General features: G+C 40.9%; 2 protein-coding genes and 5 pseudogenes across 9 annotated transcripts in view; 5 read left to right on the top strand and 2 right to left on the bottom strand.

The window, feature by feature from the left end:
• Positions 1-104,915: 104,915 nt before the first annotated feature.
• On the top strand, positions 104,916-107,099 carry DIO3 (iodothyronine deiodinase 3). Its single transcript, XM_079125594.1, has one exon. It carries the CDS (start codon positions 105,647-105,649, stop codon positions 106,550-106,552), a length of 906 nt encoding a protein of 301 aa, XP_078981720.1. The 5' UTR covers positions 104,916-105,646; the 3' UTR covers positions 106,553-107,099.
• A 596,927-nt stretch (positions 107,100-704,026) lies between these two features.
• On the top strand, positions 704,027-705,531 carry LOC306653599 (cytochrome b-c1 complex subunit 2, mitochondrial-like; annotated as a pseudogene). Its single transcript has one exon. The product of its transcript is annotated as a cytochrome b-c1 complex subunit 2, mitochondrial-like (transcript).
• A 59,411-nt stretch (positions 705,532-764,942) lies between these two features.
• On the bottom strand, positions 764,943-766,323 carry LOC306653749 (cytochrome b-c1 complex subunit 2, mitochondrial-like; annotated as a pseudogene). Its single transcript has one exon. The product of its transcript is annotated as a cytochrome b-c1 complex subunit 2, mitochondrial-like (transcript).
• A 31,264-nt stretch (positions 766,324-797,587) lies between these two features.
• LOC306654745 (small ribosomal subunit protein eS4-like) lies at positions 797,588-798,371 on the top strand (annotated as a pseudogene). Its single transcript has one exon. The product of its transcript is annotated as a small ribosomal subunit protein eS4-like (transcript).
• Positions 798,372-801,632: 3,261 nt separating this feature from the next.
• On the top strand, positions 801,633-802,526 carry LOC306653598 (dehydrodolichyl diphosphate synthase complex subunit NUS1-like; annotated as a pseudogene). The gene is made up of 3 exons: positions 801,633-801,641; positions 801,821-802,245; positions 802,322-802,526. The product of its transcript is annotated as a dehydrodolichyl diphosphate synthase complex subunit NUS1-like (transcript).
• Positions 802,527-1,044,386: 241,860 nt separating this feature from the next.
• Positions 1,044,387-1,045,971, bottom strand: LOC306653597 (serine/threonine-protein kinase 17A-like; annotated as a pseudogene). Its single transcript has one exon. The product of its transcript is annotated as a serine/threonine-protein kinase 17A-like (transcript).
• Positions 1,045,972-1,116,616: 70,645 nt separating this feature from the next.
• The window catches only part of PPP2R5C (protein phosphatase 2 regulatory subunit B'gamma), a 139,056-nt gene continuing 102,239 nt past the window's right edge, over positions 1,116,617-1,153,433 (top strand). Inside the window, exons 1-3 of one of the 3 annotated variants that reach the window (XM_079130102.1) lie at positions 1,116,617-1,116,815; positions 1,117,421-1,117,483; positions 1,134,441-1,134,603. In XM_079130102.1, coding sequence (XP_078986228.1) covers positions 1,116,789-1,116,815; positions 1,117,421-1,117,483; positions 1,134,441-1,134,603 — 253 coding nt within the window. In that variant the 5' untranslated portion in view covers positions 1,116,617-1,116,788. The remainder of the gene's footprint in view (positions 1,116,816-1,117,420; positions 1,117,484-1,134,440; positions 1,134,604-1,153,433) is intronic. The other 2 variants (XM_079130103.1, XM_079130107.1) reach the window with 2 other exon arrangements.

The raw sequence follows: 1,153,433 nt of genomic DNA, 5'->3' as shown, positions 1-1,153,433 counted from the left end.
CCCCAAAAGACTCCCTGTGAACATGGACCAGAAGGAAATGCTTTTCAAAATTATTGGCTCGAGTCAATCTTGCTTACATTTTATTTACTAAAGAAAGTTCAATTAAAATTTTATTATTTTTATTCCACACCTATGTTGCATGCAAAGAAAAGGTAACATCAACGATGCCAAAACCCGAGCCTTCCCCTGGCAACTCCCCTCCCCCATGCCACCACATCCACGGACCGTTCAGCGCCACCGCCCGGGTTTCTCAACCATGGCACTATTGACACTGGGTTGAATAATGCTGTGCTATCAGGGCTGTCCTGTATGCCACAGGAAGTTTATCAGCACTACTGGCCTCTAGTCACTAGATGCAAGTAGCATCCCCTCCCCAAGTTGTGACACTGAAAAACCATCTCCAGGCACTGCCACATGTCCCCTGAGGGAGATAGCATCACCCCTAGTTGAGATCAGTGATCTGAAAACTACCACCCTGGGAATCTGGCCCACTGTCTGCTTGTGCAAATAAAGTTTTATTAGAACAAAGTCACATCCATCCACTTACAATTCATGTGTGGTCAATTCCACTACACAGGGGCACTGCACAGCCCACAAAGCCCAAAGTCCTTCCAACTAGCTGTCTACAGAAAAAGGTTGCAACCTCTGCTCCAGATTCCACTCCCAGCCTGTCCTCCACCACCACCTCTGGGAAGGAGCGTGAGGGGCCAGCCCTGGCCTCCAGCAGCCGCAGTCCCAGGGAGCTGCCGGTCTGGGCTGACCTTTCTTCACTGGGCACACACCTCCCCTGGGGCAGGGGCTCTGCAGGTGTCACAGTCACGCCCTCTTGTTGGTGTGCTAGCTTTTCCTGCACAGCAGTCCCTCTGTATCCAGGGGTATGGCCTGTGCCCCCCACAAACACCAGAAAGTGGGGTGCCCAGGTTCCTCATGTAAAATGCAGGCCTGTGCGTGTAGCCATGGCTCCTCCTGCGGACCTCAAACAGCCTCTAGCTACATGTAAACTCGACGACATAGACGCTGTGCCAATAGCTGGGGCACTGTGATGTTGGGCGGAATGACTCCCAGAGAGGTGGGCACGTCTCCTGTCCAGCTGACATATTTTAAAGATATTTTCATTTACTAAGTCTGGATGTGGGACGGTCACACGGAAGGACCAGCTCTGTGGACCACTAGCGTGTTACCTACTCCACACGACCTGACTTTAACAGAAGTAGAGCTCTAAAAGTTAGTGTGTGCTGAATACGAGGAAATCAGCAATGGCGATATTGCGTATATCGTGAACCGTACACACGTGCACTGTGTGTGTGAAGGGTGGAGGCGCACATGTTAAGACGGTATGCTCACCTTCACAGTTAACGCAGTCTGTTGTTTTCTATTTCTCTTTTTAAATGTCCATCGCAGCTCACTGCTCTGGTTGTACTAACCCTCTAAGGGGACGTAATAAACACTACCCTTAAACTCCTTAGCAAGGTGCCTCAGGCAGAAGAGGTACTCCATAAATATTTGATGAATGACTAACTAATTGACTGGTTATGAGAATGCCCAAGAAACAGTTGGAAAGGTCTTGATTTTGGGCTCTGGGCCTTTGGAGTTTACAGCTCATTAGGCTTAGTGGTAAATTACACCATTTACCTTCACAAATGGTGAGGTCCCTCAAAGGGACCCTGGAAGAGAGGGAAATTGATCCAGAGGTGCTGCTATTAAAGTGTTTACCCAAGTCCTTGGGCTCCCAAGCAAATCCTGTAATTTTAGAAATATTTAAATGATTGACAACTTCAAGAGAGCCAGCAATGACCGGAGATTAGCTCAGAGTATTACTTCCAGGAAATAATTTCCAAGAAAAGCTATGAATGAACAAAATGGGAATGTGTGAATGAAAGCAGAATTTTTTTTTTTTAGTTAAAAATTAAAAATAACAAAGAAGGGCAGCACGGAGAGCCGTGCTAAAGAAGTGTGAGGCTGGGCTGCCAACTCCTCACTAGCACCCAGGTGGCACCAGCGTCCTGGGACCTACCTCACAGACAAAGCTAACTCCTGGGCATCTCCAGTGCCCCCTTCTTGTTCCCACTGCCCAGTGAAGGCTTGATTTCACATGTCATCACTGAACCTTCCCCGAATGAAGCAAACCTAGCTTGTACACAGTCATAGCTTCCCTTTCTTGCAAAGAGGTCTGTGAACTTGAATGGGGAAAAAAAAGCTTCTGTCTATATTCTCAATATTGTCCAATGGACATTTGGAACAGTCACTTTGATCATGAACTCAGCAAGAAGGCTCGTATCTGCAGTTCTCGTGACTTTGCCATCAATAGAAATCACAAATATTTTGTCATATTGAAGTTGCTGCAAATGTCTCAGAATATCACCCACTGCTACTTTGAAAGCATGGCGGTTGTTAGACCTACCATTAGATCTTACTTAAAATACGAAAAAAGAAACATCTATTGCCATATCACAAGTTTGCCTTTGAGATATCTTGGGATTTTCTTGGGATTTTATTTCAGTAGAACAGGTTTGTATTGTAAACCCCCCCTCCTTTTTTTTTTTTTTTTTTTTTTGGTACCAGGGATTGAACTCAGGGGCATTGGGCCACTGAGCCACATCCCCAGCCCTATTTCGTATTTTACTTAGATACAGGGTCTCACTGAGTTGCTTAGTACCTTGCTTTTTTGCTGAGGCTGACTTTGAACTTGCAATCCTCAGGCCTCAGCCTCCCGAGCCGCTGGGATTACAGGCGTGCACCACCGTGCCTGGCTGTAGTCCTTTGCTTTTTAAACAGTTCATTTAAAGACATTAGTTTGAAAGGAATTGGAGACTTCGCCAGAACACCAAATGGGGACCACCAAGCAGGTCCACCCAATGTGAGCCACCGAACAGGGACCATCAAATGGGGACAACCAAACAGTCCCAGGGCTCACACCAAAAAGCTCTTTGATGGAAGCCTCCATATGCCAAGCAAATTGCAAGAGATATTTCTTCACATTTCAACCACTTTATGTTTTGAAACTTTATTTACTTTGTCGTCTCAAATTATGAAAATAATTGAAGCTTAGTATAACAAATGAAACAAGGCAAGAAAAAGATACACCAGGCAGATACAGCCACTTCCTCCTCCACAAACCCGACCACACCCTTCCTCTCCTTCCTCTCCCTTCCACGAATGCGGGCAGGTGATTTGCAGCCACAGACTTGATTGGTTGCTGGCATATACCAGAATAGTACCCTCTACACACATCATTCCAAAATTGGCATTTGTCACTCAACAATCGACACTGTCACATGGACGTTCCTACAAGTCAGCAGCTACAGATCTAACAACAGGCTTTTCCATATTCTTTATATAAAGTTTTGTCTGAATGAAATCATTTCGTGCATGTTATACATTTTTAGTGCAGTTTTTTTTCTTTTCACCTGCCTTTTCTCCTCCCTAATTTGTATTAGTTATTCATCTCTCTGAAACAAAGTAATTCAAAGTTTAGTGACTTACAAGAACAGCCAGCACTTACTATGTCAGAGCCTCTGGAAGTCAAGGATTTGGGGGCACTAAACTGTGTGGTTAGGGGTGGTGAGTCTCTCATAAAGTGACAATTGAGAGATGAGGTGGAACTGCAGGTTCATCTGAAGGTGTGACTGGGGTACTGGAATATCCGTGTCCAAAATGGCACACTACATGGCTGGCCCACTGGTGCCGAGTCTTGGCATAAGGCCTTTGTCCCTGTAGGGCTCCTTGAGTGGCCTCACAACATGGTGGCTGGCCACTCGGAAGCAGTGAATAAAAGAGGACTGATAGAAGCTGCAAGGGCTCTTGTGGCCCAGCCCCAGAAGTCCCCATCTTCATTTCTACAGTATTCCTTCGGTTACTGGGTTCAGCTTGATTCACTAAGGGAAGGGACTGCCAAAGCACACCTGGTGCTTGACCTTTGTGTGGCACAAACACTCAGAGGCTGGTCATCACCTTCCCCCAGTCAACCCATGTCAACGACCTGGGTGTGCCCTTGTGTATTTGCTCCATGTTTTTACCAGCCTACGCAGATATGCAAATGGATACATACGGGTATCTCAGAAGATTGCAATTACCTCATGAGGTAGATATTATCAAAATCAAATGTTTGGATATTTAAAAGTATCTAATATAGACTTTAACTTACGAAAACAATATTTTAAAATATTTAAAAATAAGCCAAAACTCTGGTCCAAAAAATGGTATTAAAAAGTGAGAGGGTCCCTGCCTCCCAGAGTCAGAACTGCCAGCTTCCAACGTTTCCCAGCTACCTGACGCTGGGCCAGGGCTCTGCCCTGCTGCCTCTCTCTGGGGGACTTGACCTCCTGGCAGAGGATGGCCAGGTCCCGGGGCTCGGGAAGACCCTGTGGTTGGCCCTGCCCTGCCCGCCGAGCGCAGGCTGCCAGAGCCCTTGGCGCTGCCCGGGCCCGTTTGCTCGCTTCCTCCACTCGGGGTCCTCATCCAACCGATTCTTTCTTTCCCCCCCCGTTGTAAAGGGAAAAGCTTCCTCGATGCTTTAATTCTTGCAGGCGTGAAGGCAGATACAGGGTCCACGGAAGCACCCTGCTTCCCCTGAGGAAGGGCGCGGGGAGAGAGCAGTGGACCTGGACCGGCTCCGCGCGCTGTCTTCCCGTCGTCTCTCCTGCTTCTCCCACGTCTGTTCCTCGCCTTCGCAGCTACTAGCCCATCCACAGTGTGCCCAGGTCCCCTCAATGATCCACGAGAAGCAAGATTCAACAAAGAGCGACTAAACTTTCCTCTCACCACCCAGGCACTTTGGAAACACAAAGGCGAGGAAGTGTCTGTCCCCAAAAGTGTGCCATCTGTCCTGCAAGCCGGACACTCACCTCACAGCAGGCTGGACAACAAGATGAGAGCGATCGGCAGCGGGGTAGGTACAAAGGCGAACCTAGGACGGAGGCCGCGTGGGCGGGGCCTCGGTGGGGGCGGGGCCTCGGTGTGGGCGGGGTTTCGCAGGGCGAATTCCTCGAATTCCTCGGAGATGTGAGCAGATGCCCTGGGACAGAGGCTCCTGCAGTCAAAGGAGGTAAAAAAGTGCTGGACTAACAATGGCCGATGGAAGTCTTTTAAAACAGTGACGTGCATTGTGACTCCAGCGGAGGGATCGTAATATGCAAGGTTTTCGAAACTGAGTTGGCCATGAAGTCTTTCCCTCCCCCTCTCTGCCTAAGAAATGTCTTCTATTCCCTGGAACATGGTTTGGGAATTGCTGAAACAGGGTAATCTAAGTTTTGCTCTGACCTCAGCAATTTAAAACATGCAACCAGCAATGGCTGCATCTCCCGCTTGTTCTCCTTAGGGTAGTAACAAGACACAGGAGTCTTGCCAGAACTCTTTATTTACTTATATTTAAAAAGACAAAAAAAAAAAAAAATATATATATATATATATATATATATATATATATATAAAACTATCAACAAAGGCCTCCCTCTTTTTTGTACTAATGTACTTGAGACTCCGCTTTTACCTTGCTGGAGGGAGGACTTAATTACTTACATGCTTCTCTAGGACCGTCCTCAGTTCAACCCTAGCACAGTTTACACTGCAGCCCACATTACAGAATTCCACTGGCATTTGGCTCCCCCGTGTCCTTCTTTAGAGTGGTAACGCTTGCTTTCAATGATATACACAGAGAAGTTTAGGAAATACCAGCCGGCTGAGACCGTGCCGGTTCAGTGATGGGCCCCTCAGCACTGAAAACTGCAGAATGCATTTCACTCGCTGCCACCCCCACAAAGACACCGGGAAAGAAGATTCCAGGTCAGCCACGCACACAAATCATGCCTGTGCTCCCTGGGAGTCAGCGACCCAGCAGTGACCAAAAGAGGCCTTAGAAAGTACAGGAACTGAGAAGATGGCAGGTCTCGACCTGTAGGAAGACTTCAGGAAACGCCTGATTCCTGTTCAAAACTGCGCTTACAACCGTGAGCCATCAGACTCTACTCTGCCTGGTGGTCTGGTGGTCTGCTGTGGTCTCACAGAGTGGAGGAGGTGAGCTTCTCCCTGCAACCTCTCTGCACATGTGAACTCTGGGTCCCTGAAGCCTTCACCCACTTCCAGGAGATTCTCTGCCAGGGCGATGCCTTCAGAGTCACAGTGGCTGCAAGCTGAGAGGGTGCCTTTAGAGGGAACAGTGACGGAGCCCAGCAGCCCTCTCTCCCACGTGTCCACCTCCTTGGGGCAATGGCTGTCCTTCCCTTGCCCAGGCCCCCACAACAGCATTTCTATGTAATGCCAGAGATGGAGACTCCTGCTATGATTTGTGACCAATCAGCAACCACAGTGCAGCTGACCTTGGGCAGAGTCTTCGGTGCTTCAAGTTCTAAACTGCTCAAACCTTTCTCCCCCCAAATTAGGCACCATATTAAAATCTCAAGAAATGCAAGAGTAAATTCTCCCACCATTGGATACCAAGCTCAAGATGTTATAGGATAAAGAAATAGCGTTTACTGCTGATATGAGAATTTTAAGAGAGAGACAAGTGTGAGCAAACAAAAGCTGTCGCATCAAATACTGTGGTAAGGGAAAAAAGTCTAGAAAAAATGCCAGAAATGCTGGAGTCTAAATAAAGTCATTTATTTGTCATTTTAACCCCCTCCCTGCCAGAGTCACTGTGGCACCGTCGACGGGTTCTGTTGCAGACAGGCTCCCTTCTGGGTTCCTGTTTTCCTCGTGTCTCCGTAGCTCTCCTGTGTCTTAAGGAGGAGGCTTGTGCAGATGCTCTGCGGGTCCTCACTCCCCCAGGGCATTGGTTCTGCTGCAGGGAACTCCATCTTACCCGCTCCCACAATGTCGAGCCAATGAACTGGATCTCCCAATGCATTCACCTCTGGTGCACAGAAGGCATCCAACAATGTGGTGGGGACTGTTTCTTGAGTTTGCGACTCAGTTAGCTGATGTGCAGCTCAAAGGGAAGACCTCGTAGGGGACTCTGAAGGCCAAAGGGAAAGTGGATCAAACACCACGTGGACAGAGCGGGTGTGAGCTCCTGCTCTCCCTTGTCAAGTTTGTAATAAGCCTGTTTCCTATTTCAAGGTTATGTGGTTTCATAAAAATTAAATGGCATAATATTGGAGAAAGAACCATGCTAATGAGTGTCATAGGAAAAGAGAAATAGCTCCAATGACAGCCTACCGCATGGGCGCTCAGCCGGCACCAAGTGCAGGGTGGACCAAGACCCGCCGGCCACAGCCTCTGGCCGCCACACTCTCCCTCTTCCACTCCCTACTTGCGCCTCAGCCCAATGCAGCCAGGCTTCTGTCCCCAGTAACTGCTCAGTCCTGGCCACCAGCACCTCCTCTTGAGAGCGTTCCATGGACCTTCCGTCCCCTTATTCTCTGAGGTCTCTGCAACGACCCATGATGCCAGCCACTCGCTTCCTGCCCCGCCTTGCAGTGGTCTTGCTCTCCTGTGGTTTTTCCCTACTCCCACACGCGCTCCTACCCCACCTCCTGGTTTCCCAGGGTTCCCCTGGGGGCCTCCTTTCACCCCAGGATGGCCTCAGTCCCACCTGTACACCAGTGACCTCCATCCAAGTCCCAGTGCTGGAGGCGGCTAGCTGACCTCCTCATCCTCCCCTCCCCTCAGCTTTGCCTGGTGTTGCTCCCACTCCACATGGAGAAGCCCAGGAGGCATCTGGGGCCCTTGAACCTTCCCTCCAGGAGCTGCTGGGCCACGTCCTCAGTGCTTCTCTGCCTCAAACCGTCAGGCCTTGCGCCTTGGCTCAAGACTCCAAGGGCGTGCTAGCTGGCTCAGGTCTCCCTTTGGTCTTACTAGATTGTCACTCCAGTTGACGCCTGAGCACAGCCCCCCGTGGCCAGTCCAATGCTGCAACAACGCACCAAAGGACCCCCAGAGCTCTGCTGCCTCCACCCTTGCACACCTTCCAGGGTCCTGGACCCACCCTGACTCCTGCCCACCTGCTCTCCTCCAGGCTGGCCCTGCTGCCCCTTAGGTTCATGCCACCCACCCTCCAGGACCCAGCCTCCTCTCCTGCCTCGGGGTCCCTATCTGCCTCTGTCAGCACCACACACGGTGCACTCGTGGGTCAGCCCAGATCCACCCATCCCACGGCCCTCCTGGGCAGCAAGCCACCCGCAGGCAGGACGCCCACCTGCTTCTCTCTAACAGGACTTGGGCAGGGTGGGTCCAGACTGGGGCTGAGTGCAGCCAGCACCGGGTGGCTCACAGGAGGCATCAACTTTTTAAAGTGCATCTGCGTAAACCAGGCCTGGAATGTCCCCACTGTGCCCTGTGAGGATGGGGGAGCAGCTCCCACAGCCCAGGCTCCTCTGACCAAGGCTCTGCGCCTCCCACCTCCCCTTCCTCCTAGGACTCTTCTGGTTGATCCTCACCTCGGGGACCCAAGCTGCAAGTGGGCCAGGAGGTGCTTCCTGGTGGCCCAAAGGCCCAGCCTCGACCTGCTCCCGGGCGCCCTGAGGGAGCCGCCGGGGGCGCCCCACCTCCTCCTCCTGGCGCGGCCCTGTGTTCCAGGCAGCACGGCCCCAGACGCTGATGTGGGCTTCTGCGTGGGAGAGCCAAAGACGCACGCGCCCTCCGCACGTCCAGAACTCGCCGCGTGTGTTATCTCACAACTTCATATTTGGAAGAGGTATTTTTTTTTTCACTTTATGAGTTGTGAATAATTATGTAATTCTGCCACCTTCTTCAAAGGAAGATTCTTCAAACTGACTCCGCAGTCTGGGGCCCACGTCCTCAAGGGAATTCTGCTCTTTCTTTTCTTTTATTCTCTTTCTTTGGGGTTTGGAGCATGTGTGTGCCAAATACATTCTTTTATCTGGTTATAAGAGTTCATGCCGGAGAACCATCCCAGAAAGAAAGAAAAAGACAGAGGGAGGGAGGGAAAATCCACCCCCTTCAAATTAGTACTTAAAAATTACTTCTGAAAGACAGGCGTTGCCTGAGCTCACCAGGGAGTCCACGCGCCCGTTGGTCTGGAGTCTATTGAGCTCTCTGTGCCACTAAACTCCTCGACCACCTGGTTGTACTTTTATCTGTGAATTAGTCACACAGACTTTGAATTCCTGCCTGCTCTTCCTGTTGCTCTTCAGTTATTCAAGAACCTAGGGAAGGTTCAAGATGATGTCACTCGGCGCCACCATGAACTTCTCAAATGGTGCACACAAGTGTTTTAAGTCCTTGTCCAACATTCTTGCTTCTCCATCAAATGTCTGTATTGGAGATTCAGCTGTGTCTGTGATTAGTTCATTTGCCCCTCACGGTCTCGAGCACCTACCAGGCTCCATGTCTGTGGGAGGGAGAGCGAGGTGCATGGGCGGGGTGTGGTCCCGTGGCCTTCATCCGCTAGCGTCTCCCTGGCTGACCTTGTGACACATGCCCGGAGGCCATCCTGCCATTGCATCAGATGAGAGACTCAGCAATTAGGAGGTGCTTATTTTTTTCCAGGGCCTACGATTTTTTTTCTTATATGTATTTCATATCCCTAGCTGGAGAAATATCAAAAGAATCTGAATATCACCATCTGGAAGTTGTGCCACGGACTCCGGTGGGCAGGATGAGAGCTGAGCTGCTCTTCTTCCTCGAAGAGTGTGTTTCTTCTGCTTTGAAATAAGCACAAATGCGTCTGGTTCCCTGAGGAGACTGACTCAGATCTGAAAGTCTCTTCTTCTTGGCCCTCCCGCCCACGACCGCAAGGGTTCCTGGGATCTTCTGTGTGCAGATGGATGGGGGGATTCCCGTTAGGGATACTTTTCATCTGTGATTTGACTTAACCCGTAAACCAAACGTGTCGAAATATACTCATGTCCGAAACGGGGCCGGCTGCTGCTCACCGAAAAGTCCTGGTGGAGATTGGGTAAGGAAACCCTAGGGACCCGATCCAGCTTCAGGAGCACACGATCCCAATCAATATTTCATTAAGTATTACTGTACTTCACTGGTATTCCCCAAGTTAATGTTTACCTTGCTCCCTTTGAAACTGCCAGTATTCTCAGGAAACAGGTTATTGTTTGAACACGTTCCCTTTCTAGACCTCCGTGACATCCCTCACCTCCCATGCTCTTCGCACCCACCCGAGTGTATCGCCAGCTCAGGCCGTGGCTCTCCCCACGGCAGCCTGCGGGCTCCTGGAGCAGACTCTCCCTGGGTCCGAGCGCAGGCACAGCAGAGCCGCCGAGCAGACGCAGGATGGTTCTGAAGGTTAAAGTTGTGCTTTGGACTCTCCATCTGAGCTGTTAGTCAGCAGAAGGCCATGTGCATGGAGCCCGCGCTCACGTCACGAGTTCTCCCCTAAAATTCAACCCGGAAGCACCCTCTGGCCATCAGGCGTGTCCCTGAGCTGCTGGGCTCCGGCAGCCCTCCTGCCTCAGCCTGCCAGCACCAGGGCCTTGGCACGTGCCAGCACGCCCAGCTTATCCACAGTGTTTGCTCTCACTGGGCAAATGGTTTTCAGTTCCACCGCCATATGGGCCGCGTGTTGCAGAAGTATATTGCAAGCAGAAGTTCAGCACGCTCGCTGCTGTGAAATCTGCCCACCAGCCCTAACTTACGTCCATTCGTATTTATTGTTATCTAGTTTGTCACATAATAAGCTGTCATTGAAACTAAAAGTCCCACAAGTCTCCGTGCGGAGAAGCCCTGTCACGTGTCATGAAGCACCCAGCCTCGTGAAGTCCAGGTCTGGCCCGAAGGCCCCCGGACTGACCCTGGGTGAGCTAGTCAGCCCCACGGGGCAGCAGTCCCTGGTCCAGCACCCCCGGGTCCAACACCCATGTTGCCAGCCTGGCATGGGGAACGTGAGCCGTGAGCGACTCACAGTAGCTCTTATTAAATCCTTCAGCTTCAGGACACAGTGACTGAGGACTGCAGAAGAGTTTGTCGAGGAGTTCTCTTTGGGGAAAAGGCATAGCAGATTTAATATATTTTATAATAATGTGTAACATAATCCGCACTTGGAACTTGACGGAACTTGAATTAGAAACATTGTCTTTTGATAAACAAGATTTATATTTGGACTAAACACACACATACCAACCAGTTTTAAACATTACCCAGATTAAATCGAACAACAGGTAATTATTGTCTTACTGTTTTTATGCTCATAGGCCCAATCCTAAATATTTATGTCAAGCTACCTTAAGTATGAGCCAGATTCAAACTTCATGTTCCAGGCTGTAAAGAGTTGACAGTGTATTTTACTCACATTTTAAAATACTAGATAGCTAGGATACGTGTACACAGGGCCTACTCAGGGGTTGACACACACAGTCAATATTCACAATATAATCTAGCTCAGTACCCTGAATAAGCAGGGTAGAGAAGCTTCTGGATTCCTAAAAACTGTCCCAGGGCCTGATTGAGCGCAGGAAGTCAAGAGACCCATGCATGGGAGACAGCTTTGGGTGTGGACGGCCTCCTGCTCTCTCCAGCACAACTGTTCTCTTTTCACAACCGCGAAGTGAAAAGAAATCGTGGAAGTGAGCTGCTCGGGAGACAGCCCTCTAAGGCCAAGCGGAGCAAAATGGGTTGCCTGGCGCGCCATTAGCTTACATGGGACATTCTATCGCCTTATGTGCCTGGAGGATGTGTCAAAGTAAACTACTTCACAAAGCCGTCACCTCCTCTTCAGACACTGAGCGTATCCCTTCTTCGGGCTGCTTCAAAAGGAAGCCAGACAGTCCTTGCAGCAAATCTCGTTGACATCAGCAAAGCTTCACACAATAAGAGCCTGAGGTTCTGGAAGGGTCTGAGATTGTCTGTAGCCAGGAGCTGAGCCAGATCTGCTGGAGGCTATGGATGGCCCAGTCTCTTCCTCTTTGCCTTACTCCTGGCTCTCTCTGTGGGGCTCCAGCCTGGCAGCAGAACACCACCTGCTAGGGAGCCTGGGGCCCTTGCAGCTGGCTGCCTCCAGGAGGCAGAGGAAGAAAGCCTTGCTCCCAGGGGCCTCGGGGACAGAAGGGGAATAGCCACTGGGGTTCCCATTCCCAAGCCTCTCCCCCACACACTGTGCCCTCCTGCAGCACCAGAGATGTGCAGGCTGACCCACAAGGAGGCCCCTTCGGTGGTGGAGTTGTGGTCCGATTGCCTAAGCAAGGGGTACAAGTGACTCTGGCTCTGGGGGGTCTTCCTCAGCTCCAGAGCAGGCTGGGGCGAGGACCAGTGAGGCTGCTGTGTCTGCCAGCTTGCATGACCAGACCCAAGTGCCAGTGCACACACTTATGAACTCGCGTCTGTGTGTGTGTGTCATAGGATCACCTCGTGACTTAGGAGTCACTAGGACAACTTCTTTCAGAGCCAGATATTGAGAATGTATGTAATCAGAGTATTGAGTGGTGGGCTGGGGGTGTAGCTCAGTGGTAGAGCGCTTGCCTAGCATGTGTGAGGCACTGGGTGCGATCCTCAGCAGCACATATAAATAAATAAAATAAAGGTATTGAGTTCATCTACAACTAAAAGTATTTTTAAAAAATTATCAAGTGGTTAATTTGAAAAAAATATTCATTACTAAAAAGACACATACTCAACCACCACAATTTTCTAATTTTGTTTTTGTAAAATCCTGTCTTCTAAACGATTGATTCCATGGTTGAGCTAGGCCCTGTGCTAAGGGCTCTGCCTGGGTTATCTGCTCAGCCCTCCACTTACCGCCTGATGAAGATACCAAAGTGCACCCCTTTTACAGAAGAGAAAGCTGAGGTACAGAAAGATCAAGTAACTTTCACAACACGGCACAAAGCAGAAGAGCCAGAAACAGACCTGAGCCTGTGTGACTCTGGAGCCAAGTCCCAGTTACCAAGTCATACCTGCCTTCTGAGCATTGTCTCCTCAAAACTTCCACCAACTTAGCAGTCTGTTACGTCACTCACCTGCTTCACGATGCAAAAAAGCAGAATTGAGTGGATACTCATCGATGAGGAAAATGCTTTCCCTCTGCATCCGGGCTGCAGAGGATATGTCAAATGGATAAAAAAATTATCTATCAGCAGTTGAGAGGCTTAATATAATATTCTCTAACTTAAAAGTAACTGCAAACAGAAGAGTAACTACTTTCCATCCTTCATAAATCAATCATCACTTAGTTGAGGTTTATTATTGGCCAAAAGGGGGGTTGGAATTTGGGAGGAAAATTAAAAGACCCCCTCCCCCCAGGATTCAGTTCAGTTGGACAGATAAGATGCACATGCAGCAACGTTCCGCTTTTCACGAAGACACATCAATTCATTGCTAGAAGCTCACTTATCAAAAATGGATGAACAAAGGATGAAAGTGTTTCTTAGGGTGAATAAATAAAAGGATTTGGCTTTCACCCCCTAAAGGTGGTCCCGTTACTGGTGTCCAGAGAAAAGCCTCCTGCACCCTGAGGCAGACAGCGATCCACATTCGCTCCCAGGAAGAAACAAGAATTTTCCTGAGACAAACGGCAGAAGCAATTTTGCACAAAGCTCATAATATTGTTTATGCTCTGCCATTTTTAATATGTCATGAAAACTATTTTGCCTTTTCAAAAAAATTTTTTTTTTTTTTTTTTTTTCAGATTTCATGTCACTGTCTTAAAACCAGTGGGGTAGATATTTTTCCTCTTCTCTGTGGGGGCAAGTTTTGGAATCATTTTAAAATCCAAGTCTGATTCCTGCAACATCATGGCTGCTAACCTGGGTGTTTGTCTTTCAGCCTGACGAGCTGGTGCTGAATACTGATTTGAAGTCTGGTTCACCGTGTAGACTTAAATCGTCCTTCCCACAACTTTATCAGAGAAGCCTGACAATGGTGACAATCAAGGACTAGTTTTATTGGGTAAGACTATTCTATCTGCAATTTACTCTGACAGGCTCCACAATTTTTAAGTGCAATTAAATGCTAAGAATTTGCCCAGAAAAAAAAAAAAAAAAATTCTACCACATTTTTAAAAGTTTTTTTTTTTTTTTTAAAAAGGTCTTAAAAAACAGTTGAATTGAACAACTAATTGCTAAATGGTTGCTCTTTTTAAAAAAAGGTATTTGAGCTTAGAAATCAATTTTGGTGTATTAGACAGGCAACTTTCAGAGTCTGAGAGAAAGAAGCCTAGCTGCCCTGACCAGCTGCTTCAGTCCCTGCTGGTCTTCACCCTGGTGCCTAACCAGGAACAGGTGACACTTGCAGAAAACAGACCTCAGAAATCCGTGTCACCTGATTCCCCTGAGCACAAGAGCACAGCTGCTCCTGCACCGGTGGGAACCCTGCTTCCAGAGCCACGCATCCTCACCCCTCCCACCTGCACTGCAAAACCAAGAGCCAGACAGCCCTCCGGACCTGGCCCAGGCCCTGGGGAGGTGGAGGTGTGGTCCTCCCTGGGATGGTGCAGAATGAGCAGCACCCACCTGATGCCGGTCTTGTGTGGAATCGAGGCTGATTTCCCACCTGTGCCGAGGGCACTATCATCTGGGAGAAGGGCCTGTTTCTAACCTGTTCCTGGTATCCCACACTTGGGGTTTTTATCCGGCCATTGGGTCATGTTGGGAAATGAGACGTCTCTCTAAGCAGGGCCAAGTCACACCTCGTGTGGCAGCACATGGCCTGTGAAACGTGCACTCACAGAGCGTTTCTGATGGGACACCACAGTTGGTGCAGGTCCTCCCAGCTAGCAGGATGAAGTAGTCTCAGACCAGCCCGAGGGAAGCAGCAGCCCTAGTGCCGGTTGCACTCTCCGCTTCCCCTCGCCATCCCCCACCCACCCCCAGTCCCTGGGAGGTCTGTCTGCATCCCGGAGATGCTCGGCTGCTTGTGGTCCCCCATCCTGGGATACCCCACGAACTGAGCGTTGACCACCCCCCATTCCATGTGCCCTCAGGATGTCTACCACAGAGTCCTCTGAAGTGACCTTGGCCCTCTGAACTCCCCGGGGCCTGGGCCGGTGCTCTGGGCCCATTAGATTCCCACAGACACATACTGAACAAACAAAGGAAGGCAATGCTGAGGCAGAGGTCTGTGCGTCAGACTGCAAACCGATGCACACAGGCCTCGGGAAGGTTCTGCTTCCCTGCCTCTTGTGTGCACTCGTGCACAGAAAGGCTGCAGAACTTGAACTCGCCCACTGCAATGCAGCACAGCACTCAGCACATACGAAGAGGTGCCCTCACCCGCTCCGCGTGGAGAAGCCGCTGAGCACTGGGACCCCAGCGCTCCGAGCGCCTGGCCTTCCCTTTTTTGACTACTTGGTTCCTTTTTCCTGGAGATCATCTCCTACACATCATCGTGCCCTCCCCTCCTCTTGGCCAATGCCAACCCCGCTGTGGCCTCCGCTAAGATGTAGTCCTGGCTTGGCAGAGGTATGTCTGGTGATCTGCCACTCTGGCTGGGCAGAGGTGGTTTCTGCTTCATCCTTACACCCCAGTGCTGAGTGAGGGGCTCACCTGCCTCATCCATGCTCCATCTGTTGCGGCGCCTGCCTCTCACCGTCCAGTGTAGCTGGCTTCCTCTTCCTGCCCGCGCCTTCACCAGCTTCTCTGATCTAACTCATGCAACGCCAGGTGGCTACCTCGCACGTGAAAGGCTCTGCACAACACTGAGGGAGCGTGGAAAACACGAAGAGGAACTTCAAGAGAAACTGCACTTTACGGTGGGCATGGCCGCCCCACCAGGAGGACGTTCACTCTGCCAGGTGTTGAGCTTGCTGGGCCTGGCGGTTCCCTTCCACACACACACACACACCGGTCTGCATACCAAGAATTCAGGGTCTGTAGGAGGGACGGACGCAATGGAAAGCCAGAGCGTCCACCTCCCCAGGGCCAGCCTGCTCCCGGGGCAGCTCCACGGTGCACCGGAGTGGCATCTTTGTTTTCCTCCTGAGCACTTGCCCCGGAGTTGCCTGCAGCTTCCCCTCCTACCCTCTTCAGACCCTTCCAAACACAGGAGATGCTGGCACCACAACCTCTTCCCCTGAGCCAGAGTGCTGGTGCCCGGGGGTGCACACTTACAGACCCTCACTGTTCTGCCTGGAGCACCAGAAGGATCTGGGACAGTCAAGTGCGAGACTGGTTATTACCGTACTGCATCCCCTCTCCCCATGAGTTCAGTTTTGTGTATGGGGGCGGGTACCAGGGATTGAACTCAGGGGCACTCGACCCCTGAGCCACATCCCCAGCCCTGTTTTGTATTTTATTTAGGGACAGGTCTCACTGAGTTGCTGAGTGACTCACTGTTGTTGAGGTTGCCGTTGAACTTACGGTCCTCCTGCCTCAGCCTCCCTAGTCTCTGGGATCACAGGCATGCGCCACTGCATCCCACTTTGAGTTCCTTTAAAAACAAAAAAATGTGCTCGTATTTGCAGAGTAGCGCCTGAGAATGCCGTCCACATACACAAGTCAGGGGGATCCTGGTCTCCACCTCCTACACACAGCCCATCTCTCTGCTGTGGGACACGCTCCCGTCTTCTAGTTTTTCGTAAGATACGCGTTTGCTCTGAGCAGCTGTGGACCGTGTGCTGCAGTTGGCAGGACCCGTCCCTCCCCTCGCACTCCATGGGGCACTGCCAGCCCTACGGCCCCTCCCCACCCCTTCCCACCCTCCAGTGGCCGCTTTTCTATTCTCTGCCTCTGTGGGATCAACCCGTGAGTCCACGTGGACATGAGATCAGCAGCGTTTGCAGTTCTGTGTCCAGCTCATTTCAGTTGACATGATGTCCTCAAGGTGCGTCCCTGTTGCTGCCGGTGACAGGTTTCATCCTCTTTGTTTCTGAATGACGACCATTGTGTGTATGTGTGCCATGCCTCTCACTTTAATTCCAGAGGTGCATTTGCTGAGGCCAGACATCGAACACAATACAAATCTCACGAAGGAGTCCGACATTTCCTGTGAGCACAGCCTGGGGCACTTCATTTGACCCCATGGGTCCTATAAAAATTTCAATCACACTCAAACAATGCGTGGTCCTTCATAATAAGATAGGAATTCAATGATCAAAATGTACTTCATCTTCCTCAATTAGATTGAAATATCTACTCTTTCTGCTCAAAAGGTTCCAATCTCTTGAAAGAGCTGATGTTTATTAGAACTTCACACAGGTCGTGCAGATCACTGGCCGGGATCACAGGAGTTATGTAACCCCATCTTCCCCTCCCACAGGAACGGGTCCACGCGCTATGGGCACCCTTTCATCGAGGTGAGGACCCGAGGTCCTATTTGTCCTGTGCAGGTTCGTGGTTCTGAAGGTCAGAGACAAGTGAAGGCACTTGTGGCTTTTGTGAGCTGGGGAGATATTCCTGGCAGGGGGAGGGGCAAAATGTGGCCATCGGGGTCACCACGGTCACTGATGCTGTGTCCAGTCTGTGAGATGCATCCTGCCTCCACTTCCCCCCCTGGGGCCAGACAGGCAGAGAGGACTCACGGAAATGTTTGTGTGCTGTGTTTACTATGCCGAAGCGTGGTCATTTCGTGCATTATCTGAACATATACAGACATTATTTAAACAGATCACACTTAGACACCAGAGCTACTGACCAGTAGAAAGATCTGGAACTACTGCCTTTAAAAAAAAAAGACAAAAAGAGGTCCCAAAATCCAGGTCCACCACCCTTTACACACAAGTTTGAAACTCCAAAAGTCTCTGAAAAGCAGAAGTTGTTTTGTAAATGTAGCCTACCACCCAGAATGAAAGTATTCACAGACTCCCTGTCATGAGTCTCGGGAGGAAGAGTCCTCCCTCTGCTCAGCACCCCAACGTCCACACTTCCTGCACAAGGAGTGCCCCACACCATCATCTCTACACCGTGTTCCCACTCTAAATCAGAAAGGAAAAGAAATCTACATTCTGAAAAGCATCCAGCCCCCAAGGGTTTGGGGACAGATATTGTGAAGTCTGATAAAAGCAGGGGACTGGCATCTAATTAAGATACAGGAGCACCTAAGCTCAAGCAAATAAAGAGGGCAATGCTTAGGATTAAAACCGAAAACCTGGCCTGGGTTCAAAGCTGTCTTGAACAAACATCCAAACTCTGTGCCAGTTCACTGACCTCTGACACCGACTCCAACGTCAGCTCTGAGTTGCACCCTAAATCTGCAGCAGGCATTTCTGTCTTGTCTTGTTTCTCTCCGCCTCCGCCCCCAGATGGACACCTAGCGAACCAATTTAAAATAAACCTGGACCCACATATTTAACTATCAAATTGGAACAAAACCAAATCATCAAAATAATCTTCAAAAAGGACGGGAAGAGAATCAGTGTTTCATTTAGTCCCCAGGCTGAGCTGGGGACTAAATTCGAAATAAGGTTGAATGCTTCCTCGGACAGGAAAGACTTTCAGTTTAACCACCCATCCTTTTTTTAATTTTTTTTTTTATTTTTTAATCTTTCCCTTGGGGAGAAAGGGAGGCAGCTTTGCAAGTTTGTAAAACAGCCTGAAACTCATGACAGGTGGACCACGTTTTTATCTGGCCACTCTCCAGATCCAGCTGTTTTCTGTGTCTGGGTTTTTTGACCTTTGGAAAATCTTCCTGTTACTCGCATGTAGGACTTGAGAATTGGGTGCTCCAGAGCGAAGTTCAGCTTCTCAGCTGAGGATGAAGACTCTCAGGGTGGTTCCTCTCAGCGATTGCAAAGTTCACGGGAGAAACATGCTCCATCTTAAAATGCGAATACCCCTGATTTAGTTAATTTGATTGAGTGGTGTAAAGTGAGACCTTGCTCAGATGTGGGTCGTTAACACATTTTCAGAAAAACCTGAACACTGAGTTTTCCTCCCTCGAACTCCAGAGAGGGCTCTTTTCATCAATTCCATTCTTCCTGTACTGCGGCAATTGCTCATCTCCTGGGTCCCTCAAGAGTTTTAAGAATAGCCCTTTTTGCATCATTTTCTCTCGTTGCTTCAATCAGGAGCTTATTGACGAGTTTGCCATCCTGTCCAGAGCCAGTTGCCCAGCAGGATCCAGGGTGAGCGGCTCCTGGGGAAGGTGCCTTGACTGGGCCCTGGCAGGTGCCCGGGACATCCCTGTGCTGGGGACCGGCCTTGGCCCAGGGCGACTTCGAAGAAGAGGGTCCTACTGGAATGAGCTAGCAGATGACTGCCCAGAGGCTCTCCAGGAGCCTGGCCAAGACATTGCAGACTGTGGAGTTTCCTGCTTGCTTCTCAGGAATCTCTTCCTTTTTTTAGGCAAATCAAGAATATCCAAAGCACACAGCACTGTTTAGATTCTAGATCTGCCTTTGTTTGTTTTCCCTTTACTTTCTATCACAGTCCAACTGAGTCATATTCATTTTTTAAACAGTTTAAGATTCCACTTAATTTAAGTAGTTTTATGTTGTTTGAAGAAGTCCAGTGACAGTTCTATGAGTCCAGCAAAGAAGCACGTCCTCCTGCTGGCACGTGCCTCGCTGGGACGGGTGTGGCCCCAACTCCTTTCCTCCCTCCTGCTTGCTGAAATGTGCCTCTGCTTGTAATCGGCATCCTATTGATGGACACAAGACTTCCTCTCTGCGCTGGGTGCTGAGCCAGCCCTGAGAAGCATGTGAAGCGACACTCCCGGCAAGGTGTTCCCATGACCTTGTCTCATCCACCGAAATGTGCCCAAAGCCCCACTGCAGAGCAGAAGCAAGCAGAGTGCAATCAGACACAGACAGGGCCACCAGGCCTTTGTGACAACCGAGCAGAGCAGAGGAGACAGTCCCACGGCAGGTCACAGCGGGCCAGGATCAGGTCCCGCGGGTCTGAGAGGCGAGGAGGTGGAAGTCGCTCTGAGAGGTGCCATCTGGACAGGTGGGAAAGGATAGAGGGGCTTTGTGTAGGGAGAAGGGCGCAGGCGGCCCAAAGCCCCGCTAACCACCAGTGAGTAACCAGGGTGGCCGAGGCCCAGGCTGAGGATTCGGAAGGCAGGACTGGAAAGGGCTGGGCTTGCATTTGGATGCGGGGTACTTGAGGACTGCTGTCAGTCACCACCCAGGCTACAAGAGGCCCTGATGGATCCTAGCAAAGAGATGCAGAAGGACAATGAAAGTGGGTGCGGGGGAGGGGGAACACAAAAAAGGAGACCAGAGAAAGGGGGAGAAGCTGACCCTGGGAGCAGCAGGACTAGGAGGGGCCATGAGAGAGGGGACGAGTGCGAGGAAAATTTCAGACTAATTGATGGCTAACACAAAGCCGTCTAAAATTAAATATGCATTTTTTTGCACACCTATTTTTAATTATCCTGATAGATTTAGAAAACAATCCATTTTCCTTGCAACCGATGCTCATTACATTAGCATCTAAATTATAAGTCCTTCCATGTAAGCCTATCTCCTACTCTCCTTTCAAAAATTAATCCAGAAACTGTCAAACACAAACTTCTATTTAACAAAGTGAACATCTGTGATCACCCACCGGGAGCAGAATCCTGATTGTTCTAAACCTGGCACTTCGCTTTGACAACCAAGTACCTATTTTTTTAATACTTTATTTCCTTAAAACACCTGCTTTCTTTACATACTGACTTCTTAAGGAAGAGATTAATTTTTATTGGCAAGAACAGAAGTTATTCTCCAAAACAGCAAAGGGAAGGATCAAGCTCAGAAAAGGAGCTGCCTACTGCATTAAATAATGTACGAAGATATTAATCCAGTTCCACAAACCAAACAGGGCAATCCCCAGTTTTCCCACATAAAAGCCAGTCTGATAACCTCACCTCTTTGGAATTAGGCTGCAGGGGAGGTCGCGGGGTCCTTGCTGTAGAGGGAGGGTAGCCACGCACCACCCCAGTTCGGGATGGCTGTATTTCCATTAGAATTGGCTGTCCTTCCTCCATGGCCCCCACCCCCTCCGCCCAAATCTAGTTATTCAGCGAGTTATAATTTGGCACTAAAATTCAATTAAGCTGAAACTTTGGTCATACGTGGTCTTTTTCCCAGCAAAGCATAATTTCTTTGACCCATTTTCCAAACGTTAGCCGATCAATTTTTAAAGCCGACAGAGAGAGAGAGAGGTAAGAGTTTATTTAAAAACTGAGCTCACATTTCTAGAAACTGGGCTGGAATTTTTTTTTTTTAAAATTCAAATAAACAGTCAGGATGCCGTGTGGCTGTATGAAAGCGCTTGAAGTTTTCATAAGCACTTGTCAGCGACCTCGCAAGGCTTTGCCGACATTAATTAATGTTCTCTCCAGCCCTGTAAGCCATTTTACCAATGGAAATTCTGATGAGAAAGGAAGGAATGAGGGGTTCAAGGCCGCGCTGTTGTGAGTCGGCTTCGGAACTAGGAATTGAAACCCCGCGGTTCCCAATGAGCCAGCGAAAGTCTGTCGAAGTATTGAGCACCCCTATTGAAGACTGTGGGAGCTTTGGCGGCTTAATGGGATTGTGTTCGGTCCTCAGACTCTCCTTTAAAAGATTCCATGGCACCAACGAGACTCCAATAAAAGGGCCTCTCTAATTGCTTTCTGACTTTCTATGAAACTTTCTAAGCTATACTGACATCCTCGAATACAACTATGGAATTAAATAGTAGAGAAAGGCGAGACAAAGTGGGTGCGGAGAGAAAAGCGGTTCTCAGCGAAGCGTGTGCGGCGGGGGTGGCTGGGGGAGGGGAGGTGGGGCGGGTGTGAAGTCTGTGCCGGGAAAAGAAAAATATGAGTGTTCTCTTTTGTGTGCGGACAAACAGCCCAGCGCGGGGAGGTCGGGGCCGGGGTCACGCGGCTCCGGGCTGCAGCTGCCGCCGTGGGGCGGGGGTCCCGGGCGGCCACCGCGAGTCGCGGCCGCTGGCGGCATCAGCATTCTGGCTGCGCGAGCGGCTGCTGTCCTCGCACGACCCCGGCCCGTCCGGAGCGCGCCCGGCACCCACCCGGGCGGCCGAGCAAGGTAAGCAGCGCGGGGAGCGCCGCGGCCCGAGCCCGGCATCGGGCGGCCCCGACAGCGCGCACGGCCGGCTCTCGCGCCGGGCTGGCGAGACGGCCGGGTGGACCCGGCCCCCGACGCGCTACGGCCGGAGACCCGAGCTCCGAGCCCGGGAAACCGGCCGCAGCAGCGCGCGGCCAGGGCCTGAGCCTGGGCCTGACTCGGAGGCGACTGGGCCTCGCTCAGGGCCCCAGAGGACCAAGACCGACCCTGGGCAGTCTCGCCCTTCCCGCAAGTTCAGGAGCCACAGGTGACCTGCGCAGGCCGCCCAGGGCGGCGGGTCACCCGCTGTGAACCACTCCGCAGGCAGAGGCCTTACCAGAGTCTTGGGCAGGCGCTCGGCCTCGGCCAGCAAGCAGGTTGTCCCCAGGTGCTCTGTGAGCCCCGGCCGCCCCCAGCCCAGGTGGCTTCCCGAGAGTGCACAGACCCGCGGGCTGGACCAACCAGGACCCCTACCCGCGTGGGGGCTCGAGTGCTGTCCCGGATACCCTGTCCGCACCCCGAGAGCGACGGCACATTGTGGGGTGCAGAGGGCAAAGACGTGGCGGCGTCGGCGAGGCGCCGGCAATCAAAGGCCAGGGGGTGGCTGCCCGCCGCGTTGCCCACGGCCAGGCCAAGGGCATGAAAGGATCTTTATCCTCGAGTGACACGGCCGGCGGTTTCCTCCTGCCTCCCCCTCCCGCGGCCCTAATTGGGGCCGGCTGCTAATGTGATTAAAGGCCAGTTAAACGTTTCTCGGAGCAGACGGTGGGAAGAGGCCGAGACCCCTGCCCCCCTTCCCGGGTCACACCAGGCCCTTGGTCAGGGGGTCGGTGGCAGTGCCAGCCCCAGGACGGCCTGGCCAGGCGCCCTCCGATTGTTCACCCACAGGCCGGGAGGCCGCAGGCGGGCAGGCGGGCTCCCGGGGCTTTATGTAAGCCGGTGGGCTTCGGGCCCGGCCGGATTTGGGGATTCTTTCCGCACAGTTTCCATTTTCTGGCCTTTGGAACGGCGCCCCGGGCCCTCGGAGCCCTCCCCCTCCGGTGCCCGGCGCCAGCGGGGCCCAGGCGCGGAGGCAGGCCTGGGGGTGCCGGGCCTAGGGGGTCCGGACGGGGCTGGAAGCAGGTCGGGCTGGGGTCTCCCCACCTCGGACAGTGACTCAGAATAGTGGCGCCCGGTGGTTTGGTGCGGCCAAGCAAAGCCATGACCCCACGGCGCCCCCGGAGGCCTCAGTGACCGCCCGGTTCCCACGTCGGCGGCGGCGTGGGTGGTCCCGCCCGCCCGGGAGGGCTCCGCGACTCTCCCGCCCGGGGCGCAGGGCCTGGGAGCGAGTGTCGGCGCCGCGCTGCGCTCCGAGCCCGCTTGCGATGTTGCCCATGGGCTGGTGCCCTGCGCTCAAAGACCCTGAGGACCCCTCCCCAAGCCCGCCTGGCCTGCCAGAGGCCGTGCTCTGCGCTCGGGGAAAGCCAAGTTCCCGGGTCAGCGGGGTTCGAGATGGCGTCTTAGCCCTGCCACCCCGCGGGAGAGTTCGAAAACCCGGAAGAAGTCCTGGGGGCGTCCCGCCGTCGTGGGCAGCCCGCGAAGCCACCTGTCCCGCGCGCTGCGTTCGTTATAATTGCTTGGGGGTCTCTGGGGGACTAAGAGCCCGCCCGGCCCAGTCCCCGCGCCTCTGTAGCGGCAAATCTGGAACCAGTTAGGATGGGGAAGGCAAATAACAGCCAAATGGGAGCTAGACCGAGGAGTGAACTCCGTCGATGGCGGGGCTGCGCGATCGGGCGGTGGCGGAGGCGGCGCTGGGGCCTCTGGGCCGAGCGGAACCAGTTGGGACACGCGGCCCGACCTAAGTCGCAGGCCGAGCACTTTCCTCCCGCCCGGGAGGGGTGTTTCACATCCTCCGCAAGCTGCAGAGAAGGAAAATGGCAGCAAACCCCAGGGCGCGCGGTGCCAAGGTCGTGGCACAGCCGAAGGTGCGCAGGGGCTGCCTGGAGGGGGAAGGAGAGGCGGCGGCGTCCCAGCTGTGCTGCGTCCCCAAGACAGCCGCCCCGCGGTGCCTGGGCCACGCTTACCCCTTCAGACCCTACCGTCTTAAACATGAATGTGCACCAAGCAGGAATGCCTCGGTGGCCTCCTGCATATAGGTTGTTTACGTTTTTCAAATATTTTCTGAAATCCTCTGCAGAGCTGCTGCACATCTAACAAATGTCAGTTTGAACAGATCAGGAGATATGAAATGAAAATGACATTTTAATTTAAACAGGATGAAAACAGACAGTATTTTAATAATATTTTTGTAAAAATGCATTGTGAATCTAAGGTTTCCTTATGCTCAAAATCTATAATTTTATTGATATTTAAAAATACACATTTTGTGTATTTTCTTAACCAAAAAAATAAGAAAAAAATTAAAAGCAAATGCCAGAAATCAAGAGAAGGCTGGAGAGAAAATGGAGGAGGGACTACAGTCTGTACTTCTCTCACACTTTTATCCCCTTATTTTTCTTCCTAAAGCTCAAAGAAAAATACAGTGAAAATAAAATCATTTCATATTAAACTAGCACATAGAAATAACTGATTTCTTTCCAGGTGGGTGGAAGGGACCTTGTTGTTTTAGTGTGTATATAAAATGCTACACTGAAGTTGATTTTCTTTTCTTCTGTTGCTTAGAAAATTTTGGGAAAAGGGAAGGAAATAGGCAGCTCCAGGTTTATGTTGCTGTTGGTGATGCGACACACTGTTTAGTGAACACGGATGAAATCAGAACCCTCCTCTATTTGAAATAAAATTTGCACAGGAAAAATGACCTTTTTTTTTTTTTTAAACCAAAAAAATATCTGTTTTGGTTTGATAGTTAAAGTAATATTTAACTAGTTTGAAACGAGCTTGGAATGACCTTAGAATTATTTAAGCCACAACTGCACTCATATCAGTCACCCTGCTGGGTTTTATATTTATCTTGTATTTTTTTCTGAGATGGTTTTTTTCCCCCAGTGATCTTATCTCAGTAAATGAGTAGATTAAAAGAAAACAAATAATTTGTGTGTTCTTGGTAAATAATTTTCCACATTTCAAAACATAAAAAATTATGTTGACTGTTGCTTTTTAGGAATAACCTTTAAACTGAACGGGAAAGGGAAAGATACATTTTTATTGACCCTTGAACTGGGAGGAGAATTCAGGCGGAGGTAGTTTCTCTATATGGAGAAGAAAGCTCTGCTCAGCGGGAGGGTTTATTGGCATTCAGGCTCTAGGTGACTATTTCTGCTATGCAGACACTCAGCAGTGACCCCCTCGGTTATGGCTTGTACGATTGTGCAATAACGGGAGGGCTGATGGGCCTGTTGTGCCACCGGAGTGCAGGAGAGGCCCAGAGCACACAGACAGGACGCACACCCACCCTGCATCCTGGGCCACTTCCACCTGACACCCTCCGTCTGTGTCTTGGTCCCACCTCAAGGTTCCTCCTTCATCCTGCAAGTGTCCCTCTCCTTTAAAAACTCCCCAGAGGCCCAGTCACTTGGCAGCACCGTTGGGGGCCCCCAGGACACTTTCACTAAAACAAATCAAAACAAAACCTGACCAAGTTGTAGATCAAAGCTTTGGATTTGGGTTGTCCTGAGCTTGCTGGTCACGACAGGAGTCTGAAGATCTGGAGAGAAAGCCAACAATGGGACATTTTTATTCACATCCTACAAAAAGTTGGCAATAGGGGGTCTGGCCTAGGCCCTGACTGTGGACGGGCAGCTGGGTAGATGTGTACGAGTATCAGGGATTCTGTTTCTGGTTTCATTCTGTTTCTGAGAACACGCAGGCCCCTTTGGGGGTGGCGGGATTGGCAGCATGCAAACAAGGTCAACAAGGTCAGCAGAGGATGCTGAGTTTTGAGGGGATGCCAGTTCACTCTGCACTTACGACACCTGGAGGGTTAGTGTTGTCCGGAATCGCCCACACCGAAGGCCGGCTGCGGGAAGGATGAACGGGCAGTAAGAAATGAAGAAGTAAGTGTCCATCAGTGCCCAGAGGAGAAGGGCAGAACGGCCGTCTGGGAGGTAGCGGCTGCACCTGAACTTGCAGGCTGGGGCTCTGCCTGGGCTCTGCGGCAGGGGTAGCTCCCTCTGTAGAAAGCTAGACCAACAGAAACCTGGGCCAGCCCCAAACTCCAGCCCAGACTCACCTGATGGAAAAACAAACTGAGTCAGCCCACAGCCTTCCTCCCGCTGCCTGCGGCCTGCAGGGGCTGTTCAGAGGACTCCTTCCCGTGTGGGCCTCCCAGCCCAGTCTCCAGGAGCTCATGGCTCTTGCCTGCAGCCACCCCCGAATCCCTTACGCTGAAGATCACCAGCATTGGCCCAGGGCTGGGAGAGGCCCTTGCTTCCTCATTTCTCCTCCTTGAGCACATGGGCTTCAGAGCTCAGAGCTGGCCAGCCCCGTGGAGCTGCCCTGGGAGCCCCGGGGGCACCACTCACCTGCACATGTGGAACGACACCGTGTGACCCATGAGAAGAAGAAGGCAGGGCTCTCAGGCCCCCCGGGGCCTTGGGGACATCTGGCTCCAGCAGTGTCACAGCCAAACACCAACGCCCCTAGTTCTCAGCCCCCACCGATGGTGCCGTCACCTTGCAGAGCCAGCTGCACTGGCGCACGGGAGGAAGCCAGCTGCGGAAATCCTCCCGCATGTCCTGGCCCCTGGCCTGTGCCCAGCGCCAGCGTCCTTGTTCAGAGAACAAAGGCCCGGAGGCCCTTGCAGAACCAAGAAATACTGAAAGCAGTGGCCGTGAAAGCATGCTGACTGTGGCCAGGAAGGAACACCTCGCGCGGCCCAGGCCGGCACGCTTACGACCTGCGCACCCCGGATGAACCATTCCAACATGAAGAGCCAATTCGCAGAGCGTGGCTCTGCTACCACACGGTCATGGGTGCCAGTCTTCTGATCCTTTTTTAAAAATCCGAACGTGTGTGCCATCCACTTGAACCATCCCAGGACCTGCGTGAGTGGAGGCGCAGAGTTCACAGTGCACCCTGCGGAGCGGAGGGTACCGGATGGGGCGACTCAGGACTCGGCACAGAGGAGGCCCCAGTCCCACCGGCTGCAGTTCTTGCCCCCACGCCGTGCCTGGGGTGGCGCCATCCTGCGGGAGTGACTCTGGCCCCCACATCTCTTCACGAGGATGTTGGAGAGGTCACCTCCCTTTGCTCAGAGGCTGAGCTTTGACTTCTTCCTTTTAGAAGAAGGAAGGTGACTCTCAACTCAGGGTCACAGTGAGAGCCTACACAGTGGCAAGCACCCGTCACATCTGTCCCCATGCCTCTGGTCCTACCCAGGACACTGCTTCTCTCACTCACCTCCCTGTAAAGTCCTTCTCCTCCCTGCTCCACCTCCACTCCCGGCTTCCTGTAGGCCACTTCCAGTCCCCACTCAAGTCATGGGTCTCGCAGGTCAGTGCAACCCCGTCGATTCCTGCCGTGTGGTGGAACCTGAAGACCCTAGGGTCGTCCAGCCTGGGGCTCACGGGCTGTCGACTAGCTGCCCACGCCAGCTTGACCGCATGGTGGATGCAGGAGTGCCCTTCTCCCCATTTTACATGTCAATATTTGGGGCCCAGAAAGGTGTCCTGTGACTGTGGGGCACCCAGTGAAGACCCTCATGCTCATCTGCTGCGCCCCAGCCTCCTTCCTGGCCAGGGTCAGAAGACCCTTCCCCTAATCCTCATGGGCAGCCTGAGGGGTTTAATTCCTGGCCACCTGCCTGCACCGCTCTGCCCCGGGAGAGCTGAGTTCATTGTCCTTTGGCTGTTCCTAACTGTCCCCCTTGGGAGCAGACCACAGGCTTCCAGCACCACTGCTGGTCCCCCTGGCTTCAGCCAGGAAATGGTAGCATCAGCCCCAGTAAAATGTGCATCAGTAAGGGTCGCCCCAGCATCCCCTGAACACACACGGAGCCACGGCACATGTGACATTCACGAGCCCGTCCCATGACCACGTGCATTTAAGCGCCACGCGTGAGCCCTGTCTGGGCACTCTCGTGAGCAGGATACCTCCAACCCTCCAACCACCTGGCCTTCCAGATCTCAAACACAGAGCTGGCGAATCCATCCCCAGCTCTCTCTTGGGTCAGGTAACAGAGTTTCTTGAAAGGTACAATCTGGCGGAAGTCCTGTATGAGTTTATTTTAGCCTTTGCAAGTCTTCCATGGCCCTGAGGTGTGGGAGGCTGTGCAGAGAATCATGATGCCTTTTGGACACAGAGCCGTGCTGTGGGCCAGCCCTGCCCCACAGAACGGACACTCTCCTGGGAGACAGAGACGGTCACCCCGTGGACAGTCCCTTGGGCTCTGGAGGTGACAGTGCAGGGATGCAGCAGGGATGGTCCTCCATGCATCAGGTGGCAGGGGCAGTGATGCTGCACAGGAAGCTGCTCGTGATGCTCTGTGGGAACGTTCCGCTGCCTGTATGTGCAGAGGACCTGCTGGTAGTGGTGAGTGGCAGGAAGGAGGCTTGTGTGGCTGCAGTAAGAGATAAGAGCCAGAGAAGTAATGCACAGGGATGGTGGGGCCTCCTGTCTCTCCAGCCCTGAGCACCCTCCTTCTACCCCAGGACCCAGGAGTGCTATGGGGCCCCTCCCGGGACCCGCTTCACCTGATCCTGCCCTCAGAGCTGCAGCAGGTTGCTGCCACTCAGGGTGTCAATTCTGGAGGGAACCGTAAATACTAGGTCTCTTCCCAGGGAGTTCCAAAGGAGCTGCTGAGCCGCAGGCCTGTCTGTGGAGCTGGCCCCTTGTCTGGCTTTCAGAGCAGCTTCTCTGCCCTCTCTGCCCCTCTTCTACTTCACCTCTTGTTTGTGTTTGTTGTTTTTTAATCTGACAGCTCTTCACTGTGCTCAAGTTGCACACAGGTGACCTGGCTCTTCCAGCGTGCTATCTCCCAGTCCCTTGACCCCTGAAGGGGGGGCTGGGAACCTGAGATGCCCCTTACACCCTCAGTGCTCGCCCACTGGCCAAGTGGAGCCGCAGGTCACTGAGAGAGCCCAGGGACATTCACCAAGCCTGTCATCATGGGGCACAACAGCTGCGCACCCATTGACCGAGTGCCTCCATTCCAAGCTGTCTGTGGAGCTGGTGTGGGGCATAGAGCCCTTTGAGGGTCGCCTAGTCCCTGGGGTCTGAACTCTGGTGATTCCCTGGGATGGGTCCATCTGTGTATGGGCTCCACAAAGTCATGCATCTGCTCCCCAAGATGGATGTCTTGGGTCTGCAGCTCACCTGCAGCATCTGTGACCACCTCTGCCTGTCCACCTGCTGCTGCTGGGCAGGTCTTCACTTGTATTTGTGTGCACGCACAGTGGAGAGTGCCTGAGTTCCCCTCCGCACCAGGTGTACCCTGGGCAATCAGCTGGGGAAGCCCAGGGCCTCCCTCCTGGTCAGGAGTGCCAGACCCAGCAGGGAAGACAGGCGGGGCCATCAAGGCTGGGCAGATGTGAATGGAGCGTCTTTAATTCAACACAGCCCCCACCATGCTCTGTAAAGAGGAAAGCCTTGGCATGTTGAGTGGACCTGGTGACATGAAGACACCGTGCTTCCTGCCTCAGGCGTGCTCCACAAAGCCAGCTGCAGTATTCTGAGGAGTCGGGCCAGCGGGGGACATGTGGCCCCTGCAGTGCTGAGCGGGGGGGGGGGGGGGGGGGGGGGGGGGAGGATGCTGGTGTAGGGGCAAGCCAGTGCCCCAGAGAAACTGCAGGCTGTGGCAGGAGGAGGGGGAAGGGCCCCCGGAGTGGCTACCCGACGACTTGCTGCCTCCGAAAATCGGCGCTCTGAGCCCAGCTCTGCAAACCCGCCTTCCTGGGCAGCCTGCTTTCTGCTCCTGCTCTTCATGGAGCCGTGGACCCCCAGGCTGGGTGGGCTGCCTGCCACCCCAGCAGTGTCCTTCTCCAGGTGGTCCATCCACAGCATGCGGATGGAGCTAGGGACAGAGGCTGGTGCACCCTTCCCTCTGGAGGTTGAGATGGGCTCAGGGGCGGACACCAGGGCAAGAGAGGGCGGAACCAGAGGCAGAGCGGGAGCTGAGTCGGACCCAGGGTGTCACCCTGGTGCCACAGACCTGAGCTCACAGCCACTAGGCCGCTCTGTGGAGCTCTGCTGGAAAGCGAGGACCTTGGGGGAGGCTGAGCTCCGGTAGACGGACAGACAGACAGTGGACAGACCTCCTGACACAGCAGAGATCAGGGAGAGGGAGAGAGCGCTCAGGCTCTGCGGGAGCCCCTCCCGGCCCCACTGCCCACTGAGACCTTCCCTGGGGGAGCTGGGGTTTCAACATGTGGATTTGGGAGGACACAGACATTAGTCCCTGACAGGCCCTCTCTGAGTCCAGGCCTGCTGACATTTGCAGTGAACCACACGGCAGCTCTCCGGGCCTCTGGCTCACCAGCAGCAGGACCTGGGACCCGCCCTCTCCATGCTGCATGAGCCCCCTCCTGGCCATATGCACGTGCACCCTGTTGGACTAACATAGCCTCTAAGGTGACCAGGGAACTCACAGGGAGAGACTGAAGTTCATCACATTGGACAGAGTTGGTGATGTCCTTTGAGCTGAGTCCAGCTGAATGTGAACTCTTTGGTCGCAAGAAAAAGTAAATTCACCGAGAATCCCACCTGAGATGAGTTTCTGTCACCTACCCTTGGAAAAGTTGGGAAGGGAAGGTGTCAGTCCGGTGAAGGCCATAGCTGGCTGACCACACCCTGCCCCTCTCCCTGTCCCCACTCAGGCGAGGCATTCCCAGGAGGGCCATGACGGTGCCCCAGGCCCCAGGTGGAAACCAGGTCCCCATGAGAAGACATGGAGATGACAGGGGAGCCTGAGTCTAAGCCGGCCGAGCAGGCCTGCGTCACTTTGCACTGCGTCAAACTGTATTGTGCACGCTTGGGAGGGACCGGCATGCTTGGTGGCAGGCACTGAGGCCCCGTCCCTGCATCCACAGCCTCGTCTGTGAGGTAGAAGATAGGAGTCTGGGCTCATGGACATCAGGACAGGAGCGGGGGACCAAGGGAGAAGCCAAAGATCCCCGCTTGTGAATGGACAGACCCAGGAATGTAAGCAGCCCTCGTGAGGACAGGCAAGCCTCTGTCCTGGGACAGAAGTGCCAGGCTCATGTCGGGACATGACGCTGCTGGTCAGCTGTACTGGCTCCACAGCCTCCCAGCAGCCCAAGTCCCTTCTCTGAAGTGAAGTGTTCACCATGGTGGGCAGCCACATTACTGCCATTTCAGGGACCTAGAATCAAGGTTGCCCGCCAGAAGGAGGCCTGGGGCTGGAGCCCACTATTTCCATGGTGGCCATCAGGAAACCTGCCAGAGGGAGGCAGTGGACTGGTCTCCATGGAGATGGAACCGAGATCCCTAGAAGCCACATCCTTTCTTCCTCTGGCCTGAATCAGGAGCAACACCAGGTGATTGCAGTCGACTGCCACGGTCCCATCCTGAAGGCCTCCACCTGTCTGAGGCCATCTGGCCACGCCCCTTGTTCTACAGATAGAGACACCAAGCTCAGGAGGAGGGGCTCTCAGCACCTCACGGAGCTAATTGGGGGCAGAGCAGGATGCCCGCCACACCAGGGCTCCACTGTCCCCCGTGGACACCCAGGCCCTCGTTGAAGCCTGAAGTGGCCTTTCCGCACCAGGCTGCCAGGATACCTGCCGTCACCAATGGCAACGTCACTCTCGATGGTCGAGCGAGTGGCAGAGCAGCCACTGTGTGCTGGAGCAAGAGCCGGACACAAAGGTGGGAGAGGCAGGCGAGGGGTGTTGGGGGCCAGGCCTCGGGCACCGTTCTGCTGCCAGGTGGCCTTTCAGTTCTGCTCTGGTGAAATATATTTCCTGAAGCGTTTTTGATCTTGGTAATCATGCAGCCATGGTGCAGAAATAATTGGTCGCTCTCATCTTTTCCAGCTGACACTCGGGGGCAGCTGAGTGGACCCCGGCTGGGGGCCCAGCGTCCTGGTGCCAGCTGGACCCCATGAACTCCCAGGGCAAGGGAGAGCTTCCTCAGACTCCCTTCCCCACCTGCGAAACGAGGCGTGGGAAGAGTCGAGCTGGGCCTGCCTGGTTCCTCTGTGGCTACCCTTCCGCCCTCAGCATCACAGGAACAGAGCTGGTAGCCACGCAGGACCGAGGTGACCCCCAAAGCAGGGCCACTTTCCTAGTGTCCTGATCACTTCTTCCACCAACTTCCTGGCGGCCCAGTCTGTCCTCTTTCGAGAGGTGAGTTTTTAAATCCACATGGCTGTTTTTCTTTTAAATACAGGAAAACGTAATAAAAGAACAACTCCCTGCCCAGGGATCCCTGTTGACATTTCCTGAAGTCAACTCCAAGGAGCACCTGGGAAGAAAATGCAGAGGATACAAAAACCAAAAAAACGGAAACCAAAGGCTCGCCAGGTGCAGCCCCTCTCCCAGCAGATCCTACTCTATTGTCCTGCAAATGAGGGTCCGGAGCCCAGGTCCTCACCAAAGAGTCCCACATGCCCTGGGTTGCCTGGGCCTGGTCCTCACCTCCTGGCCTCTCCTGCTCACCTGCAGAGTGGCTGGATTGAGGATCCCACCTGCTGGTACTTCTCATGGGCCGGCTGCCTGTCCACCACATGCTCAGTAGGGACGTCGGTGGTGACCACGTTTCCCCCCAGCATGTGCCACCAGCTAGCTCTTTTACTTTTTCTGATCCCAGATTGGGTCACACTTTGTTCAGTCCATTGTTTCTTGGCCTTGTTGATTTCGAGACCCTGTCAGCCCAAACGTGCAGAGAGATGCAACTTGCTCTCCTAGGGGCCACTGAGTGTGGCTGGGAACCTCGGATCCACGTGTCCCCAGCCTTTGCCGTTACCAAGATGCCGGTGCTGTACCAGCCGATCCTGGCTCACCTGGTGGCAGTATTCTTACTTGGCCTAGATTTGCACTTCCTTTGATGTGGGTGGGCGTCCCCTTTCCCCCAGCCCTGCCAGCCCTGGGTGTCACCACGGGTGGCTTTGTTACCCTACCTGGATTTGTAGGTTGGAGTTCTGGGTCTGTGTGTTCCCAGGAGCCTGGTGGGGAGCATCCTTGGGAAGACGGGCAGAAACCACAGAGGCCGTGGTGAGGCCACAGAGGAGCAGAGGCAAGGTGTGGCTCCAGGGTCCAGGGGCAGCTGGGATGCCCTGGATAAACAAACCTGGAAGCTCAGCCAGTTCCTTGGTATCACAGAGGCCCTGCCTGCTTCTCCCATCCAGAACACTCTGCAGAGTGAAGCGCCTGCACTTCACTTTCTCCAGCGCTTTCCTAAGTTGACCCTCTGAATCCAGGACTCACTTGGATCTGAGCCTTGGGCCCTTGAGGGACGGTCTGCAGGGACAGGGCCTTCTGTAAGCGACCCACCCCCCAAGCAGATTCAATTCCAACCTCAGAGAGCCAGACGCCTGTGGAAATAGCAAATGCCATTCTGAGCCAAGCCCAGCAGGAATGCTGATGGGAACAACCCAGGTCAACATCCAAGTGGCCACAGCACAGTGATGCCATCTGCCACTACACCATTACTCACTCAGAGAAAGTTCCAGAAGGGAGCTCTGCACATTTCCAGCAATCAGGAGGCAGCCTCTCTGGTAGTAAAGTCTGTGTGTCTGAGTGGTGGGCCACAGGCCCAGATATTTGATCAAAGGTTATTCTGGCTGTTTCTGTGATGGTGTTTTTGGAAGAGTTTAGCATCGGAATGAGTGGACTGGAAAGGCATTCTGCCCTCTCTGATATGGGTGAGCCTTGTCCCATCAGTTGATGACCTGAGTGAGGGAGGAGTCCTCCTACCTGAGGTCTTTGAGCTGGGATCCCTTCTCTTCCCTGGTCTTTGTTGCTTCAGGCTGCTATAGTGAAACCACGGACTGGGCAGCTTAAACGGCACTCAGACGTCGGGAGGCTGGAAGTCCAAGATCAAGGTGCTGACAGTCGGTTCTGGTGAGGCCCTGACCCCCACCTTCCAGCAGCTGCCTTCTCTGCATCCCACCTTGGTAGAAAGCAGGGAGAGAATGCCTGAGGCTCTTGTGTCTCTTATCGTGGTGCCAGTCCACTCAGGAGGTCCCGCCCTCACGACCACATCACCTCCCGAAGCCCCGCCTCCCTGTGCTGGGAGTCTGGAGACTGCCCATGTTCACACTGGAACCACCCCACGACTGTCCTGGGTCTCTAGCTCGTCCACTGCAGACCGGGGGACTGGTCGGCTCCAAAGCCGCATGAGCCCATTCCTTTTCATAAATCTCCTTCTGTGTACAGACGCATCCTGGAGAACCTTGACTAACACAGCCTCCAAGGTGACAAGGGGACCCACGGGGAGAGTAGTTGGTTAGAACTCTGGGTATCTGTGCAGGTGGGATGGGCAGCAGCAGCCTGCTCCACCCGCCCTCCTCAGTGCGGCCTCCCTGACTGCCGTACCTCGCCCCACCTGGCCTCCCACGGTCGGTCCCTGGGGCCCTGCCTGCTATCTCCACACTGGATGATAAGCTCTTGAGGTCAGACAGAGATTGCGTCTTCCACATCCAGTCTCCCTCACTCCAGGCAGAGAGCCGTGCTGCGCATGATGGAGTTGGCGAGGCCGGGGTGGAGGGAGAAAGGAGCGTGGGCCACCCTGGAGGAGGCGTCTGAGGCCTGGTGTTGGGTCCTCAGCTCTGGCCCAGGAACCAGTTCTTACACGCTAGGGCCCCAACCTGTGAAAAGGGATATAACCTGTAAAACTTGGGAGGACAGGTATCAAGCATCCTTCCAATTTTTTATTTGTGGGGTTTGTCACGGCTGGAGCTGGAAGATAAGAGACAGAGGGAAGCAACTGAGCCCCAGCGTGCCCCATGAGGCCACCCCATCCGAACAGGGCGCCCACAGGCACACTGGCCTCCCACCCCTGGGACAGTTCCCGGACTCCATGGTGTCCTGGGGAAGCAGCAGAGATGATGGGGGCACGAGAGGACACGCTTTCACTGACCATCCAGCCTAGCAAAGCTAGAATCTGTCAAAAAGTAAAAATTCCATTTGTAAACAAGATCGAATTATTTGATTGTGAAACCAGGGTCCATGGAATTTAAAATAATTTAATATGAAACAATATCATTTGAAATGCTGAGCAGCCAAGGAGCTGGAGGCAGGGGATGGCTCTATCCCCCTGTGCCCAAACACGTGGAAACCCAATCGCAGGGAGTAACCCCGGCCGGCGGGGCTCGGCGGAGGGTCAACTACGTGGCTGCCCCAGGTCAGGCTCGGGGACAGCCAGCCTGTGGTCCTTGTCCCCCTGGAGTCGGCAGCCCAGACAGGCAGGCAAGGCAGGACAAGTTGGACGGAAAGCAGCAGAGGAGTGAGGAGGGGCGTATCATCCAAGCCAGGAGGGAAACATGCTGCGAGCCCTGGACATGGTCAGGGAGGCTCCAGGGACTGGGTGTCACGGTGACAAGTAAAGACAGCCAGGCAGCCCGAGGAGGAGTGTGCACAGTGAAAATAATGGTGGCTCTCAACTCAGCTCTGCCTATGCTGCCCACGTAGCCTTGGGCCGGCAACTCACCACCAAGCCTCACTTTCCTCATATGCAGCCTGGGACTCCCGGGAGCCCTGGCTGCTGTGAGGGTCAGAGGTCATTCCTGCGCAGACCCCAGAGCTGAGGTCCCGTCGGGCAGAGGCGCTCCAGGTGGAGCAGAGATGTCGTTGGCGCCACCCACGGGGCCCTGCAGGGGAGGGGCAGGTGTCCTGGGAGCCAAGCTGGGGCTGATGTCTCTGCAGTCAGCTGTGCAGGGGTGACTTGGATCCTGGCCACGCAACCAGGGAAGCAGGCGCCACAGGCCTGGGGTTGGGAGGCGTTTGCAGGGACCTTGCAGCTGGTGCCTCTTGGAAGGACGGTGACAGTGGCCTGGTGGACCCTGGTGCCCTGGCACTCTGCTTCCACGCATTCTGCCTCAACATAAACATGGCTGGGACTACTCAGGACTGTTAGAGCAAGAAAAACAAACCCAGGGGAGGCAGACCAAGAGCATGCAAATGCTGACTTTCATGTCACATCCAGAAACTGCATGTTCATCAAGCCACCTGCGGGCTTGTAACTCAGTGGGGAGATGCGGGCTGTTGTGTTTAGAAAAATCAAGCTCGCTGTACAGCTGCAAGGGGAAAGGTCCAGTGGCCGCCTCCCCTCTGTCGTCCTGGACACAGCTCCTGCCACAGAACAACTCTTTGAGGCTGCCTGGGGGCTTCTGGTCCCTGTGGCCACCTGGGGCCCAGTCCCTAACCTCTCTGTGCACAGTGGGGTCTGGGAATTGCTCCGGATTGCCTGTGCAGACCCAGACTCCAACCCAGAAGCCTGACTCCCCGGGCGGGCTTTCTCTCACTGCCACCCCTGGTGAGCTCAACCTCCTGAGGGGACGCAGGACCTGGGCTGGCCCTGGGAGGGGTCAGAGAGGAGGGCCCGGCTCAGTCCTTCAGCCCTTCACGCACAAACCAACCACCTGTGGACTTGGGAGGGCCGGGTCTCTCCTACCCTGGAGATGGAGATGCAGAGAAGCGTTATTTTTACTCCTCCCTAAGCCTTGCCAGATTACATTGTCAAGGCCAGCGCTTTGGAGATATTTCCTTGGTTTCGCAATGCGTGCGGTGACTAACACATGTTACATTTTGAAAACTTCTCTGGGTAAAAATTTAAGCCGAGTCTCCCAGTGTCTGTTTTGTAATCCGAGACTCCAGCAGGATGTGGAATTCTATAAAATCAGGTAACACAGCACCAGACCAGGGGCTGCCCTTTGAAACCATCACCACGGGCAGCAGCTCTGACATCTCTCCATCCTTATGTAAGTCGCAAACCCTTTTGTACTCCCTGCCTGACTGGGTGTCAGGAGCTGTCCCATCAGGCAATCAGAACTGGGATTGCTGATGGCCCCTCTAAGGACACAGGCAGAGTGCCCCCCAGCACCAATAGGCTCCAGGGTTCAGGGGACAAAACCTGTACACAGATGTTAAAGGCCTTGCCGAGGGACATAGCCCTGTAAGGGATGGAGCAGGACTGAAGCCCAGGCTGGATCACCCATTCTGCATAGCAGATGGCCCCCAGTGTCCCCACTCAGGGCAACAGGCACAAAAGCTGGACAGTTGTCAGTTCTGAGTATCCACGAAAGAAGATGGGGCAGTCAGTGGTGGGCACTCAAGCATCCCTTGGCACCCCACAATCACAGGGCAGGCACCCCACAATCACAGGGCAGGTAGGAATCGGCTTGTTACCAGACGGGGAGAGGAGGAAGGAGGAAGAAAAGCCAGGAGAGTAGGGGAGCGACCGGGGCTGTGAGGGAAGCTACTCCCAGCAGCAGCCAGGGCCATCCTGGCCATCATGGGCTGTGGACTGCTGACCAGGCCCTGTGCCCCTTGCCCCTGTTTTAGTGGAGGGCACTCGTCAGCCTGTTCTCAGCTGGTCTCGTCCACCCTTGATGGCCGATGGCCTGTACACTCCCTGCATACAGCTGCTGGGCTACCAGGCTCTGCCAAGTCCCCAGAGCCTGTCCAGCTCCTGGGCAGCATGGGCACTTGGTGACTACTTGCTGGATTCATTCACCTCCATAAGAGCAAGGGAGCCGCCCCTGCACCCCAGGCTGGGTCCCTGGGCTGGTTTTACACCAGAAGGAGCCCAACCAGGCACAGGGTTGCTCCCTGCTCTCTGTGACCTCTGACAGGCCTGAGGAGCGGGCTGGGGCAGCTGTGTAATCAGCAGAGCTCACCAGGCCCTGTGGGGCCTGGAAGTAGTGCAGCCAGAGACATTCATGATACAATTAACTCCTGGTGAATACTGATTTTTCTTCAAAGTGCAGGGCCTATCTGGATTCCTCTCATCACCCAGTTCACCCCAGAGCTGCCCGACAAGCCTCAGGCCATTGAGGCTGGGTGCCCCCTGATGCTGCAGGTCCTTCCTGCCCCCATCCTGACCAGGACTCTCCCCATCAATGTTCCAGAAACAAACCCATCATGATCCCTGACGGGGCAGTATGCGGAAGGTGTGCCTGGCCTGTTCAAAGATGCAACCTTCCGGGCCTTGGCGAGGCATGTTGGAGCAGCGGCAGAGGAAACCATTCCGTTTGGGAAGCTGTGCATGCTCCTCCCTTGTGCCGGGGTAGGGAAGTGGGTGAGATGCTGCTGCAGCTCCCAAGAGGATGGGCCAAGGGGCCAGGGGCAAACGATAGACTTATAAAGAATCACAAGAAAGTGGATCAGCACAGCAACAAGAGTACATCTCGGACACCAAGAGGGAAGGATTCTCTCCAAATTGGAGTCAGCACATACTTCCCAAAGGAAGGACATTTCCATCGTTGTCTCTGGCAATTTTAATTCAATGTCTTCAGGATGCATGTTCTCTTTGAGCCAACCGAGCCCTTAATGGAATTACTCTGATTTTGGTAATAACGAGTTTGTCTAGGTCATGTAGGGAAGTACTTTAAAGTTACTCTTTCTTCTTTTTTATTATAGCAACGACACACAATGCTTGAAAAGACATTTTCCTTAATTCAATTACCAAGTGAGCTAAATGCATTTGCTGGAGATAATTAAGAATTTTTATAAATATAAAACAATTATCCCATCAAAATACAGTGCTGTATGTTATGTGAGCTGGGTTTTCAATCAGAACCCCCCCCCCCCCCCCGACACAAACACACTTTTTCAAAGCAATTCCAAAGCCATCCATGCCTGCCTCTGACCAACATGCCTAGTTCTGGTCAGCAGTGGAAGGATGTGCCCACATCCAATGGACCCCTGGCCCACCAGCTGCCTGCTGCCAAAACTTCACTTACCTTTCTAGGCTAACTTTGGACCAGAACAGTTATTGAACAACTACGTGAGAGAAATCAGAGAATCCTGGGGAGACAGGACAAAGTGCACACAGTGGGTACCCTGTCTTGGATCCTGGGGCAGGGAGAGATGGGAAATGTAAAATTCAAATCAAGTCTGTAGTCACCTCGTAAGCATGACCCAAAGTCAGTGTCTTAGCATTGGCAAAGATGCCCCAATAATATAGGATGGCTAACAGAGGGGAAGATGGGCAGGGGGCATACGGGAAGCTGTGTTTTATCTTTGCAACTTTTCTGTAAGTCTGATTATTCCCAAATATCATGCTTTGACTGAATGAGCAAGCAGAGTGGAATCTTCTGTTGCTTGCATATTCCCCGAGGAGTCCTGTCTTTAGAAACCCTCTGCAGCCAGTCTGCCTCCAAGATGCACTGGACTGGGACCTGCAGCTGCCTCCTCTGCTATAACCCTGCTGTCCCTGGTCCACTGGAGGGCTGGGTGAGGATGGTGTGCCAGCGGCTTGGCTCATGGTTCCTGTGAGCACCCTGCTGAGTGTTTTGCCAGGTAGGCAGAGTTGTCCCACACTGCACACAGGCCGAGCCAGTGGTTACCATCAGCAAAGGCCAAGGTGATGAACCAGGACTCCACAGCAGACCCGAGTTCCTCTCCCACCCAACATGTCCTCTCCCTGCCGGGCCACGTGCCTCAGTGTCCCACAAACAGGGTCAGCCTGGCAGGGACAGCCATGGGGCAGGCACAGCAATGACTCAGGGTGGGCTGTGTGCGGCACAGGACGCGCGCCACGTATGCGGAGACAGAGCTGCTCTCCAGGGTGGCTCTGGGATAGCACTTCCGTGATTATGTTTGACATCTGAGGTCCCTCATCATTTGCTCACCTGGGAGTCATCTTGCTGCCACCTTCCCAAAGCCTGGGCCTGGAAGGCAATGGGCTCTTAGGATCCCTCAGAGTCACATTGTGACTTTCAGGGCCCCTCCTACCCTACTAATAAAAACCATTTTTGACAAACCTTCAAATACTCCAACATTTTTTCTTCTGCTGTAGGCAAAGTTGCACAGATGTTCTCAGGCCTCTAAAGTATCATGTTGAGGCAGACATTCTTGGACTGCGCTGCGTGCCTTGCGGACAAGCCGGGTTCCCAGGCCGCACTTACCAGCTCGGTGACCTAGGGCAAGTTACTCAACATCTTCGATCCCTCATCTGAGAGCTGGGATAATGATACCTGCTCCGCAGCACTTTGACAAGGATTGCTCAAGCTAATGGGTGTCAGGGAACTAATTCCAACCTGGCCCGGGGAGGGGATCAATAGAGAAGAGCTAGTCTTGCGAAACGTCCTGGCCACTGGAGCAGGCAACAGTATTTCTGTCTTTCAAATGTTCCCAAGAGAGCCTTGGCTTGAGTCTGCGAATCAGACTTCCTGGTTTGATCCTCCTCCCAGCTCGGAGCCGTGGGCTGTCTCGTTACCTGAGGTTCTGAAGTCCCTGGGCAGGGCAGGCCCCTGCCCACACCATCTGTGCTCTGTGGCTCCACTGCTTAGTGCCCCCCACGCTCTGCCAGGCTCCTCCCTGCTTGCCTCAGTGGGCCCCCCCGGTCATCTGATCCTTCCTCCAGTCCCCTGGCTCAGGTTCCTCTTGTAATAAATGCGAGGCCGGGTGTTTATGAAGGAAGGGGAATTGACTGAAGTCTGGGCCCAGCTAGGAACTTCCCTCTGACTGCTCTCTGCTCCCCAGGCATGCTGGGGGACCAGGTCCAGAGGAGCCAACTCAACAGGCCTCTCACTGCCAGAGGGTCTCTGCGGGGGCTGGAGCCCGGACATGGCCCTCCGGTCTCCTTGTCAGGACGGCTCTTCCACCTTGGGTCCTCTCTGAAGCTTGTTCTGCTAATGGAATCAGACAGGCTTGTAATCTTAGGTGACTGCAATTGCCGCTAAAAGAGAGACTCATTCCCTGGCAGACCCACAAATTCCTCCCAGTTTGTTCAGCTCAGGAAATTAGGCAAGAGCAGGTAGGGAAGCGGCGGCTCGGACGCCAGCCGTAGGAGACTGGCTCGCTTGCCCGGCAGCCTTACTCATCCTCGATCCCCCTCGTGGGCTCCTGACTGATCCATTTACTCAGCAAATATTTACTGGGTGGCTAGCATACATCTCCACTTCATCCCACCCCCGGGCCCTGCGCAGGCCAGGCCCTGCACCACGCCCTCCCATTGGCCCACCGCGCAGCCTTCCAAGCCAGGTCAAAGGTCAGCTTCTCTGGGAAGCCTGCTCCATGGCTGCAGTCAGACAGGATCCTCTTCTCTCCTGAGGGAGGCAGCGGGGCCGACGGGCTTGGCTGGGAGGCAGGACTCGGAGGCATCCCAGTGCCCGGCTCGGACGAGTCACTGAAGCCTTCTTCCTTCTCTCCACGGTGTGGATAGTAATAAGAATCCTCTGCCTGGAACGGAATGTCCAGGGACCCACCTGAAATACAGTGAGCATCAGTTCTACATGCAGGAAAGTCCAGGAGCCACAGGGGCCCAAAGGAGCGGAGAACCGAAGGCCGGAGCAGCAACGCTGGGCCTGACCCGAAGCCACCCAGAGGCCACGGGAGGTCCTCAGGGACGTCAGCAGCTGCCCAGGGTCGGAGAGGCAGCCTGAGCATCTGCAAAGCGGGATGTTGGAACCAGCACCCTCGCCCAAGTCGGGGGATGGGCCAGAGCAAAGCCACTGCACCCCGTGCAGTGGGCTCAGCGGATGCACACTGCTGTCCTCGCCAGGCCGCAGCTGAGCCCTCTGGCCTCACTGAAGTGAGCCTGGCTCGAGATGGGCTCTGGCAAAGGATCTGAGAGGGAGAGACGTGAATCACTTCTGGACAAAAGCAGTTCACAGCCAGTGCCAGACCGCTGGCCATCTCCTCGCCCGTGGCGCCAGAGGAGGCCCAGCACCAAGACGCAGAGCTGGGTTGCGACCTGGCTCATGCTCCGAGGAAGACCGGTGCCTGGAGAGTTGCTCTGGGTCCCGGCACACTTTGCAAGAGCTGTGGGAAGCAGACATCAGCCTCTGCTGGGCTTCTCCCCGGAGAGGGCCTGCTTGTTACTGTAGCTTTGCTGACTGATACAAACAGAACAAGCAGACCTGTCAGTCTCTACCTGGGATCTTGGTGGAGAAGAGCCAGTGCCCCTGACAGTTATACCCGAGAGTCTCATTCCACAAGTGGTTGGAGCTTGCTTTTATACCACTTTTGTATAAGGGTGTGAGGACAGGAAGGGGCTGTGGAAAATGAAGAGAATGGGGTAAGGGGTACAGAGGCACAGGTGTGGCTGGGAGAGGCTGGGCAGCCTCTGGTGCCGAAGGTCATGGGAAGCCTCACCAAGGAGGTGGGGTCTAGCATTGTCTATGGGCCACTTGTAAGCCTCATCTGAGAGTGTCTGTCGTATTCCCCTGTCCAGCTTTTTAGTCATCGAGTTCATTGCCCTTGTTCATTTGTTTGTTTTGACATGGGGTCTGCTGTGTGGCCCAGGATGCTCATGTTCCTGGGCTCAAGCATCCTCCTGCCTCAGCCTCCTGAGGCTGGGACCCCTGGCACATGCTGCCACACCCCAAGTTGAAAGTCATATCATTATGGAGTCGTAAGACTTTTAATTTAATCCGAGGTAGTTCTTTATCAGATGCATGAATGGAAAATTCCTCTCCTAGTCTGGGATGTGTCTCTTCATTTTCTTAACCTGTCTTTCAGAAGGTAGGCATTGTTTATTTTGATGATACCGGTTTTTGTCAGTTTTTATTAGATGTGTTGTGGGGTATTGTATTGAGTTCTATTAAGAAATCCGTGTCTACCCCAAGGTCACAAATATGTCCTCTAGAAGTTTTACAGTTTGGAATTCTGCATGTAGGCCCATAGGCTATTGTAACTTAATTTTCCTGTATTTTATGAGGAAGAGATTGCAGTTTATATTTTTATATGACTTTTAGATTAATATTACTATTGTTTATAAATAAATACTATTTATTTAAATAATAATTTAATATGTTGTTAATTTATGGTCTCATTTATAATATAGATATAATTCATATCATTTTGATGACAATAATGTAAAATATTTTATGTAGTTTATATTTTATATTAATTTTATATGCAACTCAGCTGCATACATAAATGCATTTTTATAACTTGGTGTACGGATATCCAAGTATTCCAGCACCATTTGTGCTGAAGACTTTCCTTTCCCCAGTAAGTTTTGTTGGCCCTTTTCAAAAATCCATCAAGTATACACGGAGAGCTTCAGGTGTGTGTGTCTTTTTTGGGCTCTGCGTTCAGCTCTGTTGATTTACCCTTACACGGATGCCCCCTGCTCAGCCACTAGGGTGTTACACTAGCTCCTAAGTTGGATAGTGTAAATCCTCGCGTTTTGTTCTTTTCCAATTGTTTGTGCTGTTCTTTGACTACTGCGTTTCCACACACATTTAAACATTGGTTTATCAATTTCTACAAAAAGACAGACACAGTTTTAATTGGGCTTCAGTGGAGTCTGCAGCCCCTGAGGGCGGAACCGACCCCTGGCAACCCCGTCCCAGGTCTCGGGCGGGTCTCTCCGCTTCTGTGAGCGTACTCTGCAGGTTTTACGGTGCAGTCTCGCGCAGGTTTGTGGGATTTATCCTTCAGCATTTATATATTTTATGCTAGTGTAAGTGGTATTGCTTTTAAACTCTTTTGACTTTGAGATGATTTTTAAACTCTCAGAAGTATCTCGAATCTTGCAGAGTGTCATATGCCCTCTGCCCAGCTGCCCCCATGTTAGCATCTCCCCGGCCTCAGCACACTTAGGGACAGGAGCCGCGGGCCTCGGCTATTGATTGCGCACCTGGCTGGGGTTTGGCCAGCTCTTCCCTCGATGGCATTTCTCACATCCAGGATCCAGTCCAGGATCCCACGCTAACTGAACGGCCATGTCGGCCTAAACTGCGATCTGCGGTCCCCTGCATTTCCCTGTCTCAGGACCTGGTGATTTTGAAGATTGGCGGCAGGTGTCCTGGGGATGCCTCTCAGCTAGTCTCTGTGCCACCATCGCCGCCGGGGGCTCAGGTCCACCATCTTCCCTCTGCTGAGCGGGCCTCGAGGACTGGGTGAGGGTGGCGGCTGCTGTGTCTCCCGGGTGAGCAGCTGCTGTTGTGCTCGTTTTAATCAGTGACTGTTGTGAGGGGCACACTTTGTGCCGGTGTTCTCTTCGGTCTGGAGCGTATGTCCCCTGACTTCAGCACCCCTTGGGGCAGCTGGCCTCCAGCAATTATTGCCCTGAACTTCTCGTGGCCATTTTCTCTTCCCCTCCTTCTTTATCCATTTACTAACAGAATTCCTGTGTAGGACGTATCACTCCTTTTCTCCCAATTCCTTATTCATTCATTCTAGCGTCCATTTACGTCACTGTGGACCAATATTTATCTTATTCTCTTATTCAATATTATCTTATTGGATTATTGGTTATAATCCAATATTATCATTTTTCATTTTGTTTGTCAAATCTTCCATTTGGGGTCATTGGGAGTTCTTTCGAATTGGTTTCAATGCCTCTAGTATCGCATGATCCCTGCGCTTTTTAACTGTATGGTTTGTTGGTGATATGGTGTCACTTTTTATTTCAATTGCCAAAGTCACAGAACTCAGCTAGCAATGCGCCTCTGACTGATTTTTGTACATCTAAAGTGGGCTTCTTATAGACAACACACAGGGGCAGCTTCCTGGTTATCCAGGGTCACAGTCTCTTCCTTATGCTGGAGTATTTAGACCTCCGTGTTTATGAGAGTTCATCGGGATTGCTGGGCTCATGTCCACCATCCTGCTGTGTTTCATGCTGGCCCCGTTGGTTCTTCGTTCCCTCTTCCTTTATTCCTCCTGTCTTCAGATTTCATTACTGTTAAATATTCTTTTTTTCTCACTAACATATGATAAACTGTATCCCCTTTGTTCTAATTTTAGGGGTCATGTCATGATCTAACCCTGCACACAACCCCCTCAGTCTGCCTTCAGAAGGCATCGTCCACCCGCTGTGACCCATGAGTCCTCTGACCACACACCTGTTTCCCCCATGCTCTGCACCATTGTTACCAAAGACAGTACTTTTCATGTGCAGTAAACTCCCAGGTACCTTGTGGATATTTTGTTCTCCACAGTTGTCTTCTAAGGAAATCGAAAGATGAGGAAAGGGTGGTTTTTTTTTTTTTTTTGGTGGGGGCACCGGGGATTGAACTCAGGGGCCCACCACCACTAAGCTGCATCCCCTGCCCTATTTTGTATTTTATTTAGAGACAGGGTCTCACTGAGCTGCTTAGCGCCTTGCTTTTGCTGAGCCTGGCTTTGAACTCTGGATCCTGCCTCAGCCTCTGGAGCTGTTGGGGTGAAAAGGTCTTTTAATAAATGTTTTTAAATGCATGTAGCAGAATGGTGTGAAGCATTTTGGGTAAAAGCCAATTTGTATTTCACATATGTTTGTGTATTTTTATATTTAATATACAAAATCACGGAAGAGTATCTAGCAGATATTGTTTCCTTCAGGGAATAAATTCAAGGGTTTATTATTATTAACTGGTAAATGACTGAAATGAGCATGTGTTGTAGCCCATCTATAATTTGAATATATCTAATCAAGTTTTTCTTTGTTAATGACGTTCATGAACCACCCGAATGCCACAGTTGACATTATAAATAGCGCTTCTTAAAGTGCTTTATTTGCTGTTTAGAAGGCTTCCTTTTACATCTGTCTGCAGAGCTGCTATTCCTACTTCTTTTGGTAGATCCAGCTTTCTGTCTGGCATTATTTCCTTTCTGCTTATGTAATGCCCCTTAATATTTTCTGTTTTGCAAGTCTGATGGTGTCTTTAAACCTTCATTTTGTCTTCTTTTTCAGGTTCTTTCTGTAGGGGACAGAGTTCTAGGTCCACAGAGTCTCTCCATCCTCTAGATAATTGACTGCCCTGCCTTGCCGCTTGCATCGTTTCCAAATGCCATGCTGTCGTCACTTCGATGCAGTTCCTCTGGCTACTTTTAGGATTTTCTTTTTAATGCTGGTTTCTGAAAATTGATGATGATTATTTATGTCTTTGTGTGATTTTTCTTTTGTTTCTCCTGGTCGGTCCTCCTTGAACTTCTTGGGTTTACAGATTTATAGTTGTCATGGAACTTGGAAACATTTCAGCCATTGTATCTTAAAACGCTCTGCCCTGCCCTGCATGGGGACCTTCGACCTCTTGATATTGCTCCTGGGTCACTGAGAATCTCTGAACCTTTGTCCGGGGTTCTTCTCTGTGTTTCATTCTGGGTCATCTGCACAGCCCTCTCTTCAAGTTCATGGATGTCCTAATCCGCTGCGAGCTTCCTGTGGAATATTCGCTTTAGAAGCAGCTCTGCGGTGGCGCCCCTGCTTGTTCTCACACCTCCCGTTCCTTTCCTCTCTGATGCATATTCTCATTTAAACACCGGAATGCAGCCAAAGGAGTCACTTCAGCCTTGCTTCTGGCAGCTCCAAAACTCCGCCACCTTTTGGTCTGTTCTGTTGACCCACTGTTCTCCCAGCTACAGGTCTGAATTTCTGGCCTCTTGGCAGCCGCCTTTTGACTGGCTGCTGAAAGTAACAGGTATTTCACTGCTGAGTGTCTGGGTTCCGCTGTCCTCTTCTGAGGAGTGCTGGGTTTTGTCCTGGTTGGCGGCTTAGCTGCTTCCAATTCACTGGGACGCTTTCCAGGGTTGAGCTCAGCTTGGTGAGGGCAGGTCTGGAGAGGCCATCACCTTGAGTAGCTCAGTCCACCACTACATCATGGCTCCTTGGTGCCAGCAGATGGCTTCAGGGATGCCATCTCTGTGTGCTCTGTGAATGGTGGAGCCCTCCTACTGCTACCAGGGCAGTTCAACCCATGCATGCATGTCCTCTGCTCAGCAAAGATCCCAGGGGACCCCTCTGCTTCCTCCGCTGAGGCGGATCCTTCCTTTCTGTCACCCTGACCCACAGCTGCCAGTAACCTTGGACAGACCTCAGGGCTCCGCTCAGCTCCCACCCTGCCTCCCACACAGCAGCCTGGAAACACTCCAGGTGGAAGGCCAGGGCAAGACGGGGACTGCTGGGCCTCCCCGCACCTCCCGTCTGAGTGCCGAGCTGCCTTTGATAATGTCTGAGGGCAGCGGCTTCACCGCTCTGGCCCGGGGAAGAACCAGGCTTGGCCCAGTTTCTGTGCCCCATCAGGGTTGGAACAGATGTCTGTCATCACAGGGGTCTGAGCAGGGCAGTGACATAATCGGACCAAACATGAAAGAGCCCAAGGACAGATGCCAGGAGACCTGTTAGGGGACTGTTGTAGCCATCCAGGAGATTAGTGGTGGGATTCTGGATGGACAGTTGACCCTCTATATCCCTGAATATTGCATTTGTGGATTCAATCAAAAGATTTGGGAAAAAAAAAAAAAAAAAAACTGCTGGACAGGTACAGATTTTTCTACCTGTCCTTATTCCCTAAACAATAGAGTTTTTGCACTGTTAGGTGCTATAAGCCCTCTAAACCCAATTTAAAGTACACAGGAGGTTTGACTAGGTTATATGCAAATACTATGCCATTTTGCATAAGGGACCTGAGCATTCTGGACTTGGATACCTGCACGGGGTCCTGGAACCAACTCCCCATGGCCAGGAGGAACAACAGCATTTTGAATGTAGCTGCTACAGGAATTCCTGGCAGATTGGATGGAAGGGAAGAAAATCAAGATGGAAGGTTTGGGGTTTTAGCAATTAGAAGGATCTAATTGCCATTCATTGAGATGGGACTGTCCACAGGTGCAGCAGGCCTGAGGCTATTGGGAAATCCATCTGGACAAGAGAGTTTGAATGTCCATGAGGCACCCAGGTAGAAATGTCAAGTTGGGACTTAAACATAGAAGTCCTGAGTTTGTGGAGAGCTAAAGGTCAGAGATAGAAATTCAGGGGTGAGAGCAGGATAGGAAAGAAAGAATCCAGCAGAAGGCCGTGTCAGCATGGAGAGACTGGGAGAGGAGGCGGCCCCGCAAGAGAAGGAAGGGCAGGAGGGTCAAGTGAAGGAGCCATGGCCAGGGGCTGTGGGAGGTCAGGAGGCAGGAGTCAGGACCAACGGCCCAGGAGTCTGCCACACAGAAGTCCTTGGCAGAGCCCAGGGAAGGAAACCTGACTCTGAGGATGGAAGAAAGGAAGGAGAGGAAAGGGAGGCAGAGGCCACAGCCCTGCTTTGCAAAGAGAAGCAAACCTGGTGGAGGCCGCCAGCATGCAAAGTGAGCCTAGAAAGCTGGGAGGCAGGTGCTCGGGTGCTGGCCCTTGTCCCTTAGCCTGTCCACAAGTCCCTGTGGGCTTTGAATCCCTGGAAGCTGCACCTCCTGGCTGAGGCTTTGTCCAGACCTGGGAGGACCTCTCTGCAGGAGGTGCTAGAAAGTCAGCACCCTGGCAGCCTCCAAACCAGGACCCCTGGATGGGGCTCAGCAGTGCCCTGGCCTCCCTGCCCCTCAGGTGGGATGGTGCTGATACTTAGGTTTTGCATGGATCCCAAGCACCCCACAAAGTCATCTCTGGGTGTACCCTCTCTTGGGCCCTTCCTGTAGAGGATCCCATGGTTCTTGACCCAGATGCCTGCCTCAGGCCCTCCCCGCATCCTGAGGTGGTGCCCCTCCAGCCGCTGGCCCATGTGGAATACAAATGTGAGCTCCCCTCCTCACTTCGGGACGACTCAGCAGGGCCACCCCTACCCCGGGGCTTCCAGTGGCGGTGACCAAGGTCTTGGTGGCAGCTGCATGGCTGCTCAGTCCTGCTTCTCCCTCTGAAAGCACTTCCCCAACTCAGAGCTGACCCCACCGGAGATATTCCCCTTCCTTCACTCCCCAAAAAGAATGGTCCCAGGGGAACCCTGTTTCCAGTCTGCTTCTAGGGAGCGTGAACGTGGACCAACTGAGGTTCAGGGTGAGTGGGCATGACCCCACGGCAAGCAGTACCGTGGAGCTGGAGGGAGACTCACAGGAAGGAGGTACCTACACTGGGCAGGGGAGGGACCTGGAGCAGCAGGTGAGTTTCTGTCTTAAGAAGGTCACCTACAATAGCAGGAGGCCAGCTGCAGGTGGACAGCCACTGCAGCAGATCCCTCCCGATTGGCTCCGCTTCCTCAGTGATGCGGGAAGGAGTGGAGGAGAAGAAAGGAGGTGGGGCAGTTTGGAGGGAGAGCTGAAGGGACCAGAAATTAGTGAGTCGAAGATGGCAGGAGAAGGTCCTCCATACACCTAGAGAAAATGACAGGTGACCTTGTCATAAAACTAGTGGAACTATTTCAAGAAGGTGGAGTGAAGCTATTTTTCAATAAACATGAATGGACAGTCCCACCAATGGCCCTCACCAAAGGACTTTGCAGATGAACGCAAAGGAAGAGAGGAAGCAAGTGGAAGGAAGACCTGAGGTCCAGGAAGGAGCGAGGATTTTATGGGGGGCATTTGTTGGTCCATCAGACGCAATGTGACATGAAGTCAGCCACTGTGGTGTTGTCCTGTTGCCGCCCCAAACCAACAGTCCTCTGTCACGTGCAGCTGAGCTTTCCGACTGATCTGCACGTGCTTCCAGGGACCCAGGGAGAGGGCACCAAAGGTTTACTCGAATCAGTGAAATCACAAGGGTCTTCCAGATGGAGGCGGCTGCACAGTTCGCCAGGACCTGGGTCCTTCCGAGAAAGGCAAAGGCCCAGGGTAAGCAGACCCCCATAATACACATGATCTCGTGCCTCTGTGGCTTGCCCCCCAGGACCTCCTGCTGGAAGCAGAAGTAGGGCTCTGGCCTGAGCAAGCACAGCGTGTGGCCCTGGCGGCTCTTTCCCTGGAGAGGCAGCAGCATCACATGTGGAATGGAGTGCCCACTCCCCGGCCCCCATGCATGGTTCTCAAAGCCCCTCAGGCCCTCGTGCATGCATGTCAGGAAACGGTGAGGTGGTGTGGCTGGACCTGGGGGAGAGCGCCCGTCTCTGAGGATAAGGCCCAGCTGATGATTATTCATGACCTGCAACCATGGCTCCTAACAAGCTGTCCAGGAGCCTGAGCAGACGGGACCACACCAGAGGCTGGTCAGAGCTCAGCACTCTGCCCTGGGCCGCGGCAGAGTCTGCCGAGGTCTCTCAGCTTCTTGGAAAGGGAAGACAGCACTCCCACCTCCTTTGGGCACTGCTGTGGTAGGATGAGCCACCCTCTGTCATGGATGCAGGAAGGGACCCCAGACCATGGGAAAAGAGGAGGAGGAAATCTTAGGACAGGCCTTTCCAACTGTCTGGCCACCCTAGGTGGTGTGGACACACCAAGCCTGCAGGCCAGGTGCACATGACCTTGTTTCTGGGTTCCGCTCCCGGGAGATCTCCGGGGCTTTGCACACATCCCCCAGCCCCCTGAGAAGACTGCGTCATTGGCACTGAGCCTCTCTGGGGCATCCTTGACCTCAGCCCGTTGGCAGTTTATCCCCAGGGTGCCACCCCCAACAACAGGAAGAAAAGTAATTCAGAAACAGTGAGTATGTGTCGTTACATGTTTGTCCAAATCTACAGAAAGAACACCAAGGATGAACCCTAATGTGAACCACGGACCCTGGATGTCAATAAAGGCATTGATTATAACAAGCTGTCCTGCGTGGGTGAGAGTAGCCAGCAGGTTGCCTGTGGGAGCTCTTTCTAGTGTCCTCTTAATTTTGTTGTGAACCTAAGACTACTCTAAAAAATAAATGAAAAATTCCTTAGGACATTCAAATACCACTCCACAAAAACATAAATAAATCAACAATCCAGTTCAAAAACTGACAAGGACTTAAATAGACATTTCTCCAAAGAAGTTACACATGGACCAATAAGCTCACAGAAAGGTGATCAATAAGCACAGTCTTTGGGGAAATGCCAATCAAAACCACCATGCAACACGACTCTCTGCCCCTTGGGGCGCTATAATAGAACGTGGGAGGGAGTGTCCGCAAGCAGGTGGGGACCCCAGTGGGGGGCACTTCCGGTGGGAGCGGAAAGCGTGCAGTCACCATTTGTAGCTTCCTCAAAAAGTCAAACCTTCCATTTCCACATCATCGGGCAATTCCACGTCTACGTGTCAACCCAGATGTGTCAAAACCGAAGACTTCGAGGAACTTTGCAAAGCCATGTTTGTGGAATTGTTATTCACAACATCTAAAAGTGACAAAGATATCCAAAGTTCACCAACAGATAAGTGGATCAACAAAGTGTGGTCTAGCCACACACGGAGTCGGCATTCATCCACGGAAGAGAAAGGAGATCCTGTCACAGGCGCCACCAGGCACACTGAGATATGCCAGGCACAAAAGGACAGGTGCCACCGGATTTTTCCTTCGTGACGCACTCCCACAGCCAAATTCTAGAGACAAAAAGCAGAAGAGAGATCTCCAAAGCCCTGGTGGAGGGTAGTGGGGAGCCGCTGAGTGGGAACGGTCCCCGTTTGGGATGGGGGAAGTTCTGGGAATGAACAGTGGTGACGGCTGTTCAACACAGTAAATGTAAGCAGTGTACCCCCAAAATGATTAAAACGGAAATTTTATGTAAGGCGTATTTTACCACAATTTAATATAAAAGTAAGGCAAAAAAATTCATGATGAAAAATAATCAACGCTTCCAATAAAGGCCAGACTAGTGCCGTGCCACATTGGAGCCGGAGGAAGAGGAGACCACTCAACTGATGCCGTCTTTATTCAAAATACCGATTCCTGGTCACCCTAGGTTGTCTGCATTATTTTAGAAAAATATCGAAGTAAAATGTGATGTGTCTAGATTCCCAGTTTGGGGTGTACCCTGTTAAATTCTGTACCCAAGGGAAGTACCTCATTCTCCTCACCCTAGACCCACCCTGGGGACTTCCATTTCCAGCTGCTGTGATTTCAAGGGCTCCCTCAACTCTCCTCCACAGTCGGCCCCCTCACTGAGTCACCAAGCAGGCAGGCTGCAGGGACGTGCCCAGGGGCCTTTGCAACAGCTGGGCCAGGATAGACTCCTTTCTCTCTCTGAATTCCCCGGGGTCCACACTCCACGGGAAAGCCAGGGCACCTCCAGATACCATTCCTCCTGTACGTGGAAGGAATTCCTGGCACGTGCTGAACAGAGCCCGAGCTCGAGGATGCTCATGCTGAAAGTGCAGAAGGCAGACGCCAAGGGACAAAGGGTGCACTCCTGTGAGGACCTGGTGGCCCAAAGCAGAGACAGAAAGGAGAGCAGAGCTGAGCAGGGCCGGGAAGACGGGTCTCCAACATGTGTGGCGCTTCTCTGGGGAGATGGGATAACTCTGGAGATGATATGGTTGCAGTGGAGACTTTTATGAGGCATATTTTCCCACAAGTTTTTCAAATGGTGAAAAATAAATCAACGATGATAAACAAAGACGGGCCTTGGTGGCTGGTTCTCCAAGGCGGCCGGGCTCCATGGGCCGAGGTCACGGTGGAACACCCTCCTTTGCCTTCGGAGCCCATGGACCAAGCTGCTGTGTGCCTGGCATGGCTTCATCTGGCCAGAGGCCACTGTTTGTAAAACAGCAAAGATAAATATTTTCCACCTTGACTTGGGTGGGAGAGTAGAAACAGAAGAGGTTCCACTTGGTTTTGAGAGCATCGCCTCACTTGTCCCAGCCCCCGCACGCTCGACCCCCCTGACTCTAGAGATGCACCAGGGGCCACTCCTCTAGTCTTTCCTGTGATTCACTCAGCTCCTCTGGGACAGCGACCTGACCCTCACCCGGGACGCCCTGAGCTGTGGTGACGAGGTGCTTCCACGGGCACCATCGCGACTGCCACGGGGGTGGCACTGCAGCCTGAGAGCAGGATCTACACCCCTGATGGATGGGTGTCCACTGGGAGGGTCCGAGTGAGTGGCCGAGGTCACGCAGCTGGCCGAGCCTTCCCTGGAGATCTCTGGCTCAGCTGCCTTCCCTCCGCCTGCTGGATATGAGCTGCTGTGCCTTATTGGTAGCCACAGGGCTTAGCCCGTGACAGTGAGTGTGCGTAGTGACTCCTATTTGGGAGGCCACAGAGCCCCAGCCCGGTCAGGTCGGGACGTGTCTCCTTGTGGGCCCCGATTGGTTCCCTGCAGATGAGGTCTGGAGCACTCAGGGCGGGAACAGAGCGCCCTACAGAGGAGCCTGACTGGCCTGGGATGCTTCTGCAGAGGCCTGGGCGGCGCTGTGGGGGACACAGGTTCCTGGCTGGGCTTCGCAGCACGGGGCTGTCCTCTCCAGGGCAGGGGTCTGGGGCGGGGTCCAGTGCTTCCCCAGGAAGTTTCTTGCTGCTGTTACCACGCCGGCCATCACAGGGCAGTTTCTGTCTTCCCCAATGGAAGAGCTGCTTCTGCTTCTCTTTCCACGTTGACTCTCTGGCCTAATGCAAGGACCCATTAGACTGATCAATTCGCAGGCACTTGGCCGGCGGGGAGGAAAGGCCCTGGCACTCCGAATCGCTCCAGTGGAAGTAATCCATTCGCGCATTCTCTAAGGACCCTTCCTGTGGCTCCGACCTTGCACAGGTCAGGGACCTGGCGACCCAGAATCTGGGGTGCATGTCCTGGGTCTCCCCTTGAGCCACCCCCAGCAGCCACATGGGGCACCGGGCCCTCCCACCTCTCAAGCCCTCACCGAGGATTCAAGCTGGTCCCAAGGGGACCACTGGCCATGCTCGTGAGCAATTTGCACTGTCTCTTGTAAGGGGGATACAACCTCCAGGTTTAGGGGGGACTTGGGAGCTTCCAGGCCCCAGGGGCCCAGAGGGAGAGTAGCAGGGGGTAAACCCTCAGGTGGGGTCCCTGGGGGAGCTCAGCAGAGGTGGCAGCCAGGGCAGCTCAGCTCCCAGTTAATGGGTCCCTCATCAAATGCAGATTCCTCTTGGACACAGCAGAGTGTCTTTGGCTCTGGTGGGGAGGAGCAGCTGTCCACACTGTTTATTCAAATACCAGGCTGCCGACATTCAGAATGTTTTCCTCTCCCTTCCCTGCAGGATCTGCAACTCTCCGTGGGGCAGTTGGATTCACGTGTCTACACATGGCTTTCCAGGGCGGCGACTCTGCAGAGCACAGAAACCCTTCCCCAGAGCCCTGCTGCCTTCCTCGGGCCTCTCCACCCCCACGCCGCCCACCCCTGCCAATGGGCATGTTTCTGCGAACGCCGGAGACGGAAAACATGCAATTCCGAATGTGTCTCTTCCATGGCCACACATTGCTTTCTGTTGTGCATCTTGGCCAGGCGGTGCTTTCAGATTCCCAGCAACTGTTCCCAAGTCGGTTTTCAAAGAGTCTTGCACCTTTGACCTAATAAAAACCAGAGAGAACTGGATGAGGACGCGGGGCACGTCTCTGAGAGTATTTTTTTTTTTTTTTTCAATAAAAGTTCTGTTCTTTTGCCTTTGATTTCCTCTTGCAGCTTGGAGCTCTGTGCTTGCAGACCCAAGATTTGTTCCACAGCCTTGCACACACTGGTACGTCCTGACACACCCGGGATTCCGGGAGAACCTTGCACAACTCTGTGACCACAAGACTCAGGGTCCATAAAGCCAGGTTTCCCTGTTGCCTCTGGACACCCTGCCATTTCCTGGCTGGAGGCACCCTGAGGGCCTGGACTCTGCCCTCCTGTTGGTCTCTCTGGCTTAGAAACTCTTAAGGACTCCCCGCCCCTTGAGTCAGGAACATACCCTTCAGGGGGAGTTCAGAACCTCCCAAGATGCCCCAGTCTTCCTGGCCAGCCCCACCAGGCAGCCTCTGCCCTCATGCCCCATGCCCGTGGCAGGCTTTCACTACCCAGTGAGGAATCAACTGTGCGCCTGGACTTTTCTTTCTCTTTCCCCATTTTTTGGGGTGCATCACAGTTGTACCCACCGGTGGGCTTTGTTTTGTCATGGACTCACACATGCACACAGCAGACAGGACAACTTGGCAACCTTCACTCCCCAGCACCCCAACCCTGCCCTTCTCCTGCCACCTGGTCCCTTTCCTCTACTGATCTCCCTTGGATTTTCATGAGATCCCCACCCACTCGCCTTCTTTCCCTTTTTCCTCGCCAGCTTCCACACATAAGGAAGACCCGTCGCCCTTGGCCCTCTGAGCTGGTGCCTGGGCTTTTCTTCTGGGCCTCCCAACTGCCCCACCAGCCTCCGCCTTCACCATCTGGGCCCAGGGTCCACTTGAGCTGCAGCTCATGGCCCTCACGCGAGGACTCCCTGCAGCTGCACGCAGGTCACCGCCACCCACTGCCTCAACACGGCAGGGCCAGGGGCCCACTCTTCTGGGAGTCGGGTGTCCATGGGGGTCTCTCTGGGCCAGGGCCTGGTTCTTCTGGGGCCTTCCTGTGCTCCTTGGCTCTCTGCCCCTTCCTCCATCTCCAGAGTCAGACTCTGCTTCCACCAGCACATTTCCTGCTCTTGACTCCCTTCCTGCCTCGTGAGGACCTTGTGATAACGCTGGGCCCATTAGAGGATCCGAGATCCTCTTCCCATCTCAATCCCCCGCTGAGGCCTCATCTGCTAAGTCCTTTGGGGGCCTTATTTGACCACGAACAATGTGTGAATGCCGGGCTCTGTCCAGCCCACAGAGTCCACTCACTCCCACAATCCCATCTGGTCTCCCCCAAGCATCTGTGTGAAGTAGCTGGACAAAACGATCAATCCAGGCTGCACGCCAAAACAAGCCAAGAGGCTCACGTGGCAGGGAACATTAGAGCGAGGCCAGGCACAAGGGCGAGGCTGGGTCCTCACCAGGGCTGCCTGGCTCCGTCGGCCCCCCTGCCCTGCCTGCAGGACCCCTGGCCTCAAGGCAAACGAAAGCAAGGCACAGGAGTGGGTCACCCACCCGTGGACAGGCTGCAGGCTCCTATTCCTGTCACAGTTAGAACCAAGTCCTCGGCTCTCTCCGTGGATCTGGTAGTGGCCGGTGGAGCCGCCAGAGCCAAAGCCCTGATGGAGGGGCAGACGGACCTGGCCAGGGCCGGCTCAGTCCCTCTCACCTCCGCAGCCTCAGGTCAAAGCCAGACCTGCAGTGTCGCCGCAGAAGCGCCCGCTCACGCGCACACCTGGACACACACACTCACACTCAGGCTGAGCCTTGGGTCCCTCATCACCATCGGATGGGAGGAGACCTTGGCCTAAAGCGAGGGAGCAGGGACCTGCCTCCACTTCCTCTTCTCTGGCCCTAGACAGAATGCAGATGGGCTGGGAGGAGCTGCAGCAGCCATCCTAGACCAGGAGCTCAAGGCTCCTCCTTAAGGGCAGCGGAAGAGGCTGAACAACATCTGGCTCCTGGCTTCTTGGTGTTGCTGGGTCATCCTGAACCTCTTGTGTTCAGACTGTCACACGAGAAAGAGAGATAATTCTGTCACGTTTCAGCCACAGTTGAGGGGGACCCAGCCCTGTCCTGACTGACTGAGCGTGCCACAGCAAAAGCAAGACCCTGTGGTCAGTGCTCCGTCACCCAGGGCCTCAGGAGCCAGGGCACAGACGCGTGAGGGAAGGAGGCTGGGTCTTGTACGGTGGAAAGTCTTGTCAAAATCCTCCCCGTGGTGTTTGGAAGGCGGACGCACCTCGCAGCCTGGGTCGTAGAGCTGGCCCGGCAAGCCCAGGAGGAAGGGTGTATGGGCTGCCCCTGCCCCCTTGGGAAGTGACACAGGGGAGCCGCAGAGCTGGCACTGAGGACAGAGTCTTCACAGACTGCTAAGATTCACATACCTGCCGTGCGTGTCCTCCACCAGGAGAGGGGCCATGGTCTCCATGAGATGGACTCCTGCCCCAGCCCATGGGTCCAGCCTCAAGGTCGTAGCCACCACAGGACTGAGAAGGCGGGCTGGGAATGGAGGCCTGGAAATAGAAGACCAGAGTTTTTAAGCCTAAGCCGCCAGGTCTAGACAAGATCTTGAGGAGAGGCCACGGGCAACGTGGAGCTGACCAGAAGCAAGGAGAGCTGAAGCCTGCTGCGTTCTCGAGAGCGCCCGGCTGCCGAGCTCCCGAGCTGCGCCTCTGTGCGGGGACCCTGCGTCACCCACAGAGCCTGGACTCGCTGCCGGGCCTTCCCATGCAAAGGAGCCGAGTGTGCTCAGAGTCCAGAACAGGAGCCCGTGGATGTGGGCGGCCGGCCAGGGGTGCGTGGCCCCCAGGACCTGCCACGCCCACCTCCGCCTCCAGTCCCCCTTCCTCTCCTCGGTGTCTGGATGCCCTCAGTTTTCAGCAGGCAGAGCCACGCATCCGGGACTTGTCCCCAGCCTTCCTGGCAGCCTCACGAGCAGGGGATGGGACAGGACGGGCGTAAGCAGGCTCCTAAGGCCAGCACTTGTACTCCCACTCACTGGTCCTCCTTCTACCAACTGCGCTGGGGGCCTGAGGGCAGACGTGGCTTCCCAGGCCACGAGGTGGAAGGGCTGGAAGACCGGAAGACGCCAGAGAGGGTGAAGGAGCCTGTGCCCGGGGCGAAGGAGAGGAAGGAGGCCTCCTTGCTTCGCTCACTGCTCCCCAGGTCCCTTGTCCCACTGCAGCCTGGGGGTCCCGCTGAGCACGGCAGGTGTCTGCTATGTGTAGGTCCCGGGGGGAGGTTGGAGGGGGCGGGAGGGAACTCTGCCATATTATTTAGATTTTTGTTTTTTTTTGTTATTTGCTTTTCAACCAGGAATAAGCTGTAGCGTGGCTCTCAGTGACTCCTTCTGTCTACCTCGCAGAGGAAAAGGCTGTATCATCACTGTCTCCATAGCAAAGCCAAAGCGCCGTGTAAACACTGCTCAGCTCCACCGCACGCGAGCTGTCGTCAGCGCTTTGTCCTCCTGAAGCACCTGGGGGTGGGCTGGGATTCAGCTTCTCCAGGAAATGCTGCGTGGTCCCTGCACCCTCAGGTGGGTCTCCACTCGGCCCCCGTGGAAGCAAAGCGCACGGTCCTCGCTGCCTCCCGGGAGTAGGGGGACCAGGACAGGGTCATGCGGGGGGAGCGCTCAGCACCAGCCTGGCCTCTGCCACTTCCCCCTGGAGCCTGTGCTCAAAGTCCAGGACCCCCAGTCAGAAGGCCTCGGAGATGCTGCCGTCCACCTGAGGTGGGGAAGCCCCAGCAGCTGTGGAGGGACGAGGAGAAGCCCATGAGGGGCGCACAGAGTCTGGAGAGGCCTGGAGGTCCCCACAGGCCCCAGGACTGCACCAGAGGGGCCTGGAGACAGCGGCATGGGGCCAGGGCAGTTCAGGCAGCTGCGGAGAGGTGACGTGGCCTAGGGACAAGAGCAGGAGGGCAGAGCTCCCTGTGGGAGGAGAGGTCCCTGGTGAGCCTGCAGAGCAGTGGACAGGATGGCGGCTCAGCAGGGTGGGGCAGCCGCAAGGCAGACACCGTGGTCCCCAGGAGCCGGCTCATGGAGGCCTCTCAGACCCGGCCGCTGCTGCGTGCCAGCACCTCCCGCCCTCAGCTGGGCACGCTGAAGGGCTGGCGCTGCAGGGCTGTCTTCTCTCTTCCAGGGTTCGAGCCCTCAGCCAACTCCTCACCTGTCTCTCTGCCACTAAGCATGGCAAAGCAACCCGGACCCCTGATGAGAGACCTCCAATGGCTCTGCACCACGTAGTAGGTGCTCAGGAACGTTGGGTGGAGGAGATACTGGCACACAGTAGGTGTTCATTCACTGGCCAAGCCAGCCTTGGGTCTCGTGCCCCGAGGGCATGCAGGGTCTCCAGGACCTGGCTCACTGTGCCCTCCCCTTGGGAGCCTCGGTCTGCAGGCTTCCCTTGGCCACCTCTGCCAGGATCTGGGTGTCCTCAGGAGACCCGGAGAAGCGGGTGCCGCAGAAGCAGAACTGGGAGGCAGTGTTCCTTTCCCTCTTCACATCGGGCTAAGACTCAAAACAAAACTGTCAGATTTCAGAACATTTCACAGCGGCAAAAATAACCACACTTGGGGAAAAAACATGCAGACACTTCTCAAAGTCATCTAGTCGCTGCAACAATGTGCCAAAAGCTTCTGGAATTGACAGGTTCGGTTTGCCACGCACCAACTGCGCCTGCCCCTGCCAGCCCCGTCCCCCGAGGCCCCCAAGGTCCCCATGTGCCAGAGCCTCAGCACAGGAAAGGAAAGGAGGGAGAAACCATGGAGTAACCTTGACTCAGCCCTACTAAGTGCTGATTCAAAAGCCACGCCCCAAATGCAGAAGCCACACATGCCAAACCTGAGCTGGTGGAGGCAGGGGTGGAAGGAGACCGTCGCGCGTGATTGGCACCTGATCTGGGCACTCCCTACCTGCCATCTCATTTGGTCCTCACGGCCAACCCGCAGGAAGGTGTGGGCACTGAGATTCAGGAAGGTTCCTCAGGTTTGAGGCAGCTCTCCTTTCCTGGGAAGGGACTCCAGTGGGTCTCCAGATCTCTTCTCTCCAACCTCTACAGCAGTGGAAGAGTTGGCTGGGCACACAGCCTCCCTGGCCAGATGATGTGCCCCGGCCTCGCCGGCAGCCAGCTTGGCCACAGGAAGTGTGGCTGACGGATGTGAGCAGCACGAGGCCCAGCTCCCGGCCCCCTTTCTCACCCACCCGGGGGTATGGCAGGAGCTGGACACAAACCCCAGATGCAGTTGTAGAGGTCACACCAAGAACAGCATCAGAAGGGAAGGAGCCCAGGCTACAGACACTGTGGAGCTGCTAGGGAGCCCTGGAGTCCATACGTGAAGCATGACGCACAGGAGAAACGAGCTCTCGACCAGCATTCAGCCAGACACTCGAGGCAGCTGCTTCTTGGTCCTGCATGAGGAGTGGAGCCTCGAGACGCTACCAAAGAGTCCGGCCGTATCAACGGAGGATGGGAGGCTGACGGCAGGCGCTCTGGCAGGGTGGGGTTTGGTGCTGTGTGTCTCAAAGCAACTGCTGGCTGCCGTATCCACGTGGATGGAAGGGGACAGTGTGTCCTCTGAAGGATGACAGCTGATGGTACTTAGACCAGAGTGGTAGTGGAAAGACAGAGAGAAGTAGATGCAGTGGAGACACATCCACAGGAGGATGCGTCAGATTTGGAACAGGGCTGAGGAAGACCCGGGGCCTGAGCCCTGGCACTTGTCCTGAGCAGTCGAATATACAGGTCTGGATTTCGGAAGACGGCACAGAGCAAGAGTGAGGGGCTCATCCATGATAACTGGCAGCAAATGCCAAGGGAGGCAAGGGGGTTGGAGAGGAAGTTAGGAGTATGGCATAATGAGGATCCAGGCTGGCCCCCGAGGAACAGCCATACTTTTAGGTTAGTAGCAGAGGAGGGGACCTCTGGGGAGGAGAGGGGAGAAGTAGCCAAAGAGGAGAAACCACTTGAGTGTTGATCCAGAAGTGCTGAGAGACAGCAGCCACTTACATCAGCACAGCCAGGTGGTTCCAAGGGAGACCACCAGATCTCCTCAAAGGGCAGCCATTGGATCAGCCAAGATGGCGGCCCCTGGGGTGAGAGCACCAGGTCAGACTGCAGAGGTCTCGACAGAGAGGGCAAGCAGCTTCGTGTTTACTCAACTGCAGATGATTCTGTTAGGAATCCCCCCGAGACAGGACAGGGCTGTGGAGAGAATGCAGGAGGCTGGGGTCCTGAGGAGGGGCTCTGGCGGGAGGCATAGGAGCTCGCGGGGCTGCTGACAGAGCCCGAGGGTCTGGCGGGGGGCAGGCTCTGTGTGGAGCTCCGTTTTATTCCATGTCCCTGATCATTTGCCATCCTCTGATTTAGAACACTTTTCATTTAATATTTTTCTTAGATTCAATCCAAAATAGTCTCAATTTTTTAAACCTTAGTCTTCTTCACATTATTCTCAGTGAAATCATAGGTTTGATGGGCTAATTCTTTTTCTAATACACATGAAAATAAATACATGGTTACGTAAAAGGCACGCCCAGTCACCCCAGCCGCCTTGGGATCCAGCAGCCCACCTCACTTTTGGAATTCAGGAGGGAGGAAGGGCCACGATTGCTGTCTCTGGAGTCAGGTGGTGCAGGGCGGCCTCCTGCCCCCCAGCACTGGCCTGGCAACCTCATGCGGGTTATATAACCTCCCTGAACTCCAGGCTCCACTTCCACGGAGCCGAGATGGTGCTGGTCTGCCTCAGGTATGGGTGTGAGGGTGGAGAAAAAGATCCGTGTGGGGTCCACACAGAGGAGGCTCTTGGCAGCCTTTAAGCTCTGGACACAAGAGTCAGCCTTATTACTGCTGATCAAGAAGCAGGTGGGCGGGAGGCCACAGGACCCCCATGGACAGTGCACCCAAGGCCTGTGCCTGGCCACTCTGGCCAGGGCTGTGACATATTCCATCTAGGCTCTGGAAGGCATTACAAACCACGAACTTCAGAACCTCTGGTGCCAAACCTGAGCATGGGCAGAACCTAAGTGTGTGCCCAGTCCACCCACCCTGGCGAGATCCAACTTCTTGAAGAATCCACCAGGGAAAGATGCTCAGAAGTGCGGACAGGCCCCGAGTTTCTGGGGGCGGGCGCAGGCGGTGGGCAAACAGCTTGGTACAGAGGCTGCCATCAGCACCGCAGAGAGGACTTCAGCTCCCCCAGGGCTGAGGACACGCGTTGCTCCTGGTTCTGCCTCCAAGTGAGAAGTTACGTAACTGGGCCATTGCAGCAGCCCAAGGGGGTGGGCCGTGCTCCCTGTGCTGGGGCTGAGACCACGCCTTGCTGCCGGCTCTGCGCCACCTTTGCTTTTTGGTTGTCCCCAAACCATTTCTAAATGGGACTCTCTCCAAGCTACCAGGGTCTCCAAACAAAACCCCACACCTCTGTTCTGAAGCCGCTTTCTGAGCCGCACCCTTCTACAGGTGGGAAACCGAGGCGGAGAGTACGGGGAATGTTGGCACAGGACAGAACTTCAGAATAAATTAGCCCTCTCCCCATGTGACAGGTGTGGAAACTAAGGCTCGGCCAGGCAAGGGACTCAACCCCATCACCCAGCAGGAAGTTGGTGACCAAGCTTGCTGTCACACACTCAGAAATGCTTTCTTGGGACTCTTCTACCCAGGTAGCATTGTACCCCAGGCAAAGAGGACACTGGAGACCACCCAACTCCATCTCCCAGGCAAAGTCACTGACGCATCCCCTGGAAAATAAGCAGTTTGACTGGCAGTCTGTCCAGGTTGGGAGGACCGAGTTGAGATCAGGGTCAGAGGGCAGAGCCCAGACTGAGGTTGGCAGCATGCACCCATCTACACTGGCTGTGCACTTGGCAAAGGTGCTGAAACCTGACTTCCCACGGAGGAGGCAGGCGAGGCCCCTCCTACTCACTCTTAGCTCCAGCCTGCCGAGCCCAGTGGACCAGCCTTGTGCCCAGATAAGAAGTGCCTGGGATTAGCATGTGGGTCATTTGCCCAGGATCCCTGGCTCCCTCTGCCCTCCAGGGTCCCTCTAGATCCACAGGGCAAAGGTGAACCTCTACCTAGCTGTTCAAATTGCATTGAATTCCAAACTCACAGGGTTCAAAGAGCAGACCCAAACATGTTTCTGTGAAAATGTGTTTTCAAACGACATTGTCCATTCACGCTGGCCCTCTGCCCACTTCCACTTTGGGGTTCTGGGCAGACTTTTGGAAGCAAACTTCTCACCAATTACCAAGAGCAAAACTCCCAGAAGACATGAGCCGGGGCCTAGCCAAGGAAGGGACAAACCTCTTCTGCAGAGAGTTCCGGCTCTGCCTCTGGAAATCCTAGGAGCTGGCCTCCGGCTGGCCCCTCCAAGCAGGGCCCCTGCCCCTGGTGGCCTCACCTTCCCCTCTAGCCCCACAGCCCCAGCAGCTGACACTGAGCTCCCACCCACGGGCCCAGAAACTCACCACAGAGCAGGACAGGGCCACCAGCCCCAGGCCCCTGGGACCCACTCACCCCTGAATGTGTCACGGTTGCCACGGATCCTGGGGTTCTAGGTGACCAGAGCCAGAACTCCTTCCTACACCATGCAGGACACTGCGTCCTGGGGCACAGTCCCGGGGTGACCAAGGCTGAGTAGGACAGGAAGGCTCTGCAGGCCCCTCATCCCTCACACTCTGCTGGGGACCAATGCACAGGAGGAGGGCAGCGAATGCTCCGCTCCCGGCTGGGCCATGTCCCCGAATGACCCCATGTACAGAACTGGCCCTCTCTGGAGCAGATTGAAAAGTCCCCCAGAGCAGGTGGGGCCTCGCCAGCTGCTTGGGGAAATGTCTTTTCTGAATTTAAGGGTGACATCTCACTTCCCTCTGGCTGCAGGCTGCACAGCCCTGGGCTGAGGGCTGGAGACAGGGGCCCAAGGCAGGAGTCCAGCGAGGACCTGAGTCCTACTCAAGGAGCCTCCACAGAAGGCGATCCTGGCAAGAGACGGTGACAACCCTGCAGGGCTCAGCATCGTGATGCCGGGACCCAGGTGGTGGGGTAGGGGAAGGCTTCCCGGAGGAGGTGGCTCCTGAGGACTGAGTAGGAGTTAATTAGGAGAAGAGGGGGATTAAAAAGGGATCTCACAAAAATAGAAGGGCGACCAGCACAGCAGAGGAAGGGGAAGGAGCGGGGAAGGTGGGGAGGGAGGGGGAAGCACTGGGGAATGGAATCTACCAAATCATGCCATGTCCACACACAAATGAACCACAATGAATACAGTTTTATCTATGATTACTAACCAATAATCAATAGTAATTATTATCATAGGTGCAGTGGTGCATGCCTGTAATCCCATGACTCAGGGCTCAGGAGGCTGAGGCAGGAGGATCACCAAGTTGGAGGCCAACCTGGGTAACTTGGAGAAGTTCTGTCTCAAAAGATCCAAAGGACTGGGGTGCAGTCAGTGGTGGAGCACCCTGGGTCAATCTCCAGCATCACAAAAGAATAAAAATAAAAGAGGGGTCAGTATATCAGAGCAAGCAAATCAGGGTCAGTGGGGAGAGAGAAGGAAGAGAAGGAGTGGGGTTGGGGGCAAAGGGAGAGGAGGAGGTGGAGGAAGAAGGGGAGGGGAGGAGGTAGGCGGGAGCAGGGGGGAGGGGGGAGGGGAGAATCATAGTAAATGGGGGCAGGGCAACTGGGGGAGAGAGGAACATGCGTGCAGTCGGCACAGCAGAGGCCTGTGAGCAGAGCCCCAGCAGAGCCTTGAAATGGCGAGGCCAGGGCAGGAGGCCAGGGCAGGGTCAGTCTAGGAAAGAGGGTGGCAGGCCCAGGCAGTCTGGATGGGGCAGCGGGGCCGCAGGCACTGTGGTTTATTTGGAGAGTGGATGGGAGCCCTGTTCTCCAAGCAGGTGGGACCCAGCCAGGGTCATTTCTTAGAAGGCTCCCTCTGGGGCCACAGACACAGGGCAGCACGAGGCAGGCCAGCCACAGGGAGAAGGGAGGTCCCCTCCGGAGCTGCAGGTCGATGTTCCCAGCCTCACCCGCACCTCCCCCAGGTCCCTCGACCTTCCATGGGTTTCCCGCCTCCGAGACTTTGCCCACAGGTCTTCCTCTGACGGACGTGCCCTCCTTTACTTTAGACCTGCGGGGCGTGTGCTTGGTGACAGCCAGAGTGGTCCTCTGGTGCCCTCCCAGGCCATTCCTTCCCTCAGAAGACTCACCCACTGAGGGCAGACGCACGCCTCTTGGGGAAGCTGGCTCACTAGATGGAGGGTCCCCAAGACCTGTCGCTGAGACCCCTGAGTCCCAGGGCCTCGGCTCTAGGCCGCCCTAAGCAGTTTGACCCCATGTGGGTGAGCTAGGGGGTCCATCTCTTCATCCCCAGCATGGAGGGCAGAGAGTGGCCAGGTGTCTGACTCACGGTCTGCTCTGCTCTGGAGTCCTGAGTAGCCAGTGGCTGAGCTGCACTCAGGCATGGCAAGCTCACCCACGTGGCCTGGGACATGGCGATTGCTCCCCTCACAAGCTGGTCCCATGGAGAAGTCCAGGGGCAGCCAGGGCCCTGCAGGTGGCAGAGCCGCGTCAGAGGGGCTGGGACACTGTGTTCCTTGATGGGCCACGGAGCTCACTCACTGGGCGGGGACCTTCCTCCCTGGCCTCTGGGGGCTGCAAGTGACAGCTCTGTCAACCCTTTAGGAAAGAGCGTCCGCTGAATAGGGCTCCCTCTTCCATGTCAGGGCTCTTGCCAATGGCACGTGTCAGTCAGCTCGGGGCTCCAGGGCCCAGCTCCTCACCTCCACCTGGTTCATTCAGCTGCTGGTGAGGTCCTGATGGTCCCATGGAGCCTCACAGGCACCTGCTTCCTCTGCACCACAGTGGCTTCTGAACACTTGAACATGCCAGCTCCGCCTTGGGGCTGATTCCTGGGAAAAAACCTTGGACAGAGGTGGATTTGCTCAGCAAGGTCAAGGCCCTGGTTGGGAATACTAAGACCGCTGATGTGGCGCGTCCCCAGATCTCAACTCCACGGACCCTCAGCACCTGACAGAATGTTCCTTTTGATTCTTGAAGGGCAGACACCCCTGCTTGTTGAAGGGGGGTGGAAACTTCCTTAGTGTGAACAACAACCCCTGCAGACTCCCCCACCTCCCCTTGACCCCTAGGTCATGGCCCGGGGTCAAGTCACAGCAGAAGTTGCTCAGAGTGGGGATAGATAGGAGCAGGGCTGGGCTACCCCATCCACACGGGGCTGGACCCTGAAGGTGCAGGTGAGCGTATCACTTGGGGAGCACTCTCTGGGGTACAGGACGCAGCACCTAGCAAGGACCTGGGAAGCGGCACAAACACTCAGCCAGCCTGGCACCTGATGCTCGGGAGCACGCGGGCCTGCCCAGACGGCAGAACTGCTGGGCACGTGCTTGGGGCAGCCAGGGGGCCGTCCCTGCCCATCCCTCTCCCCAGAAGACCTAGTGGGAGACCAAGGGAGGATCAAGGAGAGAGTTCAGAGGTGTGGGTGTGGGGCAGTGGGTCTAAGGTGGAAGGTGGGACGACGAACCGATGACTGTTCCTGGGAGGACTTCCGTCCATTCTCTCTGCTCGCTCCTAGGGCAGAGGAGGAAGTCTGAGCGTGGCCCATGGATGGAAATGTCAGCAAGTGGGTGCAAGTTGAAAATGGCTGGTGGCCACTGCAAACCACGTGGGAGTGACCAGAACACCAATGGAGGGGAGAGTCTTCCAAATGAGCAAGGAACTAGATAGGATGGGTGGAGCCGTCCACCATTTGAGGCCTAGAGTTGGAGTCTACAGGGACTCGTGGGCAGAGGCACAAGCCTGGTCAGCTAGTCATGGCCTTGGATTAGATGAGATGGGTGCCAAGCAGGTGTGGGCAGGTGTGGGCAGGTGTGGGGCAGGGGCGTGCAGGTGAGCACACCTGTGTGGGACGGCTCTGCACTGCAGGCTCACACCCACCAGAAAGCATCACTTAGGGGCAGCTCCAAAAATGGAGGCTGACCAAGGGACACAGCCACTGAACCTCAGCCAGCCTTGGTCACTGGCCACCGCAGTGTTGGCATGATGGGCATGTGGCCACATCATGATGACAAAGAGGCAGGTGGTCCAGAAGCACGGGCTCCCTTTTCCACTGTGGACCCAGCTTCCGCCATCGGGCAATGTCCAGCCTGTCCGTGCTGGGCCCTACCGTCCTCAGTCTGGACAGCCCCGAGCTGAAGCTGGTCTGCTCTCAAAGAATTGACTGAGCACTGGCTCTACTGACAGTGTTAGTCAGTCCCCATCACCGTGACAGAATACCTGGGAAAAGCAAATTAGAGGACTAAAGATTTACTCTGGCTCCTGGTTTGAGATTTCAGTCTGGTTGGCTGGTTCCATTGTTTCTGAGCCTAGGAACGATGGTGGAAGTGCTTGGTGGAGGAAAGCTCTCAGCTCACCGCAGCAGGGAAGAGAGGGGAAGGGACTGGGACAAGAGAGAGTCCCCAAGAGCATGAGGCCCCCCAGGACTCACTCCCTTCAATTTTGTCCCACTCCTACTGTCTCTACCACCTCCCAATAGTCCATTCAGCTGTCCGGATCCTGAACTCACCATCCAGTCGCTTCCCCAAAGCCCCGCCTCTGGGCACAGCTGCGCTGAGGCCAGGCCCTCAGCACATGAGCCTCAGGGGACCTGCAGATCGAAACGGCAGCGCATAAGCTCCCACAAAGCATCACGGCTGACCAGGGACCCACTTTACAGAAAGGGGGCTCTTGAGGTGGGCCCCTAGGACCCAGACCCACTGTCCATACAATGGCCACTCTTCCAGGAGCTGCTGGCCCAGGCGAGGAAAGGCCTGTGGGCAGCATTGCCGACCTACTGGCTCCAGGGAGCACCTTCCTGGAGGGGGTACTGCCGGGACACAGTACCCTTGACCAACAGCCTCTCTGCCATGGTGTGGCCCACCTGGCAGAACACACAGGGATGGATGCAGGAGGACCCACTGGGGACACTGCTGGCTTCCCTGCAATTCAGGGCTCTGTGAAGAGCTCCCACAGGGACACCAGTTCATTGACCTACGAGTTCTGGCTGATCCCTGGGCCCTTGAGGCTCTTGTGCCAAAAGACCAGCAGATAAGAAGAGACGTCATCATCCCAGCTGGGTGATGGCTGCTGGTCAGCAGGAGGAAGGACATTGCTGTGCCCCAGTCCAGGCAGGGGAACACGCGTGTGGTCACGCGGGTGATGCAACCAGGCTTCTCTTGCTATCCCTTGCCCAATTTTGATGGTGAGTGCACAGTCACGGCTTAAGATGGACACAGTGACCTGGGGCTCAGATCCCTCAGGGACAAGGTCTGGATAAGCCCACAGGTAAGCCACCAATGTGAGCAGAAGCAGGAGCTGAGGTCAGAGGACCTTGGGAGAAAAAGGAGTAGGGAGATGGTGATCACTTGGGGTCCCAAGACCGGCTGCAGTGTCAGGAGCTAGAGTGTCCACTGACCTTTGTCCTCTGGGGTCCATCAGGAAGAGAGGCCACTCAAATCCTGAAGGATGGTTCCTGGAACTTCTGTGACGAGGTGGCTCTCAGCACACAAGGGCTGGTCAGTTGAGGGTGCTGTGAGGCACTGCCGTATCTCCCGGGGACATTCTTTTCCCGTGACTTCAAGAGCTGCCATGAGAAGCCATGACTTTCAACCCTCTGTGGACAGCAGGCTGGAGAAAGCTGCCCAAGGTCACACTTGGCAGCCCCCACCCAACAACTGATCAGTATGAGAAAGGCCACCCACCTTGGCCACACTCAGGACGCCCCCCCAGGGCCATCCCCCGGGCTGCCAGACCCCAGCTGAGACTGCACTGCAGCCTGGCCCTGTCCCTGCCCTGCTTTCCGGTGTTGCCCTGGAGCCCAGGACCTGACACTTCCACCCACAGGTGCACCTGTGGGTGAGGAGCCCGGCCTACCCCACTGGGTCTCTGGATGGCCACACGGAGCACTGGGCCCTTCATGGTCCCACGGGGTCTGCGAGGGTGGGAATAGCCCTGTGGTGTGAGCCGCTGAGCAGAGCTGGGCCGCGGAGCAGGCCGTGGCCACCGCAGGAGCTCGTGCCTCACTCTCTTCTGGAAGAACGGCAGGTGGTGAGCAGAGGCTGCCTGGTGGGTGCTCCTGTCTGGAAGGCACACGCCTGGGTTGCCCACGAGGAGGAGTCCGCCCGGCCCTGCAGCAGCCCTGACTGCTGATACTGATGCCCTCCACTGTGAATTCTGGGGACCCAGAGTCCAGGGGGGCAGTCGGGATGGGCCACCATCCTAGCTGGTGGGGAGCAAATAAAGGGAGGGAGTCCAGCCTTCCCGGCCTGGGGCAGCCGCCTCCTTCCCAGCACCAAGTCCTCTCCCCGTGCCTCGCCCTGGCACACACAAGCCTGGCACAGGGACCTGGTCCAGGTCTCAGCCCGGGCACCAGGTACGTCCACTGAACAACTGCCCCATGGCTCAGTGCATCTCTCCCGGGAGGGTGGGGGGCCACCTTTGAAGTCCCAACCTTGGTTGTATCCAAATATCCTTTTTTCTGTGAACTGACACTAGCTATGATTGGTAGCCTGTGTGTGTGTGTGTGTGTGTGTGTTTCCAATATTCTCACTTGGCAAAATATTAAGTTGGCATCCTAAGACAGGAACTAACGTTGATTTTTTGAAATTTTAAATTGTGAAATCCACAGGCCTGAGGCTTCAGATTTGTGTGTGTGTGTGTGTGTGTGTGTGTGTGTGTGTGTGTGTGAGTGTGTGTGTGCGTTTGCTGGGGGTGGAACCCAGGGCCTGGGGTACTCCGCCACCGAGCTGCATGCCAGTCCTAAATCATCTCATTTATTATTTTATTCCCACAACCCTCCCATGGGCTGGGCCCATTATGCCCATTTCACAGACAGGTGAGGGAGAGGAGCTGACCTTGATCTTTCCTCCAGACAGGGGTGGGGCTGGAACTGAGTATGTCTGAGCACCATGCTTCCCTCTCCCTTCCTCCCCGGCCCTCCTCCCTCCTCCTGGGACCAGTCACCTTCCTGAGAGGCAGGGAGGCCTCCCTCGGGTCCCGCCCAGCCAGTAGCTAATGGGAGCAGCAGTGGTCATCCTGACACTGGCCACAGATTTGGGTCAGCCCGCCCCAACCCAGGGCTCCAACCCTGTCCTTCCCTTCGCCTGTGGCCGTCGCCCCCTATCTTCCTGCCTCTGTGGGTTGACCAGCCAGGGTTCCCTGGAAGAGGCACTGCCAGCCCCGGGTCTCTATCCAGGCCTGGGCTCCAGCTGCAGCTATGGGGCTTGGCCTGGGCTGGTGGACTGGGGGTCCTAGCCTTCCCTGCAGGGCTGCCGATAGCCCTGCTGTCCTGAAATGGCCTGGACCAAAGGGCCCACTGCAGTTACTCAACGAGAATAAGGACAAGTTGTTTGCGGTGGCCACAGGCCAAGGGCTCCGACTGTCTTGCCTTGCCCGAGAGGCATCTGGGGGCGTGGCCGCCGAGCCCCTCCTAGGCGCCCATTCCCAGGCTCCCTCTCTGCTGGGTGAGACCTCACCAGCCACACTGCTCCTGGGGGCTGACTTCAGTGAGCATGGAGCTCCCCTGAGAGCAGCGTGGGCTGACTTCTGCCCACCCTGGGAGCACAGGCCGCACTGCCCACTCCCCCTCCTCCCGCACATCCCCCGCGCCACCTCCCCATGTGGCCTGTGACTCTTCCCCCAGACACTGCCAGGCGGCAGGCCTCCTTCCATCCATGCCCATCTGGGCCCCGGGAGGTGGGGCTCTCTGAGTCGCCGTGGTGCTTCCTCTGACCTGGGCTTTGTCTGCATTAGGCACAGCAGGAGTGCCCAGCTCATGGCATCATGCAGGCTGAATGCGCCACACGGTTCTGTAAATCCCAGGGACTCCCACTCGGCAGTTGCTCAGTAAGCCCCTGGATTTGCTGCTCTTCCCCACGACTGAGAGCTGCCTCCCTCTGCTGTCTGTGGGGCCCCACGGGGCTGTGCCTGCACCAGGGGGCCTTCTCCTCGGCCTCCCAGAGCAGCCTTAGCCTCCTTCCACACCTGTGTGCAGCTGCTGTGTGGGCGCGTCCACCAGGGCGACCCTCGGGCCCCAGAGGCAGTGTCTCCAACGCTGGCAATCACCTACCTACTTAGGCCCTGGCGAACCCTGCAGGTGACTGCTGAGAGATTATTTCCAGCCCCACTCTGGTCACCAAGCCTGCATTTTTGGGAATGCCGTTGGCAGCATCGGGAGGCCCAGTGAGTAGCTAATGACTGGGATGAAGAGTGGCTGATTCCTCTGGCATAGGGAAGTGTTTTTGGGTCACTGGCTGCTGCCTTTGGTCCTGTAGCTCTAGGGCAGCCCACATGACTTTTCTTGGCCTCATTGCTGCAAGATGGCAGCCCCAGCTCCAGCCCTCAAACCCCAAACAATGTTCAAAGGCAGGAAACTGAAAGAAGGGTGGGAAAGGCTGTCCTCACAGAACTTCTCTGGAGGTAGGGTGTCAAAGTCTTCTCCAGAAGCCACCCAAGTAGATGTTTCCACACAGCACTGGCCAGAACTGGCTCATGTGGCCTCTCCTAGCTGCAAGGGAGTCTGTGAAAGAGTCTCCTATCAGGGTGAATGGCCACACATCTGCCCTGCTGCCCTTACCAGAGATGCAGCTCCTCCCCACTTCCTCCTGCCCTGTCTCCTCTGCCCCCTTCACGACACTCCATGCAGCGTCCCCACCCCTGTCTTTGGGCCCTAGCCCACCCACTCCAGGCCACTGAGCAAGCAGGGTGATGTTCTCATGTCAAAGTCTTTCCACAGCTCCTGAACTCTCCAGGAAGCACGCAGGCTCTGGCCTCTGTCCCTAGGTCCTCCTTTCAGGGCCTTGTTTACCTTTCCAGCCTCTCCCACCCCCACTGACCAGCCCCCAAATTGAGCTGGGCTCCCCGCAAAGCCCACCCGAGCAGGGAGCCAAGGGCATGAGGTTCTGGTGGGAGGGGCTCCCTGGGCACACCGGACAGTGGGGGCGTCCACAGGCACAGCGGAGTCCAGAGGGAGCTTTCAGAAGGGCCTGGCAGGACGCCAGAGCCCACTCCTAGGGCCGAGCATGCTGCTCAGTGACCCTGAGGGGCAGAGGAGCTGATCCTAGTGATCCTAGTGCCTGATCCTAGTGCCCCCTCCCCTCAACCCACTCACCGCACACCTGCCCAGCCCAGCCTCGCTCCTCCCCTGGGACTGAGAACAGACCCTTCCCCACAGGGAGCCCGTTGGTGCCAGCCCTGGTCCAGTCCCACCTTGAACCCTGGGTGGGTCCTGAAGCCCCAGCCTCTGTGACTCTGGACCTTGGGCCTCCCCCTTCCTAGCAAGCGAAACCACTGGGCTTGCTCTGGCTGTAGCAGGACAGCTGAGGCCTGAGAGCCACCCACCCTCCTGCTGGGGGCTGGATGGGGACCAGAGGCCATGGTACTGGAGGAGAGGAGAGCCAGCAGCTTGTTCCCATCACCGCAGGGTGGGAGGGTGGCAGCCCTGCTAAGGAAGGGCCTCGGTGTACCAGTCAGGAGAACAGGGACAATCACCCTAGCCCACAGGCTGTCTGGGAGGTGGCATGTGACATGTGACTTGTGACGTGTGGGGAGGCAGATGGCCCAGATCTTGGGGTTAGGGGCTGATGGAGACCCCCAGCCTCCCCTGCAGACTCCCCGGCAGGCCCATTCTTTCTCGGCAGGAGCTCCTAAGCCATCCGCAAGCCCTCGTCCAAAGGCTGTCTGCACAAGACTCCAGATGGAAGGGACCCTTCCTGCCCGGGCCTCTCCACTCTGAGCAGCTGAGTCCTGGGGGCCGCAGGCGTCTGTTTCCTCTCTCAGCCCCAAACCAGCAGCTCCCCCAGGCAGGCCCGGGCCCCATGCCCACCCAGGGCGGGCTCCCTCCTGCTCAGTGTTCCATCAAGGACCACCCACCCGGGGCTCAGCACCTCATGCCCAGGAGGCAGATAGTCGAACAGGGACTAGTCCCCAGGGAGTTAACAGGAGGACCTGGAGATCAACTGCATGACGTGTCCTTGGGTCCTCTCTGTGCCTTTGCCTGCCTTGGGTTCCCTTGGATTCCAGGATGGGGAGACCAGTGGAGGGAGAACCAAGGTGGATGGAGAAGCATCACCTGTGACTTGGTGGCCTCCCAGCCTGGGAGAACCTCTCCTCCCACCTTCCCAGCTGGCCACCTCACTGGAGCAGAGCCAGCCTTGAACGCTTGGGCTGCAGTAGAGATCCGGAGGGGATGCCGAGCCTCACCCCCACATCCCTCCCTCAGCCTGGTTCCCTCGGGAGACCGCCGAGCTGTCCCAGTGCACTAGGAGGGAGGGTCAGTCAGAACGGGCCACAGATGTGACCCAAGCTGCCCTATGATGGGAGACGGGACCAAGCCTCATCCTGGTCAGGGAGAGGAGACCTCCCTCCCCGTGCGCCCAGGCCTGTCTGTGTGGCCTCCGGTCTCGGTGGTGAGGACGCAGGTGGGACTGGCCTCTGCACAGGACCTCCCTAAAAGGGGAGAAGGGGGCAGCAGGAGGGAGCTCCAGGCTCCCTGTACCCCTGGCTTCCCCTCCCCACGTCCCGGAAATCCTTATGCCCTGGGGTCTGAGGGCCCATGGGGAAGGAGGCTGCGCGCTCCGCGGACCCAGAGCCTGACCCCAGGGTGACCTTCCCTGCTGGTGGCAAGTCTGGGCGTGGGGTGGTTCCCAGCTCACTAATTGTACCCTGGGCGTGGGCCACTGTGGGCACCCAGGCCCACAGTGTGGGCAGTAGGAGCAGCGGCTCGGATGGAGGTGGGGCTGGGAAAGCCCCGGGCGGCAGAACTGGGCTGGTGACAGGCGGCCCAGCGCCCAGGCCGAGGACAGGACGCTATGTTTTGATTATTTCCAGTTTCCTGACCCCCGAGTAGTGATTTAATGTTCCTGTTTACTCCGAGGGTTAGAACAGAAGGCGGGACTGCTAAGCTGGCCTCCCCTGGCGTCACCCCCAAACTCCCAGCAGGGAAGCAGCCAGGGCGAGCAGAGCCTCCCGGGGGCCAGGGGCGGGCACGAGGGCTCTGGGTATCTCAGGTGCCCTCGGGACTGGCCCCAGGCCGAGCCTTGCACCACGTAGGTCCTGGGGAAATGCCCAGGGTGCAGGGCTGGGCGGCCCTCCGGAGCTCACCTTACCTGGCTGGGGCGGGTCCCTCCTGAGCCTCCCTGACTTGGATGGGACGGAAGCGGGACCCTGGCTCCCCTCAGAGTCTGGGTGCAGAGGGACACCAGCCAGCAGAAGAGAAGCCTGTGGCTGACCGGGAGGGACTCCAGAAGTCACAAGCCCAGCTCCTGGCTTCTGCAGCCCTGGCACCCGGCGGTTTATAAAACCACTAGAAATGGGGTTTTCCACGGGCTCTGGAGGCCGTGTCCACACGGGCAGGGGGAGGCTGCTCATTTTGTAAATTATGATGAACAGGATTTTTTTTTTTTTTACATAAACAATGTGAGTTGGTGTCACTGCTAACAAAAAATTAAAATGCATGGATGTCCTCCCCCGCAGGTCTGTTGGTGATCCAGGCAGCATCCCAGGTGCTAGGCTGGCACTGGGAAGGTGCCAGGAGGACACTGCACCCACACGTGGACACGCCAGAAGCAGTGGAAAGGGAGGGAGGGGCCTGAGGACCCCCGGGCAGAACAGGACCTGCGGGGCAGCAGATGAAGATTGCTGGACTCTCCCTCCCCTCTGTGGGTCACAGGGCAAGAGCAAAGTCACAGATGGCAGATGTGGGGACCGAGGGACCCCAACCATGCAGGACCCCCTGGGCACCAGCTCGCCTTTGCCGACTGTCCCAGTCTGAGGCTGGTCTTCAGGGCCCACCACCTCATGAGGAAGGGGACGGACCTTCCCCACTGTGCCTGTGCTGCAGAGCCCAAGAGACCAACGCCCCAGCCCTGTCTCGCCTGACCCCTGCTTGACCTCCAGCTCAGTTTTCGTGTCACTGAAACCAGAGTTGAGCCAGAGGATTCCTCAAGTCCTCCACCACCTCACACGGGGGTGGGGTAGACACAGGGGTGCTAGTTTTGGGGGGCACCTTGACGCAGCTGGGCCTTTCCCCTACAGGGAGGTCGTTCCCAAACCCACCGCACAGGATAGAGTCTGGTGTCATTATCCCAGGCGACGATCTTCACCAGGGGTCCTGCCTGTTGCTTACAGCTCTGTGGCTTTAAGCAAGTTTCTTAGCCTCTCTGAGCCCAAGTGCAGGGATGCTTGGAAGGAAAGTGAGTCGGTACTGAGCCAACTTCAGGTTGGAATGCAAGGCGACCCCAGATCTCAGAAGGTGGTGGGACTGTGGAGAACGTGTCCCTGGGAGGACTCTGAGGTTCACCTCAAGCCTCAGTGGGGCTGACGAGAGGTGAGACTGAGCCAGAGAGGCACCTGCAGGTCACCCCTGGTAGGCACCCAGGAAACTCATCCCTTGCCCAAGATGGGGCACAAGGAGAGGGAGCCCTGGAGGCCCCGAGACTGCGTCCAGAGACTTGAGGCCAGGGGCCAGCAGACACGGTGAGACCCAGGGACCAGCCTTAGCCACCCCCATGCCCCCAGGCTGCGGACGTGTGGCTGGCGGCCGGCCGGGCAGAGGCCCTGCTGTGCACCTGAGAGGAGCCACTGAAGCCAGCCCACTCTGAGCGCTGTCCCCTTCGTCCACAGAAGTTGTTTAGAAGGAAGAAAAAACACGCCAAATCACAGCCCGGAGAACCTGCAACTGCCAGAGACACAGGGTCAGCGGCCAGGGAGACGTTGGCTGCGCCAAACCCGCAGAGGTTCAGCTCCGGCACTTTCCTGGGTGTCCAGCGTGGCCCTGGGCCTCAGAGCCCAGACACCTCACCCCAAGCCTCAGACCCCCTCTCCCAGGGAAGGAGAAGACACGACCAGGACTTCAGAGCAGGGCCTGGGGCCTGGGAGAGGGCAGGTGTAGGAGCGGGATGCAGGCAAGGCTCTGGGGCAGGTGTAGGAGCGGGATGCAGGGAAGGTGGTGGGGCAGGTTTGGAGCAGGTTGGGGGCAGCTCTCGGCACAGGCCCGGGGTCCAGGGCTGTGGCAGGAAGTGCGGGCCCACATGGGAGCCGCCGGTAGGGCCAGGCACTGCAGGGCCAAAGGCGCCCTAGTCCATGCCTGCCACCTTGCCCACAGCTCTCAGTACCCAGCTTTCCCCTCTGGCCTCAGGGCTTCCTGGACTTCCCCTGAGCCCTGCATGACCACAGGGCCAGACTGGCCAGCCGGGCCAGGCCAGGTGAGGGATCATTTCCAGGACCCATTAATCCTAGCGCTCAGGGTCCCTGTCAGCTAGAGAGCTCAGCCCTGCGTGTGGTGGGCTCCCAGTCCTTCCAACACCCCCAGCTGGTCTAGACCCTGGTTAAAAGTGCCCATTGCAATTGTGTGCCATTCACGTCCTGTGGGCAGGGTCTGAAGTGTCCAGTGAGGACTGGGGAGGAAGCAAGGGGAGAAGTTCCCACACCGCAGCCAGAGCCGGAGGAAGGCTGGTGCCCATGAGCTGCCCACAAGCCCTGTGTCTGATGCCCACCACCCTCCACAATCAGTCCCTGGAGGGCAATGGTGGAAGAGGCCATGGGCTCCCTGTGTGCCCACGGCTCACATCCAGATCCCTGCTGAGTGGGACCAGAGTCCCGCGGCAGGTGAGCTCAGGGCTAGAGCGGGCGATCTGAGGGAACAGCTGTGCCTGCTCCTGCCACCCAGCCTCCGGGACACAGCGTGGGCATCTGAGCTTCCTCCCAGGCCCCCGCATTCCCGTCTGCCCTGAGCAGGGCCTAAGGAAACACTCCCCTGTGTGGGCAGCAGCCTCCACGGCAGGGCCTCCAAGAGCCCAGGCTCCTCCGGTCTGTCCAGAAGCCCCCCAGCCTCAGGGATGCTCAGACTTCATGGAGAACATGACATTTCAGTGGGACTTTGACAGACACAGAGTGGAGTGATAGGGATTCTGGGGGGACAGCACAGCATAGACCAAAACTAGAGGGAGCCATGGCCCCACATGAGGACCAGGACCACCCCAAGTGAGCCTGTGAGCAGAGACCTTCAGCAGGTGACGGCCTGGGCGGTGCGGCTGGGGCAGGCTCGTGGGCCCTGGGCTCCTTGCACCATCCAGACGGAGCCAGCCGCAAGGCAGAGCGGGTGCTGGAGGCTGCCCTGGGCCTGTGCGTGCAGGGCCTCATGCAGTTCTGCAGAGCGGCCACTGAGGCCCAGGAGACAGTTTCCCCAGAGCTGGGCTCAGCAGGGTCCTCCCAGGAAGGCTCTGCAGCACTCTGACCCCAACTCCCTCTCAGTCTGTTCACACCACAAGTCAGCGGCCACGCTGCCAGCCTACCTGTGTGGGATTTAGAGAAAGACGCCCCCTCCAGGAGGTTGGAGACCCCTGGGGCCTCTCTCTAACATGAGAGATTTAGACCCAATCATGTCCAAGATCTTTTCCTGTCTAATAATCTGTGCACCACACTCTAGAACAGATCAGAGATCCACAGCACATGTGACCCATCTTCTGTCTTCAGTACTCATGGCAGACATCACTAGTCAGTCACCAATCTCTCCCACTAAGCTCATAGTGAACATCAATGTGCAAGGTGACCATTTGATCAAAGTTAAAAATAAGATGAAGTTTCTTTATCATCTCTGATCAGGGGAGAGTCTGGACTGGGAGCAGGAACAAGCCTCACCATAGCACCTGCCTTTCCAAGAGGTCACAATAAACAGAGACCTCTGATTCCTGCTGGTATGGAAGCATCGTGCCAATGACCATCTCCCACACCAGGCTAAGAGCCCCTTAACCTAGCCCCGGGGGAAAAGCCCTAAAATTTCCTGTGTGTGTGAGTGAGGAGCTAGGGCGGTGCCTCTCCTGCCCTTACCCTCCTTCAGTCATTCAACAAACGCACAGGCTTTTATCTGTCCCTGAGTCTACAGAGCGGCTGCAACCCGGATCCAGGCAGTCCCAGGACGGAGGACCGGTAAGTGGCCCCCAGGGCTCCGGCACCCTAGCCCACCCGACAGGCACACATCTCTGTTTCTTGAATGCACTCACCAGGTCTGGCACTGGGACACAGGGATCCAGGCAGGTGCCACTCTTGCTCAACGGCACTGACATTTTGATGAGGGAGAAACATTGGAAAGACATAATTCAGGGCAATAAGAGGGGCTCCTTTGGGCAAGGCAGGTCTCTGGGAGTCTGGTGTGGAGAGGTAGGCCAGGGGCAGGCAGGACAGAGGACAGAGAATGCCAACCTCCCTTCTCTTGTTCTCTTTCTGGCCAGAACTGGGGTCCCAAGATGGCCTGACCCAAGATTTCCTGGCTGGGAGGCCACTGACCCCCATGCCATCTCCCTCACTCCCTCCAGGGGGAGGTGCCGGCCTCACCCAGGCCCTGCAGGTCCACCTCCTGCCCAGGTGGGCCGGCAGGCCACCCCATGAGAGTCTGGGCCCCAGGCCTGAGTGGGTGTGGGATTGGTGTCCTGGTGCAAGGTGGCCTCGGCTCTGTGCAGGGGAGGCTGGGGCAGGGGACAGCACCCGCCCAGAACACGCCCCCAGCCCTGGAGCTTGGCTGGGCAGCGGTCTGGTCCTTCTGGCCGTGCTGCTGGGCTGGCTCTGCCATTCTGGGCAGGCGCAGGGGTGGATCTGACAGCTCCGCACCCCTGCCAAGTTGTGCTTAATGATAATAAGTGGTGGCAGGCGTCCACGCCACATCGCAGAACATGGTGAGCACCCACACTCAGCTGCAAGCCCACGCCCCACCACGCATCCTGCACAGGAGGCCGAGGGGGTATTTGAGGCCACCAAGGCCCCTGGCTGGACCCTGGGGCTGCCTCCACGGCTGGGTGGAGCCAGGTCCCCGTCATCACCAGAGGCCTGGGTGGGAAGCCTTGCCCATCCCCCAGTGTCCCCTGCCACATTCCACTCACGCTACGGAAGCTCTCCTCCAAGTGACAGAACCGCGTCCCTCTGGGAGGAGCTGGTGATGGCAATGGTCAGTCCAAATGGTGAAAGAGGCCTCACCACCCACGAAGTAGGGTCCTGGCAGGGGTCAGCCGGACCAGCTGGAGAGGCCCCAGTGTGGGGCCCAGGCTGGGCGGGGCCGGAGCTCCCCACCCAAGAGCTCCCGAGGTGGGTGCAGGTGGTGCTCCTGGCGGTGAGGACGCAGAGGCACTGCCTCCTGAGAGGCCCGGTGCCCGTAGCACTGCGGGGCCAGAGGGACGGCCCTGTGCCTGCTGTGTCTTCTCCTCGCTGGCTGAGGCAGGACAGGCCCAGGTGCTCCACCCCCACCACGCTTCCGGGCAGGCGAGCCCCGCCAGGTCTGGGGTGCGCTGTGGTGACGGCAGCTGCCATGGAGTCACAGGAGTAGGGACACCGTGCAGTGAGCCAGGTCAGCAAACCAGGAGAGGAAGGCGGTCTCACAGGGGGAGTCTGGCGCTGGAAGTCTGAGGGCCAGTGAGGACCCTGGCCTCCCTGGGATCCAGGAGCTGGGGCGGAAGGGAAAGGAGCCACGCGGCCCCAGGGGCAGATTCCCTGCTGCCTCTGTGCTAGGGAAGGACAAGGGTCTGGCTGGGGAGCCGCTGAGAGAACATCCGGGAAGGCCATCAGGAGATGCAGGACAGGCAGAAGCAGTGGGAGAAAGTGCTGTGCACAGGGCCAGCGGGCAGCGGTTCGGCCTGAGGAGGCACCAAGGATAGCAGGACAGCAAGTGAGGCTGTTCTCCCTGAGACCTCTCAGCACAGCTGTCCCAGGACAGCTGGGTGCAAGGGTGAGCCGGGCTCAGCACAGAGGCCTTGGCATGGACACTCAGGTGTGGAGAGAGGGCCAGGCAGTGAGAGGTGGGCAAGACCTGGAGCCCAGGGACCCACCCTGGGGGCTTGATAAGGAGCGAACACCCTGGGCAGAACCGGAGGCAGCCCGGAGCCCTGAACCTGCCATAGAGGGAGAAGCCAGTCTGGGGACCCTTCCCAGGGCAAGGGTTTCAGGAGGATCAGTGTAGAGAACAGACAGAGCTTCTGAGAAGAAGACTCTTCTGGAAGAGTGTGCTGGGCAGCAGGACACGGGCCAGGCCTGCTCACTGCCCATGCAAGTAGGACTGAGTCAGGAGAGCTCGGGGAAGGGGGTCCTGGAAGGTGTGGGCAGGGTGCAGAGCTGCGGGGGCCCGTCCTCCACCTCCAGACCTGGACTAAGGGAGAGGGTTCAGCTATGGAGCCTGAGCCAGAGGACACAAGGAGGCCGTCCTCCATCCAGGCTGCGCCAGCCCGCAGCCCCACAGGGCAGAAGCTGGTGAAGCAACGCCCCCTACACTCTCCTGTGCTCCAGGGTCCTGCTGGTGCCCTCCACGGGGCAACCCAGGGCCCACCACCACCTGCGCCCACTGGATGCTCCTGCAGGACACGGCCCAGGGGAGGCTGCACCCTTAGCAGCGGAGCTTGGTCAGGAGGATGGCTGCAGAGAAGGGAGGGCAGAAGCCCCTGGGGCAGGTGGGAGCCCTGAGTGGGAGGAGCAGAGGCAGCCGGGAGGACACCCATCCTTCCACGGGGGGCGGGGGGTGGGAGCAGGGCTTTTGTGCTTCTGGCAGAAAAGTGTAGGAGGGGGATCAAGGGCAGTCTGGACAGGGGACGCAGGCATGGCTGACAGCAGGACAGAGAGGGCCAGAGCAGGGCTGAACCCAGGGGCTGTGGCACCACCTCCCCTAAGCACGTGGGAGAGAAGCTGGAAGGGGCCTCTGCTGCTGGTGGGGCGCAGGCACAGGCTGTACCAGCTGACTGTGAGGAGGTGGGCTGGGGGCTCCCCCTGGGGCTGGCAGGGAGAGAGGGGCGAAGACCAGGTGGGCCATGGGACACAGCCAGGGCATGTGTTAGGGACACCGGTTTTCAGAAGCAGAGCAAATGTACTGATGGAGTTCAGGTGTGTGGTGGGAGGGGTGTGGGGATCAGAGATGTGCTGAGCAGTAGGTGGACCAGGTTCACGGGCTGTGGAGTCAGGAAGGGTGGGGGACGGGTGTGGCTGAAACGAGGGCATCAGGGGCCAGGTGAAGAGGAGGGCCGGGGCTGTGGGCTGCCGCGTCTGGAGGGGGAAGGACATGCACCTTGGGGGGGGGGGGGCCTTGGAGGAGTGGCCAGCTCGGCCAGAGGAACCAGGAAGAGGATGCTGAGCTGGGTGGCTTGCACCTCCATGCTCCCTGGGCATCATCAGCCCTTGCCCAGATGGGGAGACTGAGGCTCAGAGAGGCTGGAAACTGGTGCCACCCCAAGACCTAGACCTGCAGGACCTAGAAATGCCATGTAGATTGATTCGGCTCATGTTAAGGGGGAACGGGGCGGCCAGGGGTAGGCGGTCCACAGATGCGGCTCTCCCAGCCTCAGGGACGCAGGAAGGTGAGGCCGGCTGTGAAGGGCCTGGAGACTCCGGGTGATGGTGACCACAGGGGCAAGGTCAGGGTCTTGGGGAGGCAGCTGCCCTTGTGACCCCACAGCGTGGGTGGCAGGGAGGGGTTGCCGGGCTGGGTGGGCTGCTGTGGGGCTGCCTGCCGAGGGTGTGGGGTTGTTGGGCTGATCTGGGGTGCGGGTGATTCAGGGTGCATCAGCAGCTCGCACGTGAGCCTGTGCGTGGGAGGAGGGGCGGATGTGGGTGGGTGGGAGCTAATTAGCTGGAGCCTGGTCTCCGCGGAGCCTGGACGCCAGCCCATGTCTGGCAGCCTTGTCTCCGCCTGCACTGCCCCCCAGTCTTCCTGTGGCTCCCCCATCTGCCCCAGAACCCTCAGCCACCCACCAGGGACGGCCGAGCAGTCCTACCCAGGGTCCTCCCTGCACTCTCCACTGGGCTGGGCAGCTGCTGGGGAGGGGCGAGTAGAGGATAAGGAGGTTTCTGACTCTCTGAGGACCCACCCCCATGCTGGTTCCTACAGGTCCAAAGAGGACCTCCCGTCCAGCCCACGAAGGACCACATACATAGGGCAAGGTCCTGGCGAGGAGACACACCAGCCTGTCACAGAGCAGGTGGGAATAGGACCAGCTGTCCAGTCTTCCCCCACCCACCCGGCGGGCTCTGCTCGTGCTCCTCGGGGTAGCCCAGGCAGCAGCTGGGCCACCTGCTTCACCTCTGCTCCTCAGATTCAGTCACTCCTCGCCCAGCCCTGCATCTGAGCTCCACCTGACTCAGGAAGAGCCACAAGAACCAGCCCAACCTGGCCAGGGACTTTCACTGGTCTGGGAAACTGACTTGGGGCCCCAGTTCCAGAGGCTACAGGGCATGTCCTCGCCCTGACCCTGGCTCCCAGCTGTTCTGCAGGAAACCCTGTGGACTCTGAATGGACCCAGGGTTACTCCTGGGACCTGGGAAGAGGCTGATGTCACCTATGCACCTCTAGTTCTTTGGTTCCATTCTACTTGGTTGATATCAGTTCTCTAACTGTTCAGTACAAGAAGTTAAAGTGCAGCCTCGGATGTCACTCCACCCTCTATCCTCATATTGCCATCTGTCCCCACATACCTCAGTCCATCAATCAGTTGTTCTAGTCAGCCAGCCAGAGTGTGCCCATCCATCCATCCATCCATCCATCCATCCATCCATCCATCCATCCATCCACCTATCCATTCATCCACCCATCCACCTTTCCTTCCTTCCTCCCTCCCTCCCTCCCTCCCTCCCTTCCTTCCTTCCTTCCTTCCTCCCTCCCTCCCTTCCTCCCTTCCTTCCCTCCTTCCTCACTTCCCTCCTTCCCTCCTTCCTCCCTCCCTTCCTTCCTTCTGTCTACCCATTTATCGTTCTGTCCATTCATCCGGTTGTCCATGGCTGCATCACACACCACGTACCCACCGGTCACTCCCCCACTGTAGATCCATCCAGTCCCCCCGGGCCCACACTCCTCCCTGGGTGGCTTTCCATCCACCCTCCATCCATCCCTCAGCCACTGTTTAAAGCAAGCACTTTGGGTCTTCCGAATCCGGGGGAGGCCAAACTCAGGCTCCTCCCAGACTCCCCACCTGTGCTGACCCCCACCGTGAGCCTCTTCCTCTGCCTGGGTGCCTGTTTTCTGGGTACAGAGGTTGCTCCATGGGGTCAGCCCTGTTCCTCTTCCTGGGTCAGGAGGAGGGAAAGGACCAGAAGCCAAGAAAGGAGCAGTCACACTGCCACGCCCAGTGAGGGTGTTGGCCCTGTCCCCGCCCCTGGCCACACTTGAGTGCAGGAGCTTCCCAGTCTCAGAGCACACCATTTCCCTTGCCCGACACCCTCGGGCAGGTGGCCCTACGTGAGGCCAGCCCCTTCCTAAACACCCTGCGGTCACTCTCCAGATTTCTGCCCTCACCCTGTAACCCTCCAAGGCGGGGAGCTTCAGTGACGAAGTGCAAAGAGGTTAAGGGTGACAAATGAAGCCACGGCAAGGGGCCCTGCCTGGCACCCAGCCACTCTGCTCTACACGCTTGGCCAGGGTTGACCTGGCAGAAGGGAACCCTCCTTACTGTCTCCATTTGACCGCCGGGTGAACGGAGGCCCCACGATCGTGTGAGGTCAGACCTGGAAGGTGGACCTGCTGGAATTTCAGCCCAACTTTCTGATGCCAAGGCCCGTGCTGTGACCCTCAGGTCTGCTGTTGCTGCAGGACTGAGATGTGCCCTCGATACGGGGAGGGAGCTTCGCCCACTGCAACCCAGGGGACAGAGGCTCAGGAGGCCAGACGGAGAGGCTGGGGCACAAGGAGGTTGAAATGGGGAGAGGTGTGCAGAGGAAGGGAGGTGGGAGGTCCCTGGGGCAGAAGAGAGCACGGGGAGACCCGGAGGCAGAGACCTGGGCAGAGGCTGGAGGATCTGCGCCCTAAGAGCTCCTGGGGGGCCAGACCTTCAGGGTGACTCGGAGAGCCCAGGAAGCACCAAGCAGGCACTGCCATTGGGAAAGCTGCTGGAGGCCCAGGCACAATTCCGAGACCTCCGCCACCAGGAGCCAAGGAGAACACCAACCGGAGGCCTCCGAGAGGAGGCCCCAGCCATCTGTCCACCGCCGAGCCCAGGCTCCCCAGAGGACAGGCTGCTAAAAGCCAGGCAGTGACCTTCCTCCGGAACGCGAGAAGCCACGTCCATTACCAGCCCCACAGAAAACCCAGGACAGGAGGGGACTCCAGAGGAAAGTCACCATGGCGATTCACGCCTGGGATGCTGGGGCCACAGGACACAGTGAGGGTTTGTGCAGCCCTCTTGCCTGAGAGGGAGGAGGAGGGGCCTGTTCAAGCCAGCTCTGGTGTCCACTCGTCCCTGCGCGCCGGCTCTATGTGCGGGGAGAGCTCCCAGTCTCGAGGCGTCCACCGTGGTTGGGACAGGGAAGGGTCTGGAGTGGCGTCTGGTGGCCTCATGCAGGCTGAGGGCTGACCCTTGCCCCTGACCCTGCATGGCAGGGCTAAGTCAAGAGCCTTGAGACAGGAGGTTGTCCCCGGCTGTGCAGGGACCCTGAGTGCCACCACAGGCATCCTCATAAGACAGGGCAGGTGGGAATCAGACACAGGGAGGAGGAAGAAATGGGGAGGCTGAGAAGAGAGCAGAGGACCGGGCTGCAAGCCAGTGCACAGGGTGCCCCTGAGTCCAGGAGGCCAGGAAGCTTCCTCCCCTGCAGCCTCTGGAGGAAGTGTGGCCACACGCCTGCTCTTGGCCCAGTGGGGCTGACTGTAGACCTCTGCCTTAGGGACTGCGAGGGGACGCCTCTTCTGTGGCGTGGAGGCCCCAGCTGGGAGAGATTGGGCAGCACTGTGTGTGTTGGATGCAGTGGGCTGTCCAGAGGTTTGGGGAACGGGCTTTCCCAAGGGCGAGACAAGCAATCTCAAGACCTGCGGTCAGTCGGCCCCTGGACGCCCAGCAGAAAGGGGGAGACCAGGTTCCAGTCCAAAGGCAGGCGAATCCCACATCCCAGCCCAAACACTACCGCACAGAAAGAACTCCCTCTCACTGGGGACGCGTCTACCTTCCATTACCTCCACACCTTCGGCAGGTTGGATGAGGCCCGCTTACCCCGGGGAGGGTCATGTACCGAGGCCACCATGTTAATCTCACGCAAAACCTCCTGCACAGACAGACCCAGGATAAATGTTTGACCAGATATCTGGGCAGCCCGTGGCCCAGTCAAGGTGACACCTAAAAATAACCATTACAACAGCCACTGGAAACCAATAGGACCTCGGGTGCCCAGATAGTGACCCTGGCCTTGCCCGAGGGCAGTGGGGAGTGTTGGGTTGCACTGCTCACAAGCAGATGTGCCGTGACTTCAGCTGGAGGTCGAGGAGGAGCAGGACCCAGGGCTGGGGTGGGACCGTGGGGGCTTCTTAGGAAGTGGGACGGGCAGGTCCGAGTGGTAGGGCAGAGCAGAGGGCATCACCAGATTCCTGGGGTGGCAGTAGGGGCAGGCTGGGCTTCCCCTGGCCGGCGTGCCCAGGAGTGTCATGGCATCCACCAGCCTCACTGCAGACACTGACCCAGGTGCTGAGGGGGCAGGACGGTCATGATTGCAGAGGACGTGGCCCCCAGTAGTGCCCCGCCTAAGGAGGGTGGCCCCAGGACCTGGCCTCCGAGGAGCCAACACCAGCCCAGCTCCGCTCTCTGGAAGGGCCCGGCCACGGGGAGAGGTGGGCGAAGAGCATCTTTTTTTACCGAAGAAAACAGAAAACCTTGCCTCACCTCAGCTGTAATAAGCTAATTTTCTCTTCTAAATGGGGCATAATCAAATTCAGCCCTGTCGCCTCATTTCCAGGCAACTTTATTCATTGTTATTTTTATTCCAAGAATTCCTTGGCATTTTCTGGGAGCCACTGAAGTGTTTAATAGCTGCCTGAGTAACGACATGCCCTCTTTGGAGAAAACAGAGGAGCAAACATTCGTGGCTGGGGGTCACCCTGGGAGGGCTTGTGAGGTCACGGACTCAGGCGTGGGAATGGGGTCAGGCGGTGGGACTGAGGGACACCTGGACAGGGCCTGGGCTGGGTGGGGACCTCAGCCCACAAGCGGGACGAGTGCTCAGGCCTGGGAGGCTGGACACAGGGCCTCTGGATTGGGGGCAGGAAGTCAGGCAGAGGAGCACCACCCGCAGAGGGACCCGGCCTGCCCTCGTGACAGCCACACTCCAGGGGACTGGGGGACTGGCGTCTGCAGCTCTGCCCCCCATTAAGCCCGTGATGAACTGACCCCCAGCTCAAGTCACTTGCCTTTACCACACCTTGTCTGGCCCAAACCACAAGACTGCTCCAGTCCCCAGCTACCCCTGGGAGCAGGGCAGGGTCTCCATGGCTTCCGTGTTCTCTGCATCCAGAATGCAGACCCCACAGTGGCCAGGGACAAATGGACAGAAGAGATGGCAGGTCTCGAGGCCAGAGGGGAGGCTGCCTTAGCTGAGGGAGGCCTGGACTATGTCGGGTGGGGAGGGACAAGGGGACCTCTGAACGCACTGATCGGCCAGGTGAGGGGCCACTTGGGTGTGGACAGGGTAGCATGAAGATGTTGGGAGTCAGCCTGAGCCTGGGCACGTGTGGCTGGGGTGAAGGGAGCTCCCTGGGAGCTGGAGTCCCAGGGGAGTCGGGTGGACTTGGACCTAAGGGGTTTGAGGTGCTGGAGGTGAGAGGTCAGGACCCACTGGATGGGGCTGCCTGGCCACGCCAGAGCCCAGGGTCCTGAGAGCCCCGCTGCCACCCGTGGCGGGAAGCCTGCCCCGTCCTCCTCAGGACTATTTTTAGCTCCCTGGGTCCCCTCAGTCCACCCGGCACGTGGCCCCGTGTCCTCCTGGCCGGGTGGGAACCAGGGCTCTAGGGGTGGCCAGTATGGTTCTTGTTCCCCTTGCTTAAGCCGTCAGACGGCGCTTTGGTAGGAGTCATCTGGCGTCCAGGAAGTCTTTTGATGCCTTTCAAAAGGCGCTTTAATAAGTGCTTCTGATCCTTTTCTCTCAAAACAGGAAGTCTCACTGTGCCAACCGTAAACACCAGAAGGGCCCGAATCTGACGGGAGCAGAAGCCCAGGGGTCCCAGTGGCCCTTAACCCCCCAGCCTGGCCAAGGCAGCCCAAGGAGGTCTGAGTACCCAGGCAGAGGTGCTGGGCCACAGAGGGGCCGGGGGCCCTCCTCAAGGAAGCACATACCACCCCCAACCCAGGGCTGTCCTCCGGGTCCCCCTCAAGGGGCGGCCCCTCCGGGCTGCACACTGGCAGTCTCTCAGGGACCCCTCTTCCTCAGCCCCGCTGCGTCCTCAGTCCCTCAAGCTCCCCACGCTGCCCAAAGCCTTACATGCTGCCGGCCGGAGCCCTTAGGATGGGGCTGGGGTCCGCCTGTCCCCCATCTCTTGCTGACTCACTCTCCGCCCCAACAACCTCGACCAGCCTACGTTCCCTGAGGTCCCCAGAGCTTCCACCTGCTTCCTCTGCCTGGAAACCCGCCTTCCCCGTACGGTGAGCTCCTGCTCACCCCTCGGTGCCCCTCATCTGGATGTGGCTCTGGTCCTGGGCTCCTCCACCTTCGGGCACTGGAGCCTGTGAGCCTGCTCCAGTCCCCCCAGGAGCTGGGAGGGACCTGAAGCCAGCGGGCCAGCAGTCATGGCCCAGCCTTGGCCTGGCCTCCCACCTCTTCTCTCCCCCATGCTGTCGGCCACGCGGCAACCAACTCAACCTAGGAATTCCTCACCAGGAAACCTCCGTTCTGTCTGTGCCCATGCCATCCCACCCACAGAGACAGGGGGCCTTGGCCACGTCCACTGCACCTGTGTGACAGCCTGGTCCAACCGGCCTTCCGGGCAGGGGAGCCAGGCAGCGCCCCAGGACCAGCGCTTCATTCATCTGTTCATCTGGCCAGCGTGGGGTGGACCTGGGTCACGTGCCCTCCAGAGCCCCTGCCACAGACAGTCAAGCCCAGAACAAACGGGCACAGCCCAGAGCCCAGAGCCTTGCTTACCACCACTCAGTCCTGCCACCCAGGGCTGCTGGCAGGAGCCCTGCAAAGCTCTGTCGAGTGAGCAAGTGCTGCCCTGGAGGCCCGGCGGAGGCAGAGGACCCAGGGACACATGGAAGACAGCCCGGGGCCACGTCCTGGGCACTCCACACGCAGGAAGCCAGGGCACAGGCAGCTCTGACCTCGAAGGCCCCCACGACATTGGCGGGCTCCCTGGAGGACCAGGGACACCGGGGAGCTGGGTCCCGGAGCCGCAGGTCGGGCCATCTTGTGGAGCAGAGAGGAGCTCCGCCTCGGGTCCAGAGGGTCAGGCTGTGGTCACAGACCCCGAGCAGCAGGGACCGGCCCAAGGAGAACTCTGCCCCTCACCTAGCCCCTCGGGCCAAACTGGAAGTTGTGCCCTGACAGGGATTGGGGTCTGGCTCTTTGTCACTGGTGTGATCCCATAGGACACGCCTCGTCCCCAGGGTGGGGCGGCGCTCTGCCTTCCCCAGGGGCAGCTGGAGGACCCAGGTGAGCGTGCTCCCCTCCCGTGGCAGACAGGCCCATGGCCACAGCTGCCAGGGTAGCCTGGACAGGGAGGGTCCTGCGGCGGCGGAGGGACAGCACCCCGCCCTGCCAGGGATGCTGTTAGCAAGCAGGTTGAGCTTTATTCCTGGAGGGGCCCTGAGGCCTGGGCCGGGGTGGCGAGGGATGGCGCACCCATGTGGGGAGCTGGAAGGGCAGGCATGGGGCTGGGGCACTCGGGAGGGACAGGCAGCAGAGAAGGTCAGCGGCCATGGACTCCGGCAGAGAGTGGCTGGTGGCCACGGGGGAAGGGCAGTGCTGGGGCTTGTGCCGGGCAGAGCGGAACTTGGAACAGGGCAGAGGGGAGCCCCAGGGTTCACCCCTGGGGTTCAGAAGAAGAAGGGCAGCCAGCGGGAGGTGAAGTGCCCCAGGTAGCAGCCCAGAGCCCAAAGGCCAGCAGCTGGTCAGCGGTCTAGGCAGGTTGCTGCAGCCAGGGGACAGGCCCCCTCCAGATCAGGACAGGACAGGTTCCTGAGGAGGGGAGAGGAAGTGGGAAGCTGACGCAAAGGGCCAGGGCTGCTGGGACCTGGCGGTAACCACGGGGGGCATGCCTGGCCAGGCCCCCAGAAGATGTGGAGTATGCAGGCCAGGCCAGCAGACCAAAGGGAGCCAGGTCAGAAAGCCAGGGGGAGGGCGGGGGCTCCGCCCATCCCATGCCAGAGAACCCAGGCCCTGCTCCCAGGGGAGGCTGGGCAGGGGAGGCCCAGATCTGCCTTTGCTCTTAGTCCCCACACACAGGGCGCTAACTCTGAGTGGGATTCTGCACAGAAAGCATTGTACCCATGAGCCTTCTGTCCCCACACTACTCCTCGGAAGAGGAAACCAAGGCCCAGAGAGGTGAAGAGGTGGCCCGTAGTGGCCCGTCTACTGGGTGAGAGCATAGGACGAACCTTCCTATTCCCCCTTTAAAGATAGGAAAGCAGAGGCTCAGAGACATGCAGGTCCTTCCCGATGTCACACAGCAGGTCACATCTGTGCCAGTGCCAAGACCATCATCCAGGTCACCCACCTCCCCAGTGGGATTTGATCCCTGTCTTGTGTGACTGCTCCTTAAGGTCCAGAACAGAAGCCTGGGTGGGAAGGTGGACCCAGGGCCTCAGAAGCCCCCAAGGACTAGGCTGGTCTAGAAACTCCAGGGGGTGGGTCTGGGGCCAGGGAGCTAGAGGGGCCTGACCACCCCTGTCCCCTGCCCTCTTCCCCTCCCACCCCGCCTCCCACCAACAGTTCCACAAGCCAGACTCCTCTACCACTGCCCATGTACCTGCAGGGGCCTGGCCTGGCTGCTGACCACCAGTTCCTGGAAAGGCTGCTGGGAGATACTGCCCCCCAGCAGAGGTGGCCAGAGCAGCCTGCAAGGTCAGACTGGCAGCTTGGAACCCTTCTGGGACCATCCACATTTCCAGGAAAATTGCAAAATGCTTGAAGAACAAATGGTCATTTCCTCAGGGCCCTTTCTCATTGGCCTGGAAAGAGGTGTTGGGAAGGAGAGCGTGCTGGACAATAGGCCACGGCCTCCTGGTGCCTTCAGCCTGCAGCCAGGAATGCCTTGGAGGGAGCAGGCAGGCCAGGGGCTCGGGCTGGGGGAGGGCAGAGGCTGCGGGGACACCTCCCGGGTGCGGGTGGCCATGGGACTCTGGGACTCTGGGGCTCTGGATCCCTTCAGCTGTGCTCCTTTGGACCTCTCCTCCTCTCCACTGGCCTTCCCAGCCTCCACCCTGGTGTGTCCTCCCCTTCATGAGGGCCAGACCCTGTGATACCCTTCCCCAAAGCTCTGGGACATCGCCATGCTCCCTCCCAGAGCCTCGGTTTCCCCAGCCAGCTGGTTCAGCTTCCCTGAGGGAAGTGACAAGATGACTTGCGAGGGTCTCCAGATGAGAGGACTTTTCCTACCAGCAGCTGTTTATCTGTGTTCATACAAGTTGAGCGACAGGTATGTGACTAGCACACCAAACCCACGGTTCCAGAGTCTGCCACTTCAGAGATGAGTCCACAAAGCAAGCTGAGGTCAAAACAGCACAAAGTACAGAAGGAGACGGTGATACAGGACTCAGGTACCATCACCTTGCCAGACTGCTGACCGTATTGTTGGCAGGGAATGAAATCTACCCTTGTCTAAGTTGCCGTGGTTCTGGAGCTGGTCAGCAGCTGCACATCTTCCTCCTTCACAGGAACAGGAGTGCTGCTGTTGAGCCGCCATGTAAGGCAGAGAGAGCAGCCGGGGCAACGGTCACTGCCTCAGGGCCTTTGCACTCACTGCAAAGGCTGTGTGAAGTTTAGTGAGTGGCCCACCTGCAAGCAGAGCAGCAGGGCGCCCGCCACTGGCTGGACGGCCTGGCACCCGGCAGCCTGCCTGCCCTCCCTGGGTGGCCCCTGGAAGCCTCCTCCCGTCTGTGTTGGCAGAGGTAGGAGCTCCCAGAGGGCAAGGGCTTGTGAGTTGTGGCCAGCCCAGGCCCTTCCTGGCAGGACAGTCTCCTGGAGGCTACTGGATAGCTGGAGAGGGGCTCCGGGGTACGGTGACCTCTGCCACTGAATCCCACAGGCAGAGGGCGAGCCACGTTCAGAGGGTGCTGGCGCCTGGGCTGGGGGCAGGGGCCGTGGGCCCCCCTCCCTCCTCCCTGGGAGGAGACAGCAGGGGCACTCGGGGCGCGACACTGAGAGCGACCGGGAGGGAGCACAGGTGGGGGAGGGGCCCTGGATGGGTTGGGGCAAAGGTGCTGCCATTATCTCCCCAGGGGAGGAGCCCCCATCCCCCAGCTGGGGCCCCTGTGGGATCCCCTCTGTCCCTCCTCAGCAGCCGGGGCCTCTGGGGCCACAGGCTGGTGTGACGCAGGGCAAACTCCACGTCTGATAAGGTGCAGTGACTTCCTCTCCGCCATGACCTGGCCTGCAGCCCCAGGCCCCCACGAGGCCAGGCCTCACCACCACCCCAGGCCCTTGCCCCAGCAGATCCAGGTGCAGGCGGGCTGGGCCCCGTTTGGCACCTGGCCCCACACTCTGCTCTCACACCGTGGACAGCACAGGGCTGCAGCCAGGCCTGCTCCCTGGAGCTACCTGGGGACAGAGCCTCGTGCCTCCCAGCGCCCCAGGCAGCAGGAGCCAGGCCTGGGCCGCGTCCTGCCACCTGGAGGAGGAGTGGGGGGAACAGGGAGGTGTCTGGAGAGACCAGGGGGCATGGCAGGCACTGGGCAGAGTTCAGGAAGCCGCGGGCGCCTTTCAAGTTCTCTGCTCAGGGCGGCGCCCCAGGTCCTAGCCAGCCCAGCTGCTGGCTGGCCCCCTCCTGCCCTGCCCAGCCCAACCCCACAGCCCCACTCCTGTCCCTTCTTGCCTCTCGCCCTGCTCACCTGCTGGACGGGCTTTGGCCCAGCTGGTCAGGCTGGTCCCACTCTGAGGGAGGGGTGGCCCCTCTCCGAGTCCAGTCCACACCACAGGGCCCCAGGCCCTCCGCGTGGCAGACTGGCCCCCTTGCCGGCCTCCCCACACACCCCGGAGCCCACCTGCCCTGTGGCCTGGCTTGGCCGGCTCTGCCCGAGGCGACTCCCCAGGGCCCCGGCCAGCAACCCTCTGCCTCAGGAGGGCCTCAGCCAGCCCCAGGCCCACCTCCATTGTGGTCATCTGCCCACCAGGGTCCACACAGGCCTCTTAACAGGCACGTCCCCCTGCTCTGGGGCCCCAGAAAGGACGAAGACCCCAGGCGTGCAGTCAGCAGCACCCCTGCCCAGCCCTGGCCCACCTCACACGGCCCCCGCCCAGCTCTGGGCTCCAGAGACAGGGCCTCGGGAACCAAGGCAGGTGCCTTGAACAAGTGGGGCTCACGGCACCTGGGGCCCCAGAAAGGCCAGGAGGGCAGCAGGGCCGAATGCTTACCCTCCCCACGGCCACTCACTGGCTGACACCAGAGGCAGGCCACAGAGCGGGAAGGCCAGCGCACCAGGAACCGTCACCCGCAGCTGCAGGCGAGCTCCAAGGCAAGGCCCCGGGCTTGGGCGAGGGCACTCAGGAGGCGGAGGCCTGGGATCCCAGCAGCCCCCAGCAGGTCCCTCCCGCTGTGGGTCTCAGGCCTCAGAGCATCGTGCACCCACATGGGAGGAGCACTGTCCACTGGAGTCAGGAGCGGGCAGCAGCTCATGCGTCCACTAGGGAAGTCCGTCCACACCGTGGAAAGTGGGTTGGCCTCCACAGGAAGGAGCCCCTGAGGCCTGCTGCCACACAAGGACCCCAGGAGCCCCTGCCAAGCCGATGAGTCCGTCAAAGGACCACCTCACTGGAGGTCCCCAGGTCGAGTGTGTCCCCGGGGAGTCAGCCCATCGTGGCACATTCAGTGTGACCGTTGGGAGGTGACGGACCAGGTAAGGTCCTCAGAGCAAAGCCCTGAGACCAAAGTGCGAGAACCCAGAGACCAGACACATGGGCATCTGTGGCCCTGTCCCTCCACACAAGGTGCCCCGTGCCAGCAGGAGGGCCTCCACCAGATGCAGCCTCCAGGCCTCACGCCTCCAGATCCAGAGTAAGCCTCTCCCCTTAAAGTCCCTCGCTGGTGTCCATTGTGGAAGATGGACGAGCAGGCTCAGCGGCAGATTCTAGAAGCGGAAAGTCACGGGAGCCCGCGGAGCCAGGCAGAGGGAGGCAGCCCCGGTCTGCGGTGGTGTATGAAGGAAGGAGTGGGAGACGGTGGCACGTCCTTAGCACTGGGGCCACTTACGGGCCGACGATCCCCCGCCTCCACATCTTGCCCCCAGGATCAGCTCTTGGAGGGGCGGCTCTGAGCCACGCCGTCCACTCCCAGGCTTCCCAGAGTACTGCCACCTGGGCAGCTTCCAGGGCCATCCTGGTCCCTCCGAGGTCAGGGTACTGAGCCAGGGCGCGAGGCTGCCGAGGCTGCTCTTCTGGCTCCGCAGTCTCAGCTCTGGGGCCCTTCCCCCTGGTGGCGGGAGGCTGCAGCAGAGGAGAGGGAGGGTGAGGCTGCTGGCTCCCGGCCAGGCCCCCATGACCACGCCCCCCACAGCGCGGCCAGGGTGGCTGGGGCTCGGCGCAGGGCCTGTCCGAGGGCTGCGGTTCTGCAGTGAAGTAGAGCCCCCTCCTTGACCCCCGGCCAGGGACTTCGAGATGGTCAAGAAGCCATCATGGCTACCAGTTGAGTGTCTTCACTGGGCTCATTAAGGACACCAACCCCCCAGGAAAGCTGGGTGCAGGAAGAGGAAGGAGAGGAGAAAAGGGGAAGCGGGGCTGCCTCTCCTGAGCCCTTCATCAGGACTCTCCTGAGAAGAACCCCCTGGTGGGCCTCCACTGCCATCCCTCCTGTGCCCTGTCCTCTGAGCCTTGTCCTGCATGCTGCAAAACAGGCCTGAGAACCCGAGCCACTGCAGACTCGCCCAGGGCCAGCACCTGCAGCACAGCACACGAGTGCTCACACCCACGATCACACCCGCTGTGGCTCCAGAGTGGCACCGTGCACTCGGAAAAGCAGTTTCCAAGCAGTGGTTTGCTGATCTCTAGTGAGTGATCACTTGGTCATTCTGCAAACAGATGAGCAACCTCTCTATCTGAATCTGTTCTGATTGGAATATATTTTGGCTGATGTCACAAATGCCAAAATAACAGGATTAAGCAAGATAGAAATATACCCTCCCATGAAACAGTTTGACTTTCAACAGGGCAGGCTGACATGGTCCTGATCCAGGTTCTTAGTTCTTTGTTGTCCTGTGATCCTGAACTACCAATTTCCATCCCATAGTCAACATGGCTGCTCCAACACCTGCCATCACATCTATCATCCAATAATGGGAACAGGGAGAAAAAGGGAAAGACAGCTCTCTTCCCTCAAAGAGCAGGACCCGGAAGTTTCACAGATCACTTCTTATACATCATTGAGAGGGATTCAGTCCAATAGCTTCATGTAGCTGCAAGGGAGGCCTGGAATTTGAATCTTTAAATGTGCTCAGGTTGAGCTCAGAGTTTCTTTTACTTTAGGAAGAAAAGGGGAGTGGGTGGGAGTTGGACAGCTAGTCATCTCTGCCACAGGGACCCGATCTCTACGCCTCTCCCAGAACCATGGGAGCTGCAGTCGTGGAGGTCTTGCAGGCCCAGCAGAAGGAGAGGTAACCTGATGAGGAGTCTGATGAGGCCTCTTGGGATGCAACCGCTGTCCTGAGCCTGCAGGACTGGCGGCTTCAGGGACAAAGTGGAAGGAGTTCCAGGAGACGGCAGAGTGTGTACGCGCCATGGCTCAGGGTGAGGGCCTGGACGTGGAGCCAGAGGACCTGGTCAGTGCAGGCTGCACACCGTCCCCCGAGCCTCTGCCGGAGCTTGTTAGCTGGCTCAGGTCCCCCTACCTCTTGGCCTGCTGGGCTGGGATGGGGCAGGGGAGGCCCTGCTGGGAGGCCCTGAAGGCCAGACCAAGCAGCCTGGATACTTCCAGCTGCTGTGGGCAGCTCATGGCTAGGCAGCGGCCTGAGCAGAGAGCAGCTTCAGAACCCCAGTCTGGAAGACAGGAGGAGGTGAGCTTGGGGTGCGGAAGCTCAAGAGGAGGCCTGGGCGGAGACGTGGCGAAGCCAGGCCAGATCCAGGGCTGGACCTGCAGCCCAGAGCAGAAGCCTGACTGTGCGGGCCGGGGGTGGGTGGCAACACTCTCCCTGTGGGGGACCAGCAAAAGCCAGGCCCTGCCCGGGACAGGCCCCACCCCAGCCGTCAGGGCAGGGTTGGCCAACTGATCTTCCCAGTGATCTCCCGGAGTGGAAACCCTCGTCCCCCGTTTGTGGTGGAAGAAACTGGAATCTGGAGAGCCTTGTTCACCTCGCTGAAGCCAAGCATCCAAACCAGAACCCCAGGCAGCATCTGACCCTTCCTGGGGTTCTGGGCATCCTTCAGAAACGTTCCGACTCTTCATTCCTGAGGAAGGGGGAAGGTTGAACCTCTTCACCCACAGCCCACTCTCCAGGGTTCCTTAGAAGACAAGGGTAGAAGTACCCTGTTGAACAGAAAAGGAAACCAAGGTTCAGAGAGGTGAAGTCACAGGCCCAGGTGGCACAGCCAGTCCGTGGTGGGCAGGATTTGAACCCAGGTCTGTCTGACTGCACGTCCCAGGCCCCACTGGTTCTCTCTGAGGCCGCTTCCCCTCCCCCTCCCCCACCCCACCCCCCTGTTTTCCTGGCTCCCTCTCAGGGAAGAGAACACGCTCTGAGTCTCTGTTTCCCTGGGAGAAATCCATTTTCAGAATCTGGAGGTGTTGAAATGTGTTCTTTTTTCCTTTCCAAAGAGCCCTTCTTGAGGACAGAGGTGCCCCCAAAATCCCCCCAAGGCCACCAGCTGGCCTTGAGGTGGCCAGAGGTGGCCATGCCCACACAGGGTCTTGAGGAGGTAGTGACATCCTGGACATTGGGCAGCTGGCTGCTCCAAGAGCCCAGGACATGCATGACCCTTGACCTCAAATGACCCCCATGACCCTCAGCGTGACTGCCAGCCACAGGGTCCGCAGCTCCGGGCGGGTGGCCACCAGCTGTGGGCGAGGTGCCTGGGTGGACTGCAGTCTCACTGGGCCGCCCCCGTCCAGGGGCGGCTGGCCCACAGTGGTCCTGGTGCAGAAGTCTCTTGCCACGGAGAAGCGGGGCCTCGGCCTGGGCTTCCTCGGAGCCCATGCTGCAGCACGGGGGTGGGCGCGCCTGGCCGGTGTGGGAGAAGGAGGGAGAGCCGCTGCAGGGGCCGGGGCGGGCACAGCCTCCCTCACAGGCCTCCCTCCTGCCCACTGCGTCCACCCGCCAACCCCTGCCCAGCCCTGCCCCTTTCAGAACTCGCTCTCCCTGCCCTGGTCTCTCTGCCACGTGGGCAGCTCCTGACCACGGCTCCCTGCAGCAGGGCAGTCCTCCAGGTTCCAGGCCCTTCTCTGGGGCAGTGCTAAGGCCTCCTGGGCCCCACCCCTGGACAGGGCCCTGGCGACCTGGGGTCTGGGCAACAGGGTTTCCAGAGGTTGTGTCCAGAATCAGGACCTCATCAGCTTCTAGAGGCCCAGAGGCACCCCGGGGCCCAACTACCCACACCCCTCTCCTGGACTCCCAGAGCCCAGTGAGGGGCCCTGCCCTTGGTTCTGAGCCCTGGGAGGGGACAGGCCACTCTCATGCAGAATGGATCCATTCACTGAGGGGCACCTGGCGGACAGGATGGTCAGGATGTGCGTGGTCCATGCCCGGCCTCCTGCTGGCCGTGCTGCAATTCCTCCTGACCCCTGACTCGCAGCCGGGGGGAGCCCACCAGAACCCTTCCTCTCCCGCAGGGCAGGGCGTCTGAGCGCCAGCGCTAGTCACTACAGTGTTACACAGAGCCGCCTCTGCCCAGGCCCTGCAGGCTTGGCCTTCTTGCTTGTCCACCAGCATCATCAGACTGCTACTGGCCACAGGCGATGGGATCCCCGCCGGACTGCATTGTGCGTGAGGACAGTCGTGCAGGCCTGTCTGGGGGCAGGTCCCATCTCCTCCCAAGCCTGGGGGTGTCCTGGGGCCTCACCCTGTCCAACACCCAGGCCAACCTGGCTTTCCGGCCCTCACTGCCCCAGTTCTGGTCTTCCTGGACAGGGGCTGGTCCAGACCCACTGCAGGTCCTGGGTGGGTGGATGGATGGACGGATGGATGGGCAGGTGGATGGATAGGATGGACAAATAGGCGGATGGGTGGGGGATTGACCAATGAATGTGGATGGATGAAGGTTGAATGGATGGATGGATGGATTGGTAGATGGACAGATGCATGAACTAATGGATGGACAAATGGGTGGATGAATGGACAGGAGGATGAAGGGCTGACGGACGGACGGATGGACGGGTGGTGGGTGGAAGGGCAGGCAGACAGGTGGGTGGATGGTGGATGAAGGTGCCGCTGGCACTTAATCCCCTCCCAGAGTGTCTACTCTGTGGCTGTGCAAGAGGTCAGAGACCCCTGCGAGGATTCACATGTGAAAACGCACTTAGCTTGGTACTTGGCACATGGCAGGAACTTGATGGAAGTTCTGAAGTCCCTGCTCCTTCTGCCCGCTGGGCAGGATGGCCACCAAGCCTCCCCGGCTCCTGAAGGATGACTTGGAACGGATTTTCCACAGGTGTCTGGGAAAACCCTCTCTGCAGCACACTGACCCTCTTAACTGTAATGGACTCTGGTTCCACCAAAAGCAAACACCAAAACTCACCTTCGGGAGCAGCCCAGGCAGGGAGGCCCGGCCAGGGGAGCCCCGGCCAGGGGACCCGGCCATCCCCACCCTTCTGCCCAGAGGGCCGGCTCCCAGGTTCACAGGGTGAGGTCCCTGGAAGCGCAGAGAGGGCTTCACACACTGACGCCCAGCTCCTGCAGCTTTCCACCTCTTCCTAAAGCGGGAAGTTTCCGCAGAAACTTCCAGAAGGGGAAGCCACCCGTGGGAGACAGGCACCAGCCCTGCCCACACTCTTCTCTCATGCTCTTCCCTTCCGCTCTGTTCCCCTGACTCACCTCTGAGACCGGCTGAACCACAGCCCTGGGCAGGCCGTCACTGCACCAGCTGTCCACGCCCCTCTGTGGAGGTGAGGACCGAGCCCCAGAGGCAGGAATGTGACCCAGCCACGTGGCAGGGCCGTGGGCAAGCAGGAAGCCTGGCCACTCCCTGAGGGCTTGTCCAGTGCCTCTGTGCCCTGCAGACCACAGGACACGGGACCCTGAGAAGGGTGGAGGACCTCCCTCCCTGCGCCCTGCCTCGCCTTCCCTAGCGCTGCAGAAACCTGCATGGCAGGAGGTGGCAGAGGACCCAAGGAGCCCCAGCCCCAGCGACGCAGGCCTGAGTCTGGCCCAGCACTGGCCCTGTGGACGGCCCGCGGTGCAGTTGCGAAGCCCTGGTTCGAGCCCTGCTTTGTCCCGGGGGCAGCCAAGCTCTGCGCCCCTCCAGCCTCCGCCTTGCCGCGGAGCCTGCCGGGGCCTCTGCTCTGATGGGGTCGCTGCCTGGGGCTTCCTGTGGCAGGTGGGCAAGAGCCTGCGGGGCCAGCAGCTGCCAGGGAGCCGAGTGGCTGCTCCTGTGTCTCGCCGTCACTGAGACGTCCATTGCGGGAGCAGGGACACATGGAACGGAGCCCAGCCATGACATCCCAGCCAGACCCCCCAGGTCAGGCGGCAGCCAGCCAGCACTGGGCATGCCGGGGAGCTTCCAGGATCAGCAGGCCCCAGGCCCAGGCCAGCGAGAGCCCCCAGCACTTGAGAAACAAGCCCTTATTGTTTGAGGTCTTCCCTTACCCAGGATTGCGTGGCAATGATTGACAGGGCCCTGAGCCCCGGTAACGCCACCTGCTCTGAGATGCTCCGGGCAGAGAGGCCAGGGGCTTGTTCAAGGTCACACAGGAGTAGATCCAAATCCAAAAGCCTCTCGGGACCTGCCCCCGCTGCACGTGGGTGCTGCAGGCACCCATCACTCAGTCCCAGACCTGCCCTCGGGAGGCTTGTGATCTTGTGAGTCACGGATGGCTGGAGCGCTATGACTGACTAGCGGGGGGCACTCTGGGTAAGTTAGAACGGACAGTCATCAGGGCTTGAAGGACAAGATCAGCTCCTGTAGTCAGACAGTGAGGAGGCGGGAAGGGCTAGTCTTCAGGGCGAAGGGACCAGTAAGAACAGAGGAAGGAAGTCCACTGTGACTGCATGGTCACCACCTGGCTCTGCCCAAAGCCCCTGACCTGTAGGGCCGCAGCCGCCCTCTGCCGTCGGATCCATCAGACTCCAACACAGCTGCCGCCGCCTGAGCTCCTGGTGCCTCGTCACCTCTGCTACCCCCAAGCTCCCAGGAGCCCATGAGGAAAGAGGATCATTACTCCCTCCATATGTGAGCATACTGCAGCCCAGAGGGGTTCAGGAACATACCCAAGGCCACACAGCACCTGGCAGATAGAACTGTGAGATTCCTAAGGTGGCAAAACTGCTCAGGTGGGAGGGCCTGGTCTTTATAGGATGGCTCCAGGCATCGGTGTTGGCACCTGACAGCCCAAGGCCTGGAGACGCCATTCACCAAGCATTTGCCCTGAGACCACTTTCAGGGGACCTCGGGCCTGGGCCCCGCGGGGGCCACCACGGGCTCAGCAACTCCGCCCTCTGCACTTCCCTTGGGGAGCGTCAGTGGCCTTGCCCTGCCCTCAGGACACACCCACTGACCGTGGAACTCCAACAGCAGGGAAAACGGGCCACGGCCCCACTCTCCGGAAGCGGAGGCTCACACCCGGCACCTCCGCCTCAGCGTGCGCCCAGGGAGCCTGCAGGCTGCCCGGCCAGGTCCGCTCCGCAGCCTGCCCCACACAGGGGCTGCTTCTGCCCCCCAGGACCCTGAGGACACCCCTCCAGCTAACCAGCAAGTCTGTTTCTAAGTCTCGGTTTTATCATCTGCAAAATGGGGCTAGTAGGGATCTCTGGGGAATTGTTAGGATTGTTACCATCCCCACAGAAAGTCTTGGGGACCAAGTGGTGGGTGGGTGTGGCCAGCACCTCTCTCTTCTCCACTCCTGGCCAGAAGATCTGCTCACTTCACATGAGTTGAGACTCATCTCTGAGGCCCAGATCCAACCAAAAGAGTTTCCCACCTAATTTTTGCCATGGAAATTATGCTGTCTTCTCTGGGATTGCCAGCGCATGTGCTGCATGAGCCAGTGCTTCTGGGGAGAGGCCCACCTAGAATAAGGCTGAGGTGACAGGAGACACAGCCAAACGCCAGGAGAGGCAGGGCCTTGGTGTTATGTCAAGCACCTGGATGCAGCCATGCCTGAAGGCATGCTCCTCCTGGACCTTTCACTGAGCAGAGTCAGGAAAATCCTTCTTTGCTTAATTTAGTTTGGATTGTTTTAGCCAAGGACAAACCTAAAGGGTCCTAACAAAACACAGTTCGTGGGGACTGGAAAGTACCTGATTCCAAGAGGTCTTGCAGAAATAGGATTCTGTGAAAGGAACCCAACTGCCATTTGTTGACCAGGAAAGGAGGGGACCAAGCTAGTGGGATGCTGAACATTAGCCCCACAGTACGGGAGAGCGGATTCCCAGGCAGACCCGAGTGCAGTCTGACAGGCGTCTGAGCAGCAGCCCCTCGTGGGGCTCTCCCAGGCCGGGGCTCGGAGCTTCACATCTACCACACCCTCCTGGAGGTGGAAGCTAGAGTCCCACCCACTTCCCATGGGACAGCCAGGTGCAGGTGCAGACAGCTCCGGAGATCACCAGCTGGGCGCGCACACGCGGACCTGGGAGCTGTGCCCTCCCCCCGTGCTGTCCTCCGGCCCCTGTGGGTCCTGTGCAGGGCAGCCTTTTGCACACCCACCAGGAAGGGGCCAGAGTGTGTAGGTCCCTGTCAAGTAGGACAAGGACAGCAGGTCCTTCCCAGGACACAGACTTCAAAGCCAAGGACCACGCAGAAGGAAAGCCTGTCCCTCTGCCTCAGTCGCTTCCTGAAGGGCCATCCTACCTGGCCCAATTGACAGGTGACCCTGAGCCCCCCACGGGCACAGCCAGTCCCTCTCTAGGCCCTGCCGGGCTGGGGGCTCCCCGTGAGCAGACGGCCCAGAGGCCCTCTTGGCGCCTGGAGAGAGCTGGACCTGGGGGAGGGGCCCACCCAGGGGACGCGCAGTTCCATTTGGCCCACCTGAAGGCAGCCTGGCCTTCCCTGCCGCCCCAGCCAGCTGCGTCTGAGCCGTGGGCGATGGCAAGGGGCCTGCCCTGTTCCCTTGCTTTCCTTCCAGCCGGTGAGCAGGCGCCTCCTCTCATATGGCCTCCACACAGCCCTGGACATCTGGGCATGGGTCACCCCGGGGTATACTTCAGACAGCCTGGTGCCTCGGGAGCAGAGGGCCAGCCCCAGGTGCAGCCCAGCCTGGCACAGGCGCTGTGGCCCAGCTGGACTCTGGAACACTGGGAATCACACCCAGATTTTACCCACCAAGGTATTCAGGGCAAGATCTGCAGCTATTCCCTGGCCAACTGGAGGATGCTGTGCTTTGTCCCCAGGGGAGGGTGTCTTTCCTGCTGGTTTTCTTTCTGTCTCATAGCGGTGTCTCTGGTGTTCTACAGCTCCGGGAAGGAGCCTGAGCATAGCCCCGGAGCAAGCTGGGGGGACAGACAGGCTTGCGCACTCCTGCAGACTGCCCGGGCCCCACGTGTCTCCGCGACAGCACATTCTGGAAGCAACCGGACTCTGGATGTGCATCTGCCTGCTGCTGGACCCCATCTCTTTCCAGAAAGGGACAGAGATGGAACCAAGGGATTGACCCAGAGGCGGCCCTCTGGCCAGCCTTGGGCACAGGCCATGGTTAGATTTGGTGTGAGGAGCCCATATCCATGGGCAGGACCTGCAGGATCAGGCACCCAAGGCAGCCACTGGCCAGGTACTGCCCCCCAGCCCTCCCAGGCTGGCCAGCATGAAGGAACAGGGTGAGGCCACACTAGGACGAGGACAAGCCAGAGCTTGGGCTGGGCCTGGTGGGGGGGGCCCAGATCTGTGACAGGCACAGGACAGACAAAGAAGAGCTGAGGGCAGGTGACAAGAACACATGGGCTGGTGGGCGGTGCACAGGGGCACCTTCTCTCCCTGGTACAGTACAGAGCAGCAGGCAGCATAAGGGCAGGGTCTCCCTATGCCCCCAGGTCCTGGTGTTGTGGACAAGAACCCAGGGTCAGCACTGAAAGACACTCAGGCTAGGCCAGGCCAGGGCCACACACCAACCCCAGGCCTTGCCCCCAGGCCTTCTCCTCTCTGGGCTGGGTGGGGCCTCAGATCTCCAATCTCCAAACACTGCTGAAACACCCGCTCCCTGCAGCCTGGCTCCCAGACAAGCTCTCCTGGCCAGACTCCCAAGGCTGCCCACCCTGGGCCCCACCGAGCACTCCATTCTGCCTCCAGCTCCCAATGGGAAGACACCTGCTGTGCTAGGGACACTTCTCATACCATCCTCTGAGTCCTTGGCCACCCAACGCACCAGCAGAGTGTCCACATGCTCCGGCCCGAGTCTGAGGCGGGAGGAAGTGTGGAAGAAGTCGCTCTCCAAGTGAAGGAGAAGGGACACGCCCCTGGGAGGACCTGGCACCTGGCAGGGCCTGGTCAGCCCAGGAAGGGAATCAGATTGGCCCAGGGGGCAGTGGACAGGGATGTTCATTGAACACCACGCCCCCAACGGGACTTCGTTGCAACTGTCTGTGCACGGTGCCCACGTCTGACCTTGCTCACCACTGTGCGTGTGCAAAGGGCAGAACCAAATACCTCCCATCTCCCCAAACAGCGGTTCTCAGTAAGTCCACACCCCACTCCTGGCTCGTTCCACAGAACTTTATTGGGCACCCCCCACACACAGGGTGCTGGTCCGGGGGGTCCTGGTTGCAGCCTGGGAGCAGCACGTCTGGAGCAGGAGGCAGACACTGACACCTGCGTTGAGCCACACCCACCAAGGCCATGGTCACCGAGAACAAGCAGCAGAAGGGTGTCGTGCCAGGGCGTGGCCGGGGGCTCGGCTCCCCATGGGGCAAGTGGGCCCAGGTGGAGGCCCCGCGGTGGGAGAGGAGGGAGAACGGGAGTCTCCAAGGGAAGGGAGGAGGACAGAGGGAACAGCATGAGCAGAGGCTCAGAGGCAGAGAATCCCTGGGGCATCCAGAGTCCCCTGCAGGGGAGAGCAGAGGGGGTGGTTAAGGAGCCTGCCCTGGCCTCACCAGAGCTGGGCACGGGGCACACACATGTAGGTCTCCAACTCTTCTGAGGTGTGTGGGCCAGGCCATGTCCCTGAAGTCTCAGAAGTGGGGTGCAGAGGGCCACTGGATGTCCCCAGATGGGGAGTCTCCTGACAGCCCTCTGTGCAGTGGGGAGATGGGCTGCACCCTGCACAAAAGCAGTGGGAGGGAGAGGCCGGCGTCAGGGTCCACCTAGTCGTCCCCTTCGTGGACACCACCATGCCGGTGCTCTGGGGAGCAGGAGGCCATCTGAAGGCCAGTCCGACTCACAGTGCCAGGGCCCTGCCACCTACCCCCTGCCCCTTCCCTCTCTCCAAGTTGCTCCCAGACACCAAATGGACCCAGTTCAACAAGTCCCTGCTTTTCCTTCCCGTGTCCGCCCCCTGCTGGAGCTGGGAGAGGGTAGGCAGGAGGGGGCAGGGGGAGCCCGGGCCAGGTCCTGTGGCAGGAGAAGCCTCAGCTTGGCTCCACTCTCCCCACAGGGAGCCTGCAGGACCACTGAGGTCCTGGCCTCCCGTGGGTCCTGACTGGACCTGGGCCAGTACTCTCACTCTGGACAGCTGGGAGAAGGCAGGACAGTCAGGGGAGTGACAGGAAGCACTGGAGCTGCAGCAAGCTGGGGTGCTGCCCTGGAGAGAAGGGGAAGGAGGGACGGGTGGCTGGGAGAAGCGGTGAGGAGAGTAAGATGGCTGGCGGAGAAGTGCGGGGTGGAGGCACCAGCAAAGTTCCCGCTTACCTGGACTCTGTCTCAACTTCACCTGACCAGGAGGCTGTGGAGCCAGAGGGTCTGGGCGCCCCGTCCAGTGCTCCAGAACCCCCAGGGATGGGGTTGCAGTCTGTCAGACCAGGAGACACCAGCAGCCCCAGGGCAGTGACACAGAAGGACACGCAGGGTCCCGGGGCACCCCAGGTCTGAAACAGTGTGATCCACTGCTACAGGTGGGCTGGACCCGCCCTGGCCCTGCCTCCCACACACATCACGGTGCCCATGCGCGCGCGCACACACACACACACACACACACACACACACACACACAGCCACCACATCCCAGACAGCCTAGCAAGGCTCTCTGGGCCCAAAGTGGCCCTTTCATTTTCTGAGACTAATTGTGGAAGAGGGACCTGACCCATGTTCCTGCCCCAACTCCCTGTGGGTGGGGGCAGGCCACTGTCCTCAGACTGGCATCTCCCAGAGTCAAGAATCAGGGCTGGAAATTGTCCAACGAAAGTTGGGACCCCAATATCCTCTTGCCCCCACCCTGGAGGTGGTGGCCTCCGAAGCCCCCAGAGCCCTCAGAAACTTGCCCAGTTGGAGGCATCTCCTCTCACTTGCTCCTTCTCCCCTCCTGCAAAGAAAGGGGCAGGAAAGGAGCTGATCCACCAACACAGAGGCGCCCTGCTGAAGGGAGACATGCAAGTGGGACCCCCTGCAGTCAGTGTGGCTGAGGAGAATTCCCTAATCCACCCTAAGCACCCCTGCCCCAGGCTGAAGGGCAGCATGGACGTGCTGGGGAGCGTGGGAGGCAGACTAGGCCAGTGGTAAGGTTCCGGGGTGTGCGCCCCTGCCTGCCCAGAACAGCAGAGATCCGCTGAGCAGTTGAAAGGCTAGGGGTCACATTCACACGCGCCCCTCCGACCTCCACGCACACTCGAGGGTCTTGACTTGCTGGAAATGCATGTGTAGTGGGACAGAGGGTCCTGCCAGGGCCGGGAAACCAAAGAGGTGGATCCCCGCCCAAGGCCAGTGTCCACCTGCACTCCTGCTGGACTCCTTACCCGGTGGTCGACTTCTTCGGACACGTTCCTCAGCCGCGGAAGACAAGCCTCCCCCGCCCTATAGGGCCCAGCCAGCTCCCACCTGGGTCCTGGACACAGCTCTGTCCCTGTCCCAAGAAGTTGGGCGACTTGTCCGAGGGCAAAACGGCTCATGGGACGGGAGACCAGAGTCCCAGAGGCCCAGACAAGTCCCTGTGCTCAGGCGTTCTGAACCCCTGACTCCCCAGACGGGAGACAGACCGCTGCTGACCCGGGCCGAGGCCTTGCCCTGGGGGATTTTGCAGCGGGCTAAAGCGAAGCAGGACTTGCCCACGGCCTCGGAGGACCCCAGGTCAAAGCACCTCCCACCCCGCCGCCTCTGATCCCTAGTCGCCGGCCCAGCGCCGTGCGCAGCGAGGGATCAGAAGGTCTCGGGCGTGGCTGCAGAGCCGACCAGGGCTCCGCAGAGTTGGGGCGTTCCCCGCACCCCTAAAAGCCTAACACACATTCGCGGTTGAAAGTACGCACTTTACGCGTCCTGGCGCCTCCGCGGTGAGTCGGGCCGCCGCACTCGGGGTCCGCGAAGGTGGCTCAGTTCGGGCGCTCCAGTCTCGACGTTCCCGGGGCAGAGAGCAACGTCCGGGGACGAACGGGACGGGTGCGCCCGGCGGCCGGGGCTGCGCCGGGCGAGGCGAGCGGCGAGAGGGGAGCGCTCCGGCGTTCAGGCAACAGCTACCCCTAGTGGGAGAGCCGCCCGGGGCCGGCGCCGCCCCGCGCCCGCTGCCCCGCGCCCCACGCCCGCAGCGCCCTACGCCCTGGGCCCTCCGGAGTGGACCAGGGGCGCAGGGCGGGCGCTGCTTTCCTCAGCCCTCCCCGTCTCCGGCGCGGGCGCCAAGCTGCCCGCGGACCCTGCCCTCCGCGCCTCCCAGCTGGACCCCGGCGGCCGCTGACCCGGGATCCGCGGCGCTCAGCGGCAAAGAGATGGGACGGGGCGGGCGCGTCCGGGGCTGCTCGGGCTGGGGCTGCGCGCGGCGGCCTCGGGCCGCGGCGGGGGGCGCGGAGCGCGGTGTGCGTGGCGGGGCGGTGCGGGGGGCGGCCGTGTGCGAGGCGCGAGTGTGAGCGCGCGCGGGAGGCGGGCGGACGGGCTCTGGCAGTCGAGCGGCGCCCGCGGGCGAGCTGGGAAGGCGGCGGGAACCCAAAGTTGCCTCCTCGCGGGACCGCGTCCTCGGTGGGGCGGGAGCCAGGGCCACCGAAGCGGCGGCCGTGGACACCGACTCCTTCGATACCTGGGCAGCGGCCCCGCACGAGCGGCAGCAGCGTGGGCGGCGTTGGCGGCGGCGCGCGGGAAGCGAACCGGAGCTCCGGCGCGGCGCGGCGGCCGCTGGGGAACTCGGCTCAGGTGCGCGGCGAGAGGGGGCGCGGGCCGGGGCCGGGGCCAGGGCCAGGCTGCGGGGACCAGGGCCGCGCGCAGAGCTCGCGCTAGCTGGAGGACCTCCACCGCGGGCGCCCAGGTCCCCAGTACGGCTGCTAGTCCGGGCGGCAGCTGCGCCGGGGTCCCCCGCCCCTGAGAGCTGGCTGCGGGGCTCAGACCCGCCCCACGCCGCCCCTGGCCGGACCGCTCCGCCCTCGGCCTGCCAGCGCCCGCCCTCGACCCATGATTTCTAGGGCATTGGCCGCGCCGCTGGGTGATCCCTCCGGGCTCAAGTTGCAAGGGGGCGGGCCTGGGCCGGAGGTGGAGTCTCCCGCCAATTGAAGCCTCGGCTATAAATTGAGCTCCCTGCACGGCGAAGCCCAGATGCCTCGCCAGGCCGCCTCGCGGTTGGTGGTCGAAGGTGAGGGGTCCCAGGGGGCCTCGGGGCCCACAGCCACCATGCTCCGCTCCCTGCTGCTTCACTCCCTGAGGCTCTGTGCCCAGACCGCCTCGTGCCTCGTGCTCTTCCCGCGCTTCCTAGGCACGGCCTTCATGCTCTGGCTCCTCGACTTCCTGTGCATCCGCAAGCATTTCCTGGGCCGCCGCCGCCAACCGGAGCCAGAAGTGGAGCTCAATAGTGAGGGCGAGGAGGTGCCCCCCGACGACCCACCCATCTGCGTGTCAGACGACAACCGTCTGTGCACCCTGGCGTCGCTCAAAGCCGTGTGGCATGGCCAGAAGTTGGATTTCTTCAAGCAGGCACACGAGGGCGGCCCGGCGCCCAACTCTGAGGTTGTCTTGCCCGAGGGCTTCCGGAGCCAGCGCATCCTAGACTACGCCCAAGGGAACCGCCCACTGGTGCTCAATTTCGGCAGCTGCACCTGACCTCCGTTCATGGCGCGCATGAGCGCCTTCCAGCGTCTGGTCACCAAGTACCAGCGCGACGTCGACTTCCTCATCATCTACATTGAGGAAGCACACCCCTCCGACGGCTGGGTCACCACGGACTCCCCCTACATCATTCCCCAACACCGGAGCCTGGAGGATCGAGTCAGCGCAGCAAGGGTGCTGCAGCAAGGTGCGCCAGGCTGTGCACTTGTCCTGGACACCATGGCCAATTCCAGCAGCTCAGCCTACGGTGCCTATTTCGAGCGCCTCTACGTCATCCAGAGTGGCACCATTATGTACCAGGGCGGCCGTGGCCCAGACGGCTACCAGGTCTCAGAGTTGCGCTCTTGGCTGGAGCGCTATGATGAGCAGCTGCATGGCGTTAGGGCCCGTCGGTTGTAAGCAGTCAACCGTCAACTGACAACTTGGCGAGCTGGGCCTTCGGGCCTTTGAAGCCCGCGTGCAAGCACCCCAAAGGAAGTCGAGCTTGGCGAGGCCCCGATGGCACAGATGCGCTGAGCCACGGATCTTAGGCTGAGCCTGCCTCCCAGAGACTCCGCTTCAGTGACTGACTCTCATTTATACCTACCTGGCTCGCTTGAAATCCTCTTGGCAGCACTGATGTGGTGCTCACGGCACCGTGTGTGCCCCAGGACTTGCCCCTACAGCACTTTTTCACACCTGCTTCCCAGCGCGCCTTTAACCAAGCACCGCAGCGCTTCAGAGCGCAGAGACCTTGGCCACGCCCCGCGCTGAGCGCAGCTGGGTTCCACCAGCGCTCTAGGCTCGCGCTAGTTGCCTGGCACCCACCTGTCGCGCGCAGGAAGCCCTGCTGCTTTCGTGTTTACTTCTTGTCCCTAAGTCTGGGGGAGGGTTTCGGGGATGGGGAAGGGTGGGCAGGGTAGTCTCCTCCCTTCTTTTAGGCGCGCTCGACCCCCACTGCTGATGACGAACCATCTCTAACTGGTCTTGACCACGAGCTGGCTCCGAACTGCAGGAGGCTCGAAACAGTGCCTAAAGCGAGATGGGGAGAATGCTCTGGGTTTCCACGAGGAAACCGCCGCTAATGGGGTGGGGGTGGGGGGAGGTGGGGCTCTGTTTTGAGGCCAGAGGAAGCTGGCAGGAGAGGCACTGCAAGGTTCGCAGCACCCCAAAGAGAGGTGAACGGCGTTTGGGTGGCAGAGTCTGGAGAAAGGGAGGTGGGGGGACTCCTAGGCAGGGCTGCTGGTCGCGGGGTCAGGAAATGGAGGGCCCTGATTCAAAGGCCATTCGGTGAGTGTTTTGCTGGAAATTTTCCCTGTATATAAACTTCTTTTAAGCTACAATAATAAAGGCTTGAAGTAAACTGCTTTCTGCTTGCCTTTAGTGCCTTTATTTTCTCTTGTCTCTGGAATAGCGACAGAAATTAAACACACATCTCTCCCTCTCGTCCCCATTGTGACCCAGGGGGGTTAGGGGAGGATCATAAACTGGAAGGGGCTTGGGAGGTGGACGGAGTGGGAAGGGGTCTCTGGGGCGGGCCGGGGCGCCTCCATATACTCATGCACACACCCAGGTCAGGATTTGGGAGGCTGAAGAAGAGCCAGGAAACCGAGGCCCGCAAGGTCCTGGAACCTGGCGGGAGAGGCAAGCGGATCCTCACTTGCTGCCGCGAGCGCGTCCGTGCACGCACGTTGACAGAGACGCTGTCCCTGCAGCCGCCCGTCTAACTTCTCTGAGCATCCAGAGATGTGGGGGAGGGGTGGTGTGGAAGGGCGAGGGGGCTTTGAACCTCGCAAAGCTCCGCTGCGCCCACGGTGGGTGCCACCGCGCACCTGGCTCCCTCCTCGCCCGCTTCCCGCACCTGCAAAACCATCTCCCTCCAACCCCCGCCTGGCTGCTGGACTCCACCGCAGGCGCGACTAGCGAAGCACGCAGTGGTGGAGCAGATCCATCACTCCAACAGCAGCTCCCACTGCGGGGCCGGGGGTGCTGCGGGATGCGCCCCGCCCAGGACACCCCCTCCTCCGCCTCCCCAAGCTGGAGCCCAACCTCGCCACCCCCGCACCCCCAGCCCGCTCGCCGCTGGGAAGCGTTGAAGCGGAGCGAGGTGGATGAAGGAGGGAGATCAGAGGGGGGAGGGGCGATTCGGGGGCGGGATGAGGGTCTGGCGTTTGGCTCAGATCGCGCCTGTGATTGTGACCAAGCGCAGCAATACAATGCCTGCCCTTGCTGTCTTCCCTGCAGCTCTCCAGTGAGGGCGACCCCACAAACGCGGTCCGCACCCTTCGGTTAATGACACCTTTATCTGAAGAGAGGTGGGGACAGAGGAAAGGGGCTGAAGCGAGAGTTTGAGGATGGGAACGGAATGGGGCCAGCGGACAGTGGAACTCAGGACCGCCTGTGTGGCGCGGCTAGAGAGTAGTGTCGGTGCGCGCCTCGGTGTGAGTGCGCGTGCACGGGGGACGTGTGTGTGAGTGGGGACGTTGCTGGAGGGATGGAAGAGAGGCCTCTGTCCAGCCAACTCCGCGCCCAGCCCCCACGCTGCTCCTCCGTGAAAACTTTTTGGAACTGACGCCCTAAATTTGGGCGATTTTTTTTTCTTTTGCTTTAAAAGATTTCAATTGAAAAATAACTTTAAAGAAAAAAAAGTCGGCACAGATGGCATTTCAGCGTCTCCTTCCCCCACCCCACCTCAAGCACTTCTCAACCCTAAACCCCCAAGAATATAGAGAACGCAGCAGGGGCGCCGCCCGAATCGGGCAGGGCTCGCCATGAGCTCGCGGCTCGCGCGACTGTCCCAGGTGGAGACTTGGAGACTCGCGAAGGGCAGTCAGGGACAGCTGCGGCTGCCGTGAGTCGCTCAGAGCATAATCCTGCTGCTCCGCGTCTCCGCTGATCGCTCAGGGTACCCTAGGCGCGCGGAGCGACCTTTCCTCCTAGCAGAGCCTGCGCACTCTGGGCCTCCTCGGGCTTCCCAGACCTTGGTGCGCGCTCAGCGCGGTGCAGGGACCTTCAGCTCCTAAACACTCCGCACGCCGGCTGGTCGCTCCCCCATGCTGCTCCGGAGGGAGAGGGCATCTACGCCCCACCATTTTTTCCCTTCCTTCTTCCCTCCCCTCCTTCCCTCCTTCTCCTTCATCTTTTTCTTTTCCCTCTTTCTTCTCTTTCCCTCTTTAGTTTCTTTCTCTCATTTCCTTGAAAATCTTCTCTTATGAAAATAGTGTCTGTTCACGGCTGAAAACAGAAGACTCTAGAGAAGGAGATAAAACCCAGGCAAGGTAACCTCTCAATGTGTGCATTTTCAAACTTGTTCCTCTCTCTTTTCCCTCACTGGTAAACAAGAGCAGGATCGCCCTTCTGTCGCTTACCATTAACTTTTTACTACCTGGGCACCCCTCTTCCTCTGCCCCCTCTTTCCATGTCAACAAATCAGTCGTGAATGGGGCAACACCCGGTGGCCAAAAAAAGGGCCAGGGACAGCTTCAGAGGTGGACACTCCACATGTTAAGGATGTTCCCTTATTTTGCACAAAATCAGGGTGAGCAGCTGTTCTCAGCTCTGTCCCTATTTGTCCCTAAGTGAAATGGCAGTTTGAGACACAAACATGAGTTTAAAATGTCTGTTTTGTTACATGTTGCTAAACTGGCTTCTAGAAAGTTTGTTATTGTTCCCATTTTCCCAGTGCTGGCTCTCTCTTCTTAAAGTGAAAAAATACAATGATAACACATAAATCCATTCTCAAAATTAAATATTAAATAGAGAAGAACAGAATCCTTGCTCAGAGCAGGAGTTTTCAAACTATAAGTCAGGAGGCAGCAGTGGGTTATGAAATCCATTTATTGGATAAAGTCAAGCATATTGAAGAACTGAAATAGATTAATAAAATAAAAATATCAGCATGTACTCACCTAAGGAACTAGTTTCCTGCAACTTTGGTTTCAGTTATGTACAGCTATGAGTGAGTATACGTGTGAATGTGTGTGGGTGTGTTCACGTGAGTGTCCGTGAACCTGTGTGGGTGTGTTCATGTGAGTGTCCATGTAACCGGGTCTCCGATAGGAAATGTTTTTCCCGAGGGGTCAAAAATGTTTGGAAATGTTTGCAAATGTCTGTTAGCATTCCCTCTTCCAGGACAGCCCCTGTGGATGGGCGGGTGTGTCTGCTTCCAGATTCTGTTTCAAATACTCACAGTCGTTCATGTGATGCATTTTCCATAACTGGGATCACACATGCAGGGTTTGATGACCGCCCCAGCCCCCACCCTCTTGCGCCCTTGCCTGTGCTTTCAGGGGCAGTCCATCTAGTCTGAGCAGGTCTGCGCCTGCATGCTGGCTCCTGCCTGGCACCGTCCGGAAGCCTGAGCCCCACTCCCCCTTGAGGAGGATCTCAACTCTGTTCTCCAGCAGGGCTGGGATGCAGGGCAGCCGTTATTACCTCTGTTACCCTCACCAACATCCTCCTCGTTTGCGTTTTTCCAGGGACTGGAGTGGCTCCTCATGCAGTTACGCCTTCAGCAGGAAGGGGGCTAAGGGGTGTTAAGAGGGTTCATAGGAAAGTTCTCATTTGTCCCTTGAAGTCATGGGCACCTCTCCCAGGAAGACATGGGAAGAAGGGCATCCTTGGTAGGGAGCACAGCGGAGGCCCGGAAGTCTGAGCATGCACATCTGGAGCAAGGAGTCCTCTGCGTGGTGGCAAAGCAGGAAGGGCCCCAGTGAGGAGAAGGAGAGGCAGAGAGGAGCCAGGGCCAGTGTGGGGAGAGCTCTGGGCACCATCTGGGGTCTCTGCTGAGCCTTTTGGGACCGGCAGGCCTGCAGACAGGAAAGGGGAGCAGGTGATAGGGGTGGGAGGAGCACCAGAGCCCTGAAGATGGGAGTGGGGCACATCCGGCCCCCGCCACTGACAGAGAGGCACAGATGCATCTGCAGGGGGCATACCACCCACCTCTGACCCAGCAGCTCTCCTCTAGGAATTTACTCAAAGAAAATAGTCAAACTGGGGGGACAAAGGAGTAGGGAGGTCCCAAGAGGCCATGGCCCCCTGGTTACCCCCCTGTAGGGAAGGAAGGACAAAGGGAAGGGACCTCTGAGTAATTACTTACTCCAGGACCAGGTGGGGGCAACACCTCGGGATGATCTGACTGGGCGTCCTGAAGTTCCAGCTGGAGGTTATGATCATCAGCCCCCTTTCATGGAAGAAGAAACAAGCTCAAGATGTTTGCAGTGAGCTGGGCCAAGGTGTTCGGGGCTGGATTTTGTCCCTCCAAGTTCATATGTTGAAGTCCTAACCTTCCTTCTAATGAAACCTTATTTGGATGTAAGACCTGTAAAGAACTGATTACATTAAAATGAGGTCATTAGGGTGGGCCCTAATTCAATCTGACTAGTGTCCTTAAAAGAAGAGATTAGGATACAGACACACACCGGAAAAACCCTATAAGGACACCATAGGAAGGCAGCCATCAGGAGCCAGGGAGCAGCCAACCCCAGCCCACACCTTTGCCTCAGACTGCCAGTCTCCAGAAGTGGAAGAGCAACTATTTCTGTTGTTCACACCACCGGTCTGCGGCACTTCACTGAGGCAGCCCCACGGTTAGAAAGTGCCTTTGGCCATGGACCCATCCGACTCAGTGCTGGGGGCTCCCCGTGGGGTCCACAGCACCTTTTCTGGTGGCTAAAACACGTCAGTGTGCTCCAGAGTCCTTACCCAGGTTCCAGGAGACCCCAGCAGGGCCACGGGGTGAACTGGGCTGTTGTGTGCGTGCTCCTTTTAATATCTGCAAAGATGCACCCAGGCACACACACAGAGCTCTGGAAAAATCTACCCCGAGGTAGTCACAGTCGCCGTTCCTGTGTGGGTGGGATTAGGAGTGTTTTCTTGCTTCCTTCTTATTGCTTATCTGTAGCCTGTGATTTTTCTGTAGTGAGCATGCATTGCTCTTATGATATGACAGAAAAATACAATTGGAAACAGCAGATCCCGCTGGCTGCAGCAAGCAGTTGCCTGGGGGCGGAGAGGCCAGGGCATGGGGTGCAGGTCTACAGGGCGGCCCAGGTGGGGGTGCCTGGGGACAAGCATGGGAAAGAAGAGTGGGGGCGGGGCTGAGGAACAGAACACAGACACGCAGTGAATTTGCGTTGCAGCTGAACAAAAAAATGACTTTTTAGCACAAGTGTATCCCAAATATAGGTGATTTTAGAGATAGACTAAAAACAGTTTTTAAATTGTTTACCTGAAATTCAAATTTCACTGAATCTCCGGGGTTGTCTGTCTTTCTAATTCCCAGGGCCCTGAGTGGGGCAACGGTGGACTACACTACAGCCCCTCTGGGGTCCTTGGAGGGGTCCTTGGAGGGGTGGCTGCAAAGTCCTTGGAGGGGTCCTTGGAGGGGTGGCTGCAAAGCTCAAGAGACTAGGTCCTTCTAAAATGAAACCATAGCCTCTTAGATCTCCGGATGCATCTTCTGGAGTTGGTAGGACCCTTGCTGCCAGGCAGAGGACTCCAGACCCTGCAGAGAGTGCACCTGAAGACCTGGGGCCAAGGAAGAAATGACCATTGGCACAGTGGCCCTGATTTGCAGGTCCTGGTGCAGAATGAAAATGCAGGACCCTGTTCAAAAGGCGGGGGAAGAACCACCAGCAGCGTGGAATAGAAGGCTTTTTCTTCTCTTCCATGGTATCTCAACTTGGTGTGGTGTCTGCTATTTAATGTCATTGTATGGAAAGGAAAAGTGACATTTTAAATTACGTCTTCATCTGGGTTCTCCAGAGAAAAGCAACCAATAAGAGATGGGTGGATGGATGGTAGATTCGAGGATGGTGGGATGGATGGGTAGATAGATAAAGGAATCGGCTCATCTAACCAATTCAAGCAAAAGCAAACATAGGCAAATGGGGTTTCATTAAACTGAAAAGCTTCTGCACAACAAAGGAAGCAATCAACGAAGGAGAGAAAGAGAATGTGTGAAGTGGGATCAGACATTCCATTCGCAAGCCATACATCGGGTCAGATACCTAAAATATGAAAGGAACTCAAACAACTCCATAGCAGGAAAACAAATAATTTTAAAGTGGTCCAACCAACTCAACAGACGTTTTTCAAAAGAAGGCATACAGATGGCAACACCAGGTGAACTCTAGTGCTCAACATCACTAGCACAGGGGAGGTGCACATCCAAACCACAGAGAGACGTGGCCTCCCGGCGCTGCAGGGGCTGTCATCGAAGGACCAACAGAGCCAGTGCCGTGGAGGCTGTGGAGGAAAGGGCACCGCGCACACGATGAGTCGGAGCGTGACGGAGTAGAATCACCATGGAAAACAGAAAGCTAAGAATTAGAATTACCAGTGACCCAGCAATCCCACTCCTGGGTAGACCACCAGAGCACAGACCGCTCTCCACAGCAAAGGCATGGGTCAGCCCGAGTGTCCACGGGTGGACACCCCGGAGAAGGAAGGCCGTGTGTACATGGGAAACTGCTTTCACATGGAAACAACATGACAATGTGACACTAATATCACATGACATATTTATCTTATATTAATAGTAGAATAACGTGGAAATAAAATAGAAAATTATTTTTTACATAAATGGGACATTATTTGGCCTTTGTAAAGAAAGAAATTCTGCATTTGTGACTACAGGAATGAGCCAGGAGGACGTTATACCAAGTGAAACCAGTGCGCGTGGAAGGACAGACACGGCATGGTCCCAGGCGGAGGATGACGTTGTGGACTCAGAAGCAGAGGGAGAGAGGCTACAAGGGAAGGGCTGTGCCAGTTCAGGGGCACAGAGCTTGAGCCGGTGCGCAGGCTCACGCGATCTCATGCACAGGACGGTGACCACAGTTGATGATGTTCTGTGGCACAGTTGAAATTGCTAAGAAAAGAGATCTTCAATGTTCTTACCATACAAAAGATAGAAACTTCGTGAGATCTTGGGAAGGCTGATTTGCTTGATTGTGGCACTCACTTATCACTGTGCATGTGTACCAGATGTCCTTCTGAAAATGAAACCATAGCCTCTAAGAGCGTCAGATCCATCTTCTGGAGTTGGTAGGACTTTGTATCCCACAAACATTATACACACACGTGTGTGTGTGTGTGTGTGACCTCAGTAAAGCTGGAGGGAAACCGATGTTCACAGACTGACTGTACTATAGTAGATGGCCTAACCACTGGGCATGCAGCTTTTCTTGTTCAAATTTTCTTCATGAGTACCATGTGCATTTTCTGGGTTTCTTTTAGTAGCATGGTGACTCCACTATTATGTACAAAATTTTTTTCTTTGATTCAAATATAGAATTAAGTTTCAAATGGATCCCTTGTTATTTTCCATTGTAATAACTATGCGGGGGGCTGATGGGGACCCAACCCAGAGCCCTGCATGTGCTGGGCAAGCCTCTACCACCAGTAAGTGGGTCTTAAAACACAGGAATCGTCCATTCATCTGTTGAAGGACACCTATGGAGGGTCTATAGCTCAGCCATTGTAAGTTCAGCTGCTATAAACACTGATGTGGCTGCATCATCGTAGTGTGCTGATTTTAGGGCCTTTGGGTATAACCTGAGGAGTGGGAGAGCTGGGTCAAATGGTGGGGCCATTCCAAGTTTTCTGAGGAATCTCCCTACTGCTTTCCAAAGTGGTTTCACCAATTTATAGTCCCAGCAATGTATGAGTGTGCCTTTTCCACCACATCCTCACCAACATTTATTTTTGCTTGTATTCTTGGTAATAGCCATTCTGATTGGAGTGAGATGAAATCTTAGTTTTGATTGCATTTCTCTAATTGCTAGCAATGTCGAACATTTTTTCATATGTTTGTTGATCAATCATATCTTATTCTGTGAAGAGTCTGTATGGATGGAGCTGGAAAATATCCAGCTAAGTGAAAGAGGCCAAACCCAAAAACCAAAGGCCGAATGTTTTCTCTGATATGCAGATGCTAATTCACAAAAGTGAGGTGGTGCTAGGGAAGAATAGAGGTGCTTTAGATTAGATAGAGGAGAGTGAAGGGAAGGGAAGGAGTCTGGGAATAGGAAGGGTAGTAGAGTGAACAGACATTATTACTTCATGTGCACGTATGACTGCATGACCAGCGCGATCCTACAATACGTGCAATCAGAAAAATGAGAAATCCTACTCCATTTATGCATGATTTATCAAAATGCATAAATGCTTTCTACTGTCCTATATAATTAGAATAAATAAAACAATTAAAATTAAAAATAAAAAAAAAAACCAGGAATTAATTCATGCAATCATGGAGGCTGAGCAGTCCTGAGCAAGCTGGAGACCCAGGAGAGCCCATGGTGCAGGGTCCCATCCACGTCAAGCTCAAGCCCAAAGTCAGAAGATGTGCCCCACTCAACGCAGGCAAGGAAAACGGGTCTTTTTCACTCAGCCTTTCCTTTAGTGAGATCTTCAGGGAGCTGGACGAGGCCCACCCACATTGGGGAGGGTTGTCTATTTCGCTCAGTTCACAGAGTAGAATGTTAGTCCCATGCAGAAACACACTTCCAGATATACCCAGAAGCAATATTTAACCAAATACCCAGGAACCCCATCGGTCAGTGAAATTAATAAATAAAATTAACCATCACAAATTATGAGTATGAATTTTGCCATTCACCTTTCTGATCTCACATACCAATGCAAGCACATTTAGCCCTTCCATGGAAGGATCGTGTGTGTACATGACATGTATTCCTGTCTCATGGCACAGCGGAAATATGTCCCAAACACACTTAACTTTCTGTTCAACTTCTTGGGCACGTCCTAGCAACATGCTCTGCCTTCCAACTGCAGATGGGTCGTGAGGAACCTGAAAGGGGCTATGGCTTGGCATCCTTCCTCTTTCCCCCTGCTGTTGGTCAGAGAGGTTAGTACCTGCGCATGTCCTTGTGCTCACAGCCCACCTGTCTCATAGCCCACCTGTCTCACAGCCCACCTGTCTCACTGCCCACCTGTCTCATAGCTCACCTGATTCACAGCCCACCTGTCTCACTGCCCACCTGTCTCATAGCCCACCTGTTTCACAGCCCACCTGTCTCATAGCCCACCTGTGGTCACAGCCCACCTGTCACATCCCACCTGTCTCACAGCCCATCTGTGCTCACATCCCACCTGTCTCACGGTCCACCTGTCTCACAGCTCACCTGTGCTCACAGCCCACCTGTCTCATAGCCCATCTGTGCTCACATCTCACCTGTCTCACAGCCCACCTGTCTCACAGCTCACCTGTACTCATAGCCCACCTGTGTTCTGTTCACCTATACTCACAGCTCAACTGTGCTCACAGCCCACCTGTGCTCAGCTCACCTGTGCTCAGCTCACCTGTACTCACAACTCACCTGCACTCACAGCTCACCTGTACTCATAGCCCACCTGTGTTCAGCTCACCTATACTCACAGCTCACCTGTGCTAACAGCCCACCTGTGCTCAGCTCACCTGTGCTCAGTTCACCTGTACTTACAACTCACCTGTGCTCAGCTCACCTGCACTCACAGCCCACCTGTGCTCAGCACACCTGCACTCACAGCTCACCTGTGCTCACAGCTCACCTGTGCTCACAACCTACCTATACTCAGTTCACCTGTACTCACAACCCATCTGTGCTCAGCTCACCTGCACTCACAGCCCACCTGTGCTCAGTTCACCTGTAGTCACAGCCCACCTGCACTCACAGCTCACCTGTGCTCACAGCCTACCTGTGCTGAGCTCACCTATGCTCAGCTTGCTTGTACTCACAGCTCACCTATGCTCACAGCCTACCTGTGCTCAGCTCACCTGTGCTCAGATTGCTTGTACTCAGAGCTTACCTGTGCTCAGTCCACCTGCACTCACAGCCCACCTTGTGCTCGGCTCACCTGTACTCACAGCTCACCTGTGCTCACAGCCCACCTGTGCTCAGCTAACCTGTACTTATAGCCCACCTATGTTCAGCTCACCTGCACTCATAACTCACCAGTGCTCACAGCCCCCTTGTGCTCACAGCCCATCTGCCTCATTGTGAGGATCAGGGAACCCTCACGTCTGGACCGAGGGACATGCCCTGACTTTGTGATGGAGCAAGGAGAGCGCTCCATGTGGCTTGGGAGGCAGGAGCAGGGAGTGCCCACTGTGCCACCCCCTCTGCTCAAGTACTGATGCCAGTGTCCCTTGGGGCTTCACCTGCAAGACTCCAGTTAGGAGGAAACAGCAGTAAACGTGTCAAGACAACATCCCCTAGGCCCCGGGCCCCTCTCAGCAAAGGTCCTGTGGACCCCTGGGGCTCATGCCTGCAGCCAGCCCCGATGGCCAGGCACGCGCCCCGCTGCAGGCTGCACACCCCCACCGCACACCTCAAAGCACACGTGGCACACACACACTCAGACACAGTCACACAACACGCTCTGACGCTGACACACACAGCACACTGAGACAGTCAGGTGTGCACTCAGACATGCCAGCTGAGTCCTGAGAGCGGCTTGGCACCTGTAGGGTCACAACAGCCCATGTCATGGTTGTGCCCTCTTCCTGGTTGGGCCCAGAGCTATCAGGTCACATTGCCCAGACACACACTGTCAGACGCCAAGGCCTCCTTCTATCCCCCAGCATCCTCTCAAGGACAGCCTCTTCCTGAATGTTTGCTGTCCCCAAGCTGGGCACTGTGAAACGGCAGGTCCATGTGTGCCACCATTGTCCCCTGGGCTCTGCTGGGTAGGGAGGCTGGAGACACGGTGCAGGTGTATGCTGTGCATCTGTGTGAGTGTGTGTAACACACATGTGTGTGTGCTCATGTGTGCGCAGTGAGCATGTGTGTGTGCTCATGTGTGCAGGGTGAGCAGGTGCAATGTGCACCGGTCTGTGTGTGCATGTGTGTGCATGAGTGTGCTGAGGGAGTTGTGAGTCATCTCACATGACTTCCTTCTCCAGCCCCCGACACCCACCCGGCTGTATGGAGCCCCAGGGAGACCTGGTGCCCTCCTCACAGCGCAGCTGGGCTAACTGGAGAGGTTGACACCGACCATCGGAAGGCCTGGGAGGAGGGGAGCCCAAGGCAGGTGGTCAAGGAGGGCTTCCTGTAGTGGGTGTGCAGGAAGAATCGAGAGCTCTGGTGGGAAGGTCTTCAGGGATGGAAGGAGCAACCTGTGGGATCTTGAAGGCATGGAGCATTCTGGAAGGTCTGGGCAATGGCAGAAAAGTCAGGGTCCAGAAAGGGAGAAGGCGGGATAAAAAGTGAGGCTTGGGCTGGGGCAGTAGCTCAGGGGCAGAGCCCTTGCCTAGCATGTGTGAGGCACTGGGTTCCGTCCTCAGTACCACACGAATATAAATAAATGAAATAAAGGTATTGTGTCCATCTACAACTAAAAATACTTTTTAAAATTGAGGCTTAACTGTCCTTGATGGAGCTGACACGCTGCCTGCAGGCTCTGGCGAGAGACGTGGCCATGTCTGTGGATGAGCAGGCAAGCCTTGGTCCAGGGTGGCTGTCCTCAGTGGGTGCCATTGCATCCTGATGGCCTGGTCGCCTGAGGAAGGTGCTGGGTCCCTGCTCCAACTTGGCCATAGCCTGCCCTCTCTGATCTGAATTCCCTCCTCTGCCCTGAGACAGATGGACCCCTCACACATCTCTAGGCAGAGCCCAGGGCTGCGGAGCAGAGCAGGGGAGAGCAGCAGCTGGCCTCACCTCTGTAAGCCACCACCGCACCAGGCTCCCCAGGGAGAGCCTCCAGCCCTCTCCAGCACCCCTGCCCAGGAGCACCACGGCCTTCCCAGCCATCTCTTGAAGGGCCCATCCTCCTGCTCGGGCAGTGCAGAACCAGAGACCACAAGGCACAAGTCCTGTGTGGAATGCGAAGGAAGATTCCACTTACGGAGAAGTCCCGCTCGTTCGCGTGAGTGCTGCGGTCCCCCGGGTTCACCTACAGACCCAGCGAGATCCCAGGCGCGTGCTCATAGCTCATCCTCACGTCCTCCAGGTCCCAGAGAATCTTGGAGAAGAAAGAACTGGGGAGCCACCACCTATCCATTTATTCCTTTGACAAATACCTACTTAAGGCCTAAAACGAGCCCCCTGCGGTTCCCGAGAAACCCAGCCAGGGGCTGCCCATAGGGCTTCCACACTCAACTGGAACCAGCAAAAACAGAGCTGCAGAGGGCACAGCAACGGGCCAGCAGTGAGCGGAGGGCACAGCAACGGGCCAGCAGTGAGCAATAACAATGCTACGAAGAGCAGTAAGGCTTGCTTCCGCCACTGAATGCCGTGAAGTGGGCCACCCCAAAGCTGCGGTGTGCCGTCACTTCTGGAAGCTCTGCAGGCCCACCGGGCTCTGCGGCACAGTTCTCCCTGGGCATCTCAACTGGGAGACAAGCTGCATTTAAGTTGGCTGATGTCATCCCAGGGTGCCCGTTTCCACCTGCCAGCTTAGGACTCCCGTGGCCCACAGCCCAAAGGCCTCCATGGTGCCTCTCCATGAAACCTGCCCCCAAGAGTGAGCATCCCCAGTGAACCAGCACGTGGCGTCTATGTGACTCGGCCCAAGAAGTCACCCAGCATCCCTGCTGCGAACTCTGTCTGCTCAGGCAGTCACAGAGGCCAGCCCGGCTCCAAGGAGTGGACACAGGTCCCGCCACAGGAAGGAAGGAGTGCAGGTCACCTTGTGGGAAGAGCCTCCCTCTCCAGCTGCGATCTGACTGCATGAGATGCTCGGAGTGAGAACAGCAGAAGAGCAGCCCGGCTGAACCCGATCAAGCCACAGAAGCAAAAGAGATAGCAAAATGAGTATTCCAGCCACTGAGTTCTGGGCAGCACTAGGTACTCAGCATGCCTGGATGGGACCCTCCCAGGAACTTGAGATGCCTTTGCCTGAGGACACATGGGAGAGATGCTGGGAAAGGCGGTGCCGCTGCCCAGGCCACCTGCCCTGGGGAAGGGAGAGCTCTGGGGAATCGGGCATCCCGCCCAGCCTAACGCTGACCTCCTGTTTCAAAATGTAACACCACCGGGGCTCCGCATGGACTCTGCGGAGAGGGCGTGGTTGGGTTCTGTCTTCCCGTCTCTCTGTATGTTCACACCTGGATCCACCCACCTGGCCCACCCTGCCATCACCCCCAGGAGGAGAGAACCCGCAGCCCCAGCCACAGCCGCCTGCAGGCTTCCCCAGGGCCTCTCACCTGGTCCCCAGACTTCAGGCCCCTCTGGTCCAAGGCAGCACAGAGGGCCAGATCCAGTGCTGGCAAGCTCCTGGGGCTCGCCCTGGGAAGGGCTGGCGCCCAGTGCTTTCGGTGACTGGCATCACCAAGTGGCACCTCCACAGGCTCCTAAACTGGTCCTGACAGCAGCTCTCCAAGACCTGATCACATGTCCCATTTTGCAGATGGTGAAACAGAGGCACAGGAAGAACCATGAACCAGCTAGCAAGAGGCAGAGCCCGAAGTCCAGCCTGGCCATTGGGCTCCCAAGGACACATTTATCCCCTGGGCGGGCACTGGACGCATCCCACCAGGGTCTGGGTGGCCCGTGGAGCCTGGGCGGGCACCTCCTCTTTAGAACGTGTGCCACCCCACCCGCCCACTGCTCCTGGGGCTGGTTTCCACGAATCTCCTGCACACGCCCTTGGCTAGCCAAGGAAGAGACCCTCAGAGGCGAGGAACCCCAGATCTGGTCTAGGGCTTGATACTGGCCCAGGACTGCCCTGGACACTCAGCCCAGGCAGCCCCCAGGGCGCCTGCCCTTGTGTTGGCACCACACACGCACACGGGCAGAGCGTCACAACCATCTGTGAACCTGGGGGCTGCACTCTACCCAGCCGTGGCCCCCGCCTCTGCCGTGTGCAGCTGAAGGGAGCCAGCTCTGCCCAGAGGAGCTTCTCAGCGGCTGGGCGGGAACAGGGCCAACGAGGGCAGGGACAAAACGAGACAGGCCCTGCTGGGGAGACACCGCCTCAGCCTCAGGAGCTCTGAGCGGAAAACAGGGCGCGTTGCTGCCCTTGCAGCTCTCGCTTCCCCCTCTGTGAAAGTGGAGGCCCGCAACCCTCTGGGGCAGAGGCTTGGAAGAACAGGTGCCCACGAAGTGCCCAGGGAACCGGTGGCACCAATACGTCTTTGCCCACTGTCCCTGGGTGGGGCAGACGTGTGGTCCTCGGACTCTCAGTGCCCACACCTGTGCCAGGGGAGGTGGGCAGCCTGGAGCTGGAGGAGCCGCCAGGCCTGCCCAGAGGCCAAAGCCCCTTTCCTCTTAAGTGGGCTCCCCAAAGAATGCTGAGGCAGCGCCCTGTCCCCTGGCGCTCAGGCTCAAGGACACCCGGGCACCCCTCAGCACCTGCCACCGAGCCCTGAATGCTGCTGCAGAGGCAGCCAGGGGCACAGGAGCTCTGCCCAGCTCCACCCTTTCATCAGGAAAGAGCACGTTCCCGCCGCACAGGCCCAGGGGCCAAATCGCACAGGCCAAGCCCTGGCCCTGCCACCCACGAGCTGAGTGATGGAGGAAAATTGACCTGGACTCAGTTTCCGTATTTGTCGAAGAATGTGGATAGCAGCTCATGTATCCTTAGGCTCTTGAGAGAACAGGCCTGGAGCACACTGGACACAGGGCTGCTGGACAGGTAGCAGCTCCACTTGCTGCTGTGACTGCCACCTGCAGGTGCCCCTCCACCCTCGGTGTGTCTCCGAGCTCCTCCAGGAGCATGGCCGGATCTGAGAGCAGCCAGTGTCAAAGCAGTGAGGTACCAGGGCACCTCTAGAGAGTGAAGCGGGTGGAGAAGGAACCTAGCTTTCCTCACCTCTTACCCTTTCAAATTTCACACAGGCTGCTTAAGAAAGAGCGGAGCTGGTGGGCTCAGCAGGCATCCCAGACCTACTTCCTACAGTTAGAAAGGATCCTGGGATCCCTGAGCAGGGAGGAGCGGAGGGAGCAACGGGTCCTAGGCTTCGCCTTCCCGGGACGCCCTTCCACGTAAGAGCCGGGAACAGGGAACCCAGTGGCCGCCCACCCCAGGCCTCTGTGCACACAGCCCTGCAGCCCCACTGGCAAGAGAAAAGTCATTCACAGCTGGGTTATCTAAAGCAGGCGGAGGAGGCGAAGGGGTGGAGCAGCCACTCAGGCCAGGGCGGTGTGCCCCTGCAGGCCTGCTGGGCGTGACGCTCAGATGCTCAGTGGGGACAGGCATCTGAGACTCAGGGCTGTGCTCCTCTCTGCTCACTCTAGGAGAGCAAAAGGCCCAAAGGCTGTAACCGAGTTCCCGGGGAGATGTGCGGCCAGTGGCCAGCGGCCAGTGGCCAGCGGCAAGCCGTTCTGCAGATCTTCCTGTGCACTTCCACGAGGCGGGGATCTGGTGACCTCATGACACACTCCCCTCTCACCGGGGGAGCCTGCAGCCTCTCGGGGTCCTCGCCATGTGTCCCGGGCCCTGCTCCACCACAGCCAGACCCACAGGTGTGTCACCTGCTCCTAATCAGGTGATCCCAGACAGGTGACCCGAAGTCTTGGAGCCTTGGCTTCTCTGCAAGCCAGGGTTGAAAGAGGCGCCCACCTGCTCAGGTGACCCAGCGTACCAGTAAGAGGACACAGGTGACGGCGGCACAGGAAGCTCGCGAAGGTCGGCCGCTGCAGTGGAGCTGAGGCCTTCGCCCCAGACGCCCCAGAGGTGCTTCCAGCCAGACTCGCAGGGACCCATGCCGACTGCAGTGGGGAGACGGGCGGAGGGGCGGCCGAGTCCGGCATGGAGGCCCACAGTCCCAGACCCGGCCCGAAACCTAAGGGAAGCGAGTCGGGGTGTGCTGGGCTCCAAGAGTGGGGTCCGCAGGGTCCAGAAAGTCGGGGGTCTCCAAGCTGAGGGGAGCAGCCAGGGCCTGATGGCTCCCCAGCCCAACAGGGCAGTTTTGGGCCTTCGGACCCCTGGGCCCGGAACCAGCTGCCGCTTCCACCCCCACTCTGGGCCATTCTGCAGACCACCCCGTCTCCCACCCTAAACAGCCTCCTCCGCAGCCTGGTGCCTTTGGGCTTCTCACCACGTGCCTTCCTGGTGGCAGGAAGTCCAGAAACTGCTTCTGCCAAGGGTGCAAAGAATTCTGATTATTTCAAAGTAAGTGGATCTGAGACGCATGGAGTTCAGAGCCTCGAAGACAATTTATGTTTAACCCAGAAGAGAGGGCACCACGTCCCCAGGCCAGGGGCTCCTGCAGGCCCTAGCTCAGGGGACCCTTCTCACTACAGAGGGACACACACCTGAGGCACACAGACACACTCAAGCACACCTGCCCTCACGCACACCCTCTGGCACTCCCAAACACCAGCCCCTTACCAAAGGCCCCCTGTGCTCAGGGACGACTCTCCTCCCATCTCTTCTTCCCCAGCCTTTTGGAACAGAACCTGGGAGTACCTGGGAGAGGTTATGGGCCCTGAGTAAGCAAGCTGCCTCCTCACCTGCCCCTCTTTGAGAGTGACCTGAGCGCAGGATGAGAAGCAGGGAAACTCCTTTCTTGACTAAAGGTGAAAACGTCAGGACCCACTCGGGAGAACCAGCTTCCCAAATCAAACACCCGGCTCAAGACGCTCCGCCCGTCACCTCATCCTTCCAATGCGCCCCCTACCCATCCATCATCCATCCATCCATCCACCCACTCAAAACCCAGTTGGTGGCAGTGGGGTAGACAATCCACAGATGTTTCAGGACCCCTCACTCTGGACTGGTCCCTGTGACTCATATGATGGACCAATGTTGTGAGTCCCCTTACCCAAGCCCTCAAATGTCACCTAGCCTCTTGGTCTCTCCGCAGCTCCGAGTCGGGAGTGCAGGAGCAGGGAGCTGGCAGGGATCAGGTCTGCTGATCTGGGCATCTGTGAAATTCCACGAGAGCTGATAAGGACATGGGATTTGGTTTATGTAACAAGGAGACCCCATCTGTGCAGCAAGGCCTTTACCCTCCAGGATGTAGGGTGGGGAAGGCCAGAGCCCATGGGGTGGGGGCAGGAGCACCCCACGCACCAGAAGGAACCTTCAGGTACCTTCTGGAAATATGACGAAGCTGTCAAAAGCTCGTGAACTCACTGGTAAGTTGTGAAATGTACGCCTCAGTTCTGTCCCGTGCCACGGAAGACACGAGAGCCCTTCCCAACTGGTGTGGTTTCTGCCTCAAGGGGCAGCTGGCTTCCACTCCAACGGGTTCCTGACAAATGCTGGAGCCTCCGGGTGGAAGTCCTGGAGACCTGGATCTGTCCTGCCCCTTCCCCGAGCTGCCTCTCAGAGCTGGTGCTGCCGGCCACCTGTGCACCAGCAAGCAGGCAGCTGGACACCCGAGGGTGGAGGCACCGTGTCCCGCTGCCCAGAAGCCCCGTCCCAAGGCCATCATGGTCTCCTGGTTTCTCAGAGCCAGGCCCCAGCTCGCTGCTGAGGAAGAAGGTGCTGCCTGGACGTGGGGTGGGGAGGGGTGGAAATCCGCCATGTCCTCAGGGCATGTTGTACTGAGCTCAGGAAGTGGTTTCCATTTTGCCCACGGCCCCACCCTCCTCCCAAGAGTGAATCCCTTCCCATTGGAAGCCTCCACCTTCAGTTTGGTTGCAAGGGTCTTGGTCCCAACAGGCCACAAGACGAGGCACATAAACCAGATCCAGGTTTTCACGCCTCCTTGGAGATTTGCTATATGGGCCCATCCATGGCGGTCTCTCCTCTTTTGCTATAATCATAAACTATATTTAAAAATTCAGCTTCAGCACCTTCCTGTCCCCTTCATGCAGAGCCAAGACAGAGAGAAACTGAGTCCCCGTGACACTGTCTGAGCCCCTGGATTCAGCTGTGCCTGAAGGAAGAGCTACTTAGACTTCCCAGTCTGGGGACTGGGATTCCAGACTTTGCTGTAGTCTGTCTGATACATTATGGTTCTGCTTACTCATCAATAGACTTTGATTGAGTCCCTGTTGCATGCCAAGGTCCATGCTGGGCGCTGAGCGAGACCCATTTTGCCCCATGCAAAGAATCACACATTTCCCCTCTTTCACGGGGGCCGGAGGCGGGGGGAACAGCCTCGGCACCACCGTGTGCTGGAATTATTCCTGACACCTTTCATACATTTTCTCTATTATCCTGTGACCAGACAGCTGTGAGCTGATGTGAACTGGCTGTTCAGTGGGGTGAGAAGGCAGACTGGTGAGCCAGCTGCAGGAGAGCCCAGCTCACAGCGAGCAATGGTCAGGACTTCCCTGCAGGGCGTCCAGCCGGGAGGAGCCCAGAGAGACTGGAGCTGACCGATGGCCAGGAGGTATTCCCGGCATTCGCCGGGCAGATCTCCACAGAGCAGGGGAAAGCAGGACCAGAAACGGGGAAATGAAGTTGCAGAACATCCGTGACAATTCTGTGACATGTGCCTGGTCCTGGGGACAGATGCTTGCACACATGTGCCTGTGTGCGCCACGCACGTGCAGGAAAGAAGCACTGGAAGGATGTACGGCCTTGCTGGGTTCTCGTGCTGGGGACCTGCAGATCATTTTGGTTTTCTTTTTTCTACTCTGATGTATTTCCAAGTTTTCCATGATAGAGCAAATTATCTCAAAAATAAATTTAAATTCTGGGGCCTCCAGAATGGGACGGTAGTGCCTTGGGCAACACCTGAGGCCCCCCCAGGTCACCTCTCACCACAGCCACAGTGCAGGCTGCTCCAGTCCGGGCCACTCGGCTCCTTGGGAGCACCTGGTCTCTCCTCCTGCCCCACCTGGGCTTTCTCCATGCGAAGTCACTTTCCATCACATGTCAAACCCCCAAGTTTGGGGATTAACTGCCCTATGGGCAGACTCTGACCAGAGGACGGGTCTGGAAACTCATGCTGCCCTGCGCCTGCGTCCCATGTCCTCACCAATGCCAGCTGTTCCTATGCAAAAGCTGCATCTGCAGTTGTGGCCGAGGCGATGGCCACGCTAGCTGACACCCAGGGTCATGGCAGGCCAGGCTCACGTCCCCTCTCCTGGAGCCAGGTAAAACCCAGCGGTGGCTCGTGCGCAGGGCGAGAGCTGGGCTGCTTTCCTTCTTCCACACGCACATTCCGGTTTTCCAGCAGCATTTGTTTAAAAGATTCTGTACCCGGGATGGAACCCCGGGGCTTCACCGCGGAGCGGCATTCCCCGCTCCTTCTGTGGGTTTGCTTCCAACTTCTTTATTCACTGATATTTAGTAGTAGACTTCTGTTGCCGTGGAACTTTTCTGCATTTAGGATTTTTGGTTTTTTTTCTAATTTTTATTAGTTCTTCTTAGTTATACATGACAGTAGAATCAATTTTGATAAAGTTGGACAAGCATGGGATTATCTTATTCTAACTCGGACCCGTTCTTGTGGGTGGGCACAATGGGGAGGTTCACTTGGGTATTTTCGTGTGTAGACAGGAAAGTCGTGTTAGATGCATCCCGCCTTTCCTATTGCTATCCCCTCCCTGCCCTCCGTTCCTCTTTGTCTAATCTACTGAGCTTCTCTCCCGCCCCTCATTGTGGTTCAGCTTCCAAGTATCAGCAAAAATATTCAGACTCTGCGTTTTGGGGATTGGCTTATTGCACTTAGTACGGCACCCCAGCCCTTTTTTATCTTTTTTATTTCGAGACAGGGTCTCCCTAAGTCAGTGAGGCTGGCCTTGAACCTCTAATCATCCTGCCTCAGCCTCTGGAGCCTCCATCATATGTTCCTGGCAACGTTGTCAAGTATCAGACGACGGTATCTGCGGGTTTGTCTCTCTGTGTCTTCTGCTCTGTTCCACGGGTCCTCATGCTTCTCTGGGGCCAGTAGCAAGCTGTTTTTGTTTCTATAGCTCTGAAGTATAATTTGAGGTCTGGTACAGTGACACCCCCAGCTTTGCTCTTTTTACTAAGGATCATTTTAGCTATTCTGGGTCTCTTATTTTTCCAAATGAATTTTAGAACTTCTTTTTCTAGTTCTGTGAAGAATGTCATTGGTATTTTACTGGGGAATGCAACCCAAAGTGGATCAAAGACCTCAGAATCAAGCCAGAAATTCTGCAAGTGCTAGAAGACAGAGAAAGGGGACACCCCAGCACGCTGGCTCAGGAACTGACTTCCTTAACGAGACTCCTGAAGCTCGAGGAGTAGACCCCAAACTAATAAGTGGAATGGCGTGAAGTTAAAAGGCTTCTGCACAGCAAAGGAAACAACCAAGAGTGTGAAGAGAAAGCCTACAGAATGGGAGAAGATCTTTGCAACCGGCTCCTCAGAGAGGGCATTAATATCCAGAATATACAAAGAATTCAGAAAACTACACACCAAAAAAGGACTTACGATCAGCATGCTATAATGACGCAGCCACATCAATGTTCATAGCAGCTCAGTTCACCTTAGCTAAACTATGGAACCAACCTACATTCCCTTCAACAGATGAATGGATAAAGAAAATGTGATATACATACATACACACACACACAATGGAATATTATTCAGCTTTAAAGAAGAATGAAATTCTGGCATTTGCTGGTAAATGGACAGAGTTAAAAAATATTATGCTAAGCAAAATAAGCCAAACCCAAAAAACCAAGGGCCAAATGTTTTCTCTGATATGCAGATGCTAATTCACAATAAGCAGGGTGGATAGGATGGAATAGAGTTACTTTATATTAGTTAGAGGGGAGTGAAGAGAGGGGAAGGTGTAGGGGGTTAGGAAGGATAGTAGAGTGAGAAAGACATGTTTACCTCTTGTACATGTATGACTGCATGATCAGTGTGATACTGCAGTATGTATAACCCGAAAAATGATTTATCAAAATGTATAAATACATTCTACTGTCATGTACAACAAATTACAACAGATCTTAAAAATGAAAAATAAATAAATAAATAAATGGTCAAAAGTGGCAGACGCTTCTCAAAAGAAATACAAATGCTCCACAAAGATATGAAAAAATGTACAACATCTATAGAAATCAGGGGAATTCAAATAAAAAATGCACTGAACTTTCATTGCACTCCAGTCAGAATGGAAATTATCAAGAATACAAATAATAATAAGTGTTGGCCAGGATGTGGGGGAAAGGTCCACTTGTACCTTGCTGGTAGGACTGCAAATTGGTGCAACCACTATGGAAAGTAGTATGGAGATTCCTCAGAAAACTAGGAATGGAACCACCCTATGACCCAGCTATCCCACTCCTTGGTGTATATCCAAAACATTTAAAATCAGCATACTCTACTGCGGTAGCCCACATCAATATTTATAGCAGCACGATTCACAATAGCCAAGCTGTGGAACCAACTTAGGTGCCCTTTAACAGATGAATAGATAAAGAAAATGTGATACATATACACAATGGAATATTACTCAGCCCTAAAGAAGAATGAAATTCTGGCATTTGTCTGCAAATGGATGGAGCTGGAGAACATCAGGCTAAGTGAAATAAGCCAGACCCAGAAAGTCAAAGTCTGAATGTTTTCTCTGATATGCAGAAGCTAGTCCAAAATGATGGGGCAGGGGGAGAAAAGGAGGGGATTCCATAAAAATAGATGATCAGTGGAGTAGAGGAAGGGGATTGAGGGGAACAACGAGGGACAGGATAAGGAAAGAAGAGTGGAATGCCTGGCGGACCTTTCCTACGTTCGTACGTGAATCCACCACAGTCGATCTCTCCATTTGTACACCCAAAGGCACTAATTTAAAAATATGTCAACAAATAGCAGAAAGATGAGCAGAGTAGAGAGAAGGGAATGGGGGAGGGGGAGGAGGGAAAGAGGGCGTGCTGGGGACTGAATCGGAGCAAATCACATTCCATGCCTTTATAATCATGTCAAAACCAGTGTCATGTGTAACTAAAACGGATCAATAAAAATACAGAAAAATAGGAAGAAAGTGGAGTAAAAACTGTTCAACCCACACCCAGGGGCACCTTCACTGCACCCATTTCACAGAAGGGGAGACCGAGGTTTGCAAGGTTAAGGGCTTGTCCAGGGCCTTGTCCGTCTCCCAAGTCAGAGCAGTCCTGGGAGGGGGGAGGCGGGGAAGCAGCCTACGGAGGGACGTGCAGTGGCCTCTGCGCGCTACCTCTCCAAGCACTGGCTCGCCTGCGGGGCGCCTCTTAAAGCCAAGGCCCTGCTTAGCTCAGTGCGGCCAGGTGCTGACTGGGACTTCGGCCTCCATGGCAGACGCCCCTTCCCCATCCCCACCCAAAAGCAGACCCGCCTGGCCCAGCGCCTCTGCTCCCAGGTGAAAGAGAAGCACCCCTTCCCTGTCCTCCTGGGCACGCGGGGCCCAGGGTGCGCCGGGCCATTCTCGGCTCTTTCTGGGCACGTCTCACCGGCGGGACAGCCCAGCACTGAGGTGGGCCTCTCCAGCCCCGTCCTGCAGCCTGACCCCCTCACACAGCGGGCCGCTGGCTACCTCCAGCAGGGTGGGGAAGGGGCGATGGAGCCCCCAGAACCGGCAGGCTCTTCTTCTCAAACAGGACCTGGAGGAGGCGACGAGGCCCGAGGAGGAAGCAGGAGTCCGATGCCAGACCCGCAGCCCACCTGCAAACCCGCCCTCGGAAGACCCGGAGCAGGTCACAGGCCCCGGCTTCCAGCCCCCAGACGCCATCCACACTCCCAGAAAGGACCCAACACCCCCACGTGACTCGCCTGATTTGGGAGAAGGAAAAGCAGGCCCAACTCCCCGTCCTGCCGGCGCAGGAACCGACTTCCTCAGCAAGACTCCGGAAGTGCAAGTAAAATCAAGAATCAGTCAATGGGATGGCATCAGACTAAACAGCTGCTTCACAGCAAAGGGAAGAACGTGAAGAGAGCTGCACAATGGGAGAGATCTTCACCACACGCACCTCAGAGCGAGCATTGACCTCCAGGTTACCCAAAGAACTCAGAAAGCTTAACACACACACACAAAACCCAAATAACTCAATCAATGAATGGGCAAAGGAACTGAACAGACACTTCAATGAAGAAGAAATAGAAATGGTCGACATAAATATAAAAAACACTCAACGTCCCTAGCAATCAGAGAAACGCAAATTAAAACTACACTGATATTTCATCTCACTCCAGTCAGAATGGCAATTATCAAGAATACAAGAACAATAAATGTTGGTGAGGATGTTGGGAAAAGGGTTCACCTATACCTTGCTGGTGGAAATGTAAGTTGGAGCAACCACTTGGGAAAGCAGTATGGAGATTCCTCAGAAAACTTGGAATGGGACCACTTTTTGACCCAGCTATCTCACTCCTAGGTTTATATACAAAGGACTTAAAATCAGCAGACTATAGTGACACAGCTACATCGATGTTTATAGTAGCTCAATTCACAATAGCTAAGCTATAGAACTAACCTAGGTGCCCTTCAACAGATGAATGGATAAAGAAAATGTGGTACATGAACACAGTGGAATATTACTCAGCCTTAAAGAATGAAATTATGGCATTTGCTAGTAAATGGATGGAACTGTAGACTCTCATGCTAAGTGAAGTAAGCCAATCCCAAAGAGCCAAAGGCAAAATATTTTCTCTGATATATGGATGCTACTCACAATAAGGGTGGGGGGAGGAGTGGAGGTTCACCAGATTGGATGGGGGAATTGGGGTAAAGGGGGGATGGGGATGGGAAAGACAGTAGCGTGCATGGCTGTCCTGTGTTCACATATGCACACACGACCAGTGAAACTCCACACCACATACAACCACAAGGATGGGAGATCATCCTCCACACATGTATCCCATGTGGAAATGCACTCCACTGTCCTGCAGAGCTAAAAAGAAAAGATGAAAAATTTGTAAAAAAAGATGGCCTGAAGTTGTGGCTTGAGCCTCCTCCTGAGGCTGGGCCTCTGGACACGGGAGTGAGCTGGGGTCAAGGCGGTGCTGTCCACACGGGGCGCCTTGGACGATCATCCGGCCCACGCAGCCTTGAGCCCCACTGGCCTCTTGGCAGGCTCTGGAGCTGGGTCTCCCCTCCTCCGCGGTGGAGTGGGGTGCCCTCTGCTCCAGGCAGAGTGGAGCCGCCTGGGCAAAGTGGTGCCCAGGCTGCGCAGGGCTCAGGACCCTTGAGCCAGTCCTGTGCAGAGGTGGCAAGACCGCCAGGCCCCTGACCTGGTGGGGCTCAGGAAGAAAGGTGGAGGCCGTGCACCTGGCCGCTTCTTGGGCCGAGGGCGGAAGCTCGCAGAGAGGGGCCGGGCTGCGAGGCGGGCTGACGGCTTCCTCTCTTCTATTTGCTCCTTCCCCTTCTTCTCCTGGGGCTGGTGCTGGCGGGCACACCTACTGCCAGACTAAGCACGAGGGGCAGGAGGGCAGGCGAGGGGCCACCGGAGACCCTGGCGGAGGTGGACATGAGTGGGCAGAGCGTGACGGTGAGTCTCACCAGTGAAGAACTGGCAGGGTCCCAGCAGGGGGACCTCGGATATGTGTCACAGACCCGACACCCAAGACCCGTGGCGCCTGCAGTGGAGGCGGCCCCAAGGGGGGCACTCAGCCGGTCCATGCAGCACCTGCGCCAGCCCTGCCCCTGGACCCTTGTCCTCCAGTCCTGGGCTGGGGGGTGGGGTTCTCCCTCTCCCTGAACCTCTGGGACCCCAGAAAAGCAGGCTGGGGTTCAAAGAAGGAACAGAGACCCTGGCCTGGGGGCCGGAGGCAGGTAAGGGCTCACAGTCCCCTGTTCCCCCAGGCAGGGCAGAGGCTGCCAGGGAGGGAAGCTGGCACCCCTGCCCAGTCCCCAGGCTAGTGTCAGGCAAGGCATCCACCAGCTGCAGACATGCCAGGCCTGCTAAGGCAGGGAGGGGTGGACCCCCAGGAGTTCCAGGACCGGCCAGCACCAGCAGGAGCTGAGGAGCAGAGGCTGGGCACGACACCCGGGAGGGCTTGTTAGCTCGGCACTCTCCTGAGAGGCGGCCTTGGTGCCCAGCGAGGACCCTGGAGCTGCAGCAGATTCCTCCTGGGGCTCCCGGGAGCCTGGGACAGGAGATATGCCAGGCCCCTGTGAGGCAGGGACCGAGGACTCAGACGCCAGAGTGGACGTGCAGGCCGCCCATGGGAGTGGAGGAGCAATGGCATCCTGTGATGCTGGTGGTGGCTCTAGCTTGTCCAGGGCCAGGCTAGTGGTGGGCATGGCTAATAGAGAACATGCTGCTGATGGTGAGGGCAGCAGGACCTCACACCAGGCCAGGGGGCACCACTGTCCCCAGAAGCAGGCTTCCCACCATCACCACAACCAACCACCTGAACCACAGGGAGCTCTGACTCAAGAAGGGACAAAGACATCTTCCTTGTTGGACCAACAGAAGTCAAGTATGGGTGAACCAAAGTCCAAGGGCAGCCCGAGCCATGACTCTGTGCCCAGTTTCCACCCACGCGTCAATGTTCAGACCCAGAACTCATTGACTGGAAAGGAGTTAGAGTCCCAAGAAGACCCCAGCAAGTGTACATGGAATATTTTTCCCAAAAGGACTAGGGCCATTTCGTCAGCTGATAATAGCACAGACACTTTGAGGTTGGTAGGACAGAAGTCCTGTACTAACTCCAGGCCATGAAGCATCACCATGACCCTGAGGGGCTCGTGGAAGCCGAGTGATAAATAGAGTTCTGTACAATGTTCACCTTGACGTTAAGCCACCAGTCCACAGACCCACCCCGAAGTCATGGTAAGATTCCCAGATGAATCGCGGGAGCTACCTACTCAGCAATTGGTGCAGGACTCACATTGGGTCTGTGGGGCAGGAACTAAGGCCTAACGAAGCCTTTGCAAGAAGCCCCGCCTTGGGCAGCAAAATGAATCAGAAGTAATAGCACACCCCAGGAGAGGCGCTTGGCAGGAAAAGAGCCGCTTCTAAAGAGCCAAGCACGCAGGCGTCGGCCTCCTCACGTCTCTACTGAACTCACCCATCTGACCCGCTCGGAAACCTTCAAGACCCCAAAGCAAGATGTCAGCCACACGAGCTCCACTCAGGAGCAGCCGGCACCTCCCCGCTGCTGGAGGTGGCCCTCGCCAGGGCAGGCTTCAGGGCCACGGGGTGTGGAGGGCAGCCCCAGACTCAAGCGGCCTCCTCTATCCTGATCGAGGAGGAGGATCCCTCCCTCTCGCGGTCCTAAGCCGTGGAGAACAACAGAGTAGCTTCCCCAGGGCGGCGCTGACGCTCCTGCCCTCCACGGTGACATCAACAGAGGGACCTGGACCCACTCAGCATCCCACAGAGCCACAGTGGTCACCCGCCCATGGCAGCGTGCTGACCTGGCCAGATGAGCAAGGAGCCAGACCACTGCAGGCCCTGGTGTGGCGCGGGCTTTCCAGGGCACGAGGGCTGGTCCCACACGGGCTCAGGCCTGCCAGACCTTATCCTTCATGGGGTGCAGAGATCAGGGACCCTCGGTCAGCCCTGCAATGAAGCCAAGCCGTGTGGCTGGCACCTCCCACCCAAAGGAGGCACCCTGTGGGTGTCCAGGCTCTGGGACGGCACTCCCGATGCTGCTGCCAGCCACATTCCGGAGTGGGTGACTATGTCCAGCTTCGAGTGGGGCCCAGATGGGCAAAGGGTTCTGCAGCTCGTCCAGGCTGCAGCTCAACAGCTCAGCCCAGAGGAGACTGCAGCCTCCTGGGGAGGGCCACCCACGGTGGAGAAGGTGTCCCTGGAGCCCACGGCCAGCTGACTTAAGGATCAGGACAGGGCCTGGGCCTCTCCCACGCGACATGCCCTTTGCAACTGAGATCACACTTGCAGAGTGTCACCCAACCCTAAGGAGAGGATGCCTGGGATGACATCAGGTGGCCATGCAGCCCCACCTGCCCAGTGTGAGTCCTGTCAGATCCAGCAAGTGGCAGACTGAGTTTGTGTGTGGCCATCTTCCTGTAAAGGGGTGTCTGGCAGGAGGGAGACTGGGGGCCAGCACTGTCCCAGCAGGCGATGGCCGGTGGGGAGGGAGCGCTGAACAGGGTTTCCACGTGGTGAGTCCCGGCTGTGCTCCAGAGCTGAGACAGGCTGTGGTGACCCTGGAGCAGTCCCGAGGGACGGGGAGGGACAGCCTCTCAGCGGACAGACCTGCAGGGGGTCACCTGCAGCAGGTGGCGAGGGCAGCAGCCTCAGATGAGCCAGGGCATGCGCCCCGGGCCGTGGTGAAGCCTGGCCTGCTGGAGAGGACCAGGGGAGGGGTGGCTTGGGGACGCCGACTACAGATGGCAGTGGCCATGGATGTGGGGATCCGGCAGCACCCTCAAGGCCACCTGAAGACCGCCCCTCAGCACAGTCCCTGAACAACCAAGACCTCGCAGCGGGATGGCTGGGCCACCTGCCATCTGCCAGCCTCCGTCTCGGCCACCCAGCCCGGGTACAGTGGGCATCCGCTCGCCATCAGTCCCCACCGCCAGCCCCAGTGACCCGCCTCTCACACCTCTGGGCTCCGCAGCATAAAAGACCCTGGTTCCCCAAAGGGCACCTTTTCACCAGGGGACGGGGAAAGAGTCCTCTGGATGGTAGGCCATGGCTGCCTCCTGGGTGGCTGGGCATCTCGTGTCCACCCACCATCAGGAGGAAGACTGGCTGTCTTGGCAGGGATCACTGGTCAACAGAAGAAGGCTGCCGCCGCCCAGGAGGTGGGACTCCCAGAGCGCCGGCACCTCCTGGCACCTTCCCTGCCGACTGTGGCTCTCAGTGAAGAAGTTTAGCCCTGGGCTGCCCAAGGCCAGTCCACCAGGGCCTGGGCCCCTGGAGAAAGGTCGGGGTCAAGGCCTTCCTCCAGCCGAGCTGCGGGAGCCAGTGGAGATGCTAGGGCAGGGGATGGGCCCCGGGGGTGACAGCAGGGGGAGGTGACAAGATCCCGTGGCCAACAGCAGTGTCAGGGATTTAACATTCCTACTACCCGCCCCCCCCCCCCCAAAGTTCCCGGATGTGACTGCTCCGGGGCAGGCGGACACAGGGAGAGTGACTCTGAGCGGAGGGGCTTAGCCCGCGTGGGGGTGTGGCCACGTCTCCCTCCAGGAAGGCCCCGCCGCCCAGCCTTGGGCCACGGTCACCCACTGGCCCTGCTGCTGCCCATCGGCCCTCCACAGCGCCGCTTCTGAAGCAGCAGATGAGCCGAGCAGGCCGCGAGGTCCACTCCAGGGGCTGTCCCTGGAGGGCAATGCCCACTCCAAGCCTGTGTGGGGACACTCCCTTTGCCCAATCCCGTTCCCGCCCCCTCGCTCCTCCGGGAGACCTGTGCGTACCCCAGCCAGGCTCTGATTCAGCTTGGGGACAACCCGACACCAAGGCCTCCTGGGACGGAGGCCTTAGCTCATGATTGGAAGCCGGGGAGGTAGGGTGACTGGGTCTGCAGTTCAGGAGACCCACTCTGGCTCCGCAGGACGCCGGGAGGCACGTGGAAAGGGGCAGCAGGGCCCACGCCAGGGCGGGCAGGAGGATGTAGGGCACGCGTGTGAGGCAGCTTGCGGTAGGGGTGGGGTGGATATGGCCAGAGGGCCGAAGGTGACCTCAGGTCTGTGACGTGCAGGTGGAGGTTCAGGGGCCACAGTGGGAGAAAAGAGGGCGGAGCCTGGGCAGGGGATGAGCCAGGCTGGACCAGCAGCACTGAGGCACCCACCCCCGTGGGCAGCTGTGCTGCAGCCCAGCACCACATGCTTTGGCTGGAGGGGGACTGGAGAGAGGCAGGAGAGGAGAGCCCAGCTACCAACTGAGTGACAGAGGAGAAAGGAGGGGAGCCCAGGGCCCAGCCGAGGGACCTCAGCACTGGAGGCCTGAGTCTCAGAAGCATCCCTTTTTCCTGCCAGGCCATACTCAGAAGCACCTGCCCTGGATCACCTACAATTACAGAGCACCCACTGTGTGCCTGATGCCCTCGGCCTTGCTCTCATGCAGAAGGCCCTCAAGAGAAAGGCTGCTGGCATCCCGGGGCTGCCAGGTTATCTGAGAGAGGCCACTGGACTCTAGGTCTGAGGCACGTCCCAGAGTCACTCTCCGCCTCCACCCAGGGCTCCCCACCAGCCTCCGCTGGCCCTCCAGGTGGCTCCACCCCTTCCTGCCTCCTGCAGGCCCACTCTCAGCAGGGGCCACACCATGAGTTTGAAATCAGAGTCAAGAGCTCTGACCTGTGGGCCTGCACATTCCCACACCCTCTCCAAGGACGGGGCGGAACTCAGCTCACCCTCTCCTCGGCCAAACACTCGTGGACATCTTCAGAGTTTTGAGAGGCAGAAGAGGGCAGTGCCCACTCTGCCCGGCTCCTGCACCTAAAACAAGATGCCAATGATGGGAAATGTTAAGAATATCCAGACATACCACGTCTCTTCAGAAAGTTGGGGCGCCTGCTTTTCTGGGGTCCCAGAGGTTCAGGGAGAGGGAGAACCCCATCCACCAGTCCAGAAAGAGCAATTCTGAGGTCCTCCAGGTGAGACCAGGGAGAGACACTGCCCTCGGGGTGTATCCTGGGGAGCTGGAGGCCTGGGTGGGGCACCCCACAGCCTCACCCCCAATGTGAGGTGCAGCCTGGGTAGGGAGTCGCCCTGACCAGCACGTGCAGTGGGGCGGGGTCGAGATTCGGCATTTCTGGTGAAGACCTGGTTCCTTCCTCAGAGTTCTGGCCCAGTGGAGACGGCCCCCAAGGGGAGCACACAACCCGGGCCGGTGCAGCACCCGCCCTCCAGCCCTTCCGCTGGGCCCTTATCCTCCAGTCCTGAGAAACTCAAGGAAGGGATGAAAGTTTCCATCTCGTAAGCGAGTGCCCGTCATTGTGCACAGCACCTGTGAAGTCAGAATACCAATGAAGAGGGATGTAAATAAAGGACAGCAGAAACGCACCCACACAATTCCTAAAATTGGACTCCCACTTTGGCGCTGAGCTCCCTAGCAGCCCAAGCAAAATGGGACCCACCATGCGATTCACACTGTCCAGAAGGCAGAGCCTTGTCAGGGTCTCAGGAGAGAAAAGGGGTCATAACCTGCCTATGACCCCCAGCCAGGGAGTCGAGAGGGTCGAATGCAGACCCAAGTCTCCAGAGCCTTGGGCACCTGTCCAGTGCTTCATTAAGCTCCAGACTCCAAGCTCTGCACCAGGACAGGTGAGTCAGGGAAGCTCTTTCTCCTGCGTGTCCCTGGCTGTCCTTCTGTCACCTGGCATGGACCTACCCAGCCTTTGCTGCAGACTAGATATATGGGCGCTTCCCCGTTGGGACATAAAGTGGAGAGAAGCCACGTGTGAGTCCTCGCTGAGCAATGAAGGTGCCCTGTCTGCGGGGGACTGAGGACCTGCACTCCCAGGCCCCTGGAGGTGGGAAGAGCTAAAACTTGGCAGTCATTTGACTGAGACCAGAAGGCCTAGCCCAAGCCCGTCACTGTCGGCCACAATTGCAGACGCCCCGTGCTGATCTGGAGCCCATGGTCGGACGGGGTGGACCTGCATTTCCACACCCATGTCCAACCCAAGATGGGCTTGTCAGGATGCAGGGCCTCCTGGGAGCTCAAGAGCATCTGCAGGTGGGAAGTCACCACGGTGACAGCCACAGGACATCCCAGCAAGCCCTGCATTCCCACCCAGGGGCGTGTGGCTCTGAGCTGTGACCCCTGTGACACAAGAGGGTGTGAGCGGGGAGGCTCCAGGGTGAGGAACTGGGGGAGGCCTGGAGACCTGGGGGCAGACCGTCCCTCCCCAGTGGATCCTGGCCCAGCCAGGCACACTGCCCTGCCTTCCCGCCAGCTCCATCCTCCTCCAGTGCCCCTCTCTGGCGGAGACTTCCAGTTCTTCTCTCCTGCAGTAACAGAGCCCCTGGGTTTGCTGGCCACCAGGAACACTGCCTCCATTTCCCAGCCTTCCTCACAGCTGGGGTGGCCTGTGACCATGTCCTGGATGACAGACATGAGCAGAGAAGCAGGTTCACTGTTGGGTGTGCTCTGAGAAGGGCAGGTGGACATCCTCTCCTTTCCCTCCCTCCCCTCCTGCCCCCTGGGAGGCAGACCCAGCGGGAGCCTCCTGGGGGAGCCTCCTTGGACCAGGCAGAGTGGGCAGGACACAGGGGAAGGGACGTGGGCTCTCGGCCACTTCGCAGAGCAAATGGCCTTGGGACTTGTGCCTCCCCAGGAGAGAAATACATCTCTACCTGTGTATGTAAGCTGAGGATGTCCTGGGTCTCTCGAACCAGGTCCTAAGGAATATCTCAGCTAATGACCGCTCAGCCTCCCATCTGTCGGGACCAAATCCGGGAGGTCTCAGCTGCTAAAAGTCATCATGGCTGCTGGTTCCTGCGAGTCTGCTCCACGTGGGTACATACTGAGCTCCCCACCTGTGTCAATCCACAGGCATCTCACGATGGCCTCAGAAGGGGGCATCCTGACCCCAGGTTTGCAGTTGAACAGACAGACTCAGGGAGGCTGAGCAATCTGCCAAGCCCACACAGCCCACGACCCACAGAGGTGCTGCTCAAGACCATTCTGTTGTGAGCTTTTGGCTCTCCCCGGAGCCACTGCTGCTCTGCTTGGCCCAGCCCTGCCCTCCCCACCCGACCCCAGAACCTCCTCTCCACTCCAGCAAGGCAGCTTCCACACCTCAGCAGGGCCTGAGCTTCAAGTTCAAACGAGGGCATTGCTCCCACCTGCTCAACCCTGCCTCAGCTCTCCTTGCCTCTGGGCAGAGGCGGCCTCCTCACCATGAAGCTTGAGGCCCCTGGGGCTGAGCCCAGACGTACCCCCAGCGGCCCTCCCACACCTCCACCCAGGGATGGCCTTGCTGAGGCCTGTGGCTCTCTCCTGGGCCCCAGGCAGGAAACCAAGAGAAAGCTAGGCTTTGGAGAGCCCCCCGTGGTCCCAGCTCTGGAGGTCACAGCAGCCCTGTGGGGAAGGGCCGTCATGTCCATTTTACAGGCCAGGAGACTGAGGTTCCAGTGGTTGGGGCCCACTCAGGAATTGCTGGAGCTGGACTTGAACTCAGATCTCTTTGTCCACTCTTTCCATGCCACCTAACTCTGGAGTGTGCGAGGCTTGAGCCCACCTAGGACCCCAGGCCTATGAGCACTCGCTGCTCCCCTCCCTCCCACAGAGGGGGCACGGGCCTGCACCCTTCAATGCCCAGATGGTCAAAGTGATCTGGGCCTGGACAAAGAGGCAGAGCTGGGAGCATCCAGCAGGGCTGCAGCCAAGCCGGACAGGGTGGGCTGTACCCCGAATCCACTTTCCCTGGCATTTATCCCACAGCTGTCCAATAGCAGGACCAGAGCACGGAGGTACGAGGACGCACAGGGGCTCCTCTGCTGCTGGCTCCCGCAGACATGGCCGTGTCCTCCCTTCTCAGCCTCAGCTCTGCCTCCTGCCACGCCACGGCCGTGAGGACCAGGCTAGGCCGGAGGGCCTGAGCCGGTGCCTGCCTGGCACACCTGACCTCTTCTGCTCAATTGGCAGCAGGAAGGCCCTGCAGGGGGCACGGGGGAGGCAGTGCCCATCAGAGCCAGGCCTGGCAGCTCCCCCTTCCCCCACAGCAGCTGTGACCCCAGAGGGGCCCATTGCTGGTCTTGGGCTCCTGCTCAGACTTGCAGCCGCCCAAGGGTGTCGTGCATAGACTCAGGCTGCATATGTTCCCTGCACCCTTCTGCCAGGTGCTGGGGGCACCCCAGCCTCGGGAGACGTGGGAGTGAGGGGCGTGCAGGTGGCAGAGGTGGGGGAGGGGCGCCTGCACTCAGGGCCTCTGGGAGCCAGGCCAGCACCCACCCCGACCCTGCCTGGGGGTCAGAGGAGGACATGGCCCCCACCCCTGGGCTGCTCCCCTCAGCCTGGAGTCCCGAGGCACCCCTGCACCCCTGCCTCCTGTGGGGTACAGTGCCTCCTGCCGCATTGCCCCTGGGCAGTGCCGGGCCCAGGCAATCCCAGCACAGCAGCCTGTGGAGGGCAGAGGGTGGTTTCCAGCTGAGGGTCTCAGGGAGAGGCTCCCTGGCCCTGGGTGCCAGGGATCAAAGGGAGGAAGCTGGGCAGAGGGACATGGGCAGTGGGCAGCAGCTGGAACAGATGTTGGGGAGTGTGCAGGAAAAGGGGGCCCTTCAGGGGTCCTGGGAAGGCCCCCTCAAAACTGCACTGCTTCCTTGAGAGGAAGACAGAGTAGGGGACACTCACCCCAGCTCCCGTTCCAGCTGGGCCTTGCTGGGGCCTTGCTGGTGTGCTCTGGTGAGGCCCTTGGCACTCCTGTGCCAAATCAACCCTGGACCTGGGCCTCGGGCAGGTCTGTCTCCGCAAGTCATGAAGGACAGAGCCCATGTGAGGCCTCCAGTGGATGGCCCTGTAGGACAAGGTCACACCAGCACATCACAGTCCCTGAGACAGAGCGAGAAGCACACGCAAGGCCCTCAGCCTGGCCAGGCTGAGGAGGGCCAAGGAGGCTCCACCCTCCCCCATGCCGTAGGGGTGGGTACCCAGCATGAGGTTATGAGGGGCAGGTCAGTGTAGGTGGCCAGGACTGGGCCCCAGGAGGAGCGAGTGTGGGGCCAGTGGACAAGTCGGTCAGGCTGGCTCCCTGGAGGAGGTGGCTTTGGGCCAGGCTCTGCAGGCTGAGTAGGGTTTTCCCAACAGACTAGAGGAGAGGGCATTCCAGGCCAGAGGCTCAGCGTGGCCCAGAGCACAGAGGTGTGGGCCGACACATCAGGGCAATGGGAGGCTCCGGGTGACTGGTGGGGCCGATGTGAGGAAAGGGTAGTGCAGGGGGCACCTGGGCCGCCACCCTGGGCCAGCAGGAGGCAGTGGGCTGGGAGCGCTGGGCAGGAGAGGGCTATGGGCCTGGGGCTGGGGCGAGCTGGGCAGGAGAGGGCTATGGGCCTGGGGCTGGGGCGAGCTGGAGGAAAACAAGCTGAGGTTTTGCTCAGGAAGCTCCCAGAGCCCAGCTGGGGACAGCTTTGAGTCCCTCCACCACCCCAGGCTGCTGGCTCTACTCTGTGCCCAGAAACCCTGACTCCCCCGCCACCTTAGCTGCTGGAAGCCTCTCTGCTGACCCGGGGCCCTCGGCCCTCGAAGAGCCAGACAGGCCCGTGGTTCAGGTTCTGGCCTCTTGTCCGCCTCTTAATAGAAGCAGAGAGTCAATCCTGGGGGAGGGCAGGAAGAAGGAAGATAGCCAGGGGTCATTGTCCTCATTTTATAAGTGGGGACACCAGGGACCTGGGGCAGTGACCTAGCAGGGTCTCCCTAAGTTGTCCAGGCTGGCCTTGAATTTGCGACCCTCCTGCCTGGGCCGCCACAGTGTCTGGGATCATAGGCATGAGCCACTGAGCCTGGCTCTGCTAAATTGCTTTTAACTCCTTTCTAGAAAGACCTGTCATTTTCCTCCTTCTCTTTCCCCTAAGGGACAGAAATGATCCCTGTTAACTAGGACAGCTGTGCCTGGGGCCTGGTGAGATCCGTATTGCCCAGGAGCCAGAGAAGACTTCCCAGAGAGAGGGGAATTGGGTTGGGCTTTGAGGCATGCATAGGAGTTCATTCAGCAGGCTGAACATCTGAAGTAGCAGGCGGGCGTGAGGGACTCTGGAAAGGGTATGTCTGGTGAGGTTAGATGACAGAAGGACAGGCTGGGTGCAGAGGGCCCGGGGTGGTGCTGGGTTAACTCAGGAGGTCTTTAGTCAGCAGGCCCAAACAGGGAGGGGCTGGGCTTTATTCTGGGCTGCCCATCAGGGGACCTGGAAGGGGCAGGGTAGAGCCCCTGCTATCAGCCCCTGGAGAACCCATGCCCATCCTGTACTGTTGGGTTCCAGCCCTACTCCTGGAGCCCTGCGGGAGAGACTGCAGGGAGGAGAAATGGAACCCGTGGGTCAGTAAGACTGCTGGAGAACCAGGACAGGCGTGGAGCGCATTCCCAAGTCTGGCTGAAGCTGCGCTAGGGAGGCTGGGTGAGTCCCTTTGCCCCTAGGGGCCCAGGCCACACCTCCAGCTCTGAGGTCCAAGTCCCCAGGATGACCTGGGGAAGCCACACTCTCCAGTTCTGCTGATGTGAGACCCACTGGTCACCCCGCCTGGCCTGAGGTTATACACAAGCCTCCCCTCGGCTGGTCCTCCTGAGGGCCCCCTGCATCTTCTCCTCCAGGGGCAAAGCTCTCCCACTCCAGAGGACCCACATGGCCCTTGGACTCCTTCTCCCCACCTCACCCTTGCCTGGCACTGTCCACAGGAGCTCAGAGAGCAAGTGGGACGGCTTGTCCCTGAAGGTTGATCACCTCTAGCTCTTCCCACCTCCCTCCTGTCTTCCACCAGGAACTGCCCAGTGCAAGGCCTCTGACCTCATGTTCAAGTTCATGGACAGTAAAGGGCCCTCTGAGGCCCTTATTTTAACCAGAAACCCCAAACCAATTTCTTGGTCACATGCATTCAGGGATGCAGCACGAGGCCCTGTGCTGAGCTGCAGGAATTCATCCTGGGAGTCGCATCCTCCATAGAGTTCAAATCTTATTTGCCTTATCCCACAGATTTGATGGCAGCCGCAGCCCAGCAAGGCTCATCCAACAGGTGACAAGCAACATGCAAATGAAGACAAGGCCAAGAGGGAGAGCACAGGGCCAGTGACCTCAGCATGCCTCTGTCCCAGGCTAGGCCCGAAGGACTCCTGGAAGGCAGGATGGTACACCTGGCAGTGCGAAGAGTGGGGACAGTGGGGACAGTTCCAGAGTCAGCAAGGAGCTCAGTGAGTGAGCTCCAGGAAGCAGGAAGTAGGAGGATGGGCGGAGGCGGAACCACTCTGAAAATCATCATCCTGTGCTAATTAGCCCAGTTCAGCCTTTCCACGATACTGCATATTTCAGAATTGTATGCTGTGCCTGATAAACACAATTTTATTTGTTAATTAAAAAAAATAATTTAAAAAAATTTTTTATTTGCTCTAATTAGTCATACATGATAATGCCAGGTATTTATGCATTTTGATAACTCATACATAAATGGAGTATAATTTCTCATTTTTCTGTTGTTCATGTTACAGGATCACAGCGGTCACGCAGTCATTCATGCACCTGAGGTAATAACGTCTGTTCCACTCTACCCTCCAGCCTACCCTCTGCCCCTTCCCCTCCCTTCACTCCCCTCTACCTGATCTGTAGTAACTCTGTTCTTCCCTAATGCCCCCACCCTTATTGTGAATGAGCATTTGCATCAGAGAAAACATCCGGCCTTTGTTTTTTTGGGAGTTGGAGAATATCATGCTCAGTGAAAAATAATTTTAAAAAAATACAGAAATCTGGACTCAATCATCTAAGCATCTACCTTAGGAAACTGAGAAAGAAGATCAATTTCAGTTTAAGTTAAGCAGAAGAAAAGAAAGCGAGCAGAAATTAATGGAATCAAAACCAGGATAACAATAGAGAAAAATCAACAAAATTAAAAGCTGGTTCTTTGCAAGTATCGATAAAATCGATAAACCTGTAGTACAGCCAACCAAGAGAAGGACCAGAGAAGACATGAATCGCTAAGACCAGAAATGCTCCGCAGGCGCTGCGTGGATCCGATGGAGGCACAAATGAAGGGCTCCAGGCTGTGACGGTGACAATTCAGGAAATGATCCGCCTGGAGAGACCAGTCTGCGCCGTGCACAGGGCAAAGAAGAGTTCCGGCGGACCCTCCGCCTGACCTGCCCGGAGAACCGAACCAGAAAGACCTGCCAGGAGAGGCAGTGCCGGCCTGACGTCCCACCTGGGAACTGCCTCCCGGCGTCCCAGGAAGGAACTGCGTCGACTCCATGATCTGCTCTAGTCAAGGAAGACCTCCTGACTCGCTCTGAGGCCAGTGGGACCGTAACTCAGAACCGCAGGAACATGGTACAGAAAGGGGCTCCGTAGGCCACCATCTCCCATGGACATACGTGGCAAGTCTCCAATAAAATATAATCAACACGAATGCAGCTATAAATAAAAAGAAGCATATACCATGCCCAAGTAGGACTTATCTCAAGTACGCAAAACTGGTTCAATATTTGAAAACCAATTAATTTGCCACATCAACAGGATACAGGATAAAAATTCTGATATATCAACCAAAGGAGAACAAGCATTTGACAAATCCAACATTCGTGGCAGTTTGTTTTTGTTTTTTTTTTAATAAATTTTTGCTGGGCATTGTGGTGTATTCCTGTAATCTCAGAAAGTTGGGAGGTAGAGGCAGGAGGATCACCAGTTAGAGACCAGCCTGGGTAACTTATCCACACCCTGTCTCAAATAAAAAAGTAAAAAGGTCTGGGGATGTAGCTCAGGCAGCATGTGTCCTTGGGTCTAATTCCTAATACCAAAAAAATTTGAAAAAACTGTACAGCTCCTGTCATCCTGAACAGAGAGGCTGACAGTCTCTAAGACCAGGAAGAAGCAAGGAGGTCCCCATGCTGTTCCATTCACAGTGTGCCCGCAGTCCCACCTAGTGCAGCAAGAAAAGAAAACAAAACCGAGCAGAGTGGGAAAGGGGAAATCAGACTGCCTTTGTTCCTAATCGACGTGATGATCTATAAAGAAAACCCCAAAGAACTTGCATGATGTCCAGACAAAACCTCCCAGAACCATAAGCAATCCATTAGGTCGGGGACGCAATGCACAAAAGTCGGCAGCTTTCCCAGGATCGACAACTTCATTTGAAATTAAAAATTCAATATCCTGTGCCTAAAAAGTGGCAGAGTATATGCATGAAGCCCTGGGTTCTGTCCCCAGCATCACAAAAAAAAAAAAAAAAAAAAAAAAAGCCATTTATAGTAGCACCAAAAGTGAAGTTCTAAGACAAATCTGGTAAAACGTATTCAGGCTCTATGCACAGAAAGTCTCAAATCTCTAGTGAAAGATGTTGAGAGACCAATTCTTTCTAATTTTGCCTATGGATCCAACACACTTCCAAGCAGAAAAGTTCAGCAAGGTATTTTGTAGATATTGACAAATTGATTCTAAAATTTATGTGAAAAGACAGAAGGCCCACAAAAGCCAAAGTGATTCTGAGAGAGTCAAACAGGGGAGCTGACACTGGCTGACATTAAGACTCTATAAAGCCACAGTGATCAGGACAGCCTGGAGCTGGTGGAAGAAAGGACAAGCAGATCGATGGGCCAGAGCAGAGAGGCCAGCAGCAGACCCACAAAGATGGAGTCCACTGAGCGCTGGTGAAGAGCAAAAGCAAGTCCACAGCAAAAGTGGTCTTCTGTCAAACGCTGCTGGGCGACTCGGGCATCTGTCTTCAGGATGGGAAGGAGAGACAGACCTTAACTCTTTCACAAAAACTCATTCTGAACGGATCATGAGCTTAAATGTAAAATGCAAGGATACAAAACATCCAGAGGCGAGCATGGTGGACGTCAACGTGACCCTGAGTCTGATGATGAGTTTTCAGATAGAGCACCAAAAGCAGGATCCATGGAAAAAAAAAAAAAGATGCACTGGACATAAATTAAAACTTCTGCTTTCAAATGAGACTGAGGAACTGAAAGCAGCTAACAGAGACTGGGAGGCAGAATATTCACCAAACACCTGTCTGATCTGGACTGGCTTGTAAAATGGACAAAGAACACTTTAAAATGCAGTTGAATTTGAAGAGGGCAAAAACAAAGTCTGAGGAGGCTTCTCATTGACGACGATATATGCATGGCAGATTAAAATATGAAAAAGAGCCCCAAATCTGCCATGAGGTGATGGCAAATTAAGACAATAAGACACCGACTAGATGGGCTAAAACCTAAAACCCTGACAATAGCAAATGCTGGCGAGGACGCAGAGCTGTGGCCACTCACTAGCTGCCGGTGGAAATGCAGAAAGGGCCAGTCCCTTTGTCTGAGAGCGTGCAGATTCTTGCAACTCAAACGTGTCACCATGTGACCCAGCAGTTGTACTCAGAGCGCTCACCCAGCTGGGTTGAAAATGAATGCTCACACACAAAACCTACATGCAAATGCTTACTGTGGCATTAGTCATCATGTCCCAACGCTGGAAGCAAAGGTCCTTCAGCAGGTGCTGTGGTTTGGATCTTCAGCATCCCCAGAAGCCCATGTGGTGAAGCATGGTCCCCCAGCAGCAGAGGGTCTTTTGGAAGGTGGTTGGACCTCAAGGGCTCTGACTGCATTGGTGGGTTAACCCATAGATGGGCTAACAGTGTAATCAGTTATTGGGAGGGGTGGAAACTTTAAGCAGGGGGAGGAGAGAGCAGGTCCTTGGGTGGTGCCCTCAGAGGCTGTATCTTGTCCCTGGCCTCTTCCTCCCTCTTGGTGTTTTTGCTTCCTGGTGGCCATGAGGGAACATCTCTGTCCCACCACACATTCCCTGCTGTCATGCTCTGCCTCCCCTGGGGCTTTAAGCAACAGGGCCAAGTGATCATGAACTGAAACCTCTGAAACTGTGAGGCAAAATAGATCTTTTTTCCTTTCATTTGATTTTGTCAGGTATTTTATCACAGCAAAGGAAAGCTGACTAACCCAAGAGGTGGATAGATAAACTATTTGTTACTCATGCAATGGAATATTATTCAGTGATAAAAAGAAATTAGTTATTAAGCCATGGAAAATATGGAGGAACTTTAGATGCATATCCCTAAGTAAAATCAGCCACTCTAAAAATGCTATGTACTACAGGATTCGATTAGACCACAGGGCAGGAAAGGTAACTCTCCATGGAGACAGTAAAATGGTCAGCAGCCTGCAGGGATTCAGGAGGAGAAGGGAGATTGGGCAGGATCAGCAGGGGGTTGAAGCTGTTCGGATGACACGGTAATGGTGGACGCCCGCCATTCTGCACTTGTCAAGACCCACAGCGCTTCACAGTGCAAGCACACTCAAGCACGCGGACAAGTTTTTAAACCACTTTGAGCTCAGGCAGTTCTGGGAGGGAATGCAGACCCTGACCAGAAGCTGCACTGGAGTTTCAAAGATGGGACGTCTCCAAGGTGCAGGGGCTGGGAAAAGCCACAGAGCCACCCAGTGGCCTCGGGAATACACAAAAGTGAAGGAACATCAGCTCAGCTGGTGGCTGCTCCTGGTTGGCGGGAGGCAGAACAGTCAATGATTCCGATACTGCCATTCCTATATAATGAAATCAAACAATTAAGCAAATGGATGGTGGATGGCAGAATCCAGGTTTCTCCCTGTGGGAGGGAGCAGGGCTGTACAAACAGGCCAGGGAGGTGGCTGGGGTATTGGGTGGCGACAGACTGAGGTTGGAGGCCTCAGCAGCCGCCCATGTTCAGCTCAGTGGGGAGGCAGATGGCTCCGTGCAGAGCAGCTGAAGGTGTGTGTGTGCACACAGGCTCCCATACAATCCGTTCCTCCTCCTGTCACCTGAGAGGACTGAGAAGCTCTGACACCTGGCAGCCGTGATCATGCCCAGCATCTAGATCTTCGGGGTCGGCACCCACGGCCGTTCATCAGCGAAAGGAACCAGGGTGGTTTGCAGAAATGGCTGACTCTAGAGCATATATGACAGGAACCTACGGAACTGAGAACAAGCCCAAAGAACAAACAAAACCCACCTCCGCTGACAAGGATCTGCCCAAGGACACAGGAGGACTCCCATGTCCAAAAATGAGATAATTTGAGCAACAAAGGAAACTACGGTTGGATCATAACCTGGGATATAAAATAAAGATCCTGAATCCAAACCGATATAAATAAATGATTGAACAGATAAGTAAGCGGGAGAGAGGAGACAGCTGTCCCTCTAAGTCACCTACACTGGCATTCCAAGCGAAACACGCAGCTCCTTCAGCCGGCCTGTGCCGGCTGACTGCCTTCCGAGTGTTCCCCGAGGAAAGGGACACAGGAGTGTCACAGGACACAGGGCTTACCAAGGGAAGCCCACTGAACTCCCAGGCCCAGCAATCAAGGTCAGTGCCCACCGTGCTCAGCAGGGCCAGAGCAGCATGCTTGACGGGACGGGCAGACACCTAGGCTGCACCCCTGCCTGATCCCAGCCCTGTCATCAGAGAATCACCAGACTAGTCCTCATTTGGGGGAATTCCACAAAATGCCTGGCCAGGACCTCTCAGAAGTGCCAAGGTCACAAAGCCAGGAAAGACCAAGACATCACTGTAGCCAAGAGGCACTTCCAGAGTTAGAGAAGCAGGTGGTCAGGATTCCAGAAGAAGATGGCGAAGAAGTCCCAGTGAAGTCCAAATGAGCCCCAGAGCCCTGTCAGCAAAACACATCAACACTGGTTCATCCATGAGGGTAGACAAGAAAAGGAGATAGTGAGATTCAAAGCAGAGCAATGCAAATTATCCAAACTGAAGGACAAAGAGAAATGGGCAGAGAAAGAAAGCCAGAGGGCTTCGAAGACCTGCAGAAATACCCAAAGGCCACACAAAAATGCAATTTCCATCACAAAACAAGCAGCAAGAGAAAAATGAGGGAGAATATTTGCAGAAATGAGGCTCCACATTTTCTAAATGTGGTAAAAGGCAAAATCACAAGGACTCGAGAAGCTCAGCAGACTCCCAAGGAGAATGAAAACAAAACTGAACACACAGACCCTCACCTCAGCGCACAACAGTCAAACTGCGGAAAAGTCCAGGAAACAGAGACTCCCGGGGCAGCCCAGGGATAGGACAGCCACACACAGCACAGCTCCAACGCCAGGACCTGGGAAAATACCCGCCAGGAGAGAAGGTGCAAAGAGGACACTGAGGATCCCCCCCAAAATGGCTTAAACTCACAGGCATTACACACCTCACAGCAAGAAATACTGCAAGGAGCTTGTCAGGCTGAAGGACAGATCCCATGTGCAAACTTGGACCCTCAGAAAGCAAGGAGTTTTGGAAATGGCACATACCCAACAAACAGGACTTTTTTATTCTTACTTCTCAAAAAGCAAACCACATTTCCCCATGGAGCTAAATGACATGCCCTGATATGTTATCCAAAACAACGGGGACACGAAGGACTGATTCATGTGGTTGCAAGACTCCCACATTTTACATGAGGCGGTAAAATATTCATTCAAAGTCTATGGTGGAAAGTTAGGAATGTATGCTGAATCCTTAGAACAACTACTAAACCTTTTCTTTTTTAAATACAAGAAAGAATAGCTAAAAATGCATAGACAAACTAAAGCAATACCCTGAAAGATATTCAAATTATGAAAGGAAGCCAGAAAAGAACATCAGAGAAACCAAATCCAGAGGGGATGACCCAAGAAAATAACTGAGATCAATGGACTAAACCCCATGACAGAAAGGCAGACTGTCAGCATGGAGACAAAGGCAAAAGCCAACTGGAAGCTTCTGCAGGTGATGTCCTTAAAACACGAAGGCGCAGGTTGGTTGAGAGGCCAGGGAAGTGAATAGAGGGAGAGAGGGAAAAACCAGAAATTCGAAAAGCTGGATCATAATCTCCACATCAGGTAAAAGAGACTTCCAGGCCGAGGGTTTTACTAGCAATCTTTAAGACCAATTCATGAAGAGGACTGATTCATCAGAAAGACATAACAAACACGAGTGTGCATTCGCGTAGTAACAAAATTCCAGAACACAGGGCGATGGGGAAGGAGATGATGGTTTAATCACCATCAGAGACCTGTTATCAAAGCCCTTCCAAACAGAACTCCAGACGCAAACCTTCTCACCGAGGGAGGACACCAAGTCTTAAAGGAAGAAAGAATACCGAGTTCACACAGACTCAGAAGTGAGGGTAAAGGGAACACTTCTCAATGTTCTTTTTGAGACTGAGATAATCTTAATACAAAGCCTGATAAGTACATTGGGGGAAGAAGATAATTACATACCAACATCCCTTCTGAAAACACAGACGAACAAACCCTTAACAAAATATTAGCAAGTAGAACTCAATAACACATTGAGAAGTTGAAGGGATTTATCCCGAGGGAAAAAGGCCGTTCTAACATTTGGAAACCAATGTGATTTACTCCTGGTCAGCTTTCCATCATTGTGACAAAATACCTGAGAAAATCAGCTTAGAGGAGGACTAGTCATTCAGGCCCATGGTCTCGGGGGGTTCATTCCGTGGCTGCCTGGCCACATGACTCTGGGCCCTGGTGAGGCAGAGCATTGTGGTGCCGGCGGCCTGGGCACCTCGTAGCAGCCAGAAAGCACAGAGAGAGGAAGGGACCAGTCCTAGTGTCCTTTCAGGAGCACACCCCCGTGGCCTCACTCCTCCTCCACCTATGAAAGGCTCCCCTCAAACCAGGCTGGGCCCCAAGCCTTCACTCATGGCCTTCAAGAGACATTTAAAGTCCACACCATAACATTTACCGTGTTAAAAGAAGAATGGAGGAAATAAAAAATGCCATCAACTCAACACTGTCAGAACCAGGAACGAAGGGTGCCCAGGAAACACCTCTCAAAAGCCCACGCTAGCAGATCTGCACGCAGACACTGGCCTCAGCCACTGCGACGGTGTTTTAGGCAGCTACTTCGTCACTGTGACCAAAAGACCTGACAAGAACCACCAGAGGAGGAAAAGTTTATTGGGGTCACGGTGTCAGAGGACCACAGAAGGCCATTCCTCGGGGCTCCAGGTGAGGCAGAACGTCATGGCGGCAGAGCGTGGTGGGGGGAAACAGCTGGGGACGTGCACCAGGAGGCAGAGAGGGAGACAGAGCTCCTCTACCACGGACAAAGCAGCCCCTCCAGCCACCCCACCCCCTTCAGCTCCCACCCGTGGGCTTAGCTCACTGACTGGGGATGGCTCCAGGACCCAGTCGCGCCTCCTCTGAACTCCCTTCCCTCGTCTCACACGTGAGCTTTGCAGGGACACCGCACTCCTGAACCATAACCACAGGGAGCAGGACGGAATGTCCACTCTCCACTTCTATCAGCGTTATACTGGCTGCCCCCGCGCGGCATTTAGGAAAGAAAAATGAAATTCTGTGGCTTGGTTTTGTTTAGGTTTTCGCTTGTCTCTTGTTTGCTTTGCAGGGGTTTTGGGGAGCACCTGGGGGCCTCCGCCCAGTGGGGAGGACCGCAGTGCCCGCCCTCCGGCCAGTAAGAACACCCTCCTGCCTCCGCAGAGCGGCTCCTGCAGGGCCTCTTCCTGCAGTGTCCATCCCCCTCACTGCAGGGCACCTTCCCTTGCCTCCTCCAGGAAGGCACGTCACTACCAGCTGCCGTGAAGAGCTGGACCTCCTGCGCTCCAGGGTCCAGCCTAGCCCCTGACCGAGGTCACGGAGGGGCTGCCTTGCATATCACCCAGACTTCGAGGCCCCGGGTCTGAAGGCGGAGGCCCTGTGCTGTGTGACATGGAGTCCACTCCCCGTGCACCCCGGCCTCCTTGTGGGCTAAAGAGGAGTCAGACCCCTGCCCTGCTGGGCTGAGAGTCACCAGAAGGTGACATTAGTGAGAAGATGCCGGAGGTGCAGGACGTTTCCAGGAAGAGGCGGCCCCTGAGCTCCGTCCCGGGTCACTCATGCTGGCCAGATGCTGTCCTGTCTGCAGCAGCCCCCCCCCCCCCCCCGTGCCTCGTGCTGCCTGTGAGGCGGGATCAGTGTCCCACCTGGGGAAACAGGCTTGGCAAGGGCGAGTCCCTTGCCCAGGTGCACAGATGGTGCAGAGGGACGGGCAGAAGAGCGCGGGGGAGGATCCAGGCGGAGGGCGCGAGGGGCCGAGAGGGCCGCTGTGTGGCAGGCAGAAGCAGCTGGGTATCTGGGGGACTCTGCAGTTCCAGTGGCCAGAGCACATGTGGAAGGACAGGCGTGATGAGAGCAGGAGGTCTTTCCTGTCTGGGCACAGGAGCAGCGGGGAGCCATGGACGGTGGTAGGAAGAGAGGAGTCTGGTCAGATGGTGATCTAGAAAGACAGTCTGGCACTAAGTGGGAAATAGCTCAGAATAGGGGAAGAAGACCTGCAGGACAAGCCAGGAGGGGACATTACAACCCTGAGGAGTTCATGGTCTGGAGAGCACGAGCCACTCCTGGATCTCACAGCGAGGACAAGGGGGTGAGGAGCTTCTTCGCTCTGGGAAAGCTTCTGTTCTCTAGGTCAGTACGTCTCCAAGCTCTGGAGTCACATGGCCACCTGCCCAGTGGACACCCCCAGACACTGACTGGACAGTTCCCTCTTGGCCCAGCCTCATCTGGCTCCTCAGCCCAGCTCTACAAATAAACAAGTGACTGCCTGCCTCAGGACCCTTGCACACACTGATCCTTGCCTGGAACCCTCTCTTGGCCCCAGATAGTTGTATAACTGGCCCCCACTATGGATTCTGCTTAAACATGGCCTCTTTGGCTCCTGCAGGACCCCCTTCCCGTTAGCCTCAGTCCCTGCCTTGGAGTTCTTGAGGGCGTCTCACCCTCACATCATCTGCTGACGTATTCTGTCTGCACCCTCCTAGATTGCCCGGGCGCTGAGCCCCAGTGCCTGACGTCGCCAGGACACACACCGTCATCAAACGCGTGAGGGAATGGAGGCAGGCTCGGTTGCTCCTGGCATTTCCCACTCCTGCCAGCCTTGGTTTCCCGGAAGTAAGGCACAAGAGGCGCAGAGGAGGAGGGGACTTGCTCGGGGCCACAGAGCTCAGACACTAGTCCCAGTCTGTCCAGGCCTCCTCCCAACCTTCCTGGGGCTCAGTAGCTTCCAGGCACTGTGGAGCAGGGGAGGCATCATCCCCTGCAGGGACTTGGGGGGAGGGACAGGGACATCCCTGCACGTGCTCTTCCAGGGACACAATAGAGCCAGCCTGGGGGGTCCAGGCCCAACTTATTTGCTGGGTCCCTGGTGGGTCAGACTCCCTGAGTGCCCCATCTCCTCATCTGTGAAAAGTGGGCCCCTGCAGTGACATCAGCAGGGCACAAGTCCCTGTCCCAGGACACCAGTTCTGTGTCAGGCTGCCGGCTTCAAATTCCAGACCCCACATACTGGCTGTGTGACCCAGAGGAAGCAAGAGAACTACTCTGTGCCCCAGTGTTCCCACCTGGAAAGTGGCAACAACAGCTTCTGCCGCCTGCCTGGGCTGGTGGAGGATCAAACGAATCCGCATGAGGAAGTGGTCAGCCTGGTGCTGGCCGTCCTAACCCCCAGCAACCGTTGCTAACGATGATTACGGAGTCTCGGCTCTGAGCAGGTTGAGCAGGATGGAACCCCCTGTGCCTGTTTGCACGGATTCCCTTGGATCCCGGGAATAGCCTGCCCAGATGTCAGCTCGCTGCCCAACCCGGCTCCCAGCCAGCAGGGGAGTCGTGGCTGGTCCTCCAGGTCCACACAGGAAGGGGACAGGAGACACTGGGGACACACACAGAGGCCAGGATCCACCCCAGCCCATCCTCGGGAAGGTCCCCGACCGCGGTCCCTTCCCGGTTTCCCCATCATAAGCCTGGAGACACCCACCTGGCCTCGGGGACGGTCAGTGTCCCAGCGGCATTCTCTAAGCACGCTTTCCCGCAAGAGCCGCAGCGTGGACAACTGCCCCGTACCCGGGCCCCAGGTGTCGCTGGTCCTCGGTGAATAATTTCTAATACTTTTGGAAAGTGTGATTCTAGTTCTAACTGAAGCATAAGAACTGCACACATCATGTTTGGTGTGCTGCTTTGATTCCCGTGCACGTCGTGGGGCGGTCAGATCTGGGCGGCCAGCATGGCCATGGCCTCGAGCACTGATCATTTCCTGTGGTGAGAAAATTCAAACCCTCTCTTTCGGCTATTTTGAAACATACACTAGCAAATCGTTCCCGTTAGCTAGGGTCCGCGGCCGTGCTCGGGACCCCAGAACTTGACTCTGCAGACACGGGGTTTCTGAGTTCCTCCGTGGAGTCACGAACCCTTTCCTGCAGGAACTGTGTGCTCCTGGGCGTGTGGACGAGCCTGCAGGCCCCGTGCCTGTGCTGCTGACCAGACCACAGGCGACTGCACTTCTGGAGCTGAGACCTGTGGCGGGCACGGAGCCCCCTTCTGAGGGGCCTGCACATGCTGCCTCTCCCCGTGGGGGTCTCCCTGCTCCACCGTGCAGGTCTCCTCCCGCCTCACCCACCAAACTCTTGGTCACTTGGCAGCAGCCTTTCCAAAGGAGCGAGGCGACCTCGAGGCTCTGACCCGCCTTTCTCTGGTGGTTAGTCAGGTTGAGTGCTTTTCCATACACCTGTTGGCCATTTGTGTCTCCTCTTGTTTTAGATCCAGGGTCCTGTTTTTTAAGAGTTTTTTTTTTTTTTCTCTTTAGCTCTGCATGACAGTGCAGTGCATTTTGACATGATACATACATGGAGGGTAACTTCCCATCCTTGTGGTTGTACGTTATGTGGAGTTTCAGTGGTCTCGTACTCACACACAAACACGGGAAAGCCACGTCCATTCACTCTACTGTCTCTCAGCCACCCCCCTTCATTCCCCTTTGTCTCACCCAATGAACTTCCATTCTTCCCCCAACATGCCAGTTATTGTGAGTTAGCATCTGCATATCAGACAGAACATTCAGCCTTTGGTTTTTCAGGACTGGCTTATTTCACTTAGCAAGACAGTCTCCAGATCTACCCATTTACCAGCCAATACCATAATTTCATTCTTCTTTAGGGCTGAGTAATATTCCATTATTGAGGAGGTCAGTTCCTGAGCTGACATGGTGGGGAGTCGGGCCTACATTTTCTTCTAGTAGGCACAGAGCCTCTGGTCTAATGCCCAGGCCCTTGATCCACTTTGAGTTGGGTCCTGTGCAGGGTGAGAGATAGGGGTTTCATTTCATTTTGCTGCATATGGATTCCCAGTTTTCCCAGCACCACTTGTTGAAGAGGCTCTCTTTTCTCCCATGCATATTTCTGGTGCCTTTGTCTAGTAAGAGAGATCTCTATTCATGTGGGTTGGTCTCTGTGCCTTTCATTCTGTTCCACTGGTGTTCATTTCTGTTTTGGTGCCAATGCCATGCTGTTTTTGTGACTGTAGCTCTGTAGTATAAGTGACGTTTCAGTATTGCGATGCCTCCTACTTCATTCTTCTCACTAAGAATTGCTGTAGCTACTCTGGGCCTCTTATTTTTCCATGAATTCATGACTGCTTTTTCTATTTCTAGGAAGGATGTCATTGGAATTTCAATAGGAAGTACATTAAATTTGTATAGTACTTTTGGAAGTGTGGCCATTTTGACAATATTGATTCTGTACGATCTGGTTTTCATCAGGTTTGGTTGTTTACTGGTTTGTCTGGTTTGTCTGGGCTCCTTACGTATCCTGGTTATCAGCCCCCTTCCGAATGTGTGCTTTGCAAACGTCTCTCCCCTGTGCTGGGTTGTCCCTTTACTCTGCTGTGTCCTTAGCTGGATAGACTCTTTAGGCACTTTTTCTTTTTAATCTATTTGTCTATTTTTGTGCTGCCTGTGCTTTGGGGGCCACATGCAAAAAGAGATCCTTGCCAAGTCCATGTAGTAGATCACTTCCCCTTTGTTTTTTCTAGTATTTTTATAGTTTGTACATTTAATTCTTCGATCCCATTTGGGGTTCTTTATTAGTGACTGTACATGTTTGTGGCTCTCAGGGTGAGAACTCAGCTCATGTATAGGGTCTGTGCTGGCAGGGTCGGGGTCATGTGAGCTCCCCCTCTTTGTCATCACTTTGTGATCAAAGCCTTCGAGCTCTTCTTTTAGTTCTTCCCAAATATGTTGTGGTCACTGCACTGTGTGGTACAACGCCAGAGCCCACGCGGCCGCCTGTTTTCTGGTGCCTGGAAGGCCACCCCCTCTCGCCCCATTCCCGGCCTCCTGTGATCTGGGTGGGAGAGAACTCCCGCGTCTGCCTGTCTGTCTGGCTTACTTCATCTGACATGACATCCCCCAGGTTCCTTCCACTTTGCTGCAAATGACAGGATTTTGTTCCCTTTTATGACCGAGTAATATTCCATTGCCCATACACTCTACCTAGTCTCTGTCCGTTTGCCTGTTGGTGGGGTCTGGACTGACCCTAACCCCTAGCCACAGGAGTAGAGCCACGGCAGACATGGGAGCACAGGCATCTCTTCATTTGCTGATGTCATGTCCGGGCGTACACACACGAGTGACCCTCCACAATGACTCTGCCAGTCTACACTCTCATTCTGACTCGGGTGAGCTGATACCTCACTGTGGTTTCCATTTGCAATTCCCCGATTATTCATCCTTTTTTTAAAAAAAAAAAATTTATAATAGTTACAGTACTTTTAGATCTCTATTTATTTATTTATATGCAGTGCTGAGGATGGAACCAGGGCCTCACACATGCCAGGCAAGCGCTCCACCACGGAGCCACCACCCCAGACCCAGGACTGATTCTTTAGGAAATTTTTTCATGAATTTGTGAGTGATTTGAATTTCTTGTTTTGAAAAATGTCCGTTCAGATCATTTGCCTATTTTTAACTGGAGTACTTGTGTCTTGTCTTCAATGTTGGGGTTCTGAGTTCCTGAAATCGTCTAGGCATTAGCCCTTTGTCAGACATCCTCCCTTTCTGTGGGCTTTCATTTCACTCGGTGGATCATTTCCTCTGCTGTGCCAAAGCTTCTCAGGCTGACAGATAATCCCATTTGTGTGTCTCCTGTTGTCTGTCTTATCCAAAATATTATTGCCTGTACCTTGTCTTCAAGTGTTTCTCCTGCTGCCTCCTGATAGTTCAGTAGTTCCGTAGTTTCAAATCTCACATTTAGCTCTTTGATCCATTTTGAATTGATTTTTCCAAAGGTGAGACGCAGAGGTCCATCTTCAATCTCCTGCGTGTGGGTATTCAATTTTCCAAGGACAGTTTGTTGAAGGGGCTGTCTTCCTCGGATGTGTGCTCTGGTACCCTCCTGAGCACCCCTTAGCTGAAGACGTGTGTGCCTACCTTTGGGATCTCTGTCTGGCTTCCATGGGGGACCCTGCATGTCAGTGTCTGTGCCAGCACCCCGCTCTCGGTTACCGTCACCCCGTAATATGTTTTGAGATCGGGGATTGTGATCCTCCAGCCTTTTGCTTTTTGTTCAAGATTGCTGTGCCTATTTGGGGCCTTTGGTGGTGCCACACGAATTTTAGGAGTAAATATTTATTGAATGGCTGAGAGGGGTGAGAGGGGGAGTGGACGGATAGATGGACAGAGGGTGCACCCATGCATGGACTCCTGGTGAGTGGATGAGTGTGTGGGCAGCTGGGTGGGTGAGTTCCTGGATGAGCTCACGGACGGTGGGGGCGGGGGAGTGCAGAGACAGCAACAGCCGGAGATGTCTTTCTGGAGCTTTCTGGATGCCTTGAGAGGCCCTGAGATCTAAGAGGCTTTAAAAGGGCTGGGGGTGCAGCCCAGTGGTGGAGCACCTGCCTGGAACGTGCAAGGCCCTGGGCTCCATCCTCAGCACCAAAAAGGAGAAACAGAAAGACTCCAAAATCTTCTGAGCCAGATGCAGGTGACCTCCATGAGCCTCTGCACCTCCACGTGTGAAATGGCGAGAGCAGGCCCAGCGGCCCCTGTCTCAGGGACCCCAGGAACCCACACAAGGAGGAGCACAGGAGCACCTCAAACAGGGCGAATGTGCAGAGGTGAGCGGCAGCCCTGGCGAGGTGCCGGTGCAGCGGGAGGCAGGTCCTGCCGCCGGCTCTGGGAGTCTGCGTGGTGTGCTTGTGCTGGCAGGCACCCGGCGGAGGAAGCCAGCAGCCTTCCAGGCACCCGTGCCCTCTGACCCAGTGATTCCACTTCTAGGAATGGACCCTAAGGATGTAATCAAGGATTCCCACAAAGACGCACCCACGGGATGGCCAGCACTGTTGTCAGCGAAGGGAAAATGTCCAAATAATAACAGGGCGTTTCTCTACAGAGGACTACTATGCAGCTGCTCCACATCAGGCTTTTGAAGAATAACTCGGTGACATGGAAAATGCTTGAAGGAAAAAATGAGTGAAAGAATCAGCACAGGATCTGCACATGGCGTGAGGCCTGTGTCTGCAGGGGGATTTGTTTTAGTACTTGCACGTAAAAAGTCCTCCATGGACACATGCAGATGCCTCTAGCAGCACAACTACGGGATTCTTTTCTTCCTGGTAACTTTCCATATTATCTAAATTGCATTTCTGGGACGCAGACCTGAGGCAGGGCCCCGAGGGGTCTCTGTCTCTGACCCTCCTTTCCTGTGGTCCAAGCGGAGAACTCCCAAAAGCTGGGGTTCCTGAGGCCAGCGCTGCATGGAGAAAAGAGGCTGCGCCCCTGCCCCCAGCTCCGTCAAACCCAGGGCACATCAAGCTCCTGGCCTGCCTTCCCGTCCCTGGGAAGAGGGAAGATGATGGAGAGTCTTTATCCCTTGCTTGCTGTCTACCATGGTTTTTGTTTGTTTGCTTGTTTTTGACTTTCAATGAACAAGAACAGCGTCTCAAACCAGGGTAGAAGCAAAACCCTAGAAGCCAGCCAGGGCGTAGGCTGGCTCGGATTTGCTCAGACCCAGGCTGCCTCCCGCCTGCTCGGGACTTGCTTCGACCTGCTCTGGAACCCATGCAAGAAACAAGGCTCGGAGCCAACAGACGGAGCGGGCTGGGCTCTGGCGGAGGGAACTGGAGAGCCTTCCCCAAGACTCAGTTTCCCCACTGGGGAGCGAGCCCAATCACCCGGTCCCCAGCCTGAGGTTACGCTGGGAGGAAGGTGAAGGCTTGGGGCGCAGTGGGCAGTCCTTCCTGAGCCTCCCAGGCCGGGCGCCCGCGGAGCCCACGGGTCCCGCGAAGCCATAGCAGGCTCCACCTGCCGAGCTGTGCAGTCCAGCCCCGAGGGCAGGCAGACGCAGGCAGGATCAGGACCCGGGTCAGAACTCGGCCCGTGCGTGAGTCTGTAATTACTGCTCTGCTGTCTCAATTTATGAGAAAATATATACGACATGTAATTGCTTTTGTATTTTGGACACTCATTAGGAGAATAATAAATGTTATTATTTATTAATATGGTAATGAATCATTCAGTTTTTAAAATTAAACATTAAACCGCGAACAAATTAAATGTAAATTATTAGGCCCGCAGTTGGTGGAGAGGGCTCCCCGGGGAGGGGCCCCCGGCTCCCGGCAGAATCTCGGCGCGTGGCCCTTTAACGCGGCGCGGGGCGCGGGCGCGGGCGGCAGGGTGACGCGAGGACACGGCGGCTCGCGGGCCCAGCCTGCCCCCTGCCGGCCGCGGGCGGGGGCGCCGCGCACTGCGCCGCGATGCTGTTTTCCTCGGGATCTTTCCAGAAGCCGGGACCAAGCCTGGCAGGCGGCCGCCGCGTCACGCATGAACTCTGCTGCGCGAATCTGCTCGGCCTTGGAAATGCGAGCTCGCTCCGGGGAAAGCGCCGCTCCTTCCTGGCAGGCTGGGCCCGGGCTCCCCACGCCCTGGAGGGAAAGGAGCTTTGCTTGGTTCTCACGGGAGGAAAGTGGAGCCCAGAGAAGCAAGTGACTGGCCCAGGTTGCACAGCCAGTAGCAGACCCGCTAGGCTAGGACTTCAGTCCGACTGTGCCCTGTCCCAAAGACCGCACTCCTCTGGTCCTGTGGCGTGGCCTCAGTGGAGCTGGCCCCACGCTGGCCTCCCGCGAGCCCCTTGAAGAACACGTGTCAGGCACAAATGGGTGGCTCGCCCTGGGCTGACTGCCAGGGGCCAACTACATCTACACATGGTAGTGTGCCCATCCTATAGATGAGCAAATGGAGGCACAGAGAGGCTTCCGAGACTTGGCCCAGATTTCAGCCAGGCAGTGGAGCCGGAGTGAGAACCAGGAGTCGCCAAGTTCAGAGAGAGCGCTTGACCCCTCTGGGGCCACAAGGAGGCAGGGACCACCCAGCTCTGCCACCCCTGCAGTGGGCAAAACAGCGAGCTTTGGGGTCCATGGCTGGGTCTTTGCTTAACCACAGAGTTAAAGCAAGAAAGTGAGTCATCGTTTACTCTGTAGGGCACGATGTCGGCCACTAGCATGGATAACCGCAGCAGATAACTTTGGGTGCAGGGTCCTTTCTTTAGGAAAGACTCCCAGGGAGAACCAGCCGGAGGCAGGGGGCCGCTGAGTCCTGGACGTGTGCTGCCAGTGCCTCTCCCAGCTCACTCATCTGGGGGTGGGGGGGCTCGGAGCAAGGGAGCTCCTGCCCCCACCCCAGCTCTGGTGCGCCGCAGTGGAGAGCTGGCCCGGGCTGGTGGGGCAGGAGGATCCAGCCCCTCTGTGACCACTCCCTGGCTCTCCTCCCGGCCTTCTGGACCGGTCCTGACCTTTGAGCCAACCCCACCCCTCCCGCTCCTGTGGGAAGTTGGCAGATGCAGCCCCAGCGCAGGACCCTGGCTTTGCGCCCGCCCCGCATCTGGGTGTAGTCCCAGCCCGGGGCTGCCCCTTGGCCTCCGGAGGGGCACCCCGCGCCTTCAGTCAAGTCTTGGCGGGTCCCTCCACCCAGCGAAGCCTTTTCCTCCCCTGTCAGACTCTGCCGCCTTGCGATTTAGTCACGGCAAGTCTTAGTCACGGCTCCTGAGCGCTCACTAACCCCGGGCCCCGCGCTGAGGGCGACAGCTCTTCCCAACGCAGGGGCCTCACATCTGGCTCCCGAGCCCAGCTCCCTTGGCCCCTCAGACCTGCTGGGGAGGTGCTGGGTGGGCGACTGAGTGGTTCCTGAAGGGCAGCAGCTGTGGATGCGGGCGCCTTTCTCCCTGACCACGCTGACCCCCCTGACCAGTGGGGTTGGCCCAGGGGAAGTCAGGCTCCTCTCTGGACCCCGGCTCCCCACCCAAGCAGTGGGGCCCTTGGAGGTGTCCGGGCTGGCCATGGGACCCCAGTGCAGCGGGTGGAGAAGCCAGGAGTCACCGCGGCCACGCCCCAAGCGGCCTCTGGCCCCGCAAAGGCCCGCACTCCTGTCTCTTGCTGCCCCACCTCCGTCGGCCGGAGGGGCTTTCTCAGCCCCCTGCCGCGCATGGATGGATGAGCCTCAGACCTGCCTCCCGCTGCTCAGGGAGGGGCGGACAGGGCGCTCTTTATTGCTGTTATCTCTCAGGGCTACTCAGACACCAACTAATTTGTTTCAATCTTGCCCCCTCCCTTATTGATCAATGCTTTAGCGGAGTGTCATGTTAAATGACTTGTTCCCATAGCAACCATCAGATACGCCTCGTTTCTGACGCGTCTCCTTCCTGAGTCTGATCGCAGCTAAGAGCTCAGGGGGAACAAATCTCCTTTCATACCCGCCGCTGTGTTCTGAAAGGCACAGGATATTGTTCAGAACAAGTCATTTTTTAAAACAATATTAAAAAAAGAACATGACCAGGTTTTTCAACAGATATAAAGTTGTTTCATAAGGTGCCTCACTCTTAAGAAATATAAAATCAGATTTAAAAACCTTTCACAGAGTTCATCTTTCTTCTGAGTACTTTTTCTCTCCTTAGGAAATAAGCTGAAAGATGGAACCCATTCCCTACATAAAGATATCAGCAGCATCATTTATAAAGAGAAAAATTGAAGACAGCCTAAAACTACAATAACAGAAGATTCAAATAAACTATGGTTCCCACACCTGCAAGCATATTATAGAAACGTTTAAAATGCTACTTACGAGAGAGAGATTCCTGTCACTGATGTGGAGTGAAACAAGATGAAAACTGTCTGCGTGGATGATCGTAATGAATGTAAAACAAACCTAAGGCAGGCAGGGTGCTCAGAGGACGCTCCCATCCTGCCTGCTCCTTGGTGGTGGAGCACCGGATTCTTTTTTCTTGTTCACTTACCGAACACGTATTTATGGAGCACCTACTGTGTGCCCAGCCCTGTTCAGAGACTCAGAGTCCAGCGCTTATCTCCACCTCCCGTGTTGCCCCGAATGCATTCAATAAGGACGTGTTACTTCTTTCTTTACTTACATTTTTAAATTGGTGCATTATAATTATACATAATAGTGGGCTGCATTGTGACATATTTGTACATGCGCATAACTAGATGACACCCCCAGCCTGAGATGTGTTATATTTTAATGGTACAAAATTACACACACACACACACACACACACACACACACACACACACACTTGTGGGGGCTGTGGCTTTTTGTTTGTTTGTTTGTTTGTTAACCAGGGTAGCTGTTTCACCTACCAGGTTGGCAACAAAATAAATCTACCAAATTCCATGGGCGAGAAGAGGACGCGGGGACTGGGCGCCCTGCTGGTGGAAGTGTGAACTGCAACAGTCTCCAGAGATGAGTCCCCAGCAGCATCAAGAGGCTCCCAGGTGCCCCACAATCTCACCTGGAGTCCTGTCGCACCAGAATGTCCACACCCATTTGTCGTGGGTTCTTCATTAAGCCATCTGCTGAGGCATGAGACCACGGCAGCTCTGTGCCCTTGCCAGGGGACGGCTCCGTGAGCCGTGGCTCACTCAATGAGGTGCGCGCCATCACGAGGCCGGGCTGCAGGGACAGAGCGGCAGGTAGGCAGCCCCATTGTGGGGAAGACTGCGCTCTGGACTACACATACTGTGGACAGGAGACGCGGGGGAGGAGGGTTCAGTCCGCGCCCTCGGGCTTGGGCGCTGGCAGCTCCCCTCCCTGTGAGCCCTGTGCTCTGCTCTCCGGCTGCATTTGACATATTACAAGACAAACAAATGCAGTTCACAGATTTCCACATGCTGACCCAGTGGTCAGAAAGTGGCCAGGAAGCCAGCGTCCAACTTTATAATGAATGAGGCCCCTCACACAGGCAGGAAAAGGCCCTTAGCTTATTTGTCCCCAGCACTGTTGGGTTCCGGCCTCAGAGGCCCAGCCCTAAACCTCAGGGCTGCCACTGTTCTGCCAGGTCAGACCCAGCCAGAGCCCAAGGACCCGCAAGACCCTGAGTGTCCCTGGGATGTGTCAGGCCCTTTCACACAGGTGCACGCTTGTTCCCCAGAGTGCTGGGAACGCAGGCACCAACCTCTGCCACTTTTACACGTGAGGAACTGGAGAAGCGGGTGCAGAGGAGAGAGGGCCGGGGCTGCTGGAGCAACTCCCCGGGCCCAGTGCTCCTGCTTCCCATCTCCAGCCCTCTCCCCAGCCAGAGAAGCCCAGGCCCAATGTCAGCAGCCTTGTGTTCCAGGGCTGCCACCTCAGGTGGAGGCTGGCCTCTCCTCTAGCCCACCCTGAGGCTGTAAGCTCCGGACTCAGCTGCTCCGGACTCAGCTGCTCTGAGTCTCAGTTGCTCTGAGCCTCAGTGTTCTTGACCAAAGATGAAGGAGCAGAGGGACATCTTTTGCCAAATTTTGGGGGAGATAAGAGGCGAAGTACGTGAAGAACATGGCACTCAGTAAGTATGTTCTCAATAAAACACGGCTGCTCCTGTGGGAAGCTCCTGCTCCCTCCGCCGAGACAAGCCCCTGCAAGGACCATCTCCAAGTGAATGGCCTGTTCTCCAGGACAGGTCATTTGAACTGGAAGCTCCCCATACCCAGCACATCCATGTCTCCTTTTCCTGTGGAAGCAGGATCCTTCCACGGAGAGGGGGTGCTGGAGCAGGTGCCACCCAGCAGGGCACATCGGTCTCCGGCGGGGAGCAGCACGCGGAGAGGGTCTTGGCAGAAAGCCATGCTTGCCCATCTTTCCTTGGTGTCCCTTCGCCTCCCTGGCCTCAGCTTCCTCCTGTGTGCAGTGCCTATGGTGGGGCTGCCAGGCAGGCTTCCTGTGGGGATTGTGTGGTTCTGGGTTGGCACGCCTGCCATGGAAGCTCTCAGGCGCGGTGGGAAACAGCCAGGAGAGGGGACACGAGTCTGCAGTGGGCTCCAGCCTCAGCTCCATTCTCTGCACACTGCCGTCAGCCTCTGCAAGGTGCCTGCAGAGGTCTCTGGGCCCAAGAGGGCTTTCCCAGGAGCCTGGGGCTTTGACTTACAGCAAGCCTGAGTTCGGTTAAAGCCGGCAAATGGCCCAGCCTGGCAGTTTCTAAAGGCCAGGCAACTTGGGACAGAAGTCTTCTGTGCTCAGCTTAGCACTGTGGACAGAGGCTGCCCCGTCTCCTCCGGCCTGTGCCACAGTGGCTGCCAGCCCCAGGCCCTGTCCCCTCACACCCACCCCTGCTCAGGGCCACACAAGAGGAGAGCCTACTTTCCATGCTGGGTTTGTTCAGTTGTTTCCGGTTATTTGAAAACTTACAAAACCTTATATTCCAAAAGAAATCAGTGTTCCCTCCTTAATGGGATGGGGTTTTCTTTCTCCTCAGTGGCTGCAGGAATCGGCAAACTTGAGTAACCAGAGGAGAGAAAGGGCCAGGTTGGTTCTGGGGGCACACAGCGCATCCTGCTGGACTCAAGAACCAGGGGCACCCGTGCTCCAGCCTCCAGTCCCCAGGATAGCCTCCAGGCCTGGCCTCCAGGTCTGCGTTCAGCAAGAGTGAGCCCCAGAGGTGGACGTGTGGGGAAGGGGGAGGTCAGCAGGCCAGTGTCCTTGGGGGAAGGGGGAGAGAAGGGATCTTTTCAAATTTTCCAGGTTGGTTCCACATAACTGCACGCCAAGGGCCAACCTGGGCAGGTGGGGCTGCCAGGTGCAGGCCTGGCTCTGCAGGCAGGTGAGGTGTGTCACAGTGGGCAAGTATGCACAAGGGTCCCTCCGCCCTTCCTGGGGTCGATCTGGCCCCACCCTCTTAAAACCCTGCATGACCTCTGACCCAGGAACTCCACTTTAGGAACTGAGCACCACAAATAAGTAAAACAGGAGCAGCTGATTCAGCTTGTAGCATGCTTTTTGCTATGATTTTTTTAAATGGGCAAAGCAGAAAGTGCCTTATGTTTGTCAGAAGGGTGATCTTGAGCAAACTGTGGTTGAGCCATACCCTGGAGTACAGGAAAGTTTGTCACGGGCGATAGTGCAGAGACGGCCTCGCCACGTCACAGAGAGAAACGCAGATCACAGAGCGCCAGGGCTGTGTCACCCTCTGTGTCCTAAAACCATGGCGAGAGCTCTTCATTTACATATTTGTTTATTTAGTTTTTTGGCACTAGGGATTGAACCGGGGCTGCTTAACCACTGAGCCTCATCCCTGGCCCTTTTACATATTTGACTTAGAGACAGGGTCTTGCTGAGTTGCTTAGGGCCTCATTAAATTGCTGAGGCTGGCTTTGAATTTACAATCCTCCTGCCTCAGCCTCCCCAGCCACTAGATTACAGGCGGGCCACCACACCAGGCAGCTCATTCCAATTTATACGCAAGCACAGTGAAAAGTCTAGGAAAATATGCATCAAATGTCAATAGTGCTTATTTCTGAGTGACTTCTCTTTTTTAATTTCTCAGCATTTCCAGATATTTCCCACAGTGAACTAATGTGTCTGTCATACATTTCTCAGCATGGTCTTGGAGACAGACCTCCTGGGTCCAGTCCTTCCTGTGTGCCTTTGGGCAAGTTTCTTAACCTCACTGTGCTTCAGTATTCTTGTCTGTTCAATGGGGACAGCATCTGCCTCGTGGTGTTGCTGAGATTAAAGTTAATATATGCAAAATGCTTAGCTTATTGGCCAGAAGATAATAGGTACCCCAGTGTTAGCTGTTTTTATTATTCGCTCCATTTTCTACATATAAACATGTCACTGCGCTCTTGCTGGGGATACAGCGTTAACAGCCAAACTCCAGTAGAGAAGAGATTAAGCCAACACTCACACCCGATTAATCTGCGGCGGCGGGAGCAAAGATTAATTCATCGCAGTCCGTGGTGCTGCTGTGCGCACGTTGTGAGTACGTATCAGGGGAGCCTTGTTGAGGGTTTTGATCATTTTCTTAAGAGCAATGGGAAGCCTGGCACCGCAAGGTTCCCAGCAGAGCAGCGGGATCAGAAGTGCCCAGTTTAAGATACTCACGAGTCTACACTGCAGGCCAAGAGGGGCCCAGGAGCTGCCTTCCTAGGAGACGGTGGGGGTGTGCAGCAGGCAGCGGGCGCCACGCAGACTCCACAGGGGCCGCGGCCTGTGGAGCAGGGTGGGCGTCCCCGCCCCACAAGAGTGGAGTCCACGGGACCCCAACACCGAGATGCTCCGGAGGGGCTGGGGTGGGATCTTGGGGAGACGCCAGGTTTCCGGTCTGATGAACTGGATGTTCCTCGGGCTTAGGAGACACTGGGGTGGACGGCGGATCCTCCAGAGGGCCGGGGTCACCGCGCTGAGCTCCAGGCCCCTGGCGCGCCGGGCTGGCCAAGGCCTGGCGGCCGCGGAGCACCACGAACTTGGCCCTGCGACGTGGCGGGTCCCCAGGCCTGGCGTGGGGCGGCTGCCCTCCTGCGCTCCCCCGCGCCGCCGCCAGGGCGCGCCCGCCTCGGCCCCGCGGTCCGCGGACCCCGCCACCTGCGCCCCCGCGCCCGGGACTCTTCTCTCATCGCCGGGGGAGCCTCCTCCCGCCCCACCAAAATGTCACCTCCTCCGTCCCTTTTCGGACTGTCCAGTGCAGAGCGGCCTCGGCTGCCCGGCCCGGCGCCCCTGCGCCCCGGGAACCATGTCCGCTGGTCCCCGTGCGGTTTCCGCGCCCTCGGGAGCTCAGGCCCGGGCCGGCGCGGGTTGCCCGGTCCCCGGCGGTGCGGTGGAGGGGCCTGTCTGGGACGTAGTGGGTGCTCCGTAAATATTTAGGGAAAAATGAGTGTGTGAGGGAAACAGCGCGGAGAGCGGCAAGCCTGGAGACGGCGGCCCACGTGTTTTCAGCACTCCTCCCCGTGGGATTGAGTAATTTGTGTTCTAACTTATACACTTCGGCACTTTCCAAATTTTCCACAGTGAACTGGCATTTTCTGCGGGAGTCAGAAAACATGATTTTGCAGTCGCTGCTTCCGAACATGTGCTGGCGCCAGCTGCGCGCAGGGCGCTCCAGGAGGGAGCCGGCTGGGCGCCGACCGGCGCGCGGGCAGGGGTGCCCCGGCGGCGGGGTCCGCTCCTGCCCTGGAGGGGCCGCTCTGCTTTGCTGCCCGGAGGCTCCTACGGGCTTCATCCAACACGCCGCCCCCAGGCGCCCGGGAGGATGCGCCCAGGCCACCTGCGCTGAGCTCCTCTGGCAGGTGGGGCGCCGCCGCTTGCTTGGACCACCCAGTACTGACCCACCCGGGAGCCGGCCGCACCCGAGGAGGTGAACCTCTGCCTTTGCGGGGACTCGTCTGCGTGTGTGTGTGTGTCCCAGGGCCCAGCCTGACGTCCCCTGGTGGATGACTATTGTTGAGTAGTCAGTTAAGAACGAGGCCTGCGGTGTCCTGGCCTCTGGGACTTCAGAAGAGACCCCTACGCTCCCGAGCCCCCACCCCGTCTTCACGCCGTGTGCACACGTGGATGTGAAAACCAAGCATGGAGCGCCGGGTGGACCCAGCTGCTGCTGCACTCGTCGCAGTTTTAAAGAATGGAGCGAAAGGAACTGGATCAGGCACCGCCGCCACTCCCCCAGTTCCCCTTCTCTGGGCTTGCTGGTTTCATGTTTTGGCCTGACCAGGTTGCGAGTTGTTGCAAATAACGTATGTCCCACTGAAGGCCATTTGACAGGCTCCAGCACGCAGTGACAGGTTAATGAGTTCTGCGGCGGTTACCCAAGGCACGCGCCTGGGCCACGAGGCCAGCTGTCTGCAGTGCCGACCTTTAAAGGTGAGCTTTTAATACCTAGCGATCACTCACCAGCTGATCGAACGCTGGGAAGATGACACCTGTCTGCCAGAAGAGCCACTGCTCAGTCCCTTCCACCCCCACAATGCACAGTGTCACTTCCTTCAGAATCAATAAAACTTTGCAAAATTGGTGCCCTCACCAGCTCTTGTAAAAATGGAGGTACCTTCTCACCTGCGTGGTGCTGAGGACCAGCCAACAAGGACCCCTGACAGCCTCCACCCACACCAGGCACCAGGCTCCAGCCTCCTCCTCTTGTAGCTTTATCCTCTAATAACCTTATTCTCATTCAATTTCCCTTCACGTCTTAAGCAAACATTAACCAAGGATCACCCCACTTTACAGTCTTTGGCTACAGGGATCAGAAAGCACCTAAACAAGTTAAAACCACAGGATCCTGTATTGTGTCACATAACAGGAAGGGTAGAGGTTCAAAGTGGGTTGGGTTCTACAAAGACTCAGGTTCTTTCCCTCTCTGTGCTGTGTTCCCACGTGCCATGGTCTGACATGTCCCCCCTCACCCCGCCAGAATTTTCAGTGTTGGTCTGTTAGTGAGAATGAAATTCATAAGCCATTATGGAAAACAATCTAAAGATACTTCAAAAATCCAAAAATAAAAGTAACACATGATCCAGCAATTCCACTACTGGGTATACAATAAAGGGGGTGAAATCATTCTACCAAAAAGATACTTACAGTCCTGTGCTTACTGTCACCAAAGCTAACAGACCCAATCAACCCAGACACCCTTCAGTGAATGAATAAAGAAAACCATATATTTACATGATGGAATACTACTCAGCTATAAAAAAGAATGAAATCCTGCCATTTACAGCAGCACAGATGGAACTGGAGGTCATTATGTCAAGTAAAGTAAGCCAAACATCAAAAGACAAATACCACATGTTCTCAGGGTTTGTGGAAACTAAGGAGCCAATTTGTGTAGAAGAGCAGAACAGAGTTGTGGTCACTAGAGACTGGGAAGTGTGGGAGGGAGACAGAAGTTCAATAAAGGCCACCAAAACCCAGTTTGAGGGGCAGAATTCTGGTTTCTTTAACACAGCAGAGTATTGATTTAAACAATCTACGCTATATTTCAAAAAGACTAAGGAAGAAAAAGAAGAGTAGGTAATTCCCCAACACATAAAACTAATGATTGAAGAGTGGAGAGGCTCATTACCTGGCTTGATTAGTACACATTGTATGCACGTATAGAATTATTATAAAGATATACAAATAGTATGTCTCGATAAAATAAATAAATAAACAAGTTTGAAAGTTCATGTATTGGAAACTTAATTCCCAAAGTCACATGTCAATGGTACTTGGTGGTGGGGCCTCTGGGCAGTTAGGATTCCATGAATATGGGGCCCCTTGACGGCATTAGTGGCTTTTGAAGAAGAGAAAGACCTGACACCTGTCCCTGTTGTGGAGTCTCAGAGGGCCCTCGCAGATGCCCAGTGGAGGCCAGCAGCTTCATACTGGACTCCCCAGACTCAGAGCCGCAAGCTGCATAAACCTCTGTTCTTGACCAGTTACCCAGGGTTTTGCTAGAGTGATGGAAAACAGAGGAGACCAACATCTCCTCACCTCAGCATTGATTTTGCCTGCAGACCAACCCTGGAAGCTGACCCTGTCGCTGAGTGACTCCTTCCCCTGGGGGAGAGACCTGTCCCAACTTCAGTCCTCATTTTCTGTAGGCGGAGCCCCCTCCCCTGCCCCCTGCAGGACCCCGGCCTTCCCTCTGCGGCCAGCCCGCTGATGGAGCGTTCTTTGTTCTGCAGGATGTAAGCCTGCCTGCCTCTTCTGATCAGCTCTCACGCTTCCACAACTGCTCATTCTCTCCTCGGAGGGCCACATTTCCCTTTGTCTTAGTGGTGAAGACCATCAGCATTGGGTGTTTGCATGGAACATATACTAGATGTTGTTAAATTTCCCAACTGCTCCTTCTTGATTCCTTTTCAAAAAAAAATTTTTTAAATTGATACTTAGTTTGATTCTTAACAAAATTCCATAATGAATTATTATATATTAGAAACTAAAGGTTTTATAAATTCAAAAATGATGCCTATGTTTTAAAAAATAATAATTAAACACGCTAACCAATCCATTAAAGGGAACCACAGGCATTAATACATCGGAAATCCAACTCTTCAAATGTATTTCGTTTTCACGTATATAGTGATAGTCACGTCTCATGAAGCTTCCAGAAGTCCAGTTCCAGAATAAAATGTGGGTCAATACCTTAATACAACCTATCCTGTTTACACCATGATTAAGATTGTTAATGTTTTATTTATATTTTTAAACATTTAATAATGCAATCTTTTTAAAAAACCCTTTACCATTGATTTTTTTCAGAAGAAGGAAAAGACTCAGGTCTCCTTAAGTATATCATGTCTAAATGGATGTACTTTTATAGATATTTTTATTCCCTCCATAATTGACAACGTTTTAATTAAAGCTGGAAAGTTATCGCAGTCACAAGACAAGCAGTAATTCCCCCCAAAAGTCTCAGTCGTTAATTAGGCAACATAATGAGAATTGTCGCACATTGGGATTCTCGTGCCCCGACAATTATCCCTCCTCAGCCTAAAAGTCTTATTTGGATGGAAGAATTATCCAAGCAGACAAGGGAGCCAAGCAGACCGCGCCAGCATCTCACCACGCACCGTGCGTCTGCCGAGAAAAAGAGCTGTGACCTTTTATCAGCACCCGCAAGCGCGAATTAAGAAACAGAGTTCTCTGCCGAGATCGATCGCCCTGGTACCCGGCGGAGCCCAAGGAGCTGGCTACAAGGTCGAGCAATTAAGAGCTGAAGCAGAAATGACTCACGTAATTGCAGAATCGCTCATTTTAACAGCCTGATTGGAAATTGTCAACACTGTGTCTGAGACTAATGAAGCAAAGGAAATGGAAAAGGTGACATTTTCAAATAATATTATTAGTAAACGGATTGACGACACGTCAGATGACAAAGACCACGCTGCCCCAAAGGTCTATTAAGTTAAAAAAAGAGTTTTCATTGCAGATCAATGAATCTGTGTATTAATACAGCACTAATTGGGTTCCATTAATAGTACTAATTAGAATCCCAAAAGGAAAAGGTTACAGAGGACCCTGCTTGCTCTTTAAGGTAGTCCCCAAACAGATTACTGGGAATGAAACATTCAAACTGGTAAATTAATACTCTGAGATGCACAGCTCATTACAGAGGCCCTGCCGTGTCCTGCACAGAGGTGGCTATAATGATGGAAGGTGCAACAGCCCTTCGTTAAGAATATTCTAGAAAGCCCTGAGATTCATGTAATGCATGGCATTATCCACAGCCTCTTATGTAGAAAGTTTGCGTGCAGATCTGACATCCACATTAAATTACATGATCACACGGGTGGCTCTAATAAAATCCAAGCTGTGACAGTACCGTCTGTTTCAACGTGATATGAAAAAATGGCATCAGCATACCGGCTCGGCTGTACCATGCCAAAGTGGCTGTCCAAAGAATGAGATTTGTCAAGAGTTTAAGAGCTAAGAGATGAAATGGGGGCGGGAAGTGTAAATGATTCTCACTTAGCTATCTCACTTGGCTTCAAAAAATGGTGTACTTAACTTGACGTTTTTGAGTACCTGAATGAACTTAATTGGAAATTGCTGGGCCCATCAGGCCAAGCTGTCCTTCAACAGCCCAGGCTATGAAAAGCAGTTTCCAATGTGCAAGAACCCAGGAAATATCACATTCACAAACCCTGCCCAAGGAATTGACTGGAAGGCTGCAGTGAGCATGAGCTATGCTCCATTGTGGATCTAAGACTAACACAAAGACAGAGACCAGAGGGAAGAGTGCGAGCGGGTGGAACTGGCCCTCATTCTGACCAAACATGGAGAGTGCAACCTGAGAGGAGGAGGGAGAGAGGGGTGGAAACTAAACTCCCCATCAGCAGACAATAGGCGAGACAAAGGGTGTCACCACACCTGACAGACCAAAGAGTGTCATCTGAAATTGCCAGGATCTGACCATCTTTCACCTACAGAAATGCTAGTTCTGTGTTGCTCGAGCTAATTAAACACTGTAAAAATATTACAATAAAGGCAGTCACTCGAACACAAATACAGGCTTCCCTGAATTGCAAAAGAAATGTAAAAGCAAAACCTGTGTGGGAAGGCTTGGTGACAGCGTGCTTAGTGAAACAAGCCAGACACAAAACACAGAGACCAGGCAGATTGGCAGAAGCAGAGAATTAGAGGGCGGAGGTCCCTGGGGTGAGGGGAGTGGGCAGGAGGGGTCCTTGCCTCCTGGCTGCAGAGTTTCTTCTCGGGGTAATGAAGAGCTTTGAAAATAGTGGCGATGGTTGTGAATGACCATAATGCCACCACGCGGTTCTCCTAAGACTGGCTAAGACCACAAATTTGATATTATGTGTTTTACCACAAGCTTAAAAAATTAATAATGCAAGAGACCAAACACCAGTGAATTGTGTAACTTCAGGCAGGTAAACTGTATATGTGGAATAGATCTCAATAAAGCTTTTTTTTTTTTTTTTTAAATAAGGATAAAGGAAGTTGTGCTTTAAAAGGGGTGGAAAAAAGGAAAGAAAGAAAACAGTTCATATGGAGAGGCGGAATAAACGTAATGTGACGCACAGCGCGTGTTCCACGTGGTGACACCGCAGACCCGAGGCAGCGCCTCCATCACCATGGCAGTGTGAAGGGGCCTAACTCACAGGCTGGGAAGAGCCTCATGCTGAGGTACAGAGCAAGCCACCTCTCCACACAGCGGTTAGGAAGGATGGAAAAATCAGGGAAATGGAATCCACTATCAGACAAGGTAGCATTCAGGCCAAGAGGCATCCTGTGTGAAGATGTAACAGTGTCAGGCCAACAGAGACTTATGGTCCTGAATGCCCTGCAGCAGACTGCACAGCTCCTACCTGTCTGAAGCAAAGGCCACAGGAAATGCAAGAGGAAAGGGAACAGCACCCACGACTAGGAGACCAACGTGTGGATCCTGGTCAGATGAGCAACAGGAGGAAAGCTGACTGCAGACTAGCTGGACACCATCAGTGAGGGAGAAGAGGGAGAACTTATCATGGTCAGGGGTAAAATCGACATCACTGCTGGGGATGCAGCTAACTGCTTAGCAGGCACAAGGACTTGGCTCAATTCCAGCATCTGGGATTTAAAAAAAAAAAAAAATAGGTACATCACAGTACAAATAGAATAAACATTCTTTTCAAACATACATGGAACAGTCACCAAACCACCCACACACAAGCATTCGCGCACACACACTAAACACTTTGCATAAAGGAGAAATTATACCAGTAGCCCCTGTTGATTGTAATGCTCAGAAACAGAAATCTAAAGCTAATGTAAAATCACATCATCTGCCCAGGAATTTTAAATCTCTCTCAAACCACTCCCAGGTAAAAGGGAAAATAACAAACTGAAATTGCAGTGGTTTCTTTAATAACATTACACACCAGCACGTCTGGGACAATTCTCAGAGAAAAAATCATAACCTTAAATATTTATATGCTGACAATAACAAATTAATGAAAGTAAGTGAACTGAACTGCCATCTTAAAAGCAGAAAATTAGAAGAGGAACAAGAAAGTGAAGCAGAAGAAGCTTCAATAGGAACTGATGACAACGGAGGAGGAAGTCACCAGGCGCTGGGAACGAAAGGAGTGCGGCCCTGGCAGAAAGGCCGGGTTTCCTCAAAAGGCTGAAGTAGATCGGCCGCAGGGCCCGCAGCTCCACCCCTAGGTCTCTACCCAAGGCGAAGAAAGACTCGGGTCCACCCAGAAACTGGCACCTGAACAATTCCTACCAGCCAAAAGGTGGGGACAGCAGTGCCCAACCAAAGAGGAGGTCGGTGGAGGAAGTAGATCGTGGTGCAGGCTGCATGGCGACGACCCTCACATTTGCTCAGGGAGGTGACCAACGCGAAGGGCCCCACTCTGCAGTTGCTTTTATCTGAGACACCCAGAACGGGCCAGCCCACTGAGGGGGAAGGCAGCCTGGTGGGCACCGGGGCTGGGAGCAGTGCGGGGAAGGCCCCCTTGGTGGGCACCGGGCGTGCCGCGGAGTGAGGGGCGTCTCCAACCGGAGAAGATGGGCGATGTGCGCCACAGTGAATGCCACCGAGTGTCACTTTGAAAAGGTTAATTGTGTGATGGGAATGGTACCTCTGCTTGAAGAAAGAAAAATTAATGACGTAGAAAATAGAGAAGGCATGGAACTAAATAACTCAAACATTCTGGTCTGAAAAACCTGACAAAACAGACAAGCCTTTAGTTATCACCCAAAAGAGGACAAAGCACAGAACACAAAATCAAAGGTGACAGGAAGGCAGCACACCCTGGAAAGAGAGGCTTTAAAAATCACCGTCCACCGTTCTGCACAACTATATGCAAATATGTGTGGGAACCAAAGACAAAGGGTGACTTCCTAGGAGGGGAGGAGGGACCGAGACTGATTGCAAACGACAGAACGGTGGAAATCAGGTATGAGAGTAGAGATCTCAAACTCCGTTTCAGCTTCACGCAGAGAGGGGAAAGGTGCAGAGAAGAGACCTAAGTGCACCTTTTTAAACTGTTTTGACTTGGAACCATGTGAATATATTATGCTTTCATAAAATAAGAATAAAAATAAAATAAAATAAGATAGAAATCAGCAAGATTTGGGGAGAAACCCTAAAATGGAAATTTCCAACAGAAACAAAGGGACAACTGTATAGTAGTTTGCTAACATAACCACATAGAAGAAACAATGATTGATCCAAGCACCTTTTGAACACACTTGTTACATAAGGATAAGGAAAACTAAGAGAAATTCAGAACTTCATCAAAAAGTCTGCTGTTACTAGTGGATACAGGGCTCTGTTTCTTGAGTCCTTTTCTGTGTTTTGAGAGATTGAGCAACGAGTATTATTGAAAACCAGGATTCTTTGCGGGAGGGAGAAGGGGAATGCAGAAAATGGAAGAGGGGAAGCAGAAAGAGCTTCTAGATGTTAATGTGTAATTAGAAGTATTAAAATGAAGTAATTTCCAAACACTTAATTTTTACCTCTCTCTAGTAATCGGGCCTGGAAGTTGGCAATAGGTAAGAATTATTAGTCCCACAAAATAAGAATGCACTCAAAACTGGCGAAGACAAGTCAAAAGTTCCCAAGAACCAATGTGCAGAGGTCCCCATCTGTCCAGCGTGGGGGAATGTGTCATTAGTGTATCCTAGTTCATTGAATTGTAAAATAAATCCTCATGAGGAAGAGGTACTGACTGCAGTCACCATGGAACACCTTGCAGGGATAACCCTCTCACTGACCATCGCAAACAGCAGGTGAGACACAGGAAACAACACAGGAAGGCACTAGGGACCAGCCACGCAGACACACCCTGAGGGATCTGGACACTGAGGGGAGACAGCAGATGGCCGGTTCCCACAAACACCCCTGCATTTTCCCTAGGGGCAGGTTCTCCTTCCCAGAAACAAAAAGTCGACGCAGAAAGCAGAAGTCATTGTAGTTTGAGGTTAAATACCAACAACAGGAGGAAAACTTGAAATTTCACAATTTTTTTGGAAATTAAACAATACAAAAAATGAATCAAAGAATAATCACAAGATAAATTATACAATGCTAAGAAATGGATGAAAACAAAAACACAACAGATCAAAGCGTATGGAACACAGCAAATGCAGTTCTCAGCAGAAAACGTATACCTGTAAAGGCTTACACTAAAAAATAAGAACAATCTCATGTCAACAATCCAACTTAAACTCTTAATGAATTAGGAAAAGAACAAACTAAGCCCAAAGCGAGCAGAAGTAAGGAAATAATAAACATATGAACAGAGGAAAACAAAATAAAGAAAAGAAAAATAATAGATAAAATCAATGAAACCAAAAGTTGGTTCTTCAGAAATTGACAGTAAAATTGACAAGCCGTTAGCTGGGTGGGGTAAGGAGAGAGAGAGAGACGAGACTCACGTTACTAAAACCAGAAATGAAAGTGAGGCTCTTACTGCCAATTGCACAGAAATACAAAGGGTTATAAGTGAGTATTAGAAAACAAGTTGGATAACTTAGATGAAATGGAAATTTCTACAAGTCTAAAGCCTGCCCAAACTAAAATGTGAAGAAATAGAAAATCTGAACAGATCTGTAAGTGAAGAGGAGGTTGATGGAATGAGCAAAGCTCTCCTGACAAAGAAGGACCCTAAACCTGGTGGCCTCATGGGTGAATTCTATCAAACGCCAATCCTTCTAAAGCTTCCCAAAACAACTAAAGAGCAAACATCCCCTCACTCATTCTAAGAGGCTAGCATACCCTAAACCAAAGCCAGGCAATAACTCTACAAAAAAGGAAACTATAGACCAAAAATACCCTTTAAGAATGCAAAAACCCTCAACAAAATACTAGCAAATCAGATTCAACAGAATATTGAAGGATTCTCAAGTCTTGGATTTTACTCCTGGAATGCAAGGATGGTTTGGCATATGAAAATTAATCAATGTATGCATTATGTTAACATAATGAAAGTAAAAACACATCTTCTTAATAAGATGCAGAAAAATAATTGGACAAAATTTGTCAGTATTTCATGATTTAAAAAAAAAAAACACTCAACAAACAAAAACATTAGGAAAATACTTCAATATAATAGTGATGTTGAGCACCTGTTCATTTGCCCATTTTAAAATCAGGTTTTGGGGGTGTTTTGTTTTGTTGCCGTTGACCTGTGCAAGTCCTTATGTGTTTTGGATAGTGATCCCTTACCTGATATACGATACCCAAATGTCCTCTCCCACTTCATTTGCCTTTTCATCTTCTTGTTTGTTTCTTTTTCTGTGCATTTTTAGTTTGACGCACTCCAATTTATTTTTGCCTTTGTTCCCTGTGATTTTGGGGTCATACACACACACACACACACACACACACACACACACACACACACATATATGGATAAGAAAAATATATATATAAATATATATATATTTATATATATTTTTGCTAGGTCAATATGAAGATTTTCTCCTATGCCTTCTGGGATTTTACCATTTTGGCTCTTACATTTATGTCTTTGATTCATCTTAATTTGATTTCTGTGTGTACAGTAAGAGTCCATTCTTTTGCGTGAATATCCAGTTTTCCCTCCATCTTTTATTGAAGAGACTATTCTTTCCCCATTGTGTCTTCTTGGTGGCCAGAGTTAGCTGACCACATAAGTTTGGGTTCATTTCTATACTCTATGCTGTGACATTTGTCTATCCATTCTTGTGCCCAGTGCCCATACTGTTTTGATTACGAATTTGCTGTCATATAATTTGAAATCAGGAGAGTGATGCCTCCAATTTTGTTTTTATTTCTCAAGATTGTTTTGGATACTCAGGGTCTTCGGTGTTTCCATACAAATTTAGCTGGGGTACAGTGGCACATGCCTGTAATCCAAGTGACTCAGGAGACTGAGGCAGGAGGATTGCAAGTTGGGGACCAGCCTTAGCAATTTAGCAATGCCCCCAAAGATTAGCAAAACCCTTTCTCCAAATTAAAAAAAAAAAAAAAAAAAAAAAAAAAAAAAAAAACATTAACAGGGGCTGAGGATATGGCTCAGTGTTTAATCCCTGGTACCAAAAAAATTTTTTTAAAAATAATTGTTCTTTCTTTTCTGTGAAAAATGTCATTGCAATTTGGATAGGGATTACATTGAATCTGTATATCACTTTGGTTAGTATGAGTATTTTACTAATATTAATTCTTCCAATCTATGACCATGGGATAGCTTTCCATTTATTTGTGTCTTAAAATTTTTTCATCAATGTTTTATACACACTTCCTTGTTTAAATTTATTTCTAGGTATTTTGTTCTTTATATATTATTTTAAATGGGACTGTTTTCTTGATCTTTATTTTAGATAGTTATTGTTGTTATAAAGAAATGTTAGTGATATTGGCCAGGTAATATTGTTATGTGTGTGCATGTATGAATATGTAACAAAAATCCTATCACAATATACAACTATAATGCACCAATAAAAATGTGGAAAAATTTCAAAAAGGAAATGTTAACTGATTTTTGTAGTTAACTTTGTTTCCTACAACTTTACCAAATTTATTTGTTTGTTCTAAGTGTTTTCTATAGTGATTTTTAGGACTTTGTATAGGATCATGTCTTCCACAAATGGATGATTTCACTCCTCTTTTTCTGATCTAGATGCTTTTTATTTCTTTTTTTAAATCTTATTGCTCTTACAAGTACTTCCAGCATTCTGTTAAATGGAAGTGGCAAAATGGGCATTCTTGCTGAGATACCAGATCTTACAGGGAAAACAGAAAGCTTTGATGGTGATCTTAGTCTGAACTTTTAATAAATGGCTTTTTGTCACATTGAGAAAATTTCCTTCTGTACCAATTTTGAGTTTTTAATCACAAAATGATGTTGAACTTTGCCAAATGCTTGTTCTTGATCTGTTGAGATGATCATGTGGTTTTTATCTTTCATTTTATAAATGGGGTGTATCACACTTATTGTTTTGCATATATTTGAACAATTTTGCATCCCAGGGATAAATCCCACTTGATCATGGTCTATAACCATCTCAATGTGTTAATTCAGTTTGCTGGTATTTTGTTGAAGAATTTTGCATGTAGGGTTTTGCATCAGATATATTGGAATGAGAAAGGACAATCAACAGGCTAATACAGAGATGTCACAGATGTGGGAACTATGTAACAAAGATTTAAATCCATCTGTTATAATGACCAGTTACAAACACATTTGAAACAAATGAAAATGCAGAAAATCTCAGAAAAATTCAAACACAAAGAACCAAATGGAAAAATTTAAGATCAAAAGGGATAACAACCAAAATTTAAGAACTCATTAAGGGCTGGGGATGTGTCTTATGATAGGCACACGCCTGACCCGTGCCAAGTCCTGGCTCAATCCTAAGTCCTAAAAATAAAAAAAATGAAAAAATAAAAATAGCTCATTGAATGTGATCAACAGCAGAATGGAGAGGACAAGGGAAAGAATCAGTGAATGTGAAAACAGAACAAGAGACATCGATGAATCAGGGCAGACAGAAAATAGAATGAAAAAATTAACAAAAGTTTGGAGATCTATCAGATGACAACGAGAGATCTAACACTCCTGTCACTTGGGCTCCAGAAGAACAACAGAGAAAGAGTGAGACAGAAAAAGCATTCACAGAAATAAGGGCACAGATTTTCTCAAATTCAGCAAGACACAAGTCTACATCTAGGAGCTAAGCAAACTGAGAACAGAATGAATGTTAGCAAGATCCACAGCGAGATGCATCGTTCTCAGGGGGCTACAGACAAAGACAAACTCTGGAGGAGGTGAGGAGTGACACACAACCCCCGAGGAGTCTCTGGAATGACAGCAGGTTCTTCATCAGAAACCATGGCGGTTTCAGGGAAGTTAAATGGCATTTTCAGGTACTGAGGGAAAAGAACTATAACCCTGAATATCAAGCAAAATTGTCCCCTGGGCATAAAGGAGGAATAAAACATTCTTATATGAAGGAGAACTAAGAGAATGTGCTGCCATAAGATTTATCCTAGAAGATTGGCCAGAGGACATTCTTGAAACAGAAAGAAAATGATCAAAGAGAGAACTCAATCCTGGAACATCAGAAGAAAGAACAATACAAAGAGCAAAGACACCCCAAATTCCAAAGGCCAAATGTTTTCTATGATATGCGGATGTTAATTCACCAGAAGCAGGGGCTGGGCAGGGCGGGGCTAGGGAAGAATAGAGTTACTTTATATTAGGTAGAGGGGAGTGAAGGGAGGAAAGGGGGATTAGGGCAGAAAGGATAGAAGAGTGAAACAGACATGATGACCTCCTGTGCTTATGACTGCGTGACCAGTGTGAGCCTACAACATGTACAATCAGAAAAACGAGATCACACTCCTTTTATGTATGATTTACCAAAACTTACAAATGCATCCTACTGTCATGTGCAACTAATTAGAACAAATATAAATTAATGAAAATATAGGTAGATACAATAATTCCTTAAGTGTTCTGAATTATGTTTGATAATCAAACCAAAAAGTACGACATTACCTGGTGCAGATCTCAAGAGAATGCAGAGGACACATTCAAGACAAGCCTGTGTAAATGGGAGGTGAAGGGACTCTTGAGCAGGGGTGAGGGATGCATGCACTCGAGCTGGTGAGACGGTGACACCAACCGATCTTCGTGGCCATGGAATCCGTCTGGATCTTGACTGCTGTCTGTTATTACTTTTCTAGTTCCTTAAATTATAAAGTTAGGCTGTTGACTCTACAGTTCTCTTTTTTTAAGGTATGCATGTATAGATAAACTCTCCCTATGCTCTGATTTTGTTGTGTTCCACAAGTTCTTACAAAAATTTTTGTTCTATTTTGTTTTGCTTTTGTACTGGTGATTGAGCCCAGGGCTTCATGCATGCAAGGCAGGCACTCTACCACTGAGCTGCATCCCAGGTCCATATGTTCTTTTGTATTTTTTTTAACTTGTGGATGGATTTTAATTAATTCTATCTATCTATCTATCTATCTATCTATCTATCTATCTATCTATCTATCTATGTATATGCAGTGCTGAGAATCAAACCCAGTGCCTCACACATGCAAGGCAAGCACTCTGCCACTGAGCTACAACCCCAGCCCTCCATACGTTCCTATATGTTGTCTTTTCATTCTATTCATCTCAATTTTCTAATTAACCTTCTAATTTTTTCTTTAATCTGTCATATGTTTAAAGAGAGTATTGTTCATTTCCACAGATTTGTGAATTTTCTATTTTCTTTATGTTACTTATGCATACCTTCATTCCATTGGGGTCAGAGAAGATGCTGGTATAATATCCATGTGTTACATTTTGATTTGTGGCTTAACATGCGCTTATCCTGGAAAAATTTACACCTCTCATCCCTGTAGTAGGTGCCCTTTTCCACCCACCCTGCCTCATTTTTATTTTTTTCCCGTTTTGAGAGACAATATTGAAGACAAGAATTCTAAAAAGAAACTGTATACATGGAGAAAGTTACAAAGTGACCATTTATGCCCCAGGAAAGGCACAGACCCAAGAAAGACCTAAGCAAACCTAAGTGTATGCCTCAGACTGATCCTAGGCACAGAAACAGCCTATCGTAATAATCTCGTCACTATTATATCATAATATATTAACTATAATATATTAACTATAAAAATAATCAATAAAACATATGAGCAAACAAAACCAAAACATGTAACAAAAATCAGCAATCTCTGGAAGAGGGGGAGAACCCTGACTCTCAGAAATACCACACATTAGGTTCAAATGTCCAATTTTCAGTGAAAAAAATCATTCAAGGCATACAAACAAGCAGGAAAACATGGCCAATTCCAAGGGAAAAATATCAATCAATCAACAGACACTTCCTGAACAGGACCTGGTGATGCCCCTCTAGACAAGGACTTGAACCTGGTCATCTTCACCATTGTCAAAGAACTAAAGGAACTGGTGGAGGAAGTCAAGTGAGTCGAGACAACGATGTGCGACCATAGTGGAAATGTCTGCAAAGAGGGAAGCACCGTCACTGAACTCACACTCACTACAGAGTCTGAAGGGCATATTTCAGCAGGCAGAAGGAAGAGTTAATGAACGGAAGTTAGGACTGGCATGGTAGAGTCTGAGGGACACAAAGGGAAATGGCTGAAGAGCAGTGAGCAGAGCCCCAGGACCTCTGTGTTGCCCTCAAGTTGACTGACACACATGTGGGGAGTCTCGGAAGGAGAAGAGAGGGATAAAGAGGCAAAGAAAATAACTGAAGAAATAATGACTGAAAACTCCCCAAATGTGTGAATGACATGAATGTGAACGTCCAAGAAGCTCAATGAACTCCAAGTGACAACACGAAAGCACATCAGAATCAAATGTTTGGAAGCCAGAGACAGAATGTTGGGCGCAGCAAGAGAGAACGGAATTGCTTGGGGGCAGCAAGCCGGTGGGGAGCGATTTCAGTGTTGGGTCCCTGCAACAACCAAGGCCACCCCTCTGTGTCTCTGTGGTCAGACACCTGCAGTCAGAGCACACATCCTTGATTGTCTGGAGAGCAGGGTGGCTCCCGAGAGCTGCTCCTGGAGCACATGGATGGCTGCCTGCCATGAGCGAGGGCTGGGTGGCTGCTAAGAGCCGAAATTGGCCGGAATTAACTGCAACTTACCAGGAAAGCCTCCCTGCAGTTATATCAGACAGATTCTGCCAGGCAGCCTTTGCCTAGGTGGAGAGGCATCCTGGGCTTCCTCACGGCCTTCTCTGCAGAACCCTCCCTCTCGGGTGTGCTTTTCTCTCTCCCTGCATTCCATCTTAGACGGTCTCTGTTGTTGTTTTCAATTCCCCTGATCTTTTCTCCTGCAGTGTCCAAACTTCTGTCGATGACATTCAGTGTTCCTTTCATCTCACCCATTATTGCTTCATCTACACAAGTTTGATTTGCATCATTTACATCCTCCATGTCTCTGCGTAACTCCTGGGACATATAGAAACCAGTTACGATGATGCCTTTAATGTCCTTGTCTACTAATTCTGCATCTGTGTCAGTCCTGGGTTGGTTTCAGTTGACTGGTGTTTTACATCATGGATCATATTTTTCTTCTTGTCTGCATGTCTAGTAATTTTATCCTCAGAAGACAAACTCTGTGAATTTTATCTGTTGGGTAATGATATTTTTCTTCCTACAAAGAGTCTTCACTGTTTTCTAGAATGCTGTTAAGGCCCTCAGAAGTACTGTGATCCTTTTGGGTCTTCCTTTTAAGATTCAGTAGACTAATAGCCAGGTGCAGTGGTGCACACCTACAATCCCAACTATTTGGGGAGCTGAGGCTGGAGGATTGCAACTCTGAGGCCAACTTTAGCAACTTAGGGTAATGCTGTCTCAAAATAATTTTTTTTTAAAAGGACCAGGGGTGTAATTCAGTAGTAGAGCACTTGCCAAGCATGTGCAAGGTCCTGGCTTCCTTCCCCAGTACTAAAAAAAAAAAAAAAAAAAAAAAATTAGTGGAGTAGAACAGGGTTCATCTAGGATCAATCCCTTCCTGCTGGTGAGGTAAAGCCCTTTTGCAGACTCTTGTGATCCTCCATGAGCCTCTGAGTGTGACCAGGATGGCTGTGGGGGCAGTCACCGTTCCCAGCCCCAGGTGAGCACCAAGCCCTCTGACTTGTGGCTCTTCCCCCAACCTCAGAGAGCTGCCCCAGGTGCACTGGTGAGTATTGTGCTCCCACAAGGGAACCTCCACGCAGATCCCTGGGGCTCCTCTGTGCAGCTGTCTCCTCTCAGGTCCTCTGCCCTGATAACACCAGGTGGCTCCTGGTCCTCCCTCCTCGGATGCTCAGGTCCAGCTCCTAAGCAGAGAGCCCACCAAGCTCCACCCGAGGACCTCTGGGGGCAGGAAGCTGGGGCAGGCAGGTGGAGGAAGAGTATGCCTGGACCCTGTTTCCCAAGTGGAGTACAAGCGGAAGCCTCTAACCATTCACATTTAATGGTTAATGAAATACATTTCATGTATTTGGTTTGAAATATACTAACTTGACATATTTAAATTTATTAAGTGGTTTATGCTCCTCCACTTAATCTACATTCCTTTTTCTTTTACTAAAAAATGAATGAGCTTTTTTTTTTTTTATTCCATTTTTTGTTCTGTGGGCTTGAAAGTTAATCAGTCTTTCGTTGTTCTTTTGGTCGTTACTCTAAAGATTAAAACGTGCTTTGGGGACTTAGCATAATCTGATATTAAATGATACTTTTACGAGCCATGCAAAAATAGAGCATTTTAACTCTATCCTCTCACAAATCCCAGGCCACTGTGGAGGCACATTTCTCTTCTATCTGTATTTTTAACACAATGGATCCCGTGGTCCGTTCACTAGACTTTCCTCTATGTTGACCCTTTGAGTTGCTCTTTCTGCCTTCCTGCATCTAATCTTCACCTGGATTCACTCTGTTGCCTGAAAAATACCAGAAATTTCTTCTTAGTGCCAAACCCTGCTTTTGTCTTTTCCTCATACAGAAAACCCTAGTTCAGAGGCTATTTTTCTTGCAGCACTTTAAAGATGCTCTTCTAAAGCCTTTAACGGCCTTTATTTGTGCTGTCAGCAGCGGTACGTGTAAGGGAAAGCGGAGGGAGCCGAGTCCCCCGGAGGTAGGCTCTGGCTTGCCTTGCCTGGGTGGGGGCAGTGGGAAGGCCTCTCCTTCCAGAATCTCCTTCCACTATCAGCTTCTCCATCAGCAGCCGGCCCGGCCAGGCCCGGCGACGGTGGAGTCCTGGCGCCACCTGGTGGCCGCGGCGCACCTGCCGCAGTCCCTCCTGAGCGCGCTCGGCCATCCAGGGACACAAGACACGACAGCACCCGCCCACACCCGGTGCCTAAATCGTCACACACGGTTCTCAAGACGCTTGTGCATTCTTTCTTTATGGGGATAACAGACAAAGTTGAAGATTTGGGCCGAGAACTGAAAACGAAAAGAGGTAGGACCGCAGCGCAGGCCTGCCAAGACCAGGCCGGCTGGGTCTCCTGGTTCCAGCCCTCTTGTCGCGGCTGGGGTAACAGAATGTCGCAGACTGCGGGTGTGAGGCACAGACATTCATTTCTCCCAGTTCTGAAGGCTGGGAAGTAGAAAATCAAGGTGCCAGTCGGGTAATTTCCAGGTGGTGGTCTTCGTCGCTCCCTGCACAGAGGGGCTCCTGTCTCCACCTTTTCCGGGCAGGGCTCGGCTCACCGCCTGGACCTCACTGCCTCCCCTTGGGGGCGAACGCTGGGGGAAGCAGTTGGCCACAGCCAGTGTCATGGGGGCCTTCAGCTCTCTGGGGTGACACAGTGCCACTCAGTGGCATGTCACCTCTGCCCCCCTCCCAGGACACCCCTGGCTCCCTGTCACCAAGGAGCCAGGAGAAGCTGCAGGGCTTGCTCAGGACTCTTATAGGGCAGACCTCTGGCAATGGGATCTGGGTATGAACTATTCCCCTGCCCCTCCGAGTGGAAAGTGCTGATGGCTATGCAGTCCACAGCCTCTCCTGAGAGGTGCTCATGAGCTCGGCAGTCAGCATACATCTCCAGCTCTGAGTGGCACGTCCTTGTCAACCGGCTTCTCCCTCACTTGATTCCCTGGGTTTCACTCCATAATTAAGCAGGTGCTCTAAGCCTGCACCTTGCACTCCACCCTCCCAACAGACTGATTTCCTGCAGATGCTGCAGCAAAGCACCACACATCAGGGGCTTAGAACAGCAGAAGGAGGCCAGAGGTGTGAAGTAAGGTGACTGACAGGCTGTGCAACCCTGAAGGTTTAGGGGTGAATCATCCCTTGCCTCTTCCAGCTTCTGGTGGTCCTGGGCATTGAGCTTGTGGCCGCTCTCTTCGTCTCTGCTCCATCTTCTCACAGGCTTCTCATTGCGTGTCTTCCTATCATCTTCCTTTTCTCTTTCTCTGCATCCACATTTCCCCTTTTAATAAGGAAGAATTCCAGTCAGGTGGGATTAGGACCCACCGCAATGACGTCCTGTAGATTACCTCTGTAGAGACCCCAGCTCCAAATAAGGTCACATGCCACCATACTGGGGTTATGATATCAACATATCTTTTTGGAGGAATATAATTCTACGCATATTACTAGGAACCCCAGGATAAGTCAGGACCCAAGTAAAATTCCAAAAAGAAATAATAAAATAACTGGTAGTCTTAACTGATGGGCTTGAAAAGCTAATTAGACTGAGATTAAGATGGGTTGGAGCTGGGTGCAGTGGTGCACACCTGCAATCCCAGTGACTCAGGAGGCTGAGGCAGGAGGAGGTCAGGTTCAAAGCCAGCCTCAGCAAAAGCAAGGTGCTGAGCAACTCAGCGAGACCCTTTCTCTAAATAAAATACAAAATAGGGCTGGTCATGTGGCTCAGTGGTCGAGTGCCCCTGAGTTCAATCCCTGGTACCAAAATAATATACAAGAAGACGGGTTGGGAAAGAATATTCAGAATAAAGCACAGGATATTAAAAGAATTTGGGGGAGTCAGAGAGATGATCAAAGACATAGAAGATAGAACAAGAAGGTGCCAGGTATGTAGACCTCCTTTATGTAGGTGGGTGAAATGCATATGTAAATGACAACCGGGCAGCAGATGTTAATGGATCAGAGGAAAAGGGGAAGAGATCATGCCCAAAATATTGAAAGGGATCAAGTAGAGACCAAGAAACTTTAAAAGCCCAAAGAAAAAGTAAAACAAATGCATAACTATCTCATGACAAAACTGCAAAAAATATAAAAAGAACTCAAGAAGGCAAAATATCAGTAACAGATTACTTTCAAAGAGAGTGTCACTCAGCCTCCCAGGACCCAGGCACTGACTCAGCAATTTCCCTGGGAGGAGAAGCAACCCAGAATGGTCCATGGTTCATGTGGAATTCAGGGGGCCAGTATGTCTGCACCTTCTTTTTATATCCCCAATACGTTACGCTGATTTTTTTTTTTTTTTTTTTAATCCAGATTCTCTTGTAGTCCTCAAAGGAAGACTTGTAAATTACCTGGGTTTGGGGATTACCAAAAGCAAAAAAGTTCAAATTAATTTTAATGTTTAAAATATCTAAATGATGGCAGCCCCTGTAGCAGTGTTCTGGGCCCAGATGGTTTTACAAATTAGTTCCAGCTTACATCCAAATAAGGATGAGTTTTTGTAAGTCAAAGTATTCCAACCACAGAAAAAGTTAGAAATTCCCTCAACAGGAGATGTTAGCATATCCTTAATGTCAAAACTCTAAGTTATTCCAAAAAGGAGAAATGAACAATTTTCATTTAAGATAGATGAAAAAAAAGTAAAATGTTACAACATTAAATTGAATATGCATTAAAATCATACCATGTGATCAAATCATTTTTAATTCCAGGGAAACAAAGAAGCATCCATATGAAGTCAATAATGAATAGAATTAGTTGAAATGACAAATTAGGGAATCAAGGGCTAAATTGGACAAGAAGGAAGCTTTCTGCCATTAAGAGACTATTTACCAAGGCTAACAACAGACTTCAGCTCCAGCGGTAGACCGCCAGAGCCCCTGCTGCCAACCTCCAGGAGAGGCAGAAGCTCAGCCACGCTGTTTCTCAGCACTGTCCTGCAGGTGGTGGCCAAGCCGTGAGACCCAAAGCAAACTCCTCCTGGCCTGCGCTGCAGAGCCACCCGCTCCTTCGAGCAAGTTCTCCGAGGCACAGCTGATCTCACAAAAGACAGAGAGGAAGGACCTGTGAGCTCAAAGTCCGGCTTCAGGCAACCAGGAGGGACCAGCTGGCCCTGAGCTCAGGTGGTGGCAGTGCCCCAGGGCTAAGGAAGAAGGGCTGAGCCCCAAGTCCATCCTACAGTGGTGGCGGACCTTCAGGGATCATGGTGATCCCAGCCCAGGGTCATCCCTTAACTACCAGCAAAGGATGGTGCCGATCATCGCCAAGGGAATTGTCCCCAGCTGAGGCCAGAGACCCGCCCCTTAGTAAGATCAAGCTCATCACTGGAAACCGCCAACACATGAGGAAACAAAGAAGCGTGGGTGGGAGAAGAAGTAAGACTCCACCAGTGCACTTCTGCGGGCGGCGTTGCTGACCCATCAGCCTTAGGATGCCGGCCACCAGAGGCAGATGGGCGGTACGCACGAGCACAGATGAAACCCACACACCAAAACAGCTCGGAGAGGGGCAGCAAGAGCCCATTAGAGAAACTGCGGCAACCCGCAGAGCAAAACTGAGGGCAAATCCATGTGCACCGGTCCACGCACAAGAGGGGCGCACATGGGGCTCCAGGGACGTGGGAGAAAAGAGGTAGGGGAGGCTCTGCCCTCAGCGCATGGTGGGAGCTCCCGGCGCCCTCGGACACACCGGTGTCTCTCTCCGCGGAGGCAGTGTTAAAGTTTGAGTCTGGAATGTCTCCTGAAGGCTCCATTCCCGGTCAGGGCACAACTGGTAGGTGATGGAACTCTGTCGACACCTGCAGCAACAAGACTGCAGGAAAGAATCGGAGGCGGACTGGGAATGAACAACTTCTTTATTTTTCTTTAGTGGTGCTTCCTTGCTTGCTTCCTTGCTTGCCTCTCTCCCCAAGTAGACGCCTTGGTGCCAACACCAGATCCGCCCTGCACACCAGTGAAGGAGACCGGGAAGATGCCAGCCGGGCACCACAGCTTGAGCGCCAGCTCCAAGGCACTGCTCTGGCAGTTCTTAGGTGCCGTCCTTCCTGCTGCTCATCCTGGATGCCTCACCCGCGAGGTTGCTGGGGCCACAGCAGCGCATAAGGGCGGGGGAGGAGGCGCCCTTATGCATGGGACAGCATCAAAAGAGCAAAATTGCAAGTCACAGGAGTAGAAGAAGAAAAACACACAAGGACAAATGCTCATTTAAACAAATAATAGAGTTTGGGAGTTTGCCATTCTTGGGATACATCTCTAGATATCTCATTGCTCTGTCATGCTGGTACTGGGGAATGGAGGGAAGGGAGAGGGATAGGAAAAAAAGTGAATGAATCAGACATAATTTCCCCATGTATATACATGAAAATAACACAGTGAAACTCAACATCATAAGAATAGCACATCCATAAGAATGGCATATAGCATAAGATATATTCCATGCTTGTATAATTATATCAACATGGATTCTGCTGTCATGCATAACTAAAAAGAACCAATAAATGAAACAAAACAAAACATAAAAGATTCTTAAGGAAAACATTGGGCTTCCTGAAAACCAGAAAATGAACTTCACACACATTTATACTTGAATTAGAGGAACTATGGAGAATAGGATCAACAAGTTTTTCTCTTTTCATAAGATTGAATATTACATTGTTTTGTTCTGAAGTGATTGAAGTAAATAGAATTTGGTGACTTCTCTCGAGGTGCTCATATTGGAAATACAGAGGATATACCATTAAGTTAAAGCACCAATACCTGGATATTTGCCCAGCCCAGGGATCTTAAGAAAAATAAGCTCATGAAATAGTCCCTTGCATAAAAGAAATGATAATCATCCCAACAGATAGGTACATACATAAGCAGTATGAAAAGCAAGAGAACAAACCACTCCAAATAGCCTACAACTCTTCAACAACTGACTCCATTGATACCAAGTGGAAAAAATGTTAGAGGAAGAATCTAGAAAGTTCATAGTTCAGATGTTAAATGAACTGAAAGATATAAGGAGTGAATTAGAGAGAAAACACAGGAAATTAAAGAACATTTCAATAAAGAGATAGGGATTCTGAAACATTTCATTTTGGAAATGAAAGACTCAACAAATCTAATTTATAATTCAATGAAAAGCATCACCAAGAGATTAGACCACTTTGAAGACAGATGTTCAATCTTAAAGACAAAGTATGTAATTTTGAAAATAGAGTTGACAATAAAGAAAGGATGCTAAGAGTCTATGACCAGGAAATTCAAGAAATCTGGTATAGCATCCAGAGGACAATGTAAGAACCACTGGGATAGATGAAGTCTCTGAAATATGAACTAAAGAAATTCACAATCTTTTAAAAAATTTTCCAAACCATAGAAACAAGATGAAATTCCAAATATAAGAGGCATATAGACCTCCAAATAATTAAGATCAAAAAGGATCCTCTCCAAGACACATTATAATGAAAATGGCTAAAATACAGAATAGGGAAAGAAGTTTAAAAGCTGCAAGAGAAAAATAGCAGGTCACATTTAGAGACAAACCAATGACTCATTTCTGATTTCCCAGCCCAGACCCTAAAAGCCAGGAGGGCTTGAAATAATATATACCAAACTTTGAAAGAAAATGAGTGCCAACAAAATTATATCCAGCAAAATTATCCTTCAAAATTGAAAGATGAAATAAAAACCTTTCATGATAGAACTGTGTTTTGCTTTGTTCTGAAGTGATTGAAGAATGGATAGCAGAACTACATGATAGGTAGAAACTAAAAGCATTAATAACCACTAAGCCTGAACTACAAAACTTACTCAATGAAATATTTTATGCAGAAGAAATGAAAAATAAAAATAAAAACCAGCATAGGGATGAACTGCACTGGAAGAATAGTCAATGAAAAGAGAATCAAATCTGAATTAAGCATTAAAAATCAATTTAAATGTCAGAAAATAAAAACTGTATTTCTATTAAAACAGTGGATATATGGTCTAAACTCTTCAATCAACCAAAATATATATTGGTAGTTTGAATTAAAAAACAAAACCCAACAACATGTTTGCAAGAGATTCACCTTACAGGCAAAGACATTCACAGACTGAAAGCAAAGGTGTGGGAAGATATTCCATGCAAATGTTAGACAAAAACAAGCAGTATAACTACTCATATCAAAAAAGTGGAATTCAAGACAAATTTAATTAGATGAGACAAAGCAACTCATTTTCTACTGGTTAAGGGAGTCATCCAAGAAGAAGATACAATGATGTATCTCATAAACAAGCAGGGGTTACTATTCTCATATCAGATAAAGTGAACCTCAAGCCAAAATTAATCAGAACAGACAAGAAAGGTCACTTCATACTGCTTAAGGGAATCATACATCAGCAAGATATAACAATCATAAATACTTATGCCCCAAACAATGGAGCACCTACATATATCAAATAAACCATTCACAATATTAAGAACAAAATAGACCACCATACAATAATACTGGATAATTAATATGCCTCTGTTGTGACTGGATAGATCTTCCAAACAAATCTAAGTAAAGATTCTGTAGAACTAAAATACAATTAATAATATGGACCTACAGACTTTGAAAAATATCTTATCAATCAATGGCTGAATTCACTTTCTTCTCAGTGGCCCATGGAACATTCTCTAAAATAGAACTTATTTTAGGGCACAAAGCAAATTTTAGGAAATACCAAAACCAAGATAGTTCATTGCATCATATCAAATAATAATGGAATGAAATTAAAAATCAGTGATAAAATAAAAAACAGAAACCACTAGAATACCTGGAGATTAAATAATACACTTTCGAATGAAGAATGGATAGCAGAAGATCTCAGGGGAGAAATTTAAAAAAAACTTAGAAACAAATGAGAATAACATACAATATATCAAAATCTTTGTAAGAGTACAAAGGTAGTTCTAAGAGGAAAGCTTATAGTATTGAGCTCATACATTAAAAAAAAAAAAACTAGAAATATTCCAAGTAATTCATTGAATTGTACACTCCAAGTCCCTGCTAAAAGGGAACAAACTAAAACCAAAATAAGCAGAAGACAAGAAACAATTAAAATCAGAGCCAATATCAGTAAAATTGAAAATCAAAAATCAGTATAAAGGATCAGTGAAACAAAGAGTTTGTTCTTTGAAGAATAAATGAGATTTATAAACCCTTAGCCAAACTAGCCAAAAGAAAGAGAAGACGCAAAATAACATTAGAGATGAGAAAAGGAAATATCACCATAGACATTATTAAAATCGAGAAGATCATTAGAAACTATTTTGAAAATTTATACTCCAATAAACTAGAAAATCTTGAAGATATAGACAAATTCCTAGAGACATGTGGACTACCCAAATTGAACCAGGAGGATATAGAAAACTTAAGCAGATCAATGTCCGTTAATAAAATTGAAGCAGCTATTAAAAGTCTTCCAACAGAAAGCCCAGGTTCAGATGGAGTCTCAGCCAAGTTCTACCAGACATTTAATGGAGAAATGATGACCATCCTCCTCAAATTATTCCATGAATTGGAAAAGGAGGGAACACTGCCAATTGCATTCCATGAAGCTAGTGTTACCCTGATACCAAAACCAGAGAGAGACATCAAGGAAAGAGAACTTCAGACCAATATCCTTGATGAACATAGATGCAAACATTCTTAATAAGATATTGGCAAAGCACATACAAAAACACATTGAAAAGCTACTGCACCATGATCAAGTGTGTTTCATCCCAGGGATGCAAGGTTGTTTCAACATACAGAAATCAGTAAATATAATTCACCACATAAATACACTTAAAGGCAAGACTTACATGATTACCTCAATATATGTGGAAAAAGCATTTAGCAAAGTTCAGCCCCATTGATGTTTAAAAAACTAGAGAAACTAAGGCTAGAAGAACTTACCTCAATATTTTCAAGGCTATATATGACAAACCTAAGTCTAACATCATACTGAATGGAGAAAAACTGAAACATTTTCTCTGAAAACTGAAAGAAGACGTGGATACTCAACTTTACCACTCCTTTCAATATAGTCTTTGAAACCCTAGCCAGAACGATTAGGCAAAAGGAGGTAATTTTTAAAGGGATATAAATAGAAAAAGTGAAAGTCCAATTATCTGTTTGCCGATGATATGATACTATATTTAGAACACCCAAAAAACTCTACCAGAAGACTTGAGAGCTGATAAGCAATTTTCATAAATTAGTAGGATCCAAAATTAACACCCATAAATTACATTCCTATACTCCAATAATAAGAAATAAATTAGGAAAACTATCCCATTCACAATAGCCTCAAAAAGAATACTTACAAATCAATCTAATAAAAAAAATGAAGGTCCTCTACAATGAAAATTATAGAAAACTAATGGAATAAATTGAAGAAAACCTTAGAAGATGGAAATATCTCCCATGTTCTTGGATAGGCAGAATGAATATTGTCAAAATGGCCATCCTACCAAAAGTGTAATACAGAGTCAATGCAACCCATTAAAATTCTGATGATGTTTTTCACAGAAATAGAAAGAGCACACAGAAAATTCATTTGGAAAAGTAAGAAACCCAGAGTAGCCAAAGCAATCTTTAGAAAGAAAAGCAAAACAGTAGGCATGATAATACTGTACCTCAAATTATACTGCAGAGCTATAAAATGGTACTGGCACCAAAACAGGCATGAAGACCAACGGAATAAAAGAGAAGACAGACAAACCCACATAAATACAGTTATCTTATACTAGACAAAGATGCCAGAAACAATGCTAGAGAAAATATAGCCTTTTTAACACATGATGCTGGGAAAACTGGAAATGTATATGCAGTAGAATAAAATTTAACCCTTATCTTTCCCCCTGCAAAAAACTCAATCAAAAGTGAACAAAGAACTGGGAATGAGACCAGAAACTCTGCACATACTAGAAGAAAATGTAGGTCCAACACTCCAATATGTCAGCTCAGGAGATGACTTCCTTCACCAGACTCCTAAAGCACAAGAAGTAAAATCAAGAATCAATAAACGGAATTGTATCAAACTAAAAATCTTCACAGTAAATGAAATAATAATGTGAACAGAGAGCCTACAAAATGGGAGACAACCTTTGCCAGTTTCACCTAAGATAGAGCATTAATCTCCAGGATGTATAAAGAACTCAAAACACACACACACACACACACACACACACACACACACACACACACAGAAACAACAAATAACCCAATAAATAAAAGAGCACAGGAACTAAACAGACACTTTTCAAAAGAATAAACACAAAGTCAACAAATATATAAAAAATATGTTTAATTTCTCTGGCAATTAGAGAAATGCAAATCAAAACTACACTGAGATTCCATCTCATTCCAGTCAGAATGACTAGTATCAAGAATACAAGTAACAATAAATTTTGGTGAGGATGTGGGGGAAAATGTTCACTCATACATTGCTGATGGGACCACAAATTAGTGTAACCACTCTGGAAAGTCATATGGAGATTCCTCAAAAACGTAAAATGGAACCACCATATGACCCAGCTATTTCAGTACTTGGTATATATCCAAAGGATGTGAAATCAGCATACTACAGTGACACAGTCACATCAATGTTTACAGCTATGCCCAATTTACAACAGCTGAGCTGCAGAACTAACACAGGTGCCCTTCAACAGATGAATGGGTAAAGAAAACATGGTATGTATACACAATGGTGTATTAGCCATGAAGAATACTGGCTTTATGAAATTTGCTGTTAAATGGATGGAACAAAGACTTATTATGCAAAGTAAAATAGGCAAGATCCCAAAAGTCAATGGTCAGATGTTTTCTCTGATATGTGGAAGCTAATACAAAATGAGGCAGTCAGGAATAAAAAAAAAAAAAAAATAGAAGAAAAATCATCAAAGAACAAAGGAGAATGAAGGAAAGGGAGGACAAGAGGGTAGGGGAAGACAGTGGGATGATCTGACCTAACTTCTGTGTACATATATGAGTATACCTGTGAGTCTCTTCATCATGCTAATAGAAAAGACACTGATTAAAAAAAAAAAAAAAACTTAAATAAGTAGCCAAACAATCAGCAGAGTAGAGAAAATGGAAGGGAGTGAGGAGATGAGGGAAAGGAGAAGCTCCGGGAACTGAATGAGAACAAATTATACCCCATGCTTTTATAATTATGCCAACATGAATCCTATTGTTATGTATAACTAAAAAGAATCAACAAATTGTGGTGTACCATAATAAAAATAACAAAATAACATAATTATCTCAAAAAGCACAGAGAAATCATTTTTACCAAGTTCAATATCCCTTCATGATAAAAACTCATTACAAATTATGCACACAGGGCTTTACATCAATGCCATAAAGGCATGAATAAAAAGCTCACAGCAAATGTCATGCACAATTGTGGAAATTTTAAAGCTCTTTCTCTGAGAATTCAAAGGAGGTAAGCTCAACTCACAATAGCCAAATTACAGAAGAAGCTCAGTTGCCCAATGAGATGATCTATTAAAGACAATGTGCTATACACACAGTGGAGCTTCAGTCTGCCAAAAAGAAAAGTCAAATTATGCTATTTCCTGGTAAATGGGTGTAATTAGAGAGCATCAAATAAAGTAAAATAAATCAGACACTGAAAGTCAAAGGGTGAAAATTTTCTCTCATAGCTAGAGAGAAATAAGGAAGCTTTTCAAAAATGGGGAATCCCATGAACTTAGAAAGGAGAAGAGTGGAACAGAGGAAGGAGATTGATAGAGGGAGGAAGTCTGAGAAAGGGGAGAAGGTCAGAATGAAGTTACCATATGTGCATGTATGAATGCATCACATTGTGTTCTACATTTATGTATATCTATATAACTCCTGTTAAAAGAAATAAATAGAAGAAAGACCAGTAGAGCAGAGAAAAGGGAGAAGGGCAAGGGACAAGGGGAGGGAAATCAAAGTTCCTGGGATTGAAATGGAGCAAACCATATTACAGACATGTCTGAATACGTCAAAATTAACCCCAACGTCATATGTAACTGCAATATACTAATAAAACATTTAAAAAGAAAATAATAGCAAAACAGGTTTGGTGGAACATGCTCATAGTCCCAGCTACTCAGGAGACTAAGACGAGGACGACACGTCTGATGCCAGCCTAGACAATTTAGTGATAACCCATCTGGAAATTTTTTTAAAAATAGATTTTTTAAGAGATGGGGGTATAGCTCAGTGTCAAAGCATGTGCCCAATGCACACAAAGCTCTGAGTTCAAGTTCCATTACCACAAAAAGAAGGAAGAAAGGGAAGGGAGGGGAAGGGAGGGGAAGGCAGGGGAAGGAAAAGGAAAAGAAAAGGAATAAACAAAAAAATTAAAAACCTTCCAAACCTTAGGAAAGAGTTAAATATCCAGGTACAGAAAAATTTAAGATCTCCAGTAAGATTCACCCCAAAGGAGATCACCACAAGAAATATAGTTAAACTGTCATCACTCAAGTACACATGGAACGTGCTCCAGGATAGACTATATGTTGGACTCCAAAACAAGTCGGCAAATTCACAAAGTCCTATCCAATATCTTCTCTGACCCCCTAAGGTCTGAAACTAGGAACTGATAACAGGATGAACTGAAGGAAATTCACAAATATGTGCAACTTAAACATCATTCTCCTACACACAGTAAGTCAAAGAAGAATTTTAAAGACAACATCTTGAACCAAATGAGTTTTGAACAGCACAACAAAACTAACACCGCAAAAGCAGTGATAAAAGGGAAGTTTATAGTAATAAATGCCTATATTGAGAGAGAGAGAGAGAGAGAGAGAGAGAGAGAGAGAGAGAAATCTCCCAAATAAGATACCTAACATTACGCCTCACTGGATAGAGGGAGAACAAACTGTTATCAGGGTGTCCCGCCGGGGTCCAGGTCCTTGGTGTCCCAAACAAAAAATTGATCAAGACACTCACAAGTAACAGGCAGAGTACAGACTTATTGAAGGTGAAGGAGGGAGTAGTACTTGGTTAGGTAGAGCAGAGTGGACCAAGCGAGAGAGAGAAGCTCGAGACCTGATCTCAAAATCAGTGTCTTACATGCTTCCATATGTGTGGTGGGAGTTATCATGGTGAGAAGTTGTCCACGGTGGGAATTATCATGGGATTTATCATAAACAGGACAGGACTCCTCTCCTTGTCTTGCCCTCCAGTGACTCCTCTCTAATACCCCATCTCTGCCATCTTGGTGTCCCTGAACTCCTCCCTAACAATTCCCCCTGAGACACTTGATCCCCAAGTTCTTTTTGGGTGGCTGAGGAACTAAAGCTCTCATCTTCTTATAAATGCTTTAGGCTGACAATAGATTGTTGTCCCTGTCTATTTAGAATTCACAGAACTCTCACCCTGTGGTCAAGATGAGACAGTGGACATCAGGGTCCATTTGTGGGATTGGTTTGTAGTTTTATGACATTTTGTATGATTTTCTATCAGGTGAGGCATGGACACTCAAGGGCATTCATCATTAGGGGAGCCCAGAGGTCCATGGAAACAGCTTGCAGGCTACTGGGTGAGGTATACACAGGACTGGTATCATGGTAAGACAACAAAGCATCATTTTCTTGCAATTGGTCAACACAAAAGCAATTAGTATTAATGTTCAGTCTTTGAAACCTTGAATACAGCAACTCACTGGAGTTAAAGATGGGAGTCCAGCATGGCACTGGTTTTTGCACAGAAGCCATTTAAGGCTTTAGAAACATTAACAGAGTTGTTAGAAACATTCACACAACATTTAGTTTCTATAATATCATAGATGTCCCCATGAGCGATCTAAAGCCATCCGAGTTTTGTAAAACACATTCCTATTGTCATTACCTCAGTGTTTAGTAGAGATTCCTTTATCTCTGTGACCTGAGGCATTTTTGGTAGAGTTAGTCAGGTCTTTGAGGTGGGACATTGCATCTTGTAAACCAATATGAGGGATAAATAGCAGAGTTAGATAATCATAGTAGCAAGAACAGACACACACATTAGGCCTGCCTAACTAAAAAGGTTAGGAAGATTTTCAGGTCTCAGACTAACTCAAGAAAAGCTTGTGACTGTGACAGTCTCTTTTGTTGGTTATCAGGCACACCTGACTAAGAATCCTTCCTTTCTAACATTGAGCTTTGCTTACTTCTGGTGGGACTGACACAAGTGTGTATCTTAAATCACATTAAAATACCTTTTGTCTTTCCTTCTAGTCTTTTAATTTTTTACTTGTTCTTTTTAGTTATACATGACAGTAGAATATATTTAGACATACCATATATACAGAGCAGAACTTCCCATTTTTGTGGTTGTATAAGATGTGGAGTTATACTGTTTGTGTGTTTATATATGAATATATGAAAGTTATGTTGATATCATTCTACACTCTTTCTTATTCTCATCCCTCCTCCCCTCCATTCCCCTTTATCTAATCCAATGAATTTCTATTCTTCCCTGCTGCCCTCCTCTTATTGTGAGCTAGCATCCACATATCAGAGAGAACTTTGGGGCTTTGGTTTTTTTGGAAATGGCTCATTTCATATAACACGATGTCTCCAGGTCTATCCATTTAGTGGCAAATGCTATAATATGCTTCTTCTTTTTTTTATTTTAAACAAATGGGATACAACTTGCTTCTCTGTACAAGATGTAGAGGCATACCATTTGTGTAATCATAAATTTACGTAGGGTAATGGTGTTTGATTCATTCTGTTATTTTTTCCCTTTCCCTCCACCCCTTCCCCCTCTTTTCCCTCTATACAGTCCCTCCTTCCTCCATTCTTTCCCCCCTCCCACACCCCCATTATGTATCATCATCCACTCATCAGCAAGATCATTTGTCCTTTGGTTTTTTGAGATTGGCATATCTCACTTAGCATGATATTCTCCAATTTCATCCATTTGCCTGCAAATGCCATAATTTTATTATTCTTTATGACTGAGTAATATTCCATTGTATATATGCACCACAGTTTCTTTATCCATTCATCAATTGAAGGGCATCTAGGTTGGTTCCACAGTCTGGCTATTGTGAATTGAGCAGCTGTGAACATTGATGTGGCTGTATTTCTGTAGTGTGCTGATTTTAAGTCCTTTGGGTATAGGCCAAGGAGTGGGATAGCTGGGTCAAATGGTGGTTCCATTCCAAGTTTTCTAAGGAATCTCCACACTGCTTTTCAGAGTGGCCGCACTAATTTGCAGCCCCACCAGCAATGTATGAGTGTACCTTTTTCCCCACATCCTCACCAACACCTATTGTTGCTTATGTTCTTGATAATCGCCATTCTACTTGGGGTGAGATGAAATCTTAAGGTACTTTTGATTTGCATTTCTCTTATTACTAAAGATGGCGAACACTTTTTCATATGTTTGTTGATTGCTTGTAGATCTTCTGTGAAGTGTCTGTTCGTATCCTTAGCACATTTGTTGATTGGGTTATTTGTATTCTTCATGTAGAGTTTTTTGTGTTCTTTATAGATTCTGGGTATTAGTGCTGTATCTGAAGTATGAGAGGCAAAGATATTCTCCCACTCTGTAGGCCCTCTCTTCACATTACTGATAGTTTCCTTTGCTGAGAGAAAGCTTTTTAGTTTGAATCTATCCCAGTTGTTGATTCGTGCTTTTGTCCTGTTAAGGAAGTCTGCTCCTGAACCAACAAGGTGAAGATTTGGACCTACTTTTTCTTCTATAAGATGCAGGGTCTCTGGTCCACCACGATCAAGTGGGTTTTATCCCAGGGATGCAAGGTTGGTTCAACATCCGGAAATCAATAAATGTCATTCACCATATCAACAGACTAAAAGTTAAGAATCACATGATTATTTCAATAGATGCAGAAAAAGCATTCGATAAAATACAGCATCCCTTCATGCTCAAAGCATTAGAAAAAATTGGGGTAGTGGGATCATTCCTTAACATTGTGAAGGCCATCTACGCTAAGCCCATGGCCAATATCATTCTAAATGGTGAAAAACTGAAAGCATTCCTCCTAAAAACTGGAACAAGGCAGGGATGCCCTCTTTCACCACTTCTATTTAACATTGTTCTTGAGACTCTAGCCAGACCAATTAGACAAACCAAAGAAATTAAAGGGATACGAATTGGAAAAGAGGAACTCAAACTATCCCTGTTTGCTGATGACATGATTATATATTTAGAGGAACCTGGAAATTCCACCAGAAAACTCTTAGAACTCATAAGTGAATTCAGTAAAGTAGCAGGTTACAAGATCAATGCTCATAAATCCAATGCATTTTTATACATAAGTGATGAATCTTCAGAAAGAGAAATTAGGAAAACTACCTCATTCACAATAGCATAAAAAAATTAAATACTTGGGAATCAGTCTCACAAAAGAGGTGAAAGACCTCTACAATGAGAACTACAGAACACTAAAGAAAGAAATTAAAGAAAACCTTAGAAGATGGAAAGATCTCCCATGTTCATGGATAGGAAGAATTAATATTGTCAAAATGGCCATACTACCAAAAGTGCTATATAGATTCAATGCAATTCCAATTAAAATCTCAATGATGTACCTTACAGAAATAGAGCAAGCAATTATGAAATTCATCTGGAAGAATAAGAAACCCAGAATAGCTAAAGCAATCCTCAATAGAAAGAGCGAAGCAGGGGGTATTGCAATACCAGATCTTCAACTCTATTACAAAACAATAGTAACAAAAACGGCATGGTATTGGTATCAAAATAGACAGGTAGATCAATGGTACAGAATAGAGGACACGGAAACAAACCCAAATAAATACAATTTTCTCATACTAGACAAAGGTGCCAAAAATATGCAATGGAGAAAAGATAGCCTCTTCAACAAATGGTGCTGGGAAAACTGGAAAACCATATGCAACAGAATGAAATTAAACCCCTATCTCTCACCCTGCAGAAAACTTTTAGAACTCATAAGTGAATTCAGTAAAGTAGCAGGATATAAGATCAATGCTCATAAATTGAATGCATTTTTATTCATAAGTGATGAATACTTTGAAAGAGAAGGTAGGAAAATTCAAATTACCCCATTCACAATAGCCTTGAAAAAAATAAAATACTTGGGAATCAATCTCACAAAAGAGGTGAAAGACCTCTACAATGAGAATTACAGAACACTAAAGAAATAAATTAAAGAAAGTTCTCCCATGTTCTTGGATAGGCAAAATTAATGTTGTCAAAATGGCCATACTACCAAAAGTGCTATATAGATTCATTGTAATTCCAATTAAAATCCCAATGACGTACCTCACAGAAATCGAGCAAGTGATCATGAAATTCATCTGAAAGAATAAGAAACCCAGAATAGCTAAAGCAATCCTTAGCAGGAAGAGTGAAGTAGGGGGTATCGCAATACTAGAACTTCAACTATACTACAAAGCAATAGTAACAAAAACAGCATGGTATTGGTAACAAAATAGATTAATGGTACAGAATAGAGGACATGGACACAAACCCAAATAAATACCATTTTCTCATACTCGACAAAGGTGCCAAAAATATGCAATGGAGAAAAGATAGCCTCTTCAACAAATGGTGTTGGGAAAACTGGAAATTCATATGCCGCAGAATGAAATTAAACCCCTATCTCTCACCCTGCACAAAACTCAACTCACAATGGATCAAGGACCTTGGAATCTGACCAGAGACCCTGCATCTTATAGAAGAAAAAGTAGGTCCAAATCTTCAACATGTCAGCTTAGGATCAGACTTCCTTGAATGACTCCCATAGCACAAGAAATAAAAGCAAGAATTAATAACTGGGATAGACCTGCTTCTTCTTTATGGCTAAGTAGTATGCCAGTGTGTGTACATTCTACATTTTCTTTATCCATTTATGTGTTTAAGGGCAACTATGTTGGTGCCATAGCTTAGCTATTGTGATTTGAGTTGCTATGATGTGGATGTGTCACTATGGTATGCTGATTTTTAGTCCTTTGCATATATGCCAAGGAGTGGGATAACTGGGTAGTTCCATTCCAAGTTTTTAAGGAATCTGCATGCTACCTTCCAGGGTGGTTGCAGTAATTTTGGGTTCCACCAGAAATATACGAGTGTACCTTTTCCCCACATCCTCACCAACATTTATTGTTACTTTTATTTTTGATAATTGCCATTCTGACTGGGGTGAGATGGAATCTCAGTGTAGTTTGGTTTACATTTTTCTAATTGTTATAGATGATGGACATATTTGTTGACTAATTGTATTTCTTCTTCTGCAAAGTGTCTGTTCAGTTTCTTTGCCCATGTATCATTTGGGTTATTTGGGATTTTGTTTTGTTTTGAGGAGTTAAGTTTTTTGAGTTCTTTATTTATCCTGGAATGTAAGGCTCTATCTGACCTGCAGGTGGTAAAGATAATATCCCATTCTTGGAGGCTCTCTCTTTACATTATTGATTGTTTCCTTTGCTGTGAAGAAATTTTTTAGTTTGATACCATCCCATTTATTGATTCTTGATTTTACTTCTTGTGCTTTAGAAACTTTGCTGAGGAAGTTTTATTCTAAGCTACCATGATGAAGAATTGGGCTCACTTTTTCTTCTGGTTGGTATAGGGTATCTTGTCTTATGCCTAGGTACTAGATCCACTTTAATTGTTTTGTGCAGGGTGAGAGAAAGTGTTTCAATTTCATTTTGCTATATGGATTTCCAGTTTACTCAAAACAATTTGTTAAAGAGACTATATTTTATCCACTGTATGTTTATGGGAACTTTGTGTAGGATGAGATAATTGTATTTATGTGGACTTATCTCTGTGTCTTCTATTCTGTACTATTGGTCTTCATGTCTGTTTTGGTGCCAATACCATGTCGTTTTTGTTATCATAGCTCTGTAGTAAAATTTAAGGTCTAGTATTGGGATGCCTGCTGCTTCATTTTTCTTGCTGGAAATTTCTTTGGTTATTTATGGGTCTCTTATTTTTCTAAATTAATTTCATGATTGCTTTTTTCATTTCTATGAAGAATGTCCTTGGTATTTTACTAGGAGTAGCACTAAATCTGTTTTAGTCAGCTATTTTGGTGCTGTAACAAAATAATCTGACCAGCACAACTACAAAGGAGGTAAGATTTTTTTGAGGCTCACTATTTCAGAGGTCTTATCTGTAGAGGTTTGGCTCCATTTCTCAGGTTCAAGGTGAGGCTGAACATCATGGTGGAAGAGTGTGGCAGAGGGAAGCAGCTCACATCATCAGGAAGCAGAGAGAGAGAGAGAGTCTCCACTCTCCAGATTGAGTGTGTGTGTTTGTGTGTGCGCACGTGTGTGTGTGTGTATTGGGTTCCCAAATTTTCTACTTAATGGAATAATTTGAGGAGGATTGGTTTTAGTGCTCTTCAGTAATTCTGGCAGAACTCAGCTGAGAATACACCTGGGGAGGACACATCTGGTTCTGGGCTTTTCTTTGTTGCTAAGCTTCTGATGGCATCTTTAATTTCATTGCTTGAAATTGATCTGTTTAAATTTACTATGTCCTCTTGATTCAATTTTGTTAGATCACATGTCTCTAGAAACTTGTCAATGTCTTCAAGATTTTCTATTTTAGCAGGGTATAAATTTTCAAAATACTTTCTGATTGTCATCTATGTTTCAGTAGTGTCCTTTGTGATGTTTCCGGTTTCATCACAAATTTTAGTAATTTGTGTTTTTACTCTCTCTTCATTAACTTGTCCAAGGGTTTATCAATTTTATTTATTTTTTCAAAGAACCAACTTTTTGTTTCATTGATTTTGTGGATTTTGTTTCACATTCACTCATTTCACTTCTGATTTTAATTATTTCCTGTCTTCTCCTGCTTTTGACATCAATTTGGTCTTTTTCTAGGACTTATATATAGAGGTAATGTTAGGTTGACGCGATCCAGCGAAGTCAGTTTGGCACGGGAGACAAACCAATAGCAAGCCTCTTGAATTCGGATTGGTTTATTGTAGATTCAGGAAACCCAGGAACTGGAACCTTGAACCTGGAACCCCGCGCTCCAGGAGAGCCGGCTTATATCCCCTCCAGGAGGTGAAGGGTAGGGCTGATGCCAATTATGCAAGGATCAGGTGAGGGGCCAGCTGCCCAATCATGGTAAAGGTCAAAACAAGCAGGCACGATGAGGAGCACTGGGGAACACCTGTGCACATGTTGTGTGCATGAACTTAATTGGATACCGCCAATGACAAATCACCTGGGTGTGCTTATGTTAATCAACCTCCTCACCGCTGATGTGATCAAAACAACCTCTGGCTGGCTGCCAGGCGCCATCCCGGCGCAGTCCGCACGGCATTGCCCCCAACACCTCCCCCTTCCTTATATGAAATGAAAAGGAAGCTGGCAGGGATCGTGTCTGTCTTAGGTCCCAGGAATCCTGTCCTTACCCATCATCAAAGGATACCAAGGCAGGGTTGGTCCTTCTGTCTTAGGTTGGTACGGTGTTTTCCCATGGTTACCCGTCTTTGACTACCGAATCAGCATACTAAGCCATATACTGGGAGATTGTCCTGCTCCAAGGGCGGCCATGGCCTGTTTTATGATCACATTATAAGCCTGTTGACTGGCTTTGAGGCATTTGTAGATGTAGAATAGAATTAACACAAGCATACCCAAGCTTATTAGTGTGGGACTTAAGAGTCCCCCAAATTTGGTGCCAAATTGTGTTAGTTTATCTAATGCTCCCGTGATAAGTCCTCCCCGTTTGACTTCCACCTTAGTGGTGTTCATGGCGAGTGGTGATCTGCTGTCGAAGCCTTATTACCAGCTCATCGAATCCATCCATCCATTGTTGTGCAATCTGTGAAAATAACTGTCTAGAGTAGTTCTCATTAAAAGTCACAAAAAGGAAAGGGAGAGCTAGGCACACAGGAGAATATGAACAAACAATCATTTCACTCTCTCTACATATTTCAGTATCAACTCCATTAACCTTTTGATCAGTGCACTTTCCTTTACTTATAGACCCTCCTTTTACAAAAGCCAGGGGGCTTATATCCATACATGCCTTAGGTCCACATAAGGACCAGATGGATAAGGGGTTGAAATTGCCTTTATACTCCAAATTTTCTATAAAATCTTTTGTACTTTAAAATGTGATATATATCTGTTTAGGTAAATACCAAGGTCCAAAAGCCAGATTACTGGAGACCCTTTTATCAGGTCCTAGGTGCTGACAAGCCCGCCATAACGGAGGCCAAGTAATAGGCTTTTTGAAGGACTGGCAATGGCCATACCAATGGATATGAAAATCAGTCTTATTATTAATAGCTTTGGGCATGTAACAGTAGGTAACCCTAATGTGAAATTAGTGGTAAGAATAGGAGGATATAAATTGAAAGAGTTAATAAGGGACAAAGGGCAAGGCCACGCCTTTACTATCCCCCATAGGTAACACACAGCTCCTCCATTAACATGGTGAGGGATCATCAACAACAGCAGTTGGAGGAACTTCCACATCTTCTTGTTGTTCTTGGTTTTCTATTGAGGAAGCCTTGACTAATCTTTCAGGCACCCAAATTGGCGATTGTGCATCCTGTGGGAAATCACAAACAGACCCTCAGGTCCAGATTAATACCAGATCTGGACCTTTCCATTGTCCTGATAGAATGTCCTTCCAGAGCACTTGAGGTAGATGCTTTTTATTAGGCTCTGAATGATGGTCAGCAGCCAATCGGCCCTCAGAATCGAGATTTTAAAAATTTAAAATGAACAAGACAACAGATAATTTGTCTTTTGGGGATCTGTATGATGCCCCTATTCCCCCTTTTTGTTTATAAAGCATGTTTTTAAGTGTTAAATGGGCACACTCAACAATGCTCTGTCCAGTAGGACTATAGGGAATTCCTGTGACATGTTGAATATCAAAGGTGGAACAAAATTGTTTAAAGGCCTGGGACATATATCCAGGACCATTATCTGTTTTAATTTGTTTGGGGACCCCCAGGATGGAGAAAGAGTGTAAACGGTGTGTTATCACATCTTTGTTTTTTTCTCCAGAGTGAGCAGAGGCCATAATGAATCCTGAAAAGGTATCTATTGACACATGGATGAATTGTAGTTTTCCAAATTCTGAATGATGAGTTACATCCATTTGCCAAATATGATTGGGCTGAAGCCCTTTTGAATTTACTCCTAATGAGGGGTTAGGAATAAGTGTAACACATTTAGCACAAGACTTGACTATGTCCCGAGCTATTGCCTTAGTAATTTTATAGCATGCACATACAGTAGAAGCATTTACGTGAAATTTGGAATAAAAAGTTTTTGCATTTTCAAGTGCATCAAAGATGTGTGGGTCTCTCGTGGCCATGTCTGTTAAATCATTGTGTAAGCTTAGAGGAACTGGAAGGCCAGTATGAGCCCAAACATGCCCAATGAAAACAGGATTTTTTCTGACCCAAATAAGTTTTTGTAAAGATTGTAAATACTTAGCGATGGTGGAAGTGAGGGTGAGCAGACCAGTTAATTCTAAATTTCGAATAGCATTAACAACGTATTTGCTATCAGAGAATAAGTTAAAAGGCTCATTGTGGGTTTTGAATACTTCTATAGCTACTAATGGTTCTGTTTGTTGTGCAGATACAGTATGAAACAGCAATGTTTCTGTAACATTATCTATAGTAATAGTGCCTGTACCATTTTTTGATCTTCAGTAAATATAAGGGTAGCTACTATAATAGGTTCTTTTTTTTTAATTTATTTTTATTGTAAACAAATGGGATACATGTTGTTTCAGTTTGTACATGGAGTAACAGCATACCATTTGAATATTCATAAATTTACATAGAGTAATAATGTTTGATTCATTCCATTATTTTTTTCCTTCCCCCCCCCTCCACTCCCACCCCTCTTTTCCCTCTATACAGTCCCTCCTTCCTCCATTCTTGTTCCACTCCCACCCCCCATTAAGTGTCATAATCCGCTTATCAGTGAGATCATTCCTCTTTTGGATTTTTGAGATTGGCTTATCTCACTTAACATGATATTCTCCAATTTCATCCATTTGCCTGCAAATTCCATAATTTTATTATTCTTTATAGCTGAGTAATATTCCATTGTATATATATATATACCACAGTTTCTTTATCCATTCATCAATTGAAAGGCATCTAGGTTGGTTCCATAATCTGGCTATTGTGAATTGAGCCGCTATGAACATTGATGAGGCTGTATCTCTGTAGTGTGCTGATTTTAAGTCCTTTGGGTATAGGCCGAGGAGTGGGATAGCTGGGTCAAATGGTAGGTCCATTCCAAGTTTTCTAAGGAATCTCCACACTGCTTTCCAGAGTGGCTGCACTAATTTGCAGTCCCACCAGCAATGTATGAGTGTACCTTTTTCCCCACATCCTCGCCAACACCTATTGTTGCTTGTGTTCTTGATAATCGCCATTCTAATTGGGGTGAGATGGAATCTTAGTGTAGTTTGATTTGCATTTCTCTTATTACTAAAGATGGTGAACATTTTTTCATATATCTGTTGATTGCTTGTACATCTTCTTCTGTGAAGAGTCTGTTCTTTTCCTTAGCCCATTTGTTGAATGGGTTATTTGTATTCTTGGTGTAGAGTTTTTTGAGTTCTTTATATATTCTGGAAATAAGTGCTCTATCTGAAGTATGAGTGGCAAAGATATTCTCCCACTCTGTAGGCTCTCTCTTCGCATTGCTGATAGTTTCCTTTGCTGAGAGAAAGCTATTTAGTTTGAATCTATCCCAGTTATTGATTCTTGCTTTTATTTCTTGTGCTATGGGAGTCCTGTTAAGGAAGTCTGATCCTAAGCCAACAAGGTGAAGGTTTGGACCTACTTTTTCTTCTATAAGATGCAGGGTCTCTGGTCTGATTTCAAGGTCCTTGATCCATTGTGAGTTGAGTTTTGTGCAGGGTGAGAGATAGGGGTTTAGTTTCATTCTGTTGCATATGGATTTCCAGGTTTCCCAACACCATTTGTTGAAGAGGCTATCTTTTCTCCATTGCATATTTTTGGCACCTTTGTCTAGTATTAGAAAATTGTATTTATTTGGGCTTGTGTCCGTGTCCTCTATTCTGTACCATTGATCTACCTGTCTATTTTGGTGCCAATACTATGCCGTTTTTGTTACTATTGCTTTGTAGTATGGTTGAAGTTGTGGTATTGCGATACCCCCTACTTCACTCTTCCTGCTAAGGATTGCTTTAGCTATTCTGGGTTTCTTATTCTTCCAGATTAATTTCATGATTGCTTGCTCTATTTCTGTGAGGTACGTCATTGGGATTTTAATTGGAATTGCATTGAATCTGTATAGCACTTTTGGTTATATGGCCATTTTGACAATATTAATTCTGCCTATCCAAGAACATGGGAGATCTTTCCATCTTCTAAGGTCTTCCTTAATTTCTTTCTTCAGTGTTTTGTAGTTTTCATTGTAGAGATCTTTTACCTCTTTGGTTAGATTGATACCCAGTATTTGATTTTTTTTTGAGGCTATTGCAAATGGAATTGTTTTCCTCATTTCCCTTTCAGCTGTTTCATCGCTTGCATATAAAAATGCTGTAGATTTATGTGTGTTGATTTTATAGCCTGCTATTTTGTTGAATTCATTGATGAGGTCTAGAAGTTTTCTGGAGGAGGTTTTTGGATCCTCTAAATATAGAATCATGTATAATAGGTTCTTTTCGGGTGACTTTAGGGAAAATTATAGGATGTTGACTCCAAAATTGGAGAAGAGGATCAGATGGCAAATGATTGTCAAACACAGCAGAAGTACTAGTAAAGACTACATATAGCCCATGAATTTGAATTATTAATAAGATATTGTATCTGATCAGTAGTATAAGGAGTAATTATTGTTGAGGGATGTGGCCCAAAGGTGGAAAGGGATACTTTTAATGCCCTAAGGATTAATTCTGCCACAGATTCAGTAAACAAGGATAAGACCTTGTTAGGGGCATAATTCATGTGAACCCATAGGATAGGACCCTTTTGCCAAAACATTCCTATAGGGAACTTATTCGTGGCCAAGACAATGAATGATAAAGTCTTAGCTAGGTCAATACGATCAACATGAACCTTTTCCATAGCTGTTTCAACAAGTTTGAGAGCTGTTCGAGCCTTAGGGGTAAGCACCCGCCTAGAAAGGAGATCAGAATCACCTTTAAGGATGTCAAACAGGGGGCCCAAACTGGAGGTGGATAAGTGAAGATAAGGTCTAATCCAGTTAATGTCACCTAATAGCTTTTGAAAGTCATTCAAAGTCTTCAGTTGGTCTACTCCAATACTAATTTTTGTGGGTTTAACAATAGTTGCATTTATGATAGATCCCAGGAAGTTTTTGGTGTCTGTCATTTGTACCTTATCAATGGCAATATGTAAGCCCCACCTTTTTAGTGACTTTATTAAGGAACTATAACAATTTTCCAAGACAGTTATTTCTTTATGAGCTAACAAAACATCATCCATATAATGATAGATTAAAAGTTGAGGGTTAGCTAGGCATATGGGTTCTATCACCTTGTTTACATATATTTGACACATAGTGGGGCTATTGGCCATGCCTTGTGGGAGAACTATCCATTCATATCTTTTATTAGGAGAACTGTTATTAAGTGAGGGCACAGTAAACGTAAACCTTTTGGTGTCTGAGGGATGTAACAGAATGGAAAAGAAACAATCTTTTATGTCAATTACAATGGAGGGTCAATTAACTGGGATAGTCAATAAAGTAGGTAATCCTAATTGAATAGGTCCCATGGGCTCCATTATAGAATTTACTGCTCTTAGGTCATGCAATAGCCTCCATTTTCCTGATTTCTTTTTTATTATGAATATTGGTGTGTTGATAGGAGAGGTGGATGGTTTCACGTGTCCGGCCTCCATTTGTTCATTAACCAATTGTTGGGCCTCTTCTAATTTGTCTTTTGAGAGGGGCCACTGAGGGACCCAGACAGGTTTATCAGATTTCCATGTTATTTTAATTGCTTCAGTGGCCCCTATTGAAAATCCAATCCCTTTTTATCTTGTTTTGGAGTAACTAAAACAGGTGAAATAGGTCCTTGACTATTTTTCCCAAGACCTTTTCCCCATATGTGTCCTTGGGCTAACATCACTTGATTAGCTTTTGGATTACTGTATGGGATCTTGGATGTGAGATGTAAATCCATCTGTTCCATGATAATCTCCCCCACAAGTTTACTGGGAGATGTTCGAGGATGTAAGGTTGGATGGTACCACTATGACCTTCTTCATCCTTCCATTTTAATATGGCTGCACTTTTGTTAGGATTGGAAGCTATACCCAATCCCCTTAAAGTCTGATCTGCCTGTTGAAGTGGCCAGGCTTTGGGCCATTCTGTAATTTTGATAATACTTTTGTCAGCCCCAGTATCTAATAAGCCCTCAAAACTTTTGCCTTCTATCACTAACTTTGTCATAGGTCTATGTTTTAAATCCAGTGCTAACATGACCATATTTTGGCCAGTAGAACCTAATCCTTTATTTCCCCTAATAATATTCTTTGATGAATTTTGACCATGGCAGCTGGATAAGACCAACAATTGTGCTATGTGATCACCCTGAGCTATTATTGCTACACCTCTTGGTGAAGAAGCAAGGATTTTAATTTCTCCTGTAAATCCAGGGACAATATTTAATCCTTTTAAAGCAGAAGAACTCCTCCCCAGAATTAGTCCCACTGTTCTTTTAGGTAATGGGCCAACAGCCGAAGTTGGTATTAGTTGTACTCCCATCTCTGGAGTTAATACTGCTTTGGCGGAGGCACAGAGGTCCAATCCTGTGCTTCTTCTTGTTTGTCTAATTGGGGAGTCAAGGGGTAATGGGTCCGAGGCATGGACTGAATAGCCCCGTATATTTGTGGGCCCTGAGGCTGGGGTCCTGATTCCTGTTTTTGGAGTTAAAGTGTTACCATCTTTGTCTCTAATTGATTTACAGTCACTTGCCCAGTGTTTCCCTTTTGTACATCGAGGACATAATTTTGGCACAGGACCCTGGGGGCAGTTTTTATGTGTCCATATTGTTTACACCAATAACACTGTTGGCCTGGGTGAGAGTTGGTATTGCCTCTAAGACCCTGTGCAAGTGCTGCAGCCATCACCTGACCTTGAATAAAAGCCTCATTAATATCCCTACAAGCCTTGAAGTAGGCTCCAAGGTCTTTGTTTTTCCAGGGTTTTATTGCTTCTTTACACCACTTATTTGCTTGCTCATATGCAAGGTGTTTGATTAAAGGCATAGCCTGGTCTACATCTCCAAATATGCATCCTGCTGTTTGAATCAATCTGTCTACAAATTGGCATAGGGTTCATTGTTGCCTTGAATAACCTTAGATAACTGTCCTTGAAGATCGCCAGCACCTTACAGCATTTTCCAAGCTCTGGTGGCAGCAGCACTAATTTGTTGATATACACCAGGGTGGAAATTAATCTGATTACCTTGCCCTTCCTATGGTCCTTGGCCTGTCAGCATGTCTAGATCCCATTGAGGATTGCCCGCAATTGCATTACATTGGGCAATATCAGAACATAACTCCTGGTTAGCCACCTTTCACATAAGACATTGCCCCCCAGATAAACATGCTTTTACTAAATTACCCCAATCAGTCAGAGTAAGATTTTGACTTGCAAGATTCTCTAATAAAGAAATGGTAAATGCAGTTTGTACTCCATAGGACAAAACCGCCTCTTTTAATTGTTTTACTTATTTTATATCTAATATTTGATGATATCTTTGATTGTTTTGATCTTCAAATACTGGAAATATTGGGAACACTGATCAAGATTCTACATCAGCTCACTGTCTGGGGGCCGCCCCTGTGCAGCAAGTACATGCGCCCCTACAACTTGGAAAAGAGTGGTGATCTGGATTATACGCTGGAGGGAGTGGCGTGGTAGGGGTTAAATGCCACTGAGAAAACTTCTAGCTCTGTCCCAGATAGTTCCTGTTCTTCAGAGTCACTTCCCTGTTCTGAGTCTGAACATCTACTTCCTCTTTTAGAAGCTCAACTCGATCATTCCCCTTTTACCGATTCTAGTATCTTTTCCCCTTCTCTTAGCTGTTCTTGAATTTTAGGTTTTTGAGATGTCAGACAGGATCGTACTAATGCCCAAAGAGGCAAAATCCCAAGAGGGAGAGGTGTTTTTTCATTTTTTCTATGTAGGTCCTCTCCTAAATGCTCCCACTGGGGAACATTAAGGAGTCCCTCATCTAGGAACCAGGGACAGTGTTTTTCTATAGTTTTAAGGAATGCCCGTGAAGGTTTAGTCTTTAACGGAGTTCCATTTTCTTTTAATAATGCCTTAAGTGGACCCTCTATGCACAGCTGAGAAACTTCCAATCCCATGATTAAAAATCTGAATAGCTTCTCTAACTGATACTAAAATAACGAACGGTAACCAAGCAAATAAAAGCAATAGAACTAACACTTTAAACACATTCATTTACTATAGGATGTCCTTTGTTGTCTCTTGGGATGACCTTCTGTTACATTCCCTCACTAGGGGAGCCTTCCATTAAACCTTAAGGCCACCGTTTCCTCAAATAGGGAAAACTTCTTGTTAATTACCCTAGTAAAACTGTCTTTTACTTACCTTATCCTTGTGGTGCTGATAGCTATATAAAATGTTACAGGTCCCCATACAAATGCAGAGTTCTCCGTAGTTCCCTGTATGAATGCAGAGTTCCCTGTATGAGCCACCATTTGACGCCATCCAGCAGAGTCAATTTGGTGTGGGAGACCCTTTGAATTCAGAATGGTTTATTGTAGATTCAGGAAACCTGGGAACCGGAACCTCCAACCTGGAACCCCGGTGCTTGAGGAGAGCCAGCTTATATCCCCTCCAGGAGGTGAAGGGTAGGGCTAATGCCAATTATGTGAAGATCAGGTGAGGAGCCAGCTGCCCAATCATGGTAAAGGTCAAAATGAGCAGGCACAATGAGGAGCACTTGAGAACACATGTGCATGCATTGTATGTGTGGACTTAATTGAATACGGCCAATGACAAATAACCTGAGTGTGCTTATGTTAATTAACCTCCTCACTGCAGATGTGACCAAAACAACTTCTGCTGGCTTCCAGGCGCCATCTTGGCATAGTCCGCATGGCATAGCCCCCAACATTAGGTTATTTATTTGTTAACTTTAAATTCTTTTAATTAATGAGTTCCATGCAATGAACTTTCCCCTTCACACTGCCTTAATAGTGTCCTAGAGATTTTGATACATTTTATTGCTATACTCATTTACCTCTAAGTATTTTTTATTTCATCCTTGATTTCTTCTGCTATCCATTGGTCATTCAATAGCATATTGTTCAGTCTCCAGGTGTTAGAGTAGCTTCTATTTTTTAATATTATCATTGATTTCTAATTTTGGTCCATTATGATATGATAAAATGCAAGGTATTATCTCTATTATTTTATGTTTGCTAAGAGTTTCTTTGTGGCCTAAAATATAGTCCATTTTAGAGAAGGATCCATGTGCTGCTGAGCAGAAATTGTATTCACTTGTTGATGAATGAAATATTCTATATATGTCTGTTAAGCCTAAATTATTCATTGTATTTTTTTAGTTCTATAGTGTCTTTATTTAGTTCTTTTTGGAAGATCGATCCAGTGATGAGACGAGACAGGTGTATTAAAGTCAACCAGTATTATTGTGTCATGGACTATATGATTCTTGAAATTGAGAAGGATTTGTTTGATGTGCATAGATGCTCCATTGTTTGTGGCATAAATATTTAAGATTGTCATGTCTTCTTAATGTATAATTCCCTTAAGCAATATGAAATGACCTTCTTTGTCCCTTCTGATTAATTTTGACCTGAATTCCACCTTATAGGATATGAGGTAGAAACCTCATTTGTTGACAAGATCCATGTTAATGATATGGTTTTTTTTCCATCCTTTTACTTTCAGTCTGTGGATGTCTTTGCCTATGAGGTGAGTCTCTTGGAGACAGTCTTGTTTTTAATCCAATATACCAATCTGTGTCTTTCAGTTGAAGAGTTTAGGCCATTTACAATCAATGTTTGTTTTAGTCAGCTTTTTTGCTGTGGTGACTAAAGGATTTGCCCAGAACAATTTCAGAAGAGGAACAGTGAATTTGAGGGCTCACAGTTTCAGAGGTCTTAGTCCATAGAAGGACAATTCTATTCCTCAGGGCTTGAGGCTGAACTTCATGTGTGGCAGAAGGAAGTCTCTTGTGTTGTGATCAGAAAGCAGATAGAGACTCTACTTGCCAGATACAAATACATAACCCAAAGCCATGCCCTCAATTCCCATGTCCTCCAGCCACACCCTACCACTTCAATTACCACTCTTTTAATCCCTATCAAGGGTAATTGTACGAGTTAAGACTCTAACATCCCAATCATTTCTCCTCTGAACCTTCTTGCATTGTCTTACATGTGGGTTTTGGGGAACATCTCACACCCAAACAATAACATTCTGATCCTGGCTTCTAAAAGCTCACAATGTAAAATACATAATAGTTCATTCCTGAGAGTTACCACAGTCTCAACAATTCCAAGATTGCCCAAAATTTCAATTACAAAGTCTCCTCTGAGATTCAGGGCAAACTCATATTGTGAGCTCCTGTAAAAATCAAAAGCTTTTTACAATATTCATATATAAAGATACAGAATAAATATTTTCATTCACAAAATTAGGTACATATGAAGCAGAAATAGAACCAAATCAAGACTGAAATCAGCTGGGCCAACAGGTCCTGTAGTTCTGCTTCTGGAATCTGAAGCACATGGCATGATTCTCTCTAAAGGGCTTGTGTAGCTCTGCCCCTGTGGCTTTGTTGGTTGCAGTCAAGTGGCCTTTCTGTTGGCTTGTCTTTACTCAATTCCTGAAGCTTTTCTAGGACAATGTCCCACTTTACTGGCATATCTTAATCTCAGGGGTCTCTACCACAGCTTTGGTTTCCTTCTCACATCTTCACAGCTTGCTTTCTCAGGGAGTGCCTGCAGGAAATCCAACCCTACTGCACTTTTCCTGGGTTACAAGGTGTCCCTCTGAAATTTTGGTGGAAGCCTTTTGACTCCCTAACTGCAGCATCCTGAATTCCTGCAGAACCAGCACCATGTGGTTGATGCCAATGTCTTCCACCATCTTAAGCAGTAGCTAAGCCTACAGGGTCCCTTGCTGCAGCAGCCTTTGAGTGTCTGGGTGGCTGGTCACATTGAAAAACTCACTATGCCCCCTGAATGGGAAGGATTCCCCACTGGTCTCTTCTCAAGATAATTTTCACCTTTACTCCCTTGAATTTGATATGGGTGTAGCCTTGCCCACTCCTCAGATACCCTATTTCCATCATTATTATTGACTCTGGGCAATGTTTTTAGCATTTCTTTAGTGGAGGTAATGACTTTAACAACTGCAACATCCTTAGCCCTAGTTTTCCTCCCACCTTTCAAGTCCAAGTTTTTCAAGTCTTTCTGCTTTGCTTTCTGCTCCTGAATATCACAATAAATTTGGCTAAAAGCCACAAGCAATATCCATACCACTGCCTGAATGCTGTGCTGTCTAGAAATTTCTTCCACCAGATTAAGAAGTTCATTTTTCCTCACAGAAAGTCTCAGGACATAAGCAAAATGCAGACAATTTCTCAGACAGAACATAACAAGAATGGCTTCTACCTCAAATTCAAAAGTGTCCTTTTCTAAAACATTTTGAGCCCTGTTTTCACTGTTCAGAGTCCTACTGGCATTCTGTTCTTCTAAGCTCCCTCCAGAATTGGCATTAAGCTCCACTTACAACAACCTAAAGCATTTCCAGCTTGCTCTACTAAGCATATAAAAGTTTCTCACACCAAATCCAAAAACTCAAAAAGCTTCTGAACCACATGGTCAGGTTAGTCACAGCAGCAACCCCACTCCTGGTACCAATTTCTGTTTTCGTCAGATTTTTTGCTGCTGTGACTAAAGGATCTGACAAGAACAATTTTAGAAGAGGAGAAGGGTTTTTGAGGGTTCATGGTTTCAGAGGTCTTAGTCTACAGAATACTGGTCCTATGGTTCACCTCTGGCCTGAAGTTGAGGCTGATCATCATAGTGGAAAGTATGACAGAGCTCATATGGTGATCAGGAAGCAGAGGGAGACTCTGCTTACCAGGTGCAAATATATACTACAAACCACACCCCAATTCCCACCTCCCCCATGCACACCCTACCACTTTAATTACCACTAAGTCAGTCCCTATCAGGGGATTAATTCATCAATTGGGTTAAGACTCTTATAACCCAATAATTTCTCCTCTGAACCTTTTTTCATTGTCTCACACAGAACTTTTGAGAGACATCTCACATCCAAACCATAACAATATTATTCAAATGATTTTTATTTTGCCGCCATTTTGATTTTTTCTAGTTTTTAATGTGAATTAGTTTCTCCTTTGATTGACTATTCTTCTATTGTACTTGGTCCCTTTGCTGGTTTTCACTTTTATTTTTCATTTCTTCTTCATAAAATATCTTAATGCGTATGTTTTGTAGTGTAGGCTTTCTAGTTGTAAATTCTTCTAACTTTTGTTTATCATGGAAAAATTTTATTAGTTTGCCAATTCTGAAACTTAACTTTGCTAGATATAGTATTCTTGGCTGACATTCATTTTATTTCAGAGCATGTTATTTATTATTCCAAGACTTCTTAGCTGTGGTGGTCTGGGTTGAGAAATCAATTAGATCTGGATTGGTTTCCCTCTAAATGTGACTAGTCATTTTTCTCTGGAAGCATCTAAATTTTTATCCTTATTCTGTATGTTAGACATTTTCATAATAATGTCCCTTGACATTATTTAATTCTAGCCTACTTTAGAACCATTCTGACATGGAGTAGTCTTAATTCAGGTGAGACGGGGCTCTTGACAAATCTTAGGTAAAGGTGTTTTATTTTGGAAACTGAACTTTGCCTCTTTCTTAAATATCATTTTACAAAGTTCTCATATATTGCTTCCTGTTACTATATGAATATCAGTCAACACCATACAACATTATATCTGAAACATGAATCAAAGAACTAAAAGAGCTCCTAGTCCCTTTTTGGGGGAAAGTGGCAAAAAGATTTTATGTTCCACATTTTCAACCTGTAAATAGACTAGACTTTTCTTATTACCTTCCAAAAATACATTCAAATTTCCATCATAGTGTAAGGAATAAAACAAAATTCTATACATATCACTTATTGATGACAGGTTATGTTTTCTAATTACCAAATATTAAATGACATAAATAAATTCATGACTAAATTTTTTGTTTCTGCATAAGTCTGAAAATGACTACTGCTATAGACAACTTTAGTTTGGAGAACACCAGCTTGGTAAATTGTTCTCCTAAGCTTTGCAATTTAAAAACTTGTATACTTGGAGGACAGGATTATATCTTGCATTTAAAAAAATCCAGCAACTGCATCACAATACATGGATGTCTTTACATTAATCAAGCTTAACTTTTAAGAAAAATTTTAGAACCTGTAGCATAGTGTAATAATCTATCAGTTATTTGGGATTTGGGGAAGTTGCCTTAGGGGCTTCATGTGGGATCTTGCCATTGACTAGGAGTGAATTTAGGTATAGGGACAAGAAAGGTTGGGTATAGGGAATTTCTGACCCCTTGATTTGTCTCCTGCAAAAGGGATCTAGTTGCAGGATGGTAGTAAAATTTCATTTTTCATTCTGAGGTCATTGACCTGAATCCCCTAGTTTTTTTTTTTTTTTTGTTTGTTTGTTTTGTTTTTTTTTGGTTTTTTTTTTTTTTTGGTGCACATGTTAATTTTTAAAATTTAGTTATTGATTTTTAAATGTTTTAGACTGCATTTTGATTCATTGTACACAAATGTGGTACATCATTTCATTTCTATGGTTGTACAGGATGTAGATTCACACCATTCATGTAACCATACGTGTACATAGGGTAATGATGTCTGTCTCATTCCACCATTTTTCTTACCCCTCCCTCTCATTTCCTTCTACATAATCTAAAAGTTCCTCCATTCTTCTCTCACTTCCCACCCCCCACCCCCATTATATATTATTCTACATTTATCAGGGAACACATTTGGCCTTTGGTTTTCTGAGATTGGCTTTTTTTTTTTTTTTTTTTTAATGATCAGGGTCAATCATTTCCAGCCACAGAGGACACATCCAAGCAGGGATTCCTGTTAAATGGAGGTGATTCTCCCCATACTGGCTTTTCTGGAAGAGAAGAGTGTTTCTGTTTGTTTGCTTGTTGGTTTTGGGTGGTGCTGAGGATTGAATCCAGGGTTTTGCCTGACCCATGTTCACTGAGACCATGGCAAGAAACCAAGAGCTCACATGTTCAGCATGTGCTGTGCCACAGACCTAGTCTCCCATCCCTTGAAGGGAGTTCTTAATCCTATACTTAAGGCCCTGAAGTCTATCCAAAGCATTCCTCTGGGGAATTAGGGACCTCACATTTGTTATTTCCAATGTATCCCCATTAACCTCTGGTCCTTATGCTGGTAACACACCATTTCCTTTAAGTTTCCATGACCCTTTCTTCCAATTTGAGGGCATGCAATATTTCTCTTTACCATTTGAATATACTCTTTTGTTTTGATATGCCTCATTTCCATATACCTTGTGACTCCCCTATGTTTTCCTCTGCTCCAAGCACCTTGCCTTTTTTTACAGTGGTGTTAATCTCCCTACACATGACAAAAATAACCCATGTAACCTTATTTGTAAGGGGCCATTAAATGGCATCCTAACTCTCCCTATCCTAACATTTGTAGTTTTATTAAACCCAGAAAAAAAAAAAAGAGATGAGTAACAACCATAGCTAAAAGCCCTCATGCCCCATAGGGAATTTCTGGAAAACATTTAAAGAACAGACAATAGGTGATTTTGAGGAGTTAACACCCACAAGTAGGGAGAAGTGATTGACAGAGGAGAAGCAAAAGTCCCCAGGAGGCAGGGGAAAGTAGGGAAGGAGCAGAGGTGGAGACAGTCAGAACCACATTGAATGATTCAGCTAATCTCCTTTTGAAGAAAGAATGGGGTTGGAGAAATTGTATGATTATACAATGTACCTGCATTAGTGAGCTTTGCATTGTGTCCAGCACAGATTAAGTCTAACTGTGGTTTACTACTGATTACCATGTCATGGGGATCTTCAAGTGGCAGGCCTCCTACTGACTTTAAACTTGCCTGATCCATGCCCACTGAGAGTGTGGCAAGGAGCCAAAGGATCTGACATGACCTTATGAGCAAGTAAAGTGGTCGAGAGGTGGAGGTAAGGCACACAGTCTCACCATGAGATGAAAAACCATAAACAATGAAATCCCAAATCCCAAAAACTCAGATTAATTACATGGTGGGGAGACTGAATAGCACCATAAAGTTTGGTAAGTTCTGAGGGTCTCCAAACTTTTGGGCTATAGATATTCCAATGTTCTGAACAGGGGTCCCTTCTGATCAGGAGCATCCCCAGGGGACCATCAGTTGCTCCTCAATCTGCGTGTGGTACTATCAGAAAGTCTGACAGAAAAGAGAGATAAACTTATGTCATTGTGATTGGGGGTTCCCATAAAGGGGTGTTCCTCCTGACCAGATAGCCAAAATGTTATTATCAGTGGATCCAGATGGAGTCCATGTCCTTTGCGTCCCAAACAAACAACTGAGCAATCTATATGCAAGTAACAGGCAAAGTACAGATTTGTAGAAGGTGGAAGATTGAAGTAACACTATGTTAGGTAGAGTGGAGTGAACCAAGCAAGAGAGAGGTGCTCAAGACTCCGATTTATGGGAATTAGGGTATTATTAGCTGGACTATGAGGCATTATCTTCCATATATGGATCTGATTGAAGAGCTTACCCCATCTGTTCCCATTGGTTACTTTATGATACCAGATTAGAATATTTTCCAATTTTTCCCTTACTGGTTACTTTAGAAAACCTAATTATAATACTGCTCACTTTATCCCCATTGATCATGTTAAAATGCTGAACCTGTAGAGGGAGTTGTCATGAAGATATGTCCTCTGTGGCCAGAGTTTTCATGGTAATGAGATTTATTGCAAACTGGAACAGGACTCATCTCCTTGTCTTTTTCACAGCTGAGTTCTTTCTAATAACCTGTCTCTGCCATCATGGTGTCCCTGAACTCCTACCTAACAAAACCACAACTTAAGTGAGGAGAAGGAAGGAAACAATGAAGACCTAAGCAGAAATAAGTTTGATGGAGCCTGTAAAAACAAAAGGAAAATTAAAAAAACTGAGAGTTACCTTTTTGAAAAGATAAACACAATTTACAGATGCTTAGCTCAATTAGGAGTAAAGAGATAACACATACATACATACACACACACACACACACTCAAATAAAAAACGAAAGAAGAGACATTACAATGGATATCACAGAAAGACAAAGAGACTACTATGAGCAGTAACATGCCAATCAAGGGGGTAAGTTATAGGAAAAGGATATGTTTCTATGCACATGCTATGTACCAACGCTAACTCAAAAGAAATAGATAATCTGAATAAACCAATAACAAGTGAGAGTACTGATCAGTAATTTCAACCTTCCATATAAAAAGCAAGACCCTGATAGAATCACTGCTAAGTTATACCAAGCATTTAAAGAACAACTAATACCAATCCTCTCAAAGTCTCTCAAAACTTGGAGAGGAGGGAATACTACAAAAGTCAACTTAGTAGGCCAGCATTACCTGATATCAATGCCAGGAAAGAACACAAGGAAAAAAAAAAAAAAAAAAAAAAAAAAGGCCATGTCAATAACTCTGACAAACATAGATGCAAAAATCCTCAACAAAATGCTAGCAAAACACATTCAACAGAACATTATAAGTACCATTCACCATGATCAGGTAGGATTTATCCCTGTGATGCAAGAATAGAGCCTCACACACAAATTAATTAAAGTGATACATCATGTTAACAGAAGAACAAAAGATTTTTTATCATCTTAACAGGTGCAAAAGGGACATCCTACAAAATTTAACATCTCTTTTCATCATTAACTACTCTCAACAAATTTGGTATAGAAGGAATGGACCCCAACACAATAATGGTCATTTATGACAAGTCCACAACTAACAACATTTTCAATAGTGGAACATTGCATTTTGTTTTCTAAGTTTGGGAAGGAGACAAAGATACCCACTTTTGCTGTTACTGAAAGTTTAATCCTTTTCCCCAATGCCAATCCAACAAAAAGGACATGGTATTGAGAAAAAGGAAAACAAAGTTTTATTGCTTTGCTAGCAAAGGAGAAACACAGGGGACTCCTGTCCCAGAGGCTGTGATTCAACCCATCAGTAGGAACAGGGGGCTTTTAAAGAGGTGATTCAGAGACTACATTCCACATGTTCTCTGTTGCAGTTGTAATTCACTTGTTAATTGGGGAGACAGTCATTTCAGAGATCTTCTGGTACCATCCCCAAAGTTTGAATTACTTTGTTACTATGTTGGGTGTGTACTCAGGGATGGATAAACATGCCAAAAATGGGGAAGAAATGTAATTCTGTTTCCCTGGAGATTAGGGGGAGGGAGGGATAATGGAGGAAGAGGGAAAGGAAGAGAAATAAACATGTCCATTTAAAAATAAGTTGAAAAAATATGTTGCATTAGCAGATTACTAGGGCTATATTCAAAGCATAAACTGAACCACTGATGCACTTCACCACTGTCAATTTCTACATTCCATTTCTAGAGAAATATGGGTGAGGACATCTCCAAGCTGCTTCCTGTTGGAAGAGGATGAAGTTGGTGAAAATAACCCAAAGTTAGTTGCCAATATTGGTTATTGACTTTTGAGTCATCTTCAATCCAGGAAGTGAGGGGCCTTCTATGAAGGCTTCAAAACAGATCACATGGTCTTCTGACCAGGGGAATTCATGAGTCCCTGCAGAACATAAAGTGAATCAGTGCACATGCTGCAAAGAGGAGGTTCATTGTAGAGGAAAATGTCCCTGATGCTTCCAAGATAAGGAAGTGGTAAACAAGACCCTGACCCATCCTGGAATATGGCACTAAAGGAGCTAAGAGGCTGCTCTCAAGTTTTCAAGAGTGACCCTTGAGGGAACTCCACTGACTATTAACTGTAGATAGGAACAAAGGCATTTTGAACAACTTGGTCTTAAACACTTAGTAGAACAAACATGTACCAAAATAGAGCCATGCCTGGGTATTTAAAGGAAAAGGCAATAGTTTTTTTTGTGTAACTTAAGATGTGCACTTGTGTCAGCCCCACAAAGAGTAAATAAAGCAGGAGACTATGAAAGAAGGATTCTTAGGAGTGCCAAATAACTATCAAAAAATCTATCAGACTCAAAAGTTTTTTTTTTCTTTTAGTCAATTTAAGACATACAAATCTTCTTAACTTCCTGCATAGGCAGATTTAATCTGTGTTTTCTACTATGATTATCTATTCCTAAGTGACAGAAATAAAGGGATCTCTACTAAATACAGAAGACATGCCCCTAAAAAGGAATGATATTGAATATCTTAACTATTCTTATGGTAGTATCTGTGACATTATAAAACCTTAGTCTTGTGTTAACATTCCTAAAAACTCTGACAATGTAAATAGTATCCTTAGAGATTTACATTCCCAAATAGAGGCCATGTCCTCACTGGCTTGTCATGGGAACAACTTCTTAGCTCTTTCATCTTCTGGTGAAGAATTACTAGTTTCTATAATCATCATGATATTCATTGAATGTTCCACATCCTGTGAAATTTATTTTTTATTTATCTCATTCCAATATTCATGCCTTCTTGTTTCTCTCATAGAAGCACCCACCTCTCAGATGACTTTATAGCCTGTTCTTTCTGAATAGGACTTTTACCACAGACCCCTCAACTGATCCAAAACTCTCCTAAAATGGAAACCCAAACTGCTTGTCCCACATCACCACCCTCAGCTGAAGCAGCCAGAACAATCACCATCTATTTCCCCTTACAGTTATAAGGGTTCCTTTAATTAGAGGGCATGAATGAGACAAGGATGAAGAACAGGTAGCTGATTAACAAAGAAAAGAAAATGGGTAGATAGCACTCCCTATCACCAATGCTTTGGCACAAAATACTTCAAGAGCCCTTTGAGATCAGAAGGCTATTGATAACAAACTTGAAGCTAAGTTGAATGTCTTAGAGGCCACTCTACTGGGCTTGGGTGATCAGATAAAGTCTAAGATCAGACAATGATTACAATGCAATGTCACATGTTAGTTTATTTGTGTAACATCTGTCCCACACAATAACTCATGAAAATAAAGCTGACTGTGGAGAAAAGATAATAAGTGACCATGAACAGAAATCCCAAGAAATATAGGATAACCTGAAAAGACCAAATTTACGATTTATCAGGATAGATGAAGGCCTGGAGACACAAACCAAAGGAATGCACAAACTTTTCAATGACATAATGACTGAAAAAATTTTCAAACCTAATGTATGAAATGGAGTATCATATACATGAGGCATACAGGATCCTAAATGTTCAAAATTATAACAGACCCATGCCTAAGGCTCGTTATTATTAAAATGCCTAACATACAGAATAATGATAGAATTTAAAGGCTGTGAGAGAAAAATGACAGGTCATATTTAGAGATAAACAAATCCCGATCTCAGCTGATATCTCAACTCAGACCCTCAAAACTAGAAGGTCTTGGGATAACATATAAAATGCTCTGAAAGAAAATGGATGCAGGCAAGAATCATATACCCAGTAAAATTAAATTTCAGAGTTGATGGAGTAAAGAAAACTTTCCATGATAAACATGTCAAAAGAATTCACAGCTAGAAAGCCTGTACTACAAAACATGCTCAAAAAGATATTTTGTGAAGAAGAAATTAACAACAAATGTGAAAAACAGCAAAGGGAGGAACTACACTAGAATAATAATAGTCAATTAAATGAGAAATTAATTCAAATTAAAAAGCAGAAATAAATCAAAATGTCAGAGAATGAAAATAATTTCTCAGTACTAGCATTGAATACAAATGTCCTAAACTCATCAAAAAAAGACATAGACTAGAAGATTGGGTTGAAAAACAAGACCGAACAATATGCTGTCTCCAAGAGACTCACCTCATAGGCAAAGACATCCACAGACTAAACGTAAAAGGATGGAAAAAACATATCATCAACATGGATCTTGTAAACAAATGAGGTTTCTACCTCATATCTGATAAGGTGGGAATTAAGGTCAAAATTAATCAGAAGAGATAATGAAGGTTATTTCATACTGCTTAAAGGAATTATCAGCCAAGAAGATATGACAATCATAAATATTTGTGCCTCAACAATGGAGAATCTATGCACATCAAACAAACCCTTCTCAATTTAAAGAATCAAGTAGGCCACATGCAATAATACTAGTTGACTTTAACATACCTCTCTCACCTCTGGATATATACTCCAAAATAAACTATATATATTTTATACAAGTACATGTATATTATATATAACATTTCATCCATCAATGACTAAATACACATTCTCCTGAGCAGCACATGAATCTTTCTCTAAAATGGTCTATATCTTAGTCCACAAAGCAAATCTTAACAAACACAAAAATTGGAGAAATTATACTAGCATTATATTAGATCATAATAAAATGAAATTAGAAATCAATGATAAACTTAAAAGTAGAAACAACTCTAAGACCTGGAGAATAAACAAAGTGCTGTTGAGTGCCCAATGGATAGCAGAAGAAATCAAGGCTGAAATAAATACTTATAAGTAAGTGAGAATAATTACAGAACATATTAAATTCTCTGGGACACTATGAAGGCAGTGCTAAGACAAAAGTTCATTGCATTGACCTCATTCATTGAAAGAATAGAAAGTCAAGATATAACCTAACATTACATCTTAAAGACCTAGAAAAAGAAGAACAAACTAACTCTAAAAGCAGGAGAAGACAGGATATAACTAAAATCAGAACTAAAATCAATAAAATTGAAACAAAAAATTCAAAAACTCCATGACACAAAAGTGGTTCTTTGAATAAAAAAAAATTAAAAAATTGATAAATCATTAGCCAATTAATGAACCAGAAGTGAGAGAAAACTCAAATTACTAAAATTCTTGGTGATAAAATTATGATGGACACTACTGAAATACAGACAATAACCTGAATCCATTTTAAAATTTTGTACTCTAATGAAATAGAAAATCTTGAAGACATCAACAAATCTCTAGAGACAAATGACTTGCCACAATTGATCTGGAGCACAATAAAATTTAAACAAGTCAATTTCAAGCAATGGAATTGAAGATGCCATCAGAAGCCTACAAAAAAATAAAAAGCCCAGGACTAGAAAATTCTCACTGAGTTCTAGCACACTTCAAAGAAGAACTTACACCAACACCCCTCAAATTATTCCATAAAATAGAAAAGGAGGGAACCCTCCCGAACTCATCCTATGATGCTAGTATCACCCTGATACCAAAATCAACCAAAGACACATCAAGGAAAGACAACTTCAGACCAATAATCCTGATGAACATAGATACAAAAACTCTTATCACATACAAAAACACAAAACACATTTTATATATATTATGGATTATTACTAAGCCTTAGAAAAGAATGAAATTATGAAATTATGGCATTTGTTGGAGAATATCATGCTAAGCAAACTAAGCCAATCATAAAAAAGCAAGAACCCAATATTTTCTCTGATATGGAGATGTTAATTCACAATTTATGGGGCACGATCTAGGGAAGAATAGAATTACATTAGATTAGGTAAAGGGGAGTGAAGGTAGAGGAGGGGTATGGGGGAAGAAAGGACAGTAGAATGAATCAGACATTTTCACCCCATGTACACATATAACTATGTGATTGGTGGGATTCTACATCATATATAACCAAAAGAATGAGAAATTATACTTCATTATACATGATGCATCTAAGTGCATTCTATTGTCATGTATAACTTCTTAAAACAAAAAAATATAGTACATCATGATCAAGAGGAATTCATGCTAGGGATGCAAGGTTGTTTCAACATATGGAAATCAAAAAGTGCAATTCACCACATCAATAGACTTAAAGATAAGAATCTATCTCAATAGATGCAGAAAAGGCAATTGACAAAATGCAGTATCCACTATGTTTAAAACACTAGACAAAAGAAATAGTAGGAACACACCTCAACATTATAAAACCTACACATGATAAATTCAAGGTCAACATTATTCTAAATGGAGAAAAGTTGAAATCAATCCCTCTAAAAACTGGAACAAGACAGGGACGCACTCATTCACTACTCCTGCTTAACATAGTCCTTGAAACTCTAGCCAAAGCAATTAGACAAAAGAAGGAAATGAAAGGGATATGAACAGGAAAACAACTTGAACTTCCCCTATTTGTTGCTGACATGATGCTATGTTTAGAAGACCCAAAAAACTCTACTAGAAAGTTTCTAGAACTCACAAATAAATTCAGAAAAGTAGCAGCATATAAAATCAATGAGAATAAATCAATTGCATTCCTGTATACCAATTACATATCAGCTGAAAGAGAAAACAGGAAAAAATTCCCTCCACAATTGCCACGAATAAAAAAATGAAACACTTTGGAATCAATCTAACAAAAGAGGTAAAAGACCTCTACAATGAAAACTACAGAACAGTGAAGAAAGGTATTAAATGTATCAGAAAATGGAAAGACATTACATGTTCTTGAATAGGTGGAATATATATTGTCAAAATAGCCATAGAATCAAAAGTGCTATGCAGATTTAATGCAATTCCAAGTAAAATCCTAATGATACTCTTCATAGAAATAGATAAAGCAATCATGAAATCCATTTGGAAAATAAGAGGTCCAGAATAGTCAAAGCAATCCACAGTGAGTAAAGTGATTCAGGAGGCATCACAATACCAGACATTAAATTATACTACAGAGCTACAGGAACAAAAACAGCATGATATTTGCACCAAAACAGAAATGAAGACCAATGGTACAAAATAGAAGACATGGAGACACATTCACATAAATACAGTTATCTCATACCAGAGAAAGGTACCATAAACATACATTGGTGGAAAGGTAGTCAATTCAACTATAATACTGGGAAAATTGGAATCCATATATAGCAAAATGAAATTGAACCCCTCTCTTTCACCCTGCATAGAAGTCAACTGAAGAGGATCAAGGACTTAGGAATAAGACAAAATACTCTTTACCTATTAGAAGGAAAAGTATGCCCACTCTCCATTATGTTAGCTAAAGAATCAAGGACCTCAATGAGATTTCTAAAGCACAATAAGTAATATAAAAAATCAATAAATGTTATAGTATGAAAAATGTTATAGTATAAAAACACTTCATCACATCAGTGGAAACAATCAACAATGTAAAAAGAAAGCCTACACAATTGGAGAAAATCAATACCATGCACACCTCAGATAGGGCATTAATCTCCAGGATATATAAAGAACACAAAAAAATTAATGCCAAAAATCCAACAACCCAATCAATGAATGGGTAAATAAATTAAACAGACTCTTCACAGAAGAAGAAATATGAATAGTCAACAAATATATAAAAAAGTTCAACATCTCTAGCAATTAAAGAATTGCAAATTAAAACCACATTGAGATTCCAACTCATTCCTGTCAGAATGACAATTATCGAGGATACAAGTAACAATAACAATAAATTTTGTCAAGGATTGCGGAGAAAGATACAATCACACATAGTTGGTAGGACTGCAAATTGATGCAACCACTCTGGAAAGCAGTGTGGAGATTCTATAGAAAACTTGAAATGAAACCACCATTGGACCCAGCTATCCCACTTTTTGTTCTATATGCATAGGGCTTAAAATCATCCTTCTATACTGATACAGCCACATTAATGTTTATATAAGCTCAATTAACAATAGACATGGTGTAGAATTACCTAGGTGTCCATAAACAGATGAATGGTAAAGAAAATCTGATATAAATGCAAAATGGAATATTACTCAGTTATAAAGAAGAATGAAATTATAGCATTTGCTGATAAATGGAAAAAATGAGAGAAAATCATGGGAAGTGAAGTAAGTCAATCCCCAAAAAACAAGGGCCAAATATTCTGTCTGATATGTGGAAAGTAATTCAAAATAAAAGAATAAAAAAGAACAGAAGAAAGATCAGTGAAGTAGGCAAAGAAGAATGAAGGAAAGGTAGTAATGGAGGGATAGGGAATGTCAGTGGAATGAATCTGACCAAAATTTACTATGTACACTTGTGAATGTAGCTCAGTAAATCTCACCATAATGTTCACCCACAAGACACTCATAATAATAAAAAAAACTTTACTAAAAGGCCAAAAATAGGTAAAGAAGAAAGGAAACAGAGAGGGAGGAGACAAAGAGAAGGAGAAGTACTTGGGACTAAATGAGAGCAAATTATAACCCATGCTTTTATGTTATGTTGACATGAATCCTACTGTCATGTATAACTAAAAAGGACCATAAAATCTAAATAAATAAATACATAAATAAATAAATAAACATGGTGTATCATAACAAATATAAGAAAATAATTACCTCAAAAAGCACAGAAAAATCATTTTATAAAGTTCAATATTTCTTCTTGATAAAACTCACTGCAAATTACACACACAGGGATATACATCATTGTATGTATATCAATGCCATAAAGGCAAGAATAATAGCTCACAAGAAATGACATGCCATGTGACATGTCATGAAATTGTGGAAAGTTTAAAGCTTTCTCTAAGAATTGGAGGGAGGTAAGCTCAACTCAAAATAGACAAATTACAGAACCAGCTCAGTTGCCCAAGGAGATGATCTATTAAAAACCATGTACAGGATCCAAGATGGTGGTCTAGAGGGTGACTGCATCTCCAGTCGCTCCAGAACCCAGGATTCAAGAAGGGGAGGCATTGAGATACTCGGACTAAAATAGAGCCACGGGGTGAGTCTCCCCCACCCGGTGAAGCTCGGGCGGCAGGCCCAGATTCGGGCGGCTTATTAAAGTAGGGCAGGGCAGCTAGAGTCTCCTCCAGGCAGCTCTGGGCACTCCAGCGGTGGGCTCCTCCCACACGGCCAGCTTCTCGGAGCAGGCTCCCCAGTGAGAGCCTTTCCACACAGAGCCAGCTCCAAGCCATGGAACCAGTAGCAGGCTAGGGACAGCTTTCCTCAGAAGCACTGCATTATCAAGTTACTCCAAGACTTCAGGCTACTGAAGGCTGGGAGGTGATACACTGGAAGTCTACAGGGACACTATAAGCCAATAGAGGAAATCTGCAATATCACAGAGTCCCACTGACATCTGACCAATATGAGAAAACAAGGGAAGAAAAAGTCCAAAACAAACCTAGATACTATATCAATAAAACCCAATGACAGCACAGTAGAAGAAATGTCAGAAAGGGAGTTCAGAATGTACATAATTAAAACAATCAGGGAAGCAAACAAGGAGATGAAAGAGCAAATGCAGGCATTGAAGGAGGAGATGAAAGAGCAAATGCAGGCATTAAATGATTGCATCAATCAACAGTTAAAAGAGCAAATACAGGAAGCAAGAGATCATTTCAATAAAGAGTTAGAGATACTGAAAAAAAACAAACAGAAATCCTTGAAATGAAGGAAACAATAAACCAAGTTAAAAACTCCATAGAAAGCATAACCAATACAACAGACCCACACCAAGGCACATTATTATGAGAACACCTAAAATAAAAAATAAAGACAGAATTTTAAAGGCCGCAAGAGAAAAGAATCAAATTACATTCAGGGGGAAACCAATAAGAATATCAGCAGATTTTTCAATCCAGACCCTAAAAGCTAGAAGGGCCTGGAACAACATTTACCAAGCCCTGAAAGAAAACAGATGCCAACCAAGAATCTTATACCCAGCAAAACTTACTTTCAGATTTGATGATGAAATAAGATCCTTTCATGATAAACAAAAGCTAAAGGAATTTACAAAAAGAAAGCCGGCATTACAGAATATTCTCAGCAAAATATTCCATGAGGAAGAGATGAAAAACAACAATGCAAATCAGCAACAGGAGGAACTAGCCTAAAGGAATAGCCAATAAAGGAGAAACCAAATCATGTCAAAAAACCAAAAATGAGTCAAATGACTGGGAATACAAATCATATCACAGTAATAACCCTGAATGTTAATGGCCTGAACTCATCAATCCAAAGAAATAGACTGGCAGATTGGATTAAAAAGAAACAATATGCTGCCTGCAAGAGACTCATCTCATAGAAAGAGATACCCATAGACTAAAGGTGAAAGGATGGGAAAAAACATACCATGCACATGGACACAGCAAAAAAGCTGGAATATCCAGCCACATTTCAGATAATGTGGACTTCAAGCCAAAACTAGTCAGAAGGGATAAAGAAGGACATTACATACTGCTTAAGGGAAGCATAAATCAGCAAGACATAACAATCATAAATATCTATGCCCCGAACATTGGCTCACCCATGTACGTCAAACAAATCCTTCTCAATTCCAGAAATCAAATAGACCACAACACAATAATACTAGGCGATTTTAACACACATATCTCACTGTTGGATAGATCATCCAAACAAAAATTTAATAAAGAAACCATAGATCTCAATAACACAATCAACAATTTAGCCTTAACCGACTTATATAGAATATACCATCCAACAAAGAACGAATACACTTTCTTCTCAGCAGCACATGGATCCTTCTCTAAAATAGACCATGTTTTATGCCACAAAGCTACTGTTAGCAAATACAAGAAGATAGAGGTACTACCTTGTACTCTATCAGATCATAATGGATTGAAATTAGAAATAAATGACAGAATACAAAACAGAAACTTCTCCAATACTTGGAGATTAAATAATACACTATTATATGATGAATGGATAACAGAAGACATCAGGAGGGAAATTTAAAAATTCTTAGAAGTAAATAAGAACAAAGACACATCATATCAAAATCTCTGGGACACTATGAAAGCAGTACTTAGAGGAAGATTTATTTCATGGGGCACATTCAACAAAAGAAGTAGAAATCAACAAATAAACGACTTAACACTACAGCTCAAAGCCCTAGAAAAAGAGCAGACCAACACCAGAAGTAGTAGAAAACAGGAAATGGTTAAAATCAGAGCCGAAATCAATGAAATTGAAACAAAAGTAACAATCAAAATTAACAAAATAAATAGTTGGTTCTTTGAAAAAATAAACAAAATTGATAAACCCTTAGCCACACTAACAAAGAGAAAGAGGGAGAAAACTCAAATTACTAGAATTTGGAATGAACAAGGAAATATCACAACAGACACGAGTGAAATACAAAACATAATTAGAAGCTATTTTGAAAATCTGTACTCCAATAAAACAGAAAACCTGGAACACATCAACAAGTTTCTAGAGACATACGAACTACCTAAACTAAATGAGGAGGACATACACAACTTAAATAAATCAATTACAAGCAATGAAATAGAAGAGGTCATCAAAAGCCTACCAACAAAGAAAAGTCCAGGACCAGATAGGCTCTCAGCCGAGTTCTACAAAACCTTTAAAGAAGAGCTCATTCCAATACTTCTCAAAGTATTCCATAAAATAGAAGAGGAAGGAACCCTCCCAAACTCATTCTATGAAGCCAATATCACCCTGATATCTAAACCAGACAGAGACACATTGAGGAAAGAAAATTTCAGACCAATATCCTTAATGAACATTGACGTAAAAATTCTCAACAAAATTTTAGCAAATCGCATACAAAAATATATTAAAAAGATAGTGTGCCATGATCAAGTGGGTTTTATTCCAGGGATGCAAGGTTGGTTCAACATCCGGAAATCAATAGGCTCCCTTTTGACTGACCATCGGTCAACAAGTGGAGGTGCCTCTTCCCACTAGCAGGAAATACAACCCACCTGAAGGCCACCAGGGGCACTTCCTTGTATCACTGAATTATCAGGTTCCTCCAAGACTTCAGGCTACTGAAGGCTAGGAGGTGAGTTATTGGAAATCTACAGGGACACTATAAGTCAATAGAGGAAATCTGCAATATCTCAGAGTTTCACTACTAGAGGGGTAGATACCCGACCAATATGAGAAAACAAGGGAAGAAAATGTCCCACCACAAACCTAGATGCTACATCAATAAAATCCAATGACAGCTTGGTGAAAGAAATGTCAGAAAGGGAGTTGATGTCAGAAAGGGAGTTCAGAATGGACATAATTAAAGTGATCAGAGAAGAAAATGATGAGATGAAAGAGCAAATGCAGGCTTTGAAAGATCGCACCACACAACATTTAAAAGCACAAATGTGGGAAGCAGGAGATCATTTCAATAAAGAGTTAGAGATGCTGAAAAAAAAAAAAACCAGAAATGCTTGAAATGAAGGAAACAATAAACCAAATTAAAAACTCCATAGAAAGCATAACCAATAGGATAGAACACCTGGAAGACAGAACCTCAGACATTGAAGACAAAATATTCAATCTTGGAAACAAAGTGGACCAAACAGAAAAGATGGTAAGAAATCATGAACAGAATCTACAGGAATTATGGGATATCATGAAAAGGCCAAATTTAAGAATTATTGGGTTTGAGGAAGGCTTAGAGAAACAAACCGAAGGAATGAACAATCTATTCAATGAAATAATATCAGAAAATCTCCCAAATCTGAAGAATGAAATGGAAAATCAAGTACAAGAGGCTTATAGGAGTCCAAATATACAAAATTAAAATAGACCCAAACCAAGGCCCATTATAATGAAAATACCTAACATACAAAATAAAGACAGAATTTTAAAGAGTGCGAGAGAAAAGAGTCAAATTATATTCATGGGGAAACCAACACGGATATCAGCAGATCTTTCAACCCAGACCCTAAAAGTTAGAAGGACCAGGAACAACATTTTTCAAGCTCTGAAGACAATGGATGCCAACCAAGAATCTTATACCCAGCAAAACTTACCTTTAGATTTATCAACGAAATAAAATCCTTCCATGATAAACAAAAGCTAAAAGAATTTACAAAAAGAAAACCGGTATTATAGAACATTCTCAGCAAAATACTCCATGAGGAAGAAATGAAAAACCATGATGTAAATAAGCAAAGGGAGGAACTATCCTAAAGGAACAGCCAAATAAAGGAGAAAACAAGTTGTGTCAAAAGAAAATATGAGTCAAATGACTGGAAATACAAATCATATCATATATCAATAATAACCCTGAATGTTAATGGCCTGAACTCATCAATCAAAAGACATAGACTGACAGATTGGATTAAAAAGAAAGATACAACCATGCTCTTGCTCTGCCTGCAAGAGCATCATCTCATAGAAAGAGATACCCATAGACTAAAGGTGAAAGGATGGGAAAAAACAAACCATGCACATGGACTCAGCAAAAAAGCTGGAGTATCCATCCTCATATCAGATAATGTGGACTTCAAGCCAAAGCTAATCAGAAGGGATAAAGAAGGACATTTCATACTGCTTAAGGGAAGCATAAATCAGCAACAATCATAAATATCTATGCCCCAAACAGTGGCTCATCCATGTATGTCAAACAAATCCTTCTCAATTCCAGAAACCAAATAGACCATAACACAATAATACTAGGTGATTTTAACACACCTCTCTCACCACTGGACAGATCCTCCAAACAAATTTGAACAAAGAAACCATAGATCTCAATAACACAATTAATAATTTAGACTTAACAGACATATATGGAATATGCTATCCAACAAAGAGTGAATACACTTTGCTCTCAGCAGCGCATGGATCCTTCTCTAAAATAGACCATATTCTATGCCATAAAGCCAATGTTAGCAAATACAAGAAGATAGAGACACTACCTTGTATTCTATCAGATCATAATGGATTGAAATTAGAAATAAATGACAGAATTAAAGACAGAATCTACTCCAAAACCTGGAGATTAAATAATATGCTATTGTATGATGAATGGATAACAGAAGACATCAGGAGGGAAATTAAAAAATTCTTAGAGATAAACAAGAACAAAGATACATCAAAATCTCTGGGACACTATGAAAGCAGTACTTAGAAGAAAATTTATTTCATGGAGTGCATTCAATAAAAGAAGAAAAAAATCAACAAATAAATGACCTAACACTACAGCTCAAAGCCCTAGAAAAAGAAGAACAGAGCAACACCAAAAGTAGTAGAAGACAGGAAATAGTTAAAATCAGAGCTGAAATCAATGAAATTGAAACAAAAGAAACAGTCAAAAAAATTGACCAAAAAATAGTTGGTTCTTTGAAAAAATCAACAAAATTGATAAACCCTTAGCCACACTAACAAAAAGAAGAAAACTCAAATTACTAGAATTCAGAATGTACAAGGAAATATCACAACAGACACAAGTGAAGTAAACATAATTAGAAGATATTTTAAAAATCTCTACTCAAACAACATAGAAAATCTTGAAGACATCAACAGGTTTCTAGAGACATATGAATTACCTAAACTGAACCAGGAGAACATACACAATTTAAATAAATCAATTTCAAGGAATGAAATAGAAGAAGTCATCAAAAATCTACCAAAAAAAGAAAAATCTGGAACCAGATGGGTTCTCAGCTGAGTTCAACAAAACCTTTAAAGAAAAGCTCATTCCAATACTTCTCAAAGTATTCCATGAAATAGAAGCCATTCTATGAAGCCAGTATCACCCTGATACCTAAACCAGACAGAGACACATCAAGGAAAGAAAATTTCAGACCAATATCCTTAATGAACATTGATGAAAAACTTCTCAACAAAATCTTAGCAAATTACATGCAAAAATATATTAAAAAGATAGTGCACCATGATGCAAGGTTGGTTCAGCATCCAAAATCAATAAATGTAATTCGCTTTTCCCTTCCTTCTGTCTGTCCTCCTCGCTTTTCTCTATCCTCCTCGCTTTCCAATCTCTGTAGTGCGTGCCCTTTCTCTTTCCTTTCTCTTTTCCCTCATTTTCTCTCTTACCCTGCAGGGAGACACTCTGTTTGCTTAATAAACTCCCTTATGTGATTTCCTGTGTTCGGCATGGTTCTGTGGAATTTCCCTTATATTGGTGCCGTGACTTGGGATGGGTCCTTCCACTGTCGCGAGTGGAACTCCATCTAAGCTCCAGTGCCCCACAACACGGCCCTATCTTCCATTCTGCCCAGGCGTTCTGCTCTGCATCCGTCACCGGACTTCAAGTTGGTATACAAGCCTTTAAAGCAAAAAATTTACCAAGCTGCTACTCTCCAAATTAAATTTGTCTGTAATGAAGTAGTGCTTCAAGAGTGAACACTGGAACAATAAAGAAAGAAATTAAAGAAAACCTTAGAAGATGGAAAGATCTCCCATGTTCTTGGATAGGAAGAATTAATACTGTCAAAATGGCCATACTACCTAAAGTGCTCTACAGATTCAATGCAATTCCAATTAAAATCCCAATGACGTACTTTACAGAAATAGAGCAAGCAATTATGAAATTCATCTGGAAGAATAAGAAACCCAGAATAGCTAAAGTAATCCTTAACAGGAAGAGTGAAGCAGGGGTATCGCAATACCAGACCTTCAACTATACTACAAAGCAATAGTAACAAAAACAGCATGGTATTGGTACCGAAATAGACAGGTAGATCAATGGTACAGAATAGAGGACACGGACACAAACCCAAATAAATACAATTTTCTCATACTAGACACAGGTGCCAAAAATATGCAATGGAGAAAATATAGCCTCTTCAACAAATGGTGCTGGGAAAACTGGAAATCCATATGCAACAGAATGAAACTAAACCCCTATCTCTCACCCTGCACAAAACTCAAAATGGATCAAGGACCTAGGAATCTGACTAGAGACCCTGCATCTTATAGAAGAAAATGAAAAAGTAGGTCCAAATCTTCAACATGTCGGCTTAAGATCAGACTTCCTTAAGAGGATTCCCATAGTACAAGAAATAAAAGCAAGAATCAATAACTGGGATGGATTCAAACTAAATAGCTTTCTCTCAGCAAAGGAAACTATCAGCAATGTGAAGAGAGAGCCTAGAGTGGGAGAAAATCTTTGCCAATCATACTTCAGATAGAGCACTAATTTCCAGAATATATAAAGAACTCACAAAACACTACACCAAGAATACAAATTACCCAATCAACAAATGGGCTAAGGAAATGAACAGACAATTTACAGAAGAAGATCTACAAGTAATCAACAGATATATGAAAAAATGTTCACCATCTCTAGTAATAAGATAAATGCAAATCAAAACTACCCTAAGATTCCATCTCACCCCAATTAGAATGGCGATTATCAAGAATACAAGCAACAATAGGTGTTGGCGAGGATGTGGGAAAAAAGGTACACTCATACATTGCTGGTGGGGTTGCAAATTAGTGCAGCCACTCTGGAAAGCAGTGTGGAGAGTCCTTAGAAAACTTGGAACTGACCCACCATTTGACCCAGCTCTGCCACTCCTTGACCTACACCCAAAGGACTTAGAATCGCATACTACAGTGATGCAGCCACATCAATGTTCATCGCTGTTGAATTCACAATAGGCAGACTATGGAACCAACCTAGATTTTCTTCAGTTGATGAATGGATAAAGAAACTGTGGTGTATATATGTACAGTGGAATATTACTCAGCCATAAAAATAATAAAATTATAGCATTTGCAGGCAAATGGATGAAACTGGAGAGTATCATGCTAAGTGAGATAAGCCAATCTCAAAAATCCAAAGGACGAATGATCTCACTGATAAGCGGATGATGACACATAATGGGGGTTGGTAGGGGGGCAAGAATGGAGGAAGGAGGGACTGCATAGAGGGTAAAGAGGGTTGGGAGAGGTGGGAGGAAAGAAAAATATAACAGAATGAATCAAAAACTATTATCCTATGTAAATGTATGATTACACAAATGGTATATATCTACTTCATGTCCAGAGAAAAAAGATGTATCCCATTTGTTTAAAATAAAAATAAATAAAAAGACTTAGATAATGAATCCCATTTTCTTTAAATTTAACTTACTTATCTTTAATTGTAAAAGTCAAGACATCAAATAAAATAAATATCAGTATTAATCGTATCTTTCCTCTTGAAGAAAATTGTTAGAAGCAGATGGATATAAATTTTGAATATTATAAGAATTAGCAATTTTATTAATTATCTGACCAGCTGGAAAAATGTGAATTAACAATGATAAGAAAGCCTTTATTTTTATTTGTTTGCCCAATATTAATTAAACCTTATCAATTCACACGAATTAACGTTATTTGGATCCATTTCTTATTTTATTCTTTGTTCTTTGTGAACATACTCATGAATTTTGATATCATGTAAATATTACAATTGTGTGCACACATTTCAAAATCAAACAAAAGGAAATTTTCATAACTTTTTGCAAGTGAAGCTCCACAGTAATGAACAAATACTTATCAAAGCTTTGATTTAATTTGCTTAGGAATTTAAGATATAACAAATTAAACTTGTGTACGATCTAATCATAAGGCAAGTTTGAAGTCCAACAATGATAAGAAAACTCAAGAAGCATTTGGGGTCGCTGGCTTTTGTCCTAATGATTGTTATTCACCCTTAAAATCATCCCTAAAAAGCAAAAAGTCAATCCGTTAAAAAGCAGAATTAGAACATCTTTTATTAACTTCAGAAATTTTCTCCTTCTACTTTGGCTAAATACAATCTATCTGAGTTAATCAAAGCAAGCGCGGCCTCAAACTGAGATGCCCCCCGGCGCAATGATCAGCAGAGATCGGCCTGTAAAGATGATTCTGATTTTCCTTTCTCCTTGAGTTGTAGAATTAAGAAGAATTAGCGGGCTGGGGTTGTGGCTCAGTGGTAGAGTGCCTGCCTAGCATGTGTGAGATACTGGGTTCAATCCTCAGCACCACGTAAAAAAAAAAAAAGAAAAAGAAAAAGAAAAAAGAAGAATTAGCTTTCAAGCGCAGTGGAGCAGTGGAGCAGGGCGCGCGGGCTAGAAATGAGGCCGCGGAAATCACACAGTTCCGCGGGTTTGAAAATTCTCACGGTCTACACCGCGGTGCCTCCGATCCCCGCTCCATTTCTCCTCTCATCTTGGTGACCTGGGCCTGAGGGGCCTCTGCCTGGGCAGGAATCAGCCATGGTCTCTTTCCTGGCCGTGCCTGGGAGCGTCTTGTCTGCTGCCTCCCATCCTCCCTGCCGGGGATCGGAAACCATGCCATTTCTGCTTCGCAGGAAGCTGTGGTGGGAACACACATATTTAAATTACAAAATTTGCCAGTTTATTTCCCCTTCTTAAGTTAAAAATTTTCCCTGAATGCCTGATGAGGATCTGGTCTCCCAGTATTTTAAATATCCACGTATATCTCAGCTAAATTAGGTTTTACTCTCAAGAGAAGTCACACAACTTCTGCAACTTCTGTAGTGCTCCGGCAGGTAGGACCTGTGATGCAGGCAGACTCGCCAGTGGAGCCTGTATGATTTAAAGTAACCAAATCTATTACATCTTTTAAGAATTATAAAATTGCACTCTCTTTACTTAATTTCCATTCTATGTTGATGAGTACAGATGCATAGATCTCTCTTTTTGCTCTCTCTCACTGTAGAGAGCGAATTCCCCACGCTAAATATCAAGTTATAAAAGACTCCTCTGTCTGCCTCTTAATAAGCTATTCACCACACGCATGTTTTCCACAAGAGTGGACCAACACCCACCTGTAATCTACTTGTTCTGGATTTCTCTTGAACAGTCCCTGTTTAGACACCAGTGTTTGCAGCACTTCCCACGTGAGTGAGGGAAAGGGTTCCTGTCTGAGGGATGAGCTGGCTGTAAATTAATCACTAAGAAGTTTATTTAATAGAAGAAAAAAAAAAAAACACAGGAAACAGAATTGTCATTTGAGTCAAGGGAGGTGACAGGTTGAGCCATGCTAAAGGGGCTGGCTCTAACAAGATGGAGGAGCCCACACTTTATTTATTTATAGTGATACACATCAAAGGGGAGCTGCTTCCATGAGAAACAGGATGGGGTGGAGTTAAGCAAGCCGTTTTGCTTTAGCGGGTTATTGGCACATCTAGGGCCTGTAAATTCTGGTGGTGAATCGATCTGCACAGAAACCACGTACTCCAGGCAATCTGGAACAATATTTCACGATTGCCAGTTCCTGAGACCCAGATTCCCATATCTGATGGCTCAACCAAGCCTGGTTTTATTTGCAGACCATGAACGGTGCTCCAAGGTGCCTCTGACTGTGGCAGTAGCTGTGGCCTGAGGATTTCTTCATTTTATTATATCCAACCTCCTGAGTGCCAAACCTTCTTTGAATGCCCAGTATTAAATCCCAGCAAAGTCCCCCCGCCCATTTTTTTGTGCTCATCAACTCCCATGAGCCACACAGGTAAACTCGTATTTCCAAGCATGCTTGAATCCCTGGGATGAACCCCACCTGTTTGTGGTGCACTATTAAGTATGTTTTTGTGTGCAATTTCCTAGAATTTTACTGAGAATTTTGGCATCAACATAAATCAGAGATATTGGTCTGAAGTTTTCTTCCCTTGATGTGTCTTTGTCTGGCTTTGCATTCAGTGTGGATAGGTCATGAGTCTAGAAATTTGTTGATGTCTTCAAGATTTTCTAATTTATACAAGTATAAATTTTCAAAATGGTTTCTATCTTCTGTATATCAGTACTGTCCTGTGTGATATTTCCTTTTTCATCATGAATTTTAGCAATTAGAATTTTCTCTTTCTCTTCATTAGTGTGTCTATGGGTTTATCAATTTTATTTATTTTTTCAAAGAACCAACTGTTTGTTTGGTCAATTTTTAAAATTATTTCTTTTGTTTCAGTTTCATTCATTTCATCTCTGATTTTAATTTTTTCCTCTCTGCTACTGCTTTGGGTGTTGAGATATATATATATATATATATATATAAATGATAGGGCTTTGAAATGTAATGTTAGGTCATTTATTTGTTGACTTTCTATTTTTTCAATGAATGAGCTGAAGGCAATGAGCTTCCTTTTAGCACTGCCTTCATAGTGTCCCAGAGGTTTTTATATGTTATTTCACTATTCTTATTTACATATAAGTGGTTTTTAATTTCATCCCTGTTTTCTTCTGCTATCCATTTATTTAACACTGTGTTATTTAGTTTGCAGGAGTTAGAGTAACTTTTATTTTTACTCTATCATTGATTTCTAATTTCATTCCATTATGATTGAATAGAATGCAGAGTATTATATCTGTTTTCTTTTTGCTAAGAGTTGTTTTGTGGCATATGATATGGTTTATTTTTGAAAAAGGTAATTTTGAGATCAAAGTGTATTCTCTCATGAATGGATGAAATATTGTGTGTGTATCTGTTAAGTTTAAGTTATTGATAGGACCATTCTAGCTGGTGCCTCTGGCTGTGGCAGTGGCTGTGATCTGAGTATTTCTTCATTATTTTATTGTATTTAATCTCCAGTGTCCCCAATCCACTTTGAATGTCCAGTATTGTTACAGTAAAGAAAGTCTCTCCACCCCATTTTTTTTCCTCACCCATTGCCATGAACCACACAACCAAACCCTAAAGACTGGTGAGGCACAATAGGGATTAAGAAAGACCCACAAACATTTACAAAAAGAAAACTGGGACAAGGTGGGACATTGACCTCTGCTGGAGGAAAAGGGACCCAGACATAGCACAGCGTGTTTATTGTATAGGTTTTATCATCAAAGGATTATTTGCAGGAAAGTTTCTGCAAAGCAGGCAGGTTTAAAATTTGAAACACTTGGAAGGTATTGTGGTCATTTTGTTATGCTCAGAATTCCCTATCCCCAGCAACTGGCATCTAAGTTCAAGGTAAAGAAAGACAAGGTCCTGGGACCTTGCACAGAACTTCCTCAGGCAGGGTACTACCCTAGCTCCTGGGTAATCTTTTTCTGGATCATGGCACAGAAAGTTCCCAAGGCAAATCACAGACACAACTCTGAGGCAGTCAATGACCATGGTCCAAGTAACTACTCTCCACATCTATCTCTTTTTTATTTGTTAATGATAACCAATGTATGTGTATTCTGAAATGCTAGAACTTGGATCAGATGAGCTTTCAGCTAACTGCAAGAAAATAGCACAGAATTAACAGCAAGGAAATAAGTCCTAAAGGCTACCTACCATCCAGTATGTCTTACCATATTTCAAGGCTTGAAACCTTGTTGAGGGCCGTCTTGGACAAGATGGCACCTGGCAGTGAGCCAAAGGGCACTGGATACCAAAATAAGGAAGTACCCAAAATGGTTGCTTGCCTACTAGTTCCTTGGAGACTTATGACGTGTTAACGCCAGGCTCTAGGATTGGCTATCTAATATCATGCTGCCCGTGGACAGCTTGTGATCCATATAGTGCTATGCTGACATTCCTCTGCATGCTCTCCTGTGTGAAAGAAAGTTTTGCTATAATTGGCTGATAAGCTAGGAGCCTGGGGGAGGAGAGAGGGAGAGGGTAGAAGAAGGGAGATAGTGGCAGAACAAAGGAGGCAGGAAAACAGGAAGGATGCAATAAATCTCGTCAACTAAAGATTGGAGGTGTCTCCTTTCTCCGCGCCGGTTCTGCTGGATGGAACAAGTGGTGGCCCGTATGGGGAACTTCTTTCTCCTTCTGTGTCCTCCCAGGTGAGTAACTTAAGGTAAGCTATAGGAAAACTAAGTAACTTAAAGTAAGCTATAGGAAAACTGTAGGATAACCTCCCGGAAATCTCTGGCCAGAGTGTATAAGGTGGAGGTCACACAGTCCCAGTGAAGGGACACCACAGTCCTGGTGAAAAGGACCCCACATTCCCAGTGAAGGGGACCACATATCTCGGTAAAGGGAGTCTACATTACCCCGGTAAAGGAGGCCACATAACCCTGGTAAAGGGAGGTCTCATAAATTGTGGGGTCACAAGTGTCTAGAAATCAAGTGATAAGAATCATACAAGATGTATTTAAGGCTAATGAGACTGCCATAAAACAATCTACTGTGACAGCATATGTGCCCACGTTGGCCAAGGTTAGTCCTTGGTTTTTGGAAGAGGAGTCCTAAATATTACACAATGGGAACATGATAAAGAGGATCTTATTAAAGCAGAAAAGCAATCCCTGTTATCTAGAGGTACTTTTCCCATGTGGCAGCTCATTAAGGAATGTCTAACATCTAAAAAAGGTAAAATAATAACTTTAGTAAAAAAAGGAAATATGTGTCTGGAAGAGATACAGAAACAACTAAGTGTAACTTCTCATAAAGAGGAAGAAGAGGAGGAGGGGCTTACTGGGGAGGAATTAGAAAGAGCATCAAGGATACGGTCTCCCCCATCAGTTATATCAGGAAGGAATACCAATCCCTTCCTGGAGGCAGCAGCTCCCCCAGAAGCAGCCTGCCCCCCATATCCCCCAAGGTACCCTTGGGAGGAGTTAGCTCATGCTATAAATCAGATGGGTTTTTTACTGCAGGGAGAAGAGACCCCCCTTAAGGAAACCTCAGCAGTCCCACAATTATTCCCTGTGCTAGAGGACCAAAATAGACAGAGACTCCACCAACCTCTGGATTTCAAAACAGTAAAATATTTTAAGGAGGTAGTGGCTACATATGGTCCACAGGCCCCATTTACAATTAGTATGTTGGAATCAGTAGCAGGGCTAAATCTAGTGCCAGAAGATTAGAGAAGGCTATGCAAAGCTGTGCTATCAGGGGGACAGTACCTAGTGTGGAAAACTGCATGGCAGGAAGCCTCATTAGAAACAGGATGCTGTAACGCTGCCACAGGCTTTCCCCAAAGAAATGTAGAAATGCTGACAAGAGAAGGAAACTGTGAAGGTATTCAACAGCAGATTATTTATGATCCTGGGGTGTACACACAAATTGCTGCTGCTGCCACTAAAGCCTGGAAGTTAATTCAAGGGTCTGGAGATTTACAGGGACAGTTGTCCAAGGTGATTCAGGGAAGTAACGAACCATTTGCAGATTTTGTTGATAGACTAATCCAAACTGCTGCTAGAGTATTTGGGGATTCAGAGCAAGCAATGTCCTTAAGAAAACAATTAGCTTATGAGCAAGCAAATAGATGGTGTAAAAAAGCTATAAAACCATGAAAAAATAAAGATTTAAGTACCTATATAAAGGTCTGCAGGGATATCAATGATGCAGTCATTATAGGACAAGTAATAGCTGCTGATCTTCATGGGCCAAATAAGGGACAATCAAGAACTAAAGGAATAATATGCTTTAAGTGTGGGCAAGGAGGGCACCTCAGAAAAGACTGCCCTGAAGGACCCATAGGATTAAAGCCTAGGGGAACCCCTAAGACTGGAGAACAGCAAGGGACAAATCAATCTGTCCCAGGTCTATGTCCCCGGTGCCGAAAAGGAAGGCACTGGGCAAGATTTTGTACATCAAGATTTGACATAGAGAGATAGCCTATTCCTACCCAGTCAAAAAATGGCCAGGGGGGCCCAACCCGGGGGCCTCAAATATACGGGGTCTTTCAGAATTCCATAGTCCAGATCCCCACTCACAATCCTTTCCGACTATCTCCTTGTTGTCCCAAGGCACATCAGGGAGCGGGAGATTGGACCTCTGTGCCTCTGCACGACTCGTTCTAACCCCAGAGATGAGGGAACAAGTGGTCCCTGTGGGCATACATGGACCACTCCCTGAGGGCACAGTAGGATTATTGTTGGGGTGGAGTTCCACAACTCTGTCAGGATTACAAGTATTTCCAGGAGTCATTGATTCTGATTATACTGGGGAAATAAAGATTATGTTATCCTCCCCTCGAGGGGTATCTGTTGTTTCTCCAGGAGATAAAATAGCACAAATATTGATATTGCCTAGCCATCATGGGACTTTTCCTAGTTCACAAAGGACTAGAAAAAACAATGGGTTTGGATCCACAGGATCAGGTGTCTTTTGGGCACAATCAACAAAAAATAGACCCATGCTTAAATTAAAGGTTAATGGTACTCCCATAGAGGGTCTAATAGACACAGGTGCTGACATCTCTATTATAAGACAGAAGGACTGGAACAAATCATGGCCTGTTACAGCATCCAGTACTACCTTACAGGGACTTGGATTTGCCCAAACCCCATTACAAAGTTCAGCTGTATTATCTTGGGAGGACTCTGATGGGAAAAGGGGAACATTCCAACCTTATGTATTAGCTCACCTGCCTGTCACTCTTTGGGGGAGACATTTTAACACAGATGGATGTTGTCGTTTCTTCCTCATTTGAGCAAAATATGTCCTGTCTAAACCCAACTGTTTTGCCAGTTATGGTGAGACAAGGTTATATCCCTGGAAAAGGACTAGGAAAAAATTTACAAGGTGTTACCTGCCCCAATCAAGCCAAAGGACAAACAGGGACTGAGGGGCTGGGTTTTCTGGAGGAGCCACTGAACCATTAAAGATAATACGGAAATCCAATAATCCTATCTGGGTCCCCCAGTGGCCCCTTTCTAAAGAAAAAATAGAGGCGGCCCAGGAAATAGTTAATCAGCAGTTGAAGGAAAACCATATCATTCCTTCCACTTCCCCTTGGAATACACCCATTTTTGTCATAATAAAGAACTCTGGGAAATGGCGACTTTTGTAAGATCTGAGAGCCATAAATTCCAGTATGCAGATTATGGGCCCAGTGTAACTAGGTCTCCCTCGTTAACTGCTGTTCCAAAACATTATCATATCATCTCTATAGATATAAAAGATTGTTTCTTTTCCATTCCTGTGCATCCCGAGGATAGCCCTCGATTTGCCTTTTCCATTCCTTCTTTAAATAATGAAGGGCCTAATACTAGATACCAATGGGTGGCCCTTCCCCAGGGAATGGCAAATAGTCCCACTATGTGTCAAATATATGTTGGCCAGGCTATATCACAGATTAGACAAAATTATAAAGAACTTTATTGTCTCCATTATAGGGATGATATTCTCTTGGCTCACAGAAAATAGGAGACTTTTTTTTAGGGCATTTAACAATATTATTGATACCCTAGAAAAATGGGGATTACATGTGGCCCCAAAAGTGGTGCAAACCCACAGCCCTATTACCTTTCTAGGACATCAAATATTAGATACCTGTGTTAGGCCACAAAAAACTCAATTAGCCATGGAAAAGTTTAAGACTCTAAATGATTTCCAAAAATTATTAGGTTATAAATTGGATAAGGCCAAATTTGGGACTCACCACTGGTCAACTTAAGCCTCTGTTTGATATTCTCCAAGGAGATTCAGACCCTACATCCCCCAGAAATTTAACTCCTGAAGGTAGAAAAGCCTTGAGGGTAGTAGAACAAGCTTTAGAAAATGCTCATAGTGATAGAGTTGATCTATCTTTGCCTTTTAATCTTGTAGTATTAGATTCTGAGTTTCTCTCAGGTTGTTAAGGCTCAACCTATCCCAGCAGCAAATACAATCTGTACAGATGGCTCCTCCTCCGGTACAGCTACAGTAGTTTCTGATAAAGTACAGACTATTGTTACTTCTCATAAGTCTGCTCAAAAACCTGAACTAGAAGCAATAATAACTGCCTTACAAACATTTCCTGAGGAACCTTGAAATATTTTATACTGATAATCTCTATATTGCCCAGCTTGTGCCATGGCTTGAGACAGCTGGACCCATTAGTTCTCAATCTACCTTACAACAATGGTTTTATCAAGTACAAACTCTTCCGTGGACTCACAAAGAACCTTTATATATAGGCCATATCAGAGCACATTCAGGCTTACCTGGGCCTTTAGCTCAAGGAAATTCTACTGCAGACTCAGCTACTTGAGATCCTCATGTGTTTAATATTGTACAAGAAGCAATTAATTTCCATAAAGATTTTCATGTCAATGCTACTACTTTCAAAATAAAATATAACATTACAAAAAAAAAAAAAAAAAAGCCATAAATATAGTAAAATAGTGTCCTGCCTGTGTGCCTCATTTATCTGTTCCTCATTTTGGAGTCAATCCTAGAGGACTCCTTCCAAATCATCTATGGCAGATGGATGTCACCCATATCCCTGAATTTGGTACTTTAAGATTTGTACATGTAACTGTAGATACCTACTCAGGATATATATTTGCTACCGCCCATACAGGGGAAAAGACAAAAGATGTAATCAGTCATTGCCTTCAAGCCTTTGCTACTATGGGAAGGCCAAAATCATTTAAAACAGATAATGGGCTGCATATACTTCTTCTTCATTTCAACAGTTTTGCTCAAAGTTTAATATCTATCATTCTACAGGATTGCCCTACAATCCACAAGGACAAGCTATTGTGGAAAGGGCTAATCAAACATTGAAAGTCTGCTTAACTAAACAAAAAGGGGGAATAGGGGCATTAGCTCCTCCCAAGAACAGACTTAACCTTGCTTTATAAACCCTCAATTTTTTAATGTTGGATGCTATGGGCTGTACTGCGACTGATAGACATTTTAGTGGAAAGTCTGGTGGCCATCCACAAGCAATGTGGAAAGACATCTTGACTGGGTCCTGGAAAGGACCTGACCCAGTATTAATTTGGGAGAGAGGATCTGTTTGTGTTTTTCCTCAGGACCAACAACAACCTATCTGGGTCCTGGAGTGCTTGGTAAGAACTATCCATAAGAAAGAAAATGGCACCGAAACACAAAATGATGGTGATGGTGGTAAGCCTGCTGTTGTTAGCTCTTCCTAAAACTTTTGGGGATATATCACTCATGGCACACAAGTTTTCCCTCAATTATTTCCTAGTACAGAACTTCCAGTTATCCCTTACCTACCAGCTGGTTCCACTGTAAAGCCACTTATTACTAGTCTAAACTTCAAGTTAAGAGGTAGTCTGCTTCCTCTGGTTAGCCACCTCAGAAACTGCCATAATACAGGGAGGCAATCTCTCATTCAAGAAAGGTACAGTAAAAAGCAGCCTATATAAAGGAAAGTAATACACCTGTTTATAGTTATATAGGGTGCGAGGCCAATTACTCTTACTTTTATCAGGCTTTACCCCCTACTCCCGTATGTGTCACATCTCCATTTGTGTTCATTCTGTCTAACAGTTCTAAGTTTAATATTTACATTACTAATAACAATGATAATGATACTGAGGTCCTTAACTGTGGTATGTGTTAAGAGTGTTATGTGTTAAGAGTGTTATGTGTCTAGTTGTTGGGATGCTTCACTATTTCCTCTGGCTGTGATTGCCAGGATTCCAAAATTCATTCCAGTCCCAGTGACCTTAATTCATAGTGAGTGGAATTTCCTACCCGTGAAAGCAAAAAGAGATTTTGGTATCTCAGCCATTATAGCCATCACTGTTGCTGTGATGGCTGCTGCGGCTGCTGCCACTGCTGCTGGGCTTGCCCTAGGAGCTGCTATTCCTACTGCTCATGTGCTCAATAATCTGTCACAAGCCATTGCCAAAGCATTGACAGCCCAGGAAAACATCAATGTGCATCTCACCACAGGAATCCTGATTCTAAACCAAAGAGTGGACTTACTACAAGAATAAGTGGATATGTTGACTGTTACCACACAGATGGGCTGTCTAGTGCATGTCCAAGCACTATGTGTTACCCCTATACCCTATTCTAATATTACTGCCACTACAAATCTGTCCAAACAGCTTGGAAGCATGCTTAATGGAACATGGGACTAAAGAGTTTACTAATTTGACTACTCTATTAAGAGATTCTATATTTGTGGTAAATAGTACTCAGGTCAAAGTCCCGGGTATGCCAGAAGCCATTAGTTTCTTACAGTCAGCATTACAATTTGGTAAACAATGGATGGAAAGTTTTGCTATGATGGGATTGTTCTTCTTGCTGTTATTATTGCTGCTCAGATATCTGTTGTCTCTAAGGAGTCATCAAAGACGGCAAGCCTTAGTGGTACGGCAAGCCCTTATGGCCATGGACCAAGGCTCTGATCCTCAGATTTGGCTCTCTCAATTACAGGACTGGTAGTCAATGATGGGTAAGCACAGGGTGGACTTTATACCAACCTAAGACAGGGATCAAAGCATGCCAACAGCTCTTTGACTCCCAATGACGGGTAAGTATAAAGTCTGACTCTGGCACCCAAGACAGGCAGAGTTGCTGTCCTTTTCTTTTTATAACAAAAAGGGGGAGCCTATTGAGGGCTGTCTTGGACAAGATGGTGCCTGGCAGTGAGCCAAAGGGCACTGGATACCAAAATAAGGAAGTACCCAAAATGGTTGCTTGCCTACTAGTTCCTTGAAGACTTATGACGTGTTAACGCCAGGCTCTAGGATTGGCTATCTAATATCATGCTGCGCGTGGACAGCTCGTGATCCATATAGTGCTATGCTGACATTCCTCTGCATGCTCTCCTGCATGAGAGAAAGCTTTGCTATAATTGGCTGATAAGCTAGGAGCCTGGGGGAGGAGAAGGGGAGAGAGTAGAAGAAGGGAGATAGTGGCAGAACAAAGGAGGCAGGAAAACAGGGAGGACGCAATAAATCTCGTCAACTAAAGATTGGAGGTGTCTCCTTTCTCCGCGCCAGTTCTGCTGGATGGAACAAAACCTTTCAGGTCATTCAATGCATTTTCTTCAAAACTTGCAGAAGATAACATGTGAATCCAGCTTTCTGAACAATTTGGATGTAATGGTGCAATTGGTAGAGATATAAACTAACATTGTTATGATTCCAAATAGATTCCTAATGAAAGCATCTTTATATTTCCCCAGTCTCTTTGGGAGCTAAAGTATAGAACAGGTGCTACACAAATATACTCAGAAGTGACCATTGCAATTGTTGTCAGAATTTTAGACTTTCTATCTGATCACCCAAACCCACTAGAGTACCTTCTAAGGCATTTAACTTAGCTTCAAGTTTATTATCAATACCCTCCTAATCTCAAAGGGCTCTTAAAGTATTTTGTGCCAAAGCATTGGTGATGGGGAGTGCTATCTATTCATTTCCTTTTCTTTGTTAATCAGCTACCTGTTCTTTGTCCTGGTCTCATTCCCCCCCTCCGCCCGCCTCCAATTTTGGGAACCCTTACTGCTGTAAAGGGAGATGAATCATGACTGCTCTGGTTGCTTCAGTTTGAGGGGTGGTGATGTGGGACAAGCAGTTTGGATACCTTTTAGAAACATTTTGGATCACTTGAGGGGTACATGGTAAAAGTCTGGTTCAGAAAGGACAGACTATAAAGTCATCTAAGAGGTTGTTGCTTCTATGAAAAAAAAAAAGAAGACTAGAATGAGATAAATACAAAATAAATGTTGCAACATCTGGAACATGTCAGTGAATATCATGAGGATGATAGAAACTGGTAATATTTCACCAGGAGATGTAACAGATATGAAGTTTTTGTCACAACAAAGCTGGGGAGGCCATGGCCTCTATTTGGGAAGGTAAATCTTTAAGAATATTAGTTACATTATCAGAGATATAAGGAATGTAAACAGAACACAGGTTTTATAATGTTAGAAATAACTCCCCCATAAAATGTAGTTAAGATACTTAATGTCTTCTGATTTTTGTAAAATACATTTCTGTGGGCATATCTCCTGAATTTAGTAAAGATCCCTTTATTTCTGTTACATAGGGAAAGATAACCATAATATCAAACACAGAGTAAGCCTGTCTATGTAGGAGGTTAGGAAGATTTGTGGGCCTAAAATTGACTAAAAAAAAAAAAAAAAAAAGCTTTTCTCATAGACTTCTTTGACAGTTATTTGGCACTCCTGTCTAAGAATCCTTCTTTCATAGCCTCCTGCTTTATTTGCTCTTGGTTGGGCTGACACAAGTGTGCATCTTATTTCACATGAAAAGAAATGTTTTCTATTTCTTTAAATGCCCAGGTATGGCACTATTTTGGTTATTACTTGTTTAGCTAGGTGTTTAAGACCAAGCTGATCAAAATGCATTTGTGGTCTTCAAGAGATAAAGGGATAAAGAAAATGTGGTATATATACACAACGGAGTACTATTCAGTCATTAAGAAGAATGACTTTATGACATTTACTTATAAATGGATGGACCTGGAGACCATCATGCTAAGTAGGATAAGTCAGTCCCCAAATGTTAATTGTTGAATGTTTTCTTTCATATGTGGGAGCTAATCCAAAATAAGGGGGGGCAAGAATTAAAAATAATAGAAGACCTATGAAATAGACAAAGGAGAATGAAGGGAAGGGAGCAATGGAGCAATAGGAAAATTCAGTGGAATAAATCTGAACTAACTTTCCTATCTATTTAAATGAATATACCTCAGTGAATCTCACCATGATATTCATCCACAAGACTCTAATTTTTTTTAAAGACTTAACTAAATGGCAAAAAAATCAGTAGGGTAAAGGAATGGGAAGAGAGGGAGGGAGGAGGTGAGGGAAAGAGAAATATTGGGTACTGAATTAGAACAAATTATATCCCATGCTTTTATAATTATGTAAAAATGAGTCCTAATTTTACATATAACTAAAAATAAGCAATAAAAATAAAAAGCATGTGGTGTATCATAACAAAAATAACAAAATAACATAATTTTCTCAAAAATACAGAAAAATGATGTTACAAAGTTTAGGATCTCTTCATGATAAAAATCACTACAAATTACATAAACAGGGATTTACATCAATGCCATAAAGGCATGAACAAAAAGCTCAGAGCAAATGTCATGCGTACTTCTGGAAATTTTAAAGCTCTTTCTCTAAAAATTGAGAACAGGTATGCTCAACTCACAAAAGCCAAATTACACAACCAGCCCAATTTCCAAAGAGATGATCCACTAAACATGATGTGCTATACACACAGTGGAACTACACTGTGCCAAAATGAAGAATAAAATTATGTTATTGATTGATAAAGGAATGGAATTAGAGAGAATCATACTAAGTAAAATAAGTCAGACACAGAAAGTCAAAGGGTAAAATGTTCTCTCATAGCTAGTGAGAAATAAGGGATTTTTAAAAAATAAATTGTTACAGTTATACATGACAGTAGAATGCTCTTTGATACACCACTTATGGATGGAGGATAATTTCTCATTCTTCTGGATGTACATGATGTAGAATTCCACCAGTCACATAGTTATATATGTACACAGAATAATAATATCTGATTCATTTTACCATCCTTCCTACACCCATAACCCTCCTCTCCTTTTACCTCACTCTACTTAATATAAAGTAACTGTATTCTTCCCTAGTCCCTCCCACTTATTGTGAATTAGCATCCACACATCAGAGAAAACACTTGGGCTTTGGTTTTTAAGGAATTGGTTTATTTCACTTAGTATGATATTCTCCAGCTCCATCCATTTACTGGCAAATGCCGTAATTTCCTTCTTCTTTATGGCTGAGTGATATTTTATCATATACACATACCACATTTTCTTTATTTATTCATGTGTTTAAAGACACATATCTTGGTTACATACTTTATTATTATATGGGTTGGTATACATTGATGTGACTCTGTCACTGTAATCTTCTAGTTTTATGTCCATTGGAGTGAGGTAGCTTGGTCAAATGGTGGTTCCATTCCAAGTTTTCTAAGGAATATTTATATCCATTTTCTATAATGGTTATGCCAATTTGTATTCCCACCAGCAATCCATGAGTGTACCTTTCCCCCCACATTCTCATCAACCTTTATTGTTGCTTGTATTCTTGATAATTGCCATTCTGACTGGGTTAGATGAAATCTTAGAGTAGTTTTGATTTGCCTAACTCTAATTGCTAGAGAAATTGAACTTATATATATATATATGTATGTAATATATATATTATATATATATTTGTTAATCAAATGTATTTCTTCTGTTTAGTGTCTGTTCAATTCCTTAGCCCTTATCCATGTTGATTGGGTTATTTGTTTTTTTATGGTGTTAAGTTCTTTGAGTTCTTCATATATCCTGGATATTAAAGTTCTATTTGAGGGGCATGTGATGAAGATTTTTGCCCATTATGTAGGCCTATAATGTTTTCTCTGCCAAGAAGAAGCTTTTCAATTTGAATCCAATTCTTTTGTTGACACTTGATTTTACTTCTTGTGCTTTAAAAGTCTTGTTAAAGAAGTCAGATCATAGGCTGCAATGGTGAAGATTTGAGCCTATATTTTCTTCTAGTAGTCCCAGGGCCTTTGTTTTAGTGCCTAAGTCTTTGATCAACTTTGAGTTGAGCTTCATGCAGGGTGAGAAGTAGGGGATTAATTTTATTTTGTTACATATGGCTTTCTAATTTTCCTAGCACCATTTTTGAAGAGGGTACATTTTCTCCAATGAATATTTCTGGCACCTCTTTCTATTAAGGGTTAACTATATTAATGTGGGTTTGTCTCTGAGTCTTCTTCTCTGTAACATTGGTCTTCATATCTGTTTTGTTGTCAGTACCATGCCATTTTCTTTTTTTAATATTAAAATCTTTTTTATTTTTACACACTATGTTTTGATACATTGTACACAAAGGGGGAACCACTTTTCATTTCTATGGTTGTACACAATGTAGATTCACACCATTCATGTAATCATGCATATACATAGGGTAATACTGTCTGTTTCATTCTACTATTTTTCTGTCCTCCTCCCCCTTCCACCCCAGTTTCCTCTACACCTTCCAAAGTTCCTTCATTCTTCTTTTCCCCCATCACAACCCCTCATTATATATTGTCATGCACTTATCACAGAAAACATTCGGTCTTTGCTTTTTGGGCTTGGCCTATTTCACTTAGCATAATATTTTCCAACTTCATCCCTTTACCAGCAAATACCATAATTTTATTCTTCTTTATGGCCGAGTAATAGTCCACTGTGCATATATACCACAGTTTCTTTATTCATTCATCTATTGAAGGGCATCTAGGTTGGTTCCACAATCTAGCTATTGTGAACTGAGCTGCTATGAACATTGATGTGGCTGTGCCACTGTAGTATGCTGATTTTAAGTCCCTTGGGTATAAACCGAAGAATAGCTGGGTCATATGGTGGGTTCATTCCAAGTTTTCTGAGGAATTGCCATACTGCTTTCCAGAGTGACTGCACCAATTTGCAACTCCACCAGCAATGTATGAGTGTGCCTCTTTCCCCACATCCATGCCAACACTTATTTTTGCTTGTGTTCTTGGTAATAGCCATTCTAATTGGAGTTAGATGAAATCTTAGGGTGTTTTTAATTTGCATTTCTCTAATTACTAGGGATGATGAGCACTTGTTCATATATTTGTTGATCATCTGTGTATCTTCTTCTGTGAAGTGTCTGCCCATTTCCTTGGCCCATTTATTGATTGGGTTCTTTGTATTTTGGGTGTAAAGTTTTTTAAGTTCTTTATAAACTTTGGAGATGAGTGCTCTGTCTGAAGTGTGTGTGGAAAAGATTTTCTCCCACTCTGTAGGCTCTCTTTTCACATTATTGATTGTTTCCTGTGCTGAAAAAAACTTTTTAGTTTGAATCTATCCCATTTATTGATTCTTGCTTTAACTTGTGCTATGTGGGTCTTGTTAAGGAAGTCTAGTCCTAAGCCAATGTGATGGAGATTCAGGCCTACTTTTTCTCCTATTTTGTGAAGGGTCTCAGGTCTAATTCCTAGATCCTTGATCCATTTTGAGTTGAGTTTTGTACAAGATGAGAGATAGGGGCTTAATTTTATTTTACTGCATATGGATTTCCAGTTTTGTCAGCACCATTTTTTGAAGAGGCTATCTTTTCCCCATTGTAAGTTTTTGACACATTTATCTAGTATGAGATAACTGTACTTATGTGGGTATGTCTCAGTGTCTTCTATCCTGTACCATTGGTCTACCTATTTTGGTGCTGATACCATGCCATTTTTGTTATTATTGCCATATAATAGAGTTTAAGTAGGTGGTATTGTGATACCACATGCATCACTCTTCCTGCCCAGGATTGCTTTGGCTATTCTGGGTCTTTTGTGATTCCAGATGAATTTCATGATTGCTCTTCCTGTTTCTATAAGAAATGTCATAGGAATTTTAATTGGAATTACATTAAATCCATATAGCACCTTTGGAAGTATGACCATTTTGATAATATTAATTCTGCCTATCCAAGAACATGGGAGATCTTTCCATCTTCTAAGGTCTTCTTCAATTTCTTTCTTTAATGTTTTGTAGTTTTCATTGTCAAGATCTTTCATCTCTTTGGTTAGATTGATTTTATTTTATTGAGGCTATTGTGAACAGAGTTGTTTTCCTCATTTCCCTTTCGGAGGTTTCATCACTTATGTATAAAAATGTTTTAGATTTATGCATGTTGATTTTATATCCTGTTATTTTTCTGAATTTATTTATGAGATCTAGAAGTTTTCTGGTGGAGTTTTTTGGATCCTCTAAATAGAGAATCATGTCATCAGCAAATAGTGACAGCTTGACTTCCTCTTTTCCTATTTGTATCCCTTCAATTTCTTTAGTCTGTCTAATTGCTCTGGCTAGTATTTCAAGAGCAATGTTGAATAGAAGTGGTGAAAGAGGGCATCCCTGTCTTGTTCCTGTTTTTGAAGGGAATGTTTTCAGTTTTTCTCCATTCAGAATGATGTTGGCCATGGGCTTAGCATAAATAGCCTCTACAATGTTGAGGTATGTTCCTACTATCCCTATTTTTTCTAGTGTTTTGAGCATGATGGGGTGTTGTATTTTGTCAAATGATTTTTCTGCATCAATTGAAATAGCCATATGATTCTTATCCTCAAGCCTATTGATATGATGGGTTACACTTATTGATTTGCAGATGTTGAACCAATCTTGCATTCCTGGGATGAACCCCACTTGATCATGGTGCACTATCTTCTTAATAAGTTTTTGGATACAGTTTGCCAGAATTTTATTAAGTATTTTTGCATCTAAATTTATCAAGGATATTGGTCTAAACTTTTCTTTCCTTGATGTGTCTTTGCCTGGTTTGGGTATGAGGGTGATATTAGCTTCATAGAATGAGTTTAGTAGGGTTCCCTCCTTTTCTATTTTCTGGAATACTTTGTGAAGTGTTAGAATGAGTTCTTCTTGAAGGTCTTGTAGAACTCAGCTGAGAATCCATCTGGTCCTGGGCTTTTCTTGGTTGGGAGGCTTTTGATGGCTTCTTCTATTTCATTGCTTGATATTGATCTGTTTAAATTGTGTATGTCCTCCTGGTTCATGTTGGGAGGATCATATGTCTCTAGAAATTTGTTGATGTCTTTGGTACTTTCTATTTTGTTGGAATATAGATTTTCTAAGTAGCTTCTCATTATGTTATGTATTTCAGTGGTGCCTGTCATGATATTTTCTTTTTCATCACAAAATTTAGTAATTGGAGTTTTCTCTCTCCTTCTCTTTGTTAGTGTGGTAAGGATTTGTCTAGTTTGTTTCCTTTTTCAAAGAACCACCGTTTTGTTTTGTCAATTTTTTGAATTGTTTCTTTTGTTTCAATTTCATTGATTTCAGCTCTGATTTTAATTATTTCCTATCTTCTACTACTTTTGCTGTTGTTATCTTCTTTTTCTAGGGATTTGAGCTATAATGTTAGGTCATTTAGTTGTTGACTTTTTAGTCTTTTCCTGAATGTGCTCCAGGCAATGAATTTTTGTCTTAGTACTGCTTCCATAGTGTCCCAGAGATTTTTATATGCTGTATTATTGTTATCATTTACCTTTAATAATTTTTTAAAATCTCCTCCCTGATGTTTTCTGTTTATCCATGTTCCTTTAAATAGCATATTATTTAGTCTCCAGGTGTTGGAATAATTTCCCATTTTTATTTTGTCATTGATTTCTAATTTCATTTTGTTATGATCTGATAGAACGCCGGGCAATATGTCTATTTTTTTGCATTTCCTAAGGGCTGCTTTGTGGCATCCTTTCAAGAAGGTTCCATGTGCTGCTGAGAAGAAAGTGAATTTGCTCATTGATGAATGGAATATTCTATATATGTCTGTTAAATCTAGGTTATTGATTGTATTATTGAGTTCTATGGTTTCTTTGTTTAGTTTTTGTTTGGAAGATCTATCCAGTGGTGACAATGATGTGTTAAATTCACCCAGAATTATTGTCTTGTGGTCCATTTGATTCCTGAAATCGATCAGGATTTGTTTGATGTACTTTATGCACCATTATTTGGGGCATAAATATTTACAATCATTGTCTTCCTGATTTATGGTTCCCTTAAGCAGTATGAAATGTCCTTCTTTATCCCTTCTGACTAACTTTGGCTTGAAGTCTACTTTATCTGAAATAAGAATGGAAACCCCTACTTTTATGCTTAGTCCATGTGTGTGGTAGGTTTTTTCCCATCCTTTCACCTTCAGTCTGTGGATGTCTTTTTCTATGAGATGAGTCTCTTGAAGGCAGCATATTGTTGGGTCTTTCTTTTTAATCCAATCTGCTAGTCTATGTCTTTTGATTGATGTGTTTAGGCCATTAACGTTCAGGGTTATTATTGAGATATGATTTGTATTCCCAGTCATTTGGGCTTATTTTTGGCTTTTAAGTTGATTTGGTTTCTCCTTTGAGTGGTTTTTCCTTGATGGTAGTTCCTCCCTCTGCTGACCTACATTGTTGTTTTTCATTTCCTCCTCATTGAATATTTTGTTGAGAATACTCTGTAGCACAGACTTTCTATTTGTAAATTCTTTTAAACATTTTTTATCATGAAATGATTTTATTTTGTCTTCAAATCTGAAAGTTAGTTTTGCTGGGTGTAGGATTCCTGGTTGGCAACCACACTCTTTGAGAGCTTGAAATATGTTGTTCCAGACCCTTCTAGCTTTTAGAGTCTAGGCTGAAAAACCTGCTGATATCTGTATTGGTTTTCCCCTATATGTAATCTGATGCTTTTCTCTTGCAGCCTTCAAAATCCTATCTTTATTTCGAATGTTAGGCATTTCCATTATAATGTCCCTGGTGTGGATGTGTTGTGATTTTGTGCATTCTGTGTTCTGTAAGTCTCTTGTATTTGATTTTCCATTTCATTCTTCAGGTTTGGGAAATTTTCTAATATTATTTCATTGAATAGGTTGTTCATTCCTTTGGTTTGTATCTCTGTGCCTTCCTCAATCCCAATAATCCTTAAATTTGGTCTTTTCATAATGTCTCATATTTCTTGGAGTTTGTTTTTTTTTTTTTTTTTTTTTCTTTTCTTTTTTTGCAGTGCTGGGATCTAACCCAGGGCCTTGTGCAAGCAAGGCAAGAACTCTACCAACTGAGCTATCTCCCCAGACCAATTCGTGGAGGTTCTGTTCATGATTTATTACCATCTTCTCTGTTTGGGAAACTTTTTATTTTCAAGATTAAATATTTTGTCTTTATTTTCTGAGGTTCTGTCTTCCAAGTGGTCTAGTCTGTTGGTGATGCTTTCCATTGAGTTTTTTATTTGGTTTATAGTTTCCTTCATTTCAAGGATTTCTGTTTGGTATTTTTTGAAAATCCCTATCTCTTTGTTGAAATGATCTTATGCTTCCTGCAGTTCCTCTTTCAACTGCTTATTGGTGTGATAATTAATTGCCTACATTTGCTCTCTTATCTCATCCTTTGCTTCATGAATTATTTTAATTATGTATAATCTGAACTCCTTTTCTGACATTTCTTCTACAAAACTGTCACTGGATTCTGTTAATATAGAATCTAAGTTTGTTTGAATCATTTTCTTCCCTTGCTTTTTTCATGTTGTTCATGTATTTTCCCCTCTAGCAGTGCAAATCTGGGGTATTGTAGTTCCCCCCTATAGACTTATAGTGACCCTAAAGGTTTCCAATACCTTTTCATTAAAGGGGAAATCAATATTAGCAGTGCCCAGTACAGACAATATGCAACCTTAATCCAAATAGCCCCTATGAGGATGTTACCAATATTGTCATAATAAACAGAATGAGTTCAATTATTATCTTCAGTATAACAAATAAATTTTCAAGTTTCTAATGGAGGACAAAGAGGATGGGGAGGAGTGTAAGATATAGCTGTTAATGGGATTAGAAAAGAAAATATAGAAGTTCTAGATCATAGAAAGAGTGAGAGTGTAATCTAAAGAAGTTGGTTGTTAGCACGTGAAAATGTACCAAGAGACTCTGAGGGAACAGGTAAACAAAAGGAAAGGAGAGTGAGAATAGTAAAGAAATAAAAACAAAATTTTTCAATAAGGAAAAAAAATCTACACTATAATATCATATAGAATTCAAACCTCCCACTCTTCAGTAGCCTGATATATGTGAGGTACCTGACCATGAGCTTCCAGTCTCCAGCAGGAATCCCAGGATGAGATTTGCCCCACATAAAGATGGGAGATTTGGCTTCCAGTATTATCCAAGATGGCCATTCATTTTTTAAAATTTTTTTAAAATTTTTTATTGTAAACAAATGGGATACATGTTGTTTCTTTGTTTGTACATGGCGTAAAGGCATACCATTTGTGTAATCATAAATTTACAAAGGGTAATGTTGTTTGATTCGTTCTGTTATTTTTTCCCTTCCCCCCACCCCTCCCACACCTCTTTCCCTCTATACAGTCCTTCCTTCCTCCATTCTTGCACCCCTCCCTAACCATAACTCTAATCCTAACACTAATCCCTCCGTTCCCCCATTATGTGTCCTCATCCACTTATTAGCAATATCATTGGACCTTTGGTTTTTTGAAATTGGCTTATCTCACTTAGCATGATATCCTCCAATTTTATCCATTTGCCTGCAAATGCCATAATTTTATCATTCTTTATGGCTGAGTAATATTCCATTGTATATATATATATATATATATATATATATATATATATATATATATATATACCACAGTTTCTTTATCCATTCATCAATTGAAGGACATCTAGGTTGGTTCCACAATCTGGATATTGTGAATTGAGTAGCTATGAACATTGATGTGGCTGTATCTCTGTAGTATGCTGATTATAAGTCCTTTGGGTATAGGCCAAGGAGTGGCAGAGCTGGGTCAAATGGTGGTTCCTTTCCAAGTTTTCTAAGGAATATCCACACTGCTTTCCAGAGTGGCTGCACTAACTTGCAGCCCCACCAGCAATGTATGAGTGTACCTTTCTCCCCACATCCTCGCCAACACGTGTTGTTGCTTGTATTCTTGACAATCGCCATTCTAATTGGGGTGAGATAGAATCTTAGGGTGGTTTTGATTTGCATTTCTCTTATTAGTAGAGATGTTGAACATTTTTCCATATGATTGTTGATTCCTTGTAGATCTTCTTCTGTGAAGTGTCTATTCATTTCCTTAGCCCATTTGTCCACTGGATTATTTGCCTTCTTGGTGTAGAGTTTTTTGAGTTCTTTATAGATTCTGGAGATTAGTGCTCTATCTGAAGTATGATTGGCAAAGATTTTCTCCCACTCTGTAGGCTCTTTCTTCACATTGCTGATAGTTTCCTTCGCTGAGAGAAAGCTTTTTAGTTTGAATCTATCCCAGTTATTGATTCTTGCTTTTATTTCTTGTGCTATGGGAGTCCTGTTGAGGAATTCTGGTCCTAAGCCAACATGTTGAAGATCTGGACCTACTTTTTCTTCTATAATCTGCAGGGTCTCTAGTCTGACTCCAAGGTCCTTAATCCATTTTGAGTTTAGTTTCATGCATGGTGAGAGATATGGGTTTAGTTTCATTCTGTTGCATATGGATTTCCAATTCTCCCAGCACCATTTGTTGAAGAGGCTATCTTTTCTCCATTGCATATTTTTGGCGCCTGTGTCTAGTATGGGAAAATTGTATTAATTTGGGTTTGTGTCCGTGTCCTCTATTCTGTACCATTGATCTACCTTTCTATTTTGGTACCAATATCATGCCGTTTTTGTTACTATTGCTTTGTAGTAGATTTGAAGATTTGGTATTGCAAAACCCCCTGTTTCACTCTTCCTGCTCAGGATTGCTTTAGCTCTTCTGGGTTTCTTATTCTTCCAGATGAATTTCATGATTGCTTGCTCTATTTCTGTAAGGTATGTCATTGAGATTTTAATTGGAATTGCATTGAATCTGTATAGCACTTTAGGTAGTATGGCCATTTTGACAATGTTAATTCTTCCTATCCAAGAACATGGGAGATCTTTCCATCTTCTAAGGTTTTCTTTAATTTCTTTGTTTAGTGTACTGTAGTTCTCATTGTAGAGGTCTTTCACCTCTTTTGTGAGATCGATTTCCAAGTATTTTATTTTTTTCGAGGCTATTGTGAATGGGGTAGTTTTCCTGATTATTCTTTCCAAAGATTCATCAGTTATGTATAAAAATGCATTAGATTTATGTGCATTGATCTTATATCCTGCTACTTTACTGAATTCACCTATGAGTTCTAAAAGTTTTCTGGTGGAATTTCCTGATTCCTCTAAGTATATAATCATATCATCAGCTAATAGGGATAGTTTGAGTTCTTCTTTTCCTATTCGTATCCCTTTAATTTCTTTGGTCTATCTAATTGCTCTGGCTAGGTTTTCCAGGACAATATTGAATAGAAGTGGTGAAAGAGGGCATCCCTGCCTTGTTCCAATTTTTAGGGGGAATGCTTTCAGGTTTTCACCATTTAGAATGATATTAGCCATGGGCTTAGCATAGATGGCCTTTACAATGTTAAGGAATGTTCCCACTATCCCTATTTTTTCTAGTGTTTTGAGCATGAAGGGGTGCTGTATTTTATCAAATGCTTTTTCTGCATCAATTGAAATAATCATGTGATTCTTGATTTAAGTCTATTGATATGGTGAATTACATTTATTGATTTCCTGATGTTGAACCAACCTTGCATCCCTGGGATGAAACCTGTTGATGTCTTCAAAATTTTCTATTGTTTTGGAGTATAGATTTTCAAAATAGTTTCTAATTATGTTTTGTATTTCAATCGTGTCTGTTGTGATATTTCCTTGTTCATTCTGAATTTTAGTGATTTGGGTTTTCTCTTGTCTTCTCTTTGTTAGTGTGGCTAAAGGTTTATCAATTTTGTTTATTTTTTCGAGGAACCAACTATTTATTTTGTCAATTTTTTATATTGTTTCGTTTCAATTTTGTTGATTTCAGCTCTGAATTTAACTATTTCCTGTATTCTACTACTTTTGGTGCTGGTCTGTTCTTTTTCTAGGGCTTTGAGCTGTAGTGTTAGGTCATTCATTTGTTGAGTTTTGTTTCTTTTATTAAATGGCTCCATGAAATAAATTTCCCTCTAAGTACTGCTTTCATAGTGTCCCAGAGATTTTGATATGATGTTTTTTGTTCTCATTTACCTCTATGAATTTTTAATTTCCTCCCTAATATCTTCTGTTATCCATTCATCATATAATAGCATATTGTTTAATCTCCAGGTGTTGGAATAGTTTCTGTTTTTAACTCTTTCATTTATTTCTAACTTCAATCCATTATGATCTGATAGAATACAAGGTAGTGTATCTATCTTCTTGTATTGCTAACATTAGCTTTGTGGCATAATATATGGTCTATTTTAGAGAAGGATCCATGTGCTGCTGAGAAGAAAGTGTATTCGTTCTTGGTTGGATGGTATATTCTATAAATGTCCGTTAAGTCTAAATTATTGATTGTGTTATTGAGATCTATGGTTTCTTTGTTCAATTTTTGTTTGGAAGATCTGTCCAGTGGTGAGAGAGGTGTGTTAAAATCACCTAGTATTATTGTGTTATGGTCTATTTGGTTTCTGAAATTGAGAAGGATTTGTTTGACATACATGGATGAGCCACTGTTTGGGACATAAATGTTTATGATTGTTATGTCTTGCTGATTTATGCTTCCCTTAAGCAGTATGAAATGTCCTTCTTTATCCCTTCTGACTAACTTTGGATTGAAGTCCACATTATCTGAAATGAGGATGGATACTCCAGCTTTTTTGCTGAGTCCATGTGAATGGTATGTTTTTCCCCATCCTTTCTCCTTTAGTCTATGAGTATCTTTTTCTATGAGGTGAGTCTCTTGCAGGCAACATATTGTTGGATCTTTCTTTTTAATCCAATCTGCCGGTCTGTGTCTTTTGATTGATAAATTCAGGCCATTAACATTCAGGGTTATTATTGAGATATAATTTGGTTTCCCAATCATTTGGTTCATTTTTTAAGTTTTATTTATTTATTTATTTATCTATTTATCTATTTATTTATTTATTTGACATGACTTGGTTCCTCCTTTATTTGACAATTCCTTTAGGATAATTCCTACCTTTGCTGATTTGCTTCTTTGTTTTTCATCTCTTCCTCATGGAATATTTTGCTGAGAATGTTCTGTAATGCTGGCTTTCTTTTTATAAATTCTTTTAGCTTTTGTTTATCATGGAAGGATTTTATTTCATCATCAAATTTGAAGGTAAGTTTTGCTGGGTATAAGATTCTTGGTTGGCATCCATTTTCTTTCAGGGCTTGAAAAATGTTGTTCCAGGCCCTTCTAGCTTTTAGGGTCTGGATTGAAAAATCTGCTGATATCCATATTGGTTTCCCCCTGAACGTAATTTGGTTCTTTTCTCTCACAGCCTTTAAAATTCTGTCTTTATTTTGTATGTTAGTTGTTTTCATTATAATGTGCCTTGGTGTGGGTCTGTTGTAATTTTGTGTATTTGGAGTCCTTTAAGCCTCTTGAACTTGATTTTCCATTTCATTCTTCAGATTTGGGAAATTTTCTGATATTATTTCATTGACTAGATTGTTCATTCCTTTGGTTTGTTTCTCTAAGCCTTCCTCAATCCCAATAATTCTTAAATTTGGCCTTTTCATGATATCCCATAGTTCTTGTAGATTCTGTTCATGATTTCTTACCATCTTCTCTGTTTGTTCCACTTTGTTTTCAAGGTTAAATATTTTGTCTTCAATGTCTGAGGTTCTGTCTTCCAGGTGTTCTATCCTATTGGATATCCTTTCTATGGAGTTCTTAATTTGGTTTATTGTTTCCTTCATTTCAAGGATTTCTGTTTGTTCTTTTTTCAATATCTCTAACTCTTTATTGAAATAATCTTTTGCTTCCGGTATTTGCTCTGTTAACTGTCGATTGGTGCGATCATTCAGTGCCTGTATTTTCTCTTTCATCTCATCATTTGCTTCCCTGATCATTTTAATTATGTACATTCTGAACTCCTTTTCTGTCATTTCTTCTGCCATGCTGTCATTGGGTTTTATTGATGTAACATCTAGATTTGTTTGGGGCATTTTTCTTCCCTTTTCTCATATTGTTCAGGTATCAGGACTGCTGAGATATTACAGATTTCCTCTATTGACTTATAATGTCCCTGAAGATTTCTAGTATATCCCCTCTTAGCCTTCAGTAAGCTGAAGTCTTGGAGGAAGTTGATAGCGTGGTGCTCCACAAGGAAGCTGCCTCTCTAGGGATGGTGGCCTTCAGGTGGTGTATATTCCCTGCTAGTGGGTAGAGGTACCTCCACTTGTTCACCAATGGTCATCCAAAGGGGTACTAGGCTGCAGGCTGAGGCAAGGCCTGTTTGGGCCTGTGTCTCTGGTTTTACCATCCTTGTGGGAAAACCTCACCCGGCAGGGAAGACTCACCTGGCGGGGAGGTCTCGCTGGCCAGTTCCCCTCCTAGAGGTTCCCCTCAATCTACAGCTACCACCTGGGCTGGGCTGCCTTCCTCTGCAACGTTCCCAGGGGCCCAGACCTACCTCCTGGGCCTGGGAGCTTCACCCTTCGCAGACGAGTCTCCTTAGTCTGCCTCTCTTCAGAGAATTTGCCCACAGTCCTGGAACCTTCGCTCCACCCCTAAGTGTGTCTCTGAGCAGCTCTTCCACCAAGAAGACTCCTAGGTCCTGGGACCCTGCTCTGCACCTAATCGCCTGGCTATGCAGTCTCTCCTCTGAGCAGCCACCTGGAGCCCCGTACAATTGCTCTGAGTCCCAGTGACCCACCGCACGCCTCTTCCTCCAGACAGCCACCTGGGGTTCCGGTGCGGTCACCAGGAGTCCAAGCAACTCACTGCAGGCCTCCTCCTCCCACCAACTGCCCATAGCCCTGGGCAGTCACCTCGAGTCCAAGTGACCCACCCCGTTCCTCCTCCTCCTCCAGGTAGCCCCCTGGGTATTCAGGAGTGGTCACTCTGAGTCGCTCTGAGTCCACATGACCCACTGCATGCCTCCTCCAGGCAGCCGTCTGGAGCTGTGGTGTGGCCACTCGAGACCAAGCGACCCACGCGCTCTTCCTCCAGGCAGCACCCCCGGTGTTCAGGAACGGTTGCTTTGAGTCCAAACAGCTTGCCACACACAGCTCCTCCTCTGGCAACCGCCCGTAGCTCTGGTATAGTCACTCTGAATCCAAGTGGCCATGCTCCTCCTCCTCCTCTGGGCAGGCCCCGGCATTCAGGAGTGGTTGCTCTGAGACCAAACAGCTCACTGCGCAGCTCCTCCTCTGGCGACTGCCTGTAGCTCTGGTGCAGCTGCTCCGAGTCCAAGCGCCTTGCCACGCTGCTCCTCCTCCTCCTCCTCCTCCTCCGGGCAGGCCCCGGCATAAGGAGTGGTCACTCTGAGTCCAAACAACTCCTCACAGCCCCTCCTCTGGGCCGCTGCCTGGAGCCCCAGTGGTTACTCCAAGTCCAAGCGCTGTGCTGAGCGGCCTCCTCTATGATACTCCCAGTTGTCCGAGTTCACTGCTCCAGTGGGGGGAGGGGTGTCTCGTTGGGCAGCTCTACTTCACAAAGTTCCCTGCGTTACGGGACTACCGCCCCATCTGGGATGCCTCCCCTATGGGAGAGACTCACCCGGCTGCTTTGAGTTGGCCCCAAGTCTCTCAGTACCTCCTCTTTTGAATCCTGAGTCCTGGAGCAACATGAAATGCAGCCACCCTCTAGTCTGCCATCTTGAACCCCCCAAGATGGCCATTCTGACTTCCAAATATGTTGGCAAATGTGAATCTGCAGTAAAGTGTATGGGTGTGGTTGGGCAGGAGTCCTGGATGCGGGGTATGGTTGGTCTGGTTTTGGGATCCTGGAGGTAGTGATTAGTCAGTCTTTCTGGGGATTCTGGTGGTAGGGCACAGTAAGTTGGTCTGAGGGCCCTGGAAACAGGGAGTGGTCAGTTGGGCTAAGGGGTCCTGGAGACAGGACTCAGTCAGTCTGGCCAGGGTTCCTACAGGTCCTGGCTGTTGTCTCAAAATGGTGGCAGCCACATATAACCAAACCTGCAGGTACTGTGACAGTGAATTTCCAGGCAACAGCAGGCAGCTGGCACTGCACTGGTGGTCTGTGTTCAGTCTGCTGGCTGCTGTTGGACAATCAGCAGGTGACCCTCAGGTGGTGTGTGATGGATAGGTGAAAGGCAGGTGATGGCAGGCAAGAGGCAGGCAAATGGTGGATGGTAGGTGCCAGTGAGCAACCTGCACTCAAAAAGTAGTCAATATGCTGGCAGACTGCAGGTGATCGCAGTAGACAAATGGGGTGAACAGGAGGGGATCAATAAGCAGCAAGAAATGCCTCACCAAAAAACAGATATCCTCTACTTGAAACCTGAGTTACAGAGCAACAAGGAATGTAGCTTCCCTCTAGTCCACCATCTTGGATCTCTCATCATGCCATTTTCATTACTATGGCTCTGTAGTGTAGTTTAAGGTTTGATATTGTGATGCTTCATGCTTCACTTTTCATGCTGAAGATTGTGTGAGTATTCTGGCCCTCTTATTTTTCCAAATGAATTTCACGATTGCTTTTTTTTTTTTTTTTTTTAAGGGAGTACCAGGCATTGAACTCAGGGGCACTGTACCACTGCTCCACATCCCTAACCCTCTTTTGTATTTTATTTAGAGATAAGGTCTTACTGAGTTGCTTAGCAACTTGATTTTTGCCGAGGCTGTCTTTGACTCATGATCCTCCTGATTCAGCCTTCTGACCTGCTGGGATTATAGGCATGTGCCACCGTGCCTGGCCATGATTGCTTTTCTATTTCTATGAAGAATATCATTGGGATTTTAATAGGAATCACATTAAATTTGTATAATGCTTTTAGTAGTATGGCCATTTTGACAATGTTAATTCTGTTTATCTGAGAGCAAGGGAGTCTTTTCATCTTTTAGGTCTCCTTCAATTTCTTTCTGACTGTTCTGCTGGGGTCCAGCCCTAGTAGGGGTCAGGGGTCCTAGGTGGATGGGAGGTGTCAGCACAGTGGAGAAACAGCACACAGAGACACCAGTTGTTCTGAGGCTGAATCTGTCTTTATTTTTCTGCCAGCCTTTTTATAAATATTTTTCTTTAGTAATGATTATATCATTTTTTGTTAGTTTAAAACAAGAAAAACCTTCAAAAGTACAATCTATGCTTTTTCTCAAAGTATACATTCTTTCTGTATGACAGTCCAGACCAAAACAATCTTATTTCCCAGCTAGATTAAAACAACCTTGTCTCCCAGCTAAACTGAGGGCACCATGATCTGACAGTCTTCAACCTGCAGAACAAACATGTCACTAGATTTTCTGAGAAACCACCCCCACCATGAACTCCAGTGTTTAACAGTGAGAAACTTTTACTATTATTAAAGGACAAAGAAATCAAATTATAGTTAACATTTAATCTATTCTAATTTCATATAATGGTGGACTAAAATCTTATTCTGATTATCAAAGAATTAGACTAAACACAGGAAAAGCACAAATTATATTTATGATTAACCTAAATGTTTTTATTATGTAAAGTATCTCTAGAATCAACTATTAAAACTAGGAAAGCAAAAAAGGCTAAATATGGCATCTGAGCTCAGAGGAATGCCTCTTTATCCATCTATTATTATACTAAAGCAATCACAGGTGCCTTTAAACTTAAGCACAGCCACAATTGTTTATTTTCATATATTTTATCTATGTATTACTGCTAAATTTTTATTGTGCACTATTTTGTGTCCCAACACAGTAAAACCTTCCCAATGTTTTTTTTCCAATGAGTTTCTAATGATATATTGATTATTAATATTAAAAAAGCAACTACACATGGAGACATGCCACACCTATGCCCCCCAAGAGGGAGGATGATCAACAGAACCATGTCAAGTGTTGAGTCCTGTATTCCAACAGATGGTGTCAAGTAGTTTTCATTGTAGAGATCTTTCACCTCCTTTGTTAGATTGATTCCCAGATATTTATTCTTTTTGAGGCAATTGTGACTGGGGAATTTTCTAATTTCTCTTTCAGTAGATTCACCACTAATGTATGGTAATATGATTGTTTTTTGTGTGTTGATTTTATATCCTGGTACTTTGATAAATTTATTAGTTCTGGAAGTTTTCTGGTGGAATTTTTTGGATATTTTAAATATAGAATCATATCATAGGCAAATAGTTGTAGTTTGAGTTCTTGTTTCCCTATTTGTATCCCTTTAACTTCTTTCTTCTAATTTCTCTGGCTAGAGTTTCAAGGATGATGTTGAATTAAAGTGGTGAAAGAGGGCATAACTGTTTTGTTCCATTTCCTAGAGGGAATGATTTCAGATTTCCTCCTTTTAAAATGATGTCTGCCTTGGGTTTAGTATATATAGTTTTTACAATATTGATGTATGTTCCTATTATCCTGCCATGACCTGCAAGATCAAACTCAAAGTATCAGCAAAGGGCAATGGGAGAATTAAGAAACACACACACACACACACACACACACACACACACACACACACAGATAATATAGATGGCTTGGATCATATGGAGCACTGTTCTCTGAAGCAGTGTCTAAAAAGTTATTCCAGCAATTCTATTTATATATGTCTCATAATTAAGTTAAAGTTTATGCAAGCATTATTCTTTGTGCTCAAGAAAGTTATAGGACAAGAAACATTTATGTGGATTTTCCACAGTTGCAATGTGCAATGTTAGGAGCTTTGTGCTGCATTCAAACAAAACTTTGTCTAAAGTTGCTGCTAAGTGAACAGGTTCAGGAGTAGCAGCACTGGTTAACCATTGTGGTTCTATTGAATGAGAATTACTCTATCCCTGGGAGATATGTGCCTGAGATCAAGGTTGAAGCTGATAAGACTCTTGCACAGCACAACTTTGGGTGGGGCATCACCAAAGCAACTGGGCATCCTGTCCATTTCACAGAAACTTTCCCAGGCATAAGGTGCACCATAACCATGACTTCATCATAGACCCCCAATCTCAGTTACTGCTTTCCCATTCTCTGTCACTTCTCTCCACACTATCCCTAGTTTTTCTAGTGTTTTTAATATAAATGAGTGCTGTGTTTTGTCAAATGCATTTTCTGCATATATTGAAATGTTCATATGATTCTTGTTTTAAGTCTATTGATGTGATGAATTATGTTTATTGGTTTTTGTATATTGAACTAACCTTGCATCCCTGGGATGAGCCATACTTGATTGTGCTGAATATCTTTTTAATATGTTTTTGTATGCAGTTAGTCAGAATTTTACAGAGAATTTTTGCATCTATGTTCATCAAGGTTATTGGTTTGAAGTTTTCTTTCCTTGATGTATCTTTGTCTGGTTTTAGTATCAGGGTGACATTGGCCTCATAGAATGAGTTTGGAAGGTTTCCCTCTTTTTCTATTTCATGGAATAATTGAGTAGTACTGGTGTTAATTCTTCTTTGAAGGTCTTGTTAGAACTTGGCTGACAATCTGTCTGGTCTTAGGATTTTCATAGTTGGTAGACTTTTGATGGCATTTTCAATTTTATTACCTGAAATTAGTCTGTTTATATCATGCATGTCCTCCTGATTCAGTTTAGGTAGATCAGATGTTTCTAGAAATTTTTCCATGTCTTCAAGTTTTTTCCTTTATTGGAGTACAAATTTTCAAAAGAGTTTTAGATTATCTTCTGTATTTCAGTCATTATGTTGTGATACTTCTTTTTCATCAAATATTGTAGTAATTTGAGTTTTTTCTCTTTATTTCTTATTAGTGTTTATAAATTTTATTTTTTCAAAGAACCAAATTTTTTGTCAATTTTTGAATTGTTTCTTTTGTTTCAATTTTATTGATTTCAGCTCTGATTTTAATTATTTCCTGCCTTCTACTGTTTTTGTGTGTTGATTTATTCTTATTTTTCTAGGGCTTTGAGATAATGTTAGATAATTTATTTGGTGAAATTTTATTCTTTTATTGAATTATCTCAAAGCAATAAACTTTCCTCTTAGTACTGCCTTCATAGTGACCCAAAGATTTTGACATATTTGGTTGTTATTCTTATTTTCCTCTAAGAATATTTTTAATTTTTTTAATTTTTAATTTTTAATATTTTTATCTTTACAAAATTTATTTTGATTCATTGTACACAAATGGGGTACATATTTTCATTTCTGTGATTATGCATGATGTAGATTTATACCATTCATGTAATTATACATGTACATAGGGTAATGATTGTCTGTTTCATTCCACCACTTTATTACATCCTTGATTTCTTCTTCTATCCATTAATCATTCAATGGTGTACTATTTACTCTCCAGTTCTTAGAGTAGGTTCTATTTTTGATGTTATTGTTCATTTCTAAATTCATTCCATTACAATCTTAGAGAATGCAGGATATTACCTTCACTTTTTTGTACTTGCTGAGTTGTTTTGTGGCATAAGATATGGTCTATTTTAGAGAAAGGTTCTTGTACTGCAGAGAAGAAAGTGTATTCAATTGTTGATGGATGAAATATTTTTATATGTCTGTTAAGCCTAAATTATACATTGTATTTTGTAGTCCTATAATTTTTTTTTCATGTAATTTTATTTTGGAAGATCTGTTTAGTAGTGAGAAAGGTATGTTAAAGTCACCCCGTAATATTGTATTGTGGTCTATTTGATCCTTGAAATTGGGAAGAGTTGTGTTTGATGTGTATAGATACTGCATGTTTAGGGGATAAATATTTGTAATTGATATGTATTGTTTATATGTAATTCCCTGAAGCAGCATGAAATGTGTTTCCTGTCCCTTTTGATTAACTTTGGATTGAAGTCCATTTTATCTGATATAAGGATAGAAACCCCTGGTTGTTTATGTAATCCATATATGTGACATGTTCTTTCCCCTCCCTTTTCTTTCAGTTTGTAGATGTTTTTGCCTATGAGGTGAGTCTCTTGGAGACAGTATATTGTTCGGTCTTATTTTTAATCCAATCTGCCAGCCTATCTCTTTTGATTGATGAGTTTGAGTTGTTACCTTTCAAGGTAATTATTGAAATATGATTTGTATTCCCAATCATTGTAATTTAGTTTTTGTTTTTAATGTGACTTAGTGTCTCCTTTGATTGACTATTCCTTTAGTGTAGTTTCTCCCTATGCTGGTTTTTTCTTTTTTTTTTTTTTTTCACTTCATTCTCATGGAATATTATGTTGAGAATGTTCTGTAGTGTAGGCTTTCTAGTTGTGAATTCTTTAACTTTTGTTTATCGTAGTTATTTCATCTTCAGAACTGAGACTTAGTTAAAAAAAACAGTGGAAAAGAGGTAGGAGATTAAGGGGAGGGAGGGAGAAGACATGGAAAGGAGAGAGCTTCAGAATGAAATTGACCAAATTATACTATGTGCATGTATAAATATATCACATTATACTCCAAATTTATGTATATTTATTAAGTTCCAATTAAAAAATAAATAAAAAGAAGAGGGACTAGTAGAGTAAAGGAAGCAGGGCCAGAGATCCTGGAGAATTAAATGGAGGAAATTATATTACAAACATGTATGAATGTCAAAATTAACTCCACCATTATGTGTAACTATAATCTACTAATAAAACATTCAAAAAGAGAAAAATAAATAATAGGAAGTTAGGTTTGGTGGCACATGCTTGTAATCCCAGCTAATGAGGAGGCTGAGAAAGGAGGATTGCAAGTTCAATGGCTATCTGAGAGGTTTAGTGAGACCCTGTCTTGAAAGTTAAAAACAATCTTTTTTTTTTTTTTTTTTCAAAAAGATGAGTGTACAGTTCAGTGTTAGGGCACTGGCCTGATACACAGAAAGCCCTGAGTTCAATATTCATTACCCAGAAAGGAGGAAAGATAACAGAAGGAAAGATATATAGATAGGTAGATAGATAGATAGAAAGAAAGAAAGAAAGAAAGAAAGAAAGAAAGAAAGAAAGAAAGAAAGAAAGAAAGAAAGAAAGAAGAAAAGAGCAAAAAATTCCAAACCTGGGGAAAGATATAAATATCCTTGTACAGAAAGATTTAAGGTCTCCAGTAAGATTCCACCCCAGAGAATATTACCACAACAAATGCAGTCAAACTCTCAACAATCAAATACACACAGAACATACTTCAGGATAGAACATATTGGACCCTAGAACATGTAGAAAATTTTCAAAGACAGTCCTATCCAATATCTTTTCTGACCCCTAAGACATGAAAATTACCACAACAAATGCAGTCAAACTCTCAACAATCAAATACACACAGAACATACTTCAGGATAGAACATATTGGACCCTAGAACATGTAGAAAATTTTCAAAGACAGTCCTATCCAATATCTTTTCTGACCCCTAAGACATGAAACTAGGAATTGATAACAGGAAGAACTTAAAGAAAATCACAAATCACATGGAACTTAAACATCATTCTCCTACACAAACAGTAGGTAGGTCAAAGGAAAAATTAAAAGAGAAATTTTTAAATATCTTGAAGCATATTAAAATGGAAACAGCACAAGAAGACTAATGGAACACAGTTAAAGCAGTCCTAAGAAGGAAGTTTATAGTAATAAATACCTATATCACAAAAAAATAGAGAGATAGAGCTCCCAAATAAGTGCCCTAACATTACACCTCACAGGATAAAAAACAAACTGTTGTCATCAGGTGTCCCGATGGGGTCCAGGTCCTTGATGCCCCAAGAATTTATCAGAACACACACAAAAGTAACAGCAGACTACAGATTTATTGAGGTGAATGTGGAATTAGCACTGGTAAGAGCAGAGTGCACCAGGCAAGAGAGAAAAGCTCAAGAACCCGATCTTTGGAAGTTAGTGCCTTATATGCTGAACTCTGAGGCATTGTTTTCCCTATATGGACTTGTTTCAAGACCTTCCCCACATTTGTTTGCATTAGATACTTTGTGATACCTGGTTAGAATATTGTCCAATTTTCCCCCACTGGTTACCTTAGAAAACCTAATTAAAATACTGCTCACTTTACCCCCAATGGTCATTTTAGGGCTGGGGTTGTGGTTCAATGGTAGAGCACTCGCCTAGCATGCGTGAGGTCCTGGGTTTGATCCTCAGCACCACATAAAAATAAAATAAAGGTATTGTGTCCACCTGCAACTAAAACAAAATATTAAAATAAATAAATAAATGGTCATTTTAAAATACCAGACCTGTGGTGGGACTTGTCATGGTGATAAGTCCTCAGGGGTGGCAGGTGTCATCATAATGGGATTTATCCTAAACAGGGATAGGACTCCTCTACTTGTCATCCTCCAGCGACATTTTATTTTTGTTTTTGGTACTGGGGATTGAACCCAGGGGTTCTTAACCATGGAGTCACATCCCTAGCACTTTTTATATTTTATTTAGAAGTAGGGTCTCCCTGAGTTTCTCAGGTCCTCACTATGTTGCTGACACTAACTTTAAACTCATCATCCTCCTGTCTCAGCCTCCTGAGCTTCTGGGATCTAGCCACTTCTTTCTAATACCCTGTCTCAGCCATCTTGGTGTCCCTAAACTCCTACCTAACATGTCCCCTGAGACAATTGATTCCCAAATATTTGGTGGTGAATGAGGGGTGGAAGGCCTCATAACTGCTTATGGCTGACAATGGATTGTCCCTGACTATTCGGAATTCACAGAAATGTCACCCTCTAGTCAAGATGAGACAGTGGAGTGGCAGATTCATTTGTGGGATTGGTTTGTAGTTTGATGGCCTACACTTTGTATAATTTTCTATCAGATGAGGCATGGAAACTCAAAGGCATTCAGCATCTGGGGAGTCAAGACGTCCATGGCAGTAGCTGGCAGGCTTCTGGGTGATGTATACATGGGGACACAATCATGCTAGCACAACATATAGGACAACAAACATCATTTTCTTGCAATCAGTTAGCACAAAAGCAATTAGTATTAATGGTCAGTCTTTGAAACTCATGAATATAGCAATTCATTAGCGCATAAGGTGGAGTCCAGCATGGCATTGGTTTGTGAACAGAAGACATTTAAAGCTTTAGAAATATTAGCAGAGTTGATAGAAACATTTACACAACATTTAGTTTTTATAATGTTATAGATGTCCCTATGAGCTCTGGTTAAGATATTTAATGCCATTGTCATTATATCTGTGTTTAGTAGAAATTCCCTTTATGTCTGTCACCTAGGAGTTTTTGGTAAAGTTAGTTAGGTCTTTTATGTGCCACATTGCATCTTATAGACCAATATGAGGGATAAATATCAGGACTAGATAATCATAGTAGCAAGCACAGACACACAGTCCAGGCCTGCCTATGTCAAAGGTTAGGAAGATTTTTCAGGTCTTGAATTAACTTAAAAAAATGCTTGTGACTCTGACATGCCCTTTTGTTAGTTTTCTGGCTCTTCTGACTAAGAATCCTTTCTTTCTAGCCTCCAGTTTTGCTTAGTTTTGGTGGCGCTGACACAAGTGTACATCTTAAATTACATTAAAATCTGTTGTCTTTCTTTTATTTTGTAAGAAAGATAAATTTTTATCTGTTCTTTTTAGTTGTACATGACAGCAGAATATATTGAGACATCATATATGGATGGAGTATAACTTCCCATTTTTTGTGGTTGTACAAGATGTGGAGTTACACTGGTTGTGTATTCATATATGAACATAGGAATTTTATGTCCCGTTCATTCTGGTATCTTTCCTATTTCTATCCCTCCATCCTTTACCTTCATTTTCCTTTGTTAAATCCAGTGAAATTTGACTTCTCCTTCTACTCTCCTTCTTATTGTGATTTAACATTCACATATCAGAGAGAACATTTGGACTTTGTTTTCTTGGGATCAGCTTATTTCACCAAACATGATAGCCTCCAGTTCCATCCATTTCTTGGCAAACCCCATAATTTTATTCTTCTTTGTGGCTGAGTAATTTTTCATTGTGTATATTTACCACATTTTCTTTATCAATTCATGTATTGAAGGGCATCTAGGTTGGTTCTATAGCTAGCTATTGTGAATTTAGCTGCTATAAACATTGATGTGGGAAAAGTCTGTGTAGTGTGTTTATTTTATGTCCTTTGAGTTTAGGCCAAGGAGCAGGATAACTGTGTCAAATAGTGGTTCAATTCCAAATTTATCTTTTAAACTTTTTTCTTTTTTTAACCTTTTTCTAGTTATATATGATAGTGGAATGCATTTTGACACATCATACATAAATGGATTATAATTTCTCATTCATCTGGTTGTACAAGATGTAGAGTTACAAAGGTCATGGAAACATATGCACCTAGGGAAATAATTTCTGATCCATTCTACTATTACTCCTACCCTTGTACCCCCTTCCCTCCCTTCACTCTCCTCTGTCTTGTCAAAAAATACCTCTATTCTCCTCTATCCCCCAGTTATTGTGAATTAGCATCAGCATATGAGAGAAAACATTTGACCTTTTGTGTTTTGAGATTGACTTATTTCACTTAACATGATATTTTCTAGTTCATTCATTTACCTGCAAATGCCATAATTTCATTCTTCTTTAAGACTGGATAATATTTCATTGTGTGTATATACCACAGTCTCTTTATCCATTCATCTGTTGAAGAGCACCTAGTTTGGTTCCATAGTTTAACTATTATGAATTGAGCTGCATAAACATTAATGTGTCTGCATCAGTGTAGTATGCTGATTTTAAGTCCTTTGGGAATAAACCTAGGATTTGAATGAATGGGTCAAATGGTGGTTCCATTCCAAGTTTTCTAAGAAATCTCCACACCACTTTCTAGAGTGGTTGCACGAATTTTGAAGTTCCACCACCACCAGCAATGTATGGGAGTACATTTCTCTCCATATCTTCACCAATATTTATTTTTGCTTTTTTTTCTTCATGATTTCCATTCTGACTGGGGTGAGATAAAATCTCAGTGTAGTTTAATTTGCATTTCTGTACTCGCTAGAGATGTTGAATATTTTTTCATACATTTGTTTGTTGATTGTATTTCTTATCTGAAATGTCTGTTCAGTTCCTTTGCCCACTTATTGATTGGGTTATTTATTTATTTATTTATTTATTTTAGTGTTCATTTTTTTGGTTGTTGTTCTTTATTTATCCTGGAGATTAATGCTCTATCTGAGGTGCAGGTGAAGATTTTGCCCATTCTGTAGACTTTCTTCACATTATTATTGTTCCCTTTGCTATAAAGAAGGTTTTTAATTTGGATCCATCCCGTTTCTTAATTTTTGATTTTATTTCTTGCAGTACAGGAGTCTTATTAAGGAGATCAGTTCCTAAGATGACATGGTGGAGATTTGGGTCTACTTTTTCTTCTATTAAGTGCAGGGTCTCTATGCTTGTGTCAAAGTCCTTGATCCACTTTGAGTTGATTTTTGTCCAGGGTGAGACACAGGAGTTTAATTTCATTTTGCTACATATGGATTTCCATTTTTCCTAGCACTGTTTGTTGAATAGGCTATCTTTCCTCCAATGTATGTTTTTGGCACCTTGTTCTAGTATGAGATAACTGTATTTATGTGGGTTTGTTTCTGTATCTTCTGTTCTGCCATTGGTCTAATCTGTTTTGGTGTAAATACCATGATGCTTTTGTTACTATGGCTCTGAAGTATAATTTTAAGGTCTGGTATTTTGATGCCTTCTGTTTCATTTTCTTGCTAAGGATTGTCTTGGCTATTCTGGGTTTCTTATTTTTCCAAATGAATCTCATGATTGTTTTTTCTAGTTCTATGAAGTGTTGGGAACATGAAATGGAAAGAGGCTTATGTTGCCTATGTGAGAGGCTCTCAGGTCTTAGCACACTGAGCCCATATACTGTGGTTGGCACACTAACCACACTTAGCTGCATCACTATGGTAACCTAACCCCCTTTTCACCTTCAACATGTTCCTTTCCTCTTGTATTTCTGCCAGTGACCTTTTAGTCCATTGGTTATAATCCCCAGGCAAGTTGCGAGCCCTTGGGGTCATACAACTCTCAGACATATTCTTCCCAGGGACTACTTGACAATATATAAGTCTTCCTATATAACAATAAAGTAGATCAAGTTCTCTGAAACTGTTCTCCAGAGGTCTTTCTTTAACTCCATCACTACACTCTCCTCAGCTGTTTGGTAAGCCCTGGCTGGACCCAGTAACCTACATTGAAGATTGTCATTGGAATTTTAATAGGAATTGCATTCAATCTGTATAATGATTTTGATAATATGGCCATTTTGACTATGCTTATTCTGCCTATCCAAGAGCATGGTAGATCTTTTCATCTCTAAGGTCTTCTTCAATTTTCTTTAGTGTTCTGTAGTTTTCATTGTAGAGTTCTTTCATTTCTTTTCTTTTAGGTAGAAAAAATTTATTAAGCTCTTCAATTATGTGTACACAGCTTTTAGAAATGTAACCTTTTGCAATGATTCCTTTAGGTTTTTTTTTTAATAAGTTCTTTCACTTCTTTTCTTTGATTGATTCCAAATATATTATTTTCTTCGAGGCTATTTTGGATGTGGAGCTTTACTAATTTCTCTTTCAGTAGATTCATCATTGATGTATAGGAACCTATTTGATTTATGGTTGTTAGTTTTATATCCTGCTACATTACCAAATTCATTTATGAGTACTAGAAGTTTTCTGGTGTAGTCTGGGAGGTCTTTCATATATAGAATCATGTTGTTGGCAAATAGGGATAATTTGAGTTCTTCTTTTCCTATCCATATCCATTTAATTTCTTTCTTCTGTTTATTTGGTCTGGCTAGAGTTTCAAGGATGATGTCAAATAGAAACGGTGAAAAAGGTCATCTTTGTCTTGTTCCAGTTCTTGGAGAAAATGCTTTCAATTTTTTTCCACTTAGAATGATGTTTGCCTTTGGTTTAGCATGCATAGCTTTTATAATGTTGAGGTATGCTCCTACTATCCCTAGTTTTTCTAGTGTTTTGAACATGAAAGATACTTCATTTTATTAAATGCTTTTTATGCATCTACTGAGATAATCATATGATTCTTGTCTTTATTGATGGGAAGAATTAGGTCTATTGATTTCTGTATGTTGAATCAAACTTGCAACCTGGGATGAATCCCACTTGATTGTGGTGCACTATCTTTTAAGTACTTTTTTATATGTGAATTGCCAGAATTTTATTGAGAATTTTTGCATCTATGTTTATCAGGGATATTGGTCTAAAGTTTTATTTTGTTGATATATTTTTGACTTTGCTGTCAAGATGACACTAGCTTCATAGAATGAGTTTGGAAGAGTTTCCTCCTCTTCTATTTTCTGGAATAATTTGAGGGGTAAATTCTTTGAAAGTCTTGTAGAATTCAGTGAGAATCTATCTGGTCCTGAGCTTTTCTTAGTTGGTTGGTTTCTGATGGTGTCTTCAACTTCATTGCTTAAAATTGATCTATTTAAATATTCGATGTTCTCCTGATTCACCATTGATAGGTCATATTCTCTAGAAATCTGGAGATGTCTTTAAGATTTTCTATTTTATTGGAGTATAAATTTTCAAAGTGTTTTCTAGTTATCATTTGTATTTCAGTAGTGTCTGTTGTGATATTTCCTTTTACATAACGAGTTTTAGTAATTTGAGTTTTTTCTGTCTTTGTCTTAGCTATTTGTATAGCTAAGGATTTATCAATTCTATTTATCTTTTCAAAGTACCAACTTGTTTTTCATTGATTCTTTGAATTTTTTGTTTTCAGTATCATTGATTTTAGCTCTGAATATTAATTATGTCCTGTCTTCTACTGCTTTGGGTATTGATTTGTTATTCTCTTTCAGGAGCTTTGAGATGTGATGTTATGCCATTTATTCAATGAAATTCAGTTCTTTTAATGAATAAGCTCAGTGAAGTGGACTTTCCTCTTAATCCTGCCTTCACGGTGTACCAGAGATGTTGTACACCCTGTTCTCATTCACTTCTAAGTATTTTATTTCATCCCTGATTTCTTCTGCTATTCCTTGGACATTCAAAAGCATATTATTTAGTTGCCAAGTTTAAGAGTAGATTTTGTTTTTATTTTATCATTCATTTCTAATTTCATTCCATTATGGTCTGCTAGAATTCAATGTAGTATCAGTGGAGTTTTGTTGGTATTTGCTAAGAGTTGCTTTGTGGACTAAGATGTGTCCATTTTAGAGCAGGATCCTTGTGTTCCTGGAAAGAAAGTGTATTCAGTCATTGATGGATGAAATATTCTATATATTTCAGTTAAGTCTAAATTATTCATTGTGATTTTTAGTTCTATAGCTTATTTAGTTTCTGTTTTTTTATGAGGATCTATCCATTGGTAAAAGAGGTATGTTAAGGTCATCCATTATTATTGTATTGTGCTCTTTTTGATGCTTGAAATTGAGAAGGGATTGTTTTTTGGGCATAGATACTCCATTGTTATGTCTTGTTAATGTATAATTCCCTTAAGCAGTATGAAATGTCCTTCTTTATCCTTTCTGATTAATTTTGACTTGAAGTCCACTTTATCAGATGTGAAGACAGAAACCCTGTTTGTTTACAAGATCCATGAATGAATTTTTTCCCATCATTTTGCATTCAGAACATGGATGTCTTCACCTATGACATGAGTCTCTTGGAGACAGCACATTATTGGTCCTGTTTTTAATACAATCTGCCATTCTATGTCTTTTATTGATGAGTTTAAGTCATTTACAATCAATGATATAATTGAGAAATGATTTTCATCCCTTTCATTTTGATTTATTTCTGAATTTTAATTGGAGTTAATTTCTCCTTTGTCTGACTATTCTTTTACTGTACTTCACCCCTTTCCCTTCATGATATATCTTATTGAACATGTTTTGTAATGCAGGATTTCTAGTTGTGAATTCTTTTAACATTTATTTATCATGAAAACTTCTCTTTGTCATTTCTGAATTACTTTTCCTGGAAATAGCATTGCTGACTCTCATCCATTTTCATTTAGAGATTGGTATGTATTACTTCAAGACCTCCTAGATTTGAGGGTCTGGGTTGTGGTATCAGCTGCAATCCGCATTGGTCTTATTTTAAATGTGACCCGTCATTTTTCTCTGACAGCCTTTAAATTTCTATCCTTATTCTGTATGTGAAACATTTTCATAATAATGAGCCTTGGTGTGAGTTTTTTAAAATTTTGTATGTTTGGGGTCCTGTATGCATCATGTATTGATTTTATATTTCATTCTTTAGGTTTGGAAATTTTTCTGAATATTAGTTCATTATAAAGATTGCATATTCTTTGGTTTGCATCTCTAACCCTTCATCTATCCCAATAAATTATAATTTGATCTTTTCAAATTATCCCAAATTTCTTGGAAGTTCTTTTAATGGTCTCTTAAAATCTTTTCCACATAGTCAACTCTATAGACAAGATTACATATTTTGTCTTCATTGCCTGAATCTCATTTTTCCAAGTGATCTCATCTGTTTGTACTTCTTTCCATTGAATTTTTAATGTGGCTTCTTTATTCCTTCATATCAAGAATTTATGCATGTTTTTCTCAGAATCTCTATCACTTTATTGAAGTAGTGCTTCATTTCCTGTATTTTCTCTCTGATTTCACTCCATCCATTGTCCTTTAACTCACAGATTAGTTTAACTATGTACATTTTCAACCCTTTCTCTGATGTTTCTTCCACTGTGTGTCAATGGATTACTTTATTGGAGTATTGTGGTTTCTTTGGGTGATTTGTTTCCTTGCTTTTTGATGTTGCTTATGTGCTTATTTATCTGTCTGTATGGGTCTGAAGCGGTAGAGTTTTAACTCTTTGGACTTAAGTGTCCCTGAAATTTCCAGTACCTCAGCATTTATGGACAGACAAATAATAACAAGCAATGCAAACAATATACAGCATTAAACCAAATAGTTCCTGCTATTATATCTACAGTGTTAATTGACACAATAAACAGAAATGATATGTTCAGATATTTCCTATAATAAAAGCAGTAAATGTACAAAGATATTACAATTTCAATGGTGGACAGAGAGAACAGAAGTGATATAAAGTGTAAGGATTTTGATAGAGGAGGAGAAAAGATAAAAGTAAATAATGAAAGGAAGAATGAAAGAGAACAATAGAGATGGACTGTTAGTAGAAGAAAAGAGAAAGTGAATCAAGGTAAACAAAATAGTGAGAGAAAATGTATATGTAAAGTAAAAATACAAAAAAATTAAAAATAAAAGAATATAAAATAACCATGAAATACACTAATCAAACTTCTTACTCCTCAAAAAAACTGATCCTGGAAAAATAACAGGGTTCAAAAAATTCTATAAATGAGTAAAAATGCAAATGTGAATATATGTAAATATCTGTGAACAATTAAGGTACAGTATATTTAATGTCTATGTTTTAGTATCAAATGGCTAATTGCAGGAAAGTTTCTACAAAGTAGGAAGTACTGCTTGAATGTAGCAGTGTTTGCAAGATATTGTGGTGATATTATTATGCTTAGAATTATCTATCCCTGGAATCTGGTATCTGAGCTCAATCAAGGTCAAGATTGATATTGTTCCAGGTCTTTGCACAGAATTTCCTCAGGAAGAGCATTACCATAGCTCCTGGGAAACCATTTCCTGCATCTTTCCATGGAAAGTTCCCAGAGCAAAGCATAGCCACAGCTCTAAGGCAGTCAAAGATGATAGTCCGTGTCATTACTCTCCACATTTCTTCCTGCTTTATTTTTTAAAGGTAACCAATGTATGTCTACTGTGAAGTGCTGGAACTGGGATAGACATGTTTCAGTTGACTGCAAGAAAATAAGTCCTAAGAGACATGATTCAATATTTTTCACCACATTCCAATGATTAAAACCATTCAGGTCATGCAACAGCTTTTCTGAAAAAGTGGCAGGAGATAACATGGGAATCCAGCTTTCCTGAATAATTTGGATGTAATTGTGTAGTTGGTAGAGATATAAAATAACATTGTTATGATTCCAAATAGATTCCTAATAGAAGCATCTTTATATTTTCCCAGTTCCATTTGGAGCTATTGTATGGAACAGGTGCTACACAAATATAAGTGACATGGCCACCATAATGTTGTCAGAACTTTAGACCTTGTATCCAATCACCCGCATCCACTAGAGTAGCCTCTAAGGCATTGAACATAGCTTCAAGTTTATTATCAATACAGTCTTGATCTCAAAGTGCTCTTGAAGTATTTTGTGTCAAATCATTGGTGATGGGGATTGCTATATACCCATTTCCTTTTCTTTGTTAATTGGCTACTGTTCTTTGTCCTGGTCTGTACTCCCTTCCTCTAAGTAAGGGAACACTTACTGCTGTAATGGGAAGTCGATTATGGCTGCTTTGGGGACAATATGGGACAAGAAGTTTGGATTTACCTTTTAGAAATATTTTGGGTTAGTTAAGGGGTCCATGGTAAAAGTCTGGTTCAGAAAGAACAGACTGTAAAGTCATCTGAGAGGTTGTTTCTTATACAAGAGAAAAAGAAGATATAAATACTAGAATGAGTTACATACAAAATAAATGTCATAGTATATGGGACATGTCAATGAATATCATGATGATGATAGAAACCAGTAATATTTCACCAGAAGAAGCAAGAGATAAGTTGTTCCCCATGATTAGGCTGGTGAGGACGTGGCCTCTATTTGGGAAGGTGAATCTTTAAGAATATTAGTTACGTTGTTGGAGTTATGAGGAATATAAACACAACACTTAGTTTTTATAATGTCAGAGATACCCCCATAAGATATAATTAACATATTTAATGTCATTTGATTTTTGTAAAATGCCTTTTTATGGGCATATCTTCTGTATTTAGTAGACATACCTTTATTTCTGTCACTAAGGAATAGATAATCATACTAGAAAACACAGATTAAATCTATGTAGGAAGTTAGGAAGATTTGTATGCCTTAAATTTACTAAAAGAAAAAAAAAACTTTTGAGTCTGATAGACTTATTTCACAGTTATTTTGCACTCCTGTCTAAGAATCCTTCTTTCATAGTCTCCTGCTTTATTTACTCTTGGTTGGGCTGACACAAGTAAACATCTTAAATTACAGGGAAATAACTATTGCCTTTATCTTTAATTGCCCAGGTAAGTCTGGTTTTAGTACATGTTTGTTCATTTGGTACATGTTTAAGAACAAGCTGTTCAAAATGCTCTTGTTACTATCTGCAGTTTAAAGTGGAGTTCCCTCAGGGGTCACTCTTGGAAACTTGAAAGCAGCTTCTTAGCTCCTTTACTGCCATCTTCCAGGATGGGTCAGGGTCTTCCCACATGGCTTCCCTTGGAAGCATCAGGGACATTTTCCTCTACAAGGATCCTCCTCTTTGCAGCTTATGCTCTAGCTCCCTGTCTCTTCTCCCTAATCTGGAGGCCATGTGATTCAGAGATTTAAAGCCTTTATAGAAGTTCTTCATTCCCTGAGTTCAAGCTGACTCAAAAGTCAATAGCCAATATTGGCAATTAACTTGTTGACCCTTTTATTTCCTTAACTTTAGTCTCCAAGTTTTGATCTGAACCTCTAGAAAGCCAGTTTTTACCAGTCTTAAAGTAGGAGTCCTGGGGTTTATCTTTAAAGTCTATAACTTTACAGTTATTTACCACTTCCGTTTAACTGGGATCAGTATTAGTACTGGAAGTTAGCCTTACTTCCTCTCTATCCTATAGGTCATGGCCTGTTATTTAAAATTAACTCAGGTTGTTATATTACAAGTTGTGATTCTGTATAGCACTAAAGACAATAAGTACAAAACTTACAAGGAAAATGCAAAATAAAATTAACAAGAGTAAAAACATATTGAACTGTATAATAGTTATGAAGAAACATAATTTTTATAATCCCAAACTACTAATTAGTTATGTATTATATCCACTATTTTGAGAAAACATAATATTTACAAGAACAGAAAATCTATTTATTTAAATTCAACTCTAAATGACTTTAATTCTAGCTTACTCTGGAACCATTCTAACATGGAGCAACATGAGAAGTAATGTCTTAGTTCAGGTGAGATGACAAATTTTAGGTAAAGTATTTTATTTCTGAAACCAACTTTTGACTCTTTCTTAAATATCAGTTTACAAAATTCTAATATATTTCTTCTTGATACTACATGAATATCGGTTAACACCATACATTATATCTGAAACATGAATCGAAAAACTAAGAGAGCTCCTAATACCTTTTTGCTAAAAACTGGCAAATTTTTTCCATTTTCCATATTTTCAACTCTTAAATGGACCAGGATTTTCTTATTACCTTCCAAAAACACATTTAAATTTCCATCACGCTGTACTTATCACTTATTAATGACAGTTTTTTTTTCAAATTACAAAAATTTTTTTTAATTTTTAAAATTTCTTCTAATTAGTTGTACATGACAGTAGAATTCATTTATATACTTCAATAAATCATACATAAATGGAAAGTAATTTCTCATTTTTCTGATTATACATATTGTAGATCACATTAGTCATGCAGTCATATATGTATATAAGTAATAATGTCTGTTTCACTCTACTATCCTTCCTACCTTCATGCTCCTTCCCTGCTCTTCACTCCCTTTTACCAAATACAAAGTAACCATTATTCCCTACCCCCACCCTTATTGTGAATAGCATCTGCCTATAGGGAAAACAGTCTTTGGATTTTTGTGCTTTTGGCTTCTTTTGCTTAGCATGATATTCTCCAACTCCATCCATTTACCAGTAAATGCCAAAATTTCATTCTTCTTTAAGACTGAGTAATTTTCCATTGTGTATATGTACCACATTTTCTTCATCCATTCATCTGTTGAAGGGCACCTAGGTTGGTCCATAGTTTAGCTATTGAGACTTGAGCTGCTATAAACATTGATGTGCCACATCATTGTGGTATGCTGATTTTAAGTACTTTGGGTATAAACCAAGGAGTAGGATAACTGGTTCAAATCATTGTTACATTAAAAGTTTTCTGAGGAATGTCCCATACTGCTTTCCATAATAGTTGCACCATTTTGCATTCCCACCAGCAATGTATGAGTATATCTTTTTCCACACATCCTCATCAACATTTATTATTGCTTGTACTCTTCCTAATTGCCATTCTGATTGGAGTGAGATAAAATATTAGAGTAGTTTTGATTTGCATTTCTCTAATTGCTGGAGATGTGAACATTTTTTCATATATTTGTTGATCAAAAATCATACATCTTCTGTAAAGTGCCTGTTCAGTTCCTTAGCCCATTTATTGATTGGGTTACTTGTTTTTCATTGTTAAACTTTTCAAGTTCTTTACATATTCTAGAGATTATTGCTGCATCTGACGTACATGTGGGAAAGAATTTCTCCCATGGTGTAGTCTCTCTCTTCACATTGATTGTTTTATTTGCTGAGAATATTCTCAGCTTGAATCTATTCCATTTATTCATTCTTGTTTTAAATTCTTATGCTTTAGGGGTCTTGTTCAGAAAGCCAGATTCAAGATTGACATGGTGAATATTTGGGTCTACTTTTTCTTCTAGTAGTCAGTGTCTCTCTTCTAGTGCCTAAGTCTTTGATCCACTTTGAGTTGAGAGATATGGGTTTAATTTCATTTTGTTACATGTGGCTTTATTTTTCCCAGAACCACTCGTTGAATAGTCTATCTTTCTCCAGTAAATGCTTTTGGAAGATTTGTGTAGTATGAGATAACTATATTTATGTGGATTTGACTCTGTGGTCTTCTATTCTGTTACCAGTGGTCTATGTGTCTGTTTTGGTGCCAATACCATGTTGTTTTTATTATTATAGCTCTGTAGTATAGTTTGATGTCTTGTAATTTGATGCCTCCTGCTTCACTTTTTTTTTGCTAAGAATTGCTTTGGCTATTCTGGGTCTCTTATTTTTCAATGAATTTCATGATTACTTTTTCTATTTCTATGAAGAATGTCATTGGAATTTTAACATGAATTACATTAAATTTGTATAATTCTTTTGGTAGTATGCCCATTTTGACAATATTAATTCTGACTATCCAGGAGCATGGAAGATCTTTCCACCTTCTAAGATCTTCTTAAATTTCTTTCTTTAGTGTTCTGTAGTTTTCATTGCACAGATCTTTCACCTCTTTTGTTAGATTGATTCCCAAGTATTTTATTTTTTATTTTGAGGCTACTGTGAATGAGATAGTTTTCCTTATTTCTCTTTCAGTAGAATCATTACAGATGTATAAGTGGATTCATTACTGATAAGTGGATTCATTACTGATGATGAGTTTGATTTGTGGGTATTGATTTTATATTCTGCTACTTTGCTGAATTCATTTATTAGTTGTAGAAATTTTCCAGTGGAATTTGTTGGATCTTCTAAATATACAATTGTTATTGGCAAAGAGTGATAGTTTTAGTTCTTCTTTACCTATTTGTATATATCTAATTTCTTCAGGCTAGTGTTTTCATGACAACATTGAGTAAAAGTGGTGAAAGTGGGCAAACTTGCTTCAGTTTTTAGAGGAAATGCTTTCAATTTTTCTTCATTTAGAATGATGTTGGCCTTGGGCTTAGCATATATGGCTTTTTATGATATTGAGATATATTTCTACTATCCCTAGTTTTTACAATGTTTTGAACATAAAGGAGTACTTTATTTTGTCAAACGCTTTGTATTCATCTATTGAGATGATCACATGACTCTTGTTTTTAAGTGATGAATGATTTTTATTGATTTCTGTATGACAAATTGACCTTGCATCCCTGGGATGAATCCCACTTGATTGTGTTGCATTAACCTTTTAATTATTTTTATTAAATTTGCCAACATTTTACTGAGAATTTTTGCATCTATGTTCATCAGGGATATTGGCCTGAAGTTTTCTTTCCTTGATGTGTCTTTGAGTGGTTTTGGTATCAGTGTGATATTAACCTCATAGAATAAGTTTGGACGTATTCCCTCCTTCTCTATTTTATGGAATAATTTGAGGAGTAATGGTGTTAATTATTCTTTGAAGATCTTGTAGAACTCAGCTGAAAATTTGTCTGGTCCTGGGCTTTTTTTAGTTGGTAGGCTTTTCATCATGTTTTCAATTTTGTTACTTGAAATTTTTCTATTTAAATCATGACTTAAACTTACTCATTCAATTTAGGCAGGTCATATGTTTCTACAAACTTGTCTGTTTTCAAGATTTTCCATATTGTTGAAGTATAAATTTTCAAAATTTTTAAAAATTATCTTCTGTATTTTAGTTGTGTCCATTGTGAAATTTCCTTTTTTGTTAAAAATTTTAGTAATTTTGGTTTACTTTCTTTTTCTCTTTGTTACTGTGGTTAGAGGTTTATCAATTTTATTGATTTTATCACAGAACCAACTTTTCATTTTTTTGGTCATTTTTTACAATTTTATTTTGTTTCAATTTCATTGATCTCAGTTCTGATTTTAATTATTTCCTGTCTTCTATTGTTCTTGGTGTTGATTTGTTCTTCTTTCTCTAGGGCTTAAAGATGTAATGTCAGGTCATTTATTTGTTGACTTTTTATTCTTTTAATAAATGAGTTCAATGCAATGAACTTTCCTCTTAGTACTGCCTTCATAGTGTTGCAGAGATATTGGTATATTGTGTTGGAATTCTTATTTACCTCTAAGTGTTTGTTCATTTCTTTCTTGATTTATTTTACAATCCATTCATCATTCAATAGCATATTATTTAGTCTTCATGTGTTAGTGTAGCTTCTTTTTTTATTTTATCATTGATTTTTAATTTCAGTCCATTATGATCTGATAGAATGCAGTGTATTATCTCCATTTTTTGTATTTATTAAGAGTTGCTTTGTGGCATAAGATATGGTCTATTTTAAAGAAAGATTCATGTTCTGCAAAGAAAAAAATGTATTAGCTCGTTGATGGATGAGATGTTCTATATGTGTCTGATAAGTTCAAATTATTGATTGTACTATTTAGTTCTATAGTTTCTTTATTTAGTCTTTGGAAGATCTGTTCAGTAATGAAAGAGGTGTGTTAAATTTTTGCAGTATTATTGTGTTGTTGTTTATTTGATTCTTGAAATTGAGAAGGGTTTGGAGTGTGTAGATGTTCTACTCTTTGGGGCATAATTATTTATGATTTTTATGTCTTTCTGATGTATAATTCCCTTTAGCAGTATGAAATGTCCTTCTTTTTCCCTTTTCATTTACTTTGCCTTAATGTCCACTTTATCTGATGTAAGCATAGAAACCCCTGCTTGTTTACATGATCCATTTGAGTGGTATGTTTTTTTCCATCCTTTCACCTTCAGTCTGTGATTGTCTTTGCCTATGAGTGAGTCTCTTGGAGACAGCATAATTATGGGTCTTGTTTTTTATAATCCAATCTTCCAGGCTATGTATTTTGATTGTTGAGTTTAGGCCATTAACATTCAAGGTTATTATTGAGATATGAGTTGTACTACTGGTTACTTTGGTTTATTTCTGACTTTTAATTTGATTTAGTTTCTCCTTTGATTACTCCTTCAGTGTAGTCCCTCCCTTTACTTGTTTTCACCTTTTTTCACTTCCTTCTTATGGAACATTTTGTTGAGAATATTCTGTAATGCAGGCTGTGGCGGGTGAGACCCAGGGCCCAGGGTTACACCACCTGAATCCAAAGATGGCGACTGGCAGAGAGCCACAGGGCATGCTGAATGCACCTTGAGAAAAACAGGAAGCATTTACCATTGGCTGTATGATAATTAGTTCAGCCGTCTAGTGTGTGGACAGATATATCTTACATGTATGCTTGAGCTCGTGATTGCTTGACCTTTAATAGGATTGGATGGACATAACTGGTTACAATTGCATATGCATGAGGCTGCTTATATATTGAGGGTGTATTCCGAAAAAAGCGAAGCTGCTTCATGAACTTCTGAGGAGTACGTGTCGTTTGTCTCGCTGGTCGGTGGCAAGCGGCAAACAGCGGCAAGAGGCACAGGCTTTCCAATTGTGAATTATTTTAATTTTTGTTTACCATGCAAAGTTTTTATTTCACTTTAAAACTGAAACAATTTTGATGGATATAAAATTCTTGGTTGGCACCCATTTTGTTTCAGAGCTTGAAATATGTTGTTCTATGATCTCCTAGCTTTGAGGGTCTGTGTTGAGAAATGAGTTGCGATCAGAACTGGTTTTCTCCCATATGTAATTTGCTTTTATTTCCTCATGGCCTTTCAGATTTTATTTTTATTCTGTATTTTAGTCATTCTCATAATAATGTGTCTTGGGGTTGGTCTACTATAATTTTACACATTTTTGGTCCTATAAGCTTCTTGTATTTGATTTTTCCATGTCATTCTTTAGGTTTGGGAAATTTTCTGATATTTTGTAATTGAAAAATTGTGATTCCTTTTGTTTTTATCTGTGCTTCTTCATCTATCCCATTAACTGTTAAATTTGGACTTTTCCCATAATTCCCATAATCTTGGAAGTTATCCAATAATTATCCCATAATTCTTTGAAGTTCTGTTCATGTATTCTTAACATCTTCTCGGCATGATCAACTTTATTTTTTTTTAATTATTTTTTATTTTTTATTGTAAAAAAATGGGATACGTGTTGTTTCTGTTTGTACATGGAGTAACAGCATACCATTTGCATATTAATACATTTACATAGAGTAATGATGTTTGATTCATTCTGTTATTTTTTCCTCCCCCCCACCTCTCTTTTCTCTCTATACAGTCCCTGTTTCCTCCATTCTTGCCCCCCTCCTACAACCCATTACATGTCATCATCTGCTTATCGGTGAGATCATTCTTCTTTTGGATTTTTGAGATTGGCTTATCTCACTTAACATGATATTCTCCAATTTCATCCATTGGTCTGCAAATTCCATAATTTTATTATTCTTTATAGCTGAGTAATATTCCATTGTGTATATATATATATATATATATATATATATATATATATATACCACAGTTTCTTTATCCATTCATCAACTGAAGGGCATCTAGGTTGGTTCCATAGTCTGCCTATTGTGAATTGAGCAGCTATGAACATTGATGTGGCTGTATCTCTGTAGTATGCTGATTTTAAGTCCTTTGGGTATAGGCTGAGGAGTGGGATAGCTGGGTCAAATGGTAGGTCCATTCCAAGTTTTCTAAGGAATCTCCACACTGCTTTCCAGAGTGGCTGCACTAATTTGCAGCCCCACCAGCAATGTATGAGTGTACCTTTTTCCCCACATCCTCGCCAACACCTATTGTTGCTTGTATTCTTGGTAATCGCCATTCTAATTGGGGTGAGATGGAATCTTTATGTAGTTTGCATTTCTTTTATTACTAAAGATGGTAAACATTTTTTTCATAAGTTTGTTGATTGCTTGCAGATCTTCTGTGAAGTGTCTGTTCATATCCTTAGCCCATTTGTTAATTGAGTTATTTGTATCCTTGGTGTAGAGATTTTTGAGTTCTTTATATATTCTGGAAATTAGTGCTCAATCTGAAGTATGAGTGACAAAGATATTCTCCCACTCTGTAGGCTCTCTCTTCGCATTGCTGATAGTTTCCTTTGCGAGAGAAAGCTATTTAGTTTGAATCTATCCCACTTATTGATTCTTGCTTTTATTTCTTGTGCTATAGGAGTCCTGTTAAGGAAGTCTGATCCTAAGCCAACAAATTGAAGATTTGGACCTACTATTTCTTCTATAAGATGCAAGGTCTCTGGTCTGATTTCAGGGTCCTTGATCCACTGTGAGTTGATTTTTGTGCAGGGTGAGAGATAGGGGTTTAGTTTCATTCTGTTGCATATGGATTTCCAGTTTTCCCAACACCATTTGTTGAAGAGGCTATCTTTTCTCCATTGCATATTTTTGGCACCTTTGTCTAGTAGGAGAAAATTGTATTTATTTGGGTTTGTGTCCATGTCCTCTATTCTGTACCATTGATCTCCCTGTCTATTTTGGCACCAATAGCATGCTGTTTTTGTTACTATTGCTTTGTAGTATAGTTGAAGTTCTGATATTGCGATACCCCCTGTTTCACTCTTGTTGCTAAGGATTGCTTTAGCTATTCTGGGTTTATAATTCTTCCAGAGGAATTCCATGATTGCTTGCTCTATTTCTGTAAGGTACATCATTGGGATTTTAATTGGAATTGCATTGGATCTGTGTAGCACTTTTGGTAGTATGGCCATTTTGACAATATTAGTTCTTCCTATCCAAGAACATGGGAGATCTTTCCAACTTCTAAGGTCTTCCTTAATTTCTTTCTTCAATGTTTTATAGTTTTCATTGTAGAGATCTTTTACCTTCTTGGTTAGATTGATTCCCAAATATTTAATTTAATTTAATTTTTTTGAGGCTATTGCAAATGGTGATGTTTTCCTCATTTCCCTTTCAGATATTTCATTGCTTGTGTATAAAAATGCTTTAGATTCATGTGTGCTGATTTTATAGCCTGCTATTTTGCTGAATTCATCCATGAGGTCTAGAAGTTTTCTGGAGGAGAGTTTTTGATCCTCTAAATATAGAATCTTGTCATCAGCAAATGGTGACAGCTTAAGTTCCTCTTTTCATATTTGTATCTCCTTAATTTCTTTAGTCTGCCTAATTCCTCTGGGTAGAGTTTTGAGGACAATGTTGAATAGAAGTGGTGAAAGAAGACATCCCTGTCTTGTACCCATTTTTAAAGGGAATGCTTTCAGGTTTTCTCCATTAAGAATGATGTTGGTCATGGGCTTAGCATAAATAGCCTTTACAATGTTCAGGTATGTTCCTACTATCCCTACTTTTTCTAGTGTTTTGAGCATGAAGGGGTGTTGTATTTTGTCAAACACTTTTTCTGCATCAAGTGAAATAACCATATGATTCTTATACTTAAGTCTATTGACATGATGGATTATGTTTATTGATTTACAAATGTTGAACCATCCTTGCATTCTAGGGAGGAACCCCACTTGATCATGGTGCACAATTTTCTTAATATGTTTTTGGATACTGTTTGCCAATATTTTGTGAAGGATCTTTGCATCTATATTCACCAAGGATATTGGTCTAAATTTTTCTTTCCTTGATGTGTCTTTGCCTGGTTTGTGTATGAGGGTAATATTAGCTTCATAGAATGAGTTTGGTAGAGTACCCTCCTTTTCTATTTCCTGGAATACTTTGAGAAGTATGGGAATGAGTTCTTCTTTGAAGGTCTTGTAGAACTCGGCTGAGAATCCGTCTGGTCCTGGGCTTTTCTTGTATGGTAGATTTTTGATGGCTTCTTCTATTTCATTGGTTCATATTGATCTGTTTAAATCACATATGTCCTCCTGGTTCAGTTTGGGAGGAGCATATGTCTCTAGAAATTTGTCAATGCCTTCGGTAGTTTCAATTTTGTTGGAATACAGATTTTCAAAGTAGCTTCTCATTATGTTCTGTATCTCAGTGTTGTCTTTTGTGATATTTTCTTTTGCATCATGTATTTTAGTAATTTGAGTCTTCTCTCTCCTTCTCTTTGTTGGTGTAGCTAAGGGTTTGTCTATTTTGTTTACTTTCTCAAAGAACCAACTCTTTTTTGTCAATTTTTTGAATAGTTTCTTTTGTTTCAATTTCATTGATTTTAGCTCTGATATTAATTATTACCTGTCTTCTACTACTTTTGCTGTTATTTTGTTCTTCTTTTTCTAGGGATTTGAGCTGTAATGTTAGGTAATTTAGTTATTGACTTTTCATTCTTTTCTGGAATGTGCTCCATGCAATGAATTTTCCTCTTAATACTGCTTTCATAGTGTCCCAGAGATTTTGATATGTTGTATCATCATTCTTATTGACCTCTAAGAAATTTTTAATCTCCTCCCTGATGCTTTTTGTTATCCATGTTTCATTCAATAGCATATTATTTAGTCTCCAAGTGTTGGAGTAATTTCCCTTTTTTATTTTTTCATTGATTTCTACTCTCAGTCCATTATGATCTAATAGAACACAAGGCAGTATCTCTATTTTTTTGCATTTCCTAAGGGCTGCTTTATGGCATAACACATGGTCTATTTTCAAGAAGGTTCCATGTGCTGCTGAGAAAAAACTGTATCTGCTCATTGATGGATGGAATATTCTATATATGTCTATTAAGTCTAGGTTATTGATTGTGTTTTTGAGTTCTATGGTTTCTTTGGTTGGATTTTGTTTGGATGATCTATCTAGTGGTGACAGTGGTGCATTAAAGTTGCCCAGAATTATTGTGTTGTGGTCTATGTGATTCTTGAAATTGAGAAGGATTTGTTTGATGTACAGGGATGCACCATTGTTTGGGACATAAATATTTACTATTGTTATGTCTTCCTGATTTATGGTTCACTTAAGCAGTATAAAATGTCCTTCTTTATCCCTTCTTACTAACTTTGGTTTGAAGCCCACTTTATCTGAAATAAGGATGGAAACCCCTGCTTTTTTACTGAGTCCATGTATGTGTTAGGTTTTTTTTCCCATCCTTTCACCTTTAGTCTGTGGATGTCTTTTTCTATGAGATGAGTCTCTTGCAGGCAGCATATTATTGGGTCTTTCTTTTTAATCCATTCTTCCAGTCTATGTCTTTTGATTGATGAGTTTAGGCCATTAATGTTCCGGGTTATTATTGAGAAATGATTTGTATTCCAAGTCATTTGGCTTATTTTTGGTTTTTAAGTTGCCTTGGTTTCTCCTTTGACTGGTTTTTCTCTAAGGTAGTTCCTCCCTTTGCTGACCTCCATTGTTGTTTTTCATTTCTTCCTCATGGAATATTTTGTTGAGAACATTGTGTAGTGCAGGCTTTCTATTTGTAAATTCTTTGCACTTTTGTTTATCATGGAAAGATTTATGTCATCTTCAAATCTGAAGGTTAGTTTTGCTGGGTATAGGATTCTTGGTTGGAAACCATGTTCTTTCAGAGCTTGAAATATGTTGTTCCAGGCCCTTCTTGCTTTTAGAGTCTGGGTTGAGAAGTCGGCTGCTATCTTATTGGTCTCCCCCTACATGTAATCTCATGGTTTTCTCTTGAGGCCTTCAAAATCCTATCATTATTTTGAATGTTAGGCATTTTCATTATAATGTGCCTTGGTGTGGATCTGTTGTGATTCTGTGCATTTGGTGTTCTGTAAGCCTCTTGTATTTGATTTTCCATTTCATTCTTCAGGTTTGGGAAATTTTCTGCTATTATTTCATTGAATGGGTTGTTCATTCCTTTGGTTTGTATCTTTGTGCCTTCCTCAATCCCAATAATTTTTAAATTTGGTCTTTTCATGATGTCCCATAGTTCTTGGAGATTCTGTTCCTGAATTCTTACCATCTTCTCTGTTTGGGCAACTTTATTTTCAAGATAAAATATTTTGTCTTCATTGTCTGAGGTTCTGTCTTCCAAGTGGTCTAGTCTGTTGGTGATGCTTTCCATTGAGTTTTTTATTTGGTTTATTGTTTCCTTCATTTCAAGGATTTCCGTTTGTATTTTTTTTTTTTTTTTTTGAGAATCTGTATCTCTTTGTTGAAATGATCTTTTGCTTCCTGTAGGTGCTCTTTCAGCTTATTGGTATTATCATTCATTGCCTGCATTTGCTCTCTTATCTCATACTTTGCTTCATGAATCATCTTAATCATGTATATTGTGAAGTCCTTTTCTGACATTTCTTCTAACATACTGTCATTGGATTCTGTTACTATAGATGTAGATTTGTTTTGATCATTTTCTTCCCTTGTTTTTTCATTTTGTTCATGTATCTTCCCCTCTAGCAGTGCAGATCTGGGGTATTGCAGATTTCCCCCTATAGGCTTATAGTGGCCCTATAGGTTTCCAAATCACTTTCTTTAAGGGGAGATCAATATTAGTGGTGCCCAAATCAGACACTATGCAATTCTAGACCAAATAGTCCCTATGGGGACAAAATTGTCATAATAAGCAAAATGAGTTCAAATATTATCTTCAGTAAAACAAACAGGTTTGCAATAAGGTCTGTCATGGTCAACTTTATTTTCATTAATAAATAGTTTGTCTTCATTGCCTGATGTTCTGTACTCCAAATGTTTTAATCTGTTCGTGATGCTTTTCCATTGAATTTATATTTTGGTTTATTGATTCCTTCCCAATTATGAAATGTTAAATGCCATAAATAAATTTCCAACTAAATTTCTTATGTCTATGTAAGTCTGAAAATGACTGCTGCTATGGACAACATTAGTTTGGAGATTACTAGCTTGGTAAATGGCTCTCCTAACCTTTATAATTTAAAGACTTGTATACTTGGAGGACAGAAATATATCTCATACAAAAAAGCAAGCAATAGAATCACAATACTCTTATGTCTTTATGTTACTTAAGTTTAACATGTATGGAAAAATTTAGAATCTGTAGTTTAGTGTAACAATCTAAAATAGTTTCCTTAACCAGAGTTGTACAAACCAAAATTCCTTTAAGACTTAAGTTTAACATGTATGGAAAAATTTAGAATCTGTAGTTTAGTGTAACAATCTAAAATAGTTTCCTTAACCAGAGTTGTACAAACCAAAATTCCTTTAAGACTACTTCCTCTAAATAGTGTAACCTAACAGACACAAGAAATTCTCTTGATATATAGGAGCAGATTGGTGCTTTAAGATAATCTTGTTACTTCAAAACATAGAAAACTAAATTTTGGTTTATAACAGGGAAATAATATTTGACCTTAGAAAAACATTAAATAACTTCAAGTGATTGTGCTAATTATACTCCATATAATCACACACAAGTCTTTTTGAGATTTACCTTCCACAAATCCTGTGCAGCTTACTTAGACAACTTATTACCTGTTCACTTTACCATGCAAAATACTTGCTTGTTGAGGAACATTTTTTTTCTTCTAATTTCCATACTAAAATATAAAGGTTGGGTTTTTGGCTCAGTGGTAGAGTGCTTGTTTAGCATGTGTGAGGCACTGGCTTTGATTGACAGCACAACATAAAGACAAATAAAATAAATGTATTGTGTCTATCTATAACTAAAAAAATATTTTTTTTATAAAAGATTGCAATATATTTTGATACCTAGAACTTTCTAACATCTATTTCCTCGTTTGGGACCCTTTCTTAAATTTATATTCTGAAACTGTGCTTATGAAATTCATGTATTTTTAAGTTACTCCTCTTAAAAAAATGAAACACTTTATGCCATTTACAATACTTTAATTAAAACACTACTGAAATCTTTTACTACTCTTTGCATATAGAATTACTCCTCTTAGAATTTTAACTAACCTTACTTTTAGTGAAGATTCAGAAATAATGGAATCCTAAAAGTTTTTTCATTTACCAATTTATAAATACACACTTTAAAAACCAATATATTACCTGTGGAATTTAAGATCTCAAGAGTACTTGATTTTATATTTCAGAGTTAAATTTTTAGCACTTTAACTTTGCAAATTAATCAGATATCTGGCCTAAAAAACACATTTATGAAGATTAATGTTACTTATGTTAAATCAAATTTACACATTTTTAATTATAAAAACCAAGATATAGGACAAGGGTAGTTAAGAGTAGTAGCCATCTTTTCCCTGCTGAAGAAAAATCCTAGAAGCACTGGATATTACACTTCAAACATTTTACAGAAACCAACATTCTACCAACTGTCTGACCACCTAGGGAAACTTGTGAATAATTCTGAAGATGTATTTACTCTTATCTGTTTAACTAATTAAATTGAATGCTTTATCTTAGAGATTTAAGTCACATGAACCTAAACATATATGAATCCATTTCCTTTTTTTAAAATTTTAATTAATGAGTGCTGATTTATCTACATGCCATGTTTGGTAACTGTAAGAAATATATAGACAAAGACACATAGAGAGACACATGTAAAATACACACACACAAACACACACACACAAACGCACACACACACACACATATATATATATATATAAACCAACAAGAAACAAGTGTTTTTGAGCCTTTCCTTGAGTAATTGACCTTTAAATAAAGGCAAACAGAGAGGAGAGCAAACAGAGAGCGAAAAACTGTGGTTTGGTAAAATAAGACTGAAACAAATGTATTCATTTAGGTGAGCGGGATTCAAACATAAATTCGCAAAAAGATATGAGCACAAAAAATACACAAGTTCTGGGAAAAAATTGAAATGGTCATGATTACTCTAGTAAAGGAGTATGTGGGATATCTTTATCAGACCAGAGTGGAATTTTGGATCATATTAGAGAGAGTCCAGATATTGAAAGTATGTGAGAGCCCATGAAATCCTCAAGTAAAGGCTCTCAAGGTAAAGAGAACTAATACATATGAGATCTTTCCACTTCCCCTCCCTATGATCTAATGTTCAGGTGGAAACTTGAGAGAGCATAACCAGAGAGTATAAGATTCAATAGGCATTTAGACCTTCAGTCACTTAAATTTAAAAGTGACACTTTTTTCCCTCTGGACCCAAACAAGTTTTGGACAATTGCCAATGCAGCTTACATTCCAGATGCAAGCCTTGAAGAGACAGACATTTGGCAGAAAGCTAAGCAGTAAGGAAAGCTGCTATTTTGAGACAGAGAGGCAAAGACCATTGAATGAGGAATCCTGATCCAAAGAAATGAATGAGGTGGTCATAGCTGTTCCCCCCTGAGAAAGAGGAGAATATTTTAATAATGGTCATCCAAGACATTGGGATTTAGGGAAGTTGATTTAGGGCCTCCATGTGGGATCTTGCAATTGACTAGGAGTGGATTTTGGTATAGGACCATGACATCTTGAGTGTGGGGGACTTCTGGCCCCTTGATTTGCCTCCTGCAGAAGAGGCCTAGTTGAAGGATGATATTATAATTTTTGCTTCCATTCAGAGGCCATTGACCTGGATCCCCTAACTATTGTTGGGGCATGCAGTAATTTTTAAAAAGGGTTTTCCCCCAAAATTGTCAGGTTTGATTATTTACAGTGACAGAAGATACATCCAAGCAGAGATTCCTGTCAGATGGAGGCAGTTCTCCCCACATTGGTTATTCTGGAAGAATAGAGGACTTGTTTGTTGGTTGGTTTGATTTTGGTGGTGCTGGAGATTGAAGCCAGGGATTTGTACATGTTATGCATTTGCTGTACTACAGAGGTTGTTTCCTAGATCTAGAAGAGAGTTCTTAGGCCCTGATATGCAAAGTGTCCCTCTGGGGTATTAGGAAAAATTAATTTGTTATTTCCCAGTTGTATGCATAGATATCCCACATTAACCTTGATAGCCAGACAACTCTGACCCTTATGCTGTGGTGCACAACTTACTTTGTGTTTCTATGACCAGGATTCTGGGAACAATCTCTAACATTTTAGGGGGGTGCAATATGTCTTTTTACCTTTAAATATACTCTTTTGATTTGATGTGGTCCATTTCCATGGGCCATGTATCTCCTGTGTGTTTTCTTCTGCCCTGAGCACCTTGACAATTGTACTTCTTTTTCAGTGGGTTAGTCTCCCTACATATGCCAAAAAGAACCCATGTAACCTTATTTGTGAGGGGCCACCACTGGCTTCCCAACTGTTCTTATCCTATCTTTGTAATTTTATTAAACCCAGAAAAAGAAAAATACTGGTCTCATCTTGGTCTGTTTTCTTTTAGCTGATAGTAAGAGATGAGTAACAACCACAGCTAAAAGCCTTCTTCCCCCATAGGGAACTTCTAAGAAGCATTTGAAGAAAAGGCAATAGGTGTTTTGGAGGAGGCCATGCCTACAAGCAGGGAGAAGTGATTGACAGAGAAAGAGTGAAAGTCCCCAGGAGACAGGAGAAAGTTGGAAAGAAGCAGAGGTGGAGAGAGTCAGCATCATGTTGAGCTCTGATTCAGCCAGTCTCCTTTTGAAGAAAGCATGGTGTTGAGGTAATTGGATGATTGCACAATGTGCTTGAGTTGGTGACATTTTTCTCATGTCCAGCACAGATTAAGTCTAAATGTTGCTCACTACTGTTTACCCTGTCACGGGCATCTTCAAGTGGCAGGCACCCCACTGGCTCTTAACTTGCTTGACCCATGCCCACTGAGAGTGTGACAAAGAACCAAGAGCTCTGACATAACATTATGAGCAAGTAAAGTGGTTGAGAATTGGTGGGAGAGCACACAGACTCAACATGAGATTAAAACCCATGAACAATGAAACCCCAGACCCCAAAAAACAAGTTAGGCACATGGTGGAGAGAATGAGCAACAACATAGAGTTCAGTAAGTTCTGAGGGTCTCCACACTTTTGGGCAATAGATTTCCCAATATTCTGAGCAGGGATGCCTTCTGATCAGGAGCATCCCCAGGGGACCATCAGATGCTCCTCTCACTGCATGTGGTATTTTCAGAAAGCCTGATAGAAAAGAGAGTTAGACTTATATGGGCACAATGGGGATCACTTGAAAAGGAGTTCTCTCCTTACAAGAAGGCCAAAATGTTATCATCAGTGTGTTCTGAACAAAGAACTGAACAGGGCATACACAAGTAACAAGTAAAGTATGATTTGTGAAGGTGAAAGTGGAAGTAGCACTCCATTAGATAGTGTGTAGTGTAGGGAAGAGAGAGAAACTCAAGGCCCTGACCTATAAAAATTAGTGCCTCATAAGCTGAGCTGTGAGACATTCTTTTCTCTTTAGTTTATGATACTTGATTAGAATATTATCCAATTTTCCTCTTATTTCTTACTTTAGAAAACCTAATTAGAACACTCCCCATTTTACACTCTTTGGTCATGTTAAAACATTGAACCTATGATGGAAGTTGTGGTGATGAATTCTCAGTGATGGGAGCTGTCAGGCTAATATCAATTACTGTAAACCAGGACAGTAATCACCTTGTCATTTCCTCAGGTGGATGTTTTCTAATAACCTGTCTCTGCCATTCTGGTATTCCTGAACTCCTAACAAAACTGCACCCTAATGGACAAGAAGAAAGGAAACAATGAAGACTGAAGCAGAAATATGTGCAATACAGGCTGTAAAAACAATAGAAAAATTGACACAACTAAAAGTAGCCTATTTGGAAAGACAACTGACAAACCTTTAGCTCAATTAGGAATAAAGGAAGAACACACACACACACACACACACACACACACACACAACAAAATAAGAAATGAAAGAAGAGACATAATGGATATCACAGAAAGGCAAAGAAGTTACTATGAGCAATTACAAGCCAACCAAGGGGGTAAACTAGAAGAAATTGGTAAGTTTCTATACACATGCTATGTACTAACACTACTCCCAAAGAAATAGAAAATCTGAATAAACCAATAACAAGTAAGGGACTGATCAGTAATTTCAACCTCCCATATAAAAAGCAAGACCCTGATGCTATCACTGCTGAGTTCTACAAAGCATTTAAAGAGCAACTAATGCCAATCCTCTCAAACACTCTCAAAACTTGGAGAGGAGGGCATACTACAAAACTCTTCTTACTAGGCCAGCATTACCTGATACCAATGCCAGGAGAGAACACAACAGTAAATGAAAAGTCCATGTCAATGCTTCTGATAAACATAGGTGGAAAAAATCATCAAGAAAATACTAGCAAATTACTTTCAACAGCACATTATAACTACCATTCACCATGATCAGGTAGGATTTATCCCTGGAATGCAAGAATAGAGCAACACATACAAATTCATTAATGTGATACACATGTTAGCAGAAGAACACAAGACTTTTTATCATCTTCACAGGTACAAAAGGGATGTTCTACAAAATTTAACATCTTTTCTCATCATTAACTACTCTCAACAAATTGGCTATAGAAGGAATGGACCCCAAGGAAATAGTGGTCATTTATGACAAGTCCACAGCTAAGATCATTTTCTATAGCAGAAGGTTGAATTTTTTATTCTAAGCTCAGGAAAAAACAAAGACATCCAATCCTGTTGTTACCAAAAGTTTAATCCTTTTCCCCTATTGCTTTTCTAGCAAAGGAGAAACACAGGGGACTCCTGTCCCAAAGGCTGTGATTCTGCCCATCAGCAGGAACAGGGGAGATTGAAAGAGATGTTCTGGTACCATTCCCAAAGTTTGGATTACTTTGTTACTATGGTAGGTGTGTACTTAGGGACAGATGAATATGCCAAAAATGAGGAAGAAATGTAATCCTCTTTCCCAGGAGATTAGAGAGGGGATGAGATTAAAGAGGACAAGGGGGAAAGGAAGAGAAAGAAATATCATTTACAAAATAAATTGCATGATCCAAGATAGTGGACTAGAGGGAGGCTGTGTTCCTGTCACTCTGTAACTCTGGTTTCAAGCAGAGGTGAGGCAGTTTTTGCTGCTTATTGATCCCCTGCTGTTTACTCCTTTTGTCTACTGTGATCACCTACAGTCTGCCAGCATATCGATGCCTTTTTTGAGTGCAGATTGCTCACTGTCAGGTGCCTATCATCCATTTGCCTGCTTCTCGCCTGTTCATTGCCTGCCTTACACCTATGCATCACTCACCGCATGAGGTTCACCTTCCGATCGTCTGACAACAGTCAGCAAACTGATCACCAACCACCAGTGGAGCGCCAGTTGCCTGCTGTTGCGTGGAAGTTCACTGTGACAGTACCTGCAGGTTTGATTACATGTGGCTGCTGCCATTTTTGACAGCAGCCAGGCCCTGTAGGATGCCTGGCCTGACTGACTGAGCCCCATCTCCAGGATCCCTCAGCCTGACTGATCACTCCCTGCCTCCAGGGCCCTCACATCAACTGACTGCCCCCTGCCACCAAGACCCCCAGACCGAACGACTGTGCCCTATCACCTGGACCCCAGACTGACTGATTGCACCCCGCCTCCAGGATCCTGCAACCACACCAAACACACCCAACCTCCAGGACCCCTGCCTGACCAACCACAACCCACCTCTGGGACCTCCAGCTGACCATGTCCAAGCCCCGAGCTGCAGCTCCCCATTTGCCAACACATTTTGAAGCCACAGTGGCCATCTTGGATAATCCTGGAAGCCATAGCTCTGATCTTTAGGTGGGGCAAATCCCATCCTGAGACGCCTGCTGGAGGCTTGAAGCTCATTGTCAGGTACCTCTCATTTATCAGGTTACTGAAGACTTGGAGATTTGAATACTATATGACTGTTATAGTGCAGATTTTCTTTCTTCTCCTTATTGAACAATTTAAAATTCTTATTTCTTTACTTTTCTTGCTCTCTTAACCTTTTGTATACCTGTTCCCTCAGAGTCTCTTTCTCCCTTTTTGCATGCTGACATCCAATTTCTTTTGATTATACTCTCACACTTTCTATTATCTAGAACTTCTGCATATTCTTTTCTTATCCCATTAACAGCTACATCCTACAGCCCTCTGATCCTCTTTGTCCTCCATTAGAAACTGTAGACTTTATTGCAAATCTGTTTGTCATACTGAAGGTAATATTTGAACGCATTCTGTTTATTATGACAATATTGTTAATGTTTCATAGGGGCTATTTGGCCTAGGATTGCACAGTGTCTGAACTGGGCACTGCTAATATTGATCTCCCCTTAAAGAAAAGGTTTTGAAAACCAGTAGGGCCACTATAAGCCTTTAGGGGGAATCTGCAATACCTCAGATCTGCACTGCTAGAGGGGAAGACACATAAACAACATGAAAAAACAAGGGAAGAAAATGATCCAAACAAAGCTGGATTCTATATTAATAGAATCCAATGACAGTATGGTAGAAGGATTGTCAGGAAAGGACTTCAGATTATACATGATTAAGATGATTTGTGAAGCAAAGGATGAGATAAGAAAGCAAATGCAGGCAATGAATGATAATATCAATAAGCAGTTGAAAGAGCAACTTCAGGAAGCAAAAGATCCTTTCAACAAAGAAATACAGATTCTAAAAAACAAACAAACAAACAAAGAAAAAAATGAATGGAAATCCTTGAAATGAGGGAAACAATAAACCAAATAAAAAAACTCAATGGAAAGCATCACCAACAGATTAGACCACTTGGAAGACAAACTCAGACAATAAAGACGAAATATTTAATCTTGAAAATAAAGTTGCCCAAACAGAGAAGATGGTAAGAATTCAGGAACAGAATATCTCCAAGAACTATGGGACATCATGAAAAGACCAAATTTAAGAATTATTGGGATTGAGGAAGGCACAAAGATACAAACCAAAGGAATGAACACCCATTCAATGAAATAATAGCAGAAAATTTCCCAAACCTGAAGAATGAAATGGAAAATCAAATACAAGAGGCTTACAGAACACCAAATGAACAAAATCACAACAGATCCACACCAAGGCTCATTATAATGAAAATGCCTAACATTCAAAATAAAGATAGGATTTTGAAGGCTGCAAGAGAAAAGCATCAGATTGCATATAGCGTGAAACCAACATGGATAGCAGCAGAATTCTCAACCCAGACTCTAAAAGCTACAAGGGCCTGGAACGACATATTTCAAGCTCTGAAAGAATATGGTTGTCAACAAAGAATCCTATACCCAGCAAAACTAACCTTCAGGTTTGAAGATGAAATAAAATCCTTCTTGATAAACAAAACTGCAAGAATATACAAATAGAAAGCCTGCACTACACAATGTTCTCAACAAAATATTCCATGAGGAAGAAATGAAAAATAACAATGTAGGTCAGCAAAGGGAGGAAATACCTTGGAGAAAAACCAGTCAAAGGAGAAGTCAAGACAAGATAAAAACCAAAAACAAGCCCAAATGACTGGGAATACAAATCATATCTCAATAATAACCCTGAATGTTAATGGCCTAAACTCATCAATCAAAAGACATAGACTGGCAGAATGGATTAAAAAGAAAGACCTGACAATATGCTGCCTTCAAGAGATTCATTTCATACAAAAAGACATCCACAGACTAAAGGTGAAGGATGGGAAAAAACCTACCATGCACATGGACTGAGTAAAAAAGCAGGGGATTGCATCCTTATTTCAGATAAAGTGGACTTCAAGCCAAAGTTAGTCAGAAGGGATAAAGAAGGACATTTCACACTGCTTAAGGGAACCATAAATCAGGAAGACATGATAGTACATATTTGTGCCCCAAACAACAGTGCATCCCTGACATCAAACAACTCCTTCTCAATTTCAGGAATCAAATAGACCACAACACAATAATTTTGGGTCACTTTAATACATTGCTGTCACCACTAGATAGATCTTTCAAACAAAATCCAACCAAAGAAATCATAGAACTCAATAATACAATCAATAGCCTAGAATTAATAGACATATATAGAATATTCCATCCATCAAAGAGTGAATACACTTTCTTCTCAGCAGTACATGGAACCTTCTCAAAAATAGACCATATGTTATGCCACAAAGCAGCCCTTAGGAAAAGCAAAAAATAGAGATACTGCCTTGTGTTCTATCAGATCATAATGGACTGAGAGTAGAAATCAATGACAAAATAAAAAAGAGAAATTACTCCAACACTTGGACACTAAATAATATGCTATTGAATGAAACATGGATAACAGAAAACATAAGGGAGGAGATAAAAAAAATTCTTAGAGGTCAATGAGAACAATGATACAACATATCAAAATTTCTGGGACACTATGAAAGCACTATTAAGAGGAAATTTTATTGCATGGAGTGCATTCAACAAAAGAACGAAAAGCCAACAACTAAATGACCTAAAATTACAGCTCAAAACCCTAGAAAAAGAAGAACAAAATAAAAGCAAAAGTAGTAGAAGACGGGAAATAATTAAAATCAGAGCTAAAATCAATGAAATTGAAACAAAAGAAACAATTCAAAAAATTGACAAAACAAAAAGTTGGTTCTTTGAAAAGTAAACAAAATAGACAAAACCTTAGCCACACTAACAAAGAGAAGAAGAGAGAAAACTCAGATTACTGAAATTCATGATGAAAAAAGAAATATCATGACAGACACCACTGAGATACAGAACATAATGAGAAGCTACTTTGAAAATCTGTATTCCAACAAAATAGAAACTACTGAAGACATTGACAAATTTCTAGAGCCATATAGTCCTCCCAAGCTGAACCAGGAGGACATACACAATTTAAACAGATCATTATCAAGCAATGAAGTAGAAGAAGCAGCAGTGTGGAGATTCCTTAGAAAGCTTGGAATGGAACCACCATTTGACCCAGCTATTCCACTCCTTGGCCTATACCCAAAGGACTTAACATCAGCATACTACAGAGATACAGCCACATCAATGTTCATAGCTGCTCAATTCACAATAGCCAGACTGAGGAACCAACCGAGATGCCCTTCAATTGATGAGTGGATAAAGAAACTGTGGTATATATATACAATGGAATATTACTCAGCCATAAAGAATGATAAAATTATGGCATTTGCAGGCAAATGGATGAAATTGGAGAATATCATGCCAAGTAAGATAAGCCAATCTCAAAAAGCCAAAGGACAAATGATATCACTAATAAGTGGATGATGACACATAATGGGGGGAGGGAAGGGTTAGTGTTAGGGTTAGAGTTAGGGTTAGGGAGGGGGGCAAGTATGGAGGAAGGAAGCACTGTATAGAGGGAAAAGAGGGGTGGGAGGGGTGGGGGAAGGGAAAAAATAACAGAATGAATCAAACAACATTACTCTATGTAAATTTATGATTACACAAATGGTATGCCTTTACGCCATGTACAAACAGAGAAACAACATGTATCCCATTTGTTTACAATAAAATAAAAAAAAATATCTACCATCCGAGGAAAGCCCAGGACCAGACGGATTCTCAGCCAAGTTCTACAAGACCTTCAAAGAAGAACTCATTCCAATACTTCTCAAAGTATACCAGGAAATAGAAAAGGAGGGTACCCTACCAAACTCATTCTATGAAGCTAATATCACCCTCATACCCAAACCAGGCAAAGACACATGAAGGAAAGAAAATTTTAGACCAATATCCTTGATGAATATAGATGCAAAGATCCTTAACAAAATATTGGCAAACTGTATCCAAAACATATTAAGAAAATTGTGCACCACAATCAAGTGGGGTTCATCCCTGGAATTCAAGGATGGTTTAACATATGTAAATTAATAAATGTAATCCATCATGTCAATAGACTTAAGGATAAGAATCATATGATTATTTCACTTGACGCAGAAAATGCATTCGACAAAATAAAACACCCCTTCATGCTCAAAACACTAGAAAAAATAGGCATAGTAGGAACATACCTGAACATTGTAAAGGCTATTTATGCTAAGCCCATGGCCATCATCATTCTTAATGGAGAAAACCTGAAAGCATTCCCTTTAAAAATGGAAACAAGACAGGGATGTCATCTTTCACCACTTTTATTCAACATTGTCCTCGAAACTCTAGCCAGAGCAATTAGGCAGACTAATGAAATTAAAGGGATACGAATAGGAAAAGAGGAACTTAAGCTGTCACTATTTGCTGATGACATGATTCTATATTTAGAGGATCCAAAAAAACTCCAGAAAACTTCTAAACCTCATCAATGAATTCAGCAAAATAGCAGGCTATAAAATCAACACACATAAATCAAACGCATTTTTATACACAAGCGATAAAACATCTGAAAGGGAAATGAGGAAAACAACACCATTTGCAATATCCTCAAAAAAATAAAATTAAATAAAATATTTGGGAATCAATCTAACCAAGAAGGTAAAAGATCTCTACAATGAAAACTATAAAACATTGAAGAAAGAAATTAAGGAAGACCTTAGAAGATGGAAAGATCTCCCATGTTCTTGGATAGGAAGAACTAATATTGTCAAAATGGCCATACTACCAAAAGTGCTATATAGATCCAATGCAATTCCAATTAAAATCCCAATGATGTACCTTACAGAAATAGAGCAAGCAATCATGAAATTCATCTGGAAGAATAAGAAACCCAGAATAGCTAAAGCAATCCTTAGCAACAAGAGTGAAACAGGGGGTATCACAATATCAGAACTTCAACTATACTACAAAGCAATAGTAACAAAAACAGCATGCTATTGGTACCAAAATAGACAGGTAGATCAATGGTACAGAATAGAGGACGTGGAAAAACCCAAATAAATACAATTTTCTCATACTAGACAAAGGTGCCAAAAATATGCAATGGAGAAAATATAGCCTCTTCAACAAATGGTGCTGGGAAAACTGGAAATATATATGCAGCAGAATGAAACTAAACTCCTATCTGTCACCCTGCACAAAACTCAATTCAAAATAAATCAAGGATCTTGGAATCAGACCAGAGATCCTGCATCTTATAGAAGAAAAAGTAGGTCCAAATCTTCCACATGTCGGCTTAGGATCAGACTTCTTTAACACAAGAAATAAAAGCAAGAATCAATAAGTGCGATAGATTCAAACTAAATAGCTTTCTCTCAGCAAAGGAAACTATCAGTAATGTGAAGAGAGAACCTACAGAGTGGCAGAAAATCTTTGCCACTCATACTTTAGATAAAGTACTAATTTCCAGATTATGTAAAGAACTCATAAAACTCTACACCAAGAATACAAATAACCCAATCAACAAATGGGCTAAGAAAATGAACAGACACTTCACAGAAGACGGTCTACAAGCAATCAACAGATATATGAAAAAATATTCAACTTCTTTAGTAATAAGAGAAATGCAAATCAAAACTACACTAAGATTCCATCTTCCCCCAATTAGGGTGGTGATTATCAAGAACACAGGCAACAATGGGTGTTGGCAAGGATGTGGGGAAAAAGGTACACTCATACATTGCTGGTGTGGTTGCAAATTAGTGCAGCCACTCTGGAAAGCAGTGTGGAGATTCCTCAGAAACCTTGGAATGGAACCACCATTTGACCCAGCTATCCCACTCCTCGGCCTATACCCAAAGGACTTAAAATCAGCATACTACAGAGATACAGCCACATCAATGTTCATGGCTGCTCAATTCACAATAGCCAGACGTTGGAACCAACCTAGATGCCCTTCAGTTGATGAATGGATAAAGAAACTGTGGTATATATATACACAATGGAATATTACTCTGCCATAAAGAATAATACAATTGTGGCATTGGCAGGCAAATGGATGAAATTGGAGAATATCATGCTAAGTGAGATAAGCCAATCTCAAAAAAACAAAGGATGAAGGATCTTACTGATAATTGGATGATGACACATAATGGGAGGTGGGAGGGGTTAGTGTTAGGGTTAGAGCTAGGGTTAGGGAGGGGGGCAAGAATGGAGGAAGGAAGGACTGTATAGAGGGAAAAGAGGGATGGGAGGGTTGGGTAGAAGGGAAAAAATAACAGAATGAATCAAACAACATTACCCTATGTAAATTTATGATTACACAAATGGTACTCCTTTACTCCATGTACAAACAGAGAAACAACATGTATCCCATTTGTTTAGAACAAAAAAAAGTTCAAAAAAGTTTGACAGTGCTATTATAGCCAATTTAATCACAAACACAAACTTTTTGAGGCTTGCCTTCTACAAACCTTCTCAATTTAGATACTTACAATTTGTTTACATCCTTAGTTTTCTCCTCTGGTTCATCTTGGATTTTCTCCCAAGGATATTACTTTACCAGACCAATATTTCTCACCCAGAAACATTACTTCTCATTTTCCTTCTCCTTTTCCATTCTAAAGAGAATTTCCATACTATAACTTTATTTTATCTTTTGTAGTTTCAAACCCTTTCTTAAATTCATATTCTGAAACAATTCTTATGAATGTTACCTGTGTATGTGCTCTACACAAAAAATTTCATTCCCGGAGAGGCATCAGACAATCTGATATATACACAAACTGTGCCTTAATCTTTTTTCCCCCAGGTTGCATTCAAGTTGTTGGAGTACAAGATAGTTAAGCCCAATCTGTCTTCCTTATTATTATCACAATGTCATTAATTTTACGTGAGTTCTCCACTGTCAGTTGTACCAAGTGGTCCCTTGTGGGTCTTTTTCTTATAGTAGCCATTGTGATATGCAGTGAAGGAGCCACTTTTCATCCTTTTCTTTAGGCTTCCTTGAAGATCCCTTTGATCTTCCTTGAAGGCCAAACACAGGTTAGCCTTATTCTTTCCTGAATCAAATTGTTTATTCAGTAACCCTTCCCATACATTTAGTTTGGTGGGATTCTCTAATAGCAAAAATTGCTTTTCCCCAGAGATATATTTCCCTAAGCCAAATGTCATGGCCTGTCACATCTTTAAAAGGGAGACTACTGATGTACCCAGGTCATGAATTAACAGTGCTGGAACCACTGCCACATCCTTTGTGGACAGTAGGCTTTATGACTCATGGCAAAAGGGACTCAAAAGCAGGAGGAAGACAAGGTTCTCTTTGGCCATTTTTCTACAGCCAAGACAGCTTCACTGGGATATTTTTTTCCCAGTATGTGCTAGTGTCTTTGATCCATGGTAAGATGATCTTGGTCTGCCTGGTGCCAGGCTGAGAAACAGTGCTGGGAGTTTCAGCACTGGGATTTAAAGATTTAAATCTTTTTTTACCCTTTCTTTTCGTGTCCTACTATTCTTGCACACCAGAGACAGTGCCTTGTGGCCCTTTCAAATTAGTCCCTGATGATTAAGACCCCTTATCATGCAACTATCTAAATGCCTGTGCATACTTAATCTCTACCATATACTTTACAACTGTTTTCTTGTGACCTGCATGACAAATGAACAGTTCTCTAATTCAGGTGTTGGATCAGATTTGGAAAATTATAAATCTTAAGAAATCTTAAGAAAAAAACACAAATACTCAAGTGTATGTAAAACAGCGGGGCTTAAGTGGAGGAATCAGCCCTGGTGCAGATCTGATTTCTAACCCAGAGCTAGAGTCATGTGTTTTATTTTATAGGCAAAAACCTTAAAAGGATTTGTTGTGAGAAAATTTCAAGTAAAACAAAAGTGAGGCTGATCAGGAGCAGGATAATTGGGTCTTCTCTCCTTGTACCATATCTTATCTAGCTCTGGACAGTTGGTGCCTCAAGGCTACTGAGTGCACCCATATTTCTTCCATGGGCAACAGACATTTGAATTCAAACTGTTGAAATTAAAATTCCATGCCATGTATGGAATCTGCCTCATTAACAGTAGTCACCTGCAAATAGACGTTAATTTCAGCACCATCACACCAAAAGATTTCCAGAAATGGCATCTGACTTGCATGAATACAGAGTTCAAAGCAATGATTTATTTGCCACTATGAACATCTTCCCTATTTTTATTGTTTAAGCACAAGTGATGTGTTGACACTTGGAATTCCTGATTTTTTTCTCTGAATATCTGGCAAACTATAGTTAAAATACAAAAGAGAATTAGTAGTACAAATATTATTCCAAAAATATAGCATGTGGAATGTCTTAACATACTTCTAGAATTAAAGTCATTTCAATTATGAAGTGTAAATTCACCAGGTAATGCAGGAACCATGGGATCAATCCTGCTTTTCTAAATATTCTAGATGTCCTTATGTAACTCCATAAGGTTCAAACTGTTATTATTACTGTGTTGAATGCCCATTAGATAATTTTTGACCATTTCCCAGTTCCATTGGAAAGCATTACATTTGGATGCAGTAACACAGATATGTTTATAGCTGACATGGCATCTCAACCTTTGCTTATATTTGAGAGTGGCAAGTTCATTCCCAATATTTATGACAGTAGCTTCCAAAGCATTTAATTTAATCTCTGTATTTTCATCAATATTTACCTGATGGTGTAGTGTTTTGAAAGTATTTTCAGCTAAATGATAAGCAAAATGAGCACTTTGAATATTTTTAGATAAGGTCACAGAAGCTGTCATTGTGGAAGCCAAAAAAGATATTAAATCAACTCCTCTGAATACAATAAGACCAACAGTGCTCCTCTGTCTGCTTAGATGGGCATGTATCTGTTGTAAGACTCAAACTACAGCATCAGCATACCATGGGCCTGAAACATTAGCTGGTAGTAAAACAAAGGAGGATTGATAAAGAATGAGTACCGCATTCCCCCTATTATATCTGGTGATACATTTGGTCAGATTGCATCTCTTACAAGTTACATGATATTTTTCTTGTAGTCTTTTTCTTTTACATTTCCAAAATTAAAGCACAAAGGAAATTGAATGCAGGCCCACAGGCCATAGCAGGAAACCTCTTTGCAGTTTCTGTCTATAAAGTGATGTGTGGGGCCATATGTATAAAGGAGAAAATTTGAGGTAGCTGTAAAATGCCACAGAACTTTTTGCATACCACAACCATTGAAAGTCAATACATTACCAACAAATCCTCCAGGAGTCATGGAATTCTGACATAGCTGTCTCTTTTCAATTCTTGGAGACCAATCCAAAATATATCCACCATGACTTCTAGAGAATTTATGCTGCACTGGAATGCAGGAAGTCATCCTTATTTAGCAGAATCAGACTAGGTTGAGCCATGGGACCCAGAGGTCTGGCTTCTAGGAACTGCTGGGAAGCATGTGGTGCCTCATAGAAGTGGTTCCCTGTCTCCTTCTGGAATTTTCCCCCCAAGAGAATGACTTTCTAACTCCACCCTATCCTGTTCATCACATAAGAAGCTCATCTTTGTCCTTGCCCCCTTTACCTGTATAGTATAAATAAAAGAGTGTTGGGTGAGTTTTTGTTGTAGGAGTCCAGAGCTTGTATGGCCAGATCCATCATGCTCCCTCTCATTTAAAAAGAGTATTGGTTCTTGTGTGTTTATTGAGTAGATAAGTTTTGGGGTAATAAATAGAAAAGCTGCCAACATACTCCTCTGGCAAATAACCATTTTCTCCTCCTCATGATATGTTGCAGAGAGGACCTGCACATTTGATGCCCAGTGACTGAGGGGGTTTTAGAAGAAAGAATAAAGGTAAGGGTTTTGGTCCTTTCCAGTGGGAAGGGCATGCATGTGAATAAGTGTAATAGTAAGAAAGGAAAGGGAATTTAATTGAGTGACATTAAGCCTGGGGAATTCACTCTCTACAAAGAGAAAAATAAAAATAAATTTATTCACCTACATTCAGTACTTAGCCAGAATGAAAATTCAGTGGAAAGAGCACAATTCCCCAGTCCTTGACATGTAATGGAGACTAGCACACTTTAAATACTTCACACTCCATCTGGCAGGTCTGCCTGCATCTCTTTGACTGTATGAGACTGAGAACTAACTTGATTTAAATAGGTGCAAAAGTTTAGAATCCTGAGAAAATCTCTAACTTAAGAAGGAGAAATTAACTCAGTGAGTTTCCTAGTTTAAATATGTGTGTTCCTGCCATGGCTTCCAGCCCTCCAGAAACAGCATGATTTCTGCTCCCTGGGGGGAAGAAAGGAAGCCTACATAACATGGCTGCTCCCTGCTCAGGCAGAATCCCAGAAGGCTAACCCTCTTGTTGAGAGGAGAAATAACACAGGAATTAGAAGAACAATGGCAGGCTATGGGAAATTAGTTTGGACTATAACAGCAACTTACTTTTATTTGGACCAAGATATTGATTTATGGACTTTGGGAGATTTAGTCACTGGACTTATAAAGGCTATTAAGAACTTTAGATCTAAGAGTCAGAAATGTTCATCCCCCAGGGTGTCTTTGTTTTCTGGGGAGTTTTTGGTTGATAAAAAAGGGAAGGATTCAAAAACTAACCCCAAGCATGTTTATGTGGACAGAGGGACACCTAATAGTGGGAGCAAAGTTTCTCTTCAGAGGACTGGAAGGTATTCAGATGTAGAGAAGGATGAGCTAGCATGGAATCTCTGTAATTTACATTTGAAAGGTACTGCTCCAGTGCCTCTTCTTGCTCTTAGGGAAGATCAATTGAATGGAGTTCAAATTACCTTGGATATGCTTACCAGCTCAGGACAATTTGCTGATTTGGGACAACAATTGACTTATGATTTGCAAATTTATGCTCAAATAAGTGCATATGCACAAAGCGCTAGAAGAGAATTACCTGCCCAGAGAGAAAATCCTAAACCCTAGCCAAGTTTGACGAGGACCAGAGAAAAATTTTTTCAAACTTTAACAACTAACTTCGACAGTGTTGCCTCAAGAATTTGGAGATAGCCCTTACCTATTCCAAAAAAACCTAGCTAAGGACTTAACAAAATTGAGAGATAAAACATTTTTAATTGTTCTCCAATATGTATATGGTACCACACAGGAGAAATATCAAGGCCATTGCAGAGGCTTCCTAGGAGTAACTGGATACTGCAGGTGATACCGCCATTTACCGGTGACAACGCCATTTACTGGTGACGAGTTCTGCTCCCTTTAATGTTGAAATTTGAACCCTAGAGAAGCATGCCAAGGCAAGCATATTAAGCAGGCTTTATTTAAAAGTAGTAATAATACAGACTTCTCCCAAGAGAGAAAAGGGGCCATGGCTAATGTTTTGGAATCCCAAGAAATGAGCACACCTGACATCTCTTATAGGTTAAGGTTTCTTTTGTTCTCCAGTTCTCTCCTCCCTTATCTCTCCTTTCTGCCTACATGACTAGGCCTGGATCTGCAGGTGAGATGTAAAAAGTGAGAAGCAAATGGGGCAGAGGGAGGGCCAAAGTGATTTAGCCAGGCAAGGGCCAGGAGGCATTAATTAGCATCTCCTTGCTTGCAGTCCTTGATAAGGGCAGGCAAATTTGATAATCATGGGCTCCAGAGATCCTTGACATTCCATTCTCCTATGGGTAGTCTCCAACTTCCAGAGGCAGATGGCTTTCATGGACTCCTTTTTCTCCATTTGACCAGATCTCCTATTTCTACACTAACTGCCTGTCCCCAATCCTGGCTTCATTCCCCCCATTTTGCTTTAGGAACTCCTTACTGCTGTAAGGAAAGGGGGTGATGACTGCTCTGGTTGCTTTGAGCTGGAAGGGGGCAGCATGGGGCAAGCAGTTTGAAGTTCCCTTTTAAACATTGGGTCAATTGAGGGGTCCAAGGTAGAAGCTGATTGGGGAAGAGCAGGTTGTAAAGTCATCTGGGGGTGGGTGCTTCTATGAGAGAAAAACAAAAGGACATGAATACTGAAATAAGATTAGTACAAAATAAATGTTGCAACATCTGGAACATACCAATGAATATCGTGAAGATGACAGAAGTCAATAATCCCTCCCCAGGAGGTGGAAGAACTGAGAAATTGTTCCCATAACAGGGCCTAAAAAAGGCTGGAGAGGACAAGGCCTTTATTTGGGAACTTTAACATTGTCCAAGTTATCAGGAATGTAAACACAACATTTAACTCTTCATGTCATTGGTGTCCCCAGAAAATATAGTTAAGCTACTTAATGTCATCTGATTTTTGTAAAATATCCTTTTATTGGTATAACCTGTTTTTAGTAGAGATTTTTATATTTTGTTATTTAGATCTAGATAATTATACTAGCAAACATAGATTAAGCCTACATGTGTATTTTAGGAAAATCTGTAGGTCTTAAAGTGACTAAAAATTTCAGACTCTGCAGTTTCTCTTGATAGTTATCAGGCACATTTTCATAAGAATATCTCTTTTGTACCCTCCAGTCTTTATTCTAGTGGGCTAACACAAGTGTATTATTTAAGTTACATTTAACTATTGCTTCTTTTAAACATCCAAGAATGGCTATGTTTTGGTTTTAACTGTTTTGAGAGATGTTTAAGATCAAGCTGGCCAAATTGACTTGTTCCTGTCTTGTTAAGAGTCAACTGAGTTCCCACAGGAGTCACTCATGGGGAACTTGAGAGCAGCTTCTTAGCTCCTTTTGTGCCATTTGCCAGGTAGGATCTCCTTGATGAGATGGCTTCCCTTGGAAGCATCATGGATGTCTCCCTTTTCCAATGACCCTCCTGTGCAGCAGATGCACTAATTGGCTTTTCATCCTCCAAAGGTCTCATCAATCTCCCTGATCAGGAGGTCATGTGACCTAGAGTTGGTTGCAAAGTTCCTTAGAGAAGTCCTCCTGTTCCCTGGATTCAGGCTGACTCTGAGGGCAAGAGCCAAATACTGGTTTTCTTGGCCTCTGTATTTTAATCTCATCTCCAAGTTTGATCTTAAAAATACAGCAAGACAGTTTCACAGTCATAAAGTAGGAGTACTGGGCTTTAACTTTGATGTCTATAACTTTACAGTTATTTACTCTTTTATTTAACTGGAGTCTGTATTAGTACTGGAAGTTACCATTATATACTATCTGATCTGTAGGTGATGGCTAATTATCACAAGTTACCTAGGTTGTATGTTCTTGAAACAGCTACTGCTGCAAAACATTAACAGGTAACAGTTTTACAAACTAAAATTAGCAAGAGTAAAAATATATTCAGCTTGTATAAAAGCTATCTTGAATTTTAGCTGAGCTATACATTACATCCTTTCTGAGATCACAGTAACAAAAACCAGTCTTTTGACTCTTAACTTTAAATAAGGTGAAATATGACTTATTTTGGAGCTACTCTAATATGCAGTAAGATGCGAGGCAGAGCCTTATCTCAGGTAAGGCATGGTTCTTCACAAATCTTAAGTGTTCTAATTCTGATGCTGATCTTTGACTTCCTTAAATATCATTTTAAGTTTGCATATATTGTTTCCTGATTCTATATGAACAATAATTAACACAATTTAACATTATATTTAAAACATGAATCAAAGAAATGCTGAGAGAGCTTTTAACTTTCCTTTTGTGCTGCAAAGCGACAAAATGCTTTCATATTTCATGATATTAACATTTAAACAAATCAGACTCTAACTTTTAGAAATACATTTACATTTAATTTTTTTTATCTCAGTGTAAAAAGTAACACATTTTACATATACCCTATTGATAACAGGTCCTATAACAGAACATTAAATGTTAGAAATAAAACCCCAATAAAATTTATTCTTCTTTAAGTTTAAAATTACCATTACAGACAAGTTTAGTTTGGAGAGTAGAAGCTTGATACATTTCCTGCTTTAAAGACTTGTATACATGGAAAATGTGAACACATTTAAGATACAAAGAATGACCATTCCACAATTACCTTGTTACTTTTATATTGCCAAATTTAGTTTTTAAAGAAAAATTTAGACTCTGTAATGTAAAACAATACTCTAACAGTTGTTAAACCATAATTGTATAAACCTCAATTTTTAAGACTAATTGTTCTAAAGAATAGAACTTAACAGAGATAATGTTAAGAGTAAATTAGTGTTTCTAAGAAATCCTTGGCATTTTAGCATACAGATAAACTTTGGTTTATATCAGTACATTAGTATTTGACCTTAGGAAAAATCTTAAATAGCTTTAACTGATTGTCTCACATACACATAACCAACTTAGTTACTCACAAACTTGTTGTGATTTGTTCTTTACTTACACAGGCTTTCTTAGCACTTACTTAGTTCCTCATGTATTTTATCACATAAACACTTTCTTACCCAGAACCATTTTGTTCTTCACTAAATATATTTCCATACCTAGAACATTTTGTTTTCTCTTTCCATCTGTTAACCCCCTTTTTGTTCACATTCTGAAACAACTCTTATGAAATTTCTGAATTTAGATAAATTATTCCACTTTAATAAGATTAAATATTTTATTTACAAAACTCTAATTGAAACATTTGAAATTTTTGGAACCCTTTTTATATAGAATTGTACCTGTTAGGACTCAACTATTAATAACCTTGTTTTTAGTCTAGTGATGATACAAAGCAATTTTAAACCTTTTTCATTTACCAACCTATGAAAACACCAATAATGTTTAAGTATGTTACCCCATGAAATTTAAGGAGTTAAAGGTACTCAATGTTATTTAACAATTAGCATTTTAACTTTGTAAATTAATCAGATGTCTATAACAAACATATTTTTGAGTAATCCCATACATGTCAACTGTAATTCAGTAATTTTATTGTAAAAAAAACCAAGGTATCAGACAAGTGTACTGAATAGTATTTGCCATCTCTTTCCTTTGAAGAGAAGTTCTAGAAACAATTAATATTAGACATTTTATAAATATCAACATTTTATTAGTTTTATCACCTAGAGACTTTTGAGTTATTTTCAAACATATTTTATTTTTATTAGTTTACCCAAATTAAATTGAACCTTTTTAAATCACGTGAATTAAAAGTACCTGAATCCATTTTTCAAATTTTAATTTTCAATTTTTGATATCATGTACATGCTATTTAGATGCACATACAGACAAACAACATGATGTCAGACAACACAATATACACATAACACTAAATCAAAGATCTTGTAACTTTATAGGTGAATCTCCATTGCAGTGTAATAGATGTTCAAAAACTCTAGTTGAATAAAAAAATATAACTGATCAAAAAATGTCATGAGCTCAAAAAATATAGAATTTAAGGGAAAAAAAAGAGTCCTGGAAAAATGATATGGTCATTAATTACTTTAGTAAAGCACCATAAAATTTACTTTTGCAGGAGTTCAGGTAAAACTTTTTGCTTTTATTTTTCTTGGATTTGAGACTGCTCTCCCATTGCACCTTCTGGCTTCCTCTACTTGTATTTCAATGTAAGCCTTGACTAAGATCTGAAAGGAGTTGAGATAACAGGTTTTAGCAGACATTTTATGCCTAGGGCATTTTAGCCATTTCTATCAGGACAGGTATGGATGTCAAAGAAAATTATGAGGCCTTATTTTTCATTACTTTTAAGAATGAAGCTACTATGCTAAGCTCCTCACTGAGATATTCCATTGGCTATTGATCTGATTTGTCCATGGCTGCCTATCCAGTATTTTGGGTGAATATTTTTAGGATTATTTTTCTCTCAGTGACAAACAGGTTAAATTGTGCTCCATAGGTAAACTGAGGACAGGAGCTTGAAGTAAGGCCTCTTTTTGATATTTCTGGGGCAGAGGATATTGTCCTATGTTGGCTATTTTCCTGTCCTAGTTTTAGGGTTCCTTGAGACAGTTGCAGTCCTAAGTATTGAACCTGTTAGCATAATTGAGCTTTATTCTTTGAGATCTTATAATTCCTGTTAGCTAAGGAGTTTAGGGGCTCTGTAATGGCTTTTTGATATTCCCCCTAAGTGGAGACACATGAAGGATGTCATTTACATATTGCAGAACAATTACAGATGTTTTATCTTTGAATTTTGTTAAGTCATTAGGTAGGGATTTTCCAGAACAGGTGAGAGCCATCTAAAACCTGAGGCAACACTGTCCAGGTTAGTTGAGATACACTATCTGGTGCCTCAAAGGCAAGCAGAAATTGCTATTCAGAATCTAGCATATACAGGAAAAGCCATCCTTTAAATCTAACACAGTAAACCTAGCAGCAGTTGGAATCCAAGATAAGAGTGTATGGATTAAGAACTACAGTATAGGGAAATTACTGCTTAATTATTCTAAGGTGTTGGACTAGGCAGTTTGCTTTCTAACTCCTAAAATGGGTGAATTGCATGGGCTGTTGCAAGGCATTAAAAGTTTGCCATTTTGAATGATCTTTAAGGTTTTGAATGATCTTTAATAAGCCCTTTTTTGTCTTTATGCTCCCTTTCTTTCTTTTTGATCTCTATTATAAAAAATGGAAGATGCAAGCTGGAAGAGATCATTTAAGGATTGATCAGGGTCATATGCCAATTTTTGTAATTTCCTCTAAATGTTTAGGGCTGAATGAATGATAAATTTATACTTCAAAAGTTGGTGGCCCTCTATGGATTCAGGATTCAGAGTGGTGAGTTTTCTTATTGCCTTCCTGAGTCTCTCCATGAAAATAGCAGAACTTTCCTGAAAGCCTTATAATAGTTTTCTAGGCATCCTACTCATTGTTTGAATCCCATTTAGGATGGTTTCTGGGAACTTCCTGTGCTCTAGATGGTTAAGTAATAGCATAATTTTTCTAGGTGAAGTCAAACACCTGGCATAAGTTTTGAAACATCTCAATATATATTAGGACCCTCCAAAAACATCCCTAAATGTATTTTTATCTGTCTTAATTTGAGGGGGTCCCCTTGACTTTTCTCCCTCAGTAGATGATTTCTCAAGGCTTTCTCCTCTCATGGTAACATATGAGAGGCACTTTTCTTGATCATTTGTAATTAGTAGTATGCAGGCTAGTGGTGAACCTGGCAATACTTTTGAGAGAGAAGCTCCCTCTGAGTTAGAAGTATAAGGAACATCACCCTAACTTTGAGCTTCCTTACAGTCCAGAAAAACCCACCTCTCACTACCTGGCTTTGTCAAAGTTATTTCTGGCCTTCTTTGGCAAAGTGCTAGGGTCCTGGTTTGCCCTGTGCTAGAGACCTTTGGAGGATTCAGACTTAAGGGCATTACTGCTTTCCTCCCTTCCACTATAAACTCCTAATTATGAAAAAACAATGACAAAAGTAAAAAGTGTGCATTTTTGCCTTTCTTTTTGCCCTGTAGACTAAAGGAATCTCCAGAGGGTGAGGGGACATCTACTGGTTCTTAGGCATATAACACCATTTTCTTGGAGGGTTTCATGGGAGGGGCTGATTTTAAATGCCTCCCTCTTGCAAATTAAAGAGAACACAGTGAACCCATTTAAGAACAGGAACAGTAATGGGGAGACTCTAGATAGACTAGTGAATGCTAACAATGTGAACAAAGGGAACCTGGGCATTCTCTTACTTATCATCCCAGGTTTTTCTTTTAATCCTACAATCTGAATTCCTAATGTTTGACAGGCAAGGGAAGGGGAGAATTCAGGTGGGAGTAGATGTGCAGGGGAGTGTTGTGAGGCACATATGGGGTCAAAGGTAATTGACACTTTCCCTCAGTGCCATTCATCAACTGATCACCCTAGATACCTCTTAGGGTGGTTGGGAGGGAGAGTCCAGAGAAGGAGCCTTTGGGATTGGTCCAAAAGTAACCTGGGCCAGAGACCCCCACAGTTGTTCCAACATTTCATCCGCCTCCACACATCCAGGTAGATCAGGACTAGGGATACTGTGTACTAACAACAATTGTGCTCCAGGACTGGACAGAAAAGTAGGAAATAGCTTTGGCAGAGTCCAACATACCTGGTCTGCACAGAGCAGGTGATTGGGAACTGCCTGGGCCGGAAACCTCTCACCAAAGTCTTGAAGGATGGTGGCTGCACTAACTGCATTTAAGTAGCTGATGGGTGCCCATTTTGCCCTCCAAAAAGATGCACCTCAAACAGGTGTGGGGTGCATGAAGAGAGAAGCTTACCTCAGCATAGATTTTGGTGGGACTTCCAAATCTGATAATGCCATTTACTGGTGAGAAGTTCTGCTCCCTCTAATGTTGAAGTTTGAACAATAGAGAAGCACGCCAAGGTAAGCATATTAAGCAGGCTTTATTTAAAAGTAGTAATAATACAGATTTCTCCCGAGGGAGAGAAGGGGGCCATGACTGATGTATTAGAATCCCAAGAAGTGAGCACACCCTACATCTTTTATAGGTTAAGGTCTCTTTTGTTCTCCAGTTCTCTCCCCCCTTATCTCTCCTTCCTGCCTATATGACTAGGCCTGGTTCTATAGGTGAGATGTAAAAAGTGAGAAGCAGATGGGGCAGGGGGAGGGCCAAAGTGATTCAGCCAGGCAAGGGCCCAGGAGGCATTAATTAGCAACTCCATGCTTGCAGTCCTGATAAGGGCAAGCAAATTTGGTAATCAATGGGCTCCAGAGATCCTTAACATTCCATTCTCCCAGGGACAGTCTCCAACTTCCAGAGGCAGATGACTTTCATGGCCTCTATTTCCTCCATTTTACCCGATCCACTAACTGCCTGTCTCCAATTCTGGCTTCACAGTCCTTGGGTTCCTAGGTATAGGGAATTAGTTAAAGCCTCTTTATAGCCTCCCTTTAAAACTCTACACCAAGGAACAACTGCCCTGATGTGAGAACCAGAGCATGCTAAAGGTTTTTAAAATATCAAAAAGGGGCCTTACTTCAAGTTTCTGTTCTCAGCTTCCCTAAGGAACAAGATTTAACCTGTTTGTCACTGAGAGAAATAATCCTAAGATATTCACCCAAAAATACTGGATAGGCATCCGTGGACAAACCAGCTCAATAGCCAATGGCATATCTCAGTAAAGAACTTAGCATGATAGCTTTGTTCTCAAAAGTAACAGAAAATAAGGTCTCACAATTTTCTTTGATATCTAAACCTGTCCTAAAAATAGGAAATGGTTAAAATGCCCTTGACCTTAAGTTTTTGATAGAGCCAATAATCTTTCTTTTAGTTCCTTACAGGTCTCAGTGAGGGCTTATATTGATATGTAAATGGAGAAACCTGTAGGTTCACTGAGACCCAAAAGAAAAAAAATAATAAAAAAAAGGGAAAGAAATATATTCTGAAGTTGATGAAAGTGTTCTGGTTGTGCTTTTTGATGGATTAATCTTTTGTTTTTTAGGAATGATTTTAAAGGTGAATAACAGTCATCAGGACAAAAGTTGGCAACCTGAATTATTTAAAGTTTTTCTTTTTATATCTTAAATTTTTAGACAAATTAAATAACTGTTTAATGTATTTTTGTTCATTGCTATGTAGCTTCACTTAGAATGAATTATAAATATTTCCTTTTTTTGACTGACCTATACATGTGAGCACAGAATCACTATATTTACATTATTTCAAAATTTATTTACAGTTCAATGAGCATGCTCACATTTTAAAATAAAAATAAAAATGGATCTGTAAGATATAATGCCATCTTTCTCTTCCGTGATAGGAATTTCCCACCTCCCAACGACCTGTCAATCTGCGTTTCCCTGCCTCTCTGGTTACAGGAATTTCCCGTCCTCCCTACCACCTGTCAATCTGTGTTAGCCCGCCTCTCACGTTACAGGAATTTCTGGCTTATGTTGCTTCCTGCCTCCAGCATTACGCCCCACTATGTCATTGGCCCATCAGTCAGTCTGTAAGAATTCTCCTCCATGATTGGTTCCTCTCAGCCCGCAAAATTCCTATGTCTGAGATGAACCAAACGCCATCTTCCCTCTTTGCTTTTTCCCCTTTCCCCATGCAGACGTGAATTCATCTGCGCAAATAAATGGTTCCTTGTATGAGACCTATATCTGTGGAGCGTTTCTGGGAGCTAGCGACGAACCATAACTGCACGCCTCTTTTTCCCAGCCTAACATCTGGTGCCAAAACCCGGGAATGGGTTTTTTTTTTTTTTCGCTGCCTAAGCAGGCGGTACCCCATCCGCAAGCTCCTGCATATACAGGCTCATCTTCCATTTCCGGGATGCCCAGTTCTCTGCACACAGCACCAGACTCTAGAATCAGTGAGTTCCCTTAGGCCCCTGACCAGAAACACATCTCCGCAGCCCACGGCACTGTGGTCCCATTCCCTCTTGCTCGCCGCCCACGGCTTCCCTCTCCCTCTCGTGGCTTCTGCCACCTGGGCCACGGCTGGGCCGCTGGACTGCCGAGGTGTGGAAATAGCTGGTCCTAGTTGCTGGGTGGACTCCTGGGTTTTATGGTGTTGAGATTCTTTCTCAGGTTCTGGACCTCTCTCTTATTTTCCGCTGCGTCTCGCTTGAAATCCTGGCCAGGTGTCCAAAACCTCTTGGCATATGCCCGGTTAACATTGGTCTTGGTGATGATCAAGCCTTTGTTCTAACCTCTTGTTGCCTGGCATCGTGGTCTCAGGACGCCGAAATCACTAGCCAGGTGGGTCTCAGTTTACCATGGGATTCAGAACATCCACCCCAGCAAATGCGCCCCTGAGATGTTTATTGAATCATCTCAAACCCCTTCACCTATTTGCTGAATCAGAGCTAAATTGTCCTTTTGATAGTAAGTCAGAATGGTCTATTTATGGCACCCTAAATTCTAGCCTTAAAATTATATGCCTAGTTGTACTAGTTATAATTAAATACATATGCGGGCAACCTGGTGAATGGCAAGGAAACTTTCCCTTTTGTCTTTTTTCTTTATTCCTTGCTACTTCTCCTCCCCCTTTTAATCCTTTCTCTTCTAAGTTTAATCCAGCTGATGAGTCATGTCCTTACAGGCACCTACTGCAGAAGTTTCTGTTCATTTCTCTCCTTTTCCTCATTCTGTTTCTCCTTCCGCTCTGCCATTCAGCTCACCAAGTCCCCCCACCACGTGGTCTCGTACACACATTCTAGCTTCTTTACGGGAGGTGGCTGGTGCGAAGGAGTAAAGCCTGAACAAGTTCTCTTGGCTAATTCCTTATTTTCAAATCTTTTCTTTCTCTCTCAGCTCTCCTTGCAGGCTCAAGAAATTAAAAGGACCTAAGCATCAAGTTTCTGCTATAACATATTGGCCCCTTTAGATTCAGATCTCAGACAAGGGTTATATTAACATGTGAATGAAGAAAGGCACAGTAGGAAACCAGTTTCAAACCTAAGGAAAAAAAAGTGTAAAAATGCCCATTTTAAATTTCTCCTCAGCTACAACTCAGAATACTTTTCTCCCTTTCAACTTTTCTCTCCTTCTCATTTTCTCATGCTTTAATTAATAACCATTATCATTTTTCTTCCAGGACTTTAACAGAAGTATAGAGATCTCTACTAAATGTTGTGTTCACATTCCTGATAACCTAGACAATGTTAAAGCTCCCAAATAAAGGCCTGTCCTCTCCAGCCTTTGCTAGACCTTGTTATGGGAACAACTTCTCAGTTCTTCCACCCCCTGACTTTTACTTCCATGTCAACTAATCAACTTGTATTGCAGAAATATCAGGATCTCACAAAAAATCAGAGCCTGGCTGCAGATGTGCATCCAGAGAAACTATCAAGTCCCCAGTTCTTCCTACCACAATGATACCAGCTCTACGTCCACACCTAGCAGGAAGTACAGAAGATTGACCTTCATCCATGTACCCAAACAAGATTTTTTTATTTTTTATATAAAATGAAATGAGGGAATGTAAGATATAAAGCCATCTTTCTCTCCCATGATAGGAATTTCCCACCTCCCAACAACCTGTCAATCTGCGTTTCCCTGCCTCTCTGGTTACAGGAATTTCCCGTCCTCCCCACCACCTGTCAATCTGCGTTAGCCCACCTCTCATGTTACAGGAATTTCTGGCTTATGTTGCTTCCTGCCTCCAGCATTACGTCCCACTATGTCATTGACCCATCAGTCAGTCTGTAAGAATTCTCCTCCACATTGGTTCCTCTCAGCCCGCAAAATTCCTATGTCTGAGACGAACCTTACGCCATCTTCCCTCTTTGCTTTTCCCCCTTTCCCTGTGCAGACGTGAATTCATCTGCGCAAATAAATGGTTCCTTGTATGAGACCTGTATCTGTGGAGCGTTTCTGGGAGCTAGCGATGAACCATAACTGCACGCCTCTTTTTCCCAGCCTAACAGGATCCATATAATTTTAATTCTTGTGAATTAATGAGATTTAACTTATATTGGGTAAACAACTAAAAATACTGATACTTATACTGATTAAGTCACATTTTTCCAGGTAAAAAGGCTTCTTAAATAATTCGCATTTTTTCAGGTGATCAAGTAAATAATAAAATTGCTAAATTCTATATTTAAGATCTATATCCCTTGTTTCTAATAGTTATTTTAAACAGAAAATAAATTATTATTATTATTTATATTTGTTATCTTGACTTTTGCAATTAGGAATAAACAAATTTAATTTGAGGCAAATAAAATTAATAATCTAAGCTTTTATTATAGGAGATAATTGATTTACAAGAATGGGATACTAAAAGATCATCAATTGGAATGTCATCTACTAAATATGAAAACATCAGATACTTTTAACAAAAATACATTTAAACATCAGACATATTTGTAATTTGGTTAATATAAAGAAGGTCCAAAATTCCTTTTTCTCTATGTTGTCTTTGAGAACCAAAATACTAGCACTTAAACTCTCAGATGTGATATGTAAATGTCTAAACGTTTTTTCACCTGATGAAATATTAAAACAAAATTTGTACAAAATAACTTTCAAAAGCTTTATATGTAATTAAATTGACTATATATAATCAAATTGGATATATATAATTAACACAATCAGCTAAGGTTATAAAAGTTTTTTATTCTTTAAATTCTACTGTTTCTATCATAAAGGTTAGTTACAAATATAGATAAGATCTTTTCACAAACCCCTATTAATTGGACCTTATAACTAAAGGACAGAAAGAAATAGAAAATACTTAAAACAATAATTTCTCTTCCCAATAAAATAATTTTTATGCTTATTGAATTTCTATTATTTTTTAAAACGGCTAATTTCAAATACATTATGGTTTATACAATTTGGTTAAACAATAACTTATTATAAAATATGACCTTACATTCCAAATTTTCAATTTCTGTAAAATCCAAATTTGATTATTACAAAAACATCAATGACTATATTTTAATTTACCATGGTAATTCATACTGACTTATTATGTTAAATATATTCTTGTTTTTCAGATAAAGAAGTTTTTGAAATATAAGGTTTAAAGAAATATTTTATTAGGTTGATGCTCCCCAAACTAAAGCTTTTTCAATAATGGTCTCTTACAAACTTATATAATAATAACAAATTAATTAATAAATTAATTATGTCATTTAATATTTAAAAATATGTTATACATTTTTTATATTACTCTCTACACTAAGAAGTAAACAGCTACATTTTTAGAGGACATTCAGGAGATACTGACTTATTTAAAGTCTAACAATATGGGATATAGGAGTATATCCTTCCCCTAAGAGGGGATGGAAGTTCTTGGCTTGTCTGTTTCATGTTTCAGATGTGATATTAGATTATGATACTTAATTTATATTAATCCAAAGAATTATATATATGGAAGTTTTATAAAATAATATTCAGATGAAGAGGCTGAAGATGATTTCAAGATGAAGATACTTTCCCTAGATTTTGTCAAGAGGCCCACTTATGAAAAATTAAGTATACATTAAAAATTTTTTGAGGTTCTGAAAACTACTATTAACATTTACTAAATCTTCTAAACTACTTTCCATACATAAGCTCAGAGATATACATATTTTGTACATACAGAATTATACTGTTAATTTTAAACCTTATAACATTGTTTTAGGTACCAAAAAATGAGTATTCTTTTTCAACATTTCTTTTAATGCCAGATTTTTGTCATATAGTTTATTTATCCAAAACCCTAAGTTGGACATTTGGATTATTTTTACTACTTTAAAAACAAGGTTATTAGACATATTCATACAACATACATAAATATTATCTTTCCATATATCTCTTAAAGTACAATTGCTAGATCAATGACATGAATTCTAAGATATTTAAATAATTTATTGACTCACTATCCTAACAGATACTACCATTTCTAATATAATATCTTAAGTTAATTTAGAATAATAAGGACTTTACCTATAAAACAAACATGTCATAAGACTAATTTTTAATGTTCATACTTACTCCATTTTATAACTTTGTAACTCAGACCACTATTAGAGACAAAATCAAATCATATATTTCATGGAAACTAGGCCTTCTTTTATTGTAATGCCATTTTCAACTTAACAACATTGACTTTGGCAATAGGTAACTTTTATTAATCTTCCTGGACAAATAGAAATATTTATTAAGTCACTTCTTAAGGTTTAAATATTTGTACAATGCTAGATCATTGTCTACAATTTAAGGTTAATAATGCTCCAGTTTATAGCAATCTTTTTCTACAATTTAAAAAAAGAAAAAGAAAAAGAAAAAGAAGGGAAATAGGTCCCTATGTAAACCTACTTAATTTCAAAAAATATTGTCTAAAAATTATGATATTAGGAGTTTCACCACTGCTGAGTGATACACGGAGCCATAGAATGCACCAAATTTTACAATAAGGAGAACTTAAATCTCCAACCACAATATTTATATGCTAACATATTGAGCTCTCAGGTAAGTGAAATATATGGGAAATCTGTTGGGAACATTTCCCAGATCCACCTTTAATGCATTCAATGATGTGAACTGGAGAATCAATCCCAATATTTACTAGTGATAGTCATATGATGGGAGGTATTTCAGATACTCACTCACATTACACCCATTCATGTGACTGGATTTGACTATGCTGGCTGCAATGGAAACTTATCTCTATGCTGGTCCCACATTAGACTTTCTGGCTGTCTAGAAGTAACTTTAAAAAAGAAGAAAGTGTATGAATACCTAGTTAGCCAATTATACTTGCCCTTGGAACTTAAGATTGTATGTTCAGTCATTAGAATGGGACATTCTCATAAAAATTCAGCCATTTCTGTGAAATATTCACTAATATCTTACTGCCTTAATTATTCTGCAATACAATCTGGCACCTTTTCTAAATGGATGAAATATACAATTGTCTTGCCAATGCTACATATTATCTCTAAAGATGGTGGATGTTTTTGGATTGACCTTTAAAAAACTGATAAAAAGACAGTTATATCAAAATATCTTCTCCAGAAGATTCAAAACCAGAGAGGCCTAACATGGCAATATTGCCACTAAATATGTTTCACTTTTAATTCTTCTCCAAAAGAATTTACAAGCAACCATGTTTAATCTAAATATTTAATGCTAGAAAGATATAAGGAACTTGGCAAGTAATTGAGTTGTTTAAAACTATTTTCAGACTATAAAAAAATTAGATATACAATCATTCTGATCTTTGAAACTCCATGTAATTTGGACTATTGCCTATTAATTGGATATTACTTTGCACTTCAGGTAACCATATAATAAAGACCAAATTAGAATCTAACAAACTGATATTACACTAGAAAGATGAATAATTTACATTTATAATCTAGCAGCTATTTCTTTGATGATAATTTGGTTTATATATATTTTAATGTATTTTTCTAAGTTTCTATCTGTTCCCACATTCATTTTATCTCTGGGCATAATTCCTTCTGTTAAAATGCTATGGCCCCTGAATGTTAAGTATTAATAGAAAGATTGAGATCAAATTAAATGCTTTAATAGGTGTCATCAATTTCATTGCTTGAAATTTCTCTGTTTAAATTGTGTATGTTCTCCTGATTCAGGTTGGGTACATCATAGGTCTCTAGAAATTATCTTCTGTATTTCAATAGTGTCCATTGTGACTCTTCCTTTATCTTCACAATTTTAGTAATTTGAATTTTCTTGTTCCTTCCCTTCACTAGTGTGGCTAAAGTTTTACATTTTTATTTATTTTTTCAAAGAACCAACTTTTTGTTTTGTCAATTTTTTGAAAGCTGTTTTTTATTTTTTAAATGCATTCATTTCAGCTCTGATTTTAATTATTTACTGACTTTTACTACTTTTGGTGGGGTTATTTGTTTTTATTCTCAGGCATTGAGGTGTAATGTTATGTAATTTATTTGTTTGCTTTTTATTCTTGAAATGAATGAGCTCAGTGAAATGAATTTTACTCTTATTATTGACATAATAATGTCCCATAGACTTTAATATGTTGAATCAGTGTTCTTATTTACATCTAGGATTTTTAAAAATTCCTCCCTGATATCTTCTGCTATCCATTCATCATAAAATAGCATATTATTTATTCTCCAGATGTTGGAGTAGTTTCTTTTTTTAAATTTTATCATTGACTTCTCATTTAATTTCCTAACGACATAATAGAAGGTAGGGTAGTATCTCTATGTTTTGTATTTGCTAAGAGTTCTTTTGTGGCATAAGTTATGGTCTGTTTTAGAGAGGATCCAGGTGCTCCTAAAAAGAAAGTATATTTACTCATTGATGGATGAAATATTATGTATAGGTCTCACAAGCCTAAAGTATTGATTGTATTATTGAGTTCTAGAGTTTCATTTTTTAAAACTTTTTTTACTCATTGTACACAAATGGGATACAACTTTTCATTTCTCTGGTTATACATGAAGTAGATACCATGCTAAATAAGATAAACCAATCCCAAAACAACAAAGACCAAAAGTTTTCTCTGATAAGTAGTTTCATTATTTAGTTTTTGTTTGGAAGATTCAATCTGTGGTGAGAGAATTGTTTTACAGCCTCCCAATATTATTGTGTTGTGGTCTATTTGATTCTTGAAATTGAGATGGGTTTCTTTAATGTACATAGATGCTCCATTGTTTAGGGCATAAATATTTATATTCTGTCCTAATGTAGCTTTAAGAGCTAAACTTGTTCAATATAAAACATCAGTGTAATTGTGGTGCTGTAACTGGCTTCAGTGTACACTAGCTGTATTCATATCTTCCAAGTATACAAGTCTTTTAAATGTCATGTTTAGAAGAACATTTTACCAAGCTGGTGTTCTTCAAACTAATGATTGAAGTAAAGATTTGGGATGATAAAAATCATTTCTCTTGATTCCTAGATAATATACAAATTCAACTTGTTTTAACTCTTGTTAATCTCACTTTGTGTTTTCCTTGTAAATTTTATAATAATTGTCTGTCAGTTCCTTACAGAAGTACAACTTCTAATATAGCAAACTGAGTTAATTTGAAATAATAGGCCATCACCTATAGGACTGGCAAGGCATAAGGTTAATTTCCTGTACTAATACTGATCCCAATTAAATGGAAGGGTAAACAACTGTAAAATTATCAACATTAAAGATAAACTCCAGTACTCATCATTTTAGTTTGTTGAAACTGACTTGCAAAATAATTAAAGTCAAAACTCAGAGACTAAAGTTAAGGATGTAGAAGGGTCAATAAGTTAATTACCAATATTTTGCTATTGTCTCTGAGTCAGCTCAAACACAGTGAATGAGGGAACTTCTCTAAGGGATTTGCAATTATGAGCTTCACGATCTTCTGATCTGGGAATCAATGAGACCCTGGAGAACAGAAAGACAACCAGTGTGCATGATTCATGGGGACAGTCATTGTAGAGGGATATGTCCCTGATGCTTCCAAGGGAAGTCATAGTCAATAAGACTCTGATACATCCTGGCAGATGGCACTAAAGGAGCTAAGAGACTGCTCTCAGGTTTTCAAGAGTGACCCCCTGAGGGAACTCCACTGATCCTCAATGGTAGATAAGAACAAGGTCATTTTGAACAGCTTTGTTGTAAACACTTAGCAATATAATTTATAATGAAAACAGGGGATACCTGGACATTTAAAGACAAGATAACAGTTATTTTCATGTTTTTGAATATGTGCACTTATGTTAACTCAATAAAGGGTAAAGTAAATAAAGCTGTAGGCTATAAATAAAGGATTCTTAGGATTTCCTAATAGCTATCAAAAAAGTCTATCAGAGTCAAAAACTGTTTTTTTGTTCAGTTTACTGCTTACAAATTTGTGCTAACTTCCTACATAGACAGACTTAATCTGTGTTGGCTAGTATGATTTTCTATTCCTAAGCGACAGAAATAAAGGGATCTCTACTAAACACAGAATAAATGTCCATAAAAAGATATTTTATAAAAATCAGATGACATTAAATATCTAAAGTACATCTTATAGGAGTATCTGTGACATTTTAAAAATGAAGTGTTGTGTTTACATTCATGATAACTCAGACAACATAACTAATAAACTTGAAGATTTACTTTCTAAATAAAGGCCAAATCCTCACTGGTCTTGTCATGCAAGCAACTTCTTAGCAGTTGCACTTCCTGGTGAAAAATTACTGGTTTTTGCCATCATCATGATATTCACTGACATGATCCAGAGACTGCAATATTTATTTTGTATTGATCTCATTCGAGTATTCATGTCTTCTTGTTTCTCTCAGAGAAGCATTAATCTCTCAGATAACTTTACATCCTGTTCTTTCTAACCAGATTTTCCCACAGACCCCTCAACTGACCCCCGGAATTCATAAATGGGAGACCCAAACTGCTTGTCCTACACCACCACGCTCAGCTGAAGCAGCCAGAGCAATCACCATTCATTTCCCCTTACAGCTGTAAGGGATCCTTTTATTAAAGGGGGCAAATGAGTCTGGGATAAAGAATAGGTAGCTGTTTAACAAAGAAAAGGAAATGGGTAGATGGGACTCCCCATCATCAATGCTTGGGCACAAAATAATTACAGAGGATTTTGAGATTAGGAGGTTATTGAGACTAAAGTTGAAGCTAAGTTGAATGCCTTAGAGGCTTCTCTCAACTGGACTTGGGTAATCAGATAGGAAGTCTAAAGTTTGGACAACAATTACAATGGTCTTGTTGCTTATCGGTTTATGTGTGTAACACCTGTTCCATACAATAGCTCCCCAAGGGAATGGGAAAATATAAAGATGCATCTATTAGGAATCTATTTGGAATCATAATAATGTTAATTTAGATCTCTTCCAACTGCATAATTACATTCAAATTGTTCAGCAAAGCTGGATTTCCATGTTATCTACTGCTAGGATTGCAGAAAAGCTGTTGCATGATCTGAATGATTTTAATCCTTGGAATATGATAATACATACTGGATGGTATCTCCTAGGACTTATTTCCTTGCTGTTAATTCTGTGATGTTTTCTCACACTCAGCAGAAAGCTGACCTGATCCTAATTCCAGCACTTCAGAGTAGACATACATTGACTACCTTTAAAAACTAAAAAAGGGAGAGATGCAGAAAGTGGTTACTTGGACCATGGTCTTTGACTGCATCAGAACTGTGGATATGCTTTGCCCTGGGTACTTTCTGTACCAAGGTGCAGGACAAGATTGCCCAGGAGCTATGGTAATGCCTTTACTGAGGAAGTTCTGTGAAAAGGCCCAGACTATGTCTGTCTTGAACTTGAGCTCAAATGCCAGGTGCCAGGAATAGAGAATTCTGAGCATAACAAGATAACCACAATACATTGGAAACACTCTGACTTTCAAGCCTGCCAGCTTTGTAGACACTTTCCCACAAATTACCTTTTGATGAAAAAACCTGTATAATATGTATGCAGTGTTAAATCTGGGTCCTTGTTCTTCCACCTGAGGTCAGTGTACCACCTGGTATTAGCTTTTTTTTTTTTTTTTTTGAAATGTTTGGCTTTCTTTCTTAATCCCCCATCATCCATTGCCAATTTTTAGGATTTGGTTGTGCTATTTATGGCAGAGGATGGGGGAAAAAAAGTATGTGTGGGAGGGACTATACTGGAATTTACTAGTGGACATTCAAAGTGGATTGGGGACTCAGGAGTTTGGAAATAATAAAATAATGAAGAAATTCTCTGGCCACAGCCACTGCCAATTCCAGAGGTACCAGCCAGAGTGGTCCTTCTATTAGCAAGTTGGAGATGTAAGAAAATTAAAGGAACTAGCATATTCAGGAAGCCTGAGGTATGTCCATATACCACCCAAGTAAACTGAAATTTTCACTTCATAATATTCTTGTGCAGGAAAGAAGCCACCATTTCTCCCAGCTGCATGTGGAAGACAGAGGAAGGAAACATTTTGCAGTTGCAGGACAGGGGCCAGTAAATGGGGGAACCAATTCATGGCAAACCAAGTTTGGCCTGAAGTACAAGCCTGGAAATCCACACTGCACAGAATGAAGTGTGCCTAACTGACCAGGAGAAAATCAAACATAGAGAGATTTATACAGGGACAACTGGTCATAGATGCCCATCCATTTCTCCCCCTTTCCCTTTCCTTCAAATCTGGCTGCTTGCAGGTCTGGCCGGGAGTTCAGAAGAGATTCTGTAAGAGAGATTGAGTTTGAAAACTGAATCAAAGACCAGGAATTTTGGGGTATGCAGGTGACATAGAAACTAAGAATTGGCTCCTACACCTCATGAGTGGAACACAGGGGAGGTCACTGTGGTGCATTCTAGTGTGGGCTGGCAATTGCTACCCCCTTGAGGTTCACTGATTAAAATCTCTTGACCAATCAGCACTCAATGAAGAATGTAGAGCCCAGATAAACTTAAAGCCCACCTATAAGGGTTTCACATTCTGAATTATGATCCACACTCCAGAAATCCACGTGGAGGGTGGGGTAACACACTCAAGATGACCCCCATTAATACTTCTGAGAAGAGAATTAAGAATCTTTTAAATTCCTATGAAAACATTTTTTAAATTTGTTCTACTTAGTTAAACATCATGCATTTTGACTAATTTTACACAAATGGAACAACTTTTCATTTCTCTAGTTGTACGTGATGCAGAGTCACACCATTCATGTAATCATACATATACATAATGTTCATCTCATTCCACCACCTTTCACACCCCCATATGCCTCCCCTCACACCCCTCTACCCAATTCAAACTTCCTCCATTCCTTCATGCAACCCCCCAATATGGATCAGCACCCACCTATAAGAAAACAGTCCACTTTTGGTTTTCTGAATTGGCTTATTTAGCTTAGCATGATATTCTCCAACTCCATCCATTTACCTGAAAATGCCATAATTTCATTCTTTCTTAAAACTGAGTAGACTGAGTAATATTTAATTGTGTATATATGCCACAGTTTCTTTATCCCTTCATCAACTGAAAGGCATGTAGGTCAGCTGCAGAGGTTAGCTATTATAATTTGAGCTGCTATAAACATTGATGTGGCTGCATCAATGTAGTATGCTGATTTTAAGTCCTTTGAATGTAGACTGAGGAGTGGGATAATTGGGTCAAATGGTGATTCCATTCCAAGTTTTCTAAGGAATCTCCATACTTCTTTACCAGTTTGCAATCCCACCAACAATGTGTGAGAGTACCTTGTCCCCCACATCCTTGTCATAACTTGCTGTTGGTTGTATTCTTGATAAATGCCATTCTGACTGAAGTGAGATGAAATCTTAGAGTAGCTTTGACCTTCATTTCTCTAATTGCTGTAGATGTTGAACATTTTTTCATATATTTGTTGATCAATTGTATTCTGTGATATGTCTGCTCAGATCCTTAGTCCATATATTGATTGGTTTTTTTGTTTATTGGTGCTAAGTTTTTGAGTTCTCTATATTTCCTGGAAATTAGTGCTGTATCTGAGGTGTGTGTGGAAAAGATTTTCTCCCATTCTATGGGCTCTCTCTTCACATTATATATTGTTTCCTTTGCTGAGAAGAAGCTTTTTAGTTTGACTCCATCACATTTATTGATTCTTGATTTTACTTCTTGCACTTTACGAGTCTTGTTAAGGAAATCAGTTCCTGAGCCAACATGATGTAGATTTGCACCTATTTTTTCTTATATATGGTGCAGGGACTCTGGTCTAATTCCTAGATCCTTGATCCACTTTGAGTTGAGTTTTGTTCAGGGTGAGAGATAGGGGTTTTATTTCACTTTTCTACATATGAATTTCCAGTTTTCCCAGCACCATTTTTTTGAAGAGGCTACCTTTTCTCCGGTATATGTTTTTGGCACCTTTGTCTAGTACAAAATAACTGTATTTTTGTGAATTTGTCTCTGTGTCTTCTATTCAGTACCATTGATCTATGTATCTGTTTTGGTACCAATAGGATGCCCTTTTTTGTGGCGGGCGAGACCCGGGGCCCAGGGTTACACCAAGTGCATCTAAAGATGGCAACTGGCAGAGAGCAAATGGCATCCTGATTATGCCTGGAGAAAGGCAGAAAGCATTTACAATTGGCTGTATGATAATCAGTTCAGCCGCCTAGTGTGTGGACAAATATACTTTACATGTATGCTTGAGTGAGTGATCACTTGACCTTTAACAGGATTGGATGGACATATCTGGTTACAATTGTTTATGCATGAGACTGCTTTTATATTGAGGGTATTATCTGAATAAAGGGGAAGCTGCTTCATGAACTTCTGAAGAGTATGTGTCTTTTGTCCCGCTGGTCGGGCCAAAAGAGCAAGAAGTGGCTCCGAGCCACATGAAGCAACCCGGGCTGGGAGAAGCAGCAGTTTTCCGTAAGTGGTGGCCCGGACTGGGATCAGATGAGGATCGGACTGGGAATTGGTGAGCACTCAGGTAAATAAAAGACAGTTTCACTAGTGTAATTAACGAGAAGGTTTCCCTATTTGAGGAAATGGTTGCCTTAAGGTTTTAATGGAAGGGTCCCCTGGAGAGGGAGCGTAATGGAAGATTTTCCTAGAGAGAGAATATATTGAAAGACTGTCCCAAGAGACAGCGAAGGACGTCCCATAACAAATATGTGTAAGTTGCTATTTGTGTTACCTTTCCTTGTTTGGTTTCTGTTTGTTGTTGTTGTAGCGATGTGTGCATTACTTCATTTCTGTCTGACTTCCAAAAAACCAAAATTTCAAAAACAGTTAAGAGAAGGGGAAAAGATATTAGAAACTGTAGAAAAAGAACAATCAAGTCAAGCTTCTGAAAGAGAAAGTAGATGTTCAGACTCTGAGGAACAGGAGCAATCTGAGACAGAGCTGGAAAAGAAGTTACCTCAGTGGCATTTAACCCCTACTGCACCACGCCCTCTGGTGTATAATCCAGATCATCACTCTTTTTCAAGTTGTAAGGGCGCATGTACTTGCTGCACAGGGGAGGCCCCCAGACAGTGGGCTGATGTAGAATCTCAATCAGTGTTCCCAATATTCCCAGTATTTGAAGATCAAAACAATCAGAGATATCATCAAATATTAGATATAAAATTAGTAAAACAATTAAAAGAGGCAGTTATGTCCTATGGAGTACAAGCTGCATTTACCATTTCTTTATTAGAGAATGCTGCAAGTCAAAAATCTTACTCCGACTGATTGGGGTAATTTAGCAAAGGCATGTTTATCTGGGGGACAATATCTCATGTGGAAGGTGTCTAACCAGGAGTTATGTTCTGATACTGCCCAACTTAATGCAGTTGCAGGCAATCCTCAATGGAATCTAAACATGCTAATAGGCCAAGGACCATATGAAGGGCAAGGTAACCAGATTAATTTCTACCCTGGTGTGTATCAACAAATTAGTGCTGCTGCCACTAAAGCTTGGAGAACACTTTCAGGTGCTGGCAATCTTCAAGGACAGTTATCTAAAGTTATTCAAGTTCATAATGAGCCCTATGCTGATTTTGTAGACAGAATGATTCAAACAGCAGGATGTATATTTGGAGATGTGGACCAGGTGATGCCCTTAGTCAAACAGCTTACCTATGAACAGGCAAATAGATGGTGTAAAGTGGCAATAAGACCTTGGAAAAGCAAAGACCTTGGAGCCTACTTAAAGTCTTGTAGGGATATTAATGAGACTTTTATTCAAGGTCAGGTGATGGCTGCAGCGCTTGCATAGGGTCTTAGAGGTAATACCAGTTTCCGCCCAGGCCAACAGTGAATATAAACAATTTGGACACATGAAAAAGGACTGCCTCCAAGGCTCTGTGCCAAAACTATGTTCCTGATGTAAAAAGGGGAAACACTGGGTAAGTGACTGTAAATCAGCTAGAGACAAAGATGGTAACCCTTTATCTTCAAAAAACAGGAATCAGGGCCCCCAGCCTCGGGGCCCACAAATATATGGAGCTATCCAGTCTGCCTCAGACCCATTATCCATTGACTCTCCAATTAGACAAACAAAAGGAAGCAAAGGATTGGACCTCTGTGCCTCCACCAGAGCAGTATTAACTCCAGAGATGGGAGTATAGCCAATACCAACTTTGGTTGTTGGCCCATTACCTAAAGGAACAGTGGGACTAGTTCTGGGGAAGAGTTCTTCTGCTTTAAAAGGATTAAATATTGTCCCTGGAGTTATAGACCCTAATTTTACAGGAGAAATAAAAATCCTTGCTTCTTCACCAAGAGGTGTAGCAATAATAGCTCAGGGTGATCACATAGCAAAATTGTTGGTCTTACACAGTTGCTATAATCAATATCCATCAAAAATTATTATTAGGGGAAATAAAGGATTAGGTTCTACTGGCCAAAATATGGTTATGTTAACATGGGGGTTAAAAGATAGACCTATGACAAAGTTAGTGATAGAAGGCAAAAGTTTTGAGGGCTTATTAGATACTGGGGCTGACAAAAGTATTATCAAAATTACAGAATGGCCCAAAGCCTGACCACTTCATCCAACCTTATGCCCTTGAACATCTCCCAGTAAACTTACGGGGGAGAGATATCATGGAACAGACAGATTTACATCTCACATCCAAGATCCCATACGGTAATCCAAAAGCTAATCATATGATGTTAGCCCAAGGACACATATGGGGAAAAGGTCTTGGGAAAAATAGTCAAGGACCTACTTCACCCATTTTAGTTACTCCAAAACTAGATAGAAAGGGATAGGATTTCCATTAGGGGCCACTGAAGCAATTAAAATAACATGGAAATCTGATAAACCTGTCTGGGTCCCTCAGTGGCCACTCTCAAAAGACAAATTAGAAGCGGCCTAGCAATTGGTTAATGAACAAATAGAGGCCGGACACGTGAAACCATCCACCTCTCCTTTCAACACACCAATATTTATAATAAAAAAGAAATCAGGAAAATGGAGGCTCTTACATGACCTAAGAGCAGTAAATTCTATAATGGAGCCCATGGGACCTATTCAATTAGGATTACCTACTTTATCGACTATCCCAGGTAATTGACCCTCCATTGTAATTGACATAAAAGATTGTTTCTTTTCCATTCCGTTACATCCTTCAGACATCAAAAGGTTCACATTTACTGTGCCCTCACTTAATAATAGCTCTCCTAATAAAAGATATGAATGGATAGCCCTCCCACAAGGCATGGCCAATAGCCCTACCATGTGTCAAATATATGTAGGCAAGGCTATTGAACCCATATGCCTAGCAAACCCTCAACTTTTAATCTATCCTTATATGGATGATATTTTGCTAGCTCATAAGGAAAAACCTGTCTTAGAGCAATGTTATAATTCCTTACTAAAGTCACTTGAAAGATGGGGCTTACATATTGCCATTAATAAAGTACAAATCACAGACACCAAAAACTTCCTGGGATTTATCATAAATCAAACTATGGTTAAACCCATAAAAATTAACATTCAGGTGGACGAGCTTAGAACTTTAAATGATTTTCAAAAACTTTTGGGTGATATTAATTGGATTAGACCTTACCTTCATTTGCCCACCTCAAGTTTGGGCCCCCTGTTTGATATTCTTAAAGGTCATTCTGACCCTCTTTCTAAGTGAGTGCTTACCCCTAAGTCTCCAACAGCTCTCCAGCTTATTGAAACAGCTATGGAAAAGGCTCATCTTGATCGTATTGACCTAACTAAGCCTTCATCATTCATTGTCTTGGCCACAAATAAGTTAGCCACAGGAGTGTTTTGGCAAAAGTGTCCTATTCTATGGGTTCACATGAATTATGCCCCTAACAAGGTCTTAGCCTTGTTTACTGAATCTGTGGCAGAATTAATCCTTAAGGCATTAAAAGTATCCCTTTCCACCTTTGGATCACATCCCTCAACTATCACTACTCCATATACTACTGATCAGATACAATATCTTATTAATAATTCAAATTCATGGGCTGTAGTCTTTCCTAGTACTTCTGCTGTGTTTGACAATCATTTGCCATCTGATCCTCTTCTCCAATTTTGGAGTCAACATCCTATAATTTTTCCTAAAGTCACCCGAAAAGAACCTATTACAAGAGCTACCCTTATATTTACTGATGGATCAAAAAATGGTATGAGTGCTATTACTATAGATAATGTTACAGAAATATTGTTGTTTAATACTCTATCTGCACAACAAACGGAACTATTAGTAGCTATAGAAGTATTCAAAACCCCCCATGAGCCTGTTAACCTATTCTCTGATAGCAAATACGTTGTTAATGCTGTTCAAAATTTAGAATTAACTGGTCTGATTTCCCTCACCTCTACTATTACTAAATATTTGCAAAGTTTACAAAATCTTCTCTGGGACAGAAAAATCCTTTTTTTATTGGGCATGTTCAGGCTCATACTGGCCTTCCAGGTCCTTTAAGTTTACACAATGCTTTAACAGATATGGCCACCAGAGACCCACACATCTTTAACATGCTTGAAAATGCAAAAACTTTTCATTCCAGATTTCACGTAAATGCTTCCACTCTATGCACACACTATAAAATTACTAAGGCAACAGCTCAGGACATAGTCAAGTCTTGTGCTAAATGTGTTACATTTATTCCTAACCCCTCGTTAGGAGTAAATCCAAAATGGCTTCAGCCCAATCATATTTGGCAAATTGATGTAACTCATTATTCAGAATTTGGAAAACTACAATTCATTCATGTGTCTATTGATACCTTTTCAGGATTTATTATGGTCTGGAGAAAAAAAAACAAAGATGTAATAACACACTGTTTACACTCTTTCTCCATCCTAGGACTTCCCAAACAAATTAAAACAGATAATGGTCCTGGATATACTTCCCAGACCTTTAAACAATTTTGTTCCACCTTTGGTATTCAACATATCATAGGAATTCCCTATAATCCTACTGCACAAAGCATTGTTGAGTGTGCCCATTTAATGCTTAAAAACATGCTTTATAAACAAAAAGGGGGAATAGGGGCATCATTCAGATCCCCAATAGACAAATTTTCTGTTGTCTTGTTCATTTTAAATTTTTTAAATCTTGATTCTGAGGGCCAATCGGCTGCTGATCGTCATTCAGAGCCTAATAAAAAGCATCTACCTCAAGTGCTCTGGAAGGACATTCTATCAGGACAATGGAAAGGCCCAGATCTGGTATTAATCTGGACCCAAGGGTCTGTTTGTGTTTTCTCACAGGATGCACAATCACCAATTTGGGTGCCAGAGAGATTGGTCAAGACCTCAACAGAGACCCAAAAACAGGAAGAAGATGAGGAGGCTTCTCCTGCTGATGGTGCTGGTGAATTCTCACCAAGTTAATGGAGGAGACTCATGTGAACTATGGGGGGTAGTGAAGATGTGTCCCTATCCTGTACCACTTACCAACTCCTCTATTCTATATCCTCCTATATTTACAACATTTGGCCACATTTCTGAAGTCCGCTGTTCAATGGGGAAAGAATGGTTTGGGTTTTTGTCCAGGGGAGTTCTTTTGTGTGTTGTATCTGTCCTGTGCATATACAAAATGCATATACATCCATGCAGAGAAATAGCCATTATTCTCCAAGCTCTCATCGCAATTGATGTGGCCTATCCCCCCAGTTCTGGTTTATTGTGCTGGATCAGTAGCCAATGAGAGGTAAAATTTATGGGGAGCTCATACCAACCTAAGACAGGAAATGAGGGCTAGAGCCTCATTGTACAATGACAGGTAAGAATGTTGCTCTGCCGTGGACAACCTAAGACAGGCATGGTCCCTTTTATAAACAGAAAGGGAGGTTATGGTGGGTGAGACCCGGGGCCTAGAGTTACGCCACACGCATCTAAAGATGGCAACTGGCAGAGAGCAAATGGCATCCTGATTATGCCTGAAGAAAGGCAGAAAGTGTTTACAATTGGCTGTATGATAATCAGTTCATCTGCCTAGCGTGTGGACAAATATACTTTACATGTATGCTTGAGCAAGTGATCACTTGACCTTTAACAGGATTGGATGGACATATCTGGTTACAATTGTTTATGCATGAGACTGCTTTTATATTGAGGGTATTATCTGAATAAAGGGGAAGCTGCTTCATGAACTTCTGAAGAGTATGTGTCTTTTGTCCCGCTGGTCGGGCCAAAAGAGCAAGAAGCGGCTCTGAGCCTCATGAAGCAACCCAGGCTGGGAGAAGTGGTGGTTTTCAGCACTTTTTGTTACTCTAACTCTGTAGTATAATTTAAGGTCTGGTATTGTGATGTTTGCTTCACTTTTTCACTGAGGAGATCTTTGGCTGTTCTGGGCCTCTCATTTTTTCCAAATGAAATTCATGATTCTTTTTCTATTTCTATGAATAATTTCATTGGAATTTCAAGAGGAATTGCATTAAATATGTATAATGCTTTTGCTAGTATTGCCATTTTGACAATATTAATTCTGCTTATCCAAGCACATGGAAGATCTTTCCATCTTCTAAGGTCTTCTTTAAATTCTTTCTTTAGTGTTTGGTAGTTTTCCTTGTAGAGTTCTTTCACCTCTTTTCTTAAATTGTTTACAAAATAGTTTGTATTTTAGAGGTTATTGTGAATGGAATAGTTTTCATAATTTATCAGAGAATTCATCACTCCTGTATAGACATGAATTTGATTTGTGGGCATTGATTTTATACCCTGCTACTTTTCTGAATTCATTTACTCATTATAGAAGTCTCTGGTGGAATTTATGGGACCTTGTAATTATAGAATAATGTCATCTACAAATAGTGATAGTTGGAGTTCTTCTTTTCCTACTCATATCCCTCTTTCCTCTGTCTAATTGATCTGGAGAGAGTTTCAAGGACTATGCTGAATAGAAGTGATGAAAGAGGGCATCCCTATCTGGTTCCAGTTTTTAGAGGGAATGCTTTCACTTTTCCTCCATTTAGAATTAAGTTGGCCTTAGGTTTAGCATAAGTGGGTTTTATGATGTAGAGGTATGTTTCTACTATCCCGAGTTTCTCAGGTGTTTTGAACATGAAGTGTTGGGGGCTATGCCATGTGGACTGCACCGGGATGGCGCCTGGCAGCCAGCCAGAGGTTGCTTTGATCACATCGGCGGTGAGGAGGTTGATTAACATAAGCACACCCAGGTGATTTGTCATTGGCTGTATCCAATTAAGTCCATGCACACAATGTGTGCACAGGTGTTCCCGAGTGCTCCTGATCATGCCTCCTCATTTTGACCTTTACCATGATTGGGCAGCTAGCTCCTCACCTAATCTTTGCATAATTGGTGTCAGCCCTACCCTTCACCTCCTGGAGGGGATATAAGCTGGCTCTCCTCAAGCACCAGGATTTGAGTTTCGAGGCCCCAGGTTCAAGGTTGGAGGTTCCATGTTCGAGTTCCAGTTCCCGGATTTCCTGATTCATCAATAAACTGTTCCAAAATCAAGAGCCTCACTACTCTTTTGTCCCCTGTGCCAAATTGACTCTGCTGGATGGCGTCAAATCATGGCCCATACAGGGCATTCCGAGTTTGTCTCCCCTCCCGAGAACTCAAACGGTGAGTAGCGAGGTAAGCTGCAGCCCCTGTCTCTAAAGCAGTTACATGCTCAAGATAGCTTGCCAGGTAGTAAAGTGCAAAAGTGCGTTTATTTTGTGTTGTTTGTGTGTTTGTCAAATTCAAGAGTCTTGCTCTAAGTAGTGAGGTAAGCTGAGGCCCTGTCTCTCTGAGGCAGTTAGGTGCTCAGGTAAGCTGAGGCCCTGTCTCTCTCTGAGGCAGTTAGGTGCTCAGGATAGCTGGCCAGGAAAGCTGAGCCCCTGTCTCTCTCTGGGGCAGTTAGGTGCTCAGGGAAGCTGAGACCATGTCCCTAGGGCAGTTAACCTCTGTCCCTAGGGCAGTTAGGTGCTCAGGTAAGCTGAGACCCTGTCTCTAGAGCAGTTAACACCTGTCTCTAGGGCAGTTAGGCACTCAGGATAGCTGGCCTGATGATGAAATATAAAGGAGCTACAGAGTGTGTGTATTTAGTGTTGTTTGTGTGTTTGTACTACTGTTAGTGTGGTCTTTGTTTGTCCTGTATCAAACTTATTTATTAGTAAAAGATGGGTTTGGAAATATCACAAAATCAGTCTGAAGAGTTAATTCAAAAAGGAGGCATAAAAAATGTATGACAAGAAGGAGAAGAAGTGCTAGAAGAGATTGAGGAGGAAGATAGCTGGAGTAGCCAAGAACAGGGAGGAGGTTCTGAGGAAGAAGGACATACTGGGGAGGAACTAGAAAATAGGTGAGTTAACACTGCAGAGTTGCTAAAAGGCAGGAAAGATCATGAGATAATTACCCCCTCAGCTCCCCCTTATGATAGAAGGTGGGAGGACCCGACATTTTGTGGGCACTCTTGTCAGCCTTATTGTAGTGGAGTCTCAAGTGATAACTGGGATCACTGGGACCCTGTGGAAGGCCCATTAAAAACTGTCCTGCCCAGTCTTGGCAGATGGTCAGGGGCAGCAATTTCATCAGGCCCTAGAATTTAAAATTGTAAAAAATCTTAAAGAGGCAGTCGCTACTTATGGGCCCCAAGCTCCGTTTACTGTGAGTATGGTGGAATCCATCGCAACACTTAATCTGACTCCTAGTGATTGGGCAAGTATGTGTCAAGCAGTTTTGCATGGTGGACAATATTTAATGTGGAAAGTAAGCAATCAAGAGCTCTGTGCAGAGACAGCTCATAGACAAGGTCGTGGGGACTTGCAAGGGCAATTAACCAAAGTTATACAGGGCTCAAATGAACCATATGCAGAGTTTGTGGACCATCTGTTACAAACAGCAGGCAGAGTGTTTGGGGATTCAGAACAAGCAATGCCTTTAATAAAACAGTTAGCATAAGAACAAGCTAATAAATGGTGCAGGGAAGCAATTAGGCCATGGAAAAATAAGGATCTCAATACCTATTTAAAAATATGCAGAGATATTAATGAGTCAGCTATACAGGGTCAAGTACTAGCAGCTGCTGTCACTCAAGGAGTAGCTCAAGCTATGGGGGCCAAATCCAAAAGCTGTTTTTCATGTGGACAGCCAGAACATTTTAAAAGGGACTGTCCAAACCCAAGTCATAGTACATACAAAAAAAATACCCGGAATATGTCCAAAATGTAAAAAAGGAAAACATTGTGAGTGTAAATTTATAATTGATATTAAAGGAAAATCACTCCCAAAAATTGAGATGAGGGGCCCTTGGGCTCGGGCCCCACAAATATTTGGAGCCCTGAAGGAAGGACAGCCAGCGGCAGATCCCATCAGAATGATCCCTCGAACCCATTATCCATTAATTCCCTCATCAGACATACAACAGGAAACGCAGGATTGCACCTCTGTGCTGCTGCCAGAATAGTATTAATAGAAATGGGGTTCAATTAATACCTACAGGTATCTATGGACCTCTTAAATTGGGAACAATAGGTTTCCTATTAGGGTGCAGTTCTGCTGCCCTAAAAGGACTCCATATAACACTGGGAGTAATTGATCCAGATTATGAGGGAGAGATAAAAATAATGGTCAGTTCCCCAAAAGGTATTTCTGTTATAAATCAGGGGGATAAAATAGCACAAATACTGGTGATACCCAGTGAACATGACAAATATTTAGCAAAAAAGAATAAAAGAAATAAATCGGGGTTTGGATCCACAGGGGAACCTATGACCATGCTTGCCTTAGATCTAAACACTCGCCCCATGTATACTATAAGAATAAATGACAAGCAATTTAATGGGTTATTAGACACTGGAGCTGATCTTAGTATCATAACATTGACACAATGGCCAAAAGATTGGCCTCTTCAAAAGGCTGACCAGACCTTACGAGGTTTGGGGGTTGCCTCAAACCCACCCCGGAGTGCACAGCTATTGAAATGGACAGATACAGAAGGAAATTACAGTACTTTCCAACCCTATGTCTTAAGAGATTTACCTGTTAATTTATGGGGGAGAGACATATGAAGACAATTACAGATCAAGTTGACTAATGAATATACGCATATTAACCCGATAGCTTGTAATATCTTGGTGAACCAGGAATCTATACCTGGAAATGGACTGGGAGCACATTCACAAGGATTAATTGGACCTGTCCAAGCTATGAGGAGGAGTAATAAAGAGGGACTGGGTTTTCAGAGGGGGCCACTGAGCCAATAAAAATTACATGGAAATCACAAAAGGCTGTTTGGATACCTCAGTGGCCCCTCAATGTTCAAAAGTTACAAGCAGACAGGGAGTTAGTAAGACAACTGGCCTTAGGCCATCTACAATCTTCTACATCTTCTTTCAATACACCTATCTTTATAATTAAAAAGAAATCAGGAAAGTGGTGACTCCTCCAAGATCTTAGAGCAATTAATAATCAAATGGTAATAATGGGAGCAGCTCAATCTGGCCTCCCTCAATTGTCTTCTATTCCGAAGGATTGGAGAATTATAGTTTTAGACATAAAAGATTGCTTCTTTTCTATACCACTTCTTAAGGAAGATATCTGCAGATTTGCTTTTACTGTATCAGCTACTAACCACGAAGGACCTGATCAAAGATATGAATGGACAGTATTGCTTCAAGGCACTGCCAATAGCCCAACTATGTGTCAGGTCTATGTAGACAAAGCTTTACAAACTATTAGAAAATCTGATAAAGACCTAAAGATCCAGCATTATATGGATGATGTCTTATTAGCTCATCCTGATTAAGACAAACATTTTATAGTATATGATGGGCTGATCAAAAATCTTCTTTGATTCAGACTAGAGATAGCAGAGAATAAATTACAGAGTTCTTGCCCCATTACCTACCTTGGTGCCATTATTGACAAAACCTTAATACGACCCCAAAAGGTTACCTTTAGGATGGATAGATTAAAAACATTAAATGATTTCCAGAAACTTTTGGGAGATATAAACTGGGTAAGACCATATTTAAAATTAACAACTGAAGACCATTATTTGATATTCTTAAGGGAAGTGGTGATCCCGCTTCGCCCCGGGAAATTACCACAGAAGCTAGAAAAGCATTGTGTAAGGTAGAAGATGCCATTACTAAGGCACATTTAGATCTGGTAGATATAACTAAGCCTATATTACTGATAATCATAGCCACCATAGGAAGTCCTACAGGGGTGTTCTGGCAACAAGGACCTACTTATTGGGTCCATCTTCACTATAGCCAAAAGATAACTCTAGCGAGTTATCCAGAATTGGTGGGAAAGTTAATAAAAAAGGCAATAACTAATGCTATAGGAATTTTTGGCATTTTTCCAAAAAACATTATAGCTTCTAATAAACCAGAAACTATAATTGAGCTTGCACAAGAATCAGAAGTATGGGCTACCATTATATGTAATTATAATCCAAATTTTAATAACCACTACCCTGGGGACCCGATGATCCAAATGTTCATCAGACACCCATTCATATTTCCTAAGGTCACTAGAAAAGATCCCATAGAAAATGTTATAACTTGCTTTTCTGATGGGTCCAGTAATGGAACAGCTGCCATAGTCACGCCAACACAGACATTTACTTTTCATTATCCTTCACAGTCTACCTAGAAGACAGAACTTCTAGCCATTTGTCAAAGTTTCCAAATGTTCCCAAATCAGCCATTTAATCTGTTTTCTGACAGCAAATATATAGTCAATGCTCTAAATATCATAGAAATTGTACCAAAAATATCCTCAGCATCTACCATTCATTCCTCATTATCTACAATTCAAAAGTTAATTTGGGACCATAAGGAGCCATTTTTTGTTGGACATATTAGGGCTCATGCCAGGTTACCAGGACCTCTCAGTATGGGTAATGCTTTAGAGACTTAGCTACTAGAGATGTACATATTTTTTCCACGTTCTTAGAAGCAGAAAATTTTCATAAAAACTTCCATGTTAACACTAACATTCTTCAAAAATGTTTTAGATTAACTAAGGAACAAGCTAGAACTTTTGTCAAAAATTGTCAACATTGCGTCACTTATCTCCCAGTACCTCAAAATGGTGTTAACCCTAGAGGATTACAAGCCAACCATATATAGCAAATGGATGTTACTCATATCCCAGAATTTGGAAGGATTAGATACATGCATGTGTCCATAGATACTTATTCAGGATTTATTATGGCCTCCTTATAGTCAGGTGAAAAAACAAAAGATATTATAAATCACTGCCTATATACCTTTTCTATTCTGGGCATTCCAAAAACAATAAAAACAGACAATGGTCCAGGCTATACATCCTTAACCTTTAAACAGTTTTGTTCTACATTTGGTATATATATCATGTCACAGGTATTCCTTATAACCCCCAGGGACAAGGAATTACAGAAAGAGCTCATCTAACTATTAAGACCTTATTAATAATAAAACAAAAAGGGGGAATAGGGGATTCATATCCACCTAAGAACAGGTTATCCATAGCCCTTTTTACCTTAAATTTTTTGAATTTGGATAAATCAGGAAAATCAGCAGTGGATCGACATGCTGCAGTTGACACTGACATAAAGCCACAAGCTTTATGGAAAGATGTTGTAACAGGAGAATGGAAAGGACCTTCCCCGGTCTTGATTTGGGGAAGAAGGCATGTGTGTGCATTTCCACAGGAAGAAAAGACACCAATTTGGATTCCAGAAAGGCTAGTCCGAGCAGTTAAGACGGTTCATGAAGATGCAGCTGAGCCCTCTGGGTATCCTGCTGCTACTGATGATGGTGGTGAGTTTTGTCCAGGGTGAATAGTTCTGGACAATAGTCAGGGTATTGCCTTGACTGGTTCCAGTCTCTCAAAGTGGTGCAGTCTTTCCTCAGTTCTTTTCCACTAATGAATCTACTGGGCAAGTTACCCTTAGGTACACACCACCATTGCACTCCAAGTTTACCCTGAATTTATCACTAGAGAATGCATTATGCCTTGGTTTTGGCAGTGGCACACCTTGTGTGCAGTTGATCGATCATACTTTGGCAGATATTTTCTTAAATAAAGAAAACAACTCCAATACAAATGTCACCAGTTACATGCCCAAAGCTATTAATAATATCCATTTGGTCCTTATGCGGGCCTAAGGCATGTATGGATATAAGCCCCTGGCTTTTGTAAAAGGAGGGTCTATAAGTAAAGGAAAGTGCACTGATCAAAAGGTTAATGGATTTAATACTGAAATATGTAGAGAGAATGAAACAATTACTTTTTTCATATACTCCTGTGTGCCTAGCTCTCCCTTTCCTTTTTGTGACTTGTAATGAGAACTTCTCTAGACAGTTATTTTCCCAGATTGCACAACAATGGACAGATGGATTCGACAAGCTGGTGACAAGGCTTCAATGGCAGATATTCGCCATGAATGCCACTAAGGTGGAGGTGAAACCAGGAGGGCTTATCATGGGAACATTAGATAAACTAACACAATTTGGCACCAAAGTTGGGGGACTCTTAAGTCCACACTAATAAGCTTGGGTATGCTTGTGTTGATTCTATTCTACATCTACAAACACCTCAAAACCAGTCAACAGGCTCATAATGTGATCATAAAATAGGCCATGTCTGCCCTTGAAGCAGGACAATCTCCCAGTATATGGTTTAGTATGCTGGGTCGGTAGTCAAAGACGGGTAACCATGGGAAAACACTGTACCAACCTAAGACAGAAGGGCCAACCCTGCTTTGGTATCCTTTGACAACGGGTAGGACAGGATGTTGATTCCCAGGACCTAAGACAGACACAATCCCTGCCAGCTTCCTTTTCATTTCATGTAAGGAAGGGGGAGATGTTGGGGGCAATGCCGTGGGGACTGCGCTGGGATGGCGCCTGGCAGCCAGCCAGAGGTTGTTTTGATCACATCAGCATTGAGGAGGTTGATTAACATAAGCACACCTAGGTGATTTGTCAATTAAGTTCATGCACACAATGTGTGCACAGGTGTTCCCAAGTGCTCCTGATCGTGCCTGCTCATTTTGACCTTTACCATGATTGGGCAGCTAGCTCCTCACCTAATCTTTGCATAATTTGCATCAGCCCTACCCTTCACCTCCTGGAGGGGATATAAGCCGGCTCTCCTCGAGAGCCGGGGTTTGAGTTTCTGGGCCCCAGGTTTGAGGTTGGAGGTCCCATGTTCGAGGTTCCAGTTCCCGGGTTTCCTGATTCATCAATAAACCATTCAGTATTCAAAAGCCTTGCTACTCTTTTGTCCCCCGCGCCAAATTGACTCCACTGAATGGTGTCAATGAAGAGTTGCTTTATTTTGTCGAATGCTTTTTCTTCATCTACTGAGATGATTATATACCTCATCTATTTCCTGCCACTCCGACATTTGATAGGGCTCTATTGGAGTAGTGAATCTGACAAGGTTCTGTTGGAATAGAGGACTCAACACTTGACACAGTTCTGTTGATCATCCTCTCTCTTGGGGGCCATAAGCATGCCATGTCTCCATGTGTAGCTGCTTTTTAATATTAATAATCAATATATCATTTAAAACTTATTGGAAAAACATTGGGAAGGTTTTATTGTATTGGGACACAAAATAGTACACAATAAAAATTTAGCAGTAATACATAGATAAATATATAAAAATAAACAATTGTAGCTATGCTCGAGTTAAAAGGAGACTGTGATGGCTTTAGTATAATAAATAGATGGATTAAAGAGGCATTCCTCTGAGCTTGAATGCGGTGTTTAGTCTTTGTTGCTTTCCTAGTTTCAATAGTTGATTCTAGAGATACTTTACATAATAAAAATATTTAGGTTAATCATAAATATAATTTGTGCTTTTCCCATGTTTAGTCTAATTCTTTGAGAATCAGAATAAGATTGTAGTCCACCATTATATGAAATTAGAATAGACTAAATATTAACTATAAGTTGATTTCTTTGCCCTTTAATAATAGTAAAAACTTTTCATTGTTAAACACGAGTTCATGGTGGGGGTGGTTTCTAGAAAATCTAGTGACGTGTTTGTTCTGAAGGTCAAAGGCAGGCAGATCATGGTGCCCTCAGTTTAGCTGGGAGACAAGGTTGTTTTAGTTTATCTGGGACACAAGCTTGTTTTAATCTAACTGGGAAATAAGGTTGTTTTGGTCTGGGCTGTCATACAGACAGAATGTGTACTTTGAGAAGAGGCATAGATTTACTTTTAAAGGTTTTTCTTGTTTTAAACTAACCATAAAATGATATAATTATTATTAAAGAAAAATATCTATAAAAAGGATTGCAGAAAAAATGAAGACAGATTCAGTCTCAGAACAATTGGTGTCTCTGTGTGCTGTTTCTCCACTGTGCCAATGCCTCCCATCCACCTAGGACACCAACCCCTGCTAGGTCAGGACCCTGACAATTACATTATTCTCTTTCTTAGTCCACTGATATGATGAATGATGTTTATTGATTTCCATATGTTGAACCAACCCTGTATGCCTGGGATGAATCACACTTGATTGTGGTGCATTATCTTATTAATATGATTTTTATGCAATTTGCCAGAATTTTACCAAGACTATTTGCATCTAAGACAATATTTGCATGAAAGCTACTTCAAAAATCTGTATTCCAACAAAATAGAAACTACTGAAGACATTGACAAATTTCTAGAGATGTATGCTCCTCCCAAGCTGAACAAGGAGGCCATACACAATTTAAACAGATCAATATCAAGCAATGAAGTAGAAGAAGCCATAGAAAACTACCATCCAAGAAACCCCAGGACCAGATGGATTCTCAGCCAAGTTCTACAAGACCTTCGAAGAAGAACTCATTCCAATACTTTTCAAAGTATTCCAGGAAATAGAAAAGGAGGGTACCCTACCGAACTCATTCTATGAAGCCAATATCACCCTCATACCCAAACCAGGCAAAGACACATCAAGGAAAGACAATTTTAGACCAATATCCTTGATGAATATAGATGCAAAGATCCTTAACAAAATAGTGGCAAACTGTATCCAAAAACAAATTAAGAAAATCATGCACGATGATCAAGTGGGGTTCATCCCTGGAATGCAAGGATGGTTTAACATTCATAAATCAGTAAATGTAATTCATCATGTCAATAGACTTAAGGATAAGAATCATATGGCTATTTCACTTGATGCAGAAAAAGCATTTGACACAATACAACACCCTTCATGCTCAAAACACTAGAAAAAATAGGGATAGTAGGAACATACCTGAACATTGTAAAGGCTATTTATACTAAGCCCATGGCCAACATCATTTTTAATGGAGAAAAACTGAAAACATTCCCTTTAAAAATGGGAATAAGACAGGGATGTCCTCTTTCATCACTTCTATTCAACATTGTCCTCAAAACTCTAGCCAGAGCCATTAGACAGACTAAAGAAATTAAAGGGATACAAATAGAAAAAGTGGAACTTAAGCTGTCACTATTTGCAGATGACATGATTCTATATTTAGAGAATCCAAAAAACTCCTCCAGGAAAATTCTAAACCTCATCAATGAATTCAGCAAAATAGCAGGCTATAAAATCAACACGCATAAATCAAAAGCATTTTTATACACAAGCAATGAAACATCTGAAAGGGAAATGAGGAAAATAACTCCATTTGCAATAGCCTCAAAAAAAAAAAATTGGGAATCAATCTAACCAAAGAGGTATAAGATCTCTACAATGAAAACTACAAAACATTGAAGAAAGAAATTAAGGAAGACCTTAGAAGATGGAAAGATCTCCCATGTTCTTGGATAGGAAGAACTAATATTGTCAAAATGGTCATACTACCAAAAGTGCTATACAGATTCAATGCAATTCCAATTAAAATCCCAATGATGTACATTACAGAAATAGAGCAAGCAATCATGAAATTCATCTGGAAGAATAAGAAACCCAGAATAGCTAAAGCAATCCTTAGCAACAAGAGTGAAACAGGGGGTATCACAATATCAGAGATTCAACTATACTACAAAGAAATAGTAACAAAACAGGATGGTATTGGTACCAAAATAGACAGGTAGATCAATGGTACAGAATAGAGGACATGGACAAAAACCCAAATAAATATAATTTTTTCATACTAGACAAAGGTGCCAAAAATATGCAATGGAGAAAAGATAGCCTCTTCAACAAATGGTGCTGGGAAAACTGGAAATCTCTATGAAGCAGAATGAAACTAAACCCCTATCTCTCACCCTTCACAAAACTCAACTCAAAATTGACCATGGACCTTGGAATCAGACCAGAGACCTTTCATCTTATAGAAGAAATAGTAGGTCCAAATCTTCAATATGTCAGCTTAGGATCAGACTTCCTTAACAGGACTCCCATAGCACAAGAAATAAAAGCAGGAATCAATAAGTGGGACAGATTCAAACTAAATAGCTTTCTCTCAGTAAAGGAAACTATCAGCAATGCAAAAAGAGAACTTACAGAGTGGGAGAAAATCTTTGCGTCTCATAGTTCAGATAGAGCACTAATTTCTAGAATATGTGAAGAACTCAAAAAATTCTATAGCAAGAATACAAATAACCCAATCAACAAATGGGCTAAGGAAATGAACAGACACTTCACTGAAGAAGATCTATAAGCAATCAACTGATATATGAAAAAATATTCAACTTCTTTAGTAATAAGAGAAATGCAAATCAAAACTATACTAAGATTCCATCTCCCCCCAATTAGGGTGGTGATTATCAAGAACACAGGCAATAATGGGTTTTGGGGAGGATGTGGGGGAAAAGGTACACTCATACATTGTTGGTGGGGTTTCAAATGAGTGCAGCCTTTCTGGATAGCAATGTGGAGATTCCTTAGAAAACTTCGAATGGAACCACCATTTGACCCAGCTATCCCACTCCTCGGCCTATACCCATTGTGTGTATATATATACACACAATACCCATTGTGTGTATATATATACACACAATGGCATATTACTCAGCTATAAAGAATATTAAAATTATTGCATTTGCAGGCAAATGGATGAAATTGAAGAATATCATGCTAAGTTGCTAAGTGAGATAAGCCAATTTCAAAAAAGGAAAGGATGATCTCGCTGATAAGTGGATGATGACACATCATGGGGGGTGGGAGGGGGGCAAGAATGGAGGAAGGAGGGACTCTATAGAGGGAAAGCGGGGTGGGAGTGGTGGGGGGTAAGGAAAAAATAACAGAATGAATCAAACACCATTACCCTACGTAAATGTATGATTACACAAATGGCATGCCGTTACTCCATGTACAAATAGAAACAACATGTATCCCATTGTTTACAATAAAAATTAAGTAAAAAAGTATATTTGCATGTATGTTCATCAGTATTGGTTTGAAGTTTTGTTTCCTACATGTGTCTTTGTCTGGTTTTGGTATCAGGGTGATACTAGTCTCATAGAATGAATTTGAAAGGGTACCATCCTTTCCTATTCCATGGAATGATTTGAGCAGTATTGGTATTAGTTCTTCTTTGAATGTCTTATAAAACTTGGTTGAGAATTTCTTGGGAGAAATCCTAAGTCTTGGCTAGCAGCTGTGCATGTCTCAAATGTGTAAAAGGAAATCCTTCACACATTCACACCCATTAGGAATACCTATGGAGAGGAGCATTCCACTCTGGCCATGTAGGAAAGTGAACAACTGCCCCCAAATTGACCTAGTGTTACCAAGGAAACCTGTATAGGGGCCTGGTGGTCTGGTCCCCCATGGCACATTGTGATTGGGCTAAAAGTCTATAAAATATATGTTTTTTCCTGCAATAAATGAGTTTGCAAGCTGCTTGCCACAAGCCTGCTTTTACCCAACTCCCGGGGGGTTGGGTCCTTACTCTGTGTCTCTTACTTGCACCTGAGCTAGCCTAGCATGCCCTATAAGAATTCATCTCATCCTGGGTTTTTCTTGGTTGGTAAGATTTTTATGATGTCTTTAATTTCATTGCTTGATATTTATCTGTTTAAATTGTGTTTTTTCCTCTCGCTTCAGTTTGCATACATCATATGTCTCTAGAAATTTGTTGATGTCTTCAAGATTTCTATTGCATTGGAGTAAAAATTTTCAACATAGTTTATAATCATTTCCTGTATTCCTGTCTGTCATTATATATCCTTTTTCATCATGAATTTTAGTAATTTGAATTTTCATCTTCCTTCTCTTCACTAGTGCAGCTATTGTTTTACATGTTTATTTATTTTTTCAAAGAACAAACTTTTGTTCTGTCAATTTTTTCAATTGTTTCCTGTGATTTAATTTCATTCATTCCAGCTCTGATTTTAATTATTTCCTGTCCTCTCCTACTTTTGGTGTTGTATGTTCTTCTAGGGCTTTGAGATGTAATGTTGCTTTTTTATTTGTTTGATTTTTATTCTTTAAATGAATGACCTCAGTGCAATGAACTTTCCTTTTAGCATTGTCTTCATGGTGTCCCAGAGATTTTGATCTGTTCAATCAGTGTTATTGATTACCTTTAAGAATTTTTTTTATATTCTTTCTGATGTCTTCTGTTACTCATTCATCATTAAATAGCATACTAATTAGTCTTTAGTGTAAGAGTATCTTCTATTTTTTATCTTGTCATTGATTTCTAATTTAATTTCATTATGATTTAATAGAAGGCAAGGTAAGTACCTCTATTCTTTTTCATTTGCTAAGAGTTCTTTTGTGGCATAAGATATGGTCTATGTTAGAGAAGGATCCAGGTGCTGCTAAGAAGAACGTATATTTGCTCACTGATGGATGAAATATTTATATATATATATATATATATATATATCGGTTAAGTCTAAATTATTGATTGTATTATTTCTCTTATTACTAAAGATGTTGAACATTTTTTTATATATCTTTTGATTGTAGATCTTCTTCTGAGAAGTGTCTGCTCTTTTCCTTAGCCCATTTATTGATTGGGTTATTTGTATTCTTGGTGTAAAGTTTTTGAGTTTTTTATAGATTCTGGAGATTAGTGTTCTTTCTGAAGTATATGGGGCAAAGATATTCTCCCACTCTGTAGGCTCTCTCTTCACATTGCTGATAGTTTCCTTTGCTGAGAAAAAGCTTTTTAGTTTGAATCTATCCCAGTTGTTGATTCCTGCTTTTATTTCTTGTGCTTTGGGAGTCCTGTTAAGAAAGTCTTGTTCTAAGCTGACATGATGAAGATTTGGACCTACTTTTTCTTCTGTAAGGTGCAGAGTCTCAGGTCTAATGCCTAGATCCTTGATTTATTTTGAGTTGAGTTTTCTTCAGGTTGAGAGATAGGAATTAATTTTATTTTGCTGCATATGGATTTCCAGTTCTCCCAGCACGATTTGTTGAAGAGGCTATCTTTTCTCCATTGCATGTTTTTGGTACCTTTGTCTAGTATGGGAAAACTGTATTTATTTGAGTTTGTCTCTATGTCCTCTATTCTATATCATTGATCTACCTGTCTATTTTGGTGCCAATACCATGTGGTTTTTGCTACTATTGCTTTGTAGTAGAGTTGAAGGTCTGGTATTGTGATACCCCCTGCTTCACTCTTTCTGATAAGGATTGCTTTAGCTATTCTGGGTTTCTTGTTCTACCAAAAGAATTTCATGATTGTTTGCTCTATTTCTGTGAGGTATGTTATTGGGATTTTAATTGGAATTACTTTGAATTTGTGTAGCACTTTTGGTCATACGGCCATTTTGACAATATTAATTCTGTCTATCCAAGAACATGGGAGATTTTTCCATCTTCTAAGGCTTTCTTTAATTTTTTTCTTTAGTGTTCTGTAGTTCTCACTGTAGGGGTCTTTAACTTCTTCTGTTAGACTGATTCCCAAGTATATTATTTTATTTGAGGCTATTGTGAATGGGGTAGTTTTTCTAATTTCTCTTTCAGAGTATTAATCACTTATGAATAAAAGTGCTATAGATTTATGAACACTGTCCTGCTACATTTCAGAATTCATTTATGAGTTCTAGAAACTTCTGGTGAAATTTTCAGCTTCCCTAAGTATAAAATCATGTAATTTGCAAATAGGGATAGTTTGAGTTCTTCTTTCCCTATTCATATCCCTTTAATTTCTTTGGTCTGTTTAATCGCTCTGGCTAGAGTTTTAAGGACAATATTGAATAGAAGTTGTGAAAGAAAGCATCCCTGCCTTGTTCCAGTATTTAGGGGGAATTCTTTCAGTTTTTCTCCATTTAGGATGATTTTGGTCATGGGCTTAGCATAGACAGTCTTTACATGTTGAGCAATGTTCTTACTATCCCTAATTTTTTTGTGTGTGTTTTGAGCACGAAGTGGTGCTGTATTTTATCAAATGCTTTTTCTGCATCTACTGAAATAATCATGTGATTCTTAACTTTAAGTCTGTTGACATGGTGAATTACATTTATTGATTTCCAGGTGTAAAACCAACCTTGCATCCCTGGGATAAAACCCACTTGATCATGGTGCACTATCATTTTAATATACTTTTGTATGTGATTTGATAAAACTTTGTTAAGAATTTTTGCATCTATGTTCATTAAGGATATTGGTCTGAAATTTTCTTTCCTTGATGTGTCTTTGTCTGATTTTATTATCAGGGTGATATTAGTTACATAGAATGAGTTCACCTGGGTCCCCTCCTCTTCTATTTCATGCAATACTTTGAGGAGTATTGGAATGAGCTCTTCTTTGAAGGTCTTGTAGAACTCAACTGCGAATTCATTTTGTCCCAGACTTCTCTTTGTTAGTAGGCTTTTGAAGACTTCTTCTATTTCATTGCTTGAAATGATCTATTTAAATTGTGTATGTCCTCCTGAGTTAGTTTGGGTGGATCATATGTCTCTAGAAACCTGATGATATTTTCAAGATTTTCTATTTTGTTGGACTACAGATTTTCAAAATAGCATCTAACTATGTTTTGTATTTCAATAGTGGTTTTTTTGTGACATTTCCTTTTTCATTCTGAATTTCAGTAATTTGAATTTTCTGTCTCCTCTTTATTAGTTTGGCTAAGGATTTATTAATTTTGTTTATTTTTTCAAAGATCCAATTTTTTATTTTGTCAATTTTTTCAATTGTTTCTTTCATTTCAATTTTATTGATTTTAGCTCTGATTTTAACTATTTCCTGTCTTCTACTACTTTTGGTGTTGATCTGTTCTTTTCTAGGACTTTGAGCTGTGATATTAGGTCATTTATTTGTTGACTTTTTCTTCTTCTTCTCCTTTTTTTTTTTTTTTTTTTTTTTTTTTTTTTTTTTTTTTCTTTTGCAGCTATGGTTTCATTAAGGGCTGATGGGCTGATGGGCCGTGTCATGACATCATCAGTTCAGGGAGCCTAATAAAAGGGAGAGCTTAACACAGCACAGAGGGCAGCCCAGCACCATCCTGAAACTGCATGGTGCAGGACACTGGAGGACACAGGCTGCTGAGAGCTGTCCTTTGTGCCCGGGAGGCTCCACTCAGGATCCGCTGCCTGCCTCCATGGCGTGCTCAGCTGGCCACTGCCCCAGTGTGGAATCTGGTCTGTTCCCTGGCCAGGCGGCTCCAGCAGGCTACTTCCCACCCTGGGCCAGAGCCAAGGGCTTCTCTGGAACTCAGTCACAGTCTCCCATCTATCAAAGGAGGTCTAAGATACTTTCTTCAAAGAGCCGTCGTGAGGGTGACTGAGCGACACCCGTGTGCGTGTGGGGCATAGACCTCCTAAGCACCGGGCTGCCGCGGCACTGCGAGCGTTGGTCGCGCTCATGCCGGATCCGGTAGGTGCTGCCTGGCCTCCTCCAGGGCCGGGTGGTGTAGGTGCCTCCTGGGTCGGGAACACCAGGAATCCCCGCATCGCCCTGCACAGCCTGATGGAGAGACTGGAGACCAGGGGTGGACAGAGCATGAGCTGAGGCTGTGGGACAGATGGACACAGAAACCAGATGCAGGGAGTGTGGGGTCGCCTGCTGGGGAGGCGACTTTCAGATGTGAGGCCAGGGAAGGAGGCAGCCCTGAGCCAGATCCAAATGGTGGGGAGACGGGAGCCACTGGGGTTCTGGAGGGAGAACGTTCTAGACCACCATGACTCAGCCCCCACCTCCCTCAGACAGGGGTCCCTGCGGTCACCCAGGCACGCCGCGGCCCAGGCTCACAACATCCCCTCTCCAGGGTGGACTTCAGCAGTGATGGGCAGGCAGGTGAGTGAGTCACCTGGTACCTTGTGCCCTCTGAAGCCACCATCCCAAGACCTGCCCCCTGGGGGACAAGGCTGTGATTGGCAGTTGTCCAGGCGAGGCTGCACCTGGATTTCATTCCTACTGGTGTTAATTGGCAGCAGGGTGGGAGAGGGGAAAACAAAATAAAGTTCCAAAGCCCGGCTCTTCCTCGCATTAACGCCCTGTCTCCTGGAGCAGGCTGGGGGCCCAGCTGGGAGAGGACACCTCCTCTTCTCATTAAATCACATTACGGGCACCGAGAGCGGCTTCCTGCTGCTCGTCATCAGGCTGCTGCCCTTTTTAATGTCTTGACCAAACACCAGTCTCTTCTGGGAATTTCCAAAGTTAGAAGAAATTGAGCTCATTGAGCTCGGAGCAGCAAGAAGAGAAGTTCCTGGTCCCCACTTTCTGGCTTCCATCCTCCTGCCATGAATGCACTCCATGCAATGAATTTACCTCTTAGTACTGCTTTCATAGTGTCCCAGAGATTTTGATATCTTTGTTCTCATTTACCTCTAAGGATTTTTAAATCTTCCCCCGTATGTCTTCTGCTATTCATGCATCATTCAATGGCATATTATTTGATATCCAGTAGTTGGAGTAGTTTCTGTTTCTTATTTTGTCATTGATTTCTAATTTCATTCCATTGTGATCTGATAGAATACAAGGTAGTATCTCTATCTTTTTGTATTTGCTAAGAGTAGCTTTGTGGCATAACATATGGTCTATTTTACAAAAGAATCCATGTACTGCTGAGAAGAAAGTGTATTTGCTGATTGATGGATGGAATATTCGTTATATGTCTGTTGAGTCTAAATTATCATTTGTGTTATTAAGATCTACAGTTTCTTTGTTCAGTTTTTCTTTGGAAGATCTGTCCAGTGTTGAGAGAGGTGTGTTAAAGTCACCTAGTATTATTGTGTTGTGGTCTATTCAGTTCCTGGAATTGAGAAGGATTTGTTTTGTGTACACGGATGAATCATTGTTTGGGGCATAAATATTTATGATTGTTATGTCTTGCTGATTTATGCTTCCCTTAAGCAGTATGAAATGTCCTTTTTATCCCTTCTAATTTTTGTTTGAAGTCTGCTTTATTGGATATGTGAATGGATACCCCCACTGTTTTACTGAGTCCATGAATGTGGTATGCTTTATTTCCCATCCTTTCACCTTTAATCTATGGGTATCTTTTTCTATGAGGTGAGTCTCTTGCAGGCAACATATTGTTGGATCTTTATTTTTAATCCAATCTGCCAGTCTATGTCTTTTGATTGATGAGTTCAGGCCATTAACATTAAGGGTTATTATTGAGATATGATTTGTATACCCAGTCATTTGGGCTTATTTTTGGTTTTTAACTTGACTTGGTTTCTCCTTTCATTGGTTTTCCTTTAGGGTATTTTCTCCCTTTGCTGACTCGTATTGCTGTTTTTCACTTCCTCCTCATGAAATATTTTGCTCAGAATGTTCTGAGGTGCAAGCTTTCTACTTGTAAATTCTTTTAACTATTTTTTTATCATGGAATGATTTTATTTCATCATCAAATCTGAAGGTTAGTTTTGCTGGGTATAGGATTCTTGATTGGCATTTATTTTCATTCAGAGCTTGAAAAATGCTGTTATAGGCCCTTCTAGCTTTTAGTGTTTGGTTTCAGAAATCTGCTGATATTTATATTGGTTTCACCCTGAATGTAATTTAATTTTTTTCTTTTGCAGCCTTTAAAATTCTATCTTTATTTTGTATGTTAGGTATTTTCATTATAATGTGCCTTGGTGTGGATCTTTTTTAATTTTAAACATTTGGTGTCCTGTAAGTCTCTTGTATGTAATTTTCCATTTATTCTTCAGATCTGGGAAATGTTCTCATATTATTTCCTTGAATAGATTGTTCATTCCTTTGGTTTGTATCTCTGTGTCTTCCTCAATCCCAATAATTTTAAATTTTGATCTTTTCATGATATCCCATAATTCTTGGAGGTTCTGTTCAATACCTGCATTTGCTCTCTTATCTCATCATTTGCCTCTCTGATCATTTTAATTCTGTACATTCTGAACTCCCTTTCAGACATTTCTTCTGCCATGCTGTCATTGAATTTCATTGATGTAGCATGTAGGTTTGTTTGGGACAGTTTCTTCCCTTGTTTTCTCATATTGTTCATGTATCTTCCCCTCTAGGTGTGCAAATCTGAGGTATTGCAGTTTCCCCCTATAGACTTATCATGTCCCTGCAGATTTCCAATACCTCACCTTGAAGTGAGAGATCAATATTATCAACACACCAAAAAACAATATGCATCCTTAACACAAAGAGTTCCTTTTAAGATACTAACGATATTGTCTCAATAAACAGAGATTATGAGTTTGATTATTATCTACAACTTAGCCAATAGGTTTGGAATAAGGACCATAATTTCTAATGGTGGAATGGTGGACAAAGAGGGTGGGCAGCAGTGTAGGATATAACATTAATGAGATAAGAAGTGTGTCTATAGAGGTACTATGTCATAGGAGTATTGAAAGTGGCATTAAAAGGAATTGATTGTTAGCATGTGAAAAGGGAGAGTGTCCAGGGAGACAGAGAGATAAGAGGAAAATAGATATGATGAGAAAAATATTAATAAAAGAATAAAAAATTAGGAATAATAGTAGGTATAATAGGAATAATCAAAATATTACCACTAATAAGAAAAACTACACTAAAACTATACAGTACTGTTCAAACCTCCTAGTCTTCAGTAGCCCGATGTCTGGGAGGAAGTTGATAATGCAGTGACCCAAGAAGGGTGCTGCCTCTTTAGGGATGGTGGCCTCCAGGTGGGGTATAATCCCTGCTAGTGGGCAGAGGTGCCTCCACGTGTTGACAGATGGTCAACCACAGTGCGGTGCTAGACCGTATGAGGGGCCAGGCTGGTCTGGGTCTGGTTCTCTGGGCCAGGACTCCCAGGCACAAAAGGCTCACCCGGTGGCTCTGGGCAGAACTACATTGAAGGAATAGCCAATAAAAGGAGAAACTAATTCAAAATAAACAGTGGAAATAAACCATAATGTCTGGGAATAAGAATCATATGTCAGTAATAACCTTGAGTTTTAATGACCTAAACTCTTCAAAGATAGATATATACTGAAGACTAGATTAAAAAACAAGACCTAACAATATGCTTTCTCCAAGAGACTCATCTCACAAGCAAATATATCCTCAGGGTGAAAGTGAAAGAATGGAAAAATATCACTCACATGGATCATGTAAAAGAGCAGGTGTTAAACTTCTGGTGAATGGAAAAATAAGGAATTGTAGTAAAATGATAGTTATTAAATTCACTCTAAAGACTATCAACAGATGGGGCATTGATATTTGTGGGAAAAAGGAAATGCAGTAATAAATAAAAGTGGTTGCCACTATTCCAACTATCAGTCTATTGGATTTATATGGATTCTTGAATCCCATATATCTATTTACCAATTATTGTTACTGAGATAAACAATTCAAAACGTTAATTGATTCTTTTTAATTTTTTTGTTTTATTTTTATTATAATTATTAACATATTAGTTGTACAAATTAATGGGTTTCACTGTGGCATTTTCATACATGCACCTATTGTCAGCTAATGGCTACATCTATGTAATAGCAGCCAATTCAACCACAGAAATCAGTAAATTCAATAAAAAAGACTTCCAAACCAATGATTTGACATTATCTATTTTGGCAGTCAAAGCATCCATTCAAAAGCTATTTGATTAGCCAACTTTTACAATGTTAGTAAGTAACTTTATTGTTAAGATCAACAGAGACTATATAGTGGCAATTGTCCTGGCAGGGTGAAGAAATCTGGACAGTCCAGTTCCCTTAGACTCTTCCATAAGATCCCATAAGCCTTGTGAACTCAAGTGGGTTCTGTTCATCCAAGTGGTAGAAAACTTCAGGGGATATTACTACTCTCACTTCACCAGTTACCCAAGTATATTTTGATCTACTCCTGCTTTGGTAATTAGGAACAATGTACTTCTCTATCTCTATTAATAAAAATCATACAACACTCAAAAAAGAGAGCAGGTGTTTCTGTGCTTATATCACAAAAGGGGACTTGAAGTCAGTGTTCATGAGAGTGGAGAAAGGACATTTCATATTGCTTAAGGGACTTAAACATTAAAAATAGATAACAGCCATAAATATTTATGCCCCAAACAATGCTGCATCTACATATGCCAAAAAATACTTCTCAAATTCAAGGATCAAATAGACAACAAAACAATAATACTGAGTGACATTATCCTACCTCTCTTTGTCTCACATTTGGATAGATACTACAAACAAAAACTAAACAAAGAAACTATAGAACCAAATAATACAATCAATAATTTAAAATAAATGCAGACATATATTGAATATTTCATACATTGATGAAGAAATACACTTTCGTCTCAGCAGCACAAGTATTCTTCCCTAAAATAGATGATATTGTACACCACAAAGGAACTCTTAGTAAATACAAATAATAGAGATGTTATCCTGCACTCTATCATATCTTAATGAAGTGAAATGAGAAGAATGAAATGAATGAAATGGAAACAAAAGAAACATTTCAACAAATTGACAAAACAAAGTTAGTTCTTGACAAAAGAAATAAAATTGATAGACCTTTAGCCATGCTAACGAAGAAAAATGGACAGAAAATTCTAATCGTTAACATTCATGATGAAAAAGGAAATATCAAAAAGACACAACAGAAATACAGAAGATAATCAGAAAATATTTTGAAATTTTGTACTCCTATAAAATAGAAAATCTTGAAGACATCAACAAATCCCTAGAGACATATGACCTACTCCAATTGAATCAAATCACATACATCATTTAAACAGATACAATGCAAGCAATAAAATAAAGATGCCATCAAATGCCTACCAACTAAAAATGCTCAGGATTAGACAGATTCTCATCTATGTTTTACAAGTCCTTCAAAGAAGAATTAACACCAATACTTTGCAAATTGTCCCATGAAGTTGAATAGTGGGGAACACGCCCAATCTTATTCAATAAAGTTAGTATCACCCTGAGACCAAAACCAGACAGACACATCCAGGAAAGAAAACTTCAGACCAATATTCACAATGAAATTAGATGCAAAAATTCTCAATAAAATTCTAGCAAGATGCATACAAAAACATGTTTAAATGATAGTGCACTATACTCAACTGGGGTTCATCTCAGGGATGCATACTTGGTTCAGAATTTGGAAATCAATAAATGTAATGCCTCTCATCAATAGACTTAATGACATGAATCACATGATTATCCCAATAGATGCAGAAAAAGCATTTGGCAAAACACAGCACATTTTGTGTTTGAAACACTAGAAGAATTGGGAGAGTAGGAGCATACCTCCACAATGTAAAACCTATATATGGTAAACACAAGGACAGCATAATTCTGAATGAAGAATACTTGAAAGCAATCCCTCTAACAAGTGGAGTAGGACAGTAATGCCCTCTTTGACCACTTCTATTCAAAATTGTCCCAAAGAATAAAGCACATAATTTCATTATTTATGTCTAATATTTACTTGTGTAAATATTCCAAATTTTCTTTGCCACTCATCCATTGAAGGACACCTAGGTTGGTTCATAGTTTAACTATTGTGAATAGAGTTGGCATAAACATTGATGTGGCTGTATCACTGTAGGATGCTGATTTTAAGTCCTTTGGGTATAGAAAAAAAAGTAGGATAACTGGGTCCAATGGTGGTTCCATTCCAAGTTTTCTGAGGAATCTCCATATCACTTTCTATAATGGTTGCACCAATTCACATTCCCACCAGCAGTGTATGAGGGTACATTTTTTTCCCACATTTATTGTTGCCTGTATTCTTGAAATTGCCGTTCTGACTGGAGTGAGATGGAATCTTAGTGTAGTTTTGACTTGCATTTCTCTATTGCTAGAGAAACTGAATATTTTTTCATATAGTTTTTGGTGAGTTGTGCATCTTATTCTGTGAAGTGTTTGCTCAGTTCCTAGTCCACTTATTAATTGGTTTTTTTTTTTTTACTGTTAAGCTTTTTGAGTTCTTTACATATCCTGGGAATTAATGCTGTGTCTGTGGTGTGGGTGGTAAAGATTTTCTTCCATTCTGTAAGCTTGCTCTTTATGTTACCTATTGTTTCCTTTGCTGAGAAGAAGTTTTTAGTTTGAATTCATCCCATTTATTGATTCTTGATTTTACTTCTTGCATTAGGAATGTTGTCATGGAAGTCAGGGCCTAGGCTTACATGGTGAGACCTAGACCTTCTTTTTCTTCTATTAAGTGTATGGTCTCTGTCTAGGGCCTAAGTCATGGATCCACTTTGAGTTTATTTTTGTGTAGGGTAAGAGATTGGGGTTTAATTTAATTTTGTTACATATGGATTTCCAGTTTTGCCTGCACAATTTGTTGAAGAGGCTATCTATACTCCAATGTATGTTTTTGGTGTACTTATATACTAAGAGATAATTGTATTTGTGTGGGTTCATCTCTGTGTCTTCTATTCTGTACCATTGGTCTACCTGTCTATTTTGGTGCCAATACCATGCTGTTTTTCTTACTATGGTTCTATAGTATAGTTTGAGGTTTGGTATTGTGATGCCTCCTGCTTTTTTTTTCTCTTTCTTTTTCTTTTTACACACTGCATTTTGATTCATGGTACACTTTTCATTTCTATGGTTGTACACAATGTAGATTCACACCATTCATGTAATCATACATATGCATAAGGTAATATGTATCTCAGTGTATCTTTCCTTCCCCCACCCTCTCCTGTCCCATTTTCCTCTACAACATTCAAAGTTTCTCCATTTTTCTCTTGCCCCACCCACCCACTATTATGTATCATCATCCACTTATCAGAGAAAACATTCAGTCTCTGGTTTTTTGGGCTTGGCTTATTTCATTTAGCATGATATTCTCCAAGTCCATCAATTTACCAGCAAATGCCATGATTTCATTCTTTAAGTCTGAGTAATATCCCATTGTGTATATATACCACTGATTCTTTATCCATTCATCAATTGAAGGGCATCTAGGTTGGTTCCACAATCTGGCTATTGTGAATTGAGCAGCTATGAACATTGATGTGGCTGCATCATTGTGGTATACTGATTTTAAGTCATTTGGAGTGGGATAACTGGGTCAAATGGTAGGTACATTCAAAGTTTTCTGAGGAATCTCCATACTGCTTTCCAGAGTGGCTGCACCAGTTTGCAACTTCACCAGCAATGTAAAAGTGTGCCCATTTCCCCACATTCGTGCCAATATCTATTATTGCTTGTTTCTTGATAATAGCCATTCTAATTGGAGTTAGGTAAAATTTTAGGGGGTTTTAATTTGCATTGCTCTAATTACTAGAGATGATGAGCACTTTTTCATATATGTGTTGATAATCTGTATTTCTTCATCTGAGAAGTGTATGCCCAGTTCCTGAGCCCATTTATTGATTGGGTTCTTTGTATTTTTGGTGTAAAGTTTTTTTTAAGTTCTTTATAGATTTTGGAGATGAGTGCTCTGTCTGAAGTTTGCGTGGAAAAGATTTTCTCCCACTCTGTAGGCTCTCTTTTCACATTGTTGTTAGTTTCCTTTGCTGATAATGGGATTTTTAGTTTGAATCCATCCAACTTATTGATTCTTGCTTTGATTTCTTGTGCTCTTGGAGCCTTGTTAAGGAAGTCTGGTCCTAAGCCAACATAATGAAGGTTTGGACCTACTTTTTCTTCTATTTGGTGGAAGGTCTCAGGTCTAATTCCTAGATCCTTGATACATTTTGAGTTGAGTTTTGTACAGGGTGAGAGATAGAGATTTAATTTCATTTTACTGCATATGGATTTCTAGTTTTCCTAGCACAATTTGCTGAGATTTGATAGAGATTTAATTTCATTTTACTGCATATGGATTTCTAGTTTTCCTAGCACAATTTTCTCCATTTTATGTTTTTGGCACCTTTGTCTAGTATGAGATAACTGTACTTATGTGGGTTTGTCTCTGTGTCTTCTATTCTGTACCACTGATCTACCTGTCTATTTTGGTGCTAATAACATGCCATTTTTGTTACTATTGCTCTATAGTAGAGTTTAAGGTCTGGTATTGTCACACCTCCTGCATCAGAATTGCTGCCCAGAATTGCTTTGGCTATTCTGGGTCTTTTGTTCTTCCAGATAAAGTTCATGATTGCTTTCTCTATTTCTATCAAATGTCATTGAGATTTTAATTGGAATGGTGTTAAATCTGTTTAGTGCCTTTGGAAATATGACAATTTTTGATAATATTAATTCTGTCTATCCAAGAACACAGAATCTCTTTCCATCTTCTAAGGTCTTCCTCAATTTCTTTCTCCAATGTTCTGTTCTTTTCATTGTAGAGGTCGTTCACCTCTTTTGTTAGATTGATTCCCAAGCACTTTTTTTTTTGAAGTTATTGTGAATGGAGTTGTTTTCCTCAGTTCTCTTTCAGATGATTCATCACTTATGAATATAAACACATTAGATTTATATATGTTGATTTTATATCCTGCTATTTTGCTGAATTCATTTAATTAGGCCTAGAAGTTTTTTGGTGGAGTTTTTTGGATCTTCTAAAGATAGAATCATGTCATTGGCAAACAGTGACAGCTTGAATTCTTCTTTTCCTACTTATATTTCTTTAATTTCTTTGGTCTGTCTAATTGCTCTGACTAGTGTTTCAAGGATGATGTGGAATAGAAGTGGTGAAAGAGGACATCCCTGTCTTGTTCCAGTTTTTAAAGGGAATGCTTTCAGTTTTTATCCATTAGGAATGATGTTGACCATGGGCTTAGCATAGATAGACTTTACAATGTTAAGGTATGTTCCTACTATTCCATGTTCTGCTGAGAAGGAAGTGTGTTCTCTCGATGAATGGAATATTCTATATATGTCTGTTAAATCTAAGTTATTGATTGTGTTGTTGAGTTCAATGGTTTCTTTGTCTAGTTTTTGTTTGGAAGATTTATCATGCTTCACTTTTCTTGCTAAGGATTGCTTTGACTATTCTGGGTTCCTTATTTTTCTAGTGTTTTGAGCATGAAGGGGTGTCGTATTTTGTCAAAAGTTTTCTCAGCATCTATTGAAATAATCATATGTTTCTTAGCCTTAAGTCTGTTTATGTGATGAATTATATTCATTGATTTCCAGATGTTGAGCCAACCTTGCATCCCTAGGATGAACTCCACTTGATCATGGTGCACTATCTTCTTAATATGTTTTTGTATGCAATTTATCAGAATTTTGTTAAGGATTTTTGTGTCTATATTCATCAGAGGTATTGGTCTAGTTTATTTTCCTTCATGTGTCTTTGTCTGGTTTTGGTATCAGAGTGATGCTAGCTTCATAGAATGAGTTTGGAAGGGTTCCTGCATTTTCTATGTCATGAAATACTTTGATGAGTATTGGTATAAGTTCTTTGAAGGTCTTGTAGAAATTAGGTGACAATTCATCTGTCCTGGGCTTTTCTTGGTTAGTAGTCTTTTGATGGCTTCTTCTATTTCATTGCTTGAAATTTATCTGTTTAAATTGTGTATGTTAATTATTTCCTGTCTTCTACTACTTTTGGTGTTGTCCTATTCTTTTTCTAGGGCTTTAAGATGTAATGCTAGAGCTTTTAGTTGTTGACCTTTTATTCTTTCTTAAATGCACTCCATGCAATGAATTTTCCTCATAGAACTACTTTCATAGTGTCCCAGAGATTTTGATATGTTGTATTATCATTCTCATTTGCCTTATCTCCTCCCTGATGTTTTCTGTTATCCATGCTTCATTCAATAGCATATTATTTAGTCTCCACGTGTTGGAGTAGTTTTTGTTCTTTATTTTGTCATTGATTTCTAATTTCATTGCATTATCATCTGATAGAATACAAGGTAGTATCTCTATTTTTTTGCATTTACTACAGACTGCTTTGTGGCATAACATTAGAGAGGAATCCATGTTCTGCTGAGAAGGAAGTGTGTTCTCTCGATGAATGGAATATTCTATATATGTCTGTTAAATCTAAGTTATTGATTGTGTTGTTGAGTTCAATGGTTTCTTTGTCTAGTTTTTGTTTGGAAGATTTATCATGCTTCACTTTTCTTGCTAAGGATTGCTTTGACTATTCTGGGTTCCTTATTTTTCCAAATGAATTTCAGGATTGCTTTTTCTAGCTCTATAAAGAATGTAGTTGGGCTTTTAATAGGAATTGCATTAAATTGGTATAATGCTTCTGATAGTACAGCCATTTTGACTATGTTAATTCTGCCTATCCAAAAGCACAAGAGCATGGGAAATCTTTCCACCTTCTAAGCTCCTCTTCAATTTCTTTCCTTAGTGTTCTTTAGTTTCATTGTAGAGGACTTTTACCTCTCTTGTTAGATTGATTTCCAAGTATTTTATTTTTTGAAGCTATCGTGAATGGAGTAATTTTCCTAATTTCTCTTTCAGTGGAATCATTTCCAATGTGTAGGAATGCATTTAATTTATGGTTGTTGATTTTATATCCTGCTACTTCGCAGAATTTATTTATTCATTCCAGAAGTTTTTTGTTTTTGTTATAATTTTTGGATCTTCTAAATATAGAATCATGTCATAACAAAGAGAAATAGCTTGCCTTTTTTTCCTATTCATTTCCCTTTAATTTATTTCTTCTGTCTAAATGTTCTGACTAGAGTTTCAAGGACAATGTTCAATAAAACTGGTGAAAGAGGGCATCCTTGTCTTGTTTGAGTTTTTAGAGAGAATGTTTTTCAATTTTTCTCTATTTAGAATCATGTTGTCCATGGGTTTAGGCTATGTTGTTTTTATGATTTTGAGGACTGTGTCTACTAGCCCTAGCTTTTCTATTATTTTAAACATGAACAGGTGCTTTGTTTTGTCAAATGCCTTGTCTTCATCTATTGAGCTGATCATATGATTCTTGTTCTTAGTCTATCGATATGCTCAATTATGTTTATTGATTTCCATATGTTGAACCAGCCCTGCACTCCTGCGATGAATCACACTTGATCATGGTGCACTATATTTTTAGTATGTTTTTGTAGTGATTTGCCAGAGTATTATTGAGAATTTTTGCATCTATGTTCATCAGAGATATTTATCTGAAGATTTCTTTCCTTGGTGTGTCTTTGTCTGGTTTTGGTATCAGGGTGATACTAGCTTCATAGAATGAATTTAGAGGGTTCCCTTCTTTTCTGTTTCATGGAATACTTTGAGGAGTAATGGTGGTGGGAAGTTATCCTCATATAGCAGAATCAGACTTGGTTGAGTCATGGGACACTGAGGCCTTTCTCCCAGGAACTGGCAACCATGGAGGACCATTCCAGATCACCATGGGTTAGGTGACCCTGTGTGGGAATGTTCCACCATAAGATTATGTGATAGTTTCCCTGAGCAGATTGGAAAACTCCACCCTAACTCCACCCTATAAATAAATAAATAAAGGAATTTGGGCTACTCCCATAATATAATATAAAATTGCTCCCCTGCCCTTTACACTGCAGTCATTTCCCTGCCTCCCACCTTCTTGTCAGTCTGTGAACATTCTAGCTAGCTCTTGGTTCATCAGTCAGCTTGCAGTATCCTTCTCCATTACTGGTCCCCTGTTACCCACAGAATTTGACTGCTTAAAGATAGCTCCCTCATCGTTTTTTTCATGCTTTCTCTCTCCTACTCACTTTCATTCTCTCTCCTCCATTTCACTCTCTCTTGCATTCTCTCTCTCTCTCTCTCTCTCTCTCTCTCCCCCTCTCATTTTCTCTCTTACTCTGCAGGGAGACACTCTGATTGCTTAATAAACTCTCTTATGTGAGTTCCCATGTCCAGAGTGGTTTCTGGTTTCTTACACTGGTGCCGTGACTTGGATGGGCTCTTCCACTGTCTCTTAAGCAAGTGGAACCCCATGTGATGCCCTAGTGACCCCCGGACAAAGCCTTACCTTCCATTCACCTGGATGCTCTGCTCTGCATTCATCACTGGACTTCAGATTGGTGAGTTCCCTAGGTAGGTTTCCCTAGGCCAATTTAAATACTCCTCTGCTGACCTGAGTAGCAACCGTTGAGTGTCCAGGGCCCTCAAGGTGGTTGAGGGGTACCCCCAGCCACAACTTTTATAGTTAGGCTGGCCCCCTTAGTTGGTCTCATCTGCTGGATGAATTCCTGATTTTATGGTGGAAATTCTCTGTCAGGGTTGAGGTCCCTCTTCACACTTGCTTTCTCTCAAAAATCCTGATGTCAGGTCCACAACCCTCTCGGCTTTTGCCCGGCACACAGACTGATGCTTGTGTGATGACACCATTGATGTGCTGCCTTCTCACCTCCAGCTGACTAATATCTGACCCAGGATGCCAGGGCACACACTCAGCTGTGTCAGTCTCCACCATGGGATCTGGGTCCTCCATTCTGGCAGATTCACCCCTGGGATTAGACAACTTTAGAACCCTTTGCCTGACCTCTGGCTTAAAGCCATCAAAACTTATTGATATTTGGCCACAGTATCCTTTAGACAATCAATCCAAAATGGCCATGTAATGGCACACAGCTTCTGTGAGCGAGTGGACAGATGGAAAGGGATTCCTTATCTTCAAGTCTTTTCTTTCTTGCACTTCTTTGTTCTTCCCGCAAACTCAAATGCCTCCTTTTGATTCTTCTCCACCTCTTAATCCCTCCTCCTCCTCCAACTTTGACTCAGCTAACAAACCACCCTGATACTGGTGTGCTGTGACAGAGGCCCCTCCGGCCCCTGCTTCTTCATCTCCTTTACCCTGTTCTGTTTCTGCTTCCATTCCCCTGCCCAGCCCACCTAGTCCTTTTGCCATGAGGTTCTGCATACATACTCTAATCCCCCCTACAGGAGGTAACTGGTGTGGAGGAAGTAACCAGCCCAACACTCAGTGGCATGTCGCGGTAAGGAGTATGATATAGCAGCCCCATTCCTCACAAGTAGTGGGGGATAATGTTTCACAATTTTCTGCATCCAAGCCTGAATTGATTACTAACCAGGGAAAAAGGGTTAAAATGCCCTAGGCATCAAGTTTCTGCTAGAACCTATTATCTCAGTCCCTTTCAGATCTCAGTCAAGGCTTACATTGAAATGTAAATGGAGGAAGCCAGAAGGTGCAGTAGGAGACCAGTCTCAAACCCAAGAAAAAAAAGTGTCCATTAAAAATTTCTCCTGGGCTGCAACATGGAATACTCTATCTCTCCCTCTCACCCCTTCTCTCTGCCCTTCTCTTCCTCACTCTCTCATGCTCTAATTAATGGCCATTATAATTTTTCTTCTAGGACTCTTTTTTTCTTAAATGCTATATTTTTGAGCTCACGATTTTGATCCTACATACCTAGGTTAATGATTTTTGATCAGTTCTTTTTATCCAACTCTAGAGTTATTTTTGAACATCTGTTACATTTCAATAACGATAAACATTACAAGGCCTTTGCTTTTGTTTTATGTGTTGTCTGTCTGTGTGCAACTAACTCAAAAGTCTCTAGGTGGTCAAACTAATAATGGTAATTTAAACTTATAGGAAGAGTAAATGGTATAGGGGATTTATTTCTATCATTTAATGTTCTATTTAGGGCCTGTCATCAATAGCATATATGTAAAGTTTGTTGCTTTTTACACTGAGATAAAAAAATGAGACCCTGATTTGTTTAAAGGTTAATATCATGAAACATGAAAGCATTTTGCCACTTTGGCACACAAAAGGAAAGTTAAAAGCTCTCTCAGTCTTTCTTTAATTCATGTTTTAGATATAATGTTAAATTGTGTTAACCAATGTTCATATAGACTCAGGAATCAATATATGTAAACTTCTTAACATGACATTTAAGAAAGAGTGTAATGTACAATAGCAAAAATGGGACAATAGTAACTGAGATTGGGGTCTCTGACCTCATGGTTGTTGCATGCCTGGTGCCTGGGAGTGTTCCTGTGGATGAGCACATGATGCCTAACTGTCGTGGCAGTACCCTTCCTCGGGAGGCTCTGTACAGGAGTCCTATGAGCTCTGACATTGATCTCAGGCACACAGTTCTTAGGCAGGAAGAAATTCTTTTGCTAGATAACCAGTGTTTCATCAGCTCCCTTCTCTGGTTCCTGCCCACCTTATAGTAACTTTGGACAGTGGACTTCCTTGAGAGCTACCCAGAGCTCCTAACATTGCACTTTGCAGCTGTGAAAAAGTTATGTAGATGTCCTAGTCTCTGTAAATTTCCTGAAAACAAAGAATAATGCGTACCTAATGCTTATTAGGTTAAAGAACCTAATAACAAGACATATGTAAAGATTGCTGACATAACTCTTTAGATCTGCATTTCCATCAGAGAACAGAGTTCCATCTGACTCAGCTTAATCTTCAAAATCTCTGTTTATAAACCTTTAATTTCTAATACTCCTTTGTCCCTCACTGAACTTGAGAATTTGCTCATGCTGGTCACTGCAAAAAAGGCAAAAATTAGCTTTAGGATTTGAACATTTTGCCTAGGATATGTGAAGAGCCCCACCTTACCTGAGATAAGGCTCTGCCTCACCCTACTGCATGTTAGAATGGCTCCAAAGTAAGCCAGACTTTAACTCATTTAAAGTTGTGTTCAAAAGTTTGATGTAGATTCAAGATGCTGGACTAGAGGGAGGCTGCATTCCTTGTTGCTCCATAACTCCGGTTTCAAGCAGAGGATATCTTTTTCTTGGTGAGGCAGTTTTTGCTACTTATCGATCCCCTGATGTTTACCCCATTTGTCTGCTGTGATGACCTGCAGTCTGCCAGCATATCGATGCCTTTTCTGAGTGCAGATTGCTCACTGTCAGGTGCCTACCATTGACCATTTGCCTGCCTCTCGTCTGTCCATCACTAGTCTTACACCTATCCATCATCGAACGCACAAGGTTCACCTCCTGATCATCCGACAACAGTCAGCAAACTGATTGCAGACCACCAGTGGAGCACCAGCTCCCTGCTGTTGCCTGGAAGTTCTCTGTCACAGTACCTGCATGTTTGATTACACATGGCTGCCATCATTTTGAGGCAACAGCCAGGCCCCATAGGATCCCTGGTCTGACTGACTGAGGCCAGTCTCCAGTATCCCTTAGCCCGACTGATCACTCCCTGCCTCTGGGGCCCTCACATCGACTGACTGATTACACCCGGCCTCCAGGATCCCACAACCACACCAAACACACCGGACCTCCTGGACCGCTGCCTGACCAACCACATCCCACCTCCAGGACCTCCAGCTGACCACGTCCACACCCTGAGCTGCAGCTCCCCATTTCCAATACATTTCAAAGCCAGAGCGGCCATCTTGGATAATCCTGGAAGCCGAGCGCCGATCCTTAGGTGGGGCAAAACCAATCCTGACACACCTTCTGGAGGCATGAAGCTCATTGTCAGGTACCTCACATGCAACAGGTTACTGAACTCTGGGAGGTTTCATTACTATATGACTGTTATACTATAGATTTTCTTTTATCTCCTATAGAAAAAATTTGTTTTTATTTCTTTACTTTTCTTGCTCTCTTTTCCTTTTGTTTATCTGTTCCCTCAGAGTTTCTTTCTCCCTTTTTTGCATACTAATATCCAATTTCTTTTTTTTAATGTATTTTTATTGTAAACAAATGGAATACATGTTGTTTCTGTTTGTACATGGAGTAACAGCATACCATTTGCATATTCATAAATTTACATAGAATAATGTTGTTTGATTCATACTATTATTTTTTCCTTCCCCCACCCCTCCCACCTCTCTTTTCCCTCTATACAGTCCCTCCTTCCTCCATTCTTGTCCCACTCCCACCCCCCATTAAGTGTCATCATCCGCTTATCAGTGAAATCATTTGTCTTTTGGATTTTTGAGGTTGGCTTATCTCACTTAACATGATATTCTCCAATTTCATCCATTGGTCTGCAAATGCCATAATTTTATTATTCTTTATAGCTGAGTAATATTCCATTGTATATATATATATATATATATATATATATATATATATATATATCACAGTTTCTTCATCCATTCATCAATTGAAGGGCATCTAGGTTGGTTCCATAGTCTGGCTATTGTGAATTGAGCAGCTATGAACATTGATGTGGCTGTATCTCTGTAGTGTGCTGATTTTAAGTCCTTTGGGTATAGGCCAAAGAGTGGGATAGCTGGGTCAAATGGTAGGTCCATTCCAAGTTTTCTAAGGAATCTTCACACTGCTTTCCAGAGTGGCTGCACTAATTTGCAGTCTCACCAGCAATGTATGAGTGTACCTTTTTCCCCACATCCTCTCCAACACCTATTGTTGCTTGTGTTCTTGATAATCGTCATTCTAATTGGGGTGAGATGGAATCTTAGTGTAGTTTTGATTTGCATTTCTCTTATTACTACAGATGTTGAACATTTTTTCATATGTTTGTTGATTGCTTGTACATCTTCTTCTGTGAAGTGTCTGTTCATTTCCTTAGCCCATTTGTTGATTGGATTATTTGTATTCTTGGTGTAGAGTTTTTTGAGTTCTTTATATATTCTGGAAATTAGTGCTCTATCTGAAGTATGAGTGGCAAAGATATTCTCCCACTATGTAGGCTCTCTCTTCGCATTGCTGATAGTTTCCTTTGCTGAGAGAAAGCTATTTAGTTTGAATCTATCCCACTTATTGATTCTTGCTTTTATTTCTTGTGCTATGGGAGTCCTGTTAAGGAAGTCTGATCCTAAGCCAACAAGGTGAAGATTTGGACCTACTTTTTCTTCTACAAGATGCAGTGTCTCTGGTCTGATTTCAAGGTCCTTGATCCATTGTGAGTTGATTTTTGTGCAGGGTGAGAGATATGGGTTTAGTTTCATTCTGTTGCATATGGATTTCCAATTCTCCCAGCACCATTTGTTGAAGAGGCTATCTTTTCTCCATTGCATATTTTTGGCACCTTTGTCTAGTATTAGAAAATTGTATTTATTTGGGTTTGTGTCTGGGTCCTCTATTCTGTACCATTGATCTACCTGTCAATTTTGGTGCCAATACCATGCCGTTTTTGTTACTATTGCTTTGTAGTATAGTTGAAGTTCTGGTATTGTGATATCCCCTGATTCTTTCTTCCTGCTAAGGATTGCTTTAGCTATTCTGGGTTTCTTATTCTTCCAGATGAATTTCATAATTGCTTGCTCTATTTCTGTGAGGTACGTCATTGGGATTTTAATTGGAATTGCATTTAATCTGTATAGCACTTTTGGTAGTATGGCCATTTTGACAATATTAACTCTGCCTATCCAAGAACATGGGAGATCTTTCCATCTTCTAAGGTCTTACTTAATTTCTTTCTTCAGTGTTTTGTAGTTTTCATTGTAGAGATCTTTTACCTCTTTGGATAGTTTGATACCCAAGTTTTTATTTTTTTTGAGGCTATTGCAAATGGAGTTGTTTTCCTCATTGCCCTTTCAGCTGTTTCATCGCTTGCATATAAAAATGCTTTAGATTTATGTGTGTTGATTTTATAGCCTGCTATTTTGTTGAATTCATTGATGAGGTTTAGAAGTTTTCTGGAGGAGGTTTTTGGATCTTCTAAATATAGAATCATGTCATCTGCAAATAGTGACAGCTTAAGTTCCTCTTTCCCTATTCATATCCCTTTGATTTCTTTAGTCTGCCTAATTGCTCTGGCTAGAGTTTCGAGGACAATGTTGAATAGAAGTGGTGAAAGAGGACATCCCTGTCTTGTTCCTGTTTTTTAAAGGGAATGGTTTCAGTTTTTCTCCATTAAGTATGATGTTGGCCATGGACTTAGCATAAATAGCCTTTGCAATGTTCAGGTATGTTCCTACTATCCCTATTTTTTCTAGTGTTTTCAGCATGAAGGGGTGTTGTATAACGTCAAATGCTTTTTCTGCATCAATTGAAATAACCATATGATTCTTATCCTTAAGTCTATTGACATGATGGTTTACGTTTATTGATTTATGGATGTTAAACCATCCTTGCATTCTAGGGAGGAACCCCACTTGATTGGCGTGCACAACTTTCTTAATACGTTTTCGAATATGTTTTGCCAATATTTTGTTAAGGATCTAGCACCAATATTCATCAAGGATATTGCTCTAAAATTTTCTTTCCTTGATGTGTCTTTTCCTGGTTTGGCTATGAGGGTGATATTAGCTTCATAGAATGAGATTGGTAGGGTACCCTCCTTTTCTATTTCCTGGCATACTGTGAGATGTATTGGAATGGGTTCTTCTTTGAAGGTTTTGTAGAACTCGGCTGAGAATACGTCTGGTCGTGGGCTTTTCTTGGATGATAGATTTTTAATGGCTTCTTCTATTTCATTGGTTGATATTGATCTGTTTAAATCGTGTATGTCCTCCTGGTTCAGATTGGGAGGAGCATATGTCTCCAGAAATTTGTCAATATCTTCAGAACTTTCTATTTTGTTGGAATACAGATTTTCAAAGTAGCTTCTCATTATGTTCTGTATCTCAGTGGTGTCTGTTGTGATATTTCCTTTTGCATCTCGTATTTTAGTAAATTGAGTCTTCTCTCTCCTTCTCTTTGTTAGTGTGGCCAAGGGTTTATCTATTTTGTTTACTTTCTCAAAGAACCAACTTTTTGTTATGTCAATTTTTTGAATAGTTTCTTTTCTTTCAATTTCATTGATTTCAGCTCTGATTTTAATTATTTCCTGTCTTCTACTACTTTTCCTGTTATTCTGTTCTTCTTTTTCTAGGGCTTTGAGCTGTAATGTTAGGTCATTTAATTGTTGACTTTTCATTCTTTTCTGGAATGCGCTCCATGCAATGAATTTTCCTCTTAGTACCGCTTTCATAGTGTCCCAGAGATTTTAATATGTTGTATCATCATTCTCATTGACCTCTAAGAATTTGTTAATCTCCTCCCTGATGTTTTTTGTTATCCATGTTTCATTCAATAGCATATTATTTAGTCTCCTAGTGTTGGAGTAATTTCCTTTTTTTACTTTGTCATTGATTTCTACTCTCAGTCTATTATGATCTGAGAGAACACAAGGCAGTATCTCTTTTTTTTTTTTTTTTTTGCATTTCCTAAGGGCTGCTTTCTGGCATAACATATGGTCTATTTTTGAGAAGGTTCCATGTGCTGCTGAGAAGAAAGTGTATCTGCTCTTTGATGGATGGAATATTCTATATATGTCTATTAAGTCTAGGTTATTGATTGTGTTATTGAGTTCTATGGTTTCTTTGGTTGGATTTTGTTTGGAAGATCTATCTAGTGGTGACAGTGGTGCATTAAAGTCGCCCAGAATTATTGTGTTGTGGTCTATGTGATTCTTGAAATTGAGAAGGATTTGTTTGATGTACAGGGATGCACCATTGTTTGGGGCATAAATATTCACTATCATTATGTCTTCCTGATTTATGGTTCCCTTAAGCAGTATGAAATGTCCTTCTTTATCCCTTCTGACTAACTTTGGCTTGAAGTACGCTTTATCTGATAGAAGGATGGAAACCCCCGCTGTTTTACTGGGTCCATGTGCGTGGTAGGTTTTTCCTCCATCCTAGCACCTTTAGTCTGTGGATGTCTTTTTCTATGAGATGAGTCTCTTGCAGGCAGCATATTGTTGGGTATTTCTTTTTAATCCATTCTGCCAGTCTATGTCTTTTGATTGATGAGTTTAGGCCATTAACTTTCAGGGTTATTATTAAGAAATGATTTGTTTTCCCAGTCATTTGGCTTATTTTTGGTTTTTAAGTTGGCTTGGTTTCTCCTTTGAGTGGTTTTTCTCTAAGGTAGTTCCTACCTTTGCTGACCTACATTATTGTTTTTCATTTCCTCCTCATGGAATATTTTGTTGAGAACATTCTGTAGTGCAGGCTTTCTATTTGTAAATTCTTTTAACTTTTGTTTATCATGGAAGGCTTTTATGTCATCTTCAAATCTGAAGGTTAGTTTTGCTGGGTATAGGATTCTTGGTTGGAAACCATGTTCTTTCAGAGCTTGAAATATGTTGTTCCAGGCCCTTCTAGCTTTTAGAGTCTGGGTTGAGAAGTCAGCTGCTATCCATATTGGGCTCTCCCTATATGTAATCTGATGGTTTTCTCTCGCAGACTTCAAAATTCTATCATTATTTTGAATGTTAGGCATTTTCATTATAATGTGCCTTGGTGTGGATCTGTTGTGATTCTGTGCATTTGGTGTTCTGTAAGCCTCTTATGTTTGATTTTCCATTTCATTCTTCAGGCTTGGGAAATTTTCTGACATTATTTCATTGAATAGGTTGTTCATTCCTTTGGTTTCTTTCTCTGTGCCTTCTTCAATCTCAATAATTCTTAAATTTGGTCTTTTCATGATGTCCATCATTCTTGGAGGTTCTGTTTATGATTTCCTACCATCTTCTCTTTTGGGGTGACTTTATTTTCAAGATTAAATATTTTGTCTTCATTGTCTGAGGTTCTGTCTTCCAATTGGTCTAGTTTTTTGCTTTCCATTGAGTTTTTTATTTGGTTTATTGTTTCCTTCACTTCAAGGATTTCCATTTGGGGTTTTTTTTTTTTGAGAATCTCTATCTCTTTGTTGAAATGATCTTTTGCTTCCTGCCCTTGCTCTTTCAAATGCCTATTGGTATTATCATTCATTGCCTGCATTTGCTCTCTTATTTAATCCTTTGCTTCCTGAATCATCTTAATCATGAATAATCTGAAGTCCTTTTCTGACATTTCTTCTACCATACTGTCATTGGATTCTATTACCATAGAATCTAGATTTATTTGATCTTTTTCTTCCCTTGTTTTTTCATGTTGTTCATGTATCTTCCCCTCTAGCAGTGCAGATCTGGGGTATTGCAGATTCCCCCCTATAGGCTTATAGAGTCCCTATAGGTTTCCTTAACCCTTTCTTTAAGGGGAGATCAATATTAGCAGTGCCCAATTCAGACACTATACAATCCTAGACCAAATAGCCCCTATGAGGACAATAACAATATTGTCATAATAAACAGAATGATTTAAATATTATCTTCAGTAAAAGGAACAGGTTTCCAATAAGGTCTGCACTTTCTAATGGATGACAAAGAGGATGCAGAGGGATTTATAATGTGGCTGTTAATGGGATAAGAAAAGAATATACAGAAATTCTAGAAAATAGAAAGTGTGAGTGTGTAATAAAAAGATATTGGGATTCTGAGACAACAGCCAGGCCCTGTAGGACCCCTGGCCAGACTGACCGAGTCCGACTCCAGGATCCCTCAGCCCAACTGATCACTCCCTGCCTCTGGGGCCCTCACATCAACTGACTGCTCCCTGCCACAAGGACCCCCAGACCACTTACTGTGCCCTATCACCGGGAACACAGACCAACTCATTGCACCTGGCCTCCTGGATCCCACAACCACACCAAACACACCCGACCTCCAGGACCACTGCCCGATCAACTGCATCCTGTCTCCAGGACCTCCACTGACCACTTCCACCCCAGAGCTGCAGCTCCCCATTTGCCAACATATTTGGAAGCCGGAGCACCATCTTGGATAATCCTGGAAGCCATAGCTCTGATCTTTGGATGGGGCAAATCACAACCCGAGTTGCCTGCTGGAGGCTTGGAAGTTCATTGTCAGATATACCTCTCATATATCAGGCTACTGAACACTGAGAGGTTTCATTAGCATATGACGATTATACAGATTTTCTTTTTTCTCCTTTTTAAAAAAAAATTTAAGTTTTTATTTCTTTACGTTTCTTGCTTTCTTTTCCTTCTGTTTACTTGTTCCCTAAGAGTCGCTTTCTCCCTTATTTACATGATGTTATTGTCCCCGTAGGGGTTATTGGTTCTAGGATTGCATAGGATTGTTTGGGCACTGCTAATATTAATCTCACCTTAATGAAAGGGTTTTGGAAATCTATAGAGTCACTATAAGCCTATAGGGGGAAATCTGCAATACCCCAGATCTGCAGTGCTAGAGAGGAAGATACATGAACAACATGAAAAAACAAGGGAAGAAAATGATCCAAACAAGTCTAGATTCTATAGTAATAGAATCCAATGACAGTATGTTAGAAGAAATGTCAGAAAAGGACTTCAGATTATACATGATTCAGATGATTCGTGAAGTAAAGGATGAGATAAGAGAGCAAATGCAGGCAATGAATGATAATACCAATAAGCTGAAAGAGCACCTGCAGGAAGCAAAAGATCATTTCAACAAAGAAATAGAGATGCTCAAAAAAAAAAAAAAAAAAAGAAAAAGAAAAAAAAAACCTAACGGATAGCCTTGAAATGAAGGAGACAATAAACCACATAAACTACTCAATGGAAAGCATCACCAACAGACTAGACCACTTGGAAGACAGAACCTCAGACAATGAAGACAAAATATTTAATCTTGAAAATAAAGTCGCCCAAACAGAGAAGATGGTAAGAAATCATGAACAGAATCTCCGAGAACTATGGGACATCATGAAAAGACCAAATTTAAGAATTATTGGGATTGAGGAAGGCACAGAGATACAAACCAAAGGAATGAACAACCTATTCAATGAAATAATATCAGAAAATTTCCCAAACCTGAAGAATGAAATGGAAAATCAAACATAAGAGGCTTACAGAACACCAAATGCACAGAATCACAACAGATCCACACCAAGGCACATTATAATGAAAATGCCTAACATTCAAAATAATGATAGAATTTTGAAGTCTGCGAGAGAAAACCATCAGATTACATATAGGGAGAGCCCAATATGGATAGCAGCTGACTTCTCAACCCAGACTCTAAAAGCTAGAATGGCCTGGAACAACATATTTCAAGCTCTGAAAGAACATGGTTTCCAACCAAGAATCCTATACCCAGCAAAACTAACCTTCAGATTTGAAGATGACATAAAAGCCTTCCATGATAAACAAAAGTTAAAAGAATTTACAAATAGAAAGCCTGCACTACAGAATGTTCTCAACAAAATATTCCATGAGGAGGAAATGAAAAACAATAATGTAGGTCAGCAAAGGTAGGAACTACCTTAGAGAAAAACCACTCAAAGGAGAAACCAAGCCAACTTAAAAACCAAAAATAAGCCAAATGACTGGGAAAACAAATCATTTCTTAATAATAACCCTGAAAGTTAATGGCCTAAACTCATCAATCAAAAGACATAGACTGGCAGAATGGATTAAAAAGAAATACCCAACAATATGCTGCCTGCAAGAGACTCATCTCATAGAAAAAGACATCCACAGACTAAAGGTGCTAGGATGGGTGAAAACCTACCACGCACATGGACTCAGTAAAAAAGTGGGGGTTTCCATCTATGAGATAAAGCGTACTTCAAGCCAAAGTTAGTCAGAAGGGATAAAGAAGGACATTTCATACTGCTTAAGGAAACCATAAATCAGGAAGAAATAACGATAGTAAATATTTATGCCCCAAACAATGGTGCATCCCTGTACATCAAACAAATCCTCCTCAATTTCAGGAATCACATAGACCACACCACAATAATTCTGGGTGACTTCAACTCACCATTGTCACCACTAGATAGATCTTCTAAACAAAATCCAACCTAAGAAACCATAGAACACAATAACACTATCAATAACCTAGATTTAATAGAAATGTATAGAATATTCCCTCCGTCAATGAACAGATTCATTTTCTTCTCAGCAGCACATGGAACCTTCTCGAAAATGACCATATGTTATGCCAGAAAGCAGCCCTTAGGAAATGCAAAAAAATAGAGATGCTGCCTTGTGTTCTATCAGATCATAATGGACTGAGAGTAGAAATCAATGACAAAATAAAAAAGGGAAATTACTCCAACATCTGGAGAGTAAACGATAAGCCATTAAATGAAACATGGATAAAAGAAAACATCAGGGAGGAGATAAAAAGATTCTTAGAGGCCAATGAGAATTATGATACAACATATCAAAAACTCTCGGACACCATGGAAGCAGTACTAAGAGGAAAATTCATTGCATGCAGTGCATTCCAGAAAAGAATGAAAAGTCAACAATTAAATTACCTAACATTACAGCTCAAAGCCCTAGAAAAAGAAGAACAGAATAACAGGAAAAGTAGTAGAAGACAGGAAATAATTAAAATCAGAGTTGAAATCAATGAAATTGAAAGAAAAGAAACTATTCAAAAAATTGAAATAACAAAAAGTTGGTTCTTTGAGAAAATAAACAAAATAGACAAACCCTTTGCCACACTAATAAAGAGAAGGAGAGAGAAAACTCAAAGTAATAAAATTCTTGATGAAAAAGGAAATATCAAAAAAGACACCACTGAGATACAGAACATAATGAGAAGCTTCTTTAAAAATCAATATTCCAACAAAATAGAAACTACCACAGATATTCACAAATTTCTAGACACATATGCTCCTCCCAAACTGAACCAGGAGGACATACACAATTTAAACAGATCAATATCAAGCAATGAAATAGAAGAAGCCATCAAAAATCTACCATCCAGGAAAAGCCCAGGACCAGACAGATTCTCAGCCAAGTTCTACAAGACCTTCAAAGAAGAACTCATTCCAATACTTCTCAAGTGTTCCAGGAAATAGAAAAGGAGGGTACCCTACCAAACTCATTCTATGAAGCTAATATCATCTCATACCCAAACCAGGAAAAGACACATCAAGGAAAGAAAATTTTAGACCAATATCGTTGATGAATATAGATGAAAAGATCCTTAACAAAATATTGGCAATCCATATCAAAAACATATTAAGAAAATTGTGCACGCCAATCAAGTGGGGTTCCTCCCTAGAATGCAAGGATGGTTCAACATTCGTAAATCAATAAACGTAATCCATCATGTCAATAGACATAAGGATAAGAATCATATGGTTATTTCAATTGATGCAGAAAAAGCATTTGACAATATACAACACCCCTTCATGCTCAAAACACTAGAAAAAATAGGGATAGTAGGAATATAACTCAACATTGTAAAGGCTATTTATGCTAAGCCCATGGCCAAAATCATTCTTAATGGAGAAAAACTGAAAGCATCCCTTTAAAAACAGGAGCAAGATAGGGATGTCCTCTTTCACCACTTCTATTCAATATTGTCCCCAAAACTCTAGCCAGAGTAATTAGGCAGACCAAAGAAATTAAAGGGATACAAATAGGAAAAGAGGAACTTAAGCTGTCACTGTTTGCGGATGACATGATTCTATATTTAGAGGATCCAAAAACCTCCTCCCGAAAGCTTCTAAACCTCATCAATGAATTCAGCAAAATAGCAGGCTATGAAATCAACACACATAAATCTAAAGCATTTTTATATGCAAGCGATGAATCGGCTAAAAGGGAAATGAGGAAAACAACCGCATTTGCAATAGCCTCAAAAAAAAAAAAAAATACTTGGGAATCAATCTAACCAAAGTGGTAAAAGATCTCTGCAATGAAAACTACAAAACATTGAAGAAATTGAGGAAGACCTTAGAAGATGGAAAGATCTTCCATGTTCTTGGATAGGCAGAGTTAATATTGTCAAAATGGTCATACTACCAAAAGTGCTATACAGATTCAATGCAATTCCAATTAAAATCCCAATGATGTACCACACAGAAATAGAGCAAGCAATTATGAAATTCATCTGGAAGAATAAGAAACCCAGAATAGCTAAAGCAATCCTTAGCAGGAAGAATGAAACAGGGGATATCGCAATACCAGAACTTCAACTATACTACAAAGCTATAGTAAGAAATACAGCATAGTATTAGCACCAAAATAGACAGGTTTATCAATGGTACAGAATAGAGGAAATGGACACAAACCCAAATCAATACAATTTTCTCATACTAGACAAAGGTGTCAAAAATATGCCACTGAGAAAAGATGGCCTCTTCAACAAATGGTGTTGGGAAAACTGGAAATCCATATGCAACAGAATGAAACTAAACCCCTATCTTTCACCCTGCCCAAAAATCAACTCACAGTGGATCAAGGACCTTGAAATCAGACCAGAGACCCTGCATCTTATAGAAGAAAAAGTAGGTCCAAATCTTCACCTTGTTGGCTTAGGATCAGACTTCCTTAACAGGACTCCCATAGCAGAAGAAATAAAAGCAAGAATCAATTACTGGGATAGATTCAAACTAAAAAAGCTTCCTCTCAGCAAAGGAAACTATCAGCAGTGTGAAGAGAGAGCGTACAGAGTGGGAGAAAATCTTTGCCACTCATACTTCAGGTAGAGCACTAATCTCCAGAATATATAAAGAACTCAAAAAACTCTACACCAAGAATACAAATAATCCAATCAACAAATGGGCTAAGGAAATGAACAGACACTTCACAGAAGAAGATGTACAAGCAATCAACAAACATATGAAAAAATGTTCAACATCTTTAGTAATAAGAGAAATGCAAATCAAAACTACACTAAGATTCCATCTCACCCCAATTAGAATGGTGATTATCAAGAACACAAGCAACAATAGGTGTTGGAGAGGATGTGGGGGGAAAGGTACACTCATACATTGCTGGTGAGACTGCAAATTAGTGCAGCCACTCTGGAAAGCAGTGTGGAGATTCCTTAGAAAACTTGGAACTGACCCACCATTTGACCCAGCTACCCCATTCCTTGGCTTGTATCCAAAGGACTTCAAATTAGCATATTACAGAGACACAGTGACATCAATGTTCATAGCTGCCCAATTTACAATAGCTAGACTGTGGAACCAACCTCGATGTCCTTCAATTGATGAATGGGTAAGGAAACGGTGGTATATATATACAATGGAATATTACTCAGTTATAAAGAATAATAAAATTATGGCTTTTGCATGCAAATGGATGAAATTGGAGAATATCATGCTACATGAGATAAGCCAATCTCAAAAATCCAAAAGACGAATGATCTCATTGATAAGTGGATGATGACACATAATTGGGGGTGGGAGGGGGGCAAGAATGGAGGAAGGAGAAACTGTATAGATGGAAAAGAGGGGTGGGAGGGATGGGGGAAGGAAAAAATAATGGAATGAATCAAACATCATTACTCTATGTAAATGTGTGATTATGCAAATAGTATGCTGTTACTCCATGTAGAAAGAGAAACAACATGTATCCCATTTGTTTACAATAAATAAATAAATAATAAATAAATAAATAAAGTTTGATGTTTGTTGTAAAGATTATTGTGATCTCAAACAGGGGATATATGAATAACTCAGCCAAAATTTAAGATAGCTATTGCACAAACTGAATATTTTACTGTTGGAGACTGTCATCTTCATGATATTCATTGTCATGTTCCAGATTCAGCAACATTAATCTTGTACTAATCTCATTTCAGTATTTATGCCTTTTTGTTCTTCTCTCATAGATGCACCCGCCCCCCAGATGCCTTTACAACCTGCTCTTCCCCTACCAGACTTCTACCATGGACTCCTCCATTGACCCAATTTATAAAAAGGAAACTCCAATCTGCTTGTCCATGCTGCCCCTTCCTGCTCAAAGAAGCCAGAGTGGTCATCAACCCCCTTTCTGTACAGCAGTAAGGAGCTCCTAAAACTAGAGGGGAATGAAGCCAGAATTGGGGACAGGCAGTTAGTGTTGAAATAGTGGATCAGTCAAATCGAGGAAATGAAGTCCATGAAAGCCATCTGCCTCTGGACGTCTGAAAGTTGGAGACTGCCCCTGGGAGAATGGACTTTTTACATCTCACCTGCAAAACCAGCCCTAGTCACATAGACAGGAAGGAGAGATAAGGGAGGAAAGAACTGGAGAACAAAAGATCATATAAAAACAAAAATGGGGGAATATAATATAATATAATATAAAGCTTCTCCCCCACACTTTATGCTGCTGTCATTTCCCCACCTCCCACCTTCTTGTCAGTCTGTGAACATCCTAGCTAGCTCTTGGTTCATCAGTCAGCTTGCAAGTATCCTTCTTTGTTACTGGTCCCCTGTTAATCCATGGAATTGGACTGATTAAGGAGATCTCCCATGCCATTTTTTTCATGCTTTTTCTCTCCTACTAACGTTCATGCTCTCTCCTCCATTTCACTCTCTCTTGTGAGCTTTCTCTCTTTTCCTCTCATTTTCTCCCTTGTTCTGCAGGGAGACACTCTACTTGCTTAATAAACTCTCTTATGTGAGTTCCTGTGTCTGGAGTGGTTTCTGGGTTCTTACAACTGCATGATGTTAGAGACCAGATCTGGTATGGTCCAATCCATCACACCCCCTCTCATTTAAAGTGAATACTGGTTATTGTGTTTATTGATTAGATAAGTTTATGGGTAACTGATTGGTTTATTGCCAGGGTCCAGCCCCAGCAGGGGTCCATGGGTTCCACACTGGTAAGGGGGCGTGGGGAGACAGCATTGGCGATGGATGGAGAATGAAAGACACAGACTCTAGCTCTAGTGCAATCATTCCCACTTTATTCTGGGGAAGGCTGGGTTTATATACATTTTTCTTCAGGCTTTAATGACAGGCTTGTGACTAATAAAATCAAAGAAGTTTCCAAAGCATAGGCAGAAATTGTTTTGACCACAAGATTATGAGAAAACAGTAACCTTACAGATTATCCTTACTTAATCACCAGGGCTTGCCTTTGATAAAATAAGCTGGTCCATATCTAGTAGCTACTGTGGGAGGTGCTTTGTGCTTAGAACTTGGGGAAACATTGTTACCTATAAGTTTCTGTGCCCCAACAGGTTCTGGTTGTGCCAGTAAATGCAGTGTTTGGTTTTTAACATAATAAAAACATTCTGCTGTTGTGAGGTTAATCATCACAGGGTTTCAATGTGTGTTTTGTCTCCATGATGTTTTTCTGGAAATTTGTAGAATTATTCCCATCACCTCTAGCAAGATCCCCAGACTGAAGTGAGTAATATATTATTAGGAAAACTCCACAGAATAACATCCAAGCTAGGAAGGCATACATCTGGCATGCAATCCTTTTAGGATGAGTCTCTGCAATCATCCTTCAGTGGATCTCTGTCAAGCACTGTAAGGAGAGCCAGGTGCCCCTGCAGTTTATAGCCAGCATCATCCTCTGGCAGTTAACACTTTCCTCATCCATGCAGGATGTGGCATAAACCTTTACAGTTGATGCCTGAACAGGCACTGTTCAAGAGGATTTTAGAAGAAAAAGTTAAGGTAGATATTGGCACTTTCCCCTTGGAAGCAAGTTAATAAGTTTATTTGTAAGAAGGGAAAGGAATTTTATTGCATGACATTAAGCCTGGAGAATTCACTCTCTACAGAGAGACCAATAAAAGTAAATTGATTCAGTTATATTCAATATATAGCCAGAGTGAAAATAACACTACTCATACAGTTCTTGAAATGTTAATGGAGACCTAGTCATTTTAAATATTACAGACTTGATCAGGCAGGCCTGCCTGCATCTCTGTGACTGTATGAGACTAATACCTAACTTGGTTGAGATAGGTGCTAAAGTTTAGAATCATGGGAAGAAAATATCCTAATCAGGAATTCAGGGAATATCTCTAACCTAAGAAGGGGAAATTACTTGAAAATTTTCCTAGTTCAAATATATGTGTTCCTGCCACAGCTTCCAGCCATCCAGAAATAACATGGTTTCTGTTCCCAGGGGAACAGAAGCAGAGGGGAAGTGGCAGACTGGAGAGCCTACTGATAAGAGAGCATGACTTGTTTCTACCCAGGCAGAGCCCCTCAGGGACAGGCCACCAAGGTGACAGGAAAATAGCACAGGGATTGGAAGCACCATGGCACAGGCTATGGGAATTTTAAAAAATTTGCCTAGGAACAATTGAAAATGTAACGAGAGTTTGGACTGTAATAGAAACTTGCTTTTATTCAGACCAAGATGTTGATTTATGGACTTTGGTAAATTTAATCATGGGTCCTAGAAATGCTATTAAGAGCTTTAAATCTAAGAGTCAGGAATATTCACCCTCTAGGACTTCTTTGTCTTCTGGGGATGTGTTAAAAAATTTTTAGTAGTTAGCACTTAGTAGTTTCCTGTGAACAAAGAGATACTGAAGAGTGGGGATAGAATCTCTATACATAAGACTGAAGGGCATTGAAAGTCAAAGGAAGATGAGTTAGCACAGGACCTCTGTAATTTGCATTTGAACAGTCCTTCTCCAGTGACTCACCTTGCCCCAACTGTAAAGAATTTCAAAGAAAATATGGCAAAGTCACATGGTCCTTGAGGACTCATTTCTAGCCCCTCCCCCTGCTCCCCCAAACTTGAAAGCTAATTCTTCTTAATTCTACTACATGAGAAGAAAAGGAAAATTAAAATCTTGGCTACAGTCTTCTACTACCCTGAATAACAACACCCTGGAATTTCTGCTCCAACCAGTAACCTCCCTCATTTCCTTCCAGATCCCAGTCAAGGCTTACATTGAAATGTAAATGGAAGAAGCTTGCAAGCTCACTAGGAGACCACTCTCAGACCCAAAGTATGGGGGAAGGAAAAGAGTCTTTTACCTAAACACCAGCTAATCTAAACTAAAAGTAAATTGTGTAAATTAAATTGTATAGTGCTTTAGTAAATAATTAACTACTGTATCATTTTTCCAGGACTCTTGTTTTTTCCTTAAATTCCACATTTTTTGAGCTCATGACATTAAATTTTTTTCTGTTTTGATCAGTCCTATTTTTATTAGTTTTTGAACATCTGCTACACTACATTGGAGATTCACCTATAGAAAACTACAAGGCCTTTGCTTTTGTGTTATGTGTGTATACTGTGTTGTCTGTCTATATATGTGTGTTCATATATCATGTATGTGATATAAAAATTTACTTACAGTTCAGTGAGCATGTTTACATTTCAAAATTAAAATAAAAATGGGTTCCTATAACTTTAATTCACATGAAATAATAAGGTTTAATTTATATTGGGTAAACAACTAAAGACAAAAAGGCTTCTTTATAATTATTAATTTGCCTTTTCCAGGTGATCAAATAAATAAAAAAGCTGCTAAATTATATAATGTTAAGGATCAATATCCCTTGTTTCTAATGGTTTTTCTTCACCAGGAAAAAGATGATTAATGTTATTATCTACATTTGTTGATATCTTAACCTTTACAGATAAAAATAAATGAATTTAACTTGAAGTAAATGAAATTAATTATCAAGTTTATATTACAGGAGATACTTATTGATTTAGAAGAATGGGATGCTACAAGATCATCAATTAGAACATCACCTACTAAATATAAAAATATCAGATACTCTTAACCTAAATATATTTTAACATTAGATGTAGTTGTAATTTGGTTAATATAAATAAGGTCTAAAATTCTGCTATTCTCTGTGTTCTCATTGAGAACCAAGATGCTAGAACTTAAACTATCAGGTATTGATACCACTGTTTAATGGTGACGAGTTCTGCTCCTTCTAATGTTGAAGATTGAACACTAGAGAAGCATGCCAAGGCAAGCATATTAAGCAGGTTTTATTTATAGGTAATAATACAGACTTCTCCCAGCAGGAAGAAGGGGGCCATGGCTGATGTTCTAAAGTCCCAAGAAGTGAGTGCACCCTCCATTTTGATAGGTTAAAGTCTCTTTTGTTCTCCAGTTCTCTCCCCTCTTATCTCTCCTTCCTGCCTAAGTGACTAGGCCTGGTTTTGCATTAAGGGAGAAACCATGGGCAGTGGGAGGGCCAGGGTGATTCAGGCAGATAAGGGCCCAGGGGGCATTAATTAGCAGCTCCATGCTTGCAGTCCTTGATAAAGGCAGGTAAATTTGGTAATCAATGGGCTCCGGAGATCCTTGACATTCTTCCAGGGGCAGTCTCCAAGTTCCAGAGGCAGATGGCTTCATGGCTTCATTTCCTCGAATTGACCCGATCCCCTAGATCCCCTATTTCTACACTAACTACCTGTCCTTAATTCTGATTTCTTTATGATATATAAGGGTCTAAAAAATGTTTTTTAAACCTGGTAAAATAGCCTATAACATGTTCAAGTAAATTAAATCAAAATTTGTACAAAATAATTTTCAAAAGGTTTACATGTAATTAAATTGTCTATATAAAATTAACACAATCAGCTAGGATTTAAGCTTTCTATTTTTTGAATTCTACTGCTTTTCTATTATAAAGGCTATTTACAAATATAGGTAAGATCTTTTCACAAACCCCTATTTATTGGGCCTTCTAACTGAAGGATAGAAGAAAAAGGAAATACTTAAAACATTAATTTCTCATTCCAGTAAAATAATTTCTTATGCCTGTTGAACTTATATTATTTTAAAAAGCTAATTTCAAAATATTTATAATTTATACTGTTTAGTTAAACAATAAATGTTATTTTGAAATACCATCTTACATACCAAACTTCAAATTTCTCTTTAAAAGTCAAATTTTATTGATATAAAAACATCAATGACTATGTTTAATTAACCAGGGTAATTAGTACTGACTTATTATGTTAATTAAATTCTTGTTTTATTATATAGAAGTCTTTCAAACATAAGGTTTGAAGGGTCAATTTACTAGGCCAAACTAAAGTCTTTTCAATAATGGTCTCTTACAAACATATAATAATAACAAATTAATTAAAATTTAATTATATCATTTAACATTTTAAAATTAAATAATTATGAATTATACTCTTTTTATGTTGCTCTCTACACAAAGAAGTAAACAACTGTATTTCTAGAGGACATTCAGGAGATACTGGCTTATTTAAAGGCTAAAAATATGGGATATGGATGTATTTTGACACCTTCCCCCAAGAGGGCATGGAAGCTCTTGACTCATCTGTTTCATGTTTTAGATGTGATATTGAATTATGTTACTTAATTTATATTAATCCAAAGATTATGTAGGGAGTGTTTGTGAAATGATATTCAGATAAAAAGGCTAAAGATGGTTTCAAGATTAAGGTACCATCCCTGGATTTTGTCAAGAGACCCTCTTGGGAAAAGTTAAGTACACATAAAAAAAAATGTTTGAGGTTATGCCATCCATAAATTACTATTATTAACATTTACTAAATAATCTTCTAAACTGCTTTCCATACAAAAGCTCAGAGATATACATGTTTTATACATATCAAATTATATTGTTAATTTCAAAGCTTTTAACACTGTTTTATATTGCACATAATTTATATTCATTTACAACATTAATTTTAATGCCAGATTTTTGTCATATAGTTCATTTGTCCAAAACCCTATGTTGGACATTAAAATTATTTTTACTACTTTAAAAACAAGGTTATTAAAGATAGTCATACAACTATATCTTTATACATAAAAATTATCTTTGCTTAGATTCCTTAAAATATAATTACTAGATCAATGACATAAATTCTAAGACTTTAAATAATGAATTAAATCACTATTCTGAGTGAAATTACTGATTCTAATATTATAGCTTAAGTTAACTTAAATAATATAGGCAATATCTATAGAACAAACAGGTCATGTGTAGGGAACATTCCTCAAACTTATCTGACAACAGTCATTGACACCATAGTTTAAGGAAGCCAAACAGTCTGAACAGAGAAACTGAAGTAATGGTAAAGACTTACCATGGAATGAAGGTCTTTGTAGCTGTTGAGGCTGAGCTTGAGCTGAGGGGAGGCCTCACTCTGTCATGCATCCCAGAAAGCTGCGATGTGAGCTCACCAGCACTGCCTTGCCTCATGCTGTGTGCTGGAGCTTGCTGTTCCCCCAGGCCCTTGTCTCAGACCTTAGGCATACTTGGTTTGTTTGCACTACCTTGACCCTCTACGTAGAGTTCACCTATAGGTTAGCTCTGTTATACTTGAACAAGCGTGTTAACCTAATTGGATAATGTGCCTATATATGTCCTGTACAACCCTAAATAAAATTAGATCTGTGCCTCCAGAGCCCAATCTCCAACACCTGAGTAACCACATGCTAGGTAAGGTAGGTGTCATTCTTCCTCACCCTCAGTGAACCCCATCTCTGAAAATCTACAGTCATGAGAGTCATTTTCAATGTCTGTACTGACTCCATTTTATAGCTTTGTAACTCATCCCACTACTAGAGACAAAATCAAATCATATATTTGGTAAAAGCTAGGCTTTCTTTTATTGTAATGTCCTTCTCAACACAACATTGACTTTAGCAATAGATTAATTTATTAATCTTCCTGGCCAAATAGATATGTTTATCAAGGCAGATGGATGCCAGACACCACACCTGCTGGACACAGTCCCCCACAATACTGACTTGGCACACCTGTGCTGCAGTTCCCCAGCTTCTTTGGAGGCTGGTGCAGACATTTTGAATTATTCCTGAGGGCATGGCTACCATCATTGGAAGGGTAGCTCCCATCTTGAGACACCTACAGTAGACTGGAGGCCCTCTGACAGGTACCTCTATTTACTCACTTACATCCTACACCATTTTTCATGCTCTTGGTTCACCATTAGAAACACTGTAAATAATAATCCAACTCATTCTGTTTATTACAATAATGTTAAAGTCTTTATAGGGGCTGTCTGGTTCAGGGCTGCATTTTCTTTTTATTGGGTGCTGCTAATATTGATCTCTCCCTCAAAGGAGAGGTACTGGAAAACTGCAGGGTCAGAATAAGGGGGGAAACCTCAGATCTTTACTGCTAGAGGGAAATATACAGAAACAAAATGGAAAAAAAAAAAAAAAAAAAAAAAAAAAAGGAAGAAAGTGTACCTAACAAACCAAGATGCTATTTTGATAGAATCCAAAGACAGAATGGCAGTAGAAATGACAGAAAAAGAGCTTAGAATCTGCATAATTAAAATGATCTGTGAAGCAAAAGGTGAGATAAGAGAGGAAATACAGGCAATGCAGAATCACTCCAATAAACAATTAAAAGAACAAATGCAGGAAGAAAAAGAACACTAATAAAAAGATAGAGATTCTGAAAAAAAAAAAAACAGAAATACTTGAAATTAAAGAAACAATAAACCAAATAAAAAATTCAATAGAAAGCATCACTAACAGAATAGATCTCATGGAAGACAGAATCTCAGACAATGAAGACAGAATGTTTAATCTTGAAAATAAAGTTGAACAAACTGAGATGTTAATAAATCATGACCAGAACCTCCAAGAATCATGGAATATCATGAAAAGACTGAATTTAAGAATTATTGGGATTGAGGAAGGCACAGAGATACAAACCAAAGGAATGAAAACCCTATTCAATGACATAATATCAGATAATTTCCCAAATCTGAAGAATGAAATGGAAAATTAAACACAAGAGACTTAGAGGACACCAAATGTACAAAACTACAACAGATCCACACCAAGGTACATTATAATGAAAATACCTCATGTACAAAATAAATATATAATTTTAAAGGCTGTGAGAGAAAAATTTTAAATTACATTCAGGGTGAAACTAATACAGATGTCAGCAGATTTCTCAACCCTGACCCTAAAAGCAAGAAGGACCTGGAACAACATTTTTCAAGATCTGAAAGAAAATGGATGCTAACCAAGAATCTTATAACCAGCAAAACTTACCATCAGATTTGATGATAAAATAAAATCCTGACATGATAAACAAAAGCTAAAAGAATTTACAAATAGAAAAACTGCACTATAGTACACTCTCATCAAAATATTCCATGAAGATGAAATGAGAAGCAATGATGTAAGTCAGCATAGGGGGAAACACCCTAAAGGAATAGCCAAATAATGGAGAAATCAAGTCAAGTTAAAAGCCAAAAATAAGCCAAAATGACCGGGAATACAAATCATATTTCAATAATAACACTGAATGTTAATGGCCTGAACTCATCAATCAAAAGACATATACTTACAGATCGGATTATAAAGAAACACCCAACAATATGCTGCCATAAAAAGACTCACCTTATAGAAAAATATACCCACAGACTGAAGGTGAAAGGATGGGAGAAAACATATCACACATATGGACTTAGTGAAAAACCAGGAGTATCCATCCTCATATCAGATTAAGCAAACTTCAAGCAAAAATTAGTTAGAAGGTATAAGAAGGACATTTTATACTGCTTAAGGGAAGCATAAATCAGCAAGGCATAACAATCATAAATATTTATGCCCCAATGTCTCATCCATGTACATCAAACAAATTCTTCTCAATTTCAGGAACCGAATAGACCACAACACAATAATACTAGGTGACTTTAATGTACCTCTCTCAACACTGGACAGATCTTCCAAACAAAAATTGAATAAAGAAATCATAGATCTCAATAACACTCAATAATTTAGACTTAACAGACATATATAGAACATTCCATCCAACAATGAGCAAAAACACTTTCATCTCAGCAGCACATGGATTCTTCTGTAAAATAGACCATGTTTTATGCTACAAAGCTACTCTTAGCAAATACAAAAAGATAGAGATACTACCTTGCATTCTATCAGATTACAATGGAATGAAATTATAAATCAATGGCAAAATGAAAAATAGAAACTACTCCAACATCTCGAGATTAAATAATATGCCATTGAATGATGAATGGATAGCAGAAGACATCCCGGGGTGGGGGGAATAAAAATATTCTTAGAGGTAAATGAGAACAAAGATACAACATATCAAAATCTCTGGGACACTATGAAAGTAGCACTATGAGAAATATTCACTACATGGAGAGTATTCAATAAAAGAAGAAAAAGTCAACAAATAAATGACCTAACATTACAGGCCAAAGTCCTAGGAAAAGAAGAACAGATCAACACCAAAAGTAGTAGAAGACAGGAAATAGTTAAAATCAGAGCTGAAATCAATGAAATTGGAATGAAAGAAACAATTGAAAAATTGAAAAAATAAGAAGTTGGTTCATTGAAAAAAAATAAAACTGATAAACCGTTAGCCACACTAACAAAGAAAAGGACAGAGAAAACTCAAATTTCTAAAATTTGGGAAGAAAAAGGAAAATCATGATAGATACTATTGAAATACAAAGCATAATTAGATGCTATTTTGAAAATCTATACTCCAACATAAAAGTAAATCTTAAAGATATCATGTTTTTAGAGACAAATGATCCACTCAAACTGAATCAGGAGAACATACACATATTTAAGTAGATAAATTTTAAGCAATGAAATAGAAGAAGTCATCAAAAACCTATCAACAAAGAAAGGTCCAGGACCAGAAGGATTCTCAGTTGAGTTCTACAAGACCTTCAAGGAAGAGCTCATCCTAATATTCCATTCATAAGAATTATTTCAGGGACTCAGAGCAACCCACGGGGGCTTTGGGAGGCTGCCCAAAGGAGGGAGTGTGTGGTGAGCTGTTTGGACTGAAAGCGACCACTCCTGAACACCAGGGGCTGCCCAGAGGAGAAGGAGAAGCACGGGCTTGGCACGTCGCTTAGACTTGGAGCAGCTGCACCAGGGCTCCGGGTTGCTATCTGGAGGAGCAGCGTGGACTCAGGACTCAAAAAGAGGAAATATAGAGAGACTTGGGACCAACTCAAAGCAGCCAGATGAGTCTCTCCCATTGGGGAGGCATCCCGGATGAGGCGGGAGTCCTTGAACACAGGGAACTTTGTGAAGTAGATTTGCCCGACGAAGACACCCCTCCCCCCGCTGGAGCAGTGAACACGGACAACTGGGAGCATCAGAGAGGAGGCCGCTCAGCACAGTGCTTGGACTTGGAGCAACCCACCCGGGCTCTGGGAGGCTGCCCAAAGGAGGGGGTGCGCGGTGAGCTGCTTGGACTGAAAGTGACCACTCCGAACACAGGGGGCTGCCCAGAGGAGAAGGAGAAGCACGGGCTCGACACATCACTTGGACTTGGAGCAGCTGCACTGGGGCTCCGGGGAGCTATCCAGAGGAGCAGCATGGTGAGTGGTTTGGACTCAGAGCAAACGCTCCTGAACATGGGGTTGCCTGGAGGAGGAAGAGGAGCATGGCTGGATGCTTGGGCTCGGAGTGACTGCACCAGGGCTATGGGTGGCAGTCAGGACGAGGAGGTGCACAGTGAGTTCCTGGGACTCGTGATGAACGCATCCGGTTCTCTGGGTGACTGCCTGGAGGAGAAGGAGTTGCGCAGTGGGTCACTTGGACTTAGAGCGACTGCACGGAACAAGAGGCGGCTGCTGGAGGAAGAGGCATGTGGCGGGTCACTGGGACTCAGAGCGACTGTAAGGGGCTCCAGGTGGCTGCTCAGAGGAGGGGCCACATAGCCAGGCAATTAGGTGCAGAGCAGGGTCCCAGGACCTAGGTGGCTTCTTGGTGGAAGAGCCGCACAGACAAACTGAGGGGCGGAGCAAAGGCTTCAGGACTGCAGGCAGCTTCTCTGAGGAGAGGCAGCCTAAGGGGATTCATCTGTGAAGAGTGAGGCTTCCAGGCCCAGGAGGTAGGGGTCCAGGTCCCTGGAAACATTGGAGAAGAAGGCTGCCCAGCCCAGGCGGTAGTTGTGAATTGAAACGGAACCTCTAGGAGGGAAATTGACCAGCGAGACCTCCCCACCGGGTGTCTTCCCTGCCGGGTGAGGTTCTCCCACAAGGACTGTAAAACCAGAGACACAGGCCCAAACTGGCCTTGCATCAGCCCACATCCTAATTCCCCTTTGGATGACCATTTGTCAGCAAGTGAAGGTACCTCTGCCCACTAGCAGGGAATATACCCCACCAGAAGGCCACCACCCATAGAGAGGCAGCTTCCTTGTGGAGCACCGCATTATCAACTTCCTCCAAGACTTCAGGCTACTGAAGGCTAAGAGGGGATATACTAGAAATCTTCAGGGACATTATAAGTCAATAGAGGAAATATGCAATATCTCAGCGGTCCACTGATACCTGAACAATATGAGAAAACAAGGAAAGAAAATGATGCAAACAAATCTAGATGTTACATCAATAAAACCCAAAGACAGCATGGCAGAAGAAATGACAGAAAGGGAGTTCAGAATGTACATAATTAAAAAGATCAGGGAAGCAAATGACAAGATGCAAGAGCAAATGCAGGCACTGAATGATCGCACCAATCGACATTTAAAAGAGCAAATACAGGAAGCAAAAGATCATTTCAATAAAGAGAGATATTGAAAAAAAAAACCAAACAGAAATCCTTGAAATGAAGGAAACAATAAACCAAATTAAAAACTCCATAGAAAGCATAACCAATAGGATAGAACACCTGGAAGACAGAACCTCAGATATTGAAGACAAAATATTTAACCTTGAAAACAAAGTGGAACAAACAGAGAAGACGGTAAGAAATCATGAACAGAATCTACAAGAACTATGGGATATCATGAAACGGCCAAATTTAAGAATTATTGGGATTGAGGAAGGCTTAGAGAAACAGACCAAAGGAATGAACAATCTATTCAATGAAATAATATCAGAAAATTTCCCAAATCTGAAGAATGAAATGGATATCCAAGTACAAGAGGCTTATAGGACTCCAAATATACAAAATTACAACAGACCGACACCAAGGCACATTATAATGAAAATACCTAACAAACAAAATAAAGACAGAATTTTAAAGGCTGTGAGAGAAAAGAACCAAATTACGTTCAGGAGGAAAACAATACGGATATCAGCAGATGTTTCAATCCAGAACCTAAAAGCTAGAAGGGCCTGGAACAACATTTTTCAAGCTCTGAAAGAAAATGGATGCCAACCAAGAATCTTATACCCAGCAAAACTTACCTTCAAATTTGATGATGAAATAAAATCCTTCCATGATAAACAAAAGCTAAAAGAATTTAAAAACAGAAAGCCAGGATTACAGAACATTCTCAGCAAAATATTCCATGAGGAAGAGATGAAAAACAAAGAAGCAAATCAGCAATGGGAGGAACTATCTTAAAGGAATTGTCAAATAAAGGAAGAACCAAGTCGTATCAAAATAAATAAATAAATAAATAAAATGAGCCAAATGACCGGGAATACAAATCATATCTCAATAATATACCTGAATATTAATGGCCTGAACTCATCAATCAAAAGACATAGACTGGCAGATTGGATCAAAAAGAAAGATCCAACAATATGTTGCCTGCAAGAGACTCACCTCGTAGAAAGAGATACCCATAGACTAAAGGTGAAAGGATGGGGAAAAACATACCATGCACATGGACTCAACAAAAAAGCTGGGGTATCCATCCTCATTTCAGATAATGTGGACTTCAAGTCAAAGTTAGTCAGAAGGGACAAAGAAAGACATTACATATTGCTTAAGGGAACCATAAATCAGCAAGACATAACAATCATAAACATCTATGCCCCAAACAGTGGCTCATCCATGTATGTCAAACAAATCCTTCTCAATTTCAGAAACCAAATAGACCATAACACAGCAATACTAGGTGATTTTAACACACCTCTCTCACCACTGGACAGATCTTCCAAACAAAAATTGAACAAAGAAACCATAGACCTCAATAACACAATCAATAATTTAGACTTAACGGACATTTATAGAATATACCATCCAACCAAGAGCGAATACACTTTCTTCTCAGCAGCACATGGATCCTTCTCTAAAATAGACCATATATTATGCCACAAAGCTAATGTATGCAAATACAAGAAGATAGAGACACTACCTTGTATTCCCTCAGATCATAATGGATTGAAATTAGAAATAAATGAAAGAGTAAAAAACAGAAGCTACTCCAACACCTGGAGATTAAACAATATGCTATTACATGATGAATGGATAACAGAAGATATTAGGAAGGAAATTAAAAAATTCTTAGAGGTAAATGAGAAAAAAGAAACATCATATAAAAATCTTTGGGACACTATGAAAGCAGTACTTAGAGGAAAATTTATTTCATGCAGTGCATTCAATAAAAGAAGTAAAAATCAACAAATAAACGAACTAACACTACAGCTCAAAGCCCTAGAAAAAGAAGAACAGACCAACACCAAAAGTAGTAGAAGACAGGAAATAGTTAAACTCAGAGCTGAAATCAAAAAAATTGAAACAAAAGAAACAATACAAAAAATTGACAAAATAAATAGTTGGTTCTTTGAAAAAATAAACAAAATTGATAAACGCTTAACCACTTTAACAAAGAGAAGACGAGAGAAAACCCAAATCACTAAAATTCAGAATGAACAAGGAAATATCACAACAGACATGATTAAAATACAAAACATAATTAGAAGCTATTTTGAAAATCTATATTCCAACAAAATAGAAAATTTCGAATTCATCAACATGTTTCTAGAGACATATGAATTGCCTAAACTGAACGAGGCGGACATATACAATTTATATAGACCAATTTCAAGTAACGAAATAGAAGAGGTCATCAAAAGCCTACCAACAAAGAAAAGTCCAGGACCAGATGGGTTCTCAGCCGAGTTCTACAAAACCTTTAAAGAAGAGCTCATTCCAATACTTCTCAAAGTATTCCATGATATAGAAGAGGAGGGAACCCTCCCAAACTCATTCTATGAAGCCTATATTACCCTGATACACAAACCAGACAGGGACACATTGAGGAAAGAAAATTTCAGACCAATATCATTAATGAACATTGACACAAAAATTCTCAACAAAATTTTAGCAAATCGCATACAAAAATATATTAAAAAGATAGTGCACCACGATCAAGTGGGTTTCATCCCAGGGATGCAAGGTTGGTTCAACATCCGGAAATCAATAAATGTAATTCACTATATCAATAGACTTAAAGTCAAGAATCACATGATTATTTCAATAGATGCAGAAAAAGCATTTGATAAAATACAGCACCCCTTCATGCTCAAAACACTAGAAAAAATAGGGATAGTGGGAACATTCCTTAACATTGTAAAGGCCATCTATGCTAAGCCCATGGCTAATATCATTCTAAATGGTGAAAAACTGAAAGCATTCCCCCTAAAAACTGGAACAAGGCAGGGATGCCCTCTTTCACAACTTCTATTCAACATCATACTTGAAACGCTAGCCAGAGCAATTAGACAGACCAAAGAAATTAAAGGAATACGAATAGGAAAAGAAGAACTCAAACTATCCCTATTTGCTGATGATATGATTATATACTTAGAGGAACCAGGAAATTCCACCAGAAAACTTTTAGAACTCATAAATGAATTCAGTAAAGTAGCAGGTTACAAGATCAATGCTCATAAATCCAATGCATTTTTGTACATAAGTGATGAATCCTCAGAAAGAGAAATTATGAAAACTACCCCATTCACGATAACATAGAAAAAAATAAAATAATTGGGAATCAATCTCACAAAAGAGGTGAAAGACGTTTACAATGAGAACTACAGAACACTAAAGAAAGAAAATAAAGAAAACCTTAGAAGATGGAAAGATCTTCCATGTTCTTGGATAGGAAGAATTCATATTGTCAAAATGGCCATACTACCTAAAGTGCTATACAGATTCAATGCAATTCCAATTAAAATCCCAATGATGTACCTTACAGAAATAGAGCAAGCAATCATGAAATTCATCTGGAAGAATAAGAAACCCAGAATAGCTAAAGCAATCCTCAGTAGAAAGAGCAAAGCAGGGGTATCGCAATACCCGAACTTCAACTTTATTACAAAGCAATAGTAACAAAGACGGCATGGTATTGGTACCAAAACAGACAGGGAGATCAATGGTACAGAATAGAGGTCATGGAAACAAACCCAAATAAATACAACTTTCTAATACTAGACAAAGGTGCCACAAATATGCAATGGAGAAAAGATAGCCTCTTCAACAAATGGTGCTGGGAGAATTGGAAATCCATATGCAACAGAATGAAACTAAACCCATATCTTTCACCCTGCACAAAACTCAACTCAAAATGGATTAAGGACCTTGGAATCAGACCAGAGACCCTGCAGATTATAGAAGAAAAAGTAGGTCCAGATCTTCAACATGTTGGCCTATTACCAGACTTCCTCAACAGGACTCTCATAGCCCAAGAAATAAAAGCAAGAATCAATAAGTGGGATAGATTCAAACTAAAAAGCTTTCTCTCAGCAATGGAAACTATCAGCAATGTGAAGAAAGAGTCTACAGAGTGGGAGAATATCTTTGCCACTCATACTTCAGGTAGAGCACTAATCTCCAGAATATATAAAGAACTCAAAAAACTCTACACCAAGAATACAAATAATCCAATCAACAAATGAACAGGAAAATGAAGGAAATGAACAGACACTTCACAGAAGAAGATGTACAAGCAATCAACAAACATATGAAAAAATGTTCAACATCTCTAGTAACAATAGAAATGCAAATCAAAACCACCCTAAGATTCCATCTCACCCCAATTAGAAAGGCGATTATCAAAAATACAAGCAACAGGTGTTGGCGAGGATGTGGGGAGAGAGGTATACTCATACATTGCTGGTGGGGCTGCAAATTAGTACAGCGACTCTGGAAAGCAGTGTGGAGATTCCTTAGAAAACTTGGAATGGAACCACCATTTGACCCAGCTATCCCATTCCTTGGTCTATACCCAAAGGACTTAAAATCAGCATACTACAGAGATACAGCCACATCAATGTTCATAGCTGCTCAATTCACAATAGCCAGACTGTGGAACCAACCTAGATGCCCTTCAATTGATGAGTGGATAAAGAAACTGTGGTATATATATACAATGGAATATTACTCTGCCATAAAGAATGATAAAATTATGGCATTTGCGGGCAAATGGATGAAATTGAGACCATCATGCTATGTGAGATAAGCCAATGTCAAAAAACTAAAGGATGAATTATTTTGCTGATAAGTGGATGATGACACATAAGGGGGAGGGTGGGAGGAGTTAGTGTTAGGGTTAGGGTTAGGGTTAGGGAGGGGTGCACGAATGGAGGAAGAAAGGACTGTTAGGGGGAAAAGAAGGGTGGGAGGCGTGGGGGGGAAGGGAAAAATAATAGAATGAATCAAACAACATTACCATATGTAAATTTATGATTATACAAATGGTATGCCTTTAACCCATGTACAAACAGACAAACAACATGTATCCCATTTGTTTGCAATAAAAAAAAGAATTATTTCAGGATATGAATTTAAGAAAGGGTTTGAAACTAAAAAAAATAAAGTTATAAGTATGGAAATACATTTTAGAATGGAAAAAAAAAGAAGGAAAATGAGAAGCAATATTTCTGGGTGAGAAAGTACTTGATCTGGTAAAGTAATATTCTTATAAGAAAGTCCATAATGCAAGAAGTGACAAAACTAAGGATGTAAATTTATTGTGAATATCTAATTCAAAGAAGGTTTGTGGAAGGTAAATCTCAAAAATATTGTATTTCTGATTAAATGCCTATAATTAGCACTAAATGTTTGACTCTACTTATATGCAACAAAGTCTGAAACACTGACCTACTCTTATCTATCAAAATAATTTCCTTGTATCTCTTAGGTTCTATTATTTTTGTATTCTAAGTCTTAAAGCAATTAGCATCTTACCTGTTTTAATGTCTTTTTAATGATTACTGTGTAACTGGTTAGATAAATGATTATTATTTCAGATTATAATAATAAATATATGTAACTAGATATAAGTATACATCTGAGAACTATCCAGTTGATCCTTGTCAAAATTTTGTGTAAAATTTAATAAAATTATTGTTACCTATGTTTACTGTCAAGGTAATCAAACATGCTCTCTGACATAGAAGGGCCACACTGTTCCATTTGAAGACCTGTCTCATATCTGAGCCATTTTCTTTCTGATCATTAACACTCTTTCCTAAATGTATAAGAGAGTTGAGGCTATCCTTTGGATTTTGCTGGTACTGATAACCCACGAAGGCCTGTGATTATTGCTACCATACACTGTGGTTTCTAAAATGTACTTTCAAAGTTAAACTTAGTTAAATGTAAAGCTTAGGGGAGAGCACTTTACCAAGTTGGTATTCTCCAATTTAAAAATATCTGTAGCAATTTTCTTATTTGTATAGAAGTACCATATTTGGTTGATATTTATTCATGTCATTTGATGTTTTATAGATGGATAAAGGTAACCTGTTTTAAAAAAAAGTTGTATACATATACAACTTAGTGTTACTTCTCAAGCTGGAATGGAAATTTTGATGTATTTTTGGGAGGTAATAAGGAGAACCTGATCCATTTAGTTACATGGTAAAACATGGAAGCATTTGTCCACTTCATCCACAAAATGAAAGTTAAAAGTTCTGTTAGCTTTTGTTTGATTCATGTTTCAGATGTAATGGTGTATTGTGTTATTTGTCAAGCGCCCAATGTTTCTGAGATAAGGCTCTGCTTCTCACCTTACTCCATGTTAGAATGACTCCCAAATAGGCTATACTTCAACTCACTTAATGTTGTGTTCAAAAGATTGATTTTTGTTGTAAAGAAAAATAGCATGGGATGTAGTATGGAACTAAGTAAAGGTTCAAGATTATAGAAATCATTTTTCTTGGTTCATAGCTATTATACAAATTGAATTTTTTCTCTGTTAATTTTATTTTCTAATTTCCTTGTAAAATTTGTAACTGTTGCCATTTAGTGTTTTGCAGTATTGTGTGTGTATTTCTAACAAAACAACTTGAGTTAATTTGATATAATAAGTTATCATCTATAGGACAGATAGTATATAATGCTGACTTTCAGTACTATTACAAACCACAATTAAATGAAAGGGGTAACTGTAAAATTGTAGAATTTGAGGTTAGAGCCTCTTACTCCCACTTTAAGACTGTGAAGCTGGCCTGAGATGTTTAAAACCAAAAACTTGGAGACCAAAGTCATGGAAGTAAATGGGCCAAGGTTAAACAGTCAACATTTTGACTTTTGCATCTGAGTTCAGCTACCCAGAGAAAGATGGGACTCTCTCTGTGCCCAGCAACACTGATGAATCACCCAATCTGCTGATCAGGGATATGGAGAGAACCATAGCAATTAGGAAACTGAGTGAGCATTCTGCAAAGAAAAGGGTCATTGTAGAGGGAAATATTGCTGATGTACCCAGAAAAGCCATGAATTATAACACAACCCTAACCCAACCTGAGAGATGGCAACACTGATAGAGAAAAAGCTAAAGGAACCAAGAGACTCTACACATGTCCCCAAGCATTATCTGTGAGTAATCCCAATTGACTCTTACTAAGCAGTAGATAGGAATACATTTTGGTTTGACAAATTTGGCCTGAAACACCCGGAAGGAGAGTATATCCTAAGCATAGTCCTACATGATCATTTAGAAGGATTAACAATGTTTATTTTAATGTAACATAAGATGTACACTTGTGTCAGCCTTACAAAAAGCAGGTAAATCTGGAAGCTATGAAGTAAAGTTCTTGTGCAAAAGTGCCTATATAATAATGATCACAAAGGACTCTAGGATCAAAAGTTTGTCCTGAGTTAATTTGAGCCTGATCTCATAGACCTATTAATTGCTTAACATTCTACATTGATAAACATGAACTCTATTTCACTGACATAATTATGTTACTGTCTTCATGATTTTAAGACACTGGCTGAAAATCCTTTTTGCTTTTGTACTAAATGTTTGCAAAAACTTTACCTTTCTGTCTTGTTATTGTCTAGCATTATCCCTAACCTATGTATGCATTGTCCAGTCATTTGCAATCTTTCATGGTGGACCACTGAACTACTCTGATACCAAATACCCTTAATTGTCCATGCCCCACCTGATAGAGAACAAGGAGTTTGGGTTTCTTCCCCCAACTTTAACCATGGAAACAGCTTGGAGGTGTCTTCACCCAATTTTCCCTATAAATGGAATGCAGAAATTGACAGCAGTGAAATACAGCATTGCTTTGAATATTTATTATGCTTTGAATATAGCCCTTGTTACTCTTCTACTGAATTTTTTTTTAAAAAAATTCCTTTCTCCCTGCTCCTCTTTAATCTCTTCCCCTCTCTAATCTCCTGGGAAACAGGATTACATTACTTCCCATTTTGGGGATATTTATCTGTCCTGAAGTACACACCTACCATAGTAACAAAGTAATCCAGACTTCAGTGATGGTACCAGAAGATCTATGAAATGACTGTTTCCCAAATTAACAAGTGAATTACAGCTGCAACAGAGAACATGAGGAATGTAGTCTTTGAATCATCTCTTTAAAAGCCCCCTGTTCCTCCTGATGGGCAGAATCACAGCCTCTGGGACAGGAGTTCCCAGTGTTCCTCCTTTACTGGCAATGCAATAAAACTTCCCTTTACTTCTTCCAAATACCATGTCATTATTGATTGGCCTTGGGGACAAGAATTGAGCTTTTCATAACAGCAAGAGCGAGTGTCTTCATCTTCTTCCTGAGCTTAGAAATTCAATGTTCTGCTATTGAAAATGATATTAGCTGTGAACTTGTCATAAATGGCCTTTATTGTGTTGCAGTTCATTCCTTCCATATCCAATACATTGAGAATAATTAATGATGAAAAAAGATGTTATATTTTGTAGGATGTCCCTTTGTACCTGTTGAGATGATAAAGTGGCTATTGTTCTTCCTTCCTTTAACATGTTGCATCACATTAATTAATTTTTCTATGTTGCACCATTCTTTCATCCAGGAATAAATCCTACCTGATCATGGTGAATGGTACTTTTAATGTGCTGTGGAACATGGTTTGCTAGTATTTTGTCAGAAATTTTTGCATCTATATTTATCAGAAGCATTGACATAAACTTTTCTTGTTGTGTTCTTTCCTGGCAATTGTAATCAGGATAATATTGGCCAGGTAAGAGAAGTTTTGTAGTATTCCCTCCTCTCCACGTTTTGAGAGAGTTTGAGAGGATTGATATTAGTTGTTCATTAAATTCTTGGTAGAATTTAGCAGTGATGATATCTGGGTCTTCTTTTTTGCTGAGCCTGCCCCCTATACACTGAGGTCAGATGCCAGTGCCGAGCCCCCAGCCCGCCCCCACACTGAGGACAGAGGCTGATTAAATAACAAACAAAAACTACTCATACACCTGAAGATTAAATAATATGCTATTGAATGATACAATGATAACATAAGACATCAGGGAAGAAAGTTTAAAAATTCTTAGAGGTAAATGAGAACAATAACACAACATATCAAAACTTGTGGGACACTCTGAAAGTACTACTAAGAGGAAAGTTCATTGCCTTGAGCTCATACATTAAAAATAAAAAGACAACAAATAAATGACCTAACACTACATCTCAAAGCCCCAGAAAAAGAACAGATCAACACCAAAAATAGTAGAAGACAGGAAATAATTAAAATCAGAGCTGAAATCAATGAAATTGAAACAAGAGAAACAATTTTAAAAATTGGCAAAACAAAAAGTTGGTTCTTTGAAAAAGTAAACAAAGTTGATAAACCGTAGCCACAATAATGAAGAGAAGAATTACTAGAATTTGTGATGAAAAAGGAAAGATCACAATAGACATCAATGAAATACATAACATAATTAGAAGCTACTTTGAAAATCTATATTCCAACAAAATAGAAAATATCAAACATTGACAATTTTTTTTAGAGACACATGATCCTCTTAAACTGAATCAGGAAAATGTACTCAATCTAAACAGATAAATTTCAAGCACCAAAATAGAAGAAGCCATCAAAAGCCTACCAACCAAGAAAAGCCCAGGACCAGATGGATTCTCAGCCAAATTCTACAAGACTTTTAAAGAAGAACTTATACCAATACTCCTCAAAGTATTCCAGGAAATAGAAAAGAAGAAAACCCTTCCAAATTCATTCTATGAAATGAGTATCACTCTGATACCAAAACCAGACAAAGACACATCAAGGAAAGAAAACTTTAGATCAATATCCCTGATGAACATACAGGCAAAAATCTTTAACAAAATACTGGCAAATTGCATACAAAAATATATTAAAAAGATAGTGCACCATGATCAAGTGGGGTTTATCCCAGGGATGCAAGGTTGGTTCAAGATCCAGAAATCAATAAGCATAATTCATCACATCAATAGACATAAAGTTAAGAATCACAAGATTATTTCAATAGATGCTGATAAAGTGTTTGATAAACTACAGCACCCCTTCATACTTAAAACACTATAAAAAATAGGAATAGTAGGAACATACCTCAACATTGTTAAGGTTAGCTATGCTAAGCCCACAGTCAACATCATTCTTAATGGAGAAAAACTGAAAGAATTCTGTGTAAAAACTGGAACAAGACAGGGATGCCCTCTATCACCACTTCTATTCAACATTGTCCTTGAAATACTTGCCAGAGAAATTAGGCAGACCAAGAAATTAAAGGGATATAAATAGGAAAAGAAGAACTAAAGCTGACACTATTTGCTGATGACATGATCCTACCTTTAGAAGATCCAAAAAAGTCCACTAGAAAACTTCTAGAACTAATAAATGAATTCAGCAAAGTAGCAGGATGTGTAAATTTAATGTATTTCTATTCATAAGTGATGAATCCTCTGAAAGAGAAATTATGAAAACCACTTCATTCACAGTAGCCTCAAAAAAAAAATAAAATAAAATTCTTGGTAATTAATCTAACGAAAGAGGTGAAAGATCTTTACAATGAAAACTGCAGAACTTTAAAGAAAGAAATTGAAGAAAATCTTCGAAGATGGAAAGATCTCCCATGTTCTTGGATAGGCAGAATTAACATTGTCAAAATGGCCATTCTACCAAAGGCACTACACAGATTCAATGCAATTCCAATTAAAATCCCAATGACATTCCTCATAGAAATAGAGAAAGCAATCATGAACTTTAACTGGGAGCACCTCAAATAGCCAAAACAATCCTGAGTAGAAAAAGTGAAACAGGAGGTATCACAATACCAGACATTAAACTATACTACAGAGCAATAGTAACAAAAACAGCATGGTATTGGCACCAAAATAGATAGGCAGACCAATGGTACAGAATAGAAGACACAGAGATAAAACCACATAAATACAGTCACCTTACACTAGACAAAGGAGCCAAAAACACACAACAGAAAAACATAGCCTGTTCAACAAATGATGCTGGCAAAATTGGAAATCCATTTGTAGTAAAATGAAATTAAGCCTCTATCTCTCACTGTGCACAAAACTCAACTCAAAATGGATCAAGGACATAAGAATGAGAGCAGAGCCCCTGCATCTAAGTAGAAGACAAAGTAGGCCCAAATCTTCATCATGTTGGCTTAGGAACAGACTTCCTCAACAAATTCCCAAAGTACAAGAAATCAAAGCAAGAATCAATAAATGGAATGGACTCAAACTAAAAAGTTTTTTCTCAGCAAAGGATACAATCAAGAATGTAGAGAGAAGGCCTACAGAGTGGGAGAAAATCGTTTCTACATGCACTTCAGATAGAGCCCTTGTCTCTAAAATTTATAAAGAACTTATAAAACTTTACACCAAAAATACAAAGAACTCAATCAAAAAATGGGCCAAGGAATTGGACAGGCTCTTTATAGAAGACGACATACAGGTGATTAATAGCTATAATAAAAAGTGTTCAACATCTGTAGAAATTAAAGAAATGCAAATTAAAACAATTCTAAGATTTTATCTTACCCCAATTAGAATGACTATTATCAAGAACACAAACAATAATAGATGTTGGCGTGGATGTGGGGATGAGTGACACTCATACATTGCTAGTAGAGTTGCAAATTGGTGCAGCTACTCTGGAAGCAGTGTGGAGAATCGTCAGAAAACTTGGAATGGACCCACCTTTTGACCCAGTTATCCCACTCCTCGGTTTATACCCAAAGGACTTAAAATCAGCATACTACAGTAACACAGCCACATCAATGTTTATAGCTGCTCAGTTCACAATAGCTAGATGGTGGAAACTAGATACCCTTCAACAGATGAATGGACAAAGAAACTGTGGTATATATACACAATGGAATATTATTCAGCCATAAAGAATAATATTATGGCATTTGCAAATAATTGGATGGAATTGGAGAATACCATGCTAAGTGAAATAAGCCAATTCCAAAAAACCAAAGACTGAATGTTTTTCCTGATAAGTGGAGAATGATATATAATGGGGGTCAAGGGGTGGGGAGGGAGAGAAGAGTGGGAAAACTTTAGATTATGTAGAAGGAAATGAGAGGGAGATCCATATAAAAAATGGTGGAATGAGACAGACATCATTACCCTATGTACATGTATGATTAAATGAATGATATGACTCTACATTATGTACAACCATAGAAACAAAATGATGTACCCCATTTGTGTACAATGAATCAAAATGCAGTCTGTAAAAAATTAAGAGATAAATTTTAAAAAAGGGAAAGGATCCAAATTCCTTTAGGATTATGTGACAAATCTTTTTTTAAAAAAAAGGTTCAATTAAATTGTTTAAACAGGTAAGAGTAAAGAAGGCTTTAAAATTACACCCAAGTTTTCCAAGGTGGTCAGACAAGTAATAGAGTGATGGTTTCTATAAAATATTTGTAATATAATGTCTGTTGCTTCTAGGAGTTTTCTTCAACAGGGAAAGGATGACTAATACTGATAACTACACCTGTCTGATACTTTGGTTTTTGCAGTTAAAAATGAGTAATTAGATTTAACACAAGTGAGATTAATCTTCATAAAAGTGTTTATTAGAGGAGATAGCTGATCAATTTGCAAAGTCAAAGTGCTAAAACATTAACTACTAAATATAAAATCACTTACTCTTGAGATCTTAATTTTCATAAGGCAATATATATTTTGGTTTATTAAATGTAGTTTTATAAATTGGTAAATGAAAGAAAGTTTAAGATTGCTTTATTTCTGGATCCCCACTGAAAGCAAGGTTAGTTAACATTCTAATGGTGTAATACTATATGCAAAGAGTAAAAATAGAATTCAGTTGTGTCTCAATTAACAAAATGTAAATGGTATGAAGTATTTTATCTTGTTAAGAGTAGTAATTTAAAAAATCAAAATTTCATAAATATTGTTTTAGAATGAAAATTTAAGAAAAGTTCAGCAACTAGGAAAGAGATAAATTCTAGGTATGAAAATATATTTTATTCTTCTTTAAAATAATATTTTTAGTTGTAGATGGACACAATACCTTTATTTTATTTATTGATCTTTATGTGGTGCTGTGGATTGAAACAAGTACCCCACACATCATAGGCAAGTGCTCTACATTGAGCTACAACCTCAGCCCTGGAAATATATTTTACTATGACAATTAGAAGAAAAAATGTTTCTGGATGAGAAAGTATTTTGTATGATAAACTAACAGGTTATAAGCTGTCCAAGTAAATTGCACAAAAGATTTTTTTATTAGAGGGGACAAATTATACTGAGACAAAATACAGGTAGTTGATTAACAAAGAAAATTGCTATGGGTACACAGCCCTCTCCATCACCAATGCTTTGGCACAAAATACATCCTGAGCCCTTTGAGATCAGGAAACTATTGATAATCAATTTGAAGCCAAGTTGTATGCCTTACAGGCTACTCTACTGGGTGTGGGCTGGCAGGGAGCCAAAGGGCATGCTTGGTATGCCCAGAGAAAAACAGGAAGCTGTTACAATTGGCTACATCTATGCTCGAGCTCATGATTGCTTGACCTTTAACAGGATTGGGTGGACATATCTGATCGAAATTGCTTATGCATGAGACTGCTTATATATTGAGGGTGAGACTGCTTTTGGGGTTGTTGTTGTTGTTGTTGGGATCCAAATAAAGAAGAAGCGCTTCATGACAATCTGAGGTGTACGTGTCTTTATGTCCCGCTGGACGGTGACACTGGGCTTGAGAAATCAGAAAGTCTAAAGTTCAGACAATTATTATAATGGTCAGGTTGCTTATCAGGTTCTTTGTGTAACACCTGTTTCATACAACAACTCCCACTGGAATTGGGAAAATATAAACATATATCTCTTAGGAATCTATTTGGAATCTTAACATTGTTAATTTAGACCTCTTCCAAATGTACATTACATCCAAATTGCTCAGGAAAACAGGATTCCCATGTTATCAACTGCTAGTTTTGCAGAAAATCTGTTGGATAGCCTGAATGGTTTCAATCCTTGGAATATGGTAAGACATATTGGAGAGTACCTCTTAGTACTTATTTCCTTGTTCATATTTCTGTGTTATTTTCTTGTAGTTAGATGAAAGCTTGTCTGATCATAGTTCTAGTACTTCAGAGTAAACATACATTGGTTAAATTTTTAAAATAAAACAGGGAGAAATGTGGAGATAGTGACTTTACCCATGGTCTTGACTGCCTTGGAGCTGTGGCTATACTTTACCCTGGGAACTTTCGGTGCAATGATGCAGGACAAGTTTGTTCGAAAGTTATTGTAATGTTCTGCCTGAGAAAATTCTGTGCAAAGGCCTGGAACTATATACATCTTGACCTTGAATTCAGATGCCAGATGCCACATATAGAGAATTCTGAGAATAACAACATAACCACAATATCTTGCAAGCACTCCTACCATCAAGCCTACATGTTTTGTAGAAATTTTCCCACAATTAACTATTTGATAATAAAACCTATATATTAAACCTACTGTAGTTTAATGGTTCACATTTACACAAATTCATATTTGCATTTTTCTCATTTCTAGAATCTTTGAAGCCACTTATTTCTCAAGGATCAGTTTTTATAGGAGCAGGAAGTTTGATTAGTATATTTCATTGTTATTCTTGTATTCTTTTATTTTTAATTTTATATTTTTACATTATATATATTTTTCTCTCACTTTGATGTTTTCCTTCATTCACTCTCTCTTCTCTTCTGCTAACAACCCATCTCTATTCTCTTTCACTCTTCCTTTAATTATTTACATCCATTTTCTCCCTTTCTCCATCAAAATCCTCACATTCTATATCACTTCTGTTCTCTCCCTTTCCACCATTTGAAGTTGTAATCCCTTTGCATACTTACTCTTTTTATTATAGGTAATAATTGATCATAGTATTTCCACTCATTGATTCATTGTGTCAATAAACATTGTAGATATCCTAGCAGGAACTATTTGGTTTAATACTGTATATTGTTGGAATTGGTTGTTGTTATGTTCCCCATAAATGGTGAGGTACAGAAAACTTTCAGGAACACTATATGTTCATAGAGTAAAAACTGTACTGCCTTATATCCATACAGATAGATGGCTAGACACACAAACAACATGAAAAAGCAAGAAAGTCAATAACCCAAACAAACCAATTTACTCCAATAATGAAATTTATTGACAGTGCAGTGGAAGAAATGTCAGAGAAAGAGTTTTAAATGTACATAGTTAAACTGTTTCATGAGTAAAAGGATTATGGAAGGATTGAAATCAGAGAGAAAATACAGTAAGTAAAAAATTGCTTCAAAAAAGAGATAGAAATTCTGGGAAAAAAGCATGCAGAAATCCTCTAAATAAAGGAATCAACACACCACATTAAAAATTCAAAGAAAAGCAGCAAAATAGACTAGATCATTTGGAAAATTGGGTTCCAGGCAATGAAGACAAAATACATAATCTCAAATATAGAGTTGACTATGGAAAGATGATGTTAAGATACCATGAAAAGAAATTTTTAAAAATATGGGATAACTTGAAAAGATCAAATTTAAGATTATTTGTGATAGATAAGGGCTTGGAGATGCAAACCAAAGAATGCACAATCTTCTCAATGAACTAATATCAGAATATTTCCCACACCTAAAGAATGAAATGGAAAAATCAAATACAGGAGGCATACAGTACCCCAAGTATGCAATATTACAATAGAACCACACCAAGGCACATTATTTTGAAAATATTTAACATACAGAATATAGAAATTTAAAGGCTGCCAGAGAAAAATAATTAATCACATTTAGAGGGAAACTAATGAGGATCACAGCTGACATCAAATACCAGACCCTCAAGGCTAGCAGATCTTCAAATATTATACAACAAGCTCTGAATGAAAATGGATTACAGCCAAGAATACTATACCAAGAAAAACTAAACTCCAGAATTGACAAAGAAATAACAGCATTTCATGGTCAAAAACGTTAAAAGAATTCACAACCACAAAGCCTGCATTACAAAACATGTTCAATAAGATATTTCATGAAGATGAAATGGAAAACAAATGTGAAAAAGAGCAGATGAAGTACACTAGAAGAATGGGGAAAGGAGAAACTAATTTAGATTAAAAATTAGAAATAAATCAGAATGATAAGGAATGAAAATTATTTCTTAATATCATTGATTGTAAATGGCTTAAACTCATCAATGAAAAGACAAAGGCTATATTTAAAAACAAGACCCAACAATATGCTATCTCCAACAGATGCACTTCATGAGCAAGGACAGCCAAAGACTGAATGCAAAAGGGAAAAAAAAACACATCATTCATGAATTTTGTAATCGAACATGATTTCTCTCTTCACATCTTATAAAGTGACTTTGCAGTCAAAATTAATCAGAAGGACATTTCATACTGCTTAAGTGAATTATACATCAACAAAACATAATAAATATTTATACCCCAAACAATGGAGTATCTATGCATGCACATCAACAAATACTTCTTCAGTAAAAGAATCCAAAAGATCACAACACAATATTACTGGGTGACCTAACACAGCTCTCTCACCCCAGGATAGATACTCCAAACAAAAACTAAACAAGCTATTCAGCAAAAAAATCATACAAAGAATAGTTTGACTTAACGGACATATAGAATACTTCATCTATCAATTACTGAATGCACTTTCTTCACAGCAGCACATGAATGGTGCTTTAAAATACACAATACCTTAGTCCACAAATCAACTCTTAGCAAATACAAACAAAACAAAACAGAGTTAATACCTTGCATTCTAACAGATCATAATTGGATGGAACTAGAAACGAATAATAAAATAAAAAATAGAAACTACTCTAAAACTTGGAGACTAAATAATATGCTATTGAATAACAAAGAAATAACAGAAGAAATCAGGGTTAAAATAAAATATGAAGAGGTAAAGAGAACAGAGATAATATATATCAAAATCCCTAGTACATTCTGAAGGCAGTGGTAAGCAGAAAGTTCATTGCAATGAGCTCATTTATTAAAAAATAGAGTGTAAACAAATAAATGACATAATATTACATCTCAAGCTCTTGAAAAAGAAGAACAAATGAACACCAAAAGTAGGAGAAGACAGGAAATAATTAGTATTCAGCACTAAAATCAATGTCATTGAAATAAAAATTCAAAGAATTGATGAAACAAAAGTTGGTTCTTTGAAAAAATAAATAAAATTGATATATCTTAGCTGCACTACTGAAGACCGAGAGAAAACTCAAATAACTAAAATTGGTGTTGAAAAAGGAAATTCCACAACAAGCAGTATTGGAATACAGATGTTAATCAGAAACTATTTTGAAAATTTACACTCTAAAAAATAGAAAATCTTGAAGACACGAACACTTTTTTAGACACATATGACCTACTCAAACTGAATTAGAAGGACACACAAAATTTAAAGAGATCAATTTCAAGCCATGAAATTGAAGACACTATCAGAAGCCTACCAACAAATGAAAGTCTGGGACCAAATGGATTTTCACCAAATTCTACAAGACCCTCAAAGAATAACATCTCTCAAATTATTCTATGAAATAGAAAAGGCGGGAACCATTCCAAACTCATTCAATGAAGCTAGTATCACCTTGATAAAAAAATGAGACAAAGACACATCAAGGAAAGAAAACTTCAGACCAATATCCCTGATGAACATAGATGCAAAGATTCTCAACAAAATTCTGTCAAATCACATAAAAAACTTATTTAAAAGATAGTGCACCACAATCAAGTGGAATTCATCCCAGGGATACAAAGTTGTTGCAACATAGAAAAATCAATAACTATAATTCATCACATCAATAGACTTAAAGATAAGAATCATATGATTATCTGAATGGATACAGAAAAAGTATTTGCCAACATAAAGCACACCATCATGTTCAAAACACTAGAAAAACTAGGGATAGTAGGAATACGCATCAATATTTTAAAAGCTATATATGCTAAACCAATAGCAAACATCATTATCAACAAAGAAAAATTGAAAGCATTCCCTCTAAGAACTGGGACAAAACAAAGATCACCTCTTTCACCAGTTTTGTTTAACATCATCCTTGAAATTCTAGACAGAGTGAATAAACAGGAGAAAAAAATTAAAGGGAAATGGATAAGAAAAGAAGAACTCAAATTATCCCTATTTTCATTCAACATGATTCTACATATAAAAGGTCCCCAAACTCCACCAGAAAACTTCTAGAACTCATAAATAAATTCAACAAAGACACAGAATATAAAATTAACACCCATGAATCAAATAGGTCCCCATACATCAGTTATGAATCTACTGAAAGAGAAATTAGAAAAACTACTGTGCTCACAATAACCTCAAAATATACATTGGGAATCAATCAAAGAAAAGAAGTGAAAGTACTTATTTTTTTAAAATGTTAAATGCATGTAAATAAATATGCTCATTGCAAAGCCTATCTTTTCAGAAAGCTGTATACACATAATTTAAGAGCTTAATAAATATTTTTCTACCTTAAAAAATGTGAAAGAATTCTACAATGAAAACTACAAAACACTGAAAAAAAATTGAAGAAGACCTTAGAAGATGGAAAGATCTTCCATACTCTTGAATAGGTAGAATTAACATTGTCAAGATGAACATATTCCCAAAAGTATTATAAAGATTTAATGCAATTTCAATTAAAATTTCAAAGACATTCTTCATAGAAATAGAAGAAGCAATAAAAAAATTCATTTGGGAAAATAAGAGACCCAGAATAGACAAAGCAATTCTTAACAAGAAAATGAAGAAGCAGGCATCAAAATAGGAGACCTCAAATTATAATAAAGAGTCATAGTAAGAAAACTGGTATGGAATTGGCATTAATCTGATAAGAAGATCAATAGTACAGAATAGAAGAGAAAAAGACAAACCCACATAAATACAGTTATCTCATCCTAGACAAAGGTGTCAAAAACATACAGTGGAGAAAAGATACCCTCTTCAATAAATGGTGCTGGGGAAACTGATAATCCATAAGTAGCAAAATGAAATTAAACTCCTATATCTCACCTCATATGAAAACCAACAGAGGATCAAGGATGTAGGGACTAGAAAAAAGAGGCTGTGCCTAATAGAATAGAAACTAGGCCCAAATATCCAACATGTCAGCTTAGGAATGGACTTCCTTACCAAGACTCCTAAAGTGCAAGAAGTAAAATGAAGAACCAATAAATAAATGAGATGGACTGAAACTAAAATGCTTCTTCATAGCAAACAATCAATAATGTGAAGAGAGAGCCTACAAAGTGGGAGGAAAATTTTGCCACTTGCACCTCTGAGAGACATTAATCTCCAGGATGTATAAAGAACTCAAAAAATTAACACAAAACCCCCAAATAGCTCAATCAATAAGTTGGCAATGGAAATGAACAGACTTTTCACAAAAGAAGAAATACAATTGACAGTATGTGAAAAATGTTCAGCATCTCTAGCAAATGGAGAAATGCAAATTAAAATACACTGAGATTTTATCTCACTCCAGTCAGAATGGCAATCATCAAGAATAAAAGCAAAAATAAATATTCTCATACATTGCTGGAGAGACTTGAATTGCTACAGTTACATTGGAAAGTGTTTTGGAGATTCCTCCAAATACTTGGAATGGAACCACCATTTGACCCCTTCATCAAAATCCTAGGTTTATACCCAAAGTACTTAAAATCTGCATACTACAAAACCACACCACATTAATGTTTATGCAGCTCAATTCACAATAGCTAAACTATAGATCCAACCTAGGTGGCCTTCAATAGATGAATGGATGAAGAGACTATGGTACTGGTACACAATGGAATATTACTCACCCTTAAAGAAGGATGAAATTATGGCCTTCCCTTTTCAGGTAAATGGATGAACTGGAAAATATCATGCTAAGTGAAATAAGCGAATCCCCAAAAAACAAAGGAAAAATGTTTTTTTCTCATATGCCAATGCTAATTCACAATAAGGTCAGGGGAGAATATAAATATTTTTGACTAGAAGGGATGGTAGGGGTCATAAGAGTAGGAATGAGAGTAGAATGAATCAGACATTATTTCCCTAGTTGCATATATGATTCCATGACCTGTGTAATTCTACATCATGTACAACAAGACGAATGAGAAGTTACACTCCATTTATGTATGATATTTCAAAACGCATTCCACTCTCATGTATAACTAATTAGAAAAAAGTTTTCTTTTAAATTATTTTTATTGTAAACAAATGGGATACATGTTGTTTCTGTTTGTACATGGAGTAACAGCATACCATTTGCATATTCATATATTTACATAGGGTAATGGTGTTTGATTCATTCCGTTATTATTTTTTCTCCCCCCCACTCCTACCTCTCTTTTCTATCTCTACAGTCCCTCCTTCCTCCATTCTTGCCCCCCTCCCACGCCCATTATGTGTCATTATCTGCTTATCAGTGAGATCACTCGTCTTTTGGATTTTTGAGATTGGCTTATCTCACTTAACATGATATTCTCCAATTTCATCCATTTGGTGCAAATGCCATAATTTTATTATTCTTTATAGCTGAGTAATGTTCCATTGTATATATATCACAGTTTCTTTATCCATTCATCAATTGAAGGGCATCTAGGTTGGTTCCATAGTCCCCCTATTATGAATTGAGCAGCTATGAACATTGATGTGGCTGTATCTCTGTAGTATGCTGATTTTAAGTCCTTTGGGTATAGGCCAAGGAGTGGGATAGCTAGGTCAAATGGTAGGTCCATTCCAAGTTTTCTAAGGAATCTCCACACTGCTTTCCAGAGTGGCTGAACTATTTTGCAGCCCCACCAGCAATGTATGAGTGTACCTTTTCCCCCACATCCTTTCCAACACATATTATTGCTTGTATTCTTGATAATCGCCACTCTAATTGGGGTGAGATAGAATCTTAGTGTAGTTTTGATTTGCATTTCTCTTATTACTAAAGATGGCGAACACTTTTTCATATGTTTGTTGATTGCTTGTAGATCTTCTTCTGTGAAATGTCTGTATCCTTAGCACATTTGTTGATTGGGTTATTTGTATTCTTCATGTAGAGTTTTTTGAGTTCTTTATATATTCTGGAAATTAGTGCTGTATCTGAAGTATGAGTGGCAAAGATTTTCTCCCACTCTGTAGGCTCTCTCTTCACATTGCTGAGAGTTACCTTTGCTGAGAGAAAGCTATTTAGTTTGAATCTATCCCAGTTATTGATTCTTGCTTTTATTTCTTGGGCTATGGGAGTCCTGTTAAGAAGTCTGATCCTAAGCCAACAAGTTGAAGATTTGGACCTACTTTTTTTCTATTAGATGCAGGGTCTCTGGTCTGATTTCAAGGTCCTTGATCCATTGTGAGTTGAGTTTTGTGCAGGGTGAGAGATAGGGGTTTAGTTTCATTCTGTTGCATATGGATTTCCAGTTTTCCCAGCACCATTTGTTGAAGAATCTATCTTTTCTCCATTGCATATTTTTGGCCCCTTTGTCTAGTATGAGAAAATTGTATTTATTTGGGTTTGTGTCCATGTCCTCTATTCTGTACCATTGATCTACCTGTCTATTTTGCTGCCAATACCATGCCGTTTTTGTTACAATTGCTTTGCAGTATAGTTGAAGATCGGGTATTGCGATACCCCCTGTTTCACTCTTGTTGATAAGGATTGCTTTAGCTATTCTGGGTTTCTTATTCTTCCAGATTAATTTCATAATTGCTTGCTCTATTTCCGTGAGGTATGTCATTGGGATTTTAATTGGAATTGCATTGAATCTGTATAGCACTTTTGGTAGTATGGCCATTTTGACAATATTAATTCTGCCTATCCAAGAACATGGAAGATCTTTCCATCTTCTAAGGTCTTCCTTAATTTCTTTCTTCAATGTTTTGTAGTTTTCATTGTAGAGATCTTTTACCTCTTTGGTCAGATTGATTCCCAAGTATTTTGGGTTTTTTTGAGGCTATTGCAAATGGGGTTATTTTCCTCATTTCCCTTTCAGCTGTTTCATCGCTTGCATATAAAAATGCTTTAAATTTACTCGTATTGATTTTATAGCCTGCTATTTTGCTGAATTCATTGATGTGGTCTACAAGGTTTCTGGAGGAGATTTTTGGATTCTCTAAATATAGAATCATGTTATCTGCAAATAGTGACAGCTTAAGTTCCTCTTTTCCTATTTGTATCCCTTTAATTTCTTTGGTCTGCCTAATTGCTCTGGCTAGAGTTTCAAGGACAATGTTAAATAGAAGTGGTGAAAGAGGACATCCCTCTCTTGTACCCATTTTTAAAAGGAATGCTTTCAGTTTTTCTCCATTAAGAATGATGTTGGCCATGGGCTTAGCATAAATAATCTTTACAATGTTCAGGTATGTTCTTAATATCCCCATTTTTTCTAGTGTTTTGAGCATGAAGGGGTGTTGTGTTTTGTCGAATGCTTTTTCTGCATCTAGTGAAATAACCATATGATTCTTATCCTTAAGTCTATTGCCAAGATGGATTACATTTATTGATTTACAAATATTGAACCATCCTTGCATTTCAGGGAGGAACCCCACTTGATTGTGGTGCACAATTTTCTTAATATGTTTTTGGATACGGTTTGCCAATATTTTGTAAAGGATATTGCCTCTATATTCATCAAGCATATTGGTCTAAAATTTTCTTTCCTTGATGTGTCTTTTCCTGGTTTGGATAATAGGGTGATATTAGCTTCATAGAATGATTTCAGTAGGGTACACTCTTTTTCTATTTTCTGGGAATACTTTGAGAAATATTGGAATGAGTTCTTCTCTGAAGGTCTTGTAGAACCTGGCTGAGAATCTCTCTGGTCCTGGGCTTTTCTTGGATGGTAGAGTTTTAATGGCTTCTTCTATTTTATTGCTTGATATTGATGTTTTTAAATTGTGCATGTCCTCCCTGTTCAGTTTGGGAGGAGCATATGTCTCTAGAAATTTGTCAATGTCTTCGGTAGTTTCTATTTTGTTGGAATACAGATTTTCAAAGTAGCTTCTCATTATGTTCTGTATCTCAGTGGTGTCTATTGTGATATTTCCTTTTCCATCATGTATTTAATCACTTGAGTCTTCTCTCTCCTCTTTTTTAGTGTGGGTAAGAATTTGTGTATTTTGTTTACTTTCTCAAAGAACCAACTTTTTGTTTTGTCAATTTTTTGAACAGTTTCTTTTGTTTCAATTTCATTGATTTCAGCTCTGATTTTAATTATTTCCTGTCTTTTACTATTTTTGCTGTTATTCTGTTCTTTTCTAGGGTTTTAAGCTGAAATGTTAGGTCATTTAGTTGTTGACTTTTCATTCTTTTCTGGAATGTGCTCCATGCAATGAATTTTCCTCTTAATACTGTTTTCATAGTGTCCCAGAGATTTTGATATGTTGTATCGTCGTTCTCATTGACCTCTAAGAATTTTTTAATCTCCTCCCTTATGTTTTCTGTTATCCATGTTTCATTCAATAGCATATTATTTAGTCTCCAGGTGTTGGAGTAATTTCTGTTTTTTATTTTGTCATTGATTTCTACTCTCAGTCCATTATGATCTGATAGAACACAAGGCAGTATCTCTATTTTTCTGCATTTCCTAAGGGCTGCTTTGTGGCAGAAGTGCCTGATAACTAACAAAAGGGACTGTTGCGGGGGTGCCTGGGTCTCCCTGCAGTGCTTGACAGAGTTCCACTGAAGGATGATTGCAGAGACTCATCCTAAAAGGATTGCATGCCTGATGTATGCCTCCCTAGCTTGGATGTTATTATGTGGAGTTTTCCTAATAATATATTACTCAATTCAGTCTGGGGATCTTGCTAGAGGTGATGGGAATAATTCTACAAATTTCCAGAAAAACGTCATGGAGGCAAAACACATGTTGAAACCCTGTGATGTTAACCTCACTACAGAAGAATGTTTTTATTATGTTAAAAATCAAACACTGCATTTATTGGCACAGTCAGAACCTGTTGGGGCACAGAAATTTATATATAACAATGTTTCCCCAAGTTCTAAGCACAAAGCACCTCCCACAGTAGCTACTAGATATGGACTAGCTTATTTTATCAATGGCAAGCCCTGGTACCCCCCTAAAGGCAAGCCCTTAGAGTAGGTAGATATAGATCTCCCCCTGTCTCCTACAGGGTGGTTTAATCCAGATGATGGTTTTGTTTATGTGTGGTGGTAAGGTAAAAGAATAAGGTTTCACGACATTCCTTCCTTCCTACAAAGAATAGGTCACCCCTATAATAATCGTTCGTACACAATGCCCTGTTCTGGGAAAAAGACAATGTAATTTATTCAGTTAAAAATCTTGGCCACGAGAACCACTGTGACCGCTGCCCTCCTGTAGCCCTTAACTCAGCAATTTAGATATTAACCAGATGGACCTAGTAGAAATGGTCACGTGAGATTACTTGTCTATCGCTTTAACCGTGAGAATAAGAAGAATAGTCTTAGGTCATATAGAGTTTAGATGTTAAGGAAATAGACATTGTATTAGCTCATTGACATAGTTAGATATTCTTAAAACAATTGTGATTAGGTAGGGATAATCTGTAAGGTTACTGTTTTCTCATAATCTTTCGGTAAAAATAATTTCTGCCTATGCTTTGGAAACTTTTTTGATTTTATTAATCACAAGCCTGTCATCAAAGCCTGAAGAAAATGTATATAAACCCAGCCTTCCCCAGAATAAAGTGGGATTGATTGCACCAGAACTAGAGTCTGTGTCCTTCATTCTCCTTCCATCGCCAACGCTGTCTCCCCACGCCCCGTTTACCAGTGTGGAACCCATGGACTCCTGCTAGGGCTGGACCCCAGAAGACTGTCAGGGTCACAAGCATTTTTTTGAGTTGAGACCTGAAAATCATCCTAACCTTTTACATAGACAGAACTAAACTGTGTTTCTTTGCTTGTTACTATGATTATCTAGCCTTGCTATTTGTCTGTCATATTGGTCTTCAAGATGTAACGTGGCACATAAAGACCTAACTAACTTTCCCAAAAGAGCCCTAGATGACAGAGATAAAGGGATGCCTACTAACACAGAGGTAATTCCAATAGAAAGGCATTTTCCAAAACTCAGATGACATTAGATATCTTAACTACAGCTCATGGGAACATCTATGACATTAAAACATTAAATGTTGTGTAAATATTTCTAACAATTCCACTAATGTTTCTAAAGTTAAAATGGCTTGCATTCACAAACTTATGCCTTTTGGACTCTGCCTTATTATTAATGAGTTTCTGTGCTCATGCATTTAAAGACTGACCATTAATACTAATTGCTTTGTGCTAACTGATTGCAAAAATATTTTGCTTTGTTGTCCTAGCATGATTCCAATGTATACCTCACCCAGTAGCCTGCCAGTGGCCACCATGGACCTCTGGACACCCCTGAGGCTGAATGTTCTTGAGATTACATGCCTCATCTTGTAGAAAAGCATAAAAAAATCTAGGCCATCAAATTACAAACCAATGTCACAATTGAACCCCAACACTCTACTGTCTCATCTTGATGAGAGGATGAGAGTTCAGTGAATTCCAAATAGGCAGGGACAAAAATCCATTATCAGCCTGAAGCAGTTATCAGCTGAGACTTTCAGATGCTCAGCCACCCAAAAAGGATTTTGGGACCAAGTCTCTCATAGGGAAATATTAAGTAGGAGCTCAGGGACAGCAGGATGGCAGAGGCAGGGTATGAGAAAGAAGTCACTGAATCCAGCCTCTCAGGAGGCTGAGACAGGAGGATGGCGAGTTTAAAGCTAACCTCAGCAACTTAGTGTGGCCCTAAGTAACTCATTGAGAAACTGTTTCTAAATAAAATACAAACAGTGCTTGGGATGTGGCTCTGTGGTTAAGTGACACTGGGCTCAATCCCCAGTACCAAAATAAAAAAAGAAAAAGTCACTGGAGGATGACAAGTACAGGAGTCCTGTCCCTGTTTACAATAAGTCCCAGTATGATTACACCTCAGTATTAGCAGTATCATAATTAGGTTTTCTAAAGTAACCAATGAAGGAAGATTGGACAATATTCCAACCAGGTATCATAAAGTAACTCATGGGAGCAAATGGAGGTAAGGCTTCCAATCAAGTCCATATAGGGAAAAGAATGCCTTGCAGCTCAGCATATAAGACACTACTTTCCAGAGATCAGGACCTTGAGCTTCTCTATCTTGCTCAGTCTACTCACTCTACCTAACACAGTGCTACTTCCACATTCACCTTAATAAATTTGTACTCTGCTGTTACTTATGTCTTGATCAATTCTTTGTTCAGGACACCACATACCTAGACCCTATCTAGACAACCTGATGATAACAGTTTGTTGCCCTGTGAGGTGTAATGATAGGTTGTTTATTTGGGAGTTTCTCTCTCTCTCCTTCTGATACAAGCATTTGTTACTAAACTTCCTGTTAGTACTGTTTTTGCTGTGTTCTCTTAGGGTTGCTGTGCAGTGTTTCTATTTTAAGTTGTTTCAAAATATTTTAAAATTTCTCTTTTAGCTTCTTTTTGACCTACTGTTTATGTAGAACAATAATGTTTAAGTTCCATATACTCGTAAATTTCCTGAAGTTCTTCCTGTTACTAATTTCTAGTTTCATACCTGTATGATCAGAGAAGATATCAGAGAGTACTTTGTTTTCATAAATTTGTTGACTTCTTTTGGGGGCTAATATATGATCTACCCTGGAGATTGTTGACAGTTTGACTGTATTTCCTGTGGTGATCTTGTCTGTAATTAATCTTCCTGGAGATCATAACTGTTTCTATACCTGGATATTTGAATCTTTTTCAGGGTTTGGAAGTTTTTTCTTTTTTTCTTTTTTCTTTCATATTTCTTCCTTCCTTCCATTCTTCTTCCTTCCTTCCTTCCCAAGGCAGACATCATTTTAAGTGGAGAAAAATTTAAAGTTTTCCCTCTAAGAACAGGAACAAGACAAGTATGATCTCTTTCACCACTTTTATTCAACATCATCCTTGAAACTCTAGTCAGAGCAATTAGAAGAAAGAAATTAAAGGGAAACAAATAGGTAAACAAGAACTCAAAATACAACTATTTGCTAATGGCATGATTCTATATTTAGAAAATCCAAAAAATTTCAACAGAAAACTTCTGGTACTAATAAACAAATTTAGCACAGTAGCAGTACATAAAATCAACATCCATAGATCAAACTTGTTCCAATACATCAGTGATGAATCTACCAAAAGAGAAATTAAGAAAAGTTTCCTATTTACAATAGCCTCAAACCAAAATAAAATACATGTGAATTAACCTAAAAAATAGGTGAAGACCTCTAAAGTAAAAACTACACAACACTAAAGAAAGAAATTGAAGGAGACTTTAAAAGAAGAAAAGATCTCCCATGCTCTTGGATAGGCAGATTTAACATTGTCAAAAAGGCCATATTACCAAAAGTGTTATGCAAATTTAATGCGATTCTTATTAAAATCTCAATGATATTGTTCATAGAAATAGAAAAAAACATCATGGCCAGGCATAGTAGCACATACATGTAAACCCAGCAGGTCAGGAGACTGAGTCAGGAGGCTGAGTCAGGAGGATCATGAGTCAAAGCTGGCAAAAAGCAAGGTGCTAAGCAATGCAGTGAGACCCTATATCTAAATAAAAGACAAAAGAGAGCTGGGGAGCAGTGGTCTAGTGCCCCTGAATTCAGTCCCCAGTACCTGCCTCCAAATAGAGCAATCATAAAATTCATTTGGAAAAATAAGAGACCCAGAATAGACAAATCAATCCTTAGCAAGAATAATGAAGATCGTCTGACAACAGTCAGCAAACTGATCGACAACCACCAGTGGAGCACCAGCTGCCTGCTGCTGCCTGGAAGTTCACTGTTACAGTACCTGCAGGTTTGATTACACGTGGATGCTGCCATTTTGAGACAACAGCCAGGCCCCGTAGGACCCCTGGCCAGACTGACTGAGCCCCATCTCCAGGATGCCTCAGCCTGACTGATCACTCCCTGCCTTTGGGGCCCTCACATCGACTGACTGCTCCCTGCCACCAGGACCCCCAGACCAACTGACTGTGCCCTATCACCGGGACCCCAGACTGACTGATTGCACCTGACCTCCAGGATCCCACAACCACACCAAACACATAGGACCTCCAGGAACCCTGTCGGATCAACTGCATTCTGTCTCCAGGACCTCCACTGACCACATCTACCCCTGAGCTGCAGTTCCCCATTTGCCAACACATTTCAAAGCCAGAGCGACCATCTTGGATAATCCTGGACCATAGCTTCAATCTTTGGGTGGGGCAAATCCCATCCTGTGAAGCCTGCTGGAGGCTTGAAGCTCACTGTCAGGTACCTCTCATGCATCAGGCTACTGAACACTGGGAAGTTTCATTAGTATATGACTGTTATACAGTAGATTTTCCTTTTTCTCCTTTTTAAAAAATTTAAGTTTTTATTTCTTTACTTTTCTTCCTCTCTTTTCCTTTTATTTACCTGTTCCCTCAGAGTCTCTTTCTCCCTTTTTTGCATGCTAACATCCTATTTCTTTTGATTACACTCTCACACTTTCTATTTTCTAGAACTTCTGTATAATTCTTTTCTTATCCCATTAATAGCCCCATTCTACATCCATCTGCATCCTCTTTGTCCTCCCACCAGAAACTGCAGACCTTATTGCAAACCTGCTTGTTATACTGAAGATAATATTTGAATTCATTTTGTTTATTATGACAATTATGTTATTGTCCCCATAGGAGCTATTTGGTCTAGGATTGCATAGTGTCTGATTTGGGCACTGCTAATATTGATCTCCCTTTGAAGAAAGGGTTTTGGAAACCTATAGGGCCACTATAAGCCTATAGGGGGAAATCTGCAATACCCCAGATCTACACTGCTAGAGGGGAAGATACATGAACAACATGAAAAAACAAGGGAAGAAAATGATCCAAACAAATCTAGATTCTATATTCACAGAATCCAATGACACTATGTTAGAAGAAATGTCAAAAAGGACTTCAGATTATACATGATTAATATGATTCACGAAGCAAAGGATGAGATAAGAGAGCAAATGCAGGCAATGAATGATAATACCAATAAGCTGAAAGAGCACCTGCAGGAATCAAAAGATCATTTCAACAAAGAGATACAGATTCTAAAAAAAAAAAAAAAAACCAAATGGAAATCCTTGAAATGAAGGAGACAATAAACCAAATAAAAAACTCAATGGAAAGCATCACCAACAGACTAGGCCACTTGGAAGACAGAACCTCAGACAATGAAGACAAAATATTTAATCTTGAAAATAAAGTCGCCCAAACAGAGAAGATGGTAAGAAATCATGAACAGAATCTCCAAGAACTATGGGACATCATGAAAAGACCAAATTTAAGAATTATTGGGATTGAGGAAGGCACAGAGATACAAACCAAAGGAATGAACAAACTATTCAATGAAATAATATCAGAAAATTTCCCAAAACTGAAGAATGAAATGGAAAATCAAATACAAGAGGCTTATAGAACACCAAATGCACAGAATCACAACAGATCCACACCAAGGCACATTATAATGAAAATGCATAACATTCAAAATAAAGATAGGATTTTGAAGGCCTCAAGAGAAAAGCATCAGATTACATATAGGGGAGACCAATATGGATAGCAGCCGACTTCTCAACCCAGACTCTTAAAAGCTAGAAGGGCCTGGTGCAACATATTTCAATCTCTGAAAGAACATAGTTGCCAACCAAGAATCCTATACCCAGCAAAACTAACCTTCAGATTTGAAGATGACATAAAATCCTTCCATGATAAACAAAAGTTAAAAGAATTTACAAATAGAAAGCCTGCACTACAGAATGTTCTCAACAAAATATTCCATGAGGAGGAAATGAAAAACAACAATGTAGGTCAGCAAAGGGAGGAACTACCTTAGAGAAAGAATAATGAAGCAGGAGACATGATAATACCAAACCTTAAACTATACTACAAATCCATAGTAACAAAAATGTCATGGTATTGGCACCAAAACAGACATGAATACCAATGTTACAGAGTAGAAGACAGAGACAAACCTGCATCAATACAGTCATCTCATACTAGACGAAGGTACAAAAAAATCATTGGGAAAAAATATCCCCTTCAACAAAAGTTTCTTGGAAAATGAGAAAACCTCATGTAATGAAATTAATCCCCTATCTCCCACCCTGCATGAAAATCAACTCAAAGTGGATCAAAGACTTAGGCAGTAGAACAGAGACCCTGGGCCTCATAGAAGAAAAGAGGCAGAAATCTTCACCATGTCAACCTAGGATCTGACTTCCTTAACAAGACCCCTAAAATGCAAGAAGTAAAATCAAGAGTCAAATAAATGGGATGAATTCAAATCAAAAAGTTTCTTCTCAGCAAAGGAAACAATCTATAACATGAACAGGGAGCCTGCAAAATGGATAAAAATCTTTACCATATGAACCTCAGATACAGCATCAATCTCAAGGATATATAAAGAACTCAAAAAAGTTAACACACACACAAAAATAACCCAATAAATAAATGGGCTAAGGAACTGACCAGACACTGAACAGAAGAAGAAATGCAATTGGTCAATAAATATGTGAAAAAATGTTCAACATACTTAGCAATTAGAGACGTGCCAGTCAAAACTATTCTAAAATTTTATCTCACCCCAATAAGAATGGTATTTATGAAGAACACAAATAACAACAAAGTTGACAAGGAGGTTGTGAAAAAGGTACACTCAATCCTTGTGGGAATGCAAATTGGTGCAGCCATCATGGAAAACACTATGGAGATTTCTCAGAAAACTTGGAATGGAACCACCGTTTGACCAAGCTACCCCACTCCTCAGTTTATACCCAAAGGACTTAAAATCAGCATATTACAGTGACCCAGTCACATCAATGTTTATACCAGCTCAACTCACCATAGCTAAACTATATTACCAACATAGGTGCCTTTCAACAGATGGCTAGATAAAGAAAGAATAAGGAAATTGTGGCATCTGCTGGTAAATGGATGGAGCTGGAAAATAAAATTTAGTACTAAATAAAATAAGCCAACTCCAAAAAAAAAAAAAAAAGACCAAATGTTTTCTCTGAATTGGAAATGCTAATTCACAATAAGTGGGAGGGGCTAGGGAAGAATAGAATTCCTTTAAATTAAGTAGAGTGGAGTGAAGGGAGGGAGGGGTATGGGAACAGGAAGGAGAGTAGAATTAATCAGACATTATCCTACATAGTAGAATGAGTCAGACATTATTATACTACATACTTATATAATTATATGACAGGTAGGATTCTACATCATATACAACCAGAAGAATGAGATATTATGCTCCATCTATATATTGTGTATCAAAGTGCATTCTACAGTCATGTATATATAATTAGAACAAATTTTAAAATTAAAAAATTTTAACAGCATTTTTCTCCCTAGCTATGAAAGAAAATATTCACCCTTTGCTTTTCTGTGTCTGACTTATTTAACTAAGTATAATTCTCTCTAATTCCATTCCTTTACCAGTAAATATCATGATGTTATTCTTTGTTTGGAAAAATGATGCTCCACTGCGTGTACAGCACATTGTTTATAATAGATAATTTTATTGGGCTACTGAGCTGGTTCTGTACTTTGGCTATTGCGAGTTGAGCCTACCTTCTTCCAATTCTTAGAGAAAGAGTTTTGAAATTTCCACAGTGAGCCCAACATTTGCTGTGAGTTTTATTCATGTCTATTTGGCATTGACATACATTCCTGTGTGTGTAATTTATAGTGAGTTTTATCATAAAAAATTTTATCATGTAAAATTATTTTTGTGTTTTTTTGAGATAATTATATTATTTTGTTATTTATATTATGATACACCACATTATTTTTATTTTATATTGTTTCTTTTTAGTTATACATGATAATACAATTCATTTTGACAATTATAAAAGCATGGGATATAACTTGTTCTAATTCAGTACCCAGTGTTTCTCCTTCCATCATCTCCTTCCTCCCTCTGTTCCCTTTCATCTACTCCACTGATTTTTCTGCCATTTAGTTAAGTTTTTTTTTTTAGAAAAGAAATAGTTTCTTGTGGATGAATATCACAATGAGAATCACTGAGGTATATTCATATATATACATAGAAAAGTTAGGTCAGATTTATTCCACTGACTTTCCCTACCACTCCCTTTTCCCCTTCACTTCATTCTCCTTTATCTATTTCTCTGATCTTTCTACTCTTCTTTATTCTTGCTCCCCCTTATTTTGGTTTACCTTCCACCTATCAGAGAAAACATTCTACCTTTGACTTTTGTGGGGAGGACTGGCTTATTCCACTTAGCTTGATAGTCTCCCAATCCATCCATTAATTAGCAAATGTCATAAAGTCATTCTTCTTTATGGCTGATTAGTACTCCATCATATATATACAAAACAGAGCCATACTTGGTCACTTAAAGAACAATATTTCTTTTCATGTAACTTAAGATGTGCACCTGTGTCAGCCCAACCAAGAGAAAATAAAACAGGAAGCTATGAAAGAAGGACAGGAGTGCCTAATGATGATCAAGAAGTTGTATAAAAGCCAAAAGGTTTTTTTTTTTAGTCAATTTAAGATCTACAAATCATCCTAATCTCCTACATGGGCAGACTTAATCTGTGTTTGATATTTTGACTATCTACCCCTAAGTGACAGAAATAAAGGGATCTCTACTAAACATAGAAGATATGCCCATAAAAAGATGTTTCACAAAAATCAGAAGATGATAAGTATTTTAACTACTACTTATGGGGATATCTCTGACATTATACAAACTAAGTGTGGTATTTACATTTCTGAGAACTCTGACAATGTAACTAATACTTAAAGATTTACCTTTCAAAAAGGAGGAGATATCCTCACTGACCCTGTGATGGGAAAAACTTCTTAGTTCTTGCACCACCTGGTGAAAACTTACTAGTTTCTCTCATTATCATGAAATTCACTGACATGGTCCAGATGTTGTGACATTTAATTTATATTTATCTCTTTTGAGTATTCATGACTTCTTGTTTCTTTCATACAAGCACCCAACTCTCAGATGACTATACATCCTGGTTTTTATGAACCAGACTATTAGAATGGACCCCTCACTGACCCAAAATATTTCTAAAAGAAAGACCTAATCTACTTGGCCCTCATCAACCAGAATGAGCAAAGTAGTCACCACCCACTTACCATTGTAGCATTCCCCCATTAATTTTGCAGAAAAAGATTGCCCACAAGCTAAGGTAATGCTCTCCCTGAGGAAGCTCTTTGCAAAGACCTGGAACTATATCAGTCTTGACCTTGAGCTCCAATGCCAGCTTATGTGGATAGGGATTCTGAGCATAACAAGATAACCACAATGTCTTTCAATTACTATAAACTTCAAGCCTACCTGCTTTGCAGAAAATTTTCTACAAATAACCCTTTGAAGATAAAACCTACACAATAAACATGCTGTGATTTGTCTGGGTCCCTGATTCTCCATCAAAGGTCTGTGTCCCACCTTGTCCCAGCTTTTGTAAATGTTTATGTGTATTTCTTAATCCCCATTGTGCCACACCAGTCTTTAGGGTTCAGTTTTGTGGTTCATGGAAGTTTGTGAGGAAAAACAAATGAGCATGGAGAGACTCTACTGGAATTTAAAAATGGAAATTCAAAGTGAATCGGGAACTCAGGAGATTGGATATAATGAAATAATGAAGAAATACTCAGGCAGCAGCCACGGCCATAGCCAGTGGCACCAGCCAGAGTGGTCCTTCCAATAATTCAAATTCTAATTCATATTTAGAATATTTCATCCATCAATGAGCACATCTTTAATCTCAAAAGGATACTGATCTTTTTCTAAAATAGACCATACCATAGGCCACAAAGAAACTCTTAACAAAATGTAAACAGAGATAATACCCTGCATTCTATCAGATCATAATGAAATAAAATTAGACATCAGATATAATAAAAAATAGAAGTTACTTTAATTCCTTTAAACTAAATAACACAGTGTTGAATGATGAGTGCATAGAAGAAGAAATTAGGGATGAAGCAAAAAACACTTAGAGGTAAATGAGAATAGCGAAACACCATATCAAAATATCTATGACACTATGAAGGCATTGCTCAAATGAAAGTTCATTGCATTGAGCTCATTCATTGGTAGAATATAAAGTCAAGAATAAATTACTTAACATTACATTTCAAAGCCCTAGAAAAAGAATGTATCGACACCAAAAATGGTAGTAGACAGAAAATAAACTAAAATCAGAGATGAAATGAATGAAATTGAAACAAAAGAAAGAATTTAAAAATTCCCAAAACAAAAAACTGGTACTTTAAAAAAATGAATAAAAGTGAGAAACTCTTAGCCAAACTTATAGAAAAAGAAAATTTTAATTACTAAAATTTGTGATAAAGAAGTAAAAATAAGAATCAATAAATGAGATACTATCAACCAAAAACTTCTTCACATAAAAGGAAGCACTCAAGAATGTAAAGAGAGAGCTGAAAGAATGAGAGAAAACCTTAACCATTGCACCTGTGATACAGCACAGGTCTCTAGGATTTATAAAGAGCTCAAAAAATTGAATACCACAAAATCAAATAGCCCAATCAATAAATGGACAAAGGAAGTGAACAGACACTTCCCAGAAGAAGAAATATAGTTAGTCAACAAATGTATGAAAAAATGTTCAACATCTCTAGCAATTAGAGAAAAGCATATTAAGATTACAAAAAGATTTTGCCTCATTCCTGTCAGAATAGCAATTATCAATAATACAAGTAACAATAAATGTTGGTGAAGATGTGGGGGTAAAAATTACACTCATTCATTGCTGATGGGACTGCAAATTGTGGTAACTACTCTGGAAAGCAGTATGAATATTCCTTAGAAATCTTGGAATGGGAATTTTTTTCAAGATAGCAGCTGCTCCATGGCTTGAAACCAAGAAAGCAGACAGGCAATTTTTCAGCAAGGTGGGTGAACTAAGACATAAAAAGGAGGGAAACTTACTGGAATTTAAAACTGGACATTCAAAGCAGGCCAGGGACACAGGAGGTTGGATATAATAAAATAAAGAATAAATGCCCAAGATCACAGCCACTGCCATGGCCAGGAATGAAGCACTAGCCAGAGTGGTCCCACCATGGGCATAGTAGAGGAATAAGAGAATTAAAGGAATTCACATTTTGTGGAGGTCAGAGGTATATGTGGTATGGAGGATTTAGAGGTCAAGCATATTGACCAATGAACCTGAAGGATGTGCTGTGCATCATTCCTGTGCAGGGAAAGAAGTCACCAACTCTCCAGTGTTAAAGGACAAAATGAGAGACCATGCTAAAGCCATGGTGCAGGGTCTGACAGCTGAAGAAGCCATTTCTTGGCAAACCTGAGTTTTGTCCCAAATACAGGCCTGCGAAAAACACACTGCACAAGAAAATGTGTATGCTTAAGTGACCAGGAGAAAACCAAACATGGAGAGGTTTACACAAGGGACAACTGGTCATGGAAATCCATATGGCTCTACTCTTTCCCCTCCAATGTGACTGCTTGCAAGACTAGCTGGGAGAGATGCATCTGACTGGGAAATCAGAAAGGTGAGGTTGGAAGAGATTGTTTGGAGACTGAACCTGTGAGCAGGAAACATGGGGGTTGCAGGTGATGGAGGAGACCAAGAATTGACTTCCCCATCACATAGGTGGAACCCAGGGGAGATCACTGGGGTAAAGTCCTCCAGCATGGACCAGCAAGTATAGGGCACTGGAAGTGCCCTGATTTAAAATCTCCATACCAATTGACATTCAGCAAAGTGTCTTGAGCCCACCAACCTAAACACCGTCTCCAGGAATTCCACCTACAGGATTATCTCTCTCATGCCAGCATTTGAGAGGGTGGAACATCTTGGTCCAGACCACCTCACCTAAAACTGCTGAGAAAATAAGTTGAAATATCTTGAATTCCAATGGAAAGAATACTTTAAATTTTCATCGCTATTCTCCAACTCCATTCATTTACCAGTAAATGCCAAATGCCATAATTCCATTCTTCTTTAAAGCTGAGTAATATTCCATCACACACACACACACACACACACACACACACACACACACACATCACATTTTCTTTATCCATTTATCTGTTGAAGGGGCACCTAGGTTGATTCCATAGTTTAGCTATTGTGAATTGAGCTGCTATAAACATTGATGTGACTCTGTGTCATGATAGTATATTTATTTTAAGTTGATTCTTGTTCTTGCTTTAATTGTGTCCTTGATAGTACATGGTCAATTATACATTTTCATGCTTTTTTTCATTTCTAGTATTTTTGAAGCTGGTTGTTTTAAATGAATTAGTTTTTTGTGAACTAGGATATTTGATTAGTATATTTTGGTGTTGTTTCATATTCTTTCATTTTAATTTTGTATTTTCTTAATTTTACTTTATATATGTTTTTTCTCCTACCTGTTTCCCTTGATTCTCTCTATTCTTTTGCTAACATCCAATCTCTATTGTTCTCTCTTTCACTCTTTCTTTGTATTTTATTTCTGTCTTCTCTCCTCCTTCCTCATAATCATTGGGTCCTATTTCACTTTTGTTCTTTCCCTGTTCACCATTTACATTGTAAACCATTTTGCAAACATGCCGCTTTTATTGTAGGTAATAACTGATCATATCATATCTGTTTTTGTGATAACATTGTAGTCATCATAAAAGGAACTATTTGGTTTAGTGTTACATTTTTTTTTGCATTTGTCATTAACAATGCAAACAATGAGGTACTGGAAGCCTTAGGGGACACTATAAGTCCTCAGGGTAGGAACTCTACTGCCTCTGATCCATACTGTTATATGGGTAGAGACACAAACAACATAAGAGTGAGAAAACTTACCCCTCAAAAAACCAAGATACTCCAGCAACAGAATTCATCTATACCACAGTGGAAGAAATATCAGAGAAGGAGTTTAGAATGTGCATAGTTAAACTGATCTATAAAGTAAAGAAAGGTAGAAGAAGCAGTTATATCAAAGAAAGAGAAAATAAAGAAAGTGAAAGATAAATTCCATAAATGCAGAGATTCTGGGGGGAAAAAATCAAGCAGAAATCCTTGAAATGAAGAAAACAATAAGACAAATTAAAAATTCAATAGAAAGTATCACCAACAGACTAGACCACAGAACATCAGACAATGAAGACTAAATTTATATTCTTGAAAATAGGGTTTGTAAGGAATCCCACGGAAACCACGCTGGACATGGGAAATCACATAAGGGAGTTTATTAAGCGAACAGAGTGTCCCCCTGCAGAGTAAGAGAGAAAATGAGAGGTAAAGAAAGAGAATGAGAAAGGGCGTGTGCTAGAGAGAGTGTGAAAGCCAGGAGGATAGAGAAAGTGAGGAGGAGAGACAGAAGGATGAGAGAAGATGGCGGGATAGCTACAGTAAACAGTTGAATTCCGCCGGGCTAACAGGGGACCAAAATCAGAGAAGGATACTTGCAAGTTGACTGATGAACCAATAGCTAGCTAGGATGTTCACAGATTGATAAGTGGTTGGGAGGCAGGAAAAATGGCTGCAACAGAAAGGGCAGGGGAGCAGCTTTGTACATTACAGGGTTGGCCATGGAGAGAAGATGTTAAGAAACCAATGTTAGGTTGGGACTTGAACAGGCTATATGAGGGAGAGCAGAGTGACTGAGGTAGAAGGCAGCGTGCCAAACAGTGACCAATTAAACAGGGGCAGAAAAACACCACTGACCCTTATATCCACTATCACTCAGCAGGACCCCTGCCTATTCTAGCCTATAAAGGCCCTGGACAGCCAGGGCCATGTGTGATTTTCTTCACCTCCCTACCCTGACCTGTACCCTGGGGGGCTGGGAATTTCGCTTGAGAGTCAAATTCCACTAAAGCTTGCTTCAACCACTTTCTGCTTGTTTTTGTTTGTCCACTAGCCCTGCCCCTGAGCTTACATTTGATGCTGAAACCCAGGAAGGTTTTTGGGCTTCTCCCATTGGGGTTGAGGTCCACACCCTCCCTCAGAGGAGCCAGGAGATTTTCTTCTGTACTGCTCCATCCCATTTCCCTTTATCCAGCAACAGATGGGGTGAGTTCCCTGGGGCTTTTCCCTTTTGTCTTTTCAATTTTTACGCCTCAATAATCATGAGGTCTGTCCATTGAGAGCATCATAGACCCCCTGTCCATTTCCTTTGGTCTCTGGTGACTGTGAAGATGTCCTAGCTTTCAGTTATCCCCCCATTTATTCCTTTCTGGGCCCCCAAATGTCAAAAGACATTTTGGCTTTTGGCCCATCTGCCATTTTTTGGGTGTACACAGGCTAAAATTGGGACACCTTTTTCTGCTTCTGTAAATCCATTTTGGTAAAGTTGGATGGCTAATGAGAAATACTGGGACCTCATTAGACCCCAAAACTCCTCTGGGCTGTCTCTACCATAATTTTCCTAAACTAGGACTCGCCCAAGACTTATGTTGTAAATGACTGATTTTTTTATTCAACCATGGCCTGGCCTCAGTATATTCTAGATAATGGCTCAAGATGACCACCAAAGGGCACTCATGATCTTTTGCAAGCTGTTTTTGGAATGTGAAGCTTGCCCCACCCTTCTACCTGTTCCACCACCCAAATTCTCCTTGCCAGGGCCTGTCCCAAACCCCTCCCTCTCCATAATCTGGCCAGACTCCCTTCTCCTGTTTCTTTCCTCCTTCTGTGGTCAAAAACCCATTCCCTCCTCCTGTGGATGCAGCTCCTCCAACTCTTCCTCCTCAGAGCCTTCCCAACTTCCCTCCTTCTCCTCCTCCAGCATGTCACTCCACCCAATCAGTTCCTTCCTCCCCTGTTAGCGCATGCACACACAAACTCATCAGACCATCCACTGCTTAATCCAGAGCTTCTTTCTCCTACAGAGGTCACTGGTATAGAGGGTGTTGTGCAAATCCATGTTCCATTCTCACTCCAGGATCTTTCCCAGATTGAGAAAAGTTTAGGATCTTTCTCTGCTGGCTCTCCTATCCACTTTCCATTTTCACTCCAGAATATTTCCCAGATTAAGAAACATTTAGGGCTTTTCTCTGCTAACTCCTCTACTTACATTAAGGAATTTAGATATCTTTCCCTGACTTATGATCTCACTTAGCATGTCTTTCTTCCACTCTCACTCCAGACTAATAACCCTGCATCCAACAGGCACCAAAAAAAAAAAAAAAAAAAAAAAAAAAAAAAAAAAAAAAAAAAAAACCTTTTACCAGAACTCCAACAAAGTAATAATTAATGGATGTGTCATTTTTCCAGGACTTTTTTTCCCTTAAATTCTATATTTTTTGAGCTCATAGCATTGATGGTTTTATCAGTCCTATTTTTATTAAACTCATTTTTGAACATCGGTTACATTGCAATGGAAATCTCACCTACAAAGCCTTTGTTTTTGTCTTATGTCTATATCATGTCATCTGTCTATTTTATGTCCAAAAATCATGTACATGATATCATGACTTACCTCACAAGTCTCCAGGTGGTCAAGTTTAAAAATGTTAATTGATATTAATCAAATGTTTCTAGAACCTTTCTCCAACAGAAAAGACACCACAAATACTATTCAATATACCTATGTGATATCTTGATTTTTAAGTAAAATAAGGATTTGACATGTGCGGGATTACGCAAATGTGTTCCTTGGAAACATCTAAATAACTTACAGTGTGTCGCCACTGGTCTCCTCGCACAACCACTGAACCTTCTTACAGACTGGTGGCATATCTCTCCAAGCAACTGGATTCTACCATTCATGGTTGGCTACATGTCTCCAGGCACTGGTGGCAGCAGCTTAATTAACTAAGAAAGCTCTAAAACTCACCCTACTTCAACAAATAACTTTGTTCTCCACCCATTGACTATAGAACCTCTTAAACCATAAATCCCTTCCACTCCTGAGCCCATCATGGATTCAAGAATTTCATCTCCTTTTTATAGAAAACCCCACCATTACTCTCTGTTCTTCTCTCAACCCTGCTAAACTTCTCCCACTGTCCCCTCCTCCCTCAACCATCAGCCATTCCTGTCCACAGGTGCTGGAGGCCCTACATTCACCTTATGAAGTCCTCTTTGATTACCCACTCCCCTCGCCTGACCTAACCATTTTTGTAGATGGCAGTTCTGTGCTGGGTCCTGATGGATGCTGTAAAACCACTTACACAGTAGTCACCACTGCCTCAGTTCTGGAAGCCAATTGCCTTCCAGAAGGGACCACTTCCCCAAAAGCCAAACTCTTTGCTGTGATTAGGGCTCTAATGCTATCCAAGTTAAACAGGCTAACATCTATACAGATTCCAAATATGCCTTCTAGATTGCTCACTCACATTCAGCTATTTGGAAAGAGCACAGATTTCTCACCACAAAGGGGTCACCAGATAGGAAAGAAAAATAGAGGGTTCTAAATATGGAAATATATTCAATAGAAGGGAAAAGAAAGTGATTCTGGGTAAGAAAGACTTTGTGTGGTAAAATACATGACGGTTTAAGTAAATGCTAAGAAAGTCTGTGTGTAAGTAAAGGGCAAATTTCTACAAGTTTTCATGTAACTAAGTTGATTATATGTACATGAGACAATCAGTTAAAGTTATTTAACATTTTTCCTAAGGTCAAATACTAATGAACTGATATAAACCAAAGTTTAATCTATATGTTAAAATTACAAGGATTCATTTAAATACATTTATTTAGATATCCTATATCCAAGATGGTGGACTAGAGGGAGGCTACATTCCTTGTCGCTCTGTAACTCTGGTTTCAAGCAGAGGATATCTGTTTCTCGGAGAGGCACTTTTTGCTGCTTATTGATCCCCTGGTGTTTACCCCATTTGTCTGCTGTGATGACCTGCAGTCTGCCAGCATATCGACGCCTTTTTTGAGTGCAGATTGCTCACTGTCAGGCATCTATCATCTGCCATTTGCCTGCCTCTCACCTGTCCATCGCCTGCCTAACACCTATCCATGACCCAACGCAAGAGGTTCACCTCCTGATCGCCGACAGCACTCTGCAAACTGATCGCCGACCACCAGTGGAGCACCAGCTGCCTGATGTTGCCTGGAAGTTCATTGTGACGTACCTGCAGGTTTGATTACACGTGGCTGCCACCATTTTGAGAAAACAGCCAGGCCCTGTAGGACCCCTGGCCTGACTGACTGAGTCCCGTCTCCAGGATAGCTCAGCCCAAATGATCACTCCCTGCCTCTGGGGCCCTCACATCCACTGACTGCTCCCTGCTGCCAGGACTCCCAGACCAACTGACTGCGCCCTATCACCGGGACCCCAGACCAAATGATTGCACCTGGCCTCCAGGATCCCACAGCCACACCAAACACACCGGACATCCAGGACCCCTGCCAGACCAACCGCAACTGATCTCCAGGAACTCCAGCTGACCAGATCCACCCCTGAGCTGCAGCTCCCCATTTGCCAACACATTTCAAAGCCAGTGCAGCCATGTTGGAAAATCCTGGAAGCTGGAGCTCCGATCTTTAGGTGGGGCAAATTCCATCCTGAGACGCCTGCTGGAGCCTTGAACCTCACTGCCAGGTACCTCTCATGCATCAGGCTACTGAACACTGGGAGGTTTCATTAGTATATGACTGTTATACAGTATATTTCCTTTTTTCTCCTTTTTAAAAAAATGAAGTTTTTATTTCTTTACTTTTCTTCCTCTCTTTTCCTTTTATTTACCTGTTCCCTCAGAGTCTCTTTCTCCCTTTTTTGCATGCTAACATCCAATTTCTTTTGATTACAATCTCACACTTTCTATTTTCTAGAACTTCTGTATATTCTTTTCTTATCCCATTAACAGCCCCATTCTACATCCATCTGCATCCATTTTTTCTCCATTAGAATCTGCAGACCTTATTGCAAACCTGTTTGTTTTACCAAAGATAATGTTCGAATTCATTTTGTTTATTATGACAATTATGTTATTGTCCCCATAGGGGCTATTTGGTCTAGGATTGCATAGTGTCTGATTTGGGCACTGCTAATATTGATCTCCCTTTGAAGAAAGGGTTTTGGAAACCTATAGGGCCACTATAAGCCTATAGGGGGAAATCTGCAATACCCCACATCTGCACTGCTAGAGGGGAAGATACATGAACAACATGAAAAAACAAGGGAAGAAAATGATCCAAACAAATCTAGATTCTATATTCACAGAATCCAATGACACTATGTTAGAAGAAAAGTCAGAAAAGGACTTCAGATTATAAATGATTAATATGATTCACGAAGCAAAGGATGAGATAAGAGAGCAAATGCAGGCAATGAATGATAATACCAATAAGCTGAAAGAGCACCTCCAGGAAGCAAAAGATCATTTCAACAAGGAGATACAGATTCTAAAAAAAAAAAACAAATGGAAATCCTTGAAATAAAGGAGACAATAAACCAAATAAAAAACTCAATGGAAAGCATCACCAACAGACTAGGCCACTTGGAAGACAGAACCTCAGACAATGAAGACAAAATATTTAATCTTGAAAATAAAGTTGTCCAAATAGAGAAGAAGGTAAGAAATCATGGACAAAATCTCCAAGAACTATGGGACATCATGAAAAGACCAAATGAGGAAGGCACAGAGATACAAACCAAAGGAATGAACAAACTATTCAATGAAATAATATCAGAAAATTTCCCAAACCTGAAGAATGAAATGGAAAATCAAATACAAGAGGCTTACAGAACACCAAATGCACAGAATCACAACAGATCCAAACCAAGGCACATTATAATGAAAATGCTTAACATTCAAAATAAAGCTAGGATTTTGAAGGCCCCGAGAGAAAAGCATCAGATTACATATTGGGGGAGACCAATATGGATAGCAGCCGACTTCTCAACCCAGACACTAAAAACTAGAAGGGCCTGGAATAACATATTTCAAGCTCTGAAAGAACATAGTTGCCAACCAAGAATCCTATACCCAGCAAAACTAACCTTCAGATTTGAAGATGACATAAAATCCTTCCATGATAAACAAAAGTTAAAAGAATTTACAAATAGAAAGCCTGCCCTACAGAATGTTCTCAACAAAATATTGCATAAGGGGGAAATGAAAAACAACCATGTAGGTCAGCAAACAGGGGAACTACCTTAGAGAAAAACCAGTCAAAGGAGAAACCAAGCCAACTTAAAAAACAAAATTAAGCCAAATGACTTGAAATACAAATCATTTCTCAATAATAACCCTGAACGTTAATGGCCTAAATTCATCAATCAAAAGACATAGACTGGAAGAATAGATTAAAAAGAAAGACCAACAATATGCTCCCTGCAAGAGACTCATCTCATAGAAAAAGACATCCACAGACTAAAGGTGAAAGGATGGGAAAAAACCTACCACGCACATGGACTCAGTAAAAAAGCGGGGGTTTCCATCCTTATTTCAGATAAAGTGGGCTTCAAGCCAAAATTAGTCAGAAGGGATAAAGAAGGACATTTCATACTGCTTAAGGGAATCATAAATCAGGAAGACATAACGATAGTAAATATTTATGCCCCAAACAATGGTGCATCCCTGTACATCAAACAAATCCTTCTCAATTTCAGGAATCACATAGACCACACCACAGTAATTCTGGGTGACTTTAACACACCATTGTCACCACTAGATACATCTTCCAAACAAAATCCAAACAAAGAAACCATAGAACTCAATAACACAATCAACAACCTAGACTTAATAGACATATATGGAATATCCCATCCATCAATGACAGAATTAACTATCTTCTCAGCAGCACATGGAACCTTCTAGAAAGTAGAGCATATGTTACGCCACAAAGGAGCCCTTAGGAAATGCAGAAAAATAGAGATACTGCCTTGTGTTCTACCAGATCATAATGGACTGAGGGTAGAAATCAATGACAAAATAAAGAAGAGAAATTACTCCAACACCTGGAGCCTAAATAATATGCTATTGAATGAAACATGGATAACAAAATCATCAGGGAGGAGATAAAAAAAATTCTTAGAGGTCATTGAGAACGATGATACAACATATCAAAATCTCTGGGACACTATGAAAGTGGTACTAAGAGGCAAATTCTTTGCAAATTCTAGAAAGGAATGAAAGGTCAACAACTAAATGACCTAAAATTACAGCTCAAAGCCCTAGAAAAAAAGAACAGAATAACAGCAAATGTAGTAGAATACAGGAAATAATTAAAATCAGAGCTGAAATCAATGAAATTGAAAGAAAAGAAACTATTCAAAAAATTGACAAAACCAAGAGGTGGTTCTTTGAGAAAGTAAACAAAATAGACAAACCATTAGCCACACTAACAAAGAGAAGAGAGAAAACTCAAAGTACTAAAATTCGTGATGAAAAAGGAAATATAATGACAGACACCACTGAGATACAGAACATAATGAGAAGCTACTTTGAAAATCTGTATTCCAACAAAATAGAAACTACTGAAGGCAATGACAAATTTCTAGAGACATATGCTCCTCTCAAACTGAACCAGGAGGACATATACAATTTAAAAAGATCAATCTCAAGCAATGAAATAGAAGAAGCCATTAAAAATCTACCATCCAGGAAAAGCCCAGGACCAGACGGATTCTTAGCCAAGTTTTACAAGACCTTCAATACTTCTCAAAGTGTTCCAGGAAATAGAAAAGGAGGGTACCCTACTGAACTCGTTCTATGAAGCTGATTCACCCTACTACCCAAACCAGGAAAAGACACATGAAGGAAAGAAAATTTTAGAGCAATATCCTTGATGAATATAGATGCAAAGATCCTTAATAAAATATTGGCAAACCGTATCCAAAAACATATTAAGAAAATTGTGCACCACCATCAAGTGGGGTTCCTCCCTGGAATGCAAGGATGGTTCAACATTCATGAATCAATAAATGTAATCTATCATGTAATAGACTTAAGGATAAGAATCATATGGTTATTTCACTTGACCCAGAAAAAGCGTTCGATAAAATACAACACCCCTTTATGCTCAAAACACTAGAAAAAATAGGGATAGTAGGAACATACCTGAACATTGTAAAGGCTATTTATGCTAAGCCCATGGCAAATATCATTCTTAATGGAGAAAAACTGAAACCATTCCCTTTAAAAACGGGAACAAGACAGGGATGTCCTATTTCACCACTTCTATTCAACATAGTCCTTGAAAGTCCAGCCAGAGCAATTAGGCAGACCAAGGAAATTAAAGGATACCAATAGGAAAAGCTGTCACTATTTGCGGATGACATGATTCTATATTTAGAGGATCCAAAAACCTCCTCCAGAAAACTTCTAGACCTCATCAATGAATTCAGCAAAATAGCAGGCTATAAATTCAACACGCATAAATCTAAAGCATTTTTATATGCAAGCAACAAAACAGCTGAAAGAGAAATGAGGAAAACAACTCCATTTGCAATAGCCTCAAAAAAAAAAATACTTGGGAATCAATCTAACCAAATAAGTAAAAGATCTCTACAATGAGAACTACAAAACATTGAAGAAAGTAATTAAGGAAGACCTTAGAAGATGGAAAGATCTTCCATGTTCTTGGATAGGCAGAATTAATATTGTCAATATGGCCATACTATCAAAAGTGCTATACAGATTCAATGCGATTCCAATTAAAATCCCAATGATGTTCCTCACATAAATAGAGCAAGCAATTATGAAATTCATCTGGAAGAATAAGAAACCCAGAATAGCTAAAGCAATCCTTAGCAGGAAGAATGAAACAGAGGGTATCGCAATACCTGAACTTCAACTGTACTACAAAGCAGTAGTAACAAAAACAGCATTATATTGACACCAAAATAGACAGGCAGATCAATGGTACAGAATAGAGGACACGGACACAAACCCAAATAAGTTCAATTTTCTCATACTAGACAAAGGTGCCAAAAATATGCAATGGAGAAAAGATAGCCTCTTCAACAAATGGTGCTGGGGAAACTGAAAATCCATATGCAACAGAATGAAACTAAACCCCTATCTCTCACCCTGCACAAAATCAACTCACAATGGATCAAGGACCTTGAAATCAGACCAGATACCCTGCATCTTATAGAAGAAAAAGTAGGTCCAAATCATCAATTTGTTGGCTTAGGATCAGACTTCCTTAACAGGACTCCCATAGCACAAGAAATAAAAGCAAGAATCAATAGCTGGGATAGATTCAAACTAAGTAGCTCTCTCTCAGCAAAGGAAACTATCAGCAATGAGAAGAGAGATCCTACAGAGTGGGAGAATATTGTTGCCACTCATACTTCAGATAGAGCACTAATTTCCAGAATATATAAAGAACTCAATAAACTCTACACGAAGAATATAAACAACCTGATCAACAAACGGGCTAAGGATATGAACAGACACTTCACAGAAGACGAAGATGTACAAGCAATCAACAAAGATATGAAAAAATGTTCACCATCTTTAGTAATAAGAGAAATGCAAATCAAAACCACACTCAGATTCCATCTCACCCCAATTAGAATGGCGATTATCAAGAATACAAGCAACAATAGGTGTTGGCGAGGATGTGGGGAAAATGGTACACTCACACTTTGCTGGTGGGGCTCCAAATTAGTGCAGCCACTCTGGAAAGCAGTGGTGAGATTCCTTAGAAAACTTCAAATGGACCTACCATTTGACCCAGGTATCCCACTCCTCAGCCTATACCCAAAGGACTTAACGTCAGCATACTACAGAGATACAGCCACATAATGTTCATAGCTGCTCAATTCACAATAGCCAGACTGTGGAACCAAACTAGATGCCCTTCAATTGATGAATGGATAAAGAAATGTGGAATATATATAGAATGGAGTATTACTCAGCTATAAAGAATAATAAAATTATGGCATTTGCAGGCAAATGAATGAAATTGGAGAATATCATGTTAAGTAAGATAAGCTAATCTAAAAAATCCAAAAGATGAATGATCTCATTGATAAGTGAATGATGACACATAATGGGGGGAGGGAGTGGGGCAAGAATGGAGGAAGGATGGACTCTATAGAGGAAAAGAGTCATGGGAGGGTTGAGGGGGAAGGAAAAAAATAACGGAATGAATCAAACATCATTACTCTATGTAAATGGATGAATATGTAAATGGTATGCTGTTTCTCCATGTACAAACAGAAGCAACATGTATCGTATTTGTTTAAAATAAAAATAAATTTTAAAAAAATTTATTTACTCTTGTCATTTTTTATGTTAAGTTTTATTCTTTAGAAACTTCTTAAAATGATATTTAACAAAGAGTTTGATGGATGATAGTGGAATATGGGACAACAGTGACTGATTTTGGGGTCTCTGATGACCTCATGGCTGTGGCATGCCTGATACCTGGGAATGTTCCTGTGCATGGGTACAAGATGTCTGACTGCTGTGGGAGTGCCCTCTCTGGAGTGGCTTTGTGCAGGAGTCCTATCAGCTCTGACATTGATCTCAGGCACACAGCTATTGGGCAAGAAAGAATTCTTTTGCTAGATAACCAGTGTTTCATCAGCTCCCTTCTGTGGTTCCTGTCCACCTTACAGTACCTATGGACATTGGACTTTCTTAAGAGCTACCCAGAGCTCCTAACATTGCATTTTGCAGCTGTGAAAAGTTATATAGATATCCTAGTCTCTGTAATGTTCCTGAAAACAAAGAATAATGCTTACATAGTCTTTAACCTGAAAACATTTATCAATAAAGATTGCTGATGTAATTGTTTAGATCTGTATTTCCATCAGAGAACAGATCTCCATCTGATCCCAGGTTAATCTTCAAAATCTGTGCCTATAAATCTTTATTTTCTAATCATCCTTTGCCCTTCACTGAACTTCAGAATTTGGTCATGCTGGTCATGGAAAAAGAGGCAAAAATCAGTTTCAAAATTAGAACACTGTACCTAAGATTTGTGAGGACCCCCACCTTACCTGACTTAAGGCTCTGCCTCCCACCCTGTTGCATTGTAGAATGGCTCCAAAATAAGCTAGAATTTAACTCACTTAAAGTTGTGTTCAAAAGTTTGATGTTTGTTGTAAAGATAACTGTGATCTCAACCTGGGGATATAATGAATAACTCAGCCAAAATTCAAGATAGCTATTGCACAAGCTGAATGTTTTACTGTTGGTGACTCCATTTTGTATTTTTCTTGTAAAATCTTTAACTGTTGCCTGATTGATTTTTTTCAGAAGTTCTGCTTCAAGAGCAGTCACCGTAAATTAACTTGAAATAGTAAGCCATCACCTGTAGGACAGATAATGTAGATTCCAATTAGATAAAAGAGTGTGAATAACTGTAAAATTATAGATATTGAAATTAAGGCCAAGTGCTCTTACTTTATGACCTGTGAGACTAACTTGCTGGATGTTTAAGATCAAACTTAGAGTTTGAGTTTAAATACAGAGGGCAAGAAAAGCATGTATTTGGCTCTTGTCCTCAGAGTCAGCCTGAATCCAGAGAGCAAGAGAATTTCTCTAAGGAGCTTTGCAATTCTGGGCCACACAAACTCCTGGTCAGGGAGAGTTATGATACCACTGGAGGATGAAAGCCAATCAGTGCACCTGCTGCAGAAGTGGGTTATTGGAAAAGGGAGACATCCCTGATGCTTCCAAGGGAAGCCACCTCATCAAAGGAGACCTTGCCTAACAAACAACACTAATGGAATTAAGAAGCTGCTCTTAAGTTCCCTACAAGTGACCCCTCTGGAAACTCTGCCAATTCTTAACAGACAGGAACAGGTCAACTTGACCAGCTTGGTCTTAAACACTTAGCAAAATAGTTAAAACAGAAATTTAGCCATCCATGGGCATTTAAAAGACACAATAGTTAAATGCAACCTAAGATGTACACTTGTGTTAACCCCTTAGAATAAATACAGTCTGATAATTATCAAGAGAAATTGCTGACGAGTTTTTAGTCAGTTTAAGTCCTACAGATCCTCCTAAGCTACACAGGTAGGCTTAATCTATGCTTGCTAGTATGATTATCTAGCCTTAAGTCACAGAAATATAGGGATCCCTACTAAACACAGGTTATACCAACAAGAGGACTTGGTTATGCAGTCACTGCCACTCAAAGGCTAGAACAGAAACTCCAGAAGGCAGTAGAAGCATCTGTTGCCCCCCTGCCATTCACACAAAGATGAATAACATCTATCATTCAAGTTTTCTTACAAAATCACTGAACACTAGATAAGATGGCAGACAAAGGGGGAACATGCCTCCTCCTAAGGGAAAAATGTTATTGCTGCATCAATGAAACTGGTCTGATGGAAAAAACATTGAAATTCTCAGAAGTATAAATGAAAGACTGAAGCAACGAGAATCAAATGACTCCTGACCAGAGTGGCTGAACTCCATTCTTGTCACCTGACTGACTACTATCCTTACTACCCTATTTGTGATAGGATTTCTACTAATGATTGCTCCCTCTCTTCTTAGGTTTGCCCGGAACTGCATGAGGGATATTGCCAAGGTGACATACAACCAGATGCTGCTATACTCTTATAGCCACCTCCCCACCGAACTAAACCAAAGCTTTTGTCCCATGATGCCCCCTAACATGCAGAAAGTTGCCAGATGGACTCTAGTGCCTATATCATCAAAAAGTTTGGGATGTTAGGTCAGGACTTGAATCAGCTATATGAGGGAGAGTGGAGCAACTGAGGCAGAGGGCAGCATGCTAAACAGTGACCAATCAAACAGGAGCAGAAAATCTTCACTTACCCTTATGTCCACCTATCACTCAGCAGGACCCCTGCCTATTCTGGCCTATAAAGACCCTGAGCAACCGAAGCCATGTGCAATTTTCTCTGGCTCCCTATCCTGACCTGTACTCTGGGTGGCTGGGAATTTTGCCTGAGAGCCAAATTCCAATAAAGCTTGCTTCAGCCAATTTCTGCTTGCTTTTGTTTGGCCACTAGCCCTTCCCCCAAGCTTAAAACCAAGAACAGAACTTTTAAGAATTATGGAATAGCATGAAAAGACCAAATTTAAGGTTTATTGGTGTAGATGAAGGAGTGGAGATACAAACCAAAGGAATGCATAATCTTTTCAATGACATAACATGAGAAAATTTCCCAAATCTAAAGATTTAGAAATGGAAAATCATAGACAAGAGGGTTTCAGGATCCCAAATGTACAAAATCACAACAGACCCACATCAAGGCATACTATCCCACTGCTCAGCATATACTCAAAGGACTTAAAATAAGCATATTATACTGATGATACCCACATCAATGTTTACAGCAGTTCAATTCAAAATAGCTAAGCTATAGAACAAACTTGGTGCCCTTCAAAAAACGAATGAATAAAGAAAATGTGGTATATATACACAATGAAATATTACTAGCCATACAATAGAATGAAAGTCTGGCATTTTCCGATAATGGTTGGAACTGGAGACTATCATGTTAAGTGAAATAAGTAACTCCCCAAAAAATCAAATGCCAAACGTTCTCTCTGATATGTGAATGATATAGCACAATAAGTTGGGGAGTGGAGGGAAGAGCCAAAATTCACTGAATTAGACACAAAAGAATGAAGGAAAGGGAGAGGATGGAAATAAGAAAGATAGAATGAACTTGATCTAAATTTCCTATGTTCATATATAATATATAACCAGTGTAACTCCACATCTTGTACAACCACAAAGAGGGGAAGTTATAGTCTAGGAATATATGATATTTCTAAATATATTATACTGTCATGTATAACTAAAAAGAAAAAATAAAAATTAAATAAACGAAAATAAAGATAATAGTTCTTATAATGTAATTTAGATGTACATTTGTGTCAGTCCCACCAAAAGTAACCAAAGCTGGAAAATAGAAAAAAAGAATTCATAATCAGGAATGCCTGATAACTAACAAAAGAAACTGTTGGAATCACAAGTTTTTTTTTTTTTTTTTTTTTTTTTTAGTTAATTCGAGACTTGAAAATCTTCCTAGCCTTTTACATGGGCAAGCCTGAACTGTGTTTCTGTGCTGGCTACTATAGTGATCTAGCCCTGCTATTTATCCCTCAGATTGGTCTACAAGATGCAGTGTGGCACATAAAATGCAGTGCGACACATGAAAGACCTAACCAACATTACCAAGAAAGCCCTAATTGATAGAGATAAAGGAGATAAAGGGATCTCAACTAAACATATAGGTGATGCCAATTGAAAGGTATTTTACAAAAATCATATGGCATTATACATCTTAAATAGAGTTTATGGGAACACTATGACATTAAAAAAACTAAATGTATAAATGTTTCTGAAAACTCGACTAATGTTTCAAAATCCTTAAATGGTTTTTGTTCACAAACCAATGCTATGTTAGACTCTACTTTATGCTTTAATGACTTGCTGTATTCATGGGTTTCAAAGACTGACCATTAATGCTAATTGCTTTTGTGCTAATCACTTATGAAAAATGATGCTTTGTTGTCCTAGAGTAATCCCAGCCCCATGTATACCTCATCCAGTAGTCTTCCAGCTGCCACCATGAACCTCTGAAATCCAAGATGCTGAATTCCCTTGAGTGTCCATGCCTCACCATAAAAAATCTAGACCATCAAACTACAAACCAATAACACAAAGGAAACCAAACACTCCACTGTCTCATCTTCACCAGGGTGAGAGTTCTGTGAATTCCAAATAGGCAGTAGAAACAATTCATGGTAAGACGGAAAAAGTTATAAGATGATACCTTCAGCTCCTCAGTTACTCATAAAGAATTTGAGGATTAAGTTTCTCACAGGAAAATGTTAAATAGGAGTTCAGGGACACTCAGATGGCAGAGACAAGGTATTAGAAAGAAGTCACTGAATCCCAAGGGCTTGGGAGCCTGAGACAGAAGGACCAAAGTTCAAAGATAGCTTCAGCAACTTAGGGAGACCCTAAGATACTCAGCAAGACCCTGTATCAAAATATAAAAGGGCTGGAGTTGTGGCTCAATGGTTAAGTACCACTGTGTTCCATCTCATGTACCCCCCCAAAAATTATTAGAGGACAGCAGGAGATGAGTCCTGTCCCTGTTTACAATAAATCCACTTACCATGACAACTCACACCATTGAGGACTTACCACCTTGATCACACACAACACAAGTGTGCTATTTTAAAATAACCAATGGGGTTAAAGTGGACTATTTTTTTTATTAGGTCTTCTAAAGTAACCAATGGGGAAAAACTGAACAATATTACAGTCAGCTGTCATTAAGTAACTAATGGGAGCAAATGGGAGTAAGATCTTCAGTAAAGTTCACCTTACAACTCAACATGTAAGACACTAATTTCCAGAGATCAGACCTTTGAGTTTTTCTCTCTTGCTCAGTCCACTCCACTATACCAAACGGAGTATAAATCTTCTCTTCAATAAATCTTCTGTAAGTCTTGATCAATTCTTTGGGACACCAAGGACCTGGACCCCATCTGACAATGATAAAAAATTGTTCTTTATCCTGTGAGGTATAATGTTAAGGTGTTTATTCAGGAGATCTCTCCCTCTCTCTCTCTCTCTCTCTCTCTCTCTCTCTCTCTCTCTCTCTCTCTCTCTCTCTCTCTCTCTCTCTCCCTCCTTTCTCTCTCTTTCTCTCTCTCATACCAGCTATTATTACTATAAGCTTTCTTGTTAGTACTGCTTTTGCTGTGTTCTGTTAGTTTTGTTGTGCTGTTTCCATTTTAATTTGTTTCAAAATACTTAAAAATTTCTCTTTTAAATTTTTTTGACCTAGTGTTTGTGTAGGAGAATGATGTTTAACTTCCACATATTTGTGAATTTACTGAATTTCTACCTGTTATCCATTTCTAGTATCATACATTTGTAGCCAAATAAGATATTGTCACTGTAAATTTGCCGACTTGTTTTGGAGTCTTATATGTGGTCATCCTGGAGCATGTCCCATGTGCTGACAGTTTGACTGAATATCTTATGGTGATATTCTCTGGGGTGAGTCTTCCTGGAGATCTTAAATCTTTCTTTCCTGGATATTTAGACCTTTCCCCAGGATTGGAAGATTTTTATTTTTTCTCTTCCTTTCTTCTTTCTTTTTCTAGTAATGTGGATTGAACTCAGGCCTTTCTCTGTGTTACATGAGTGCCCTAATACTGAACTATACAGCCATCGCTTTAATATTTTTTTTTTGACTTTTAAGGTGGGGTCTCACTTAATTTCCCAGGTTGCCATCAAACTTGCAATCCTCTTGCCTCAGCCTCCTGAAGATCTGGGATACAAGCATGTGCTTCAGAACACTTCACAGGAATCCCTGCTTGGATGTATCCTCTGTAACTGGAAATGTTCAACCCCAGCTATTTGAAAATAACTCATTTTTAAAAAATAATGTATGCCCCAATGTGAGCTAAGAGATTCAGGTCAGAGGCCTATTAATTTAAACCAAAGTTATAATGCTATCCTGCAACTAGACTTCTTTTGCAGGAGACAAAGTGAGTGGTGAGAAGTCCTCTAAATCTTAGCCTTTGTGGCCCTATACCCACAACAACTCCTATGCAATACAAGATCCCAAATGGGGCCCTTAAGGCATTTTTCCCAAATCCTGATGCCCTGAATGACCATTATTAAATGATCCTCCTCTTTCTCAGGGGAACAGTTATGACAACTTCATCCATCTCTTTGGGTCAGGATTACTTATTCAATGGTCTCTGTCTCTCAGGCTCAAAATGGCAGCTTTTCTTACTTTTTAACTTTCTGTCAGATATCTCTGTCTGTAAGGCTTACATCTGGAATGTAAGCTGCATAAGCAATTGTCCAAAACTGCTTTCAGTCCAGAGGAAGAAAAGGGTCCCTCTTAAATTCAAACTGCTGTGGGACCTAAATGGTTATTTTCGTCTTTTAATTCATGATTCTGCTCTCTCATGTTCCTACTGACTCTAGAGTATGGGGAGATAAAATGGAAAGATCTCATATGTATAAGTCTTCTTTACCTTGAGAACATTTACCTAAGGATTTCATGGGCTCCACACTCTTTCAATATCTGTACTGATTCTAATTTGATCTATAATTTCACTCAGATTTGATAAAGATGTTCCACATGGTCCTTTTGTAGAGTAACTATGGCCATGTCAATTTTTTCCCAGAACTTACTTTTTTGTTTTGTTTTGTTTTGAGCTCATGGTTGTGTAATAAATTCATGTTTGAATTTTGTCCACCTAAATTAATGTATTTTGTTGAAATTAGTCTTGTTTTATCTAACCATAATTTTTCCCTCTACTTGTTTTTACTGCTCTCTTTATTCAAAGGTCAATTGCCCAAGGAAAAGTTCACAAATACTTTTTTCTTGTTGATGTTTATGTGTATTTATGCACATCTGTGTGTTTTATGTGTGTCTGGCTACTTTGTCTATATATCACCTACAAGGCACCAAAATTGACAGGTAGCTAAATAAGCACTCATAAATTAAAATTTTAAAAGGGGCATGGATCCAAATAACTTTTAGTTCATGTGACTTAAACCTTTAATAAAAAGTGTTCAAATTAAATTGGTTAAAAATATAAGAGTAAAGATGTCTTTAAAATTATGCACAAGTATTCCCAGGTGGTCAGGCAATTAACAGAATGTTGGTTTCTATAAAATATTTGAAGTATAATATATCTTACTACTAGGATTTTTCTTCAGAGGTTAAGGAAGGCTAATACTCTTAAGTATACCTGTCTAATATCTTGTTTTTTACAGCTATAAATAAGTAAAGTTGATTTAACAAAAGTGGGATTAATCTTCATAGATGTGTTTGTTAGCAGAGAAATCTGATTAATTTGTAAAGTTAAAGAGCTAAAAGATTAATTGCTAAACATAGAATCAAGTGCTCTTGAGTTCTGAAATTCCAAAAGGTAAGAAATATTTTGGTTTATTAAATGGTTTTTTATAAATTGCTCAATGAAAAATAGTTTAAGATTGCTTTACTCTTTGATCTTCACTTAAAAGCAAGGTTAGTTAAAATTCTCAGTGGTAATTCTATATGCAAAGTGTACAAAAAGATTTCAACTGTTTCAATTAAAGTATTGTAAATGGCAAAATCAGTTAATCTTTAAGACAATTAATTAAAAATTAAGAAATTACATAAGGATTGTTTCAGAATGTAAATTTAAGAAAGGGTTAGCAACTAGGAAAAAGATAGAAGAAAGTTCTAGGTATGGAGATATATTTTACTATGGAAATTAGAAGAAAAAATATTTCTGGATGAGAAAGTATTTTGCATGGTAAAATAACAGGTTATAGCTTGTCTAAGTAAGTTGCACAAAAATTGTGGGGGCTAAATCTCAAGAAAGATCATTTATGATTTAGTTTGGAATAATTAACACAATCAGTTGAATTTATTTACGGTTTTTCTCAGGTCAAATACTACTGTACTGATAAATAAAATTTAATGCTCGATGTATTGAAGTAACAAATTTTTCTTGAAACATTAATCTGCTCCTATCTATCAAGAGATTTATTTTTTTCTGTTAGGTTACACTATATAGAGTAAGCAGTTTTAAATCAATTAGGGTTTGTACAACTCTGATTAGAAAACAACTGTTATTTTACCTTATTACACTATACTACAGATTCTAATGTTTAGAAATAAAACTCTTTACCTAAGATTTGTCTACTGTCCCACCTCTCTTGAGTTGACAATCTGCTTCTCACCTCACTCTATGTTAGAATGGTTCAAAAGTGAACTAGAATTAAATTTTAAGTTAATTTCAAAAAATAGATTTTTGTTGTTGTAAAGATTACTGTGATCTCAAAATAAACACAGGATATAATATATAACTAAGTAAAGTTTTGAGATTATAAAAATATGTTTATTGGTTCATAGTTATTATGCAATCAATATGTTTTGGTTCTTGTTATTTCCATTTTTTCTTGTAAATTTTATAAATGTTGTCTGTGAGTACTTTATAAAAATACAACTTCTATAACAACCAAAGTTAATTTAAGGTAATAAGCTATAATCTTAACTATTGTATGTATCTTTACGTTACACAGGGTAGCAGGCTGACTTCCAGTACTAATACTGACCCCAAGAAAATAAAAGGGATAAGTAAATGTAAAATTATACATATTAAAATTTTTAAATTTTTAAATTTTTTAAAATCTTAGTACTTTTACTTTGAAATTGGTGAAACTAGCCTGCTAGATATTTAAATCTAAAACTTGGAGACAAAAGTTATAAAAGCAAAAGGACTAAAGAAAAAAGTTAATATTTGGCTCTAGCCCTCTCCATGAGAGTTACAAAAAAAGTATAGTCATACATGGATATTTCAAAGGAAGAAATTTATTTCTGTTCTATTGTGACCATAATGGTTCATGGACATTTATTCATATTCATATTTTTCTCACTTTTAGCATTTTTTAAACTTCATTTTATTTATTTATTTTTATGTGGTGCTGAGGATCAAACACAGTGCCTCACATGTACTAGGCAAACACTCTACCACTGATCCACAAATGCAGCTAATTTCTAGAATTTTTGAAGGCAGTGATTTTTCATGAATCAGTGTTTTGAGAACTAGGATGTTTGATTAATATATTTCCGTTTTTTTTATTCTTTTATTTTTAAACTTTAAAAAAATTTATATATTGATTATATATTTTATATATGTATTATTATATATCACCTATCTAATCACTTTGTTACTTTTCCTCCCTCTTCTGCTAACAGCCACTCTATCATTCTCTCAATGTTTCTTCAAACTCTTCATTGATCTTCTCTCCTCCTACCTCATAATCATCACATCCTATATCAATCCTGTTCTCACCCTGTCCAACATTCTAAATTGTAAATACTTTTGTGAACTTATTGCTTTTATTGTAGAGAATAAATGATCAGATTATTTCTGTTTATTGTGATGATTATCATTGTAGACATAGAAACAGGAACTCTTTGGTTTAATGCCTATATTATTTGCATTGGTTGTTATTATTTGTCTACCAATAAATAGTGAAGTACTGGAAATCTTCAGGGACACTATAAGTTCATAGGGTAGAACTGTTACTGCCTCAGATCCATATTGTTAGATGGGTAGACATAAAAACAACATGAAAAAGCAAGGAAACAAATCACCCCAAGAGACCAAGGTACTTTGATAACAGAATTTTTTGATACCACTGTGGAAGAAATGTCAGAGGAATTTAGAATGTTCATAATTAAACTGATGTGAGAGGTAAAGGATGATTTAAAGAGAGAAATCAGAGAGAAAATAAATATGAAAGCTGACTTCAATAAAGACAGAGATTCTGAACAACACATGCAGAAATTCTTGAAATGAAGGAATCAACAAACCACATTAAAAATTCAATGAAAATCATCGCCAACAGACTAGATCACTTGGAAGATTGAGTTTCAGGCAATTAAAAAATATATATAATCTTGAAAATAAAGTTGACTTTAAACAAAAGATGTTAAGAGACATGAACAGAACTGCCAAGAAATATGGGATAAAGGAAAAGGTCAAATTTAAGATTTTTTTTCAGGATGATGGAAGGCTTGGTGATATGAACAAAAGAAATACATCATCTTTTCAAAAAAAATAAGATGAGAAAATATACCAAACTTAAAGAATGAAATGGAAAATCAATTACAGGAAACATACAGGACCCTAAAGATAAAAAATTACAACAGACCCACACCAAGACACAAAAATGCTCAACATACAGAATAAGAATAAAAATTTAAAGGTTGCCAGAGAAAAATTATTGGTAACATTTAGAGGAAAAACTAATCCAGGTTTCAGTTGATAAATGCCAGTCTAGAATATTATAGCCAACAAAATTAAACTTCAGACTTAACAAAGAAATAATAGTCTTCCATGATAAACAAAAGGGAAAAGAATTCACAACTCAAACACTGTAATACAAAAAATACTCAATAAGATATTTCATGAAGAGGAAATGATAAAAGTGAAAAACAGTAAAGGGAGGAACTACACTGGAAGAATAATCAGTCAAAGAAGGAATGAGTTCAAATTATAAATGAGAAAAAAGTCAAAATGACAGGGAATAAGTATCATTTCTCAATAATAACATTGATAGTAAATGGCCTAAACTCATCAATCAAAAGACATAGACTAGCATATTGGATTAAAAAACAAGACCCAACAAAATGCCATCTCCAGGAGACTCATTTTAAAGGCAAAGACATCCACCCACATGGATCTCATAAACAAGGAGATCTCCTATTCTCATACCTGATAATGTGGATATCAAGCAAAAATTAACAGAAGGGATAAAAGGTTTATTTCATACTGTTTAAGGGAATTATATATCGACATGACAAAATGATCTTGAATATTTATGCCTCCAACTATGGAGCACCTATGCACATCAAAAAAAAAAAATCTCAATTTCAAGAATAAAATAGCCCACAACACAAAAATATTGGTTGACTTTAACACACCACTCTCACCAGTGGATAGATGCTCAAAGCAAAAACTAAATAGAGAATCTATAGAGCTAGGCACTGTGTCACTTGCCTCTGGCTCAGGAGGCTGAGGCAGGAGGATTATGAATTCAAAGCCAGCATCAACAAAAGCAAGGTGATAAGCCACTCAGCAAGACCCTGTCTCTAAATAAAATTTAAAAATAGGACTGGGGATGTGGCTTAGTAGTCAAGTATCCCTGAATTCATCTCTGGTACCAAAAATTTTTTTAAAGAAGCTATATAACTAAAATTACAAAATCAAAACTGTAATTCACCAGATCAATAGACATAAGGATGAAAATCACCAGATTATCTCAAAAGATGCAGAATAAGCAATTGACAAAATGCAACATCCTTTCATGATTAAAACACTAAAAAAGTAGGGAAAGTAGGAACAAACCTCAACATTGTAAAATTCATCCATGCAAGATCCAAGGACAATATTTTTCTAAAAGAAAAAAAAATTTTGAAAGCATGGATTAAAGGGATACAGATTGGAAAAAAATAATTCACATCATCCCAATTTACCAATGACATGATTCTACATTGTGAAGACTCTACAAACTCCACCAAAAAGAAAATCTCCTAGGACTCATAAATGAACTCAGCAAATAACAGGATATAAAATTAACACCCATATATCGATTGGTTCCATATATCAGTGATGAATCAACTGAAAAAGAAATTAAGAAAAGTATCCCATTTATGATAGCCTCAAAAATTTCTGGGAATCAAATCTTACAAAAGAGTTAGAAGACCTCTACAATGAAAAGTACAGAAGATCAAAGAAATAAATTGACTTTAAGATGACTTTAGAAGATGAAAAGATCTCCCATGTTCTTGGATAGGCATAATTAATATTGTCAAAATAGTCATACTACCAAAAGTACTATGCAGATTTAATGCAATTCCTATTAAAATTCCAATGATGTTTTCCCTAGAAATAGGAAAAGTAATCATGAAATTCAGTTGGAAAAATAAGAGGCCCAGAATAGCCAAAGCACTCCACAATGAGAAAATTTAAGCCAGAAGCATCAAAATACCAGACCTTAAATTATACTACAGAGCGACAGTAACAAAAAAGCATGGTATTGACACCAAACTAGTTACATATGTCAATGGTACAGAATAGAATATACAGAGACAAACCCACATAAATACAGTTATCACATATTTGAGAAAGTTGTCATAAACATATATTGGAGAAAAATAGTCTCTTTAACAAATGATGCTGGGAAAACTGGAAATCCATATATAGCAAAATGAAATTGAAACCCTTTTTGTCACCTACAGAAAAATCAACTCAGAAAGGATCAAAAGCCTAGGCATTAGATCAGATGCCTTGCACCTACTACAAGAAAAATAGGCCCAACTCTCTATCATGTCAACTTAGGAACTGAATTCTTCCACAAGTATCCTAAAGCACAAGAAGTAAAATCAAGATTCAATAAACAGGATGATATCAAACTAAGTGCTCCTTCACAGCAAAGGAAACAATCGATAATGTAAGGAGAGAGTATAGAGAATGGGATAAATTATTTACCGTTTCATTTCCAAAAGAGCATTAATCTCTAGGACAAATGAAGAACCCAAAAAACTTAACACCAAAAAAAAAGTCAATAAGTGGACAAAGGAAATGAACAGACACTTTAAGAAGAAATACAATTGGTCAACAAATATATGAAAAAATCTTCACCATCTCTAGCAATTAGAGAAATGCAAATTAAAACTACACTGATTTCATCTCATTGCAATCACAATGGCAATTATCAAGAATACAAGTAACAATAAACGTTGGCAAAAATCTGGGAAAAACATATTCTCTTACATTTGTGGTTGTACTACAAATTGGTTCAACCACTCTTGAAAGCAGTATGGTGATTCCTTAGAAAACATTGAATGGGGATTTTTTCCAAGATGGTGGAATAGAGGAGGTCAAGTTGCTGGCTGTTCCATGCTTTGAAACAAATAAAGTCCACAGGCTGCTTCATCATGAGGTGATGAAAAAAAATGGGGGGGGGGACCTAAATGATAAACTGGACTTTCAAAGGAGACCAGGGACACAGGAGGTTGGATATAATAAAATAAGGAAAAAAATCCCCAGCAGCATGGCTGATTTTGTGGCCATACCAGAATAAATTACCCAAAACAAACCAAGATACTCCAATAACAGAATTTCTTGACACCACAGTTGAAGAAATGTCAGGGAAGGAGTTTAGAATTTACATCGCTAAACTGATCTTCAAAGTAAAGGAAGATATTAAGGAATGATATCAAAGAGAAAGTAAAGGAAGTGAAAGATCACTTCAATAAAGAGACAGAATTTGAAAAAAAAAAAGCAGAAATCCTCAAAATGAAGGAAAAATAAACCAAATTAATAACTCAATAAAAGGATCACCAACAAACTGAACCACTTGGAAGACAGAACCTCAGACAATTAAAAGAAACATATAACCTTGAAAATCGGGTTGACCTCAGAGAGATACTAAGGAACCGTGAACACAACTTCCAAGAATAATGGGATAATATGAAAAGATCAAATTTAAGATATCAGGATAGATATAGGAGCATAGTTACAAACCAAGAATGCACAATCTTTTCAATGACATAATATCAGAGATTTTTCAAAATCTAAAAATGAAATGGAAAATCATATACAAGAGGCTTACAGGACCCCAAACAAGCAAAACTACAACAGATCCACATCAAGGCACGTTATAATGAAAATGCCTAGCATACAGAATAAGGACTTTAAAGGCTGTGAGGAGAACATATCACATTATACATATGGAGAAACCAATTCAGATCATAGCTGATGTCTCAACCCAGACCCTCAAAGCTAGGAGCAACATATACTAAGCTCCTGGAACAACATATACTAAGCTCTCAAAGAAATGATGCCAAGCAAGAATCCTATATCCAGCAAAATTAAGCTTCAGATTTGAGAGTCAAATGAAAACCTTCCATGATAAACAAAAGTTAAAAGAAGTCACAACTAGAAAGCATGAGCCACAGAATATTCTCAACAAAATATTCCATAAATGAAAATGGAAAAAAGTGAAAACAAGCAAAGGGAGGAACTGCACGAAAGGTAGTCAATCGAAGAAAAACTAATCTAAATTAAAAACTAGACTTAAACCATAATGACTGGGAATACAAACCATTTCACCATAATAACCTTGAACTTATCAGTCAAAAGACAAAGACTGGCAGGTTGGATAAAAAATAACACCAACAATATGCAGAAGAGAATCACTTCCTAGTCAAAAGCAGCCACAGGCCAAAGGCAAAAGATGAAAAAAATATCACTCACATGGGTCACATAAACAAGCAGAGATTTCTATCCTCACATCATAAAGTGGACTTCAATCCAAAGTTAATCAGAATGGAAAAAGAAGGACATTTCATACTGCTTAAGGGAATTATACATCAACAAGTCATAACAATCATAAATATTTATGCCCCCCGAAGTGGAGCATCTATACATATTAAACAAACCATTCTCAATTTCAAGAATGAAATAGACCACAACACAATAATAATGGGTTACTTTAACACAACTCTCTCATTAATGGATAGATCCTCCAAGGAAAAAACTAGCAAAGAAACTATAGAACTAAATAATACAATCAATAACTTGGACTTAAGAGACAGAATATTTCATGCACCAATGAGTGAATGAACTTTCTTCTCAGCAGCACATGAAGGCTTCTCTAAAATTGACCATATTTTATGCCACAAAGCAACTCTTATAAAATGCAAAATATAACATCAATAAATGTAATTCATCACATCAGTAGACTTAAAGTTAAGAATCATATGAAAATTTCAATAGCTGCTGAGAAAGCATTTGATAAAATACAGCATCCCTTCATGCTTAAAATGCTAGAAAAAATAGGAATAGTAGGAACATATCTCATCATTTTAAAGAATATCTATGCTAAGCCCACAGCTATAATCATTTTTACTGGAGAAAAACTGAAAGCATTCCCTCTAAAAACTGGAACAAAACATGGATGCCCTCTTTAACCACTTCTATTCAACATCATCCTTGAAACACTAGTCAGAGCAATTAGACAGACCAAAGAAATTAAAGGGATACAAATAGGAAAAGAAGAACTCAAGTTGTCACTATTTGCTCATGACATGAATCTATATTTAGAGGATTCAAAAAACTCCACTAAAAAACTTCTAGAACTAATAAATGAATTCAGCAAAGTAGCAGGATATAAAATCAATATGCATGAATCTAATGCATTTCTATTCATAAGTGATGAATCCTCTGAAAGAGAAATTAGGAAAATCATTCTATTCACAATAGCCTCAATAATATAAAACACTTGGGAATCAATTTAACAAAAGAGGTGAAAGACCTCTACAATGAAAACTACAGAACACTAAAGAAAGAAATTGAAGAAAACCTTCAAAGATGAAAAGATCTCCCGTGTTCTTGGATAGGCAGAATTAATTTTATTAAAATGACCATTCTATACAAATTCAATGCAATTCCAATTAAAATCCCAATGACAATCCTCATAGAAATAGAGAAATCAATCATGAACCTCACCAGGAAGAATAAGAGACCTTGAATAGCAAAAACAATCCTGAACAGTAAAAGTGAAGCAGGAGGTATCACAGTACCAGACATTAAACTACACTACAGAGCTATAGTAACAAAATAGACAGGCAGACCATTGGTACAGAATAGAAGACACAGAGACGAACTCACATAAATACAGTCACCTCATGCTAGACAAAGACATACAATGGAGAAAAGATAACCTGTTCAACAAATGGCACTGAGAAAACTGCAAATTCATATGCAGTAAAATGAAATTAAACCTCTATCTCTCACCCTGCACAAAATTCAACTTGAAATGGATCAAGGACTTAGGAATTAGACCAGAGACCCTGCACCAAAGAGAAGACAAAGTAGGCCCAAATATTCATCATGTTGTCTTAGCATCAGACTTCTTTAACAAGACTCCCGAAGCACAAGAAATCAGAGCAAGAATCAATAAATGGGGTGGACTCAAACTGAAAAGCTTTTTCTCAGTAAAGGATAATTAATAATGTGAAAAGAGAGCCCACAGAGTGGGAGAAAATCTTTTCCACATGCACTTCAGATAGAGCACTTATCTCCAAAATTTATAAACAACTTACAAAACTTTACACCAAAAATACAAAGAACTCAATAAATAAGTGGGCCAAGGAACTGAACAGACACTTCCAGAAGAAGACATACAGGCAATCAATAAATATAAAAAAAAAAAGTATTCAGCATCTCTAGTAATAAGAAAAATGCAAATTAAAACAACTCTAAGATTTTATCTTACTCCAATTAGAATGTCTATTATCAAGAACATAAACAATAATAGATGTTGGCATAAATGTGGGGGAAAAACATTGCTGGTGGAGTTGCAATTTGATGCACTCACTCTGGAAAGCAGTGTGGAGAATCCTCCAAAAACTTGGAATGAACCCACATTTTGACCCAGTTATCCCACTCCTCCATTTATACCCAAAGGATTAAGATTAGCATACTATAGTAATGCAGTCACATCAATGTTTATAATAGCTCAATTCACAATAGCTATATTGTGAAACCAATCGAGATACCCTTCAACATCTAGATGAATGGATAAAGAAAGTGTGGTATATAAACATAATGGAATATTATTCAGCCATAAAGAAGAATAATATTATGGCATTTGCAAAAAATGGATGGAATTGGAGAATATTATGCTAAGTGAAATATGCCTAGCCCAAAAAAACAAAGGACGAATGTTTTCTCTGAGAAGTGGAATACGATATATAATGGGGTGGGGTGTAGGGAGTGAGAGAAGAATGGAGGAACTTCAGATTATGTAGAAGGAAATGAGAGGAAGGGGGTATGAAAAATGGTGGAATGAGATGGACTTCATCACCCTATGTACATGTATGATTACACAAATGGTATGAATCTACATCATGTACAACCACAGAAGCAAAATGACATACCTCATTTGTGTACAAAGAATCAAAATGCAGTTTGTAAAAAGTAAAAAAAAATAATTTTTAAGAAATACAAAAAATAGAGAATACATTCTATTGGATTATAATGTAATGAATTAGAAATCAATGATAGAATAAAAGTATAAGCTACTTTATACTATAGACTAAACAATATGCTATTGAGCGACCAATGGAAAGTGAAAGAAATCAGGGATGAAATAAAAAACTACCTAGAAGTCAATGAGAATAGTGATACAATATATCAGAATATCTGAGACTCTGACAGCAGTGCTAAAAGGAAAGTTGATTGCATTGAGCTCATTCATTAAAAGAATGGAAAGCCAATGTATAAATGATCTAGCATTACATATCAGAGTCCTAGGAAAGGAAGAACAAACCAACACAAGCAGGAGAAGACAGAAAAAAATGAAAGTCAGAGTTGACATCAATAAAATTGAAACAAAAGAAACAATTCAAAAAATTGCCAAAACAAAGTTGGTTCTTTGAAAAAGGAAATAAAATTCATAAACCCTTAGCCACACTAATGAATAGAAAGAAAAACTCAAATTGCTAAAATTCATGATGAAAAAGGGAACATCACAATGCACACTACTGAAATACAGAGGATAATAAGAAATTATTTTGAAAATTCATACTCCAATAAAATAAAAACCTTGAAGACATTGACTAATTTCTAAAGATATATGACCTACCCAGGAGGTCATATATGAATCAGGAGGACGTATGCAATTTAAACAGATCAGTTTCAAGCATCGAAATTGAAGATGTCATCAAAAACCAAACAACTAAGAAAAGCCAAAAACTAGAGAGATTCTCAGCTGAGTTCTACAAGACCTTCAGAGAAGAATTAACACCAATACTCCTCAAGGTATTCCATGAAAAGAAAAGGAGGAAACCCCCCCAAACTCATTCAGCGAAGCTAATATCACCCTGATACCAAAACCAAACAAAGACACATCAAGAAAAAAATAACTGTAGACCAATATTCCTGATGAACATAGATGCAAAAAACCTCCATAAAGTTCTAGCATATCATATACAAAAATATATTAAAAAGATAGTGCACCATGACCAAGAGATTCCCATCCCAGGGTTGCAAGGTTGATTCAACATACAGAAATCAATACATGTAATTCATCAAATCAACAGACATAAAGACAAGAATCATATAATTATCTAAATGTGCAGGAAAAGCATTTCAAAAAATACAGCACCACATCATGTCCAATACACTAGAAAACTAGGGATAGTAGGAACATGCCCCAACATTGCAAAAGCTATGTATTCTTAAAGCACAGTCAACATCATTTTAAACGGAGAAAAATTGAAAAAATTACCTCTAAGAACTATACAAAAGACAAGTATGCCCTCTTTCATCACTTTTATTCACAGCATCCTTGAAACTCTAACCAGAGCAATTAGAAGAAAGAGATAAAAGGGATATAAGATGGAAAGAAGGACTCAAACTATCACTATTTGCTGATGACATGATTCTATATCAATAAAATCCAAAATTTCCAACAGAAAACTTCTAGAACTAATAAGAAAATTCAGCACAATAGCAGGATATAAAATTAACACCCATAAACCAATTGCATTCCTATACTTCAGTGATGAATCCGCTGAAAAAGAAATTATGAAAAGTACCCCAGTCTCAATAGTCTCAAAGAAAATTTACAAATTGATAATCAATCTAACAACAGAGGTAAAAGACCTCCACAATGAAAACTATAGAACGCTAAAGAAAGAAATTGTAGTTCTATGAAGATGGAAAGATCTTCCAAAATGACCATACTACCAAAATCATTACACAGAATTAATGCAATACTTAATCTCTATGATATTTTTCATGGAAATAGGAAATGCAATAATGAAATTCGTTTGAAAAATAAGAGAGCCAGCATAGCAAAAGCAATACTCAGTGAGAAAAGTGAGGCAAGGGACATTACAATACCATTAAACTATACTACAGAACAATAGTAACAAAAATACAGGCTAATGGCACCAAAACAAATACATAAGCCAATGGTACAAAATAGAATATATAAAGACAAACCCACATGAACACAGATATTGATACGAGACAAATGTACCAAAAACATGCATTGGAGAAAAGATATCCTCTTCAACAAATGGTACTGAGAAAACTGAAAATCCATATGTAGCAAAATGAAATTGGACCCCTATCTCTCACTCTGCATAAAAATCAACTCAAAGTGGATCAAGGACCTAAGCACTGGAACAGAGACCCTGCACCTAATACAAGAAAAAGTAGGCCCATATCTCCAGCTTAGGAGCTGACTTCCATAACTGGATGCCTAAAACAAAAAAGTAAGTTCAAGAATCAATAAATGGGATGAAACCAAACTAAAAATCTTCTTCACAGTGAAGGAAAGAATCAATAATGTGATCTTTAACACACATACCGCAAATAGGGCATTAATCTCAAGTATATATAAAGAACTCAAAAAATCCCAAACCCCCCCCCCCAAATTATCCAACCAATAAATGGGCTAAGAAACTGAAGTGTCACTCCATGGAAAAATGCATTCAATCAACGCATATGAAAAAATGTTCAACATCTCTGGAAATTAGAGAAATACAAATCAAAATTACACTGAGAACCCATCTCACTATGTTCAGCATGGCAATTATGAAGAACACCAGTAAAAATAAATGTTGGCAAGGATATAGTTAGAAAGTTTCACTCATGTACCACTCTGAAGAGCAGTATGGAGATTCCTGAGAAAACTTGGAATGGAACCACCATTTTGTGGGAGTCATCCCACTCCTAGGTTTATACCAAAGGGACATAAAATCAGCATAATACAGTGATGCAGCCACATCAACATTTATAGCAACTTAATTCACAATAGCTAAACTATGGAACCAATAGGTGGTTCAACAGATGACTCAATAATGAAATTATGGTATACATATGCTATGGAATATTAGGCATAAAGAATAAAATTATGGCTTGTGCGGATAAATAGATGGAACTGGAGACTATCATGCTAAGCGAAATGTGCCAATTCCAAAGAATCAGAGGGCAAATGTTTTCTCTGATATGCAGATAGTGATTCACAATAAGGGGGAGGGGCAGAAAAATCGAAGTACTTTGGATTAGACAGAGGGGAATAGAGGGAGGGGAGAAGGTATGGGGAAAGGAGGGATGGTAGAATGAATAGACACTATTACTCTAAGTGCAATAAGCAGGGGTATGTGGAGGGAAGAATAGAGGTTCACTGAATTAGAAAAAGGGGAGTGAAAGGGAGGGAGGTGGGACATAAGTAGGAAAGATAGTTGAATATCTCAGACATCACTTTCCCATGTTCATATATGAATACACAACGGGGTAACTCCACATCTTGTACGACCACAAAAAATGGGAAGTTATGCTCTACGTACATATGATATGAACAAATAAATTCTACTGGCATGTATAACTAAAAAGAACAAATAAAAATTTAAAACAATAAAAGGAAAGACAATAGACCTTTTAATGTAAGTTAAAACGTACACTTGTGTCAGCCCCACCAAAAGTAACCAAAAGAATTCATAATCAGGAGTGCCTGATAATTAACAAAAGAGACTGTCAGAATCACAAGGTTTTTTTTTTTTTTAGTTAATTCAAGAGTTGAAAATCCTCCCAGCCTTTTACATGGGCAAGCCTGAACTGTGTTTCTGTGCTGGCTGCTATGATGATCTAGCCCTGCTATTTATCCCTCAGATTGGTCTACAAGATGCAGTGTGGCACATAACAGACCTAACTTTTCCAGAAATTCCTAGGTGACAGAGATAAAGGGACCTCTACTAAACACAAAAGTAATGCCAATAGAAATGTATTCTACAAAACTCAGATGGCATTAGATATCTTAACTAGAGCTCAGGGAATATCTATGACATTATAAAAACTAAATGTGGTGTAAATGTTTCTAACAACTCTGGTAATATTTCTAAAGTCTTCAATGCTTCCATTCACAACCATTGCCATGTTAGACTCCACCTTAAGTTTTAATGAGCTGCTGTATTCATGAATTTCAAAGATTGACCATTGATACTAATTGCTTTTGTGTTCTAGCATGATTCCAGGCCCATGTATAACTCAGCCAGTAGCCTACCAGGAGCTATCATGGACCTCTGGACTCTCCTGACACTGAACACCCTTGAGTGTCCATGCTTCACCTGATAGAAAACCATAAAAACACTAGGCCATCGAACTATAAACCAATCCCACAAATGGATCCCAGCACTCCACTGTCTCATCTTGACCAGAGGGTGAGAGTTCTATGAATTCCAAATAGGCAGGGACAACAATCTATGGTCAGATTGAAGCAGTTATAAAAAGATGAGACCTTCAGTCCCTCAGTCACCCATAAAAATTTGGGGATCAAGTCTCTCATGGGAAAATGTTAAATAGGAGTTCAGGGTTACAAAGGTGGAAGAGACAATGTATTAGAAAGAAGTCACTGAATCCAAAGGGCTCAGGAGTCTGAGACAGGAGAACCGAAGTTCAAAGATAGCCTCAACAACTTAGCAAGCCCTAAGCTACTCAGCAAGACCCTGTATCAAAATAAAATATAAAAGGCCTATGTATGTGGCTCACTGGTTAAGTACGACTGGGTTCAATCCCCAGTACCAAAAAAAAAAAAAAAATCACTGGAGTACAACAGGATATGAGTCTTGTCCTTGTTTACAATAAATTCCATTACCATGACAACTCCCACCACTGAGAACTTCCCACAATGACCACTCCCACCACAGGTTTGCTATTTTAAAATTACCAATGGGGGTAAAGTGTGCAGTATTTTAGTTAGATTTTCTATAGTAACCAATGGGGGGAAATTGGACAATATTGTAATCAGGTATTATAAAGTAACTAGTGTGAGCAAATGGGGCAAGGTCTTCAATCAGGTCCATACAGGGAAGAGAGTGACTCACAACTTATCATATAAGACACTAATTTCCACAGATTTGGGCCTTGAGCTCCTCTCTTTTGCTCAGTCCACTCTACACTACGTAACAGAATGCTACTCCCACATTCACCTTCAATATATCTGTACTCTGCCTGTTACTTGTGAATGTCTTGATCAATTGTATTTTGGAAAACCAAGGGAATGGACCCCATCTGGACACCTTGATAATAAATGTTTATTTATTCTCTATCCTGCTAGGTATAATGTTAGGGTGCTTTTTGGGATCTCTCTCTCTCTCTCTCTTTCTATCTCTCTATCTCTCTCTCTCCCTCTCTATCCTTTTTTTTTTTTTTTTTTTTTTGATACAGGCAATTATTGCTATAAACCTCACTCTTAGAACTACTTTTGCTATGTTCTCTAAGGTTTGTTGGGTTGTGTTTACATTTTAATTTGTTTCAAGCTACTTAAACATTTCTCTTTTAATTTCTTCTTTGACCTACTGTTTGTGTAGGAGAAAGATGATTAATTTCCACATATTTGTGAATTTCCTGAATTTCTACCTGCTGTTGATTTCTAGTATCATACCTTTGGGTTCAGAGAAGATATTGCATGCAGGACTTTGTCACTGTAAAATTGCTGACTTGTTTTGGAGTCTAAAATATGGTCTATCCTGGAGCATTTTCCATGTGCACTTGATTGATGACAGTGTGACTATTTCTTGTGGTGATCTTCTCTGGGTTCAACCCTACTGAAGACTGTAATTCTTTCTCGACCTGGATATTTAAATCTTTACCAAGGTTTGGAACATTTTTTCTTTTTCCCTTCATTTCTTTCCTGGTAATGTGTGTCCCAGACTTGGGGGTCGACTAGGTCTGGGGCAGTGGTAGAGTAGGTGGTGTAGGAGTGCTAGAGAGTGTAAGGATCAGAGGTAGGAGGAGTTGTGTAGTAGGATCCCTGGGGAGAAGTTGTAGGGTAGCCCCACGGAGTTGGAGAATGGCCCTGCCCAGGAGGGGAACTGGGCAGGAGGGGATGACAGGGAAAGAGTGTGTGAAAGGGTGTCCCTCTAGGGTACAAGATACTTTACTGTCCTTTATGGGAAGGAGGATGTCCCATCAATACCCATGATGAAGACCTGGGAAGGAAACAAAGGTCCTGTGTGGACAGGCAAAACAGAATAGGTAGCCCCCATGTCCACAAGGAAAGTTATGGACTTACCCTACCTGGAGTGCTACCCTGGGTTTAGCGAGGGTGATGGGGGTCCTTGAGTCTGGTCTCCTTCAGTCTTCTGTGAATCCCAACAGCTTGAGGGAACGGGCCACCTGGCTGGTCACACCCCCCGTGGAGGTGCTAGGGTGGGACCAACAATTGGGCAGTCACTCTTCTAGTGTCCTGCTTGATTGCATATGGGACATGACATGGAGGGGGGATGTGGATTTGGGCACTGATGGGCCCAGCAACCTTCACAACCACTGAACTTGAAGCAAGTCCCTGGTGGAAAGGATTGCTAGTCCCCCTTTGAAATTCTTGCTGAAACTGTAGGCAACAGGGCAGCTACCAAGGCTTGGGACTGGAGGGTCACCTTTTTCTGTAAATGAACCTGCCAGGCCAATCTGGCTGATTCCTCTTGGGCATTATAGACCTTAAAGGTCATTTTTACCAGGTCTCAGATAGGGGCTTGAGGGCCCTCATCAGCTCGTTTGAGCTTTTTTCTGATGTCAGGAGCCAATTGAGAAATAAAGTGATTTACTTGCACTGTGGTCCCAGAGAGAGACTCAGGGTCCAGTTTAGTATACTTGGTAAGGGCCTCTGTGAGATGATTAAGGAATAAGGTCAGATTTTCATCTGGATCCTGGGTAATTTCCCTCAATTTATCAAAGTCAACCACTTTGTTGGACACTGCCTGCATGCCTGCTATGAGGTATTGGATCATATGGGCACAATGGCAGTGGCCCTGCTGGCGTTCTTGGTATTCCTAACCTGGTTTGGTTGTTGGGACTACTGCTGCCCCTGTGGGTAGGGTTATGTCCCTTAGGTGGACTTGGTCGGCAGGATCTTGTGCTGCCTGCTGGATGCAGGCCCATTCGTCTGGGGTGAGAGTGGAAGAAAGAATGACATAAACGTCATGCCAGGTGAGATCATAAACCTGAGAAAGGTCTCTAAATTCCTTAATATAAGTAAAGGAGTCGGCAGAGAAAGACCCTAGGCACTTTTCAATCTGGGAAAGGTCCTGAAGTGAGAACAGGATGTGGACTTGCACAATGCCCTCTGCATCCGCTACTTCCTGGAGAAGACAAAGGAGTTCTGAGATGGGTGGGGGAGGAGCCCAATGAGACGGGGGTGTAAGTGCTAATAGATGAGGAGGGAGATGGAGAGGAGGAGGGATCCTCCATGGGAGAAGTGGAAGTGGGCAGGCCTGGGAGAAGGAGCCAGAGGAGGAGAAGGGGGAGGAGCTGTAGCTCTAAGAGAAGAGGAGAAGTTTGGCCTGAGTAAGGATGGGGAGGACGGGTGGGTAGAACTGAAAGCAGCTCCAGTGAATCTTTAAACAAGGAAGAGGATGCAGAACAGCAGTGGGGGAGGGGTTTGGGGCCATCTCTTGCTAGAACTTGGGCAGTGGAGCAGATAGAACAAAGGGAGGATAAGAGCACAGATCCCAAAAGGCCTGGACATAAGGCACCTATGACCATTTCTCTGTCTGGCAATAGTAATTGTCCAAGTCAGTGAGGATTTGAAAACTAAAGATTCCCTCTGGTGGCCATTTTGAGTCATTATCAAAAACGTACTGGGGCCAGGCCACAGTAGAGTAAAAGACTAGCCTCTTACTGCATACGTCTTGGGCAAGTCCTAATTTAGTGAAATTAAGGTACAGACAGCCCAAAGGAGTCTTGGGGTCTTGGGAGGATCCAGAGTTTCCCATAGCCTTCCAGTATTACCCATGGGGTAAACAGGGGCAGAAAGAGGAATTCCAAGTTCTGGTCATGATCACCCAAGGAATGGAAAGTAGGAGAGCCCTAGGCCAGGATATCGCCTCAGAGCCTCAGACTGCGGGGGGGTGGGGGGGGAAATGGATAAAGTGGGGCTAGCCAGAGGCTGGGACATCTCCACGGTCTACCAGTGCCCAAACAAAACCGGCAGGGGTATGTGGCATGCACCTGACTTACAGACAGACCTCCATAACTGAGCGTGCAAACAGAAGGCCAGGGAAATGCAAGGGAATTTAGCCCACTTCTCTTGGCCCAGATGAAGAGAAACACTGGTGCAGGAATCTCCTGGTTCATCTGAGGGAGGGGGTGAACCTCAATCCCAAGGGGGAAGTCTGAGGACTCTCCTGGGTTTCGGCACCAAATGTAATGTCAGACTGGGGTAACATAATCAGATGATGTAACCAGAGAACAGACAGGCCAGATGTGAATCAAAAAGAAACTGTATTGCAGAATGGCTCTTGAGCAAGGTTCACCAGTCCACCAGGGTGCCTGGCTGGAAAAGTCGCACCTGGCCCCTATGGGGCTGAGATTTTTCTAACCACGGGGTGGGGAAGGGGAAGCTTGAGGACTCTGTGTCCTCCTGGAATTGGCTGGGGTCTTTTGTCAGTGCCTGATTGGTTGCTCCTTCAGCCACGTGCAGCCCACATTGTTTCTCTGCACTTGTGCAGGCTGCTTGATGCCTACATCACAATAAGCAAGGCAGGAGTGGAGGGAAGGATAGAAGTTCTATGGATTAGACAAAGGGGAATGAAGAGAAGGGAGTGGGGGAGAAATATGAAAGATAGAATCAATCAAGCAGGACTTTCAAATGTTCATCATGAACATACAACCAGTGTAACTCCACTTCTTGTAAAACCACAAAACGGGAAGTTATACTCTGTATATATGATATTTCTAAATAGGTTCTACTGTCACATATAATTAAGATGTAATTTGAGACATACAGTTGTGTCAGTCCCATCAAAAGTAAGCAAAGTAGAAGGCAAGAAAGGAAGGATTCTTAGTCATGAGTTCCTGATAGCAAAAGAGACTGACCATGACAACTCCCACTACTGAGGACTTATCACCATGACAACTCCCACCACAGGTTTGCTATTTAAAAATAACCAATGGGGGTAAATTGGGCAGCATTCTAATTAGGTTTTCTAAAATACCAATGGGGGAAAATTGGACAATATTCTATTCAGATATAAAGTAATTAATATGAGCAAATGGGGTTAGATCTTCAATCAGGACAATAGAGAGAAAAGAACCCCCGCTTTGCAGCTCAGCATATAAGACATGAATTTCCAGAGATCTGGGCCTTGCATGCCTCTCTCATTGTTGGTCCACTCCACTCTACCTAACAGAGTGCTACTTCCATCTTCATTTTCAATAAATATGTGCCCTGCCTGTTACTTGTGAATGTATTGATCAAATATTTGTTCGGGACACCAAGGATCTGGACTCCATCTGGACACTCTGATAACAGTTTGTTCTTTCTCTATCCTGTGAGGTGTAACGTTAAGATGATTTTGAAGATCTCTCTCTCTCTCTCTCTCTCTCTCTCTCTCTCTCTGCTGGGGATTAAACCTAGAGCCTTGTGCATACTAGTCAAACATTCTCTCAACTGAACTATATCCCCACCCTTACTGTCTCTTTTTTGATATAGGCATTTTTACTATAAACTTCCCTGTTAATACTTTTTGTATTAATACTTTTTGTGTTAATACTTTTTTAATGTTCTGTTGATTTTGTTGTGCTGCATTTCCATTTTAATTTGTTCCAAGGTATTATAAAGTTCTCTTAATTTCTTCTTTGACTCACTGTTAGTGTATGAGAATGATGTTTAATTTCCACATATTTGTGAATTTCCTGAAGTTCTTCCTGTTACTGATTTCTAGTTTCATACCTTTGGGGTAAGAGAAGATATTGGATAGGACTTTGTAAATTTTGCTGACTTATTTTGGAATCTAACATATGAGCATGTCCCATGAGTACTTGATTGTTGAAAATTTGTATTTCTTGTGGTGATCTCTTCGGGGTTGAGACTTACTGGATATCTTAAATGTTTCTGTACATGGATCTTTAAATCTTTCCCCAAGTTTGGAAAGTTTTTGCTTTTTCTCTTTCTTCCTTCTTTCCTTTGTTTCTTTCCTTCTCTCTTTCTTTCTTTTTTCTTTCTTTATCTTTCCTCCTTCCTGTGGTAATGGGGATTGATTTTGGGGTTTTGTGTGTTTTGGAATGTGCCCTCACACTGAGCTATACACCACCTCTTAAATATTTTTTTAAACTTTCATGACAGAGTCTCACTAAATTGCCCAGGCTGCCATCAAACATGATATCCTCCCTCAGCCTCCTAAGTAGCTGGGATTATGGGCATGGGCCACCAAACCTGGCTTGCTATTATTTATTTTTCCCTTTTTAAAGATTTTTTTTTGTATATTATACTTACTCATAACAGTGGAGTTAATTTTGACATATTCATAAATGTTCATATTATTATTTTCTCCATTTAAATGCCCAGGACTTCTGATTTTTCTCTCCTTGTCCCTGGCCCTGCTCCCTTTTCTCTAGACTAATGGACTTTCTTCTAATTATTTATTTTTAATTGTAGCTTTATAGAATTGCATTAATGTAGACTATAATGTGATATATTCAGACATACATTTGGCATAATTTGATCGATTTTATTCTGAAGTTTTTCCCTTTCCTGTACCTCCTCCCTCCCCTCAGTCTCCTTCCTCTGCTGTACTCTTTTCACTTTTATATTCATGGAATTCCCCATTTTAAAAAATACTTCCTTGTTTCTAGATATGAGAGAAAACATTCACCCTTTGACATTCTGTGTCTGACATATTTTTATGATTCTCTCTAATTCCATCCATTTTCCAGTGAATCGCATAATTTGATTATTCTTTCTGGTGAGTGAATCTCCACTGTGTGTACAGCACATTGACTTTAATGGATCATCCCATTGGCAACTGGGCTGGTTTTTCAATTTGGCTATTGTGAGTTGAGCTTACCTCCTTCCAATTCTTAGAGAAAGAACTTGAAAGTTTCCACAATTGAGCATGACATTTGCCGTGAGTTTTTTATTCATTTCTTTATGCCATTGATGTATAACCCTGTGTGTGTAATCTGTAGTGGGTTTTTAATCAAGAAGGGATCTTGTACTTTGTAAAATAATTTTTCTGTGCTTTTGAAGATGATTACATTATTTTGTTATTTGTATTATGATACACCACATTCTTTTTTACTTTTTTTTTTTTTTTTTAGCTACAAAACAGTAGGATTCATGTTGACATAATTATAAAAGCATGGGGTATAATTTGTTTTAATTCATGACCCAGCCTTTCTCCTTCCCTGCTCATCTTGCCTCCCTCTGTTCTCTTTCTTCTTCCCTACTGTCTGTTTTGGTCATTTAGTTAAAGTTGTTTTTTTTTTTTTAACTAGTGTCTTGTGGATGAACATCATAGTAAGATTCACTCTTGTATATTCAAATATGTACAAAGAAAAGTGAGGTCAGATTGATTCCACTGACTTTCCCTATCTCTTCATTCTCCTTCTCTACCTCACTGATCTTCCTTCTATTCTTTTCTATTCTTGCCCCACTTATTTTGGATTAGTTTCCACATATCAGAGAACATTTTGTTCCTTGGTTTTTTGGGACTGGCTTATTTCACTTAGCATGATATTCTCATGGCTGAGTGATATTCTATCGGGTCTATATACCAGATTTTTATCACCATTTATTCTCTGATGGACATCTAGGTTGGTTCTATACCTTTCCGATTGTGAATCGAGCTTATATACACAATGATGTGGCTGTATCAGTATAATACGCTGATTTTAAGCCCTTTGAGTATAGACAAAAAAGTAGGATAACTGGGTTAAATGGTGGTACCCTTAGTTTTCTAAAGAATCTCTATGGTGTTTTCCAGAGTGTTTGCCCCAATTTGCAGTCCCACCAGCAATGTGTGGGTGTAGCTTTCTCCCTGATAATTGCCAAAATTTATCATTATTTGTATTCTTGATATTTGCCATTCTGACTGGAATGAGATGGATTCTCACTGTAGTTTTAATTTGCAATTCTCTAATTGTTAGAGATGTTGAACTTTCTAAAATATATTTGTCAACTATTCGTATGTCTTCCTCTTCTGTGAGGAGTCTGTTCAGCCTACTACATTGACACAGTCACATCAATGTGTATATAAGCTCCATTCACAATAAGACCGGTATGGAATCAACCTAGATTTCCATCAAAAAATGAATGATAATGAAAATCTGGTATCTAGACTTAATGGAATATCACTCAGCCATAAAGAAAAAGGAGTCTTCCCATTTATTGATTGGGTTGTTTGATTTTGGGTATTACATTTTTTGAGTTCTTTATATATCCTGGAAATTAATGCTCTAAGGTGCAGGTGGTAAATATTTTCTCCCATTCTGTAGACTTTCTCTTCGCCTTGTTGATTTTTTCCATTGAGGTTATGAAGCTGTTTAATTTTATACCATACCATTTATTAATCCCTGATTTTACTTCTTGTACTTTAGGAGTCTTGTTGAAGGCCTAAGCTGACATGATAGAGAGTAGGGTCTAACTTTTCTTCTAATAGGTGCAGAGTATCTAGTCTTATTCCTAGGTCCTTGATCCACTCTGAGTTGAGCTTTGTGCAGGGTGAGGGAGAGGGGTTCAATTTTATTTTGCTACATATAAATTTCCACAGTACCACAGTTGAATTTGTCATCTTTTCTGCTGTATGTTTATGGCACCTTTTTCTGGTATGAGATAACCGTATTTATGTGAGTGTGCCTTTGTGTTTTCTATTCTGTTCCATTGGTCTTCATGTCTTTTTTGGTGCCAATACCATGCTGTTTTTGTTACTATAGCTCTATAGTGTAATTTATTTTCTGGTATTGTGATGTCTCCTGTACCACTTTTTTATTTTATTTTATTTTATTTTTTTGTCACTGTGAATTGCTTTGGCTATTCTGGGTCTCTCATTTTTCCAAATTCATGATTGATTTTTCTATTTCTATGAAGAAACCATTAGGATTTTACTAGGAATTCCATTAAATCTGTATATTGCTTTTTGCTAGTATGGCCATTTTGACAATATAAATCCCATCTATTCAATAATGTAAGTGGTCTTTCCATTTTCTGAGGTCTTCAATACCTTTCTTAACTATTCTGTAGCTTTCATTGTAGAGGTCTTTTACCTGTCTTCTTAGATTGTCCTCAAAGTGTTTATTTTTTATTTGAGGCTACTGTGAAGGAAATAGATCTGATTTCTCTTTCAACTGATACGTCATTGGTGTACAGGAATGCAAATAATTTATTGATATTGATTTTATATCCTGCTACTTTTCTGAATTCATTTATGAGTTCTCAAAGCTTTTTAGAGTCTTGTGGGTCTTCTAAATATAGGATCATATCATCGCCAACTAGGGATGATTTGTGGTTTTATTTTTTCCTTTTAATATCCCTTTATTTTTTTCTTTTGTCTATTTGCTCTGGCTACAGTTTCAAGGACTTTGTTGAATAGGAGTGGTGAAAGAATGTATCCCCATCTCGTTCCAGTTTTTAGAGGGAATGCTTTCAATTTTTTTCCATTTCAAATGATGTTCGCATCAACAGCTCTTACAGTGTCGTGGTATGTTCCTAGTATGCCTAGTTTTTCTAGTGTTTTAAATGTCATGGATGCTGTACTTGGTTCATTGCTTTTTCTGTATAGGTTGAGATAATCACATGTATTTCATCTTTAAGGCTATTGATGTGGTGAATTGTATTTATTTATATCCATATTTTTAATTAACCTTGCTTCCTTGGGATGAAACCCACTTGATAATGCTATATTATATTTTTAATATTTTTGTATGTGATCTGTCAATACTTTAAGAATTTTTGCATCTATGTTCATCTTGATATTGGTCTGAAGTTTTCATTTGTTGATGTGTTAATCTGGTTTTGGTATCAGGGTGATACTAGCATCATAGAATGCATTTTTGAGGGTTTCCTACTTTTCTATTTCATGGAATAAATTGAGGGGTATTGGTATAAGTTTTTCTTTTAAAGTGTGGTGGAATTCAGTGAGAACTCTTCTAGTATGGGACTTTTCTCTGTTGATAAGCTGCTGCTGGTATCTTCAATTTCATTGCTTGAAGTTGATCTGTTTTAATTTTCTATTTCTCCTGATTCAATTGGGTCAATCATTTGTTGCTAGAAATCTGTCGATGTCTTCAAGACTGTCTATTTCATTGGAGCATAAATTTTCTAAATATTTTATGATTATCATATTTATTTCAATTGTGTGCATTGTGATATTTCCTTTTTCACCATGAAATTTAGTAAGTTCAGTTTACCAGAGTAAACTGTTAATTAACTTGGCTAATGGTTTACCAAATTTAGTTTCTTGGATTCTTTGAATCATTTCTTTTCTGTTTAAAAATTTTAAATTGGGCTAAGGATATACCTCAGTTGGTAGAGTGTTTGCCCTACAAGCACAAGGCCATGGGTTCAATCCCCAGCACCACAGAAAAAAATTTAAATAAATCTTTAAACATTTTTTTAATTTGTTCTAATTAGTTTTACATAACAGTAGAATGTATTTATACATTTCATTGATCAGACATAAATGGAGTAATTTCTCATTTTTCTGATTTTTTTGGTTGTTTCAATTTCATTGATTTCAGCTCTGATATTAATTATACTCTGTCTTCTACTTTGGGGGTTGCTTTATCTTTTACAAGGACGTTGGAATGCACTTTGGGGTTAATTATTTGTGGACTTTATTATTTTAATGAATGAGGTCAGTATAATGAAATTTCCTCTTAGCACTGTCTTCATAGGTCCCAGAGATTTTGATATGTTTTGTCGTTATTCTCTTTACCTTTAAGTACTTTTATTTCATTCCTGATTTCCTCTGTTATTCATTGGCCACTCAATAGCCCATTGTTTAGTGTCCAGGTTTTAAAGTTGCTTCTATTTTTTTTAATTTTATCATTTATTTCTAATTTATTTCTACTTTCATTTCATTATGGTCTTAAAGACTGCTAGGTATATTTTCTCTATTTTGTTTTATTTGTAATATTTGCTTTGTGGACTGAGATATAGTCCATTTTAGAGAAGGATCCATGTGCAGCTGCGTAGAAAGTGTATTCACTTGTTGATGGATGAAATATTACAGATATTTCTGTTAAGTCTAAATTATTCCTTGTACTTTTTAGTTCTGTAACATTTATTTTTGTTTTGAGGATCTATTGAGTGGTGCAGAGGTCTGTTGAAATCACCCAATATTATTGTGTTGTGGTCTATTTGATTCTTGAAATTGTGAAGGGTTTGTTTGATGTGCATAGATGCTCCATTGTTTGGGGAATAAATATTCAAGATTGCCATATCTTTTTGATGTATCATTCTCTTAAGCAGTATGACATGACCCTCTTTGTCCCTTCTGCTTAATTTTGACTTGAAGTCCACTCTACGAGATATGAGGTAGAAACCTCATTTATTTATGAGATTCATGCTAATGATTTTTTTCTAATCTTTTATCTTCAGTCTGTGAATGTCTTTGCTCATGAGGTGACTCTCTTGGACACAGCCTATTGTTGGATTTTGCTCAATCCAATCTGCATTTCTATGTTATTTGATTAATGAGTTTAGGGGTTTTACATTCCATATTATTGAGAAATGATTTTCATTCCCTAACATTTTTATTTTTTCTACTTTTTAATTTGAATTAGTTTCTCCTTTGATTGAATAGTGTTCTAGTGTAGTTCATTTCTTTTCTGGTTTTCACATTTATTTTTTGTTTCTTCTTCATGAAATATCTTATTGAGTGTGTTTTTTACTGCAGGGTTTCCACTTGTGAATACTTACAACTTTTATCATGGAAAGCTTTTACTACTTCATCAATCCCAAAGCTTAATTTTTCTGCTTGTATTATTCTTGACTGGGGTCCATTGTCTTTTAGAGAGCATTATGTATATTATTCTAAGACCTTTTAGCTTTGAGAGTCTTGGTTGAGATATCATTTGCGATCAGAATTGGTTTCCCTCTAAATGTGACCTGTCATTTTCCTCTTGCAACATTTATACTCAATTACATTGAATTTTTTTTTCAGAATCTCTCTCTTCATTGAAGTGATCTTTGTCCTGGTCTCATTTGCCCCAGCTAATTAAGGGAACCTTACTGTTCTAAGATTAATTGAACAGTGACTACTCTGGCTGCTTTAGGCTGAGATGTGTCATATGGAGCAAGCAGTTTGTGTTTCCCTTTTCGGAATGTTTTGGGTCAGTTCAATGGTCTGAGGTAAAAGACTGGTTCAGAAAGAACAAACTGTGTAGTCATATGAAAAGTTGATGCTCCTATGAGAGAAACAAGAAGAATTAAGTACTAGAAGGAGATAAATACAAAATAAATGCTTCAGCATGTGGAATATTTCAATGAATATCATGATGATGATATAAACCAGTACTTTTTCAATAGGAGGTGCAAGAGCTAAGTGGTTGTTCCCATGAAAAGGCTAATAGGACATGGCCTCTACTTGGGAATGTAAATCTTTAGAACATTAGTTACATTGTCAGAGTTATCAGGAATGCAAATACAACAGTCATACTAGCAAACATGGATTAAATCTGCCTATGTAGGAGGTTAGGAAAATTTCTATGCCATGAATTGACTAAAAGGGAAAAAAAAGCTTTTGACTCTGATAGATTTTTTGATAACTATTTGGCACTCCTGTCTAATAATCCTTCTTTCACAGTCTCCTGCTTTATTTACTGTTGGTGGGGCTGACAGAAGTGCACATTGTAAGCTACATGATAAGAACTATCGCCTTTTCCTTTAAATGACCAGGTATGGATCTGATTTGGTAGGTGTTTGTTCTACTGTGTTTAAGACCAAGCTCTTCGAAATTTCCTTGTTCCTATCTACTGTTAGGATTCAGTGGCGTTCCCTCAGGGGGGTCACTCTTGGAAACTTGAGAGCAGCCTCTTATTTCCTTTACTGCCATTGGCCAGGACATATCAGGGTACTTTTGACCACATGACTGCCCTTGGAAGCATCAGGAACATTTTTTTTTCCACAATGATCACCTCATTTCAGCATATCCACATGTTCACTTTCTGTTGTCCAGGGTCTCATTGGTCCTCCTGATGAGAAGGTCATGAGTTGTAAAGCTCTTAGAGAAGTCTTCTCATGCCCTGGGTTCAAACTGACTAAGAGTGTAAGCCAAATATTGACTATTTACTTCTTGACCCTTTTACTTCCTTAACATTAGTCTCCATGTTTCGGTTTTGAACATCTACCAGCCCAGTTTCACCAGTCTCAAAGTAGGAATGCTGGCTTTTATCCTTAATGTCAACAACTTTACGTTTATTTACCCTTTCCATTTAATTGGGGTCAGTATTAGTCCTGGACACTAACCTTACCTCCTGTCTGTCCTATAGGTAATAATTTATTATTTGAAATGAACTCAAGTAGTTATATTAGTAGTTGTACTTCCATAAGGCACTAACAAACAATAGCTTTAAAATTGACAAGGAAAATAGAAGACAAAATTAACAGGAGCAAAAACCTATTGAATTTGTATAATGTCTAGGAACCAAGAAAAATAATTTTTATAATCCCAATCTTTACTTCAAATGTTAATCTTTACTTCAACCACTTAAACCAGTTTAAAGAATACTGGCTTGGTAAAATATTCTTCTAAACCTGATATTGACTATCTGCCAAATTAGCAAGTGAATTACTACTGCAACCGATAACATGTGAAATGCAGCCTTTGAATCAACTATTTAAAAGCCCCCTGTTCCTTTTGATAGGAAGAATAATGGTCTCTGGGACTAGAGTCTCCTCTGTTTTTCTATTGCTAACACAGCAATAAAAACTCTTTTCCACTTTTCTTAATACCATGTTGTCATTATTGGATTCACATCAGAGACAACAACTGAGCTTCCCATGATAAGTTTGGTATCCCAGGTGGAAACCAAAAGCCACCCCCACTTAGGCTTATTGGGCAGGTCTGGCTTTCCATGACACTGTACTTCCACGCTGAGGATGCAAGCTGATTGGTGAACTTGTTGAGCGTCAACTGCAGGAGAGTTAGATGAGTGATTTGTCATGTATAACTAAAAAGAACCAATAAAAATAAAAAGAATATGGTACATCATAATAAAAATAACAACATAACATAATTATTTCAAAAAAGCACAGAAAAATCATTTTACAAAGTTTAGTAGCCCTTCGTGATAAAATCTTACTACAAATTACACACACAGGGATTTAGGTCAATGACATAAATGCATGAATAAAAAACTCACAGCAAATGTCATGCTCACTCGTGGCAATTTTAAAGCTCTTTCTCTGAGAATTGGAAGGAGATAAGCTCAACTCACAATAGCCAACTTACAGAACCAGCCCAGTTCCCCAATGAGATGATTCATTAAATAAAATGTGGTATATGCACAGTGGAGCTTCACTCTGCCAAAAAAGGAATAAAATTATGTTATTAACTGGTAAATGGATAGAACTAGACAAAATCATACTAAGTAAAGTTAGACACAGAAAGTCAAAGGGTGAATGTGTTATCTAAGAGCTAGAGAAAAATAAGCATTTTTTAAAAATATCTGTTCTGATTTGTTATACATGACAGTAGAATGCACTTTGATCTGCTGTATATAGATTAAGCATAATTTCTCATTCTTATGGTTGCACATGATGTAGAATCTCATGTCGTATAGTTATATATGTATTTAAAATTATTATATCTGATTCATTCTACTATCATTCCCATATCCATACCTCTCCCCTCTTTCATTCCACTCCACCTGAAGTAACTCTATTCTTCTCTAGCTCTTCTCCATATTGTGAATTAGAATCCACATATCTGAGAAAACATTTGGTCTTTGGTTCTTTGAATTGGTTTATTTCACTTAGTATGATATTCTCCAGCTCCATTGCAAATACCATAATTTCTTTATTCTTTAAGGCTGAGTGATATTCCATTGTATGCAGGTATATAACACGTTTTCTTTATCCATTCATCTGTTGAAGTACACCTAGCTTGGTTACATAGTTTAGTTATTGTGAGTTGAGTTGGTATAAACATTGACGTGACTGTGTCACTATAGGATGCTGATTTTAAATCCTTTGGGCATAAACTGAGGAATGGGCTAGCTGGGTTCCATTTCAAGTATTCTGAGGAATCTCCATACCACTTATGGTTGCACCAGTTTGCATTCCCACCAGCAATGTTAGAGTGTACTTTCCCCCCACATCTTCACCAACATTTATTATTGCTTATATTCTTGATAGACAAAATTCTGAATGAGGTGAGATGAAATCTTAGAATAGTTTTGATTGACATTACAGTAATTGCTAAAGATGTTGAACTTTTTTTCACAGATTTGTTGACTGAATGTATTCCTTCTTCTGTTTAGTGTCTGTTCAGTTCCTTAATCCATTTTTATATTGGATTTTTTTTTTTTGGTGTTAAGTTTTTGAGTTCTTTATATATCCTGGAGATTAATGCTCCAGGATAGTAGAATGAATGGGGATTGGGCTATTCTGTAGGCACTCTTCATGTTATTGATTTTTATTTTGCTGGGAAGTTTTTTAGCTTGATTACATCTCATTTATTGATTCTTAAATTTACTTCTTGCACTTTAGGAGTATTGTTAAGGAAGTCAGATCCTAGGCTTGACGTGGTGAAGATTTTTGCCTACATTTTCTTCTACTAGGCACAAGGTCTCTGTTCTAGTGCCTTAGTCTTGGATCCACTTTGAGCTGAGTTCCATGCAGGGTGAGAGATGGGTATTTAATTTCATTTTTGTTATATGTGGCTTTCTAAATATCCCAGCACCATTTGTTGAATAGGTTATCTTTTATACAATGAATGTTTTTGGTGCCTTTGTCTAGTTTGAGATAACTGTATTTATGTGAGTTTGTCTTTGTGTCTTCCACTCTGGACCAGTGGTTTTCATATCTGTTTTGGTGCCAATATCATGATATCATTGTTACTATGGCTCTGTAGTGTAGTTTAAGGTCTAATATTTAAGGTCTGTGATGCCTCCTGTTTCACTCTTCTTGCTAAGGATAGCTTTGACTGTTCTGGGTCTCATTTCTCCAAATAAATTTCATGATTGCTTTTGTTTGTAAGGGGGATTGGGAATATTACTCAGGGATACTAGACCTCTGCTCACATTCCTATCCCTATTTTGCATTTTATTCAGGGATAGGGTCTCACCAAGTTGCTTAGAACCTCTCTTTTTGTTGAGGCTGGCTTTGAATTACTGATCCTCCTGGCTAAGGGAGTGGCTAAGACTTACAAGCATGCACCTTCATGCCCAGCCATGATTGTTTTTCTATTTCTATGAAGACTGTCATTGTGATTTTAATAGAAATTGCATGAAATCTGTGTAACTCTTTTGGTAGTATGGTAATTTTAACAATATTAATTCTGCCTATTCAAGACCATGGGAGATCTTTCCATTTTCTAATGGCTTCTTTAATTTTTTCCCTTAGGGTTCTGTAGTTCTCACTATACAGGTCTTTTACCTCTTTTGTTAGATTCATTTTCATGTATTTTATTCAGTTTGAGATTATTGGAATGGGGAATTTTCCTAATTTCTTTTTCAGTAGATTAATCACTGATGTGTAGGAACATGACATTTATGGGTATTGATTTCATATCCTGTTACTTTGCTGAATCCATTTATTAGTTCTAGAAGATTTCTGGTGGAATTTTTTTTTTTGATCTTCTAAACATAGAATCGTGTCATTGGCAAATAGTTGTAGTGTGGGTTCTTATTTTCCTATTTGTATCCTTTTAACTTCTTTCTCTTAATTACTCCAACTAGAGTTTCAAGGATGATGTTGAATAAAAGTGGTAAAAGATGAAATCCCTGTCTTGTTGTAGTTTAGAGGAAACATTTTCAATTTTTCTCCATTTAGAATGATGTTGGTCTTGGGTTTAGCACATATAGCTTTTACAATGTTGAAATATGTTTGTATAATCTTGTCATTTCCTGCACAGCCAAACTCGAGGTACTGGCATGGGGCAATGGGGAATTAAGAAAAACAAACTCAAGTGAGTAATGTAGATAGCTGGAAACAGGTGGAGCATTGCTTTCTGTTGGAGAAGCAGTGTCTAAATAGCTAGTCCAGCAATTTTATTTATATATGTCTCACAGTCAAGTTAAAGTCTATGAAAGCATTATTCTTTGTGCTCAAGAAAGTTGCAGGACTAGAAACCTTTATGTAGCTTTTCCTCAGTGCAATGTGCAATGTCAGGGCTCAGGGCTCTATGCAGCACTCAAGAAGGGCACTGTCTAAAGTTGCTGCAAAGCAGGCAGGCTCAGGAGTAGCAGTGCAGGTGAAACATTGCAGTTGTCTTGTATGAGAATTTCTCTGTCCCTGGGAGCCATGTGCCTGAGATCTAGGTTGAAGCTGATAAGACTCTTGCACAGTGCCTCATTGGGTGGCACATCACCATAGCAACTGGACATCTTATACCCTTGCACAGAAACATTCCCAGGCAACAGGTGCACCCACAGCCATGAAGACATCAAAGAACCCCAATCTCAGTTGCTCCTCTTCCATTATTTTATCACCACTCTTTACACTATCCCTAGTTTTTCTAGTGTTTTGAACTTGAAGGGAAACTGTGTTTTGTCAAATGCTTTTTCCACATCTATTGAAATGATCACATGATTCTTGTTTTTAAGTCTCTTGATGTGATGACTTACTTTTATAGGTTTATGTATGTTGAACCAAACTTGAATCCCTGGGATGAACTCAACTTGATCGTGCAGCACTGTATTTTTAATATGTTTTTGTATGCAATTTGCCAGAATTTTATTGAGAATTTTTCATCTATGTTTATTAAGGATATTGGTCTGAAATTTTGTTCACTTGATGTGTCTTTGTCTGTTTTTGGTATCAGGGTGATATTGACCTCATAGAATGCATTTGGAAGTGTTCCCACCTTTTCTATTTCATGGAATAATTTGAGAAGAATCGGTGTTAATTCTTCTTTGCAGGTCTTGTAGACCTGGATTGGGAATACTTCTGTTCCTGGAATTTCTTAGTCGGTAGGTTTTTGAAGGCATTTTCAATTTCATTACTTGAAAGTGATCTGCTTAAATCATCCATGTCCTCCTGATTCAGTTTAGGTAGATCGAATGCCTCTAGAAATTTGTTGATATATTCAAGATTTTCTTTTATTGGAATACAAATTTTCAAAATAGTTTTGGATTATCTTTTATATTTCAGTCATGTCTGTTGTGATTTTCCTTTTTCATCACATATTTTAGAAATTTGAGTTTTCTTTTTTTGTTAGTGTGGACAGGGTTTTATCAAATTTATTTATTTATTCAAAGAACCAGATTTTTACTCATTTCTTCAATTTATTTCTTTTTTTTTTCAATTTAATTGATTTCAGCTCTGATTTTAATTATTCCTGTCTTCTACTTTTTTGGGTGTTGATTTACATTTCTTTATTGAGGGATTTGAGATGTAATGTTAGGTCATTCATTTGGGGACTTTTTACTCTTTTAATAGATGAGCTCAATGCAATGAACTTTCCTTTTAGTACTGCCTTCACAGTGTCTCAGAGATGTTGATGTTTTGTTGTTATTCTCATTTACCTCTAATTATTTTTTTTATTTCATCCTTGATTTCTTCTGCTGTCTCTTCATCATTCAACAGTGTATTACTTACTCTCCAGGTGTTAGAGTAGGTTCTATTTTTATTTTATCATTCATTTCTACATTCACTTCATTATGATCTGATATAATGATAGATATTATCTCCATTTTTTTGTATTTGCTAATAGTTGCTTTGTGGTATAAGATATGATCTATTTTAGAGAAGGATCCTTATGCTGCCAAGAAGAAAGTGTATTCAATTGTTGATGGATGAACTATTCTATTAAATCAAATTATTGATTGTATTACTTAGTTATGTAGTTTTTTAATTTAGTTTTTATCCAGTAGTGAGAGAGGTGGGTTAAAATCACCCAGTATTATTGTGTTGTGCTCTATTTGATTCTTAAAATTGAGAAAGATTTGTTTGATGTGCATAAATGCTCCATTGTTTGAGGCACAAATATTTACAATTGTTACATATTGTTGTTGAGTAATTCCCCTAAGCAATAGAAATGTCCTTCTTTGTTCCTCCTGACTAACTTTTAATTGAAGTCCACTTTATCTGTTATGAGAATTGAATTATGTGGTTGTTTATGTGATCCATATAAGTGATATGTTTTTTTCCCATGTGGATGTCTTTACGTAGGAGGTGAGTCTTTTGGAGGAAGCTTATTGTTTGGTCTTATTTTTTAATTCAATCTGCCAGTCTATTTCTTTTGATTTTGGCGTTTAAGCTGTTAAATTTCAAGATTATCATTCAGATGATTCATATTTCCAGTCGGTATAGTTCACTTCTTTCTTTTAATGTGACTTAGTTTCTTTTTTGATTGACTGTACCTTTAGTACAGTATCTCCCTTTGCTGGTTTTCCTTTTTTTTTCCACTTCATTTTCATGGACTATTTTACTGAGAATTTTCTGTAATGTGGGCTTTCTAGTTGTGAATTCTTTTAACATTTTTATCATGGAAGTTTATTGTTTCATATTTAAATCTGAAACCATTTTGCTGAATATAATATTCTTGTTTTGCATCAATTTTCATTCAAAGCATGAAGCATATTATTGCAGAACATCATTGGATATAAGGGATTTTTATAAAGGGGAATCCCATGAACTTAGAAGGGAAAACACTGAAGCCAAGAAGGGAGAATGAGGGGAGGGAAGCAGAAGGTATGGGAAAGGGGAGAACGTCAGAATCAAATTGGCCAAATATGCTATGTGCATGTATTAACATATCACATTATACTCTACATTTCTGTATGTCTATAAAACTCCAATATAAAGAGAAGAGCAGTGGAGTAGAGGAAAGGGAGCAGGGCCAGGGACATGGGAGGAAAATCAGAGCTCCTGGGGATTTACATGGAACAAATTGCATTACAAACATGTATAAATATGTCAAAATTAACCACACTGTTTTGCGTAACTATAATACACAACTAAAATGTTCAAAAAGAAATAAGAACAAGACACACTTGGTGGCACATGCTTGAAATCCCAGCTATTCAGGAGGCTGAGGCAGGAGGATTGCAAGTTTAATGGCAGACTGGGAAATGTCGTGAGACCCCGCCTTAAAAGTCAAAAACAGAATTAAAAGAAATGAGTGTAGAGCTCAGTGTCAGGGCATTTGCCTAACACAGAGAAAGCCATAAGTTCAATCCACATTATCACAGAAAGGAGGAAAGAGAAAAGAAAAAAAAGAAAGAAAGAAAGAAAGAAAGAAAGAAAGAAAGAAAGAAAGAAAGAAAGAAAGAAAGAAAGAAAGAAAGGGAAAAAGTAAAAACTTCCAAACTTGGGAAAGATTTAAATATCTAGGTACAGAAAGATTTATGATCTCTAGTAAGATTCACCCCAGGAAGATCACCACAATAAGTACAAACTGTCAAAAAATGAAGTACACATGAAACATGCTCAAGGATAGATCATATATTTGATCCTGAAACAAGTCAGCAAATTTACAGTGACAAAGTCCTATCCAATATCTTCTCTTACTCCAAAGGTAAGAAAGTAGAACTTGATAACAGGAAGAACTTCAGGAAATTCACAAATATATTGAGATTAAACATCTTTCTCCTACACAAATAGTAGATCAAAGAAGAAATTTAAAAAGAAATTTTTTAATATCTCAAAACAAATTAAAATGGAAAAAGAGCAAAGAAAACCTAATAGAACACAGAAAAAGCAGTACTAACAGGGAACTTTATAAAAATAAATGCCTGTATGTATGTATATATATATATATATATATATATATATATATATATATAGAGAGAGAGAGAGAGAGAGAGAGAGAGAGAGAGAGAGAGATCCTAAATAGGTACCCAACATTCAACATTACCTCTCACAGTATAACAAACAAACTTATCACTGGGGTGTCCAGATGGGGTCCAAGTCCTTGGTGTCCCAAACAAAGAATTGACCAAGACATACACAAGTAACAGGCAGAGTGCAGATTTACTAGGTGAATGTGGAAGTAGTACTCCATTAGGTAGAGTGGAGTGGACTGAGCAAGACAGAGAACTGCAAGGCCCCAATCTCTGGAAATTAGTGCCTTCCATGCCACGTTCTGTGGAAGTGTTCTTTTCCCTATATGGTCTTGATTGAGGACCTTACCCCACTGCTCACATTATTGCCTTTATGATATCTGATTAGAATATTGTCCAATTTTCACCCTTTGGTTATTTTAGAAAGCCTAATTAGAATGGTGCCCACTTTACCTCCATTGGTCATTTTAAAATACCAAACCTGTGATGGGACTTGTGGTGATAAGTTCCCATTGGTGTGAGTTGTCATGGTAATGGGATTAATTGTAAAAAGGATCAGGATTCCTCTACTTATCATCCTCCAGTGATATTTTTTGTACTAGGGATTGAACCCAGGGGTGCTTAGCCACTGAGTCAATCCACAGAACTTTTTTTTGTATTTTTTAAAATTTATTTTTATTGTAAACAAATGGGATACATGATGTTTCTGCTTGTACATGGAGTAATGGCATACCATTTGTGTAATCCTACATTTACATAGGGTAATGGTGTTTGAGTCATTCTGTTATTTTTTGCTTCCCCCCACCCCTCCCACGCTTCTTTTCTCTCTATGCAGTCCCTCCTTCCTCCATTTAGGCCCCCCTCCCACCACCCATTATGTGTCATCATCCACTTATCAGCGAGATCATTCGTCCTTTGGTTTTTTGAGATTGGCTTATCTCACTTAGCATGATATTCTCCAATTTCATCCATTTGCCTGCAAATGCCATAATATTATTATTTTTTATAGCTGAGTGATATTCCATTATATATGTATACCATGGTTTCTTTATCCATTCATCAATTGAAGGACATTTAGGTTGGTTCCACAATCTGGCTATTGTGAATTGAGCAGCTATAAATATTGATGTGGCTGTATCCCTGTAGTAGGCTGATTTTAAGTCCTTTGGGTATAGGCCAAGGAGTGGGATAGCTCGATCAAATGGTGGGTCCATTCCAAGTTTTCTAAGGAAACTCCACACTGCTTTCCAGAGTGGCTGGACTAATTTGCAACCCACCAGCAATGTATGAGTGTACCTTTTTCCCCACATCCTCGCCAACACCTATTGTTGCTTGTATTCTTGATAATCGCCATTCTAATTGGGGTGAGATGGAATCTTAGTGTAGTTTTGATTTGCATTTCTCTTATTACTAAAGACGGTGAACATTTTTTCATATGTTTGTTGATTGCTTGTAGATCATCTTCTGTGAAGTGTCTGTTCATTTCCTTAGTCCATTTGTTGATTGGGTTATTTGTATTCTTCATGTAGAGTTTTTTGAGTTCTTTATATATTCCAGAAATTAGTGCTCTATCTGAAGTATGAGTGGCAAAGATTTTCTCCTGCTAGGTAGGTTCTCTTTTCACATTGCTGATAGTTTCCTTTGCTGAGAGGAAGCTTTTTAGTTTGAGTCTGTCCTCTTTATTGATTCTTGCTTTTATATCTTGAGCTATGGGAGTGCTCTTAAGGAAGTATGATCGTAAGCTGACGTATTGATTTTGGACCTATTTTTTTCTTCTATAAGATGCAGGATCTCTGGTCTGATTCCACGGTCCATGGTCCATTTTGAGTTGAGTTTTGTGCAGGGTGAGAGATATGGCTTTATTTTCATTCTGCTGCTTATGTATTTCCAGTTTTCCCAGCACCATTTGTTGAAGAGTCTGTCTTTTCTCCATTGCATATTTTTCACACCTTTGTCTAGTATTAGAAAATTGTATTTATTAGGGTTTTTGTCCATGTCCTCTATTCTGCACCACTGATCTACCTGCCTATTTTGGTACCAATACCATGCCGTTTTTGTTACTATTGCTTTGTAGTATAGTTGAAGTTCTGGTATTACAATACCCCCTGTTTCATTTCTTCCTGCTAAGGATTGCTTTAGATATTCTGGGTTACTTATTCTTCCAGATGAATTTCATGATTGCTTGCTCTATTTCTTACAATCTTACAATGATGTAAGGTACAGCATTTGGATTTTAATTGGAATTGCATTGAATCTGTATAGTACTTTTCGCAGTATTGCCATTTTGACAATATTAACTCTGCCTATCCAAGAACATGGGAGATCTTTCCATCTTCTAAGGTCTTCCTTAATTTCTTTCTTCAATGTTTTGTAGTTTTCATTGTAGAGATCTTTTACCTCTTTGGTTAGATGGATGCCCAAGTATTTTATTTTATTTTTTTTTTTTGAGGCTATTGCAAATGGAGTTGTTTTCCTCATTTCCCTTTCAACTGTTTCATCGGTTGCATATAAAAATGCTTTAGATATGTGCGTGTTGATTTTATAGCCTGCTATTTTGCTGAATTCATTGATGAGGTTTAGAAGTTTTCTGGAGGAGGTTTTTGGATCCTCTAAATATAGAATAATGTCATCCGCAAATAGTGACAGCTTAAGTTCCTCTTTCCCTATTCGTATCCCTTTAATTTTTTTAGTCTGCCTAATTGCTCTGGCTAGAGTTTTGAAGACAATGTTGAATAGAAGTGGTGAAAGAGGACATCCCTGTATTGTTCCCGTTTTTAAAGGGAATGGTTTCAGTTTTTCTCCATTAAGAATGATGTTGGCCATGGGCTTAGCATAAATAGCCTTTACAATATTCAGGTATGTTCCTACTATCCCTATTTTTTGTAGTGTTTTGAGTATGAAAGGGTGTTGTATTTTGTCGAACGCTTTTTCTGCATCAATTGAAATAACCATATGATTCTTATCCTTAAGTCTACTTACATGATGGATTACATTTATTGATTCATGAATGTTGAACCATCCTTGCATTCCAGGGATGAACCCCACTTGATCATGGTGCACAATTTTCTTAATATGTTTTTGGATACGGTTTGCCAATATTTTGTTAGGGATCTTTGCATCTATATTCATCAAGGATATTGGTCTAAAATTTTCTTTCCTTGATGTGTCTTTTCCTGGTTTGGGTATGAGGGTGATATTAGCTTCATAGAATGAGTTTGGTAGGGTACCCTCCTTTTCTATTTCCTGGAATACTTTGAGAAGTATTGGAATGAGTTCTTCTTTGAAGGTCTTGTAGAACTCGGCTGAGAATCTGTATGTTCCTGCGCTTTTCTGTATGGCAGGTTTTTAATGGTTTCTTCTATTTCATTGCTTGATATTGATCTGTTTAAATTTTGTATGTCCTCCCGGTTCAGTTTGAGAGGAGCATATGTCTCTAGAAATTTGTCAATGTCTTCAGTACTTTCTATTTTGTTGGAATAGAGATTTTTGAAGTAGCTTCTCATTATGTTATGTATCTCAGTGGTGTCTGTCGTGATATTTCCTTTTTCACCACGAATTTTAGTAATTTGAGTTTTCTCTCTCCTTCTCTTTGTTAGTGTGACTAAGGGTTTGTCTATTTTGTTTACTTTCCCAAAGAACCAACTTTTTGTTTTGTCAATTTTTGGAATTGTTTCTTTTGTTTCAATTTCATTGATTTCAGCTCTGATTTTAATTATTTCCTGTCTTCTACTACTTTTGCTGTTATTCTGTTCTTCCTTTTCCAGGGCTTTGAGCTGTAATGTTAGGTCATTTAGTTGTTGACTTTTCATTCTTTTCTAGAATGCGCTCCATGCAATGAATTTTCCTCTTAGTTCCGCTTTCATAGTGTCCCAGAGATTTTGATATGTTGTATCATCATTCTCATTTATCTCTAAGAATTTTTTAATCTCCTACCTGACATTTTTTGTTATCCATGTTTCATTCAATAGCATATTATTTAGTCTCCAAGTGTTGGAGTAATTTCTGTTTTTTATTTTGTCATTGATTTCTACTCTCAGTCCATTATGATCTGATAGAACACAAGGCAGTATCTCTATTTTTTTGCATTTCCTAAGGGCTGCTTTGTGGCATAACATATGGTCAATTTTTGAGAAGCTTCCATGTGCTGCTGATGAGAAAGTGAATTCGCTCACTGATGGATGGAATATTCTATATGTGCCTATTAAGTCTAGGTTATTGATTGTGTTATTGAGTTCTATGGTTTATTGGTATTATCATTCATTGCCTGCATTTGCTCTCTTATCTCATCTTTTGCTCTTTGAATCATCTTAGTCATGTATAATCTGAAGTCCTTTTCTGACATTTCTTCTAACATACTGTCATTAGATTCTATTAATATAGAATCTAGATTTGTTTGGATCATTTTCTTCCCTTTTTTTCCAAAACAAGGTTTCCAAAACCTTTTCTTCAAGGGGAGATCAATATTAGCAGTGCCCGATTCAGACACTATGCAATTAGCCCCTCCCAATCTTCAGTAGCCTGATGCATAAGAAATACTTCACCATGAGCTTCAGGTCTCCAGTTGGTCTCTCAGGATGGGATTTGCCCCTCCTAAAGACAGGAGCTATGACTTCCAGGATTATCCAAGATGGCCGCTCTGGCTTCCAAATGTGTTTGCAAATTGGGAGCTGCAGCTCAGGGTGTGGACGTGATCAGCTGGAGGTCCTCGAGGTGGCATGCAGTTGGTCAGGCAGGGGTCCTGGAGGTTGGGTGTGTTTGGTGTGGTTGCAGGATCCTGGATGCGAGGTGCAATCAGTTGGTCTGTGGTCCCGTTGATAGGATGCAGTCAGTTGGTCAGGGGGTCCTGGCTGCAGGGAGCCGTCAGTCTATGTGAGGGCCCCAGAGGCAGGGAGTGATTGGTTTGGGTGAGGGATCCTGGAGACAGGGCTCAATCAGTCCAGCCAGGGGTCCTACAGGGCCTGGCTGTTGTCTCAAAATGGCAGCAGCCACGTGTAACCAAACCTGCAGGTACTGTGACAGAGATCTTCCAGGCAACAGCAGGCAGCTGGCACTCCACTTGCAGTCTGCGGTCATTCTGCTGGCAGCTGTCAGACCATCGGGAAGTGAACCTTGGGTGGTGGGTGATGGGTAGGTGAAAGGCAGGCAATGGACAGGCAAGAGGCAGGCAAATGGTGGATGATAGGCACCTGACAGTGAGCAATCTGCACTCAAAAGAGGCATTGATATGCTGGCAGACTGCAGGTGATTACAGTAGACAAATGGGGTAAACAGCAGGGGATTGATAAGCAGCAAAAACTGCCTCACCAAGAAACAGATATCCTCTGCTTGAAACTGGAGTTACAGAGTGACAAGAAATGCAGCTTCCCTCTATCCACCATCTTGAATCTCCACAGAACTTTTAATATTTTATTTAGATTAAAAGAAAAACCCCGAGTTGCTTAGGGCCTCACTAACTTGCTGTGGCTAGCCTTAAACTAACAATCCTCCTGTCTCAGACTTCTGAGCCATTGGGATCCAGTTACTTCTTTCTAATACCTTGTCTCTGCCATCTTATATTCCTTGAACTCCTACCTAACATTCACCCCTAAGAGATTTGATCCCCAAAATACTTTAGGGTGGTTCTGGGACTGAAGGTCCCATCTTATAACTGCTTCAGGCTAACGGTGGGTTGTTGTCCCTGACGATTTGGAATTCACAGAATTCTTGCCCTCTGGTCAAGATTAGACAATGGAGTGTCAGGGTCTATTTGTGGGATTGGTTTGTAGTTTGAGGGCCTAGTTTTTTTTATGGTTTTCTATAAGGTGAGTCATAGACACTCAAGGGCATTCAGCATCAAGGGAGTTCAGAGTCCATGGCTGCAACTGGCAGGCTACTGGATGAGGTATACAAAGGGGAGAGATCATGTTAGGACAGCAAAGCATCATTTTCTTGCAAGCAGTTTGCACAAAAGCAATTAGTATTAATGGTCAGCCTTTGAAATCCATGAATAGAACAACTCATTAAAGCATGGCATTGTGTTTTGCACAGAAGTCACTTAAGGCTTCAAGAAACATTAACAGAGTTGCTAGAAACATTTATAAAACATTTAGTTTTTATACTGTCATAAATGTTCCCATATGCTGTAGTTAAGTTATGTAATGCCATTTGATGTATGTAAAATGCCTTTCTATTGGCATTAACTTGGCGTTTTATCTCTGTCACTCAGGGCTTTCTTGGTAAACTTAGTTAGGTCTTTTCCATGCCATTTTGCATCATGTGGACCAATATGAGGGACAAATAGCAGAACTAGATAATTATATTAGCAAGCACAGAACATAGTTCAGACCTTCCAAATGTGAAATGTTAGGGAGATTTTTCAGGTCTCAAATTAAATTAAAAAAAATAACGTGAGTCAACAGTCTCTTTTGTTAATTATGAGGCTTTCCTAACTAAAAGTCTATAACTTTGCTTACATTTCTGTATGTTAAACCAACCTTTCATCCCTGGGATGAATTCCACTTGATCTTGTTGCACTAACTTTTAAATATGTTTTTGTATGTGATTTGCCAGAATTTTATTGAGAGTCTTTGCATCTATGTTCATCAGGGATATTGGTCTGAAGTTTTCTTTCCTTGATATGTCTTTGTCTGGTTTTGGTATCAGGGTGATATGATTCTAGTCTCTTAGAGGACTTTGGAAAGATTTCCTCCTTTTCTATTTCATGGAATAATTTGAGAGGTACATTCTTCTTTGAAGGTCTTATAGAATTCATCTGACCCTGGGCTTTACTTTGTTTGCAGGCTTCTACTGGTGTCTTCAATTTCATTGCTTGAAATTGATCTGTTTAAATTTTCTATGTCCTCCTGATTCAATTTAGGTAGATCATATGTCTCAAGAAATCTTTCAATGTATTCAAGGTTTTGTATATTTTAGAATATAAATTTTCAAAATATTTTCTAACTGTGGTCTGTATTTCAGTATTGTCTGTTGTGATATTTCCTTTTTCATCATGAATTTTAGTAATTTGAGTTTTCTCTCTTCATTGTCATGTCTAAGGATTTATCAATTTTATTTATTTTTCAAAGAACCAACATTTGTTTCATCAATTCTTTGAATTTTTCTTGTTTCAATATTATTGATTTTAGCTCTGATTTTAATTATTTCCTTTTTTCTCCTGCTTTTACAGCTGATTTGTTCTTCCCTTTCTAGGATTTTGAGAGTTAATATTAGGTTATTTATTTGTTGACTTTCTTTTCTTCTATTATAACCTTACCCTTATTTACCCCTTTCATTTAATTGGGGTCAGTATTAGTACTGGAAGTTAGCCTTACCTCCTGGCTGTCCTAGGTGAGTGTATATTATTTCAAATTAGCTCATATTGTTATATTAGAAATTGTATTTCTGTAAGGCACTAACAGACAATAGTTAAAAAGTTTACAAGCAAAATGCAAAATGAAGTTAACAAGAATAAAATATATTGAATCCATATAATTGCTATGAACCAAGAAACATAAATTTACAATCCCCAAACTTTACTTAGTTATATATTTTATCCACCCTTTATTTTGAGATCACAGTAATCTTTAAAACAACAAAAAATCAATATTTTTGGACTTAACTGTAAATGAATTTAATTCTAACATACTTTGAAACCTTCCTAACATGAAGCAAGGTGAGAGGCAATGTCTTACCTCTGGTAAGGCAAGGCTCTAGATATTTTAAGTAAAATGTTTTCTTTCTTTCTTTTCTTTTGGTGGTTCTGGGTCTTGAACCCAGGGCCTTGTGCATTTGAGGCAAGCACTCTACCAACTATATTCCCAGTCCAAGTATTTTATTTCTGAAGCTGATCTTTGCCTCTTTCTTAAATATCATTTACAAAGTTCTCATATATTGTTTTCTAAAATGATATGAATTCAGTTAACACCATACAACATTACATCTGAAACATGAATCAAAAAACTAAAAGATACCTAATACCTTTTTTTCTGGAAAGTGGCAAAATATTACATATCAGTTCTTATATAGATCAGACTTTCCTCATTACCTTCCAAAAATACATTTAACTTTCCATTCTGGTGTAGAGTAATAAAATTTCTAGACATATCACTTATCTATGACAGGTTATTTTTATCCAATTACAAAATATTGAATGACATAAATAAATCCCCAGCGAAATTTGTTATTTCTGCATAAATCTGAAAATAACTACTGGTACAGACAACTTTGGTTTGGAGAGTACCAATTTGGTAAATGGTTCTCCTAAGTTTTACAACTTAAAGCCATGTATACTTGGAGGAGAGGAATGTATCTCATATACACAAAAACCAGTAACAGCATCACAATACACTAATGTCATTATATTAACTCAGTTTAATATTTAAGAAAAATTTAGGAATATAGTGTAGTGTAATAATCTCAAATAACAGTTGTTTGCTTAAGTAGAGTTATACAAACTCTAATACCTTTAAGATTACTTCCTCTAAATAGTGTAACCTAACAAACCCAAGAAATTCTCTTGATAGGAGCACATTTATGTTTTAAGAAAACCTTATTACTTCAACTCATAGAGATCAAAGTTTTATTCAAATGAGTGCAATAATATTTGAACTTAGAAAAACCATAAATGAATTCAATTGATTGTGCTAATTATACCAATATAATCACACACAAATCTTTTTGAGATTTACCCTCCACAAATCTTGTGAAACTTATTTAGACACACTACAACCTGTTCATTTTACTATGCAAAATATTTTCTCATCAAGAAATATATTTTCTTTTAATTTCCATACTAAAATATATTTCCAGGGCTGGGGTTGTGTCTCAGTATTACACCATTTGCCTAGTATGTGTGAAGCACTGAGTTTGATCCACAGCACCACATAAAGATAAATAAATAAAGGTATTGTGTCCTCATGCAACTAAAAATATCTTTTAAAAAGAATAAAGAATGGAAGGTGAGTAGCTCAGCCAGAACTGACAGGGCCTCCTCCAGACCTCGGAGGGCAGGGATGTCTTCTTCGCTGGATTTCTGACCACAGTAGCAGAGTAAATGACTAGGACCCCCAGACCAACGGAATGCGCCCTATCACCGGGACCCCAGACCGACTGATTGCACCCGGCCACCAGGATCCCACGAGCACACCAAACACACAGGGCCTCCAGGACCCCTGCCGGACCAACCGCATCCTGTCTCCAGGACCTCCAGCTGAACACGTCCACCCCTGAACTGCAGCTCCCCATTTGCCAACACATTTCGCAACCAGAGCAGCCATCTTGGATAATCCTGGAAGCCGTAGCTCTGATCTGCGGGTGGGGCAAATCCCATCCTAAAACGCCTGCTAGAGGCTTGAAGCTCATTGTCAGGGGCTATTTGGTCTAGGATTGCATAGTGTCTGATTTGGGCACTGCTAATATTGACCTCCCCTCAAAGAAAGGGTTTTGGAAACCTATAGGGCCACTACAAGCCTATAGGGAGAAATCTGCAATACCCCAGATCTGCACTGCTAGAGGGGAAGATACATGAACAACACGAAAAAACAAGGGAAGAAAAGGATCCAAACAAATCTAGATTCTATAGTAATAGAATCCAGTGACAGTATGTTAGAAGAAATGTCAGAAAAGGACTTCAGATTATATATGATTCAGATGATTCGCGAAGCAAAGGATGAGATAAGAGAGCAAATGCAGACAACGAATGATAATACCAATAAGCTGAAAGAGCACCTGCAGGAAGCAAAAGATCATTTCAACAAAGAGATACAGATTCTAAAAAAAAAAAAAAACAAACAGAAATCCTTGAAATAAATGAGACAATAAACCAAATAAAAAACTCAATGGAAAGCATCACCAAAAGACTAGACCACTTGGAAGACAGAACCTCAGACAATGAAGACAAAATATTTAATCTTGAAAATAAAGTTGCCCAAACAGAAAATATAGTAAGAAATCATGAACAGAATCTCCAAGAACTATGGGACATCATGAAAAGACCAAATTTAAGAATTATTGGGATTGAGGAAGGCACAAATATACAAACAAAAGGAATGAACAAACTATTCAATGAAATAATATCAGAAAATTTCCCAAACCTGAAGAATGAAATGAAAAATCAAATACAAGAGGTTTACAGAACACCAAATGCACAGAAGCACAACAGATCCACACCAAGATACATTATAATGAAAATGCCTAACATTCAAAATAAAGATAGGATTTTGAAGGCCGTGAGAGAAAAGCACGAGATTACATATAGGGGGAGACCAATACGGATAGCAGGCGACTTCACAACCCAGACTCTAAAAGCTAGAAGGGCCTGGAACAACATATTTCAAGCTCTGAAAGAACAATGTTGCCAACCAAGAATCCTATACCCAGCAAAATTAACATTCAGATTTGAAGGTGAAATAAAGTCCTTTCATGATAAACAACAGTTAAAAGAATTTACAAATAGAAAGCTTGTACTAAAAAATATCCTCAGCAAAATATTTTGTGAGGAGGAAATGAAAAACAACAATGGAGGTCAGCAAAGGGAGGAACAACTTTAGAGAAGAAGCACTCAAGGAGAAACCAAGCCAAATTAAAAACCAAAAATAATCCAAATAACTGGGAATACAAATTATTTCTCAATAATAACCCTGAACGTTAATGGCCTAAACTCATCAATCAAAAGACATAGACTGGCAGAATGAATTAAAAAGAAAGACCCAACAATATGCTGCCTGAAAGAGACTCATCTCATAGAAAAGGACATCCACAGACTAAAGGTGAAAGGATGGGAAAAAACCTACCACTCACATGGATGCAGTAAAAAACCAGGGGTTTCCATCCTTATATCAGAGAAAGTGGACCTCAAGCCAAAGTTAGTCAGAAGGGATAAAGAAGGACATTTCATACTGCTTAAGGGAACCATAAATCAGGAAGACATAATGATAGTAAATATTTATGCCCCAAACAATGGTGCATCCCTGTACATCAAACAAATCCTTCTCAATTTCAGGAATCACATAGACCACAACACAATAATTCTGGGCGAATTTAATGCACCGCTCTCATCACTAGATAGATCCTCCAAACAAAATCCAACCAAAGAAACCATAGAACTCAATAACACAATCAATAACTTAGACTTAATAGACATATATAGAATATTCCATCCATCAACGAGCAGATACACTTTTTTCTCAGCAGCACATGGAACCTTCTCAAAAATTGACCATATGTTATGCCACAAAGCAGCCCTTAGGAAATGCAAAAAAATAGAGATACTGCCTTGTGTTCTATCAGATCATAATGGACTAAGAGTAGAAATCAATGACAAAATAAAAAACAGAAATTACTCCAACACCTGGAGACTAAATAATATGCTATTGAATGAAACATGGATAACAGAAAACATCAGGGAGGAGATAAAAAAATTCTTAGAGGTCAATAAAAACAACGATACAATATATCAAAATCTCTGGGACACTATGAAAGCGGAACTAAGAGGAAAATTCATTGCATGGAGCGCATTCCAGAAAAGAATGAAAAGTCAACAACTAAATGACCTAACATTACAGCTCAAAGCCCTGGAAAAGGAAGAACAGAATAACAGCAAAAGTAGTAGAAGACAGGAAATAATTAAAATCAGAGCTGAAATCAATGAAATTGAAACAAAAGAAACAATTCCAAAAATTGACAAAACAAAAAGTTGGTTCTTTGGGAAAGTAAACAAAATAGACAAACCCTTAGTCACACTAACAAAGAGAAGGAGAGAGAAAACTCAAATTACTAAAATTCGTGGTGAAAAAGGAAATATCACGACAGACACCACTGAGATACATAACATAATGAGAAGCTACTTCAAAAATCTCTATTCCAACAAAATAGAAAGTACTGAAGACATTGACAAATTTCTAGAGACATATGCTCCTCTCAAACTGAACCGGGAGGACATACAAAATTTAAACAGATCAATATCAAGCAATGAAATAGAAGAAACCATTAAAAACCTGCCATACAGAAAAGCGCAGGAACATACAGATTCTCAGCCGAGTTCTACAAGACCTTCAAAGAAGAACTCATTCCAATACTTCTCAAAGTATTCCAGGAAATAGAAAAGGAGGGTACCCTACCAAACTCATTCTATGAAGCTAATATCACCCTCATACCCAAACCAGGAAAAGACACATCAAGGAAAGAAAATTTTAGACCAATATCCTTGATGAATATAGATGCAAAGATCCCTAACAAAATATTGGCAAACCGTATCCAAAAACATATTAAGAAAATTGTGCACCATGATCAAGTGGGGTTCATCCCTGGAATGCAAGGATGGTTCAACATTCATGAATCAATAAATGTAATCCATCATGTAAGTAGACTTAAGGATAAGAATCATATGGTTATTTCAATTGATGCAGAAAAAGCGTTCGACAAAATACAACACCCTTTCATACTCAAAACACTACAAAAAATAGGGATAGTAGGAACATACCTGAATATTGTAAAGGCTATTTATGCTAAGCCCATGGCCAACATCATTCTTAATGGAGAAAAACTGAAACCATTCCCTTTAAAAACGGGAACAATACAGGGATGTCCTCTTTCACCACTTCTATTCAACATTGTCTTCAAAACTCTAGCCAGAGCAATTAGGCAGACTAAAAAAATTAAAGGGATACGAATAGGGAAAGAGGAACTTAAGCTGTCACTATTTGCGGATGACATTATTCTATATTTAGAGGATCCAAAAACCTCCTGCAGAAAACTTCTAGACCTCATCAATGAATTCAGCAAAATAGCAGGCTATAAAATCAACACGCACATATCTAAAGCATTTTTATATGCAACCGATGAAACAGCTGAAAGGGAAATGAGGAAAACAACTCCATTTGCAATAGCCTCAAAAAAAAAATAAAATACTTGGGCATCCATCTAACCAAAGAGGTAAAAGATCTCTACAATGAAAACTACAAAACATTGAAGAAAGAAATTAAGGAAGACCTTAGAAGATGGAAAGATCTCCCATGTTCTTGGATAGGCAGAGTTAATATTGTCAAAATGGCCATACTACCAAAAGTGCTATACAGATTCAATGCAATTCCAATTAAAATCCCAATGATGTGCCTTACAGAAATAGAGGAAGCAGTCATGAAATTCATCTGGAAAAATAAGAAACCCAGAATAGCTAAAGCAAGCCTTAGTAGGAAGAGTGAAGCAGGGGTATCGTAATACCAGAACTTCAACTATTCTACAAAGCAATAGTAACAAAAACAGCATGGTGTTGCCACCAAAATAGACAGGTAGATCAATGGTATGGAAGAGAGGACATGGACACAAACCCAAATAAATACAATTTTCTCATACTAAACAAAGGGGCCAAAAATATGCAATGGAGAAAAGATAGCCTCTTCAACAAATGGTGCTGGGAAAACTGGAAATCCATATGCAACAGAATGAAACTAAACCCCTATCTCTCACCCTGCACAAAAATCAACTCACAGTGGATCAAGGACCTCGGAATCAGACCAGAGACCCTGCATCTTATAGAAGAAAAGGTAGGTCCAAATCTTCACCTTGTTGACTTAGGATCAGACTTCCTTAACAGGACTCCCATAGTACAAGAAATAAAAGCAAGAATCAATAACTGGAATACATTCAAACTAAATAGCTTTCTCTCAGCAAAGGAAACTATCAGCAATGTGAAGAGAGAGCCTACAGAGTGGGAGAAAATCTTTGCCACTCATACTTCAGATAGAGCACTAATTTCCAGAATCTATAAAGAACTCAAAAAACTCTATATGAAGAATACAAATAACCCAATCAACAAATGGGCTAAGGACATGAACAGACACTTCACCGAAGAAGATCTACAAGCAATCAACAAACATATGAAAAAATGTTCACCGTCTTTAGTAATAAGAGAAATGCAAATCAAAACTACACTAAGATTCCATCTCACCCCAATTAGAATGGTGATTATCAAGAATACAAGCAACAATAGGTGTTGGCGAGGATGTGGGGAAAAAGGTACACTCACACATTGCTGGTGGGGCTGCAAATTAGGGCAGTCACTCTGGAAAGCAGTGTGGAGATTCCTTTGAAAACTTGGAATGGACCTACCATTTGCCCCAGCTATCCCACTCCTCGGCCTATACCCAAAGGACTTAAAATCAGCATACTACAGAGATACAGCCACATCAATGTTCATAGCTGCTCAATTCACATTAGCCAGACTATGGAACCAACCTAGATGCCCTTCAATTGATGAATAGATAAAGAAACTGTGGTATATATATACAATGGAATATTACTCAGCCATAAAGAATAATAAAATTATGGCATTTGCAGGCAAACGGATGAAATTGGAGAATATCTTGCTAAGTGAGATAAGCCAATATCAAAAATCCAAAAGACGAATGATTTCACTGATAAGCAGATGATGACACATAATGGGGGGTGGGAGGGGGGCAAGAATGGAGGAAGGTGGGATTTTATATAGGGAAAAGAGAGGCGGGAGGCGGGGAAGGTAAAAAATAACGGAATGAATCAAACATCATTACTCTATGTAAATGTATGAATATGCAAATGGTATGCTGTTACTCCATGTACAAACAGAAACAACATGTATCCCATTTGTTTATAATAAAAAAAATCAATAATTAAAAAAAAGGGAGAGGGCACGTTGCTTAATTCATCTGGATGTCTACTTCCTCATCTGCAAAATCAGAATAAAAGTGCCTAACTCAGAAATGTAATAAACTCAAAAATCCCATAGCTTAAAAAAAAGGAACAAAGTATATTTCCATACCTAGAACTTTCTTACACCTCTTAAACAACCACAAAGATAGTAACTCATAATTATGTTAGTGAAAACAAGATCAAGTGTATCAAGGCAGGGGGTTAAGAAGATTTGTAGCTCTATGAGATCAGTTCAAATTAATGCAGGAAAAACTTGTGATTCTAGAATTCTTTGTGATCATTATTATTGGGCATCCTGACACAAGAACCCTTCCTTTGTAGCCTTGAGATTTACTTACTTTTGGTAGGGCTGACACAAGTGTACATCTTAATTTACATTAATAAGCTCATTTTTTTCCTTCTAAATGTTCATGTAGCACTTTGCATAGGCTATATTCTCCTGTCAGATGTTTAAGAACAAGTTTGTCCAGAGAAAACAGGCTCCTTTCTACCACTTACTAAGAGTCAGCTGAGATTACTCACAGATTATTTTTAGGGATTTGTGCAAATTCTCTTGGCTCCTTTAGCTTTTCTTTATCAGTGGTGCCATCTGCCAAGATAGGTCAGGGTTTTGCTGACCATTTGTGATATCCCTGATCAGCAGATCAATGGACTCATCAGCATTGCAGAGTACTGAGAGGGTACTGCTTTCTCTGGGTAGGTGAACTCAGATGTAAGGATCAAAATATTGGGTGTTTTTCCTTGACCCTTTTAGTTTCATGATTTTGTCTCCAAGTTTTTGGTTTTAGACATCTGGCAGGCCAGTTTCACCAATCTTAAAGTGGGAATAACAGGTTCTAACTTTAATATCCACAAATTTAGAATTACCCCTTTTATTTGATTGGGGTTAATAGTAGTACTAGAAGTCAGCATTATATACGATCTGTCCTATACCTCAAATTAACTGAAATTGTTTTATTAAAAGGAATACACACACAACAAAACACTAACAGGCAACAGTTTAATATTTTAAAAGGAAAATAGAAAATGAAATTAACAGAAAAAAATTCAATTTGTGCAATAGCTATGCACCAAGAAAAATGACCTATATACTCTTGAACCTTTACTTAGTTCCATATTTTATCCCCTGTTATTTTGAGATCACAGTAATCTTTACAACAAAAATCAATCTTTTGAACACAACCTTAAGTGAGTTGAAGTGTAGCCTATTTTGGAGCCATTCTAACATGGAGGAAGATAAGAGGCAGAATATTACCTGAGAAAGGTGCAGTTCTTGACAAATAACACAATGCAACATTACATCTGAAACATGAACCAAACAAAGCCTAAGAGAACTTTTAACTTTCATTTTGTGGAAGAAGTGACAAAATTCTTCCATGTTTTACAATGTCACATTGAAACAGATCAGCTCTCCTTATTATGTCACAAAAATACATTTAAATTCTTATTTCAGTGTAAAAAGTAACACAAAGTTGAATATATTTAATTTATTTACAACAGATTACCTTTATCCAGCTATAAAACATCCAATGACTTTAATAAATACCGAAATAATTTGGTATTTCTATACAATTTTGAGACTATTGCTACAGATAATTTTAGTTTGCAGAACAAACTAAAGTGCTTTCACCTAAGCTTTACATTTAACTAAGTTTAACTTTAAAGTACAATTTAGAAATCATAGTGTATGGCAACTGTAATCATAAACCTTCATGGTTATTCTCACGAGAATATTACTTTACCAGACCAAATACTTTCTCATCCAGAAACATTATTTCTCATTTTCCTTCTCCTTTTCCATTCTAAAAAGTATTTCCATACTTATAACTTTCTTTTATCCTGTTTAGTTTCAAACCATTTCTTAAATTCATATTCTGAAACAATTCTTATGAATTTTATCTGTGCGTGTACTCTGCACCACAAATTTCATCCCAGAAGAGGGATCAGACAATCTGTCATGTACAAAAGTTACGCCTCAGTCTTTTTTCTCTCAATCTTTTTTCTCAGTTTGCATTGAAGGGATCGGAGCACAGGATATTTGAGCCCAACTTGTCTCTTACCATTATCACAATGCCATCAACTTAACGTGAGTTCCCCACTGTCAATTGTATTGAGTGGCCCCTTTTGGGCCTTTTTATTATACTAGGCATATGGATATGCAATGGATGAGGCCCTTTGCATCCTTTTCTTTGGGCTTCCTGGAAGACCCCTTTGCAAAGGCTGCCTGGATGATTTTTGACCATTTTGAAATCCAACTGGGGAGCATTATATTTGGTTGCAGTAACACAGACATGATTATAGCTGGCCTGGCACCTAAGCCTTTGCTTATATTTGAGAGTTGAAAGTTCTTTTCTAATATTTATATAGTAGCTTCCAAAGCATTTAATTTAGTCTCAATATTTTTATCAATATTTACCTGATGGTGTAGTGCTTTGAAAGTATTTTGAGCCAAATGATTAAGACAATGAGCACTTTGAATATGTTTAGATAAGGCCACAGAAGCTGTCATTGTAGAGGTCAAAACAAATATTAAAGCAACTACTCTGAGTACAATTAGACCAACAGTGGTCCAGGTTCTGCTTAGCTGGGTGTGTATCCATTGTAAGACTCAAACACTAGCATCAGCATACCATGGGCCTGAAAGGTTAACTGGGAGTAAAACAAAGGAGGGTTAATAAAGAATGAGTACCCCTTTCCCTCTATTATATACATTTGGCCAGATTACATCTCCTCTTCTTTGTACCCTTACATTTCTAGAAAATAAAGCATAAGGAGATTGAACACAGGCCACATGTCACAGCAGGAACCCTCTTTGCAGTTCCTGTCTATAAAGTGAGGCATGAGACCTTTTGCATAATGGAGAAAATCTGAAGCAGCTGTAAAATACCATGAAACTTTTTGCATGCTACTACTGCTGAAAGTCAAGTTATTACCAAAAAATCTTCCAGGAATTATGAAATTCTGACATAGCTATCTCTTATCAATTCTTGGAGATCAATTCTAAATATATCCACCACCACTTCTAGAGATATTGTGCTCTACTGGAAGACATCTGCATATTCCATTCATTTAGGAAAGGTACCAATTATATTGCAGAATAATGTGATTAGCTGTTATGGGTTCTCCATATGCCATCTTTTCCTCAAAGGTTACTTTCAAACAGCTATGAAAAACAGCATGTTTTTCATAGGACCAACATACAGATAGATTCCCACTTTATCCAGTGGACGGATTCTCTAGTCCGTATAGCTGGGTATCCTAAAGATGACTCTGGGGAATTTCCCCATGGACTCCACTTACCTGAAAGCTCAATAGAACCAACATAGCCACAAACATTGTGATTGGAGTCTTAATACCTCCATGTTGTTCAAATATCTGTTCAGCTGAATGTTTCAGGTTCTTCAGTTGCCCCAACATTGGCAGGTTGGACATCTGGATTTGTGGAGACCTCTTTTTCTTACTTAGCCTCTTGTTCCCATTGGGGTCTGGATCAACACCTCTGGTGTCATCTTTCATTATTTGAACTTTGGCTCCAGGTCCTCCATTTGGATGTCACATTCAGGTACCCAAATGGGATGTGTAGAACCTTCTGAGAAAACACAAGCATGTCTCTACCCCACATTATCAATGGTTCTGGTCCCTTCCAATGTCCTGTTTGAAAATCTTTCCTAACACACCTGTTAAAGTGGAGGACATGGCTCTCTCAGGAGTAATGCAACCTTCAGAATCACAATTTAGAATATTTAAAACAAGTAGAGCATGATTCAGACTATGTTGTAGAGATCTATTCTTTTTTTGTTCGTCTGTTTTTGTTTTTGTAATTGTAATTTTAGGGACAAGTGGTTTGCTCCACATTAGCTTGACCTTGGGGATTATGAGGAATGCCTACTAGGTAATCAGTATGAAATTTATCACAAAACTGTTGAAATGAAGAAGTAGCATTAGCTGGAGCATTACCAGTTTTAAGCTGCAAAGGGCAGGTCAGCAATAAGAAATAACATAATATTTTCTTTTGTACAAGAAGCAAAAAGAAAATGAAATGAGTACAAGTATCAATAATGTAAACATAACACTGTTTGCAAAATTGAGGGATGTGAGTTACATCTATCTTCCACAGTTGATTTGGCCAAAAACCATAGAGGTTTATCCCAGTGGGTGAAGTTAGAGTATGTATTACATACCATGGGCATTGATGAACAATTGGCCAATATGTTCTCTAGTAATATGAAATTTCTTGTGCAAACTGGAAGCATTCTGGTGATGAAGAATGAGAAACTTGAGTACAGTCATATGGAAACAATTTTTTATTGGTTGCAAGAAGATGATCAACCTTAGCATTAGCTGATGTTAAAGGACCTGGAGGTTTGGAATGAGCTCCATTATGACCAATAAAACAAGGATAGAGATACACTTGAATTGTTTTTTGTAAACTATGGAATAAATGAAAGAACTCTTCTGACTGTGCATTTCCAGTGGTAGTTGTTTCAGTGTGCATAGCGACCCCTACTGGATAAGCTCTGTCACTGTAGATATTAACTGGCTCATCAGCAAAATGAAGTAAGGCACAAATGAGAGCTTAAAGCTCTGCTTGCTGTGGAGAAATATAGGAAGTTTGTACCACCTCAGTATGAGCATGATTATAAAAGCCTGCTTTTCCAGAATTGGAGCCATCAGTGAATACTGTCAGTGCCCCAGCTATTGACTGAGTACAATCTTTGGAAAAGTAAATAAGGTTATAGATACAAATCAAATAAACTTGTCTTGAGGATAATGATTTTCTGTCTGACCAGGAAAATTAGCAAAAACTATTTGTCAAAAGTATTTGAAGATTACCAAAGCCAAGTTTGTTGTTGAATGGGAAAAGTAATTACAACAAAAGAAGGCTCAGACCCAATCAGCTGTATGAATTGAGTTCTATCTTTAACAACCAGTTAAGCAATAAAATAATGAAATGGAGTTAAAGACTTTGGAGGAGAATGAGCATGGTGAAGCCATTCAATAGCTCCTGAAGACTGCCATACTTCTGCTGTGGGAGTATAAATAGTGGGAAATATCAACACATATATAGGTTCCTATAGAGTAATTCTAGTAAGCTGTGCAGTCCTTGAGGGCAGTTTCAATTTTTGTTAGTGCAACCTTTGCTTCTGCAGTAAGTTGCTGAGGAGAAAGATCTCCACATAAAATATCAAATAAAGGATTAAATCTGCAGTAGATAATTTTAGACTAGGCCACAGTCAATTAATATCTCCCAATAATTTTTAGAACTCATTGAGTATATAAAACCTCACTGCTGATTTGTAAATTCTGTGAATGAATCATGTGTCCTTCAATTAAGTTGCACAAATATTGAAAAGGAGAAGCATTTTGCAGTTTCTCAGGGTATATGCATAAGCCCATTGTTGGAAGGGATGTTTCTAAGTGAGCAAAAAATTCTCATAGTATATCTGGATTAGCATATACCAAAAGTATGTCATCCATATAGTGAATTATGTATGCATCAAGGTGTTTCTTCCGCACTGGATCAATAGCTTGTGCTATAAAAGTCTGACACAAGGTGAGACTGCCATTTGTTAAGGTAAGAACTTCCAGCAGTATACCTTGATGGGCTTTGAAATTTACAGTTGGGGCACTAATTGCAAATTGCTAACAATCAGCTGGATGTAAAATTATGGTGAAAAAACGATCCTTTAAATCTATTACTGTTAATAATTGATGATCAAGAAGGCTAGCTGTAGGAGAAGAAAGTCCAAGTTGTAAAGCACACTTTAACTCCATTTTCTGATTAATTGCTCTGAGATCTTGTAACAATCTCCGTTTACCAGATTTTTTCTTTATTACTAAAATGGTAGTATTCCATTGGCTAAAAGTAGGCTCAATATGACCAGCTTGGAACTGTTTTTGAACTAACATGTGAGACACTTGAAGTTTTTCCCTTGTGAGGAGTCATTGATCAATGCAGACAAGATCATTTGACAGCTAATTAATTTTTTTTTTTTTTGCTGTTTTCTGGACCAGACAATAGATCAATGCCCCCTACTGAAAAGACTGATTAAGTGACTATCTCAATCCATATCACCCTTGTTGAGAGGACTGTGGCACAGGTGAGCACCATCCTTGTTGATTTTTCCCAACCCTTTAGTGGGGATAAATTCTTGATTAAGCATTTGAGAAATTACCACTGAATTGACTCATTAGTAATCACAATGCTTAACATATCACAGAACCACAGATGCACTGGCAAACTTTCAAAGACATAAGATTTAAAGAGTCCTTTGTCACCTTCCTCATCTTGCCACTGGAGATATTTCACACTTTGTGCAGATTGGCAAACATGACATACACCTCTAAGTTAGCAGGAGCTGTATGTAATGTCCATTCCTTAGGCCGATATCTTGTAGAAATCACAGAGACACCTGCACCAGTATCAATGACCCCTTTAAATTTTTTTCATTAATTTTAAGATCCAGTTGGGGTCACTCTTAACAAATTGAGGCCAGTATGTTCTGTCTGAAGACCAGAAGATTTTATTGCCTTGGGATTCATCTGAAAGAATATTTCCTGTTGAATAAAAAGGCAGAAGAAGAATTTGAACGATGGTATTTTCTGGAGATAGTTGAATAATAGAACTATTTGTTTGAGCAATAACTTTAATTTCCTCCATATATCTGAATGGACCAAATCCAGTAACACTTGAATCTTTTCATAGTCAAACTAGTCCTGTCTACTATGAGCCCCACTATGTCAGAGGGAAACAGTCCATTAACTCCTGTAGGAATGGCTTGAGGCCCAAATTCCAGTGTCAGTAAGTATTTGGAGGAGGGGTTGGGGTTCAGGCCCACAGTTCCTGGTTGGTTGTTGCCCATAAAGATTTGGAATGAAGAGTCAGGAGGTCTGGCAGGAGTGAGTGACTGCTCCGGATTGAGTGCCACACCCCCATTATTTGATGGGGCCCGTGGCAGTCCTGCCCCCCATTTCCCGACTGGATAAGCAAGGATTGACCATTCATATCAGTCGGCTATTTACATTCATTTGCCCTGTACCCTCCTTGCTGACAACGCAGATATGTTCCTGGTTTATTTCTTTGTCCTGCTGCTGCCAACAATCTCTGGTAATGTGTTCAGGTTTGCCACAATTAAAACATTCCCTCTTAGAATTGTTTATTTTAAAAGAAGATTGGAGTGCTTCTTTCAGGGCTTCAGCCATTGCTGTGTCCTGTAAGTACAAGACCCCAATGTCCAAAAAGAGGCTGATGAAATCCCACACTGACCCTTTCTTTCTACAAGGACATGTGGCCTCCTGGCAAGTCTTATTAGCATTTTCAAAAGCCAGCTGTTTAATATCTTACCTGCTTGCGGGTCCAATCATGTAATATTCGGCTTGATATGAACATGCCATGAAACCAGGAAATAATTCATCTGATTCCTGTCAACTCTGAGAGTTAGCCAAAGTTCTGTTAGCACAAAAAGACCAGGCCAGACGCAAACTTCATGAATCAGCCAAAAGTCTTTGTTTAGGAAAGGAGTCATGGTTCTGATGGATCACACTTTCCTGGTGGAAAATGAGTCACTGGGCAGAGGAGGAGTTTGGGCTTATATAGGTTATACTGAGAGGTGATTTAGTGAGTGTGTCACTTTGGGTATTCAGGAATTTGGATTTTTTGAGTTGGGATTCAGTGACCAGCATCTATAGAGGATTTATCTTAGAAGAGACTAGTGTTTCTTAGAGACTATCATTCTAGATTTCACGGGTTCTCCCCACCCGTGGCCAGAATCTGCAAAGGATTTATCTTGAAAGAGGTGAAATTTATTAGTGTTTGACTTTCTTTTTCACTCCCTTTATCCAGACCACACTATCTTGGGGTTTTTCATTTTTCATATCCAACACACTCCCTCAGTAGGTAACTCTAAGGGAGTAAATAAGTTTGCAAGTCACTAGCTCACCCTTCAGAATAACCTATATAAACCCAGTCCCTTTCTTTGTTCAGTAGGCTCATTTTCCACCAGGAAAGTGGGTTCCACAAAGCCATTTTGTCCCTGCATCCCTGTTCCTATGTGAGACTTTGGAATAAAAGAGCTGAGCTGATTCATCGAGTTTGCACCTGTCCCAGTCTCTCCTTTAGTGCTAACATGTTCTGCCACCAGTTTTCCCCACTACCTGCATGGTAATCGAATAGTTCCATGATGCAGGTGGTGGGTCAGATTAGGATAATTAGAACTTATAAGAAATAACAAAAAATAAACACAAAAACTTAAATGTAGGTTAAAAAAAAGTGGAGCCCAGTGGGTAAATTTTACTGAGTTGGGTTTTATTTTACTAAAAGTGAACCACAATGGAGGAATGTGTACCATTCAGGGAGAGATACTAGGCATTCCCTGAAGCTAAAATATCTTCATCAGCTGCTGGGATTGTCCCTCAACCCCTCCCTTTACTCAGAGGAATAGCATTCTGGTTCAGCCTGAGGCAACTCACTCATCCGACTCCTCTGCAGTTGGCTCTCAACAAGTTCAGCAACAACCTTGCATTCTCAACATGGAAATGGGAGGCCTGTACAGTAAAGCTGAAGTGGGGTTGGCTTTTGTGCCCCATCTGGGGTACCAAATTTTTTACCAGAAGCTCAGTAAAAAATGCCAGTGTCCTCAATGCCAATCCAATAATGAAGAATGGTATTGAGTAAAATGAAAAAAAAAGTTTTTACTACTTTGCTAGCAAAGGAGAAACACAGGGGACTTCTGTTCCAGAGACTGTGATTCTGCCCATCAGCAGGCTTTTAAAGAGGTGATTCAAGGACTAAATTTGATGTGTTCTTTGCTGCAGTTGTAATTCACCTGTTAATTTGGGAGATAGTCATTTCAAAAAACTTCTAGTGCCACAACCAAAGTCCAGATTACTTTGTTCCTATGGTGGGTGTGTTTCAAGGAGAGATAAATCTGTCTAAAATGGGGAACAAAAGTAAAAGTAAACCTGTTTCCCCTGTGATTAGAAAGGGGTGAGTTTAGGGAGAAGGAGGAAAAAGGAAAAGAAGGAAGCATGTCCATTTATAAAATAAGTTGCAGGGTGGTTTCAAGATGTACAAGATCTTCATTTCCTGCCTGTTTCATGTATGTGTTCACACCTGAATACTGTATTGTTGTCTACATATGTGCTTGTGTCCACAACATGTACATGGTATCAAAATTGGCATATAAATAAATAAGTGCTCATAAATCAAAATTTAAATAAGAAATGGATTCAAATACATTTTAGTTCATGGAACTTAAAAAAGAAGTTCACCTTAAATTAGGCAAACAGATGAGAGTAAATGTGTCTTTAAAATTATTAACTCACAAGTTTTTCTAGGTGGTCAGACGATAAAGTTTTGGTTTCCATAAAATGTCTAAAGTGTAATATCCATTGCTTCTAGGGCTTTTCTTCAACAGGGAAGAGATGACTAATACTGTTAACTATAATTGATATTCTGGATTTACAGTTAAAATGAATAAATTATCAGCACATTTGATAAAGGAGACATCTGATTAATTTGCAAGTTAAAATACTAAAATATCAACTGCAAAAAATAATATCAAGAACTCTGAACTTCTTAAATTCCATAAGGTAATGTATTTAAACTTTGTGTTTTCATGAATTGGTAAATAGAAAAAGTTTGGGATTACTTCATTTCTGTGTCTTCACTCAAAATAAGGTTACTAGGAGTTAAGATTTGTTCAGGTGTAAATTTATATACAAAGACTACAAAAGGTTTCAATTAAAATATTATAAAAAACAAAGTATTCCTTCTTAATAAAGTGTAGTAATTTGTCTAAATTTAGAAATTTTATGAGGATTTTTTCAAAAGTGACTTTAAAAAGGTGTCAACAGCTAGAAAAGAGACATACAAGGGTTCTAGATGTGGAAATATATTTTAATATAGAAAGTAGAAGGAAAAAGAAATGTTTGTGGATAAGAAAGTCTTTTGTGTGGTAAAGTTAAAAATTGTAGAATGAATAAGATGTACAGGTTAGTGGAGGTTAAATCTCACAAAGTTTGTGTGTACCTATATTGGCCATAATTAGCACAATCAGTTAAAGTTATTTAAGGCTTTTTCCTAAGGTCAAATATTAATGTATGTATATAAATCAAAGTTTAAACCACTATGTGTTAAAGTAGTAAGGAATTTTTTTTTTAGTTAAGGGCATATTCCAAATAATGTATTTCAAAGATATATTCTTTTTAAATTTTTATAAATGTGTTCTAATTAGTTATGCATGACAGTAGAGTTCATTTTGATACATCTCAGTCCTCATCTGGATTTTACTGCACCCTTCAGTCTCTCCTCCTCCACCAAGCCTGCACTGGTATTTCCATGTGATCTTGCAAATAACAGTGCCAGTCTCTCCCTGCTCTTTCCCCTGCACTCTGCATGTGGGGCACTCCCCAAGTCCCCAAGGAAATGTGAAGTTGGAACTGTTGGACTAAGGAGGAATCAGACCCAGAGTGGTCAAGTCCATGGGCCAAGGAAAATGTACTGCAGGTGCTAATTCCAGTCATCTTTCTGGGCCACTTGGAGTCCAGGTTTTAAAAGCAAAGTTTATATCAAGGCTGGAAATAGAAATGAGTTGTATACCTCACCACAGATCAAATGTATCGAAAGATGGAGACATTGAAACAAAACAGCTGTGAATTCTAATTTGTATCTGTTGCTCCATGTGGTTTGAGGACTGGAGAGGGGGAAGGATTATTTTGTCACTGATATTTAGAATTTGATAGGCCTTCCATCCATTTCTTATTGTTTTTAAACTCTCTGCAGACCATACACCTCCTTATTGCTTGTAAGGGGGAGGGGAGGGCAGATCTTTTCTAAAGTCCCTTCCTTTGGGTGTTCCCAACAGACACTCTTGCCCCACCCAGTAGGGCTGCAGGGGTGTACACCACCCTCTAGCTCCCCTCCTCCTCTCTCTGCTGCCTTTACTCACCATTCTCCCACAAGGCTCTGTGGCTGGTCCCTTCCATGCCAAGGGGTTGACCTTGGCAAAATGGGGCAGTGACCATCCCCTGAAGTGTCATTGGGGGGATGAGCTACAGTGATGCCCAGGAAGCCCTCTGCTCAAGGGCCTACAAACACCAGCAACAACACCTTGGTCTTGACAGAGCCTCTACCATCCTGCCAGGTCTGGCAGGTACCTCCTCAGGCAACTTCCCCGGTTTCTTTTCACAGCAGCCTCCTCCAGTGCTCTGACCTTAAGGAAGGGTCAGAAATCTTTGTCCCTCCCCTGCTGGGGCATTGTTTTGTCCCACCTCTGTGTCCCAGTGCCTAGTTCAGGAGCCGTTAGTGAACATTTTCTGAGTGAGGAAGACCTCCCTGCTGCCCCCAGACTCAAAGTTGGGGGGCCCAACAGATCCCAAATCTATGGGATGTTTCCAGATGTAGGAGGCCACCCCCCTGACTACAGGGGGCCAGGATTCTCCATTCCTGAATTCAGATCATTCCCACAGAGCAGAGGTCCCACCTGGGATCAGGGGAAGTGTGGGCTGAGTTGTCAGCTCCCAGGGAGGTCAGGCAGGGTGTGCTGCAATGTGGCCAGAAGGAGAGACCAAATGCTAAGTTTGGGAGGGGAGGTGGAAAGGAATTTCCAGGGTTTGCCTGAGACTGGAGAGTCCAGGACTGATTGGGGTGGAGGTGGAGTGGGGAAGAGTGGCACAAGCACTATAGGATCAAGCTGTGAACCCCATGAAGTCATAAAGAATCTTTCCTCAATGAAGTGCCTGTGCCTGACACATGCTGGGTAAGTGGCCCATTCGTGTGATTGACAAGTGTCTTTCTGCCCAGATTGATGTTGAAAGAGCTGCCTCACCTGGTGACAGCTGCTGGTCCTTTGAGGTGGCAGGAGCATTTTATGGATTTGCCTCATTCCTGAGGCCCTAGGTCCAGGTCCCCATGGCCTGCACAGGAGCACACATGCTACTCACTTTTTCTCTTGGGAGTTAGGTTTGCCCTTCCCACGAACCACCCTCTGGATGCAGCACCCCGAGGTCCAGAGCCTGAAAACTGAGCCTGAATTGACTGTGGACTCCCAGTTTCTTTGGTGTTTCTCTCCCCAGGGACTAACCACCACCTGAAAACTGTGTCTGGAGTGGCCCTGACCTCCTGCATTCTTAGAGGGCATCTCCTGCCTGGCCTCCCCATTTTCCCATGCTACTTCACAGGGGTGGCCTTCGGTTTGGTCATCTTGAGGACAGCTGCTCTTAGCAGGGGCTGACAATTCAAGACTAAGGAATGACTGTCTAAGGGGAGAAACTGCAGGTGGTGCTGGTGGGGTGCAGGCATGCATGTGTCTGTGTGTGTACATGGGCGCTTGTATGTGTGCACACATGTATGGGTAGATTCCCTGGTGGGACTGAGTTCCATGAGCAGGTCACCTCAGAGGCAGTGCTGTGGAACCCAGAGGTGCACAGGCCATGCACCAACAGCTGGATGGGCAACTCGAGGACTCCACTCTCTCCAGGCTGCAGGGAGCAGCATGAGGTCCTCGCTGCACCCCTTCCCCACCTCTCACCCCAGATCTCCAGCTGCTTCCCAGAATGAAGGTGGGGACTTTGCCCTGGCTGAGGATGTGGCTCTGGGCCACACCTGCCTGCAGGCTGCTCAGTAGGGAATGTGCACATGCCACTGTGCATGGGTTAGGTGTGACATCACACTATTATGATTAGGGACTGTACAGAATGTTCAAACCCACAAAAAGGTGGAAGGCTAAAATAGGTTTTGTTTGTGGTCCTGGGACTGAACCCAGGGTGTTCGACCACTGAGCCGCACCCCAGTCCTTTTAAATTTTTACTTCGAGGCAGGGTCTTGCTAAGTTGTTGAGGGCCTTGCTAAGTTGCTGGAGCTGTCCTGGAACTCCTCCTGCCAAGGGCCCTGTGGTGTTGGAATTACAGGCTTGCACCACCACGCCCAGCAGGCCACAATATTCTGCTGTAGTTCTTCACATTTGTTTTCTCTCACTTTTTTATATGTACATATATTTTCTAGAGTGATTTGAATGCTATTTTTAGACATTGGTACACTTCACCTCTCTGAAGTTCTGGCTAAGCTTTTAGCCTTAAAGTTTTATGGAAAAAAACTGAGTAAGTTCTCACATCAACAGTCTATGTACATTAAGAAACCAGAAGAGCAAACAAATCCAAAGTACTCAGAAAGAAGGGAATCAGAAAGGCTTATTTATCCATGTGAGGACACTGGGGAATTCATTCATGGGCCTTGCATGTATGTGCTAGATAAGTGTGCTACCACTGAGCAGCAACCCAACCAGGAAATCACAAATATAAGAGTAATAACCATTTTAACTGAAGACAGAAACTAATAAAAGAAAATCCATATTTTAGAAAAAAGCTTCGGTGTTGCCAGGCATCGTGGTGCAGGTCTGTAATCCCAGTGGCTCAGGAGTCTAAGGCAGGAAGCCCATGAGTTCAGACCAGCCTTAGCAAGGCACTAAGCAACTTAGTGAGACCTTTTCTCTAAGTAAAATACAAAATAGGGCTGGGGATGTGGCTCAGTGGTTGAGTGCCCCTGAGTTCAATACCTGATACCCTTCACCCCCACACAAAAACTACACGGTTTCAACTTTATCACTTAGATTCATTGTCTGGCTCAGAATGGAGGTGCTCACCTTGCATCCTGGCACCTCATGAGGTTGAGGTAGGAGGATTGCAATTTCAAGGTCAACCTATGCAGCTTAGCCAGAACCTGTCCCCAAAAAACCCATAAAAGTGGATGGAATTGGGCTAAGGTTGTGGCTCAACGTCAGAGCGCTTACATACTCCATGTGAGGTGGACGGTTTTATTGTCAGCACCATATAGAAATAAACAAGTTAATTAAAAGTATTGTGTCCATCTACAATTGAAAATATATAAAAATAATGGCTGGAAATGTGGCTCAGTGGTTAAGTGCCCCATGATTCAATACCCAGTACCAAAAACAAACCAAAAACAAAAACAAAACAGCCCTGCAATCTATCTCGACTTCACTGTTGTGCATGGCTTGCTTGGGTTAATGGGTGACAATCATTTTAGTTTCCTATATAAACATTCATCATCCCAGCACCATTTAGTGGTAAATGAGATTGCTGTGTTCTCGGATCACCATGTCATAGGCCAGGTGACCATGTGAGTGTTTCTCAATGCTTGTTGGATGGCTGCTTTCTCTGATTTTACATCCACATTGGTCTTCCTTACCTCCAGTTCCTCTGAAACTTCATCCTCTACCTCCTCCTTTTTCAAAGTCACCTTGGCCATTCTTGTCTCTGCATTTTCATTGTATTACATCCTTAGCTGATTTGGGGGAAGAATTCACCTCCCAAAATACTGAGACTTCCACCCGACCGCTGTGGATGTTCTATTTATTTGTCTTTAATTTCTCTTAACAGGGCTCTGTGGCTTTTGGTGTTGAGGTCTTGGCATTTGTTCTGTGGGGTTTTATGTTTATTAATGCTTTTGTAAGTGTTATGGTTTCTACCATTTCATATTCTGATTATGGCTGGCATATAGAAATGCAACTGATTTTTTATATTGCCCTTATATCCAACAACCTTGCTAAATTTACCTATTATTAAAAGCACTTGTTGATGGAGTCCCTTGGATTTTCTAATACCTACTCATTATCTCCAAATGGTGACAGTCTTAAAAATCCTGGATGCTGTCGACCTTTCTCCCCTGCTCTGCCACACTGACTGTGACCCTCAGGACTGTTGAACGGTGTGGTCAGAGGGGACATTCTTGTCTTGTTCGAGATTTCAGGGGAATTGACTCTCAATATTTCACCAATTTGTGTGAGATTTCTGTAGATCATTTATCAGATTACGAACACTTCATCCTATTCTTAGTGTTCTAAAGGTTTTAATCATTCATTCTGTTAAATCGTTTTCTTTCATCTGTTGAAGTGGTCATAGAATATTTCTTTTACTTTTGCCTCTGTAGATGTGTTCTGGTCAGGGTTCCCCAGAAAAACAGAGCTGAGAGTTCATATGGTATAATATAGGTATAATTGTTTTGATATTGATATATAAATATTTAAATAGCATATACTATATAATCATTTTCATCATGTAATCATTTATATTAGTATAATAAATTGATACATGTCAATTATGTATTAACAAAATATTATATAGTAATAATATGTAGTATAATTGTATATTATGTATAACATACTAATGTGTAATTATGTGCAATTATATATTATTGTTTTATAATTGTATATTGCATATTATGATTTTATAATATGTTTGTATTTCCAGTTATGAGAATAAATGGTCTATATATTTCAAATATATATTTTCCCTGAAATAGCTTTTTGAAGATTATTCTGGCTTCATAAAAAGAGTTAGAAAATATTTCTTCTTTTTCTATTCTCTAGAATGAACTGGGGAACATTAATGTAATTTCATACAGATTTGGAAGAATTCACGAGCAGAGCCACCTTGTTATGAAATTTTCTTTATTAGAAGATTAGACAAATTCAATTCCTATATTGAACTATTCATATTTAATTTTCTTCTGTCAGATTGATAGGGTGCATTATTTGAAGATTTTGCATATTTAATCCAAATTGTCAATTCCATTGCCATATTGTGTTCATGTATCCTCTTCTGTTTTTTGGTGTGTGTAGGTACATAGAGATGTTCCCTTCCAAAACATTGATGGCAACAATTTTGATTTAGTCTTGGTTTTATCTCTATCATTCTGGTAAGGGTTTAAAATTTTATTCATTTTTTTTTTAAAGAATCAACTTCCATATCGTTGATTTCCCAATTACATGTGTTTTGTATTTTATTAATTTCTGTCACGTTTTCTTAAGTTTCTGTGATGTTTTCCTTAAGTTTATTTACTTTGCATTCTCTAGTCTTTTGAGAGTAAGCCTTAAGTAATTGATTGTTTTTCAGGGCTTTTTGAATATTATATTACTTTTGCAATTAAGTCTATATATTTAGTTTTAATTATTTCTTTAGCATATTCCCCAAATTTGAAAATGTCCTATTTGGTTCAATAACATCATGTAATATCTATTTTGATATCTTATTTGATCAAAGGATCACTTAATAATGTATCCTTTTTAGTTGAATATTTTCTAAATTTTTATGTCATTTATATCTCACTTAAATTCATTATAGCTGAAGAGCACACTCTGAATTAGTTCAACCTTGCAAAAGTTGCCATTTCCCAGACTTCTTTTTTATGACAAAAATGGGTGTATTCCAAGGGGAAGTGGAAGGAATGATATGGTTTTCCTTCAATTGTTGATTAACTATTCCCTGGGCTGCCTCTATTTTTTCTTTAGAAAGGGGTCACTGGGGGACCCAGATAGGATTATTGGATTTCCATGTTATCTTTAATGGTTTGGTGGCCCCTCCAGAAAACCCAGCCCCTCAGTCCCTGTCTGTCCTTCAGCTTAAATGGGGCAGGTAACACCTTGTAAATTTTTGCCTAGTCCTTTTTCAGGGATATAATCTTGTCTCACCATGACTGGCAAAACAGTTGGGTTTACACAGGACACATTTTGCTCAACTGAGGAAGAAATGACAACATACATCTGTGTTAAAATGTCTCCTCCCCAAAGAGTGACAGGCAGGTGAGCTAATACATAAGGTTGGAATGTCCCCCTTTTTCCGTCAGGGTCCTCCCAAGATAATACAGCTGAACTTTGTAGTGAGATTTGGGCAAATCCATGTCCCCGCAAGGTAGTACTGGATGCTGTAACATGCCATGATTTGTTCCAGTCCTTCTGTCTTATAATAGAGATGTCAGCACCTGTGTCTATTAGACCCTCTATGGGAGTACCATTAACTTTCAATTTAAACATGGGTCTATTATTTGTTGATTGTGCCCAAAAGACACCCAATCCTGCGGATCCAAACCCATTGTTTCCTCCAGTCCTTTGAGAACTGGGAAAAGTCCCATGATGGCTAGGCAATATCAATATTTGTGCTATTTTATCTCCTGGAGAAACAATAGATACCCCTTGAGGGGAAGATAACATAATCCTTATTTCTCCAGTATAATTAGAATCAATGACTCCTGGCAATACTTGTAATCCTGACAGAGTTGTGGAACTCCGCCCCAACAATAATCCTACTGTACCCTCAGGGAGTGGTCCATGTATGCCCATGGGAACTGCTTGTACTCCCATTTCTGGGGTTAAAATGAGTCGAGTGGAGGCACAGAGAGGTACAATCACCCACTCCCTGATATTCCTTGGGACAACGAGGAGATAGTCAGAAAGGATTGCGAGTGGGGATCTGTACTATGGGTTTCTGAAAGGCCCCGTATATTTGAGGGCCCTGGGTTGGGCCCCCCTGGCCATTTTTTGACTGGGCTGGCATAGGTTATCTCTCTATGTCAAATCTTGATGTACAAAATCTCGCCCAGTGCCTTCCTTTTCATCACCGGGGACATAGATCTGGGGCAGGTTGATTTGTCCCTTGTTGTTCTCCAGTCTTAGGTGTTCCCCTGGGCTTTAATTCTATGGGTCCTTCAGGGCAGTCTTTTCTGAAGTGCCCTCCTTGCCCACACTTAAAGCACATTATTCCTTTAGCTCTTGATTGCCCCTGATTTGGCCAATGAAGAGTAGTAGCTATTACTTGTCCTGTAATGACTGCTTTATTGATATCCCTGCAGACCTTTATATAGATACTTAAATCTTTATTTTTCCATGGTTTTATAGCTTTTTTACACCATCTATTTGCTTGCTCATAAGCTAATTGTTTTATTAAGGACATTGCTTGTTCTGAATCCCCAAATACTCTAGCAGCAGTTTGGATTAGTCTATCAACAAAATCTGCAAATGGTTCGTTACTTCCCTGAATCACCTTGGACAACTGTTCCTGTAAATCTCCTGACCCTTGAATTAACTTCCAGGCTTTAGTGGCAGCAGCAGCAATGTGTGCATACACCCCAGGATCATAAATAATCTGCTGTTGAATACCTTCATAGTTTCCTTCTCCTGTCAGCATTTCTACATTTCTTTGGGGAAAGCCTGTGGCAGCGTTACAGCATTCCATTTCTAATGAGGCTTCCTGCCATGCAGTTTTCCACACTAGGTACTGTCCCCCTGATAGCACAGCTTTGCATAGCCTTTTCTAATCTTCCAGCACTAGATTTAGCCCCGCTACTGATTCCAACATACTAATTGTAAATGGGGCCTGTGGACCAGACATAGCCACTGCCTCCTTAAAATTTTTTACTGTTTTTAAATCCAGAGGTTGGTGGAGTCTCTGTCTACTTTGGTCCTCTAGTACAGGGAAGAATTGTGGGACTGCTGAGGTTTCCTTAAGGGGGGTTTCTTCTCCCTGAAGTAAAAAACCTATCTGATTTATAGCATGAGCTAACTCCTCCCAAGGGTACCTTGCGGGATACAGGAGACAGACTGCTTGGGGGGAAGCTGCTGCCTCTAGGAAGGGATTGGTATTCCTTCCTGATATAACTGATGGGTGCAACTGTGTCCTTGATGCTCTTTCTAATTCCTCCCCAGTAAGCCCCTCCTCCTCCTCTTCCTCTTTATGAGAAGTTACACTTAGTTGTTTCTTTATCTCTTCCAGACACATATTTCCTTTTTTTACTAAAGTTATTATTTTACCTTTTTTAGATGTTAGACATTCCTTAATGAGCTGCCACCTGGGAAAAGTATCTCTAGGTAATGGGGATTGCTTTTCTGCTTTAATAAGATCCTCTTTATCATGTTCCCATTGTGGAATATTTAGGACTCCCTCTTCCAAAAACCAAGGACTAACCTTGGCCAACGTGGGCACATGTGCTGTCCCAGTAGATCGTTTTACGGCAGTCCCATTAGCCTTAAGTACATGTTGCATGATTCTTATCATTTGATTTCTAGACACTTCTGACCCCATTCTGGAGTTGGAGACCTCCCAATACCGGGGTTATGTGGCCTCCTTTACCGGGGTAATGTAGACTCCCTTTACCGAGGTATATGTTCCCCTTCACCGGGACCGTGGGGTCCCTCTCACCAGGACTGTGGGGTCCCTTTCACCGGGACTGTGGGGTCTTTTTCACCTGGACTGTGGGGTCCCTTCACCGGGACTGGGTGACCTCCCCCTTATACACTCTGGCCAGAGATTTCTGTGAGGTTATCTTACAGTTTTCCTATAGCTTACTTTAAGTTACTTAGTTTTCTTATAGCTTACCTTAAGTTACTTACCTAGGAGGACACAGAAGGAGAAAGTAGTTCCCCGTACGGGCCACCACTTGTTCTGTCCAATGGAACCAGCGCGGAGAAATGAGACACCAACAATCTTTAGTTGACGAGATTTATTGCGTCCTCCCTGTTTTCCTGCCTCCTTTGTTCTGCCCCTATCTCCATTCTTCTACTCTCTCCCTCTCCCCTCCCCCAGACTCCTAGCTTATCAGCCAATTATAGCAAAGCTTTCTCTCATGCAGGAGATCATGCAGAGGAATGTCAGCATAGCACTATATGGATCACGAGCTGTCCACGTGCGGCATGATATTAGATAGCCAATCCTAGAGCCTGGCGTTAACATGTCATAAGTCTCCAAGGAACTAGTAGGCAAGAACCCTTTTTGGGAACTTCCTTATTTTGGTAGCCAGTGCCCTTTGGCTCACTGCCAGTCACCATCTTGTCCAAGACAGCCCTCAACATAAAAGCTCTCTCAGTCTTTCTTTTATTTTTATTTTGGATATAATGTTAAATTGTGTTAACTAATGTGCACATAGACTCAGGATACAATATTTGTCAACTTAAATGATATTTAAGGAAGTAAAAAATCAGCATCAGAATTAGAACCCTTAAGATTTGTGAAGAGTCCAGTCTTACATGAGATAAGGCTCTGCCTCCCACCTTGCTGCATGTTAGAGTGACTCCAAAATAAGCCAGACTTCAGTTTATTTAAAGCTATAGTCAGAAGATTGGTTCTTATTGTAACATTACTGTGATCTCAAACAGGGGATATAATGTAAAGCCAAAATGCTCAGCCAAAACTCAAGATAGGTATTATGCAAGCTGAATATATTTTACTCTTCCTAATTTCACTTTGTAAAACTGTTACCTGTTAATTTTGCAGTAGTAGTGCTTCAAGAACACACAACCTAGGTAACGTGATAATAAGCAATTTCCTACATAACAGATACTATATAATGGTAACTTCCAGTACTAATATAGACTTCACATAAAGAAAAGGGTAATTAACTGTAAGGTTATAGACATTGAAGTTAAAATCCATTTCTCTTACTTTATGACTGGTGAGACTGGCTTGCTGGATGGTTAAGATCAAACTTAGAGATTGAGCTTAAATACAGAGGCCAAAAAAATCAGTATTTGCCTTTGACCTCAGAGTCATCCTGAATCCAGGGAATGAGAGGACTTCTCTAAGGAGGTTTGCAACTCTGGGTCACATGACCTACTTGATCAGGGAGATTGTTGAGACCACTGGAGGATGAAAAGTCAATCAGTGTACCTGCTGCAGAGGAGGGTCATTGGAAAAGAGAGACATCCCTAATGCTTCCAAGGGAAGCCATCTTTCAAGGAGACCCCACCTCACAAATGGCACTAAAGGAGCTAAAAAGCTGCTTTCAAGGTCTCCATGAGTGACTCCTGTGGGAACTCAGCTGACTCAATAAGACAGGAACAAGTCAATTTGACCAGCTTGATCTTAAATCTAGCAAAACAGTCAAAACCAAAACATAGCCATTCTTGGGCAATTAAAAGAAACAATAGTTAAATGTAACTTGAAAAATATACTTGTGTTAGCCCACAAGAATAAAGACTGGAAGCTACAAAAGAGAGATTCTTAGGAAAATGTCCCTGATAACTATCAATTGAAACTTCCAGTGTCAGAAATTTTTAGTTGGTTTAAGGCCTACAGATCTTCCTAAGCTAAACAGGTAGGCTTAAATCTATGTTTGCTAGTATGATTATCTAGCCCTAAATAACTGAAATATAGAGATCTCTAGTAAACACAGATCATACCAATAAAAGGATATTTTTTAAAAATCAGATGACATTAAATAGTTTAGCGATATTTTCTGGGGATATCAATGACATTAAGAGTTAAATGTTGTGTTTACATTCCTGAAAACTTGTACAATGTTAAGGCTCCCAAATAAAGGCCTTGTCCCCTCCAAGCCTTTGTCAGGCCTTGCTATGGGAAAAACTTCTTACTTCTTCCACCAACTGGAGATAGATTATTGACTTCTATCATCTTCATTATATTCATTATGTGTTCCATATGCTGCAACATTTATTTTGTATCAATCTCATTTTAATACTCACCTCTTTTTGTTTCACTCTCATAGAAGTACCCACCCCCAGATGCCTTTATCACCTGCTCTTCCCCAACTAGACTTCTATCATGAACCCCTTGATTGATCCAATTTGTAAAGCAGAACTCCAAACTGCTTGCCCCACACTGCCCTCTTCCAGCTTGAAGCAGCCAGAGCAGTCATCGCCCCTTTCCTTACAGCAGTAAAAATTTCCTAAAGCAAAAAGGGGAATGAAGCCAGAATTGGGGACAGGCAGTTAGTGTAGAAATAGGGGATTGGGTCAAGTGGAGGAAATGGAGGCCATGAAAGCCATCTGCCTCTGGAAGTTGGAGACTTCCCCTGGGAGGATGGAATGTCAACGATCTCTGGAGCCCATTAATTACCAGATTTACCTGCCCTTATCAAGGACTACAGACAAGGAGCTGCTAATTACTACTCCCTGGACCTTTACCTTGCTGAATCACTTTGGCCCTCCCGCTGCCATTCACTTCTCACTTTATGCATCTCACCTGCAAAACCAGGCCTAGTTAAATAGGCAGGAAGGGGAGATAAGAGGGGAGAGAACTAGAGAACAAAAGAGAACTTAACCTATAATAGATAAAGGGAGCATTCACTTCTTGGGCCTTAGAACATCATCGATGGTCCCCCTCTCCCTCCTAGGAGAAGTGTGTATTATTGTCTTTGGGTAAAACCTGCTTAATATGATAAATCCTACTATAATGTTAGGATTAGCCTGTATACTCTTCCTTATAGTACTTGCAGTTTTTAAATGTTTGTGGCCATTTTCAACAAAAGAATCACAAGGGTTCAGGTCCATCAAGTCCTCCTGAAGGAAGCCCCTGTCCAAATTAATAAAAATGGGGGAAATGTTGGGAGAAATCCTAGTCCTTGGCTGGTAGCAGTGAATGTCTCAAGTGTATAAACTTGTGAAGAGGAGCATTTTTCTTTGGTCACCTAGAAAAATAGACAACTCCCTCAAATTGACTCAATGTTACCAAGAAAACCCATATAGGAACCTGATCCCCTGTGGCAAATTATGATTGGGCAAGAAACATATAAAATGTATAGCTGTTCCTGCAATAAACATGTTTGCAAGCTGCTTGCCACAAGCTTGCTTCCACCCAACTTCTGGTGTTGGGTCTTGACTCCATGCAGCTTACCCTGCATATGAGCCAGTTCAGCACAAGAGAAGCTACACTGTGGTTATTAATCTTCTGTTAGAGGAACATCTGTCGAAGCTGTCCTCCCATTGCAATTTAAGTCTGACCCATTGCCTGTCAGTGCATGGATTTATTTCAGCATTTTGTTCTTACCCATTGGTCTAGTGGTCAGCTTTTATGCAGTACCACCCTATTTGATTACTAGAACTTTGTAGTAAGTATTTAAGTCATGTAGTGTAATGCTTTGACTTCATTCTTTTTGCTCAAGGTTGCTTGGTTATTTGTTGTCTCTTGTGGTTCCATAAATTTAGGATTTTTCTATTTATTTGAAAAAGATACGATAGGGTTGATGGGGATTGCACTAAATCTGCAGATTACTTTGGGTAGTGTGGATTTACTTTTTTAAGTATGGAGTATAGAACCTGGGAAGGGATGAGCTACAGCATCAGTCATTTTAATTTATTTTGAGACAAGGTATTGCTAAGTTGGTGAGGCTGGCCTTGAACTTGTAATTCTCCTGCCTGGTTTGCCCAAGTTGCTGGAATTACAGACATGGTCCAGTGCACCTGACTTGTATGGACATTTATAACATAATAAATTATTTTAATTAATAAACATGGAATATATTACCATTTATTCTTTTAATTTCTAATTAATTTATTTGTTTCAATTTGTTGTACATGACAATAGAATGCATTTATATATTTTGATAGATGATACATAAATGGAGTATAATCTTTCATTTTTCTGATTATACATAGTGTAAGATCTCATTGGAGTTTTTTGTCTTCAATTTCTTACATCATTATTTTGCAGTTTTCAGTGTAGAGATCTTTCACTTCCTTGGTTACATTTAGTCCTAATTATTTTTATTTCTTTTGTAATTATTATACATAGGATTGTATTACTGATCTTGTTTTACAAATAGTTTGTTGCCAGTTTGTGGAAATGCTAGTGACATTTATATGTTGATTTTGCATCCAGCAACTTTTTCAAATATGAGCATAAAAACCCCTGCTTCTTTGTAAGATCCTTGTGAGTGGTAATGATTTTTTTTTCCCATCTTTTCACCTTCACACTGTGGATGTCTTTGTCTATTAGGTTAGTATATTGTATATGGCATATTATTGGGTCTTGTTTTTTTATCCAATCTGCCCATCTGTGTCTTTTGATTGATGACTTTATGATTGACTATTCTTCTAGTGTAGTTCCTCCCTTTGCTAGTTTTCATGTTGTTTTTCATTTTTCTTCATGAAATATTGTGTTGAGAATGTTTGTAGTGCAGGCTTTTTAGTTGTGAATTCTTTTAACTTTTGTTCATCATAGAAGCTTTTTATTTCATCATCAAACTTTGAACCTAGTCTTGCAGGGTATATTATTCTTGTTTGGCATCCATTTTCTTTCATACCTTGGTATACATTTTTCCAAAACCTTCTAGCTTTAAGGGTCTGGGTCAAAAATTCAACTGAGGTCTGGATTTGTTTCCCTCTAAATGTGACATGACATTTTCTGGCAACCTTTATAATTATATACTTATTCTGTATGTTAGCATTTTCATAATAATGTGCCTTGGTGTGGGTCAGTTGTAATTTTGTATATTGGGGTCCTGTATGCTTCCTGTATTTCATTTTCCATTTCACTCTTTAGGTTTGGAAAATTTTCAGTCACTATTTCATTGAAAATATTCTGCATTTCTTTGGTTTATAACTCTGAGACTTTGACTATCCTGATAATTCTTATGTTTGATCTTTTCATGTTACCCCCTACTTCTTGGAAGTTCAGTTCATGGTCTCTTAAGATCTTTTCTACAGGGTCAACATTATTTTCAACAGTATGTATTTTGTCTTCATTGCCTGAGATTATGTCTTCCAATGGTGTAGTCTGCTGGTGATACTTTCCAATAAGTTTTTAATTTAGTTTATGGATTCCTTCATTTTGAGGATTTCTTCTTGTTTTTTTTTTCTTTTTTTCTTCAGAATCTCTATTTCTTTATTGTAGTGCTCTTTGGCATCCTGTATTCTCTCCCTTTCATCATCCTTTACCTAACATATGATTTTAACTATGAATATTCTAATCTCCTCTGACATTTCTTCCACTGTCCTGACTATGGAGTTTTGTTTCTGTATTTTGATTCATTTGAGGCCATTTATTCCCTTGCTTTTTAATGTCACTTGTTTGTCTACCCAACTAACAGTTGATTTTTGAGGCAGTAGGGTTCCTACCTTTTGAATTATAGTGTCACTGAAGGTTTCCAATACTTCACAGATTATGGGGTGATGGATAGTAATAATAACTGATGCAAACCAGCTAATGACAAAAAAGACAGAGAAAACACAAATTACTAAAATTCAAGATAAAAAGGAAATATCATCATGAACACAACTGAAATACAGATGACAATCAGAAGCTGCCTTGAAATTCTATACTCCAATTAAATAGAAAATCTTGAAGATACTGACAAAAATCAAGAGGCATAGATCTACCCAAATTGAATCAGGAAGACACACAAAATTTAAATATATTAACTTCAAGCAATGAAATTGAAGACACCATCAAAAAGTATACCAATAAAAGATAGAACCAAAACCAGAGAGATTCTCACTAAGTTCTATCAGATCTTCAAAAAAGAAGTTACACCAAAACCCCTTTAATTATTCCATAAAATAGAAAAGGATGGAACCCTTCCAAACTCATTCTATGAAGCTAGTATCACCCTGATATCAAACCCATGAAAAAACACATGAAGGAAAAAATCTTCAGAGCAATATCCCTGATGAACATAGATGCAAAAGTTCTTAATAAAATACTGGCAGGTCACATAAACATATTTTAAAAATAGGGCAAGGTGATCAAATAGGACTCATCATAGGGATGCAAGGTTCTTTCAACATATGGAAATCAATAAACATAATATACCACATGACTGATGTGAAAGGTAAGAATCACATGACTATCTCAACATATGCAGAAAAAAGAATTTGACAAAATACAAAACCCTTTCATGTTCAAAACACTAGAAAAACTAAGGCTGGTAGGAATGTACTGCAACACAGTAAAAGTTATGTATAGTGAACACAAGTCCAATATCATTCTCAATGGAGAAAAATTGAAAGCATTCCCTCTAAAAGCTGGAACAAGGCAGGGATACACTCTTTCACCATTCCTCTTCAACATAGTCCTTGAAACCCTAGCTAGAGCAATTAGACAGAAGAAATAGATTAAAGGTATGTAAATAAGAAAACAAGTGAAACTATCACTTTTTGACCATGACATAATTCTATATAGAGGAGGCCTCAAAAACTCCCCCAGAAAATTTCTAGAACTCATAAACAAACTTAGCAAGGTAACAGGATATAAAATCAACACCAAAAATCAATTGCTTATCTATACATGAATGACATGTCAGCTGAAAGGGAAAACAGGGAAAGTATCACCTTCACAATACCCTAAAAAATACTGGTGAATCAATCTAATAAAAGAGGTAAAGTCCTCTACAATGAAAACTACAAAACACTACAGAAAGAAATTGAAGAAGACCTTAGAAGATGGGAACATCTCCCATTCTCTTGAATAGGCAGAATTAACATTGACAAAATGGCCATACTACCAAAGGCATTTTACAGATTTAATGCAATTTCTATAAAATCCCAATTATGTTCTTCATATAAATAGAAAAAGCAATCATGAAATTCATTTGGAAAAATGAATTTTTCCCAGAAGAGCAAAAGCAATTCTCTTTGAGAAAAGTGAAGCAGCGGCCATCAAAATACCAGGCCTTAAATTATACTACAGGGCTATAGTAATAAAAATGGCATCATATTGGCCAAAACAGACACATAGAACAATGGTACAAAAGAGAAGATACAGAGACACATTAACATAAATACAGTTTTCTCATACTAGAGACAGGTACCATAAACATTCTTGAGTAAAGGTAACCACGCAACAAATGGTGCTGGGAAAAATGGAAATACATAGCTAGCTAAACGAAATTGGACCCCTATCTTTCAACCTGCACAAAACTCAACTCAAAGAGGATCAAGAACCTAGATATTAGACCAGACTCTGTGCACCAACTAGGAGTAAAACTAGTCCCAACTCTCCATCATGTTGGCTTAGTAACTGACTTCCATAACAAGACTATTAAGTGCAAAAAGTACAATAAAGATTCAATAAAGGGGATGATATCAAGCTAAAAATTTCTTAACAGCAAAGTAATGATGACTATGAAGAGAAAGCATTCAGAATGAGGGAAAATCTGTACCACCTATGCATTAGATAGAGCATTAATCTCCAAGATATACAAATAACTCAAAAAATTTAACACAAAAAAAAAAAACCCTAAAATCAATAAATGGACAAAGGAACTCAACAGGCTATTCCCACAAGAAGAAATATGAATGGTCAAGAAATATATGAAAAAATGTTCACATTTCTAGTAATTAGAGACACAAAGTAAAACTACATTGAGATTCCATCTCACTCCAGTCAGAATGGCAATTATCAAGAATATAAGTAAAATAAATGTTGGTGAGGATTGGGGAGAATGGTACTTTCCTACATTGCTGGTGGGACTGCAAATTGGTGCAACCATACTGGAAAGCAGTGTGGAGATTCCTTAGAAAACTTGAATTGGAACCACAATTTGACCCAATTCACCCACTTTGTCTATACCCAAATGACTTAAAATCAGCATATTACAGTTACACAGTCACATCAGTGTTGATATCAATTCACAATCCAAGCTACGGAACTAACCTAGGTGTCCTTCAATGGATTAATGATAAAGAAATGTGGTATATGTACACAAAATCATAAAGAAGAATGAAATTATGGAATTTTCCAGTAAATGGATGGAGTTGGAGAATACAATGGTAAATGAAATAAACCAGTTCTAAAAATCTAAATGCCCAATGTTCTCCCTGATATGTGGATGCCAACCTTCAACAAGGAAATGTGAGAAGGGGAAAAACAGAAGTCCATTGGATTAGACAAGGGAATTTAATGGAAAGGAGAAGGAAGGGGAAAATGAAATACAATAGAGGTAATCAGACATAACTTTCCTTGCCTTGTATGTGAATACAGAATAAAGGTAACTCTACATCATGTACAGCCATGAGAATGGGTTCCTAATTAGAACAGGTTATACTCCGTGTATGTATAATATGCTGAAATACGTTGTACTGCCATGTGTAACTAAAAAGAGCAAATGTAAGAAGAATACAAGTAACAGTAAATGTTGGTGAGGATATGGGGAAAAGGATACTTTCATACATTGACAAGTGACTGAAAATTACTGCAACCACTTTGAAAAGCAGTAGGGAAATTTCTCAAAAAACTAGAATGAAACCACAATATCACCCTGCAATCCCACCACTTGGTAGGTTTCCAAAAGGATTTAAAACCAGCATAGTACAGTCACATAGCCACATCAATGTTTATAGCTAAGCACAATTCACAATAGCTAAGCAATGGAACCAATTTAGATAGGCTCCAACAAATAAATGGATAAAGAAAATGAAGTATATATACAAAATGCAGTATTAGTTGTCATAAAAAAGAATGACTTTATGATAGTCACTGATAAATGGACAGACCTGAAGACTCATGCTGAGTGGAATATGCCAGCCCCAAATATCAAAGGTTGAACGCTTTCTCTGATATGTGGAAACAAATCCAAAATAAGGGGTACAAGAATAAAAGAGAATAGAATAAAGATCAGTGAAGTAGACAAAGAATAATGAAGGTAAGGGAATAGGAGAGGCATAGGGGAGTGTCAGTGGCATGAATCTGACCTAACTTTTTATGTTCATATATACCTCAGTGAATCTCAAAGTTACGTTTATCCATGAGACACTAATTTTTAAAACAGCTTAGCTAAATGGTGAAAAAATCAACGGAGTAAAGGAAAGGGAACAGAGAAAGCGAGGAGGCAAGAGAAAGGAGATGTACTGGGGACTGAATTAGAACCAATTACGCCCCATGATTTATGATTATGGCAACATGAGTCCTATTGCCATGTACAACAAAAAGATCAATAAAAATGAATGAAAATAATGTGGTGTATCATAATAAAAATAACATAATTATCTCAAAGAGCACAGAAAAATCATTTTACATATTTCAATATCCCTTCATGGTAAAGACTCACAACAAATTACACACATAGGGATTTACATTAATGGCATAAAGTCATGAATAAAAAGTTCATTGCAAATGTCATGCTCAATTGTAGAAAGTTTAAAGCTCTTTCTCTAAGAATTGAAAAAAGGTAAGCGCAACTCACAATAGCCAAATTACAGAATCAGCTCCATTGCCCAATGAGATGATTCATTAAATTTAATGTACTATATGCACAGTGGAGCTTCACTGTGCCAAAAAGAAGAATAAAGTTATGTTATTTACTAGTAAATGGGTGAAACCAGAGAGAATCTTACTAAGTAAAATAAGTCAGCCTTGGAAAGTCAAAGGGTATTTTCTTTCATATTTAGAGAGAAATAAGAGATTTTTAAAAATGTGTAATCCCAGGAACCCAAAGGAAGAACAGTGGAGCAGAAAAAGGAGATTGAGGGAAGGGAAGAGGTATGAAAAGGGGAGAACTTCAGAATTAAATTGACCAAATTATGCCATGCACATGTTTGAATATTTCACAATATAGTCTACATTAATGTATATCTATAAAGCTCCAATTTAAAAATAAATAACTAGAAGAAAGACCAGTAGGATAGAGAAAAGCCAGTAGGGCCAGGGACAAGGAAAACCAGAGGTGCTGGGGATTGAAAGGAGGCAAATTATATTACAAACATGTTTGAATACTTCAAAATTAACCCCACTCTCATGAGTAACTATAATATAATACTGAAACATTTAAAAAGAAAAAAAATAATAATGAGCCAGGCTTGGTGGCACATACCTGTAATTCCAGCTACTCAGGAGACTGAGGCAAGAGGACCACAATTGTGATAGCAGCCTGAGTCTGGGCAAATCAATAAGACCCTGTCTTGAAAGTTAAAAACATTTTTTAAGAGATAGAGATATAGCTCAGACTTAGGACACTTGCCTAACACACACAAAGCCCTGAGTTCAAACTTCATTATCACAGAAAGGAGGAAAGGAAGGAAGGAAGGAAGGAAGGAAGGAAGGAAGGAAGGAAGGAAGGAAGGAAGGAAGGAAGGAAGGAAGGAAGGAAGGAAAGAAGGAAGGAAGGAAGGAAGGAAGGAAGGAAGGAAGGAAGGAAGGAAGGAATGAAGGAAAGAAGGAAGGAAGGAAGGAAGGAAGGAAGGAAGGAAGGAAGGAAGGAAGGAAGGAAGGAAAGAAGGAAGGAAGGAAGGAAGGAAGGAAGGGAAGGAGGGAGGGAGGGAGGGAGGAAAGAAAAAAAGAAAGGGAGGAAGAAAGAAAGTAAAAACCATCTAAACCTAGGGAAATATTTAAATATCCAGGTACAGAATATAGCAAAAGCAGTCCTAAGAAGTATATTAATAGTAATAAATTGCCTGGGAGGGAGAAATCTCCTAAATAAGCACCCTAAAATTATACTTCCCAGGATTGAGAAATAAGAAACTTATCATAAGGATTTCCAGATGGAGTCCATGTCCTTGATGCTTCAAAAAGAATTGATCAAGTCATTCACAGTAGCAGGCAGAGTACAGACTTACTGAAGGGGAAGCTGGATGTAGGACTCAGGTAGAGTGGAGTGGACTAAAGCAAGAGTGGACCTCAAGACCCAGACCTTTGGAAATTTGTGTTTTATATGCTGGCCTGCAACAAGGGGTTCTTTTTCCTATGTGGACATGATTGAAGACCTTACTTCATTTGCTTGCATTGATTACATTACGATAACTGATTACAATATTGCCCAATTTCCCCCCATTGCTTACTATAGAAAATCTAATTAGAGTACTGCCCACTTCATCCCCTTTGGTCATTTTAAAATAGCAAACCAGTGGTGGAAGAGTCATGGTGCTCATAGTCGTCATGCTAATGGGATTTACTGTGAACAGGGACAGGACTCATCTCCTGTTGTTCTCCAGCGACTTTTTTTTTTTTCTTGGAATGGGGGATTGAACCCAGGGGCCCTAAACCACTGAGTCACATCCCCAGCCCCGTTTATATATTATCTTGAGACAGAGTCTTCCTGAGTTGCTTAGGGCCTTGATAAGTGACTGAGGCTAGCTTTGAACTCAAGCCCTTAGAACCCAGTGACTTTTTCCTCATATCCTGTCTCTGCCATCATCGTGTTTCTGAATTCCTACCTAATATTTCCCCCTGGGAGACTTGATCCCCAAATTTTTGCGTGTGCCTGAGGCATCTTATCTTCTTATAACTGCTTCAGTCTGATAACGGATTATTGTCCCTGCCTATTTGGAATTCACAGAAATTTTGCCTTATCTGGTCAGGAGGAGACAGTGGTGTGTTAGGATCCATTTGTGAGATTGGTTTATAGTTTGATGGCCTAGAATTTACTATGATTTTCTATAAGGTGAGGCATAGGCACTCAAGGGCATTCAACATCAAGGAAGTCCAGAGGTCCAAGGCTGCACCTGGCAGGCTAATGGGTGAGGTATACATGGGGCTGGGATCATACTAGGACAACAAATAGGACAACAAACCTCATTTTCTTGCAATTGATTAGCACAAAAGTAATTAATATTAATGGTCAGTCTTTGAAAACCATGAATACAGAAACTCATGAAGCTTAAAGTGGAATCCAACAAGGCATTGTTTTTTGCCCAGAAGTCATTCAAGACTTTAGAAATATTAGCGGAGTTGTTAGAAACATTTACACCACATTCAGCTTTTATAATGTCATGGATATCCCCATGAGCTATAGATAAGGTACCTATTGCGATCTGAGTTTTGTAAAATACCTTTCTATTGTCATTACTACAGTGTAAAGCTGCCCCAGTCCCACTCTCTGTTGCCAATACTCATGTTCCAGGCACACAGTCAGGCACCCCAGGATCGGCCCATGCTCCCCACTGTCTCCCTGGAGCACCAGCCCATGCACCCACTGGCCGCTCCTCCACACTCTCGGGGCCACTCACCCTGTACCCTGGAGCACCGGCTGTGAGTCTCTGCTGACTCTTCTGGATCCTTACACCCACTGGCAGTGGAGACCATGCCTGCCCACCCCGAGGAGGACCTTTGCTACTGCATTTGCCCAGGGGCTCTGGCTGTGCTGTGCATCCCTTGATTAGAACCAGCACTCCTGGAACATACAGACAGGGACTTCATCTCTGCCTGAAAGGTGTTGATGGTGGTCTGTCCTCCAGAGCTGGCCATGCTGGCAAGTCTGAAGCAGACAGCAATGATGGTAAGGGTTGCTTCATCTACTCCATCACTGATGGCCTTGGATCCAGCCAGAATATCAATTCTGGGGTTGAAGATTGCTACAGCAACCTAGTGAAGAGTCCACTGTGTGACTCCAGTGTGTCCCCAACCAGCTTCTTCCACTTCAAGCTATTCCTCCCCCTCCCATCTTACAACCCAGCTCACCAGTCTGTGATCCTAACCAGCCATTGGTCCACTCATCAGCCTGCACTCGCCAGCCATTGATCTGATCCCTAGTCCTCAAACTTCATCATTAGCAATTGGCCCAATCATAGGTAAACAGTGAAATTTAACTAAAGAGAAGCTCCCCGACCATTCTCCCTCCCTCCCCTCTCTCTCTCTCCAAGGCAGATATGCTCCTCTGCCTAATAAAATCTCTTGCATGGTTTCCCATGTCTGGAGTGGTTTTTCTAAGTGTTTTTCAATTTTCAATTACCACTGTGTTTAGTAGAGATCCCTTTATGTCTGTCACTAGGGCTTTCTTGGTAAAGTTAGTCAGGTCTTTGAGGTGCCACATTGCATTTTGTAGACCAATATGAGGGATAAATAGCAGGGCTAGTAACAAGCACAGACACATAGTTCGGGCCTGCCTATGTAAAAGGTTAGGAAGATTTTTCAGGTCTCAAAATAACTCAAAAAATCTTGTGACTGTGACAGTCTCTTTTGTGAGTTATCAGGCACTCCTGACGAAGAATCCTTCCTTTCTAGCCTGAAGCTTTGCTTACTTTTGGTGGGCTGACCTAAATGTTAATCTTAAATTACATTGAAAGATCTATTGTCTTTCCTTTTATTTTAAAAAATTGTTATGCTCTTTTTAGTTACACATGACAATAGAATGTATTTAGATAATCATATATACATAAAGCATACCTTCCTATTTTTGTAGTTGTACAAGATGTGGAGTTACACTGGTTGCGTATTCATATAGGAACATTATGTCTGATTCATTCTACTTTCTTTCCTATTTCTTTCCAACCCCTCTCCCCTTCATTCCCTTTTGTCTAATCCAGTGAACTACTATTCTTCCCTCCACCCGCCCCCACTTATTATGATTTAGCGTTTGCATATCAGAAATAACATTGGGCCTTTGGTGTTTTGGCATAGGCTTTTTTCTCTTGATATGATAGACTCCAGTTCCATTCATTTACTGGCAAATGCCATAATTTCATTCTTCTTTATGCCTAAGTAATATTTCATAGTGTATATGTACCACATTTTCATTATCCACTCATCTGTTGAAGGACACTCAGATTGTTTTCAGAGCTTGGATATTGTGACTTGGGCTGCTGTAAACATTGATGTGACTGATATCACTATAGCATGCCAATTTTAAGTCCTTTCAGTACATGTGGAGGACTGTGATAACTGGATCAAATATGGTTTCCTTCCAATTTTTCTTTTTTTATTTGTTCTAATTACTTATACATGACAGTACAATTCATTTTGACACATCACAAATAAATGAGTATAAGTTCTAATTCTTCTGGTTGTACATGATGTACAGTTACACAGATCATGTAATCATATATTTGCATAGGGTAATAATGTCTGAGTCATTCTACCATCCTTCCTACTGCCATACCCATTTCCTTCACTCTGTATAATCCAAAGTACCTCTGTTCTTTTCACCCCCCCCCCTTATTGTGACTTTGTATCCACATATCAGAAAACATTCAGCCTTTTTTCTTTGAAATTGCCTCATTTCACTGAGCATGAGAGTCTCCAGTTCCATCCACTTACTGGCAAATTCAATAATTTCATTCTTCTTTATGCCTGAGTAATATTCATTTGTGTATATTTACCATAATTTTTTTATCCTTCATCTGTTAAAGTGTACCTCTGTTGGGCCCATATTTTAGGTATTATGAATCAAACTCCTATAAATATTGATGTGTCTGAACCACTGTAGAATGCTGATTTTAAATTCTTTGGGTATAAACCTAGGAGTGGGATGACTCCCAACAAATATTCATTCCATTCCAAGTTTTCTAAGGAATCTCCATACCGCTTTTCAGAGTGGTTACATCTAACTACAGTTCCACCAGCAATGAGTGAGTGAAAAATTTTAGTCACATCCTTGCCAACATTTATTATTACTTGTATTCTTCACAATTGCCATTCTGACTAGAGTGAGATGGAATGTTAGTGTAATTTTGTTTTGCATTTCTTTAATTGCTACAGATGTTAAACATTTTTTTCATATACTATTATTCGATTATATTTCTTCTTTAAATGATTTTTCAATTTCTTAGTCCCTTTATTGATTGGGTTATTTGGGGGACTTTTTGATGTTAAGTTTTTTGAGTTTTCTATATAACCTTGAAGATTAATGCTCTTTTTGAGGTGTGTGTGGTAAAGATTTTCTCCCACTCCATAGGCTCTCTCTTCAATTTATTGTTTGTTTCTTTTTCTGTGAAGAAGTTTTTTAGTTGATTCTATCCTATTTATTGATTCTTGAATTTGCTTATTGTGCTATAGGAGTCCTCTGATGGAATTCAGTTGCTAAGCTGACATGGTAGAGATATGAGCCTACTTTTAATTGTATTAGGCACAGGGTCTCTGTTCTAATACCTAGCTCCTTGATCAACTTTGAGTTGGTTTTTGTGCAGGGTGAGAGATAGGGTTCTAATTTCGTTTTGCTACATATGGATTTCCAGTTTTCCCAGCACCATTTCTTATAGAAGTTATCTTTTTTTCCAGTGAATGCTTTTGGTGCCTTTGTCTAGTATGCTAAACCTGTATTTATGTGGGTTTTTTCCATATGTTCCATTCTGTACCATTGGTCTATGTATATGTTTTGGCACCCTTGTCATGCCAATTTTGTTACTATAGCCCTGTAATATAATTTAAAGTCTGGTATTGTGATGCTTCCTGCTACATTTTTCTTACTGAGTATTGCTTTGGCTATTCTGACTCTCTTATCATTCAAATAAATTTCATAATTGCCTTTTCTATTTCTATGAAAAATGTCTTTGGTATTTTATAGGAACTGCATTAATTCTGTATAATACTTTTGGTAGTACAGTCTTATTGTCAATGTTAATTCTGCCTATACAAGAATATGGGAGATCTTTACATCTTCAAAGGTCTTCTTCAATTTTTTTTTTCTTTAGTGTTCTGTAGTTTTCATTGCAGAGGTCTTTTACCTCTGTTCTTAGATCAGTTACCAAAAGCTTTACTGTCTCTGAGGCTATTTACACTGAAGTACTTTTCATGACTTCTTTTTCAGCAGATTCATCACAGAAGTATAGGAGTGTAATTGATTTATTGGTGTTAATTTCATATCCTTCTATTTTGCTGAATTCACTTATTAGTTCTAGAAGTTTTCTAATGGAATTTTTGGATTTTATGAATATAGAATTGTAATATAATATAAAGCTGCTCCCCCACCTCCCAAGTTCTTGTCAGTCTGTGAACATCCTAGCTAGCTATTGGTTCATCAGTCAGCTTGCAAGTATCCTTCTCTGTTATTGGTCCTGTTAACCCACGGAATTCGACTGCTTAAGGATAGTTCCCCACCATTTGCTCTCTCTTCTTCTTCTCACATTCATGCTTCTTTCTCTCTCCTCCTTGCTTTTCACACTCTCTTGCATGTGCTCTCTCTCTTTTCCTCTCATTTTCCCTCTTACCCTGCAGAGAGACACTCTGTTTGCTTAATAAACCCTCTTATGTGAGTTCCCATGTCCAGAGTGGTTTTTGGGTTCTTACATTCATGCTGTGACTTGGATGGGCTCTTCCACTGTCTCTTAAGCAAGTGGAACCCCATCTGATGCCCCAGTGCCCCCCGGACACAGCCTCACCTTCCATTCACCTGGACACTCTGCTCTGCTCTGCATTCATCACCAGACTTCAGATTGGTGAGTTCCCTAGGTAGGTTCCCCTAGGCCAACTTGAACACTCCTCTGCTGACCTGAGAAGTGACCGTTGAGTGTCCCGGGCCCTCGAGGCAGCTGAGGGCTGGGGGTAACCCCAGCCATGACTTTTATACTTAAGGCTGGTCCCCTTAGTCGGTATTATCTGCCAGGTGGGTTCCCAATTTTATGGTGGAGATTCTTTCTCAGGGTTAAGGCCCTTCTTCACATTCACACTCACTCTCAAAAACCCTGATGTCAGGTCGTCAACTCTCTCAGCTTTTGCCGGCCCCACATTGATGCTTGTGTGACGACCCCATCACTGTGCTGCCTTCTTGTCTCCAGCCGACTACTCTGGCCTCAGGACGCCCTGGCCACAGACTCGGCTGTATCAGTCTCCACCATGGGATTTGGGTTCTCCATTTCAGCAGATTCACCCCTGGAATGTCTGTTAAACAACTGTAGAACCCTTCACCCGACCCCCAGCATAAAACCATCAAAAAATTATTTGTTTGTGTACCCTTTAGATAATGAATCCAAAATGGCCATGTAATGGCACACAACTTCTGTGAGCAAGCAGGCAGATGCAAAGGGAGTCCTTATCTTCACGTCTTTTCTTTCTTGCACTTCTTTGCTCTTCCTGCAAACTTGAACGCCTCCTTTGGCTTCTTTTCCCCCTCTTAATCCCTCCTCCTCCTCCAACTTTGACTCAACTAACAAACCACCCTGATACTGGTCTGCTGCAGCAGAGGTCCCTCTGCCCACTGCTTCTCCATTTCCTTTACCCCGTTCTGTTTCTGCTTCCATTCTCATGCCCACCCCACCCAGTTCTCCTGCCATGAGCTTCTGCGCACATATTCTAGTCCCCCTATGGGAGGTGACCGGTATGGAGGGAGTAACCAGACCAACAGTCAATGGCATGTCACAGTAAGGAGTATGATATAGTAAGGAGTATGATATAGCAGCCCCATTCCTCAAAAGTAGTGGGAGATAATGTTTCCCAGTTTTCTGCATCCAAACCTGAATTGATTACTAACCAGGAAAAGGGGTTAAAATGCCCTAGGCATCAAGTTTCTGCTAGAACCTGTTATTTCAGCTCCTTTCAGATCTCAGTCAAGGCTTATATTGAAATGTAAATGGAGAAAACCCAAAGGCACAGTAGGAGACCAGTCTCAAACACAAGGGAAAAAAAAGTGTCCATCTTAAATTTCTCCTGGACTGCACCACAAAACACTTATCTCTCCCTTTCAACTCTTCTCTCTGCCCTTCTCCTTCTCACTCTCTCATGCTGCAATTAATGGCCATTATCGTTTTTCTTCTAGGACTCTTGTTTTTCTTAAATGCCATATTTTTTGAGGTCACAATTTTGATCTTACCTACCTGGGTTAATGATTTTTTATCAGTTCTTTATCCAACTCTAGAGTTATTTTTGAACATCTATTACATTGCAATGGAGATAAACATTACAAGGCCTTTGCTTTTGTGTTAAATATAAGTGTGCATAAAATTAAAATTTAAAAAAATGAATCCAAATACTTTTAATTCATATGATTTTAAAAGGTTCAATTTAAATTGAGTAAACTAATAGAAGTAAAATGTCTTTAAAATTAACTCATAAGTCTCTAGGTGGTCAAACTGAAAACAGTTGATATTTATAAAAATGTCTAACATCAATTTTTCTAGGACTCTTCCCATGTCCAGGGTGGTTTCTGGGTTCTTTCAAGAATCGTGTCATCAGTAAGTAGTTAAAGTTTGAGTTCTTTTCCTATTTTTATTCCTTTTATTGATTTTTTCTGTCTCATTGCTCTGGGTGGCGTTTCAAAGATGATGTTGAATAAAAAGTTCAAAGAGGGCATCCTTGTCTTTTGTCCAGTTCTCAGAGGGAATGCTTTCAATTCTTCTCCATGTAGAATGAGGTTGGCCTTGCTTTTAGAATACATAGATGTTACAATGTTGAGGTATGTTCCTACTATCCCTAGTTTTTCTAGTGTATTGAATATGAAGGGGTGCTATATTTTGTCAAGTGTTTTTCTGCATATTGAGATAATCATATGATTTTTCTTTATGTCCACTGGTGTGATAATTATGTATATTGATTTCTGTATGTTGAACAATCTGCATCCCTGGTTTGAACCCTACTTGATCATGGTGCACTATCTTTTTAATATGGCTCTGTATGTGATATGTTAGAATTTTATTGAGCATTTTTGCATTTATGTTCATCATGGATATTGGTCTAAAGTTATCTTTCCTTGGCGTGTCTTTGGTTTGGGTATCAGGGTGATACTGAGAATCACTAGATTCTCAGTGAGAATCCTTCTGATACTTCGTTTTCTTAGTTGTTTGTGTTTTGATGCTGTCTTCAATTTCATTGCTTGATATTGATCTGTTTAAATTGTGTATGGTCTCCTGATTCAGTTTGGGTAGGTCATATGTCTCTAGAAATCTGTCAATGTATTCAAGATTTTCTATTTTATAGAAGTACAAATTTTCAAAATAGTCTCTGATTATATTCTGTATTTTATTAGTGTGCATTGTGATATTTATTTTTTCATCATGAATTTTAGTAATTTGAGTCTCTTTTGCTCATTAGTGTGGCTAAGGATTTATTAATTTTATTTCCTTTTTCAGAGAACCAACTTTTTTTTCTCAATTTTTTTAGTTGTTTCTTTGGTTTCAAATTTATTGATTCTAATTCTGATTTTAATTATTTGTTGTCTTCTGCTTTTGGTTCTGATTGTTCTTTTTCTAGGGCTTTAAGATGTAATGTGAGGTCATTTATTTGATGACTTTCTATTCTTTTAAGGGATGTGCTCAATGAAATGAACTCTCCTTTGGCACTGACTTCACAGAGTTCCAGATATTTTGATATGTCATATCACTATTCTCAGTCACCTCTAATTATTGTTTTATTTCAACACTGATTCCTCTGCTCTCCATTGGTCAATCAATTATGTAGTTTATAGGCGTTAGAGCAGCTTCTACTTTTCATTCTATCATTGATTTCTAATTTCATTCCATTATAATCTGATAGAATGCATGGTATTACCTCTTTTTTTTATTTTTGTATTTCCCAAGAGTTGCTTCGTGACATAAGATATGTTCTATTTCAGAGAAGGATTCATGTGCTGCTGAAAAGAAGATGTATTCACTCATTGGTGGGTGGAATGTTCTGTATAGATATGTTAAGCCTAAATTATTGATTGTCTTATTTTGTTCTAGTTTCTTTGTTAGTTTTTCTTTGGAGGATCTATCAAGTAGTGAGAGAGGTGTTAGTCACCCATTTTTATTGTGTCATGGTCCATTTCATTCCTGAAATTGAGAAGGATTTGTTTGATATGTGTAGATGCTCCATTTTCTGTGGCATGAATATTTATGATTCATCTCCAGTGCCACGCCCACCCCACATGGATCTACAGGGATGCAGCTCCCACTTACCAGTGAGTTGAGATGCCTCTGCTGCCATTTGGATTACACCTACTACCACTGCCACCATCTTTACTTGGGGCAGTTTCCATTCTGGGACACTTGCCAGAGACTAGAAGCTCATTATCAAGGTACCTACATGTTATCTACTGATGAAGCCACCAACTTAAGACATGGCCACTTACATGCAGGAATCACATCCAGGATCTAAAAGATCATCATCAAGGGCTCTGTAGACTTGGATACCTCTGAGATGTCCCTGCTGGGTGTGCTAATAGTCACCATCTTTCTGCAGAGGAAGGGGAGACACTTGCAAGGAGCTGGAAGGTGATAAAAGGGTATGAGGGCACACCCTTTTTTGATCCTGGCTCATCCAGTCAATCATCCCAGCAACAACTGGGATCCCAGAAACAACTCAGGCAGCACTTTCTGGGTCACAACTATACTGATCATCAGGTCCCTGGAACTTGGCAATCAACAGGGCTCTCTGGCTCCTTATTCCCCCAGTCTCCCAGCCATCTCTTAGCTGCCAATCTGCCCCAGTGCCTAAACCTATGTGGCTGGTCCACAGTTTTCAACACCTGGTCCTGATTTGCCCAATTCAGAACAGTTTTCCAAGACAGGCACACAGGTCATGGTCCTCAGTCCTCAAGACCTCTGGGTAGAGAGGTTCCTGATTGGGAAGTCAAAAGGACAGGGATAGGAGATATACAATTTAGAGGCTAAATAATGGGCCAGGAATTGTGGGATCTACAAGTGAGAGAAGTGTGACCAGGCTGCTGTGTCACATGAGTCAACCCCAAAAGTGAGTCCTGGGGTTCAGTAATCCAGAGGGAATGGCAATTGCTATACCCTGAATCAAGAAGTCCTGCCTCCATATTCAATCCTCTGACCTTAGTGACTGTCATTATGCTGAGGGTGTAGTTACCAGCAAACTCCAGACAGCCCTGCCTACCAAAGAGAAGAGAGGCAAGAAGATATTGGATTCCAACTGAAAAACAAATTGTTCAATTTTCTAAGCAAAATATTCCATGAGGAAGAAATGAAAAACAATGATGCAAATCAGCAACAGGAGGAACTAGCCTGAAGGAATAGCCAAATAAAGGAGAAACCAAATCATGTCAAAAAACAAAAATGATTCAAATGACTGGGAATACAAAACATATCACAATAATAATCCTGAATGCTAAGGGATTGAACTCATCAATCAAAAGACATAGACTGGCAGATTGGATTAAAAAGAAAAATCCAAAAATATGCTGCCTGCAAGAGACTCATCTCATAGAAAGAGATACCCATAGACTAAAGGTGAAAGGATGGGAAAAAACATACCATGAACATGGACACATCAAAAAAGCTGGAGTATCCATCCTCATTTCAGATAATGTGGACTTCAAGCCAAAACTAGTCAGAAGGGATAAAGAAGGACTTTTCACACTGCTTAAGGGAAGCATAATCAGAAAGATATAACAATCATAAATATCCATGCTCCGAACATGGGCTGATCCACATACATCAAACAAATCCTTCTCAATTCCAGAAATCAAATAGACCACAACACAATAATACTAGGAGATTTTAACACACCTCTCTCACCATTGCATAGATCTTCCAAACAAAAATTGAATAAAGAAACCATAGAGCTCAATAACACAATTAACAATTTAGACTTAACCGACATATATAGAATATACCATCCAACAAAGAAAGAATACACTTTCTTCTCGGCATCACATGGATACTTCCCTAAAATAGACCATATTTTATGCCACAAAACTACTGTTAGCAAATACAAGAAGATAGAGATACTACCTTGTATTCTATCAGATTATAATGGATTGAAATTAGAAATAAATGAGAGAATAAAAAACAGAAACTTCTCCAATACCTGGAGATTAAACAATACTATTGTACGTTGAATAGATAACAGAAGACATCAGGATGGAAATAAAAAAATTCTTAGAAGTAAACGAGAACAAAGACACATCATATCAAAATCTCTGGGACACTATGAAAGCAGTACTGAGAGGAAGATTTATTTCATGGGATGCATTCAACAAAACAAGTAAAATTCAACAAATAAAAGACTTAATACACAGCTCAAAGCTCTAGAAAAAGAAGAGCAGACCAACACCAAAAGTAGTAGAAGACAGGAAATAGTTAAAATCAGAGCCAAAATCAATGAAATCAAAACAAAAGAAACAATCAGAAAAATTAAAAAAATAAATAGTTGGTTCTTTGAAAAAATAAACAAAATTGATAAACCCTTAGCCACACTAACAAACAGAAAGAGGGAGAAAACTCAAATTACTAAAATTAGGAATGAACAAGGAAATATCACAATAGACGTGATTAAAATACAAAACATAATTAGAAGCTATTTTGAAAATCTATACTCCAACAAAACAGAAAACCTCTAAGACATCAACAAGTTTCTAGAGACATATGAATTACCTAAACTGAACCAGGAGAACATACACAACTGAAATAAATCAATTACAAGCAATGAAATAGAAGAGTTCATCAAAAGCCTACCAACAAAGAAAACTCCAGGACCAGATGGGTTCTCAGCCGAGTTCTACAAAACCTTTAAAGAAGAGCTCATTTCAATACTCCTCAAAGTATTCCATGAAATAGAAGAGGAGGGAACCCTCCCAAACTCATTCTATGAAGCCAATATCACACTGATACCTAAACCAGACAGACACACATCAAGGAAAGAAAATTTCAGACCAATACCTTTAATGAACATTGACTCAAAAGTTCTCAACAAAATTTTAGCAAATCGCACACAAAAATATATTAAAAAGATAGTGCACCATTATCAAGTGGGTTTTATCCCAGGGATACAAGATTGGTTCAACATCTGGAAATCAATAAATGTAATTCGCCATATCAACAGACTTAAAGTTAAGAATCGCATGATTATTTTGATAGATGCAGAAAAAGCATTTGATAAAATACAGCATCCCTTCATGCTCAAAACACTATGAAAAATAGGGATAGTGGGAACATTCCCTTAAAATTGTAAAGGCCATCTACACTAAGGCCCATGGCCAATACCATTCTAAATGGTGAAAAACTGAAAGCATTCCCCCTAAAATTCTGGAACAAGCCAGGGATGTCCTCTTTCACCACTTCTATTCAACATAATCCTTGAAACTCTAGCCAGAGCAATTAGACAAATCAAAGAAATTAAAGGGATACGAATAGGAAAAGAACTCAAACTACCCCTGTTCACTGATGACATGATTATATATTTAGAGGAACCATAAATTCCACCAGAAAACTTTTAGAACTCATAAGTGAATTCAGTAAAGTAGCAGGTTACAAGATCAATGCTCATAAATCCAATGCATTTTTATACATAAGTGATGAATCCTCAGAAAGAGAAGTTAGGAAAACTACCCCATTCACAGTAGCCTCGAAAAACATAAAATACTTGGGAATCAATCTCACAAAAGAGGTGAAAGACCTCTACAATGAGAACTACAGAACACTAAAAAAAGAAATTAAAGAAAATCTTAGAAGATGTAAAGATCTCCCAAGTTCTTGGAGAGGCAGAATTAATATTGTCAAAATGGCCATACTACCAAAAGTGCTATACAGATTCAATGAAATTCCAATTAAAATCCCAATGATGTACCTTACAGAAATAGAGCAAGCAATTATGAAATTCATCTGGAAGAATAAGAAACCCAGAATAGTTAAAGCAATCCTTAGCAGAAAGAGCAAAGCAGGGGGTATCACAATACCAGAACTTCAACTATACCACAAAGCAATAGTAACAAAAACTGCATGGTATTGGTACCAAAATAGAAAGGTAGATCAATGGTACAGAATAGAGTACATGGACACAAACCCAAATAAATGCAATTTTCTCATACTAGACAAAGGTGCCAAAAATATGCAATGGAGAAAAGATAAGCTCTTCAACAAATGGTGCTGGGAAAACTGGAAATCCATATGCAACAGATTTAATATAAACCCCTGTCTCTCACCCTGCACAAAACTCAACTCAAAATGAATCAAGGACCTCAGAATCGGACCAGAGACCTTGCATCTTATAGAAGAAAAAGTATGTTCAAATCTTCAACTTGTTGGCTTGGGATCAGACTTCCTTAACAGGACTCCCATAGCACAAGAAATAAAAGCAAGAATCAATAACTGGGATAAATTCAAACTAAAACGCTTTCTCTCAGCAAAGGAAACTATCAGCAATGCAAAGAGGGAGCCTACAGAGTGGGAGAAAATCTTTGCCAATCATACTTCAGATAGAGCACTAATTTCCAGAATATATAAAGAACTCAAAAACTCTATACAAAGAATACAAATAATCAAATCGACAAATGGGCTAAGGATATGAACAGACACTTCACAGAAGAAGATCTACAAGCAATCAACAAACATATGGAAAAATGTTCAACATCTCTAGTAATAAGAGAAATGCAAACCAAAACTACAGTAAGATTCCATCTCACCCAAATTAGAATGGCGATTATCAAGAATACAAGCAACAACAGGTGTTGGAGAGGATGTCGGGAAAAAGGTACACTCATACATTGCTGGTGGGGCTGCAAATTAGTGCAGCCACTCTGAAAAGCAGTATGGAGATTCCTCAGAAATCTTGGAATGGAACCACCATTTGACCCAGCTGTCCCACTCCTTGGCCTCTACCCAAAGGACTTAAAATCAGCATACTACAGAGATACAGCCACATCAATGTTCATAGCTGCTCAATTCACAATAGCCAGATTGTGGAACCAACCTAGATGCCCTTCAGTTGATGAATGGATAAAGATACTGTGGTATATATACACAATGGAATATTACTCAGCCATAAAGAATGATAAAATTATGACATTTGCAGGCAAATGGATGAAATTGGGGAATATCATGGTAAGTGAGATAAGCCAATCTCAAAAAAACAAAGGACGAATGAGCTCGCTGATAAGTGGTTGATGACACATAATGGGGTGTTGGAGGGTTTAGTGTTAGGGTTAGAGTTAGGGTTAGGGTAAGGGTTAGGGAGGGTGGCAAGAATGGAGGAAGGACTGTATAGAGGGAAAAGAGGGGTGGGAGAGGTGGGGGGAAGGGAAAAGAAAAACAGAATGATTCAAACAACATTGCTCTATGTAAATTTATGATTACACAAATGGTACACCTTTCCTCCATGTACAAACAGAGAAACAACATGTATCCCATTTGTTTACAATAAAAAAAAAATATTTAAAGTAAAAAAAACTAATTATGTATTTCTCCCCTATTGAACTGGCATTATGGATCATTTTAATATTGCTGAAAGTATTATAAAATTTTGATATAAATAGAAACTGGTAAACATTGTTTGGAGTACAGTGTAGGAATATAAATCATAATTTAAAATTTAAAAAAAGAATCTTCTTTTTCCCCTTTTTTAAAATTTTTTCAGTTCCCCCTCTCACATACCCATCAACTTTGAAACCATGTACCTTTCATGCATCAGGTTATTAAAGACTGGGTGTTTTGAATAGTATATTACAGTTTTGTTGTAGATTTATTTTACTTGCTCTCTGTTTTCCTCTTGTTTATCTGTTTCCTCAGGGTCTCTTTCTCCCTTTTCTCCTGGTTAAAAAAAAAACCTTCTTTTTATTCTGCTTTCACACTTACTGTGATCTAGTACATCTGTATTGTCACTTCTTTTTTATAAATCTTTTAATTTTTTAGACTGCATTTTGATTCATTTTACATAAGTGGAGTACTTCATTTCATTTCTATGATTATACACGACGTCGATTCATACCATTCGTGTTCCACATCTCTAGTAATTATAGAAATACAAATTAAAACAACTCTAAGATTTTATTTTACTCCAATCAAAATGGCTATTATCAAGAACACAAACAATAATAGATGTTGGTGTGGATGTGGGGTAAAAGGCACACTCATACATTGCTGTTGGAGTTGCAAATTGGTGCAGCCACTCTGGAAAGCAGTATGGAGAATCCTCAGAAAACTTGGAATGGACCCACCTTTTGATCCAGTTATCCCACTCCTCAGCTTATATTGTCATTTCTTACCTCATTAATATTATACCCTACACAGCTCCCCACCCTCTCTTTGTCCACAATTACAAATTTTAGAACTTATTGTAAAACAATTGTTTATGCTGTGAATAAAATTTGAACACATCATCTCTGTTTACCACAATACTATTAACATCTTAATACGGGCAACATATTTGTTTAATAAGAAATAATGAATAGAACCTCCAAGAATTATGGAATAACATGAAAAAAACAGATTTAAGTATTATTGGAATTGAGGAAGCACAGAGATACAAACCAAAGGAACAACAATCTATTCAATGAAATGATAACGGGAAATTTCCCAAACCTGTAGCAGGAAATGGAAAATCAAACACAAGAGGTTTACAAAACACCAAATGTACAGAATTACAACAGATCCACACTAATGGATATTATAATAAAAATGCCCAACACAAAAAATAAAGATAGAATTTTAAAGGCCATGAGAGAAAAGTTCAGATTGCATATAAGGGCAAATCAATATAGAAGGAGCAAATTTTTCAGCCAATGCCCTAAAGGTTAGAGGACCTGTGAACTATATACCAAGCTCTGAAAGAAAATGGATGCCAACCAAGAATCTTATATCCAGCTAAACTAATATTTACATTTGATTATGAAGTAATAAACCTTCCATGATTAACAAAGTTAAAATAACATACAAATACAAAACCTGCACTAAACAATATTCTCACCAAAATATTCCATGAGGAGGAAATGAAAGACAACAGCAACAATGAAAGTCATCAAAGGGAGGAACTACACTAAAGGAAAAGACAATCAAAGGGAAAACCAACTCAACTTGAAAAGCAAAAATAAGAAAAAATAACCAGGGATACAAATCACATCACAATAATAGTCATGAATGATAATGACCTACTCATTAATTAAAAGACATAGACTGGCAGATTGAATTAAAGAAAAAAAAAAAAACACCCAACAATATGCTGTCTTTGAGAGCTCATCTCACAGGAAAACACGTCCACAGAAAGAAGGTGAAAGGATCGGAAAAATATATCATGCACATTTATTCATTAAAAAACAGAGATTTTGGGGGCAAACTGCCCAGTGAGAGCCTCTCCACGCAGAGCCAGCCACAAGTCCCCAAGCCAGTGGAGACCTCCGACCTGCAAGCAGCTTCTGGGACCAGGGCTGGACAGCCAGAGACCTCTCCAGGCAGCCTTGCCCCCCTCCAGCTGCAGGTTTTTTCCACAGGGCGATCCAAGATGGCAGACTAGAGGGTGACTGCATCTCCAGTTGCTCCAGAACCCAGGATTCAAGAAGGGGAGGCATTGAGAGACTCGGACTAAAATAGAACCATGGGTCTCCCCCACCCAGTGAAGCTCAGCTGGTGGCAGACCCAGATTCGAGTGGCTTATTAGAGTAGGACAGAGCAGATAGACTCTCCCCCAGGCAGTTCTGTGCACTCTGGCAGGGGGCTCCTCCCACAGGGACAGATTCCCCAGCCTTGTGGAGCAGGCCCCCGAGTGAGAGCCTTTCTTCACAGAAGCAGTGCGGCCAGCTCCGGCCCACCCCGCTGCCAGCTCTGGCCTGCCGACAGGTTGCTTCAGAGACCAGCACAGGGCACCAGGGACTTCCCCAAGCAGCGCAGCCCCCTCCGGCAGGAAGCGCCTCTCTAGGCTAGCTTCTCGGAGCAGACCGTCCAGTGAGAGCCTCTCGACGCAAAGCCAGCCACAAGTCCCCAAGCCAGCGGAGACCTCCGACCTGCAAGCAGCTTCTGGGACCAGGGCTGGGCAGCCAAAGACCTCTCCAGGTCTCTCTCCCTGGAACCAGTAGCGGGCTAGGGGCAGCATTCTTCGGAAGCACTACATTATCAAGTTAATCCAAGACTTCAGGCTACTGAAGGCTGGTAGGTGATACACTGGAAATCTACAGGGACACTATAAGCCAATAGAGGAAATCTACAATATCAAAGAGTTCCACTGACATTTGACCAATATGAGAAAACAAGGGAAGAAAATGTCCCAAACAAACCTAGATACTATATCAATAAAACCCAATGACAGCACAGCAGAAGAAATGTCAGAAAGGGAGTTCAGAATGTACATAATTAAAACAATCAGGGAAGAAAACAAGGAGATAAAAGAGCAAATGCAGGCATTAAGTGATCGCACTAATCAACAGTTAAAAGAGCAAATACGGGAAGCAAAAGAGCATTTCAATAAAGAGTTAGAGATACTGGAAAAAAAAAAAAAAACCCAAACAGAAATCCTTGAAATGAAGGAAACAATAAACCAAGTTAAAAACTCCATAGAAAGCATAACCAATAGGATATGGTTATGCTTAGGATAACCTGGAAGACAGAACCTCAGATATTGAAGACAAAATATTTAATCTTGAAAACAAGGTTGACCAAACAGAAAAGATGGTAAGAAATCATGAACAGAATCTACAAGAATTATGGGATATCATGAAGAGGCCAAATTTAAGAATTATTGAGATTGAGGAAGGCTTAGAGAAACAAACCGAAGGAATGAACAATCTATTCAATGAAATAATATCAGAAAATTTCCCCAAACTGAAAAATGAAATGGAAAATCAAGTACAAGAGGCTTATAGGACTCCAAATATACAAAATTACTACAGATCCCCACCAAGGCACATTCTTATGAAAATACCTAACATAAAAAATAAAGACAGAATTTTAAAGGCCGCGAGAGAAAAGAATCAGATTACATTCAGGGGAAAACCAATAAGAATATCAGCAGATTTTTCAATCCAGACCCCAAAAGCTAGAAGGGCCTGAAACATCATTTACCAAGCCCTGAGAGAAAATGGATGCCAACCAAGAATTTTATACCCAGCAAAACTTACTTTCAGATTTGGTGATGAGATAAGATCCTTCCATGATAAACAAAAGCTAAAGGAGTTTACAAAAAGAAAGCCAGCATTACAGAACATTCTCAGCAAAATATTCCATGAGGAACAGGTGAAAAACAACAACGTAAATCAGCAATGAGAGGAACTAGCCTAAAGGAATAGCCAAATAAAGGAGAAACCAAATCATGTCAAAAAACAAAAATGAGTCCAATGACTAGGAATACAAATCATATCACAATAATAACCATGAATGTTAATGGCCTGAACTCATCAATCAAAAGACATAGACTGACAGATTGGATTAAAAAGAAAAATCCAACAATATGCTGCCTGAAAGAGACTCACCTCATAGAAAGAGATACCCATAGACTAAAGGTGAAAGGATGGGAAAAAACATACCATGCACACGAACAGCTCAAGAAATCTGGAGTATCCATCCTCATATCAGATAATGTGGAGTTCAAGCCAAAACTAGTCAGAAGGGATAAAGAAGGACATTACATACTGCTTAAGGGAAGCATAAATCAGCAAGTATAACAATCATAAATATCTATGCCCCGAACATTGTCTCATCCATGTACGTCAAACAAATCCTTCTCAATACCAGAAATCAAATAGATCACAACACTATAATACTAGGTGATTTTAACACACCTCTCTCACCACTGGATAGATCATCCAAACAAAAATTGAATAAAGAAACCATAGATCTCAATAACACAATCAACAATTTAGACTTAACCGACTTATATAGAATATACCATCCAACAAAGAATGAGTACACTTTCTTCTCAGCAGCACATGGATCCTTCTCTAAAATAGACCATGTTTTATGCCACAAAGCTACTGTTAGCAAATACAAGAAGATAGAGGTACTACCTTGTACTCTATCAGATCATAATGGATTGAAATTAGAAATAAATGACAGAATACAAAACAGAAACTTCTCCAATACTTGGAGATTAAATAATACACTATTATACAATGAATGGATAACAGAAGACATCAGGAGGGAAATTAAAAATTTCTTAGAAGTAAATGAGAACAAAGACACATCATATCAAAATCTCTGGGACACTATGAAAGCAGTACTTAGAGGAAGATTTATTTCATGGGCGCATTCAACAAAAGAAGTAGAAATCAACAAATAAACAACCTAACACTACAACTCAAAGCCCTAGAAAAAGAAGAGTAGACCAACACCAAAAGTAGTAGAAGACAGGAAATAGTTAAACTCAGAGCCGAAATCAACAAAATGGAAACAAAAGAAACAAGCGGAAAAATTAACAAAATAAATAGTTGGTTCTTTGAAAAAATAAACAAAATTGATAAACCCTTAGCCACACTAACAAAGACAAAGAGGGAGAAAACTCAAATTACTAAAATTCGGAATGAACAAGGAAATATCACAACAGACACGAGTGAAATACAAAACATAATTAGAAGCTATTTTGAAAATCTATACTCCAACAAAACAGAAAACCTCTAAGACATCAACAAGTTTCTAGATACCTATGAATTACCTAAACTGAACGAGGAGGACATACACAACTTAAAAAAATCAATTTCAAGCAAAGAAATAGAAGAAGTCATCAAAAGCCTACCAACAAAGAGAAGTCCAGGACCAGATGGGTTCTCAGCCGAGTTCTACAAAACCTTTAAAGAAGAGATCATTCCAATACTTCTCAAAGTATTCCATGAAATAGAAGAGGAGGGAACCCTCCCAAACTCATTCTATGAAGCCAATATCACCCTGATACCTAAACCAGACAGAGACACATCGAGGAAAGAAAATTTCAGACCAATATCCTTAATGAACATCGACGCAAAAATTCTCAACAAAATTTTAGCAAATCGCATCCAAAAATATATTAAAAAGATAGTGCACCACGATCAAGTGGGTTTTATCCCAGGGAGGCAAGGTTGGTTCAACATCAGGAAATCAATAAATGTCATTCATCGTATTAACAGATTAAAAGTTAAGAATCACATGATTATTTCAGTAGATGCAGAAAAAGCATTCGATAAAATAGAGCATCCCTTCATGCTCAAAACACTAGGAAAAATTGGGGAAGTGGGAACATTCCTTAACATTTTTAAGGCCATCTACGCTAAGCCCATGGCCAATATCATTCTAAATGGTGAAAAACTGAAAGCATTCCCCCTAAAAACTGAACAAGGCAGGGATGCCCTCTTTCACCACTTCTATTCAACATCATTCTTGAGACTCTAGCCAGAGCAATTAGACAAACCAAATAAATTAAAGGGATACGAATTGGAAAAGAGGAACTCAAACTCTCCCTGTTCGCTGATGACATGATTATATATTTAGAGGAACCATAAATTCCACCAGAAAACTCTTAGAACTCATAAGTGAATTCAGTAAAGTAGCAGGTTACAAGATCAATGCTCATAAATCCAATGCATTTTTATACGTAAGTGATCAATCTTCAGAAAGAGAAATTAGGAAAACTACCCCATTCACAGTAGCATCAAAAAAAAATAAAATACTTGGGAATCAATCTCACAAAAGAGGTGAAAGACCTCTACAATGAGAACTACAGAACACTAAAGAAAGAAATTAAAGAAAATCTTGGAAGATGTAAAGATCTCCCAAGTTCTTGGATAGGCAGAATTAATATTGTCAAAATGGCCATACTACCAAAAGTGCTATATAGATTCAATGCAATTCCAATTAAAATCCCAATGATGTACCTTACAGAAATAAACCAAGAAATTATGAAATTCATCTGGAAGAATATGAAACCCAGACTAGCTAAAACATTCCTTAGTAGAAAGAGCAAAGCAGGGGGTATCGCAATACCAGATCTTCAACTCTATTACAAAGCAATAGTAACAAAAACGGCATGGTATTGGTACCAAAATAGAAAGGTAGATCAATGGTACAGAATACAGGACACAGACACAAACCCAAATAAATACAGTTTTCTCATACTAGACAAAGGGGCCAAAAATATGCAATGGAGAGAAGATAAGCTCTTCAACAAATGGTGCTGGAAAAACTGGAAAACCATATGCAACAGAATGAAACTAAACCCCTATCTCTCACCCAGCACAAAACTCAACTCAAAATGGATCAAGGACCTCGTAATCAGACCAGAGACCCTGCATCTTATAGAAGAAAAAGTAGGTCCAAACCTTCAACTTGTTGGCTTAGGATCAGAATTCCTTAACAGGACTCCCATAGCACAAGAAATAAAAGCAAGAATCAATAACTGGGATAGATTCAAACTAAAAAGCTTTCCTCAGCAAAGGAATGTGAAGAGAGAGCCTGCAGAGTGGGAGAATATGTTTGCCATTCATACTTCAGATAGAGTACTAATGTCCCGAATTTATAAAGAACTCAAAAAACTCTACACTAAGAATACAAATAACTCAATCAACAAATGGACTAAGGAAATGAACAGACACTTCACAGAAGAAGATGTACAAGCAATCAACAGATATATGAAAAAATGTTCAACATCTCTAGTAATAAGAGAAATGCAAATCAAAACTACCCTAAGATTTCATCTCACCCCAATTAGAATGGCGATTATCAAGAACATAAGCAACAATAGGTGTTGGTGAGGATGTGGGAAAAAAGGTACACTCATACATTGCTAGTGTGGTTGCAAATTAGTGCAGCCACTCTGGAAAGCAGTGTGGAGATTCCTCAGAAAGCTTGGAATGGAACCACCATTTGACCCAGCTGTCCCACTCCTTGGCCTCTACCCAAAGGACTTAAAATCAGCATACTACAGAGATACAGCCACATCAATGTTCATAGCTGCTCAATTCACTATAGCTAGATTGTGGAACCAACCTAGATGCCCTTCAGTTGATGAATGGATAAAGAAACTGTGGCATATATATACAATGGAATATTACTCTGCCATGAAGAATGATAAAATTACGGCATTTGCAGGCAAATGGATGAAACTGGAGGATATCATGCTATGTGAGATAAGCTAATCTCAAAAAACTAAAGGACGAATGATCTCACTGATAAGCAAATGAGCACATATAAGGGGGGGTAGGAGGTGTTAGCGTTAGGGTTAGGGTTAGGGATAAGGAGGGTGGTAAGAATGGAGGAAGGAAGGACTGTATAGAGGGAAAAGATGGGTGGGAGGGGTGGGGAGGAAGGGAAAAAAATAACAGAATGAATCAACATTGCCCTACGTAAATTTATGATTTTTAATTTAAAAAAAAAAAAAAAACAGGGATTTTCATCCTTATATCAGATAAAATGGGCTTCAAGCCAAAGTTAGTCAGAAGGAAAAATGAAGGGCATTTCATACTGCCTATGGGAATCATAAATCAAAAACACATAACAATCCTTAATATTTATGCCCCAAACAATGAAGCCTCTATGTCCCTCAAACAAACCCTTCTTGATTTCAGGAATCAAATAGACAACTGCAACACAATGATATGGGGTGACTTCAACCCACCTGTGTCACCACTGGTAGACCTGTCAAATCAAAATGGAACAAAGAAGCCATATAACTCAATGATACAATCAATAATTTAGACTTCAATACATATATAGAATATCCATCCATCACAGTGAATACAATTTTTTCTCAGTAGCACATGAATCCTTCTCTAGAAAAGAACATATGTTATGCCACAAAGTACTCCTCACAAATACAAAAAAAATAGAGATAATTCCATGCATTATATCAGATCAAATGGAATGGAATTAGAAATCAATTATAAAATAAGAAAGAAACTACTTCAACATCTGGAGAGGAAATAATATACTATTGAATTATGCATGAACAGAAGAAGACATCAGGGAGGATATTTAAAAAATTTTTAGAGGTAAGTTATAATACCAAACAACATATGAAAATTTCTGGGATACTGTGAAAGCTGTACTAAGAGAAAGGTTCATTGCATTGAGCTCATTGAAAAAAAGAATAAAAAGTGAACAAATAAATGACTTAACATTAAATCTCAAAACCATAGAAAAAGAACAGATTAACTCCAAAAGTAGGAGAAAACAGGAAAAATTAAAATCAGTGGTGAAATCAATGAAATTGAATGAAAACAAACTAATGAAAAAATTGACAAAACAAAAAGTTGGATATTTGAAAAAATAAGCAAAATTGAGGAACCCTTAGCCACACTAACAAACAAAAAACGAGAGAGAAAACTCAAATTACTAAAGTTAACAACAACAACAATAATACCACAGTGCACACTATTCAAATATAAAACATAATTAGAAGCTATTTTGAAAATCTGTACTCCAAAAAAATAGAAAATCTCAAAAAGACATTGACAAATTTCTGGAGACATATGTTTCTGAATCAGGAGGACATACAAAATTTAAACAGATCGATTTCAAGCAATGAAATAGAGAATGCCATCAAAAGCCTACCAATAAAGAAAATTCCAGGACCAGATGAATTCTCAGTTGAGTTCTACTAGATCTTCAAAGAAGAACTAATACAAATACTCCTAAAAGTTTTCCATGAAATAGAAAGGGAGTGAACCCTTTTAAACTCATCCTATGAAGTTAAAATCACCCCGATACAAAAACCAGACAAAAACACATCAAGGAAAGATAACCTCAGACCAATATTCCTGATGAACACAGATGTAAAAGTTCTTAATAAAATTCTGGCAAATCATATACAAAACACATTAAAAAGAGAGTGCACTATGATCAAGTGGGATTCATCTCAGGAATTAGGAATGCACAGTTGGTTCAACATCTCGAAATCAATACATGTAAATCATCACATCCATAGACTTAAAGTTAAGAATCATATAATCATTGCAGTAGATGCAGAAAAAGCATTTCATAGAATACTGCACTTTCATGTTCAAAACTCTGGAAAAAATAGGGATAGTAGGAACATAACTTAACATTGTAAAGTCTATCTATGCTAAGCCAAAGGCCAACAGCATTCTAAATGAAGAAACATTGAAAACATCCCCTCTAAAATTTGGAACAACACAGGGATGCCCTCTTTCACCACTTCTATTCAACATTGTCCTTGAAACATTAGTGTGAACAATTAGAAGTACCAAAGGAATTAAAGGAATGCAAATAGGAAAAGAAGAACTCAAACAATCACTATTTGCTGATGATATGATTATATCAGTAGAGGATCCAAAATATTCCACCAGAAAACTTCTAGAACTAATAAAAGAATTCAACAAAGTGGCAGGATATAAAATCAAAACCCATAAATCTAAAGCATTTCTGTTCAGTGATGAATCATTTGAAAGAGAAACTAGGAAAACTACCCCATTCACAATAGCCTCAAAAAATATGTGGGAATCAATCTAACAAAAGAGGTAAAATACCTCTACAATGAAAACTGAAGAACACTAAAAAAAGAAATTAATGAAAATCTTAGAAGATGGAAAGTGCTCCCATGTTCTTGGATAGGCAGAATTAATATTCCCAAATGGCCATACTACCAAAAGCACTATACTGATTCAATGCATTTCCAAATAAAATCACAATGACATACCTCATGGAAACAGAGAAATCAATGATAAAATTCATCTGGAAAACTAAAAGACCAGAATAACTATAGAAATTCTTAGCAGGAAGAGTGAAGCCAGAGGTATCACAATACCAGACATTAATCTATACTACAGAGTAATAGTAACACAAACCACATGGTATTGGCACCAAAGTGGACAGATAAACCAATGGTGCATAACAGAAGACACAGAGACAAATCAACATAAATACAGTTATCTCATACTAGACAAATGTACCAATAACATTCAATGGAAAAAATAGCCTCTTCAAGTAATGGTACTGAGAAACTGGAAATCCATATGCAGCAAAATGTAATTAATCCCCTATGTCTCACCCTGCATGAAACTGAACTCATAATGGACCAAGGACCTAGGAATTAGACCAGAGACCCTGCACCAATGGATAAAAAAGTAGACCCAAATCTTCATCAGGTCAGCTTAGGACCAGTCTTCATTTTCAAGACTCCCAAAGCCCAAGAAATAAAAACAAGAATAAATAAATGTGATGTATTCAAACTAAAAATCTTTTTCTCAGCAAAGGAAACAATAAATAATGTGATGAGAGAGCCTACAGAGTGGGAGAAAAAAATTTACCACAGGAACTTCAGATAGAGCACTAATCTCAAGAATTTAAAAAGAGCTCAAACAATTTAACACCCAAAATAGAAATAATCCAACCAATAAATGAGCTAAGGAACTGGGTAGACACTTTGCAGAAGAAGATATATCAGTGATCAACAAATATATGAAAAAATGTTCAACATCACAAGTAATTAGTGAAATGCAAATCAAAACTATCCTAAGATTTCATCTCACTCCTATTATAATGGCTATTATCATACAAGCAACATCATGTTTTGGCAAGGATTGGGGGAAAATGTACACTCATACATTGCTGGTGGGATTGCAAATTGGTGCAACCACTCTAGAAAGCAGTATGGAGATTCCTCAGAGAACTTCAAATGGAACCACAATTTGACCCAGCTATTCCACTCCTTGGCCTATGCCGAAGGGACTTAAAATCAGCATACTACAGTGACAAAGCTACATTAATGTTCATAGCAGCTCAATTCACAGTAGCTAGATTGTAAAATCAAACTAGATGCCCTTCAATAATATGAATGGATAAAGAAACAGTGACATATATACATGACGGAATATCACTCAGTCTTAAATAAGAATAAAATTATGGCAAATGAGTGGAGTTGGAGAATATCATGCTAAGTGAAATAAGCCAATCCCCAAACCAAAAAGGCCAAAATTTTAATCTGATAAGTGGATGCTGATACATAATGGGGAGGAGGAGAGTGTAAGAAAAGAATGAAGGAACATTGGATTGTGCAGAGGGAAATGAGGGGAGCGGAGGTGTGGGGGGAAAGAAAGATGGTGGAATGAGACAAACATCATTCCCCTAGGTACATGGATGATTACACAAATGGTGTGTCTATATATCATGTATGAGAGAAATGAAAGGTTGTACTCCACTCATGTACAGTAAATCAAAATGCATTCTGCTGTCATGTATAACTAAAGAGAATAAACAGAAAAATTATGATTGTTATGCCCTGTTTATGTGCAATTCCCCTAAGCAATCTGAAATGTCCTTCTTTGTCCCTTCTGATTAAGACTGGCTTGAAATCCACTTTATCGGGTGAGAATATGAACTGCTGCTTGCTTGTGCCATCTATGTGAGTGGAATGTTTTTTTTCCCATCCTTTCACCTTCAGTTTGTTGATGTTTTTTCCCATGAGGTGAGTCTCTTGGAGACACCATATTGTTGGGTCTTGTTTTTTAATCCAATCTGCCCATCTATGTCTTTTGACTGATGAGATTAGGCCAGTAGCATTCAAGGTTTTACAGAGATATGGGTTGTATTCCTAGACAATCTGGTTTATTCTTAGTTTTTAACTTGAATTAGTTTTCCCTTTGATTGACTATTCCTTTATTGTAGTTCTTCACTTTGCTGATTTTCACTTTTTTTCCTACTTCATCTTATGGAATATTTTGTTGAAAATATTCTGTAGTTCATGTTTTCTAGTTGTGACTTCTTTTAACTTTTGTTTATCATGGAAGGTTTTCATTCAACTCTCAAATCTAAAGCTTAATTTTGCTGGATATAGGATTCTTGCTTGGCATCGTTTCTTTGAGAGCTTAGTATATGTTGTTCCAGGACCTCGTAACTTTAAGGGTCTGGGTTGAGACATCAGCTATGATCCAAATTGGTTTCCCCATATACATAATCTGATGTTTTTCTCTCACAGCCTTTAAAATTATGTACTTATTCTGTATGCTAGGCATTTTTATTATAATGTGCCTTGATGTGGGTCTGTTGTAATTTTGCATGTTTGGGGTCCTATATGCCTCTCATATATGATGTTTCATTTCATTTTTAGATTTGGAAAATTTTCTGATATTATGTCATTGAAAATATTTTGCATTCTCTGGTTTGTAACTCTGCTCCTATATCTATCTTGATAAATCTTAGATTTGGTATTTTTGTGTTTTCTCATAATTCTTGGAAGTTCTGTTCATGGTTTCTTAACCTCTTCTGTGGTCAACCGGATTTTCAAGATTATATATTTCTCTTCATTGTCTGAGGTTCTATCCTCCAAGTGGTCCAGTCTGTTGATGATGCTTTCTATTGGGTTATTAATTTGGCTTATTGTTTCTTTCATTTTGAGGATTTATGCTTGTTTTTCCCAAAATTTGTCTCTCACCTTCCATTCACCTGGATGCTCTCCTCCACATCCAGACACCAGTCTCATTTGGTAAGTGGCTTCTCCTCTGGCTTTTGGCTACCTGGGAAGTGACTGTTGAGTGTCTAGCACCCTCAACACTTTCTGTGGGTCAGGGCAACCCCCAGCCATTGTTCTTGCAATGATGACTGAATCTGTATACTGATTTCTGGGGGAGAGCTCCAGGCTGACAGGGGATACTTTCCTAAGAGCACTGCCCCTTTCAAGACCTATTCCAGTCCTGGGTTCTCCTATGACATTTTTGTCCCTATGAAAGCCTAAGTACCAGGCATCAAGGTACCCCTATAGGCTTAAACTTGACTCTTATCTAGTGCTAGTGAGGACTCCCTGGATAACTCGTCCTTCACTCGGGTGATTCCCTGGGGGCTGAATGATGCCTCACCTCTATATTCAACAATTCCTCTCTTGCAATGGGCAGCTCACCCTCAACCCCCACCCACACCCCCTGAATTGCCTCTTAGTTAATTTAAGACTCCCTCTGCCTCACCATGGACCTCAAACCAAATGGTACTCTAGATCCCAACATTTTTAGGGATCTTTTTAATTTCTGAGAGTGCTCAGGGAAATGGAAAGGGATTTTCCTACATTCAAGTTTTTTTCTTTCTTGTGAGATTTTCTCTTCCTGCAAACCTGAACACTCTCTCTCTCTCTCTCTCTCTCTCTCTCTCTCTCTCTCTCTCTCTCTCTCTCTCTCTCTCTCTCTCTCTCTTCCTCTCCCTCTCTTTCTCATTGTTAACTTGGCTCAGGGTTTATCAAATTTATTTGTTTTATTCAAGGAACAAAATTTTGCCTCATTGATTTTTTGCAATTTTTATTACAATTTCATTGATTTCACATCTGACATTATTTCCTGTCTTCTCCTGCTTTTGGTGTTGATTTGTTGTTCTTATAGGCCTTTGAGAGGTAATATTAGGTTCTTTATTTGTTGACTTTCTATCTTTTAATGAATGTGCTCAATGCAATGAACATTTCTCTTAGCTCTGCCTTCAGAGTATCCCAGAGATTTTGATATGTTTTGTCATTATTCTCATTTGCCCCTAATTATTTTTAATTTCATCCCTTATTTCTTCTGCCATCCATGGTCATCCAATAGTATATTGTTTCATCTCCAGGTGTTAAAGTAGCTTTCAAGTTTTTTATTTTATCATTGATATCTAATTTAATTCCATTATGAGGTGGTACAGTGCAAGATATCTCTATTTTTTATTTTACTTACTAAGACTTGCTTTTGAACTGAGATATAGTCTGTCTTAGAGAATAATCCATGTGCTGTTGAGAAGAAAATGTATTCAATCATTTTTGGATAAAATATTCTATATAAGTCCATGAAGTCTAAAATTTTAATTCTAATCTTTCAGTTGTATACTTTTTTTTTTTTTTTTTTTTTTTTTTTTTTTTTTTTTTTTTTTTTGGTGCCAATCTCACTGAGGTCCTTATTGCTTGATTTCCTGAGGCTGGCTTTGAACTAGCAATCCTCCTCCCTCAGCCTGTCAAGCCAGTGGGATTACAGGCATGTACCACCGTGCCTGGCTCTGTAGCTTATTTATTTATTATTTCCTTGGTGATCAAAGAGGTGTGTTGAAGTCACAGTAATATTTTATTGTGGTCTATTTGATTCTTGAAATTGAGAAGGGTTTGTTTGATGTGCATAGATGCTCCATTATTTGGTGAACATATATTTATGATTGTTTTGTCTTGTTGATGTATAAGTTCCTTAAGCAGTATGAAATGAGCTTCTTTGTCCCTTCAGATTAACTTTTACTAGTGTCCACATTATGAGATATGAGGATATGAACTCCTCTTGTTTATGAGATCCTTGTGAATTATATGTTTTTTTCCCATTCTTTTACCCTCATCCTGTGGATGTCTTTGCCTATAAAGTGATTCTCTTGGAAAGAGCATATTTTTGGGTTTGTTTTTCAATCCAATCTGCCAGTCTGTCTTTTGATTGATTAGTTTAGAACATTTTAAATCAATATTATTGAGAAATAATTTTTGTTTCCTGTCATTTTGACCTTTTTCCAGTATTTAATTTGAATTTGTTTCCACATTGATTGACTATTCCTCCAGTGTAGTACCTCCATTTGTTTTTCACTTTTATTTTTCATTTCTTCTTCATGAAATATCATACTGATTATGATTCCTAGAACAGGCTTTATAAATTCTTTTACCTTTTGTTATCATGGAAATCTTTAATTTCTTTGTCAGTTCTGAAGCTTAATTTTGCTGGGTATATAATTCTTGACTGACATTCATATTTTTCACAGGTTGGTATTTTATTCTAGTATCCCCTAACTTTCAGCATCTGGGTTGAAAAAAATCAACTGATTTCCAGATTGGTTTCCCTCTAAATGTGACCAGTCATTTTCCTCTGGCAGTCTTTAAATTTCTATTTTTATTCTGTATGTTTGACATTTTCATAATATTGTGTCTTGTTGTGAATCTGTTGAAATTTTGTATATTCGTGGTCCTGTAAGTATCCTGTATTTTATTTTCCTTTTCATTATTTATTTTAGGAATATTTTCTCATACTATTTCATTGTAAAGATGGTGCATTCTTTTGGTTTATATTTCATACCTTCATTTATCCTGAAAAGTCTTAAATTTAGTCTCTTTATGTTATCCCATAAAACATAAAAGTTTCTTCACAGTACTGTTCATGTCTCTTAACATCTTTCCTCCAAAGTCAACTATATTTTCTAGATTATATATTTTGTCTCCCCAGTCTGAAACTTAACCTTCCAAGTGATGCAGTCTGCTGATGATGCTTTCCATTGAATTTTTAATTTGGTTTTTGATCCCTTCATTTTTAAGAATTTCTACATGTTGGTTTAGAATCTCTCTTTATTGAAATGATCTTTCATTTCCTTTATTATCTCTATAACTTTACTCCTTACATTATCCTTTACCTCTCACGTCAGTTTAACCATGTACATTCTAAACTCCTCTGACATTTCTTGCAATGTTCTGTTAATGGATTCTGTTATTGGAGCATCCTGGTTTGTTTGGGATTATTTGTTTCTTTGCAGTTTTATGTTGTTATTGTACCTACCCATCTTACAGTCTGTGTCTGAGGCAGCAGCATTTCAACCCTGTGGACTTAGAGTATCCCTGAAGATTTCCAGTGCCTCCTGATTTGTATAAAATCAAATAATAACAACTGCAAACCATACACAGTAATAAAGCAAATATATCCTGCTAGTATTTCTACAGTGATAATTATCACAATAAATAGAAATGATATTTTCTGTTATTGCCCACAATAAATACAGCAAGTTTGCAAAAGAGTTTACAATATAATGGTGGAAAGGGACAGAACAGAAGTGATATAGAATGTGAGGATTTTGATTCAGGAGGAAAGAGGATAGAAGAAAATAGTAAAAAGAAGAGTGAAAGAGAGAAAAATAGAGATGAACCATTAGCAAAGTAAAGAGAAAAAGTGAATCAATGGAAACAGACAAGAGAGAGAAAAGATGCATATATAAAGTAAGAATACAAAAACTTAAAAATAAAAAAATGCAAAATACAACAAATATACTAATCGAACATCTTAGTTCTCAAAATACTGATCCATGAAAAATCACTGGTTCAAAATGCTAGAAATGGGCTGTGTTTATGGCTCAGTGGTAGAGTACTTACCTAGTATGTGTGAGATGATGCCGTCCAGCAGAGTCAATTTGGCATGGGGGACAAAAGAGTAGCGAGGCTCTTGAATTAAGAATGGTTTATTGATGAATCAGGAAACCCAGGAACTGGAACCTCGAACCTGGAAACTCCAACCTCAACCCTGGGGCCTCGAACCTCAAACCCCAGTGTTCGAGGAGAGCCGGCTTATATCCCCTCCAGGAGGTGAAGGGTAGGGCTGACACCAATTATGCAAAGACTAGGCGAGGAGCTATTGCCCAATCATGGTAAAGGTCAAAATGAGCAAGCACGATCAGGAGCACTGGGGAACACCTGTGCACACATTGTGTGCGTGGACTTAATTGGATATGGCCAATGACAAATCACCTGGGTGTGCTTATGTTAATCAACCTCCTCACTGCCCATGTGATCAAAGCAACCTCTGGCTGGCTGCCAGGTGCCATCCCAGCGCAGTCCACATGGCATAGCCCCCAACATCTCCCCCTTTCTTATATGAAATGAAAAGGAAGCTGGCAGGGATCGTGTCTGTCTTAGGTTCTGGGAATCAACATCCTGTCCTTACCCATCATCAAAGGATACCAAAGCGGGGTTGGCCCTTCTGTCTTAGGTTGGTACAGTGTTTTCCCATGGTTACTCATCTTTGACTACCGATCCAGCATACTAAGCCATGTACTGGGAGATTGTCCCGCTTCAAGGGCAGACATGGCCTATTTTATGATCACATTATGAGCCTGTTGACTGACATTGAGGCATTTGTAGATGTAGAGTAGAATCAACACAAGCATACCCAAGCTTATTACTGTGGAACTTAAGAGTCCCCCAACTTTGGTGCCAAATTGTGTTAGTTTATCTAATGTTCCCATGATAAGCCCTCCTGGTTTCACCTCCACCTTAGTGGCATTCATGGCGAATATCTGCCATTGAAGCCTTGTCACCAGCTTGTCGAATCCATCTGTCCATTGTTGTGCAATCTGGGAAAATAACTGTCTAGAGAAGTTCTCATTACAAGTCACAAAAAGGAAAGGGAGAGCTAGGCACACAGGAGTATATGAAAAAAGTAATTGTTTCATTCTCTCTACATATTTCAGTATTAAATCCATTAACCTTTTGATCAGTGCACTTTCCTTTACTTATAGACCCTCCTTTTACAAAAGCTAGGGGGCATATATCCATACATGCATTAGGCCCACATAAGGACCAAATGGATATTATTAATAGCTTTGGGCATGTAACCGGTTACATTTGCATTGGAGTTGTTTTCTTTATTTAAGGTAATATCTGCCAAAGTATGATCGATCAACTGCACACAAAGTGTGCCACTGCCAAAACCGAGGCATAATGTGTTCTCTAGTGATAAATTCAGGGTAAACTTGGAGTGCAATGGTGGTGTGTACCTAAGGGTAACTTGCCCAGTAGATTCATTAGTGGAAAAGAACTGAGGAAAGACTGCACCACTTTGAGAGACTGGAACCAGTCAAGGCAATACCCTGACTATTGTCCAGAACTGTTCACCCTGGACAAAACTCACCACCATCATCAGTAGCAGCAGGACACCCAGAGGGCTCGGCTGCATCTTGACGAACTGTCTTAAATGCTCAGACTAGACTTTCTGGAATCCAAATCGGCATCTTTTCTTCCTGTGGAAATACACACACATGCCCTCTTCCCCAAATCAAGACCAGGGAAGGTCCTTTCCATTCTCCTGTTACAATATCTTTCCATAAAGCTTGTGGCCTTATGTCAGTGTCAACTGCAGCATGTCGATCCACTGCTGATTTTCCTGATTTATCCAAATTCAAAAAATTTAAGGTAAAAAGGGCTATGGATAATCTGTTCTTAGGTGGATATGACTCCCTGATTCCCCCTTTTTGTTTTATTAATAAGGTCTTAATAGTTTGATGAGCTCTTTCTATAATTCCTTGTCCCTGGGAGTTGTAAGGAATAACTATGACATGATACATACCAAATATAGAACAAAACTGTTTAAAGGTTAAGGATGTATAGCCTGGGCCATTGTCTGCTTTTATTGTTTTTGGAACCCCCAGAATAGAAAAGGTATATAGGCAGTGATTTATAATATCCTTTGTTTTTTTACCTGACTGTAAGGAGGCCATAATAAATCCTGAATAAGTATCTATGGACACATGCATGTATCTAATCCTTCCAAATTCTGGGATATGAGTATCATCCATTTGCCATATATGGTTGGCTTGTAATCCTCTAGCCATTTTAAGGTACTGGGAGATAAGGGATGCAATGTTGACAATTTTTGACAATAGTTCTAGCTCGTTCCTTAGTTAATCTAAAATGTTTTTGAAGAGCGTTAGTGTTAACATGGAAGTTTTTATGAAAATTTTCTGCTTCTAAGAAAGTGGAAAAAATATGTACATATCTAGTAGCTAAGTCTGCTAAAGTACTATCCATACTGAGAGGTCCTGGTAACCTGGTATGAGCCCTAATATTCCAACAAAAAATGGTTCCTTACAGTCCCAAGTTCACTCTTGAATTGTAGATAATGAGGAATGAATGGTAGATGCCAAGGATATTTTTGGTACAATTTCTATGATATTTAGAGCATTGACTATATATTTGCTGTCAGAAAATAGATTAAATGGCTGATTTGGGAATATTTGGAAACTGACAAATGGCTAGAAGCTCTATCTTCTGGGCAGACTGTGAAGGATAAAGAAAAGTAAATGTCTGTGTTGGCGTGCTATAGCAGCTGTTCCATTACTGGACCCATCAGAAAAGCAAGTTATAACATTTGCTATGGGATCTTTTCCGATGACCTTAGGAAATTTGAATGGGTGTTTGACTAAAATTTGGATCATTGGGTCCCCGGGGTAGTGCTTATTAAAATTTGGATTATAATTACATATAATGGTAGCCCATACTTCTGATTCTTGTGTGAGCTCAATTATAGTTTCTGGTTTATAAGAAGCTATAATGTTTTTTGGAAAAATGCCAAAAATTCCTATAGCATTAGTTATTGCCTTTTTATTAACTTTCCCACTAATTCTGGATAACTCAGTGGAGTTATCTTTTGGCTATAGTGAAGATGGACCCAATAAGCAGGTCCTTGTTGCCAGAACACCCCTGTAGGACTTCCTATGGTGGCTATGATTGTCAGTAATATAGGCTTAGTTATATCTACCTCATCTAAATGTGCCTTAGTAATGGCATCTTCTACTTTACACAATGCTTTTCTAGCTTCTGTGGTAATTTTCTGGGGTGAGGAGGGATCACCACTTCCCTTAAGAATTTTTTGTATGTACTATGACTTGGGTTTGGACAGTCCCTTTTAAAATGTCCTGGCTGTCCACATGAAAAACAGCTTTTGGGTTTGGCCCTCATTGCTTGAGCTACTTCTTGAGTGACAGCAGCTGCTAGTACTTGACCCTGTATAGCTGACTCATTAATATATCTGCATATTTTTAAATAGGTATTGAGATCCTTATTTTTCCATGGCCTAATTGTTTCCCTGCACCATTTATTAGCTTGTTCATATGCTAACTGTTTTATTAAAGGCATTGCTTGTTCTGAATCCCCAAACACTCTGCCTGCTGTTTGTAACAGATGGTCTACAAACTCTGCATATGGTTCATTTGAGCCCTGTATAACTTTGGATAATTGCCCTTGCAAGTCCCCACAACCTTGTCTATGAGCTGTCTCTGCACAGAGCTCTTGATTGGTTACTTTCCACATTAACTATTGTCCACCATGCAAAACTGCTTGACACATACTCACCCAATCACTAGGAGCCAGATTAAGTGTTGTGATGGATTCCACCATACTCATGGTAAATGGAGCGTGGGGCTGATAAGTAGTGACTGCCTCTTTAAGATTTTTTACTGTTTTAAATTCTAGGGCCTGATGAAATCGCTGCCCCTGACCATCCACCAAGACTTGGCAGGACAGTCTTAATGGGCCTTCCAGGAACTGGAACCTCGAACCTGGAACCTCCAACCTCGACCCTGGGGCCTCGAACCTTGAATCCCGGCTCTCAAGGAGAGCTGGCTTATATCCCCTCCAGGAGGTGAAGAGTAGGGCTGACACCAATTATACGAAGATTAGGCGAGGAGCTAGCTGCCCAATCATGGTAAAGGTCAAAATGAGCAGGCACGATCAGGAGCACTGGAGAGCACCTGTGCACACGTCATGTGCGTGGACTTAATTGGATATGGCCAATGACAAATCACCTGGGTGTGCTTATGTTAATCAACCTCCTCACCGCTGATGTGATCAAAGCAACCTCTGGCTGGCTGCCAGGCGCCATCCCAGCGCAGTCCACTCGGCATAGCCCCCAACAGTGAGACATTGTGTTCAATCCTCAAGACTACATAAGAATAAATGAATAAAATAAAAGATTAAAATGCTAGAAATGAGAAAAAAATAAATATAAATAAGAAAAGTTCTCATAAAAAATTCTCATGTAGCTTATGATGTGCACTTCTGTCAGTCCCTCCAACAGTAAATAAAACAAGAGGCTATGAAAGAAAGATTCTTAGACAGGAGTGCCAAATAGTTATCAAAAAAAAAAAATCTATCAGAATCAAAATATTTTCTTTCCCTTTTGGTCAATTCAAGGCATAGAAACTTTCTTAACCTCCTACATAGACAGATTTAATCCATGTATGCTAGTATGATTGTCTATTCGTAAGTGTCAGAAATAAGAATCTCTACCAAGCACAGAAGATATACCCATAAAAAAGGAATTTTACAAAAAGCAGATGGCATTAAATATCTTAACTACATTCTTCTGGTAGTATCTGTGAAATTATTAAAACTAACTTTTCTATTTGCATTCCTGATAACTCTGACAATGTAACTAATGTCCTTAAAGATTTATATTCCTAAATAGAGGCATGTCCTCATCAGCCTTTTCATGGGAACAACCACTTAGCTTGAAGCTCAGTTGAATGCTGTAGAGGCTACTCCAATGGACTTGGGTGATCACATAACATCTAAGGGCAGACAACAATTGCAATGCCCTGACACTTATCAGTTTATGTGTGTAACACCTGTCCCATACAATACCTCCCAATGGGATTGAAAAAAGATAAAATGCACCTATTAGGAATATATTTGAAATTGTAAGACTGTTAGTTTAGATCTTTTCCAACGGCATCATTACTTCCAAATTACTCAGGAAAGCTAGGTTCCCTACCAGTTTTGTTATTTCCTACCAGGTTTGCAGAAAATCTGTCAGGTGACCTGTATAGTTTCAATCCTTGGAACGTGATAAAACATACCGGATGGTATCTCTTGGGACTCATTTCTTGCTCTTAATTCTGTGTTATTATCTTGCAGTAAGCAGCAAGTTCATCTGACCCCAATTCCAGCACTTTAAAGCAGACATACATTGGTTATCTTTAAAAATTAAAAAAGGGATAGAAGTGGAGAGTAATGACTTGGACCATGGCCTCAGAGCTGTGGTTGCACTTTGCCCTGGGAACTGTCTGTGCCAAGGTGCAGGACAAGGTTTCCAAAGAGCTATGGTAATATCCTGCCTGAGGAAGTTTTTCACAAAGACCTTGAAGTTAGGTGTGAGTTGCTGGAGATAGGGAATTCTGAGCATAACAAGATAATCGCAATGTCTTAAAAGTACTGTGACCTTCCAGCCTGATGGCTTGGCAGAAACTTTCCCAAAAATATCCTTTTGATAGTTAACCGTATATAATAAACCTGCTGTGCTAGTTCTGGGTCCCTGTTTCTCCATTAGAGGTCAGTTTCTCAGCTAGACCCAGCTTTCTTTTTGTTAATGTTTGTGTATCTTCCTTAATCCCCAAATGTCCCTCATCAGTCTATAGGGTTTGGCTATGCAGGTCATGGGAGTGGGCAAGCACAAAAAAGTTGCATTGGGTGGAACTTTACTTGAATTTAATACTAGATTTTTGAAGCAAATCGGGGACTAAGGTGGTTGGATATAATAAAATAATGAAGAAATGCTCAGGCCACAACCACTGCCACAGCCCAAGGCACAAGCCAGGGTAGTTTGTCCAAGAGCAAAGTGGATGAATAAGGAAATTAAAGAAACCAGCATTATCAGGAGGCCTAAGGCATGACCAAAACTGAAAAGCAGGGCACCTTTCATTGTGACCATAAGGGTTCATAAATATTTATACAAATTTATAATAACATGTTTTCATTTATATCATTTTTGAAACCAATTATTTTTGTGGATCAGTTTTTTGAATATGAGGACATCTGATTAGTATATTTCAATTTTATTTTTTTATTTTTTTAATATTTTAATATATGTATATATTTTTTCTCTCACTTCTCTGTTTCCCTTGATTCATTTTCTTTCTTTCTTCTGCTTACTACCCATCTCTATTTTCCTCTCTTTCACTCTTCCTTTCATTATTTAATTCTATCTTCTTTCCCCCTCCCTCAAAATTCTCACATTCTATGTCACAACTGTTCTCCCCTTTCCACCATTTGATATTGTAAACCCTTTTGTAAACTTGCCATTTTTATTGTGGGCAATAACATATCATATCGTTTCTGTTTACTGTGATACTTATCATTGTAGACATAGTAGCAAGAACTATTTTGTTTAATGCTATATATCATTTGCATTGGTTGCTGTTACTTGTCTCCCCACAAATGGTGAGGTACTGGAAACATGTAGGGACAGTATAAGTTCACTGGGCAAAATCCCTACTGCCTCAGACCCATACACACAAAAAGATCAGTACACACACAAACACATGAAAAAGCAAAGGAAAAAAATCATGCCAAACAAGTCAAGATACTCCAATAATGAAATCCATAAACACCAAAATGGAAGAAATGTCAGAGAAGGAGATTAAAATGTACCTAGTTAAACTGAAATGTGAGTTAAAGAACAATGTAAGGAGTGAAATCAGAGAGAACATACAGGAAGTGAAATATAAATTCAATAAAGAGAGACATTCTGAAAAAATGAGAAACCTTCAAAATAAATCAAAAACCTATTTAGAAATTCAATAGTATTGCATCCCCAACAAAAGTGATCACTTGGAAGATTGAGTTTCAGGCAATGAAGACAAAATATATATTCTTGAAAATAAAGTTAACTGTGGAGAAAAGATATTAAGAGACCATGAATAGAAATTCAAGGAAATATAGGATAACTGGGAAAGAAGAAATTTAAGATTTATCAGGATAGATGAAAGTGTGGAGAAACAAAGAAAAGGAATGCAATTTTTTCAATAAAATAATGACTGAAAATTTCCCAAACCTAAAGAATGAATTGGAAAATCAAATACATGAGGCATACAGGACCTGAATATAAAAAATTACTACAGATCCACATCAGAACTCATTATTATGAAAATGGCCAACATACAGAATAAGTATATATTTAAAGCCTGCCAGAGGGAAATGAAAGGTCATATTTAAAGGAAAACCAATCCCTCACAGATGATATCCCAACACAGACACTTAAAGCTAGGAGGGCTTGGAATAATATGTAATATGCTCTGAAAGAAAATGGACACGAGCCAAGCAAAGCAAAGCAAAGCAAAATTAAGCTTCAGAATTGACAAAGAAATGAAAGTTTTCATGATAGGCAAAAGTCAAAAGAATTCACAACTAGAAAGTGTACACTATAAAACATACTCAATAAAATATTTCATGAAGAAGAAATAAAAAATAAATGTGAAATCCAGAAAAGAAAGGAATTACATTAGAAGAATAGTCTATCAAAGGAGAAACTAATTCAAATTAAAAAGCAGAAATAAAATATTAGGGAATGAAAATCATTTATCACTAACAACATTGAATGTAAAACTCCTAAACTCATCAATCAAAAGATATAGACATGGTTCCTTGTCGCTCCACAAAGCCGGAATCAAGCAGAGGATATCTGTTTCTTGGTGAGGCAGTTTTTGCTGCTTATCGATCCCCTGCTCTTTACCCCATTTGTCTGCTGTGATCACCTGCAATCTGCCAACATATCGACGCCTTTTTTGAGAGCAGATTGCTCACTGTCAGGCGTTTGTCATCCGCCATTTGCCTGCCTCTCACCTGTCCATTGCCTGCCTTGCGCTATCCATCACCCAACGCTCGAGGTTCACCTCCCGATCGTCCGACAGTTGCCAGCAAATTGACCGCAGACCACCAGTGGAACCAGCTGCCTGCTGCTGCCTGGAAGTTCACTGTTACAGTACCTGCAGGATCCCTCACCCCAACCGATCACTCCCTGCCTCTGAGGCCCTTACATCAACTGACTGCTCCCTGCTGCCAGGACCCCCAGACCAACTGACTGTGCCCTATCACCAGGAACCCAGACCAACTGATTGCACCTGGCCTCCTGGATCCCACAACCACACCGAACACACCCGACCTCCAGGACCACTGCTGGACCAACTGCATCCTGTCTCCGGGACCTCCAGCTTACACGTCCACCCCTGAGCTGCAGCTCCGCATTTGCCAACACATTTGGAAGCCAGAGCAGCCATCTTGGATAATCCTGGAAGCCGTAGTTCCAATCTTCAGGTGGGGCAAATCCCATCATGCGACACCTGCTGGAGGCTTGAAGCCCATTGTCAGGTACCTCTCATACATCAGGAGGTTTCATTAGTATATGACTTATACAGTAGATTTTCTTTTCTTTCACTTTTTTAAAAAAATATTTGTATTTATTTCTTTATGTTTCTTGCTTTCTTTTCCTTCTGTTTACCTGTTCCCTCAAAGTCACTTTCTCCCTTATTTACATGATGTTATTGTCCCCATAGGGGCTATTTGGTCTAGGATTGCATAGTGTCTGATTTGGGTACTGTAATATTGATCTCATCTTAAAGAGAGGGTTTTGGACACCTATAGGGCCACTATAAGCCTATAGGGGGAAATCTGCAATACCCCAGATCTGAACCACTAGAGGGGAAGATACATGAACAACATGAAAAAACAAGGGAAGAAAATGATCCAAACAAAATTAGATTCTATAGTAATAGAATTGAATGACAGTATGTTAGAAGAAATGTCAGAAAAGGACTTCAGATTATACATGATTAAGATGATTTGCGAAGCAAAGGATGAGATAAGAGAGCAAATGCAGGCAATGAATGATAATACCAATAAGCTGAAAGAACACCTGCAGGAAGAAAAAGATCATTTCAAAAAAGAGATAGAGATTCTCAAAAAAATAAACAAACGGAAATCCTTGAAATGAAGGAGACAATAAACCAAATAAAAAACTCAATGGAAAGCATCACCAACAGACTAGACCACTTGGAAGACAGAACCTCAGACAATGAAGACAAAATATTTAACCTTGAATATAAAGTCTCCCAAACAGAGAAGATGGTAAGAAATCATGAACAGAATCTCCAAGAACTATGGGACATCATGAAAAGACCAAATTTAAGAATTATTGGGATTGAGGAAGGCACAGAGATACAAACCAAAGGAATGAACAAACGATTCAATAAAATAATAGCAGAAAATTTCCCAAACCTGAAGAATGAAATGGAAAATCAAATACAAGAGGCTTACAGAACACCAAATGCACAGAAGCACAACAGATCCACACCAAGGCACATTATAATGAAAATGCCTAACATTCAAAATAAAGGTAGGATTTTGAAGGCCACGAGAGAAAAGATCCAATTACATATAGGGGGAGACCAATACGGATAGCAGTCGACTTCTCAACTCTAAAAGCTACAAAGGCCTGTACCAACATATTTCAAGCTCTGAAAGAACATGGTTGCCAACCAAAAATCCTATACCCAGCAAAACTAACCTTCAGATTGGAAGATGAAATAAAATCCTTCCATGATAAACAAAAGTTAAAAGAATTTACAAATAGAAAGCCTGCACTACAGAATGTTCTCAACAATATATTCCAAGATGAGGAAATGAAAAACAACAATGGAGGTCAGCAAAGGTAGGAACTACCTTAGAGAAAAACCACTCAAAGGATAAACCAAGCCAACAAAAAAACCAAAAATAAGCCAAATGACTGGGAATACAAATCATTTCTCAATAATAACCCTGAACGTTAATGGCCTAAACTCATCAATCAAAAGACATAGACTGGCAGAATGGATTAAAAAGAAAGACCCAACAATATGCTGCCTGCAAGAGACTCATCTCATAGAAAAAGACATCCACAGACGAAAAGTGAAAGGATGGGAAAAAAAACTACCCCGCACATGGATGCAGCAAAACACTGGGGGTTTCCATCCTTATATCAGATAAAGTGGACTTCAAGCCAAAGTTAGTCAGAAGGGATAAAGAAGGACATTTCATACTGCTTAAGGGAACCATAAATCAGGAAGACATAACGATTGTAAATATTTATGCCCCAAACAATGGTGCATCCCTGTACATCAAACAAATCCTTCTCAATTTCAAGAATCACATACACCACAACACAATAATTCTGGGCGACATTAACGCACCACTGTCACCACTAGATAGATCTTCCAAACAAAATCTAACCAAAGAAACTGTAGAATTCAATAACACAATCAATAACCTAGACTTAATAGACATATATAGAATATTCCATCCATCAACGAGCGGATACACTTTCTTCTCAGCAGCACATGGAACCTTCTCGAAAATAGACCATATGTTATGTCACAAAGCAGCCCTTAGGAAATGCAAAAAAATAGAGATACTGCCTTGTGTGCTATCAGATCATAATGGACTGAGAGTAGAAATCAATGATAAAGTAAAAGAAGGAAATTACTCCAACACTTGGAGACTAAATAATATGCTATTGTATGAAACATGGATAACAAAAAAAATCAGAGAGGAGGTTAAAAAATTCTTAGAGGTCAATGAGAATGATGACACAACATATCAAAATCTCTGCGACACTATGAAAGCGGTACTAAGAGGAAAATTCATTGCATGGAGCGCATTCCAGAAAAGAATGAAAAGTCAACAATTAAATGACCTAACATTACAGCTCAAAGCCCTAGAAAAAGAAGAACAGAATAACAGCAAAAGTAGTAGAAGACAGGAAATAATTAAAATCAGAGCTGAAATCAATGAAATTGAAACAAAAGAAACTATTCAAAAAATTGACATAGCAAAAAGTTGGTTCTTTGAGAAAGTAAACAAAATGGACAAACCCTTAGCCACACTAACAAAGAGAAGGAGAGAGAAGACTCAAATTACTAAAATGCATGATGAAAAAAGAAATATGACAACAGACACCTCTGAGATAAAGAACATAATGAGAAGCTACTTTGAAAATCTGTATTCCAACAAAATAGAAAGTACCAAAGACATTGACAAATTTCTAGAGACAAATGCTCCTCCCAAGCTGAACCAGGAGGACATACACGATTTAAACAGAACAATATCAAGCAATGAAATAGAAGAAGCCATTAAAAATCTACCATCCAAGAAAAGCCCAGGACCAGAAGGATTCTCAGCCGAGTTCTATAAGACCTTCAAAGAAGAACTCATTCCAATATTTCTCAATGTATTCCAGGAAATAGAAAAGGTGGGTACCCTACCAAACTCATTCTATGAAGCTAATATCACCCTCATACCCAAACCAGGAAAAGACACATCAAGGGAAGAAAATTTTAGACCAATATCCTTGATGAATATAGATGCAAAGATCCTTAACAAAATATTGGCAAACCGTATACAAAAGCATATTAAGAAAATTGTGCACCACGATCAAGTGGGGTTCATTCCTGGAATGCAAGTATGGTTTAACATCCGTAAATCAATAAATGTAATCCATCATGTCAATAGGCTTAAGGATAAGAATCATATGGTTATTTCAATTGATGCAGAAAAAGCATTTGACAATATACAACACCCCTTCATGCTGAAAACAATAGACAAAATAGAGATAGTAGGAACATACCTCAACATTGTAAAGACTATATATGCTAAGCCCATGGCCAACATCATTCTTAATGGAGAAAAACTGAAACCATTCCCTTTAAAAACGGGAACAAGACAGGGATGTCCTCTTTCACCACTTCTTTTCAACATTGTCCTCGAAACTCTAGCCAGAGCAATTAGGCAGACTAAAGAAATTAAAGGGATACGAATAGGAAAAGAGGAACTTAAGCTGTCACTATTTGCGGATGACATGATTCTATATTTAGAGGATCCAAAAATCTCCTCCAGAAAACTTCTAGACCTCATCAATGAATTCAGCAAAATAGCAGGCTATAAAATCAACATGCATAAATCTACAGCATTTTTATACGCAAGCTACAAAACAGCTGAAAGGGAAATGAGGAAAACAACTCCATTTGCAATAGCCTCAAAAAAATAAAATACTTGGGCATCAATCTAACCAAAGAGGTAAAAGATCTCTACAATGAAAACTACAAAACACTGAAGAAAGAAATTAAGGAAGACCTTAGAAGATGGGAAGATCTCCCATGTTCTTGGATAGGCAGAATTAATATTGTCAAAATAGCCGTACTACCAAAAGTGCTATACAGATTCAATGCAATTCCAATTAAAATCCCAATGATGTACCTCACAGAAATAGAGCAAGCAATCATGAAATTCATCTGGAAGAATAAGAAACCCAGAATAGCTAAAGCAATCCTTAGCAGGAAGAATGAAACAGGGGGTATCGCAATACCAGAATTTCAACTATACTACAAAGCAATAGTAACAAAAACACCATGGAATTGGCACCAAAATAGACAGGTAGATCAATGGTACAGAATAGAGGACATGGACACAAACCCAAATAAATACAATTTTCTCATACTAGACTAAGGGGCCAAAAATATGCAATGGAGAAAAGATAGCCTCTTCAACAAATGGTGCTGGGAAAACTGGAAATCCATATGCAACAGAATGAAACTAACCCCTATCTCTCACCCTGCACAGAACTCAACTCCCAATGGATCAAGGACCTTGAAATCAAAGCAGAGACCCTGCATCTTATAGAAGAAAAAGTAGGTCCAAATCTTCAACTTGTTGGCTTAGGATCAGACTTCCTTAACAGGACTCCCATAACACAAGAAATAAAAGCAAGAATCAATAACTGGGATAGATTCAAACTAAATAGCTTTCTCTCAGCAAAGGAAACTATCAGCAATGCGAAGAGAGAGCCTACAGAGTGGGAGAATATCTTTGCCTCTCATACTTCAGATAGAGCACTAATTTCCAGAATATATAAAGAACTCAAAAAACTCTACCCTAGGAATACAAGTAACTCAATCAACAAATGGGCTAAGGAAATGAACAGACACTTCACAGAAGAAGATGTACAAGCAATCAACAGATATATGAAAAAATGTTCAACATCTTTAGTAATAAGAAAAATGCAAATCAAAACTACACTAAGATTCCCTCTCACCCAATTAGAATGGTGTTTATCAAGAACACAAGCAACAATAGGTATTGGAGAGGATGTGGGAAAAAAGGTACACTCATACATTGCTGGTGGGACTGCAAACTAGTGCAGCCAACTGGAAAGCAGTGTGGAGATTCCTTAGAAAACTTGGAGTGGACCTACCATTTGACACAGCTATCCCACTCCTCTACCTATACCCAAAGGACTTAAAATCAGCACACTACAGAGATACAGCCACATCAATGTTCATAGCGGCTCAATTCACAATAGCCAGACTATGGAACCAACCTAGATGCCCTACAATTGATGAATGTATAAAGAAACTGTGGTATATATATATACAATGGAATATTACTCAGCTATAAAGAATAATAAAATTATGGCATTTGCAGGCAAATGGATGAAATTGGAGAATATCATGTTAAGTGAAATAAGCCAATCTCAGAAATCCAAAAGAGGAATGATCTCACTGATAACTGGATGATGACACTTAATGGGGGGTGGGAGTGGGACAAGAATGGAGGAAGGAGGGACTGTTTAGAGGGAAAAGAGATGTGGGAGGAGGGGGGAGGGGAGGAAAAAATAATGGAATGAATCAAACATCATTACTCTATGTAAATTTATGAATATGCAAATGGTATGCTGTTGCTCCATGTACAAACAGAAACAATATGTATCCCATTTGTTTACAATAAAATAAATTTAAAAAAAAAAGACATAGACATGAAGACTGGATTGAAAAGTAGCATCCAACAATAGGCTGTCTCCAAGACATTCACCTCATAAGCAAAGATATCCATGGATTGAAGGTAAAAGGATGAGAAAAAATATCATTAACATGGATCTCATAACAAATGGGGTTTCTTTTTCATATCTCATACAGTGAACTTCAAGTCAAAATTAATCAGAAGGGACAAAGAAGATCATTTCATACTACTTAAAATAATTATACATTAAGAAAACATGAAATCTTAAATATTTATGCCCCCAAAAATGAAGCATCTATTCATTTCAAGATTGATTTCAAGATTCAAATAGAACACAACACAATAATACTGATAATTTAACACACCTCTATCACCACTGGATACATCCTCTAAGCAAAAACTAAATAAGCTACACAACTAAAATGTGCAATGGATAATTTAGACTTAACAGACATATGTAGACTATTTCATCCATCAATGACTTAATACACTTTCTTCTAAGCAGCACACAGATCCTGTTCTAATATGGACTATATCTCAGTCCACAAATCAAATCTTAGCAAATACAACAAAATAGAGAAAATATACCTAGAATTCTATCGTATCATAATGAAATATTAGAAATCAATGATAAAATTAAAAATAGGAGCAACTTTAACAATTTGAGACTAAACAATGTGCTATTGAGTGGCCAATGGATAGCAGAAGAAATCAGGGATGAAATAAAAATACTTAGAGGTAAAGAGAATAATGACAAAACATATCAAAATCTCTGGGACACTATGAAGACAGTGCTAAGAGAAAAGTTCATTACACTGAACTCATTCATTAAAAGAATAGAAAGTCCACAAATAAATAACCCCAAAATACATCTCAAAGCTCTAGTAAAAATAAACAAATCAAGCCCAAAAGCAGAAGACAGGATATAATTAATATCAGAGCTGAAGTCAATGAAATTGAACAATTGAAAAATGAGAAATTATACTCCATTTATGTATGATCAATGAAAATGTATAAATACTTTATACTGTCATGTAGAACTAATTAGAACAAATAAAATAATTTTTAAAAAGATTTATTTATAATTTTAAAAAAGAAAAGAAAACAATTTTTTAAATTCCATGAAACAAAAGTTGTTTCTTTGAAAGAATGAATTAAATTGATAAACCATTAGTCAAATTAGCAAAGAGAAAGTGAGAGTAAACTCAAATTACTAAAATTCATGGTAAAAAAGGAGATATCAAAATGCACACAACTGAAATGAAGAAGATAATAGAAAATAATTCAAAAATTTATGCTCTAATGAGATAGAATGTCTTGAAGACATCGACAGATTTCTAGAGACATATGATCTACCCAAATTGAATCAGGAGAAATATAAAATTAAAACATCAATTTCAAGCAATGAAATTGAAGATACTGTCAGAAGTCTACCAACAAAAAAAAGACCCATACCAGAAGAATTCTCACTGAGTTACATGACACTTTCAAAGGAAAACTTATACCAATACCCCTCAATTTATTCCATGAAATAGAAAAGCAGGGAACCCTATCAAACATATTCTTTAATGCTAATATCACCCTGATACCAAAACAGAACGAACACATCAACAAAAGAAAACCTCAGACCATTATCATGACGAACATAGATGTAAACATTCTTAATACAATATTGGCAGATCATATACAAAAAAATATTTAAAATGTAGTACACCATTATCAAGTGGAGTTCATCCCAAGGAAGCAAGGTTAATTCAACATATGGATATCAACAAATGTAATTCACCACATCAATAACCTTAAAGATGAGATGCACATGATTATCTCAACAGATACAGAAAAAAAACAATGGACCAAACACAGTATCCATCATGTTTAAAACACTAGCAAAACTAGGCATAGTACAAACATACCTCAACACTGTAAAACCTATTGATGCTAAATCCAAGGCCTACATCATTCTAAAGGGAAAAAATTGGAAGCATTCCCTCTAAAAATTGTAACAAGATAGGGATGCATTCTTTCACTACTCCTATTCAACATAGTCCTTGAAACCGTGGCCAGAGATAATAAACAAAAGAAAAAAATAAAGAGATATGAATAAGAAAAAAAAAACTCAAATTATCCCTATTTGCCAATGATATGATATTATATTTAGAAGATCCACAAAACTACTAAAAAGCTTCAATAACTCATAAATTAATTCAGAAAACTAGCAGGATATAAAATCAATACCAATAAATTAATTGCATTCTTGTATACCAATGACATACAAGTTGAAGGAGAAATCGGGACAACTATCCCCTTCACATTAGCCTTTGAGATCAATCTAAGAAGACGGGTAAAAGACCTCTACAATGAAAACTAGAGAACAGTAAAGAAAGGTATTGAAGACTTCAGAAAATGGAAAGACCACTTAGGTTATTGAATAGATGAAATTTATATTGTCAAAATGGCCATACTAGCAAAAACACTATAAAGATTTAATGGAATCTAGAAAAATCCCAAAGATTTTCTTCATAAAAATACAAAGAGCAATCATGAAATCCATTTGGAAAAATGAGAGGCCCAGAATAGCCAAAGCAATCCATAGTGAGAAAAATTATAAAGGAGGCATCACAATATCAGACCATAAATTATACTACAGAGCTATAGTACCAAAAAGAGCATGGTATTGGCATCAGAAAAAAACATGAAGACCCATGGAACAGAATAGAAGATGCAAAGACACACTCACAAAATTACAGTTACCTCATATCAGGAAAAAAATATGCTATAAATATGCATTGGAAAAGGTAGCAAATTCAACTCTGGTACTAGGAATACCAGAAATCCATATATAGCAAAATGAAACTGAACCCCTATTTCTCACCCTGCACAAAACTCAACTCAAAGTGTATCAAGGACCTAGGCATAATACCAGATACCCTCCACCTATTAGAAGAAAAATTAGGCCCTACTCTCCATCATGTCAGCTTAGGAACCAAGGCCCTCAAAAATCAGGAAACAATAAATGGTATGATAAAAAAAATTAAAAAGCTTCATCACCTCAAAGGAAATAATTAACAATATGAAGAGAAAGCCTACAGAATGGAAGAAAATCTTTTCCCACTTACCTTAGATAGAGCATTATATATTCCTGAATATATAAAGAATTTGAAAAAACAACACCAAAAACCAAACAACCCAATCAATAAATGGGCAAAGGAACCAGACTCTTCACAGAAAAAATATGAATGATCAACAAATATATGAAAAAATGTTCAATATCTCCAGCAATTAGAAAATTGCAAATTAAAACTACAATGAGAGTCCACCTCATTCTATTCAGGATGGCAATTATCAAGAATACAAGTACTAATAAATTTTGGCAAAGATTACAGAGAAAGGTACACTTGCACATTGCTGGTGGGACTGCAAATTGCAGCAACCACTCTGGAAAGCATTATAGAGATTTCCTAGAAAATTTGGAATGAAACCACCATTTGACCCAGTTATCCTACTTTTTTGTCTATACTTAAAGGACTTAAAATCAGCCTACTACACTGACATCGCCACATCAATGTGTATATAATCTCCATTCACAATAGGAAAGATATGGAATCAAACTAGGTGTCCATCAATGAATGAATGGTAATGAAAATCTGGTATATAGCCCAAATGGAATATCACTCAGCCATAAAGAGGAATGAAATCATGACATTTGCAGATAAATGAATGTAATGGGGGAATATCATGCTAAGTGAAATAAGCCAGTCCCCCAAAACCAAGGGCCAAATGTTCTCTGGTATGTGGAAACTAATCCAAAATAAGTGGGGCAAGAACAAAAAAGAATAAAAGACCAGTGAAGTAGACAAAAGATAATGAAGAGAAGAGATGAATGGAAGGATAGGGAATGTCAGTGGAATGAATCTGACGTAATTTTTCTATTTACGTATTTGAATATACCTCGGTGACTCTTACCATCATGTTCATCCACAGGACACTTAAAAAAACATAATGGCCGAAAAAGCAGTAGATAAGAAGAAGGGGACACAGGGAGGGAGGAGGTGAGGGAAGGAGAAGTCCTGGGGACTGAATCAAAACAGATTATACCTGTGCTTTATAATTATGTCAACATGAATTCTCCTGCCATGATAGCTAAAAAGAACCAATAAAAATAAAAAAGAATGTGGTGTATCACAATATAAATAACAACATAACATGATTATCTCAAAAGCACAGAAAAATTATTTTACAAAGTGCAAGAGCCCTTCTTGATTAAAAAAAAAACTCACTACAAATTACACACACAGGGGTTTACATTGATGTCATAAAAGTATGAATTAAAAGCTCACAGCAAATGTCATCATGCTCAAGTGTGGAAATTTTAAAGCTCATTCTCTAAATTTGGAAGGAGGTAAGCTCATCTCTCAATAGTCACATTACAGAACCAATCCACTTGCCAATGAGATGATCCATCAAACACAATGTGCTGTACACACAATGGAGCTTCACTCTGCCAGAAAAAAGAATAACATCATGTTATTTACTGATAAATGGATGGAATTAGAGAATCACACTAAGTAAAATAAGTCAGACACAGAAAGTCAAAGGGTGAATGTTTTCTCTCAAAGCTAGAGAGAAATAAGGGATTTTTTAAAAATGGGGAATCCCATGAACATAGAAGTGAGAAGAGTATAGCAAGGAAGGAGATTGAGGGGACAGAGGAGGTACGGGAAAGGGGAGAATTTCAATTGACCAAATTATGCCATGTGTATGTCTGAATGTATCACATTATACTCTACATTAATGTATATCTATAAAGCTCCAATTAAAAAAATATTTAGAAGACTAGTAAACTAGAGAAAAGGGAGCAGGGCCAGGGACAAAGAGAGGAAAATAAGAGTTTCTGGGGACTGAAATGGAGAAAATTATATTACAAACCTGTATAAAGAGGTCAAAATTAACCCCACTGTCATGTGCAACTATAATATATTAATATTTTTTAAAAAAGAAATAAAAGCAAGTCAGGCTTGGTGGCACATGCCTGTAATCCCAGCTACTAAGGAGACTGAGGGAGGATAAGTTTGATGGCAGCCTGGGCAATTTGGTGAGACCCTATCAAGAAAGTCTTAAAAATTTTTAAGAGGGTGGTGTATAGCTCAGTGTTAGGGAACTTTCCAGAAACACACGAAACCCTGAGTTCAGTCCCCATTACCATAGAAAGGAAAAAAGGAAAGGAATGAAAGGGAGAGAGAGAGAGAGAGAGAGAGAGAGAGAGAGAGAGAGAGAGAGAGAGAGAGAGAGAGGAAGAGAGAGAGAGGGAGGGAGGGAGAGAGAGAGAGAGAGAGAGAGAGAGGGAGAGAGAGAGAGAGAGGGAGAGAGAGGGAGGGAGGGAGGGGGAGAGAGAGAGAGAGAGAGAGAGAGAAGGAAAAATGGAAAGAAGAAAAAGAAAGAGAAAAAGCAAAAACTTTCTAAACCTGGGGAAGGATTTAAATATCCAGGTATAGAAATGTTTAAGATCTCCAGTAAGATTCACCCCAGACAAGCCAGACAAGATCATCACAAGAACTGCAGTCAAACTGTCAACAATCAAGTACTCATAGAACATGCTCCAGGATAGACTATATGTTAGACTCCAAGACAAATCAGCAAATCGATATCAGCAAGAACTTCAGAAAATTCACAAATATGTGGAAATTAAACATCATTCTCCTACACAAAAAGTAGGTCAAAAAGAAATTTAAAAACTTTCTAAATACCCTTAAACAATGTAAACTGCAAACCAGCACAACAAAATGAACAGAACACAGCAAAAGCAATACTAACAGGGAAGTTTATAGTAATAAATGCCTGTATCAAAAAAGAGAGAGTAGAGCTGGGGTTATAGCTTGATTAGTAGAATGCTTGCTGAGTATGCAAAAAGCCCTGGATTCAATCCCCAGCATGAGAGAGAGAGAGAGAGAGAGAGAGAGAGAGAGAGAGAGAGAGCGCTCTCCCAAGAAAGAACCCTAACGTTACACCTCACAGGATAAAGAAAGAACAACATCATCAGGGTTTCCAGATGGGGTCCAGGTCCTTGGTGTCCCAAAGAAAGAATTGATCAAGATATTCACAAAAAAAGAGGCAGTGCACAGATTTATTGAAGGTGAAGATGGAAGTAGAACTCTGCCGGGGACCAGCCCAAGCAGCAGAGTCCAGGGGTCCTTGATGGCCTGAAATGTAAAAGCCCCGAGTGATTAGGCGGCGCAGCGACGGCGATGGACAGCAACCACACAGACTCAGGTCAATGTTAGGTTGCTGACAAGTTTATTGAATTCACCAGCAATTTTTATACCCTTTACAAACTTACTAAGAATAAAGGAGGGAGTTTCAAGGGCATAGATAACAGAAGAAGAATTTGGGCATTTAGCCAACAGGCGCCATCTGGTAATATCTTATCTTACTTGACATTTTCCCACAATGAAGTATCCTTGACTTGAAACTTACAAAAGCAAGTTGTTGTATACTACTTGTTTTTCCTTGAAGTTTAACTTCTATTTGATTTCTTACTGCTAAAATTAATTATAACTTCTAGTAATTTGTTATTAATTTTTCATGACTATAATTACATGTCTATGCTATGTTAAATCATATTATACTATTAAGAACCAAGTTATTGTCTTCAGAGTAAAAAATCTTCATCTAAAAGAACTAAAACTTTTCTTTTGAACTAAATATAATGTATTTCTGTGGGAGGCTCATTACTTTGCAGAAGAAACCAGATGTAATAAATATGTTGATCACTGAAGCTAAGAGAATCACTTATATGCAACTAGATGTCTGGGAATCTTGTAAAAGTTAGCAAAAACATCACAAGACATATTGCTTCAGAATGTCCACCATTCCCTATAGGAATATTAGTGCTTTGTGTAAACAAGTGAACTTTATTTTACTGGAATTGAGTTAACTCATATGAACTGTTTGTGTTCCCATCATCCTTCAACCGAAGAACTTTATTAAACATGATTAATCCGCGTAATATTGTGAGTTCTGGTGAAAAACAAAAAAGGAAGAGAGATTAACACTCTGAGGAAGGGGCTCCAGCTTTACTCAACTTACGACGAGTCCTTGCTATCGTCTTCCAGGGAAGGCCTTGGCAGCACCCAACTTATGACGAGTCCTTGCTATCATCCTCCAGAGGAAGATTACCAACCTCTGGCATGGGTCTTTATGCGCCAGGCACACTTCCCTGGCATGAGTTTTATGTGCTAGGCGCCCCCGCAGAACTCCATTAGATAGAGCAGAGTGGACCAACCACGAGAGAGGCACTCAAGGCCCAGATCTCTGGGAATTAGTGTCTTATATGCTGGGCTGCAAGGAGGCATTCTTTTCCTTATATTGACCTGATTGAAGGCCTTACCCTATTTGCTCACACTAGTCATTTATGATATCTGGATAGAATACTGGGCAATTTAGCCCCACTGGTCATTTTTATATAGTGAAGCTGTGGTGGGAGTTGTCACGGTCAGTCTCTTTTGTTAGTTTTCAAGCATTTATGACTAGAATCCTTCCTTTCTTGCCTCCTGATTTGCTTACTTTTGGTGTGGTTAACACAACTGTACATCTTAAGTTACATTAATAGAACTACTCTGAATTTTATTTTTAATTTTTTTTGTTCTTTTTAATTATACATGACAGTAGAATATATTTAGAAATATCATATATGCACATAGAGTAACTTCCTATTTTTGTGTTTGTAAAAATGTGGAGTTCATGCTTGTGTGTTCATGTATGAACATTTGAAAGTTATGTTTGATTGATTCTTTCTTATTTCCATCTCCCCCTTCCCTTCATTCCCCTTTGTCTAATCCATAGAACTTTTGTTCTTCACTGCACCCTTGCCCTGATTATTGAAATTTAGCATCCATATATCATAGAGAACATTTGACCTTTGGTTTTCTGAATTGGCTTCTATCACTTAACATGATAGTCTCCAGTTCCATCCATTTACTAGCAAATGCCATAATTTCATTCTTCTTTATGACTGATTAATATTCCATTGTGTATATATGTCATATTTTCTTTATCCATTCACGTATTGAAGGACACCTAGGTTGATTACATAACTTAGCTATTGTGAATTGAGCAGCTATACATATTGATGTGGCTGTGTCACTGTAGTATGCTGACTTTAAGTCTTTTGTGTATAAACGTAGGAGTGGGATGACTGAGTCAAAACATGGTTCCATTCCAAGATTTCTGAGGAAACTCCATATTTATTTCCAGAGTGGCTGCATTAATTTGCAGTCCTATCAGCAATGTGTGACTGAACCTTTTTCCCCACATCATTGCCAACATTCATTGCTGCTTGTATCCTTTTTTTAAAATTTGTTCTATTTAGTTATACATGACAGCAGCATAAATTTCAATTCACTATATACAAATGGAGTACTACTTTTCATTTCCCTGGCTGTACAGGGTGTAGAGTCACACCATCTGTGCAATCAATCACACATGTACATCGGGTAAAGATATCTGCCTCATTCCACTTTCTTTCCCACATCTCTGTCCCCTCCCCTCCCTCATTCCCTTCTGCCCAATCCAAAGTTCCTCCATTCTTCCCTTCATCCTCCCCACCTCCATGTGATGTATGAACATCCACTTATCAAAGAAAACATTTGATCTTTGTTTTTTGGGGATTAGCTTATCACACTTAGCACAATATTCGCCAACTCCATCCATTTACCTGCAAATGCTATAATTTTATTCTTATTTAAGACTGAGTAATATTCCATTATGTATACAACATTATATATATCACAGTTTCTTTATCCATTCTTCTATTGAAGAACATCTAGGTCTGTTCAACAATTTAGTTATTGTGAATTAAGGTGCTATAAACATTGATATACCTTCATCACTGTAGTATGCTGATTATAAGTCCTTTAGGTATAGACTGAGAAGTGGGATATCTTGGTTGAATGGTGGTTCCATTTCAAGATTTCTGAGGAATCTCCAGGCTGCCTTCCAGAGCTGTTGCATTAGTTTTCATTCACACCAACAATGTAGGAGTGTACCTTTTTCCCCACATCCTTGCCAACACATATTGTTGCTTGTATTCTTAATCATTGTCATTCTGACTGGAGTGAGATGACATGGTAGAGTAGTTTTGATTTGCATTTCTCTAATTAATAGAGATATTGAACACTTCTATGAAGTGTGTGCTGAGTTCCTTAGACCATTTACTACTTTGGTTATTTGTTGGGTTTTTTTTTTTTTTTTTTTTTGGTGTTACATTTTTTAGTTCTTTTTAAATTCTGGAGATTAGTGCTCTATATGAGGTGCACTCTGTAGGCTTTCTCTTCACGTTATTGATTGTTTCCTTTGCTGAGAAAAAAACTTTTTAGCTTGAATTCATTCCACTTATTGTTTCTTAATTTTATTTCTTGTGCTTTAAGAGTCTCGTTAAGGAAGTCTTGTCCTAAGCCAACATGATGAAGATTTGGGCCTGCTTTTTCTTGTATTTGGTGCAGAACCTCAGTTCTAATTCCTAGGTCCTTGATTCATTTTGAGTTGAATTCTGTGCAGGGTGAGAAATAGGGGTTTAATTTCATTTCACTGCATGTGGATTTCCAGTTTTCCAAGCACCATTTCTTGAAGAGGCTATCTTTTTTCCATTGTATGTTATTGGTACATTTGTTGAGTATGAGATAGCTGTATTTATGTGGGTTTGTCTCTGTGTTTTCCATTCTGTACCATTGGTCTACCTGGTCATTTTGGTGCCTATACCATGCCATTTTTGTTACTATTGCTCTGTAGAATAGTTTAAGGTCTAGTATTGTGATATCTCCTGCTTCACTCTTCCTGCTGATGATCTCTTTGACTCTTCTGGGTCTCTTATTTTTCCAGATGAATTTCATGATTGCTTTCTCTATTTCTATGAGTTACATCATTGGGACTTTAATTGGAATTTAATTGAATCAGTGTAGTGCTTTTGGTAGTATGGCCATTTTGACAATATTAATTTTGCCTATTGGAGAACATGGGAAAATCTTCCGTATTCTAAGTTTTTCACTAATTTCTTTCTTTAGTGTACTGCAGTTTTCATTGTAGAGGTATTTTACCTCTTTTGTTAGATTGATTCCCAAGTATTTTTTGAGGCCATTATGAATGGAAAAGTTTTCCTAATTTCTCTTTCAAATGATTCATCACTGAAGAATAGAAATGCGTTAGATTTATGGGTTTTGATTTTATATCCTGCCACTTTGCTGAATTCATTTATTAGTTTTCTGGTGGAATTTTTTGAATCCTCTAATGATAAAATTATATCATCAGCAAATAGTGATAGTTTGAACTCTTCTTTTACTATTCCTATCCCTTTAATTTCTTTCATCTGTCTAATTGTTCTGGCTAGAGTTTTAAGGACTATGTTGAATATAAGTGGTGAAAGAGGTACTCCTGTCTTGTTCCAGATTTTAAAGGAAAAGATTTCAATTTTTCTCCATTTAGAATGATGTTGGTCTTGTGCTTAGCATAGATAGCCTTACAATATTGAGGTATGGTCCTACTATCCCTGTTTTTCCTAGTGTTTTGAACATGAAAGGGTGCTGTGTTCCATGAAATGCTTTTTCTGCATCTATTGAAATGATCATATAATTCTTAACTTTAAGTCTATTGTTATAATCAATGGCAGTTTTTGATTTGTAGATGTTGAACCATCCTTGCATTTTGTGATGAAAACCACCTGGTCATGGTACACTATGTTTTTAATATGGTTTTTTATGTGATTTGCCAGAATTTTGTTAGGAAATTTTGCATTGATGTTCATCAGGGATATTGGTCTGAAGTTTCCTTTCTTTGATGTGTCTTTGTCTGGTTTAAGTATAAGGGTGATACTAACTAGCTTCATAGAATGAGTTTGGAAGGGTTCCCTCCTTTTCTATTACATAGAATATTTGAGGAGGATTGCTATCCTTCTTTGAAAGTCTTGTAGAACTTTGCTGACAGTCTGTCTGGTCTTGGGCTTTTCTTGATTGGTAAGCTTTTGATATCTTCTATTTCATTGCTTGAAATTGATCTGTTGAAATTGTGTATGTTCTGATTCAGTCTGGGAGGGAAAAATGTCTCTATAAATTTGTCTATGTCTTTTCGATATTTTCTATTTTGTTGGGAGTGTACATTTTCAAAATAGATTCTAACTATGTTTTGTATTTCAATAGTATCTGTCATGATATTTCCTTTTTTGTTATGAACATTAGTAATTTGAGTTTTCTCTCTCCTTCTCTTCATCAGTGTGGCTAAGAGTTTATTGATTTTTTTTATTTTTTCAAACAACTGACTTTTCATTTTGTCAATTTTTTCATTTATTTCTTTTGTTCCTATTTCTTTGGTTTCAGCTCAGATTTTAATCATTTCCTATTCTAATGCTTTTGGAATTGATCTATTCTTCTTTTTCTAGGGATTTGAGATGTAATATTAGGTCATTCAGTTGGCTTTTTATTATTTTAATGAATGAGTTCAATGCACTAAACTTTTCTTTTAGTACAGCTTTCATAGTGTCCAGAGATTTTCAAATGTACCACCATATTCTCATTTACTTCTTATAAATTTTTTATCTCCTTCCTGTATCTTCTGCTATTCATGCATCATTCAATAGCATATTATTTAGTCTCCAAGGGTTGGAGTAGTTTCTATTTCTTCTTTTATCATTGATTTCTAATTTTATTCCATTTTGACTTGATAGAATGCAAGGTAGCATCTCTGTTTTTGTATTTACTAAAAGTTGCTTTGTGGCATAACATATGGTCTATTTTAGAGAAAAATCCATGTGCTCTGAGAAGAAAATGTATTCACTAATTGATGAATGGATATTCTATATGTGCCTGTTAAGTCTAAATTATTGATTGTATTGAGTTCTATGGTTTCTTTGTTTAGTTTTTTTTTTTTTTTTTTTTAAGATCCATCCAATGGTGACAGAGGTGTGCTAAAGTCACTCAGTATTATTGTGTTGTGGTCTGATTCCTGAAATCAAGAATGGCTTGTTTGACGTACATGGATGCTCCATTTTTGGGGGCATAAATATTTATGATTGTTATATCCTATTGATTTATGATTCCCTTAAGCAGCATGAAATGTCCTTCCTTATCCCTTCTAATTCTGGCTTGAAGGGCACTTTATCAGATATGAGAATGAAAACTCCTGCATTTTTACTTAGTCTGCGTGCATGATATGTTTTTCCCTTCCTTGCATCTTCAGTCTGTGGATGTCTTTTCCCGAGATGAGCTCTCAAAGGCAGTATGTTGTTGTGTCTTTTTTTCAAAATCTTATCTGCCTGTCTATGTCTATTGATTAATAAGTAGTCCATTAACATTCAGGGATATAATTGTGATGTGATTTGTATTCCCAGTCATTTGGGCTCATTTTTGTTTTTTAACTTGACTTGGTTTCTCCTTTGATTGGCTTTTCCTTTAGTATAGCTCCTCCATTTGCTGACTTTCATTGTTGTCTTTCATTTCCTCCTCATGGAATATTTTGCTGAGAATATTATGAAGTCCAGGCTTTCTATTTGTAAATAATTTTAACTTTTGCTATCATGGAAGGATTTTATTTCATCATCAAATCTAAAGATTATTTTACAAGTTCTTGGTTAGCATCCATTTTCTTTCAGAGCTTGGTATGTATTTTCCAGGCCCTCCTAACTTTTAGGGTCTAGACTGAGAAATCTGCTGGCTTTATTTTGATTTTCCCCATGTGTAATCTGGACTTTTCTCTCGTGGCCTTTAAAATTCTATCTTTATTTTTGTGTGTTGGGTATTTTTATTATAACATGCATTGGTGTGGATCTGTTATAATTCTGTACATTTGGTGTCCTGTAAGTCTCTCATATTTGATTTTCAATCTTGTTCTTCAGGTTTGGGAAATTTTCTGATATTATTTCATTGAATAGATTGTTCATTTCTTTGGTTTGTATCCCTGTGCCTTCCTCTGTTCAAATTATTCTTAAAGTTGGTCTTTTCATAATGTCCCATAATTCTTGAAGTTTCTGTTCATGATTTCCTAACATCTTCTCTGTGTGGTCAACTTTATTTTCAAGATTAAATATCTTTTCTTCATTGACTAAGACAGTGATCTAGTCTGTCAGTGGTGATTTCTATTGAGTTTTTGATTTGATTTATTTTTTCCTTCATTTCAAGGATTTATGTTTGTTTTCAGAATCTCTCTTTGTTGAAGTAATTTTTTACTTCCTTCAGTTGTTTTTTTAATTCTTTATTGAAGTGATCTGTTACCTGCATTTGCTCTCTTATAACATCCTTTATTTCACAGATCATTCTAATTATTTATATTTGAACTCCTTTGACATTTCTTTTGTTCTGCCAATGGATTCTATTAATATAGCATCTTGCTTTGTTTGGGATGCTCTCTTCCCTTGTTTTTTCATGCTGTTTATGAGTCTTTCCCTGTAGCAGTGCAGATCCAAGATATTACAGTTTTCACCCTAGAGATTTATAGTGTCCCAGCAGGTTTTCCAATACTTTAAGGGGCAGATCAATATTAATAGCACCCAATGCAAATAGAATGCAGCCTTAAGTCAAATAGCTCCTATTAAGACATTGATAGATTTGTTGCAATAAACAGAGATTATGTGTTTGATTATTATCTACAACATAAATATTAGTTTTTCAATAAGGTCTACAATTTTTAATGGTGAACAGAGAACAGGAGAGAGGTGTAGGATGTGATGTTAATGAAATCAGAGGTGAAAATATAGGAGTATTAGATCATAGGATGAGTGAAAGAGGAATCAAAAGAAGTTGGTTTTCATCAGGAGAAAAGCAAGAAAGATACTCTGAGGAAATAGATATAAAAAAGGAAAATAGAGCAAGTAAAAAAGAAGAAATGAAAAAGAAAATAAAAAATGTAAAAAAAAATAAAAGATTCTACAACAAAACTGTAATATACTATTCAAACTTCCCAGATCTCAGTAGCCTGATGCAGGAACAGTACTTCATTTCAAAAATATTGGGATGTGAGAGCATACAATGAAAAAAAGAAAAAGAAAAACAGGGGATAAAGAGTCTTAAAGAAAATCGAACATTAATATATTCAATTGTTGAATCATTAACTGTTGGTCATTAATATATTTCCTTCTTATCTGATAGGTGGGTTTGTCTGTGGTTTTCTGATAACTACACCCTCAGGATGGTGAAAGATATTAAGGTGGAAGGATTATACTTGGAGGTGGGACTTCTGGAAGTGGAATATAGCAATTTCCAGTACCACTGGAAGACTGCATCCCAGGACCCTCTTTTGAGGCCCACTCATGTGATGGGCACTTGTGCACCTCACAGTTCCTGGTCACTACTTTAGTCTCTAAATTGTATCTCTCCTGCCCCCACCTCTTTGATTTCTCAATCAGGGACTCTCCCTGGAGGTGCAGGATCTGTGCACCTGTTGAGGAAAACTGTTTTGTAGGGGGCAGATCAGGACCAGGCCTTGAGAGCTGTGGGCCAGCCATGTAGTTACCAGTGTGGAGCCCTGCTGGTGGTAGGGGGTGGTTGGGAGACTGGGAATTGAGGAGCCTGAGGCCCCTGTTGATTGCAAAACCAGTGGGATCAGATAATCAGGGGATGCCGTATTGGGAGGAAAGTTGTGGATCTGGCAGATGTTGGGTCCCAGCAAGTGCTGCCTGATTTGTCTCTGGGATCCCAGTGGGTGCTGGGCTTGTTGTCTGGGTGAGCTTGGCTCAAGATACCCTCACACCCTCTTCCAGCCTACCGACCCCTTGCAAGGCTCTCTCCTGCCTCTACAGTAAGATGGTGGCTATTATCACACCTAGCAGGGATACCTCAGATGTAACCAAACCTGCAGAGATCTTGATAATGTTCTTTCAGGTCCTGGCTGTCATCCCTAAGTGGAAGTGGCAATGTCCTTTGTTGGTGGTGGTGGCAGCTGCTAACCCATAGGTACCTTAATATTGGACTTCTAGTCTCTGGTGGGAGGTGTTCCAAGATGGAGGCTTCCACATGTTGGTAGATGGGAAGCCAAAATACAGCATTATCCACGTGGGTGCAGTGATATCCATGCATGCATCATGGGCATTTGAATCTGCAGGGTGGTCTGAATCCGAGGGGTAGGTACAGTGTCTGAATCTTCGGAGCAGGTGCAACATCTTGCTTGTATTCTTGATGACTGACATTCTGACTGTAGGAGGTGGAATCTTGGTGTAGTTTGATTAATATTTCTCTATCTCCTGGGGATGTTCAACAGTTTTTTCATGTATTTGTTAATCTTTTTTATTTCTTTGTGAATTGTCTGTTCAGTTCCTGAGCCCATTTATCTATTGGGTTATTTGTGGGGTTTTTGGTGTTAAGTTTTTGAGTTCTTTATATATTCTGAAGATTAATGCTCTATTTGAGGTGCGTGTGGTGAAGACTGTCTTGATTCTGTAGGCTCTCTCTTCATGTTATTGATTGTTTCCTTCACCTGAAGAAGCTTTTTAGTTTGATTCTATCCCATTTATTAATTCTTGGTTTTATGTCTTGTGCTTTTAGAGTCTTGTTATAGAAGTCATTTCCTAAGCCAGCATGGTGGAGATTTTGACCTGCTTTTTCTTCTATTAAGTGCAGAGACTCTTTTTTTTTTTTTATTTTAGACTTTTACTTTTTTCTGATAAAAACATTGAAGTGCTACAAATTTCTCTCAGCATTGCTATAGCTGTTCCATAAATTTTCAGATATTCTGCTTGCGTTTTATTCAACTCCCGGGTAGGAATGGAAGTTCAGGTTCCCCATTCAGCCTTCACAGATATCACAAAGAGGAAAGTGAGACTCCTGGTTACTGCTAGGTGAGGATAGGGGTTCAGGCCTTTACTAATACAACCCTGGCTGGGAAGGACACAGTTGTTTTGTCACTGCTCCTCATATGGCCTCCAATGAAATTAAATGCAAGTGGCTTCACTGCCACTGGGCAACTGTCAAAAGTCCTGAACCTCCACTAGGCTCCCTCTAACATTGTCCCAGCAAAGGGGTTAGGGTATCTTGTTATACCCTAACAGGGAGAGAAGTCTAGCACTTCCACTTGGCCTTTGTTAATAGGAGTGGAAATAGAGCCTGGTCTAGAATAGAGCAGTTATTTTTTATTGTTTCAGTAAAAGATTTCTATTTTGCTAAGCTTAGATTAGAAACCTTTGTTAGAGTGTTTTGTTTGTCTACACCTGTTTTTGGCTTTTCCAAGTTGACCATTTCTCTAATGTCCAATCTGGAATATATGAAGGGGAAAAAAAAACCCCAAGGAACTCACCACCACATAGTTTGGGTGACTAGCCAATCTTCCTTCTTCTCTCTACTTTTCAGTTTTCTTATGTTTGTCTTTCTATATAATATCCAGAGCTTGTAGCTGTACTTAGCAGAAGGAATATGGAAAAGAATCTCTACTTCATTTCTCCAGAAGCAAAAGTCCGACATATATGATATCATTAAAGATATTGGGTAATATTTTGGCCACACTGTTTAGATGAAATACAAATAGAAATCCTTTGGGGTTAATTCATTTCAACCCAATGTTCTTTCAATAAGCAACTATCTAAATATTGATGTATCTGAATTCCCAATGAGGACAGTTTTTCCATGTATTATCAAAGATGGTATTACTTAGCAACCTTAAAAACAGTAAGTACCAATATTTCAACATCTATTCAGTTTGAACAATTTCCATAAATTTTCACCACCATTATTTTAGAACCAAAATAGAAATTCCAGTATTTTTCCAATGGCACATCAATCTAAAAATTCTACCTAACAGATAAAGTTGGAAAGCCATCTTGATTACAAAATGCCAAGGCACTTCACCTAATAAGTAGTGATGGGTTTACAAAGTGACATCTCTTTTTAAAATAATTTGCAAAACATCTTATTTCAGTTGTTTTTCAGAGTAGCAATAAATTTGGGTGATCCAGTCATACAGTCTTCATGGTCTTCCATGTGAACACTATGCACACAACCACACACTGAAGACTCTCTGGCAACACATTAACCAGAAGCATTAACAAGCCATGAGGGGACAAATCTTGGTACTACTACCCTGATGTTCAAGTCAGAGTTCCCTTAACCTTGTCAATCACCCCAAGGACTCTGAAGGCCTTCAGCTCCTCGGCAGGGCTCCTTAGGTCCAAGGGGGCCTTGAACTTAGTGATCCTGGAGGCTGAGATGTGTCATCCAGCTGTGGCTTTCCATAAAGGCTGGAGATACTTTCTGCCCGCATAAGATACTCTGCTGTTCTTCTCTTCACAGCTTCCCGGCGAGTAGGGCTCGACTCTCCTTGAACACCTTCTAGGAGTAAATCGACTCCCTTCCTATAAAAATTAGAAGCAGCTTCATAGCCGTCTTCCTCTTCCTTTTTTAAAGCCAGCTTTATTAATTCTCCTGCTTTCTCCAAATAATCTCTCTTGCCCAGCTTAGTTTTTAAACTGCCAGGAAAGAGGCTACGACTTTCCCGTTCTTCTTCTGTTTTGTTCGGTTCACTGTCAGAAGCAACAGCCCCTAAGGCTGAAGAATCCGAAGAAAGATTGAGACCAAAAGTTCTACTGGGAGAATTTTGATTGGAAGCCATTCCATCATCTAACTCGGCAAGAGAATCCACATCAACAGTAAGAGATATCAGATCACTGTCACTGGAGAAGCCTTCTGTACTACACTCAGGAAAGATATCAATGAGGGAGTCTGAATGAGCTTCAGCAGGACCAATTAATTCAGAGCCATCAGTAATTTAATGAGAATTGTTGCATCTACATTCATCAGGGATGATGTCTGAAGTTTTCTTTCCCTGATGTGCCTTTTTCTGCTTTTGGTCTCAAGGTGATACTAGCTTCATAGAACGAGTTTGGTAGGGTTCCCTTCTTTTCTATTTCATGGAATAATATTATGGTTATTTGTGTTAATTCTTCTTTAAGGTCTTGTAGAACTCATCTAAGAATTCTGGTCCTGGGTTTTCTTTCTTCATAGGCATTTGATGGTGTTTTCTATTTCATTGCTTGAAACTGATCAGTTTAAATCATGTATGTGATCTGATTCCGTTTGAGTAGGTCATGTGTCTCTAGAATTTGTTGATGTCTTGGAGATTTTTTATTTTATTGGAGTATAAATTTCTAAATAATTTCTGATTATCATCATTAGTTTAGTTGTGTCTGTCATATTGCCTTTTCATCACTAATTTTAGTAAATTGAGTTTTCTCTCTCTCTTAGTGTACTAAGGATTTATCAATTATATTTATTTTTTCAAAGAACAAAATTTTTGTTTTGTCAATTTTTTGTTTCTTTTGTTTTTCAATGTCATTTGTTTCACCTCTGATTTTAATTATTTCCTGTTGTCTACTACTTTTGGTCTTGATTTATTCTTCTTTGAATTGTCATGTTAGGGCTTTGAGTTGTAATTTTAGGTCATTTTTTCATTGACGTTCTATTATTTTAATGAATGAGTTCAATGCAATTAACTTTCCTCATAGCACTGAAATCTCAGTGTCCCTGATAATTTGATAGGTTGAATCACTATTCTCATTTACCTCCAAGTGTTTTCTTTTATTTCATCCCTGATTTCTTCTGCTATCCATTCATCATTAAGATGCATATTACTTAGTCTCCAGGTGATAGATTAGCTTCTACTATTTATTCTATCATTGATATTTAATTTTATTCCATTATAATCTGATAGAATGGATGGCATTATCACTATTTTTTGTGTTTCCTAAGAGTTGCTTTGTAGCATATGATATAGTCTGTTTTAGAGAAGGATGCAGGTATGCTAAGAAGAAAGTATATTTGCTCAATGATGGATGACATGTTCTGTATATGACTGTTAAGCCTAAATTATTAATTATATTGTTTAGTTCTATAGTTTATTTGTTTAGTTTTTGTTTGGAGGATATTCCAGTAGGGAAAGAGATAAGTTAAAGTCACCTAGCATTATTGTTTTGTGGTCTTTTAAATTTTTAAAATTGTTTTATGTGCATAGAAGTTCCATTGTTTGGAGCACAAATATTTAGGATTATGTCTTGTTGATGTATAATTCACCTAAGTGGTAAAAAAAAGTCCTTCTGATTACCTTTGGCTTGAAGTCCACTTTATTTTATATGAGGATAGAAATCCCCTGCTTGTTTATGCAATTCATGTGAGTGATGTGATTTTTTTCCCTTTCTTTTCACCTTTGGTCTGTGTTTTTTTTTTTTTTTTTTGCCTATGAGGTGAGTCTTCTGGAGACAGTATGTAGTTAGGTCTTGTTTTTAATCTAATCTGCCAGTCTTTGTCTTTTGGTTGATGACTTTAGGCCATTAACATTCAAATTTATTATTGAAATATGATATGCATTCCTGGACATTATGGTTTATTACTAGTTTTTAATTTGAATTACTTTCCCCTTTGATAGATATTCTTCTAGTATAATTTCTCCCTTTTCTGGTATTCACTTTTAAAAATTTAATTTTCATGGACTATTTTGCTGAGAATATATGTAGAGCAGGATTTCTAGTTGTGAATTTTTTAACTGTTGTTTATCATTGAAGGTTTTTATTTCATCTTCAATCCAAAGTGTAATTTTGCTGAATATAGGATTCTTGGATGAAATTCATTCTCTTTCAGAGCATGGAATATGTTATTCTAGGACCTCCTATCTTTGAGGAGAAACCAGCTGAGGTCTGAATTGGTTTCCCCCTATACATATTCTCATATTTTTCTCTTACAGCCTCTAAAACTCTGTCTTTATTCTGTAAGCTAGGCATTTTTATTATAACATACCTTGATGTGGGCCTGTTATAATTTTGTACAATTTGCGATCCTGTAAACCTCTTGTCTATGATTTTTTATTTCATTCTTCAGATTTGGAAAAATTTCTGATATTATATCATTGAAAAGATTGTGAATTACTTTGGTTTGTATCTCCACTCCTTCATCTATCCTGATAAGCCTGAAATTTGCTCTTTTAATGTTATCACATAGTTCTTGGAAGTTCTATTCATGGTTTCTTAACATCTGCTCTCTGTGGTCAACCCTATTTTCAAAATTATAAATTTTGTCTACATTGCCTGAGGTTCTGTCTTCCAAGTGGTCTAGTCTGTTTGTGATGCTTTCTATTGAATTTTTAATTTGGTTTATTGTTTTATTCTTTTCAAGAATTTCTGCTTTTTTTCAGAATATCTACATCTTTATTGAAGTGATCTTTCACTTTCTTTATTTTCCTTTTGATGTCATTACTTATGCCTTCCTTTACTTTGAAAATCAGTTTAACTCTGTAAATTTTGAACTCCTTCTCTGACATTTCTTCCACTGTGGTGTGGATGGATTCTGTTACTGGAGTTTTGTGGGGGTTTCAGCCACATCCAGCATGGATGAGGGAAGGATTAACTGTTGAAGGATGGTGTCAGTGATAAATCAATTAATTACCAATAAACTTATCTAATCAATAAACACACAAGAGTCAATACTCTTTTCAAAATGTAGGGGGTGTGGTGGATTGAGCCATACCAAATCTGGCCTCCAACAAGATGGAAGACCCCAACTTAACCTTTATTTGTAGTCACATAGATTAAGGGGCTCAGACTGAGGGGGGTCTCTTCAGTGAGAAATAGGATGGAGTGGAGTTAGGGAAGCCATTTGCTTAGGAAATTGACATATCCCCAGAGGTTAAGCCACTCCCTACAGTGCCACTTACTCATAGGCTGTCTGAAACAGTCTCCCATGATCAACAGTTCCTGGGAGTCAGACCTCTGTACCCCATGGCTCAGCCAAGTCTAATTCTGCTAGGCACAAATGGCTCCTCACAGAGGATCTTGGTTTGCTTAGGGTGATATTTTTACCTTATTTTTCATGTTGTTTGTGTGTCTACCCATTGAACAGTATGGATCAGAGGCAGTAGAGTTTCTACCCTATGGACTTATAGTGTCCCTGAAGGTTTCCAGTACCTCACTCTTCAGGGGAGATAAATAATAACAATAAAATGCAAATAATATACAACGTAAAACCAAACAGTTCCTGCCATCACAGCTACAATGTTTATTATCACAATAAACCAAAATAAGATGATTTTATTGAGTACAATAAAAATAGCTAGTTTGAAAAATGGATTACAACTTCAAAGACTGGACTGGGAGAGAACAGAAGTGATAGAGGAGGTGATGATTATGAGGAAGAAATAGAGAAGACAGAAGTAAAATGTAAAGGAAGAGTGAAAGAGAGAACAATAGAGTTTGGGTGTTAGCTGAAGAAAAGAGAATCAAGTGAAACAGGTAGGAGAAATATGTGTATGCATGTGTGTGTGTGTGTGTGTGTGTGTGTGTGTGTGTGTGTGTGAGCACGTGTGTTTGTAGTAAAAATTATATATTTTAATATGCATTATATAGTTCATATAATTAATACATTATACATAATATGTTATATTATATATAATTTAAATATATATTTATATGTATGAAGTAAAAATTTTAAAAATAAAAATAAAATAATAAAAAATAAAACCAAAATATACTAACCAAACATCCTAGTTCACAAAAAAACAACTCAATGTAAAATAACTGGCTTTGAGATTGGTCACTGACTGGTGTCTATCACCCACCATTTGCCTGCCTCTTACCTGCCCATCACCTGCCTTTCACCTACCCATCACCCACCTCCTGAGGTCAACCTGCTAGTCATCTGCCAGTAGCCAGCAGACTGACTACAGACCACCAGCTGCCTGCTGTTGCCTGGAAGTCCACTGTCACAGAACCTGCAGGTTTGGTTACACATGGCTGCTGCCATTTTGAGACAACAGCCAGGACTTGTAAGACCCCTGGCAAGGCTGACTGAGTCCTATCTCCAGATCCCCTCAGCCTAAACAACAACACTCGTCTCCAGGACCCCTGGACTGAATGACTGCACCCCACTGCAAATACTCCCAGATCGATGGACTGTGCCCCACCTCCAGGACTCAATCAGACCATCCACACTCTGCCTCCAGGACACTTGCCCAACAAAACACATGCCACCTTCAGGAACCCCAGCTGACCATGCCCACACCCTGAACTGCAACTCCCCACTTACCAACACATTTGGAAGCCAGAGTGGCCATCTTGGATTATCCTGGAAGTTGTAGATCTCATCTTTATGTGGGGCAAATCCCATCCTGAGATGCTGGGTGGAGGCTGGAAGCCCATTATCAGGTACCTCTCATATATCAGGATAGTGAAGACTGGGAAGTTTGATTACTATATGACTGTTACAGTGTAGATTCTTTTCTTTTCTTTTTTACATTTTAGAAAATTTTTAAGTTTTTATTTCTTTACTTTTCTTGCTCTATTTTCCTTTTGTTTACCTGCTTGCTCAGAGTCTCTTTCTAACTTTTCTCATGCTAACAACCAACTTCTTTTGATTACACTTTCACTCTTTCTACGATCTAGAACTTCTATATACTCTTTTCCTATCCCAATAATGGTTACATCCTACACCTCTCCTCATCCTTTGTCCTCCATTAGAACCTGCAGACTTTATTGCAAATCTGTTTGTTATACTGTAGATAATAATTGAACTCATTCTGTTTATTATGACAGTATTGTTCATGTCTTCATAGGGACTATTTGTTTTAGAGTTGCATATTGTCTGTACTGGGTTCTGCTAGTGTTGACCTCCCCCATAAAGAAGAGATTTTGGAAAACTATAGGGTCACTATAAGCCTATAGGGGGAAAACTGCAATAACCCAGAACTGCACTGCTAGAGGGGAAGATACATGAACAACATGAAAAAATAAGGGAAGAAAATGATCCAAACAAACCTAGATTCTATGTTAATAGAATACAGTGACAGCATGATAGAAGAAATGTCAGAAAAGGATTTCAGAATATACATAATTAAAATGTTTGTGAAGCAAAGAATGAGATAAGAGAGCAAATGCAGGCAATGAGTGATCACTCCAATAGCAGTTGAAAGAGCAAATACAGGAAGAACAAGACCATTTCAACAAAAAGATAGAGATTTAAAAAAAAACAAACAGAAATCCTTGAAATAAAGAAAACAATAAACCAAATAAAAAACTCAATGGAAAGCATCACCAACAGACTAGATCACTTGGAAGACAGAATCTCAGACGATGAAGACAAAATATTTAATCTTAAAAATAAAGGTGAGTGATGAAGACAGTAAGAAATCATGAACATAACCTCCCAGAACTATGGGACACCATGAAAAGACAAAATTTAAGAATTATTGGGTTTCAGGAAGGCACAGAGTTACAAACCAAAGGAATAAACAACCTATAAAATGAAATACCAGAAAATTTCCCAAACCTGAAGAATGAAATGGAAAGTCAAATACAAGAGGCTTACACAGCACAAAATGCACAAAATCACAATAGATCCACACCAAGGCACATTATAATAAAAATGCCTAACATACAAAATAAAGATAGGATTTTGAAGACTGTGAGAGAAAAGCATCAGATTACACAGAGGGGGAAACCAATACAGATATCAGTGGATTTCTCAGCCCAGACCCTAAAAGCTATAAGAACCTGGAACAACATATTTCAAGCTCTGAAAGAACATGGTTGCCAACCAAGAATCCTATACCAGCAAAACTAACCTTCAGATTTGAAGGTGAAATAAAATCCTTTCATGATAAAGAAAAGTTTAAAAAATTTACAAATAGAATGCTTGTACTAAAAAATATCCTCAGCAAAATATTTCATGAGGAGGAAATGAAAAACAACAATGTAGGTCAGCAAATGCAGGAACTACCTTAAAGGAAAAACTAATCAAAGGAGAAACCAAGTCTAGTTAAACACCATAAATAAGTCCAAATGAGTGGAAAGATAAATCACATCTAATAATAACCCTGAACATTAATGTCCTAAACTCATCAATCAAAAGTCAGACTGGGAGATTGGATTAAAAAGAAAGATCCAACAATATGCTGCCTTCAAGAGACTCATCTCATAGAAAGAGATATCCACAGACTAAAGGTGAAAGAATGGGAGAAAACCTACCATGCACATGAACTCAGTAAAAAAGTAGGGATTTTCATCCTTAGATTAAGTGAACTTTGAGCCAAAGTTAGTCAGAAGGGATAAAGAAGGACATTTCACAGTGTTTAAGGGAACCACAAATCAGGAAGACATAATTATCATAAATAATTATACCCCAAACAACTGTGCATCCATGTACATCAAACAAATTCTTCTCAATTCCAGGGATCAAATAGACCACAACACAATAATTCTGGGTGAATTTAACACACTGTACTCACCACTGGATAGATCTTCCAACCTAAAACTAATCAAAGAAACCATAGAACTCAATAGCACAATCGATAACTTAGACTTAACAGACATATATAGAACATTCCATCCATCAATGAGCAAATACACTTTCTTCTCAGCAGCACATGAATCCTTCTCTAAAATGAACCATATGTTATACCACAAAGCAGCCTTTAGTAAATGCAAAAAAAAAAATAAAGATACAACCTTCTGTTCTATCAGATCATAATGGAATGAAAATAGAAATCAATGACAAATAAAAAACAGAAATTACTCCAACACCTGGGGACTAAATAATATGCTATTGAATGAAACATGGATAACAGAAAACAGCAGGGAGGAGATAAAAAAAAATTCTTAGAGGTAAATGAGAATGATGATACAACATATCAAAATCTCTGGTACACCATGAAAGCAGTCCTAAGAGGAAAATTCATTGCATGGATTGCATTCAAGAAAAGAATAAAAAGTCAACAACTAAACGACCTAACATTACAGCTCAAAGTCCTAGAAAAAGAACAGAACAACACAAAAAGTAGTAGAAGGCAGGAACTAATTTAAATCAATGAAATTGAAGCAAAAGAAACAATTCAAAAAATTGACAAAACAAAAAGTTGGTTCTTTGAAAAAGTAAATAAAATAGAGAAACCCTTAGCCACACTAACAAAGAGGAGACAGAAAACTCAAATTACTAAAGTTCTTGATGAAAAGGAAATATCATGACCGACACCACTGAAATACATAACACAATGAGAAGCTATTTTGAAAAACTATACTACAACGAAGTAGAAAATATCAAAGACATTGACAAATTTCTAGAGACATATGATAGGAGGACATACACAATTTAAACAGATCAATTTCATTTAGAAGAAGCCATCAAAAGCCTACCAACCAAGAAAAGCCCAAGACCAGATGGATTCTCAGCCGAGCTCTACAAGACCTTCCAAGAAGAACACCTTCCAAGAAGAACACATTCCAATACTTCTCAAAGTATTCCAGAAATAGAATAGGAGGGAACACTTCCAAACTTATTCTATGAAGCTAGTATCACACTCATAACCAAACCAGACAAAGACACATCAAGGAAAGAAAATTTTAGACTGATATCTCTGATGAATATACATGCAAAAATCCTTCACAAAATCCTGGCTAATCACATACAAAAACATATTAAAAAGATAGTGCACCACAATCAAGTGGGGTTTATCCCAGGGATGCAATGTTGGTTCAACATTCAGAAATCAATAAATGTAATTCATCACATCAATAGACTTAAGATTAAGAATCATATGACTATTACAATTGATGCAGAGAAAGTGTTCAACAAAATACAACATGCCTTCATGCTCAAAACACTAGAAAAAATAGGGATAGTAGGAACATTGTAAAGGATATTTATGCTAATCCCATGGCCAACATCATTTTTATGGAGGAAAACTGAAAGCATTTCCTTTAAAAACTGGAACAAGACAGGGATGCCCTCTTTCACTACTTCTATTCAACGTCATTCTTGAAATGCTAGCCAGAGCAATTAGACAGACCGAAGAAATTAAAGGAATACAAATAGGAAAGGAAGAACTGAAACAGTCACTATTTGCTGGTGACATGATTCTTTATTCAAAGGATCCATAAAACTCCACCAGAAAACTTCTAGACGTCATAAATGAATTCAGCAAAATAGCAGGATATAAAATCAACTGACATAAATCTAAAGCATTTTTATTCGTAAGTGATGAAATGTCTGAAAGGGAACTGAGGAAAACAACTCTGTTCACAATAGCTTCAAAAATAAATTAAAATACTTGGGAATCAATCTAACCAAAGAGGTGAAAGATATTGACAATGAAATCTACAGAACATTGTAGAAAGAAATTGAAGATCTTAGAAGATGGAAAGATCTACCATATTCTTGGATAGGCAGAATTAATATAAAAGTGGCCATACCTCCAAAGGTGCTTTACAGATTTAATGCAATTCCAATTAAAATCCCAATGACATTCCTCATAGAAATAGAGAAAGCAATCATGAAATTCATCTGGAAGAACAAAAGACCCAGAATATCTAAAGCAATCCTGAGCAGGAAGAGTGATGCAGGAGGTATCACAATACCAGACCTTAAACTCTACTATAGAGCAATAGTAACAAAAATGACATTGTATTGGCACCAAAATAGACAGGTAGACCAAGGACACAAGATAGAAGATATGGAGACATACCCACATTAGTACAGTTATCTTATACTAGACAAAGGTGCCAAAAACTTACAATGGAGAAAAGATAGCCTCTTCAACAAATTGTGCTGGGAAAATTGGAAATCCATATGCAGTAAAATGAAAATAATCCCCTATCTATCACCCTGTACAAAACTCAACTCAAAATGGATCAAAAATATAGGAATTAGACCTGAGACCCTTCACCAAATAGAAGAAATAGTAGGCCTGAATCTCCATCACATTGGTTTAGGACAGACTTCCTCAGCAAGACCTCCATAGCACAAGAAATAAAAGCAAGAATCAATAAATGGAATAGACTCAATCTAAAAAGCTTTTCCTCAGCGAAGGATACAATCAAGAATGTGAAAAGATAACCTAGAGAGTGGGAGAAAATCTTTTCCACACACACCTAAGAGAGAGCACTAATCTCCAAAGTTTATAAAGAGCTTTAAAAACTTTACACCAAAAATACAAAGAACCCAATCAATAAATGGACTAAGGACAGAGAAACAACATGTATCCCATTTGTTTACAATAAAAAAAAAAACTTAATTGCCATTGAAGTTGGGTTCTCAATTCAACCATCTAAGAAAACAGCAAATAAATATGTTTGAGCATAAAATAAAAAGCCTTAAATTTGAAAAAAAAAAATGGACTAAGGAACTGGGCAGACACTTCACAGAAGAAGACATACAGGTGATCAACAAATATGTGAAAAAGTGCTCATCATCCCTAGTAATTAAAGAAATGCAAATTAAAACCACCCTAAGATTCATCTAACTCTAATTAGAATGGCTATTATCAAGAACACAGGCAATAATAAGTGTTGGTGTGGATGTGGGGAAAGAGGCACACTCACACATTGCTGGTGGAGTTGCAAATTGGTGCAGCCACTCTGGAAAGCAGTATGAAGATTCCTCAGAAAGCTTGGAATGGACCCACCATTTGACCCAGCTATCCCACTCCTTGGTCTATACCCAAAGGACTTAAAATCAGCATACTGCAGTGATGCAGCCACATCAATGTTCATAGCAGATCAATTCACAATAGGTAGATTGTAGAACCAACTGAGATGCCCTTCGATTGATGAATGGATAAAGAAACTGTGGTATATAGACACAATGGAATATTACTCAGCCATAAAGAAGAATAAAATTATGGCATTTGCTGGTAAATGGATGAAGTTGTACAATATCATGTTAAGTGAACTAGGCCAATCCCCCAAAACCAAAAGTTGAATGTTTTCTCTGACAAATAGATGACCATATATAATGAGGAGGGGATGGTAGTGGGGGAGAGAAGAATGAAGGAACTTTGGATAGTGTAGAGGAAATTGGGGTGGGAAGGGATGGGGGATGAAAAGATAGTAGAATGAAACATACAGTATTACTGTATATATACATATGATTACATGAATGGTGTGAATCTACATTGTGTATGACCATAGAAATGAAAAGTACCCCATTTGTGTACAATGAATCAAAATGCAGTCTGTAAAAATAAAAAGAAATTAATAAAAAATTAAATAAGTAAAAGTAAATAACTGGCTTCAAAAATACTAGAATTTTAAAAACTACAAAAATATATAAATGTCCATGTACTACTATGAAGGACACAATTAAACAGGGAACAAGAATTTTTAAACAATAAGAAAATCATTCTTGATGAAAAGTTAAAGAATTTTTTCCATTGGAATTCAAACTATCTCAACTTCTCTTCTCAGCAGTTTTTGGTGGGTTGTCTGGACCTGGACTCCACCCTCAGGATTGCAGAAGTGAGAGAGGTTATCCTGTAGGTGAAATTCCTGGAGGCAGGGTTTAGGCTTAGGCAGGCTCCAGGCACTTTGCCAAATGCCAGTTGGTATAGAAATTTTAAATCAGTGCACTTACAGGGCCAAGTACTTGCTGGTTCATGCTGGAAGACTTTACCCCAGGCATCTCCCCTGCGTTCCATTCCTCTGGTGGGGAAACAAGTTCTTAGTCCCTTACGACATCTGCAAACCCCACATTTACTGGTATCGATCCAAACAATCTCTCCCAACCTCACACTTTTGAATTCCCAGCCAGATGCATCTCTCCAAGCTGGTCCTGAAAGTAGCCAGATTGGAGGGGAAGGGTAGAGTTTCATGGGTTTTCATGACCATCTGTCCCCTGTGTAAACCTCTCTCCGCAGCTGATTTTTCTTCTGGTCATTTAAGCATACTATATGTCTTGTACAGCATGTGTTAATGGGGCCTGTATTTTACACAGATGATGTGCAGCACATCTTTCAGATTTGTTAAGTAATGTCCTTAATCTCTAAAGCCTCCATACCCAGATGCACCTCAGGCCTCCCAAAAATTCTGGTTTCTTTAATTCCCTTATCCTTTACTACGTTCATGAAGGGACCACGGTGGCTGGTGCTTCAGTTCCAGCCTTGGCAGTGTCTGCGACCCTGAGCAATTTTTCTTTATCTTATTATATTCAACCTCCTGTGGTCCCAGTCTGCTTTGAATGTCCAGGTTTAAATTCCAGTAAGGTACTTTCCCTTTTTGTTTTTGCTCAGCCACTATGAGGAGCAGCTACCTCTCTCCTTTCTTTGTTCAAAGCCATGGAGCAGTCACCATCTTGAAAGAAAATACCCACTCCAAGTTTCCTAAGGAATCTCCACACTGCTTTCCAGAGTGGCTTCACAAATTTGCAGTCCCACCAGCAATGAATGAGTGTCCTTTTTTCCCATGTCCTCTCCAACACTTGCTGTTTTTTGTATTATTGATAATTGCCATTCTGACCGGAGCATGAAAAATCTCAGTGTAGTTTTGATCTTCATTTCTCTGATTGCTAGAGATAGTGAACGTTTTTTTCATACATTTGTTTACCAGTTGTATTTCTTCTGTGAAGTGTCTCTTCAGTTCTTTGCCCACTGATAGACTGGGCATTTGGTTTTTTGATGCTAAGTTTTTTGAGTTCTTCATATATCTTAGAGGATAATGCTCTATCTGAGGTGCAATGGTAAATAGTTTCTCCCATTCCAAAGACTCTTACTTCACAGACTAGAGTATTTACTTTTCTGTGAAGAAGCTTTTGTTTGATACTATCCCATTTATTGATTCTTAACTTTACTTCTTATGTTTTAGAAGCCTTGCTGAGGAATTTGTTTTGTAAGCTGACATGATGTAGATTTAAGCCCAATTTTTCTTCTCATAGGTGCAGGGTTCCTGGTCTAATGCATAGGTGTTCTGTGTTGAGTTTTGTGCAGGGTGAGAGTTAGGAGTCTAATTTCATTTTGCAACATGTAAATTTCCTGTTTGCCCAGTTTTTTCCAGTTTTTTGACGAGGCTTTTCATTCTGCAATGTATGTTTTTGGCATCTTTCTCTAGTATGTGATAACTGCATTTATATGGGTTTGTCTCTTTGTCATCTATTGTGTACCATTGGCCTATGTATCTGTTGGTGCCAAAACCATGCTGTTTTTGTTACATAGTTGTGTGATATAACTTAAGGACTGCTATTTTGATATCCTCTGTTGCTCACTTTTGATATCCAAAGTGTTGCTCACTAAGGATTGCTTTGGTTCTTCTGAACCCTTAGTTTTTCAAATGAATTTCATGATTGCTTTTTCTATTTCTATGAAAATCATCATTGGAGTTTTCATAGGCATAGCATTAAATCTACATAGGGCTTTTGGTAGTATGATTATTGGGACAATATTAATTCTGCCTGTCAAAGAACATGAGAGATCTTTCATCTTCTAAAGCCTTCTTCAATTTTTTTCTTTAGTGTTCTGTAATTTCCATTGTAGAGGTATTTTATCTCATTCATTAGATTGGTACCCAAATATAATTCTGAGGCTATGGTAAATGGGATAGTTTTCCTAATTTCTCTTTCAGTTGATTCATCATGAATGTATGGGAATGCAATTGATTTATGGGTGTTAATTTTATATCATGTTAATTTGCTGAATTCATTTATGAGTTGTAGAAGTTTTCTGGTGAAGTCTTTGTGTTTTCAGTAAATGGACATGATTTGAATTCTCCTGTTTAGTTTGAGCCCTTTAATTTCTTTCTTCTCTATAATTGTTTAATAGGAGTAATGAAACAGTGCATCCCTGTCTTATTCCAGTTTTACAGGGAATGCTTTCAAGTTGCCCCCATTTAGAATGATGTTGGCCTTGGGATTAGCATATGTATCTTTTACAATGTTTAGATCTGTTCCTTCTATCCCTAGTTTTTCTAGTTTTTTGAACATGAATGCTGTATTTTGCTAAATGCCTTTTACTTTCTGGACTGACATAGTTTATTTTAGAGCAGGATTCATATGCTTCTTAGAAGAAAGCATATTCAGTCATTGATGGATGAAATATTCCATACATGTCTGTTAAATCTGAATTATTCATTTTACTTTTTAGTTCTACAGATGATTTAGTTTTTTTGGAGTATCTACCCAATGGTTTAAAATGGTGTGGTAAGGTCACCTAGTATTATTGGGTTGTGGTCTATTTGATTTTTGGAATTGAGAAGAGTTTGTTTGATGCACATAAATGCTTAATTGTTTGAGTTATAAATAGGTAAGAATGTGTTGTTGACATATAATCCTGTTAAGCAGTATGAAATGAGCTTCCTTGTCCCTTCTGATTAACTTTGACTTGATGTCTACTTTATCAGATATGAGGATAGGAACCCCATTTGTTTATGACATCTATGTGAATTATATGTTTTTTTCTATCCTTTTAATTTCATTCTGTAGATGACTTTGCCTATGAGGTCAGTCTCTTGGAGAATTCATGTTATTGGGTGTTGCTATGCAATCCAATCTGCCAGTCTATGACTTTTGATTGATGAGTTTAGGACATTTATATTCAATGCTATTATTGAGAAATTATTTTTAATCCTTGTCATTTGGATTTTATTTTGGTTTTTAATATAAATTAGTTTCTCTTTGATTGACTATTCTTCTATTGTGGTTTCTCTCTTTGCTGTTTTTCACTTTTATTTTTCATTTCTTCTTCATGAAATATGTTGAATATGTTTTGTAGAGCAGGTTTTCTAGTTGTGAAATCTTTTACCTTTTTGTTTTATCATGGAAAGCCAGTATTAATTAATTAATTAATTAATTATCAATTCTGAAGCTTAATTTTGCTGGATATAGCATTCTTGGACATTTTTATTTTTCTCTCAAGTCATTATATGTAGTATTCCATGACCTCCTAATTTTGAGAGTCTGAGTTAAGAAACCAGCTGAGATCTGAATTGGTTTACTTCTAAATGTGACCAATCATTTTCTTTTGGTAGTCCTTAAATTTCTATCTTATTCTCTTTGTTAGGTATTTTAATAATAATGTGCCTTTGTGGGCTCTGTTATAATTCCATATATTTTGGGTTCTGTATGACTTCTGTATTTTAGTTTCCATTTTATTCTTTTGGTTTTAGATATTTTCTCATAATATTTCATTGAAAATATTGTCCACTCTTTGGGTATGCTTCTCCAAGCCTTCATCTACCCCAATAAATCTTAAATTTGATCTTTTCAAGTAATCCCATATTTCTTGGAAGTTCTGATCATGGTCTCTTAACAGCATCTCTAAATATTTTGTCTTCATTGCCTGAACCTCAATCTTCCAAGTGACCTAATTGGGTTGGTTGCTTTCCATTAAATTTTTAATGTGTTGGTTAATTTTTTTCATTTTAAGTATTTTTGTATGTTTTTTCATAATCTCAATCTCTTTATTGTAGTGATATTTCACTGCCTGTATTTTCTTTCTGATTTTACTACTTACATCATCCTTTATCTCACAGATCAGTTTATGCATATGCTGAACACCTTCTCTGACATTTTCTCCATTGTGGTGTTCAAGGATACTGTTATTGGCATATTATGGCTTGTTTGTGTCAATTTGTTTCCTTAATTTACCATGTTGTCTGCCTATCCATGTAATGCTATGGGTCTGAGGCAGTACAATTTTTACCCTGTGGACTTGCAATGTCCCTAAATGTTTTCAGTACTTCACACTTTGTAAAAACAGCAAAAGTGAAAAATATACACCATTAAGTCAAATAATTCCTGGTCTAATATCTGCAATGATAACTCACATTACAGACAGGAGTGACATGATCAGTTATTGCCTATAATAAAAACATAAAATTTTCAAAATGAAATAAAATTTCAAATGGTGGTCAGGGTGAGGACAGAAGTGATATATAATGTGATAATTTTGAGGGGGCAGGAGAGAAGTTACAAATAAATAATTGAAGAGTGAAAGTCAGGACAATAGAGATTGGCTGGTAGCAAGAGACAAGAGAGAAAGTGAATCAATGGTGAAAAGGTGAGAGAAAAAATGCATATACAAATTAAAAATATAAAAATTAAAAAGAAAAATAATACAAAATAAAACTGAAATACACTTATCAAACTTCCTAGTCCTGAAAAACTTGATTCAAGAAAAAAGTGCTAGAAATGAGAAAAATACAAATATGAACATGTTTAATGTTTGTGAAACATTCAGATCACAGAGAAAAGAAAAACAAAAAGAAAAACTCAATGAAAGGGTAAAGAACTGTTTTCATTGTAGTTCAAAAGATTTTCCATTTCTATCCTCAGCAGTGTTAGGTGGGGTCATCTGTACCAGATTACCTCACCCTCTGGGTGGATGGCTGGACTATGAATCATGTTCTGTAGGCAGAAATCCTTTAGGTTGGCTTCAGGCTTAGGTGGGTTCTAGATTCTTCACTGAATGCCAGTTGGTCTGAAGATTTTAAACCAGTCCTCCTCAAAGGCCCAGCAATTGCCAGTCTACACCAAAAGACTGCATCCCAGTGATCTCCTCTGTGTTCCCTTCATGTGGTTGAGGACCAAATTCTTAGTCCCCTATATTACTTGTGGACCCCACATTTCCTGGTCTTGGTTTCAATTTCCAAAATCAATCTTTCTCTTCTGACACACTTCTGAATTCCAGACATATCTTTCCCACCTGTCCAGCAAGCAACCAGATTGGAGGGGAAGAAGAACCTGGTGGTTCTCCTCCACCCTTTGCCCCTGTATGAAACTCTCTCTATGTTTGATTTTATCCTGGTCACTTGGGCACAATCTATGTCATGCAGTGTGGGTTTCCAGGCCTGTATTTTGGGTCAAATTTAAGTCTGCCAGGAATTGACTCCCGCATCTATGGACCCTGTTCCATGACTGCAGGATGGTTCCTTCAGTCCTCTGCCTGTAGCCAGGAGAGATTGTGGCTTCTTTCCTGCATGAAGATATTGTGCAGTGTGACTCTCAGTTTAGTTGGGCAGTACCAAGATATGCCTCAGGCCACCTAAATATACTACTTCCTTTAATTTTCTTATCTCTTCACTTTGCTCATAGAGGGACCACTCTAGTTGGTGCCTCTGGCAGTTGCAGCAGCTGTGGCCTGAGGATTTTTTCATTATTTTATTATATCCAACCACCTAAGTACCCGACCTGCTTTGTATGCTCAGTATTAAATACCAGTAAAATCCCCCCCATACTTTTTGTACTCATCCACTCCCATGACTTGCACAGCCATACCCATATGTTGAACCATCCTTACATCCCTGGGACGAACCACACTTGATCATGGTTCACTAATTATTAAATATGTATTTTATATGAAATTTGCTAGAATTTTACTCAGAATTTTTGCATGTACATAAATCAGGGATATTGGCCTGAAGTTTTCATATCTTAGTGTGTCTTTGTCTAGTTTTGGTCTCAGGGTGAAACTAGCTTTATAGGTTGAGTTTGGGAGTCTTCCTCCTTTTCTATTTCATTAAATAATTTGAGAAGTATTGGTGTTAATTCTTCCTTGAAGGTCTTATAGAATGTGGCTGAGGATTTGTCTGGTCCTGAGATTTTTAGATGGTAGGCTTTGGATGGCTTCTTCTATTTCATTGCTTGAAATCAATTCAATTAATTCTGTTTGAATCATGTAGGTCCTCCTAATTCAGTATGGATAAGTCATATGCCTCTAGAAATTTGTCTATGTCTTCAAGATTTCTATTTCATTAAACTATAAAAATTTTAAATAGTTTCTAATTATTTTTGATATTTCAGGTTGTCATGATTTTTTTCATAATGAATTTTTAGTAATACTAATTTTCTATCTTTGTTAGCATGGCTAAGAGTTTATCAATTTTATTTATTTTTTTCAAAGAACCATCTTTGTTCTCAATTTTTTGAATTGTATTTTTTGCTTAAATTTCATTAATTTTATCTCTGATTTTAATTTTTTCCTCTTTCTACTGCATTTGGTGCTGGTTTATTCTTTTTCTAGGGCTTTGAGATGAAATGTTATGTCATTTATTCCTTGACTTTATCTTCTTTCAATGAATGAGCTCAATGTAATGAGCTTTCCTCATAGCACTGCCTTCATAGTGCCCCAGAGATTTTGATATGTTGTTTCACTATTCTCATTTATCACTAAGTGTTTCATTTTATATCACCCCTTATTTCTTCTGGTATCCATCCATCCATTCATTATTGAACACTGTGTTACTTAGTCTACAGGAGTTAGAGTAACTCCCACTTTTTATTCTATATTTTATTTCTAATTTCTTTCCATTATGATTCAATAGAATGCAGGTATTATCTCTATGTTTTCTTTTTCTTAAGAGTTGCTTTATGGCATAAGATATGGTCTGTTTTAGAGAAGGATATATGTGCTACTGAGAAGAAAATGTATTCACTCATTGATTGATAACATATTCTAAATGTGTCTGTTAAGTCTAAATTATTGGAAGGACCACTTGAGCTGAGGGCTCTGGCTGTGGTAGTGGCTGTGGCCTGAGGATTCATTATTTCATTATATCCAATCTCCTGAGTCCCAACTCCACTTTGAATGTCCAGTATTAAATTCCACTTAAGTCTACCCCTGAAATTTTTGTGGGATTTTTTGTTTTGTTTTTGCTTTGTTTTGTTTGTTTTTGCTCACCCCTGCCACAAAATGCAAAACCAAAGCTTAAAAACTGGTGACAATGGGAAGTAAGAAAGACACACAAATATTTACAAAAAGAAAGCTGGCACAAGGTGGGACACTGACTTCTGATGGAGGAACAGGGGCTCAGACTTAGAACAGCAGGTTCGTTATATAGATTATATCATCAAACGATTATTTGTGTAAGTTTCTGCAAAGTAGGCAGGCTTGAAGTTTGCAGCACTTGCAAGACATTGTGGTTATCTTGTTGTGTTCAGAATTCCCTATCACCAGGAGCAGGTATCTGAGTTTAAGATCAAGGAGGATATAGTTCTGGGCATTTGCACAGAACTTCTTCAGGCAGGGCATTACCATAACTCCTGGGAAATCTTGTTCTGAACCTTTGTATAGAAAGATTCCAGAGCAAAGTGTAGCCACAGCTCCAAGGCAGTCAAAGATCATGGTACAAGTCCCTGCCTCCACAATTTTCCCTATTTGATTTTTTTAAATTAACCAATGGATGTCTACTTTGAAATGCTGGAACTGGGATAATATGAGATTTTAGCTGACTGCAAGAAAATAACACAAAATTGAGAGCAAGAAAATAAGTCCTAAGAGGTATCATTTTGTACGTCTTATATTCCAAGGATTGAAACAATTCGGATCATCCATCAGTATCTTCTATTCTGTACCATCAGTTTTCATGTCTCCTTTGGAACTAATACAAAGCTGTTTTTCCTATTCCAGTTCTGTAGCATAATTTTTTGAGAGATGAGTTACTGGGGATTGAACTTAGGGGCTATTGAAAACTGAGCCACATTTCGAGCCCAATTTTTTATATTTTATTTAGAGGCAGGAGTCCTCACTGAGTTTTTAATGCCTCACTTTTGCTGAGGCCGGGTTCTAACTCACAATTCTCCTTTCTCACTCGCCTGAGAAGCTGGCATTACAGACAAGTTTCACCATGTTCAGCTGTAGTATAATTTAAGGTCTGATATTGTGATGACGTCTGGTTCAGTTTTGCACTGATGATTTATTTGGCTGTTCTGGGGCTTTTGCTTTTCCAAATGAATTTTATGATCACCTTTTCTATTTTCTATTTCTAGGAAGAACATCATTGGGATTTATTAATAGAAATTGCATTAAATCTGTTTGACACTTTTGGTAGTATGGTTATTTTGACAATACTAATTCTACTTATCCATGAACATGGACGGTCTTACCGTTTTATGAGTTCTTCTTCAATATCTTTGTTTAGTGTTCTGTAGTTTTCATTGTAGAGGTCTTTCACCTCTTGTACTAGATTGATTCCCAATTGTTTCATATTTATTTCTTTGAAGTTATTATTAAGGCAATAATTATTCTGATTTCTCTTTCAGCTGATATGTCATTGGTATATAGGAATACAATTAATTTACTGCTGTTGATTTAATATTCTGCTACATTGCTGAATTTGTTTATGATTTCTAGAAGATTTCTCATGGAATTTTTGTGGTCTTCTCTATATAGAATCATATCATCAGCAAATAGTGAGAGTTTGAGTTCTTGTTCTCCTATTCATATCCCTCTAATTTCTTTTTTCTGTCAAAATGCTCTGGCTAGAGTTTGAAGGTCTGTGTTTAATAGGTGCGGGAAAAGAGTGCATCCCTGTCTTCTTCCAGTTTTTAGAAGAAATTCTTTCAATTTTTCTCCATTGAGAATGATGTTGGCCTTGTGTTCTGCATATAAAGCTTTTACAGTGTTGAGGTATGTTCCTACTATCCCTAGTTATTCTTGGGTTTGGAACATGAATCAATGCTATATTTTTTCAAAAACTTTTTCTACATTGAAAGCAATAATCATGTGAGTCTTACCTTTCATTTTATTGATTTCCATATGCTGAGCTAACATTGCATCCCTGGGATGAACTCCACTTGATTGAGGTGCACTATCTTTTAATGTGGTTTTGTATGCAATTTGCAATGACTTTATTGAGAATTTTGCATCTATGTTCATCAGGGATTTTGGTGTGAAGTCTTCTTTCCCTGATAAATCTTTGTCTGGTTTTGGTATCTGGGTGATGCCAGTTTCATAGATTAAGTTTGGAAGGATTCCCCCCTTTTCTATTTCATGGGATAATTTGAGTGGCATTGGTGTAAGTTCTACTTTAAAAGTCTGGTAGAACTCAGTGAGAATCCATCTGGTGCTGAGCTTTTTTGGTTGATAAACTTCTGATGGTGTCTTCAAATTCAATGCTTAAAATTTATCTGTTTAAATATTCTGTGTCCTCCTGATTTAACTTAGATTAATCATATGTCTCTGGAAATCCACTGATGTCTTTAATCTGTTGATTTTCTATTTTATTGGAGTATAGATCTTAAAAGTAGCTTTTGATTATCATCTGTATTTCAGTAGCATACCTATTAATATTTCCTTTTTCATCATGAATTTTACCAATTAGGGTCTTCTTACTCTATTTTTATTAGCTTTTTGCATCAGTTGCTATTGCTGTCTCCTCCTAGCCTGGGCGGTACTGGAAACCTTCAGGACACTACGATTCCACAGGGTAGAAACCCTACTGCCTCAAAACCACCTGGTGGATGGGTAGACATACAAACGATATGAAAAATCAAGGGAATAAATTGCCTCAAACAAATCAAAATACATCAAAAACAGAATCCATCAAAACAACCATGGAAGAAAGTTCAGAGAAGGAGTTTACAATGTTCACAGTTAAAATGATGTGAAATAAAGAATAATGTAAGGGAGAAAATACTGGGTGCAAAATGTTACACCAATAAAGAGAAAGAGAGTCTGAAAAAAACAACCCAGAAATCCTCAAAATGAAGACATCAGTAAACTGAATCAAAAATTCATCAGAAAATATCACCAGTAGACTACACTGTTGGAAAACAGAGGATCACGCAAGGAAGATTAAAATATATAGTTTTGAAAAGAAAATTGACCATGGAGAAAAGATGCAAGGAAAAGAACTTCCAAGAAATATGGGACAACTTGAAAAGACAAAATTAAGATTTATCAAAATAGATAACATTGTGGAGATACAAACCAAAGGAATACAAAATCTTTTCACTGAAATAATGATGGAGATTTTCCCAAACCTAAAGAGCAAAATGGAAAATCAAATAAAGAATGCATACGGTCCCCCAAATATACAAAATTAGAGCAGACCCTCAGCAAGACACATTATTATAAATATTCTGAACACAAAATAACTGTAGAAGTACAAGGTCTGGCATAAAAAAATGCCAAGTCACATTTAGAGGGAAATGAATACAGATCTCAGCTGATTTTTCAACCCAGATCCTTAAAGCTAGGAGGTTATGGAATAGCATATACCAAGCTCTGAATAAAAAAATGGATGCCAACCAAGAACATTATACACTGCTAAACTAAGCTTCAGTTTTGATAATGAAATAAAACCTTCTGATAAAAATGTTAAAAGAATTAACAACTAAGAAGCCTGCACTACAAAACAATCTCAACAAAATATTTCATGAAGAAAAAATGAAAACCAGTGAAGGGACAAACTACACTAGAAGAATCATCAATAAAAAAAAAAAGCTACTTAGATTTAAAAATGGGAAATCATCAAAATGGCAGGGAATAAAATTTATTTCTCATTAGTAACATTGAATGTAAATGGCCTAAACTTATCAATCAAAGACATAGACTGGCAGAATGGATTAAGAAACAAGACACATTACATGCTGTCTCCAAGAGACTCATGTCAGAAGCAAAGACATCCAAAGACTAAAGGTGAAAAGGTTGGAAAAACCTTAACATTCTCAGGGATCTCACAAGAAAGGAGGGGTTTTCATATCTGACAAAGTTGCAGGATAAAAAAATCAAAGTATAAAAATCAATAGCATTTCTACACACTAGCAACAAACTATCTGAAAAACAAGATCAATAAAACAATCCCATGTATAATAATTGCAAAGAAATAAAATAATTAGGAATATTTAAATGTAACCAAGGAAGTGAATGATCCTACACTGAAAACTATAAAAGGCTGATGAAAGAAATTGAAGACAAAAATAAATGGAATATATTCCATGTTTATGAATTAAAAGAATTGGGGCTGGGGAGATAGCTCAGTCGGTAGAGTGCTTGCCTTGTAAGCACAAGGCCCTGGGTTTGATCCCCAGCACCCAAAAAAAAAAAACAAAAAAACAAAAAAGAATTAATTGAAGTTGTTAAAAAAAATGTCCATACAAGCCAGGTGCAATGAAACATGCTTGTAATCCCAGCAACTTGGGAGACAGGTAGAGGATCACAAGTTTAATGCCAGCCTCAAAAACTTAGCAAAATAAATTACAAAGTCTGAGGATGTAGCTCAGTAATAGGGTGCACCAAGTTCTTTCCCCACTACCTGAATAAAAACATTCACATTACCCAAAGCAATCAACAGATTTAATGAAATTCCCATTGAATCCATGATTTTTTTTCATATTAATAGAAAAAATCCTAAAATTATGAAACCACAATAGATAACAAATAGCCCAAGTAATCTTGAGCAAAAAGAACAAAGCCAAAGCATCATACAACCTGATTTAAGTACTTACTACAAAGTTCTAGTAATCAAGTAGGGTGCTACTGCATAAAAACAGTCCCCTCAGACTAATGGTTCGGAACATTCACACAGAAGAAATAAATTAGACCCTCATCTCACACAGGATACAAAATGAATTCAAATGGATTGCTAAGAATATAAATGTAAGATCTGAAACTGTAAAACTGCTAAAAGAAAACAAAAGAAAAGCCACATGGCATTGATCTGTGTGATGAGTATTTTTGATATGGCCCAAAAAAGCAACAAAAGGAAAAATAAACAATTTATCCCCATCAAACAAAAGTCTTCCATACAGCAAAGCGTAACAGAGCAAAGAGATCACCTACAGAGGGTGTATATTTGCAAACACTATATCTCATTCGAAGTTAGTATCCAAAATATACAAGGAACTAAAAACAAACAAAGTCTTCCATACAGCAAAGCGTAACAGAGCAAAGAGATCACCTACAGAGGGTGTATATTTGCAAACACTATATCTCATTCGAAGTTAGTATCCAAAATATACAAGGAACTAAAAACAAAACAAACAAACAAAAAAAAAAAACTCAATAGCAAGAAAACAAAAAATCCACTTAATTAATGAACACAGAATCTGACACTTTATCCTCCAAAAGACCCAAAGACATATGGGAAAATGCCCAACATCACCATCCAGAGAAACATAAATTAAAACCAAAGTGAGGTATCACCTCATATTTCAGAATGGCAATTGTCAAAAAGATGAAAGATGACAAGTCTTAAAGAAGATGTAGAGAAAAGGGAGCCCTTGCACATTGCTGGTGGGAATGAAAATTAATAGTCCAGCAATACCTGATATCTAAACCTAAGAAGGACACAACAAAAAAGAAAATTGTATACCAGTATCCTGGATGAACATAGATGCAAAAATCCTCAATGAAATACTTGCAAATCAAACTCTACATCACAATAAAAAGATCAAACACCATGATCAGGTTTGTTTCAATCCAGGGATGCAAGTTTGGTTCAACATGCAAATTAATAAATGTGTTACATCACATAAATAGAATCAAGGATAAAAATTTCATGATTATCTCAACAGGTGCACAAAAAGCATTGAAAAAATTCAACATCCCCTCAGATAAAAACTCCAAATAAACTGATTACATGAGAAATACCTCAACACAATAAAATAAGCCCAATGCCAACATCATACTGATTGGGAAAAACTGAAAGCATTCCCTCTAAAATCTGGAATAAGACAAGAGTGTCCACTCCCACCACTCTTATTTAATATAGCGTTGGAAACTTTGGCCAGGGCAGTCAAACAAGAGAAAGAAATAAGAGGGGTACACATAGGAAAAAGGAAAGAGAAATTCCCTTTCTTTGCAGATGATATATTTCTAATGCCTTGAATAATCTAAAAAGTCCACAAAAGATCTCTTTGAACCAATAAATTCAGCAAAGTAGCAGGTCATATAATCAATATATAAAAATCAGTAACTTTCCCGTATGTCATCAATGAACTCAGAAGAAAATAATGAAAACAATTCCATTCATAATAGACTCCAAATTATTAAAATAAATTCCTAGAAATAAGATGAAGGAGGTGAAGAAGCTGTACAGTGAAGGAAGAAATTGAAAATCCTAGAAGATGAGAAGATATCCCCTATAACCATACTACTGAGAGCAACTTATGAAGTCAATGCAATCTCCATCAAAATACCAAGAATGCTCTACACACAAAAGAAAAAATATTATCTTGAAATTCATATGGAAGAATAAAAGACCCACATTGACAAGGCAACCCTGAGTGAAAATAAACATTGCTAACTGCAGCACAATACCCAATTTCAAAATATACTCTAGAGTCATAGTAACAGAATGGTGTGCTATTGGCTTGAAAATAGGCATGAGGACTAATGAGATAGAATAACAGACCAAGGAATAACCCCACACATCTCATCCATTCAATTCTCCACAAAGGCCAAACACATACATTAGAAAAAAGAGCCTCTTCAGCAAATGGTGCTGGGAAAACTGGACCTCCACCTGTAGAAGATTGAAACGAGAGCCCTGTCCCTTATCCTGCACAGAAGTCAACTCAAAATGGATCAAGACCTTAACTAAGACCTGAAATTGTAAAACTATTAGAGAAAAACACATGAAGATACAGGTAGAAGTTATGATTTCCTGAATGGCAAATAATAGCCAGAATCGAGAGATTCTTGTTCTCAAATTACATAGCTTCTGCACAGCAAACTGAACAATCAACAGAGTGAAGAGAAAGTCTTCAGGATGGGAGAAAAGCTTTGCCAGATGTTCCTCTGATAGAGGATTAATATCCAAAGTACATAAAGAACTCAAAATATTCAACAACAAAAAAGTAATCCAGTTAATAAAGGGGCAAAAGACCAGAAGAGACCAATCTTGAGAGAACTACAAATGACCAATGAATGTACAGAATATGCTCAATACATCAGCCATCAGGGAAATTAACATGAATAGTACATTGAGGTTCCCTCTCACCCCCATCAGGACGGCTACTATCAAGAACACCAGCTGAGAGTAGTGGTGCACACCTGTAATCCAAGAGACTCCAGAGGCTGAGGCAGGAGTATCACAGGTTTGAGGTCAAAAAGAGTGACTTGATGAGGCTCTAGGAAACTCAGTGAGACTCTGTTTCAAAATTTAAAAATTAAAAAGGACTGGGCCTATGGCTCAGTGGCTAAGTGTCCTTGGGTTCTATCCCTCATAATAAGAAAGGAAAGAACAACTCCTGGAGTGGATGTGAGGAGAAAGAACCCTTCTTACACCATTGGAGGGAATGTAAATTGGTACAGTCACTAGGGAAAATGATATAAATACTCTTCAAAAATCACACATAGACCTCTTATAGAGTCCAGCTATACAAGTCTTGGGTACGTATCCTCAGGAATCAAAGTGACCATACTTTAGAGACACTGGCATGACCTCTGTTACTGAAGCACTATTCTCAACAACAAGTTTTGGTATCAGTGGGATACCCATCAGTGGTTGAATGGATTAAGAAAAGGTGGTACATGATGGGGTATTACTCTGCCAAAAAGAAGAACAAAACTGTGTCACTTGCAGGAAAACAGATGGAACTGGAAAGCATCATGTTCAGCAAAGTAAGTTGGTCTCAGAAAGGCAAGTATCACATGTGGAATCTAGAAAGAAAACAAAGACATCATGAAAATGGATAGGGGGCATTAGGAAAGGGGAGGGAAACAGGGGAAGGAAGAGGGCAGGCTACCATCCAAGCACATCATATGCACGTGCAGAATCACCACCATGAAACCATGGTTCAATACAAAGAGTATGCAATAATAATCATAATTTTAATATAAATAAATAACTGTATTGACAATTTATCAATTTTAATGATAAACACAGGCATCCACAGTGACATTCTAAAACAGCAAGAGATAAAGAAGGGCTTCTTAGGAAAGAAGTTAATTTGTGTACAAGAACTGATGGGACCTAGGTCCAGACCAGTGCCACTGGGCAAGATTTCTGCTCTGGGGAGGCAGGACCAGAGACCCAGGCCCAGCCCAGCACTGCTGTGTGAGACTTCCACACAAGGGAAGCAGGCCAAAAGACCCAGGCCAAGCCTAGCACTGCTGCATGAGACTTACATGCCAGGGAGGCGGGCCCAGAGACCCATGCCCAGCCCAGCACCACTGTGATACACGTCCATGCCCAGGAGTCCTGGCCCAGAGAATGTGGTCCAGCCCAGCCCAGCCCCAGTCCGTGGTTTAGCACCCATGCTGTGGTTGACTATCGGTCAACACGTGGAGGTGCCTCTGCCCACTAGCAGGGATTATCCCCCACCTGGAGGCCACCATCCCTAAAGGGGCAGCACCCTTCTTGGGTCACTTTGTTATCAAATTCCTCCCAGATATGAGGCTACTGAAGACCAGGAAGTGTGAACAGTACTGTATAGTTTTATTGTAGATTTTATTATTAATAGTGATATTATGATTATTCCTATTATACCTACTATTATTTCTACTTTTCTTTTCTTTTATTAATATTTTCCTTATAATCTATATTTTCCTTTTATCTATCTGTCTCCTTGGAGACTCTTTCTCCCTTTTCACATGATAACAATCAATTTCTTTTAATTCCACTTTCAAAAATCCTATGACATAGTACCTCCATAGACACACTTCTTACCTCATTAAAGTTATGTCCTACACCCCTCCCCATTCTCCTTTTCCACCATTAGAAATTATGGTCCTTATTCCAAACCTATTGGCTAAGTTGTAGATAATAATTGAACTCATAATCTCTGTTTATTAAGACAATATGGTTAATATCTTAAAAGGGACTACTTGAGTTAAGGATGCATATTGTTTGTATGGTGTGCTACTGATATTGATGTCTCACTTCAAGGTATTGGAAACCTGTAGGGACACTATAAGTCTATGGGGGGAAAACTGCAATACCTCAGATTTGCACTCTTAGAAGGGAAGATACATGAACAATATGAGAAAACAAGGTAAGAAAGTGTCCAAACAAAGTGAGATACTATGTCAATAAAATCCAATGACAGCATGGCAGAAGAAATGTCAGAAATGGAGTTCAGAATGTACATAATTAAAATGATCAGAGAAGCAAACAATGAGATAAGAGAGCAAATGCAGACATTGAATGAACACACCAATCAACATTTAAAAGAGCCAATACTGAAGCAAAGATCATTTCAATAAAGAGATTCTGAAAAAAAAAAATCCTTGAAAAGAAAAAAACAATAAACCAAATCAAAAACTCCATGGGAAGCATAATCAATAGGCTAGAACACCTGGGACACAGAATCTCAGACATTGAAGACAAAATATTTAATCTTGAAAACAAAGTTGAACAAACAGAGAAGATGGTAAGAAATCATGAACAGACCCTCCAAGAATGATGGGATATCATGAAAAGACCAAACTTAAGAATTATTGGGATTGAGGAAGAGATACAAAACAAAGGAATGAGCATTGTGCTCAATGAAGTAATACCAGAAAATTTCCCAAACTTGAAAAATGAAATGGAAAATCAAATACAAGAGCCTTACAGGACACCAAATGTACAAAATTACAACAGATCCACACCAAGGCACACTATAATGGGAATACCTAACATACAAAATAAAGACAGAATTTTTAGGCTGTGAGAGAAAAAAAAAAAAACAAATTATATTCAGGGGGAGACCAGTACAGATATCAACAGATTTCTCAACCCAGACCCTAAAAGCTAGAAGGGCCTAGAACAGCATTTTTCAAGCTCTGAAAGAAAATGGATGCCAACCAAGAATCTTATACCCAGCAAAACTTACCTTCAGATTTGATGACAAAATAAAATCTTTCCATGATAAACAAAAGCTTAAAGAATTTACAAATAGGAAGCCAGCACTACAGAACATTCTCAGCACAGTATTCCATGAGGAGGAAATGAAAAACAATGATGCAGGTCAGTATAGGGAGGGACTACCCTGAAGGGATGCTCAAATTAAGAAGAAATCAAGTCAAGTTAAAAACCAAAAATAAGCCAAAAGGACCAAAAATGCAAATTATATCTCAATAATAATCCTTAATGTTAATGTACTAAACTCATCAATCAAAAGACATAGACTGACAGATTGGGTTAAAAAGAAATACTTAACAATATGCTGCCTCTAAGAGACTCATCTCACAGAAAAAGTTACCCAGAGACTAAAGGTGAAAGGACAGGAAAACACACAGCATGCACATGAACTCAGTAAAAAAGTGGGGGTATCCATCCTCATATCAGATAAAGCAGACTCCAAGCAAAAATTAGTTAGAAGGGATAGAGAAGGACATTTCATTCTGCTTAAGGGAAGCAAAAATCAGCAAAACATAACAATCAAAATATTTATGCCCCAAAAAATGACACATCCATATACATCAAGCAAATCCTTCTCAATTCCAGTAACCAAATAGAGCCACAATTCAATAATACTAGGTGATTTTAACACCTCTCACCACTGGACAGATCTTCCAAACAAAAGTTGAACAAAGAAGCCATAGAGCTCAATAACAAAATCAATAATTTAGACTTTATAGACATATGTAGAATATTCAATCATCAATGAGTACATATACTTTCTTCTCAGCAGCACATGGATCCTTTTCTAAAATAGACCATATATTATGCCACAAAGTTACCATTAGCAAATACAAAAAGGTAGAAATACTACCTTGTATTCTATCAGATCAAAAAGGAATGAAATTAGAAATAATGACAAAATAAATAAAAGAAACTACTCCAACACCTGAAGATTAAATAATACACTATTGAATGATGCATAGATAACAGAAGACATCAGAGGGAAATAAAAAAAATTTAGAGGTGAACAAGAACAAAGATACAACATATCAAAATCTCTGGGACACTGTGAAAGCAGTACTAAGAGGAAAATTTATTGCATGGAGCACATTCAATAAAAAAAGAAAAAGTCAACAAATAAATGACCTAACATTACAGCTCAAAGTCCTAGAAAAAGAACAGAACAACACCAAAAGTAGTAAAAGATAGGAAATAGTTAAAATCAGAGCTGATATCAATGAAAAGGAAACAAAGAAACAATTGAAAATATTGACAAAATTAAAAGTTGGTTCTTTGAAAAAATAAACAAAATTGATTTAAAAAGATGGTGGATTATAGAAAGTGTGTGTTTCCTGTTGCTCCATTGTTTGGGATTAAAGAAGTGGATGCAGTGCCTCTTAGTAAGGTGAATAAGAGAGACATTCACGGAAATTCAATACTGGAAATTCAGTGTCTCTTAGACACTCAGAAATGGATGGATTGAACAAAGAACAAGAAAGAGCACATTGGAGACAAACTGATTGTCACCCGGCAAGTGGTGCTTACTCAGCACCAGCCACAAGGACAGTGACCTGAGTGTGACAGGCATTCCCCATGGATCCTCACTGTGTCATGGTCCATTCAGCTGTCCCCTGTGAGAGGCAGGTGAGGGGTGTGAAATAGTTCCAGCTATTCACAGAAAGAAAGAAGACAGCAGAGGCAGCCAGTCACTAACCCAGGGCAGCTGGGATGGTGCTGAGGTGGCCATGTCTTCTGAAGTGGCAGAACAGGAGCTGAGGGAGGGTGGCGGATGCAGGGAGCCTCACCTAGAAGCCCAGTGAACCTCTTACCAGAACTGGCCACATAATATAGGCACAGACACAGGTGGTTACAGGAGGCTGGAGTAATCAGATGGAGACCCAGGGCCCCCACAGCAGCTATGCTGAGTCCCAGGTCTTCACCAGTGCAAACGTGAGCTCACCAAAATGCAGCAAAGCTGGATCTCCTTCAGTCTCGTGGTGCCTAGGGGTCAAAGGTCTCTTGTGGCCCCAGAGACAGGTGAGGGCTGGAGTCACCAGGAGCATTGACTGACACAAGCCACTGCTGCTTTTCCCTTAGACCCTTGGGCTCATCTATGGACTGAAACATAATGACAGATTCTGACGAAGACCCTCAAGGGAGCCTGTCCCCAGGGGTCCACATTGAAACAAATTGCAGCTCTTCAGGTAGAAGGAAGCCATTCAAACTGAAAAGTGCAGGTGGGATGTGGCCAAGCCATGGGACTGGATTCAACAGACCAGAGTTTGGAGGGCCTCACTGAGCCTGGAACTCGCAGCAGGAAAATACATCAGAACAGTGAAGGAGGATAGGGGTACGGAGGTCCTCACGGGCCAGCTCCCCTGGCAAAATGGAAGAAGTGCAAACGTGCCACACCATCACAAGGCAAGTGATGTGAAGCCACAACGTTCAGACAACCTCACAGGATGGCAAAGAATGTGTGGCCAAAGGAAGGAAGGAAAAGAAGTAGTTGTAATGAACTGAACTATTTGCCTAGTTTCTTACATATTTTATTGTATTAAAAATTCAGATTACACATGGTTGCTTATAAATTCTTTTCAAGAAGTAAAAGTGAAACACAAATGGTGGCAGTGCTCCCTGTTTAGCCTTCCTGGATTTGGACCTTCTGGAGGAAGTGACCTTCTGATGTAACTGTCTTTTTTTCTCATACTTTTTTTTTAATTTATTTGTATTGTAAACAAATGGGATATATCTTGCTTCTCTGTACATGAAGTAGAGGCATACCATTTGTGTAATCCTACATTTACATAGGGTAATGGTGTTTGATTCATTTTGTTACTTTGCTTCCCCCCACCCCTCCCACACCTCTTTTCTTTCTATTCAGTCCCTCCTTCCTCCATTTTTGCCCCCCTCCCACTACCCATTATGTGTCATCATCTGCTTATCACCAAGATCATTCATCCTTTGGTTTTTTGAGATTTGCTTATCTAACGTAGCATGATGTTCTCCAATTTCATCCATTTGCCCGCAAATGCCATACTTTTATTATTTTTTATGGCTGAGTAATATTCCACTACACGTGTGTGTGTGTATGTATATATATATATATATATACATATATATACATATATATGTATATATATATATATATATACATGTTCCACAGTTTCATTATTGATTCATCAGTTGAAGGGCATCTAGTTTGGTTCCACAATCTGGCTATTGTGAATTGAGCAGCTATGAATATCGATGTGGCTGTATCTCTGTAGTATACTGATTTTAAGTCCTTTGGGTATAGGCCAAGGAGTGGGATAGCTGGGTCAAATGGTGGTAGCATTCCAAGATTTCTAAGGAATCTCCACACTGCTTTCCAGAGTGGCTGCATTAATTTGTAGCCCCACCAGGAATCTATGAGTGTACCTTTTTCCCCACATCCTCTCCAACACCTATTGTTGCTAGTATTCTTGATTCTAATTAGGGTGAGATGGAATCTTAGGGTAGTTTTGATTTGCATTTCTCTTATTACTAAAGATGGTGAACATTTTTTCATATGTTTGTTCATTGCTTGTACATCTTCTGCTGTGAAGTGTCTGTTCATTTCCTTAACCCATTTGTTGATTGGGTTATTTGTATTCTTGGTGTAGAGTTTTTTGAGTTCTTTATATAATCTGGGAATTAGTGCTTTATCTGAAGTATTAGTGACAAAGATTTTCTACCACTCTATTGGTTCACTCTTCACATTGCTGATAGTTTGCTTTGCTGAGTAAAAGATTTTTAGTTTGAATCTATCCCAGTTATTGATTTTTGCTTTATTTCTTGTGCTATGTGAGTACTGTTAAGGAAGTCTCATCCTAAGCTGACATGTTGAAGATTTGGACCTACTTTTTCTTCTGTAAGATGCAGGGTCTCTGTTCTGATGCCAAAGTCATTGACCATTTTGAGTTGATTTTCTTGCAGGGTGAGATAGGGGATTAGTTTCATTCTGTTGCATATGGAATTCCAGTTTTCACTGGACCATTTGTTGAAGAGGCTATCTTTTCTCCATTGCATATTTTTGGCACCTTTGTCTAGTATGAGAAAATTGTATTTATTTGGGTTTGTGTCCGTGTCCTCTATTCTGTACCATTGATCTACCTGTCTATTTTGGTGCCAATACCATGCCATTTTTGTTACTATTGCTTTGTAGTATAGTTGAAGTTCTGGTATTGCGATACCCCCTGTTTCATTCTTCCTGCTTAGAATTGCTTTAGCTATTCTGGGTTTCTTATTCTTCCAGATGAATTTCATGATTTCCAATGCATTTTTATACATAAGTGATGAATCTTCAGAAAGAAAAGTTTGGACAACTACCCCATTCACAATAGCTTCAAAAAAAAACAAAACACTTGGGAATCAATCTAACAAAAGAGGTGAAATAGAGCAAGCAATTATGAAATTCATCTGGAAGAATAAGAAACCAAGAATAGTTAAAGGAATCCTTAGCAGGAAGAGCAAAGCAGGGGGTATCGCAATACCAGAACTTCAACTATACTACAAAGCAATTGTAACAAAAACGGCATGGTATTGGCACCAAAATAGACAGGTAGATCAATGGTACAGAATAGAGGACATGGACACAAACCCAAATAAATACAATTTTCTCATACTAGACAAAGGTGCCAAAAATATGCAATGGAGAAAAGATAGCCTCTTCAACAAGGGTGCTGGGAAAACTGGAATTTCATATGCCACAGAATGAAAATAAACCCCTATCTCTCACCCTGCACAAAAATCAACTCACAATGGATAAAGGACCTTGAATTCAGATCAGAGACCCTGCAGCTTATAGAAAAAAAAATAGCTCCAAATCTTCAACTTTTGGCTTAGGATCAGACTTCCCTAACAGAACTCCCATAGTACAAGAAATAAAAGCAAGAATCAACAACTGGGATAGATTCAAACTAAATAGCTTTCTCTCAGCAAAGGAAACTATCAGCAATGTGAAGAGAGAGCCTGCAGAGTGGAAGATAATCTTTGCCACTCTTACTTCAGATAGAGCACTAATTTCCAGAATATATAAAGAACTCAAAAAACTCTACACCAAGAATACAAATAACCCAATCAACAAATGGGCTAAGGAAATGAACAGACACTTCACAGAAGAAGATCTACAAGCAATCAACAAACATATGAAAAAATGTTCAACATCTCTAATAATAAGAGAAATGCAAATCAAAACTACCCTAAGATTCCATCTCACTCCAATTAGAATGGCGATTATCAAGAATACAAGCAACAATATGTGTTGGCGAGGATGTGGGGAAAATGTACACTCATACATTGCTGGTGGGGGGTCTTTGAGATTTTCTATTTTGTTGGAATATATATTTTCAAAATAGCTTCTAATTATGTTTTGTATTTCACTCATGTCTGTTGTGATATTTCCTTGTTCATTCTGAATTTTAGTAATTTGAGTTTTCTCTCTCCTTCTCTTTGTTAATGTGGCTAATGGTTTATCAATTTTGTTTAATTTTTCAAAGAACCAACTTTTTTGTTGATTTTTTCCTATTGTTTCTTTTATTTCAATTTTGTTGATTTCAGCTCTGATTTTAACTATTTCCTGTCTTCTACTACTTTATGTGTTGCTCTGTTCTTCTTTTTCTAGGGCTTTGAGCTGTAGTGTTAGGTTATTTTTTTTTTTTTACTTTTTTCTTCTTTTATTAATTCACTCCATGAAATAAATTTTCCTCTAGGTACTGCTTTCACAGTGTCCCAGAGATTTAGATATGATGTTTCTTTGTTCTCATTTACCTCTAAGAATTTTTTAATTTCCTTCCTGAGTCTTCTGTTATCTATTCATCATACAGTGGTGTATTATTTAATCTCCAGGTGTTGCAGTAGGTTTCTGTTTATTACTTTGTCATTTATTTCTAATTTCAATCCTTTATGATCTGATAGAATATGAGGTAGTATCTTTATCCTCCTGTAATTGCTAACATTAGCTTTGTGGCATAGAATATGGTCTATTTCAGAGAAGGTTACATGTGCTGCTGAGAAGAAAGTGTATCTGCTCTTTGTTGGATGGTATATTCTATAAATGTCCGTTAAGTCGAAATTATTGATAGTGTGATTGAGATCTATGGTTTCTTCATTCAATTTTTGTTTGGAAGATCTGTCCAGTGGTGAGAGAGGTATGTTAAAATCACCTAGTATTATTGTGTTGTGGTCTATTTGATCCCTGTAATTGAGAACAATTTTTTTTGATGTATATGGATGAGCCACTGTTTGTTGCACAGATATTTATGATTGATACGTCTTGCTGATTTATGCTTCCCTTAAGCTGTATGAAATGTCCTTTTTTAAACCCTTCTGACTAACTTTGGCTTGATGTCCACATTATCTGATATGAGGATGGATACTCTGGCTTTTTTGCTCTGTCCATGTGCATGGTATGTTTTTTCCCATCCTTTCACCTTTAGTCTTTGTATCACTTTCTGTGAGATGAGTCTCTTGCAGGCAGGAAATTGTTGGATCTTTCTTTTTAATCCAGTCTGCCAGTCTATGTCTTTTGATTGATTAATTCAGGCCATTAACATTCAGGGTTATTATTGAGATATGATTTGTATTCCTGGCCATTTGGCTCATTTCTTTGGTTTTTTTGTTTGTTTGTTTGTTTTTTGTTTTTTTGTTTTTTTGTTTTTTTTTTTTTTTTTTTACTCAATTTGGTTTACCCTTTATTTGGCTATTCCTTTAGGGTAGTTCCTCCCTTTGCTGATTTACATCGTTGTTTTCATGTCTTCCTCATGGAATATTCTGCTGAGAATGTTCTGTGGCACTGGCTTTCTTTTTATAAATTCTTTTAGCTTTTATTTATCATGGAAGGATTTTTATTTCATCATCAAATCTGAAGGTAAGTTTTACTGGGTATAAGATTATTGGTTGGCATTCATTTTCTTTCATACCTTGAAAAATGTTGTTCCAGGCCCTTCTAGCTTTTAGAGTCTGGATTGAAAAATCTGCTGACATCTGTATTGGTTTCCCCCTGAATATAACTTGATTCTTTTCTCTCACAGCCTTTAAAAATAAGTCTTCATTTTGTATGTTAGTATTTTCATTATAATGTGCCTTAGTGTTGGTCTATTGTAATTTTGTATATTTGGATTCCTATAAGCCTCTTGTACTTGATTTTCCATTCCATCTCCAGATTTCAGAAATTTTCTGATATTCATTGAACAGAATGTTCATTCCTTTGGTGTTACTCTGTACCTTCCTCTATCCCAATAATTCTTAAATTTGGTCTTTTCATGATATCCCATAATTCTTGCAGATTCTGTTCATGATTTCTTACCATCTTCTCTGTTTGGTCCACTTTGTTTTCAAGATTAAATATTTTGTCTTCAATGTCTGAGGTTCTGTATTGCAGGTGTTTCATCTTATTGGTTATGCTTTCTATGGAGTTCTTAATTTGGCTTATTGTTTCCTTCATTTCAAAGATTTCTGTCTGGTTTTTTTCAGCATCTTTAACTCTTTATTGAAATAATCTTTTGGTTCCCACATTTGCTCTTTTAACTGTTGACTAGTGCAATAATTCAAAGCCTGCATTTGCCCTTTCATCTCATCATTTGCTTCTCTGATCATTTTAATTATGTACATTCTGAACTCCCTTTCTGACATTTCTTCTGCCATGCTGTCATTGGATTTTATTGCTATACCATCTAGGTTTGTTTGGGACATTTTATTCCCTTGTTTTCTCATATTGCTAAGGTAGTGAAACTCTGAGATATTGCAGATTTTCTCTATTGACTAATATTGTCTATGTATATTTCCAATAACTCACCTCTTAGCCTTCAATAGCCTGAAGCCTTGGAGGAACTTGATAATGTGGTGCTCCACTAGGAAGCTGCCCCTCTAGAGGTGGTGGCCTTCAGGTGGGGTATATTCCCTGTCAGTGGGAAGAGCTGCATCCATTTGTTGACTGATGGTCAGCCAAAGGGGGACTAGGCTGCAGACTGGGGCACGTTTGTTCTGGGCCTGTGTCTCTGGTTCTATTGCCCTGGTGGGAAAGCCTTGCCCAGCAGGGAAGACCCCCTCATCAGGGAAGTTTCGCTGGGCAGGTCTCCTCTGAGAAGTTCCATTAGTCCAGAACTACCACCTGGACTGGGAAGCCCTCCTCTGCAATGCCCTGACCTACCACCTGGCCTAAAGAGCCTGGCCCTGTGAGGGACTTCCTCACCGAACAGACCTCTTCTTCTATGTTCCCTGGGGACTGGAGCTACCACCTGGGCCTCAGACCCTCACTCTGCATTGAAGCCTCTTGTTGTGAGGCCCTCCTCTGCAATGGTCTCGGTTGACTTGGTTCTCGACTCCAGCTCGGGAGTCTCACTGGGACACTCTACTCCACAAGGTTCCCTGAGTTTCAGGACTACTGCCCCATCTGGGTAGCCCAACCAGTGTGAGAGACTCACCTGGTGGCTCTGAGTTGGTTGAGTCTCTCAGTACCTCCTCTTCTTGACTCCCAGGTCTTGTCAAAGGTCCTCTAGCCCTCCTGTAGGTGTCTCAGGAAGAGAGCTGCCCTTCCGATGATGATGGCCATGCCCTCAGGAATAATTCAAAATACCTGCACCAGCCTATAAAGAAGCCTCTGGCTATCTCTGCAATGCAGGTGGCCCTGCTTATCTTCAGGCTTGCTCTGCAATGGCAACAGACCTCAGCATGGTGGTTGGGCAGGGTCACTCACTGATGGTGTCTTTGGCCTGGTGGTTGGGAGGGTTGGCTGCCTGCTGCCTAGTGTTATGGGGTGCAACTTAAGACCAGACCGATCACTACTGAGAAGTCCAAATTTGAGAGTCTTTATTAAGCCAGCCAGCTGACTGTCTGCCACAATGGCCCAAAAAATGGCTATTGGGAGAATAGCCCTGACCACAGGGTTGTAGGGGTTCTTATACCAAAAATCACATTAATCATAAGTGTCTGTTGCTATGATTCGAAATTACACATTAACATCATGAGATCATCAACAGGGGGAAGTGGGTCAAAATGAACCTTACCTAGGTACAAACTAGAGAATGGTTACTAACATCCACACAATCACTGTTTACATGGTACATTGTTTAGGAGCAATCAAAAGAGAGCAATTCTTTACTACATAGGAGTTGCCATTGTATATTATTAAACATGTCACACCAAGTAACTGATGATGGGCACAGAGGCAGGGTGCTCCCATGGGAGAAACTTATTTCCTACATAACATGGAATCTCAGAGCAAAATGGAGTCTGTTTAGTCATTTCCCTTATAGTCTGGCCTATAACATTCTCATGGAGTCAGATCTGTCAGCCCATCTCATTCCCCACTGGTGTTTTGTACATAATCAAATCATTGATTTATTAGTAGTGCATAGGTGATTGTAGTGAGTGTCCAACACCATTAGCTTAACAGACTGGATTCTATCTCTAACATATTTAGTTGAACAGGCCTGAATAAAAGTCCCAACTAACTATGATGAGAGGTACCTGAGAGGTTAGTATAGAAACAATAGATTTCCCTTAAGGCCATACATAATTTTTTATTTTAAAAATAGCAAATTTAACCCTCTTTTGTTTTGTAAAACTACCTCAGCAGGTGAATCAAGGAAATTTTTCAGTGGCTTACAGAGTTTTTTACCTCACTTAAGTCCAAATCTATTTGTCTACCTAAAGTTTTGAATTTCTGGATTCCAGTAATCAGGGCAGTGTTTCTACAGCTGTGGAGCCTGCTATGTCCTATTCCCACTAGGAGGGGAACTAAGACAGGGGCCGCTTCTTTAGATATTAGTCCCATATATTTTTTCTTCCCTCTTTATCATAATAGTATACCTGGGGAATGATGTGAACAGTAACACAGAATTTATCCCATTTGGTAATCTCAAAAAGTTGAAGGGCTAAGCATGGAGTTATTCCTGACATAGTCCAAGCAAGAGAAAAAACATGATTAACATTTTTTCAGTCTTATCTTTAGATGGTGGTTGGGGTCTCTGAGGGCTGTCCATTTTTCTGTTGTCTTGACTCACATGTGATGAGCCCATGTTGTGAGTAAGGTCCCTTCTATTTCAGCCAGGTGTTAATCCTTCCTGGAACAATTTGATGTAGACATAGTCTTCTGACTGAAATGGGTGTTGGAAATCAGTGGTCTCTTGGGGCTGGTTCTCTCATAAGTTGAACCTGTTAGAGAGACTTAACAACAGGTTAGAACAGGAGCAGGTTCTTGGTAAGGGTGGAGGAAGGGCTCTGAAAGCATTAACCTTTTAATCTCTCAGAGGTCATTTGCCTCCAACTTTCTGGACCCAAACTGGCCCTTATATTTGTGATTTAACCCTTTACCTATCTATATTGACTGTATTTTAAAATTCTTATTATTGTCCCTCTAATTTTAGGGACTTTTTACTGCTGTAAGGAAAAAGGGTAATAACCGCTCTTGCTGCTTTGAGCTAGAGGGGGCAATATGGGGTGGGGCAAGCAGTAAAAAGATCCCTTGGATCTTTCTAGGGGTAAAATTCTTGTTTTATGAAAGAAACAAAAAACCATGAGTACAAAATAAATAGCATCTGGAACATATCAATGAATATTATGAAGCTGATAGAAATTAATAATCTCTTACCAGGAGGTGGAAGAGCTGAGATGTTGTTTACATAAAAAGGCCTAACAAAGTCTAACAAGCCTGCTGAGGATAAGGCCTTAATTGTAAATCTTAACACTGTTGGAGTTATCAGGAATGTAAACACAACATTTGGTTAAGTTACTTACTGTCATCTGATTTTTGTAAAATATCTTTTTATTGGCATGATCTCTGTTTAATAGAGATCCTTTTATTTTTGTTAGTTAGGGTTAGAGAATCATACTAGCAAACATGATTAAGTCTACCTATATCAGAGGTTAAGATGATCTGCAGGCTTTAAACTGACTAAAAACTTATAAGCCTGGCAGTTTCTCTTGATAGTTATCAGGCATTTTTGTCTAAGAATCTTTTTGTTACCTCCAATTTTATTTATTTTGGGGACTAACACAAGTGTACATCTTAAGTTACATGAAAATAACTATTGTTTTGTTTTTAAAATGTCCAGGAATGACTGTGTTTTGGTTTTAACTGTTTTGCTATGTGTTTAAGATGAAGCTTGTCAAATTGACCTTGTTCCTATCTGCTGTTAAGAGTCAGCTGAGTTCCCACAGGGGTCACTCTTGGGGAACTTGGGAGCAGCTTCTTAGCTCCTTTAGTGCCATTCATTATGTAGGGTCTCCTTGATGAGGTGGCTTCCTTTGGAAGCATTAGGGATGTCTCCCTTTCCCAAGGACCTTCCTCTGCAGCAGGTACACTGATTGGCTTCTCATCCTCTAGTGGTCACATCAGTCTCCCTGATCAGAAGGTTGTGTGGCCCAGAGTTGTAAAGCTCCTTAGAGAAGTTCTCTTGTTCCCTGAGTTTAGGCTGACTCTGAGGGCAAGAGCCAAATATTGATTCTCTTGACTCCTTTATTTTAATCATAATCTTTAGGTTTTGATCTTAAACATCCAGCAAGTCAGTTTCACTAGTCATACAGTAAGAGTACTGTGTTTTAACTTTAATGACTATGACTTTATAGTCATTTACCAACTTTTATTAAACTGGGATCTATATTATCTGTCCTATAGATGATGGCTTATTATCACAAATTAATTTAGATTGTTCTTAAAGCAGTACCTCTGTAAAACATTAATCCATCAACAGTTACAGAGTTTACAGGAAAATACAAAATGGAATTCAAAGAAAACTGAGAGAGTTTTTAGCTTACCTTTTGTGTAGTAAAGTGGCAAAATGTTTTCCTGTTTCATGATATTAACTTTTAAACAGATCAGATTCTCATTATCTTTTAGAAATACATTTACATTCTTATCCTAGTGCAGAAGGTAGCATAAGGTTCAGGTCCAGTTACAGAACACTAAATGATATAAATAAATCCCAATAAAATTTCTTATTCTGATAAGTTTAAAATTACTACAACTTTAGGTGGAAAACACCAGCTTGATAAAATGTTCTTTTAAACCTTTTAAAGACTTGTATACCTGGAAGATATGAACACATTTAATATATGAATAAGAATAATAGAATCATAATTACATTGATGTTTTTATATTAACCATGTTTAACATTTAAAGAAAATTTAGACTTTGTAATGAAGTAAAACACTCTAACAGTTGCTGTTTAACCAGAGTTGCACAAACCCCCAATTTTTAAGACAAGTTGCTCTAGATAATAAAACATAACAAAAACAATGTTAAGAGTAAATTAATGCTTCAGAATTATTGGCCATTTTAGCATATAGACTGAAATTTGGTTTATATCAGCACATTAATATTTGACCTTAGGAAAAACCTTGAATAGTTTTAACTGTTGTGTTACTTACATATACACATAAACCTTTTAAAATTTACTCTTAATTAACATTTTTAATCACTTAGACATTCTTGTTGTTTACTTAGATGTATTACAGCCTTATTTTATCACAAAAGACTTTTTTTTATCTAGAAACATCTTTATTAAATATATTTTATATCTAAAACCTTGGAATGTTTTAATCTGTTGATCCCCTTTTTAAAAATTTATATTTTGAAACAACCCTTATAAATTTCTGAATTCAGATAAATTACTCCATTTAAATACAGTTGAAACTTTTGGACCCTTTATATATAATAATACTTGTTAAGACTTTTAGTAATCATGTTTTTGGTGATAACATAAAGTAAATTTAAACCCTTTTTTATTTACCAATTTATGAAAACACCAAACATGTTTTAAGTATGTTACCTTGAGGAATTTAAGGAGTTAAGAGTACTTGATGTTATATTTAACAGTTAGCATTTTAACTTTTTAAACCAATCAGATGTCTCTAACAAACACAACCATGATCGACTCCATATATGTTATATCTAATTTAGTTATTTTTTTAAAAACCAAGATATCATAAAATTGTATTGAGCCATATCAGTCATTTCTTTCCTGTTGAAGAAAAATCTAGAAACAATGGATATTAGACATTTCATAAAATTAACATTTTATTTATTTTCTGACCACCTGGAAACAAAACTGTCTTAGTAACTTGAAAGTCATACTTTTGTTTATTCAATTTAAAAACCTTTTAAATCTTGTGAATCAAAAATATTTGGATCTATTTTTTAAATTATTAATTTATGAGCTCACATGTCAACTTTGGTACCAAATATATGTAGACATGACAATACACCAGTGTACATATACATAAAATAAACAGATGGACAAAGACCTTATAGCTTATTTTTAAACCCATTAGATTGAAAGTTAACCCTTGTAAACTGGCCTCTGAATGAAACAGCATTAAGAAAACTTTATATTTGGATAAAATAGGTCTGATTAAAAATTAAACTAGGTGCACCTGATCAAAATTATGAACTCAAAAGCAATGGAATTTTAAAAGTCTTTTTGGCCTCCATCCTGAGATGAAAAAGAATTAAGAGAATATAGACAAGGTTATGCCCTATCCCTTCCTGAAGGAGTTTCCCAAAGAGACAGCAAGGGAGTTGCTTCCATTGGTCTCTTTGGGAGAGCCCCCTCAGGTTGGGGTCTTGTTCTAAACTGGTTTTCCTGGTGTCTTGGATAGCAGCCATCAAAATTTTAGGCTGGCATTTTGGTTGACCAAGTCCAATAGTTGGAAGTTCTTATTGGCAGCTGCTTACATTTTAATGTAAGCTTCAGTGAACATGGCTAAAAACACTTTTAACCATTTTTTTACCCAAATTTGACTATAAAACATTTGATCAAGATGTTCAGGTTGCACAAAGACAATTTGGTGGACCCCTGAGGGGCCATCTGACCTCTAAGGTTGGTCATTCTCTCTCACAGAATTTAGAGAGAGAAAAGCCATTGCAGCGGGTTCTGTAGTCAATGACTCTCGTCTGGAATTCCTGGAAATTAGTTAACATGCACTGGAGGGGAGTACATGACTGTGAGGGAGAATGACCCATGCTTACACTTAAAGGCAACAACAAAAAAAAGAAGGACAAACAAATACAGAACAGATAAAACACCAAAGACACAGACAAGTGGCCACTCCAGATTCCAGACCAGAGGAACTGAGCAACGTCTTGCCAGTCCTGGACTCGGGAAGTAATGCTGCATCCAGCCTTCCTCAGAGTCCCCAGATGTGGATCCACCAGAAACAGAACTTATTGGTCCTCCAGGGGTGCAGAAACAGGTGACTCTCTCGGAGAACTTAGTTCAGTCCTGGTGCAGAGCTCCACAAACCATGCAGCCTGGGGCTGAGGAACGTCTCCCAGAGGCCTTCCCCTAGGAGCAACGCTGTGGCCTCTCCCCTCCGCAGGAGTTTCCAGGTCAGTGGTGAGCAGTGGTTGCCCACCAGGCAACAAGGATCTCGCTGGGGTCTCCAAATGTTATGGGACACAACTTAAGAACAGACCGATCACTGAGAAGTTCAAATTTGAGAGTCTTTATTAAGCCTGCCAGCTGACTGTTTCACACAATGGCCCAAACCAAAAAATGGCTACTGGGAGAATAGCCCTGACCACAGGGTTGTAGGGATTCTTATACCAAAAATCACATTAATCATAAGTGTCTGTTGCTATGATTCGAAATTACACATTAACATCATGAGATCATCAACAGGGGGAAGTGGGTCAAAATGAACCTTACCTAGGTACAAACTAGAGAATGGTTACTAACATCCACACAATCACTGTTTACATGGTACATTGTTTAGGAGCAATCAAAAGAGAGCAATTCTTTACTACATAGGAGTTGCCATTGTATATTATTAAACATGTCACACCAAGTAACTGATGATGGGCACAGAGGCAGGGTGTTCCCATGGGAGAAGCTTATTTCCTACATAACATGGAATCTCAGAGCAAAATGGAGTCTGTTTAGTCATTTCCCTTATAGTCTGGCCTATAACATTCTCATGGAGCCAGATCTGTCAGCCCATCACACTAGCTCCACAAGGCAGGTGGGTTGGGTGCCTGCCCGCTACCTTTGCAATGCATGCAGCCTGACTCACCAACTAGCTTGCTCCACAACTCTGTAAATGTCTTTTATCAACTTTTGAAGATCAATCCAAAACATATTTACCACTTTTAGAGATTTTATGTTGCATTGGGAAAACATTTATACATTTCATCCATTCAGGATAGGTGTCAAATTTTATTGCAAAACAAATACAATTAAGGCAGGAAGATATTGAGGGATATTCCATGGAAATGACTGGTTTTATTAGAAAGTCAAATTTTAATAACTGTTTGAACATATAATCTTAAGTTCCAAAAGCTAGTATGATTAGCTGGCCTTGGTACTCCCTATGCTGTTTTTTTCCTCAAAAGTTACCTTTAAGTTGCTATCATGGGACGAGGATAAATAGGGAATTTCCCACTGTAGCCAGTATAATTAAATCCCATAGCATGAACAGATGTAATACATTTATCTGTAAAATCTCCCACCATATGAATATCATTAGTAGATACTGGAATGGATTCCCCAGTCCATACTGATGGTTGTATTAAAGATGGGTCTGGAAAACAGGCCTAATAGGTTTCCCCAAGAATCCCACTTACCTGACAGCTCAATAAAGTCAGCATGACCACAGACATTGTGGTCGGAGACTTAAGAACTCCTCGTTGTTGAACCACCCCTTTGGCCTGAAGCGTCAGGTCCTTCAGTTTTCTCTATGATGACAGGTTGGTGGTTTTTGGAAATATACAAATATAGATAGCTTCTACCCTATAGTAGTATAAAATCTGGTGCAGTATATTTCTCCATGTGTCACTCAACAGCCATGAGATTTTTAATATCACAATCTAAAAAACTTTTTGAAAACGTTTTGTGAGATTCAGTGTGCTGATGCAGGGGTCTGTTTCCCCTTTTTATTTTTTAAAATTATAGGGAAAAAAAGTTGATATAAGTTGGAATATCATTAGCCTTAAACTGTAGACTGTGGCCTAGTATTGTACAACTATTCAAACCATAAGATGTGACTTAATAAATATTTTTATTATTTCTCCAGAAAAAGTATTAAAAGTTACCTATTATTGAAGTCAATGTTAATGAGTTGAAGAGGGAATTACAGTAAAAGAAGTCCTAGTTTTTACCACATGTATGATTTGATTTTTGTCTCTAGTAGTGGGCTGAGCAACAAAGTTATAAAATGGAGTCAATATAAATATTGAAAGTCAGTTTTATGACTTATTTGTCTTATAGGCAATGGCCTTATTATCTTAAATTAACTTAAGTTGTTATACTAGAATTTCTACTTTCAAATATTATTTGGTAGAATGTGAATTGGTAGTATCTTTCAGGACAGTGTTCCAATAAGGTATCCAAAAACCTTATAATTTCATGTCATTGATCTAGCAATCACATTTGAAGGGATTAATTAATATTTTTATGTGTAAAGATACAGATGTATGAATATTCTTAGAAACTTTGTAAGTAGCAAAAATAATTTAAATGTCAATATAGGGTCTTGGGATAAATGAACTATATGATAAAAATCTGGCATTAAAAGTAATATTGTAAAAGAATATTATGTACAATTTAAAATGATTTTACAAGTTTTAAAAATAACATGATTCTATATGTATAAAATAGGTATATCTGTAAGTATATGTATGAAACAGTGAAGAAGGTTATGTAGTAAATGTTAATAGTAGTTATTTGTGAATAGTAGAATTTTAAGAGATTCCTATGTATAATTAATTTTTCTTAAGTGGGTCTTGACAAAATTTAGGTAAGGTATTTTAATTTTGAAACTAATTTTAGTTTCTTATTTGAATATTATTTCATTAACTTTCTATATATAATTTTTGGATTGGTATAAATTGAGTAGCATAATTTAATATTATATCTGAAACATGAAACAGACAAGTCAAGAGAGCTTTTATTCCCTCTTGGTTCAAAGTGTTGAAATATTTTTTATCTTATATTGCTAATCTTTAAATAAACTAGTGTCTCTTAATTGTCTTTAGAAATATAGTTAAGTTTACTTCTCAGTGTAGTAACAAAATTTTCATAACATTTAATTAATTCTAAAATATTAAATGATGTAATTAAATTTAAATTAATTTGTTGCTATATATAAGTTTGTAAGAGTCCATTATTGTAGAAAATTTTAGTTTGGAGAGCACAACCTTAGTAAAATGTCTTTTTAAGTATACTTTAAAGATTTCTTTATTTGGGAAACAAAGATACAATTAACATAAAAAGTTAGCAATAATCATCATAGTTGATTGGAACACAGTCATTGATGTTTTCATATTAACCAAATTCAGTTTTTGTAGAGAAATTTTAAATCTGGAATGTAAGATAGTATTTTAAAATAACAGACATTGTTTAACCAAAATTGTATAAATCTTAATTTCTTTAAAATTAGTTTTTTTAAATAATAAAACTCAGCAGTCATAAGACATTATTTTATTGGAATGAGAGTATTTTTTTTAATTATTTCCCTTTATCCTTTGAAATTTTGGACCTTCTTTATATCAACCAAACTAAAAACAAATCTAATGTTTAAATATATTTTACTTAAGAGTATCTTCTATTTTTATATTTAAGTAGATGATATTTTAGCATTCAATGATCTTTTAGCATTTCATCCTTTTAAATCAGCAAGTATCTCCTGTAACTGACAGATAATTAATCTCATTTACTTTAAATTTAACTCACTTATTCTTAATTGTGAAAGTCAAAACATCAAACAAATGTGAATATCAGTATTTATCATCTCTTTCCTGATGAAGAAAATTGTTAGAAGCAGATGGATATAGATTTTGAATATTATAGGAATTAGCAATTTTATTATTTGACCAGCTGGAAAAATGTGAATTAATAATTATAAAACAAGTATTTCTCTTTGTTTACCCAATTTAAATTAAACCTTGTAAGTCATGTGAATTAAAGTTATTTGGATCTTTTTTTATTTTAATTTTAAATTATGAGCATGCTCATTGAACTGCTGCTGAACTAAACATTCCCTGACATTACTTCAACTCAAAAAAGGGAGAAGACAAAATGCCCAAACCATTAACAATAATAAGTAAATTTGGATATCAAGAAAATAAAATCATTGTGTGCACACATTTGTAAATCAGTGAAATTTAAAAAAAGGAAAATTTTTATAATTTTCTGTAAGTGGAGCGCCATAGTATAAACAAATACTTATCACAGCTTTGATTTAAAAAGCAAATAATAATAATAATAATAATCCATTAAAAAGCATAATTAGAACATCTTTTATTAACTTTAGAATTTTTCTCACTTAACTTTGGTTAAAGATAATCTGTTAGAGAATGAAAGAAAGTGCTAGTGAAAACTGAACTGCAGCTTGTTAACAGAAAGACAACATGGCACTTCAGTTAGCCAAGATAAGTAAAGATACTTATTTTATTTATTTTATTTTTTCCAGCAAGTTGATAATCAGGGAATAGAAGACTGTGGCTAAGATTTTAATTTTCTTTTCTTCTTGTGCTGTAGAATTAAGTGCAATTAGCTTTCAAGCACAGGGGAGCAGGGAGGAGGGGCTAGAAATGAGCCCCGGAAGACCATGCAGTTCCGCCATGTTTTTAGATTCCTTACTGCCTATGCCATGGTGCCTCCATTGAAGGCACCATTTCTCCTCTTATCTTGGTGGCCTGGCCCTGAGGGGCTCTGCCTGGGCAGGAACCAGTCATGCTCTCTAGGAGCAGGCAGCATTCTATGAGCTTTCCCTGTGGCACCAGAGAGTCCTCTCTGCCACCTCCCATACTCCCCACCCAGGAGAGAAACCATGCCCTTTCTGCAGGTGGGAACACACATATTTAAACTATGAGTCCTGGTCATTGAATTTCCCCTTCTTTTGGCTTAACATGTTCCCTGTAGACAAAGAGGTCCTACAAGGTGGACATTCCTGCCTACTAGGTCTAAAACTTTTAACAGCATTTCTAAGTCCTGTGATCAAATCTAACCTAAGTCCACAATCCAATATCTTGGTCCAAATACAAGGAAGTCTCTATTAAAGTCCAAATTCTTTCTACATTTTAAATTGTGCTCCTGGGCACGTTAGCTGAAATACAGCCACATGCAGATCCTTGCCTCGTTTTTCCTAAGTACGCAAATCAAGTGATTCTTCCTCAGAAAACTGCAAATTTCTTGAATTGCCTCTAAGAATTTAGCAAAATGAGCTCATTTTACAGACTTTCCCCTATTTTATGATAGTTTTCAAGATAGCTAAGTAGATTTCCTTCTCTGAAGAGAGTTAATTCCCCTTGATCAATTTCATGCTATGAAAAATTCCTCTCTTCCTCTCAATAAGCTATACATATGTGCATGCTTTCCACGAGAGAGGGCCGACACCCACCTGTTATCTACTTCTGAATTCATCTTGAACTGTCCCTGTCAAGGCACCAGTTATTGCTGCATGTCCCACGTGGGCAAGGAAAAGGCTTCCTGTCAGAGGGATAGACTGGCTGTGACCTAATTGCTAAGACATTTATTTAATAAAAATATGGCAAGAGTCAGAAGTATCTTTAGAATGGGGGCTTGCTGGGTTGAGCCATTCATAAGGGTCTGGCTCTAACAAAAATTGAGAAGCCCACATTTTCTTTATTTATAACAGTACAGATTAAAGGGGACCAGTAGGGACTCCTTCCATGAGAAAGAAGATGGGATAGAGTTAAGCAAGCCAGTTTGTTTTAGCGGGTCATTGGCACATCTAGGGCCTGCAAATTCTGGCAGTGAACTACTGCACAGAAACCACAAACTCCAGGAAATCTGGAACAATTTCTTATGATTTTCAGTTCCTGAGAGCCAGGTTCCTGTGTCTGATAGCTCAACCAAACCTGACCATGGGTGGTTATCTGCAAAATTCTCTAGAAGTGGTGGTGGATATATTTTGGATTGGACTCCAAGAATTGACATAAGACAGTTGTGTCAGAATTCCACGTGTTGTGGGGTGCAACTTAAGAACAGACCAATCACCACTGAGAAGTCCAAATTTGAGAGTCTTTATTAGCTGGCTGTCTGACTGTCTCACACAATGCCCCAAAAATGACTATCTGGAGAACAGCCCCGACCATAGGGTTGCAGGAGTTTTATACCATAAGTCAGTGCATCAATCATAAATGGCTTTTGCTATGTTTCAAAACTACAACCTAACATCATGGGATCTGAAATTACAAGCAGAAGGGGAAGTGATCAAAATGACCTTACTTAGGTACAAATTGAAGAATGTTACTAACATCCACACACTGTTGACACCACTGTTGACATGGTACATTGTTTAGGAAAAATAAAAATCAAAAAAAGAACAATCCTTCATTATACAATAATTGCCATTTTGTGTTGCCAAACATATGCTAAGTAACTGATTATGGGTACAGAGGTGGTGCATTCCCATGGAAGATGCTCAGCAAATGTTGATGGATACAGAGGCAGAATGTTCCCATGGGAGAAATATTTCCTACCTAACATGGAGTCTCAAGGTAATATGGAGTCTGTTTAGTCATTTCCCCTATAGCCTGGTCTATAACTTCTGCATGGAGTCAAATCTGTCAGCCCATCACATTCCCCACTGGTTTTATGTACATATTAAAATCATTGATTCATTATCAGTGTAGAGGTGAATATAGTGGGTGCATAACAACATTAATTCAACAGATTGGATTCTATCTCTTACATATTTAGTTAAATAGCTTATCATGCATGGCCTGATCAAAATCCCCAACATAACTAGGATGACAGGTCCCACCACTGTGGTTATTAGAGTAGTTAACCAGTGGTACCAAGAGTACAGATTTTGGTACCATTTCCCTCAGGTTTTTAACCTTCTATCCCTTTTAAAAACAGCAAATTTAATACTTTTCTGTCCTACAAAACTACCTCAGTAAGTGAGTGAATGAAATTTTTTAAGTGGTTTACAGAGTTTTTAAATTTACTTCAGTTCTCTTTGTCAATTTAAAGTTTTGAAGTTTTGTTCTCCTGTAATGAGTGTAGTGGTCCCTATAGCAGTGGAGACAGCTGTATCTAATCCCATTAGGAGAGGAACTAAGAGACCACTCACTTACATCAATGTATTAGCCCCAGATGTTCCTGTTCTCCCTCCTCATCATAATAGTACCCCTAGAGAATGATGTGAACAGTAACACAGAATTCATCCCATTTGGTAATCTTGAAAAATTGAAGGGCCAGGCATGGATTTACTCCTGATGTAGTCCAAGCTAGATAAAAAGCATGATTAACATTTTTTCAGTCTTACCTTTAGAGGGTAGTTGGGTTCTCTGAGGGCTGTCCATTTTTCTGTTGCCTTGACTCAAATGTGATGAATTCACATTGTGAGAAAAGTCTCCTCCATTTCAGTTGTATGTTAGTCTTTTTTTCTGGAATGATTTGAGGTAGACATAGTCTCTTGTCTGGAATGGGTGTGGGAAATCAGTGATCTCTTGGTATAGGGGACGCACCCTATAATGGCGATGGCACCCTCATGGCAACCTCTTCCTCATACGTGGCACTGCCTGACCCGCCAAAAGTTTACCTGGACTTCCTTGTACTGCCGCTCTCCCCTGGAACCTGAAAAATGTGTTCTTACCCAGCAACCAGTTATGTGTAACTCCCTGATTGGCCTGCTTATCTCCACAACCTAAGGCTTTCTATATGCCTGACCTGTATAATATAAAGTTGAGATTCCTGCTGTGCCTCATGCGCTGACAGACCTCCCAGCTCTGGTGTTTATTTTGCCGCCGACACTCGTCATCCTGCTGGGCCCATATTCTCCTCAGGCAGGCCCTGAGGAGGTACATCAGACCTTGTTGCCTGACAGGGAGCAACATCTTGGGGCTCATTCTCTACTAAGTTGAATCTGTTAGAGAGACTTAACAACATGTTGGAACAGGATTAGATTCTTGGTAAGGGTGGAGGAAGGGCTCTGGAAGCATTAACATTTTAATCTCTCAGAGGTCATTTGCCTCCAACCTTCCGGACCCAAACTGGTCATTATTTTTGGGATTTAACCCAATTACCTATCTATATTGACTGTCCTTTAATTTTTTTTTTTTTTATTATTACTCCTCTAATTTTAGGACCTTCTTACTGCTGTAGGGAAAAAGTGTGCTGACCCCACTTGCTGCTTCGAGCTGAGAGGGAGGCAAGTAGTTTGGAGCCCTTTTTTAGAAATTGGGTCTTTCAAAGGGTAAAAGTCTGGTTCTATGAAAGAAACAAAAAAAAAATGAATACAAAATAAATAGCATCTGGAACATGTCAGTGAATATCATGAAGATGGCAGAAATTAATAATCTCTTACTAGGAGGAGTGGAAGAGCTGAGATGTAACAAGGCCTAATAGGGCCTAACAAAGCTGGAGAGGGTAAGACTTTACTTGTAAATCTTTAACATTGTCAGAGTTATCAGGAATGTAAACACAACATTTAGTTGTTACCTAATGTCTTCTATTTTTTATAAAATATCTTTTTATTGGCATGTGCTTTGTAGAGATCCCTTTATCTTTGTTACTTAGGACTAGAGAATCATAGTAGCAAACACTGATTTAGCCTACCTGTATAGGAGTTTAAGAAGACCCATAGGCCTCAAACTGACTAAAAACGTATAACTCTGGCAGCTTCTCTTGACAGTTATCAGGAATTTTTGTTTAAGAATCTTTTCTTTGTCACCTCTAGTCTTACTTATTGTGGGGGGCTAGCACAGGAGTACATCTTAAGTTACATTAAAATAAGTATTGTTTTGTTTTCAAATGTCCAGGAATAACTGTGCTTTGGTTTTAACCATTTTTCCTAGTTGTTTAAGATCAAGCTGGTCAAATTGACCTTGCGCCTATCTGTTGTTAAGAGTTAGCTGAGTTCCCTTGGGGGTTACTCTTGGGGAACTTGTGAGAAGTCTTTTAGCTCTGCTAATGCCATCTGCACTAGGCTGGGTCAAAGTCTTGCTGTCATGTGGATTCCCTTGAAAGCATCATGGATGTCTCCCCTTTCTAATGATTCTCCTCTTTTGCAGGATATGCATAGGATATATACTGATTGGCTTTCTTTTTGGGTCACAGTAATTTTGCTAATCAGGAGGTCAGTGACCCAGAAGTGCAAAACTCTTCCCCTTGTTCCCTGGGTTCAAGTCAACTTAAGGACAAGAGTCAAATTTGGTTTTCTTGATCTTTTTCTCTTTTTTAAAATTTTTAATTTATTTTATTTATTGTAAACAAATGGGCTAAAAATTGTTTCTCTGTACATGAAGTAGAGGCATAACATTTGTATAATCATATGTTTACATAGGGTAATGTTGTTTATTCCTGTTATTTTTTCTTCTCCCCACCTCTCTTTTCCCTCTATACAGTCTCTCCTTCCTCCATTCTTGCCTCCTTCCCACCCCCCATTATCTATCACATCCGCTTATCAGTGAGATTCTTCGTCCTTTGTTTTTTTGAGATTGGCTTATTTCACTTAGCATGATATTCTCCAATTTTATCCAATTACCTCCAAATGCCATGATTTTATTATTCTTTATGGCTGAGTAATATTCCATTGTACACATATACCACAGTTTCTTTATACATTCATCAATTGAGGGGCATGTAAGTTGGTTCCACAATCTGGCTATTGTGATTTGAGCAGCTCTGATCATTGATGTGGCTGCATCGCTGTAGTATACTGGCTTTAAGTCCTTTGGGTATAGGCCAAGGAAGGGGATAGCTGGGTCAAATGGTGGTTCCAGTCCAAGATTTCTAAGGAAAGTCCACACTGCTTTCCAGAGTGGCTGCACTAATTTGCAAACTCACCAGCAATGTATGAGTGCACCTTTTTCCCCACATCCTCTTCAACACCTATTGTTGCTTGTATTCTTGATAACCGCCATTCCAATTGGGGTGAGATGGAATCTTAGGGTAGTTTTGATTTGCATTTCTCTTATTACTAGAGATGTTGAACATTTTTTTCATATAACTGTTGATCACTATTAGATCTTCTTCTGTGAAGTGTCTGTTCATTTCCTTAGTCCATTTGTTCATTGGGTTATTTGTATTCTTTGTGTAGAGTTTTTTGAATTCTTTATATAATCTGGAAATTAGTGCTTTATCTGAAGTATGAATGCAAAGATTTTCTCCCACTCTGTAGGCTCTCTCTTCAGATTACTGATAGTTTCCTTTGCTGAGAGAAAGCTTTTTAGTTTGAATCTATCCCAGTTCTTGATTCTTGCTTTTATTTTTTGTGCTATGGGAGTCCTGTTAAGGAAGTCTGATCCTAAGCCAACAAGTTGAAGATTTGGACCTACTTTTTCTTCTATAAGCTGCAGGGTCTCTGGTCTGATTCTGAGGTCCTTGATCCATTTTGAGTTGATTTTTTTGCAGGGTGAGATAGAGGTTTAGTTTCATTCTGCTGCATTTGGATTTCCAGCTTTCCTAGCACCATTTGTTAAAAGAGGCTATCTGTTCTCTATTGCACATTTTTGACACCTTTGACTAATATGAGAAAAATGTATTTATTAGGGTGTGTCTGTGCCCTCTATTCTGTACCATTGATCTACCTATTTTGGTGCCAATACCATGCCACTTTTGTTACTATTGCTTTGTAGTATAATTGAAGGTCTGGTGTTGAGATATGCCCTGCTTTGCTCTTCCTGCTGAGGATTTCTTTAGCTATTCTGGGTTTCTTATTCTTCCAGATGAATTTCATAACTGCTTGCTCTATATCTGTGAGATACATCATTGGAATTTTAATTGAAATTGCATTGAATCTGTATAGCACTTTTGGTAGTATGGTCATTTTGACAATAATTATTCTGCCTATCCAAGAACAGGTGTGATCTTTCCATCTTCTAAGGTTTTCTTTAATTTCTTTCATTAGTGTTCTGTATTTCTCATTGTAGAGGTCTTTCATCTCTTTTGTGAGATTGATTCCCAAGCATTTTATTTTTTTTTGAAGCTATTGCAAATGGAGTAGTTTTCCTAACTTCTCTTTCTGAAGATTCATAACTTATGTATCAAAATGCATTTGATTTATGAGCATTGATCTTATATCCTGCTACTTTACTGAATTCGCTTATGAGTTCTAAAAGTTTTCTGGTGGACTTTCCTGGTTCCTCTAAATTTATAATCATGTCATCAGCAAATAGGGATAGTTTGAGTTCTTCTTTTCCTATTGATATCCCTTTAATTTCCTTGGTCTGTCTAATTGTTCTGGCTAGTTTCAAGGACGATGTTGAATAGAAATGGAAGATGGCATCCTTGCCTTGTTCTAGTTTTTAGGGGGAATGCTTTCAGTTTTTCACCATTTACAGATATTAGTCATGGGCTCAGCATAGATAGCCTTTACAATGTTACAGAAGGTTCCCACTATCCCTATTTTTTCTAGTATTTTTAGCATGAAGGGTGCCATATTTTATCAAATGCTTTTTCTGTGTTTATCAAAATAATCATGTAATTCTTGACTTTAAGTCTGTTGATATGGTGAATTACATTTATTGATTTCTGGATGTTGAACTAACCCTGCATCCCTGGGATAAAACCCACTTGATCGTGGTGCACTATCTTTTTAATAAATTTTTGCATGCAATTTGCTAAAATTTTGTTGAGAATTTTTGCATTAATGTTCATTAAGAATATTTGTCTGAAATTTTCTTTCCTCCATGTGTCTCTTTCTGGTTTAGGTATCAGGGTGATACTGGCTTCATAGAATGAGTTTGGGAGGGTTCCCTCATCTTCTACTTCATGGAATACTTTGAGGAGTATTGGAATGAGCTCTTCTTTGAAGGTTTTATAGAACTTGACTGAGAACTCATCTGGTCCTGGACTTCTTTTTGTTGGTAGACTTTTGATGGCTTCTTCTATTTCATTACTTGAAATTGATCTATTTAAATTGTGTATGTCCTCCTCATTCAGTTTAGGTAATTCATATGTCTCTAGAAACCTGTTGATATCTTTGAGATTTTCTATTTTGTTGGAGTATAGATTTTCATAATAGCTTCTAATTATGTTTTGTATTTCACTTGTGTCTGTTGTAATATTACCTTGTTCATTCTGAATTTTAGTAATTCAAGTTTTCTCTCTCCTCTTTTTTAATGTGGCTAAGTGTTTATCAATTTTGTTTATTTTTTCTAAGAACCAACTATTAATTTTGTCAATTTTTGATTGTTTCTTTTGTTTCCATTTTATTGATTTCAGCTCTGATTTTAACTATTTCCTGTCTTCTACTACTTTATGTGTTGGTCTGTTCTTCTTTTTCTAGGGCTTTGAGCTGTAGTGTTAGGTCATTTATTTGTTGATTTTTTCTTCTTTTATTGAATGCACTCCATGAAATAAATTTTCCCCTAAGTAATGCTTTCATAGTGTACCAGGGATTTTGATATGATGTATCTTTGTTCTCGCTTACCTCTAAGCATAGAATTTTTTTATTCCTGTTACCCATTTATCGTTCAATAGCATATTATTTAAACTCCAGGTTTGGAGTAGCTTCTGTTTTTTATTCTGTCATTTATTTCTAATTTCAATCCATTTGATCTAATAAAATACAAGGTAGTATCTCTATCTTCTTGTATTTGCTAACAGTCTCTTTGTGGTATAATATATGGTCTATTTTAGAGAAGGGTCCATGTGCTGCTGAGAAGAAAGTGTATTCACTCTTCGTTGGATGGAATATTCTATATATGTCTGTTAAGTCTAAATTATTGATTGTGTTATTGAGATCTATAATTTCTTCATTAAATTTTTGTTTGGAAGATCTGTCCAGTGGTGAGAGAGGTGTGTTAAAATCACCTAGTATTATTGTGTTGTGGTCTATTCGATTCCTGGAATTGAGAAGGATTTGTTTGACGTACATGGATGAGCCAATATTTGGGGCAGAGATACTTATGATTATTATGTCTTGCTGATTTATGCTTCCCTTAAGCAGTATGAAGTGTCCTTTTTTATCTCTTCTGACTGCCTTTGACTTGAAGTCCACATCGTCTGATATGAGGATGGATACTCCAGCTTCTTTTGCTGAGTACATTGGTTGGCACTTTCCAAGTGCATGGTATGCTTTCCCCATTTTTTCACCTTTAGTATGTGGGTATCTCTTTCTATGTGATGAGTCTCTTGCAGGCAGCAAATTGTTGAATCTTTCTTTTTAATCCAATCTGCCAGTCTATGTCTTTTGATTGATTAATTCAGGCCATTAACATTCAGGGTTATTATTGGGGTATGATTTGTATTCCCGGCCATTTGGCTCATTTTTGGTTTTTTGACATGACTTGGTTTATCCTTTATTTGGCTATTCCTTTAGGGTAGTTCTTCCCTTTGCTGATTTACATCATTGTTTTTCATCTCTTCCTCATGGAATATTTTGCTAAGAATGTTCTGTAGTGCCGGTTTCTTTCATACATTCTTTTAGCTTTTGTTTATCATGGAAGGATTCTATTTCATCGTCAAATCTGAAGGTAAGTTTTGCTGGGTATAAGATTATTGGTTGGCATCCATTTTCTTTCATAGCTTGAAAAATGTTGTTCCAGGACCTTCTAGCTTTTAGGGTCTGGGTTGAAAAACCTGCTGATATCCATATTGGTTTTCCCCTGAATGTAATTTGATTTTTTTTTTCTCTTGCAGTCTTTAAAATTCTGTATTTATTTTGTATGTTAGGTATTTCATTATAATGTGCCTTGGCGTGGGTCTGTTGTACTTTTGTATATTTGGAGTCCTATAAGCCTCTTGTACTTGATTTTCCATTTCATTTTCAGGTTGGGGAAATTTTCTGATATTATTTCATTGAATATATTGCTCATTCCTTTGGTTTGTTACACTGTGCCTTCCTCTATCCCAATAATTCTTAAATTTGGCCTTTTCATGATATCCTATAATTCTTGTAGATTCTGTTCATGAGTTCTTACCATCCTCTCTGTATGGTCCACTTTGTTTTCAAGATTAAATATTTTGTCTTCAATGTCTGAGGTTCTGTCTTCCAGTGTTCTATCCTATTGATTATGCTTTCTATGGAGTTATTAATTTGGTTTATTGTTTACTTCATTTCAAGGATTTCTGTCTGTTTTTTTTTTCAGCATCTCTAACTCTTTATAAAAATGATATTCTACTTCCCGCACTTGCTCTTTTAACTATTGAGTGGTGCAATAATTCAAAGCCTGCATTTGCTCTTTCATCTCATTGTTTGCTTCTCTGATCATTTTAATTATGTACATTCAGTACCCCCTTTCTGACATTTCTTCTGCCATGCTGTCATTGGATATTATTGATGTAGCATTTAGGTTTGTTTGAGATATCTTCTTCCCTTGTTTTCTCATATTGCTCAGGTATCTACCCCTCTAGTAGTGAAACTCTGAGATATTGCAGCTTTCCTCTTCTGACTTACAATGTCCCTGTAGATTTCCAGTAACTCACCTCCTAGCCTTCAGTAGCCTGAAATCTTGGAAGAGCTTGATAATGTGGTGCTCCACAAGGAAGCTGCCCCTTTATGGGTGGTGTCCTTCAGGGGGGTATATTCCCTGCTAGTGGGCAGAGGCACCTCCACTTATTGACTGATGGTCAGCCAAAGGGGGACTAGACTGAGGGCTTGGACTTGGCTGGCTGGGCCTGTGTCTCTGGTTCTACCATCCTGTTGGGATACCCTTGCCCGTAAGGGAAGACTCAACCAGTGGGGAAGTTCGCTGGGCAGCTCTTCTCTGAGAAGGTCCCTTTATTCCAGAACTACCACCAGGGCTGTTCATCCCTCCTCTATGACATTCCCTGGGTTGTGGAACTGCAGCCTGGGCCAGGGAGCCTAACCTTGTGCCAAAGCCTCTCACTGGATGGCTCTCCTCCAAGAAGCTGCCTGCAGTCTCATCCTGCTGCCCAGACATGGACCCTCACTCTGCACCAAAGCCTCTTGCTGGGGGTCCTCCTCTACAGTGCTCCTGGTTGTCAGGGTTCACAGCTCCATCAGGCAGTCTTACTGGGCAACTGTACTCCACAAAGTTCCCTGCATTCCAGGACTACTGCCCCATCCAGAGAGCCTTGCCCAGTGGGAGAGACTCACCAAGTGATCCCAATTATCTCAATACCTCCTCTTCTTGAACCCTGAGTCCTGTCAAAGGGCCTCCAGTCTCCTGTAGTTGTCTCAGGAAGGGAGCTGCCCTTCTGATGATGGCCACACCCTCATGAATAATTCAAAATGCCTGCACCAGCCTCCAAAGAAGCTGGGGAGCCCCATCGAGGGCGTGCTGAGTCAGCACAGAGGCAAGTGTAGTGTCCCTCAGCAGTAGGAGGGTAGGCGGGCAGGCCGGCAGACTCAGTGATGGCATCTGACCTCAGTGTGGTGGTGATCCTTTTATGTTAATTTAAATTTTTAAGTCTTGGTCTTAAACATCCAGCAAATCAATCTTACCAGTCTTAAAGTAAGAATATTGGTCATCAACTTTAATGTTTCTAACTCCATAGTTATTTACCCCTTTTATTTATTATCTGTCTATAGATGATGGCTTAATAACTCAAATTAACTTAGGATGTTTCTTCTTCAGCAGTACCTCTGCAAAACATTAACAGGCAATAGTTATGAAGTTAGCAAGGAAAATACAAAATGGAATTAACAGGAGTAAAAACATATTTATTTTGTGTAATAGCTATCTTGAATTTTGACTGAGCAATACATTATAATCCCTATTTGAGATCATAGTTATTGGCATCAGCTGCTGCCAATATTCTGCCCTCCCACACATGCACACAGTTTTACAATCCAGATTGTCAGTCTGCAAACATTCTCATCAGCCATTGGTCCATTATTATTAGCTGGCAAAATTTGACTACTTAAGAATAGCTCCACCACCTTTCTCTCTCTCCCTCATTCTCGCTCTTGTGCATGCTCTCTTGTTCTCTCTCACTTTTTCTCTCTCTTTATCCCTCTCTCCTCCTCCTCCTCCTCCTCCTCCTCCTCCTCCTCCTCCTCCTCCTTCTTCTCTCTCTCTCTCTCTCTCTCTCTTTTTCTCTCTCTCTTTCATTTTCTCTCACTGTCTCTCACACTGTGGGCAGACACTCTGCCTGTCCACTTAAAAAAATCTGTTGTGTGTTTTCCCATGTCCAAGTGGTTTCTGGGTGTTTTCAATAGTAATTTTACAACAAAAGTAATCTTTTTAATACAACTTTAAATGAGTAGAAGTTGAGGTCATTTTAACATGTAACTTTTAAATAGATCAGGCTCTTATCTTCTTTTTTTTTTTTAAATATCTTTAAATTTTATATCCCAGTGTAAAAGATACTGTTACCAAAAACTTTAGTGTGGAGAACATCAGCTTGATAAAATGCTCCTTTAAACCTTTTAGTTTAAGGACTTGTATACCTGGATGATATGAACACATTTAATATGTAAAGAAGAGTAATAGCATCATAATTATGTTGATTTTTTTTATTAACCAAGTTTAACTTGTAAAGAAAACTTTAGATTCTATAATGCAGTACAATACTCTAATAGTTGCTGTTTAATCATAATTGTACAAAAACTAATTTTATTAAGACTAATTGCTCTGAAGAATAAAACTTAGTAGACTCAGTGTTAAGCATACATTAATGTTTTAAGGAATTCTTGTCAGTTTAACATATGGAATAAACTTTGGATTATATCAGTACATTAGTATTTGACCTTAGGTAGAAACCCTAAATAGTTTTAATTGATTGTCTTACATATACCTAACCAACTTAGTTTCACACAAACTTGTGGAAATTTACTCTTTGTTTACACACAGACTTTTTTAGTACTTACTAAGACCCTCATGTATTTCATCACAGAAAGAGTATTTTACCCAGAAACACTTTTCCCTTCCATGAAGTGTATTCCCATACCTGGAACCTTCTAACATTTTATCTGTTAGCCCCTCTTTTTGTGTCTATTTTGAAATAACCTTTGTAAATTTCTGAATTTAGATAAATTAATTCATTTTAATAAGATGAGATACTTTATGTTATTTTCAGTACTCTAATTGAAACACAGTTGAAACTTTTGGACCCTTTACATAGAATTATACTTGTTGAGACTTTCAGTAACCTTGTTTTCAGTAAAGACACAAAGTAACTTTAAACCCTTTTTTAATACCAATTTATGAAATCATCAATAATGTTTTAAGTATGTTACCTATGGAATATATGGAGTTAAGAGCACTTGATGTTATATTTAACAGTTAACATTTTAATTTTTTAAAATAATCACATATCTCTAACAAACACATCTATGATAAACCCCATCAATGTCAAATCCACTTATTTTTTTTCAAAAAACAAGATATCAAACAAGTGTATTTCACAGCATTATCCATCTCTTTCCTGTTGATGAAAAATGTACACACAATGGATATTAGATATTTTATAGACATTAATATTTTATTAGTTATGTGACCACTTAGAGGAACTTGTGAGTTAGTAACTTTTAAAGGCATTTTTACTCTTATATATTTACCCAATATAAATTAAACCTTTAAACATCACATGAATTTAAATATTTGGATCCATTTCTTAAATTTTAATTAATGAGCTCATATGTCAATTTTGGTACCAAAATATTGTAGAAAGGGCAATACACCAGTGTACATATACATAAAGAAAACAGACATAAAAATGCCTTGCAGCTTATTTTTAAAAATCCATTAGATTGAGAGATAATCCTGTACTTTGGCCTCTGAATGAAACAGAGCATTAGAAAGACTTCATAGTTGGATAGGATATATCTGATGAAGAAATTAACCTAGGTGCACCAGATCAAGTTGATGAACTTAAAAAATAGAATTTTAAAAGTCTTTTTGGCCTCCATCTTAATGTGGTCCCACTCATCAGAGATGAAAAGAATTAAAAGAATATAGACAAAATGTATGCCTTTGTGGCTTGTGTTCAATCTCTGTATGCTTTCTTTTCTGGAAATGTAAGAGTAAAAAGAAGAGAAGAAAACCATCATGTACTTGATAAGAGATGTAATCTGACCAAATGTATCACCAGATATAATAGAGGGAAAGAGGTACTCGATATTTGTCAACCCTCCTTTGTTTTACTCCCAGCTAACATTTCAGGCCCATGATAAGCTGATGGTAGAGTTCAAGTCTTGCTAGAGCTCAGATGCATGCCCAACTAAGCAGACCCCAGGGCATTTTTGGTCTAATGGTATCCAGAGTAGTTGCTTTAATATCTTTTTTTGACTTCTACAGTGACAGATTCTGCAACCTTATCTAAAAATATTCAAAGTTCTCATTTTCTTAATCATTTGGCTCAAAATACTTCCAAAGCACTACACCATCAGGTAAATATTGATGAAAAGATTGAGGCTAAATTAAATTCTTTGGAAGTTACTGTCTTAAATATTAGAAAAGAACTTGGCACTGTCAAACGTAAGCAAAGACTTAGGTGCCATGCCAGCTATAAACATGCCTGTGTTACTATATCCAAATGTATTGCTTCCCAGTGGGACTGGGAGATGGTAAAAAATTATCCAATGGGCATTTGGCACAGTGATAATAATAGCCTGAACCTTACGGAGTTGCATCATAACATCCAGGACTTTCAGGAAAGCAGAATCAATCTCATGGATACTGTATCACTTGCTGAATATATACTTCATGATTTAAATGACTTTAATTCTGAAAATATGTTGAAGCATTCCACATGCTATATTTTTGAAATAACAGCTGTGCTACTATTTCTCTTTGAGTTTTAATTATAAGTTTCCATACATTCAGAGAAGAAATTTGAGAATTCCAAGTATCAACATATAACTTGTCCTTTAACAAGAAAAAAAGGGGGAGATGTTGGTAGTGGCAAATAAATCATTGATTTGAACTCTTTCCTTGGAAAGCCAGATGCTGCTTCTGGGAATCTTTTGGTGGGATGGTGCTGAAAGAAATGCTCATTTGCAGGTGACCACTGTTAATGAGACAGTCTCATGCCTGGCATTGAACTTAAGGATTAAATAGTTTGAATTCAAATACCTGATGTCCTGGGGTGGAAGAAATATGGGCATACTCAATATCCTTGAAATTCCAGCTGTCTGGAGCTAGGTAAGATATGGTTCAAGGAGACAAGTCCCAATTAGCCTGCTCCTGCTCAATCTTGCTTTTGTTTTGCTTGATGTTTTCTCACAATAAATTCTTCAGATGTTTTTGCCCATAAAATGAAGCACATGGACTCTCATCTTTTATGTATCAGACCTTCACCAGGGCTGTTTCCACTGCCAGGTCCCAGTTTTTAACTATATTTGAGCATTTGTGCTTATTTTTTATTATTTCTTATAATTTCAAATTTTTCTAATCTTACTCACCACCTGCATTAGAGAATGGTTCAATCACTGTGCAGGTCATGGGGAGACAGGTATGAAGTATGTGGTAGAGATTCTGTATATACAGGCATTTAGGCAGTTGCATGATAAGGGATCTCAACAGTCAGGAATTAATTTAAAAGTGCCAAAAGTTATTGTCTTTGGTGTACCAGGATAGCAGGACACCAGAAGAAAAGGGTTTTAAAAAAGATTTAAATCTTTAAAGCCCAGTGCTGACTCTTCCAGCACTGTTTCTCAGCCTGGCCCCAGGCAACCACAGATCATCTCACTGTGGGCCAAGGACTCTAACTCTATTCTGGGGAAAAATCCCAGTAGAGCTGTCTGGGATGTGGAAAATGGTCAAAGAGAACCTGGTCTCTGTCCTGCCTTAGAACCCCTTTGGACCATGGATGAGGGAGCCTGCTGGCCACAAAGGATCTGGCAGCATATTTTAGCACTGTTAATTTATGAACTGGGGACAGCAATAATCTCTCATTTTATAATCTGACAGGTCACCACATTTGACCAGGGGATATCCATCAGTGGGACAAAACAATTGCTGCTTTGAGAGAATCCCATCAAACTGAGTGCATGGGGAGCTTTCATAATAAGCAACTGGACGCAGAATAGAAAAAGGCAGAAATTAAAGGCCAATCCATGTTTCCTAGGCAGATTCTACAGAGGGATCTTCAAGGAAGCTTAAAAAAAAAAAAAAAAAAAAAAAAAAAGATGCAAAGTGTCTCCCCCATTGCATATCAACATGCGTAGTATAAGAAAAAGACCCAAAAGAGGCTACTCAATTCAATAAACAGTGGAGAACTCACTTTAAGTAAATAGCATTGTGATAATGATAAGAGAGATAGGTCAGGCCCAAATGCCTTGGACTGCAACTCCTTGAATGCAACCTAAGAGGAAAAAAATATTAAGGCACAGTTTTTGTAGGTGCCAGATTGTCTGATCTCTCTCTGATGAAATTTGTTGTGTAGAGTACATGCACAGATGTATTCATAAGAATCACTTCAGAACATGAATTTAAGAAAGGGTTAGAAACTAAAATAGATAAAAGAAAGTTATAGGCATGGATATATTTCTTAGAATGTAAAAAGGAAGGAAAATGAGAAGTAATGTTTCTGGATGAGAAAGTATTTGGTCTGGTAAGGTAACATTCTTTTTTTGTATTTCTTGTATTTATTTATTTTTTAATTATTTAATTATTTTCTTAATTTTTTACAGACTGCATTTTGATTCATTGTACACAAATGATGTACCCCAACATCATTTCATTTCTATGGTTATACACAATATAGATTCATACCATTTCTATAAACATACATGTACATAGGTAATGATGTTTGTCTCATTCCACCATTTTTTATACCCCCTCCCTCTCATTTCCTTCTACACAATCCTAAATTCCTCCATTCTTCTCTCACTCCTCACACCCCCACCCCCATTATATATAATTCTCCTACATTCAGCCTTTGTTTTTTTTTGGGGGGGGATTGGCTTATTTCACTTAGCATAATATTCTCCAATTTCATCCATTTATTTGCATGCCATAATATTATTCTTCTTTATGACTGAATAATATTCCATTGTGTATATATACCAAATTTTCTTTATCCATTCACCTGTTGAAGGGTATCTAAGTTAGTTCCACAATTTAGCTATTGTGAACTCAGTTACTATAAACATTGATGTGGCTACATTACTGTAGTATGCTGATTTTAAGACCTTAGGGTATAAAGTGAGGAGTGGGATAACTGAGTCAAAAGGTGGTTCCATTCCAAATTTTCTAAAGATTCTCCACACTGCTTTCCAGAGTGGCTGCACCAATTTGCAACTCCACCAGCAATATAAAAGTGTGCCTTTTTCCCCACATCCACACCAACATCTATTTTTGTTTGTGGTCTTGATAATAGTCATTCTAATTGGAGTAAGATGAAATCTTAGCGTTGTTTTAATTTGCATTTCTCTAATTACTAGAGATGTTCAACACTTTTCATATATTTATTAATTGCCTGTGTCTTCTTCTATAAGTGTCTGTCTAATTCCTTGGCCCATTTATTGATTGGATTCTTTGTACTTTTGGTGTAAAATTTTGTAAGTTCTTTATGAATATTGAAGATAAGTGATCTATCTGAAGTGCATGTGGAAAAGATTTTCTCCCATTCTGTAGGCTCTCTCTTCATATTCTTGATTGTATCCTTTGCTGAGAAAAAGCTTTTTAGTTTGAGTCCACCCCATTTATTGATTCTTGCTTTGATTTCTTGTGCTTTGGGAGTCTTATTGAGGAAGTCTGATCCTAAGCCAACATGATGAAGATTTGGACCTACTTTGTCTTTTATTAGGTGCAGGGTCTCTGGTCTAATTCCTAAGTCCTTGGTCAATTTTGATTTGAGTTTTGTGCAGGATGAGAGATAGAGGTTTAATTTCATTTTACTGCATATGAATTTCCCAGTTTTGCTGCACCATTTATTGAACAGGCTATCTTTTTTTCCATTGTATGTTTTTGGCTCCTTAGTCAAGTACGAGGTGACTGTATTTATGAGGTTTTGTCTCTGAGTCTTCTATTCTGTACCATTGGTCTGCCTGTCTATTTTGATGCCAATACCATGCTGTTTTTGTTACTATTGCTCTGTAGTATAGATTAAGGTCTAGTATTGTGATACCTCCTGCTTCACCTTTTCTGCTCAGGATTGTTTGGCTATTCAAGGTCTCTTGTTCTTCCAGATGAAGTTCATGATTGACTTCTATTTCTATGAGTAATGTCATTGGGATTTTAATTGGAATTGCATTGAATCTGTACAGCACTTTTGGTAGATTAGCCATTTTGACAATATTAATTCTGCCTATCCAAGAACATGAGAGATCTTTCCATCTTCTAAGGTCTTCAATTTCTTTCTTTAGTGCTCTGTAGTTTTCATCATAGAGGTCTTTCACCTCTTTTGTTAGATTAATTCCCAAGTTTTTATTTTTTGAAGCTATTGTGAATGGAGTGGGTTTCCTAATTTCTCTTTCAGAGGATTCATCACTTATGAATATAAATACATTATATTTACACATATGGATTTTATATCCTGCTACTTTGCTAAATTCATTCATTAGTTCTAGAAGTTTTCTTCTAGTTTTTTGGATCTGCTAAAGATAGGATCATGTATCAGCAAATAGTGACAGCTTAAGTTCTTCTTTTACTATTTGTATCCCTTTAATTTCCTTGGTCTAATTGGTCTGGCAAGTGTTTCAAGGATGATATTGAATAGAAGTGGTGAACGAGAGCATCCCTGTCTTGTTCCAGTTTTTAGGGGGAATGCTTTCCATTTTTATCCATTCAGAATAATGTTGGTCATGAGATAAGCATAGATAACCTTTACAATGTTGAGGTATGTTCCTACTCTTCCTATTTTTTATACTGTTTTAAGCATGAATGGGTACTGTATTTCATTTTACCAAATGCTTTCTCAGCATCTATTGAAATAATCATATATTCTTAAATTTAAGTCTATTGATGTGATAAATTACACATTGATTTTCAGATGTTGAACCAACCTTGCATCCCTAGGATAAACCCCACTTGATCATGGTGCACTATCTTTTTAATATATTTTTGTATGCAATTTGTCAGTATTTTTTTTAAGAATTTTTGCATCTATGTTCATCAGGGATATTGGTCTAAAGTTTGCTTTCCTTGATGTGTCTTTGTCTGGTTTTGGAATCAGAGTGATACTAGCCTCATAGAATGAATTTGGAAGGGTTCCCTCCTTTTCTATTTCCTGGAATACTTTGAGGAATATTGGTATTGGTTTTTTTTTTTACTTTTTTTTATTTATATTTTTTTATTTTATTGTAAACAAATGGGATACATGTTGTTTCTCTGTATGTACATGTCTATTAGAATGGCGAATATCAAGAATACGAGCAACAACAGGTGTTGGCGAGGATGTGGGGAGAAAGGTACACTCATACATTGCTGGTGGGATTGCAAATTAGTGCAGCCACTCTGGAAAGCAGTGTGGAGATTCCTTAGAAAACTTGGAATGGACCCTTCATTTGACCCAGCTATCCCACTCCTTGGCCTATACCCAAAGGACTTAAAATCAGCATACTACAGAGATACAGCCACATCAATGTTCATAGCTGCTCAATTCACAATTCACAATAGCCAGACTGTGGAACCAACCTAGATGCCCTTCAATTGATGAGTGGATAAAGAAGCTGTGGTATATATATATATACAATGGAATATTACTCAGCCATAAAGAATGATAAAATTATGGCATTTGCAGGCAAATGGATGAAATTGGAGAATATCATGCTAAGTGAGATAAGCCAATCTCAAAAAGCCAAAGGAAGAATGATATCACTAATAAGTGGATGATGACACATGATGGGGGGCGGGAAGGGTTAGTGTTAGGGTTAGAGTTAGGGTTAGGGAGGGGGGCAAGTATGGAGGAAGGAAGTACTATATAGAAGGAAAAGAGATGTGGGAGGGGTGGGGGGAAGGGAAAAAATAACAGAATGAATCAAACAACACTCTATGTAAATTTATGATTACACAAATGGTATTGGTTTTTTGTTAAATGTCTTGTGGAATTCAGCTGAGAATCTATCTGGTCTTGGGCTTTTCTTGGTTGGTAAGCTTTTGATGGGTTCTTTTATTTCCAGTGCTTGAAATTGATCTGTTTAAATTATTTACATCTTCCTGTTTTTGTTTGGGAGGATCATATGTCTCTGAAAATTTGTCAATGTCTTTGATATTTTCCATTTTGCCAGAGTATAGATTTTCAAAGTAGCTTCTAATTATGTTATGTATTTCAGTGGTGTCTGTAATGATCTTTCCTTTTTCATCACGAATTCTAGTAATTTGAGTTTTCTCTCTCCTCTTCATTAGTGTGGCTAGGGTTTTTATCAATTTTGTTTACTTTTTCAAATAACCAACTTTTTGTTTTTTCAATTTTTTAATTGTTTCTTTTGTTTCAATTTCATTGATTTCAGCTATGATTTTAATTATTTCCTGTCTTCTACTATTTTTTGTGTTGATCTGTTCTTTTTCTATGGCTTTGAGATGTAATGTTAGATCATTTAGTTGTTGACTTTTTATTTTTTTAATGTATGAGCTCAATGCAATGAACTTTCCTCTTAGTACTGATTTCAGAGTGTCCCAGAGATTTTGATATATTATGTCATTGTTCTCATTTACCTCTAAGAATTTTTTTTAATTCTTTCCTGATGTCTTGTGTTATCATTGCACCATTCAATAGCATATTATTTAGCTTCCAGGTGTACGAGTAGTTTTTGTTTGTTATTTTATCATTCATTTCTAATGCATTCCATTATGTTCTGATAGGATACAGGGTATGATTTCTAATTTTTTTTATTTACTAATGGCTTCTTTGTGGCATAGCATATGATCTATTTTGGAGAAGGATCCATGAGTTGCTGAGAAGAAAGTATATTCCCTTGATGATGGATGAAATACTCTCTAAATGTCCCTTAAGTCTATATCATTGGTTATATTATTTAGTTCTATATTTTCTTTGTTCAGTTTTTGTTTGGAGGATCTATCCAGTGGTGAGAGAGGAGTCTTAAAGTCCCCCACTATTAATGTGTTTTGGTCTATTTGATTCTTAAATTGAGAAGAGTGTGTTTGATATATATAGATGCTCCATTTGGGGCATAAATATTTAAAGTTGTTATATCTTGTTGTTTTAGGCTTTCACTAAGCAGTATGAAATGTCCTGCTTTATCCCTTCTGAGTAACTTAGGTTTGAAGTCCACTTTATCTGATATGAGGATGGAGACCCCTTTTTTAGTGGGTCCATGTGCATGGTATGTTTTTCCCCACCCTTTTGCCTTTAGTCTGTGGATTTCTTTTTCTAAGAGAGGACTCTCTTGAAGGCAGCATATTGTTGGGTCTTTGTTTTTAATGCAATCTGCCAGTCTATGTCTTTTTTTTCTAAGTAAACAAATGAGATACATGTTGTTTCTATGCTTGTACATGGAGAAAAGGCATACCATTTGTATAATCATAAATTTACATAGGGTAAAGTTGTTTGATTTATTCTGTTATTTTTCCCTTCCCCCACCCCTCCCACCCCTCTTTTCCCTATATACAGTCCTTTCTTCCTCCATTCTTGCCACCCTCCCACCCCGCCCCCCCATTATATGTCATCATGCGCTTATCAGTGAGATTCCTCGTCCTTTGTTTTTTGAGATTGGCTTATCTCACTCAGCATGATATTCTCCAGTGTAATCCATGTGCCTGCAAATGCCATAATTTTATCATTCTTTATGGCAAAGTAATATTCCATTGCATATATATACCACAGTTTCTATATCCATTCATCAATTGAAGGACATCTAGGTAGGTTCCACAATCTGGCTATTGTGATTTGAGCAGCTATGAACATTGATGTGGCTATATCTCTGTAGTATGCTGATTTTAAGTCCTTTGGGTATAGGCCGAAGATGGGGATAGCTGGGTCAAATGATGGTTCCAGTCCAAGATTTCTGAGGAAGCTCCATACTACTTTACAGAGTAGCTGCACTAATTTGCAACCCCACCAGCAATGTATAAGTGTACCTTTTTCCCCACATCCTCACCAACACCTATTGTTGCTTGTGTTCTTGATAATCGCCATTCTAATTGGAGTGAGATGGAATCAGTGTAGTTTTGATTTGCATTTCTCTTATTATTAAAGATGGTGAACATTTTTTCATATATCTGTTGATTGCTGGCAGATCTTCTTCTGTGAAGTGCCTGTTCATTTCCTTAGCCCATTTGTTGATTGGGTTATTTGTATTCTTGGTGTAGAGTTTTTTGAGTTCTTTATATATTCTGGAAATTAGCGAGCGCTCTATCTGAAGTATGAGTGGCAAAGATTTTCTCCCACTCTGTAGGCTCTGTCTTCACATTGCTGATAGTTTCTTTTGTTGAGAGAAAGCTATTTAGTTTGAATCTATCCCAGTTATTGATTCTTGCTTTTATTTCTTGTGCTATCAGAGTCCTGTTAAGGAAGTCTGATCCTACGCTGACATGTTGAAGATCTGGACCTACTTTTTCTTCTCTAATCTGCAGGGTCTCTGGTCTGATTCCGAGGTCCTTAATCCATTTTGAGTTTAGTTTCATGCATGGTGAGAGATATGGGTTTAGTTTCATTCTGTTGCATATGGATTTCCAATTCTCCCAGCACCATTTATTGAAGAGGCTATCTTTTCTCCATTGCATATTTTTGGCACCTTTGTCTAGTATGAGAAAATTGTATTTATTTGGGTTTGTGTCCACGTCCTCTATTCTGTACCATTGATCTACCTGTCTATTTTGGTCTACCATTGATTTGCCATGTCATTTTTGTTACTATTGCTTTGTAATAGAGTTGAAGATCTGGTATTGTGATACCTCTGCTTCACTCTTCCTGCTAAGAATTGCTTCAGCTTTTCTGGGTTTCTTATTCTTCCAGATGAATTTCATGATTGCTTGTTCTATTTCTGTAAGGTACGTCATTGGGATTTTAGTTGGAATTTCATTGAATCTGTATAGCACTTTAGGTAGTATGGCCATTTTGGCAATATTAGTTCTGCCTATCCAAGAACACAGTAGATCTTTCCATCTTCTAAGGTTTTCTTTAATTTCTTTCTTTAGTTTTCTGTAGTTCTCATTGTAGAGGTCTTTCATCTCTTTTGTGAGATTGATTCCCAAGCATTTTATTTTTTTCGAGGCTATTGTGAATGGGGTAGTTTTCCTAACTTCTCTTTCTGAAGATTCATCACTTATATATAAAAATGCATTGGATTTATGAGCATTGATCTTGTAACCTACTACTTTACTGAATTCACTTATGAGTTCTAAAAGTTTTCTGATAGACTTTCCAGGTTCCTCTAAATATATAATCATGTCATCAGTGAACAGGGATAGTTTGAGTTCTTCTTTTCCTATTCATATTCCTTTAATTTCTTTGGTTTGTCTAATTGCTCTGGCTAGAGTCTCAAGGACAATATTGAATAGAAGTGGTGAAAGAGGGCATCCCTGCCTTGTTCCAGTTTTTAGGGGGAATGATTTCAGTTTTTCACCATTTAGAATAATATTGGCCATGGGCTTAGCATAGATGGCCTTTACAATGTTAAGGGATTGTTCCCACTACCCCGATTTTTTCTAGTGTTTTGAGCATGAAGGGGTGCTGTATTTTATCTAATGCTTTTTCTGCACCTATTGAAATAATCATGTGATTCTTGACTTTAAGTCTGTTGATATGGTGAATTACATTTATTGATTTCTGGATGTTGAACTAACCCTGCATCCCTGGGATAAAACCCACTTGATCGTGGTGCACTATCTTTTTAATAAATTTTTGTATGCAATTTGCTAAAATTTTGTTGAGAATTTTTGCATTAATGTTCATTAAAGATATTTGTCTGAAATTTTCTTTCCTCCATGTGTTTCTGTCTGGTTTAGGTATCAGGGTGATATTGGCTTCTTAGAATGAGTTTGGGAGGTTTCCCTCTTCTTCAATTTTATGGAATACTTTGAGGAGTATTGGAATGAGCTCTTCTTTAGAAGTTTTGTAGAACTTGACTGTGAACCCATTTGGTCCTGGACTTTTCTTTTTTGGTAGACTTCTGATGATGTATTCTATTTCATTGCTTGAAATTAATTGCTTAAATTAATTAATTTAAGTTATGTATGTCCTCCTGGTTCAGTTTAGGTAATTCATATGTGTCTAGAAACCTGTTGATATCTTTGAGATTTTCTGTTTTGTTAGAGTACAAATTTTCATAATAGCTTCTAATTATGTTTTGTATTTCACTCGTGTCTGTTATATTACCTTGTTCATTCTGAATTTTAGTAATTTGAGTGTTTGCTCTCTTTTGCTTTGTTAGTGTGGCTAAGGGTTTATCAATTTTGTTTATTTTTTCAAAGAACCAACTATTTATTTTGTTAATTTTTTTTGCTTGTTTCTTTTGTTTCCATTTCATTGATTTCAGCTCTGATTTTAAATATTCCCTGTGTTCTACTACTTTTGGTGTCGGTCTGCTCTTCTTTTTTGAGGGCTTTGAGCTGTAGTGTTAGGTCATTTATTTGTTGATTTTTTCTTCTTTTATTGAATGCGCTCCATGAAATAAATTTTCCTCTAAGTACTGCTTTCATAATGTCCCAGAGATTTTGATATGATGGGTCTTTGTTCTCGTTTATTTCTAAGAATTTTTTTCATTTCCCTTGTGATGTCTTCTGTTATCCATTCATCATATAATAGTGTTTTATTTAATCTCCTGGTGTTGGAGAAGTTTCTGTTTTTTATTCTGTCATTTCTTTCTAATTTCAATCCATTATGATCTGATAGAATACAAGGTAGTATCTCTATCTTCTTGTATTTGCTAATAGTAGCTTTGTGGCATAAAATATGGTCTATTTTAGAGAAGGATCCATGTGATGCTGAGAAGAAAGTGTATTCGCTCTTTGTTGGATGGTATATTCTATATATGTCCATTAAGTCTAAATTGTTGATTATGTTATTGAGATCTATGGTTTCTTTTTTCAATTTTTATTTGGAAGATCTATCCAGTTGTGAGAGAGGTGTGTTAAAATTACCTAGTATTATTGTGTTGTGGTCTATTTGATTTCTGGAATTGAGAAGGATTTGACATACATGGATGAGCCAATGTTCAAGGCATAGATATTTATGATTGTTATGTCTTGCTGATTTATGGTTCCCTTAAGCAGTGTGTAATGTTCTTCTTTATCCCTTCTGACTAGTTTTGGCTTGAAGTCCACATTATCTGAAATGAGGATAGATACTCCAGCTTTTTTGCTGTGTCCATGTGCATGGTGTTTTTTCCCATCCTTTCACCTTTAGTCCGTGGGTATCTCTTGCTGTTAAATGAGTCTCTTGCAGGCAACATATTGTTGGATTTTTCTTTTTAATACGATCTGCCAGTCTGTCTTTTGATTGATTAATTCAGGCCATTAACATTCAGGGTTATTATTGAGATATGATTTGGTTTCCCAATCATTTGACTCATTTTTGTTTTTTGACATGATTTGGTTTATCCTTTATTTGCCTATTCCTTTAGGATAGTTCCTCCCATTGCTGATTTGCATCATTCTTTTTCATCTCTTCCTCATGGAATATTTTGTTGAGAATGTTCTGTAATGCTGGCTTTTGTAAATTCTTTTAGTTTTGTTTTTCAAAGAAGGATTTTATTTCATCATCAAATCTGAAAGTAAGTTTTGCTGGGTATAAGAATCTTGGTTCGTATCCATTTTCTTTCAGGGCTTGGTAAATGTCGTTCCAGGCCCTTCTAGCTTTAGAGTCTGGATTGAAAAATCTGTTGATATTCTTATTGGTTTCCCCCTGAATGTAATTTGATTCTTTTCTCTCGCAGCCTTTAAAATTCTGTCTTTATTTTTTATGTTAGGTATTTTCATAATAATGTGCCTTGGTGGGGGTCTGTAGTAATTTTGTATATTTGGAGTCCTATAAGCCTCTTGTACTTGATTTTCCATTTCATTTTTCAGTTTGGGGAAATTTTCTGATATTATTTCATTGAATAGATTGTTCATTCCTTTGGTTTGTTTCTCTAAGCCTTCCTCAATCCCAATAATTCTTCAATTTGGCCTTTTCATGATATCCCATAATTCTTGTAGATTCTGTTCATGATTTCTTACCATTGTCTCTGGTCAATTTTGTTTTCAAGATTAAATATTTTGTCTTCAATGTCTGAGTTCTGTCTTCCAGGTGTTCTATCCTATTGGTTATGCTTTCTATGGAGTTCTTAATTTGGTTTATTGTTTCCTTCATTTCAAAGATTTCTGCTGTTTTTTTTTTCAATATCTCTAACTCTTTATTGAAATGATCTTTTGCTTCCTGTATTTGCTCTTTTTAACTGTTGATTGGTGCAATCTTTTAATGCCTGCATTTGCTCTTTCATCTCATCCTTCAATGCCTGCATTTGGTCTTTCATCTCCTCATTTGCTTCCCTGATTGTTTTAATTATGTACATTCTGAACTCCCTTTCTGACATTTCTTCTACTGTGCTGTCATTGGGTTTTATTGATATAGTATCTAGGTTTGTTTAGGACATTTTCTTTCCTTGTTTTCTCATATTGCTCAGATATCAGTGGGACTCTGAGATATTGCAGATTTCCTCTATTGGCTTATAGTGTACCTGGTATATCACCTCCCAGCCTTCAGTAGCCTGAAGTCTTGGAGGAACTTGATAATGCAGTGCTTCTGAAGAAAGCTGCCCCTAGCCTGCTACTGGTTCCAGGGCTGGGGTTAGTTCTGCGTATAAATCCTCTCACTGGGCAGGCCTGCTCCGAGAAGCTGGCTGTAGACAGGGCCTGCCACCACCGGTGGGAGCCAAGCTGCTCAGGAAAGCCTCCTGCTGTCCTGCCCTAGTCCAAGAAGCTGCTTGCAGGCCAGGGCCCACTGCCCACTGCTGGGTTCAGGGCTTGGGGTTGGCTTTGTACAGAAAAGCTTTCACTGGGCAGACCTGCTCTGAAAACCTGGCTATGGGCCAGGCCTGCTGTGGGAGGGTGCAGGGCTGCTTGGAGAAGTCTCCTGCTGTCCTGCCCTGGTCCCAGAAGCAGCCTACAGGCCAGGACCCACCGTTGGGTTCAGGGCTTGGGATTGGCTCTGTGTGGAAAAGCTCTCACTGTGTGGGCCTGCTTGGAGAAGCTGACTATGGACTGTTCCCACCACCGGAAGATGCAGGGCTGCTCAGGAAAGCCTCTTGCTGTCCTGCCCTGGACCCAGAAGCTGCCTGCAGGCAGAGGCCCACCACTGGGTCCGGGGCTTGGGGTTGGCTCTTTGCGGAAAAGCTCTCACTGGGCGGGCCTGCTCCCCAAGATGCTGGCTGTGGATCACACCTGCCACCAGAGGGAGCAGGGCTGCTTGGGGAAGATTCTCACTGCCCTACTTCGAGAAGCTGCCCACTGTCCACCTGCCACCTGGGCCGAGCTTCACCCAGTGAGAGAGACTCACCCTGTGGCTCTATGTTGGTCCGAGTCTCTCAATACCTCCTCTTCTTGAATCCTGAGTTCTGGAGCAACGGGAGATTCAGTCATCCTCTAGTCTGCCATCTTGGATCCCAGTATATGTCTTTTGATTATTGAGTTTAGGCCACTGACATCAGGGTTATTATTGAGATATTATTTGTATTCCTGGTCATTTTGACTTATTTTTGGTTTTTAACTTGACTTGATTTCTCCTTGGATTGACTTTTCCTTTAGGGTAGTTCCTCCCTATGCTGACTTGTATTGTTGCTTTTCACTTCCTTCTCACAAAATATTTTGCTGAGAATGTTCTGTGGGGCAGGTTTTCTATTTGTAAATTCTTTTAACTTTTGTTTATCATGGAATGATTTTATTTCATTGTCAAATCTGAAGGTTAGTTTTGCTGGGTATAGGATTCTTGGTTGGCATCCATGTTCTTTCAGAGCTTGATATATCTTCCAGGCCCTTCTTTCTTTTAGATTCTGGGCGGAGAAATCTGCTGATATCTGCATTGGTTTCCCTGTATATGTAATGTGATGCTTTTCTCTCACAGCCTTTAAAATTTTATCTTTATTTCATATGTGAGGCATTTTTAGTATAATGTGTCCTGGTGTGGATCTGTTGTAATTTTGTGCACCTGGCGTTCTGTAAGCCTCTTGTATTTGATTTTCCATTTCATTTTTCAGGTTTGGAAATTTTTCTGATTATTTCATTGAACAGGTTGTTCATTCCTTTGGTTTGTATCTCTGTGCCTTCCTCAATCCCAATAATTCTTAAATTCAGTATTTTCATGATATCCTATATTTCTTGGAGGTTCCATTCATGACTTCTTAACATCTTCTCAGTTTGTTCAACTTTATTTTCAAGATTAAATATTTTGTCTTCATTGTCTGAGATTCTGTCTTCCACGAGGTCTATTCTGTTAGTGATGTTTTCTATTGAGTTTTTAATTTGGTTTATCATTTCTTTCATTTCAAGTATTTATGTTTGTTTGTTTCTTCAGAATCTCTATCTCTTTATTCAAGTGTTCTTTTGCTTCCTGCATTTGCTCTTTTAACTGTTTACTAGAATGGTCATGCATTGCCTGCATTTGCTCTTTTATCTTGTCTTTTGCTTCATGGATCATTTTAAGTTTGCAGATTCTAAATTATTTTTCTGTCATTTCTACTTCCATGCTGTCATTGGATTCTATCACAATAGCATCTTGGTTTGTTAGGGACACTTTCTTCCCCTGTTTTTTCATATTGTTTCTTTATATTCCCCTCTAGCAGTGAAGATCAGAGATACTGAAGTTCTCCCACTACAGGATTATTATGACACTGCAGTTTTCCACTATCTCTCCTTTGAAGGAGAGATCAATACAGAGAGAATGCAGTCCTGAACCAGATAACACTATAAAGGCTTTAACATTATTAAAATAAACAGGATCAGTTCAATTACTATTTACAGTATTTCTACTTGTGAACAAGAGGATGGGGAATGGTGTAGAATTAGAATGTTATTGAGTAAATAGAGTTACCTGTCAAAGGGCCTCCAGTCTCCTGTAGTTGTCTCCAGAAAGGAGTCGCCCTTCCAATCCCCACTTCCAATGATGATGGCCACGCCCTCAGGAATAAATCAAAATGCCTGCACTAGCTTCCAAAGAAGTTGGGGTTCCCCACAGTGTGTGGTGAGGCAGCATGGAGGCAGTGTCCCTCAGGAGTAGGGGGCAGGCAGGCAGGCTCATTTACTGGCCTTCATCCTGGGTGTGGGGGTGGGCTGGAGCTCAACACTGGTCTGTCCATGGTTAGGGGTGGGCTCAGTACTGGTGTGAAGGGGCAGGCAGGCTCTGACAATAGTTCTTTTAATGCAACTTAAGATTTAAATTCCTGTCAGTCCCACCAAAATTTAAGCAAAGCTGGAGATTAAAAAGGAAGAAATCTTAGTCAGGAGTGCCTGATAACCAACTAAATGGACTGTGAGAGCCAAAAGATTTTCTTGAGTTAACTTGAGACTGAAAAACATTCTAATATTTTGAACCTTTTACATAGGCAGACCTGAAGTGTGTTTCTGTGCTTGCTACTATGACTATCTAGTCCTGCTATTTGTCCATCATATTGGTCTTCTAGATGCAATGTGGCACATAAACAAGTAATTTTAACTAGAAAACCCTAAGTGACAGAAATAAAGGGATCTCTAATAAATCAGGGGTAATGCCAATAGAAATGTATTTCATACAACTCAGTTGGCATTAGATATCTTAACTAGAGCTCATGGGGGTCTCTATGACAATATAAACACTAAATTGTTATGTAAATGTTGCTAACAACTCTGCTAATATTTCTAAAGCCTTAAATGGCTTCCATTCACAAACGAATGCCTTCTTGAACTCCACTTTTAAATTTAGTGAGTTACTGTATTCAAGGTTTTCAAAGACTGACCATTAACACTAATTGCTTTGTGTTGATTTATTACAAGAAAATTATGATGGTTGTTCTAGCATGATCCCAGTCCTATTTATACCTCACCCAGTAGCCTATCAGCTGCTGCCATGGACCTCGGTACTCCCTTGATGCTGAATGCACTTGAGTGTCTGTATCTCGCCTGATAGAAAACCATAACAATCTAGGCCATCAATCTACAAACCAATCCCACAAATGGACCCAAACACTCCACTGTCTCATCTGAACCATAGGGCAAGAGTTCTGTGAATATCAAATAGTGAGGGACAACAATCCATTGTCAGCCTGAAGCAGGTATAAGATGAGACCCCCAGGCCCTCAGCCATCTAAAGAGAATTTGGGGATCAAGTCTCAGGGGGGAAATGTTAGCTAAGAGTTAAGGAACACAAAGATAGCAGAGACAGGGTATTAGAAAGAAGTGGCTGGATTCCAGAAGCTCAGGAGTCTGAGAGAGGAGGATGGTGAGTTAAAAGCTAGCCCCAGAAAGTTAGTGAGGTCCTAACCAGCTCAGTGAGACCCTGTCTCTAAATAAAATATAAAAAGTGCTAGGGATGTGGCTCAGTGGTCAAATTCCCCTGAGTTCAATCCAAACTACCCCCCCAAAAAAAGTCACTTGAGGATGGCAAGTAGAGGAGTCCTGTCCCTCTATACAATGAATTCCATTACTATAAAAACTTCAACCACTGAGAACTTAATCACCTCAACAAGTTCCACCAGAGGTGTGTTATTTCAAAGTGACCAATGGGGATAAAATGGGAAGTATTCTAATCAGGTTGTCTAAAGTAATCAATGGGGGGGAAATCAGGCAACATTCTAATCAGGGATCATAAAGTTACTAGTTGGAGTAAGTGGGGTAAGGTCTTCAATCAGGTTCACACAGGGAAAAGATCATGTCCCAGCTCAGTGTATAAGACACCAATTTCCAGTGATTGGGGTTTTGAGCTTCTCTCTCTTGCTGTACCTACCTGAGGGCTAGTTCCACCTTCAACTTCAATGACTCTGTACTCTGCCTGTTACTTGTGTATGTCTTGATCAAGGACTCCAAGGACCTGGACCCCATTTGGACACCCTGATGATAATAGTCTGTTCTTTCTCTATCCTGTGAGAGGTAATATTAGGGTCCTTGTTTGGGAGATTTCTCTCTCTCTCTCTCGATACAGAATCATTATGATATGATAAACCTTCCTCTTAACTGCTTTTGCTGTGTTCTGTTAGTTTTGTTGTGCAGTATTTCCATTTTAAATTGCTTCAAAATATTTAGAAAGTTCTCTTTTAATTTCTCCTTTGACCTACTGTTTGTAGAGGAGAATGATGATTAATTTCCACATATTGGTGTTTTTCCTGAAGTTCTTCCTGTTATCAATTTCTAGTTTCATAACTTTGGGGTCAGAGAAGATATTGGATAAGACTTTGTCTTTGTAATTTTGCTGACTCATTTTGGAGTCTAACATACAGTCTATCCTGGAGTACATGTTCCACGTGTACTTGATTGTTCACAGTTTGTATTTCTTGTGGTGATCTTGTCTGGGGTGAATCTTACTGGAGATCTTAAATCTTCAGGTACCTGAATGTTTAAATCTTTCCCAAGGTTTGGAAAGTTTTTGAATTTTCTCTTTTTGATAATATATTACTCATTTCAGTCTGAATGGATTGCTTAAGGGGACAAGGGGAATACAACAAAAATTCCAGAAAATATAACCTACAATCTGAAAAACCATGGGTTTGACCACTAACAAAGTCAAAAATAATTTTGCAACCTTACAATGAGTCCCTGAAAGCCTCTGGAGAAAATAGATATAGATCTGCCTTTGTCTCCAACAGGCTGGTTAAATTCTAACGATGGTTTTGTTTATGTGTGGTGGTAAAAGAATAAGGTTTCACAACATTCCTTCCTTCCTACAAAGAATAGGTCACCCCTATAATAAATGTTGGTGCACTATGCCCTGTTCTGGAAAAAAAGAGCTACATAAGACAATGTAATATATTCAGTAAAAAAACTTGGCCACAAGAACCACTATGACTGCTGCCCTCCTGTAGCCCTTAACTCTGGTTAATTTATATATTAACCAGATGGACCTAGTAGAGATGGTTACATGAGATTACTTGTCTATCGCTTTAACCGCAAGAGTAATAAGAATAGTCTTAGGTCACATAGAGTTTAGATATTAAGGAAATAAACATTGTATTAGCTCATTGACGTAGTTAGATATTCTTAAAACAATTGTGATTAGGTAAGGATAATCTGTAAGGTTGCTGTTTTCTGCCTATGCTTTGGAAACTTCTTTAATTTCATTAACCACAAGACTGCCATTATAGCCTGAAAAAAAATGTATATAAACCCAGCCTTCCCCAGAATAAAGTGGGAGTGATTGCACCAGAACTAGAGTCTTGTCTTTCATTCTCCATCCATCACCGACGCTGTCTCCCCGCGCCCCATTTACCTGTTTGGAACCCATGGATTCCTGCTAGGGCTGGACCCCTGCACCTTTGATGTGATGAAGCCTTTTAGTTTTTACCATACTATTTATTGATTCTTGATTTTACTTCCTATTCTTTAGGAGTCTTGTTGAAGCCCTTGTTTCCTAAGCCAACATGATGGAGCATTGGCCCTACTTTTTCTTCTGAATAGGTGCAGTATATTTTATCTTATGCCTAGGTCCTTCATCCTCTTTGAGTTGAGTTTTGTTTAGGATGAGAGAGAGGGGTTTAATTTCATTTTGCTGCATATGGATTTCCAGTTTTTCCAGTACCATACTTGAATTTGCTACCTTTTCTTCGATGTGTGTTTATGACACATTTCTCTGGTATCCTATAAGTGTATTTATGTGAGTGTGTCTTTATGTCTTCTGTTGTGTACCATTGGTTTTCATGTCTATTTTGTTGTGAATACCATGCTATTTTTGTTGATATAGCTCTGTAGTATAATTTAAGGTCTGGCATTGTGATGCCTCCTGCATCACTTTTCTCACTATGGATTGCTTCAGTTATTCTGGGCCTCATTTTTCCAAATGAAATTCATGATTGCTTTTCCAGTTCTATGAAGAACATCATTGGAATTTTTGAATAGAAATTGCATTAAATCTGCATAGTTCTTTTGGTAGTATGGCCAATTTGACAACATAAATTACACCTATTCAAGAGCATAAGAGATCTTTCCATTATCTGAGTTCTTCAATATCTTTCTTTACTACTACTATAGTTTCACTGTAGAGGTCTTTTACAGCTTTTGTTAGAGTCATTCCAGAGTGTCTAATTTTTCTTATTTGAGGATATTGTGAAGGGGATAGTTTTCCTGATTTCTCTTTCAGTTGATATGCCATTGGTATGCAGGAAAACAATTGATTTATGGTGTTGATTTTATATCATGCTGCTTTTTCTCAATTAATTTATGAGTTCTAGAAGATTTTTAGTAGGGTTTGTGAGTCTTCTAAGTACAGAATCATGTCATTCACAAATAAAATAGTTCTAGTTGTTTTGCTATTCATATCCCTTTTATTTATTTACTTATTTATTTATTTTTTGTCTATTTCCTCTGGCCAGAGTTTCAATGTTGAGTAAGATTTGCAAAAGATCCCTGCCTTGTTCTAGTTTTTAGAAGGAATACTTTTAATTTTTCTTCTTTGAGAATGATGTTGGCCTTGAATTCAGCATATATAGCTTTTACAATTTGGGGATATGTTTCCACTACCCCTAGCTTTTCTGTTGTTTTGAACATGTTTGGATGTTATGTATTATCCATTGCATTTCTGCATCTACTGAGATAATCATGTGAATTTTTTTTATGTCTACCGATGTGGTGAGTTACTTTTATTGATTTCCACATACTGAATCAACCTTGCATCCTTATGATGAAGCCCACTTGATCATGGTGTATTATATTTCAAATATGTTTTTATTATATGATATGTCAATATTTTGTTAAGAATTTTTGCATCTATGTTTATCAGGGATATTGGTCTGAAGTTTTCATGATGTGTTTTCTGGTTTTTGTATCAGGGTGATACTAACTTCATAAAATGAGATTGGAAGGATTGCATACTTTTCTATTTCATGGAATAATTTGGGGGATATTTATGTAAGTTCCTGTTTGAAGGAGTGGTAGAACTCAGTAAGAATTCTTTCAGTCCTGGGCTTTGTTTTGTTTCTAGGGTTCCGGTGGCATTCTCAATTTTACAGCTTGGAATTTATCTGTTTAAATTTTCTTTGTCCTCCTGATTCAATTTGGGTAGGTCTTATGTCTCTATAAATTTGTCAATATCTTCACAATGTCCTATTTTATTAGTATAAATTTATTTAGTATAAATTTATTTAAATTTCAAAATAGCATCTGTTATTCTCTGTATTTCAGTGGTGTCTTTAATGGTATTTCCTTTTCCACCATGAATTTTAGTAATTTGAGGATTCTCTCACATTTTGTTCATTAACTTGACTAATGGTTTGTGAATTGTATTCATTTATTAGAACCAACTTGTTTTATGGATTTTTAAATTTTTTAATTTCAATTTCATTGATTTCAGCTCTGATATTAATTGTATCCTGTCTTCTGCTTTTGGTGTTGATTTTTTTATCTTTTACTAGGGCTTTGAGATGTTGATGTCCCAGAGATTTTGATGTTTTGTCATTATTCTCATTTACTTCAAAATATTTTTAACTTCATTTCTTACGTCTTTTCCTATCCATTTTTCACTCAATAGCACATGGTTTAAACTCCAGGTGTTAGAGTTCCTTCTATTTTTTTATTTTTTCATTGATTTCTAATATCATTCCATTATGATGTGATAGAAAGCTCAGTATATTTCCTCTATTTTGTTGTATTTGCTAAGATTTGATTTGTGGTCAAAGATATAGTCCATTTTAGAGCAGGATCTGTGTGCTGCTTAGAAGAAAGTGTATTCAGTCATTGATGGATAGAGTATTCTACATATGCCTGTTAACTCTAAATTATTCATTGCATTTTTTAGTTCTGTAGCTTATTTAGTTTTTGCTTGGAGGATGTATCCACTGGTGAGAGCTATGTTAAATTCACCCAGTATTATTGAGTTGTGGTCTACTTGATTCTTGAAATTGAGAAGGGTTTCTTTGATGTACATAGATGTTCTGTTGTTTGGGGCATAAATATTTAAAATTGTCATGTCCTCTTGATATATAACACTCTTAAGCAGTGTGAAATGATATTCTTTGTCCCTTCTAATTAATTTTGACTTGATCTACCATATGAGATATGAGGTAAATACATAATGAATGCTGCAGTATGTGGAATATGTCAATGAATATCATGATGAAGATAGAAACCAGTAATTTTTCACCAGGAGGTGCAAGAGCTAATAAGTTTTTCACATCACAAGTCTGGTGAAGACATGGCCTCTATTTGGGAATGTAAATCTTTAAGGATATTAGTTACATTGTCAGAGTTATCAGGAATGTAAACACAACACTTAGGCTTTATAACTTTACAGAAATAAGTCAATCCCAAAACAGCAAAGACAGAATGTTTTCCCTAATGATGATACATAATGGAGGTGGGGGGGTGGGGGTGAGACAAGAATAGAGGAACAATGGATTACATAGAGGGAAATGAGAGGGAGAAGGGTACGAAAACTGGTGAAATGGAGCAGACATCATTACCCTATGTATGGTTACAAGAATGGTGTGAATCTACATCTTCCACAACCATAGAAACAAAATGATGTACCCCATTTGTGTTCAATGAATCAAAATGCAGTCTGTTAAAAGTTTAAAAATTAAAAAAAGAATGTAGTTAAGATGTGTAATGCCATTTTCTTTTTGTAAAATACCTTTTTATGGCTATATCTTCTGTACTTAGTAGAGATCCCTGTATATATGTCAATTATAAATAGATAATTAAACTAGCAAACAGAACAAATCTGCATATGTAGGAGGATAGGAAAATTTTATGCCTTAAATTGACTAAAAGAAAAAAAAAAAAGCTCTTGACTCGGAATTTTTGGATAGTTCTTTGGGAGTCTAGTCTAAGAACCCTTCTTTTATAGACTTCTTTATTTATTGTTAGTGGGGGATGAAAAAAAGTGCACATCTTAAGTTACATGATAAGAACTATTGCCATTTCCTTTAAATGCCCAGGAATGGCTCTGTTTTGGTAGCTGTTTTTCTGCCAGGTGTTTAAGACAAAATTGTTCAAAATGACCTTGTTCCTATCTACTCTTAAGCATTGGTAGATTTCCCTCTGGGGAATTATTCATGGAAACTTGAGAGCAGCCTCTTAACTCCTTTAGTACCATCTTCCAAGATATGAGGGACTTGTTGAGCAAGTGGCTTCCTTTGGAAACATGAGGGACATTTCCCTCTACAACATCCCTCATCTTTGCAGCTTGTGCACTGGTTCATTTTCTATACTCCAGAGTCTCATAGGTCACCCTGATTAGAAGGTCATGTGGCCCAGGGTTGTAAAGCCTTTAGAGAAGTTCCCTCACTCCCTGGATTGGAGCAGACTGAAAGGGCAATATTGGCTATTTACTTCTTGGTCCTTTTATTTCCTTCACTTTAGTCTCCAAGTTTTGGTTTTGAACACCTAGCAAGCCAGTTTCACCACTCTTACACTAGAGTACTGGGGTGCCTATTTAATGTCTATAAATTTACAGGTTTTTACCACTTCCATTTAAATTTGGTCAGTATTATACTGAAAGTTAGACTTACCTCCTCTCTGTCCAGTAGTTGATGGCCTATTATTTCAAATTAACTCAGATTTTTATATTAGAAGTTGAATTTCTGTAAGGCACTAACATGCAATAGTTATAAAATATACAAGTAAAATGCAAACAGAAATTAACAAGAGTAAAAATATATCAAATTTGATAATAGCCATGAACCAAGAAACATAATTTTTAAAATGCCAAACCTTTAGCTATGTATTATATCCTCTGTTTAATTTTTATTTTTAATAGGCCTCACATTCTTTATTGACAAACATATTAATATACTTTTTGTTACTGTTATATATGAAATATATTCTTCCACTAAATCTTCCAAAATTGTTTGAGTATATGTAAACTACTGATTTTTGTATGTTGATTTTGTACTTGGTAATCTAATTGAGCTATCTTACTGACTGTAGTAGCTGTTAATAAAATATCTTGAATCAAAAAGAAAAAAGAAAATGGCAAGTTATACTCCATCTGTTTTTTGTTGTTCTTATTTTCCAATTGTGTTTGATATGTCAAATACATTCCACTGTCATGTATAACTAAAAAGCACAAATAAAAAATTTTAAAGAGTAACAGAATTTCTATACATATCACTTATTGATAGATTATATTTGTCCAATTACAAAATATTAAATTACGTAAATAAATCTCCAAATAAATTTGCTATTTCTATATAAGTAAGAAAGAGACTACTGCTACAGGCAACTTTAGTTTGGGGAACACCAACCCAGTAAATGACTCTCCTAAGCTTTACAATTGAAAAGACTTGTATACTTGAAGGATATGAATATATCTTATATACAAAAAAATCAGTAGCAGCATCACAACACACTGATGTCTTTATATTAACCAAGTTTAACTATTAAGGAAAAGTTTAGAATCTGTAGTATAGTGTAATAATCTAAAATAACAGATGTTTGTTTAACCAGAGTTGTACAAACCCTAATTCCTTTATGACTACTTCCTGTAAATAGTGTAACCTAACAGTAACATGAAATTCTTTTGATAGGAGCAGATGAACATTTTAAGAAATCCTTGTTACATAAACACATAGAGCATTAAATTTTGGTTTATATCAGTTCAATAATATTTGACCTCATAAAAACTATAAATAACTTCAACTGATTGTGCTAATTATAATCAACTGAACCACATACAAGCCTTTTTGAGATTTACCCTTCACAAACCTTTTGTAACTTATTTAGATACCCTATAACCTGTTACTTTACCATGTAAAATACTTTCTCATCCAGAAACAATCTTTCTTCCAATTTCCATACAAAAAAATATTTCCATACTTAGAACTTTCTTCTATCTCTTTCCTAGTAGCCAATCCTTACCTAACTTATGTTCTGAAATAATCCTTATGGAATTCCTGAATTTTAAAATTACTCCTCTTAATAAGATGAAATACTTGATGCCATTCCTAATACTTCAATTGAAACACAACTGAAATCTTTTTGCACTCTTTGCATATAGAAATTAACCCTTTTCTTAGTGAAGACTGAGAAATGGAGCAATCTTAAACTCTTTTTCATTTACAAATTTATAAAAACCATTTAATAAATAAAAATATAAATTATTACCTCATGAAATTTAAGAATTCAAGAGTACTTCATTTTACATTTAGCAGATAATGTTTTAGCACTTAACTTTGATAATTAATCATATATCTCCTCTGACAAACACGTTTATGAAGTTTAATCTCACTTATGTCAAATCTAATTTACTCATTTTTACTGTAAAATCAACTTATCACACAGGTGTAGTTAATAGTATTGGCCACCCTTTCTTTGCTGAAGTTAAATTGGAGAAGCAATGGATACTACACTTCAAATATTTTACAGAAACTAACACACTATTAATGTCTGACCATTTAGGAAAACTTGTGCATAATTTTAAAGATATCTTTACTCTTATCAATTTAACTAATTTAAATGGAACTCTTTCTACCAAAGATTTAAGTCACATGAACCTAAAGGTATTTGGATGCATTCCCTTTTTTAAAATTGTATTTAATCAGTGCTCATTTATCTACATGCCACATTTGGTAACTTATAAACAATTATGGACAGGCACATAGACAATAAACAATACCCAGGTGGGCATAAATATGCACAAAAACCAAAAAGAAACAAGGATTTTGGAGTTTTCCCTTGAGTAAATGAACTCTTAGTAAAGACAACAGAAAAAAGCAGGTAGAGGGGAAATAACTATGGTTAGATAAAACAATACAGATCATAATAAAATATATTAATTTAGATGTGCTGGATTGAAACATGAATTCACCACAAAATGATGAGCTCAAACAAGACAAATATATAAACTCTAGGAAAAACATTTTCATGGTCTAGTGAAAGACCATGCAGAACATCTTCATCAGTCCAGACATGATTTTGAATCAAATTAGAGTCAGTTAGATATTGAAAGAATGTGGGAGGCCATGAAGTCCTTAGGTAAAGGTTCTCATTTTATTTATTTAATTTTTAAATTTTATTTATTTTTATTTCTACAGACTGCATTTTGATTCATTGTACACAAATGGGGTACAACTTTTTATTTCTATGGTTGTACACAATGTAGATATTTTTTAATCATACATGTACATAGGGCAATGATAAATGTCTCATTCCACTATCTTCACCCAGTCCCTCCCTCCCCCTTGTTTCCACTATACAATCCAAAGTTCCTCCATTTTTCTCCTACCGTGCCCAAATCTCCCCATTAGGTATCAGCATCCACATACCAGAGAATACAATTGGCCTTCGGTTTTGGGGGGATTAGCTTATTTCACTTAACATATTCACCAACTCCATCCATTTACCTGCAAATGCCATAATATTATTCTTCTTTATCATTGAATAATATTACATTGTGTATATATACCACATTTTCCATTTTCATTCATCTGCTGAGGGGCACCTTAGTTGGTTCCATACCTCAGTTATTAATTGAGCTATTATAAACATGTGACTGTGTCACTGTAGTATGATGATGATTTTAAGTCCTTTGGGTATAAACTGAGGAGTGGGGTAACTGGGTCAAATGGTGGGTCCATTCCTAGTTTTCTGAGGAATCACCATACTGCTTTCCAGAGTGTCTGCACCAATTTGCAAATCCACAAGCAATGTATGAGTGTGCCTTTTCTCAAATTCACACCAACAACTATTATTGCTTGTGTTCTTGATAACAACGATACTAATTGGAATGAGAGGAAATCTTTTTGATTTGCATTTCTTTAATTACTAGAGATGTTGAACACTTTATCATGTATTTGTTGATCATTTGTATGTCTTCTTCTGTGAAGTGTCTACTCAGTTTCTTACCCTATATATTGATTGGGTTCTTTGCATATATATATACCATAATATTAATATTATGGTATATAATACATGAAACATAATATATAATTATGGATAATTATATACTTGTGTATTGCATATTATAATTATGTAATATTTTTGCATTTCTTTCTATGAGAATAATTCATCTACATATTTTCAAAAAACTTCCTGAAATAGCTTTTTCAACATTATACTGGCTTCATAAAAAGACTTAGACTATATTTATGCTTTTTCTTCTCTCTGAAATAAATTTGACTATATTAGTGTCATTTCATACAGATTTAGAAGAATTCATGTGCAAAGTCACCTGGTTCTGAGGTTATCTTTATTAGAAGATTAGACAAATTCAATTATTTTATTGGACTATTCATATTTTAATTTTCTTCTGTCAGCTTGATATGGTGCATTATCTGAACAATTTGAATATTTAATCCAAACTGTCAAATACATTGGTAAATTGTGTTCATGTATTCACTTCTGTTTTTGGCACCTGTGGGTATGTAGACATGGTCTCTTTCAAAAAATTGATACTGAACACATACCAATACTTCTTAAGTATTCTCTGAAATAGAGAAGAAGGGAATCCTTCCAAAGTCATTTTATGAAACTAGTATCACCCTGATGATACCAAAACCAGAATAAATCACATCAAGGAAAGAAAACTTTAGATCAACATCTCTGATGAGCATAGACACAAAAATTTTTAACAAAATTCTGGCAAATCACATACAAAAGCATATTAAAAAGACAGTGCACTGCAATCAAGTGGGGTTCATCCCAGGATGCTAGGATGGTTCAATATCCATAAATAAATGTAATTCATCACATCAATAGACTTAAAGTTAAGAATCATATGATTATTTCAATAGATGCAGAAAAATAACTTGATAAAATACAATACTGCTTCATGCTCAAAACACTAGAAAAAATTGGGATAGTAGGAACATACCTCAACATTGTAAAGGCTATCTATGTTAAGCCCATGACCAACATCATTCTTAATGGAGAAAAACAGGAACCATTTTCTCTAAAAACTGGAACAAGACAGGGATGCCCTCTTTCACCACTTCTAGTCAACATCATCCTTGAAACACTAGCCAGAGCAATAGACAGACTAAAGAAATTAAAGGGATACAAATAGGAAAAGAAGGACTCAAGCAATTACTATTTGCTGATGACATGATTCTGTGTTTAGAAGATCCAAAAAACTTCACCAGAAAACTTCTAGAACTAATGAATTTAGCAAAATAGCAGGATATAAAATCAACATGCATAAATCTAATGCATTTCTATTCATAAGTGATGAATCCTCTGAAAGAGAAATTAGGAAAACTACCCCATTCACAATAACCTCAAAATAAAAACTTGGGAATCAGAATCAGTCTAAGAAAAGAGGTGAAAGACCTCTATAATGAAAACTACAGAACACTGAGGAAAGAAATTGAAGAAAACCTTGGAAGTTGGAAACATCTCCCACGTTCGTTGATAGGCAGAATTAATATAGTCAAAATGGCCATACTTCCAAAGGCACGATACTGATTCAGTGCAATTCCAATTAAAACGCCAATGACACTCCTTATAGAAATACAGAAAACAATCATGAAATTCATCTGGAATAATAGAAGTCCCAGAATCGTCAAAACAATCCTGAGCAGAAAGAGTGATGCAGGAGGTATCACAATACCAAACCTTAAATTCTATTATACAGCAATAGTAACAAAAGTGGCATGATATTGGCACCAAAATAGACAGGTAGACCAATGGTACAGAATAGAAGACACAGACAAAACTGATGTAAATATATACTTATCTCATACTAGAAAAAGATGCCAAATCATACAATGGAGAAAAGATATCCTCTTCAACAAATGATACTGGGAAAACTGGAAATTTATATGCAGTAAAATGAAATTGAATCCCTATCTCTCACCCTCCACAAAACTCAACACAAAATGGATCAAGGATCTAGGAATTAGACCTGAGACCCTTCAGCAATACAAGAAAATGTAGGCCCAAATCTTCAAGTTGGCATAGGACCAAACTTCCTTACCAAGGCTCCCAGAGTGCAAGAAATAAAAGCAAGAATCAATAAATGGGGTAGATTCAAACTAAAAATATTTTTCTCAGCCAAGGAAACAATCAATAAAGTGAAAAGAGAGTCTATGGAGTGAGAGGAAATCTTTTCCATACCCACTTCAGATAGAGCACTAATCTTCAAAATTTATAAAGAACTTAAACAACTTTACACCAAAAATACAAAGAACCCAATCAATAATTAGGTTAAGGTACTGAGCAGACACCTCACAGAAGAAGATATACAAGGAATCAACAAATACATGAAAAATTACTCATCATCCCTAGTAATTAGAGAAATGCAAATCAAAACCACCCTAAATATTTGACCTCCCTCTGATTAAAATGGCTATTATCAAGAATACAAGCAATAATAGGTGTTGGCTTGGATGTGGGGGAAAAGCACACTCATACATTGCTGGTTGAGTTGTGAATTGGTGCAGTCACTCCGGAAAGCAAAATGGAGATTCCTCAGAAAACTTGGAATGGATCTACCATTTAACCCACTTATCCCACTCCTCAGTTTATACAGAAGGACTTAAAATCAGCATACTACAGTAACACAATCACACTAATATTTATAGCTGCTCAGTTCACAATAGTTAGATTTGGAACCAATCTAGATGCCCTTCAATAGAGGAATGGATGAAGGAACTCTCGTACATATGCACAATGGAATACTAATCAACCATAAAGAAGAGTAATATTATGGCATTTGTAAATAAATGGATGGAATTGGATAATATCATGCTAAGAGAAATAAGCCAATCGCAAAAACCAAAGGCTGAATGTTTTCCCTGATAAGTGGAGAATGATATATAATAGGAGTGGGGGTGGGGAATGAAGAATAATGAGGGAACTTTAGAATATGTAGAAGGAAATGAGAGGAAGGGGGAATGAAAATTGGTGGATTGAGACAGACATCATTACCCTATGTACATGTATAAATACACAAATGGTATGAATCTACATCATGTACAACCATAGACATGAAATTATGTATCCCACTTGTGTACAATGAATCAAAATGCACTCTGTAAAAAATTAAAAGCTAAATAAAAATAATAATAATAAATACTAGCAAACTACTTTCAACGGCACATTAAAAGTACCATTCACGATGATCAGACAGGATTTATCCCTGGAATGCAAGAACTGTGCAACATACACTAATTAATCAATGGGATACACCATGTTAATGGGAGGAAGAACACAACCAATTTATTATCTCAATAGGTGCAAAAGGGACGTCCTACAAAATGCAACATCTTTTAAAATCAATTATTCTCAACAAATTAGGTATAGAAGAAATAAACCTCAACACAATAAAGATCATTTATGTCATGTCCTCAGCTAACATCATTTTCAAAAGCAGAATGTTGAATTTAGTTTTCAAACCTCAGGAAGAAGATAAAGACACCCACTCTTGAGGTTCCCAAAAACTCAGTCCTTATCCCCAATGCCAATCCAAAAATAAGGACATAGTATCGAGAAGAAAGAAAAGGAAGTTTTATTGATTTACTAGCATAGGAGAAACGTAGCAGATTTCTGACCCAGGACTGTGATTCTGCCCATCAGGAAGAATAGGGGCTTTTAAAGAGGTGAGTCAAAAGCAGCATTTCACATGTTCTCTGTTGCAGTTGTAATTCACTTGTTGATTTGGGAGTCATTTCAGATATCTTCTGGTACCATCCTCAAACTCTGGATTACTTTGTGCCTATGATGTGTATGCACACAAGGACAAATGAGTCTGCCTAAAATGAGAAAGTAAGTATTCTTGTTTCCTCTGAAATTAGGAATAAAGAGAGATTATGGAGGAGCAGGGGAAAAGGAAGAAAAAGAAACATGTGCATTTAAAAAATAAGTTGCAGTAGCAAAGTAGCAATGGTTATATTCAAAGCATAAAGTGGGCCAAAATTATATTTCCCCACTGTCAGTTTCTACATTCCATTTCTAAAGAAAAATGGTAAAGACATCTCCAAGCTGCATCCTGCTGAATGAGGGTGAAGATGGGGGAAGTAACTCAATGTCCTTGTTCTCAATCAGGTGAGGCACGGACAGCTAAGAGTATTCAGTTAAGAGCATCAGAGCAGTCCAGAGGTCCACAGGGGCAGATGGCAGCTGACCGGACAAGGCATACATAGGGCAGGGATCATGCTAGACAATAATAAGCAAGAGAGCAAAGCATTAACCTTTCTTGGTAAACAATTAGCACAAAAACAATTGGAATTTCAATCACTCTCTAAAAACCACAAAGACAGTAAGTGGTAATTATGACAGTGGAAAACATATCAAGTTTATCAATGTAGGAGGTAAAGAAGATTTGTAGGTCTATGAGATCTGGCTCAAATTAACTCAGGACAAACTTGTGACCCTAGAGTCCTTTGTGACCATTGTTATTGGTCACTTCCACACAAGAACATTTCCCTTAGAGTCTCCAGCTTTACTTTCCATTGGTAAGGCTGACACAAGTGTTCATCTTAAATTACATTAAAAAGACATTTTTGTGCTTGCCTCACAAGCACAAGGCAAAAACACAAAAACAAAAACAAACACAAACAAACAAACAAACAAAAAAACCCAAGCCCCCATTTTTTTTTCTATTTAAATATACTTGTAGAGCTTTGTTTAGGCTATACTCTCCTGCCAAGGGTTTAAAAACAAGTTGGTCAAAACCAACCCTGTCCCATATACTGCTTACAAAGAGTCAACTGAGATTCCTCACAGATCACTCTTGGGGATGTGTGCAAAGCCTGTTGGCCCCTTTAGCTTCTCTGTACAGTGGTGCCATCTGCCAGGATGGGTCAGGGTTTTGCTGACCATATGTGTCTTCTTTTGGTAGCATCATTGATATGTCCCTCTCCAGTGAATCTCTTCTTTGCAGAATATGGACTTGGTTTCCTGTTCTCTCGGGTCCTTTTGATCTCTTTGATCAGCAGATCTCATGACTTGCCAGAGTTGCAGGGTCCAGAGGGTCCCATTATTCCCTGGGTAGCTGAGCTTAGACGTGAGGTCCAAAATGTTGGCTGTTTTTCCTTGGTCCTTTCACTTCCTTGACTTTGGTCTGCAAGTGTTTGGTTTTAAACATCTGGTAGGCCAGTTTCACCAGTCTTAAAGTGGGAGAAACAGGTTACAACTTCAATATCTATAATTTTACAGTGACCCCTTTATTTAATTGGAGTGAGGAAATGTACTGGAAGTTAGCATTACATACTCTTTGTTCTATACCTGATGACTTATTATCTCAAATTAACTTAAAATGTTTTATTAGAAGCAGTTCCAACAAAATGCTGGAAATCTCTAACAGGCAACAGTCACAAATTTTAGAAGGAAAATAGAAAAAAAATTAATAGAGCAAAAAGTATTAATTTTGGTAATAGGTATAAATGAAGAAAAACTATTTCTATACTTTTGAATATTTACTTCTATATCATATCCCCTTTTTTGAGATCACAGTAATCTTTTCAACAAAATTGGTCTTTTGACCACAACTTTAAATGAGCTGAAATTTGGCCTGTTTTGGAGTCATTCTAACATGGAGTGAGGTGAGAGGCAGAACATTAACTTAGATAAGGTGGGGCTCTTGACAAATAATATAAAATTACATCTGAAACATCAATATAACATTACAACTGAAACATGAATCAAAGGCTAAGAGAAAGTCAAACTTTCTTTTTGTGGATAAAGTTGCAAAATGCTTCCATGTTTAATAATGTCACCTTTAAACAGATCAGGCTCTCATTATCTTCCAAAAGTACACTTAAGATCCTATTCCAGTGTGAAGAGTAACACAAAGTTGTATATATATATAAAACTTTTTTATAAGAGGCTACTTTTATCCAGCTATAAAACACAAATGACATGAATAAATACCAAACAAATTTGTTATTTCTGTAGAAATACAGAATTTTTTTTACACACAATTTCAGTTTGAAAAACAACTAGGTGAAATTCTCTCCCCTAAGCTCTATGTTTAATAAGTTTAACTTTTAATGTACAATTTACAACCCATAGTGTATAGTACCAACAATTGTGGTCTGCATAAGTTAGCAGTAGTAGCAAAAAAATAAAATAATAACTTTGAATCTCTTAGATATTTAGGAAACAGTGTTAACAATCAGTAATAGATTTAGTCAAAGCAAATAGATCTAAGACAGGTTGTCAAATGAAAGTATGTCCCTTCTATGTCAGATAAAATGTCTAAAAGAGAGCACTGATTGGTTACCTTGCCAGGAAACATAGGTAAACTTTCATTTTATAAACTTTTACATAAAACTTATACAAGGTTCAGCTAGATATAGTTCTCAGATCAATACTTATATATAGTCATATGTATTCAGGGTGTCAACTATATTTTTATAACCTTAATACTAGTCTTTATCCAGGAGACAGGGAACCACTCCCACGCAGTGCCACACATTCCCTGGCAGGCCCTAGAAGCCAGGCCTCTGCAAACCAAGACTCAACCCAGTTTGATTCTGCTAAGTAAGAATGGCGTCCCACACCCTAATGTGCAAGAAGTTAAATCAAGAATCAATAAGTGGGATGGACTCAAACTAAAAAGCTTCTTTTCAGCAAAAGAATCAATCAGTATGAAGAGAGAGCCTACAGACTGGGAAATAATATTTACCATATGCACCTCAGATAAAGTTTTAATCTCTAGGATACAAAAACAATAAAACTTAATAACAGAAACACCACATATAACCCAATCAATAAATGGGGTAAGGAACTGAACAGACACTTCACAGAAGAAAATATACAATAAATCAACAAATATATGAAAAAAAGTTTCAACATCTGTAGCAATTGGAGAAATGCAAATGAAACTACTCTAAGGTTTCATCTTATTCCAATCAGTATGGCAATTATCAAAAATAGAAGCAACAATGAATGTTGGCAAGGATGTGGTGGAAAAAGTATACGCACACAATGTTGGTGGGAATGCAAAATGATACAAGCATTATGGAAAGCAGTATGGAGATTCCTCAGAAAACTTGGAATGTACCCATCATTTGATTCAGTTATCCCACCCCTTGGTTTATACCCAAAGGACATAAAATCAACACACTGCAGTGAGGAACATCCCTGTTTATATAACTGTTTTATGTCAGTGTTTATATAACTGTTTTATATCACTGTTTATATAAACATTGCCACGTCAATGTTTATAACAGCTCAATTCACCATAGCTAAAATATGGAACCAACCTAAATGCCTTTCAACAGATGAATGGATTAAAAAATGTGATATAAGGCTATGGTTGTGGCTCAGTGGTAGAGCCCTTGTCTAGCATGTGTGAGGCACTTGGTTTGATTCGCAGCACCACATATAAAATTAAAAAGCAGGTCCATCAACAATTAAAAAATACTAAAAAAAAAAAAAGAAAATGTGATATACATAATGGAATATTATTCAGCTTAAAGGAAGAATGATATTATGGCATTTGATGGTAAATGGATTCAGTTAGAGAATATCATGCTAAGTGAAATAAATCAAACCCATAAAAAGGAAAGGCCAAAAATTTTCTCTGATATGCAGATGCTAAATCATAAAAAGGGCGAGGTAGGGAAGAATAGAATAACATTATATTACAGAGTAGTGAAGGGAGGAGAAGGATCATGAGGATAGGAATGATAGTAGAGTGAAACAGACATTATAACCTCATGTACATATATGACTACATGACTGATGTGATCCTACATTATATATAATCAGAAAAATGAGAGATTATACTCCATAATTTTGATAGATTATGCGTGATCTATCAAAATGTATAAATGCATTCTGCTGTCATGAACAAATTAGAATAAGCTTAAAAAATTAATCTAAAAAAGGCTCCCACTTGAGGTTTTCCTCCTTAGCTCAAAGAACAACTTTCCAAAATTCCTAGGCTCTGCCAGATATCTCTCTTTCTCTCCTAGATTAGCATCAAAAAATGTAAACTGCAGAGGTGATTATTCAAAATGGGCTTGAGACCAAAGGAAAGAAAAAGTTTCACTTTTTCAATCAAGGCACTGTGGGACCTAAATGAATGACGTCTTATCTGCTCAGTCTACCACCCTGCATTCTTAACAGGTTCCTCCCTAAACACTACAGCACAGTGAGAAAAATGGAATGATCTCATATATACAAGTTTTCTTTATCTGTACATTTTAGGACTCTCATATTCTTTAAGTACTGGATTGACCCTTTTCTTAACTATCTAATCTGACCACAGAGTGAACTCTGAACTGGTAAAAATGTTCTACATGCTGATTTTGTTAAAGTAATTACAGCTGAGTCATTTTTTTAGAACTCCTGTTTTAAAATTTTCTGTATTTTTGAGGTCATTGTTTTATGGTGATTCAATTTCGATCCTAGATGCATAAATTAATATATTTTGCTGATCAGTGTTCTTTTATCTAACTCCAGAGGATTTTATACTCTTTATTCAGAGCCCAACTTTTCGAAGCTTGACTCTCCAATAACTTGAAAAGCCTTTATTTACAAAATCCTAAAATGACCTAGACATGGAGATATTGAAAATAAGTCTGAAATCAATCAAAGAAAAGTGACCACCTGAACCTTTAATTTCAGTGTCCATCATGGATGTCTGACTTTACATCTAGTATTTCCTACTGTACAGACTACCCTATGTTTAAGTATAATGTAAAAGTCTGATAGGCTCAATTTAATTTTCATATGTTAAATCTAATAGAGATTTTAATCAACATTTGTAGCATTGCCTTTTACCTGTGGAGATCTACCTACAAGAGGCTACTAGATCTTTGTTTCCTGTCTGTTTTACGTATGTGTGCATGCCTGTATAGTGTATGGTTGGGTCTATGTATGTGCTTGTTTCCATATATCATGGAATCAAGCACATACAAGCACAGGGTAACAAAACTGGCATATAGATAAATGAGCGCTCATAAATCAAAGTTTAAATAAGAAATGGATCCAAATACATTTTAGTTCATGGAACTTAAAAAAGTAGTTTCACTTAAATTATATTAAGAGATGAAAGTAAAGGTGTCTTTAAAATTACTAAATCACAAGTTTTTCTAGGTGGTCAGACAATAAAGTGTTGGTTTCTATTAAATGTCTAAAATGTAATATTCATTGCTTCTAGGACTTTTCTTCAATAGGAAAGAGATGGATAATACTATTAAGTATAATTGTCTGATAACCCAGTTTTATACTTAAAAATGAGTGAATTAAATTTAACATAAATGGGACCATCCTCATCAACATGTTCAGTAAAGGAGACATCTGATTAATTTACAAAGTTAAAATGTTAAAACATCAACTACTAAATATAAAATCAAGGACTCTTAACTTCTTAAATTTCATCAGGTAATATTTTTAAAGATTGAATGTGTTTCCATAAATTGGTAAGTGGAAAATGTTTGAGAATGCTTTGTTTCTGAGTCTTCACTCAAAACAAGGTTACTAAGAGTTAAGAATCATTCAGATATAAATTTATATACAAAGAGTACAAAAGGTTTCAGTTAGGTTTCAATTAAAATACCATGAAAACAAAGTATTCCTTCTTACTAAAGTGGATTAATTTGTCTAAATTTAGAAATTTTATGAGGACTTTTAAAAATGTGACTTTTAAAAGGTGCCGACAGCAAGGGAAGACACATACGAGTGTTCAAGGTATGGAAATATATTGCAATACAGAAAGTAGAAAGAAAAAGAAATGTTTCTGGATAAGAAAGTCTTTATGTGGTAAAGTTAAAAATTTTAGAATGCTTAAGTAAGTCGTGTATGTTTAGTGGAGGGTAAATCTCACAAAGTTTTTGTGTATCTAAGTTTGCCGTAATTAGTACAATCAGTTAAAGTTATTTAAGGCTTGTTCCTAAGGAGAAATATTAATGTACTGAAGTAAACCAAAGTTTAAATATCTATATCTTAAAGTACTAAGGAGTTCTTTTTTTATATAGTTAAGGGAATATTGCAGACAATGTATTTCAAAGGTATATTCTTTTTAAAATGTTTTAATTGGTTCTAGGTAGTTATACATGACAGTAGGATGCATCCTGACCCATCTTGGTCCTCATCTCTGTTCCGTCACACTCTCTAGCCTCTCCTCCTCCACCAAGCCTTCACTGGTATTTCTGTGTGGTCTCTCAGGTAGCAATAGCCAGTGTCTTCCTGCTCCTTACCCTGCTCTCTGCATGGTGGATATTCCCTAGTCTTCAGGGTCCTGTGAAGTGAAAACTGACCTATGGAGGAGGAATCAGTTCCAGAGACGTCAAGTCCATAGGCCAAGGTGCGTGTATCCCGGGTGCTGATGCCAGTCATCTTGATGGTGGAACCTGGAGTTGGGTAATAAAAGCAACATTTATATCAAGACTGTAAACAGATGTGAGTTGTATCCATCAGTACAAATCAAATGTAACTAAAGAGAGATTTTGAAACCAGAACAGCTGTCAATTCTAATTTACACCTGTTGCTCCATAAGGTTTGGGGGCTGGAGTGGGGGAAGGAATATTTTATCACTGATGTTTAGAATTTCATAGGCCTTTCATTCATTTCTTATTATTTTAAACTCTGTGCAGACCACACCTCCCTATTGCTTATAGGGGGAAGGGAGGGCAGATGTTTCCTGAGGTCCTTTTCGGTGTCCCCAGAAGCCACCCTTGTCTCAGGCAGAAGGGCTGCAGGTGTCTGTTCCCCTCTCTAGCTGCCACCCTCCTCTCTCTCCTTCCATCACACCAACCTCCCGCAAGGTTCTGTGCCTGGTCTCCACTTTGCAAGAGGTTGTCTCTGGCAAGATGAGGCAGTGACCTTCCCTGAAGTTGTTCTGGGAGGACAGGCTGCAGTGGCACCGAGGAAGCCTGGCATAAGGGCCTGTGAACAGCAGTGACAATGCCTCGATCTCATGGCAGCCTCTGCCATCCTGCCAGCTCTGGCATGCACCTCCTCAGGCAACTTCCCTCATTTCTCTGCAGGGCAGTCTCCTCCTGTGCTCTGGGGGTCAGAAATGTTTGTCCCTCTCCTGCTGGGGCACTGGTTTGTCCCACCACTGTGCCCCACTGCCTAGCTCAGGAGCTGTCAGTAAACTTTTGCTGAGTGAGGAGGGCTGCCTTTCTGCCCCCAGACCCACTAGTTGGAAAGCCCAAAAGATGCCAAGTCCATGGGATGCTCCTGGATATTGGGCACCACCCTGAGGCTGCAGGGGCCAGAACTCTCTCTATTACTGACCTTTAGGTCCTCCCACAGGGCAGAGGTCACACTGAGGCCAGGTACGTTGAGTTTTCAGGCCCCAGGGGTCCAGGCATGGTCTGTTGCAATGTGGCCTGAAGAAGCGACCAAAGGCTAAGGTGGGGGAAGTGGGCAGAAAGGAACCTTTAGGGTCTTGGATGAGGCCAGAGAGTCCAGGGCTGATGGGGGTGGTGGTGGAGATGTGGGGATCATGAGCAAAAGCACTATAGGATCAAGTGGCGAACCCCATGAAGGTGTAGGACATCTCCCCTCAATGAATTTCCTGTCCCAGACACTGGCTAGGTTAGTGGCCCATTCATGTGATTGGCCCAGGTGGATGGTGAAGGAGCTGCCTCACCAGGTGACAGGTGCTGATCCTGGGAGGTGGCAGGGGGTGTTCAAGAATTTGCCCCTGACCTGGGTCCAGGGCCCAGGGCAAGACCCTCATCCCACACTGGGTCCCTATGGTCTGCACAGGAGCACACATGCTCTTACCTTTTTCCCTTGGCAGTTGGGGTCGCCCTCCCAACAAACTATCCTCTGGGCACAGGAGCTCAAATCCCCATGCCTGGGAACCTGCCCTGACTCTGGGTCTTCAGTTTCTGTGGCCTTCCCATCCCCAGGGACTAGCAACCACCTAAAAACCATGCCTGGAGCTTCCCTGACCTCCCATGCCCCTTGGAGGGCATCTTATGCCTGACCTCCCCACTTTCCCACTCTGCTTCACAGTTTGAACACCCGAGGACAGTTGCTCTTAGAAGGGCTGACAATTCAACACAAAGGAACGGCTGTCTAAAGGGAGAAACTGCAGGCGATGCTGGTGGGGTGCAGGCTTTCATGTGTGTCTGCATGTGTGTGCTCCTGCACATGTGCACACATGTGGGGTCATTCCCTGGTGGGACGGAGTTCCGTGAACAGGTCACCTCAGAGATGGTGCTGTGGAACCCAGAGGTGCCCAGGCCATGTAGCAACAGCTGGATGGGCCACAGGAGGACTCCACACTCTACAGGCTGCACGGAGCAGCATGAGGTCCTCACTGCCCCCCACCCCATTCCCCAGGATCTCCAGCTGCTTCCCAGAATGAAGGTGGGGACTGCACCCTGGCTGAGGATCTGGTTCTAGGCTGTGCCTGCCTGCAGGCTGCTCAGCTAACAAGGGCACATGCCACTGTGCATGGGACAGGTGCAATACCACACTGTTATGATTGGGGACTGGACAGAAAGTTCAAACTCACAGAAAGGTGGAAGGCCAAAACAGTTTTTGTTTGTGCTCCTGGGATTGAACCCAGGGTGGTCTAACACTGAGCCACACCCAAGCCCTTTTAATATTTCACTTTGAGACACGGTCTCTCTAAGTTGTGGAGGGCTTGCTAAGTTGCTGGGGCTGGCCTGGAACTTGTACTCCTCCTGCCTCAGCCCCCGAGGTGCTGGGATCCCAGGCGTGCACCACCATGCCCCGCAGGCTACAATGTTCTTGTGTAGTTCTTCACAACTGGTAAGCTTTAGGGACATTTGTTTGCTACTCTTCTTATGTATGCATATTTTTTATGGAATCATTTGAAAGTAATTTGCAGACATTGGTACACTTCACCTCTATGAAGTTCTGGCTAAGCATTTGTAGCATTAAATTTTTATGGAAAAACCTGAGCAAGTTCTCACACCAACAGTCTATGTACATTAGGAAACCGGAAGAGCAAACAAACAAATCCAAAGAAATCAGAAAGAAGGAAATCAGAAAGGCTTATATATTCATTTAAGGATACTGAGAATCCAATCAGGGTGCTTACATGTGCTAGACAAGCATGCTACCACTGAGCTGGACCCCAGCCAGGGAATCACAAATATAAGAGTAGTAACCAATTAAGTTGAAGGCAGAAACAATGAAAGGAAAGTCTGTATTTTAGAAAAAAACTTTACTTCTGCAGGTTGTGGTGGTGCACACCTGTAATCCTAGCAGCTGGGAAGACTGAGGCAGGATGATTCCAAGTTCAGAGTCAGTCTCAGGAAAAGCAAGGCACTAAGCAACACAGTGAGACTCTGTCTCTAAATAAAATACAAAATATGGCTGTGGACATGGCTCAGAGGTTGAGTGACTCTGAGTTCAGTTGCCAGTATGTCCTCCCAAAAAACAGGATTAGCATTTTATCTTTATTGTTTAGATCAATCATCTGACTGGGAATGGTGGTGCTGACCTGTAATCCTGCCACCTCCAGAGGTTGAGGCAGGAGGATTGCAATTTCAAGGCCAATCTATGCAAATGAGCTAGACCATGTCACAAAATAAAATATAAAAGTGACTGGAAATTGCCCTGGAGTGTGGCTCAGTGGTAGCGCAGAAGCCCAGCACATTTGAGACACTGTGTTATATCGTCAACACCACATAAAAATAAATAAAGTAATATTCCATTGTGTATATATGCCAGTTTCTTGATCCATTCACCTATTGAAGGGCATTTAGGTTCATTTCACAACTTAGCTATTATGAATTGAGCTGCTATAAACACTGATGTGGCTGCCTCACCGTATTATGCAGATTTTAAGTCTTATAAGTATAAACTGAGGAGTGGGATAATTGGGTCAAATGGTGGTTCCATTCCAATTTTTCTAAGATAGCACCATACTGTTTTTCAGAGTGGTTGCACCAATTTTCAGTCCCACCAGCAATGTATAAGTGTAGTTTTTCCCCCAAATCTTTTCAACACTTATCTTGGCTTGTATTCTTGATCATTGCCATTCTGACTGGAGTGAGATGATATGGAAGAGTAATTTTGATTTGCATTTCTCTAATTATTAGAGCTGTTTTGTCATATGTTTATTGTTCTTTAGCCCTAATTAGAAGACATAAAATGAAAATAGAAAAACAAATTAGTTAAAAGTATTGTGTCTGTCTGCAACCAAAATATATACATATATATAAAAGACTGGGAATGTGTCCTTGTGGCTGGTGGCTTATTCCAGAATCTGTCAGAGTCTGCTTTTGGGGACTGCTTCTGGCACCAGTGCTGCTGGTTGTGGTCCTCCTAAGGTTGTTCCTGACAAGAGCATTTGAGAGCAGAACTCCCCTGGGAAGGGAGTGGAGAAGTGTCATCTGGAGGGGACACTGTCATAAAATGTTATTAAGTCGGTGACCACAGGCACAGTTGGGATCTGTGGGAGGAGGTGTAAAAACAGCCTTGGAATGGACTCACCTGAGGTGGTAGGAGATCCTGCCTGTTCATGCACCAACCATTGTGAGTCATTGTGCTCACATTGTGCCTATTTGGGGGTTGCTGAGACCCCAGCAGGCCCCGTGCCTGGACAGAAAGCCCTCAGGCTTGAGTCCTCCGAGGCAGATGGTGGCACATGGATGATGTCTGCCACACTCAAGCACCTTCACCCAGAGGCGTGGTCACTCACAGAGCTCCTCAGCAGTCGGGGACTACAGTGGTGGCTGAGTCCATCATTTCTTCCTTTGTAAAATATATTTTATTGTTGTAGATGAACACAATGCCTTTATTTCATTTTATTTATTTTATGTGTTGCTGTGGATTGAACCCAGTGCCTCACAGTAGGAAGACAAGCTCTCTACCACTGAGCCACAACCTCAGCCCCCATTTCTTGTACGTGAATTAACTTTTTCGTAAGAAACCTTCCCTTCTCTCTTGCTGTTTTAGAATGTCACCATGGAAGCCAGTATTTATCAATAAAATAGATAAGTTGTGAACTCGATTATTTATGTTAATATTTTAATTACTACTGCATACTCTTTGTACAGGACCATGGATTTCATTGTGGTGAATCTGCACTTTCATACATTGTGCTTGGATGGTAGCTTGCCCTCTTGACTCCCCTAATTCCTTCCCCTTTCCTAATGGCCCCCTTTCCGTTTTCATGTGGTCTTTGTTTTACTTCTAGATCCAACATATGATACTTGTCTTTCTGAGTTTGACTTACTTCACTAAACATGATGATCTCCTGTTCCATCTCTTTTTCTGCAAGCAACATGATTTTGTTCTTCTTTATGGCAGAATAATACTCCATCACGGACCACCTTTTCTTTGTCCACTCAACCACTGATGGTTGTCCCCTGATCCTACAACTTGGCTGTTCTAGTGCTACAGGAACGGGGATCATGCAGGTGTCTCTATAGTATGGACACTCTGATTTCTGAACATATGTACCCAAGACTAGTCCAGCTGGACTATGTGAGAGATCTACTTGTGATTTTTGAGGAAACTTTTTATTGTTTTCCATAGTGGCTATATTAATTTGCATTTCCTCCAACAGAGCATGAGGGTTTCTTTTCCCCCACTTCCTCTCCAGCACTTGTTATATTTTTTTCTTTGCTCCTTTCTTCTTGGTATGAGGGATTGACCCCAGGGGCATGTAACCACTGAGCCACATCCCAGCCCTTTTTAATTTTTAAATTTTGAGGTGGGGTCTCACTGATTTTCTTAGAGTCTCATCAAGTGGCTGATGTTGACCTTGAGCCCGAGATCCTCCTGCCTTAACCTCTGAAGTCTGTGGGGTAACAGGAGTCCACATGACTCCTAGTTTGTTTTATTGATAACAGCCATTCTGATGGGAGTGAGAGGGAATCTCCATGTAATATTTATGTTCATTTCCCTGATGGCTAAGATATTGAGCATGTTTTGTGCATTTACTGGTCATTTGTCCTTCTTCTCTCAAGTAGTGTTTGTTCAGCTCTTTTTCCCCTTTGTTAGCTGGATTAATTTTTTGTTGTTGATTTTTGGTGTTCTTTATGTACTGTGGACACCCACGGAGAGGAGCATCTGGCAAAGCTTTCCTCATTCTGAAGACTGTCTCTTCACTCTTGATTGTCCAGTTTGCTGTGTAGAAGCTATGTAATTTGAGAACAAGAATCTGTGAATTCTTGCTATTATTTTCTGTGCCATCAGAGTCCCATTCAGGAAATCATTATCTATACCTGTATCTTCATGTGTTTTTCTCTAGCAGTTTCACAATTTCAGGTCTTAGTTAAGGTCTTGATCCATTTTGAGTTGACTTCTGTGCAGGGTGAGGGACAGGGTTTTAGTTTCAATCTTCTGCAGGTGGAGGTCCAGTTTTCCCAGCACCATTTGCTGAAGAGGCTGTCTTTTTTCTAGTGTAGGTGTTTGGCCTTTGTGGAGAATTGGATGACTGAAGCTGTGTGGGGTTATTCCTTGGTCCATTCTTCTATCTCATTAGTCTGCATGTCTATTTTCATGCCAGTAGCACACCATTTTGTTACTATGGCTCTAGAGCATATTTTGAAATTGGGTATTGTGCTGCAGTTGGCAATGTTTACTTTTGTTCAGGGTTGCTTTGACAATGTGGGGTCGTTTATGCTTCCATGTGAATTTCAGGATGGTTTCTTTTTCTGATTTGTATAGAGCATCCTTGATATTTTGATGGAGATTGCATTCAATCTGTAGATTGCTCTCAGTAGTATGGTCATTTAACATTCTCCCAGTCCATGAACATGGGATAACTTCCATCTTCTAGGATTTTCAATATCTTCCTTCACTATAAAGCTCTTTTACCTCCTTCAGCTTATTTCTAGGAATTTTAATTTTTTGAGTCTATTATGAATGGGATTGTTTTCATGGTTTCCTTCTCAGTGAGTTCATTGATGACATACAGGAAAGTTACTGATTTTTATATATTGATTATGTAACCTGCTACTTTGCTAAATTTCTTCCTTCTAAGAGATTTTTGGTGAACTTTTTAGATTTTTCCAGGTATTAGAATAATATCTGCAAAGAGAGGGAATTTATCTTGTGTTTTTCCTATGAGTATCCCTCTTATTTCTTTCTCTTGTTTGACCGCCCTGGCTAAAGTTTCCAAAGCTATTGAATAAGGGTGGTGGGAGTGGATACTCTCGTTCTATTCCAGATTTTAGAGGGATTGCTTTCAGTTATTCCCACTCAGTGTGATGTGGCATTTGACTTATTTTACAGAGACTTTATTGTGTTGAGGTATTTCTCGTGTAACCAGTTTATTCAGTTTTTGTCTTGAGGGGATGTTGAATTTTATCAATGTTTTTAAGCACCTATTGAGATGATCTGTAGGGAACATTCCTCAAGCTTATCTGACAGCAGTCACTGACAGCATGGTCTAAGTAAGCCAAAGAGTCTGAACAGAGAAACTGAGGTAATGGTAAAGACTTACCAAGGAATACAGGTCGTTGCAGCTGCTGAAGCTGAGTTTGAACTGAGGGGAGGCCTCGTTCTGTCATGCATCTCAGAAAGCTGTGATGTGATTGCACCTGCACTGCCTTGCCTCATGCTGTGCACTGGAGCTTGCCATTCCCACAGTCCTTTGTCTCAGACCTGTTGCTGGGCAGAATTACTTAGGCATGCTTGGTTTGTTTGTACTACCTCAACCCTCGAAGTAGTTCTGTGCCTTCAGAGCTTGATCTCCGATGCCTGAGTAAGCGTGCTGGGTAAGGCTAGGTAGGGTAGGCATCGTTCGTCCTCACCCTCAGCAAATGCATCTCTGAACAGCTACAAGTGGCACCTGAACAGGGACTTGCTGACATTTCTCATTGCTGACGTTTTCAGGTTGGGTAAGTGACCCTCCATAATTTGTAATTTACCTCCTTCAGCAAAGGAGCCTCAAGTGAATGCTTTGAAAGAATTATTGTGAAGCAGGCAAGTTACGGTGTCTGAAAAGGAGCTAATAGCATGTTGGGAAAAGGTTCAAAAAATAGCTCCTTGGGTTTCTGCAGCTAATGTCTGGGAGCGCGAAGGTTGGAGAAAAGTTTTATATGTTGCTAGGAAGGCAGAAGTGAGAGAAAGTTTAGTACCACCAGCATCATTTTATCCCGTAATAATGGCAATTTATGCCTGCTTAAAGGGAGTTCCAACAGAGAATGTAGATCCAGAAATTTTACTCTCTTGGACTATAGAAGAAAGTGAAACAAAGCCTGTAGTTCAGCCCACAGAACATTGAGGGGACCACGTGGAGATAGTAAAGAATAGCCCCCCTCGAGCTGCTCCTCCTCGTTCTCCCAAGTAGCTGGAGAACAGGACCTTCCTAAATCATTAATCCCGGTGGAGAAACATCTGTTTGTCCACATTCCTCATGGCCTCCTCTGCCCTATCCAAAACAAAAGAGTGAAGACAGCTCCCTCTGGTGAAAAAGGAAAGTTCCCATGGGAGGAACTTTCCAGAGACTTGTGCGGTTCTAGAGACCGTACTGCAGGTTCGAATGCGAGGCCCTTCACATCATGTTTTAAAATGTATTTGGAGCTTAATGATGATGTAATTCAAGCCTTTCCAGCTAATCCTGTAACAAATGCTCAAAGTTTGCTATGGTGGTATCTGCAACCACCTGAAACCATAAAATCATTGAGAAAAGCTGCCCTGGAGGACAGCATAAGATCCCCATACTTTGATCAGATGATAGAACAAATTAGCCTCAATTTAAACTGTCCATTTGACTGGATGCAGCTGATGTGTGCCTGTGTACCTGGAGGGCAATTTTTACTCTGGAAAACTGCTTATATGGATCAATGTGAAGAACAAAGAGAAAGAAATAGAACAATGGATGTGCCTTTAAATGTGGATTGTTTACATGGTAATGGAGTGTATGCATCTCCAGCTACACAGGCATTGGGACCGCCCCTATATTTTGATCAGGTTTGATCATATGCTCTCAAGGCTCTATGACAGGTCCCTACTAAGGAATCTTCTAAGCCATTAGTTAAGCTAATCCAAAGGCCTAATGAAAGTTTGGCATATATTGGTCTAGAGCCACAGATGCAGTTAATCACAAGGTAGAACTTGCTGCAGTGGCAGAGGCGCTGCTTGAAGAGCTGGCATTTGAAGGGGGAAACATCTGAATGCCGACAAGCAATAGCTACATTTAGAAATGGAGACATGGATGATTGGTTGTTAGCATGCGGAGATGTAGGAACAAATTCTACTCAGGCTATGGCATTAGCAGAAGCTTTAGCTGCTTCCTTAGATGTAATGGGAAGGATTCCAGAGAAAGACTTAAATATATGCTGAACTTGTGGAGGAAAGGGACATTTTTCAAGAGAACACCCATCTAAAAACCCTAAACAAGGTCAATCAAGGAAGACTCCTTCTTCTAGATATCCAAAATGTCATAAAGGTTTTCACTGGGCTAGAGACTGTAGATCAAAATCAGATAATATGGGGAAGCCTTTAAACTGGGATAAAAGGCAGCCTCCAGTCCCATGATTGAGAGGGACAAATAATCCAAAAGTAATGTGGACAATTCCAGTGCAAATCAATAAGACTGGAATGCAAGTTAAGCTCAATGGAATAACATTTAAGGGTATAATAGATACAGGAGCTAATGTAACATTATTAAGAGTGGAGGAAGTTGGCAATTTAGGATGAAAAACAGAACAAGGACATAATGTTCATGGGATAGGAGGACTACACCTTCCCCCAAACTTAAATATCCTGTAGTTTGGGAGGACATGGATGGTAATAAAGGCTCAATTACACCTTTAGTTGTGGAAGGATTACATAACAACTTATTTGGCAGAGATTTATTGGGAAGTATGGATGCAGTGATCACCACAGATGATAAAGCCTCCTATGATGATATAATTTTCATGACAAAATAGGTCAAAGTGGGAGGTACCCCCAATTCTAAAGGTCACTGTCCTGCTTATTAAGTCAGATTCCATAAAATTGCAATGGGACACTACAGCCCCCTTATGGGTGGAACAGTGGCTATTAACTCAGGAAAAGCTCAATCATTTACATTTATTAGTTGAAGAACAATTAAAAGCTGGTCATATTGAGCCTTTTATTAGTTCCCATAATACTCATGTATTCATTATTCAAAAAAGAGGTAAAAATAAATGGAGATTATTACGTGACTTAAGAACCATTAATGCTGACATGAAAAAATGGGAACTTTACAACCAGGGCCGCCACACCCATCCTATATAACAAAAAATTGTCATATTATAATAATGGATGTTAAAGACTGTTTCTTTTTGATTCCCCTACACCAGAAGATAAACCATATTTTGCATTTACTGTTCCCACAGTTAATCATAGTCTGCCCTCAAAGAGGTTTCAATGGACAGTGTCACCTCAAGGGATGAAAAATAGCCCTACAATATGTCAACATTATGTGGCACATGTGACAAGACCATTGAAGGGTTTATGTTACAAAATTCATTACATGGACAATATCCTAATAGCACATCAGGATGCAGACATATTGAATAAATTATTTAACCAACTACATCAAAATTTATTAGATTTGGACCTTAATATTGCTTCTAACAAAGTCCAAAAGGTGCTACCATACTCTTTTTTGGGGGGTATGTTGCATCAGACAAAGTGCACCCTCAAGAGCCACAGTTACAGATTGCAGACTCCTATTCTTTGGCTGAATTATAGCAATTATGTGAAAACATTAATTGGATTTGTACAGCCTTGCCAGTCACTACAAGTCAATTACAACCATTATTTATGCTTTTTGGAAGACTCATCTGATCCTAAAAGCACTAGAATTATGACTAAAAAAACTAAGGAGACTATGAAATTGATAAATAAGCAAATTCAGTCAGTGAGCTTAGGATGATATGATCCCCTCAGACCACTTCTGGGTATAGTCCTATCTACAAGATCTACTCCTACAGGGTTAATTTATCAATCAGAAACTTTATATTGGATACATTTGGCTAGAAGTAAATTGTCTGAGATACACTCATGGGTGCATACACTGTTACTCTTAGCTCAAAAATTACAAAATATAATATGTTCTCAGTATGGATGGGAACCTAATACTATAATTCTCCCTTTTTCACATGATCAATTTGCCTCATTACTAGCTAACAATTTAAATTGTCAAATACTGATGGAAGGATTTACTGGAGAAATCACTTGCCTAAAGACAAACTTCTTCAAACTTTGAACACTTTACCTATTGATACTCAATGAGTTTTTCCTCAGTCTAAACCTTTGCCAGAAGCCACAGTAACTTTTGTGGATGCAAATAGAACTTGTTGGGGAATATTAATCATATCACCCACAAAAAACAAAGAGTAATAAAGGAAAACTTTAACGAATTACCACGATTAGGAGAGTTATTAGTAATAATTAAGGTTTTGAGGTTTGCCTGGAATCTCTTAATCTCTTTTTTGACTGCACTTATGCAACTCAAGTAGCAAAAAATCTCCCACACTCTACTTTTAGACCTTCTTTGTGCTCACTAGATCAAGTGATGGACACATTAAAGCTTCTAATAGAAAATTGAACTAATCCTCGGCGTATTCAACATATAAGATCTCATACTAACTTACCAGGACCTCTAATTAAAGGCAATTAGATTATCGATAAATTAATGATATACATAGATTCTTCTCCAATTCAACAGGCAAAAGAGCTACATGCTAGATTTCACATGTCTGCTCAGTCTCTACATCATTTGTATCCAGATCTAACTATTTCCTCATGCAAACATTTGGTCCGAATATGTGCTAAATGTGCACACTTGTTGCCTTTAGGACCTCTTCAGTTTCAAGGTGTAAATCCTAGAGGTCTACAACCAATTAAGTTATGGCAAATGGATGTCACTCATTACCTTCTTTTGAAAACTTAAAATTTGTTCATGTAATTATAGATACATATTCAAGTTACACTTATGCTACTGCTTTAAGTGGTAAGAAAACAAAACTTGCCATTCAGGCATTAAGGCAAGCACTCCTGATAATAGGAATACCTTGGTCCTTGAAGACAGATAATGAGCCATGTTTTGTTAGTTCTTGATTTAAACAATTTTTGTACATCATGCAACATTCGTCATCTTACTGGTATTCCTCATAACCCATGAGGACAGGCAATCATTCTTTAAAAGCTCAAATATAAAAGGAAAGGGGGAACTCATCCTCCCTTGGATAAAGATTAATATCTTCCCTATTTACCTTAAATTTTTTAACTTTTTGATTCACATGGAATATCCCCTGCCTATAAACACTGGGGATCACTTCTATCATCTGCATCACCATTACCATTGGTTAGATGGAAAGATCCCTTGACAAATGAATGGCACAGACCTCATCCTCTTCTAACCCAAGGTCAAGGTTTTGCTTGTGTCTTTCCAGAATCAGCAACATCACCCATCTGGGTACTGGCAAGAAATGTCAGACCAGCCACAATAACAAAAGCAGATGACACCACCGACAAGACAGATGGTGCAATTGAAGATTGAGAGTGAAGATGCTCGATCCACACCAGGACCAATACAATGAACAAGACACCCGTGCTCCAGAAGACATCACACCATCACATGGGGAGATTTGAAGAATCTGATGCATCAAACAGAACAGATGTTGCCGGAGGCCAATCCAGGGCCTGGGACATTATTCCTATTAGAGTGTGCTATTATCACTGCTAATTCCAATGCTCATGTCTCTGTGCTAACATCCTCTACTTTAACTGATCATGTTCATTATAATATTTGGGTTTGTTTGGCAGAAATTGCTAATTCCTCAGAAATTTGTATCCATCAAGATACACATATGAGCATGGTGCTAGGATCTTACCTTTTACCTGTTTGTCACCCTGTCCAAGAGATAAGCAATATGGCAATATTTACAGCCATCAACAAAAGTATTTCCTATACAGAATTCTGAGTGGGGTAAGCCGACATGGGAAAAACCCTCTAATGCTATGGAATTCCTGACTCTCATAGTGGCCATTAATCAAACAGAGACATGTGCTGAATTTCAAAATTGTAGCAGGAAATTTAGGGATGTAGAAATCCTTCTTTCAATTGTAGTTCTGCTGAACTAGTTAGTTATGCATATGCACATGTTCCTTTGCCTTTTGGCTGGTCCTTTTTCTGTGGACCTTACACATTTAATTACATTCCAGCCAATATGTCACATGGTACACATTGTTGTCTTAGCAGAGTTACTGTACTTCTACCCTCGTCTCATGAACTTTTAGGACACCATCCCTCTCAGAGAATCAATAAGCAAGTCATTCCTCTTGATGAAAATTGTGATGACTCTGTAACTTTTTAAATCTAAGGTAGAGTATGATGTGTTAACATTTTATGGAGTAGGAATTCCTGCACTGGCTGTAGGGGCATTTGAAGAAGTCATGAAGTTAACCTGTGCCATGGTAAAAAGTATTATTATACCTCTCAGGCTATTGCAATGCTCAATGAGGAACAAAGGTAGCATCGTCAAGCTATTCTTGATAATACAGCTGCCATTGATTATTTGGTGCTATTACACCATAAGGGCTGTAAGGAACTTAGGAATATGTGTTGTTTCAACTTAACTGATAATAGTAATTCTATTTCCAAAGAGCTAAGTCATTTAAAGGACATCACTGATAACATTCATTGAGAACCTGGAAATATAGGCCTGCTAGATTGGCTGACTTCTTGGTTACCAGACATGTCTTGGTAAAAGCAAGTCTTTGTAACTGCGCTCATACTTATATTTGTTGTACTCTTATGCATATGTGGGTTTCATTGTATTTTCAATCTTCTTTCTGAGTGACTAGCTTACTGTGACAAATCACAACCAATGTTTGCCAAGACCCTACCTGCTTCAATTAGTAAAGAAGGGAGAAATGTAGGGAACATTCCTCAAGATTACCTGACAGCAGTCACTGACACCATGGTCTAAGTAAGCCAAACAGCCTGAACGGAGAAACTGAGGTAATGGTAAAGACTCGCCTTGGAATGCAGGTCTTTGCAGCTGCTGAGGCTGAGTTTGAACTGAGGGGAGGCCTCATTTTGTCATGCATCCCAGAAAGCTGTGATGTGAGTGCACCTGCACTGCCTTGCCTCGTGCCGTGTGCTGGAGCGTGCCATTCCCCCAGTCCTTTGTCTCAGACCTGTTGCTGGGCAGAATTACTTAGGCTTGCTTGGTTTGTTTGTACTACCTTAACCCTTGATGTATAGTTCACCTGTAGGCTGACTCTGTTATATTTTAACAAGTGTGTTAACTTGATTGAATAATGTGCCTATATATGTCCTGTGCAACCCTAAATAAAATTAGATCTGTGCCTTCAGAGCTCGATCTCTGATGCCTGAGTAAGCGTGCTGGGTAAGGCTAGGTAGGGTAGGCATCATCTGTCCTCACCCTCAGCAAACCCATCTCTAAACATCTACAATGATCTTGCAATTTTTATCCTTGAATCTATTTATGCAATGTAGTACATTTACTAATTTACATGTTGAACCAAGATTGCATCCCTGGATTGAAACAAACTTGATTGTGGCGTATGATCATTTTAGTGTGATGTGGAGTTTGATTTGCAAGTATTTCTCATTGGGGATTTTTGCGTCAATGTTCATCCAGGGTATTGGTCTATAGTTTTCTTTTTTTGTTGTGTCCTTCTCAGGTTTAGATAACAGGTAATGCCCGACCATTAAGTCACATTCACACCACATTTTGCAAGGGATCCCTTTTCTCCACATCTCCTTTAACCCTTGTTGTCTTTCATCTTTTTGATAATTGCCATTCTGACAGACGGTGGTTTTAATTTGCATTTCTCTGGTTAGTGATGTTGGCATTTTCCCATATGCCTTTGGGTCATGTGCATGGCTTCTTTTGGAAGTGTCAGGTTCTGGGTTCACTTCTTAAGTCTGTTTTTTGATTTCTTGCTATGGAGTTTTTTTGAGTTCCTTGTATATTTTGGATACTAACCCCTAATCAGACATAGTGTTTGCAAGTGTACACCCTCTGTAGGTGGACTCTTCACTCTGTAGATGCATGCTTTGCTGTGTAGAAACCTTTTGTTTGATGGGGATGACTCACTTATTTTTGCTTTGGTTGCCTGTGCTTTTGAGCCATATCGAAAACACCACACAGACTAAAGCCATGTGGCTTTTCTTTTGTTTTCTTTTAGCAGTTCTACAGTTTCAGGTCTTACATTTATGTTTTTAGCAATCCGTTTTCAGTAGGTTTTGTATATAGTGTGAGATGAGGGTCTAATTTCTTTCTTCTGTATGTGAAGGTCCAGTGTTTTCAGCACCACTGGTTGAAGAGGCTGTCTCGTTCCAAGGTATGTTCTTGGCATCTTTCTTGAAAATTCATTGATTGTCTGTGCATGTATTTATTGCTACACTCTGTTCTGACCCATTGGACTGGGGGACTGCATTTATGCAGCACCACCCTATTTGATTACTAGAACTTTGTAGTAAGTTTTTAAATCAAGTAGTATGATGCTTTGGCTTTGTTCTTTTTGCTCAAGATTACTTGGGTTATTTGTTATCTATTGTGGTTCCATAATTTTAGGATATTTTCCTATTTATGTGAAAAAATATCATAGGTTCGATGGGAATTTCATTAAATCTGTAGACTTCTTTGGGTGGACTAAACATGTGGACTATCTTTCAGGTGCTGGGGATAGAGCATGTGGCATTCTACCACTGAGCTACATCCTCAGGCCTTTTAATATTTTATTTTGAGACTGGGTCTTGCTACATTGTTGAGGCTGGCATTAAACTTGTGATCCTGCTGCCTCAGCCTCCCAAGTTGCTGGGATTACAAACATGCTCCACTGCACCTGGCTTGTATGAACACTTTTAACAACACCAATTAGTCCTTTTAATTGATAAACATGGAATATGTTCCCATTTATTTTTGTCTTCAATTTCTTTCATCAGTATTTTATAGTTTTCAATGTAGGAACCTTCACTCCCGTAGTTACACTTATTCCTAATTATTTTATTTCTTTACAATTATTATACATGGGATTGTTTTACTGATCTTGTTTTTCAGATAGTTTGTTGCTAGTGTGTAGAAATGCTATTGATTTTTATATGTAGATTTTGTATCCTGCAACTTTATCAGATGTGAAAACCCCTGCTATCTTGTGAGATCCATGTGAATGTTAAGTTTTTTCCCCATCCTTTCCTTTAGTCTGTGGATGTCTTTGCCTCTGATGTGAGTCTCTTGGAGCATATTATGGGTCTTGTTTTTTCATCCATTCTGCCAGTCTATGTCTTTTGATTGATGAGTTTAGCCCATTTACATTCAATGTTATTTGAGAAATAAGTTTTATTCCCTGCCTTCTTGATTGATTTCCCATTTAGGTTTTCCCTTAATTGAGCATTCTTCTAGTGTAGTTCCTCCCTTCACTGGTTTTCGCTTTTTCTTCATGAAATATTAGAATATTTTGTAGTGCAGACATTTTAGTTATGTATTCTTTCAATTATTTTTTATCATAGAATGCTTTTATTTCACCATCAAATCTGAAGCTTAGTTTTACAGTGTATACTATTGTTGGATGGCATCCAGTTTTTTCCAGAGCTTGGTATGTGTTATTTCAAGACCCCCTAGCTATAAGGGAATGGGTTGAAAAATTAGCTGAGATCTCAATTGGTTTCTCACGAAATGTGACTTGACATTTTTCTGGAAGACTTTAGAGTTCTATACCTATTTTGTGTAAGGCATATTCATAATGTGCCTCGATGTGGGTCTGCTCTAATTTTGTATTTTTGGGGTGCTGTGTGCGTCCTGTATTTCATTTTCCAATACCTTCTTTAGGTTTGGGGAAATTTCAGTCATTATTTAATTGAAGAAATTTTGCATTCTTTTGGTTTGAATCTCCAAGATGTTATCTATTTTGATAAATTTTATTTATTTGTCTTTTCAAGTTATCCCACAATTTTTTGTAGTTCTATTCATGGTCTCTTTACATCTTTTCTCCATGGTCAACCTTATTTTCAAGACTATGTAGTTTGTCTTCATTGCCTGAGACTCTGTCTTCCAACAGTGCAGTCTACTGGAGATATTTTCCAATGAACTTTTTATTTGGTTTATTGATGTCCTCGTTTTGAGGTTTTCTGCATTTTGTTCCCGAGAACCTCTATCTACATTTTTTTTTTTTTTTGCAGTGCTGGGGATTGAACCCAGGGCCTTGTGTTTGTAAGGCAAGCACTCTACCAACTGAGTTATATCCCCAGTCCTCTATCTGCCTTTTGAAGTGATCTTCTGCATCCAGTATTTTCTTCTTTACATCATACTTTACCTCACATATCATTGTAAGTATGATTATCCTAAACTCCATCTCTGAAATTTCTCCCACTGTAGTGTTGATGAGTTCTGCTTTTGATGTATTTTGGTTTGTTAGAGGCAATTTATTCCCTTGCTCTTTCAGGTTGTTTGTATATCTACCCATCTAACATTTGGTTTTGAAGCAGTAGGTTTTCTACTGGAATTGTAGTGTCCCTGAATGTTTCCAGTACTCACAATAGGGAGAGACAGATAGTAATAACAACTGACACGAACAAGTTAATGAAGAAAAGGGAAAAATTCAAATTGCTATAATTCACAAATTAAAAGGAAATATCACCATGGAACACTAGTGAAATACAGATGATGATCAGAAGCTACGTTGAAACTCCATACTCCAATAAAATAGAAAATCAACAGATTGAAGGTATCAACAGATTTCTAGAGACATATGACAGACCCAAATTGAATCAGAAGGAGATAGGAAATTTCAAACAATGAATTTAAAGACTCCATCAGAAGCCTACCAACAAAGCAAAACCCAGGACTAGATGGAGTCTCATTGAGTTCTGTCACACCTTCAAAGAAGAACTTACACCAAATTCCCTCAAATTATTCCAGTACAGAACCCTTCCAACCCCATTTTATGAAGCTACTATCACCCTGATACAAAAACCAGAAAGACACACCAAGAAAAGAAAACTTCAGACCAATACCACTCATGAACCTAGATACAAAACTTCTCATTAAAATTCTTGCAAGTTGCATACATAAACATATGAAAAAGATATGTGCTCCATAATCAAGTGGGGTTTATCCCAGGGATGCAAGGCTGGTTCAACATACAAAAATCAATAAGCATAATTCACCATATCAATCGACTTAAAGATAAGAATCACATGATTATTGTGATAGATTCAGAAAAATCTTTTGACAAAATGCAGCATCCATTTATGTTCCAAATGCTAGAAAAACTAGGGAGTGTAGAAACATACTTCAACATTTTAAAAGCTACTTATGCTAAACCCAAGGCCAGTATCATTCTCAATGGATAAAAATGGAAAGAATTTCCTCTCAAAACTACAACAAGAATGGGATGAACTCTTTGACCACTCCTATTCAGTTTAGTCCTTGAAACTCTAGCCAGAGCAATTAGACAGGAGAGTGAAAACAACTCAAAGTAATCCCATTTGCTGATGACATAATTCTATAGAGATGGCCACCCAAATCCACAAGAAAGCTTCTAGAATTCATAAACAAACTCAGCAAAGTAGCAGGATCTAAAAAGAATGGCAATAAATCAAACACATTCCTATACACCAATGACATATCTGCTCAAACAAAAATCAGGGGAATTATCCTCTTCACAGTAACCTCAAAGAAAAATACAAAACACTTGTGAATCAATCTTACAAAAGAGGTGAAAGACTTCTACAATGAAAACTACAGAACACTAAAGAAAGATCTTGAAGATGACCTCAGAAAATGGAAAGAACTTCCGTATTCTTGGATAGGCCCAATTAATATTGTCAAATTAGCCATACTACTAAAAGCACCACACAGATTTAATGCAATTCCTATTACAAAAATCTCAATGATGTTCTTGATAGAAATAGAAAAAGAAATCATGATATTCAATTGTACAAATAAACTCCACCACCATCTTGCCTACCTTTAAGCCACAGTGACCATGGGTCAGAGCACACTTGAGCCATGAAGCTACTGACCAGAGCCAGGTCCTTCTCAAGATTGTATTCCACCAAATTTGCCCCCAAAATTAAAGGCACAGCTGCCCCTGCAGGAGTTCCTCTATATCCTCAGGACCTTGAGTTTACCAAATTGCCAAATGGTTTGATAATTGCTTTTCTGGAAAACTATGCTCTGGCATTAAGAATTGGTTTGTTCATTAAAACAGGCAGTAGATATGAGGACCCCAGCAATATAGAAACCTCTCATTCGCTGCATCTTGCATCCAGTTTAACTACAAAAGGTGCTTCATCTTTCAAGATAACTCCCCCAGGGAATTGAAGCAGTTGGTGGTAAATTAAGTGTGACTGCAAATTAAGAGTGCCTGTGGGATGATGTTGACATTGAGTTGAGTCCTGTTTAATGTCATTACAGCACCAGAATTTTGTCTTTGGGAAGTGGCTGCCCTTCAGTCTCAGCTAAAGATGAACAAAACTGTGGCTTTTCAGAATCCATAGGTTCACCTCATGAAAAATTTGCATGCTGCTGCTTACCAGAATGCCTTAGCTAATTCATTGTGTTGTCCTGACTATAGGATTGGAAAAGTAATATCAGAAGAGTTATATTGCTTCATTCAGAACCATTTTACAAGCACAAGAATGGCTTTGGTTGGGCTAGGTGTGAGCCATCCTGTTTTAAAACAAGTTGCTGAACAGTTTCTCAACATGAGGGGTGGTCTTGGTTTATCTGGTGCAAAGGCCAAATATTGCAGAGGTGAAATTTGAGATCAAAATGGGCACAGTCTTGTCCATGCTGCTGTTGTAGCAGAAAGTGTTGCCATGGGAGTTGCAGAAGCACATGCATTCAGTGGTCTTCAGCATGCCCTTGGCGCTGGACCACATGTCGAGGGGTAAAAATGCCACTAGCATCTTGTACCAGGCTGTTGCCAAAGGTAATCACCAGTCATTTGATGTTTCTGCTTTCAGTGCCAGTTACTCAGATCTGGGCTCCTTGGAATTTACACTATCTCCCAGGCTGCAGCTGCTGGAGATGTTATCAAGGCTGCCTATAACTAAGTAAAAATGATTGCTCAAGAAAACCTTCCCAGTGCAGATATCCAGGTTGCCAAGAACAAACTGAAAGCTGGATACCTAATGTCAGTGGAGTCTTCTGAGGGCTTCCTGGATGAAGTTAAATCCCAGGCTCTAGTTGCTGGCTCTTACATACCACCATCCACGCTCCTTCAGCAAATTGACTTGGTGGTTAACACTGATGTCATCAATGCTGCAAAAAAATTTTGTTTCTGGCCAGAAGTCAATGGCAGCTAGTGGAAATTTGGGGGATATACCTTTTGTGGATGAGTTGGAACCCTGAAGCACACACAGCAGGGGAGAGAGTGGAACATTATCCCATCCAGAGCAGCAAACACATGAAAGTCAAAAGTCTATAATAATTCATCTTGTTTCTCAACCAAATAAAATATCATAAAATATAAATGCAGGTAATTAATCCCAGGTGACATAGAGTCAATAAGACATTAAGCTTAAAGAAAAAAAAAAAAAAGAAAAATAAGAGGCCCAGAATAGCCAAAGCAATTCTCAGTGAGAAAAATGAATGAGGAGGCATCACAATAAAAGACCTTAAATTATACGACAGCTGAGCATGGTGGCAAGCGCCACTCGGGAGGCTGAGGCAAGAGAATTTTGAATTTAAAGCTAGCCTCAGCAAAAATGAGGCATTAAACAAGTAAATGAGACCCTGTCTCTAAATAAAATAGGGCTGGAGATGTGGCTGAGTTTTCAGGAGCCCTTGAGTTCAATCCCCAGTACCCACCCCTCCAAAAAAATTATACTGTAGAGCTGGAGCAGAAAACACAGCATAGTATTGTCCTAAAACAGACATGAAGACCAGTGGTACAGAATAGAAGACACAGAGACACACTCACATAAATACAGTTACCCCATAGTAGAGAAAGGTGCCATAAAAATACATTGGAGAAAAGGTAGCCATTCACCAAATGGTGGTGGGAAAACTGGAAATCCATATGTAGGATAAACACAGTAGACCCCTGTCACTCACCCTGCATAAAACTCAAAGTGGATCAAGGACCTAGGTATTAGATCAGACACCCTGCACCTACTAGAATAAAAAGTAGGCCCAACTCTCCATCATGTCAGCGTAGGAACTGACTTCCTCAACAAGACTTTTAAAGTGCAAAAAGTAAAATCAAGAATCAATTAATGGAATGGTATTAAACTAAAACACTGCCTCACAGCAAAGGAAACAATCAATAAGGTGAACCTGGAGCCTACAGAATTGGAGAAGTCATTCCAACCTGCACCTTAGATAGAGAGTTAGTCTTCAGGATATATAAAGAACTCAAAAAACTTAACATCAAAAAATAATAATTCAATCATGAACTGGGCAAAGGAACAGGTAGTTCACAGAAGAAGAAATAGAAATGGTCAAGAAATATGTGAAAAGGTAGATGTTCATATCTAGCAACTAGAGAAATGCAAATTTAAAATGTGCTGAGATTCCATCTCACTCTAGTAAGAATGGCAAATGTCAAGAATACCAGTAATAATAATATTGGCAAGGATTGGGGGAGAGCTGTTGGGGCTCCAAATTGGAGCAACCACTCTGGAAAACAATATGGAGATTCTTTATAAATCTTTCAAAGGTACTACCACTTGACACTATTGTCCCACCCCTCAGTGTATAACCAAAGGACTTAAAATCAGCATACTACAGTGACACAGCCACAACATTGTCGATATTAGCTCAATTCACAATAGCTAAACTGTGGGAAAACTTTGGTGTCCTTCAACGGATGAATGGTAAAGAAAATGTGGTATACATACACAGTAGAACACTACTCAGTCATGAACAAGAATGAAATTATGGAATTTGTCCATAAATGGATGGAATGGAAAAATATCATGCTCAGTGAGAAAAGCCAGCCCCCAAAATCCAAAGGCCAAATGTTCTCTGATATGTGGATACGAACCCACAAGAAGGCAGTGTGGGGAGGGGAAGAATAGAAGTCCATTGGATTAGGCAAAGGGAAATGAAGGGAAGGGAGAAAGGGAGGGACACAGGAAGGACAACAGAATCAATCAGACAAGACTGTCTCAGCCCTGCATTTGGATACACAACCAAGGTAATGCTGCATCGTACACAACCACAATAATAGGATCCTAATTAGATTAATTTACATTCTATGTATGTATAATATGACAAAATATATTCTACTGCCTTGTATAACTAAAAAGAACAAATAAAAAGAATACAAGTAACAATAAGGATGGTGAGAAGGTGGTGAAAAGGTCACACTCATGCATGGTTGGTGTGACTGCAAATTACTGCAACCACTTTGGAAAGCAGCATGGAGATCCACCAAAAAACTAGGAATGGAACCACCACATAACTCTGCTATCCCACTACTTGGTATATGTCCAAAGGGTTCAAAATCAAAATACTAGAGTGACACAACCACATCAATGTTTATAGCTAAGCACAATTCACAGTAGCTAAGCTATGGAACCAATCTAGGTGACCTTAAACAGATGAATGGATAAAGGAAATGTGATGAGATGCCCTTCGATTGATGAATGCATGAAGAAACTGTGATATATATATATATATATATATACACCAAGAAATATTTCTCAGTCTTAAAAAAGAATGAAATTATGGCATTTGCAGGTAAATGGTTAGAGTTGGAGAAATCCATACTAAGCAAAACACACCAATCACCCAAAACAAATGACCAAATGTTTTCTCTAATTATATGGATGTTGATTCATAATGGGAGGGGGAAGCAAGGAATGAAGGAACTTTGTATTAGGCAGAGGGGAGTGAGGGAATGGGAGGGGAATGGAGGTGGGAATGATGGTGAAATGAGATGGAAATTATAACCTAATGTACATGTATTCTATGAATGGTGTGACTCTGCATTATGTACTACCAGAGAAAGAAAAAGTTGTTCTCCATTTGTGTACAATGAGTCAAAATGCATTCTGCTGTCAGGGATAACTAATTAGAGCAAATAATAAAAAATAAAATTTTTATGTCCTGATTCAATTTGGGTAGGTCATATATCTCTAGAAATCTGTCAATGTCCTCAAGATTTTCTATTTTATTGGAGTATAAATTTTCAAAATAGTTTCTGATTACCATCTGTATTTCTTTAGTGTCCATTATATTTCCTTTTTCATCATGAATTATAATAATTTGTTTTTTCTCTTTTCTCTTCATTTATATGGCTAAGGATTTATCGATTTTATTTACTTTTTCAAAGAATCAATTTTGTTTCATCAATTCTTTGAATATTTGTTTCAATATAATTAATTTTAGCTGTGATTTAAATTACTTCCTATCTTATCCTGCTTTTGGTATTGATTTGTTCTTGTTTTTCTAGGGTTTTGAGATGTAATGTTAGATTATTTTTTGTTGACTTTCTATTCTTTTGTTGAATGAGTTTAATGCAATGAACTTTCCTCTTAACCCTGCCATGATAGTGCCTTAGAGGTTTTGATATGTTGTGTTGTTATTCTCATTTTTATCTATGTATTTCTTTCTCACTCCTGATTTCTTCCGCTATCCACTGGTCATTCAACAGCATATTGTTTAGTCTTCTGGTGTTAGAGCAGCTTCTATTTCTCATTTTATCATTCATTTCTAATTTCATCCCATTGTGGTCTGATAGAATACAAGATAATATCTCTGCTTTATTTGGGTTTACTAAGAATTGATTTGTGGACTAAGATAAAATTCATGTTATAGCAGGACTCTTGTGCTGTTGAGAAGAAAGTGTATTCAGTTATTTATGGATGAAATATTTATGTATGTCTGTTAAGTCTCAATTATTCATTGTATTTTTATTTCTATTGCTTATTTAGTTTTTGTTTGGAGGATCTATCCATTGGTGAGATAGGTGTGTTCATGTCACCCAGTATTATTGTGTTGTGGTCTATTTGATTCTGGAAGTTGCACCATTGTTTGGGGAATAAATATTTATGATTGTCATGTCTTGTTGATGTATAATTCCCTTAAGCAGTATGAAATGACCTTCTTTGCTCCTTCTGATTAATTTTGAGTTGAAGTCCACCTTCTGAGATATGAGGTAGAAACCTCATATCTTTATGTGATCCATATTAATGATTTTTTTTCCATCCTTTTACCTTTAGTCTGTGTTCCCCCCACCCCCCCAGGAGGTGGATCTCTTGGAGACAGCATTTTGTAATCCTGGCTTTAATCCAATCTGCCCATCTGTGTCTTTTCATTGATGAGTTTAGGCCATTTACACACAATGTTATTATTGAGAAATTATTTTCTTTCACTGGTGTTTTCATTTATTTCTAGTTTTAATTTGAATTACTTCCTCCTTTAACTGATTATTCTTCTAGTGTAGTTCCTCCCTTTGCTGTTTTTCACTTTTTTCCCATTTCTTCTTCATGAAATAGCTTAATGAGTATGTTTTGTAGTGTGCACTTTCTAGTTGTGAATTTTTAAAACTCTTCAATACCATGGACAACTTTTATTACTTTGACAACTCTGAAGCTTAATTTTTCTGTGTATATAGTATTCTTGACTGTCATCATCTTCATTCAGAAGTTGGTACATATTATTCCAAGACCTCCTAGCTTTGAGGGTCTGGGTTGAGAAATCAGCTGCAATCCACATTTGGCTCACTCTAAATATGTCCTGCCATTTCTCTATGGCAGACTTTAAATCTCTATCCTTATTTTGTGTGAGATTTTCAAGTAATGTGCCTTCTTGTTGGTCTGTTGTAATTTTGTATATCGGGGGTCCTGTATGCCTCCTGTATTTGCTTTTCTGTTTCATTCTTTAGGTTTGGGTAAGTTATCATCATTATTTCATTGAAAATGTTAAGCATTTCTTTGGTTTGTATCTCTAAGACTTCAACTATCCTGATGAATCTTAAATTTGATCTTTTTGGGTTACGCTACATTTCTTGGAATTTCTGTTCGTGGTCTCTTCATGGTTTTTCTGCACAGTAAACTTTAATTTCAAAAGCATGTATTTTGTCTTCATTGCCTGAAACTCATTCTTCCAAGTGATCTCTTCCATTGGTGATGCTTTCCATGAATTTTTAATTTGGTGTTTGATCCCTTCATTTCAAGGATTTATGCTATGTTGATGCCCAACCTGAAGAGACTCTGTGCAAGCATTTACCAGCTTTTACCTTTTCTCAGGCACATAGCTCCAATGGATACAGGAATTCTCATACAAGACAACCATAGTGTTTCATCAGCACTGCTACTCCTGAGCCTTCTTGCTTAGCAGTAACTTTAGACAATGCATTTCTTGAGTGCTGCACATAGCTCCTGACATTGCACATTGCAACTGTGGAAAAGCTCCATATGTTTCTATTTCTGTAACTTTCTGGAGCACAAAGAATAATTCTCATGTAGACTTTTACTTGATTATGAGACATATATTAGTAAAATTGCTGGAGTAGCTCCTTAGACACTGATTCTCCATCAGAGAGCAGTGCTCCACTTGATCTCAGCTATCTACATTATCCATGTGTATGCATTTTGCTAAATGCCTCATGCTCCCTTGCTGGTACCATGAGTTTGGCCATCAGGTCATGGCAGGATAGTAGGAACATGCCTCAATATCATAAAAACTAAATATGCTAAACCCAAGGTCAACATCATTCTAAGTTGAGAAAAATAGAAAGTGTTCCCTCTAAGAACTGGAACAAGACAGGGATGCCCTCTTTCATGACTTTTATTCAATATCATCCTTGCAACCCCAACAAGAGCAATGAGACAGGACAAAGAAATTAAAAGGATAAAAATGGGAAAAGAAAAACTCAAACTACAACTATTTGCTGATGACATGATTCTATATTTAGAGGATCCAAAAAAATTCCACCAGGAAAAAAAATAAAAAAACACCAGAAAACTTCTAGAACTAATAAATGAATTCAATCAAGTAGCAGGATATAAAATCAACACCCTTAAATCAAATGTGTTCCTATACATCAGTGCTGTATCTACTGAAAGAGAAATTAGGAAAAGTTCCTCATTCACAATAGCCTCAAAAAGAATAAAATACCTGGGAGCCAATCCAAAAATAGAGACAAAAGACCTCTAAAATGAAAGTTATAGAACTTTAAAGGAAGAAATTGAAGAAGACCTTAGAAGATGGAAAGATCACCTATGCTCTTGGATAGACAGAATTAGTATTGTCAAAATGGCCATGCTACCTGAACAGTTCTACAGATTTAATGCAATTTTCTTTAAAATACCAATGACATTCTTGATGGGAATAGAAAAAGTAATGATGACCATGCCTGCAGCACATTAATGTAACCCCAGTGGCTTGGGGGGCTAAGGCAGGAAGATCTTGAGTTCAAAACCAGCCTCAGCAAAAGTGAGGCACTCACTGAGTGCTAAGCAACTCAGTGAGACCTGGTCTCTAAATCAAATACAAAGTAGGACTGGGGATATGGGAGCAGTAGTCACGTGCCCCTGAGTTCAATCCCCAGTACTCCCCCCCAAAAAATTAATGATAGAGTTGATTTGGAAAAATAAGAGATCCAGAATAGCAAATGCAATCCTTAGCAAGAGTGAAGCATCAGGCATCACAATACCAGACCTTAAACTCTACTACTGAGCCATAGTAACAAAATTGGCACCAAAAAGACATGAAGACCAATGGTACAGAGTAGAAGACAAAGAGACAAACTCACCTAAATGGAATTATCTAAGATTAGACAAAGGGGCCAAAAACGTTCAGTGGAGAAAAGATAGCCTATTCAGCAATTGGTGCTGGAAAAATTAGAAAACCATTTGTAACAAAACGAAATTAAACCTCTATCTCTCACCCTGCACAAAACTCAACTCACAGTGCTCTAGGCATTAAACCAGGAACCCTGCACCTACGAGAAGAAAATTGGGCCCAAATTTCCATCTTGTCAGCTTACAAACCAAATTCCTCAGTAAGGTTCCTAAAACCCAAGAATTAAAATCAAGAATCAATAAATGGGATGATATCAAACAAAAGCTTCTTCACAGAAGAGGAACAACTCAAGAATGTGAAGAGAGAGCCTACAGAATGGAATAAAATCTTTACCATTGCACCTGCGATAGAGTGTTTGTCTCCAGGATATACAAAGAACCAAAAAAACTTAACACCGAAGAACCAAATAACCCAATCAATAAATGAACAAAGAAACTGAACAGACATTTCACAGAAGAAATACAATTGATCAAACAAATATATGAAAAAATGTTCAACATCTCTAGCAATTAGAGAAATGTAAATTAAAACTACACTAAGATTTTATCTCACCCCAGATAGAATGGCAATTATAAATAAAACAAGCAACAATAAGGGTTGGTGATGATGCATGGAAAGGGTCCACTCATACATTGTTGGTGGGTCGGCAAACTGGTGCAACCACTCTGGAAAGCAGTATGGAGATTCCTCAGAAAACTTAGAAGGTAACCACCATTTGACACAGTTATCCCACTCCTTGGTTTATACCCCAAGGATTTAAAATAAGCATATTACAGTGAGGCAGCCATATCAATGTTTATACCAACTCAAGTCACAATAGCTAAAATATGTTACCAACATAGGTGCCCTTCAACAGATGAATGGAAGAAATCAAATAGACCACAATACAATAATACTAGGTGATTTTAACACACCTCTATCACCACTAGACAGATCCTCCAAACTAAAATTGAACAAGGAAACCACAGATCTCAATAACACAATCAATAATTTAGACTTCATGGACATTTACAGAATGTACCATCCAACAAAGAGCAGATGAACTTTCTTCTCAGGAGCATATGGATCCTTCTCTAAAATAGACCATATTCTATGCCACAATGCTAATGTTAGCAAGTGCAAGAAGATAGAGATACTACCTTGTATTCTGTAAGATCATATGGATTGAAATTAGAAATAAATGACAGAGTAAAAACCAGAAACTACTCCAACACCTGGAGATTAAGTCATACACTTTTGTATGATGAATGGATAACAGAAGACTCAGGAAGGAAATTAAAAAATTCTTAGAGGTAAATGAGAAAAAAGAAACATCATATCAAAATCTCTGGGACACTGTGAAAGCAGTACTTAGAGGAAAATTTATATCATGGAGTGCATTCAATAAAAGAAGAAAAAATCAACAAATGAACGACCTAACACTACAGTTCAAAGCCCTAGAAAAAGAACAGAGTAACACCAAAAGTAGTAGAAGACAGGAAATAGTTAAAATCAGAGCTGAAATCAACAAAATTGGAACAAAAGAAACAATACAAAAAATTGACAAGATAAATAGTTGGTTCTTTGAAAAAATAAACACAATTGATAAATCCTTAGCCACACTATCAAAGAAAATGAGAGTGAAAACCCAAATTACTAAAATTCAAAATGAATAAGAAAATATACAACAGACACATGTGAAATACAAAACATAATTAGAAGCTATTTTGAAAATCTATACTCCAACAAAATAGAAAATCTCGAAGACATCAACAGGTTTCTAGAGACATATGAATTACCTAAACTGAATGAGGAGGACATACACAATTTAAATAGATCAATTTCAAGTAATGAAATAGAAGATGTCATCAAAAGCCTACCAACAAAGAAAAGTATGGGACCAGATGGGTTCTCAGCCGAGTTCTACAAAACCTTTAAAGAAGAGCTCATTGCAATACTTCTCAAAGTATTTCATGAAATAGAAGAGGAGGGAACCCTCCCAAACTCATTCTATGAAGCCAATATCAACCTGATACCTGTCAGGAGCCGGCAGGCCATGCCCCCACCTCGCCTCATGTTGAGCTAAGATGGTGCCTGACAGATGCTGATGGGGCGTGCCTCTCCCTGCACACCTAACTGTCAGACAATACCAGGTGCATCAGACTAGATTGCCGTGGTGCTTCATGACTGGCCAAGTACACTTCCTTATTTGAGCTCTAGTGCAGGACTAGTCTTGCCTTCATGCGCTTTCCCCTGATTGGTTTTTCTACTTTATATTAACTGGGTTTATTCCACCAATAAATGGAGACTTGATCAGGCTTTTGTCTTGTCTCCATTTCTCGTGTCTGTTGTGTCTCCCAATCCCCGCTCCCCCCTCCAGGTTCCTTTGAATTCCTGCGGGTAGGGACAATTGGCGCCCGACGGTGAGAGATGGATAAGGGGGGTTTGCGAGGGAAGAGGCGTCTAATCATTGGGCCAAAAAAAGCGAAATTCAGTTCGACAAAGACCACTGCGGGAGCCTGCCGCTCCACTCTTAAAGGTACAGTAGCGCCTAACTATTGGACATGAATTAAGTAAGCATAAAGTTTTTGTTAAGCAATTAAAAGAAGCTTTAAAGACACGGGGAATAAAGGTTAAGAGTAATGATCTTTTTAAATTTTTTGACCTTATTAAGGACACCTGTCCATGGTTCCCACAATAGGGAAGCATTAATATAAGAAGTTGGAATAGGGTGGGAGATGCCTTGGGAGATTTTCATAGAACGTTTGGCCCAGATAAATTTTCTTTTTCTTTTTTTTTTTTTTTATTTATTTATTTATTTTTTTTTATTGTAAACAAATGGGATACATGTTGTTTCTCTGTTTGTACATGGCGTAAAGGCATACCATTTGTGTAATCATAAATTTACATAGAGCAATGTTGTTTGATTCATTCTGTTATTTTTTCCCTTCCCCCCACCCCTCCCACCCCTCTTTACCCTCTATACAGTAGTTCCTTCCTCCATACTTGCCCCCCTCCCTAACCCTAACTCTAACCCTTCCCTCCCCCCCATTATGTGTCATCCTCCACTTATCAGCGATATCATTCGTCCTTTGGCTTTTTGAGATCGGCCTATCTCACTTAGCATGATATTCTCCAATTTCATCCATTTGCCTGCAAATGTCATAATTTTGTCATTCTTTATGGCTGAGTAATATTCCATTGTATATATATACCACAGTTTCTTTATCCACTCATCAATTGAAGGGCATCTAGGTTGGTTCCACAGTCTGGCTATTGTGAATTGAGCAGCTATGAACATTGATGTGGCTGTATTTCTGTAGTATGCAGATTTTAAGTCCTTTGGGTATAGGCCAAGGAGTGGGATAGCTGGGTCAAATGGTGGTTCCATTCCAAGTTTTCTAAGGAATCTCCACACTGCTTTCCATAGTGGCTGCACTAATTTGCAGCCCCACCAGCAGTGTATGAGTGTACCTTTCTCCCCACATCCTCGCCAACACCTGTTGTTGCTCGTATTCTTGATAATCGCCATTCTAATTGGGGTGAGATGGAATCTTAGGGTGGTTTTGATTTGCATTTCTCTTATTACTAGAGATGTTGAACATTTTTCCATATGTTTATTGATTGCTTGTAGATCTTCTTCTGTGAAGTGTCTATTCATTTCCTTAGCCCATTTGTTGACTGGACTATTTGAATTCTTGGAGTAGAGTTTTTTGAGTTCTTTATAGATTCTGGAGATTAGTGCTCTATCTGAAGTATGATTGGCAAAGATATTCTCCCACTCTGTAGGCTCTTTCTTCGCATTGCTGATAGTTTCCTTTGCTGAGAGAAAGCTTTTTAGTTTGAATCTATCCCAGTGGTTGATTCTAGCTTTTATTTCTTGTGCTATGTGAGTCCTGTTAAGGAAGTCTGGTCCTAGACCAACAAGGTGAAGATTTGGACCTACTTTTTCTTCTATAATCTGCAGGGTCTCTGGTCTGATTCCGAGGTCCTTAATCCATTTTGAGTTTAGTTTCGTGCATGGTGAGAGATATGGGTTTAGTTTCATTCTGTTGCATATGGATTTCCAATTCTCCCAGCACCATTTGTTGAAGAGGCTATCTTTTCTCCATTGCATATTTTTGGCCCCTTTGTCTAGTATGAGAAAATTGTATTTATTTGGGTTTGTGTCCGTGTCCTCTATTCTGTACCATTGATCTACCTTTCTATTTTGGTACCAATACCATGCCGTTTTTGTTACTATTGCTTTGTAGTAGAGTTGAAGATCTGGTATTGCAATACCCCCTGTTTCACTCTTCCTGCTAAGGATTGCTTAAAATACTTGGGAATCAATCTCACAAAAGAGGTGAAAGACCTCTACAATGAGAACTACAGAACACTAAAGAAAGAAATTAAAGAACACCTTAGAAGATGGAAAGATCTTCCATGTTCTTGGATAGGAAGAATTAATATTGACAAAATGGCCATTCTACCTAAAGTGCTATACAAATTCAATGCAATTCCAATTAAAATCCCAATGATGTACCTTACAGGAATAGAGCAAGCAATTATGAAATTCAGATAAATTTTCTATTACAGCTTTTGCTTACTGGAGTCTCATAAAGGAACTTTTAGAACAAACAATAAGTGATTCTGATATAGCAGCAGCAGTTACTCAGACAGAGGACATTTTAAAAGCAGCATCAAAACAGGATCTTCAGGGAGAGCCCTCCGAGGAAAAGGGGGAGGGAGATCTTATTTCCCTTGAGAGTGAAGATGAGGAAGTTACAAGTCCTTTTCCAGATGCAGACAGCACAGATGTTAAAAAGAAAACTCAACATCAGAACGAAGCTCCACCTAAAATTTATCCTTCATTGACTAGTTTTAAAGACCGTTCAAATGAGAATAAAATAGATAATGAGGAAGTTGATTGGGACCTCATAAATGAGGAAGCCTCAAAATATCATAATCCCGACTGCCCGCTTAAACAAGGACAGTCCGTTTCCTCATATCCACCTCCCTATTGCACACCTTCTGCTCCTATGGCAATGGTGGTGATAGATTCAAAGGAAGACCTTAAAGAAAAAAATTAAACATTTGGAGGAACAAATAAAACTAGAGGAAAAATACCAAGCTCTGATTACAATGAGTCAGTGCCCAGTCCTGATGGATTTAAAAGGGATATTCACCCTCAAATTCTATCTGGACAACAGTGTCCAAGAGGAGGAATTCCCTTAATCATCAGAGATTTAAAGCCCCCTCCTCTAAGTGCTTTCCCTGTTACTGAGACAAGGGATAACCAGGGACAACCCTGGAGGCACCACACTGGCTTTGATTTTACTATCATAAAAGAATTAAAAACTGTTGTTTTTCAGTACGGGGCTACAGCGCCATACACCCTTGCTATTCTAGACTCCATAGCAGAAAATTGGTTAACACCACAGCATTGGAATACTTTAGTTAGAGCCACCTTGATTGGAGGTGACTTCTTGCTTTGGAAGTCTGAATATTTTGAAAATTGCAAAGAGACAGCTAAAAGAAATCAACAAGCAGGAAATGGGTGGACTTTTGATATGCTCACTGGAGTAGGTGATTATAAAATCACAGACAATCAGATGCAGTATGACCCTGGAGCATATGCTCAGATACAGGTGGTAGCCACTAAGGCCTGGAGAAAATTGCCTGTTAAGGGAGACATCAGCATGTCTCTTACAGGAGTCAAACAAGGCCCCAATGAGCCATTTGCTGACTTTGTTCATAGACTTATAACAATGGCTGGTCGTATTTTGGGCAGTACTGATGCAGGTCTTGACTATGTCAAGCAACTTGCTTATGAAAATGCCAATCCTGCATGCCAAGCCGCTATAAGACCATACAGAAAGAAGACAGATTTAACAGGATATATTCGTCTGTGCTCAGACATAGGACCTTCTTATCAACAGGGCTTAGCAATGGTGCTGCTTTTTGTGGACTGACAGTGAGGGACTTTCTTAATAATAAAGACAAAAACAAAAGGGCCTGTTTTAAATGTGGCAAGGGTGGACACTTTGGCAAAGACTGCAGGTTACATTTACAAAAAAACTCTTGAGGCCAAAATACCTGATCTCTGTCCTAGATGCAAGAGAGGAAAACATTGGGCTAATGAATGCAAGTCCAAAAGAGACAATCAGGGAAATCCCCTTCTGCCACATCAGGGAAATGGGAGGAGGGGCCAGCCTCAGGCCCCGAAACAAGCATATGGGGCAGTCAGTTTCATTCCAGCCAACAGCAGCAACAACAATCCATTTCAGACCTCAGTAGAGCAACCCCACGGAGTGCAGGATTGGACCTCAGTTCCACCTCCCATGTCGTATTAACTCCTGACATGGGCTCTCAAGCCTTCAATACTGGAATTTTTGGCCCATTGCCCTCAGGCTATTTTGGCTTAATTTTAGGAAGAAGTAGTTCTACCATGAAAGGTTTACAAGTACTCCCAGGAGTTATAGATCAAGATTTCTTGGGAGAAATTAAGATCATGGCTAAAACAGATAACAACATTATTACTGTTACTCAGGGAGAAATAATAGCACAGCTGATACTGTTACCATTAGTTCCAACCAAACACCCAGTTCAAAATCCTAGGAGAGGAAATGGAGGTTTTGGATCCTCTAATGTATATTGGGTACAACACATGACTGATCAAAAACCTTCTTTGACCTTATGGCTAGATGGAAAATCCTTTACACGTCTAATAGATACAGGAGCAAATGTGACCATAATTAAACAAGAGGATTGGTCTTCTTCTTGGCCTACCACAGAAACTATGACTAATCTTCGGGGTATTGGTCAAAGTACAAATCCAAAGCAGAGTTCTAAATAACCTCACTTGGAAAGACAAAGAAAAAAACACAGGTCTCATTAAGCCTTATATCATACCTCATTTGCCTGTTAATTTGTGGGAAAGAGACCTACTATCTCAGAGGAAAGTAATTATGTGCAGCCCCAATGAAACGGTTGCTGCCCAAATGCTATCTCAGGGATATACACCAGGAAAAGGGCTAAGAAAGGCTGAAAATGGTATTTTACATCCCATTCCCAATGTAGGACAGATAGACAAAAAGGCTTGGGAAATTTTTGATTTCGGCCATTGACATGCCTGCACCCCAACTGTGTGCAGATCCAATAACATGGAAATCAGATGAACCAGTTTGGGTTGATCAATGGCCGCTAACTTCTGAAAAACTTGAAGCTGCTCGAATGTTAGTGCAGGAACAGCTAACAGCCGGACATATCATAGAGAGTAATTCTCCTATATTTGTAATTAAGAAAAAATCTGGTCAATGGAGATTACTACAGGACTTAAGGGCTGTCAATGTCACTATGGTGCTGGGGACTTAAGGGCTGTCAATGTCACTATGGTGCTCATTGGAACCCTACATCCAGGGTTGCCATCTCCTGTAGCCATCCCTCAAGGATATTTTAAGGTAATTATTGACCTCAAAGACTGTTTTTTTACTATCCCTCTACATGTAGATGATCAAAAAAGATTTGCTTTTAGTCTACCATCAATAAATTTTAGAGAACCTATGAAAAGATATCAGTGGAAGGTATTGCCACAAGGGATGGCTAATAGTCCAACCTTATGCCAAAAATTTGTTGCTCATGCCTTACAGCCTATTAGAGATTCTTGGAAACAAATGTATATTATTCATTATATGGATGATATACTCATAGCAGGACAATCAGGAGAACAGGTATTACTATGTCTCACACAAATTAAACAGCAGCTGACTGCAGTAGGACTACAAATTGCTCTAGAAAAAGTTCAGCTACAAGACCTTTATACTTACCTAGGTTTCCTGCTATGTGGGCCTAGGATTATTAATCAAAAGGCAACAATCAGGAGAGATTTTTAAATACACTTAATGACTTCCAGAAGCTTCTAGGTGATATAAATTGGCTTTGACCCTATCTTAAATTAACCACAGGGGAGTTAAAACCATTGTTTGAGATATTAAAAGGAGATCCTAATCCACAATGATCCAGGACTATATCTCCTGATGCATTAGCTGCTCTTAAAAAGGTGGAGGATGCTATTACAGGTCAATTTGTTACCAATATTGATTATTCTCGTCCCTTAACACTCCTTATATTTAATACTTCCATCACTCCAACGGGTCTTTTCTGGCAAGATAATCCTATTATGTGGATTCATCTTCCTTCCTCACCCAAAAAAGTGCTATTGCCTTATTATGATGCAGTAGCTGATCTGATTATCATGGGGAGAGAAGATTCTAGAAAATAGTTTGGAATAGAGCCATATAACATTATTCAACCCTACACCCGATCTCAGGTCAATTGGCTGTTACAAAATACTGACACCTGGCCTATAGCTTGTGCCTCATTCACAGGTGATATAGATAATCATTATCCACCAAATAAATTGGTTCAGTTTTGCAAACTACATCCTTTTGTGTTCCCTCGTATTATTAGAAGGGAGCCCTTACACAACGCTCTTGTTGTCTTTACTGATGGATCATCCACAGGAACAGCTGTTTACACATTCCTTGATAGAACTGTCACTTTCCAGACAAAATGTACATCTGCCCAACTTGTTGAATTACAGGCTCTTATTGCAGTTTTATCTGCCTTTCCCAATCAACCCCTTAATATCTACACAGACAGTGCCTACTTAGCGCACTCGGTGCCACTCCTTGACACTGTCTCTCAGATCAGACATGTTTCTAAAACAGCATCACTGTTCCTTCAAAGTCAGACATTCATCCATAATAGAGGGGAGCCTTTGTTTATTGGACACATCAGAGCTCACTCTGGCCTTCTGGGGCCATTAGTTAAGGGCAACAGAATTGCTGACACAGCCACCAAAATGGTGGCAGTAGCTTTTTCAGATAATATTAAGCAAGCTCAAGACACTCATAACCTACATCATTTAAATGCCCATTCTCTTAGGTTACTCTATAAAATCACTAGGGAACAAGCAAGGCAAATAGTAAAAGGCTGTACCACATGAGCTACTCATCTACCGGTTCCACATCTAGGAGTTAATCCTAAAGGCCTTGTTCCTGACATGGTGTGACAAATGGATGTTACTCATTTTTTAGAGTTTGGTAATCTAAAATATATTCATGATTGCATAGATACATTTAGTGGATTTATATTGGCTACACTTCAGGCTGGAGAAGCAACGAAACATGTAATTGCCCATCTATTACATTGCTTCTCAGTCTTGGGCATACCTAAACAGATTAAAACAGATAACAGCCTTGGATATACAGCAAAAACCCTCCAAAAATTTTGTGAAAAATTACAAATTCAACATGTCACCGGAATTCCTTATAATCCTCAAGGCCAAGGAATGGTTGAGAGAGCACATCTCTCTCTTAAAACTACTATTGATAAAATTAAAAAGGGGGAATGGTACCCAATCAAGGGTTCTCCCCGTAATATACTCAATCATGCTTTACTCATTCTCAATTTTTTAAAAATGGATGATCATGGGAAATCTGCCTCTGATCGTTTCTGGCACCCGGAATCTCAAAAGCATTTTTCCATGGTAAAATGGAAAGATCCATTGGATGGTTCATGGCATGGTCCAGACCCAGTCTTAATCTGGGGTCAAGGTTCAGTCTGCATCTTCTCTCAAAAAGCTGATGCAGCCAGATGGCTGCCAGAGCGCCTTGTACGCCTAGTTAATGAAGTTACCTCCTCCAGGGATAAAAATCATCCCTGACAGTCTTTTCTTTTCCTTCCACAGGAATGAACAAAACATTGCTTCTCTGGATGATGGCTGCCTGTTCACTGCTCTCCTACAGCCCTGCAGGGTTTGAGGACCCTGCTAAGGCTCATGAGTATTTACTGGAGCTCAAAAACAAACCATGGAAGTGTGAGGGAGGATTTATAATGAGTACTGATGAGGCAAGTTACAAGCCGTCATACATCGGTAATCTCCCGAAACAACGCATTGAGATAGATTGTGGCAGTCACATCGCATTTTGGACAACACATACACTGTGGTACTGTATCGAAAAACCACAGATTATTTCCTCAGTTAATGGCAAATATGCACCTTGTTCTTGCACGACCTTTCACACTTCCTTCCATAGCTCTTGATATTCCTCAGCTCAGACCTGTTCTTCAGGGAACAAAACCTATTTTACTACTACATTAATAAAGTCCCATCCAGGATCAACTGGAGGGGATTGGTCTAATAACCCTGGAAAATTAAGTGTTGTCTCATGTCCTGCAGACCTAGTGGGGAAAACAGTTTGCTGGTCTACTATGGCACCCCTACATGTGTCTGATGGAGGAGGCCCCCAAGATTCTAATAGAGACAAGCAAGTCCATGAAAAAATTCAACAGATGTACGAGGAACTGCATCCCAGTCTGTTATATCACCCACTAGCATTACCCAACCACAGACCTTCTGAGGTAGACACTGCCACATATGATATCCTTGAGGCCACTCATGCCTTGTTTAATCGGTCCAACTCTCCCTTGACTGTAGATTGTTGGCTTTGCCTTCAGCTAGGATATCCTGTTCCACTAGCTATCCCAATTGATTATAGAAATAACTCTGCTACCAACCTCACGGTGATAAGTTATAAGACTATGACCAATCTTGATGCGTCTTGGTCCAGCTTTGCTGGTAGAAATTGCTTACCTATTCCACCATTTGTAGTACAGCCATTCATGTACTCCAATACTACTTGCTTTTTTTCACCTGGCTATAATAATACCTGGGATTTAGACGTAGGGACTATAACCTTTAGTGTTTGTTCTGAGACATTCAGTCTTTTGCAGCCATTGTGCCCTCCTAATGGCACTGTGTTCGTTTGTGGAGGTAATAAGGCTTTTACTCAACTGCCTATTAACTGGACTGGACTATGTGTCTTAGCTGCCTTACGCCCAGATGTAGACATTATTCCAGGAGATGAGCCTGTCCCTATACCAACAATTGACTACATTACAGGGTGACCTAAACGCGCTGTCACTTTCATTCCTCTACTTGCAGGACTTGGAATAACTATAGCAGTGGCCTCAGGTACTGCTGGTTTGAGGGTCTCTCTTACTCAATATACTAAATTATCCAGACAATTGATTTCTGATGTACAGATACTCTCAAGCACCATACAAGATCTTCAAGATCAGGTAGATTCCTTGGCAGAAGTGGTCCAACAAAATAGAAGAGGTTTAGACCTTCTAACTGCCGAACACGGAGGCATTTGTTTGGCTTTGCAGGAGAAGTGCTGCTTCTATGCCAACAAGTCAGGAATCATTAAGGACAAGATCAAACATCTGCAAGAAGACCTAGAAAAATGCCGACGAGCACTGGCTGATAATCCACTATGGACTGGATTCAGTGGACTCCTTCCCTATCTTCTTCCCTTCTTAGGTCCCCTCCTTTTCTTGCTGCTAGTCATATCTATAGGTCCTTCGATATTCAACAAGATTACGGCTTTCATCAAAGCTCAAATTGAGGCTATACAGGCAAAACCTATTCAGGTTCATTACCATCGGCTGGAGATGATGGATTGTAATGGTTCAACATTTGATCAATATTAGATCATAATAGACCATCACCCCTGTGCGCTGAACTGGTCAGCCAATAACGGGTAAGATTTGTGGGAGTGCATACCAACCTAAGACAGGAAATGAGGGCTAGAGCCTCATTATCCAATGACGGGTAAGGATGCTGCTCTGGCACGGACAACCTAAGACAGGCGCAGTTCCCGAGGGATTGTCACTCCAGCTCTATAAAGTAAAAAAGGGGGACCTGTCCGGAGCCGGCAGGTCATGCGCCCTGCCTTGCCTCAAGGTCACGCGCCTTGGCTCATGGTCACGTGCCTTGGCTCATGGTCAGACGCTTTAACTCATGGTCACGCCCCCTGCTGCGCCTCATGCTGAGCTAAGATGGCGCCTGCCGGATGCTGGCAGGGCGTGCCATTACCTGTTTACACACCTGTCAGACTATACCAGGTGCATCACACTAAATTGCGTGGTGCTTCATGATTGGACAACTACACTTCCTTATTGGAGTTCTGGCGGGCGACAAGTCTTGCCTTCGTGCACTTTACTCTGATTGGTTTCTGTACTTTATGTTAACTGTGTTTATTCCTCTAATAAATGAGACTTGATCAGGCTTTTGTCTTGTCTCCATTTCTCGTGTCTCTTGTCTCTCTCAATCCCAGCACCCCCCTCCAGGTACCCGTTGATGTCCTGCAGGCCGGGGCAGCCTTGTTCCTAACATGCTGCGGCAAATGGACGTTACCCATTTCTTAGAGTTTAGTAATCTAAAATATATTCATGTTTGCATAGATACATTTAGTGGATTTATATTGGCTACACTTCAGGCTGGAGAATCAATGAAACACGTAATTGCCCATCTATTACATTGCTTCTCAGTCTTGGGCATACCTAAACAAATTAAAACAGATAACGGACCTGGATATACAGCAAAAACCCTCCAAAAATTTTGTGAAAAAATTATAAATTCAACATGTCACTGGAATTCCTTAAAATCCTCAAGGCCAAGGAATGGTCAAGAGAGCACATCTCTCTCTTAAAACTACTATTGATAAAATGAAAAAGGGGGAATGGTACCAAATCAAGGGTTCTCCCCATAATATACTCTATCATGCTTTACTCATTCTCAATTTTTTAAAAATGGATGATCATGGGAAATCTTCCTCTGATCATTTCTGGCACCCAGAATCTCAAAAGCATTTTTCCATGGTAAAATGGAAAGATCCATTGGATGGTTCATGGCATGGTCCAGACCCAGTCTTGATCTGGGGTCGAGGCTCAGTCTGCATCTTCTCTCAAAAAGCTGATACAGCCAGATGGCTGCCAGAGCACCTTGTGTGCCAAGTTAATGAAGTTACCTCCTCCAGGGATAAAAATCATCCCTGACAGTCTTTTATTCTCCTTCCACATGTATGAACAAAACATTGCTTATCTGGATGATGGCTGCCTGTTCACTGCTCTCCTACAGCCCTGCAGGGTTTGAGGACCCTGCTAAGGCTCATGAGTATTTACTGGAGCTCAAAAACAAACCATGTAAGTGTGAGGGAGGATTTATATTGAGTACTGATGAGGCAAGTTACAAGCCATCATACATCGATAATCTCCCGAAAAAATGCATAGAGATAGATTGTGGCAGTCACATCGCATTTTGGACAACACATACACTGTTGTACTGTATGGAAAAACCCACAAATTATTCCCTCAGTTAATGGCAAATATGCACCTTGTTCTTGCACGACCTTTCACGCTTCCGTCCATAGCTCTTGTTGTTCCTCAGCTCAGACCTGTTCTTCAGGGAACAAAACCTATTTTACTACTACATTAATAAAGTCCCATCCAGGATCAACTGGAGGGGATTGGTCTAATAACCCTGGGAAATTAAGTGTTGCCTCATGTCCTGTGGACCTAGTGGGGAAAACAGTTTGCTGGTCTACTATGGCCCCCCTACATGTGTCTGATGGAGGAGGCCCCCAAAATTCTAATAGAGCCAAGCAAGTCCATGAAAAAATTCAACAGATGTACGAGGAACTGCATCCCAGTCTGTTATATCACCCACTAGCATTACCCAACCACAGACCTTCTGAGATAGACCCTGCCACTTATGATATCCTTGAGGCCACTCACACCTTGCTTAATCAATCTAACTCTCCCTTGACTGTAGATTATTGGCTTTGCCTACAGCAAGGATATCCTGTTTCACTCGCTATCCCAATTGATTATAGAAATAACTATGCTACCAACCTCACAGTGATAAGTTATAAGACTATAACCAATCTTGATGCGTCGTGGTCCAGTTTTACTGGTAGAAATTGCTTACCTATTCCACCATTTGTAGTACAGCCATTCATGTACTCCAATACTACTTGCTTTTTTTCACCTGGCTATAATAATACCTGGGATTTAGACGTAGGGACTATAACCTTTAGTGTTTGTTCTGAGACATTCAGTCTTTTGCAGCCATTGTGCCCCCCTAATGGCACTGTGTTCATTTGTGGAGGTAATAAGGCTTTTACTCAACTGCCTATCAACTGGACAGGACTATGTGTCTTAGCTGCCTTACTCCCAGATGTAGACATTATTCCAGGAGATGAGCCTGTCCCTATACCAACAGTTGATTACATTACAGGGCGACCTAAACACTCTGTCACCTTCATTCCTCTACTTGCAGGACTTGGAATAACTATAGCAGTGGCCTCAGGTACTGCTGGTTTGAGGGTCTCTCTTACTCAATATACTAAATTGTCCAGACAATTGATTTCTGATGTACAGATACTCTCAAGCACCATACAAGATCTTCAAGATCAGGCAGATTCCTTGGCAGAAGTGGTCCTACAAAATAGAAGAGGTTTAGACCTTCTAACTGCTGAACAGGGAGGCATTTGTTTGACTTTGCAGGAGAAGTGCTGTTTCTATGCCAACAAGTCAGGAATCATTAAGGACAAGATCAAACATCTGCAAGAAGACCTAGAAGAATGCCGACGAGCACTGGCTGATAATCCACTATGGACTGGATTCAGTGGACTCCTTCCCTTCTTAGGTCCCCTCCTTTGCTTGCTGCTTGTCATATCTATAAGTCCTTTGATATTCAGCAAGATTATGGCTTTCATTAAAGCTCAAATTGAGGCTATACAGGCAAAACCTATTCAGGTTTATTACCATCAACTGGAGATGATGGATTGTGATGGTGCAACATTTGATCAACATTAGATCATAATAGACCATCACCCCTGTGTGCTGAACTGGTCAGCATATGATGGGTAAGATTTGTGGGAGTGCATACCAACCTAAGACAGGAAATGAGGGTGGGCTAGAGCCTCATTATCCAATGACGGGTAAGGATGTTGCTCTGTCATGGACAACCTAAGAAAGGTGCAGTTCCGAAGGGATTGTAACTCCAGCTCTATAAAATAAAAAAGGGGGACCTGTCTGGAGCCGGCAGGTCACACCCCACCTCACCTCATGTTGAGCTAAGATGGCGCCTGCCAGATGCTGGCAGGGCATGCCTCTCCCTGCACACCTGTCAGACAATATCAGGTGCATCAGACTAGATTGCCATGGTGCTTCATGACTGACCAAGTGCACTTCCTTATTTGAGCTCTGGCACAAGGACTAGTCTTGCCTTTGTGCGATTTCCCCTGATTGGTTTTTGTACTTTATATTAACTGCGTTTATTCCCCCAGTAAACGGAGACTTGATCAGGCTTTTGTCTTGTCTCCATTTCTTGTGTCTGTTGTCTCTCCCAATCCCCGCTCCCCCCTCCAGGTTCCCTTTGAAGTCCTGCAGATTGGGACAGATACCTTAACCAGACAGAGACACATCAGGGAAAGAAAATTTAAGACCAATATCCTTAATGAACATTGATGCAAAAATTCTCAACAATATCTTAGTAAATCACATACAAAAATATATTAAAAAGATAGTGCACCACAGCCAAGTGGGTTTTATCCCAGGGATGGAAGGTTGGTTCAACATTCGAAAATCAATAAATGTAATTTGCCATATCAACAGACTTAAAGTCAAGAATCACATGATTATTTTGATAGATGCAGAAAAAACATTTGATAAAATACAGCACCCCTTCATGCTCAAAACACTGGAAAAAATAGGAATACTGGGAACATTCCTTAACATTGTAATGACCATGTATGCTAAGCCCATTGCCAATACCATTCCAAATGGTGAAAAACTTAAAGAATTCCCCTAAAAACTGGAGCAAGGCAGGGATGCCCTTTTTCACCACTTCTATTCATCACTGTCCTTTAAACCCTAGCCAGAGCAATTAGACAGACCAAGGAAATTAAAGGAATATGAATAGGAAAAGAAGAACTCAAACTATCCCTGTTCACTGATGACATGATTATATATTTAGAGGAACCTGGAAATTCCACCAGAAAACTCTTAGAACTCATAAGTGAATTCTGTAAAGTAGCAGGATATAATATCAATGCTCATAAATCCAATGCATTTTTATATATAAGTGATGAATCTTTAGAAAGAGAAGTTAGGAAAACTACCCTATTCATAATAGCTTCAAAAAAAATGAATTACTTGGAATCAATCTAACAAAAGAGGTGAAAGACCTCTACAATGAGAACTACAGAACACTAAAGAAAGAAATTAAAGAAAATCTTAGAAGATGGGAAAATCTCCCATGTTTTTGGAAAGGCAGAACTAATATTGTCAAAATGGCCATACTACCAAAAGTGCTATACAGATTCAATGCAATTCCAATTAAATCCCAATGATGTACCTTACAGAAATAGAGCAAGCAATTATGAAATTCATCTGGAAGAATAAGAAACCCAGAATAGCTAAAGCAATCCTTAGTGGAAGAGTGAAGCAGGGGGTATCACAATACCAGACCTTCAACTATACTACAAAGCAATACTAACAAATACAGCATGGTATTGGCACCAAAATAGACAGGTAGCCAATGGTACAGAATAGAGGACATGGACATAAACCCAAATAAATACAATTTTCTCACACTACACAAAGGTGCCAAAAATATGCAATGGAGAAAAGATAGCCTCTTCAACAAATGGTGCTGGGAATACTGGAAATCCATAAGCAACAGAATGAAACTAAACCCCTATCTCTTACCCTGCACAAAAATAAACTTGAAATGGATCAAGGACCTTGGAATCAGACTAGAGACCCTGAATGTTATAGAAGAAAAAGTATGTCCAAATCTTCAACCTGTCAGCTTAGGATCAGACTTCCTTAAGAGGATGCCCATAGCACAAGAAATAAAAGCAAGAATCAATAACTGGAATAGATACAAACTAAAAAGATTTCTCTCAGCAAAGGAAACTATCACCAATGTGAAGAGAGAACCTACAGAGTGGGAGAAAATCTTTGTCACTCATACTTCAGATAGAGCACTAATTTCCAGAATATATAAAGAATTCAAAAAACTCTACACCCAGAATGCAAATAACCCAATCAACAAATGGGCTAAGAAAATGATCAGACACTTCACAGAAGATCTACAAGCAATCAACAAACATATGAAAAAATGTTCACCATCTTTAGTAATAAGAGAAATGCAAATCAAAACTACCCTAAGATTCCATCTCACCCCAATTGGAATGGCGATTATCAAGAATACAAGCAACAATATGTGTTGGTGAGGATGTGGGGGAAAAGGTACACTCATACATTGCTGGTGGGCTTCAAATTAGTGCAGCCACTCTGGAAAGCAGTGTGGATATTCCTTAGAAAACTTGGAATGGACCCACCATTTGACCCAGCTATCCCACTCCTTGGCCTATACCCAAAGGACTTAAAATCAGCATACTACAGATATACAGCCACAACAATGTTCATAGCTGCTCAATTCACAATATCCAGATTGTGGAACCAACCTAGATGCCCTTCAATTGATGGATGGATAAATAAACTGTGGTATATATATATACAATGGAATATTACTCAGCCTTAAAAAATTAAAATTATGACACTTGCTGGCAAATAGATGAAATTGAAGAATATCATGTAAGTGAGATAAGCCAATCTCAAAAATCCAAAAGACCAATGATCTCATTTATAAGCAGATGATGACACATAATGTGGGGTGGGAGGGGGCAAGATGGAGGAAGGAGGGACTGTATAGAAGAATAAAAGGGGCGGGAGGGAGAAAATATAACAGAATGAATCAATAACTATTATCCTAGGTAAATGTATTATTACACAAATGGCATGCCTCCACTTCATGTACAAACAGAGAAACAAGATGTATCCCACTTGTTTACAATAAAAATGAATTTTAAAAAACTTACAGAAATCAATAAAGGTAATTTACCACAGCAGTAGACTTACAGACAAGAATGAAATGATTATATCAATAGATGCAGAAAAAGACATTTGTCAAAACATAGCACCCCTTCATGTCATAACACTAGAAAAAGTAGGGTTAGCAGGATCATACCTTAACATTGTAAAAGCTATGTATGCTAAAACCAAGGCCAACATCATTCTAAATGGAGAAAAATTGAAAACATTCCCTCTAAAAACTGGAACAAGACAAAGAGGTCCTCTCTCACCTCTTTTATTTAACATCATCCTTGAAACTCTAGCCAGGGTAATTATACAGAAGAATGAAATTAAAGGGATATGAATAGGAAAAGAAGAACTCAATTTATCACCATTTTCCCATGAAATGATTCCATATTTAGAAAACAAAAAATTCTCCTGCAAGTTTCTAAAACTAATAAATGAATTCAGCAAAGTTACAGGATAATAAACTAATACTCATAAATCAAATGCATTCCAATACATCAGTGATGAATCCACTGAAAGAGAAATTAGGAAAACTACATGTTCACAATAGCCTAAAAAATTTGTAAAAACATCTACAACAAAAGCTACAGAACACTGAAAAAAGAAATTGAAAATGACCATAGAAGATGGAAGGATCTCCCATGCTCTTGGATAGGCAGAATTAACATTGTCAAAATGGCCACAGTAGAAAAGCATCATACATATTTAATGCAATTCATATTAAAATTCCAATGACATTCTTCATGGAAATAGAAAAGGCAGTGATGAATTTCAATTGGAAAAACAATAGATACAGAATAGCCAAAGCAATCCTCAGTGAGAAAAGTGAAGCAGAAGGCCTCACAATACCAGACCTTAAATTATGCTACAGAACCATAGTAACAAAAGTGGCATGGTATTGGCACCAGTGAAATATGTACACCAATGGCACAGACTAGAAGACAAAGAAACAAACCCACATAAATACAGTAATCTCAAACTAGACCAAGTTGCCAAAAATATACATTGCAGAAAAGATAACCTCTTCAACAAATGGTGTTGGGAAAACTGGAAATCCATACGTAGCAAAATAAAATTTAACTGCTATCTCTCACACTGAACACACGGAAAAAAGTCACTCAAAGTGGATGAAGGACTTAGGCATTAGAACAGAGTCCCTGTACCTAATAGAAAAAAAAGCAGGCCCAAATTTGAATTGTGTTGGCTTAGGAACTGACTTCCATAAAAGACTCTGAAAGCACAAGAAGTAAAATCAAAAATCAATAAATGGGATGGAATCAAACTTAAAAGGTTCTTCACAGTGAAGGAAGCAATCAATAACATGAAGAGAGAACTGAAAGAGTGGGAGACAATCTTTACCACATACACTCAAGTAGAACATTAATCTCCAGGATATATAAAGAACTAAAAACTTTAACACAAAACCCCCACAAATAACCCAATCAACAAATGGGCTAAGAAACTAAACAGACAATTCATGGACAAAGAAATAAAAAAGATTAACAAATATATGAAAAAATGTTCAACATCTGTAGCAGTTAGAGAAATGGGAATCAAACTACAATGAGATTCCATCTCACTCTAGTCAAGAATACAAGCAACAATGAATGTGTATGAGGATGTGGGGGAAAATGTTCACTCATACATTGCTAGTGGGAGTACAAATTGATGAAACCACTCTGGAAATCAGAGGGGTGTTCTTCAGAAAACTTGGAATAGAACCACTTTTTGACCAAGTTATCCCACTCCTAGGTTTACATGCAAAGGACTTAAAATCAGCATTCTACAGTGACACAGTCACAACAATGTATTTAGCAACTAAAATCACAATAGCTAAATTATGGAATCAACTTAGGTGTCCTTCAACACACGAATGGTTAAAGAAAATGTGGTACATATTATACAAGGTAATATTATTCAACCATAAAGAATAATGAAATTATGGCATTTGCTGGTAAATGGATGGAACTAGAGACTATCATGTTAAGAGAAATAAGCCAACCCAAAACCAAAGGCCAAATGTTCTCTCTAATATATGGATGCTAAAACACAATAAGGGGTGGGGAAGGGAATAACAGAAGTTCAATGGATTAGATAAAGGGGAATGATGGGAAGGGAGGGGGTGGAAATAGAAAAGACAGTAGAATGAACTGCACATAACTTTCAAATGTCATGTATGAAGACATGACCAGTGTAACTCCATATCTTGTACAACCACAAAAAGGGGAAGTCATACTATATGTATATATATGATATGTCCAAATGCATTCTACTGTCATGTGTAACTAAAAAATAAGAAATAAAAATGTGAAAAATTAAAAGAAAGATAATTCTTTTAATGTCATTTAAGATACACACTAGTGTCAGCCCCACCAAAAGTAAGCAAAGCTGGAGGCTAGAAAGGAAGGATTCTTAGTCAGGAGTGCCTCACAAAAGAGACTGTCAGAGTCATAAGCCTTTTTTGAGTAATTTCAAGACCTGAAAATCTTCCTAACCTTTTACATAGGCAGGCCTGAAGTGTGTGTCTGTTCTTGCTACTATGATTATCTAGCCCTGATATTTATTCCTCCTATTAACCTTCAAGATGCAATGTGACACTTAAAAGACCTAACTAACTTTACCTAGAAAGTCCTAAGTTACAGAAATAAAGGGGTCTCTACTAAACACTGAGGTAATGTCAATGGAAATGTATATTTCAAAACTCAGATGGTATTAGATACCTTATCTATAGTTCAAGGGAAATATTTCATTATAATGGAAATAAGGGAAATATGACATTATAAAAACTAAATTGTCATGTAAATGTTTCTAACAACTCTGCTGATTTTCTAAAGCCTTAAATGTCTCTGAATAAAATATAAAAAGACAGGGAATGTAGCACAGTGACTGGTTCAGTGATCCTGGGTTCAATTCTCAGTTCAGAAAAAAAAAAAAGAATAAGAAGTCACTGGTCACTGGAAGATGACCGGGGAGGAGATGGTCCCTGTTTACAATAAATCCCACTACCATGAGAACTCTCACCACTGAGGACTTATCACCATGACAACTCCCACCAGAGGTTCAGTATTTTAACATGACCAATGTGGGTCAAATGGACAGTATTTTAATTAGGTTTTCTAAAGTAACCAATGGGGAAAAATTGGACAATACTCTGAGTATCATAAAGTAACCAATGGGAACAAATGGGGGTGGGCTTCAATCAAGTCCATACAGGAAAGAGAATGCCACACAGCTCAGCATATAAGACCCTATTTAAAAGAAACAATACAATAGTTTCTTTTAAATGCTGAAGAATGACTATGTTTTGGGTTTAACTATGTTTTGGGTTTGTTAGATGTTTAATATCAAGTTGGTCAAATTGACTTGTTCCTATCTTGTTAGAGTCAACTGAGTTCCTACAGGGGTCACTCGTGGGGAACTTGAGAGCAGCTTCTTACTCCTTTAGTGCCATTTGCTAGGTAGAGGCTCCTTGATGAGATGACTTCCCTTGGAGTCATCAGGGATGTCTCCCTTTTCCAATGACCCTCCTCTGCAGCAGGTACACTGATTGACTTTTCATCCTCCAGTGATCTCATTAATCTCCCTGATTAGGAGGTCCTGTGACCCAGAGTTGCAAAGTTCCTTAGAGAAGTCATCTTGTTCCCTGGATTCAGGATGAGTCTGAGGGAAAGAGCAACATACTGATTTTTCTTGGCCTCTGTATTTAATCTCAATCTCTAAGTTTGATCTTAACCATTCAGCAAGCCAGTCTCATCAGTCATAAAGTAAGAGTACAGGGCTTGAACTTCAATGTCTATAACTTTACAGTTATTTAACCTTTTTTGAAAGTGGAGTCTGTATTAGTACTGGAAGTTAGCCTTATACACTATCTGATCTGTAGGAGATGGCTTATTATCACGTTACCTAGGTTGTGTATACATGGTATTACCTCTGCTAAACTAACAGGTTACAGTTTGACAAAATAAAATTAGCAAGAATAAAAATGTATTCAGCTCATATAATAGCTATCTTGAATTTTAGGTGAGAATTTTGGCTGTATATTATATCCACTATTTGAGTTCACAGTAATCCCAAAACAAGAACCAAACCTTTGACTATAACTTTAAATAAGCTGAAGTCTGGCTTACTTTGGAGCCACTCTAAAATGCAGTAAGGTGGGAGGCAGAGCCTTGTCTGAGGTAAGGTGTGGCCCCTCACATACCTTAAGTGTTCTAATTCTGATGCCAATCTTTGACTTTCTTAAATATTATTTTGTTTATATATATATATATTATTTCCTGATTCTATATGAACATTAGTTAACACAATTTTACATTATATCCAAAACATAAATCAAAGAAAGGTGAGGGAACTCTTAATTTTCCTTTTGTGTGGCAAAGTGGCAAAATGTTTTTTATGTTTCACAATATTAACCTTTAGAAAAATCAGTCTCACTAACTTTTAGAAATACATTTACATTTAAAATTTTTTATCTTAGTGTAAAAAGTAACAAATTTTACATATAGCCTACTGATAACAGGTCCTGTAATAGAGCACTAAATGATAGAAACAAATCCCCAATAAAATTTACCCTTTATAAGTTTAAAATTACCATTACAGACAAGTTTAATTTGGAGAAGAGCAGTTTGATAAATTTCTGCTTTAAAGACTTGTATACCTGGAAGAAATGAACACATATAATACACAAATAATGACAATTCCAATTACCTTGATACCTTTATATTAACCAAATTCAGTTTTTAAATAAAACTTTATACTCTGTAAAATAGTACAATATTCTAACAGTTGTTGTTTAATCATAATTGTTTAATCCCCATTTTTAAGACTAATTGTTCTAAAGAATAAACATTAACAGACATAATGTTAAGAGTAAATTAGTATTTCTAAGAAATCCTTGTTATTTTAACATATAGATTAAGCTCTTGATTATATCAATATATTACTATTTGACCTTAGGAAAAACCTTAAATACCTTTAACTGATTTTCTCACATACATATAACCAACTTAGTTACACACAAACTTGCTGATATTTGCCTTTTACTAACACACGGACTGTCTTAGCACTTACTTAAACCCTCATGTTTACCACATAAGCATTTTCTTACCCAGAAAGATTTTGTTCTTCACTAAATATATTTCCATATTTAGAACCTTTTATTTTATCTTTCCTATCTGTTGACCCCTTGTTGTTTGCATCTTGAAATGACTCATGAAATTTCTGAATTTAGATAAATTACTCCATTTTAACAAGATTACATATAATGTTATTTATAGTACTCTAATTGAAACACAGTTGAAACTTTTGGAGCCCTTTGTATATCATAGAACTGTACCTGTTAGGACTTAACTCTTAGTTACCTTATTATTAGTGATGACACAAAGCAATTTTAAACCCTTTTTATTCACCAACCTATAAAAACATCAATAACATTTAAGTATATTACCCCATGGAATTTTAGGAGTTAAGAGTACTTGATGTTATTTAATAATTAACATTTTAGCTTTGTAAATTAATCAGATGTCTCTAACAGACACATTTGAGTAATCTTGTACATGTTAAGTCTAATTTATTTATTTTACTGCAAAACCAAAATATCAGACAAGCGTATTGAAGAGTATCTGCCAGCTCTTTCATGTTGAAGAAGAGTCCTAGAAAAAATTGATATTAGACATTTTATAAACATCAACATTTTATTAGTTTGGCCACCTAGAGACTTGTGAGTTAATTTTAAAGACACTTACTTTTATTAGTGTACCCAATTTAAATTGAACCTTTTTAAATTATGTGAATTAAATGTATTTGGATTCATTTTTAAAATTTTTAATTTTTAAGCACTTGTTAGTCATGTCAATTTTGGTATCAGGTATAAAATAGACAACACGACATTAGACAACAAGATATACACATAACACAAAAGCGAAGGCCTTGTAACATTTATCTCCATTGCAATGTAGCAGATGTTCAAAAATAACTCTAGAGTTGGATAAAAAATAGAACTGATCAAAAAAGTCATGAGCTCAAGAAAAAATAGAATTTAAGGAAAAAACAAGAGTCTTGGAAAAATAACATGACTTAATTATTATAGTAAAGCACCATACAATTCACTTTTGCTGGAGTACAGGTAAGACTTTTTTTTTTTTTTTTTTTTTTTTTTGGTCTTGAGACTGGTCTCCCCCTGGGCCCTCTGGCTTCCTCTATTTACATTTCAATGTAAGCCTTGACTGAGATCTGAAAGGAGCTGAGATAACAGGCTCTAGCAGAAACCTGATGCATAGGGCATTTTAACCATTTCTCTCAGGACCGGCTTGAATGTCAAAGAAAATTATGAGATCTAATTTTTCATTACTTTTGAGAATGAAGTTACTATGCTAAGCTCCTCACTGAGATATGCCATTGGTTATTGAACTGCCCATGCCTGCCTATCCAGGATTTATTTTCCTCTCAATGACAAACATTTAAATTTTGCTTCATAGGTAAGCTGAGGACAGGAGTTTGAAATAAGGCCCATTTTTTATATTCCTGGGGCAGAGGATATTGTCCTATGGTGGTTATTTTCCTTCCCTAGTTTGTGGGTTCCTTGAGACAGTTGCAATCCCAAGTATTGAACCGATTGGCATAATTGAGCTTTATTCTTTGAGATCTTATAATTCCCATCAGCTAATGAGCTTAGGAACTCTGTAATGGCCTTTGGATATTTTGCCTTCATAAGTAAGTCTTTGACTTGTTCAAAAAACATATGGTTACCAATTTATGACTGAGCTTGTAGGCTAACATAAGCATTACACCCTGTAAGCATGTCCAATATTAAGGGGATGCTGTATGCCAAATTATTACCTGTTGTTTTGCTTCCTCCTCGTAGGAGGTTTTCCATTGCAAAAATTGGGGGTGAGTTAAACAGGCTTTGAGAATAGTAAGCCAATAGAAGGGAGTTTGAAGATTAGCAGACCATTGGTTAAGTACTTCTTCAAAGTAAGGGGAGTCAGGCCCAGAATCTTGTGATGTCTTCCTAAGGAGGGATAGGTCTGGGAGTGGGGTGGGGATCCCAGGCCTTTTACCCCCATCAGGGCTCAAATTGATGGGGTATGCTGAAAATGGATTCTTGGGAGAGAAAGAAGACCCTTTTAAAGCTTCCAACTTCATGGAGGGAACAAGGGAGGGAGCAGGAGAGAGCAATTCATTCCAAGGGTATAGAGGGGGACGGGCAGATGGCAGGAAGCCTTTGTTATTCAGTTTCTTCCTCCTCATCCTCAGAAGTTACAATGCTTGAAGCTGAGGCTCAAAGGGTCATTTTATTGTCAGTAAAGAGCCCTCATCCAAATTTGGGGGTCCCAAATGTTTTCAGGGCTGAAAACATTTCCACGGTGCAAAGATTACCAATTCATCCCCAAAACAGTTGAGATCTTTTGGTTTTGCTTTAAGCCCATATTATGAGAGAAGTGCCTTTAAGATGGCAAGTCATGGTGCTCCCTTTGGGTGGGGGCAGATTTCCCGTTGTTATGGAGTGGAGTTACGTGAAAGGACAGTGTTGAGATGTGGACAGGAGTAAACAAATCTCTCAAGAACAAAGAGAAGGACTGTAAAGTAACCTGCAATGAGTATCTCTTAGCCTAAGATAGGGGACCAACAGGACAAAGGGAACCTATTTTCTGACCTACAGAGAGGTGTTTAAGATCCAATGTCTCATGCTTAGTGGGGGACTTCCATGAGTCATCAGTTCACAGCCCTATACACACAAGGTGTCTTGGGTAGAAATCTCCACATTTGCCAGGAGAACTGAAAGTGAAAGTAGAAACACTGGTGGAAAGGTGCCCAATACGAGTGAGTGACAGTGTGTGCCTATTCTTGGGGATCAGGACAATACAAGGAAGAGAGGGGGCAGAGGGGTCCTGTGCTCACCCTCACAGAACCATCAGCACAGCAAACACAAAGGGGCCCTTACTGAATCAGGGGTGACTTGCCAATCCCAAGGTGTGTGAGTAGTTGAGGCACGTTGGGTGCCAGATGTAGTTTTTCTTGTTCCTAGCTAGCTTATATGTGGGGTAACCGCTCGGAGTCAAGACCCAGACTCTGGGAGTTGGGCGGAAGCAGGCTTGTGGTGAGCAGCCTGCAAACTCGTTTATTGTGGGAACAGCTATACATTTTTTAGGTTTCTTGCCCAAACACAATGTGCCATGGGGGATCAGACTACCAGGTTCCTATACGGGTTCCCTTGGTAACACTGAGTCATTTTGGGGCCGTTGTGTACTTTCCTAGGTGGCCAAAGTGGAACGTTCCTCCCCGCAGGTTTACAAGCTTGAGACATTCACTGCTGCCAGCAAAAAACTAGGATTACTCCCAACAAATTAGGTTTTCTAAAGCAACCAATGGGGGAAAATTGGACAATACTCTAATTGAGTGTCATAAAAGTATGCAGTGGGAACAAATGGGGGAAGGTCTTCAATCAGGTCCATATAGGGAAGAGAATGCCGCACAGCTCAGCATATAAGACATCAATTCCAGAGATCAGGGCCTTGTGTTTCTCTCTCTTGCTCAGTCCACTCTGCCCCATAATGGGGTGCTACTTCCACCTTCAACTTCAATAAATCTGTACTTTGCTGTTACTTGTATACGTCTTGATCAGTTCTTTGTTTAGGACACCAAGTGAAGCCAGAATTGGGGACAGGCAGTTAGTGTAGAAATAGGATATCGGGTCAAATTGAGGAAATGAAGGCCATGAGAGCCATCTGCCTCTGGAAGTTGGGAGACTGCCCCTGGGAGAATGGAATATGAAGGATTTACAGAGTCCCTTGATTACCAAATTTACCTGCCCTTGTCAAGAACTGCAAGCAAGGAGCTGTTTATTAGTGCCCCCTGGGGCCTTGCCTGGCTGAATCACTTTGGCCCTCCCCCTGTTCCATCTGCTTCTCACTTTTTACATCTCACCTGCAAAACCAGGCATAGTCACGTAGGCAGGAAGGAGAGATAAGCGGGGAGAGAACTGAGAACAAAAGAGACCTTAACCTATAAAAGATGTAGGGTGCGCTGACTTCTTGGGACTTTAGAACATCAGCCATGGCCCCCTTCTCCCTTTCGGGAGAAGTCTGTTTTATTACTTTCAAATAATACCTGCTTAATATGCTTGCCTTGGCGTGCTTCTCTAGTGTTCAGACTTCTGCATTAGAGGGAGCAGAACTCTTCACTGGTAAATGGCAGTATCACAAGGATCTGGACCCCATCTGGGTACCCTGATGAAAACAGTTTCTTCTTTCTCTATCCTGAGAGGTGTAATGTTAGGGGACTTCATTGGGCAATTTCTCTCTATGTCTTTTTGTGATGCCTGCCTATCAGTTAGTACTGCTTTTCCTGCATTCTGCAAGTTTGGTTGTGCTGTGTTTCCATTTTAATTTGTTTCAAGATAAATAAAATTATTTCTTTTTTTAAATTTATTTTTATTGTAAACAAATGGGATACATGTTGCTTCTGTTTGTACATGGAGTAACAGCATACCATTTGCGTAATCATACATTCACATAGGGTAATGAGGTTTGATTCATTCTGTTATTTTTTCCTTCCCCCCACCCCTCCCCACCCCTCTTTTCCTCTATGCCATCCCTCCTTCCTCCATTCTTGCCCCCGCCCAACCTCCCATTATGTGTCATCATCTGCTTATAAATAAGATCATTGTTCTTTTGGATTTTTGAGATTGGCTTATCTCATTTAGCATGATATTCTTCAATTTCATCCATTTGCCTGCAAATGTTATAATTTTATTATTCTTCATGGCTGAGTAATATTCCATCATATATATATATCTCACAGTTTCTTTATCCATTCATCAATTGAAGGACATCTAGGTTGGTTCCACAGTCTGGCTATTGTGAATTGAGCAACTATGAACATTGATGTGGCTGTATCTGTGTAGTATGCTGATTTTAAGTCCTTTAGGTATAGGCCAAGGAGTGGGATAGCTGGGTCAACTGGTAGGTCCATTCCAAGTTTTCTAAGGAATCTCCACACTGCATTCCAGAGTGGCTGCACTAATTTGCAGCCCCACCAGCAATGTATGAGTGTCCCTTTCTCCCCACATCCTCTCCAACACCTATTGTTGCTTGTATTCTTGATAATTGCCATTCTAATTGGAGTGAGATGGAATCTTATAGTAGTTTTGATTTACATTTCTCATATTACTAAAGATGGTGAACATTTTTTCATATATCTGTTGATTGCTTGTAGATCTTCTTTGGTGAAGTGTCTATTCATTTCCTTAGCCCATTTGTTGATTGGGTTATTTGTATTCTTGGTGTAGAATTTTTTGAGTTCTTTATATATTCTGGAAATTAGTGCTCTATCTGAAGTATGAGTGGCAAAGATTTTCTCCCACTCTGGAGGTTCTCTCTTCACATTGCTGATAGTTTCCTTTGCTGAGAGAAAGCTTTTTAGTTTGAATCTATCCCAGTTGTTGATTCTTGTTTGAATCTTGCTCTTATTTCTTGTGCTATGGGAGTCCTGTTAAGGAAGTCTGATCCTAAGCCAACAAGTTGAAGATTTGGACCTACTTTTTTCTTCTATAAGATGCAGGGTCTCTGGTCTGATTTCAAGTCCTTGATCCATTGTGAGTTGGTCCATTGTGTGCAGGGTGAGAGATAGGGGTTAGTTTCATTCTGTTGCTTATGGATTTCTAGTTTTCCCAGCACCATTTGTTGAAGAGGTTATCTTTTCTCCATTGCATATTTTTGGCACCTTTGTCTAGTATGAGAAAATTGTATTTATTTGGGTTTGTGTCCATGTCCTCTCTTCTGTACCATTGATCTACCTGTCTATTTTGGTGCCAACACCATGCTGTTTTTGTTACTATTGCTTTGAAATATAGTTGAAATTCTGGTATTGTGCAGAATAGCTAAAGCAATCCTTAGCATAAAATTATTTCTAATTTCTTCTTTGACCTACTCTTTGTGTAGAAGAATGATGTTTAATTTCCATGGATTTGTGATTTTCCTTAAGTTCCTCCTGTTATCAATTTTTAGTTTCATACTTTTGGGATCAGTGAAGATATGAGATATGACTATGTCTTTATACATTTGCTGACTTTTTTGGAGCCTAACATGTGGTCTGTCCCGGATCATGTTCAATGAGTAGTTGATTGTTGGCAGTTTGACTGTATGTCTTCTGGTGATCTTGTCTGGGGTGAATCTTACAGGAGATCTTAATCTTTTGGAACCTGAATATTTAAATGTTTCTCCACGTTGGAGAGTTTTTGCTTTTTCCTTCCTTCCTTCCTTCCCTTCCTTCCTTCCATTCCTTTTCTCTTCCTTCCTTCCTTCCTTCCTTCCTTCCTTCCTTCCTTCCTTCCTTCCTTCTTTCTTTCTTTCTTTCTTTCTTTCTTTCTTCCTGTTGATTGGCCTCAGGACTTTGTGTGTATTAGGCAAGTTCCCTAACACTGAGCTATAACCCTGTCTCTTAACAATTATTTTTTAACTTTTAAGGCAGGGTCTCACTAAATTGCCCAGGCTGCCACCAACCTTGGGATTCTCCTGCCTCGTCTTTCTGAGTAGCTATGATTAAAATCATGAGCCACCAAGCCTGGCTTGATATTATTTCTTTTTAAATGTTTTATTGGTATATTATAGTTACACATGACAGTGGAGTTAATTTTGACATATTCATACATGTTTGTAATATAATTTACTCCACTTCAATCCTCCAGAACTCTGATATCCCTCCACTTGTCTCTGGCTCTGCTCCCTTTCCTCTACTCTACTGGTCTTTCTTCTAGTTATTTACTTTCTAATTGTAGCTTTATAGATATACATTAATGTAGAATATAATGTGACATATTCACACATGCACATGGCTTAATTTGGTCAATTGCATTCTGAAGTTCTCCCCTTTCCCATACCTCTCCCTCCCCTCAATCTCCTTCCTCTGCTCCCCATTTTTAAAAATCCCTTATTTCTTTTAGCTATGAGAGAAGTATTCACCCCTTGACTTTCTGTGTCTGACTTATTTTACTTAGTATGATCCTCTCTAGTTCCATCAATTTACCAGTAAAAATCATAATTTTACTCCTCTTTTTGGCAGATTGAAGCTCCACCATGTGTGTAGCACATTGTCTTTAATGGATCATCTCCTTCTGCAACTGAACAGGTTCTGTGATTTGGCTATTTTGGGTTGAGCTTACCTTCATCCAATTCTTAGAAAAAGAACTTTAAAATTTCTACAAGTAAAACATTTTCAGTGAGCATTTGCTCATGATTTTATGACATTGATGTAAATACCTGTGTATGTAATTTGTAGTGAGTTTTTATCATGAAGGGATATTGAACTGTGAAAAATGATATTCCTGTGTTTTTTTTTGAGCTAATTATGTATTTGATTATTTTTATTATGATACATCATGCTTTTATATTTTATATTGATTTATTTTAGTTATACATGACAATAGGATTTATATTAACTTAATGATAAAAGCAAGGGATACAATTTTTTAAAATTCAGTCCCTAGTACATCTCCTCCTCCTCACTTGTTCCCTCCCTCTGTTCCCTTTCTTCTTCTTAACTGATTTTCCTGCCATTTAGTTGGTTATTTTTTTAAGAAGAATCTGTGTCTTGTGTATACATGGTCAGATTCACTGAACTATATTCATATATGTACATAGAAATGTTAAGTCAGATTCATTCCACTGACTTTCCCTCTCCTTTCCTTACATTTATTCTCCTCCTTTGTCCACTTCCCTGAATTTTACTCAATTGTTTTTTATTCTTGCATCCCTTATTTTGGATTAACCTCCACATATCAAAGAAAATGTTCAATTTTGACTATTTCAGACTGGCTTATTCTCTTTCTGAAGATTCTTCACTTATGTATAAAAATTCATTGGATTTATGAGCATTGACATTATATCCTGCTATGTTACTAAGTTCACTTATGAGTTCTAAAAGTTTTCTGGTGGAATTTCCTGGTTCCTCTAAAGATATGATAATGTCATCAGTGAACAGGGATAGTTTGAGTTCTTCTTCTCCTATTCGTAACACTTTAATTTCCTTGGTCTGTCTAATTGCTCTGGCTAGGGTTTAAAGGACAATGATGAATAGAAGTGGTGAAAAAGGGCATCCCTGCCTTACTCCAGTTCTTAGGGGAATTCTTTAAGTTTTTCACCATTTGGAATGGTATTGGCAATGGGCTTAGCATACATGGTCATTACAATGTTAAGGAATGTTCCCAGTATCCCTATTTTTTCCAGTGTTTTGAGCATGAAGGGATGCTGTATTTTATCAAATGCTTTTTCTGCATCTATCAAAATAATCATGCGATTCTTAACTTTTAGTCTGTTGAAGGACATCTAGGTTGGTTCCACAATCTGGCTATTGTGAATTGAGCAGCTATGAACATTGATGTGGCTGTATCTCTGTACTATGCTGATTTTAAGTCCTTTGGGTATAGACCAAGGAGTGGGATAGCTGGGTCAAATGGTGGGTCCATTCCAAGTTTTCTAAGGAATCTCCACACTGCTTTCCAGAGTGGCTGCACTAATTTGAAGCCCCACCAGCAATGTATGAGTGTACCTTTCTCCCCACATCCTCGCCAACACATTGTTGCTTGTATTCTTGATAATTGTCATTCTAATTGGGGTGAGATGGAATCTTAGGGTGGTTTTGATTTGCATTTCTCTTATTACTAAAGATGGTGAACATTTTTCCATATGTTTGTTGATTGCTTGTAGATCTTCTTCGGTGAAGTGTCTATTCATTTCCTTAGCCCATTTGTCGATTGGATTATTTGCATTCTTGGTGTAGAGGTTTTTGAGTTCTTTATAGATTCTGGAGATTAGTGCTCTATCTGAAGTATGATTGGCAAAGATTTTCTCTCACTCTGTAGGCTATTTCTTTGCATCACTGATAGTTTTCTTTGCTGAGAGAAAGCTTTCTAGTTTGAATCTATCCCAGTTATTGATTCTTGCTTTTACTTCTTGTTCTGTCCTGTTAAGAAAGTCTGGTCCTAAGCTGACATGTTGAAGATCTGGACCTACTTTTTCTTCTATAATCTAAAAGGTCTTGTCTGATTCCAAGGTCCTTAATCCATTTTGAGTTTAGATTCATGCATGGTGAGATATATGGGTTTAGTTTCATTCTGTTGCATATGGATTTCCAATTCTCCCAGCACCATTTGTTGAAGAGGCTATCTTTTTCCATTGCATATTTTGGCCCCTTTGTGTAGTATGAGTAAATTGTATTTATTTTGGTTTGTGTCTGTGTCCTCTATTCTGTACCATTGATCTACCTTTCTATATTGGTACCAACACCATGCCGTTTTGGTTACTATTGCTTTGTAGTAGCATTGAAGATCTGTTATTGCAATACCCCCTGCTTCACTCTTTCTGCTAAGAATTGCTTTAGCTATTCTGAGTTTCTTATTTTTTTCAGATGAATTTCAAAACTACTTGCTCTATTTCTGTAAGGTACGCCATTGGGATTTTAATTGGAATTGCATTGAATCTGTATAGCACTTTAGGTAGTATGGCCATTTTGACAGTGTTAATTCTTCCTATCCAAGAACATGGGAGATCTTTCCATCTTCTAAAGTTTTCTTTAATTTCTTTGTTTAGTGTTCTGTAGTTCTCATTGTAGAGGTCATTCACCTCTTTTGTGAGATTGATTCCCAAGTATTTTTTTTTTTGAGGTTATTGTGAATGGGGTAGTTTTCCTAATTATTCTTTCCAAAGATTCATCACTTATGTATAAAAATGCATTAGATTTATGTGCATTGATCTTGTAACCTGCTACTTTACTGAATTCACTTATGAGTTCTAAGAGTTTTCTGGTGGAATTTCCTGGTTCCTCGAAGTATATAATCATATCATCAGCAAATAGGGATAGGTTGAGTTCTTCTTTTCCTATTCATATCCCTTTAATTTCTTTGCTCTGTCTAATTGCTCTGGCTAGAGTCTCAAGGATGATATTGAATAGAAGTGGTGAAAGAGGGCATCCCTGCATTGTTCCAGTTTTTAGGGGAATGCTTTCAGTTTTTCACCATTTAGAATGATATTGGCCATGGGCTTAGCATAGATGGCCTTTATAATGTTAAGGAATGTTCCCAGTATCTCTATTTTTTCTAGTGTTTTGAGCATGAAGGGGTGCTATATTTTATCAAATGCTTTTTATGCATCTATTGAAATAATCATGTGATTCTTGAATTGAAGTCTGTTTATATGGTGAATTACATTTATTGATTTCCTGATGGTGAACCAACCTTGCATGCGTAGGATGAAACACACGTGACCATGGTGCACTATCTTTTTAATAGGTTTCTGTATGGGATTTGCTAAAATTTTGTTGAGAATTTTTGCGTCGATGTTCATTAAGGATATTGGTCTGAAATTTTCTTTCCTCAATGTGTCTCTGTCTGGTTTAGGAAACAGGGTGATATTGGCTTCATGGAATGAGTTTGGGAGGGTTCCCTCCTCTTCCATTTCATGAAATACTTTGAGAAGTATTAGAATGAGCTCTTCTTTAAAGGATTCATAGAATTCGGCTGAGAACCCATCTGGTCCCAGACTTTTCTTTGTTGGTAGGCTTTTGATGACCTCTTCTATTTCATTACATGAAATTGGTATATTTAAATTGTGTTTGTCCTCCTCGTTCAGTTTAGGCAATTCATATGTCTCTAGAAACCTGTTGATGTCTTTGTAATTTTCTATTTTGTTGCAGTATAGATTTTCAAAATAGCTTCTAATTATGTTTTGTATTTCAATCGTGCCTGTTGTGATATTTCCTTGTTCATTCCGAATTTTAGTGATTTGGGTTTTCTCTCTCATTCTCTTTGTTAGTGTTGGTAAAGTTTTATCAATTTTGTTTATTTTTTCGAAGAACCAACTATTTCTTCTGTCAATTTTTTGTATTGTTTCTTTTGTTTCAATTTCATTGATTTCAGCTCTGAGATTAACTATTTCCTGTCTTCTACAACTTTTGATGTTGCTCTGTTCTTCTTTTTCTAGGGCTTTGAGCTGTAGTGTTAGGTTATTTATTTGTTGAGTTTTACTTCTTTTATTGAATGCGCTTGATGAAATAAATTTTCCTCTAAGTACTGCTTTCATAGTGTCCCAGAGATTTTGATATGATGTTTCTTGGTTCTCATTTACTTCTAAGAATTTTTTAATTTCCTTCCTGAGTCTTCTGTTATCCATTCATCATACAATAGTGTATTATTTAATCTCCAGGTGTTGGAGTAGTTTCTATTTTTTACTCGTTCTTTTATTTCCAACTTCAATCCATTATGATCTGATTGAAAACAAGGTAGTGTCCCTATCTTCTAATACTTGCTAACATTAGCTTTGTGGCATAATATATGGTCTATTTTAGAGAAGGATTCATGTGCTGCTGAGAAGAAAGTATGTTCGCCTTGGTTGGATGGTATATTCTATAAATGTCCATTAAGTCTAATTATTGATTGTGTTATTGAGATCTATGGTTTCTTTATTCAATTTTTGTTTGTAAGATCTGTCCAGTGGTGAGAGAAGCATGTTAAAATCACCTAGTATTATTGTGTTATGGTCTATTTGGTTTCTGCAATTGAGAAGGATTTGTTTGACATACATGGATGAGCCACTCTTTGGGGCATAGATGTTTATGATTGTTATGTCTTGCTGATTTATGTTTCCCTTAAGCAGTATGAAATGTTCTTCTTTATTCCTTCTGACTAACTTTTGCTTGAAGTCCACATTATCTGAAATAAAGATGGATATTCCAGCTATTTTGCTGAATCCATGTGCATGGTATGTTTTTCCCCATCCTTTCACCTTTAGCCTATGGGTATCTTTTTCTGAGGTGAGTCGTTGGTGGCAACATATTGTTGGATCTTTCTTTTTAATCCAGTCTGCCAGTCTATGTCTTTTGATTGATGAATTCAGGCCATTAACATTCACGGTAATTATTGAGATATGATTTGTAGTCCCGATCATTTGATTCATTTTTAAATTTTATTTATTTATTTATTTATTCATTTATTTATTTGACACGACTAGGTTCCTCCTATATTTGACAATTTCTTTAGGATAATTCTTCCCTTTGCTGATTTGCTTCTTTGTTTTTCATCTCTTCCTCATGGAATATTTTGCTGAGAATGTTCTGCAATGCTGGCTTTCTTTTTGTAAATTCTTTTAGCTTTTGTTTATAATGGAAGGATTTTATTTCATCATCAAATTTGAAGGTAAGTTTTGCTGGGTATAAGATTCTTGGGTGGCATCCGTTTTCTTTCAGGGCTTGAAAAATGTTGTTCCAGGCCCTTCTAGCTTTTAGGGTCTGTGTTGAAAAATCTGCTGATATCCATATTGGATTCCCCCTGAACGTATTTTGGTCCTTTTCTCTCACAGCCTTTAAAATTCTGTCTTTATTTTGTATGTTAGGTATTTTCATAATAATGTGCCTTGGTGTGGGTCTGTTGTCATTTTGTGTATTTGCAGTAGTATAAGCCTCTTGAACTTGATATTTCATTTCATTCTTCAGATTTGGGAAATTTTCTGATATTATTTCATTGAATAGATTGTTGATTTCTTTGATTTGTTTCTCTAAGCCTTCCTCAATCCCAATAATTCTTAAATTTGGCCTTTTCATGATATCCCATAGTTCTTGGAGATTCTGTTCATTATTTCTTACCATCTTCTCTTTTGTTCAACTTTGTTTTCAAGGTTAAATATTTTGTCTTCAATGTCTGAGGTTCTGTCTTCCAGGTGTTCTATCCTACTGGATATGCTTTCTATGGAGTTCTTAATTTCATTTGTTGTTTCCTTCATTTCAAGGATTTCTGTTTGTTTTTCTTTGAATATCTCTAACTCTTTATTGAAATGATCTTTTGCTTCCTGTATTTGCTCTTTTAACTGTTGATTGGTGCGATCATTCAATGCCTGCATTTGCTCTTTCATCTCATCATTCAGTGCCTGCATTTGCTCTTTCATCTCATCGTTTGCTTCCTTGATCATTTTAACTATGTACATTCTGAACTCATTTTCTTTCATTTCTTCTGCCATGCTGTCATTGGGTTTTATTGATGTAACATCTAGATTTGTTTGGGGCATTTTCTTCCCTTGTTTTCTCATACTGTTCAGGTATCAGTGGACCACTGAGATATTGCAGATTTCCTCTATTGATTTATAATGTCCCTGAAGATTTCTAGTATATCTCCTCTTAGCCTTCAGTAGGCTGAACTCTTAGAGGAAATTGATGGTGCAGTGCTCCACAAGAAAGCTGCCTCCTTAGGGTGGTGGCCTTCAGGTGGGGTATATTCCCTGCTGGTGGGCAGAGGTGCCTCCACTTGTTGACCAATGGTCATCCAAAGGGGAACTAGGCTGCGGGCTGAGGCAAGCCTGTTTGGGCCTGTGTCTCTGGTTTTTCCGTCCTTGTGGGAAAACCTCACCCAGCAGGGAAGACTCAGCTGGTGGGGAGGTCTCCTTGGTCAGTTCCCCGCCTAGAGGTTCCCCTCAATTTAAAGCTACCGCCTGAGCTGGGATGCCTTCCTCTGCAATGTTCCCAGGGGCCCGGACCTACTTCCTGGGCCTGGGAGCCTCACCCTTCATGGACAAGTCTCCTTAGGCTGCCTCTACTCAGAGAATCTTCCCACAGTCCTGGCACCTTCGCTCCGCCCCTAAGCGTGTCTCTGTGTGGCTCTTTCACCAAGAAGCCTCCTAGGTCCTGGGACCCTGCTCTGTACCTAATCACCGGGCTATACAGTCCCTCTTCTGAGCAGCCACCTGGAACCCCATACAATCGCTCTGAGTCCCACGACCCGCTGCACACCTCTTCCTCCGGACTGCTGCCCAGTGTTCCAGGACGGTCACTAGGAGTCCAAGCAACTCACTGCATGCCTCCTCCTTCTGCCAACCACCCGTAGCCCTGGGCAGTCACTCTGAGTCCAAGTGACCTGCTCCGTTCCTCCTCCTCCTCCGGGAAGCCCCCCAGTGTTCAGTAGCATTCGCTTTGAGCTCAAACAACTCACCAGTTGCCTCCTCCTCTGACCAGCTGCCTGGAGCTCTGATGCAGTCACTCCGAGTCAAAGTGACCTGCTGTGCTCCTCCCGGCAACCCCCCCAGTGTTCAGAAGCAGTCGCTCTGAGTCCACACAGCTCGCCGCACGGCTCCTCCTCTGGCAACCGCCTGTAGCTCTGGTGCAGTCACTCCGAGTCCATGCGACCCACTGCACTCCTCCTCCTCCTCCTCAGGGCAGGCCCCAGGATTCAGGAGTGGTCACTCTGAGTTCAAACAGCTCGCCACGTAGCTCCTCCTCTGGGCCAGTGCCTGGAGCCCCCGTGTTTGCTCCGAGTCCAAGCACTGTGCTGAGCGGCCTCCTCTACGATACTCCCAGTTGTCTGAGTTCACTGCTCCGGTGTGGGGAGGGGTTTCTCGCCGGGCAGCTCTACATCACAAAGTTCCCTGTTTTCCGGGACTACCGCCCCATCCAGGACGCCTCCCCAATGGGAGAGACTCACCCGGCTGCTTTGAGTTGGTCCCAAGTCTCTCAATATCTCCTCTTTTGAATTCTGAGCCCGGGAGCAACATGAAATGCAGCCACCCTCTAGTCCACCATCTTGAAACCCCCTCATTTTTTTTCTTTTGACACGACTTGATTTCTCCTTTATTTGGCTGTTCCTTTGGTAGTTCCTCCTGTTGCTGATATACATCATTGTTTTCCATCTCTTCCTCATGGAATATTTTGCTGAGAATGTTCTGTAATGCTGGCTTTCTTTTTGTAAATTCGTTTAGCTTTTGTTTATCATGGAAGGATTTTATATCATGGTCAAATCTGAAGGTAAGTTTTGCTGGGTATAAGATTCTTGGTTGGCATCCATTTCCTTTCATAGCTTGAAAAATGTTGTTCCAGGTCTTTCTAGCTTTTAGGGTCTGGCTTGAAAAATCTGCTGATATTCTTACTGATTTCCCCCTGAATGTAATTTGATTCTTTTCTCTCGCAGTCTTTAAAAATCTGTCTTTATTTTATATGTTAGGTATTTTCATTATAATGTGTCTTGGTGTGGGTTTGTTGTAATTTGTGTATTTGTAGTCGTATAAGCCTCTTCTTCTTGATTTTTCATTTCTTTCTTCAGATTTGGGAAATTTTCTGATATTATTTTACTGAATAGCTTGTTCATTCCTTTGGTTTGTTTCTCTAAGCCTTCCTCAATCCTGATGATTCTTAAATTTGGCCATTTCATTATATCCCATAATTCTTGTAGATTCTGTTCATGATTTCTTACCATCTTCTCTGTTTGGTCAACTTTGTTTTCAAGATTAAATACTTTTTCTTCAATATCTGAGGTTCTGTCTTCCAGGTGTTCTATCCTACTGGTTATGCTTTCTATGGGGTTTTTAATTTGGTTTATTGTTTCTTTCATTTCAAGGATTTCTGTTTGTTTGTTTTTTCAATATCTCTAACTCTTTATTGAAATGATCTTTTGCTTCCCGTATTTGCTCTTTTAACTGTCAATTGGTGCGATCATGCAATGCCTGCATTTGCACTTTCATCTCATCATTCAACGCCTGCATTTACTCTTTCATCTCCTCATTTGCTTCCCTGATCATTTTAATTATGTACATTCTGAACTCCCCCTCTGACATTTCTTCTGCCATGCTGTCATTGGATTTTATTGCTATACCACCTAGGTTTGTTTGGGACATTTTCTGCCCTTGTTTTCTCATATTGCTCAGGTATCTACCCCTCTAGTGGTGAAACCTAGGGATATTGCAGATTTCCTCTATTGACTAATATTGTCTCTGTAGATTTCCAATAACTCACCTCTTAGCCTTCAGAAGCCTGAAGTCTTGGAGGAACTTGAGAATGCGGTGCTCCACTAGGAAGTTGCCCCTCTAGGGGTGGTGGCCTTCAGGTGGGGTATATTCCCTGTCAGTGGGAAAAGGCGCCTCCACTTGTTGACAGATGGTCATCCAAATGGGGACTAGACTGCAGACTGGGGCACGTCTCTTCTGGGCCTGCATCTCTGGTTCTACTGCCCTGGTGGGAAAGCCTTGCCCAGCGGGGAAGACTCACACAGTGGGGAAGTTTCACTGGGCAACTCTCCTCTCGGCAGTTCCTTTCAGTCCAGAACTACCACCTGGACTCAGAAGCCCACCTGTGTGATGTTCCCAGAGGTCTTGATCACCGCCTCAGCTGGGGAGCCTGTCCCTGTGAGGGACTCCCTCTCTGAGCAGCCCTCCTCTGCTATGTTCCCTGGGGACCAGAGCTACCGCCTGGGTCTTGGACCCTCACTCTGTGTCGAAGCCTCTTGCTGTGCAGCCCTCCTCTGCAATGCCTCTGGTTGAATGGGTTCTTGGCTCCAGCAGGGGAGTCTCACTGGGCCACTCTACTCCATGAAGTTCCCTGTATTTGGGGGCTACTGCCCCCTCTGGGGAGCCCAACCAGTGGGAGAGACTCACCCAGTGGCTCTGAGCTGGTCCCCAGTCTCTCAATACCTCCTCTTCTTGACTCCTGGGTCTTGTCAAAGGTCCTCTAGCCTCCTGTAGGTGTCTCAGGAAGGGAGCTGCCCTTCCAATGATGATGGCAATGCCCTCAGGAATAATTCAAAATGCCTGCACCAGCATATAAAGAAGCCTCTGGTTAGCTCTGTAATGTAGGTGGGCTGGCTGGTCTGCTGACTTGCTCCGCGATGTCAGCAGACCTTGGTGTGATGGTCAGGTGGGGTCACTCAGTGATGGTGTCTTTGCTTGGCCTGGTGATTGGGTGGGTTGGCTGCCCACTGCCTAGCTCCACAAGGCAGGCAGGTTGGGTGCCTGCCTGCTACCTCCATGGTGCAGGCGACCTGACTCACCCGCCAGCTCGCTCTACAACTCAATTTCTGTATGCTGAATCAACCTTGTTGAGGCATGCTTCTACTATCCCTAGTTTCTCTAGTTTGTTTTTTTTTTTTTTTTTTTTTGTTAACATAAATGGATGCTGTGTTTTGTCAAAGGTCTTTTGCTTTGTGGATTAAGATATAGTCTATTTTAGAGCAGGATCCATATGCTGCTTAGAAGAAAGTGTATTCAGACATAGATGGATGAAATATTCTATATGTGTTTGTTCAACATGAATTATTCATTGAACTTTTTAGTTCTGAAGTTGATTTATCTTTTGTTTGGGGGATTCTTCCAGTGATGAAAGACAAGTGTTAAAGTCATCCAGTATTATTTTGTTGTGGTGTTTCATTGTTCAAATTAAGAAGGGTTAATTTGATGTGCATGGATGCTCCATTGTTTGGCACATAAATAGGTAAAATTATGTTGTCTTGTTGATACATAATCCCCCATGCAGTATGAAATGACCATCTTTGTACCTTCTGGTTAATTTTTAGTTGATTTTCATCCACATTATCAGAAGGAACGATAGGAACCCTACTTGTTTATGAGATCCATGTGAGTGATATGGTTTTTTCCATCTTTTTATCTTCAGTCTGTGGATGTTTTTACCTATGAGGTGAGTCTCTTGGAGAGGGCATATTGTTGGGTCTTCTTTTCTAATCCAATCTTCCAGTCTTTGTCTTTTGATTGATGAGTTTAGGTCATTTACAATGAACATTATTATTGGGAAATGATCTTTATTCTATCTTTATCATCTATTTCAAATTTTTAACTTGAATTAGTTGCTCCTGTGATTGACTATTCTTCTAGTGTAGCTCCTCCCTTTATGGTTTTTCACTTTTGTCTTTTATTTCTTCTTCATGAAATATCATATTGAGTATGTTTTCTAGTGCAGGCTTTCTAGTTGTGAAATCTTTTACCTTTTGTTCATCATGGAAGGCTTTTATTTCTTCACCAATTGAGAAACTTAATTTTGATGGGTATTGATTCTTGACTGGCATTCATTTTTTCAGAACTTGGTATATATTAATATAGGACCTCATAGCTTTGAGGGTCTGGGTTGAGAAATCATCTGGGATCCAGATTGGTTTCCTTCTAAATGTGATCAGTCATTATTCTCTGTCAGTCTTTAAATTCTATCCTTATTCTGTATGTTAGGCATTTTCATAATACTGTAAGTTGGTGTGTGTCTGTTGCAATTTTGTATATTTGGAGTCCTGTAAGTCTCCTTTATTTCATTTTCCATGTTATTCTTTAGGTGTGTGATATTTTCTCATATTGTTTCATTGAAAAGATGGTGCATTTCTTGGTGTCTATCTCCAAGCCTTTATTCATCCTGAAAAATCTTAAATTTGGTCTTTTCATGTTATCCCATATTTCATGGAACTTCCGGTCATGCCTCTTAACATCTTTTCTCCATGGTCAACTTTATTTTCAAGATTATATATCTTGTCTTCATTGCCTGAAACTCAGTCTTCCAATTGATCTAGTCTGTTGGTAATGCATTACAGTGAATTTTTAATTTGGTTTTTGATACCATCATGTTGATTTTTTTGCATTTTTTCAGAATCTCTATCTCTTTACTGAAGTGATGTTTATTTCCTTTATTATAACTCTGAATTCACTACTTACATCATTTACCTCACACATCATTTAACTATGTGCATTCTAAACTGCTGATATTTCTTCAGTGCTGTCAATGGATTCTGTTATTGGAGTATCTTTGTTTGTTTGGGGTAATTTGTTCCCTTGCTTTTTCATGCTATTTGTGTATGTACACATCTACACAGCTTATAGTATGGATCTGAGGGGGTACAGTTTCTACCCTGTAGACTTATAGTGTCCCTGAAGATTTCCAGTGCCTCACCATTTATGGGGAGACAAATAATAATATCAATCAATGCAAACAATATGCAGCATTAAACCAAATAGTTCCTGCTACTGTGTCTACAGTGATAGTTATCACAATAAAGAAAATTACATGATCTGTTATCCTCTACAATAAAAACAACAAGTTTGCAAACGTGCTTACAATTTGAATAGTTAATAAGGTGGAAACAGGATTCATATAGGATGCAATGATTATGAGGGGAAAACCTTAAATCTGATCTTTTCACATTATCCTACATTTTTCGGAAGTTCTATTCATGGTCTCTTAACATCATCTCTCAATTTTATTTTCAAAAGTATATATTTCGTCTTCATTGTCTGAAACTCAGTCTTCCAAGTGACCTAGTCTGTTTGTGCTGTGTTTTATTGAATTTTTAATGTGGTTTGTTGATTCCTTTATTTCAAGGATTTTGCATTTTTTTTCAAAATCTCTTTATTGAAGTGATCTTTTACTTCCTGCATTTTCTCTCTGACTTCACTCCTCATTTCTTAACTAACAGATTAGTTTCATGCACATTCTGAACTCCTCTGACATTCCTTCCACTGTGGTGTCAATGGAGTACCTTAGAATGTTTGGAGCAATTTGTTCCCTTACTTTTTCATGTGGTTTGTGTGTCTACCCATCTAACTGTATGGGCCCGAGGCAGAACAGTTTTTACCCTGTGGACTTGCAGTGTCCCTAAATGTTTCCACTACTTCAAAGTTTGTGGGGAAGCAAATAATAACAACAGAGAAAGCAAAAAATATACAGCATTAAGCCAAATAATTGCCACTATTGTATCTGCAATGTTAATTGACACTAAAAACAGAAGCAATATGATCAGTTGTTGCCTATGATAAAAATGGTAACCTTGCAAATGGGTTTAAAATTTCAAGTGGTGCACAGGGAGAGAACAGAAGTGATATAGAATGTGATGATTTTGAGGGAGCAGGAGCAAAGTTAGAAATAAATAATTAAAGAAAGACTGGAAGTGAAAACAATAGAATTGGGCTGGTAGCAGAAGACAACAGAGAAAGTGAATAAAAGGAAACAAAAAAGTTAGAGAAAAAATGTATATATGAAATAAAAAATAAAAAATCTAAAAGAATATAATACAATATAGAACTGAAAATATACTAATCAAACTTCCTAGTCCTGAACAAACCGAAAAGTAACTGCCTTCAAAATGCTAGAAATGAGAAAAATACAAACGTGAATATGTATAAATGTTGGTGAAACATTCAGATCAAAATTAGAGAAAAGAGAAAAGAAAAACAAAAAGAGAAAAAAAACTCAATGAAAGGTTAAAGAATTGCTTTCATTGGAGTTTAAAAGATTCTCTTCTTCTGTTCTCATCAGTGTTTGGTGGAGTCATCTGGATTGGGATATCTCACCCTCCAGGTGGATGGCTGGACTGTGAATCGTATACTGAAGGTGAAAATGCTGTAGGTGTGGTTTAGGCTTAGGTGGGCTTCTAGGTTCTTTGCCGAATGCCAATAGGTCTGGAGATTTTAAATCAGTGCACCTGATGGCCTAGCAATTGCCAGTCCACACCAGAGGACTACACCCAGTGATCTTCCCTGTATTCCCCTCGTGTGGTTGAGGACCAAATTCTTAGTCCACTACATCACCCATGGACCCCACGCTTCTTGGCCTTGGGTTCAGTCTCCAAAATCAATCTGCCCTGCTGACACCCTTCTGAATTCCTGACCAGGCATGTCTTTCCCTGCTGGTCCTAGCAGTAGCCAGTTTGGAGGGCATGGAGATGGAGCTGGATGGGTTTCCACAACCAGTTGTCCCCCTACAAGCCTCCCTTCACATTTTATTTTATCATTGTCACTTAGGCATAGTCTATATCATGCTATGTGGGTTTCCCAGATCTGTATTTTAGGCCAAACTTGGGTTTTCCAGGAATTGGCTCCCCCATGAATAAACCCTGTGCCATGACTGCAAAATGGTTTCTTCCTATGTCTTCTGCCTGCAACCAGCAGAGATGGTGGCTTCTTTCCTGCATAAAGATGCTGTGCAGTGTGACTCCCAGTTTAGTTGGGTGGTATCAGACATGCCTCAGGTCTCCTAACTATGCTAGTTCCTTTAATTTTCTTATCTCTCCACTTTGTCAAGGAGGGACCACTCTGGCTGGTGCATCTGACAGGGGTGGCAGCTGTGCCCTAAGGATTTCTTAATTATTTTATTATATCCTACATCCTCAGTTCCTAACCTGCTCGGAAGGCCCAGTGTTACATTCATTTAAAGCCCTCCCCCCACTTTTTCTGTGGATGGTGACTTCTCTGGCTGCTTCAGGCTGGAGGGGCAATTTCAGACAAACAGTTTGAGTTTCCCTTTTAGGAATATTTTGGGTCATTTTGGGGGGTCCATGGTAAAATTTAGGTTCAGAAAGAATAGTCTGTGAGTCACCTGAGAGGTGGGTGCCTCTATGACAGAAATAAGACATGATTACTAGAATGAGATAAATACAAAATAATTGCTGCAGCATCTGGAATATGTGAATGAATATCATGATGATGATACAAACCGGTAATTTTCACCAGGAGGTATAAGAGTTAAAAACATGTTCCCATGGCAAGACCAGTGAGGACATGGCCTCTATTTGGGAAGGTAAATCTTTAAGGATATTTGTTCCATTTCAGAGTTATCAGGAATTTAATAAAACACTTAATTTTTATAATGTCAGAGATACCCCAATAAGATGTAGTTAAGATACTTAATGTCTTCTCGTTTTTGTAAAATAACTTTTTATATGCATTTCTTCTGTGTTTAGTAGATATCCCTTTATTTCTGTCACTTAGAGATAAATAGCCATATCAAATACAGAGTAAGTATGCCTATGTAGGAGATTAGAAAAATTTGTAGGACTTAAATTGACTTATAAAATGCTTTTGAATCTGATAGAATATTTTGATAGATATTAGGCACTCCTGTCCAGAAATCCTTCTTTCAGAGCCTCCGGCTCTATTTGATATTGGTTGGGTTGACACAAGTACACGTCTTAAGTTACATGAAAAGAAATATTGTCTTTTGTTAAATGCCCAGATGGGGCTCTCTTTTCATTAAAACTTGCTTTGCTAGATGTTTGAGAACAAGCTGATTGAAATCACTTTGTGTTCTTCAACAGACTAATGGATAAAGAAAATGTGGTATATATACATGATGGATTATTATTCAGCCATAAAGAAGAATGACTTTATGACATTTGTCGGTAGATTTATGGACCTGGAGACTATCAGGATAAGTGGTATAAGACGGTGCCCAAAAGCCAAAGTGTGAATGTTTTCTCCAATATGTGGAAGCTGAACCAAAATAAGGAGCGGAAGTAAAAAACAAAAAGCAAAAACAAAAACAAAAACAAAAAAAAAAAAAACAACAACAACAAGAACAACAACAAAAAAACAAACAGTAGAAGAAAGGTCAAAATAGTCAAAGGAGAATGAAGGGAAGAGAGGAAAGGAGTGATGGGAAAAGTCAGTGGAATAAATCTGACCTAAATTTTCTATGTATATGAATATACCTCAGTGAATCTTACCATGATGTTCACACTCAAGACACTAACTTTGAAAAACTTACCAAAATGGACAAAAAATCAGTAGAGAAGAGGAAAAGGAACAGAGGGAGGGAGGAGGTGAGGGGAAAGAGAAGTACTGGGTAATGAATTAGGACAAATTTTACCACATGTATTTATACTTATGTCAAAATGAATCCTATTGTCATATAACTAAAAAGAAGTAATAAAAATAAAAAGAATATAGTGTATCATAATTAAAATAACAAAATAACATTTATCTTAAAACACAGAAAAATCATTTTACAAAGCTTAGTATCCCTTTGTGATAAAAACTCACTACAAATTGCACACAAAGGGATTTACATCAATGCCTTAAAGGCATGAAAAATAGCTCACAGAAAATGCCATGCTCACTTGTGGAAATTTTAAAGCTCTTTCCTAAGAATTGGAAAAAGGTAATCTCAACTCACAATAGCCAAATTACAGAACCAGTCCAGTTGCCCAATGAGATGATCCATTAAAGACAACATGCTATGCACACAGTGGAGCTTCACTCTGCCAAATAGAAGAAGAAAATTATGTTATTTACTCATAAATGGATGGAACTAAAGAGAATCATACGAAGTAAAGTAAGTCAGACATGGAAAGTCAAACGTTGAATGTTTTCTCTCATAGCTAGAGAGAAATAAGAGATTAGTTTTTAAAAATTGTGGTATATATGTATATGTATATACATATATATACATATATATTTAATACATATGAATATTTTTATCCATTCATCTGTTGAAGGGCACCTATGTTGGTAACATATTTTAGCTATTGTGACTTGAGTTGGTATAAACATTGATATGGCTGCCTCACTGTAATATGCTTATTTTAAATCCTTGGGGTATAAACCAAGGAGTGGGATAACTGTGTCAAATGGTGGTTACCTTCTAAGTTTTCTGAGGAATCTCCATACTGCTTTCCAGAGTGGTTGCACCAGTTTGCCGACCCACCAACAATGTATGAGTGGACCCTTTCCATGCATCATCACCAACCCTTATTGTTGCTTGTTTTATTTATAATTGCCATTCTATCTGGGGTGAGATAAAATCTTAGTGTAGTTTTAATTTACATTTCTCTAATTGCTAGAGATGTTGAACATTTTTTCATATATTTGTTTGATCAATTGTATTTCTTCTGTGAAATGTCTGTTCAGTTTCTTTGTTCATTTATTGATTGGGTTATTTGGTTCTTCGGTGTTAAGTTTTTTTGGTTCTTTGTATATCCTGGAGACAAACACTCTATCGCAGGTGCAATGGTAAAGATTTTATTCCATTCTGTAGGCTCTCTCTTCACATTCTTGAGTTGTTCCTCTTCTGTGAAGAAGCTTTTGTTTGATATCATCCCATTTATTGATTCTTGATTTTAATTCTTGGGTTTTAGGAACCTTACTGAGGAATTTGGTTTGTAAGCTGACAAGATGGAAATTTGGGCCCAATTTTCTTCTCGTAGGTGCAGGGTTCCTGGTTTAATGCCTAGAGCACTGTGAGTTGAGTTTTGTGCAGGGTGAGAGATAGAGGTTTAATTTCGTTTTGTTACAAATGGTTTTCTAATTTTTCCAGCACCAATTGCTGAATAGGCTATCTTTTCTCCACTGAACGTTTTTGGCCCCTTTGTCTAATCTTAGATAATTCCATTTAGGTGAGTTTGTCTCTTTGTCTTTTACTCTGTACCATTGGTCTTCATGTCTTTTTGGTGCCAATTTTGTTACTATGGCTCAGTAGTAGAGTTTAAGGTCTGGTATTGTGATGCCTGATGCTTCACTCTTGCTAAGGATTGCATTTGCTATTCTGGATCTCTTATTTTTCCAAATCAACTCTATCATTAATTTTTGGGGGGGGGAGTACTGGGGATTGAACTCAGGGGCACGTGACTACTGCTCCATATCCCCAGTCCTACTTTGTATTTGATTTAGAGACCAGGTCTCACTGAGTTGCTTAGCACTCAGTGAGTGCCTCACTTTTGCTGAGGCTGGTTTTGAACTCAAGATCTTCCTGCCTTAGCCCCCCAAGCCACTGGGGTTACATTAATGTGCTGCAGGCATGGTCATCATTACTTTTTCTATTCCCATCAAGAATGTCATTGGTATTTTAAAGAAAATTGCATTAAATCTGTAGAACTGTTCAGGTAGCATGGCCATTTTGACAATACTAATTCTGTCTATCCAAGAGCATAGGTGATCTTTCCATCTTCTAAGGTCTTCTTCAATTTCTTTCTTTAAAGTTCTATAACTTTCATTTTAGAGGTCTTTTGTCTCTATTTTTGGATTGGCTCCCAGGTATTTTATTCTTTTTGAGGCTATTGTGAATGAGGAATTTTTCCTAATTTCTCTTTCAGTAGATACAGCACTGATGTATAGGAACACATTTGATTTAAGGGTGTTGATTTTATATCCTGCTACTTGATTGAATTCATTTATTAGTTCTAGAAGTTTTCTGGTGTTTTTTTTTTCCTGGTGGAATTTTTTTGGATCCTCTAAATATAGAATCATGTCATCAGCAAATAGTTGTAGTTTGAGTTTTTCTTTTCCCATTTTTATCCTTTTAATTTCTTTGTCCTGTCTCATTGCTCTTGTTGGGGTTGCAAGGATGATATTGAATAAAAGTCATGAAAGAGGGCATCCCTGTCTTGTTCCAGTTCTTAGAGGGAACACTTTCTATTTTTCTCAACTTAGAATGATGTTGACCTTGGGTTTAGCATATTTCGTTTTTATGATATTGAGGCATGTTCCTACTATCCTGCCATGACCTGATGGCCAAACTCATGGTACCAGCAAGGGAGCATGAGGCATTTAGTAAAATGCATACACATGGATAATGTAGATAGCTGAGATCAAGTGGAGCACTGCTCTCTGATGGAGAATCAGTGTCTAAGGAGCTACTCCAGCAATTTTATTAATATATGTCTCATAATCAAGTAAAAGTCTACATGAGAATTATTCTTTGTGCTCCAGAAAGTTACAGAAATAGAAACATTTATGGAGCTTTTCCACAGTTGCAATGTGCAATGTCAGGAGCTATGTGCAGCACTCAAGAAATGCATTGTCTAAAGTTACTGCTAAGCAAGAAGGCTCAGGAGTAGCAGTGCTGATGAAACACTATGGTTGTCTTGTATGAGAATTCCTGTATCCATTGGAGCTATGTGCCTGAGAAAAGGTAAAAGCTGGTAAATGCTTGCACAGAGTCTCTTCAGGTTGGGCATCAACATAGCATAAATCCTTGAAATGAAGGGATCAAACACCAAATTAAAAATTCATGGAAAGCATCACCAATGGAAGAGATCACTTGGAAGAATGAGTTTCAGGCAATGAAGACAAAATACATGCTTTTGAAATTAAAGTTTACTGTGCAGAAAAACCATGAAGAGACCACGAACAGAAATTCCAAGAAATGTAGCGTAACCCAAAAAGATCAAATTTAAGATTCATCAGGATAGTTGAAGTCTTAGAAATACAAACCAAAGAAATGCTTAACATTTTCAATGAAATAATGATGATAACTTACCCAAACCTAAAGAATGAAACAGAAAAGCAAATACAGGAGGCATACAGGACCCCCGATATACAAAATTACAACAGACCAACAAGAAGGCACATTACTTGAAAATCTCACACAAAATAAGGATAGAGATTTAAAGTCTGCCATAGAGAAATGGCAGGACATATTTAGAGTGAACCAAATGTGGATTGCAGCTGATTTCTCAACCCAGACCCTCAAAGCTAGGAGGTCTTGGAATAATATGTACCAACTTCTGAATGAAGATGATGACAGTCAAGAATACTATATACCCAGAAAAATTAAGCTTCAGAGTTGTCAAAGTAATAAAAGTTGTCCATGGTATTGAAGAGTTTTAAAAATTCACAACTAGAAAGTGCACACTACAAAACATACTCATTAAGCTATTTCATGAAGAAGAAATGGGAAAAAAGTGAAAAACAGCAAAGGGAGGAACTACACTAGAAGAATAATCAGTTAAAGGAGGAAGTAATTCAAATTAAAACTAGAAATAAATGAAAACACCAGTGAAAGAAAATAATTTCTCAATAATAACATTGTGTGTAAATGGCCTAAACTCATCAATGAAAAGACACAGATGGGCAGATTGGATTAAAGCCAGGATTACAAAATGCTGTCTCCAAGAGATCCACCTCCTGGGGGGGGGGGGGACACAGACTAAAGGTAAAAGGATGGAAAAAAAATCATTAATATGGATCACATAAAGATATGAGGTTTCTACCTCATATCTCAGAAGGTGGACTTCAACTCAAAATTAATCAGAAGGAGCAAAGAAGGTCATTTCATACTGCTTAAGGGAATTATACATCAACAAGACATGACAATCATAAATATTTATTCCCCAAACAATGGTGCAACTTGAAGAATCAAATAGACCACAACACAATAATACTGGGTGACATGAACACACCTATCTCACCAATGGATAGATCCTCCAAACAAAAACTAAATAAGCAATAGAAATAAAAATACAATGAATAATTGAGACTTAACAGACATACATAAATATTTCATCCATAAATAACTGAATACACTTTCTTCTCAACAGCACAAGAGTCCTGCTATAACATGAATTTTATCTTAGTCCACAAATCAATTCTTAGTAAACCCAAATAAAGCAGAGATATTATCTTGTATTCTATCAGACCACAATGGGATGAAATTAGAAATGAATGATAAAATGAGAAATAGAAGCTGCTCTAACACCAGAAGACTAAACAATATGCTGTTGAATGACCAGTGGATAGCGGAAGAAATCAGGAGTGAGAAAGAAATACATAGATAAAAATGAGAATAACAACACAACATATCAAAACCTCTAAGGCACTATCATGGCAGGGTTAAGAGGAAAGTTCATTGCATTAAACTCATTCAAGAAAAGAATAGAAAGTCAACAAAAAATAATCTAACATTACATCTCAAAACCCTAGAAAAACAAGAACAAATCAATACCAAAAGCAGGATAAGATAGGAAGTAATTTAAATCACAGCTAAAATTAATTATATTGAAACAAATATTCAAAGAATTGATGAAACAAAATTGATTCTTTGAAAAAGTACATAAAATCGATAAATCCTTAGCCATATAAATGAAGAGAAAAGAGAAAAAACAAATTATTAAAATTCATGATGAAAAAGGAAATATAATGGACACTAAAGAAATACAGATGGTAATCAGAAACTATTTTGAAAATTTATACTCCAATAAAATAGAAAATCTTGAGGACATTGACAGATTTCTAGAGATATATGACCTACCCAAATTGAATCAGGACATAAAAATTTTATTTTTTATTATTTGCTCTAATTAGTTATCCCTGACAGCAGAATGCATTTTGACTCATTGTACACAAATGGAGAGCAACTTTTTCTTTCTCTGGTAGTACACAATGCAGAGTCACACCATTCATAGATTACATGTACATTAGGTTATAATTTCCATCTCATTTCACCATCATTCCCACCTCCATTCCCCTCCCATTCCCTCACTCCCCTCTGCCTAATACAAAGTTCCTTCATTCCTTGCTTCCCCCTCCCATTATGAATCAACATCCATATAATTAGAGAAAACATTTGGTCATTTGTTTTGGGTGATTGGTGTGTTTTGCTTAGTATGGATTTCTCCAACTCTAACCATTTACCTGCAAATGCCATAATTTCATTCTTTTTTAAGACTGAGAAATATTTCTTGGTATATATATATATATATCACAGTTTCTTCATGCATTCATCAATCGAAGGGCATCTCATCACATTTTCTTTATCCATTCATCTGTTTAAGGTCACCTAGATTGGTTCCATAGCTTAGCTACTGTGAATTGTGCTTAGCTATAAACATTGATGTGGTTGTGTCACTCTAGTATATTGATTTTGAACCCTTTGGACATACACCAAGTAGTGGGATAGCAGAGTTATGTGGTGGTTCCATTCCTAGTTTTTTGGTGGATCTCCATGCGGCTTTCCAAAGTGCTTGCACTAATTTGCAGTCACACCAACCATGTATGAGTGTGACCTTTTCACCACCTTCTCACCATCCTTATTGTTACGTGTATTCTTTTTATTTGTTCTTTTTAGTTATACAAGGCAGTAGAATATATTTTGTCATATTATACATACATAGAATGTAAATTAATCTAATTAGGATCCTATTATTGTGGTTGTGTACGATGCAGCATTACCTTGGTTGTGTATCCAAATGCAGGGCTGAGACAGTCTTGTCTGATTGATTCTGTTGTCCTTCCTGTTTCCCTCCCTTTCTCCCTTCCCTTCATTTCCCTTTGCCTAATCCAATGGACTTCTATTCTTCCCCTCCCCACACTGCCTTCTTGTGGGTTCGTATCCACATATCAGAGAACATTTGGCCTTTGGATTTTGGGGGCTGGCTTTTTTCACTGAGCATGATGTTTTTCCATTCCATCCATTTATGGACAAATTCCGTAATTTCATTCTCGTTCATGACTGAGTAGTGTTCTACTGTGTATGTATACCACATTTTCTTTACCATTCATCCGTTGAAGGACACCAAAGTTTTCCCACAGTTTAGCTATTGTGAATTGAGCTAATATCAACAATGTTGTGGCTGTGTCACTGTAGTATGCTGATTTTAAGTCCTTTGGTTATACACTGAGGGGTGGGATAATAGGGTCAAGTGGTAGTACCTTTGAAAGATTTATAAAGAAACTCCATGTTGTTTTCCACAGTGGTTGCTCCAATTTGGAGCCCCAACAGCTCTCCCCCAATCCTTGCCAATATTATTATTACTGGTATTCTTGACATTTGCCATTCTTACTAGAGTGAGATGGAATCTCAGCACATTTTAAATTTGCATTTCTCTAGTTGCTAGATATGAACATCTACCTTTTCACATATTTCTTGACCATTTCTATTTCTTCTTCTGTGAACTACCTGTTCCTTTGCCCAGTTCATGATTGAATTATTATTTTTTGATGTTAAGTTTTTTGAGTTCTTTATATATCCTGAAGACTAACTCTCTATCTAAGGTGCAGGTTGGAATGACTTCTCCAATTCTGTAGGCTCCAGGTTCACCTTATTGATTGTTTCCTTTGCTGTGAGGCAGTGTTTTAGTTTAATACCATTCCATTAATTGATTCTTGATCTTACTTTTTGCACTTTAAAAGTCTTGTTGAGGAAGTCAGTTCCTACGCTGACATGATGGAGAGTTGGGCCTACTTTTTATTCTAGTAGGTGCAGGGTGTCTGATCTAATACCTAGGTCCTTGATCCACTTTGAGTTTTATGCAGGGTGAGTGACAGGGGTCTACTGTGTTTATCCTACATATGGATTTCCAGTTTTCCCACCACCATTTGGTGAATGGCTACCTTTTCTCCAATGTATTTTTATGGCACCTTTCTCTACTATGGGGTAACTGTATTTATGTGAGTGTGTCTCTGTGTCTTCTATTCTGTACCACTGGTCTTCATGTCTGTTTTAGGACAATACTATGCTGTGTTTTCTGCTCCAGCTCTACAGTATAATTTTTTGGAGGGGTGGGTACTGGGGATTGAACTCAAGGGCTCCTGAAAACTCAGCCACATCTCCAGCCCTATTTTATTTAGAGACAGGGTCTCATTTACTTGTTTAATGCCTCATTTTTGCTGAGGCTAGCTTTAAATTCAAAATTCCCTTGCCTCAGCCTCCCGAGTGGCGCTTGCCACCATGCTCAGCTGTCGTGTAATTTAAGGTCTTTTATTGTGATGCCTCCTCATTCATTTTTCTCACTGAGAATTGCTTTGGCTATTCTGGGCCTCTTATTTTTCTTTTTTTTTTTTTTTTTCTTTAAGCTTAATGTCTTATTGACTCTATGTCACCTGGGATTAATTACCTGCATTTATATTTTATGATATTTTATTTGGTTGAGAAACAAGATAAATTATTATAGACTTTTGACTTTCATGTGTTTGCTGCTCTGGATGGGATAATGTTCCACTGTCTCCCCTGCTGTGTGTGCTTCAGGGTTCCAACTCATCCACAAAAGGCATATCCCCCAAATTTCCACTAGCTGCCATTGACTTCTGGCCAGAAACAAAATTTTTTTGCAGCATTGATGACATCAGTGTTAACCACCAAGTCAATTTGCTGAAGGAGCGTGGATGGTGGTATGTAAGAGCCAGCAGCTAGAGCCTGGGATTTAACTTCATCCAGGAAGCCCTCAGAAGACTCCACTGACATTAGGTATCCAGCTTTCAGTTTGTTCTTGGCAACCTGGATATCTGCACTGGGAAGGTTTTCTTGAGCAATCATTTTTACTTAGTTATAGGCAGCCTTGATAACATCTCCAGCAGCTGCAGCCTGGGAGATAGTGTAAATTCCAAGGAGCCCAGATCTGAGTAACTGGCATTGAAAGCAGAAACATCAAATGACTGGTGATTACCTTTGGCAACAGCCTGGTACAAGATGCTAGTGGCATTTTTACCCCTCGACATGTGGTCCAGCGCCAAGGGCATGCTGAAGACCACTGAATGCATGTGCTTCTGCAACTCCCATGGCAACACTTTCTGCTACAACAGCAGCATGGACAAGACTGTGCCCATTTTGATCTCAAATTTCACCTCTGCAATATTTGGCCTTTGCACCAGATAAACCAAGCCCACCCCTCATGTTGAGAAACTGTTCAACAACTTGTTTTAAAACAGGATGGCTCACACCAAGCCAAACCAAAGCCATTCTTGTGCTTGTAAAATGGTTCTGAATGAAGCAATATAACTCTTCTGATATTACTTTTCCAATCCTATAGTCAGGACAACACAATGAATTAGCTAACTCATTCCGGTAAGCAGCAGCATGCAAATTTTTCATGAGGTGAACCTATGGATTCTGAAAAGCCACAGTTTTGTTCATCTTTAGCTGAGACTGAAGGGCAGCCACTTCCCAAAGACGAAATTCTGGTGCTGTAATGACATTAAACAGGACTCAACTCAATGTCAACATCATCCCACAGGCACTCTTAATTTGCAGTCACACTTAATTTACCACCAACTGCTTCAATTCCCTGGGGGAGTTATCTTGAAAGATGAAGCACCTTTTGTAGTTAAACTGGATGCAAGATGCAGCGAATGAGAGGTTTCTATATTGCTGGGGTCCTCATATCTACTGCCTGTTTTAATGAACAAACCAATTCTTAATGCCAGAGCATAGTTTTCCAGAAAAGCAATTATCAAACCATTTGGCAATTTGGTAAACTCAAGGTCCTGAGGATATAGAGGAACTCCTGCAGGGGCAGCTGTGCCTTTAATTTTGGGGGCAAATTTGGTGGAATACAATCTTGAGAAGGACCTGGCTCTGGTCAGTAGCTTCATGGCTCAAGTGTGCTCTGGCCCATGGTCACTGTGGCTTAAAGGTAGGCAAGATGGTGGTGGAGTTTATTTGTACAATTGAATATCATGATTTCTTTTTCTATTTCTATCAAGAACATCATTGAGATTTTTGTAATAGGAATTGCATTAAATCTGTGTGGTGCTTTTAGTAGTATGGCTAATTTGACAATATTAATTGGGCCTATCCAAGAATACGGAAGTTCTTTCCATTTTCTGAGGTCATCTTCAAGATCTTTCTTTAGTGTTCTGTAGTTTTCATTGTAGAAGTCTTTCACCTCTTTTGTAAGATTGATTCACAAGTGTTTTGTATTTTTCTTTGAGGTTACTGTGAAGAGGATAATTCCCCTGATTTTTGTTTGAGCAGATATGTCATTGGTGTATAGGAATGTGTTTGATTTATTGCCATTCTTTTTAGATCCTGCTACTTTGCTGAGTTTGTTTATGAATTCTAGAAGCTTTCTTGTGGATTTGGGTGGCCATCTCTATAGAATTATGTCATCAGCAAATGGGATTACTTTGAGTTGTTTTCACTCTCCTGTCTAATTGCTCTGGCTAGAGTTTCAAGGACTAAACTGAATAGGAGTGGTCAAAGAGTTCATCCCATTCTTGTTGTAGTTTTGAGAGGAAATTCTTTCCATTTTTATCCATTGAGAATGATACTGGCCTTGGGTTTAGCATAAGTAGCTTTTAAAATGTTGAAGTATGTTTCTACACTCCCTAGTTTTTCTAGCATTTGGAACATAAATGGATGCTGCATTTTGTCAAAAGATTTTTCTGAATCTATTACAATAATCATGTGATTCTTATCTTTAAGTCGATTGATATGGTGAATTATGCTTATTGATTTTTGTATGTTGAACCAGCCTTGCATCCCTGGGATAAACCCCACTTGATTATGGAGCACATATCTTTTTCATATGTTTATGTGTGCAACTTGCAAGAATTTTAATGAGAAGTTTTGTATCTATGTTCATGAGTGGTATTGGTCTGAAGTTTTCTTTTCTTGGTGTGTCTTTCTGGTTTTTGTATCAGGGTGATAGTAGCTTCATAAAATGGGGTTGGAAGGGTTCTGTACTGGAATAATTTGAGGGAATTTGGTGTAAGTTCTTCTTTGAAGGTGTGACAGAACTCAATGAGACTCCATCTAGTCCTGGGTTTTGCTTTGTTGGTAGGCTTCTGATGGAGTCTTTAAATTCATTGTTTGAAATTTCCTATCTCCTTCTGATTCAATTTGGGTCTGTCATATGTCTCTAGAAATCTGTTGATACCTTCAATCTGTTGATTTTCTATTTTATTGGAGTATGGAGTTTCAACGTAGCTTCTGATCATCATCTGTATTTCACTAGTGTTCCATGGTGATATTTCCTTTTAATTTGTGAATTATAGCAATTTGAATTTTTCCCTTTTCTTCATTAACTTGTTCGTGTCAGTTGTTATTACTATCTGTCTCTCCCTATTGTGAGTACTGGAAACATTCAGGGACACTACAATTCCAGTAGAAAACCTACTGCTTCAAAACCAAATGTTAGATGGGTAGATATACAAACAACCTGAAAGAGCAAGGGAATAAATTGCCTCTAACAAACCAAAATACATCAAAAGCAGAACTCATCAACACTACAGTGGGAAAAATTTCAGAGATGGAGTTTAGGATGTTCATACTTACAATGATATGTGAGGTAAAGTATGATGTAAAGAAGAAAATACTGGATGCAGAAGATCACTTCAAAAGGCAGATAGAGGACTGGGGATATAACTCAGTTGGTAGAGTGCTTGCCTTACCAGCACAAGGCCCTGGGTTCAATCCCCAGCACTGCAAAAAAAAAAAAAAATGTAGATAGAGGTTCTCGGGAACAAAATGCAGAAAACCTCAAAACGAGGACATCAATAAACCAAATAAAAAGTTCACTGGAAAATATCTCCAGTAGACTGCACTGTTGGAAGACAGAGTCTCAGGCAATGAAGACAAACTACATAGTCTTGAGAATAAGGTTGACCATGGAGAAAAGATGTAAAGAGACCATGAATAGAACTACAAAAAAATTGTGGGATAACTTGAAAAGACAAATAAATAAAATTTATCAAAATAGATAACATCTTGGAGATTCAAACCAAAAGAATGCAAAATTTCTTCAATTAAATAATGACTGAAATTTCCCCAAACCTAAAGAAGGTATTGGAAAATGAAATACAGGACGCACACAGCACCCCAAAAATACAAAATTAGAGCAGACCCACATCGAGGCACATTATGAATATGCCTTACACAAAATAGGTATAGAACTCTAAAGTCTTCCAGAAAAATGTCAAGTCACATTTCGTGAGAAACCAATTGAGATCTCAGCTAATTTTTCAACCCATTCCCTTATAGCTAGGGGGTCTTGAAATAACACATACCAAGCTCTGGAAAAAACTGGATGCCATCCAACAATAGTATACACTGTAAAACTAAGCTTCAGATTTGATGGTGAAATAAAAGCATTCTATGATAAAAAATAATTGAAAGAATACATAACTAAAATGTCTGCACTACAAAATATTCTAATATTTCATGAAGAAAAAGCGAAAACCAGTGAAGGGAGGAACTACACTAGAAGAATGCTCAATTAAGGGAAAACCTAAATGGGAAATCAATCAAGAAGGCAGGGAATAAAACTTATTTCTCAAATAACATTGAATGTAAATGGGCTAAACTCATCAATCAAAAGACATAGACTGGCAGAATGGATGAAAAAACAAGACCCATAATATGCTCCAAGAGACTCACATCAGAGGCAAAGACATCCACAGACTAAAGGAAAGGATGGGGAAAAAACTTAACATTCACATGAATCTCACAAGATAGCAGGGGTTTTCACATCTGATAAAGTTGCAGGATACAAAATCTACATATAAAAATCAATAGCATTTCTACACACTAGCAACAAACTATCTGAAAAACAAGATCAGTAAAACAATCCCATGTATAATAATTGTAAAGAAATAAAATAATTAGGAATAAGTGTAACTACGGGAGTGAAGGTTCCTACATTGAAAACTATAAAATACTGATGAAAGAAATTGAAGACAAAAATAAATGGGAACATATTCCATGTTTATCAATTAAAAGGACTAATTGATGTTGTTAAAAGTGTTCATACAAGCCAGATGCAGTGGAGCATGTTTGTAATCCCAGCAACTTGGGAGGCTGAGGCAGCAGGATCACAAGTTTAATGCCAGCCTCAACAATGTAGCAAGACCCAGTCTCAAAATAAAATATTAAAAGGCCTGAGGATGTAGCTCAGTGGTAGAATGCCACATGCTCTATCCCCAGCACCTGAAAGATAGTCCACATGTTTAGTCCACCCAAAGAAGTCTACAGATTTAATGAAATTCCCATCAAACCTATGATATTTTTTCACATAAATAGGAAAATATCCTAAAATTATGGAACCACAATAGATAACAAATAACCCAAGTAATCTTGAGCAAAAAGAACAAAGCCAAAGCATCATACTACTTGATTTAAAAACTTACTACAAAGTTCTAGTAATCAAATAGGGTGGTGCTGCATAAATGCAGTCCCCCAGTCCAATGGGTCAGAACAGAGTGTAGCAATAAATACATGCACAGACAATCAATGAATTTTCAAGAAAGATGCCAAGAACATACCTTGGAACGAGACAGCCTCTTCAACCAGTGGTGCTGAAAACACTGGACCTTCACATACAGAAGAAAGAAATTAGACCCTCATCTCACACTATACACAAAACCTACTGAAAACGGATTGCTAAAAACATAAATGTAAGACCTGAAACTATAGAACTGCTAAAAGAAAACAAAAGAAAAGCCACATGGCTTTAGTCTGTGTGGTGAGTGTTTTCGATACGGCTCAAAAGCACAGGCAACCAAAGCAAAAATAAGTGAGTCATCCCCATCAAACAAAAGGTTTCTACACAGCAAAGCATGCATCTACAGAGTGAAGAGTCCACCTACAGAGGGTGTACACTTGCAAACACTATGTCTGATTAGGGGTTAGTATCCAAAATATACAAGGAACTCAAAAAAACTCCATAGCAAGAAATCAAAAAACAGACTTAAGAAGTGAACCCAGAACCTGACACTTCGTCTTCCAAAAGAAGCCATGCACATGACCCAAAGGCATATGGGAAAATGCCAACATCACTAACCAGAGAAATGCAAATTAAAACCACCGTCTGTCAGAATGGCAATTATCAAAAAGATGAAAGACAACAAGGGTTAAAGGAGATGTGGAGAAAAGGGATCCCTTGCAAAATGTGGTGTGAATGTGACTTAATGGTCGGGCATTACCTGTTATCTAAACCTGAGAAGGACACAACAAAAAAAGAAAACTACAGACCAATACCCTGGATGAACATTGACGCAAAAATCCCCAATGAGAAATACTTGCAAATCAAACTCCACATCACACTAAAATGATCATACGCCACAATCAAGTTTGTTTCAATCCAGGGATGCAATCTTGGTTCAACATGTAAATTAGTAAATGTACTACATCGCATAAATAGATTCAAGGATAAAAATTGCAAGATCATTGTAGATGTTTAGAGATGGGTTTGCTGAGGGTGAGGACAGATGATGCCTACCCTACCTAGCCTTACCCAGCACGCTTACTCAGGCATCAGAGATCGAGCTCTGAAGGCACAGATCTAATTTTATTTAGGGTTGCACAGGACATATATAGGCACATTATTCAATCAAGTTAACACACTTGTTAAAATATAACAGAGTCAGCCTACAGGTGAACTATACATCGAGGGTTAAGGTAGTACAAACAAACCAAGCAAGCCTAAGTAATTCTGCCCAGCAACAGGTCTGAGACAAAGGACTGGGGGAATGGCACGCTCCAGCACACGGCACGAGGCAAGGCAGTGCAGGTGCACTCACATCACAGCTTTCTGGGATGCATGACAAAATGAGGCCTCCCCTCAGTTCAAACTCAGCCTCAGCAGCTGCAAAGACCTGCATTCCAAGGCGAGTCTTTACCATTACCTCAGTTTCTCCATTCAGGCTGTTTGGCTTACTTAGACCATGGTGTCAGTGACTGCTGTCAGGTAATCTTGAGGAATGTTCCCTACATTTCTCCCTTCTTTACTAATTGAAGCAGGTAGGGTCTTGGCAAACATTTGTTGTGATTTGTCACAGTAAGCTAGTCACTCAGAAAGAAGATTGAAAATACAATGAAACCCACATATGCATAAGAGTACAACAAATATAAGTATGAGCGCAGTTACAAAGACTTGCTTTTACCAAGACATGTCTGGTAACCAAGAAGTCAGCCAATCTAGCAGGCCTATATTTCCAGGTTCTCAATGAATGTTATCAGTGATGTCCTTTAAATGACTTAGCTCTTTGGAAATAGAATTACTATTATCAGTTAAGTTGAAACAACACATATTCCTAAGTTCCTTACAGCCCTTATGGTGTAATAGCACCAAATAATCAATGGCAGCTGTATTATCAAGAATAGCTTGACGATGCTACCTTTGTTCCTCATTGAGCATTGCAATAGCCTGAGAGGTATAATAATACTTTTTACCATGGCACAGGCTAACTTCATGACTTCTTCATATGCCCCTACAGCCAGTGCAGGAATTCCTACTCCATAAAATGTTAACGCATCATACTCTACCTTAGATTAAAAAAGTTACAGAGTCATCACAATTTTCATCAAGAGGAATGACTTGCTTATTGATTCTCTGAGAGGGATGGTGTCCTAAAAGTTCATGAGACGAGGGTAGAAGTACAGTAACTCTGCTAAGACAACAATGTGTACCATGTGACATATTGGCTGGAATGTAATTAAATGTGTAAGGTCCACAGAAAAAGGACCAGCCAAAAGGCAAAGGAACATGTGCATATGCATAACTAACTAGTTCAGCAGAACTACAATTGAAAGAAGGATTTCTACATCCCTAAATTTCCTGCTACAATTTTGAAATTTAGCACATGTCTCTGTTTGATTAATGGCCACTATGAGAGTCAGGAATTCCATAGCATTAGAGGGTTTTTCCCATGTCGGCTTACCCCACTCAGAATTCTGTATAGGAAATACTTTTGTTGATGGCTGTAAATATTGTCATATTGCTTATCTCTTGGACAGGGTGACAAACAGGTAAAAGGTAAGATCCTAGCACCATGCTCATATGTGTATCTTGACGGATACAAATTTCTGAGGAATTAGCAATTTCTGCCAAACAAACCCAAATATTATAATGAACATGATCAGTTAAAGTAGAGGATGTTAGCACAGAGACATGAGCATTGGAATTAGCAGTGATAATAGCACACTCTAATAGGAATAATGTCCCAGGCCCTGGATTGGCCTCCGGCAACATCTGTTCTGTTTGATGCATCAGATTCTTCAAATCTCCCCATGTGATGGTGTGATGTCTTCTGGAGCACGGGTGTCTTGTTCATTGTATTGGTCCTGGTGTGGATCGAGCATCTTCACTCTCAATCTTCAATTGCACCATCTGTCTTGTCGGTGGTGTCATCTGCTTTTGTTATTGTGGCTGGTCTGACATTTCTTGCCAGTACCCAGATGGGTGATGTTGCTGATTCTGGAAAGACACAAGCAAAACCTTGACCTTGGGTTAGAAGAGGATGAGGTCTGTTCCATTCATTTGTCAAGGGATCTTTCCATCTAACCAATGGTAATGGCGGTGCAGATGATAGAAGTGATCCCCAGTGTTTATAGGCAGGGGATATTCCATGTGAATCAAAAAGTTAAAAAATTTAAGGTAAATAGGGAAGATATTAATCTTTATCCAAGGGAGGATGAGTTCCCCCTTTCCTTTTATATTTGAACTTTTAAAGAATGATTTGCACGTTCTATGATTGCCTGTCCTCATGGGTTATGAGGAATACCAGTAAGATGACGAATGTTGCATGATGTACAAAAATTGTTTAAATCAAGAACTAACAAAACATGGCTCATTATCTGTCTTCAAGGACCAAGGTATTCCTATTATCAGGAATGCTTGCCTTAATGCCTGAATGGCAAGTTTTGTTTTCTTACCACTTAAAGCAGTAGCATAAGTGTAACTTGAATATGTATCTATAATTACATGAACAAATTTTAAGTTTTCAAAAGAAGGTAATGAGTGACATCCATTTGCCATAACTTAATTGGTTGTAGACCTCTAGGATTTACACCTTGAAATTGAAGAGGTCCTAAAGGCAACAAGTGTGCACATTTAGCACATATTCGGACCAAATGTTTGCATGAGGAAATAGTTAGATCTGGATACAAATGATGTAGAGACTGAGCAGACATGTGAAATCTAGCATATAGCTCTTTTGCCTGTTGAATTGGAGAAGAATCTATGTACATCATTAATTTATCGATAATCTAATTGCCTTTAATTAGAGGTCCTGGTAAGTTAGTATGAGATCTTATATGTTGAATACGCCGAGGATTAGTTCAATTTTCTATTAGAAGCTTTAATGTGTCCATCACTTGATCTAGTGAGCACAAATAAGGTCTAAAAGTAGAGTATGGGAGATTTTTTGCTACTTGAGTTGCATAAGTGCAGTCAAAAAAGAGATTAAGAGATTCCAGGCAAACCTCAAAACCTTAATTATTACTAATAACTCTCCTAATCGTGGTAATTCGTTAAAGTTTTCCTTTATTACTCTTTGTTTTTTGTGGGTGATATGATTAATATTCCCCAACAAGTTCTATTTGCATCCACAAAAGTTACTGTGGCTTCTGGCAAAGGTTTAGACTGAGGAAAAACTCATTGAGTATCAATAGGTAAAGTGTTCAAAGTTTGAAGAAGTTTGTCTTTAGGCAAGTGATTTCTCCAGTAAATCCTTCCATCAATATTTGACAATTTAAATTGTTAGCTAGTAATGAGGCAAATTGATCATGTGAAAAAGGGAGAATTATAGTATTAGGTTCCCATCCATATTGAGAACATATTATATTTTGTAATTTTTGAGCTAAGAGTAACAGTGTATGCACCCATGAGTGTATCTCAGACAATTTACTTCTAGCCAAATGTATCCAATATAAAGTTTCTGATTGATAAATTAACCCTGTAGGAGTAGATCTTGTAGATAGGACTATACCCAGAAGTGGTCTGAGGGGATCATATCATCCTAAGCTCACTGACTGAATTTGCTTATTTATCAATTTCATAGTCTCCTTAGTTTTTTTAGTCATAATTCTAGTGCTTTTAGGATCAGATGAGTCTTCCAAAAAGCATAAATAATGGTTGTAATTGACTTGTAGTGACTGGCAAGGCTGTAAAAATCCAATTAACGTTTTCACATAATTGCTATAATTCAGCCAAAGAATAGGAGTCTGAAATCTGTAACTGTGGCTCTTGAGGGTGCACTTTGTCTGATGCAACATACCCCCCAAAAAAGAGTATGGTGGCACCTTTTGGACTTTGTTAGAAGCAATATTAAGGTCCAAATCTAATAAATTTTGATGTAGTTGGTTAAATAATTTATTCAATATGTCTGCATCCTGATGTGCTATTAGGATATTGTCCATGTAATGAATTTTGTAACATAAACCCTTCAATGGTCTTGTCACATGTGCCACATAATGTTGACATATTGTAGGGCTATTTTTCATCCCTTGAGGTGACACTGTCCATTGAAACCTCTTTGAGGGCAGACTATGATTAACTGTGGGAACAGTAAATGCAAAATATGGTTTATCTTCTGGGTGTAGGGGAATCAAAAAGAAACAGTCTTTAACATCCATTATTATAATATGACAATTTTTTGTTATATAGGATGGGTTGTAAAGTTCCCATTTTTTCATGTCAGCATTAATGGTTCTTAAGTCACGTAATAATCTCCATTTATTTTTACCTCTTTTTTGAATAATGAATACATGAGTATTATGGGAACTAATAGAAGGCTCAATATGACCAGCTTTTAATTGTTCTTCAACTAATAAATGTAAATGATTGAGCTTTTCCTGAGTTAATAGCCACTGTTCCACCCATAAGGGGGCTGTAGTGTCCCATTGCAATTTTATGGGATCTGACTTAATAAGCAGGACAGTGACCTTTAGAATTGGGGGTACCTCCCACTTTGACCTATTTTGTCATGAAAATTATATCATCATAGGAGGCTTTATCATCTGTGGTGATCACTGCATCCATACTTCCCAATAAATCTCTGCCAAATAAGTTGTTATGTAATCCTTCCACAACTAAAGGTGTAATTGAGCCTTTATTACCATCCATGTCCTCCCAAACTACAGGATATTTAAGTTTGGGGGAAGGTGTAGTCCTCCTATCCCATGAACATTATGTCCTTGTTCTGTTTTTCATCCTAAATTGCCAACTTCCTCCACTCTTAATAATGTTACATTAGCTCCTGTATCTATTATACCCTTAAATGTTATTCCATTGAGCTTAACTTGCATTCCAGGCTTATTGATTTGCACTGGAATTGTCCACATTACTTTTGGATTATTTGTCCCTCTCAATCGTGGGACTGGAGGCTGCCTTTTATCCCAGTTTAAAGGCTTCCCCGTATTATCTGATTTTGATCTACAGTCTCTAGCCCAGTGAAAACCTTTATGACATTTTGGATATCTAGAAGAAGGAGTCTTCCTTGATTGACCTTGTTTAGGGTTTTTAGATGGGTGTTCTCTTGAAAAATGTCCCTTTCCTCCACAAGTTCAGCATATATTTAAGTCTTTCTCTGGAATCCTTCCCGTTACATCTAAGGAAGCAGCTAAAGCTTCTGCTAATGCCATAGCCTGAGTAGAATTTGTTCCTACATCTCCGCATGCTAACAACCAATCATCCATGTCTCCATTTCTAAATGTAGCTATTGCTTGTCGGCATTCAGATGTTTCCCCCTTCAAATGCCAGTTCTCCAAGCAGCGCCTCTGCCACTGCAGCAAGTTCTACCTTGTGATTAACTGCATCTGTGGCTCTAGACCAATATATGCCAAACTTTCATTAGGCCTTTGGATTAGCTTAACTAATGGCTTAGAAGATTCCTTAGTAGGGACCTGTCATAGAGCCTTGAGAGCATATGATCAAACCTGATCAAAATATAGGGGCGGTCCCAATGCCTGTGTAGCTGGAGATGCATACACTCCATTACCATGTAAACAATCCACATTTAAAGGCACATCCATTGTTCTATTTCTTTCTCTTTGTTCTTCACATTGATCCATATAAGCAGTTTTCCAGAGTAAAAATTGCCCTCCAGGTACACAGGCATGCATCAGCTGCATCCAGTCAAATGGACAGTTTAAATTCAGGCTAATTTGTTCTATCATCTGATCAAAGTATGGGGATCTTATGCTGTCCTCCAGGGCAGCTTTTCTCAATGATTTTATGGTTTCAGGTGGTTGCAGATACCACCATAGCAAACTTTGAGCATTTGTTACAGGATTAGCTGGAAAGGCTTGAATTACATCATCATTAAACTCCAAATACATTTTAAAACATGATGTGAAGGGCCTCGCATTCGAACCTGCAGTACGGTCTCTAGAACCGCACAAGTCTCTGGAAAGTTCCTCCCATGGGAACTTTCCTTTTTCACCAGAGGGAGCTGTCTTCACTCTTTTGTTTTGGATAGGGCAGAGGAGGCCATGAGGAATGTGGACAAACAGATGTTTCTCCACCAGGATTAATGATTTAGGAAGGTCCTGTTCTCCAGCTACTTGGGAGAATGAGGAGGAGCAGCTCAAGGGGGGCTATTCTTTACTATCTCCACGTGGTCCCCTCAATGTTCTGTGGGCTGAACTACAGGCTTGTTTCACTTTCTTCTATAGTCCAAGAGAGTAAAATTTCTGGATCTACATTCTCTGTCGGAACTCCCTTTAAGCAGGCATAAATTGCCATTATTACGGGATAAAATGATGCTGGTGGTACTAAACTTTCTCTCACTTCTGCCTTCCTAGCAACATATAAAACTTTTCTCCAACCTTCGCGCTCCCAGACATTAGCTGCAGAAACCCAAGGAGCTATTTTTTGAACCTTTTCCCAACATGCTATTAGCTCCTTTTCAGACACCGTAACTTGCCTGCTCCACAATAATTCTTTCAAAGCATTCACTTGAGGCTCCTTTGCTGAAGGAGGTAAATTACAAATTATGGAGGGTCACTTACCCGACCTGAAAACGTCAGCAATGAGAAATGTCAGCAAGTCCCTGTTCAGGTGCCACTTGTAGCTGTTCAGAGATGCATTTGCTGAGGGTGAGGACGAACGATGTCTACCCTACCTAGCCTTACCCAGCACGCTTACTCAGGCATCGGAGATCAAGCTCTGAAGGCACACATCTAATTTTATTTAGGGTTGCACAGGACATATATAGGCACATTATCCCATCAAGTTAACACGCTTGTTAAAGTATAACAGAGTCAGCCTGTAGGTGAACTATACTTCGAGGGTTGAGGTAGTACAAACAAACCAAGCATGCCTAAGTAATTCTGCCCAGCAACAGGTCTGAGACAAAGGACTGGGGGAATGGCACGCTCCAGCACACGGCACGAGGCAAGGCAGTGCAGGTGCAATCACATCACAGCTTTCTGAGATGCATGACAGAACGAGGCCTCCCCTCAGTTCAAACTCAGCTTCAGCAGCTGCAACGACCTGCATTCCTTGGTAAGTCTTTACCATTACCTCAGTTTCTCTGTTCAGACTCGTTGACTTACGTAGACCATGCTGTCAGTGACTGCTGTCAGATAAGCTTGAGGAATGTTCCCTACAGATCATCTCAATAGGTGCATAAAAACATTGATAAAATTCAACATCCCCTCAAGACAAAAACTGAATAAACTGGTTACACGAGAAATACCTCAACACAATAAAGTCTCTGTAAAATAAGTCAAATGCCACATCACACTGAGTGGGAATAACTGAAAGCAATCCCTCTAAAATCTGGAAGAGAACAAGAGTATCCACTCCCACCACCCTTATTCAATAGCTTTGGAAACTTTTTAGCCAGGGCAGTCAAACAAGAGAAAGAAATAAGAGGGATACACAGAGGAAAAACACAAGATTCCCTCTCTTTGCAGATATTATTCTAATACCTGGAAAAATCTAAAAAGTCCACCAAAAATCACTTAGAAGGAAGAAATTTAGCAAAGTAGCAGGTTACATAATCAATATATAAAAATCAGTAACTTTCCTGTATGTCATCAATGAACTCACTGAGAAGGAAACCATGAAAACAATCCCATTCATAATAGACTCAAAAAATTAAAATAAAATTCCTAGAAATAAGCTGAAGGAGGGAAAAGAACTTTATAGTGAAGGAAGATATTGAAAATCCTAGAAGATGGAAGTTATCCCATGTTCATGGACTGGGAGAATGTTAAATGACCATACTACTGAGAGCAATCTACAGATTGAATGCAATCTCCATCAAAATATCAAGGATGCTCTATACAAATCAGAAAAAGAAACCATCCTGAAATTCACATGGAAGCATAAAAGACCCCACATTGTCAAAGCAACCCTGAACAAAAGTAAACATTGCCAACTGCAGCACAATACCCAATTTCAAAATATGCTCTAGAGCCATAGTAACAAAATGGTGTGCTACTGGCATGAAAATAGACATGCAGACTAATGAGATAGAAGAATGGACCAAGGAATAACCCCACACAGCTTCAGTCATCCAATTCTCCACAAAGGCCAAACACTTACACTAGAAAAAAGACAGCCTCTTCAGCAAATGGTGCTGGGAAAACTGGACCTCCACCTGCAGAAGATTGAAACTAAAACCCTGTCCCTCACCCTGCACAGAAGTCAACTCAAAATGGATCAAGACCTTAACTAAGACCTGAAATTGTGAAACTGCTAGAGAAAAACACATGAAGATACAGGTATAGATAATGATTTCCTGAATGGGACTCTGATGGCACAGAAAATAATAGCAGGAATTCACAGATTCTTGTTCTCAAATTACATAGCTTCTACACAGCAAACTGGACAATCAAGAGTGAAGAGACAGTCTTCAGAATGAGGAAAGCTTTGCCCAATGCTCCTCTCCGTAGGTGTCCACAGTACATAAAGAACACCAAAAATCAACAACAAAAAATTAATCCAGCTAACAAAGGGGAAAAAGAGCTGAACAAACACTACTTGAGAGAAGAAGGAAAAATGACCAGTAAATGCACAAAACATGCTCAATATCTTAGCCATCAGGGAAATGAACATAAATATTACATGGAGATTCCCTCTCACTCCCATCAGAATGGCTATTATCAAGAAAACAAACTAGGAGTCATGTGGACTCCTGTTACCCCACAGACTTCAGAGGTTAAGGCAGGAGGATCTCGGGCTCAAGGTCAACATCAGCCACTTGATGAGACTCTAAGAAAATCAGTGAGACCCCACCTCAAAATTTAAAAATTAAAAAGGGCTGGGGATGTGGCTCAGTGGTTACATGCCCCTGGGGTCAATCCCTCATACCAAGAAGAAAGGAGCAAAGAAAAAAATATAACAAGTGCTGGAGAGGAAGTGGGGGAAAAGAAACCCTCATGCTCTGTTGGAGGAAATGCAAATTAATATAGCCACTATGGAAAACAATAAAAAGTTTCCTCAAAAATCACAAGTAGATCTCTCACATAGTCCAGCTGGACTAGTCTTCGGTACATATGTTCAGAAATCAGAGTGTCCATACTATAGAGACACCTGCATGATTCCCGTTCCTGTAGCACTAGAACAGCCAAGTTGTAGGATCAGGGGACAACCACCAGTGGTTGAGTGGACAAAGAAAACGTGGTCCGTGATGGAGTATTATTCTGCCATAAAGAAGAACAAAATCATGTTGCTTGCAGAAAAAGAGATGGAACAGGAGATCATCATGTTTAGTGAAGTAAGTCAAACTCAGAAAGACAAGTATCATATGTTGGATCTAGAAGTAAAACAAAGACCACATGAAAATGGAAAGGGGGCCGTTAGGAAAGGGGAAGGAATTAGGGGAGTCAAGAGGGCAAGCTACCATCCAAGCACAATGTATGAAAGTGCAGATTCACCACAATGAAATCCATGGTCCTGTACAAAGAGTATGCAGTAATAATTAAAATATTAACATAAATAATCGAGTTCACAACTTATCTATTTTATTGATAAATACTGGCTTCCATGGTGACATTCTAAAACAGCAAGAGAGAAGGGAAGGTTTCTTACGAAAAAGTTAATTCACGTACAAGAAATGGGGGCTGAGGTTGTGGCTCAGTGGTAGAGAGCTTGTCTTCCTACTGTGAGGCACTGGGTTCAATCCACAGCAACACATAAAATAAATAAAATGCAATAAAGGCATTGTGTTCATCTACAACAATAAAATATATTTAAAAGGGAAGAAATAATGGACTCAGCCACCACTGTAGTCCCCGACTGCTGAGGAGCTCAGTGAGTGACCACGCCTCTGGGTGAAGGTGCTTGAGTGTGGCAGACATCATCCATGTGCCACCATCTGCCTCGGAGGACTCAAGCCTGAGGGCTTTCTGCCCAGGCACGGGGCCTGCTGGGGTCTCAGCAACCCCCAAATAGGCACAATGTGAGCACAATGACTCACAATGGTTGGTGCATGAACAGGCAGGATCTCCTACCACCTCAGGTGAGTCCATTCCAAGGCTGTTTTTACACCTCCTCCCACAGATCCCAACCGTGCCTGTGGTCACCGACTTAATAACATTTTATGACAGTGTCCCCTCCAGATGACACTTCTCCACTCCCTTCCCAGGGGAGTTCTGCTCTCAAATGCTCTTGTCAGGAACAACCTTAGGAGGACCACAACCAGCAGCACTGGTGCCAGAAGCAGTCCCCAAAAGCAGACTCTGACAGATTCTGGAATAAGCCACCAGCCACAAGGACACATTCCCAGTCTTTTATATATATGTATATATTTTGGTTGCAGACAGACACAATACTTTTAACTAATTTGTTTTTCTATTTTCATTTTATGTCTTCTAATTAGGGCTAAAGAACAACAAACATATGACAAAACAGCTCTAATAATTAGAGAAATGCAAATCAAAACTACTCTTCCATATCATCTCACTCCAGTCAGAATGGCAATGATCAAGAATGCAAGCAATAATAAGTGTTGAAAAGATTTGGGAGAAAAACTACACTTATACATTTCTGGTGGGACTGAAATTTGGTGCAACCACTCTGAAAAACAGTATGATGCTGTCTTAGAAAACTTGGAATGGAACCACCACTTGACCCAATTATCCCACTCCTCAGTTTATACTTATAAGACTTAAAATCTGCATAATACGGTGAGGCAGCCACATCAGTGTTTATAGCAGCTCAATTCATAATAGCTAAGTTGTGAAATGAACCTAAATGTCCTTCAATAGGTGAATGGATCAAGAAACTGTGGCATATATACACAATGGAGTATTACTTTATTTATTTTTATGTGGTGCTGACGATATAACACAGTGTCTCACATGTGCTAGGCAACTACACTACCACTGAGCCACACTCCAGGGCAATTTCCAGTCACTTTTATATTTTATTTTGTGACATGGTCTAGCTCATTTGCATAGATTGGCCTTGAAATTGCAATCCTCCTGCCTCAACCTCTGGAGGTGGCAGGATTACAGGTCAGCACCACCATTCCCAGTCAGATGATTGATCTAAACAATAAAGATAAAATGCTAATCCTGTTTTTTGGGGGGACATACTTGCAACTGAACTCAGAGTCACTCAACCTCTGAGCCATGTCCACAGCCATATTTTGTATTTTATTTAGAGACAGAGTCTCACTGTGTTGCTTAGTGCCTTGCTTTTCCTGAGACTGACTCTGAACTTGGAATCATCCTGCAGTCTTCCCAGCTGCTAGGATTACAGGTGTGCACCACCACAACCTGCAGAACTAAAGTTTTTTTCTAAAATACAGATTTTCCTTTCATTGTTTCTGCCTTCAACTTAATTTGTTACTACTCTTACATTTGTGATTCCCTGGCTGGGTTCCAGCTCAGTGGTAGCATGCTTGTCTAGCACATGTAAGCACCCTGATTGGATTCTCAGTATCCTTAAATGAATATATAAGCCTTTCTGATTTCCTTCTTTCTGATTTCTTTGGATTTGTTTGTTTGCTCTTCTGGTTTCCTAATGTACACAGACTGTTGGTGTGAGAACTTGCTCAGGTTTTTCCATAAAAATTTAATGCTACAAATGCTAAGTCAGAACTTCATAGAGGTGAAGTGTACCAATGTCTGCAAATTACTTTCAAATGAGTCCATAAAAAATATGCGTACATAAAAAGAGTGGCAAACAAATGTCGCTAAAGCTTACCAGTTGTGAAGAACTACACAAGAACATTGTGGCCTGCGGGGCATGGTGGTGCACGCCTGGGATCCCAGCACCTCGGGGGCTGAAGCAGGAGGAGTACAAGTTCCAGGCCAGCCCCAGCAACTTAGCAAGCCCTCCACAACTTAGAGAGACCGTCTCAAAGTGAAATATTAAAAGGGCTTGGGTGTGGCTCAGTGTTAGACCACCCTGGGTTCAATCCCAGGACCACAAACAAAAACTGTTTTGGCCTTCCACCTTTCTGTGAGTTTGAACTTTCTGTCCAGTCCCCAATCATAACAGTGTGGTATTGCACCTGTCCCATGCACAGTGGCATGTGCCCTTGTTAGCTGAGCAGCCTGCAGGCAGGCACAGCCTAGAACCAGATCCTCAGCCAGGGTGCAGTCCCCACCTTCATTCTGGGAAGCAGCTGGAGATCCTGGGGAATGGGGTGGGGGGCAGTGAGGACCTCATGCTGCTCCCTGCAGCCTGTAGAGTGTGGAGTTCTCCTGTGGCCCATCCAGCTGTTGCTACATGGCCTGGGCACCTCTGGGTCCACAGCACCATCTCTGAGGTGACCTGTTCACAGAACTCCGTCCCACCAGGGAATGACCCCACGTGTGTGCACATGTGCAGGAGCACACACATGCAGACACACATGAAAGTCTGCACCCCACCAGCATCGCCTGCAGTTTCTCCCCTTAGACAGCCGTTCCTTTGTGTTGAATTGTCAGCCCTTCTAAGAGCAACTGTCCTCGGGTATCCAAACTGTAAAGCAGAGTGGGAAGGTGGGGAGGTCAGGCATAAGATGCCCTCCAAGGGGCATGGGAGGTCAGGGAAGCTCCAGGCATGGTTTTCAGGTGGTTGCTAGACCCTGGGGATGGGAAGGCCACAGGAACTGAAGACCCACAGTCAGGGCAGGTTCCCAGGCATGGGGATTTGAGCTCCTGTGCCCAGAGGATAGTTTGTTGGGAGGGTGACCCCAACTGCCGAGGGAAAAAGGTAAGAGCATGTGTGCTCCTGTGCAGACCATAGGGACACAATGTGGGGTGAGGGTCTTGCCCTGGGCCCTGGATCCAGGTCAGGGGCAATTTCTTGAACACCCCCTGCCACCTCCCAGGATCAGCAACTGTCACCTGGTGAGGCAGCTCCTTCATCATCCACCTGGGCCAATCACATAAATGGGCCACTAACCTAGCCAGTGTCTGGGACAGGAAATTCATTGAGGGGAGATGTCCTACACCTTCATGGGGTTCGCCACTTGATCCTATAGTGCTTTTGCTCATGATCCCCACATCTCCACCACCACCCCCATCAGCCCTGGACTCTCTGGCCTCATCCAAGACCCTAAAGGTTCCTTTCTGCCCACTTCCCCCACCTTAGCCTTTGGTCGCTTCTTCAGGCCACATTGCAACAGACCATGCCTGGACCCCTGGGGCCTGAAAACTCAACGTACCTGGCCTCAGTGTGACCTCTGCCCTGTGGGAGGACCTAAAGGTCAGTAATAGAGAGAGTTCTGGCCCCTGCAGCCTCAGGGTGGTGCCCAATATCCGGGAGCATCCCATGGACTTGGCATCTTTTGGGCTTTCCAAATAGTGGGTCTGGGGGCAGAAAGGCAGCCCTCCTCACTCAGCAAATGTTTACTGACAGCTCCTGAGCTAGGCAGTGGGGCACAGTGGTGGGACAAACCAGTGCCCCAGCAGGAGAGGGACAAACATTTCTGACCCCCAGAGCACAGGAGGAGACTGCCCTGCAGAGAAATGAGGGAAGTTGCCTGAGGAGGTGCATGCCAGACCTGGCAGGACGGCAGAGGCTGCCATGAGATTGAGGCATTGTCACTGCTGCTCACAGGCCCTTATGCCAGGCTTCCTCGGTGCCACTGCAGCCTGTCCTCCCAGAACAACTTCAGGGAAGGTCACTGCCTCATCTTGCCAGAGACAACCTCTTGGCAAAGTGGAGACCAGGCACAGAACCTTGCGGGAGGGTGGTGTGATGGAAGGAGAGAGAGGAGCGTGGCAGCTAGAGAGGGGAACAGACACCTGCAGCCCTTCTGCCTGGGACAAGGGTGGCTTCTGGAGACACCCAAAAGGACCTCAGGAAAGATCTGCCCTCCCTTTCCCCTATAAGCAATAAGGAGGTGTTGTCTGCACAGAGTTTAAAACAATAAGAAATGAATGAAAGGCCTATCAAATTCTAAACATCAGTGATAAAATATTCCTTCCCCCACTCCAGCCCCCAAACCATATGGAGCAACATGTGCAAATTTGTGTTGACAGCTGTTCTGGTTTCAAAATCTCTCTTTAGTTACATTTGATTTGTACTGATGGATACAACTCATGTCTGTTTCCAGTCTTGATATAAACGTTGCTTTTATGACCCAACTCCAGGTTCCACGATCAAGATGACTGGCATCAGCACCTGGGATACACGCACCTTGGCCTATGGACTTGGCGTCTCTGGAACTGATTCTTCCTCCATAGGTCAGTTTTCACTTCACAGGACCCTGAAGACTAGGGAATATCCACCATGCAGAGAGCAGGGTAAGGAGCAGGAAGACACTGGCTATTGCTACCTGAGAGACCACACAGAAATACCAGTGAAGGCTTGGTGGAGGAGGAGAGGCTAGAGAGTGTGACGGAACAGAGATGAGGACCAAGATGGGTCAGGATGCATCCTACTGTCATGTATAACTACCTAGAACCAATTAAAACATTTTAAAAAGAATATACCTTTGAAATACATTGTCTGCAATATTCCCTTAACTATATAAAAAAAGAACTCCTTAGTACTTTAAGATATAGATGTTTAAACTTTGGTTTACTTCAGTACATTAATATTTCACCTTAGGAACAAGCCTTAAATAACTTTAACTGATTGTACTAATTATGGCAAACTTAGATACACAAAAACTTTGTGAGATTTACCCTCCACTAAACATACACGACTTACTTAAGCATTCTAAAATTTTTAATTTTACCACATAAAAGACTTTCTTATCCAGAAACATTTCTTTTTCTTTCTACTTTCTATATTGCAGTATATTTCCATACCTACAACACTTGTATGTGTCTTCCCTTGCTGTTGGCACGTTTTAAAAGTCACATTTTTAAAAGTCCTCATAAAATTTCTAAATTTAGACAAGTTAATCCACTTTAGTAAGAAGGAATACTTTGTTTTCGTGGTATTTTAATTGAAACCTAACTGAAACCTTTTGTACTCTTTCAATATAAATTTATATCTGAAAGATTCTTAAACCTTGTTTTGAGTGAAGACTCAGAAACAAAGCATTCTCAAACATTTTCCACTTACCAATTTATGAAAACACATTCAATCTTTAAATATATTAATGATGAAATTTAAGAAGTTAAGAGTTCTTGATTTTATATTTAGTAGTTGATGTTTTAGCATTTTAACTTTGTAAATTAATAAGATGTCTCCTTTACTGAACATGTTGACGAGGATGATCCCATTTATGTTAAATTTAATTCACTCATTTTTAAGTATAAAACTGGGTTATCAGACAATTATACTTAATAGTATTATCCATCTCTTTCCTATTGAAGAAAAGTCCTAGAAGTAATGAATATTACACTTTAGACATTTAATAGAAACCAACACTTTATTGTCTGACCACCTAGAAAAACTTGTGATTTAGTAATTTTAAAGACACCTTTACTCTCATCTCTTATTATAATTTAAGTGGAACTACTTTTTAAGTTCCATGAACTAAAATGTATTTGGATCCATTTCTTATTTAATCTTTGATTTATGAGCGCTCATTTATCTATATGCCAGTTTTGATACCATGTGCTTGTATGTGCTTGATTCCATGATATATGGAAACAAGCACATACATAGACCCAACCATACACTATACAGGCATGCACACATACGTAAAACAGACAGGAAACAAAGATCTAGTAGCCTCTTGTAGGTACATCTCCACAGGTAAAAGGCAATGCTACAAATGTTGATTAAAATCTCTATTAGATTTAACATATTAAAAATTAAATTGAGCCTATCAGACTTTTACATTATTACTTAAACATAGGGTAGTCTGTACATTAGGAAATACTAGATGTAAAGTCAGCCATCCATGATGGACACTGAAATTAAAGGTTCAGGTGGTCACTTTTCTTTGATTGATTTCAGACATTTCCAATATCTCCATGTCCAGGTCATTTTAGGATTTTGTAAATAAAGATTTTTCAAGTTATTTGAGAGTCAAGCTTTGAAAAGTTGGGCTCTGAATAAAGAGTATAAAATCCTCTAGAGTTAGATAAAAGAACACCGATCAGCAAAATATATTAATTTATGCATCTAGGATCAAAAATGAATCACCATAAAACAATGACCTCAAAAATACAGAAAATTTTAAAACAGGAGTTCTAAAAAAATGACTCAGCTGTAATTACTTTAACAACATCAGCATGTAGAACATTTTTACCAGGTCAGAGTTCACTTTGTGGTCAGATTAGATAGTCAAGAAAAGGGTCAATCCAGTATTTAAAGAATGTGAGAGTCCTAAAATGCTCAGATAAAGAAAACTTGTATATATGAGATCATTCCATTTTTCTCACTGTGCTGTAGTGTTTAGGGAGGAACTTGTTAAGAATGCAGGATAGTAGACTGAGCAGATAAGACAGCATTCATTTAGGTCCCACAGTGCCTTGATTGAAAAAGTGAAACTTTTTCTTTCCTTTGGTCTCAAGCCCATTTTGAATAATCACCTCTGCAGTTTACATTTTTGATGTAAATCTAGGACAGAGAGATATCTGGCAGAGCTTAGGAATTAAGGAAAGCTGTTGTTTTGAGCTAAGGAGGAAAACCTCAAGTGGGAGCCTTTTTTATACTAATTTTTTAAGCTTATTCTAATTTATACATGACAGCAGAATGCATTTATACATTTTGATAGAGCACACATACATGGAGTATAATCTCTCATTTTTCTGATTATACATAATGCAGGATCACATTGGTCATGTAGTCATATATGTACATTTGGCGATAATGTCTGTTTCATTCTACTATCATTCCTATCCTCATGATCCTTCTCCCTTCACTACACTGTAATATAATGTTATTCTATTCTTCCCTACCTCCCCCTTTTTAGGATTTAACATCAGCATATCAGAGAAAACATTTATCCTTTGCTTTTTATGAGTTTGGTTTATTTCACTTAGCATGATATTCTCTAACTGAATCCATTTACCAACAAATGCCATAATATCATTCTTCCTTTAAGCTGAATAATATTCTATTATATATATATATATATATCACATTTTCATTTCTTTTTTTATAGTATTTTTAGTTGCTTTTTTTAATTTATTTATATGTGGCACTGAGAATCAAACCAAGTACCTCACACATGCTAGGCAAGGGCTCTACCACTGAGCCACAACCATAGCCTTATATCACACTTTTTTTATCCATTCATCTGTTGAAAGGCATTTAGGTTGGTTCTGTATTTTAGCTATGGTGAATTGAGCTGCTATAAACATTGATGTGGCTACCTCACTGTAGTGTGTTGATTTTACGTCCTTTGGGTATAAACCAAGGGGTGGAATAACTGAATCAAATGATGGGTACATTCCAAGTTTTCTGAGGAATCTCCATACTGCTTTCCATAATGCTTGTATCATTTTGCATTCCCACCAACCATGTGTGAGTATACTTTTTCCACCACATCCTTGCCAATATTCATTGTTGCTTCTATTTTTGATAATTGCCATACTGATTGGAATAAGATGAAACCTTAGAGTAATTCCATTTGAATTTTCCAATTGCTACAGATGTTGAACCTTTTTTTCATATATTTGTTGATTTATTGTATATTTTCTTCTGTGAAGTGTCTGTTCATTTCCTTAGCCCATTTATTGATTGGGTTATATGTGGTGCTTCTGTTGTTGTTTTTTTGAGTTTTTATATATCCTAGAGATTAAAGCTTTACCTGAGGTGCACGGAATAAGGATTATTTCCCAATCTATAGGCTCTCTCTTCACATTGATTGATTCTTTTGCTGAAAAGAAGCTTTTTAGTTTGAGTCCATCCCGCTTATTGATTCTTGATTTAACTTCTTGCACATTAGGGTGTGGTACCCCATTCTTACTTAGCAGAATCAGACTGGGTTGAGTCTTGGTTTGCAGAGGCCTGGCTTCTAGGGATTTCCAGGGAATGTGTGCATGGGAGTGGTTCCCTGTCTCCTTCTGGAATAGTCACCCTTAAGAGAATAGCTCCCTTAACTCCACCTGTCCTGTCCATCACAGAAGAGGCTCCTCCCAGTCCTTGTCCACTTTACCCATATATTATAAACAAAAGAGAGTTGTGCAAGATGTTGTTGTAAGAGGCCAGATCTGGTATGGCCAGACCCATCATGTTCCTTCTCATTTAAAAAGAATATTGGCTCTTGTGTGTTTATTGAGTAGATACATTTTTGGGTAATTGAGTGCTATAGAGCCAATATCCTCCTGGAGCAGTTAACCCTTTTCTCATCTACATGGGATTTAGTAGAGAGGTCCCCCACATTAGGGGTCTTCTTAAGTCAAATCCTAGACTGACATGGTGAAGATTTGTGTCCACTTTTACTTCCAGTAGTCACAGGGTCTATGTTCTACTGCCTAAGTCTTTGGTTCACCATTAGTTGATTGTCATGCAGGGTAAGAGATAAAGTTTTAATTTCATGTTGTTAAATGTTACTTCCATATTTCCCAGCCCTATTTTTTTGAGGGATCATCTTTTCTCCATTAAATGTCTTTGGCATCTTTGCCTAGTATGAGATACCTGTATTTATGTGAATTTTTCCCTGTGTCTTCTATTCCATACCATTGGTCTACATGTCTGTTTTGGTGCCAATACCATGATGTTTTTATTACCATAGCCCAGCAGTATAGTTAGAGGTCTGGTATTGTGATGCCTCTGTAGGAGCATTCAACCATTTTTTACTTAGTAAAATCAGTCTCTTAAGGTGTGGTGCTATAGTTTATGTTTTCTCTGGATCCTCTCCCCTATTCTTTTTCTTTCATTCCTCAAGCTTTAAGGATTTGTACATAAAATTCCTCTCTTCAGAACCTGCATGTTCCATGTTTTAAACCCAGAGATGTACTTGCACTCCTTACCTCTCTATCTGACCTGCCTCCTTAGAAATGTCCCCTTATATAATCCTTGAAGTTCCCCTTGGTCCAGTCCCTGTCCTGGCACCATCTGCCTTGACCCACATAGACAAACCCTAAGGACTTGGGAGGGTTGATGGAGGATTATGAAAAACATGCGAGCATTTAAAAAGAGAAAACTGGAACCAGGTGAGACAATGACATCTGATGAAGGAAGAGGGATGCAGATCTAGCACAGCATGTTTGTTATTTAGGTTTTTATCATCAAATGGTTATTTTGGGGGAAGGGCCTGCAAGGCAGGAAGGATTGAAGTTTGCAGCAATTGTGAGATATTCTGGTTTTATCATTATGCCCAGAATTCTCTATCCCATGTCACTGATGTATGAGCTCGAGTTCAAGATTGATGTACTGCAGGATCTTTGCACAGAACTTCAGGCCTGACATTGCGGTAGCTTCTGGACAGTTTTGTCCTGCACTTTTGCACAGAATGTGTACAGGGCAAAGCACAGCCAGAGCTACAAGGCAGTCAAAGTTGATGGTCCAAGTCTCTGCTCTCCACAACCCACCCTTCTGAAGAGCTGCCTAAGTGCTTCCTTGGTTTCATGCCATGGAGCAACCAGGAATGCAATCTTCTCTATTTTGCCATCTTGAAATCTCCATGCAACTTATTTTGTAAATGGACACATTTCTTTCTCTTCCTCTCTCACTGCTCCTCCCTAATCTCTCCCCTTCCCTAATCTCAGGGGAAACAGGATTAATTTGATTCCCCATGTTAGTCAAAATTACCTGTCCTTGAGAACACATGAACCACAGTAAAAAAGTAATCCAGGACTTGGTGATGGCACCAGATCTCCAAAATTATTATCTCCCAAATTAACAAGTGAATTACAATTGCAACAGAGAACATATGTTATGTAGCCTTTGAATCACTTATTTAAAATCTCCTGTTCCTGCTGATAGGCAGAATCACAGCCTCTGGGGGAAAAAAAGTCCCCTGTTTTTCTCCTTTGGTAGCAAAGCAATAAAACTTCTATTTCCGTTTTCTCAATATCATATCCTCATTGTTGGATTGGCATTAGGAATAAGAACTGAGCTTTCAGTAACAAACTTGATACCCCAGGTGGGACCCAAGAGCCACCCCCACTTCAGATTTATTGGGAAGGTCTGACTTTCCAAGAAACCCCACTTCCATGCTGAACATGCAAGGTGGTTGGTGAACTTGTTGAGTCAACCTCAAGAGAGTTAGGGGAGGAGGTTCACACCAATCCAGAAGAGGTATTTCTGTGAGTAAGGGAGGGTTTGAGGGAACATCTGAGCAGCTGGTGGAGCTCCTTTTGTTTTAGGAAACTCCTGCCTTCTCTCCCTGAATGGTACAGGTTGCTCCAGCAATGAGAGAAAGGAAACCCAACTCAGTAAAATTCCGACACCCTTGGTCATCTGGTATGTACTCTGATGTGAAAACTGACATCCTTCATCATTCACATCTGGTTCCTCTTTATGGTAATTTCTGGTCTGTCATTATGGAGACATCATTGGCACCACTGTTGTAGGAGTCATGGTTAAGTGTGACTCGAGAACCTAGGAATATTTACCCCCTCCTTCTCTGTTCTAGATTCTCATCTGTTTGTTGACCTTAGGATTGGGAATTCCCTGTGTTATCTGTCTGTGTTTTTGTTTTGTTTGTATCTGTTACTGCCCCTTTGAAGACATGCCCAATATTGTACTCATCCTGTAGGTAGTCTCTTGGGAAAGGTCTTGGCTGCTCTGTTTTAAAGGTTCCTGTCTGCCTGCTGTGGTTCTGGGACTTTTTCTGTTTGTCTCTCTCCGTGCTTCCTTTTGTACAACCTTGCAATTGGACTTGGTCTGTAAGAGGTAAAATGTGTTGAGGAAAGGTGCACCTATAGATATAAGCCATTCTAAATTAATATTATACCATAATGGCCTGGGTTTTGAATAGCTTTATGGATTATTATACAATCTTGCAGTTGGACATAGTTTGTCAAAGTTAAAGAAAAGTGGAAGAACGTGTATGTACAGGTCTGTCTATTTTAAAGGTTCCCCTCTGTCACTCCTGCCTTTGGCTATCCTCTCTTCTCTGTATTTTTAACTGTTACAGGCCGTTTAAGACATGGGCCATGGTACATTGATCTCACTGATAGTCACTTGAGCAGAGACATTTTGGATAAATAGACCTATCTAAGAAAACAGGTTTTACAGTAACACAATCTGGCCTTTGAAAGTTTTTCTGGATTATTATACAATCTTCAAGTTGAAGTTGATCTGTCAGGGTAAAGTATATGAAAGACATTCTGTATGTACAGACATTTATGCAGTTGTATGATAAGGGCTCTGAAAGGTCAGGAAATAAGTTGAAGGTGGCACAAGGCACTACCTCTGGTGCACAAGGATAGCAGAACCCTGGAAGAAAGTGTTAAAAGGGATTTAAATCTTTAAAATCTAGTGGTGACATGGCCAGCACTTTTTCTTGGCCTGGCCCCAGGCAGCCACACACCATCTCATTGTGGGTCAAGAACACTAGGCCTATGCTGGGAAAAATATCAGAAAAGCTGCCTGGGCTATAGAAAATGGCCAAAGAGCACCTAGTCTCTGTCCCATCTTCCAGCTCCTTGTGCCCATGAGGGATGGAGGCTGCAGGTCACAAAGGATGAGTTAGTGAGTTTCACCACTATTAGTTCATAACCTGGGGACAGGAATGGTCTCCCCTTTTAATGTCTGATAAGGCATTTGACCAGGGGACACCCATCACTGGGGCAAAGCAATTCTTGATATGAGAGAATCCCATCAAACTGAGTGCATGGGAAGGCTGGCAGAATAAACAACTGGACCCAGAAATAAAAAGGCAGAAACTGAAGGGCAACCCATATTTTCTAGGCAATATCCACAAGGGGATCATCAAGGAAGCCTAAAAAAAGGATACAAGGGGCCTCCTCCACTGCATAGCAATATGTCTAGCAGAAGAAAAAGGCCCAAAAGGAATCTCAGTACAATCGACAGTGGGGAACTCACTTAAAGTTGGTGGCATTGTGATAATAATAAGGGAGACAGGTCATGCTCAAATATCCTGTACTCCAACCTCTTGAATGCAATCTGAGAGAGGAAAAAAAATTAAGGCACAGTTTTTTTATATGCCAGATTGCCTGATGCCTCTCCTGCGATGAAATTTGTTGTGTATGGTCCATTCACAGATAACATTCATAAGAATTGTTTCAGAATATGAATTTAAGCAAGGGTTTGAAACTAAAAATGTAAAAAAAAGTTATATAGGAAAATGTATTTTAGAAAGAAAAAAGATTAGTAAAATGAGAAGCAGTGTTTCTGGATGAGAAAGTATTGTGTTTGGTAAAGTAATATTCTTGTGAGAAAGTCCAAGATGTAAGAGAGGACAAAATTAAGGATGTAAAAGGCAAGTCATGAATGTCTAAATTGCAGGAGGTTTGCAGAAGATAAATCTGAAAAAGTTTCCATTGGTGATTTATTGACTATAATTAATGCAATTATTTGAACTTTAATGTACTGGTATGAAACAAAGTCTGTTAGGTTCTCCTACTCATGGAAACTAAGTCTTAAAAGACTTTGGGTTTTACCTGTTTAAAAATCTTTTAAATGATTACTTCTAGCTGCATAGATTAAAAACTAGTATTTGTAGTTATAAAAATATAGTTGACACCCTGAATATATATATATGACTATATATAAGTATTCATCTGAGAACTATATCTAGCTGAGCGTTGTGTAAGTTTTATGTAAAAGTTTATAAAATGAATGTTTACCTATGTTTACTGGCAAGGTAACCAATCAGTGCTCTCTTTTAGACATTTTATCTGACATAGAAGGGACACACTGTCATTTGACAGCCTGTCTTAGATCTATTTGCTTTGACTAAGTATAACACTTTTGACTAAGTCTTAATACTGTTTCCTAAATATCTAAGAGATTCAAGGCTATTCTTTTATTTTTTTGCTACTACTGCTAACTTATGCAGACCACAATTATTGGTACCATACACTATGGGTTCTAAATTGTACATTAAAAGTTAAACTTATTAAATGTAGAGCTTAGGGGAGACAATTTTACCAAGTTGTTCTTCAAACTGAAGCTATCTGTAGTAATAATCTTGTATTTCTATAGAAATAACAAATTTGTTTGGTATTTATTCATGTCATTTGGTGTTTTATAGCTGGATAAATGTAGGCGGTTATATGTATACAACTTTGTGCTACTCTTCACACTGGAATAGGAACTTAAGTGTACTTTTGGAAGATAATGAGAGCCTGATATGTTTAAAGGTGACATAATTAAACATGGAAGTATTTTGCAGCTTTTTCCACAAAAAGAAAGTTTGATGTTCTCTTAACCTTTCATTCATGTTTCAGTTGTAATGTTATATTAATGTTTCAGATGTAATGTGATATTGTTATTTGTCAAGAGCCCCACCCTATCTAAGATAATGTTCTGCCTCTCACCTCACTCCATGTTAGAATGACTCCAAAATAGGCCAGATTTCAGCTCATTTAAAGTTGTGTTCATAAGACCAATTTTATTGAAAAGATCACTGTGATCTCAAAAAAAGGGGATATGATATAGAAGTAAATGTTCAAAAATATGAAATAATTTTTCTTCATTTATACCTATTACCAAAATTAATATTTTTTGCTCTATTAATTTTGTTTTCTATTTTCCTTCTAAAATTCGTGATTGTTGCCTGTTAGAGTTTCCCAGCATTTTGTTGGCACTGCTTCTAATTAAATAATTTAATTTGAGATAATAAGTCATCAGGTATAGAACAAAGAGTATGTAATGCTAACTTCCAGTACTAATCCTCACTCCAATTAAATGAAAGAGGTCACTGTAAAATTATAGATATTGAAGTTGCAACCTGTTTCTCCCACTTTAAGACTGGTGAAACTGGCCTACCAGATGTTTAAAACCAAACACTTGCAGACCAAAGTCAAGGAAGTGAAAGGACCAAGGAAAAACAGCCAACATTTTGGACCTCACGTCTAAGGTCAGCTACCCAGGGAATAATGAGACCCTCTGGACCTTGCAACTCTGGTGAGTCACCAGATCTGCTGATCAAAGAGATCAAAAGGACCCGAGAGAACAGCAAACCAAGTCCATATTCTGCAAAGAAGAGATTCACTGGAGAGGGACATATCAATGATGCTACCAAAAGAAGACACATATGGTCAGCAAAACCCTGACCCATCCTGGCAGATGGCACCACTGTACAGAGAAGCTAAAGGGGCCAAGAGGCTTTGCACACATCCCCAAGAGTGATCTGTGAGGAATCTCAGTTGACTCTTTGTAAGCAGTATATGGGACAGGGTTGGTTTTGACCAACTTGTTTTTAAACCCTTGGCAGGAGAGTATAGCCTAACCAAAGTTCTACAAGAACATTTAAATAGAAAAAAAAAAATGGGGGTTTGGGGTTTTGTTTTGGTTTGGTTTGTTTGTTTGTGTTTGTTTTTGTTTTTGTGTTTTTGTGGTGCTGGGGATTGAACCCAGGGCCTTGTGCTTGTGAGGCAAGCACAAAAATGTCTTTTTAATGTAATTTAAGATGAACACTTGTGTCAGCCTTACCAATGGAAAGTAAAGCTGGAGACTCTAAGGGAAATGTTCTTGTGTGGAAGTGCCCAATAATAATGGTCACAAAGGACTCTAGGGTCACAAGTTTGTCCTAAGTTAATTTGAGCCAGATCTCATTGACCTACAAATCTTCTTTACCTCCTACATTGATAAACTTGATATGTTTTTCACTGTCATAATTACCACTTACTATCTTTGTGGTTTTTAGAGAGTGATTGAAATTCCAATTGTTTTTGTGCTAATTGTTTACCAAGAAAGGTTAATGCTTTGCTCTCTTGCTTATTATTGTCTAGCATGATCCCTGCCCTATGTATGCCTTGTCCGGTCAGCTGTCATCTGCCCCTGTGGACCTCTGGACTGCTCTGATGCTGAATACTCTTAGCTGTCTGTGCCTCACCTGATTGAGAACAAGGACATTGAGTTACTTCCCCCATCTTCATCCTCATTCAGCAGGATGCAGCTTGGAGATGTCTTCACCATTTTTCTTTAGAAATGGAATGTAGAAACTGACAGAGGGGAAATGTAATCATGGTCCACTTTATGCTTTGAATATAACCATTGCTACTTTGCTACTGCAACTTATTTTTTAAATGCACGTGTTTCTTTTTCTTCCTTTCTCCCTGCTCCTCCATAAGCTCTCTTTCTTCCTAATTTCAGAGGAAACAAGAATACTTTTCTTCCTCATTTTAGGCAGGTTCATTTGTCCTTGAGTGTATACACATCATAAGAACAAAGTAATCCAGAGTTTGGGGATGGCACCAGAAGATCTGTGAAATGACTCTCTCCCAAATCAACAAGTGAATTACAACTGCAACAGAAAACGTGAAATGCTGCTTTTGACTCACCTCTTTAAAAGCCCCTATTCTTCCTGATGGGCAGAATCACAGCCCTTGGGTCAGAAATCTGCTACATTTCTCCTATGCTAGTAAATCAATAAAACTTCTTTTTCTTTCTTCTCAAGACTGTGTCCTTATTTTTGGTTTGGCATTGGGGACAAGGACTGAGACTTTGGGAACCTCAAGAGTGGGTGTCTTTATCTTCTTCCTGAGGTTTGAAAACTAAATTCAACGTTCTGCTTTTGAAAATGATGTTAGCTGAGGACATGACATAAATGATCTTTATTGTGTTGAGGTTTTTTCCTTCTATACCTAATTTGTTGAGAGGAATGATTTTAAAAGATGCTGCACTTTGTAGGATGTCCCTTTTGCACCTATTGAGATAATAAATTGGTTGTGTTCTTCCTCCCATTAACATGGTGTATCCCATTGATTAATTAGTGTGTGTTCCACAGTTCTTACATTCCAGGGATAAATCCTATCTGATCATGGTGAATGGTACTTTTAATGTGCTGTTGAATGTAGTTTGCTAGTATTTTGTTAAGAATTTTGCGTCTGTGTTTATCAGAGGCATTGACCTGTTCTTTTCTTCTTGTGTTTCTTTCCTGGCTTTGGTATCAGGGTAATGCTGGCCTGGTAAGATGTGTTTGTTAGTATTCTCCCCTTCAATTTTTGAGAGAGTTTGAGAGGATTGGTATTAGTTGTCTTTATATGCTTGAAAAAAATCCGCAGTTATTTCATCAGGATCTTGCTTTTTATATAGGAGGGCTTTCATTTCTGATTAGCTTTCTCGTTATTGGTTAGTTCAGATTTTCTGTTTCTTTCTGAGTTAATTTTGTTACATTGCATGCCTAGAAACTGATCCATCTTCCCTGGGTTACCCACTTGGTTGGCATGTAATTGCTCATAGTAGTCTCTTGGCATTTCAGTGATATCAGTGGTAATGTCTCTTCTTTCATTTCTTATTTTGTTTATCTGTGTCTTCTCTATTTTTAGTTGAGTTAAAGATTTGTCAATTGTATTTATCTTTTCAAAAACCTAAATCTTAGTTTTGCTAATATTCCTATTACTTTGGCAGGCTCTATTCCACTTTTTTCTGCTTTAGTCTTCATTTCTTCCTTCCTTTTCCTCCCTTAGGGTGTTTTTTTGTTAGGTAGGAGTTCAGGGACACCAATATGGCAAAGACAGTTTATTAGAAAGAAGCTGCTGGAGGAAAAGACAAGGAGACCGATCCTGTTCCAGTTTACTACAAATCCCATTACCATGCCAACTCCTGCCATGGAGGACTTATCACCATGACAACTCCCACCACATGTGCAGTATTTTATCATGACCATTGGGGCTAAAGTGGACAGTGTTCTAATTAGGTTTTCTAATGTAACCAATGGCAGAAAAATTAGACAATATTCAAATCAAGAATCATAAAGTGCCCTTTCCATGCCTAGAGCAGCCAGGCTCATGGTCCCAAGAAGCATCTGAAGTGGGTAGCAGCTCCTAAGCATTGGATGCTAGACAAATTGACTAGCATGTTTGCTCCTTGTCCATCCACTCGTTCCCACAAGCTGAGAGAATGTCTTCCTCTCATCATTTTTCTAAGGAACAGACTTAAGTATGCCCTGACAGGAGATAAAGTAAAAAAGATTTGCATGCAGCACTTCACTTAGATCGATGGCAAAGTCTGAACTGATATAACCTACCCCGCTGGTTTTATGGATGTCATCAGAATTAATAAGACTAGAGAGAATTTCCATCTGATCTATGACACCAAGGGTCACTTTGCTATTCATCACATTACACCTGAGGAAGCCAAGTACAAGTTGTGCAAAGTGAGAAAGATCTTTAGAGCACAAAAGGAATCCCTCACCTGGTGACTCATGATGCTCGAACCATTCACTACCCTGATCTCCTAATCAAGGTGAATGACACCATTCAGACTGATTTGGAGACAGGCAAGATTACCGATTTCATCTAGTTTGACACTGGTAACCTGTGTATGGTGACCAGAGGTGCTAACTTGGGAAGAATTGGTGTGATTACCAACATAGAGAGAGACATCCTGGCTCTTTTGACATGGTTCATGTGAAAGATGCCAATGGTAACAGCTTTGCCACCCGGCTCTCAACATTTTTGTTATTGGCAAAGGCAACAAACCATGTATTTCTCTTCCCCAAGGAAAAGGAATCCACCTCACCATTGTTGAAGAGAGAGACAAGAGATTGGAGGCCAAACAGAGCAGTGAGTAAATAAATGGACTCTAGGTGACCTGCCTGGAGAGTAGCAGTCTTTGTACTTAATTAAAATGTAGCAGGATGGAAAAAAAAAAGAATCATAAAGTAACAAATGGGAGCAAATGGGGTAAGGTTTCAATCAGGTCCATATAGGGAAGAGAATGCCTCACAGTTTACCATATGAGACCCTAATTTCCAGATATTAGGGCCTTGGGATCCTCTCTCTTTCTTGGCCCACTCCACTCTACCTAACAGAGTGCTACTTTCACCTTCACCTTCAATAAATCTGAACTTTGCCTGTTAATTGAATATGTCTTGCTCAGTTTTTTGTTTGGGACACCAAGAACCTGGACCCCATCTGGACACAATGACAATAGATTTTGGCTAGCTGGCCAGGAGGTAAGCACTTTTCTGGGGACACTGGATTGCACCCACATAATTCTACCTGCATTTTCTATCAGGCCTTCTGATAATACCACATGCACACTGAGGAGCAACTGAGTGTCCACTGGGATGCTCCTGATCAGAAGGCACCCCTATTCACATCACTGGGAACTCTATAGCTCAGAAGAGTGGAGACCCCAAGACCTTGCCAAACTCTACATTGTGGTTCAGTGTCCCCACCATGTGCTTAACCTGGCTTTTTGGCATTTGGAGCTCCACTGTTTGTTGTTTTAATCTCCTGGTGATTCTGAGTGCTCTCCCTCCATTTCTCAACCACTCTACTTGCTCATAATGTCATGTCAGAGCTCTTGGTTCTTGCCACATTCTCAATGGGCATGGGTCAAGCAAGTAGGGCACCTGCCACTTGAAGACTCCTGTGACAGGATAATCAGTAGTGGGCCACAGTTAGACTTAATCTGTGCTGGACACAAGAAAAAGTTCACCCACATAGGCACATTATACAATCATCCAATTACCCCAACCTCATGGCTTCTCCACAAGGAGATTAGCTGAATCAAAGATCAACATGGTGCTGGCTGTCTGTACCTGTACTCCTTCCCAAACTTCTCCTGCCACCTGGGGATTTTTGTTCCTTCTCTGTCGATCACTTCTCCATCAATCACTTTTCGCTGCTTGTGGGCACCACCTCCTCCAAAACACATATTCCCTTTTCTTTACATGTTTATCAGAAATTCCCTATGGGGGATGGGGGATTTTAGATGTGTTTGTTACTCAACTATTTTATCATCAGCCAAAAGAAAACATACTAAGACAAAACCAGTCTTTTCCTTTTTCTTGGTTTACTAAAGTACAAAATGTAGGATAGGGACAGATGGGATGCCATTTAGTGGCCACTCACAAATAAGGTTATGTGGATTCTTTGGGGCATCTGTAGGGAGACAGACACCACTGGAAAAGGCAGAATAATTGTCAAGGTGCTAGTGACAGAGGAAAACTTAGAGAACTTACAAAGTCCATGGAAAGGGTCCACATCAAGACAAAAGGCTATATTGAGAAAGGGAAAGAGAAATATTGCATATGCCCAAATTGGTACAGAAGGTATTCATGGTCCTGGTCATGGGAACTCAAAGGAAGTGGTACACACCCAGTATATCAGTCAAAGGTATCTGGCTACGAAGTTTAGTGCAGGATTTCTATGGGAACACCAACAAGATGTCCCTAATTCCCCAGAGGGATGCTTTGGATAGAATTCAGGGACTTAATTACATAACTTAAAAGCTCTCTTCTAAGGCGGAGACATAGCCCTGTGCTACAGAATATACTTAACATGTACAAAGCCCTGGGTTCAATCCCCAGCAATACCCAAAACCAACCAACTGACAAACAGAAACCCTCTTCTCTTCCAGAATAGCCAATATGTTAAGAACCATCTCTAGTTCAGTTATTCCTGCTTGGATGTATCCTCCAACCACTGGAAATGCTTCCACTCTGAAAATTTTGATAAAACTCCTTTGAAAAAATTGAGCTAGGGGATTCAGCTCAATGGTCTCTGAATGGAAACCAAAATTATAATACCATTCCTCAACAAGACCTCTTTTGCAGTACATAAAGTGAGGGGTCAGAAGTCCCATGAACCCAAGCCTTTATGGCCCTATACCCAAACCCACTTTTATGCCATGACAAGATCCCATATGGGGCCTCTAAGCAACCTCCCCAATCTGATGTCCTGGGTGACCATTACTTAACCATCCCCTTGTTTCTCATGGGGACTATTTATGACAACCCCATGAATCTCTTTGGATCAGGATTCCTTATTCAATGATCTTTACATCTCAGGCTCAAAATGGCATCTTTCCTTACTGCTTAGCTTTCTGTCAGATATGTGTCTCGGTAAGACTGCATCTGGAATGTAAGCTGCAGTGGTTTGGGTCCAGTGGAGAAACGAGTGTCACTTTAAAATTCTAGCTGCTGTGGAACCTAAATGGCTTTTTAATCTTGTACTCCATGATTCTGTTCTCTCAAGTTCCTACCTAAACATTGCAACACAGGAAGTAAAAATGGGAAGATCTCATATGTACGAATCTTCTTTACCTTGAGAACTTTTACCTAAGGATTTCATGGGCTCCCCCATTCTTTCAATATCTGACTGACCCTAATTTGATCCAAAAATCACACTCTGGTCTGATAAAGATGTTTCACATGATCCTTTACTAGAGTAATTATGGCTAAAATAATTTTTTCCCAGAACTTATGTATCTTTGTTTTGGAGTTCATGGTTTTGTGGCAAATTCATGTTTCAATCCTACACACATAAATTAATATACCTTGTAATGATCAGTCTTGTTTTATCTAACCATATTTTTCCCTCTACTTGTTTTTTTCCTGCCGTCTTTATTCAGAGTTCAATTGCTCAAGGGAAAGCACAAAACTCCTTGTTTCCTGTTGGTTTTTATGTATATTTATACATACCTGTGTACTGTGTATTGTCCATGTGTCTTTGTCTATAATCCCTTACAATTTATAAAAATTGGCTTGTAGATAAATGAGCACTCAAAAATTAGAATCGTGAAAAAGGGTGTGGATCCAAAAGCCTTTTAGAGGATGTGACTTAAATCTTTAGTAAAAGAGTTCCATTTAAATTGATTAAAGAGATAAGAGTACAGTGTTTTTTAAAATTATGCACAAGTTTTCCTAGGTGGTCAGGCAATTAACAGTGTGTTGGTTTCTGTACAATGTGTGAAGTATAATATCCATTGCTTCCAGGATTCAGCTTTAGCAGGGAAAGGACGGCTAACACGGGTAACTACACCTGTCTGATGACTTGGTTTTACAGATAAGAATGAGTAAGGGGAAGGAGGAGGAAGATGGCGGATGGGGAAGGTAAGGTGTCAGCAGTGGGAAGGGGCTCGGGCCTGCGGCAGGTGGGGGGACACGGAGCGACGGCCTGTGACGGCAGCAGGGGAGGATGAAAGCCACCACACCACGGTGTGCTTGGGAGGCAGTCATGGGAGCCTGAACACTGTAAGAGTTTGGCGGGGCTGCAGGAGGTGGTGTAACAGGTGCTCCATGTGCTGCTTTGCCTGTGGCACAAGCTCACCTCCTGGCTCTGCTTTTGGTTTGGTGCCTGGAACTGGATCTGGAGGTGCTGCTACCGTGCAGCCTCCACTGCAGTCCTAGCACCACTCAGCTTTATGCTCATAAGCACCAGGCAGTAGGCAGGAACCCCTGTCACCACCAGCACCCTCGCTGGGGGGCCTGGTCGGGTCACTGCCCAACCCTGGATGCACTGGTGCACAGATGACCATTTCCTGTAGAAGTTGTCTGTACACATGGGCCTGGTGATCACCACGAGGAGCAGGAGCCCAGTTTCTTGGACATCACCAGCATCGAGGTGTGGCGTATGGCCATGGGTATCTCCTACATTAGCGTCTACGACCACCAAGGTATTTTCAAAAGAAAAATACAACCAGAGAAACAAGCAGTTGTACCCCATTGTATACAATGAAACAAAATAAATAAAGAAAAGAAAAAAGTAAGAAAAAAAAAAGAAATAATTCCAGATTGATGATGAAATTTTAAAACAACAGCAAGAACTTCTGGGTCTAGATTGTTCCAAGTACTCACCAGAGTTTGCAAATATAATGACAAAGATGATCAAGTTTTAAATTGCCATTTGGCAGTGAAGGTGCTGTCCCCAGAAGATGGAAAGCAGACATTGTGAGAGCTGCTCAGGACTTCTGCCAGGCATTCCCCAGGGCCCCTTGAAGTGTCATGGTCTATCTGATCTCATCTGCGAGTGACAAGTGAGGGGTGTGAAATAGCTCCAGTTATTCAAAGAAAGAAGACAGCACAGGCAGTCAGCCACTAACCAAGGGCAGCTGGGAGGGTGCTGAGGGGGCCACATCTCTGCAGCTGTAGGGCAGGAGCTGAGGGAGGGTGGCAGATTGCAGGGAGCCTCACCTGGAAGCCCAGTGAACCTCGCTGCTACTTTCTGGGCTCTGCCCAGGAGCTACGGCCTGAACCCCAGTAGGGTCACCTGGGGCATGCACGTGGTGAACCTGGACAGTGCCCTGGGCCCCCTGAGCCATCAAGGACAGCACACACCTGTGGTGCAGGGAGCGGGTTCCCTTCACCTTTGTAAAGACCCTAAGAGCCCTTCTGAGGCTCCTCAGGATTTAGACCCTCCACCCACAGCCAGGCAGCTTCTAGGACAATAAATAGGACATAACCTCTAAAATAAATAGGTATGCATCATAAAGTATACAGTGCATATTATATAGTTAGATAAAAATATTTTTATATAATCACATTACAATAAGGTAAATTGAATATAATTCAGACTGAGTTTGTCTGCTTAGTGGCTAGTTCTGGGGGAAAAACCAGCACAGACCCAGGTGGTCCCAGGAGGCTGGAGTAATCAGATGGAGACCCAGGGCCTCCCCAACAGCTTCGCTGCATCTAAGGGCTTCACCTGTGCAGCACTGAGTTCACCAAAATGTGGCAAAGCTGAATCTCCTTCAGTCTGTGGTGCCTGGGGACAAAGCCCTCCCAGATCAGGGAGAAGTGAGGACTGGGGTCCCCAGGAATGCTGCTGACACAAGCCACTGCTTATTTTCTGTGGGACCCTTGGGCTCAGCTATGGGCTGATACATAATGACAGTTTCTGACAAAGACCCAGGAAGGAACCTGTCCGCAGTGTTCCATATTGAAACAAACTGCAGCTCTTCAGGTAGAAGGAAGTCCTCCAAACTCAGAAGCACAGATGGGAAGGAGGAGGCTGGAGCTCGGATATGGCCAAGTCATTCGATTGGGGACTGCAGAGCAACACCAGGAGAGCTGTGCAGAGCCTGGAGCACGTGGCAGGGAAATCATCACCACAGAGAAGCAGGACAGGGCGCAGCAGCCTCATGGGCCAGCTCCCCTGGTGACATGGAAGTACAAATGTGCCACACCATCACAATGCCAGCACTGTGTGCCATGTCATCCAGCCAGCCTCGTGGGACTGAAGAGGATTGCATGGACACAGGAGCAGGGAAGACCAGCACTAGCTCATGTGAGGACGAGAGGAGCAAGAGGACCTCACAGGATCTGGGTCAGGTGCAGGGCCAACGCCCAGGTGAGAGGGCAAGTCTGGCTCCAGCAGCAAGTCAAAAAAAAACATTCAGATCGCCAGAGACACAGATGCAGTTGTAAGTTGAATATGAGACCAGAGAGAGCAAAATGATGGGGACAGAAGAGGAAGCAAGGCAAGACAGGCTGGTGCCACTGCACCAATACTGGCAGAGGGCCAGTGTCAGGCAGGAAGGTTACCAGAGAAAAAGAAAGCCAAGGATGAACCCATGGGCACTGGGCACACCCTAAGTCTAGATGCACTTAGCAAGACCGCCTAGGGACTGCTGCTCAAAAACGGACACATCATTATTAAAGTGTGGTGTCTTAAAATGTCTCTCTCTCCCTCTCTTTTTATTTTATTTTATTTTATTTTTTAGACTGGGAATTGAACCCAGGGACACTTAAACACTGAGCCACATCCACAGTCTGTTTTATTTTATTTTTTTCTTTTGAGACAGGGTCTTACTAAGTTGTGTAGGGCCTCACTAAGTAGCCTACACTGGCCTCAAACTTAGGATCCTCCTGCCTCAGACTCCTGAGATGCTGGGATTTCAGGAGTGAGACACCACACCAGCCAAACCTTGTATAACCAATAAAACAGACAAGAAAAGTCCATGAAGATAAGAAAGATCTAAACAGCACATGACGAGCTTGACATGATGGCATACGTAAAACACCACATGCTAGCTGTATATACTGGACCCTGAAAAAATGTCCACCTGTAGACAGATGAATCAGTAGGTAATGCTCTGTCAGAATTAGGCCACAATGAGAACAAGACCAACTGAATCTGCCCACCTTATGTTAACTTTATTTATTTATTTGTTTTTATTTTTAATTTTTTTTTATTTTTACAGACTGCATTTTGATTCATTGTACACAATTGGAGTACATCTTTTCATTTCTGTGGTTGTGTACAATGTAGATTCATACAGTAACTTTTAAAGATGGATTTTCTTGAGAACTACACAAAGCTCCTAACACTGCACTTTGCAACTGTGGATTGCAACTACAGAAAAGCTACATAGATGTTCTAGTTTCTGTAACTTTCTTGAACACAAATAATTCTTGCATAGTCTTTAACCTGATAATGAGAAATATATAAATCAAGATTACTAGCGTAACTCTTTAGATATGCATCTTCATCAGAGAGCAGAGCTCCACCTGATGTGAGCTTAAACTTCAAAGTCTTTTTTTTATTTTTAAATTATTTAATTCTATTTTATTCGTCTATTTTTTTATGTGGTGCTGAGGATCAAACCCAGTGCCTCACATTTCCTAGGCAGGAGCTCTACCACTGGGTCACATCCCCAGCCCCTATCTTCAAAATCTTTGTTTGTGAGTTTTTATTTTTCTAATCCCCTATTGCCCCTCAACAGAACCCATAATTTTAATCACACTGGATGTTGCAGTGGTGTTCATCACACAGTGGACAAGGTCCTGGGGATCTACGGCTTGTCTCATCCAGCAAGTACAATGAAGACTCGGCTCTCAGATGGATTTTTGAGGTCTTTATTTTTATGGGAGAGCTCTGAGCCGAGTGCCTGGTTCTTCTTTCTCTGCGGCCGTCTTCTTCTTCTTCTCGCCGCACAGCTCTCTCTCTTTGCTGCGAAAAGTACGCAGCTTTATAGGATGTAACAGCCAATCACCTAATGGGTCAGGTGTTTGGCTTGTGGACACTTAATGGTGGGTAATGAGGACATGTACTGATCACGAGCTAAGAACGGACGCAGAAGAGATCAGTCAGCCAATAGAAAGCACTTCCTTAAAGTTGTTTTTCTTTGCGGTTGGGATTCTCGGCGCCATCTTAGGGCGAGGCCAGCTACCACTGCGGGCCCTACAGGGCAGCAGCCTCCAACATCTCCCCCCTTTCTGTTTTATTAATGGGCTTAGGATCAGGTCATCATGATAGCTCATGTGGCGAGCACCATCCTTACCCGTCATCGGAATTCTGACCTCCAGGCGTCAGAACCCTATCTTAGGTTGGTATGGGCCCCCATGAGCCTATCTATGACTCTGGATCCCCGGGATTGTGCCTGTCTTAGGTTGCATAACAGCAGAACATATTCTTACCCGTCATTGGTATCTCACCCATCTTGGGATGAGGACCTGTCTTAGGTTGATATATGTCTCTGTTTGCTTACCCGTCATTGGCTACCGATCCAGCATATTTAGCCACACGTGGGGAGATGTGCCAGTTTCAAGCACCATAAGTGCCATTTTGATGGTCTGACATTCTCCCTGTTGTTGGCATCTTACGTGCATAAGGCATCAGACCATTAGTCCAAATCCCAATACCATAAGTGTTCCAAGAGCCATGATGTCTGCCCATATTTTAGTAAAACTGAAGATGTTTTTGAGTGATTTGAAGATTGCTGAAATAGGGTCAATGTGAACTCTAGTGGAGTTCAGTTTAATAATCTCTAATCCTAATTGAGTGGTAAGGTTATCAAGAGTATAAGACCAGTTTGAGGTTAGGTATATACCAAGCTGTCTTGTGAGATTAGAAATATGTGTCTGATTTTTCCACTCAACAGTAGTAACACATAGTCCTGGGGTAGTATAAATAATCCTAATCCCATAACTTGTAACATGTCTATCTGTTGTTGTAATAAATCTACTTGCTGGTTTACTATAAGTATGCCAGCCCTTAAGTGGGCATCGATAACCTTTTGTGTTTGTAAAGCTGAGGTGGCTCTTTCAGCTATATTATTGACAGCTTGCGCTGTTGGTATTGTAGTAGCTAATGCTGTTGCTGCTGCCACAGCTGCAGCAGCAGACACAGCCACCGCTGTAACCACTGCTGCTGTAATGCTGAAGTCTCTTTTGTTTCTGGACAAAATCACAGGCAGCTCTTCATCAGTTATGGAGACTGGTAGAGGCAAGAAAGTAGGAACACGCATAATCACTGCAACAGAAAACTGGGAGGCATTCCAACATTGTGAAAGGAAACAAGTTATGTTAGCATCAGAACAATTTAGGACAGTAGTACTATGGTTAGTTAATAGAAACATGAAAGGGGGTGACACACAAACTAGTGGGAGGAAAGGTTATGCTTCTATTACAGGTAAGAGACTGAGTAGCAGATAGGAAAGAAGAATTGTCCCAATTAGAGGAGTTCCACTGCACAATTATGTTCTGCTCTCAGAAGGCTGAAAAATGACTGTATATTAGTACATCCTTTTGTGTTAGAAAGCAGAAGCCAGTTATCATAAAGATTGACACGTTTCATTCCTAAGTGAACATCATTATTGGTAAAATCATCTCCGTAGGAAGTCATATTGGGTGAAAAGAAGAAACCGTACTGAACAGGAGCAGCAGCTCCAGCATGTTGGCAATTAGACCGTGTGGGGGGAGAAGAATACTTAGGATTGCAAGGGGGTGGATTCGAGGAGTTAGAAAGTCGTTTCTGTTGGCATGGTGTTTGCGTGGTGTCCATGCTCTCATAAAGACAGCATCACATTTTAACCTTTTTAAAGATTCTGTTGTTATGGAATCATTGTTGTCGCACTCAAAGCTATCATCCCTACAGCTTGGAAGTTTGGGGATTCTAAGGCATTATAAAATACTCCTAAGGTTTGTTGATGTAGAGAAATACATGGGTCTTCAGTTGTATTCTCAGCACTATTGTTGGACCATATTTGAAAGCACAAGGTTCCTGGTAAAGAAAAAGACGTAGCATTAAAAGGAAGAGTCTGTGAATCAAAGGGAACTGCAGGCAATCCTGTCGAGGCATTGGTACTAAAAATAGGTGGAAGAATAGAAGAGGTATTAGTTAATGGTAAAGGATATGGCCATGTTTTAACAATAGCCCATAATTTTCTTGTCTCAGCAGTTGTTGTCTGAGTCATAGTCATTATGATGATGAACACGACGAATGCCTTCATCTTGTTTGTCTTCATCTTGTTGGAGTGATGATGACGTCTTAGATGTGGGTCTTGTTAATCTCTCTGGGATCCAGACTGGTGTTTTTTCACCCTGCGGGAAAACACATATCGAGCCTCGACTCCAGAATAACACTGGATCCGGGCCTCTCCATTGTCCATTGAGTACATCCTTCCATTGTACAAGGACCTTTGGAGCTGCTGTAGGAGCTATCTGTGGCTGTTTTTTCATCTTTGTCCAAATTTAAAAATTTTAAAGTAAATAATGCTATGTTTAGTTTATCTTTAGGAGACCTGTATGTGTCTCATATTCCCCCTTTTTGTTTATTTAAAACAGCCTTTAGTGTTTGATTGGCTCTTTCAATGATTCCTTGTCCCATAGGATTGTATGGAATTCCAGTGGAATGGGAAATATCAAAGGTACTTAAGAAATTTTTAAATGATGCAGAAGTATATGCAGGCTCATTGTCTGTCTTATATTGTTTAGGCTTTCCCCAAGTTGCAAAGGCCTGTAAGCAATGTGATATTACATCTTTCATTTTTTCTCCACTATGTAATGAAACAAATATAACCCCTGAGTAGGTATCAATAGTTACATGAACAAATTTGACATTTCCAAACTCTGGAATATGTGTTACATCCATTTGCCATAGATGGTTGAGCAATAGGCCTTTTGGATTAATGCTATTATTAGGTGAATTTATGTATGTTACACAATTATTACAGTTTTTTACAATGTTTGGGCTTGTTCTTTGGTTATATTGAATTTTATTTGTAAGGTTTTAGAATTTACATGAAATTTATTATGGAAGTTTTGTGCTTCCTCTATTATAGAAAAACATGAGGGTCCCTTGTGGCTAGATCAGCTATATTACTGCCCTGTGTTAACGGACCTGGCAAGTCTGTGTGAGCTCTTAAATGTCCTATGTAGAATGGCTCTGTTCTACTCCAAATGAGTTTTTGTAATGCTAAGAGTATGTTGGATATGGTGGAATTTTTGTTGATTAGACAGGCGTCTTCCAGTTGTTGAACTGCATTAACAGTGTAATGGCTATCTGACAGAATAGTTACAGGAACTTTATGAAAATCTTTTAATGTTTGTTCTATTGTTAATAATTCTATTTGCTGCATGGAAGCCGTTGGAAAAATAAATGTTTGTGCCTTGTCTTTATGAAAATATGCTCCAGTACCATTATTGGAACCATCAGTAAATACTACCACTGCTTGTCTTCTAGGTTTCCTTTTTGTAATTTTCATCTGAATCACAGAATTTCTTAGATAAAATTGTATATATGGATGTTTTGGATAATGATTGTCAAATTAGGCAGCAGTTGTGAACACAAGAATTGCCCAATCACTGTTATTATTGCTTAAGTAAGAAATTTGTTCTGAATTATATGGGGTTATTATCTTGTCTGGAGATTTTCCAAATACTATGATGGCTGATTTGAATGCCTTGAATATTATTTGTGCCATTGCTTCAGGATAAGAAACTATTGTTTTTCCTGGAGAGTAGGGTAAATGTATCCACATTAAAGGTCCTTGTTGCCAGAGGACTCCTGTAGGGACTAAATTATTTGGAAGTACTATGAGTGATAGAGATGCCAACAGATCTATATGATCAACCTGTGCCTCATCTAGTCTTTTTTGTACTACATCTAGGGTTTTTCTAGCTTCCTCTGTAAGTTTTCTGGGTGAAGAAGGATGAGCATCTCCCTTTAAGATATTAAATAATGGTCCTAAATCTTGAGTATTTAATCTAAGGTAAGGCCTTATCCAATTAATATCACCTAATAACTTTTGAAAATCTTTTAAGGTATTAAGATGGTCGAGTCTAAGAGAAATTTTTAGGGGTGTAATGATTGAATGATTGTGCTGTTTATTTTAGTGCCTAAAAATTCTTGAACTTGTTGTCTTTGTATCTTTTCAGATGCTTGTCTTTAAATGACTGATTAGATCAGTAAATACTTTATCTAGTATTGTTTGTTCTGGGTGGCAAATTAATACATCATCCATATAATGGTGTATAATTATATCTGGGTACTTATTTCTGATTGATATTAAAGCACTATTTATGTAAATTTGACACATGGTTGGACTATTTGCCATCACTTGGGGTAGGACTTTCCATTCATATCTGACATCAGGCTGTCCATGATTAATGGAGGGGACCGTAAAAGCAAACTTTTCTGTATCGTCAGGGTGGAGAGGAATAGAGAAAAAACAATCCTTTATATCTAATATTATTGATTTCCAGTCCTTTGGTAATGCTGATAATACTGGTAGGCCCAATTGAATTGGCCCCATGGATTGCATTACGGCACTGATGGGTCTTAGGTCATGTAATAATCTCCATTTACCTGATTTCTTTTTTATAACAAATATGGGGATATTCCAAGGTGATGTGGAGGGTCTTATATGCCCTGCCTCTAATTGTTCTTGTATTCCTGAGCCGCTTTAAGTTTTTCTGTATTTAGGGGCCACTGAGGGACCCAGATTGTTTTTTCTATATTCCATTTTATTTTAATTATTTCATCAGTGGCCCTGAGGAAAAACCCAATCCCCATCTATCACCTTTTTGTTTAATTGATATTGGTTCCATTATGCCTTGTTCATTGATTCCTAAGCCCTTTCCCCACTTGTGCCCTTGTTTTTTCATTATGTTTTGTGCTTGTTCACTGTATATTCCTTCTGTGGTTATTTTCATCCCCATTTGATTTAAAATATCTCTACCCCATAGTGTCACTGGGATTTGTTCTAAGACATATGGTTGGGAAAGTCCTTCTTGACCTTCTGGGCTTTTCCATTGTAGCCACATGGAGCTCTTCTTTGGTTCTGTGGCAATACTTAATCCTCTCAATGTTTGATTTGCCTTTTGTGTGGGCCAATCCTTTGGCCAGTCTTTTTCTGCTATGATACTTGTGTCTGCTCCCATGTCTAACAATCCATTTATAATTTTTCCTTTTACAATTAATTCTAACATAGGTCTGTTTTTTAGTTCCATAGTAAGGCAGGCCAAATCAATACCTGTAGATCCCATACCCTTATCTCCCCTAAAATGTTGTTGTGACGGGAATGAGCCATGAAGACTAGATAGTATACAAAGCTGAGCTATTCAGTCTCCTGGAGAAATGGAAATAATGCCCTGATGTGATGAAGCAAGCACTTTAATTTCTCCTGTATAATCTTGATCTACGACTCCTGGAACTATCATTAATCCTTTAAGTGCACTGGAGCTTCTGCCTAATAATAGTCCCATGGTGTTCTCATGTAGGGGACCCTTAAAGTCAACAGGCATGACTTGTACTCCCATTTCTGGCATTAGTATTGCTCTGGTGGTGGAACAGAGGTCCAGTCCTGCACTTTCTGGTGTTGCTCTCCTTGGTCTGTCACTGGATAATGTGTCCTGGCCACCTTTTGAATCACCCCATACATTTGTGCCGGGCCCTGGGGTTGTGGGCCCCATCCCTCATTTTTTGAGCTTCCACGAGGAAGGATAGGGTTACCATCTACATCTATTATAGAACTACATTCACTAGCCCAATGATATTCCTTTCTACATCTTGGGCAGATTCCAGGTTTAGGCCTTCTCTGAGGTCTGTCTTGCTGTTTTAACTGTGGACATTGTTTTTTAATGTGTCCTTGTTGTTTATAGTAGAAACATGATCCTGGGGGTCCTCCTCTCTCACAGTTTAGCCCTTGCATTCCTTGTGTAATAGCTGCAGCCATAAATTGTCCCTGGATGACACTTTCATTTATGTATCTACATACCTTAATATAGTTACTGAGGTCTTTGCTTTTCCAGGATCTTATTGCCTTTTTACACCATTTATTAGCTTGTTCATAAGCCAATTATTTTATAAGGGGCATTGCTTGATCTACATCCCCAAAAATGCATCCTGCTGTTTGTAGTAACCTAGCCACAAAATCAGCATATGGCTCATTGGTTCCCTGTAAAACCTTAGATAATTGGCCCTGTAGGTCCTCACTTCCTTGTATAGTTTTCCATGCTTTAGTTGCTGCAGCAGCTATCTGCATGTAAACAGCAGGATTGTAATTTAATTGTGCCTATTGTCCTGTATATTGACCTGTCCCCATTAACATTTCTATATTCCATTGTGGATTTCCTGCTGCCATATTTCTTCGAGCTGTAGAAGAATATTCTTGCCATGCTGTTTTCCATACTAAATATTGTCCCCCAGATAATGTCACTCTAGACACACTTCCCCAATCATCGGGTGTTAAGTTCATGGCCCCTATTGATTCTACTAACAACAGCGTAAATGCTGCTTGTGGGCCATATGACATGACTGCTTCTTTTAATAGTTTTACTATTTTAAAATCTAAGGGTTTATGATATCTTTGTTGTGACCCTGGATCCTCAAAAACAGGAAACATAGAACTCCAGTCCTTTTCCCATATATCCTCCTCATTTACCTTTTTGGTTTTTATGTTTTTCCCTATTGTCATAATACAGGTTATAGGCAGGGGGAGCTGTTTGTACAATATTGAATTTAGACTTTTTTCTTTTTTCCTGTTCCTCTTTTTTGACTATCCTCTCTAGTTCCTCTTCTGAAAGTTCTTCCTCATCTGAGGAACTTCCTCTTTTTGATAATCTTTCAGAGGTTCTGGATCGTTCCTCTTTTATCTCCTCTAAAATGTCTTCTCCTTTTTCTAGCGTATCTTTAAACGTTGGCCTCGGGTTAGTTAAGCACCCGCGAATCAACGTCCAAATTGCACTCATGCCCACTGGCAATGGTTCTACTTTCTCCCTCTTTCTTAGATCCTCTCCTAAGTGATCCCACTGTGGTATATTTAAGACTCCCTCATCTAAAAACCATGGCGCAGCTTCCTCTATTTTTCTGAGGAAAAACCTCACAGTCTTTGTTTTTAGAGGTGTTCCATTTGCTTTTAATAAGTCTCTAAGCAGACCCTCCATTCTGATCCATGATGTTTTGCTGCCCATTTTCTAAGGCTTTAAATGCTAACCACACTACAATGCTAAGCCACACTAAAATAACTAAAAACAATAATGCTCTGCAACAATACAATGCAACCAAAGACATGAACACTTGACAAACAACAAAAACACAAAATCTTATTATTTTAATACCTGGCCAGTCCACTGGGGGTTATTTTACCCAGCTCCCTGTATACTGCTTTAAACTTTCTTGACTTATTTTACTTGACTTGTTTTAGTTTTAACAGCTGTTTTACTTGGATATTACTTACCCCTTTTTGTGGTGGTGTGAGAGGTTCCCAGGTTTCGGCATCACTTGTCTTGTCCAGTGAGTATAATGAAGACTCGGCTCTCAGATGGAGTTTTAAGGTCTTTATTTTTATGGGCGAGCTCTGAGCCAAGTGCCTGGTTCTTCTTTCTCCGCCGCCGTCTTCTTCTTCTTCTTCTCACCGCACAGCTCTCTCTCTTCACCATGGAAAGTATGCAGCTTTATAAGATGTAACAGCCAATCACCTAAAAGGTCAGGCATTTGGCTCGTGGACACTTAATGGTGGGTAATGAGGACATGTACTGATCACGAGCTAAGCACGGACGCGGAAGAGATCAGTCAGCCAATAGAAAGCACTTCCTTAAAGTTGTTTTCCTTTGCAGTTGAGATTCTTGGTGCCATCTTAGGGCAGGGCTAGCTACCACTGCAGGCCCTACAGGGCAGCGACCTCCAACATGGCTACACAAATCAAGCACAGAAAAAAGGTAACCATTCCCATTTGGTTTGTTTTAGATTCTTGGTTTTGGGGGGTGCTTATTCCTAGAAAAAAAAAAAACACAAGCTAATGCACTTCTGAAGAACTTGTGGTTCTACTATATAATAAAAGAAGATGTAAAAGTAATATTAAATTATAATTAAAATGACTCCTATCAAATTTTGTTCATACCAAAAATAAAAGTAGCACTTAGAATGTATGGTCTTAAATGCATTTAAGAAAGGCTTAATTAATGAGCTAGGTCTCCATTTTCAGGAGATAGATAATACAGAATAAATGTAGGTAAAATAAGAAAAAATAATAAACATAAACAATGAATTATTACATGTAAAAGAGGGAAAAAGTCAAAATTGATTTCTTAAACAGACTAATAAATAAGCTACATCTCTCACAAAATCAACAAGAAATAAAGAATGCACAAATAAAAATTATTTAAAATCTAAAAAATGAGAAACTAAATGAAAATGAAATTGTCACATGTCAAAATTAGTAGGATATGAGCTAATGCAGTATTAAAGGAAACAGAGTATTCTATTCTTATATTAGAAAAAATAAAGGCCTCAATCATCTGACCCTCCATCTGAAGAAACTAGAAAACTAAAAGAATAGAGCCAAAAAAAAAAAAAACACACAAAGAGGAAGGAAAACATAAGAGCAGAAATAAATTATATTGAAAATGGAAAAAAATGAAGAAAAATTAATGAAATTGGAAGCTGATCCTTTGAAAAGGTGAATAAAATTGTACTCCTAGTCAGACTAACAAAAAGTAAAGAAACTATTAAAGAACAAATAATATAAGTGGCAGAAGTTACTGAGTTCAGAAGTGAAGAAGGGGCTATGACTGAAGACCCAAGGACAATGGGGGGCCACGGGGGCCTAAGCACAGCTCCACACACAGGCCCCACCTGGAGATGAAACAGCACTTCCCAAATGACTCCATCTACCAAACTCACCCAAGGAAATACAGGTAACCAACAGTGTTATGTACATGAAAGAAACTGAATTTACAGTTTAAAATCTTCTGAAAAGAAAAACGTTGGGCTAGATGGTTTTACTGGCAAGTTCTACCAAATGTCTATGGAAAAACTAACATCAGGTCTACATTATCCCTTCCAGAAATTAGAAAAAAAAAGGAATTCTTTCACGTTCATTTCATGAGACAAGTGATTTCCCTGATACAAAAGAAGGAAAGAAGGTAGGAGGGAGGGAAAGAGACAAATCAGTTCAAGAAAGAAAACCATAAACCAATAGCTCTTGGGAGTATAGACACAGAAATCCACAATATTAAATTATCAAATAGAGGTTGGCCATATACAAAAACAATACTACATAAAACCAAGTGACTTTACCCCAGAAATGCAATGAACTCATGCACCTGTTAAAGCTAAAAGCCAAACACACAAAGTAGTTTTACACGTGAATTTATAATAAATCAACTCAATCTAAAAAGGAAGACTCCAAATATTTCTAGAGATTAAACTAATTCATAGTGTGCTCTCCAATCACAAAGAATGAAAGTTAGAAATAAATGACACAAAAAAATTAGAAAATATTCAACTACAAATGATACATTATTAAATAATCCTTTTTTCAAATATGATATCAAAATAGAAATTACACAATGTTATTGAACTAAATTACAATAGGGCATTTTCAAATTTGGGGAATGTGCTAAAGCAATATTTGGAAATAATTTTTAGACTTAATTGCAAAAGTTATATAAAATTTTAAAAGGCCTGAAAAGCAATCGATTACTTAAACTTTAGTCTCAGAAGACTAGAAAATGAAAAGCAAGTAAGTTGAAAAAATGTAGAAAATATGAACAAAATTAATAAAACACAAAACATATGTAAGTGTGAAATCAATGATATTAAAGTTGATTCTTTAAAAAAAGAATAAAATTTTAAGCCCTAACAAGAATGATACAGATAAAACAAAATCAAAATTGTTGGTATCAATGTTTTTTATTTTATTTTATTTTTACAGACTGCATTTTGATTTATTGTACACAAATGAGTTACAACTTTTCATTTCTATGGTTGTGCACAATGTAAATTCAAACCTTTCATGTAATCACACATGTACATAGGATGATAATGTCTGTCTCAGTCCACTATCTTTCCTTCCCCCACCCACTCCCACTCCATTTCCCTGTACATAATCCAATGTTCCTTTATTCTTCTCTTACCCCCTGCCACCTCACCCCACTTATCAGAGAAAATATTTGGCCTTTGCTTTTTTTGGTGTTGGCTTACCTCACTCAGCATGATATTCTCCAACTCCATCCATTTACCCACAAATGCCTTAATTTTATTCTTCTTTATGGCTGAATAATATTTCATTGTGTATATATACCAAAGTTTCTTTATCCATTCCTCTATTGAAGGGCATCTAGGTTGGTTCCACAATGTAGCTATTGTGAACTGGGCAACTATAAATATTGATGTGAGTGTTACTGTAGTATGTTGATTTTAAGTCCTTTGGGTATAAACCGAGGCATGAGATAACTAGGTCAAATGATGGATTCATTCCAAGTTTTCTGAGGAATCTCCATTCTGCTTTCCAGTATGACTGCACCAATTTGCAATTCCACCAGCAATGGATGAGCATACCTTTTTCCCCACATTCAAGTCAACAGCTATTATTGCTTGTATTCTTGGATAAGAGCCATTCTAATTGGTGCGAGATGAAATCTTAGGGTGGTTTTGATTTGCATTTCTCTAATTACTAGAGATGATAAGCACTTTTTCATATGTTTGTTGATTCCTTGTATGTCTTCTTCTGTGAAGTGTCTGCTCAATTCCTTAGCCCATTTGTTGATTGGGTTCTCTGTATTTTTTTGTATGAAGTTTTTAAAGTTCTTTATAAATTTTGAAGATTAGTGCTCTATCTGAAGTGGGTGTGGAAAAGATTTTCTCACACTCTGTAGGCTCTCTTTTCACATTATTGTTTTTTTTTTTTTTCTTGAATGAGAAAAAGACCTCTAGTTTAAATCCATCCCATTTATTGATTCTTGTTTTTATTTCTTGCTATCTGGGAGCCTTGTTAAGGAATTCTGGTCCTACACCAACTTGAAGATTTGGGCCTACTTTTTCTTCTATTGCTGAATGATCTTGGGTCAAATTCCTAGATCCTTGATCCATTTTGTGTTGAGTTTTGTGCAGGGTCAGGGATAGGGATTTAATTTCATTTTACTGAATATAGATTTCCAGTTTTCCCAGCACCTTTTGTTGGAGAGGCTATTTTTTCTTCATTGTATGTTTTTGACAACTTTTTCTAGTATGAGATAACTATGTTTTATGTGGTTTTGTCTCTGTGTCTTATATTCTGTATCATTGGTCTACCTGTCTATTTTGGTGCCAATATCATGCCTTTTTGTTATTAATGTGCTATAGTAGAGTTTAAGTTCTGGTATTGTGATACCTCCTGCATCACTCTTTCTGCTCAGGATTGCTTTAGCTATTATGGGCCTTCTATTATTCAGGATGAATTTCATAATTGTTTTCTCTATTTCTATGAGGAATGTCACTAGAATTTTAATTGGAATTGCACTGAATCTGTGTAATGCCTTTGGTAGTATGGCCATTTTGACAATATTAATTCTGCCTATCCAAGAATGTGGGAGATCTTTCCAACTTTTAAGGTTTTCTTCAATTTCTTTCTTCAGTGTTCTGTAGTGTTCTTATAGAGTTCTTTCCCTTCTTTTCTTTGATTGATTCCCAAGTTTTTTTTTTTTTTTGAGGTTATTGTGAAAGGGGTAGTTTTCTAATTTCTCTTTCACAGGATTTATCATTAGTGAATATAAATGCATTTGATTGATGCATACTGATTTTATATCCTGCTACTTTGCTGATATTATTTATTAGCTATAGAAGTTTTCTGGTGATTTTTTTTAATTCTCTATATATAGAATCATGTCATTGGCAAGTCCTTTTTCTATCCATATCCCTTTAATTTCTTTGGTCTAATTGCTCTGGCTAGTGTTTCAAGGACAATGTTGAATAGAAGTGGTGAAAGAGGGGATATCTGTCTTGTTACATTTTTTAGATGGAATGCTTTCAGTTTTTCTTCATAAAGAGTGATTTGGGGTTTTTCCACGGGGTGATCCAAGATGGCGGACTAGTGGGTGACTGCATCTCCAGTCGCTCCAGAACCCAGGATTCAAGAAGGGGAGGCATTCAGAGACTCGGACCAAAATAGAACCACAGGGTGAGACTCCCCCACCTGGTGAAGTTTGGCCCGGGCAGCAGGCCTGGATTTGGGTGGCTTATTAGAGTAGGGCAGGGCAGCTAGCGACTCCCCCAGGCAGCCCTGAGCACTCCAGCAGTGGGCTCCTCCCACAGGGCCAGATACTCCAGCTTCTCGGAGCAGGCCGCCCAGTGAAAGCCTTTCTGCACACAACCAGCTCCAAGTCCCTGAGCCAGTGCGTGGTGAGCTCTGGCCTGCCCACAGGTTGCTTCAGAGACCAGGACAGGGCAGCCAGGGACTTCCCCAAGGAGCCCAGCTCCCTCCGGTGGGAAGTGCCTTTTTAGGCTAGCTTCTTGGAGCAGACCGCCCAGTGAGAGCCTTTCTACACAGAGCCAGCCACAAGTCCCCAAACCAGCAGAGACCTCTGACCCACAAGCAGCCTCTGGGACCAGGGCAGGGCATCCAGAGACCTTTCCAGGTTGCCCTGCCCCCATCTGGCTGCAGGCTTTTTCCACGGGGTGATCCAAGATGGCGGACAAGAGGGTGACTGCATCTCCAGTCACTCCAAAACCCAGTATTCGAGAAGGAGAGGCATTGAGAGACTCAAACTAAAATAGAACCACGGGGTGAGTCTCCCCCACCTGGTGAAGCTCGCCCCGGGCAGCAGGCCCGGATTCGGGTGGCTGATGGGAGTAGGGCAGGGCAGCTACAGTCTTCTCCAGGCAGACCTGGGCACTCCAGGGGTGGGCTCCTCCCACATGGCCAGCTCCTCAGAGCAGGCCCCCCCACTGAGAGCCTTTCCACACAGAGCCAGCTCCAAGCCCTGGAAACAGTAGAGGCTAGGGACAGCTTTCTTCAGAAGTACTGTATTATAAAGTTACTCCAAGACTTCAGGCGACTGAAGGCTGGAAGGTGATACACTGGAAATCTACAGAGACACTATAAGCCAATAGGGGAAATCTGCAATATCACAGAGTCCCACTGACATATGACCAATATGAGAAAACAAGGGAAGAAAATGTCCCAAACAAACCTAGATACTATATCAATAAAACCCAATGACAGCACAGCAGAAGAATGTCAGAAAGGGAGTTCAGAGTGTACATAAATAAAACAATCAGGGAAGCAAACAAGGAGATGAAAAAGCAAATGCAGGCATGGAATGATTGCACCAATCAACAGTTAAAAAGCAAATGCGGGAAGCAAGAGATCATTTCAATAAAGAGTTAGAGATACTGAAAAAAAAATAAACAGAATTCCTTGAAATTAAGGAAACAATAAACCAAATTAAAAACTCCATAGAAAGCATAACCAATAGGATAGAACACCTGGAAGACAGAACCTCAGATATGAAGACAAAATATTTAATCTTGAAAACAAAGTCGACCAAACAGAAAAGATGGTAAGAAATCATGAACAGAATCTACAAGAATTATGGGATATCATGAAAAGGCCAAATTTAAGAATTATTGGGATTGAGGAAGGCTTAGAGAAACAAACCAAAGGAATGAACAATCTATTCAATGAAATAATATCAGAAAATATCCCAAATCTGAAGAATGAAATGGAAAACCAAGTACAAGAGGCTTATAGGACTCCAAATATACAAAATTACAACAGACCCACACCAAGGCACATTATTATGAAAATATGTAACATACAAAATAAAGACAGAATTTTAAAGGCCATGAGAGAAAAGAATCAAATTACATTCAAGGGGAAACCAATACGGATATCAGCAGAATTTTCAATCCAGACCCTAAAAGCAAGAAGGGCCTGGAACAACATTTACCAACCCTGAAAGAAAATGGATGCCAACCAAGAATCTTATACCCAGCAAAACTTACTTTCAGATTTGACGATGAAATAAGATCCTTCCATGATAAACAAAAGCTAAAGGAATTTACAAAAAGAAAGCTGGCATTACAGGACATTCTCAGGAAAATATTCCATGAAGAAGAGATGAAAAACAATGATGCAAATCAGCAACAGAGGGAACTAGCCTAAAGGAATAGCCAAATAAAGGAGAAACCAAATCATGTGGAAAAAAAAATGAGTCAAATGACTAGGAATACAAATCATATCACAATAATAACCCTGAATGTTAATGACCTGAACTCATCAATCAAAGACATAGACTGGCAAATTGGATTAAAAAGAAAAATCCAACAATATGCTGCCTGCAAGAGACTCATCTCATAGAAAGAGATACCAATAGAATAAAGGTGAAAGGATGGGAAAAAGCATACCATGCACATAGACACAGCAAGAAAGCTGGAGTATCCATCCTCATTTCAGATAATGTGTACTTCAAGCCAAAACTAGTCAGAAGGGATAAAGAAGGACATTACATACTGCTTAAGAGAAGCATAAATCAGCAAGACATAACAATCATAAATATCTATGCCGCGAATATTGGCTCATCATTGTACGTCACACAAATCCTTCTCAATTCCAGAAATAGACCACAACACAATAATACTAGGTGATTTTAACACACTTCTCTCACAACTGGACAGATCCTTCAAACAAAAATTGAATAAAGAAACCATAGATCTCAATAACACAATCAACAATTTAGACTTAACCAACTTACATAGAATATACTCTCCAACAAAGAATGAATACACTTTCTTCTCAGCAGCACATGGATCCTTCTCTAAAATAGACCATGTTTTATGCCACAAAGCTACTGTTAGCAAATACAAGAAGATAGAGATACTACCTTGTATACTATCAGATCATAATGGATTGAAATTAGAAATAAATGACAGAATAAAAAACAGAAACTTCTCCAACACTTGGAGATTAAATAATACACTATTATATGATGAATGGATAACAGAACACATCAGGAGGGAAATTAAAAAATTCTTAGAAGTACACGAGAAAAAAGACACATCATATCAAAATCTCTGGGACACGATGAAAGCAGTACTTAGAGGAAGATTTATTTCATAGGGCGCATTCAACAAAAGAAGTAGAAATCAACAAATAAACAACTTAACACTACAGCTCAAAGCCCTAGAAAAAGAAGAGCAGACCAACATCAAAAGTAGTAGAAGACAGGAAATAGTTAAAATCAGAGCCGAAATCAATGAAATTGAAACAAAAGAAACAATCAGAAAAATTAACAAAATAAATAGTTGGTTCTTTGAAAAAATAAGCAAAATTGATAAACCCTTAGCCACACTAACAAACAGAAAGAGGGAGAAAACTCAAATTACTAAAATTCGGAATGAACAAGGAAATATCACAAAAGACATGATTAAAATACAAAACATAATTAGAAGCTATTTTGAAAATCTATACTCCAACAAAACAGAAATCCTCGAAGACATCAACAAGTTTCTAGAGACATATGAATTACCTAAACTGAACGAGGAGGACATACATAACTTAAATAAATCAATTTCAAGCAATGAAATACAAGAGGTCATCAAAAGCCTACTAGCAAAGAAAAGTCCGGGACCAGATGGGTTCTCAGCCAAGTTCTACAAAACCTTTAAAGAAGAGCTCATTCCAATATTTCTCACAGTATTCCATAAATTAGAAGAGGAGGGAACCCTCCCAAACTCATTCTATGAAGCCAATATCACCCTGATACCTAAACCAGACAGAGACTCATCGAGGAAAGAAAATTTCAGACCAATATCCTTAATGAACACTGACACAAATATTCTCAACAAAATTTTAGCAAATCACATACAAAACATATTAAAAAGATAGTGCACCATGATCAAGTGGGTTTCATCACCAGGGATGCAGGGTTGGTTCAACATCAGGAAATCAATAAATGTAATTCACCATATCAATAGACTTAAAGTCAAGAATCACATGATTATTTCAATAGATGCAGAAAAAGCATTTGATAAAATACAGCATCCCTTCATGCTCAAAACACTAGAAAAAATCGGGGTAGTGGGAAAATTCCTTAACATTATTAAGGCCATCTATGCTAAGCCCATGGCCAATATCATTCTAAATGGTGAAAAACTGAAAGCATTCCACCTAAAAACTGGAACAAGGCAGGGATGCCCTCTTTCACCACTTCTATTCAACATCATCCTTGAGACTCTAGCCAGAGCAATTAGACAAGCCAAAGAACTTAAAGGTATACGAATTGGAAAAGAAGAACTCAAACTATCCCTGTTCGCTGATGACATGATTATATATTTAGAGGAACCTGGGAATTCCACCAGAAAACTCTTAGAACTCATAAGTGAATGCAGTAAAGTAGCAGGTTACAAGATCAATGCTCATAAATCCAATGCATTTTTATACATAAGTGATGAATCTTCAGAAAGAGAAATTAGGAAAACTACCCCATTCACAATAGAATCGAAAAAAATAAAATACTTGGGAATCAATCTCACAAAGGAGGTGAAAGCCCTCTACAATGAGAACTACAGAACACTAAAGAATGAAATTAAAGAAAACCTTAGAAGATGGAAAGATCTTCCATGTTCTTGGATAGGCAGAATTAATATTGTCAAAATGGCCATACTACCGAGAGTGCTATACAGATTCAATGCAATTCCAATTAAAATCTCAATGATGTACCTTACAGAAATAGAGCAAGCAATTATGAAATTCATCTGGAAGCATAAGAAACCCAGACTAGGTAAAGCAATCCTTAGCAGAAAGAGCGAAGCAGGGGGTATCACAATACCAGATCTTCAACTCTACTACAAAGCAATAGTAACAAAAATGGCATGGTATTGATACAAAAATAGACAGGTAGATCAATGGTACAGAATAGAGGACATGGACACAAACCCAGATAAATACAATTTTCTCATACTAGACAAAGGTGCCAAACATATGCAATGGAGAAAAAATAGCCTCTTCAACAAATGGTGCTGGGAAAACTGGAAAACCATATGCAAGAGAATGAAATTAAACCCCTATCTCTCACCCTGCACAAAACTCAACTCAAAATGGATCAAGGACCTCGGAATCAGACCAGAGAACCTGCATCTTATAGAAGAAAAAGTAGGTCCAAACCTTCAACTTGTTGGTTTAGGATCAGACTTCCTTAACAGGACTCCCATAGCCCAAGAAATAAAAGCAAGAATCAACAACTGGGATAGATTCAAATTAAATAGCTTTCTCTCAGCAAAGGAAACTATCAGTAATGTGAAGACAGAGCCTACAGAGTGGGAGAATATCTTTGCCACTCATACTTCAGATAGAGCGCTAATTTCCAGAATATATAAAGAACTCAAAAACCTCTACACCAAGAATACAAATAATCCAATTGACAAATGGGCTAAGGAAATGAACAGACACTTCACAGAAGAATATCTATAAGCAATCAACAGATATATGAAAAAATGTTCAACATCTCTAGTAATAAGAGAAATGCAAATCAAAACTACACTAAGATTTCATCTCACCCCAATTAGAATGGCGATTATCAAGAACACAAACAACAATAGGTGTTGGCGAGGATGTGGGTGGAAAGGTACACTCATACATTGCTGTTCAGGTTGCAAATTAGTGCAGCCACCCTGGAAAGCAGTATGGAGATTCCTAAGAAAGCCTGGAATGGAACCACCATTTGACCCAGCTATCCCACTCCTTGGCCTATACCCAAAGGACTTAAAATCAGCATACTACAGAGATACAGCCACATCAATGTTCCTAGCTGCTCAATTCACTATAGCCAGATTGTGGAACCAACCTAGATGCCCTTCATTTGGTGACTGGATGAAGAAACTGTGGCATATATATACAATGGAATATTACTCTGCATGAAGAATGATAAAATTATGGCATTTGCAGGCAAATGGATGAAACTGGAGGATATCATGCTAAGTGAGATAAGCCAAAAACTAAAGGACGAATGATCTCGCTGATAAGCGGATGAGGGCATATAATGGGGAGTAGGAGGGTTTAGCGTTAGGGTTAGGGTAACGTTTAGGGTTAGGGATAAGGAGGGTGGTAAGAATGGAGGAAGAAAGGACTGTATAGAGGGAAAAGAGGGGTGGGAGGCATGAGGGAGAAAGGGAAAAAAATAACAGAATGAGTCAAACAACATTGACCTATGTAAATTTATGATTTTTAATAAAAAAAATGATTTTGGTCATGGGCCTAACATAGATAGCCTTTACAATGTTGAGGTCTATTCCTACTCTTCCTATTTTTTCTACTGTTTGAGCAAAAGGGGTGCTATATTTTATCAAATGCCTTTTCTGCATCTATTGAAATAATTATATGATTCTTAACCTTAAGTCTATTTGTGTGATGAATTACATTTATTGGTTTCCGAATGTTGAACAAACCTCGCACCCTGGAATGAACCCCACTTGACCATGGTGCTCTCTCTTTTTAATATGTTTTTGTATGAGATATTCCAAAGTTTTGGTAAGGTTTTTTTTTTTTTTTTTTTTTTTTTTTTTTTTTTTTTTTTTTATCTATGTTCATCAGAGATATTGGTCTAGGTTTCTTTCCTTGATACAACTTTGTCCGGTTCTGGTATCAGGGTGATACTAGCTTCATAAAACGACTTTGGAAGGGTTCCGTCCTTCTCTATTTCATGGAATATTTTGAGAAATATTGGTATATGTTTTTTATCAATGTTTTGAAAGGGAACATACCCACAGACACCAAAAACAGAACTAGATACATGAAAACAATTTACCAATGTATTTGACAGTTTGGATTAAACATTCAAGTTCTTCACATAAAGCACCATATCAAGTTGACAAAAGAAATTAAAATATGAATAGTCCAATAAAAGAATTGAATTTGTCTAATCTTCCTATAAAGAAAACCTCAGAACCAGGTGGTTTCACACATGAATTCTTCCAAATCTGTATGAAATGACACTAAGATAGTCAAATTTATTCTAGAGAATAGAAAAAGCAGAAATATTTCCTAACTCTTTTTATGAGGCCAGCACAATTTTGACAAAGTTATTTCAGGATGTTTTTAAAAAATATGTAGATAAATTATTCTCATAGAAAGAAGTGCAAAAATATTACATAATTATAATATGTAATACAAATATATAATTATACATAATTATATATTATGTATTATGTATCATATACCATAATATTAATATGTTATATTAATATATGCAAAGAACCCAATCAATATATGGACTAAGGAACTGAGCAGACACTTCACAGAAGATACACAAGTGATCAACAAATGCACGAAAGTGAAGTGTTTAATATCTCTTGTAATTAGAGAAATGCAAATCAAAACCACCCTAAGATTTCATCTCACTCTGATTAGAATGTCTGCTATCAAGAACACAAGTAATAATATATGTTGGTGTGGATGTGGGGAAAAAGGCATGCTCATCCATTGCTGGTGTAGTTGCAAATTGGTGCAGCCACTCTGGAAAGCAGTATGGAGATTCCTCAGAAAACTCAGAACGGACTCACCATTTGATCCAGTTATTCCACTCCTTGGTTTATACCCAAAGAACTTAAAATCAGCATACTCAGTGATGCATCCACATAATGTATATAGCAGCTCAATTCATAATAACTACAGTATGGAACCAACCCAAGTCCCCTTCAGCAGATGAATGAATAAGGAAAATGTGGTATATATACACAATGGAACATTATTCAGTGATAAATAAAAATAAAATTATGGCATTTGCAGGTAAATGGATGGAGATGGAGAACATCATGCTAAGTGAAGAAGCCAATCCCAAAAAACCAAAGGTCGATTGTTTTCATTGATATGTGGATATTGATACCTAATGGGGGGTTTTTGCGGGGTTTGGTGTAAAAGGAAATGAGAGGAAAGCTCACAAATCCTTGTTCTTATTGGGTTTTGTGTATATTTAAGCACACCTGGGTATTGTCTATTATCTATGTGTCTGTCTATAATTGCTTATAACTTACCAAATGTGACATGTAGATAAATGAGCACTGATTAAATGAAATTTTTAAAAAGAGAAAGGATCCAAATACCTTTGGGTTTGTGTGACTCAAAACTTTGGTAGAAAGCGTTCCATTTAAATTAGTTAAACAGATAAGAGTAAAGGTGTCTTTAAAATTATGCACAAGTTTTCTTAGATGCTCAGGCAATTAATAATGTGTTGGTTTCTGTAAAATGTTTGAAGTGTAGTATCCATTACTTCTCAAATTTACCTTCAGCAGGGAAAGGATGGCTAATAATGATAACTACATCTGTCTGATAAGTTGATTTTACAGTAAAAAAAAACTAAATTAGATTTAAAATAAGTGAGATTAAACTTCATAAATGCATTTGTAAGAGGAGATATCTGATTAATTATCAAAGCTAAGTGCTAAAACATTAACTGCTGAATATAAAATGAAGTACTCTTGAATTTTTAAATTCCATGAGGTAATATTCATTTTTGTTTATTAAATGTGTTTTTATAAATTGGTAAATTTAAAAAAAAGTTTGAGATTGCATCATCTCTCAGTCTTCACTAAAAGAAAGATTAGTTAAAATTTGAACAGGTGTATTTCTATATGCAAAGAGTGCAAAAGATTTCAGTTGTGTTTCAATTGAAGTATTAGAAATGGCATCAAGTATTTCATCTTATTAAGAGGAGTAATTTTAAAATTCAGAAATTTCATAAGGATTGTTTCAGAACATAAATTAAGAAATGATTGGCCACTAGGAAGGAGATACAAGAAATTTCTAAATATGGAAATTTTGTATGGAAATTAGAAGAAAAATTGTTTCTGTATAAGAAAGTAATTTTCATGGTAAAGTAACAGGTTATAGGGTATCTAAATAAGTTTCGAAATGTTTACGAAGGGTATATCAAACAGGCTTGTGTGTGGTTCAGTTGGCTATATTTAGCACAATCACTTGAAGTTATTTATAGTTTTCTGAGTCAAATATTTTGCACTGATATAAACCAAAATTTAATGCTCTACGTGTTGATGTACAAGGTTTTCTTAAAACATTAGTCTGCTCCTATCTATCAAGAGAATTTCATGTAACTATTAGGTTACACCATTTACAGGAAGAAGTCTTAAAGGAATTAGGGTTTGTACAACTCTGGTTAAACAAACATCTGTTATTTTAGATTATTACACTATACTACAGATCCTAAACTTTTCCTTAAAAGTTTAACTTGGTTAATATAAAGACATCAGTGTATTGTGATGCTGCTACTGTTGGTTTGGTTTTGTTTTGTTTTATTTGTATACAAGATATATTCATGTCCTCCAAGTATATAAGTCTTTTAAATTGTAAATCTTAGGAGAGTCAATTACTGGACTGCTGTTCTCCAAACTAAAGTTGTCTGTAGCAGTAGTCTCTTTCAGACTTATGTAGAAATAGCAAATTTAGTTGGGGATTTACTTATGTAACAATATTTTGTAATTGGATAAAAATAATCTATCAATAAGTGATATGTATAGAAATTCTGTTATTCTTTTTTCTCTTTTAAAAATTTTTTATTTGTACTTTATAATTATACATGACAGTACAATGTATTTGACATAGCAAACACAAATGGAAAACAAGAATAACAAAAAACAGATGAAGTATCACTTGCTATTTTTTTCTTTTTTTTTAAGATTCGAGATATTAGATTAACAGCTACTATAAACAGTAAGCTCAATTAGATTACCAAGTACAAAATCAACATACAAAAATCAGTAGTTTACATATATTCAAATGATTTTGGAAGATTTAATGGAAGAAAATATTTCATATATAACTGTAACAAAAAGTATATTAATATATTTATCAATAAAGAATGTGAGACCTATAAAAAATAAAAATTTTTAAAGCCCACTTAAGCCAAAAAATAACCTTTCTAAATAGAAGGATTATATTATTGTGTAAACTAATTTGTAAATTTAACAAAATCTCAATGAAAACAGTTTTAAGCTATTTCACCTTCCTTTCAGTAGTATGGAATGTTCTTCTTTATCCCTTCTGATTAACTTTGGCTTGAAGTCCACAATATCTTATATAAGGTTGAAAACACCCTCTTTTTCACTGAGTATGTGTGTGTGCTATGTTTTTCCCATAACATAACCTGGTGCTTAATTTAGTAAAAAAGTAAACATAGAAGTGGAACTAGCACTAAAACACATTGAGTTTTTTTTAAATCCAATATAGTTTAAGAATGTCATACTAGTCTATTAGCAAAACAGAATGCCCAGATGTAAGTACACTAAGATACATATACAAATTGAATGTATAAAGAGGACATCATCTTAAATCACTGGGAAAAATATGTAATCAATAAATGTTATAGGGATAAGTAATGTAATATCCCTGCCTTACCTCATATATCATGATAAATTCCATATGTACCAAGGATATTTTTTAAATGACACAACCATTAAATAAGAAGAAGAAAACTTGAAATTTTTTCTTTACAAATCTGTAGGCAACAAGAACTATCTAACCTTTCATGACTCAAAATTCCCAAGACATAATTTATCTCACTGGTACTTCTTGTTACATAAAAATCAATTTTTTATGGAAAGAAGCATCATAAACAAACTTTAAGAAAACTAAGAACTAAGACTGAGAACTAAGGGAGATATTTACAGCTCATATTACAAAGGTGATACATCCTAATATGTAAATTGACAAAATCATAACCCTTTCAAAACAGAAAAAGGAAATAAAATTTGGTATTAATAAAAACAATAGTTCACTTCACTCATTAAAAAAAGAGAAATACAAATTAAAACTGTGGATGAAAAGACAATTTTCTCTCTCTCCATTGGCAAAAATCCAAGGTTAGCTAACATACTCTATTGATAGATCTCTGGAGGGGAAAGCATTTTTTCATGCATCCAGACAGCAGCATGTTAATATCACCCAGAATTATTATGTTGTGGTCTATCTGATTCCTGAAATTAAGAAGAATTTTTTTGATGTACATGGATGTGCCATTGTTTGTGGCATAAATATTTATGATTATTATGTCTTCCTGATTTATGGTTCCTTTCAGAAGTATGGAATGTTCTTCTTTATCCCTTCTGATTAACTTTGGCTTGAAGTCCACAATATCTCATATAAGGATGAAAAACCCCTGTTTTTCACTGAGTATGTGTGTGTGCTATGTTTTTTCCATTCTTTGACCTTTAGTCTGTGGATGCCTTTTCTATGAGATGAGTCTCTTGAAGACAGCATATTGATGGGTCTTTCTTTTTAATCCAATCTGCCAGTCTATGCCTTTGATTGATGAGTTTAGGCCTTTAACATTCAGGATTATTATGAGATATGATTTGTATTCCTAGTCATTTGGCTTATTGGTTTTTAACTTGACTTGGTTTCTCCTTTGATTGACTTTTCCTTTAGGGTAGTTCTTTACTGACCTACATCATTGTTTTTCATTTCCTCCTCATGGAAAACTTTGCTGAGAATGTTCTGTAGCACAATCTTTCTATTTGTAAATTCTTTTAACTTTTGTTTATCATGGAAGGATTTTATTTCAGCTTCAAACCTGAAGGTTAGTTTTGCTGGGTATAAGGTTCTTAATTGTCAAATTGGTAACCATGTTCTTTCAGAATTGAAATATGTTGTTCCAAGCCCATCTAGGTTTTAGGGTTTGGGTTAAGAAATTTGCTGATATTTGATATATTGTATGTGTTATATTATTGTAGTCACTGCAAGCTCATCTGATCCCAGGTCCACCACTTCAGAATAGACATACATTGGTTACCATTATAAAATAAACAAGGGAGAGATGCAGAGAGCAGTGACTTGGACCATGGTCTTTGACTGTCTTAGAACTGTGACTACTCTTTGCCCTGGGAACTTTCTGTGCCAACATGAAGGACAAGACTTCCCAGGAGCATGGTAATGTCTTGCCTGAGGAAGTTCTGGGTAAAGAACTGGAACTACATCTGTCTTGACCTTGAAGTCAGATGCCAGCTGACTGACAATAGGGATAGGATATTCTGAGCATAATAAGATAACCATAATATCTTGTCATAACTTCAAGCCTGGCTTCTTTGCAGAAACTTTCCCACAAAAAACCTTTTGATGATAAAACCTATATATAAATGTACTATGCTAGGTCTGGGTCCCTGTTCCTCCATTAGAGGTCAGTGTCCCTTCTGGTCCCAGTTTTCTTTTTGTAAATATTTGTGTGTATTTCTTCATACTCCATTGTCCCTCAACAATCTTCAGGGATTGTATGTGTGGAATGTGGGAGTGGGTGGGCACAAAAGGATTGGAGGGGACTTTACTTGAATTTAAATTGGATTTTTAAAACAGATTTAGGACTCAGGAGGTTGGATATAATGGAATGATGAAGAAATACTGAGGTCACTGCTGCTGACACAGCCAGAGGCACCAACCAGAGTAGCACCTTCATGAGGAAAGTGAAAGGATAAGGAAATTAAAGGAATTAGCAGTATTTGGAGTATTGGGTACCACCTTACTAAAAGAGAAAGGCAGTGTACCTTTAATTGTGACCATAATGGTTCACAAACATTTATACATATTCATATTTGTATTTTTCTCACTTCTAGCATTTTTCCAGCACTTCTATTATTTTTCATGAATTAGTCTGTTATATTTTGTATTCTCTTATTTTTAATTTTTTATATTTTTACTTTGCATATACATTTGTTCTCTCACTTGTCTGTATCCCTTGATTTCCTTTCTCATTTTTTTCCTGCTAAGAGCCCATCTCTATTGTTCTCTCTTTCAGACTTTCTTTCATTATTTACTTCTATCTTCTCTCCTCCTCCCTTCAAATCATCACCTTCTATATCACTTCTGCTCTCTCACTCTTCACTGTTTGAAATTGTAAAACCTTTCCTTGTTCATTCCGAATTTTAGTGATTTCGGCTTTCTCTCATCTTTGTTAGTGTGGCTACGGGTTTATCAATTTTGTTTATTTTTTCAAAGAACTATTTTTTTTAATCAATCTTTTGTATTGTTTCTTTTGTTTCAATTTTGCCGGGGTCCAGCCCTAGCAGGAGTCCATGGGGTCCACACTGGTACACGGGGCGCGGGGAGACAGCGTCGGTGATGGATGGAGAATGAAAGACACAGACTCTAGTTCTGGTGCAATCAATCCCACTTTGTTCTGGAGAAGGCTGGGTTTATATACACTTTTCTTCAGGCTATGATGACAGGCTTATGATTAATAAAATCAAAGAAGTTTCCAAAGCATAGGTAGAAATTGTTTTCACCGAAAGATTATGAGAAAACAGTAACCTTACAGATTATCCTTACTTAATCACAATTATTTTAAGCATATCTAACTATATCAATGAGCTAATACAATGTTTATTTCCTTAATATCTAAACTCTATATGACCTAAGACTATTTTTATTATTTTTGCGGTAAAGCGATAGACAAATAATGTCATGTGACCATCTCTACTAGGTCCTTCTTGTTAATATCTAAATTGCTGAGTTAAGGGCTACAGGAGGGCAGCGGTCCCAATGGTTATTATGTACCAACGTTTATTATAGGGGTGACATATTTTTTGTAGGAAGGAAGGAATGTTGTGAAACCTTATTCTTTTACCTTACCACCACACATAAACACAACCATCATCTGGATTAAACCACCCTGTAGGAGACAGGGGGTGATCTATATCTACCTTCTCTAAGGGCTTCCCTTTAGGGGGGTACCAGGGCTTGCCATTGATAAAACAAGCTAGTCCATGTCTAGTAGCTACTGTGGGAGGTGCTTTGTGCTTAGAACTTGGGGAAACATTGTTATCTATAAGTTTCTGTGCCCCAACAGGTTCTGGCTGTGCCAGTAAATGCAGTGTTTGATTTTTAACATAATAAAAACATTCTCCTGTAGTGAGGTTAACATCACAGGGTTTCAACATGTGTTTTGTCTCCGTGATGTTTTTCTGGAAATTTGTAGAATTATTCCCATCACCTCTAGCAAGATCCTCAGACTGAAGTGAGTAATATATTATTAGGAAAACTCCACAGAATAACATCCAAGCTAGGGAGGCATACATCTGGCATGCAATCCTTTTAGGATGAGTCTCTGCAATCATCCTTGAGTGGAACTCTGTCAAGCACTGCAGGGAGAGCCAGGTGCCCCTGCACAATTTCATTAATTTCAGCTCTGAGTTTAACTATTTCCTGTCTTCTACTACTTTTGGTGTTGGTCTGTTCTTCTTTTTCTAGGGCTTTGAGCTGTAGTGTTAGGTCATTCATTTGTTGATTTTTACTTCTTTTATTGAATGCAGTCCATGAAATAAATTTTCGTCTAAGTACTGCTTTCATAGTGTCCCAGAGATTTTGATATGATGTTTCTTTGTTCTCACTTACCTCTAAGAATTTTTTAATTTCCTTCCTAATACCTTCTGTTATCCATTCATCATATAATAGCATATTGTTTAATCTCCAGGTTTTGGAGTAGTTTCTGTTTTTTACTCTTTTATGTATTTCTAATTTCAATCCATTATGATCTTATAGAATACAAGGTAGTATCTCTATCTTTTTATATTTGCTAACATTAGCTTTATGGCATAATATATGGTCTATTTTTGAGAAGGATCCATGTGCTGCTGAGAAGGAAGTGTACTCGCTCTTGGTTGGATGGTATATTCTATAAATGTCCGTTAAGTCTAAATTATTGATTGTGTTATTGAGATCTATGGTTTCTTTGTTCAATTTTTGTTTGGAAGATCTGTCCAGTGGTGAGAGAGGTGTGTTAAATTCACCTAGTATTATTCTGTTATGGTCTATTTGGTTTCTGAAATTGAGAAGGATTTGTTTGACATACATGGATGAGCCACTGTTTAGGGCATAGATATTTATGATTGTTATGTCTTGCTGATTTATGCTTCCCTTAAGCAGTATGAAATGACCTTCTTTATCCCTTCTGACTAACTTTGGCTTGAAGTCACATTATCTGAATGAGGATGGATACCCCAGCTGTTTTGCTGAGTCTATGTGTGTGGTATGTTTTTCCCCATCCTTTCACCTTTAGTCTACGGGTATCTCTTTCTCCAAAGTGAGTCTCTTGCAGGCAACATATTGTTGTATCTTTCTTTTTAATCCAATCTGCCAGTCTATGTCTTTTGATTGATGAGTTCAGGTCATTAATATTCAGGGTTATTATTGAGATATGACTTGTCTTCCCGGTCATTTGGCTCATTTTTTTTTTTTTTTTTTTTTTTGACATGACTTGATTCCTCCTTTATTTGACAATTCCTTTAGGATAGTTCCTCCCATTGCTGATTTGCTTCTTTGTTTTTCATCTCTTCCTCATGGAATATTTTGCTGAGAATGTTCTGTAATGCTGGCTTTCTTTTTGTAAATTATTTTAGCTTTGCTTATCATGGAAGAATTTTATTTCATCGTCAAATTTGAAGGTAAGTTTTGCTGGGTATAAGATTCTTAGTTGGCATCCATTTTCTTTCAGGGCTTGAAAAATGTTGTTCCAGGCCCTTCTAGCTTTTAGGGTCTGGATTGAGAAATCTGCTGATATCCATGTTGGTTTCCCCCTGAATGTAATTTGGTTCTTTTCTCTCACAGCCTTTAAAATGTTATCTTTGTTTTGAATGTTAGGCATTTTCATTATAATGCACCTTGGTGTTGGTTTGTTGTAATTTTGTGTATTTGGAGTCCTATAAGCCTCTTGTACTTGATTTTCCATTTAATTCTTCAGATTTGGGAAATTTTTTGATATTATTTCATTGAATAGATTGTTCTTTCCTTTGGTTTGTTTCTTTAAGCCTTCCTCAATCCCAATAATTCTTAAATTTGGCCTTTTCATGATATCCCATAGTTCTTGTAGATTCTGTTCATGATTTCTTACCATTTCTCTGTTTGGTCAACTTTGTTTTCAAGGTTAGGTATTTTGTCTTCAATATCTGAGGTTCTGTCTTCCAGGAGTTCTATCCTATTGCCTATGCTTTCTATGGTGTTCTTAATTTGGTTTATTGTTCCTTCATTTCAAGATTTCTGTTTTTTTTCTTCTTTCAATATCTCTAACTCTTTATTGAAATGATCTTTTGCTTCCTGTATTTGCTCTTTTAACTGTCGATTGGTGCGATCATTTAATGCCTGCATTTGTTCTTTCATCTCTTCATTTGCTTCCCTGATCATTTTAATTATGTACATTCTGAACTCCCTTTCTGTCATTTCTTCTGCCATGCTGTCATTGGATTTTATTGATGTAACATCTAGATTTGTTAGGGGCATTTTCTTCCCTTGTTTTCTCATATTGTTCAGGTATCAATGGACTGCTGAGATATTGCAGATTTCTTCTATTGACTTATAATGTCCCTGAAGATTTGTAGTATATCCCCTCTTAGCCTTCAATAGCCTGAAGTCTTGGAGGAAGTTGATGGTGCAGTGCTCCACAATGAAGCTGCCTCTCTAGGGGCAGTGGCTTTCAGGTGGGGTATATTCCCTGCTAGTGGGTAGAGGTGCCTCCACTTGTTGACCAATGGTCATCCGAAGGGGAACTAGGCTGCTGGCTGAGGCAAGGCCTGTTTGGGCCTGTGTCTCTGGTTTTACCATCCTTGTGGGAAAACCTCACCCGGCAGGGAAGACTCACCCGGTGGGGAGGTCTCACTGGTCAGTTCCCCTCTAGAGGTTCCCTTCAATCCACAACTACCACCTGGACTGGGCAGCCTTCATCTGCAGCATTCCCAGGGGCCCAGACCTATCTCCTGGGCCTGGGAGCCTCACCCTTCACAGATTAGTCTCCTTAGGCTGCCCCTCCTCAGAGAAGCTTCCTTCAGTCCTGGAACCTTCGCTCTGCCCCTCAGTTTGTCTCTGTGCGGCTCTTCCACATGAAGCTACCTAGGTCCTGGGACCCTACTCTGCACCTAATCGCCTGGCTATGCAGCCCCTCCTCTGAGCAGCCACCTGGAGCCCCGTACAGTCGCTCCGAGTCCCCGCGACCCACCGCACACCTCTTCCTCTGGGCAGCTGCCCGGTGTTCTGTGCAGTTGCTCCAAATCTAAGTGACCCGTTGCACACCTTCTCCTCCTCCAGGCAGCAGCCCAGAGTTCCAGTGCGGTTGCCACGAGTCCAAGCAACTCACTGTGCTCCTCCTCCCCACCGCCACCCATAGCCCTGGTGCAGTCACTCCAAGTCCAAGCTACCCGCAGGGCTCCTCCTCTTCTGGGAAGCCCTCCGGTATTCAAGAGTGGTCACTCTGAGTCCAAGTGACCTGCCACACACCTCCTCCTCTGGGCAGCCACCTGGAGTTCTGGTGTGGCCGCTCCAAGTCCAAGCGACCCGCTGCACTCCTCCTCCTCCTCTGGGCAGCCCCTGGTGTTCAGGAGCAGTCTTCCTGAGTCCAAACAACTCACCACACACCTCCTCCTCTGGGCAGCCACCTGGAGCCCCAGTGAGTTGCTCTGATACAAAGCATTGTGCTGAACGGCCTCCTCTACAATGCTCCCAATTGTCTGTGTTCACTGCTCCAGCAGCGGGGAGGGGTGTCTGGTTGGGCAACTCTACTTCACGAAGTTCTCTGCATTCCAGGACTACTGCCCCACCTGGGAGGCCTCCCCAATGGGAGAGACTCACTGGGTGGCTTTGATTTGGTCCCAAGGCTCTCAATATCTCCTCTTCTTCAATCCTGAGTCCTGGAGCAACATGAAATGCAGCCACCCTCTAGTCTGCCATCTTGAAAATCCCATTTCATTCTCTAGACTTGAATAAATCTCAGTCATTATTTTATTGGAGAAATTGTGCATTCCTTTGGTTTGCATTTCAAAACCTTCATCTATTTGGATAAATCTTAAATTTGGTCTTTTCAGGTTATACTATATTTCTTGGAATTTCTGTACATGGTCTTTTAAATTCTTTTCTTCATGGTAAAATTTATTTTCAAGATTGCATATTTTATCTTCTTTGCCTGAAACTCAATATTTCAAATGATCTATTCTGTTGGTCATGTATTTCATTGAATTTTTAATTAGGTTTTTGGATTTCCTCAATGTGAGGGTTTCTGCATCTCTTCGTTGAGGTGATCTTTCACTTCTTTTATGTTCTCTCTGATTTCAATTCTTACATTGTCTTTTAACACACAGATCAGTTTAACTATGTATATTTTAAATTCCTTCTCTGACATTTCTTGCACTGTGGTATCATTGGATTCAATTTTTGGAGTTTTTGTTTCTTTGGACAATTTGTTCTCCATCGTTTTTAATGTTTTTTTATCTACTCATCTAACTCCATGGGTCTGAGGCAGTAGAGCTTTCACCCTGTTGATTTAAAGTGTCCCTGAACATTTCCAGTACCTCACCAGACAAATAATAACAACAACCAATGCAAACAATACACAACATTAAATCTAATAGTTCCTCCTATGCTATCTACAATGTTAACTGACTCAATAAAAAGAAATGATATGATCAATTATTGCCTAAAATAAAGACAGCAAGTTTACAAAAAGGTTTACAATATCAAATGGTGGAGAGGGAGAGAACACAAGAGATATAGAATGTGATAGTTTGGAGCAAGGAGAGAGACAGAAGTAAATAATGAAAGGAAGAGTGGAAGAGAGAACAATAGAGATGGGTTGTTAGCAGAGAACAAATGAGAGAAAGTGAATCAAGAGAAATGGAGGAGAGGAAGAATGTATATATAAAGTAAAAATATAAAAAATGAAAAATAAAATAAAAGAATACAAAATAAAACTGAAATATACTAATCAAATATCTAGTATTCAAAAAACTGCTAAAAATGAGAAAAAATACAAATATAAATATATATGAAGGTTTGTGAACCATGATTGTTATAATTAAAGATGCACTGCCTTTCTCTTTTGATCAGGTGGTACCCAGACATGACTCAGGCCTCCTAATAATGCTAGTTTCTTTAATTTCCTTATTCCACCACTTTGCTAAGGAGAGACAACTCTAGGTGGTGCCTCTGGATGTGGCAGAAGCTGTGGTATAAGGTATCTTTATTATTATATTATATCCAATCTCCTGAGTCCTTAATCTGTTTTGAAAGTCCAGTATTAAATTCCAGTAGAGTCCTCCCACCAACTTTTTTGTGCTCACACATTCCCATGACCTGCACAGCCAAAGTGTAAAGAATGGTAAGGGTCAACGGGGGATTGAGAAAGACAGACAAACCTTTGCAAAAAGAAAGCTGGGACCAGGTGGAAAAGTGACTTCTAACAGAGGAAGAATGACCCACCTAGCACAGCATGTTCATTATATAGGTTTTATCATCAAAAGGTTATTTGAGGTAAAGTTTCTGCAAAACAGACAGGCTTGAAAGTCACAGCATTTGAAAAAACATTGTGATTATCTTGTTATGCTCAGAATTCTCTATCCCCAGCAGGTGGTGTGTGAGCTCAAGTTCAAGACTGATATGGTTCCAGGTCTTTGCATAGAACTTTGGGCAGGGCATTACCATAGCTCTTGGGCAATCTTGTCCCACAGTTTTGCACAAAATGTTCCCCTGGCAAAGCACAGCCACAGCTCTGAGACAAAGACTATTGTTGAAGTCACTGCTTACTATATTCCAAGAATTGAAACCATTAACGTCATCCAATAGCTTTTCTGCAAACTGGCAGGAGATAACATGGGAATCCAGCTTTTCTGAAAAATTTGTATGTAATGGCCTATTTGAAAAGATCTAAAATAACGATCTATAATTCCAAATAGATTCCAAATAGATGCATCTTTATCTGTTTTCAATCCAATTGGAAGATATTGTATGAGACAGGTGTTACACACACAAACTGATAAGTGATTTGTCAATGTAATTGTTGCCTGACCTTTGGCTTTATATGATCACCCAAGCCCATTGGAGTAGACTCTAAGACATTCAACTTAGCTTCAAGATTATTATCAATAACCTTGTGATCTCAAAGGGCTCATAAAGAATTTTTTTGCCAAAGCATTGGTGATGGTGATTGCTATTTACCCATTTCCTTATTTTTGTTAATCTGTTACCTGTTCTTTGTCCCATTCTCATTCCCTCCCTTTAATTAAAAGAACCATTACTGCTGTATGGCAAAGGGAACAGTGACTGCTCAGGTTGCTTCAGGATGAGAATGGGTGATGTGGGGCTAACAGTTTGGGTTTCCCTTATAGAATGTGTTGGGTCAGATGAGAGGAGTCCATGATAAAAGTTTGGTTCACAAAGAACAGTCTGTAAAATCATCTGAGAGGTGGGTGCTTCTATGAGACAAACAAGAGGACATGAGTACTGGAATGAGATAAATACAAAATAGATGCTGCAACATCTGAAACATGCCAATGAAGGTCATGATGATGATAGAAACCAGTAATTAAAATTTTTTAAAAAATTAATTAGTTTTACATGACAGTAGAATATACTTTGATACATCATATAAAATGGAGTATAGTTTCTCATTCTTCTAGTTATACATGATGTAGAATTCTACTGGTTATATATGTGCATAGGGTAATAATGCCTGATTCTTTCTACTATTATTCCTACCAGAAACCAGCAAATTTTCAATGGGAGTTGCAAGAGCTAAGAAGTTGTTCCCAATGCTGGTTGGGACATGGCCTCTATTTGGGAATGTAAATCTTTAAGAATATTTCTACATTGTCAGAGTTATCAAGAATGTAAACACAATGCTTAGTTTTTATAATGTCACAGATACTATCATAAGAATGTATATAAGATATTTAATACCATCTGATTTTTGTGGGCATATCATCAGTGTTTAGTAGAGATCCCTTTATTTGTTTCACATAGAAATAGATAAAAGTACTAGCAAACACAGATTAAATATGCCTATGTAGGAGGTTAGGAAGATTTGTGTGCCTTAAATTGACTAAAAGAAAAGAAAGTTTTTGACTCTGGTAGACTTTTTTTTAATATTTATTTGGCACTCCTTACTAAGAATCCTTCTTTCATAGTCTCCTGCTTTGTGTACTATTGGTGGGGCTGACAGAAAAGCACATCTTAAGTTACATGAAAAGAACTATTGCTTTTTCCTTTAAATGGCCAGGTATGGCTCTGTTTTGGTAGGTGTTTGTTGTAGGTGTTTAAGACCACGCTGTTCAAAATGACCTTGTTCCTGTTTACTGTTAAGAGTCAGTGGAGTTCCCTCAGGGGGGGTCACTCTTGGAAACTTCTTAGCTCCTTAAGTGTCAACTGCCAAGATGGGTCAGGGTCTTGTTGACCATGTGGCTTCCCTTGGAAGCATCAGGGACATTCCCCTCTGTAAAGGTTAATTGGGATCCAGATATAAAGGTTAAGAGGAGAACAATAAAGAGGCAAGTGCACAGGGTGATGAACAGCAAGAAGTGGCTCTCGTTAGAAAGCCAGTTCAGTTTTATTATCTATTCCCAGGTCATATCAAGTTACATTAGGCTACATGGTGTGGTTAGCTATTCACATGTGCAGATCATATGACTTGCTTGCTTCTCAGAGCCAACCAGTACCAAATGTTTTTATAATAAGATAATGTCTCCAGGCCTCAAGGACAGAGGAGTTTCAGAGTGTTTCTAAGTCATTCAAACAGTGGGCCTATTGTCTTGAGGAGTTTTCTTGACTCAAAGGACTTCATTCCTCTGTACATTGACTGGCCTGAAACCTCTACAACTACTTTTGTTTGTTTGTTTGTTTCATATGGACTTTTGAATAGACATGACTTGTCTGCTTCTCAAGGAAGGTGGAGGGAGAAAGCAAGGCAGACATTGGCAAAAAAAAAAAAAAAAAAAGCACAGCATAATAAGGCAAGTATCAATAAGCATCCTCTGATGAAAATCTGTTTGATCCATGTAAAATTTGGTAGCCATGAGGTTAACCAATTTAATAAATCCCAATATCCATCATCTTATTGAATCTTCTTTATAATGTCTTTAAAATGATCCTAATCCTTTTGAATGGGGTTACTTTTATCAGTTAAATTGAAATAACACATATTATACATATTATTAAATTCCTGGCATCTCTTCTGGTGTAACAATAGCAAATAATCAATGATAGCCCTATGATCAAGATAGTTTGACAGATACAAATTTTTAGAGTAATTACAAATTTTGCTAAGTGGACTCAAATATTATAATGAGTACAGGAAGTCAAAGATGAAACAGTTTTTGGTACAAGGGAATCACCAACAGGGATACAACAACAGAGAAATAACACAATAATAGCCAGTATAATTGTGGAATTTTGGGCAAGTTCTGCAAGCACAGCTGTAACCAAAGTTCCTGGCATACATTTTAAACCCATCTAGGCTAGGAATTGTTGAGCAGTTGTTGGTAAACTCTTTATATCCCCCCAAGTCACTAGATGATTAGAAGACTGGAGGCACTTGGGCTTCTTGTTCTTGTTGGAGGTTCCTTCTTTGACTCACCATCCTCTTCATCCAGGATCAAAAGGAATTTGGGGATTGAATCATGAAGTACTTCATGCCAAATCACGATGATTGATGGGTCTCACACACCTGGCAGGAATCCAGACAGGACCTGTATGTGTAAGAACAGCAGCATATCCCCTTCCCTATGTAATAAGGGTACAGGGTCTTGCCATATTGGACCTGGTGGTATTTTTGGTAGTGGTTCCTTAGGGATAAAGTGTCTGTCCAAGACAGGGGACCAGCAATGTGTATTATCTTCATTTTGTACATTAAAAGCATTTATTGTAAACAAGGTAATATTAAGAGCATTATTAACATGAGCAAGTCCAGGTCCCATTTTTTGTTTTGTTTTAAAAGACACATTTTAAGCATGCAATGTGCATGTTCAACTAAGGCCTGTCCAGTAGGATTGTGGGGAATTCCATGGGTTATAATTATACTCCATTGATTAAAAACCCTAGCAAAGGCACTAGAAGGATAGGCAGGGTCACCATCAGTTTTTAAACAATGAGGTTTACCCATGGTAGAAATGCAAAGGAGCAAATGAGAGACACAGGCTGAGACCTTCTCTGAATGATGTGCAGTGGCCCAGGTAAAGTCTGAGGATGTATGTATGGTATCATGTAAGAAAGAATAGGGGTGGAAGGGAGGGAAATGAATTACATCCATCTATCAAAGGGCATTAGAATGTAAACCTTGAGGGTTTACAATTTCCCAAGTAGGGGAATAAAAGGAAGTGCAATGAGAGCAATTATTAATGATGAAATGAGCGTGTTGAGAGGAATTAGAAATGGTTTTCATTAAAGAGCAGCATTTTGATGAAAAAATTCTGTGGTTCCACAGCACCTGAAAAGAGAGGATAAAGTGATTTTATAGCAGCATCAGCATGAGTATTTCCTTCAGTAAGTGGTCCAGGAATCTTAGTATGGCTATGTATGTGAGCAAGAAATATTGGAACCCTATGATCCTGTGAAAGAGATTGAAGAGTGAAAAACAGGGACAACAAAGTAGAGTTCAAATAAGGTGACAAAATTGCAGAGTAAATGTGAGGCATCAGTTTGGTTATAAACTGAGGATTTGTACTGATGTCTAAGGCAGTGGAAAACATATGAAGAGCCAAAATAATTACAGCTAATTCTGCTCACTGAGGAGAAGCTTGAGGCAATGTGTAATAATCAGTCCATACTTTACCAGTGAATATGAATATTACAACACATTGTTTTCCTCCATCAGTATAGACAGTAATCCTGTTGGAAAGTGGAATGGAGGAGATTATAGAAGAAGAAGCATGAGAGACTTGACACAATAAGGAAATGTGTTCATCTGGAAGTGCATGGAAATCAATAGGAGCTAAAAAATCAGTTAAGACAGTTGATAATATGAAGAAAATTGTAAATATTGTAAATGTAAAGTCTTCCCATAAGATAAAGTACGTGGATATCTGTTACTGTAAGACATAAAATATGATCATGGCAATCTGAGATCAATTGAGCATACATATCAGCATAAAGGAGAACATTTGTTCCTGAAAATTGAGGAGAATATAACCACCCTATTATATACGAGTCTTGGTTATAAATAGAAAAAACTGCAGCAAAGGCATAAGGCTTTCCTGTAAAGATTATTAGAGATAAAGGAACATTGAGTGTTGAGAGTCTGTCTACAAGAACTGTAGAAAATTTTTCATTAACATGCTGAGGGACTGCAGTCAGTGCAGGCGTTGACCAGGGGGATCATGTTGTTTTATTTTCAACAGCTGAAGAAAAGGCAACAGCATATCAGTAGTTGGAAATATATGATCAGGCCTAATTCAGATGTCCCAAAATTGTTGCAAATGAACTAAGGATAATTTGGGAGGAAGAGTCAGCTTTGGAACATGAGGAATGGAGTAATGTTGGAGTATTTTATGTCCTAAATAGTTAATAGGGAGTTGTAGTTGAATTTTTCTGTGGCCACATGGAGGCCAGATTTTAATAGAATGTGTTGCAACTTAAAGTATCTTCTGTAAGTATTAGCCCAGGAATCAAAATATCATACAATGATAAAAAAGAATATGTGGGAATATTTGTCAGAAAGGCTGAAGAGCCTTATTCACAAAATGTTGACATAATGTGGGGCTATTTAACATACTTTGAGGAAGAACTTTCCACTGATATCTATCAACAGGTTTATGATGATCGAAAACAGGAACTGCAAAGGCAAATTTTTCTTGATCACCAGGAGAGAGGAATAGTGTAAAAAAAAAAAGAAAGAAAAAGAAAAAGAAAGAAAGAAAACCAGTCTTTTAGGTCTATTACATAAAAGGAAAACTCCTGAGAAATTAGATTACGGTTAGGCAATCCACACTGAAGTGGGTACATATGTTGTGTACATTTATTAATTTCTCTTAAATCTTGCAAGTATCACCATTTCCCTGATTTCATCTTTATGATAAAAATGGGTGTATTCCATGGACTGGTAGAAGGTTCAATATGTCCCAATTGTAAATGTTCTTGAATGAGGATCTCTGCAGCTGCCAACTTGTCCTTAGACAATGGCCATTGTTCTACCCAGACAGGAGTGGCGACCTTCCATTTTGATGGCAAGGTGGTCAAATCTGCAGAGGCCCCTATAAAAAAGGTAATTCCATAGACATTTGTCACTTGTGTAAGATGTCTCTGCCTCATGTAGGAAAGGGAGCTACCATGATGTATGGTTGAATATGAGTAATAACTTGCTGTGGGTTGGAAGAGGCGGAACATTGCAACCATAGAGAGCTTTTAAACACCTATTTATTACTGCCTCCTATGCCCAAACTGGGGTCGGCCTTTGTAAAGGCCATACACAAGACCACATTGAGAGGAGTATAGCTGGAGTATCAGCCCCAGTGTCCAATAACCCAGTGATTGACTTAAACAAAGTGAACAAAGTTCACTTAAACAAAGGGTTAATTTTGTTGTGTTTTCAGTAACAGGTAAACATGCTCCAATAATATTGGAACCAAATCCTGTATTCCTTTTTCATTTGGGGGTTGTTGAGCAGTAATATAAGAAATGACAATTAATTGAGCTATGGAGGATCCTTTGGGAGATATTTAAGGGCATATGAGACCAAATTTGAACATACATTACTCACATTAATCAGAATCAATTACTCCAGGAATTATACATTTTCCTTCTTTAGCACTGTGGGAGTCCGCAAAATTAAACCAAAGTTATCTTTGGGTACAGGTCCTTGAATTTGAGTAGCAATTTTACAAACTTCCCCAGGAAGATGTATTTGAGCATCTTCAGTAGTAATCAAATCTACCCCTGCACGCCCTCTAGCGGCATGAAAGGATTTGTGGAAGGAGCTTCTGTTTGAATTGAAAACATTTGTGAAGGCAACATCTGCATCTGCAGGTAAAAAGAGTTCCTCCTCCTTTGACTCTGGGTTGGGAGGTGGCCCATAATTGGGTTTCCTGACATGTCTGTTTTAGATCTGCATTGATTAACCCAATGAAATCCTTTACAACAGTTAGGACATTTCTGATTGGGTCATTTTTGTGGCCCTTTTTTAAATCTTACAATCCTTTTGAAAATAGTCAGGTTTTTTATAATTGTTTATCAGGCTTCTAGAGCAGCAGCAAGTAAAGCAACTTTATGAGTTTCAGTCCCAGCATTCTGACATGCCTTTATTAAATCAGAAAACACAGTATCCACTTTATGGTAAATAGATTTCATCATTTCCTTACAATCTTGGTTGGCATTTTCATAAGCCAATTGTTCGGTCAGAATATTGGCAGCCTCCAAATCGTCTACTTGCCTTTCAATAGCTTTAGTCAATAGGTTAACAAAATTAATGAAAGGCTCCCCTAAGGTTTGTCAAATTACAGCAAAGAACTTGGAATGATATTGAGTATCTGGGATCTTTCTCCATGTTTTACAAACTAAGGTTCTAATCTGGGCAATGGTGGCTGCAGGCAACTGAGCTTGTTGTTGTAATGTCCACCTTTGACCCACACCAAATGAGTCATCATAATCAATATTAACATTTCCCTGAGCATTATCCTCAGCTAGAACACAGGCTAAATTAGAGTACTCTTGTAGAAATACTGTATTTTGGGCAGGAGAAGTAACCATTTTTACCAATGCTTTCCAATTAACAAAGGCATAAACCATACCTGGTCCCTCTATCATATTGAGTGAAATTACTATCAATTCCACTGTATTCTTAATTCTTTAAAGAAAGCAAAAGGCAATTGTTTATATTCTGGCTGATTAGCATTATTTTAATCTAATGGGGCAGACAGCCAAGGTATGAGTTTCTCCCTCTGCAACTGCATGCCTGAGACATTCAGACAAACAAGAGTGAACTGGGAAAAGAAGGATGGGGGAGTAGTCAGAATGCAAGGAGAGGACTGAGAAAATCTTCAGCCTTAGAGTCTACTGGAGAAATTTGTGTCTCTGTCAAGTCTATTTTTGAGATAACATCTCAACACAAATTCCAAGCATGTAACATGGGTATAGAAGTTCACAGCTCCTCATGCAATTTTTTACCTATATCCTCCCAATCTTTGGGTCTTAAGGACCCAATCTCTGGATATCATGGATAGCAAGAATCTATTTCAGACAGAGAAGCAGCAAGATCAGCATTACTTACAGTATGTTTAACCTTACAAAGCAAATAAGAAAGTTCAGCCTGATGATGACATTTAGCATCAGATACAGAATTCCCCATAGCTTATCAGTGGGATAGGTACCAGCTGATGAAAGATGTGTGTCAAAGCCTGTTCCAGGCAGTAAGCAATCCCCTTCTCCCATCAACATGTCCAGAAGGGTCCCTGCTCAGGGTGCCAGCTGTCAAGGATAATTGCAGTCCAGCTATAAAGGTTAAGGGGAGAGCAATAAAGAAGCAAGCACACAGGATGATGAACATCAAGAAGTGGCTCTTGTGGGAAAGCCAGTTCCATTTTATTATCTATTCCAGGGTCATATCAAGTTACAGTAGTTTACATGGTGCATTTAGCTTTATGCATGTGCAGATCATATAACTTGCTTCTCAGAGTCCACTAGTACCAAATATTTTTACAATAGGATAATGTCTCCAGGTCTCAAGGACAGAGGAGTTGTAGAGTGTTTCTAAGCCATTCAAACAGGCCCATTGTCCTTAGGAACTTGCTGAGCTTGAAGGACTTTGCTTGTCTGTGCATTGACTGGCCTGAAAACTCTACATCCCTTTACAATGACCCACCACCTTGCAGCATGTGCACTGGTTCACTTTCTATTCTCCAGGTTCTCATTGATTCCCCCAATCAGGAAGCCATATGGTCCAGAGTTGCAAAACCCTTAGGGAAATCCCTTCTGGGGGTTTGAGGTAACTCAGAGTGCAAGAGCTAAATATTGGCTACTTACTTCTTGATCCTTTTACTTCCTTAACTTTAGTCCCCAAGTTTTGGTTGTGAACATCTGGCAAGCCGGATTCACCAGTCTTAAACTAGAAGTACTGAGGTTTCTCTTTAATGTCTGTAACTTTACAGTTATTTACCCCTTCCATTTAATTGGGGTAAGTATTAGTACTGGATGTTCACCTTATCCCTGTCTATCCTATAGGTGATAGCTTATTGTTTCAAATTAACTCAGGTTGTTATATTAGAAGTTGTACTTCTGCAAGGCATTATCAGAATATAGTTGTATACTTTACAAGGAAAATGCAAAATGAAATTACTAAGAATAAAAACATTGAATTTGTATAATAGCTATGAACCAAGAAACATAATTTTTAAAATCCCAAACTTTACTTAGTTATATATTATATCCTGTGTTTATTTTGAGATCCCAGTAATCTTTACAACAACAAAAATCTTCATGTAAATTTATTTGTAGCTCACTTTGGAGCCATTCTACCATGGAGTCATGTGAGAGGTAGAGTCCTGACTCAGAAGAGGCAGGGCTCTTGAAAAATCTTCTTTGCCTTTTCTTAAACATCTTAATATTTAATATCTTTATATTTTACAAAGTTCTCATATACTGTTTCCTGATGCACTATGAATATCAGTTAATACCATACAACATTACATCTGAAAGATGAATCAAAATCCTAAGAAAGTTCTTAATCCCTTTTTGTGGGAAAGTGGCAAAATATTTTCATGCTCCACATTGTCAACCCTTAAATATACCAGGGTTTCCTTATTTTCTTCCAAAAATACTTTTAAATTTCCATCCCAGTGTAAACACTAAAAAAATTTCTATACATATCACTTAATGATGATATTATTTTATCCAAGTATAAAATATTAAATGACATAAATATATCCCCAACTAAATTTGTTATTTTTATGTAAGTCTGAAAGAGACTGATGCTGCAGAAAATTTAGTTTGGAGAACACCAGCCTAGTAAATCACTTTCCTAAACTTTACAATTTAAAGACTTGTATACTTGGAGGACATAAATATGCCTTACATACAAAAAAATCCAGTAACAAAATCACAATTCACTGATGTCTTTATATTAATCAAGTTTAACTTTTAAGGAAAACTTTAAAATCTGTAATGCAGTATAATAATCTCAAATAACAGTTGTTTGTTTAACCAGAGTTGTACAAACCCTAATTTTTAAAGACTACTTCCTGTAAATAGCGTAACCTAATAGACACAAGAAATTCTCTTGATAGATAGGAGCAGATTAATGTTTTAAGAAAACCTTGTTACTTCAACACAGAATGTTAAAGTTTGGTTTATATCAGTGAAATAATATATGACCTCAGAAAAACCATAAATAACTTCCAATGATTGTGCTAATTATAACCAACTGAATCACACACAAGCCTGTTTGAGAGTTATCCTTCATATACCTTGTGCAATATAGACATCTGTAACACGTTACCTTACCATGCAAAATACTTTCTCATGCAGAAACATTTTTTCTTCTACTTTCCATACAAAAATAAATTTCCATAACTAGAAATTTCTTATATCTATTTACATTATGAAACAATCCTTATGAAATTCCTGAATTTTTAAATTACTCCTCTTAATCAGATGAAATTCTATATGCCATTTACAATACTTTAATTGAAACACAACTGAAATAATTTTGTACTTTTTGCATATAGAATTACACCTACTAGAATTTTAAATAATCCTGCTTTTAGTGAAGATTGAGAAATGAAGCAAATTCAAACTCTTTTTTCATTTATCAATTTAGAAAAACATATTAAATAAACAAAAATATATATCACCTTATGGAATTTCAGAATTCAAGAGTACTTCATTTTATATTTAGCAGTTAATGTTTAGCACTTTGATAATCAGATATCTCCTCTTACAAACGTATTTATGAAGATTAATTCCACTTATGTTCAATCCAATTTACTCATTTTTTAGTTTAACCATTTTTATTCCAAGTGTATTTTTAAAGTCATAAATGGGGTTTTATGATCCCAAGCTGAAACATTCATTCTTCATCACTTTAGAATCTGACAAGCAATTCCAGACCATGCTTGCAAATTCAGTCTTCTTTGCTGTTTTTCAGACTTCGGAGACATAGTGTTATACTACTCCACTCTAAATGTACAATTTTAGATAACTACTGTACACTTGTTGGTAAGAGAGATTTCTGAGAACAGTTCATCAAATATAAAGAATGGTTTCTCTCCAAGGATCAGTAGTGAGGGAAAAACATTAAACACCTCTCCAGAAATCATTTATTCATAAAAAAAAAAATCCCAGAACCAGTGAGTTCTCTGTCACAAAAGAAAACATATAAAATTAATCTAAATTATTTTTGTAGACTTTGGTAATAATCCATCTCACACAGGCCTCAATCCTTCTAAATTTTTTATGCAAAGTCACCACTGGAATTTGCTGGGGGAAAAAAATCCCAGGTGTTATTTCAAAGAGGAACAGATGACTTCTAAGGAAAATAGTTGCCCTGGTAATTTCTCTCAAATGCTCATTTTAAATAAAAATAGTTAATGGAAGTATTTTTAGACCAACTTTGGGTACTATGCAGCATTACACAAAATAGCAATCAAAACTTCTCTCTCCTAGGAAATTCTTCCACCTTTACATTAAAGATAACAAAATATTCATCATTTTTTCACTTCTGACTGCCTAATTCAATAATTAATTTTTTAAAAATCCTGCATCTCAGTGTAGCAAGAGTTCTTTTTCAAATGTTCTTCACAACACAGAACACAGAGACCAAAGCAATGTTCTCAAGTCACACTGTTTAACTACAATGAAGTAAGAAATGAAAATGGATGGATACCTTAAGGTAGGTATTCTCTCTCCTCTGAAGAGAAGCAAACTTTTAACAAGTGAGCAACACAGAACTCCATTCCTCTGCAACTCCCTCACACTAAGAATACCTCCATTTAATAATATATTATTTTAAAAAATTAAAGTTTGGTTACTAGGAAAGACAGAACAAAACTACTCCCTTCTCCCCAAACAACCACCCAAATAGTTCTAGTCACTCCCTCCCTCTACTCCCCACGAAAACCAGGAAGTAGTAGGGACCCAAAGCTTTACATCCAAAATCTGAGCTCCTCAAACATTGCTGCTATTTGCTCAAAGTTGTAGGTCTATGTATTTCATTCTCCAATGCTTCCCCCATTTACAAGGTTATTTACACACACACACACACACACACACACACACACACACACACACACATGCATGCACGAACACACCCATACACTCACTCTCAAGTAAGACACATTTTTTGTGTTTGTTGATAAATTATGAGGAATGTGAACAGATGTGCACAGGGTTTCATAGGTGCTTTGTAAATATCAGAGTCACTTGGGTCCTTTTCTCCAAAAGCCTGAAATCAAATGATGCAACCAGGGATCACTACTTTCCCAGACACTGTTCTCAGGCTGCATATTGACGAAGGGCAGAGAAAAAGTTCTCATAACTGATGTTTAGGTGGGAAGCAAGGAGACAATCTCAGTCAATCCCATTTGCCAGGGAAGAAAGCCTAATATGCTGTCCACAGGACCAAACTTCAATACTAAATCAGGATCAGGGAAACCATTTGAACTAAGTAAACTGTCTAACATATCTACATCCAAATCTGTAGATCTCTTTTGCTGCTATTCCTAGTTTTTCCAGTGATTTGAACATGAAGAGGAGCTATGTTTTGTCAGATGCTTTTCCTGCATCTATTGAAATGTTCATATGATTCTTTTTTTTTCTTTTTCTGATTTTTTTATTGTAAACAAATGGGGTACAGATTCTTGTTTTTAAGTCTATTGAAATTGACCTCTTTGTACTGTATATTTCCTCCTGATTCAGTTTAGGTGGATCAGATGTCTCTAGAAATTTGTCAATGTCTTCAAGATTTTCTCTTTTATATATATATTCAAACTAGTTTTGGATTATTCTCTGTATTTCTGTGGTGTCTGTTGTGATATTTCCTTTTTCAGTACATATTTTAGAAATTTGTTTCCTCTTTTTTTCTCTTTGTTAGTGTGCCTATGGGTTTATCAATTTTATTTACTTTTTCAAGGAACCAAATTTTTGTCAATTTTTAAATTGATTCTTTTGTTTTAGTTTCATTGATTTCAGCCTTCTACCATTTTGGTGTTGACTTGATCTTCTTTTTTCTAGGGCATTGAGATATAGTGTTAGGTTATTATCTGGTGATGTTTTCTTCTTTTAATGAATAAGCTCAATGCAATGAACTTTCCTTTTAATACTGCCTTCATAGTGTCCTAGACATTTTGATATGTATTGTCATTCTCAATTTCCTCTAAGAACTTATTTTTACTTCACCCTTGATTTCTTCTGCTATCCATTCATCATTCAATAGTGTATTATTAATCTCCAGGAGTTAGAGTAGGTTCTATTTTTTAATTTTATTGTTCTTGCAATCTTCTAAGTTTTTCATTAATTTCTTTCTTCAGTGTTCTGTAGTTTTCATTGTAGAGGCCTTTTACCTCTTTTGTTATATTGATTCCCAAGTATTTTTATTTTTTAAGCTATTGTGAATGGGATAGTTTTCCTAATTTCTCCTTCAAATGATTCATCACTGAAGAATAGGAATGCTTTAGATTTATGGGTTTTGAATTTATATCCTGCCACTTTGTTGAATTCACTTATTAGTTTTCTGGTGGAATTTTTTGGATCCTCTAATGATAAAATGATATCATCAGCAAATACTGACAATTTGAGTTCTTTTTTTCCTATTCATATCCCTTTAATTTCTTTCATCTGTCTAATTGCTCTGGCTAGAGTTTCAAGAACTGTGTTGACTAGAAGTGGTGAAAGAGGGCATTCCTGTCTTGTTCCAGATTTTAGAGGAAAAGTTTTCAATATTTCTCCATTTAGAATAATGTTGGCCTTGTGCTTAGCATAGATAGCCTTTACAATATTGAGGTATGGTCCTACTATTCCTGTTTTTTCTAGTGTTTTGAACATGAAGGGGTGCTATATGCTATGAAATACTTTTTCTTCATCTACTGGATTTATCATATGATTCTTAACTTTATTGATATAACAAATTAGTCTTTGATTTGCAGATGTTGAACCATCCTTGCATTTTGGGATGAAAACCACTCGATCATTGTACACTATGGTTTTAATATTTTTTAATGTAATTTTCCAGAATTTTGTAAAAAATTTTGCATTGATGTTCACCAGGGATATTGGTCTGAAGTTTCCTTTCCTTGATGTGTCTTTGTCTGGTTTAGGTATAAGGGTGATACTAGCTTCATAGAATAAGCTTGAAAGGGTTCCCTCATTTTCTATTACATAGAATATTTGAAGATTATTGGTATTCTTCTTTGAAGGTGTTGTAGAACTTTGCTGAGTGTCTGATCTTGGACTTTTCTTGGTTGGTAAGCTTTTGATGACATCTATTTCATTGCTTGAAATTGATTGGTTTAAATTGTGTAAGTCCTCCTGATTCAGTCTTGGAGAAACATATGTCTCTAGAAATTTGTCCATGTCTTTTTGAGATTTTCTATTTGGTTGGGAGTATAAATTTTCAAAATAGATTCTAACTATGCTTTGTATTTCAATAGTATCAAATCATATTAGTGATTGAGTTTTTCTCTCTCCTGTTCACTAGTGTGGCTAAGGGTTTGTTGATTTTGTTTATTTTTTCAAAGAATCAACTTTCTATTTTGTCAATTTCTTCCAATTGTTTCTTTTGTTCCAATTTCATTGATTTCAACTCAGATTTTAATTATATCCTGTTCTAATGCTTTTGGTGTTGATCTGTTCTTTTTCTAGGACTTTGAGATGTAATGTTAGGTCTTTTAGTTGTTGACTTTTTATTATTTTAATGAATGAGTTCAATGCAATGAACTTTCCTTTAGTACAACTTTCATAGTGTTCAGAGAATTTCATGTATTGTATTCATATTCTCATTTACCTCTTTTAACTTTTTATCTCCTCCCTGATACCTTCTGCTATTCATGCATCATTCAGTAGGATATTATTCCGTCTCCAGGGGTTGGAGTAGTTTCTTCTTTTATCATTGATTTCTAATTTTATTCCCTTTGATTTGATAGAATGTAAGGTAGTATCTCTATTTTTGTATTTGCTAAGAGTTGTTTTGTGGCATAACATATGATCTAGTTTAGAGAAAAATCCATGTGCTGCTGAGAAAGAGTATATTCACTCTGATGAATGGATATTCTATTATGTCTGTTAAGTCTAAGTTATTGATTGTATTATTGAGTTCTATTGTGAGAGCAGGCAATGAAAAAAAAAGAGAAAATAGGGGAAAAAGAGGCTTGGAGAAAAATTGAACAATTGTTTCTGTTGGTGATCAATATATTCTCTGCTTACCTTCTCATCTGATAGGGGGTGTTGTCTGGAGTTTTCTGGTGACTGCATCCTCAGGATGGTGGAAGATATTAATGTGGGAGAAATAGACTTGGAGGTGGGACTCCTGGAAGTAGAATATAGCAATTTCCAGTTCCACTGGGAGACTGCACCCCAGGACTGTCATTTGGGGCCCACTCATGTGAGGCAGGAGCCTGGTTTTAGCCCCTTACCTCACTTGTGGATCCCACAGTTCCTGTCCTCTAATTTAGTCTCTAAATTTGTATCTCTCCTGCCCCCACACTTTTGACTTCCTAATCAGAGGCCTCTCTCTCTGGAGCTCCTGCAGGATGAACAACAGGGTCTGTGTACCTATTGAGGAAAATTCTTCTGTATTGGGAAGATCAGGACCAGGCATTGATAGCTGTGGGACAGTCACATAGCTACCAGTGTTGAGCCCCATTGGAGGGTAGGGGGTGGTTGGGAGACTTGGGATTGAGGAGCTGGAGGCTCCTGTTGATTGTCAAGCCAGTGGGACCAGATAATCAGGGGATGATGTATTGGGGGGGAAGTTGTGGACCAGGCAAGTGCTGCCTGATTTGTCTATGGGATCCCAGTGGGTACTGGGCTTGTTGGCTGGGTGAGCTCGGCTCAAGATGCCCTCACACCCTCTTCCAAGCCTACCAACACCTTGCAAGGCTCTCTCCTGCCTCTGCAGTAAGATGGTGGCTATTATCACACCTAGCAGGGATACCTCAGATGTAAGCAAGCCTGCAGGGATCTTGGTAATGTTCTTTCAGGTTCTGGCTGTCATAGCTAAGTGGAAGTAGCAATGTCCTTTGATGGTGGTGGTAGCAGCTGCTAACTGGTAGGTACCTTGGTATTGGGCTTCTGGTCTCTGGGGAGGTGTTCTAAGAAGGAGGCTGCCACATGTTGGTAGATAGGAAGGTGCAGCACAGCATTATCTACATGGGTGCAATGATATCTGCGCATGCCTCATGGATCCCTGGGGCAGGAGCAGTGTCTAAATCTGAGGGGCAGGTGCAGCATCTTGCTTGTATTCTTGATGACTGACCTTCTGACTGTAGGAAGTGGATTCTCAATGTAGTTTGATTCACATTTCTCTATCTGTTGGAGATGTTCAACTGTTTTTTTTGTTTTTGTTTATTTTTTTTTTTTTGGTTTTTTTTTTTTTTTTTTTTTTTTTTTTTTTTTTTTTTGTGGTGCTGGGGATTGAGCCCTGGGACTTTTACTTGCAAGGCAGGCACTCTACCGACTGAGCTATCTCCCCAGCCCTTGTTAATCTTTTTTATTGCTTTGTATGTGAATTGTCTGTGCAGTTCCTGAGCCCATTTATCAATTGGGTTATTTCCAGGGTTTTTGGTGTTAAGTTTTGAGTTCTTTATTTATCCTGGAGATTAATGCTCCATTTGAGGTGCGTGTGGTGAAGACTGTCTTGATTCTGTAGGCTCTCTCTTCATGTTATAGATTGTTTCCTTCACTGTGAAGAAGCTTTTTAGTTTAATTCAATTCCATTTATTGATTCTTGGTTTTATTTCTTGTACTTTAAGAGTCTTGTTTTGGAAGTCATTTCCAAAGTCAGCATGATGGAGATTTTGACCTGCTTTTTATTCTATTAGGTGCAGGGACTCTATTCTAACGACTAAGTCCTGATTCACTTAGAGTTGATTTTTGTGTATGGTGAGAGATAGGTGTTCAATTTCATTTTGCTACACATGGATTTCCAGTTTTCCCAGCACCATTTGTTGATCAGGCTACCTTTTTTGCAATGTATGTTTTTGGAGTCTTTGTCTAGTATGGGATTACTGTATTTAAGTGAGTGTGTCTTTTTGTCTTCAGTTCTGTACCATTGCTCTCTATATATGTTTTGGTGCCAATACCATGATGTTTTTGATACCATAGCTCTGTAGTATAATTTAAGATCTGGTATTGTGATGCCTCCTCCTTCACTTTTCTTGCTGAGAAATGCTTTGGCCATTTTGAGTATCTTATTATCCAAATGAATTTCATGATTGCTTTTTCTATTTCTATGAAGAATGTCATTAGGATTTTAATGGGAAATGAATTAAATCTGTATAACTTTTAATACTAGGACCATTTTGACAATGTTAATTCTGTTTATCCAAGAGCATGGAAGACCTTTCCACCTTCTGTGGTTTTTTTCAGTTTCTTTTTAGGTGTTCTGTAATTTACATTGCAGAGGTATTTTACTTTTTGTTAGATTGATTTGCAAATTTTTTTAGGCTGCTGTGAATGGGGTAGTTTTCCTAATTTCTCTTTCAGTGGATTCATCCCAGATGTATTGGGAGGCATTTGACTGATGGGTGTTAATTTTATATCCTGCTGCTTTGCTGAATTCATTTATTCGTTATAGAAATTATCTGGTGGGAATTTTTGTTTTTTCTAAATGTAGAATCATGTTATCAGCAAATAGTGATAGTTTGAGTTCTTGTATTCCTATTTGTATCTCTTTAATTTCTTTCTTTGAACTGCTCTGGCTAGACTTTCAAAGATGATGTTCATTAAATATGGTGAAAGAGGGTATCCTTGTCTTGTTCCAGTTCTTAGAGGAAATGCTTTCAATTTTATTCCAAGTAGAATGATGTTGGCCCTGGGTTTAGCATATATAGCTTTTGAACTGTTGAGATACGTTCTTACTACCCTAGTTTTTCATGTTTTGAATATGAAGTGATGTATATTGTCAAATACTTTTTCTGCATCCATTGAGATAATCATGTGACTTTTTTTTTAATTGTAAACAAATGGGATACATGTTGTTTCTCTGTTTGTACATGGAGTCAAGGCATACCATTTGTGTAATCATAAACTTACATTGGGTAATGTTGTTTGATTCATTCTGTTATTTTTTCCCTCCCCCCACCCCTCCCACCCCTCTTTTCCCTCTATACAGTCCTTGCTTCCTCCATTCTTACCACCCTCCTTAACCCTAACCCTAAACATAACCCTAACCCTAACACTAACCCCTCTCACCCCCCATTATATGTTCTCATCTGCTTATCAGCGATATCATTCGTCCTTTGGCTTTTTGAGATTGGCTTATCTCACTTAGCATGATATTCTCCAATTTCATCCATTTGCCTGCAAATGCCATAATTTTATCATTTTTTATGGTGGAGTAATATTCCACTGTATATATATGCCACAGTTTCTTTATCCATTCATCAATTGCAGGACATCTAGGTTGGTTCCACAATCTGGCTATTGTGAAATGAGCAGCTATGAACATTGATGTGAATGTATCTCTGAAGTATGCTGATTTTAAGTCCTTTGGGTATAGGCTAAGGAGTGGGACAGCTGGGTCAAATGGTAGGTCCATTCCAAGTTTTCTAAGGAATCTCCACACTGCATTCCAGAGTGGCTGCACTAATTTGCAGCCCCACCAGCAATGTATGAGTGTACCTTTTTCCCCACATCCTCACCAACACCTATTGTTGCTTGTATTCTTGATAATCGCCATTCTAATAGGGGTGAGATGGAATCTTAGGGTGGTTTTGATTTGCATTTCTCTTATTACAAGAGATGTTGAACATTTTTCCACATGTTTGTTCATTGCTTGTAGATCTTCTGTGAAGTGTCTATTCATTTTCTTAGCCCATTTGCTGATTGGATTATTTGTATTCTTGGTGTAGAGTTTTTTGAGTTCTTTATATATTCTGGAAATTAGTGCTCTATCTGAAGTATGTGTGGCAAAGATATTCTCCCACTCTGTAGGCTCTCTCTTTACATTACTGATAGTTTCCTTTGCTGAGAGAAAGCTATTTAGTTTGAATCATTCCCAGTTGTTGATTCTTGCCTTTATTTGTTGTGCTATGGGAGTCCTGTTAAGGAAGTCTGATCCTAAGCAAACAAGTTGAAGATTTGGACCTACTTTTCCTTCTATAAGATGCAGGGTCTCTGGTCTGATTCCAAGGTCCTTGATCCATTTTAAGTTGAGTTTTGTGCAGGGTGAGAGATAGGGGTTTAATTTCATTCTCTTGCATGTGGTTTTCCAGTTTTCCCAGCACCATTTGTTGAAGAGGCTATCTTTTCTCCATTGCATATTTTTGGCACCTTTGTCTAATATGAGAAAATTGTATTTATCTGGGTTTGTGTCCATGTCCTCTATTCTGTACCATTGATCTACCTGTCTATTTTGGTACCAATACCATGCCGTTTTTGTTACTATTGCTTTGTAGTAGAGTTGAAGATCTGGTATTACAATACCCGTTGCTTCACTCTTTCTACTGAGGATTGCTTTACCTATTCTGGGTTTCTTATTCTTCCAGATGAATTTCATAATTGCTTGCTCTATTTCTGTAAGGCACATCATTGGGATTTTAATTGGAATTGCATTGAATCTGTATAGCACTTTTGGTAGTATGGCCATTTTGACAATATTAATTCTTCCTATCCAAGAACATGGGAGATCTTTCCATCTTCTAAGGTTTTCTTTAATTTCTTTCTTTAATGTTCTGTAGTTCTCATTGTAGAGGTCTTTCACCTCTTTTGTGAGATTGATTCCCAAGTATTTTATTTTTTTCAATTCTATTGTGAATGGGGTAGTTTTCCTAACTTCTCTTTCTGAAGATTCATCACATATGTATAAAAATGCATTGGATTTTTGAGCATTGATCTTGTAAGCTGCTACTTTACTGCATTCACTTATGAGTTCTAAAAGTTTTCTGGTGGAATTTCCTCGTTCCTCTAAATATACAATCATGTCATCAGTGAACATAGATAGTTTGAAATTTTCATTCCTATCGTATCCCTTTAATTTCTTTGGTTTCTCTAATTGCTCTGGCTAGAGTTTCAAGGTCGATATTGAATAGAAGTGGCGAAAGATGGCATCCCTGCCTTGTTCCAGTTTTTAGGGGGAATGCTTTCAGTTTTTCACCATTTAGAATGATATTGGCCATGGGCTTAGTGTAGATGGCCTTTACAATGTTAAGGGATGTTCCCATACCCCAATTTTTTCTAGTGTTTTGAGCATGAAGGGATGCTGTATTTTATCAAATGCTTTTTCTGCATGTTTTGAAATAATCATGTAATTCTTAACTTTAAGTCTGTTGATATGGTGAATGACATTTATTGATTTCTGGATGTTGAACAAGCCTTGCATCCCTTCGATAAAACCCACTTGATCGTGGTGCACTATCTTTTTAATATATTTTTGCATGCGATTTCCTAAAATTTTGCAGAGAATTTTTGTGTCGATGTTCATTAAGGATATTGGTCTGATATTTTCTTTCCTTGATGTGTGTCTGTCTGGTTTAGGTATCAGGGTGATATTGGCTTCATAGAATGAGTTTGGAAGGGTTCTCTCTTCTTCTGTTTCATGGAATACATTGAGGAGTATTGGAATGATCTTTTCTTTAAAGGTTTTGTAGAACTTGGCTGAGAACCCATCTGGTCCTGGATTTTTCTTTGTTGGTAGGCTTTTGATGACCTCTTCTATTTCATTGCTTGAAATTGATTTATTTAAGTTGTGTATGTCTTCCTGGTTCAGTTTAGGTAATTCATATGTCTCTAGAATATTGTTGATGTCTTTGAGGTTTTCTGTTTTGTTGGAGCATAGATTTTCAAAATAGCTTCTAATTATGTTTTGTATTTCACTCGTGTCTATCGTGATATTTCCTTGTTCATTCTGAATTTTAGTAATTTGAGTTTTCTCACTCTTTGTTAGTGTGGCTAAGGGTTCATCAATTTTGTTTATTTTTTCAAAGAACTAACTTTTTTTTTTAATTTTTCTGATTGTTTCTTTTGTTTCAATTTCGTTGATTTGAGCTCTGATTTTAACTATTTCCTGTCTTCTACTACTCTGGGTGTTGGTCTGCTCTTCTTTTTCTAGGGCTTTGAGCTGTAGTGTTAAGTCATTTATTTGTTGATTTCTACTTCTTTTGTTGAATGAGCTCCATGAAATAAATCTTTCTCTAAGTACTGTTTTCATAGTGTCCCAGAGGTTTTGATATGATGTGTCTTTGTTATCGTTTACTTCTAAGAATTTTTTAATTTCCCTCCTGATGTGTTCTGTTATCCATCATATAATAGTGTATTATTTAATCTCCAGGTATTGGAGAAGTTTCTGTTTTTTATTCTGTCATTTATTTCTAATTTCAATCCATTATGATCTGATAGAGTACAAGGTAGTATCTCTATCTTCTTGTATTTGCTAATAGTAGCTTTGTGGCATAAAATATGGTTTATTTTAGAGAAGGATCCATGTGCTGCTGAGAAGAAAGTGTATTCATTCTTTGTTGGATGGTATATTCTATATATGTCTGTTAAGTCTAAATTGTTGATTGTGATATTGAGATCTATGGTTTCTTTATTCAATTTTTGTTTGGACGATCTATCCAGTGGTGAGAGAGGTGTGTTAAAATTGCCTAGTATTATTGTGTTGTGGTCTATTTGATTTCGGGAATTGAGAAGGATTTGTGTGATGTACATGGATGAGCCAATATTTGGGGCATAGATATTTATGATTGTTATGTCTTGCTGATTTATGCTTCCCTTAAGCAGTATGTAATGTCCTTCTTTATTCCTTCTGACTAGTTTTGGCTTGAAATCCACATTATCTGAAATGAGGATGGATACTCCAGCTTTTTTGCTGTGTCCGTGTGCATGGTATATTTTTTCCCATCCTTTCACCTTTAGTCTATGGGTATCTCTTTCTATGAGATGAGTCTCTTGCAGGCAGCATATTGTTGGGTTTTTCTTTTTAATTCAATCTGCCAGTCTATGTCTTTTGATTGATGAGTTCAGGCCATTAACATTCAGGATTATTATTATGATATGATTTGTGTTCCCAGTCATTTGACTCATTTTTTCCTTTTGACATGATTTGGTTTCTCCTTTATTTGGCTATTCCTTTAGGCTAGTTCCCTCTGTTGCTGATTTGCATCATTGTTTTTCATCTCTTCTTCATGGAATATTTTCCTGAGAATGTTCTGTAATGCTGGCTTTCTTTTTGTGAATTCCTTTAGCTTTTGTTTATCGTGAAAGGATAGTATTTCATCATCAAATCTGAAAGTAAGTTTTGCTGGGTATAAGAATCTTGGTTGGCATCCATTTTCTTTCAGGGCTTGGTAAATGTTCCAAGCCCTTCTAGCTTTTAGGGTTTGTATTAAAAAATCTGCTGATATTCTTATTGGTTTCCCCCTGAATGTAATTTGATTCTTTTCTCTTGCGGCCTTTAAAATTCTATCTTTATTTTGTATGTTAGGCATTTTCACAATAATGTGCCTTGGTGTGGGTCTGTTGTAATTTTGTAAATTTGGATTCCTATAAGCCTCTTGTACTTGATTTTCCATTTCATTCTTCAGATTTGGGAAATTTTCTGATATTATTTCATTGAATAGATTGTTCATTCCTTTGGTTTGTTTCTCTAAGCCTTCCTCAATCCCAGTAATTCTTAAATTTAGCCTTTTCATGATATCCCGTAATTCTTGTAGATTCTGTTCATGATTTTTTACCATCTTCTCTGTTTGCTCTACTTTGTTTTTGAGATTAAATATTTTGTCTTCAATGTCTGAGGTTCCATCTTCCATGTGTTCTATCCTATGGGTTATGCTTTCTATGGAGTTCTTAATTTGGTTTATTGTTTCCTTCATTTCAAGGATTTCTGTTGTTTTTTTTTTTCAGTATCTCTAACTCTTTATTGAAATGATCTCTTGCTTCCCATATTTGCTCTTTTAACTGTTGATTGGTGCGATCATTTAATGCCTGCATTTGCTCTTTCATCTCTTCCTTCAATGCCTGCATTTGCTCTTTCATCTCCTTGTTTGCTTTCCTCATTGTTTTAATTATGTACATTCTGAAGTCCTTTTCTGACATTTCTTCTGTGCTCTCATTGGGTTTTATTGATATAGTATCTATGTTTGTTTGGGACATATTCTTCCCTTGTTTTCTCATATTGGTCGGATATCACTGGGACTCTGAAATATTGCAGATTTCCTCTATTGGCTTATAGTGTCCCTGTAGATTTCCAGTATATCATCTCTCAGCCTTCAGTACCCTGAAGTCTTGGGGGAACTTGATAATGCAGTGCTTCTGAAGAAAGCTGCCCCTAGCCCGCTACTGATTCCAGGGCTTGGAGTTGGCTCTGTGAGGAAAGGCTCTCACGGGTGGTCTGCTCTGAGAAGCTGGCCATGAAAGGAGCCTGCCGCTGGAAGGAGCAGGGCTGCCTGGTGGCCTCCCTGGCTGCCCCTGTCTTGGTTCCTGAAGCTGCCTGTGGGCCACAGCTTGCCACTTGCTCCGGGACTTGGAGCTTGTTCTGTGCAGAAAGGCTCTCACTGGGGGGCCTGCTCCAAGAAGCTAACCATGTGGAAGGAGCCTGCCACCAGAGGGAGCAGGGATACCTGGGGAAGACTCTAGCTGCCCTGCCCTGCTCTGATAAGCTGCCCCTGTCCAGGCCTGCTACCTGGGCCGAGCTTCACCCAGTGGGGGAGACTCACCCCGTGGCTCTATTTTAGCCAATTCTCTCAATGCTTCCCCTTCTTGAATCCTGGGTTCTGGAGTGACTGGAGATGCAGCCACCTTCTAGTCCACCATCTTGGATCGCCCCGTGGAAAGAGCCTGCCACCGGAGGGAGCAGGGTTGCTTGGAGAAGTCTCTGGCTGCCCTGTCCTGGTCCCAGAGGCTCCCTACAGGCCGGAGTTCTCTGCTGGCTCCAGGACTTGGAGCTGGTTCTGTGCAGAAAGGCTCTCACTGGGGGGCCTGCTCCGAGAAGCTGGCCATTTGAGAGGAGCCCGTGGCCGGAGGGAGCAGGGCTACCTGCAGAGGACTCTAGCTGCCCTGTGCTGCTCTGATAAGCTGCTTCTGTCTGGGCCTGCCACTCGGGCCGAGCTTCACCCGGTGGGGGATACTCACCCCGTGGCTCTATTTTAGCCAATTCTCTCAATGCCTCCATTTCTTGAATCCTGGGTTCTGGAGTGACAGGAGATGCAGTCACCCTCTAGTCCACCATCTTGGATCACCCTGTGGAATGCGTGATTCTTGTATTTAAGTCTATTGATGTGATAAATTACATTTATTGATTTCTGTATGTTGAATCAACATTGTGTCCTTGGGACGAACCCCCCTTAATCATGGTGCAATATTTTTAAAATATGTTTTTGTATGCAATTTGCTAAAATTTTAATGAGAATTGTTGCATCTACATTCATCAGGCATAGTGTCCAAAGTTTTCTTTCTTTGATATGCCTTTTTCTGCTTTTGATCTCAGGGTGATAGTAGCTTCATAGAATGAGTTTGGTAGAGTTCCCTCCTTTTATATTCCATGGAACAGTTTTTGATTATCATCAGTAGCTTAGTTGTGGCTGTCATATTACCTTTTCGTCACTAATTTTAGTAAATTGAGTTTTCTCTCCCTCTCAGTGTGCTAAGGGTTTATCAATTATATGTATTTTTTTCAAGGAACCAAATTTCTGTTTTGTCAATTTTTAAAATTTTTTCTTTTGTTTTTCAATGTCATTGATTTCAGTTCTGATTTTAATTATTCCCTGTTGTCTACTACTTTTGGTGTTGATTTATTCTTCCTTTTTTAGGGATTTGAGTTGTAATGTAGGGTCATGTAATGTTACGACTTTCTATTCTTTTATAGAATCTGTTCAATGGAATGAGCTTTCCTCATAGCACGAAATCATAGTGTCCCAGATACTTTGATACGTTGAATCACTATTCTCATTTACCTTTAAGTGTTTTTAAATTTCATCCCTGATTTCTTCTGCTGTTCATTCATCATTAAGAAGAATATTACTTTGTCTCCAGGTGATAGAGTAGCTTCAATTAGTTATTCTATGATTGACATTTAATTTCACTCCATTGTTTTTCATCGAAGGTTTTTATTTCATTTTCAATCTGAATCTTAATTTTTCTGGATATAGGATTCTTGGTTGGCATCCATTCTCTTTCAAGGCATGGAATATGTTATTCTAGGACCTCCTATCTTTGAGTGTGTGAGTGAGAAACCAGCTGAGATCTGAATTGGTTTCCCCCTGTAGGTAATCTGATATTTTTCTCTTATAGCCTCTAAAATTCTGTCCTTATTCTGTATGTATTATAACATACCTTGATGTGTGCCTGTTATAATTTTGTACAATTGGGATCCTGTAAGCCTCTTGTCTTGATTTTCTATTTCATTCTTCAGAATTGGAAAATTTTCTGATATTATGTCATTGAAAAGATTGTCAATTACTTTGGTTTGTATCTCCACTCCTTCATCAATCCTGATAAGCCTTAAATTTGCTCTTTCCATGTTATCACATAATTCTTGGAAGTTCTATTCATGGTTTCTTAATATCTTTTCTCTGTGGTCAACCCTATTTTCAAGATAATAAATTTTGTCTTCATTTTCTGAGGTTCTGTCTTCCAAGTGGTCTAGTCTGTTGGTGATACTCTTTATTGAATTTTTAATTTGGTTTATTGTTTCATTCATTGCAAGGATTTCTGCTTGTTTTTTTCTCCAGATTCTCTGATTCTTTATTGAAGTGATCTTTCACTGCTTATACCATCCTTTACTTTGCAGATCTCTTAACTCTGTAAATTCTATACTCCTTCTTTGACATTACTTCCACTGTGGTGTGGATAGATTCTGTTACTGATGTATTGTGGGGGTTTCAGCCACATCCAGCATGGATTAGGGAAGGGTGAACTATTGGAGGATGGTGCCAGTGATAAATTAATTAATTACTAATAAACTTATCTAATCAATAAACACACAAGAGCCAATACTCTTTTCAAAAGGAAGGGGATGTGGTGGATTGGGCCATAACATATCGGGCCTCCAACAAGATGGAGGACCCCACCTTCACCTTTATTTACAGTCACACAGGTTAAGGGCCCTAGACTGAGAGGGGCTTATTCAGTGAGAAACATGTTGGGGTAGAGTTAGGGAAGCCATTTGCTTGATGAACTGGCATATCCCCAGAGGTTAAGCCACCCCCATACAGGGTAACTTATTTGTAGGCTATCTGAAACGGTCTCCTATGATCACCAGTTCCTGGGAGTCAGACCTCTGTATCTGATGGCTCATCCAAATCTGATTCTGCTAGGCACAATTGGCTCCCAAAGAGTATCTTGGTTTGTTTAGGGTGATATTTTTCCCTTACTTTTTCATGTTGTTTTTGTGTCTACCCATCTAACAGTATGGATCAGAGGCAGTAGAGTTTTTACCCTGTGGACATATAGTTTCCCCGAAGGCTTCCAGTACCTCATTATTTAGGGGAGATAAATACTAACTACAAATGCAAGCAACATGCAGCATAAAAGAATAGTTCTGAAACTACAATATTTATTATCACAATAAACCAAAATGATATGGTCAGTTACTGAGTACAATAAAAACAGGAAGTTTGAAAAATGGTTTACAATTTCAAGTGGTGGACAGAAAACAGAAGTGATATAGAATGTGATGATTATGAAGAAGGAGTAGAGAAGACAGAAGTAACATATAAAGAAAGAATGAAAGAGAGAACAATAAAGATTGGATGTTAGCTGAAGAAAAGAGAATCAACTGAAACTGGCAGGAAAAATATGTGTGTGCATGTGTGTGTGTGTCTGTTTATAGCAACAATTATATATCATTAATATGTATTATATAATACATATAATTAACATACATAATGTGCTATATAAAATTTAAATATACATTTATATATATGAAGTAAAAATTTAAAAAATAAAATAATATAAAATAAAACCAAAATATACAAATTAAACATCCTAGTTCACAATAAAACTACTCCATGTAAAATAACTGGTTTCAAGATTGCTAACTGACTGGTGCCTATCATCACCATTTGCCTGCCTTTTGCCTGCCCATCACCTGCCTTTCACCTACCCATCACCCACCTCCCGAGGTCCACCTGCCAATCATCTGCTGGTAACCAGCAGACCAACTACAGACCACCAATGGATCACCAGCTCCCTGCTGTTGCCTGGAAGTCCACTGTCACAGAACCTGCAGGTTTGGTTACATGTGGCTGCTGCCACTTTGAGACAACAACCAGGACCCAGGCTGAACTGACTAGGCCCCATCTCCAGGACTTCTCAGCCTGAACAACCACACCTTGTCTCCAGGACCCCCAGACTGGTGGATAGTGCCCCACCTCTGGTACCCCTTAATAAGACCAACCACACTCCACCTCCAGGACCTGTGCCCAACCAACTGCATCCCGCCTTCAGGAACCCTGGCCAACCATGCCCACACCCTGAGCTGCTGCTCCCCATTTGCCAACACTTTGGAAGCCAGAGCAACCATCTTGGATTTTCCTGGAAGTGGTAGCTCCCATCTTTATGTGGGGCAAATCGCACTCTGAGATGCCTGCTGGAGACTGGAAGTTCATTGCCAGGTACCTCTCATGCATCATGATAGTGAAGACTGGGAGGTTTGAACACTATATGACTGTTTAGTGTACTTTTTTAATTTTTTCTCCTTTTTGGAAAATTTTTGTTTTAATTTCTTTACTTTTCTTGCTCGCTCTATTTTCCTTTTGTATCCCTGTTTTTTCAGAGTCTCTTTCCCCTTTTCTCATGCTAACAACCAACTTCTCTTGATTACACTTTCACTCTTTCTATGATCTAGAATTTCTAAATAGACTCTTTTCCTATCCCACTAACAGTTACATCCTACACCCCTCCTCATTCTCTTTGTCCTGCATTAGAAACTGCAGACCTTATTGGAAGTCTACTTGTTATACCATACATGATAATTGAACTCATTCTGTTTATTATGACAATATTGTTAATGTCTTCATAGGGACTGTTTGGTTTAGGGCTGCATATTTTCTGTACTGGGTGCTGCTGATAATGATCTCCCCCTTAAAGAAGAGGTTCTGGAAAACTATAGTGGCACTATAATCCTATGGGGGGAACTGCAGTACCCCAGAACTGCACTACTAGAGGGGAAGATACATAAAAAACATAAGAAAAATGGGGAAGAAAATGATCCAAACAAACCTAGATTCTATATTATTAGAATCCAGTGAATAGCATGGTAGAAGAAATGTCAGAAAAGGAGTTCAGAATATACATAATTAAAATGATTTGTGACACAAAGAATGACATCAGAAAGCAAATGCGGGCAATGAATGATCACTCCAATAAGGAATTGAAATAGCAATTGCAGGAAGCAAAAGATTATGTCAACAAAAAGACAGAGATTCTCAAAAAAAATTTTTTTTTTTTTTTTTTTTGGAGAAAAGACAGTTTATTCAACAAATGGTGCTGGGAAACTGGAAAGCCACATGTAACAAAATGAAATTCAACCCTTATCTCTCATCCTGCACAAAACTCAACTCACTGTGAATCAAAGACTTAGGCACTAGAACAGAGACCCTGCAACTACTAAAAGAAAAAGTAGGCCCAAATCTTTACCATGTCAGCCTAGGACCTGACTTCTTTTTTTTTTTTTTTTTTTATTGTAAACAAATGGGATACATGTTGTTTCTCTTGTTTGTACATGGCGTAAAGGCATACCATTTGTGTAATCATAAATTTACATAGAGCAATGTTGTTTGATTCATTCTGTTATTTTTTTCCCTTCCCCCCACCCCTCCCACCCCTCTTTACCCTCTATACAGTAGTTCCTTCCTCCATACTTGCCCCCCTCCCTAACCCTAACTCTAACCCTTCCCTCCCCCCCATTATGTGTCAACCTCCACTTATTAGCGATATCATTCGTCCTTTGACTTTTTGAGATTGGCTTATCTCACTTAGCATGATATTCTCCAATTTCATCCATTTGCCTGCAAATGTCATAATTTTATCATTCTTTATGGCTGAGTAATATTCCATAGTATATATATACCACAGTTTCTTTATCCACTCATCAATTGAAGGGCATCTAGGTTGGTTCCACAGTCTGGCTATTGTGAATTGAGCAGCTATGAACATTGATGTGGCTGTATTTCTGTAGTATGCAGATTTTAAGTCCTTTGGGTATAGGCCAAGGAGTGGGATAGCTGGGTCAAATGGTGGTTCCATTCCAAGTTTTCTAAGGAATCTCCACACTGCTTTCCATAGCGGCTGCACTAATTTGCAGCCCCACCAGCAGTGTATGAGTGTACCTTTCTCCCCACATCCTCGCCAACACCTGTTGTTGCTCGTATTCTTAATAATCGCCATTCTAATTGGGGTGAGATGGAACCTTAGGGTGGTTTTGATTTGCATTTCTCTTATTACTAGAGATGTTGAACATTTTTCCATATGTTTGTTGATTGCTTGTAGATCTTCTTCTGTGAAGTGTCTATTCATTTCCTTAGCCCATTTGTTGACTGGACTGTTTGAATTCTTGGAGTAGAGTTTTTTGAGTTCTTTATAGATTCTGGAGATTAGTGCTCTATCTGAAGTATGATTGGCAAAGATATTCTCCCACTCTGTAGGCTCTTTCTTCGCATTGCTGATAGTTTCCTTTGCTGAGAGAAAGCTTTTTAGTTTGAATCTATCCCAGTGGTTGATTCTAGCTTTTATTTCTTGTGCTATGGGAGTCCTGTTAAGGAAGTCTGGTCCTAGACCAACAAGATGAAGATTTGGACCTACTTTTTCTTCTATAATCTGCAGGGTCTCTGGTCTGATTCCAAGGTCCTTAACCCATTTTGAGTTTAGTTTCGTGCATGGTGAGAGATATGGGTTTAGTTTCATTCTGTTGCATATGGATTTCCAATTCTCCCAGCACCATTTGTTGAAGAGGCTATCTTTTCTCCATTGCATATTTTTGGCCCCTTTGTCTAGTATGAGAAAATTGTATTTATTTGGGTTTGTGTCCGTGTCCTCTATTCTATACCATTGATCTACCTTTCTATTTTGGTACCAATACCATGCCGTTTTTGTTACTATTGCTTTGTAGTAGAGTTGAAGATCTGGTATTGCAATACCCCCTGTTTCACTCTTCCTGCTAAGGATTGCTTTAGCTATTCTGGGTTTCTTATTCTTCCAGATGAATTTCATAATTGCCTGCTCTATTTCTGTAAGGTACGTCATTGGGATTTTAATTGGAATTGCATTGAATTTGTATAGCACTTTAGGTAGTATGGCCATTTTGACAATATTAATTCTTCCTATCCAAGAACATGGAAGATCTTTCCATCTTCTAAGGTGTTCTTTAATTTCTTTCTTTAGTGTTGTATAGTTCTCATTGTAGAGGTCTTTCACCTCTTTTGTGAGATTGATTCCCAAGTATTTTATTTTTTTCGAGGCTATTGTGAATGGGGTAGTTTTCCTAATTTCTCTTTCTGAAGATTCATCACTTATGTATAAAAATGCGTTGGATTTATGGGCATTGATCTTGTAACCTGCTACTTTACTGAAATCACTTATGAGTTCTAAGAGTTTTCTGGTGGAATTTCCAGGTTCCTCTAAATATATAATCATGTCATCAGCGAACAGGGATAGTTTGAGTTCTTCTTTTCCAATTCGTATCCCTTTAATTTCTTTGGTTTGTCTAATTGCTCTGGCCAGAGTCTCAAGAACGATGTTGAATAGAAGTGGTGAAAGAGGGCATCCCTGCCTTGTTCCAGTTTTTAGGGGGAATGCTTTCAGTTTTTCACCATTTAGAATGATATTAGCCATGGGCTTAGCATAAATGGCCTTTACAATATTAAGGAATGTTCCCACTATCCCTATTTTTTCTAGTGTTTTGAGCATGAAGGGGTGCTGTATTTTATCAAATGCTTTTTCTGCATCTATTGAAATAATCATGTGATTCTTGACTTTAAGTCTATTAATATGGTGAATTACATTTATTGATTTCCTGATGTTGAACCAACCTTGCATCCCTGGGATGAAACCCACTTGATCATGGTGCACTATCTTTTTAATATGTTTTTGTATGCGATTTGCTAAAATTTTGTTGAGAATTTTTGCGTCGATGTTCATTAAGGATATTGGTCTGAAATTTTCTTTCCTTTATGAGTCTCTGTCTGGTTTAGGTATCAGTGTGATATTGGCTTCATAGAATGAGTTTGGGAGGGTTCCCTCCTCTTCTATTTTATGGAATACTTTGAGAAGTATTGGAATGAGCTCTTCCTTAAAGGTTTTGTAGAACTCGGCTGAGAACCCATCTGGTCCCGGACTTTTCTTTGTTGGTAGGCTTTTGATGACTTCTTCTATTTCAGTACTTGAAATTGGTCTATTTAAATTGTTTATGTCCTCCTCATTCAGTTTAGGCAATTCATATGTCTCTAGAAACCTGTTGATGTCTTCGAAATTTTCTATTTTGTTGGAGTATAGATTTTCAAAATAGCTTCTAATTATGTTTTGTATTTCCATCCTGTCTGTAGTGATATTTCCTTGTTCATTCCGAATTTTAGTGATTTGGGTTTTCTCTCGTCTTCTCTTTGTTAGTGTGGCTAAAGGTTTATCAATTTTGTTTATTTTTTCGAAGAACCAACTATTTATTTTGTCAATTTTTTGTATTGTTTCTTTTGTTTCAATTTCATTGATTTCAGCTCTGAGTTTAACAATTTCCTGTCTTCTACTACTTTTGGTGCTGTTCTGTTCTTCTTTTTCTAAGGCTTTGAGCTGTAGTGTTAGGTTGTTTATTTGTTGAGTTTTACTTCTTTTATTAAATGCGCTCCATGAAATAAATTTCCCTCTAAGTACTGCTTTCATAGTGTCCCAGAGGTCTTGATATGATGTTTCTTTGTTCTCATTTACCTCTAAGAATTTTTTAATTTCCTTCCTAATATCTTCTGTTATCCATTCATCATATAATAGCATATTGTTTAATCTCCAGAGGTTGGAATAGTTTCTGTGTTTTACTCTTTCATTTATTTCTAACTTCAATCCATTATGATCTGATAGAATACATGCTAGTGTCTCTATCTTCTTGTATTTGCTAACATTAGCTTTGTGGCATAATATATGGTCTATTTTAGAGAAGGATCCATGTGCTGCTGAGAAGAAAGTGTATTCACTCTTGGTTGGATGGAATATTCTATAAATGTCCGTTAAGTCTAAATTATTGATTGTGTTGTTGAGATCTATGGTTTCTTTGTTCAATTTTTGTCTGGAAGATCTGTCCAGTGGTGAGAGAGGCGTGTTAAAATCACCTAGTATTATTGTGTTGTGGTCTATTTGGTTTCTGAAATTGAGAAGGATTTGTTTGACATACATAGATGAGCCACTGTTTGGGGCATAGATGTTTATGATTGTTATATCTTGCTGATTTATGCTTCCCTTAAGCAGTATGAAATGACCTTCTTTATCCCTTCTGACTAACTTTGGCTTGAAGTCCACATTATCGGAAATGAGGATGGATACTCCAGCTTTTTTGCTGAGTCCATGTGCATGGTATGTTTTTCCCCATCCTTTCACCTTTAATCTATGGGTATCTTTTTCTATGAGGTGAGTCTCTTGCAGGCAACATATTGTTGGATCTTTCTTTTTAATCCAGTCTGCCAGTCTATGTCTTTTGATTGATGAATTCAGGCCATTAACATTCAGGGTTATTATAGAGAAATGATTTGGTTTCCCGGTCATTTGGTTCATTTTTAAAATTTTTGTTTATTTATTTGTTTGACACAACTTGTTTCCTCCTTTATTTGACAATTCCTTTAGGATAATTCCTCCCTTTGCTGATTTGCTTCTTTGTTTTTCATCTCTTCCTCATGGAATATTTTGTTGAGAATGTTCTGTAATGCTGGCTTTCTTTTTGTAAATTCTTTTAGCTTTTGTTTATCATGGAAGGATTTTATTTCATCGTCAAATTTGAAGGTAAGTTTTGCTGGGTATAAGATTCTTGGTTGGCATCCATTTTCTTTCAGGGCTTGAAAAATGTTGTTCCAGGCCCTTCTAGCTTTTAGGGTCTGGATTGAAAAATCTGCTGATATGCGTATTGGTTTCCCCCTGAATGTAATTTGGTTCTTTTCTCTCACAGCCTTTAAAATTCTGTCTTTATTTTGTATGTTAGGTATTTTCATTATAATGTGACTTGGTGTGGGTCTGTTGTAATTTTGTGTATTTGGAGTCCTGTAAGCCTCTTGAACTTGATTTTCCATTTCATTCTTCAGATTTGGGAAATTTTCTGATATTATTTCATTGAATAGGTTGTTCATTCCTTTGGCTTGTTTCTCTAGGCCTTCCTCAATCCCAATAATTCTTAAATTTGGCCTTTTCATGATATCCCATAGTTCTTGTAGATTCTGTTCATGATTTCTTACCATCTTCTCTGTTTGTTCAGCTTTGTTTTCAAGGTTAAATATTTTGTCTTCAATGTCTGAGGTTCTGTCTTCCAGGTGTTCTATCCTATTGGATATGCTTTCTATGGAGTTCTTAATTTGGTTTATTGTTTCCTTCATGTCAAGGATTTCTGTTTGGTTTTTTTTCAATATCTCTAACTCTTTATTGAAATGATCTTTTGCTTCCTGTATTTGCTCTTTTAACTGTCGATTGGTGCGATCAATCAATACTTGCATTTGCTCTTTCATCTCATCATTCAATGCTTGCATTTGCTCTTTCATCTCCTCGTTTGCTTCTCTGATCATTTTAATTATGTACATTCTGAACTCCTTTTCTGTCATTTCTTCTGCCATGCTGTCATTGGGTTTTATTGATGTAACATCTAGATTTGTTTGCAGCATTTTCTTTCCTTGTTTTCTCATGTTGTTCAGATATCAGTGGACCGCTGAGATATTGCAGATTTCCTCTGTTGATTTACAATGACCCTGAAGATTTCTATATATATCCCCTCTTAGCCTTCAGTAGGCTGAAGTCTTGGAGGAGGTTGATAATGCGGTGCTCCACAAGGAAGCTGCCTCTCTAGGAGTGGTGGCCTTCAGGTGGGGCATATTCCCTGCTAGTGGGCAGAGGTGCCTCCACTTGTTGACCAATGGTCATCCAAAGGGGACCTAGGCTGTGGGCTGAGGCAAGGCCTGTTTGGGCCTGAGCCTCTGGTTTTACCGTCCTTGTGGGAAACCTCACCCAGCAGGGAAGACTCACCCTGTGGGGAGGTCTCGCTGGTCAGTTTCCTCCTAGAGGTTCCCCTCAATTTACAGCTACTGCCTGGGCTGGGCTGCCTTCCTCTGCAAAGTTTCCAGGGGCCCGGCCCTACCTCCTGGGCCTGGGAGCCTCACCCTTCGCAGATGAATCTCCTTAGGCTGCCCCTCCTCAGAGAATTTGCCCATAGGCCTGGAACCTTCGCTCCGCCCTAAGCCTGTCTCTGTGCGGCTCTTCCACCCAGAAGCCTCCTAGATCCTGGGACCCTGTTCTGCACCTAATCGCCTGGCTGCGTGGCCCCTCCTCTGAGCAGCCACCTGTGGCCCCGAACAATCGCTCTGAGTCCCAGAGACCCGCCACAGGCCTCTTCCTCCAGACAGCCGCCCAGTATGCCGGTGCGGTCACTAGGAGTCCAAGAAACTCACTTCGTGCCTCCTCCTCCCACCAACCACCCGTAGCCCAGGGCAATCAATCACTCCGAGTCGAAGTGACCCTGCCCGTTCCTCCTCCTTCTCCAGATAACCCCCCGGGTGTTCAGGAGCAGTCCCTCTGAGTGGCTCTGAATCCACGTGACCCGCTGGACGGGTCCTCTGGGCAACCGCCTGGAGCTCTGGTGTGGTCCCTCAAGACCAAGCGTCCCACCACGCTTCTCCTCCAGACAGCCCCCCTGTGTTCAGGAGCTGTCACTTTAAGACCAAACAACTCACCACTCGCCTTCTCCTCTGAGCAGCCGCCTGGAGCGCTAATGCAGTCACTGCGAGTCCAAAGGACCCGCCGCGCTCCTTCTCCTCCTTCTCCTACTCCTCCGGGCAGGCCCCGGGGTTCAGAAGTGGTCAGGGTCCAAACAGCTCGCCACGCAGCCCCTTCTCTGGCAACCGCCTGTAGTTCCCGTATAGTCACCCGAATCCAAGCGGCTGCTCCTCTTCCTCCTTGTCCTCAGGGCAGGCCCCGGGGTTCAGAAGCGTCGTTCTGATTCCAAACAGCTCGCCGCGCGGCTTCTCCTCTGGCAACCGCCTGCAGCTCTGGCGCAGACTCTCCGAATCCAAGTGGCCACGCTCCTCTCCTCCTCCTCAGGGCAGGCCCCGGTGTCCTGAGTCCACACAGTTCTCCCCGCCTCTCCTCCCCCGGGCAGCCGCCGGAGCCCCAGTGGCTGCTCCGAGTCCCAGCGCTCTGCCGAGCGGCCTCCTCTATGGCGCTCCAGCGGGGGGAGGGGCGTCTCGCCGGCAGTTCTACTTCACAAAGTTTCCTGCGTTCCGGGACCCCCGTCCCATCCGGGATGCCCCCCCAGGGGGTGAGAGTCACCCGGCTACTTTGAGTTGGTCCCAAGCGTCTCAATATCTCCTCTCTTGAATCCTGAGTTCTGGAGCAACACGTAATGCAGCCACCCTCTAGGCCGCCATCTTGACAAAAAGACAGAGATTCTCAAAAAAATTTTTTAAAAAAACCCAAACAGAAATCCTTGAAATGAAGGAAGAAATAAACCAAATTTAAAAACTCAATGGAAAGCATCACAAACTGACTAGATCACTTGGAAGACAGAACTTCAGACAATGAAAACAAATATTTTATCTTGAAAATAAAGCTGAACAAATGGAGAAGATGGTAAGAAATCATGAACAGAATCTCCAAGAACTATGGGACAACATGAAAAGTCCAAATTTAAGAATTATTGGAATTGAGGAAGGCACAGAGATACAAACCAAAGGAATGAACAACCTATTAAATGAAATAATATCAGAAAATTTCCCAAACCTGAAGAATCAAATGGAAAATCAAATACAAGAGGCTTACAGAACACCAAATACACAAAATCACAACAGATCCATGCCAAGACACATTATAATGAAAATGCCTAACATACAAAATAAAGATAGGAGTTTGAAGCCTGTGAGAGAAAAGCATATATTACAGATAGGGGGAAACCAATATGGATATCAGCAGATTTCTCAGTCCAGACTCTAAAAGCTAGAAGGGCCTGGAACAACATATTTCAAACTCTGCAAGCACATGGTTGCCAACCAAGAATCCTATACCCAGCAAATCTAACTTTCAGACTTGAAGGTGAAATAAAATCCTTTCATGATAAACAAAAGTCAAAAGAATTTACAAATAGAAAGTCTGCACTACAGAATATTCTCAGCAAAATATTCCATAAGGAGGAAATGAAAAACAATAATGTAGGTCAGCAAAGGGAGGAACTATCATAAAGGCAAAGCCAATCAAAGGAAAAACCAAGTCCAGTTAAAACCAAAAATAAGTCCAAATGACTGGGAAAACAAATCACATCTCAATAATAACCCTAAATGTTAATGGTCTAAATTCATCATTCCAAAGACATTGACTGGAAGATTGGATTAAAAAGAAAGATCCAACAAAATGCTTCCTGCAAGAGACTCATCTCATAGAAAATGACATTCACAGACTAAAGGTGAAAGAATGAGATAAAACCTACCATGCACATGGACTCAGTAAAAAAAGTGGAGGTTTCCATCCTTATATCAGATAAAGGGGACTTCGAGCCAAAGTTAGTCAGAAGGGATAAAGAAGGACATTTCATACTGTTTAAGGGAACCATAAATCATAATGATTATAAGTATTTATGCTCCAAACAATGGTGCATCCATATACATCAAACAAATCCTTCTTAATTCCAGGAATCAGATAGAGCACAACACAATAATTCTGGGTGACTTTAACACACCACTGTCACTGAATAGATCTTCCAAACAAAAACTAAACAAAGAAACCATAGAACTCAATAACACAATAAATAACTTAGATTTAACAGTCATATATGGAATATTCGATCCATCACTGAGTAAATACACTTTCTTCTCAGCAGCACATGAATCCTTCTCCAAAATAGATCATATGTTATGCCATAAAGCAGTCTTTAGTAAATGCAAAAAACTAGAGATACTACCTTGTGTTGTATCATATAATAATGGAATGAAATTACAAATCAATGACAAAATAAAAACACAAATTACTCCAAACCTAGAGACTAAATGATATTCTATTGAATGAAACATGGACAACAGAAAACATCAGGAAGGAGATCAAAAAATTGTTAGAGGTAAATGAGAATGATGAAACAACATATCAAAATCTCTGAGACAATATGAAAGCAGTACTAAGAGGAAAATTCATTGCATGGAGCACATTCAAGAAAAGAATAAAAAGTCAACAAATAAGTGACCTAATATTACATCTCAAAATCCTAGAAAAAGAAGAACAGAATAACACCAAAAGTAGTAGAAGACAGGAAATAATTAAATTTGTAGCTGAAATCAATGAAATTGAGACAAAAGAAACAATTCAAAAAATTGACAAAACAAAAAGTTGGTTCTCTGAAAAAGTAAACGAAATAGATAAACACTTAGCCACACTAACAAAGAGAAGGACAGAGAAAACTCAATTACTAAAATTTGGGATGAAGAAGGAAATATCATGACAGACACCACTGAAATACATAACATAATGATAAGCTGGTTAGAAAATCTATACTCCAACAAAATAGAAAATATCAAAGACATTGACAAATTTCTAGAGACATATGCTCCTCCCAAACTGAGCCAGGAGAACATACACAATTTTAAACAGATCAATTTCAAGCAATGAAATAGAAGAAGCTATCAAAAGCCTACCAACAAAGAAAAGCCCAGGACCAGATGAATTCTCAGCCAAGCTCTACAAGACCTTCCAAGAAGAACTCAATCTAATACTTCTTAAAGTGTTCCAGGAAATAGAAAAGGAGGAAACCCTTCCAAACTCATTCTATGAAGCTAGTATCACCCTCATACCCAAACCAGATAAAGACACATCAAGGAAAGAAATTTTAGACTGATATCTCTGATGAATATAGATTTAAAAAATCCTTTAAAAATCCTGGCTAATTGCATACCAAATGTATTAAGAATATAGTACACCACAATCAAGAGGGGTTCGTTCCAGGGATGTAAGGTTGGTTCAACATCTGGAAATCAATAAATGTAATTCATCACATCAATAGACTGAAGGGTAAGAATTATATGATTAGTTCAATTGATGCAGAGAAAGTTTTTGACAAAATACAACACTGCTTCATGTTCAAAAGACTAGAAAACATAAGGATAGTAGGAACATATCTCAACATTGTAAAGGCTATGTATGCTAAGCCCACGGCCAACATCATTCTTAATGGAAAAAAGTTGAAAGCATTCCCTTTAAAAACTGGAACAAGACAGGTATGCCCTCTCTCACCACTTCTATTCAATGTTGTTCTTGAAATGCTAGCCAGAACAACTAGACAGGAAAAAGAAATTAAAGGGATACAAATAGGAAAAGAAGAACTCAAACTGTCACTGTTTGCTGATGATATGATTTTATCATTAGAGGATCCAAAAAAAGTCCACCAGAAAACTTCTAGATCTCATAAATGAATTAAGCAAAATAGCAGGATATAAAATCAACATGCATAAATCTAATGCATTTTTTATTCATAAGTCCTGAACCATCTAAAAGGGAAATGAGGAAAGCAACTCTGTTCACAATAGCCTTTAAAAAAATTTTTGAGAATCAATTTAACCATAGAGGTGAAAGATCTCTACAATGAAAATTACAGAACATTAAAGAAACAAATTAAAGAAGACTTTAGAAGATGGAAGGATCTCTCATGTTCTTGGATAGGCAGAATTAATATCATCAAAATGGCTGAACTTCCAAAGGTGCTTTAAAGATTTAATTTCAATTAATTTTCAATTTAATTTCAATTAAAATCCCAATGTTATTTCTCATGGAAAAGAGAAAGCAATCATGAACTTCATCTGGAAGAACAAAAGATGCTGAATATCCAAAGCAATCCTGGGCAGGAAGAGTGATGCTGAAGGTATTGGAATACCAGACCTTAAACTCTACTATAGAGCAATAGTAACAAAAATGGCATGGTGTTGGCACCAAAATAGACAGGTAGACCAATGGTACATAATAGAAGACATGGAGACATACCCACATAAGCACAGTTATCTATACTAGACAACGGTGCCAAAAACTTGCAATGGAGAAAAGATAGCCTCTTCAACAAATGGTGCTGGCAAAACTGGAAATCCATATGCAGCAGAATGAAACTAAACCCCTATCTCTCATCCTGTACAAAACTCAACTCAAAATGATCACGGATCTAGGAATTAGACCTAAGCCCCTTCACCAAATAGGAGAAAAAGTAGGTCCAAATCTCCATCACATTGGCTTGGGACCAGACTTCCTTAACAAGATCCCCATAGTACAAGAAATAAAAGCAAGAATCAAAAAATGGGATAGATTCAAACTAAAAAGTTTTTCTCAGCAAAGGAAACAATCAATAATGTGAAAAGAGAACATACAGAGTGGAAGAAAATCTTTTCCACACACACTTCAGACAGAGCATTAATCCTCAAAATTTATAAAGAACTTTTAAAATTTTACACCAAGGAACTGGGCAGACACTTCACAGAAGATATACAGGTGATCAACAAATATATGAAAAAGTACTCATCATCCCTAGTAATTAGAGAAATGCAAAATAAAATCACCCTAAGATTTTATCTAACTCCAATTAGAATGGCTATTATCAAGAACACAAACAATAAGTGTTGACATGGATGTGGGGAAAGAGACACACTCATATATTGCTGGCGGGGTTGCAAATTGGTGTAGCCAGTGTGGAAAGCAGTGTGGAGATTCCTTAGAAAATGTGGAATGGACCCACCATTTGACCCAGCTATCCCACTCCTTGGCCTCTACCCAAAGGACTTTATATCAGCATACTACAGTGATGCAGCCACATCAATGTTCATAGCTGCTCAATTCACAATAGCTAGATTGATGAATGGATAAAGAAACTGTGGTATATATACACAATGGAATATTACGCAGTCATAAAGAAGAATAAAATTATGGCATTTGCTGGTAAATGGACGAAGTTGGAAAATACCATGTTACGTGAAACAGGCCAAGTCCCCCAAACCAAAGGCTGGATATTTTCTCTGACAAGTGGATGACAATATATAATGATGGGGGGTGGTAACAGGGGAGAGAAGAATGAAGGAACTTTGGATGGTATAGAAGAAAATGGGGTAGGAAGAGGTGGGGGATGGAAAGATAGCAGAATGAAACAGAGATTATTACCCTATGTATAAGTATGATTACATGAATGGTGTGAATCTACATTGTGTACAACCATAGAATTGAAAATTTGTACCCCATTTGTGTACAATGAATCAAAATGCAGTCTGTAAAAATAAAAAAAATTTTAACAAAAAAAAATTTTTTAAAAAAACTGGCTTCAAAAATATATAGATGTCCATGTACTATGAAGATGAATAAACAGGGAACAAGAATTTTTAAAAAATAAGAAAGACAATCTTGATGAAAAGTTAAAGATTTTTTTTTCCATTGGAATTAAAAATATTCTCAGCTTCTCTTCTCAGCAGTTTTTGGTGGGTTGTCTGGACCTGGACTCCACCCTCAGGATTGCTGAAGTGAGAGAGGTTATCCTGTAGGTGAAATTCCTGGAGGCAGGGTTTAGGCTTACGCAGGCTTCAGGTACTTTGCTGAATGACAGTTGGTATAGAAATTTTTAAATCAGTGTACCTCCAGGGCCAAGTACTTGTTGGATCATGCTGGAAGGATTTACCCCAGGGATCTCCCCTGGGGTCCACTCCTGTGGTGGGCAAATGAGTTCTTAGTCCCCCACGGTGTCTGCAAACTCCACATTTACTGGTGTTAGTGCTGTCTCCAAACAATCTCTCCCAACCTCACACTTTTGAATTCCAGATGCATCAATCCAAGCTGGTCCTGAAAGTAGCCAGATTGGAGGGGAAGGGTAGAGTTTCATGGGTTTCCATGACCATCTGTCCCCTGTGTAAACCTCTCTCCACAGCTGATTTTTCTTCTGGTCATTTAAGCATACTATATGTCTTGTACAGCATGTGTAAATGGGGCCTGTATTTTGGACCAAACTCAGGTTTTCCAGGAATTGGCTTCTTTAGCTGCTGACACCCATGCCATGGCTACACAACGGTACTTTCTTTTTTTTTTTAATAATTTATTTATTTTGATTCATTGTAAGCAAATGGGGTACAACTTGTTTCTCTGGTTGTTCATGAACAAGAGTCATACCATTTGTGTAATCATACATGTACATAGGGTAATAATGTTTGTCTCATTCTGTTATTTTTCCTCCCCTCACCCCTCCCACCCCTCTTTTTCCTCTATACAATCTATCCTCCCTCCATTTTTCCCTACTTCCCACCACCCATTTTGTATCATCATCACTTATCAGAGAGATCATTCATCCTTTTCTTTTTGTGATTGGCTTATCTCACTTAGAATGATATTCTTCAACTTCATCCATTTGCCTGAAAATGCCATAATTTTATTCTTTTTTATGACTGAGTAATATTCCAATGTATAAGTTTCTTTATCCATTCATCAATTGAGGGGCATCTAGGTTGGTTCCACAATCTAGCTACTGTAAATTGAGCAGCTATGAACATTGATGTGGCTGCATCACTGTAGTATGCTGATATAAAGTCCTTTGGGTAGAGGCCAAGGAGTGGGATAGCTGGGTCAAATGGTGGTTCCATTCCAGGCTTTCTGAGGAATCTCCATACTGCTTTCCAGCGTGGCTGCACTAATTTGCAACCTGACCAGCAATGTATGAGTGTACCTTTTTCCCCACATCCTCGCCAACACCTGTTGTTGCTTGTATTCTTGATAATCGCCATTCTAATTGGGGTGAGATAACATCTTAGGGTAGTTTTGATTTGCATTTCTCTTATTACTAGAGATGTTGAACATCTTTGCATATGTTTGTTGATTGCTTGTAGATCTTCTTCTGTGAAGTGTTTGTTCATTTCCTTAACCCATTTATCAATTGGGTTATTTGTATTCTTGGTGTAGGGTTTTTTTAGTTTTTTATAGACTCTGGAGATTAGTGCTGTATCTGAAGTATGAGTGGCAAAGTTATTCTCCCACTCTATAGGCTCTCTCTTCACATCGCTGATCATTTCCTTTGCTGAGAAAAAGCTTTTTAGTTTGAATCTATTCCAGTTATTGATTCTTGCTTTTATTTCTTGTGCTATGGGATTCCTGTTAAGGAAGTCTGATCCTAAGCTGACATGATGAAGATTTGGACCTACTTTTTCTTCTATAAGATGCAGGGTCTCTGGTCTGATTCCAAGGTCCTTGATCCATTGTGAGTTGAGTTTTGTGCAGGATGAGATATAGGGGTTCAGTTTCATTCTGCTGCATATGGATTTCCAGTTTTCCCAGCATCATTTGTTGAAAAGGCTGTCTTTTCTCCATTGTATGTTTTTGGCATCTTTGTCTAGTATGAGAAAACTATGTTTATTTGCGTTTGTGTCTGTGTCCTCTATTCTGTACCATTGATCTACCTGTCTATTTTGGTGCCAGTACCATGCCGTTTTTGTTACTATTGCTGTGTAGTAGAGTTGAAGTTCTGGTATTGTGATACCCCCTGCTTTATTCTTCCTGCTAAGGATTGCTTTAGGTATTCTGGGTCTCTTATTTTTCCAAGTGAATTTTGTGATTGCTTGCTCTATTTCTATGAGGTAAATCATTGGGATTTTAATTGGAATTGCATTGAATCTGTATAGCACTTTTGGTAGTATGGCCACTTTGACAATATTAATTCTGCCTGTTCGAAAGCATGGGAGATCTTTCCATCTTCTAAGATTTTCTTTAATTTCTTTCTTTAGTGTTCTGTAGTTCTCATTGTAGAAGTCTTTTAATAAAAGAAGAAAAAATCAACAAATAAATGACCTTACATTACAACTCAAAGCCCTAGAAAAAGAAGAACAGATCAACTCCAAAAGTAGTAGAAGACAGGAAATAATTAAAATTAGAGCTGAAATCAATGAAATTGACACAAAAGAAACAATTCGAGAAATTGACAAAATAAAAAGTTGGTTCTTTGAAGAAATAAAACTGATAAACCCTTAGCCACACTAACAGAGAAAGGAGAGAGAAAACTCAAATTACTAAAATTTGGGATGAAAAAGAAAATATCACTACAGACAACATTGAAATACAAAACATAATTAGAAACCATTTTGAAAATCTATACTCCAACAAAATAGAAAATCTTGAAGACATCAACAGATTTCTAGAGACATGTGATCCACCCAAGCTGAATCAGGAGGATATACACAATTTAAATAGATCAATTTGAAGCAATGAAATAGGAGAAGCCATCAAAAGGCTACCAACAAAGAAAAGTCTGGAACCAGATGGATTCTCAACCGAATTCTACAAGACCTTCAAAGAAGAGCTCATTCCAATACTTCTCAAAGTATTTCATGAAATAGAAAAGAAATAGAACACTTCCAAACTCATTCTATGAAGCGAATATCACCCTGATACCAAAACCAGACAGATACACACTAAGGAAAGAAAATTTCAGACCAATATACCTAATGAGCATAGATGCAAAAATTCTCAACAAAATTTTAGCAAATTGCATACAAAAACTTATTAAAAAGATAGTGCACCATGATCTAGTGGGTTTCATCCCAGGGAAGCAAGATTGTTTCAACATCCAGAAATCAATAAATGTAATTCACCATATCAACAGACTTGAAGAAACACATGATTACTTAAATAGGTGTAGAAAAAGCATTTGATAAAATACAGCACTGCTTCATACTCACAGCACTAGAAAAAATAGGAATAGTAGGAACATTCCCCAACATTGTAAAGGTTATCTATACTAAGCCCAAGTCCAACATCATTCTTACTGGAGAAAAACTGAAAGCATTCCCCTTAAAAACTGGAACAATACAGGGATGCCCTCTTTCACCACTTCTATTCAACATCGTCCTTGAAACTCTAGCCAGAGCAATTAGACAGACCAAAGGAATTAAAGGGATATGAATAGGAAAAAAAGAACTCAAACTATCCCTGTTCGCTGATGACATGATTATATATTTAGAGGAACCTGGAAATTCTGCAAGAAAGCTTCTAGAACTTATAAATAAATTTGGTAAAGTATCAGGATATAAAATCAATGCTCATAAATTTAATGCATTTTTATTCATAAATGATGAATTCTCTGAAAGAGAATTTAGGAAAACTACTCCATTCACTATAGCCTCAAAAAAAAAAAAAAAAAAAAAAACTTGGTTCCTTCTTTTGTCCTCTGCACACTACCTGGAGAGTTGGTGGCTTCTTACCCTGCACACAGATGATGTGCTGCACATCTTTCAGGTTTGTGAGGCAATGTCCTTGATCTCTAAAACCTCCATACCCAGACACACCTTGGACCTCCCAAAAATGATGATTCCTTTAATTCCTTTATTGCTTTACTATGTTCATGAAGGAACAACTGTGGCTGGTGCTTTAGTCCCAGCCTTGGCAGTGTTTGTGACCCTGGGCAATTTTTCCTTATCTTATTATATCCAACCTCCTGTGTCCACAGTGTGCTTTGAATGTCTGGGTTTAAATTCCAGTAAGGTCCCCTCTCTTTTTTGTTTTGCTCACCCACTTTGAAGAGAAGCTGCTTCTCTGCTTTCTTTGTTGACAGCCATGGAGCAGTCACCATCTTGGAAAAAAAAAAAACCTACTCCAAGTTTCCTAAGGAATCTCCATACTGCTTTCCAGAGTGGTTGCACAAATTTGTAGTCCCACCAGCAATGAATGAGTGTTCTTTGCCCCCATGTCCTCACCAACATTTATTGTTGTATGTATTATTGATAATTGCCATTCTAACTGGAGCATGATAAAATATCAGAGTAGTTTTAATTTTCATCTTTCTAATTGCTAAAGATGTTGAACTTTTTTCATATATTTGTTGACCAATTTTATTTTTTCCATGAAGTGTCTCTTCAGTTCTTTGCCCATTTATTGACTGGGTATTTGGTTTTTTGGTGTTAAGTTTTTTGAATTTTTTGTATATCATAGAGACTAATGCTTTATCTGAGGTGCAATAGTAAATATTGTTTCCCATTCCAAAGGCTAATTTCTTCACATACTAGAGTATTTTCTTTTCTGTGAAGAAGCTTTTGTTTGATACTATCCCATTAATTGATTCTTGACTTTACTTCTTGTGTTTTAGAAGCCTTGCTGAGGAATTTGGTTTGTAAGCTGACATGATGTAGATTTAGGCCCAATTTTTCTTCTTGTAGGTGCAGGGTTCCTGGTTTAATGCATAGGTGCTTGATGCCCTCTGTGTTGAGTTTTGAGCAGGGTGAGAGTTAGGGGTCTAATTTCATTTTGCAACATGTGGATTTCCAGTTCTCCCAGCACCATTTTTTGTCGAGGTTTTTCATTCTGCAATATATGGTTTTGGCATCTTTCTCTAGTATGTGATAATGCATTTATGTGGCTGTGTCTCTTTGTCTTCTGTTCTGTAATATTGGTGTATGTATCTGTTTTGGTGCCAAAACCATGCTGTTTTTGTTACTTAGCTGTGTGATATAATTTAAGGGCTGCTATTTTGATGCCATCTGTTTCACTTTGCTCCTTGAGGATTGCTTTGGCTCTTCTGAACCATTATCTTTCCAAATGAATGTCATGATTGCTTTTTCTATTTCTATGAGAATCTCATTGGAGTTTTAATAGGCTTTTCATTAAATATATATAGGAGTTTTGGTAGTATGGCTATTGTGACAATATTAATTCTGCCTGTTCAAGAACATGGGAGATCTTTTCATCTTCTAAGGTCTTCTTCAATTTCTTTCTTTAGTGTTTTGTAATTTCCATTGTAGAGGTCTTTTATCTCATTCATTAGATTGGTACTCAAATATTATTCCAAGGCTATTGTAAATGCGATAGTTTTCCTAATTTCTCTTTTAGTTGATTCATCATGAATGTATGGGAATGCAATTGATTTATGGGTGTTAATTTTATATCCTGCTACTTTGCTGAATTCATTTATGAGTTGTAGAAGTTTTCTGGTGGAGTATTTGGGTTCTTCTAAATATATAATTGTGTTGTCAGTAAATAGGTATGATTTGAATTCTTCTGTTCAATTTGAACCCTTTAATTTCTTCTAATTGTTCAACGGGAGTAAAGAAACAGTGCATACCCTGTCTCATTCCAGTTTTAGAGGGAATGATTTCATGTTGTCCCCAGGTAGGATGATGTTGGCTTTGGGATTAGCATATGTATCTTTTATAATGTTTAGATATGTTTCTCCTATCCCTAGGTTTTTTAGTTTTTTGAACATGAATGCTGTATTTTGCCAAATGACTTTTACTTTGTGGACTAAGATATAGTTTATTTTAGAGCAGGATTCATGTTCTGCTTAGAATAAAGTGTATTCAGTCATTGATGAATGAAATATTCCATACATGCCTGTTAAATCTGAATTATTAATTGTACTTTTTAGTTCTGCAGATGATTTAGTTTTGTTTGGAGTATCTACCCAGTGGTTAAAAGGGTGTGGCAAAGTCGCCTAGTATTATTGGGTTGTGGTCTATTTGGTTCTTGAAATTTAGAAGGGTTTGTTTGATGCACATAAATGCTCCATTGTTCGGGTTATAAATAGGTAAGATCATGTTGTCTTGTTGATATATAATCCTGTTAAGAAGTATGAAATGAGCTTCTTTTCCCCTTTGATTAACTTTGACTTGATGTCTACTTTATCAGAAATAAGGATATGAACCCCACTTGTTTATGACATCCATGTGAATTATATGGATTTTTCCATCCTTTTACCTTCATTCTGTAGATGAATTTACCTATGAGGTGAGTCTCCTGGAGAAAGCATATTATTGGGTGCTGCTTTGCAATCCAATCTGCCAGTCTATGACTTTTGATTGATGAGTATAGGACATTTAAATTCAATGCTTTATTGAGAAATTATTTTTATTCCCTATCATTTGGATTTTATTTTGGTTTTAATATGAATTAGTTTCTCTTTGATTGACTATTCTAGTGTAGTTTCTCCCTTTGCTGTATTTCACTTTTATTTTTTGATTCTTTTTCATGAAATATCTCATTGAATATGTTTTGTAGTGTAGGCTTTCTAGTTGTGAAATATTTTACCTTTTGTTCATCATGTAAAGTCATTATTTCTTTGTCAATTCTGAAGCTTAATTTTTGCTGGATATAGCATTCTTGGCTGCTTTTATTTTCTTTCAAATCATGATATGTATTATTCCATGACCTTCTAATTCAGAGAGTCTGAGTTAAGAAATCAGTTGAGATCTGAATTGTTTTTTTGTTCTAAATGTGTTGAGTCATTTTCCTCTGATAGCCCTTAAATTTCTATCTTATTATGTATGTTAGGAATTTTCATAATAATGTGCCTTTGTGGGGCTCTGTTATAATTTCATATATTTTGGGTTCTGTATGCCCTCTGTATTTTAGTTTCCATTTCATTCCTTGGGTTTTGGAAATCTTCTCATAATATTTCATTGAAAAGATTGTTCACTCTTTTGATTTGCCTCTCCAAACCTTCAGCTATCCCAATAAATCTTAAATTTGATCTTTTCAAGTAATCCTATATTTCTTGGAAGTTCTGATCATGGTCTCTTAATGGCATCTCTCAACTTTATTTTCAAGTTTAAATATTTTGTCTTCATTGCCTGAATCTCAATCTTCCAAGTGATCTAATTGGGTTGTGCTGCTTTCCATGAAATTTTTTAAATTGTTTATTGATTTTTTTCATTTTAAGGATTTTTGCATATGTTTTTCACAATCTCAATCTTTATTGTAGTGATAATTCACTGCCTGTATTTTCTCTCTGATTTTACTCCTTACATCATCCTTTATCTCACAGATTCATTTATGTACATTCTGAACTCCTTCTCTGACGTTTCCTCCATTGTGGTGTCCAAGGATACTGTTACTGGCATATTATGGCTTGTTTGTGTCAATTTGTTTTCTTAATTTTTCATGTTGTTTGTCTATCCACATAACACTATGGGTCTGAGGCAGTACGGTTTTTACCCTGCATACTTGTAGTGCCCCTAAATGTTTCCAGTACTTCACACTGTAACAACAGCAAAAGTAAAAAAATATATAGCATTTAGCCAAATAATTGCTGATATAACATCTGCAATGATAACTCAATTACAAACAGAAGTGACATGATCAGTTATTACCTACAATAAAAACATTAATTTTGCAAAAGTATATACAATTTTAAATGGTGAACAGGGAGAGAACAGAAGTGATATATAATGTGATGATTTTGAGGGATCAGGAGAGAAGTTAAAAATAAATAATTGAAGGAAGAGTGAAAGGCAGAACAATAGAGATGGGCTGGTAGCAGGAGACAAGAAAGGAAGTGAATCAATGGGGAAAAGGTGAGAGAAAAATGCATATACAAATTAAAAATATAAAAATTAAAAAGAAAAAGAAAGAATACAAATAAAAAACTGAAATATGACAATCAAACTTCCTAGTCCTGAAAAAACTGTTCAAGAAAAATAACTTGCTTTAAAAGAGCTAGAAATGAGAAAAATACAAATATGAGTATGTTTAATGTTTGTGAAACATTCAGGTTACAGAGAAAAGAAAAACAAAAAGAAAAAATTCAATGAAAGTGTAAAAAATTGTTTTCATTGTTGTTCAAATGATTCTCCACTTCTGTTCTAAGCAGTGTTAGGTGGGGTCATCTGTACCGGTTTTCCTCATCCTCTGGGTGGATGACTGGACTATGAATCATGTTCTGTAGGTAGAAATCCTGTAGGTGGGCTTCAGGCTTGGGTGGGTTCTAGGTTCTTCACTGAATGCCAGTTGGTCTGAAGATTTTAAATGAGTCCTCCTCAAAGGCCCAGCAATTGCCAGTCCACACCAAAAGACTGCATCCCAGTGATCTCCTCTGTGTTCCCCTCATGTGGTTGAGGACCAAATTCTTAGTCCCCTATATTACTTGTGGACCCCACATTTCCTGGTCTTGGTTTCAGTCTCCAAAAATCAATTTTTCTCTTCTGACACACTTCTGAATTCCAGACATATCTTTCCCAGCTGGTCCTGCAAGCAACCAGATTGGAGGGGAAGAAGAACCTGGTGGATCTCCTCCACCCTTTGTCCCAGTATAAAACTCTCTCTGTATTTGATTTTATATTGGTCACTTGGGTCCAATCTATGTCAAGCAGTGTGGGTTTGCCAGGTCTGTATATTGGGTCAAATTTAAGTCTGCCCACATCTACGGACCCTGTGCCATGACTGCAGAGTGGTTTCTTCCTCAGTCCTCTGCCTGGAGCCAGGAGAGATTGTGGCTATTTCCTGAATGAGGATATTGTGCAGTGTGACTCTCAGTTTAGTTGGGCAGTACCCAGACATGCCTCAGGCCACCTAAATATACTACTTCCTTTAATTTTCTTATCTCTCCAATTTTCTCATGGAGGGACCACTCTAGTTGGTACCTCTGACTGTTGCAGTAGCTGTGGCCTGAGGATGTCTTTGTTAATTTATTATACCCAACCACCTGAGTACCTGGCCTGCTTTAAATGCTCAGTATTAAAAAGCAGTAAAATTCTCTGCCCCTCCCCCACTTTTTGTACTCATCCACTCCCATGACTTGCACAGCCATACCGGTATGTTGAACCATCCTTACATCCCTTGGGTGAACCCCACTTGATCATGGTTTGCTAATTATTAAATATGTATTTTACATGAAATTTTCTAGAATTTTACTCAGAACTTTTGCATCTACATAAATCAGGGATATTGGCCTGATGTTTTCATACCTTAGTGTGTTTTTGTCTGTTTTGGTCTCAGGGTGAAACTACTTTCATAGATTGAGTTTGGGAATCTTCCTCCTTTTCTATTTTATTAAATAATTTGAGAAGTTTGTGTTAATTCTTCCTTGAAGTTCTTATAGAACATGGCTGAGGATTTGTCTGGTCCTGGGCTTTTTCAGATGGTAGGTTTTGGATGGCTTCTTCTATTTCATTGCTTGAAATTGGTCTGTTTAAATCATGTAGGTCCTCCTGATTCAGTATGGATAAGTCATATGTCTCTAGAAATTTTTTATGTCTTCAAGATTTTCTATTTCATTAAAGTATAAATTTTTAAATAGTTTCTTATTATTTTCTATATTTCAGTGGTGACTTTTGTAATTTTTTTCATAATGAATTTTAGTAATTCTAATTTTTTGTCTTTGTTAGCATGGCTAAGAGTTTATCAATTTTATTTTTTTCAATGAACCAACTTTGCTCTCAATTTTTTGAATTGTATCTTTTGTTTAAATTTCATTAATTTCATCTCTGATTTTAATTTTTTCCTCTCTTCTACTGCATTTGGTGCTGGTTTATTCTTTTTCTAGGGCTTTGAGATGTAATGTTATGTCATTTATTCCTTGAGTTTCTCTTCTTTCAATGAATGAGCCCAATGTAATGAACTTTCCTCATAGCACTGCCTTCATAGTGTCCCAGAGATTTTGATATGTTGTTTCACTATTCTCATTTACCTCTGAGTGTTTCATTTTATATCACCACTTATTTCTTCTGCTATCTATCCATCCGTTCATCATTCAATACTGTGTTACTTAGTCCACAGGAGTTAGAGTAACTCCCACTTTTTATTCTATTGTTGATTTCTAATTTCATTCCATTATGATCTGATATTATTCAGGGTATTATCTCTATGTTCTTTTTCTTAAGAGTTGCTTTATGTCATAAGTTATGGTCTATTTTAGAGAAGGATCCATGTGCTGCTGAGGACAAAATGTATTTACTCATTATTGATGACATATTCTAAATGTGTCTGTTAAGTCTAAATTATTGGAAGGACCAATTTAGCTGATGCCTTTGGCTGTGGCAGTGGCCATGGCCTGAGAATTTCTTTATTATTGAATTATATCCAATCTCCTGAGTCCCCACTCCATTTTAAATGTCCAGTATTAAATTCTACTAAAGTCCACCACCAGGGTTTTTTTGTGGTTTCTTTTTTGTTGTTATTTTGCCTTGTTTGTTTGTTTTTACTCACCCCCTGTCACAAAATGCAAAGCCAAAGCTTAAAGACTGGTGACAATGGGAAGTAAGAAAGACACACAAATATTTACAAAAAGAAAGCTGGCACAAGGTGGGACACTGACTTCTGATGGAGGAACAGGGGCCCAGACTTACAACAGCAGGTTCATTATATAGATTCTATCATCAGACGATTATTTGTGTAAGTTTCTGCAAAGCAGGCAGGCTTGAAGTTTGCAGCACTTGCAAGACATTGTGGTTATCTTGCTATGTTCAGAATTCCCTATTGATCAGCAGCAGATATCTGAGCTTAAGATGAAGATGGATATAGTTCTGGGCATTTGCACAGAACTTCCTCAGGTAGGGCATTAACATAGCTCCTGGGCAATCTTGTCCTGAACCTTTGCACAGAAAAATTCCAGAGCAAAGTGTAGCCACAGCTCCAAGGCAGTCAAAGATCATGGTCTAAGTCCCTGCCTCCACAATTCTCCCTATTTGATTTTTTTAAATTAACCAATGAATGTGTACCTTGAAATGCTGGAACTGGGATAAGATGAGATTTTAGCTGACTTCAAGAAAATAACACAGAATTGAGAGCAAGGAAATAAGTCCTAAGAGGTATCATCTCATACATCTTATATTCCAAGGACTGAAACCATTTGGTCATCCAACAGTGTCTTCTATTCTGTACCATCAGTCTTCATGTCTGTTTTGGAGCTAATACAATGTTGTTTTCCTATCCCAGTTCTGTAGAATAATTTTTTGGGGAATGTGCTACTGGGAATTGAACTCAGGGGCTATTGAAAACTGATCCACATATCCAGCCCATTTTTTTGTATTTATTTAGAGGCAGGAATTCTCACTGAGGTTTTAATGACTTGCTTTTGCTGAGGCAGGGTTTGAACTCACAATTCTCCTTCCTCACTATCCCAAGAACCTGGGATTACAGACAAGTTTCACCATGTTCAGCTGTAGTATAATGTGGAGGCTTCTGGCAACCCAACCAGTGCTTGACAAGGATCCACTGGGGGAATGATGTTTGCAAGGACTCATCGTCCCGGGAGATGCCAGATGCTTGCCTCTGGGCTCTGGTGCTTTTTCTGCATTATGTTTCTAATATTCCTTGGTAGTAATCACTAGGGTGAAGGGAATACTACAGAATTTCCCAAGAATATTAATAAAACATTAGGGGCTATAACTCCTTCTCAGCCACAAGTAGTAAAAAATCTTTTACCACCATGTGATGTGTCTTCTTCCTGGGGTGTTTGTTATGAACATGTAATGCAGTACATAAATTTGGCCACGGAACCGTCTGTCTTTCTAACCATGAGTATGCAAAAAGCACCTCCCACAGTAGCTACTAGATATGGACCAGCTTATTTTATCAATGGCAAGCCCTTAGAGAAGGTAGATATAGATCTCCCCCTGTCTCTTACAGGGTGGTTTAATCCAGATGATGGTTTTGTTTATGTGTGGTGGTAAGGTAAAAGAATAAGGTTTCACAACATTCCTTCCTTCCTACAAAAAATAGGTCACTCCTATAATAAACATTGGTACACGAAGCCTTGTTCTGGGAAAAGGAGCTACATAAGACAAGGTAATTTATTTAGTAAAAAAACTTAGCCATGGGAACCATTAGGACTGTTGCCTTCCTGTAACTTAGCAATTTAAATATTAATCAGATGGACCTAGTAGAAATGGTCATGTGAGATTATTTGTCTATCGCTTTAACCGCGAGAGTAATAATAGTCTTAGGTCACATAGAGTTTAGATATTAAGGAAATAAACATTGTATTAGCTCGTTGACTTAGTTAAATATTTGTAATCTGTACAATTACTGATTTCGGTAAAAACAATTTCTGCCTATGCTTTGGAAACTTCTTTGATTTTATTAATCATAAGCCTGTCATCATAGCCTGAATAAAAGTGTATATAAACCCAGCCTTCCCCAGAATAAAGTGGGATTGATTGCACCAGAACTAGAGTCTGTGTCTTTCATTCTCCATCCATCACCGACGCTGTCTCCCCGTGCCCCGTTTACCAGTGTGGAACCCATGGACTCCTGCTAGGGCTGGACCCCGGCAGTATAATTTAAGGTCTGGTATTGTGATGAATTCTGGTTCAGTTTTACACTGAGGATTTCTTTGGCTATTCTGGGTCTCATGTTTTTCCAAATGAAGCTCATGATCACCTTTTCTATTTTCTATTTCTAGGAAGAACATCATTGGGATTTATTAGTAGGAACTGCATTGAATCTGTGTGGCACTTTTGGTACTATGGCTATTTTGATAATATTAGTTCTGTCTATCTAAGAACATGGAAGGTCTTACCATTTAATGAGTTTTTCTTCAATATCTTTCCTTAGTGTTCTGTAGTTTTCATTGTAGAGGTCTTTCACCTCTTATACTAGATTTATTCCCAATTGTTTTATATTTATTTCTTTTAGGCTATTATGAAGGTGATAATTATTCTGGTTTCTCTTTCAGCTGATATGTCATTGGTGTACAGGAATGCAATTAATTTCATACTGTTGATTTTATATTTTGCTATATTGCTGAATTTGTTTATGAGCTCTAGAAGATTTCTCAGGGAGATTTTGTGGTCTTCTCTGTATAGATTCATGTCATCAGCAAATAGAGTTTGAGTTCTCTGTTTTCCTATTTGTATCCCTTTAATTTCTTTTTTCTGTCAAATTGCTCTGGTTAAAGTTTGAAGGTTTGTGTTGAACAAGTGTGGAGAAAGAGTGTATCCCTGTCTTGTTCCAGTTTTTAGGAGTGCTCAATTTTCTCCATTGAGAATGATGTTGACCTTGTGTTTTGCATATAAAGCATTTATAGTGTTGAGGTGTGTTCCTACTATCCCTAGTTATTCTCGAGTTTGGAACATGAATCAATGCTATATTTTCTCAAAAGCCTTTTCTGCATCTATTGCAATAATCATGTGAGTCTTCTCTTTCATTTTATTGATGTAGTAAATTATGTTTATTGATTCCCATTGTTGAACCAATATTGCATCCCTTGAATGAACCCCACTTGATTGAGGTGCCCTATCTTTTAATGTGCTTTTGTATGCAATTTGACCATGACTTTATTGAGAATTTTGCCTCAATGCCTCAGCAGGCATTTTGGTCTGAGGTTTTCTTTCCATGTTATGCCTTTGTCTGGTTTTGGTGTCTGGTGATACCAGTTTCATAGAATAAGTTTGGAAAGATCCCCTCATTTTCTATGGAATAATTTGAGTGGCATTGGTGTGAGTTCTACTTTAAAAGTCTGGCAGAACTTAAGGAGAATCCACCCGGTGCTGGACTTTTCTTTGTTGATAAACTTCTGATGGTGTCTTCAAATTCACTGCTTGAAATTTATCTGTTTAAAATTTCTATGTCCCCCTGATGTAATTTGGATAGGTCATATGTCTCTGGAAATCCATTGATGTCTTTAACCTGTTGATTTTCTATTTTATTGGAGTATAGATCTTAAAAATAGCTTCTGATTATCATCTGTATTTCAGTAGCATACATAGTGATATTTCCCTTTTCATCATGAGTTTTAGCATTTTGAGTCTTCTTACTCTATTCTTCATTAATTTTTTTGCATCAGTTGTTATTATTGTCTCCCCATAACATGGGAGGTACTGGAAATCTTCAGGACACTACAATTCTACAGGGTAGAATCCCTACTGCCTCAAAATCAACTGGTAGATGGGCAGAAATACAAACAACATGAAAAAGCAAGGGAATGAGTTGCCTCAAACAAACAAAAATACATTAAAAACAGAATCCATCAAAACAACCATGGAAGAAATTGTACAGAAGGAGTTTACAATGTTCACAGTTAAAATGAAGTAAAGAATGATGTAAGGGAGAAAATACTGGATGCAAAATGTTACACCAATAAAGTGAAAGAGATTATGAAAAAAAAAACCCAAAATTCTCAAAATAAAGACATCAAGAGACTAAATGAAAAATTCATTGGAAAATATCACCAATAGAATACACTGTTGGAAAACAGGATCAGGCGAGGAAGACAAAACATATAGTTTTGAATATAAAAGTGATCATGGAGAAAAGATGTAAGGAGAAGAACTTCCAAGAAATATGGGATAAATTGAAAAGATGAAACTTAAGACTTATCAAAATATATAACCTCTTGGAGATCCAAACCAAAGGTCTACAAAATATTTTCAATGAAATAATGATGAAAATTTCCCCAAAACTAAAGAACTAAATGGAAAATCAAATACAGGAGGCATAAAGTACCCCAAATATACAAAATTAGAGTAGACCATCTGCAAGTCACATTATTATAAATATTCCAAACACAAAGTAAGTATAGAAGTGCAAAGTCTGCCAGAAAATATGCCAAGTCACATTTAGAGGGAAACCAATACAGATCTCAGCTGATTTTTCAATGTGGACACTTAAGATTAGGAGGTCATGGAATAACATGTACCAAGCTCTGAAAAAAAAAAAAAAAAAGGATGCCAATGAAGAGTACTATATGCACTGCTAAACTAAGCTAAACTAATGAAATAAAAAACCTTCTGATTAAAAAAAGTTTAAAAAATTCACAACAAAAAAGCCTGCAATACAAAACATTCTCAACAAAATATTTCATGAAGAAAAAATAAAAACTAAAAATGAAAACCAGTGAAGGGAGGAACTACACTAGAAGAATAGTCAATCAAAAGAAAAGCTAGTTAGATTTAAAAATGAGAAATCATTCAAAATGGCAGGGAATAAAACTTATTTCTCAATAATAACATTGAATGTAAATAGCCTAAACTCATCAATCAAAAGACATAGACTGGCAGAATGGAATAAAAAGCGAGACACATTATATGTTGTCTCCAAGAGACTCATGTCAGAGGCAAAGAAATCCAAAGACTAAAGGTGGAAGGATGGGAAAAAACTTAACATTCACATGGATCTCACAAATAAGCAGGGGTTTTCATATCTGATAAAGTTGCAGGATACAAAATCAACATATAAAAATCAATAGCATTTCTACAAGCTAGCAATGAACTATCTGAGAAACAAGATCAATAAAACAATCCTATGTATAATAGTTGCAAAGAAATAAAATAATTAAGAATATTTAAATGTAACCAAGGAAGTAAAGGTTCCTACACTGAAAACTATAAAACACTAATGAAAAATTGAAGACAAAAATAAAAGGGAATATATTCCATGTTTATGAATTAAAAGAATTAATTGAAGTTGTTAAAAATGTCCATACAAGCCAGGTGTAGTGAAACCATTTATAATCCCAGCAACTTGGGATGCTGAGGCAGAGGATCACAAGTTTAATTCCAGCCTCAACAGCTTAGCAAGACCTTTTCTCCAAATAAAAGAAATTATGAAGTCTGAGGATGTGGCTCAGTAATAGAATGCCCCAAGTTCTATCCCCAGTACCTGAACAAAAAACTTCCACATTACCCAAAGCATTCTACAGATTTAGTAAAATTCCCATTGAACCTATGATATTTTTTCACATGAATATAAAAAATCCTAAAATTATGGAACTACAATAGATAACAAATAGCCCAAGTAATCTTGAGCAAGAATAACAAAGCCAAAGTATCATACTACCTGATATAAATGCTTACTACAAAGTTCTAGTATTCAAGTATGGTGCTCCTGCATAAAAGCAGTCCTCCAATACAATGGTTCAGAACAGGGTGCAGAAATAAATACATGCACTGACAATCAATGGGTTCTCAAGAAAGATGCCAAGAACATACCATGGAAAGTGACAGCCTCTTCAATCAGTGGTGCTGAAAACACTGGACATTCACATACAGAAGAAAGAAATTAGACCCTCATCTCACACTATATATAAAACCAATTCATGTGGATTGCTAAAACATAAATACAAAACCTGAAGCCATAAAACTGCTAAAAGAAAACAAAAGGAATGCTACATGGCATTGGTCTGTGTGATGAGTGTTTCAATGACCCCAAAGCACAGGCAACCAAGCCTAAAAAAAACCAAAAAAAACAAAAAAAACAAACAAAAAAAGAAGTCATCCACATCACACAAAAGAATTCTACACAGCAAAGCATACATCAACAGAGCAAAGGGATCACCTACAGAGGGTGTATATTTGCAAACATATCTCATGAGAGGTTAGTATCCAAAATATACAAGGAACTAAAAAAAAAACCTCAATAGTAAGAAAACACAAAAACCCACTTAATAAATGAACACAGAATCTGACACTTCATCTTCCAAAAGAAGCCATACACATGACCCAAAAGTGTATGGGAAAATGCCGAACATCACTAACCAGAGAAATGCAAATTAAAACCAAAGTGAGGTATCACCTCATATCTTTCAGAATGGTAGTTGTCCAAAAGATGAAAGATGAAAAGTCTTAAAGAAGATGTAGAGAAAAGGGAACCCTTGCACAGTGCTGGTGGGAATGTAAATTAATAGTCCAGCATTACCGGCTATCTAAACCTGAGAAGGACACAGCAAAAAAGAAAACTATAGACCAATATCCTGGATGAACACAGATACAAAAATCCTCAATGAAATACTTGTAAATCAAACTCCACATCACAATAAAAAGATCATACACCATGATCAAGCTTGTTCCAATTCAGGGATGCAAGGTTGGTTCAACATGTAAATTAATAAATGTGTTACATCACATAAATAGAAACAAGGATAAAAATTGCATGATCATCTCAATAGGTGCATAAAAAGAGTTGATAACATTCAACATCTCCTTGGATAAAAACTCTCAATAAACTGGTTACATGAGAAATATCTCAACCCAATAAAGTCTATGTAAAATAAGCCCAATGCCAACATCGCACTGAATGGGAAAAACTGAAAGCATTCTCTCTAAAATCTGGAATAAGACAAGAGTGTCCACTCCCACCACTCTTATTTAATATAGTGTTGGAAACTTTGGCCAGGGCAGTCAAACAAAAGAAAGAAATAAGAGGGATACACATAGGAAAAAAGAAAGACAAATTCCCTCTCTTTGCAAATGATATATTTCTAATGCCTTGAATAATCTAAAAAGTGAACCAAAGATCTCTTTGAACTAATAAATTCAGCAAAGTAGCAGGTCATATAATCAATATATAAAAATTGATAACTTTTCTGTATATCATCAACGAACTCACTGAGAAGAAAATCATGAAAACAATCCCATTCATAATAGACTCCATAATAATAAAGTAAATTCCTAGAAATAAGCTGAAGGAGGTGAAAGAGCTATACAGTGAAGGATGAAATTGAAAATCCTAGAAGATGGGAAGATTTCCCCTCTGACCATACCGAAGGCAGAATTAGGGACAGGGAGTTGGTGTAGAAAAAGGGGATCAGGTCAAATTGAGAAAATGGAGGCCATGAAAGCCATCTGCCTCTGGAAGTTGGAGACTGCCCTGGAAGAATGGGGTGTCAAGGATCTCTGGAGCCCATTGATTACCAAATTTACCTGCCCTTACCAAGGACTGCAGGCAAGGAGATGCTAATTAATTCCCCCTGGGCCCTTGCATGGATGAATCACTTTGGCCCTCCCCCTGCCCATTCACTCCTCACTTTATGCATCTCATCTGAAAAACCAGGTCTAGTCACATAGGTAGGAAGGAGAGATAAGGGGAGAGAGAACTGGAGAACAAAAGAGACCTTAACCTACAAAAGATGTAGGGTGCCCTCACTTCTTGGGATTCTAGAACATCAGCCATGGCCCCCTTCTCCCTCCTGGGAGGTGTATGTATTATTACTACTTTTAAATAAAACCTGCTTAATATGCCTGCCTTGGCGTGCTTCTCTAGTGTTCAAACTTCAACATTAGAGGGAGCAGAACTCATCACCAGTAAACAGCAGTATCAAGACTACTGAGAGCAACATTCAGATTCAATGCAATACCCATTAAAATACCAAGAAAACTCTATAGCAGAAAAAAACTATCCTGAAATTCATATGGAAGAATAAAAGGCCCAGATTGCCAAAGCAATCCTGAGTGAAAATAAACATTGCTAACTGCAGCACAATACCCAATTTCAAAATATACTCTAGAGTCATAGTAACAGAATGGTGTGCTATTGGCATGAAAATAGGCATGCAGACTAATGAGATAGAATAATGGACCAAGGAATAACTCCACACAGCTTCAGCCATTCAATTCTCCACAAAGGCCAAACACATACATTAGAAAAAAGAGCCTCTTCAGCAAATGGTGCTGGAAAAACTGGACCTCCCCCTGTGAAAGATTGAAACGAGATCCCTGTCCCTCACCCTGCACAGAAGTCAACTCAAAGTGGATCAAGACCTTAACTAAGGCCTAAAATTGTAAAACTATTAGGGAAAACACATGAAGATACAGGTAGAAGTAATGATTTCCTGAATGGCAAATAATAACAAGAATTGAGAGATTCTTGTTCTCAAATTACATAGTTTCTGCACAGCAAACTAAAATATCAACATAGTAAAGAGATAGTCATCAGAATGGGAGAAAATCTTTGCCAGATGTTACTCTGATAGAGGATTAGTATCCAAAGTACATAAAGAACTCAAACAATTCAACAACAAAAAGTAATCCAGTTAATGGCCAAAAGACCAGAACAGACCCATCTCAAGAGAACAACTACAAATGACCAATGAATGTACAGAAAATGCTCAATATATCAGCCATCAGGGAAATGAACATGAATACTACATTGAGGTTCCCTCTCACCCCCTTCAGGATGACTATTATCAAGAACACCAGCTGAGAGTAGTGGTACACACCTGTAATCCCAGAGACTCCAGAGGCCAAGGCAGGAGTATCTCAGGTTTGAGGTCAACATGAGTGACTTGATGAGGCTCTAGGAAAATCACTGAGACCCTGTCTCAAAATTTAAAAATGAAAAAGGGCTAGGCATATGGCTCAGTGGCTAAGTGTCCTTGGATTCTATCCCTCGTACCAAAAAGAAAAGAACAACTCCTGCAGAGGATGTGGGGAGAAAGGACCCTCTTACACCATTGGAGAGAATGTAAATTGGTGCAGCCACTAGGGAAAATGATATAAGTGTACCTAAAAAAATCATGAATAGACCTCTTATGAAGTTCAGTTATACCAGTCTTGGGTACATATCCTCAGGAATCAAAGTGACCATACTTGAGACACTGGCATGACCTCTGTTACTGAAGCACTATTCTCAACAGCCAAGTTTTGGGATCAGTGGGATACCCATCAGTGGATGAATGGATTAAGAAAAGGTGGTCCATGATGAAGTATTATTCTGCCAAAAGAAGAAAAAATCATGTAATTTGCAGGAAAATAGATGGAACTGGATATCATCATGTTCAGCAAGTAAGTCAGACATATAAAGGCAATTATCACATGTGGAATCTAGAAAGAAAACAAAGACATCATGAAAATGGATAGGGGGCATTAGGAAAGGGGAAGGAAACAGGGGAGGAAGAGGGCAGGCAACCATCCAAGCACATCATATGCATATGCAGAATCACCACAATGAAACCCATGGTTTGATACAAAGAGTATGCAATAATAATCATAATTTTAACATAAATAAATAATTGTATTGACAACTTATCAATTTTAATGATAAACACAGGCATCAACAGTGACATTCTAAAACAGCAAGAAAGAAGGGAGGGCTACTTGAGAAAGAAGCTAATTCATGTACAAGAAATGGTGGGACCCAGGACCAACCCAGCACCACTGGGCAAGACTTCCATGCCCAGAGTCCTCACCCAGAGAACCAGGTCCAGACCAGTCCAACCTCAGCCTGTGGTTTAGCACCCATGCTGTCTGTCAACACATGGAGGTGCCTCTGCCCAACCTGGAGGACACCATTCCTAGAGGAGCAGCACCCTCCTTGAGTCACCACATTATAAAGTTCCTCCCAGACTTCAGGCTACTGAAACTAGGAGGTGTGAACAGTACCATATAGTTTTATTGTAGATTTTTTTATTAGTAGTAATATTATGGTTATTCCTATCATACCTACTATTATTCCTAGTTTTCTTTTAATATTTTTCTCATCCTCTATATTTTCCTCTTATTTATCTGTCTCCTTGGAGATTCTTTCTCCCTTTTCACATGCTAACAACCAATTTATTTTAATTCCACTTTCAAAATTCCTATGACATAGTACCTCTATAGACATACTTCTTATCTCATTAATATTATATCATACACCCCTCCCCATCTTTGTCCACCGTTAGAAATTGTGATCCTTATTCCAAACCTATTAGCTAAGTTTTAGATAATAATTAAACTCATAATCTCTGTTTATTAAGACAATATGGTTAATATCTTAAAAGGGACTATTTGAGTTAAGGATGCATATTGTTGGTATGGTGTGCTACTGATATTGATCTCTCACTTCAAGGTGAGGTATTGGAAACCTTCAGAGACACTATAGGTCTATGAGGGGAAACTGCAATACCTCAGATTTGCACTCCTAGAGGGGAAAACACATGAAGAATATGAGAAAACAAGGGAAGAAAATGTCCCAAGCAAACTTAGATGCTACATCAATAAAATCCAATGACAGCATGGCAGAAGAAATGTCAGAAAGGGAGGTCAGAATGTACATAATTCAAATGATCAGAGGATCAAATAATGAGATAAGAGAGCAAATGCAGACATTGAATGATTGCACCTATCAACAGTTAAAAGAGATCAAATGCAGGAAGCAAAAGATCACTTCAATAAAGAGAGATTCTGAAAATAAAACCAAACAGAACTCCTTGAAATAAAGGAAACCATAAACCAAATTAAAACTCCATAGAAAGCATATCAATAGGCTAGAGCACCTGGAAGACAGAATCTCAGACATTGAAGACAAAATATTAATTCTTGAAAACAATGTCGACCAAACAGAGAAGATGGTGAGAAATCATGAACAGAACCTCCAAGAATAATGGGATATCATAAAATGTCCAAATTTAAGAATTATTGGGATTGAGGAAGAGATACAAACCAAAGGAATGAGCAACCTGTTCAATGAAATAATATCAGAAAATTTCCCAAACCTGATGAATGAAATAGAAAATCAAATACAAGAGATTTACAGGACACCAAAAGTACAAAATTATAATAGATTCACACCAAGCCACATTATAATCAAAATACCTAATACAAAAAATAATAATAGAGTTTTAAAGACTGTGAGAGAGAAAAAAATTAAATTGTATTCATGGGGAAACCAATACAGATATCAGCAGGTTTCCCAACAAAGACTCTAAAAGCTAGAAGGCCTAGAATGGCATTTTTCAAGCTCTGAAAGAAAATGGATGCCTACCAAGAATCTTGTAGCCAGCAGAACTTACCTTCAGATTTGATGACCAAATAAAATCCTTCCATGATAAACAAAAGCTAAAAGAATTTACAAATAGAAAGCCAGCACTACAGAACATTCTCAGCAAAATATTTTATGAGGAAGAAATGAAAATAAATGATGTAAGCCAGTATAGGGAGGAAATACCCTAAAGGAATAGCCAAATAAAGAAGAAACCAAGTCAAGTTAGAAAACAAAAATAAGCCAAAATGACTGAGAATACAAATTTTATCTCAATAATAACCCTGAATGTTAATGACCTAAACTCATCAATCAAAAGACATAGACTGGCAGGTTGGATTAAAATGAAAGACCTAATAATATGCTACCTCCAAGAAACTCATCTCATAGAAAAAGTTACCAAGAGACTGAAGGTGAAAATATGGGAAAAAATATACCACGCACATGAACGCAGTAAAAAAGTGGGGGTATCCCAAGCCTGGGACCCAGTGGTGGGCCCTGACCCACAGGCGGCTTCTTGGACCAGGGCAGGGCAGCCAGAGACTTTGCCAAGCAGCCCTGTTCCCTCCAGTGGCAGGCGGGGTCCACAGCCAGCTTCTTGGAGCAGACCCACCAAGTTAGAGCTATTCAGCACAGAGCCAACCCCAAGCCCTGAACCCAGTGGTGGGCCCCAGCCTGCAGGTGGCTTCTGGGACCAAGGCAGGACAAGGAGAGGATTTCCCCTAGCAGCCTGGCTCCCTCAGGTGGGGGCAGGCTCTGTCTATAGCCAGCTTCTAGGAGCAGGACCACCCAGTGAGAGGATTTCCATGCAGAACCAGCTCCCAGCCCTGGATCAGGTAGCGGGCTAGGGGCAGCTTTCTTTGGAATCACTGCATTAAGTTCCCCCAAGACTTCAGGCTACTGAAGGCTGGGAGATGATATACTGGAAATCTACAGGGACACTATAAGCCAAAGAGGAAATCTGCAATATCTCAGAGTCCCACTGATATCTATCTGACCAATATGAAAACAAGGGAAGAAAATGTCCCAAACAAACTTAGATATTATATCAATAAAACCCAATGACAGCACAGCAGAAGAAATGTCAGAAAGGGTGTTCAGATGTACATAATTAAAACAATCAGGGAAGCAAACGAGGAGATGAAAGAGCAAATGCAGGCATTGAATGAGATGATCAATGAGCAAATGCAGGCATTAAATGATTGCATCAATCAACAGTTAAAAGAGCAAATATAGGAAGCAAGAGATCATTTCAATAAAGAGTTAGAGATACTGAAAAAAACAACAACAACAACAACAAACCAAACAAAAATCCTGGAAATGAAGGAAAGAATACCAGTTAAACACTCCATAGAAAACATAAACAATAGGATAGAACACCTAGAAGACAGAACCTCAGACATTGAAGACAAAATATTTAATCTTGCAAACAAAGTTGACCAAACAGACAAGATGGTAAGAAATCATGAACAGAATCTATAAGAATTATGGGATAATTATGGGATAAAAAGGCCAAATTTAAGAATTATTGGGATTGAGGAAGGCTTAGAGAAACAAATCAAAGGAATGAACAATCTATTCAATGAAATAATATCAGAAAATTTCCCAAATCTGAAGAATGAAGTGGAATACCAGGTACAAGAGGGTTATAGGACTCCAAATATACAAAATTACAACAGACCCACACCAAGGCACATTATTATGAAAATATATAACATACAAAATAAAGAAAGAATTTTAAAGGCTGCAAGAGAAAAGAATCAAATTACATTCAGGGGGGAAACCAATAAAATATCAGCAGATTTTTCAATCCAGAGCCTAAAAGCTAGAAGGGCCTGAAACAACATTTACCAAGCACTGAAAGAAAACGGAAGCCAACCAAGAATTTTTTTCTTTCTTTCTTTTTTTTACATTTTTATTGTAAACAAATGAGATACATGTTGTTTCTGTTTGTACATGGAGTAACAGCATACCATTTACGTAATCATACATATACATAGAGTAATGATGTTTGATTCATTCCGTTACTTTTCCTTCTCCCTACCTCTCCCACCTCTCTTATCCCTCTATACAGTCCCTCATTCCTCCATTCTTGCCCCCTCCCACACCCCCATTATGTGTAATCATCCGCTTATCAGTGAGATCATTCATTTTTTAAATTTTTGAGATTGGCTTATCTCAGCATGATATTCTACAATTTCATCCATTTGCCTGCAAATGCCATAATTTTATATTACTTCAAGGCAGAGTAATATTCCATTGTATATATATGCCACAGTTTCTTTATCCATTGATCAACTGAAGGACATCTAGGTTGGTTCCACAATCAGGCTATGGTGAATTGAGCAGTAATGAACATTGATGTGGTTGTATCTCTGAAGTATGCTGATTTTAAGTCCTTTGGGTATAGGCCAACGAGTGGAATAGCTGGGTCAAATGGTAGGTCCTTCCATGTTTTCTAAGGAATCTCCACATTGCTTTCCAGAGTGTCTGTACTAATTTGCAGCCCCACCACCAACGTATGAGTGTACCTTTTTCCCTACATCCTCTCCAACACCTATTGTTGCTTGTATTCTTGATAATCACCATTCTAATTGGGGTGAGATGGAATCTTAGTGTAGTTTTTTTTTTATTTTTTTTTTATTGTAAACAAATGGGATACATGTTGTTTCTCTGTTTGTACATAGCATAAAGGCATACCATTTGTGTAATCATAAATTTACATAGAGCAATGTTGTTTGATTCATTCTGTTATTTTTTCCCTTCCCCCCACCCCTCCCACCCCTCTTTACCCTCTATACAGTAGTTCCTTCCTCCATACTTGCCCCCCTCCCTAACCCTAACTCTAACCCTTCCCTCCCCCCCATTATGTGTCATCCTCCACTTATCAGCGATATCATTCGTCCTTTGGCTTTTTGAGATCGGCCTATCTCACTTAGCATGATATTCTCCAATTTCATCCATTTGCCTGCAAATGTCATAATTTTATCATTCTTTATGGCTGAGTAATATTCCATTGTATATATATACCACAGTTTCTTTATCCACTCATCAATTGAAGGGCATCTAGGTTGGTTCCACAGTCTGGCTATTGTGAATTGAGCAGCTATGAACATTGATGTGGCTGTATTTCTGTAGTATGCAGATTTTAAGTCCTTTGGGTATAGGCCAAGAAGTGGGATAGCTGGGTCAAATGGTGGTTCCATTCCAAGTTTTCTAAGGAATCTCCACACTGCTTTCCAGAGTGGCTGCACTAATTTGCAGCCCCACCAGCAATGTATGAGTGTACCTTTCTCCCCACATCCTCGCCAACACCTGTTGTTGCCCGTATTCTTGATAATCGCCATTCTAATTGGGGTGAGATGGAATCTTAGGGTGGTTTTGATTTGCATTTCTCTTATTACTAGAGATGTTGAACCTTAGTGTAGTTTTGATTTGCATTTCTCTTATTACTAAAGATGGTGAAGATTTTTCATATGTTTGTTGAATGTTTACAGATCTTCTTCTGTGAAGTGTCTGTTCATATCCTTAGCCCATTTGTTGACTGGGTTATTTGTATTTTTGCCAACCAAGAATCTTATACCCAGCAAAACTTACTTTCAGATTTGATGATGAAATAAAATCCTTCCATGATAAACAAAAACTAAAAGAATTTACAAAAAGAAAGCTGGCATTACAGAACATTCTCAGCAAAATATTCCATGAGGAAGAGATGAAAAACAATGATGCAAATCAGCAACAGGAGGAACTAGCCTAAAGGAATAGCCAAATAAAGGAGAAACCAAATCATGTCAAAAAACAAAAATGAGTCAAATGATTGGGAATACAAATCATAGCACAATAATAACCCTGAATGTTAATGGTCTGAACTCATCAATCAAAGACATAGACTGGCAGATTGGATTAAAAAGAAAAACCCAACAATATGCTGCCTACAAGAGACTCATCTCATAGAAAGAGATACCATAGACTAAAGGTGAAAGGATGGGAAAAAATATACCATGCACACGGACACAGCAAAAAAGCTGGAGTATCCATCCTCATTTCAGATAATGTGGACTTCAAGCCAAAACTAGTCAGAAGGGATAAAGAAGGACATTACATACTTAATGCTTAAGGAAGCATAAATCAGCAAGACATAACAATCATAAATATCTATGCCCCGAACATTGGCTCATCCATGTACATCACACAAATCCTTCTTAATTCCAGAAATCAAATAGACCACAACACAATACAACTATGCGATTTTAACACACCTCTCTCACCACTGGATAGATCTTCCAAACAAAAATTGAATAAAGAAACCATAGATCTCAATATCACAATCAACAATTTAGACTTAATTGACATATATAGAATATACCATCCAACAAAGAATGAATACGCTTTCTTCTCAGCAGCACATGGATCCTCTTCTAAAATAGATCATGTCTTATGCAACAAAGCTACAGTTAGCAAATACAAGAAGATAGAGATACTACCTTGTATTCTATCAGATCATAATGGATTGAAATTAGAAATAAATGAAAGAGTAAAAAACAGAAGCTACTCCAACACCTGGAGATAAAATAATACGCTATTATATTATGAATGGATAACAGAAGACATCAGGAGGGAAATTAAAAATTTCTTAGAAGTAAATGAGAACAAAGACACATCATATCAAAATCTCTGGGACACGATGAAAGCAGTACTTAGGGGAAGACTTATTTCATGGAACTCATTCAACAAAAGAAGTAGAAATCAACAAATAAATGACTTAACACTACAGCTCAAAGCCCTAGAAACAGAAGAGCAGACCAACACCAAGAGTAGTAGAAGATAAACCCTTAGCCACACTAACAAAGAGAAAGAGGGAGAAAACTCAAATTACTAAAATTCAGAATGCACAAGGAAATACCACAACAGACACAAATGAAATACAAAATATAATTAGAGCTAATTGAAAATCTATACTCCAACAAAACAGAAAACCTTGAACACATCAACAAGTTTCTAGAGACATATGAATTACCTAAACTGAACCGGGAGGACATACACAACTTTAGTAAATCAATTTCAAGCAATGAAATAGAGGAGGTCATCAAAAGCCTACCAACAAAGAAAACTCTGGTACCAGATATGTTCTCAGCCGAGTTCTACAAAACTTTTAAAGAGATCTTTCCAATACTCCTCAATGTATTCCATGAAATAGAAGAGGAGGGAACCCTCCCAAACTCATTCTATGAAGCCACCCTGATATATAAACCAGTCAGTCAGAGACACATCGAGGAAAGAAAATTCAGACCAATATCCTTAATGAATATCGACACAAAAATTCTCAACAAAATCTTAGCATATCACATACAAAAATATATTAAAAAGATAGTGTACCATGACTAAGTGGGTTTTATCCCAGGGATGCAAGGCTTGTTCAACATCTGGAAATCAATAAATGTCATTCACCATATCAACAGACTTAAAGTTAAGAATCACATGATCATTTCGATAGATGCAGAAAAAGCATTCGATAAAATACAGCATCTCTTCATACTCAAAACACTAGAAAAAATAGGGTTAGTGGGAACATTCCTTAACATTGTAAAGGCCATCTATGCTAAGACCATGGCCAATATCATTCTAAATGGTGAAAAACTGAAAGCATTCCCCCAAAAACTGGAACAAGGCAGGGATGCCCTCTTTCACCACTTCTATTCAGCATTGTCCTTGAAACTCTAGCCAGAGCAATTAGACAGACCAAAGAAATTAAAGGGATATGATAGGAATAGAAGATTTCAAACTATCCTTGTTCACTGATGACATGATTATATATTTAGAGGAAAGAGGAAATTCCACCAGAAAACTTTTAGAACTCATAAGTGAATTCAGTAAAGTAGCAGATTACAAGATCAATGCTCATAAATCCAATGCATTTTTATACATAAGTGATTAATCTTCAGAAAGAAAAGTTAGGAAAACTACCCCATTCACTATAGCCTAAAAAAAAATAAAATAAAAAACTTGGGATCGATCTCACAAAAGAGGTGAAAGACCTCTACAATGAGAACTACAGAACACTAAAGAAAGAAATTAAAGAACACCTTAGAAGATGGAAAGATCTCCCATGTTCTTGGATAGGAAGAATTAATATTGTCAAAATGGCCATACTACCTAAAGTGCTATACAGATTCAGTGCAATTCCAATTAAAATCCCAATGATGTGCCTTACAGAAATAGAGCCAGCAATTATGAAATTCATCTGGAAGAATAAGAAACCCAGACTAGCTAAAGCAATCCTTAGCAGAAAGAGCGAAACAGCAGATATCGCAATACCAGATCTTCAACTCTTTTACAAAGCAATAGTAACAAAAATGGCATGGTGCTGGCAGCAAAATAGACAGGTAGATCAATGGTACAGAATAGAGGACATGAACACAAACCCAAATAAATACAATTTTCTCATATTAGACAAAGGTGCCAAATATATGCAATGGAGAAAAGATAGCCTCTTCAACAAATGGTGCTGGGAAAACTGGAAATCCATATGCAACAAAATGAAACTAAACCCCTATCTCTCACCCTGCACAAAACTCAACTCAAAATGGATCAAGGACCTCGGAATCAGACCAGAGACCCTGCATCTTATAGAAGAAAAAGTAGGTCCAAATCTTCAACTTGTGGCTTAGGATCAGACTTCCTTAACAGGAATCCCATAGCACAAGAAATAAAAGCAAGAATCAATAACTGGGATTGATTCAAACTAAAAAGGTTTCCTTCAGCAAAGGAAACTATCAGTAATGTGAAGAGAGAGCCTACAGAGTGGGAGAAAATCTTTGCCACTCATACTTCAGATAGAGCACTAATTTCCAGAATATATAAAGAACTCACAAAACTCTACACCGAGAATACAAATAATCCAATCAACAAATGGGATAAGGAATGGACAGACACTTCACAGAAGAAGATGTACAAGAAATCAACAGATATATGAAAGAATGTTCAACATCTCTTGTAATAAGAGAAATGCAAATCAAACCTACCCTAAGATTTCATCTCACCCCAATTAGAATGGTGGTTATCAAGAATACAAGCAACAATAGGTGTTGGTGAGGATGTGGGGAAAAAGGTACACTCATACATTGTTGGTGGGTTTGCAAATTAATGCAGCCACACTGGAAAGCAGTATGGAGAGTCCTCAGAAACCTTGGAATGGAACCACCATTTGACCCAGTTATCCCACTCCTTGGCCTATACCCAAAAAACTTAAAATCAGCATACTACAGAGATACAGCCACATCAATGTTCGTAGCTGCTCAATTCACAATAGCCAGATTGTGGAACCAACCTAGATGTCCTTCAATTGATGAATGGATAAAGAAACTGTGGCATATATATACAATGGAATATTACTCTGCCATGAAGAATGATAAAATATGGCATTTGCAGGCAAATGGATGAAATTGGAGAATATCATGCTATGTGAGATAAGCCAATCTCAAAAAACCAAAGGACGAATGATCTTGGTGATAAGTGGATGATGACACATAATGGGGGGTCGGAGGGGTTAGTGTTAGGGTTAGGGTTAGGCTTAGGGTTAGGGTTAAGGAGGGTGGCAAGAATGGAGGAAGGACTGTATAGAGGGAAAAGAGGGTGGGAGGGGTGTGGGGAAGGGAAAAAATAACAGAATGAATCAAATGGCATTACCCTATGTAAATTTATGATTACACAAATGGTATGCCTTGACTCCATGTACAAACAGAAACAACATGTATCCCATTTGTTTACAATAAGAAAAAGATAAGACCTATTTTCTTTTCTTTTCTTTCTTTCTTTTTTTTTTTTTTTTTTTTCCAGTACTGGGGATTGAACCCCAGAGCCCTGTGCTTGCAAGACAAGCACTTTACCAACTGAGCTATCTCCCCAGCCCAAGACCTATTTTCACTAAAAAAAAAAAGTGATGGTATCTATTCTCATATCAGATAAAGCAGACTCCAAGCAAAATTAGTAGAAGGGATAAAGAAGGACATTTCATACTTCTTAAACAAAGCATAAATCATCAAGACATAACAATCATAAATATTTATGCCCCAAACAATGACTCATCCATGTATATCAAACAAATCCTTCTCAATTCCAGGAACCAAATAGAGCACAATTCAAATAGACTTTAAAACACCTCTCACCACTGGACAGATCTTCGAAACAAAAGTTGAACAAGAAACCATAGATCTCAATAACACAATTGATAATTTAGACTTAATAGACACATGCAAAATATTCCATCCATCAATGAATGAATATAATATCTTCTCAGCAGCACATGGATCCTTCTCTAAAATAGACCATATGTTATGCCACAAAGCTACTCTTAGTAAATACAAAAAGATACAGATTCTATCTTGTATTCTATCAGATCATAATGGAATGAAATTAGAAATCAATGACAAAATAAAAAAACAGAAACTACTTCAACACCTGGAGATTAAATAATACACTATTGAATGATGCATGGATAACAGAAGACATCAGGGGAAAAATAAAAAAATTCTTTGAGGTAAATGAGAACAAAGATACAGCATATCAAAATCTCTGGGACACTATGAAAGCAGTATTAAGAGGAAAATTCATTTTATGGAGTGCATTCAATAAAAGAAGAAAAAGTCAACAAATAAATGACCTAACACTACAGTTCAAAGCCCTAGAAAAAGAACAGATCAACACCAAAAGTAGTAGAAGACAGGAAATAGTTCAAATCAGAGCTGAAATCAATGAAATGGAAACAAAAGAAACAATTGAAAAAATTGACAAAGTAAAAAGTTGGTTCTTTGAAAAAATAAAAAAAATCGATTAAAAAAGATGGTGGATTATAGAAAGTGTGTGTTTCCTGTTACTCCATGGTTTGGGATTTAAGCAGTAGATGCAGCGCTTCTTAGCACAGTGAATAAGAGAGAGCAATCACTGAAATTCAATATTGGAAATTTGGTGTCCTTTAGAGACTCACATATGTGGATGTATTGAACAAAGAACAAGAAAGAGCACATTGGAGACAAACTGATTTTCACCCGACATGAGGTGCTTACTCAGCAAAGAGGGTAAAGATAACACAGAGAGAGAAAGGTGAAGAACAAAACTGTATTGGAAGACCTGTAGGTCAGAAAAGCAGACTGAACTTAGCTGATCCAGAGATGGCACAGAGAGCTGGTGCTTGCAAGTGGTCTGGGTTTCTCACATGGAAAGCAGAGAGCTGAGACCAGGAGCCATCTTAATGAGATCATGCTGTAGCATGCTGCTGTGTTCTGTAGATCATAGTAAATATTGTCCTACTGCCCCAGCAAGTGCCACATGACCTAGGATTCACTCAGAAGAATGTGACTAAAACAGGAACACAGAAGATTGACATGGGGATTCAAGTCCAACAAATGGAGGGCTATGCAACTTGTCTTTCCCTTTGCTCTCCCTTTGTGTCTGATGGCCCATCAGACTAAATGAAGTGGATTGGGAAACTGGACATACAGGTGTGTATATGCTCAGTGTGTCTACACTAAGCCTGGAAAGGACATATCCATGGACAGCAGAGAGTGGAGGGGTGACTCACTATCTCATGAGTACAACTCTTGGGAGCTCCTGAGATCCAGACTCCCAGCACAGATGCATTTCTGCCTGTCCCTAAGGGTGTATTGTCCTACCTCTGCAGATCAGATGCCACCAACAAATTTCCCAAGACCTAATTGCACCTAAGTCTCAACTGCCAGAACTTCCCTCTTAGAATTCTGCAGCAGCTCCTTCCTGGAAGTATATCAATCTGGTCTGTCTGTACAAAACTCCAGTCTACAGTACTTCCCATTCCATCAGGTGTTATACTGGTTTAGAGGAAAGCTGAGAGCTCTTTAACCACATTTAGTTCTTGCCACTCTGGCTCAGTGAAAAACACAAGAAGTGGAATGGATTAACAAACCCATCACTTGCTCTCTGTGCCTGTCAGTACACAGCCCAATGAAATGGAAAAAGGAAAGGTTCTCTTAGGTAGTGACCACCCATCCTCATTGACTGTTTTGAACCAACTCAGTAGAGGCAATTATTTTATTATTCATTAAAAATCCTTTTTTGTGGCTCTTAAAAAAAAGAAAGAAAGAAATGATGGACTCAGCCACCACTGTAGTACCTGACTGGTGAGGTGCTCAATGAGTGACCACACCTCTGGGTGAAGGTGCTTGAGTGTGGAAGACATCATCCATGTGCCACTATCTGCCTTGGATGACTCAAGCCCAAGGACTTTCTGCCCAGGCATGAGGCCTGCTGGGGTCTCAGCAACCCCCAAATCAGTCCAGCACAATGACCCACAATGGTTGGTGCATGAACAGGCAGGATCTCCTATCACCTCAAGTGAGTCCATTCCAAGGCTGTTGACACCTCTTTCCAGAGATCCCAATAGTGCCTGTGGTCACTGTCTTAATAACACTTTTATGACTGTGTCCCCTCCAGATGCCACTTCTCCACTCCCTTCTCAGGGGAGTTCTGCTCTCAAATGCTCTTGTCAGGAACAAACTTAGGAGGACCACAACCAACAGGACTGGTGCCAGAAGCAGTCCCCAAAGCAGACCCTCTGATGGATTCTGGAATAGACCACCAGCCACAAGGACACTGGCCTGAACATGACAGGCATTCCCCATGGCCCCTCACAGTGTCATGGTCTATACAGCTGTCCCCTGTGAAAGGCTGGTGAGGGGTGTGAAATAGCTCCAGCTATTCACAGAAAGAAAGAAAAGAGCACAGGCATCCAGCCACTAACCTGGGGCAATTGGGATAGTGCCAAAGTGGCCATGTCTCCTGAAGTTGCAGGACAGGAGCTGAGGGAGGGAGGAAGACTGGAAGGAGGCTCACCTGGAAGCCCAGTGAATCTCCTCTGCTACCTTTTGGGCTTTACCCAGGATGCATTGGCCTGAACCCAATAGGGTCACCTGGTGCATGCACATGGTGAACCTGGACAGTGCCCTGGGCCCCCTGAGCCATCAGGGACAGCACACACCTGTGGTGCATGGAGCGAGTTCCCTTCACCTTTGTAAAGACCCTAAGAGCCCTTGCTGAGCCTCCTCAGGATTTAGACCCTCCACCCCCCAGCCTGGCAGCTTCTAGGACAATAAATAGGACATAACCTCTAAAATAAATAGGTATGCATCATAAAATATACAGTGAAAATTATATATTTAGATAAAATATTTTTATATAACTACTTTATAATAAAGTAAACTGGATGTAATCCAGGCTGGGCTCAATTTATGGTTTGGATGTGAGGTGTCCCCCAAAAGCTCCAATATGAGACAATGCAGGAAGGTTCAGAGGAGAAATGATTGGGTTGTAAGATTCTTAATCCTATCAGTAAATTAATACCTGATGGAAATAATTGAAGTCTTAGGATATAGCTGGAGCATGTGGGAATTGGAGTGTGGCTATGGGGTATATATTTTGTATCTGCAGAGTGGAGACCCTCTCTGCTTCCAGATGATACAAGCTGCTTCCTTCCACCACCCTCTCCTGTCATGAAGTTCAACCTTCCCTGGAGCCCTGAGGAATGGAGCCAGCTTCGATGGACTAAGACCTCTGAAACCATGAACCCTCAAATAAACCTTTCCTCCTCTATAATTGTGCTGGTCAGATCATTTAGACACAGCAGTGATAAAGCTGACTAAAATGGCTTGCCTGGGCAGTGGCCAGTTCTTGGAACATAATAAAGGCACTGACACAGGTTGCTACAGGAGGTTGGAGTAAACAGATGGAGACCTGGGGCTTCCACAACAGCTTCACTGAAAAGTGCAAAGGTTTCACCAGTGCAAAGCTGAGTTCACCAAAATGCAGCAAAGCTGGATCTCCTTCAGTCTCGTGGTGCCTAGGGGACAAAGACCTCCTGTGGCCCCAGAGACAGGTGAGGGCTGGAGTCACCAGGAGCACTGACTGGCACAAGCCACTGATGCTTTTCCCTTGGACCCTTGGGCTCAGCTACAGACTGAAACATAATGACAGTTTCTGACAAAGACCCCCAAGGGAGCCTGTCCACAGGGTCCACATTGAAACAATTGCAGTCCTTCAGGTAGAAGGAAGCCATTCAAACTTGAAAGTGCAGGTGAGATGTGGCCAAGCCATGGGATTGGGTTCAGCAGAGCAGAACTTGGGGATCTCACTGAACCTGGAACTCGCAGCAGGGAAATACATCACCACAGTGAAGGAGGATAGGGGTACGGAGGTCCTCACGGGCCAGCTCCCCTGGCAAAATGGAAGAAGTGGAAACGTGCCACACCATCACAAGGCAAGTGATGTGAAGCCACAACGTTCAGACAACCTCACAGGATGGCAGAAGAATGTGTGGCCAAAGGAAGGAAGGAAAAGAAGTAGTTTTAATGAACCTAACTATTAGCATAGTTTCTTACATCTTTTATTGTATTAAAAATTCAGATTAAACTTGGTTGCTTATAAATTCTTTTCAAGATGAAGTAAAAGTGATATACATATAGAATTTTTGTGTCGATGTTCATTAAGGATATTGGTCTGAATTTTCTTTCCTTGATGTGTCTCTGTCTGGTTCAGGTATCAGGGTGATATTGGCTTCATAGATTGAGTTTGGGAGGGTTCCCTCCTCTTCTATTTCATGGAATACTTTGAGGAGTATTGGAATGAGCTCTTCTTTAAAAGTTTTGTAGAACTCGGCTGAGAACCCATCTGGTCCCGAACTTTTCTTTGTTGGTAGGCTTTGGATTACCTCTTCTATTTCATTGCTTGAAATTGATTTATTTAAGATGTGTATGTCCTCCTGGTTCAGTTTAGGTAATTCATATGTCTTTAGAAACTTGTTGATGTCGTTGAGGTTTTCTGTTTTGTTGGAGTATAGATTTTCAAAATAGCTTCTAATTATGTTTTGTATTTCACTCGTGTCTGTTGTGGTATTTCCTTGTTCATTCCGAGTTTTAGTAATTTGAGTTTTCTCCCTCTTTCTATTTGTTAGTGTGGCTAAGGGTTTATCAATTTTGCTTATTTTTTCAAAGAACCAACTATGTATTTTGTCAATTTTTTCGATTGTTTCTTTGGTTTCAATTTCGTTGATTTTTGGCTCTGATTTTAACTATTTCCTGTCTTCTACTACTTTTGGTGTTGGTCTGCTCTTCTTTTTCTAGGGCTTTGAGCTGTAGTGTTAAGTCATTTATTTGTTGATTTCTACTTCTTTTGTTGAATGCACCCCATGAAATAAATCTTCCTCTAAGTACTGCTTTCATAGTGTCCCAGAGATTTTGATATGATGTGTCTTTGTTCTCATTTACTTCTAAGAATTTTTAAATTTCCCTCCTGATGTGTTCTGTTATCCATCATATAATAGTGTATTATTTAATCTCCAGGTATTGGAGAAGTTTCTGTTTTTTATTCTGTCATTTATTTCTAATTTCAATCCATTATGATCTGATAGAATACAAGGTAGTATCTCTATCTTCTTGTATTTGCTAACTGTAGCTTTGTTGCATAAAATATGGTCTATTTTAGAAGAGGATCCATGTGCTGCTGAGAAGAAAGAGTATTCATTCTTTGTTGGATGGTATATTCTACATATGTCAATTAAGTTTAAATTGTTGATTGTGTTATTGAGATCTATGGTTTCTTTATTCAATTTTTGTTTGGAAGATCTATCCAGTGGTGAGAGAGGTGTGTTAAAATCTCATAGTATTATTGTGTTGTGGTCTATTTGATTTCTGGAATTAAGAAGGATTTGTGTGATGTACATGAATGAGCCAATGTTCGGGGCATAGATATTTATGATTGTTATGTCTTGCTGATTTATGCTTCCCTTAAGCATTAAGTATGTAATGTCCTTCTTTATCCCTTCTGACTAGTTTTGGCTTGAAGTCCACATTATCTGAAATGAGGATGGATACTCCAGTTTTTTTGCTGTGTCCGTGTGCATGGTATATTTTTTCCCATCCTTTCACCTTTAGTCTATGGGTATCTCTTTCTATGAGATGAGTCTCTTGCAGGCAGCATATTGTTGGGTTTTTCTTTTTAATCCAATCTGCCAGTCTATGTCTTTTGATTGATGAGTTCAGGCCATTAACATTCAGGGTTATTATTGTGATGTAATTTGTATTCCCAATCATTTGACTCATTTTTGTTTTTTGACATGATTTGGTTTCTCCTTTATTTGGCTATTCCTTTAGGCTAGTTCCTCCTGTTGCTGATTTGCATCATTGTTTTTCATCTCTTCCTCATGGAATATTTTGCTGAGAATGTTCTGTAATGCTGGCTTTCTTTTTGTAAGTTCCTTTAGCTTTTGTTTATCATGGAAGGATCTTATTTTGTCATCAAATCTGAAAGTAAGTTTTACTGGGTATAAGATTCTTGGTTGGCATCCATTTTCTTTCAGGGCTTGGTAAATGTTGTTCCAGGCCCTTCTAGCTTTTAGGGTCTGGATTAAAAATTCTGCTGATATTCTTATTGGTTTCCCCCGAATGTAATTCGATTGTTTTCTCTCATGGCCTTTAAAATTCTGTCTTTATTTTGTATGTTATGCATTTTCATAATAATGTGCCTTGGTGTCGGTCTGTTGTAATTTTGTATATTTGGAGTCCTATAAGCCTCTTGTACTTGGTTTTCCATTTCATTCTTCAGATTTGGGATCTTTTCTGATATTATTTCATTGAATAGATTGTTCATTCCTTAGGTTTGTTTCTCTAAGCCTTCCTTAATCCCAATAATTCTTAAATTTGGCCTTTTCATGATATCCCATAGTTCTTGTAGATTCTGTTCATGATTTCTTACCATCTTCTCTGTTTGGTAAACTTTGTTTTCAAGATTAAATATTTTGTCTTCAATGTCTGGGGTTCTGTCTTCCAGGTGTTCTATCCTATGGGTTATGCTTTCTATGGAGTTCTTATTTTGGTTTATTGTTTCCATCATTTCAAGGATTTCTGGTTTTTTTTTTTTTTCAGTATCTCTAACTCTTTATTGAAATGATCTCTTGCTTCCTGTATTTGCTCTTTTAACTGTTGATTGGTGCGATCATTTAATGCCTGCATTTGCTCTTTCATCTCTTCCTTCAGTGCCTGCATTTGCTCTTTCATCTCCTTGTTTGCTTCCCTCATTGTTTTAATTATGTACATTCTGAACTCCCTTCTGACATTTTTTCTGCTGTGCTGTCATTGGGTTTTATTGGTATCTAAGTTTGTTTGGGACATTTTCTTCCCTTGTTTTCTCATATTGGTCAGATATCAGTGTGACTCTGAGGTATTGCAGATTTCCTCTTTGGCTTATAGTGTCCCTGTAGATTTCCAGTATATCATCTCCCAGCCTTCAGTAGCCTGAAGTCTTGGGGGAACTTGATAATACAGGCTTCCAAAGAAAGCTGCCCCTAGCCCGCTACTGGTTCCAGGGCTTGGAGGTGGCTCTGTGGAGAAAGGCTCTCACTGGGGGGCCTACTCTGAGAAGCTGGCCGTGTGGGAGGAGCTCACTGCTGGAGTGAGCAGGACTACCTGGGGAAGACTCTAGCTGCCCTGCCTTACTCTGATAAGCCACCTGTATCCAGTCCTGCCACCCAGGCCGAGCTTTACTTGGTGGGGGAGACACACCCCATGGCTCTATTTTAGTCTGGGTCTCTCAATGCCTCCCTTTCTTGAATCCTGGGTTCTGGAGAGATTGGAGATGCAGTCACCCTCTAGTCTACCATCTTGGATCACCCTCTTAAGTTAATTTAAATTGGTGTACTAGAATTTGTACTTTCAAATATTATTTGGTAGAATCTGAATTGGCAGTATATTTCAGGAAAATGGTTCAATAAGGTATTCAAAAACTTTAGAATTTCATGTCATTGATCTAGCAATCATATTTTAAGGGATTAATTCAAAAATATTTTGTGTGATTAATAAATATATGAAAAAGTGTTCAACATCTCTAGTAATCAAAGAAATGCAAATTAAAACAACTCTAAAATTTCACCTTACTCCAATTAGAATGGCTTTTATCAAGAACTCAAACAATAATAGATGTTGGCGTGGATGTGGGGAAAAAGGAATACTTTTACATTGCTAGTGGAGTTGCAAATTGGTGCAGCCACTCTGGAAAGCAGTATGGAGAATCCTAAGAAAACTTGGACTACAGTAACACAGCCACATCAGTGTTTACAGCAGCTTAGTTCACAATAGCTAGATTGTGGAATCAACCTAGATGCTCTTCAATAGAGGAATGGATAATGAAACTCTTGTATATATACACAATGGCATTCTATTCAGCCATAAAGAAGAATAATATTATGGCATTTGCAAAAAAAAGTGGATGGAATTGGAGAATATCATGCTAAGTGAAATATGCCTAGCCCAAAAAACCAAAGGCTGAATATTATCCCTGATAAGTGAAGGATGATATATAATGGGGGTGGGGGTGGGGAATGGGAGAATAATGGGGGAACTTTAGAATATGTAGAAGAAAATGGGGGGGGGTATGAAAAATGGTGGAATGAGACAGACATCATTACTCTATGTACATGTATTATTACATGAATGGCATGAATTTACATTGTGTACAACCATAGAAACAAAATTATGTACCCCATTTGTGTACAATGAGTCAAAACACAGTCTGTAAAAAATTAAAAGCTAAATAAAAATAATAATAAAAAATATTTTCTGTGCATAAAATACAGATGTATAAATATTCTTACAAATTTGTTTTTAAGTAGCAAAAAAAATTTAAATGTCCAATATAGGGTTTTCAGATAAATGAACTATATAATAAAAAGTCTGTCATTAAAAGTACTATTGTAAAAGAATATTGTGTGCAATTTAAAATAATTTTACAAGTTTTAAAAATAACATGACGGATGATTCTATATGTATAAAATATATCTATAAGTGTATGTATGGAACAGTGAAGAAGGTTATGAAGTAAATGTTAATAGTAGTTATTTGTGAATAGTAGCATTTTAAGAGATTCTTATGCATAATTAATTTTTCTTAAGGGGGTCTTGACAAAATTTAGGTAAGGTGTTTTAATTTTGAAACTAATTTTAGTTTCTTATTTGAATATTATTTCATAAATTTTCTATATATAGTTTTTGGATTAGTATAATTAAGTAACATAATTTAATATTATATCTGAAACATGAAACAGACAAGTTAAGAGAGCTTTTATTCCCTCTTGGGTGAAGGTGTCAAAATATTTTTATATCTTATATTGCAAATCTTTAAATAAACTAGTGCCTCAATTATCTTTAGAAATGTAGTAAGTGTACTTCTCAGTGTAGTAACAAAAATTTCATAATATTAATTTAATTCTAAAATATTAAATGATGTAATTAAATTTTAATTATGTTTTTATATTAACCAAATTTAGGTTTTATAGAGAAATTTTAAATCTGGAATAAGGTGGTATTTTAAAATAGCAGATATTGTTTAATCAAAATTGTATAAATCTTAATTTCTTTAAAATTAGTTTTTCTAAATAATAAAACTCAGCAGCCATAAGAAATTATTTTACTGGAATGAGAGTATATTGTTTTAATTATTTCCTTTTTTATCCTTTGAAATTTTAAACTTTCTTTATATCAACCAAACTAAAAACACATCTAATGTTTAAATATATTTTACTTGAGTATCTTATATTTTTATATTTAGTAGATGATATTTCAGCACCCAATCATTGATCTTTTAGCATTTCATCCTTTTAAATCAGCAAGTACCTCATGAAACAGACTTAGATAATTAATCCCATTATTAAATTTAACTTACTTATTCTTAATTGTAAAAGTCAAAACATCAAACAAATGTAAATATCAGTATTTATCATCTTTCCTGATGAAGAAAATTGTTAGAAGCAGATGGATATAGATTTTGAATATTATAGGAATTAGCAATTTTATTATTTGACCAGCTGGAAAAATGTAAATTAATAATTATAAAAAAGTATTTCTCTTTGTCTACCCAATTTAAATTAAACTTTAATAAGTCATGTGAATTAAAGTTATTTGGATCCATTTTTTGATTTTAATTTTAAATTATGAGCATACTCATTGAACTGTAATTAAATTTTTTAGCATGTAAATAAAGCCATGTGTGCACACATTTGTAAATCAGTGAAACAAACAAAAGGAAAATTTTTATAACTTTTTGTAAGTGGAGCTCCATAGTAATGAACAAACACTTTTTTTAAATTGTAAATAAATGGGGTACAACTTGTTTCTATGTTTGTACATGAAATAGAGCATACCATTTGTGTAATCACACATTTACGTAGGGTAATGGTGTTTGATTCATTCTGTTATTTTTTCTTACCCCCCACCTCTCCCACCCCTATTTTCCCTCTCTACAGTTCCTCTTTATGAGAAAATACTTATCACAGCTTTGACTTAACCTGCTTAGGAATTTAAGGTATAACTAATTAAACTTTTGTATGATATAAGCAGGCTTAAAGTCCAACAATAATTAGAAAACTCAAAAGTATTTTGGGTTGCCTGCTTTTGTCCTAATGATTGTTATTCACCCTTAAAATCATTCCTAAAAACAAATCCATTAAAAAGCATAATTAGAGCATCTTTTATTAACTTTAGAATTTTTCTCACTTAACCTTGGCTAAAGACAATTTTTTTTATAGTTTAATGTATTTTAATAGCAAACTTACAGGAACAGCACAGAACACAGACAACATTAAAAACATGTACTTGCATGTAGGACAACTCAGTTAGAAAAGCATAGTAAATGGATGGAATCTACTGTATGATAAAAATGCTACAAACACTATTTAGTTGCCATCAATAAGAAATTTACTTGTTTAAAAATCAAAATGCTGGCATTGTCCAGAAAAATTCAACAGTCTTATTTATAATTGTTATGAAGTTGAACTGCTGAAACTTGTTCACTGAAACATTTTGACTTGCATTAATGATTTACATCCCTGCATTTACATTAAAAATTCACACACAAATGAAAATGGAAAAACAGCCAATACCTGATTTCTGTCCCCTATTTTTCCACTCGCAATCACGTACTTAGTTATCTTTTGACCCCCATGGAAAAAATATCTAATGTTCAGAACTATCAATAACAGGAAAAAGAGAAAGAATTTTTTTTGAGAATGAAATGTTTCCCACCATAGTGAATTCTTAAGCACATTCTGCACATATGCCGTGTGTTAGTTAGATAGTCTTTTGGCATAATTGTTACACATTTGGCATGGATAGCACACAGGTTGGTGTCTTCAAAAAGGCCAACCAGATAGGCCTCACTTGCCTCCTGCAAAGCACCAATAGCTGTGCTCTGGGAGTGCAGACCTGTTTTGACGTCCTGAGCAATTTCTCGCACCAGACACTGGAAGTGGAGTGTGCGATTCAGAAGTTCAGTGGACTTCTGAGAACGTCTCATTTCTCAAAGCGCAGCAGTACCAGGCCTATAACGATGGGGTTTCTTCACACCTCCAGTAGAAGACGCCCCCTTGGAGGGGCTTTTGTAGCGAGTAGTTTCCTGGGTGCTTTACCACCGGTGGCTTTGCAGGCAGTCTTCTTCCTACCAGCCATGGTAGAAAGACCTCCTTACTTACCCCACTTCTTCTTTGGCTGGAGCTCAGTGAGCTAGAGGCCGCGCTGGCATTAGAGAGCGATCGCGGTGCAGCGGTGGCTGCAAACACAATTCAAGACAATCTGTTTGAGAGAATGAGAGAACGCTGGTCAAAACTGAACTGCAGCTTGTTAACAGAAAGACTCCATGGAACACCATTTAGCCAAGATCAGCCTATAAAGATACTTATTTTATTTATTTTATTTTTTCCAGCAAGTTGTCAATCAGGGAATAGAAGACTGTAGCTAAGATTTTAAAGTCCTTTTCTTCTTGTGCTGTAGAATTAAGTGGAATTAGCTTTTAAGTGCAGCGGAGCAGGAAGGAGGGGTAGGAATGAGCCCGGGAAGGCCATGCAGTTCGGCTGTGTTTTTAGATTCCTTACAGCCCGTGCCATGGCGCCTCCATTTCTCCTCTTATCTTGGTGGCCTGGCCCTGAGGGGCTCTGCCTGGGCAGGAACCAGTCATGCTCTCTAGGAGCAGGCAGCATTCTGTGAGCTTTCCCTGTGGCACCAGAGAGTCCTCTCTGCCACCTCCCATACTCCGCACCCAGGATCAGAAACCATGCCATTTCTGCAGGTGGGAACATACATATTTAAACTATGAAACTTGGTCAATGAATTTCCCCTTCTTTTGGCTTAACATGTTCCCTGTAGACAAAGAGGTCCTACAAGGTGGGCATTCCTGCCTACTAGGTCTAAAACTTTTTTTTTTAATTTATTTATTTATTTTTTTCTTTTTTTATTTTATTTATTTATTTATTTTATTGTAAACAAATGGGATACATGCTGTTTCTCTGTTTGTACATGGCGTAAAGGCATACCATTTGTGTAATCATACTTTTAACAGCATTTCTAAGTCCTGTGATCAAATCTAACCTAAGTCCACAACCCAATATCTTGGTCCAAATACAAGGAAGTCTCTATTAAAGTCCAGATTCTTTCTACATTTTAAATGGCTCCTGGGCACGTTAGCTGAAATTCAGCCACATGCAGATCCTTGCCTCGTTTTTCCTAAGTACGCAAATCAAGTGATTCTTCCAGAAAACTACAAACTTCTTGAATTGCCTCTAAGAATTTAGCAAGATGAGCTCATTTTACAGACATTCCCCTTATTATAGTTTTCAAGATAGCTAAGTAAATTTCTTTCTCTATAGAGAGTGAATTCCCCTTGCTGAATTTCACGCTACAAAAAATTCCTCTCTCCCTCTCAATAAGCTATTCACATGCGCACGCTTTCCACGAGAGAGGACCGACACCCACCTGTTATCTACTTCTGAATTTCTCTTGAACTGTCCCTGTCAAGGCACCAGTTATTGCTGCATGTCCCACGTGGGCAAGGAAAAGGCTTCCTGTCAGAGGGATGGACTGGCTGTGACCTAATTGCTAAGACATTTATTTAATAAAAAAATGGCAAGAGTCAGAATTATCTTTAGAATGGGGGCTTGCTGGGTTGAGCCATTCATAAGGGTCCGGCTCTAACAAAAATGGAGAAATCCATGTTTTCTATATTTATAGCAGTACGAATTAAAGGGGACTAGAAGGGGCTTCTTCCATGAGCAGCAGGATGGGATTGAGTTAAGCAAGCCATTTTGCTTTAGCAGGTCATTGGCACATCTAGGGCCTGCAAATTCTGGCAGTGAACCACTGCACAGAAACCACAAACTCCAGGAAATCTGGAGCAATTTCTCATGATTGTCAGTTCCTGAGAGCCAGATTCCTATGTCTGATAGCTCAACCAAGCATGACCAAGGGTGGTAACCTGCAAAATTCTCTAGAAGTGGTGGTGGATATACTCTGGATTGGTCTCCAAGAATTGATAAGAGACAGCTGTGTCAGAATTCATGTGTTGTGGGGCACAACTTAACAGACCAATCACCACTGAGAAGTCCAAATTTGAGAGTCTTTATTAGCTGGCTGTCTGACTATCTCACACAATGCCTCAAAAATGACTATTGGGAGAACAGCCCCGGCCATAGGGTTGCAGGAGTTTTATACCATAAGTCAGTACATCAATCATAAATGGCTATTGCTGTGTTTGAAAAGTACAACCTAACATGGGATGTGAAATCACAAGCAGAAGGGGAAGTGGATCAAAATGACCTTAGTTAGGTACAAATTGAAGAATGGTTACTAATATCTACACAATCACTGTTGACATGGTACATTGTTTAGGAAAAATAAGAATCAAAAAGAACAATTTTTCATTATACAAGAATTGCCATTTTGTGTTGCCAAACAAGTCATGCTAAGCAACTGATGATGGGTACAGAGGTGGGGTGTTCTCATGGAAGATGCTCAGCAAATCTTAATGGGTACAGAGGTAGAGTGTTCTCATGGGCGAAGCATTGCCTACATAACATGGAGTCTCAAGGTAAAATGGAGCCTGTTTAGTCATTGTCCATATAGCCTGGCCTATAACTTCTGCATGGAGTCAAATCTGTCAGCCCATCACATTCCCCACTGGTTTTATGTATATATTAAAATCATTGATTCATTACCACTGCAGAGGTGATTGTACTGGGTGCATAACAGCATTAGTTTAACAGATTGGATTCTGTCTCTAACATATTTAGTTAAATAGCTTATCATGCCTGGCCTGATTAAAAGCCCCAGCATAACTAGGATGACAGGTCCCACCTTTGAGGTTATTAGAGTAGTTAACCAGGGGGACCAAGACAACAGATTTTGGTACCATTTCCCTCAGGTTTTTGGCTTTTACTTCCTTTTAAAAACAGCAAAATTAACCCTTTTCTGTTTTACAAAACTACCTCAGTAAGTGAGTCAAGGGAATGTTTTAAAAGTGATTTTTGGAGTTTTTTAATTTACTTCAGTTCTCTTTGTCAATTTAAAGTTTTGAAGTTTTGTTCTCCTGTAATGAGTGCAGTGGTCCCTAAAGCAGTGGAGACAGCTGTATCTAATCCCCTTAGGAGAGGAACTAAGAGACCACTCACTTAGAACAACGTATTAGCCCCAGATGTTCCTGTTCTCCCTCCTCATCGTAATAGTACATCTAGGGAATGATGGGAACACTAACACAGAGTTCATCCCTTTGGTAATCTCAAGAAGTTGAAGGGCCAGGCATGGATTTACTCCTGATGTAGTCCAGGCTAGAGAAAAAGCATGATTAACATTTTTTCAGTCTTTAGAGGGCGGTTGGGGTCCCTGAGGACTATCCATTTTTCTGTTGTCTTGACTCAAATGTGATGAATACATGTTGTGAGTAAGGTCTTCTCCATTTCATTTGCATGTCAGTCTTTTTTTCTGGGATGATTTGAGATAGACATAGTCTCTTGGCTGGAATGGGTGTGGGAAATCAGTGGTCTCTTGGGGCTGGTTCTCTCCTAAGTTGAATCTGTTGGAGAGACTTAACAACAGGTTGGAACAGGAGCAGGTTCTTGCTAAGGGGGGAGGAAGGGCTCTGGAAGCATTAACATTTTAATCTCTCAGAGATCATTTGCCTCCAACTTTCTGGACCCAAACTGGCTTTTATTTTTGTGATTTAACCCAATTACCTATCTATATTGACTGCCTTTTAATTTTTTTTTTTATTACTCCTCTAATTTTAGGGACTTCTTACTGATGTAGGGAAAAAGTATGAGGACCACTTTTGCTGCTTTGAGCTAAGAAGGGGCAAGCAGTTTGGAGCCCTTTTTAGAAACTGGGTCTTTCTAGGGGTCAAAGTCTGGTTCTTTGGAAGAAACAAAAAAATATGAATACAAAATAAGTAGCATCTGGAACATGTGAGTGAATTTCATAAAGATGATAGAAATTAATAATCTCTTACTAGGAGGTGGAAGGGCTGAGATGTTCCCATAGCAATGCCTAATAGAGCCTAACAAGGCTGGAGAGGTTAGGCCTTTATTTGTAAATCTTTAATACTGTCGGAGTTATCAGGAATGTAAACACAACATTTAGTTAAGTTACCTAATGTCATCTGATTTTTGTACAATATCGTTTTATTGGCATGACCTCTGTACTTTGTAGAAATCCCTTTATCTTTGTCATTGAGGACCAGCGAATCATAATAGCAAATATTGATTAAACCTACCTGCATAGAAGTTTAAGAAGATCTGTAGGCCTCAAACTGACTAAAAACTTATAACTCTGGCAGTTTCTCTTGATGGTTATCAGGAATTTTTGTTTAAGAATCTTTTCTTTTTCACCTCTAGTTTTACTTATTGTGGGGAGCTAACACAAGAGTACATCTTAAGTTACATTAAAAAAGCTATTATTTTGTTTTTAAATGTCCAGGAATCACTGTGCTTTGGTTTTAACTGTTTTTTCTAGGTGTTTAAGATCAAGCTGGTCAAATTGACCTTGTTCTTATCTGTTGTTAAGAGTTATCTGAGTGCCCTTGGGGTTTACTCTTGGGGAACTTGTGAGAAGCCTCTTAGCTCTGCTAGTACAATCTGTGCTAGGCTTGGTCAAGGTCTTGCTGGCCATGTGGCTGCCCTTGGAAGCATCATGGATGTCTCCCTTTTCCAATGACCCTCCTCTTTTGCAGGATCTGCACTGATTGCCTTTCTTTTTGTGTCTCTGTAATTTCCCTGATTGAGAGGTCATGTGCCCCAGAAGTGCAAAACTTCCCCTTGTTCCCTGGGTTCAAGCCAACTCAGGGGCAAGAGTGAAATGTCTTACCATCTTAGAGTAAGAATATTGGTCTTTAATGTTTCTAACTTCATAGTTATTTACCCCTTTCATTTATTATCTGTCTATAGAGGATGGCTTAATAACTCAAATTAACCTAGGTCGTTTCTTCTTCAGCAGTACCTCTGCAAAACATTAACAGGCAATAGTTATGGAGTTAACAAGGAAAATACAAAATGGAATTAACAGGAGTAAAAACATATTTAGATTGTGTAAGTATCTTGAATTTTGATTGACCCCTATTTATAAACCCTATTTGAGATCATATTTATTGGCATCAGCTGCTGCCAGTGTTCTGCACCCTGTACACCATTTTACAACCCAGATTGTCTGTCTGCAAACCTTCTCATCAGCCATTGGTCCGTTGTTATTAGCTGGTGAAATTCGACTACGTAAGAATAGCTCCACCACCACTCTCTCTCTCCCTTGCTCTTGCTCTTGTGCATGCTCTCTCTCTCATTTTTCTCTCTCTCTCTCTTTATCTCTCTCTCCTCCTCCTCCTCCTCCTCCTCCTCCTCCTCGTCCTCCTCCTCCTCCTCCTCCTTCTTCTTCTTCTTCTTCTTCTTCTTCTTCTGCTCTCTCTCTCTCTCTCTCTCTCTCTCTCTCTCTCTCTCTCTCTCTCTCTCTCTCTCTCTCTTACCCTGTGGGCAGACACTTTGCCCGTCTACCTAAGAGAGTCTGTTGTGTGATTTCCCATGTCCAGAGTGGTTTCTGGGTGCTTTCAATAGTCATTTTACAACAAAAAATAATATTTTTAATACAACCTTAAATGAGTGGAAGTTGAAGTCATTTTAACATATAACATTTAAATAGATCAGGCTCTTATTATCTCTTTTTAAAAAAAATCTTTAAATTTTATATACCAGTGTAAAAGATACTATTACCAAAACTTTAGTTTGGAGAACATCAGCTTGATAAAATGGTCCTTTAAACCTTTTAGTTTATGGACTTGTATACCTGGAAGATATGAACACATTTAATATATAAAGAAGAGTAATAGCATCATAATTACATTGTTGCTTTTATATTAGCCAAGTTTAGCTTTAAAGAAAAATTTAGATTCTATAATGTAGTACAATATTCTAATAGTTGTTTAATCAAAATTGTACAAACCCCAATTTTATTGAGAGTAATTGCTCTAAAGAATAAAACTTAATAGACACAGTGTTAAACATAAATTAATATTTAAGAAATTCTTGTCAGTTTAACATATGGAATAAACTTTGGATTGTACCAGTACATTAGTATTTAACCTTAGATAGAAACCCTAAATAGCTTTAGTTGATTGTCTTACATATACCTAACCAGCTTAGTTTCACACAAACTTGTTGAAATTTACTCTTTGTTTATACACAGTCTTTTTTAGTACTTACTAAGACCCTGTTGTATTTTATCACATAAAGTCTTTTTTACCTAGAAACATTTTTTCCCTTCCATTAGATGTATTCCCATACCTGGAACCTTCTTTTTTTTGCCATTATTTTATTTTATTTTTTAAATTTATTTTTATAGTAAACAAATGCGATATATCTTGTTTGTCTGTTTGTACATGAAGTAGAGGCATACTGTTTTTGTAATCATACATTTACCTAGGGTAATAGTTTTTGATTCATTCTGTTATTCCCCCCAACTCCTCTGATCCCTCTTATCCCTCTATACAATCCCTTTTCCTCCATTCTTGCCCCCCTCCCACCATTATGTGTCATCATCCACTTATCAGCGAGATCATTCGTCCTTTAATTTTTTTAAATTTGCTTATCTCACTTAGAATGATATTCTCCAATTTCATCCATTTGCCTGCAAATGCCATAATTGTATTTTTTATGGCTGAATAATATTCATATATATACATATATAACATATATATATACATATATAACAGTTTTTTTTTTATACATTCATCCATTGAAGAGCATCTAGGTTGGTTCAACAATCTGGCTATTGTGAATTGAGCAGCTATGAACATTGTTGTGGTTGTATCTCTGTAGTATGCTGATTTTAAATCCTTTGGGTACAGGCCAAGGATTGGGATAGTGGGTCAAATGGTGGTTCCATTACAAGTTTACTAAGTAATCTTCACATTGCTTTCCAGAGTGGCTGCACTAATTTGCAACTCCAGCAGCAATGTATGAGTGTACCTTTTCCCCCACATCCTTGCCAACACATATTGTTGCTAGTATTCATGATAATCATCATTCTAATTGGGGTGAGATGGAATCTTAGGGTAGTTTTGATTTGCATTTCCCTTATTACTAAAGATGTTGAACATTTTTTCATATATTTGGTGATTGCTTTTAGATCTTCTTTGAAATGTCTGTTCATTTCCTTAGCCCATATGTTGATTGGGTTATTTGTATTCTTGGTGTAGAGTTTTTTGAATTCTTTATATATTCTGGAATTTAGTGCTCTATCTGAAGTATGATTGGCAAAGATTTTCTCCCACTCTGTAGCCTCTCTTTTCGCATTGCTGATAGTTTCCTTTGCTAAGAGAAAATTATTTAGTTTGAATCTATCCCAGTTATTGATTCTTGCTTTTATTTCTTGCACTATGGGAGTCTTGTTAAGGAAGTCTGATCCCAAGCCAACATGTTGAAGATTTGAACCGACTTTTTCTTCTATAAGATGCAGGGTCTCTGGTCTGATTTCAAGGGCTTTGATCCATTTTGAGTTGATTTTTGTGCAGGGTGGGAGATAGGGGTTCAGTTTCAATCTGTTGCACATGGATTTCCAGTTTTCCTAGCACCATTTGTTGAAGAAGCTATCTTTTCTCCATTGCATATTTTTGGCACCTTTGTTTAGTATGAGAATATTGTATTTATTTTGGTTTATGTCTGTGTCCTCTATTCTGTACCATTGATCTACCTGTCTATTTTGGTGCCAATACCATCCTGTTTTTGTTACTATTGCTTTGTAGTAGAGTTGAAGATGTGGTATTGCAATACCTCCTGCATCACTCTTCCTGCCCCAGATTTCCTTGAATATTCTGCATCTTTTGTTCTTCCAGATGAAGTTCATGATTGCTTTCTCTTTTCCATGAGATTAGGATTTTAATTGGATTTTAATTGGAATTGCATTAAATCTGTAAAGCACCTTTGGAAGGTCAGCCATTTTGACAATATTAATTCTGCCTATCCAAGAACATGAGAGATCTTTCCATCTTCTAAAGTCTTCTTCAATTACTTTCTTTAATGTTCTGTAGTTTTCATTATAGAGATCTTTCATGTCTATGGTTAGATTGATTCTCAAGTTTTTTTTTTTAAAGGGTATTCTGAACAGAGTTGCTTTCCTCATTTCCCTTTTAGATGGTTCAGGGCTTATGAATAAAAAATGCATTAGATTTATGCATGTTGATTTTATATCCTGCTATTTTGCTTAATTCATTTATGAGATCTAGAAGTTTTCTGGTGAAGTTTTTTGGATCCTCCAATGATAAAATAATATCATCAGCAAACAGTGACAGTTTGAGTTCTTCTTTTCCTATTTGTATCCCTTTAATTTCTTTTTCCTGTCTAATTGTTCTGGCTAGCTTTTCAAGAACAACATTGAATAGAAGTGGTGAGAGAGGGCATACCTGTCTTGTTCCAGTTTTTAAAGGGAATGCTTTCAACTTTTTTTCCATTAAGATGATGTTGGCCGTGGGCTTAGCATACATAGCCTTTACAATGTTGAGGTATGTTCCTACTATCCCTATGTTTTCTAGTCTTTTGAACATGAAGCGGTGTTGTATTTTGTCAAAAACTTTCTCTGCATCAATTGAACTAGTCATATGATTCTTACCCTTCAGTCTATTGATGTGATGAATTACATTTATTGATTTCCAGATGTTGAACCAACCTTACATCCCTGGAACGAACCCCTCTTGATTGTGGTGTACTATCTTCTTAATACATTTGGTATGCAATTAGCCAGGATTTTTAAAGGATTTTTTATCTATATTCATCAGAGATATCAGTCTAAAATTTTCTTTCCTTGATGTGTCTTTGTCTGGTTTGGGTATAAGGGTGATACTAGCTTCATAGAATGAGTTTGGAAGGGTTTCCTCCTTTTCTATTTCCTGGAACACTTTAAGAAGTATTAGATTGAGTTCTTCTTGGAAGGTCTTGTAGAACTTGGCTGAGAATTCATCTGGTCCTGGGCTTTTCTTGGTTGGTAGGCTTTTGATGGCTTCTTCTATTTCATTGCTTGAAATTGATCTGTTTAAAATTGTGTATGTTCTCCTGGCTCAGTTTGGGAGGAGCATATGTCTCTAGAAATTTGTCAATGTCTTTGATATTTTCTATTTTGTTGGAGTATAGATTTTCTAACCAGCTTATCATTATGTTATGTATTTCAGTGGTGTCTGTCATGATATATCATTTTTCATCCCAAATTTTGGTAATTGAGTTTTCTCTCTCTCTTTGTTAGTGTGGCTAAGTGTTTATCTATTTCGTTTACTTTTTCAGAGAACCAACTTTTTGTTTTGTCATTTTTTGAATTGTTTCTTTTGTCTCAATTTCATTGATTTCAGCTACAAATTTAATTATTTCCTGTCTTCTACTACTTTTGGTGTTATTCTGTTCTTCTTTTTCTAGGATTTTGAGATGTAATATTAGGTCATTTATTTGATGACTTTTTATTCTTTTCTTGAATGTGCTCCATGCAATGAATTTTCCTCTTAGTACTGCTTTCATATTGTCTCAGAGATTTTGATGTTGTATCATCATTCTCATTTACCTCTAAGGATTTTTTTATCTCCATCCTGATGTTTTCTGTTGTCCATGTTTCATTCAATAGAATATCATTTAGTTTCTAGGTTTGGAGTAATTTGTGTTTTTATTTTGTCATTGATTTGTAATTTCATTCCATTATGATCTGATACAACACAAGGTAGTATCTCTAGTTTTTTGCATTTACTAAAGACTGCTTTATGGTATAACGTATGATCTATTTTGGAGAAGGATTCATGTGCTACTGAGAAGAAAGTGTATTTACTCATTGATAGATGGAATATTCCATATATGTCTGCTAAATCTAAGTTATTTATTGTGTTATTGAGTTCTATGGTTTCTTTGTTTAGTTTTTGTTTGGAAGATCTATTCAGTACAGTGGTGTGTTAAAGTCACCCAGAATTATTGTGTTGTGCTCTATCTGATTCCTGGAATTAAGAAGGATTTGTTTGATGTATATGGATGCACCATTGTTTGGGGCATAAATGCTTATAATCATTATGATTTATGGTTCCCTTAAGCAGTATGAAATGTCCTTCTTTTATCCCTTCTGACTAACGTTGGCTCCAAGTCCCTTTTATCTGATGTAAGGATGGAAACCCCCACTTTTTTTACTGAGTATGTGTGCATGGTAGGCTTTTTTCCCATTCTTTCACCTTTAGTCTGTGAATGTCATTTTCTATGAGATGAGTCTCTTGAAGGAAGCATTTTGTTGGGTTTTCTTTTTAATCCAATCTTCCAGTCTTGTCTTTGGATTGATGAATTTAGACCATTAACATTTAGGGCTATTATTGAGATGTGATTTGTTTTCCCAGTCATTTGGGCTTATTTTTGGTTTTTAACTGGACTTGGTTTTTCCTTTGATTGGCTTTGCCTTTATGATAGTTCCTCCCTTTGCTGACCTACATTATTGTTTTTCATTTCCTCCTTATGGAATATTTTGCTGAAAATATTCTGTAGTGCAGACTTTCTATTCGTAAATTCTTTTGACTTTTGTTTATCATGAAAGGATTTTATTTCACCTTCAAGTCTGAAAGTTAGTTTTGCTGGGTATAGGATTCTTGGTTGGCAACCATGTGCTTGCAGAGTTTGAAATCTTTTGTTCCACGCCCTTCTAGCTTTTAGGGTCTGGACTGAGAAATCTGCTGATATCCATATTGGTTTCCCCCTATCTGTAATATGATACTTTTCTCTCAAAACCTTCAAACTCCTATCTTTATTTTGTATGTTAGGCATTTTCATTATAATGTGTCTTGGCATGGATCTGTTGTGGTTTTGTGCATTTGGTGTTCTGTAAGCCTCTTGTGTTTGATTTTCCATTTCATTCTTCAGGTTTGGGAAATTTTCTGATATTATTTCATTTAATAGGTTATTCATTCCTTTGGTTTGTATACCTGGGCCTTCCTCAATTCCAGTAATTGTTAAATTTGGTCTTTTCATTTTGTCCCATAGGTCTTGGAACTTTCATTCATGATTTCTTACCATCTTCTCCATTTGTTCAGCTTTATTTTCAAGATAAAATATTTGTTTTCATTGTCTGAAATTCTGTCTTCCAAGTGATCTAGTCAGTTTGTGATGCTTTCCATTGAGTTTTTTAATTTGGTTTATTGTTTCCTTCATTTCAAGGATTTCTGTTTGGGTTTTTTATTGAGAATCTCTGTCTTTTTGTTGACATAATCCTTTGCTTCCTGCAGTTGCTCTTTCAATTCCTTATTGGAGTGATCATTCATTGCCTGCATTTCCTTGCTTTCTGATATCATTCTTTGTGTCACAAATCATTTTAATTATGTATATTCTGAACTCCTTTTCTGACATTTCTTCTACCATGCTATTCACTGGATTCTAATAATATAGAATCTATGTTTGTTTGGATCATTTTCATCCCCATTTTTTTATGTTTTTCATGTATCTTCCCCTCTAGTAGTGTAGTTCTGGGGTACTGCATTTCCCCCATAGGATTATAGTGCCACTATAGTTTTCCAGAACCTCTTCTTTAAGGGGGAGATCATTATCAGCAGCACCCAGTACAGAAAATATGCAGCCCTAAACCAAACAGTCCCTATGAAGACATTAAAAATATTGTCATAATAAACAGAATGAGTGCAATTATTATCTACGGTATAACAAATAGACTTCCAATAAGGTCTGCATTCTCTAATGCAGGATAAAGAGGATGAGGAGGGGTATAGGATGTAACTGTTAGTGGGATAGGAAAAGAGTCTATTTAGAAATTCTAGATCATAGAAAGAGTGCAAGTGTAATCAAAAGAAGTTGTTTGTTAGCATGAGAAAAGGGGGAAGAGACTCTGAAAAAACAGGGATACAAAAGGAAAATAGAGCGAGCAAGAAAAGTAAAGAAATAAAAACAAAAAGTTCCAAAAAAGGAGAAAAAATTATATTAAATTTTTAAAAAGTACACTAAACAGTCATATAGTGTTCAAACCTCCCAGTCTTCACTATCCTGATGCATGACAGGTACCTGACAATGAACTTCCAGTCTCCAGCAGGCATCTCAGGGTGGGATTTGCCCCACATAAAGATGGGAGCTACCACTTCCAGGAAAATCCAAGATGGTTGCTCTGGCTTCCAAAGTGTTCGCAAATGTGGAGCAGCTGCTCAGGGTGTGGGCATGGTTGGCCAGGGTTCCTGAAGGCGGGATGCAGTTGGTTGGGCACAGGTCCTGGAGGTGGAGTGTGGTTGGTCTTATTAAGGGGTACCAGAGGGGGGGCACTATCCACCAGTCTGGGGGTCCTGGAGACAAGTTGTGGTCTTTCAGGTTGAGAGGTCCTGGAGATGGGGCTCAGCCAGTTCAGCCTGGGTCCTGGTTGTTGTCTCAAAGTGGCAACAGCCACATGTAACCAAACCTGCAGGTTCTGTGACAGTGGACTTCCAGGCAACAGCAGGTAGCTGGTGATCCATTGGTGGTCTGTAGTTGGTCTGCTGGCTACCAGCAGATGATTGGCAGGAGGACCTCGGGAGGTGGGTGATGGGTAGGAAAAGGCAGATGATGGGCAGACAAAAGGCAGGCAAATGGTGATGATAGGCACCAGTCAGTTAGCAATCTTGAAACCAGTTATTTTACATGGAGTACTTTTATTGTGAACAAGGATGTTTAATTTGTATATTTTGGTTTTATTTTGTATTATTTTATTTTTTAAATTTTTACCTCATATATATAAATATATATTCAAATTTTATATAACACATGTTAATTATATGTATTATATAATACATATTAATAATATATAATTGTTGCTATAAACACACAAACACACACACGCGCACGCACACACACATATTTTTCCTGCCTGTTTCAGTTGATTCTCTTTTCTTCAGCTAACATCCAATCTTTATTGTTCTCTCTTTCATTCTTTCTTTATATGTTACTTCTGTCTTCTCTACTCCTTCTTCATAATCATCACATTCTATATCACTTCTGTTTTCTGTCCACCACTTGAAATTTTAAACCATTTTTCAAACTTGCTGTTTTTATTGTACTCAATAACTGATCATATCACTTTGGTTTATTGTGATAATAAATATTGTAGTTTCAGAACTATTCTTTTATGCTGCATATTGCTTGCATTTGTAGTTAGTATTTATCTCCCCTAAATAATTAGGTGCTGGAAGCCTTCGGGGACACTATATGTCCACAGGGTAAAAACTCTACTGCCTCTGATCCATACTGTTAGATGGGTAGACACAAAAACAACATGAAAAAGTAAGGGAAAAATATCACCCTAAACAAACCAAGATACTCTTTGGGAGCCAATTGTGCCTAGCAGAATCAGATTTGGATGAGCCATCAGATACAGAGGTCTGACTCCCAGGAACTGGTGATCATAGGAGACTATTTCAGATAGCCTACAAATAAGTTACCCTGTATGGGGGTGGCTTAACCTCTGGGGATATGCCAGTTCATCAAGCAAATGGCTTCCCTAACTCTACCCCAACATGTTTCTCACTGAAGAAGCCCCTCTCAGTCTAGGGCCCTTAACCTGTGTGACTATAAATAAAGGTGAAGGTGGGGTCCTCCATCTTGTTGGAGGCCTGATATGTTATGGCCCAATCCACCACATCCCCTTCCTTTTGAAAAGAGTATTGGCTCTTGTGTGTTTATTGATTAGATAAGTTTATTAGTAATTAATTAATTTATCACTGGCACCATCCTCCAATAGTTCACCCTTCCCTAATCCATGCTGGATGTGGCTGAAACCCCCACAATACACCAGTAATAGAATCAATCCACACAACAATGGAAGTAATGTCAAAGAAGGAGTATAGAATTTACAGAGTTAAGAGATCTGCAAAGTAAAGGATGGTATAAGCAGTGAAAGATTACTTTGATAAAGAATCAGAGAATCTGGAGGAAAAAAAAGCAGAAATCCTTGCAATGAATGAAACAATAAACCAAATTAAAAATTCAATAGAAAGTATCACCAACAGACTAGACCACTTGGAAGACAGAACCTCAGAAAATGAAGACAAAATTTATTATCTTGAAAATAGGGTTGACCACAGAGAGAAAATATTAAGAAACCATGAATAGAACTTCCAAGAATTATGTGATAACATGGAAAGAGCAAATTTAAGGCTTATCAGGATTGAGGAAGGAGTAGAGATACAAACCAAAGTAATTGACAATCTTTTCAATGACATAATATCAGAAAATTTTCCAAATCTGAAGAATGAAATAGAAAATGAAGACAAGAGGCTTACAGGATCCCAATTGTACAAATTTATAACAGGCACACATCAAGGTATGTTATAATACATACAGAATAAGGACAGAATTTTAGAGGCTATAAGAGAAAAATATCAGATTACCTACAGGGGGAAACCAATTCAGATCTCAACTGGTTTCTCACTCACACACTCAAAGATAGGAGGTCCTAGAATAACATATTCCATGCCTTGAAAGAGAATGGATGCCAACTAAGAATCCTATATCCAGAAAAATTAAGATTCAGTTTGAAAATGAAATAAAATCCTTTGATGAAAAATAAAAGTTAAAAGAATTCACAACCAGAAAGCCTGCACTACAGATATTCTCAGCAAAATATTCCATGAAGATGAAATTTTTAAAAAGTGAATACCAGTAAAGGGATGAATTATACTAAAGGAATATCTTCAAAGGGGAAAGTAATTCAAATTAAAAACTAGTAATAAACCTTAATGACCAAAAATACATATCATATTTCAAAATAAACTTGAATATTAAAGTACTAAGTTCATCAACCAAAAGACATAAACTGGAAGATTGGATTAATAACAAGACCTAACTACATACTGTCTCCAGAAGACTCACCTCATAGGAAAAGACAAGCACAGAACAAAGGTGAAAAGTTGAGGGAAAAAATCATATCACTCACATGACTCACATAAACAAGCAGGGATTTCTATCCTCAAGTATGATAAAGTGGACTTCAAGCCAAAAATAATCAGAAGGGACGAATAAGGACATTTTGTACTGATTAGAGGAATTATAAATCAATGAGACATAACAATCATAAATATGCCCTAAACAATGGAACTTCTATGCACATAAAACAAACCTTTCTCAATTTGAATAATTAAATAGACCACAACACAATAATGCTAGATGCCTTTAACTCACCTCTTCCCTACTGGAAATATCCTCCAAACAAAAACTGAACAAAGAAACTATAGAATTAAAGAATATAGTTAATAATTTAGACTTAACAGACATACAGAATGTTTATCTATCAATGAGTGAATATACTTTCCTCTCCGCAGCACCTGGATCCTTCTCTAAAACAGACCATATCATATACCACAAAGCAACTCTTGGGAAATACAAAAGATAGAGATAATACTGTTCATTCTACCAGATTATAATGGAGTGAAATTAAATGTCAATCATAGAATAACTAATTGAAGCTACTCTATCACCTGAAGACAAAGTAATATTCTTCTTAATGATGAATGAACAGCAGAAGAAATCAGGGATGAAATTTAAAAACACTTAAAGGTAAAAGAGAATAGTGATTCAACATATCAAAGTATCTGGGACACTATGATTTCGTGCTATGAGGAAAGCTCATTCCATTGAACAGATTCTATAAAAGAATAGAAAGTCCTAACATTACGTGACCTAACATTACAACTCAAATCCCTAAAAAAAGAAGAATAAATCAACACCAAAAGTAGTAGACAACAGGAAATAATTAAAATCAGAACTGAAATCAATGACATTGAAAAACAAAAGAAAAAATTTTAAAAATTGACAAAACAGAAATTTGGTTCCTTGAAAAAAATACATATAATTGATAAACCCTTAGCACACTGAGAGGGAGAGAAAACTCAATTTACTAAAATTAGTGACGAAAAGGTAATATGACAGCCACAACTAAGCTACTGATGATAATCAAAAACTGTTCCATGGAATATAAAAGGAGGGAACTCTACCAAACTCATTCTATGAAGCTACTATCACCCTGAGATCAAAAGCAGAAAAAGGCATATCAAAGAAAGAAAACTTTGGACACTATGCCTGATGAATGTAGATGCAACAATTCTCATTAAAATTTTAGCAAATTGCATACAAAAACATATTTTTAAGATATTGCACCATGATTAAGGGGGGTTCTTCCCAAGGACACAAAGTTGATTCAACATACAGAAATCAATAAATGTAATTTATCACATCAATAGACTTAAAGACAAGAATCACATGATTATCTCAATGGATGCAGAAAAAGTATTTGACAAAACCCAACACCCCTTCATATTCAAAACATGAAAAACTAGGGTAGTAAGAACATATCTCAACAGTTTAAAAGCTATATATGCTAAACCTAAGGCCAATGTTATTCTACTTGGAAAAAAATTGAAAGCATTTCCTCTAAGAATTGGAACAAGACAAGGATACCCTCTTCTTTTTTTTTATTTATTTTTATTGTAAACAAACAAATGGGATACATGTTGTTTCTGTTTGTACATGGAGTAACAGCATACCGTTTGCATATTCATAAATTTACATAGAGTAATGATGTTTGATTCATTCCATTATTTTTCCTTCCCCCCCACCCCTCCCACCTCTCTTTACCCTCTATACAGTCCCCCCTTCCTCCATTCTTGTCCCACTCACACCCCCCATTAAGTGTCATCATCCGCTTATCAGTGCGAACATTCCTCTTTTGGATTTTAGAGATTGGCTTACCTCACTTAACATGATATTCTCCAATTTCATCCATTTGCCTGCAAATGCCATAATTTTATTATTCTTTATAGCTGAGTAATATTCCATTGTATATATATATACCACAGTCTCTTTATCCAGTCATCAATTGAAGGACATCTAGGTTGGTTCCATAGTCTGGCTATTGTGAATTGGGCAGCTATGAACATTGATGTGGCTGTATCTCTGTAGTATGCTGATTTTAAGTCCTTTGGGTATAGGCCGAGGAGTGGGATAGCTGGGTCAAATGGTGGTTCCATTCCAAGTTTTCTAAGGAATCTCCACACTGCTTTCCAGAGTGGCTGCACTAATTTGCAGCCCCACCAGCAATGTATGACTGTACCTTTCTCCCCACATCCTCGCCAACACCTGTTGCTTGTATTTTTGAAAATCGCCATTCTAATTGGGGTGAGATGGAATCTTAGGGTGGTTTTGATTTGCATTTCTCTTATTACTAGAGATGTTGAACATTTTTTCATATGTTTGTTGATTGCTTGTAGATCTTCTTCTGTGAAGTGTCTATTCATTTCCTTAGCCCATTTGTCGATTGGGTTATTTGTATTCTTGGTGTAGAGTTTTTTGAGTTCTTTATAGATTCTGGAGATTAGTGCTCTATCTGAAGTATGATTGGCAAAGATATTCTCCCACTCTGTAGGCTCTTTCTTCACATTGCTGATAGTTTCCTTTGCTGAGAGAAAGCTTTTTAGTTCAAATCTATCCCAGTTATTGATTCTTGCTTTTATTTCTTGTGCTATGGGAGTCCTGTTGAGGAAGTCTGGTCCTAGGCCGACATGTTGAAGACCTGGACCTACTTTTTCTTCTATAATCTGCAGGGTCTCAGGTCTGATTCCAAGGTCCTTAATCCATTTTGAGTTGAGTTTTGTGCAGGGTGAGAGATAGGGATTTAGTTTCATTCTATTGCATAGAATGAATTGGATTTCCAGTTTTCCCAGCACCATTTGTTGAAGAGGCTATCTTTTCTCCATTGCATATTTTTGAAACCTTTGTCTAGTATTAGAAAGTTGTATTTATTTAGGTTTGTGTCCGTGTCCTCTATTCTGTACCATTGATCCACCTGTCTATTTTGATACCAATACCATGCCGTCTTTGTTACTATTGCTTTGTAATAAAGTTGAAGTTCAGGTATTGCGATATCCCCTGCTTCATTTTTCCTGCGAAGGATTGCTTTAGCTATTCTGGGTTTCTTATTCTTCCAGATGAATTTCATGATTGCTTGCTCTATTTCTGTAAGGTACATCATTGGGATTTTAATTGGAATTCCATTGAATCTGTATAGCACTTTTGGTACTATGGCCATTTTGACAATATTAATTCTTCCTATCCAAGAACATGGGAGATCTTTCCATATTCTAAGGTGTTCTTTAATTTCTTTCTTTAGTGTTCTGTAGTTCTCATTGTAGAGGTCTTTCACCTCTTTTGTGAGATTGATTCCCAAGTATTTTATTTTTTTCGATGCTATTGTGAATGGGGTAGTTTTCATAATTTCTCTTTCTGAGGATTCATCACTTATGTATAAAAATGCATTGGATTTATGGGCATTGATCTTGTAACCTGCTACTTTGCTGAATTCATTTATGAGTTCTAAAAGTTTTCTGGTTGAATTTCCTGGTTCCTCTAAGTATATAATCATATCATCAGCAAATAGGGATAGTTTGAGTTCTTCTTTTCCTATTCGTATTCCTTTAATTTCCTTGGTCTGTCTAATTGCTCTGGCTAGCATTTCAAGTACAATGTTGAATAGAAGTGGTGAAAGAGGGCATCCCTGCCTTGTTCCAGTTTTTAGGGGGAATGCTTTCAGTTTTTCACCATTTAGAATGATATTAGCCATGGGCTTAGCATAGATGGCCTTTATAATGTAAAGGAATGTTCCCACTATCCCTATTTTTTCTAGTGTTTTGAGCATGAAGGGGTGCTGTATTTTATCAAATGCTTTTTCTGCATCTATTGAAATAATCATGTGATTCTTGACTTTAAGTCTATTGATATGGTGAATTACATTTATTGATTTCCTGATGTTGAACCAACCTTGCATCCCTGGGATGAAACCCACTTGATCGTGGTGCACTATCTTTTTAATATATTTTTGTATGCGATTTGCTAAAATTTTGTTGAGAATTTTTGCATCAATGTTCATTAATGATATTGATCTAAAATTTTATTTCCTCGATGTGTCCCTGTCTAGTTTGGGTATCAGGGTAATATTGGCTTCATAGAATGAGTTTGGGAGGATTCCCTCCTCTTCTATTTCATGGAATACTTTGAGAAGTATTGAAATGAGCTCTTCTTTAAAGGTTTTGTAGAACTCGACTGAGAACCCATCTGGCCCTGGACTTTTCTTTGTTGGTAGGCTTTTGATGACCTCTTCTACTTCATTACTTGAAATTGGTCTATTTAAATTGTGTATGTCCTCCTTGTTCAGTTTAGGCAATTCATATGTCTCTAGAAACCTGTTGATGTCTTCAAAATTTTCTATTTTGTTGGAATATAGATTTTCAAAATAGCTTCTAATTATGTTTTGTATTTCAATCGTGTCTGTTGTGATATTTCCTTGTTCATTCCGAAATTTAGTGATTCGGGTTTTCTCTTGTCTTCTCTTTGTTAGAGTGGCTAAGGGTTTATCAATTTTGTTTATTTTTTCAAAGAACCAACTATTTATTTTGTCAATTTTTTGTATTGTTTTTTTCTTTCAATTTTTTTGATTTCAGCTCTGAGTTTAACTATTTCCTGTCTTCTACTACTTTTGGTGTTGGTCTGTTCTTCTTTTTCTAGGGCTTTGAGCTGTAGTGTTAGGTCGTTTATTTGTTGAGTTTTACTTCTCTTATTAAATGCGCTCCATGAAATAAATTTTCCTCTAAGTACTGCTTTCATATTGTCCCAAAGATTTTGATATGATGTTTCTTTGTTCTCATTTACCTCTAAGAATTTTTAAATTTCCTTCCTAATATCTTCTATTATCCATTCATCATGTAATAGCATATTGTTTAATCTCCAGGTTTTGGAGTAGTTTCTGTTTTTTACTCTTTCATTTATTTCTAATTTCAATCCATTATGGTCTGATAGAATACAAGGTAGTGTCTCTATCTTCTTGTATTTGCTTACATTACCTTTGTGGCATAATATATGGCCTATTTTAGAGAAGGATCCGTGTGCTGCTGAGAAGAAAGTGTATTCGCTCTTGGTTGGATGGTATATTCTATAAATGTCCTTTAAGTCTAAATTATTGATTGTGTTATTGAGGTCTATGGTTTCTTTGTTCAATTTTTGTTTGGAAGATCTGTCCAGTGGTGAGAGAGGTGCGTTAAATTCACCTAGTATTATTGTGTTATGGTCTATTTAGTTTCTGAAATTGAGAAGGATTTGTTTGACATACATGAATGATCCACTGTTTGGGGCATAGATGTTTATGATTGTTATGTCTTGCTGATTTATGGTTCCCTTAAGCAGTATGTAATGTCCTTCTTTGTCCCTTCTGACTAACTTTGACTTGAAGTCCACATTATCTGAAATGAGGATGGATACCCTAGCTTTTTTGCTGAATCCATGTGCATGGTATGTTTTTTTCCCATCTTTTCACCTTTAGTTTATGGGTATCTCTTTCTATGAGGTGAGTCTCTTGCAGGCAACATATTGTTGGATCTTTCTTTTTGATCCAGTCTGCCAGTCTATGTCTTTTGATTGATGAATTCAGGCCATTAATATTCAGGGTTATTATTGAGATATGATTTGTATTCCTGGTCATTTGGCTCATTTTATTTATTTATTTATTTATTTATTTATTTATTTATTTATTTATTTATTTTGACACGACTTGGTTCTTCCTTTATTTGACAATTCCTTTAGGATAGTTCCTCCCATTGCTGATTTGCTTCTTTGTTTTTCATCTCTTCCTCATGGAATATTTTGCTGAGAATGTTCTGTAATGCTGGCTTTCTTTTTGTAAATTCTTTTAGCTTTTGTTTATCATGGAAGGATTTTATTTCATCTCAAATTTGAAGGTAAGTTTTGCTGGGTATAAGATTCTTGGGTGGCATCCGTTTTCTTTCAAGGCTTGAAAAATGTTGTTCCAAGCACTTCTAGCTTTTAGGATCTGAATTGAAAAATCTGCTGATATCCGTATTGGTTTCCCCCTGAATGTAATTTGATTCTTTTCTCTTGCAGCCTTTAAAATTCTGTCTTTATTTTGTATGTTAGGTATTTTCATTATAATGTGCCTTGGTGTTGGTCTGTTGTAATTTTGTGTATTTGGAGTCCTATAAGTCTCTTGTACTTGATCTTCCATTTCATTCTTCAGATTTGGGAAATTTTCTGGTAGTATTTCATTGAATAGATTGTTCATTCTTTTGGTCTGTTTCTCTAGGCCTTCCTCAATCCCAATAATTCTTAAATTTGGCCTTTTCATGATATCCCATAGTTCTTGGAGATTCTGTTCATGATTTCTTACCATCTTCTCTGTTTGGTCCACTTTGTTTTCAAGGTTAAATATATTGTCTTCAATATCTGAGGTTCTGTCTTCCAGGTGTTCTATCCTATTGGTTATGCTTTCTATGGAGTTCTTAATTTGGTTTATTGTTTCCTTCATTTCAAGGATTTCCGTTTGGTTTTTTTTTTTTCAATATCTCTAACTCTTTATTGAAATGATCCTTTGCTTCCTGTATTTGCTCTTTTAACTGTCGATTGGTGTGATCATTCAGTGCCTGCATTTGCTCTTGCATCTCGTCATTTGCTTCCCTGATCATTTTAATTATGTACATTCTGAACTCCCTTTCTGTCATTTCTTCTGCCATGCTGTCTTTGGGTTTTATTGATGTAACATCTAGATTTGTTTGCATCATTTTCTTTCCTTGTTTTCTCATATTGTTCAGGTATCAGTGGACTGCTGATTTATTGCAGATTTCCTCTATTGACTTATAATGTCCCTGAAGATTTCTAGTATATCCCCTCTTAGCCTTCAGCAGCCTGAAGTCCTGGAGGAAGTTGATAATGCGGTGGTCCACAAAGAACCTGCCTCTCGAGGGGTGGTGGCCTTCCGGTGGGGTATATTCCCTGCTAGTGGGCAGAGGTACCTTCACTTGCTGATGAATGGTCATCCAAAGGGGAAGTAGGATGTGGGCTGATGCAAGGCCAGTTTGGGCCTGTGTCTCTGGTTTTACAGCCCTTGTGGGAGAACCTCACCCGGCAGGGAGGACTCACCCAGTGGGGAGGTCTCGCTGGTCAGTTCCCCTCCTAGAGGTTCCGTTCAATTCACAACTACCGCCTGGGCTGGGCAGCCTTCTTCTGCAATGTTCCCAGGGACCCAGACCTACCTCCTGGGCCTGAAAGCCTCACCCTTCACAGAGGAATCTCCTTAGGCTGCCTCTCCTCAGAGAAGCTTCCTGCAGTCCTGGAGCCTTCACTTCCGCCTCTCAGTTTGTCTGTGCAGCTCTTCCACCAAGAAGCCGCCTACATCCTGGGACCCTGCTCTGCACCTAATAGCCTGGCTATGCAGCCCCTCCTCTGAGCAGCCACCTGGAGCCCCTTACAGTCGCTCTGAGTCCCAGTGACCTGCCACATGCCTCTTCCTCCGGCAGCCACCTGGTGTTCCGTGTGGTCGCTCTAAGTCCAAGTGACCCACCGCGCACCTCCTTCTCCTCCAGGCAGTCACTCAGAGATCTGGTGCGTTCGTCACGAGTCCCAGGAACTCACTGTGCACCTCCTTGTCCCGACTGCCACCCGTAGCCCTGGTGCCATCACTCCGAGCCCAAGCACCCCGCCACGCTCCTCCTCCTCCTCCCGGCAACCCCCCTGTGTTCAAGAGCAGTTGCTCTGAGTCCAAGCCACTCACCACGCTGCTCCTCCGGATAGCTGCTCGGAGCCCTGGTGCAGCTGCTCCAAGTCCAAGCGACGTGCCAAGCCCTTGGTCGCTTTCAGTCCAAACAGCTCACCGCGCGCCCCCTCCTTTGGGCAGCCTCCCAGAGCCCGGGTGGGTTGCTCCGAGTCCAAGTGCTGTGCTGAGCGGCCTCTTCTCCGATGCTCCCAGTTGTCCATGTTCACTGCTCCAACAGGAGGAGGGGTGTCTTCGTCAGGCAAATCTACTTCACAAAGTTCCCTGTGTTCGGGGACTACCGCCCCATCCGGGATGCCTCCCCAATGGGAGAGACTCACCCGGCTGCTTTGAGTTGGTCCCAAGTCTCTCCATATCTCCTCTTCTTAAGTCCTGAGTCCATGCTGCTCCTCTGGATAGCCACCCGGAGCCCTGGTGCAGCTGCTCCAAGTCCAAGAGACGTGCCAAGCCCGTGCTTCTCCTTGTCCTCTGGGCAGCCCCCGGTGTTCAGGAGTGGTCACTTTCAGTCCAAACAGCTCACCACGCACCCCCTCCTTTGGGCAGCCTCCCAGAGCCCGGGTGGGTTGCTCCGAGTCCAAGCGGGTGTCTTCGTCGGGCAAATCTACTTCACAAATATCCCTGCGTTCGGGGCTACCACCCCATCCAGAACACCTCCCCAACGGGAGAGACTCACCCGGCTGCTTTGAGTTGGTCCCAAGTCTCTCTATATCTCCTCTTCTTGAGTCCTGAGTCCTGGAGCAACATGAAACGCAGCCACCCTCTAGTCCGCCATCTTGAATCGCATCAGTATGGCCATTTTGACAATATTAATTCTTCCTATCCAAGAACATGGGAGATCTTTCCATCTTCTAAGGTCCTCCTTAATTTCTTTCTTCAGTGTTTTGTAGTTTTCATTGTGAGAGATCTTTTACCTCTTTGGTTAGATTGATACCCAAGTATTTTTTTTTTTTTGAGGCTATTGCAAATGGAGTTGTTTTCCTCATTTCCCTTTCAGCTGTTTCATCACTTGCTTATAAAAATGCTTTAGATTTACTCATGTTGATTTTATAGCCTGCTATTTTGCTGAATTCATTGATGAGGTCTAGAAGTTTTCTGGAGGAGGTTTTTGGATCCTCTAAATATAGAATCATGTCATTCGTGGCAGGGGTCCTGGGGGTCCAGTGTGTTTGGTGTGGTTGTGGGATTCTGGAGGCCGGGTGCAATCAGTCGGTCTGGGGTCCCAATGATAGGGTGCAGTCAGTTGGTCTGGGGGTCCTGGCAGCAGGGAGCAGTCAGTTGATGTGAGGGCCCCAGAGGCAGGGAGTGATTGGTCGGGCTGAGGGATCCTGGAGATGGGACTTGGTCAGTCCGGCCAGGGTCCTACAGGCACCCCTGGCTGTTGTCTCAAAATGGCAGCAGCCACGTGTAATCAAACCTGCAGGTACTGTGACAGTGAATTTCCAGGCAGCAGCAGGCAGCTGGTTCTCCACTGGCGGTCTGTGGTCAATCTGCTGGCAGCTGTCGGACGATCGGGAGGTGAACCTCAAGCGTTGGGTGATGGATAGGGGTAAGGCAGGCAATGGACAGGCGAGGGGCAGGCAAATGGCAGATGATAGATGCCTGACAATGAGCAATCTGCTCTCAAAAAAGGCATCAATATGCTGGCAGACTGCAGGTCATCACAGCAGACAAATGGGGTAAAGAGCAGGGGATCGATAAGCAGCAAAAACTGCCTCACCGAGAAACAGATATCCTCTGCAAAATCCGGCATTGTGGAGCGACAAGGAATGCAGCCTCCTTCTAGACCACCATCTTGGATCCCCCAAGGATACCCTCTTTCACCATATTTAATGAACATCATTCTTGAAAGTCTAGCCAGAGCAGTTGAAAGAAAGAAATTAAAGAGATACAAATAGGAATACAAGAACTCAAACTATCACTATTTGCTGATGACATGATTCTACATTTAGAAAAAACAAAAATCCCACCAGATAATTTCTATAACTAATAAATGAATTCAGCAGAAAAGCAGGATATAAAATTAATACCCATCAGTCAAATGCCTCCCAATACATCTGTGATGAATCCACTGAAAGAGAAATTAGGAAAACTGCCCCATTCACAGCAGCCTAAAAAAAATTTGCAAATCAATCTAACAAAATGTAAAATACCTCTACAATATGAATTACAGAACACTAAAAAAGAAACTGAAAAAGACCACAGAAGGTGGAAAGGTCTTCCATGCTCTTGGATAAACAGAATTAACATTGTCAAAATGGTCATAGTATTAAAAGTTATACAGATTTAATTCATTTCCCATTAAAATCCTAATGACATTCTTCATAGAAATAGAAAAAGCAATCATGAAATTCATTTGGATAATAAGATACTCAAAATGGCCAAAGCACTTCTCAGCAAGAAAAGTGAAGGAGGAGGCATCAAAATACCAGATCTTAAATTATACTACAGAGCTATGGTATCAAAAACAGCATGGTATTGGCACCAAAACATATATAGAAAGCAATGGTAAAGAATTGAAGACAAAGAGACACACTCACTTAAAACAGTAATCCCATACTAGACAAAGGCTCTAAAAACATACATTGCAAAAAAGGTAGCCTGTTCAACAAATGGTGCTTGGAAAACTGGAAATCCATGTGTAGCAAAATGAAATTGAACACCTATCTCTCACCTTACATAAAAATAAATTCTAAGTGAATCAAGGACTTAGTCATTAGAATAGAGTCCCTGCACCTAATAGAATAAAAAACTGGTCAAAATCTCCATCATGCTGACTTAGGAAATGACTTCCAAAACAAGACTCTTAAAGTACAAGAAGTAAAACCAAGAATCAATAAATGGAATTGAATTAAACTAAAAAGCTTTTTCACAGTGAAGGAAACATTCAATAACATGAAGAGAGAGCCTACAGAATCAAGACAGTCTTCACCACATGCACCTCAAATAGAGCATTAATCTTCAGGATATAAAAAGAACTCAAAAACTTAACTCCAAAAACCCCACAAATAACCCAATCAATAAATGGGCTCAGAACTGCACAGACAATTCACAGACAAAGCAATAAAAAAGATTAACAAATATATGAAAAACTGTTGAATATCTCCAGCAGATAGAGAAATGTGAATCAAACTACATTGAGAGTCCATTTCCCACAGTCAGACAATCATCAAGAATACAAGCAAGATGCTGCACCTGCCCCACAGATTTAGACAATGCTCCTGCCCCATGGATCCATGGGGCATGCGCAGAATCATTGCACCCATGTAGATAATGCTGTGCTGCACCTTCCTATCTACCAACATGTGGCAACCTCCTTCTTGGAACACCTCCCACCAGAGTATAGAAGCCCAATATCAAGGTACCTACAGGTTAGCAGCTGCCACCACCATCATCAAAGGACATTGATCCTTCCACTTAGGAATGACAGCCAGAACCTGAAAGAACATTACCAAGATCCCTGCAGGCTTGCTTACATCTGAGGTATCCCTGATAGGTGTGATAATAGCCACCATCTTACTGTAGAGGCAGGAGAGATTCTTGCAAGGGGTCGGTAGGTTGTAAGAGGGTGTGAGGGCATCTTGAGCCGAGCTCACCCAGCCAACAAGCCCAGCACCCACTGGAATCCCATAGACATCAGGCAGCACTTGCTGGAACCCAACATCAGTCTGGTTCACAACTTCCCCCCAATACATCATCCCCTGATTATCTGGTCCCACTGGTTTGACAATCAACAGGGGACTCCAGCTCCTCAATCCCCAGTCCCCCATCCACCCCTACCCTCCAAGGGGGCTCAGCACTGGTAGCTATGTGACTGTCTCACAGCTCTCAATGCCTGGTCCTGATCTTCCCAATACAGAAGAATTGTCCTCAACAGGCGCACAGATCCTGTTGTTCATCCTACAGGACCTCCAGAGAGAGAGGTCCCTGATTGGGAATTCAAAAGTGCGGGGACAGGAGAGATACAAAAATTAAAGGCCAGGAACTGTGGGATCCACAAGTGAGGTAAGGGGCTAAACCCAGGCTCCTGCATCACATGAGTGGGCCCCAAATGACAGTCCTGGGGTGCAGTTTTCCAGTGGAGCTGGAAATTGCTATATTCTACTTCCAGGAGTCCCACCTCCAAGTCTATTTCTCCCATGTTAATATCGTCCACCATCCTGAGGGTGGAGTTACCAGAAAACTCCAGACAACCTATCAGATGAGAAGGAAAGCAGAGAATATATTGATCACCAACAGAAACAATTGTTCAATTTTTCATCGAGCTTCTTTTTCCCCTATTTTTCCCTTTTTTTATTGCCTGCTCTCACAATAGAACTCATTGGAGAATGAAATACATAGACCTACAACTTTGAGCAAATAGCAGCAATGTTTTAGGAGCTCAGATTTTGGAGGTAAAGATTTGGGTCCCTACTACTTCCTGGTTTTCGTGGGGAGTAGAGGGAGGGAGCGACCAGAACTATTTGGGTGGTTGTTTGGGGAGAAGGGAGTAATTTTGTTCTGTCTTTCCTAGTAACCAAACTTTAATTTTTTAAATAATATATTATTAAATGGAGGTATTCTTAGTGTGAGGGAGTTGCAGAGGAATGGAGTTCTGTGTTGCTCACTTGTTAAAAGTTTGCTTCTCTTCAGAGGAGAGAGAATACCTACCTTAAGGTATCCATCCATTTTCATTTCTTACTTCATTGTAGTTAAACAGTGTGACTTGAGAACATTGCTTTGGTCTCTGTGTTCTGTGTTGTGAAGAACATTTGAAAAAGAACTCTTGCTACACTGAGATGCAGGATTTTTAAAAAATTAATTATTGAATTAGGCAGTCAGAAGTGAAAAAATGATGAATATTTTGTTATCTTTAATGTAAAGGTGGAAGAATTTCCTAGGAGAGAGAAGTTTTGATTCCTATTTTGTGTAATGCTGCATAGTACCCAAAGTTGGTCTAAAAATACTTCCATTAACTATTTTTATTTAAAATGAGCATTTGAGAGAAATTACCAGGGCAACTATTTTCCTTAGAAGTCATCTGTTCCTCTTTGAAATAACACCTGGGATTTTTTCCCCCAGCAAATTCCAGTGGTGACTTTGCATAAAAAATTAAGAAGGATTGAGGCCTGTGGGGGATGGAATATTACCAAAGTCTACAAAAATAATTTAGATTAATTTTATATGTTTTCTTTTGTGACAGAGAACTCACTGGTTCTGGGGTTTTTTTTAATGAATAAATGATTTCTGGAAAGGTGTTTAATGTATTTCCCTCAACTGATCCTTGGAGAGAAACCATTCTTTATATTTGATGAACTGTTCTCAGAAAGCTCTCTTACCAACAAGTGTACAGTAGTTATCTAAAATTGTACATTTAGAGTGGAGTAGTATAAACACTAGGTCTCGGAAGTCAGAAAAACAGCAAAGAAGACTGAATTTGGAAAGCATGGTCTGGAGTTGCTTGTCAGATTCTAAAGTGATGAAGAATGAATGTTTCAGCTTGGGATCATAAAACCCCATTTATGACTTTAAAAATACACTTGGAATAAAAATGGTTAAACTAAAAAATGAGTAAATTGGATTGAACATAAGTGGAATTAATCTTCATAAATACATTTGTAAGAGGAGACATCTGATTATCAAAGTGCTAAACATTAACTGCTAAATATAAAATGAAGTACTCTTGGGTTCTTAAATTCCATAAGGTGATATATATTTTTGTTTACTTAATATGTTTTTATAAATTGATAAATGAAAAAAGAGTTTGAATTTGCTTCATTTCTCAATCTTCACTAAAAGCAGGATTATTTAAAATTCTAGCAGGTGCAATTCTATATGCAAAAAGTACAAAATTATTTCAGTTGTGTTTCAATTAAAGTATTGTAAATGGCATATAGAATTTCATCTGATTAAGAGGAGTAATTTAAAAATTCAGAAATTTCATAAGGATTGTTTCATAATGTAAATAGATATAAGAAATTTCTAGTTATAGAAATTTATTTTTGTATGGAAAGTAGAAGAAAAATGTTTCTGCATGAGAAAGTATTTTGCATGGTAAGGTAACATGTTACAGATGTCTATATTGCACAAGGTATATGAAGGATAACTCTCAAACAGGCTTGTGTGTGATTCAGTTGGTTATAATTAGCACAATCATTGGAAGTTATTTATGGTTTTTCTGAGGTCATATATTATTTCACTGATTTAAACCAAACTTTAACATTCTCTGTGTTGAAGTAACAAGGTTTTCTTAAAACATTAATCTGCTCCTATCTATCAAGAGGATTTCTTGTGTCTATTAGGTTACACTATTTACAGGAAGTAGTCTTTAAAAATTAGGGTTTGTACAACTCTGGTTAAACAAACAACTGTTATTTGAGATTATTATACTGCATTACAGATTTTAAAGTTTTCCTTAAAAGTTAAACTTGATTAATATAAAGACATCAGTGAATTGTGATTTTGTTACTGGATTTTTTGTATGTAAGGCATATTTATGTCCTCCAAGTATACAAGTCTTTAATTGTAAAGTTTAGGAAGTGATTTACTAGGCTGGTGTTCTCCAAACTAAATTTCCTGCAGCATCAGTCTCTTTCAGACTTACATAGAAATAACAAATTTAGTTGAGGATATATTTATGTCATTTAATATTTTATACTTGGATAAAATAATATCATTAAGTGATATGTATAGAAATTTTTTTTAGTCTTTACACTGGGATGGAAATTTAAAAGTATTTTTGGAAGATAATAAGGAAACCCTGGTATATTTAAGGGTTGACAATGTGGAGCATGAAAATATTTTGCCACTTTCCCACAAAAAGGAATTAAGAATTTTCTTAGGATTTTGATTCATCTTTCAGATGTAATGTTGTATGGTATTAACTGATATTCATAGTGCATCAGGAAACAGTATATGAGAACTTTGTAAAATATAAAGATATTAAATACTAAGATTATTTAAGAAAAGGCAAAGGTCAACTTCAGAAATAAAACACTTTACCTAAGATTTTTCAAGAGCCCTGCCTCTTCTGAGTCAGGACAGAACCTCTCACATGACTCCATGGTAGAATGGCTCCAAAGTGAGCTACAAATAAATTTACATGAAGATTTTTGTTGTTGTAAAGATTACTGGGATCTCAAAATAAACACAGGATATAATATATAACTAAGTAAAGTTTAGGATTTTAAAAATTATGTTTCTTGGTTCGTAGCTATTACACAAATTCAATGTTTTTATTCTTAGTAATTTCATTTTGCATTTTCCTTGTAAAGTATACAACTATATTCTGATAATGCCTTGCAGAAGTACAACTTCTAATATAACAACCTGAGTTAATTTGAAACAATAAGCTATCACCTATAGGATAGACAGGGATAAGGTGAACATCCAGTACTAATACTTACCCCAATTAAATGGAAGGGGTAAATAACTGTAAAGTTACAGACATTAAAGAGAAACCTCAGTACTTCTAGTTTAAGACTGGTGAATCCGGCTTGCCAGATGTTCACAACCAAAACTTGGGGACTAAAGTTAAGGAAGTAAAAGGATCAAGAAGTAAGTAGCCAATATTTAGCTCTTGCACTCTGAGTTACCTCAAACCCCCAGAAGGGATTTCCCTAAGGGTTTTGCAACTCTGGACCATATGGCTTCCTGATTGGGGGAATCAATGAGAACCTGGAGAATAGAAAGTGAACCAGTGCACATGCTGCAAGGTGGTGGGTCATTGTAAAGGGATGTAGAGTTTTCAGGCCAGTCAATGCACAGACAAGCAAAGTCCTTCAAGCTCAGCAAGTTCCTAAGGACAATGGGCCTGTTTGAATGGCTTAGAAACACTCTACAACTCCTCTGTCCTTGAGACCTGGAGACATTATCCTATTGTAAAAATATTTGGTACTAGTGGACTCTGAGAAGCAAGTTATATGATCTGCACATGCATAAAGCTAAATGCACCATGTAAACTACTGTAACTTGATATGACCCTGGAATAGATAATAAAATGGAACTGGCTTTCCCACAAGAGCCACTTCTTGATGTTCATCATCCTGTGTGCTTGCTTCTTTATTGCTCTCCCCTTAACCTTTATAGCTGGACTGCAATTATCCTTGACAGCTGGCACCCTGAGCAGGGACCCTTCTGGACATGTTGATGGGAGAAGGGGATTGCTTACTGCCTGGAACAGGCTTTGACACACATCTTTCATCAGCTGGTACCTATCCCACTGATAAGCTATGGGGAATTCTGTATCTGATGCTAAATGTCATCATCAGGCTGAACTTTCTTATTTGCTTTGTAAGGTTAAACATACTGTAAGTAATGCTGATCTTGCTGCTTCTCTGTCTGAAATAGATTCTTGCTATCCATGATATCCAGAGATTGGGTCCTTAAGACCCAAAGATTGGGAGGATATAGGTAAAAAATTGCATGAGGAGCTGTGAACTTCTATACCCATGTTACATGCTTGGAATTTGTGTTGAGATGTTATCTCAAAAATAGACTTGACAGAGACACAAATTTCTCCAGTAGACTCTAAGGCTGAAGATTTTCTCAGTCCTCTCCTTGCATTCTGACTACTCCCCCATCCTTCTTTTCCCAGTTCACTCTTGTTTGTCTGAATGTCTCAGGCATGCAGTTGCAGAGGGAGAAACTCATACCTTGGCTGTCTGCCCCATTAGATTAAAATAATGCTAATCAGCCAGAATATAAACAATTGCCTTTTGCTTTCTTTAAAGAATTAAGAATACAGTGGAATTGATAGTAATTTCACTCAATATGATAGAGGGACCAGGTATGGTTTATGCCTTTGTTAATTGGAAAACATTGGTAAAAATGATTACTTCTCCTGCCCAAAATACAGTGTTTCTACAAGAGTACTCTAATTTAGCCTGTGTTCAAGCTGAGGATAATGCTCAGAGAAATGTTAATATTGATTATGATGGCTCGTTTGGTGTGGGTCAAAGGCGGACATTACAACAACAAGCTCAGTTGCCTGCAGCCACCATTGCCCAGATTAGAACCTTAGTTTGTAAAACATGGAGAAAGATCCTGGACACTCAAGATCATTGCAAGTTCTTTGCTGTAATTTGACAAACCTTAGGGGAGCCTTTCATTAATTTTGTTAACCTATTGACTAAAGCTATTGAAAGGCAAGTAGATGAAAATGCCAACCAAGATTGTAAGGAAATGATGAAATCTATTTACCATAAAGTGGATACTGTGTTTTCTGATTTAATAAAGGCATGTCAGAATGCTGGGACTGAAACTCATAAAGTTGCTTTACTTGCTGCTGCTCTAGAAGCCTGATAAACAATTATAAAAAACCTATTTTCAAAAGGATTGTAAGATTTTAAAAAGGGCCACAAAAATGACCCAATCAGAAATGTCCAAACTGTTGTAAAGGATTTCATTGGATTAATCAATGCAGATCTAAAACAGACATGTCAGGAAACCCAATTATGGGTCACCTCCCAACCAAGGGTCAAAGGAGGAGGAACTCTTTTTACCTGCAGATGCAGATGTTGCCTTCACAAATGTTTTCAATTCAAACAGAAGCTCTTTCCACAAATCCTTTCATGCCGCTAGAGGGAGTGCAGGGGTAGATTTGATTACTACTGAAGATGCTCAAATACATCTTCCTGGGGAAGTTTGTAAAATTGCTACTCAAATTCAAGGACCTGTACTCAAAGATAACTTTGGTTTAATTTTGCCCCACTCCCACAGTGCTAAAGAAGGAAACTGTATAATTCCTGGAGTAATTGATTCTGATTAATGTGAGTAATGTACATTCAAATTTGGTCTCATATGCCCTTAAATATCTCCCAAAGGATCCTCCATAGCTCAATTAATTGTCATTTCTTATATTACTGCTCAACAACTCCTGAATGAAAAAGGGAATACAGGATTTGGTTCCAATATTATTGGAGCATGTTTACCTGTTACTGAAAACACAACAAAATTAACCCTTTGTTTAAGTGAACTTTGTTCACTTTGTTTAAGTCAATCACTGGGTTATTGGACACTGGGGCTGATGCTACAGCTATACTCCTCTCAATGTGGTCTTGTGTATGGCCTTTACAAAGGCCGACCCCAGTTTGGGCATAGGAGGCAGTAATAAAAGGTGTTTAAAAGCTCTCTATGGTTGCAATGTTCCGCCTCTTCCAACCCACAGCAAGTTATTACTCATATTCAACCATACATCATGGTAGCTCCCTTTCCTACATGAGGCAGAGACATCTTACACAAGTGACAAATGTCTATGGAATTACCTTTTTTATAGGGGCCTCTGCAGATTTGACCACCTTGCCATCAAAATGGAAGGTCGCCACTCCTGTCTGGGTAGAACAATGGCCATTGTCTAAGGACAAGTTGGCAGCTGCAGAGATCCTCATTCAAGAACATTTACAATTGGGACATATTGAACCTTCTACCAGTCCATGGAATACACCCATTTTTATCATAAAGATGAAATCAGGGAAATGGTGATTCTTACAAGATTTAAGAGAAATTAATAAATGTACACAACATATGTACCCACTTCAGTGTGGATTGCCTAACCGTAATCTAATTTCTCAGGAGTTTTCCTTTTATGTAATAGACCTAAAAGACTGGTTTTCTTTCTTTCTTTTTCTTTTTCTTTTTTTTTTTTTTTTTTTTACACTATTGCTCTTTCCTGGTGATCAAGAAAAATTTGCCTTTGCAGTTCCTGTTTTCGATCATCATAAACCTGTTGATAGATATCAGTGGAAAGTTCTTCCTCAAAGTATGTTAAATAGCCCCACATTATGTCAACATTTTGTGAATAAGGCTCTTCAGCCTTTCTGACAAATATTCCCACATATTCTTTTTTATCATTGTATGATATTTTGATTCCTGGGCTAATACTTACAGAAGATACTTTAAGTTGCAACACATTCTATTAAAATCTGGCCTCCATGTGGCCACAGAAAAATTCAACTACAACTCCCTATTAACTATTTAGGACATAAAATACTCCAACATTACTCCATTCCTCATGTTCCAAAGCTGACTCTTCCTCCCAAATTATCCTTAGTTCATTTGCAACAATTTTGGGGACATCTGAATTAGGCCTGATCATATATTTCTAACTACTGATATGCTGTTGCCTTTTTTTCAGCTGTTGAAAATAAAACAACATGATCCCCCTGGTTAACGCCTGCACTGACTACAGTCCCTCAGCATGTTAATAAAAAATTTTCTACAGTTCTTGTAGACAGACTCTCAACACTCAATGTTCCTTTATCTCTAATAATCTTTACAGGAAAGCCTTATGCCTTTGCTGCAGTTTTTTCTATTTATAACCAAGACTCGTATATAATAGGGTGGTTATATTCTCCTCAATTTTCAGGAACAAATGTTCTCCTTTATGCTGATATGTATGCTCAATTGATCTCAGATTGCCATGATCATATTTTATGTCTTACAGTAACAGATATCCACGTACTTTATCTTATGGGAAGACTTTACATTTACAATATTTACAATTTTCTTCATATTATCAACTGTCTTAACTGATTTTTTAGCTCCTATTGATTTCCATGCACTTCCAGATGAACACATTTCCTTATTGTGTCAAGTCTCTCATGCTCCTTCTTCTATAATCTCCTCCATTCCACTTTCTAACAGGATTACTGTCTATACTGATGGAGGAAAACAATGTGTTGTAATATTCATATTCACTGGTAAAGTATGGACTGATTATTACACATTGCCTCAAGCTTCTCCTCAGTGAGCAGAATTAGCTGTAATTATTTTGGCTCTTATATGTTTTCCACTGCCTTGAACATCAGTACAAATCCTCAGTTTATAACCAAACTGATGCCTCACATTTACTCTGCAATTTTGTCACCTTATTTGAACTCTACTTTGTTGTCCCTGTTTTTCACTCTTCAATATCTTTTACAGGATCATACGGTTCCAATATTTCTTGCTCACATACATAGCCATACTAAGATTCCTGGACCACTTACTGAAGGAAATGTTCATGCTGATGCTGCTATAAAATCACTTTATCCTCTCTTTTCAGATGCTGTGGAACCACACAATTTTTTCATCAAAATGCTGCTCTTTAATGAAAACCATTTCTAATTCCTCTCAACACGCTCATTTCATCATTAATAATTGCTCTCATTGCACTTCCTTTTATTCCCCTACTTGGGAAATTGTAAACCCTCAAGATTTACATTCTAATGCCCTTTGATAGATGGATGTAATTCATTTCCCTCCCTTCCACCCCTATTCTTTCTTACATGATACCATACATACATCCTCAGACTTTACCTGGGCCACTGCACATCATTCAGAGAAGGTCTCAGCCTGTGTCTCTCATTTGCTCCTTTGCATTGCCACCATGGGTAAACCTCATTGTTTAAAAACTAATGGTGACCCTGCCTATCCTTCTAGTGCCTTTGCTAGGGTTTTTAATCAATGGAGTATAATTATAACCCATGGAATTCCCCACAATCCTACTGGACAGGCCTTAGTTGAACATGCACATTGCATGCTTAAAATGTGTCTTTTAAAACAAAACAAAAAATGGGACCTGGACTTGCTCATGTTAATAATGCTCTTAATATTACCTTGTTTACAGTAAATGCTTTTAATGTACAATATGAAGATAATACACATTGCTGGTCTCCTGCCTTGGACAGACACTTTATCCCTAAGGAACCACTACCAAAAATACCACCAGGTCCAATATGGCAAGACCCTGTACCCTTATTACATAGGGAAGGGGATATGCTGCTGTTCTTACACATACAGGTCCTGTCTGGATTCCTGCCAGGTGTGTGAGACCCATCAATCATCGTGATTTGGCATGAAGTACTTCATGATTCAATCCCCAAATTCCTTTTGATCCTGGATGAAGAGGATGGTGAGTCAAAGAAGGAACCTCCAACAAGAACAAGAAGCCCAAGTGGCCTCCAGTCTTCTAATCATCTAGTGACTTGGGGGGATATAAAGAGTTTACCAACAACTGCTCAACAATTCCTAGCCTAGATGGGTTTAAAATGTATGCCAGGAACTTTGGTTACAGCTCTGCTTGCAGAACTTACCCAAAATTCCACAATTATACTGGCTATTATTGTGTTATTTCTCTGTTGTTGTATCCCTGTTGGTGATTCCCTTGTACCAAAAACTGTTTCATCTTTGACTTCCTGTATTCATTATAATATTTGAGTCCACTTAGCAAAATTTGTAATTACTCTAAAAATTTGTATCTGTCAACTATCTTGATCATAGGGCTATCATTGATTATTTGCTGTTGTTACACCAGAAGAGATGCCAGGAATTTAATAATATGTATAATATGTGTTATTTCAATTTAACTGATAAAAGTAACCCCATTCAAAAGGATTAGGATCATTTTAAAGACATTATAAAGAAGGTTCAATAAGATGATGGATATTGGGATTTATTAAATTGGTTAACCTCATGGCTACCAAATTTTACATGGATCAAACAGATTTTCATCAGAGGATGCTTATTGATACTTGCCTTATTATGCTGTGCTTTTTTTTTTTTTTTTTTTTTTTCCAATGTCTGCCTTGCTTTCTCCCTCCACCTTCCTTGAGAAGCAGACAAGTCATGTCTATTCAAAAGTCCATATGAAACAAACAAACAAACAAAAGTAGTTGTAGAGGTTTCAGGCCAGTCAATGTACAGAGGAATGAAGTCCTTTGAGTCAAGAAAACTCCTCAAGACAATAGGCCCACTGTTTGAATGACTTAGAAACACTCTGAAACTCCTCTGTCCTTGAGGCCTGGAGACATTATCTTATTATAAAAACATTTGGTACGGGTTGGCTCTGAGAAGCAAGCAAGTCATATGATCTGCACATGTGAATAGCTAAGCACACCATGTAGCCTAATGTAACTTGATATGACCTGGGAATAGATAATAAAACTGAACTGGCTTTCTAACGAGAGCCACTTCTTGCTGTTCATCACCCTGTGCACTTGCCTCTTTATTGTTCTCCCCTTAACCTTTATATCTGGATCCCAATTAACCTTTACAGAGGGGAATGTCCCTGATGCTTCCAAGGGAAGCCACATGGTCAACAAGACCCTGACCCATCTTGGCAGTTGACACTTAAGGAGCTAAGAAGTTTCCAAGAGTGACCCCCCCTGAGGGAACTCCACTGACTCTTAACAGTAAACAGGAACAAGGTCATTTTGAACAGCGTGGTCTTAAACACCTACAACAAACACCTACCAAAACAGAGCCATACCTGGCCATTTAAAGGAAAAAGCAATAGTTCTTTTCATGTAACTTAAGATGTGCTTTTCTGTCAGCCCCACCAATAGTACATAAAGCAGGAGACTATGAAAGAAGGATTCTTAGTAAGGAGTGCCAAATAAATATCAAAAAAAAGTCTACCAGAGTCAAAAACTTTCTTTTCTTTTAGTCAATTTAAGGCACACAAATCTTCCTAACCTCCTACATAGGCATATTTAATCTGTGTTTGCTAGTACGTTTATCTATTCCTATGTGAAACAAATAAAAGGATCTCTACTAAACACAGATGATATGCCCACAAAAATCAGATGACATTAAATATCTTATATACTTTCTTATGATAGTATCTGTGACATTATAAAAACTAAGCATTATGTTTACATTCTTGATAACTCTGACAATGTAAAAATATTCTTAAAGATTTACATTCCCAAATAGAGGCCATGTCCTAACCAGCATTGGGAACAACTTCTTAGCTCTCACAACTCCCATTGAAAAATTGCTGGTTTCTGGTAGGAAGGCTAGTAGAAAGAATCAGACATTATTACCCTATGTACATATATAACCAGTAGAATGCTACATCATGTACAACTAGAAGAATGAGAAACTATACTCCATTTTATATGATGTATCAAAGTACATTCTACTGTCATGTAAAACTAATTAAATTTTTTTTTAATTTTAATTACTGGTTTCTATCATCATCATGACCTTCATTGGCATGTTTCAGATGTTGCAGCATCTATTTTGTATTTATCTCATTCCAGTACTCATGTCCTCTTGTTTGTCTCATAGAAGCACCCACCTCTCAGATGATTTTACAGACTGTTCTTTGTGAACCAAACTTTTATCATGGACTCCTCTCATCTGACCCAACACATTCTATAAGGGAAACCCAAACTGTTAGCCCCACATCACCCATTCTCATCCTGAAGCAACCTGAGCAGTCACTGTTCCTTTTGCCATACAGCAGTATAGGGTTCTTTCAATTAAAGGGAGGGAATGAGAATGGGACAAAGAACAGGTAGCAGATTAACAAAAATAAGGAAATGGGTAAATAGCAAGCCCTATCACCAATGCTTTGGCAAAAAATTCTTCATGAGCCCTTTGAGATCACAAGGTTATTGATAATAATCTTGAAGCTAAGTTGAATGTCTTAGAGTCTACTCCAATGGGCTTGGGTGATCATATAAAGCCAAAGGTCAGGCAACAAATACATTGACATATCACTTATCAGTTTATGTGTGTAACACCTGTCTCATACAATATCTTCCAATTGGATTGAAAACAGATAAAGATGCATCTATTTGGAATCTATTTGGAATTATAGGTCATTATTTTAGATCTTTTCAAACAGGCCATTACATACAAATTTTTCAGAAAAGCTGGATTCCCATGTTATCTCCTGCCAGTTTGCAGAAAAGCTATTGGATGACCTGAATGGTTTCAATTCTTGGAATATAGTAAGACATTCTGGATGTCATCTTTTAGGACTTATTTCCTTGCTCTTAATTCTGTGTTTTCTTGAAGTCAGCAGCAAGCTCATCTGATCTTGGATCTAGCACTTCAGAGTAGACATACATTTGTTATATTTTTAAAATTAAAAAGTGAGATATGTAGAGAGCAGTGACTTCAACAATGGTCTTTGTCTCAGAGCTGTGGCTGTGCTTTGCCAGGGGAACATTTTGTGCAAAACTGTGGGACAAGATTGCCCAAGAGCTATGGTAATGCCCTGTCCAAGGAAGTACTATGCAAAGATCTGGAACCATATCAGTCTTGACCTTGAGCTCACACACCACCTGCTGGGGATAGAGAATTCTGAGCATAACAAGATAACCACAATGTTTTGTAAGTGCTGTGACTTTCAAGCCTGTCTGTTTGCAGAAACTTTCCCTCAAATAACCTTTTGATGATAAAACCTATATAATGAACATGCTGTGCTAGGTGGGTCATTCTTCCTCTGTTAGAGGTCACTTTTCCACCTGGTCCCAGCTTTCTTTTTGCAAAGGTTTGTCTGTCTTTCTCAATCCCCCATTGACCCTCGCCATTCTTTACACTTTGGCTGTGCAGGTCATGGGAATGGGTGAGCACAAAAAAGTTGGTGGGAGGACTCTACTGGAATTTAATACTGGACTTTCAAAACAGATTAGGGACTCAGGAGATTGGATATAATATAATAATAAAGATACCTTATACCACAGCTTCTGCCACATCCAGAGGCACCACCCAGAGTTGTCTCTCCTTAGCAAAGTGGTGGAATAGGGAAATTAAAGAAACTAGCATTATTAGGAGGCCTGAGTCATGTCTGGGTACCACCTGATCAAAAGAGAAAGGCAGTGCATCTTTAATTATAACAATTATGGTTCACAAACCTTCATATATATTTATATTTGTATTTTTTCTCATTTTTAGCAGTTTTTTGAATACTAGATATTTGATTAGTATATTTCAGTTTTATTTTGTATTCTTTTATTTTATTTTTCATTTTTTATATTTTTACTTTATATACACATTCTTCCTCTCCTCCATTTCTCTTGATTCACTTTCTCTCATTTGTTCTCTGCTAACAACCCATCTCTGTTGTTCTCTCTTCCACTCTTCCTTTCATTATTTATTTCTATCTTCTCTCCTTCTTGCTACAAATCATCACATTCTATATCTCTTCAGTTCTCTCCCTCTCCACCATTTGATATTGTAAACCTTTTTGCAAACTTACTGTCTTTATTTTAGGCAATAATTGATCATATCATTTCTTTTTATTGAGTAAGTTAACATTGTAGCTTACATAGGAGGAACTATTAGGTTTAATGTTGTGTATTGTTTGCATTGGTTGTTATTATTATTTGTCTGGTGAGGTACTGGAAATGTTCAGGGACACTTTAAGTCCACAGGGTAAAAGCTCTACTGCCTCAGACCCATGGAGTTAGATAAGTAGACACAAAAACAACATTAAGGGGGGGGAGAACAAATTGTCCAAAGAAATAAAAACTCCAAAAATTGAATCCAATGATACCACAGTGCAAGAAATGTCAGAGAAGGAATTTAAAATATACATAGTTAAACTGATCTGTGTGTTAAAAGACAATGTAAGAATTGAAATCAGAGAGAACATAAAAGAAGTGAAAGATCACCTCAACAAAGAGATGCAGAAACCCTCACATTGAGGAAATCCAAAAACCTAATTAAAAGTTCAATGAAATACATCACCAACAGAATAGATTATTTGAAATATTGTTTCAGGCAAAGAAGACAAAATATATAATCTTGAAAATAAATTTGACTGTAAAGAAAAGATATTAAAAGACCATGAACAGAAATTTCAAGAAATATATATAGTATAACCTAAAAAGACCAAATTTAAGATTTATAAGAGTAGATAAAGGCTTTGAAATGCAAACCAAAGGAATGCACAATTTCTCCAATAAAATAATCACTTAAATTTTCTCAAATCTAAAGAATGAAATGGAAAATCAAATATATGAGGCATACAGGACTACAAACACAAAAATTACAGCATGACACATTATTATAAAAAATGTCTAACATACAGAATAATTTAAAGACTGCCAGAGGAATATTACATGGAATATTTAGAGGGAAACAAAGCTGGATCTGAGCTGCTATCTCAACCCAGACTCTCAAAGCTAGGAGGTATTGAAATAAGGTATAAAAATATCTGAAAGAGAGTGGACATCAGCTAAGAATAATATACCTAGCAAAATTAAACTTCAGAATTGATAAAGGAATGAAATTTTTACATTAAAAAAGTTAAACAAATGGCCAACCAAAAGGCCTTCACTACAGAACATACTCATAAGACATTTCATGAAGAAGAAATAAGAAATAAGTGTGAAAAACAGCAAATGGAGGAACTACACTAGAAGAATAGTCAATCAAAGGAGAACCTAATTCACACTAAAAAGCAGAAATAAAATGTCAGGGTATGAAAATCATTTCTCAATAATAACATTGCACATAAATGTACTATCCTCCTCAAACAAATGACATAGACTGCAGATTGTATTAAAAACCAGACCAAACAATATACTGTCTCAAGGAAACTCACCTCATAGGCAAAGACATCCATTGATGGAAGGTAAAAGTATGGAAAAAAACATCATTAACATGGATCTTGTCAACAAATGAGGTTTCTACCTCCTATCTGATAAGGTGGGCTTCAAATCAAAAAAAGAACAAAGAAGGTCATCTCATACTGCTAAAGGGACTTATACATCAAGAAGACATGGCAATCTTAAATATTTATGCCCCAAACAGTAGAGCATCTGTGCACATCAAACAAACCATTCTAAATTTTAAAAAGCAAATAGACCACAGCACAATAATACTGGGTGACTTTAACACAACTCTCTCACCACTGAATAGATCCTCCTAACAAAAGCTAAGCTACAGAACTAAAAAGTACAATGAATAATTTAGACTTAACAGACATATGTAGAATATTTCATCTGTCAATGATTGAATACACTTTCTTCTAAACAGCACACAGATCCTGCTCTAAAATGGACTATATCTTAGTCCTCAAAGCAAATCTTAGCAAATACAAAAAAATAGAGAATCTATAACAGCACTCTATCTAATCCAAATGGAATGAAATTAGAAATCAATGATGAAATAAAAAATAGAAGCAATTCTAACAGTGGGAGACTAAACAACATGTTATTGAGTGACCAGTGGATAGGAGAAGAAATTAGGGATGAAATAAAAAGTACTTATAAGTAAATGAGAATAATGGCAAAACATATCAAAATCTCTGGGACACTATGAAGGCAGTGCTAAGAGGGAAGTTCATTGCATTGACTTCATTCATTAAAAGAATAGAAAGTCAACAAATAAATAACTTCATGTTACATCTCAGAATGTTAGTAAAAGATAAGCAAATAAACACCAAAAGCAGGAGAAGACAGGATAAAATTAATATCAGTGATAAAATCAATGAAGTTGAAACAAAAAAATTCAAAAAAATTCATTAAAAAATTTTTGGTTTTTTGAAAGAATGAATAAAATTGACAAACCATGAGTCAAGTTAATGAACAGGAGGAGAAAACTCAAATTACTAAATTTCCTGGTGAAAAAGGAAATATCATAATGGACACTAGATGATGATGATATATAATGGGGGTGTGGGAGGTGAGAAGAATGGAGTAACTTTAGATTACATAAAGAAAAATGAGAGGGAGGAGGGGGCAGGGTGTGAAAAATAGTGGAATGAGACAGACATCATTACCTTATGTACATGTATGATTATGCAAATGACATGAATCTACATCATACACAACCATAGAAACAAAAAATGTACCCCATTTGTGTACAATGAATAAAAAGCAGTCTGTAAAAATTTAAAAATTTAAAAAATAATGGACATTACTGAAATACATACAATAATCAGAAACAACTTTGAAAATTTATACTCTAATAAAATAGAATATCTTGAAGACATTGAAAAATTTCTAGAGGTATATAATCTACCCAAATTGAACAAATTGAATTTTCATAGAAATTCCATAGAAAATTCATAGAGATTTTATAGAAAATTTAAGCAGATAATTCCAAGCAATGAAAGTGAACATGCTGTCAGAAGCCTACTAATAAAACAAAGCCCAGGACCAGAAGAATTCTCACTGATTTCTACCACACCTTCAAAGAAGAACTTACACCAATACTCCTTAAAGTATTCCATAAAATGGGAAAGGAGGGAACTCTCCCAAATTCATTCTTTGATGCTAGTATCACCTGATACCAAAACCAAACAGACATACCAAAGAAAGAAAACTTCAGACGAACATCCCTGATGAACACAGATGCAAAATTTCTTAATAAGATACTGGCAGATAGCTTGCAAAAACATATTAAAAACAGTACACCATGATAAAGTAGGGTTCATCACAAAGATTCAAGGTTGATTCAACATGTGGAAATCAATAAATGTAACTCACCATATCAATAGCCTTAAAGATAAGATTCACATGATTATCTCAATAGATACAGAAACAGCAATGAACAAAATAAAGTATCCATTAATGTTCAAAACACTAGAAAAACTAGGGATAGTAGGAATATACTCTAACATTGTAAAAGGTGTATATGCTAAATCAAAGGCCAAAATTATTCTAAATGGAGAAAAATTGAAAGAATGTCTTCTAAAACCTGGAACAAGAGAGAGCTACATTCTTTCACCACTCCTATTCAACATAGTCCTGGAAACTCTGGCCAGAGCAATCAGACAAAAGAGTGAAACTAAAGGGATATGAATAGGAATATCATTCCTATAACAGCACTCTATCTAATCCAAATGGAATGAAATAATATCAAGCCAAGCTTGGTGGCTCATGGTTGTAATCACAGCTACTCAGAAGGCTGAGGCAGGAGGATCCCAAGGTTGATGGTAGCCTGGAAAATTTAGCGAGACCCTGTCTTGAGAGTTAAAAAATAATTTTAAGAGACAGGGATATAGTTCAGTGTTAGGGAACTTGCCTAATACACACAAAGCCCTGAGGCCAATCCCCATTATCACAGAATGGAAGAGAGGAAGGAAGGAAGGAAGGAAGGAAGGAAGGAAGGAAGGAAGGAAGGAAAGAGAGAAAAAGTAAAAACTTTCCAAACCTGGATAAAGATTTAAATATCCAGGTACAGAAATATTAAGATCTCCTGTAAGATTCACCACAGGGAAGGTCACCACAAGAAATACAGTCAAGCCCCCCCACACCGAGGTAGGATGCCTGCTGAGCCCGTCCCCCACACTGAGGTCGACGTTGCTGAGTCCACCCCAAACCGAGGTTGGGGCCCATCACCTGTCCTCCACATTGACGTCGGGAGCATTGCTGAGCCTGCCTGCCCGCCTACCCCCACACTGCTGAGGGACACAAGCCTGCCTCTGTGCTGACTCAGCACACCTTTGCTGGGGCTCCCCAGCTCCTTTGGAGGCTGATGCAGGCACTTTGAATTATTCCTGAGGGTGTGGCCATCGTCATTGGCAGGGTGGCTCCCTTCCTGACCCTACAGGAGACAGGAGGCCCTCTGACAGGTACCTCTATTTACTCACTTATATCCTACACACTTTCCCCATCCTCTTGTTCACTACTAGAAATATTGTAAATAGTAATTGAACTGATCCTGTTTATTTTTAAAATGTTAAAGTCTTTATAGGGGCTATCTGGTTCAGGGCTGCATTTTCTCTGTATTGGGTTCTACTGGTATTGATCTCCCCTTCAAAGGAGAGATAGTGGAAAACTGCAGGGTCATAATAAGCCTGCAGGAGGCAAATGTCAGTATCTCCGATCTTCACTGCTAGAGGGAAATATACAGAAACAATATGAAAAAACAGGGGAAGAAAGTGTCCCTAACAAACCAAGATGCTATATTGTGATAGACTTCAATGACAGCATGGCAGTAAAAATGACAGAAAAAGAGTTTAGAATCTGCATGATTAAAATGATATGTGAAGCAAAAGATGAGACAAGAGAGAAAATGCAGGCAATGCAAGACCATTCCAGTAGGCAGTTAAAAGAACAAATGCAAGAAGCAAAAGAACAGTTTAAAAGAGTGATAGAGATTCTGGGGGGAAAAAAAACAAACAGAAATACTTGAAATAAAAGAAATGATAAGCCTAATTAAAAACTCAATAGAAATCATCACCAACAGAGTAGACCTCATGAAAACAGAATCTCAGACAATGAAGACCAAATATTCAATCTGAAATAAATTGAACAAACTGAAAAGATGTTAAGAAGTCATGAACGGAACCTCCAAGAATTATGGGATATCATGAAAAGACCGAATTTAAAAATTACTGGGATTGAGGAAGGCATAGAGATACAAACCAAAGGCATGAACAACCTGTTCAATGAAATAATATCAGAAAATTTCCCAAACCTGAAAAATGAAATGGAAAATCAAATACAAGAGGCTTACAGAACACCAGGTGCAGAAAACTACAACAGATCCACACAAGGCACATTATAATGAAAATACTTCATATTCAAAATAAAGATAGGATCTTGAAGGCTGCTAGAGAAAAGTGTCAGATTACATATATGGGGAAACCAATACAGATATCAGCAGATTTCTCAGCCCAGACTCTAAAAGCAAGAGGGGCCTGGAACAATATATTTCAAGCTCTGAAAGAACATGGATGCCAACCAAGAATACTATACCCATCAAAACTAACCTTCAGATTTGACAATGAAATAAAATCTTTCCGTGATAAACAAAAGTTAAAAGAATTTACAAATAGAAAGCCTGCCCTACAAAACATTCTCAGCAAAATATTTCATGAGGAGGAAGTGAAAAACAACAATACAAGTCAGCATAGGGAGGAACTACCCTAAAGGAAAAGCAAATCAAAGACAAGTAAAAAACAAAAATAAGTCAAAATGAGCAGGAATACAAATCATATCTCAATAAGGACCTTGAATGTCAGTGGCCTAAATTCAATAATCAAAAGACATAGACTAGCAGATTGTATTAAAAAGAAAGACCCAACAATATGCTGCCTTCAAAAGATTCATCTCATAGAAAAAGACAACCACAGACTAAAGGTGAAAAGATGGGGAAAAACATACCATGCACATGGACCCAGTAAAATATCAGGGGTCTCCATTCTCATGTCAGATAAAGTGGACTTCAAACCTAAGTTAGTCAGAAGGAATAAAGAAGGACATTTCATACTGCTTAAGGGAAGCATAAAACAGCAAGGTATAACACTTTTAAATATTTATGTCTCAAGCGATGGAGCAGCTACAAATATCAAACAAACCCGTCTCAATTTTAAGAATCAAATAGACCAAAACACATTAATACTGGGGGACTTTAACACACCACTCTCACCACTGGATAGATCCTCCAAACAAAAACTGAACAAAGAACTATAGAACTAATAATACAATCAATGACATAGACTTACGGATATTTACAGAGTACTTCATCCATCATTGAGTGAATATACTTTCTTTTCAGCAGCTCATAGATCCCTCTCCAAAATAGACCATATGATATGCCACAAAATAGCCATTAGTAAATCCAAAAAATAGAGATCCTACCCTGTATCCTATCAGACCATAATGGAATGCAATTAGAAATGAATGATAAAATAATAAACAAAAAACTACTCATATACCTGGAGACTAAAGAATATGCTACTGAATGATGCAATGATAAAAGAAGACATCAGGGAAGAAATAAAAAAATTCTTAGAGGTAAATGAGAACAATGACACAACATATCAAAACTCTGAGACCACTAGGAAAGCAGAGTACTAACAGGAAAGTCATTGCATTGAGCTCATACATTAAAAAGATAAACATCAACAACTAAATGACCTAACTTTATACCTTAAAACCCTAGAAAAAGAAGGACCAGATCAACACCAAAAATAGTAGAAGACAGAAATAATTAAAATCAGAGTTGAAATCAATGAAACTGAAACAAGAGAAACAATTCAAAAAATTGACAAAACAAAAAGTTGGTTCTTTGAGAAAGTAAACAAAATTGATAAACCCCCAGCCACACTAACAAGAGAAAAAGAGAAAAAATTCAAGATTACTAGAATTTGTGTGAAAAAGGAAAGATTATGACAGACACCATTGAAATACATAACATAATTAGAAGCTACTTTGAAAATCTATACTCCAACAGAATAGAAAATATCGAAGATATCAACAAATTTTTAGAGACATATGATCCTCCCAAACTGAATCAGGAAGACGTACACAATCTAAACAGATCAATTTCAAGCACTGAGATAGAAGAAACCATCAAAAGCCTACCAACCAAGAAAAGCCCAGGACCAGATGGATTCTCAGCTGAATTCTACAAGACCTTTAAAGAAGTACTGATATGAATACTCCTCAAAGTATTTCAGGATATAGAAAAGGAGGGAACCCTTCCAAATTCATTCTACGAGGCTAGTATCACTCTGATACCAAGACAAAGACACATCAAAGAAAGAAAATTTTAGACCAATATCCCTGATGATCATAGATGCAAAAATCCTTAACAAAATACTGGCAAATTACATACAAAAATATATTAAAAAGATAGTGCACCATGATCAAGTGGGGTTTATCCCAGGGATGCAACTTTGGTTCAACATCTGGAAATCAATAAATGTAATTCACCACATCAATAGACTTAAAGTTAAGAATCACATGATTATTTCAATTGATGCTGAGAAAGCATTTGATAAAACACAGCACCCGTTCATGCTTAAAACACTAGAAAAAAATAGGAATAGTAGGAATGTATCTCAACATTGTAAAGTCTATCTATGCTAAGGCCCATGGCCAACATCACTCTTAATGGAGAAAAACTGAGCGCATTTCCTCTAAAAACTGGAACAAGACAGGGAGCCCTCTTTCACCACTTCTATTCAACATCATCCTTGAAACACTTGCCAGAGCAATTAGACAGACCAAAGAAATTAAAGGAATACAAATAGGAAAAGAAGAACTAAAGCTGTCACTATTTGCTGATGACATGATCCTATATTTAGAAGATCCAAAAAAACTCCACTAGAAAACTTCTAGAACTAATAAATGAATTCAGCAAAGTAGCAGGAGATAAAATCAATACATGTAAGTCTAATGCATTTCTACTAATAAATGATGAATCCTCTGAAAGAGATTCAAAAATAAATAAATACTTGGGAATTAATCTAACAAAGATGTGAAAGGCCTCTACAATGAAAAGTACAGACATTCAAGAAAGAAATTGAAGAAAACATTAGAAGATGGAAAGATCTCCCATGTTCTTGGATAGGCAGATTTAAAATTGTCAAAATGGCCATTCTACCAAAGGCACTATACATATTCAATGCAATTCCAATTAAAATCCCAATGACATTCTTCATAGAAATAGAGAAAGCAATCATGAACTTCATCTGGAAGAAGACCAGATCATCTGAGACCTCGAATAGCTAAAACAATCCTGAATAGAAAAAATGAAACAGGAGGTACCACAATACCAGACATTAAACTATACTACAGAGCAATAGTAAGAAAAACAGCATGGTATTGGCACCAAAATAGACAGGCAGACCAATGGTACAGAACAGAAGACACAGAGACAAAACCACATAAATACAGTCACCTCATACTAGGCAAAGGAGACAAAAACATACAATGGAGAAAAGGTAGCCTCTTCAACAAATGGTGCTGGCAAAACTGGAAATCCATATGCAGTAAAATGAAATTAAACCTCTACCTCTCACCCTGCACAAAACTCAACTCAAAAAGGATCAAATACATAGAAATTAGACCAGAGACCCTGCACCTAGTAGAAGACAAAGTAGGCCCAAATCTTCATCATGTTGGCTTAGGATCAGACTTCCTCAATAAGACTCCCAAAGCACAAGAAAGCAAAGCAAGAATCAATAAATGGGAGGCACTCAAACTAAAAGGCTTTTTCTCAGCAAAGGACACAATCAAGAATGTGAAGAGAGAGCCTACAGAGTGGGAGAAAATCTTTTCCACATGCACTTCAGATAGGGCACTTATCTCCAAAATTTATAAAGAACTTACAAAACATTACACCAAAAATAAAAAGAACCCAATCAATAAATGGGCCAAGGAGTTGGACAGACAATTTACAGAAGAAGACACACAGGCAATTAATAAATATGTGAAAAAGTGTTCAACATCTCTAGTAATTAAATTAAAACCACCCTAAGATTTCATCTAACTCCAATTAAAATGGCTATTATCAAGAACACGAGTAATCATAAGTGTTGGCGTGGATGTGGGGAAAAAGGCACACTCATACATTGCTGGTGGAGTTGCAAATTGGTGCAGCCACTCTGGAAGGCAATGTGGAGAATCCTCAGAAAACTTGGAATGGACCCACCTTTTGACCCAGTTATCCCACTCCTTGGTTTATTCCCAGAAGACCTAAAATCAGCAAACTGCAGTAACACAGCCACATCAATGTTTACGGCAGCTCAGTTCACAATAGCTAGATTGTGGAACCAACCTAGATGCCCTTCAACAGATGAATGGATAAAGAAACTCTGGTATATATACACAATACTATTCAGCCATAAAGAAGAAGAATAAAATGGCATTTCCAAAAAATGGATGGAATTGGAGAATATCATGCTAAGTGAAATAAGCCAAGCCTAAAAAACCAAACGCTGAATGTTTTCCCAGATAAGTGGAGATGATATACAATGGGGGTGGGGGTGGGGAATGTGAGAATAATGGGGGAACTTTAGAATATGTAGAAGAAATGAGAGGGAGGGGGCATGAAAAATGGTGGAATGAGACAGATATCATTACCCTATGTACATGTATGATTACATGACTGGTATCAATCTACATTGTGTAAAACCATAGAAATGAAATTATGCACCCCATTTGTATACAATGAATCAAAATGCAGTCTGTAAAAAACTAAAAGCTAAAAAGATATACAGTCAAACTGTCAACAATCAAGTATACATAAAACATGTTCCAGGAGAGAGCACATGTTAGACTCCAAAAAAGTCAGCAAATGTACAAAGTCATATTCAATATGTTCTCTGATCCAAAACTATGAAAGTAGAAATTGATAACAGGTAGAACTTAAGGAACATCACAAATACATGGAAATTAAAATCAATCTCCTACACAAAGAGAACAGCAAAGAAGAAATTAAAAGGAAATAATTTTTAAATATCTTGAAACAAACTAAAATGTAAACACAGCACAACAAACTTACAGAACACAGCAAAAGCAGTACTAACAGAAAATTTCATAGTAATAGAGACCTGCACTGATAGAAAGAGAGAGAGAGAGAGAGAGAGAGAGAGAGAGAGAGAAAGAAATCTCCCAAATAAGCCCCCTAACATTGCACCTTACAGGATAAAGGGAAAAGCTGTTATCATCAAGGTGTCCAGATGTGGTCAGGATGCTTGGTGTCCCAAACAAAAAAATGATCAAGATATACACAAGTAAAAGGAAAATTATAGATTTATTGAAATTGCAGGAGGAAGTAGCACTCCATTAGGTAGAGCAGAGTGAACCAAGCAAGAGAGAGGAGCTCAAGGCCCTGATCTGTGCAAGCTGGTGTCTTATATACTGAGCTGTGTGGCATTCTCTTCCCTATGTGGACCTGATTGAAGACTTTCCCCCATATGCTCCCATTGATTACTTTATGATACTTGATTATTGTCCAATTTTCCCCCATTGGTTACTTTAGAAAACCTAATTAAAATACTGCCCACTTGACTCCCATTGGTCATGTTAAAATACTGAACATGTGGTGGGAGTTGTTATGGTGATAAGTTCTCTGTGGCAGACTTGTCATTGTATTGGGATTTATTGTAAACAGGGACAGGACTACTCTCCTTGTCATCCTCCAGTGACGATGTCTTCTTCTTCTTCTCCTTCTTCTTCTTCTTCTTCTTCTTCTTCTTCTTCTTCTTCTTCTTCTTCTTCTTCTTCTTCTTCTTCTTCCTCCTCCTCTTCTTCCTCTTCTTTTTCTTCTTCCTCTTCTTCTTCTTCGGTACTCAGGGGCACCTAACCACTGAACCACACCCCCAGCCCTTTTAATATTTTTTTAGAGACTGGGTCTCTCTGAGTTGCTTAGGACCTCACTAAGTTGCTGAGCCTGGCTTTAAACTCACAATCCTCCTGTGTCAGCCTCCTGAGCCACTGGGATCCAGTGACTTCTTTCTAGTACACTGTCTCTGCCATCTTGGTGTCCCTGAGTCCCTACCTAATATTTCCCCCTGAGAAACTTGATCCCCAAATTCTTTTTTGGGTGGCTGAGGGGCTGAGGGTCTCTTGTTCTTATTACTGCTTCAGGCTGATAATGGATTTTTGTCCTTGCCTATTTGGAATTCACAGAACTCTCATCCTCTCATCAAGGAGAGAGAGTAGGAGTCGGGGTCCATTTGTGGGATTGGTTTTTAGGTTGATGGCCTAGATTGTTATGGTTTTCTATCAGGTGAGACATGGACACTCAAGGGTATTCAGCATCAGAGGAGTCCAGAGGTCTGTGGTGGCTGCTGATAGGCTACTGGGTGAGGTATATATAGAACTGGCATCATGCTAAGACAACAAAGCACCATTTCCTTGTAATCAGCACAAAAGCAATTAGTATTAATGGTCAGTCTTTGAAACCTTGAATACAGCAACTCACTAAGGTTAGAGGTGGAGTTCAGCATGGCACTGGCTTGTGAATGGAAGCCATTTAAGGCTTTAGAAACATTGACAGAGTTGTTAGAAACATTTACACATTTAGTTTTTATATTGTCATAGATGTTCCCTGAGCTCTAGTTAAGATATCTAATGCCATCTGAGTTTTGTAAAATACCTTTCTATTGTCATTACCTCAGTGTTTAGTAGAGGTCCCTTTATCTCTGTCACTTAGGGCTTTCTTTGTAAAATTAGGTCTTTGAGGTGCCACACTGCATCTTGAAAACCAATATGAGGGATAAATAACTGGGCTAGATAATCATACTAGCAAGAACAGACACACATATCAAGCCTGCCTATGTAAAATGTTAGGAAGATTTTCCAGTCTCAAATTAACTCAAAAAAAGCTTGTGACTCTGACAGTCCAGTCCCTTTTATGAGTTATCAGGTACCTCTGACTAAGAATCCTTCCTTTCTAGTTTCTAGTTTTGCTACTTTTGGTGGGACTGACAAAAGTGTGAATTTTAAATGACATTGAAAGCACTATTGTCTTTCCTTTAAGTTTTCACATTTTTTATTTGTTATGTTTAGTTACACATGACATAGAGTTACACTGGTTGTGTGTTCACATATGAACATTTGAAAGTTATGTTCAATTCATCCTACTGTTTTTCCTATTTCCATCCTCCTCACTTCCTATCATTCCCCATTAATCCATTTAACTTCCATTCTTCCCTGCCCACATCCCTTATTGTGATTTAGCATCCACATATCAGAGAGAATATTTGGCCTCTAGTTTTTTGGATTGGCTTATTTCACTTAGCATGATAGTGTCCAGTTACATCCATTTATCAGCAAATGTGATAATTTCATTCTCCTTTATGGCTGAATAATATTTCATTGTGTATATGTACCACAATTGCTTTGTCCATTCATGTGTTGAAGGGCACCTTGCTGATTCCATAGTTTAGCTACTGTGAATTGCACCACTATAAACATCAGTATGGCTGACATCACTATAATATGCTGATTTTAAGTCCTTTAAGCATATGATGATGAGTGGGATAACTGTATCAAAGTGTTTCCATTCTAAATTTTAATTATTTTTAATTTTTTTATTTGTTCTAATTAGTTATACATGACAGTTGAATGCATTTTGACACATCATACATAAATGGAGTATAACTTCTCATTCTTCTGTTTGCACTTGACATACAGTTACACAGGTCATGTAATCATATATGCATCTAGGGAAATAATGTCTGATTCATTCTACTATCATTACAACTCTAATACCCCTATGCTCTCGTCATTTCCCTCTGTCTAATCCAAAGTACCTGTATTCTTCCTGCCCCCCCCCCCTTATTGTGAATTAGCATCTGCATATCAGAGAAAATGTTCAGTCTTTGTTCTTTGAAACTTATTTCACTGAGTGTGATATTCTCCAGTTCCATTTACCAGCAAATGTCATAATTTCATTCTTCTTTAAAGCTGAGTAATATCCGTTGTGTATATATACCACAGTTTCTTCATCCATTCCTCCATTGAAGGACATTTAGGTTGGTTCCATAGTTTAGCTACTGTGAATTGAGTTGCTATAAACATTGATGTGGCAGCTTGTAAGGTTCTGTAGTGAAGTCGGCAGGGTTAAGGTCCTAGGGTCACTGTGGATCTGTAGACCAATTCAAGAAGCCCATTGCAGTGATAATATCACGTCTTCCATTAATTTTGATGGTCTTGGAGATCCAAGATGGCGGTCTAGAGGGAGGCTGCATTCCTTGTCGCTCCGCAATGCCAGAATCAAGCAGAGGATATCTGTTTCTCGGTGAGGCAGTTTTTGCTGCTTATCGATCCCCTGCTCTTTACCCCATTTGTCTGCTGTGATCACCTGTGATCACCCGCAATCTGCCAGCATATCGACACTTTTTTGAGAACAGATTGCTCACTGTCAGGCATCTATCATCTGCCATTTGCCCGCCTCTCACCTGTCCATCGCCTGCCTTACCCCTATCCATCACCCAATGCTCGAGGTTCACCTCCCGATTGTCTGACAGCTGCCAGCAGATTGACCGTGGACCGCCAGTGGAGATCCAGCTGCCTGCTGCTGCCTGGAAGTTCACTGTTACAGTACCTGCAGGTTTGATTACACGTGGCTGCCGCCATCTTGAGACAACAGCCAGGCCCTGTAGGACCCCTGGCCGGACTGACTGAGTCCCATCTCCAGGATCCCTCAGCCCGACCAATCACTCCCTGCCTCTGGGGCCCTCACATCAACTGACTGCTCCCTGCCAACAGGACCCCCAGACCAACTGACTGTACCCTATCAGCGGGAACCAAGACCAACTGATTGCACCCAGCCTCCTGGATCCCACAACCACACCAAACACACCCGACCTCCAGGACCACTGCTGGACCAACTGCATCCGGTCTCCAGGACCTCCAGCTGACAACATCCACCCCTGAGCTGCAGCTCCCCATTTGCCAACACATTTGGAAGCCAGAGCAGCCATCTTAGATAATCCTGGAAGCTGTAGCTCCGATCTTTGGGTGGGGCAAATCCCATCCTGAGACTCCTGCTGAAGGCTTGAAGCTCATTGTCAGGTACCTCTCATACATCAGGCTACTGAACACTGGGAAGTGTTAGTATTAACACGGAAGTCATTAGTATATGACTGTTATATAGTAGATTTTCTTTTTTCTCCTTTTTAAAAAAATATTTGTTTTTATTTCTTTACGCTTCTTGCTTTCTCTTTCTTCTGTTTACCCATTCCCTCAGAGTCGCTTTCTCCCTTATTTACATGCTAACATCTGATTTCTTTTTGATTACACTCTCACTCTTTCTATTTTCTAGAACTTCTGTATATTCTTTTATTATCCCATTAACAGCCAAATTATTCATTCCTCTGCATCCTCCTTGTCCTCCATTAGAAACTGCAGACATTATTGTAAACCTGTTTGCTTTACCGAAGATAATATTTGAACACATTTTGTTTATTATGACAATTTTGTTATTGTCCCCATAGGGGGTATTTGGTCTAGGATTGCATAGTGTCTGATTTGAGCACTGCTAATATTGATCTCCCCTTAAAGAAAGGGTTTTGGAAACCTATAGGGCCACTATAAGCCTATAGGGGGAAATCTGCAATACCCCAGATCTGCAGCACTAGAGGGGAAGATACATGAACAACATGAAAAAACAAGGGAAGAAAATGATCCAAACAAATCTAGATTCCATAGTAATAGAATCCAATGACAGTATGTTAGAAGAAATGTCAGAAAAGGACTTCAGATTACACATGATTAAGATGATTCATGAAGCAAAGGATGAGATAAGAGAGCAGATGCAGGCAATGAATGATAATACCAATAAGCTGAAAGAGCACCTGCAGGAAGCAAAAGATCATTTCAACAAAGAGATAGAGATTCTCAAAAAAACCAAATGGAAATCCTTGAAATGAAGGAGACAATAAACCAAATAAAAAACTCAATGGAAAGCATCACCAACAGACTAGACCACTTGGAAGACAGAACCTCAGACAATGAAGACAAACTATTTAATCTTGAAAATAAAGTTGCCCAAACAGAGAAGATGGTAAGAAATCATGAACAGAATCTCCAAGGAGTATGGGACATCATGAAAAGACCAAATTTAAGAATTATTGGGATTGAGGAAGGCACAGAGATACAAACAAAAGGAATGAACAACCCATTCAATGAAATAATAGCAGAAAATTTCCCAAACCTGAAGAATGAAACAGAAAATCAAATACAAGAGGCTTACAGAACACCAAATGCACAGAATCACAACAGATCCACACCAAGGCACATTATAATGAAAATGCCTAACATTCAAAATAAACATAGGATTTTGAAGACTGCGAGAGAAAAGCATCAGATTACATATAGGGGGAGACCAATACAGATAGCAGCGGACTTCTCAACACAGACTCTAAAAGCTAGAAGGGCCTGGAACAACATATTTCAAGCTCTGAAAGAACATGGTTGCCAACCAAGAATCCTATACCCAGCAAAACTAACCTTCAGATTTGAAGATGAAATAAAATACTTCCATGATAAACAAAAGTTAAAAGAATTTACAAATAGAAAGCCTGCACTACAGAATGTTCTCAACAAAATATCCATGAGGAGGAAATGAAAAACAACAATGGAGGTCAGAGAAGGGAGGAACTACCTTAGAGAAAAACCACTCAAAGGAGAAACCAAGCCAACTTAAAAACCAAAAATACGCCAAATGACTGGGAATACAAATCATCTCTCAATAATAACCCTGAACATTAATGGACTAAACTCATCAATCAAAAGACATAGACTGGCAGATTGGATTAAAAAGAAAGACCCAACAATATGCTGCCTGCAAGAGACTCATCTCATAGAAAAAGACATCCACAGACTAAAGGTGAAAGGATGGGAAAAAACCTACCATGCATATGGACTCAGTAAAAAAGTGGGGGTTTTCATCCTTATATCAGATAAAGTGGACTTCAAGCCAAAGTTAGTCAGAAGGGATAAAGAAGGACACTTCATACTGCTTAAGGGAACCATAAATCAGGAAGACATAACGATAGTAAATATTTATGCCCCAAACAATGGTGCATCCCTGCACATCAAACAAATCCTTCTCAATTTCAAGAATCACATAGACCACAACACAATAATTCTGGGTGACTTTAACGCACCGCTGTCACCACCAGATAGACCTTCCAAACAAAATCCAACCAAAGAAACCATAGAACTCAATAACACAATCAATAACCTAGACTTAATAGGCATATAGAGAATATTCCATCCATCAACGAGCAGATACACTTTCTTCTCAGCAGTACATGGAACCTTCTCGAAAATAGACCATACGTTATGCCACAAAGCAGCCCTTAGGAAATGCAAAAAAAATAGAGAAACTGCTTTGTGTTCTATCAGATCATAATGGACTGAGAGAAGAAATCAATGACAAAGTAAAAAAAGGAAATTACTCCAACACTTGGAGATTAAATAATATGCTATTGAATGAAACATGGATAACAAAAAACATTGGGGAGGAGATTAAAAAATTCTTAGAGGTCAATGAGAATGATGATACAACATATCAAAGTCTCTGGGACACTATGAAACTGGTACTAAGGGGAAAATTCATTGCATGGAGTGCATTCCAGAAAAGAATGAATAGTCAACAATTAAATGACCTACATTACAGCTCAAAGCCCTAGAAAAAGAAGAACAGAATAACAGCAAAAGTAGTAGAAGACAAGAAATAATTAAAATCAGAGCTGAAATCAATGAAATTGAAACAAAAGAAACTATTCAAAAATTGACATAACAAAAGTTGGTTCTTTGAGAAAGTAAACAAAATAGATAAACCCTTAGCCACACTAACAAAGAGAAGGAGAGAGAAGACTCAAATTACTAAAATACATGATGCAAAAGGCAATATCACAACAGACACCACTGAGATACAGAACATAATGAGAAGCTACTTTGAAAATCTGTATTCCAACAAAATAGAAAGTACCGAAGACATTGACAAATTTCTAGACACATATGCTCCTCCCAAACTGAAACAGGAGGACATACACGATTTAAACAGATCAATATCAAGCAATGAAGTAGAAGAAGCCATTAAAAATCTACCATCCAAGAAAAGCCCAGGACCTGACGGATTCTCAGTGGAGTTCTACAAGACCTTCAAAGAAGAACTCATTCCAATATTTCTCAAAGTATTTCAGGAAATAGAAAAGGAGGGTACCCTGCCGAACTCACTCTATGAAGCTAATATCAATCTCATACCCAAACCAGGCAAAGGCACATCAAGGAAAGAAAATTTTAGACCAATATCCTTGATGAATATAGATGCAAAGATCCTTAACAAAATATTGGCAAACCGTACCCAAAAACATATTAAGAAAATTGTGCACCACGATCAAGTGAGGTTCATTCCTGAAATGCAAGGATGGTTCAACATTCGTAAATCAATAAACATAATCCATCATGTCAATAGACTTAAGGATAAGAAACATATGGTTATTTCAATTGATGCAGAAAAAGTGTTCGACAATATACAACACCCCTTCATGCTGAAAACACTAGAAAAAATAGGGATAGTAGGAACATACCTGAACATTGTAAAGGTTATGTATGCTAAGCCCATGGCCAACATCATTCTTAATGGAGAAAAACTGAAACCATTCCGTTTAAAAACAGGAACAAGACAGGGATGTCCTCTTTCACCACTTCTATTCAACATTGTCCTCGAAACTCTAGCCAGAGCAATTAGGCAGACTAAAGAAATTAAAGAAATACAAATAGGGAAAGAGGAAATTAAGCTGTCACTATTTGCAGATGACATGATTATATATTTAGAGGATCCAAAAACCTCCTCCAGAAAACTTCTATACCTCATCAATGAATTCAACAAAATAGCAGGCTATAAAATCAAAATGCATGAATCTAAAGCATTTTTGTACGCAACTGATGAAACATCTCAAAGGGAAACAAGGGAAACAACTCCATTTGCAATAGCCTCAAAAAAATAATAAAATACTTGGGTATCAATCTAACCAAAGAGGTAAAAGATCTATACAATGAAAATTACAAAACACTGAAGAAAGAAATTAAGGAAGACCTTAGAAGATGGAAAGATCTCCCATGTTCTTGGACAGGCAGAATTAATATTGTCAAAATGGCCATACTACCAAAGTGCTATACAGATTCAATGCAATTCCAATTAAAATCCCAATGATGTAACTCACAGAAATAGAGCAAGCAATCCTGAAATTCATCTAGAAGAATAAGAAACTCAGAATAGCTAAAGCAATCCTTAGCAGGAAGAATGAAACAGGGGGTATTGCAATACCAGAACTTCAACTGTACTACAAAGCAATAGTAACAAAAACAGCATGGTATTTGCACCAAAATAGACAGGTAGATCAATGGTACAGAATAGAGGACATGGACACAAACCCAAATAAATATAATTTTCTAATACTAGACAAAGGTGCCAAAAATATGCAATGGAGAAAAGATAGCCTCTTCAACAAATGGTGCTGGGAAAACTGGAAATCCATATGCAACAGAATGAAACTAAACCTCTATCTCTCACCCTGCACAAATCTCAACTCACAATGGATCAAGGACCTTGAAATCAGACCAGAGACCCTGCATCTGATAGAAGAAAAAGTAGGTCCAAATCTTCACCTTGTTGGCTTAGGATCAGACTTCCTTAACAGGACTCCCATAGCACAAGAAATAAAAGCAAGGATCAATAACTGGGATAGATTCAAACTAAATAGCTATCTCTCACCAAAGGAAACTATCAGCAATGCGAAGAGAGAGCCTACAGAGTGGGAGAATATCTTTGCCACTCATACTTCAGATAGAGCACTAATTTCCAGAATATATAAAGAACTCAAAAAAACTCTACACCAAGAATACAAATAATCCAATCAATAAATGGGCTAAGGAATGAACAGACACTTCACAGAAGAAGATGTACAAGCAATCAACAGATATATGAAAAAATGTTCAACATCTTTAGTAATAAGAGAAATGCAAATGAAAACTACACTAAGACTCCATCTCACCCTAATTAGAATAGCAATTATCAAGAATACAAGCAACAATAGGTGTTGGAGAGGATGTGGGGAAAATGGTACACTCATACATTGCTGGTGGGGCTGCAAATTAGTGCAGCCACTCTGGAAAGCAGTGTGGAGATTCCTTAGAAAACTTGGAATGGACCTACCATCTGACCAAGCTATCCCACTCCTCGGCCTATACCCAAAGGACTTAAAATCAGAACACTACAGAGATACAGCCACATCAATGTTCATAGCAGCTCAATTCACAATAGCCAGACTATGGAACCAACCTAGATGCCCTTCAGTTGATGACTGGATAAAGAAACTGTGGTATATATATACAATGGAATATTACTCAGCTATAAAGAATAATAAAATTATGGCATTTGCAGGCAAATGGATGAAATTGGAGAATATCATGTTAAGTGAGATAAGCCAATCTCAAAAATCCAAAAGAGGAATGATCTCACTGATAAGGGGATGATGACACTTAATGGGGGCGGGAGGGGGACAATAATGGAGGAAAGAGGGACTGTATAGAGGGAAAAGAGAGGTGGGAAGGGTGGGGGGAAGGAAAAAATAATGGAATGAATCAAACATCATTACTCTATGTAAATATATGAATGTGCAAATGGTATGCTGTTACTCTATGTACAAACAGAAACAACATGTATCCCATTTGTTTACAATAAAAATAAATTTTAAAAAAATTATCACTAGTAATGGAAAAAAAAAAAAACATTGATGTGGCTGCCTCACTGTAGTATGCTGATTTTAAATCCCTCGGGTATAGGCTGAGAAGTGGATGACTGGGTCAAATTGTGGTTTCATTCCAAGTCTTCTAAGCTTCTCCATATGCCTTTCCATAGTGGTTGCACCAGTTTGCAGTCCAACCAGCAATCTATGAGTGAACGTTTTTTGGCACATACTCAGCAACATTTATTGTTGCTTGTATTCTTCATAATTGCCATGCTGACTGCAGTGAGATGAAATCTCACTGTAGTTTTGATTTGCATTTCTCTAATTACTGGAGATGTTGAACCTTTCTTCATATATTTTTTAAGCTTTTGTATTTCTTCCTCTGTGAATTGTCTGTTCAGTTCCTTAGCCTAGTTACTGTTTGGGGTTTTTTGGGGTTTGGGGGATTAAGTTTTTGAGTTCTTTATATATCCATGGAGATTAATGCTGTATTGAGGTGCATGTTGTAAAGAGTGTCTCCCACTCTGTAGGCTCTCTCTTCACGTTATTGTTTTCTTGCTGTGAAGTTCTTAGTTTGATTTCATCCCCTTTATTGATTCTTGATTTTACTTCTTGTGCTTTAGGAGTCCTGTTATGGAAGTCAGTTCCTAAACTGACATGGTGGAGATATGGGCCTTCTTTCATTCTATTAGGTGCAGGTTTCTGTACTAGTGCCCTAGCCCTTGTTCCACTTTGGGTTGTTTTTTCTGCACGGTGAGAGATAGATATTTTATTTTGCTATATTGATTTTCAGGTTATCCTACACCATTATTGAATTGGCTACCTTTTCTCCAATGTATGTTTCTGGCACCTTTGACTCCTATGAGATAAACTATGTTTATGTGACATGATCTCTCTGGCTTCTGTTCCATACCATTGGTCTACCTATCTCTTTTGGTGCCAGTCCCATGCCATTTTTCTTTTCTTTTTATCAAAACCTTTCTATTTTATTTTTTGTCTTATTTATTTTTATTTTAAACAAAAGGGAATACATGTTTTTTCTGTTTGTACATTGAGTAACGGCATATTCATTTGCATATTCATAATTTTACATAGAGTAATGATGTTGATTCACTTCCATTATTTTTTCCTTCCCCCCCCACCCCTCCCACCTCTTAATTTTTCTTAATATAGCTCTGTAGTATAATTTAAGGTCTTATATTGTTATGCTCGCTACTTCATTTTTTCTCACTAAGAATAGCCTTGGCTATCTGGGTCTCTTATTTTTTCCAAATGATTTCATTGATTGTTTGATGCATTTCTATGAAGAACATCATTGGGATGTAATAAGAATTGCATTAAATCTGTAAAACACTTTTGACGATATAATCCTGCCTATCCAGGATCATAGGAGATCTTTCCATCTTTCTATAGGTCTTCTTCAATTTCTTTCTTTAGTGTTCTGTAGTTTTTATTGTAGAGCTTTCACCCTCTTTTGTTAGATTGATTCTGTGCAGTTGAGAAGAAAGTGTATTCAGTCACTGATGAATGAAATATCCTATAAATGTCTGTTAAGTGTAATTATTCATTGTATTTTTTGTTCTGCTTAATTATTTATTATGTGGAGAATCTATTAATTGGTTGAGAGAGACATGTTACCATCACCCAGTATAATTTTTTTGTGGTCTGGTTTGATTCTTGAAATTGAGAATGGTCCTTTGATGTACATAGATGCTCCATTGTTTGGGGCATAATATTATGATTATGTCTTGGTGTATAATTCCCTTTAGCAGTATAAAAATAACCTTCTTTGCCCCTTCCAATTAATTTTGACTTGAATTCTACTTTATCAGTTATGAGGATAGAAACCCTGCTTGCTTTCAAGATCATAAATGATATGTTTTTTTCCCATTCTTGTACCTTCAGTCCATGGATATCCTTTGTGAATGAGGTGAGTCTTTTGAAGACACTATATTGTAGGTCTTGTTTTTTTCATCCAATCTGACAGTCTTATGTCCTTTCACTGATGAGTTTAGGCCATTTACAATCAATATTATGAGAAATAATTTTCATCCCCTGTCATTTTTGTTTTCTGATTTTTAATTTGAATAGTACCTCTCTTGATTGACTCTTCTTGTGTAGTTCTTCCCTTTGATGTTTTTCTCTTTTATTATCCATTTCTTCTTCATGAGATATCTTATTGAGTATGTTTGTAGTGCAAGCTCTCTAGTTGTCAATACTTTTAACATTATTTACACTAAGACTTATTTCTTGTCAATTCAGAAGCTTAATTTTGCTGGATATAATATTCTTGACTCACTCCATTTCATTCAGAAGTTGGTATATACTATTCCAATACCTCCTTTTTTGAGGGACTGGGTGGAGGACATCAGTTGAGATCCACATTGGTTTCGCTCTTAAATGTAACATGTTAATTTTCTCTGGCAACCTTTCAATATCTATCCTTATTCTGTGTGTTAGAACTTTTCAAAATAATGTGTCTTCAGTTTGGTCTGTTGCAATTTTGTATATTTGGGGTAACCTGAATGCCTCCTGTATTTGATTTTTCCTTTCATTATTTAGGTTGGGAAAGTTTAAGTCATTATTTCATTGAGAACAGTATGCATTCCTTTGGTTTGAATCTCCAAGACTTTATCTATCCTGATGAATCTTAAATTTGGTCTTTTGGGTTACCATATACTTCTTGGAATTTCTGTTCATGATCATCTTAACATCTTTCTCCTCTGGTCAACTTTATTTTCAATATTATATATTGTCTTCATTGCCTGAAACGCAATGTTCCAAATGATCCAGTCTGTTGGTGATGATTTCTACTGAATTTTTATTTGGTTTTTGGTCCCTTCATCTTGAGTATCTCTGCTATGGTGATATCCAATAGACACAGATGCCCTGAAGAGGCTCTGTGCAAGAGTTGTCACTTTCACTTTGAACTCAGGCATATAGCTCCTAGGCATAGAGAAACTCTCATACAAGACAACACAATGTTTACCAGTGCTGCAACTCCTGAACCTGCCTGCTTAGCAGTAATGTTAGACAGTGGGCTTCTTGAGTGCTGCACAAAGCTCCTAACATCACACATTGCAACTGTGGAAAAGCTACATAAATGTTGCTGGTTCTGTAACTTTCTTGAGCACAAAGAATGCTTGCATAGACATTAACTTAATCATGAGACATACATAAATAAATCTGCTGGAATGGCTCTTTAAACACTGCTTCTCCAAGCAGTGCTCCACCTGACCCCAACTATCTATGTTATCCATGTGTGTGCATTTTTCTTAATTCCTCCATTGCCCCTCACCAGTACCACAAGTTTGGCCGAGCAGGATGTGGCAGGATACTAAAAATGACACCTCAACATCATAAAAGTTATGCCTGCTAATCCCATGGTCAACGTCATTCTAAATGAAAAAAAATTGAAAGTGTTTCCTCTAAGAACTAGAACAAGACAGGGATGCCTCTTCACCACCACTTTTATTCCACATCATTCTTTCAACTCTACCCAGAGCATTTAGATAAGAAAAAGAAATTAAAGGGATACAAATAGGAAAAGAAGAACTCACAAGACAACTATTTGCTGATGACATGATTCTATATTTAGAAAATCCAAAAAATTCCACCAATTAATACTAGAACTAATAAATCAATTTGGCAAAGTAGCAGGAAATAAAATTAACACCCATAAGTCAAACATGTTCCTATACATCAGTGATGAATCTACTGAAAGAGAAATTAGGAAAATTTCCCCATTCACAATATTTTCAAAAAAGAATAAAATACCTGGGAATTAATCTAACAAAAGAGGTGAAAGACCTCTACAATGAAAACTAAAGAAAGAAACCAAAGAAGACCTTAGAAGATGGAAAGCTCTCCCATGCTCTTGGATAGGAATAATTAATATTGTCAGAATGTTCACACTACCAAAGTGTTATGCAGATTTAATGCAATTTTTATTAAAATATCAATTATATTCTTTATATAAATAGAAAAACAATCATGTCCAGGCAAGGTGATGCACTCCTGTAATCCCAGCAGCTTGGGAGGCTAAGGCAGGAGGGTCTCAAGTTCAAAGCCAGAATCAGCAAAAAGGGAGATTCTAAGCAACTCAATGAAATCATGTCTCTAAGTAAGATACAAAGTAGGGCTAGGGATGTGGAGCAGTGGTCAAGTGACCCTCGGTTCAATTCCTGGTTACACTCCCCCCAAAAAGTAATCATGAAATTCATTTGGGAAAAGAAGAGATCCAGAATAGCCAAAGCAATACTTAGCAAGAAAGTGAAGCAGGATGCATCGCAACAGGCCTTAAACTATAGTACAGAGCCATAGTAACAAAAATGACATGTTATTGGCACCAAAACAGACATGAAGACCAACAGTACAGAGTAGAAGACACAGAGACAAACGCACATCAATACAGTTGTCTCATACTAGACAAAAGCACAAAACATATTATGAAGATAGCCTATACAACAAATGGTGCTGCAAAAATTACAAAGTCACATGTAACAAAATGAAATTAAACCCCTACCTCTCACCTTCCATGAAACTCAACTCAAAGTGGATCAGAGACTTAGACATTAGAACACAGACCCTACACCTAATATAAGAAAATGTAGGCCCAAATCTTCACCAGGTCAGCCTAGGATCTGACTTCCTTATCAAAATATCTGAAGCACAGGAATTAAAATCAAGAATCAATGAATGGATAGATTCAACCTAAAAAGTTTCTTCTCAGCAAAGGAAGCAATCAATAATGTCAAGAGAAAGCCTACAAAATGGACAAAAATCTTTACCACCTGCACCTCAGATAGAGCATTAACCTCAGGATATGTAAAGAACTCAAAAACACCAAAACCTCCATGAATAACCACCAATCAATAAATGGGCTAAGGAACCTGAACCAGGCACTTCACAAAAGAAGAAATACAATCAATTAACAAATATATGAAAAATACTTAACATCTCTAGTGATAAAGAAATGCAAATCAAAACTCCTCTTAGATTTTATCTCTCTCCAGTCAGAATGGCAATTATCAAGAATACAAGTAAAAATAAATGTTGAAGAGAATGTAGGGAAAAGGCACACTCATACACTACTGGTGGGAATGCAAATTGGTGCAACCACTATGGAAAGCAGTATGGAGATTTCTTAGAAAACTTAGAATGGAAACACCATTTGACCCAGCTATCCTACTTCTCGGTTTACACAAAGGATTTAAAATCAGCATACTACAGTGATGCGACCAAATCAATGTTTATACCAGCTCAACTCACAATAGCTAACCTATGTTACCAACCTAGGTGCCTTCAACAAGCTGAATGGATAAAGAAAATGTGGTACATAAACACAATGGAATATGACTCAGCCTTAAAGAATAATGAATGGTGGCATTTCCTGGTAAGGGATGGAGCTAGAGAATACCATACTAAGTAAAAATAACGCCAATTCCAAAAACCCAAAGGCTGAATGTTTTCTCTGATATGTGGTTGCTAATTCACAATAATGGGATGAGGCCAAGGAAGCATAGAGTTAACTTAAATTAGGTAAAGTGGAGTAAATGGAGGGGAGCGGTATCAAAGTAGGAAAAATAGTAGTATGAATCAGACATTATTAGCCTAATACATATATGACTGCATGACTGGTGGAATTCTACATCATGTACATCCAGAAGAATGATATGCTCCATCTATATATAGTGTATCAAAGTGTATATATCATCTATATATAGTGTAGTGGGTCCAAGATGGTGGACTAGAGGGAGGCTGCATTCCTTGTCACTCCATAACTCTGGGTTCAAGCAGAGGATGTTTCTTGGTGAGGCAGTTTTTGCTGCTTATTGATCCCTTGCTGTTTACCCCATTTGTCTGTTGTGATCATCTGCAGTCTGCCAACATATCGACACCTTTTTTGAGTGCAGATTGCTCACTGTGCCTGTTATCTGCAATTTGCCTGCCTCTCGCCTGTCCATCACCTGCCTTACACCTATTCATCACCCAACGCACAAGGTTCACCTCCTGCTCAGCCAACAACAGTCAGCAAACTGATTGCCAATGGCCAGTGGAGCACCAGCTGCCTGCTGTTGCCTGGAAGTTCACTGTCACTGTACCTGCAGGATTGATTACACATGGCTGCCACCATTTTGAGACAACAGCCAGGCCTCATAGGACCCCTGGCCAGACTGATGAACCCCGTCTCCAGGATCCCTCACCCCGACTGATCACTCCCTGCCTCTGGGGCCCTCACATCAACTGACTGCTCCCTGCCACCAGGACCACCAGGTCAACTGACAACCCTATCACTGGGATCCCAGACTGATTGCACCCAGCCTCCAGGATCCTGCAACCACACCAAACACAACCAACCTCCAGAATCCCTGCCTGACCAACCACACCCTGCCTCCAGGACCTCCCGCTGCCCACGTCCACACCCCGAGGTGCAGCTCCCCATTTGCCAACACATTTCCAAGCCAGAGCAGTGCTCTTGGATAATCTTGGAAGCCGTAGCTCTGATCTTTAGGTGGGGCAAATCCCATCCTGAGATGCCTGCTGGAGACTTGAAGCTCATTGTCAGGTACCTCTCATGCATCAAGCTACTGAAGACTGGGAGGTTTCATTACTATATGACTGTTATACTGTAGATTTTCTTTTTTCTCCTTATTGAAATTTTAAGTTTCATTTCTTTACTTTTCTTGCTCTCTTTTCCTTTTGTTTACCTGTTCTCTCAGAATCTCTTTCTCCCTTTTTTGCATGCTAACATCCAATTTCTTTTGATGACACTCTCACCCTTTCTATTTTCTAGAACTTCTGTATATTCTTTTCTTATCTCATTAACAGCTACATTCTACATTGCTCTGCATCCTCTTTGTTCTCCATTAGAAACTGCAGATCTTATTGCAAATTTGTTTGTTTTACTGAGGATAATATTTGAACTCATTCTGTTTATTATGACAATTTTGTTATTGTCCTCATAGGGGCTAATTGGTCTAGGATTGCATAATGTCTGAATTGGGCACTGCTAATATTGATCTCCTCTTAAAGAAAAGATTTCAGAAACATATAGGGCCACTATAAGCCTATAGGGAGAAATCTGAAATACCCCAGATCTGCACTGCTAGAGGGGAAGATAAGTGAACAACATGAAAAAACAAGGGAAGAAAATGATCCAAACAAATCTAGATTCTGTATTAATAGAGTCCAATGACAGTATGGTAGAAGAAATGTCAGAAAAATGACTTCACATTATACATGATTAAAATGATTTGTGAAGCAAAGGATGAGATAAAAAAGCAAATGCAGGCAAGAATGATAATACCAATACACTGAAAGAGCACCTGCAGGAAGCAAAAGATCATTTCAACAAAGAGATAGAGATTCTCAAAAAAAAAAAATGGAAATCCTTAAAATGAAGGAAAAAATAAACTAAATTAAAAACTCAATGGAGAGCATCACAAAAAGACTAGACCACTTGGAAGACAGAGCCTCAGACAATGAAGACAAAATATTTAATCTTGAAAATAAAGTTGCCCAAACAGAGAAGATGGTAAGAAATCATGCACAGAATCTCCAAGAACTATGGGACAACATGAAAAGACCAAATTTAAGAATTATTGGGACTGAGGAAGGCACAGAGATACAAACAAAAGGAATGAACAACCCATTCAATGAAATAATAGCAGAAAATTTTCCAAACCTGAAGGATGAAATGGAAAATCAAATACAAGAGGCTTACAGAACACCAAATGCACAAAATCATAACAGATCCACACCAAGGCACATTATAATGAAAATGCCTGACATTCAAAATAAAGATAGGATTTTGAAGGCCATGAAAGAAAAGTGTCAGATTACATATAGGGGGAAACCAATACAGATAGCAGCTGACTTCTCAACTCAGACTCTAAAAGCTGGAAGGGCCTGGAACAACATATTTCAAGCTCTGAAAGAACATGGTTGCCAACCAAGAATCCTATACCCAGCAAAACTAACCTTCAGATTTGAAGATGAATAAAATACTTCCATGATAAGCAAAAGTTAAAAGAATTTACAATAGAAAGCCTGCACTACAGAATGTTCTCAACAAAATATCCATGAGGAGGAAATGAAAAACAACAATGGAGGTCAGCGAAGGGAGGAACTACCTTAGAGAAAAACCCACTCAAAGGAGAAACCAAGTCAACTTAAAAACCAAAAATACGCCAAATGACTGGGTATACAAATCATAGCTCAATAATAACCCTGAATGTTAATGGCCTAAACTCATCAATCAAAAACATAGACTGGCAGATTGGATTAAAAAGAAAGACCCAACAATATGCTGCCTGCAAGAGACTCATCTCATAGAAAAAGACATCCACAGACTAAAGGTGAAAGGATGGGAAAAAACCTACCATGCACATGGACTCAGTAAAAAAGTGGGGGTTTCCATCTTTATATCAGATAAAGTGGACTTCAAGCCAAGTTAATCAGAAGGAATAAGAAGGACATTTCATACTGCTTAAGGGAACCATAAATCAGGAAGACATAATGATAGTGAATATTTATGCCCCAAACAATGGTGCATCCCTGTACATCAAACAAATCCTTCTCAATTTCAGGAATCACATAAACCACAATGTTGAGGGCCATCTTGGACAAGATGGCACCTGGCAGTGAGCCAGAAGGCACTGGCTACCAGAATAAGGATGTACCCAAAAAAGGCTGCTTGCTGTTACTAGTTCCTTGGAGACTTATGACATGTTAAAGCCAGACTCAAGGATTGGCTATCTAATATCATGCGTGTGTGAACAGCTCGTGATTTATATAGTGTTATGCTGGTATTCCTCTGCATGCTCTCCTGCATGAGAAATAAGCTTTGCTATAATTGGCTGATAAGCTAGGAGCCTGGGGGAGGAGAGAGGGAGAGGAAACAAGAAGGGAGATAGGGCAGAACAAAGGAGGCAGAAAAACAGGGAGGACACAATAAATCTCATCAACTAAAGATTGGTAGTGTCTCCTTTCTCCGCACCAGTTCTGCTGGATGGAACAAGTGGTGGCCCGTATGGGGAACTTCTTTCTCCTTCTGTGTCCTCCCAGGTAAGTAACTTAAGGTAAGCTATAGGAAAGCTAAGTAACTTAAAGTAAGCTATAGGAAAACTGTAGGATAACCTCCCAGAAATCTCTGGCCAGAGTGTGTCTCCGTCCAGCGGGACATAAAGACACGTACATCACAGATTGTCATGAAGCAGCTTCTTCTTTATTCGGATCCCAACAACAACAACAACAACCCCCAAAAAGCAGTCTCACCCTCAATATATAAGCAGTCTTATGCATAAGCAATTTCGATCAGATATGTCCACCCAATCCTCCCAATCCTGTTAAAGGTCAAGCAATCACAAGCTCAAGCATACATGTAGCCAATTGTAATAGCTTCCTATTTTTCTCAGGCATACCAAGCATGCCCTTTGACTCCCTGCCAGCCCACATCTCCCCCTGTTTGTTTATAAAAAGACTGTGCCTGTCTTAGGTTGTCCATGACAGAGCAACATCCTTAACTGTCATTGGAAAATGAAGCTTATATCTTCATTCCCTGTCTTAGGTTGGTATGAGCTTTTCACGAATCTTACCCATCTCTGACTACTGGTCTAGCATAGCCAAACTTGGGGGGAGGTTCCCACATAACCTGCTAAGTTGTAGGAGCCATTTGGGAAGGGTGCTAAGTCAGGAGAAAAGGGTACAGTAGGTAACCCTAATGTGGAATTAGTGGCAAGAATAGGAGGATATAGACTGGAAGAGTTAGTAAGGGGCAAAGGGCAAGGCCACACCTTTACTCTCCCCCACAGGTAATGCACAGCTCCTCCATTAACATGGTGAGGGATCATCAACAACAGCAGTTGGGGGAAATTCCACATCTTCTTGTTGTTCTTGATTTTCTATTGAGGAAGTCTTGACCAATCTTTCAGGCACCCAAATTGGCGAGTGTGCGTCCTGCGGAAAAACACAAACAAATCCTCGGGTCCAGATTAATACTGGATCAGGGCCTTTCCATTGTCCTGATAGAATGTCCTTCCAGAGCACTTGAGGTAGATGTTTTTTATTAGGCTCTGAATGATGGTCAGCAGCTGATCGGCCCTCAGAGTCGAGATTTTAAAAATTTAAAATGAACAAGGCAACAGATAATTTGTCTTTTGGGGATCGGTATGATGCCCCTATTCCCCCTTTTTGTTTATAAAGCATGTTTTTAAGTGTTAAATGGGCACACTCAACAATGCTCTGTCCAGTAGGATTATAGGGAATTCCTGTGACATGTTGAATACCAAAGGTGGAACAAAATTGTTTAAAGGCCTGGGACATATATCCAGGACCATTATCTGTTTTAATTTGTTTAGGGACCCCTAGGATGGAGAAAGAATGTAAACAGTGTGTTATTACATCTTTGGTTTTTTCTCCAGCATAAGCAGAGGCCATAATAAATCCTGAAAAGGTATCTATTGACACATGAATGAATTGTAGTTTTCCAAATTCTGAATGATGAGTGACATCCATTTGCCAAATATGATTGGGCTGAAGCCCTTTTGGATTTACTCCTAATGAGGGGTTAGGAATAAGTGTAGCACATTTAGCACAAGACTTGACTATGTCCTGAGCTGTTGCCTTAGTAATCTGATAGCATAAACGTAGAGTAGAAGCATTTACATGAAATTTGGTATGAAAATTTTTTGCATTTTCAAGTGCATCAAAGATATGTGGGTCTCTGGTAGCCATGTCTGTTAAATCATTGTGTAAACTTAGAGGACCTGGAAGGCCAGTATGAGCCCAAACATGCCCAATAATAAAAGGGCTTTTTCTATCCCAAATAAGTTTTTGTAAAGATTGTAAATACTTAGTGATGGTGGAAGTGAGGGAGAGCAGACAAGTTAATTCTAAATTTTGAATAGGATTAACAACGTATTTGCTATCAGAGAATAGGTTAAAGGGCTCATGGTGGGTTCTGAATACTTCTATAGCTACTAATAGTTCTGTTTGTTGTGCAGATAGAGTATTAAACAGCAATGTTTCTGTAACATTATTTACAGTAATAGTGCCTGTACCGTTTTTTGATCCATCAGTAAATATAAGGGTAGCTCCTATAATAGGTTCTTTTTGGGTGACTTTGGGGAAAATTATAGGATGTTGACTCCAAAATTAGAGAAGAGGATCAGATGGCAAATGATGGTCAAACATAGCAGAAGTACTAGTAAAGACTATAGCCCATGAATTTGAATTATTAATAAGATATTGTATCTGATCAGTAGGATAAGGAGTAGTTATTGTCAAGGGATGTGACCCAAAGGTGGAAAGGGATACTTTTAACACCCTAAGGATTAATTCTGCCACAAATTCAGTTAACAATAATAAGACCTTGTTAGGGGCATAATTCATGTGAACCCATAGAATAGGACCCTTTGGCAAAACACTCCTGTGGGTAACTTCTTTGTGGCCAAGACAATGAATGATAAAGGCTTAGCTAGGTCAATACAATCAGGATGAACCTTTTCCATAGCTGTTTAAACAAGCTTGAGAGCTGTTCGAGTCTTAGGGGTAAGCACCTGCTTAGAAAGGGGAACAGAATCACCTTTAAGAGTGTCATATAGGGGGCCCAAACTTGAGGTGGGTAAGTGAAGGTAAGGTCTAATCCAGTTAATGTCACCTAATACTGCTCTGGTGGAGGCATAGAGGTCCAATCCTGTGCTTCCTCTTGTTTGTATAATTGGGGAGTCAAGGGGTAATGGTTCTGAGGTATGGACTGGATAGCCCTGTATATTTGTGGGCCCTGAGGCCAGGGGCCCTGATTCCCATTTTTTGGAGGTAAAGGGTTACCATCTTTGTCTCTAGTTGATTTACAGTCACTTGCCCAGTGTTTCCCTTTTTTACATTGGGAACATAATTTTGGCACAGGACCCTGGGGGCAGTCCTTTTTTATGTGTCCATATTGTTTACACCGATAACACTGTCGGCCTGGGCAAGAGTTAGCATTGCCTCTAAGACCCTGTGCAAGCGCTGCAGCCATCACCTGACCTTGAATAAAAGCCTCATTAATATCCCTACAAGCCTTTAAATAGGCTCCAAGGTCTTTGTTTTTCCAAGCTCTTATTGCTTCTTTACACCATTTATTCGCTTGCTCATATGCAAGCTGTTTGACTAAAGGCATAGCCTGGTCTACATCTCCAAATATATGTCCTGCTGTTTGAATCAATCTATCTACAAAATTGGCATAGGGTTCATTGTTGCCTTGAATAACCTTAGACAACTGTCCCTGAAGATCGCCAGCACCTGAAAGTGTTTTCCAAGCTTTAGTGGCAGCAGCACTAATTTGTTGATACACACCGGGGTGGAAATTAACCTGATTACCTTGCCCTTCATATGGTCCTTGGCCTGTCCTGTCAGCATGTCTAGATTCCATTGAGAATTGCCCACAACTGCATTACATCAGGCAGTATCAGAACATAACTCCTGGTTGGCCACCTTCCACAAAAGATATTGTCCCCCAGATAAACATGATTTTGCTAAATTACCCCAATCAGTCAGAGTAAGGTTTTGACTTGCAACATTCTCTAATAAATAAATGGTAAATGCAGCTTGTACTCCATAGGACATAACTACCTCTTTTAACTGTTTCACTAATTTTATATCTAATATTTGATGATATCTCTGATTGTTTTGATCTTCAAATACCGGGAATATTGGGAACACCAATTGAGATTCTACATCAGCCCACTGTCTGGGGGCCACCCCTGTACAGCAAGTACACGCATCCCTCCAACTTAGAAAATAGTGGTGACCTGGATTATAAGCTGGAGGGTGCAGTGCAGTAGGGGCTAATGCCACTGAGAAAACTTCTTTTCTAGCTCTGTCTCAGATAGTTCCTGTTCTTCAGAGTCACATCCCTGTTATGAGTCTGAACATCTACTTTCTCTTTCAGAAGCTCAACTTGATTGTTCTTCTTTTACAGTTTCTAATATCTCTTTCCCTTCTCTTAGCTGTTCTTGAAATTTTGGTTTTATGGAACTCAGACAGAAAAGAACTAATGTCCATATAGGCAAAGTACCAAGAGGGAGAGGCATTAAGAGAGCATTCCATGCGAATCCCTGAAATTTAAACAGAAACCAAACAAGAAAAAGTAACAAAAATATTAACACAACTAACACCTTACACACATTCATTTACTATAGGACGTCCTTTGCTGTCTCTTGGGACAGCCTTCTGTTAAGGTCCCTCACTAGGGGAGCCTTCCGTTAGTACCTTAAGGCCACCATTTCCTCAAATAGGGAAACCTGATAGTTGACTGCTAGTTGACTGTGCTAGTGAAAAATTTTCTCCTTTATTTCTTACCTGAGCACTCACCGTTCCCCGTACGGGCCACCAAATGTCGCCGTCCAGTGGGACATAAAGACACATACACCTCAGATTGTCATGAAGCAGTTTCTTCTTTATTCAGATCCCAACAACAACAACAACTCCCAAAAAGCAGTCTCACCCTCAATATATAAGCAGTCTCATGCATAAGCAATTTCGATCAGATATGTCCACCCAATCCTGTGAAAGGTCAAGCAATTACGAACTCAAGCATACATGTAGCCAATTGTAATAGCTTCATGTTTTTCTCCAGGCATACAAAGCATGCCCTTTGGCTCCCTGCCAGCCCACAAGAGTGTATAAGGGGGAGGTCACACAGTCCAGGTGAAGGGACCCCACAGTCCCAGTGAAGGGGACCATATACCTTGGTAAAGGGAGTCTACATTACCCCAGTAAAGGAGGTTGCATAATTCCAGAATGGGGTCACAAGTGTCAAAAAATCAAATTATAAGAATCATACAAGGTGTACTTAAGGCTAATGGGACTGCCATAAAACAATCTACTGTAACAGCATATGTAACCATGCTGGCCAAGATTAGTCCTTGGTTTTTGGAAGAGGGAGTCCTAAATATTCCACAATGGGAACATTATAAAGAGGATCTTATCAAAGCAGAAAAGCAATCCCCATTACCTAGAGGTATTTTTCTCATGTGGCAGCTCATTAAGGAATGGCTAACATCTGAGAAAGGCAGAATAAAACTTCAGTAGAAGAAGGAAATATGTGTCTGGAAGAGATAAAGGAACAACTAAGTGTAACTTCTCATAAAGAGAAAGAAGAGGAGGAGGGGCTTACCAGAGAGGAATTAGAAAGAGCATCAAGGACACAGTTGCCTCCATCAGTTATGTCAGGAAGGAACACCAATGCCTTCCTGGAGGCAGCAGCTCCCCCCCAGGCAGCCTGCCCTCTATATCCCCCAAGTACCCTTGGGAGGAGTTAGCTCATGCTATTAATCAGATGGGTTTCTCACCCCAGGGAGAGGAAACCCCCATTAAAGAAACCTCAGCAGTCCCACAATTGTTCTCTGTGCTAGAGGATCAAATTAGACAAAGATTCCACCAACCTCTAGATTTCAAAACAATAAAAAATTTTAAGGAAGCAGTAGCTATGTACTGTCCTCAAGCCCCATTTACAATTAGTATGTTGGAATCACTAGCGGGGCTAAATCTAGTGCTGGAAGATTGGAAAAGGCTATGTAAAGTTGTGCTATCAGGGGGACAGTACCTAGTGTGGAAAACTGCATGGCAGGAAGCCTCATTAAAAATGGCATGCTGTAATGCTGCCACAGGCTTTTCCCAAAGAAATGTAGAAATGCTAACAGGAGAAGGAAACTATGAAGGTATTCAACAGCAGATTATTTATGATCCTGGGGTGTATGCACAAATTGCTGCTGCTGCCACTAAAGCCTGGGAATTAATTCAAGGAACAGGAGATTTACAGGGACAGTTGTCAAAGGTGATTCAGGGAAGTAACGAACCATTTGCAGATTTTGTTGATAGATTAATCCAAACTGCTGCTAGAGTATTTGGAGATTCAGAACAAGCAATGCCCTTAATAAAACAATTAGCTTATGAGCAAGCAAATAGATGGTGTAAAAAGGCTATAAAACCATGGGAAAATAAAGATTTAAGTACCTATATAAAGGTCTGCAGGGATATCAATGATGCAGTCATTACAGGACAAGTAATAGCTGCTGCCCTTCATGGGCCAAATCAGGGGCAGTCAAGAACTAGAGGAATAATATGCTTTAGGTGTAGGCAAGAAGGGCACTTCAGAAAAGACTGCCCTGAAGGACCCATAGGATTAAAGGGGAACACCTAAGACTGGAGAACAACAAGGAACAAATCAACCTGCCCCAGGTCTATGTCCCCGGTGCTGAAAAGGAAGGCACTGGGTGAAATATTGTACATCAAGATTTGACATGGAGGGAAATCCTATGCCAGCCCAGTCAAAAAGTGGCCAGGGAGGGCCCAATCTGGGGCTCTCAAATATATGAGACCTTTCAGAATCCCATAATACAGATCCCCACTCACAGTCCTTTCCAACTATCTCCTCATTGTCCCGAGGAACATCAGGGAGCAGGGGATTGGACTTCGGTGCCTCCACCCAACTCATCTTAACCCCAGAAATGGGAGTACAAGTGGTCCCCATGGGCGTACATGGACCACTCCCTGAGGGCACAGTAGGATTATTGTTAGGACGGAGTTCCACAACTCTGTCAGGATTACAAGTATTGCCAGGAGTCATTGATTCTGATTATACTGGGGAAATAAAGATCATGTTATCTTCCCCTCAAGGGGTATCTGTTTTTTCTTCAGGAGATAAAATAGCACAAATATTGATATTGCCTAGACATCATGGGACTTTTCCCAGTTCACAAAGGACTAGAGGAAACAATGGGTTTGGATCAGATGTCTTTTCGGCACAATCAACAAAAAATAGACCCATGCTTAAATTAAAAGTTAATGTAACCCCCATAGAGGGTCTAATAGACACAGCTGCTGACATCTCTATTATAAGACAAAAGGACTGGAACAAATGGCCTATTACAGCATTCAGTACTACCTCTAGTGGACTTGTATTTGCCCAAACCCCATTACAAAGTTCAACTGTATTATCTTGGGAGGACCCTGATGAAAAAGGGGAACAGTCTAACCTTATGTATTGGCTCACCTGCCTGTCACTCTTTGGGGAAGAGACATTTTAAAACAGATGGAGGTTGTCATTTCTTCCTCAGTTGAACAAAATATTTCCTGTCTAAACCCAACAGTTTTGCCAGTCATGATGAGACAAGGTTATATCCCTGGAAAAGGACTAGGCAAAAACTTACAAGGTGTTACCTGCCCCATTCAAGCTGAAGGGCAAACAGGGACTAAGGGGCTGGGTTTTCCAGAGGCGCCACTGAACCATTAAAGATAACATGGAAATCCAATAATCCTATCTGGGTCCCCCAGTGGCCTCTTTCTAAAGAAAAAATAGAGGCGGCCCAGGAAATAGTTAATCAACAATTAAATGGAAACCATATCATTCCTTCCACTTCCCCCTGGAATTCACCCATTTTTGTCATAAAAAAGAAGTCTGGGAAATGGCAACTCTTGCAAGATCTGAGAGCCATAAATTCCAGTATGCAGATTATGGGCCCAGTGCAACTGGGTCTTCCCACATTAGCTGCTATTCCAAACATTATCATATCATCTCTGTAGATATAAAAGATTATTTCTTTTCCATTCCTGTTCATCCTAAGGATAACCCTTGATTTGCCTTTTCCATTCCTTCTTTAAATAATAAAGGGCCTAATACTAGATACTAGTGGGTGGTCCTTCTCCAGAGAATGGCAAATAGTCCCACTATGTGTCAAATATATGTTGGCCAGGCTATGTCACAGATTAGACAAAATTATTCCAACAACTAACATACATAACACTCTTGGTTAGCACAGTTAAGGACCTCAGTATCATTATCATTGTTATTAGTAATGTTAATATTAAACTTAGAACTGTTAGACAGAATGAACAGAAATGGAGACGTAACACATACGGGAGTAGGGAAGAAAGATTGATAAAAGGAAGAGTAATTGGCCAATAGTCAGTGGAATTTCCTACCCATGAGAGCAAAAATAGATTTTGGTATCTCAGCCATTATAGCCATCACTGTTGCTGCGGCAGCTGCTGCAGCTGCTGCCACTGCTGCTGGACTTGCCCTAGGAACTGCTATTCCTACTGCTTATGTGCTCAACCATCTGTCACAAGCCACTGCCAAAGCATTGACAGCCCAGGAAAACATCAATGCACATTTCACCATGGGAATCCTTATTCTAACCAAGGAGTAGACTTACTACAAGAACAAGTGAACATGTTGACTGTTACCACACAGATGGGCTGTCTAGTGCATGCTCAAGCACTATGTGTTACCTCTATACCCTATTCTAATATTACTGCTGCTGAAAATCTGTCCAAACAGCTTGGAAGCATGCTTAATGGGACATGGACTAAAGAGTTTACTAATTTGACTACCCTATTAAGAAATTCTATATTTGTTATAAATAGTACTCAGGTCAAGGTCCTGGGTATGCCAGAAGCCATTAGTTTCTTACAGTCAGCATTACAATTTGGTAAATAAAGGATGGGAAGTTTTGCTATGATGGGATTTTTGTTCTTGCTGTTATTATTGCTGCTCAGATATCTCTTGTCTCTAAGGAGTCATTAAAGACGGCAAGCCTTAGTGGTATGGTAAGCCCTTATGGCCATAGGCCAAGGCTCTGATTCACAGATTTGGCTCTTCCAGTTATAGGACTGGTAGTCAAAGATGGGTAAGCACAGGGTGGACTTTATACCAACCTAAGAGAGGGATCAAAGCATGCCAACAGCTCTTTGACTCCCAGTGATGGGTAAGGATAAAGTCTGACTCTGGCACCTAAGACAGACACGGTCACTGTCCTTTACTTTTTATATTAAAAAGGGGGAACCTGTTGAGGGCCATCTTGGACAAGATGGCGCCTGGCAGTGAGTCAAAGGGTGCTGGCTACCAAAATAAGGAATTACCCAAAAAGGTTGCTTGCCTACTAGTTCCTTGGAAACTTATGATGTCAATCTTTGAGCTTGGTGTGTTAGTGCCAAGCTCAAGGACTGGCTATCTAATATCATGCCGCGCATGGACAACTCGTGATTTATATAGTGTTATGCTGGCATTCCTATGCATGCTCTCCTGAGTGAGAAATAAGCTTTGCTATAATTGGCTGATAAGCTAGGAGCCTAGGGGAGGAGAGAGGGAGAGGAAAGAAGAAAGGAGATAGGGCAGACAAAGGAGGCAGAAAAAGAGGGAGGATGCAATAAATCTTGTCAACTAAAGATTGGTGGTGTCTCCTTTCTCCACACCGGTTCCACTAGATGGAACCCCACAACACAATAATTCTGGGTGACTTAATGCTCTGCTGTCACCACTAGATAGATCTTCCAAACAAAAACGAACCAAAGAAACTATAGAACTCAATAACACAATCAATAACCTAGATTCAATAGACATATATAGAATATTCCATCCATCAATGAGCGAATTCACTTTCTTTTCAGCAGCACATGGAACCTTCTTGAAAATAGACCATATGTTATGCCACAAAGAAGCTCTTAGGAAATGCAAAAAAAAAAGAGATACTGCCTTGTGTTCTATCAGATCATAATGGACTAAGAGTAGAAATCAATGACAAAATAAAAAACAGAAATTACTCCAACACCTGGAGACTAAATAATATGCTATTGAATGAAACGTGGATAACAGAAAACATCAGGGAGGAGATAAAAAATATTCTTAGAGGTCAATGAGAATGATGATACAACATATCAAAATCTCTGGGACACTATGAAAGTGGTACTAAAAGGAAAATTCATTTCATGGAGCCCATTCCAGAAAAGAATGAAAAGTCAACAACTAAATGACCTAACATTACAGCTCAAAGTGCTAGAAAAAGAAGAGAATAATAGCAAAGGTAGTAGAACACAGGAAATAATTAAAATCAGAGCTGAAATCAATAAAATTGAAACAAAAGAAACTATTCAAAAAATTGACAAAACAAAAAGTTGGATCTTTGAGAAAGTAAACAAAATAGACAAACCCTTAGTCACACTAACAAAGAGAAGAAGAGAGAAAACTCAAATTACTAAAATTTGTGATGAAGAAGGAAATATCATGATAGACACCACTGAGATACATAACATAATGAGAAGTTACTTTGAAAATCTGTATTCCAACAAAATAGAAACTAACAAAGACATTGACAAATTTCCAGAGACATATGCTCCTCCCAAACTGAACCAGGAGGACATACATAATTTAAACAGATCAATATCACGCAATGAAATAAAAAGAAGTCATTAAAAACCTACCATCCAAGAAAAGCCCAGGACCAGACAGATTCTCAGCCAAGTTCTACAAGACCTTCAAAGAAGAACTCATTCCATATTTCTCAAAGTATTTCAGGAAATAGAAAAGGAGGGTGCCCTACTGAATTCATTCTATGAAGCTAATATCACCCTCATACCCAAACCAGGCAAAGACACATCAAGGAAAGAAAATTTTAGACCAATATCCTTCATGATGCAAAGACCCTTAACAAAATATTGGCAAACCTTATTCAAAATATATTTTAAAAATCATGCACCACGATCAAGTGGGGTTCAACCCTGGAATGCAAGGATGGTTTAACATCTGTAAATCAATAAAAGTAATCCATCATGTCAATAGACTTAAGGATAAGAATCATATGATATATCAATTGATGCAGAAAAAGTGTTTGACAAAATACAACACCCCTTCAGGCTCAAAACACTAGAAAAAATAGGGATAGTAGAAACATACCTGAACATTGTAAAGGCTATGTATGCTAAGCCCATGGCCAACATCATTCTTAATGGAGAAAAACTGAAACCATTCCCTTTAAAAATGGGAACAAGACAGGGATGTCCTCTTTCACCACTTCTATTCAACATTGTCCTTGAAACTCTAGCCAGAGCAATTAGGCAGACTAAAGAAATTAAAGGGATACGAATAGGAAAAGAGGAAAAAAGGGATAAAAAAAGGGATACGAATAGGAAAAACTGTCACTATTTGTGGATGACATGATTGTATATTTAGAGGATCCAAAAAACTCCTCCAGAAAACTTCTAGACATCATCAATGAATTCAGCAAAATAGCGGGCTATAAAATCAACACACATGAATCTAAAGCATTTTTATACACAACTGATGAAACATCTGAAAGGGAAATGAGGAAAACAACTCTATTTGCAAGAGCCTCAAAAAAATAAAATAAAATACTTGGGAATCAATCTAACCAAAGAGGTAAAAGATCTCTATAATGAAAACTACAAAACATTGAAGAAAGAAATTGAGGAAGACCTTAGAAGATGGAAAGATCTCCCATGTTCTTGGACAGGCAGAATTAATATTGTCAAAATGGCCATACTACCAAAAGTGCTATACAGATTCAATGCAATTCCAGTTAAAATCCCAACTATGTACCTTACAGAAATAGAGGAATCATGAAATTCATCTGGAAGAATAAGAAACTCAGAATAGCTAAAGCAATCCTTAGCAAGGAGAATGAAACAGGGGTATCACAATACCAGAACTTCAACTATACTACAAAGCAATAGTAACAAAAATGGAATGGTATTGGCACCACAATAGACAGGAAAATCAATGGTACAGAATAGAGTACCATGGACACAAACCCAAATAAATACAATTTTTTCACACTAGACAAATGTGCCAAAAGTATGCAATGGAGAAAAGATAGCCTCTTCAACAAATGGTACTGGAAAAACTGGAAATCCATATGCAACAGAATGAAACTGAACCCATATCTCTTGCCCTGCACAAAAATCAACTCACAATAGATCAATGACCTTGAAGTCAGACCACAGACCCTGCATCTGATAGAAGGAAAAGTAGGTCCAAATCTTCAACTTGTTGGCTTAGGATCAGACTTCCTTAACAGGACTCCCATAGCACAAGAAATAAAAGCAAGAATCAATAACTGGGATAGATTCAAACTAAATAGTTTTCTCTTAGCAAAGGAAACTATCAGCGATGCAAAGAGAGAGAATACAGAGTGGGAGAATATCTTTGCCACTCATAGTTCAGATAGAGCACTAATTTCCAGAATATATGAAGAACTCAAAAAACTCTACATGAAGAATACAAATAACCCAATCAACAAATGGGCTAAGGATATGAACAGACGCTTCACAGAAGAAGATCTACAAGTAATCAACAAAGATATGAAAAAGTGTTCACCATCTTTAGTAATAAGAGAAATGCAAATGAAAACTACACTAAGATTCCATCTCACCCTAATTAGAATGGTGATTATCAAGAATACAAGCAACAATAGGTGTTGGAGAGGATGTGGGGAAAAAGGTACACTCATACATTGCTGGTGGGTTTGCAAATTAGTGCAGCCACTCTGGAAAGCAGTGTAGAGATTTCTTAGAAAACTTGGAATGGACCCACCATTTGACCCAGCTATCCCACTCCTTGGCCTATACCCAAAGGACTTAAAATCAGCATACTACAGAGATACAGCCACATCAATGTTCATAGCTGCTCGATTCACAATAGCCAGATTGTGGAACGAACCTAGATGTCCTTCAGTTGATGAATGGATAAAGAAACTGTGTTTTATATATATATATATATATAATGGAATATTTTCAGCTAAAAAGAATAATAAAATTATGGCATTTGCAGGCAAATGGATGAAATTGGAGAATATCATGTTAAGTGAGATAAGCCAACCTCAAAAATCCAAAAGACGAATGATCTCACTGATAAGCGGATGATAACACATAATGAGGGGCGGGAGGGGGGCAAGAATGGAGGAAGGAGGGACTGTATAGAGGGAAAAGAGGGGTGGGAGGGGTGGGGAGGAAGGGAAAAAATAACAATGAATCAAACATCATTACCCTATGTAAATGTATGATGATGCAAATGGTATGCTGTTACTCCATGTACAAACAGAAACAATATGTATTCCATTTGTTTACAATAAAAATAAATTAAAATAAAAAATAAATAAATAAGTGCATTCCACTGTCATCTTTAACTAATCAGAACAAAAATTTTAAAAATCCCTTATTTATCTCTAGCTGTGACAGAAAATATTCACCCTTTAACATTCTGTGTCTGACTTACTTTACTTAGTATGATTTTCTCTAGTTTCATCCCTCTACCAGTAAATAACTTAATTTTATTCTTCTTAAAACAAAGTTCCACTGTGCACATGGCACTTTGTCTTTAATGGATCCTCTCATTGGCAACTGGGCTGATTCTGTAATTTTACTTTTGTGAGCTGAGCATAACTTCTTCCAATTCTTAGAGAAAGAACTTTCAAATTTTCCCAAGTGAGCATGACATTTGCTGTGAACTTTTTATTCTGCCTTTACGGCACTGATGAAGATCCTTCTGTGTGTAATTTGTATTCAGTTTTTATCATGACATGATACTGATCTCTGTAACATGATTTTCTGAGTTCTTTGAGAAATTACACTATTTTGTTATTTTTATTATGATACACCACATTTTTTATTTTTTATTGCTTCTTTTTATTTACATACAACAATAGGATTCATTTTGATGTAATTGTACAAGCATGGGATATAATTTGTTCTAAATCAGTACTCAGTATTTCTCCTTCCCTCAACTCCTCCCTCCCTCTCTTACCTTTCCTCCACTCTACTATTTTTTTCTGCCACATAGTTTTTATTAAAAAAAGAAGTAGTGTTTTGTGGATGATTGTTACCATAAGATTTACTGAGGTATATTCATATATATATATATATATATATACATGGAAAAGTTAGGTCAGATTTATTCCACTTACTTTCCCTATCACTTCTTTCCTCTCTTCCCTTTATTCTCCTTTGTCTGCTTTACTGATCTTCCTTCTATTGTTTTTCATTCTTTCACCTCTTATTTTGGATTAGCTTCCACATATCAGAAAAAACATTCAAACTTTGACTCTTGGGAAATGGTTTATTCCACTTAGCATGATAATCTCCAGATCCATCCATTTACTGGCAAATGTCATAAAGTCATTCTTCTTTATGGCTAATACTCCATGGTGTATATGCCACATTTTCATTATCCATTCATCTGTTGAAGGTCAGAACATGATTTTAACCAACTTGCCTTAAACATTTAGCAAAACAAGTTATAACCAAAACAGAGCCCTACCTGGGCACTTAAAGGGAAAAACAATATTTATTTTTATGCCCTTGTGTCAGCACAACCAAGAGCAAATAAAGCTGGAGGCTATGAATGTAGGACAGGAGTGCCCAATAACTATCAAAAAATTGTATCAGAATCAAAAGCATTTTTTCAATTTAAGGCCCAAAAAATCTCCCTAACCTCCTACATAGATAGCCTTAATCTGTGCTTGATATTGTGGCTATCTATCCCTAAGTGACAGAGATAAAGATATCTCTACTAAACACAGAAAATATTCATATAAAAAGATATTTTACAAAAATGAGAAGACATTAAGTATCAACTACATCTTATGGGGGTATCTCTGACATTACAAAAACTAAGTGCTGCATTTACATTTCTGATAACTCTGACAATGTGACAATTATCCTATAGAGGGAAAGTCCTCACTGACCTTGTCATGGGACCAACTTAACTCTTACACCACCTGGTGAAAAATTGCTGGTTTCTATCTTCATCATGATATTCATTGACATGTTCCAGATGCTGTGACATTTACTTTATATTTATCTCATTCTAATACTCATGTCTTGTTTCTCTCATAGAAGCACCCACTTCTCAGATGACTCAACCCCTGTTCTTTCTGATCCAGATTTTTGCCATGGACCCCTCAACTGACCCAAAATATCCTTAAAAGGGAAATCCAAACTGCTTGTCTCACATCACCCCCCTGAACCTGAAGCTGCCAGAGTAGTCACTGTCCATTTCCCCTTGAAGCAGTAAGGCTTCCCTTAATGGGGTGGGGGGGGTGGATGAGACCAGGACAAAGAACAGGTAGCTGATTAACAAAGAATGTGAAATGGATACATAGGATTCCTCATCACCAATGCTTTAGCACAAAATTCTTCAAGAGCCCTTTGAGATCAAGCTTTTGATAATGAACTTGAAGCTAAGTTGAATGCCTTAGAGGCTACTCTTGTGGGCTTGGGTGATCACATCAAGTCCAAGGTCAGACAACATTTACAATGTCATGTCACATCAGTTTATCTGTGTAATGCTGTCCCACACAATACCTCCAATGGGATTGGAGAAAGATAAAATGCATCTATTTGGAATCTATTTAGAATTGAAAGACCATTAGTTTAGATCACTTCCAACTGCACAATTACATTCAAATTGCTCAGGAAAACTGGATTCCCATGCTATCTCCTGACAGTTTTGCAGAAAATCTGTTTTATTGTCTGAATAGTTTTAATCCTTGTAATGTGGTAAAGTGTACAGGATGGTATCTATTAGGACTTATTTCCTTGCTCTTAATCCTGTGTTATTTTCTTGAAGTCATTTGCAAGCTCATCTAATCCTAGGTCCACCACATCAGAGTAGACATACCTTGGTTACCTTTAAAAAATAAAAAAGGGAGAGATATGGAGTTCAGTGACTTGGACCATGGCCTTTGACTGCCTCAGATCTGTGACTGAGCCTTGCCCTGGGAATTTTCTGTGCAAAGTTGCAGGACAAGGTTGCCCAGGAACTATTATAATGCCTTCCCAAAGGAAGTTCTGTGGAAAGGCCTGGAACTATATCAGTCTTTACCTTGAAATCAGATGTCTTGCTGGGGATAAGGAATTCTGAACATAACAAGAAAATCACAATGTCTTCCAAATGTGCAAACTTTGAGCCTACCTGCTTCACAAAAAAAATCCCACAAATAATCTTTTGATGATAAAAACTATATAATAAACATGCTGTGCTAGGTCTGGGTTCCTGTTCCACCTTCAGTGTTCCACATTGTCACATCTTTCTCTTTGTAGATGTTTGTGTGTTTCTTAATCCCCATTGTCTCTCACCAGTCTTTTGGACATGGCTGTGCAGTTCATGGCAGTAGGTGAGCAACAAATAGTGGGGAGCAGGGAACATTTCTGCAATTTTTTCCAGGACATTACTAGCTTTTTATCCTGGACATTCTTTGGGGACTCAGGAGGTTATTAAATAATGAAGAAATCTTCAGACCTCAGCTGCTGTCACAGCCAGAGGCACTAGCCAGAGAGATCCTCCCAATAACTTAGATTTTATTGTTCCATCCAGTGGAAATGGCATGGAGAAAGGAGACACCACTAATCTTTAGTTTAACGAGATTTATTGCGTGCTCCCTGTTTCTCTATCTCCTGCCTTCTTCTCACTCCCTCCCTCCTCTCCTCCATTCCTCCCCCGGGCTCCATGTTTATCAGCCAATTACAGCAAATCTTTCTCTCATGCAGGAGAGCAAGTAGGGGAATGCCAGCATAACACTATATAAATCATGAGCTGTCCATGCACGGCATGATTTTAGATAGCCAATTCTTGAGCCTGCATTAACATGTCATGAGTCTCCAAGGAACTAGTAACAGCAAATAGCCTTTTTAGGTCCTACCTCATTTTTGCAGCTAGCACTCTTTGGCTCACTGCCAGGTGCCATCTTGTCCAAGACGGCCCTCAACACTTTACAAACACATTTAGAACATTTCATTGATCACTGAGCAAATACACTTTCTTCTCAGTGGCACAAGGATCCTTCTCTAAAATAGACCATATCTTATGCCACAAAGCAACTCATAGCAAAAACAAAACATAGAGATAACACTTTGCATTCTATCAGATCATAATGGAATAAAATTAAAAATTAGTAATAGAACAACAATTAGAAGTTACTTGAACTCCTGGAGAATAAATAACACCATGTTAAATGATGAGTGAATAGCAGAAGAAAACAAGGATGAAATAAAAAAAATTTAGAGGTAAATGAGAACAATGATACAAAATATCAAAATCTCTGGGACACTATGAAGGCAGTGCAAAGAATAAAGTTTATAGCATTGCACTCATTCATTAAAAGAATAGAAAGTTCAATGAATAAATGACTTAACATTATATCTCAATGTCCTAGAAAAAGAATAAATCAACTCTAAAAGTAGTAGAAGAGGCTGGGTCTCGGAGCAACCACTGGGGCTCCGGTGGCTGCCCGGGTGGGGGGAGCGGCGAGGAGAGCTGTGTGGACTCAGAGCACCGGGGCCTGCCCTGAGGAGGAGGAGGAGGAAGAGCGTGGCCGCTTGGATTCGGAGTGGCTATACCGGAGCTGCAGGCGGTTGCCAGAGGAGAAGCAGTGCGGTGAGCTGTTTGGACTCAGACCACTTCTGAACACCGGGGCCTGCCCGGAGGAGTAGGAGGAGGAGGAGGAGGAGCGCAGCGGGTTGTTTGGACTCGCAGTGACTGCATTGGAGCTCCAGGCGGCTGCTCAGAGGAGGGGCGATTGGTGAGTTGTTTGGACTTAAAGTGACAGCTCCTGAACACAGGGGGGCTGCCTGGAGAAGTGCGGTGGGCCGCTTGGTCTCCAGTGGCCGCACCAGAGCTCCGGGCGGTTGCCCAGAGGACCCGTGCAGCGGGTCACGTGGATTCAGAGCCACTCAGAGCGACCGCTCCTGAACACCTGGGGGGTTACCAGGAGGAGGAGGAAGAACAGGGAGGGTCATTTCGACTTGGAGTGATTGATTGCCCAGGGCTACGGGTGGTTGGTGGGAGGAGGCATGCAGTGAGTTGCTTGGACTCCTAGTGACCACACCGGAATACTGGGCAGCTGTCTGGAGGAAGAGGCGTGTGGCTCAGAGCAATTATACGGGGCCTCAGGTGGCTGCTCAGAGGAGGGGCCGCATAGCCAGGCGATTAGGTGCAGAGCAGGGTCCCAGGATCTAGGAGGCTTCTTGGTGGAAGAGCCCCACAGAGACACTGCTTAGAGGCGGAGCGAAGGTCCCAGGACTGCGGGCAGATTCTCTGAGGAGGGGCAGCCTAAGGAGATTCATCTGCGAAGGGTGAGGCTCTCAGGCCCAGGAGGTAGGGCCGGGCCCCTGGGAACTTTGCAGAGGAAGGCAGCCCAGCCCAGGCAGTAGATGCAAATTGAGGGGAACCTCTAAGAGAGAACTGACCAACAAGACCTCCCAACCGGGTGAGACTTCCCTGCTGGGTGAGGTTTCCCCACAAGGATGGTAAAACCAGAGACACAGGCCCAAACAGGCCTTGCCTCAGCCCACAGCCTAGTTCCCCTTTGGATGACCATTGGTCCACAAGTGGAGACACCTCTGCCCACTAGCAGGGAATATACCCCACCTGAAAGCCTCCACTCCTAGAGAGGTAGCTTCTTTGTGGCGCACCACATTATCAACTTCCTCCAAGACTTCAGCCTACTGAAAGCTAAGAGGGGATATATGTAGAAATCTTCAAGGACATTGTAAGTCAATAGAGGAAATCTGCAATATCTCAACGGTCCACTCATACCTGAACAATATGAGAAAACAAGGAAAGAAAATGCCGCAAACAAATCTAGATGTTACATCAATAAAACCCAATGACAGCATGGCAGAAGAAATGACAGACAGGGAGTTCAGAATGTACATAATTAAAATGATCAGAGAAGCAAACGATGAGATGAAAGAGCAAATGTACGCCCTGAATGATGAGATGAAAGAGCAAATGCAGGCATTGAATGATCGCACCAATCGACAGTTAAAAGAGCAAATACAGGAAGCAAACAATCATTTCAATAAAGAGTTAGAGATAATGAAAAAAAAACAAACAGAAATCCTTGACATGAAGGAAACAATAAACCAAATTAAGAACTCCTTACAAAGCATATCCAGTAGGATAGAACACCTGGAAGACAGAACCTCAGATATTGAAGACAAAATATTTAACCTTGAAAACAAAGTTGAACAAACAGAGAAGATGGTAAGAAATCATGAACAGAATCTACAAGAACTATGCGATATCATGAAAAGGCCAAATTTAAGAATTATTGGGATTGAGGAAGGCTTAGAGAAACAAACCAAAGGAATGAAAAACCTATTCAATGAAATAATATCAGAAAATTTCCCAAATCTGAAGAATGAAATGGAAAATCAAGTACAAGAGGCTTATAGGACTCCAAATACACAAAATTACAACAGACACACACCAAGGCACATTATAATGAAAAAAACTAACATACAAAATAAAGACAGAATTTTAAAGGCTGTGAGAGAAAAGAACCAAATTACATTCAGGGGGAAACCAATACGGATATCAGCAGATTTTTCAATCCATACCCTACAAGCTAGAAGTGCCTGGAACAACATTTTTCAAGCCCTGAAAGAAAATGGATGCCAACCAAGAATCTTATACCCAGCAAAACTTACCTTCAAATTTGACAATGAAATAAAATCCTTCCATGATAAACAAAAGCTAAAAGAATTTACAAAAAGAAAGCCAGCATTACAGAACATTCTCAGCAAAATATTCCATGAGGAAGAGATGAAAAACAAAGAAGCAAATCAGCAAAGGGAGGAATTATCCTAAAGGAATTGTCAAATAAAGGAGGAAACAAGTTGTGTCAAACAAATAAATAAACAAAATTTTAAAAATGAACCAAATGACCGGGAAACCAAATCATCTCTCAATAATAACCCTGAACGTTAATGGCCTGAATTCATCAATCAAAAGACATAGACTAGCAGATTGGATTAAAAAGAAAGATCCAACAATATGTTGCCTACAAGAGACTCACCTCATAGAAAAAGATACCCATAGACTAAAGGTGAAAGGATGGGGAAAAACATACCATGCACATGGACTCAGCAAAAAAGCTGGAGTATCCATCCTCATTTCAGACAATGTGGACTTCAAGCCAAAGTTAGTCAGAAGGGATAAAGAAGGTCATTTCATACTGCTTAGGAGAAGCATAAATCAGCAAGATATAACAATCATAAACATCTATGCCCCAAACAGTGGCTCATCCATGTATGTCAAACAAATCCTTCTCAATTTCAGAAACCAAATAGACCATAACACAATAATACTAGGTGATTTTAACATGCTTCTCTCACCACTGGACAGATCTTCCAGACAAAAACTGAACAAAGAAACCATAGATCTCAATAACATAATCAATAATTTAGACTTAACGGACATTTATAGAATATACCATCCAACCAAGAGCGAATACACTTTCTTCTCAGCAGCACATGGATCCTTCTCTAAAATAGACCATATATTATGCCACAAAGCTAATGTTAGCAAATACAAGAAGATAGAGACACTACCATGTATTCTATCAGATCATAATGGATTGAAGTTAGAAATAAATGAAAGAATAAAACACAGAAACTATTCCAACATCTGGAGATTAAACAATATGCTATTATATGATGAATGGATAACAGAAGGTATTAGGAAGGAAATTAAAAAATTCTTAGAGGTAAATGAGAACAAAGAAACATCATATCAAAATCTCTGGGACACTATGAAAGCAGTACTTAGAGGGAAAATTATTTCATGGAGCGCATTTAATAAAAGAAGTAAAACTCAACAAATAAACGACCTAACACTACAGCTCAAAGCCCTAGAAAAAGAAGAACAGACCAGCACCAAAAGTAGTAGAAGACAGGAAATAGTTAAACTCAGAGCTGAAATCAATGAAATTGAAACAAAAGAAACAATACAAAAAATTGACAAAATAAATAGTTGGTTCTTCGAAAAAATAAACAAAATTGATAAACCTTTAGCCACACTAACAAGGAGAAGACGAGAGAAAACCCAAATCACTAAAATTCGGAATGAACAAGGAAATATCACAACAGACAGGATTGAAATACAAAACATAATTAGAAGCTATTTTGAAAATCTATACTCCAACAAAATAGAAAATTTCGAGAACATCAACAGGTTTCTAGAGACATATGAATTGCCTAAACTGAATGAGGAGGACATACACAATTTAAATAGACCAATTTCAAGTACTGAAATTGAAGAAGTCATCAAAAGCCTACCAACAAAAAAGTCCAGGACCAGATGGGTTCTCAGCCGAGTTCTACAAAACCTTTAAAGAAGAGCTCATTCCAATACTTCTCAAAGTATTCCATAAAATAGAAGAGGAGGGAACCCTCCCAAACTCATTCTATGAAGCCAATATCACACTGATACCTAAACCAGACAGAGACTCATCAAGGAAAGAAAATTTCAGATCAATATCCTTAATGAACATCGACGCAAAAATTCTCAACAAAATTTTAGCAAATCGCATACAAAAACATATTAAAAAGATAGTGCACCATGATCAAGTGGGTTTCATCCCAGGGATGCAAGGTTGGTTCAACATCAGGAAATCAATAAATGTAATTCACCATATCAATAGACTTAAAGTCAAGAATCACATGATTATTTCAATAGATGCAGAAAAAGCATTTGATAAAATGCAGCACCCCTTCATGCTCAAAACACTAGAAAACATAGGGATAGTGGGAACATTCCTTAACATTGTAAAGGCCATTTATGCTAAGCCCATGGCTAATATCATTCTAAATGGTGAAAAACTGAAAGCATTCCCCCTAAAAACTGGAACAAGGCAGGGATGCCCTCTTTCACCACTTCTATTTAACATCATTCTTGAGACTCTAGCCAGAGCAATTAGACAAACCGAAGAAATTAAAGGGATACGAATTGGAAAAGAAGAACTCAAACTATCCCTGTTTGCTGATGACATGATTATATATTTAGAGGAACCTGGAAATTCCACCAGAAAACTCTTAGAACTCATAAGTGAATTTAGTACAGTAGCAGGTTACAAGACCAATGCTTATAAATCCAATGCATTTTTATACATAAGTGATGAATCTTCAGAAAGAGAAATTAGGAAAACTACCCCATTCACAATAGCCTCGAAAAAAATAAAATACTTGGGAATCAATCTCACAAAAGAGGTGAAAGACTTCTACAATGAGAACTATACAACACTAAAGAAAGAAATTAAAGAACACCTTAGAATATGGAAAGATCTTCCATGTTCTTGGATAGGAAGAATTAATATTGTCAAAATGGCTATACTACCTAAAGTGCTATACAAATTCAATGCAATTCCAATTAAAATCCCAATGATGTACCTTACAGAAATAGAGCAAGCAATTATGAAATTCATCTGGAAGAATAAGAAACCCAGAATAGCTAAAGCAATCCTTAGCAGGAAGAGTGAAACAGGGGGTGTTGCAATACCAGATCTCCAACTCTACTACAAAGCAATAGTAACAAAAACAGCATGGTATTGGTACCAAAATAGAAAGGTAGAACAATGGTACAGAATAGAGGACACGGACACAAACCCAAATAAATACAATTTTCTCATACTAGACAAAGGTGCCAAAAATATGCAATGGAGAAAAGATAGCCTCTTCAACAAATGGTGCTGGGAGAATTGGAAATCCATATGCAACAGAATGAAACTAAACCCATATCTCTCACCATGCACGAAACTAAACTCAAAATGGATTAAGGACCTCGGAATCAGACCAGAGACCCTGCAGATTATAGAAGAAAAAGTAGGTCCAGATCTTCAACATGTCAGCTTAGGACCAGACTTCCTTAACAGGACTCCCATAGCACAAGAAATAAAAGCAAGAATCAATTACTGGGATAGATTCAAACTAAAAAGCTTTCTCTCAGCAAAGGAAACTATCAGCAATGCGAAGAAAGAGCCTACAGAGTGGGAGAATATCTTTGCCAATCATACTTCAGATAGAGCACTAATCTCCAGAATCTATAAAGAACTCAAAAAACTCTACTCCAAGAATTCAAATAATCCAGTCGACAAATGGGCTAAGGAAATGAATAGACACTTCACAGAAGAAGATCTACAAGCAATCAACAAACATATGGAAAAATGTTCAACATCTCTAGTAATAAGAGAAATGCAAATCAAAACCACCCTAAGATTCCATCTCACCCCTATTAGAATGGCGATTATCAAGAATACGAGCAACAACAGGTGTTGGCGAGGATGTGGGGAGAAAGGCACACTCGTACATTGCTGGTAGGGCTGCAAATTAGTGCAGCCACTCTGGAAAGCAATGTGGAGATTCCTTAGAAAACTTGGAATGGACCCTCCATTTGACCCAGCTATCCCACTCCTTGGCCTATACCCAAAGGACTTAAAATGAGCATACTACAGAGATACAGCCACATCAATGTTCATAGCTGCTCAATTCACAATAGCCAGACGGTGGAACCAACCTAGTTGCCCTTCAATTGATGAGTGGATAAAGAAACTGTGGTATATATATACAATGGAATATTACTCAGCCATAAAGAATGATAAAATAATGGCATTTGCAGGGAAATGGATGAAATTGGAGAATATTATGCTAAGTGAGAGAAGCCAATCTCAAAAAGCCAAAGGATGAATGATATCGCTAATAAGTGGATGATGACACATAATGGGGAGAGGGACGGGTTAGTGTTAGGGGTAGAGTTAGGGTTAGGGAGGGGGGCAAGGATGGAGGAAGGAAGGACTGTATAGAGGGACAAGAGGGGTAGGAGGGGAGGGGGGAAGGGAAAAAATAACAGAATGAATCAAACAACATTACTCTATGTAAATTTATGATTACACAAATGGTATGCCTTTACGCCATGTACAGAGAAGCAACATGTATCCCATTTGTTTACAATAAAAAATAATAATAATAATAATAAAAGAAAAATAAAAAAAGAAAAATAAAAGTAGTAGAAGAGAGGAAAAATTAAAATCAGAGCTAAAATTAATGAAATTGAAACAAAATAAATCATTCAAAAATTTGAGAAAACAAAAAGTTGGTTCTTTGAAAATATAAATGAAATTGACAAACCCTTCAACATGCTAATGAAGAGAGAGAAAATTCTAATTCCTAAAATTCATAATGAGAAAGAAAATATCACCACAGACACTACTGAAGTACAGAAGACAATCAAAAATATTTTTTAAATGTATACTCCAATAAAATAGAGAATCTGGAAGACATCAAGAAATTTCTACAGACATATGATTACTCAAACTGAATCAGGAGGCCCTGCATGATTTAAACAGATCAATTTCAACAATGATATAGAAGACACCATCCATAGTCTACCAACTAAGAAATGCCCAGGACCAGACAGATTCTCAGCTATGTTCTACAGGACCTTCAAAGAAGAATTAACACCGATACTTCTAAATCATTCTATGAAATAGAAAAGGGGAAACACTCTGAAACTCATTCTATGAAGCAAGTATCACACTGATACCAAAACCAGACAAAGACACATCAAGGAAAGAAATCTTAAGACCAATATCTCTTATTTATGTAGATGCAAACATTCTCACTAAAATCCTAGCAAACTGCATATAAAAACATATTTAATAGTGCACCATGATTGAGTGGGGTTCATCACAGGGATACAAGTATGTTTCAACATATGGGTTGGGCCATGTGGGTTGTGCGAGTGCATGAGCACAAAAAAAAAATGCAGGGGGGATTTTACTGGAATTCAATACTGGGCATTCAAAGCAGGAGATTGGAAACAGTAAAATAATGAAGAAATCCTCAGTCCACGGCTGTTGCCATAGCCAGAGGCACCAACCTGAGTGGTTCCTCCATAAGCAAAGTGGAGAGGTAAGAAAATTAAAGGAGCTAGCATACTTAGGAGGCCTGAGGCATGTCTGGGTACCACCCAACTAAACTAAGAGTCACGCTGCACAATATCCTTGTGTAGGAAAGAAGCTGCCACTTCTGCTGGCAGCAGGCAAAGGACAGATGAAGGGGAAAAAAATGCAGCCATGGCACAGGGTCTGTAGATGGGGGAGCCAATTCCTGGCATACCCATGTTTGACCTGAAATACAGACATGGGAAACCCACACTGCATGACACAAACTGTGCCTAAGTGACCAGAAGAATACCAAATGTAGAGAAAGTTTTTTACAGGGATGACTGGTTGTGCAAAGCTGGCCAGCTCTCCCCTAACCTACCAATCTGCTTGCTTGCAGCACTGGTTGGGAGAGATGAATGGCCAAAAATTTAGAATGGTGTCAGTGGAAATTGAAGAATACTTTAGAAGATGGAAAGATCTCCCAAGGTCCTGCATAGGCAGAATAATATTGTCAAAATGGCCATACCACCAACAATGTTATACAAATTTAATGCAATTTCAATTAAAATTCTAATGGCATTCTTCATAGAACTAGAAAAAGCAAACATGAAATTTATTTGGAAAAAAGAAACCCAGAAGAGCCAAAGCAATCCTCAGCAAGAAAAGTGAAGCAGGAGGCATCACAATACCAGACCTCAAACAATACTACAGAATGATAGTAATAAAAACAGCAAGGTATTGGCACCAAAAAAGACACATAGACCAATGTTACAGAATAGAAGACACAGAGACAAACTCACATCAATACAGTTATCTCATACTAGACAAAGGTGCCAAAAACATTCATTGGAGAAAAGATAGCCTATTCAACAATGGTGTTGGGAAAAATGAAAAGTCACAAGTAACAAAATGATATTTAAGTTTTATCTCTCACCTTGCATGAAACTTAACACAAAGTGGATCAAAGTCTTAGGCACTAGAATAGAAACCCTGCACCTACTAGAAGAAAAACTAGGCCCAAGTCTTTACCATGTGAATCCTAGGATCTGACTTCCTTAACAAGAACCCTAAAGTGCATGAAATTAATTCAAGAATCAATAAATGGGATGGATTCAAACTAAAAAGCTTCTCAGAAAAAAAAATCTATACTGGGAAGAGAGAGCCTACAGAGTGGGAGAAAATTTTTACCACATGCACCTCAGATAAAGCATTAATCTCTAGGATATAAAGAACTCAAAAAACTTAACACCAAAAAACAAATAACCCAATCAATAAATTCGCAAGGAATTGAACAGGCAGTTCACAGAAAATATACAATCAATCAACAAATATTAGGAAAAAACGTTCAATATCTCTAGCAATTAGAGAAATGCAAATCAAAACTACTCTAAGATTTCATCTCTCTCCAGTCAGAATGGCAATTATCAAAAAAAAAAAACAAGCAAAAATAGTGTTGATGAGAATGTGGAGGAAAAGGTACACTCATACATTGCTGGTGGGAATGCATATTGGTACAACCATTATGGAAAGCAGTATGAAGATTCCTCAGAATGGAACCACCATTTGACCCAGTTTACCCACTCCTTGGTTTATACCCAAAGGACTTAAAATCAGCATACTACAGTGAGGCAGCCACATCAATGTTTATGCCAGCTCAACTCACAATAGCTAAACTATGGAACCAGGTGCCCTTCAACAGATGAATGGATAAAGAAAATGTGACATATGTATATGTGTATATAATGCAATATTACTCATCTTTAAAGAATAATGAAATGATGGCATTTGCCAGTGAGCAGATGGAGTTGCAGAATTTCATGCTAAGTGAAATAATCCAAACCCAAAAACCCAAAGGCTAAATTTTTTCTCTGATATGTGGATGCTAATTCACAATGGGGAGAGGGGCTCTGGGGAGGAATAGAATTACTTTATATTATGTAGAGGTTAGTGAAGGGAGGGGAAAGGGTATGATGGGGGTAAGAAGAATTGTAGAGTGAAACAGACATTATTATCTCATGTATATATATGACTGCATGATCAATATGATCCTACAATAAAAGGATCAATATGATCCTTCTGATTGCATTTTTCTGCAATCAGAAAAATGTAAAGTTATACTCCACTTGCATATGATTTATTAAAATATATAAATGAATTCTATTGTGTGTAAAACTAATTAGAACAAACAAAAACAATAAATAAAGAAGGGTGTCAATGGGAGAGACTGATTTCAGAGACTGAACCCAAGACAAGAAAACATGGAGTCCAAAGGTGACCTAGTGGACTAAGAATTCACTCCTCAACCACATGAGTGGAAGATAAGGGAGATCACTGGGGTCCAGGATTCTTGTGGACTGGCAATTGCTTGGCCCTTGACATGCCCTGATTTACAATCTCAAAACCAATTGGCATTCATTGAAGAAACTAGATCCCACCTAAGCCTAAACCCCACCAACAGCATTTCTGTCTTTGGAATATCATTCACAGTCCAGCCACCCACCCAGAGGGTGAGGTTTCCTGATCCAGATGGCCCCATGTAACACTGCTGAGAAGAGAAGCAGAGAATTTTGAACACCAATGAAAGCAATTCATTAAACTTTCATTGAGGTTTTTTTCTCTTTTGTTTTTGTTTCTCTTTTCTCTAATTGTGATCTGAATGATTCACCTATATTTATTTATATTCATATTTGCATATTTGTATTTTTTCTCATTACTAGCACTTTTGAAGCTAGTTACTTTTCATGAATCAATTTTTCAGGACTAAAAATTTTGATTAGTATATTTCAGTTTTATTTTGTATTCTTTTCTTTCTATTTTTAATTTTGTATATTTTTATTTTATATATACTCTTTGTTTCTCCCTTGTCTGTTTTCCTGTCTGTTTCCCCTGATTCATTTTCTCTCTTTTCTGATGCTAACAGAAAATTATTATTCTATTTTCTCTTTCATTTTATTATTCCCTTTCATTCTTCAATATTTATTTTTAACTTCTCTCCTGATCCCTCAAAATCATCACTTTTTATATCACTTCTTTTTTCTCCATGTCCATCATTTGAAATTGTAATCCCTTTGCAAAGTTACTGTTTTAATTGTAGGCAATAACTGATCATATCACCTCTGTTTATAGTGTCAATTAATATTGTCATAGCAACAACTATTTGGCTTAATACTGTATATTTTTGCTTTGGTTGTTATTATTTGTCTCCCCATAAACTGTGAGGTCCCAGAAACACTTAGGGACACTACAAGTCCACAGGGAAAAAAAATTCTACTACCTCAGATCCTCAGTGTTTCATGGGTAGACAAACAACATGAAAATGTAAGTGAACAAATAGCCCCAAACAACCCAAGATATTCCAGTAACAGAATCCATCAACACAGCATAGGAAGAAATGTCAGAGAAGTAATTCAGAATGTGCATAGTTAAACTGATCTGTGAGTTAAAGGAGAATGTAAGGAGTGAAAAAAGAGAAAATACAGGAAGTGAAAGATCAATCTGAAAAAAAAATAGAGATTCTGAAAGGAAAAGAAAACCTCAAAATGAAGTAATCAACAAACCACATTAAAAATTTAATGTAAAGCAGCACAGACAGACTAAATCACTGGAAGATTGAGTTTCAGCCAATGAAGACAAAATATATGGTCTTGAAAATAAAGTTGAGAGGTGATGTTAACTGACCATGAACAGAATTTTGAAAAAATGTGGGATAACTTGAAAAGATCAAATATAAAATTTAATAGGATAGATGAGGGCATGGAGATCCAAACAAAAGGAATGGACAATCTTTTCAATGAAATAACATGAGAAAATTCCCCAAACCAGCTCCGGCTGGCCAGGGCCTTTATAGTCTGGAATTGGTGGGGAAAGCTCAAAGGTTTAATGTCCCCCTGGTGTTGACTGGGGACATCGAGTGACAGCCTGTTGCAAGACACCACTAGGGTTTGTCTGCCGGCATCTGATTGGTTGTTCTTTTGTGCATGGGCTGCCTGATGACCCCTTGCCATATAGCTGCTCAGACCTCCCTAACATTCTGGACTTTTTGATGATATAGGGCTCCAGAGTCCATCTGGCTACTTCCTGCTTATTAGAGGAGAAGGTTCAAATGTGGGTTCCGTAGGGAGGCAGCTGTAAGGATGCAAGAACATTTGGTTGTATGTTACTCTGGCGATCTTGCTCATGTGGTTCCAGATGAACCTGAGAAGACAGGGAGCACTCATTAGTAGGAATTCTATTATTAATATAGGAGTAAGGAGAGGGGTCAGCCAGGTGACAAGAGTGGAATCTAGCCATCCTGGTCAAAGGTCATTTGATTGTTGTTGCTTTAGGCTTTCACTCAGATGTCTGAGAGTTTTGATGTTTAGTTCTATCAGACTAGTTTAATTGATGTAGTGACAACATTCTTCTCTTAGGAAGAGGCATGTTCCCTCTTTGACTGCCATCAGGAGATCTAGAACTCAATGGTTCTGCAAGGAAACTTGGGCAACAGATGTTATTCATCTTTGTAGGGATGCCAGGGAAGCAGAAGATGCTTCTACTGCCTTCTGGAGTTGCTGTTCCAGCCTTTAGGTGGTAGTAACTGCATAATCAAGTCCTCTTGCCCCAAACCCAGAGGTCACAAATGAAAAGGCTAGGGAGAGTCTGACCACCACTGGTAGGAAAATAGTCCCTTGTAAGGTCATTTTGGGGTGGGTGCTTCTCTGAGAAAGAAATAAAAAGACATGAGTACCAAAATGAAATTAATACAGAATAAATGTTGCAGCATCTGGAACATGTCAATGAATATCATGAGGATGACAGAAGTCAATCTCTCACCAGGAGGTGGAAAAACTGAGTTGTTCCCACAACAAGTGAACTTTATTTTGGAACTTTAAAATTGTCAGAGTTATCAGGAATGTAAACACAACATTTAATTCTTAATGCCATTAATGTCCCCAGAAAATATAGTTAAGCCATTTAATGTCATCTGAGTTCTGTAAAATATGCTCTTGTTGGTATAACCTGTGTTTAGTAGAGATCTCTATATTTCTATAACTTAGGGCTAGATAACCATACTAGCAAACATAGATTAAGCCTACCTGTGTAGTGTAGGAAGATCTGTAGGCCTGAAACTGACTAAAAATTTCTGACTCTGGCAATTTCTTATGGTAGTTATTAGACACATCTGCCTAAGAATCTCTCTTTTGTAGCTTCCAGGCTTTATTTATTCTAAGGGCTTAACACAGATGTACATCTTAAGTTACATTTAACTATTGTTTCTTTTAAATGCCCAAGAATGGCTATATTTCAGTTTTAACTGTTTTGCTAGGTGTTTAAGACCAAGCTGGTCAAATTGACCAATTCCTGTCAGTTAAAAGTCCCCACAGGGGTCACTCATGGAGAACATAAGAGCAATTTCTTAGCTTCTTTAGTGCCATTCGCTAGATAGGTGACTTCCTTAGGAAGCATCAGGGATGTCTCCCTTTTTCAATGACCCTTCTCTGTAGGCGGTGCACTAATCGGATTTTCATCCTCCATTGGTTTCATCAATCTCCCTGATTGAGAGGTCACGTGGTCCAGAGTTGCAAAGCTCCTTAGAGAAGTTCTCATGTTCCCTGGATTCAGGCTGACTCCAAGGGCAAGAACCAAATACTGGTTTTTCTTGGTCTCTTTGTTTTAATCTCAATCTCTAAGTTTGATCATAAACATCCAACAAGCCAATCTCACCAGTCATACAGTAAGAGTACTGGACTTTAACTTTAATGTTTATGACTTTTCAATTATTCATTCCCTTTTATTTAATTGGGGTCTATATTATCTGTCCTATAGGTGATGATTTACTATTTTAAGTTAACTTAGGTTGTTTGTTCTTGAAGTAGTACTTCTGCAAAACATCAATCAGGCAACAGTTATACAGTTGACAAAGAAAATACAAAATGGAATTAACAACAGTAAAACATTCAGTTTATGTAACAGTTATCTTGAATTTTGCCTGAGCTATTCATTATATCCCCTATTTGAGATCACAGTAAACTTTAAAACAAATGTCAAACTTTTGAACACAATTTTAAGTAAGTTAAAGTCTGTCATATTTTGGAGCCATTCTAACATGCAGCCAGGGTGGGAGGCAGAGCCTTACCTCAGGTAAAGCAGGACTCTTCATAAATCTTAGGTAGAGTGTTCTAATTCTGAAGCTGATTTTTGCCTCTTTTGCTGTGACCAGCATGACCAACGTTTCAGGTCCAGGGAGGGGCTCAGGAGGATTGTAAAATAAAGATTTATAAACAGGTGAAGATTAAGCTGGGATCAGATGGAGTTCTGTCCTCTATAGAGATGCAGATCTAAAGAGTTATATCAGCAATCTTTATTTACATATGTCTTATTAGGTTGAAGACTATGTAAGCATTATTCTTTGTATTCAGGAAAGTTACAGAGACTAGAACATCTATGTAACTTTTTCACAGCTGCAAAGTACAATGTTAGGAGCTCTGTTTAGCTCTCAAGAAAGTTCACCATCTAAAGTTACTGTAAGGTGGGCAGGAACCAGAGAAGGAGCTGGCAAAACATCGTGGTTGTCAAGCAAAAGAATTCCTTCCTGTCCAGGTGTCCCGACCCACATGACGGCAATGAGAACCTGGAGGGGGGGAGCGGGGATTGGGAGAGACAAGAGACACAAGAAATGGAGACAAGACAAAAGCCTGATCAAGTCTCGTTTATTAGGGGAATAAACTCAGTTAATATAAAGTACAAAAGCCAATTAGGGGAAAGCGCGCGAATGACAAGACTAGTCCGCGCGCCAGAGCTCAAACAAGGAAGTGTACTTGGCCAGTCATGAAGCACCACACAGTCTAGTCTGATACACCTGGTATTGTTTGACAGTTACGTGTGCAGGAGAGGAACACCCCACCAGCATCTGGCAGGCGTCATCTTAGCTCAACATGTGGTGAGGCAGGGGCATGGCCTGCCGGCTCCGGACACCCAGAGCTGAAATCAATGTCAGAGCTGATAGGACTCCTGCAAAGAGGCTTCCCAGGGAAGGTACTACCACAGCTGCCAGGCATCTTATACCCCTGCACAGGAACCCTCCCAGGCACTGGGCATGCCACAGCAATGAGGTCATCAGAGACCCCAATCTCAGTCACTGTTGTTCCTCTGCTATTACTGTTCATATTCTTTCTTAAATGTCATTTTACAAAGTTTGCATACTTTGCTTTCAGAGTCTATATAAACATAGTTAACATTATATCTAAAATATAAATTAGAGAAAGCCTGAGAGAGCTTTCAACTTTTCCTTTTGTGTGGAAAAGTGGCAAAATGTTTCCATGTTTCACAACTTTAACCTTTAAATAGATCAGGCTCTCATCTTTCTTTAAAAATACATCTTAAATTTTTATCTCACTGTAAAAAGACACCAAATACCTTATTGATATCAGGTCCTTTTATAGAATGTTAAATAGTACAAATAAGTACCAAATAAAATTTGCTATTCTCATAAGTTTGATATTACCATCAAGACAAGCTCAGCTTGGAGAACAGCACCTGACAAATTTTCTGCTTTAAAGATTTGTGTACCTGAAAGATATGAACATATTTAATATAACCCTGTAAATTAAACAGATGTCTCCAAGACACACATTTGAGTAATTCCACACATGTCAAATCCAATTTACTTATTTTACTGTAAAACCAAGATAACAGATAAGTATATTGAACAGTATCTGCCATCTCTTTTCTGTTGAAGAAAAGTTCTAGAAACAACTGATTAATATAAATTAACATTTTATTAATTTGACCACCTGGAGACTTGTGAGGTATGTCATGATATCATATATATGATTTTTGGAAACACAATAGACAGACAACACAATATGCACATAATATAAAAGCAAAGGCCTTGTAGCTTTTATAGGTGAATCTCCATTGCAATGTAACAGATGTTCAAAAACTCGAGTTGAATAAAAATAGGACTTATAAAAAAATTAATGTTATGAGCTCAAAAGTTATAGAATTTAAGGGAAAAAAAAGAAGGGTCCTGGGAAAATGACATGACTGTTAATTATTATTTTGCTGGAGTTCGGGTAAAAGACTCTGCACCTGTGGGGAGAGTCACCATTAGGTGGACCTGATTGGCATGATCTTGTGCTGCCTGCTGGATGCCGTACCATTTGTCTGGGAGAGAGTGGAAGAAAGATGTAAACATCATGCCAGGTGAGATCATAAGACTAAGAAAAGCATCTAAATTCCTTAATATAAGTAGAGGAGTCAGCAGAGAAAGACCCTAGGCACTTTTCAATCTAGGAAAGACCCTGGAGTGAGAATGGAATGTGGATTCACACAATGCCCCCTGGGTCAGCCACTTCCTGGAGAGGAAAAAGGAAGTCTGAGTGGGGGAGGGGCCAGTGAGATCAGGTGTGAGTGCTCACAGGAGAGGAGAGAGGTGAGGAAGAGGAGGAGAGACCTCCTGGGGAAGGAGAAGCAGGGGAGAGAGAAGGAGAAAGTCTGGTCTGAGTAAGGAGGGGGAGAGGTTTGGAACTGTCCCTGGCGAGAACTTGGGCAGTAGAGCAGATAAAATAAAGGAAAAGGGGATGAGGGCCAGTCTCAAAAAAACCTGATAAAAGGCATTTTCAACCATTTCTTTGTCTGGGGAGAGTAATTGCCCAAATCAGTGAGGATCTGAAAATTAACGGTTCCCTCTAGTGGCCGTTTTAAGCCATTACCTAAAACCTACTGGGACCAAGTCACAGTTAAGTAAAAGACTAGCCAATTATGCATAAGTCTTAGGTGAGTCCTAATTTAGTGAAATTATGGTACAGACAGCCAAAGGAGTTTTGGGGCCTAAGGAGGACTCACAGTTTCCCATGGTCTTTTCAAATCACCCAAGGGGCGAACAGGAGCAGAAAGAAACATCCCAAAATCTAATCATGTTCACCCAAGGAATGGAAAGTGGGCAGGCTGAGACGTCTCTACAGCCTTCCAGGGCCCAGAACAGAAGGGGCTAACTGGAGACGGGAAAGTCTTCTCAATTCCACACTGCCAAAATGGAATAGGCAGGGTTCTGTGGGGTGCAACTTATATACAGAAACCTGAGCAGAGTGGGGGCAATGGAAAGGCCAAGGGAAACTTGGGAGGGAACTTATCCCACTTCTGTTGACTCAGATGAAAAGGATGATGCAGGAGTTTCATCAGATGCAGGTGACCAGAAAGGACTCAGACCAAAAGCTACTGAACAAGGCTTTATTGGGGTTTGACCCTTGGGCAAGATTCACCAGCCCTCCAGGGTGAAAGGCCAGGGTGGAGGACTGGGGAATCCACACATGGCTCTGACTGGCCAGGGCCTTTATAGTCCAGAATTGGTGGGGGAAGGCTTGAGGGTTTAGTGCCCCCTGGTGTTGTCTGGGGACTCCGTTGATTGATGGGCAGTTGTCTGCCATCATCTGATTGGTTGTTCTTTCATGCACGTGGACTGCCTGCTGCCCTGCCCCCATACAACTGCTCAGACCTCCCTAACACTTGTTGCAATTGTATCCTAGATAGCACATGGACATTTATATATTTTCATTTCTAGTATTTTTGAAGCAAGTTGTTTTACATGGGTTAGTTTTTTTGTGATCTAGGATGTTTAGTATAGTTTGGATTTGTTTTGTATTCCTTTATTTTTATTATTTATTTATATTTTTTATAATTTTTTTCTTATAGTTAGTTGTACATGACAGTAGAATGCATTTGTTCATTTTGATAAATCATACATAAACAGAGTACAATTTCTCATTTTTCTGATTGTACATATTGTAGGAATATAGATATAGATATAGATATAGATATAGATATAGATATAGATATAGATATAGATATAGATATAGATATATTCTCCTACCAGTTTTCCTTCTCTCTTTTCTTCTACTAACATCCACTCCCTAGTTTTCTCTCTTACACTCTTGCTTCAATATTTTACTTCTGTCTTCTCTCCTCCTTTCTCATAATCATCACATCCTATATCACTTCTATTCTCTCCCTGTCCACCATTTGAAGTTGTAAACCATTTTAAAAACTTGCTGCTTTTAGTGTAGCCAATAACTGATCATATCACTTCTATTTATTATGATAATTAACACTATACTTGTCATAGCAGGAACTGTTTGGTTTAATGCTGTATATTGTTCGCATTTGTTGTTGTTATTTCACTCCTCCCTTCCAAAGAGTACTGAGGCCTTCGGGGACAATATTAGTCCATAGGATAAAAACTGTACTGCCTTCTATTCATACTGTTAGATGGATTGACATACAAACAACATGAAAAAGTTAGGAAAAAATCACCCCAAACAAACCAAGATACAACAATAACAGAATCCATCCACACTACAGTGGAAGAAATGTCAGAGGAGGAGTGTAGAATGTACATAGTTAAACTGATCTGCAAAGTAAAGGAAGGTACAAGCAATGACATCAAAGACAAAATAAAGGAAGCTAAAGATCACTTCAATAAAGAGTCACAGATTCAGGGGGATAAAAAGCAAACATTCTTGAAGGAACAATAAACCAAATTAAAAAATCAATAGAAAGTATCACCACTTGGAACCAACAGAGTAGACCACTCAGAAGACAGAACCTCAGACAATGAAGACAAAAATTATAATCTTTAAAATAGGGTTGACCACAGAGAGGAGATGTTAATATTCTATGAACAGAACTTCCAATAATTATGGGATAACATGAAAACACCAAATTTAAGATTTATCAGGATAGAGGAAGGAGTAGAGATACAAACCAAAGGAATGCACAATTTTTCAATGACACAATATTAAAGAATTTCCCAAATCTAAAGAATGAAATGGGATATATTAGAAAAGAGGCTTGCAGAATCCCAAATGTACAAAATTACAACAGGCCCACATCAAGGCATATTATAATGAAAATGCCTACCATACAGAATAAGGACAGAATTTTAAAAGTTGCAAGAGAAAAATATCAGATTACACATAGGGGAAAGCAATTCAGATCTCAGCCGGTTTCTCACCCAGATCCTCAAAGATTGGAGGTCATGGAATAACATGTACTAAGCTCTCAAAGAAAATGGATGCCAACCAAGAATCCTATATCCAACAAAATTAAGCTTCAGATTGAAGATGAAATGAAAACCTTCAATGATAAACAAGAGTTAAAAGAATTCACAACTAGAAAACCTGCACTACAAAATATTCTCAGCTGAAGATTAAATTTTTAAAAAGTGAATACCAGCAATAGGAGGAACTATACTAAAGGAATATCTATCTAAGGGGAAACTAATTCAAATTAAAAACTAGAAATAAACCACAATGACCAAGAATACAAATCATATCTCAATAATAACATCGAATGTTAATGGCCTAAAATCATCAATGAAAAGACATAGACTGGCAGATTAGATTAAAAACAAGACCTAACAATATAGTGGCTCCAAGAGATTCACCTCATAAGCAAAGGCATGCACAGACCAAGGGTGAAAGGGTGGGAAAAAACACATCACTCACATTGATCACATAAATAAGCAGGGTCTTCAATCTTCATATCAGACAAAGTGGCCTTCAAGTAAAAGTTAATCAGAAGGGACAAGGAAGGACATTTCATCTTCAACAAGACATAACAATCCTAAGTATTTATGTCTCAAACAAAGGAGCATCAATGTGCATCAAACAAACCCTTCTCAATTTCAAGAATCAACAAGACCACAACACACTAATACTGGGTGACTTTAAAACACCTCTCTCACTATTGGAACAACCCTCCAAACAAAAACTAAACAAAGAAAATATTGAACTAAAAAACACAATCAATAATTTAGACTTAACAGACATATAGAGTATTTCATTCACCAATGAATGAATACACTTTCTTCTCAGCAGCACATGGATCTTTCTCTAAAATAGACCATATCTTATGCCACAAAGTAATCCATAGGAGGTCCAAAAAAATAGAGATAACACCCTCCATCCTATCAGATTATAATGGTGGGAAATTAGAAGTCAAAAGTAAAATAAAATTAGAAGTAACTCTAACAACTGGAAACTAAATAATATGCTTTCAATGATGAATAAATTGCAGAAGAAATCAAGGATAAAATTCAAAAATGCTTGGAGGTAAATGAAAATAGTGATTCAACATATCAAAGTTTCTGGGATACTATGAAGGCAGTGCTAAGAAGTTCATTGCATTGAGCGCATTCATTGAAAGAATAGAAAGTCAGTGAATAAATTACCTAACATTACATCTCAAAGCCTTGGATAAAGAAGAATAAATCAACACCAAAAGCAGTAGAAGAAAGGGAGTAATTAAAATCAGAGCTGAAATCAATGATATTGAAGCAAAAGAAACAATTCAAAAAAATAGAGAAAACAAAAAGTTAGTTCTTTGAAAAAAATAAATAAAATGGATAAACTCTTAGCCACACTAAGAGAGAGAGAAAATTATAAATACTAAAACTTGTGATAAAAAAGGCAATATTGCAATGATATGACTGAAATACAGATGATAATCAGAAACTATTTGAAAACTTATACTCCTATATAATATAGAGTAATATTCCTATATTATAGAAAATCTTGAAAGCATCAACAAATTATAGAGACTTATGACCTAATCAAGCTGAATCAGAGGACATATACAATTTAAAGAGATCAACTTCAAACAATGAAATAGAATACACCATCAAATACCTACAAAGTAAGAAAATCCCAGGACCAGAAGGATTCTCAGCTGAGTTCTACAAGACCTTCAAAGAAGAATTAACACCAATATCCCTCAAAATTTTCCATGAAATAGAAAATGATGAACTCTACCAAACTCATTCCATGAAGCTAGAATCACCCTGATATCAAAAGCAGACAAAGACACATAAAGGAAAGAAAACTTCAGACTAGTATCCCTAGTGAATGTAGATACAATAATTCACAATAAAATTTTAGCAAATTGAATAAAAAAAATTAAAAATATACTGCACCATGATCAAGTGGGGTTCATCCCAGAGATAAAAGTTTAATTCAACATACAGAAATCAATAAACATAATTAATCATATCAGTAGACTAAAAGACAAGAATTATATGGTTATCTCAATAGAAACAGAAAAAGTACAAAACACAGCACTGCTTCATGTTCAAAACCCTAGAAAAACTAGGGATAGCAAGAATACATCTGAATATTGTGAGAGCTATGTATGCTAAACTCTAGGCAAACATCCTTGTAAATGGAGAAAGATTGAAAGCATTCTCTCTAAGAACTGGAACATGCCAAGGATATCCTCTTTCACCACTTTTATTGAACATCATCCTTGAAACTCTAGCCAGGGAAAACACAGAAGAAAGAAATTAAAGGGGTACAAATAGGAAAACAAGAACTCAAATTATCACTAATGAAGCCAGAACTAAGGACAGGTAGTTAGTGTAGAAATAGGGAATCAGGTCAATTCAAGGAAATGAAGCCATGAAGCCATCTGCCTCTGGAAGTTGGAGACTTCCCCTGGAAGAACGGAATGTCAAGGATCTCCGGAGCCCATTGATTACCAAATTTACCTGCCTTTATCAAAGACTGCAAGCAAGGAGCTGCTAATTAATGCCCCCTGGGCCCTTGCCTGCCTGAATCACCTTGGGCCTCCCCCTGCCCATGGCTTCTCACTTCATGCAAAACCAGGCCTAGTCACCTAGGCAGGAAGGAGAGATAAGGGGGGAGAGAACTGGAGAACAAAAGAGAATTTAACCTATAAAAGATGCAGGGTGCGCTCACTTCTTGGGACTTTAGAACATCAGCCATGGCCCCCTTCTCCCTGCTGGGAGAAGTCTGTATTATTACCTTTAAATAAAACCTGCTTAATATGCTTGCCTTGGCATGCTTCTCTAGTGTTCAATCTTCAACATTAGAAGGAGTAGAACTCGTCACCGGTAAACGGCGGTATCACTAACAGCCAATGACATGATTCCATATCTAGAAAAACCAAAAATTCCCAGCAGAAAATTTCTAAAACTAATTACTGAATTTAATAAAGTAGCAGGATGTAAAATTCATACTCATAAATCAAATTCATTTCAATATATCCACGATGAATCCAGTCAAATGAAATTAGAAAAACTATGTCATTCACAATAGCTTCAAAACAAAAAATTGGGAAGAAAGCTAACAAAAGAGGTGAAAGATCTCTACAGAATACTAAAGGAAGAAATTGAAGAAGATTTTAGATGATGGAAAAAATTTCCCATGCTCTTGAACAGGCAGAATTAATATTGTGAAAATGGCCACAGTACCAAACATTATACAGATTTAATGCAATCCTATTAAAATCCCAATGAAAATTTTTATAGAAATAGAAAAAGCAATTATAAAATCCATTTGAAAAAATAAGAGACCCAGAAAAGCCAAAGCAATTCTCAGCAAGAAAAGTAAACACCAGACCTTAAATTATACTACAGAGCCATAGTAACAAAAATGGCATGGTATTAGCACCAAAACAGACAGGTAGACCAATGGTACAAAATAGAAGACAAAGAGACAAATGCACATTAATACAGTTTTCTCATACCAGACCTAGGTGCCAAAAACATACATTACAGAAAAGATAACCTCTTCAACAAATGATACTGGGAAAACTAGAAATCCACATGTAGCAAAATGAAATTAAATGCCTATTGCTCACCTTGCAAAAAAATAAACTAAAAGTGGATCAAGGACTTCAGAATTAGAAAAGAGTCCCTGGAAGTAAAAGTAGGCCCATATCTCTACCATGTCAGCTTAGGAACCAACTTCCATAACAGGACTCCTAAAGCAGAAGAAATAAAATCAAGAATCAAGAAATACAATAAAATCAAACTAAAAATATTCTTCAAAGTAAAGAAAACAATCAATGACATGAAAAGAGAGCATACAGAGTGGGAGACACTTTACAACATGCACCTCAAATACAGCATTAATCTCCAGGATATATAAAGAACTCAAAAACTTAACCCCCAAAACACCCCAACCAGTAACTGGGCAAAGGAACTGAACAGACAATTCACAGAGGAAGAAATACAAAAGCTTAACAAATATATGAAGAAAGGTTCAACATCTCCAGTAATTAGAGAAATGCAAATCAAAACTACAGTGAGATTTCATCTCACTGCAGTCAGCATGGCAATTATGAAGAATACAAGCAACAATAAATGTCACTGAGTATGTGCCAAAAAAAGTTCACTCATAGATCGCTGGTTGGACTGCAAACTGGTGCAACCACTATGGAAAGGGGTATGGAGAAGCTTAGAAGACTTGGAATGAAACCAAAATTTGACCCAGTCATCCACTTCTCAGTCTATACCCGAGGGATTTAAAATCAGCATACTACAGTGAGGCAGCCACATCAAGGTTTATAGCAACTCAATTCACAGTAGCTAAACTGTGGAACCAACTTTGGCACCCTTCAAAAGGTTAATGGATAAGGAAATTGTGGTATATATACACAATGGAATATTACTCAGTCTTAAGGAAGAATGAAATTATGGAACTGGAGAATATCATGCTCAGCGAAATAAGCCAATCCCAAAGAAGAAAAGGTGGAATATTTTCACTGATATGCAGATGCTAATTCAAAATAAGGGGGAAGGAAGAATACAGGTGCTTTGGATTAGACAGAGGGAAGTGAAAAGAGGGTAGGGGGTGTGGGAGTAGTAATGATAGTACAATGAATCAGACATTATTTCCCTAGATGCATATGTGATTACACGACCTGTATAACTCTATATCAAGAACAAACAGAAGAATGAGAAGTTATACTCCACTTATGTATGATGTGTCAGAATGCATTCTGCTGTCATGCATAACTAATTAGAAAAAAAAATTTATAAAGGAAACGTGGAATGGAAACACATTTGACCTGGTTATCCCACTCCTCATCACATGCCCAAAGGATATAAATCAGCATGCTAAAGTGTCATCAATCATATCAATGTTTATAGTGATACAATTCACAATAGCTAAGCTGTGGAGTCAACAAGGTGCCCTTCAACACCTGAATGGATAAGGCAAATGTGGTACATATACACAATGAAATACTACTCAGTCATAAAGAAAAATGAAATTATAGCATTTGCCAGTAAATGGTTGGAACTGGAGACTATCATGTTAGGTGAAATTAGCCAATCCAAAAAACTAGAGGCCAAATGTGCTCTCTGATATGTGGATGCTAAATGACAATAAGTGGTGGGGAAGAGAAAAACAGAAGTGCAAGGGATTGAAGGGGAATGATAGGAAGGGAAGTTGGTGGAAATAGGAAAGACAGGATGAATTGAACACAACTTTCAAATGTTCATATATGAACACACAATCAGTGTAACTCCATGTCTTGTACAACCACAGAAAGGGGAAGTCATACATATGTATCTATGATATGTCTAAATATATTCTGTCATGTGTAACTAAATATAACAAACAAAAAGTGTGAAAATTTAAAAGAAAGACAATAGTGCTTTTAATAAAATTTAAAATACACACTTGTGTGAGCCCCACCAAAAGCAGCAAAGCTGGAGGCTAGAAAGGAAGGATTCTTAGTCAGGAGTGCCTGATAACTCATAAAAAGGACTGTCAGCAGAGTCATAAGTTTTTATGAGTTAATTTGATACCTGAAAATCTTCCTAACATTTTACATAGGCAAGCTTGATATGTGTGTCTGTTCTTGCTACTATGATTATCTAGCCCAGTTATTTATCCCTCATATTGGTTTTCAAGATGCAGTGTGGCACCTCAAAGACCTAATTTTACAAAGAAAGCCCTAAGTGACAGAGATAAAGGGACCTCTACTAAACACTGAGGTAATGACAATAGAAAGGTATTTTACAAAACTCAGATGGCATTAGATATCTTAACTAGAGCTCAGGGAACATCTATGACAATATAAAAACTAAATGTGTAAATGTTTCTAACAACTCTGTCAATGTTTCTAAAGCCTTAAATGGCTTCCATTCACAAGCCAGTGCCATGCTGAACTCCACCTCTAACCTTAGTGAGTTGCTGTATTCAAGGTTTCAAAGACTGACCATTAATACTAATTGCTTTTGTGCTGATTACAAGGAAATGGTGCTTTGTTGTCTTAGCATGATGCCAGTTCTATATATACCTCACCCAGTAGCCTATCAGCAGCCACCACAGACCTCTGGACTCCCCTGGTGCTGAATACCCTTGAGTGTCCATGTCTCACCTGATAGAAAACCATAACAATCTAGGCCATCAACCTAAAAACCAATCCCACAAATGGACCCCGACTCCTACTCTCTCTCCTTGATGAGAGGATGAGAGTTCTGTGAATTCCAAATAGGCAAGGACAAAAATCCATTATCAGCCTGAAGCAGTAATAAGAACAGGAGACCCTCAGCCCCTCAGCCACCCAAAAAAGAATTTGGGGATCAAGTTTCTCAGGGGGAAATATTAGGTAGGGACTCAGGGACACCAAGATGGCAGAGACAGTGTACTAGAAAGAAGTCACTGGATCCCAGTGGCTCAGGAGGCTGACACAGGAGGATTGTGAGTTTAAAGCCAGGCTCAGCAACTTAGTGAGGTCCTAAGCAACTCAGCAAGACCCAGTCTCTAAAAAAATATTAAAAGGGCTGGGGGTGTGGTTCAGTGGTTAGGTGCCCCTGAGTTCAATTCCCAGTACCGAAGAAGAAGAAGAAGAAGAAGAAGAAGAAGAAGAAGAAGAAGAAGAAGAAGAAGAAGAAGAAGAAGAAGAAGAAGAAGAAGTAGTCATCATCACTGGAGGATGACAAGGAGAGTAGTCCTGCCCTGTTTACAATAAGTCCCAATACTATGACAAGTCTACCACAGAGAACTTATCACCATAACAACTCCCACCACATGTTCAGTATTTTAACATGAGTCAAGTGGGCAGTATTTTAATTAGGTTTTCTAAAGTAACCAATGGGGGAAAATTGGACAATAATCAAGTATCATAAAGTAATCAATGGGAGCATATGGGGGAAAGTCTTCAATCAGGTCCACATAGGGAAGAGAATGCCACACAGCTCAGCATATAAGACACCAGCTTGCACAGATCAGGGCCTTGAGCTCCTCTCTCTTGCTTGGTTCACTCTGCTCTACCTAATGGAGTGCTACTTCCACTTTTATTTTCAATAAATCTGTAATCTTCCTGTTACTTGTGTATATCTTGATCTTTTTTTGTTTAGGACACCAAGCATCTTGATCCCATCTGGACACCCTGATGATAACAGTTTTTCCTTTCTTTATCCTGTGAGGTGCAATGTTAGGGGGCTTATTTGGGAGATCTCTCTCTCTCTCTCTCTCTCTCTCTCTCTCTCTCTCTCTCTCTCTCTCTCTCTCTCTCTCTCTTTCTCCCTCTCTCAACACAGGTCTTTATTACCATAAAATTTTCTGTTAGTACTGCTTTTGCTATGTTCTGTAAGTTTTGTTGTGCTGTGTTTCCATATTAATTTGTTTCAAGATATTTAAAAATTATTTTCTTTCAATTTCTTTTTTGATGTTCTCTTTGTGTAGAATGATGTTTAATTTCCATTACTTGTGATTTTCCTAAAGTTCTACCTGTTATCAATTTCTAGGTTCATAGTTTTGGATCAGAGAAGATATTGGATATGACTGTGTACATTTGCTGACTATTTTTCGTTCTCTCCTAGGACACGTTCCATGTGTATTTGATTGTTGACAGTTTGACTGTATTTCATATGGTGATCTTCTCTGGGGTTAATCTTACAGGAGATCATAAATCTTTCTGTACCTGATATTTAAATCTCTCTCCATGTTTGGAAAGTTTTTGCTTTTTCCCTCGAAGATGTGGAGAAAAGGAAGTCCTTGCACACTGCTGGTGGGAATGTGAATTAATGGTGGGGCATTACCTGCTATCTAAACTTCAGAAGGACACAACAAAAAAGAAAATTATAGACCAATACCATGGATGAACATAGGTGCAAAAATCCTCAATGAAATACTTGCAAGTCAAACTCCACATCACAGTAAAAAGATCATATGCCATAATCAATTTTGTTTCAAGCCAGGGATGCAAGGTTGGTTCAGCATGTTAATTAATAAATGTAATATATCAAATAAATAGAATCAAGGATAAAAGTTGCAAGATCATCTCAAGAGATGCATAAAAAGCATTGATAAAATTCAATATCCCCTCAAGATAAAAACTCTGAATAAACTGGTTATACAAGAAATACTTCAACACAATAAAGTCCATACAGAATGAGCTCAATGCCAACATCACACTGAATGGGAAGAATAGGAAGCATTCCCTCTAAAATCTGGAATAAGACAAGAGCGTCCACTCCCATCACTCTTATTCAATATAGTGTTAGAAACTTTAGCCAGGGCAGTCAAACAAGAGAAAGAAATAAAAGGGATACACATAGGAAAAAAGAAAGACACATTCCCTCTCTTTGCAGATGATATTATTCTAATGCTTGGAAAAATCTAAAAAATCCACCAAAAATTTCTTAGAACTGATAAATGCAGTAAAGTACCAGGTTACATAATCAATATATAAAAATTAGTAACTTTCCTGTATTTCATCAATGAACTTACTGAGAAGGAAGCCATGTAAACAATTCCATTCATAATAGACTCAAAATTCCTAGAAATAAGCTGAAGGAGGTAGAAGAACTGTATAGTGAAGGAAGAAATTGAAAATCCTAGAAGATGGGAAGATATCCCATGTTCATGGACTGGGAGAATGTTAGATGACCATATGACTTAGAGCAATCTACAGATTCAATGCAATCTCCATCAAAATACCAAGGATGCTCTATACACAACAGAAAAAAAAAATACTATCCTGAAATTCATATGAAAGCATAAAAGGCCCCACATTGCCAAAGCAACCCTGAACAAAAGTAAACATTGCCAACTGCAGCACAATACACAATTTCAAAATATACTCTAGAGCCATAGAAACAAAATGATGTGCTACTGGCATGAAAATAGGCATGCAGACTAATGAGATAGAATAACGGACCAAGGAATAACCCCCCATATCTTCAACCATCCAATTCTCCACAAAGGTCAAACACATATACTAGAAAAAAGAGCCTCTTCAGCAAATGGTGCTAGGAAAACTGGACCTCCACCTGTAGAAGATTGAAACTAAATCCCTGTCTCTCACCCTGCACAGAAGTCAACTCAAATTGGATCAAGACCTTAACTAAGACCTGAAATTGTGAAACTATTAAAGGAAAACATATGAAGATACAGGTAGAGGTAATGGTTTTCTGAATGGGACCCTGATAGCACAGGAAATAATAGCAAGAATTCACAGATTCTTGTTCTCAAACTATATAGCTTCTGCACAGCAAACTAGACAATAATGGAGCAAAGAGACAGTCTTCAGAATGGGAGGAAAGTTTTGACAGATGTGCCTCTGACAGAGGATTAATATCCACAGTACTTAAAGAACTCAAAAAATTCAACAACAAAAAAGTAATCCAGTTAATAAAGGGGCAAAAGAGCTGAACAGACTCTCAAGAGAAGAAGTACGAATGGTCAATAAATGTACAAAAAATGCTCAATATCTAAACTATCAGGGAAATGCAAATAAAAACTACATTGAGATTCCCTCTCAACCCATCAGAATGGCTATTATCAAGAAAAGAAGCTGGGCATGGTGGTGTACCCCTGTAATCCCATAGACTTAGGAGGCTGAGGCAGGAGGACCTCAGCTTCAAGGTCAATATCAGCAACTTAACGAGACTCTAAAAATCTCAGTGAGACCCTTCTCAAATTTAAAAATTAAAAAGGACTGGGGATGTGGCTCAGTGGTTACACACCCTTGGGGTCAATCCCTCAAACCAAAAAAGAACAAAGAAAAGAACAACTCCTGGAGAGAATGTGGGGATAAAGGAACCCTCTTACACCATTGGAGGGAATATAAATTGGTATAGGCACTAAGGAAAACAACATAAGGTTCCTCAAAAATCACAAATAGTTCTACCATATAGTCCAGCTGTACCACTCTTGGATATGTATCCTCAGGAATCACAGTGACCATACTATAGAGACACCAGCATGACTTTTGTTACTGCAGCACTATTCACAACAGCCAAGTTTTGGGATCAGTGGGACACCCATCAGTGAATGAATGGATAAAGAAAAGGTGGTCCATGCTGGAGTATTATTCAGCCATAAAGAAGAACAAAATCGTGTCATTTGCAGGAAAACAGATGGAACAGGAGGTCATCATGTTCAGCAAAGTAAGTCAGACTCAGAAAGACAAGCATCACGTGGAATCTAGAAAGAAAATGAAGACAACATGAAAATGGAAAGGGAGCCATTGGGAAAGGGGAAGGGATTCAAGGAGGCAAGAGGGCAGGTGTAGGAATTTCAGATCAGCCAGTGTACAGAGGTGTTCTGTCCAGCAGAACCAGCACGGAGAAAGGAGACACCAATAATCTTTAGTTTGACGAGATTTATTGCGTCCTCCCTGTTTCTCTGTCTCCTTTGTTCTCTCACTATCTTCCTTCTTCTTCTCTCTCCTTCACTCCTCCCCCAGACTCCTAGCTTATCAGCCAATTATAGCAAAGCTTTCTCTCATGCAGGAGAGCATGCAGAGGAATACCAGCATAACACTATATAAATCACAAGCTGTTCACACGTGCATGATATTAGATAGCCAATCCTTGAGCCTGGCTTTAACACGTCATAAGTCTCCAAGGAACTAGTAACAGCAAGCAGCCTTTTTGGGTACTTCCTTATTTTGGTAGCCAGTGCCCTTTGGCTCACTGCCAGGCGCCATCTTGTCCAAGATGGCCCTCAACAGGCTCCCCCTTTTTATTATTTAAAGAAAAGGACAGTGACTGTGTCTGTCTTAGGTGCCAGAGTCAGACTTTATCCTTACCCATCATTGGGAGTCAAAGAGCTGTTGGCATGCTTTGATCCCTGTCTTAGGTTGGTATCACCCTGTGCTTACCCATCTTTGACTACCAGACCTGTAATTGGGAGAGCCAAATCTGTGAATCAGAGCCTTGGTCCATGGCCATAAGGGCTTGCCATACCACTAAAGCTTGCCATCTTTGATGACTCCTTAGAGACAACAGATATCTGAGCAGCAATAATAACAGCTAAAACAACAATCCCATCATTGTTTGCCAAATTGTAATGCTGACTGTAAGAAACTAATGGCTTCTGGCATACCCGGGACCTTGACCTGAGTACTATTTATAACAGATATAGAATTTCTTAACAGGGTAGTCAAATTAGTAAACTCTTTAGTCCATGTCCCATTAAGAATGCTTCCAAGCTGTTTGGACAGATTTTCAGCAGCAGTAATATTAGAATAGGGTATAGAGGTAACACATAGTGCTTGAGCATGCACTAGACAGCCCGTCTATGCGGTAATAGTCAACAAGTCCACTTGTTCTTATAGTAAGTTCACTCTTTGGCTTAGAATCAGGATTCCCATGGTGAGATGTGTATTGATGTTTTCCTGGGCTGTCAATGCTTTGGCAGTGGCTCGTGACAGGTTGTTGAGCATGTGAGCAGTAGGAATAGCAATTCCTAGGGCAAGTCCAGCAGCAGTGGCAGCAGCCTCAGCAGCTGCCACAGCAACAGCAATGGCTATAATAGCTGAGATACCAAAATCTCTTTTTGCTCTCACGGGTAGGAAATTCCACTCACTATGATTTAAGGTCACTGGGACTGGAATAAATTTAGGAATCCTGGCAATCACAGCCAGAGGAAATAATGAAGCATCCCAACAACTAGATACATAACACTCTTGGTTAGCACAGTTAAGGACCTCAGTATCATTATCATTATTATTTTAATGTTAATATTAAACTTAGAACTGTTAGAATGAACAGGAACGGAGACGTGACACATATGGGAGTAGGGGGGAAGATTGATAAAAGGAAGAGTAATTGGCCACGCACCCTGTATAACTATAAGCAGGGGTATCAACTCCCTTTATATAGGCCTGCCTTATTCTGCATCTTTGTGAAGAGATAGAAAGACTGCCTCCCTGAATCATACTAATCAGACTAATATCCATACAAGCAGACACACTACAAAGAGACCACACGGAAAGAGGAGAATAGTCATTGGTAGCAAAATCAGTAACTACAGTGGCATATCTATATAATGCATTTGCATTTTTCAATATTTCATTAACAGTTTCCCAATCTATGGCAAATGGCCCAAAGGAAAAGTAAGGAGTTACCTTATAGGTTCAAACATCTCCTTGACACCTATCCCATTTAATAGATCCAAAATTGCCATAAGAAATTGGTGTACAAGTGGGACCCCATCTAGGCTGTTGTGTATAATTTACACTAACAAGGTCTTGGATTTATTTAAAGCAAAGGCATAAAGGTCATTTCCATGCCCATACCCATAAGAAAGATTCCAATTGGGAACAAGCTACACACAGGGCAAGGTACCATTGGCGGTTTCTGAGGTGGCTAACCAGAGGAAGCAAAGACTACCCCTTCCCAAAAGTTTTAGGAAGAGCTAACAACAGCAGGCTTACCACCACCACCATCATTTTGTGTTTCGGTGCCATTTTCTTTCTTATGGATAGTTCTTACCAAGCACTCCAGGACCCAGATATGTTGTTGTTGGTCCTGAGGAAAAACACAAACAGATCCTCACCCCCAAATTAATACTTGGACAGGTCCTTTCCAGGACCCAGTCAAGATGTCTTTCCACATTGCTTGTGGATGGCCACCAGACTTTCCACTAAAATGTCTATCAGCCACAGTATGGCCCATAGCATTCAAATTTAAAAAATTGAGGGTGAATAAAGCAAGGTTAAGTCTGCTCTTCGGAGGGACTAATGCCCCTATTCCCCATTTTTATTTAGTTAAGCAGACTTTTAATGTTTGATTAGCCCTTTCCTCAATAGCTTGTCCTTGTGGATTGTAGGACAATCCTGTAGAATGATAGATATTAAACTTTGAGCAAAACTGTTGAAATGAAGAAGTATACACAGGCCCATTATCTGTTTTAAATGATTTTGACCTTCCCATACTAGCAAAGGCTTGAAGGCAATGACTGATTACATCTTTTGTCTTTTCCCCTGTATAGGCAGTAGCAAATATATATCCTGAGTAGGTATCTACAGTTACATGTACAAATCTTAAAATATCAAATTCAGGGATATGGGCGACATCCATCTGCCATAGATGATTTGGAAGGAGTCCTCTAGGATTGACTCCAAAATGAGGAACAGATAAATGAGGTGCACAGGCAGGACACTGTTTTACTATATTTCTGGCTTTTTCTTTTGTAATGTTATATTTTATTTTGAGAGTAGTAGCATTGACATGAAAATCTTTATGGAAATTAATTGCTTCTTCTACAATATTAAATACATAAGGATCTTGAGTAGCTGAGTCTGCAGTAGAATTTCCTTGAGCTAAAGGCCCAGGTAAGCCTGAATGTGCTCTGATATGGCCTATATATAAAGGTTTTTGCAAGTCCACAGAAGAGTTTGTACTTGATAAAAGCATTGTTGTAAGGTAGATTGAGGACTAATGGGTCCAGTTATCTCAAGCCATGGCACAAGCTGGGCAATATAGAGACTGTCAGTATAAATATTTAAATGTTCCTCAGGAAATGTTTGTAAGGCAGTTATTACTGCTTCTAGTTCAGTTTTTTGAGCAGACTTATAAGAAATAATAATAGTCTGTACTTTATCAGAAACTACTGTAGCTGTACCTGAGGAGGAGCCATCTGTAAAGATTGTTTTTGCTGCTGGGATAGGTTGAGCCTTAACAACCTGAGGGAAAATAACAGGATGTCTTTTGAAGAAGCTGACAATAGGTGAACTTGGCAAATGATTATCAAATGTGGCCATGATGGAACAATAGGCAATTGCCCAATCTTCATTATTGTTAACTAGTATTTCAATCTGTTTTGCCATGTACAGGACAGTAACTGTCTGAGGATGAACTCCAAAAACTCGAAGGGCTGTCTTAAGTCCTAATGTAACTAGATTTGCTCCCATCACAGGATACAGGGAAACAACATTTTGGGGGGACACTGGCAAATGGAGCCATATCAGGGGTCCAGTTTGCCACAATAGACCTGTAGGAGTATATTCAGAATCTAATATTATGAGACTAAAAGGCAAGGATAGATCAACTCTATCACTATGAGCATTTTCTAAAGCTTGTTCTACTAACCTCAAGGCTTTTCTACCTTCAGGAGTTAAATTTCTGGGGGATGTAGGGTCTGAATCTCCTTGGAGAATATCAAAGAGAGGCTTAGAGTCTTAAGCTTTTCCGTGGCTAACTGAATTTTTTGTGGCCTAACACAGGTATCTAATATTTGATGTCCTAAAAAGGTAATAGGGCTGTGGGTTTTCACCTTTTCTGGGGCCACCCAAAAAATGGGGTAATACCCATTTTCCTATGGTTTCAATAATATTGTCAAATACCCTTAATAAAGTCTCCTGTTCCCTATGAGCCAAAAGAATATCATCCATATAATGGAGACAATAAAGTTCTTTACAATTTTGTCTAATCTGTGATATAGCCTGGCACACATATATTTGACACATAGTGGGACTATTTGCCATTCCCTGGGGAAGGACCATCCATTGGTATCTAGTATTAGGCCCTTCATTATTTAAAGAAGGAATGGAAAAGGCAAATCGAGGGCTATCCTCAGGATGCACAGGAATGGAAAAGAAGCAATCTTTTATGTCTATAGAGATGATATGACAATGTTTTGGAATAGCAGCTAATGAGGGGAGACCCAGTTGCACTGGGCCCACAATCTGCATACTGGAATTTATGGCTCTCAGATCTTGTAAGAGTCGCCATTTCCCAGACTTCTTTATTAGGACAAAAATGGGTGTATTCCAAGGGGAAGTGGAAGGAATTACATGGTTTTCCTTTAATTATTGACTATTTCCTGGGCCACCTCTATCTTTTCTTTAGAAAGGGGCAACTGGGGACCCAGATAGGTTTATTGGATTTCCATGTTATCTTTAATGGTTCAGTGGCCCCCAATTTGGCCCATGAAGAGCAGCAGCTATTACTTGACCTGTTATGACTGCATCATTGATATCCCTGCAGACCTTTATATAGGTACTTAAATCTTTATTTTCCCATGGTTTTATAGCCTTTTTACACCATCTATTTGCTTGCTCATAAGCTAATTGTTTTATTAAGGGCATTGCTTGTTCTGAATCTCCAAATACTCTAGCAGCAGTTTGGATTAATCTATCAACAAAATCTGCAAATGGTTCGTTACTTCCCTGAATCACCTTTGACAACTGTCCCTGTAAATCTCCTGTTCCTTGAATTAATTCCCAGGCTTTAGTGGCAGCAGCAGCAATTTGTGCATACACCCCAGGATCATAAATAATCTGCTGTTGAATACCTTCATAGTTTCCTTCTCCTGTTAGCATTTCTACATTTCTTTGGGGAAAGCCTGTGGCAGCGTTACAGCATGCCATTTTTAATGAGGCTTCCTGCCATGCAGTTTTCCACACTAGGTACTGTCCCCCTGATAGCACAACTTTACATAGCCTTTTCCAATCTTCCAGCACTAGATTTAGCCCCATTACTGATTCCAACACACTAATTGTAAATGGGGCCTGTGGACCGTACGTAGTTACTGCTTCCTTAAAATTTTTTACTGTTTTGAAATCCAGAGGTTGGTGGAATCTTTGTCTATTTTGGTCCTCTAGCACAGGGAAAAATTGTGGGACTGCTGAGGTTTCTTTAATGGGGGTTTCCTCTCCCTGGGATGAAAACCCATCTGATTTATAGCATGAGCTAACTCCTCCCAAGGGTACTTTGGGGGATATAGGGGGCAGGCAGCTGCCTTCAGGAAGGGATTGGTGTTCCTTCCTGACCTAACAGGTGGAGGCGACTGTTGTCCCTGATGCTCTAATTCCTTCCCAGTAAGCCCCTCTGCCTCTTTTTGAGAAGCTACACTTAGTTGTTCCTTTATCTCTTCCAGACACATATTTTCTTTTTCTACTAAAGTTTTTATTCTGCCTTTCTCAGATGTTAGACATTCCTTAATGAGCTGCCACATGGGAAAAGTACCTCTAGGTAACAGGGATTGCTTTTCTGCTTTGATAAGATCCTCTTTATGATGTTCCCATTGTGGAATATTTAGGACTCCCTCTTCCAAAAACCAAGGACTAACTTTGGCCAGTATGGCTACATATGCTGTTACAGTAGATTGTTTTACAGCAGTCCCATTAGCCTTAAGTACATCTTGTATGATTCTTATCATTTGATTTCTTGATACTTGTGACCCCATTCTGGAGTCACATGACCCCTCCACCAGGGTTATGTGAGCCCTTCGCCAGGGTTATGTGACCTCCCTGTACTGGGGTTATGTAGACTCCCTTTACCGGGGTTATGTGGCCTCCCTTTACTGGGGTTATGTAGACTCCCTTTACTGGGGTTATGTGGCCTCCCTTTACCAGGGTTATGTAGACTCCCTTTACCAGGTTATGTGACCTCCCTCTTACACACTCTGGCCAGAGATTTCCAGGAGGTTATCCTACACTTTTCCTATAGCTTACCTTAAGTTACTTACCTGGGAGGACGCAGAAGGAGAAAGAATTTCCCCATACGGGCCACCACTTGTTCCGTCCAGCGGAACCGGCACGGAGAAAGGAGACACCAATAATCTTTAGTTTGATGAGATTTATTGCATCCTCCCTGTTTCTCTGTCTCCTTTGTTCTCTCACTATCTTCCTTCTCTCTCCTTCTCTCCTCCCCCAGGCTCCTAGCTTATCAGCCAATTATAGCAAAGCTTTCTCTCATGCAGGAGAGCATGCAGAGGAATGCCAGCATAACACTATATCAATCACAAGCTGTCCACACACGGCATGATGTTAGATAGCCAATCCTTGAGCCTGGCTTTAACACGTCATAAGTCTCCAAGGAACTAGTAACAGCAAGCAGCCTTTTTGGGTACTTCCTTATTTTGGTAGCCAGTGCCCTTTGGCTCACTGCCAGGCGCCATCTTTTCCAAGATGGCCCTCAAAACAGAGGAGTGAAAGTCCTTCAAGTCAAGCACTTACCTAGGGATGAAAGGTGCTCTGAGTGACTTAGAGATGCCCTGCAAACTCCTCTGTCCTTGCAGCCTGGAGAGATTATCTTGTTGTAATGACTTTGGCACTAGCAGACTCTGAGATGCAAGCAAGTTATGTGATCTGCACATGTGCAGAGTTAACTGTAACCTCGGTAACTTGATATGACCCTGGAATAGATAATAAACCTGTCTGGCTTTCCCACGGAAGCCACTTCTTGCTCTTCGCCATCCTGTGTGCTTACCTCTTTATTAGCACTCCCCTTAACCCTTGTAGCTGGACCTCAGTCAACCTTTACAGGCAGGCTACCATCCAAGAACATTGTATGCAGGTGAGGAATCACCACAATGAAACCCACAGTTCTGTACAAAGAGTATGCAATAATAATTATAATTTTAACATAAATAAATAATTGTATTGACAACTTATCAATTTTAATGATAAACACAGGCATCCACAGTGACATTCTAAAACAGCAAGAGAGAAGGGAAGTCTTCTTATGAAAAAAGTTAATTCATGTACAAGAAATGGGGGCTGGGGTTGTGATTCAGTGGTAGAGGGCTTGTCTTCCTAGTGTGAGGCACTGGATTCAATCCTCAGCAACACATAAAATAAATAAAATAAAATAAAAGTATCATGTCCATCTGCAACCATAAAATGTATTTTACAAAGGAAGAAATGATGGACTCAGCCACCACTGTAGTCCCCGACTGCTGAGGAGCTCAGTGAGTGACCACACCTCTGGGTGAAGGTGCTTGAGTGTGGAAGACATCATCCATGTGCAACCATCTACCTCAGAGGACTCAAGCCTGAGGGCTTTCTGCCCAAGAACGGGGCCAGCTGGGGTCTCAGCAACCCCCCAAATCAGTCCAGCACAATGACTCACAATGGTTGGCGCATTAACAGGCAGGATTTCCTACCACCTCAAGTGAGTCCATTCCACGGCTGTTGACACCTCTTCCCAGAAATTCCAATAGTGCCTAAGGTCACTGCCTTAATAACACTTTTATGACTGTGTCCCCTCCTGTTGCCACTTCTCCACTCCCTTCTCAGGGGAGTTCTATCAAATGCTCTTGTCAGGAACAACCTTAGGAGGACCACAACCAACAGGACTGGTGCCGGAAGCAGTCCCCAAAAGCAGGCCCTCTGATGGATTCTGGAATAAGCCACCAGCCACAAGGACACTGGCCTGAGCATGACAGGCATTCCCCATGGCCCCTCGCAGTGTCATGGTCTATACAGCTGTCCCCTGTGAAAGGCTGGTGAGGGGTGTGAAATAGCTCCAGCTATTCACAGAAAAAAGAAGACAGCAGAGGCAGCCAGTCACTAACCCAGGGCAGCTGGGATGGTGCTGAGGTGGCCATGTCTCCTGAAGCTGCAGGACAAGAGCCGAGGGAGGGTGGTGGACTGCAGGGAGCCTCACCTGGAAGCCCAGTGCTCTGCTACCTTCTAGGCTCTGCCACCTTCTGGGCTCTGCCCAGGAGACACTGGCCTGAACTCCAATAGGGTCACCTGGGGCATGCACTTGGTGAACCTGGACAGTGCCCTGGGCCCCCTGAGCCATCAGGGACAGCACACACCTGTGGTGCAGGGAGCGAGTTCCCTTCACCTTTGTAAAGACCCTAAGAGCCCTTGCTGAGGCTCCTCAGGATTTAGACCCTCCACTCCCAGCCTGGCAGCTTCTAGGACAATAAATAGGACATAATCTCTAAAATAAATAGGTATGCATTATAAAATATATCGTGCAAATTATATATTTAGATAAAATATTTTTATATAATTACTTTATAAAAAAGTTAATTGAATATAATCCAGGCTGAGCTTGTTTTATGGTTTGGATGTGAGGTGTCCCCCAAAGCTCAAATGTAAGACAATGCAGGAAGGTTCAAAGGAGAAATGATTGGGCTGTAAGAGTCTTAACCCAATCTATGAATTAATCCCTCATGGGATTAATTGAAGGGATAGGATGTGGCTGGAGGAGGTGAGAATTGTGATGTGGTTATGGGGTATATATTTTGTATCAGCTTGGAGGGCCTCACTGAGCCTGGAACACACAGCAGGGAAATACATGACCACAGTGAAGGAGGATAGGGGTACGGAGGTCCTCACAGTCCAGCTCCCCTGGCAAAATGGAAGAAGTGCAAACGTGCCACACCATCACAAGGCAAGTGATGTGTGCCACAACGTTCAGACAACCTCGCAGGATGGCAGAAGAATGTGTGGCCAAAGGAAGGAAGGAAAAGAAGTAGTTGTAATGAACTGAACTATTTGCCTAGTTTCTTACATCTTTTATTGTATTAAAAATTCAGATTACACATGGTTGCTTGTAAATTCTTTTCAAGATGAAGTAAAACTGAAACACATATAGTGGCAGTGCTGCCTGTTTAACCTTCCTGGCGTTGGGCCTTCTGGAGGAAGTGACCTTCTGGTGTAACTGTCTTTTATCAATTTTTGAAGATCAATCCAAACACATTCACCATTTCTAGAGATTTTATGTTGCATTGGGAAGACATTTGTACATTTCATCCATTTAGGATAGGTGTCAAATTTGATTGCAGAACAAGTACAATTAAGGCAGTAAGATATTGATGGGTATTCCATGGAAATGACTGACTTTTTATGAGAAAGTCCCATTTTAATAACTGTATGAACATATAATCTTAAGTTCCAAAGGCTAGTATGATTGGCTGGCCTTGGTACTCCCTATGCTGTTTTTTCCTCAAAAGTTACCTTTAAGTAGCTAGCATATGTATCATGGGAGCAGGATAAATAGGTAATTTCCCATTGTAGCCAGTATAATTAAATCCCATAGCATGAACAGATGTAATACATTTATCTGTAAAATCTCCCATCATGAGTATCATTAGTGATAGTGGATTGATTCCCCAGTCCATACTGATGGTCGTATTAAAGATGGGTCTGGAAAACAGGCCTGATAGGTTTCCCCAAGAATCCCACTTGCCTGACAGCTCAATAAAGTCAGCATGACCACAGACATTGTGGTTGGAGATGTAAGATCTCCTTGTCATGGAACCATCCCTTCAGCCTGAAGTGTCAGGTCCTTCAGCTGTCTCCACAATGACAGGTTGGAGTTGTTTTGAAATATACAAATATAGATAGCTTCTACCCTACGGTAGTATAAAATCTGGTGCAGTATATTTCTTTATGTGTCATTCAACAGCTGTGAGAGTGTTAATATCAAAATTTCAAAAAAATTTTTGAAACAGTTTTGTGAGATTTATTGTGTTGATACAGGGTTCTGTTTGCCCCTTTTTTATTTTTTAAAATTACAGAAAAAGAATTTGATATAAGCTGGAGTATCATTAGCCTTAAACTATAGACAGTGGCCTAGCATTGTACAAGTATTCAAACCATAAGAAGTGACTTAATATTTTTATTTGTCCAGGAAAATTAGTAAAAGTTACCTATTATGAAAGTCAATGTTGTTGAGTTGAAGAGTATTATAGTAAAAGAAGTCCTAACTTTTACCAAATGTATGATTTCAATTTTGTCTCTAGTAGTGGGCTGAGTGACAAAGTTATAAAATGGAGTCAGTATAAATATTGAAAGTCAGTTTTATAACTTATTTGTCTTATAGGTAATGGCCTTATTATCTTAATTTAAGTTGTTAAACTAGAATTGGTATTTTCAAATATTATTTGGTAGAATGTGAATTGGTAGTATCTTTCAGTACAGTGATCCATAAGGCATTCAAAAACCTTACAATTTCATGTCATTGATCTAGCAATCATATTTTAAGGGATTAATTCAAAAATATTTGTATGCATAAAGATACAGATGTATGAATATTCTTAGAAATTTGTTTTTAAGTAGCAAAAATAATTTAAATGTCCAATATAGGGTTTTGGGATAAAAGAACTATATGATAAAAAGTCTGGCATTAAAAGTACTATTCTAATAGAATATTATGTGTAATTTAAAATAATTTTACAAATTTTAAAAATAACATGATGATTCTATTTGTATAAAATATGTATGTCTATAAGTATATGCATGAAACAGTGAAGAAGGTTATGTAGTAAATGTTAATAGTAGTTATTTGTGAATAGTAGAATTTTAAGAAATTCTTATGTATAATTTTTCTTAAGTGGGTCTCAACAAAATTTAGGTAAGGTGTTTTAATTTTGAAACTAATTTTAGTTTCTTATTTGAATATTATTTCATAAATTTTCTATATATAATTTTTGGATTAGTATAAATTAAGTAACAATTTAATATTATATCTGAAACATGAAACGGACAAGTTAAGAGAGCTTTTATTCCCTCTTGGGTGAAGGTGTCAAAATATTTTTGTACCTTATATCGCAAATCTTTAAATGAACTATTGTCTCTTAGTTGTCTTTAGAAATGTAGTTAAGTGTACTTCTCAGTGTAGTAACATAAAAATTTCATAACATTAATTTAATTCTAAAATATTAAATGATGTAATTAAATTTTAATTAACTTGTCATATAAGTTTGTAAGAATCCATTATTGTAGAAAATTTTAGTTTGGAGAGCATCAGCTTAGTAAAATGTCTTTTTAAGTGTACTTTAAAGATTTCTTTATTTGGGAAACAAAGATACAATTAATAAAACAAGTTAGTACTAATCATCATAGTTGATTAAAACACAGTCATTGATGTTTTTATATTAACCGAATTTAGCTTTTATAGAGAAATTTTAAATCTGGAATAAGGTGGTATTTTAAAATAGCAGATATTGTTTAACCTAAATTGTATGAATCTTAATTTCTTTAAAATTAGTTTTTCTAAATAATAAAACAGCAGCCATAAGAAATTATTTTATTCGAATGAGAGTATATTGTTTTATTTATTTCCTATTTTATCCTTTGGAATTTTAGACCTTCTTTATATCAACTGAACTAAAAACCCATCTAATGTTTACATATATTTTACTTAAGAGTATCTGATATTTTTATATTTAGTAGATGATATTTTAGCATCCAATGATCTTTTAGCATTTCATCCTTTTAAATCAGCAACTATCTCATGAAACAGACTTAGATAATCTCATTTACTTTAAATTTAACTTACTTATTCTTAATTGTAAAAGTCAAAACATCAAACAAATATAAATATCAGTATTTATTGTCTTTCCTGATGAAGAAAATTGTTAGAAGCAGATGGATATAGATTTTGAATATTATAGGAATTAGCAATTTTATTATATGACCAGCTAGAAAAATGTGAATTAATAATTATAAAAAAGTATTCCTATTTGTTTACCCATTTAAATTAAACCTTATTAAATCATGTGAATTAAAGTTATTTGAATCCATTTTTATTTAATTTTAAATTGTGAGCATGCTCTTTGAACTATAAGTAAATTTGGATATCATGTAAATAAAACCATTGTGTGTACATATGTGTAAATCAGTGAAATAAACAAAAGGAAAATTTTTATAACTTTCTGGAAGTGGAGCTCCATAGTATGAACAAATACTTATCACAGCTTTGATTAAACCTGTTTAGGAATTTAAGATCTAACTAATTAAACTTTTTTTAATGTGATTTTGGCACTTTTACTTGGATTTTTAAAGAAAAGTGAATACAAACATCTTTGTACACAAATTCTCATTGTAGAGAAACAGGATGTAGAATTAAAAGGTGCAAACATCTCCCTTCTTAAAAATAACATTGAAACAGAGAACTTTACCTGTTAACCTCCACCTTGGCAACTTCTATAAATCTGGCTTGATTGATCTAACTTCCCAAGTTTAACAAAATTATTTTTGTTTTTATCAGTGATACTTTAATATCCACTTCTAGTACAAGTGCCATTTGACCAAAGGTCCATAAATAATATGAATGTTTTCAATATGGAAATCTTAAAGTTTTAAAGGGAAATGCTGCTCAGTAAATAAATTCTCCAGGAATTTCTTGGAGCAAAGGTTCTTCGCATTTAAATCGTTTGGAAATGACCTTTTGCTCCATTTTCTCTTCTTCAGACTGTCTGCATTGTCCTAAAGTATAGGAAGCAACTACGATTAACTCCTCTGTCACAAGCGATCCCTCAGTTTCTGGTTTCTCAGTATGGGCGTTGATTTCAGGCACAGAATCACCTTCTTGGAGGGCGTTTGCTTCTTCCAATGACCCTTTCATCCTGAAAGAAGGATCCTGAATACTGCTCTGTGTCAACCATGGGTGTTTTAGACCTTCTTCGGCAGTGGCTGGATCTTCAGGTTTCTTAACTAAAAGTCTCTTGATGAAATCAATAGCGGATTCAGACACAACACCAAATTCTTCTCAGAATAACTTAAATTCATCTGTGAGATGTTCAAGAATGTCTCCTGTTTATTATCGCCCAAGAAGGGTGGTATTCCTGTAAGCATGACGTGTGTCACCGCTCCAGTGCCCCGCCTATCTGTTGCCACGCTGAAAGGGTCATAAGTAAGGACTTCAGGAGCCACATATTCAGGAGTACTCATGATTTCTCAAAGTTCTTCACTGTTCTTCATTATTCTTGAAAGGCCAAAATCAACCATCTTAATGTCGCCCAATGGAGATTCACTTGTCAGCAGAATATTCTGAGGCTTCAAATGGAGATGAACTACATCATGAGTGTGTGAAAAGTGGACACCTTCTAAAATCTGTCTCATGAGTCTGAACATCTTGTTCTGTAAAAGCTTCTTCTCTGTCTGCAGCACACCGGTCACAGGTTGCACGTCCAGCAGCATATTCCAGAACCAAGATCATTTCTGACGGAGTTTCATAAACTTCGTGCAAGTTGATGACCCAAGGATTGTCTTGTTCTGGTTCAAGTACAGCGACCTCATGGATTATTTCCATCCGATAGTCTTGGCCTTTTCTTCTTTTTCTCATGAACTCGGCTGCAAATTCTTTTCCAGAATCTCTCTTTATACATCTCCTCACGACTGCAAACCACCCCTCGCAGCTCCCGGCCAGGGCGCAAGGCGTAGCTGTCCTGGAAGGCTCGGTACTTACTGCAGCACGCATCCCCGTCAGCAGCCCGGGTTCGTGCACCAAGGAGGAGCCCGCGGCCCGGCTCCCCCAGCGGGATCGTGGTGTGGGCCTCCTTCCTCTCCTGCGCTCAGCTCGCCCCGCAGCCGGGGTCACGGCCGCCTCCGCCTGCATGGTGGTGGTCTGCAGTCTCCAAACGCCCGCTTCCCCTGTGCGGAGCCTAACTAATTAAACTTTTATATGCTCTAAGCAGGTTTGAAGTCCAGCAATAACAAGAAAACTCAAAAGTATTTTGGGTTGCCTGCTTTTGTCCTAATGATTGTTATTCAGCCTTAAAATCATTCCTAAAAAGCAAAAAAAAAAAAAAAAAATCCATTAAAAAGCATAATTAGAGCGTCTTTTAACTTTAGAATTTTTCTCACTTAACTTTGGCTAAAAACAATCTGTTAGAGAATGAAAGAAAGTGTAAGGAATCCCACAAAAACCACGCAGGACACGGGATATCACATAAGGGAGTTTATTAAGCAAACAGAGTGTCTCTGTAAGGAGCAAAGTTAAATGTGTAACATTCTGTGTGCTGTGTAACTTGCAAAAAACAACTTGTTTACTCTGTTCTGTGTAACTTACAGAAAAACAACTTGTTACCTTGTGCTGTGTAACTTACAAAAAGTAACTTGAGTGCTCTGTGCTGTAATGAGGTAATGATGTGGTGTTGCCCCAAGATAAGATTGAGGTTGCCCCCAAGTTGGAGACATATGCAACTGACCCCGAGTAAGATAACTAACTTCCCTCGAACCAAGACCGGCTGGCAGAGTCTGATAAGAAGGATTTAAAAGGACTCAGGATGAGCCCAGCTCCAGTCCCCGTTTTACACCAATGACGCCAGTGTTGCGCCAAGCCCGAAGGGGACTCACTGACTTGCTCGTTGCTTGCTGGAACATGCATCATCCAGACCGTGACCAAGATGTCCCTGTGGAAGTGACAGCGGAGCTGCCCGTGTGCATCCTGCCTGAGACGTTTCCGCTGGGCCTGCCTGCCGGGACCTCGCCGCCCTCCTTCGCCTTCCAACCGTCCTCACGATCAGGACTCCTACCGGAGGGAGCTCCCCAGCGAGACCTCCTGAGCTGTCTTCCTGACTGACCTCTGGGTGTTGCTGCCCTTCCACTCAAGATACGTCACACAGGACCCTTAGGAACGGGTCTCAGTAAGGAGTGAGTCTTGTTTTGTTTTGTTTTTTGATTTATTTTATTGTAAACAAATGGGATACATGTTGTTTCTCTGTACATGGAGTAACGCCTACCACTTGTGTAATCATACATTTACATAGGGTAATGTTGTTTGATTCATTCTGTTATTTTTCCCTTCCCCCCACCCCTCCCACTCCTCTTTTCCCTCTATACAGTCCTTCCTTCCTCCATACTTGCCCCCCTCCCTAACCCTAACTCTAACACTAACACTAACCCTACCCTCCCCCCATCATATGTCATCATCCACTTATTAGCGATATCATTCGTCCTTTGGCTTTTTGAAATTGGCTTATCTCACTTAGCATGATATTCTCCAATTTCATCCATTTGCCTGCAAATGCCATAATTTTATCATTCTTTATGGCTGAGTAATATTCCATTGTATATATATACCACAGTTTCTTTATCCATTCATCAATTGAAGGACACCTAGGTTGGTTCCACAGTCTGGCTATTGTGAATCGAGCAGCTATGAACATTGATGTGGCTGTATCTCTGTAGTATGCTCATTTTAAGTCCTTTGGGTATAGGCCAAGCAGTGGGATAGCTGGGTCAAATGGTAGGTCCATTCCAAGTTTTCTAAGGAATCTCCACACTGCTTTCCAGAGTGGCTGCACTAATTTGCAGTCCCACCAGCAATGTATGAGTGTACCTTTTTCCCCAGATCGTAGGAGTGAGTCTTGTTTATTCAGGGCTTATAATTTAGTGATTAAGTTATGTGTGATATTGGTGTGACTAAAAGTTAGAATAACTATAAATAATTGTGTGATCAGCATCAAATAAAAGCCAATTGATTTTGGACCAAATTTACTCTCATTGACTCCTCCTTGCCGCTTGTGACAGTCTCCCTGCAGGGTAAGAGAGAAAATGAGAGGAAAAGAAAGGGAAAGAGAAAGGGCACACGCTAGAGAGAGTGGAAAAGTGAGGAGGAGAAAGAAAGTGAGTGGGGGAGAGAAAAAAAGATGGCGGGTAGCTACCCTGAGGCAGTTGAATTCTGCTGGGCTAAGAGGGGACCAATATCGGAGAAGGACACTTGCAAGCTGACTGATGAACCAATAGCTAGCCAGGATGTTCACAGACTGACAAGTGGTTGGGAGGCGGGGAAAATGGCTGCGCTGGAAAGGGCGGGGAAGCAGCTTTGTATTACAGAAAGCGCTGGTGAAAACTGAACTGCAGCTGTTAACAGAGACAACATGGCGCTAGAGTTAGCCAAGATAAGTGAAGCTACTTATTTTATTTGTTTTATTTTTTCCAACAAGTTGCCAATCAGGGAATAGAAGACTGTGGCTAAGATTTTAATTTCCCTTGCTTCTCGTGCTGTAGAATTAAGTGGAATTAGCTTTCAAGCACAGGGGAGCAGGGAGGAGGGGTAGAAATGAGCCCAGGAAGGCCATGCAGTTCCGCCGAGTTTTTAGACTCCTTACAGCCAGTGCCATGGCGCCATTTCTCCTCTTATCTTGGTGGCCTGGCCCTGAGGGGCTCTGCCTGGGCAGGAACCAGTCATGCTCTCTAGGAGCAGGCAGCATTCTGTGAGCTTTCCCTGTGGCACCAGAGAGTCCTCTCTGCCACCTCCCATACTCCGCACCCAGGATCAGAAACCATGCCATTTCTGCAGGTGGGAACATACATATTTAAACTATGAATCCTGGTCATTGAATTTCCCCTTCTTTTGGCTTAACATGTTCCCTGTAGACAAAGAGGTCCTACAAGGTGGACATTCCTGCCTACTAGGTCTAAAACTTTTTTTTTTAATTTATTTATTTATTTTTTTCTTTTTCTATTTTATTTATTTATTTATTTTATTGTAAACAAATGGGACACATGCTGTTTCTCTGTTTGTACATGGCGTAAAGGCATACCATTTGTGTAATCATACTTTTAACAGCATTTCTAAGTCCTGTGATCAAATCTAACCTAAGTCCACAACCCAATATCTTGGTCCAAATACAAGGAAGTCTCTATTAAAGTCCAGATTCTTTCTACATTTTAAATGGGTCCTGGGCACGTTAGCTGAAATACAGCCCACATGCAGATCCTTGCCTCGTTTTTCCTAAGTACGCAAATCAAGTGATTCTTCCAGAAAACTACAAACTTCCTGAATTGCCTCTAAGAATTTAGCAAGATGAGCTCATTTTACAGACATTCCCCTTATTATAGTTTTCAAGATAGCTAAGTAAATTTCTTTCTCTATAGAGAGTGAATTCCCCATGCTGAATTTCACGCTACAAAAAATTCCTCTCTCCCTCTCAATAAGCTATTCACATGCGCACGCTTTCCACGAGAGAGGACCGACACCCACCTGTTATCTACTTCTGAATTTTTCTTGAACTGTCCCTGTCAAGGCACCAGTTATTGCTGCATGTCCCACGTGGACAAGGAAAAGGCTTCCTGTCAGAGGGATGGACTGGCTGTGACCTAATTGCTAAGACATTTATTTAATAAAAAAATGGCAAGAGTCAGAATTATCTTTAGAATGGGGGCTTGCTGGGTTGAGCCATTCATAAGGGTCTGGCTCTAACAAAAATTGAGAAGCCCACGTTTTCTTTATTTATAGCAATACAGATTAAAGGGGGACCAGTAGGGGCTTCTTCCATGAGAAACAGGATGGAATGGAGTTAAGCAAGCCATTTTGCTTTAGCGGGTCATTGGCACATCTAGGGCCTGCAAATTCTGGCAGTGAACCACTGTACAGAAACCACAAACTCCAGAAAATCTGGAACAATTTCTCATGCTTGTCAGTTCCTGAGAGCCAGATTCCTATGTCTGATAGCTCAGTCAAGCCTGCCTGTGGATGGTAAAATTCTCCAGAAGTGGTGGTGGATATACTCTGGATTGGTCTCCAAGAACTGATAAGAGACAACCGTGTCAGAATTCATGTGTTGTGGGGCACAACTTAAGAACAGACCAATCATCACTGAGAAGTCCAAATTTGAGAGTCTTTATTAGCTGGCTGTCTGACTGTCCCACACAATGCCCCAAAAATAACTATTGGGAAAACAACCCCAACCATAGGGTTGCAGGAGCTTTATACTATGGTACATAGTACCATAGTCAGTACATCAATCATAAATGGCTTTTGCTATGTTTCAAAACTACAACCTAACATCATGGGATGAAATCACAAACAAAGGGAAGTGGATCAAAATGACCTTACTTAGGTATAAGTTAAAGAATGGTTACTAACATCCACACAATAACTGTTGACATGGTACATTGTTTAGGAAAAATAAGAATCAAAAAGAGAACAATTTTTCATTATACAAGAATTGCCATTTTGTGTTGCCAAACATGTCATGCTAAGCAACTGATTATGGGTACAGAGGTGGGGTGCATGGAAGATGCTCAGCAAATGTTGACGGATACAGAGGTGGGGTGTTCCCATGGGAGAAGCTTTGCCTACATAACATGGAGTCTCAAGGTAAAATGGAGTCTGCTTAGTCATTGTCCATATAGCCTGGCCTATATCTTTTCCATGGAGTCAAATCTGTCAGCCCATCACATTCCCCACTGGTTTTATGTACATATTAAAATCATTGATTCATTACCACTGCAGAGGTGATTGTAGTGGGTGCATAACAGCATTAGTTTAACAGATTGGATTCTGTCTCTAACATATTTAGTTAAATAGTTTATCATGCATGGCCTGATTAAAAGCCCCAGCATAACTAGGATGACAGGTCCCACCACTGAGGTTATTAGAGTAGTTAACCAGGGGGACCAAGAGAACAGATTTTGGTACCATTTCCCTCAGGTTTTTGGCTTTTACTCCCTTTTTAAAATAGCAAACCAGCATATCGACACCTTTTTTGAGAGCAGATTGCTCACTGTCAGGCGTCTATCATCCACCATTTGCCTGCATCTCGCCTGTCCATCGCCTGCCTTACCCCATCCATCACCCAACGCTCGAGATTCACCTCCCGATCGTCCAACAGCTGCCAGCAGACTGAACACAGACCACCAGTGGAGAACCAGCTGCCTGCTGCTGCCTGGAAGTTCACTGTTACAGTACCTGCACGTTTGATTACACGTGACTGCCGCCATTTTAAGACAACAGCCAGGCCCTGTAGGACCCCTGGCCGGACTGACTGAGTCCCGTCTCCAGGATCCCTCAGCGCGACTGATCACTCCCTGCCTCTGGGGCCCTCACAACAACCGACTGCCCACTGCTGCCAGGACCCCCAGACCAACTGACTGTGCCCTATCACCAGGAACCCAGACCAACTGATTGCACCCGGCCTCCTGGATCCCACAACCACACCAAACACACCCGACCTCCAGGACCACTGCCAGACCAACTGCATCCTGTCTCCAGGACCTCCAGCTGACAACATCCACCCCTGAGCTGCAGCTCCCAATTTGCCAACACATTTGGAAGCCAGAGCAGCCATCTTGGATAATCCTGGAAGCTGTCGCTCCGATCTTCAGGTGGGGCAAATCCCATCCTGAGATGCCTGATGGAGGCTTGAAGCTCATTGTCAGGTACCTCTTATACATCAGGCTACTGAACACTGGGAGGTTTCATTAGTATATGACTATTTTACAGTAGATTTTCTTTTTTCTCCTTTTTTAAAAAAAATATTTAAGTTTTTATTTCTTTACCTTTCTTGCTTTCTTTTCCTTCTGTTTACTTGTTCCCTCAGAGTCACTTTCTCCCTTATTTACATGATGTTAATAGCCCCATAGGGGCTATTTGGTCTAGGATTGCACAGTGTCTGATTTGGACACTGCTAATATTGATCTTCCCTTAAAGAAAGGGTTTTGGAAACCTATAGGGCCACTATAAGCCTATAGGGGGAAATCTGCAATACCCCAGATCTGCAGCACTAGAGGGGAAGATACATGAACAACATGAAAAAACAAGGGAAGAAAATGATCCAAACAAATCTAGATTTCATAGTAATAGAATCCAATGATAGTATGTTAGAAGAAATGTCAGAAAAGGACTTCAGATTATACATGATTAAGATGATTCGTGAAGCAAAGGATGAGATAAAGAGCAAATGCAGGAAATGAATGATAATACCAATAAGCTGAAAGAGCACCTGCAGGAAGCAAAAGATCATTTCAACAAAGAGATAGAGATTCTCAAAAAAAACCAAATGGAAATCCTTGAAATGAAGGAGACAATAAACCAAATAAAAAACTCAATGGAAAGCATCACCAACAGACTAGACCACTTGGAAGACAGAACCTCAGACAATGAAGACAAAATATTTAATCTTGAAAATAAAGTTGCCCAAACAGAGAAGATGGTAAGAAATCATGAACAGAATCTCCAAGAACTATGGGACACCATGAAAAACCAAATTTAAGAATTATTGGGATTGAGGAAGGCACAGAGATACAAACCAAAGGAATGAACAACCTATTCAATGAAATAATATCAGAAAATTTCCCAAACCTGAAGAATGAAATGGAAAATCAAATACAAGAGGCTTACAGAACACCAAATGCACAAAATCACAACAGATCCACACCAAGGCACATTATAATGAAAATGCCTAACATTCAAAATAAAGATAGGATTTTGAAAGCCCGCGAGAGAAAAGCATCAGATTACATATGGGGGAGACCAATACGGATAGCAGCCAACTTCTCAACCCAGACTCTAAAAGCTAGAAGGGCCTGGAACAACATATTTCAAGCTCTGAAAGAACATGGTTGCCAACCAAGAATCCTGTACCCTGCAAAACTAACCTGCAGATTTGAAGATGAAATAAAATCCTTCCACGATAAACAAAAGTTAAAAGAATTTACAAATAGAAAGCCTGCACTACAGAATGTTCTCAACAAAATATCCATGAGGAGGAAATGAAAAACAACAATGGAGGTCACCAAAGGGAGGAACTACCTTAGAGAAAAACCACTCAAAGGAGAAACCAAGCCAACTTAAAAACCAAAAATATGCCAAATGACTGGGAATACAAATCATTTCTCAATAATAACCCTGAACGTTAATGGCCTAAACTCATCAATCAAAAGACATAGACTGGCAGATTGGATTAAAAAGAAAGACCCAACAATATGCTGCCTGCAAGAGACTCATCTCATAGAAAAAGACATCCACAGACTAAAGGTGAAAGGATGGGAAAAAACCTACCACCCACATGGACCCAGTAAAAAAGCAGGGGTTTCCATCCTTATCTCAGATAAAGTGGACTTCAAGCCAAAGTTAATCAGAAGGAATAAAGAAGGACATTTCATACTGCTTAAGGGAACCATAAATCAGGAAGACATAACGATAGTAAATATTTATGCCCCAAACAATGGTGCATCCCTGCACATCAAACAAATCCTTCTCAATTTCAAGAATCACATAGACCACAACACAATAATTCTGGGCGACTTTAACACACCACTGTCACCACTAGATAGATCTTCCAAACCACATCCAACAAAAGAAACCATAGAACTCATTAACACAATCAATAACCTAGACTTAATAGACATATATAGAATATTCCATCCATCAACGAGCGGATACACTTTCTTCAAAGCAGCACATGGAACCTTCTTGAAAATAGACCATATGTTATGCCACAAAGCAGCCCTTAGGAAATGCAAGAAAATAGAGAAACTGCCTTGTGTTCTATCAGATCATAATGGACTGAGAGTGGAAATCAATGACAAAGTAAAAAAAGGAAATTACTCCAACACTTGGAGATTAAATAATATGCTATTGAATGAAACATGGATAACAAAAAACATCAGGGAGGAGTTTAAAAATTCTTAGAGGTCAATGAGAATGATGATACAACATATCAAAGTCTCTGGGACACTATGAAAGCGGTACTAAGAGGAAAATTCATTGCATGGAGCGCATTTCAGAAAAGAATGAAAAGTCAACAATTAAATGACCTAACATTACAGCTCAAAGCCCTAGAAAAAGAACAGAATAGCAGCAAAAGTAGTAGAAGACAAGAAATAGTTAAAATCAGAGTTGAAATCAACGAAATTGAAACAAAAGAAACTATTCAAAAAATTGACAAAACAAAAAGTTGGTTCTTTGAGAAAGTAAACAAAATAGACAAACCCTTAGCCACACTAACAAAGAGGAGAGAGAAGACTCAAATTACTAAAATACATGATGCAAAAGGAAATATCACAACAGACACCACTGAGATACAGAACATAATGAGAAGCTACTTTCAAAATCTGTATTCCAACAAAATAGAAAGTACCGAAGACATTGACAAATTTCTAGAGACATATGCTCCTCCCAAACTGAAACAGGAGGACATACACAATTTAAACAGATCAATATCAAGCAATGAAATAGAAGAAGCCATTAAAAATCTACCATCCAAGAAAAGCCCAGGACCAGACGGATTCTCAGCCGAGTTCTATAAGACCTTCAAAGAAGAACTCATTCCAATACTTCTCAAAGTATTCCATAAAATAGAAGAGGAGGGAACCCTACCAAACTCATTCTATGAAGCTAACATCACCCTCATACCCAAACCAGGAAAAGACTCATCAAGGAAAGAAAATTTTAGACCAATATCCTTGATGAATATAGATGCTAAGATCCTTAACAAAATATTGGCAAACCGTACCCAAAAACATATTAAGAAAATTGTACACCACTATCAAATGGGGTTCATCCCTGGACTGCAAGGATGATTTAACATCTGTAAATCAATAAACGTAATCCATCATGTCAATAGACTTAAGGATAAGAATCATATGGTTATTTCAATTGATGTAGAAAAAGCATTTGACAATATACAACACCCCTTCATGCTGAAAACACTAGAAAAAATAGGGATAGTAGGAACATACCTGAACATTGTAAAGGCTATTTATGCTAAGCCCATGGCCAACATCATTCTTAATGGAGAAAAACTGAAACCATTCCCTTTAAAAATGGGAACAAGACAGGGATGTCCTCTTTCACCACTTCTATTTAACATTGTCCTCGAAACTCTAGCCAAAGCAATTAGGCAGACTAAAGAAATTAAAGGGATACGAATAGGAAAAGAGGAACTTAAGCTGTCACTATTTGGGGATGACATGATTCTATATTTAGAGGATTCAAAAACTCCTCCAGAAAACTTCTAGACCTCATCACTGAATTCAGCAAAATAGCAGGCTATAAAATCAACACCCATAAATCTACACCATTTTTATACGCAAGCGATGAAACAGCTGAAAGGGAAATGAGGAAAACAACTCCATTTGCAATAGCCTCAAAAAAATAAAATACTTGGGATTCAATCTAACCAAAGAGGTAAAAGATCTCTACAATGAAAACTACAAAACACTGAAGAAAGAAATTAAGGAAGACCTTAGAAGATGGAAAGATCTCCCATGTTCTTGGATAAGCAGAATTAATATTGTCAAAATGGCCATACTACCAAAAGTGCTCTACAGATTCAATGCAATTCCAGTTAAAATACCAATGATGTACCTCACAGAAATAGAGCAAGCAATCATGAAATTCATCTGGAAGAATAAGAAACCCAGAATAGCTAAAGCAATCCTTAGCAGGAAGAATGAAACAGGGGGTATCACAATACCAGAACTTCAACTATACTACAAAACAATAGTAACAAAAACAGCATGGTATTGGCACCAAAATAGACAGGTAGATCAATGGTACAGAATAGAGGACATGGACACAAACTCAAATAAATACAATTTTCTCATACTAGACAAAGGTGCCAAAAATATGCAATGGAGAAAAGATAGCCTCTTCAACAAATGGTGCTGGGAAAACTGGAAATCCATATGCAACAGAATGAAACTAAACCTCTATCTCTCACCCTGCACAAAACTCAACTCACCATGGATCAAGGACCTTGAAATCAGACCAGAGACCCTGCATCTGATAGAAGAAAAAGTAGGTCCAAATCTTCACCTTGTTGGCTTAGGATCAGACTTCCTCATCAGGACTCCCATAGCACAAGAAATGAAAGCAAGAATCAATTACTGGGATAGATTCAAACTAAATAGCTTTCTCTCAGCAAAGGAAACTATCAGCAATGCGAAGAGAGAGCCTACAGAGTGGGAGAATATCTTTGCCACTCATACTTCAGATAGAGCACTAATTTCCAGAATATATAAAGAACTCAAAAAACTCTACACCAAGAATACAAATAACCCAATCAACAAATGGGCTAAGGAAATGAACAGACACTTCACAGAAGAAGATGTACAAGCAAACAACAGATATATGAAAAAATGTTCACCATCTTTAGTAATAAGAGAAATGCAAATCAAAACTACACTAAGATTCCATCTCACCCCAATTAGAATGGCGATTATCAAGAACACAAGCAAGAATAGGTGTTGGAGAGGATGTGGGGAAATGGTACACTCATACATTGCTGGTGGGACTGCAAATTAGTGCAGCCACTCTGGAAAGCAGTGTGGAGATTCCTTAGAAAACTTGGAATGGACCTACCATTTGACCCAGCTATCCCACTCCTCAGCCTATACCCAAAGGACTTAAAATCAGCACACTACAGAGATACAGCCACATCAATGTTCATAGCGGCTCAATTCACAATAGCCAGACTATGGAACCAACCTAGATGCCCTTCAATTGATGAATGGATAAAGAAACTGTGGTGTATATGTACAATGGAATATTACTCAGCTATAAAGAATAATAAAATTATGGCATTTGCAGGCAAATGGATGAAATTGGAGAATATCATGTTAAGTGAGATAAGTCAATCTCAAAAATCCAAAAGAGGAATGATCTCACTGATAAGCGGATGATGACACTTAATGGGGAGTGGGAGGGGGGCAAGAATGGAGGAAGGAGGGACTGTATAGAGGGAAAAGAGAGGTGGGAGGGGTGGGGGAAGGAAAAAATAATGGAATGAATCAAACATCATTACTCTTGTAGATTTATGAATATGCAAATGGTATGCTGTTACTCCATGTACAAACAGAAACAACATGTATCCCATTTGTTTCCAATAAAAATAAATTTAAAAAAAGATATTAAAAAAATTAAAAAAATAAAAATAGCAAAATTAACCCTTTTCTGTTTTATAAAAACTACCTCAGTAAGTGAGTCAAGGGAATTTTTTAAAGTGGTTTATGGAGTTTTTAAATTTACTTCAGTTCTGTTTGTCGATTTAAGGTTTTGAAGTTTTGTTCTCCTGTAATGAGTGCAGTGGTCCCTAAAGCAGTGGAGACAGCTGTATCTAATCCCCTTAGGAGAGGAACTAAGAGACCACTCACTTAGAACAACGTATTAGCCCCAGATGTTCCTGTTCTCCCTCCTCATCGTAATAGTACATCTAGGGAATGATGTGAACACTAACACAGAGTTCATCCCTTTGGTAATCTCAAGAAGTTGAAGGGCCAGGCATGGATTTACTCCTGATGTAGTCCAGGCTAGAGAAAAAGCATGATTAACATTTTTTCAGTCTTTAGAGGGCGGTTGGGGTCCCTGAGGACTATCCATTTTTCTGTTGTCTTGACTCAAATGTGATGAATACATGTTGTGAGTAAGGTCTTCTCCATTTCATTTGCATGTCAGTCTTTTTTTCTGGGATGATTTGAGATAGACATAGTCTCTTGGCTGGAATGGGTGTGGGAAATCAGTGGTCTCTTGGGGCTGGTTCTCTCCTAAGTTGAATCTGTTGGAGAGACTTAACAACAGGTTGGAACAGGAGCAGGTTCTTGGTAAGGGTGGAGGAAGGGTTCTGGAAGCATTAACATTTTAGTCTCTCAGAGATCATTTGCCTCCAACTTTTTGGACCCAAACTGGCCTTTACTTTTGTGATTTAACCCAATTACCTATCTATATTGACTGTCTTTTAATTTTTTTTTTATTACTTCTCTAATTTTAGGGACTTCTTACTGATGTAGGGAAAAAGTATGATGACCACTCGCTGCTTTGAGCTAAGAAGGGGCAAGCAGTTTGGAGCCCTTTTTAGAAATTGGGTCTTTCTAGGGGTCAAAGTCTGGTTCTTTGGAAGAAACAAAAAAATATGAATACAAAATAAGTAGCATCTGGAACATGTGAGTGAATTTCATAAAGATGATAGAAATTAATAATCTCTTACTAGGAGGTGGAAGGGCTGAGATGTTCCCATAGCAATGCCTAATACAGCCTAACAAGGCTGGAGAGGTTAGGCCTTTATTTGTAAATCTTTAATACTGTCGGAGTTATCAGGAATGTAAACACAACATTTAGTTAAGTTACCTAATGTCATCTGATTTTTGTAAAATATCGTTTTATTGGCATGACCTCTGTGCTTTGTAGAAATCCCTTTATCTTTGTTACTTAGGACTAGAGAATCATAATAGCAAACATTGATTAGGCCTACCTGCATAGAAGTTTAAGAAGATCTGTAGGCCTCAAACTGACTAAAAACTTATAACTCTGGCAGTTTCTCTTGATGGTTATCAGGAATTTTTGTTTAAGATTCTTTTCTTTGTCACTTCTAGTCTTACTTATTGTGGGGAGCTAACACAAGAGTACATCTTAAGTCACATTAAAATAGCTATCGTTTTGTTTTTAAATATCCAGGAATCACTGTGCTTTGGTTTTAACTGTTTTTTTCTAGGTGTTTAAGATCAAGCTGGTCAAATTGACCTTGTTCTTATCTGTTGTTAAGAGTTATCTGAGTGCCCTTGGGGTTTACTCTTGGGGAACTTGTGAGAAGCCTCTTAGCTCTGCTAGTACCATCTGTGCTAGGCTGGGTAAGGTCTTGCTGGCCATGTGGCTGCCCTTGGAAACATCAGGGATGTCTCCCCTTTCCAATGACCCTCCTCTTTTGCAGGATCTGCACTGATTGCCTTTCTTTTTGTGTCTCTGTAATTTTCCTGATTGAGAGGTCATGTGACCCAGAAGTGCAAAACTTCCCCTTGTTCCCTGGGTTCAAGCCAACTCAGGGGCAAGAGTGAAATGTCTTACCATCTTAGAGTAAGAATATTGGTCTTTAATGTTTCTAACTTCATAGTTATTTACCCCTTTTATTTATCATCTGTCTATAGAGGATAGCTTAATAACTCAAATTAACTTAGGTTGTTTCTTCTTCAGCAGTACCTCTGCAAAACATTAACAGGCAATAGTTATGGAGTTAACAAGGAAAATACAAAATGGAATTAACAGGAGTAAAAACATATTTAGTTTGCGTAAGTGCTATCTTGAATTTTGGCTGACCCCTATTTATAACCCCTATTTGAGATCATAGTTATTGGCATCAGCTGCTGCCAGTATTCTGCACCCTGTATGCTATTTTACAACCCAGATTGTCAGTCTGTGGACATTATCATCAGCCATTGGTCCATTGTTATTAGCTGGTGAAATTCGACTACTTAAGAATAGCTCCACCACCATTCTCTCTCCCTCGCTAGTGCTCTTGTGCATGCTCTCTCTCTCTCCCATTTCTCTCTCTTCCTCCCCCCCACCCCTCTCTTCCCCTGTGGGCAGACACTCTGCCTGTCCACTTAAGAGAATCTGCTGAGTGATTTCCCATGTCCAGAGTGGTTTCTGGGTGCTTTCAATAGTCATTTTACAACAAAAAATAATCTTTTAAATACAACTTTAAATGAGTAGAAGTTGAAGTCATTTTAACATGTAACATTTAAATAGATAAGGCTCTTAATATCTCCATTAAAACAAATATCTTTAAATTTTATATCCCACTGTAAAAGATACTATTACCAAAACTTTAGTTTGGAGAACATCAGCTTGATAAAATGGTCCTTTAAACCTTTTAGTTTACAGACTTGTATACCTGGAAGATATGAACAGATTTAATATATAAAGAAGAGTAATAACATCATAATTACATTGATGCTTTTATATTAGCCAAGTTTAGTTTTAAAGAAAAATTTAGATTCTATAATATAGTACAATACTCTAATAGTGGTTGTTTAATCACAATTGTACAAACCCCAATTTTATTGAAACTAATTGCTCTAAAGAATAAAACTTAATAGACACAGTATTAAACATAAATTAATGTTTTAAGAAATTCTTGTCAGTTTAACATATGGAATAAACTTTGGATTGTATCAGTACATTAGTATTTGACCTTAGGTAGAAATCCTAAATAGATTTAATTGATTGTCTTACATATACCTAACCAACTTAGTTTCACACAAACTTATTGAAATTTACTCTTTGTTTACACACAGACTTTTTTAGTACTTACCAAGACCCTCATGTATTTCATCACATAAAGACTTATTTACCCAGAAACATTTTTCCCTTCCATGAAATGTATTCCCATATCTAGAACCTTCTATCTTTTTATCTGTTGACCCCTCTTTTTCTTTATATTTTGAAACAACCCTTGTAAATTTCTGAATTTAGATAAATTAATTCATTTTAATAAGATGAGATACTTTATGTTATTTACAGTACTCTAATTGAAACACAGTTGAAACTTTTGGACCCTTTACATAGATTTATACTTTTTGAGACTTTCAGTAACCTTGTTTCCGGTGATGACACAAAGTAATTTTAAATGCTTTTTTAATACCAATTTATGAAACCACCAATAATGTTTTAAGTATGTTACCCTATGGAATTTAAGGAGTTAAGAGTACTTGATGTTATACTTAACAGTTAGCATTTTAATTTTTTAAAACAATCAGATGTCTCTAACAAACACATCTATGATCAATCCCATACATGTCAAATCTACTTATTTTTAAAAAAAGCAAGATATCAAACAAATGTATTGGATAGCATTAGCCATTTCTTCCCTGCTGATGAAAAATGTATACACGATGGATAGTAGATATTTTATAGATATTAATATTTTATCAGTTGTGTGATCACCTAGAGAAACTTGCAAGTTAGTAACTTTTAAAGGCATCCTTACTCTTATTTGTTTACCCAATTTAAATTGAACCTTTTAGGGCTGGGGAGATAGCTCAGCTGGTAGAGTGCTTGCCTCACAAGCACAAGGCCCTGAGTTTGATCCCCAGTACCACAAAAAATAAATAAATAAATTGAACCTTTTAAATCACATGAATTTAAAGTATTTGGATCCATTTTTTTAATTTTAATTTATGAACTCATATGTCAATTTTGGTACCAAACATATGTAGAAATGACAATACACCAGTGTATATATACATAAAACAAACACAGACAAAGGCCTTGCAGCTTATTTTTAAAAATCCATTAGATTAAGAGTTAACCCTGTACATTGGCCTCTGAATGAAACAGAGCATTAGAAAGACTTCATAGTTGGATAGAATATGTCTGATCAAGAAATTAACCTAGGTGCACCAGATCAAGGTGATGAACTTAAAAAATAGAATTTTAAGTCTTTTTGGCCTCCATCCTAATGTGGTCCCACTCATCAAAGATGAAAAAAATTAAGAGAATACAGACAAAATTTATGCCTTTGTGGCTGTGTTCAATCTCCTTATACTTTCTTTTCTAGAAATGTAAGAGTAAAAAGAAGAGAAACATCATGTACGTGTAAGAGATGTAATCTGACCAAATGTATCACCAGATATAATAGAGGGAAAGAGCTACTTGTTCTTTATCAACCCCCCTTTGTTTTACTCCCAGCTAACATTTCAGGCCCATGATAAGCTGATGCTAGAGTTCAAGTCTTGCTAGAGCTCAGATGCATGCCCAACTAAGCAGACCCGAGGGCATTGTTGTTCTAATTGTACTCAGAGTAGTTCTTCAATATCTTTTTTGACTTCTACAATGACAGCTTCTGCAGCTTTATCTAAAAATATTCAAAGTGTTCATTTTCTTAATCATTTGGCTCAAAATACTTCCAAAGCACTACACCATCAGGTAAATATTGATGAAAAGATTGAGGCTAAATTAAATTCTTTGGAAGTTACTGTCTTAAATATTAGAAAAGAACTTGGCACTGAACCCCAACAAGATCGCCTGCAGCATGCACATGGTGAACCTGGACAGTGCCCTGGGCCCCCTGAGCCATCAGGGACAGCACACACCTGTGGTGCAGGGAGTGAGTTCCCTTCACCTTTGTAAAGACCCTAAGAGCCCTTGCTGAGGCTCCTCAGGATTTAGACCCTCCACCCCCAGCTTGGCAGCTTCTAGGACAATAAATAGGACATAACCTCTAAAATAAATAGGTATGCATCATAAAGTATACAGTGCATATTATATAGTTGGATAAAATTATTTTTATATCATTACTTTATAATAAAGTAAACTGGATGTAATCCAGGCTGAGCTTGCCTGGGCAGTGGCTACTCCTGGGGGGTAAAAACCGGCACAGACCCAGGTGGTCCCAAGAGGCTGGAGAAATCAGGAGACCCAGGGCCTCCACAACAGCTTCCTTGAGTCCCAGGGCTTCGCCACTGCAACGCTGAGCTCACCAAAACGGGGCAAAGCAGAATCTCCTTCAGTCCGTAGTGCCTGGGGACAAAGGCCCCCGGGCCCGGGAACAGCTGAGGGCTGGAGTCCCAGGAGCGCTGCTGACACAAGCCACTGCTGCTTTTCCCTGGGACCCTCGAGCTCGGCTGCGGCTGATACATAAGGACAGCTTCCGACAAAGACCCCCGAGGAAGCCTGTCCCCAGGGGTCCACACTGAAACAAACCGCAGCTCTTCGGTTAGAAGGAAGCGCAGGCAGGAAGGAGGAGGCCCTCGTCCGGCCGTGGTCATGCCCTGGGAGCGGACAGCAGAGCAGCGCCGGAGGCCGCGAGGGGCCAGGAGCGCACGGCGGGAAAATGGTCACCGCAGAGAAGCAGGACGGGGCACGGCGGCCTCACGGGCCAGCTGCCCTGGCGATAGGGAAGTGCAAATGCGCCTCACCGTCACGAGGCCAGCGCTGTGTGCTGCCTTGTCCAGCCAGACTCGCAGGCGGGGCGGAACGCGTGGACGCAGGAGCCGGGAAGACCGACCTCAGCAGCGCGAGGCCGAGGCCGAGAGGAGCAAGATGACCGCGCAGGACTCAGGTCCGGTGCAAAGCCCACGCCCAGGTGAGAGGAGGAGCCCAGGCCCATCAGCCAGGCAAGAAAAACGTTCAGATCTCCAGAGACACAGACCGCAACTATAAGTCGAACATGAGACCAGAGAGGGTGAGAGCCCAGGGACACAGAGCCCAGAGACGGAGAGGGCAGAGGAAGCAAGGTGAGACAGGCCGGTGCCTGCACCAATACTGGGAGAGTATTCTTGACAAGATGGCATGTGTAAAACACCGCGGGTTAGCTCTGCTAACTGCACCCTGAACAAATGTCCACCTGCAGATAGGTGAATGGGTCAGCAGCGCTCTGTCCTGTTGGGAGCTATGCCATGCTGCTGGCGCCAGAACCGCCTGATCACATCTGCAGCAAGGAGGTTAATTGACATAAGCACACTCAGGTGATTTATCCTCCACACACACAATGTATGCGCATGTGTTCTTGAGCACTCCTAATGGTGCCTCCCCGGACATCTAGCGTCTTGCTTAATCTTTGCATAAGAGGCGTGGCCCTGCCCTCCACTTCCTGGAGGTGATATAAGCGGGCATAGGCGGAAGGCAAGGAGACAGCGGAGCAACAGCTAGCAGAAAGAAGCAGAGAGAAGCCACTAGCAGGAAGGAAGAAGAAGAGCAGCAGCTAGCAGAAAGGAAGAAGAAAATGCAGCAAGAAGATAGAAGCAGCAGGCAGCAGCAGAAGGCAGATCACAGAGCAGAGAGTTGAGCACACACCTCTAGATCACAGATAGGCAGATTGCAGTACACAGGACGCATCACTAAGAAGCACCTCAGATAGACGCACCCTGAGATCACAGGATGCAGGATGCACCTTTAAGAAGCAGCAGAAGCCTCTTTCTCTCCTCTCAAAGCAAGTAAGCCTCATTTCCTCTATCCTCTATAAACAAGCAAGCAAGCAAGGAAATAGCCAGAGATAGAAGTAGCTCAGTTTCCAGTCCACCACCCATAAGACCCGCGCAAAATGTTGCTGCAGGTGGTGACAAATACCCATGGATTTGGTACCACAAAGAGCCAGTGACACTGTCCGCGTTAGGCCGCAGTGAGAACAAGACCCACTACACACTACAACATTCATGCATCCCAAAGTAAGGACAGTGAGGGAAGCAGACACAGGCCAGAGCGTACAAGAAGGACGCTGTGCAGAGACCAAACTAGTCGGCGGTGTTGACATCTGCAGAGTCCACCCTTTCCTTTGGGGAGGGTGGTTTAAAACCCAGAGGGTAGCACAGAAGAGCCCTGGAGGTTTGGCCCTGGTCACTTGATCTTCATGCTGGTTCTAGAAGGGGCTACTTAGTGAATGTCCCTCCAAGTGTGCACTTGTGGCCTGCAGAGCTTTGTGTGTGTGATACTAGAACCAAGCCACCAAAGGGTGGCTTCCCACAGGGGTCTAGAACACTTCTTTGCACAGGGCAGTGTCTGCAGAGAAGGTCAGCTACCAGCCTCACCCTCCAGGCTGCCCGTGTGCCTGTGGGCGCCCCACACTGCCCAGCTCACTCTTTTCACTGAGCAGTGTTTTGGCCACTTCATCTGTTGTTCGAAGGATTAGGTTGGCTGCTCTGAACAACGCCTGGCACAGGTTTCTTCTTGTTAAAGGATGGTCCCTTCCACAAAGTGGATACTTCCGACAGGGAAAGGGGTGCCTTCTTCCAGACTCCACAGCGCTAATCCAGAATGCAGGCCACAGCATCCATGAGCCGTCGGACCTCCGTTCATTCCCATACAGTGACCCTGTGGCGTTCATCGCGCGTTGGACAAGGTCCTGGAGATCCAGGCTACCCAAATCAGCACAGTCAAAAGGTGAACATTCCCATTTGATTTGCTTTTGTTTTCTTGTTCAGGGGGATTTCCTTCCTAGAAAAAAACAAGCTATTGCACTTCTGAAGAGTTTGTGGTTCCGAAATATAAATAAAAGAAGTCTTAAAATGAATATTAAACTATGACTAAAATAATTCCTATCAAAACTTTTGTTAATACCAAAAAAAACTAACACTTAGAGTATATGGACTTAAATGAATTTAAGAAAGGCTCAATTAATGAGCTAGTTTTCCATTTTCAGAAGACAGAAACTACAGAATAAACCTAAATAAAATAAGAAAAAAATAATAAACAAAAGATTCAGTTAGTACATATAAAAGAGAAGAAAGCAAAATCGGTTCCTTAAACGGACTAATAAGCTACATCTCTCATGAAACCAACATGAAGGAATGCACAAATAAAAAATATTTAAAAATCTAAAAAAGGCCAAACTAAATGAAAATGAAACCCATATGTCAAAAGCAGTAGGTACGAGCTAATGCAGTATTAAAGGAAACAGAGTATTCTATTCTTATATTAGAAAAACGAAAGGCCTCAAGTCAATCATCTGAGCCTCCATCTGAAGAAACTACAAAACTAAAATAGAGCCAAAAAAAAAAAAAAAAAAAAAACATAAGAGCAGAAATTAAATTGAAAATAGAAAAAAATGGAAAAAAAAATTAATGAAATCAGAAGCTGATCCCTTGAAAATATGGATAAAATTGACATACTCCTAGTCAGGCTAACAAAAGTAAAGAAAGTAAGAAAATAAAGAACATAAGAGACAGAGGTTACTGATTTCAGAAATGAAGAAGGGACTGTGGCCACAGACCCCAGGACAAGGCGGGGGGCCTTGGAAGCCTAAGCACAGCTCCACACACAGGCCCCACCGTGGAGATAAAACAGCATTTCCCAAATGACTCCATCTACCAAAGAAAAGCAGGCAACTGACAGTCTTATGTACATGAAGGAAACTGAATTTGCAGTTTAAAATCTTCTGAAAAGGAAACTTCAGGCTGGATGGTTTCACTGACAAGTTCTACCAAATGTCTTGGGAAAAGCTAACATCAGGTTTACATTATCCCTTCCAGAAATTAGAAAAAAAAAAAAAAAAGAATGCTTTCACGTTCATTTCATGAGGCCAGTGATTACCCCGATACAAAAGGAGGAAAGAAGGTAAGAGGGAGGGAAAGAGACAAATCAGTTCAAGAAAGAAAACCATAAACCAATAGCCCTTGTGAGTACAGACACAGAAATCCACAACATTAAATTATCAAACAGAGTTTGACCATGTACAAAAACAATAATACATAAATCCAAGTGAGTTTTGTTCCAGAAATGTAAGGCTGCTTCAGAATTGAAATCCATCAGGATAATCCACCATATTATTACAAGAAAGAAAATCATGTAATTATTGCACTAGATGCAGAAAAAGCATTTAATAACATGAACCCACACACATGCTAAAGCTTAGAACCAAACACACAAAGAAGTAATTTTATATGTAAATTTACAATAAACTCAAACTAAAAAAGAAGGCTCCAAAAATTTCTAGAGATTGAACTAATCAGTGTGCTCTCCAACCACAATGAATTTAAGTTAGAAATAAATGACATAAAAAAATTTATAAACTATTCAACTACAAATGATACATTATTAAATAATCATTTAATCAAATAAGATATCAAAGTAGAAATTACACAATGTTATTGAACTAAATTATAATGAAAAATGGATGTTTTCAAATTTGGGGAATGCACTAAGGCAATATTTAGAAATAAATTTGTATACCTAATTGCAAAAGTTATGTAAAATTTTAAAAGCCCTGAAAAATAATCAATTACTTAAGCTTTAATTTCAAAAGTCTAGAAAATGAGAAGTAAATAAACTGAAGGAAAGTGGAAAATACAACAGAAATTAATAAAATACAAAACACGTGAAACTGGGAAATCAATGATATTGAAGTTGATTCTTTAATAAAATTTTAAGCCCTAACTAGAATGATAGAGATAAAATCAAAACTAAATCATAATATTTGGTATCAATGTTTTAAAAGGGAACATCTCTACATACCTATACACACCAAAAATCAGAAGTGGATACATGAACACAATATGCCAATGGATTCGACAATTTGGATTAAATATGCAAATTCTTCAAATAATGCACCCTATCCATCTGACAGAAGAAAATTAAAATATGAATAGTCCAATACAGGAATTGAATTTGTCTAATTTTCTAATAAAGAAAATCTCAGTATCAGGTGGCTCTGCTTGTGAATTCTTCCAAATCTGTATGAAATGACATTAATATTGCCCACTTTATTCTAGAGGATAAAAAAGAGGAAGCATTTCCCAACTCTTTTATTGAGACCAGCATAATGTTGACAAAGCTATTACAGGAATTATTTTAAAAATATGTAGACCAATTATTTTCATAAACAGAAAGGCAAAATTATATCATTATAATATGTAATATACAATTATATAAGTATGCATAATTTTATATTATACATAAATTATATTAATATATTAATATATAATTGACATTATGTATCAATATATTAATGTTATTATATGATGAATATTATTATATAGATATGCTATATAAATATTTATATATAAATACAGTTATACCTATATTATACCATATGTACTCTCAGCTGTTTTTCTGGGGAACCCTGACTAATAAATTACATCAACAGAAACAAAAATAAAAGAAAAATCCCATGACTACTTCAACAGATGTAAAAAAATGATTTAACAGAATAAATGATTGAAAATCTTTAGAGCACTAATAGGATGAAATGTTCATAATCTGATAAATGATCTATAGAAATCTCACATGAATTGGTAAAATATTGAGAGTCAATTCCCCTGAAATCCAGAACAAGACAAGAATGTCCACTCTGACCACACCATTCAACAGTCCTGAGGGTCACAGTCAGTACAGCAGAGCAGGGCAGAAAGGTCAACAGCATCCAGGATTTTTAAGACTGGCAACATTTGCAGATAACCACTATGTATTAGAAAATCAAGAGGATCCACCAACAAGTGATTCTAATAAGTGAATTTAGCAAGGTTGTTGGATGTGAGGGCAATATAAAAAAATCAATTGCATTTCTATATGCCAGCAGTAATCAGAATATGAAATGTTAGAAACTGTAAAACTTACCATAGCATTTAAAAACACAAAACCCCAAAGAACAAATGCACAGGACCAAAGGCTACAGAGCACTGTTAAGAGAAATTAGAGACTTAAATAGAACATCCATGATTATCAGTTGGAAGTCTCAGGTCAATTCTTCCCCCAAATCATCTAAGAATGTAATACAATGAAAATGCAGAGACAAGAATGACCGAGGTGGAATCCAGAAACCACTCTGGATGCAGGGATTCATGCAAGAGATTTTATTAAGCGGACAGGCAGAGTGTCTGCCTGCAGGGTCAGAGAGAGAGAGAGAGAGAGAGAGAGAGAGAGAGAGAGAGAATGACGGTGGAGCTATTCTTACACAGTAGAGGTTCACAGGCTGACAATCTGGGTTGTAACGTGGCGGGGGAGGCAGAATAATGGTGGCAGCAAAATAGCAGATCCAATGCCAATATTCCTCCTTTTTTGTTTTAATAGATACTGGGGGTGGAACGATGGTCTTTCTTCTGTAGCTTCTTCCTGCTGGTTAGGGGCGAAAGAAAAAAGGATTAGGGAGGGCTTTAGGTGGGAGCAGAGTTTTTGGAGATGGAGGTGTCAATAATGAATTGCAGTCTCAGCTTTGGGTGTCAGGAGCTGGCAGTCTTGAAGGAGAAGCAGTTGATTGACCGATGGGTTGGTGAACTTGTGTGTGTCTGCCAGCTCCAGAACTTGTGTATCTGATCTTGTAGGAACTTCTGTGGGCAATTTAGCAGGCGTGGTCCTGTTTGGGAAGATCTGTAGACCTTAAAATGACCAAAAAGTTCTGACTCTGGCAGTTCCTCTTGATAGTTATCAGGCACTCCTGCCTAAGAATCTCTTTTTTAGCCTCCAGTCTTACTTATTCTTGGGGCTAACACAAGGTGTGGGTAATAAGTTTCAATAAAGGAATTATTTCCTTTTAAACTCAATTATGACTGTATTTTGGTTATAACTATTTTTGATAGGTGTTCAAGACCAAGCTCGTCAAATTGACCTGTTCCTGCCTGCTGTTAAGAGTCAACTGAGTTCCCACAGGGGTTACTCATGGAGAACTTGAGAGCAGTTTCTTAACTCCCTTAGTGCCATTTGCTAGGAAGGGTCTCCTTGATGAGGTGACTTCATTTGGAATCATCAGCAATGTCTCCCTTTTTCAATGACCCTCTGCACTGGTTGGCTTTTCATCCCCTAGTGGTCTCATTAATTTCCCTGATCGGGAGGTCATGTGGCCCAGAGTTGCAAAGCTCCTTAGAGAAGCTCTCCCATTCCCTGGGTTCAGGCTGACTCAGAGGGCAAGAGCCAAATGCTGTTTTTCTTGGCCCCTGCATTTTAATCTCAGTCTCTAAGTTTGACCTTAAACATCCAGCAAACCAGTCTTACAGTCATAAATAGGTGATGGTTTATTATCTCAAAATAATTCAGGTCATTTGGTCTTAAAGTAGTAACTCTGCAAAACATCAATCGGGCAACAGTTACAGAGTTTACAAGGAAAATACAAAATAGAATTAAAAACAGTAAGACATTTAGTTTGTGTAATAGCTATCTTGCATTTTGGCTGAGCTATACATTATATCCCATTTGAGATCACAGTAATTTTACAATAAAAAACAATCTTTTGAATATAACTTTAAATAAACTGAAGTCTGGTTTATTTTGGAGTCATTCTGACATACAACAGGGTGGGAGGCAGAGCCTCATCTCAGGTAAGGTGGGGCTCTTCACAAATCTTAGGTAAAGTGTTCTAGTTCTGAAGTTGATACATGTATTGTTTCCTGGGTCTATGTGAATGTTAGTTAACACAATGACATTACATCCAAAACACAAATCAAGAAAAGGCTGAGAGAGCTTTGTAACTTTCCTTTTGTGTGGCAAAATGGCAAAATGCTTTCATATTTCAGGATATTGACCTTTAAACAAGTCAGACTCTAACAGGTCCTGTTATAGAACATTAAATGATATTAATAAATCCCCAATACTATTGTTATTGACACAAAGAGGGAAGAGAGTGAAGAGAAGGTTTGAACATAGGGAATCTCTACCTGCCTGCTGCTGCAGTGACAAAGTTGTACAAGTCCCATTCTCCAGCCAAGAGGAGTGAGACTGTGAGGTTTGAGATCTGGAGTCAAATGGAGAGGCCAAATGTTTCTTAGGAGACAGCAAAGGGGGTGGGGGTCACACAGAATTTTAGATTGGGCAGAGCCCATGGCTCAGAGTTCTCAGGAGCCTGGAGAAGGGAAACAGGAGAGGAAGGGGCATTCCCACAACCTCTCTGATTTCCCACGTAGGAGCAGACCATCAGTGAGGGTCATCACAGTCCCTGACAGGTCTGCAGCTGAAGCCGAGGGAGACCCTGACCCAGCACCGGGGTTTTCATAGAGAGGGAGGGAGAGAGTGAGTTCTGGGCCACCGCAGAAGAGTTCTGAGGACTCACTGCCAGTAGAGGGAAGGGTGTCCAGAGTCGAATTCTGTGGTGGGCAAGGAGGTCAGCAACGGCAAGAGGCAGAAACACCCTATGGTGGATATTGCCTAGGGAGGAGTGGGCACGATCAAGGCACCTTGGATCCCCGTAAGGGGAGAACCAGCAGGCAGTGATCATGGATCCCATCCCAGGTTTCATCACAGAAAGACTTTCCTACCCAGAAATATTTTCTTCTCCCTTTGTAGATGTTCGGAGATGGGGGGCCGCTGAGGGTGAGGACGTTGGTGCCTACCTAGTGCACTCAGACATCGGAAATCAAGCTCTGAAGCACAGATCTAATTTTACTTAGGATTGTACAGGACATATATAGGCACATTATCCAATCAGGTTAACAAGCTTGTTAGAGCATAACAGGGTCAGCCTATAGGTGAACTATACATCGAGGTGGTGTAAACAAACCAAGTATGCCTAAGCAATTCTGCCCAGCAACAGGTCTGAGACAAAGGACTGGGGGAATGGCAAGCTCCTGCACACAGCATGAGGCAAGGCAGTGCAGCGAGCTCACAGCTTGCTGGGACGCTTGACAAGCGAGGCCTCCCCTCAGCTTGTAACTCAACCTCAGCAGCTACAAAGACCTTCATTCCATGGCGAGTCTTTACCATCACCTCAGTTTCTCTGTCCAGACTGTTGGCTTACTTAGACCATGGTGTCAGCGACTGCGGTCAGGTAAGCTTGAGGAATGGTCCCTACATCCTTTCTACTATATTTTTGTACCTAGAATCTTTTATTTTCTCTTTCCTATCAGTTGACCTCTTTTTGTTCAAAAATTGAAACAGTCCTTATGAAATTCCTGAATTTAGATAAATTACTCCATTTTAATAAGATTAAATATTTTTTATGTACAGTACTATAATTGAAACACAAATTGAAAATTTTGGCCCTTTTGTATATAGAATTATACCTGTTAGGACTTAACTCTTAGTAACCTTGTTTTTAGTTATGACACAAAGCAACTTTAAACCCATTATACTTACAAATCTATGAAAACACCAATAATGTTTAAGTATGTTACCCCATGGAATTTAAGGAGTTAAGAGCACTTGATGTTATTTAACAGCATTTTAACTTTGTGAATTAATCAGATGTCTCTAACAAACACATTTGAGTGATCCTTCATGTCAAATCTAATCTACTTATTTTACTGTAAAAACCAAGATATCAGATAAGTGTATTGAACAGGATCTTCCTTTTCTTTCCTGTTGAAACAATTGATATTAAACATTTTATAGACAGCAACATTTTATTAATTTGACCACTGGGAGACTTGTGAGGTAATTTCAAAGACATTTTATTTTCATTTGTTTATTGGATTTAAATTAAACCTTTTAAAATCACATGACTTAAAGGTATCTGGATCCATTTTTTAAATTTTAATTTTATGAGCACTTATTATGTCAATTTTGTTATCATGTACATACACAGACAATACATTAGACAACATGATATACACATCCACAAAAGCAAAGACCTTGTAGCTTTTATCCCCATTGAAATGTAATAGATGTTCAAAAATAACTCGAGTTGAATAAAAATAGAACTGATCAAAAAACCATTAACCTAGGTGTGTAGAATCAAAATTGTGAGCTCAAAAATATAGCATTTAAGAAAAAAAGAGACGGAGAGGGAGAGAGAGAAAGTTTGGGTTTGCAGGAAGAGCAAAGATCTCAAGAAAGAGAAAGCTTGAATGTAGGGAAATCTCTTTCCATTTCCCTGAGCGCTCTCAGAAATTAAAAAGATCCCTAAGAATGTGGGGCTCTAGAGTACTGTTTGGTTTGAGGTCCAGCGTGAGATGGACCTTAAATTAACTAAGAGGCAACCCAGGGGTCTGGGTAGGGATTGAGAGACAGCTGCCCATTGCGAGAGGAATTGGTGAGTACAGAGGTGAGGCGTCCATCGGTCCCCAGGGAATCGCGAAGGACGATTTCTCCAGGGATTCGTCACCACCACTAGATAAGCGTGGAGGCAAAGCCTGTAGAGGTACCTGGGTGCCCGGCACCCGAGCTTTCGTAGAGACAAAAATGTCCTAGAGAGAACCCAGGACGGGAGTAGGTCTGGCAAGAGGCAGTCCTCTCGGGAAAGAGTCCCCATCAATCTGGGGCTCCCCCCAGCACTCAGCACAGGGCTTCAGCCATAGTTGCAGGAACCGTGGCTGGGGGTTCCCCAACCTGCAGAGAGCCTCAGGAGTGCCGGACACTCAATGGTCACTTCCCAGGTAACCAAAAGCCAGGGAGAAGCCACTTACCGAATGAGTCCGGTGTCTGGATGTGAAGGAGAGCGTCCAGGTGAGTGGAAGGTGAGGCCAGTGTCTGAGCGGAGGTGGTGGGGTGAGCGGAAGTCTGGGGCATCCGGTGGGATTCCACTCGCCTAAGTGGCGGTAGAAGAGCCCATCCGAGTCACAGCACCAATGAAAGCACCCAGACACACTTCAGATGCGGGAACTCAGGCAAGAGATTTTGTGTGGACAGTAGGGGGAGGGGAGAGGGGGAGAGAGGGGGGGGCGAGGGAGAGAGAGAGCGAGAGGGAGCTGGGGGTGCAGCTCAGTGGTAGCATGCTTGTCTAGCACATGCAAGGCCCTTGACGGGATCCCCAGTGTCCTTAAACGAATAAATAATCATTTCTGACTTCCTTTTTTTCTGAGTGTTTTGGATTTGTTTGCTCTTCTGGTTTCCTAATGTACACAGACTTGGTATGAGAACTTGCTCAGGTTTTTCTATAAAACTTTAATGCTACAAATGCTTAGCCAGACCTTCAGAAAGGCAAAGTGTACCAATGTCTCAAATTACCTTCAATGTTTCCAGAAAAAAATATGCATACATAAAAAGAGAGAGAGAAAACCAATGTTTTGAACTACACATGAATATTGTGGCCTGCGGGGCATGGTGGTGCACGCCTGGGATCCCAGCACCTCGGGGGCTGAGGCAGGAGGAGTGCAAGTTCCAGGTCATCCCCAGCAACTTAGCAAGGAGAGACCGCGTCTCAAAGTAAAATGTTAAAGGGCTAGGGGGTGGCGCAGTGGTAGACTACCCTGGGTTCCATCCCAGGACCACAAACAAAAACTGTTTTGGCCTTCCACCTTTCTGTGGGTTTGAACTTTCTGTCCAGTCCCCAATCATAACAGTGTGGTATTGCACCTGTCCCATGCACAGTGGCATGTGCCCTTCTCAGCTGAGCAGCCTGCAGGCAGGCACAGCCCAGAGCCACATCCTCAGCCAGGGTGCAGTCCCCACCTTCATTCTGGGAAGCAGCTGGGGATCCTGGGGAATGGGGTGGGAGGCAGTGAGGACCTCATGCTGCTCCCTGCAGCCCAGAGAGTGTGGAGTCCTCCTGTGGCCCATCCCATGGCTGTTGCTGCATGGCCTGGGCACCTCCAGGTTTCCAGAGGTGACCTGTTCCTGGAACTCAGTCCCACCAGGGAATCTCCCCACACATGTGAGCACACACACAAGCGCCCACGGACACACACAGACACATGCATGCCTGCACCCCCCAGCTCTGCCTGCAGCATCTCCTCATATAGTTATTCCTTAGTCTTGAATTGTCAGCCCCTGCTAAGAGCAGCTGTCCTCAGGGTGGCCAAGCTGAAGGGCACCCCTGTGATGCAGCATGGGAAGATGGGGAGGCCAGGAGATGCCCTCAAAGGACAGGTGAGGTCAGGGCAGCTCCAGGCATGGTTTTCCGGTGGTCGCTGGGGAGAGAAAAGCCAAAGGAACTGGGGGCCCACAATCAGGGAAGGTTCCCAGGCACGGGGACTTGGGCTCCTGCACCCAGAGGGTGGTTTGTGGGGAGGGCCACCCCACCTCCTGAGAGAAAAAGCAAAGAGCATGTGTGCTCCTGTGCAGACGACAGGGACCCAGCGTGGGGCGGGGGTCTTGCCCTGGGACCTGGAGCAGGGACGGGGCAGATCCTTGAACACCCCCGCCACTTCCCAGGACCAGCAACTGTCACCAGGTGAGGCAGCCCTTTCACCATCCACCTGGGCAGAAAGACACATGTCAATCACATGAATGGGCCAGACCCGGGCCAGTCCCCGCACAGGCACTTCACTGAGGAGACCTCCCACACCCTCATGGGGTTCAGAGCTGATCCACGGGCAGTTCAGCACACCCACTGCCCCACCGCCCATCGACCTGGACTCTCTGATCTCTGCCAAGACCCTGGGGTTCCTTTCCACCCACCTTCCCCCACCTTAGCCTTTGGTCTCTCCTTCTGGCCACATTGCAGCAGCCCCTGCTTGACCCCCCTGGGACCTGACGACTCAGCCTGCACCTCCCAGGTGGGGACCGGAAGGTCAGGAATGGAGAGTCCGCCAGTCCTCTTTCTGGGGAGACTGGGTGCCCCAGCTGTAAAAGCAAAGTTTCTATCAGGGCAAGAATCAGAGATGGGTTGTATCCCTGTCAGGTACCTAAAGATGAAGATGTTGGAAACCCAACGCTATTCCTTCTAATTTGCACCTGTCGCTCCACATAATGGGGGTGGGGAGGGTGCTGGGGGGGAGTTTGGAAGTCGCGAGGCCTTTGGTCCTTTTCTTACTGGGGCACTCCCCTTGGCTGGTGGACTTGACTTCTCTGGGTCTGATTCCTCCTCCGTTGGTCAGTTCCAAATTCACAGGACCCAGAGGACCAGGGAAACGCCCACCTTGTAGAGCGCAGGGGCAAGTAGAGAAAGACTGGACGTTGCTACCTGGGAGACCACACAGAAATCCCAGTGCAGGGCTGGTGGAAGAGGAGAGGCGGGAGGTCGGGGAGGAACCGAGATGAGGCTGCTACGCAGTTGCCCAGGGACCCTGGGATACAGCTCAGCAGCCTCACCCGCAAGCACCCACCGCCCCGCAACCGCAGCCCCAGGTCCCTGCTGCAAGGACTGACACGCAGGAATGCAGACCAGGATAGGGAAGGGTGGAGGGGACCCGCAGAGACCCGGCAGATCTGCAGGAAGAGTGACAGCCGGGTTTTTTAAATCCACAACAGGGCCCTGACTGCACCTGCAGACTGGACAGGCGCCGGTTCTGAAGCGTCCAGGGCACGGTAGCAGCACAGCGTCCAGGGAAAATCCTCCTCTTCCCTGAAGAGGCTGCTACGACAGGGTTCTAGGAGCAAACGCCAGGAGGGCGCACAACAATTAACCACCAGCTGACTGCTGCAGTGAAGAATCACCCAGCTGGGCACAATCTAGGGTGTAATGGAGACTGATGGACAGCAGATGGTAGTAAAGGATCAGCTTTGCTTTCTGTATCTCCGGGAGCAGAAAATCTATCAGCATGAACAAGCCACAGGTGCAAGTTTACTATTTGTATTAACTCACTCCTCACTTCTCACAACCACTCTATGAGATATTTGCTGCCATTTTGCGGATGAAGACTCTGAAGTTTGGAGAACTGCAGTAACTTGCCTGAGCTCACACAGCAGTGACACTGGTGGCAAGATCAGAGCCAGGCCTGTTTCCACAGACTGTACTCTGCACTCACTGTATTGCTTCCTGTTTGACCTGTGTGCTATTTTATGCAGTTAAGTTCATGTTCCAGAATATTCTCTAGTCTATGATGGCAAACGGTAACTTGAAATGCTGAGTGGGGCGTGTACAGCAGAGGTAAGTCTGTGTGTCATTGGGGTACATGGTGGTGACCCGAGGCTCCCTCATCCCCACCAGCATCCAGGTGTCCACAGCACCATGGATGGCCACCCTAGGCCACCCGATGCCATCATGTAGGTCATTTCAGGGGGAACCTATCAGGGAAGTCCACCTCCTGAGCAGGCAAAAATGCATTTTCAGCTGGGCCACAGAAGAGGCTCAGCAAACACCATGCATCATCCAGGACCCAGAAGTCATAGGCCGGGTCTGGAAGCTTCTATAGCATCACCGGCTGAGGAGGGTCTGGAAGCTTCTATAGTGTCACCAGCTGAGGAGGGTCTGGAAGCTTCTATAGCATCACCGGCTGAGAAGAGTCTGGAGGCTTCTATAGCATCACCTGCTGAGGAGGGTCTGGAAGCTTCTGTAGTCACTGGCTGAGGAGGGTCTGGAAGCTCCTATAGTGTCACCTGCTGAGGAGGGTCTGGAGGCTTCTATAGTGTCACCTGCTGAAGAGGGTCTGGCGGCTTCCACAGCGTCACAGGCTGAGGAGGGGCTCACATGCCACCAGCCAAAGAGCCCTCCCAGTTCACCCCAATCTGCAACTTCAGATGGTCCTGGAGACCCAGCCCCTAGAGGACTCCAGCCCCAGAGGGCAGGGGCCACATCGGCATCCCCCCGCTCTGCAAAGCCCCAACAGGCTGTGGTGCTCCCCATAAACAGTCGGAGGGGAGGAGGGAGAGAGGGGAGGAGTGTCAGGCAGAGCCCAGCAGGTGCACAGCCCCACAGGGCCATCTGGGTGACTGCAGGGGTTCCAGGGAGCTGGCATGGGGTGGCATGTGCCTGCTGAGAACAGGGAGCATGGACAGCAAAGAGCCACTCGTGTGAGCTTTTGGATGGAGCTGGGCTTCACCCTGTAGCGATGCTGTTGTCCAGCTCACCCGAGCGGTTACGCTTTGGGAATATTTTTGCCAATTGGCTTTTTAAGCACAACCATTATTAAAAATTAAGTGATAGATATTTTTAAAAGGTAGTGAATGTAACTTAATCCCTCCTTATTGTTTCCCTGTTATTGCCCCTGCTGTTGAGACTTTGTCCACCTGTGGTCTCTACAGTGGAGACCCTGCATCACTATGAGCCATGTCTCTTCCCACCCCACACGTTATAACTTCAGGTTGCTTAGAATCTGGCCCTGGAAGCCTTTTTTTAAATTTTATTTGCTCTAATTCGTTGTACATGACAGTAGAGTGCATTTATACATCTTGATAGATCATACATGAATGGAGTGTAATCTCAGTTTTCTGGTTATACATGTTGCAGGATCACTCTGGTCATGCAGTCATACATGGACACGAGGTAATAATGTCTGTCTCACTCTGCTATCCTCCCTTCCTTCCTTCCCCTGTGCCCGTCTCCTCCCTTCACTCCCCTCTACCTAATCTAAAGTGACTCTATTCTTCCCTCCCCCTCTTATTGTGAATTAATGTTCTCGTATCAGAGAAGACATTTGGCCCTTGGTTTTGGGGGGTTTAGTTTATTTCACTTAGCATGATAAGTGCTAAGTTTCAGCACTGAAACAAGCCAAGCTTCATCCATTTACTAGCAAACGTCAGAATTTCATTCTTCTTTAAAGTTGAGTAATATTCCATCGTATATACATACCACATTTTCTTTGTCCATTCATCTGTTGAAGGGCATCTAGTTTGGTTCCACAGGTTGACTATTGTGAGTTGACCTGCTATAAACATTGATGTGGCTGCATCACTGTAGTCTGCTGATTTTAAGTCCTTTGGGTATAAACTGAGGGGTGGGATAGCTGGGCCAAATGGTGGGTCCATTCCAGGTTTTCGTAGGGATCTCCATACTGCTTTCCAGAGTGGCTGCATAATTTGGCAGGCCTATTTCAAGCACAGAAACCACAAATGCTCCAAATCAGGGCTCTTCATCCAGAGTGGGCTGTGAAACATTCTTATAAGTGCAGGGCTCTCTGTTGGGATCAATGTGTGCCGACTGTGCTTTTAAAAGCTCTGGAGAGCAGGAGCGGCAGGAAATGTGGCTCAAGTACAGGAATGGACAACCCAAGCACCAAGTGGCTGGACTGGACCACGCCTGAAAGCCCAAGTGCTTTGTGAGCAGCTGCTGGCCGAGGCCTGGCAAAGAGCAAGCCACCCTAGTCAAGGCCCTCTCAATGGGCGCAAGGGGCAGAGTTTAGACCTCCATTAAACTTTTAAACAGGGAAGGGAAGCTGCCATGCCAAGCGCAGCGCCCACACTGGGTCCTGCCCGCTCTGGTGTCTGACTTCTGCTCCCTACTTCTTGCAGGAGGGCCTCTCTGCCAGGGCCTTTTGCTGCCCAGAAGGTGGCTGTGCTGGCCAGCACACCCGAGTCACCACCCAGGACCCTTATTGTCAGAGATGAGGAGGCTGCAGAGAAAGAGGGCAGGGCAGAGGTGGGGAGGCACCTGAGGACAGAGTCTGGGGCAGGTGGCATTTCAGACTCTAGTCCCACTGAGTCGAAAGCCAGAGTGGCCAGACAGGCTAGCCTGGGCACTGCTGGCAGGTGGACAAGACCTCCAGGGAAAACACAGTGGACAAGGCTAGGGTTGAGGGGAAGAGAAGGAGCTGACGGTGTGGGCAGGGCACCGACAGAGCTCACGCACCGGCCGGAGAAGAGCTCCCCATCACCTTGGCTGGGCCGGCAGCTGCGGATGTCGTGGCTTAAATGACGGAGGACACATCTGCCTTGATACCCCTTAGGGGCCTGGCCTGGGCTCCCCAGTCCTGTCCTTGGCCCTCAGGATGGACTGTCAACCAGACAGGGGCCCAGGAGGCGGGGAGCAGAGAGGCGATGCCTTTTATGCAGTGGCCGTGCCCACAGACCACACCTGCTGCCATATGTGCCCCAGCCAGTGGCTGCAGCTGGCACTTCCCCAGGTGCAGGGAAGGGCAGGGAGGCTCAGAGGCGAGGTGGGGTCAAGAGGCTAATATCACAGGTGGGGCCCAAACACCTGACAGAAGCAGAGCTGCCCCAGCTGAGGGCAGTGTGGACAGTCCACCTGCTCAGGTGCTGCACCACCTGAGACGGTGCCCGGAGCTACCAAACCCTTCAAACCACCTGTGAGGCCAGTACCTATGCCCTCTGCACAGAAGCTGAGGTTCCGAGAGGCCAACCAAAACTCCGAGAGCACGCACGGGCAGGCGGGCCGCGCCCACTCAGCTGCCCCGCGGGGTGCAGAAGGGTCCCCAGGCTCTGCCTGACCCCCAGCGGCTGCATTCTGAGCACCAGTGCCCAGGGAGAACCCGCCCACCCCTCACTTGCCCAAGTGAACAACCACACCTGCAGCACAGCGCCGGGCACAGAGCAACACAGCTTGAACTCCCACCTGGAACTAAGCCGGGAGCCCTGGACCCGCGACATCCCACTCACCCAGGAACCCCAGACGTGGCAGCTCATCAGCCTCTGAGATGCACGAAGGAGGCGCCCCCAAGACGGACGCCGCGCAGCCTGGCACCGGCGCCTGGTCTCTCGCCACGAGCCGCGCCCAGGGAAATCGCGGCGACAAGCTGGGTGTCCTGTGCCGTGGGGCCTCAGCAGAGCGGTTCTCCTCCTGGGACGCTGACACACAGCCCACTCCACACTGACGCTGTGACGGAAACTGCTCCCCCCCAGACCCTCTGTCGAGAACTCTGCGGGATGGTTCTTTGAAATACCTATCCATGAGCAAGAAGTAAGATCACAAATCAAAAAATGGGATGGCGCCACACTAAAAAGCTTCTCGCAGCAAAGAAACAATCAAGAATGTGAAGAGCAAGCCTCCGGAATGGGAGCAAAGCTTACCACCTGCACCTCAGAGAGAGCACCGAGCGCCAGGAGACACAGGAACTCAAAACACTCAACAACAAAAAGCAAGTAACCCAATCAATAAGTGGGCCAAGGAACGGAACAGGCACTTCACAGAAGAAATACCATTAGTCAACAAATACATGGAAAAATGTTCAACATCTCTTGCAGTTACAGAAATGCACGTTAAAATTACACTGAGATTCCATCTCACTCCAGTCAGAATGGCTACTATCAAGAATACAAGTGATAATAAATGTTGGTAAGGATGTGGGGGAAAGGCACACTCGTACATTGCTGGTGGGACTGCAAATTAGTGCAGCCACTCTGGAAAGCAGTGTAGAGATTCCTCAGAAAGTTTGGAATGGACCCACCATTTGACCCAGCCATCCCACTCCTCGGTTTTCACCCAAAGGACTTAAAATCAGCTTACTACAGTAACACAGCCACATCAATGTTTATAGCAGCTCAATTCATAATAGCTAAGCTATGGAACCAACCTAGATGCCCTTCAATAGATGAATGGATAAAGAAAATGTGGTATAGCTTGGTGAGGTGGTGCATGCCTATAATCTCAGCAGGCTGAAGCAAGAGGATCATGAATTCAAAGCCAGCCTCAGCAGATTAGTGAGGCACTTAGTAACTTACTTAGTAACTTGGTGAACACTGCCTCTAAATAAAATATTTTTTGAAAAGGGTGGGAATGTGACTCAGTGGCTAAGTACCCCAGGTTCGATCCCCAGTACCAAAAAAAAAAAAAAAAAAAAAAAGAAAGAAACAAATAAACTGTGGTATATATATACACAATGGAATATTACTCAGTCACAAAAAAGAATGAAATTATGGCATTTGCTGGTAAATGGATGGAACTGGAGACTATCATGCTAAGTAAAATAAGCCAATCCCCAAAAACCAAAAGCTGAAAGTTCTCTCTGACATGTGGATGCTGACTCAAAATAGGAGGTAGGGAGGGAGGAGTGGAGGTTCACCAAATTGGAGGGGGGGAGGGGAATGGGAATAGGAAAGACAGTGGAATGAATCGGACATCACTTTCCTATGTTCATATATGAATATGCTCCACATACAACTGCGAGAATGGGATCCTAATTAGAGTAAGTTTTACTCGGTGTATGTATGATACATCAAAATACACTCCACTATCAAATATATCTAAAAAGAAATCCTTATCCAGCCACCTGCAATGACTCTGACTCTGCCTTTGTGTCTTCCCTGCCTCTGCTCTGCACACATCCTCATGTCACTCTGTGGCCCTAACCCTTCCTGGTCTTTCTGTGGTACACATGGTGTGTGCGTGTGTGTGTGTGTGAAGTACGACACGTGACTTGAATATCATAGATATTAGAAATCAAGATGGGAATCAAGTGACGTGTTTACCTGGCGAGTGGCCCTGGGGTACCTGTGACCTGCCACTGCTGAGAGCAGGCAGCCTGTGAATCTGCTGTCATTCCGTGGATTCCGACCGTGGAAAGACACCAGGTGCCTGGTCCCTGTTAGTGGCAGAACTTGCTCAGACATGACAGATTTGGAGCCGCAGCGTGCTGATCTCCTTCGCTGGGCTCACTTTGTTTCCCTGGGTCCTTCTCCTCGGCATATGCTACTCTCCAGGGAGGCTCAGCTGGTTCCATCTAATTATTTGTCTTTTCATTTTATATTTAGCACCGACACCTCGGAGCCGCTGGTGTGCCCACGTGAAGCCACTGCCGGCTCTGGGTGCTGGGCGTGTGCTGGGAAAGGCACCCCAGCTCCACCTGCCTCGCGGCTCATGCAGGCTTTGGATTTGTTGTCAGGACCTGTCATCGGGCTCACTCCAAACAGAACAGAATAAACACGAACACAGCCAACCACAAGGCACAGCCATCAAGGGAGGGCCGCTCAGTCCCAGCGGGCGTTGAAACCTGAGCCCTGGCAGCAGCGGCACTCAAGGGGACGGGCCTGGGGAGGGTGCTGCTGCGACCCGTGCCTAGGTGGCTCTGGAGAACTTGGAGGTGCCCACTCGGTTCTTCGCGTGGCACGGCGTCCTGCAGCGGCTGGCAGAGCTGTGGGCAGCTGAGGCCACAGCTGGGCTCCCAGGGAAGGAGCAGCTGTGGCGGCACCGCAGGGGGGACTCCCCTGCTGGAGAGCCTGAAGGACTTGCCGCGCTGGTCTGTGTCCCAGCCAAGCCCAGCAGGGAGAGGCGAGGCTGGCCGTGTGGCCGGGAGCTTCTAAGCAGGGCGGAGGAGCAGCCTGGCTCCCCGTGAGGGCTTCTCAGTACAACGTCCTCATCCAAAGGGACTGGGGACAGAGATTCCAGGACCCTCAGCTTTCTCCCCGTGGTCGAGGGAGAGGCCTTTTCAGGAGGGAACATGGAGGAATGGCCAGTGACCACGCGCAGGGAGACTCCCTAGCCACCTAAACAGCACCAGGACCTGGCCCTTGTTCAAGACGATGGACCAGAGCCACAAAGGTCAGGGCCGCCCTGCCCAGAGCGTGTGCGGCCACCACGTACAACCCCCAGGGGGCATACCCTCAGTGGTACCACGGGGGCCCCACGGCCCCAGAGGGACAGCCACGGGTGGGGATTCCTGCACCACCCAAGCAGACCCTGGGGGCCGCCACAGAGAGCCGCCAGGGGCAAGGCCAGGGACAAAGCTGCTGCAGGACAGGGCTGCCGGCCTTGAGGCCCCACGTCCTCGCGGGCAAAGACGCCGAGGTGGGACCCCGGCCTCCGAGCCTCTGGGACGTAGACCCTCACCTCCCAGGTGTGTGCAGAGGCTCCCTGCCCAAGAGGACGCCCCTTGGCCTCAACACTGAGAGGGACCCCCGGCTCTGCATCTGCTGGCTCCCTTCCTTCGGACGCCTCTTGCATAGGAATGATGACCCTAGGCCCCACCTATGCGTATTTGGGAGGCTGGTGACTTGTTGGCGCAGGTTCAGAGGTGGAGCGCAGTTTGCCTCCAGGTGAACAGTACCCTGAACCTCACCCCCGTATCTGATTTGGGTGATATTTAGATGAGACTTTGATCTTTCAGACGTTTGAGTCGATGCTAGAACAAGTTAAAACTTCGGTGCCGTTGGGATGGAATGAGGTATTTTACAAGGGAGAAGAATATGAATTTTGGGAGCCCAGAGCAAAATATTCTGGTCTGAATATTTGTGTGGCACCAGACGCGTGTGTTAAGAGGCTGACCTCCAAGTCGGTGGTGCCTGGAGGCCAGGCCTTGGGTGTGGTGAGGTCAAGAGTGCGGCCTCGTGAATGGGACCAGTGCCCCATGCAAGGGACCCTGGGGCCTCCACATCTCTTGTGCCTGCAAGGACACAGCCATGATCAGGCCAGCAGCTCAGGCCGGGCGAGTCAGAGCCAAGCAGTGGCTCTCCCTAGTGGATCACAGAACAGGCCGGAACACCAGGACTGAGAAGGAGCTGACACCTCAGGAAGAACCCACAGTGATGACACAGAGACCCAGGAGACCATGGAACCGGCACCCGATGGCCAAAGCGCGAACATGCGAGCAACAAACCAATAGCGCAGCATCGGATCATAACCCCAAGCACAGAACAAACACCCACCCATCACACCGATATGAACAAACGATTGGACGGATAACCAACGGGGAGGAAGAGAGGAACCGCCTGCACAGAAACACCTGCGGAGGCGGAGCTCAGCCCCCCTCCAAGGCAGCGCCACACACTGACTCTCATACAAGACCCAGAAAGGCAAGCGGGACCAGGGGAAGGAATGGCTTTCTTTTTTGGGGGGATGGGGGGTCAGAGAAAACTTGATAAGCATTATCTGGGCCACGGGGTCAAGGCCAATATCAGTGGGATGGATCGCGTAGGTGATGTTTCCTCTTGATGTGGTATGATAGAACGGCATCTACTTTGCAGACCTCCCTGAGCCCAAAACGCCCGTCAGATCATGAGAAGAACAGAAGACAAGTCCCTGCAGAGGGACATCTTACAAGGGCCCCTCAAAATCTTCAAGGTCACACCCAAGACTGTGTGAGAACCAGGGTCACCAAGAGGAGCCGCGGAGCCCTGATGCCTGGAGGTGCCGTGGTGTCCGGGAACAGGCAGGGAAATCCAAACGGACGTGGGAAGATGCCATGGAGTGATGGGGAGCTCTCCGTCCACCTGCACAGCAACTCCGAGGCTATAAAACTGTCCAAAAGGAAAGGCATGTTTAAAAACTGCAAGGTGGTCAATATTTGAGCGAGCTTGAAGCAAGGAAGTTCTTCCCACGCGTCACCCACTCCCGAGGGGGACCCCATGAGGGAGCTTCGACTTCCCAGATAAAACACCGTGTGTGGCCGAGAGGAGAAAACCACTCTCCACAAACTCGGCCATCTCTCTCCCGCTCACGACACCCAGGCGCTGCTGTGACCTTACGAACCCATTGAGCCCCAGGAAACATCTAGAAAATAGTTGTGTCCCAAATTATAGATGAAAAGCTCAGGTCCCGGGAGAGAAGGAAAGCGGGGCAGTTGGGTGCCGGGGGAGTGTGGCTCCAGCTGTGCCTTAACGGCAGACGCAGTGGACACACCGTCCCCCAGCCCGGGAGGCTTGGGAAACCCTATGCAGAAAGCAAAGACTGGTCTCTATGACAGCAACGTCTACGGCACTCTCACCAACAGGAGAAAGGCAGACACCTCTACAGAAAGACGGGTGCAGGAAGCCGCTCCCGAAGGCCATCTGCCCAGGAAGCCAGTCGAGCGAGGCCTGTAAAGAAGAGGCCTGCCTGGCCAGCCCTCAAGGAAGGCAGATTAAAAGGTGCACTCCGGCCATGGCTGGTCTTCAGGTTCCAGGGCTTTCACAACTGACTGGGGCAAACGTCTCCAGGCCGCGAGCCGTGCAGGGTGGGGTCTTTGGGAAGCAGTTCACGGGCAGAGGGCGTCTCTGGGGAACTTGCCTCGAAGTCAATAGCTGTGTCAGGAGGGGGGAAGCAGGAGTGGTTGGAGGGGAAGGAAAGCTTCCCTACAGACGCAGCGACAGCCCTGGGGATCCCAGCAACGGAGCTGCACTGGTCCAGGGAGCCTTGTCCAGAGTTAGGCAGAGATGATCCCACACTGCCGTGTCACGGGATGAGGATGCTCAGCAAGGGTCAGAACTTTGGGGGGAGGCTCTTAGCAGCAAGTCCTGAGGGACTGACAACTGAATCAGCCAAGAAGCTGAGGTGGCAAGTCCTTCCTGAACAAGAAATCTGGAAGGTTCACCACAGTGACGATATAGAAAAATTAAATTGCGGAAGCCCAGCTTGGTGGTATGCATCAGTAGTTCCAGCTCGGGAGGCTGAGGCAGGGGGTTTGCTTGAGTCCAGGAGTTTAACACCAGCCTGGACAATATAGCAGGACCCTGTCTCAAAAAAAAGGCTGTTAACATTAGGGGAATACAAAGCAAAACTAGCCTGAGATACCAGCTCACTGGTACTACTACTTAAAAAAGAGAGTAATAAGCGTTGGTGAGGATGTAGAAAAGATGAACTGTACGCTGACGGTGGGAATGTGAAGTGGTGTAGACACTGGAAAATAGCATCGGGGTTCATCAAAAACACCAAAAACGAAGTCTCCACACAGCACAGCAGCTCCACCTGTGGTTATATAGACACTAACAAAATTGAAAGGGTCAAAGAGATGTGTACAGCCACATTCGTTATAGCAGCATTCACGACGGCTAAATGGAGCAGCAACCCAAGTGCCCGTGGATGGACAGGGTGGAATATTATTTCACCCTGAAAGAGAAGGAGATTCTGCAGTGTGCAGGGAAGAACCTGGAGGACGTTATGCTAAGTGAAATAAGCCAGTCCCATAAGACGCAACCGTAGACTGCGCTTGCTTAAACTCCTGGGTAGTGCAATCCAGAGAGAGCAGAGGGTGGTCTCCAGGAGCTGGCAGGAGAGAGGGTGGGGGCCTAGCATCTAACAGGAAGAGAATTTCAGCTTTCAAGGTGAAGTGCTATGGAGATGGTTGGTGGTGATGGTTGCACATTATGAACATATTTAATAACCCAAAACTGTCCACTTCAAACAGCTGGGATGGTAAGCTTTATGTCATGCGTATTTGACCACACGAGAATTTTTTTTGAAAACCATGTCCCTGAGATGTGCAACCCAGCTCTCTATGCTCCATGACAGAGGTTGCCAGGGGTTAGATCTCTGAGTGGCTGTGACGAGACCCCAGAATCCACCCCAGCCGCCACCCTCTCACCTCACTCCACACCATCTGCTTTGGAGACCACCAGGGCCTACCCAGGGAGGCCCGGCCCAGTTGTCTGCTGCAGGAGATGGCTTGTGGCAGCTTGCCAGAGCTGATTGCCAAAAAGGCAAGTCGTCTGCAAGCCAGTTGTTATACCGCCAGAACCCTCAAATGGTGTGAGGTCGCCCCATGGAAATCAGCACCACTACACGGGAGGCCATGGCATGCGGCTGGCTCAGCACTGCAGCGCACAGCTGCTCTCATCACCAGACACGCGGGACACAGGCGCCCTCCACGCCAGCCCCTCACCCCATCACACTGTGCTCGTTCCTAGCCCAACTTCATCCTCCTTCCTCCACTTCCACGGACCCTCAGTGGGCCCTCCGGAGCTTCGATCTGCCATGAGCAGAAGCAGCCTCTCCTGTCCTTTGGGCCTTCTTGCTGGGCCGGAACCACCTCCCTGCAGTGCGCCCCTGGCCTCTCAGGGGTTACCTCCAGGTTGCCATCCCCTTTGATTTCCCAAACCCTCCTGCTTTGAAGCTCATGCCCTGGAACGACACTCTCCGCAGGGTCTCTGGTGTCTGTCCCCCCGCATAGCCTAGCCTCCTCCCCTACTCCCCAGAAGAACAAGGCTGGCCCATTGTCACTCCCTCTCAGCTGGCCCAGTCCTGATTCTTGGTGGTTCAAATGCCACAAAGAGGACCTCTCTGTTCCTTGACCTCCGTCCTCCAGTGAGCCGGCCTTGCACCCCATCTCATCCACTTCCCTCCTGCGGTCATTCTCCAGCCCCATGCTGTCCAATGCAGTGGCCACAAGCCACTTGAAATATGACCACTCCCAGTGAGCTTCACTGTCAGCGTAAACCACCTGCCGGGTTTCAGGCTTCGTATGGGAAGCAGAAGGCACTTCTGTGATTCTGGGTGTTGACTACATGCTGGGTAATGACACTTGGGACGTACTCAGGCTCACATAAAACATATTCCTTGAGTCAATTTTTCCTGCTCCTTCTCACTCTTTTAATGTAGCTCCTAGAAAATTCTGGATGATGCATCTGGAATCTGGACTACACGTCTCCTGTGCTACCTCTACGAACAGCTCCACTCGGGGCCTTTGTGGGATCCGCCATCCACCCATAGCCTGGGTTTCAAGCCCACCATGCTCTGACCACCAGCTCCCATCTTGCCAGCCCAGTGCCTGGTCCCCCAGGCCAACAGCTCTCGCAGCCCCTGCGACCTACAAGCCATGAATCAGTCCTTCCACTTTTTGATCGTCCCTCCTCGTCCCCACACCTGTAATTCCTTTCTCGCCCGTTTGGAGAGAGTCCTGGTCCAACACTGCAGCCTCTCTCAGGCTTCAGTTCTTCGGACTCTTCAGTTCCCGTCCCTCCTCTCGTTTCTTCGTGCTCCCCTGGGGAAACCTCCAGCCTGGGCCAGGATAACACTTGTTGGCACCGGGTAAGTTGGAGGGCGAAGGAAAACATGGTGACTGGTCTCACTTGAATTCCAGAGCACCAAACCCCAGCACTCCCTTAGCGAGAGGACTCCCTGCCTGTCACATTCTCCTCTGACACCCTCGACCCCCACGCCGTGCCACTGCGCTCGGCCGACACACCCCTGAGAAACCGAAGCCACCGAGGAGGACCACAGCAGGCTGCCCCCACCTCCATCCACCACCTGCTCTGCTGCACCTGGCCGTGCTCCCCCATCTCAGCAGCCATCCGCCACCACCATGGGTGGTCACTTGTCCACTCCCTTGGATCATTCCGTTATCGCCTGTTTAAAATTTAATGAATCAAAACTTGATCTCTCCCACACTTTCTGCTCTGTTTTATGGCAAGACCGAGCGTCGGCTCCCCTGTCTTCAGTTCCTCTTCTCTCATTTTCTCTCCAACTCGTTCCAATCAGGCTTTTGCCTCCTACCACAGAAGCTGCCGCAGAGAGCCCTCCCGTGACTCCTACCTCACGTGGGATAAAAACCAGTGTCTTCACAAGGACGCGCCTGGCGCCACGTGATCTGATCTCCTGTCGACAGTGTCCCTCCACAGCGACCTCTCCTGGGTCAGCCCAGGCCAAAACTTTTTAGCTGAAGTCAGACAAGACCTGGAGAACATGTGTGGACCAGAGGATCCACCTCCCTGGCTCCCAGAAGAACCCAAAACAGCTACAGTCGATTCCCCACGTGTGCAGACATGACCTGAGGAAGAGGATGAGAAGCAGTCAGAAATCTGCTTGGTCAAGAATTTTTACCTCTGAATCACGAGTTTCTCAAAGAGCTGTGCCAACATATTAGACTAAACTCACTGGCATGGACTCTTTTTCCCATCTTGTTACCCAGCAGATGGAAAGATCTGATCAAGTAAGAACATAAAGATGCTCTGTTTTCTTTGCATGTCTAATGTGCAGTGAGGATTTTGTGCCCCTGCTACGTGCACACACACATGCCCTGAAAGAAGGATGACAGAACACAGGCCAGTACGTTAACTGCGGCCAGGAGGAGAGGCAACATTAGGAGTGAGCTTCATGTTTTTATTTTTATTTTTGTTACTTTCTGTGATTTTTTTTCAATGAATGTGAGCTAATTTTATAATTAAAATGTTATTTTCAAGCCGGGCACAGTGGCACTCACCTGTAATCCCAGCAGCTCTGAAGGCCGAGGCAGGAGGATCGCAAGTTCAAAGCCAACCTCAGAAACTTAGCAAGGCCCTGAACAACTCAGTGAGACTTTGTCTCTAATAAAACATTTTAAAAGGGCTGGGGAGGTGACTCAGTGGTCAAGCACCCCTGGGCTCAGTCCCCAGGGCCAAAAGAAAAAAAAAAGTTATTTTCAGTTTTGAAAGAAAATGGAATAATAGAGACTGGATTTACCCTCCTGCTGAAACAACCAAAAACTAGACCAAATATATGAAATGAAAATCTCAGGACACTAGACATCAGGTAATAAAACCCAGTGGTCCCTGAGAATATGGAACTAAATGAAGAGAGCCCCACAAGTACTCCAGCTCACTTTCTTGGGAGGGTTTCCAGATCACAGCATAAAAAGGGTCCCAAGTAGAACTTAGCAGACTCCTTGAGTTAAGGAGACAGAGCTGAGAGTCCAGGGAAGACCAAGGTGACTAGGACTCTTACAAGTACCAAAGAGGAGAGGGCAGCACAGAGACAGGTCCCAGGGATGTGTGAGGCCCCATCAAGCATTCAGCAGAAAGTTGATTGGCACATGCCAGGAGGAACAATAGGCTGGAACAAGGACCACACTAGAGGACCAGAGGAGACAGTGCCCAGCTTTCACATAGGGCTGGCAATAGCATGGGTTCCAGCCAGCCAAACTGGAAAACTCATGATTCACAGAGTATCGAGTAGAGCACTCAAGAAAGTCTGGCCTCAGAACTGGGAAATAATTAGTCCTACACCAAAAGCTGCTACAAATACACCTAACATATAAAAGAAAGCCCAGAAAGCACTAGACTGTTAATAGGTAACTTAACTGCATTCCAAAACAGAGCTCAGGAATGTTTACAAGAATACAAAACATCCACCACCCAACAAGATAAAATGAACAATATCTGGCATCCAATCAAAAATTTCCTGACATGCAAAGAAGTCAGAAAACAGGAGACCAATGAATCAATCGGAATCAACTCAGACTGACACAGATGTTAGACTTAGCAGACAAGGGAATCAAAACAGCATTCCATATGCCCTGATATTGTTAGAGACGCGGAAGGCACAAAAAAGATTCAAGTCATCCACACACACTTCAGATAGAGCACTGATCGCCAAAATTTATAAAGAACTTACAAAACTTTACACCAAAAATACAAAGAACCCAATCAATAAATGGACCAAGGAACTGGACAGACACTTTACAGAAGAAGACATACAGTTGATTAAAAAATATATGAAAAAGTGTTCAACATTTCTAGTAATTAGAGAAATGCAAATTAAAACCACCCTAAGATTTCATCTAACTCCAATTACAATGGAAATTATTAATAATAATAATTTTTATTATTATTATTAATAATAATTAATAATAAGTGTTGGCGTGGATGTGGGGAAAAAGACACACTCATACATTGCTGGTGGAGTTGCAAATTGGTGTGGCCACTCTGGAAAGCAGTGTGGAGAATCCTCAGAAAACTTGGAATGAACCCACCTTTTGACCCAGTTATCCCACTCCTCGGTTTATAACCAAAGGACTTAAAATTAGCATACTACACAGTAAAGCAGTCACATCAATGTTTATAGCAGCTCAATTCACAATAGCTAGATTTTGGAACCAACCTAGATGCCCTTCAGCAGATGAATGGATAAAGAAACTGTGGTATATATACACAATGGAATATTATTCAGCCATAAAGAAGAATAATATTATGGCATTTGCAAATAAATGGATGGAATTGGAGAATATCATGCTAAGTGAAATAAGCCAAGCCCAAAAAACCAAAGGTTGAATGTTTTCCCTGATAAGTGGAGGATGATATATAATGGGGGAGGAGAAGGGGGGGTGAGAGAAAAATGGAGGAACTTTAGATTATGTAGAAGGAAATGGGGGGTATGAAAAATGGTGGAATGAGACAGACATCATTACCCTATGTACACGTATGATTACATGAATGGTATGAATCTAATTGTGCACAACCATAGAAACAAAATGATGTACCCCATTTGTGTACAGTGAATCAAAATGCAGTCTGTAAAAAATAAATAAATAAATAAATAATTTTTAAAAAAGATTCAAGTCAAATTTCTAGAGATGAAAACAGCGATGTGTAAGATTTTTTTAAAAAAAACACAGCTGGATTAAATTAACTGTAAATTATACAGTGAAGAAGAAAAGATAATTTCACTAAAAACAGCAATAGAAACTATCCAAAATAAAACACAGAGAGATAAATTGTTTTCAAAAATGAAAAGGGCACCAGCAAGGGTGGGACAACTTCTAGTGGCTAATTTGTACCTAATTGTAGTCCCTGAAAGACAGGAAAGGAATATTGGAAAAATAAAAAAATGACAGCCAAAATATTTCCAAATTTAATTAAAACCATAAACCTACAGATCCAGCAATCCCGACACACCCAAGGACAGAGAACACGATGCAAATCCACCAGGACACATCCTACTTGAATTGCTCAAAATCAATAATATAGAGAAAATCTTAAAAACAAGAGGAAAACAAACACAATATCGGCAAAACAACAAACCTGAGAGTGGCAGCAGACTTCTTACCAGAAACAATGCAGACAAGAAGACAGTAGAAAGTCATGTCAGAGTAATAAATTGTAGGGAAAAAAGAGGGTTCTCCATCACAGCAGCGTGGATGAGGGAAAGGGTGTCTGTCAGAGGACGGTGCCAGCTATGGATTAGTCACTAAGAAACTATTTAATTAAACAAACACAGAAGCCAAAAATCTTTTCAAATGGGAGCGGGTGTGATGGAGGAGCCAGGCAGAGCTGGCCTCCAACAAGATGGAGAAGCCCACCTTCCCTTTATTTATGGTCACACAGGTAAAAGGGGACCGGGAGGGGCTTCTTCTGTGAGGAACAGGATGGGTGGAGTTAGGGAAGCCATTTCCTGGAGCATTAGCATTTCCTCAGGCGTGTGCCACCTCTGTACAGGGCCGCCTACCTCAGGCGGTCTGGAATAGCCTCTCATGGCTGCCAGTTCCTGGGAGTCAGACCCTGTGTGTCAGGCTCCGTCAGACCTGATTCTGCTGAACACACAGGGCTCCCCACAGTTAGTGGTAAAAAGAAAACTGCCAACCTAGCATTCTGTACCCGGGAAATGTTTTTTTGCTGGAATCAAAACAAAGACCATTTCAGACAAACGGATCTCAAAGAATTCATCACCAGCGGACCTGCGCACAGGAAATGTTAAAGGACATCCATAATGCAGAAGGAAAATGGTACCACGTAGAAATATGGATCTATACAATAAAGAGCACTGAAAATGATGACTTCATGGTAACTTGTTATTTTTAAACTTTTGCTTAAATTTCTTTAAAATATAGTGTACTGGGGCTGGGGAGATAGCTCAGTTGGTAGAGTGTTTGCCTTGCAAGTACAAGGCCCAGGGTTCGATCCCCAGCACCACACACCACACACACACACACACACAAATATATATATATATATATATATATATATATATATATATATATATATATAAAATGTACTATTTAAACAAAACTAAAATAATGTGCAGTGAGGCTTTATGACATATGCCCAAATAAAATGTATGACAGTGGCATATATGAAAAGAGAGGTTATACCATGGAGGTGCACTATTACAGGGTTCTTTTTAAAATTTTTGTTTGTTCTTTTTAGCTGTACATGATGGTAGAATGCATTTTGACATGTCATACATACATGGAGTATAACTGCCCATTTGGGGGGTAGTATATTGTAGGGTTCCTATATGGGAAGTGATATGACATCTTGAAGGTAGACTAAGCTACACACGCATGTCACACCCTAAGCAGTCACTAAGGTAAGAAAGACTTATAGCTTAAAAGTCGACAAAGGAATAAAAATGGAATCATAAAAGTTACTAATAAAATAGAAAGCAGAAAGAGAGGAAGAAAAGAATAAAGAACAAATGGGACAAGTGAAAAATAGCAAGATGATAGACTTAAATGTACCCCTATCAACAATCACATTAAATGTGCTCCAAGTACCCCAATTTAAAGGTAGAGATTGTCAGACTGGGGTTTTTTTAAAAGCCGAATTCAACCACATACTACCTACAAGAATTGCAATTTAAACACAAAGATATTGACCAAGTAAAAGTAAAATTTAAAAAAAATGACATAGTGTGCCAACACTAGTCAAGAGAAAGGTGGTGTGGTTCTGTTAATGCCACACAAAGTAGCCGCATGTGATGGTGCACACCTATAATCCCAGTGACTCAAGATGTTGAGGCAGGAGGATGGCAAGTTCGAGACCAGCCCCAGCAATTTAGCAAGACCCTCAGCAACTTAGTGAGACTCTGTCTCAAATTAAAAATGAAAAGGGTTGGGGATGTAGCTCCGTGTTAAAGCACCCCCAGATTCAATCCCCAGTGTCAAGAAAACAAAACAAACTATATGTAAATATTTTTATAAATATGTTTATATTTACATATATGTTTATACATAGTTATCTCACACAAAATAGATTTCAAATCAGAAAATATTTTCAGGGATAATGAAGATACTTTTCTAATGATAAAGAAAATAATTCATCAAAAAGACTTAACAATCTAAACACTTATGCACTTAAAAACAGAACTTCAAAATACATGAAGCAAGAATTATTAGAATTGTACAAAGAAATAGATAAATTCACAATTATAGTCAGAGATTTCAAAAGGCTTTTTTCAATCGTTGATAAGACAAGTAAACAGAAAATCAGTAAGGATACAGCAAAAGTTGATTATCAATCAACTTGAGCTAATTGACATTTTCCAAACACTCCAACATCAAAATGCACCTGCAAGTGCCCATAGAACATTTATTAAGATAGATAATATTCTTGACCAGAAAACGAATATCAATAATTTTCAAAGGATTCCTAGAATTCAAACTAAGCTTTCTAGCTACATTAGAATTGAAGGACACCTAAGTAACAGAAAAATATCAACAAAGTCTCCAATATTTGGAAACTAACATACTGCTAAATAACCATGGGTTAAAAAATGAATCAAAAGAGAAATTAGAAAATATTTTGAACTGAAGGAAAATTAAATACAAAGTATCAGAATTTGGAGAATGCCATTTGTTATAGACTGAACCGTGTGCCCCTAAAATTCATGTGTTGAACTCCTAACCCCTAACGTGACTGTGTTTGGAGACAGGCTTTGGGGAAGAAGTTCAGGTTAAATGGAGTTGTAGTGTGAGGTCCACTCTGATACAGGTCGGGTCCTGGGATGAACCTGGTAAGAAGATAGGACATGAGGGACCTATGTGTGCACATGGGCACTTGCAGGCAAAAAAGTCATATGAAGACCATAAAGAAGGTGGCACCTGGCAGACCAGAGAGAGGCCTCTCCAGAGACCACCCAGACCATCACCTTCATCTTGGTTTTCTATCCTTCAGAACTGGGAGGAAATATATTTCTGCTGTCTAAGCTCTCCCGGCTGTGGTATCTTGCTACGGCAGCTCTAGACAAAGTGCCATTAGAACAGAAAGAACTTGGGAGAAATTAATGACATCAAATACTTATATTATAAAAGAAGAATGATCTCAAACGGATGTCTTCAGCTCAATTTTAAGAAGCCAAAAGAAGAATAAACAAATTTAATCCAAAAGAAAGGAAATAAGATGACCAAAAATCAAAAGAATAGAAAAGAGAAAAACAACAGAGAAAACCAATGAAACCAAAAGTTGAATCTTTGAGATCAGTAAGATGGAATGGCGGACTGATCAAGAAGCAGAGAGAAGACACACGTCATCAAAACCAGATGGAAGATGTAACATCACAAAGACTATATGTACCAACAGGATGATAAGATGAGGTTATGAGCAGCTTTGTGCCTACACTGTAGACAGCTGAGATCAAAAGCAGAAACGCCTTGCTTGATACAAACAATCCAGATTTTCTCAAGAAAAGAAATAGATAACCCAAATAGGCTTACCTATTGCTTATAACATTTCCCAATTTATATGATACCAGGATGACCCTCATGCTAAAACCAGGCGACAATACTACAAAAAGAAAAGAGGGAAGAGAGGAAGGGAGGGTGGAAGAAAGACCACGACAGACCAAGTTTCTCCGTGCACATAGGCACAAGAACGCCAAACAAAATCATGGCAAATACGGCCAGCGACACGTGCAAAGGCTACAGGGCCCTCGCTGAGTCGGGTCTGTCCTGGACAGAAGGCCGAGTTACTGGCACACCCTGCTTCAGGGATGAATCCTAAAACACTAACACGGAGTGAAAGAAGACAGAAGAGAGCACACATCATGTGACTCCACGTATACAGGCTCTTAGAAATCCCGCTTCATACACAGTAACAGAAAGCAGTCAGTGTTTGCCTGGGGTAGAGGGGCTGGCGGAGCACAGGAGGACTCCAAAGACCCCGGAAAGCCTTGGGCCCACCTGTTCTTCATGCTGATTGTGGTGAAGGTTCACAGGTGCGTGTCTACCTCAACACTTGTGGGGGCTGGAGGTGCAGTGCAGTGGTGAAGCCTTGCACGTGTGAGACCCTGGGACCTACCTAAATGCACTTTCGACACGTGCAGCCAGTGCCCTCAGCTGATGAAACCTCAGTAGAGCCTTCGTAACAGAAGCAGAAGAATCCCAAACGTGAGAGGGGGCTTGCTCTTCCCTTGTCCAAAGCCTCCTCCTCCTCCCTCTACTCCTTCTCCTCCTCCTTCTTCTCCCCTCTCCCTCTCCTCCTCCTCCTCCCTTCTCTCTTCTCCTTCTCCCCCTTCTTCTGCAGTACTGGGATTGAACACAGGTGCACTACTGAGCTACCTTCCTAGCACTTTTTATTTTGAGACAGGGTTTGCTACGTTGCTGAGTCTGGCCTTGAACTTGTGATCCTCTTGCTTCAGTCTCTGGAGTTGCTGGGATTACAGGTGTGTTCTTGAATGACCTGACTGGATGCTGAGAGCCCTCAGTGGGGAAGGGACGTGGGAGGGACACTTGGGGCCCACTGTAGTTTGGTTTAGGTCAGGGTTACTTATTTCAAAAAGGACCAAACCTGGGCATCCTTGGGCACCCTGTGCATTATTCTGCACCTTCTGGTAACTTTGAACTTCCTCCCAGGGACAGCAACTGCACAGGTGCTTAGGTGTGTGGATGTAACTCCAAAAACCCCCAAAACTAGTGCTTGATGTTTTTAGCAATGGCTCAGACCAAGGGTTTTCAGATTTTGGCGCCCGTCTGCATCAAAGTGTGGGAAAGGCTTGCTAAAAACGCAGGTGTTGGGTCCCACCGCAGCCTCTCCAGAAGGTTTGAGCTCCCCCAGAGATTTAAACACTCACAGGGGTTCACAAAACTCTCACTTGGGACCTGAGTGACCCAAACTCTGAGCACAGAATTATCCCTGATCATGATGTGAGATAACTTTCCTTCCTCTCTCCCATACGTGGTGGCCGAGAGGAGCCCGAGAAGGGCAGTGCTTAACAAGAGGAAGACTGGAGGCATTGGACGCACGATCGTGGGCTGGGGGGCGATGGAAGGAGGACACGGGGGGCAACACAGGCTCCCCCAGAATCCTTGGTGCAGCGCACAGCAGGCCTGGTGACGGAGCCCTGGGGAGCCAGAGCCAGCTGCTATGAAAAGGCCACTGTCAACAGCAGAACCTTCATGCTTCCCTGCTTCCCTCACGTAGTCCTTCCAGGTGTGGGAGGAGGTGACCAGAGGCTGGAACCAACAGCCTTTACCCCCTCTGAAGGCCAACCCAGCAGCCTTCAGGGAAGAGCAGGAAGGAGGACTTAGAGGAGCTGCAAGCCGCCCTGCAGAGAGCATCCGAGCATCCACCACGCGTCCTCAGCAGCTGGACTGTCCTGACAGACAAGGCTGTCATGTAGCAGAAAGACCTTGGACTTTGCATCCAGCAGACTTGGGCTCCAATTCCAGCTTTATGGTTTACGAGCTCCAAGGTGCCTTTGCTGGGAGCAGCACCCGCACCCGCACAGCCCCTCCCAAGGCTTCGGCCTCATTTTCTATTTCATTTTGCATTCTTTCCTTCAAGGGGCATCTGAAATCTTTAAGCCCTACGAGATCTGGACCACCCACGCGATGGGCAGGATCTTCCCTACACGAGGATACTAATCACCACTAGGAACCAAGAAGACGGAGAGGAACATGTCACACACCCAGAAGGCACCCAGGCCCGGTGCCTGATATCGCTACCCAAGCACTGACCACAAGGACATGCGTCCCTGAATTTTTTTCTGAAGCTTGGAACTCAAGATAAAAGCCCATTACAGGGCTGCCTTTGCCAGCGTATCTTAACAGCTCCTGGAATCAACCCATTTCAATATTTAGACACTGCACTTTACTGATTGGTTCTGGGATCAAAATAATAAAAATTCAGCCCACAAAGGCAGAATAGAAACCATCAGGTTTATTGTCTCGCAGACTGTTCCCCCAGGTAAGCATGCCTAATAATATCTGCTTAATTACTGAACACCGCTTTGTCTCTGAGGCTCCAGGGACGTTCTGCATCTCTCAGCAGCCTCCACCCACCCATCCCAGTCGGCCTGGCTGATGATTAAGTGGGGCAGCTGTGACTGTGCCTCTGATAGGCACTCTCACGACGCGTGTTGAAGCGTGCTGTGTGCAGACGCCTGGGCACACTTGCCCTGCCCGTATGGTCAGCTCGCGTCCTCAAGCACCGTTTACATCCTGTTCCAGTCACTTGTTGCTGTCTTGTGAATCATCCCCAAACGAAGTGGCTGAAACAGCAGTAAGCCTTTCACGCTGGCCTGCTCCATCGGGGGGCGCTCCTGCAGCCCAGCCAGGCAGGCTGGAGTCCTCGGAGGGCTCCTCACAGACACAGCTGCACTGAAGGATCAGCTGGGGCCTCAGCATGCGCACTGGGCTTCCTGCTGGCACAGGGGCTAGGCTCTGAGCCCAGCCTCCAGAGACGGCCTGACCTCAGCAGTTCCATAGGCTACCTTGGCCACAGTCACAGGCTTGCCTGTTCCAAGGCAGGGAACACAAGTCCCACCTCTTTTTTTTTTTTTAAATATGTATTTTTTAGTCGTAGATGGACCCAATGCCTTTCAAACCCAGTGCCTCACACATGCAAGGCAAGTGCTCCACCACTGAGCCACAGCCCCGGCCCAAGTCCCACCTCTTGGCATCGTAAGGAGAGCAGGTGGGATGGGAGGCCTGTTTCAGCCACCTGGGAAGGGTGAGCTGTCACACACGCTTAGCACCAGGAGTAAGCATGCTTTCCTTGCATTTAGCCTCTGAGGAGCCTGGAGGACGGTTCTCTGAATCTAGTTGCTGTCACTGTGTGTGTGATCCGTTTACAACTAAAGAGCAATGCAGTCCCTAGAATAATGAAAATCCACAATTCCAGTTTCCCTGCTCACATCAATCTCTCCACTTTTCTGTAAGAGTGGCTCTGCTCTATGTCTCGGAGAATCCATCTCCCAAGTTGCTCCTGCAACTCCTGAAGCCAAGCAGGTTCTCTCTCTCTCTCTCCATATATATATGGATATATATCAGTGTATATACTCTCTATATATGTGTATATATATGTATATGTATGTATATATGTGTATCTCTCTCTCTCTCTCTGTCACACACACACATACACACATATGAGAAGGCCTTCCCAGACAAGTGGGTTCCATTTTGCCCCCTCTCCCTTTTGGCATGGCAACAGACCACTGCGAGCCCGGCAGGCAGTGGCCTTGGGCTATGGAGAGTCAAGTCTGCAGAGCTCACTTGCCTTCAAGGCCACTCTGTACCAGAGCAGCACCAAACGCAGAGCAGGAAAGAGTCTCTCTGGGTAACGAGTCGAGAGGCACAGCCGGAGTGACGTTGAGCGTCTCACAGGCAGATCGGGTTAGATGCCAAGGCCATTCACTCCCAGGGAAACTCACCTGAGCTCCTGTAAAAGCTGGTTTTGTGTTAGCGGCTGGGCTGTGCTGGAGTTAATGGATTTGTCTCACTGGGGTCCTCAGCACTGAGGGGCCACTCTGGATACTGAGTGAGCTCTGCACCGGGCTCAGGGTGAGGAAGTGGCCAGACACAGCTGACCCCATGGTCCCCAGGGGGTGCACGCAGTTCTCCATGCAGGCTGCATGGGTGAGAGGGGCTCAGGGAGCTCCAGAACGGTCCTCTGGCCCCGGAGGGAGTCAGATGATGGAGAAGGAAGCCCAAGGAGAGCTAGATAGTGGGAAAGTGGAGGCAGGAGGAGCTTGGGGAGCCCAAGAAGAAACCAAAAGTGGTTTCACTGAGGTCCCAACAGAGGGAACAGTAAGAAGTAGGGCTGAAGAACTCCCAGTCACATGGCCAAGGGCTCCAAGCCAAGCCAGGCGTGGAATTCACCCTAAAGGGAGGTAACGGGCTTTCTAATGTGTGGTCTTAATGTGTGACTTGGTGGGTGCAATGGGATTGGAGGGGAAAGGACTAGATTCTGAGGTGGGCGTGATGGTGCTTTTGGTGCGGATCCTGAGTTTGAGAAGCCCCATGTACACCAGATCCAACTGGTTTAAAATGCACTCACAATCTACACTTGAAATATCATTCTTCTGTGCTGGAAAATGTATCTGGAAGAGTTTTAAAGTTTTACTTTTGAAACTCTGTGGCCTCTACTGTCGTGAGTAGAGGTAATTGTGTCTCCCTCAGAAAACACATGCTGAAGTCCCAACACCTAGTACATCAGAAAGTGACTCCATTTGGGTATAGAGTCTTTATCAAGAAAAAGTAAGGTCATCAGGGTAAACTCCAATGCCACACGGTTGGTGTGCCTATGAAAAGAGATGATTTGAACCCAGAAACAGAGGCACACAGGGAAGAGGATGTGAAGAGAAGGGAGAAGGTGGCCATTAATGAGCTGAAGAGGGACCTGGAATATATGATCCCCTCACAGCCTTCAGAAGGAACAAACTCTGCCAGTGTGACACACACTTATAATTCCAACTACTCGGGAGGCTGAGGCAAGAGAGTCACAAGTTGGAGGCCAGCCTCAGCACCTTAGCAAGACCCTGACTCAAAAGTAAAAAGGACTGGGAACCAGAATGTAGCTCAGAGGTAGAATACCCTGGGTTCAAACCCCAGCACTGCAAAAGAATGAGGAGGAGGAGGAGGAGGAAGAGGAGGAGGAGGAGGAGGAGGAAGAGGAGGAGGAGGAGGAAGAGGAGGAGGAGGAGGAGGAAGAGGAGGAGGAGGAGGAGGAAGAGGAGGAGGAGAAGGAGGAGGAAGCGGAGGAGGAGGAGGAGGAGGAGGAAGAGGAGGAGGAGGAGGAGGAGGAGGAGGAAGCGGAGGAGGAGGAGGAAGCGGAGGAGGAGGAGGAGGAGGAGGAAGAGGAGGAGGAGGAGGAGGAGGAGGAAGCGGAGGAGGAGGAGGAAGCGGAGGAGGAGGAGGAAGCGGAGGAGGAGGAGGAGGAGGAGGAAGAGGAGGAGGAGGAGGAGGAGGAGGAAGAGGAGGAGGAGAAGGAGGAGGAAGCGGAGGAGGAGGAGGAGGAGGAGGAAGAGGAGGAGGAGGAACAATAAAAAAGAAGAAGAATTCAGCCCTGCCAAAGTTTTTGATCTCAGACTTCTAGTCTCCAGAACTTCAAGACAAAAAATACCTGTTGTTGACACACACCAACTGCGGGACTTTGTTACGGCAGCCCTGGGGGACAAACTCACCTGTCTGTTGAATTTCCACAGTGAGACGGTCACCTGGAGCTGCCGTGTAAGGTGGAAACCCACTGACTCAGTGTCCCACGAGCTGTCACTGAGCATGTGCCAGGGGCCACAGTGCAAGGAGTTGGCACAACCAACTTTTATTTTTTTTTATTTTTTATTTTTTTTTTTGCAGTGCTGGGGATTGAACCCAGGGCCTTGTGCTTGCAAGGCAAGCACTCTACCAACTGAGCTATCTCCGCAGCACCACAACCAACTTTTATAAAGTCCTTCATCTGTTTCCTTTACTTGAGTCTTTCGCCAGGCCTCAGAAGTGTGATCTGCCTCAGTGGGTGATGGTCCTCACGGCTGCCTGTGAACCATTAAGCACATAGTAGGTACTTCATGAATGCCTGAAGAATTGACTTCCATAGATTTGAAATCACTGCAAGGTTTTCAATGTACAAGTCTGTACATAGCTGTGGGTGCTGGATATTTTATAGTCTTCAGCAACATCCAGAAAAACAAATCACAGTCTGGATTCAAAATTGCCTCGTTTTGGACCATGACAGGCCTGCCCTGCTCTGTAGGGTACAGGACACTGAGCCCAAAGTGACAGCATGCGCCTGCCTTCGCAGCCCCATCCTGTCTCGCTGGGTGCAAATGGTGGCTCTGGAGAGTGTCTGGGTGAGGCCACATTTCCTGCGTGCCGCTGCCTCTGGCTAGAGGGCATTCCCTGCACCGTGCAGAGTCATTGTTGGGGCAACTGTGTACGTCACTTCAAACCAGGCTTTCTGAAGTTCTGCATTATCCAAGGGTGGGGAGGGAGGAAAGAAGGGAGGGAGGCAGACAGACATCATGTCAGGGGCAAAATCCATCCCTGCAACATGTGGACATCACGTGACACTGGGCCACAGACCCTCAGCACAAGAACAAGAAGGCCAAACGCGCCAACCCCAGTGCTGGCTTTCTCTGAGAACAGGGAATGATTGCAGATGCTGGTGCCTCCGTGACAATCTGCTGGCTGCCTGACCCTGCAGTGCCATCACGTCACTTTTCTTTGCTACTCTGGGGTCCAGAGGACTCAGGATGAATCAGCACCTGGCCAGAGCACGCTGACGTGGGAGAAATGGATGAGGGCGTGCTTTCAGGAGGCGTTAAGAACACATGTCCTGAGGGCCCAGGTCCTGTGGGAACCCCAGGGGCCCAGCGAGCCATGAGTGTGAAGCACAGCCTGGCAGCCCAGCCCCATGGTCATTTATTGAGTGACTACTGCATACCAGGCACAGTGCAGGGTGGGAGGAGGAGGTGGAGGCCCCCCACGGGATCATAGATTAGCAGAGAGAGCTGAGACAGTGTCCTGGGAACTAAGAGGGGAGTAACTCCAATAGGGACACCAGGAGAGCATTTCACTTGGGGTGGGGTTTGAGCCTCAGCAAGGTCCTGGGGTTATCAAGAGGGAGTCAGGGGGCTGGGTTTGTGGCTCAGTGGTGCAGCGCTCACCTAGCACATGTGAAGCCCTGAGTTCGATCCTCAGCACCACATAAAAATAGAATAAAGGTATTAAAAAAACCTAAAAAAAAAATGAGTGAGTCAGGGAAGCCACGTCTACCTGTCCAAAGACAAAAAGGGGAGACTGGGAAGAGGCCGAAGGTGGGCAGAGCTGGAAGGCAGAGCTGGACAAGAACCCCACACGACCAGAAGGTCCTAGTCCTCTGCTTACGGTCCTCACAATAAGAGGGCGGCCGGGAGGACACTTTTGAGAGCTCAGCAGAGAGAGACAGAAGGGAGGCAGGCAGGGGACATGGAAGGTGGCTGTGCCTCTGCCCCCGGGCACCGGCGAAGGCCAACTCCTCGGCAGGAGCACCCAGAGGGGCACCCACGGGAGGCCTGCTGCCGCAGCTGACTCACAGCATTGTCCTTGGGGACCTTCAATCACAGAACTCCAGGGTTAGTGTGGTCACACTGGAGTCAATGAGGAAAATACACGGGCATAGGAAAAACCGAGAGGATGGACAGGAAACAGGAAGCACAACTGTGTTCAGGAGGTGGGATTGTGGCATTTTAAAACTTTTCTTTCTCTCGTTTAGCAGGGCGGGCAAAGACTCATGCAATGGTCTTCTACTTTGGGGGTGAGCTAGGTGTTGTAGAAAGAAGACCAACGGTCTAACAAGCTGTCCGTGTGCGTGTCGGAACCGTCTCTGACAGCAGCGGTGAACACGGTCGCCATGCCGGCCGGTGTCACCACAGCAGCACAGTGAGTCCCAGAGTGACAAGAGTGTGACATTATCCAGGTCAACACAGGCCGCAATGGGTGAGGGAGGACATAGCCCAGGTCCCCTTCATGTCCAGCTGAGACTACTGTGAAGCCAAAAGCCAGCGTCCGGCCTTCCTCTGCCCATGACGTACCTGCCTACCTCCACTCGCCTCCCGTGAGCCAGAGAAATCCTTTGAGGGCCTACACCGAGTGTCGTCTTGGCTCAGGGCCTTTGTGCCGGCTGGTCCTTAGGTGGCAATCCTCTTTCCCAGAGACGGGGGCGGGCTGGCCCCCTTCTCAGGGAAAACCTCCCTGCCATTTCAGCTCATGAGCCACCACTCCCTCCCAGGCTTCCACGGCTTCTGACCCAGCTCTGTCCAGGAATTCTGATGATGCTGGGAACGCCCTGTGTCTGTGCCGGCCAGTGTGGGAGCCACCAGCTAACTGAGCACTTGAAATACGCATGGTCAGTGTAACTGAGCAATTGAATTTCAGATTTTATTCCATTTTGTTTAAATGTAAATGTCCACATGGCTAGTGGCTACGTATGGGACAGTGTGAGTTAACCATTACCCATTCATTACTGTTCTTACAGCATTTCACTGTCTGCTTGTTTTCAAATTCTTTGTCTTCCCCCTTTAGAATGCAACCTCTGTGAGGGAAGGGGGATTTTTACCACTATAATCCCAACTCCAGAAACATCCAATAGGGATGCATAAGGCAGACTTCACGGGCCTTTAGTTTGCTTGTTTGGTTAGGTTTTTTATCCTATATCAATTACTAACTATGCTGTGTAAAAAAAGCACCCCAAACTGAGTGACTTGAAAGAAGCAACTTCTAATCTCATAGACGTATGAATTCCCTGAGGATCACCTGATGGTCAGCTGATTCAGGCAGGGCACATGTGCGGTTGCAAGCAGGTGGCTAATGCAGGTCAGGCTTGGAGGAGGTGGCTGTGCTCCGAGGACCAGTGGCCAGCCTGGGCATGTTCTTCTCATGGTGATGGTGGATGCACAACAGGCAGAGGCAGCACACAAGGCCCTTGAGGCTCAGGCTTGGGCATGAAGCACCTTCATGTCTGCCTCATTCTATTGGTCTGTGCAAGTCCATGGCTGAACCCCAAGCTGCAAGGCAGGGTCCTGCAAAATCACAACCAAAGGGTATGGAGACAGGAGGAGTGGAAGGCAGGGCCATTCATGCAATCTGCTGTTAGGCCTTCAGGTGGCCAGGATGAAAACAGTCTGACTAGATCAAGAGAGCAATGGCTCATTGTAAAGATGTGCAGAGGACGAATCTCAGGGAGAGCCAAGGGCAGGGGCTGCGACAGGACCTGGCCCCTGGGGACCAGGGCTGGAGGACAGGAATCAATCTGAGCAGCTCTGGGAACCTCAGCGACTAGGACTGTTTCCAGTGTGTATGGGGTTTCTTCCATCCCTCTACCCGCTGGCTTCCCTGCCTCTCAACCTGTAGCTCTCCTCTTACCTCCATCCCTCAAAACGTGGCTAGTATGCCCCAGCGTGTCCTCCCCAGCTCCCTGTACTTCCTGATTCTTCTCCTCTGCTCCTTTGCCCAGACTCCTTCTAAATTGCTACCCAGTGCATTGCTTGTCTCCCTTATACAGTAACCTCCCTTATATGTGGCTTTGCTCTTCACGATTTTATTTGCCTTGGGTCAACTAGAGTCTGAAAATATTAAATGAAAATTCCAGAATAAAAACGACTTATATGTCTTAATTGTACACCATTCTAAGTAGTGTGATGAAATCTTACACTGTCTAGCTCCAGTCCAGGGGAATATGAATCATGCCTTCGCCCAGCATATCCACACTGTGTGCTCCCCATTCATTGCTTCGAGCTAGTTTGGCTCTCAGATCAAGTGAGCTGCTATCACAGTGCTTGTAGGTAAGATTCGGTACTATCCACAGTTTCAGGAATCCACTAGAAATCTTGGAAAATTATTAGGTTTCTTCCACGTCCAGCATGGGTGAGGGAAAGGGTTTGTCAGAGGGATGAGCCGGCTGTAGGTTAATCACCAAGAATCTTATTTAATAGAATAACCACAGGAGATAATTATCTTTTTTAAAACAAAGGGGCCCGTGAGTTAGGCCGTAAGATCTGGCTCTAAGGAGAAGATGGAGCCCGCCTTCCCTTTATTCATCGTTGTACAGATGAAAGGGGGACCAGGAGGAGCTCTTTCCGTGAGAAACAGGATGGGGTGGAAGCCACGTGACATCCAGGACCCACAAACTCCAGCGCTGACATCACATACTCTCAGGCGATCTGGAACAATCTCTTAACGATGGCCAGTTCCTGAGCCAGATTTCCGTGTCTGATGGCTCCACCGGGCACGACTTTGCCCCTCATAGACGGCTCCCCGCAGGAAATATTCCTTACCAATGGGTGGGGCTGCGCCATTACATTTTCTACCCCTGTGGCTGTAGGACAGTGTGGCTTGAAACATCCCTGAGGGCAGGTTGGGCTCCCTGGAGGACACGTCCAGTACCACAAGTCAGCAAAGCAGAAGGCGTGCTGGTGCCTCGTGGGAGGAAAAGAAGTTGGATTCAAGAGGCCCCGGAAGTGGCAGGGTAGGAGAACTACAGTGTGTGTATGCTTCTTTTTTATCTATTTATTTTTTGTCTTGCATTCTTCCTTGGGAGAACTGTCCCTCCCTGATTCCATGTGACTCTTAGCCCAGGGAACAGGGGATGGGGGGGGCTGTCATCACCGCTCTGGTCTCTCTGCCCCTCCTGGAGAGCAGGCCACACACTCTAGACTGGCCGATCTCCTGCTGCACACATCCCAGGCCTGCTCTCACTCCACCCTTTCAAAGCCTGCCAGTTTGCATTTCCCAGCAACCTTCCAACAAATCCCCATCCCTTGCCTAAGTTAGCCTGAGGGGTTCTTGTTACTTAGAACCAAAGAACCCTAAGCATGCTGTGTGCAGGCCTGGGACGGGCGCTCATTTCAGAGAAAGGGGGGGGGGGTCATGCGTGAACGTTCTCATCCTATCTCAGAGGGAACGGGTTACGGAATCTTCTTAGATATCAGATTTGCATCAGAGCTGCTTAGTAGGGAAGAAATGTGCCAAAGGAGATTAGCGTCGCCCAAAGAAAACTTCCTCTTGCTCCCTAACTTTCTTTCAGGCCAGCATCTGGAGACACAAGGTAAAAGGCTGAGGGTGTTCTGTGCCTCCAAAGGCATATCTCTGAGAAAGACATAAGACTTTTTTACCTCTCGTAAGTCTGAGACTGGAGGACGGCAAATTTGAGGCCAGCCTCAGTACCTTAGCAAGAACTTGGCTCAAAATATAAAGGGCTAGGGCAATAGCTCCATGGTAGAATCCCTGGGGTCAATACCTAGTATCACACACACACACACAAATCTGGAATGGATAACAATAGCGAATCAAAGGAAATATCAGACAAAAATGAGGAGTGCTCCTTGCGGTGGGGATGGACTCTTTAAAAATGTCAATTTCACAAAAGACAAAGAGAGGCTGTGAGGAAGCTCCAGGTTGAAAGAGGCTAAGGAGACATCAACATTTAGTGCAACCCCGACCATAGGTTAGATCCTGCCCTGGAGGGCAGAAGCATGTTGTAAAGCTGGTATTCAGTCAGCTGATGAAAGGGGCAGGGGGGAATGAAGTATTAAGTCAATACAAGTCTATGCACTGTGTTCATATCAGAGAAAAGCCCCAGTCTCAGGAACTGAAAACTCAGGTATTCAGAGAGAAATGGGCTGTGCCCTGTGCAATGTACTCTCACACAGCTCACAGAAAATAGATAGATAGATAGATAGATAGATAGATAGATAGATAGATAGATAGATGACAGAAAGAGGCCTGGGCGCTTGCCCTGTGTGAAGCCCTGGGGTTCAATCCCCAGCACCGCAAAATAAATAAATAAACAAACCAAAAGATGATAGAGGGAGGTCAAGAAAACAGGGTAAACGTGAATACGTCAGTCCAAGTAAAGGGTATATTTTTATTTTTGCAAATTTTGAAAATCACTTCTAAATGCAAATATAAAGGAAAAACTGATGAGATTTCACATAACGGCTCTGATGGGTCAAGACGTACCTGGCCTTAAGGTTTCCATCTGTGTAGATGCGAGGCAGGGATGCACGCTCAGATGGCCGCTCTCGTGGCTGTCCCCACCTTGCTCCTCCAGCACTCTGCCCACAGGCAGCGGCACAAACCCTCTGACACACAGAGGCCTGAGTGTTGGCTATGAGCACTTGCATCTGGTCTGTGCGCAGGACGTCCAGCTTTCACGGAATCTGTCGCTGGACCAGGGTTCAGATGGCCCATGGCAAACGACAAGCAGAAGAGTTTATTTCCATACAATGCAGGTTGGTGGTGGAACCTTCGACAGTGGAGCTTAAGGCAAGGTAATCAGGTGACTGGAGCACCCTCAAGAGGGTAGTTCTCATGGGACCCTGACTTCCTTCGGGATAGAGCAAGTTGCTATAAAAGAGCAAGACTGGCCTCTCTCCACTCCCAGGCATCCAGTCCCACAGTGTGACCAGTCTCACAGGCACCTCTACCACTGTGATGCCATCTGCTATGCAGGCCCCCACCAGAGGCTGGCTTGAGGGGCCACCCGATCTTGGACATTCAGTCTCCAAAACCGTGGGCTAAATAAGCATTTTTTTCTTTAAAATGTACCCAGTCTCAGGTATTTTGTTATAGCAAGCAAAAAGGACTAGTACAGAGCCCAAGGCAGAGAGGCTCCATGCCCTGAAACTGGGAAGTAGAGCAATACAGAGAGAGGGTTTCTGCTGACATCCAATGCCTAGATATGCACATCATGGCTCAGAGGGAGGTTGTAGGTTGTATACCCTGAAGCCCTCCCCGTGTGCCTCCCAGAAGCTTCTCAGGACTCAGAGAGCCCAGAGAAAAGAGGTGGGGAAAAAAATATGTGCAGCTACCAGGTGGCCTAGACACTAGAGTAACAAGGACTCCCTCCAGCACCAAGGCAGCTTCTGCCACGCTACAGGATGGAAGGGCCCAGTAGGAAGAGTGTACGCAGCACCCCTCGTTCCAGACTCTGGAGAATTTCAAGATGGTGATATCTGAGCAGTAAACAAAGGGAGGGCCCACGAAGCCGACCCCGACCACACACTTGCCAGGAAGTTCGCCTTACAGAGCCCTTGGAGGGGGACACTCATCACCATGGAACTGATGAGGAAGGGGAGCCCCAAGACAATTAAGTGAACAGGTGTGCTTCTGGGGACTTAGTAAGAAGAATAAATGGATAGATGAATAAATGGGTGGTTGGATGAACAGCAGTGGCTGTGACTCCGTCGGCATTCTCGGCACTGCTCCACAAGCCCAGGTGAACGGGCACCCCGGCCAGAGCAAGGGCAAACGGTCAGTGGTTTTTCTCACCTGGCTTTAGTCCCAAACTAGTACTGCTCTGAGAAACCACAGAACACCAGCCCTGCAAGCCTGCTCGAGACAGCACAGGCAGCAAGTGGCAGAAGCCATATTCATGCAGGACCCCCTACACTTTCTGTTCTTCCCATAAAGTCATGGCTGCCAAGGGCTGGAGAGCCCTCCCGAGAACTTGCCATGTGAGGCACATCCGTTGTCAGTCGTCAGTTGACCTAATGCGAATGAGAGCTCATCCATGGCCTTTGGCACATTCTAGTACATACCAGGAATGACAGCCGATCTTTACTTTCCGAGTGTGAACCAGACACCCACAAAAGCCAAAGGTCATGTGTGCCCCGTTGGGTAAAATCAAGGCTACTCTCTGGTTTTACTTGATTTGGGGTGGGGGGTTGTTTAAGAAGAAAACAAACTATGGTAATTAAGAAATAGAAATTATGGCAATGAAGTAATCAAAACTTACTATTCCAACAAGATGTTCTAAAACTCTTCTGAGAAAATCACATTGTTATTAAAAAATCACCTTCCAAAGTGATGAACTATTCCTCTGATAGGAATTTGGGGGGCCTGTGTAAAAACTATAAAATTCATTCTAAAATGCAGTTTCATTCAATGTGCAAGCATTGAATGGCTGCACTGGGGAATTCTATCAAGCATTTAAAGAATAATTAACACCAATGCTGCACAAAATCTTCCAAAAAATTGAAGAGTAAGGAACACTTACAGACTCACGCTATAAGGTTAGTATGTGTGTTAATCAGCCTTTTGTCACTGAGACAAAATACCTGAGAAAAACAACTTAATGGAGAAAAATTTATTTGGGTTCAAGGTTTCAGAGTTTTCAGTCCACGTTCTGCCACCTCCATTGCCCTGGGCCTGAGGTGAGGCAGAACATCATGGCAGAAAGGTGTGGTGGAGGAAAGCTGTTCATTTCCTGGCAGCTGGTAAGCAGAGAGAGGGAGGAAGGGGCCAAGGATAAGATATGTCCTTCCAGGGAATATCACTAGTGATCAATTCCTCCAACCATGCCCCACTGCCTACAGTTTCCACCTCCTACAAATAATGCCATCAAATTATGAATATATCAATGACTTAATCCAATGACAAGGTCAGAAATCTCATGACCCAGTCACTTCCAAACATTCCCACCTGTGAACACTACTGCACTGGGGACCAGTCTTTAAACACATGAACCTTTGGGGAATAATCTACATCCAAACCATAATAGCATGATATCAAAGTTAGACAAAAAAAAAAAAAACTGTATATCAATATCTCTGATAAATATCAGTGCAACAGTGCTTAACAAAATACTGACAAGTAGAATTCAACAGCTACTCAAAGTATTATATACCAGGACCAAGGGGAATTTATTTCTGAAATGCAAGGATGGTTCAACATATGAAAATCAATCAATGTACTACACCACATTTTCAGAACAAAGAGAGTCATCTCAAGTATACAGGGGAAAAAAAGCAGAAAAAAAGTATTTGACATAATTTAACACATCTTTGTGGCCAAACCTCTCCTATTATCAAGAATACAAGCAACAACAGGTGTTGGCGAGGATGTGGGGGAAAAGGCACTCATACATTGCTGGTGGGGTTGCAAACTGGTGCAGCACTCTGGAAAGCAGTATGGAGATTCCTTAGAAAACTCAGAATGGAGCCACCATTTGATCCAGCTATCCCACTCCTTGGCATATACCAAAAGGACTTAAAATCAACATACTACAGAGATGTTTATAGCAGCTCAATTCACAATAGCTAGATTGTGGAACCGACCTAGATGCCCTGCAATAGATGAATGGATAAAGAAATTGTCGTATATATACACAATGGAATATTATTCAGCCATAAAGAATAAAATTATGGTATTTGCAGGTAAACAGATGGAGTTGGAGAATATCATGCTAAGTGAAATAAACCAATCCCAAAAAAGCAAAGGCAGAATGATTTCTCTGATAAGTGGATGATGATATATAACATGGGGGACAGGGGAGGAGGTAAGGGAAGAATGGAAGAAGGATGGATTTTGTAGAGGGAAATGAGGGGTGGGGAAGGGTGGGAGGAAGGAAAGATAATAGAATGAGACAAACATCATTACCCTATGTACACATATGATTACGCAAGTGGTATGACTCTACTTCATGTACAACCAGAGAAATAATAGTTGTACCCCATTTGTGTACGGTGAATCAAATTTTTTTTAAAAAGTGAAAAAAAGAAAGATCAATTGTGCTACATCAAAACTGGGAACTTCTGTGCATCAGAGGACAAAACTGACTGAAAAGGCAACCATGGGATGGGGGATGATTCGTGAGAGTCATATAACTGATAAGGAATTAATGTCCAGAATAAAGAATTCTTACACCCAATAGCCCAGGTTTAAAGTGGGCAAAGCACGTGAATCGATGTTTACCCACAGAGGATCCTGTACAATGTCAGGCAGACATATGAAAAGATGTTCAGCAGCACGGCCCACTGGGGAAGGGCGAGTCAAAACTCCCGGTGATGCCACCCCACACCTAGAAGGATGGCTGCAATTAAAAGAAGAAGAAAGGAAAAACAGGTGTTGGAGGGTGTGGGGAGACTGGAATGCGTATGCATCCGGTGGACATATAAAATGGTACAGCATCTATGGAAAACAGGAGGGTGGTTCCTCAGAGAAAAGTAGAATTCCCTGTGATCCAGCAATTCCACTTCCAGGAGCAGATATGCAAAAGAACGGAAAGCAGGACCTCAGAAGTGACCTTCGCACACCTTGTTCACAGCAGCCAGAGGTGGCAGCAACTAAGCGTTGTGGAGAGAGAATTAGAGAAACGGCTGTGTTGTGTACATACATGCAATATCTCTGCAGATGCCGAGTCCACCGTGGGACAAAGCCAGTCACGAGAGGATGCATACTGTATAGTCCTATTTGCAATGAGGTCCTTTGAACGAACAGAGACAGAGGGTGGTTCTCCAGGGGCTGGGGCAGAAGGACGGAGCGTTGTTTAGTGGGGGCAGACCAGTTTGGGAAGGGGAAGAAAGTTCTGGAGCAGGGTGGTGGTGGTGATGGCCCCATAGCATAATGGGCGTGACGGGGCTTAGGGCCACTCAGGTGTACACGTGGACATGCTAAGGCGGGTGCACATTGTATTGAGTGGGTCTTACACAACGTGCGAATGCAAGCGTAGTCTTGCTTCTCTCCTTGAGCACAGATGCCCGAGTCTACAGAAGGGCCATCTTTCCAGGTCTCCCTAGGGAAGCAGCGCTGCCCTGGCAGGCACCGGCTGCTCTCTGAGGCGTGTCACGTTTTCTCTTCCTCATGTGCAGGCCGCACCAATGACAGTAGTATGGGGTGGGAGGTGTGGAGCTCCGTCTGGGAGAGAATGTCCTCTCTCAGGACGTCGGAGGGCACGGTCTGGCTTTGTGCCACTGTCCTCTGAGACACCCGTGGTGGCCCACTGAGAGGTGAGCAAGTTGCCACCCCAACTCTGAGTCTGGCCAGCTTTCTTCCCCTCAGCATGACTACTTTTGGGCTGGAGGATCCCTGTGGTAGGGTCCATTGCGCGGAATCCCTGCCTCTACCCACTGGCTGCTAGCAGCACTCCACCCACCCAGCCGGGACCTCCAAAACTGTCTCCAGACGTGGCCCCGTCCCAGGGAAGCCAGGCTGCCCCTGTGTTAGGCCTTTCCTTCTCATTTTTTGAGACTGAGGGAGTCCACACTGCTAATTCCAACCATCCCTTTTCTCCACAAGCCAGGTTGCTCTCCATCTGAAGTGCCCTGGAGAGCCACGCCCTGCTTCCTGCCCTGGGGCACGACCAGGACACACCTCACTGGGCTCCTGGACCCTTTGCCTCTGGTCGGGGGGAGGTCTCGATATCTGCTCACCATGCCCCACTCCCAGCCCAGGTTCTGACAGCGGCTCCTGACAGGCCCAGCAGCACCTTTGCCTCCCTCTGACTAGGGAGACCTGGGGACAGGACAGCACTGGCGCATGCACTTTGCTCCCTCTCGTCCATGATCCTTGCCTGTCTCCAAACACACCTTTTATTAACTTATTTCCAACTAACCCCCTTTGATGGCACCATCTGTTTCCTGCCTGTTAAAACCAACCCCAAGGCTGGGGAGATAGCTCAGTCGGTAAAGTGCTTGCCTTGCAAGCACAAGGCCCTGGGTTCAATTCCCAGCACCACAAAAAAAAAAAAAAAAAAAAAAAAAAAAAGACCCCAAACAGGACAAGGACAACCAGAGGCTTGCACACGCTGTGACTCTTCATCAGCCTCTCCTTGCAGCTACCCACATCTGAGTGTGCCCGCCTCTCCCGGAAACCTCCCAATCTGGTATCTAATGCTCTTAAGGTATTCTCTCTCCACCTCGGGTTATTTCCGTACCTTCTTATCTCCTCTGCTGGACTTAGGGATTTGGGAGGAAAGAAGAAAGGGATTGTATTTTACCCTATTTATCTGAAAATTATTTTTGTGTTGTTTCTCATTTTTTCTTCAATTCTTGGAGATAAAATTTTATTAGTTTCTAGAACATTACATGAAACTTAGTTTTTATGAGTTCATGGATTCTCCCATTTGGTTTCCACAGGGTTGCTAGCCTGGACGTGTTACTGCAGTGCCAGAGGGTGTCCATACCCAGACATGGGGCTGACTGGCCCAGGTGTCCACTGAAGCTCTTCGGGAGCCAAGCCAAAGACTCGCTTAGCCTAACAGAGCTCATTGGGTGCCCTTGGACCTTAAGAGTATAACTTTTGGGTTTTCCTTGGAGTCCTCTGAACCCAATGGTAGCCCGTGTCAAATCACTGAGCACTTGTTGGCAACTAGATTTACTGAGAGGTTGGTAGGTGCATGGTACTGGGATCCACAGTCTGTATATATGGATAATTAATTTAAAAGTAATCACACTTATATCTACTACCCACTCCTCCATCCCAAATCTACAAGCAACTTTGTATTAGAAGGAGTTGGTGTATGAATAAATAGAGCCTAACTCAATAAGAAATGATTATGAATGACATTTCAGTGGAAATGAACTGAGGACAGGACAGGGGTTGAACATCCAGTTTGGCCTTAAAGAAGTTACTGTTCAATACAGGCAGTCCCTGGCCTGGAAGAGTAGGAGGGGTCTGGATGCTGGGGGCTGGTGACATGGACAGAGGGAATCTGTAAATACACCACAAGGCTGGGGCAACAACAGCCCAAAGAAAGGTGGCGTAAGGTTAGAAAACATGTCTGGCTATGAGGCCAAACCACAGTCAGCAGTGGGTCGGTTTCACCCAAAGCTGGGTATACAAAGTACCAAAGACACGATCGCTGCTCCTAGGAAGCTCAGTCAAAAATCTAAGCATGTCCTGGGCATGCTGGCCCAAGACTGCCATCCCAGCAACTCGGGGGCTGAAGCAGGAGGATCCCAAGTTCAAGGCTAGCCTCAGCAACTTATTGAGATTCTGTCTCAAATAAAAAGGGCTAGGGATGTGGCTCAGTGGTAAAGCAGCCCTGGGTTCAATTCCCCGTGCAAAACAAAACAAAAAACCAAATCTCACACACACACACACATCCAGAAATCCAAGTATGCAAGATTGCTTTGACATCCAGAGCACCTGGCTGGGCAGGAAGCCCATGAGAGGTGGCTTCCTGGGGCAAGAAGGTTAAAGCTACAGCAGGTCAGACAGGGCAGCTTCACACCACCTCAGAGGAGTCAGGGAGGCAGAGCCAGCACCCGAGTAGGCAAGACAGCGGGAAGGTGAGCAGCAGCGGGTGTGGGCGTGGGGGTCGGCCCTCCATCCTGCTCTTGGGCTGGCTCCTGCTCCCCAGTGTGCGCAGGACCCTGCCGGTCTTTGCCTGGAGGAGGGTCATCTGGGAAGAACTCTAACCCTCCAGAGGGACCTTGGGGGTGTAAATGAAACAATCCACCATTTATTCCCTCCTCCAGGAGCTGGTCATGGAGAAAGTACACCCAGATTGCCTGGGGCCACCTTGAAGAAGAGTCCCTGAAAGATAGGGGCCTGAAGAAAAGCAGTTTGTGTGATATGGGACGTGCCTTCATGAACGTAGTAAAATGGAGCCATCCTAGAAGAGGTACCACCCAGGCACACGTGTACACATGCACACTCATACACATGCATGTGCACGCACGTGCACGTACACCCACACTGTCGCTGCATCCCCTGGTGATAGACTGTTCGGAACCCCTTCTTTTGAGAGCAGGAGCTGTATCTATCGTCCGGATATCTGTAAAGGCCACAACAAGCAGTACGCTGCACAATACCTGGTGTCCTCTGAGCGGCCAATAACTCTCAGTTAAGATTGGTCACGGAATGGCCCCCACTAACGTGGGCCAACAAAAACCAGTTCAGTGTGCTACTGCCGCATGTGTCAGGTGACAGTGTTGAGTCAGACTTATCTGGTTACTATGGTTTCAAGGTCACTGGGTACAACTAGGCAGTTCTGTTATCTCATCGCTATGCTTTCCCTGGAACCTGAAACTGACCTGACAAACACCCAATGGGACATGCAACTGGACCACTATGCTGTATTTCCAACTGCCAACTTGGAGCCCCTGTATTTTGCACACACAGCTCAAACTCAACATGTCCCAAACCAAAATCGCCATGTTCCCTCACAACTCGCTCTCTACTTCACTGTTAGGCAAATGGCAAACGCGACACTACCTTTTTATCTGTCAGCCTGCCTCAGCTGCCTGAGTTCACATCCTGGGCATCTGTGATCCTTCCTCCTGTCACTGCCTAGGAGGAGCCTCACCAACATGAACCTGGATGGTTCCTGCCTCCTGGGTGCTCTCTGCCTCCTGCCTTCGCCTACCCTAAGCCCCTTCCCACACTCCTACCACAGATGTCTCCTAAACTGCAATTGTGAGCACATCACACATCGCTCTCCAGTTTAATCACTTAGGATCGTCAGCAATCCTAAATTGCATTCAGAAACAAGTCCAATCCTTTGGTAGCCAAACCAATCTCAAATCAGAGCCCTTGTACATACATCTCCTCTCTGGCCACAAGAAAACATTCCATGCAGTGTTCCTTCCTGCTTCCAAGTTCAACCAACCTCACCCCAGTCCTCGCAGACTTGACATGTCGGGACTTCGGACACAGGGTTATCTTGTTTCCATGCAATCATGTGAATTGCTGGAGAACCAGAGTACTGCCTTGTTCACTGTGGAACCTCTTTCAATATGCTTTGCACACCGTGGGTATCCAACAGATGTCTATTAAATCCAACAATGATGTGCAACACTGGATCAGAGGTCATAATACCAGGGTATCAGTGGTACAGACTTATCTTGGAGAACCCCTCAAGCCTCCTGAGGGTTCAGCAGTCAAAATCCAATAATTTTAGAGTTACTCCTAATTGATATGGATTTATGCTGCATTTACTAAATTGATAGTATGTTTTATTTTCGAAATGTCACTAAATTAACTAGAGGCAATGTTCCACCTGTTCACACTTTTCTTTCAACTATTTGTTTTGGAGAAACTATTAAAACTAATCAAAACACGGTTTCTTCTGCACAGATAGCTGTTTGAGGCTGTTCTGCTTACCTGCAGACAGTCCTCTGTGAGCACAGAGACACCTGCAGGCGACACTTAATCTCAGGACCTCCCACAACGCCCCTCATTTTAGAGCTTTTTCTTTTTTCCTTCTTTCAATTTTCCCATTGTAGGACAACAGAGAACATCCGAAAATGCTTTGCTTGGCAACTTTCAGGAACAAAACCGGGGCTGAGAGGATTTCTAAGTGCCCAGTCAAGATGCTGCTCCTTAATGATCAGGGTAAGACCCCAATGCCTCTCACGCTTGAAATCCGTTCACTCCCAATCTTCCTACCAAATGCATTTTCGCAATCTCGTATGTCCATCATTAACACCTCCGATTGCTTAGGGGCTCCAACCGGACTGCGGAAGTAGTCCAGTAAAAAGTTAAGCTTTTTTCCTTGTAAAATCCATCTCCCCGGCGCTATTAGTGAAGCAAGAGAAATTAAGAGGCTCCTGGTCATCGAGCACAAGTTTTCTTACGCGGCTTACGACCAAACCAAAGCAAAAAATGAAATAGACGCCCTTAGAGCAGCACCGCCCAGCTTGCGGGCGGGGCCTCCGGTGGGCGGCGCCATCGAGGGAAGGGTGGGTGTGGCCTGTGGGCGGCGCCTGGCGAGGCCCTGCGAAACCGCCGCTCCCGCGGCTCCCCGGGCTGCCTTGGCCACCCACGTGCGCAGCTGCGGGTGCCCTCGTTTTGCAAGAGCTGCGGGGACGAGGAAGGCCGCCGTTCGCGCCCCGCCAGCTGCAGAAATTGTTGTCACACATTTAAAACGCACATTTTTCATGCCTCACTCGCCCCGGCTCTCTAGGTCCCGCACCCTCACATCCGGCCACGGCCCTGTCACCACAGTGGCGGCCTCACCCCAAGGTCCGCCTGGGCTCTCCCGACCGGACCGCCCACCTCAGACCCCGGCCCGCCAGAGCCAGACGCTAGCCGAGGGGAGCGGAGGGGGCGGGGACAGGTCGCGCAGGGGGCGGGGCAGCGCGGCAGAGCGTTAGGGCACGTGAGGGCGCGTCGTCCAATGGCAGGGCGCCGTTGAGGGCGGCGGGGCGGGGCTGGGGGCGGGGCCTGGCGGGCCGGGGCGGGCCGGGGCGGGCCGGGGGAGGGGCGGAGAGACGCCGCCGCCGCTGCCGCCGCCGCCGCCGCCGCCGCCGCGGCTGCCGCAGCCTCTGAGAGCCTGGAAAAGGGGAAGCGAGAGCCAGCGGACGACTCAGTCCCCGGGCGGCGGCGGCGGCAGTGGCGGCGGCGGCGGCCGGGGCGGCGCGACGGCCGGGGCGGGGGCGCTGCTGCGGCGGGGTCGGGCGGCGGCAGGGGCAGGGGCAGCGGCGGCGGCGGCGGCCCGCACCAGCCATGCCGAATAAAACCAAGAAGGAGAAAGTGAGTGGGGGCCCGGCCGCCGGAGGACCGCGGCGCGGGGGCGGGCGGCCGGGCGGGGGCGGCGGGCCCGGGCGGCCGGCGCGGCGCAGGTGCGGCGGGCCGGCCGCCAGCTTCGCGGCCGGAGGGGCGCCGAGCCGAGCGGCGGGCGGAGCGGACCCGCGGCGCCTGCGGAGCTGGGTCGCCGGACGACGGCGGGCTGTGCAGCGCGGGGCTCGCTGGCCGCGCGGCGTGGCGGGTGCGCTCGGGCTGGGGGCTGCGCGGCGGCCGAGCCCCGCAGCGCTCCGGGAGGGCCCGGGAGTCCTGGGCCAGGTCCGGGTGGGGAGAAGGGCTGTGGTGCGACCCTTCCAGAAGCCGAGGGCGCCGGATGCCTTGGGCTTCGTGTCGCCGCCGAAGTTTTCAGCCCCAGATACCGAGGAGGAGAAGCAGGCATCGGAATTGGGTGGGTGGGTGCAGCCTGGCAGCGCTGTGTCTTTAAAGAGGGTGACGTAGACTCCCGGGGTATGGTTAAAACCACCGCACCTCTGGTTACGTTATGTAAATCGGTTTTGAAACTGCATCTGCTTCATCTAAAGATTGAGGAGACCGCTCTGTTTGATGTTTCCCAGGATCCACCAAAACCAGGGAAAAGTGGGAAAAGTTCGAAAGAAGGACAAGACACGGAATCAGAGGTAATGGTCTTCAGATATTCACTTGAGTTTTTCGTGAGCAGCTTTTAATTTGGAGTTTTAAAACTGAGATAATTCTCCTGCCATGGCATATACCTATAATCCCAGCTCTGGGGGTGGGGTGGGAGACTGAGGCAGGATTGCAAGTCCGAGGCCAGCCTCCCAACTTAATGAAACCCTGTCTCCAAAAAAAAAAAATTTTTAAGGGGTGGGAATGTAGGTCAGTGGTTCAGTAGGGCCCTTGGGTTCAATCCCCATACCCACTCCCCACCAAATTAAAAAACAAAAAACTGAGGGTAATAAAACCCTGAGTCTCCTAAAATGTTTCCCTATCTAAGACTTTTTGTGGTATCTTCATCTGAGTTATTTAGGTAATATTCCACTTTGGGAAAATATTAATAATTTAGTGAAAGTTGGGTTTATCCGTGGAGCTGGTATTTTTTAGTTCATTTCCACCTCAACCCTAGCAGCCCTTCTGTGAATACTGGCATTAGGTGCCTTTGACTGGAATTCGTGTTCCTTTTAGCCTTGGGGTGTCCCCCAACCCTCTTTGCAAGCTGCCAGTTGGTTTTCTTAGTGGCTCCTTCTCTTTCTTCTGTCACCCTTCTCCTTGGTGCAGTCTGCCCCTGGTGTCCTGGGCAAGCTCATTTTTTCTGTCGTTTGCTGGTTGCTTAGCCTTTTTCAACCCATTAGGAGGGGTATTTTTGATAATCCTAGTTTGGGTATTTTTGTACACTCTTCTATTTCTTCTCTCATCCCTCCCCCAACCCCTCTTGTTGAATTGACTTTGTTTGTTTGTTTGTTTGTTTGTTTGTTTGTTTATGGTTGGGCTCAGTTAAGGAACAGTTGGAACACACAGGATTATGTCTACCTGCTGGAGTCTGTGTTCCTTGACATGGTTGTGCCTTGAGAGGATTTGCAGAGTCACCACTTTACTTTGCCTTTTCTTCCTTGTGACTAATTGTCATGGAACTAGATCACCCAGGGCCAAGGGTCCAAGAGCCACATGGGCCCAGGCAGAGCTGGTAGGTTGTTTTGAATGCATGTGTAGCTGAGAAGGTGCTTAGCACCAGTTCTCCAGGCCTGGATCATGGTGGTCCCTGGTCTTAGATGACATTAACTTTGTGTCAGACTTTTTCCTATAAACTAAATTAGAAAGAGTTAAGCGCTGCCTGGGAGGTGCAGTAGACTTTTTTTTAGCCCCATGTTATCCTTTCTCTATCATTTGGTGTATTCTAAGCCTCCCTCCTTGGCACCAGGTGGTTCATTCTAGCAAATCTGTTGCCCTCCCTAGAGCAAAAAGTAGAACTGGAAGAGGTTCCTTAACTACCAATAGTTCAGATTGTGCCAGTCTGTCCCTCCCCTTTCTTTACAGCAATCCAGTTTTACTCTGACCTGCTTGGATTTGACTTGATTACTTCCTGCGCCACCCTTATGACAGTTTAGATGGAATAGTTGCTCTGCGAGGGTGCATGTTGCATGCTTTCTTTTTCAGTTTGTTGCTTTCATTAAAACTGCTAAGACTTCCTACTGTCCCCCAAGCCTTTCTTGCTAACATACCTGTCTCCCCCTGCTGTTAGGATCACAAAGAAATATCAATCTGCATGTTTATTTTATTCCTATTTTAGTGGACAGAACTTGGCTATAAAGATGAATAAGGTTAAATTTGGAAAATCCATCAGTAATTCAGAGATGCCAAAACCACCGCTAGGCATGTTGGTGAGATGGACTGGGTTCTTAGGCTGTCAGTTGTGAAGACGCTAGAGTGAAGCCTGCAGTGTCTACGTGTGATGCCCCACTTGTCTTTTTGTATTTTTTCTAGTGCTACTGTCTAGGAGCTGGAGCCACAGAGTTGAAATTACCACTGAAAAACACTGAAATATTGGGCCCTTCACTACTTCCTCATAAGGAGACCAGAGGCAGCATGGCACATTAAGCATGACACTGTGTCGTTATCTTGCAGGAATACAAACTGAGGCTCTTCAGTTCATGTGAACTTTGAGTTGACTCTCACTCTGTTGTTTTCCTCCCTTCATCTCAGCTCACTGCTTCACTTCTAGTTCCACCCACTTACCAAATATGATTGACTCACACAGGTGAATTAAACCATTTCTGCACACATATTTTTCCTCTTAGATCTCTCAGTGGTACTCTGGATTTGAATATTTTAACCTGAACAATTTAAATAGGTTTGATATTCCCATGTTGCTTTTCAAGCCTTGCTGATATCACATCACCTTCACAAACAGCGGTTGTTCACATTACGTGCCTCCCCTCTGAGATGAACAGTTTCCACACTCCTAGAGGCACACACAGGGTAGGTCCCCTTCCAGGGCAGAGCAGCCAGGTTTGGGAAATAGTCCCAGCAGAGAAAATATTCAACATCTTGACCTGTGGCTGACTTAACACGCTTCCTCTAGTGTGTGAAGGGTCCTGGTAATGAAATCTTGGCTGGCTGTCTCTAGCCTCACAGCAGACAAGGCAGCACCTGGCGTATGTTACAGAGCACTTTTTGGTTAGGACAAGAGAACGTTAGATGGTGTGGGGGTTTTTCAAAAGATAAAGAGCTGGAGCAAAAGGTAGAGTAGTACAGTCAGAGTATTTCAGCTGGGGGGCTAGAAAATAATAAACAAAAACGCCGTGACGCTGCTTCACTTGTGTGACTGGTAGTAGGTTGTGCTTTTCTTCAACAATTCCCACCAGCAAGATGTACCACAGGATATGTCCTTCAGGGTAACAAAATGTTAAAGGTCATAACTACTACTGTGCAACTTTTGCTTGAATGACACTGGTACATTTCTCTTCTTTTTTTTCCCCCCTCTTTCAAATAGAATGTTTAAATTTGACCTGTTGCTTATCCTTGATTCCTGGAAATAAAAGTTTCTGTCTAACACTTGCTCTTGGTTTATTTTGTAGCACACCTTAAAGAAATGGGAACACAACTGTGTTCCTTGGTCACTTGAAATTGGAAAATGTTTTGGATATGAACAGAGGGAACATGTTTTTGAGCAGCTGATCTCAGGAACATTTGTGTCTAGAGAAGCATGACTAGGCACATTTTATGAATATTTAGAATCTTAAAAATTTCTCTGAAATCCTAAAGTTCATTTTATAGGGTCAGATCATAGGATAGTGATGCTGTATTTTTTTTTTATTTGTGTACTGTGTCCAGAGTTGCATTTTAAAAAGTGTTAATGCTTTTTCTGAAGTACTTTGCTGCTGTTCCCTAGTCATGTGTTTTGCATGTCGGCTCAGCTTGGTTTCATGTGAAAGCTGCTACAGCAACTCATACATAACCTCTGTCGCTGAAAACAAACCTGAACAGTCCTTCCCATCGTGGGAGCTTATTTGGACACCTACCCTCAGGAATGACTTCTTTCTCTGTATAATTCATGCTTTTACATCCCACTGCCATCACACCCTGGCTTTCCACAGACAAACTGCCTGAGGTTATATGGTTCTAGGTAGTAATTTAATTTTATAATTAAGTTGAAATTTAAAAATTTATGTATCTAATAACATACCCATTTATGTTAGCTTAGATAAATTTTTAAATGAAAGTATCTTCTCAAAATGCTGTTCGACTCTCTTCACTGCCTCTACAGCAGGAGTTTTCTCTTGAGTTAGTGGGAAGAAGGTCGTGAGAGTTGTTTGGGGAGAGTGGTATGGTGGCGTGGCTGCCTCCAGGGAGACTCTCCCGTGAAAAGCCAAAGCCACCATCTGTAGACTCGGTCCTGAGCTCCAGGCTTCCACTAGGGCCTCCCATGCCTCATTTTCCATCCTTCTCTTTCCAGCTTTTTTCCGTACAACCATCAACAGAAATCCAGAGAGAACCAAAAGAAGTAGTACTTGAAAAATCCCTTTTGAGAGTCCTGTGTGGTAATGGCGTAGGAATGGGATTCCCTGCTCCTGATTGTTATGTCTTGGTTCACTGTCCCCGCCTCCTGTCATTCTTGCCCAGAGCTCTGGTCTGGAATGCCTGCCATGCAGCGGGTCACCAGCTGCAGGTGTAGAGCTTGGGAGTCAGGAGATGCTGCCCTAAGCTGATTCCCTTGGGACCTTCAAGAAACTTGGTTCTGCTGTAAGCCTATCTTCTGCTCCTTCCATGTATAAGCTGCACAACTGGTAGACCCCCAGTGCTCCATGGGACCACTGCTCCAGACCAAGGGTCTCAGTCTCCACACTGGACATATGGGGCCATCCTGGAGTCCTGTGCTTTGTTGAGGGTTCACAGGCACCCTTGGCCTTACCCTCCAGGTGCCAGTAGCAAGCAAAATGTGTCTAGGTATTGCTGTTTCCTGGAGCACAGTGCCCTGCTGAGCCACTGCAGAAGAGAGCCCTTCATGCAGTGTGTGCATTTGCTTGCAAAGTATGCCTTGCACACTCAACTGGATAGGCCAGCTCCCAGAGAACAGTAGTGCCCAAGCAGAAGGGGGATCACTCCGTATGCTTCACAATTGTTGAAAACCCCAAAGAGCTTTCATTTAGATGGGTTGTGTCTGTCTATTGATGTTTTTCAAATTAGAAATTAGAACAAGGTTTTAAAATATTAATTCATCTAATGTTAACAATAACTCCCATTGCACATTAACATATGTAACATTTGTATGAAAAACAACTTTAAAAAGTTGAGAAGGGTCACTGCTCTGTTTTTGGAAATCTTTTCAGCGGTCCTCTTCTACATGAAGCCTATTGATATTACAACTGTAGCCTGTGGAAAGCTCCACATCATGATGGCTCAAAGGACAAATCTTGTCCCAGTGTTATGAAAGCAATTTTGACCTCCTGGACCCCAGAAAATACCTAAGGGACCACACTGAGAGGTCCCCAGACCGTGCTTTGAGGACCTCTGTTTTAGAATACTCTTCCCATCTTCTGTACCTGAACCCTTTATCTTTTTAGTTCCACCTTCAGTTCATCTATTCTGAAATTTAAAGGATTCTATTATTATTTTTATAGGCTGGGGAGTAGCTCTGGCTGTGTGCTTGCCCAACATGTGCTAGGCCCGGGGTCCAAAAAAGGTGGCAGAAGAGGGGTTCTTGAACCATATTTTCTGTCTTCCAAACTTGTGTAGTAATTATTTGCTGCATCATTTGTAATTCATATTGGCTTCAACCACCTTTACTGTAACTTGCTTCCCTAACTAGGGGAAACCCCAAGGACAGTCTTAAATCGATTCCTCCTTTCACTTGCCATATGTACTAGGCTCTGGAGTTAAGAACTATTTGGTTGGTGGATTAAAAAGTGCTCAGTGAAAAGGAAAACTTCAAATGAATTAGATTTTTCTGATACTATAAATTAGCAAAAAATCTTGTTTAATAGGTTTCTTTATTACCTTTTTGATAGGCTAGGGCAATTTCAATGCAGACTTTTCATTGTTATTTGTTTTAAATAAAGAACATTATACTAATGCAGAAAATTATGATACTTAGAATTTTTTCTAATGCTTGTGAATGTTTTAAGAAATAAGAGTATTTTTAGTTTGCTTTTACATAGAAAAAGAGAGTAGTCTTTTAAGATCTTGCTAAAACAGTGGTGAAAAGTGTAGTCTCCTAAGTTACTATTTTAATTTAAAATATTTCAAAATAGGATATCCATTGAAATATGTTTCACTGTGAGTTTTGATGCTTTATGTTTCCTAATTTAAATTTACTTGGGAAGTATTTCTCAGTGAATGTATTTTTAGTATGTTTTATGAGGTGGGTAGAGAGTGAGATATGGCTTTTTTTCTGAGCTTCCCAAGTCCTGTGTTGAGGATCCGCACAGATCAAAACAATACGCAGTCCTGACCTGCTAAGAAACTCAAGTATTGGCTGATCGCATTATCTGTGACTGTGGCACCTGTTGCCTCAGACATACAGTGTACTTGGGATAACTTGACACCCCCTCCATTCAGTGAGACTGTCACCCCTGAGTGGATGGGAGATGGCACCCCCCACCCCCCGTGGAAGGAGCCTGCTGCAGCTTTGGGTAAGAACCCCAGTTGTTTGAAAGCACCTAAGCAGATGCAGGCTCTGCACTGAGCTGCGGCATTCGGAGAGCACGTTAGACTTTGCCGTGTGGTGGGTCACGCCGCAGACGCAGCCAGTCAACGACACTCCTCTCCCCCTCAGCAGCCTAGAAAGCGACCTCAGAGTGAAGGAAGGAAGCAGTTCCCAGTCGTCTGGGCCCTGAGGGAGCTAGTTCCTATATCCAGGCAGCTGCAGAGTGCGGAGCCCTGCCGTGCAGCAGTGGGGAAGTTTCCACCTGTCCTGTGGAGTTGGTGGCAGCCAGCCTGCCAGCATGGGTCCTGGCAGTGTCTTCCTAAGGCAGGGGAAATTCATCTGCAGGAACTCAGTTATGACGAGTCTCCAGGGTTTCCTTGAATGTCGGGAACCTGCCCAAGTCAGATTTGGCTACACACTGTGTTTAATCTCCCTGCATTTTCCTATCAGTGAGTTGTGATAAGCCAAGACATCCCTGTACCTTCTTGCTCAGGTTTTCTCAGGTGCCTCCCAGTCCAAACAGGGTTGTCATTTTTGTTTTCTCCACTTGGGGGAGGCAGAGAACAAGCATAGAATTTAAACTTCAGGGGAAAAATGCTTTGATTTAAGGACATCTTGGATTTTCCTTCATCTTCTGGATGTTGGGGGCGTGCATGTGCATGTACACGTTTTAAGATGAGATTTATGGTCACTGCCTTAAAAAGATTGGTTTTAGCTGGGGAGATAGCTTAGCTGGTAGAGTGCTTGCCTTGCAAGCACAAGGTCCTGAGTTCGATCCCCAGTATGGCAAAAAAAAAAAAAAAAAAAAAAAGATTGGTTTTAGACACTCGGAACCTACAGGTGTTAGTGCTAACCAAATGCTGGGTTCGCCCAGTGGTAATATCAAAGTACCTTGGAACTCCAAAGGTGTTAGAATGCTCTGGACAGATATTAGACATTTTTTCCCAATTTTTTTTTAATCTAAACTAGTGAAAATCAAATTAAAAATTCAGTTACTTAGAGCACTAGCCACATGTCAAGTGCTTAGTAGCCATACATGGCTAATGAATGCTTTGACAGCTTAAATATAGAACTTTTCCAGCTTTCCAGAAAGTTCTCTGGGACAGAGCTGCCTTGGGAACCTACCAAATTTTCCAAAACCAATTCTTACATGAATGTCTTAAACTTATCTATTGTTAGCATTATTTATAATATTAAATACCAAATTTCAGGTTAAATTTAAAGCAAAAGAAAACAAATAAATTGGCAGAAGAGGAGGAAGACAAGAAGAAAAGGAGGTGAGGCAAGAAGGAAGCTGCATCTGGTCTTGTAGTTCATGATAGGCCTGCCCCGGAGCCACCTGTGTGGAAGACTCCAGGTCCCAGGAGAGGGAATATTCCAGTCATTCTCAAAAAGTTTCTCTTCTGTATTTATTTTGGGGTCCAAAACCACATGTGGCTAATAAATAGAACAGTACAGAATTGTGTGGCTCCTGCTTTGCCCCTGCTCAGGTGCTTCAGGTGGTCCAGGTGTCTCACCAAGGAGGCCACATTCATAGAGGACCTGAACGCCCAGGGTCTCTAGACTGTTTTGCGTATTATCTCCACAGGAAGCAGCATTGTGGCTGAGGGCAGGCTCGGGGTCAGATGCCCTTTTGCTCCCTCAGGGGTCTCTTGGTGTTGTTTTCTTTTGGTCTTGGCTGTTCTCTAACATGTTTCCCTCCAGGTGATCCAGAAGTTACCTTCTGGGGCTCAGCCCCCAAGAGAGCATGTCCCTGCATGGTGGTGTCATCTTCAGTGAGGCAGGAGTGTTCTGAGTGTGTGGGTGACCTTGGGCCCAAGCACAGCCTACACTTCAGAGCAGTGGCCCACAGGTATGAAAATAGGGGCCATCTTTAACAAAGTGTCTGGCAAGAGCCTGGTCTGATTGTCACCCAGAGAGTCTGTCCATGTACCCTTCTCTGAAATCAGCGCTGGTTACTTCAGTGAAAGAAGCATCCCTTGTATTTGACTTCATTTGCCATCTAGAAGCTGTTGAGAGACCAGTGATTTGATCCTGCCCTATTGAACAATAAACACCCTGCATCTAGTTGTGAATTTTCATAATTGTGAGTGAATGAAGGGAAGGAGCTGCTTGTGTGGTGTAGTGATCCCTTATATGGTAAAACGTCTAAGAGTGAGGCTTTGTCACCAAGCCAGTTGCCTGTTGTGCTGTTTGAATGAATAATTTCAAAGTGCAGAGACTAGGAAACACCCATGTATCTGCTGCCTAGATTTTTTTTTTTTCACTCCAAATTTATGAGGCTGTGGGCATCTGACTGCAGAGGAGGTTGTGGGGAGCAGGCACCTGCAGGCACCTGAACCTTCCCGCGTGATGTGTCTCATACTGGAAGCTTTTTCTGAGGGCGAGGGAAGCCTCTAACATCTTGTTCCCATCCTTGGTTCGCCTTCCCTATGGCTGTTGGGAAGACTTGGGGAGCAGGCTGTGTACCCCTGAGGCAAGCAGTGTGCAGCAGGGTCACAGGGCAGCCAGCCTACTCCTCTGGCTATGTGCCTGAGCCCAAACACAGGGTCACAGGTCTGCCAGGGTGGCACCTCATCCTGCCTACCATGGAACTGACTGCTCCACCTTCCCTCCTCTCAAGACCCCACCCCACGCATGTGACTCCTGCAGCCCAAGGGCCCAGGTGTTTAGTCAGGAGACCCTGAGAAGGGCGGGGGGGTGGAGGCTTCCATTTTATGGTGTAGCTTCCATTTGAGTGGCCACTGAGGACCTCAGATACATCTCAGTATCCCAAAGCTGCCCTTGGTAGCCCAGAAAGGCAGCTTTGTCTGTTTTGTAGACAGGTGGGGACTAGGGTGTTCGTTATGGCAGAGCTAGAAGAATCCAGAACATGGAAACCCATGCCCAGTAGCAGTCTCTTCCTCCCCTGCCCTTGGCTGCTGGTGGCCACCAGCCTCTCAGGGGCTTTGCCTCTCTCTGTCTCTTACCAGTGGGTGGTACAGTGTGTGGTCTCTGGTGTCTGTCTGCTTCCATTTGGCATGGTGTCAAGGCTCATCCCATTTGGGCCCTATGTCAGGGCTCCGTTCCTCCTTATGGCTGAATCGCATTCCATGGTAAGGACAAGATACACTCTATTTTATCTGCTGATGAATATTTGGGTTGTTTGCACTTGTGACCTTCTGTGAACAGTGTGCTGTGAGCACTGTGTACACGCTTTTGTTCAAGCACCTGTCTTCAGTTCTTTTGGGTGCTACGTACAAGTGGGATTGTGGGTCATGTGATGCTTCTGTATGTGACTTATTGAGGTCCCTGACTGTTTTCTACAGCCCCAGCCCGTTTTACACTCCAGCCACGCACAAGGTCTCCAGTTTCTCCATGTCATGCTACAATTACTATTTTCCACTTTTTAAAAAACAATAGCTGTGCTGGTGGGAAGTGAGGTGCCAGTGTAAATTCCCCAGGGAAAGATCTTGACTGATGTCTAACACACTGACCTATGTGCCACATCACACTATTTTGATTAAAATACTCCATTTATGTATGATGTGTCAAAATGCATTCTACTGTCATGTATAACTAGAACAAAAAAAAATTGTATTATTAAGATTTTTCTCTTTTAAAAGTTCTTCCTCAGCATACAAAAATAGACTGTCTGGGAGGACAGGCAGTTTGGCATTGCAGGAGCCACAGTGTGTGCTGTGGTGGGAGCTGCCGAGTGATGGGCGGATCTAGAGCTCCAGCAGTGGCAGTGGCAGGAGTCAGCAGGCCCTGAAGCTGGCACGTGAGTGTTGCAGGGAGACAGGCAAGACACAGCTCCGGCTCTTAGAGGGCTCGACAGGTCTTTGCAGAGGCAGACTGCGACTGGAGGCCAGCATCAGCTGGCGCCTTGGGATGTCAGGGACGCCGTTGAGCCTGACTCCTGTGAAGAGTTGAGCAGAAGCAGCATTCGAGCCAGGATGGAGGCTCGAGCGTTTCAGAAGCTTTCACAGGAGGCGGGAGAGTCGGAAGGGGAGGAGGGTGTTTCATGTAGAAGGAACAGGACGTGTTCAGAGAGCATTCACAACTTAGTGCAGCCTGGCATGCCTGAAGTGAAGGTTCAGCAGGGGACGTCTGGTAGCAGCATAGAGTTGAGCAAAGACTGGGTGGTTACGTCCCAGTTGTGTAGTCCAGAGGTGAGGGACGAACCCGAGAGGAGCGCAAAGGTTTCTCACATGCACAAAAGTGGAGGGAGACGTGCGAGAGACTCCCAGGTGCTCGTCACCATCTTCAACTTTGTGAGGAGGTTGGCGGTACTGCTGGTCCAGCCTCCCTGCCGCCCCTTCCTCTGCTCAGACACTGAGGCTCAGCTCAGTCATGCTGCATCCTTCCTCAGGACCCCTGTCTTTCTTTACGCACTTTGGCCATATGTGCTGAAAGGGGTCAGCATGATACCTCTGTACGTGCAGCAGGGCCCTGGTCACCTCCAGCCTCCGTTTATCCACCTCTAGCCATCCCTCTTCTACATTCAGGCCAGCTTTTTTTAACTTCCACAAATGGAAGAACATGTGGTACTTGTATTTCTATATCTGGCTTTTTTGAATGTCCTCATTTCATTCCATGTTGTTGCAAAGGACAGGGTTTTATTATTTATGTCTGAATAATATTGCATTGTGTATATAATGTATTTTCTGTATCCATTCATACGTTTAGGTACCTAGACTGATACTGTATCTTAAATTATTATAAATAGTGCCACAGTTAATGTGGGCATGCAGGTATTTCTCAGGTATGCTGATTTTATTTCCTTGAACTTTATACCCAGAAGCAGGATTGCTGGATCATGTAATGGTTCTTAGTTCATTGACGAACTGCCATACTGTCCTCCGTAATGGCGGCACTAGTTTCCATTCCTACCAAGTACAGAAGAGTTCCCTTTTCTCCAGATCCTTACCAGCACCTGTGGTTTTAGAGGTGGTGGTTGGTGATAGCTGTTCTAACTGGAGTGAGATTGTTATCTCATTGTAATATTTTCATGTATTTATTGGCCACTTCTATTTCTTCTTTTGAGAAGAGTCTGTTGGTTCATTGACCTTTTTTTTTTTTTTTTTTTGGTGCTGGGGATTGAACCCAGGGCCTTGTGCTTGCAAGGCAAGCACTCTACCAACTAAGCTATACCCCCAGCCTCATTGACCCATTTTTAATCGAATTTCTTGCTCTTCGTTGTTTTTTGACTTTCTTATGTATGCTGGATGTTAACACCATGTGGACGGATACTTGGCAAATACTTCCTCCCATCCGTAGATTGGCTCTTCTATTTAATGTTTCTCTTGCTGTGCAGAAGTTTTTAGTTTGATGTAATCCCATTTGTCTCTTTTTGCTTTTGTGTCCTATGCCTTTAGACTTAAAACCAAATCACAATCATCACACCAAAAAAACACTGAGACGGTAACAGTGAACATTGGAATCACCGCTGCCCTGCTACCTTCTTCTGTAGCTGTGTATATTACATGAGGCTGTTAAGTGCCTAGAATTTCTCTTACTATATCTCTGCCTAGATTCCTTTTTTTCCCCTTCTTCTTCTTCTCAAAGTTTAGTTGTTGAAGAAATCAAATCGTTCACGTAAGTTTGAGGGATGTGATTTTCAACCAAGTGTGATTTTGCCCCCCGTGGGGCATTTGGCAGTGTCTGGAGACATTCTTGGTTGTCACACCTTGGGGCAGGGGGCTGCTTGCTTCTTGTGGGAAGGGGCCAGGATGCTATGAACCACCTGCAGTGCAGAGTGCAGCCCAAAGAACAAAAGATTTCCTGGCCAGATGTTAGCAGCTGCAGCAGAGAGCCTGCCCCTGCCCGCACTGTGCTCTGCAGAGTGCAACCTGTGGCTGCTCAGCATCTTCTCTTCCATTCTGTAGAGGCTCGATCAGATGGAGGCTGGAAACACTTCTTAAATGGCATGTCACATGACATCATATGGTCCTTGGCATGTAAGTGGTGGCAATTAGGTCCTTCCGTTTTCAAGTTGCAGAAGAGGAGAATTTTGAAAGACTGCAGAGCAGAATTGTTCCAACGCGTGGTGTCAGGTGGGAAGTGTTGAGGCAGTGCTGGGATCACCCTGGGACGTGAAGTCAACCAAGGGTTCAAGTCTGGGGAGACCAGGCGCCATATGCCTCTGGCGATCACCCCACACTCTGCATCTCGGTGTCCTTGTCTGGGAAATAAGGACACGGCAGGGCATGGGAGTGCCTACAGGTTGTGTGCCATTCTGGAAGAGCTGCTCCCCAGAGTCCCCCCGCCCCGCCTCCCTCCAGGCTACCACACCACCAAGACAGGGCCACACTGCGTCACTTGCAGGGTCCAGCACAGATGTGCACTGGACAGATATTTGCAGGGTAAATAGCAAAGATTCTGTGTGAGCAGTGCTCCCTCTGGGCACTGGCCCTTGCATGTGCGTTGGCCTGATGTCCAGGGGTAAGGATGGGCTTCTTGCTCATGGCTACTCACTTCTCCAGGCACCCTGCCCTTTGTCCTCACTAGGTGATCCCCTCTGGCCTTCTCACTCTCTCAGCCTCCTCCCTTCACCTCTTTACAGTGACTCTAGGCAGACAGCTTCATGTGGTTCTTTTTCTCTACTCCTCCCCCAACTGCCCCCTCTCCACAAAACCACTGGCAGGTATCCATGCCTCAGACCATCCTTTTCCTCTCCTGCCCTCTTCTTCCTGCAGGCCTGGGTCTAGGCCTTCCCTGTGCAGCCCTTCTCTAAGCTGCAGCTCCTCCTGTGGGCCCCATCCCCCCTGCATCCAGGCACAGCCAGCTTTCCCACCCTAAATCCTTGCAGGCTTTCTCCTGGACCCTTTCTTCCAGGGCCCTGACTCCTCTGTCCTTTCTGACCAGTTCTTTCAGAAATGTTGCTAATCCTGGTGGACTCCTGCCTTGTCCTCAGTTCTAGTTGATTCTCCTGGGCCCACTCCAGGAAACCGACCTCAGTCTGCCTCGATCTCTGTGCTGCCGAATCTGGTAGGCGCTTGGCCATTTCAGGGCATTTGACAGGGCCCTCATCCACTTTCCTGAAAGGCTCTCTCCCCTGGCTTCAGGGGGCCACACTTCCCAGGCTTCTTCCTGCCTGGCAGCTGGCAATGTGCTTTTTTGCCCCCAGGCTGTCTCCTGCCTCTTTTCTCCCTTTGTCATCCTCTGTCGGGTGTTCATGCCCCAGACTTCAGGAACCACATAGGGACTGTTGACTTCCAAATTCACATCTCCAGCCCAGACAGCATTTCCCAAGTGCCCACCGGGTGGCAGGCACACTGCCCTGGGCGCTGCCCACGGGTGCTAGGAAGGCAGAAGAGTCTCTGGGGCAGGGTAGACCCGCCATAACCGAGAAAGCAAGCAAAAAAATCCAGCTGCTGATTTGTTAATAAGGAAAATAAAAGAGTTGGTTCTTGAAAAGCTTGGGCTCCTCATCCTTGAGTGTTGGACTTGCCACCAGGGACTTGAGACAGCACACCACACACTTGAGCTTATTACTTCCCATCTCACTGGCTTGTCCACTGTCCACCTGTCTGTTAGACAGAGTGGGGGTCTTCCCTGACTCCCTTTTCTCTTTTCACCCAGACTCCTGTCCTCCAGCTTTCTTGATTTTACCCTAGTATCTCTGCCTGTCCCATATGCCGCATTTCCATGAGCTCACACCGAAAGGCAAAGTGATTCTACCCTAGTATCTCTGCCTGTCCCGTAGGCCACATTTCCATGAGCTCACACCAGAAGGCAAAGTGATTCTACCCTAGTATCTCTGCCTGTCCCGTAGGCCACATTTCCATGAGCTCACACCAGAAGGCAAGCCTTCCCACAGGTCCTCTCACCCACTCCTGCAGCCCCCAGAGTGTGGGTGGTGGTCCTCTCACCCACTCCTGCAGTCCCCCAGAGTGCGGGTGGTCTTTTAGAAAGTGCAATCTGCTTCCACCATTGCCCAGCCAAACCTTCTGACCTGGGCTGGTTGGTCTGTCCACTGCATCGGAGAGCTCCTGCGCCTCCGTGGCCTGTGCGTGCTTGTCCTCCTCTCTTTGTTTTGACTCTTGACAGTGATGAGCCTGTGGGGACCCCCACAGCTCCTTTCCTCCAAGGAGCCTTCTTTGGTTGCTGGGTCCCAGAGGACTGAGAGAAGGTAAGAGACAGTCCCTGCCCTCTTGGGACTCATGGTCCTCATCAGGGAGAGAGGAGTCTACCTCATAGCTGACAGGAGAGTAAATGTGCCATGTGCTGGGGCTGAAAGGTCCCACAGTGTGATGTGACACAACACCGGCGCCTCCAGTGCCATGTGGGCCCTATGAAGAGTGTGAGGAACCACCTCAGTCTGAACGTGGCAGAGAGTGGGGGCCTGAAAGAACCAGAGTAGTCAGTGGGCAAGAGGACAGAGGCACGGGTGGTGGGGTGACGCCTGGGCAGAGGGTGGTAGCTTTCATGAAGCCGGAAGGACCTGAAGTCGTCACGTGGGTTAAACTTGGAGCATGGGAGCAAGTTTTCTTTTCTGGAAGTTCACGCTGCTGCCTCCGGAGAGAAGGCTGTTGGGGGGACCAGAGTGGAGTGAGAATGGCAGGGTCCAGGGGAGAGGAGCCGTTGGCTTGTAGTCTGGGATGACTTTATTCCTCAAACATCAGAAATCTTGTCTCAACCTGTTCCCCTGTGAGGACCTTCATTTCCTGTGTGTTTGATTCGCTCCTACTTTGTGAGTTAGCCAGATCCCCAGGTCACAGTCTTACATGAGATGCACAGTTTATTTTCCTGTTGGGGTAGGAAGCAACTATGGAGCAGCATTTATTTTTCTACTGATTGTTTATCAAGGTCATTATTTGTATAGGTGTATTATTTGTATGGATTGAGCTTCTTGGAAAAATAAAAAGGAAGCAGAATTTATGATCTGTTGGAACACATGTATGCAGTTTGCCATTTAAAACAAGAGCAGACCCTGGGAGCAGCTCTGTGTCTTTGGAGTAAATGTGAGGGTTTTTCTAGGGTCATCCTAAGAAAGCTAAGCAGTTAAGTTTTACCTGGGGGAATTCCGAGAAAGAGTTAAGTTATAGATGGTGTTTTTAAAACAGCATATTTATTCTTTCATGATCCAATAGAAAGAATGACAGGTGCTGTATTAGTTGGGCTTTGTCACTATAATGAAATATGTTTTGCTCCCAGACTTGGAGGCTCAAAGGCAGGGTGCCATCGGCTCGTTCTGATGAGGCCCAAATGGCAGACGGTGATGGTGGGAGTGTGTCAGAGCCAACAGTCCCCTTTCAAACCCAGGACAGAGAGAGATTAATGTCCCACAGTCGCTCCTGAGGCCACACCCCCAATGACACACGGACCTCCCAGTAGGCCCTGCCTTTTAAAGGCCCGCGGCACCTGCCAGTACCACCACCCTGAGGACCAAGTTCCCATCACATAAACCTTTGAGGGGAATACAAACCATAAACACCATAGCAGATGTCAAGATCAAAACCAAGAAAGTGCATTTTGACCGGAAACCAGTTTGTGGGAGAGAAGGTGACCTAGGCCTGAACTCCCGGTTCAGAATTCTGCCTGCTGTTTTGGGCAGTCTTATCTTGGAAAACTCTTGTTATTCTCAGGTAAATTATTAAAAAATAAAGCAGCTCTTACTGCTTAGTGAAAATGTTTTTCAAAAATGAGAACAGAGGACTGGGCTTATAGCTCAGTTGGTAGAGTGCATGCCTCACAAGCCCAGGGCTTTGAGTTCGATCCCCAGCACCACAAAAAAAAAAAAAAAAAAAGGGATTAATTTGGGGCTCTGTTGATATGCTTGCCCTCCGAGGCCCTGCACAGCTGGGGACTGGGTTGGGTGGTTTGTGGCTCTAGGTCAGAGCTTGATAACTTTTGTAAAGTACATCTGGGCAGAAACAAGCTCTGCTGCTTTGGGCAGACAGGTGGGGCACAGCGAATATGTTGTGTAAATTCTAATAGGCAACAAACTGCTTGGTGATGGTGGCAACAAACCATCTGGTCTGCCATCTCAGCTGGTCTTTGCCCAGAGAGCCCTCCCGATGGGAGCCCGGGGTCACAGTGGAGAACACAGTCCTCTAGACCTTTGTGGGTGGCTCTGCTGCATGTTCCCTCTGACTATCCTCCACTCTGCACCAGTGTTTCCTGGTGTGTTGCAGGCCAGCCTCATGGGTGGCATGACCGTTGTGGTTGTGATGCCATCTGGAAATGAGTGGGAGAATAGGAGCAAAGCCAGGAGGAAGAGCAGTTCTGGGCTCCAGAGGAGCACCTTTCTGCAGCCTAGCGAGGGGCTGGCAGGGAAACCTATCCTCTTGGGAGGTCCTGGATTGTGTTCACTTCCCGTTGCTTCTGTTACACGTGGCCATGAACGGAATGGCTTACAGGAGCACAAACTTACACCTTATAGTTATGGGGATCTGAAGTCTGAAAGGGAGATGGGCAGAGCTCTGCTGCCTCTGGAAACTCCAGAGGAGAATCTGTCTTCTAGACCTTTCCAGATTCTAGAGGCTGCCTGTATAGGGGCTTGTGGTCCCTCTTCAGTCTTCAGCTCTCTCTGACTCTGGCCTCTGCTTCCACCATCTGATTGCCTTCCCAACTCTCTGCCTCCCTCCCAGAGCTGGAAATGGTGGTGCAGGCCTGAGACAGGAGGATCGCAAATTCTTTAGTGAGACCCTGTCTCAAAGTAGAAAGTTTAGAAAAGAGCAGGGGGTGTAGCTCAGTAGTTCCATGCCCACTACTGTTTTAAAAAAGAGAGAGAGAGAAAAGAAGGAAGGAAGGAAGGAAGGAAAGAGGGAAAGAAGTGAGGCATCTCGTGAGCCTCTGAAGGTCCAGCATCACTGGAGGTGGGATTCATGAGCCTGCTCCAGCAGCTCCAGGGATTCACGTCTGCAGCAGAGCAGAGAACACTGTCCCAGAGCAAGACTTGAGGGTTTATGTGTTTTTTCTGTATTTTATTTGTCCCATAGACACAGCTCTTTTATGTATTCATTGTTCTGTTTTTATTTGGAAAGCAGATTTCCAGTAGAAAGAACAGCCTTGTTGCTGTCCAGTCTTCAACATCTTCTAAAATAAAGGTACCAGCCCCTCAGCCCATTGTGAAAAAAGACAAGCGGCAGAATTCGTCTCGGTTTAATGCCAGCAATAACAGAGAACTGCAAAAACTACCATCATTAAAAGGTAATGTTTATTTGTCTTTTAACAGTTAAATTTTTCACTACTTGGGGAAGAAATATTTTGATAGTTTGCTGCTTCTTATTCCTTTGCTGTGTCTGTATTTCTTGGGATCACCTTTTCTTCTCATTTGAGTTTTTTTTCTTAAATTGTATGCCATTAACTTATTTACTCAACTAACAAAACAAGTTCCAGAGCTATTAAGATAAAAATGCAATAACTAATGTAAGTATTCTACACTAAAAAGACAGGAAAAACTTCACATCTTTTCATAGTAGTTTCAAGAGAGCTAGACAGTTTTTCATGTAAATAATTCCCTGTTGTTGGTCTTTGAACTGTAGCAGTTCAGAAAGGAGTTTCTACAAGTAGGGTAGTTGTAAGAGTTATAGTAGAACCTCTTCCTCCTAGTATTAAATGAAGAAGTAGCTGCGATACTCCATGGGCTTGCTTTGTTGTGAACCATTTGGAGATCACCTCCATCAGGGCTCCTATGAGCTCAGTCAGGGAAAGGGTACTGCACTTGAAATTTCCCCCCAAATGGCACAGCTGCCTCTTCCCATTTGAAGGTGCTCAATTCCTAAGAGTTTCCTTCAGATTTTGAGGTTGAGATATTGAAAATCTTATCAAGGAAGTGGGGTAAGGACCCTAAGTTAAAAAAAAAAAAAAGTGTGGGGGGCGGAACCTTTGAAAACCTTGATATTTGCTGATATAAAAGCTGGTACACCAAATAAAGAAAACACTGGCTGTTTTTCGTACCTCAAGTTGTATTAATGGGCCTTTTACAGTTAATCTTCATTGAGCTGGATGGTTCACACCATGGGGCATAGCAGGAGCTCCATGCAGATGTGCAGGGGTTGAGGGGAATGGGTACAGGGATAGGTGAGTTTGTGAGTGAGTGAGTGGATGGATGGAGGTGGGCAAGTAGATTTATGCATGCATTTCTTTTCATTTGCCTGCTGAAACCGGGGTTCTGAACTCGCTGCATTCTGCATAACCTGTATTGGCTTTATTCACTTCACCTTGGTGGTTGGTAGTAAGCTCACTACATTGTTTCTGATGAGTCTTTCCCTTCCCAAACAGTCCATGCCTTTCTGGTGCTACTCATTCCCATTCAGCCAGTGTGTGCTGGACACTTAGAAAAGCAGGCCCTGTTCTGATACTGGGGCGTAGCATTAAACAAAATTAAATCCCTGTGCTGTGGGACTCAGCATCCCAATGGTGACTTAGCAAAAGGACTGTGTTGGGGGGACTTCTCCCTTCAGTGGCCTCAGGAAGTCCGGGGTCAGAACGCCTTGGATGTCTGGATGACAAGGCTGGCTATTACTGACCCTTCACCCACCAAGCCCTGCCCAACCCTGTCCCACCCAGCACATTGGGTGTGTGCTCTGCCCCTCTCACACACAGATCGGAGCCTGGGCAGGTACCAGTTAGGCTCAAGTGCTTGCGGCGCTCCTTCACGTCTGCAGGAGTCTCTGCACACGCCTCTTTCGCTCTGCTCCTGCTTCCTGCTCTCAAGCCCCACTTCTTCCTTTTCTGATTACCCCTGTCACACAGTGTTCTTCCGTTGACACCTGAGTCTTAATGGTTCTGCAAGAGTGTGAACTGCGTGGTCTGCCCATGTCCAGGAGCATTTTGCACTGATCAAGACCTCACTGGGCTCACTCAATAATTCTTTCTAGCTGTTCTAGAACAACTGAGAAAGGTATAGAAGCTAAAGTAATACTGTCTGGTTCAGAAAAAAAATCAGAATTTATTGGCATTACCTTAAAGTTCTCTATTAATTTGGGTAAGATTGATACTTTTTCCCCTTCTAGAAAAAGACCCATTTTTCTGAGTCTTGTTTTCTGTTAGGCCTCTACCTTTTCATTAAATTTATTTCTAAATACTTTGTAATTTTTGTCATTCTTAGACTGGATTTATTTTTTCCATTTCTCCTCTGGATTGATTCTTGTTAAGTTCCTGAAAACAATTGGTTTTTAAGTGTTTCCTTTTGCCATCACCATACCAAATTTTCTTATTAATTTTAGTAAGTCTTTTACTGGAGTCTGCTTACATAGCCCTCATAGCCCTGTCAGTGATAACTAATTAGGTCTTTTATCTCTGTTCCTTTTTTCGCCCCCAGTACTGGGAATTTCACACAGGGCCTTGCGCATGCTAAGCAAGTGCTCTACCACTTGTGAGCTACATCCCCAGCCCTCTATTTTATTTTATTTTGAGACAGTATCTCACTGAGTTACCCAGGCTGGCTGCAAAGTTGGAATCCTCTTGCTTCAGCCTCCCAAGTAGCTGGGATTACAGAGTATGCCACTACTCCTGGCTCTCTTCTAGCATTTATACCAATATATGCTGGTAATTCTAATTTTATTCTAACACTAACCAGGACCAGTTAAGCACAGGTAGTAGGTGAGAGCAAGCATCCTGTTTCTGACATTTTGGTGAATAGTTTTAGGATCGCCACATATAAAGTGAACGTGGCTCTTGGTTCTGAGAAATGGTCTTTACTGGGTGACTGGTATCCAGGATCTACACCAGCATAGCCCTGGCTGACTGTGCAAGCTGGCGTATATGCTGCTGCTGAACCAGATTAAATGCTGTGTGATTTTTCTCTGTAAGATGTTAATACAGTGTTGTGATTGCCATGTTGATAGATCTTTTTGGTTTTGCATGATCTTTATTGGAATAAACCTCAACTTTGCTCCAGCATATTATTGTTTTTATACATTGCCTGATTCCATTTACTTAATTTTCTTAATCTTTGCTTTTATAATAAGTGCTGGAGAGGAAGTGGAGAAAAACAACTCTTTCACACTGTTGGTGGGATTGCAAATTAGTTCAACCACTGTGGAAATCAGTATGGAGGTTCCTCAAAAGAGTAGGCATGGAACCACCATATGATCAGCTATGCCACTCCTCAGTGTTTATCATTACACTACAGTGGTACATGCATACCCCTGTTTATAGCAGCACCAGTCACAGTAGCCAAAGCATGGAAGCAGCCCAGGTGTCCATGAGCAGGTGAATGGATAAAGAAAATGTGCTGTGTACACAATGGAGCTTTATTCAGCCATGAAGAAAAATGAAATGATGTCAATTGCAGGAAAATGGATGGAACTTGAGAACATTATGTTGGGTGAAATAAGTCAAACTCAGAAAGTCAAGGGTCACATGTTTTCTCTCATGTGGAAGCTAGAGAGGAAAAAGGAGGGGAGAGGATCTCATGAAAAATCCAAGGGAGATGAGTAGAACAGAGGAAGGTGACGGGGAGGGAAGAAGTGCAGGGGAGTGATAATTGGCCCAATTATATATTGGTTTTTTTCATCTCATGCTGTTTTATGGGTTCTTTGCATTTTACAACATGACTGGCAAAATCAAGCAGGCAAGGCAAAATAGCAAAGCTTTTGTCTTAAAGAGTTGTGCAATCCACATTAAATCTCCATTGCAGTGGCCCTGTCCCTAATATGGGTTTGAGTGATTATCCTATAGTGTTGGTGCACTTGGGAATGAGAGGTACTGGGTGTGTGTTTTCCTTTGAGAATAAAGTCTCGCTGAATTCACAGGAGATGTAAATCTTGAGTTTATGAGTTTGTAGGATTGACAGCACACTTCTGCAATAGAATAGTGTGTGTGGTTTCTTAAAGCTTTGCCAAAGAAGCTTATTTCCTGAATTATTTCCCCTGACTTTCAAACACATAATTGGGGAGAAACAAAAAGACAAACCAAAGATGATAGAGACGCTCCAGTTCAAGGATCAGGAATTCAAAAGACAAGGAGTTGGAACACCTTAAGGTATATTTTCTCAATTACAAGTAGTTATTTTATCCAAGTAGTAATTTCCCTTGCTTCTGGGATAAAAATAATTAAAATATATTGCAGCATCCTTGGAAAAAGTAAACTTAAAACTTTGTTTTTTCAGCATTCTGCAAAAATATGATGTATTTCCACTAAGTGATGAAGGTCCAGTGGCTCTCTTACTTTGGATGTTCGTACATTAAAAATACTTCTTAGCATAATTACATATTGTTATATTGTGCACATGTAAGAGTATGTATGTAACATATCCCACCATTAGTGCACCAATAAAAATGTAAGAAAAACAAATTTACTGCTTGAAGCTAGTGTGTAGTTTTCTTCCTTTTTTATACAATTATGTCTCATCAAACCTAGATGCATTGACATTGGGACTCTGATCTTTCCTGAACGTGGTCCACACAAGGCTTCCACCCAGCTCCCTCACACTACCATCTCATGACCAGGATTGATGCACCTGGACTTCAGAATAATAAAATTGTGTTCATGAAATAAAGTTAAAAAGTTGCCCTAGAACTCAACTAGGCTGAGTGCTTTCTCTGTGATAATCTGTAGCTTCCTTCCATAGTGGGTTAATTTAGAGTGGGTCATGGGGTTACTAGTACATGATACTGCTTAACAAATCTTTTTGTGGTTATGGGATAAAGTCTGGGGCCTCATGCCTGCTAAAGTAGTGCTCCATCCCTGAGCTAAATCCCCACCTCATTTTTATTCCATTTTGAGACATCTCTAACTTAAAGAGGCTAGCCTCAAACTTGGGATCCTCCTGCCTCAGCCTTCCAAGTAGCTGGAATCACAGCCTATGCCACGGCTCCCAGCTTAATGAATCTTTTCATTTCTTTTTTCTACCTCTGTGGTCATTATTTCTCTTTAGGAGTTTGTTTATTATTTCAGCTATTTTGTTTATGTTTAGCATCTTTCATCTCCACTTTTATCTTTAATTATCCTTTATCTTTTATCCTTCTCATTTATTAAGTCAAATTCACTTATTTTTAGTTTGCTTTTAAATAATAAAGGAATTTAAAGCCATGTATTCCTCCGAGAATAATGTCAGCTCTGTCCCTCAATTTCTTTTTTAACTTTTCAAGTCATAGACTTTCTGAGAGTTTTATTGAGGCATGATTCACATACCACTGTGAGTGGAAAGGTGTCTTATTCCCTGGGTAGAGCTGTGCATCCGTTACACACTCCAGTTCTGGAACATTGCTTTTTTTTTTTTTTTTTTTTAAGGTTTTTTTATTATTTTTAAATGGCACTTCTTTTTTTAACTTTTGTTTTATATTTAGTTGTAGATGGACAGAATACCTTTATTGTATTTATTTTTATCTGGTGCTGAGGATGGAACACAGTGCCTCACACATGCCAGGGAAGTGCTCTGCCACTGAGCCACAGTCCAGCCCCAGCTCTGGAACATTCCCATCATCCTCCCAGAGTCACCTCCTGCTCATTTGCCATCAGCACCCACTCCCAGCCCCCACCGCATTTCTCTGCTTTGGTCATTTCTCTGCTTTCTGTCTCTAGATTTGAGATTGTACAATATGTGGTCTTTTTCTTATAAAGTTATTAATACTTTCCTTTTCTTTACTGCTTTTCAAGTTAGCTTTAGCAACTTCAAGGGACAAGAGTTTCTTCGTGTTGTTTTTGTTTTCATTGACACGGTAATGGCAGTATTTATGGGATAAGTGTGATCATTTGAGCCAGGGTCTCTAAATTGTGGAGACCCCGCAATTTCACACACTGCAAATTTAACACACCCTGCAAATTTAACACATGAAATTATTAGGTCTTTGTGTTAATAACTTTCTGATTCCACTCTTCTAGTTATTTTGAAATGTACATTTTTGTAAATTAATCACTGCTATGCTCTGGAATACTAGAACTTATTCCTCAAACCTAATTGTATTTTGGGGCCCATTTTCTAGCCTCTCTCCATCTCCCAACCCTGCCCTTCCCAGCCTCTAGGAACAATTCCGTTCTCCCTTTCTCTAAGATTAGCATTTTTAGCTTTCACGTATTGTGAGAACATGATGCATTTGTTTTTGTCTGATTTATTTCACTTAATATAATGTCTTGATGTTTTGTCCATGTTGCCATAAATAACAGGATTTCATTCTTTTTATGGCTCAGTAATATTCCATTGTATATATACACATTTTCTTTATCCATTCATTCTTTTAGTTTAGTTTTGTTTTATTTTTGGTACTGGGGATTGAACTCAGGGGCACTCAACCACTGAGCCACATCTCCAGCCCTATTTTATATTTTATTTAGAGACAGGGTCTCACTGAGTTGCTTAGCACCTCGCTTTTACTGAGGCTGGCTTTGAACTCCAGGTCCTCCTGCCTTAGCCTCCCAAGCCTCTGGGGTTACAGGCGTGCACCACTGCGCCTGGCTTATGCATTCATTCTTCATGGATACTTTCGTTGACTGCATCTTTGCCCTTGTGAACATTGCTACAGTAAACATGGAGTGTGGAGGTCTCTTCAACATGATTGCATTTCCTTTGTATATAACCAGTAGAAGAATTGCTGGATCACATCGGTAGATCTATTTTTAGTTTATTGAGGAACCTCCATAATGGTTGTGCAAATTTACATTCCCACCAGAAGTGTGTAAGAGTCCCTGTTTCTCCACATCCTCATTGGCATTTATTATTTTTTGTGTTTTGATAATAGTAATTCTAATTGGAATGAAAAGATATCACATGTTTTGGATTCATATCTCCTGGTGATTAGTGATGTTGAGCATTTTTCACTTACACATTATGTTTGGATCTTCTTTTGGGAAATGCCTATTCAGATCATGTGCCCAGTTTAAACTCAAATTATTAGGAGTAATTTTTTACTGTTGAGTTCCTTATATTCCTTATATATTCTGGGTATTAATCCCTTGTCAGAAGAATAGTTTGCAGGTAATTTCTCATCTTCTGTAAGTTGTCTCTCTGGTCTGTGGATTATTTCCTTTGTTGAACAGAAGCTTATTTTAATATAATCCCATTTGTCTAATTTTGTTTTTATTGCTTATCCTTTGGGGGTCCTATTCAAAACATCTTTGCCCATACCAGTGTCTTGAATTTTTTTTAATAGTTTCAGATCTTACATGTAGGTCTTTGATCTATTTTGAGTTTTTTTTTTTTTATATTGTGAGAGATAGGGGTCTATTTTTATTCCTCTGCATGTGAATATCCAGCTGTCTCAGCACCATTTATTGAACAGATTGTTCTTTCTACAGTGTGTTTCAGTACCTCTGTCAAAAATCAATTAAATGTTAGATGTGTGGATTTATTTTCTGGTTTTTATATTCTGTTCCATTGATCTATGTACAGTTTTTATGCTATTACCATGCTGTTTGGGTTATTATAGCCTTGTGTAGTTTACTTTGAAGTCAGGTATTGTGGTGCTTCCAGCTTTATTCTTCTTACTCCAAGTTTACTTTGGCTATTGGGGTCTTTTGTGATCCCATGCAAATTTTATGAATTGTTTTTCTGTTTTTGTGTAGAATGTCACTGGTACTTTGCTAGGAATTACATTGACTCTATAATTACCTTGCATAGTGTAGACATTTAATTACATGGAATGTCTTTCCACTTATGTGTGTCCTCTTCAATTTCTTTCATCAGTGTTGTATAATTTTCATTGTAGAGACCTTTTCTTAGTTAAATTTATTCATAAATATTTTATTTTTTGTACCTATTGTGAATGGGATTCCTTTCTTGATTTATTTTTCAGCAAATTTATTGTTAATATATGGAAAAAATCTGATTTTTTAATGTTGATTGTATCCTGCAACTTTACTGAATTTTTAAAATCAGTTTTAATGGTTTTTGGTGGAGTCTAGGTTTCTCTCCATATAAGATCAGGTTGTCTGCAAGCAGAGATAATTTGACCTTTTCCTTTCCAATTTGGATGACCTTTATTTATTTTTCTTGCCTAATTGCTCTGCCTAGGATTTCTAGTATTAAATTGAATAAGAATGGTTAAGTGAACATGCTTGTTTTTTTCAAGATCTTAGAGGACAAATGATTTCACCTTTTCCCTATTCATTGTATACAGCCTTTATTTTATCAAGGCACATTTCTTCTATAACTAACATATTGAGGGTTTTTTCTTCTCGTGAAAGAATGTTGAATTTCGTCAAATGCTTTTTCTGTGTCTGCTGAGATGATCACGTGGGTTTTGTCCTTCATTCTCTTGCTGTGATGTGTTACATGAGGAGAACCAAGTGTGTCCATCAGTCCTGCCTCCCTGGGATAAATCCTACTTGTTCATGGTGTACAATCTTTTTGATGTGCTGATGGATCCAGCTCACTAGTATTTTGTTGAGAAGTTCTGCATCTGTTTTCATCAGGGATTTGGGTCTACAGTTCCTTTTCTTTTTATTTTATTTTTTTCTTTCCTTTTTCTTTTTTTCATTATGGCATTGTCAGATTTTTTTTTCCTTGTCAGATTTTGGCATCAAGGTAATGCCTCATGGAATGAATTTGAAGGGTTTTCTCCCTTTCAATTTTTTGGAATAGTTTGAGAAGAATTGATGTTAGTTCTTTAAAAGTTTGATAAAATTCATCAGCAAAGCCATTAAGTCTTGGGCTTTTCTTTGTTTAGAGATTTTTTATTCCTGATTTAATCCTGTTACTCATTATTGGGGCACTTAGGTTTTTGTGTTTCTTCATGGTTCAGTTTTAGTAAGTCATATGTGTTTAGAAATGTATATTTTTCTTCAGTTTTCCAATTTGTTAGCCTACAGGTTTTTTTACAATAGTCCCCAATGATGTGTTTGTGTTTCTGTAATATCTGATGTAGTGTCTCCTTTTTCTCCTCTGATTCTATTTGTTTAACTCTTCGTTTTTCTTAGTCTACTTTTGTTTTTCTCAAAATTACAGTTTTTTTGTTTCATTGATTTTTTTTTTTGTTTCATTGATTTTTAAAAAATTTTTAGTCTGTTTTATTTATTTCTGCTCTGATCTGATTATTTATATCCTTCTAATTTGGGGTTTGATTTTTTTCTTGCTTTTCTAGTTTCTTGAGCTGCATCATTAGGTCGTTCATTTTAAATCTTTTGTTTTTTTCTTTTAATGTAGGCACTTATTGCTATAAACTTCCCTTTTAGTACTGCGTTTGCTGTACCCCATAGGTTTGGGTATGTTGTGCTTCCATTTTCTTTTTTTCAAGAAATTTTTTAGTTTCCATTTTGATTTCCTAGTAGGTCCATTAGTTTAATTCCCATGTATTGTATGATATCTGAAATTCCTCTCGTTGATTTCTAGTTTTGTTCCATTGTAGCCAGAGGCAATACATGATATATGATTTTGAGTTTTTTTGAAATTGTTAGGACTTGATTTGGGCCTGACATATGGTCTACCCTAGAGAATGTATGTACCATGTGTTGATTAAGAAGGATTTGCAAAAAACTTAACACCAAAAAAATCCAAATAACCCAATCAATAAATGGGCTGAGGAACTGAACAGACACTTCACAGAAGAAGAAATACAAACATAAAATCAACAAACATATGGAAAAATGTTCATCATTTGCAATTGGAGAAATGCACGTCAAAACTACTCTAAGATTTCATCTTGCCCCAGTCAGAATGGCAGTTATCAGGAATACAGGCAATAATAAGTGTTGGCGGGGATGTGGGGACTGCTGATGGGACTGCAGATTGGTGTAGCCACTATGGAAAGCAGTATGGAGATGGCTTAGAAAATTTGGAATGAGGGGGCCAATTCAAAATTCAGTAAGCAACTAGAGTTAAACTTCTGTTGACTAAGCATATAATTTAAGTTTTGTTTTGTTTAATGAATTGAAATATTTAATCAATTTTTAAGTCAGTTCCTGTGCATACCTAGACTTTAGTCTGCTGGTGCCAATAGAAGACAATTTGTATTTTACTCTGTACTCCAGGTAGGGTGTCGTGGCAACTGCTGCTCAACTGAGATATGTCTTTCAGGGCAAGGAGCTTCTAACTTAAGTCACTGGGAACAGGCATGTTTTGGGTGAGTGCTAGTGACCAAGTGACTTGTGAGAAGAGGTATCGTTTCTCAAAATTGTACTTTCTTCAATTTATAGTTGGTGTGGAAAGACTTAAAAGGTGTGTGTAGGTGGGATTTAAGATAGTATTATGACTTTTCAGATCGTCCTTAGACAAAGTGACCTGCCTCAGCTTTCTTAAGTGGTGAAACCAGAACTGAAATTGACTCTCCTAAAAGTTCTGTTTATTCTAACTTTGTAAGTAGGTACTGTTGAGACTTCATTTTAACACGTCTCTTATTTAGAAAATATTTTTTACTCTGTGTCCCTTTAGGTTTTACTTATTTGTATTTGGGGAAAAAAATCATCCAGTATTATCTTGGAAGTTAATAATTGTAAGACATTGCTCACTAATTCTAACATTTGCCTAAATATGAGCATAACCTGGTGAATTCCTTAACCAGTAGAAAATTGGTGGTATGATCTTATTAATGCATCTTCCATTTAAATGTTAATTTTAGTTAGAGGTGTAAATAAACTAACAGCCAGTTTAGACTGATCTACCTTTTGTGTAAAAAAAAAAAAGCCAAGATGTTACACAGAAGATGGTGCATGACTTGTGTTGATCTCTGGCCCTGTTTGTTAACTGGTTGGATTGTATATTGGCTGACCATTCATCTGTTTCCTTCCTTTGTTGTATAGTCTTTTTCAATTCTTATAATATGGGACTTGTGTCTTGTAAATTATTGTTGCCTAAGGTTATGTGGTCCTTACCCCTTGTGCGACACTAAAGTGAACCCTTTGCTTTGCACTGCCAGGTACAGATATAAGTTGGGAACTGATTTTAGGATTCTACCTCCCATCGGCTCAGTAATGTGAGAATTCACTTCTGTCAGCTCAGACTGTTTCCTAATCTGTTTAAAGGGAAACTAGCATAAAGCATTTCAGTGTTGACTACCACTGAATACTTCACAGATGTTAAATGATTGAAACGAAAAAAAAAAAATTTGGAATGAAACCACCATTTGACTCAGTTATCCCACTCCTCGGTTTATACCCAAAGGACTTAAAATCAGCATACTAAGTGAGGCAACCACATCAATGTTCATAGCAGCTCAATTCATCATAGGTAAACTATGGAACCAACCTAGATGCCCTTCAACAGATGAATGAATAAAGAAAATGTGGTACACATACACAATGGAATATTACTCAGTCATAAAGAAGAATGAAATTCTGGCATTTGCAGGTAAATGGATGGAACTGGAGAATATCATGCTAAGTGAAATAAGCCAGTCCCAAAAAAACAAAGACTGAATGTTTTCTCTGAGAAGCGGATGCTCATTCACAGTGGGGGGGGTGGGTAGGGAAGAATGAAGGAACTTTGGATTATGCAAAGGAGAGTGAGGGGTGGGGCAGGTGGAGATGGGAAGGACCGTAGAATGAGACAGTCATTATTACCCCATATACATGTATGATTAAAATTTTTTTTAAAAAAAAGGATTTGTATTCTGTAGCTATTGAATGAAATGTTCTATAAATATCTTTTAGGTCCATTTACATCCTCAAATATTATTGTACTAGAGTCTGTCTCTCCCTTCAGATCCAATGTTCGCTTTATATATTTGGGTGCTCTGCTTCTGGGTACAGAGATATTTATAATATTTATATCCTTTTGTTGAATTGTTCTCTTTGGGATCAGTGATCTCTAAGAAGAGATCAAGAGACTTTCTTGTTAGTTTTTTTAGTCTCTTTTATGTGCTATAAGTGTAGCTACTCTTGTACTAGATTTTGGTTTCCATTTATTTGTAATATCTTTTTTTCCATTCCTTCACTTTCCATCTATATATGTCCTTACCAGTGAAGTGAGTTTCTTATACACAGCATATAGTTGAGTCTTGATTTTTTTTAATCCACTCAGTCAGTCTATTAACTGTGGAATTTGATCTGTTTACATTCAGGATTATTATTAATTGGTAATAATGTATTCCTGTCATTCTGTTAATTTTTGTCTTGATGTTTTATTTATCATTTATTCCTATATTCCTCTCTTGTTGTTATCTTTGTGGCTTGATGGTTTTCTGTATTGATAATGTTTGATTCTTTTTCTCTTCTGTATGTCTGCTCTACTAGTAAGTTTTATACTTTTGCATTTATTCATGATCATCTGTTTGCTTATAAGATGTGAGAGTCCCTTACACATTCCTTTTAATGCTGGTTAGTGGTAATGAATCCCTCCAGTTTTGCTTCTCTGGGAAAGACTTCAGTTCTTTATTTTTGAATGATAGTGTTTTAATAACTTTTTTCATCACTGTGACCCAAAGACCTCACAAAAACAATGTTAAAGGAGGAAAAGTTTATTTTGGGGCTCCCAGTTGCAGAGGTCTCAGTCCATAGATGGCAGTTGCATTGTTCTGTGCCTAAGCTGAGGCAGACATCATGGCAGAAGGGTGTCGTAGAAGAGAGCAGCAGGAACATGGCACCAGAGGCACAGAGAGAGAGAGAGACTTCTTCTCTTACCAAGGACAAAACGTATACCCCAAAGGCTTGTCCTAATAACCCCCTCCTCTAGCCATGCCCTGCCTCCTACAGTCACCACCCTGTGGGTCCCTACCAGGGGAGTGATGCCCTGACGAGGTTAACACTCAGCCCAACCACTTCACTTCTAAACGTTCTTGGGATGTCCCACAGGAGCTTTTGGAAGACATGTCACATCTAAACCATAACAGGTAGCTTTTCTGGGTGAAGTATTCTTGGTTGCACAGTATGTTATCTTTTATAACGTGCTTTCTTACTTGGTATGAGGTTTTGGTGGTGCATCCCTATTGAGTAGTTTGTTTCTTTTTAATGCTGGGTAGTACTCTTGTTATTATGGATATTGCCATTTTTTGTTTGTCCAGTGGCCAATTAATGGGCACATGGGTTGGTTTTTTAAGCTAGTATGAATAATATTGCCGTGAATATTCATGTATAAGTGTGTGAACATGTGTTTTCATTTCTTTTGTGTCAGTATCTGAATCGAATTGCTGGCTTGTGTGGTAAATTTTTGTCTAGCTTTTTAAGAATCTGCCAAACTATTTTCCAAAGAGGTTGCATTATTTTTCATTCCCACCATTGATTCCCGAGGGTTCCGGTGTGTCCACATCCTTGCCTGTGCTTGTTATTGCCTGGCCTCCAGATTGTAGCCTTTCTGTGGGTGTCTTGCTGGGGTTTTTATTTGTATTTCCCTAGTGATTGGAAATGATAAGCACCTTTTCATGTGCCTGTTCGCTATTTGTATATCATCTTAATGAAATGTATTTTCAAATTCTCTTGTATGTTTTTAACTTGATTTTCTTATTATTATAACAGTTCTTTATGTATCTTGGGTATATGTCCCTTATTTTGTCATAAAATACAATGAATACTTACAGAAATGAAATTTAAAATACTCCCACAATTTTCATTATCATAGTCAGCAGACATAAAATTACCCTGCTAAATTGCTATCAAAATTTCTAACACTTGTTTTCAATTTCTACGTGATTGAGAATTTTCAGGTTTATCTATATGTGTTCAACCCGTTTGTTAACCTTTTAACTTCAGAAGTATTTTTTCATGTCTGAAAATTCTGTTTGAGTCTTTTTAAAATCTGCGCTGTTGTTTTTAAGTCTCCCTATTCTGCACACACTGTGGAGCTTTACGGTAAGCACATTGTTCACGGCCTGCAGCAGGTAAGACCAGCGTCTACAGTTCCTGTCACATTTTGTTCATGATGTCTTCTTTGCTTGTTTCCTGACCTCATCGTCGTCATCATTGCTATTGTTACACACTGGTCATTGTATTAAAATATTTGAACCCTACAGTCAGTGTTTTCAACAGGGATTTGTTATCGAATTAGTGGCCATGGGGGACTCCTTGTCAGAGACCTGCCAGTCTAAACCACAACACCAACTTATCAAGTTGACCAAGCCAGCTGTTCTGCCCAGGTGTACCTTGTGTATCCTGTAGTGAAAATCTCTGTTGGCTGGACTAGGACAGGGTTGGTGCTGTTACTCAGCAGACGGTGTCTTCCTCTGTGGAAGATATGTGATCTCTGGTTGCCTGAGAAATGAGGCTCAACTTCACCACCACATGGTGACAAGGACAAGCCATTCCTCTCTCCAGTACAGTTAAATGCTTCCCTTTGCAATTCAGAAATCTGTGAGGTATAGCCTGACACCCAGCTGATGTCTATTCCCCATCAACCACATGCCGATCTTTTAAACAGCTGTCGATAACCTTTCCTGAGTCCAGTTTTACAAGTGAATTTGGCATTCTTTTGAAAATGATTATTTTTCATACCAACTGGATATTTGATTATCCTGAAATATGGTTCCTGCTGGAAAAACAGTGTAAGCATAATTCTTTTGTCTTTGAGTTACCAGTTTCCCTGAAATGGTAACCACTTAAGCTTTTTTCTGACTTCTTTTCTGTGAATATCATTATGGAGTCTAATGTATTGTCTTTGATGTCAATTTTTAATCTAAAATCATTATTCTTCCTGTGTTCAAATACATAATTTCAACCTTGAGTGTCCTTTATGCTAACTCTTGTGTACTTTTTGGATCATGTTTTTTATTTCTTGATCTCCAGCAGTGAGATATGCTGCAGGCTCATTTTGCACCTTTTCCTGCCCCAGACCTGGAATCAGTCTTGGTTCCTTTAGTGGGAAATGCTATTAGAGACCAGAACTAAGATTACTTTTAATTGCTTTCAGTGGCGGGAGCTGGAGTGTAATTATTTTTAAATCATGCATTCATATTGATATTTTTAATTTAACCTTAGTATTATAGTGATCTCACTTTTTTCTTGGATTTTCATAGTTTTACCTCTGTCTTATGCTGAAAATCTTGCTTTCTAACATCATTGATGTAGTTTTTGCTGTACAGCAGTGATAAAATATCATTAACTCTTGAAAGTTTGAATTGACTCATCTCATTGCAGAAAGAGCTGTTGACATTTTTGTTGGGATCCACTTAAATTATAAAGTGTCCAAGGAAGGGTTGGAATATTAAGGTTTTTGCCTTCTCCTGTTTAGGACTATGCTGTGTCTATTTTCCTAAGCCACTTTTGCTTTCTTTAGGGATGTTTTACAGTTTCTCTTGTGTGGATTTTGCACATTTTCTTATTAATACCCAGATGGTCCATTATTGCTGCTGTTGTTGAAATAGGGTTTTCTCTTCCATATGTAAAAGTTGTCATCATTTTGACCCTTACTTTCACATCATGCTTCTGTACTGAATTATCATCTTACTCCTTACAATATTTTTCAGTTGATTCTTTTGGACATTCCAGGTATCTGGATCATCTGCCCCAAAAGATAGTTTCACCTCTTTTTTTGATTCTTATACCTTGCATGTCTTTCTCTTGAGTTGACTGACAATTCCAGTACGGTGTTTCATGGTAGTGGTGAGAGTGAGCACGCGTGTCTTGTTTCTGACACCAGTGGGAATGACAGGTGTCATTTTAAGCGTTGTTTATTATAGCATTGTGTGGGTACCCCAGCTTTCCATGGTTATAAGCAGTGCCCATATGTAAATCTTTTATTGTCCTTGGTCTCATCTTTTAACTTCTCCTTAAGCTGGATTCAAAGTAAAGCAGTAGGGGATCAAGGAAGAGAGATTTTCAGAAACTCTGCAGGCTCTGTGCACATGCCCTCTGCGGAGGTGGTGCCATCAGCTCGTGCTCCCAGTGTGTGTGGGGTGTCTGCGTGGTGGCATCACTCCAGCAGGGCCATGATTCAGAGGCTTTGGTCAGTTGCTAAGTTGGAAACTTATTTTGTATTTTGTATTTTAGTTTTTTGTAACAGGTTGAGTACAGTCTTCAGACCTATTCACTGCAAGATCTTTCTGGGAATCAAACCCTTCATTTGGTATGATTGGTTTGAAAGGTAGAAGTGTTAAGTGTTAACTGAAGAGACCAGTCTTTAAAAGTGACTTACTGATACAGTGAATTCATCATGTTTCTTGAGGACTTGCTCCCTGTTTTAAAAAACAATAGCCAGGAAGAAGCCAGACTTATGATGGAACAATGCAGGCTGTACTTGTCGGTTACCAGGAGACCCTGCACAGGAGACCCTGAGGTTCTGGCCTTCCGTGAAAGCAGTCCTCCTAGAGTCGTAGGAGAATGTGCTCAGTTTCCCAGTTTGGCTTTTGAGTGGCAGTTAACATTTTATATATTCTGCTTTCCTTTCATGAAAGTGCAACACTTCATCTCGTGCACAGCAGTTTATTTTCAATATAGTTGAAAGTTTTGCCATAACAATGCATGCTTTTACTGCTTAAAAATGAGTTATGAGGTCTGGGGTTGCAGCTCAGTGGCAGAGCGCTAGCACGTGTGAGGCCCTGGGTTTGATCCTTAGCACCACATAAAAATAAATAAATAAATTAAAGGTATTATATCCATCTACAACTAAAAAACATTTTTAAAAATGAATTATGCACATATTTACAGGGAGCTTGGCCTCTTGCCTCTTAGTTGAAGAATACTAAGAATGGAGGGCTGGGGAGATAGCTCAGCTGGTAGAGTACTTGCCATACAAGCACAAGGCCCTGAGTTCGATCCCCAGTACCACAAAAAAAAAAAAAAAAAAAAAAAAAACACTAAGAATGGAGTGTGAGAAATTTACCAGATTGCTGACTTATCCTGATCAGCCTAGAGAGGGCCAAACAGGGAGACTCTGCCCTGATGAGTACTTTCTTTGTCGTGCGTTTTGACTCTGTGCCTTGTCTTGCTTACCCATAGTCCCTGTGCTTGGTGAGCCTGCTCCCAGATTAAACATTTGACCATCTGTGTTGGTCAGAGCAGAAGAATAGCTAGAATGGTGTCCAGATGCCTCCGAGCCTTCCAGGCACCATGGTGTTCATGGCTGTCCTTGGTCAGCATCTGGGCAGCAGAGGATGGCCAGTACTTTGCCTGTAGATGATTGAGAGCTAGTTGCCTGCATGACAGGCCAGTCCCACGGCCAGCCCAGCCTCGTGCTGCGAGTGCTGTCCTCTTCACACCCCTTGAACCACAGATGCCCCTCTGAGTCACTCCAGGTGTCAGCTCAGACCTCTCTGGGTGGAACCCCAGGGTTTTGGTTTCTAACTTCCAGCGACAATCTCTCATTTCACGTAAGCATGCAGCATCCACCTTCCACACTACTCCCAGGCTTCCTCCCAGTACCTAGAATTCACACACGCACACACAGGCTTCCTCAGACATTGCTTTCTCCATCCATTCCCTCCAGCTGGAGATCTGGCTCCGGTGATGCTCCACCCTCCCCAGAAGCAGTCTGTACCCTGCTGCTTCAGCTTCCAGTGTCCCTGAACTCCAGCCTGCCTTATCTTCTTTTTTTAATTGTGGTGACATATGCATACATATTAATCATTTAACCATTCATAGTTATGCCTCTCATTGGCATCAGATACACTCACTGTGCTGTTGATCTGCAACCAAAACTTTTTATCAGACCCTACAGAAACTGTCCTATGACACAGGATATCCTCCTTCCTGCCCCAGCCCCTGGCAGCCTGCACTCTACTTCCATCTCCATAGTTTAATGATTCCAGGGACCTCATTTAAGTGGAGTCTCACGGTGTCCGTCCTTCTGTCCTTCTCCATCGACCTTATTTCACTTAGCATGACCTTCTCCAGGCACTCCTGCTGGGGTTTACCTCTGATCAGTGCCTGGGAGGGCTGTCTCTCCTGGTGGTGAGTAGGAGGGGCTTTGCCAAGTGTGGCGTTCTCCGTGAGGAAGTGGAAACTGGCCACTCCCTCCTCTCCAGTGTTCAGATGGGGATCAAAGCAGGACAGCCGTGGCTGTGAACTCAAGGACTGTCCTGGCACCACGTGAAGAACCCATGAGTGCAGTGTGTAGCCTGTCCTGCACCTGCCCTGCCTGCCACCCTGGGAGCACCTGAGGAGTAAAACAGCCGCACCCTTCCCACTCAGTCCTCCAAGTTTTCTCTGGGATTGGGAAGCAGAATGCCAGGCCTTTGCAGCCCTGGGGTCTAACTCCACCCATGTCGCAGCGTGCACTAACACTCAAGTCCTTTCTAAGGCTGTGGCATTCCAGTGTGGACTCAGCACGATGTGTCAACCCCTCTGTCCCCTGAGGGACACCTGGGCTCAGCATGGTCCAACATGAACTCCACTCTTCACGACGTGGCTGCCTGTGCTGTCGGCGAGAGCAGGGGCTGCTGCACCTGTGTCTGGTACCCAGGCCTGCGCCCGCTGAGAATCCAAGGAAGAGTGCAATCACCCACCTGTCCTTGCAGTCTTCACAGAGACTGCTGTGGCGTCACCTCTAAGGGTGGCCAAACCCAGCCTGGACTCACCGCTGCCTTCGCCTCCCCTCACCTCAGGTTTCTTCTTGGAAGATGAGGTCCGTGTCTCAGTTGACCTACCACAGGGTCGGCAGGGGCGTGGGCTGACAAAGCAAAATGGGCATGACCGTCTTCAGCACACGTGGACTTCCCTACTGCGTGGGGCCTCCCTGCACTCTCAGAACAAGGAGGACTGTGAGCTCCTGCCTTGCTCCGCAGGCTTCCCACCCATGCAGGCAGCGGTGAACGAGCCCTGGTCTCACCCAGGATCCAGGCGAGGTCTGCGTAGCTCCTCTACTTAGCTGTGGCTGAGCTCGGCTGTGGCTTCCTAATTACTCACTGGACTCGCTCAGATCAACAGGGCAGTCAGTACCTGTCCCTTTGTCCTTGCTGTTGGCAAGCAGAAGTTCCCTGGCAGCCTTTGAGCACAGCTGAATGTTAGGTACCTTTGATGTGTCTAAGGAAAAGGTCTATTTTAAACTGTAAGCGAAGCCAAATTTTTTAGGTTAGATTTCTTACCCAGTGAGACATACCCAGAAATCCATGCATGTGTGGTTTCCAGTTTTTTGTGTTTGGGGTTTTGTTTGAAAAATAGTGCTGGCCAGCCCAATCCCCCCACGTTAATGGCTGTAGTGTCACAAATCCCTAGGTTCAAAAAAACCTCTGCTAATTACTGTGAAATTTATCTACTAAAATGTAAGCATATTTAATGTGCCTACAAATGGGCTTGGG

Source organism: Sciurus vulgaris (assembly GCF_902686455.1).
Source record: "Sciurus vulgaris genome assembly, chromosome: 2".
Lineage (NCBI taxonomy): Eukaryota > Metazoa > Chordata > Mammalia > Rodentia > Sciuridae > Sciurus > Sciurus vulgaris.
The sequence above is the reverse complement of the archived record's forward strand: the minus strand, read 5'-3'. Positions and strand labels throughout refer to the sequence as shown.